General features: G+C 43.8%; 6 protein-coding genes, 1 long non-coding RNA gene and 1 other non-coding gene across 10 annotated transcripts; 4 read left to right on the top strand and 4 right to left on the bottom strand.

The window, feature by feature from the left end:
- Nucleotides 1-27040: 27040 nt before the first annotated feature.
- Nucleotides 27041-577965, bottom strand: KSR2 (kinase suppressor of ras 2). Of its 2 annotated transcripts, XM_068246131.1 has the most exons (20): nt 577786-577965; nt 496185-496325; nt 430792-430942; nt 360651-361152; nt 300667-300845; nt 249042-249111; nt 233068-233151; nt 222855-222922; nt 218223-218341; nt 199553-199721; nt 192274-192357; nt 187365-187431; nt 181449-181497; nt 179411-179778; nt 113813-113909; nt 93693-93826; nt 48673-48804; nt 39219-39348; nt 32574-32707; nt 27041-28117 (listed from the first exon to the last, which is right to left on the bottom strand). In XM_068246131.1, the coding sequence occupies exons 1-20, from the start codon at nt 577960-577962 to the stop codon at nt 28111-28113; spliced, it is 2862 nt and encodes a 953-aa protein (XP_068102232.1). In that variant the 5' UTR covers nt 577963-577965; the 3' UTR covers nt 27041-28110. The 2 variants fall into 2 exon arrangements, with proteins under 2 accessions (XP_068102232.1, XP_068102241.1); XM_068246140.1 differs by lacking the exon at nt 27041-28117 and having other exon boundaries at nt 32570-32707.
- On the top strand, nt 199472-215176 carry LOC137525210 (uncharacterized). The gene is made up of 4 exons (XR_011022893.1): nt 199472-199555; nt 202916-203152; nt 204820-205144; nt 214987-215176. It is a non-coding gene; the product is annotated as an uncharacterized lncRNA (long non-coding RNA).
- A 51628-nt stretch (nt 577966-629593) lies between the features above and the next one.
- Nucleotides 629594-672690, top strand: RFC5 (replication factor C subunit 5). Its single transcript, XM_068246164.1, has 11 exons — nt 629594-629927; nt 636973-637037; nt 639351-639487; nt 640572-640651; nt 658619-658692; nt 659711-659870; nt 659956-660037; nt 661137-661266; nt 664954-665031; nt 669902-669956; nt 672372-672690. The coding sequence occupies exons 1-11, from the start codon at nt 629878-629880 to the stop codon at nt 672466-672468; spliced, it is 1008 nt and encodes a 335-aa protein (XP_068102265.1). The 5' UTR covers nt 629594-629877; the 3' UTR covers nt 672469-672690.
- Nucleotides 672691-681095: 8405 nt separating this feature from the next.
- Nucleotides 681096-681168, bottom strand: TRNAM-CAU (transfer RNA methionine (anticodon CAU)). The gene has a single exon. It is a non-coding gene; the product is annotated as a tRNA-Met (tRNA).
- Nucleotides 681169-685746: 4578 nt separating this feature from the next.
- Nucleotides 685747-720289, bottom strand: WSB2 (WD repeat and SOCS box containing 2). 2 transcript variants are annotated; one of them, XM_068246191.1, is made up of 10 exons: nt 719863-720289; nt 719734-719773; nt 710728-710899; nt 709708-709961; nt 708853-708984; nt 696193-696293; nt 694203-694375; nt 693042-693125; nt 690600-690707; nt 685747-688593 (listed from the first exon to the last, which is right to left on the bottom strand). In XM_068246191.1, the coding sequence occupies exons 2-10, from the start codon at nt 719771-719773 to the stop codon at nt 688428-688430; spliced, it is 1230 nt and encodes a 409-aa protein (XP_068102292.1). In that variant the 5' UTR covers nt 719863-720289; the 3' UTR covers nt 685747-688427. The 2 variants fall into 2 exon arrangements, with proteins under 2 accessions (XP_068102292.1, XP_068102281.1); XM_068246180.1 differs by having other exon boundaries at nt 693042-693158; nt 719863-720288.
- Nucleotides 720290-741280: 20991 nt separating this feature from the next.
- VSIG10 (V-set and immunoglobulin domain containing 10) lies at nt 741281-790512 on the bottom strand. The gene is made up of 9 exons (XM_068271632.1): nt 790230-790512; nt 768209-768493; nt 765644-765949; nt 759576-759839; nt 756507-756800; nt 752953-753063; nt 747127-747139; nt 745638-745816; nt 741281-741476 (listed from the first exon to the last, which is right to left on the bottom strand). The coding sequence occupies exons 1-9, from the start codon at nt 790285-790287 to the stop codon at nt 741403-741405; spliced, it is 1584 nt and encodes a 527-aa protein (XP_068127733.1). The 5' UTR covers nt 790288-790512; the 3' UTR covers nt 741281-741402.
- Nucleotides 790513-910811: 120299 nt separating this feature from the next.
- On the top strand, nt 910812-932714 carry LOC137556490 (phosphatidylethanolamine-binding protein 1-like). Its single transcript, XM_068271633.1, has 4 exons — nt 910812-911024; nt 927294-927400; nt 927809-927909; nt 932279-932714. Exons 1-4 carry the CDS (start codon nt 910890-910892, stop codon nt 932497-932499), a joined length of 564 nt encoding a protein of 187 aa, XP_068127734.1. The 5' UTR covers nt 910812-910889; the 3' UTR covers nt 932500-932714.
- A 20462-nt stretch (nt 932715-953176) lies between these two features.
- LOC137525219 (phosphatidylethanolamine-binding protein 1-like) lies at nt 953177-967786 on the top strand. The gene is made up of 4 exons (XM_068246207.1): nt 953177-953369; nt 959978-960087; nt 960186-960286; nt 967035-967786. Exons 1-4 carry the CDS (start codon nt 953235-953237, stop codon nt 967247-967249), a joined length of 561 nt encoding a protein of 186 aa, XP_068102308.1. The 5' UTR covers nt 953177-953234; the 3' UTR covers nt 967250-967786.
- The last annotated feature ends 27431 nt before the right edge of the window (nt 967787-995217 follow it).

The raw sequence follows: 995217 nt of genomic DNA on the forward strand, positions 1-995217 counted from the left end.
TTGTATCAGCTGTAAAAAAGAAAGGTTTTTCTGTAAAGGTTATTATGCTACTAGTTGACCTAAGCCCGTTTAAAAACGGGCTCTAGGTCTCTTCACGCACCACCCCTGCCAGTCAGTGCGCACGTACACCTGCACGCCGCACACACGCGCGCCTCCGCCCTGCTCCCTGGCCCGTCTTCCTGTCCCAAAAACCATGGACAGACGGGGAAAGAGATTGACACAGGGACAGTTAGGTTTTATTGTATAGGATTGCTTATCTTTTAAAGTAGATAGGAAGTTCTGAGTTCAGGTCCGCTTTAAATTATTTTGTAGTACCTTTGAATCCTTTTATAGTAAACTTCAAGGGACCCGGTTAATTAGTTTACTATATCAGAATTAGTCATTTATTGTATATAAATATAGACCCATGGTTGGGACCTGAGCACTGAGTTTACTATAGTAAGAGGTTTACTATATCAGCAATTACTATAACTAGATTCTACTGTACGTGTAACTTGACAGTTCACCTACAGCATTAAGAAAAGAGTTAAAATAATAGTTCTTAACAGATTTTCAAGAAATAAAAAAATTTTTCTGCTTAAGAAGAAAGGTGTGTGTTAGCTTAGCCATGTGACAGCTAAAATGGAAAAAAAAGCCTCCAACTACCTTAATTTGCTCTATTGGGTTAGCAATAGCAAGTAAGCATCAGAGAATAATAAGAAAGGCTGCAAATAAGTAAGGTGCACCCTTACAACTACATTTTGTTACACTGCAGGAGGTTATTTAGAAGCCGAGTCTCCACCTGGAATTGCAATTTTAGCTTAATTAATTGCATGGTATCATAGCCACAAAACAGCATAACGTTTCGGCACACAGGCCTTGTTAAATGCATACACACTCCATCGGAATAACTCCATTATAAAATCTTAATCAATTTACATAAACACACCCCAGCGAGGGCGGGCACAATTTTAACCTCTTGCCGACCGAGTCATGCCGATGGGGGTGGCCGCGGCGGCAGACCCAGGACCGCCTAACGCCAACCCCAAGTCCTGGGGCTCTGTCTTGCAGGAGATCGCGCGCAGGCTGCGCGTGCATCTCCTGCTTGGGGGGCGGAGCTCCGCCCCGCCTTCATAGCCGCTCGGGAGTCTGTTAGATGGCGTGATTGCCGTCTATTTATATGGTGCAGCGCTGCGATCAGCAGCAGCGCTGCACTGGGGTCAGCCGTGTCCCCCTGGGGGACAAGAGTGCGATCGGCTCTCATAGGGTGAAGCCTATGAGAGCTGATCGCCATTATTAGCTGGCTGGGGGGAGGGAGGGAGGGGAGGAGGGAAGGGGTTTAAAGGAACAGTGTTTTTTTTTTAAACACAAACATAAATATTGATTAAAAAAAAATAAACATGGGGGAGTGATGAGACCCCACCAACAGAGAGCTCTGTTGGTGGGGAGAAAAGGGGGGGGGGATCACGTGTGTGCTATGTTGTGCGGCCCTGCAGCTTGGCCTTAAAGCTGCAGTGGCCTTTTTTCTCAAGAGGTTAAAGGGAGAGACACAATTTCATTTCAAGGCAAATCAAAGTCCTCGTTTAAGCCATCTGGAGTAAGAGTGTGTAACTTATCTATCCAGCAGCTCTCTCTTCTCAACAGGGTGGTCTCCTAATCCAATCCTTCCTTAGCTGACACTTTTTTCAACGCACACCACCGAAGGTCGTTAACCACGTGACAACATTCGAAAAAATGGCGACCTATGGGAGAATGGAATTTCTTTTTGTTTATTTCCGTCAGGTTGCCATCCGTCTGATTTTTTTATACAGCCTAATTGCTGCGATGTTTGTCTAATCATGTCCGAACATCTCTTGAGGTCTGACCAACGTAACCCATTCCACAGGACATTTCAGAAAATAAATTACATTTGTAGTAACACAGGAGAAATTGCCTGTGATCTTTATCTTATCCCCTTCCATGAGATGGATCAGGTGGTCACCACTCAGGATGCTCAAAAAATTCTGGCAGTTTAAGCAGGGATTGTACCGTATTTCCTCAGAAGCCAATCATATTGAACAGGTCTGACCAAACTATCTTTTAACTTCAAACCAAATATGCACTTATGGAAATAACAGCACTTAGTGGTTCGCGTTCCTCAAATTTCAGTGTGTAAACATATGAATTTTATAGAATACTGAAACGCGCACACTTGTCTCAAAAACAGATAAGACCAGAAAAGTCTCACAGTTCCAAACAATGAGAGAGTTCCAGGGGGTCTTGTCAGACACTGTCCTATTGATCTTTATCCTTGGACAAACACTTCCACATGCAAAAAAGAGAAAACACAAAAATATAGCGTAATCCTGCGAGCATAAACTCCCCTCCGCCCAATGCATTTCGTCAACACCTTGACTCATCAGGGGCTGTTGAACACGCTGTTTACCCTGCAAGGCTTGTGAGTGGAATTGTTTTTAATCTTTTTATTAAACTGACAATATTACGCTATGTTCGCTGTCCTTAGTTACAGCTTGACGGGCAAGTTGCAATAGAGAGATTGAGGCACGTTTTGAAAACCCCCATACACACTTAATCCTACCTCCGGAGACTAAGGAGGCCAGTGCGGTGAGTGCGGGCACTTGGGGGGTGTCCTGGCACTGGTGCTGGCATAGAGGTGGCCTTTTAGTATATACACCTTGAGGATCCTGGTGGCGGTTTCTCTCTGAGAGGGGTGTTTATGCTCGCAGGATTACGCTATATTTTTGTGTTTTCTCTTTTTTGAATGTGGAAGTGTTTGTCCAAGAATAAAGATCAATAGGACAGTGTCTGACAAGACCACCTGGAACTCTCTCATTGTTTGGAACTGTGAGACTTTTCTGATCTTATCTGTTTTTGAGACAAGTGTGCGCATTTCAGTATTCTATAAAACTATCTTTTAAGCTTGTTTCCTTTCCTGTATACAAAAGAGGGGGGAGAATGAAAAACTTTTGATAGAAGTGGATCCGATTCCACCAAAGTCCAAGCCTTTCGGACACTTTTCTGAACCAAAGGGGCGTGGTTATTGTAAGTGCAAATGAATTGTACACTCTCACTCTGATCCTCTCTAACTCAGTTCTCTTTTATCTAGTTACACACATCTTCTGTGTAACCAAAAAATCTCTCGCACTGTAACCTCTAGCTACAAAGTTTTTGATCAATTGATCAGCCTGATTACAGTAAGCCTCGTCAACAGAGCTAGAACAAGGTCCTCCAGCACCCAAGGCTGAGACACCAAAGTGCGCCCTTCCATCCCTCACATCCCTCCCATCCCTCCCATCCAAGCTTACACACTGATTTCCATTAGACTAAGAGGCGTCCCAGAGCTCTAAACACCCCCAAAACCTCAATCTCTAGTTTTCTGGGTTGCAGTACAGTACCATGTATCCTTTTTTCTTATTTCTCTCTGCTTCAAAGTTCAAACACAAAGGGGAATGATAGCTGAGTGGGATGTGCATCCCCTCCTACACTGCGCCCTGAGGCTGGAGTCTCTCTTGCCTCTCCCTTGTCCGGGCCCTGCTCGTCAGTGGACATAATCTTTCTTGCCCTTATAAATTGGCTCTCAGGGAGACCTCAAATCAAAGACTGCTTCTCTCTCGTCTCATAACTTATGCTGTTACACATGGACTTAACTCTGTATACGTGATTGTGGTAATCCAGCTTCCATTTCTACACTGTAAAAAATAATCTGTACATACAAAAAAATGGAGTTGGGAATTTTGCATGCTGGTTAATACCGATAGTAGAATATCAGTAAGATTGCCAATATTCTACTATTCTACATTACCTATATTAGAATATAGGTAATCTTACAGATATTCTAATATCTACCTTCCCTAACCTACAGTATCTCTCACGCTTAACCTCTGGTATGTACACCTAACACTAACCCCCTTCCACCTATTTTTACACTAATACCCCGCCAACTTCACCTAACACTAAGCTACAGCTGAAGTGGGGTTCAACTACATAATAGCTAATTCCCGAATGGCCAGTTAATTACCTTTGCCGAACTCTGTACGCAGGCTATGAACCCTTCTGCTGATACCCGGGGGTTTGGCTACATTGTAGCAATACCCCTGGCGCTGAAGACTTTTGCCACTATTTATGTAGCCAAACTTTGGTGTAAGCACCATCACTCTCTCCATTGCTATTTGGAGTTTGCCTACATTGTATCTTAACTCAGTGCGTTGACACTTCCTCCCTCTGATGTTATCCGGAGAACGGCTATATAAGCCAAACTCAGTCACCTCTGGTGCCCAAATCTGCCCATAGTCCTGTCTGTGCCGCGATAGTCAAAATTTACATTGCAGTCTATGACAGCGCACTCTGCGCCCACATTATTTGGTTTCTTTAAATAGGAATATGAAGTGAAGCGGGATTTAATTGGACCCATGTACTCAGTTCTTGCAGACATTATTACTGCAAAGCAATAGCTAACTCTATTGTTTGTGGGTTGGATGTTTGGGAGGGAGAGGCATACGGTTAGGTTCTCATCTACGTGGAGGGATTTAAGTGCGGGGAAGGGGTAATGGGGTAGGGATCAGGAAGGGGTTTTAGCCAGGTGCGTAGAGGATCGGCTGAGGTTAGCCATAACCTGGTATTTTGGGGGGAGGCTAGGGTGGTTGAGGTCAGGGGTCACACAGAGGTAACAGTATAGGTGCTGGAAATGTATGTGTGCATATTATTGTTCCTGGCTACTAATGAAAATAAGATTAGCAGTAACCCTGCTTCCTATTCAAAGATTACTGTGATTAGACAATGCTAACCTAACATATGAGAGCCAGCTGTTCTGTTCGGAAAGAATTACCTTCTTAACACATTCCTCCGATGAATGAAAGCAAATAAGAATGTGTTACATTTCTAAGTCTTTTTTTATGAATAGGTTTAAAGGTTAACTGCACTTTTACAAAGAAAAAAACCCTTATCAAATCATTTCTATATTGTTCAGAAAACTTAACAAAAACTCTATGTCTCTTGTGTTGCTTAGGTGGTTGCTCAATAGCGCTGCTGATTTAATTGTGAAAGATGCCATCCATAAGTGTGTCAGTCGTTCATGAGATGGGAGGGATTATTTCCACCCATGCAAACACAGAGGCAGCATCTTAGTGAATATGTAGGATCCTTCCTCCTTGTGGAAGTAATGTGCCGCTGCAGTAAATTTAGCTCCGCTGCAGACTAAAGTTGAAAGATAAGATTCCATATACTTAATGTGTTCTTAAGTTATGACAAATTTTACTTTACACTGGCATTTGTAGTAAAGTGGAGTGACCCTTTAATTGCAAAGTCCAAAAATATTAATATGCTGCATGCCGAGTACAAAAAGTTTTCTTCTTTAGTAATATGCCCCAGGAGAAATCCATCTTCACTATCCAAGCTCCATAAAGCCAAGAGGTGAGATTCACTAGTGAGGATGTGAAGGAAAGACAGTATTCACTTTAAACAGACAATCCTGCAGGAGAAAATTTAAACAGACAGGAACCCCGCTTATATAAATGACTGTTTACAGTGAACACAGGCTCATTTCACTGTCACTCTGTGACCTACTCTAAAATGTATCGAATCAGGTGGTGCTGAATGTGAATGTATGATAGTGCGAGGCTGCAGATGAAAGTCCATCTCATCCCATCCAGATCATTTTTATTACTCAAATAATCTTTTAGACGTTACTCACTAATGCATCAGATATTTTTAATGTTTTTTCTTTTTACATTGCCCTGGAACATAGTGCTAATTTCAAGAATGTGCCTTGCTGTCAACTGCACAATCCACACACTGTCAGACATTAAGTGACCTCAGTTATTTCTGGTGTTTTAGAAAAACTTCTATGTCTTCCATGCCACTTTTGTCTACAAAGGGATTTTAATTTCTTTTTAATTTTTTAAACAGTGGTAAAACACTCAAAATGACCTAATACTGGCAACGGAAGATGTCAAGATGAGAATATAATAATTCCCTGTGGACTACAGTAAATACATTGCTGAAATCTCTACTCACAGAAGCATTTTGTACACAAAACATGCACTTTTCAAGGTCTCTCCTTCAAAAAAGTTAGCCTGTACAATCCATGAAACCCAATAAGAGGGAATTTAAAATGAAAATCCACACTTGCTAAATATTTACTATAAACTTCCATCCATGCTGAACGTATAAATGTGTATGGGTTTTTTTGTTCTTTAAACATTTGCGTACAGACAGCCTGGTATATCTTCTTTCTGCATGCACACACCAGGAGGTCTGGTTTGTGATTTTCCACACCTGCACTAATTAAATGACCACCAGCAGCATGAGCACTCCCAAGTTGACAGACTGTGTTAAGGCCCATACACACGTCGGATTTGCGCGAACGACGGGTCGTTTGAACGTTCCGTCGTTCGCACGTTTCCGCATGAAATCCGGCGTGTGTACAGACTATCGTTCGGGAGATAAGACTGGTTACCAGCGATCTGATAGGCTCAAGATAAATGGGCTGGATGATTGTCCTCTAGCTTAGTCACCTCCTCTCATTTCAGCATTCATGACTTCTCACTATCCTCACCTCTCCTTTGGAATGCTTTCCCACATCCAGTCCGTCATGCTCCGAGCCTGGAAACCTTTAAACGTAGTCTCAAAACACACCTGTTCAGAAAAGCCTATAATTTGCTATAGGTAATATTAAAGGTTTACCTCATCCTCTAACCTCTGTATCTTCTTACCTATTTACCTTAACCCACTACACCCTAGAACAGGGTTCAGGAACCTATTTGGCTAAGAGAGCCATAAACACCACATATTATAAAATGTAATTCCGTGAGAGCCAATCAATATGTTTCAAACTGGGACAGTAGGGCTCCCTTCCCTGTTGCCATGGTGATGTGTATACAGTTGATCCACCGGGCAGTGGAAGTGTCAGACACGCCTTCAGCTTCTCTTGGGTTTCAGCAACATCAGCAATTTCCCTGAGAGCCAGACAGGAGAAATACCGATTAACAGCTTGTACAATTACCTAGCTGACTTGGAGGTTGATTCACTTTATAGAACGAGATACCCGCACTTTAGCCCAATAGGCTGCCTGTCAAGTGACCACTTTTCACTGGACCTGACAGGGTCCAGAGTGGGATAATTGGAGCAGCTGTTCATTTTGGGGTAGCGCGAGTAAGTAAGTAGTGCATGCTACAGCAGTAGCGGGCACTACTTTGAAAACTTTACTTGTGCTGCCACACTGAGCTGCGCTGCTTGAGCAGTGGATCAACCCCTACTGATTTGTCTTGTGAGCCAGATGTAGCCATCAAAAGAGCCACATCTGGCTCCCGAGCCATAGGTTTCCTACCCCTGCCCTAGAATGTAAGCTCACAAGGGTAGGGACCTCCTCCTATTGTTTCTTGTTCTGATACAATTTATCAAATGAACATGCACCAGTATTGGTGGTGCCTCAACTATGTATGTAAATGTATTGCTAGATGTCCTGATTGTACATAGTTTGGAACATCTCATGTACTGTATCTATACTCCCCACTGTTTATTTTATACTATTTACAGTGCTAGGGAGAATGTTGGTGTTATTTAAATTTAATGATTTTAATGAATTTAATTTAAGATTTGTAGAGATGACTTGAAGGGATTGCTTATTTCTCAACAATAATGTATTTTTTTTACAGGTACTGTGTTTTTGTATTAGGTACTGTTTTACACAGATGAAGAGCAAATCGTGCTTTTCCTTATTCCTATTCTGCAAGTTTTAGGCTAAATAGATTGGAAAGAAATTGTTCAACTCCTTGTTTGTCTGAGTAACAGGTTGCTATGCTCAAATTTGAGTCAATAGTGTATCTGGGTTTAATGCTGATGCTGAAGAGTAATTCTTATTTAAGGAATTTTAAAGTCAAAGCAATATGACAGGTATTTACTCCTTAGAAAAAAAATATTGCTTGACTTGCTCTTATACTGATCCTTTGATTTTGACACTCTAAGAATGGCGGTCTAACGGTAAAGCAGCGTGAGTGACAAACTCTAACTCATCTTGAAAATGAAAAATTCCATAATTACAAAAATTTTGCTGCAAAAACGATCATAATTACAAAAACATTGTAATTACGAACATTTTGAGTATGGTAGTAATAATGCAAAATTTCACTTAATTTTTCTTGATTACGATTTTTCCCTTACAATCGTAATTGTAACTGTGTAATTTCAAGAAATTGTAATTAGCACATAGCCAACTGCCCAAAAAAGTGTTGCTCCACCTGTTGAGAAACATTTAAATAATCGAGTAAAAGTTTTTTTTGTTAAGACATGAAAATCACAGTAAATCCAAAAACAAAACTTTTACTAAGGATCCACATAAACTCAGATACTGAATAGATACAAATATACTACGTATGGACTATGAAGATATTGCTCCTTAGTCCGCAATAACGAAAAGGCTTGACACTGCAATATAGAATTCAAGAAGAGTGCCCATGCAAATATCTGCACCAGATGCAAAAGCAGATTTAAATATGCACATCCACAAGCCATTGATATCTAAAGACATTCTTCTCCAAAATTACTTTTGCCTTCCGCGGACGTAATTAGGCATTTCTGCATGTACGCATCCACACGACACAGATGTCTTAAGGTGTATTTTCACCAAAACTACTTTAATTTTTATATGTATTTATACCCTGGTGATGGAATAAAGTTACTGTTGGCTATTGGATTCTTGGATGTTGCTACACTCGTTTTGCATATGGTATATTGCACTTCAAAAGGAGACACTCCACTGTAAGAGGTTGGGCGTTAGAGCACTTTTTTCACTTGACTAAAGATATGCAAATAATTCCTAGTTCCATAGATTTTTCCATCATAATTACCATCATTGTTTATCAAATTTCAATTGTTTGCCTCTCAATCACAATCCCTACTGACTAATGTAGACTTTGAAAACATGTAGAGCTTATCAAAACATTCAGTCATCAGTATTATAATAATAATAATGCGAAAATACCTGGCACAGGTGTGTCGCTTTTTCTTTTCTTTTTTTTTTTTTTTTTTTATAAATAGTGGCAGCTAAGGGTTAATATTATAAGTAAATTGGTCAAAAAAAATTCAAGTGACCAATAGTAGTTAAAAACAAAAATGCGCAATAAACAATAAAAAATAGTGGCTTTTTCTAAGACCACTATTGTAAATAATTGTAAAATGTAAAACTCATGCATAATAAAATATGCATGTCTCCCAGAGTAAAATGCACTGTAAATTATTTGTTCTTATGTTGCTGTCGCTTACAGTAGGCAGTAAAATTCTGAAAAAAAAATAAACATGTAAATTAGTTACCTAAGGGTCTAAACTTTTTAAATATCAATGTAAAGATGAAATATTTCTAATTTTTTTTTATTTTAAACTTGTAAATATTGATAGATTTCCAAATAAAATATTGTCGCCATACCTTGTGATAGGGACATAATTTTAACGGTGTAATAACCGGGACATATGGGCAAATACAATATGTGAGTTTTATTTATGGAGGCATGTATTATTTTAAAACTATAATGGCTGAAAACTGAGAAATAATGATTTTTTTCCATTTTTTTCTTATTCTTCCTGTTAAAATGCATTTACAGTAAAGTGGCTCTTAGCAAAATGTACCCCCCAAAGAAAGCCTAATTGGTGGCGGAAAAAACAAGCCATAGATCAGTTCATTGTGATAAGTAGTGATAAAGTTATAGGCTAATCAATGGGAGGTGAAAATTGCTCGGATGCATTAAGTGAAAACGACTGAAGGCTGAAGTGGTTAAACACTTTTCTAAGCGGTTTTGTCGAGCGATTGCGTTTTTTCACTTCCTGACGTAAGTCAGGAAGTAAACTCTATGAACTGGAAAAGAATAAAACGTGAACGCAATCGATTTTGGGAGCATTTTGCGTTTCTCCTATACCTTCCATCGAGGTGCTAGCGCCTCAAAAATTGTCCAGGCACCGCTTTGCTGACCGTACAGTGCACGACCTGTGATAATTTGAACCTTCTCATAGATATTCATTGCAGAAGCATTTGGGGGGCGATTTTAAAAATCGTATACGCATGAAAAAAGGTCAAAAACGCCTCTAGTGTGAACGAGCCCTCAGCGGTTTTAAAAATAAAGAAAACCCTGAAAATCATCCATGAAGAGATGGACTATTTTAAAATATGTAATGTTTTCACAATCTACTGAGTTTCAGCAACATAAAAAAAAAATGTATGGTTCATTTTACTCTGGATCCAATGTACATTTTATACATACACATTTAACATTGTACAATTTTTCACGAGAGTTGTCCTTTAGTTCAGAAGGATTCACTTGAGCTTTCCATTAGAAACACTGATGAATTTTTGCAAACAACTTGATGAAAACATTCTTGCATATAATTAAGCTTGGCATGACTTTCAGGAGTGGAATAATATCACTTCTAGCAGGAAAATACAATTGTCAACCCATCATACTTACTTATGGTTCAGTAAACCAACCAAACAGGACACAGATTGCCACGTTTTATCCTAACCTCTGAACACCTTCCTATGGGATTACTGAAAACCTATAAGGTACCCTGTCCTGAAGCACAATTTGAATTCACGGTTTTAACCACATTTTTGTACGCTCAGTGGCATTTCTTCAAATGTTGAAGCTCTTCTAACTGTGTACAAGTGTATTAATTCCAGCTTCCCTTTTGACTACAATGCAAGGAAATTCCGCCATTTTTACAACAACAAAAATCCATGGAAATTCAAGCATTGTAGATTGTGCAGATTCCACAAATGGCTATTAAAGAGATGAAATAGGAACATGAAACTTGAGTGTAGCAGTTATCAGGACATTCATTCAAGAGACATAGGGCCATATGCAATTCACTTTTTCACCTGAGTTTTCTCCTAGGAGATAATTTTTCAACTTCTTTTTAAAATAACTTTTCAGCATTTTACAAATGAAAAAGTACTAAAAAGTAGATGAAAATGTACTTGCAAAATTATTTTGAGTATTTTCTTGCTTGCTGGTGGTTTAAAATGGATTTTATTGGCAAGTTTTAAAATATCTCCTAGGAGAAAACTCAGGTGAAAAAGTGAATTGCATATGGCCCATTATTTCATTTTTGTAAAATGTCATATACATGAGCTTGTTGTAAAACACAACTTTGGTGTAATCTGAGAACTCATTGTGAAATGATAAATTTCTGTGCAGAGTCCATAGCAATACAAACCCTTACATTCCTATTTTATATGAACCGAATACTCTGCATTTTTTTCAGCAAAATTACATTCATGGTAAATGTGAATAATTTCCCAGCATGTGCCAAAAATTTGCCCTCGTAAAAATAAATTTTTCAGTAAGGCTGCATTTGATGAATACGTTTGTTTTAGAAGGAACCATGAAATGATCATTCTGCCACCAAATCAATCAGTGGTAGCCACAGGGTGCTTCTGGGTTTTTCCTTTTTTTTATTATTCTTTGCTTTTTTAATGGAAAGAAAACCCTGTGAATTGTTAAGTGCTTAAATGATGATAGCCTCTATTCCATAAGAAAAGCTTGAGGAGCTGTGACTACAGTGAAAATCATATGTTATCAACACGTTCAAAAAAGGCTTTTGCTAGGCTTGTGCTGCACATTTCTCTATGTGTTCTTACTTAACCTGAGCTACTATTTAAGAAAATTCTTGGAACAGGTTTGACATTTTCGCAAGGTCTAAATTTGTTTCACACGTCAAATTCTGCTGCATGTACTATATTCAGTGTATAATGATTGGCAACGCCAAGGGATGGATCATCTTTTAAAAATGTATTACTTCATTTACAGTTACTAAAAACAAACACCAGATATGCACATTAAGTGCAAAATGTAAGCAAGAACAAACTTTTCTGATAATTAAAGAAAAGCAACAAAGATGTAATTTACTGTATGTGAGCAGCAGCCAAAGCTTTTGGCAGGCTGATGCATTATTGTCAGAAACGCTAACACTTTGCATTAATTGGAGCAAACATTCCTGATATGTCTGGGGATTTATATGTACAGTGAAGTTCTCAGCTTTTCCCAGAGTTACAGTTTAAGGTTTTTTTTAGGTGTATCTACTACTGCTGAGCACTGTTTGGTTCTTGTTGCTTCCTAATCTTCTGGTTAGCTGATAAATGAATGAGTTCTCTTACATAAACGGAGGTGAATGAAACCTCTATGAGATTAATTACAGTTATTTGCCCCTCTTTCATGGTTATACTTTAATTAAATTGATTTGCATGTAAAACAAATTTATATTACAGGGTTCTTTACAGAGATCATTATATGAGGGTGCCCAGGTTTGCTGCCAGTCAGTGGATTTGTGCAGGTGTGGAAAATGTGTAACAAGCTGCTACTCTAGGAGAGCTAGTCCACAAATAAAGTACAGATTTTAAAGCAAACATGGGAAGTTTGCTATATGCAAATCTAGATGCTTACCTCAGAGGGGGAAGTCTCTGGATTCTAAAGTGGCTTCCCATGTCCTCCACAGTCAGGCTGATCCAGTGATGATAACCTCAAAATGCAACTGTACTATGCCTGTGCATTAATACGCATCCACTCAGGTGAAAAAAAGCCGAGCCTGATCAGGTCCATGCTACTGCGCAGGCTTTTTCCACCGGTGCCCGAGCGGGTCTGTGCTAGTGCCCATATGCGCAAATAATTCTGTCTCGGTGTTCAGAAAAATACCTAGAGTAGGACTTTTCCACAACAGACAAAAACTGCATGGACAGATGCAAATCCAATCATCAGCCTGTCCATTTTGATCCTGCGTTTTTTCCTGTCCATTTAGAGTCTGCTGTCTGGTCCATCAAAGTGCAGGACAGCAACAAAGTGTAAGTAGCTATTATAATCAAGTTATTATTGGTGTAGGACTTCTTGTTAAAGAGTATCTGTCAACCATACTATCTCAGAAAAAAACCCCACATATAAAAGTAGATAAATACTTGCTCTACTTACATATGTATTGCACTGTTCAGGCTGCATTAGTTAAGTCTGAGGGGGAAGTTGAGAAGCAAAAAGGGACAACCCAGCATGCCCTGCAACTTCCTTATTTTGTATCAAATTTTGTGTGTACCAAATAAGAGTCAGGTAAACTGGGGAATGATCATTTATCAGCTAGAAAAGTAATAGTGATTTTAACTTTTGAATTGCCTGGTTAGCATCCTTATTACTTGTTTACCAGATAGAAATAAAGAATTGATTTTTGATTTTATGGCCGAAAGTTACACTTTAGGGTGAAGTGAAAGTATTAAGTTAAAGTTATCAGGCTAGAATAGTCTTAATGATAGAGATAAGTTAATGTCAGGGACTGATTTAGGATTAAGGTTATGGTAAAGCTCCACACCCATGCTAGATAATTCCTGGCTGGGACAGCCCACCAGGGCCATCTCTGTTGAGATTCTAGAATGTGTACAACTTCCTTGATGTGTTGCTGAGAGATCTGGAGTACCAATCTTTTTGTTTGAGCGTATGCTCGCCTCCTAACCCCTCTAGCTGGAAGCCACACCGATAATGCCACACTGTCAGCCCTTCTCCCCCCTCAATAGCTAGCAGTAGAATGCACTGCAAGGCGTTTCAGAGCACGTCTGTCTGCACTTTGTCCTGAACGTATGTGAGTCTATGCACTCTTATAGGCTTAGGTGGAATATCAGGGATGGTCGTTATCGGCCACCTCAACCGACTTAAAGGGAACCATAACCCTGCAAAGGAAAAAAGTTTCACTTACCTGGGGCTTCTCTTGTTCAGTAGATGATGAAATGTTTGGGGGTATTTTTCCCAGTAGTGCTGTGGAATGTTATGCAAACAGGTAGTTTCAGTGTGCCTCAAATTGTATTTCTTACTGTCAGTTAACTTTTGATGACATTAAAGTATAAAGCCTTGAGCAGCGAATGGTGTAAATATTTAATTTTGCAGCACAGTATAGGTAGCACCAATATGCATTGTTAGTAAAATATTGTCATGTTTTTATCTAACTAATGAGCTGTTTGAGGTTATATTTGGAGCAGTCAGGATGTACATGAATGATATTAATCACTGTGTTGTAGTCATACGCCAGAGTGCTAGTCAGCAGTCAGCAGTTGTAAAACAGCTTGGCATCAAATTAAGAGAAAGTGTAATGTGATTCATCATTAAATTCACTTGTTCTGAGCCTGGACGTTCTGACAGCTAGATATATAATTATCATTTTATTTCAACAAATGTTGACTATTTATGTGATTTTATTTTGTGTGCAAAGTGAATCTTGTTGTTTGTTTTATGTATCTCAGGCCACAGACACGTACTACGATGAACTGATGCAAAGGTCTCCAAGCACTGTAAACACATGCGTCATATTCAGATGTAACATCTGGAAGAGAGATTGGCATCAAGTCCTTTATTACAAGTACAGTACTAAAATAGTCAACTGAAATTATAAATATTACGCATGCTCTTCAGCTCCAGGCAAGCATAAAATGTCACCATTCAGACAAATTGTGTATTCCTCAAAATATATGAAAGTAGTATGTATGTATGTATATATATATATATATATATATATCCCCACTCCCATAATTGTTACTCTGGTAGATTAGTCTGTACTGTACAACAGTCACTCTGATAATAGATGTTGCTATAGAAACAGCCGTGCATTGTGAATCACATTGTGATTGGTTCCGTATTCAACAATGCTGCCGCAATCTGTAAATCAATAAAGTCTTCTCATTTTTCTTTCCTAGAGTGGGCACCTTTTTAGTTCTGTGTTATAGGGGCTGATGCACAGAGCAGCGCTAATATTGCTGTGCGCAGGCAGCGCACTGCAATGTTATCATTACCACTGCCAGCAGTGTACTGTGAGTTAAGCTATTAGTGCAACCTGCGGCATGTTGCAATGGTATGTTGCAATGGCAATGCGCAATACTAATGTGCATTACCATAGCAATGCTTCTAGTTGTCAAGTACTGTGGGTCATACCAATAGCATAGTAATAACTTGTGGTGCACTACTGGTGGTAGTAAAGGTAATAATGCCATGCACTGTCAGCGCACAGCAATGTTACCCCTGCTTTGTGCATCAACCCCATAATGTCTGCTGACTATCTCTCTTGGTTACTGTTAGGGCTGGTTCAGACGGACGTTTGGAGGTGTCGCGTTCGTTGGCGTCGCGGTTGCGGCTTTCAGCAGCGTTCGTGCTGCGTTCGGATGCGGTCGCGTTTTTTCTTCCCCTAGAGGGACATTAGCCGTCGCGGTTAACCGCCCCTGGAAGCTATATGTAGCTTCCAGGGGCTCCTTGAACGCCAGGGAAAATCGGGACCCGAAAGCCGCGTTTGTGCAAACGCGCTTGAAAGCTTGGTACAAACGCTCCCATTCACTTGAATGGGAGCGTTTAACACCAAGCCCCGAACGCTGGCTGTAAACGCTCTGCAAGCGTCCGTCTGAACCAGCCCTTAATGTTCCCATACTTTACTCAATTTTCATCATCGATATCCAGACAATTTGATCATAATGTTTGAATCTGGCAGAGATCGATGCCACAAGATGGCCACCAGATCGATCATTTCAATCAATTGAAATAATCGATTGGGCAAACTGGAAAATCTCAGCTGTAAGGTCTCAATCAGATGCTTGGCAGTAACGCATGTGATTTCCTGATGACTGATAGACTCCCAGCCAGTCTCCCCCGGGCCCATGGTAAGTGTTGCAGGCTCACCTGTCACAACTCCTTGCCTCTTCCTGTGTCTGGCATCTTTTTAAATGGCCAATGTGAGCTCCTGTACCACGTTGACACTGCTGCATGCACTGACATCACTACATGTGGTGGTCTCAAGGGGTACAGGTGCTCAGGCTGGATATTCAAAAAGATGCTGGACACAGTAGGAGACATGCCAGTGTGACAGGTGAGCTGCAACACAATGGGTCGGGGGGGGGGAGGGACACATTACACGTCAGATGGAGTTGGGGCACTAGGTCAATTTCCAACTGATTTCTTGCTGAAATCTATTGGAAATCTGTCTGCAGTGAGTGGGCAGGCAATAGATCACTCTCTGATCAGATGGATCTGGTGGCCATCGTCCAATGTATAGCCACCTTAAGGGGCCCTTTTCCACTAGTAATCGCTAGCGCTCGTGCTGAACACTAGCAATTGCAATTCAGCAAAGTAACACATTTCCCCGGCGTTTGCGATCGCGATTTTGCTATGCACTGGACTGCATAGCAAAATCGCTCCACGGCGCGATCGCGTTTCAGTAAAAAATGAATAGCGGTAGTGGAAATTACCTACCACAATTCCTATGTTAAAAAGCTTCCCTGCATCAGTGTTTTACTACAGCTAACATCTAGAAATATGCCTGAAGAAGGGGACTAGATCCCAGAAAGCTTGCATTATTTAACTTTATCAGTTAGCCATTAAAAGGTATTACTTTTACAAGACTTTGTTTTTTTCTACCTACATACTATGTTAAAATACAAACTGTAGCGATTTTAAAATCACTAGCGGTTTGCGATTTTGCGATTCAGCATCGCAATTGCCGCTAGTGGAAAAGGGCCCTAACTCAGATCACAGCCTACTATTTATACATTTTCAGTGGGGTCTTTAAAGAGGAGCTGTCAGCCATACTATCTCAGGAAAAAAACCCCGCATATATAAGTAGATAAATACTTGCTCTACTTACATAACATATGCATTGCACTATCCACGTTTTGATTTTCGTGATTTTTTTACAGTAAAAAAAGAGAAACTCCTAAGCATTTCCCATTTTAAGTGTGGCTGTTTTGAAGCCAATCCTGATGTCATTATCTCCCTTACTCTCCTCTGCCTGCTTTGCCCGCCCTTCACTATAGAAAGTTAATTGTCTCAACATGAAAAATATTGGCTAATCAGAGAGGAACAGAGGTGTGGGAGGAGAAAACAGGTGTGAAAGAGGCTTCAGCCAATCAGGCTGCATTAGTTAAGTCTGAGGGGAAGAAGAGAAGCAAAAAAGGACAACCCAGCATGCCCTGCAACTTCCTTTTTCTGTACCAAATTTTGTGTGTACCAAATAAGAGTCAGGTAAACTGGGGAATGATCATTTATCAACAAGAAAAGTAATAGTAATTTTATCTTTTGGATTGCCTGGTTAGCATCCTTATTACTTGTTTACCAGATAAAAATAAAGAATTGATTTTTGATTTTATGCTCGACAGTTACACTTTAACAATACATTTTGGAAATGTAACCTTGTTTTGCCTTTCCCTATGCTCTCAATGGAATCAGTTTTGCAGACCTGGGAATCTTCAGTTTCAAGTAAATAAGGACGCTGGCCTAAATTCACTAAGCTTTATCAAACAATTTATCAAACGTTTGATAATTTACCTCATGGGTAAAATCTAATTTTGAATTCACTAAGGTGTTATAGATTTATTAAATGTTTTATCAATAAAACATTTGATAAATATAGAACACCTTAGTGAATTCAAAATTAGATTTTACCCATAAGGTAAATTATCAAGCGTTTGATAAAATGTTTGATAAAGCTTAGTGAATTGAGGCCACTGTCTATCTTGATAGTCTTGTAGTATTAATGGGTAGAAATGGTTTTGTGTTTATAAATTCTCGGGCCCTGATGCTTACAAAAGCCTAATAATACTTTACCATTCTTCCCTGCAAAACTGTAGTAAATATCTCATTATGGGCACACTCACTAAACTGCACCACATGCATTTAACTTATTTTTTAGTATTTTTGGTAAGGAAAATCCTCTTTTATGCTGAACATGGCTTCTTTTGTTCCTTAATTAAGCTCTATTGACCTCACTTGCTACAGGATTTTTAACACAGGTTTTGAGTTGCCAGGAGAAATATAACACTTGTGCCAAAAGACCAGCTGATGAACGCAGTAGCAATAATCTTAAATGGATTCTGCCCAGTATGTGTTCTGCTTGTAGTCTTTCATAAAGTGAAACACTCACTTGGAACCAAATCACAGCCTGTCTTTCATCCTTCTTCAGTGGTCCATATTTTAGGTCTGATACACAGATCTTTATAAATAAATGTATTTATGTATACAAATAAAGTATTTATATCATGCTAAAAATCATGTCCAACTTTTAGACACAAGTGGTTTATTTAATACCCTCGCCTTGCATCTGTAGCATCTCTGGGTTTTATCATAGCATACATGCAGTTTGTATGATTTCTCAATATTTGTATGTGTTTACTCTGAATGCCCTGTTTTCCTCCCACATCTCAAAAACATACTGGTAGTTCATATCAGAGGTCCTCCACCCCGGCACCCACTGAACCGCCTGTAGCCGCCTCCACCAGGCATAATATATGTAAATCTATCTTTGCACAATAAACTTGAGTAGCAGCAGTGCCAGCATTTGCCTCCTTTCCCTCACAATACTGGTAGCTCAACTGACTTTCTCCCAATTTGGACCTCACTTGCCCTAAGATAGTAAGCCCTGCTGAGAGACAGTGAGACAATGTTCTATTTGTACACTGTAAAGCAGTGACAGAAATGCAATATATGTGATATAGTGATAAATGGTGTGTATGCATGTCCCAGATTTCTCTTTTTAGGAAAGCCAAGGAATCCATACAAAGGATTTGGCTGTTTCGCCTGAGAGGACAGCACATCTAGGAAATAAAAGCCCAATTAACTCAGCATGGTTTAGGCCAATCTAGGAGTGCACAAAGATTTGTGCTAGACAGCAAAGGTATTGTGATTTTGCTGATAAATATTTATATTTGAGTTTTTTGGTCCAAGACAAGTATTAGACTTCAATTGTATAGACAACATTTTTCAGTGTTTGTAAAATTAGTAGATCATCCAGTGGCAAGGTTTTGTATATGCTTATTTCCTGAATATATTGTAAATAGTTTGTACAGGACAAATAAAGCGTAGTGTTGGTGAACTACAAGGACTGTTTCTCCAAACTAGTTCCACTCTCAGACTGTTTCTCATTTCAGAAAGTTTGCCTTGCCTTTAGTTACACTACATTGCTCAGTACGTACAAATGAATGCCTCCTATCTGTCTAGGGTGTTGTTGATGACCCATACTGTTGGAGAGGATATTCTGAAAAGCTTCTTGCGTTGCTGCAGACTTTATTTATTACAGTTTGGTGTGGACATGAAAATAAGCTTCTGGCTTTTATTTATATTGAAGAAACATCTTGTACACAACTCTTAGAATGATGATGTGGTTTTTGTGTTAGTAAGCAGTGGTTCATTTTCTGGTAATAGTTTGTGAATTTAAGTGCGTCTTGTTTGTTAAATAAGGACTTACTTCATTACCCATTCCGACACATACACTGCATGTTTATAATAAATTTGATTTGAATACTCAGTAATGTCAAACAGTTGTGGATAAGTAAAAAAAAATAAACAGACTGGAGTCAGTTTAAGGTCTGATGCAATCCCTTTCAAATTCTTTATTGGCATAAGTAATAGACAGCGGCACTTTTACGAAACACTGCATGAGAAAACACAGGTGGGTAGGAAGAAAAAAAAAACACATTTCAAGATCAATGCACTATCTTAGCACAAGGCAGCTCTGTTGCGCTTCAGAGCTGCACTGAGCTGTCGCCATGCTCTTAAATTTAGCTCCCATCTGAACAGCGTTTTCTGCAGTTTGACATTCAGCGTAAAATTATAAATACTTTTTGAAAGTGTAGAAAATGTTAGAAATGTTTCTGTACAAAATTTACAGATTAAGACCCCCTTCTATCGCATCATGCCCTCCCCCAATTATGACTCGTGATCACAGTCTATAGCATTGCTCTCCTGTGATTTCACAGTTACTTCTATCCATCTTTCAACACAACAGAGGAAACGAAATAATCTACTGTCTAAATCATCACATACAAATCCAATTTGTCACTTAGTGGAGCCAAAACTAACTGGAAATTGGCAGCCATTTTGGGCATTCAACTAAAGTTCCAAACTTGAAGTTGTAGCAATAGCCGTGTTTGCATGTCGACTGAGGTCTCATTCAGTGCACAAAATGGCTGCCTGTCCTGCAACAAAGTAAATGATAGACCTTAAAGCAAAGCTCAAGTGAAAAATCGCATACTTACATAAGGATAGGAAAACCTTAGGGTCCTCCATAGGCTTTCCACTCTGTCCTCCAGTACTCCATCGCTGCCTGGGACCCTCCAGCTGATCGGGGCCGAGTATGGCCATGCTGCAGCCGTGCCTGCACAGTAGTAGCATGGAGCCGCTTACATACAAATAGCTCCAGCTTACTGAGCAGGTGCTTAAAGAGGAGCATTGCCCTGATCAGATTACCCACAAGCCCTTGTTGGTAATCTTTGAGGAGTCAACAAGTAGTAATGGGGGACTGGAGGATGCCGTGAGAAGCTTTTATAGGATCCATTGGCTTCCCTATTCTCAGGTAAGTATGTGATTTTTGGCTTTGGCTCAGGTACACTTTAAGGTGCTTGTACAGTTTTTAGCAGAGACATTTGTAAATTAAATGAAAAGCAAATGTATTCAACTGAAGAACTCAAATGTCTGTATGTTTGTCAAGTGTGCCGTTATTGTCAGAGAAACCCTTTGCCTTTCTTAGCTGGAGGAACAAATTAAGTTACTGAAGTGATACCCAGCTGAGATCATTCATGTGAAAATAACGAAAACTCTTAAACGAGGCAGAAGAAAAAGCTCCATGTTTTGGATAGGATATAAAAATCTGTTGCAACAGTATGGAAATCTGCTCTAGTCATGTAATGTACCAAGACTGCTCCTTACAAAATGTGACCCTTTCTGACAATATTTCGGTAGGCAGCTTCAGCTTCCTAGATTCCTCATCCTAAATTTAGGGGGAGGAAAAATAGTTCAAGTTTAAGATAAGATTGAAAAGGTCTTTCAAATTCAAATTATTTTTTAGATGAAATTCAAATAATTTACTTGCAACTATTTTATGAGGTAACATGGAGGAACTGTCCCCTTGTACAGCTCCTGGATTTGCTGGACTAAAGGCGGCCATACATGGTACAATGTTTCATTTTTTTTTATTAGATAATTTAGTTTGAATATTCCGTTAGATTGAATATAAAGATTTTTCCAGCATGTCCGATCAGATTTTTCTTGAAAAAACGGGATAATCATTCGAATTTCTTGATCGAAAAAATAAATATTTTCAACTTTCATTCGATTTGATTCGATCATTTAGATCGAATAAACGGGAAAATCTAACGTTTTTATTGTATCGTGTATGGGCACCATTAGTCCTGAATATAAGTATTTCACTTGCAGCACCACTTGTCAATAAAATTGTATTATGAAGACACTAAACTAGTATATTTGTTCTCTGTGACCACCACTGCATTCTTGATTGGAAATCTAAAGGCTGGAGTCATCAACATGCACCGGGTTTCCGACAGGTAAAAGGAACCTCTTTCTACCCTTTCCTAATAATAACCTTCCCCTTTCAGACAGCAAACACTAACCTACCCCTTTTCCAATGCCTAACACTAACCTCTCCTGCCCTCTGTCTAACACTAACCTCCCCACTCTGATGCCTAACAGTAACCTTTACCCCCTTACAATGCATAACATTAACCTACACCCCATAAGATGTCTAAATCTAACATACCCTTCTCCAACTGCTTATTCTAGCCCCCTTTGGAACAAAAAATCCGATATTGCGCATGGGCTGATGTTAGACATGATACTGCACATGCGAGGCAGCACACATTGATGGGCTTCCATTGCGTTGGTACATATGCTATCATGTTCTTAGGCAAGGTGACCAGGCTGGGCTGAATGGAGACCCTAGCATGTGTACAGCTGCTTTTAGACATCACTGAAATTTCCAGAGGGCTGGATGATCTTGGATGAACATAGCCTTATCTTACTAATATTATAAATGCGAAAGTTTGGATGTTTGGATGCTTGGATGTTTGTTACTCGATCACACAACAATGGCTCAATGGATTTGGATAACATTTGGCACCCACATAGTACATTACCTGGAATAACATATAGGATACTTTTTATCCCCATAACCTGGAACATGTAAACTGCAGCCATTCTTACACTGTTTAGGGTAGGGTTCTCAAATTTGGCACAGCTGGTCACTGGCTGACTTAGATTAATATTCAGAAAATTGGGTGGCGCCTACAAAAGCCAATCAAAATTCACCTATTGATTTTCAAAGGGAATATTTAATTGCTGCCATTCCTGCACTGTTAAAGGCACAAGCACCAAACCTGGTACAGTTGGTGACTGGGGTGACTGGTGATTGGGTGACTGGTGGTTAAATTCAGAAAAGGAGGTGGAGGCACAGCCAATCAGATTTGTTTCATTCCAATGCAAATTATTGATAACAAAGACCACAAAGCTCACAAACTAGGTCATTGAGTAATTGAGTAATTGAGTGTTAGGGTTAGAAAAAGTGGGTGCAGCCAACACTAGCCAAATACATACCTGGGCAACGCCGGGCCATCAGCTAGTATAATATAATGCCTTAGATAATATAATGTGATCCCACTATTATTGACTCAGTGACTCGTCCTGTCAGTACCCCTGGCTCCACCCATTATAGGTTTAATTTAAGACTGAAAAAGAGTCCAGTAAAAAGCAATAATGCTGCAAAACTTGTGAGCAGAAATGTTTTATATTCTTATAGTTGGTTCTGATGGAGGTTTTACTATTTGGGAAACCATTTCATTAGGATAGTTTAATTTCACTTTAAATGCCCTTACTCTAGGTAAGCTCCCAACTTATCTTTGCATTCACAAATATTTAAGGTTGCCATTGCCAAACTGTTTAATATAGTTCAGTTCATTTTTTAGATTAAGATTTGCATTATTGTTATACTATCCAGGCTTTTTAGCCAGATAAAGTGTATTAATAAACTGTATTGTGTTCAAAAAGGACACAGCCATTGATACGATTGCATACAATATAACTTAAAGCAGTTGATCCTGTTCATTGGTTAAGGTTAAAGAGGGTTCTATTAAGGCCTGTTACACATCAGAAACGTGCAGGAGAACGGCTCCTGCACGCGTTGCGGCGTGTCGTTGGGAAACTCCGGTGCGATGCTGAGTAGCGGCGGTAGTAGTTAATTAACCCGAAGGGGAAACGGCGATTCCCGATGATAAAATGCGCCTGGGATGCGTCGTACCGCAACGTATCGAAACGCAGCATCAGGTGTGAAAGGTAAAATGAAAGTCTATGGACTTTCCTTTTACCTTGGTTAATGCAAAGTATAGATTTTGCGTTAAAACGCGTAAAAAGGGCTCTGGTGTGAAAGAGCCCTTAACGTTACTCTTTCTTTATCTGAATTAAGTCATATAATTACTTGTAGCGAACCTGACACTTTCTTCACAAAGGATTGTATTACATAGAGTATAGTTAATGTCATCAGCAAGTTGCCAGAGGGACTCGAACCAACGTTTTTATTTGCCTTAAGATTTCCTTAAAGGTTATATGACCTCATTTGTAAGACAGGATCTTAAGCTGTCCTTTAAAACATAGAATTGACAGCTGAGAACCAGGTTATTAAGCAACCAGATAATATACTGAGGGAGCTGGACTTTTTTTTTTCTTAGCCCATCAGTGTTACATGGGCTATTTTTGTAATGTAATATTATTGAAAATTAGCTTTAAAAATCAATCTGCAGCCAGCTACGCTTTCCAAGTATGGCAGATAAATCAAAATGTGTTTAGGTTCTTCCAGGATAGTGTGCATTGGTTGGTGAACACCATCCCCAAATCTCCCTTTGCAGAATCTATGCAGTTCATCTGCCAACACACATAGTCATCACTTTCTAAAGATTTTTTACAACCCCCTCCCCAGATCAACTGGGATATGTGAATTTGATGGACGAATGTCTTGTTTTCAACCAAACTGACTATGTAAGTTTCTGTTCAAGTACTGCTGGCCACTGAATGATTTTATTCCACATATTAGATTTCCTTTAACTGTTTCACAATCTTCTTCTTATGTTGAGGGGCATACAACTACTGCTGTGGCCCCATTTTGTCTCCCCAAAAATATTTCATTTTTGGGACGTCAAAAATCAATCACACAGCATTGTTCTAGGTGGTGAAACAGCTGCTCTTAGCATCTTAAATGACTCTGAGAAGAGGTCCACAATATAGAGCCCATCGGTTTATAGTCTGTGATTCTGTGTTCCCTATAGTCCTGTACTTGTTTGAAGACTCTGGGAGCTGGGGAAAGTGTCGTCCTGTGTAATACAAGTAACTATGGAAAGATGGATATCATTTTAAAGCTCTCTTTCTCCTCTTTCTGGAGACACCTAAATCGTCGCCCTAAATCTTTTAGTTTTCTCTATTTTTGATTGAAATCACGGCCGCGGCAATTTCAATCGCAAAAATAGCGAAAACTAAAAGGCGTATGGCGGCAGTTTATATATCATTGGAAAGAGGAGAAAGAGAGCTTTAAAAATATATGTATCTTTCCATAGTTTCTGCACTGCTCGGAGTCCCTTTAACAGCACCTTTTTAAATGGTGGTTTGTGGAGCAGGGTGGTGGGTTGAGGGTTATTATCAAAACTGAGCAGAGATTCCAGTGTCACAATTGAAAGCACAACTGGCAGACATAGTTGCTACAGTGTACATAAAAGGTGTGCAGATGCGTAAAAGACTGGAAGACGTACAGATAGCTCTTGGAAAGGTTCTTTACATTGGTTTAGTAAATAGTGGACTATACAGAGAGAAAAAAAAAGAGGCATCTAAGTTTAAAAATCAGCTGTACGCATGTATATTATTCAGTAAGATACACTTACGCACTTCAGCTGCTGTCCTCTGGTAATAACTTGAAGGTACTTTACTCAGAATCAACGTGTCTGTGCTGTGTAGGCGACACATCATCCTCAATGCAAAATCCAGCATTGTACCTGCAGTATGACTGTAAGCACAGTGGCACAGTTGAGGAGCTTGGGGCCCCAATACGCATTTTACATGGGGCCCCAAGATCTACCAAGGACAGCTGTAGTGTCAGATCAGTGTAATATGAGTAAAGAAACCATTAGTTAAGGATTACTACTATTCAATGCATGTATAGAGGTGTTCATTACTAGCATAGCACCAATAAAAAGCTAGATTGATGAAGGAAGTGCCCTAGTCATCCCCTCTAGTCCAGGGACCCGATTAGTGTTGGGCGAACAGTGTTCGCCACTGTTCGGGTTCTGCAGAACATCACCCTGTTCGGGTGATGTTCGAGTTCGGCCGAACACCTGATGGTGTTCGGCCTTTTAAGTTCGGGTTCGCCCCGAACTACTGAATGGCCGCCGAACAGGGCCGAACAGGGCCCCTGTTCGGCCGAACAGGGCCCTGTTCGCCCGAACATGCCGCAATACGGCCCCCCTATGGGGTCGCAGGCATAAGGAGGGAGCATGCCCCGATCGCGGGGGGGGGGTCGGAAATTCCCCTCACCCCCTCCGCTAGCGTTCCCCCCTCTGCCCGCTTCCCCATACAAAAGTTTAAGGCAAGTTAAATAGTACTTGGTGGCTGGCACTGGCAGTGGAGTGAGGAGGAGGAGGAGTCCGAGTAGCAGAGTGACGCGTTGAGGCCGGGCAGCGGGCGGTTCAGCGGTAGTACCCTTGTGGTACTTCCGCCCTTTCTCTGACCTCACATCCTCTGCATACGAGGGTACGCGTCACGCATACCCTCGTATGCGTCATCACGTAGAGGACGTGAGGTCAGAGAAAGGGCGGAAGTACCACAAGGGTACTACCGCTGAACCGCCCGCTGCCCGGCCTCAACGCGTCACTCTGCTACTCGGACTCCTCCTCCTCCTCACTCCACTGCCAGTGCCAGCCACCAAGTACTATTTAACTTGCCTTAAACTTTTGTATGGGGAAGCGGGCAGAGGGGGGAGCGCTAGCGGAGGGGGTGGGGGGAATTTCCGACCCCCCCCCCCCCCGTGATCGGGGCATGCTCCCCCCTTATGCCTGCGACCCCATAGGGCCCCCAAAATGGGCATGTTCGGGGGTCCCATTGACTTCCATTGAGTTCGGCGTTCGGGCCGAACATGCCGAACATCTGGCCCATGTTCGGCCTGTTCGGCCCGAACCCGAACATCCAGGTGTTCGCCCAACACTAGACCCGATCCGGTCCCAACTTCTGCATCTCCTATCACTACACCACTGTGTAAGCAACATGCAGGACTCTGTCACTGGATGACTTCACATTTGTAGGGTTCCCCATGCTGGCAGGAGGTGTCTGGAGCACCAAGGTCTATAGCCAGAGAAGCAGCATGTAACTGAACATTATATTGCATATAACCCCGCAAAGTACAACTCATTTGAATGAAAGTGTGTCTGCTCAAGTGTTTGTATGTGTGTATGCGCATATGGTATACATTCTCTGTATACATATATGATGTAGGTCCCGTGTGTTTTCAGGGCTGACATTTCTGCTCCATTTAATTGTGAGCATGATATTAGAGTTAATAGAATAACCTCAATATTTAGATATTTAGCGCTTTTACAGCTGGCCTCTACTCAGACTCACATTTCTGGTATGGCAGCAAAGTCTTGGGCCTTGGGCGGCTGCAGTTCAAGGGGGGCGACTTTACGTGGAAGTGTGTGACTGGACAAAAAAGAGGAGGGGGCAAATTGTAATGGGAGGCCCTGCTGCATATGGAAAGAGAGTAACAAGAGTGTTGGCCTAGTGGTGCTAAAAGTAGCCTCGCCTCCTTTACTCCCCCTGAAGCATCTACCTAGCCTCCTACCCTGTGCTATACCTGCCTCCACTCCTACGCCCAATGCTAACCTACAGTAGTTAAAGGGATTCTGGAGTGAGAGGTATGTGGATGCTGCCATATTTATTTCCTTTTAAGCAATACCAGCTGCCTGGCCATCCTGCTGATCATCTGCCGCTAATTCTTTTAGCCACAGCCCCTGAACAAACATGCTGCAGATCAGAGGTTTCTGACATTATTGTCAGATCTGACCAGATTAGCTGCATATGCTTGTTTCTGGTGTGATTCAGACACTACTGCAGCCAAACAGACCAGCAGGACAGCCAGGCAACTGGCATTGTTTAAAAGGAAATAAATATGGCAGCCTCCATATACTTTTTCCTTTAAAGCATTCATAATGCTTACCAATCCCCCCACCTCCAACTTCAACCCTCCCTCACCGTTTAAAGTAAATCTCTAGACATATCAACCTTTAAGACAGAGAGTCTTTTTAGGAACAACAGCACTGCAAAGGGCTGCTTTGAGTGATTTCCATGTCAAGGAGTGGGGTTTCACAGAGACTATATAAATGATGCCTTGCAGTCAACCACACCATGCTGAGCCTTTGCATGGTGATATTTTCTTCTTGAAATGACTAGTAGATAGAATTCGTATGTAATGTAGATTGTATTTCCTGTGGAGTGGTCTTATAATGTTGGTTTTAATGGGTATTCATTTGCGCTCCATGTAAATGTCCCGTCTACTGCATAAACAAAGCAGCATGCTGCCATTATAACTTAATCTAAGAACACAAGTATACAAAGATAAAACACAATAATTCAAGACATTATTTGTTTCAGTCGTTCCAGTCACCAATGTAGAACCTTAAGTCAACCAGTCAAATGCTTAAAACTGTACAGGGTCATCATCTAATCAATTTCGTTCATCAAAAATCCTCTTAAAAAAATAATATTGATGTTTTGGAATCAGTAACATTTTCCCTATAGATAGTGAAGGGCAAATGTAAAGAATTTTCCTTCTCGATAAACTCGAGATTTCTATTTTTTCCCTCTTGATACACTCACTGCTAGAGAGAAGCACAAAGCCATAACATCACAATAGCCTGCTCTTAGCCTACCGAGGTGCATAATCAGGCTCAGTTTTAGAGGTATGTGCATAACTGGCCCTCACATGTCGATACAGCGCATAGAGTGACAATCCAGAACATCGGCAGTTCCAACCGAAACATACATTTTGAATCCCCTTCTGGCGCTCCAGTCTGTAAGCAGGGTTGAACTTCCCCTTTGCAGCACGTCCGTCCACTGATGGGCTAAGGCGGATGTGGCAGCACTGGACACGTTCTAGCTTTAGAGTGCAAGACTCCCACCTGCTCTTAATCTTCACTGCCTTTCCTACAATGTCTTCCACCTTCTCATTCTCACAGCTTGAGGGGAAGAACAGTAGTGTTCAGGACAGGGAGACGGCAGATGTAGAAGAGGGGATACCGAGATGCTAATGTACCACATCCGATATCTGTCACAGCCTAAAAAAAGGGTGATACTTTATTAGTGAAGCTATATAGAATAGAGTTATGCATCAATGAAGCACTGTCAGAAAAGGCTACCCATGCAGACATTGACCAATACATCTCCAGCTTAACCGGTTCATAGTACAGTTGTAGACACTGGGACAAGAAAAAATACTTCCACACAGAAGTTACACGTGTCAATATACCCCTCATGTTGGTTAAAGTTTCCTGTAAGGTGTTAGCTGCATGAACCATGAAAGCAGGTGTCAACCCATGCAGAGGCTTATTTATGCAGGATGAAGTGTTCCTATCACCAACCCATATTTTATCTTTGCATGCCTATATAGCCTGTATGATGACTAATGTGTGCTTGGCAATGTTACTAGTAACAAAATACTTAATTTGTCACCCAAAATAGTGGTTGTATGGGGACAATCCAAAATGTATGACTGCTATTGAAGTATCTAGCAGACTGTATTAAGCAGCTTCTACTCCTTCAGAGTTCTACTGTGTGATTCAATTCCCTCCCTTAGGCCTCTTTCAGACGGACAGCCAAACTGCGCTCTTGTTCAGTCTCTCGCTGCTGCCTGCCAGTGCAATTTAGGTGCAGCCGATATGCAGAGGTTGTAACTCCACGCCTGTCAAGCATTGACATGCCCGGGTGTTACTGGGCGGCAGAGAACCATGTCGAGTCTGAGCACGGCTTTGGCTGCTCTCAGATCTGACTCCATGGGGGGGGGGGGGGGAGTGCCCATGCAGCACTGGTACCAAGCACTACCAAGTGCACGGCCAGTGCAGAAGAGCAGTTGACAGGCGGTGAATTCACCGCCTTTCAGCTGCCCGTGTTAAAGAGGCCTTAGGCTGCTGGATCAGTCCACCAGTATGGGTGCTGCTATGTGGATCAGAGGTGCTGAAAGGAAGAGCAATCATATAACCACCAGTCACTTCAACCTTCAAGAATATGTACTGGAGTGCACAATTCCTCACTACTCCCAAAATGAATTTCTTCAACACGAATGATGTAAGCTTAACCCTATATGGGAATTCTCATTTAATGTAGCAGCAGTTATGTAGCAGCATCACATCTGCCTGGCACAAACTTTGTGGTCAGATACTATGGCACAACACTTGTGAACTGCAGTATTTGGATAATAATTGCAAGATCTAAGGATAGCAATTACATTCCATAACTGGCTAATTGATTTTAGTCATGCTAAGTGCTGCATGGAACCCTTTCTATGACTGGAGGTATACATAAAAATTAAGAAGTTTTGAGTCTACTGCTACATCAAAATTATAGATTCAGTTTCTAAAGCAGTAGTGATGGAGTGATGTTCCATGTTAGCTATTGGTTGACACAGGAAATGTACAGTTCAGTGACACCTTTTATTGGCTTAAAATTATTTGCTATTTCAAGTATTTAATGTCTCTCTCTTGTACCATGCTATGCAATTCTGACATATTTGGAACGCCAATAAAAAGCATTATTTCCCTGTGTCTAGTTAAGCAGACATACCGTATATTCCGGCGTATAAGGCGACTGGGTGTATAAGACGACCCCCCAGCTTCTCCAGTTAAAATATAGAGTTTGTGATATACTCGCCCTATAAGACTACCTGTCTTCTAACGCACACCAATGTTTTTTTTAAAAACATCATATACTGGTGCTATGTATGAACAGATACTGGTGCTGTACTGTATGTGGTACCCAGTATATAACAGTATATGGGCAATTGACAGTGACTGATTGGATTGGTCAACTGTCCCTCTCCCTAAGCAAATTGGTCAGCTCTCCATCTACCTGTTTATTAGAGCAGTATGGAAGAATAGATTGCGCTGTTCCCATAACCACGCCTCTTTCTCCCATCTGGCCCGCCCTTGTATCCTATTTACCTCCTTCTCTGCCTCTCAGATCTCACACATGTGCACCTGCGCCGCTTCACTACAGTCCTCAGCAGTGAGATCTGAGAGGCGGGAACAGGATAGGGCGTATCACCCGGCATCAATGACACCCGGCGTATAAGACGGCCCCTGACTGTTCAGAAGATTTTCAAGGGTTAAAAAGTAGTCTTATACGCCAGAATATACAGTATATCCCTTAACACATTAATAATATATAATTATATTACTATCTGTTATAGACAGTATGGGGCATATTCAATAGCCAGTGGTAGAACTGCCATGCGCAAGTAGTGCACAGCAATTTTACTGGTACTGACACCACTAATGTAGCGCATGTTGCACAATTTGCACAACCCACATCACCTAGGTAAAGGCCCTATTTCTGTTTAACGTGTGTTACGCAAATAACATTAGCAACATGACCACTGCCTAGACAATGTTGGTCGTGCTAATTGCACAATGGCGAAATGATTAGAGAATATGCCCCTGTGTTTGGAATAGTCAGGTAATATGCTTTACTTGTATAATTGCTAGTAAGCCCCTTCAATCATCACTGTAATCTCTGGTTCTCAAGGACTGTGTGAGAGTTCCTTCATCCAAGGCAAGGAGGAGAGCATATTCCAGTGACAGACTGAAGTACTCAACATATTGCATTTCATATGTATTGGGATTATTAGCAGTAAACTGAGGAATATGCCAACTATTCTTAATTGCAAAATGTTTGCAAGTCTGAATTTATAGGACAAGTGCCATCACTGATCATAATAGATGCATGTCTTTTAATATCCTACAATGATTTATCTAAATGAGTCTGCCCTAAGAAAACAGAATAACGCAAATGAGATTAAAGGCAAATATGAAAACTCAAAGTTTCATCTGGCAATCTATCTGCATGTTACATCATTTTTTTAATGCTTTTTTTTCCAGTTAGAAAAAGTACCTAATTTTGATATTGGCTTTATATGAAACTAGTGACCTTAGCCCGTTTAAAAATGGGCTAGATCTGTCAGAGATGCGCGTGCGCGCTGCACACATGCGCGTGCCCGTCTGCCATGCACACACCCGCCACTTCTTGCCCTGTCTCTGCGCCCCTGCACACGCCCGCCACTTCTTGCCCCGTCCTCCCCTGCAAGCCTTCAGTGTCTCTGCTCCCCTGCACATGCGCAGTGCAAAAAAGCACTGACACGGACAAAGCAGGACGCAGGGACACTTGCAAATTATATATAGAGATTAAAAATATGAAAAGTCAACATTTCTTTTAAAAAAAAACTGCTACGTAAAGCATTACTAAATCTATGTTTTGTTCTTTCTATAGTATAAGCTGCTGATGAAATCTATGCACAGTTTGCTATCAGAGTCTGTGAGAGGCAGGGCTGCAATGCAAGCCACAGAGGCTGTTGCAATGAAGAACAACAAGGTTGCAATGAAAAAGAGAAACATGGTTTTAAATTCCTAAGGCCACTGTTTACCTGTCCTGGCCTATCAGCAAACTGGGAGAGGGATTCAATCATGCTGTGTTTTTATCTGCACAGTAGAAGCAAATAGTAGGATCATTATAGCAAATTTGATATTTTTCACATACCATATTTTATAGAGGCATTTAGAGTCCAACCTTATATTTCCCATCCAAGGAATAATGTTCCCACATGATCCCAATTATTTCAATACATTCTCAGGGCTAAAGCACATCACTTAGGTGGCTTGAACAGCTAGGACATATTTTCCTGAACCTTTTCGGTCAAGCAGATCTCTATCTTCTATGTAAGACTTGCTAATCAAGTATTTATTTAATATTTAATAATAATATTTAAAATTATCTTCTGATTCTGGATCATTAACGGATGGAATTGACAGTGGTTCATATATGGTAATCTTTAAAGGACCACTCCAGAAAAAAAAGACAGCAGTTAAAATCTGACAGAACTAACAGATTTTGGACTAGTCCATCTCCTCATGGGGGATTCACATGGTTTTCTTTGTTTACAAAAGCAATTCCAGAACAGCATTTGCTAACTGACAACATCTTATGCAGGTAAGTTGGGAGACTGGCTGGTGTCTTATTATTTTGGCAGTTAAACTGCCGCACAGGAAATGCTTTTGAAAACAAAGAAAACCCAGAGAATCCCCCATGAGGAGATGGACTAGCCCAAAACCTGGCAGTTCTGTCAAATTTTAACTGCTTTATTTTTTCGCTGGAGTGATCCTTTAACATAATAGAATTTCTCAGGGATTCTAGAAATCATGGCTCCCACGGAACAATGATTTAAGTGTACTAATACTGCTTTAATTTTAACATATGCACATGTACTAACTGGTACAGATGAACTATGTATGTATTTGTATTTCTACTAATCAATGTCATGACTGTAAAGGGTCTTGTATTTCTTATATATTTGTTCCCCATTATTTGTTTGTACTATGTACAGCGCTACAGAAGATGTTGGCGCTATATAAATAAAAAATAATAATAATAACACTTAGTCTTATTTAACCAAATTAATTATCTGTATAGATCTGATCACACTGAGTCATGATAAATACAATACTTAATTAATGGCAAATTACTCACTCAGCTGATTTCCAAAAGTGACCTGGATGAGAGAGGCGTCTGTTCCGCTTTGGCAGTTTTTCCAGCATCTCCATCAGTTTGGTAAAAGTTGGTCTTTCCTCTTGCTCATAAGCCCAGCAGAAAAGCAAAATATCCTAGAAGATGATAATATGTTATGATGAACAACAGACGTAATATAGGAATACAGAGAGGAAATACACTGAGATCAAACATGCTGAAGTTCATCACAGAAAAGGTAATAGAAAGAGTCCTGGGCAGGCTGTTAGTGTGAAAATCGTCACATCAATGCTAGAGGTGGCCATACATGGTACAATTTTTCATTTTTATTCGATTAGATAATTTAGTTCGATAATTCTGTTAGATCGAATATAAAGATTTTTCCAGCATTTCCGATCTGATTTTTCTTGAAAAAACAGGATAATCGTTCGGATTTCTTGATCGAAGAAAAAAATTATTTTCAACTTTCATTCAATTCGATCATTTAAATCGAATAAATGGGAAAATCAAATGTTTTTATTGTATTGTGTATGGGCACCATTAGGCTTGTTTTCTGATCAGGAGAATATGCATTGTATTGTAATGGAGGCCTCATTACAGTGTTTGAGAACTGCCATCAACATGGATCCCGAATCTAGCACATAAAGAAAAGGCTGAACTCTCTCTGGAACTTACATAACATCTGTTTTACACAAGTTATTTTGCAATTCAATGTTATTAAATTACCTTTACTTTAGAGCCTGTAGCCAGCTTTACTTTTGTAAACATGGCTGATGATTGAACACATGCTTACTTGCAGCTATCACTCCATACACTGAGTGAAAAGTACACTTCTTTGCGGAGCCTGTGTAGCTCATCTGCAGACACCGTGGCCATTTTCCAGGTCTGCAACTTCATAAATACCGCCTAATTAAAGATGGAAGCTATGATTGGATTCAAATGTTATAAAGGGCAAAAACTACTGGTCAATTGGTGTTGCACAGGGCTCATAGTTCTGTCTAATCAGGGCATTAATTTAGACCTACATTGTCAATTGTACCTATACATTGATGGGCTGAATCCCTATTCCCTATAACAATATGCCCTTGGTGTGGAGAGACGCATCTTCAGTCTGCAGCAGTCCCATTGATGGGCAATATTATGCATCATTGTCAGTCAGACCACGCAACTTTTCTTTATTTTTTAATGTTTAAAGCAGTGCTCAGTTGCCTTTAAATTGATCTGGGGCTGAAAACTGGCACTAAAATTATGCTTCCTGATCCAGGATAAGGGAGGGAGCACCAAAGAGGTAAAAAAGACCCATTTGGCAGCCCATTTGCTTATCACTACTATGCAGTCTATAATCACGGGGTATTTTCTGTAAGGTCTTTTGTGGGTGGTTTCTTTTTTGTTGTTTTTTTTGCGATGTTTGTATGTTTTTTCCATGAATATAAATTAACTTAATTTACATGAATACCTATCTAATTAACTTCAAAAAAATGAGTTTTTTGTGCAATCACACATCTTGAAAGGCTTGAAAGGAAAATAGCATCTTTATTTTTATATTGAGTGTGAGGGTGAGTGGCTGTTCAGACCATGGCAGGCGCTCCAAGCTGGGCGATACTTGCCCTAAGGCAATATTTGACCTGAGGAAGCCAGTTGACTATTGTTAAACAGGTTGTGTGGTGTTTTTCTTTTTAACCAATTAACTATATGGCATGCATAGGTAAGTTACTCTTACCTCTTAAACTGTTTTAAGTGTTTTATGCTTTTTGTGGCGCCTTCCTCCCAGTTCAGACCAAGTTAATTCCTCCACACTGTAAATTATGGGAAGCTTTATGAAGCTATGAGGATGCAATGCCACCCCTCCAAAATGAAGGATACATTTGGAAGAGGCCGCAGTCCCACAAGATTGTATTGTTATTTAAAATAATTACCATTTATGTCATATTCAGGGTGAGCAGTGAGAGTAGAGGATATAAAAATATTTGCATTGAAATGGGCCATAAATAGACACAATTTAATTTTACTCTACAGTTACCAAAATCTAAATGTAAGCCTGGTACATAGTTTTAATTTAAATTGGCCAATGATTGACTGATTTTACCACCTCCATTTAGTATGAGGGCCAACAAATTTTTTATACTGTGAACAGATTGTGTAGGTAGACCCTCATACTAAGCCCTCATACTACAAGGAATTGGTAAAATTGGCCAATCATTAGCCAATCAAAACTGAATATAAATGTCTGCAAACTATTTTGTTGATAACAAATCTGAGCCTCTCAGAGCTTTAGAGCCACATTGTGTATTTAAATGTATCTGTAAATTCATCTCAGAACTCTTTGAGACATTTGCTTTGAGGAACCTCATAATCACTCCACCACTTAGGCTAAAATATATTCTCTTTTTCTTTTCAAAACTGGACTTATTCCCTACTGGTGAGCAAGTTCCAGAGAGAGCTATTAGAGCTGATATTAGAAAGGCATTTTGTGGGATTCTTTCTGTGCTTTCTCAAGGGGTTCCTATACAAATCATCAGTAAGTGAATTTCATTAAATTTCCATAAACTTTTTAGTGGTGCTTTAAATATAAGGATTTTCTAAGGAGCTGAATGTTTGAGGGATTTCAGTGATAACTTCATACAAGCAATAAGGACCATGGCAATAATACAAAATATACAAAGATCAGCTACACCCATAAAACACTGCCAGGTGAAATTAGTATCAGTGATTATCCCACTACAATGGCCTCTGTAAAAAGTGTGAGATAAATTAAGCCACAAGTAAGCCATCAGTATTTAAATGCGATATGCTGTAAGCAGGAAAATGGCAAATGTAAAGCTCTGAGGCACTTTTACAAAGGCCAGATTATGATAGCTAAACATTTGGGGCGGAACATCTCATCTTTAAAACTCCCAAATATTTTGTGGGATGTGTCTGTAGAGCAGCAGTTAGTACTATTAGGCTCCCAAGGCTCACCAATGTGTGTCTGAATTGAAGAGTGTCTCACTCCCATGGGGTCCAATTCTACAGAACGGCTACTGTACCACAAATTGTTGAAACATGTAATACTGTCTATGAGATCGCACAGCATTGTGCTGTGTATGGGGCTAAGTAGTCACAGATTAGTCAACTGCTGCCCCTGGCCACTACTGAAAGCACCTACAATGGGCATGTGAGCATCACTACTAGAACACAGAGAAATGGAGGAAGGTCAACTGGTCTGGTAAAGTGTTATTGTTTGTTTGTGCTTTGACATCCAAATTCCACAGATCTCAACTTAATTAAGCACCAGTTCCATATACCAGTACTGAAAAAACAACTCCAATTCATGGACTACAGAACATTAAGGACTATTATAAAGCAACAAGGACTCTGCACCATTCAACCCATGCAATAAGTGTTATAAACATCAGACAAAAGGTTAGAGAGCAGCTCAACCATTCTATGGTCTGTGGCAGGTATACAGTAAGTGTACTGTAGACATCACAGACAGCGATACAGGCAGAGGTGCCACTCTCATGTGAATATTGTAACAAATGAAAAATTCCACACCCACTGTAAAAGCTGTATCTTCTTTATTAATCAAATTGTCAGACCGAAAATATAAAAATGTCCCACTTAAACCAACACGTTTCAGACCTGCTGGTCTTAAATCATGGCGGGATTTCAGTGCAACCTATTTATATTGTCAGTCTGTCATTTTGATTAACCACTTCACCACTGAGGGGTTTTACCCCCTGAGCACCAGAGCAATTTTCACCTTTCAGCGCTCCTTCCATTCATTCGTCTATAACTGTATTATTACTTATCGCAATGAAATGAACTATATCTTGTTTTTTTAGCCACCAATTAGGCTTTCTTTAGGTGGGACATTATGCCAAGAATTATTTTTTTCTAAATGTGTTTTAATGGGAAAATAGGAAAAATGTGGGAAAAAAATAATTATTTTTCAGTTTTCGGCCATTATAGTTTTTAAATAATGCATGCTACTGTAATTAAAACCCATGAAACGTATTTGCCCTTTTGTCCCGGTTATAAAACCATTTAAATTATGTCCCTATCACAATGTTTGGCGCCAATATTTTATTTGGAAATAAAGGTGCATTTTTTTCATTTTTGCGTCCATCCCTAATTACAAGCCCATAGTTTATAAAGTAACAGTGTTATACCCTCTTGACATAAATATTTAAAAAGTTCAGTCCCTAAGGTAACTATTTATGTATTTTTTTTAATTGTAAATTTTAATTTAATTACAAAAAAAAAAAAACTGGGGAGTGTGGGAGGTAATGAGTTAATTTTATGTGTAAAAGTCATTTATTTGTATGTGAAAAATGTGTAGGGTGTAGTTTACTATTTGGCCACAAGATGGCCACAGTAACTTTTTGTTTTAATGCGACCTCCAAGCTTCCTTCCGGAAGCTTGGAGGAAGAATAAGGAGGCTGGACACGTGAGTTTTTTCTCACAATGATCGCGCTGCCCATAGGAGAGCAGCTGATCATTGCGGGGCTTAGATCAACGAACGGGAATGGATTTTCCCGTTCATTGATCTCTGGGCGAGCGGGCGGCGGCGTGTTTACTAGCGGCGGGCGGCGTGTTTAGGAGCGGGAGCGCGGGCAGCGTCGGGAACGCGGAAAGTACGTGTTTCTCCGTCCCTGGTTGTTAAAGGATGGAAAAAGGGGCGGAGAAATACGTACGCGCGGGGGTAAAGTGGTTAATAAAGAAGATATAGATTTTACAGCAGGTGGAGATTTTCTAAGGGTTAAAAATATTTACACGATATGCATTAGGCCAGGCTAGACTGCACCATTGAACGACACAGCACAAGCCTCTTACTAGCCATATGGTCAGCACTCCTCTATTAAAACCCTGGGTTTTCATCTGCACAGACTGACAGACCACGGTGCCTACTTTTATATACATTTCTAGGACAGTCTGAATGGTTCTGATATACTTACTCTGACCTTGTGGTGCTTAGAACATTTTTATTTGTCATGTTCATCTTTTTTTGTACGAGTTACTTTAGCACCCAGCACCAAATTAATTGGGTTTTAGTGTACAAGTTTGCATAACAAGTAATCATTCTTCCCCCTATTTTTCTTATACATATTATATATTAGCTGTGGCACAATAGTGCAGCTATTAAGCCTATGATTAAGGACTTTTCAGTCTGAAACGTGATGGGTTTTGTGGGCCCCAATGCGACTGTCTGTATTTTGGATCTGTTGATTTAATAAGATTTTGCAGCTCTTACAGCAGGTGTGGACTTTCCAATCTTTAGTGCAAGCATATGTGACAGTGGCATCTCCCTCTGCACCGCTGAGCTGCTCGCATTTCATGCCTGCTTCTATGCAGGGGGATCTGCTTTTCCTTACTGCCTCTAGTCACATGACTGCACCAAAAATAAATACTGGTTCATTCAGTCCAAAAGTTTTCATTGCCATTACATCCATGTGACGTAGGTCACATGACTGGTATTTCACTAATGTTTTCGCTATGCATTTTATGGTCTGTTCTTATGTAGGTGAGAAGAAAATCAAAGAGCATGTTTCCTGAATCACTATGTTCTACACTGTTCTCCAGTCCTGGACAACCTTAGTAAATCAGTCCCAGTCAGAAATATCTAAATAAAGCAATGTGCTCTTTATAATTATATGTGCTTTATTGCAACAACAGTTTTTTCTAGCGAATTACCAAGAATCATTCCAAAAATAAAATATTAATTATCAATTAGATAATTTAGTTTGATTATTCCGTTAGATCAAATATAAAGATTTTTCCATGTCTGATCGGATTTTTATAGAAAAAATGGGATAACTGTTCATTTTTCTTGATCGAAAAAAAAATTATTTTCAACTTTCATTCAGTTCGATTATTTTGGTTAAAAAAATGGAGAATTGAACATTTTTATTGTACCGTGTATGGGCACCATTAGGACTTAATTAAGCTTAATTAGTTGTTATCTCAAAATCCAGTCAGAGCTATAAATATATGTGGTGTGACCCCAAAGCAAAATTATTACATGTTCCTCACCTCTAAACTTCCCTTAGAGACTACCCCTGTACCTGCACCCTGCTAAACCAATAATAAGATAAAGTACAGTATACTATTTGCTAGTAGTTGAGTTGTACAGAGGTAGTGTAAGTATATTGTCCAAATGCTGCTTGGATATTATATAGCCTATAGCCAGGTTTTCCTGGACCCTCTAGCCTCTGAAGTCCCAGAGCAGTAATCTTGTCTCCTAAGGTTTTACAGAGAAAAGGTGAGCTGACCGAACTCTCACGTGAAAATTGATGCATTCCAGAAGTGCATAATCATGAGACACTTTCACCTTCTAAAGCATTGTCGCTGGGGAGTGAGGGCTGACTTTTTATATCTCTTGGAGTGTCCAGAATTCACATTTCAACCTAGTCTGGTCACTGCAAATCCAAATGATAGTGTCAAGTTCCCCAGCTAGAATATGCATATTCTGGGATAAAGGAGAACCTCCAAGGCCAGCAGAAATGGATGACCCCTGCATTATGACCTCAGGAAGTGAGGGGAGAAGAGCAGTAGAGAGACACAAGATGCAACTAGAAAATCCCACCACTTGGTCAACTGGAAACATAATAAGCCATAGAATGAGCCAACCTGACAGTGGCCACTCTAAAATGAAAATAAAAATCTTACCGATATCTCCTTTCCCATTCCAATTTGGCTAAAATTTGGCTTCATGCCTGTGCCCACTTGCCATATAATCGATTCTGGTGGCTGGCTTTTGAATGGCCATTCTCTTGCATGCAGCTCATACCATATAGTTCTGTAGATATGAACAAAAACACCATGTTAGCCAACACAATTAACACAGATCTCTGACTAGTTATGTTCCAATAGATTGAGGTTGTTGGGGAGGCGCCCAAGGGGTTTAATAGATTAGTGGAGCTTGACTTCTATGGTATAGATCCTAGGTTCTCAACGTGTGGTACGCGTACCCCAGGGGGTACTCCTGATGGTTCCAGGGGGTACTCAGGCTTGATATACATAACCAAGAATAACAAATTTAGAGTTTTAGAAAATGATAAATCTTATTTCAACAACACCAAATTAGTATTTGAGGTAATTAAAAGCAATAGTAAATGCTTGGAAATTGTTTAGAACCAATTATCATGTATTATGATTAAATATATATTTGTAAAGGGGTACTTGTGATAATGTTTACTGTGCTAGGGGGTACTTGGTGAGTACAGGGTTTTAAAAGGGGTACATATCAGTAAAATGTTGAGAAACACTGGTATAGATAACAAGGAGGTATCTTACCTCCAATGAAGACTCACATGGATGGAAAAAAGGAGTCTTTATTATAAAACACAGTTATACTGTAGACAACGCTTTTCACGGGCCTCAGCCCGCTTCCTCAGGTCAATATGAACAGATAACCTTTTAGGTCAGCCGTGTGGTGCCCAGGCATGCGGGAATGATACATTTCCGCATGTCTACACGGTGGTCAAGATTGCAACCGATCTTTGTTAATATTTACTACCCAGATATTCTGTTCTCTATCTGCATCTAACATTAGTGCACCATTGGGTTCCCGATCTCCCCTTCTTTATAGGAATAAGGATTTCTACTCCTCTTATGAAGTGATCTCCCGATACTTGCACCACTACTAGTTATGTTCCAGGTTTCTTCTGTTTAAGTTTCAGAGATGTTCAGCGATTTAGCCAGGATGCCTTGGAAAGCCTCCTGAAGTAGCAGTTAAGGCAACTAATTACATTTATTTATGTTTGCTAAAGAATGTTTCTCCTCTGTATGTCAGTACCAGGGTTGCTCAGATACCACCAATCACGATTCGAGTGAATTCGAATCTGGATACGCTCAAATTCGGATCACTATTGGAAATAGATATTCGACTCAAGCGCGGTTTTGAGTCAAATAACTGCATGTAATCACAAATCACGAGTCGTAATTCGTGATTAAAAACCCGCTGACTTTAATGGTTAATAGCAGAGCCCCCTTAAATGCCAGAGACACCAAATTTGCAGGTTATGTTAAGAAGAAAAGTGGGAGCAAGGGGAATTTTTTTTTTTTCAAAAAGACCTTATACTTTTTGAGAAAATCAATTTTAAAATTTCAAAGGAAAAAAGTATAAATTTAAATGCGGTAAATTACAGTTCTTAGTGATTCTCGCCGACTTTAGCAGTTAATAGCAAAGGCCCCTTACATCCTAGCAACACCAAATTTGCAGGATATGTTAAAAAGATGGGAAACAATCTTTAAAAAAAAATTAAATTTTCATTTTTTGTTCAGAGTGTGGAAAATTAAAACAAATGATGTAGGGCCCCCCCTCCTGAGTCTCTGTAACCCCTCGACTCCCATGCAGGCTGGGATAGCTAGAATACGGAGGCCCAGCCGACTGGGGCTTCGCACCCTGAGCTATACCAGCTGCATGGTCCATGGTATGGAGGGGCTCCGGGGGGATAGGGGTGGCCAAGCCTTCCCCTCCTCCCCCCCCCAAGCCCTTGTCCAATCCATTGACAGGGTGCCCCAGGAGGAGGTGCTGGCAACAACTCCTGGGGGGCTTCAGGGTGGCATCTGGGAGTCCCCTTTAAGAATAGGACCACCGGATGCCCACCCCCTCCCAGGAGAAAGGGTTAAATGAAATAAGAACGCAACGAAGAAAAAAGTATGTTATTAACCTTAATTAACCAATACTTACCTGTACCTTTAAAAAAAAAATTCCTACACCAATATCCTCTATCTTGCGACCTTTTTAACAACTTGATTGAAGATCTCACGCCGGTCGCCGCTACTCACTGTAAACACTGCCAACAGCTCTGCTATACTAAGTACAGCAGAGCTGCGTCTTTGTCCTCCACGGATCCTGGCTCCACTCTCCTCCCCGTTCACCACACCTACTATAGCACCCACCTATGCTGTCCCCATGGAGCACCCATAGCACATCAGGGTGTTATGGGTGCTCCAGGGTGACAGCATAGGTGGGCGCTATAGGTGCGTGCAGTGAGCGGGGAGGAGAGTGGAGCCGAGACACAGTTCTGCTATACTTAGTATAGCAGGGCTAAAGCATCTTTGAATTTGGCTCCAAGAGTCCCCATTGGTCTATTAACAGACCAATGAGGATCCGTCTGATCCCCATTGGTCTGTTAATAGATCAATGGGGAGCCTGGGAGCGAAATTCAAAGATGCTTTAGCCCTGCTACACTTCGTATAGCAGAGCTGTCTGCGGTATTGCAGTGGTGTGTGTCATCGGGTGCACGGTGATCTTCAATCAAGTTGTTAAGAAGCTAGCAAGATAGAGGATATTGGCGTGGGACCTTTTCCCAAGGATATTGGCGTGGGAAGATTTTTTAAAGGTAAAGGTAAGTATTGCTGGTTAATTAAGATTAATAAAATACTTTTTTGTCGTTGCGTTTTTATTTCATTCAACCCTGTATGGAAATGGGTACCCCTATACCTTTGTACCCCTATACTCATTTCTCCTGGGGGGTGGGCATCTGGGGGTCCTCTTCTTAAAGGGTACTCCCAGATGCCACCATGAACCCCCACATAGGGAGTCATCGCCCCCACCTCTTCCTGGGGCACCAGAGGTGGGGAAGAGCCCCTTGTCCATGGTTAGGACAAGGGCTCCGGGGGGAAGGAGAAGGCTAGGCTGACCCTCTCCCCTGGAGCACCCCATAACATGGACAGTGAGGGTTGGTATGGCTCAGGATGTGAAGCCCCAGTCAGCCAGGGCTCTGCATTCTGGCTATCCCAGCCTGCATGGGAGGCAAGGGGTTACAGAGGCGGGGGACCCCACGTCATTTTTTAAAACATTTCCCACACTCGGAAATTTTTTTTAAATTTTTTAAAAATGTTTTGAAAAATATTGTTACCCACTATCTTGTTAACATATCCTGCAAATTTGGTGTTGCTAGGATGTAAGGGGCCTGTGCTAGTAACTGCTAAAGTCAGCGGGGATTGTTTCACTAAGAACTGTCATTTACCGCATTTAAATGTATACTTTTTTCCTTTGAAATTTTGAAATCTATTTTCTCAAAAAGTATAAGGTCTTTTTGTAAAAACTTTCCCCTTGCTTCCACTTTTCTTCTTAACATAACCTGCAAATTTGGTGATTCTGGCATTTAAGGGGGCTCTGCTATTAACTGTTAAAGGGAAGGTCCAAGCAAAATAAAAAAATGAGTTTCACTTACCCAGGGCTTCTACCAGCCCCATGCAGCCATCCTGTGCCCTCGCAGTCACTCACTGCTGCTCCAGTCCCCCGCTGGCAGCTTGCCGACCTCGGAGGTTGGCGGGCTGCATTGCGTACACTTTTACGCATTCCCGCTAGTACAGGAACATTAACACATACATTTTTACGCGTTAGTGGTGCAACACATAAAAATTTACGCATTGAACCACTAACGCGTAAAAATGTATGTGTTAATGTTCCTGTACTAGCGGGAATGCGTAAAAATGTACGCAATGCGGCCCGCCAACCTCCGAGGTCGGCAAGCTGCCAGCGGGGGGCTGGAGCAGCAGTGAGTGACTACGAGGGCACAGGATGGCTGCATGGGGCTGGTAGAAGCCCTGGGTAAGTGAAACTCATTTTTTTATTTTACTTGGACCTTCCCTTTAAAGTCGGCGGGTTTTGGCAGTTTAATAATGGCTATAAAAATCTGTGATCATGACCCAGATTTGGACCACGATCACAAGTGCATTGAGAGGCAATCGCGAATTTGGATCACAATGTCGGATAGGGAAAAAATGCTTGTGAACCACGGCTATGCCGTGATCACGAGGTTGTGATGAGCAACCCTAGTCAGTATGTATAAGCTGTGTTTTTCACATTTTGTCAGGAACCAAGGCTTATTATTAGCTGAAAGCTTACTGCTTATTCATCTCTAAGTTAGCCAATAAATGGTATCATCCTGATTCAAAACTCCTTACTTTCAGAGATGGGACCAGAGACTTTGCAGACATTTTCCCCAGAGCTACTAGCTAATACTAGTAAATATACTGACAGTAAGAAATAAAACGTGGCACTTTTTTTTACCAATTTCTGCCTCAACATTTTGGGCTTGATTTACAAAGCTGTGCAAACTGTTTAGCACGGCGAATCGCAGCAAATTGCGCGCGCCAAAGTCCTCAATCGCACGAATCGTGGCACTTTGCGCGCGCAAAAGTCAGAGAACGGCACTTCACGTGCTAACTGTTTAGCACGTGTATGGCCAGCTTTAGATGACTAATGCTGAATGGAAAGCTCTCAGATCCAAATCCTTATAAAGAGACAAAGGAATGTCAGTTATGTTTGATAGAAAAATGTTTTTTTTCCCAGTATAGTAATGGGGTTTTGTTGCATGAGTTGGTAAGCTGTGCCGTGCCTCTCCCTAGATGTAATTTACATTGGACTAAATTAATTCTTGCATTCCTAATTATTATTGGTATACACTTATAATTGCAAATCTAGGCTCTTCCTGTTCAGTAAGCCTGCACCTATTCAGTTAGGAGACCTTGGGCAAGACTCCTAACACTCCTACTGCCTATAAAGCACACCCTAGTGGCTGCAGCTCTGGCAATTTAAGTCCGCCAGGAGAAACGTGCGATATCAATGTTCTGTATCTGTGTCTCATTGGGATCAAGAAGGAAGTTTATCTCCTGTGAAGAACCGTAAAACTGGCACCAATGATAAAATATGTTTTCCCTCTCTTGCTCTCGAATTGACAAACACTGCTAGAAGTTATACTATGCTTTCAGGGGAATGAGGATTACCACTTCATGCAAAATGGGTGTTTATAAACATCGCTCCATATGGCCCAGTGCACACCAAAACCGCTAGCAGATCCGCAATACGCTAGCGGTTTTGGGAGCTGATTTCAGAGAGATTCTAGGTATGTTTAGAGAAGTTTTCTAAACATACCTAGCGGTTTTGGGTGCGTTTTTGTGTAGCAGATTACACATATTGTTACAGTAAAAGCTGTTACTGAACAGCTACTGTAACAAAAATGCCTGGCAAACCGCTCTGAAGTAGCGTTTTTCAGAGCGGTTTGCGTTTTTCCTATACTTCACATTGAGGACGAAACGCTTCCGAAATCCGCAAACGCGCAGCAGGAGGCGCGTTTGCGGCTTGGCAAAAACCGCAAACCGCCGGTGTGCACCATCCCATTGCAATACATTAGACAAGCGTTTTTATAGGCGGATGCGGCCGGCGGATCGCTCCAAAAACTGCTCGGTGTGCACTGGGCCTATCTGTTTGTTTCATGAATTATCCCTCCTTGTCTGTTTATCTCATGAATTATCTCTCTATTTGGTTTATTCAGTTAAAGTTGGTAAACTTTACTGGTACATCTGACAGCTCCATAGCATGTGTTGTGCAATAAGTGCAATCTGCGTTACCTAGGTAATCCATACATTTCCAGGGTAAGTAAGGTGTATGTTGCAAGGGTATTGCATGCTACGCAAGTAGTATAGAGTGTGGTACTACGGCAACATACGTCTTACTTAGGTAACACATGCTGCACCAATAGCGCAATACATGCTACGGAGCTGTTGGAGATCCAGTAAAACTGGCCCGCTTTCCCTGTTCAAGGCAATTTTACTGACATTTACATCAACTTATAAAAAAGGTGAAAAATAAGTATGGTGATACAATTTCACGTTTTGTGAATCTAAACAAGGTGGTTCATTTGAAACTTCATGCAGAAACATCACATTTTTTACTATTAATTTGCTAGTGGATTCAGCATTGATTCACAAGACGGTGCTAACTGTTAGCTAACTGTTAGCACGGCTGTTAGCATGGGTTTTTGCACGTTTTAGCGTGTTTTCGCATGAAAAACAGGTTTTGCACGAAGAAAACGGTTATCTCGTGCAAAAATTTGCGTTTGCGCGTTAACGTGAATTTATCGTGCGAACGCGACCATTAACGTGCAAAAAATTCTCATTAACGCACGAATGCGAATTTTTGCGCGTGATAACCGTTATCACTCAAAATTTCACGCAAAGCACTTTTCACAGCATGCTAATAGTTAGCACCGTTTTGTGAATCAAGCCCCATGTGATCCTACATCCATGAACATCACAACTTTAGTAAGTAAAAGCGGTAAAAATAAGCAAAATGTAAACAAAGAAAACAAACTAAAAACTGTCATCCTCACTATGTAACAAATAACTAGTGATCGGTTAGTACAGACAGCACACGTACATCAAAAAAGGACATCGGGAAAAAAGGGCGCGTGGTGTAAACGATAAGCAGTATTATCGTTTATAAAAATATTGTGTAGAATTTCGTTTACAAATAGTGTTTTAAGAATTTATAAATCATTAAATAATGTGTATGAGATCGGCATTTCTTAAAACGTTAATCTTCCCTGTTTCTAAACTGAAACTTATATTTACGTTTGTTAAAAACCCTCCCTGTACCTATCCCTAACCCCTAGACCCCCTGGTGGTGCCTAAACCTAAGACCCCCTGGTGGTGCCTAAACCTAAGACCCCCCTGTTGGTGCCTAAACCTAAGACCCCCCTGTTGGTGCCTAAACCTAAGACCCCCCTGGTGGTGCCTAAACCTAAGACCCCCCCTATGGATAATAATGTTTTACAAACATTAATAAATAAAAAATTTAAATAAAAAAATGTAAATAATTTTTTGGGGTGGATAATAATGTTTTAGAAATGTTTTAGAAATAGTGATTTAGTATCTTTATAAACGTTATTCGTCACGGGCTCATTTTGTAAAGTTAAATCATCACAAGCACAGTTATAAAACCTTAAAAATCTCCGGGCGCCGTTTGTAAAACGTTAATAATCTCCGGCGCCTTTTTTTCCCTGTTCGGCGCCCATTAAAGGATATTTATAATAGGAATGAATGGGGCGCCCTTTTTGTCCACTTGTCTCATGCTTCCGACAGCACACCAACACACATGATTTTGAAATGCTGAGTGAATACTGTAGTTAATAAAAGGTACATTAATTAAGGATATAAGAAAACATAATTAAGCCTATAGTGCTAATTAAGATTAACATCAGTAATTACATGATCATGGTGTGGGAGTAGATGCATCATAGATGATAGGTGATTCAGAGCAGATAAATTCATGACAGAACTTTCACAGCTGCCTGAAAATTACTGGAAAGCAATAAATAACCACAAATATAAAATCAAAGTAAATGGTTTATAAAGCAGGCAATGCAAATAACGCATTACTTAAAACATAAAGCCATGCTCTGTGAAGCTTGGATTTAGTGGAAGATGCCGTGGCCCCTATTTAATTAATTTTTCTTCTGACTTTTTTTCCAGGAGACATTTTTATCTACAACTTAACTTATCAGCACCTATCGACTAAAAAAAACAAAACACTAAAAGCACTAAGGGCTCATTTCAACTAGTGCTAAATGGGGCCCAAATCTGCACCAAATTGACAGAGTTTCCCTGCAGGTGAGTAAGTCAGGGAAATGCTGCCTATACTTTCAAATGCTTGTCATCCAAATGGCACTATGGTGCGATTCTGGATGGCATCCTGCAGATTTCTATAGCACACACCCGATTTCTTGGCATGGCCAAGCGATCTGGATGTGAGCTCACATCACTTTAATCGTCTTCAAGACGCACGCCGGCTAGTGGACACCAGTCCTAAGACACCCGGGGATATCTGTCATCCAGCAGAGACTGCTTATGTGACAGAGTAGAGCCAACGCTGTACAGACACGCAGGCCCGGATTTACCTCACAGGAGCCTATAGGCACAGATATCCTGGCACCTTAGACTTTGCCCTCCATTAACCCTCAAACCCCCACCAAAATGCACCGCAAATGTCCTGGCTCGCCCAGCTGTCTCTTCTCCCTTACTTCCCTTGCCCATCATTGGTAGCTACAGGTGTCCCTTAGTATTAGGTAGCCAGAAGAACCCTCAATATTAAGTAGCTAGAGGTGCCCCCAAGTATTAGGTAGTTAGAGGAACCCCAGTATTAAGTAACTAGAAGAGCCCCTGATTGAAGGGAGGTGAGCGAGTAACCTCTCATTTTCATTCTCATCAGGACTGTGCATAGGGAAGGGGTAAGACAGGCACATGGCAGGGGAGTGAGCCACCTTTCCATCATCAGGCGCCTGTAGGCTTGTGCCTACAGTGCCTAATGGTAAATCCGGCCCTGCAGACACGTCATCAGCCTCTTGGCTAGTGACGGGGGGTGGAGAAGGGTATCTGTGGCATGCGCTGCAGTGAATTCCCACGGGTGGGGTAGTGGAGAGAACAATACGATCGTGTGGTGCTCAGACATCGGGGACCACTAAAGATCCATCATGCCAGATCTTTAGCAGAGATCATGCAGCCTCTGTACACACGCTGGTCTGCCTCCCGATTCTTGGCCATGGCAGTCTTTATCGCCCACCACAGCCAAATTCAGATCAGTATGTGTATGTAGCTTTAAACGTAGGTAAAATGGTAATATCACCATTATTTTCAGCATTTTCCTGCCTGTTGAAAAAGTATTTTATTGATAACGTGTAAAAAACATCTCCTAGTTGAAAACTCAGGTGAACAGTTAATTGAATAAGGGCCTGTGTGTTGAAATGCGAGCATCCATAGATGCTAACTTTGCCACATCATATGAGCCTACCGTTTTACCTACTTGCAATAAATGCCTTGTTAAATACAATTTCCTTAAACTGCAAGGTATATGGCAGATATATATTTAGTATTGCTTTTTCAGTAAGGTGCTTTTTAGTTCCATTTGGCCCTCTACAAAAATGCTTGTGCTTCTTTTCCATAACTAAAGGGATACCTGTTAATTCTTAGTGATATTTTACTACTATAGGAAGCCCTCTTTTCTGAGTGGAATTGAGTGACAGTCTAGTATAGGAAGCTCAATGTCCAACTCTTGTAGCAGAATATACTTTTGCGTTCAATTGGACATGATTATGTCTGTGAGGTCATTCCCTCCCTAAGTAACGATAGATGTGTATCCTTGCCATATTGTCTATTTCATAATTGTTTGGTCTTGGCCTTGGCACAGTGGAATTTATATAGATTTTTTTAAAAACACTACTTTTAGACACTAACTCATTATTAGTAGCAGTCTCATTTTTAATTTGTATTACTGCATTTGTATAAGAAGCATTTCGGCCTGACATGCAAATTCATGTACTCCACTTACCCAAGTGCAAATACATCAGAGTGCTTTGAAAACGGAAGTTTATCTTCCTCTGTATCAGGAGACAACTGCCGTATAATTTCTGGAGCCAAATGGCAGAGCCAGCCATTCGGGATCCGGAGCTTGTTTTCCCGCCTGATAAACAAACACACAGGTTATGACAAAGGTTAGCATATTACGGTAAATACTGTTTTAGTAAAAGCAAAAATGATGGTTTAGGTTTTCTGGGTACCAGTACCTGGGAACATGTGCATAGAGATGGCAAACAATAGAAACTCTCCTCTTACCGTTCAGCACCTTCTGCCTAACACCAATGTGAACCCTTTCTACCCACTCTACCTTTCCAATGGAACAAAATAACCTGAAATTCTTCAAGTTTAACCAATGGCTATATCTGTCATTTATCCTAACCCTATTCATATACTTCCACTAATAACCCCTGGCTAACCTAATCCTCACTTGCATAAGATCCTAACACTAAGGGCTTGAGCACATTACACAAACACGTCACACCTGCGTTGCTCTCTATTGCAGCGCCGCCGCTGACCCATTCAACTATGCTGAATGAGACATAGTTAAAGTGACACTGAAGCGAAAATAAACTTATGAGATAATTAATTGTATGTGTAGTAAGGATAATTAATAGAAGATAAGTAGCAAAGTCCCATATTTTTATTTTTAGTTAAATAGCATTATTCCTAACATGGCATCATTCTGTCATATTTGTAGTTTAAAGTGGAATATAACCCTGCATTTCATCTTTGCTCTAAAACATTATTTACAGCATATTATATGCAACCAGCATTTTTTTTTACTAGACCAGCATTGGAAGGGTTACACACAGAGTTTGAACGTTCAGAGCAGTGAAATGCAGACGCATCTGAACTTTAGATAATGTTATCTTGTGTTTACTTAAAGCGGACCCAAACCAAACATTTTTTTTTTTATTCAAAATATTTAGTTGCACCACTCTGACACATACAAAGATAAATATACACTCCTTCAAGCCTATGAGCATTTCAGTGCATACCTTTTACCCTTCTCTTTTCATAACTAGGGTGATACAGGTGGCAGCCATTAGCAATTCCTCCTTTGCTGGACACCACCTACTCCACCAGTTTGCCGGATTCTGTCCCAGCAATATGAAAGGAAGGGAGGGGTTCCTACAATAAATGTAAAATATTTTATATATTTATATATATGCAGCTGAAAAAAGGCTGCTATTTATCATTATAATTTAGAAAATAGATTTTATTTCTGAAACCTTGTATTTTTAATTTGGGTCCACTTTAAATGTATCAAGTGAGGAATGTGACATTCTCTGACTGTGGAGAAGCTGCTCAAAACAGTCAGAGAGTCAAAGCATGTCTGCCTGAATGAATGAATAAAACCAGTTATTATTAAAATGCAAAGTCAGCTCACAAAGCAAAAACTGTACTTTTGGGAACCTATAACTTCTAAATGAATAATAATACTTATGCACAAATGCAAATATGATAACCGGGTGGCATATAAAAAGTAGGAAAACATGTTTTTATTGAATATTATGTCAGGGTTTTAAACCGCTTTAAAAACCACACTCTGTATTTTAAGCCGTAAAACAGAGCAGAGCTTTTGAACTTTCCTGCAGTAAAACCTTATCTTAAGCTGTCTCTCACTGTTTCTTGGCCGTTAAAGCTATTTGGAAAGCAGGAGTATGCACAAGATGGTCTAATAGCTCTTTTGCATAGATAAAAACTCAAGTGTTTTTACTCTTCCTGCACTGGAAAACAATATGAGACTCATTTTTTTTGCTACTAATGTTCTATTTTTTACCTGTACACATACAATTCATTGGGGTCAATTCATAAAAGGCTGTGCCGGGAAAAAGTCTTGTCGGGAAAATACCGCATTCGGTATTTTAGACTTTTGTGTGCTAATTCATAAAAATGTTTACAGTTGCGATAGAAGTTCGGGGATTTCCCAAACTAAGCTGGCGGTTGCAGGAGAAGCTGCCTGAGTTAATACATTTTCTCTGTGCAGAGACCGAGATACAATAAAATAGGCACCCCCAACTTCCCTTTAGATGTGCAGTTTTTTAAACTGCCTCTGTTTGCCCTGAATCTGCGCTCCGCTGAATCTGTCTATTAGTCTTTCTAAACAATCTATTTAATTGCCACAGCTTAGAAGAACTTTAAGAAATGTTACACATGCAGGCTTTCTGATGTGAAATAACATATGAAAACAGGTACCCAAGAGGTTAAAAAACACAGCCTGGGGTATTCTGGAAAGCCTTGTTTGTTCTGCTCTCTCCGCTGCTGCCTGGGAGATCTGTCTCCATTAACTGTGCTCTTATCCGCACCCTTATCGCCTCTTCAAAGCAAGCGGTATTCTCCGTTCCTAATACTGACTGCTCTAATCTTTATGAATTGACATTTAGTGACATGTGTTGAGATAATCACTGCACAAGGTAATTTACCTCGCTGCTCAGGAATTTCAGCTTTTCATGCGGTAACAGCTTTTATGAATTGACATTTTGCTAAGTGGTCGGTAAAGTCAGCTGTTTTGAGCATGGCCGCATGCGGGAATGCTTTATGAATTGACCCCATTATCTCATTTGTTTATTTTGGATTGAGATTTGCTGTAAAATGCATGCAGCAGTTCATTGTCAGAAAACACTGTTGCGCACGCACAGGCTAGGGCTGTAGTAAAGTTGTATTTCAACTTTACTTTTATTTATATCATTAATCCTAACATTATCTGAGTACAACTCTACAAGGGCTGAATAGTATGTTAGTTTACTCAACATATGCCCAGTAGTTCTCCTTACGTTTAATTCTTCAGGTGTTAAATGTAACACCCACACCATGTGGAATTATCGTTTTTGCTGTCGTCAGGTCACAATGCCCTCTGCGTTCTTTCATCTATTCACTATTACGCAAATCATGCTAGTAGATTAATGAGAAGTTCCTCCAACTAATAAAAGATTATGCTGAAATCAGATTTAGTTAATTTGTTTGCCAATAGTGACCCTCAGACCAGGAGTTCTATCAAATTGGTTAACGTAAAAAGCTGTAATTACAGAGAGGCTGATTGTAGCTGCATTGATTCAGAAATAGAACCAGGTAATAGAATTCTATGAATTCTAATAAGAAAATACTGGAAATGCCCATGTAAATAGCATAATGTGAATAGTACATTCCTGATAGGAGCTCAAGGACTACATATTTTACGTACATTTATTGTTATGCGTATACAAACACTAAACAAAAAGCTGTCAGATGATATCCCATAGTTTTAGTACTCGGTATAGTTTTTTATTCAAATCAGTATGGCCTCTCCCCTACTCTGCCCTTAAACTCAGAAGTTCCTGGTTATCTGCCTGCAGAGATCAAGTAGGTCAGTCAGTCGGGTGGTGGGAGAGGGTTGGTTTTGGGTATGGTTATTTGGGTGCATGGCAATTTGTTTGTATAGGAGGGTTTCAGTAATCCTTGTTGTGACCTTGTACTTAAGAATACCTAAGTCAGGGGTCTCAAACTCGCGGCCCGCGGGCCATTTGCGGCCCTCGATACAATATTTTGTGGCCCTCGCCGGCAAAAGCTTCCTTTTAGTTCGCTTCGGTGCTCCCAAGTAATCCGCAGCATCCCAACCCACTAAACGAGGACTGCAGAGCCCCCAAATCACTTGGGGGGCAATCCGCCGGCATTTACTGGAAGGGGCAGAGCTTTCAGCTTCAGCTCTGCCCCTCCTGACGTCAATCGCCGCACGGATCGCCGCCTCTCCCCGCCCCTCTCTGTGAAGGAAGAGTGAGAGGGGCGGGCAGAGGCGGCGATGCACCGCGATTGTGAAATCCCTTATGCGGCCCAGCCTTATCTGGACTTTGCATTCTGCGGCCCCCCAGGTAAATTGAGTTTGAGACCCCTGACCTAAGTAAACAGAGAGATCAGGAACCCAATGGTGTAGTATCATTAATAAATGGGAAGTTGTACGTTTTTACAGCTATATTCACAAGAGTGGGATCTGTAACCACCGTATAAGCCAGCAGGAAATTAACCCCTCCTCCCAGGTCCTGCTGGAAGCTGGATGGTCGCTCTCCTGAGTTTGTAGTTTTTAGGGAAAGAGTTTTTTTCGGGATACTCATAAGGGTGGAGGCGTTAAAGTGTAAAAATATATATAAACTTCAAAATCTAAACTCTTCCTGGTACTAGCCCGTTTCCTTAGGTTAATACAAAGTGCCTTGCAGTGAGGTGAATGGGATATGGGTGCCCATATCCTATATACCTTGTTGCAAGGCACTGTAATGACCTGAAAAAGCGGGCTAGTACCCATGAAACGCATTGCCTATTTTGTATTTTGAATAAATACGTTTCAAGTACTACTGTTGTTTTTGTAGCCAGGAGAGGTAATAGATTATTATTGTTATTTTAATTATTAGAAGTTTATATATATATTTTTAGACTGAGACAGCAGGACATGCACAAAGTTAGACTGACCAGGGGCTACATTTGAAAATGTGTACCAGGCTTAAAGAGACTCTGTAACATCAAAAACCTCCCCGGGGGGTACTCACCTCGGGTGGGGGAAGCCTCCGGATCCTAATGAGGCTTCCCACGCTGTCCTCTGTCCCACGGGGGTCTTGCTGCAGCCCTCCGAACAGCCGGCGACAGACCCGACTGTAGATTCAATATTTACCTTTGCTGGCTCCAGCGGGGGGCGCTGTGGCTGCTTTCGGCTCGGAAATAGACGGAAATACCCGATCTCCGTTGGGTCCGCTCTACTGCGCAGGCGCCGGAAACTTGCGCCTGCGCAGTAGAGCAGACCCGACGGCGATCGGGTATTTCCGCCTACTTCGGAGCCGACAGCCGTCAGAGCGCCTGCGCAGGAGCCGGGAAGGTAAATATTGACGTCACCGCTGCACGGAGGGCTGCAGCGAGACCCCTGAGGGACGGAGGACGGCGTGGGAAGCCTCATTAGGATCCGGAGGCTTCCCCCACCCGAGGTGAGTACCCCCCAGGGGACGTTTTGACGTTACAGTTCCTCTTTAAAGCTAAGCAGTTAGACTGCAATAGTAAAGATGACAGCCTAGCACATTGGCCTTTAGTTTCGAACCTCTCCTCTTAGTTTGGTCAACTCCCTCACTAATTGGCTGAGGGCAGTTCAGTGTAACGCTGCTGAAATACAATCCATGCTGTGCTCACATGTGTTTACAAAGAAAGCTAGGTATGACAGCACAATTTCTAGGAGAAAAAAAGAGTAAGGGAGGAAACAACATCAGAACTGACTTTAGTCAGAGGCAGTAAAGATGGAAAATGCCTAAAACTGTTTTCTCTTTATTTACTACATACAATTCACTGAAATCAAAATGTGGACAGTTCAATGCATATGTTATGTAAATATAATAAATATTTACCTACTTATGTATGTGTTTTTTTTCTGGTATAGTATGGCTGTCCCTGCTGCTTTAACGGAGGACTACTAGATTAACTATAAATCTGGCTGATATCTTAAAGCTACAGCTGTGTGGAATATTTCAATCTTTGGCATATTTTAATCTATTTGTACACTAAAAGACAAAGTCAAAGACAAACACTTATATCGCGCTTTTCTCCTGGCGGACTCAAAGCGCCAGAGCTGCAGCCACAAGTACACGCTCTATAGGCAGTAGCAGTGTTAGGGAGACTTGCCTAAGGTCTCCTGCTGAATAGGTGCTGGCTTACTGAACAGGCAGAGCCGAGATTCGAACCCTGGTCTCCTGTGTCAGAGGCAGAGCCCTTAACTATTACACCATACAGCCACCACACTAATTTCTCCATTTACAGCTAGAGTTCAGTAGGCTCAGTAGCTGTGGCAAGACGGAAACCACAAAGCCACCAAGAGGAAGTACAATGTATTCTTTAAATTCACTTCACAATCAAGTAACTAATTAATTGTTATTGTAATGTTTGTGTGTGCTACAGATTGCATAAAATGGAAATATTCCAAAGGAAAAGAAGAATTCCAGAGGGCAGAAGCTAAAATATGGATCACAGAGGGAAAAGATAAGACATGATGTCCTCTCTTATCCTTCAGTGTGTTTCATTGTATGTTATGCTCTGAAATACTGAATGCCAAGACTGCAGTCACTGAGGAAAATAGCACAAGTTCCTCAGCAAGCCTATACACAAATGGATGGAAAGTATATTATTCTCTTAATAAAAGAACTGCAGTCAAAAGCTATTGGAATCAAGAACACTTGGAAAGAAGTCCCCACAGGAAAATCGCAAATGTGAGATTATTATTGTCCGATCCAGTCAAACGTGTACATTCTTATTACTACACTTGATAACATATTTTACCTGTAATTCTGAAGTGTTCAGTATAAGAAACAGCTTACCTTCTAAACCTGACAGATATAACTAAGCTTGCAGTCCATCCTCTCATAAAGCAGATCTTGTTAATTTCCCTCTGTAAATCTATTGCCTCATTTCCACTATACTTCATAGTTAAAGTTATTGCAAAACGGGCTAACATACAGTAAATATGACAGAGGAGCTCTCCATTGCTCCCTTGTCTTAAGAGAAGGTGGCAGTTTATCATAGGTCATATTAATGTCAAGTGCTGCCTTACAGAAGGTAGGATGACTCTGACCATCAGTGACTAAAAAAGGACAGGTCATGCTTTTAACTCTTTCTGATCTTTTTAAGAGCTTAGCCATGTCTGCCCCAGCACTAACTTTTACATCCGCTGTGCGGGGGGACGTGGGTGATCTCTGTTTGCTGTGACGGGGATGCTGGCGGGGCCTTTACCTCCTTGCACTAGTGGAAGAGGTAATCCATCACTTGGGGGGAGACTGGCACTGGCTCACTTATTCTAGCTCCGCCCAGCAAGGAACGCATGGCAGCGCGTAATAGGATATTATGCAGCATGATGCCGGTGGGGATCAAAGTGTTGGATCTAGCCCAACATGTTTATCTGAGGGGCCTGACACTGTGTTGGAATAGGCCTGATGGCAGTGCAGGCAGTGGAAGTCCAAATGCATCATGTAATGTTTAAATTACATGATGCAGCAGCTCATAGGCGCAACGTCTTATTGCGTACGAAACAAAGTCCAAGACTTCCAGCACCACGCTGGAGGGGATGAAAGTCTTGGACTTTGTTTCGTACTTGGACTTTGTTTCTGGAAATTGGTAAGGGGTACTCAGTACCCCTATACACATATTACCTGGGGAGAGGCGGGCATCTGGGGGTTCCTTTCTTAAAGGGTATTCCCAGATGCCACCATGAATACCCCAGGGTGTCATCGGCCCCACCTCCTCCTGGGCACCGGAGGTGAAGAAGAAACCCATGTTCATAGATTGAACAAGGCCTCTGGAGGAGAGGGGTACATGAAAGATATGGACTCCAGCACTCTCCATCAACTTCTTCTTTATCTAGCCACAGTTCAAAGGTACAACAAGTGCCCCCTGTCTGGAGGAGAGGGGGAGGCTCGGCTGCCCCTCTCCTTAAGACTGAGCCACCCATACCACGGACCATGTGGCCTGGTATAGCTCCGGGTGCAGAGCCCCTTGTGGCTGGGGCTCCACATTCTGGCTACCACAGTCTGCATGGGGGTCAAGGAGTTAAAGAAGTTCTGGAGGGGGACCCCACATCTTTTTTTTTATTTATATGTATGTATGTCGGACTAATATGAGTGTACATTGTAAGTATAATGAAAATTAAAAATTACGACTGCAATTTTACGCAATACACAAAATTACGACTCAAAATCAAAAGTGAAATGGTGATCCATTCCACTTGTTATCGAAATTACAAGTGTAATCAAACATGTAAAATTAACGACAAAGTTGCTCAAAATCAAAATGGCCATTACGAACATCAGCCAATAGTGCTATGTACATAAAATGATTTCCCTCAGTTTCTCTTACCACATGTCTTAGTTCTTTATATCTAGGATGAGGGGTCCAGCTACCAGAATAAGCTCTGCTAATATACACCTTGGCCTCAGTGTAGCATAGTAAGTCACTTGGTGTGCAGTTTCTGTACTAAAATGAATACGCTGTACACATGCGTATATATTTTATGCAGTGCTCTCTAATGGTTGTAAAGAGTAATGATAGGCAAGAAACTGCTCAAAACTAGGGATGGAATTTGACTGGTCCATTTTCAAGCTTCATAAATTTGCCTACACAATTTGCATAAAATTGCATCAACTCTGAATTATTTGCAACTCAATGTCCATTTCTCCTCAAAACCTTCCAACAGCTGAAACGTAGTAGCAGCAAAGGGTAAAAAGCAGTCCAAGCTTGAAGTAACAGCAAACAGAAAAAAGGATTCCACACGGGAAAAAAAATACATGAAAGCAATAACAACAGCTGACATGGAGACTGTATTTTGGCACACAGACATTAATCTTACTCCACCTAATATATGCTGTTTGGCCACAGTTTGTGAATATGAAGATTTGCCGCTATCGGGTATCTTGGCCTATTACATGGTGCAAAGTGGGCTCAGTCACGGGGACCATTTTATGGATAAAGTACATATATGTTTTTAAAGTGAATCCAAGGTGAGAATAAACTGACGAGATAAACAATTGTTTTTATCCTCCTACACCTAAAAATGACTTTTTTAAAGATGTCTCATGGTTTTATTTTATATTTAAACATTTACAAAGTAGATTGAATTGTCTCTTCTCGGTGGCAGCCCAATAAGAGTCCCTGGGCCACATGCAATTCTCTTTTTCACCTGAGTTTTCACCTAGGAGATAATTTTTAATCTTCGATTCTAAATAACTTTCCAGCACTTTTAAACTATAAAAGTACCAAAAAGAAGGTGAAAAAGTACTAAAAAAATTATTTTGAGCATTTTCTTGCTTTCTGGTGGCTTAAAACGCATTTTATAGACATATTTGAAAATATCACCTAGGAGAAAACTCAGGAGAAAAAGGTGAATTGAATATGGGCCCCAGAGTTAAAATACATGAACTATAGACCTTTTCTATCTCCCTCTGCTCTCAGAAGTTGTATTCTGCCAGGACAACTTTTTTATGGCTGTAGTTTGCTTATCAGTGATGTTTACTATATTCCTGACACAGTACTAACAAGACAGAAGCTGCCACTTCCATGCCTGAAAATTAACCCTTTTAGGCAGGCATACAAACGTTTATCTCATCATATATCGTGTCACCTCGGGTACACTTTAAGTGATTGTCTTTATGTGAAAACTGTGCCTTATATAGATTAGCTAGCTAACCTTTTTATGAAAACCTACCAGTAATTGTAAACCAGCAGGGAAGCAAACTGTTCAATAAAAAAAGGGTTTGGTGAGCTGAATGAAGTAATGAAGAGTTTGTGGGGTGGAAATGATGAGAATCAGGCTATCGTCCAATGTGACCTGTCATAGGGCCATGGTTTCATATGGAATAAATTATCTCTTCACATGTCTGGTATAAAGGCTAGCAACCTCCGCAGTCTGCCTGCCCTAAGACCATAAAACAATGCAGCCGGGTGTTTAAAGATAACCTTGAAGCATATAATTAGAAGGTTTTTATTCTGTTGTTGGAACTGATGTTTAATGCATCCCAAGCCTTTCAAACCCCAGCGAGGCAGCATAGAAAGCCCACAGTAGACCGCGCCAGGTGTCTTCATTTCCTGACTGCGCAGCTCATCCTGACACATCATAAGAAAAATAATTGCTCAACATCATTTTTTGCTGTGTTTTAATTGCAAGTTATGGTACAATGAAACGCTCCTCATGAAAGGCACGGAAGAAAGGATCTCCTACATAATAACGCAGAAACTTTACAGCTGCAAACTGCAGTTTCAACACTTATTTACAAACTTGCTTCAATTAACTAATAATGACCCTGACAGTATGCAGAAAAAGGACAGGGGGCTGATAAGGCGAGGCAGGAAAAAAGGGCGCAGGAGCCCTCACGGAAAAAAATGGCGTCACCATAGGTGCCTATGATAAAAGACACATTTTGTGTCAAAAACAGGAAAAATGGGCTCATGGTGTCTGCTGTTGGTGCAGAATTCATCTCCTTTGCCGCAAATCGCGGCTGCTATGAAGGTAAATTTGGGCACCAGGAGGTGCCCGATTAGTGGCAACAGGGGGCTATTAATGCAGGAAGGCTTGCGGTTATCACAATCGCCTTGTGGATAACAAGATTGTGGCATTACATAGCGAGCGCGGCTGTAGATTGGGGGGTAGCTTTAAGAGGGGAATTTAGTGTTAGGAGCCACCGGAGGGGTCAGGTTTAGGGACCAATGGGGGGGGGGGTCTTAAGGTTAGGCACCACCAGGGGGGGTAAGGGTTGGGCACCACCTGGGGGGTTATAGGGTTAGGCACTAGCTGGGGGGGGTTAGAGTTAGGCACCACTAGGGGGATCTTAGGGTTAGGCATCACCAGGGGGGTTTAGGGTTAGGCACCACCTGGGGGGTTATAGGATTAGGCACTACCAGGGGGGTCTTAGGGTTTTTTTCCAGACCTTTTTTTCCAGACGCCTTTATTTCTATATATATGTATGCCTGATTAGGAGCCATGACTCCAGCAGGCCTTTTCGTCCTATAGATTTTAGCTTGATGCATGCAGCACAGTGAATCTGTATTAGCTAGATGAGGCTCCCGGGTCTTCTTTCCTTTTGTTCACAAAACACTGTACTTTGTCAACAGAAAGGGGAAGGCATTGTTTTTATTTTTCCTCGCACTGCTATTTTTATTCATAGCAATTTACTCCACCAGTAACTTTATTCATCCTCACTGCTGTCACACCGAGATTTATTTTAGAGATCGATGCTGATCTCCATTTGAAGCAGCCAGCTATCCTGAGGTAGATATTTCTACTATACAGAATGAGGGACTCTGGACTTTTTTAACAGCTGTTATAAGGACGGTCCACGTAAAAAATAGTACAATCAGGAAAATATACTGAAATGTCTGTACAGAAGATAACTTGGATACAGTACTTAACTATAGGAATAGCAGTCATACTTGTTCACTGTGTAAGCTGTAATCCACCATCATCTTGCACTGTTAACTGTTGTGTTGTTTATAATGTATGATCATACCTTTAATTTGCATACATGAAAAAAGGGCACAGGGGATCGCCGCTAGTACAGTATTGGTATAATTAGCTATATTCTACTACTGTTTTCCGATAGTAAAATATCGGTAATATTTACCAATATTTTACTATTGCTAAATCTAACCCTACTCTCACACACAGAATCCTCCCTTTACCGATGCCTAACCCGAAGACCCCCCCCCCCCCTCAGGTGGTGCATAACTCTAAGACCCGCCCCCTTGGTGATACCTAAACTTAAGACCCCCTCGGTGGTGCCCAACGCTAAATCACCCGGTAAACCGTAACTCCCCCCGTGCCACAAAGCCGTGATATGTGGCAAAGAAGGTAAATTTCAGCACCCGGAGGAACCTGATTAGGGGAAGAAAGTATAAATTTGGTGTCCAGAGGTGCCTGATAGAATCGCACGCACCAGGGGCTTGCGGAAATGCAAATCGCAGCATTGCATTTGCTACAAAGAAGCTACATTTCGGCACCCAGAGGAACCGCCAGGGGGGGGTTAAGGTGTAGATCCCATTCCCTGCACAGCAAGTTCCCTAATGAGATTCTAAAATGACTACCCCTACAGTTGCTATAAGTTAGCATAATGGTACTCCAGAAGAGATTTTGTTAATCAGCTAAGACATCTTGATATGCATGCAAGGTATAATGCTAGAGGCATGAGGCTCTGGATGATGCAGATGACAGAGGAGAGCCTAGTAGGAGGAAGATGGACCCTGGAGAGGTGAATTCTCCCTCTGCTGTAAACTGTGGGGTTGGGGCACCCTCTATACTTGGTGGGGGTCACCTGCCAGCTATACTGGGGGGAGGGGGGTCATCTGATTACCTATACTGGGAAGAGGGGTCATCTGGCTAACTATAATGGGAGGTCATCAAGTTACCTATACTGACACCCAGTGTCACCCTCCCTAATCAGTGTCACCCTCCTCCCTCTCAGTGTCACCCTCCCTACCCAGTGTTACCCTCATTCCACCTAGTTTCACCCTCCCCACCTACTGTAACCCTCCTCCCACCCACCACCCAGTGTCACCCTCCTCCCATCCAGTGCCACCCTCCGCACTCAGCGCCACCCTCTTCCCACCCAGTGTCCCCTTCCCAGCTGCACCCAGTGTCACCCACCCATCCCACTTAGCAGCTCCATCACACCCTACCAGCACCCAGTGGAGGGAACATTTGATGCATTTTGCTTTGAGGTAAAATGTGCTGCATTTGATATTTGTGGGGCAAATATATGTGTATTTCCATGTATCAGAGGTACTGTTTGCTGCATTTGACCTGTTTCCTGCATGTCATGTGTGCATTTTAACATGTGTGGGAGGTAATGTTTGCCTCATTGCATGTGGCGGAGGTATCATTTACTGCATTTCATGTGTGGGAGTTAACGTTTTCTACATTGCAGGTGTGGGCATTTAATGCGTCTGAGGTAATGTTTGTCTCATTGCATGTATTGGAGGTATTGTTTGCTGCATTTCATGAATTTAAAATTCATTTTTTTTTTTTTGGCGGGGAGGAGGGGGGTCTGTAAATAATCTTCACCGGGTATCAAATACCCTAGCTACGCCACTGAATTTCTCATCATACTAAAGACTTATTGGGAGACCTGGAAGGAGGAAGCAGTAATTCACATATTCAAATAAGAGGAAATCTTCAAATAAGAGGAAATCCTGAGGAATCATCAACTCTCAGGAAGATAGTGGCATATGGCAACAGGATCTAGATAGGATGGCTATACGGGCAGATAAATGGCAGATGAAATTCAATGTTGAAAAATGTAAAGTCATGCATTTTGGTCGTACCAATGGTCTAGCACCATACAAAATAAACGGGATACAGATGAGGACATCAAACTTGGTAAAAGACTTAGGAGTACTCATCGACAACAAGTTAAATAATCATATTCAATGTCAAGCCGCTGCAGGTAAAATACAATTTTGGGATGCATTTAAAGGGACATAAAAACTCGAGATGCTAGCATAATATTGCCCCTGTTTAACTCTCTAGTAAGGTCACATCTGGAATATGGAATTCAGTTCTGGGCACCACATTACAGGAAAGATATTGCAGTCTTAGAGCAGGTGTAGAGACGAGCAAAAAAATGGATTCGTTAGATGGAAGGTCTCACTTACCAAGAAAGGTTAGATAAACTGGGTTTATTTAGTCTAGAGAAAAGACGCCTTAGAGAAGATCTAATTAACATGTATAAATACATCAGAGGGCAATATAAAAGCTTGGCGGATGAGCTTTTTGTCCCTAGGCCTTCACACAGGACTAGAGGACATGATCTGCGCATGGAGGAAAAACATTTTAGCCATTGATTTAGGAAAGGGTTCTTAACAGTAAGAGTGATTAAGATGTGGAATGCATTGCCACAGGAAGTAGCTATGGCAAATTCTATATCTGCATTTAAAGGGGGCTTAGCTGCTTTCCTTGTGTTGAAAGACATCCATGGCTATAATTACTAGGTATTGCCCAGTAGTGTTGATTCAGGGATTTTATCTGATTGCCATCTGGAGTCGGGAAGGAATTTTTTTCCCTTTTGGGCCTAATTGGACCATGCCTTGTAAGTGTTTTTCGCCTTCCTCTGGATCAATAAGGATATGTGAGGGAGCAGGCTGGTGTTGTACTTTATTTTCTGGTTGAACTCGATGGACTTATGTCTTTTTTCAACCCAAATAACTATGTAACTATATATGTATATTATTTTCATATTACTTCAGCACCCGATAATTAAAAACCCACTGATTATTTTGACATGCTAATATTACGCTAGGTGGCCTTTAAATATTCATTTTTCATCATATATTAAATTTAGATGGCCCACAGTTTTGACAAGTGTGCCATAAATGTGAACTTGCCAATAAAATATTGTAGTAAATAAATTCTTATGATAAAAAATAACTAAAAAAATAAAGTACTAAAAAAAACCAACTATCTGCTAAACAGAGATCTGAGAAGGACGTTCTAAATTGTGTGGTTAAGTCTGGCCTACCAATTGCTAATGGCATACGAATTGGCGTTACCATCCCTTAATCCATATTAGCTAGCTAATGAAACCGATGGTGTATTTGGCCGGAATTATAAAATGTGGTGAAAAGATATCATATTATACTGTATAATAATTTGACTCAGTTATTATTTCGTATTTTTATAGCGTTAACATTTTCCGCAGTGCTGTACAGAGTATATTGTCTTGTCACTAACTGTCCCTCAGAGGGGCTCCCAATCTAATCCCTACCATAGTCCTATGTCTATGCGTGTATCATGTAGTGTACTTATCGCAGTCAAGGGCCAATTAAGGGGGAAGCCAATTAACTTATCTGTATATTTTTGGTATGTGGGAGGAAACCAGAGTACCTGGAAGAAACCTATGCAGACACAGGGAGAACAAACAAACTCTGTGCAGATAGTGCCCTCACTGGGAAACAAACCGGGGGCCGAGCGCTACAAGACAAGCATGCTAATCACTATGCTACCGTGCTGCCCACGGATTTGTTGCATTCACTTTCTCATAGAAAGATTATCCATTCAACATTCCATATTATCACAAAACTTTGCAGTTTCATTTACAAGCACACTCATTTCAGGCTTAGCAGCATTTAAAGTTCTGTACATTCTAAAAAATCCCTCCTGTGGTGTGACCCAACCTAAATTGTAAAGAAAAAGTCATTACGCTCCATCTGGATGCTTTCCTTTTGTTGAATATTTTTCATCTGTGGTGGAACACAGCATTTTTCTCTGTTGCTTTTAAAAGGACTGCATATAAATACAGTCATAATCGTTCTTTTCTTTAAAAATGCATTAGTTTTAAATCTGCAATGAATGGTATCAGCATTATCACAAAACCGGTTGACAAATTCACTGCAGCCACTGGCCTTGAATATTTCTGTTATGAATTGAAGACTGAAAATGGGATCTCTGGCTGTCAGTGACATGAAAGGTAATCCGTAATACTTAGGGCTAGAGATGGTCAATGCGATGCTTATAATTTTGAGTTGATGCAAACTGTATGTTAAATATATGCAAATGTCGCAGTATGGAGTTGGACCAATTAAATGCAGTAGCTGATTGTTTTGACTGGCCCAATTCCTAGCAGAATACACACTGTATATATAAATTAACATAACAAGTTGGGACAAAACTGGTTGCATAAGTCGATTGCACATGCTGTAAGATGTTGGGCGGACATGCCCAATCGGGTGCAATTTTGAGACGACCGACGAACGCGACGAAACCCCCAGCGTTGTCCCCCCAATGTTAAATGTACCCCTCTCGACGCCTAGTGCAAGTTATGCATTACATGTCCGCAGCCTCCGCTTGTCCTCCTGCAGGCTCCATGCGCACTCCGCTCTACATACATGTGCGCCCCACGTGGTTGCCTAATAAGGGCGCACGTATGATGTCAGACGTCACACGCGCAACCGCGTTACTAGGCAAACACATGGTGCATGTGTATGGAGAACAAAGTGCGACCGGAAGCCACCGGGGGACAGGCGGAGGCTGTGGATAGGTAACATATCACTTGCACTGGGCACGGAAGGACATTTAACATTAGGGGATAGCATCGGGGTGGCGAGGCGGTCGGATGCAGTGTCACAAGGATTTCAGCATGAAATTGATCGGGAATCGGCCTGTGATGTATGGGCAGCCAACAGATCTCTCTCTAATCAGATTCGATTAGAGAGAGATTTGTCTCTTGGTCAAATCTACACATCATTGCTAGATGTATGGCTACCTAAAGCCAGAAGATCAGCAGGACAGCCAGGCAACTGTTAGGCCCCGTTCACACTTGCGGTTTTGTAAAAACCGGAACGGATGTCCGGACCGCACCGGATCCGGACCGGACCTAATCCGTACGGTTCCTATCCGGATCAGGTCCGGATCCGGTCCGTTTGCATCTGTTTTCCGTGCGGTATGAACACGGTTGCAGTCCGGATCCGGTTTCTTAAAGAGATAACAACCTGTAAATACCTGGGGTCTGGGAGGTCAGCAGAAGCTCTGGGGTCATTGTTGCAGACAGGTAGACGTGTGGAGACTATCCGTGGATACAGAGACTGCAGTTGGGACCATGGATCCAGTAATTTTTTACTCGTACCTGGGAATTCTCTCCTTCCTGTTGTTCACCTACTACTATGTGGGGAGAAGGCCTCACCTCCTCGTTATCAGACATATCATCAGACATGTTGCTGCCAAAGAGCTCCAGCATGAAATCCCTGCTGCTCCACTCTGTGAACGCTGGGCCCATGTGGTCCCCATCCAAAATGGCCACTAGAAAAAGCATAGGAAGTGGGGTAGAACGTCCGGTTTTTATAGCCAGTGTGTTGTGCGCTCTCCGGTTCTCATTGGTTTGTATTGGCCGGATGCAACAGTCCGGCTCCGCTCCGGATAGTCTGCCGGAGGAGCCGGACCAAAAAATAGCGCATGTTGGATCTTATGCCGGAGTCCGGATCCGGTCCAGCTCCGGTCCGGACGAAACGGACGCATGTGAACGGACGCATAGACTTTCATTGCTATGCCGTGCGTCCGTTCCGTCCGTTCCGCATGCGGTCCGGCTCCGGCACGGCGATTCCGGACAGCGACCGCTAATGTGAACCGGGCCTTCACTGGCGAACTCAGGGGGCTATTCCGGGTGTCTGGAACCTCCCCCCTGCACTGAGCTGTGTATTCAGCCAGGGAAGCCCGCATAATATAAACAGCCTCATTCTCCCTCCCTTCTTACTTCTGGTGCCTCCCTCCAGCTAATAGAATGAGAAAGGCAGCCCAGCTTCCCTCACAAGAAGATGCAGCCTGCAGTGAGAGAATGTTGATTATGGAGTCCTGGACTCTCCACAGCACAGAAGTGTCAGACATGATGAAATTAGAGTGCAGGCAAGCTGGTAAATATGCACAGCATGATGCAGAGCTTGCCTGGACTCAGGGTCTGTGGGCAAACATCTGTCTGGTCTCTCCCCATTGTTATAATGACTGCATGTGTGGATAAGGTGTGGATAACAAGCTGAAAAGTTTTTGACAGTCCCTAGACTCCAGGAGGGCTTCTTTCTGACTTGTGTGAGAGACTGACAGGGACAGGAGTCCGATTACAGGCAAGTAGCCTGTGTGATGTGGGACTTCAATACAGATAAGTTCTCTGCTCCATCTCAGGCTATTCTCAATTTCTCCACTCCTCTCTCTGGGCTAGTGCAACGCCAAAATGACAATAGCAATCGCTAGCAATTTGTGAGTGTGATTTTGTGAAGTGATTTTCAGAGCGATTTTTGAATGAATTGCTCAAAAACATGCTACATGCAGTATACCTGCGATTTTGAAAAAATCACAACGTTGCTGTGGGAACACCCACATAGGGTAACATTAGCCAAGCGCTTTTCAAATCACTGTTGATTTGAAAAACGCTCAGAAGCACTCTTGGTGTGCACCAGCCCTCCCTCATTCACCTTTGTTTCCCTCTTCCCCTAGAGCTGACTGTGTGTTCTTGTCTTACAGGAAAGCTAAATAAAAGTGCAATCCTGGTGAGGCAAAATATTATTATTTAGTATTTATGTAGCGCCGACATCTTCCGCAGATGCATATATCCCTGCATCATATGGGTATCGCTTGCGCTATGTGAAACTATGTAGCATATTCCACTGAATTGTCCAAACTAAGTCTATCTCCTGTTCCTCTCTTGGGGAGTTGTTCCAGCGCTGTACCCCGTTCACATTTGCTGCTACCAGAAGCCCTCAGAAACACTAGTGTCCTTAAATACTTCCAAAGATAGGCAGCTCCGTAATACGCCAGCGCACTTTTGTGCATGGGCAGTATGGAGCCACCTGTATTCGGAAGCACTCGGGACATACGTGCTTCTGGACCTTTCAGGAACACCCCCCTTAAAAATCCTGCGTTTGCCCCTGGGCCTTAGGAGATAAATATGGCAGCCTCCATATCATGCTCACCTCGGGTTCACTTTACGTGTCAGATGAACCCGAATACAAACACTGCTGAAATCAATGAAGATGGAAATGGGGACAGCATTTGGGTATCTGTGAAAATCAGTACAGTTGCAACAGGCTTCACCAGCTGCCCCTGTGTCAAGGCTTGCTAGTTGCTAGCAGTTTTGAAACCCCCTCCAGCAACCCCTATTGGTATTTTAACAATTCAATGGGAATCCTTATTGGTCTATTAAAAAACCAATAGAGGGCACTGCATTTTAAAAATGCCCCATTGCTTTTATACTCAGTATAGCAAGTCCATGGCTAGGCATGGGTTCGACATGTGTGGTGCTGTTTGCCAGTCATCGTTCAGGGATTGACAAGTGTGGTGGATACGGTGTTGGATCATTTATGAGGATATTGTCATGGGAGTAATGAAAGGTAAATGTTTATGGTTCGTTAAGATTAATTAAGGACTTTTTTGGTTGTTGCATTTTTTTCCTTTTAAACTCTTTGTGGAAATAGGCAAGGGGTACCTCAGTTCATCTGGGGAGGGGGCGAGCATATATGAGACCCTTCTTAACCACTTCAGCCTTCAGTCGTTTTCACTTTATGCATCCGAGCAATGTTTACCTCCCATTCATTAGCCTATAACTTTATCACTACTTATCACAATGAACTGATCTATATCTTGTTTTTTCCGCCACCAATTAGACTGTAAATGCATTTTAACAGGAAGAATAAGAAAGAAACGGAAAAAATTCATTATTTCTCAGTTTTCAGCCATTATAGTTTTAAAATAATACATGCCTCCATAATTAAAACTCACGTATTGTATTTGCCCATATGTCCTGGTTATTACACCATTAAAATGATGTCCCTATCACAATGTATAGCGACAATATTTTATTTGGAAATAAAGGTGCATTTTTTCCGTTTTGCATCTATCACTATTTACAAGTTTAGAATAAAAAAAATATAGAAATATTTCATCTTTACATTGATATTTAAAAAGTTTAGACCCTTTGTTAAATATTTACATGTTTTTTTTTATTATTGTAATATTTTTTTTTTTTTTATATTAAACATGTTATATGGGTATTTTTTGGGAGGGTGGTATGTAAACATTACTTTTATAATGTAAATGTGTGTTAAGTTTTATTTTTTTTACTTTTAGTTGTAGTTTTACTTTTTGGCCACAAGATGGCGGCCATGAGTTTGTTTACATGACGTCACTCTAAGCGTAACATACGCTTAGAGGGACGTATGGGGGACGCAACAGCCAGAAAAAGCGGAGCTTCTGAGAGAAGCTGTCGCTTTTTCTGCGGGGGAGAGGAATCAGTGATCAGGCACCATAGAACGATTCACTGATTCGTGGGCTAACGATCCGCGGCCGGGAGCGCGCATGCATGCGCGCGATCGGCGGCGGAAGCGCGCGGACGCGCACATGGCCTCCTGGGCATAGCTAGTACGTCCAGGAGGCCAAAGTAGTTAAAGGGGACTCCAAGATGCCACCATGACCCCCCCCCCCAGGGCGTGTCAACGCCTCCTTCCCCTCCTGGGCATCAGAGGTTAGTAAGAGCTCCTTGTGCATGCATTGTTACAGCTAACAGAACTGCAATGAATCTGCAATGTGTCTATTTCCTGGTTTCATGGCAGCAGAGAAGGGGTTAACTTTCTGCGTTTACATATTAGCTATGTTTGCCGAGATTGCCGGATTTCTGAGCTGACACAGCTGAGAGCTCAAATTACACTTGTGATTACTTGCGAATGAGGGGCAATTAGACAGGCTCTTCTCTCTAAACACACTCAGGGTGTGTTTAGAGAGACGTATGGGGGACGCAACAGCCAGAAAAAGCGGAGCTTCTGAGAGAAGCTGTCGCTTTTTCTGCGGGGGAGAGGAATCAGTGATCAGGCACCATAGAACGATTCACTGATTCGTGGGCTAACGATCCGCGGCCGGGAGCGCGCATGCATGCGCGCGATCGGCGGCGGGAGCGCGCGGACGCGCACATGGCCTCCTGGGCATAGCTAGTACGTCCAGGAGGCCAAAGTAGTTAAAAGGGACTCCAAGATGCCACCATGAGCCCCCCCCCCAGGGCGTGTCAACGCCTCCTTCCCCTCCTGGGCATCAGAGGTCAGTAAGAGCTCCTTGTGCGTGCATTGTTACAGCTAACAGAACTGCAATGAATCTGCAATGTGTCTATTTCCTGGTTTCATGGCAGCAGAGAAGGGGTTAACTTTCTGCGTTTACATATTAGCTATGTTTGCCGAGATTGCCGGATTTCTGAGCTGACACAGCTGAGAGCTCAAATTACACTTGTGATTACTTGCGAATGAGGGGCAATTAGACAGGCTCTTCTCTCTAAACACACTCAGGGTGGATTTTTTGTGTTTTCCTTGTGTCCTATGCAAGAGTTCAGGTCCACTTTAGGGAAGATGTTTGAAAATTCATATCTCTTAATAGCTAGATCTACTGATCTACTGATCAATCAGAGTAGTGCTTCAATGACAGTTTTCGGGACTATGGTATGGGGGTCGTTTGTGGAGGCTTCCACACGGCATTTGAAAAGGTGTTTTTTTGTTGTTGCTCAAAAGCAATGTTGGATTCTCACACAAATGGGTATAAAAGAAAAAATGGCAGTATTTCTTTGTTCTATGGAAGATCACAAAATTGAACTAAAATGAAATTTCTGGCCCAGCAGGAATCAGAAATGCAGGGGCTGAACCAGAACTTTACAGAGTCTACTGAAATTTGGAACTGCGAGTGATTAACCAATAACTTAAATTAATCAGGGGTGGAAAGCATGATGGACCTCTGCCTGTAAAGAGGCCGCACATGTTCATAAGTTGCTGCTGAGGGTGGCTTAATGAATGTATGTTTGGGGGTGATATAGAACTGCTGGAGGGGAAGGGTTAATTTATTGGTCCTGGTTGGGGTGGAGTTTTGATTGTTACACTGTGGTGTGAAGAATAGCTGTGAGGCGTGTGGGGTGGTTACTTTGGTTGGAATATTGCAATGAACTTCTTTTGGGGAATTGGGGATGTATACTGTAATATGAGGTGGGGAAGCTTCATGATGAACTGCTGCTTGGGAATTTTATAATCAGTGTATTACAACTGCCTGCTATCATTATGCTTTTATAAAATGCTTTTTAGATGATCAGGTTATAAATCAGGCACAATAATAGTAACACTCCTCTAAGAGTCTCCTTCTCCCCAAGACTATTTAAAGAGAATCTGTATTGTTAAAATCGCTCAAAAGTAAACATACCAGTGCGTTAGGGGACATCTCCTATTACCCTCTGTCACAATTTCGCCGCTCCTTGCCGCATTAAAAGTGGTTAAAAACAGTTTTAAAAAGTTTGTTTGTAAACAAACAAAATGGCCACCAAAACAGGAAGTAGGTTGATGTACAGTATGTCCACACATAGAAAAATACATCCATACACAAGCAGGCTGTATACAGCATTCCTTTTGAATCTCAAGAGATCATTTGTGTGTTTCTTTCCCCCATGCACTGAAGTTTCAGGCTGCTCGTTTCTTCCTGCAAACAGCTTTGCCCTTGTTTGTAATTCCTCAGTATGTGAAAGCCCAGCCAGCTCAGAGGACGATTTATCCAGCTTGTAAAAGATAAGAGAGAAGAGAGAAGCTGCTTTAATCTAAATAACACACAGGCAGTGTGCACAGAGGGGCCTGGAAGGATGAGTTCATAGCAGAACCACAACACTGAAGAACTTGGCAGCCTTCCAGACACAGGCCGACAAGTCTGACAGGGGAAAGATACAATTGATTTATTACAGAGACAGTGATAGTATAAAGTGCTGCAGTTAGCCAGAACACATTAGAATAGCTTTTGGAACTTGTAGGATGATAAAAAACAGGATGCAATTTTTGTTACGGAGTCTCTTTAAGACTATAAGGGATAATTAAAAAAAAAAATAGAAGTACCCTTAAAAATGCTTTAAAAGTTGTGGTCATACAGCCATTGCCAATGCTGCTGGTTGTGATGGTATGCATAATTTGGTGGTATTGGTAGTACTTTCAGATAGAGGAACTTTAGCAGTGCTGCCTGTTTGTAAAGTAACCCTTCCTTGAAAACTGTCACTAAGAATGACAGTTCTGGGCAATGACTGTTGAGCATTTGTAAAGGCCTTTAGGCGGGGTAGAAAGGTAGCAGGTTTGATTGATAGCTACTCCTTCACATTGCCTTAAGCTTTCAAAAATCTATTTTGAGTACAGGTATTCCTATCACCACTGACGTTGACTTATTAACTTATTAACATCAATCTTTATTGTTTTTCTGTTGTAGTGCCCACAGTAGGACACCGGCCACCCCCCTCCTGGATAGCGCATAGAACAGGCTGACAAACAGTTTGTCTATACAACTATTGTTCCCATCGTGTTCCCAGAATGATCTTTCTAGATAGCAATTACTGAAAGTGCATATTCAGCTTCAGGCTTCATAGTAGGAGGTCCTGTGAGCAGAATAAGAGCCTGCTATCTTTGACATGGATTACTGTGCCATAATGATGCAGCTGTCAAGAAAGAATTTACTTAGCAGAGCAACAAAAGTTCAAGCTGGTGGAGTTCTGTTTTAGTGCAAACCTGTAAGATATTTTAGGTGAACCAGAGGTGAAAATAAACTGATGAGAGAAACCGCTGTAAAAAACAAAAACAAAAAAAACTTTATTTTTTAAAGATATTCCGCAGTTTTATTTAATGCTGAAATTGTTTAATGTTGTATTGCCTCTGCTCAATGACAATAACACAGTCTTTGAAGTATCACAGAGCTAAAATCTATTAAGTATTGACCTTTTTAATCTCTCCCCTGCTCTCAGAAGACATTCTCTGAGAGGAATAAAGTGAAGAGGCAGCATAGTAATGGCTTTGCTGGTTAAAGTATATATTTTAAACAACAGAGCAGCACACTACATGTTACAAATCATCACGGTCCTTCCTAAGGTGTATGAGAGGAAGTGTCTTTAAGAAGAAAGAGATTTATGGCTGTAATTCCTTATCAGTGAGGGCTACTCTATAGTCAGGCTGGGTCTCTGGACTGGATTGAAATTTGCATACCTAAATGCTAATTCTTTCAGGCAGATAGCGGAAAAAGTAACACAGCATAGTTATTTGTATGCTTAGCACAGTACATACACAAGTCTATCGCATCAGGTGACAGACCACCTCGGGTATCCTCTAAAGAGGGTTTGTCAGCCACAAAATCAAAATCCTGCAACCTCACCCTGCATTGCAATCACTCCAATCTATTCAGAAATGTTTCTGCTGTAATAAAACTTAGTCAGCCTAGCTCAATGTTTGCCATTGCCAATGAGAAGGAAGCTTGTCATCAACCCTCCCACATTTCTGCTCCTCACTGATTGGCTGAGGGCAGATCAGGACTGAGGGATTGGCTGAGGGCAGAAAGGCAGGGAACACACTTGTCTTTCAGTTTTCTGTGCACGTTTTTCTGCATACTTTTTCTGCACACCAAGGGCTTGATTCACAAAGCGGTGCTAACTGTGAAAACCCCCTTAGCACGTCTAAACTAGCTTTTTGCGCGCAAAACTTTCCGCCTGTGAAAACCCCCTTAGCACGTCTAAACGAGCAAAACTTTATGCGCGTAAAACTTTACACGCGCACTGCACAGAGCGCAGGGCGCTCCGCGCAAAGTGCCCATTAAAGCCTATGGGACTTTGCGCGCGCATAGGACTTTGCGCGCGCAAAACTTTGCGCGCAGTACTTAGCACGTGATCTGATTCAGAAATTCGGTGCTAACCTACTTAGCACCCTGGTTAGCACGTCTAAAGACTTTAGACGTGCTAAGTAGGTTAGCACCGCTTTGTGAATCAAGCCCCAAGTGTGTTTCTATGCAGGAAAATGCGCACGTTTTTTTCACAGCAGCTGATTTAATTGATAGAGAAAACTGACAAAGGCCTGGTGCACACCAGAGGAGTTTTTCTGAGCGTTTTGAGTTTTTTAAATCTGCTGCTGATGTTATCCTATGTGTCTGTGCACACTGGAGCAATGAGGTTTTGTAAAAAACCCCATAGCATTACATTGGGAAGAGCTTTTGAAACCTCTAAAAGCTCTTCCCAATGTAATGCTATGGGTTTTTTTTTTTACAAAACCTCATTGCTCCATTGTGCACAGACACATAGGATAACATTAGCAGCAGATTTAAAAAACTCAAAACGCTCAGAAAAACTCCTCTGGTGTGCACCTGGCCAAAATGTGCAGAGTCATCATGCAGAATGTCAGTTTTTTTGCTGCGTGCGAGCAACATATTAAGTGTGAACTAGCCCATTGATTACCATGAGTTCAGAAAACGTGCATGAAAACAGTCAAGTGTGTTCCCTGCCTAAGGGAGGAAATGACATCAGGATTGGCTTCATCCAGAGGGAATCAAGATGGCAAATGGCAGGAACAGAATTCTCTTTATTTACTATATAAAATACATTGAAAAAAATGTGGACAGCACAATACATATGTATCACAGCAGCTACTACAGTGACATGGCTTTTCTAGTTGTAGGATGGATCTTAGGCATATCCCCTGCCTTCAAGCTACACAGGAATATGGTCAACAGCTCAGGTATTGTCATTCTAGTGCTTACTGCCTATACAAAGAGCGATCCAGTGAAGGGTTGCTATTTGCTTACCAGCAATGTGTGGCTGCAGCAATGCAATGTGGACTCATAGAGGGATCCTGCAAACAGGTTCACTTTAACCTGAAGACTAGTTACTCGAGAATATTAAAACACCGATCACCGCAGAGTATATATTCTTTTATAATATCTACAGTTCTCTCCAAAGCTATCTTTACAAAATCTGATTAATTAAAAGACAATTTGTTCTATTTTCATTATCTCCTTTTATACTCGTTAACTTTGATGAACCGTAATTATAAAAAGAGAAGAGAGATAAAACTTTGCAGTTAATGACTGCTTTATAGCTGGGTCGGTACAGCTGAACATGGAGGGGGGAAAGCAGTATAAAATTATAGCAGCACCACTAATTATAAGGTGTAGGAGATCTGAGGTAGAGCTGGGAATATTGCTGGTATTAAGGAAAAGCTGAAAGAATTCATTTCTCCTCAGAAGACGTATAATACAGCTGCCTCATATTGCAGGTAATGCATGTATTTTTAGATGGAATACGCATAACATACATATTGATATACACAGCCATAATACTCAGTGGAAGGTGCAGCAATTCCATTTCCACAGTGACAGTTCATCAGGAATGAGGGGAAGAATTCAGAGAGCAGTGGGAGGTAAGTAAGCCAGGTCATTAAACTTAATAGCAGTTAGTGACAAAGCGTCACACTCAGAGGAGTGGGTTTCAGAGTAATTTCACTTCTAACCTCTGTTGGATTATAATGGAGAATTTTATATCAGGCACAAGGCTGCTATCTGAATAAAAACAAAATGTGATTTTCAAAAGTCCATTTTTCCAAGAGCCCCTGTCAGAATGTCAATAACTTATACATAGATGTCCTAGAGCTTTGTACTCTGGCAGCAGGAAGGACCTCCATAAAGAATAACTCTGCATTAGTACAGACCTCTATATATGATGTATTGTTATTACACAAGTCATTCTGAGTAGTACCAGCAACATTTAAATATTATTTGTCAAGTTCAGTCTGAAGCTACTAGAATTTTTTATTGTAGGACACTTCAAGGAAACCATAGGAACAAGATATGGCACGGTGTTCAGGATAACCACAGTTCTCTGTCAGGGAGAGTTAAAGTGAACCTGTGTCCAAATGTTTCTGGCATGCGCCATCTATTGTGCCCACTCCTTTCTCTCTCATTAAGCTTCCAACTGTCACTAGGCCAGTTCCCACCTATCCCGTCATCAACATCACATGCCACGATGGTGACAGTTGGCCAGTGGGCTGTTTCACACCAAGAATATTTTTCAACGATTTTCCAATTGATAGCGTTTTGAAAAGGGGTTGTTTAATGTAGTCAAATGGGCTGTTTGACACTGTAGTGATGTACTTTAAAAAAAACGCAATGCACACTACATGTAGCAGTTTTTCAACAAATGTGATTCTGGAGAAAGTATAGAAAATCACAAGCACTGTGAAAATCACTTGAAAATTGCTTACTCTAATCACAAAGCGCTTTTTGCTGTAAAACAGCAGTTGACCAGTGGGAGCAGCTAAGGAAGAAAGGAAGGGCATGGGCAGTTGGCCAGTAAGAGCAATTCAGTAAGGAAGGAAGGGGGTGAGCAGGTGACAAGTAAGAGCAGCTTAGTAAGAGTGGAAGTGGGTTGGCAGTTGGTCAGAAAGAGCAGCTTAGTAAGATAGGAAGGTGGTGGGCAGTTGGCCAGTAAGAGCAGCTTAGGAAGATAGAAAGGCAGTGGGCAGTGGGCAGTTGGCAGTTGGCCAGTAAGAGCAGCTTAAAGGGAACCTGTACTGAGTAAAATTATTTAAAATAAACACATGAGGTAACTTCAAATGAACATTAAATAGTTACCTTGCCATCAGTTCCTCTCAGAAGCTCACCATTTTCTTCTAACAATGATCCCTTCCAGTTCTGACATTTTGTCAGAACTGAAATATATCAGTTGCTGTCAGTTATATATCAGTTGCTGTCAGTTATAGCTGAGTGGACAACTGATGTGCCCAGTAATGTCCATGTTTTCCTATGGCTCAAGTGGACGATGTTACAGTTTAACAGTGTACTGACCAGAAAGCTGTTATGGGGTAATGGCCATTTTCAAAATGGAGGATGGAGAACTCCCTTGATCACAGTGGACAAACAGGACGCGGGAAAGGAGGAAGACACTGAGGAGTAGACTACACAGGAGGTAAGTATGACTTGTGTATCCTTATTTTGACTTTTAATTTTCAATTTAGGGTTTCTTTAAAGAAAACCTGAACTGAAAATAAAAAGTCAAAATAACCATACATATGGGTCATACTTGCCTCCCGTGTAGTCCACTACTCAATCTCTTTCTTCTCTCCTGCGTCCCATTTGTCCACTGTGATCAATGGAATTCTCCGTCCTCCATTTTAAAAATGGCCATTACCCCCTAACAGCTTCCTGGTCAGTGCACTGTTAAACTGTAATATCATCCACTTGAGCCACAGGGAAACATGGACATTACCTTGTACATTCAGTTATAACTGACAGCTGCTGATATATAACTGACAGTAACTGGTAACAAAATATTGTCAGAACTGGAAGGAATCACTGTAAGAATAAAATGGTGAGCTTCTGAGAGGAACTGACGGTGAGGCAAGTATGTAATATTCATTTGCAACTATGTCGTGTTTATTTTAAAACATTTTACTTGCTTCAGGTTCCCTTTGAAGAGAAACCGTGACCAAGAATTGAACTTCATCCCAATCAGTAGCTGATACCCCCTTTTACATGAGAAATCTATTCCTTTTCACAAACGGATCATCAGGGGCCTCGTATGGCTGATATTGTGGTGAAACCCCTCCCACAAGAAACTCTGAGGACCATGGTACAACTGGCAGTTTCCTGTCTGTGAACCTTGTTGCATTTTGGGAAATTGCTGTTTACAGCTGTTTCCAACTGCTAAAAAAGCAAGCAGCAGCTACAACACCTGCCAGCAGAAAATGTCACCATGTGATAAATGTCAGAATGTACATCAGGGATTTAAAAGATTTCACAATGGGCAAACACTTACTAAATCCTTTATACATAATTATTGTAAAAATGAAGCACTTTTTTATTACATTATTTTTACTGGAGTTCCTCTTTAAGGTGGCCACTAACACTCCAATTTCTAGTGAAAAATCATTTGAGCTATCAGAAATTCTGATCGGAAGAAAAATCATTCATGACACCATCAACGAACCAATCTTTGCTTCCTATCTATCACAACCAATCAAGCTATAGGCTTGCTATACACCAATGGTTTTGGATGCATGCCTTGCTTACAGGGGCAAAAAGGGTTAATTTGCATATTCAGTAGTGGTGCATTGTGGGTATCCACAAATGTTCACTTATAGCTGAATTATTGCAAATTTCCTTTTGTTTTAAGAAGGCAAATTCCACCTAGCATTGCTTATTAGTAAGAGGGCTTTTTTGGTCTCTTTTATTCCCCTATACATTCCTATCGGTTTTGGTCACCCCGCGCTGCTTGGTTACTGTGTTGTACTGGTCCAAGCCCTATCCCATACAGCCATCTCAATCCCTACCATGTACTGATGAGGGCCAAAAGCCTGAAACAGGCTGTCTACATGTGGGGTTGGTGTGGCTGTGTAATAATCAAAGCTATAGGTTTTCTTATACACCAGCAGTTCTGGATCCTTGCCTTGCTTACAAGGGCAAAAAAGGATAATTTGCATATTCAGTAGTGGTGCATTGTGGGTATCCACAAATGTTCACTTATAGCTGAATGATTGCACATTTCTTTCTGTTTTAAGAAGGCAAATTTCACCAAGCATTGCTTGTTAGTAGGAGGGCTTTTCGGTCTCTCTTACCCCCCTATACATTCCTAGTGGTTTGGGTCACCCTGAGCTGCTTGGTTACTCCTCTGTATAATCGTTCATAATCGATTGTGCCCATCAACTGACATTTTCAACCAATCTGATCAGAATTTCTGATCGCTCAAACGATTTTTTACTAGAAATTGGACTGTTAGTGGCCACCTTTAGTAAGATAGGAAGGCGGTGGGCAGTTGGCCAGTGAGAGCAGCTTAGTAAGGCGGTGGGCAGTTGGGCAGTAAGAGCAGCTTAGTAAGGGCATTGTCAACTGGGAGGTGGAAAAACTGAGGAAATCCACCTGCCGGCCAAGCAGCAGTAACCCTGTACTATCACTCCCAATAGAAACCTGCAGCAAGTCATCACTGTGAGCAGCAACACCTGATTACTGCTGCTTGGCCATTAAGTGGATTTCCTCAGCTTCTCCAGCTCCCAGTCCGACACTGAGTAAGGGAGGAAGGCGGTGGGCAGTTGGCCAGTGAAAGCAGCTTAGTGAAGGCCAAGGCCCACTAACGCAGTTGTGTCCACTCCTGTCTGCTTTTCAGCATCTGTTAACATTGATGTGTAACTGAAAAGTGGACACAACTGCGTTTGTGGATGTAGGCCCTAAGGGTGGAAGGGGTTGGTAGTTGGCCAATGAGAGCAGCTTACTAACAGCGGAAGGATAAGCACAATTTATCACTTAGCTCCAAGTCTTACTCACTCACTCTAAAAAAGTTGGACACAGGGTCACTTTAAGTGCAAGGTATATGTTTCGTTGGAGAAAGAGCAAACTGCAGTATGGCTAGGCATACTCTGTACTCAAAAGTGTTTCTCTGCTATACAAGAGTTTTATGGCTCATAATTTGCTTTCAGTGAGAGTTGCACTACAGTGAGACTACAGAAAAAGTGACATTTACAGCCCTAGAATATTAACTCGTATGGTTAGAAAAAGAAAAAAAAACAGCCTATTTCTTTGTAGGCTTGGGACCATAAATACTATACATGGGCCTATATGCAATTCTCTTTTTCTCCTGAGTTTTCTCCTAGGTGATATTTTCACAACTTGTCATAAAATGCATTTTAAGCCACAAGCAAGAATGACAATAATCAAAATACATGTGTTAGTACATTTTCACCAACTTGTGAGTACTTTTTCAAAGGTAAAATGCTGAAAAGCTAGTTTAAAGAGAAGAGGAAAATTATCACCTAGGAGATAACTCAGGTGAAAAAGTGAATTGCATATGGGCCATGGTGTTTTATCTCACCATATCACATCACTTCAGGGCCCATATGCAATTCACTTTTTCACCTGAGTTTTCTCCTAGGAGATAATTTTTCATTTTCAATTTAAAATAACTTTCAGGCACTTTTCAACTAAAAATGTACCCAAAAGAAGTTGAAAAAGTACTATCAAAATTATTTTGAGCATTTTCTTGCTTTATGGTGGCTTAAAAGGCATTTTATTGACACGTTTAAAAATGTCAACTTGGAGAAAACTAAGGAGGAAAAGTGAATTGCATATGGGCCCAGGTATCCTTTAGTATGAAATGTTTTTTTATTGGAGAAGACATAGACATAGATACAGACTAATCAACTAAATAACATAATTTCCAGGGAGTATAAGTTATGGTTTCTTGGATACATCATAGTGAAAGTGCACACTGTTTGTGCACAAGTTACTTAATATAAAGATAACATGAAAGAAAAACAAAATACAGGTAGTCCCCGACTTACGAACGCCTGACTTACAAACAGCATGGATTCTGTGTTTCCATTGGAACAGGTCAAACTTTTTCTTTTTTAAATTGTTTTGTAGTTGTTTTATAGTTGTTGAGAAAATCGATTTAAAAAAAAATCTAAGAAAAAAATGGCTGTTAAACTTATAGAAGCAGGTACAGGGGGCAGAGGTGACACAGATTGGGACACTGGAGGCACAGAGGAGGTACAGGGGACAGAGATGGCACAGTGTTCAGACTTAAGAACAGATTCAGGTTAAGAACAAACCTACAGTCCCTATCTCGTTCGTTATCCAGAGACTACCTGTAGTTCCATTATCCCCCCCTGGTGGCAGATAGCAAGGAACTTAAAGGGGCACTATGGTCTTGATTCACTAAGCTGCGTTGCTAAAGCAGCGCAACTTAGTTGAAGCAGTGCAATAAAAATCCTCAGCACATGCTACGGGCTTTGTAGCATGTACTTCTAATTTACGTGTTCTCTCTTGTTTAGTGGCCGCTCCTTTATTGCCGCCCTGAGCCCTATCGTGTCCTGTAGCTGTAAGACGTGATACCTGCACTTTGATTGGCCCAATAGGCTGCCTGTCCAGTGACTGGTAGTTTGAGCAGTGATTATTCATTCACAGGCAATTTGATCGCCTTTCGGAACACATGTTACCATTCAGTTATCAGTGCTCAGCAAGATTGCTACGGGACACATGATAGCGCAGCGACAAAAACAAGGAATTGCATTGCAAAATCAAGGACTCAGAACTGGTTAAGGGCCAACAGGGTCCAACATGGTCTTGGTTGAGTCCCATTCCTAAATTTTTTGGGATAAAGGGTTGGAATACAGAAGCTGCCTGTACAATTAAAGACGATCAAAACTCATAATGTATTCTCTGCTCCAAAAGATTAAGCACAGCAGGATAACCTTTAGAGGGGAAAGGGAGGGGGGGGGGGGGCTATTAGACACCAGGCAACTTTATAATGGAGTTAGTTGGCCACTAGACATTGAGGTTGGCCTGCGACTTGGTCCCAGAGCTCAATTTTGGCCCACTTTGTATTTGAGTTTGACTCCCCTGTTTTAAGCCAACAAAGCAAATTACCAATAATTTTGATAGCGTTTTCCCTCTACTCTGTAGTACTTTTTTTTAGTTGCAGATTGCTGAAAAGGTATTTAAAACAAAAGGTGAAACATTGTCTCCTTGGAGAAAATCTAGGAGAAAAAGTGAATTGAATAAGGGCCAATGAATTGGAAAGAGTCTCACATTGTTTTCCAGTACACAAAGAGTGGAAAAACTTGAGTAATACATCCATACAAAATACCTTCTCTGAGCTATTCAACCAACTTGGTCAAACTCAGTCCTGTTTTCTGAAGAGCTTAAACAACCAAGAAAAAGTGAGAGACAGCTTGAGATTAGATTTTTACTGCAGGAAAGTTCAAAGGGTCATAAGCTCTGTTCTGTTCTACATCCTAAAATGCAGAGTGTGGATTCTAACCCGAAACTGTGACAGTCTGATGCAATGTTATAAATAAAGCTATATAACTTAAAATAAAAATGAGACTTTTCTTGGCTAATAGTGTTCTATGTATATCACCCATACTACACAGACACAGACACACACACACACACACACACACACAGACACACAGACACACAGACACACAGACACACACACACACACACACACACACACACACACACACACACACACACACACACACACACACAGACAGACACACACACATAAGTTTATTTTCGCTTCAAATGTACTTTAAGTAAACCCTACTGCCCTCCTGCCCTGCTTCACTTGTTTTGTCTCATTTTGTGGCAAAAAACCATTGCATAACCTTAAAGGAAATCTTAAATGAAAAATAAATGATTTTAACTTACCTGGGGCTTCTTGCAGCCCCCTGGAGTCCTCCCGTGCCCACAACGCCGGTCCAAGTCCCTGTAATGTTGTGGTGTTTGGTGTATACACTTCAGAGTTTTCTGATTATTAGTGATCCGCAGTATCACTAGTAATACAGATATATTTGATTATATGGTGATCTGCGGCATCACCAATAATACAAATATTTATGCGTACTCTGGAAAACAAGGTACAGATAACTTGTGGAAAACCCACCACACTGACGTTAACTCAGAGGGATGGAGACCTCTGGAAGGAAGGGCAGTGTGTGCGATTCTGCGACTAGGATAAGAACGCAGAATTGCGTTCCTCAACAGTAATGATATGCTGAGGAGTTACTGAGTTCCCCGCAAGAAGAACTCAGCAGAGTTAACCCTTTAGTGGAAAACCCACTAAAGGGGGCAAAGTCAAACGGAAAAACGGTTCGGTATCAGAACTGGCAAAGAAGTACCGAATCGACAGACAGAAATCAAGATCAGAGGTCAAGCCAAGGTCAGCAACGGGAAATCAGATGAGCAGAGGTACAGAATCGAGAAACACAAGGGTAGTCAGAAGCCAAGCCAATAGTCGGTAACGGTACGGGCTGGCGAAGTACAAAATCAGGAGACAAGAGGATAAAGAGGTAACAGGCAAAAGGTCATACACAATATAATGCAATAGTACTTTAGGCTATCAACAGAATCTGGCTAAGTGTGGATCCCCAGCTCCAGCTGGTTCTAGCACACTTTGGGATCTGACTAGGGTCTGAGTGCTAACACACAAGTATTCGCTGACTGCAGACAACTTGCAACTGACAGAATGCCTGCTTTTATACTGTGCTGGACTCAAACAGCCCGCCCAGCCATTCAACCAATCACAACGTGGCTCAAGGACCTTGCAGTACAGCTCAAGGACCTTGCTGAGGTCAGCTGACCAGCTGGTCAGCTGACTCTCTTTCTAAGAGTATAAAAGGCTCTACTGCACACGCGCGCGGCCCCTACGGGGTCCAGACTGTCATGAGAGGTGTCTCGGCAAGCAGCATGCCATGAGGCCTGTGAAGGTGTTCCAGGAGTGCAGCCTCGACGTGGAGTACGCTGAGAGGTCTGCGACTGAACGGTGGATCGTGCTACCGCTGCGGACGTGGACGTTTCTCCGCGTTCCGCATGCGGCCATGCGGGCGGTTGCGCTGCCGATGCGGACGCGGACACACGTCCGCGTTCAGCCTGCTGTTGCCTCATTACAGTACCCCCCCTTTCAGGCATGACCTCCGGGCATGCCTCACCCGGTTTCCCAGGATACAACTCATGAAATCTCCTCCTTTTCTCCTCAGCATGAAGATCTCGAAGGGGAACCCATGACCTCTCTTCTGGCCCGTACCCCCCTATCAGATACAATATCCACCGGAATTCCATGTAACTTAAAGATGTTATTAATAAATAAATCTGCCAATTTACGGGCAGATGGAAACCCAGACAGAGCAACGAAATGTGCCATTTTACTAAATCTGTCCGTAACAACCCAGATGACAGTGTTACCTTCAGATTCAGGCAGCTCCCCCACAAAATCCATGGAAATGTGGGACCATGGAACCCGTGGAGAAGGCAGGGGCTGAAGAGAGCCTGCTGGAGCTTTTCTGGAGGACTTACTCCTGGCACAGACAGAGCAGGACTTAACAAATTCCTCACAATCAGACATGTAAGAAGGCCACCAGACTGCCCTATTCAAGAGTTCCTGGGTTCTGGCAATACCTGGATGTCCCACATTCTTATGTTCATGAAACATCTGGAGCACCCGTTCCCGAAAACGAATAGGGACGTACAGAAGTCCCTCAGGTTTTCCATTGGGAACATTGGACTGGCATGCAATAAGCGATTTTGACAAGTCTTCGGAGATCTCAGTGGCTGCCAGAAAATACCTCTCAGGTAGAATATTGACAGGAGTGGCTGGTGGGGCAGATTCAGATTCAAAACACCTGGATAAGGCGTCAGCCTTAACATTCTTATCCCCAGGCTTATAGGTTATGATAAAATCAAACCGGGAAAAAAAAAGTGCCCATCTCGCCTGCCTGGGTGTTAACCTCTTGGCCTTCTCAATGTATTCGAGGTTCTTATGGTCAGTATAAACAGTAAAGGGAAATTCTGCCCCCTCTAACCAATGACGCCACTCCTCTAGAGCTAACTTAACAGCCAACAATTCCCGGTTCCCCACATCATAATTCCTCTCTGCCGGTGCAAACTTTCTTGAAAAAAATGCACAAGGATGAACCTTATTATCAGGTCCAAAAGCTTGCGAGAGGACTGCCCCAACCCCAACCTCCGATGCATCTACCTCTACTATGAAGGGGCGGGTGACGTCAACATGACGCAATATGGGGGCGGAACAAAAATATTTTTTTAATGATTGAAAGGCCTCAATGGCTTCTGGTGACCAGTTAGTCGCATCAGCGCCTTTCTTGGTCAACTGGGTCATGGGGGCAACAACTGAAGAGTACCCCCTAATAAACCGCCTATAATAGTTAGCAAAGCCTAAAAATCTCTGCAGGGCTTTGAGGCCTGAAGGTTGCGGCCAATCCAACACTGCTGAGACTTTGCTTGGATCCATTGCCAGTCCAGAGGTGGATATAATATACCCTAAAAATGCCACCTCTTTCACCTCGAAGAGGCATTTCTCCAGCTTAGCATATAACTGGTTCTCCCTGAGCTTCTGTAACACAAATTTTACATGCTTCCTGTGTTCCTGTAAATTTTTTGAAAAAATTAAAATATCATCAAGATAGACCACTGTAAACCTGCCAGACACATCTCTGAAAATATCGTTTACAAACTCCTGAAAGACAGCTGGGGCATTGCACAATCCAAAGGGCATAACTAAATACTCATAGTGACCGTCAGGAGTGTTAAATGCGGTCTTCCACTCGTCGCCCTCTCTGATCCGAATAAGATTGTATGCCCCCCTCAAGTCTAACTTTGAAAAAACACAGGCCTCAGTAATCTGAGTAAACAGGTCATCAATGAGTGGAAGAGGGTATCGATTTTTTATGGTGATTTTGTTTAGCTGCCTGTAGTCTATGCAGGGGCGAAGACCACCATCCTTCTTTTTAACAAAAAAGAAACCTGCACCAGCAGGAGACTTGGAGGCACGGATAAATCCCTTCTCCAAGTTCTCCTTGATGTAATCTTTCATTGCCACCTTTTCAGGGCTGGAGAGGTTGTACAAACGACCCCTAGGAGGCAGTGTACCCGGTCTCAATTCAATGGGGCAGTCATAGGGTCTATGTGGAGGCAACCTGTCAGCAGATCGAGGACAAAATACGTCGGAAAAATCAGTGTACTGAGGTGGGACCCCCTGGACCTGGACCTCTGAAGCACACACAGAAATGGATTTAAGACAATTCTCCTGACAATAGGAGGACCAGGCAGATAATTGGCCCTCTTTCCAGTCTATTTGAGGGGAATGCTTCTTCAACCATGGTAGCCCCAATATGACGGATGAGGTGGCCATCTTTAAAACATAGAACTGGATGACCTCAGTGTGCAATACTCCAACCTGAAGTGTGAGCGGCGGAGTTTGACAAAGAGGTGTCTTGTTCTGTAAAGGAGAGTCATCGATTGCTGTAACATAAATGTGTCTTTGTATGGGAAGAATGGGAATGTTAAAGTTTAAAGCCAGGTCTCTGTCAATGAAGTTGGCAGCTGACCCAGAGTCAACAAATGCAGAGGTTAGGAAGTCACTGTTCTCCCAATGAAGAGAACAGGGCAGCAAGATTTTATTCTGACATGGAGGTAGAACTGGCTCGCTTAGGGTGGTACCTCCAACCATCCCTAAGCGGACAAGTTTTCCGCCTTCTTACTGCAGTTCTGCACTCGATGACCCTTTTCGCCACAATATAGACACAGACCCTCCTTCCTTCTCCTAGCTTTCTCAGCGACTGAGAGTCGTCCGTGCCCCAACTGCATTGGCTCCTCCTCTGGAACCTCAGGGGAACCAACAGTAGAGGGCGCTCTAACTAGCACAGATGACCTGCCCTTTTTATGATAGCGAATGCGTCTATCGATCTTAACCGATAAGGCAATAGCTGCATCTACATCTTTGGGCTCAGGGTGGCTTATCATGACATCAATAATGGACTCGGAGAGACCGGTCATGTATGTGTCTAGAAGAGTGAACTGATCCCACCTCACTGAGACCGCCCACCTTCTAAACTCGGCAGCGTACTCCTCAACCATACGATTGCCTTGCTTTAGGCATCGGAGTTTACGCTCGGCAGTGCCGGCTAAATCAGGATCCTCATATATGATGGCCATGTTCTTGAAAAACTCGGACACTGAAGATAAGGCAGAGTGACCCTCAGGTAAGCTGAAAGCCCATGTCTGAGAATCCCCTTGTAACAAAGTTTTAATAAAAATTACTCTCTGTACCTCAGAACCAGATGATATGGGCCTCATCTGAAAATAGGCTAAACAACGATTTTTGAAATTACTGAAGTCGGACCGAGAACCAGGAAATCTTTCAGGAAGAGCCATCTTAGGCTCGCTACTGGCTGGGGAGGGTAGAACATTAAGTGGTGCCGGCAGTTTCTGAAAGGCCTCAGTCAGCTGGTTGATCTGGACCTGCTGAGCAGCAACGGTGTTTCTAAGCTCATCGACTGCCGCAGTTAAAGTCTGCAACTGCTCGGCAACTCCCTCCATGTTACTTTTACTGGTCTGCAGTACTGTAATGTTGTGGTGTTTGGTGTATACACTTCAGAGTTTTCTGATTATTAGTGATCCGCAGTATCACTAGTAATACAGATATATTTGATTATATGGTGATCTGCGGCATCACCAATAATACAAATATTTATGCGTACTCTGGAAAACAAGGTACAGATAACTTGTGGAAAACCCACCACACTGACGTTAACTCAGAGGGATGGAGACCTCTGGAAGGAAGGGCAGTGTGTGCGATTCTGCGACTAGGATAAGAACGCAGAATTGCGTTCCTCAACAGTAATGATATGCTGAGGAGTTACTGAGTTCCCCGCAAGAAGAACTCAGCAGAGTTAACCCTTTAGTGGAAAACCCACTAAAGGGGGCAAAGTCAAACGGAAAAACGGTTCGGTATCAGAACTGGCAAAGAAGTACCGAATCGACAGACAGAAATCAAGATCAGAGGTCAAGCCAAGGTCAGCAACGGGAAATCAGATGAGCAGAGGTACAGAATCGAGAAACACAAGGGTAGTCAGAAGCCAAGCCAATAGTCGGTAACGGTACGGGCTGGCGAAGTACAAAATCAGGAGACAAGAGGATAAAGAGGTAACAGGCAAAAGGTCATACACAATATAATGCAATAGTACTTTAGGCTATCAACAGAATCTGGCTAAGTGTGGATCCCCAGCTCCAGCTGGTTCTAGCACACTTTGGGATCTGACTAGGGTCTGAGTGCTAACACACAAGTATTCGCTGACTGCAGACAACTTGCAACTGACAGAATGCCTGCTTTTATACTGTGCTGGACTCAAACAGCCCGCCCAGCCATTCAACCAATCACAACGTGGCTCAAGGACCTTGCAGTACAGCTCAAGGACCTTGCTGAGGTCAGCTGACCAGCTGGTCAGCTGACTCTCTTTCTAAGAGTATAAAAGGCTCTACTGCACACGCGCGCGGCCCCTACGGGGTCCAGACTGTCATGAGAGGTGTCTCGGCAAGCAGCATGCCATGAGGCCTGTGAAGGTGTTCCAGGAGTGCAGCCTCGACGTGGAGTACGCTGAGAGGTCTGCGACTGAACGGTGGATCGTGCTACCGCTGCGGACGTGGACGTTTTTCCGCGTTCCGCATGCGGCCATGCGGGCGGTTGCGCTGCCGATGCGGACGCAGACACACGTCCGCGTTCAGCCTGCTGTTGCCTCATTACAGTCCCTTTCGGCCAGCTTTGATGACCCGCTAAGCTGGCTGGCCACGTGCCTCATCATGCTCCTACGGGTCGGGAGCATTCTGCACGTACGAGGGACAGGAAGCATAATCAAGGTGCGCACGGCTTGGGGCCATGCATGTGCAGTAGCCGCCGAATGGCCACCAGCCAGCTTTGCGGAGGTCGCCGCTGCTGGACAGAGAGACTTGGACCAATGTTGTGGGCACAGGAGGACTCCAGGGGGCTGCAAGAAGCACCAGGTAAGTTCAACTCATTTTATTTTTTGACTTAAGTGTCCCTTTAAAGTAAACCTGAGATTAGGATATAAAAAAATATATGTACATACCTAGGACTTCCTCCAGCCCCCTTCAGACTAATCAGTCCCTCGCCATCTTCCTCCACCGCCTGGATCTTCCACTATGGGTCCCGGTAATTGACCCAGTCGGGGCGTAGTGTGCATGTGCAGCCCGCACTCCTGGCCGCAGGAGCGCGATGAGGTAACGTGCGCTGCGGGGCTGCCCAAATTACCAGGACCCATAGCGGAGGAGGACAGCCAGGGACTGATTACTCTGAAGGGGGCAAGAGGAAGCGCCAGCTATGTATAATTTTTTCTTTATCATCTCAGGTACACTTTAAGTACTTGCCTTTACAGCAAAGGTCTACATAAATTGCAGAGCCATAGCAAATCTACAGAAAATTACTTGTGGTGTAAAAGCACTCGCAATCCATTGTAAGTCTTCTAATAAATGTCCCTTGTACAATGGTTGGAAAAAAAAGTGCTAAACAGCAAGGTGTGGGGACCGACAGAAAAAAAGTGACAGAAAAAGGGGAACATGTTATTCATGTGATGAGATTTTTTTTTAATGGATGTAAAAGAGTTTAGAGCAAATAATGAAAGTAAGTAATGAAAATGTATTACAAATGAGGTAAAGAAATGAAAATGTATTACAAATTACAGTGGAAATGTATATAGGAAGATAAGAATGGGCACAGGTGAAGAGTTCTGTCATGCAATAGGGATGATTGCTGAATAACTTTCAGTTTGTTAGGGAAATTATAAGATTTGACTAAATACACTTTCAGAATGAAAAGAGCAAAGTAATCTGAAAGAAGAGTTTAGGCTGGAGAGAAATCAGTCCAGTTTATTAAAAGTAATGCCCCAAATCAGTGATACGTTTAATGTGTAAATTGAAATAGATAGAAGTATAATTGTTCTATTAATGTCTGACCAGCAGAGTCCATGAAGGTGCCCAGTTACCATAGTTACCACAGCGTAACGATGCTGAACAGTATCTTGGAAGGAATGGAGTACAGTAGCGTGTAAGTGGATGGGTGGAGCTATAAAGAAAGGAGAAGTTGATCTGAATGAATTGTGTGGAGTAGTAGAGAGATAGCTGGAAACAGAACCTTTGAGTAGTAATGAAAGAGAAGTGATATGTGGCCATAGGGAGTAAAAATAACAGTAGGGTATTCTGTTGCATTGGAGAGTCATGTGATCAGAAATAGGAATATGTGTGATCTGACAGACTGACTGGGATGGCCAGAAGATTGGAGTGCAGGGTCTAAATTTTGGATAAGCTGCAAAGGCTGTAGCTTAGGCGGTTGCTGTCCAAGGGGGTGGCTGGGCATGGAAAAGGGGATGCGGACTATGGAAGCTTGCAAATAGAAAGTGCAGGCTTGCTGTGATGTTCTGCCCCATCACTCTCCAATTTCATCCTATACCCCACTCTATTAAAGGAGTGAATGGGGATAGGGAGGGATGTTGTACTGGACAAACTTGCTGGGGGAGTAGTTGGGATTGGTATACTGGCCACACTTTGCTATTGGGGTAGGGGGAACTATACTAGCCACACTTGCTATTGGCATGACTGGACTGGACCACTTTCTATAGAGGGGTAAGAGAAGTTACACTGCCCACACATGTTATGAAGGGGGGCACTTTTTGAACTAAATTTTCTGCTGCAGAAAATTGGTAATATTTGCAGGGACGGATTTCAGGAAAGGCCACAAACCCCTGGTCCTTGGGCTGCTGGATACGACATAGGGGTTGCTACATATGAAAGAGAAGGCTGCAAATGGGGAGCAACTCATGAAAAGGGAAGTCGAAGTCCAAGGGTGCTATACAAGAAAAGTAGAGGGGCTGCAGTACATGGATTCTGCACATGACATGGGGGTGCTGCTGTACATGGAAGGGGACAAACATTGTTGGCCTAGGGAATTCCATTTACCAAGCTATCTGGGGGTATGTTTAGAAAATATAGTCATTTTTAGTTCACTTTATATAGGTGTCACTCTCTGACATACACACTAATTTAGTGGCAAAATATTCTTTTTTTTGTTAACATTTTTTTTAATTATTTTTTATGTTAACATTCAAATTGCCATCTCTGCACAGAGTTAATCATATTCTGCTTCAAGTGAGCATCTTCCACAACCACAAAATCCACTTTTGGACTGATACAGTCCTACAAACTCTACACAATACCAAGTGAAATGGCCAAGTGAACTGGATTGAAAATGCTTGAAAATGTTACTAAGCAACTGTTTCTATGGCACCCAGATATAGTAAAAGAATAAAAAATGTGTAAATAAGGAGACCTTACAGGATCACATTGGCATACTCTTCTTGTGAATCCCGCTGAGGCAGAGCTATGGCTGGCAAAGTACAAATAATATCTGTAATAACAGACAACAGACTTTACCCCCGAGGCCAGCAATGGACTGCCGACTAACCTTCCTCATCTTCCTCCACAGTAGATGTACAGCACTTGCCATGTAGTAATATCGTTTAGGCTTCAGCATTACAAGACGATAATACTAATTACAGTCATGTAGTTACTAATTAACTCTATGTTACAATCCAACACATTGGAGCCAGTTTCAAAGTAGGTGACTTAATAAAGGTTGTTTAAAGGCAATTTTACTGAGATAAAGCCGTTGCAAGATTTTTATTTAACCTTAAAATACAAGTGCTTTTCCACTGTGTGAACTTAAATATCTTTGTGCAGAAAGTTATTTAAAAAAATGGACCCGTATAACAATATATAAGGTTATTCAGATATAATATCCAGGTAATTAAGCTTGGGCCCTCATAGGCAGGCATTGAAAATCTCGGAAAGCCGATAGGATCACTGAGTGGTTCTCAGAAATTCAGCTCACCCAGAGATTGGGGGACCTAAGCTCACAGTCTTCATAATAGGCATGTGCAGTACTGCAAAGTATAACAAACTGGCTAGAACTTAGAGAATCCAAGGAATGCAAAACAAAAAACGCTTACTGCCACTATCTCACCCTCTCCTTCCAACGCCTTGAACATTACTTGTTATCCTGAGAGCCTCACTCACAATGTACATGGCCTCAATTCACCAGAGGAGAGTTTGTAAGTGATAAAAGGTCGGTATTTTACCTCATGCAGTATTTTAATTTTTAATTCACCACTGTGCAAGCATAGTTAGAGGAGTGTTCGGTAGCAGGCGATAATGGAGCGATATGGATGCGAAAACAGAGTGAAAAACGGTCGGGAGTTATGCGGTGTTAACATGCAATACTTTGCCGCTCTGGATGCTGGAAGTAAAGGATTGTGGGTAGGAGGAGGTGGTTATTACCAGCACATGACTGCAGAGGGTTTCCCTCCCTGTTTTTTGACCTTCTCCATCCATTACAAATCCATCTCTCCGTTCTGTATATTAAGCATATTAAGCAATATTAGGCATTTACAATATTAAGTGGATGGGTGGAATCGAGGAGGTATTTGGATACATTTTTTCACTCCCTCCCGATGAAAAATGCATCCAAATTCCTTCTTTGTTTCACCCATCCACTTAATATTGTAAATGCTTAATATTGCTTAATATGCTTAATATTGCAAATGTACTGCTCTCTGGTGCCTGAAATATGTACAGTATAAGCGGTTACTGTGTGCTGCTTGTAAACTGCTGTGCGAAAAACCAAATATCGCCAGGTACATTTAGGTGATAAATAGATCTAAAATAATGAATGGTCACACCCACTTTTTTCCCTGGTGAATTGTGATTTTGAGAAAAAATAACAAATAACTACTGACTATTTATTGCACATTTATCGCACAAATTTCGACCTGTCAGTATTTCAGCCTATATTTCTGGAGAATTGCTATTTTGAGTTATCACATGAGGTAAATTACCGACCATGTGATAAATAGTTTGGTAACCTCTGGTGAATTCACACCATGGTTACTAGATAAGAACATCTTTATACACTGTTGCTATTTGTGAGAAAACGCAGAAAAGCCGCCGCGTGTACTGATAGCAAGGCAGCTGGCTCCGCGTCCAGCGCGGCGGTTTGTACGCAGCAGCATGCGTCTGATAATATGATAGATTGCGGAAAGACCGCCGCATGTACTGCCAGCAAGGCAGCTGTTTCCGCGTCCAATGCGGCGGTTTGCACGCAGCAGCGTGCGTCTGGTGTGGCTGGGTCTGTTAGTGCACCTGGATGGAGAACTACGAACGCGAGCCAGAAGTCAGACCTTTATGCCATCAGGAGATGGATCAGCTGATCAGGATGATCAGCTGATTCCTGCTGGACTCCTGATTGGCTGAGTGGCTCGGGCGGGGCGGCAGAGTCCTGCAACTATATATAGAGAGCTTGCTTGTCAGTTGCTGGTTGTCTGCCATTGCGAACACTTATGTGGAAGCACTCAGACCTTAGTCAGATCCTACAGTGTGTTAGAACCAGGAGGACCTGGGAATTCACACTGAGCCAGATTACTTGTATTGTTATTCTATGTTATGCTTTAGACCAGTTCCAGGGTGTTGTGACTACGGACCTCACACCCAAGACTAGGATACTGTGTCAGTTCTATGTTATGCTTTAGACCAGTTCCAGGGTGTTGTGACTACGGACCTCACACCCAAGACTAGGATACTGTGTCAGTTCTATGTTATGCTTTAGACCAGTTCCAGGGTGTTGTGACTACGGACCTCACACCCAAGACTAGGATACTGTGTCAGTTCTATGTTATACCTTAGCCCAGTTCCAGGGCATAGAGAAGAGGCCCTCACACCTAGTTAGGGCAAGCCTGTTCATATTAGCAGCAGGGCTCCCTGCAACCCAGCCTGGGTCCCTCTTCTAGGGAGTCCTCAGGCTACAGGAATATTCCCCACAGTCAGGGGAGTATTCCTCAAGTCACTCAGGCCACCGGGGTCCCTGGTGGTCTATGCTTAGAGTTGTACTGTTACACCAAACATCACTCAGGTGTCTAGAGGTTAGACATATTTGATTATTGGCGATTCTGCAGATCCCCAATAATCAGGTATATCTGTATTCTTGGGGATACTGCAGATCACCAAGAATCAGATTCTCTCTCTGGTTGCTGACACCAATCGTTACACTATTCCCTTGGATCGCCCCGCTACCTCTTTACCCTTCCATCCCCATCTCCTGAGCACTTACCATCCTTGATATGCTTGGTGAAAGGCCAACACTCAGAAAGTAAAAACTGTTCACAAATACACTTACTGTATATAGCAAGCGTCAAGCACATTGTCCCACACAATGATCTGAATTCATGCATTTATAACCTTCCTTCTGGCTTACTGTGATGCCTTAACAGCAGAAACTGCCACATGTCGCCTAGAGCTAGTGCTTTGTGCAGTGCCGTTGTCAGACAGGGTGTGGGTGTGTATCTAAGGCAAACATGCACTACAGAGGCATGAAAAGAGAAGCTAAAGGCCGATATGCACATTGTGATATTTGAGGCGATGTTACCCGACATTGGGCAACATCGTTTAACAAAAGCATGTTAAACGATGTTGCCCTCAGCAGCGATCGTGTGTCGTCTGGGGCGCCTTTAGGCATAGGCAGTACAAGCCATTGCCAGGAGTGCCATTGGTCCTGGGGGCGCCATGTTGCTGGATTAAGCCCTGCCCCCTAAATAAAGGCCCATCCCTGACTTAGCCCCACCCCATGGTTGTTCTATTACTTGCTTCTGCTGCATCTGCTTAGCGTAAGTTGCAGGCAGCTGCCACTGTGTCCCTTTGAGCCTTGTGCATCCTTTTTCCCCCTTTGTGCCTTCTTCTGTCCCTTTTGTGCCTCTTTCAGTCTCTTGTGCCATGTCTGACCCCCTGTCTGTCCTTCTGTCTCCCATTGTGCTTCCTGTCTCCCTTTGCGTCTCCTTCTGTCCCCATGTGCCTCCTTCAGTCCCCCTGTACTACCTCTGCCTCCTTCTGTGCCCCTTTGTGCCTCCTTCTTTCCCCCTGTTCCTCCTTATGTCCCTTGTGCCTTTCTTTGTCCCCTTATACTACCTCTGCACCCCCTGTTCCTCCTTCAGTCCCACCCTGTCTCCTTCTTTCTCCCTTTGTGCCTCTTCAGTCCTCATGTGCCACCTCTGTCCCCTGTGCCTTCCTTTGTCCCTCTGTGCCTCCTTCGGTGCCCCTTTGTGCCTTCTCCTGTCTCCCTGTGGCTCTCTGTCTCCCTCTGCCTCCTTACATTCCCCTCTGCTTTCTTCTGTTCCCATTTTGTGCTTCCTTTTGTCCCCTTTTGTGCATCCTTCTGTTCCTCTTTGTGCCTTCTACTGTCTACCTGTGCCTCCTTCTGTCCCCCATTGTGCCTCCTTCTGCCCCCTTTGTGCTTCCTTCTTTCCTCCTGCAAAAATAACAAAAAGGGCATCTCCCAGTTGACTGCCATACTACTAAGCCTCATGTCCATTATCTAATCTCTCAATCTACCTATTCTAAAATGAATCCTTCTCTTTAGACAATATTCACTGTGTCTCATTGTCTCAGTGGTGGACATTTCCCTTCAGTTTCACAATTAAGGTTTTGTGATACGCAATCTGTGCTACCAATTTTCGCAATCATCAGCTCTATAAAGCCCAGCAGGTTCTCCTAGTTCATGCAGCATTGTATTTTGGACCTCTCTTGCTCCATGCCCACATGCTCTGACCTCTGCACTGATGCAGAGACTGGAGATTTACAAAAGCAAGGAGGTGTGGCTTCGCTTCCAATGCATGGAAGTTTGAATGCACTGCACAAACATAAATGAACTCAAAGATTAAAAAAAAAAAAAACTTTATGTACACTGCCAGTGATAACATAGATAAAATAGATAACATAGATAAAAATATAGTGATAACATAGATAAAAATATGCCATCTTACCTCCCAGCTTGTAGCACACCAGATATACTGAACAGGCCAAAGTCCGTAATCACCACTTTCCCATTATCATAGAAAACATTTTTTGATTTGAGGTCTTTATGTAGAATGCCCTTAGCATGAAGATATCCCATTCCCTATAATGAGAAACATAAATAATTTAGTTAGGCTGGCATAGTGTGAACATGCAAATTGAGTTCAGGACCAGTTTCATGAACCACATTTCTGACTCATGCACTTATTATTTACTTTTAGAATGGCCTGAAAACAGAGGCTGTTTTTTTTCCTGACAAAAAAAAAGTGAACTATAGACGTGACATGCATCAGGAACCTCAGGATGTCAGCAGGCAGTGCGCAGATCCCTCGAGAAGGAGGAGACCCGATAACAGCGCTTCCTGGTGAGGAGGAAGAGAGAGCCCCACCCCAATCTCAGGGGATATTGTTATACTGGGACAGAATTTGTAAACAGCACAGCAGTGTAAATAAAGCCCCATCTACAGAGTACATTTTTTCATCAAATATGGCTTAAAGAGAATCTGTATTGTTAAAATCGCACAAAAGTAAACATACCAATGCATTAGGGGACATCTCCTATTACCCTCTGTCACAATTTCGCCACTCCTCGCCGCATTAAAAGTGGTTAAAAACAGTTTTAAAAAGTTTGTTTATAAACAAACAAAATGGCCACCAAAACAGGAAGTAGGTTGATGTACAGTATGTCCACACATAGAAAATACATCCATACACAAGCAGGCTGTATACACCCTTCCTTTTGAATCTCAAGAGATCATTTGTGTGTTTCTTTTCCCCTTCTGCTCTCATGCACTGAAGTTTCAGGCTGCTCTTTTCTTCCTGCAAACAGCTTTGCCCTTGTCTGTAATTCCTCAGTATGTAAAAGCCCAGCCAGCTCAGAGGACGATTTATCCAGCTTGTAAAAGATAAGAGAGCAGAAAGAAGCTGCTCTAATCTAAATAATACACAGGCAGTGTGCAGAGAGGGGCCAGGAGGGGGGAGATGCATCACAGAACCACAACACTGAAGAACTTGGCAGCCTTCCAGACACAGGCCGACAAGTCTGACAGGGGAAAGATACATTGATTTATTACAGAGACTGTTATAGTAGAAAGTACTGCAGTAAGCTAGAACACATTAGAATAGCTTTGGGAACTTGTAGGATGATAAAAAACAGGATGCAATTTTTGTTACGGAGTCTCTTTAAGCTAGACAGCAGTATGATCAGAACATTAGCTGCATGTTTGTTTCTGGTGTGATTCAGACACTACTGCAGCTAATAGATCAGCAGGGCTGCCAGGCAACTGGTATTGTCTGAAAGGAAATAAATATGGTGGCCTCCATATTCTTCTCACTTCAGTTGTCCTTTAATGCATGAAGTCATGCACTGATTAGCATACATACAATAGTATATGTGATTGTTATCTTTTGCATTATGCACTAAGTTTACTGATTTTTGGTGCTTTTTTTTCCTATTTTACTTTCACTTACAGTAGGCAGTAAAAATCTGACATTTCCACCGAGCACTGATCAGTGAATGAGAACATGTGCTCTCAAAGCCGATCAAACTGCCTGTAATGAATGATCACCTGCATCAGCAAGATGCCTGTGGTCATTCACAAAGTGAAAGAAAACACACACACACTACACTTACTGTGTTCTGTTCACAGTACACAGGATGAGTGTGGGGACATCTATTGGTCAAAAAATGAAAACGCTTGCAAGATACATTAACATACATTAAACAAAAAAAAAATCCTCTATCAGGTATTTACCCTTTCTACACCTTCTCTATCATTAATAAAATAAAGCATTTTATTTTAAAACTATAATGGCTGCAAACTGAGAAATAATGATTTTTTTTTACAATTTTTTTCTTATTATTCCTTTTAAATGCATATAAAATAAAATAATTCTTAGCAAAGTACCAGCCAAAAAAGTTTAATTTGTGGTGAAAAAAAAACAATATATTGATCATCTTAGTGTGATAAGTAGCGATAGAGTTATTAGCAAATGAATGGGAGGAGTGTGATATGCAAAATGTGCTGTTGGTTCTAAGGGGAAATAACCTGTGGTAGGGAAGTGGTTAAACGTTTTTGGACTGCAGCGGCTGTTTCAGAGCACTAGCCAATCTCAGGGTGGCAATCTGCATGTTTATCATTGACTGCACTCATATTTCTCCACGTACAGGTTCACTTTAATACCATATTATAAAGGAAAAAGACAGCTGAATGCTTCATCTCTGTGATTCATGACTGGAACAAAGCAGTGATTGAAACACATAACAAACCCTTTCCCCACCAACCTTGCCTCAGCTATGATCCTGCTGAATTTATCTGATTGCCTGCACAGAGCATCATAACTCAAAACTTCTTTACAGTTGTTATTGTGTTTTTACCAGACCTTACAGAATGTAGATGCACTCCCTCAATCATTGTGCAGATGGCGGTTGGAAATATATGAAGTGTGTGCCAGCACAGATATATGACATGATTCTAAAGCCTCATAATGCTGACAGATGCTCAGTGCATAAACAGGTACTTGGAAATCCTCCCTAATAACTGCATAGTGTAAGAAAATAAAAGCTGTGCATAATCAACTACAGAAACAATTTCATTACAGAGGAACAACGGGCTGATTTACTATGTCTAGAGAATGGTGGAAAACAAAAGTGATCTAGAAATCCTGGGCTGGATTTGTTTTTTTTAAGTCTGCTATTTGTTGCCAAAAGTTTGCAACTCTTTTGTGCACATTTGCTCACATTTTTATGCAAATTTATGCATTTTCAAAATGAATCAATCAAATTCTGCTGAGGTAAAATTTGATTGGTTCATTTTTAAGCGGCACACATTTGCATAAACATTTACATACATTTGCATCAACTCAAAGTTATTTGCATCTACTTGACCATCACTACTTTCAGGCCATCTCCACCAGAACATTGAGGCATAGAAACCCCTTTTTTCCTCTGCTGTAAACCTCTTGGACACCCTTCAGGCCATCCCACCTCCAGCGTCCACCACCAGCACTATTTATCCCCCCCTCCCACCAACCCAAAGTTGCGGCTGAGGGATCGATAGACTGTCTAGTGTAACTCCATGTTTAAAATTGTATCCTGTTATAACTCCTGTTTATGCGGGTTTTATTATCTATATTTCTCTTCTCCATTCTGAACAATTATATGTGCCTAACCCCATTCCAGTCACAACCCAGTGTAATTAAAACAATTCTGTTTCTGATTATACAGCAACTTTATGGTGGTTAGTTCCCAGAAAACTAACAGTTGAGGCAGCCCCCATTTCAACTAGATTTATAAACTGGCCCTAAAGAGGATTATTTCTACAAGGATCCCATCCTTCTTAACTAAACAAACTCTATACCTGCATTTAAAGGGGGCTTAGATGCTTTCCTTGCGTTGAAAGACATCCATGGCTACAATTACTAGGTAATGCCTAATGATGTTGATCCAGGGATTTTATCTGATTGCCATCTGGAGTCGGGAAGGAATTTTTCCCTTTAGGGGCTAATTGGACCATGCCTTGTAAGGGTTTTTTCGCCTTCCTCTGGATCAACAGGGATATGTGAGGGAGCAGGCTGGTGTTGTACTTTATACTGGTTAAACTCGATGGACGTATGTCTTTTTTCAACCAAAATAACTATGTAACTATGTAAACTACACTCCTGAAGAAACCCACAACCACATTCTAAAAACTGCCAGTAGAGGTAAAGCAATGATGCATCCCAGTATCTTTTAGCCTGGTTGGTTGGGTCTTCTGGAGGAACTGGCCAGTCTTCCACAGTGCTGCCTGTTGGTCAAGCTTCTTGTTTTGTTAAAGAGGAACTCCAGTGAAAATAATGTAGTAAAAAAAAGTGCTTCATTTTTTACCATAATTATGTATAAATGATTTAGTCTGTGTTTGCTCATTGTAAAATCTTTCCTCTCCCCAATTTATATTCTGACATTTATTACATGGTGACATTTTTACTGTGGGCAGGTTATGTAGCTGCTCCTAGCTGTTTTGGCTGTTGGAGACAGCTGTAAACAGCTAATTCCTGTCTGTGAACCTTGTTACTTTGTAACAAACTGCCAAAAGTACCTCGGTACTCAGAGCTTCTTGTGGGAGGGGTTTCAGCACAAAATCAGTCATATAGCTCCCCCTGATGGTCTGTTTGTGAAAAGCATTATATTTCTCATGTAAAAGGGGGTATCAGCTACTGATTGGGATAAAGTTCAATTCTAGGTTGGAGTTTCTCTTTAATACCTTATGTGAGGAAGTCAAGGCCTGGGAGAGAGGACAGAGGCACACAAACCATTGCTGATGTAAGGAGGCTCAGAGTGATCTACTCAGAGGGTGGTAACAAGGTTGAGAATCCCTATAGGTGAGTATGGAGTAATTTGGGGTCTACATGTCTGATATGTGCATTCATCCACATAACTGTAATAACAAACTCCAACTCAACAGCAAATCTTGATTATATTCTGATATTTTACAGCTGAGGGTTGCAAAAAACTTGCCATATAACTAAAAGACCAAGTCAGGATTTGTTTAATTATTTCTGTTCTCAGATATTCTATTACAGCATCTCAGCACGATTCCCTCTTATAAAGGTTATAATGCCTTTAAAACCAGTGAGTACTTGGAAAGGATTCTGGGGATATTTGTGAGACACCCACCGCTTCTCTTTTATTCATTCTGGGGAGGAGGGAACTGGATGGGCCTTTTTAATTTCACCCAGGTTCACACCTGGCTTTTACACCTGCCAGACGGGGAGTTTTGGGGCTATATGAAGACCAGATGCAGAGTCTGTGTTTGGAGTGTTACCAGCATGTGTGCTACAAGCCTCTGTGTGGAAGCACTGAGCTCTGTGTAAAGGAGTTGTATTTCCCCAAGACTGCAAATTCCAGGCTTGAGTATCTGCCCTAAGTTATGAAGTCCAAGCCTTTGGACTCAAAAATAGCTAAGGAATCAAAAACGACTTATATTCTTACTTTTGTTTCCTAAACAAAAGCTGGATTTTTATTTTGATCTGAATAAATGTACTTGTTTTACATGGACTGCTTCCTGCTTGCTTGCTGTGATCTTCTCCCCAAAATCACATTATAAATCAAGCCCATTTTCATTAATGTAAACTTGTTAACACGGAGCCAGCAAATATAAGAGTTCAACCCATTACTGTCTCAGAAATAACTGTGTTTATATGGCCAAAGGAGAAACAGGAAAGGTACTTATTTTGATTATTGTAGTCTACAGTGTGGATATCTTTCTGCTCTGAAAAAAAAATCCAAAACCTAAAAAGACTTATTCTCTTGTCTGCAATTACCAATGTTTTTGTGGTAGTAAAAACATTTGGGATAATTATAGACGTCATTTTTCTATAGAAAGAATAATTTTTAAATCTCTTATAGCTTGTTTCTTTGATCTTATCTTACACTTATTGTGCACTACCAACCAGGATTTCCCATAAAATCTATGCTTTTATATTAATAAGTGCCAGCTTCCTGTCAATTGTATAGCAACAATAGTACACATTGATGTCAGTAATGCCATAAAAAGTTCATGAACTAAGCATCTCTAGAGATAAGCTATGAAACAGTAGTTGGTATATTCAATGTAACATGAATCATTTATACAACTGTCAGTCAAAGAGTGAACATAAAAAGAGTCTTCAACACACCAAGGTCATAGTTCTAGTCTTGATTTCTTCTTAAGCAGCACAAACAGTTTTACATATTTCACAACCACTGGTCTTCAGTAATAACCTATGCAGTGTCTTATGCAACTATAAAAATCATTAAAAAAAACAGACATAGCACTATAAAATAGAGTAAAAACACAGCTCTCCATAAAATTCAAGTAGATAATTGAAAAGCAAACATGAAGTGCTACCTAAACCCAAGAGCTGTCCAAGTCAAAAAATCAGCAAGTGCAGTCCTAAAAGGGAATTTCTGTGGAATGGCTACATCACAATGAATAAAGTGTGAGTAATGGCCTTGGAATCTCCACTTTTTCAAAATGAAAAATCTAGGAGCGTAAATCAGGGCTTTGTTTTTGTTATTTTTGATAGTCTCCTTCACTGTTGTCAGTAGCTGATGCATTTTAATCTGATTCTATAACTGTGACTTGGATTCACAATTGGTGTTTCATGGTATAACAATAGTAGTAGTCTCTAAGAGACCATTATTATATGGTACTGTGCTTAATTATAAATATATGTGATTTATAATTTATACTAATAAATTCTGCAGTAGAGCAATGAATACTGGTCATCTAAAACACAACCCTGGCCTAAACTGTGAAATCCCTGCACCGATAACAGAAAAAAGCCAATTTCTTCAGATACCCTTATAAGATATTAAATGGATAACAATATGCCTACGGAATACAAAGTTAGTAATTACCATTATTGTTAAATTTAAACCAACTGTTTAATATATGCAAAATGTAATTTAGACAACATATTTTGCAACACATCTCTGGGAGCTGAGAAACCCCTACACATATAGCCACATATTAACCATATATTCCTGTTCTTTATGCAAACCATAATTTATTTGGCATTTTGAAAGAACATTACCAATTTTCCAGCAGAAGGGCACTAACCGTTAGTAGTCTTTTCCACCAAATTTCTTTGAGAATTCTACTAATCTGCCTCAAAATATTTTGCTTTCTAGCGTACGCTCCTTTAAGTGTAATGTGCCTACCTGTAGGTAATTGAGATCTTCATGTAGATATACTTTTCTGTAATGCAGAAAAGCTTTACCAATCTGACAACCTATAAATTGTCCCACTAAACGTGTGATTAATATGATTAGGTATGCTGCAAGCAGAGGACAGGGTGTGGGTTGTGCTAATCATCCCTTCTAGAGAAAGATTGCAACACATTTCTGATGTACACAGACACATGTCACATAAACTACTAACTAGGGAAGCAGTGATAAACTAGTACCAAAAGCTATGAATGCTATACTAAACCTAATTTTTAAAAGGTATTTTTGAAAATTATTATTCATTAATACAGTAAATGAATATGTTAGGTATGTTTAGTAGTGTCTTATATATAGATTCCAGTTTGTTTGTTTGTTTGTTTTGTATATGCATGTTTTACTGCTGATTTTATCCAGTCCATTTTTTTTTAGAAAAGCTGCAGTTAACTTAGATGAGATTTTATGGTATATATAGTTGCTGAGGACAAATAATGATTGAAGCTATGCTCTTGGCACATTCAGAACCCATGTGTAAGTGGCAACTTATAACTAGTACTGAGTCCTTGATAGACTTACAGCTCTGCACTGCTCTACAGGTTGCTTGCTTGGGTATTATTGTGGGTGAGTGGTCTTTGCTTTGCATGCCCCTCATAGCATAAACATAGGCCACTATAGTGGCCACTGGCCAAGTAAGCATGTTTGTCTAATGTTGGGACACCACTTCAACCAGCCTCATTTCAGAGAAGCAATGGCAATGGCAATCACCAGAGAAGTCAATCATGGCATTCTGCATAACTCAATCAACCTTGAGGTGTCTGCAAAGGCTGGGGATAGAGAAAGAAACAATTGTTTTAAAAATGATTGTTAGGCCACTTTCAGATGGATGGGTGAACTGTGTGTTTGTCGGGCAGTTCAGCATCCGGTTTGCTGGCCATAAGCGCTATTCAGATGCAAAGGAAATGCAGCTGCAGAGCAGCATTCATAACACTATGCTTACCATGGTTTGGCACATGGTGGTGTTACCCAGCAGCAAAAAACTGCATCTGAGCATGGCAGTGGCCACACTCAGATGTGACTCCATGGGGTCCGCCTCTTCAGTGCCCATACTGAGTGTTAACAAGCCCAGCCGGTGCACGGGATCAACTGACAAGTGGTGTATTTACTACCTTCAGCCTCCCATGTTAAAGAGGCCTTAAAGTGCACCTGAAACGAAGAGAAGAAAATCATTTTTACTTACCTGGGACTTCTTCCAGTCCCATATAGTCTGTCAGCTCCATTGATGTCTCTCCGGTCCCCTCTATTGTGCCGCTCTCATTTCCAGTGAAGTCAGCGACTGGGCTCAGTCGCGGACTAATGTGCATGCACTGTCCCTGTCACACACCTCCCCAATCCAGTTCCGATGGCTGGGAGCATCCTGCCCATGCACAGTTCATAAGACTTACTTGCACTTGTTCAGAATGCCCCTGGCAATGGGAGCGCGATAGAGGAGGTGCGCAGCCCAGAACAGCACATGCACAGTGTCCCGTAACCCAGCTAGATTGCGGACTTCACAGCAGCACAGCGGATCAAACATCAAGAGAGCTGACAGGCTACAGGGGGCTGGAAGAAACTCAGGTAGGTAAAAGTCATATTGTTCCCGTCTTGGGTTTACTTTCAGACTTACTTTGGGCAATAAGTATCAATTGCCTCTGCATAGCCCGACACTTCTAATGTAACCTTAATAAAAAAAACCTTTCTATTCCTTCACCTATATTGTTACATACTGTATATATAGTTGTGGCAGTTATGTTTAGACTAGTCTGTAGATGAAAGAGGTTATAGATGTAAGAGCTCATTGATACTGATTCAGCATGATAGGCAGACATTACCAGAAATATAATGTTACCTCTTTTACTAACAAGTTTCCACATAACCATGTAACCATGTAAAGATTCTGGGTTCAAGGTAATTATCATTACAGAACCTTGGAAAGCGAACATCTCATGTTGCTAGGCAATATTTTAAAGTCATGCTGATTTTTCCTTTTTTCTACCTCTAGTTAAACAGAAGATTTGCCTCACTAAGCTTTAATTGAGCACTGTAAATAAGGCAGCTTTAAAATTCAAATATATAGCATGTAAGCCTTTGAACAGTCACTAATCAAGGAGCCAAATGATACAAATATGATTTGGATTCCCCCATGATACACGGGAAATACGCCATTATAAGATTTCCTCAACTTACAATGCTACCTTTGTCAGTTTCCAAAAATATAGACTGATCACACCAGGGCTAGATTTACCATAAGGCACTGTAGGCACGTGCGCACAGGCGCCTGATGATGGAAAGGCGGCTCACTCCCCTCCCCTAGTACCTCCCTCCTTCCCTATGCAGAGTCCCGAGCTGAGCATAAATGAGAGGTTAGTCACCCAGCTCTCGGCATTCCATTGATGAGATGTCCTTTCAGTCGGGGGCACCACTAGCAATCTAATACTGATGGTACCTCTGGCTACCTAATGCTAACGGGCACTTGTAGCTACATATGACGGAGGAGGGAAGTAAGGGAGAAGTGGCAGCTGGGCCAGCCAGCACACTTGCGGTGCAGTTAGTTGGGGGTTTGTAGGTTCATGGAGGGTGGAGTTTAGGGTGCCTATAGTGTGGAAATTTGGGTGGAAATTATAGGGTGGAAATGTGTGCCTATAGGCTCCTGTGATACTTGTGCCTATAGGCTCCTAACTGGGTCTGGTTCACATACATTACAACCTTTTTTTTACACTTTAAATAATGATCTGGTAATAAAAACTGTTTATATGCTATATATTGGGAAAAAAACTGTATATGCCACTTTAAAGTCCTGACAGACAGCATCTGTGAAGCTATGAACATGCCTATGTAACAGCTGTAGGAAGCTGTGAATGACAGGCACATCTGGCATGCAAAAGTCCATATGGTCAACAAGATTTGGAGTTGAATCAAAAAATGAGGTGAGGTAGAGTTCTGACTCTCTCCAATTATTTTCAAAGGTTAATTTTCAGAAAATGCTCAATAAAATTGCTCTGACCGCTAGCAGTAATTTTCCTCCTAACGTGATGCATTGGCTAACCAAATGATCTATAAATACAAATTCAATACATGATTGAAGTAGCATTATAAGGTCTCTCGAATATACTGTCTCTAAAACCTCCACAGCAATCTTCAGCGTTCTACCAATTGCTTGTAGAATTTTGACCGGAATTGATGCCTGGAGGAAACCGAATAGACCAAGCAGTGGGGACAGGCCCATGTGGCTAGCCCACAGGCGCATGTTGACTCTTTTAGGGGGGGGGGCAGGATGAGTGCTAATACACTAGAATGCAATGGAATCTTTCTAAAAGCATCTGCTTGCCACTTGTTACAGATCTTTTTTTTTTCGTATATAGTGCAAAGATTGCTGTGGAGACTTGGAAGAGTGTAATTTCCACTTTCTTTTGCAGAGGCCTTGCAGCACTGCTTTTACTATGCATTGCATTTCTGGAACATGTCTGGGTCTGTCTGTTGATTCACTACAATAGCCAATTATGGATAAGCATTCATACCTGAAAGAGTAGGACTAGCTGGAAAACGACACTTAGATGACCCAAACCTTGCTGCTGTCATTGTGCACTTTATTGTCGATATGATAATCTCCAGACAAATAGCAACAAACCCAGCTAGCTTAATTGTTTAGCCAAGTTGCTTCAAGCAGGGTCATAGCTAGATTTCATGGGGCCCCATAACCCCCCCCCCCCCCACGCTTACACACACACACACACACACACACACACCAATCTAAGGTAGCCAGGAGGTCCCACCCCTGCATTATAATGATAATAATAATAATTAGAACATTTGTACTGTATATCGCTTTTCTCCTATTGGACTCAAAGCTTTCAAGAGCTGCAGCCACTCGGACGTGCTCAAGTGTTAAAAAGTTTTGCCTTGAACTCCTTACTGAATAGGTACTGACCCTAGCCAGGATTCGAGCCCTAGTCTCCCATGTCAAAGGCAGGGACCTTAACCAGTACACTATCCAGCCTTCCAACATTAAGAACCTTTCTTGTCCAGGTAGACCCCAGAATAGGTAGCCAAAGGTTACCCCCACCAGAATAGGCAGCCTGAAGTGGTACAACCCACTTCCCCAGTGTACAGTGTCTTGCAAAAGGATTCGTCCCCCTTGAAGTTTTCCACATTTTGTCATATTACTTCCACAAACATGAATCAATTTTATTGGAATTTCACATGAAAGACCAATACAAAGTGGTGTACACGTGAGAAGTGGAATGAAAATCATACATGATCCAAACATTTTTTACAAATAAATAACTGCAAAGTGAGGTGTGCGTAATTATTCAGCCCCCTTTGGTCTGACTGCAGTCAGTTGCCCATAGACATTGCCTGATGAGTGCTAATGACTAAATAGAGTGCACCTGTGTGTAATCTAATGTCAGTACAAATACAGCTGCTCTGTGACGGCCTCAGAGGTTGTCTAAGAGAATCTTGGGAGCAACAACACCATGAAGTCCAAAGAACACACCAGACAGGTCAGGGATAAAGGTATTGAGAATTAAAAGCAGACTTAGGCTACAAAAAGATTTCCAAAGCCTTGAACATCCCACGGAGCACTGTTCATGCGATCATTCAGAAATGGAAGGAGTATGGCACAACTGTAAACCTACCAAGACAAGGCCGTCTAAACTCACAGGCCGAACAAGGAGAGCATTGATCAGAAATGCAGTCAAGAGGCCCATGGTAACTCTGGATGAGCTGCAGAGATCTACAGCTCAGGTGAGGGAATCTGTCCATAGGACAACTATAAGTCGTGCACTGCACAAAGTTGGCCTTTATGGAAGGGTGGCAAGAAGAAAGCCATTGTTAACAGAAAAGCATAAGAAGTCCCGTTTGCAGTTTGCCACAAGCCATGTGGGGGACACAAGCCCTGTGGAAGAAGGTGCTCTGGTCAGGAGACCAAAATGGAACTTTTTGGCCAAAATGCAAAATGCTATGTGTGGCGGAAAACTAACACTGCACATCACTCTGAACACACCATCCCCACTGTCAAATATGGTGGTCAAAGCATCATGCTATGGGGGTGTTTCTCTTCAGCTGGGACAGGAGAGCTGGTCAGAGTTAATGGGAAGATGGACGGAGTCAAATACAGGGCCATCTTGGAAGAAAACCTCTTGGAGTCTGCAAAAGACTTGAGACTGGGGCGGAGGTTCACCTTCCAGCAGGACAACAACCCTAAAAATAAAGCCACGGCAACAATGGAATGGTTTAAAACAAAAAATACCCATGTGTTAGAAGGGCCTAGCCAAAGTCCAGATCTAACTCCAACTGAGAATCTGTGGCAAGATCTGAAAACTGTTGTTCACAAACGCTGTCCATCTAATCTGTCGGAGCTGGAGCTGTTTTGCAAAGAATGGGCAAGGATTTCAGTCTCTAAGGGCCTGATTCACAAAGCGGTGCTAACAGTTAGCACGCTAGTGAGAAGCTCTTTATCACGCCTAAACTCTGTTTAGGCATGATAAGTTTAGGTGTGATAAGTTTAGGTGTGATAAGTTTAGACATGATAAGTTTAGGTGTGATACGTTTTTAGGCGTGATAAGTTTAAGCACCAACTGGGTTAGCACCGCAGTGCACAGCTGATCAAAAGTTTTGCGCTAGCAAAGTCTGGTGCACTTTGCATAGAGTTTAATGGTGCTGCTTTGCGTGCGGGACTTTGCGCGCGATCTAAACTTATCTAAACTTATCATGCCTAAACTTATCATGCCTAAACTTATCATGCCTAAACTTATCATGCCTAAACTTATCATGCCTAAACTGAGTTTAGGCATGATAAAAATGGTTATCACGCCTAGGGCTCGATTCACCAAGCGGTGCAAAGTGTTAGCACCGTGGTGAAAAGGCCCTTATCACGCCTAAAGTCACTTTAGGCATGATAAGTAGAAACTCGCGCGAAGTTGCCGCGCGTACGCGCGTACGCGCGTACGCGCGTAAGTGCGCGCGCAACACCCGACGCTTCGCGCGAAGCTCCCATTAAGCCCTATGGGACTTTGCGCGTGCTCTCACGCGCGTACGCGCGAACGCGCTTACGCGCGGTAACTTCGTGCGAAGAGCAGGAAAAATCGGTGATAACTCAGTGGTGAAAAGGTCATCACGCCTAAAGTCTTTTAGGCGTGATAACTGGGTTATCACCGCTTTGTGAATCGAGGCCCTAAAGTCTTTAACTGGGTTATCACCGCTTTGTGAATCGAGCCCTAGATGTGCAAACCTGGTAGAGACATACCCTAAGAGATTGGCAACTGTAATTGCAGCAAAAGGTGGTTCTACAAAGTATTGACTCAGGGGGCTGAATAATTATGCACACCCCACTTTGCAGTTATTTATTTGTAAAAATGGAATCATGTATGAGTTTCGTTCCACTTCTCACGTGTACACCACTTTGTATTGGTCTTTCATGTGAAATTCCAATAACATTGATTCATGTTTGTGGCAGTAATGTGACAAAATGTGGAAAACTTCAAGGGGGCCGAATACTTTTGCAAGCCACTGTAGGTGGCCAAAGATGACTCCCATATAATTAGCCAGAAGAAGACCCCTAAGTATAGGTAGCTACTGGGTCTCCCGTATAGGTAGCTAGGAGTAGCCCCCTCAGTATAGAAAACCACATGGTCCTCTGCATAGGTAGCTAGAAGTAGCCCCCTCAGTATAGATAGCCACCGCCCCCCCCCCATAGATAGCAACATGTCCAGGCATCCTTGTCTTTATGAGTAGAGCACCCTCTAGAGGACACTGTATTCATAGAGATGGGGACCCTGGATAGGATAGGCCACGTGTGGAGCCAAGAGGTGATTTCTTATCTACGTACGCCCACTGCTGCTACTCTTCACTTGGGGGGAGGGGCCACAAGGCTACCGCAAATCCCAATATCACCACCACCAGGCCCCATCCTGGTGTTAACTGAGGATTCCAAAGCCAGAACGAAAATTACTGTATCTCAGAATGCTTGGGGGAAGGGGGGGGGGGTTCAGCTAATCAGCCTAGGCTAAGAATCACTGGGAGTGCAGGGCTATATTCAAACTACAGCAATATATAGATATACGACTAATTACTTTCTGATACTGAAACCAAAAAAATTGCCAAAAAAGTGGGTATCCTGGATAATTTTCTGCATGTTACTACCAAGCCTCTGTAAGCCACTACAATAAACATATATTTTTGCTGGTCAAGCCTTCAGCTAATGATTGAAGCCTAAATATTTCTCTGAGAGCACACAGCCGTGGCACACTCAGTATCCAACTATGTTTCCATAGCTTCAATATAAAATATGTTACCACAAGCTTGCATGGTTCCCTACACACACAAGTTATTCCCAAGGACAAAGGCCCCTCCAACACATGAACAATGGTGCGGTTGAGAAGGTAGGAGAAAACATTCAAGTCGTTAAGTAATTAGTAAACAGTAAGCTATTGAATATAGCATTAAGTCTGATTATGGAAAGGGTAATCTAGTTCCGCTGCTGAAAATTAGGAACGATCTTCCATTAAAGGAACGACAGTGGTGACGCAATTAATAATATAAATGACACACCTACACATGCAGGGCACTGTGATCTTTTCACCTCTATGTGCTCAGTGGAGCAGATAATTAAGTCTTGTCATTTTTCTCTCTTTTTGATGTGCGCGGCATAACATTTTGTTGAGAAATGATTTACATCTATCATTGTCATTTGTTTGGTTTATAATAGTTGACGGCACACAATCCTGCTTACGCTGCAAGAGTTCTCAGATCTGAACATTTATAGCAGCATGAGGCAATTACCTTCTTGCAATGCCATCTAAATTATGAGCTATGCATCAAAAATTGTAACTTACTATGCCATTTATTCTCGCCCTCTCACTGGATCGCGCTACGTATAGAATCCAATGAGCAATAATCTTTTGTCTTTGATTTGGAAGATTGTTATTTCTGGCTCATGCATCACAGCGTTAAACTACTTTTTTGTCCCAGTGGCATTTGTCTTAGCTTTCTTTATTGTGTTAGGGACATGCATATTATGGGATGGATTTGCGCACCATGTAGATTTTTCACTTATCTTAGTGAAGCTCTGCCCAATTCAGATGCCACTCATATGGAAGCAAACTCAAAAGCACAGGAGTTTTCCTTGTGAACCTGATCTCACATAAGTAGAAATCGTGCAGTAAATCATTTGAGATTCATATTCACTTTTTCTGTACTTCCGATCCTGAAATATTACTTTCAGTGATGCAGTAAATTATCAACTTTAGTATGGCTACCTTGTGCTCCAAAGGAAGGGGGGGAGTCACATGGCCACTTAATACTACTCTGCATAAGGTTGGATTCCAGTGCTCCCAACCCTGTCCTCAAGGCCCACCAACAGTGCATGTTTTGTGGAAATACACAGAGGTAGTTAATCAGCTCTGCTGAGACACTAATTACCCCACCCGTGCATCTTTGTGGTTTTCTGAAAAACATGCACTGTTGGTGGGCCTTGAGGGCAGGGTTGGGGAACTCTGAGCTTGACTGCTGCCTCAAGTAAACGGATTACCTGTACTTGCTTAATGCCTAGGAATAATTCATGTTAATCGATGGGCTAGTTCACAATTAAAGCGGAACTGTAAACTGATAAAAAATGTTTAAAGTTTTACTTACCTGGGGCTACTGCCAGCCCCCTGCAGCCGACCTGTTCCCTCGCAGCCACTCACCGATATGCTGGTCCCATGCCGCAGCTCACTTTCACTTTGCGCAGTGGGGGGGGGGGGGGGGGCTGGCTGCCTGTCTCCTCATTCACATTCCCGTAGCTGGACGCGTACTGCGCCTGCGCAGGGTGCTCCTGGCTACAGGCATGTGTACTAGGATACACATGGCCAGGGCGCAATGGAGGTCGACTTAGAAGTCTACCTCCATTACGGGAACAAAAGTGAGCCGTGGTGGCGGAACCAGGACTGCGAGGGCACAGGTCGGCTGCAGGGGGCTGGCAGAAGCCCCAGGTAAGTGAAACTCTTATTTTTAATCAGTTTTTAGTTCTGCTTTAATGTGTTTTTCATCTGCAGAAAAAACTGACATTCTGCATGATAATTCTGCACATTTTGTCAGTTGTCTCTATCAATTACATTAGCTGTTGTTTTCGTGCATACAAACACACATTGGGCTTGACACAAAGCGGTGATAACTTATCACAGTCGCGCTAGCATTTTGCGCATGCAATAACGCCTTCGTAGGCGCAAATTTGCGATCTTGAGTGGAAACAGTTACGCACGTTATACGGCGTGCAAAATACTAGGGCGACCGTGGTAAGAGTTATCACGGCTTTGTGAATCAAGCCCCATGTGTGCAGAAAACGTGTGCAGAAAAACGAACGCAGAAAACTGCAAGACAAGTGTGTTCCCTGCCTAAAGCATTCTGCAGAGGTGAGGTAACATATAACACAAAACATCTATTCAGCTGAGACTAACATATTTTTCTTTGGATATACTAATAGCAGATACTTTTAAAAACTCCAGCCCAGGTTTGCGAAATCACTTATCTACTCCACTATCCTCAGGCCTGGATTTACATCACAGGAGCCCATAGGCACAGATACATTTGCTCCCTAGACTTTGCCTTTCATGAACCTACAAACCTGTGCTGAACAGCACCACAGGTGTGCTGGCTGGACAACAGTCACTTCTCCCTTAGTTCACTTGCCCATCATAGGTAGCTAGAGGTTCTCATTAGTAACAGGTAACCAGGGCTATCCTTAGTATAAAGTAGTATTACGTATCTAGTGGTGCCCCAGACTGAAGGGAGATCTGGTCAGGTGAATGCCAAGAGTGGTATGAGTAACCTCCTTTTTATGATCTGCACAGGACTCTGCAAAGGGAAGAAGGGAGGGAGGCGCTCGAGGAGGGTAGTGAGCCACCTTTTCATCATCAGGTGCCTGCAGGCACTTGCCTACATTGCCTTATGGTAACTCCGGCCCTGACTATCCTCCAATTTAAGTAAACCCCACTGATTGTTTCATCATATGGTACCTGTAGGTTCGGGTGGTAGCAAGGAGAACCATTAGACTGCCTGATGGAATACCTGGTAGTTATCCTTTGGAACTAGTTAGCATCTGGGATTTTATATGATGCTAGTGTACATCTACTCCCATGTATGAATATATGACTGACTTCTTGGCCTTGTTCTTCTGATCCAAGCACTGTTAAAACAGCACCAGAGATTTGGCCGCAGTCGGCGCCACCATAGGCCGTAATAGGAATTATGGCTATAGCTGCACTCAGTGAGTAATTTAGGCACAGTCAAAAAGACTGAGCTCTAATTACTGTTAAAGAGACTCTGTAACAAAATGTTCAGCCTTATTTCTTCTATCCTATAAGTTCCTATACCTGTTCTAATGTGGTCTGTCTTACTGCAGCCTTTCCCGGTTGCACAGTGGCTGTATTATCTCTGTTATATAATCTTCTTTCCTTTGTCAGCTTTGTCGGCTCAGGCTGGAATGTGCTGCTCTGCTTGTGATAGGGAGAAGCTATACAAACCCTCTCCATGCCCCCTCCAGGCTCTGCGTAAGTCACAGACTGAGCTCCTCTCAGCCTATCACATGTTGGTTAGCAGCCATGTCTTTTGTTTGTAAACACTGCCTAAAACTGGCAATTACAAGACAGGATTGCAGCAGGGAGTGGCAGAAACAGCACAGAGGGGCCCAGGAGAACATAATGAATAGAATGGTATGCTTTTTATTGTAAGAATTTTAGAGTACAGATTCTCTTTAAAACACTCTAATTCATCCGCCACTAATAGCTGAAAGCTGAATAACATCATTCTCCACCATCCACGGTGACCTGGAGAGGGAATAGTAATTAGTGCCGCCGGGACTTGTGCAGGAGCAGGATAAGCTGTATATCGGCTTTACCCTGCGCCCAAATTTCCCAGCGGCTATTTTATAGGTTTGCCTTCTGATCTGCTATTCTAATGGTATTGCTCAGATTATATACATGTACACCAACCATTTTTCCAGCACAGGTACGGTATGTTGAATTTATAGTTATGTCTATAATTGGCACTATATATTTGCTAACCAATCTAAAAACACAATTATTGAATAGACCTGACACAGCTAAAGGAAACCTAACTGCTTGTAACATAACCCCCAGAAGTTCTAGAACAATAAAATGCAATGAATATGTGATGACTTTGAATTAAAATGATAGGTCCATTTTCGGAGTGTATAAAGCATTGTGTTCTGAGAATAAGGCCAAATGTGATTAGATATGCTGCTCCCAGTCCTACTACTTCTTTTCTGTGTTATGTCTCTCCCTGTTAAGAAGATCAAAAATCAACTGCCATGTTTAACCTCCCTGGCAGTATATTTATTTTTGGATTTTAGGGTGTTTTCTGAATGTTTCAGACCCAAAAACCAGGAAAAATTATGCTGCCAGTAAGCCAGCAGCAGCCCCAGCACTCACTCACCTCCCTGGGCTCCAGTGCTGCAATTTTCCCTCCTTCCTCCGGGTGGTGCTGTAACTCTGTAGTGAGATCACTGATGGCAATTAGAGATGTTAGCGAACTGTTCGCTAGCGAATCTCTATGGGCAAATACTACTTCCGGGTCGCTATGACCCGGAGTAGTACGGCTGCGCTGGGCTGGTGGTGAGCGTCTTTGATCGTGCGCCTGTTGCCGGACACTCTCTGCGCATGAGCGTGACATCACTCATGACGTCACACACATGAGCAGAAAGTGCCCGGCAACAAGTGCGCGATCAAGGACGCGCACCGCCCGCCAAGCGCAGCTGTACTACTCCAGGTCATAGCGACCCGGAAATAGTACAGGGTAAGGGGTTCGCCAGCGAACGGTTCCCGAGCCATTCGCTGACATCTCTAATGGCAATCTCACCAGAGTGATTCTGAGCTTCCGTGGAGAGGAAGTAGAATGGCTGCCTGTGTCTGGATCCCACGGAAGGTGAGTAAAAACGCCGTCTGTGCTCCATTGCTCTGCATTGAGCTCCCGGTGGCTAGCCCGAGCGTAGCTTGGGGTTACTGCCAGGGAGGTTAAAGTGCACCTGAGGTGAAACTAACTGATGAATTAAACACTTGTATTTATCCTCCTACTCTTTAAAATGAACTTTTTTAGCTATTCCATGGTTTTATTTTATATTTAAACATTTACAAAGTAGATTGAATTTTTTCGTCTCAATGACCGTCTATTAAGCATCCAAGAATTAAAAAACATGAACTATTGACCTTTTTCTATCTCTCCCCTGCCCTCAGAAGTTGTATTCGGCTGCAATTTACTTATCAGTGAGGTTTACTATATTGCTAACAAGACAAAGTACCAACAAGAGAGAAGCTGTCACTTGCATGTCTGAAAATGTACTCGTTCAAGCAGCAAAATAAAGTAAAAGAGCCTGGTTATTAATATGTTTTGCACTGTACATACACATGTGTATCTCATTATGTCACATCGCCTTGGGTACACTTTAAATCAGCAAAGAGACTGACAAGCCTTTGTATCTTAAAGATTCTAATGTGCATATAATCTCCTCCCACCTACCTTTTACTCTGTCACATATGCAAAGGATGTCAGACTTTTCCCACAAGCTCATTAGTGGAAACAGTCACTGTTGTCCTGACTGAGGAGGGGGCGCATCCTCACAAGTTTGCCTCAGGCAGCAAAAAGTCTAGAACTGGCCCTGTATGCACAGACACTCCAACATCTCAAGCATCTCAACATCTCAAGTCTCAAGCAAGTAAGGAAAATATCACTCCTTGATATACCACTTTGCTGAAGACTACAATCACCTGGGCTCACTCAGCTCACACGTCATCACTATGTCCACTGAATGTCTGCAATGCACAACTGACTTCTTCATATCTGAATGGTCACCTTCACAAATGACTGAATTTTTGTGCATTTTTCAGTTTTTGTGAATTTATGGTCTCCAGACATCCAATGCAAGTCAATGGCATCGTATTTGACATGGGTTGTTGTGGGGATTTTTGTTTCCGAATTATCTTCAGAAACAAAAATGGCCCACATGTATGCTTTTTTTTTTTCAGGACAGACCTGCACATTGCATACAATGCAAGTCAATGGAAATGCAAATGTTTGCATTTCAAATGCGCAAGTTTGCATACGAATGTAAAGTTTATTACAAACAAACCAACATAAATCAACTTCATTGACATGCATGGTAAAGCAAAAAAGTTGCATAAAAACTTTGCAAACCAAAAAAAGAACAATCAGATACAAAAAAAAATAACAATATGTTAAACCCCAAATATGATTATGATTATTATTCAGCAATCTGAGTTTTAAAAAAACATGGGATTTATGGTTATTTAATGGACCCTATACATATGTACAAAGGTAAACTGAAATGTAATCCACGTCTGAAGTCGACACTTACCTTCACAATTTCTTGTGCTATTTGTCTGGTCTTATTGACATCTAAGACTATTTTTACATCTCGAACCACTGAGTATAATGTTCTTCCTTTGCACAGACTGAAATACAAACATTTATTCATTATTTAAAATGAAATTGTGTATTGATTGAAAATTAAAGAATACTGATGAGTGATGTATGGTTATTAACAGACTAGGACACATTTCTTATGTTATGTACTAGGGATGACCTATGACAAAAAAAAAGTTCCACAGCAAATGGAGCACAGCCAACATGTAACCCAGCTGTAGAGACAACTTGAACCGTAATACATCATCAAATTAAAGGTGGGCAAAAATGACCTTCTTTGGCCACTTCCATTTGACAGGAGATGGAAATCTGCTGGTTCATATCAGAACAGGGAACAGGAAATTATTTGTCAGTTGATACATGGGGAGTTTCAAACTTTAATTAACCCCTACAAATTATATTTCCTATTAAGCAGAAATGTTGTAAATCTTTGCCCATTTTTACATCCAACGTCTTGTTGGTGTGTTATATTCATGCCATATTCAACACAACCTCATCTGTAGTCTAGTAATTTATTATATAAAGAATAAACTCAAAGGAAGAGATCTGATCAGATCCTTCACCAAATATTCCTGAGAGATATAGAGATCATCCTGTTTGATATAGTAATTAAGGATGGATGGGCGATAGCAAAAGTCAGATTTGCCTGTCGCAAAACTGAAAGTTGTAGGACACAAGCTGTGGCAGAAAGAGTTAACTTACTTTGGTCACTCCATGCTGTGCACCATCCTCCTGACACTTCCTCCTTCCCAGCCGAAAGGAGGAAACCTGTAAAGGGGATCTAGGCTAGTGTTATCCAGGGGATCCAGACAACACTCTTTAGTCTACAAAACTCTCCATAGTCCCTCTACTAATTCCACCCACCCCACTAAACTGCAATCTCCTCTTCGCTGCTCACATTCTCTTACACAGGACTGAGATAGCTAAGGGTTTGAAAAAAAATTAAACAAATATAAAAAAGAGAAAATTGAGTGAGTGAAAATAAGTAAGAAGAAGCACTTGAAGTCAAATGGCCTTGAGTGTCACAACAGCTAATGTTGTAGGGTCATCAGATTTCTATTCCCTGCGTGCCAACAAACAGCAGCATCATTTAATGTAGGATCAGCTCTAAGAGGTTCATCGCTTGCTTAAAATTCAGCTAGAGCAAATCTATGCATAAAACCAGCTTGAACTCTATCAGGCCTTTACTGCTGAGCCAACGTTTATAAAAGTAAAGTATGAACAAAAGTATAGTGGCAATTACTGAAAGAGACACGCCGGACTTTCAAATCTTAATTAGGCATAACTGCTTTTATAAAGCTAACACTGTCTGATTTATGCACAGAAAGGATCTCTGCTTGAAAACCATAAATAAACAGCGGAAGAAGGATTACTGCAATTTTAATGTATCAAGAAACAAAACAAAATTATTTGTATTATATATAGATATATACATATATACTGTACATATATGAGAGAGAGAGAGAGAGAGAGAGATTGAAGGAGACATGGAATACATACACAGAAATGTGACAATGTATGTATATTTAAAACAAACCTGAAGGGAAAATACAATTATGAGGTAATGAATTGTATGTGTAGTGCAGCTAAGAAATAGAACATTAGTAGAAAAGAAAGAGTCTCATATTGTTTTGCAGTACAGGAAGAGTTAAAGAGACACTGAAGCGTAAAAAAAAATTATGACATAATGAATTGTATGAGTAGTACGAATAATTATTAGAACATTAGTGGCAAAAAAATATTCTCATATTTTTATTTTCAGTTATATAGTTTTTAGTTATAACGTTCCATCATTCTATAATATTTGCAGTTTACACACTACTCAGCATTCTAATTTTACAGAGAAGACTAGTAAACGTTTGACCTGTCCTCTGGAAAAAAAGAAGATACAATGACTGACAGTTGAGATAACAAGCTTCAGAAGACAGAGCTCTCTGCGACTTTGAAAGTCATGGTGCTCAATGGCTCTTTTGCATAAACAACTGGAGTTTCTTAACTTTTCCCATACTGGAAACAATATTTGACTTATGTCTCTGCTCCTAATATTTTATTTCTTAGCTGTACTACACATACAAATCATTATATCATCATTTTTTTTTGCTTCAGTGTCTCTTTAAGAAATTTCAGTTGTTATCTATGCAAAAGAGCTTTTCTGAGCTCTTCGACCCAACTTGGGTCAAAGACAGTCCTGTTTTCTGAAGCACTTAAACAACAACGAAACAGTGAGAGACAGGTTGAGATTAGATTTTAGTGCAGGAAAGTTAAAAGGGTCATTAGCTCTGCTTTGTTTTACAGTTTAAAATACAGATTGTGGTGTTTGTAAACTGCAAACATGACATGAATTATACCATATTATAAAAAAAGCTATATAACTAAAAATAAAAATAGGAAACTGAAGGTTTTTTTCACTTCAGATTTGTTTAAAAAGGAAACGATTCTGGTTTTCAGATTATTTCTGTTAATCTCTAGTCATGGTTTTCAGATTATGTTTATGGAATGTTCACAAGTTTACAGATTGATCTTTTATATGTGTTTAATTGCTTTTCCTATAAAATTGTGTTAATGCTTAATGCAGTTTGTATGTTAATCAGTTTGCAAAGTCTCATAAAATGTATAATAAGGAAACATTCCAGACATTGCTTGCCTGTAGTCAGCTTTCTTAGCATTAACTTCCATGGATTTGGAAAGGAATTACATTTCTGCACCACTTAGAAAAATCACTCAATAAAGCAACATTGTTTGCTAATCTGATCTCACAGCACCACAAACCAGATCATTTAGAACTCAGTTTTTTTCTCAAGACCTCCATCTGCTGGTTGCAAACAGTAAACCACAAACATTCCTGTGCAAACATTCTTTTTTTTTTTTAAATGAAAAACAGTGAAGGTCCTGAATATAATGAAATATATATATATATATATATATATATATATATATATATATATATATATATATATATATATATTTATATATATATATATATATATATATATATATATATATATTGCATATATGTGTGTATATATATATATATATATATATATATGTATATATATATATATATATATATATATATATATATATATATATATATATATATATATATGTGTGTGTGTATATATATATGTATACCTGTATATGGCCAGCTCAGTACTTTTACAGTTTAGTCAACTCAAGGCGGTGTTGGAACATTAAACATTTATCGTAGCTACGTCAGTCTATAAACCTCTAACCAGTAAGTAACATAATGATGCTGAATTCAGAATGTGTATAGCCCTAAAAGGCTTCCTAAGGCACACACACAATTCCACATAATTTTCATCCATCCATTCTCCGAGAGCTACAGACGGCGGGGTCGGAAAGCACATGGCTTTTCACAAGTTTAGGTTTAAGATTACTCCTAGGACAATAGCTACCTGCAGCCACCGGGATTATACAAGCAGGGTAAGTTCCAAAATGAGGTGTACACAATCAGTGGGTCGGCTGTCTCATTTGAGTGAGGTTAAGTACACCACTCTCATGATATTGTGACTGGCACTCCTGTTCACCTAGGAAACAAGCTAGGAAATGTAGAAACAAAATAGAATGGTTCTGGATATATTTTATTTACATTATATTATCTCTTTAAAGAGAGCCTAAGTGACAAAAAAGTGCCCCTGGGGGGTACTTACCTTGGGAGAGGGAAGCCTTTGGATCCTAAAGAGGCTTCCCTCATCCTCCTTTGCAGGCCTGTTACAGCACTGGGACCCCCATGGTGCAGTACCATGGACTCGCTCAACTTTCATTGGAAAAGCCAGGCCAGATTAGGTCCACGCTACTTTGCAGGCGCGAGCTGCCTGTGTAGTAGCATGGACCCAATTGGGCTAGGCTATTTCCACCAGAGCCGGAGCGGGATGGTGCTAGAGCGTATGAGCAGGGAGGCCACTCTTCAAAGGTCCCAGCACTAGAACTGGCTGACAGACAAGGATGGGGAAAGCTTCTTTAGAATCTAGAGGCTTCCCCTTCCCAGGGTAAGTATCTCATTGTGGCCTTTGTAAACATTAAAGGGTAACAGAATTGGTTGGTGTTGGTTTTTGGTACAGCCACTGGAGGACATACGGCAGTGCAAGCCGTGCCAGCGCACGTGAGCCCCTGAAGTTCCATTGTTTCAGGGGAATTGCTGGTGTTTTTTGTTTTTTTTGTTTTTTTTTACTTTTTATTTGCCTTGGGGGGCCCGACTCATATCCTCCCTCCCTCATCTATGGCCCCCCACCCGGCATGTGCTGCGGAAGAGCGGCAGATATAGAGAGGCTCCGGCAGGTCCAGCAGGCGCTAGAGGTTCAGCCGCCTGGTCCACACTGTCTCCTCTCCTCTGTATGTGAATCTTTGAAAGCGGGAGAAAAAAGACACAGGTTTGCCCCTCGCACTAAACCAGGAAGTAGCAAGCGGCATAAAGAGGAGAGGAGACAGTGTGGACCAGGCTGCTGAATCTCTAGCGCCTGCTAGAACCGCCGGAGCCTCCCTAGACCTGCCGCTCTTCCGCCGCGCATACCAGGAGGGGTGCTCGAGGTGAGGGAAGGAGGATAGGAGTTGGGCTCCCCACCCCCACCGGGCTACCTAGCTGTCCACCCTCCCACCATTCTACCTAGCTGCCCACCCTCCCTCCCACCAGGCTACCTAGCTGCCCACCCTCCCTCCCACCATTCTACCTAGCTGCCCACCATCCCTCCCACCAGGCTGCCTAGCTACCCACCCACCTACCAGGCTACCTAGCTACCCATTCACCCTCCCACCAGGCTACCTAGCTACCCATCCACCCACCCTCCCACCAGGCTACCTAGCTACCCAAACCAGGCTACCTAGCAGTTTATAAAAGTATAAGCGCTCCTGCTGTGTTCACAGTCCTCAAATTTCTTATATGCAAAGTCCTATATATCCATATCCGTGCCAGACTTGACCTCCAGAAGCTTATGGAATGACCACCACCACCTCACCCTCAGAAGTGGGCACTCACCCTTAGAAGATGACCCCCGGCTAGATGGGTCACAAGCGCCTCTGGGATATTTTCAGGCAATCCCCTGCCTATACTGGCTTCTTTGACGATATATTATACGACAATGTGTCCTCAGCATTCACCTCAAATAAAGCACATATTCCTTTCCATAGCGTAAAACCATAAGAGATAGTTTATTTATATTAAAAATGCACACTCACATTCCAATGGGCTTTTAGTAGAGCATAGAGTTTTATAGGGCTCTACCCCTTCACGTTGGCCGCCTGGCTGGCTCTCCGTGTCCACATAGAGGACCCTTCCTCGATCTCCCCACATGCCACGCCGGCTTACTTCCGCTACTGCTGCCACTACACCTAGCTACCCACCCTACCACCAGGCTACCTAGCTACTTACCCACCCTCCCTCCCACCAGGCTACCCACCCTCCCTCCCACCAGGCTCCTCCCACCAGGCTACCCACCCTCCCTCCCACCAGGCTACCCACCCTCCCTCCCTCCCACCAGGATACCTAGCTGCCCACCTTACCTCCCTCCCTCCCACCAGGCAACCTAGCTGCCCACCCTCCCTCCCACCAGGCTACCTAGCAGCCCACCCTCCCACCAGGCTTCCTAAGTGTCCAGGTGCAGACAGACTGGAGGCCATTGATCCGGACCGATCAAGCAAGCACCATGGTCGGACAGTATCGGTAAGCACTGACATCTTCTGCAGCACTTTACAGAGTACATAGTCATGTCACTGATTGTCCTCAGATGAGTTCACAATCTAATCCTACCATAGTCATGGTCTAATGTCCTACCATATTATTATTATGTATTTATATAGTACTGACATCTTCTGCAGCACTTTACAGAGTGCATAGTCATGTCACTGACTGTCTTTAGAAGAAGTCACAATCTAATACTACCTGTAACGATCTGCGGGCTATTTCCAGTCAGCGCACACCGCGTGCGCTGAAGCAGAAGGAAATCACCACAGTCACAGAAGCAAAGTACCCAGTATAGATCTGTAGAGGAGAATTCCAACCAGCAGATGGAGCTGTGGAGTACAGAGGGATAAGTCCTCTGTACAGCCACAGATGCCAGATTGAAATTGTACGATTAAGCAAGACTGGGCAACAAAGTAGCAATTAAGAAGAAAGCAAGAACAGAGACAGACTATGTGAATGTCTACCAATCTAGTCGCCACCCAGCAACGGTAGACCTATCACATCAGAACAGACCAGAGTAAGAAAGCTAATCGCAAGAGAGGCGATTGCTATCAGCAACACAAGATAGAGCATAGACAGAGCATGAACTGAGTAAGAAAGGCACAGCAAATAACCACAACCTGAACGCCAAGGAAAATAACAAATGAACTAGCTAAACGCGGTCCCCGCACGATATGCGCAACAGAGACAAGCGCGTTAACGGTACGGCCATCGCACGTTAACCGGAACAGAGGAAAAACGTACCAACCCTGACTAACAAATGAACACGGAGAAAGAAAACAAACAGAAAACACAAACGCTTGCTAATCGGTTGCCTCACACCAGACAACAGCAAGCGTTCGTTCCAGACACGACAGACAGAAGGAGAAACCAGTAGCAACCGCAGCTAAGGTTATACTCCAAGGTTCAGACAAGAAAGATCCACCGCCTCTAACACTAGGGCGAATGCGATCTAAGAACAGGACAGAACGATTCACTGTCAGCCACCGCTGGCGACAGTACAATCGCACAGAAAAGACAAGACAGAATAGGCAGTATAAATATACACAATCTGACTGCACTAAATAGGAATGCAAGGAGCACTCCCCAAGAATTAACTACACTAGAATATAGTAACAAGATGCTGAGGATCTAAAGTAAGTTTCCCTACTTAGGAACTATGTCGAGCGAGGAATTCTGGGAGGAAATGACATTTATACTAGAAACCTTCAAAGGAAGCAGACAAGCAATTTGCATGACAAGTGGATGCAAATCAGTCAGCCTTGCAAACTGACAGAAACATCTGATTTGCATGCTTGTTCAGGGTCTATGGCTAAATGTATTAGACAGTGCACCTGATTGGCTGACTGGCGTCTGCTGGCCAGATAGAGGCAGGATATTGCTCTGGCTGGAAGTTAGCAATTGTGTTTGTTGCAGTTGGCATTCAGTACAGAGGTGGTGGGGTGAGTTCCCTGGAGGTGAGAGGTCCAGGGCTTGCCCGCACTTCCCTCTAGGTGTCGCATGGTGGTTTGGGGGCCCCAGCGAGTGAGAGAGACCTGGGGCCCCTGGGCTGTCATGTGGACCAGTGTTTGTGATTCTAAATGTATTAGAGGCAGAGAATCAGCAGGTCAGCCAGGCAATGTGCATTGTTTAGCAACAAATATGTCAGCCTCCATATCCCTCTCACCTCAGTGGTGCTTTCAAGTATAAAAGACAGAGTCTGTTATGTCATGCTCTGTCTTGATGCAGGATTTGGGTTAAAGGGAAACTGAGAGGGATATGACTGTTTCCTTTTAAACAATACCAGTTGCCTGACTCTCCTGCTAATGTCTTTAGCTGCAGTAGCGGCTGAATAACACACCTGAAACAAGCATGCAGCTAATCCAGTCTGACTTCAGTCAGAGCACCTGATCTGCATGCTTGTTGAGGGGCTGTGGCTAAAAGTATTAGAGACACCGGATCAGCAGGAGAGTCAGGCAACTGGTATTATTTTAAAAGGAAAAATCCACATCCTTCTCAGTTTAGGCTCCCTTTAAGTTTTGCTTTTGTTTAGCAACCAGTATAATGCAGATGTTACATGTATGCTTGAAGAAATATTTCTGCCATAGACTGTATTGGTAAATCTATGCAATGTGTAACCACACCCAATTTAGTTATGGCCACACCTACGTTTAACTGCCTGTCAGGGGCCCACAATTGGTATTTTGCACAGGGGCCCACTTCTGGCTGTGTCTGCCAATGGGTACAGCCCAAGGCAAACTAGATAAGTTTTGTAGCAGAAGGGGTCATTTTATATAGATAGAAAGGGCAGAAGTAAGTAAAAGAGAAGCAACACAGTGGAAGAATGACTTACAAGACAGCTTACTGAATGTGAATGCCCCACTAGTATAGCAGAAATATAGAGATAACATGGTTATTACATATACCCCTCACCAAATACAAGTACTAAAGCAGCTCTATAATAAAGCTTTTTCACAGAAGAATTGAGAAAGCTGCACTACTATCAAGTGTAATTACAAATCATAGAGCCCACTGCAAAATGTTTATGGGACCACAATGTACACCCCCCTTCCCTTGCCTCCCCTTGTTCACCCTCACAGCCTGGGACACTATCTTGCAAGGGACATAAAACAAGTGTGACCTTCATGTTGATGTTTTGACCAAACTTCCAAAAGCACATATTTTTACACTTGTGGATGCAAGGGATGCCTTTTTATAGTGCAAACTAGAACAAAAAGCAGCTACATGACCACCTTCTGGACTCCTTGGGGCAGGAAGAGATGGATTAAACGTCCATTTGGAGTCTCTGTGGCACCAAAGGTCTACCAGCGTAAGCAACATGAACTACTGAGTGAGCTCCATGGAATTGAGCCAATAGCTGATGACATCCTTATAGTTGACTGTGATAATACTGATTAAGAAGCTGAGCGTGACCATGACAAGAAGTTTATAGCACTACTAGATCGTTGCATACAGATGATGCTGAGGCTTAGCGTAAAGAAATTGCAGTTCAAGGTACAAGAAGTCTGCTTTCATGGGCATATCCTGTCTTTACAAGGCTTGAAAGCTGACACAGAGAAGATTAAAGCCATTGTGGATATGCCACAGCCTGCTGATGCCAACACAGTACAGAGATTTATTGGCTTTGTTACATATCTAGCAAAATTCTTGCCACACTTATCTGAGGTGAGTGAGCCACCAACACGACTTTTGGACAGAGATGCGGTTTGGCACTGACTTCCCAAGCATGATCAGGCAGTAGAAGATATTAAACGCTTGGTCACCTCTGCACCAGTGTTGAAATACTTTGATGTTACTAAGCCTGTTGCCACACAAAGTGATTCTAGAGAAAATGGCCTAGGTTGTTGTCTTTTGCAAGAAGGTCAAACAGTTGCATATGCGTCCAGAGCTCTTTCATCAGCTGAGCAAAACTATGATCAAATTGAGAAGGAATGTTAAAGTATTGTATCTGCCTGACAACTCTTCCATCATTATCTTTATGGGCGGGGCTCCATTACAGCTGAAACTGATTATAAATCTCGGATAGCCATATTCAAGAAGCCCCTTTTGTGTGCTCCCAAGCGTTTGCAGAGCATGATGTTTACATTACAGAATTACAATCTCAATGTTGTCTACAAGCCAGGATGTGAAATGTATATCAGCAATTCTTTGAGCAGAGCTACGTTGGATAATGTGACACCTGGAGATGAGCATAAGCATCAAACAATTTGTCTGCTGCAACAGGAGCACATTTTCTTTGCCGATATCAATTAAGCGGACTATCTTAATGTCACTGCTCAGCACCTACAGCAACTCATACAGCGCACTGATGGTGACGCAACGTTACAAGCTCTAAAGTCTGTTGTCTTGAGTGGGGGGCCAGATGATAAGTAGGCAGTTCCTGCAACTGTACGGGAATATTGGTCTTTCAGAGATGAGATCAGAGTACAAAATGGTATCTTGTACAAGGGTCCAAGGGTCATAGCGCCAAAGTCCCTGAGAGCAGAAATGTTATTAGGCATACACTCCAGCGAAAATTGGAGGTGAAGTATGCTACAGACAAGCTCGTGATACGCTTTACTGGCCTAACATACAAGATGAAATCAAAGATTTTGTCAGTAATTGTCCTACCTGCAATGAATACGCCCACTTACAACAGAAGGAAAACTATGACGTCACATGAGATTCCGACACGGTTATGGCAGCTCATCGGTATGGACTTGTTCAACTACGCTGGCAAAGAATACCTGTTATTAGTTGACCATTCTTCTGACTTCTGGGAAATAGATCTTCCTCCTAATTTGTCCACTAAAACCACAATTAAGCGGTGCAAGTCTCAGTTTGCCCGTTATGGCCAAGCAGATAAAGTAATCTCTGATAATGGCCCTCCATTTTCAAGCCTGCAATTTAGAAGATTTGCCAATGAATGGGAGGTCGAGCATATTACTTCATCGCCACTTCATCCACAGGTGAATGGGAAAGCAGAAACAGCTGTAAAGATTGGTAAGAACTTATGCAAGAAAGCATACAGTGATGGTAAAGACTCATAGAAGGCCATTCTACATTGGAGTAACACTCCAACCGAAGGCATGGATAGTAGTCCGGCACAAAGACTGATATCAAGGAGGTTAAAGACCTCCTTACTGGCAGCAAATAAGCTTTTGGAACCTTGTGTCATACAAGTGCAGCCCTTTAAGAGAGGGGAGTGTGGTGGGAAATGTATTTGACATGTGTAATGTGAAATTTGCATGTGAGGCTGAAATTAACATTGAAAACTTAGCCTGGTGGCACTAAAACGGCACATAGATAGGCCTAAGCGAGTATTTGGGTGCATAGCTTAGGTTGTTAGGCAACCGTGTATACAAAGCAGTGGAACCTTCTAGAGCAGAGTACGAGAGGATGGCGCAGAGGGCGGTGTGGCACGAGACACAGGCTGAGGGAACTGGTTAAAACCAGTTCTCCTCACAGCATTTCAGTCAGTCAGGCAGCGGTGAGCGAGGGGGACAGAGGCCCAGACCGGAGCAGCCGTAGCAGCCATTCCATGATGCAGAGCGGGGGCCCGGCGGCAGCTAACGAGACAACAAACCGGAGAGAGCCTAAAGAGGGGACAGAGACTAGGCAGCAGCTGGAATCCTAAAAGAGACATCAGGCCAGATCCAAGCAAAGAGAGAGAGAGAGAGAGAGACACTGTTGAGACAGATGTGTATAAGCATTGCGACTTTGCCACAGACTGTGATCAGAGTAGTAACCCGCGATTAGGTGAAAAGAGTCATAATTACAGTGTTGGTTGTCTGAAGAAAAGTGACAGTTAACCACAGCAGACTGAATTGATCCTCTGACGAATGTGGTGAGATTAGGATCTGCCTGCTTGTTGCAAGTGTTGCAATTGCACAAGTTGGAGCTGCCTCTAAACAGCTTAAAGAGAGATCTTGGTAACTACAGAGAGATCTTGGTACTATATATGGGTGCATTTGTTTTCTTTTATTCTTTTTATTTCTTTTAATTTATGTTATCCCTTATCCATTTATTTCATTATTTTTATTTTGTTTTATTATTATTTTGGTTGGGGTTCACAGTACATAGAAAGACAGTATGAGACATCCTCTGAGCCAGAAAAGTGGAAATTATTTCAGTTCCGTGAAACAACTAAGAAAAGTGGAAGCTGTATCAGTACCATATTAAAGAAGAACTCTAACCCTCCCCCCTATAAGGTTTTGCTGAGCAATATAGCTTGGACTTGGTATCAAGGGACTGAGACTGTATAGAACTGAAGTTGCTTAGTAGACCTGCCTTTTTCCAAGCCCCTATATGTGTCAGCCCATGGTACTGTGCTCATAAGTGTTGTATTGAATAGTGGTTGAAGATTGTAAGAGAAGAAATAAAGATCTGTTGTAGCTCAAATTGTATGTAAGAAGTGTATACGTAACCTGACTTTTTATTCCGCAGCTTCTTACCGGTGCACCAGCTGTGAAGAGGAGAAGATTGTACTGATATGTTTATGTGAAAAGAATATATGTTTGTGTTGAGAGTTGGTACTGGTTGAGCAGTTACCAGTGGACCATTGTTAGGGTCACAAATAAATTCTTGATATTCATATTTAAGTCAGTGTCTGGTGGATTCCTCTCAGCCGGGGCAGAACACAAGGATAAATCGGGTTACATAAGGTGTTGCAGAAAAGTTACGATTTAAGAGACAAATGTCAAAGGCTTGTTATGATACATCGGCCAGGGATTTGCTGGAGTTGAATATTGGAGAACAAATTAGTATGAAACCTTTACCTGGGGATCGAGGTACTTGGTTTACCTGGAGAATGGGTACTTGTTTGCAAAAAGTTGCACCACGCTTGTATCTTGTGGACATTGACGGAACTCTTTATCATCGCAATCATGTGGATTTACGAGTGGTGGAAAAACCTACATCACAATACCATATTGATAAGCCAGACTCTCTTAGTACAACAGGGACAAACGTGCCCCTTGACTGTGAGGAATGTACAGAAGGGATGCCTCAGACCAATGGTGCTGACAGTCCTGAGCAAGCTAGTACACCCACCAGCAGTCAAACGCGGAGTATGTCAACAGGAGATGAGAAGAGCCCAGAAACTTCCAAGAGCACTAAAGGACTCTGTGTACCAGGGACAGTTGTCACCCGCATTGGCAGAGACTCAAAACCACCTATTAGACATAATCTATAGACTATAGAATGCATTATTGTTATGTCTCTTCAAATTTAGAATGTTCATTTATTAATACTAAAAAGGGGAAGATGTTATGTTTGTGCAAGTACAACGCTATGATATATGACTCTGGGGTTTACTTTCTGTTTCCTATTTCCAGTATTTACTGTTATTTATGTTACTGGTCATTCTGCTAATATTGTGGCTCCTGCACAGTAGTCATGTGTGCTGTCTTTATTTACACCACATATAACAGTCTTTACACCCATTACAAGTGTAGGCTCAAAAAACTGTATCTGCAGGATGGACCCCTATATTGGAGAGAGGGAGAGTTGGTAGTTGGGGGCCCCCACAGCTCTGTTCCCCCATGCAGTCGCATGGACTACTCCCCTCTAGTTAAACTCCTGACTAGCATATAGATTCTCTGAACAGAGGTACTGAGTCGGTAGCATTATTTTAGTTTCCTCACAAACACACACACCGAGTTAGCAGTACTGTCATTCAAACTAAACACCAAACAGAAGTACTGATCCAGCAACACTATAATTCAGTGGTGGGGAAAAAGCATTTGTCCACCTTCCTGGTTTCCTCATTTTTGTATTCATAATACTCAATTGTTTCTGATCTGCCAATGAATTCAGTATAAAACTGAAGTATAAAACAGTTTCAGATTACGGTACTTATGTTATTTACTCATTTGATTGATTGAAGGAAACCAACACTATCATCGCCACTCTTCTAACCTCAAACACTGACGCTAAGAGGGCATCAATCTTTGGCATCGCAGTATAGAAATTTTCTGTACTAGGTTTTCTTTTGTAATTAGTCACACTGAAGGGTTTTAAACTGTGAACTGCCCATTTAATGCCCATAAAAACAACTCAAAAGGGTTCAAGTCAGGACTTTGATACACTTCAGAACTTCAGTTTCCATGTTGCTGTTCTGTTGCATATTCCAGTTGCACTTGATCTTCAGATAATAATGAAAATAATGGAGGAAATCAAGAAAGGGGTAAATACCTTTTCACACCACTGTAAAATCGACTAAACAAAAGTGTTTTAGTGGATGAAAAGTTCAAGCTGAATGTAAATTTGTTACAAACTTGCCTTTCTCAATTCATTTTTTATTAAAACATCCATTGGAAACCCTGTTAAACTGAGCATGGGTGAAAGCACTGGGATAAGTGGTGGGCTATTGATGGCTGCACAGATTGTACACTGAATTCACTGGCAAAAAGCTAGCATCTCAAGGCATTACAACCAACATTCAGGCAGGGAACACACTTGACTTTCAGTTTTCTGCGCGCGTTTTTCTGCGTACTTTTTCTGCACACTAACTGTGTTTCCATGCAGGAAAACGCGCGCGTTTTTTCACAGCAGATGATGTAATTGATAGAGAAAACTGCCAAAATGTGCAGAGTCATCATGCAGAATGTCAGTTTTTTTTCTGCGTGCGAACAACACAGTAACTGTGAACTAGCACATTGATTAACATGAGTTCTCAGTTTTTCTGTGCACAAAACGCATACGAAAACTGTCAAGTGTGTTCCCTGCCTCAATCAGATTTCTGCTGAAATGTAATCAAGTATCAGGAAGCTATCGATAGTTTACCTGATCTGAAAATCTAATACTGTATTGCCAAAGCCCCCATCTCCTACAAGCACAAGCCGAAGAACTACTTTTCAGCATCCTCAGCTCACCTACTGACAGAAGTACTCAGACAGTATCATTATTGTACGTATATAAAAAAAAAAAAGGGTGCCGAGGTGAAGCTGCTAGTAGAATATTAGAAAAATTGGTGATATTCTACTATTGGGCACACTCATTAACCTACTGCTGCCTAAAGGTGGCCATGCATGGTACAATTTTTCAACTCAATAATTTAGTTCGATTATTCCGTTAGATCGAATATAAAGATTTTTCCAGCATGTCCGATCATTTTTCCCGAAAAAACAAGATAATCGTTTGAATTTCTTGATCGAAAAAAATATATTTTCAACTTTCATTCAATTCGATCATTTAGATCGAATAAACGGGAAAATCGAACGTTTTTATTGTACCGTGTATTGGCCACCATAAGGCTAACACTAGCCTACTCCTATTTTTTCCTAACACTAGCAATAGCATACCCCTACCTGCTCCTAATATTAAAGTGTAACTGTCGGGCATAAAATAAAAAATCAATTCTTTATTTTTATCTGGTAAGCAAGTAATAAGGATGCTAACCAGGCAATCCAAATGTTAAAAATCACTCTTACTTGTCTTCTCTATAAAACACCACTCCCCAGTTTCCCTGGCTCTTATTTGTTACATCAGGAAGTTGCTGGGCATGCTGGGTTTCTTTTTTTTGTCTTTACTTCCTCCTCAGAGATAACTAATGCAGCCTGATTGGCTGAAACCTCTTTTCCTCCCGTTTTCCTCTCCCACACCTCTCACTGGACAATATTTCTCATGCTGAGACAATGCACTTCCCACTGCAGAGCTGGGTGGGTGGGTGTGTCAAAATGGTCAAAATGGAAGATCCTAAGAAGGATTTTCTCTATTTTTACTATAGACAAATCACTAAAAACAAAATGTGGATAGTGCAATACATATTGTGGTGTAAGTAGTGCAATACATATGTTATGTAAGTAGAGCAAGTATTTATCTACTTATATACATGGGGGTTTTAACTACCCTAACCTGCGCTAACACTAGCACCAGACCACTTACCCCTGCAATCTCAACCTCTGTTAGTCTCTACATCTTCCGTCGCTTTGGCTATACCCAGCACCTACAGCACCCAAATTGTCCACTGAGTGCCACTATAGTAGCAATTAACATTGTGGCCTAATGCAGCGCACAAAACTCCTAGCGACCGCAGGCGCCTAGAATTCCTGCCTCCTTATTGTACAGCTACCAAACAAAAGTTCTGAGTCTGCAGAACTATGGAAGTATTATAGGCTATAAACAAGTGTTCAATCCTTGCTCACACACCTCTCTCTTCCAGCAAAGTAATGAGATGAACCCACATCAATTTGCTAAAATGGTACAGAGGTGCCCCCTGCAAGTAGTGCTGACATGTCTCAACAGTAAATAATGCATTAAAAAAGAGAGACATCCAGGTCCAGACCCTATATTAAATATTTATTTGCACAATAATGTTGAAAAAACAAAGCGATCTGCTGAGTGAACAAAATCATACAAAGTGACCTTTAAACTTCCACATCTTTATATATCAGGCCCTACAGCAGGATGTTAACAAGAATGAATATGTCTATAAATCTGTCAGTAAGGTACTGAAATAATGCAGCTTATAATATAATTCACTATCCAAGTTCTATGACTACCCTTCCCAGTGATTTGTTCACTAAGGATGTCTGGTTTCCTTATTTTGAAAGGTCCCATAGATTTGCTAATCTTTCCAGTAAAAGTATTGTAAAAAACATAATTATATTATGGATAGATTCATTCAAAACAAGCAATAATGTTTTCTTTCTGTGCTCATAACAACTGTTCCCGGTAAATACACGTTCTTGGGTAAATGGCAAATATAAAGCATCAATTCTTTTATGCCTGGTGCACACCATGCAATTTCTCGTGAGATATATGGCCGAATAGATCACGTCAGACAGGTCCAATCTGATTTCCGATTGTTTTTCAGATCGATTTTGTATAGAAGTGATCAGAAAATTGATCAGAAAAATCAATTGGAAATCGCATCAGACCTGACAGAAATAATCTATTCGACCATCTATTTGACAGGAAATTGCATGATGTGTGTGCCAGGCGTAAGAGACTTTGGTAAAGGGGATTGATCCTCTCTAAATAATGGTTGTAAGCAGGGCCGGCCCGTTCATAAGGCGGGGTGAAACATTTGCCTCAGGCGGCAAATCTGGGGGGCGGCACCCACCCTAATAAGCCCTAGCACATATTTTGGTGCAAAAATTAATATAAGACACTGCCTGTCCATAGACGCTGCCGCTGGGGGCCGCCTGCCGAGCTGGAGAGGTAGCGGGCAGAAAGGGGGTATTGGGCTTAGCGGCGGGGAGGGGGGGTCGGACCCCCCCTCCCTCGCCTGGGTCTCCCGATCTGCGCTCCTCTTTCAGCGTTACGTACGAGCCTGCATATGATGAAGAGGCAACGGGCGGGGGAATCACTCACCTCTTCCGCGTTCCATCGCGTGCTCCACTGACGTCACTTTCGGCAACGCCGCCCACTGTATTGTAAGTGGACGGCCTTGCAGGAAGTGACGTCAGTGGAGCGCACGATGGAACGCGGAAGAGGTGAGTGATTCCCCCACCCGTTGTCTCTTCAAATCTTCATCATATGCAGGCTCGTACGTAACGCTGGAGGAGGAGCGCAGATTGGGGGACCCAGGCGAGGGAGGGGGGTCCGACCCCTTTCTGCCCGCTACCCCTCCAGCTCGGCGCCCCCCTGTTTTTTCTAATTTTGCCTCAGGCGGCAAAAAGTCTAGGGCCGGCCCTGGTTGTAAGGGAAGGTGTGTAGTAGCATGGCATGCTATTTCAGGTTCATATTGCCATTTGTATTGCTATCAGGGATAGTTTGCCACTTGTGGTCCCTACAGACAGTAGAGTAATATTCTCCAGTAGGGACAAAAACAAGAAAAAACAAAATCTGGAGAACAGTAGGGAGGCTCATTCAAATTCTGCAGAGTTGAAATCCCCGCATTTTCAATCGGAAATCGGCATTGCTGATCGGGATTCGGAAATTGTAAAACAGAAATCGGAATTCCGCGGAAATTCAATTTACCACGACTCGGTAATTTTAGCCCAATCACAGAACTCGGAAGCACTGGCCCAACAAGAGATTGCAGAATTTTTCTGCAAAAATCTAATCGCCTCGGTAATTTTAGACCAATCCCAAGACTGATTTTCTGTTTTTCCAATCTCTGTTTTTCATTTTTCCGATTTCTTTTTTATTTTTTGCATACTCTGATGCAAAAAAAAAAGCCTAATAAAATAGCATATCCTAAAAAATGGGAATTCAGAAATCGGAAAAACGGAAATTGGTATTGGCAGAAATCAAAATTTCTGCAGAATCGGAAATGGTTATTTTCGACCATCCCTAGAGAACAGAGAGCTGGAAGAACCAACGTCATCATACTTTTCCTCATCTTTTCTAGATGTCCTGAAAGCTCAGAGTAGAAACGTTGTTTGTCACTAAGAAAGGAGGTGATGATTACCTGCAAAGCTAAAGGCAACAGTAATTATCATGCAAAGGGAGATCCAATACAAACAGCATCTGCTGTGAGTTATTACCACGGTGACAGTGGTTACCAGAATGACAACTGTACAGCAGTACTGATAAAATAAGGAGTTTGCAGCATTTCATGTGCTTCTAGTTACAGATGTATCCAATCTGATTTCAATCCCTAATAGGTAAATGGATTTAGTCAGCAAACACTAGCGTCTACATGTAATAAAATGGTGAAAACAAAACCTTGTGTTATCTGGATGTCTATTATCTACGGCCATCCATAAATCTGGGTGCCGCGTAAATGCTCTAGTAGAAAATTGGCAATATTGCCAATATTCTATTACTGGGCTCTGGATAATACCAACAGTGAATATTGATAATTTTACTAATATTCTATTATCGTTTTACCTGACCTTCCCCTCCACTACCTACTCCTAACACTCCCCCCGCCCCCCGAAACACACACGCCCACGGCCGCTTTGCTTTCCTGATACCAAGTGTGCTGCATCTGCTATTTATCGCTGTAGCTATAACCAGTTTACTGTAGCTGCTCATTTAGAGCTTACATTTTCCACTACAACCGCTTTACTTTTCCAGTTCTAACTGTGCTGCAGCCACTATTTATTGATGTAGCTGCTACAATTGCTTTGCTGTAGCTGCTAATGTTTTTGTTTATCTACACTATCCGCTACAACCGCTTTGCTTTTCTGGTACCAAGTGTGCTGTATTCGCTACTTTTTACTATAACCGCTACACACCATTTGCTGTAGCCATTCATTTTTCTGTGCACCCAAATTTCTGTCTTGACACCCATTATACTCAAGTAATAGCTGCACTCAAATTTTTTAGTAGTCCATGCGCAGTGTATTTTCCATAACAGTCCTTTCTATGGTAACAGAGCTGTCATGTACTCCCATTGTATCAGTCCCAGCAATCTTACTCCCTATGCTTTGTCTTTGAATTTTGTTGTCCTTGGAAATGCTACTAGACTTATTCACTTATTTGTACTTCATATTTCACTTCAGAAGAGTCAGTTCAGTGCTGAAAAACTGACTTTTGTGAAGTGCAATTTGAAGCACAAACAGGTGAACTCCCCCAACCCTGTCCACATTTCTGGGTGCTGAAGTGTGATGAGGGTGGATTCAGGTTTTCCGAATTTTTAGTTTGCAACTGGCTTCTCATGTTGCCCATCTCAGTGAATGAGCCATTACCTACATGTGTGACACAATTCACACATCTGTGAGGTTTTCTGAACAGCAGGTCTTACCAGAGACCTGACAACAGAAAAAGTAAGAACGGGATTACAGGAGTAACTGGTAGGACCTGTTGTACAAGCAGCAGATCACAGATAAATGAAACAGATCACAAATATGGTGAAACCCATAGTAGATGTATAAATAAACAACAGATTAATAACTCTCCCATACAGGTAAGCATCTTTTGTTCCTGGAGTGTAAGACTTCACATACTTTGTGAGAATAGCTATGAGTTTTTCATGGTCTCTGAGAATCATGTACTTTGAGTGGGTTGAGTTGCTCTTCTTAGAAGCAGCAGAAATCTGGGATACACAATCACTTCCTAGCATGAGTCAGTTTGTAATATTCTGAAAAGTTAAGGGGAAGTGTGCATACAATAGGACAAAAAGTATGACGTCTCCACATTTATCAGAAGGTTTTGGCAGCATTTCTAAATATAAATGTTACCAAAGCAAAGTGTCGTTTTAACAAAAAAAAAAAACTATATTTGGAACATGCTAATTTAAAATTGGTATGAGCTTTTTTTTTTTTTAAATAAATGAAAAATGTCAATGCTGTTTATTTGATTCTATGTAAAATGATGTTTTATTATATTATGTAAAATGATGTTTTAATATATTTTTGGGGCAATAAAGTAACAAATGACATGACAGTCATCCGGTTTTAAATCCAACGTACACTGCTCATGGCCATTTTATTAATATGTGCTGTAAATGATCTATAAATACTCCTATTATACATCCATTCACATATCTGTGTAACAGTGACACAGTCAGAGACCTCACAGAAGGTATTGTTACATTATGAATAGTACAGTGGATCCAGGCTTTTTATTAGTCTTTTGCTTTTACTTCTGCCATCATAAATTTCTATAAACTGATGCTCTATCTCACACTCAAGGTTGGCATGGTCATCTTTAACGCAATGAGTTATTTTGATGGGTTTTCTTTCACCTTGAAAGGCGTGGTGTCTTCTCTATACTACTTTTTTATACTCTTATAAATTTGTTCATACTCAAGTGGAATGGAAAATCACATTGCTTAAAATAAGAACTGCAGTCTAAATAAAAGTATATAGTAAATACAGTATAATGCACTGCAGAACTGTTTTGGTTGTGTTGTATTTTTTGGTAACACCCTCATGTGCTTTCCTTGCAATGCTAGAGCTGCAAATCAAAGTGTTGTGTCTGTGTCCACCTCTCCACTAGTCTATGGCATGCTGACTGTGGGCGTGGTTTTCACAGAGCAGAATACAGGAAGCTACTGAGTCCTCACAAGAGTTGTTTTTCACTTATGAGGATCCTTACCTACCGCTCAGTGCTGCTATTGCATAAAAACTCTCCAGTAGTGCCCTCATCGAAGTGGGGAGTCTGTTTTTTGGCGATCCTACCTCTACTCCCTTACATGCTTGCCTAAAAAGCTGAGTTTTATGGCTGGTCTGTAAAGCCTCATACACACGAGGCACAAATTTAACAAGAGACAATAAAAAAAAAGCAGCAACAGAGATGCGGCGAAAGCTGTTGCCGAAGGTTCCCTCCCCCCCCCCCCCGGAAGCTCCGGGCATAGTGTATGGGTTGCTGTCGTTAGTCCACATACACACGCAGTACGCGTGGCGGACTAGCAACAGTTGCGGTGAAGTTGCGGCGACAGCTGTTTCCGGCAATTGGGCACGTCAATCGCCGGGCGACAGCTCTGACTAGCGACGGTTCGTGGCGCGCGCCTCATACACACGGGGGACCTGTCGCCGCAACATACACGTGCCACGTGTTTGTGGCGACAGTTGTGCCCCGTGTGTATGAGCCTTAAGGTTTCAAGGGCTGTAGAAATCCTGTATATGCAAATGTGGGGAGCTGATTCTAGTGGAGGGCAGAATGAAAGCTGCAGTTACTGTGGTATCTGGAACTTAGAGATGTATGGAAAAGAATGGTTGTGCCACGGTTTGAAGGATAAGATCAGAAGTGGTTAACAGACAGACATTATGAACTTAGCAGAAAGGAGCAACAACGGAGGAGTGACAAGAAAGGTGGATGAGCCAGGCAGCAGAGTACACTCATACCCTTCATTAGACAACTAATCCTGGTGCAGAGTCATTCTGTCTGTATATCCACTGCCTTGGTAAAATGATGTTGAACATTCCAAACATTTTTGTATCTGCATTTTGTGCCTGGATGCTGGACTTTTTTTTACTTAGAAGATACACCAGAAAGGAATTTAGAAACTCACGATGGGGTGAATTAAGTTCAGGTGCTGGGAAGTAGAGTTGTGCATCATCTACACATAAGTGGCAGTGAAAATGTAATGAATTTGTTAATTTCCTGAGACTGTGGAAAAAAACAGGGACCAAAAACAAAGACCTGTGCTACCCTAGCAGACGAAGGCTGTTGAGCAAAGCAAAGGTGTAGCTCAAATAACTGACAGCAAACATGATTCCAGAGAGATTGGTATAAATCCAAAAAAGAGTGGAGAAACAGTGTGGTCATCAGAGTGTAGTCATCAGAGTCAAATGCAAAAGAAGAGATCAAAAAATATAATTATGGAGTAACAGCCTTTGCATTTTGTTCTTAGGAGATCATTGGCTGATTTGGTTAGGGCTATTTCTGTGGAGTGGTTGAAGAGAAATCCAGACTGCAAACAATCAAATTTTAAGAGATGTAACAGGGGTTTAGCTGAATATTGTTAAAGTAGTAGACAAGGAAATTAGCTCATATAAAATATACATTTTGCATTTATTTCACAGCTTCAGGAAGAAGCACAATAGGTCCCATCAGACCACCTCCAATAATTGTATTCAAACACTGTGCTTAGTATACACACTTCTAAGTGAAGCACCAATCCCAGCTTAGTACTTAAAGACACCTGAACTGAAAGGGATAAGGAGGCTGCCATATTTATTTCCTTTTAACCAATACCAGTTGCTGGCAGTCCTGCTCTTCTTTCATGCATCAGTAGTCATTTAATTATACACCTGAAACAAGCATGCAGCAAATCCATTTAAACTTCAAACATATGATCTACATGCTTGTTTATGGTCTATGGCTAAAAGTATTAGAGGAAGAGAATCAGCAGGACAGCCAGGCAATACGCATTGTTCAAAGGGAAATAAATATGGCTGTCTCCATAGTCCCCTCACCTCAGGTGTCCTTTAAGTACTAAGTTGGGATTGGGGCATTACTCAGCAGTCTGTACATTAAAGAATCTATTTGTAAGGATCCCTCATGTCGGTTGCAGTTTTGATTCCTCTACCTGCATTTGGTTGCTTGGTTTTGTTTGCATTTGCAATAAAATTCATTGCTATTTGCAATCACTCTTCAGTTCAGAGTAGCCCAGGATGTTGTCATGAATCCGCCTAAGGCTTGCTGCAGTTAAACTGCAGCCAGACAGCTGTGGATTTCTTACATGCATGTGGTTGCATAATCTGGCATGCATTTGTAATGAGAATCCTTTCCATTCACAAGCAGCTTGCAGCTTTCAATCAGTGCAGCACAGGATTGTATGATTATCATTCATCTGTGTGGGAATGTGCATGTCTGTTCCCATTGGCTGATATCCATAGAAAAACCTGCCTTTCATTCCAGACCTCACCCGACATAGCGTACAGCTTGCCTGAGTTGTTGCTGTGTCCATGCTGCGAAAGATGTATTATTGTATTGCATTATCTTGCCTTGCCTGCCTGGACGTTCACTGCACCCGCGGGGGTACAGCGAGGTCTTATCTTCCTGTTAGTGGGAAACTGCCTGTAGCACATTGGTGACTGGTAGTATTCCTGCTTGCTCTGTTCCCGGGACGTGACTGTAGCAGCGGTTGATAATAGTTACGCTCCTACCTGTTTGTCTTGTCCTAGTCAGTGTTGATGCTTGCTATCGCTGGGGCAGCAATTAGATTGGCAAGCATTCAGTCTGTCTGTCTATTGTCTGTCTTGTTACTCAGTCAGAGGCTCAGGGCTGTGGTCGCCCTGAGCAACCAGTGTGTCTTGTTTGCTGGCAAGCATTCCGTTTGTCTGTCTGTTGTCTGTCTTGTTACTCATTGTGCTGGGCATCAGAGGCTCAGGGCTGCGGTCGCCCTGAGCAACCACTGTGTCTTGTTTATTTGTGGCGGTTATCAGAAGCTCAGAGCTGTGGTTGCTCTGGGCAATCTTGCTCCCTTGTCCATAATTCATGGGGTGATCTGTGTAACCTCTCCCACTATCTAATATCACACAGCTGCATAGTCTTGTTTTTTCTGGTGGTACTCTGTCTTTCTAGGCCTCAGCTGATATACCTTGCACCTCCAAGGCCTGGATGTAACCGAAGTCAGGCAGGTGTTACTCTTCACCTCTCATTCAAGCGGGGACGCGCCACATAGGGTGAAGAAGGTGGTGATAGATTTGGGCATAGCAGCTCAAAGAAAGCAGGAAATCTGCCAGGCATTACACTGTTATGCTGGATACACACGTTGTGTTTCCGTGTCGATGCGGCGTTCGATTTGCGTCGATTCGATTATTTCAAACATGCCGATTCACGGTTCGATGGATCGTTAGATCGATTTGCCATACTTTACATGGCATTCGACCTAAAAATAATCAAAATGCGCTCGGAAATGCTCGGAAATAATCGAATCGAACACGGAAACGCAACGTGTGTATCCAGCATTAAAGGTCTACCAATTTCAAGAAACTACTATACAAGATTCCAAACACATTTAGGAATGCACAGCTGAATGACTTTAAAGGAATACTGAGGTGACATGTGACATAGACATGTGTATGTACTCTGCCAAGCACCCAAATAACTATTTTGTGCACCTTTTTTCTTTCTCTGCCTGAAAGAGTTAAACATGAGGAGTGCAATGAATGTGTCATTGATCAGAGACAATGAGACAGTAAAAACTTAAAAAGTAGATTTAAATATAAAACAAAATTATGGGATATCTAAATAAATGCCATTTTTAGAAGAAGGAGGATAGATACAGTTGTTTATCTCATCAGTTCATTCTTACCTCGGTATTCCTTTAATGATCATTTTTACACACACACACATACACATGCACACGCACGCACGCACGCACGCACGCACACACGCATGCACATGTGCCTTTGCTTATCTACAACAGACATTTGTAGTTAAAGAGGAACTGTCTCGAAAATCTTAAGGAGAAAAGTAATTTATGGCTCATTTTACTCTGGGAGAAATGTACTTCTTATTTGTATGTGTTTTAAAGTTTAAGACTTTCGCAACAGTTCCTCTTAACGCAATAATCTCAGCTACTTTTGTGTTTCCTTAACTAAAAATATACAAAAGTATGCCAGGGTATTCAGCTAAGTCATGTGGGTCAAAACCATCAGAAATTTACATTGTGGACTAAAATACCTATTACAAAAATGCAGTGTAAAGTACAATGTTGCTTTCTTGAATCAAGTAACTACATGTGATCACTACCCCTTGTGGAAAACATAACACCCATAATGCATGACTTTAGAACAGTGGACGGAGCCATGTGTACTCCTAGGAACAACAGATCTAATGGACAAGAATTTGGCTGTTCTGAATTATTTCCCTAAATTGCAAAGACAAAAAAAAATGAATTGCAAAAGGCATGTTTTCAAGGCCCCACCCACTCTGAAACTGCACTTTTTATTATATAAAATATGTTTCAATTGATACTAACAAACTTTAGCTGAGGCATTGAGAGCTGCAGATTGCCGTGCAGGGATTCTGCCCAGTATTTAGAACCAATAAATGAAGAGAAGGTTATGGAGAAGGTTAAAGCGTGAAAACACTGCTGAGCAATGCAGGTACCTAACTGATGGAACATTTTTATTCCAAACAAGACAAGTAAGACAAGTAAATAAATATAAACAAACAGGAGCCACTATGTCACTCTGCACAGCTGACTAGAGGGGAAATGAAAAAGAAGAAAAATTAGAAGCAAGAAAATTGTGCAAATGAATCAATGGTAAGTATGAAGAAGAAGAATGGAGGAGGGAGCTGTGGAGAGGAAGAGGCAAGGTGAACGGGTAAAGGAGGAAATGTCTACCACGTTATCTAATGTGCTGTCATTCATATAATGAGTTTCTTCTCCATTTCAACTCATCCATTAGTTTTACCGACATGACAGTCAACTACAGACTGGTGTCATAATAAAGATTAACGACTGCCTTCACCCTGCCAAGGTAATAAGGGAAAAACATCAACACGAGAACAACAGATCTAATGGACAAGAATTTGGTGTCAAAACGTGTTGGGTCCAAAGAGCCACAGAACCATTAGACTTCCAGTATATTATTATTCTACATTATAACGATTTTCTTTCATAATTCAAATGATTCATTATGAGGGATTCTCACTTACAGATTTCAACATGCAGAAGCTCTACTTTTACAGCAGATAGAGCAGAGTGCTGCGAAAATGTCAGACATTTGAAAGCGGGAGTGAATGTTCCACTTTAAGGGCTCGTTTCCACTATAGCGAATCTGCATGCGGTGTCCGCATGCGGATTTGCATAGGCAATGCAAGTGGATGGGGCTGTTTTCACTTGTGCGGCTGCTGGAGCGTTTTTTTGTGCGGCAGAAATCTGCACAGCAGAGCCATCAGATTTCGCGTGCGAGAGGAATGCACGCGAATCGACGCTAATGCTTTTAATAGGGAAACCGCATGCAGGTTGAGCATGCGTTTTTTGCCACGAAGTCGCATGCGAATTCGCATAGGTATAATGTTATTTACACAGGCAGTGACATGGTTAAATTCGCACATACCCTTACCTATGCGGAATCGCATGCGAAATCGCGGCAAAACCGCATGCGGAATCGCACCCGCATGCGATTTTGTCTGCGGTAGAATGCAGGCGATTCCGCACCGCAACAGTGGAAACGAGCCCTAAAGCACACGTGAACTACTTGCATTACATATGAAGACTCAGGAAGGCTGCAATACCAGCAGCCTTAATAACTTTTCTGTGTTAGCTGCCATCCAAAAAGTGCCAGAGACTCTCCTAGTTATGTTATGTTGGATTCTTGCTCACAATTTTGAGATTCTTTTGGGCACAATTTCCAGGATACCTCATCACACCTAAAGTATCCTTAATCATCTTACAACCTAACCTCACCCCTGGCCTATGCTTAACTCTAACCATTCCCTTAAAGAGAAACTCCGACCAAGAATTGAACTTTATCCCAATCAGTAGCTGATACCCCCTTTTACATGAGAAATCTATTCCTTTTCACAAACAGACCATCAGGGGGTGCTGTATGACTGATATTGTGGTGAAATCCCTCCCACAAGAAGCTCTGAGGACCGTGGTACTCTTAGCAGTTTCCTGTCTGTGAACCTTGTTGCATTGTGGGAAATAGCTGTTTACAGCTGTTCCCAACTGCCAAAAAAGCATGCAGCAGCTACATCACCTGCCAACAGTAAAAATGTCACCATGTAATAAATGTCAGAATGTAAATCAGGGATTTAAAAGATTTTACAATGGGTAAACACGGACTAAATCATTTATACATAATTATTGTAAAAATGAAGCACTTTTTTATTACATTATTTTCACTGGAGTTCCTCTTTAACAGTCCCTAAAGGCCAGTCTCCACTCATCAGTTTTTCTGTGCATTATCTGCACAGTACAACTGCCACCAATGTTAATCAATGCGTTTTTCCCATGCAGGAAAATAATTGACAGCAATGCAAAACTGTCAGACAACTCATGCAGAAAAACGGACAAACAGAAAACTTACGAGTGGAGACAGGCCCTACCCCTACCTTAAACTCTTGATTACCTCTACCCCACTATGCCATACCAAAACCTAGCATGTAAGCTAAATGATTTACCTGACAAATGCCTAACCTTTAACCCACTTATGTGGTTTAAGACGGCATATCTACATCCCCCAGGACATCAGTTCCTGCAAAGGGAAGTAGATCTATTGTCTATTGCGGTGGATGGCTGCCACTCGCTCCTGCGCTCTCTCCTGCGTGGGTACTCATTGCTGCCCATTAGAGGAGAGATGAATGAATGGGAACACAGTTCCCATTCATTAATCTAAGTCCCCATGTCAATGATCGCCGGCATCAATGAGATGCTCTGGTCATTTGTAACTTCCGAAGTAACACGTCCACAAGTTACTTCCTGTTAGTGTACTTCTAGTACGCTAACAGGAAATAATCCGGAAGGACATCTTGTGGTCAAATAGTAAAATTACACCCACATTCATTTATTTTAATAAAAAGGCCATTTAAAAAAAAAAAAAAAAAAAAAATATATATATATATATATATATATATATATATATATATATATGTATGTATATATATATATATATATATATATATATATATATATATATATATATATATATATATATATATATGTATGTATATATATATAATTAACCCCTTACCTACCACCCTTTCCCATAGTTACCTAAATACATGATATGCATATAAAAAAATGACAAACAAAAAAAATACATAAAAATAGAAATACATGAATAGTTACCTTAGGGACTGAACTTTTTTAAAAGTGGTGTGTTAAAAGGGTATATTAATGTAATTTATGAAATTATGGGCTTGTAATTAGTGATGGCCTCAAAATTGAAAAAAATGCACCTTTATTTACAAATAAAATATTGGTGCCGTACATTGTAATAGAGAAATATTTTGAACGTTTTAATAACCGGGACAAATGGGCAAGTAAAATGCGTGGGTTTTAATTACAGTAGCATGTGTGATTTTTAAAATATAGTGGCCGGAAACAGAGAAATAATGATTTTTTCCATTTTTTTATTATTCCCATTAAAATGCATTTAGAAAAAAATAGCATATTGTATCTACCAAAGAAAGTCTAATTGGTGGTAAAAAATAAATAAATATATATATATAGATCATTTTGTTGTGATAAGTAGTGATTAAGTTATTGGCGAAAGAAAGGGAGGAGCTCTGACAGGTGAAAATTGCTCTGGTCCTAAAGGGGAAAAACCCCTCAGTGGTCAAGTGGTTAAATGTACCTGAGATGAAAAAAAAAACTCACACTTACCTAAGAAGAGGGAAGTCTCTGAATTCTATAGAGGCTTCCCACACATTCCTCAAGTACACTGTTGCCGAACGCAGACCCCCTGATAATTTCCAACAAGGGTTTGTCAGAATGAACATCAGGGTTGCACTCTTTATTAGGCACGAGCCCAGCTGTACTGTCCAAGCGAGAGTACGTCCGCGCCTGCACAGTAGGCCGGAGGTGCTTGTGCATGAGCGGCTCTGTACTACTGCTTAGCCGCAGCCATGTTTGCTTGCGTGCTGTGCGGCTGCACTCATGCAAGAAAAGGAGAACGGCCCGATGTGCAGAAAAGTTCCGGGCAGCGGCGGAGGACCAGTGGAAAGCGTGGGAAGCTTCTGGAGGATCCAGAGGCTTACCTTTCCTTAGGTAAGTATTAGCTTTTTGACCTTTTTAAAGCCTATTTTAAAAAGGTCAAAATCAGTATTTATTACTTATACTTTACTCTATTTTGTTCCACTTTAATAGTAGATTATCAGTAAATTCACTGATATTCTACTATTGGCTTTTCTGGCTGGGCACTCCATTTTGATGTATGCGTCACAGACATCGATTACAAATGGGTCTATTAGAGCTACCCATATTCAGTTTAGTTTATTTTTTTACTAACTTAAAGCGGATCCGAGATGAAAAACTATAACAAGTAACTTGTCTATATATGTTACCTAAAGTTTAGTTTACACAGCAAATCTAGCTGCAAACAACTTTAACAGAATATGATTATTCCTGTGATACAATGACAGCAGCCATGTTGTTTGTAAACATTACACAGAGGCAGGCTTATCTGCATCCTGAGCAAAAAAAACTTAATCCCCCCTCCTCCTCCCCTCTGCCTCTGAAATCTCTGGCTAGTAATACCTCCCCCTCCTCCTGCCCAGACTGAGCTCCCATGAGCCCTTGCTACTGTCTGAAAGTGCCTTGGCTCTCTGAAAACCTGTGGGCGTGGCTTGTGTAGTTTATAGGGAATTAGACTATTAAAACAAAAAATAATTTGGCTTGAGGAATGCCCTATAAACAATAGGAAAGGAACACAATTATGCAATGAGTAAAAGTTCATCTCGGATGCACTTTAAGAAGGGATGTCTGTTTAGGACTAATGCATAAAATAGACTAATGCTAAGGTTACCTTTCTGTTAATATATGACTGTCTGATAACTGCATCTACAGTAATACAGTAATTTAATGTATACTATGAATTAAAGACAAAATTCAATAATAAAGTAAGATAACACAAACTCTCTTTTTGAGAACGCCTACTGAAAACACATCTTAGGCATAAACTAAATGAACAGGTTCAAGCGATAATTGTGCTCTGTGGCTCATACAGTTTATGTGGATCATCAAACAGGAAATCTGTGTGAAAATTAAGAACCATTTCAAAAGGGAACTAAAGCCGCAAGGAGATAATAATCTCTGTGTGAAAACCAACTTCATAATTGACATCTATCTCCTCATCAACAGATGTTATTTTCTACTTTGTGCATTTTATGTGCACCCCATGTAAAGAGAATAAATCCACAGCACAGCACTATTTTAAGTGCAATTTCAAGCAAAACATCTTAATTACACATACCTAAATTGTCTGTAGTAGTTATGTTTTTAATCTTCAAGACTTCAGTATATTTCAGAGACCTGTTTGTCAAATCCTGACGTTTTATGATTTCTTTGATGGTACATTTCATAACTACTGCACCCAGTTAATGGACAAATCCATCCACCAAGATGGAGAAGGAGAGCATCAGTGAAAAGACGGGGTGAATATTTGCGTGTCTTTTTTCAGGTCTTAATTATTTGATTTGCCACTTTAAACTGCTGGCTCAACAAACTTGCATTTTCTGCGTCCTCATCCATTCCATCTAGCTGTCAATTATTTCTTCTCCACATATTTCTCAACATATTTATTCCACCCATACGGTTTAGTATATAGAGGAAATAAGTAGGCAGGAGGGACCTGGACATCACTTGGACTGTCATTTCTAACATGGAGAAGATGAAATTGAATATATTTCAAATTCTGCATTTACTTTCCTCTTGATCTGACAATTAGTAAAAAAAACTACCATGCTACATCTTCCTCAGGAAGAGGAGGGGCCCAGAAGCACCAATGGAGCATAATGGAACATAATCCATTAGCGCCACCTCTTCCTGCCACTTATACCAGACCATTTCTGCACTCATACATGCATGTAATCCACAGATGTATGCTGGGACCATCAATGGAATAAGCATACCTCCCAACTTTTGGGGCAAGGAAAAGGGGCACTAAGCTCTGCCCCTGCCACACCTTTGGACATGCCCTGATTTTACATGTGATGCACCCCTCTGTAATGTTCCCTGGTGTCTACTACCCACGCCCCCCCCCCCCCCCCCCAGTAAAACTTCCCTGGTCTCTAGCGGCTTCCCCCTACCTATTAAAGTTTCCCTGGCAGTCTAGTGGTTTCCTTCCCTGGTGCCAGTGGTTTACCCCCTCCCTCCACAATAAAGGGTCCTTGATGCCAGTGTTTTCAAACACTAGAAGGCTGTGCTACATAAACAGAGTAGCTGAATTAATGCACGCCCAGTATCACTGAAGATGAATTAAGTATTGCACAAATCATATCACCTCCTTTTCATACATATAAAAGCAATCCAAAAATTGAAGGTGGTGCTGCACAAACTGATTAGATGCTAGTATGCAAAAGAACTATGATGGTCCCATAATGGTATTACTATGGCTTTTTATATATGCATTCTTCAATATATATATATACATACACACAATATATATGTGTGTGTGTGTGTGTGTGTGTGTGTGTGTGTGTGTGTGTGTGTGTGTGTGTGTATTGAAGATTGCATATCTAGAACCTGCAGTATTGCCATTATGGAACTTTATGGGTCATAATTAATTTGCATTCTAGCTTCTGATAAGTTTATGCAGTGCCACCTTTGATTTTTGGATTTCCCTGGAGGAGTTAGTGGCACCAGTCCTGTGTCCCATTTCAGCTGCTCCTATGGTGAGTCTCACATTATTCCATTTGCATATCAGACCTATCTCCGTCTGTGACATAATAATGTAATAGTACCATAAATACAACTTAATGAATAAAATTGCTTATTTTTCACATATTTTATAAACTAAATATTATTTTATAAACTATCTAGTCAGTGGTTGCCTTCTGTAAACATTTTCTTTATCCTGATTTGCATTCTGACATGCATCACAGGTGCGACATGTTTACTGCTGGCAAGTAGTGTTGGGCGAACATCTAGATGTTCGGGTTCGGGCCGAACAGGCCGAACATGGCCGCGATGTTCGGGTGTTCGAGCCGAACTCCGAACATAATGGAAGTCAATGGGGACCCGAACTTTCGTGCTTTGTAAAGCCTCCTTACATGCTACATACCCCAAATTTACAGGGTATGTGCACCTTGGGAGTGGGTACAAGAGGAAAAAAAATTAGCAAAAAGAGCTTATAGTTTTTGAGAAAATCTATTTTAAAGTTTCAAAGGGAAAACTGTCTTTTAAATGCGGGAAATGTCTGTTTTCTTTGCACAGGTAACATGCTTTTTGTCGGCATGCAGTCATAAATGTAATATAGATGAGAGGTTCCAGGAAAAGGGACCAGTAACGCTAACCCAGCAGCAGCACACGTGATGGAACAGGAGGAGGGCGGCGCAGGAGGAGATGGCCACGCTTTGAGACACAACAACCCAGGCTTTGCATGCGGACAAGAAGCGTGCGGATAGCAATTTGCTTTTTGTCGGCATGCAGTCATAAATGTAATACAGATGAGAGGTTCCAGGAAAAGGGACCGGTAACGCTAACCCAGCAGCAGCACACGTGATGGAACAGGAGGAGGGCGGCGCAGGAGGAGAAGGCCACGCTTTGAGACACAACAACCCAGGCCTTGCAGGAGGACAAGAAGCGTGCGGATAGCAATTTTCTTTTTGTCGGCATGCAGTCATAAATGTAATACAGATGAGAGGTTCCAGGAAAAGGGACCGGTAACGCTAACCCAGCAGCAGTACATGTGATGGAACAGGAGGAGGGCGGCGCAGGAGGAGAAGGCCACGCTTTGAGACACAACAACCCAGGCCTTGCATGAGGACAAGAAGCGTGCGGATAGCAAATTGCTTTTTGTCGGCATGCAGTCATAAATGTAATACAGATGAGAGGTTCCAGGAAAAAGGACCGGTAACGCTAACCCAGCAGCAGCACACGTGATGGAACAGGAGGAGGGCGGCGCAGGAGGAGAAGGCCACGCTTTGAGACACAACAACCTAGGCCTTGCATGAGGACAAGAAGCGTGCGGATAGCAATTTGCTTTTTGTCGGCATGCAGTCATAAATGTAATACAGATGAGAGGTTCCAGGAAAAGGGACCGGTAACGCTAACCCAGCAGCAGCACACGTGATGGAACAGGAGGAGGGCGGCGCAGAAGGAGAAGGCCACGCTTTGAGACACAACAACCCAGGCCTTGCATGCGGACAAGAAGCGTGCGGATAGCAATTTGCTTTTTGTCGACATGCAGCCATAAATGTAATACAGATGAGAGGTTCCAGGAAAAGGGACCGGTAACGCTAACCCAGCAGCAGCACACGTGATGGAACAGGAGGAGGGCGGTGGCAGTAAACACAATGCTATATAGTGTGGGTGAGCGGTGTACTACTGTTCCCAGCAGCGACACAGAGCACAATGCTATACAGTGGTGGGTGAGCGGTGTACTACTATTCCCAGCAGCGACACAGAGCACAATGCTGTACAGTGGTGGGTGAGCGGTGTACTACTGTTCCCAGCAGCGATATAGAGCACAATGCTATACAGTGGTGGGTGAGCGGTGTACTACTGTTCCCAGCAGCGACACAGAGCACAATGCTATACAGTGGTGGGTGAGCGGTGTACTACTGTTCCCAGCAGCGACACAGAGCACAATGCTATACAGTGGTGCGTGAGCGGTGTACTACCGTTCCCAGCAGCGACACAGAGCACAATGCTATACAGTGGTGGGTGAGCGGTGTACTACCGTTCCCAGCAGCGACACAGAGCACAATGCTATACAGTGGTGGGTGAGCGGTGTACTACTGTTCCCAGCAGCGACACAGAGCACAATGCTATACAGTGGTGGGTGAGCGGTGTACTACTGTTCCCAGCAGAGACACAGAGTGGCAGTAAACACAATGCTATACAGTGGTGGGTGAGCGGTGTACTACTATTCCCAGCAGCGACACAGAGCACAATGCTATACAGTGGTGGGTGAGCGGTGTACTACTGTTCCCAGCAGAGACACAGAGTGGCAGTAAACACAATGCTATACAGTGGTGGGTGAGCGGTGTACTACTATTCCCAGCAGCGACACAGAGCACAATGCTATACAGTGGCGGGTGAGCGGTGTACTACTGTTCCCAGCAGAGACACAGAGTGGCAGTAAACACAATGCTATATAGTGTGGGTGAGTGGTGTACTACTGTTCCCAGCAGCGACACAATGACTGGGGGGACCCTGGCTAGCCTGGCTGGAGAGAGAACTACCCTGCCTGCCTACCCAAAGCTAAACCCACAGACAAATGGCGGAGAAATGACGTGGATCGGGTATTTATTTACCCGAACCACGTGACCCGTTCGGCCAATCAGAGCGCGTTCGGGTCCGAACCACGTGACCCGTTCGGCCAATCACAGCGCTAGCCGAACGTTCGGGGAACGTTCGGCCATGCGCTCTTAGTTCGGCCATATGGCCGAACGGTTTGGCCGAACACCATCAGGTGTTCGGCCGAACTCGAACATCACCCGAACAGGGTGATGTTCTGCAGAACCCGAACAGTGGCGAACACTGTTCGCCCAACACTACTGGCAAGGTGGATCAGCAGAAACAATTTATGAGTGGATTTACAACAGTGATCTTTGTCTTTTTTTTTTCTGCTTTAACTTGATGGACAGTTGTCCTTTTTAAATCAAACTATTTTATTATGTATTACCTGGTCTCCCAGAATGCTCTGGGGCAAAAAGCTTTGTGACATCATAGCCTAGGCTAAACATCACTAGGAAGGCAGGGTTACATACAAATATACAGTAATACATAGATATAAGAAGCACTTCTGATTACTGAAACCAGAATAATCAACATAAAATTGGGTAACAGTACAGATTAATATGCTATATGCTGTTACAGTGCCTCTTTAACTGCAGGTCTTTCCCCTTACTCAAATTACTGTTTCATAAAATTACCCTACCTTGCATTTTAATATTCAATTCTTAATAGGGAAGAAAAGATGAAATAAAGAAAAGATATTATACATACCTGGGGCTTCCTCCAGCCCTATACGCATGGATCGCTCCCACGCCGCCGTCCTCCGCTGCCCGCAGCTACGAGAACCAACTCCCGTCACTGACGTCATCAGAGCCAGCTACGCAGGAGAAGTGCGCCCTCTACATATCTCTCCAGCGGCTGCTGGAGAGATACGCAAAGAGCGCACTTCTCCTACGCTAGACTGGCTCCGACTGATGGAAGTGCGGGGACCTGGTTCTCGTAGCTGTGGGCAGCGGAGGGCAGCGGCGTGAGAGCGATCCATGCGTATGGGGCTGGAGGAAGCCCCAGGTATGTATAATATCTTTTCTTTATTTCATCTCTAGTTCCCTTTAACAACTGTTTGGTATTCAAACCAGATTCCAACTGTCATTAATAGTCTTGAACTCTACATGTTCTATTTTATGTTTTATAATTATTCCTCTGTGGATTGCATAACTAAAGACAGCTGCATAAATGGAAGGGTGAGGTTTCTTTATGGAGCTTGCATTTAGGTTGGGAACAGCTGAATCCTAGAAGGAGACAGCATTTTTTAAAGTGCACCTAACATGTGCATGTGTTTCTGCCCCTTTAAAAATGAAATGTGTCCCATTCATGTGAACCAAGCACCATTTTTAGCACCCAGGGCATCTCAAAAGCATATGAAAAATGCATGCCAACAATATGTCTCATTATTAAAATAAACTACCATTTTACCTTTTATTTTACATTAAAAGTAGTTTTTATTAGCCTACTTTAGCAGGCCATCCCGTCTGTCCCCGGCTGCAGAGATTTCAGGAAGCTAATTGTTTTATTGTAGCCAAGTAAGAAATACCTTCTCATCAACAGAGGGGGTGGGTAATTAGGACAGTTTCTTCAAAGAAATTATCTAGCGTGAATGTGTCAAGATAGCATCTCTGACTTCTATAAATAATGACTGTGAGAAGGGGAGGGGGGAACATGGCATCTTCCATGCCAGGAGAAATTCCAGTGAAAAAAGGGTTCTTAGTTCCCTTTAACATGTGTGAGTGACTAAAGTACTTTGCACTCAGCCCCTGTCTCGGCCTGTGTCTACTTCCTCCTTAAACCACACCCCCACGAGTGAAAAACTGATGTTTATGATATCCAACAGAAACATTCTACAATCTTGTGTACTGTGTGTCATTATACTAACACAGCACTTTGTTGATCACACTGACTGCTTTCTCCAGCCTCTGTATGTTATCAGTGCTTTGTGACAGATGTTGATGTATGGCTCTCAAGGTCTCAAGGTCTTTCTGTGCTGAGAGACTATGGTCTGGCTGAGATGCCACTGCTAGCAGTGTTTTAGCTGAATACAAGCAAAAAGTGTACACAGGAGAAGACACATTCTCCCTGGATACATTGTAATACATGCAATGCATTACAATGGCAGCTTTCAGTGCAGATAAACTGTAGTTTAGGAACTTGTAATTTGTAAATATACAATAATACTTTGTGCACAAAAGCAAATATGATAATTGTATGGGTAATAAAACATAGGAAAACATATTTTTACTGTATGTTATGTCAACGTTTAATTCCTCTTCAAAGCAGCAGGGATAGCCCTACTATCCCAGGATAAAAACCCTTATATACTGTAAGTAGATAAATACTTGTTCTGCTTACATAGCATATGCATTGTACTGTCCATGTTTTGATTTCAGTGACTTGTATATAGTAAATAAAGATACAACTTTTCCAAGCATCTGCCATCTTTACTGCCTCTAACTGAAGCCAATCTTGATGTAATTTCCTCCCTTACTCTTTTTTTTCTCCTGTCTAAAATGGTGTATTCATTGCAAGCTTTCATCCCCACTGAGCTCTGTAGCAACTGCACTATTACATCTAGCTTGCTTTGTAAACACATGTGAGCACAGTATAGATCGTATTTCAGCAGCTTCTGCAGAGGGGTGAGGTGTATTTCCCTTCTCAGCATTGTGCCACCTTGAACTGCCCTCAGCCAATCAGTGAGGAGCAAGAATGTGGGAGGGGAGATAACAAGCTTCTCTCTCCCTGGCAATGTACCAGAATAGAGCCAGGATGACTGAGATAAGCAGCAGACACATTTATTATTATATTGGAATACTTGCAATGCATGGTCAGGATGTATACTACAACACAGAGCAGTAGGTAAATGGAATTTGATTTTATGGCTGACAATACCACTTTAAGAAAAAAAAAATGAGACGTTAACATGAGCAGTTTGTGATGCAACCACCAGCTACACAAAAATGATATACATTGTTTGTTTCTAAGGTAAATGACAGCAGCAAAGCGTGTCTCTATGAGAAACTGTTCCATGCTTTATGTCAAGGGTTAACTTCATGAACAACCCTCATCCCGATTTATACTTAAAATGAAAGTTAAGAAAAGAGGATCTCCTAATAAATGGTTACCAGATAGATATAAAGACCCGTCATTTGCTTGTTTTGATTCATTACTAAGGCTGATTTGGTCTCATAGCTTTCTATCGATGAGAGGACAGGTTTTCTTCACCTGATCAATGTGCCTTGCTATTTCCCTTGACTGGTCGCCAATATCTCTTTAACTTTAGATTAATGGCATTCATTACATTAAATACTTCTAAGAAATATCTCTCATAAGAGGCCAAGGAAACCCACAGCACAAAAGATGAAAAAGCTTTCAGTTCTTCAAATTGTGCAATTTAATACAATATGAATACCAAGCATGGAATAGATTTATATTAAAGAGGAACTCCATGAAGTGTCATTAGCTGGCATATTCCGCAGCACTTTACAGAGTATACATATAGGCTTGTCACTAACTGTCCCTCAGAGGGACTCACAGTGACATAGTCAAGTCCATTGTAGTCTAGGGCCAATTTAGGCTAAGCCAATTAACTTATCTGTATGTTTTTGGTCTGATGTCTCATGGTGCCCGTGCATGGTACAATTTTTTTCATTTTTTGGGATAAGATAATTTTGTTTGTATGTGTATATAAAGATTTTTCCAATATGTCTGATCATATTTTTATTGAAAAAAACAGGATAATCATTCGTTTTCTTGTTTGGAAAAAAAAAAGATTATTTTCGACTTTCATTCAATTCAATTCAATAGTTTTGGTTAAATAAATAGGAAAATTTAAAGGAATACTAAAGGAATAAAGGAATACTATCGATTGAAACAACTTTTTTTTAATACTCTATATTAGTGTGCACATTACCACTAGTGCTAGGGGCACTTTATTTATTCACCCAGGTCTCTCTCTTGCTATCCCTGCTTAAAAATTCATTTCTCACACAGCTCATAGTAGTTTGGGTCACCCTGAGCTGTTTGGTTACTCTGTCACACAGCTCACAAATATATTTCACTGTGTCACTCACAGCATGCAGCAGACATGAGGAGAAATAGGCTGATCTGAGGTGGTAACAGGTAACTAAATGAGCTGTAATATTGCTGGAATATAACTAGCTATAACACAAGTCTGTGTTTACACTCAGACTGGCTGCCTGCTTGAGGTGATTCACTCCAGGCTGTATCCACTTTACAAGCTGCTGAGAGGGGCAGACCACTGTCTACAATTAGCATTATTAGTATCTTTATCAGTCAAGAGAAGCAAAGATAATAAACACACATTGCTAGAATCTTTAACCCCTTACCACCATATCAATAAGATTCTTTCAGCAAGGTGATAATTAAACTATAAACTGAGGAGTTGATAGCAACTCCCCTGTGCAGACATGGTCTTAGCCCTCTGGGAGCCCTCAGTTTTTAGATACATTTGTATCCAACACTGACGCCAAAACTGCCGGAGGATTTTACAGCTGAGAGGAACAGCTGTGTGAGGAATCAAATTGCTCCTAGTACTTGTCCTAATGTGTGCTACAACATACAGCATTTAAAAATAAAGGCATACATTGATAGTATTCCTTTAACCTATTTATTAAATAAATGTATTGAGCGTACTTATTATACCATGTATAGGCACCATAAGACTGCTTTCACATTGTGAGTATTGCATAACACACCCATTATAATGAGTATGAACTGCAATGGAAACTGGACGTAGACTTTCATTCAAAGCGCATTGGAGCTTGCTGCAGCATGGATGTCTACCTGTCCTTGCTACGGTCCCTGCATCTCCCCAGCAGTTTATGAACTGGGCGCTAAAGCTCCAAGCTCACTGTCATGTGACTGCAGTGAGCCTGGAGCTCTAGTGGATGTCGGCTCTGCATATGGGGGCCGCACAAATGTCAATCGCAGTATATATCTCAAAGGGCTTTTTTCCACTGGAAATTGCCAAGGACATTCAGTGGGAAAAGACCCTAATGAAGTACCTTTCCCATACAAATGCAATTTTACCTTCCTTATGGGAAGGTAAGAGAGAAAGCAAACAACAGTAGGCAAAAGGGTGCAATCTGGCCATATTCAGCTGCCTCTATACCACCTGCCCCCTCTAGGCATGTCCCTACTGTGCCTATTGCTCCATTTGGACCTGCTCATTGTGCACATCTATTATTCAGTGCATGCATGTTAGAAAACCTTTCCAAAATTAGATAAAAGAGCTAGTATTCAGCTCTTGGCTTTCTTCCAATTTCTGTACCCCATCCACCGCCAAAGTTTTGTGTTTTGGTACCCAACTCAATAGTAATAAGCACCAATCTTGTGCATACAGGTACCATCGGAATATGAGTGGACAAAGATATTTTTGCTCAAACTTTTTGCTGTTATTTGTGCTGAAGTTCTTTGAAAGGGCAAACAAGAGATTGTCAGCACTTCAAACAACAATAGCTAAAATCTACAAAGTTCAGTTAATTAAATCTGGTGATGCAGGTAATTAAAGCTGTTGATGCAAAAAAAGAGTATTTAAAATATCAGTTAAAAAAAAATAGCAACACTATTAAGTACACTTTCTGAAGTTCCTTTGACTCTACACATTTTGTTTTAACGTAATAATTCAAGCTGTTGTGGTTTCTGCTGTAGAAATATTACACTTAAAGAGACTCTGAAGCGAGAATAAATCTCACTTCAGAGCTCATAGTTAGCAGGGGCACGTGTGCCCCTGCTAAACCGCCGCAATAGCGCCGCTAAAAGGGGGTCCCTTCACCCTCAAACCCCCCACTGCGACACTTGGTCGCAGACTTGGTCGCTCCTGGAGGCAGGGCTAACGGCTGCAGCCCTGCCTCCAGTCACGTCTATCAGCGGCGCATTGCCGCCTCTCCCCCGCCCCTCTCAGTGAAGGAAGACTGAGAGGGGCGGGGGAGAGGCGGAGATACGCGCTGACAGACGCGCGTGGGGCAGGGCTGCGGCGGTTACCAGGAAGCGCTCCCCCGCTGAAACGAGGGGATTTGGGGGATCAGGGACCCCCGTTAAGCCGCGAGATAGCGGCGGTTTAGCAGGGGCACACGTGCCCCTGCTATCTATGAGGTCTGAAGCGAGATTTATTCTCGCTTCAGACTCTCTTTAAAGAGGAGCTGTTAGGTATAAGGTCTCAGAGACAAAAAACACATTGTGATGATCCGCTCAGCTGGCTGCACAGGCAGACAGCTGTTTGTCCATTCCTCTAGTCTGTGGGCTGCAGGTCTCTGGAACAGAGACCTGTCTTTCCATTGCAAGTTTCTGGTCTGTTCTCTTGCTGGGGAATTTGCATACATTCGTTATGCAAATCCCCTACCTGCCTTCTTTGATGACTGGCACTATAAGAGCTTTATGTTTCCCAGAAGGCTTTGCTGGTCATTTCCTTTCCATGGTCTGTTCCTGATGGACACTGCTGGAGTGTCAGCCATTGCTATCTAGTATAGTTAATTCCTGGGGGTTGCTTTAGGCTCCCCTTCTAGCCCAGTCAGGTTGTATTATCTGTATTGCCTGTTCTGTCTTGTCTTGCCTGTTGCCATTGTCCTGTCCCTACTGTGGTCGACAGGAAATGGTTCTGATCTCTGTTCTTGGAGTATAGCTGGTGCAGCGGTTGCTACCAGCTATCTCTTCTGTTCTGTCTCCTGGGATCGCGCTAGCTACTTTTCGCTAGCGCTGGGGATCCTTCTGTTCTGTCTTCTGGGATCGTGCTAGCCACTTTTCGCTAGCGCTGGGGATCCTTCTGTTCTGCTACTCTGTACCTGGATCACGCTAGCCACTTTTCGCTAGTGCTGTGGATCCTATCTCTCGTTTGTCCCTGTTTTCGTGTGTCTGTCTTGTCCGCTACGCTTGCTGGAGGCTCGGTGAGGTAACCGTTAAGCAAGCGCTCGCGTCCTCTGTTTTATGTTTGTCTGTTAATGGTTAGTTAGGCGTGCTTGTCTCTATTGTGCTTATCACGTGGAGATCGCGCATAACCGCGTGCACTGTTGCGAATGAGTGCGGTGTTCGCGGTTAGCTAGCGTTTGTTGTTTTCCGTATCTCCTTATTGTATTATTTGCTGTGCCTTTGCTACTCTCGTTTTCTATTCTGATCTGCCTTGTGTCACGTCTGGCGATCGCACCTCTCGCGATCGCGTTCCTATTTCGTATCTGCTGTTGTGTGTGTGCGCGGTCGCGGGGTGGCGACTGGATTGGCGCACACACATACAACCTGTCCCTTTGCTCAATCTCATTCGCAATCGCCTCTCTTGCGATTGCGTTCTGCGCTTCGTACAATTCCTGTCTGGCACTTGTGGAGGTACAGAGGATTGGTTCCTCTGCACTCCCCAGCGCCATCTGCCGACAGGAATTTCCCTCTACAGGTGCGTAGCACCTTTTGCTGGGTGCCTGCAAATATACGCTTGTGGAGGATTTCCGCCGTGTCAGCGCACGCGTTGTGTTGCGTTGGGATAGAGAACCTCCGATTTTAGGTTCGCGAACCGGGTTCGCGAACTTCCGCGGAAGGTTCGGTTCGCGTTAAAGTTCGCGAACCGCAATAGACTTCAATGGGGATGCGAACTTTGAAAAAAAAAATAATTATGCTGGCCACAAAAGTGATGGAAAAGATGTTTCAAGGGGTCTAACACCTGGAGGGGGGCATGGCGGAGTGGGATACACGCCAAAAGTCCCCGGGAAAAATCTGGATTTGACGAAAAGCAGCGTTTTAAGGGCAGAAATCACATTGAATGCTAAATGACAGGCCTAAAGTGCTTTAAAACATCTTGCATGTGTATACATCAATCAGGTAGTGTAATTAAGGTACTGCTTCACACTGACACACCAAACTCCACTGAACAGAACAGGTATGCAGTGGCGGGTTCACTAAACAGGTATACAGTGGCGGGTCCACTGAACAGAACAGGTATGCAGTGGCGGGTTCACTGAACAGGTATGCAGTGGTGGGTTCACAGAACAGGTATGCAGTGGTGGGTTCACAGAACAGGTATGCAGTGGCAGCAGGATCACTGAACAGGTATGCAGTGGTGGGTGGGTTCACAGAACAGGTATGCAGTGGTGGGTTCACAGAACAGGTATGCAGTGGCAGGATCACTGAACAGGTATGCAGTGGCAGGATCACAGTACAGGTATGCAGTGGGCTGAGGGCTCACTGAACAGAACAGGTATGCAGCCAGGAAGAAGTTAAGCCTAACTAATCTTTCCCTATATGAGAGACTGCAGCAGCTCGCCCTACTCTCACTAATGCAGGCACACGAGTGGCCGTAATGGCCGCCGCTGCCTGCCTTATATAAGGGGGTGGGGCTCCAGGGGCTAGTGTAGCCTAATTGGCTACACTGGGCCTGCTGACTGTGATGTAGAGGGTCAAAGTTGACCCTCAGGTGCATTATGGGGCGAACCGAACTTCTTCCGCAAAACGTTCGCGTGCGGTACCCGCACGCGAACCACCTAAGTTCGCGCGAACCACGTTCGCCGGCGAACCGTTCGGCCCAACTCTAATCACGGAGAAAGTTCCACAATCGTTACAGAATGACCAGCCCAACCCAAAACCCCAGTGTAGACGGAATTTCCGATTTGTACGATTTTGTCGAATATGGCTCTTGTACCTTTAAGAGATTTAAAAACTTGAACCTGAATCAGCAGACAAATTTTTGTCTGAGTGTACGAAACTGTTAGCGAACCCTGAATTCCAATGCACCCCAGTGTCTACCTGGGCCCCCCAAATGGTTTACATTCTGTTGGGGGGCGAAATGTCAATGTGGGGTTATTATGTGTTAGATCATACCACCCTGACTCAAAGACCCCTGGAATTCTTGGCCTTTTTAATTCACAATTGGCTGAGATTACCTCAATTACCATACCCCCTTAATGAGTTGTTGTCAGCAGCTCAATCAGCTGTTCCATCTACTCTTTCATCCATAAAGCAGCCATCCAAAGCCTCTAAGTCTAAACGTAAAAGATCTAGGAAGGCTTCCCAGCGGAAAGATCTGTTGCCCATGGCAACCACAGATAGAGAGGTTATTTCTGTCAAGTCTGAAATGGGCAAAACCATGCAGTATGATAATGATGTTTATAATGCATCTGCTGATCAGTTTCCAGGTTTTTTGCCCCAATCCAAAGCTTATGTGGATCCTGCTATAGGTAGGATCGCACACTACATTAAAGCCGTTAAAAAATCTGTTCTTGTTCCTGAACTCCACCCCTATGGAGATTATCTGGATACTGGCCTGTTTGAACCTCCATTTGCTTCCTGGGATGTTGGGGCCTTGCTGGAGGAATTCGATTTTGATTGGAAAGCCTTTTGCGATTTTTACATCGCAAAAAGCGAAGATGTCTTGAATGCTTGTCTTGATTCTATGTACCTTCTGATTGATTCCGATGAATGTGACAAGGATGATGTGGATCTGGTGATCTATGTATGGCAAACGATTTTGGATGAGTTGCACACACACCAACCAATTGATTCCAATAAAGAGACATCGTTGTCGGATGATTGTTCCTGCCTTTCTGGGGTAAAGCATGAGAGTCTTGACTTTGTGCAATCTGAAATGAATGAGTGTGCCGCTGTGGTTGATTCCTGTGCGAATCCTGAAGGATTCTCTCCTGACAGTGTGCAGTTTGAATCTGTGCGATCTGATGCCTGTTTCTCGGATGTTCCTGCAGATTGTGATCGGCATGAGTCTGCCGGTTTCCTCAAGGATGTGTGGGATCCTTTGTCATTTAGTAACAGATCTTTGAGATCTTCCGTCTGTGACCCTGCTATGGGGAAAAGTTCTCGACTATGCAGCGTCAAAAGTAAAATTAATATGCCTAATAAAGTTTGTCCTGTTGATGTCAATATTTCTTCTGCAGATGAGTCTCTGTCTCATCCTGTTCACACCTTTAAGGGCCCGTTGCCTGGGGACAGTTGCTCCAGTGTTTCGGTCCTAGATGCCTTGCAGTCTGCTCTGCAGATTGCGGAGGTTTGCGCTATAGAAGCGTCAGTTTCACAACCTAAAGTGAATTTTGATTCGCAGGTTTTGCGTTCTGATTCCTCGGATTCGACATTGTTAGCTGAATCTAAGAGTGAGACAGCGCTTCGGTTTTGCGAATCTGATGCTGAACCCTCTTTGCTTTATTCAGAGACGCTTTCTCTGAACCTGCCCTGTACCATGAATAAAAACATGTTTTCCTTTCACACTGACGTTTGTGAGCCCCTTTCTTGCTCTGAGGGAAGTTCTGACTCTCCACCCTGTACTCTGGATGAGTCAATATTGCCTTGTACAATATCTCCTGCCCTGCCCCTAGAGGCTCGTCTAGGTATTGCTGCTATTTTTACCTGTTTTTCTGCAGTTTTGGAGTTGCAAGCTAGTTTGACTGCTACGCAGAATTCCAGGTGCAGTGAGATTGAAGTTAGGGAGTCAGTGTGTGTTCCATTAAATATACCTGTACATTCCCCTCATGATGATGAGATCCAGTCTCAGTTTGTAGTGGAATCTTCCCTGGGACATCTGCCCTGTTCACAAAATAAAGTTCCAGTTTTGCCCTGTAACATGGATAGTACAGAATCCTTCTTAGAAAACTTAAAAAAATGATGTTCTGGAGGTCTCCAAGTTCCTCCCAAAGGGTGCAGAACTTGTAGGAGATGTCTCCTGCCCCCCAAGTCCTTCTGAGGTGTTGCCCTCTTCCGTAGGCATTGCTGCCTTGCTGGCTACCTTTTCAGCTCTGGTGGAGCTTCAGTCAGGTGTAATCAATGATGATATGGCAGTTACAGAAAATTCTGAATTTGAGTTCGAGTCTTCTTTTGAAAGACCAGTACCTGTGACCTTTACTCGTGATGATTTTCTGCCCGGTTTTGGTCTTGTCGTGTCGGACTCTGAGGTTGGCAGTTCCCCGACATGTCCTGAGGTTTCTCCTGTACTAGTGTACCCCGATGTGCTCTGTGACCCAGAAAGCCCAAGTGTGCCTCGGTTACCAGCGTACTCAGATGCTTCCTCAGTGGAGACATGTTCCGATATAGCCTGCCTGCTTGCATGCCCAGAAGTGGTCCCTGAAAGTCCTGATCTTGATGGGTGTCCTGCTAATTTTGAGTCTGGAATGATCATAGGTTCCATAGGGGTTCTTGGTGGTTCTCCATGTGAGCCTGGTGAGCGTTCTGGCTTCTTGGGATCTCTGCGGAGCTTCAAGGCGTTCTGGGAGATTCCGGGAAAGGTTTTGCTTGGTGCCCTGAATACGATCAGCAATGGCTTTGGTGTTGTAAGGGACACTTCGAACAGGTATTGCGGCAGGTTTGGTATTCTTAGACGCTCCTTGGAAGGTGGTGGGTATTGTCTGGAGGGTGTCGATGGCTTCTTCTCTGGTGTCCACAGTCCTGATGGGTGTTAGGCTGAGACTTGAGGTGCTGATGGGCATGTTTCGGTGGCTTCTGCTTCCGAAGAGGTCGGTTTCGGATGGACTGACTCTGGAATTGGGCCTTGTCGGGCTGCCCCGACCTTCATGAGTCTTCAGTTAGAGTTTTGTGATGATACCAGTTTTGAGGGATGTCTGGAATCCATCCCTAGAGGGGGGGGGGGGGTACTGTGATGATCCGCTCAGCTGGCTGCACAGGCAGACAGCTGTTTGTCCATTCCTCTAGTCTGTGGGCTGCAGGTCTCTGGAACAGAGACCTGTCTTTCCATTGCAAGTTTCTGGTCTGTTCTCTTGCTGGGGAATTTGCATACATTCGTTATGCAAATCCCCTACCTGCCTTCTTTGATGACTGGCACTATAAGAGCTTTATGTTTCCCAGAAGGCTTTGCTGGTCATTTCCTTTCCATGGTCTGTTCCTGATGGACACTGCTGGAGTGTCAGCCATTGCTATCTAGTATAGTTAATTCCTGGGGGTTGCTTTAGGCTCCCCTTCTAGCCCAGTCAGGTTGTATTATCTGTATTGCCTGTTCTGTCTTGTCTTGCCTGTTGCCATTGTCCTGTCCTTACTGTGGTCGACAGGAAATGGTTCTGATCTCTGTTCTTGGAGTATAGCTGGTGCAGCGGTTGCTACCAGCTATCTCTTCTGTTCTGTCTCCTGGGATCGCGCTAGCTACTTTTCGCTAGCGCTGGGGATCCTTCTGGTCTGTCTTCTGGGATCGCGCTAGCCACTTTTCGCTAGCGCTGGGGATCCTTCTGTTCTGCTACTCTGTACCTGGATCACGCTAGCCACTTTTCGCTAGTGCTGTGGATCCTATCTCTCGTTTGTCCCTGTTTTCGTGTGTCTGTCTTGTCCGCTGCGCTTGCTGGAGGCTCGGTGAGGTAACCGTTAAGCAAGCGCTCGCGTCCTCTGATTCATGTTTGTCTGTTAATGGTTAGTTAGGCGTGCTTGTCTCTATTGTGCTTATCACGTGGAGATCGCGCATAACCGCGTGCACTGTTGCGAATGAGTGCGGTGTTCGCGGTTAGCTAGCGTTTGTTTTCCGTATCTCCTTATTGTATTATTTGCTGTGCCTTTGCTACCCTCGTTTTCTATTCTGATCTGCCTTGTGTCACGTCTGGCGATCGCACCTCTCGCGATCGCGTTCCTATTTTGTATCTGCTGTTGTGTGTGTGCGCGGTCGCGGGGTGGCGACTGGATTGGCGCACACACATACAACCTGTCCCTTTGCTCAATCTCATTCGCAATCGCCTCTCTTGCGATTGCGTTCTGCGCTTCGTACAATTCCTGTCTGGCACTTGTGGAGGTACAGAGGATTGGTTCCTCTGCACTCGCCAGCGCCATCTGCCGACAGGAATTTCCCTCTACAGGTGCGTAGCACCTTTTGCTGGGTGCCTGCAAATATACGCTTGTGGAAGATTTCCGCCGTGTCAGCGCACGCGTTGTGCGCTGATCACGGAGAAAGTTCCACAATCGTTACACACATATATCAGTAGCTAAATACTGGCTGTACTTATATTACATGTGCATTTCACTGTCCACGTTTGGATTTCACAGAATTTTTATATAGTATATGCAGAGATTGATGCTCCTGACATTTCATGGCAGCTTCCATCTTTGACTGTCTTGTCTGAAGCCAATTGTGATGTCATATCCTCCCTTACCCTGCTTCCTGATTAATTATTCATTAGCCCTCCCAAGTCCCAGCCCTCAGACACTCCTACCAGTCTCTGGTCTTATGCTCGGTACACAAGATGCGTTTTCCTGCTCGATCCACGGGTCGATCGGGATCGATTCGATTATTTCCAACATGCCCGATTTGGATTTCGATCGTTCCTGCTGTCGATTTGCATGTTAATTATGCCAAATCGACGGCAGGAACGATCAAAATCCAAATCGAGCAAGTTGGAAATAATCTAATCGATCCCGATCGACCCGCGGATCGAGCGGGAAAACGCATCGTGTGTATTAGGCATAACGGGGGCATATTGTCTGTCACTCAGAGGGGAGCGACCATGTCGGGGGAGGGGTTGCGCGCAATCTCGCTGTCAGTTGGGGTGGGGGGAGCCGTGTGAGCGATTGCGTTGTCAGTCGCCGGGGGGGAGGGGGATGCGGGTGATTGCGATGTCATTCAATTTGCGGGCGGTTGCGATGTCGGTCGTTTTGCGATGATTGCAAAGTCAGTCGTTTTGCGGCCGAGATTGCAAAGTCAGTCGTTTTGCTTGTGATTGCGATGTCGGTCGTTTTGCGGGCAATTGCTAGGTTGGTCGTTTTGCTTGCGATTGCGATGTCGGTCGTTTTGCGGCCATTGCGAAGTCAGTCGCTTTGCTTGCGATTGCGATGTCGGTCGTTTTGCTTGCGATTTCGATGTCGGTCGTTTTGCTTGCGATTGCAATGTTAGTCGTTTTGCTTGCGATTGCGATGTCGGTCGTTTTGCGGGCGATTGCGATGTCCGTTCGATTTGCGGGCGATTGCAAAGTCAGTCGTTTTGCAGCCCATTGCGAAGTCAGTCGCTTTGCTTGCGATTGCGATGTCAGTCGTTTTGCTTGCGATTGCAAAGTCAGTCGTTTTGCGGCCGATTGCGAAGTCAGACGTTTTGCTTGCGATTGCAATGTCGGTCGTTTTGTGGGCGATTGCGATGTCAGTCGTTTTGAGGCCGATTGCGATGTCAGGCGTTTTGCTTGTGATTGCGATGTCGGTCGTTTGGTGGGCGATTGCGATGTCGGTCGTTTTGTGGGCGATTGCGATGTCGGTCGTTTTGCGGGCGATTGCGATGTTGGTCGTTTTGCGGGTGATTGCGATGTCGGTCGTTTTGCTTGCGAATGCAAAGTCAGTCATTTTGCGGCCGATTGCGAAGTCAGTCGTTTTACTTGCGATTGCGATGTCGGTCGTTTTGTGGGCAATTGCGATGTCGGTCGTTTTACTTGCAATTGCAAAGTCAGTCGTTTTGCGGGCGATTGTGATGTCGGTAGTTTTGTTTGCGATTGCGATGTCGGTGGTTTTGTGGGCGATTGCAATGTCGGTCGTTTTACTTACGATTGCAAAGTCAGTCGTTTTGCGGGCAATTGCGATGTTGGTCGTTTTGCTTGCAATTGCGATGTCGGTCGTTTTGCTTGATATTGCAAAGTCAGTCGTTTTGCGGCCGATTGCGAAGTCAGTCTTTTTGCTTGCGATTGCGATGTCGGTCGTTTTGCAGCCGATTGCGAAGTCAGTCGTTTTGCTTGCGATTGCGATGTCGGTCGTTTTGCTTGCGATTGCAAAGTCGGTCGTTTTGCGGCCGATTGTGAAGTCAGTCGTTTTGTTTGCGATTGTGATGTCGGTCGTTTTGCGGCCGATTGCGATGCCGGTCATTTTGCGGGATGGGGGATGGGTTTGTCACTCCAGGGGAGGGGGAGTAAATGCCGCCGATCTTGGCTGTCACTCGCAGGGGGGGGGGGGGGTGATGCCACCGATCGCGGCTGTCACTCAGGGGGAGGGATGATGGTGTTGCGGAGTTTGGCTGTCAATCGCGGAGGGGGTTGGGTGGGTTGTCGCCGATCGCGGCTGTCAATCGCGGGGGGGGTTGCCGCTAGTCGCGGCTGTCACTCGCAGGGGGGGATGGGGTGTTGCGGAGTTTGGCTGTCACTTGCGGGGGGGGGGAGCTGCCGCCGATCGCGGCTGTCACTCGGGGTGTCTGGATGGGGAAGGAAAGAGAGAGGGAGCAGCCAATGAGGCTGCAGCAGGTGATTAGGGCGGAATAGGGAAATGAAGGGGTGGTGCAGGAAGGGCAGTAGAGGAAAAAAAACCTTCCCATCATGCTCTGCAGGCTGCCTGCGGCCTTCTTAGTCTTATGCGGCCTCCTTAAACAGCCTGGAGATAAGGAAGGCTGCTATTCAGCCAACAATAAAGTAAGAGAGCTTTTTAACTTCAGTATTGCCATTTGGCTTCCTTCCACACTGTTTAACACAGGGGAACATAGATTTAAATTAGTTATTTTTGCCTGACAGTTACTCTTTAAAGAGACTCCGTAACAAAAATTGCATCCTGTTTTTTATCATCCTACAAGTTCCAAAAGCTATTCTAATGTGTTCTGGCTTACTGCAGCTCGTTCTACTATCACCATCTCTGTAATAAATCAACTTATTTCTCTCTTGTCAGACTTGTCAGCCTGTCTCTGGAAGGCTGCCAAGTTCTTCAGTGTTGTGGTTCTGTGATGCATCTCCCCCCTCCTGGCCCCTCTCTGCACACTGCCTGTGTGTTATTTAGATTAGTGCAGCTTCTCTCTGCTCTATTATCTTTTACAAGCTGGATAAATCCTCCTCTGAGCTGGCTGGGCTTTCACATACTGAGGAATTACATACAGGCACAGCTGTCTGCACTCTGCAGGAAGAAACAGCCCGACACTTCAGTGGAAGATAGCTGCAGGGGGAAAGAAACACACAAATGATCTCTTGAGATTAAAAAGGAAGGCTGTATACAGCCTGCTTGTGTATGAATGTATTTTCTATGTGTGGACATACTGTACATCAACCTACTTCCTGTTTTGGTGGCCATTTTGTTTGTTTATAAACAAACTTTTTAAAACTGTTTTTAACCACTTTTAATGCAGCGAGGAGCGGCGAAATTGTGACAGAGGGTAATAGGAGATGTCCCCTAACGCACTGGTATGTTTACTTTTGTGCGATTTTAACAATACAGATTCTCTTTAAGCAGACCACACATTATTCGTGCTATCCATGGGATTTAAAGCAAATATGAACTGAGAAATATGAAGTGTACCCTGCTTGATTCTCCTTTTAAATTGTCTGGATGAGTAGCTGTCCCTACTAATGATTGGATCATCATACTCTAGTTGGTGGACTCTAAATCATTTACAAATAGGGAAATAGCCATAGTGTGATTGAGAATACTCAGAGGCATTTTGGAGTGCCAGATACACTAGAAGTTTCCACAAGATCTAAAGGGACTGAAAAGCCTCTAAATTAAAAAGGCTATGCCACGTACAATTTAGCTTTTCTTAAAAACAAAGTTATTAGCAAAAAACTACTTGAATCCATACATACTTTGCCCTGATGAAGGCTAGCATGGCATGAAGCAACTATCTACAAATTGGATTATAGTCCTCTGTAAAATTAATGAGCTATGGGCTATAGTTGAGGTAACTGTCAGGTTAGCTGCTCCCAGCCCCTCCTCCTGAGTTTCCTGTTTGCATGATAAGTAGTAGCAGATTTGCATATGATTTGCATCTGAATTGAATGCGAAGTGTGTAGAAAGTCTATATAGGTGCTACACACTGAGCTGGTGGTCATTTCAGATGCAGCCTTAGTGGTATGCGCTGGCGTTCTCCTCGCTGTTCTACCAAATGTAAGGTACACATTTTTTTCTGCTTAGCTGCTCCCAAGGTTTTAAGTTTAGGTTAGGTCACTTGCCCGGAAGTCTGCCTCACCGTGGCGCAAGTGTCTAGTATAATATACTTTGCATGCAAACCATATTGGAAGCTAAAGTACCTCCTAGTTTAATAAATGTTAGCACTTGTCTTGGATGCAGGGCATGCATTTTTCAGTCTGGCAGAGGCGGTGTATGCCTGTGCGATTAACCATTCAATTGTAGCATGTGTTTAGGGATGCGCAGCCTTCCCCCCCCCCCCCCCACCTTTCCTTAACTTTGTAACTATGTAACTGTCAGGTTAGCTGCTCCCAGCCCCTCCTCCTGAGTTTCCTGTTTGCATGATAAGTAGTAGCAGATTTGCATATGATTTGCATATGAATTGAATGCGAAGTGTGTAGAAAATCTATATAGGTGCTACACACTGAGCTGGTGGTCATTTCAGATGCAGCCTTAGTGGTATGCGCTGGCGTTCTCCTCGCTATAGTTGAGGTGATGCATTGCTCACTTTAAGATGAATATTTGAAAATACCTTCTGTTTTAAGAAGCTTAAAGAGAACCTGAACTGAAAAAGTCAAAATAACCATACACAGGTCATACTTACCTCCTGTGTAGTCTACTCCTCAATCTCTTTTTCCTCTCCTGTGTCCCATTTGTCCACTGTGATCAATGGAATTCTCTGTCCTTCATTTTGAAAATGGCCATTACCTCCTAACAGCTTCCTGGTCAGCACACTGTTAAACTGTAATATCACCCACTTGAGCCATAGGGAAACATGGACATTACCTGGCATATCAGTTGTCACTGACAGCTGCCGATATATAAATGACAGCAACTGGTATATTTCAGTTCTGACAAAATATTGTCAGAACTGGAAGGGATCACAGTAAGAAGAAAATGGCGAGCTTCTGAGAGGAACTGACGGTGAGGTAAGTTTGTAATATTCATTTGCAGCTACAGCATGTGTTTATTTTAAATACTTTTACTCACTTCAGCTTCCCTTTAAATTTGATTGGGAACATTGAATACTTCAGGCCTGCACCCAGTACGCGATTGTGTAGATGACCGGCATTTTTTTGCGTGTTGAGCAATCATTTCCATGACTTTGTGACATTGGTACCCAGTCGTTTGGTGACGGGCAGTGATAAGGACCTTTGAGACCCCCGACAACTCCCGTGTCTGTCGTGTGCCGTGGTGCATACCTTCCGGCAGGAAGATGGATTGGGGAATGCTCATTGTTAAGGGACGTAGCTGTGATCCATCTTCCTGTGTCGTTAGGTGAGTATTCAGCTTGAGACATCTGTGTATTCAGTCTGCTCTCCTATTTTTGCAAGTTCTAGTGAAAGATGCACTTTATGGTCTGTGTAGCTACAACAGTTTGGGCAGAGGACAGACTTGTGTCAGCGGTTTGTAGGAAAGGCACATGGGAGAATGTGAAAAACTGAAGCTTTGTGCTTGTCAGCTGAAGTAGGAAGAATCCCCAGTGGGACTTCGCTGTAACATTCCTCAGTGTGCACAGATTCCTCCTGAGGTTAGAATTGCAATTTACAGCTCATGTATTGATTCTTGACAGCCGTAGTTAATTCACAATTTATAGTTAATAGGCTTGGTGCGGAAGTTTAAAATTACATATATTCGAAGACTTTTTAAATATGTAATATTACATGCAAACCTATACATTCGAAATAAAGAAGGGGCTCCTATTTAATGAATAAATTCTGTTACCTTCCTTAATAGTTTTGCACCTAATCAGTGCTAGATGGTTGACATTAATCTCAATTGAGAAGAGGCAGTGACAAGTGGTAATAGTCCAATGGTTTGTATTAACCCTTTATTTTCTTCACAGCACTGAAGTCCCAGTTACTGTAACTGTAATATAAATGTGATTTCTAGATAGACCGGTAAGGTTTGATTCACCCTGGATCCGATGCCAGACTGTTTCCCGGAGTGGACAGCAGGGAGTGATGGGCCATGCTTTCTTATGTATCCATTCACACACTTCCATTTCAACATGTTCAGTTTTGTCTGTAGTATTACTGCGATGCACAATCACAACAAGAACAATTTTCAAGACAGTGGATGCTTTGCTATTAAACTGATAGAACGGCAGACATCTGTTCCAGAGTGCAGCAGACACTTTGGTGCTGTCCCCATACTATATAGATATGCTCCTACTTCAGCAAGCGTAAATAAAGACTAGAGATGGCCCGAACGGTTCACCGGTGAACGGTTCCCAGCTAACTTCGGTGGTTTGCGTTCACCAGCGAACGCAAACTTTTCCAGAAGTTCGGTTCGCCCTCATAGTGCATCATGAGGGTCAACTTTGACCCTCTACATCACAGTCAGCAGATATATTGTAGCCAATCAGGCTACACTCCCTCCTGGAGCCCCACCCCCTTTATAAAAGGCAGGCAGCGTCAGGCTTTGGACTCACTCGCGTGCCTGCATTAATTAGAGAAGGGAAAGCTGCTGCAGACTCTCATAGGGAAAGCTTAGTTAGGCTCTTGTAGGCTTGTTAGCTTGCTCCTTGCTGATTCTTATTGCTGAAAAAGCACCCCACAACAGCTCTTTTGAGAGTTAATCTTGTTCTTGTGATCTATGTTTTTGTGTGTGTGTGTGTGTGTGTCCTACTGACACTTGTGTTGCATAGACAGCCTTGGTAATTCCTACTGTGTGTGCTACTGCCAGGCCCAGCACATTCAGTGACTACCTGTGTGTGTGTGACAGGTGCACATTGTAATATGCATCACTGCATATACCTAACTGTTGTTCACAGTGCACCCAACTACCTACATGAGTGCATGCAGTGTCACTGTGCCTGTCCGGTACCTGTCTGTGTGTGACAGGTGCACATTGTAATACCCATCTGTAATGCTGGGGGGTCATACTTTCTGACCAGCCAGCAAAACAAGGCTGAGAGTTGAATTAGGGAAGAGGCTACACAGGCTGCCCAGAGCAACAGCAGCTCTGGGCTTCTGATAAGACGCAATGGCAGCGCAGTGCGATGTTGTGCTGCTCTTGCGATAGCAAACATTCAGACAGATACAAGACAGTCTGGAGTGAGGTAGCCAATAGCAACCACAGCAATGGCTACCTGCAAGGACAGGACTAGAGGATTTGCCACTCCTACGCCGGAGATGGCGCAATCCACAAGGCAGGACAGACAGAGCAAGATAAACAGGCAATAGGTCAAACACAGATAATCACAGGTAGTATTAAACAGTATAACAGAACTAACTATTGTACAAAATCCCTGGGGTCCTGCCAGTTCAAATGTACCACGGATCTGACTAAACATAAACAAGGACTTGAAGCAAACAGAATGAACGCTTGCTAATCCAGTCTCTGACTGTTCACACACAGACCAACACACAAGGTAACAGGAACAGGACTAGGAAGGATTCACTACTCCTCTGCAGGAGGCAAAGCAATCCACGAAAGGTAACAGGAACAGGACTAGGAAGAATTTGCTACTCCTCTGCAGGAGTCAGCGCAATCCTCGCAAGGTAACCGGAACAGGACTAGGAAGGATTTGCTACTCCTCTGCAGGAGTCAGTGCAATCCACACAAGGTAACAGGAACAGGAACAAGGGCCCAGAAGTAACAGCTAGACAGGCTAAGACTAAAACTATGATGGGCCGCAGTCTAACAGCAGAGGCAGGCTTTTATGCCTGCATCATCCAATGGATGCAAGCATGCAAATCTCCACACAGCTGAATGGTAATCACTCAATCCTGTGCTGGCCTGAATCCCATTTGCTAGCTGAAAGACCATCATAACAAATGCATGCAGTTCTATGCAAGAACATGCATGCAGGAAATCCAGGGCTATCTGGCTGCAGGTCAGCTGCAGCAAACCACTAGTGGAATCATGACAGTATTCTGAACTGTCCAGAACTGCAGAGCAATTGCAAATGACAAAGTGACTCACTCACTGCAAAGGCACAACCGAATGCAGACTGACAAACCAGAACTGTCCATTTGCAGCTCCACCTGCAATGGACAGAACACGTCACAGGAGGAATCCTAACACCATCACTGCATACACTTACCTGTTGTGTTCAGTGCACCCACCTACCTACGTGAGTGCACGCAGTGTGATACACCACTCCGTGCATACCTGTTAACTGCACCTATGTGACTGCACATTGTATTAGTCAAGTCAGTGCATACTTCTCACTTCATCCCCCCCAATATAGACAAAACAAAAGGCAGAGGCAGGCCACCTGGCAGGTCTGTTCGAGGTCGTGCTGTTGTGATTTTGTGCGGCCCTCGACCAAAGTACAGTGTTCAGAAGAAAGCACGTGCCATCAACCCCCAATATTGTCAGGACGTAATTGACTATTTAACACAAAACACCTCATCTTTCTCAGCTTCCGCACGGAAGCGTGACATATCTTCCTCCTCCTGCTCTGATTCTGGCACCCCACTTAACACTCAGTAGGCCACCACCACCAAAGTGCCATCACCCCAGGGCTCAGCGGTGTGGACATTTTTGTGTGTGTCTGCCTCAGATGAGAGCAATGCCATCTGTGCTCTCTGCCACCGAAAATTGAGCCGTGGAAAGACCAAGACCCACGTAGGGACAACTACCTTACGAAAGCACATGATTACAAAGCAATGGGATGACCACCTGAGGGAAAGCAGCACACAAAAGCAAAGCCACACACCGCAGTGGAAGATAACAGGCCGCAATTTTTTCTAAAAAAAGGCAATACCTAAACTGTACCGTGATGTTGAAAGGCAAGTGGTGACATCTCTGGCACACAGCGTTGGGTCAAAGGTCCATCTGACCACGGATGCCTGGTCTGCAAAGCACGCTAAGACCTGCCCGAAGACTAAGTCAGTCTCCACACACAGCATCTCTTCCCGCAGGCCAGTTGACTGCCTTCTCCGCCACCACCAACAGGGTCCAGGACTCCAGGTGGATTCCTGAATTTTTTGCTAGCAGCGGCCACTATAATAATTTTTCTGGTGCGTGTACATGCCTGCCTAATTTTTCTGGCTGCACTGCAGCTGCAACAACAAAACAAAAGGCATGTACATGTGCCAATTCCCCTTCGTGATCATTACCTTGCTGCGGTGAAGGGGCTTGCGTATCACAATGAAGCAATGACCGACGGCTATATGAGTGTGTCCCCCCGAGGGGGGGGGGGCACACCCACGATAACAAGGTCGTTGCTTCATTGTGGACAGGCCAAATTTTATCAGCTGGACAGTCACTGTTCTGTCATTCAGCTACCTCAGACCGGCGACCATATGGGCTTGAAAACCGCCACGGCCTGCACTCTCACCTAGAGTTGAGCCGAAATTTTCTTAATTTCGCATTACTATAATTACGCATGCGAAATTTGCGATTACGATGCGAAATTACGGTAGCGTAATTGCATTTAAAATCGTAATTGAAAATACCGTAAGCGTAATTTTTAACGCGTAATTTCGCATTTCGTTCATGCCGTAATTTCGCATGAAACGCTACCGTAATTTCGCGTTAAACCGTAACGCTCCGTATAATATAAAAAAGCCGCCGACTTTAAGGGTTAATAGCAAAGCCCCCTTAAATGCTAAGAGCCTCAAATTTGGAGAATATATTAAGGAGATCAGGAGGAATAAGAGGGAAAAAAAATTAGCAAAAAGACCTTATAGTTTTTGAGAAAATCGATGTTAAAGTTTCAAAGTAAAAATGTATACATTTAAAAACCCGCCGACTTTAACGGTTAATAGCAAAGCCTGCTTAAAGTTTAGGAACACCAAATTCCTAGGGTATATTAAGGGGATCAGTGGGAATAAGAGGAAAACATTTTTTTTCAAAAAGACCTTATAGTTTTTGAGAAAATCGATTTTTAAGTTTCAAGGGCAAAAATGTCTTTTAAATGCGGAAAATGTCAGTTTTTTTTGCACAGGTAACAATAGTGTATTATTTTCATAGATTCCCCCAAGTGGGAAGAGTTTTACTTACTTCGTTCTGAGTGTGGGAAATATAAAAAAAAGACGACGTGGGGTCCCCCCTTCCAGACCTCTTTAACCCCTTGTCCCCCATGCAGGCTGGGATAGCCAGAATGCAGAGCACCGGCCGCGTGGGGCTCCGCACCCTGACTATACCAGCCCGCATGGTCCATGGATTGGGGGGTCTCGGAAGGGGAGGGGCAGCCAAGCTTTCCCCCCCCCCCCTCCGAGCCCTTGTCCAATCCAAGGACAAGGGGCTCTTCTCCACCTCCGATGGGCGGTGGAGGTGGAGGCCGCGATTTCCTGGGGGGGGGGGGGGGTTCATGGTGGAATCTGGGAGTCCCCTTTAAAAAGGGGTCCCCCAGATGCCCACCCCCCCTCCCAGGAGAAATGAGTATAGAGGTACTTGTACCCCTTACCCATTTACTTTAAGAGTTAAAAGTAAATAAACACACAAACACTTAGAAAAAGTATTTTAATTGAACAAAAAAAACCACGAAAAAAGTCCTTTAATATTCTTAATTAACCATTAATACTTACCTGTCCCTTTAAATAAATGATCCCACGCAATATTCTCGGAAATGTTCTATCAGTTACAATGTACCAAAGTTATTACAATGTAACAACTTTGTTACATTGTAACTACGCAGCACCCGACGTCACTCGCCGCTCAGCCGCCGCATACGCGTCCGTGCAGGACGCTTAGTCCCCGCTGGCCCCCGCTGTCCACCCCGCCCACATCTGTCACCCACATGTCACCCACATGTGGGTGACATGTGGGTGACATGTGGGAGAGGCGGGGAGGGCAGCGGAGCCGGCGGGGACTTAGCGTCCTGCACGGAGTCCGGACCCGACAGAGCTCTGAGCTATATAGCTCAGAGCTCTCTAAGCATCTTTGTATTTGGGCTCCAAGGAGCCCCATTGGTCCTTAGCAGACCAATGGGGTTCCTTCAAATCAGAAGGAACCCCATTGGTCTGCTAAGGACCAATGGGGCTCCTTGGAGACCAAATACAAAGATGCTTAGAGAGCTCTGAGCTATATAGCTCAGAGCTTTGTCGGGTCCGTGCGGCGGCTGAGCGGCGAGTGACGTCGGGTGCGGCGTAGTTACAATGTAACAAAGTTGTTACATTGTAATAACTTTGTTACATTGTAACTGATAGAACATTTCCGAGGATATTGCGTGGGATCATTTATTTAAAGGGACAGGTAAGTATTAATGGTTAATTAAGAATATTAAAGGACTTTTTTCGTGGTTATGTTTTTTGTTCAATTAAAATACTTTTTCTAAGTGTTTGTGTGTTTATTTACTTTTAACTCTTAAAGGAAATGGGTAAGGGGTACAAGTACCTCTATACTCATTTCTCCTGGGAGGGGGGGTGGGCATCTGGGGGACCCCTTTTTAAAGGGGACTCCCAGATTCCACCATGAACCAAGGAAATCGCAGCCTCCACCTCCACCGCCCATCGGAGGTGGAGAAGAGCCCCTTGTCCTTGGATTGGACAAGGGCTCGGAGGGGGAGGGGAAAGCTTGGCTGCCCCTCCCCTTCCGAGACCCCCCAATCCATGGACCATGCGGGCTGGTATAGTCAGGGTGCGGAGCCCCACGCGGCCGGTGCTCCGCATTCTGGCTATCCCAGCCTGCATGGGGGACAAGGGGTTAAAGAGGTCTGGGAGGGGGGACCCCACGTCGTCTTTTTTTTATATTTCCCACACTCAGAACGAAGTAAGTAAAACTCTTCCCACTTGGGGGAATCTATGAAAATAATACACTATTGTTACCTGTGCAAAAAAAACTGACATTTTCCGCATTTAAAAGACATTTTTGCCCTTGAAACTTAAAAATCGATTTTCTCAAAAACTATAAGGTCTTTTTGAAAAAAAATGTTTTCCTCTTATTCCCACTGATCCCCTTAATATATCCTAGGAATTTGGTGTTCCTAAACTTTAAGCAGGCTTTGCTATTAACCGTTAAAGTCGGCGGGTTTTTAAATGTATACATTTTTACTTTGAAACTTTAACATCGATTTTCTCAAAAACTATAAGGTCTTTTTGCAAAAAAAAATTTTCCTCTTATTCCTCCTGATCTCCTTAATATATTCTCCAAATTTGAGGCTCTTAGCATTTAAGGGGGCTTTGCTATTAACCCTTAAAGTCGGCGGCTACCTAACATTGATCCATGCGTCAACTTTTCCGCTTGGGATCATGGCCATACGCATTAATTTCGTAATACCCACTGTAATGCGAAAATTACGCTTACGCGAAATTTCGCGAAATCCTTCTTCATTACGATGATGTACTTACGTCCATAATCGTAATTACACTAATTACGCGAAATTTCGCGAAATCGTAATTACGTCATTACGCTCATCTCTACTCTCACCATGGTGCGCACTAGTCCAGAACGGCCGTCACTACACAAACAGCTGTTTGTGGTGTGTTACACAGTGAGTTTGGTGTGTCAGTGTGAAGCAGTACTCTAATTACACTCCCTGATTGATGTATACACATGCAAGATGTTTTAAAGTACTTTAGGCCTGCAATTTAGCACTTAATGTGATTTCTGCCCTTAAAACGCTGCTTTGCGTCAAATCTAGGTCTTCCCCCGGGACTTTTGGCGTCTATCCCACTCCGTCCTACCCCATCCAGGTGTTAGACCCCTTGAAACATATTTTTCATCACTTTTGTGGCCAGCATAAGTGTTTCTAGTTTTCAAAGTTCGCCTCCCCATTGAAGTCTATTGCGGTTCGCAAAAGTTTGTGCGAACCGAACTTTTGCAGAAGTTTGCGAACCCGATTTGCGAACCGAAAATCGAAGGTTTTGGCCATCTCTAATGGAGACTAAGGCCCATATGCAATTCACAGAGCGAACCTGATGGAAGACTGTGCCCTCACAATATTCAAATGCCCAGTAGGATGATCCCACTGACATCAGCAACACTGCTGATGTCAGTGGGTTCATACTATTGGCTGATCCTATAGTGTGGGGCTGGCTACTCCTTTTTAGATATTCCACAGGTAAGATGCACCTACTGAGCATTTGTATATTGTGAGGGCACAGTCTTCCATCAGGTCCGCTCTGGTATCCTCCCCACCTCTTTGGGGAGGGCTTATTTAAAGGTGTGGTCACTTGATTTTATGGCTATAAGCAGTTTGATAAAGAGTTGTGTACTCAAAACAGCAGTCTTTCACTGCTGCCTTTTCTTATGGAATAAAAGAGCTATATTTGCAGACAGCGGTGCCAGTCTTGTGTGTAGACTGTATTGTGCTCCCCAGGAGGCACTGGGGTGAGACTTGGGCACGCTGCATACACCTTTTTGGTACAGTGCTCCCTTCCTTTTGTGTTTGAGTTTAAAGGACAACTGAAGCAAAAGGGATATGAAGGCTGCCATATTTATTTCATTTTAAGCAATACTAGTTGCCTGGCCTGGCTGTCCTGCTGATGCTCTGCCTCTAATACTTTTAGCCAAAGTCCCTGAACAAGCATGCAGCAGATCAGGTGTTTCTGACAATATTGTCAGATCTGACAAGATTATCTGCATGGTTGTTTTTAGTGTGATTCAGACTTACATACACTCCTGCAGCCACATAGATCAGCAGGGCAGCCAGGAAACTAGTATTGTTTAAAAGGAAATAAATATAGCAGCCTCCATATTCTTCTCACTACATTTATCCTTTAAAACAGGGTGCTCTTATAGTTCATAATGGAACAGATATTTGTGTTTCAATGTCATTGGGAATTATACTTCACTCACTTCACTTGTGCTTTAAGTGGCACAAGATGCACTTATAATATATATAAGTTTGTAAGATAAATCACTTTGCTCATTGATCAGATAAAGGGAAGATTTACTTCTGCATGCTAATCCTTCCTTCAGATACTGTTAGTGCAAATGAAAAGAGTGCTACAAGCAATATTTGACTTCTCTGTTTGATGTGGCACTTTGAGTCCAGCAGTGAAGGTGCCCTTTCTCTGATCCCACTTCTTTTTATTGTTTGAGTACAGTCCTAGCTTCCCGGAGCACACCCCACTTGTAAGTACACCCCACTTGTAAGTACACCCTACTTGTAAGTACACACCACTTATAAGTACACACCACTAGCAAGTACACACCACATGTAAGTACACACCACTTGTAAGTACACACCACTTGTAAGTACACACCACTTGTAAGTATGCACCACTTGTATGTACACACCAACTGTAAGTATGCACCACTTGTAAGTATGCACCACTTGTATTTACACACCACTTATATTTACACGCCACCTGTAAGTACACACCACCTGTAAGTACACACCACCTGTAAGTACACACCACTTGTAAATACACACCACTGGTAAATACACACCACTTGTAAGTACACACCACTTGTAAGTACACACCACTTGTAAGTACACACCACTTAGAAGTACAACCCACTTGTACGTATACACCACTTATAAGTACACAACACTTATAAGTAAAGATAACTTATATGTACACACCACTTATAAGTAAATAGCACTTATAAGTGCACACCACTTATAAGTAAACAGCACTTATAAGTTTATTGTCAATTACAGTGGATTTCTCTTATTATTGAACACACCTCACTGAATCTACACATGATAATCCAGCCTCTTTGCGTCCATCTATTATCATATTATCAAGTATTAACCCCATATACAAAAGAATAAAGAAAAATAAAGCACAGTAGGTGAAAATTGTATAATATTTCTGATGTATAATTCTGAGACCCAGGTCACATTTATATGTTTTTTTCCATGACATAGAAGACCTGATACTGCTTTAGGTAGCTGTCAGTCTTCCTGTTCTCTCCAGATTCTGCATCCAAAAACAAGTGGTATGGGAATGTCCCCGCTGTGCTCACCATAATGAGACAGGCTCTTGATGTGCGCCTTTGATCAGACCTCATTTTCACAGGCATTACCCAAAGGGAAAGCTTCAGAGGCAGTCCCAGCCCAACACATGCTCAGCATTCACAGAGGGACAGGGACAGTTTGCCAATTCATCAGCAAACAGGAGAAAAGCTGTCACACATAAAACCCTCAGGTGGGTTGTACAAACAGATCACGGATAATAATGACACAACAAATTAGTTCTCAATTAGATGGTGCCAGGGCCAAGCTTTAAATCTTGTGGAAGTGTGATGATGTCATGGAAAATCATCTGTCAATCGCAAGTCACAAAAAGCCAGATGAGCAACTTATTATCTCAGTAGCACTGTTAGACTGGTCATATAACCCCAGAGAGATAGGTGCATAGGACAAAGATATTTGTTATTTCCCAAGCTTGTCGCAATTTTCTAGTTCAATTCCCAGTAAGTTCTAGGTATTTTACATTTTCCAGGAAGTTCAGATTTGCCTTTGCTATCATGGCAACATTACACTACAGTGATCAGATTGCTCCTTTGGTGTATAGAAAATCCCAATACCTATCTCCCTGTATGCCAAATCTGCCACAGAGGGCAGCAAACAAATACAGGTAGTCCCCGGTTAACGAACGAGATCGAGACTGTAGGTTTGTTCTTAACCTGAATCTGTTCTTAAGTTGGAACACTGTGCCATCTCTGTCCCCTGTACTTCCTCTGTGCCCCCTATGCCTCCAGTGTCCCCCTCTGTGTCACCTCTGCCCTCTGTACCTGCTTATACAAGTTTAAAAGCCATGTTTTCTTTGAATTTTTTTTTAAATCGATTTTCTCAAAAATCTACAAGTCCAATTTGAAAAAAAAAATCTGATTTGTATCCATGGAAACACAGAATCCATGCCGTTCGTATTGGCGGGTCGTTCGTAAGTCGGGCGTTCATAAGTCAGGGACTACCTGTACAGGCTTTTGACACCAGTTTGCTTTCCGATTTGGAAATGGACACAGTGCCTGAGTGGAAGAAGGCTTTCACTTAGGCACTGTGTCCATTTACAAATCGGAAGCAGCACCCGTGCTGCTGTGAAGCTGCAGCCGAATCATTATAGGCAATGCATGGCTATAGCATACTTACAGAATCACACAGGCATGCGATTTGGACGGCATGCTATTGACAGAATAGGCAGCATTTCCACATCCAACTCAGATGCGGGGGAAATGCTGCATATTCCGCACAAGTACACATTCCACGTATGGTTGCTGAAGAAATCCACTGCTGTGTTCAATTTACCCAGATCAAAGTGCCTAATTAGTTGTTATCAGCAGCTGTGAAGACTCTGTAGGAGCACTCTCCCCATACAGAAAACACTGAGGCTTAGCTGCTTTCAGCATACCCTGCAAAGTGAAAGCAAGTTCTAAGAGTTTTTTTTAGGATTTCCTTAAATTGTACTTGTATATTTTTTGTCCATAACGGTTATCTTGCTGTGACTAACCTTTTACAGCAGAAGTGTGGAGACCGTCACCATCAATTAGTAAATATGCTCTTTATTAAATAAAAAGACACATAGCCATAAAGTACGAAGTTTCGGAGGAGTGTCCTCCTTTCTCAAGTAGATGTCAGTGTCTAACTGCCGGCGGTGATTCCTTCGGTGTTACAATCACGTGGGTGGTTTGTTTACATCTCACCCACGTGTTGTTATGACGTTCCTGGCCTTGAGGGGCGGTCCGTTTTGCCGCCCTGAGCCGATACAGTCTCCCATCTGGTCCGCCTCGTCCTGTAGGTGGTACCAGTATGACGTCACCTGAGACTGTCGGCTGATTGGTCGGCGTCTTGACACTGTGGGCTGAACTGCGGGCGCCGCCGTCCATCTCTGCGCTGTGCTCTTTGGGTAGTCCACATCAGCGCACATTAGAATATTAAGAAAGAAGTTCCCCATCAGGTCCGCTCTGGGTAGCGGACAGGGGATTGGTCGCCACAGGCGTACTCTAATGTGATTGGTCTATACTCCATGTTGATGTACTATATAAATGTCTATTCGTTTGTTTTTAGTAGGGATGGTCGGAATGCCAATTTCCGATTCCGCGGTAAATCCGCATTCCGTCATGTACCAATTACCGATTCCGCTTTCCGCTACCAATTTCCGCATTCAAAGGCGGAATTTCCGCCGGAAATCGCGGAAATTCCGCCCGAATTTAACATTGATTTTCTCAAAAACTATAAGGTCTTTTTGAAAACTTTTTTTTGCATCTTGTTCAGAAGATTCTGTTTAATAAACCCTGAAAATTTGGTGTTTTTAGGACTTACGGGGGCTTTGCTTTTTTACGGGGGCGGATTTTTACTGTAATATAAAATGCAGAAAATAAGCAGATGCAGATTTTCTGCATTTTACATTACAGTAAAAATCCGCTGACTTTAGCGGTTAATAGCAAAGCCCCCTTAAGTCCTAGATGTCGGGCGGAATTTCCGCAATTTCCGGCGGAAATTTCCGCGATTTCCGTCGGAAATCCGCCTACGGCACTTGCATTACAGATTTCTGCATTCCAATGCGGAAATGCAATTTCCGATCGGAATTTCGGAAATTGCATTTCCGCGGAATCCGAATGAGCATCCCTAGTTTTTAGTTAGACACTGACATCTACTTGAGAAAGGAGGACACTCCTCCGAACTTCGTACTTTATGTCTATGTGTCTTTTCATTTAATAAAGGGCATATTTACTAATTGATGGTGCCGGTCTCCACACTACTACTTGAACTTGCGAGTCAGGAGTGCTGCCTGACTCTTTGACCGTGGCACATCATTGAATTTATATACAGGAGTGCTGTCCATCTCTACCTCTGCTAACCTTTTACAGCAGAGAGGAAATTCTGAGTGCAGTTACACTTTAAGCTGCATCAATTTGTCATGAATTTGAGATCATATGGCTATTCAGTTGTATAACTGGGATGTCAAACTGTTATCAAAGTGCTGTACGGACACACTGTTAAGCTAGCGCCAAAAAGCATATGCTATTTACAGAGAAGGGAGTGGGGACAATAGACAGTGAACAAGTTACCTGCGTCCTGTGTGATAAAAAATATGCTCATTTGTCATTTAGGAATTCTCCAGGATGAATCGCTTAAGTCTCCTACAAACTCTAGCTCAGCTTCAACAGAGACAGCCAGCTGGGGTCGGCTCTGCTGAGAATCTAGCATGTGTACAGCTGCCTAGATGTGTCCCCTAAAGATCCAGCATGCTCGATCATCCTGGTTGAGCATATTGTTTCTACATACCTCACCCTCTAGAAACATCTACGTGGTGCACTGTGCCATCATCCCTCCTCCCAACTCCATCACAACACAATGATTTTTAGTTGTAGCCTAGCAATGTGTCTGTACAGCACTCAGCCTTAAATTGCCACCTGAAGCATCAAGTCTCAATCCCGATGGGCAACAGTCATACACATGTACAAACCTTGAGCACTGGGACAGCTGTTTACATACCTAGCCAAGAGGTCTAAAAACGATCATATTGGCTAATGACTGCCTAGCAATGTATGAGGCTTAAGGATAACCCTCTTACATTATTGCTAAACTAATACTCATTTTTCATCGTCTTTAATGGCCACTGACTTTATGCCCAATCTATGCACCTAAGGATAAAACATTTTTTTGAATGATAAAAACAGACTTGTGGCTATGAAGCTACCTGCTTCAGACAAAATAGGGGCTTGGATCTTTGGGTGTAGAACCAAAATTGTACAAAATACAACCAAATTGTTTGAATTTCATGTTGTTTGCATAAAATGATGGACTGTATACATAAAACTGAATTTAACATTTCTTTAGCTGGATTCATTTTTGTTTTTTTTTTGATTGATTGAGTAGAAAATCTAGCTAAATACCTGATTGGGCATGGTGGATAATTTATATAAATTCATGTATAAAATCAAAATTAATAACTGTGTACCCCTGATGAGTCACGCGTGTGACGAAACGCGCCGGGTGGAGCCACAGGACAACCAGGAAGAGCACCCTGAAGCGAGACCAGCCGGCGGATAACGGGCGGATAACGAGCGGAGCGGACCACCTCGATAGGCCTTTACCCGGGGAGGCACGGGGGAGAGCCCGTTACAAACTCTAAACGCCTGTTACCCAATTCACGTTTGTGAGTATGTTTTAGAAATAAATTGTTATATTTTTTAAACGGAATCACGCTATGGTCCACTTTATTCCTCTGTGAGGTACCTTGAAGTATATTATCCTCTATGAGGAGCACGGAGGTCTAAGTGGAACTGAAGACATCTAACTATATTGGGGACCCCAATATCCTCATCGAGACAGAGAATAGAGGACCTCATCTACTTCCACCTGGATGACTGTTAAGACGCTAATGACCAATCTAGCAGTGGTCCACCTAAGAGGGTGAGTGCGGTCCCAAAGGGGGCTTATATCTCTTACTCATCATTTCTGTGGAGCGCTACCTATATAAATATATATAATAACTGTGTACCGCCACCTGAACATAGATAAACTTTAAGCAACATAAAAGAAGTGATAGTTAACATACAAAATAAAGTAATATTACCTGGTGATAATTGCTAGGTGAGGAGGGCTCATACAGGCTCCCATGAAGAGTACCACATTCTCATGTCGCGTTTGTCGGTAAGCCATCACTTCCCGCTTAAAAGCCTTTAACTGGTCCTCATTGTCCCTCTCAATGTCAATAAGTCTAATTGCTACTTCTCCATGCCAGCGTCCATGGTAAACTAACCCAAAGCGTCCTTTACCAATCATCTCCCCAATCTCCAGCTGTTCAAATGGGATGTCCCATTCTTGCAAGAATATGCTGGTTTGACTGGCTTTACGAGGGAAGTTCCTGGCTGATAGCAGCAAGTGGTTCATCTCTTCAAAGTCATCTTCAGACTCATCCGCTTTCTCATTGCTTTCTTCATTCTAAGATCAAAACATGAGGATTGAAGATCACAGCTATATGTGTTTGTTACATATTTAACTTTGCTGCAGTTGTACATTATTATTACTATTATTTAGTATTTATATAACACTGACATGTTTCTCAGATTCACAGATTTTTTTAACTCTCAAATATAATCCCTACCATAGTCACTTATCCATTGTAGTCTATAGTCAATTAACTTAGTTAACTTATCTGTATGTTTTTAGAATGGGGTAGGAAACCCACACAGACATGGGAGAAGATAAAAACTCTGTGCAGATAGTGCCACGGAAAATGTTGGCTCTATATAAATCAATATTAATAATAATAGTGCTCTGGCTGGATTCCAAACCCCGAGACCCAGAGCTGCAAGGCGAGAGTGTATACACTGTGCTGCCATTTACAGTATCTTACTAAAACTTCTACTTATTTCATCCAGACAAGATGAATCTGATTGAGAACAGATGCTCTTTGTTCTTTTCAAATTATGTAATGTTGACAAACAACCCAGCCCATCATAAGCTTTCTGATGGCTATTTGTCTTTTGGCTAGGATCAAGCAGCAAGTAAAAGTGTGTGAGTTATATGGTCTCCAAAACTGATTCATACTATAAAAGAGTGACCCACTCAAAATGTGTTTAGAGAACTTTAGAGGCTGTCATCTACTAAATGCCAGGTATATGACTTAACAGGAGATACTTGATCTGATACTTGTTCATTTCAGAAGTCCTTTTCTGTTTTTCTATACAGCAAGTGTTAAAACCTATTTCTGTTACCCATGCAAATGAGCAGTCAAAAAGTATCTCAAATTTAGCCCAATGTACTGAAAAGCAAATAGAAGAAAAACACTTTTGGCAGGCTGAGGAAGAATTGCCGATAAGGCTTTAATGCTGAAAATGGGTCATTACTTCTATTTGTTTTGCAGCTGAATGAAGCAGATTTTAAATCAGACTGTCGTGGTTGTAGTTTAGTCTTTAAAAAATTTAGATCCTGAAACTGAAAATAAAAACATGAGACTCTGTTCTATGTTACTTATGCTCTATTTACCATTAGTAATACACATGCATTTCATTATCTCATAAGTTTAATTTCAGTTCAGATTTTCTTTATTGCTGATCTTAAAGTGTCCATTAACAATACCATTTTTAGCTAACAATCATATTTTGGATTAGATCATTCAGATAGAAAGAAAAGATTACATTTAGTAGACCAACAAAGAATCCTTTTTTGTGATCATATCTAAGCCAGTTATGGGCAAATCTATGAAAAAAAAATCTGCCATGCAGAATGATCATTTCTTTAAGGAAATGATTGATAACAAGATCCATCAAGATCGAATCGGCCCATTTGCTTTTCTGTTTTCATACAGACGATCTGAATAAGTTTGTTCACTAAAAATTGTACCGTTAATGAACACTGCACTTCCTTCTCGCTTTTCTGATGCCATTTCTAGGGGAGTGACCCCATCAGAAAGAATTAATACCGGATTATCAGAATTACAGCCTGGCATTTTTCAGAAGAAGGTCAAGATGGAAGCCCCCATAGCACTCAAATGACAATTGTACTTTAATCTTTTCACAAAGTAATGGATGGTGCTACAAGCAATCAAAGACCAGGACAATAGCACATGTTGTTGTTCTTCAGTTAATTAAATAGCTAAATTGTTTTACCTCAGATGTTGGTTCCACTTCAATTTGAAGTAATGGATTTCCTTCATTACTGGAATAAATAATAAAAAATTCAGCTCTAATTACTGATTTCTTATGATCTCATTAAAACTGGGAAATTCAAAGGAAAGAAACTCAAGAGTATCTCCAGTCACACAGTAGCTTTATGACCTATCAGCATTAACAATAAATGATCACTAAATGGGAAAATGTGTATTCATTCCTCAAGAAAGGAGAGCAGGCAAAAACAACTCCCAACCTGCTTCCAGTTAGCATGTCCTTAGTTAGCCTTTATATTTGGCAGCATATCTATATGGCTGGATTAATTAATTGTGCTAATGTTATATTGACACAGGTCAGTAAGGAGGGTTGGGTTTAAAGGGCAGGGTATAGGAAGACTACTTTGCATTGTTGAGAGTTATTGTCTAGGTTTAAGGTGAGGTTCAGATTAGGCATCAGCAAAGGAGTAATCTTAGACATCAGAAATGGGATAGGTTAATATTAGTCCATATTAGTCGACGCGTATCGACTGACGCATTCGACGCGGAAACGCATGGTGTGTATCCAGCATAAGTGTAAGTCTGTAAAAGACAAATGCAGTGAAGGGCAGTGACTTTTTACTGTGTCCCGGGCAAAGGCTAGACACAGAACAGGCACCTGCAACATAGGCATCTGCAACATGCAAATAGGCACCTGCAACAGTTGGAGCAGTAGAGCTTTAGTACCAGCAAAGTGATCATTAAGTGAGTGACTTTGTTTTACTGCTAAGGATCATTACCTGTTTGACCACCAAGTCTTTAATATTAGCAATCCTATCACCGTGTCTTTTCCCTAATCCTTTTAAAATGGCACTATTAGGGCACATACACACATCCAATTTTGATTGGCCAATTTTGCCACCTCCAAGTAGTGGGATAAAAGATTTTGAATATTGTGAACAGATTGGGCCTGATTCACAAAGCAGTGATAACTCAGTTATCACGCCTAAAAGACTTTAGGCGTGATAACCTTTGCACCGCTGAGTTAGCATCGCTTTGTGCTCTTTATCGCGCGCAAAGTCCCGCGCACAAAGTTTTGCGAGCGCAATGCAGCGCCCATAGGGTTTAATGGGCGATTTGCGCGCTTCGCGCTGTGTGCTGCGCGGCTGCGCGCACAAAACTTTGCTCGCGGGAATTTCACGCGAGTTTCTTCTTATCACGCCTAAACTGAGTTTAGGCGTGATAAAGGGCTTTTCATTGGCGTGCAAAGTGTTTGCACCGCTTTGTGAATCAGGCCCATTGTGTAGGGAAGATCTCATACTGCATAGAAATGGTAAAATTGGTCAATCAAAATTGGATATGTGTACCAGGCTTTAGTGATCCCCAGATGGCCACCAAAAGTCAATCATACTTCATATATCGAAGTGTAGATATTCCCCCTCCCCTCAATGTCATTCAATAGTCCCTGTACCAATGCAGTGTATGGAGAAGGAAAGGTTAAAACTTGGAGCAGGACTGTATTTTTAAAGTACATTTAAAGTGAGAAGCACATGGTAGCTGCCATATTTATTTCCTTTTTAAACAATACCCGTTTCCTGGCAGTCCTGCTTCAGATATAGTAGTGTCTAAATCACACACCTGAAACAAGCATGCAGCCAATCCAGTCAGATTTCAGTCAAAAAAATCTTATCTACATTATTTTTCATGGTCTGTGGCAAAAAGCATTATGCTAGGCACACCATATTCTTCAAAGTATAGTGATGCACCCTGACAGTGAAAAATGACGTGCCAGACTAGGAGGATAACCAATCCCATGTACAATGTAGAAGAGAAGTCGGCACCGTCTTCAGTTGCAGTAGTTTATTATTCAGCTTAGTCATGAAAAACACGACGTTTCGGAGCGCAGCTCCTTTCTCAAGTGATGACTGCTGACCAGCAGTCATCACTTGAGAAAGGAGCTGCGCTCCGAAACGTCGTGTTTTTCATGACTAAGCTGAATAATAAACTACTGCAACTGAAGACGGTGCCGACTTCTCTTCTACATTGCTAGGCACACCATACAATTTTCTGGCAGATTTACCTGCCAGATCGATTATTTCCAACATGTCCGATCTAAATTTCGATCAATTTTATGATTAAAAAAACGATCCGAAAATAGAAAAAACTAACGAAATTCAGATCGGACATGTTGGAAATAATCGATCTAGCAGGTAAATCTGCCAGAAAATTGTATGATGTGTACCTAGCATTAGAGGCAGAGGACCTGCAAGACAGCCTCCATAGTCATCTCTCTTCAGAAATGCATTAAAGCACACAGAAGAGCCCCACTCTGAGAAAGTAATGGCACAAACATGGTGATGGACCAGAGATAGCAATTAGCAAATAGTACGGTCATTTGTCTTTGCACATTAGAGCCTTGCTAGAAGATATACCTCCACAGTATATTGCAGAGAATTGATTAGCAGTAAGATTTGAAGCATGTGACAGAACAACAGTAAAATCCCCCACTGAATCCATTTTGTAACACAACACAAGAATGTGCTACAGAAGCATTGTGTAAACAGTAAGACAACACTGTATTGTACTGCAGAATATTTAACAAGGTAAATTAAAAAGCACACACTAACAATAACTGGTATTATTCCGTATCTTTTCTTACATTTGAATCCTTGAAAGTGGAAGTAGCACAGAGCTGGAAAGCTGATATGTAAATGAAGGAAATGACAGAAAGTTATTGCCAATTCATTTGATTTCCTATGTTTATCCAGCTGGCCACACTGCACCCTGCCGGAGGATTCATTTATGTCTGTTATTTTATTTCATCTCCCCAGCTAAACGCTAATCTCACTTTATGCTCCCATCATTAGATGGACATGCAGCTAGTTATAGTATGTGGGGCTGGGCACTGCCGTGCTGAATTGACGAAGTTGGGAATAACTTTTCTGCCTCACATGACAGAGCATATTAATGGCCACAGCTTTCTTACACTCCCAGGACTCATGAAATGATCACGGAAAAGGGAGCAATTGTACCAAGATCATATTCACTAAACTAGAAGAACATTTATTCATAATCCACCCGGACAGGGAAATGCCAAGAGCCTTGGCTGTAATGGAGGTGAATTTTAATAGAGCACATTGCAGTTCCCCAGTGGTGTAGGAAGGCTAATGGCTCCCTTATTGTGCAAAGGGCAGCATCATTATTATGTATTTACATAACACTGGCATTTTCTGCAGTGTTTCACTGAGTGCATCAGCAGTGTTTATGCCCTGATTCCGTATCTTAGTTTGGGCATGATCGCCTAAGCAGCAAGTGTGTGGCAGCAATAAACAAAAGCAAGCAAGCTACTATACTACTATACCAGTGGCAGTATCCCCATCCATTATTGTTAGAGATGCTAATAGTTCCAGAGGGCATGCAAATTTCATGCAAATTGTATGTAACTTGAAATGAGGCTAATCAGAGGCACTTCCTGCTGATTTTTATTGGTCCAATTTCAAGCTGCATACAATTTACATTGAAGTGTACCGGAGGCGACATGTGACATAATGAGATAAACATGTGTATGTACAGTGCAAAACATATTAATAACCAGGCTGCTTTACTTGATTTATTTTGCTGCCTGAAAGAGTTAAAGGATACCCAAAGTGACATGATGAGACAGACATAGGAATGTACAGTGCCTAGCACACAATTAACTATGCTTTGTTCCTTTTTTCTTTCTCTGCCTGAATGACTCAGTCCTGACAGGAAGTGACTACAGTGTGACCCTCACTGATAAGAAATTCCCCTTTTTATCTCTTTCTTGCTCTCAGAAGCCATTCTTTGCCAGAAAAGTGTTTTATAGTTGGAATTTCTTATCGGTGAGGGTCACACTGTAGTCACTTCCTGTCTGAGTCAGGACTGAGTTAGCCACTTACATACCTGATATTTAACTCTTTCAGTCAGAGAAAGAAAAAAAAGAACGCAGCACAGTTATTTGTGTGCTACTCACTGTACATACACATGTCTATCTCATCATGTCACATGTCACTGCGGGTTTAGGCATGGAAGTGACAGCTTCAGTTTTCGGAATATAGTAAACATCACTGATAAGCAAATTACAGCATACAAGTTTTCCTGTCAGAATACAACTTCGGAGAGCAGGGGGAGATAGAAAAAGGTCAATAGTTAATGTATTTTCATTTAGGGACACTTAATAGGCTGCCACTGAGCAAAGACAACACAACATTCAAGCTACTTTGTAAATGTTTAAATATAAAATAAAACCATGAGATAGATAAAAAATATATACTATATATATCTTTAGGAGTAGGAGGATAAATACAATTGTTTATTTTCCCCTCAGGTTCAGTTAAATCTGCAGCAATCACATTGATAAATTAACAGGTAGCTTGCCTAAAAAAATGTGAACTTCCATTTTTTGACAGGACTGTGGAGGCACACATGTGCAGAGTGTCAAAATTGGGAATTTGATTTTATTTTAAGAAGTAATGATAGGTACAAACAATACAATTTTCTGACAGATTTACCTGCCAGATAAATTTTTTCCAACATGTCTGATTTGAATTTTGATTGATCTTCAAATCGATTTTCCCATCAATTTCTGTAGAAGTGAATGGAAATTGATCGGAAATACGATTGGAAATTCAAATTACACATGTTGGAAAAAATCAATCTGGCAGGTAAATCTGCCAGAAAATTGTATTGTGTGTACCTTGCATTAATATATAATTAAACAAAAACAGTGTGATGCAACCCCTAAGGCATACTGATCCTTTATGGCACAGGTGTCAAGCTCCAGGCCTGGAGGGCCAGATCCATGTCAGTGTTTAGGATGGACTGAGAAAGAGTGGGATGTGTTCTACCTGATGGACCACATCTTTCCTGAGTCAGACCCATCAATTAATTTGAGCTGTGTCAAAAATGTGTGAGGACGTCGGCCCTCGTAGGACCGGTTTGACATCCTTGCTTTTTGGCCTATGCAAGCCGGTATTGCCCAGATACCAGCCAATCGGTGTAGTGTCCCACCCTCTGAGCAACACCAGCCCATCTGGTTTGTAACATTTGGGGGTACACTGAGGGGAAGTAGGGCCTGAATAAAAACTGTATACAATACTTTTGTTTACTTCCGCATAATTCCATCTTTTTTTTTATTTTCTTCTGTGTTTTTCTTTTTTCTTCTCCTGTTAGTGTTCAGCCTTTATCTGTGTTCTTTTTATTAGTATGTTCTTCTTCCAACTAGTTGGCAGCATGATATCCCACTGTCCATACTCAATGGATCCCACCAGAACACTGATCAGGAACCCTGTCACTATCATATTTAAATATCCTACTAGCGCTTCACATTGGTCCATTCATGTATACTAATGGAAACTGTCAATATGGAATTCAATTAAGACCCCTGCACTAAATTTCAGTATTTCCCCCTGGCTATCCACATCCTGCTTTTTACCTATTTACATGGGAAGGGGTGGATATCTGGGGACCCCTACTCCCTTACCTCCTTCTGGGAGCCTAAAGTGGGGAAAAGCATAAAATTAGGACAATGTCTAGTTTGCAAAGGTGTGTGGGCGGGATTATCTCCTCAACCCTTTGGAGAACCCCCTACTTTTATGGACCATATGAACTGGTATGTACTTTCGATCTTCTGGGACTTCAGGTCTGATGACTTATGAAGAATATTACATAATTGGAGAGAAGAATTCATTTCCCACTTAAACGCACACAAAAAACACACCAAGGAAGGCATGGTTAGGCTGATTTACTATCACATGAATCAAAAGACACCTGCAAAGAAAACTCATTGCCCACAGCAACTAAACAGCAACCGTTTTAAAGTTGTCAAATTAAACCCCATTAGTTGCTCTGGGCAACTGCCCCATTTTTCTCCAGTATTCTTTGTACTTGTCTAGATAATTCAGCACCACTCATTACTTACCCTGAATTAGAATTCACTGGATGAAGGATTACTTGGGGTGCTCGGGGAGGGACTTCAGGCACAACATCTAAAACAGATGCAAGTAATACATGTATAGTGTTAAAACACCACATCAATACATTTGCTTGTTGTTTTTTAAGCAATACAATTAATTAAGGAAAGGCACATATATTAAGAAATATTTGCACATCTCCCCCCTGCCCAATCACACACTCACACCTGCACCCTCAGCGGCTTTTACTTGGAATTCAAGGGGTCATTGCAGACATTATTTGCGATGGTCACCTAAATGTTCATATCGTTTTTCAAAGGAAAGCCTTGACTTAAACGTTGAAACAATTACTTATTCTCAACATAGACAGCAAGGATTAGATGTCCTATTATACTTTGTTGTGTATTACAAAATATTGTGGTAGAACAAAAGGAAATAAATATGGCAGCCTACATATCCTTCTCAGTTGTCCTTTAATACTTCCAGGGCAGGATTTCTTTAAGCCATTCACTCCTATTTCTTCTCTCTCTCTCTCTCTTTTCTCTACCATCTTTTGAAGTCCATGCAGTCCATGAATACTTTATATCACTTCTCGGCATGGTTCCTCCAATTCCTGTCCTCTGAAATCCTTACTATTATTATAAGTGATTTTGACATTCAGTCACCAAGAAAACTTCTGTCACTCACCTCCTTGTCTCAGTGGGCTTGATTCACTAAGAAAGATAGCATGCCTTATCAAAGATAACACGCCTTATCAAAGATAACATGCCTTATCAGAGTAACATAGCGAGCGCTACCAACTTATGCCTGCTAATTGGCAATGATGAGCGTTCTACTCGTCCTGCCCTAAGCACCTGCGGGTTCGAAGCGCTCGCTATGTTACTCTGATAAGGCGTGTTAACTTTGGTTAGGCATGCTATTTGTCTTAGTGAATCAAGCCCAGTGTCTCTGTTTCTGGCTTGTCTCAGTGGTGCACTGGTCTAACTCACACTGATGGCCATACGCCTGACCTGATATTCACTCTCTTGATTTTATTAAAGCTCTGCTCCCTCTCTCTGTCCATAACTTACTTAACTACTTTCTCTCCTCCTTTTCCTACTAGACTGGCCCAAGTTCACTCACATATTAGCAGAAACTACCGCAACCTAGACATGCAATCTGTCTCTGATGCCTTGGCTCCTCTCCTCACATCATCCTTCTCTTACCAAGACTCGGCAGCTACACACTACTACACCTCAGTCACAAAAGTCATGGATGCCTTCGCCCCTCTTACCAATGTCTGCCCTCATCACGTGAGTCACCTACCCTGACTGATCAAAGCTACTAAACAGTTGAAAAGGAACTCTTAATGTAGCTCAAGGGTGTTGGAGAAAAAGTAATACCTGAGGACTTAATTTCATATAAAAAAGCCTTAACCTCTTGAGGACCATGGGCTTAAACCCCCCTAGTGACCAGGCTATTTTGTTAAAAATTGGTCGCTGCAGCTTTAAGGCCAAGCTGCAGGGCCGCACAACACAGCACATAAGTGATTCCCCCTTCCTTTTGTCCCCACCAACAGAGCTCTCTATTGGTGGGGTCTGATCGCTCCTGCAGTGTTTGTTTGTTTTTTATATAAATAATTTTGTTGTTTTTTTATTAAATGTATGTATTTTTTTTTCCCTCCCACTCCCCAGGCAGCCAATAACGGCGATCGGCTGTCATAGGCTTCAGCCCCAGGGGGACAGCCGTGTCACACGGCTGTCCCCAGTATAGCGCTGCTGCAGATCGCAGCGCTGTACAGTACAATTAAGCGGCGGTTTCGCCGTTACAGTCTTCGAGCAGCGATCGCCGCTCGGAGACTGAAGGCGGAGCTCAGCTCCGCTTCGCCCACCAAGCAGGAGATGCGCGCGCAGCCTGCGCACAATCTCCTGCAAATGTAAGCCCCAGGACTTTATGCCAATTGGCGTTAGGCGGTCCTGGGGCTGCCGCCGCGGCCTCGCCCATTGGCGTGACACGGTCGGCAAGTGGATACCATATATACTCGCAAGCAAGCCGACCCGCATATAAGCCGACCCCCCAACTTTTACCTGAAAAACCAGGAAAAATGATTGACCCTCATATAAGCCGGGGGTAGGAAATGCTGGCCGCGTGATCCCCCCAGTGTGTCCCAGTATAGCTAGTATAGTGCCCAGTATGGGTAGGTAGTGCCTCAGTATAGCTAGTAAAATGCCCAGTATAGCTAGTATAGTGCCCAGTATAGCTAGTATAGTGCCCAGTATAGCTAGTATAGTGCCCAGTATAGCTAGTATAGTTCCCAGTATAGCTAGTATAGTGCCCAGTATAGCTAGTATAGTGCCCAGTATAGCTAGTAAAGTGCCCAGTATAGCTAGTAAAGTGCCCAGTACAGCTAGTATAGTGCCCAGTACAGCTAGTAAAGTGCCCAGTATAGCTAGTATAGTGCCCAGTATAGCTAGTATAGTGCCCAAGTATAGCTAGCATAGTGCCCCAGTATAGCTAGTATAGTGCCCCAGTATAGCTAGTATAGTGCCCCAGTATAGCTAGTATAGTGCCCCAGTATAGATAGGTAGTGCTCTCAGTATAGCTAGTAAAGTGCCCAGTATAGCTAGTATAGTGCTCAGTATAGCTAGTATCGTGCCCAGTATAGCTAGTAAAATGCCCAGTATAGCTAGTATAGTGCCCAGTATAGCTAGTATCATGCCCAGTATAGCTAGTATAGTGCCCAGTATAGCTAGTATAGTGCCCCATTATAGCTAGTATAGTGCTCAGTATAGCACCCCAGTATGTGTAGGTGCCGCCCTATTCAAATTCAAAAGCCAAAAAGTAAATTTAAAGTAAAAAAAAGAAAATCATATTTAATTAAACCTTATTAACCCGCCACCTTCCCTCGTAGCTACCAAACAAATACATGTTAAAAAATGGTGACAGTTTTTTTAAAAAAAGATAAAGATGAGCTTTTTTGATATGTATGTAATGAGGATTTTGTGCTATTATTTTAGCATACAAGGTGCTTTAATTATTGATCGGGTACACACAGAAAAAAATAAACCTTTTTTTTCTGAATAATATATTGGAAACATAATTTAAATGTTGTTATAGCTGGGAAAACTTGGCAAATAAAATAGGTGTATTTTATGTACAGTAGCATTGTTTATTTTAAAACTATAGTGGAGGGAAATGAAGAAATTGTGTATTGTTTTTCTTGTATTTCCATATAAAATTCATAGAAAATAAAGTAATTACTGAAAACAAGAATCAACCCCAAAAAGCCTAATTTGTGGTGAAAAAAAACAAGATACATATTATTTAGGTGTGATAAGTAGTGATAAAGTTATTGGCAAATGAATGGGAGAAGCGCTACAGGGGAAAATTGCTTCCGGCCTTAAAGAGACACTGAAGCGGGAAAAAAATTATGCTATTATGATTTGTATGTGTAGTACAGCTAAGAAATAAAACATTAAAGGGACACTGTAGAGGGGTCAGGGGAAAATGAGTTGAAGTTACCCGGGGCTTCTAATGGTCCCCCACAGACATCCTGTGCCCGTGCAGCCACTCCCCAATGCTCCGGCCCCGCCTCTGGTTCACTTCTGGAATTTCAGACTTTAAAGTCTGAAAAACACTGTGCCTGCGTTGCCGTGTCCTCACTCCCGCTGATGGCACCAGGAGTGTACTGCACAGGCCCAGTATGGTCTGTGCCTCCGCTGTGCGCTCCTGGTGACATCAGGGGAAGCGAGGACACGGCAACGCAAGCGCAGTGGTTTTCAGACTTTAAAGTCTGAAATTCCAGAAGTAAACCGGAGGCGGGGCCGGAGCATCGGTGAGTGGCTGTGTGGGCACAGGATGCCTACGGGGGACCATTACAAGCCCCAGGTAACTTCAACTTATTTTCCCCCGACCCCCTACAGTATCCCTTTAAGATCAGATACATCAGTCTAATTGTTTCCAGTACAGGAAGAGTTAAGAAACTCCAGTTGTTATCTCTATGCAAAAAAGCCATTAAGCTCTACGACTTTCAAAGTCGTGGACAGGGCTGTTTTCTGACTTTTATTATCTCAAGTGTTAGTGAACTAGTTACTGTTTCTCTGCCAGAGGAGAGGTCATTAGTTCACAGACTGCTCTGAAAGAATCATTTTGAATGCTGAGTGTTGTGTAATCTGCACATATTATAGAATGATGCAATGTTAGAAAAAACACTAAACATCTGAAAATAAAAATATGATAATATTTTCTTTGCTGCTAATCTTCTAGTAATTATTCATAGTACACAACCAATTCATTATATATTTTTTTTTCGCTTCAGTGTCTCTTTAAGGTGAAAACAAACTGCAGGCTGAAGTGGATAATGACAATTTAGTATATGATGTGTATTGTTTTGATGAATGCATGCAAAATAAATAAACACTGGCTTGACCCCCTGAGTTACAATTAGGGAGCAGGACCTTGACAGAAAATGAATGTAAAGGTAACATTTTAGAAACAAAAATATCTTTCCATGGCTTTAAGACTTGGTAAGCAGAAATCTTGCCATACTCTTGTAAAATATGTAACTGAATTATATATTTAACATGTGCAGGGACTCCCAAGAAGCAGGGCCAGTGAGTATGCATAATGCATCCAAGTATATGCATGACGCATCCAAGTGGGGTCAGGGAATATGGATAATGGATCCAAGAGGGGTCAGTGAATATGCATGATGCATCCAAGAGGCCAGTGAATATGCATGATGCATCCATGATATAGCATTCAAATATTTATTAAAAGTGCCACAGACATCAAGGGAAAAGAAATGACGCAGAAGCTCTTGATACTCAGCACTCAGCTCCCCAGGGCTAAAGGAGTTACCTTTACCATATACTGCTATGATTACAATCTTAATATGTTCAATATTATGCCACCAACCCTTGCATGCAACACCCTTACCTGGAAATATAAACTGCTGTTTGTATTTGTAGTAATGAGAACCTTGCAGCAAAGAGGGGCATGGATGGGAAGTGCTGTTAGACCCTAAAACATAAAATCAATAGAAGGTATTTTAGATACATTATGTTCATATAAATAGTCTCAAATAAGCAATTATGTGTTTGAAACACAGCCTAATAAAGAGACATGAATATGGACATGAATATGAAGGATCTTCAAACCACCTGGCAAACTAGCATCATATTTAGTACTCATACGACAAGTCATCCTGCTGAGTTTAACAGGAAAATGGAAAACCACCACTTGGAACTATACAACCTGTAATTGAAACTCTCCAGTTGCACCAAGATTTATAGTTTGGAGTTGATCCACCTTGTCAGACCTCACACTGTAAAGCAATTTGTAAACAGTAGTCATTACGCTCCATGACAGACATGCAGAGGCCACATATACTGTAAGCACCTGTCTGCTGTCTTCTACAATTTTCTATGCAGTGGTTGCATGGATACAGCATTTGATGGGCCAGATTCAATCATTTCTGTTTCTAAAATTGTCTCTTGGAAGTAGTTAAGATAAAATAATTCCTAAAGCCCATCTCCAGGAAAAATTAAAAAGTCTACCATAGTAAATACGGGTCCCCTCATCCCTCACAGTGCTGCAGCCCCCTCAGATGGGTAGCAGAGTGTTGTTTGTCCTGCATCTTTCAGACAACACATTGGTATTTGGGTAGTTATCATATCACTTATAGAGGAACTGTACTAAAAGTAACATAATTAATAAAATTGCTTATTTATTATAATATTCATTTATAAATTATTTAGTAAGGGTTTGGCCATTGTAAAATCTTTCCTCTTCCTGATTTACATTATGAAATATATCACTGGTGGTGACATCTTTAGTTCTGTGTCGCGGGGATCAAAAGGTCTGACGAGAAGGCATTTACTGGGGGAAACTGCTAGCAGGTGCACTGCACACTTGCTTCTGTGTTCGATGATGTTGGGTGTCCACTGAGATCTGAAGGTTTGTCAGGGCAGCACGCTGCAGGGACACTTTTGCATCAAGGCAGACGCTCGGGGGTCCTTGGGCAATTGCCTCCTTTACCTTAGTGGTAACGCAGTCCCTGTCTGCCTCTGACATAGGCAACATGTGTTCGAATTTCAGCTTATCCTATTCAGGAGCTGTTCAAGCCTCCCATAAAATGCAAAAATACCTTTCTGATTTAAATTTGCATCATGAAATTAAAAAAAAAAATACCAGCATCTGCAACTACCATATTTCTGTTATGACAGGTTTACTTTGGGCCTGTACAAAAGTGTTCTCTCAGTTACAGCTGCATGCGGTTTGACTGATTTATGCAATGGCTTTTTACATTTCATTATAGCACTGGCAATATATCTTCCTAATGTCACAGGCTCTGCAACACTCTTTTGCAGACTGTGGTTCCTCAAGCCGGCCTCTCTATAATAAAAAAAAATAAAAGACTAACGGGACTGCAGAGAGTTCACCTCCCAGAATGCTGGACACTAAAAGATGACAATCCAATAGGCAAACGCGGGGGGGGGGGAGGGGGGGGAGGTTACAGCTGCCCAGAATCCCCCCTCAGACCAGGGCCGGTGCAGTGTCTGGAGACAGGCACAAGTTGAGACACCAGAATATCTGCAGGTATCCTGCAGCTCACAGCACTGCCCCCTTTCTTTCCCTGCTACAGTTGACTTTGGATGTAGAAGCAGCGAACGTACAGAGCATGGAGCAGCAGTGTGTGTACAGAGCATGGAGCAGCTCAGGGGGAATTTAACAGAGTCAGGTATAAGCACAGCCCTGTGCCCTGCTGTGTGAATTCTTCACTTTCCCCTTCATTACCAATGTCGGCTGTCCTCATTATTATCTGTATCCAAACTGCTCCTGATCGATCGTGTTGTAGGTCGGCCGGTTGGACAGGAAATTGCATTATGTGTACCCAGCATGATGTCATACCATATATTGTATTGTGCATGGCTGAGGGAGACCTTTTTAGGAATCCCCCCCTTGCAAATCCTAGGTTTCCCCTGAACCCGGAGGGTGATTACAAGCTTTAAATTTTTTGTCCTGTCATTACAGATCCTTAAAAAATAAGATAGAGGTAAAATATCTTATTTTGCATATTATGTGTGTTTTTGCATTTTTGGGTGTTTATTTGTGCAGTTTTATGCATCATTGTAAAGACTTTGGTGCACAGCAGGAATGCTGTGTTTGGCAAGATGATGCATCCAGCAAAACACAATTTTACCTATCTAAAAAAACATACTAAAACATAACTTTTAATAGATTTGGTTAAAAATAATGCCTGTCTCTGCAGATTTCTCAATATATTCTGGGGAGGGGAATTAAAAAATCCATGAAAGCCACGCATAGCCTTCATTTAGCTCTAATCAATATTATGGTCTATCCCTTTCCCGCAGATGTATATAACAACTACATACTACACACACATTATCCTACCACAACTCAACATGTTTCACCCCTTTAAAAGAGGGGCTTCATCGTGGCAAATATGAAAGTGCAAGGTGCTACCAGTGTTAATACATAAAGTGAAGCATCAAGAAAAATAAAAAACAGATATGTAAATCTGCAGCATAGCCTCACCGATATCTGTGCAGGCCGTGAGACTAAGATGATGCATCCCCATGCGTTCCCCACAGTGCATAGGGCTATGCTTGGGGGCTCAGGCTGATATACAGTTTCAGTTTATTTAGTGTTCCCTGATGGACTTCACTTTTTCTTAATCATCAAAATCATTATTTTAGGAAGTCTACTCTTATTATCAATGCTAAAATGTAATAAACACATAGGATGCCTGATCCACTAAGATGAAGGATTGCACACTGCGATTGTTTGGGTCATACCCTGAGGTGGCCTCAGATGCCTGATGGGAGGTCATCTCATGCTGTCCACGTGTGTAAAAAGTGGGGCCTTGAAAAAAGTTTTTTGAGAGCATATCTCACCCTTTCAGGCCTTATTAACCCAACCTCTAACCATGCAAGCTGAGTGAAGAAGACGGCAGAGCCTGGGATAATAGTTTCACCTAAACCACAGAACTTTAAACATTGGAGGGGGTGTTTCTTTCAGGGAAAACTTGAGACAGAAAAACTTCTACCTTTGCAAAACACTTTTGTAGGTATATTGAGGGGCAAGAGACACGTCATCTACCTCAGGTGCCCAGGGTGATTATATATGGTCTATAATACTATTTGTAGACACCCATTATAGGGGGGGGGGGGGGACAAAACAGGCACTTCAAATGATAAATAGTGATTATAAATACCGTAGTGAATATATGTAAGGAATGAACCTGTTAATCATGAAAGTGCTGCCGAGACCCTGGCAGAATCTGTCACTTCCGGGTCTCAGGGCTTGTTCCCTGCCGCCGGCCCTGCCGGTGACTCACAGTCCACACACGCTGATAGGCGGAGGGCGCGTTCACAGTACGTCCTCCACAAGGGTAAACAATAGTCAGCTGACCCACTCAGCTAACAGCCAGGAGCAGCGTCAGCTGATCTCTAGCTGATTGTGCCTTGCTGTGTGATTGGTTGAGCGGGAGGTGGCCGGCCACTGATTGGAGAATGATTGCTATTTAAATGTGCAGAGTGCTCCCAGTCATCGCCCGTGATAAGCATAGCTTTGGCTAGTTGTTGGGTGCACACTCTGAATCCTGTTTTGATATTCTGGACCGTGACCTCGGCTTGTATTTGACTACTCTGTTGTATGTAGCCTCTGCTTGATTCCTGGATTACCCTTTGCCTGCTGCCTGGACCGACCTCTGCTAAATTACTGGATTTCCCTTAACTGTCACCTGGACGGACCTCGGACTGTTACTGGACATTCTCTGTAAGCCACTTGCCTTGGACAATAAGTATAGTCTACTCTCCTTATCAGTCAGCTAACAGTGTGCTTATAGTCTTGCATAAACTTGTCATATATCATCTTGGATGTCTGCGATCTATTTACATAATCTTGCATGCAGACTCAAAGGAACTGTGTCAGTTACATCAGTCACTTCTTGTCAATACCCTGCATGCAACTCTGCTTAAAGTGTCCCAATCAAATTACTATTGCTGTTACATAGCTTTGCATGTAGAGATTCATACTTGGATTACTGTACTTGAACTGTGTATGTGATACTGCTGAACTGTGTTGCTAGCCTCAGTGGTGACCTCTGGTGGTACTCTGGCTTTCTAGGCCTCAGCTGCTATACCTTGCACCTCCAAGGCCTGGGTGTAACCGAAGTCGGGCAGGTGTTATTTCCTCACCTCCCGTTCAAGCGGGGACGTGCCACATAGAGTGAAGAAGGTGGTGATAGATTGGGGCATAGCAGCTGAAAGAAAGCAGGAGATCTGCCAGGCATTACAATATATACCGTAAGTAACACAAACCTGTTTGTTAATGTATTTTTCTTTAAAGCCAGCTAACCACTGCTATTTTGTTACTCTTTACTGCTTTTCTACATTTGGGCACAGTACTTCTATTCTTGCATATTCTTGCTTGCTTGGCGAGCTGCATAATGGCCACAAGTAACTGGAACCTTGGGCTTTGGGACATTTAAAACTCCGGTCAAGGCTTACCATTGGACCAGAAGAATACACATGTGGAATTTCTCTGTAACAAATTTAAATAAGCCTCAATAAAATCTTTGACTTTGCTGCAAATGACCACTGGCTCAGATGAATGGTTCAATGGAAAGCTTCAACAATAAATTCAGATGTGTCAAAGTTTGGGTTCCCAGTCATCTGCAGTGGGGTTGAAGTTACAGATGGCGGTGAGCAGTTCTCCAAATAAATGACATTACAGAAGAAAAGAAGAATACATATTAGGAAAAGAATATTGGGAAATAGGCCTGAATTATGAATTACTTTAACACCGGATGTGTTTACTTCATTGAAATGTTTTTGTAATACTGTAGTATGTTTTATTTTTCCAGTTAATGCTGGCTGATAATTAGATGAGGGGTCATAAATAACCTCCTTCCACCTGTTTACTAGGACAAATCTTGCTGTTTGGTCATTGCCTACTTAAGGGGGTGACTAGCTAGCAATATAAACCCCCTCCTATGCTCCGGGTGTAGGATGAGTGTACATTCATTCTTGTCGCTTCTTGTTTTGCTGCATGATATTGCTGAAAAAATGTTTAGAATTTATATGTTCATCATCTCCACATTCCTGAATACCAACCTACTTAATTGGTTAAGAGGTTAATAGGGTGAAGCAGCTATTTTTAAATACAATATAAAAAAAAAATTGTCAATTCATATCAAATTCCTTTTAGCTTCCAAGAATGACATTTTTTCTTAAAAAAAAAATAATCTCTGATTAAAGCACATGATAAACCATGTTCTACGCCCAAAAATTAAACAATTCATAAAATTAGTCTTTATTATTACATTTTTAAAAAAGAAACATAATAAGTTTAACAGAATACTTTACCAGTTACTAATCCCAGAGGTTAAACTACTTCATCTGATATTGGTCAAAACCAACACAATGATTTTGTAACAAACCAACACAATGATTTTGTAAGGAGTGCAAAACCTACACTTATTTGATCCCATTAGTGCAGCCATGCTTTTTTTCCTTTTGTATAGCAGAAGGATCAGCACACTCAGTAATAGGTTGCAAAACGTTAAGCTCTTTTATCGGCTTGAAGATGGGTTGCTGCCCGAAACAGCATTAGGCCGGTGTCTGTCGCCATGCTTTGAGACACATTTTTTCTGGGAAGTGTGGATCTTGGACTCTATTCCCTCACAGACTCTTTATGCAAGTTGGCCAGCAGGCATTTGATGGACTTTGGGTGTCTTTGGCGCCTATCTACTGCAAGTTGCTGGTCCTTGTTCTACACAAAGTGCATTTATGGAAACTTTTTTGTATTAAAAGAGCTTAATGTTTTGCAACATATTACTGACTAATTGTCAATTGCCACCTGGTGCTCTGGTGGCTGGATCGTTGCACCTTACATACGACTAGGGGAGTGCGGCCAGATACTACTACTTTAATGCTTTTTTTTTTCCTGACATGCATAGCTTATGTTAACCATAACTTTTTATTTTGTAAATGCAGCTACATATAGGTATCATCAGGGCACTCACTCTGGCTCCTTCCCACAGCCCAAAAACATAAAACAAGACAAGACACAACATTTATATCATGCTTTTCTTCTGGCAGACTCAATGTGCTTCAGGGCTGCAGTCACCCTCTACGGGCAACCAGGATCATTAGGGAACCTTGTCCAAAGACTCCTTGCTGTTTTACATACTGGCTTGAGTTGGGATTCAAATCCTGTTCAAAGGCACAAATCCTACATCAAAGGCAACAGCCTTACCAGTATGCTATCCAGCTGACCCTGGTCGGCTAACTGGTTTCTTCCTTTGCACTATATACTATAGAGAGTGTAACAAGGGCATTAAACTGTCTGCCTATCTGAGGGACAGATGTGAATGGTTCTATGAACCCTGTAAATCACAGCATTATGCCCTTCTATTCTAGTGTATTGGGGGATGCACCTGCCACTATGCTGGGAATATGAACCATGTCCCTGCTGTTTAGTGCAAACCAGTAATAGCTCTAACAGATTTACACTAGATGGATCAGGCCAATTTTGTCTACAAAAATTCAGCAGACTCAAATATTGTAAACCTATTGCCTACAAAGGTCTAAAAGCAAATACATCAGATATGTATATCTCTGGTGTGTTAAGTTGGATTATACTGCAGATAATGGTTTTACCCACATTTTTACCACACTTGTTGAATTTTTTAGGTTCTATAGGTCACAGTACCTAATGCAATGCACTCATGCTCAGAAATACATCGCACTACAAAACATCTACTGAGCAAGAGTCCATAGAGGGGAGGATAAATATGGTACGTTCATTTCACTAAACTCTTTGCCCCAATTCTATCCATCTGCTGGTTTAAAATACACGTTTATATCAACCAGTTTTACCAACTTATTTCTACTTCTTCCCAGTTGTCAGTGATCTTCTTATTGACATAATCCAGTATTGCCTGGGACGGAACTTTAGACCAGCAAATTGCTTGAAATGGAGCACATAAACAAAGGGAAAAAAGAGATTCTCACACAATTTTAGCATCAGCCCTCTCCACCACCACCCCATATACTTAAAATCTTGTTCTAGGATTTCTTTAAAAATGTATTTCTCCATTTTTATTATAGATATCCCCTCTCATGCCAGTAGGTCAGCACAGATTAGGTCAGAAATATCTGCGCATGTTCCAGGTGGAGTTCGGTACCTGGTAAGTTGAACGGCTTCTGTTGGCGGGTGCATTGTGGGGATGGGTGGAGAGGAGAGGGTGGGGTGGCGCTGGGGGGAAGCGGAGGAGCAGGTGAGGACGGTGTGGAGGATGTCGTAGAGGAAGGGTTGCTGCTGGAATCTGGCTGGTAGGGCACTGGAATGTGGTCCTGGGAAAACAAAAGAGATAACACATTGGGAAGCAGATGAGAGGAAAGCAGACATACTGTGACATATAGGACTAAACTGATAAACCATCTCCTTCATGAAGCAACATGTATAGATGTGAAAATAGTAATTATTGCTAATATCTTCTATATATCTATATCTAATACTTCTTGATGAGGTTGTGATTACTACAGAATGCAAATTGCAGTAGATCATAAAGTATTAATGTCCTATATAATACTTGCCATACATGTCTTCAAAGAAATCAATAGTACTGCACCAATATTCATAAAACTTCAGTCATATCAACCAATCAGACTGATTGTACTAGAGTGATTGTATAGAGCACTGGCCCTGCTTGTTTTTGGCTGCACTCATCATAGATGGTACAGAACGTGGACAGATCCTCCCATCTGCCATCTGCTTCATTAAAGCTTCACTGAATCCTACTAAGCAGAACCCGTGAAACATACACTGGCATATCACAGTATGTGGAAAGCAGCAGAATAGGGGCTACTGCTGTGAAGCTGCTTTCTATGACATTTAGCATAACTGACAAATGCCAGTGCTAATTGCAAACAATAGGTGTCAATGTAGAATAAATGAAGCAGCTGTGATGGCCACATCAGTAAATCATTCAGAAGTAGCCAACAACTATGTCTATAACACTAAAGCGGGATTGTCACCATAAAAATCAAATTTCAACAGCAACTGGTCTGAGTTTATTAAGTGATAAAGATGCTAATCTTGCATTCAAAACTTTTTCTGCTGTAATGGTTTGGAGTTATCACATACTTAACCACTACACCACTGAGGGGTTTTACCCCCTGACCACCAGAGCAATTTTCACCTTTCAGCGCTCCTTCCATTCATTCGTCTATAACTTTATCATTACTTATCGCAATGAAATGAACTATATCTTGTTTTTTTCACCATCAATTAGGCTTTCTTTAGGTGGGACATTATGCCAAGAATTATTTTATTCTAAATGTGTTTTAATGGGAAAATAGGAAAAAGTGTGGGAAAAAAATTATTATTTTTCAGTTTTCAGCCTTTATAGTTTTTAAATAATGCATGCTACCGTAATTAAAACACATTAAATGTATTTGCCTATTTGTCCCGGTTATAAAACCGTTTAATTTATGTCCCTATGACAATGTTTGGTGCCAATATTTTAATTGGAAATAAAGGTGCATTTTTTTCAGTTTTGCGTCTATCCCTAATTACAAGCCCTTAGTTTATAAAGTAACAGTGTTATACCCTCTTGACATAAATATTTAAAAAGTTCAGTCCCTAAGGTAACTATTTATGTATTTTTTTAATTGTAAATTTTTTTATTTTTTTTTAATTACAAAAAAAAAATAAAATTGAGGAGTGTGGGAGGTAAGGAGTTAATTTTTTGTGTAACACTAATTTATTTCTATGTAAAAAATGTTTATGGTGTAATCTACTATTTGGCCACAAGATGGCAACAGTAACTTTTTGTTTAATACAACCTGCAAGCGTCCTTCCGGACCCTTGCAGAGAGTACTAGGAGGCTGAGAGTTTTTCACAATGATCGCGCTGCTCAGCGGAGCAGCAGCGGATCATTGCGGGGCTTAGATCAACGAACGGGAATGGATTTTCCCGTTCATTGATCTCCGGGCGAGCGGCGGGCGGCGTGTTTACCGGCGGGAGTGCACGCTAGAGCGATCGGGAGCGTGGGCAGCGGCGGGAGCGCGGAAAGTACGGATTTCTCCGTCCCTGGGGGTTAAAGGATGGAAAAAGGGACGGAGAAATTTGTATGGGCGGGGGTAAAGTGGTTAAAGGAGTTATCAGGCATTCCTTATCAAAATAAGGGCTAATTACCCAAGCTTCATCCAGCCCCCAAGCTCCCAGCACGCCCCTCGCCGCAGCTCTCCCCACAGCCGTTCGCCCGCTTTCCCTCCCGGTCCGCGGTGATGACGCAAGCACAGTAGTTCTGCACCTGCGCAGTAAGCTCCGGTACTCGTGGTGGTGATTGACAGCGCCGCTCGCGCAGGCGCAATACAGGCACAGTATAGGCCGACCTCCAGGTCGGCCTGACGTCATCACCGCGGACCGGGAGGCAAAACGGTCGAACGGCTGGCCCTTTAGAAGTCAGTGTCAAACAGTTGCATGCTGGGGGTTCTTTTTATCTATAATATATTCCTCCTTTGTCATTTATTTCCCTGCCTAGCTGCCTATCTGAAACATGATCCCCTGCTCACTTGTGTTTACAAGCAAGGCTGAGGTGACCCAGCAATTGGAGGAGAAAAGACAAAAAAGTAAAGGGCAGAAATGACATCAGGATTTAGCCTAAACTGTGGGCAAAAGACATGGTTCCCACCAGGAACAAAACTCTCTTCACTTACTATATAAAACTCACTAAAATCAAAACGTGGATAGTACAATACATGTGTTATGTAAGTAGATCAAGTATTTATCTACTTATATATGTGTTTTTCCCCTGGCATAGTATGGCTAATCCTACTGCTTTAAGGGGTTGATTCACTATAATAAAGAACATGTCTTATCAGAGTTTACATGCCCTATCAGAGTTGGTATGTCTTATTAGAGTTGGCATGCCTTATCAGAGTAGCATATTGAGTGCTATGAACGTATGCCTGCTAATTGGCAAAGACGAGAGCTCCACTTGTCCTGCCCTGAGGCACTGCGGGTCCAATCACTGTAAAGGACATTATCCCCGCAGGGGCTCAGGGCAGGACGAGTGGAGCTCTCGTCATTGTATATTAGCAGGCATACGTTCGTAGCGCTTGCTATGCTACTCTGATAAGGCACGCTAACTTTGGTAAGACATGTTAACTCTGATAAGGCATGCTATTTGTTATAGTGAATCAACCCCTAAGTGTGATACAGCATGTAACATGGTTGCAGCCAAATGTGATTTTTTTTTTCTTTTTCAACTCTTGGGAACTTTAAACTTGCTCTGGCATCTGTGAGGAGATGCACTCTTCCTGTGGAAATTTAAAGTGTTTGTGTACTTGCTCTTAAATGCAGTTAAATCTTTTTATAATGAGCAGCTCATCAATAATTCATTGGTCTGGCATTACTGATTGGATGCGGTTTCATCATTATTATTATTATTATTAATAATACTAATAATAATAATAATAATAATAGTAGTAGAAAGAAAAACTCAAATCCATGATAAAGATGTGCTTTGAATTATTTTCAGAAAGGAATCAGCATCAGGAATCTGGTAGTCCACAGTCTTCTGCACGTGTGGCTCGGCCACGGGCGCCTGATACCTCCCTCCGCCCCCCACCCCCCGTTGTACTCCAACAGCTGGGAATGTTCTGTGGGAACAGGAATGCACAGGGTGGAGCTGCACATGCGCAGAAGCACAGGACTAGCTGCTACTGGCGAGGATGGTCGAGGGAACCCACACACCTCATGCTGGAGGAAGCCCCAGGTAAGTATAAATACCTCTATAGTGATCTCAGGTAGACTTTAAACATACAAGGCAATGCATTTTGTGGACCAGGATTTCTATTGCAACTGATGAATATGTGGCAGCCACTTCTTGAGGTCATGTGCTGCTACTTGACTGAGTTGCTGACTTAAGTCAGATACTGGTTCCTGGCATATATTGACCTGATTGGAATTATAGTCCATGAAACGCGTTGTCTTCTTTGCAAAAAGAATTGTAACTTAACCAGCTGGTGTCATCTTTAGAAGCCAACATTAACAGTTTTTAAGTGCATATTTCCTACCCAGCGTTACTGTATTTTTGTGGTTTATTTTCCGTAAGTGATAACCTATTTTTCTTTCTTTCCATCTTTCTTTCTTTCTTTCTTTCTTTCTTTCTTTCTTTCTTTCTTTCTTTCTTTCTTTCTTTCTCCTATAATCTAGGGTCAGTTTCTTAGGATGAAGCCAATTACCTTATCATTATGTTTTTTGTATATGGGAGGTAGTGTTCAGATTAAGACAATGTGGTTCTGAACCCGAACACATGCATTCAGCACTATTTCAATACATAACAGCAGGAGGGGGTGTGTTTTACAAGTTGTCAGGAGGAAGCATAGGAGTTAAATGAAACCCAGCCTGTCCTTTGGTACTGAAATGGTGCTGGATGCATGTGCTTGGGTTCGAAACCATGTGGTACCAAATTCAAACACCCAGGGGCGTAGCAATAAGGGTTGCAGATGTATTATACAGTATTAGCTCTCTATTGGTCCTGTGCTCATAATAATCACTTCAATAGATGCTTTTAATAGTGGTAATCATTAACAAACTGTTCCCCATCCCCTTCTCGCACCTCTGACACTGTACTTGCCATTGGCAGGTTTAGGAGTGAGGTATTAATTGTTATGTATAGAGTGCTTGGGGGGCCCCAATGTAAAACTTGCATCAGGGCTTACAGCTCCTTAGCTACGTCACTGCAAACACCAACACTAATGGGAGGAAATCAGAGTGCCTGGAGGAAACCCCATGCAAACAAGGGAGAAACTACAAACTCCATGCAGGTAGAGGCCCTTATGGCATCATGCTGCTGATCCTGTAAGTTAAGGTAATAAAACTTTTCAGAATTTCAAATACAATGTAGGAATTTAGTCTCTTTTATAGCTCTATGTTTAAGCTCTATCCCACACATTTTCTCAGTTTTCATTTTCCTCCCCCTCGCCACTGTTTGTTGTATTATTATCTAATTTCAAATATATTTAAAGACACAATGGCAAATCTCCACATAGCCTCTGGAACAAGGCTGTTGGCAGGCGGCTCTACAGACATACATTGTAGAAACAGAAGTGCCAGTAAAGTGTACAGGTGAACTTTCCTCCCCACAAATGACACAACAGTACGGTTTCAATTAAGAAGAATAATCATTTTATTTCTTACTCCAATTAAAAGCTGATTATGTACTTCTTACCATGGAGAAAGAAAACATGTTGCCCTAAGCACTAACCTTCTGTTCCACCCTCATTCACCACAATTGGAGCCATTGACACCTTCAGTATATTCACCTATAGCAAAGTTTTCAGGATGGTAACCTAAAAGTAAACATATACTGGCTGCTTGTATTTGTGAAATTATGGCTGTTGCTTTACCTAAAGCATTATACTTCTCCTAATACTTCAGGTCCTTCACTGCATATCAGGTGAGCCACACTGACTTGGAGCTAAGTCCTGCCCTTTCCTGTGGGTCACCAACCAATGAGAACATCCTAATTGGGCCTTGAAGTTTGTGGACATTTGGAGGGATACAAGACAGAGCTTCAATCAAACCTGAAAGCAAACTCAAGTGATTTGGGCGCCATCAGAAGACAGAGCACAAATTACTATAAAACACTGTAATTCAGACACCAGCATTAGCCGGAAGCCGGATTACATCTTTCCCCCACTATCCACAGTGGCCTGGAGGGGGAAAAGTAATTAGCCTCGCCCGGGACAATTATAGGAGCAGGGTAAGCTGTTTATCCAATTTACCCTGGGCCCAAATCTCCCGGCGGTTGATTCATATGTATGCAACTCAAATACTGGACATAGAAAAATAATATAATTAGAAGTTTACCATTTAACTGTATGTCTATGTCTAAATTAAGTAGCTTTATTAGTTTTAAGGTGGCCATACACTTATAAATTTGCAGCAGATTCGACCATTAGATAGATTCCTGTCAGTTGCCTGTCAGGTCGAATCTGACTGGAATGTATCTGATGTGTGCCACAGACAAAGAACAGATTTCCAATAGATGTCAGAATGAAATCTATTGAAAATCGATTGAAATGCATTATTGCACCATTCGATCCAATGCAACTCTATGGGCCATCGACCTGCTGCCAGCAGCCGATCGACCTAGATTATCCATCCTGATCGATCAAGCAAATCGATCCAAATCGGTCGGAACAGGCTTGGTGTTTCGCATCAGAACTTTGTTTTTCTTACCAAAGCATCATTTTTAAGCTGAATTTTTAGCTAAGCTCCACCCATCAAAGACAACTGCCCGGGCTTTTTGTCCCTGATGCGGTGCAAAGCATGATGGGATTTCCTATGTTGTTAATCACATTGCCTAGCAACTGGAAGGGGTGATCAGCACACAGGACAGTTGGAACTGTGTCTCATGCTCCCTATCACCTCCTTCCAACCAAAAAGATGGCTGCCTGTAACGCTCGGTGAAGCACAGAGAGATCTGATTACCGGTGACCTGCAGCGTCACGGGGAATACAGACGTATACCAGATTATATGTGATCTGCAGTATCACCGATAATCCAATATACCAGCTAACCTCTGTTCACCGGAGTAGAGTGTAGTGTTTAGGTGTAACAGTAACACTTAGAGGACTAGGCCTCAGTACAGTAAGACGTACTGTACAGATTACTTCCGCAACCCTGAGCTCTCCAAGACGGGAGGAGTCAGACTGCAAGCAGGAAGTATCTTCTGAAAGTCACCCTCAGGCGGAAGGGTTACCAACAGAACGAAGAACCTCCTCCAATGATGAGGTCGGTTCTCGAGGTCGGACAAGCCAGGTCGTACACACACAGACAGATAAAGTACAAGATCGAGAGGCAGAGGCGGAGTCAAAGTACAGGCAGGGTTCGGCAACGGGGTATCAGATATATCGGGGTACAGAATCAGGAGGCAGAAACAGAGTCTAGGAGCGAGCCGGGGTTCGGCAACGGTGTATCAGAAATAACGAGGTACAAGATCAAAGTTCAGAAGAGTAGTCAAGGCAGGCAAGAAGTCATAACAAATAATCACAATCAAACTAGTACTTTAAGCTATCAACAAATCTAGCTTTAGTGTAGGATTACAGCTCCAGCTGGTCCCGGCACACTAACGGATCTGACTAACGGATCTGGGTGCTCCCACGTATGTGAACGCAACGCCAGACACCAGAGAAGTGAACTGCCGGCAGTATATATACTCAATCGTGACCCCCAGCACCTCCCTGATTGCTGGACCAATGGGGAGCGGAATCAGGGTCAGCTGACCAGCCTGGTCAGCTGACTCCCCTCAGACTATCATAAATCTTCCTTGAGTGCGCGCGCGCGCGTCACTCTAAACACTGAGGGACTACGAGTCCCAGCCCTGCTCTGTGGTGCAGCGGAGAGATGTGCACCAGCCGCCGCGTCTAACGCGGCGGCTTCTTCGCGTTCCGTCCGCCTCTCCACGGGGACAGCCGCCTCACGCTGGGAGGAGGCGGCTGCCTCCCCGTGTGAGCGGGCACTGCACGCGGGAAGAGCCGCCGACCGCTGGCTCATGGCGGCGGCTCTTCCACGCTTCCTCACAGTACCCCCCCCCCCAAGGAGTGGACTCCGGACAGCTCCCACCAGGTTTCTCGGGATGTAAGGCATGAAACTCCCTCCTTAACTCGTCCGCATGCATGCGGTTCCCAGGTACCCATTGCCTCTCCTCAATGCCATACCCTTTCCAGTGTACGAGATACTGTACCGAGTTCTGTACAGTACGTGAATCAATTATCTTCTCCACCTCGTATTCAGGTTGGGCATCTACCAACACAGGAGGGGGAGGAGTGGGACCCACCTGGACCGCTGGTTTAAGAAGGGAAACATGGAAAGACCTTACCCCCCGCATGCTAGTGGGAAGTTCGACAGTATAAGTGACATTGTTGATCTTTTTGGTTATTGGGAATGGACCCACAAACCTGGGACCAAGCTTACTAGAAGGTTGTTTTAGGGCCAAGTGACGTGTGGACACCCAGACCGGGTCTCCTGGTCGGAATCTCCACTCCACCGACCGTCTCTTGTCGGCTTGACCCTTCTGACTCAAAAAAGCCTTCTCCAGGTTATTTCTTACTGTCCCCCACAGGTCCTTGAATGACCTTTGCCAGACCTCCAGGGCTGGGAATGGAGTGGAAGCTATAGGCAATGGGGAAAATTTGGGTGATCTTCCCGTCACTACTTGAAAAGGAGAAAAACCGGAGGACGAGTTTTTTAAATTATTTTGGGCAAATTCTGCAAACGGCAGAAATCTGACCCAATCGTCCTGTGCTTCAGCTACATAACACCTTAAGAACTGTTCTAACGATTGATTTATTCTCTCAGTCTGGCCGTTGGTCTGTGGGTGATAGCCAGACGAGAAAGACAATTTTATGTCCATGAGCTGGCAAAAAGCTTTCCAAAAACGTGAGACGAATTGGACTCCCCTGTCTGAGACTATGTCTTCGGGAATACCGTGCAAACGAAAAACATGCGTGATAAACAACTCGGCCAGTTCTCGAGCGGAGGGGAGTCCTTTCAAAGGTACAAAATGGGCCATCTTGCTAAATCGGTCGACCACGACCCAAATGACCGTCATCCCCTCAGATCTGGGAAGCTCGCCCACAAAATCCATGGACAGGTGGGTCCACGGTTCAGTCGGGGTGGGCAATGACTGCAAGGTACCGACAGGTGCCAGTCGGGAGGGTTTACTCCTGGCACATGTCACACACTCCTTCACATATTCCTTGCAATCTGCTGCCAAGGAAGGCCACCAGGCGCATCTGGCTACTAAATCCTGTGTTCTGGATGCCCCAGGATGTCCCGCATTCTTATGTGTATGGAACATCTCTAGAACCTGAAGGCGAAACGGCAGAGGAACGAACAGAACCCCTGCGGGCTTCCCTTCCGGGATGTCCTGTTGAAAGGGAATCAGCGTCTCCGCCCAATCCTCCCAGGTTCCAGTGGCTGCCAGTATCAACCTCTGAGGAATAATGGTCTCTGGAACGGAGGGCTGTGCTGTCTCTGACTCAAAGCATCTGGACAAGGCATCTGCCTTAACATTCTTGCTTCCCGGGGTGTATGTAATGATAAACGTGAACCTGGAGAAGAATAGCGACCATCGAGCCTGACGAGGGCTCAATCTCTTAGCCCCCTCGATGTATTCTAAGTTCTTATGATCGGTGTAAACCGTGATGGTATGCTCAGCTCCTTCTAACCAGTGTCGCCATTCCTCGAAAGCTAATTTGATGGCTAGGAGCTCCCTATTACCAATATCATAATTCCTCTCTGCAGGGGAAAACCTGCGAGAGAAGTAAGCGCATGGGTGCATTCTACCCTGCAAGCCTGACCGCTGAGACAGCACAGCCCCCACCCCTACCTCCGAAGCATCCACCTCCACAATGAACGGGAAGGATGTATCCACATGTCTGAGGATGGGTGCTGAACAGAATAGGCCCTTTAGAGTGGAAAAAGCATGTAAAGCCTCAGGAGACCAGTGAGTTGTATCTGCCCCTTTCTTGGTGAGACTCGTAAGGGGAGAAATGACCGTGGAGTACCCCTTTATAAATCGTCTATAATAATTGGCAAAGCCAAGAAAGCGCTGAAGAGATTTCAACCCCACCGGCTGTGGCCACTCCAGCACAGCCGAGACCTTGGCAGGATCCATCGACAGGCCTGTGGTGGAAATTATATACCCCAAGAAGGCGACAGATGTTACTTCAAAGATGCATTTTTCAAGTTTTGCATATAAAGAGTTCTGCCTTAACAGATTCAAAACAAACCTCACATGGTCTCTATGTTCAGAGAGGTTGTTGGAGAAGATGAGAATATCATCAAGATAGACCAAAACAAACTTCCCCAACACTTCTCTGAATACCTCGTTAATGAGTTCCTGAAAGACGGCCGGGGCATTACACAGCCCGAAGGGCATCACCAGGTACTCATAATGCCCGTCTGGTGTATTAAAGGCCGTCTTCCACTCATCGCCCTTTCTTATGCGTATCAGGTTATACGCGCCCCGCAAATCTAATTTAGAAAAGATTTTAGCGTCTGTAATTTGTGTGAATAAATCGTCTATCAGTGGCAAGGGATAGCGATTTTTGACTGTAATCTTGTTAAGGCCGCGATAATCGATGCAGGGTCGCAGGCCTCCGTCTTTTTTCTTAACAAAAAAGAAACCAGCTCCAGCAGGTGACCGGGACGGCCGAATGAAACCTTTGGCCAAGTTTTCACGGATATAATCCTGCATGGCTACCTTTTCGGGTCCCGACAGATTGTACAAATGACCCCGGGGAGGTACACATCCCGAACGGAGGTCAATGGGACAATCGAAAGGGCGATGTGGGGGCAACTTGTCTGCTGCTTTGGGACAGAACACGTCGGAATACTCGGAGTACTGGTCGGGTACCCCTTCTACCTGAACTTTGGTTTGTCCCAGGGTCAATTTTCCCAAACACTGTTGAAAACAACGAGGTGACCAAGTGGTTAGCTGACCTGTGGCCCAGTCTATTTGAGGTGAGTGGAGTTGCAACCATGGCATGCCTAGGATGATAGTGGAGGTTGACATGTGCAATACAAAAAATGATAATTGTTCCCCATGTAGTACCCCGATGGTGACCTTCACCTCCGGAGTCTGAGACAGTGCATGATTCCGTTGTAGCGGGGAATCGTCTACTGCCGTGACCTGAATGGGGGGACTCACAGGAGTGAGGGGAATACCCAACTCTTGTGCGAACTCAAAATTCATAAAATTGGCCGCTGAGCCTGAGTCAATAAATGCCTCAGTGGCCATAGACTTATTTTCCCATGTAACCGTACAAGGGAGCAAAAATTTCTTTTCCTTAAGGGGTGCAATTTGTGTACCTAGGGTGTCACCCCCCACTACTCCTAGGCAAACTCGTTTCCCGACCTGTTAGGGCAGTTTCGTACCCTATGCCCTGCTGCTGCACAGTACAGGCACAGCTGTTCTGTCATTCTCCGCCTTCGCTCCACCTGGGTCAGTCTCGACCGACCAATCTGCATTGGTTCGGGCGGCGGTAAAGCCGGGGAGGGTGAGACAGGCGGAGAAGGTGTTACTAGAGGTGTAGCGGACGGTGCCGCGTACGATGTCACCCTGACACGGTGACTGCCTCTAGCCTGCCTCTGATGGCGCAACCTGCGGTCCACTCGAATGGCCGATGATATGGCCTCATCAACTGTCTTGGGCTCGGGTACCGTCAACATTAGATCGGAAACCTCTTCCGACAACCCAGACAGGAAGTAGTCCATGAGGGCAAAATTATCAAATCTTGAGGTGACTGACCACCTACGGAACTCTGCCGCATAATCCTCGACTGACCCTCTGCCTTGCCGTAAGAGTTTGAGCTTCCGCTCTGAGGATGCGGCAAGGTCAGGGTCGTCGTAGATTATGGCCATGGCCTTAAAAAATTCCTCCACTGAGGTCAAAGCAATATCGGTAGTGGGCAGGTTGTAAGCCCACGACTGGGAGTCTCCAGTCAACAAAGTTTTAATGAAAATGACCCGTTGGGTCTCAGTCCCCGAGGATCGGGGCCTTAATTCAAAATATGACAACACTCTACTCCTGAAATTCCGGAAGTCAGACTTGTGGCCGGAAAATTTATCAGGGACAGGCATGCGGATGTCGTCACTAGGAGGGGATCGCACTGAATCAACTGATGTCTGGAGGGTTCTCACAGAGCCTGATAAAGCATCAATTAAGGCTTTGTGCTGGCCTAATGCTTGATGAATGCTATCCACCGAAGTGGCAAGCGCAGTCAGAGGATCAGTGCGTTCCATCAGTATTTTTGGTCTGGCGTTCTGTAACGCTCGGTGAAGCACAGAGAGATCTGATTACCGGTGACCTGCAGCGTCACGGGGAATACAGACGTATACCAGATTATATGTGATCTGCAGTATCACCGATAATCCAATATACCAGCTAACCTCTGTTCACCGGAGTAGAGTGTAGTGTTTAGGTGTAACAGTAACACTTAGAGGACTAGGCCTCAGTACAGTAAGACGTACTGTACAGATTACTTCCGCAACCCTGAGCTCTCCAAGACGGGAGGAGTCAGACTGCAAGCAGGAAGTATCTTCTGAAAGTCACCCTCAGGCGGAAGGGTTACCAACAGAACGAAGAACCTCCTCCAATGATGAGGTCGGTTCTCGAGGTCGGACAAGCCAGGTCGTACACACACAGACAGATAAAGTACAAGATCAAGAGGCAGAGGCGGAGTCAAAGTACAGGCAGGGTTCGGCAACGGGGTATCAGATATATCGGGGTACAGAATCAGGAGGCAGAAACAGAGTCTAGGAGCGAGCCGGGGTTCGGCAACGGTGTATCAGAAATAACGAGGTACAAGATCAAAGTTCAGAAGAGTAGTCAAGGCAGGCAAGAAGTCATAACAAATAATCACAATCAAACTAGTACTTTAAGCTATCAACAAATCTAGCTTTAGTGTAGGATTACAGCTCCAGCTGGTCCCGGCACACTAACGGATCTGACTAACGGATCTGGGTGCTCCCACGTATGTGAACGCAACGCCAGACACCAGAGAAGTGAACTGCCGGCAGTATATATACTCAATCGTGACCCCCAGCACCTCCCTGATTGCTGGACCAATGGGGAGCGGAATCAGGGTCAGCTGACCAGCCTGGTCAGCTGACTCCCCTCAGACTATCATAAATCTTCCTTGAGTGCGCGCGCGCGCGTCACTCTAAACACTGAGGGACTACGAGTCCCAGCCCTGCTCTGTGGTGCAGCGGAGAGATGTGCACCAGCCGCCGCGTCTAACGCGGCGGCTTCTTCGCGTTCCGTCCGCCTCTCCACGGGGACAGCCGCCTCACGCTGGGAGGAGGCGGCTGCCTCCCCGTGTGAGCGGGCACTGCACGCGGGAAGAGCCGCCGACCGCTGGCTCATGGCGGCGGCTCTTCCACGCTTCCTCACACTGCCCTCATGAAATCAAGCATTTGCCTGTTCTTTTAAAACAGGGTGGGTAAGAGATTATTTTACCTATCTATTTTAATTAACATAACTAATGTAACTTAATGACAGTATGTTTGTTTAGGCTGAAGTTCCTCTTTAAGCTTTTGTGCAGCTAAAAATAAGGCTTATGTAAGAGAAACAAAGTTCTGATGCTGTGAAACTGTTAAAGAAACACCAAGCCTCTTCAGTGCTGCTGAGAAGATTTTTAGTCTAGAGATTCACTTTAAGGTACCCATACACTGAGCAGATTATCAGCCGATCGATCGAAATCAATCGATCGCAAATCGATTGACCAATTGATCGATTTGCGGCCGATTTCGATCTATTTCAATCGATCTGACATGATGGAAATTCTAGGTTGATCTGTTGAGATTGCTTATCATTTTGCATTGGACCTAATGGAAATCTGATGGCAAAAAAAATGCCATAAGATCGATTTTCAATAGATTTCATATTGAAATCTATTGGAAATCTGTTCCTAGTAAAAAATGTTCCTAAACACATCAGATAGATCAGAAATCTATCTGATGATCTATCCGCTGCTAATTTAACGAGTGTATGGCCTGCTTTAGTGTGAACAAGCCCTAAGAGATGTAAACAATTATGTAGATGTAAAAAAGCAACAATAATCTGTCAGTGAGAGTAAAGTATGCTGAGATCCCAAGCTTTCCTGTTAGTAACTGAAGCCATCTATCACATTAAAGAACCAACAGACTTCCAAGGTCAAAAGGAAGGGATTTTCTCCTGCAAACCTACTTTCAAATCAATGTACGATATCTTTCCTGAGATATAAACAAAAAATGGGGGAAGAGGAGGGGATTATAAAACAGCCTTCCCTTCACAGACTTCACAAAATGTAGTAAAAAGTATAACTGGCGCAGAGTGGTTTGTTTTGAAGAGAATAAAAGTTAAAAAATGTGTTGCTTCAAATGCTGACCAGACCTCATTATGTGTGGAAAGGTGCAAGGGTCACTTTAAGCAACTTTGTCAGCTTGCCGAGGTTGAAACCCTGATGGACTTGCTACAGCAATTAACTGCCAGTTACAAAATAAGAAAAAAATAAATTAAATGTACTTGTGAACTAATTATGAATCACCCAAGTATACCACTGAACGAGTAAAAGCTATAGGTCAAGCACCTTTTTTTTTTTTTCTTTTTGCTGTTAGGAAATATGAAAAGGAAAATTACATTAATATTTTCTAAGTACACATAAAAAAATTAAAAAATAAGGATTTAGTCCTCATATGGTCAGACTATTAAGTTTGTAGATTTCAATAAATGTGTGAAAGGACGACACTGTAAACTCTGGTGGACTCTCGAGGGTACAGAAAATAAGTGCTGGTATGTTTGAGCACTACAAGTAGCAGACACTGCATACATGTAAAATATGCGCCCGGTAGAGATACACGCTAGTAGAATACTGGTAAACTAACTGATATTCTACAACTCAATTCCAATAGCAAAGTATTGGTAATCTTTACTGATATTTTACTATGACCTAACCTTAACCTACTCTTGGACAGAATAGTCCCTCAACCGATGCTTAACCTCAAGACCCCCTCGTGGTGCCTAACCTTGACCCCTGAAGCCCTAACCCCCACAACGGGTGCTACCAGCTCACCACAGCTTCATCCACAGCATCGCCGAGGACTACCTCACAGCCGCACACATCCTAATGACTGCTGCCAGTTCTGAGATACGTAGCTATACAGGCTGCCATAATTACTGTTACTCTACTGACTTTTACTAGTTAATTTGCTTGACTGCTACTTGGCTGATAAGATGAAAAGTGACACCTGGAACATCTAAGATGTGTTTATGTGCTGGATTCCACATATTATGTTTTTAACTACCATTTGTCATGATTTCTGAAATTACTACACTCTGCCTCTGAAGAAGCAGCTATTTGTTGAAAGCTGTGAAACGTGCACTAGGCCATTTTTAACATCATTCCGTGGCATATGGAATTTTACAGTGTTTGTCATATTTGTTTACCTATTAAGATCATAATTAAAAGTGAAGGTTTATGAATATATTGACTATAATTTACCGCCCTCCAAACCCTCACCCTGTTTTTCACTTGTTGATGTATATTTATGCTATTTAATTGAGAGGTGGCTAGCCTACTGCCTAACCGTGCTTTTTCAGTGCACAATTCATTTTTAACAATGCTGGCAATGGCAAGTAGATTAAATTAAAGAAAACACTGCCATGTGAAGGGCCTGCGCATACTAACGCGCTTGTGTCCACTTCCGTACGCTTTTCAGCATCTATAACATTTTTGTGTTGTTGAAAAGCATACAGAAGCGCGCTAGTGTGCTTAGGCCCTAGGGTTTAACAAAGACCAAGCTAACATTTAAGATCTATTTCATAACAAATGAAAACCACTAAATTCATATAAACGACCCAACCTTCTACCAATAGCTAGAACTGTACCACACTCTCCTCTCCACACACAGGATGACCAGAGGAAATTCTGATTACCTGACTAGTAATAATGGTGCATTTGCTTATAATGCTTCCCACTACCATTCTTTCCTCAGATCATAAAGCTTCATGCTGGCAGATCAGTCACCGTCATATTATCATTGTTTTTTTTCCAGTTGGTCGGACAAACAAATGCAGAGAAAAGAAAGAAGATTTAAGGATATTCAGATCTGGAGGCTAAAGACAGCAGCTGGAAGAGACAACGCACTCAGATAGCGGGTAATAGGGTCTGAAGGCACTGGAAAGTTCAGTACTTCCGATCGTGATATGACCATGAGACATATTTTACATTATAAATGGGAAAAACATGCAGTAATTGCCATGACTGGCACAAAACAAATCAATGTAATGCAATCAGGCCTGCGTTTCCTGTTATCTGTTGTGTGGTGTGGCTGTGCGTATTTATCATTTGTCCCTGACTCTAGTCATCTCTACAAATGGATTATTATCCGTGCCAGGGCCTTACATTCTCCGCCACATATATCCATATGCCTTAGCTATCTATGCTGACAATACAAATAAGCATGATGGACGCACAGAGGTTTTCTAGTTTAATCACTTCTTTGATATGTTTTACTCGCTAAACCAAGATTAAATGGAGTTTTACTGATAACCAGATAAGCTTCTTGAAAAGCAGAAATTACTTCTGGGTAAATGTCATTTTTACATGGCAGGCCTGTAAATGTATTCGTTGTCTTGGCTTTTGGAACCTCAAAAAGCCTTTGCAGATTAAGGCAATCCATGTATGGATTCCACTTTTAAAGGGAACCCGAGAAGAGAGTGATATGGAGGCTGCCATATTTATTTCATGTTAAACAATACCAGTTGCCTGGCACTACTGCAGTCACATAGACCACCAGGGCGGTGGTCTATGTGGCTGCAGTAGTGTCTAAATTACACCAGCAACAAGCAAGCAGCTAATCTTGTCAGGTCTGACAATATTGTCAGAAACCCCTGATCTGCTGCATGATTGTTCAGAGTCTATGGCTGAAAGTATTAGAGGCAGAGGATCAGCAGCATAGCCAGACAACTGGATCGAAAATAATACATCATTTTTTACAAATCAATAACTGCAAAGTGGGGTGTGCGTAATTATTCGGCCCCCTGAGTCAATACTTTGTAGAACCACCTTTTGCTGCAATTACAGCAGCCAGTCTTTTAGGATTGGATTTAGATCTGGACTTTGACTGGGCCATTCTAACACATAGTTATGTTTTGTTTTAAACCATTCCATTGTTGCCCTGGCTTTATGTTTAGGGTCATTGTCCTGCTGGAAGGTGAACCTCCGCCCCAGTCTCAAGTCTTTTGCAGTCTCCAAGAGGTTTTCTTCCAAGTTTGCCCTGTATTTGGCTCCATCCATCTTCCCATCAACTCTGACCAGCTTCCCTGTCCCTGCTGAAGAGAAGCACCCCCCGAGCATGATGCTGCCACCACCATATTTGACAGTGGGGATGGTGTGTTCAGAGTGATGTGCAGTGTTAGTTTTCTGCCATACATAGCGTTTTGCATTTTGGCCAAAAAGTTCCATTTTGGTCTCATCTGACCAGTGCACCTTTTTCCACATGGTTGCTGTTTCCCCCACATGGCTTGTGGCAAACTGCAAATGGGACTTCTTATGTTTTCTGTTAACAATGCCTTTCTTCTTGCCACTCTTCAATAAAGGCCAACTTTGTACAGTGCATGACTAATAGGTGTCCTATGGACAGAGTCTCCCACCTGAACTGTAGATATCTGCAGCTCGTCCAGAGTCACCATGAGCCTCTTGACTGCATTTCTGATCAGCGCTCTCCTTGTTCGGCCTGTGAGTTTAGGTGGATGGCCTTGTCTTGGTAGGTTTACAGTTGTGCCATACTCCTTCCATTTCTGAATGATCGCTTGAATGTTCAAGATTTTGGAAATCTTTTTGTAGCCTAAGCCTGCTTTAAATTTCTCAATAACTTGATCTCTGACCTGTCTGGTGTGTTCTTTGGACTTCACAGTGTTGTTGCTCCCAATATTCTCTTAGACAACCTCTGAGGCCCTCACAGAGCAACTGTATTTGTACTGACATTAGATTACACACAGGTGCACTCTATTTAGTCATTAGCACTCATCAGACAATGTCTATAGGCAACTGACTGCACTCAGATCAAAGGGGGCCGAATAATTATGCACACACCACTTTGCAGTTATTTATTTGTAAAAAATGTTTGGAATCATGTATGATTTTTGTTCCACTTCTCACGTGTACACCACTTTGTATTGGTCTTTCATGTGGAATTCCAATAAAATTGATTCATGTTTGTGGCAGTAATATGACAAAATGTGGAAAACTTCAAGGGGGCCGAATACTTTTGCAACCCACTGTAAATACTATTGATATCTGCCTATAGTGTGCAATGTCTACATGTCAATACTACTTTATACATGTGACTGGTATTTGCCTGTCATTCATTTATCTACTTGTCATTGATATTTAGCTGTTGGTATCATTGGCACATCATTGGAATTAGCCTGTTAGCAATGAAGTATACATTTTACCAATGTATCTCTATACAGTGGCATAACAAAAGTCTCCTCCACCACTGCAGTGGCAGGGGGCCCAGAGCTGGATAAAGCCAGGGGGTGGTCCTGTGCCTCCTGTTGTAATTAGGCAGAATGCAAAGCCGAAGCTTATACATTACCTTCTCCCAATGGCCATGTCTACTGCACTTCCTGGCTAGTTAGCAAGTACTGTGCAGCCAGCCAAACACACCATTTGGGGACTGAAGCAGCATTGTGATTGGCCAGCTGCCCGGAACTTGCTAAATAAGCAGGAAGTCTAGGAGACGTGATCGCAGAGACCAGGTAGTGTATACACTCCCACTGTGCATTCTGACTAAATACAATATCAGGTTACAGGCCCCCACCTCCCCAGCTCCCCCCCCCCCCCATCCTTGTGCAGGGACCACTGGCAGATCTCTGCTGGGAGGCCCAGCCAACTATAGTTACACCCCTGTCTCTATGCCCACTATCAGGTGCATTTACACGTGTTCACATGCCACATATAACCACTCTTTACTGTCATACTCCGTATTTAAGGCCATAGTGTCTTTTGCCCAAAGGATGTAATAAAAGTGGCACCACCACATCAGTTATGCACAAAGGTTCACTATTAGCTGTGTCCATTAATGTGCGATGTGGCTGCTAAAACAACAAAAAGCTCTATGGGAGCCTGATAAATTGTTTGGATACAGAAACTAACCCTTTGGCTAAGCAAGCAACGCCCCCATCAGAAAATTCCTGGATCTGCCCCTGCCTAGAGTACAACAGAGAACAAACCTGTTTCTGCTTAGGACAGTTTAAAACATTACACTGAAGTGAGATGGCTTACCTTGTTAATTTTGTTGGTTTTGGGAAGGGTTTGGCTAACGTGTAGGTCCGAATACCTTGGAGGCTTTCTTAAAGGATTGTTGATGTCACATGGGACAGACTCGGTCCTAACTAGCCGTGCTGAAGTTCGGAGAAAAAATTAAAAAAAAGGATTATTAAAATGTACATGTAACAAGTTATGGAAAGAAGCAGTAAAACTAAACAGAACTAAAATAACCAGCTGAAATTGTTGCTTAGCAAGTCATCTTCTCTAATATTATTCAATATAGTTGCATTACTGCAATGTATCAATCTACTATGTGTAGCAAATGTTATACTGCGTGGGGGGTGTAAGGATAATTTGAGGTTCCAGCATCTCCGGACCCTGAATTACATCTCCCTCTCTGAGTTTGGAAGACTCAGGAGGGGTAATGTGGTATTTAACTGCGCCGGGGATTTGAGCAGCAGTTTGAGCCGTCATTTGTCTCACCCTGCGCCCAGCTCACTAGCAGCGTACATAAACGTATGCACCTGTGTATCATAAAAACTGAGCATCTGATGTTAAATGACAGTAAACCTACATAAAATCTAATGTTAGAATGATAGTTATATTGAAGTAAAGAAACTCTGAATCCACGCTGCAGCTCTCAGAGACACTATTGTATTAACCCGAAGAAGCGGATAAATCCCAAGAAACGCATAATTTTTATTGGTGTCCAATACATTTTTTCTTAAACTCCACATCAAGGTAAGACTGTTATTACTGTTATTATTACGCTATATTTGATTTATCCACATTGGGGCACTTCCCAACCTGTATATTGAAGTAAAGGGTCCTTATACATAAGCTCTTATTCAGGGCTTCATAAAATATTTTAGCCATACATAAGAATAAGTACATTAGCATCATGTATTTCTGACTTGCTCTATTCAGTCAAGAAGAAATAAGGCAAAATGAGTTCCAATTCATAGACATTTTGTGGTTGTTTTGTGGCCAGCTGGCAGAGCAGGTCAGAGCAGGTGTACTTAGCAAATGCCACCCCAAATACTTAATAATGATTAATACTTTGCAAATAATATGATTAAAGCAGTTAAATGTAAATATGTTACTACATTTGCATACGATAAAGCCAGACATTTAGCATAACCAATCATAAATGCAAAACAAACTTCTTTGAGAAACCTTCTATGTCAAGATTAAATAATTATTTTATGTTGTTTGTGTCTGCCAAGATTCACAAACAGAACCTGAAAGGGGGGAGGGGGAACTTCTAAGAGTACTATGCTTGTTGTATGCAAAGGCTGGTTATCAGAGGTTTGGGGAACTCACCAGATGGTATAGCTGGCATACGACACTGAAACCTGCGGTGAAGGAGATCCAATCCAGAACCAGTCTGGTTACACAGAGAATCATTATAAATGAGAGGTTTGTAAACCTTCACAAGCATAAGCCTGTCTGCTTATAACTTGTAAGCCAGCTACTTTATCTTGTGAATTTTCAACTTTTCTGTAATGGAACTATGCAAATAAGACGCTTACTACTCTTAGATGCAGTCAACCTCTGTGTTTTACAGTTTATTTTTATATACCAACCATCTCTGCCAAATTTGCAACGAGATAAAAACAAGGAACACCAAGAGCCCCAATAGTGTAATATGTACTGGTAAATGGTTACTAGATAGAGTAAATATTAATACTCACAAACCAGGGTTACCATTAGGCAACCACTGTAAAGGCAGGTGGGGAGATTTTCCTGACCCCACTCAGGAATAAGAAGTCGCTCTCTGTAGATGAGAAAAAGGGGTTCAACCCTCCACCCAGGGTGGACTCAATATTATGCAGGAGAACAGAGGCGCCAAAAGGATAAAAGGAAGCTAAATGAGCTTAAAAACCAAATTCTTGGTAAATAGAGGAGGTAGTGGTGGACTTACCTCCTCCAAGTAGACACACAACGACTGTAGTAAACACAGTCAATATATTTTATTTATGAACTCCAAATATGCAACGCGTTTCGCAGGTTTGATCCCGCTTCATCAGGCAATAACAACGGAGCAATAGCATATGTGGTCAGTAGAAGAGCCAGGCACCTCTGTGTCACACAACGCGTTGCATATTTGGAGTTCATAAATAAAATATATTGACTGTGTTTACTACAGTCGTTGTGTGTCTACTTGGAGGAGGTAAGTCCACCACTACCTCCTCTATTTACCAAGAATTTGGTTTTTAAGCTCATTTAGCTTCCTTTTATCCTTTTGGCGCCTCTGTTCTCCTGCATAATCTCTGCCAAATGAACAACTCCCCATAGCTGGAGTTTTGCCAATTTATGTTTGACTACATGTAACAAGAGTAATATTAGCCACAGATATAGAGCCTTCAATGGAATCTTCTTAAACTATCAAAATTAGAATGATTAAACAGGAATCTTATAAAGATGAATTCAATATTTTAAAACAAACTTTTTGATTCAATTTGATCATAGTTACAGCTCTCCAATTTGATTAAATAAATATAATTCACCAATCAGTCTTGACATTTCAGTTTGATTTGGTATGGATGAAATTATTTAATAAAACAGCCATTAAATTATCACAGTTGAAACATTTGGCCTGACCAGAGTTACTGAGGTCGGGTGAAGAACCTGTGGCACTATGCACAAATTTGTTGGTGCCCCTTTGTAAAAAAAACAAAAACAAAGAACTCACAACTATCTCTGAAATAACATTTAACTAACGAAAGTAAGAATAGCCCAATGCTTAGCCATATTAGGGTGTTTTAAATGTGTGTTTTGGGTGTGTTTGTGTGTCAATATCCTGTTAGGGGATGGATGACCTGCAACTGAAACAGTTATAGCGCTTTCTGAAACTAGGCAGAATGTTTAGCCCCAGATTGTCTTGATAATTGTAAGATTCCATTGTTCCCTGCACAGAATCAAGGCACCTTGTGTTAGTTGCAGCAAACTGCCCTAAAACATAGTTTATACCCTTCATGTTTCACAGTAGGTATTGCAGTCCATTCTTTGTGGATATAAAGCTGATGTGACTTGCCAGACACCTTTAGTTTTATCTTCTGTAACCAAAGAACATTTCCTTAGAAGCACAGTATGCATTTTAGCAGATTTCACTATGGATGGATTTATTTATTTTATTTTAACAGGGTAAACTCCTTGGGACTTGTTCTATTGAGAACACTGTCACTCAAGAAGCAATGGATCATGCACTCAGCCTCTGATGGACCTCAAACCTGAAGACCAGTTTTATGGCATTTTGTCCTATATTCTCACTAGACTTCTGTCTGTTCTAATTTTACATTTTCCTTTGGTGGCAATATCCCCATAGTAGACTGACTCCTTTCCTGTATTTATGAAGTCTGAGTGACTGGTGGCATATTAGAAAATGTGTAACACTAAACAGAAAACAGAAAGTGAAAAAAAAAATACTCGAATCCAATTCTTTGTGAACTTTTCTAGGGGTATCCATGATGTGGAATCCAGGTCATTTTAACATACTGGCCTCAATTCACTAAGCTTATCTCCTGTCTTTAATAACATTTCTAGAGTTATCACCATGGTTATGAGGCATGTAGCATTCAGGAAACATTTTACCTCAGGCAAACTTAAAGTTAACTCTTCTGTCTATAAGTTAACTCTTAATCCTTAAAATACCTCCAGAATTCTAAAGTTAAAGACAGGCTGTTAATTAACTGCATGTGAAAATAACTACAGAGGAGGTAGCTTAACTACAGATGAGGTAACTTAACTACAGAGGAGGTAACTTAAAGAGGAACTGTAACGACAAAACGTCCCCTGGGGGGTACTCACCTCGGGTGGGGGAAGCCTCCGGATCCTAATGAGGCTTCCCACGCCGTCCTCCGTCCCTCAGGGGTCTCGCTGCAGCCCTCCGTGCAGCTGTGACGTCAATATTTACCTTCCCGGCTCCTGCGCAGGCGCTCTGACGGCTGTCGGCTCCGAAGTAGGCGGAAATACCCGATCGCCGTCGGGTCTGCTCTACTGCGCAGGCGCAAGTTTCCATTGCCTGCGCAGTAGAGCGGACCCGACGGAGATCGGGTATTTCCGTCTATTTCCGAGCCGAAAGCAGCCACAGCGCCCCCGCAGGAGCCAGCAAAGGTAAATATTGAATCTACAGTCGGGTCTGTCGCCGGCTGTTCGGAGGGCTGCAGCGAGACCCCCGTGGGACAGAGGACGGCGTGGGAAGCCTCATTAGGATCCTGAGGCTTCCCCCACCCGAGGTGAGTACCCCCCAGGGGAGGTTTTTGATGTTACAGAGTCTCTTTAAAGAATGAAGAGATAAAATAACTCTCTCACTGTGTGGTGGCATGTTTTCTCTTGCCTTATTATCTCCAGCATGATGTTAGTGAATTGAGGCCAATGTATCTTTGTAGAATAAGCACACCTGCAGCCATACTCATTTTACACACTGTGTTCTTACAAAATCTTGTCATTTTTTGAATGCCAAAAAAGGTATTTGTAAATTAAGACTTGGAGAAATGAACTATTTGCATGAGTTACACAATCATGAACCATCAATGCTGGTAATTGTTACAATTCAATCAGACCTAAGAACCTATGTCAGACCAAAATTTGTCATCTCTATTGGTCACTCCAGTACTTACTCACATCAGCAATGCTTGTACCTACCTCCTCGGTGTATGATTAGTAAATGACATGGAGGGGCCTCTTTGGTGCATTTATTGTGGCACTTTAATCTAATGAGGAGGCAAAAAAAATACAAAAAAAATCATAAGAATAAGAACATCACTCGGAAATATTCTAATAATATGAAAATATTCAGTGTTCCCTGACCCTGTATATTACAAATGACATCACTCTCCCACAATTCTCCAGTGAGGCAAGCCTTCACATTCCTGCCTATGCAAAGTCCCATGACAGAAGCTTAGATAAGCTTTTTACTACTGTATTCGAACATACTGCAGGTTGGAAAAATAAGAGATTGTGAAAATTATAACTTTTTTGGCTAACTGAAAAAGTTCATATTTCTAGTTTCCAGAAAGCTATTCCTCTTTCTTCGGCCATAAACTTCAAATGTAAACTGAAAATATGCCCCACAATATTTGCCAGTGTACAACGGAAATTAGGCACTAAAAAGTCGGCAGTATGGAACTTTTATCAGTTAGCCAATAGCCATTAAAAGGTATCATTTTTACAATAGCTTGATTTTCGTACCTTCACAATACAGAAAAAAATTATTCTTCTATTAACCATCCAATATTTTTTTTATTGCAACAGAAATGAACGTATATGTAAACCTGGTATATAGGGATAGGTCCACTTTTATTTATGAGAACAAACGATTATGAGCCAGTCACTATTTACTCTTTTTACACCCTTACATAATTTTTTAAAACTAATTACTATCATTATTATTTTTGTTGCAGGCATGCTTAGATTTTTTTTCAAATTTTATTAAAGAAAAGGGAAATCACAAAGCAATTACAATAAATATAATCCCCAAAAATTGTTTCAGTTACATATAATAGCAAATCGCATGTTTCTCGATTACTCAAAACTGAACCACCCCCTACCCAACCCCATCCTTCTTCAACACTCCCCTCCCTCCTCTTCCCAGGCCTCCCTCAGGAACTCCCTCCCCCGACCTCCTCCCCCCAAACTGTTCTCATGACCCACCCCCTACCTCCTTTACTCCTGCTAACACTGACGAAGTGAACCTACCTCCCCTCCCATCCAAAATGTTACCAGAGCCTGCAACTTCCACCTCGCCAACATCTCCAAGATCCGCCTCTTCATGACCTCAGACACTACCAAGTTTTTCATCCATGCCATCAACATCTTCTGTCTTGACTATTGCAATGCCCTGCTGACAGTGACAGGCCTCCTCTTGGACCGCTTTGCCCCCCCCCCCCAATCAGTCGTGAATGTGGCAGCTAGACTCATCCATTCTTCACACCACTCTGCTTTCATGTCCCCCCTCTGCAAAGCCCTACACTGGCTCCCCATCTGCTTTAGGATCAGTTTCAAGATCCTATGCTTAGCCTACAAATCTCTACACAAGGGTGACACCTTGGGGGACTGAGCAGTGTGGGATGACAGCAATGGACCAGGAAGACTTCAGGGGGTTGTAAGAAGAAACCCAAGGTAAGTAGCTGGCCAAATTGTCAGTTAAGGTAAGTTTTTGGAAACTACACATCTTTCGCCAGATACTTACACAAATAACACTGTATAATAGTGTTAGTTCACTAGGTTGATGGCTACAGTAAATGGAGAACCTGTACTTCTCCTCAATCTAGAATAGAACAAGAGTCTTTGTAGAACTGACAAAACTTCTAAACTAAAAAAGATCTCCAGTTTATGCTTGTTCTTTTTTTTCCCTACCGATAAAAGACTTGAATCACTAATGTAGGCAATTTTACAACAAAAATTGCTTTTCCCTATAACCAAATGAGGCTGCATGCCACGTTACAGAAACATTGTAGCTGCAGAACTTCCATTTCGCACTCTTCACTATAACTTGTGTGGACTCAGGAACACATTAGGCTGTATGTCAGATGTAAAGCACTGCACAACAGCATGTCTGGCAAGGCTGATACAGACCTCACAACTCTTCTATTACGTAAAAATTATTTCTATCTTTAATAACATCAACGTCAGGATTGTGAGGTTAACTTCTCAGAAGAAAAATGTTTTCTTGCTTTTTTAACTAACCATTCATTAGACGTGCATAGACAAAGTAAGGCAGATGGATGAACAGATGGTAATGATATATAGAGATCACAGTAAATTCATTACATTTATTACATTTTTATTTTTTTTTTTACAAATGACACAACAAAAGATTAAAATTAACCACAAGTTTCTTGAAGTAACTGCATCTTTCCAACCCCTTCTATAGTACATACTGTACAGAAATCAGAGAAGATGATCGGAATTACTTCCGGCTGAAACTGATCACTTTGATTTTGAGCTGCATACAGTCTGTCTGAAATTTGCTTGCCAGTCAAAATTATTTGCATCTTATTGACCATCTTTAGTGACCACCAGTGCAAATCTTGTCGTCAAGGTGACACACGTAAACCACCACTAAATAATGGAAAAGGCTTGTCAGCCCGCTTAGTCTTCTTTCACACTGTGTTCGTTGTGTTAAGTTGCAATAGACAATATAATGGCATTGCAACATGAAGCAATTATATGTTGAAGGTGCATTCACATCGGTGCATCAGTGGAGTGTTGGGTTCCATCAGAATAACGAGCAGCATGCAGTAGGTTTACCTCACAACCTGCGCGTTTACTGTGGCTGCACACTTTTCATGTACTCGATGTGTCGCGTCTCAATCCTAACATGCAACGCGACCTTTTGCCACCGTTGTACTCTAACAGCCCAAATCATAAGGTTTTGTAGGCATTTTATAAAGCCATTCACCACATTCCATTCAGTCACCTCCATGACTTCCATTCCGCCTCCATTAAATCCTGTATCCTCAGTGGGGTTACAATGGATATGAAAAAAGCCAAAAAGGGGAATGCTTTTAGGGCAGACTGCTAAATTTATTAGATTAAACATTAATATAAAGTCCCCTTTAATTCCAGGACCCAATCTTTCTTTTACTTAATGCCACTATTGTACATGTAATAACTCAGGCCCGGATTATAGGCACCGATGTCCTGGCACCTTAGACTTCACCCTCCATGAACCTACAAATCCCCTTTGAACCGCAGGTGTGCTGGCAGGCCAAGACTGAAGGGAGATCTTGTCAGTGGAATGTCGAGTGCTGGGTGAGTAACCTCTCATTTACACTATGCTCAGGAATCTGCATAGGGAAGGAGGGAGGTACTAGGGGAGGGGAGTGAGCCGCCTTTCCATCATCAGGCGCCTGTAGGCACTTGCCTACATTGCTTTATGGTAAATCCAGCCCTGTAATAACTAATAAACCTTTATATCCCAGATTTAAAGCATTCTGACCTGCATACCCTTCTCAATAGGTGCTGGATCACTGTGTCAGCTTCCACAAATACATATTTAAATCACTGATGCTACAGCCTACAGGTGCACAGTGTCTGGTCCAAAAGCTGTTTTGCTCTTTTCTCTTAAATGACCATTATCGCAAACGATTTACAACGTAATTACTTTTTACCTATGTCCCTGTCACTTACAGTAAGTAGTAAATAGCTGACAGATCTGACAGATTTTGGACTAGCTTATATCCTCATGGGGGATTCTCAGTATTGCCTTTATTGTTTTTACAAAAGCACTTAATGGAAAGGATCTATAGGAAGATGTCAGCCAGCTTCCCTACTCATTTACACGCTATTTTGGCAATTGGTCTGGGCAACTGCAGTTCAGTACGCGCTTTTTAAATAAAGAAATAACTGGGAATCCCACATGAGGAGATGGACTAGTCCAAAAACTGAAAGATCTGTCAGATTTTTAACACCTACTGTAAGTAACAGCAACCGAGGAAAAAGTAATTTATATTGCCTCTTAATCTGGGAGAAATGTACGATATATGTATGAATTTTAAATCATATAGTGGTCCTTTAACGTCAAACTAGTATGCGGTATATGTCCCTGTGCTGCTGGGGGGAAATCTGAGGACAGACACAAGTTGTGTGTTAAACAGAAAAACATTTGGATTGACTTTATTATTACTAAGTATATTAAAAGCTTAATGTAAAAAAAAAGTGCAGTTGTTTTTAACTATGCACTGCTGCAAGTCAAAACAGTGTTCTCTTGATGACAATATCCTTTAGCTAGCACAGTAAACTGTTCAATGCAGCATAAATCATTATCCATTGCAAATATTTTGAAGTCAAATCATTGTTTATTTATTTTAGGGATATGAGTACATTGATTTCTCTCCCACCATCTCTGCTTCATACATTTTACATTAGCAAATAGTGTCAATTTTCATTAGGTAAAATATTCATTAGACTGGAAAACTTTTTTGTTGTTTTGAAAACGCGTAGTTTACTCTCAGTCCGCACACTTCGCTCATTTGTGGACACAGCTGTCCAGCTTTATTTGTAACAGTCAAATATTTAAAAAACAGTCAAAAAGTTTTCAGTCTCTGCATTTGCCCAGAGATGTCGGTACGGTGGCCCTCATTATAAATCTGCATAATCTTGTTTATTCTGGATTCTGCACACTGTTGTAAAACCATGTCTGCATAATTACTGAATGTGTTTTCACAGCTTATGTAGGAGAGTTCACTCCTGCCTCAAACTTCTATCCCTATCATTTACTACTGGCTTGGAATATCATAACACATATTTACTGTTTCAGATTGAATTGGTTCATGGTCTTCACACATCTACTTCTGCCAGCAGCCAGGCCTGAATACAAGTTCATATTTTATGTAAAGCCTGCCTGGTACACCCCAATTGTATTATTTCCATGCAGTATATGAGAGCTTACCTACACAATCAGTTCATTGGGCAACCAAAATTGAAGGCGTGTACTAGGTTTTAGTGTATGCGACTTGTGAGGCCACTCCTATGCTGTTCATACACTGGGAGATCTGAACTCAGAGATATCTAGAAGATTACCGAATTTACCAACAGTGTTGGAAGATACTGAAGGAGACTGCAGTGATGTCTCACTGTAGTCATTTTGAACTGATCGATAAAGTTAGTCAGGAAGGGTTTAAAAGTGGAGTTGGTTGTTAGGTTTAGGTACCCAGAATGGTATTTAGCATTAGAGGCAACAGTCAAGAGTTTGCGATTGTCTGGGGAGCATCACCCAACACCAACAAAAAACTGCGTCACAAACCCAAAATAGTAGAGAATCGGTAATCTTTATGCCATCACTCTGATCATCACGTGTTCCCTCTGAACCAGAAGGTGCTGAATCCACACACGCTGCCCCCCAGGAAAACTAAATCACCCATTTTAGGGTGGGGCCTTCAGAAAAAAAAGAACATTTATTGCCTTTGGACAAACTTATCATAAACCTTTATAAAATCATCAATTCTAAAATGCATGAGTTTTCATCCAAATAAAGCAACCATATAAAGTTTATGAGCGTAACAAACAAGCCCAGCTGACAAGTGAGAAAACCCTCTATGATCAGTAATATTAGCTTGCTGGTAGGGTAGGTGCTGTCTGCCCTTAATGCCTTCCCTCTTGTACACACTCTGACCATTAGACCCTGTTCACACTGGCACTAAAAATGGATTCGAATGGATCAAATGTTAACCTATGAATCCATTCACATTAGTCCATTGGAACGGATCCGTTCCACACGCTCCACTGAACGGAGCACAAGTTTGGTGCTACAACATGCCATTTAAGTCACAAGCAAGCAAGAAAGAAAGAAGATGAAAAAGTGAATTCAATAAGGGGCCAGAGTGGTCAGATCATACCTGCATTTTTCACTGCACACCTATTCTAATGCACTGCTTTATCAACAGTCACCAGGACTGGCAAGCCGGGGTTCATGAGATCTGAGACCTTTCTATATTGTTTTACAAATTTAGGGTTAAAAGAGGAAAACCCTTGCGGCATGAAGCTGTTTGTAGGGCAGAGCCCTGCACGCCTCTTAGTAATCACATCTTTGTTATTTTGGGGGCAGTAAGTGCAATCAAATGGCCATCGGTCTGAAGATTGATTTTTTTTTCTAGTTTTCATCTTTTTCTGGAAATTGACTTCCCTCTATTACATTCCCAGCCACTGAGAACTTTGTGAAGGTTATTTCCAAATACAAAACAGAGTCAAGCATCTGAATGATGTCTCTGCAGTACATGGTGAAAAAGACCTATTATTTAGTGGTGCGCTCCTGACTGTTCTTGGCCATTAGATTTATTTGTTAAATCTAAAGTATGAAGGTGAAAATAAAAGGCACAAGAAGACGGAGCAGGCCACACAGGGGCACAACGACTAAGCTGTGCTTCACTGGACAATGCGCTGGTGTGTAAGCAGGCTGATGGACCTGTCATAAGGACATTTTAATTCACTAATTATTTATTCATTTCATTTTGAAGTGAAATGTATATAGATTTATTGATGTGAATTTTAACTGTGTTTGTAAAATTGTAGTGAAGCTGTCATTGTTTTTCAGTATTTTATAGAATCACTGTAGAGGTTTCTCATTTTTTACAGTGATGACACATTTTTCGCAGCAATGTACAAAGTACAGTCAATTAATCAAATCTCTTCATTAACTTTCCCAGAGGGCAGCAATCAAATGTCCTTACTACACTCTAAATCCTGGTACGCACCTGGTACGCCACAAAGATTGGCCAGTTTTATCACCTCCATGCATTAATAGATTTTCAATGCTATGAACTGATTGTATAGGTAAACTTTCATACTACATTGGAGGTGGTAAAATTGGTCAGTGATTAGCCAATCAAATTTGAAGGTGTGTATCAGGCTTAAGACCAGTGTAGTGTAAAACCAATTCATCTACAGTAAGACTTGCAGGAACCTTCAGAATCCAAAGAAAACCCACAGATGCATATGGAGAGCATACTAGGAGGGAACCTGAAGTGGGAGAAATAGGGAGGCTACCATCTTCATTCTCTTATAAACAATGCCAGTTGCGTGATTACTTTCATTATTTTTATTTAGTATCTATATAGCACCAACATCTTCCACAGCACTGTACAGAGTATATAGTCTCTACATTCTCAAGCATCCCTGGGGTTAAATGTGGGTGCTCTGTGTATGGAGGCACCTTGTAGTTCACAGAAGTAGGCATTAAAAAAAAAGTGAAACCTTGATCTACAAAAAGGAAACTGCTCAAGTACAGAAGGTCTAAAGGTGGCCAATAATGATCCAATTTCTAGCAAAAAATTATTAAAGTGATAACTCTGATGGGAAGTGAAATTGTTCACTACACCATCAATGGACCAATCTTTGCTTCCTACCTATCACAACCAACAAGAAAATCCAAATTTTGGCTCAACGAAAATCCAATTGGGTGACTGTTTTTATAATCGTTCTTAGTCGATGGAGATTATTTACAGCCAATCCAATCAGAATTTCTGATAGCTCAAACTATGTTTTGCTATAAATTGGACCGTTAGTGGCCACCTTTAGTCCATAAGGATAGGTTCACAGCTACAGGCAAGCTCAGCCACACAAGGGGCTTGATTCACAAAGCGGTGCTAACTGTTAGCACGCCTGTGAAAACCCCCTTAGCACGTCTAAACGAGCTTTTAAAACTTTACGCACGCACTGCACAGAGCACAGGGCGCTCCGCGCGAAGTGCCTATTAAAGCCTATGGGACTTAGCGCGCGCATAGGACTTTGTGCGCGCAAGACTTTGCATGCGGTACTTAGTGCGCAATCTGATTGAGAAAACCAGTGCTAACCTACTTAGCACCCTGGTTAGCGCGCCTAAAGACTTTAGACGTGCTAAGTAGGTTAGCACTGCTTTGTGAATCAAGCCCCATGAGTATTTAAATGTTTAGTTCCAAATGTAATAATTTACTATTTACACTAATTAACTTAAATGCTTTGAACAAAAATATTCTGTTCTGTGTCTTGTCTACTGGTATATTGTATTTGTTGAGTATCCAAACTTAAAGTATTTTTGAAGGACTTTAAAAACAATAGTTGAACTCTTAACAGGGTCTTGTGAAAAAATGTACTCTTACATTGGCAATTGCCTCTGACAAACTTAGCACTTCATTTCTATAAATCCTGCATGTCCAATTATTCTGAATGTTAAGTGCTGTTGTGCATAAACTGAAGTCAACGATAATAAAAAATATCGTAGTATGTCAAAAGCCCAGGTGAAAGGAAGTTAATTGCAAAATGTGCACCTGTAAAGTAAGTCATTGCATTGTCTTTTCTCAAAGAAACATTATCAGCATTTCTCTTGCTTCTGATGCCCATGTACTGACTGTAAGGGCTTATTCACACTATGAATCGTGATTAGCACAGTAAATTCACTGCTCAAACCTTCCGCGATTCAGAGCGATTGCTTTATTAAGCACTGTACCACGATCATTCCAGAATTGCGGCAAAATGCTGCAGGTAACATGTTTTGCCATTGGTGCTAATCTCTGGCGTTCTGCGTCAATTGCGGCAGTGAGATCATCACCGAAGCGCTAGCGCTTTTTAAAGCGATAGTGCTTCGGTGATTAGCGGGAATCACCCGCTAATTGCCGAAGTGAGGACGGGCCCTAAAGCAGCCTAAGTTACCCTTTCCTCTGCTGATTACTATAGTTGCGGAAAAAAATGCCCCAGGCTCCATTTTGGACACTGGTAGATCAAGATACTTGGCGGAATAATTATGGCTGTCGGCTATTAAGAAATTAGGCACCTCCCTTTAAAGTGCCATGTGACAGTGTCACCACTGGCAAAGAAAAATGGGAGCGGAATCAACTACATGCAGGGCCGGCCCTAGACTTTTTGCCGCCTGAGGCAAAATTTAAAAAAATCCCCCCCCCCCCCCCCCGTGGGTGGGTGGGGGGGGGCGAGCTGGAGGGGTAGCGGGCAGGAAGGGGGTATTGGGCCTAGCAGTGGGGTCCCTTGCCTGGGTCCCTTGATCTGCGCTCCCCTTCAGCTGTAAATAGTTAAAGCGGTTTAACACCCAGCATTACAACTTTGCTTTAAAACATTGCTTACAGCTTAGAAACTATTATGCCAGATTTTTTTTTAAGCAGAAATTCACTGAATGGGTTAAACATGACATTTTAGTGTTGCATTTAGAGCTCTTTCACACCAGAGCCCTTTTTCCGCGTTTTAACGCAAAGTCTATACTTTGCGATAACCAAGGTACGACGCATCCCGGTGGATTTTATCGATGGGAATCGCCGTTTCCCCTTTGGGTTAATTAACTACTACCGTCGCTACTCAGCGCCGCACCGGAGTTTCCCGGCGACACGCCGCAACGCGCGCAGGAGCCGTTCTCCTGCACGCTTTTGATGTGTAACGGGCCTTAACTAGGAATCCGCATCTGTGCTTAGCTTTAGTTACAAATGTATCTTTGTTTGGAATACAAATAGACCTTTGAAAAGCCTGCCAGGGAAGCCCTCTTTGTTCTCTCAGAACAGTGTTTGTTTATTACATTGTAAATAGATACATTTGTAACTAAACCTAAGCACGGAGGAGGATTTCTAGCTAAATGCAGCACTAAAATGTCATGTTTAATCCATTCAGTAAACTTCTGCTAAAAAAAAAATCTGGCATAATAGTTTCTAAGCTGTAAGCAATCTTTTAAAGCAAAGTTGAAATGCTGGGTGTTAGACCGCTTTAAGTACCAGCGTATACATTAAGAGTGACGTCAGTGGAGCACTCGCTGGAACGCGGAAGAGATGAGTGATCCCCGCCCGTTGCCCCTTAATCTATACACTGGTCCTTAACTATTTACAGCTGGAGGGGAGCGCAGATCGGGGGACCAAGGCGAGGGAGGGGTGGGTCCGACCCCCCTCCCCACCGCTAGGCCCAATACCCTTTTCTGCCCGCTACTCCTCCAGCTCGGTGGGCGGCCCCCCACCCACAAACAGGCGGGTGCCGCCCCCCCCCAGATGTGCCGCCTGAGGCAAAGGTTTCACCCCGCCTCATGAGCGGGCCGGCCCTGACCACATGGAAACAATGATTAAATACAAAACAGGTTCCTGGTGAAGCAGGTGGTTTCGGCGCTGCCTGGCAAATTTAGGCCCAGCTCTAGCAGCAATGCTATAGTGCATGAGGTGCCACTGATAATTTGAATGGCAGCAGGGTGAGCCGTCATTCGACTCACCATGTGCCCAGCTCACCGGCGGCGTAACTATAAGTATGCAGTTCCTGGAGCACTTGGATAAGCAAATGGGGAAAAGGTGGGGAGTACTTTTGTGTGAAGTTTATCTGTTTCCCAGTATTACATATCTGTGTGGAGCACCCATTTCTGCATAAGCAAAGCCCATATGATGGAAAGAGTTATACATACTTGCAGTTTTTACATTTCAGTCCAAACAGCATCCCTTTCCCACAGACAGTGCAGGTCTGAGACATCCAGTACTTAGTGGAGAACCTAGGAAGCAAGCAGAGGAAACCCGGTTGACTCAAGTGAAAGTAAAATGCCATTGGGCAGGTAAAATAATTAGTCTTTTTCTAGTGATGTACTTTTCAAGACTGACATTTAAGGCCATCTGCCTACAAGCAAAATATATTTTGCGACTCAAACTTTTTCATTTGTAAAAGACTGAGCTTTTTCCTTTCCACATTTTCTTGGAGGACCAATAGCTTATGTCAGCACAGAAAATGAATTTACTCCAAGAAGGACTATCAACTTCTCGTCAATACATCTGTCACCAAGTCCTAAATGGAAAGTACCATAAAGGACAGGGCTATTTTACCTGTCATTGTGTGTCTTGTTGTTTTCCTATCGAGAAGGATGGAAGCAGACATCAGAACTCTGAGCAAACCGATTGCTTCCACCTCTGTGACACCCTTCACGCATATTTTATTGTCAATAAGCACTGGGCAAAAGCGAGGCTGGGAATATTCAGGGACAGGTCCAGACCAGTTAAGACGGCAAGGGCCTGACACCACAACAAATAACCCTTGTGGTGGAGACTTTATCATGATTTATTGTTTGTCACTCTTACGGGATTATCAGGTGGGTCTTTTAAATATGATTCCGCCTAAGAAATGTCCGCAAGGGCACCCAGTGTTCAGGCAGCTCACCTCTCCGTGTCTCACATGGATTGCTATAAAAAACTGTTTCTTCCGGAGCTGGTCACCACAGAGGACATTTATTAGAAGGAACCATGTTTAAAAGATCCAGCTGATTATCCCACTTCAGTGTTACTTGCTCTACAAAGCTAAATCGTGTGCTTCATGTTTATACGATCCACCAACTACCAGTTAAATAGGAGGGTTTGTTATAGATTGTTAACATTTTAGCACTTTTTGATACAAATTGGTATCATACAATGTATATAACTGTCACATCACTCTTGAAACCTGCGTTTTTTTCCCAGCACAGTGGCACAGTTTTCTTTTTTAGCTCAACAGTTTAGTTTCTGAGCCGATGTGGTAATGTATTTATTAAAATCTTCACATAATGTATCTTGGCATGTGCAGCGTAGAGTTATTTGACAGGCTTTTTTTTAGAATATATAAATGTTTTTTTCATGATATCAGTTTGGAGTACTGTTAATAAAGTCATAAGAATATTTTGAATGCTGATCATGGCTAGTGTATTGAGAATCATGCTTAATCTTGTGGATATATAAAGTGTTGTTTCATTTATGGGGCATACAGCAGTCATTTCAAGTGGTGCAGCCTTTTGTATGTTCTTAAAGAGAAACTCCAACCAAGAATTGAACTTTATCCCTAGCTTTTATCAGTAGCTGATACCCCCTTTTACATGAAAAATCTATTCCTTTTCACAAACCGATCATCAGGGGGCGCTGTATGGCTGATATTGTGGTGAAACCCCTCCCACAAAGAAAGTACATACTCTTGGCAGTTTCCTGTCTGTGAACCTTGCTGCATTGTGGGAAATAGCTGTTTACAGCTGTTTCCAACTGCCAAAAAAACATGCAGCAGCTACATCACCTGCCAACAGTAAAAATGTCACCATGTGATAAATGTCAGAATGTAAATCAGGGAGAGGAAAGACTAAATAATTTATACATAATAATTGTAAAAATTAAGCACTTTTTTATTACATTATTTTCACTGGAGTTCCTCTTTAACTCATTTCATTCCATTACATTTGTTTACAAAGTATATGGGACTTATCATATCTTATCATAGGGATAGAACATTACACATTTAACCTGGGTTTATTACGGGAAATCAATCCTGTTAACAGATAATGGGCCATATGCAATTCGAGGAGATAAGAAGCTGAAAACATGCAAGCTTCTTTTCTCCTCACATCGCTCAGGATTTACCGGCAAATTCAATTGCCAGTTTCACCTGAGCGATGTCCTTGCGTAAAGGAGCATAACTCAAGCAAATACTAGGTATTAGCTGAGCAATGCTCCTGTGTGGCCAGCAATGTGGAGCGAGGCATTAGTGCTGGGGAGCTGTCCTTCAGCACCACACCACTGCAGCCTCGCTCCCCGGGAGATGCGCGCGCATCGTCGCAAGGCTCTTACCCGCCGCCCGTTGCCTCCTGCCACTCGTCACTGCTGGGAAATTCTGAAAAAACATACCTCCATCATTCCGTCTCGCCGCATGTCCCACGCCGCTCCTCCGCTCATTCTTCCTCAATCTCTGTCAGTGTTCTCGGAGCCCAGCAAAGCATCTTTGAGTCTCCTGCCAGGGCTACCCATTTATCCACTAGGTGGCCCAAAGAGAATCATCCTGATTCTAATTGGACCAATGAGAATCAGGATGATTCTCATTGGGCCACATAGTGGACGAATGGGGAGCCCCGGCGGGAGACTCAAAGATGCTTTGCCGGCTCAGAGAATAACAGAGACAGAGGAAGAATGAGCGGAGGAGCGGCGTGGGACATGTGGCGAGACGGGAACGAAGGAGGTATGTTTTTTTGTAACATTTTAAATAGGTAAGGAGTCAAAACTGACTCCTTTACCCATTTAAATCCCTGGCATCTGGGGTTTCCTTAGTAAAGGAGGCTCCCAGATGCCAAAAACAGCCCGCAGACACCGGCGATAGGTCATTTCGCCTGCTCAGAGCAGGTGAAAAGTTAACATCAATGTTTGTCGGGGGGTGCAAAATGCAATTGCATAGGCGGAAAGGATTATACCGCCCAAGCGAGTTCTTTTCCGCCCGGGGGGGGGGGGGGGTGTTAAATGCAATTGCAATTGCATTAGGCGACCTTGCTGACGCCTACTTTAAAAAGAACTCGCCAGCACTTAGCGCTGGCGAGTTTGGTAATTGCATAGGGCCCAATGGCCCTTATCCAATTCACTTTTTCTCTTTAGTTTACGCCCAGGAGAGGACATTTAATTTATCAAAAAAAACAACAAACTTTTCAACACTTAGCAATTTTAAAAGTACTAAAAAGCATGTGAAAAGGTAACACCAGACTTGTTTTTAGTCATTTCTGATTTGGTGGGAGCTTTAAATGTATTACATTGATAAGGTTTGAAAGAATTAAAGTGTGCTGCTCTCTGCCCCCTCCTCCTCTCCACACACACTGCACTGTGACCCCCCCCCCCCCCCCCCCAACATACAATCTCAAGGGGAATGCACGTCCCTTGCAGGAGAGGCACTCCTGCAAAACGCCCTCTTGCAGTGTTCCTATCTCCCCTTTCCCAGCTCTCACTGGGCGGCTCTGCCTCTCCCCTGCCTCCCTGCACTATGCTCTGTGATGAGACACACAGAGCAGTTCTTGCAGTATTGTGACCCCAGGAGTCAGTGAAAGTGAAATTAAAGGATTTCTGGCCACAGGAGTGGTGGTAATTGAGGCTACCTGATCCAGCTAGCTCCCTGAATCTGGTAGCACATTTTTTTGTTTTTGTTTTTTTTCAGAAAAAGTTCAGGGAAAAAGTGAGTAGGATATAGGCCCAAGACAAGAAAACATAGAGGCACCTATTCAGTAATGTTCTTAAAGGAATGCTAGAGAGGAATTGTTAACAATCTGCTATTCCTATAGTCATCTGTGCAATGGCAGGAAGCAGGAGATTTGGGCGCATAAGACAAGTGGACAAAAAGGGCGCCCCATTCACTCCCATTATAAATATCGTTTAATGGGTGCCGAACAGGGAAAAAAGGGCGCCAGAGATTATTAACGTTTTACAAACGGCGCCCCGAGATTTGTAATGTTTTATAACTGTGCTTGTGATGATTTAACTTTACAAAATGAGCCCGTGACGAATAACGTTTATAAAAATACTAAACATATTTATCCTATTTAATTAAAACATTATTTAACATTTTAACCCTTACTGTTTGTAAAACATTATTATACACAAAATAAAGCGATCAGTACGTAACGTAAATTGCAATATATTTTTTACAATCACTATTTGTAAAACATTTCTAAAACATTATTATCCACCCAAAAAAAATATTTACATTTTTTTATTTAAATGTATTATTTATTAATGTTTGTAAAACATTATTATCCATAGGGGGTCTTAGGTTTAGGCACCACCAGGAGGGTCTTAGGTTTAGGCACCACCAGGGGGATCTTAGGTTTAGGCACCACCAGGGGGTCTAGGGGTTAGGGATAGGTACAGGGAGGGTTCTGCGTGAGAGTAGGGTTAGGTATAGTTTTAGTACAATTTTAATAATAATAATAATAATAATCAACAGTTATTATGAATGTACTTATATTAATATCATTGTTATAAACAATATTTTCACATTTTATTATAATAATAAACGATAAATCAAGATTATTCATAACAATATATAATTATAATGTTTAAACAAATATTACTGTTTTTTTAACAAACGTAATTATAAGTTTCAGTTTAGAAACAGGGAAGATTAAAGTTTTAAGAATTGCTGATTTCATACACATTATTTAATGATTTATAAATTCTTAAAACACTATTTGTAAACGAAATTCTACACAATATTTTTATAAACGATAATAATGCTTATCGTTTACACCACGCGCCCTTTTTTCATGACGCCCTTTTTTGATGTACGCGCAATGGCAACCCAATAGCAGTGGCTGGATAGTGTAATGGTTAAGGGCTCTGCCTCTGACACAGGAGACCTGGGTTCAAATCTCGGCTCTGCCTGTTCAGTAACCCAGCACCTATTTCAGTAAGGAGTTTCTTGGGCAAGTCTCCTTAACACTGCTACTGCCTACTGAGTGCGCTCTAGTGGCTGCCTCGCAAGCGCTTTGAGTCCGACAGGAGAAAGGCGCTATACAAATACTGCAATTATTATTATTAATATTATTATTATAGCACGGTTTTTATTTCATGTTTATTTTGAAAGGGGAATTTGCCTTGTTTTGATAAATGACACAGGCTGCCTGTGCAGAAAAAGCATTGTAATGTCTGGCTATGAATAGGGAAACATGCACGCTCTTAAAAGGTGTGCCTGTTTATTTAATTGGAACTGCAGTTCACTGTGTCATTTCTGGATATTTTTATACACAATTGTAGTCTGCTGCTATTTCATGAAAGAGTAGGACAATGCTAAAATTATTGCTATAAGATTTGTTTATTCAAATCCAATGAACAATGAACGACGATCAAACTCTCCACCAGAAATGTCGGTGAGATGCATAGACTTCTGCCTTACATGCAGATTTACAGATTGTAACTTGTGCTTCTCGACAGTTTTCATTGATCCAATTCCAAATGCATCAGTAGAGAAAAATACAGATTACTAGACCCATGAATGAACATCCTGAAGGTTAGCAGTAGTCTGCTGTCAGTGTTCTGTCGTCATACGCAGTCATAGAGTTAGGTAAGAATTATTCTGCATGAAAACGTATACCTTCTTAGTGTATGATGATGATATAAGACGGATGCTGTGGTAGTCTGTGCTAGTGGCCTGAGTTTCAGCTGTATGCTTCAGGGCACTTTATTGCTGTACTGTCTATAATAAGAGATCTTTGCAGTGACCGTTTCATACAGCCCTGTACTCATAAAAGGAGACGTGGCTGCAACTGAAACAATCATTTTGTATCTTTTCCTCATAGCAAATGAAAAGAGGGTCATACAGTCATGAAGCATGCTCTTGTCTTAAAGTGTACCCGAGGCGATAAGTGACATGAAGAGATAAACATGTGTATGTACAGTGCAAAACATACTAATAACAAGGCTATTTTATTTGTTTTATTTTGCTGCCTGAAAAAGTTAATTTTTAGGCATGGAAGTGACAGCTCCTGTCTTGTCGGGAATATAGTAAACATCACTGATAAGCAAATTGCAGCCATAAAAGTTAACCTGGCAGAATACTACTTCCAAGAGCAGTGGGAGATTAAAAAAAAATCAATATAGATCAATAGTTCATGTATTTTAACTCTGGGACACTTAATAGGCTGCCAGTGAGCAGAGACAACAAAACATTCAATCTACTTTGTAAATGTTTAAATATAAAATTAAACCATGGGATATATAAAAAAAAGTAATTTTTAGGCGTAGGAAGATTAATACAATTGTTTATCTCATACGTTTATTTTAACCTCAGATTTACTTTAAAAGGATAAGTAGCAAAGGTCTGCAACCTTTTTGGTTATATTAGAACATAGTAGTAGGGGTCACTGAAGAGACTAAAGTAGCATTTCTGTGATTGCAGTGATGTACACAAAGCTGCATTGAGAGCCTTTTTGTTAAAAAAAAATAGCTACCCTGGATTTCATTAAAGGATACCCGAGTGACATGATGAGATAGACATGTGTATGTACAGTGCCTAGCACACAAATAACTATGCTGTGTTCCTTTTTTTTTTTCTCTGCCTCAAATAGTTAAATATCAGGTATGTAAGTGGCTGACTCAGTCCTGACTCAGAGACTCAGACAGGAAGTGACTACAGTGTGACCCTCACTGATAAGAAATTTCCCTTTTTATCTCTTTCTTGCTTTCAGAATCCATTTTCTGCTAGGAAAGTGTTTTATAGTTGGAATTTCTTATCAGTGAGGAGGGTCACACTGTAGTAATTTCCTGTCTGAGTCAGGACTGAGTCAACCACTTATATGCCTGATATCTAACTCTTTCAGGCAGAGAAAGAAAAAAGGAACACAGCATAGTTATTTGTGTGCTAGGCACTGTACATACTCATGTCTATCTCATCATGTCACACGTTACTTCGGGTATCCTTTAAGATAGGTTCTCTTGCTATTAAGACACAAACTGGGATTCACTTATCTTTTAGCAACCATCACTATATTCTGATGTGACCCAGGTGAGGGGAACAAACGTTTGTCACCTAATAGGAGACTTTTATTCTTACATCTGATCAATGTTTGCAGGGTTGCTTCCAGCCAAATGTAAAGGAACCGCATTATCATAACCCTAGCAAAATGTTAATATAAAACCTCAACCTATTGGTTTTGTTGTACTTGGCATTTTAACTCATTCAAATGTATTTCCTCTGCCAATGCCAGCTGCATTTTGGAACAGGAATACTGCGCAGAGTGGACTTCCTTAACACCTGCTTGATGTCAAACTTTATACACAGAGTATTAACCTCATCCAATATTCACAAAAGAAAATGCCTTATCAGTGCAAGGTTGGGGGAAAAGGATTGGGTTCTATCTCAATGCGCTTACAAAATACTTCCATTTCCACCACGGAAAAATATATTGCAGAACTGCCAAGCCTCAAGTTAATTTGATTTTTTTTATCATCCTTGCTGAGAGTTTTATCTCATCTTAATAGTTCAGCTGCTGAAATGGGATTCAAATTCAGGCCAGATCCTCCTCCTTGGGAGATGAGTAAGGGAGAGAGGGAGAGAGCGGGAGATGAGATTGCTCTCAGGTAGGGCGAGACCGGCTCACTTTTTACTCTTCTTAAACAGGAAATCAATCACCTTGTGTTAAGCAAAAAAAAAAGCTTTTTCTTTTTACGCTCCTGACACACCATGGTCCATACATTCACACATCTGTAACTCTTTGTCCAGGAAAAGGGGTTAGGACATTTTTGGAAAGTATGAAACACATTTTAAATAAGTTAGAAATATTAAAGTATTAGTGTACAAAAGGTGCCCGTACACTTGCCCGGTTTCTCGATGATAGACAGCAGATTCGATCACTGTGATCGAATCTGCTGTGAAATCGATGTCGCAAATGCTGACTGTTTGACCGTTTTCTGCCCGAAAACGATCGATCCCGTCGATCTGTCTGCACGGAAAATTTCGCGCGATCGCCGGCAGGTCGGGAGTGGGTCGATAGCGGCATTCGAATGTCCGACGACCAACGCTAGCGGCAATACATTACCTGTTCCGCCGGCGCGTGTCCTCTACTGTTTAAACTTCGCCCGACAGGAAGTAAAGTGCTGGAGCCCAGAGCGGAGAAGAGACAGCGGAGACCGGGGGACTCGCTCCGGCCAGATCAGGTGATGTAAGCAGGAGAAGGCGGCGGCAGCGGCAGTTCCAAAGATTGTGAATCGGTTTCATAGTGAAATCGATTCAAAATCTGTTTACAGTGTAGGCAGCCAATAGATCCCTTTTGATCAGATTCGATCACAGAGGGATCTAGCAGCTGGTCGATCTGGTGGCATAATCGACCAGTGTATGGCTGCCTTTACAGTACATCACCCTATCAACTCACACAGAGGCGTGTTCTTTGCTTAACGACATGCCTCTGTGTGCCGCTCTCTATCCCACTTCACTCCGCTGCAACCCCTGAAAACGCCAACAACAGATTGCCGGTAGATTACTAGAGGAAGGGGCATCCCTTGCAGGAGCAGCACACCCTCCTCCTTGAGACTCTTCACCACCTCTATGTGCCTCTACCCACCTCTATCCCTCCCCTCCGAGCCTCTCCCCTGCCTCAATCCCGCCCCTCCGCGGCTTTCCCCGCCTCTTGGCTCTGTAAGGAGAAGCGAGCTGCATTGCCGTGACCCCGGGGTCGCAACTTTTTTCTTTTTTATTTGAACACACAAGGAAACTAGCTGATCACTGGAGATAGGAGTGATGGGGAGCTGCTGTAAGAGGGGGGTTAGCAAGATCAGGTAGTATGATTTTTTTTACATTTTTTTCCTGGGCTCAGGATTGCTTTAAGCTTAGGCATACACATGGCAATAGCAACATGATGGCAAACCTGATTAGTGCTGCAATACCAGATGCTGTACAATACTGCTTACAAGATGCTAATCTAATTTTCAGAAGAAATCTCAACACACTAAGGGCTTGATTTATTAACATGCACTGTTAAGCAGCACACCTTAATGTGAAGGAGCGGCCGCAAATGCATGCCTTCCATAGTAGCACTCGCTGCTATGTAAGGAGCCTGCCTTCCTTAGGAGTGTGCCTTCCTTAAAGTGAACCTCCGGACTAAAAATCTACTCAGCAGAACTGAAAAGGATTGGTGTTTCTTTAACAGTTTCACAGCATCAGAACTTTGTTTTTCTTACCAAAGCATTATTTTTAGCTGCATTTTTAGCTAAGCTCCACCCATCAAAGAAAAAAAGCCCAGGCTTTTTTTCCCTGATGCTGTGCAGAGCATGATGGGATTTCCTATGTTGTTATTCACGTTGCTTAGCAACTGGGAGGGGCGATCAGGACACAGGACAGTTGGAACTGTGTCTCATGCTCCCTTTCACCTCCTTTCAACCAAAAAGATGGCTGCCATCATGAAATCGAACATTTGCCTGTTTTTTTAAAGCAGGGTGGGTAAGAGATTATATTACCTATCTATTTTAAATAACATAAGTAATGTAACTTAATGAAAGTATGTTTGTTTAGGCTGAAGTTTCTCTTTAAATAGGAGCATGACTTCCTATACATGGTTACTATACATAGTTACTATGTACAGGAAGGCACGCTCCTATCTAAGAAGGCCTGTTCCTATCTAAGGAAGGCACACTCCTAAAGAAGGCATGCTCCTACAGAAGGCACGCTCCTTACATATCAGCGAACGCTGCTATGTAAAGCATGCATTAGCGGCCGCTCCTTCACATTAAGGTGCGCTGCTTTAGCAGTGCAGCTTAATGAATCAAGCTCTATGGTAATACCAATACTCTGCATTGGCTTTATACTGCCCATTTTCCTGAGAAAAGTCTGCCTGGCATTAATTGGTCTTAAAGATTTCCTTCTTTTCTCACACACTGTTTTTGGAGACTAGGAACTCAGTACAGGTAACTCCCACAACTGGGGATTGAAAGAGAATGCACTATCAGAGTGTAAAAAGAACCTGCAATATAAAACACTGTTTGGGTGTTAAATTAGTAATTCAATAAAGGTGCATTATTGACACAAAGCTACTTGGTTTTATTTTATATTTAAACATTTGCAACGTATATTGAATGTTTTGTTGTTTTGCTTTGCTCAGTGACAGCATACTAAGTGCCCCTGAATGAAGATACATGAACTATTGACCTATTCTTATCTCTCCATCTGCTCTCAGAAGTTGTATTCTACCAGGAAAACTTGTCTGGCTGTAATTTGTTTATCAGTGATGTTTACTATATTCCTGACAAGATATCAACATGACAGAAGCTGTCATTTCCATGCCTAAAAAGTAACTCTTTCTGACAGCAAAATAAAACAAGTAAAACATCCTGGTTATTGATATGTTTTGCACTGTACATACCGTACACATGTTTATCTCATCATGTCACATGTCGCCTTGGGTACACTTTAAAAAACACCAGTTGCCTGGCTATCTTGTTGATCTCTTTGGCTGCAGTAGTGTCTGAATCCAGTCAGACTTGAGTCAGAGACATCTGATCTGCATAACTGTTTAGGGTCTATAGCTAAAAGTAAGTGAGGCAGAAGATCCACAGGACAGCTAGGTGATGTGCATGGTTTAAAAGGAAATAAATATGTCAGCCTCCACAGGTCTCTCACCCTGGGTTCCATAAGTTCACTGTGTATTGTTAGAGCAATTTTCAGTGCAGGGCAGGGGCTACAGGTGAGATACCACTTGTAGGAGAACAGGCAGCTGCTGGATACTGTCATTTTACAGAAGCAAAGTCAATCACAGCATACATTTGCGTAAGTTTGGTGTGAAGAGAAGCTCCAAAAAGTGTTTAAAGTTGAGTTTAGGCCCTTTAACTATGTTTGAAAGTTCCCCCCTTTTCTTTGTCCATAGTTACTCCATGTCCCTCTATCGATTCACAATGGCTGCCATTTTAAGACATCATTTGTCATCAAAGTTGAACTTCAGATCCAGTCAGAACAGAAAAGCATCAACATCCATCATACAGCACATTAACATCCACCTGACCTGTCCCATAAGTCACTATTTATCAAGTCTGCAGTGACAAGGAAAAAAGGAACATAAGGGTAGACAAAAAGTGACAACAGATGAGGAATGAATAAGACCCAATAATGAGTGACAGATGATAAGTGATTACTAGCGATGCTCATACAGGTAAAGAGTGAACAGGAACACGCAATGAGTGATGTATATTGACTGGCTAACCATTATAGAGCATCACAGGAAATTGTCAATGCTACAATTCGTTGCATTTCATGTTCTGGCAAGATGGGTTTTAAATGCCACAACTCTTTTTACCTTATAACTAGTAGTGTATGTAACCTGCCTAAAGGTGCCCATACACTCGTCAGATTGGCAGCAGATAGATAAGAAATGCATCTAATGATCTATCTGATGCGTTTTTAGAACATTTTTTTACCAGGATAGAATTCCAATAGATTTCAGTTTGAAATCTATTGAAATTCGATCTGATGGCATTTTTTTGCCATCAGATTTCCATTAAGGCCAATGCAAACTGATAATCAATATCATCAGATCGACCTAAATTTTCCACCCTGCCAGTTCGATGGAAATCCATCAAAATCGATCGAAATCGGCCATCGATCGGTCGATTGGCCAACCGATTTGCAATCGATAGATTGATCGGGATCGATCGGTCAGCCAGAAAATCATCTGAGTGTATGGGCCCCTTAAGTTAGGTGTGAGCTCTGGAGTTACAATGTCTTCCCATTACCCAGAGTCTGTGGTATGTGATGTTTAAGGAAACAAGTGGTCTTATCTATTTGTCATAAATTAGCTAGCATTCCTGTGAGATCCTCATGAAGTTGTAATTAAGGCATCGTAAGACATTTATTTATGTCCAGTGTGTATAAGCTGTGTGTTTAAACATCTTGTAAATATACAGGAACGAAATCTGAAGAAGGCTTATTAGTTGAAAGCTTACTTTTTGTTTTCCTCTAAGTTAGCTAATAAATGGTATTATCCGCATTCAAAACGTCTTGCTTTTACTGATGGCTAACACGGTACAACACTCTACTGCTTCTACTATGCTGAGATTATTACAGGGCAACAGTAAAAAAAAAAGAATAGATACAGAAGGATAACAAGGATGGATGTTGTGGAGTGTTATGTCATAAGTTGACCGTCACCTGGGTAACCAGCAGCTAGACATGGTCCATACATTTTGCATTTTTAAAAGTTTCCTTAGAAAAAAACATGTTCAAAAAGAGATAATCTCTAATGTAACTACTGATTATGGGGTCACTGTTCCCTTCTGCAATTAACCAACAATTAGAGGAAACCTTTAATTATTTCTAGAATATGTAATAATAGGCCATGCTCTGGTAAGAGGTTCACTGAGCAGCTTGGAAGATCCATTACAAGCGTTTACTTACTGCTTATCCATTCTGTACAGGCAAGCGCAGACATCCAGCTCTGCACTAAGGATTACACTGAACTGTGATGTGTTTTCTGTGGAAAATATCTCCACGCAATGATAAGAGCTCAGAATTATTACTTCTCACTATGTAATTAACCCTGTACACTTTTTCAACACTGGCCATCAAGCTTGCGAATATGGAGCTATATAATTTGTGCTTTCCTCTAGGAAGAGTACATAGTGGTAGTGAAGAAGGCATGGACTTCAACTTCAATTACTTGTGTGCAAAGCACTGGGATCACGTCCTATAAAGCCACTGGACCCGCCAGGGCTCAGGGCGGGTTCAGTGGAGTGGCCGTTAGTTACAAGGAGTGTGCATAACTTACCAGCTCACGCTAGCTGCACTACCACAGCATAGCTTGCGCTCCTCTCATTTAGCCCAAAGTTATCATAACGCACTTCCTACAGCACATTTCCCGGATAATGTGTGCAATAATGTGCATGTTGCATTCTTCATGCTATGAAAATAACATGTCCAACAGCACATCACAAAACTCTGTGGTGCATCATACAAAAACACTTATGTGCTCCATTGTTAAATGTACCGGTATATTCACAAAGAAGGGAGACTCCATCACCAACATGGCCTCAATTCACTAAACTTATCTCCTGTCTTTAATAACGTTTCTAGAGTTATCACCATGGTAACAAGGCATGTAGTATTCAGGAAACATTTTACTTCAGGCAAACCTAAAGTTAACTCTTATGTTAAGGTGAGATCTCTAAAGTTAACTCTTCAATCCTTAAAATAACTCCAGAATTCTAAAGTTAAAGACAGGCTGTTAATTAACTGCATGTGAAAATAACTACAGAGGAGGTAACTTAACTACAGAAGAGGTAACTTAAGGAGTGAAGCGATAAGATAACTCTCTCACTGTGAAAACTTATCTCTACACCTTAATAAAGCAAGATCAATGGCCTCAATTCACTAAGATCATGCTGGAGATAATAAGGCAAGAGAAAACTTACCTCCACATGGTGAGAGAGTTATCTTATCTCTTCATTCCTTAAGTTACCTCCTCTGTAGTTAATTTACCTCCTCTGTAGTTATTTTCACACACAGTTAATAAACAGCCTGGGCCATATGCAATTCACCTTCTCACCTGAGTTTTCTCCTAGGAGATAATTTTTCATCTTTGATTTAAAATAACTTTTCAGCAATTTTCAACTAAAAAAGTACCAAAAAGTAGGTGAAAAAGTACTATCAAAATTATTGTTAGTATTTTCTTTCTTTGTGGTGGTTTAAAAAGCATTTTATCAACAAGTTTAAAATTATCACCTAGGAGAAAACTCAGGTGGAAAAGTGAATTGCATATGGGCCCCTGTCTTTAACTCTGGAGTTATTTTAAGGATTGAAGAGTTAACTTAAAGACAGAAGAGTTAACTTTAAGTTTGAGTGAGGTAAAATGTTCCCTGAATACAACATGTCTCATTACCATGGTGATAACTCTAGAAATGTTATTAAAGACAGGAGATACGCTTAGTGAATTGTCTCCCATTGTATGAAACCTTTTTTAAACCGCTTCTGGAGTACGCTTACTGAAATCTATGCCATGTTTGGGACATGTTATCCGTGCCGGGGTGTAGATTTCAATTAGCCCACAGCACGGTTCTGCCGATCTCGCCGCTCACCCTCCGCTGCAGCCCACTGTCAGTATGACAGCAGAGCTAAGTGAGCCAGTCAGGAGCTAATTTCATTGGCTCCTGATCACTGTGATCACTGAAATCCAATATCCCATTATTTTTACAAATTGTTTTTTATCATATTTTGAATCCTTGCAGCACAAATTAATGTTTGAGTAGGTTCTCTCCTCCTGTATGACCCTGAATCCAGTTTTCCTAGCTTCTTTTTGGTGCAATGTCATTTTCTAGATGTTATTTCTTCAATGAATATGTGATAAATCATCACAAAATTTGTATGCATACCAGTAATTAAGCTGTGAACCGGTATTTTAGAGCAGTGGAAAACAGGAGAGTGCTCAGTACATGCCCACTTTCTGTTTGATAGACTTGAAAACATGACTTTATTTAGCTCACATTTCCTCCATTTCTCTTTCAGTGGGAGAGAAACCTAGAGGTCTAAAAATGGTAAAAAAAAAAAAAGGTAACAGTAAATTCGGGCGCCTGAGGCAAGTGGACAAATCGGGCGCCGCCATTCACTCCCATAATAAATATCGTTTAATGGGCGCCCGACAGGAAAAAAGGGCGCCGGAGAAAAATAACGTTTTATAAGCGGCGCCCGGAGACTTTTACTGTTTTATAACTGCTTCTCATGATTACACATTATTTTATGATTTATAATTTTTTAAACATTATTTTTAAACGAAAAACAGTACAATCTTTTTTAAAACATTATTTTTAAACGAAAAACAGCACAATATTTTTTTCACACGTTATTAATGCTTATCACAGGGGGGTCTTAGGTTTAGGCACCAACAGGGGGTCTTAGGTTTAGGCACCACCAGGGGAGTCTTAGGTTTAGGCACCATCAGGGGAGTCTTAGGTTTAGGCACCACCAGGGGGGTCTTAGGTTTAGGCACCAACACGGGGGTCTAGGGGTTAGGGGTAGGTACAGGGAGGGTTACTTACTATTTTTTTTTAAACGTTATTATACGTTTCACTTTTTAAACGGAAGATTAACGTTTTCACAATTGCCAATTTCATGCACATTATTTAATAATTTATAACTTTATAAAACATTATTTTTAAACGAAATATAGTACATTATATTTTTAAACGTTATCCATGTTTATCGTTTAAAACCCCGCGCCCTTTTTTCCCAGCGCCCCTTTTTAACGTACGCAAAAAAAAATGTGTATCTATGTATGTAATGACAGTTGTTTAGTCCCACATACTGTTTATTGTCCAGATTACACTGAGCTATGGCCGTAATTACTAATCGGTGACGGTTATGCTGTAGTCTGACCCAGTCTGACCCGGTCCCGACCCGGACAGAAACTGTCACCCATGTACCCGATGTTTAACTTTTGCAGGCAGAGAAAAAAAAACGAAAGACAGCATAGTTACTTGTGTGCTAGGCACTGTACATACACACGTCTATCTCATCATGTCACAAGTCACCTCAGTTGTCCTTTAAACGTTTTAAATGTTTGAAATGCTCCCACAGTTTTAAAGTATTAAAGTATGTGTGTGTGTGTGCGTGCGTGCGTGCGTGCGTGTGTCTGTGTATGTGTGTGTGTGTCTGTATGTGTGTGTGTGTGTGTGTGTGTGTGTGTGTGTGTGTGTGTGTGTGTGTGTGTGTGTGTGTGTGTGTGTGTGTGTGTGTGTTTTTATTTACCTCATGTCCTTTACTAAATAGAGAACTTAGAAATGTATAATTTCTTTTTCATCTTGCAGTGAAGTGTCCCTCCCAATGATTTCCCCTTACAACATGGCCAACTTCCTGTTTTTCTCTCTTACATTTCCTGTACAGAATCCTATTAATGTCTACATGGGAAATGGTGAATGTGAGAAAAAGTACATCAACTTATTAAAATTTCTGTTGTGTGGATACAGAATCCTAAAGGGAATTTCCTGAAATAAACCAGTAAATGCCTTTTGTAACCTACATAACATGTAAACAATGCAATCCCATGAGGCACCACTCTGGTAACTGTAACCTTTTATGCACAGCACAGATTTCCAGTTTATGTGTTCAACCATTTCCTGTCTATAATTTCTTCCTCTGCTTAATGCAGAGCCACATTACCTGTGTTTGATGGAGTTTCCCAGATCTCTTCGTGGAATCTGTGGAGACCAGCGAGGCACTGATAGTGTGTCTGAAAGCAATGAAACCAAAATGAGTACAAGACCAATAACATTCCTCCTCACACCACAGACCCAATTACAATAGCAAGGATATGGCTAACAGAAGATACCACTTGCTGTATATATTGTGCTTCTGATATGTTATCAATGAATACAGACAGTAAATAACACCACCTCCTATATCACAAAGCTGCACACATAGAGCTGGCTTAGATTCAATACATGTTTGCTATTCTTAGCCACCACTCACTATTTTGCAAAACCCACAAATGAAGAATGACCTGTGACTGTCTATACAATCAATACTGGAAACTAGAAATGGTTACTACAATAAAAGGTGTATATCATGGTCAGATATTTTTTTTCTCTTTGGTATTAAACAGGTTTTCTTTTATTATGTGATTTCCACTCAGAAAGATTAGAAATATTACAATTTAATGTATTCTTCTTTTGAAGATCCACCTGCTGTTTTTGACAAGCAAGAGCTTAAAGAGGAACTCCAGTGAAAATTATGTAATATAAAAAGTGCTTCATTTTTACAATAATTATGTATAAATGATTTTGTCAGTGTTTGCCCATTGTAAAACTTTCCTCTCCTTGATTTACATTCTGACATTTATCACATGTTGACATTTTTACTGCTGGCAGGTGATGTCGCTGGAAGTGCCTGCTTCTTGCTTTTTTGGCAGTAGGAAACAGCTGTAAACAGCTATTTCCCACAATGCAATGAGGTTCACAGACAGGAAACTGCCAGGAAAATGGTCCTCACAGTCTATTGTGGGAGGGGCTACACCACAATATCAGTCATACAGCGCACCCTGATGATCCATTTGTGAAAAGGAATAGATTTCTCATGTAAAAGGGGGTATCAGCTACTGATTGGGATGAAGTTCAATTCTTGCTCACGGTTTCTCTTTAAGGAGGAACTTTAGCGAATAGGGGAAAAAAATAAATCAATACATTGCAAAGTGAGAAGTTAAAAAAAAAAGAAGAGAGATCGAGAAATGATCGATATTCCCCATGTAATTTGTTTATATTGTTTGATCCACAATTAGCCTGTACGTAATCATCTATACTGCTGGCAGACAAGAAAAAAGCAGACAGCACCAACAGGCATTATCTATAACCACACCCCCTAACAATTGGATAGTCTTAAAGGTTGCTTTATTATAGATGTACATATGCACAGAGGCAGTTGGAAGCAGCCGTTATTTCCCCCAATGCAACAAGGCTCAAAGACAGGAAACTGTGAGGACCTAGATCCTGACATCACACTGAAGGAGGGGTTGCACCACAATATTAGCCATATAGATGTCCCTGATGATCTGTTCAAGAAAAGGTAACAGTTTCTCATGGGAAAGGGGGTATCAGCTACTGATTGGGATAAAGTTCAATCCTTGGTTACAGTTCTTCGTCAACCTAATAAATAAATAAAGCAAAATGAGCAACAACAAAAAAAGCACTCTTCCCTTTGAAACACACAAGTGCTCCAATTTAGGGAGAAGATATAACCGATGGGTAAGATCATTAGCTCATTCTCCATTCACCAGGTCAGCATGTGGAAAATTACAGGGCTGAATAAGAGTCAGTGGGGAATGACCACATACTATAACCTGCACATCATGGAGGATTATTTTGGTTTTAATTACATATCTTTCCTTTAAATGTTGAGAGACTAGCTCTGGGACAGAGGTAATTGACTGAGCTCTGCAGTATAGGGCTGCATTTCAGCTTTGTATTTATCAGTCTGTGAGTTTTACAAGCCGGCGGAGAACATCCCCACACGTTATGTGTTTACAGAGCTGTTAATCATCTAGCATCGCACACTCTTCCCACTCTCTCCAGTGCAATCACAAGAGGTTTTGTTTATATAAAATGGACATAAATGTCTGTTTGTTGCTCCATTATTTACAACTGTACAGTTCAAGAGAAACTCCACCGTTGCAAGTTTGATAAAAACGGAAAAGCAAAAATGTCGGCACTCAATTTAGATGTATACCTGATATAGAAAAGCTTATTTTTTTCTTTTGTAGTGTGTGTGTGTGTGTGTGTGTGTGTGTGTGTGTGTGTGTGTGTGTGTGTGTGTCAGTGTTGCCAACTCATCCCTTTAATTACTGATGCATATGACTTATACAGGTTTTGTGGCTAGGTAGATGCAGTTAAGGCACTGATTATGTGCAAATAGCCCCAGAACCTGTATAACTTATATGTGTCAGTAATTAAAGGAATGAGTTGGCAACACTGGTGTGTGTGTGGAAGGGGGGGGGGGTAGTAGGGGTTACGAAAGCATCCTGACTCAGTCAATCTAGTAGAAAAACAACAGGATAAGTCATCCAACAAGGTCCACTACATTGCTGAATGCATCAAGAATAACTTTATTTAGACACATGTACTGAATGTCAAATGCAAACAGACAGCATAAGGCACCTAAAGGACACCTGAAATGAGGGCTATGGTGGCTGACATATTTATTTCCTTTTAAACAATACACATTGCCTGTCTGGATAAGTAGTGAGTGGTGGACAAGAAGTGAGTGCTTAGTAGCAATGGGTGGTGACCAGCAGTGAGTTGCTGTGGTTGCTAAGGTGCAGTGGGTGAGAAACTCCATTGAGACATTGCAGGTAATAAGGAGCAGTGGTTGCCAAGTTAATGGAGGTGCAAAGGTGCAGTGAGTGGTAAATATTAAAAATGAAATAAGCAAAAAAAAATGGGCGAGCACAATATATTGAAGTACAGCTCAAAGGAAGTGGTCGTATCAAATAAAAAAACTAAAAAATTATGGTATATGCTGCTACATACAACGTTATTAATACCAAAGTTTGACTACAAAAAAGAATAGGTAGGACATCAAGAACCCCACCACATTGGGGCATCAAGAATAAATAAGAAAGCTTGTCTTGGGTGGAATGAAAATCATTTTATAAAACCCTTGTTCCTATTGTTAGGTACAAGTGAATAAATTTAACATAGATTACCATTTTTTTTTTCATATACATATAAATCTATAATTACTTTGTTGCTCCTTTCGGTGCTATGCTAGCATATTTTGCCATGCAGAAGGAAGCTCTGCACAGCACACTCCTGCTCAAAAAAGGTAATCTATGTTACACTTGTACCCTTTTACTTAAAGGAATACTATCGATTCACATATTTTTTTCAATTGACACAGGAATTGTTTGGGAAGTGCTGCTAAGTACTGGTGTATACATTTTAGTAGCAACTTCTTTGTTTACTGTTAGCAAAATACATTCAAAGTTTACTGACGCCAAAACTGATGGCTGACTGAGCCATGAGGAGAGGGGAAATTCCCCTCACACTTGATCAGTTAACTCTATGTGTAGCTCTATGTGTGACAGAGAAGAGAGCTCCCAACAGCTGCAGCTCCTATGTCCTGTGTTTCTGACTGACATGTCTGAAGAGAGCAGAGGAAATGTAACTAATTCTCACAGCTTTTTCATACTGTTTTTGATTTCAGAGTTTGATATGTTTGATATTTGCTTCCTGTAGTCTGATATGCAACTCTGGATGTGCATTGAAGCAGACACCCGTTCTGCAATTGATTTGTCCCAATATAGCTAAATCCTACCCTCAATAAATGACAGCTTTTGCCTCTGATATTTAACATGAAAAGTAGGAAAATGTTTACACAGCTACTTAGACATTATTTGCACACTGTCATTTTAGAATACTTGGGTATCGATAGTATTCCTTTAACTGCAGGGTATCTACAGTAGCAGCAGGCTGCAGCTAGTTGGTCAGTGCACAGAGTTTGTCTGGCTGGCTGTATTGTGTCAGACTCTCTATGAGGTGCAACCCTGCTGTTCTAACTGCTGCTCTGCCATCCCAATCCCATCATGGAGCACACTTGGATCCTCCTTTGCATGCCACTGCGGATGTTCGTGCAGATCTGCACAGCATTAGTGCAGATAGACAAGTCATGCACATTGCTTAATAGAAAGGACAAGATATGCACGTTGCCTGATGGGAAGGAGAGGAGGCATGGCATGACATGTGACCTCGGTGTGTTCCAGGACCTCTCTACCATGAAATTGCAGTGGTTTCTTTCCTGAGATAGCTGTGGTGACGCTGCATGTGTCCACGGAGACGGCTCAGAGTATAGCCGTCTCTGGCACATGTGCCATAGGTTTACCATCACTGACTGAGGCGTCAATTCATCGACAGCTTTACGATACAAAAATAAAATAATAAGTCGGGGAAATACCACATTCGGCATTTTAGAATTTCTTTGCTAATTCATCAATATGTTCACAGGTGCGGTAGAAGTTTGGTAATTTACCAAAATATTATGCTTCAATTCCCAAAAACCTGTTCAGTAACCGTGGAGCTGTCTCTGTGTTGTTACATGCTCTTCCGTGCAGTGAAGGCAATACAATAGTAAAAGTCATCCCAACATCCATTTAGAATGTACATGTTTGTTATACTGCCTCTGCTTCCTCTGAATCTGTCCATTAGTGTTTCTCAACATTTTATTTAATTGCCACAGCTTAGATGAGCTTCTTAAAGACATTACACATGCCATGCTTAGGTGATTTCCCTACTAGCTCCTCTACATCTTCAAAAAGGAAGCTAAGGGGTTAAACAGCCAAAGGGTGGCAAGGGAAAAATCTTTTGTTTCCCCGATTTCTCTGCTCGCTGCCTGGGGGGTAGAAAAGCTGAACCCTCCAAAGAAGGCTTCGGATCCAATCACAGGGACTTGCAGGAGACAGAGGCTGTTCCTATTGGCTCTCTGCTCCTGTCAATCATGAGGATATCCACACAGAAGGCATTCAAAGCTGGTTTTCCCAAGATGAGAACTGCTAGTAACTAGAGAACATGTTCCAAGGCTTTACCGCGTGCACTGATCTTCATGAATAGACATTTGCTGACATGTGTTGGAGGTGTTTACCGCACAAGTCAGCAATTTATCTCACTGCTTGGTAATTTCAGCTTGCCATGAAGTAACAGCCTTGATGAATTGACATTTTACTAAATGCTCCGTAAACCCAATGCAATAATGCTTGATGAATTGATGCCCTAGAATCTTAAGATCAAGTAATCTCTTTCTCGAGTTATCCTCTAAAATAGCATAAATCTGTCACCTGAGTAGAAAGTGCGAGTTTAAAAAAAATGAAATTGTTTTGTAACTGATAACTTTTCAAGATCAAAATAGTTTAACCACTTTACCCCCGCCCGTACGAATTTCTCTGTCCCTTTTTCCATCCTTTCACCCCCAGGGACAGAGAAATCTGTACTTTCCGTGCTCCCGCCGCTGCCCGCCCTCCCGCTCACTCTAGCGCGCACTCCTGCGGTTAAACACGCCGCCGGCCGCTCGCCCGGAGATCAATGAACGGGAAAATCCATTCCCGTTCATTGATCTAAGCCCCGCAATGATCCGCTGCTTCTCCGCTAAGCAGCGCGATCATTGTGAAAAAAACACGATCCCAGCCTCCTAGGACTTCCTCCAAGTGTCCGGAAGGACACTTGGAGGTCGCATTAAACAAAAAGTTACTGTTGCCATCTTGTGGCAAAAATAGTAAAACTACACCCTAAAGCATTTTTCACATACAAATAGATTACTTATACACAAAAAATTAAATCATTACCTACCACACTCCCCATTTTTTTTTATTGTAATTTAAAAAAAAATTAAAAATTTACAATTAAAAAAATACATAAATAGTTACCTTAGGGACTGAACTTTTTAAATATTTATGTCAGGAGGGAACAACTCTGTTACTTTATAAACTATGGGCTTGTAATTAGGGATGGACGCAAAACTGAAAAAAATGCACCTTTATTTCCAAATAAAATATTGGCGCCAAACATTGTGATAGGGACATAATTTAAACGGTTTTATAACCGGGACAAATGGGCAAATACATTTCATGGGTTTTAATTACAGTAACATGCATTATTTAAAAACTATAATGGCCGAAAACTGAAAAATAATGATTTTTTTCCCACATTTTTCCTATTTTCCCATTAAAACATATTTAGAATAAAATAATTCTTGGCATAATGTCCCACCTAAAGAAAGCCTAATTGGTGGCGGAAAAAACAAGATATAGTTCATTTAATTGTGATAAGTAATGATAAAGTTATAGATGAATGAATGGAAGGAGCGCTGAAAGGTGAAAATTGCTCTGGTGCTCAAGGGGTAAAACCCCTCAGTGGTGAAGTGGTTAAAGAAAAAATATTATAAACAATATTCATATGCAATACTCAATCCAATCACACTTTATTTTTATTTATTTTTTGTTTCACTTTTCTTTTTTAATATCAAACTTTTATTGCAAAATGCACTGTGAATTTCTTTAATTCTCATGACTTAATATGTACAAATTATACAATAGCAGAGGTTGAACACTTTTTTTTATTCTTCGCAAACAGTTTTTTTGTGTGAAGTAGGTAGCAAAAAATAGTACTTCATACATACATAAAGCTCTACTGGCAATGATTGTAAGCAGAAATAGGTCTCGCTTTACCAGTGTAGAAAAAGGAGAGCAGGCTACGGCAACACAGATGGAAGTGGTCTTAAGAGCTATGGACTCCTCAGCAGACTGGACAAGTGACTGGGGGGTGGGGTTCAAGATAAATGACCATTTCAGGGCGAGTGGGTGAATTAATCACTTATTTGTTCACCAATCCCGTTAGGGGACAATAAAGAGTACATAAAAAAGACAAAAAAACAAACAAACTTGCATCTCACTGGAGGTACTCTTTAAAACAGTTCAGGCAGGGATGCATTGAGATGAAAATTCCAGGTTGATGCAAATTTTGGACAAATACTGGCCAATCAGATGCAGTCACATAATTTTGGGGGAGGGAGCTATTGGCTGATACCATGCCTTTCTTCCCATCATGCTTGTCAGTTTCTAGTAGGTAGCATAGATAGTCCAATAATTAATAGTTATGACTTGCATGAAAATATTTACTGTAGTGTAGTAATCGTAGTTGGTATATGTACTGTATCTGGTAATTCCTTATCTGCTTTCTTCCATCTGAAGCAGCTCCAAGTATGTATGAATTAGTATTTGCAATATTTTTTTTAACTAAATAGAATTTTCGGGGCTAAACCAAATAAAACACACTGGTACAGAAGTAGGCCGCATATTGTGATCCTAATTAGCGGAAGGTCCGGAAAGTGCATAGGAGCTCCCGTTTACCAAAATATCTCCTATGTGCCATCTTGCTTTAAATAAAAGCTGGAACTTAACTGGTTATAGGAATACTGAGGTGAAAATAAACTGATGAGATTAACCATTGTATCTATCCTTTCCTTTTAGGATTTTCCAGTTTTTTTTATATTTAATCTACTTCAAGTTTTTACTGTTTCATTACCTCTGCTCAATGACACATTCATTAAAGTATGCCAGAGCTAAAATATATGAACTATCGTGTTTTTCCTTTTTTTTATTTCAATCATTTTTTATTGAATTTTCAAAAAGGTAATCATACAGCATATCACACAAAGTGCGTGAAGGTACAAGTAAAACAACAGTCTTACAACAAGATTGGCATAAGCATGGGGTTACCAATGTAACATAATAATTTCAGTATTCGACAAGAAATGTAAAAAGGGATAACAGTGGTCAACAAGAACGATGGGGATATTTATCGTTTTATAAATACACTTGGTCTAGAGAAAAGACTTATCAGTGCAAAAGTGGAAGTAGAAGGAATGTATTACAAAAGATAATTTAGTAGAGCATATCATCCATCCAATCACTGAACCTTAAAAGGCTGGATGGAGAATGCTCCTGAACGTTTGGTTGTCTGCCATAAATGGTACCCTTCCTCCAGTGAGGCAGGGCATGTTATTGACCGTAGGCGTCTTAGTGTTCCAGATGATATAGTGAGACATATTGCAGTACTGCTAGAGATTTAGGATAAGCGAGGGCTTGAGAGATAGATTTGTTAGCTGGGTGTAGAACTGTTGCATGGTGAGTCCTTGTATCTGCACAACTGGGAAAGTAAGCTGTGTGAGCGAAAGTATAAAGGACGAAGAGGGAGGAAGAAACAGAATAGCTAAAAAGAAAACAGAAAGGGTAAAGGATGAGATTAGTATAAAAGAGAGGAGAAAAATGAAGAGGAAAGGAAAGGAAACCACGGAGACGGGGGGTGATCCAGATTTGCGACTTCAGCAAGGGGTATTCATCAGACTCTATGAGGAGAGTATGTTATTGGTCTCAGCTGATGTGTACGATTCTATTATGGTCAGGAGTTATTAGGTAGGTGATCAAGGGGTCCCATATTTTATAAAATTTCTTCATAGTATCATTCATGCGGGCTCTTAATTTTTCGAAGAAGAGAATATGTCCTAGCCTACCTTTAATAGATTCAAATGATATGGACTGGGAATTCCAGGCGGCCGCTATTTTGATTTTGGTGGCCGCAAAAATATATCTAATGAGTTCATTTTGGGAAGGAGTAAGATTGGGGTACGGGCAGCCGAGTAAAGCATGGAGAGGATTCCTAGGGACTGGAGCATTGATCAGTGACGAAGCCCAGGAGCAAACCCTTATCCAGATCCTTCGGACCCTGCTGCAAGTCCACCATATATGGGCGAAAGTGCCCGTCTCTTTGCATCCCCGAAAGCAATTGCCCGACAGATCTGGAATGAGTTTAGCTAGCCTCTGAGGTACCATGTACCAGCGTAGGAGTACTTTATAATTTACCTCTATGAGGTCTGCATTAATGGAAGTCCTGGGGATATTTGACCAGATGTCCGATAGATCAGTGTACTCAATTGATATGTTCAGCTCTTTTTCCCATTTGGTTATGTAATCAGGTTTATTTTGCGCCCGAGTTTGGGATAGTTCATTGTATATTAAGGAAATCCAATCACACTTTAATATTCCTTTTGTATCTGGCCATAGCTTCAAGATTAGGGTTCGGGGACATTTCATTGGCCTAATTTTTTTATATTAGTTGATCTACACTTTCTGTATGACTAACTATCATGAGCTGGTTAGTTATTATGGACACACTTAATTTTTCCAGTGGTCTTTGGTCACTGTTTGCTGCCACACTGCATCCATGTGTTTTTAGCGGTTTATTATATTGATCGTCTATTACATTGATCTTTATTTGTATTTGTATTACAGTATGTTACACTGTTCCCTCATACTGATGATTTCATATGTTATTGACACTACATATATGTGGGTCCCTCCTCTAAATCCTTTACTAAGCTAAGGGACAATGTGAAAGGTAAAAAGCTTTCGTCCCAAATGAATCTGCTGGAAATCTAACTGTGTGTTAAATGACACATATAGATTTAAAAAAAAAAAAAAGAAGAAAAAAGCTTTTAGGCTACTTGCACACCAAGACGTTGCGTTAGGTGCTACGTTAAGGTCGCATAACGTGCACCTAACGCAAGGCCTGGTGCTCTCTGATGTGGACATCAGAGTGAGCCACGTTGTGCAGCTCACTCTGGCGTCCGTGATGCCGTGATGCCTACTCTTGGACACGTGCGGCATCACGTGGTCCCGCTGGTCAATCGCCGCACAGAGCGGCCGCACCAGGAAGTAAACACTGCATGTCACGACGTGCAGTGAATATTAATTAGCCATGTGCCTGGCCGCTCTTCGCTCCTCCCCAACATGACTGAGCATATGCAAACAGTCTAACGCGGCTTAAGCTGCTGTAACGCCGTAGCATGCTGCACTTTCGGAAAACGTGCAGCGTTACATGTAACGCAACGTGGGTAGTGTGAACAGCCCACTTGTGTTACATTGCTGTACGTTGGGGGAGCGTTACAGTGCGCCTGTAACGTCCCTGTGTGTAAGCAGCCTTAAGGTCTAATAATTTCTATATGAACAATTTAAAACCTTCATGCATAAGCTGCTCAATTCCGGGACACAAATAAAAACAGAAGAACCTGAAGCTGTTTTATCGCCTTGGTAACCCACAGCAGGTTCTGCTGCACAAGCTTGTTGATTCGTCAGCGTGCTCAAAATTCATCACTTTCCCAATTCTGTTTGTCAAGTATGTTGCATGTTGTTTGCTAGGTGTGTGTGGAAGTAAATTGGCATTCACTATGTCATTCCAGATCTGACCACGGCCAACCATAGGTGTAAAGGCAGGAAAACGGGTGACAGCCCTATTATCATAGGTGACAGCTAAGTAAGACCTCACGATGACAAATGACATGTCCACGTTTACCTTCTGAGCATTTGGAGAAAGGAATTGAGAGACAGCATCAGCCATCAACCTAATCCTCTTGTTATGGTTATCAGCCTAGGGCAGAGGGGACACACATTATGCAAAAATAAAATGTAGATATAGGAAGAGGGTCTTTAATATATAACAGCCTGCTGCCCATCACCAAAGTGACAGATGAAAATTACGCATTGGAAAATGTGCACTTGATGACCTGCTTAAAGCTGCTACAAACCACTAAAATGACATTCAGAATCGTTGCAAATAGGCTTTCCTGACATCACTGACTAGAGCATTCTTCCAGCAGTGATACTAAGCAGCAAGTCCTCTCTCATTCCGGATCTGGAAAGTAAAAAACCTGTATCCTACTTCCTAGGCTTACATACTAAATACTTGGATCCTATACATAACATAGGATTCCCCAACATGTCAGTCTACCGCTGCTTTCTGTGGCAGGAAACGGGCCCTTTTTTGGGCAAGTGGGAACAAAGCCTGATAAAAGAGTTTTTCTTTGTGACAAAAAAAACTGTGGCTGCTATTCAATCATAATATGTGCCCACAGGTGGGCAGACCTCTTCCCTGTGTACTGAACAGGGCAATGCAGCCAGCCTAGAGATTGGAATATGACCTCACGGAGAATGGTCCAGGTGGATGAATGGGACGCCATTCTACGCAATGGTTCACGGCGGTAACATTCTCTAAATGACATCAGCGATTTTTTACAGACAAGCAAGAGTGACTATGACCCTTGTTTAATTCACCTTTTCTCCTAGGAGATACATTTTCATCCTTTGTTTAAAATAACTTTTCAGCACTCTGCAACTGCAAAAGGACAATAACGTTAATGAGAGTGTTGTTAAATTATTCGAATCATTTTCTTGGTTTCTGGTGGCTTATAAGGCATTTTATTGATAAGGCATGAAAATATGACCTAGAAAGAAAACTTAGGAGAAAAAGTGAATTGAATAAGGGTTTATGTGTTTTTCTCATCTTCACAGATGATAACAGCTTCTGCCTTACTACCTGATGGGGGTGGAGTTTGGACTTCGCTTTGAATACAAATGATGACATATTCCACTCAACATGCATTAAAAAAATACAAGCCTGAACTATAGATTTGAAAGTGAATTCTGCAGCATGTGTGCATGTCAATTGTCAAATGTTAACAAAAGTGTTGTTAGCCTTTAACCACCTTAGCGGTATGGATGAAATCAGCTCGTCCATTACCGCCAGAGGGTGCCGCTCAGGCCCTGCTGGGCCGATTTTGATCAAATAAAGTGCAGCACACGCAGCCGGCACTTTGCCAGCCACGTGTGCTGCCTGATCGCCGTCGCTCTGCGGCGATCCGCCGCGAGCAGCGGCGAAAGAGGGTCCCCCCAGCCGCCTGAGCCCTGGGCAGCCGGAACAAATAGTTCCGGCCAGCGCTAAGGGCTGGATCGGAGGCGGCTGACGTCAGGACGTCGGCTGACGTCCATGACGTCACTCCGCTCGTCGCCATGGCGACGAAGTAAGCAAAACACGGAAGGCCGCTCATTGCGGCCTTCCGTGTTACTTTTGGCCGCCGGAGGCGATCAGAAGAACGCCTCCGGAGCGCCATCTAGTGGGCTTTCATGCAGCCAACTTTCAGTTGGCTGCATGAAATAGTTTTTTTTTAATTTAAAAAAAACCCTCCCGCAGCCGCCCTGGCGATCTTAATAGAACGCCAGGGTGGTTAAAGTGTACCTGAGATGAGTGGATGCAAAATATTTATACTTACCTGGGCCTTCCTCCAGTCTCCTTCAGGCCGTGGATTTCCTCCCTGTCTCCCCGGGCCGCTGTTGTTGTCTGCTAGCTGTCCTGATATTCTGGTCAGTCAGTGCATGGTCTCATCGCATGCATGCATGCATTTTTTGAGCGCAAGGCAAAGCTTTCCCATTCAGAGCAGTTGAATGGGGTAGCGCAGCAAAGGGAGAGCAACACAGATGCCATGCACTGGTGTATAACGCACTGCAACCACCGATACTGAGGGAAGTGTAGCATGTTCAGGTCCTTACATACAGTGGTATGCACATAGTAGATATGACAACCGCTTTGCGGTATTCGTTTTAGACCCTGCATATTTTGGCATGTGAAAGCAGATGCATATTCGCATGAGCAATGTCTCGAGATAAGCCAATTAGGCCACATTTGCAAAGCCAGATTTGTCAGGTTTAACTTGGTGTTTGATGCACACATAAATTTCTCTGTTGTAGTGTTTACATAGTAGATATGTTTCAAGGCCTTTAAGTGACACCAAAGGTCGCAAAGTGAATGATGCTTAGCAGCGGCTACAGAAAGCTACAATATAGGTAGCATTTTTTATAGTCTACATTCAATACTGATATAATCAGAAGCCTCCACAAAGATGGAGATATGGTGCAAAACAGTGAAGGTAACAGTTTGGGATTTCAAATCTTTGAGTCTAGGCCATATGGGGCAAATTTTCACCAGTAACACACTGCTACAAAGGAATTGCCTACATCCATTTGTATTCTACTTTGAGCCACTGCTAGAGATAGAGAATGTCATTAGCACCTTCACAGGTGACATCACTCCCATCTCTGCAGACCCCACTATGTATATACTGTAGAATATAAATGCATTGAGGTGACTCTCTGTTGGTGACTGTCTTGCTAGTGAGGAAATTGCCCCAGTGACATAGCCCTTACACGGCATGGCTAGCTTTATTGTCAAAAGAATTGTGGTCTTTTTGAAATACAAGATATTGATTGTACACTGAATAATAGTTTTTTTTCATTTGTTCTGCTTTGCTGTTGTAGGTTTTTTTTCTATAATGTGATATAATATATGAGAAATTTAGATTTATATAGTGCATTCTTGTATAGACGGCAACAAGACATACAAGCACCGCAAGGATATATCCATTTTTCCAATGTTATAGATTACACTTTTTCATCATTGTAATTATTAATGGACAAAACCAGGAAAAAGTATTGCTGAGCAGGGTGGGAAGAACATACAAACACTTCTGGAAGTACATGGCCTTCCTTAAAAAGACACTTAAGTCAAACAAAAAAAATGAGTTTTACTCACCTAGGGCTTCCAATAGCCCCCTGCAGCTGTCCAGTGCCCTCACCGTCTCCCTCCGATCCTCCTGGGCCCGCCGGCAGCCACTTCCTGTTTCGGTGACAGGAGCTGACAGGCTGGGGGCGCGAGTGATTCTTCGCATTCCCAGACACATTAGCACCCTCTATGCTGCTATAAGGTATATGATATATGCTATAGCAGCATAGATGGCGCTATTGTGGCCAGGAACGCGAATAATCACTCGCGTCCCTAGCCCGTCAGCTCCTGTCACCGAAACAAGAAGTGGCTGCCGGCGGGGCCAGGAGGATCGGAGGGAGATGGCGAAGGCACCGGACAGCTGCAGCGGGCTATTGGAAACCCCAGGTGAGTAAAACTCATTTTTTTTGTTTGACTTAAGTGTCCCTTTAACCTACCTCTCACACTAACCCTCCGCTACCTACTCCTAACACTAACCTATCCCTACCTATGTTTAACATTTTTTATTGTACCATGTGTGGGCACCATTAGTATGCCAAATAGTAATGGTGTCTGCTGAACCATTTATGTTCACCTAACTGTCCTACAGGTGAGTGCACAACCAAGTGTCTGTCTGTATCCCCATCTGGGGGAATTTCTCTCAAGCTCTGATCTCTGACAGGAAGTCTGTAAATAACTCCAACAGCAGCAGATTCAGCAACAAGCGAAACCTTTTTTGAATTTGAATTGAATAACTGTTTATTGTTGTTCCGCATTTCTAATCTACATGTGATAAAATTGGTCTTTTCACCTGCTTATACCTGTTTGTACCATACATACGTTTCCTACAGGTTAGAAATGCAAAATATTGTATCACTACAATGAGAAAAATGACTATTGTGGTGCCACTTCATATTTTTCACATTGTCCAGGGTAAAGTTCAGCCTTGTAATCATTCCTTGACAGGAAAATAAAATGCCTATCCAGTCTATTTTGGCAGTGACCATGGAATTAAATGCTTTGTTGTAAAAGCCAGGCTCTTATGTCAAGGGTTGCAGACATCAATCTCAGCTCTGTATGCTTCTCCTGTCATTACACAGGTGGAGAGGATAGGGGAGTGGAGGATTTCAATTACATTGCTGGTTTGGGGTAATTCGTGCTTAAGGTATAGATAGAAGGCAAGAAATATATACTTCAGTACACTGCAGCACCGAGTCAAGTTCAGCTGCTGGATATTTCTTTTGAACACAGTCACCCAACACAATGTAGTCTTATGCTTTGAGTATCTGCTGGAATATTCTATTTATCTCAAAAGAAGTTTGAAATAAAAGGGAACATGCAAGCTGCCATTACAGGTTTCCTGTAAAGTACCACTCCAACCACAAATGTTTTTCTAAATCCATGTAGGAATTCAGTTGCAGAGCTTATAATTTTTTCTCTTCTTCTGTGTAGAAGCTCCTTGATTAATTGACATCTAATAAATCAACCCAAAATGTGCTCAGAGTTAATCTCAATTGCACTATTTTTGGATACTATAAAAAAATGTGCATGAAAAAAATGACTTTTACTCGCTATAACTGTGTATATTCAAGTGAAATCCCCACCCCCTGTTTGATAAAAGTTCCTTGGTGCTTTTCTCTAGACTTAAGATCCCTGTGCCAATCCTGTCCCCAGCTCTGTGGCCACGGTGTATTCACATGAGATGATTACACCACAGATACACAGCTGGGGCCTGGCCGCATAGCTGAGGGCCAAAGCACTTTTTAGAATGAAGGGGAGGGGGGGGGGGTGCAGGGTTCACCAGAATATACAAATTTGCAGAGTGCAGGTAAGTTAATGTTATCACACTTTTGGTGCTCTTTAAAGTGCCTGGTCAGGAGCCCAGACAGTGGACACTTCCTGTTCACAGATTATGTGGAGACATTCTATCTACAAAGCAACTTTTAAAAACATTAAAACTTTTTAACAAACTTTTAAAAACATTTTTGAGTTTTTTCTTGTTTGCTAAAAGCTACTTTATTGATAAAGTGTGAAAACATCTCCTGTGAAAAAAACAAAACACAGAAGATAAGTGAATTGAATAGGGGCCATGGAAAGCGAGGCCAAAGTGTCTTGGATGCAGCATTATAGGATAACTGTATACCACCAGGTGGAAAAAAAGTTACATACTCAGGAAGAGGGAAGTCTCTGGATCCCTTAAAGCCTCCCGGTTCTCTATGCACCTCATTCTACTGCTGGGTTCCCGTTCCAGCATCTGACTTTAATGTCAAAGAAGCTTTTGAGTTACGGTAGATTACGGAAGTACCCGTGTCTCCGATTACTTCAGAAGATGAGCACAAGCGCGACATGTGAATGGGGGCCCGGTGGTGGAACGAGGGAACGCAGAGAGGACCGGGAAGGGATACAAAGCCTTCCCTCTTCTTAGATGAATATGTTGCTCCCCCCACCACAGTAGTTACAGGTATCCTTAAAGTGGACCTGTACAAGAGTCCACAGGACAGAAGGAAAACCTAGAGAAATGCACGCTGTGTGTATTTAGAGAGTTCAACCTGTCTATTTCCCCCTCATCTGTGACTAAACACAGCTGTAATTTGATCTCTCAGCTGGATGTCTCAGCAGAGCGGATAATTGGTAAACACAGGCTGCTAACCCTATGTCTGCTTCCATGAAAGCAGGAAGTAGACACACCGCAGATGTATTGCAGGATTTGTATGAGCTGTAACAAAGAAATGTTTTTCTTTAAAGGTTATTATACCGTTGCTTATCTTTTAGAGCAGAGTTCAGAAGTTCTGAGTTTAGATCCGCTGTAAAACCTGAGTTGAATGCATGAATCAGAACAACCATGGGCATACTGCTGAGTTCAATGTACATATAATTCACCCTCTTAATTACACTACTGTCCAATCCGCATTCCTTCATCATTTATGAAAACTACAAAACAAAGCAAACACCCCTCTGTGCAAGATAATTAAGTTAATTGAATAAATTGCTTTGAATTGTTTAACTATCCTGCACACCCTTCCCTGCTAACAACCTGAGACTAGGAGAATGACATCTTTCATGCGGTTATCTCGGGCTTAATGGAGGCTGCCTGGAATTAATATCAATTTCATTTTTTTGGCAATTTCTGCATCGTCCTTGTGGAACATAAACAATTGTTTTATGAATAAAACTCCTTACAGATTAAATTCAGCATTAAGACATCTCAATTTATTAATTCCAATTCCATTACATGGAAACCAAAGGGGATTAATGTACAATAAATCAAGCTGGGGAAATGCCACACAAAACTCCTCTTCTGAAACATTACACTAAACGTGTAGGAATTCATCTAGCCCGGCTATTACAATTCAGAGTTGAAGAAAATGTATCTGTCCGCCGATAATTGATAATAAACGTGAGAAGTCTTCTTTTTGTAGAGACTATAGACCACATAAATTCCATTCCAATGATACAAAATGAAGACTGCGAGGTAATTTTAGATAAGCAAACTATTATATGGTATAGAAACATGCTTCCAAGACTAGGGAGGAAAAGGTTAAACTGAAAAGAGGAACTTTTCTTCTTTCTATTTTGCAGCTATGTGGTAAAAGCAATTTTGGCCAGAGGTCATAGGGTCCTATTCCAATATCAAATTAGCGATTACTACTACAATGTTACGGGCTGCACTATCAACAGCCTACATAGGGTGTCAAGCATCCTTCAGATGGACAGATAAAATAATGTATATTTCTGCTTCGTGCTGGAGAGGTAAACTATGTGGGTGAACTAATTATATTTGCTAGAAGAAAAGCCAGAGAATTATACTTCTAAAAGTTTAATTATTAAATAATCCCACTATGTGCTAAATAAGTGCAACTGAATAAGCACTATGTACAATGCTCATTCATTTAGGGACTACGGATACCTTTCTATCTTTGCTTTGTGCTGTGTGTATTTCACACACTGGACACAGAGAAATCTCTACCCTGAGGTATGCTGGTGGCCACACAACCAGGACAGTATCAAGGCTCCGATGCAGTCTTGTTGCACAATACATTTTATATAGTAGTGACAATTTAATTTTGTGTGTGTGTATATATTTATAATACAATAAATGTGTCCTTTAGGAGTAATACACCCTTAAAATTGAAAAAAAACAAAACTATAAAGCTTGGCCAGCCATCGCTAATTTCAATGGATTTTATAGAGTAAGTGTAACGATCGGTGTCAGCACACAGAGAGTATCTGATTATTGGTGATCTGCAGTATCACCAAGAATGCAGATATATACCTGATTATTGATGATCTGCAGAATCACCGATAATCCAAGTATAACTAACCTCTGGACACCTAACACAGTAAATAACAAAAGAGACAGCAATATTTCGTAAACTCGTGGAAATATCCACCACACGGCAATTCCTCAGAGGTGTGGTTACCTCTGAATGGGAACCCCGTATGTGAGATCCTCAACCCAGACAAAGAGAGGAATCTCAGCCCCTGGCAGTAATCGTCTGCCAGGGCAAGCGTCTCGGAGAGGCGAGCCTCAGAGATAGCCCGTCAGTGGGAGACGTTCCACTGATGGGAGAGAAAGGTCAGACAAGCAGAGGTTTCGGCAACAGAAAGGGCGGCAGAGGTACAGAGATGGAAAGCTGATTCAGAGTCGGTAAACAGGCAGGGTCGGCAACTTGAATCAGATAGGCAGAAGTACAAGAGCGATTAGCGTAAAGAGTAGTCAGGGAAAGCCAGAGTCAAAACACAAGTAATATACAATACAATACTAATCTAAGGTGTGACGTCCTTGGTATCAACACCTAGGAAACTGAGCTGAGGTCTGAGCGCTAACACGGATGTATTCACGACAGCAGACAACTTGCTACTGACTAGCAAGTCCTATATGTAGCAAGTGAGCTGCCCTGCGCCGCCCCAGAGTCCCAGCCAATCACCACAGGAGATGGAGTCAGCTGACTGGCCTGGTCAGCTGACTCCCCGTCTTGAGGCATAAAGATCCTGCCTCCTCGCGCGCGCGTTATGCGGCGGGTAAGGGCCGGCGAAAGGGACCCCACAGAAGGCAACTGCGCGGCGGAGTCCACCGAAAATACGGACTCCGCCGACCGCACAGCCCCGCTTGGCGGCACGCCGGCGGTGAGAGTCTGGGAAGCGGAGCCCGCTGCCATATGCATGCTGGGAGCGGGACTGCTATGCCTCACAGTAAGGCCTAGTATACCTGTCTGACAAGTTAAAGTAGAACAGACGTTTAATTACGGGGAAACGCAGCCTATTGAAATCAAAACCGATTCGCATGTGGGGGGAAAAAACTGACAGCTTGCTGCATTTTTTTTTTGCATCATACATCTGAAACTCTAGCCGTGCATGGCATGGCAAGGGGGCTTCAGTTGCATCTTGCTTCCCAGCTGTGGCAGTATTGCATCTCACAAAACACATGCCGGGACTGTGTGGAGATGGGCCTTTACACATGAATGACTAATGTTTACAAGTAAAAATATATTTTCATCTTTAACCACTTTACCCCCGCACGTACGTATTTCTCCGCCCCTTTTTCCATCCTTTAACAACCAGGGACGGAGAAACACGTACTTTCCGCGTTCCCGACGCTGCCCGCGCTCCCGCTCGTAAACACGCCGCCCGCCGCTAGTAAACACGCCGCCGCCCGCTCGCCCAGAGATCAATGAACGGGAAAATCCATTCCCGTTCGTTGATCTAAGCCCCGCAATGATCAGCTGCTCTCCTATGGGCAGCGCAATCATTGTGAGAAAAAACTCACGTGTCCAGCCTCCTTATACTTCCTCCAAGCTTCCGGAAGGAAGCTTGGAGGTCGCATTAAAACAAAAAGTTACTGTGGCCATCTTGTGGCCAAAAAGTAAACTACACCCTACACATTTTTCACATACAAATAAATGACTTTTACACATAAAATTAACTCATTACCTCCCACACTCCCCATTTTTTGTAATTAAAAAAAAATTAAAAAATTTACAATTAAAAAAAATACATAAATAGTTACCTTAGGGACTGAACTTTTTAAATATTTATGTCAAGAGGGTATAACACTGTTACTTTATAAACTATGGGCTTGTAATTAGGGATGGACGCAAAAATAAAAAAAATGCACCTTTATTTCCAAATAAAATATTGGCGCCAAACATTGTGATAGGGACATAATTTAAATGGTTTTATAACCGGGACAAAAGGACAAATACGTTTCATGGGTTTTAATTACAGTAGCATGCATTATTTAAAAACTATAATGGCCGAAAACTGAAAAATAATTATTTTTTTCCCCACATTTTTCCTATTTTCCCATTAAAACACATTTAGAAAAAAATAATTCTTGGCATAATGTCCCACCTAAAGAAAGCCTAATTGGTGGCGGAAAAAACAAGATATAGTTTATTTCATTGCGATAAGTAATGATAAAGTTATAGACGAATGAATGGAAGGAGCGCTGAAAGGTGAAAATTGCTATGGTGCTCAGGGGGTAAAACCCCTCAGTGGTGAAGTGGTTAAGAAATCAAATGTACAACTTTGCACCCCCTCCCCATTAGTAACATCATCATCAGTACAACTTGTGAGCTACCTTGTGGTAAGATGGAAAAATAACATATGTAAACACAGTTGTTGCTGAAGGATGATTTTTTTTTTTAAATAATACATGTAAGTTCCAATAATAATACGTGTAACTTTATTCCCTAGTGGCACCTGCGCTCCTCCCAGTGGCACCTGCGCTCCTCCCAATATGATAATAATAATATTATATGATTTTAGGGATTCCTTTGGTGCGCAATGCCAGTAGGGGGTAATCCTATAAATGATCTAATACAATCAAAAATGCGCTCAACAAAGGCAAATCTACATACCGTATATGACATTCAGTAATCCTTTAAGACTAAAAGTCCATTCCACTAGACCCAATTTCTCCACAGTTCTTGCTTAATCATGAAATGACCAGTCTCTGTAATATATCATAACCTCCTGTAAGCCTTCAGTTCTTTAGGAAACATACTACGCTCACCAGATACTTTGGCTGACCACCTCACAGATCAGCAAATGCGTTTTAAGCGGAGGTCTCCCTCAGGCATCCCCTTCATGCTGTTCCCCGTATTCCTCCAATGGTTATATGTAACAAAAGAGAGAATGCCACTTAGGGTAATACTGTCTGCATAGACACAAACCATCCAGTGCACTGCATGCAGGGATCCGTGAAGTTACTGGGTTTAACCCTCCACCAATTGTAATCAAAGCCGCTCACCAGATTTATTGGCTGACTCCTCTCAGAAGAACCAGCAATAAGCGCTTATGATTTCCCAAAGCGATCTTTCTTCCAGTAATACCTTTAAAAAACTGAGAAACAAAGCTGCCATAGCGTAATACCATTTATTAAAAGTAATTTCCATTAAAAATTGCACTCACAATTTTGCTGTAAAAATGCGCATATAGTATTCCACGTGGAATCGGCGTCCTCATAGGCCTGGTGCACACCAAAAACCGCTAGCAGATCCGCAAAATGCTAGCAGATTTTGAAACGCTTTTTGTTATTTTTCTATGGCGTTTTGCTAGCGTTTTGCGGATTGCTGCAGCGGATTTCAGTATAGTAGATTTCATATATTGTTACAGTAAAGCTGTTACTGAACAGCTTCTGTAACAAAAACGCCGGCAAAACCGCTCTGAACAGGCGTTTTTCAGAGCGGTTTGCGTTTTTCCTATACTTAGCATTGAGGCAGAAACGCACCCGCAATCCAAAAAATGCCTCACCCCGGCATTTTTCGTTTCTGCAAACCGCCTCCTGCTCTGGTGTGAACCACCCCATTGAGATACATTGACCAAGCGGATCCGCAGCCGCAAGCGGCTGCAGAAATGCTAAAAAAGCCGCTCGGTGTGCACCAGCCCATACTGAAGTGAAATTGGGTCTAGTGGAATGGACTTTTAGTCTTAAAGTATTACTAAATGCCATACATGTAGATCTGCCTTTGTTGAGCGCATTTCCGATTGTATTGAATACGTGTAACTTACCAATAGCTCTTAAAATGTTCACTAAAATAAAACTTTGGGCAAAAACTAAAAGCTTAAAGTAGACAGTGACCTTTATTCAATTCACTTTTTTCTGCTAGAAGATAGTTTTTCATCTTCTTTTTAAAATGAGTAGAGGAAACTATAACGTAGACATGAAGGGAGCACAGATATTAGAGAAATAAACAGTTACAACGGATGTTCCACATTAAATAATGGACTGATCAGCTTGTCCGGCGCTTAGTACAGAAGTGAGAGAATGTAATGAGTGAAGTAACAGTCCTGCTTGTTTTTGTTTTTTTAATCAATTCTTTTTCATAGCTAGCTACTTCTGTCACATACTTGCTAAACTTTACCTAGCACTTACATAAACACTAATTCGCGATAGTGTCCTTTTAAGTTTTGTTAAAATGTTTGGAATTTGGGATCTGATCAAAAATGGAATATACTTGTGTAACTGATTTTTGGGGATTTCAGCTTGTATGGAATGCGGAAAAAAGGTAAAAAAAAAAAAAATGCATGCCAATTGTGATTATGATCACAATTTCTGAGTAAAAGGTCTTAATAAGGCAAACATTTCAGTCTTAAGGTGCGTACACACATGCGACTATAGTCTTTTGAAACGATCGTTCCCCGATCGTTTCAAATGACGATCTTTTAAAAAAAAAGCAGCCAACGACCATTAAGTCTAACGACGGACGAGCTAGATCGTTAAAAACGAACGATCTAGCTTGGCGGATTTTTTCCAACGACGATCGTTTGCAAAAGTAGTACATCGTTGGAAACGGTCGTTCGTACTAGGCTTGACATGCGCATTTCACTATTTCTCTGTGGAACTTTTCATTTTTATGCGCAGGCGCAATAGTTGCTTTTACGTGATGTAACGTTCGTTCTAATGAACAGATCGTTACACACCTTTTAAAACTAACTTTACTTAGGTCATTCTTTCATCAATTAAAAGTTCGTTCGTCGTTGACAACGAACGATCGTTGTCGCATGTGTGTACGTAGCTTTAGCACTATGGCCCACTAGATTTTAGCAGCATTTTGGGATCGCGGACGATCACTGGCAATTCCAAATGTGCTATGCTAATGAAAGTCAATGGAGTCAAACCCATTGCAGGTCCACTACCAAAGACAGGAACACTGCAAAATTGCTTTTCAATCGATATAAAAAAGCAATTTTGCAGCAATTTCGCTACCCGAACCCAAAAAAATAAATAAAAAATATAAAAATAAAATCACTTCTAAAAGCACTAGAAATCACTTTGGAAATTGCAGTACAAAATGTGAGCAAAAACGCTGAGCATTTGCAACTGCTATTAACGATCTGAAGTGGGCACTTGGCCTTAGTGTTTAAAAACTGGCTCCTGCCCAGCCTATTTCCTTAGTGTGTGAGCTGACATGGTAATAATAATCTACATGTGGATGATAAGAAATATACAGGAAAAAAACAGATGCAGTCCACCAGCCTCAGGGATATGTAGCAATATAATGTGGGGCGTCCTAATAAGGCAAGAGGTCCATCATTCTTCTACAAACAGTCCACAACAATGAGAAATCTAGAGGGTCAATGTATAAACTGGGGGTGAGAGAGCACATTTTAAAAGCACATATTTCAAGCAGAAAATATTTTGTAAGCAGGGATTGTCACATGTAGTAGCTATTTTACTATGAGTATAGGTACAAAGTAAAATACTTTACTGTTTGTACTGCAAATTACATACAAGTATATTAAAACAGTACTATAATCAATAAGGCAAGTACAGTATTTCTGAGTGATTTGTTGGATTGATTCGGCCCACCTTAAGACAATTTAAGCATCCGCAAGTGTTACCAGTCTACCACTTGGTCAGTTTGCTTTGGCAGCTGTACTGATAGCAACCGGGATTGGGGGGGGGGGGGGGGGGTCTGGAAGACACGGGGCAGATTCCTCTAGCTATATCATAAACAGCCTTGAGGAGACCACCTTCATCTGCAATGGCCATACTCATACTGCTAGCCCTCTATTCACCCCACGCTGACACCAGGGCCTCACATTACAGCCACACTAAAGCCCTGGGTGACACTAGAACAGGAAGTGATAAGAATTTCCCCTAACGGGAATCAATGGGCAATACAACTTTGAAAAAAATGAATTAAAAATCGTAGTTAAATAATAATAATTCAGTTTTGTAATTCTTAAAACAAAACAAAATAAACTTTGTAAACAAAAAAAAAAAAAAACCTGTAATACTGCTGTAATGTTCTTAAGATAATGAAAGATATACAGTATATTTATAACTCTGCCTATAATATCGGTTTTAAAAAAGATACAAAATACATCAACATGAAAAAAGTGTAGACTTTCATCTTCCCACAGATGTACAGTTTATGAATTTTAATCTCTCCATCTAATTCATAAATGAGCATGGAAAGCTACACACTTGCAGAAAATAGATTGCTTAATTATGATGTTCAGTCTGCACACATAAAGAGGTGCATTCATTTACAAGTAGTGGGCGATACAAAATGATCACACTTGGCTGTATGCTTTTTTCCCTGGCAGAGTTTTATTGCTGTCAATCAGTTCAATTCCTCATCATTTTCTGCTTTAGGTTTGCTCCCCTTCCCCCCCTCCCCCAGTTAGAAGCTGGTCACTACAATAAACTAACATGATAGTTATCATGGAATGTACTCCTACATCATACACACAAGCTATTTATGACTTATGAATGTAAGTCTAATGAAAAAAAAAATCAAGGGCTATTGCCAAGTGCTCATCCTATGCACTTTATGCTGTCACACTGGACAAGTATCACAATGGATCTAATTAAATACATTTTCAGGCTGCGCCTTGGCATAATGAGGAATAGTATTCTATCGGTGCAAACAAACTCACATGTAATAGGCACAGAAGAGTTATGACTGCAAACAAAAGCACAAGCATTTGTAAAATTAGCACAGTGTATTTAAAAACAAACAAACTGTAGTGTATGTACACTCAGCAAGTATGCATTTTGAGCTATTATTGTACATTTAATCTGAAAGTAATTTTTAAGCAAGGTGTATTTTAATGGTTTGATAATCAAAATTTTGTTACACCCATGTTTACCCAGGATCCCCGGAGGGCCAGATCCATGCCAGTGTTTAGGATGGACTGAGAAAGAGAGGAAAGTGTTCTACCTGATGGACCACAGCTGCCCTGATTCAGACTCATCAATTAATTTGAGCTGTGTCAAAAATGTGTGAGGACCTCGGCCCCCGTAGGATCAGTTTGACATCCCTGCAATATAGTGACTGATAATAGCCACCTGCCTACCACTGATGACCCTCACAGCCTGGAAGTCCATCTCACAAGGATCATAAATCAAGAGTGGCCATCATAATCTGCACATCCATAACAAGTGTAGCCCCCCAAAAAACCTGAACTAAAGGATGGACCCCTTTGTTGTAGGGAGTGAAGTAGTAGTTGAGGCCCCCTTACAACTCTGAGCCCCAACACCCCCTCCCCACACACACACACTTAGTTTTAGGCTCTACTCCCCTAGTTACGCCCCTGCCACCTGTACATTTCACTGCTTTTAGTGAGTTTGGCCAAAACTATTAGCACTAGAAAGAGTAACAATAAAGTACAATCACTGTGAAGAGCTGGCTAAGCAGGTAGTACAACCAACATATACTGTATTTATAGTTTTTGTTAGAGTAGAAAAGGGATATTTATTCTGCATGATTCCAATTTTCTATTAGAGCTCCAGTTAGGAAGACTTCCCCTTATTTACTTACAGGATCAAAGTCAAAGCAGGAAGTGACATAGGCATGCAAAAAGGTAAAGAAGTACAGTATACAGTGAATGTATAGTGGATGTGCAATGTATTGATATACAAGCAAACAAAAAGTATACATGCGTCACGTCATCACAACTGAACTGAGAGTTCTTCTTCCCTTGGCACTGCAGGATTGTACTTAATTGTACTTAAAGCGGACCCAAACCAAACATTTTTCTAATTGAAAATATTTAGTAGCACCACTCTGACACATACAAAGATAAATAAACACTTCTTCAAACCTATGATCATTTCAGTGCATGCTTTTCACCCTTCTCTTTTCATAGCTAGCGTTATACCGGGGGCAGCCATTAGCAATTCCTCCATTGCCGGACACCATCTACTCCACCAGTTTGCTGGAAAAATCCCGGCAATTTGAAAGGAAGGGAGAGGTTCCTCCAATAAATGTAAAATATTTTATATTTGTCATCATGCAGCTGAAAAAAGGCTGCTATTTATTATTATAATTTAGAAAATAGATTTGATTTCTGAAATCTTGCATTTTTAATTTGGGTCCACTTTAATCTGAGAGTAGAGACTGTGCAAAGTCACATTTCCATAAAATCCTCAAAACTAACTGTCATTGGATAAGTTCCTTCTTAAAGCCACACAAAGAAAAAGGTTGGGGTGATCCAACAAATGGCAATAATTGTATTCTGTTAGTTATAGTGAAAGTCTTGTTTATGATTTTTATTTTATACTATTATACTGTAACTGTTTTTGGATTGTGGAACAAATCAATTGAGTTTCCATTATTGTTTTAGGGAAATTTGCTTTGATATAACAGTGCTTTGCATTACAAGCATGAGTCAGGAATGAATTATGCTTGCAAACCAATGTTCCACTGTATTTATATAGTGCTGTCATTTTCTGCAGCAATTCACAAAGTACTGTACATGAAGGAAAATACAACTACATGGAGGGGAGGGACACAAGGAGGTAAAGACAGCTTCTAAAAGGGCTGGGTGCCGGCAAATACATGAATGTGGTGCTGCTGCATATGGAGTCTCTGTGCTGCTGCACAGCCTACATGGGCCTATGGCTGCTCCTGACACTATATGTAGAATATAAAATATAGAGGACATAGGTAAGAGACCCAGCACAATGTCATGGATTAGAGTGGGACAATGGGAAATGTCCACTTTTTACAAAGTAGCATTTAAATCATATACTCTGTGCTCAAATGGGAACAATGTTTCTATTAACAATATCAAAGCAAAACACAAGTTGATTTTTTGTTTCATGTACTGTGTGAAATGTCGGTGTCCCTACTGGACAATATTCCTCTCACTTGCCTTCCCTAAACCATGAAGACCTCAGATGGGAACCTGGACAGATGTGGAGGGGCAGCAAGGTTCTCAGTCTTCTCCACTCTTGAGATTCAAAAACTTCTATTACCGGGGTAACTCTACTTCCTGTCAAGACCGTAAGAAAGGGAAATTCTTCCTCATAACAAAAGAAAATAGTGCTAAGTCCTTTCTTTGTTACTCAAAACAGAATTTGTTGGCTTGGAGTTGGGCTTTAATAACCGAAGCACTGATTGCAGTAACACTACAAATGAGCAACCTGGTTTATGTTGTTGCCTTCTCTTCGGTGGATTTTTTTCTTAGCAGAAATAAAATGAGAATATTAAAAACTAAAGAAGCTAATCTGGGCAAATCAGTCCTGTAGAAGGGATGTAAAATAGTCAGGAAAATCAGCTTTGACAGATGCATTGTTTTCTATCATCTCTCATTGTATCAAAGTCTTGTATTTTCTGTTATATAGGCTTACTGCAACCCTCTGTGATGTAGCAAGATGAGGGCCTCTAATTCATGGAGACACGGTAAACAGTGCCTGTGTTCCGGTCTGTATGGTGATCTCATTTAGACAGAGTGACCAGATGCACACACAGTTACACCGAAAAATATAGTAACCATTTAACCCTTCACAGGCACAAGCACAGTGAAACAGCTGATCAGGATGAATGAGCAATCTTACACTACAGCAATTGTACAACAAATAACAGCGATCGTCTAGGTTTGTTCAAAGTGTACTGCAACTTGCTACTTCCTACAGTAATGTACATGCTGCATCACTCGCCAGTATATATTCCCTTGACATTTTTTAAGTGCCTCAGGTTGGCGAGACAGGCAATAAGGGCTCTGGAAATTTGTGTGCACCATATGCCGCCAAAGGCCATAATGTGAATTACGGCTATAAATACGGTACTCAGAAAGTCATTTGGGTGCCGTTAAAAGACAAAGCTTAAATTACTATGAAAACAGTGTAATTTGGCCGCCAGCAACATCCGGAATCTGAATTCCGCCTTACTCATGAGTCCATGGTGAATAGTAATTAACGCCACCGGGACTTTTGCAGGAGAAGGGTAAGCGATTTTTCGGCTTTGCCCTGCGCTTAAATTTCCCGGGGCCTTAATCACATGAATGCAGGTCGGTAATCCTTCGCTTCATACGGGGCAAGGGCAGAGCTAAGATATGTCTTGTTGTAAATACAAATGACATTGGTGGAATAGCGCTTACATCCTTTCAAAAATATTACATGGCTGCACAGATTCAGCACATGGCAGCTTGGTTTACTGTCCCATAGGCTGTTAATGCAGAAGCCATGAAATACGACCTTGATCCACTTAAAGAAAGTTTGGCTATGAATGTTTTACGGTTTTTACTCCCTAAAAAGAAACAGGGAAATGCAATACTTTAGCAGGCGGTTAGAATTCGGAAATGTGTTTACAAAGTATGTAAGGACGTGGGACATAGCCACCACACACCCCTATAGAGTAACTCTATGCTAATGCTACCAGAATTCTTGACAATACCAGATTCTACCCACTTTTTCTCCAGAGTTGTTGCATAAAATGCATTTTAATCTTCCGGCAAGCAAGAAAATACTCAGAATAATTTGAACAGTACTTTTTCAACGACTTTTTGATACTTTTTTTCAATTGCAGAGTGCTGAAAATTTATTTTAAACAGAAAATTAACATTATCTCCTAGGAGAAAAGATAGGAGAAAAGCGAATAGAATTGGACCCACTAAGTCTTGGTCAAATAAAGGTGTGAATTTCCTGGGACAGACCCTAGAAGCAGGATAGTCACATTAGAAACTAAGATCACTAAGTATAATCTTCCCAACACACAACAACTGTGATGTGTACAGTTCAAGCCTTTATGAGCCAGTTTCAACAAACCCCAGTTAAGATATTTAACTCTCCAATTATTGAATTGATAAAAGAAGATAATAGAAAACACCTCATAGGTAAAGCGAATAAAAAACAAATATACAGTAGTCTACCTTATAGAAACTGATATACACTCATGGAGGCGCAGTTACTAAGTAATTTGATGTGAAAAGTATGGTTTCCCCCTAGTGGCTGCAGAATCCAGCACTAAGAGTGTGACCCTCACAAATATTTATATAGTGGAGCAGATTCAGGGTCCGATTTACATCTCAGCAGCCTATGGGCACATCATTTCAGTGCTCTAAGCTCCGCCCTCTGCCGAACCCATAATCCTGCAATTCCCAACAAGTGTGTTAGCTGCCCCCATTCACTGGCCAGCCCAACCATCATGTTTCTCTCCCCCTTCCCCTGCCTGGTATGCACTGTTCACATTCCTGGAGCTGCGCTGAAGTCACTGCCGTTGCAGCACTGGAGTATGCTGGACAGCGGGCTTGATGTCCCATTTAGGCCGCCCATTAGGCTTTCTATGCTGTGGGGGTGGTGTCGTCAGCAATCCAGGATACTGAGTATGGATTTGCTAACCCATGGCAGCACACAGCTCATGCCTAGTGTGCCTAGTGCTACATCTGGCCCACTCAGTTTTCTTCAGCCTAGTCTGCTGCCGGTTCTCAGCATGCTTCCTTGCTGCCAGTTATTGTTGACAGTTATGTCACCAATTATCTCCTGTACTATTTTTCCCTCTATATAATCAGGTAAGATTTAACTTTTTATTATTGCTTGAATTATTATTAGTATTATTATTATTTTGCAGCTGCATGCCTATCAGCCCATTATAATGAAAATCTCTGATTAGCTTATCAATTTACAAAACAGCAGGGCTTAGGCGCAAACAAAATTCAGTATACGGCTGCAAGTTAAGTTTATGGATTATTAAGCAGTCTGAAAAAGCAATATTAATGGCTTTCGTTAACAAACATAAAAGGTAACGGCTGGCCGCGGCACATATAAAGCAGCTGCAAAGGTATAAACCGGGATCAAACTCAGAGCACACTTGGCTGGCTGCGTATTACATTCTGCTCTCATGTGCTTTACAACCTGTGGAGCAGATTTTTGGCTCCTTCACTAGGAAAATAAAAAGAAATGAGAGGACTTTTCAATTTTCCAGAGATTATTGTGGTGTATTTTCTTTTCCTCTGGTCTCTGACAGGGAGATCTTGAGACTTAATTCCTCTGAACTCCACAAAAGATGCCTTCTTTTGGCAAACAGCTTGTGTCTTCAGCTAGGTTTGAGAAGCATTCATTTACATCCCAGCAGGCACGCTTCACCTGGGCAATTTAATTGCAATGTGGCTTTTCTTTGGCATTTACAGAAAATACCTGCCAAATTCAGCTTTTCATCTTGATTACATTTTTTAGTATTCAAATATTGGCATTGCATGAAAAGTGTGAAATTCTTTGTCATGTATAACATCAGGGAGCGTAACTATAAATCACAAGACAGCCAGTGAAACTTTGATGAGCCCTGCCCCCTACCCCTAGGGAAAGTGAAAGCAGATATTTTAACCATTTCAAGTACTTTTTCATAACAGGTTCCTGTCCTTAGACATTCTAAGAGGTGTGGCAAATTTAATGGTGCATAGGGGAAATGTGAAAGGAAATTCCAAATGAGTTACTGCAGTTGTAACATACATCAAACCATTAATATAATTAAAGTCCTTAATTTATCACAGCAATACACCCATAAAAACTGCTGTTCTAGGGAATGGAATAATACAAATTCATACATTACTACCCTATAGCACAAGAGGAATAATGTGTTCTCTTTTTCCCTCTATGTATATATTTGTTTTTTGTAATTTACCACTTTTTTTTCTACTAGATCTCCATTTATTTTGACCTGTTGAATGGTCAAGTTTAGATATGTTATATTTCTTGTAGCACTATTACAGACTTAGAGCCCTTTTCCACAAGCCGCGATCCGCTTAAATAAGCAGATCACCAGTGTTTTGCTGATCGCTAGTGCACCATGATTTATATGTAAATCGTGGTGCACTTTTTCCAAACGCATTTGCGATTGCACTTGCAAGTAGAAAAGCAGCCACATTAAGATACACACACACACAGATATACAGTATATGTTTGATATGGTCCCAGACTGCATGTGCTATGTTTGTCTTCTTTTTATTGTTAAAATGTGGCCAGTTATTTATTGGTCTTGATGTGTAAAACTGATATATTGTATATGTGCCACAATAAAGAGATTACAAAAAAACAAACAAAAACAGATTCATAAATTACATTGATGAAGGGCAAATACTCTAAACAGCTATAGCTAAGTATGGGTGCACACACATGCACAATTACTGTTGCCTGCAATCTTGACGCAATCCCACAGGCGACAGTTCGGTGTGGAGTTCTGTTAAGACGCATGTCTAGTCCGCAGGCTAGCGATGCGCTCCGTTGCTATGGAGGGGGGAGAAGGGATTATGGTGCAGTGCATGACTGACCAGGAGGAATAAGGAGGAGAAGAATGGGCTTGGCTGAAATGTTCCAGCACTCCAGATCTTACAGCAATGGCTGCCATACACATGTGAGATTCTTAACAGAAGCAGTTCTGACCAGTTTCCTAGGCAGAGAACCCTCTAGCACATTTGTACAAGGCTTTAGATTAAAATGAAACTGAAGTGAAAATAAACTTAAGATATCATTCATTCTAGGTGTAATATGGTTAATAAAGAAAACATTAGTGTAATGATCCGCTCAGCTGTCTGCACAGACAGACAGCTGTTTGACCATTCCTTAAGTATGAGGGCTGCAGGTCTCTGGAAAAGAGACCTGTCTTTACTTTGCAAGTTCCAGACTTGCTCTGTCACTGAGGAATTTGCATACACTTGTCATGCAAATTGCCTAGCCGCCTCCTTTGAAGGCTTGCAGTATAAATACCATGTTCTCCCAGGATCCTTTGCTGGTCATGGTGGCTTGTTACTGCTTGAACACTCCTAGAGTGTCAGCCTTGCTATTGTTTGCTAAGATTATCTTAGAGTATCCCTGGGGACTGCACTAGGCATCCCTCTAGTGCAGTCAGTTTGTATTATCTGTATTGCCTGTTCTGTCTGGTCTTGTCCTTGCGATTGCACTGTCGTCAGCGCTTGGCGATGGTGAATCGTTTGGTCCATAACCTGGATCACACTTGCCCTAGCGTTAGTGGCAGTGGATCTCTCTAGTCTATGTCTTGGAGTTTTACCGTAGCGGCAGTTGCTACTGGTTACTCCTTTCTGTCTTGCCGTGTGGATTGCACTCGCTCTGGCGGAAAGAGCAGTTGATCCTGCTAGGCCTATTCCTGTAATTGGATCACACTTGCTCTGGCGGAAAAGAGCAGTGGATCCTGCTAGCTCTGTTTCTGTACTTGGATCACACTTGCTCTAATGGAAAAGAGCAGTGGATCCTGCTAGCTCTGTTTCTGTACTTGGATCACACTTGCTCTGGTGGAAAAGAGCAGTGGATCCTGCTAGCTCTGTTTCTGTACTTGGATCACACTTGCTCTGGTGGAAAAGAGCAGTGGATCCTGCTAGCTTTGTTTCTCTACTTGGTTCACACTCGCTCTGGCGGAAAGAGAAGTGGATCCTTCCTGTCCTGTCCCTGAACTCGGATCGCACTCGCTCTGGCAGAAGAGCGGTGGATCTTATCTGACCTATTCCTGTTTTCCGTTCGTCTGTCTGTCTGGAGCAAACGCTTGTGGTTGCCTGAGGTAAGGCAACCGTTTAGCAAGCGTTTCTGTTATTTGTTCATTTTTGTTCATTGGGTGGCGTGCTTGTCTCTGTTGCACTTAATGTACAGAGACTGCGCCGTAAACGCGCTTGTCCCTGTTGCGCTTAACGCGCGGTGACCGCGTTTAGGTATTTCGTTTGTTATTTTCGTTGACATTCTCATTGTATGATATGCTGTGCCTTTCTCTCTGCTCCTGTGTTTAACCTCCCTGCCGGTTATCCCGAGCTCAGCTCGGGGTAACCTGCCGCAGAGGATTCCTCAGGCCCTGCTGGGCCGATTTGCATAATTTTTTTTTTGTTACACGCAGCTAGCACTTTGCTAGCTGCGTGTAACTTACGATCGCCGCCGCTCCGCGCCGATTCGCCACAACCCGCCGCATCAGAGGGTGCCCCCCCCGAGACCCGTGCGCTGCCTGGCCAATCAGTGCCAGGCAGCGTCGAGGGGTGGTTCGGGACTCCCTCTGACGTCACGACGTCGATGACGTCGGTGACGTCATCGCGCCCGTCGCCATGGCGACGGGGGAAGCCCTCCTGGAAATCCCGTTCAGAACGGGATTTCCGGATGGGTATATGCGCCGGCGGCGATAGGCGCATTCGGGGGGACGCCGCAGGGAGGGGGGAAGCATGTAGCTAGCGCTAGGCTAGCTACATGCTAAAAAAAAAAAAAAATGACAAAAAACACCCTCCCTGCCGTGCGCAGCAATTTTTTATAACGGCAGGGAGGTTAACCTTTACTCTGTCTTGTGTCACTATTGGCAATGGCCACTCTTGCGATTGCGTTCCTACTTTGTTTCTGCTGTTGTGTGTTCGCCGTCGCTGGTTGGCGACTGGATTGGTGCACACACATACATTTTGTCCCTGTGCTCATTCTCATTGGCAGTCGCATCTCTTGCGATTGCGCTCTCACTTGGTTTCCACTGTTGTGTCTTCACCATCGCTGGTTGGCGACTAGATTGGTGGACATACATACATTCCTTCTCTGTGCTTATTCAGTCTTGTGTCGCTGTTAGCAATCGCCATCTCTTGCGATTGCTTTCCCACCTGGTCTTCACGGTTGTGTGTTCATCATCGCTGGGTGGCGACTAGATTGGTGGACACACATACACCCTGTCGCTGTACTCTCTCTCTTTAAGGGCTATTTTGCCCTGCATTGCTTCCCCTCGTACAATAAATCTGGCATCTGTGGCTGTGCAGAGGATCTGTTCCTCTGCACTCCACAGCTCCATCTGCCGGCAGGAATTCCCCTCTACAGGTGCATAGAACCATTGCTGGGTTCTCTCAGAGTATACGCTTGTGGAGGATTTCCGCAGTGTCAGCGCGCATCCTGTGCGCTAACCACGGAAAGAATTACACAATTGTTACAATTAGTAACATGGACATGAGTCTCATATTTTTATTTTCAGTTTAATGGCTTAATTTTTAAGATTGCATCAGACTGTCACAGTTGCTGTTTAGAATCCACAATCTTCCTTGTTATCCTGGAGGAGAAGTAATGAACCTTTGATTTTTTCTGAAATTAAGCCTCATTAGTATCCTGATCTCACTGTTTCTCTGCTGTTTTAGGCTCTATTTACTTTTCAGGAAACCAGGCTGAATTCGACAAGCTCTCAACTCCAGTTTTTTAATTCCTGCTGTACTGAAAAAGAGAAAGATACATTTGATAATTTCTTGCTAGGTGTGAGAGAACGCGGAAAAGCCGCCACGTGTACTGACAGCAAGGCGGCTGATTCCGCGTCCAACGCGGTGGTCTGCACGCGGAAGCGTGCATCAAGTGACATGGCAGAATGCGGAAAAGCCGCCGCATGTACTGACAGCAAGGCGGCTGGTTCCGCGTCCAGCGTGGCGGTTTGCACGCAGCAGCATGCAGCTGGTGTGGCTGAGCCTGTTCGTTCACACAGGTTTAGGAATATGCGCGCGCTGAAAGGCAGAACTTTTATGACGGTCAAGGGGGGATCAGCTGACCAGGCCGGTCAGCTGACCTCAGAGCTGGTAACCATTGGTTGATCACTTTAGGGTGGCACCAGAGAGCACTGCTCTATATATGGTTACTGCTGGCCACTCTCAAATTGTCTGCCGTTGCGATCACTACGTGGAAGCACTCAGACCTTAGTCAGATCCAACAGTGTGTTTGAACCAGGAGGACCTGGGAATTCACACTGAGCCAGATTACTTGTGTTATTATTTCTGTTATACTTCAGACTAGTTCCAGGGTGTAGAGACCACGGACCTCACACCCAAGTCTAGGGAACTTGTGTTATTATTCTGTTATACATCAGACTAGTTCCAGGGTGTAGAGACCACGGACCTCACACCCAAGACTAGGGAACTTGTGTTATCATTCTGTTATACATCAGACTAGTTCCAGGGTGTAGAGACCACGGACCTCACACCCAAGACTAGGCATTGTTTGATATTGGTTATGACCTGTTGTTTTCCTGACTATCCCTCTGCTTTCTGATTCGGTACCACGCATATCTGATATAACGTTGCCATACCCTGCCTGTCTTGGATACCGAATCAGCCTTCTGTTTTTATACTTTACCTGTCTGTGTGTTGCCGACCTGGCTTGCCCGACCTCGAGAGCTATCTCTCTCCACTTAAGAGATAGTCTCCAAGATCAGTCAGTGACATCCACCTTCAGGTGTCACTCACTCTCTGGTCCTTCCTACCTTCAGCCTGACTCCACCCCTTGGAGAGTCTCAGGCTGCTGGAAGGTTTCTGTACTCTCCACAGCAGTGTCTTCTGTACTGCTTAGGGTCACCTGTTCATCAGGTGGGTTGCTCAAAGTCATACTGTTACACCAAACACTCACCATATATATCTAGAGGTGTCCAGAGGTTAGCACTATATCTGTATTATTGGTGATTCTGCAGATCATCAATAATCAGGTATATATCTGTATTCTTGGTGATACTGCAGATCACCAATAATCAGATTCTCTCTGTGTGCTGACACCGATCGTTACACTAGGGCTAGTATTATATGTACCTATGTTAATCTCGTCACGTTACATGTCACTTCAGGTACACTTTAATGACTGTGTACATTTAAAAAGATGAACTATAAACCAGTAGGTCTGCATGTATGGCTTACTTTCAAAAGCAAAAAATTAATAGTATTGTACTTCCAACTGACAACCTTGTCGCGATGCACAAATAATTTGTACTTCTGACAAGGGGAGGTAAGTGATCACATACAATTACCTTCTGTTTGAAAAGGACAATGCTGAACTTTGCGCTGGAAAAGGTAGTGACTTGCCATACCCCTAAAACCCATGCTATTGTCATAACACTGCAGTCTGAGACTACCAAAGATGAGCTGTAAAATATGTGTCTATAACATGCAGCAAAGGTGAAAAGAAATACAATTATTGTTTGCTGAAAAGTTGATCTAGAAAATATAATCTCATTCTGCCAGGAACACCTGAAGAATACAGCAAGTCAGCAATTGATACACAGGTGTCCATGGTATATTTCTGCAATCAGCCTTATGTTTAACTGCTGGCTATCCTGCCGCTATTAATATAGCTGACTTGCTTCCATAAATGCAGTATTGATGCATGTATCAATTTACTTGCAACTAATGCTGTATATCAATCCATTTGCAATCCCTCTGGCAATCAAAGGGTCCCTGAAAACTCTGTTTTCTTTCATTTCCGGATAAATTCATTTTTCCAAAAGCCTGCTGACGTTCCATGGCACAGGACAGAACCTACCCATGACACAAGTGACGACAGTGATGCTGATTACATTAAATTGCTGAATGAGATTTAGGCAGGCAGTGCCACAGGGAGTGGGATCTATCCCTTCTGAGGCTATATATACACACATCTATCATCATCATAGCCACTAATTACTGAGCAGGAATAAAGATGACTGGCGAAATGTGTTCTGCCGAACTATCACTAAGGACAAGAGAGGGACAGTCAATTTAAAGTTAAGTGCGTTTATATATTAGTGTGCTTGAAATAACGTAAATGAGGCTCTGATCAATAATGTAGTATACTTGTTTACATTACAAAAATGAACCTGGAGCAATTCACTCACCTGTAGTCACTGTTAGCAGATGTTATCAGCACTTCATCAGTGATAGACTTAAGCTAAGTACCTTTGGCCAGATGCGGGCAGATGGATCGAGGATTTCCACTGACCAATGATCGGTCCCGGATCCATCTGGCCGAATCTGCAAGCATAGTTTGCGCCGCCATAAAAAACAATCATTTAAACGATCATTCACACAATCGCGCTAAAACCAGCGAAAGTCAATGTGGATCGGAACGATCTTTAGAGATTTGATCCAGCATGGTGGCCGTTAAAAAATAAACGATTGCCGCTGGTGGTGTGTGTCATGAAAAATCTTTTAACCAATCATTATTTCGTGAAATAATGTGGCCCAATATCATGAAAAAAAATGTGTTTGTCGTGAAAAATTGTTCCGAAAAATCACGTTGTGTGTATGGGCCTTGAGGCGTTATTTTAAACACACTAACAATGTACCTGAAGTAACATGTAGCTTCTATATGTGCATTAGCAGTCTAATTAAGACTCGTCTGTGTTCCTTCTTTTTTTTTTTGTCACTATAACAGTTAATAATCCAATGTGGTAAATCTTGTTAGTGAGTTTCTCTGCTGTGTAATTCTCTGTGATAACTAATTAGAAGTGATGAAATCTATGTCTGCTGATGGCAGGGAAGAGATAAGGGGCCCTGAGCAATTCCTGAACTTGCCAGCGATAAGTGATGTCAATTTATAAAATAGGCCAACATGTCTGTCCCCTAATTCAACCTAGTATCTCTAGGTATCACCTGGCCGGATGGTGATGCACTCCCTTGGTCGATATTTTCACCCAGCAAGTTATTTTCCCCCTAAGCAAGTGGTGGCAAGTGGCGAGTAAGGTTTTTTTTTTTTTTGATTTTTTTTTTTTGTATTAAAAAGGTAAGAAGTCAAAAATGACTCCCCTTACCTATCTAAAGGATGGGAATCTAGGGTCTCCTAAATAAAGGAGGTGGAGCAGGTGGTCGGTAGCAATGAGGAGCAGCGGGGTCAGCGGCCAGGAGGTCACTTCAATAAAAATTAAAGAAGTACGAACACAAAAGAAAGAAGTCACATAAGTAAGAAGCGAAAAATGAATAAAAAAAAAAAAGAATTAAGAATGTTTTTGTTCTTTCCTAATAATGTTTATTATTGTATTCTTAAAGGAATACTTAAGTCAAAAAAAAAAAATGACATTTACTCACCTGGGGCATCCCTCAGCACCCCGAAGCTGGATGGTGCCCTCGCAGCCCCGCTCCGATCGTCCTGTCCCCGCCGGCGGCTACTTCCGGTTCGGCGACAGCCGCCGACAGGCTGGGAACGCGGCTGATTTTCCGCGTTCCCAGCCGCTGCTATCACTCTCTATGCTGCTATAGCGTATATATAGACGCTATAGCAGCATAGAAAGTGATAGCAGCGGCTGGGAACGCGGAAAATCAGCCGCGTTCCCAGCCTGTCGGCGGCTGTCGCCGAACCGGAAGTAGCCGCCGGCGGGGACAGGACGATCGGAGCGGGGCTGCGAGGGCACAATCCAGCTTCGGGGTGCTGAGGGATGCCCCAGGTGAGTAAATGTCATTTTTTTTTTTGACTTAAGTATTCCTTTAACACTAAATATTTATGGAGTCAAAAGTGAACCTCTATAGCTATTTACCTGTAAGGGACTCCCATATTCCAACATAAGCTCTCAGGACCTATTCTCCTTCCCACACACCTGGGCGCTGGAGGTGGGGATGAGACCATTGTCCAATGTCCATAAATTATTATATGGAAAATTTATAGAAGTCACAATATTTGTCATCCCTTGAGACCCTCCATAGACACCAACGCAAAAGCTAAGCTAAAACTAATGTTCTGGTCTATAATTTTTGTTGCCGTTAAAAAATAGGAATCTTTTGATACTTCTTTCAGCATCCCAGTGTCAGAGGTCCTTTAATTTGGAGACCTGTGAATTCCCATGTGTCTCCATACATACACAACTAATATTTCTGTCTTAATTTATTTTAGAGACAGGAGTCAGGGTCAGACATCAGGGGAGACAAGTTATTTGTCTTTTAGTTGATTGCCCCAACAATTGAACCTGTTTCACGAAGCTGAAGGACTGCAAATTGTACGCCACTACAGCTGCCATTGCCAGTCAGGATGCAATTGTATATTGTCAGAATGGCAAAGCAGTCATCAAAGTGCACAAAACCGAAGACCATCATGGTTTTCTGGACTGAAATAAATGTGGGATAGTGTACATGAGTGCCAGGTATTGTCAGGCATTGCATTACCTCGGTCATAGGCCAGCCACATCATTTATATAGGAAATTATCTAGAGCCTGATTTAGTGCAATGCCTGGAGAGACCCTTGTTATCTGTGTAAGCTAGTCTGTATTTATGCATGCGCAGTGTAGAAATAGTGTTAAAACATTCCATTAACTTTATAGGTTTTACCTTCATCTAGAGCAATATCAGATATCTGCATGTCAAATTCAAATAAGCCCTGGCAGGCCATTCAAATTTTGATATGCTGCTAAGGATTCCCATTGGTTCAGAGGAATGGACCACATGGGAAGCCTTGAAGGGAAAGTCAAATATCGCTGTGCCAGGGATCACTGTTGACAGATGTGGACTGAAGGGCATAGTTCTGCAATCAAGCAAGAATAACACAGAAAAATACAGAGGAAAAACAAATTGCAAAATAGTCATGGATTACGATATTGGATTTTAACAAACTGGTGTGTCTTCATTTCATTACATTTTTACCTTGTGTTGTTGTTTGTTTTTTACTTTTTCTGTGTAAGTCTTTATGTAATTAGTAAGGGATCATAATAGCCCCTTTTTCTGTATTTACCTGACAAGCTGTGGCTGTTTGGTTGCTCCCCATTACGGTAGAGACCAGATACCACAGTAAGATTGTATAGTTTGAAGTGGAAACTCCGTGGCATGGAAAGTGTGAGTGGTTGAGGACTAGTTCAGAAAAGCCACTACATAATATTATTTGTAATTTTGCATTGCACACAAATGCAAATGCATCTGCATTAGCAATTCAACATAACAGAAACTGGCAACAATTAAGTTAACAGTTTAGGTTAGGTCATGTCATGTGTTTCAGTGCCCTGACATTGTTATGACAGTGTGTGGACACGGTGGGGAAGCACTCATTCCTTGCAGTACCTCAGTGCCAGGCCACAATTTGTATGAAGTTCGTATGTTCTCCCTACACAATGAAAAGTCTTTATTCAACATATACATTAGTAGTTGAAGATATTCACTAATATGTGTTCTGTGTTTGTTTAGCCAGTGTCTAATTAGTTCTTATCAGCAGCTGTGAATAGACTGCAGAAGCTTTCCCAAGGCAGTTATCCTCATACAGTAAACACTGAGGCTTAACCCTTTCAGTGCTCCCTGCAAAGTCAAACTAAGTAAACATTTCAGATTTGTTTTAGGATTTCCATAAATTGTAATGAAGAAATGTTTGTTCCATAAAGGTTATCATGCTGTGGTTAATTTGTTAGAGCAGAGAGGCCGTTATGACCTTAGAATCTAAGGCATTAGATATGATTATTGTAAATTGCTAGTTCCTCTGAGAAACATCACTCACATGACTATGTAGTCTGTAAAGTGCTGAGGAAAATATCACTGTTCTATAAATACATAACAATAAATAGACATCCCTGGTTCTACTTCTCATAGTTACATAGTTATTTTGGTTGAAAAAAAGACATACGTCCATCGAGTTCAACCAGTACAAAGTACAACTCCAGCCTGCTCCCTCACATATCCCTGTTGATCCAGAGGAAGGCGAAAAAACCCTTACAAGGCATGGTCCAATTGGCCCCAAAAGGGAAAAATTCCTTCCCGACTCCAGATGGCAATCAGATAAAATCCCTGGATCAACATCATTAGGCCTTACCTAGTAATTGTAGCCATGGATGTCATTCAACCCAAGGAAAGCATCTAAGCCCCCTTTAAATGCAGGTATAGAGTTTGCCATAACGACTTCCTGTGGCAATGCATTCCACATCTTAATCACTCTGTACTGTAAAGAACCCTTTCCTAAATAAGTGGCTAAAACGTTTTTCCTCCATGCGCAGATCATGTCCTCTAGTCCTTTGAGAAGGCCTAGGGACAAAAAGCTCATCCGCCAAGCTATTATATTGCCCTCTGATGTATTTATACATGTTAATTAGATCTCCTCTAAGGTGTCTTTTCTCTAGACTAAATAAACCAAGTTTATCTAACCTTTCTTGGTAAGTGAGACCTTCCATCCCACGTATCAATTTTGTTGCTCTTCTCTGCACCTGCTCTAAAACTGCAATATCTTTTTTGTAATGTGGTGCCCAGAACTGAATTCCATATTCCAGATGTGGCCTTACTAGAGAGTTAAACAGGGGCAATATTATACTCGCATCTCGAGTTTTTATTTCCCTTTTAATGCATCCCAAAATTTTGTTAGCTTTAGCTGCAGCGGCTTGGCATTGAGTACGATTATTTAACTTGTTGTCGATGAGTACTCCTAAGTCCTTCTCCAAGTTTGATGTCCCCAACTGTCTCCCATTTATTTTGTATGGTGCTAGACCATTGGTACGACCAAAATGCATGACTTTACATTTTTCAACATTAAATTTCATCTGCCATGTATGTGCCCATATAGCCATCCTATCCAGATCCTGTTGCAATATGACACCATCTTCCTGAGAGTTGATGATTCTGCACAATTTTGTATCATCTGCAAAAATAGCAACATTGCTCACTACTACATCCACTAGGTCATTAATAAATAAATTGAAGAGCACTGGACCCAGTACAGACCCCTGTGGGACCCCACTGCTAAAACAGTCTCCCATTTTGAGTATGATCCATTGACCACAACTCTTTGTTTTCTGTCCATTAGCCAGTTCCCTATCCAACCACACAGACTCTTCCCCAGTCCTTGCATCCTCAACTTTTGCACCAGACTTTTGTGGGGAACAGTGTCGAAGGCCTTAGCAAAGTCCAAGTTCTTGGGAACTAGAGGTGGTTAATGAGATGATAATTTCATCTAGCATGCAAATATAATGCAAATTATATGCCGAGTAGGATTTGCCCAATCGAAATTAGTGTGAAGTATGTTTGCTTAGTCCATTTCCAAACTGCATAGAATTTACAAGCAAACCAGGATTACTAACATCTCATTGACCACCTTTATCTGAGGACTCCCAACAAGTTATACTTTCCTAACCTCCAAGTAGCTGCAAAGCTGTACTAATTGATCGTAAATGATTTCAGCTGTGATTGTGTGAAGAGAGCTGACATACTTTGAGTCAAGTCTTGGCGCCTGTAGGGCACTGCGTAGCACCTGCCTTGGACTCCAACATAGACCATAATGATATAACGGTCTATAGCAGCACATGGGGGATTTCTCCTGAAATCTCCATAATTCGGGTGGCAGCCATAGCCGGACCCTGAATTACACATGGATTACACCAGGCAATCAGTAGGGGAATATATTTGTTATATTCCCCTACTTTGCCATCTCTCAGCATCTTCCCGCGCCCAGGTGACCTCCGCCATAAGAACACGTAGGCACAAACCTGACCTCTTAGCAGTTCCTGAGTACTATCTTGGAAAATGCTTAGGGATGGGACGAATCCACAATTTCTTCGAATCCGAATACGGATCCGAATCTAAAAAGGTTCTCGAATATCTCGAACCTTTCGAATCCCGAATCTAACGAATCCTGCACATAAGAATTGTGCGATCCATGGAATAGTTGCCCGCACTATAGGTAGCTAGGTAAAGGTGTCTTCAGTATAGCTAGCAAGGTATAGGGGCCTTCACTATAGGTTGCAAGGTATAGTGGCCTTCAGTATAGGCAGCAGGGTATAGTGGCCTTCATTATAGGCAGCCAGGTATAGTGGCCTTCAGTATAGGCAGCAGGGTATAGGGGCCTTCACTATAGGTTGCAAGGTATAGTGGCCTTCAGTATAGGTAGCAGAGTATAGTGGCCTTCAGTATAGGCAGCAGGGTATAGGGGTCTTCAGTATAGGCAGCAGGGTATAGGGGCCTTCAGTATAGGTAGCAGAGTATAGGGGGCTTCAGTATAGGCAGCAGGGTATAGGGGCCTTCAGTATAGGCAGCAGGGTATAGGGGCCTTCAGTATAGGTAGCAGAGTATAGGGGGCTTCAGTATAGGTAGCAGGGTATAGGGGCCTTCAGTATAGGCAGCAGGGTATAGGGGCCTTCAGTATAGGTAGCAGAGTATAGGGGCCTTCAGTATAGGTAGCAGGGTATAGGGGCCTTCAGTATAGGTAGCAGGGTATAGGGGCCTTCAGTATAGGTAGCAGGCTATGGGGGTGCTTCAGTATAGGTAACAGGCTATAGGGGGCTTCAGTATAGGTAGCAGGCTATGGGGGTGCTTCAGTATAGGTAACAGGCTATGGGGGGCTTCAGTATAGGTAGCAGGCTATGGGGGTGCTTCAGTATAGGTAACAGGCTATGGGGGGCTTCAGTATAGGTAGCAGGCTATGGGGGGCTTCAGTATAGGTAGCAGGCTATGGGGGGGCTTCAGTATAGGTAGCAGGCTATGGGGGGGCTTCAGTATAGGTAGCAGGCTATGGGGGGCTTCAGTATAGGTAGCAGGCTATGGGGGGCTTCAGTATAGGTAGCAGGCTATAGGGGGCTTCAGTATGGGGGGCTTCAGCATAGTTAGCAGGCTATAGGGGGCTTTAGTATAGGTAGCAGGCTATGGGGGGCTTCAGTATGGGGGGCTTCAGTATAGTTAGCAGGCTATGGGGGCTTTAGTATAGGTAACAGGCTATGGGGACTTCAGTATAGGTAGCAGGCTATGGGGGGCTTCAGTATAGGTAGCACGCTATGGGGGTGCTTCAGTATAGGTAACAGGCTATGGGGGGCTTCAGTATAGGTAGCAGGCTATGGGGGGCTTCAGTATAGGTAGCAGGCTATGGGGGGCTTCAGTATAGGTAGCAGGCTATGGGGGGGCTTCAGTATAGGTAGCAGGCTATGGGGGGCTTCAGTATAGGTAGCAGGCTATGGGGGGCTTCAGTATAGGTAGCAGGCTATGGGGGACTTCAGTATGGGGGGCTTCAGCATAGTTAGCAGGCTATGGGGGGCTTTAGTATAGGTAGCAGGCTATGGGGGGCTTCAGTATGGGGGGCTTCAGTATAGTTAGCAGGCTATGGGGGCTTTAGTATAGGTAACAGGCTATGGGGGCTTCAGTATAGGTAGCAGGCTATGGGGGGCTTCAGTATAGGTAGCAGGCTATGGGGGGCTTCAGTATGGGGGGCTTCAGCATAGTTAGCAGGCTATGGGGGGGCTTTAGTATAGGTAGCAGGCTATGGGGGGCTTCAGTATAGATAGCAGGCTATGGGGGGCTTCAGTATAGATAGCAGGCTATGGGGGGCTTCGTATGGGGGCTTCAGTATAGATAGCAGGCTATGGGGGCTTTAGTATAGGTAGCAGGCTATGGGGGGCTTCAGTATAGATAGCAGGCTATGGGGGGCTTCAGTATAGATAGCAGGCTATGGGGGGCTTCGTATGGGGGCTTCAGTATAGATAGCAGGCTATGGGGGCTTCTTATGGGTGGCACATATCCTCCTCCCTCCCCCCGCAGCCTCCTCCACTTGTCCCCCTGCATACATAAGGAGAAGCAGCCTCTCACCTCCAGCATCAGCGTGGAGCCCGGAGCGGCAGACCTCTCCCTTCACTTCCTGGTTCCCCCTAGTGGCCACCTGACCGGCTCTTACTGATGACACGTAGTAAGAGCCGGTCACTAGGGGGAATAAGGAAGTGTGCAGGAGGTCTGCCGCTCCGGGCTCCACGCTGGAGGTGAGAGGCTGCTTCCTCTTATTTATGCGGTGGGCGAGCGGAGGCGGCTGCGGGGAGCGGGAGGAGGACAATTGCGAACGGGGGAAGCGGCGGATGCGCGGCGATGCAGCGTCGGGATTCGGCGGATTCGGCGAACAGAAAATGGCGTCGGGATTCGAGTCCACGAATCTCGAATATTTCCTAATATTCGAGGGATTCGTGGATTCGCCGGATTCGTCGTCCCACCCCTAAAAATGCTGCTTAAGGACATCCATTTCTGCTATTCACGAAAACATATTAGAGTCACTAAGCTTTCAACTGCATCTCCAAGCCATGCCTCATCAACACCTCAACAGGTGAGAGGAATATGGAGGCTGCCATATTTATTTCCTTTTAAACAATACTAGCTGCCTGGCAGTCATCCTGATTCTGCGTTTCTAATACTTTTAGCTGACTCTAGCCATATGCTTGTTCCAGGGTTTTGACTCAGACAATACTTTAAAAGATCAACAGGGCTGCCAGGCAACTGGCATTGTTTACAAGGAAATAAATATGGCCGCCTCCTTATCTCTCTCACCATGTGTTCCCTTTAAGGTATTATGCTTATACACTTTCCACAACTTCCCATCAATTTCAACAAGCATGTTTACACTAGATATTTCCTGCTGGAGAATATAAATCACCGGTATTTGAATTTGAACACTTTCCAAACAGGAAACTGAATCAATAACTCTTATAAGAAGGTACTTTTAATTAAAATTCATTCTGAAGTTAAGACTTTCTCATTTACCTGAGCCCTTTACTGTATGTTTGCTGATGTGGGAGTTACAACAACACATTAGACTCTAGGTAGCTGAAACATTTAATTGTATGGCGCCAACATGCCAAGTTCAGTCTGAATCGCTGCTAAGAGTGGGAGGAGCACATCCAAGTCTTCTAGTGCCAGTCATAATAGGTATTACATGAATACTTCCCACACAAGTCTCTTTGTAGCAGACACCGTGCAGGTGCAAATCCAGCAGACACATTCAAGTGCTCCCTTCAATCATTTCATTTGTTGTTGCCAGATTTTCAGTGCATTTTGTTAAGATACATTACGTAAACCACTAAAGCTAAGTATTTCGGATGTCTCCTTGACATTTAATGGGATCATTTACTTTACACCTTTTTTTCCAATGTACACATTAACCACCAACTCTAAGGCTGTTCCAAGCTCTATTATGAGATCTTCTGTGCACCCCACTATCTGGCAGACGGCATAACAGAAACGCAGATGCTTAGTGACAAGCTGAAGTAAATGACATTTTACAAACATCTGTACCCAAGAGAAGAAAATGAAGAAATGTATTATTTATCTGCAGGAAAGGTGCAGGAAGCGAAGACAAAATGCTGACAAAATGCAGCCCTGTCACTGTTAATATTGAGCTGCTGCTAGAAGGCAGACATGTTTTATTTTTATCATTAAAGTGAAACTAAACTGTAAAATAAAAAGTGACCTGCTGTCATAATGGCCCAAACATGTTAACTTTCCAAGTATATTGCATAGAGCTCTGAGCACTGTGATGTCAAAAGCCCAGAAAGCTGCAGCACCCAAGATAGGCACCATTATCCATGTGACGCAAGTTTCCTGCTTCTGCTCTGCCCCTTCTTCTTTGTGATGTGTAGACCATAAATTCTTAGACTTTAAGCGTGTTTATGTATTGAAAAAATAGTGAAGACTTTTTTCAGAAATGTGAAATCATTGGTCACAATTCACTAAGATCATACTAGTGATAATAAGGGAGGTGAAAACTTATCAGCACGCATCACTTAAGTGTTGATTCACTAAAGAAGCTTGCCTTATTATTATTAACATGTAGTGATAAGCTTTCACAGTGAAAGTGTTATCACTCCAGTCCTTAAGTTATCACCTCTGTAGTTATTGTCACTTGCAGTAGATAGGGTGGGGAGGAGCACACGCAGGCAGAATGTAGCGCCACCCCTCCTGTTGCCAGGATAATTACAGCTAGCCTGTGTAGGACAGCCAGGGAAGAAGAGAGGAGCTGTGGCTGTGTGTGTGTGTGTGTGTGTGTGTGTGTGTGTGTGTGTGTGTGTGTGTGTGTGTGTGTGTGTGTGTGTGTGTGTGTGTGTCTGTGTGTGTGTGTCTGTGTGTGCGGCTGTGTATATGTATGCTTAGTGACTCTCTATCTCTCCCTCTCTGTGTTCCTGCAGTGTATATTTCTCTGTATACAGAGTCCCCTTCTGCTTCACTTTACTTTGCAGTCTGTAGTAACGACCACTTAACAGCTCAGGCCAGGTGATAATTACTAATACACTTTACAGTTGCAGGGGCATTTGTTGTACCTGAGCTTTGTGGATTTAATAAAGGAAGTTTGACTTGAAGAGTGACGGAGTCTGTCCATTCTTACCGATTCATACTTTACAGTTGTTATCACTTGCATTCCTCTCTGTGAATGAATGTCCTGACTTAAAAGTCTTAAACTTTAGAATTCTGTCATTATTTTAAGGATTGAAACCTTAACTTTATAAATCACTCCTTAAATCTTATTTTAAGGTTCACTTAAGATGATCTTAGTGAATTGTGGCCTTTGTTTGAAGAAAGTAAGGAAAACTAAATGGGGACTTGAAGGACTAGGTTTGGCTATCAGAAATCATAGAAAAGGCCCAAGGGTCGTGGGTGGACACCCAAATATGCAAGTAATAAGCCCACAGAGGCCCTGTTTTGATGGTACGGGCATGGCAGATCTAAAATGGGCCTGAAGTGGACTGGGCCTTCTAAAGCAGACTTAAAAAAGGGACATGGATGCTCTTTCATCCTATCCTAAAATCATGCACAGCATGTTTTTAGGTATAGAGACAGTTTTGCTGTTAAATGTACTTGGTTCTGAGACATTAGACAGTGATTGAAATGCCACACATGCAATGTAGGGGCATATCAGCGAGACCACATCCATCACTGGATGGTGATGCCACAAGTTAACAGGACTTATGCACTTTTTATTTATGCAAATGCACAGATCTATAGTTTCAAATACACATATCAGAATAACTGAGGATTTGATTATTTTTACAGTTATAGCATGAGTTTGGTCCAAACAGGAAGAGAGGTCTGATTGTTCATCTATTATAAAATGAAATTGTTAAAATGTCAATACACAACTAAAAAGCTTCAATTCTTGGTATGGGCTTGCAGGCTGATGCACTATTCCTAGAGAATCAGGCCAGGTTTTCCCCCATTCACACAATTAAATGATGTATCCATTTTCCAGGAGGATCTTGAGAGATCTTAAAATGGATGTCTTGTTTGGATCCAGGGAAGTTTGGGATGACCCTGATAATGCTCCCATTGTTTGTTTAGACCTATTAGGGTCTTGGGAGATGGTAAGTCTTGTCCAAACAGGTGTGGTGGAGATTGTAATATCCAAAGAAGCGGTCTAGAAATGGGTAGCACTTACTGAGATCCAGAGATTGAAGTGTTCTGCTGGACTTTTTGCATTTGTCACTGATACAAGAGTCTGGACTGTGTTATGTAGTGTTAAGTACATATATTGTAAACATTTTACTTTACTCAATAGTCCAATAAAATAGTAATTTAAGTACAAAAGAAGCAGGGAGGGGGGACATTTTTAATATTTACATCAGTAGTTGGAAGCCCCTGAATGATCAGAGCCCACTGTTTCAGTGCAGGGTCCTACTTCATCTTCTAGCCTTTTTACATCCAGACTGGGCATGCCTAAATAGAGTCCACGCATGGTCAGTAGAACAAAGCTTTTTTCCTCTTTGCATGGGTGCTCCTTTCTACTGGAGGTGCGTGGACCTTACTTGCATATGCTCACTCATGATGCGTTCATCCTCAGATTATGGTAAAACTGTGGGCTGTTGAAAGATCTGGGAAGCCTCTAGACCATCCAGAGGCTTCCCACTTAAGAGGTACCGTATATCACTCAAAGGAAAGCAGGAGAAGCACCCATGCTATGCCACGGGTTCCTGTCTATTTTGATGTGACCAATACACTTTTTAATTTATGACAGTTGTGCCTGTCCTACACTGAGTTTGTGTACCGTATATCACACCAGATAAGCTGATCTTTCAACATGTACATTTTGGGCTAAAAGTGGGTGGGTCAGCTTATCCATGATCAATATACTGTGCAAGCCCCCCCCCCTATGCAAAGGGCGCATTGGATGCATGACAAAAAGCATAGGTATCTCTCCTCCTCACTCCACCTTGAATCCTCATGTCTCCTCAGCAACTTCTTAAAGGGAACCTAAACTGAGAAGGATATGGATTTTTCCTTTTAAAATAATACCAGTTGCCTGAATCGCCTGCTGATCCTGTGTCTCTAATACTTTTAGCCACAGCCCCTGAACAAGCATGCAGATCAGGTGCTCTGACTGAAGTCAGACTGGATTAGAAGCATGCTTGTTTCAGGGTGTGATTCAGCCACTATTGCAGCCACAGAGATCAGCTGGACTGCCAGGCAACTGGTATTGTTTAACCACTTAACGACCGCCTAATGCCGATAGGTGTCGGCGGGTTGTTAGTGGTTTAGCATGGAAATGGCCGCTCGTTCTAGCGGCCTTTCCATGCCAGTTCACGGAGGGCGTCTGCGTGAACAGCCGGCGAGCCACCGATCGCGGCTCGCAAGCTAAATGTAAACAAGCGGGGAAGAAATCCCCGCTGTTTACATCATATGGTGCTGCTACGTAGCAGCGCCGTAAAGGAGATCGGCGATCCCCGGCCTCTGATTGGCCGGGGATCGCCGGCATATGATAGGCTGAAGCCTGTCAGTGCTGGCGCAGGACGGATGTTCGTCTTGTGCCGCCCAGGGAAAGGAGGGGAGGGAGGGAAAGCCAGGGAGGGCGGAAAACGCTGCGGAGGGGGCTTTGAGGAGTCCCCCCCCCCCCCTGCTAGGCACATGTGAGCGGCGGCGATCAGACCCCCCCAGCAGGACATCCCCCTAGTGGGGGAAAAAGGGGGGGGTCTGATCGCCCTACGTGCCTGCTGATCTGTGCTGTGGGATGGAGAGCCCACGCAGCACAGATCAGCCAGAATCCCCCTGGTCCTTAAGTGGTTGATAGGAAACATCCATATTATTCTCAGTTAAGGTTCCCTTTAACTGGCTGCTATAGGCTCACAATAGTAATATGACACGGTAACTGGAGCTCTAGCAGCCAGTTAAGAATCTCCGGAGGGGGGTTGCAAAGTTGCAAGCTGGAGTAATGAGCAGTAACTATGCCTTCACTAGCTTGCTTGCAATGAGCGTTCTGCATGGGTGGGCTAGGGTTGCACATTGGGGGATCAGTTTATCAGCAGGTCACAACACTTGGCCTATTTTTTAGGCCAAAAGTACAAGGGTGGACTTACCCAGGGATCGTCCAATCCGTGGTCAGTCATATATGGTAGCTAACCTTTTTATTTTCCTTCAGGTTTTCCTTAAACCGTCATAATTAGTGTTTGAAAGCCCTCATGTGCTGCTAAAGTTACACAACAATCGTGTTTCATATTAAATTAAATTACATTATATATGTTATGTTACATTAAATTATGAGCAAACTTAACTGTGACATTCTGCTATTTGTGCAGGCCTCACAGTGGTGCTTCAAACTTTGCAAACCCTTTATTATTATTATTATATTTGGTTGTGTGTTAATTGAAAAAAATATCCTCTTAATTATCAGCTTGTTTCAAAGTTAGGTGCATCCATAGGATCATCATATCATTTAAAGGTGAAATCAGAGTCTGGTGCTTTCAATGAATGTTATAAAAATCAGGTGCGACTGAGAGACCCTGTTTTTAAAGGGTTGCAGATATCAATTTTCTAGTAAACACTGACTTTGGCTCTACTCTTTCCACCTTCTAAGACTTTTAATTGGCCCTTAGCGTCAGAGGTGCTGCTAAGGTTTGTGTGGCCCCAAGCGGCACATCATTTGACCTAGGCCCCTTCTCCTGTTAGAACAGGTAGCCAAAATGTGGCCCTCCTCAAAAAGTTAGACCTACAGTAAAGGTAGGTGAGCAAAGGTACACTACCCAGTACAGCTAGCCACCTCTAGTATAGGTAGCCAAGATGTCACCCCAGTATAAGTAGCCACCCCCAATTTAGGCAGTCAAGGTGTCCCACCAGTATAATTAGACAACTGCAGAATAAGAAACCAAAGGTGTCCCCACCACCCTGTATAGGGCATTGGTGTCAGTTGGGGTATGCAACCTCCTGTGGCTATAAAAATTACAGACAAGGCGGCCCAGGCAGCATGGGAGGCCATGGCTGTGGGCAAGGTTTGGCTAGACCAAGCAGCACCCCTGCTTAGCATGATAGGTAGCTTTAATGACCAATAGTAGAGCTCTAAATCTAAACTAACTTTGTTTTCACGTTCATTAGATTATGGGAACCTAAATCTCAGAAACAACAGAGTGTTGTTGCATACCTCTGCATTTTCCATCATACAATAACTATTAATCCATTAAGTTTGTGGCAAATTTCCTTTAATCTACTAATTAAACCCTTTTTAAAAAATGTTTCCATTTGCTTAACGTGATCCTGTAGTAAAGAGTATCACAACAATGCCAGTTGCCAGTATGTCCTGCTGATATTTTTGAATATACCATTCTGTGAATCACACACCGGCAAAACAGTCAGATTTTAGTCACAGAACTATGATCTGCAAGATCCATTAGAATTGGAAAATGAGATATAAATAATAATTCAATTTATGTGAAAACTTTACACAAATTGGGAAAGTAAAATCAATTTCTCCCTGATTCTGGCCCAATTCCAAGCTGCATACAATATTCATTATATTATGTTAATTAATTCTAAAGTATTGGAGGCACAAGGTCAGCAAAACAGGAAGCAGATCTGTGTTATTTGTAAGAAAAGAAATATGGCAGCTTCCATATCCCTCTAACTACTGGATCACTTAAAAAGCTATGAAAAAAAAATCTCTCCCACTGTAGTTAGTTACAAGGAATAACAGCAACAACCTTTGTGGTTATGTAAAAATATAGTGATCCAGAGTGTAAGATAGTTCCTGATCCAGATAGTAAGACAGTAAGATAGTTCCTTTTATAAGCAATGTGAAAACTCTCCCCTATCCATGAGGGGGTGGGAGGAGACACCCCTGATGTAAAGTCTAAAAGCTGTAGAAAGACTAAATGGCTGAAGATAATGATTCTATTGGGAACACTTTAAACGTTACGAATCATAGGCAGAATCCCACTTCCTCAGATCAATATAAGTGTATCTGTGCACTAAGCAAATAGCAAATAGATGCTCTGTGCTATTTGCTTACTGCACAGAGTCGACACTTATATTGAACTGAGGAAGCGGCAATCTGCCAGCAAAACGTGTTGTCTATAGTGCACCCAATAAAATTGTTATCTTAAAGGGACACCGAGCAGTGCAGAAACTATGGAAAGATGCATATCATTTTAAAGCTCTCTTTCTCCTCTTTCCAATGATATTTAAACCGCCGCCCTACGCCTTTTAGTTTTCGCTATTTTCCCGATTGAAATTGCCGCGGCCACGATCACATTTTTTTTTTTTTGGAGAGAGACCACCTAGACCCTAGGATCATCCATGTTCCAAGTGGAGACGGACATTTCTCACCTCACTAAATAAGGCCTCCTTTAGGTTATTAAATGTAATGTTGCTTTACAAAAACAATTACTGCATAACCACCTAAGAATTTTAGAATTTTACAGCATAAATGATCAAATATACATGGATAAAACATATACGGTACATACATATTTGTGCACTCTTTACACTGTCCCCTGGACTAGATACAGCACAGACTTACTTGCAGAAGAAGGTTCAGTATGAACAGGGGGAGTAGAAGGGAGGAAAGACGGGTAGCCCACAAAGAAAGAACGCAGGGAACGTTCGGACATGAGTGGTGAGCGCTGAGATGGGATATTCTCACAGCTGCCCACACTGTTGTGAATCTTGAGGTTCAGAGGCTTGTTCTTTTTCTTTGCTCTGGGGGGTAAGATTGGGGGAAGAAAATAAAAAGGGAAGGAAATGACATAAGAGAATGTTAGTTGAATTATTAGGAAAGAAAGAAAGAAGTTTTAGTTACTAGCAAAGCTCAGCATTACTTAAAAGAAAAATACGTCCAACTTGACAAGACTTATTTTATTCACTTTAGAATGAAAAATGGTTAGAGAATAGTACATAGTTACATAGTTATTTAGGTTGAGACATACATCCATCGAGTTCAACCAGAGGACAAAGTACACCAGCCTGCTCCCTCACATATCCCTGTTGATCCAGAGGAAGGCGAAAAACCCTTACAAGGCATGGTCCAATTAGCCCCAAAAAGGGAAAAAATTCCTTCCCGACTCCAGATGGCAATCAGATAATATCCCTGGATCAACACTACTGGGCATTACCTAGTAATTGTAGCCATGGATGTCTTTCAACGCAAGGAAAGCATCTAAGCCCCCTTTAAATGCAGGTATAGAATTTGCAATAACTACTTCCTGTGGCATGGATTCCACATCTTAATCACTCTTACTGTAAAGAACCCTTTCCTAAATAAATGGCTAAAACGTTTTTCCTCCGTGCACAGATCATGTCCTCTAGTCCTCTGAGAAGGCCTAGGGACAAAAGCTCATCCGCAAAGCTTTTATATTGCCCTCTGATGTATTTATACATGTTAATTAGATCCCCACTAAGGCGTCTTTTCTCTAGACTAAATAAACCCAGTTTATCTAACCTTTCTTGGTAAGTGAGACCTTCCCTCCCACGTATCAATTTTGTTGCTCGTCTCTGCACCTGCTCTAAAACTGCAATATCTTTCCTGTAATGTGGTGCCCAGAACTGAATTCCATATTCCAGATGTGGCCTTACTAGTGAGTTAAAAAGGGGCAATATTATGCTAGCATCTTGAGTTTTTTTTCCCTTTTAACGCATTACAAAATTGTATTAGCTTTAGCTGCAGCGGCTTGTTGTCGATGAGTACTCCTAAGTCCTTCTCCAAGTTTGATGTCTGTATCCCGTTTATTTTGTATGGTGCTAGACCATTGGTACGACCAAAATGCATGACTTTTTTCAACACTGAATTTAATCTGCCATTTATCTGCCCATATAGCCATCCTATCCAGATCCTGTTGCAATATGTCACCATCTTCCTGAGAGTTGATGATTCTGCACAATTTTGTATCATCTGCAAAAATAGCAACATTGCTTTCTACTGCATCTACTAGGTCATTAATAAATAAATTGAAGAGCACTGGGCCCAGTACAGACCCCTGTGGGACCGCACTTCTAACAGTCACCCATTTTGAGTATGATCCATTGTCCACAACTCTTTGTTTTCTGTCCATTAGCCAGTTCCCTATCCATGCACACAAACTCTTCCCCAGTCCTTGCATCCTCAACTTCTGCACCAGACTTTTGTGGGGAACAGAGTCGAAGGCCTTAGCAAAGTCCAAGTATATCACATCTACAGCATTCTCAATATCCACATTAGCGTTCACTACCTCATAAAAGCTAAGCATGTTAGTCAAACAGGACCTGTCTTTAGTAAACCCATGCTGATGCTGAGAAATAAGATTATTTTCTACTATGAAGTCATGTATAGTATCTCTTAGTAACCCTTCAAATAGTTTGCATAGAACTGATGTTAAGCTTACAGGTCTATAATTTCCTGGATCTGATTTTTTGCCCTTCTTAAATAATGGGAAAACGTTAGCTGTACGCCAATCCACTGGGACTCTGCCTGTTGAAAGAGAGTCACAAAAGATAAGATAAAGGGGTTTGTCTACAACTGAACTTAATTCCCTTAGGATCCGAGGATGCATGCCATCCAGGCCAGGTGTCTTGTCTATTTTTAATTTGTTTAGTCTTGCCTTCACTTCTTCCTGCGTTAAGTATTCTCGGATAAACAGAAGCGATGAATGGTGAGAACAGTCAAAAGCAACCCACAGACCAGCACCAAAGACCTACAACATTATCTTGCTGCAGATGGAGTCACTGTGCATCATTCAACGATTCTGCGCTATTTACACAAGGAGATGCTGTATGCGAGAATGATGCAGAGGAACCCTTTTCTCCGCCCGCAGTACAAACAGAACCACTTGAGGTATGCTAAAGCACATAAGAACAAGCCAGCTTCATTTTGGAATAAGGTGCTGTGGACTAATGAAACTAAAATTGAGTTATTTGGGCATAACAAGGGGCATTGTGCATGGAGGAAAAACAACACAGCATTCCAAGAAAAACACCTGCTACCTACAGTAAATTAAGGTGGTGGTTCCATCGTGCTGTGGGACTGTGTGGCCAGTGCAGGGACTGGGAATCTTGTCAAAGTTTAGGGATGCATGAATTCCACTCAGTATTAGCAGATTCTGGCGACCAATGTCCAGGAATCAGTGACAAAGCTGAAGCTGCGCCGGGGCTGGATCTTTCAACAAGACAACGACCCTAAACACTGCTCAAAATCCACTAAGGCATTCATGCAGAGGAACAAGTACAACATTCTGTAATGGCCATCTCAGTCCCCAGACCTGAATATAATTGAAAATCTGTGGTGTGAGTTAAAGAGAGCTGTCCATGCTCGGAAGCCATCAAACCTGAATGAACTAGAGATGTTTTGTAAAGAGGAATGGTCCAAAATACCTTCAATCAGAATCCAGACTCTCATTGGAACCTACAGAAAGCATTTAGAGGCTGCAATTTCTTCAAAAGGAGGATCTATTAAATATTGATTTAATTTCTTTTTTGTGGTGCCCAAATGTATGCACCTGCCTAATTTTGTCTAACCACTTCAGCCTTCAGTCGTTTTCACTTATTGCATCCGAGCAATGTTCACCTCCCATTCATTAGCCTATAACTTTATCACTACTTCTCACAATTAACTGATCTATATCTTGTTTTTTCCACCACCAATTAGGCTTTCTTTGGGTGGTACATTTTGCTAAGAGCTACTTTACTGTAAATACATTTTAACAGGAAGAATAAGAAAAAAATGGAAAAAAATCATTATTTCTCAGTTTTTGGCTATTATAGTTCTAAAATAATACATGCCTCCATAATTAAAAACCCACGTATTGTATTTGCCTAATAGCCCCAGGTATTACACCGTTTAAATTATGTCCCTAGAATGCAATGATGCAATGTTATAAATAGCACTATATAACTGAAAATAAAAATATGAGTATATTTTCTTTGCTACTAATGTTCTAGTAATTATCTGTACTACACAACCAATTAATTATATCATCATTTCTTTTCCGCTTCAGCTTCTCTTTAAATCAGCTGGATTTTTTCTCTGTCAGTGTTATTTGGGGTGAAGGCCTATTATGTATGTTGTTTTTACTCATATCTATTTTTGTAATGCTATTACTTATGTTTTAGATTTTGTATCTCAACAGGCTTTAGTACTAGTTTGATTCTCTCCCTGTTCTCCAGCGATCAGGCAAAGGCACATTAACAATTTGCAATGTATGAAAGTATAATTTACACTTGCTTCCAGGGAGAAATGAACAGAGAGAAGGTGGCAATCTACAGAGGACACTATGCAACTAAAACATTCTCAACTCATATATTAATAATCAAATATAACCAACATAAACGCTGCAATATATGATAATAAATACTGGTACCTGCCTGTAGTTTTCAGCAGTGAAGATGTTATCAGTTTTGTCCCAACTTTCAACTTCATTTGCAATAATTAGGTATCACAAGTTGTAGGAAAACTCCAACATGCTTCATTAGCTGCTGACAGTCATTCAGCTCAGCTACAGTATCTGCTTTTAACTGGCAGATGCCACTGAAAACAAAGCTATGCTTATTGTTTCTTCTTGTCCCCCATTGCTATTGTGGACCTAGCCAAGTTCTGCAGAGAAACTGTGAGAAGTTCTCCTTAATGCTTGGAACAACCAAGCACCATGATAAGTGACGCATACCTGGGTACCTAGGAATAGCTGGTGTGTTAAATACAACACCAGTGATACCAAATACTTATCTGTCTCCATTGAGTACACTTTCTAGACATTTCCGCATGAGAAGAACAGGAAAATGGCATTGTCCCTTGCTTTCAAGAACTGCATTTCATCTTTTCTCAAAATTGTGGTCGTTTTTCCAAAACAAAATAGCAAAAACACATTTTAACGGTTGGACCACTGGGGGGCACAGTCTTTAGAGGCCCATTTAAAGGTTCTCAAGAAGACTGGTTATTAAGAGACTTACTAGGCTTAACTTGTGAACTAAGAATTTACGATACCTCTGGGTCAATCCTAATACCAGGTCTGTGAGCAATGGAGTAAACAAGGATCCTTATCTTACCCCATTTAGATGGTCTGTTTGAATTAAGGCATCTTAATGACGTATTTATGCTTGAAAAAAATATCTGTTTTCCCTTTTGATGTTGCATGTATATAAGCTGTCTGTACCACCAGCTTGCAAACTAACAGGATGTAAACCTGACGAAGGCTACAAGGCCGAAAGCTTGTTTATTCTTATTCATTTGTAGTTAGCCAATAAATGGTATCATTCTGATTTAAAACTTCTTGCTTTTACTGATGGCTAACACGGTACAATACCCTACTGCTATTACTAGGCTTAAGTTAGACTTTAAATATCTCTTGGAGCTTTTAGTGAACCATAAAAATAACAACTGGTAACATAACTATTTTGGAGAAATCTGTAATCTTGTTCCAAAAGTTTATATCGGCTTGTTTTATTGCAGTTACTATTAAGCCAACCTTACTATCCATTAAGCCAACAGGTAATTGGCAAGTGATCCAGCTACATCCATCATACTGGGAAATATTGGAAGTCATCTTGGCATCCATGAGACAAATATGGAAAACAAAGTTTAGCTTACATTGCGTAGGTTATAAGAGCTATATGATGTTAATATCTAACCTAATCACTCTTCAACATAGTTTCAATAATCTTTGTCAACCTAATTCTGTAACCTAATGGCCCTATATTTACACTTATGTACCCCCTACGCACATCACTAACAAGCAAAGGTTGCTTACTTAAAAAATGTTGGGACTGCTACATCATGGAACCCCTGCATCAGCATATTTGAACTTAACCACTTGAGGACCGCAGTGTTAAACCCCACTAAAGACCAGGCCATGTTTAGCTAAATTAGCCACTGCTGCTTTATGGTTTCGTTGCAGGGCCACACAACTCAGCACACAAGTGACCGCCTCCCCCCCCCCCCCCCGATTCTCCCCACCAAGAGAGCTTTCTGTTAGTGGGGGTCTGATCACCCCCCCATATGTTTATTTATTTTTTATAAATATTTGTGTCTTTATTTTAGTAATAAATTTGTGTGTGTTTTTCTCCTCTAGCGCCTTCCTTCCCTTCCCCGACAGCCAATCACCGTGATCGGCTGTCATAGGCTTCAGTCTATGACAGCGAATCACCCCCGAGCCAATAGAGGGGTCAGCCGTGTCACACGGCTGTCTCCAGTACAGCACTGCCTTAGATTGCAGCGCTGTACAGGCATAAAATACTGCGGTTTCGCCATCTAACAGTCTCCTAGCGGCGATCGCCGATAGGAGACTGAAGACAGAGCGGAGCTCCGTCATCCAAGCGGGGATCCCCTGCAAAACACCCCCAGGACTTTACGCTGATCGGCGCTAGGTGGTCCTGGAGGTGCCACCGCGTTCACGCATATCGGCGTGATGCAGTCTTAAAGTGGTTAAAAACAAGGTTTACCATTAATGCAGATGAATGGAGCAATGAGAATCCTCTGCAGGAAATTTAGATGAGGTTGAGTGAAGAGATTTAGGGTTAGAAGAGATCACACGAAAGGACAAGATATGGGGACATTCTGTTCTAGTAATTCAATTCAGTACACATTAAAATTGATAGCTGTCAACATCTGCAAAAACTCATTAGAACAGAATTTAGACCATAAAGCTTTCTTAACCAGGGTTCCCTGGAACAGTTCCTTGACGATATTGCAGTTGGTGTGGTGAAAAAGTGCTCTATAAAACGACAGGGGTTAATTAGGGGTCAATATAATAAGGAGCACAGTAATGACAAACAGTATGTTAGTGAGGCAGTATAACAAAGAGCGCAATTATAGGGGACCACTATAATTGTGGGGGGTGCTATAATTAGCAACACTGACGCTGGCTACCATAATAGGGAGTGCTATAGGGAAGGGGGGCTAGGGAATGAAGGAGGAATAGGGAATGGGGGCTAAACAAGGAGGCTGTTACAGTTACAAAAAGTTTTTAGCTACATCTTCTTTTAACCTCCTTGCCGGTTATCCCGAACTCAGTTCGGGGTAAACTGAGCAGGAGGATCTCTCAGGCCCCGCTGGGCCGATTTGCATAATTTTTTTTTTGTTACAAGCAGCTAGCACTTTGCTAGCTGCTTGTAACTTCCGATCGCCGCCGATCGCCGCCGCAATCCGCCGCGCCGAGTTGCACCCCCCCGCCCCAGACCCCTGCGCTGCCTGGCCAATTAGTGCCAGGCAGCGTTGAGGGGCGGATCAGGATTCCCTATGACGTCCCGACGTCCATGATGTCGGTGACGTCATCCCGCCCGGTCGCCATGGCCGGGGAAGCCCTGCAGGAAATCCCGTTCTGAACGGGATTTCCTGCTTACTCTGATCGCCGAAGGCGATCGGAGTGGGTGGGGGGATGCCGCCGCTCAGCGGCTATCATGTAGCGAGCCCTAGGCTCGCTACATGATTTTAAAAAAAAAAAACCTCCTGCGCTGCCTCCTTGCCGGAGGAATTGAACCGGCAAGGAGGTTAAAGAGACACTGAGGCGAAAAAAAAATTATGATATTATGAATTGGTTGTGTAGTAGGGGTAATTACTAGAACATTAGTAGCAAAAAAAATATTCTCATATTTTTATTTTCAGTTATACAGCTTTTTTTTATAACAGTGCATCATTCTCTAATATTTGCATTTTACACATTACTCAGCATTCTAAATGTTTTTACAGAACAGGCAGTGAACTATTGACCTGACCTGAACTGTTCTCTGCAAAAGAAAAACACAATACAGTGGAGATAACCTAATCAGAAGTCAGAGTTCAAAGTCGTGGAGCTCAATGACTATTTGCATAGATAACAACTGGAGTTTCTAAACCCTTCCTGTACTAGAAACAACACTTATGTCTCTGCTCCTAATACTTTATTTCTTAGCTGTACTGCACAACCAATCGATTATATCAGATTTTTTTTTTCACAAACAGTGCCTCCTGCAGAATTAACACCGACTCCCTCCACTAATGCTGGGGTTCCCCGAGATCCAAAAAAATATTTGAAGGGTTTCTCCGGGGTGAAAAGGTTGAGAAAGACTAGATTAGACAATGGTCAAAACTATTCTCCATAGCATGTCCAGTGATGCTCAGACATGCACACTGGGCAGAGCAAAGCAACACAAGGACCCATATGCAATTCACTTTTTTTCCTGCGTTTTCTCCTAGGAGTTACATTTTTCCTCTTGCAATTTAAAACATATCAAAATTAGGTGAAGAAGTACTATCAAAATTATGGTTAGTATTTTTTTGCTTGCCGGTGGTTTAAAGGGCATTATATTGACAGGTTATGAAAATAACACCTAGGAGGAAACTAAGTAGAAAAAGTTAATTGCATATGGGCCCTGCTGTACCTGTGTTTCCCTGAAAATAAGATAGTGTCTTATATTATTTTTTTCTCCAAAAGGTGTGCAAAGCCTTATTTTCAGTGGATGTTTTATATTTCTATCAGGAGGAGTTTCTCAGCAGAACATTTCCTGATCCTTTTTACTGTGCTGTTCCTGGATTTGAAGCTTGAAAAATGGGGGAGAAACCGAGAGCCCAATTTGGTGCAGTATGTTAATATGGAGAGATCTGTTGTGAATAAATGTGATGATTATACTCACAAGGGTGGGTCGCCACTAAGGCAACCACTGGACAGGCCGGCGGGGAGAATTGTAACCTGAACCCGCTCAGGTTTAAAAAGTCGCTATCTGTAGATAGGAGAAAATGGGGATACACCCCTCCACCAAGGGTGGACTAGATAATATTGAAATACGATAACAGAGGCGCCAAGCAGAATAAAATTAGTTAAAATTGTTAAAAAAGGGGGAAGTGGATGGACTCACCTCTCTTCTGAAAAAAAAAGGCCGGACAATGGACAGGTTACTTACAGTCTAAAGTAACATTTATTAGTAACTCCAAAAGAGTTTTATCATTTTACTAAGAGTGACTCATACTCTGCCTTTATATTATGGATATGTGCACTGTCACTTTATACATGCTACTTGCACACATTCTCAGTTTATTTTGTATGCATATCTTGCTTTTAAATGCATAATTGCACATTGTATTGCTGTAGACTTGTGGTGCACCTTCGAGTGCCTGGTATTTGCGTTCCTCTGGCAATCCCCTTTTTTTTCCTTTTATTTCCCTTCCCCAGCACCCTCAAAAATTGTTTGCCTGAAGAAGCGGGACTGTTACCCGTGAAACTCGTTAAAAAAAGCACTTTTGGAGTTACTAATAAATGTTACTTTAGACTGTAAATAACCTTTCCATTGTCCGGCCTTTTTTTCAGAAGGGAGGTGAGTCCACCCACTTCACCCTTTTTAACAATTTTAACTAATTTTATTCCACTTGGCGCCTCTGTTATCGTATTTCAATACTGGATTTGAAGGTATGCTACTGTACTGATCAGGCACCTGCCCTGCAATCCCTGCACACAGCTGCTACCCTTGCAGTGTGCTGGGCTGACAGGACCGGTGCCCAATCGACATTGTACTGCTGTGTCCCCACTTGCTGGCTGCCTCTTCATCCTCTTAAACTTCCATTGGAGCTTATTTTTAGTGTAGGGCTTATATTTCAAGCATGCTCAAAATTCCAGCTAGGACATATTTTCAGGGTAGAGCTTATTTTCAGGGAAAGAGGGTACGAAGAAAAGTGGAGGCGAAAAGCAGTGTTCAGCCTCTGCTTTAGGAGATGCTATAGCAAAGATTCAAAAAGTCCTTTACCGTTGAACTACAAACACTTCTGATGATAAAGATGCTCTTAGCACTATCAGTCACGTTCAAGGCATCTCCTCATCACTCTTTAACAAAACTTTTCCATTAGGTTTTCAAACAATATTGCCAAATCTGCAGAATTCCAGTTATTATTTTGATGGAACTCGTATGTTGCAGATTGCAAAAACTTTTAATAGTCTTCAACTGTCCCTGACCAGATGCTCATTACACATAATTGCCAGAACTAGCATTGCCCACTGCATGATTGTTTGCCTAACCCTCTGTGACAGAGTTATGGCCTCAGGGACCTTTAAAAACCTCACACCTCTAGCTGCATTTAGACAGTAACCTCATAATTAATTTCCGGATAATTAAAACTTCCTTTTAAGTGGATTTCTCCCCATGAGAGCTGTCTTTTTATGTGCATCTATATTTAATTTTATCAGTTAACATAACACAGCAAGAATAAAATGAATAACCATTAAGCTAAAGCTTCTTTTTAAACATGGTGTTTGAATCACAGCTGCACATCCATAGCAGCAAATACAGAAGCTCATTAGACTAGCTTTTACTGAGAAGAATTCTCATACAGTATGTTTCATAGATTCATTATATAGATCTCAGCCTTACTGGTAAATCCCCCTTTATAAGGCGCCTAAAGAAAATCTCTGTTTTAGGCATAAAACATAAAACAATCACTAATATTTATCTAAGCTGCATCTAAATTAAACAAAAATAACATGTCTTCAGAGCTGGCGCTACCATTGAGGCAAAGGGACAATTGCCCCATGGCTCCCAAGAGCTGCTGGGGCCCCCAGGTTGCCCCCTGACTTCTCCCCAGGGCCCCCATGCCTGTGTGTGCCTCCCTACCCAGGAACATGCTGTGCCGCTGTGAGAAGACTTGGCTGAGACTCGGCACCCGAGAACAGGGCTGGCAGTGGCACGAGGCTCTGGATCAGCCGATGTAGTTTGGAGTTTGTGCATCTGGTGCTGGGGGATCTCCAGATTACCTTTGACACGAGACCCCATTAGAGCTTGAGACGGCTTATGCACCGGCATATAATAAGTCCAGTAGAGCATGCTTTCATTATAAGGTTGCCTATGATTAGATTAAATGAGGATGGACCTTTTTTAGATGAACATGTCAGTCTGAAGGAACCATGATGGGCTTAACCACACTTGCAGTAGGAGAAAAGCGAGCTGGGCACCAGAGTGCAATGCTTCTAATTATTTTAATACAAAGGGTACATACAGACAAATGTACAACAGGAAGTGAAAGGAGGACATCTGTTTCCCAGAGTCCCCTGGAGGTGCTCATAACTGATGAACAAATAAAAAGGGCCACTTGCAGTGCGTCCATCATGGCAAAAAATGGGCATGGTCATAACAGATGATGAATGAGACATGTACCATCATACTGATAGGCTTTAGCTGAGCAGTGTGTTTAGTCAATACAAAGACAAATATAATTTATATTACACTATTCTCCTGGCAGTCTCAAAGCACTATTGCTGTAACCACTAGGGAATGCTCTATAGGCAGTAGCTGTGTTAGGAAGTCTTGCCCAATGTCTTTTCACTAAATAGGTGCTGGCTTACTAAACAGGAAGATCCCAGATTCATACCCAGGTCTTCTGTGTCAGAGGCAGCACCCTAAACCAGTACACTTTCTAGTCATATACTGGATAGATTATTATTGTTGATTTATAAAGTACCAAGATAGTCTGTGGTGCTGAATATATACAGTATTAATTCTTCTTCAGCATTTTGGACTAAATTGTTTATTCTCCTTCACATACAATCCATTTTAACTCTAAAACAGGACAAACATGTGGGTGAGCACTTTTGTATGGCACTGCAGTAACAGGAAAACCAGCAGCCTTGTAAAGACCAGTCTGAGTAGTACAGTATTGAGCTTAACAGAGTCTGATATCCCCACCCAAACTTGTATTATACAGGACCATAGGAGAGACTGATAAACAGCTGTCACTATAATTGGCATTTCATTTCCCCTCTCGCAGGGCCGTCTCAGAGACGAGATGGTGTTCCATTGCTCCAGCAACATTTAGACATGAAATAGTCAATTTACATCTCACAGCAGACTGTTCTCTAAGATGGTCATGACACCAGTTTTCAGGAATGGATGAAGCTGTCTATCAGTTAGCTATAACATTAAATATGTTACACTGGTAAATGGGCTATTCATTTCTAACTCTGTTACTCCGGATCATCCTGCCTGCCATACAACATAACAGGGTTGAGATAAAGAAGAGACGTGCTTGGATAAGATCCCAAATGTTTGAGCTCATTGTGCAGTTCTGTCCCTGCTACTCGGATGGACTCAAACCGGCTTCCTGCACTAGGACTATTATGCCTACTAATCTTATTTCTCCCCGCCCATAAATCAGGTTACAGACCAAAATATTTACGCAAAGGACCAATTTCCTTCTGAAGCAGGTTTGATGACAGTGTTCATTATTTACAGGAAAGTTGATTCTGGGCAGATATGCCACTTTCTTAAAAAAAAAAAAGAAGACAAAATGTAGGACATATTACTGCCTCTTATTTTCTGGTCTAGCTGCCGAAATTGAGCAGGACTTCTTAGCAAGAATTATAAGTGCTTTATAATGTCATTCCAGTATAGAATTGCTTGCATCATACTATTTAAATGGACTGGAAGAATTATACTGGACAGTGTACTGGTTAAGGGCTCACAGGTGACCAGGGTTCGAATCTTGGCTCTTCCTGTTCAGTAAGATGCAGCTCTGGCACTTTAAGTCTACCAGGAGAAAAGTGTGATATAAATGTTCTGTGTCTTGTCTACATAGTAAATCTAAATTTACTAAGGTGAACGAGAGCAATTTGAAATTCTTGAGCCCAGGTTGGGTTGGTGAACACACTTGTCAAGTAGAATGCCTGGGCAGATCTTGATGTAGATAGCTCCACAATATCTGGGTTTTTAGCATATCGTATAAATGCAAAAGGCTCCATAAAAATGATAAGGGCCCTTTCACGATGTCATGAACGGATCTCAGGCAAGGTCGCAAAGACCACGGCCTAAGGCCTCGTTCAGACCATACACGCTGCCGTGCGCATTTTGGCAGCGCGTATAGTGTGCGACTCGCAAGAACGGTAGAAGGGCATAGACAGCCCTTCTACCGTTCCCATCATATGTGCTGCGTGGCAGCGCGATTGTGCTATCGCGTGCTGCACGCATTTTTGGTAATTGCAGCGCAGATCCCATTCATGGATCTGCAGCGAAGCGCATAGTAGCGCAGATGGCGTGCGATTGGACGCGTTGCATTCTGATCGCACATCTATCTGCGCTAAATGATGTGAATGAGGCCTAAGGTACCAGGAAGCAAGGGGCGGGCAGAAGACTGGCACACTCATGCAGTCAAACTGCCAAGCATGTGAACTGCAGCAGTCGGGGACTCTGGGGATAAAGGGGCAGAAAAGTGGGGTAGCTTATTGTCTGTGATCTGAGCTGTCACTCATCATCATGGTTGGCTGTTTTTTAAATCCAACTCTGCCCTCCACCCAGCTCCAACCTATCAGAGCTGTGGAGGAGGGGGAGTTCATTACATCACATCATATGTAGAAATAGCTGGGGAGTCAGAAAAACCCCAGGGCTAAGGCGCAGAGAGAGTGACCTCCCTGAAAGATAAAAATTGTATTGGAGCTGCAGCAGGAGGTATGCAAATTGTGTGCTATGTAATTTAAAAATAGCACCACCAAAGTCATTTCAGATATAATCGATCCAAATTGGTCTTTTGTAGTCAATTTGCACCATCAACACTGTCCAATCCAATCAATCAGAAGGTTGATCATTCCGTAAAATTGCATTATTAATAAGCATCTTTAAATACATTGATTACTAGGATCAATAGAAGTCTGTGTATGTTAGGGGCTTCCTGGAGGCGGATGGAGATAGTGGCCTTGGGTGGTACAAAGTACAAATTCGTCCCTGCACACTGTGTAAGTTGTATTGTGGTCAAGTCGCAATGGAGCAAAAAAGTTGCACTGTGCAGTAGCATTGCAGTGCAACCATACAGTGAGACATACAGTACAATGCAAGTGTGCCTCTCTCCCAATGTAAACGCACGCACTGTCTTGTTAATGCACAGCATGCAGAGCGTTACTGCATCAGAACCTGCCGCTCCGCACTAGGGGTTTGATTCACTAAACCGTGCTAACTTATAGCATTTTGCTCGTGTTTTCATGCACAATTGCGAATTTTCACCCGCAATTACGTGCGGGCAAAAACGCTAGTGTGCGTTAACACGGTTTAGTGAATCAAGCCCTAGATGTGAAAGCCCCATGGGAATATCATTGTCCTCTCAGCTCCGGTGCATTTTCATCGGCTTTTCCATGTATTGGGTCCCCAACACACACAAAAATACTGTAGGTAGTGTGTTGTGAAAAAGCTTTCAGTTATAATGCATAGATGCAAACTGACGCATAGGGAAACTTGGAGAATTCTTTCACATGTGCTGTTGTCCGCGGTGTTAAAAATGACAGCAGTGTAAATCAGTGCTTAGGCTGTGTTTCCACAAGGATATCACATTCCACATGCGTTTTTTAGAATGCACATTTTTGCGCCTTTTATATGTGATTTTTTTATGTGAATTTTTGCATGTGTCTAGGGTATTGGCAAATCATTACATGGGAAACAGATGTAGTGTCCGAAAAAAATGAAGCGTGCTATTTTTCCATGCACTTGTGAAAAAATCGCAAAATATGGATACACCCATATGGATGGCCCATACACTTATACAAATATGGATGGCCCATACACTTACAACTAGTGTTGGGCGAACAGTGTTCGCCACTGTTCGGGTTCTGCAGAACATCACCCTGTTCGGGTGATGTTCGGGTTCGGCCGAACACCTGATGGTGTTCGGCCAAACTGTTCGGCCATATGGCCGAACTAAGAGCGCATGGCCGAACGTTACCCGAACTTTCGGCTAGCGCTGTGATTGGCTGAACGGGTCACGTGTAGTGTTGGGCGAACATCTAGATGTTCGGGTTCGGGCCGAACATGGCCGAACTCCGAACATAATGGAAGTCAATGGGGACCCGAACTTTCGTGCTTTGTAAAGCCTCCTTATATGCTACATACCCCAAATTTACAGGGTATGTGCACCTTGGGAGTGGGTACAAGAGGAAAAAAAAATTAGCAAAAAGAGCTTATAGTTTTTGAGAAAATCGATTTTAAAGTTTCAAAGGGAAAACTGTCTTTTAAATGCAGGAAATGTCTGTTTTCTTTGCACAGGTAACATGCTTTTTGTCGGCATGCAGTCATAAATGTAATACATATAAGAGGTTCCAGGAAAAGGGACCGGTAACGCTAACCCAGCAGCAGCACACGTGATGGAACAGGAGGAGGGTGGCGCAGGAGGAGAAGGCCACGCTTTGAGACACAACAACCCAGGCCTTGCATGAGGACAAGAAGCGTGCGGATAGCAATTTGCATTTTGTCGCCATGCAGTCATAAATGTAATACAGATGAGAGGTTCAATAAACAGGGACCGGAAACGCTAACCCATCACAGATGTTCATTGTTCATGTTACTTGGTTGGGGTCCGGGAGTGTTGCGTAGTCGTTTCCAATCCAGGATTGATTCATTTTAATTTGAGTCAGACGGTCTGCATTTTCTGTGGAGAGGCGGATACGCCGCCGATCTGTGACTATGCCTCCGGCAGCACTGAAACAGCGTTCCGACATAACGCTGGCTGCCGGGCAAGCCAGCACCTCTATTGTGTACATTGCCAGTTTGTGCCAGGTGTCTAGCTTCGATACCCAATAGTTGAAGGGTGCAGATGGATTGTTCAACACAGCTACGCCATCTGACATGTAGTCCTTGACCATCTTCTCCAGGCGATCGGTGTTGGAGGTGGATCTGCACGCTTGCTGTTCTGTGTGCTGCTGCATGGGTGTCAGAAAATTTTCCCACTCCAAGGACACTGCCGATACCATTCCCTTTTGGGCACTAGCTGCGGCTTGTGTTGTTTGCTGCCCTCCTGGTCGTCCTGGGTTTGCGGAAGTCAGTCTGTCGGCATACAACTGGCTAGAGGAGGGGGAGGATGTCAATCTCCTCTCTAAAGTCTCCACAAGGGCCTGCTGGTATTCTTCCATTTTGACCTGTCTGGCTCTTTCTTCAAGCAGTTTTGGAACATTGTGTTTGTACCGTGGATCCAGAAGGGTATAAACCCAGTAATTGGTGTTGTCCAGAATGCGCACAAGGCGTGGGTCGCGTTCAATGCAGTCCTAGGCCGAAGAGGTCATAGCCTAGGGTCACAAAACCTGTTTATTTGGGCAATTTCAATGGTGGCGAGTCTGACGTACATAAATCGCAGCAATGGCCGTTAGCAACGTCTGAATCTCACGAAATGTCTCATGCAGGTAGAAGACATATTGTTAGACTTGGGCTCCAAAGATGGGTTCCCTACATCTCTGCAAACCAGAGTTACAGGGCTCCAAATTTGGTAAAATCCCCCATAGGCTTTCATTGGGCCTCCTATTTACAGTTCCAAAATCTCACATCTTTTCAAAGGGCAATTACTCAGCAGTAGCAAATTTTCTAGCATTGTAGGGACCCTTAGGGGGAACATGACTGGTGAGTTTCGGGCCCCTAGGCCGAAGAGGTCATAGCCTAGGGTCACAAAAACCTGTTTATTTGGGCTATTTCAATGGTAGTGATGGTGACGTACATAAATCGCAGCAATGGCCGTTAGCAAAGTCTGAATCTCACGAAATGTCTCATGCAGGTAGAAGACATATTGTTAGACTTGGATTCCAAAGATGGGGTCCCTACATCTCTGCAAACCAGAGTTACAGGGGTCCAAAATTGGTAAAATCCCCCATAGGATTTCATTGCCTCCCTATTTCACTTTCCAAAATCTCACATCTTTTCAAAGGGCAATGGCTCAGCAGTACCAAATTTTCTAGCATTGTAGGGACCCTTAGGGGGAACATGACTGGTGAGTTTCGGGCCCCTAGGCCGAAGAGGTCATAGCCTAGGGTCACAAAAACCTGTTTATTTGGGCTATTTCAATGGTAGTGATGGTGGCGTACATAAATCGCAGCAATGGCCGTTAGCAACGTCTGAATCTCACGAAATGTCTCATGCAGGTAGAAGACATATTGTTAGACTTGGATTCCAAAGATGGGGTCCCTACATCTCTGCAAACCAGAGTTACAGGGGTCCAAAATTGGTAAAATCCCCCATAGGATTTCATTGCCTCCCTATTTCACTTTCCAAAATCTCACATATTTTCAAAGGGCAATGGCTCAGCAGTACCAAATTTTCTAGCATTGTAGGGACCCTTAGGGGGAACATGACTGGTGAGTTTCGGGCCCCTAGGCCGAAGAGGTCATAGCCTAGGGTCACAAAAGCCTGTTTATTTGGGCTATTTCAATGGTAGTGATAGGGCCTAGGGGCCCGAAACTCACCAGTCATGTTCCCCCTAAGGGTCCCTACAATGCTAGAAAATTTGCCACTGCTGAGTAATTGCCCTTTGAAAAGATGTGAGATTTTGGAACTGTAAATAGGAGGCCCAATGAAAGCCTATGGGGGATTTTACCAAATTTGGAGCCCTGTAACTCTGGTTTGCAGAGATGTAGGGAAAAATGGTTAAGCGCTCTTCTCTGCCTGTTCCTTCTTAGACACAGCAAATATGTCATATAATGAAAAAGCCCCCCCTTCGGGGAGAGACTCACCAGACTTCTAGGCCTCCAAGGCCAATGCTCGCATTCGGGGTATTGGCCACCCCGCAGCCTCTCTGGCAGTCCTCTCTTGGCTATTCCCAGTCTGTGTAAGCAAAAAGCGGATTCCACATCGCGTAAAAGCGTACCAGTTTATTTTTAAAAAATTTAAAAACAGATCAGTGGTGTATAACCACTCATTGGGTCAGAAAACTTCATCAAAAATGAAAAAACACAGCCAGCCCCTTGTTTTACAAGCTACCTGATTCCAGGTACAGGGGTATGCAGAGATGAGATGCACTAAGCTGGTGACAAGGCGCACGCCTCTGTCATTTAGCGTCCCTCTCCGCAATAGCTTACTGGCTAGTGCTCTAAAAGATACCGAGCCTGCTGCACACAGACAATCCCGCCGCGTCCAGCGAGCGTCGTGCGCTGTGACGTCACTCCGTGGCTCCGCCCACTCCGTGGGCGGAGCCACGGAGTGACGTCACAGCGCACGACGCTCGCTGGACGCGGCGGGATTGTCTGTGTGCAGCAGGCTCGGTATCTTTTAGAGCACTAGCCAGTAAGCTATTGCGGAGAGGGACGCTAAATGACAGAGGCGTGCGCCTTGTCACCAGCTTAGTGCATCTCATCTCTGCATACCCCTGTACCTGGAATCAGGTAGCTTGTAAAACAAGGGGCTGGCTGTGTTTTTTCATTTTTGATGAAGTTTTCTGACCCAATGAGTGGTTATACACCACTGATCTGTTTTTAAATTTTTTAAAAATAAACTGGTACGCTTTTACGCGATGTGGAATCCGCTTTTTGCTTACACAGACTGGGAATAGCCAAGAGAGGACTGCCAGAGAGGCTGCGGGGTGGCCAATACCCCGAATGCGAGCATTGGCCTTGGAGGCCTAGAAGTCTGGTGAGTCTCTCCCCGAAGGGGGGGCTTTTTCATTATATGACATATTTGCTGTGTCTAAGAAGGAACAGGCAGAGAAGAGCGCTTAACCATTTTTACTGAAGAACTTTATTTTGATGGTTGCACGCATCTAGGAAGAGCGCTCCTACATGATAATTATTATATGAGCAAGGACATTATACATGTGGTTACTGCCTGCTATTGTGTTTTTTACTTAGAATTTAGCACATGTAATATGAATGTTTGATGAATGTTTGATTCATTATCTTTTATATAAAACATTTTTTAGAGGTGACCTATATAACATCTGACTCAGCATATGAGCGCAGTATCAGGGTGCTGTAAGAGATGTAGGGAACCCATCTTTGGAGCCCAAGTCTAACAATATGTCTTCTACCTGCAAGAAACATTTCGTGAGATTCAGACGTTGCTGCGATTTATGTACGTCAGACTCGCCACCATTGAAATTGCCCAAATAAACAGGTTTTGTGACCCTAGGCTATGACCTCTTCGGCCTAGGACTGCATTGAACGCGACCCACGCATTGTGCGCATTCTGGACAACACCAATTACTGGGTTTATACCCTTCTGGATCCACGGTACAAACACAATGTTCCAAAACTGCTTGAAGAAAGAGCCAGACAGGTCAAAATGGAAGAATACCAGCAGGCCCTTGTGGAGACTTTAGAGAGGAGATTGACATCCTCCCCCTCCTCTAGCCAGTTGTATGCCGACAGACTGACTTCCCAGGACGACCAGGAGGGCAGCAAACAACACAAGCCGCAGCTAGTGCCCAAAAGGGAATGGTATCGGCAGTGTCCTTGGAGTGGGAAAATTTTCTGACACCCATGCAGCAGCACACAGAACAGCAAGCGTGCAGATCCACCTCCAACACCGATCGCCTGGAGAAGATGGTCAAGGACTACATGTCAGATGGCGTAGCTGTGTTGAACAATCCATCTGCACCCTTCAACTATTGGGTATCGAAGCTAGACACCTGGCACAAACTGGCAATGTACGCAATAGAGGTGCTGGCTTGCCCGGCAGCCAGCGTTATGTCAGAACGCTGTTTCAGTGCTGCCGGAGGCATCGTCACAGATCGGCGGCGTATCCGCCTCTCCACAGAAAATGCAGACCGTCTGACTCAAATTAAAATGAATCAATCCTGGATTGGAAACGACTACGCAACACTCCCGGACCCCAACCAAGTAACATGAACAATGAACATCTGTGATGGGTTAGCGTTTCCGGTCCCTGTTTATTGAACCTCTCATCTGTATTACATTTATGACTGCATGGCGACAAAATGCAAATTGCTATCCGCACGCTTCTTGTCCTCATGCAAGGCCTGGGTTGTTGTGTCTCAAAGCGTGGCCTTCTCCTCCTGCGCCACCCTCCTCCTGTTCCATCACGTGTGCTGCTGCTGGGTTAGCGTTACCGGTCCCTTTTCCTGGAACCTCTTATATGTATTACATTTATGACTGCATGCCGACAAAAAGCATGTTACCTGTGCAAAGAAAACAGACATTTCCCGCATTTAAAAGACAGTTTTCCCTTTGAAACTTTAAAATTGATTTTCTCAAAAACTATAAGCTCTTTTTGCTAAAAAAAAATTTCCTCTTGTACCCACTCCCAAGGTGCACATACCCTGTAAATTTGGGGTATGTAGCATGTAAGGAGGCTTTACAAAGCACAAAAGTTCGGGTCCCCATTGACTTCCATTATGTTCGGAGTTCGGGTCGAACACCCGAACATCGCGGCCATGTTCGGCCTGTTCGGCCCGAACCCGAACATCTAGATGTTCGCCCAACACTACTTACAACGCATGTGCGTTTTTCCAAGCGGAAAAATGCAAGGATTCGCATAATGTGTAAACTCAGCCTTAGAGTTTACCTTTGTATGATCATTTTCAAAATCGGTGGTTTATGGTAGGTGATCCTGCAGAGAAATGAGATGTCTCTCTTAAATTAATGCTTTGAACCAGACCAGCAGTAAATTAGTACAAGCAAGCAATATTTCTAGTGCTGGGAAATAACTACAAATGTAATTGGTAAAATCATTTTGAAAATTGTATCTAGTCATTTAAATTAACCATTATAAAATTCTAGATACAGTATTAAAGGTTATACGCTTGTCTGAATAGGTGTGTCTTGAGGGTGTGTTAAACCCAGATGTTGGGATCCTCTATAATAAAGCCTAACTGTCTCTGCGTCCCATCCCTGCCCTTTCTGTTTGTGTGTGTGTCCCATGTTTTGCGCTACTGCGCAAGTGCAGGGAGGGACGCAGAGACTGAGGAGAGCTGAGGGGGGGCGGGCGCGGCAGGCAGGCGGCGCGCGCGCATGTGCGGCGACTGCGGCGTTCATGGGGAAAGTGAGAGGGAAGGAAGGGGAGGGGAGTGGAGGAGAGGGGAGGGGATTCAACACAGACCTAGAGCCCGTTTTGAAACGGGCTTAGGTCTACTAGTAATATATATATATGATTAGGTCTCTATACTGCTTCCTTATGTAGCAGTGAGCCTGTCTATTACACAGCATTACTACATCAGCAGCACTGACTACCTCCCCCCCCCCCCACTCCTTCCATCAATGCCACGCCCTTCTCCCTGTCCCCTGGTGATATAATTACCAGGTTACTTCACCAATACATCAAAGGATATGTTAGGTAGAGAAGGAAGAAAAGTGATTGGGAGTCAGAGTCTTATTTGGCTTTGTTGACTCGCTGGAGCTCAGGATAGCTCTGTTTGTGACAGTAGCCGGTGTTGCCTAAAGCTCCATATACACATGACACAACTATCTTTATCTGCAAATGACTGGCCAATTTTACCACCTCTATGAGGACCAACAGATTTTGAATACTAAAGCTGGGTACACACAAGATCAAATCTGCAGATAATCTTTGTAAAAAAAAAGTTCATAAAAGACCTCAAAAGAGCCAGACGAAAATGTATCTCTCAGTCTTTCAGATCTATCTGATCTGCAGATGATGATCTGTTAATCAAGGTGTGCATGAGATCTCCAGATATCATAAACAATGAAAGCATTTTGTAGGAACCGATCATTTTCAGGAACTGATCTTTTGCATGTGTGCAGCATCTTTAGAAAGATCAAACCTCTCTGACAAACCTATGTGACAGATAATGACGGCAGAGCTATGTAAGCAGGTCAGGAGCCGCTTTCATTGGCTCCTGACAGCGTGATCACGGAGCGCCAATCCCATTGGCTCCCATTGATAGACAGCATCAGAAGCCAATGAAAGGCTGTCAGCACTCTGTTGTTCGGGCCTGTTTCCACTACACGCAGATTGGATGCGGAATGGATGCAGAAAAATTGACTCCAATGAATGCCTATGGGTCTGTTTCCACTAAAAGCGATTTTTCTGATGTAGATTATCCCATAGGCATTTACAGGAGTCAGTTTTTCTGCATCCATTCTGCATCCAATCTGCGTTTAGTAGAAACAGGCCCTTATGGAGATGGCAGAGAGAAGAGCCTGCGGCGATGGGGCAGGGTTGTGACCAGCGAGAGCGGCGGGTATGTAGGTATGTGCGATTTGTTGGGAGGCAGTTTTTTACTGTACCAGCAGTCTCTGGTCCTTAAAGGCGTTATCAGGCTTTTCAAGCACCCCCCACCCCCCCCATCTACTTAGCCGTAGTTTCCTCCAGCTCGTTGCCGGACACATGTCCCACGACACAGCTCCGCACACAGCCCACGGCCTGGAATGCCTGCCGGTACTGAGACTGACCGCAGGGTTGGCCTCGTACTGCGTCTGCGCGAGTAGTGCTGTCAATCACCGCCACGTTGTCCGTGCTATACTGCCCAGGCGCAGAACTACTGCGCCTGCAAAGTAGATCGGGGGGGGGGGGGGCTGAAAAGCCTGATAACTCCTTTAAGGGGGCAGAGACTGCTGGTAGGGAAGTAGTTAAGTAAGGCTGTATACTGTAAATCCCTCATACTGGATAAAAAGCAGTGGCTGACAACAGGGTCACTTTAAGAAGAAACTGAAAAATACACAGTTGTCATTAAAATAAATAGACATATGAAAAGTGGAGAGTGATAGTCAGGGAACCTAGATTTAGCAGAAAGTATCCCAATTTCATACTTGGAAAAGCTGATCATAACATGCCTGATCCCCTAGCAGCATATTATTGAGCCCACAGGTCCCGTCTTCTCAATCAGCTATAGAGCAATCGGCTGCACTGCGCTATAACTGTTCCTATGAGCAACATCATTACCATATTAGCCAGAGCTGAGCAGTTAGATCTGCCTGGGGGAACCCGCCAATGAGGCTTCTCCAAATCACTAGCTATTACTGTATTTTTGTCAATATAATGGATCATAAAAAAAAGTGATCTCATTAACATTTAAAATTATTTGCAGTAAAATGCAGATGCCATTTGAATGACCTGATGCTGATCTAGTTGGGATATGCAGCATTAAGATAATTCTATATATTTGCTATTCCTGATATTATTCAACACTACATACAGTCAGTTCCATAAATATTGGGATAGCGACACAATTCTAACATTTTCGGCTCTATACACAACCACAATGGATTTGAAATGAAACAAACACAATGTTCTTTAACTGCAGACTGTCAGCTTTAATTTGAGGGTATTTACATCCAAATCAGGTGAACGGTGTAGGAATTACAACAGTTTGCATATGTGTCTCTCACTTGTTAAGGGACCAAAAGTAACAGAACAGAATAATAATCATAAATAAAACTTTCACTTTTTAATACTTGGTTGCAAATCATTTACAGTCAATTACAGCCTGAAATCTGAACCGCATAGACATTACCAGACGCTGGATGAATTCAGAAGAAGAAGAAGTGGAATGTTATGCAATGGCCAAGTCAATCATCTGACCTGAATCCAGTTGAGCATTCACTTGCTGAGGACAATCTGAAAATGCCCCAAGAACAAGCAGGAACTGAAGACAGTTGCAGTAGAGGCCTGGCAGAGTATCACCAGGGATGAAACCCAGTGTTTATTGATGTCTTGAATTCCAGGCTGATTGGCATCAAGTCCTGGGGGAGTGTTTTGCCGGAGATCGCACGTGCCAATGCGTGCGTATCTCTGCTTATCTCTGCTGCGATCGCCGCTAGGAGACTGTTATAAGAATGTAGACCGCTGTGATCTAAGGCAGCACTGTACAAGGGATAGCCGTTTCACTCGGCGGTCCCCTCTGGAGGCACAGGCGCAATCGGCTGTCATAGGCTGATTGTGAGAAACCGCGGAAAAGACGCCGCGAGTACTCAAGATAAGGCGGCTGATTCCGCGTTCAACAAGGCGGCGGATTCCGCGTCTGACGCGGCAGTTTGCACGCATAGGCCTACATCTGTCCGCATTGCGGAACGCGGGAAAACAGCCGCGTGCTCGGATAGCGGTGCGGCTAGTTCCGCGTCCTGCACAGCGGATACATTGCAAAACAGGTCTGGTGTGGCTGGGACTGATAGTCCACACAGGTTCAGAAGGACGCGCGCGCGCGTTGAGAGGCAGAGCTTTTATGACAGCCAGAAGGGTGTCAGCTGACCAAGCCGGTCAGCTGACAATTTTACCACTTTACCACTTCCTATTGGTCCAGCACTTAGGGGAGGCGCTGGAGAGCGCTAGGGTATATATACTAGGTGCTGGTCATTTCTCTGGTGTCTGCTGTTGCGATCACTACGTGGTAGCACTCAGACCTTTTGCTAAATCTGTGTTGTTATTTCTCTGTTATACTTCAGACTAGTTCCAGGGTGTTGATGATCAAGGAACTCACACCCAAGACTAGGGAACTGTATTATCATTCTGTTATACTTCAGACTAGTTCCAGGGTGTTGATAATCAAGAAACTCACACCCAAGACTAGGGAACTGTATTATCATTCTGTTATACTTCAGACTAGTTCCAGGGTGTTGATGATCAAGGAACTCACACCCAAGACTAGGGAACTGTATTACCACTCTGTTATATATCAGACTAGTTCCAGGGTGTTGATGATCACGGAGCTCACACCTAAAGAATAGGCATTGTTATTAATTGTTATGACTTCCTGCTTTCCTGACCACTCTCTTGATCTCTGAATTGGTACTTCGCTATATCTGATACTCTGTAGCCACTATAGGCAGCAGCCATCACGCCAGTGTGTAAGTTTTTTTTTTTTTACACTTGGTACTTTTCCATCTCTACTCCGCCCCACAGCAATGACATCATACGTTCCACATGGCAGTTGCTGATTGGTGGAAAAGCTTACACTCCCCCTTCTTAAGACACTGGAGCATTCTATGTGATTACAGAGGCGCTCAGTGTGGTTTTGATGCTGTTAAGGTAAGCCAGTGTTCAGGCAATGCTGGTCTGTTGTTTGATTGTCTTATTGTTCTATTGTTTTATTGTTTAACAGAGATCATTATCACTACCATTTCTAGTACTATTATACTTTGATTGACCTCGTCCTCATCCTGGTAATAATACATATGTTTACCCTATAGTCTATAGATAATAATATGTATATATATATATTTTTTACTTTATATCTTTGTTCTGTATTGTTACTCCATATTTTTACTCTATATATTTTTACTCTTTGTCCTTTTAGCTGTAAATACGTTTTTACCTCTCTTGGTGACACGTTTGCCCTCCCCCGTCTTTCTTTAAATTTAGACCCAATACTGAATCAACAGGTAGCTCCCATTTATTATTATATACCACTTGATCCCATTAAGGAACATATTAATTTACATGCATTTATTCACCTGATCAAATGTACCTCTATGTATAACTGTTGCATGAAAAGCTAAAGGAATACAGTGGCCAGTAGAGCTAATAGGCTAAATCCTGAGTTTTCTACATGAAAATGTACTGCATAAAATCACTTTGCATAGAATTGCATGATTTAAGAGTGTTGCATAATAAGTACCTCTGAATATGTTTTGATGTTCATATAGTTATGTTTTGACATTGAATTGTTTGTGAACATGAGCGATACTCACAAAACCTGCCTTACACTATGTCCTCTGACACTTTGTTTTCAGCTGTATGCTCCTTTTTCATTGGCCTGATGAAGCGGGATTGAGCCCGTGAAACGCGTTGCCTATTTTTACTGTGGAGTATAAATAAATTGTTGTTTGACTGTTGATGCCACAGTCCTTCCTTTGTTTGCTTTGTCCGCATGGATGGGATAGGCCCACCACTGCCCCATCGGTTTTAAGCTCGTTTAAGTGACTTTTATTCTATTGGCGCCTCTGGAAAGCTTCTACACGTTGCCGAACTCTGCTTGTCCTTGGATTCCGATTCTGTCTCCTGTCTTTGTACCTGATCTGTCTGTCTATTGCCGACCTGGCATGTCCGACCTCGAGAACTATTTCCCCAGTTGGGAGATAGTTCACAGACCTGTCAGTGACACTTCACCCCTGGTGTCACTCACACTCTGGTCCTTCCCACTCTCAGCCTGGCTCCGCCCCTTGGGGAGCCTCAGGCCATTGGAAGGAATCTGTTCTTTAGGCAGTACCTCCTACTGCCTTGCACCCTCTGTACGGGTGCTCTCCTCAAAGTATTATTGTTGCACCAAACACTCAGATATTACTCAGGTGTCCAGAGGTTAGAGATATATCTGATTATCGGTGATAATGCAGATCGTTTATAATCGGGTATATATCTGTATTCTCGGTGATACTGCAGATCACCGGTAATCATACCCTCTCTGTGTTACACCGATCATTACAGAACGGCAGACCAAACACAAATGTCTCACCAGCCATCTGGGCACACTTACCACTTCGGTGGAAAACATCAACCAAGTGCTGGGTAGCCACCAGACGCTAATAAATGCCCTGTCTGGATCCGTACAAACCCTTCAGACGGCTGTGGATGAGGTGCGATCCCCTCCTAGCACAGACATACGTATGCCTGTACCTGAATAATGTTCTGGCCACAGATCTGATTTCCGAAATTTTAGGAGTAGAGTGTTATCATACTTTGAGTTGAGACCTAGATCTTCAAGAACCATGGCCCAAAGGGTCACATTTATTAAGACTTTGTTATCAGGTGATTCCCAGACCTGGGCGTACAGTTTACCCGCTGGAGACTTAGCCCTGACCTCTGTAGAAGAATTTTTTAAAGCCATGGCAATAATTTACGACGATCCACACATTGCCTCGACTTCCGAGCGGAAGCTCAAGTTATTACGTCAAGGCAAGAGTCCGGTCAAGGAGTATGCTGCTGAATTCAGAAGGTGGTCAGTGTCAGCCAGGTGGGACACCTTTGCCCTGTTAGATTGTTTTTTATCAGGGTTGTCTGATGAGGTCTCTGATCTGATGTTAAGTCAGCCTGAACCTAAGACCATTGATGAGGCCATTTCATCGGCCATCAGGATCGACCGTAGGCTACGCTATCAGAGACAGACCCGGAGTAGAAACCATGTAATCATGGGGTCCTACGCAGCACCTCCTGTGACTCCACCTCCTCCCGTTTCACCTCCACCCGAGCCAATGCAGATTGGTCGGTCAAAATTGTCGCAAGTGGAGCGGAGACGCGGGATTTCCGAGCAGTTATGTCTTTATTGTGCAGAGGGGGGTCATAGAGTTCAGAATTGCCCTAAGAAATCGTGAAACGCTACTGCCTAGGAGTAGTTGGGGGTAATACCCTAGGCGTACAACTTTTACCCCTAGATGATAAAAGGTTGCTTCTTCCTTGTACGATTACATGGGAATATAAATCTGAAGTCACTGAGGCCTTCGTTGATTCAGGCTCAGTGGCTAATTTTATGGATTACGAATTTGCTAAGAAATTGGGTATTCCACACTCACCCCGGTGACACCACCTATCCAAGTTACGGCAGTGGATGATTCCCCCCTGCAACGTAACCGTCCTCTGTCTCAGACACCAGAGGTGGGAGTCACTATAGGGGTGCTGCATAGGGAGAAGTTGCATTTTTTTGTGTTACACATGACCGCCTCCACTATCATCCTTGGCATGCCTTGGTTACACCTTCACTCCCCTCAGATCAATTGGGCCACTGGTCAGCTAACAACCTGGTCAGCCCATTGCTTTCATCATTGTTTAGTGAAGGTGACCTTGGGTCAGACCAGGATTCATGTGGAGGGAGTACTGGAACAATATTCTGAATTTTCAGATGTGTTTTGTCCCAAAGCCGCAGATAATCTACCTCCACATCGCCCTTTCGATTGCCCCATCGACCTCCGATCTGGTTGTTGTATGCCCCCTAGAGGTAATCTCTACAATTTGTCTGGGCCGGAAAAAGTGGCCATGCAAGAGTACATTAGTGAAAACTTAGCTAAGGGTTTCATTCGCCCTTCCCGGTCGCCTGCTGGAGCAGGTTTCTTTTTTGTAAAGAAAAAAGACGGAGGCCTTCGGCCATGCATTGATTACCGGGGCCTGAATAAAATCACAGTAAAAAATCGCTATCCGTTGCCTTTGATAGACGATTTATTTACTCAGGTCACCAGTGCTAAGATTTTTTCGAAATTGGATTTGCGGGGTGCATACAACCTGGTGCGGATCAGAGAGGGCGATAAGTGGAAGACGGCCTTTAACACACCCGATGGGCATTACGAGTATCTGGTGATGCCCTTCGGGTTGTGTAACGCTCCGGCCGTCTTTCAGGAACTCATTAATGAAGTATTCAGGAAGGTATTGGGTAAATTTGTCCTGGTATATCTAGATAATATACTAATCTTCTCAGATAACCTCTCTGAGCACAGGGCTCATGTCAAATGGGTGCTGCACAAGTTAAGACAGAACATGCTTTATGCTAAATTGGAGAAATGCATTTTTGAGGTAACATCTGTCACCTTTCTGGGGTACATAATTTCCACCTCGGGCCTGTCTATGGATCCTGCCAAAGTCTCTGCTGTCCTGGAATGGCCGCAGCCAGTGGGACTGAAATCTCTCCAGAGATTTTTGGGATTCGCTAATTACTATAGAAGGTTCATAAAGGGGTACTCCACAGTCATAGCACCCCTCAACAGTCTCACAAAAAAAAAGGGGGCAGATACCAACCACTGGTTCCCCGAAGATCTGGCTGCTTTCTCCACCTTGAAATAATTGTTTTGCTCTGCACCCATTTTGAGACACATCAACACCTCCTATCCCTTTATTGTGGAGGTAGACGCCTCGGAGGTCGGGGTAGGGGCTGTGCAGTCTCAGCGTTCTGGGTTGCAGGGAAGATTACACCCGTGTGCCCATTTCTCTCGTAGGTTTTCACCAGCAGAGAAAAACTACGATATGGGCAACAGGGAGCTCCTAGCCATTGAATTGGCCTTCGAGGAATGGCGTCACTGGCTAGAAGGAGCAGAACATACGATTACCGTTTACACTGATCACAAAAATTTGGAATACATTGAGGGGGCTAAGAGATAGAGTCCCCGTCAGGCTCGGTGGTCACTGTTTTTCTCGAGATTCAGATTTGTAATTACATACACTCCGGGTAGTAAAAACATTAAAGCGGATGCTTTGTCCAGATGTTTTGAGCCAGAGACAGCACAGCTCTCAGACCCAGAGACTATTATCCCACAGAGAGTAGTGTTGGCAGCCACAGAGACCTGGAGAAACTGGATGGAGACTTTAAGTCCCTTCCAGCAGGATGTCCCTGAAGGAAAGCCTGAAGGGGTGATGTTTGTACCACTGCCATTTCATCTCCAGATATTGCAGATGTTCCACTCCCACAAGAATTCTGGACATCCTGGGGCCACCAGAACACAGGACCTCGTTGCCAGGTGTGCTTGGTGGCCTTCATTGACAACTGACTGCAAGGAGTATGTTAGAGAGTGTGCAGTATGTGCAAAAAGTAAACCCTCCCGTCTGGCACCTGTGGGAACGTTGCAGCCTTTGCCCACCCCGAGTGAACCATGGACCCATTTGTCCATGGATTTTGTGGGTGAGCTTCCGAAGTCTGAGGGCATGTCGGTCATTTGGGTGGTAGTCGACCGTTTCAGTAAAATGGCCCATTTTGTGCCCCTGAAAGGACTCCCCTCGGCCCACGAGTTGGCCGATCTTTTCATCATCCACATTTTCCGGCTACATGGCATTCCGGAAAACATTGTGTCAGATCGGGGAGTCCAATTTATTTCCAAATTTTGGAGGGCATTTTGTCATCAAATGGGCATGGAACTGTCATTTTCGTCAGGCTACCACCCACAGACCAATGGTCAGACTGAGAGAATTAATCAGTCATTGGAACAGTTTCTAAGGTGTTATGTTGCGGATGGGCAAAATGATTGGGTCAAATTCTTGCCGTTTGCAGAATTTGCGCACATTAATTTGAAAAGCTCTTCCTCTGGATTTTCTCCGTTTCAGGTGGTAACTGGAAAGTCGCCTAAGTTCTCCTCACTCCCAGTAGCTTCCACTCCGTTTCCAGCTTTGGAGGCTTGGCAAAAATCGTTTAAAAACATTTGGGGGATCGTGAAAAGTAATTTGGAGAAGGCTTTTCAAAGTCAGAAAGGTCAAGCTGACAAGAAACGCTCCTTAGAGTGGAAGTTCCGGCCAGGAGACTTGGTCTGAGTGTCCACGCGTCATTTGACCCTGAAACAGCCCTCGCCCAAGTTAGGACCCAGATTTGTGGGCCCGTTTCCAGTAACCAGGAAGATCAACAATGTTACTTATGCCATTGATCTTCCTGCCAGCATGCGTGGTGTAAGATCCTTTCATGTGTCCCTGCTTAAGCCAGCAGTGCATGTAGGTTCCACTCCTCCTCCTCCTGTGATGGTAGATGACCAACCTGAGTACGAAGTAGAAAAGATTTTAGACTCACGTGTTGTACAGAACTCAGTGCAGTATCTGGTTCACTGGAAGGGGTATGGTATTGAGGAGAGAACGTGGGTACCTGAGTGTCGCATGCATGCGGATAAATTAAAGAGGGAGTTCCATGCTTTATATCCTGAGAAACCGGGTAGGAGCTGTCCGGAGTCCACTCCTCAGGGGGGGGTACTGTGAGAAAACGCGGAAAAACCGCCGCGAGTACTCAAGGTAAGGCGGCTGATTCCGCGTTCAACAAGGCGGCGGATTCCGCGTCTGACGCGGCGGTTTGCACGCATAGGCCTACATCTGTCCGCATGACGGAACGCAGGGAAACCGCCGCGTGCTCGGATAGCGGTGCGGCTGGTTCCGCGTCCTGCACAGCGGATACATTGCAAAACAGGTCTGGTGTGGCTGGGACTGATAGTCCACACAGGTTTAGAAGGACACGCGCGCGCGTTGAGAGGCAGAGCTTTTATGACAGCCAGAAGGGTGTCAGCTGACCAAGCCGGTCAGCTGACAGTTTTACCACTTCCTATTGGTCCAGCACTTAGGGGAGGCGCTGGAGAGCGCTAGGGTATATATACTAGGTGCTGGTCATTTCTCTGGTGTCTGCCGTTGCGATCACTACGTGGTAGCACTCAGACCTTTTGCTAAATCTGTGTTGTTATTTCTCTGTTATACTTCAGACTAGTTCCAGGGTGTTGATGATCAAGGAACTCACACCCAAGACTAGGGAACTGTATTATCATTCTGTTATACTTCAGACTAGTTCCAGGGTGTTGATGATCAAGGAACTCACACCCAAGACTAGGGAACTGTATTACCACTCTGTTATATATCAGACTAGTTCCAGGGTGTTGATGATCACGGAGCTCACACCTAAAGAATAGGCATTGTTATTAATTGTTATGACTTCCTGCTTTCCTGACCACTCTCTTGATCTCTGAATTGGTACTTTGCTATATCTGATACTCTGTTGCCGAACTCTGCTTGTCCTTGGATTCCGATTCTGTCTCCTGTCTTTGTACCTGATCTGTCTGTCTATTGCCGACCTGGCATGTCCGACCTCGAGAACTATTTCCCCAGTTGGGAGATAGTTCACAGACCTGTCAGTGACACTTCACCCCTGGTGTCACTCACACTCTGGTCCTTCCCACTCTCAGCCTGGCTCCGCCCCTTGGGGAGCCTCAGGCCATTGGAAGGAATCTGTTCTTTAGGCAGTACCTCCTACTGCCTTGCACCCTCTGTACGGGTGCTCTCCTCAAAGTATTACTGTTGCACCAAACACTATTACTCAGGTGTCCAGAGGTTAGAGATATATCTGATTATCGGTGATACTGCAGATCATCTATAATCGGGTATATATCTGTATTCTCGGTGATACTGCAGATCACCGGTAATCAGACCCTCTCTGTGTTACACCGATCGTTACACTGATTCCTTTGACAGCCGATTGCGGTCATTGGCTGGCTGGAGGAGGGACTGATATAAAAATAATAAAAAAAGAGTACATTTATTTAGAAAAAAAACCCCAAATAAATATTAAAAAAAATGAAAACAAACATTGCAAGAGCGAACATAGCCCATCAACAGAAATCTCTGTTGGTGGGCAGAAAAGGGGGGGGGGGATCACTTGTGTGCTGAGTTGTACAGCCCTGCAGCAAGGCCTTAAAGCTCCAGTGGCCTAGATATTAAAAAATAGACTGGTCACTGGGAGAGGTGTAAGCCTATGGTTCTGAAGAAGTTAAACTTACACTGCAAGTGCTAAAAAGTAATCATTTAATAGCTTTGGGGCAATTCTTACTTAACTCTACACACTATTCATGGATACTTAATCTTTACACAGCATAAATTTAGCTACACCAGCTATTTGTGCTCCCGCTGCAATCACGCAGACACCACTGATAACTCGGTTGTCAGTAGAGTTCTGTAAAAGGATCAGGTGCCAGTTTCATTGGCTACTAATCCTATGATTGTTGTAAGCCAATCACAGTGATCACAGGTTCAAAATTACAAAACGTGGCCCAGTCTTTAAAGTGTACCTGAGACGAAGGGACTAAAAGAATTGGTACTTACCTGTTGCTCTCAATGGCTCATGGCCATTGACGCAAGGGTCTGCGCAAGTGGTCAAGCCCCAAGTCGAGCCAAGTTACCGGGTTGGCTAGCATACGATCCGAGACGGCAATGGAGAACATGGTTAGACCTTACAATACTGAATGCAGATCCACAAACACCTGTACACCATCTCCACTAAAACTCTAACCAATATTCCTTGTCTCTAGCTCTGGTGAGAAAGCTACAAATTCCCATCAGCTCCTGTGATTTGCTAATAACGCCATTGATATGTTGAGTTCTGGTGGGTATCAGTGGTGGCCAGAAATGAAATGGAGCCAGAGGATCAATAGGAATTGTGTTCCACTGGTTTCAATGGAATGATTTGTATTTATGAGTTTCTAAGAAAATGGAAGTACATACAGTAACGTCCCATAAAATAAGAACCATATGCCACTGATTGGATCAGCCCTTCTCAGAGAACTTCAGAGAACAAACATAAAGTGATTACGATGAGGGACTCATTCCATATTGCACATAGATATATACGCTGTTCAGTACAGCCATGACCGAATTCAATAATTTTTGAACTATGTATAACATTCCCAGTTTAACGGAATTCATAGCTTTAAAAATAACATTTCCAGAACAGGAATGTTTCCAAGCTTCAGTTTCCATGGAGCCAGACCTTTTCATTATTCTGCCATCTGTGCCTATAATTAAGTGCATGTGTAAGGTAAGGAGGTGCATGATAAAGTCACATCACAACAGACTCTTCCAAACTAGCCGCCAGCAGTAATAGAATCTGGAAAGACTAGCCCTTTCCTAGAACTACAGCGTGTCTTTAATTGGCTCATTAGAGGATAATTCCAAGCTATTTCGTTTTTCTCTGTAAGAAGTTCCAGGTATTGCCCTTCCTGCCCTTCATCTTCTCTCTTCTTACTGTCAGCTCAAAAAGGCTATCAAAAATGTCTACAACCTGGAGCACTCTCCACTACTGGAAAACCACAAGGGCTTCAGCCTCACAGTGCACGCAGGGTGCTCCTCTCTGCCTCTCCTGGTATGCATGGAATGATTCCCCTCTACTGATATTATACAACATACAACAACAATTACAGGAGACATTGTTTTAATTGTAAACTGTCCAATCCTATTTTTCTGCAATGCAGCTACTGCATGACAGCTTTAGATGTTAACACTTTACATAAGCATTTGCACCCAAACATAAAATTGCAAAAGCTGTAACCACACCAGTAAAACATTGCTGACAATGTAAAAAACAAAACAAAAACAGACTTAAGTCAAGTACCCATGTGAAGATAGATCAAGGGACCAGCGGCAACCAATGATCGCTCCCCGTCCTATCTTCACAATTGCAATAAATACATACCATGAATGATTGTTCAAACAATAGTTTAAACGATCCCGTTAAAATGTCCCGGCCTGTCAACCACCATGTGCATCATCATATTTTAAAACTCATTTAAAATTCATGTGTAGTTTGTTTTAAAGTGAACCTTTGTACTTGACAAAGTGCTTGCAAAGGCTCACCATTCTCTCTGCAGTGCTTGATTTGGAAAACAAGTATACAGAAAGCTTTTGTTAGAATTTAAGTATGCTTGAATTCATAGGCCTCAGTTACTTTAACTGAGGCTAGTTAAAAGACTTGATTTGCAGAGAGTCTTCCTTTAAAGAGGATTTCAAGAATCACGGGAGAACAGTGTGCTTCTGACTGCACAAGGCCAGAGGGCTTATCTAGCCACGATGTTCAGACATCGAGGCAGCCTTTTCTGTAAACATCAAGTGTTTTCATATTTCCTAAAGGTATAAAATCGTCAGGGAACATTTTCCCTCGTTTCTGGGTAATAAGGGAGGAAACGCCATATTTGGCTTGTCCTCTAGGAGCATGCGTAGATAGGGTCAGCCATCACATGCTATTATCAGCTAATTGCATGCGATGGGTACTAGATCATCCCTGCGGGATGATGTCACATTTAACTCTTTAGAGGTCAGTATAAGAATAGTCAGCATGGGTTCCCGAGGCACTGCTTTCTACTTCTGCTGATTTCCTTCTTGTAACTTTCCTTAACTGTATGCTGTATATAGGCCTAAATGCAACCAGCATAGATATAACAAAAGAGAACGGCTGACCTAGACTAGGGATAGATCAAGTATGCATGGAACGCATAAGATTCTACAGACCGTTTGCTTGCCAAGGTTAACCTGTAACGAAGATATTGCTACTGAACACATCTGTATATTTGTTTTACAAATAAACTCTTGAACCTTGGACGACGTCTAAGAAGTTCTATCTCCTATGCTGTTTGCTGTGATGAGTGTCAAGTTATCACACTCCCTGTGATATGGTGCCAAACGAAGGTGTAGTGTTGTTGCCAATAGCAACCAACAAATATTTAATACAGCTTTGACTGGTCCTATTGCAGTCTGGATTTTTTCAAAATTATTAAATAATAACATAATAAAATTGCAATTTTTTTTTTTACAATATTAATTTTTAAATTACTTAGTCAGTGTTTGCACATTGTAAAATGCTTCCTCATCCTGATTTACATTCTGAAATTTATCACAGACGGCAACACTACTAATACTGGCAGGTCATCTCTGCGGAATGCTTGTTTACTGAGAGTTCTAAAGCCAGTAGAAAAGGTCTCTGAAACACAAAATATTACACAAAACACCGCGCTAGTGTACTAATTGATATACTGAATGTGCAAATACCAAATCTGGTGGTGCGCGTTCAATGATAAAATTTGTAAACTATATGGATCTTACTGTTAAATAGACGCATTGCGTCATAAAGTATACGCCCACCCCCCATCCATCCAATCCGGCGCCCCGTGGCGAACCAGACTTGAACAGATACGATGGGGAACGCGCGTAATCAATAACTGCGTCACGCCGACTACATCACCGCCGCTATACCTCCAGTCAGCCGCGCCTTAACCGCTGGAAGCAGACCAATGTGGGAGGTGGTGCGCGTGGCCGCATTAGTGCAACAGGGGAGGAAAAAAACCACAGTAACCCCGCCTCCCACCCACAAAGAGGTCGCTATGGCGCCGCTGTCTCTTTACTCCCCAAGCCGGCCTGGATAGCATCGCCGCCTCTGAAAACAGCAATTCACCTTTTCCCAGCTACCTCAAGTGGGTTAACCCACCCCCTCCCATCATGTCATAAATGAGACATGACCCATGGCAACCTGCCTCCGCTCTCAGCATGTACACCCATCATAAACATTAATAACCATTCAATGTATGACTACAAAAAAAACCACAATAATAACATAAGTGCCATGTGCTAATGTTCAATTAACCATTGTAGACCTAAAACCTTTTGTGACCAACGTGACCCTTATCCCTCATATTATGCCTCAGAGCTGGCTGGTTGCCATAGGCCTTACAAACTTTCCCCATCAAACAATACCTCCCTACTTTTTGTAAACATTATGTGGAGATCAGTACTGATCTCCACATAATGTTTACAAAAAGTAGGGAGGTATTGTTTGATGGGGAAAGTTTGTAAGGCCTATGGCAACCAGCCAGCTCTGAGGCATAATATGAGGGATAAGGGTCAAGCCGGCCTGGATAGCATCGCCGCCTCTGAAAACAGCAATTCACCTTTTCCCAGCTACCTCAAGTGGGTTAACCCACCCCCTCCCATCATGTCATACATGAGACATGACCCATGGCAACCTGCCTCCGCTCTCAGCATGTACACCCATCATAAACATTAATAACCATTCAATGTATGACTACAAAAAAAACCACAATAATAACATAAGTGCCATGTGCTAATGTTCAATTAACCATTGTAGACCTAAAACCTTTTGTGACCAACGTGACCCTTATCCCTCATATTATGCCTCAGAGCTGGCTGGTTGCCATAGGCCTTACAAACTTTCCCCATCAAACAATACCTCCCTACTTTTTGTAAACATTATGTGGAGATCAGTACTGATCTCCACATAATGTTTACAAAAAGTAGGGAGGTATTGTTTGATGGGGAAAGTTTGTAAGGCCTATGGCAACCAGCCAGCTCTGAGGCATAATATGAGGGATAAGGGTCACGTTGGTCACAAAAGGTTTTAGGTCTACAATGGTTAATTGAACATTAGCACATGGCACTTATGTTATTATTGTGGTTTTTTTTGTATTCATACATTGAATGGTTATTAATGTTTATGATGGGTGTACATGCTGAGAGCGGAGGCAGGTTGCCATGGGTCATGTCTCATGTATGACATGATGGGAGGGGGTGGGTTAACCCACTTGAGGTAGCTGGGAAAAGGTGAATTGCTGTTTTCAGAGGCGGCGATGCTATCCAGGCCGGCTTGGGGAGTAAAGAGACAGCGGCGCCATAGCGACCTCTTTGTGGGTGGGAGGCGGGGTTACTGTGGTTTTTTTCCTCCCCTGTTGCACTAATGCGGCCACGCGCACCACCTCCCACATTGGTCTGCTTCCAGCGGTTAAGGCGCGGCTGACTGGAGGTATAGCGGCGGTGATGTAGTCGGCGTGACGCAGTTATTGATTACGCGCGTTCCCCATCGTATCTGTTCAAGTCTGGTTCGCCACGGGGCGCCGGAGTGGATGGATGGGGGGTGGGCGTATACTTTATGACGCAATGCGTCTATTTAACAGTAAGATCCATCCTCATTGGTTCAGCCCCTGATGAGTCAACCAGACGAAACTAGTCGGGCGGGGACACCAATGAGGAAGTGATACACAGCGTGGAGGCCGTGGCGTGCAGAGACGTGGGAAACCAGTACCTGTAGAGGCATAAGCCAGCCCGGATGGCCACCGCATGGGGGAGAGCCCAATAAAACTCTATGCTGTCTATATGCTGTGGAACACGTGAGTGTGCATTTTTAATTTTTTAATAAATTTCCGTATGGTTTTACGCTATGGGAGCCTTGTGCTTTTACTTTGAGGTGCAATTCTTGTGAGGAGTACACAGTATCAGCGAGCAGAGGATCGTGAAAGGCTGGGGATCGCCTTAGAGTATCCCGCAGGCGCTATATGACCCACTTGGTTGAGGGTCATTTACTAAGGGTGAGTGCCCACTCTGCAGGGTGTGGTGAAGGTGTAGGACCGCTAAAGCACCTGTTGAAACTGTGAAGCTTGTGAACAACCAGGGACTGTGCTGATTATTTTGTATGGACTCTGTGGGTTGCTCATTACTGTGGGACTGTGATCACTAGTGTAGCGCGGTTCTAGCTAATATAGAAAAGGTCTCTGGTCCAGGGGCGTAACCATAGACCCTGCAAGGGATGCAGCCGCAGGGGGGCCCAGAAGCCACATCCTGAGAGACTGATAACTATGGGTACAGAGAGTAAAACTTTTCTATTCTCTGCACAACTGTTCTAATGACTGCATCTGCTCAGCTACTGATAACAAATCATACAAAGTGTTGTAGACAGAGATTTGTAGATAGTCCCTAATTAGTGTGCAGCAGGCTCCTCTGTACAGCGCCCAGCCCAAAACCTCTCTACCCCTCCCCAAGTGCTGTGTTCTGTAGTGATGCAGGAGAAGTCTGCAGAGCCAGTTCTGTTGCATCAGAGATGGACAGAGTGAGTGTAATAAGCTGCGGCTGGGAGCACAATCGTCTGTCAGTTTTCCGTATGCGTTTTCTGTACACCATGTGTGTCTGTATGAGTGAAAACATGCACATTTTATCACAACTAATGTAATTGATAAAGAAAATGCCTGCAATGCTTTACTGCTGTCAGTTTTTATCTCCATGGGCAAAACATGCTCTAGCCAATTGAATAACATTGATTCTCAGTTTACTTGTGCAGGAAGCAGGGGGTGGGTTGGCGGGAGGGGGCCCCATCCAAAGTTTCGCAGGGGGGCCCAGTAATTTCTAGTTACGCCCCTGCTCTGGTCTCAAAAAAAGATTTGGTGGGGAGAATTGCACATACTAAAAAGCCTAGGCTGAGCCTCAGTGGGGAGGCATGGCTACATAGCAATATACAGTAATATATAGCTATAGGAAGTGCTGAAATTGATAGTGAAACCAGAATATTTAACGTGAAAGTGGGTATCCTGAATAATTTACCGTATATACTCACATATAAGCCAACCCACGTATAAGCCGATTTACCAACTTTCTCTCCTCAGAAACCAGAAAAAAGTGATTGACTTGCATATAGGCCCTCTCCCCAGTATAGCCTCCTCCACAGCAGCCAGATGTGCCGTCAGTATAAGTCTACCCCCCTTCCCATAGCCAGATGTGCCCCAAGGATGATACAACGCTCAAGACTCCACTAGATGGCATCATAGATGAAACACAACAATTGCCACACAGGAAGAATCCCCGGTCATTGCATCGCTGAGTCTTGAGCAGCGCACTCTGCACACCATGTTGCAGGGGATGGGGGCATGGACAAAGCAGAGAGCCAGCTGGAAAGAGCAGGATTACTATTGCACGTCCTTACACTCCTCTGCCAGTAACAAAACCTGCTCCATCATCCATTCTGCTTCACTGACTCGCTTATAAGCTGAGGGGGTAACTTTTCGGCACATATTTTCTGCTGAAAAATTAGGCTTATATGCGAATATATAAGGTACTTTATTTTACTTTATGTTATTGTGATTCCTCTTTAAAACCGTAGTATCTAGGAATGCAGAACATGGCAGAGATGGGATGAAATAGAACAGTGTTTCTCAACATTTTATTGGTATGTACCCCTTTGAAAACCCTGTACTCACCAAGTACCCCCTAGCATAGTAAACATTATCACAAGTACCCCTTGACAAATATATATTTAATCGTAGTACATAATAATTAGTTCTAAACAATTTCCAAGCATTTACTATTGGTTTTATTTAGCTAAAACACTCATTTGGTGTTTAAATAAGATTTATCATTTTCTAAAACTCAAAATTTGTTATTCTTGAGTAAGGATATTGAGTACCCCCTGGAACCATCAAAAGTACCCCTTGGGGTACACGTACCACACGTTGAGAACCTAGGAAATAGAAGATACTTAAATTGAGGTTTTCTTTAAATCAAATAAACTGCAATGATCATTGGCCATAACCTAGCAAGTCCAGATTACCTTACTTCACTTCGGAGCTCTCCTAGATGGTTTCTCTGGGGTCTGTGTTTTACCTCATTTAAAAATCCAGTTTGACTTCTTTAATTTCTGTATAGGGGTAGTCCCCAGTGAACAAACAAGATAGGGACTGTAAGTTTGTTCTTAACCTGAATCTGTCCATAAGTCTAAACACTGTTCCATATCTGTCCCCTGCACCTCCTCTGTGCCCCCTCTGTGTCTCTGTGCCACCTCTGTTTCTCAGTGCCATCAGTGTCCCCATATGTGTCACCTCTGCCCCCCCTCCCGGCCCTCAGTGTACCACAGCAAAATGTATTTTTACCAGTTTAAAAAAAAACATTTTTTTTCTTGGAATTTTTTTAAATCAATTTTCTCAGAAACTACAAGGTCTTTTTCTGCAAACAAAATCCTACATATTCCCACAGAATTCAGTTTCACATTTTCCGGCCGTTTGTATCGGTGGGTGTTCATACATCAGGGACTACCTGTACTTGTACATGCCAAGAACCTAACAACATAACTTCCATGAAGTCAGGGAAAGTGTCCAAATATTTATATTTACAGCAAGAATAGAGCATAACTATCAGACTACAGCTTATTTCACAAAGTGTTACTAAGCTGCAATTAAACACAACTGCACAATATACAGTAAGTGCTATGAGGAGATCCCACTTTAATCATTTCATCATTGAGATTATGTTGCATTTTAATCTCTCCCTCATTACAAAATTCTCATCATTTGATTTGTTCTTCCATCAGGGATAGAGTAAATTACACTTGTTCGATTACATTGCTTTTGTTGCTGTCCTTGCTTCATACGGTAAATTCTCATTTAAATTCACCAACATGTTTCTATTTAAAAAAAAATAAATAAAAATCACGTTTAAAAAAACACCCAATAAGGAAAATACTATATCTATGGGACATAATATACACTCACTCTCAACATTGTTTCTCACGTGTAGTAAAATTCCTTCAGATATTCCCCCTTTATCATCAGCAGTTGCTAGGTGTTTAACCCAAAAAATCTAACAATAAGAATTTCTTCGTCATTCTGTGCTAAGTGGCGTTCAGAGCATCTAGCAAAAAAGATTACAACTGTAGCAAGAGAGTAATGGAGGCTGCCATATTTATTACCTTTTAACCTCCTTGGCGGTAACCCCGAACGTAGTTCGGGGTAAGCCGCCGGAGGGTGCCGTTCAGGCCCTGCTGGGCCGATTTGTTTAATTTTTTTTTTTGCTGGACGCAGCTAGCACTTTGCTAGCTGCGCCAGCACACTGATCGCCGCCGCCCCGCGCACGATCGCCGCTATCCGTCGCGCCACATGCCCCCCCCCCCCCCCCGACCCCGTGCGCTGCCTGGCCAATCAGTGCCAGGCAGCGCCGAGGGGTGGCCCGGGACTCCCAATGACGTCCCGACGTCAGTGACGTCGGTGACGTCATCCCGCCCCGTCGCCATGGCGACGGGGGAAGCCCTCCAGGAAATCCCGTTCTTTGAACGGGATTTCCTGATCGGAGATCGCCGAAGGCGATCGAAGAGGGCGGGGGGATGCCGCTGAGCAGCGGCTATCATGTAGCGAGCCCTGGGCTCGCTACATGATATAGGAAAGAAAAATTAAAAAACAACTGATGCGCTCCCTCCTGGCGGATTTTTTTATACCGCCAGGAGGGTTAAGCATTACCAGTTGCATGGCTGTCCTGCTGATCCTTGCCTCTGATACTTTTTATGCCTAGTACACACCATACAATTTTCTGTTAGATTTTCTGTAAGATTTTCTGTAATGAATTATTTTCTGTAAAGTACTGGTAGAGATTGGTCATTATCTCTGGTGCATTGTCTTCTGGTTATCTCCTGCTGAGTAGAATAATGCTTAATTGCTAGGCAGATAAATTGCTAGATAGATAATTTCCAACATTTTGGAAATTATCTATCTGGCAGGTAAATCTAACAGAAAATCTTACAGAAAATTGTATGCTGTGCACTAGGCATCAGAGCATAAACCCTGAATAAGCATGCAGCAGACATTATTGTCAAATCTGACCAGATTAGCTGCATGCTTGTTTCTGATGTTATTCAGACACTACTGCACCCAAAAAGATCAGCAGGGCTGCCAAGAAACTGGTATTGTTTAAAAAGAAATAACTATGGCAGCCTCCATATTCTTCTCACTTCAGTTGTCTTTTAATATTTAGTATTATTGTAAAAGTAACAATAAGAACAGTAATTTATTATTATTATTATTATTATTATTATTATTATTATTATTATTATTATTATTATTATTATTATTATAATCCTAACATTTGTATAGCGCTTTTCTCCTGTTAGACTCAAAGTGCTCAAGAGTTGCAACCACTAAAGGTGTGCTCAAGGGACCACCCTGCAGTGTTAGGGAGTCTTGCCCAAGGACTTCTTCTTGAATAGGTACTGACCCTAACCAGGATTCAAGCCCAGGTCTACCATTTCAAAGGCAGAGCCCTTAACCAGTATACTATTCATCTATATCTTTTTACTGTCATTCTTAAGATTATTATTGCTATGTTTAATCTTTGCTTGGCTTTTAAGATTAGATTTTTGAAGTGATCACAGATTCACACTATTGCACTTCTCTTGTCTTGTTAGCCCAAGCAGGACATTTGGGCTCTTGCATTTGGCTGAAGTTTGGGCGTTGATATTGCCGCCAATTTAAGTAACGGCAATGGGGGGACATTTGGGCAAAATACAGCTGCAAACAAGGACGCAAGTGCCTATGATGGCACCCAAAAATGTGCAGGTTTTTTTTTTTCCAGCAGATTGGGGGCAGGAGGGAGGTAGAGGCAGGGGTCACATTTGTCTTTCAGTTTCTACACTTTTCAGAAAACTGAAAGACAAATGTGACCCCTGCCTTACAACAGCTAATGTAATTTATAGAGAAAACTGACAAATTGCACAAGATGTCAGTTTTTTTTCTGCACGCGAAATCTGCATTCAAGTGTGACCTAGCTCATTGATTAACCTCCTTAGCGGTAAGCCGCCGGAGGGTGCCGCTCAGGCCCTGCTGGGCCGATTTTCATAATTTTTTTTTGCTGGACGCAGCTAGCACTTTGCTAGCTGCGCCAGCACCCCGATCGCCGCCGCCGCGCGCCCGATCGCCGCTATCCGGTGCGGCGCGCGCCCCCCCCCCCAGACCCCTGCGCTGCCTGGCCAATCAGTGCCAGGCAGCGCCAAGGGGTGGATCGGGTCTCCCAATGACGTCCCGACGTCGCTGACGTCGGTGACGTCATCCCGCCCCGTTGCCATGGCGACGGGGGAAGCCCTCCAGTTCTTTGAACGGGATTTCCTGATCGCCTATCGCCGGAGGCGATCGGCGGGGCTGGGGGGATGCCGCTGAGCAGCGGCTATCATGTAGCGAGCCCTGGGCTCGCTACATGATTTAAAAAATAAATAAATAAAAAAAAAACTGCTGCGCTGCCCCCTGGCGGTATTTTTCATACCGCCAAGGGGGTTAACATGAGTTCTCAGTTGAAAACAGTTTTTCTGTGCAGAAAACGCGCACGAAAGCCGACAAGTGTGACCCCTGCCTTAAGGTTATAGTTGGGGGGTGGTTAAGGTTAGCCATGGAAGTGAGAGTTAAAGTTAGCCGTGGAAGTGAGGGTTAAGGTTAGCCGTCGGGGAGGTGGTTATGGTCCAGCACCGGTAGAAGGAGGGTTCAGTGTGAGAATAGGGTTTGCCCATAGTAAAATATCGGTATCTATTACAGATATAATTTGCACTGCAAGCATAGAATATCAGTAAATTTACTGATATTCTGCTATTGGCTTTTCTGGTCAGCTGCACATTTCATTTAGTAAATCACCATGTTAGTCTCTGATGTTAAAATCTGTTTTTCATGATTTTCATGATTGTACTCATCAATCATGTGTAATAAGGGAAGTTTCTTTCTTGTTCCTTGCTACTCCATCCCCTTCCATAAGATATTGCATGCCACTCAGTCAAGCCGTGTGTGTCTGTCATAAATTGCAGAGGAGACTGTTGGCCAGAATCAGAGCTCTTTCCACGGGTGTTTGAGGGCGGTGGATTCACCGTCTATAAGCTGCTTCTGTTCGCTGGTTGGCTGCTTGCTAAAGTTCGGTACATTCCACCTCCCCCATGGAGTTACATCTGATCATGGAAATTTTTTTGCCATGGGGTAACACCACTGTCTCAAGTGATGACGTGTGTGATGTTACCAAACAGCACATCATTGGGCTGCATGTAGTAGCGGTTGAAAGGCACTCGTGGCCTACAGATGGGGGGCTGAACTGCTCAACTAGTGCACATTTAAGCAGTTTGTGGAAAGCCCTTACATATCAAAATGATCATATCAAACAACATCAAAATTATCATAAAGATCATACAAAGTTTTTCACCTAGAACTTTGCATCACAAGATCCCCATTTGTAAAGTTGGAGAAAAAAACAAACATTAAAACATTGCATATAAAAGTTAAAAAAAGGTACTGTGTCAATCCCGTTTTTAGGCTCTTGTTTCCTGGCAAGCTGTCAGTAAAAAAAGATGATATGGCATTCAGATTGAGGACTGAGCAATCATATCTACAGAGTCAGCTGAACAGAGGATAATGCCCATAAGACTACAGGCCACCGATAGAAAACTGTTAAGCCACAGCATGAGGTTATATGTACATCAAAACAGATGGTTTGGGGGTACCAATTATCATAAATAATAGAAGGAAAAAGAGATCCACGGGAAAGCCTCGGGTACATGAACCTGGTGGGGGAGCGCAGGCGCCCTACTCTACTAGTGTTTACTATACTGCCTATTGAGCAATTATAAGTCACAGACAGAAGGAAATATAAAGCAGTAATATCAGCGAAAGCCAGCAAATGCTTTGATCAGCATCACTGATTTTGTTTCCCCCCCAGAATATAAAACGTGCTTAATCATTTCACACTGTTAATTTACTTTGAATAGACAGGGCTATCCATTTAAGCAGGGGAAATAATTATTGTATACTGAATATTTTCTCGTTACACATGGTACATTGTAGAAGCTTTAACTGCATTAAAAACATGCTTGTACACCTTAAAGGGAAACTAAAGAGTTTATTTATACACAATGGATTGTTAAAGCAGCATGGACAGCCATACTATCCCAGGGGGAAAAACACATACTGTATATAAGTAGATAAATACATGTTCTACTTACATAACAGATGTATTGTACTGTCCAGTTTTGATTTCAGTGAATTTTATATAGTTAATAAAGAAAAAACTGTTCCTAGCATTTTCCATTTTGACTTCTTCTGACTGAAGCCAATTCTGATGTCATTTCCTCCCTTACTTTTTTTCTCTTATAAACTGCACTGTCTAGCTTGCTTTGGAAACATGTGAGCAGGAAAGTGGGGGAGATGACAAGTTTCCTTCTTGTCATCAATGTACCAAATAGAGCCAGTCTGACTAAACTTTAAACTTCAAAAGTGGAGTTTGAAAGAAAATATTTGCTAAACATAATGTTGCCTTCTTAAAACTAAAGGTATTGGCAATTATTCAGCTTTATGTAAGCAATAACAAACACCCATGATGCATCACTTCTGAATATGCAAATCGCTCCTTTATGTCCACGAAGTATCAAACACACTTCCAGAGTCACTGGGGTACAGTGGGGCTAAAGCCCATTAATTTTACAGAGCAATACTAATCCAACTTGCAGACTGCTGTTTCAGGCTAAAGAAGCCTTCATCAGTGTAATATGAGTTTTGCTTGCTGAAACAAAGCCACACGGTACTCTGTTTCAGGACAAATAATCATTAGCTGTTAGGGAAATGCCAAACAGCTGCAATCTGATAGATTTTATCTATATATTCACCTTCTAGTTTCAAAATGGGTTTTATTTCTCCATCCCTGCCTAAGTCTCTGTGTACTGCAGTGTTAAACTATAAAAAGTCTCGACCTAGCAATTGTATTCATTTTAAAAACATCTTTTGGAAATACAATATTCCTCAATATGGTTGATTAACAGTTATAAAACCAAATGGCACCAATATCAAATGAACCAAGTCAATGCTTTCACTAGTAGTCACAAGTGGCTGAAGCTAGCAGTAATGTAAGGGAACAAGCCCTTTCCAAAAGAAGTGGTTCTTGGCTCGGGGGTCCAGTAGTGGCACATGTAGGTGTGAGACTGCTGGGTTCCTTTGGTTTAATAGCTGCTCAGACTGCACAGCCAATAATTTGTCTGGCTTTGACACACCCTCTGAAGAGGCTTGACTGACACATTGATTTAAGGAAATGGGAATTACGGATTCAGACTATGGTACTTCTTAAAGGACAACTCACAACTCACAAAAAAATGTGTTAAATGTAAAATACATGTGTATTAGTTGTACATTTCTCCTGAAGTATAATGCACTAGCAATGCAGTTTTCTCTATGTTGCTGTCATGTACAGTAGGAGGCAAAAATCTTAGATTGGGCAGATTTTGGACTAGTCCATCTCCTCATGGTAGAGTTACAGTATTTTCTTTACCCTTATAAAAAGCACTCTACGGAAAGGATCTATACAATATTTTTGGAAAGCCAGTCTCCTCTTGTGTATACTATTCTGCAGATGGAGTGTGCCACTTTTATCCAGTGAGTGCTTTTGAAAATAAAGGAATTTCTGAAAATTTCCCGTGAGGAGATGGATAAGTCCAAAATTTGTCATATTTGTCCCAGTTCTGCTGCTTATTGTTAGTGGCAGGAACATAGGAAACATGTATTCTTATCTACAGTGCATTTTCCTCTGGGGCAAATGTACAACTAAAATATGTACATTTTACAAATTACAACATTCAGAAAATGTAATAAATACCAAATTACAAAAATTAAAATAGTAAAATGTGATCACCATACAGTTTCATAGGGATAATTTGCCATTAGATGAAAAAGGGATTACCCTGTGCTTAGGATAAATTAATTAGGCAGAGTTTTAAAAATGCTCACAAATATCTCATTTATTCATCATATTAGCAATCAATTTTCAGCCATATAAATATAAATATGTTTATATTAATCCTTTAATCGTGATACCAGTTATTCAAGTCTAAAATATTACACTTGTTACTCCTAATAAACTGATGGAAATTCCATTTAGCAATTACATTTCCAGATCAGATTATGTACCGCATAAAAGGACACATATTACGTGACTTGCAGCAGAGACATCCATATACAAAGCACTGCCTTATTTTCCAGGAAGTGTTGTACAATTATATCCCTTTATGTAACAGACCTCCAGCTGTCCAGGCAATGTCTGTGGACATCCCACTATATTACAGATGGTTATGAATGTACATGAAACCAGAGTTTAAGCTATTGCTTGCTAAACAATGACTCACAAGTATACTTTGGGCTTAATTTCCTGTTAGCAATATAATCCTTTACAGCCTTTATTTATCCAATAGATAGGCATTTTTAAAAATGATGGTAAAAATTGTTCCCTTTATGCATCGTATAAATAATCTCCTCTACCCTCATCTACCTTTCATTCACAAAAGGAGCATTCTTGGTCAAGTGGTAGGCTCTTCCTGGAGAATAAACATAGTCATATCAGCTAGTATTGTTGTAATGAGATTTGAACTAGGTTGCCCAACTTGGTCCTTTGTCCTATTGAGTGACTATGACGCATATAATCAACATGAAGCAAAAGATGGTTTCTGTTGGGTCTGAATGATTACTATATGCATTTCCCTGTTCCACACAATGTATTTGCTATTTGTCTATAAAATAAAAAGTTTACCTTCTTAAAACAGAAGGCATTTGTGATAATTCAGGATGGAGTGAGCATAGGATGTCTCCCACGATGCATCACTGCTGAATATGCAAATCATCCTTTGTTTTAGTAAGAGGGCTTTTTGGCCCTTTTTAGCCCCTTACACATGCCTAGGAGTTCTGGTTCACCATGAGCTTGCTGGGTACTCTGTAACTGGGTATTTCAAGTCCTAGTCCATAGAGCCACATTAATCCATGCCCTGCACTGATGAGGATCAACCAATCCGAAACAGTCTGTATGCATGCTGGATTATTGTGGCTCTGTACAATTAACAAGCTGACACATCATTGCATTCAAGAGGTTCTGGAGGTGTGGCTAGCTCACTGGGACAACAAAGGATGAGTTGCCTTTTCAGCAGTGATGCATCATGGGAGACATCATATGCTCACTCCAACCTAAATTACCGCAAATACCTTCTGTTTTAGGAAGGCAAACTTTTGTTTTTCTTAACATTTTAGTAAGAGGGATTTTTGGTCCTTTGTAACCCCTTACGCACTCCATGACCATGAGCTTGTTGGATAGTCAGTACCTATTTGTCTATATATTAAAGACAAACAAAATTTTGCTTTCTTAAAACAGAAAAAATTTGCGATAATTCAGGTTGGAGTAAGCTCCGAGATGTCTCCTAGTGCATCACTGCTGAATATATGCAAATTAACCATTGTTACCCTTAGAAGCTAAACACACCTCCAGAACCACTGGAATGCAATGATGTGTCAGCTTGCTAATTTGTACAGAGCCATAATAATCCAACATGCATACAGACTGTTTCGGATTGTTTGATCCTCATCAGTGCATGGCATAGATTAATTTGGCTCTATGCAGTAGGGCTTGTAACACCGAGAGGTACAGACTACCCAGCAAGCTCATGGTGACCCAGAACTCATTGGAGTGTGTAAGGGACTACAATGGTCCTAAAAGCCCCCTTACTAAAATGCTAAGAAAAACAAAAGTTTGCTTTCTGAAAACAGAAAGAATTCAATTGATTTATATCTGCCGAGTTACCTGGTAACGGCACTCGTGGTGACGCCGAAAACTGGAGGAGGCCAGAAGTCTTGCCGGCAGAGACATTACAATCGCACATCAACCAACCTTTTTAAAAGGCAATTGTTATATTCATGCTTTTTTAATCTATCATACTGTAAGGGAAACAGTAAATTCGGGCGCCTGAGGCTAGTGGACAAATCGGGCGCCGCCATTCACTTCTATAATAAATATCGTTTAATGGGCGCCCGGTAGGAAAAAAGGGCGCCGGAGAAAACTAACGTTTTAAAAGCGGCGCCCGGAGACTTAATGTTTTATTACTGTTTCTCATGATTACACATTATTTAATGATTTATACATGTTTAAATATTATTTTTAAACGAAAACCAGTACAATATTTTTTCCAAACATTATTTTTAAACGAAAAACATTACTTTTTTTTTTTTTTTTTTTTTTTTTTACATTATTTTTAAACGAAAAAAATAACAGGGGGGTCTTAGGTTTAGGCACCAACAGGGGGGTCTTAGGTTTAGGCACCAACAGGGGGGTCTTAGGTTTAGGCACCAACAGGGGGTCTTAGGTTTAGGCACCAAAAGGGGGGTCTTAGGTTTAGGCACCAACAGGGGGGTCTTAGGTTTAGGCACCAACAGGGGGGTCTTAGGTTTAGGCACCAACAGGGGGGTCTTAGGTTTAGGCACTAACAGGGGGGTCTTAGGTTTAGGCACCAACAGGGGGGTCTTAGGTTTAGGCACTAACAGGGGGGTCTAGGGGTTAGGGGTAGGTACAGGGAGGGTTACTTAGGCACCAAAAGGGGGGGGTCTTAGGTTTAGGCATCAACAGGGGGGTCTAGGGGTTAGGGGTAGGTACAGGGAGGGTTACTTAGTAATTTTTTTTTTAAACGTTATTATGCGTTTCATTATTTAAACGAAAGATTAACGTTTTTACAATTGCCGATTTAATACACATTATTTAATGATTTATAACGTTTAAAAACATTACTTTTAAACGAAATACATTTTTAAACGTAATCCATGTTTATCGTTAAAAACCCGGCGCCCTTTTTTCCCATCGCCCCTTTTTAACGTACTGTAAGTTAGAATGTCTAATCTATTAAAATACCATATAGTGTGTATCTATCCTAAAGATACAGATAGCCTTCCCTAATCATGACTTAACAAAAAATACAACCTTGATGTTGATGTTACTTTTGCTCCAAATCTTTCCAGCACCAAAACAATCCTGTGCCACAATAAATCAAACTGGATTAACAGGTTTAGGATCTCTGTTTTAATAATTCAATCACTAGCTCTGTTCATGCAGAAAATAGAGCATCTTTAAAGCATCATAATCAAAGCAGTATCATGCTGCTCCTGTAAGTAGGAGTTCACAGCTTGACTCCCCGCAAACCTCTTTACTTCCACTTCACTCACCCTGTGGCTGCTATTTTCTAGTCTCACAGGGCTATCCTCTAATCTCCTTCCCAAACACTGTTTATTTCACTCTTTTCAAACGTCAACAATGTACAGGTGTCCAATTCATAGCTGGTGCTTGGGGAAAGCATATTGCGGAGCCTACTTCTGACTCCATACTTGCAGCATGTAATCGCTTATACTGTAGGTGTATTATTTCACCACTGCGACTATCGTGCCATGTATGGTGAACGACAGATCAAAGAAGGAGCTCCAGCATCTGTATTGCAACCAAATGGACAGGTTAGAGGTTTTCTTAAAGGGAACCTTAAGGGCCCTTTTCCACCTGCAATCGCTAGCGTTCATGCTGAACGCTAGCGATTGCAGAATCGCAAAACCGCGATTCCCCCGACGTTTGCGGCCGCGATTTTGTTATGCTATGCACTGCATAGCAAAATCGCGGCAATTATCGCTCCGCCGCGCGTTCGCGTTCCCGACAAAAGCGAATCGCGGTAGTGGAAATGACCTACCGCGATTCCTATGTTAAAAAGCAAACTGTAGCGATTGCAAAATCGCTAGCGGTTTGCGGTTTTGCGATTCAGCCAGCGCAAACACGCTGGTGGAAAAGGGCCCTAAGTGACATGTGATACGATGAGTTAGACACAGTCAGACTACTGATAAGGAATTACAGCCATAAAAAAAACTTTGCTCTAGGAAGCCCAATTCTCTGCTGGAGAGAGGATAGATAAAGAATGGTCAATAGTTCACATATTTGAGCACTCTGAAACATGCAGGCAAACTGTTACATTCAGCTGAGACAAAAACGATAAACCTGTTTTTTTAAGTTTTTAAACATATAATAAAACTGTGGGGTTTATATAAAAGTCATTTTAGGAGTAGGAGGATAGATACAATTGTTTATCTCTTTACTTAGTTTTCACTTAAAGTGACACTGAAGCGGAAAAAAATAATAATGATATAATCAATTGTATGTGTAGTATAGATAATTCATAGAACATTAGTAGCAAAAAAAAGTCTCATATTTTTATTTTCAGCTATATATCCTTTTTTTTTTAATAACAATGCATCATTCTCATATATTTGAAGTCTACAAACTATACTCTGTCTTTTAAATTATGAAACAGAGCAGAGCTAATGACCCTTTGAACTTTCCAGCAGTAAAACCTTAAGAAGCAAGAAACAGTGAGAGGCAGGTTGAGATAAGTACTTCAGAAAACAGCACTGTAGCCAATCAAGCTTGGTCGGAGAGCTCAGAGAAGCTCTTTTGCATCGTTAGCTACTGAAGTTTCTTAAAGAGAGTGGGAAGCCTAAAAAATTACCTGTTTTTAATAGCCAGTCCTCTTCAGCATTAATGTCATAGCTGAAACGCTGCAGTCCCGCAGGAGAACGAGGCCTTAACCACCCCAAAATCCCCGGGTCAAAAGGGGCTCCTTCCCAGTGCAGTAGCTCTGCCTCTACTAGTGTCAATCTCTGCCGATCTCCGCCTCTCCCCGCCCCTATCAGTCTTCTTTCACTGAGAAGGGCGGGGAGAGGTGAAGATCCACAGAGATTGATGCGGCTGGAGGCAGAGCTACTGTACAAAGCTCTGCCTCCCACGGGCAGCAAAATCCACTAACTTTAAAGTCGTGGATTTTTGCCCCAGGATTTTGGGGGGATAAAACCTTGTTCTGCCGTGAGGATGCAGCGTTTTAGCTATGGCATTCATGCTGAAGAGGACTGGCTATTAAAAAGAGGTAATCTTTTTAGGCTTCAGACTCTTGTTAACTCTTCTTGTACTGGAAATCAACATAAAACTCGTATATGTGCTACTAATGTTCTATTTCTTAGCTGTACTAGACATATAATTCATTATATCATACGTTTATTTTCACTTCAGATTCCCTTTAAGTATCAGTTTAAAGTTTTATGTTCATCTCTAATGATCAACCATATATTGATAAGTAAGTAAGTAGCATATGTGGCAGGGGATCGATTGCCTGGCATGTACAGAATAATGGCTGCGAGTGTTGCATAAACAGGGAACCATTTTGGTGGCTTGTTTCCTATTCTTCTAGCATTGCATTACCTAGCAATGCGGGGTATGGAAAGCTCCATATTTCTGAATGATAAATAAGAATTCCAGTAATTCCCCCATGCACATACATCTCAAAACCACATGGGATAAGTTAAAAAAAAATATTGTGTACTTCAATTCCAATCATACTCTCATTTTAACACAGGCCAGGCTCTCAGGCCACCCTTAGTTCACTCTAGATTGTAAGCTCGCAAGGGCAGGGACCTCCTCCTAGTGTTTCTCATACTGCTGTAATTTTAACATATGTATATGTACCAACTACATATCAACTATGTATGTATCTGTATTTACTCTATTCAATGTCATGACTGTACAGTGTCTTGTATTTCTTATGTATATTTGTTCCCCATTATTTGTTTGTACTATGTACAGCGCTACGGAAGATGTTGGCGCTATATAAATAAAAAATAATAATAATAATAATACAGTAATGGTGGTAATGGCAGCACAAATTCTCATAGTTCAGTGCTGAGAGATGAGAGGCTCTAGGTCTTGGAGAGCCACGTTAACTGGTGGTAAAAGACAGTATTCTACAGTGCCCAAAACATAAAATATATTTTTAACCTCTTTCCTTCTGAAGTAGTATAACTAGCCCTGCGACCCACTATGCAGGCTGGTGCCCAGAGGCAAGGTGCCTGGGAGGAGGTAATAGTGCTTTCTGGGCGTCCCCTTATCTATATAGCCATCGACACTTATACATAATGAAAAAAAATCTTAAAGTAGTAAGCCATACATGATTTTGTGAGGGTTTTATTACAATCCAGTGCCATTGTCAGTGTCTAATCTACAATATTCTACCATCATCTCTTCTTTATCTGAGTCATTCTGTACTTTATCTGTCCTATTATAGCTTGACTGGAGAGAACCAACCCTCTTCCTATAATTAATTGGTTTTTATGAATTTCTCCCTGGAGGTATTGTCTTCTGAAACAATGTCTATTTCAAAAATGACCTGTCAGGAAAACATTATTTAAAAAAAAGCTTTTTCCACCAAAGCTCAGGACTACATGGGTCATTGGGGGAGGGGGGGGGGGTCAACTACTTAACCCATCTCCGATACAGGAGCACATATTCCAGATTAAGTGTTGTTGTGGCTTCCCTTGTTCCAGGTGGCAGATCATGATCAAGGATTTCCAGCATAGCAGCGTCTTTTGTACAATGCCTTGGGAAGGCCCTGAAGTGCATCTGGTGGGGCAGATGCCTGTTCGATTGTCTACATGTGCTTGGCACATATACTTTGTAGTTGAGCCTTGCAGAGTTGTGTATTACGGCCTGATGAAGGGCAAATATATTATGTAAGGAAAGCCTGAAACGAACATGTGTCGTTGCCGCCTTTAAAAAATACACGCCTACTAAAGGTCAAAGGTTATCATCAAAGCCAAGCAAGATTATTGTCATTTCCAGTCATAGGTGTTTTGATATACCGTTTACAATATGAAGATTGATATTGTGGAATTGAAGAATCCATTTTTATACATTTTTTGTCATGTGTTAATAAAGTTTTTCTAAAGAAAGTTTTTTGTACCATACGATTGCATTTCAGTTCCTCTTTTTTGTAATTCCGAGCCCTTCCTGTAAAGTTATAAAGGCAGATCATGATAGTCACTTATTACTATACTACTTATTATTAATGACCTCTGGCAGATACAATTATAGGCTGTGGGGGAGATGAAATGGCTGATGGGAGGCCCATCAAAGTTTGGCTGGTGGGCTCCATGATTTGTAGTTACACCTCTGGTGTGGGTATTTTTCTATTCTACTTTTAAGCCTTTGTGCAAATAGATATGAGTCAGACGTTATCCATTTATCTAAGTAGAGGTGGCTATTTGGTCATACCCTAATAAAGAGTGTGACCAAACAGCCCTCACTGGGGTGTCTGGTCACAGCCTCATTTCCTCCTGAGGAGCAGTCAAAAAAGTTGTGGTCAAAAATGGGCGCAATTGTTATTTATAATAATATAGACAGCTGTTACGCTATTTAGCGGGCGGCTGCAATAAAATTGTTATTTAATCTATTATTGTTAGCTTATGCTGATTAGTGGCCGGATGAGATTAAATTAAAATGTATTGTATTATTGTTAGCGGGGTTTAGGGCGTGTTAAGGTTAGAAACCACTAAGGGCGTCTTAGGGTTAGTCACCACCAGGGGGTCTTAGGGTTAAGCACCAACAGGGGGGTCTTAGGGTTAGGCACCACCAGGGGGGTCTTAGGGTTAGGCACCACCATGGGAGGGTTCAGTATGAGAGTAGGGAGAGGATAGGTTATACAGTAGTTAGATTGTACATTATTTATAATGTAATACCGCAATTAAATTGTTATTATTTTCAGTTTTTGTTAGTAATATTGTTATTTAACGTTGCGTCTAAATTAGCTTGCAACTTTTTCAAATGGATGCTCCTCCTGTGCGCCAGAGGAGAGAAGAGCTCCTTGTCCTTATTATTGGGACAAGGGTGCTTAGAATTTGTGACGTTTGGAGTTGCATTAGGCCCCAATTGCTTTTGTTGTCAGACGTCACACTCTCACACGTCACGTGGATCTGAGATCTGTGCATGTATATGTAAACAAAGAATAAATACAAATGCTCTTTCTTGAAATATACAGTATGAATGGCATTAGCTGTCATACATTGTAGTATGTGGTACTGTTACTATCGATAGCAGAACGGAAAAAAAAGAACTGCAGTTCTCACTGGAGAAAGGTATTAGCTGACTATATATCTTCTTAAGCAAGTTTTTAAGATCACTTAGTTTTTTTGTTAGGCATGATGCGTATTAACTACTTGCATAGTTACATAGTTATTTGGGTTGAAAAAAGACATACGTCTGACCTTTAAGGACCAGAGACTGCTGGTACAAAAAACAGCTCCTATCGATGTATTGCCACATGGATCTGCCGCTCTCACCCTTTATGCTGCTCACCTATCGCCGCAGGCCCCTGCGAGCCAGTCGGGATTTCATTGGCTCCTGACCCTGTGATCAATGTGAGCCAATGAGAAATGAGAGCGGTGAAATCAGTGGTAGCGGCTGATGTGTGCGAGAAATCTATGCCCTGGCAGGAATAAGCAGCCACAAACAGGGCGTAGAGTCCAATTACCGCCGTCTGAAAGCAGTTATTGTAACACCATGCTTGAGGGAAAAAAACAGTCTTCTTGAAAGCAACTGTGAGAAAATCCATTTAGTTACCAAATAATAGCATCACTTGGAACAACTATTCTTTTTTCCGCCTTCTATTAGCCGATGTGAAATTTCAAAATAATTAGATAATGACGAGGTCTAATGAGGAGTTGGCACGCGCCATGGAGGTCAAATCATTTGACATACCTCACACCTAAGCATGAAACGGTGCTGGTGGAAGTCGGCCTTAATTGCTCTTCCAATTTGGTCAGGTTCCTCTGTATTTCAGCTATTAAGTCTAAATACTGTACAAAGGAATAGAAGGACCACACTCAGCAGTTATAATTAGTGTTGTTGTTCAAATCCAGGTTTCCAGGAAACCCAGATAATGCCGTGCACAGCAGTTCAGTGCAATTACTTGCGGAGAAAGTCACAGAGTTGTATTCCACATCGCGCTTCATGTGACTCTAATGCTTCCTCCATACATGCCGGAAGGTGGATGCATCAGAGTCATGTGACGCATGATGTGGTATGCAACTCTGTGATTCTCTCCAATCATAATGGTGCTGAACTGCTGTGCATGGCATTATTCAGGTTTCCAAACAAGGAAACCCAGATTAGTTACAGTCCATTTCAAATCCCAGCATGCATTTCCTAAATAGGTGGATATACACAGTCCCATGGAAAAGGGGCATCTGTAAGACTGACCTAATTTGTGATTAACATACAGTAGAATCCCTTTATAGTCAACTTCAAGGGACCTGACCAAGTCGTTTACTATATCAGAAGTTTACTATATCAGAATGGGCCATACAATGGGCTCTATTCACAAAACCATGTGCGGTAACTCTTTTTTGGGTGAAAAATTACCTCCAGTTATAATTCACTAAAAATAGTGAAAAAAGTGAGTATTCACTAAAAATGTACCAAGTGTGATAAATGTTTGATAAAAGTGCGGTAAAACAGGTGATAAAACAGGTGATAAAACAGGTGATAAAACTGTCAGTAATAGGTACGGAAATAAAGCTTTTTTGACCACTGTAGGGCAGCCCATATACTTGCCACCCATTACACAGAGATGACCCAGGAAAGCCTGTCACGTTTAAAGTGGGACCTCAACTCTTGCACAGGACAGAAGGAAAACATATATAAATGCACCCTGTATGTATATAATTTAGCCTGTCCTTCCCCCTCATCTGTGAATAATCACAACTGTAATTTGACCTCTCAGCTTTGCCAGCTGGCTGCCTCAGCAGAGCAGCTAATGTGTAAACACAGGATGTTAACCCCATGTCTGCTTCCATGAAAGCAGGAAGTACATACACTGGAGATTGTTTGCTGGATTTGTATCAGCTGTAACAAAGAAATGTTTTTCTTTAAAGGTAATTATGCTGTTGCTTATCTTTTAGAGCAGAGAAGAATTTCCTCCTCGGCATCTATTAAATCATCTAAAAGACTGTACGAGGTCAGAAAGTGCGCCTTGAGATTAGACACACTCGTCTTTTCTGCCTTCTATGTAAAACTGACATAAACTCGAGCAAACAAAGCTCAATAGGCTCCATCCTGAAGGCCAAAAGCAGAGAAGTGATAATTATCACCTACCATTTGTAGGTGATAAAAACATCCTTAATTAACACCAACTTTTCAATTGAGAATCTCAAATTGGAGATAAATTTGAGGTAATTACCACACTTTTACCTCACTTTTACCGCATGAGGTAAAAAAAAATTGTGAATTTGAAAATGGAGATATTTTGGTCCGTGTTTATCACTACCTAATTTAACTCATGCGGTAACTCATTGAGAATAGAGCCCATTGTATATTTATACAGGCAGGGACGGATCTAGACCAAATTACGCCTGGGGCAAGGTCAGGTTTTGGCGCCTAAACTGCCATTCCCCATCCAGTTTTGGTGCCTAAAGGTCAGGTTTTGGCGCCTAAACTGCCATTCCTCATCCAGTTTTGGTGCCTAAAGGTCAGGTTTTGGCGCCTAAACTGCCATTCCCCATCCAGTTTTGGTGCCTAAAGGTCAGGTTTTGGTGCCTAAACTGCCATTCCTCATCCAGTTTTGGTGCCTAAAGGTCAGGTTTTGGCGCCTAAACTGCCTTTCCCTATCCAGTTTTGGCGCCTTTTTAGGATTTCAACAAACTGCGCCTGGGGCAAGAGACCCGCTCGCCCCCCCCCTAGATCCGTCCCTGTATACAGGCCTATTTGCGTGGACCTGGGGACTGAGATTACTATAGCCAGAGATTTACTATATTACACTTTACTATAACAAGATTCTACTGTAATCCAGCAAAGCCAAAGACAAAACATTTTTTCTCACAAACAAAAGCAGTTAGCCTTGCTGACTATGTGAGAATGTCTAATCTTCGCTGTAGTATAACCGAGAACTGCATGTACAAATATCAATCCATAACATCACGTCTCAAATACTGATCTTTGCAATGTCTCTCTTGCTGTGCTCTGCACCCCTGCTAGCTAACATCATGGCTTCACCACAGACGTATTAGCAAAAAAGCAGGAACGCCATCTCTTTGGTAGCTGGCAGTGGGTTAATAGAAAACAAGCAAAACTTGGTCCAAAACAGCTGCAAATTAGTAATAGAAATGAAGGATCCAGGAAGCAGTTTGTGCATTAGGCTGCAGTATGGGGTCCTGCTTCCCTCACCCATCTCCGCTTATAATTTCTGCTTTAATTAATTCTTAAATCAGAAATCCCATCTGCCTGCTGGGAGGTTTGGGTTTCCAATTTGCATGCAACGTTCATTCCTGTCAGTGAAATATTGTTATTTACTGCTTATAGGAGTCTGTTCTGGGCATTACAAAACAACACAGTCCGGATATCTGTATCACCCTCACACATGGCCGAGGATCTCTGAATGGAAATATACGTGTCTGTACAGTGTGGCTGCATAATGCTAATGGCCTGTTCTTTTTTCCCCCCGTTTTTTTACATACACCATAGACATAAACACTCAATGTCTCATCTGTCTGCCCACTCTCAGTACCACGAGTTTATTCTCAGTCATGTCATTTCTCAAGGCATTTACCCTAACTATGTGTCTTCAAAATATATGACAGTTCAGTGGCATAGGAACTGTCCATCATAGCAGGTGCTATAGGGCCCACGCCACTGGGGGGCTCAGTTTTGGCAGCTGGCAACTTCTTTAAAAAAAAATAAAAATCTGAAATTTAACGTATTGTCACAACACCTGCACTCCCTTCTCTGTTTTTTCAAGACCATGTATGTTTTTTTTCTTTAAAGTGGACCTGAACTCTTGTACAGGAGACAAGGAAAACAGAGAGAAATGCGCCCTGTGAGTTTTTAGACAGGGAGACACAGCTAATATGTAAACACAGAATGTTAACCCTTTGTCTGCTTCCATGAAAGCAGGAAGTAGGCACACTGTCGATTTATTGCAGGCGTTCTATAAGCTGTAACAAAGAATAGTTTTTCTTTAAAGGTTGAGGTCCACTTTAACATTTAACTGTATGTGGGAATTAATGCAACCTTGTACTTATCCCCATGATGGAGACCGATGACTAATGTTTACAGCGAATTGGGCATTCAGATGACACTATAACTCCCCGCATGGAGGTGTCCTCAGCCTCGAGTATTTGCTGTCTTGATTTTTACAAGCTGGGTCTTGAAAGCTAACGGAGGTAAGTGATCTAAATTTCTGAATACTTTATGCAATGCATTCTAACGATTTACTTCCAAGTAAAACTCAAATTTCCTTAGAAAGATTTTATAAACATTTATCAGTGTTGCGGAAGTAACACAAGTAATTTTGAAATGTAACATTATTAAAATTATCGTTCAATTTCAATTCACAACCAGCTCTGAATTTTCAAAACTAACTGCAGGTTCAAATTGTAAGCATGGTATTAGTATTCCCATTGGAGTATAGGCTGCCCAGAAATTCCCATGATCCTGCAAGACATATTAACCACTTGCCGACCGCACGCTTATACCGTGCGTCGGCAAAGTGGCAGCTGCAGGACCAGCGACACAGTATTGCGTCGCCGGCTGCAGGCTAATTAATCAGGAAGCAGCCTGTCAATTCACGGCGGGGGGCTCCGTGAATAGCCTGCGGCCCGCCGATGGCGGCTCGCAGGCTAAATGTAAACACAAGCGGAAATAATCCGCTTTGTTTACATTGTACGGCGCTGCTGCGCAGCAGCGCCATAAGGCAGATCGGCGATCCCCGGCCAATCAGCGGCCGGGGATCGCCGCCATGTGACAGGGGACAGCCTGTCACTGGCTGCACAGGACGGATAGCGTCCTGTGCAGCCCGGTTCACCAGGGGGGGCCAGGTAGGAGAGGGAGGGGGGGATTTCGCCGCGGAGGGGGGCTTTGAGGTGCCCCCCCCCACGCAACACCCGGCAGGCAGGAGCGATCAGACCCCCCCAGCACATCATCCCCCTAGTGGGGAAAAAAGGGGGGCGATCCGGTTGCTCTGCCTGCACCTTGATCTGTGCTGGGGGCTGCACAGCCCACCCAGCACAGATCAGCTAAAACAGCGCTGGTCCTTAAGGGGGGGTAAAGGGTGGGTCCTCAAGTGGTTAAGGCGGACCCAAACCAAACATTTTTAAAATTAAAAATATTTAGTTGCACCACTCTGACACATACAAAGATAAATAAACACTCCTTCAAACCTATGATCATTTCCGTGCATGCTTTTCACCCTTCTCTTTTCATAACTAGGGATATACTGGGAGCAGCCATTAGCAATTCCTCCATTGCCGGACACCACTTACTCCACCAGTTTGCCGGAAAAATCCCGGCAATTTGAAAGGAAGGGAGGGGTTCCTCCAATAAATGTAAAATATTTTATATTAGTCATCATGCAGCTGAAAAAGGCTGCTATTTATTATTATAATTTAGAAAATAGATTTTATTTCTGAAATCTTGTATTTTTAATTTGGGTCCACTTTAACTGCACAGATCAAGAGCTCACATTGCTTATTTTTAGCATCTGGACTAAGCATGTTGCCAGAAGCAGGTTTTGACCATTTATTTTAGAAATACAGTAGACTGACTGCAGCAGGGTGTGTTGACAGGTCATATAAACAGTGCCACCCCCTCCTCCCAGCATGCCCCTGACCCAGTGACATACTACCTGCTGGACAGCTGGACAGGAAGTATGTCACAGGAATTCCCCGGTTTCCCCGTCGCCAACATTTTTAAAATCTATGCAGCACCCATTGACTTACATTACTTCCGCAGATGTTGCATTGCCACAGAAGTCGTCCTAACGCGCTGTTGACTTTACAGTGGTTTGACGACAGATCGGGCACTTCCGATGCAACTTGACAAAAATAAGTGTGCTAGACCCCATTGCCTTGCTTTGCTGTTGCGTTACCCTGCGGTAAAACAAGGTGACGCAATGCGGGTTTCTAATGCAAGTGTAAAAGGGGCCAATAATGAGTAGTTTATGATTTAAGGGCCTGCGCACCCTTACCCATTGCTGTGCTGATTTCAGACAGCAACATATAGTGCTTGATTCACAAAGCCGTGATAACTCTTATCACGGTTGCACTAGTGTTTTGCGCACTATAACACGCATAAAGTTTTTTGCGCGCAAACATGAATTTGCATGCGAAATCGCATCGGTTTTGTGCAAAAAACACATTTTCACACAAAAACGGATGCGATTTCGCGGGCAAATTCACGTTTTTGCGTAAAAACGTTACGCATGTTATAGCGCGCGCAAAATGTTAGATAAGAGTTATCACGGCTTTGTGAATCAAGCCCCTAGTCTCTTACATTGATGAGTTGCTGATGTGTCCTCAGCCTCTTAAGTAACTTTAACTTACCGTATGTCCTGCTAGGTGACTTAGTATTGGCTGCAGAGATACTAGTAAAGCAATCCAAGGTATAAGAGACTTTCCTAAAAGGAGTTGAATGCAACATAATAACTTTGAAAGATTTTCTTTATGACAGATAGTTCTATATCGTTGCGTGACAACTTACTTGGGTGTGTGAGACTCATCCACACGATGTCCAACTTGGAACTCGTGAGACTTGCTCCGATGCAGTGAGGTGAAACCAGGGATAAGGTGAATAAGTTTCCGTGATGAAGGAGGAGGGGTACCAGGTGGTTTCAGCTTGTTCCTCCGTCGTACAGGAGGTGTGCCTGGAGGGGTCATAGTGGTTACTATGTTTGGGGTCCGTGGAGGATTGGAGTGCGCGGCATGTCGTTGGCGAGGTGATGGTGGTAATGATCGATGTCCAGTCTCTGGTGACTGGCAAGAGCCTGGATATCCGTCAACAGTCAACCTGTCTACGTTCGCATACATAGATCCGGGAGTTATAGGCAAGTGGCAGTAGTGCTGGATGTATTTGGACTGTAGTTTGGGGGAGAGATGCGTTCGAATCCACTGGGCCGTCTCTTGCGGGGTAAGAGGGCTGTTTTCCTTTCCTGTCTCTACAACTGGCCATTGAATAGCCCAGTCTTGCTTTGACAGGCTGCTTCCTATAAATCAAACAAAAATAGGTTAATTAAAACTCCTCTACATAACTAAAGAACTTAAAGTGCACCTAAACTGAGATGGATATGGACGTTTACTTTTAAACAATACCAGTTGCCTGGCAGCCCTGCTAATCTCTTTGGCTGCAGTAGTGGCTGAATCACACACCTGAAACAAGCATGCAGCTAAGCCAGTCTGACTTCAGTCAGAACTCCTGATCTGCATGCTTGTTCAGGGGCTGTGGCTAAAAGTATTAGAGACACAGGATCAGCAGGAGAGTAAGGCAACTGGTATTATTTAAAAGGTAAAATACATATCCTTCTCAGTTTAGGTTCACTTTAAGAAACAATTATACTGTCATACTTGGATCTTTGAAATACTTTTGTTTTGAATACTGGCCCACTTCCTTGACTATCTGCTGGTCATTTTCCTTCTTTAAAGAGGAACTTTAACCCAGGATTAAAGCAGTATAAACCTGACATAATATTGAATAAAAACATGTTTTCCTATTTTTTATAAGCCATACGGTTATCATATTTGCATTTGTGCATAAGTATTATTATTCATTTAGAAATGATACATTCCCAAAAGTACAGTTTTTTGCTTTGTGAGCTGACTTTGCATTTTATTAATAACTGGTTTTATTCATTCTGTATTGAATTCAGAAATGCTTTAGAGACACTGAAGCAAAAAAAAAATGATATAATGAATTGGTTGTGTACTATGAATAATTACTAGAAGATTAGCAGCAAAGAAAATATTCTCATATTTTTATTTTCAGGTATATAGTGTTTTTTCTAACATTGCATCATTCTATAATATGTGCAGATTACACAACACTCTGCATTCAAAATGATTATTTCAGAGCAGTCTGTGAACTAATGACCTCTCCTCTGGCAGAGCAAAAGGAATTTGTTGAGTAACAGTTGAGATAATAAAAGTCAGATAACAGCCCTCTCAACGACTTTGAAAGTCGCAGAGATTAATGGCTTTTTTCCATAGAGATAACAACTGGAGTTTCTTAACTCTTCCTGTACTGGAAACAATTAGACTGATGTATCTGATCTTAATGTTTTATTTCTTAGCTGTACTACACATACAAATCATAATATCATCATTTTTTTTTCGCTTCAGTGTCTCTTTAAGTCTCTGTCTGTGTCCAGGAGCTTCTCCACAGTCAAAGAATGTGTCACATTCCTTACTTGATACAATTAAGTAAACACAAGATAACATAATCTACACTTCGGATGCGTCTACATTTCTCTGCACTGAACTTTCCAGCCCTGTGTGTAACCCTTTGAATGCTAATCTAGTAAAAAAAAAATGCTAGTTGTATATAATATGCTGCAAATAATTTTTTAGAGCAAAGAAGTGCTGGGTTTTATTCTGCTTTAAACTTTATTGCAATTAGTGGCTTATGACTCCTTTCCCATGAGAAATCTTTACCTTTTCTCAAATTGATCATATGTAATCTATATGGCTAATAGTGTGGTAAAACTCCTCCTATTGTGTGATGTCATGTCCATGGTCCTGACAGTTTGCTGTCTGTGAACCTTGTTGCATTGTAGGAAATAATTTAAACTACCAAGCAAGCAATATCACCCTCTGTGCATAGAACGCTCAGTAAGGAATATTCTGTACAGATCGCCTGCCAGTATCAAAGATATTACCACCAGTGATAAATTTCAGAATGTAAATTAGGGAGATGAAATATTTTACAATGGGCAAACCCTGATTAATCATTTATAAGTGAATATTGTACAAAAAAAACAACAATTTTATTCATTTATGTTATTTTCACTACAGTTCCTCTTTAAATAACAAAACCAAAATAAACATTTGAAAGGAAAGCTATCAGTAAATTTTCAAAAATCATGATACAATAACAAGAGTGAAATGCCATGCAAGCAAAACAGCAGGCTAAATTGTTTCAGGGCATGGCTGATCTCATAAGCTTTGTATGCTTAGGCATAACATATAGATTATAATGAAAGATGATCTTCGGCTATGCCTGCCTAATACATGATTTTTTTTTCCAACTACGGTACTGAAATATGATACTCCTTCTACACAAACAGTTATGACAGTGCCATTATAGATACAGCAGTCTTGATTATTCTCAACTGGCAAGACAAGAATGTCAGCAATGCCAGTAATAATTTCTCTAGCAGGCATCATCTTCTCGCTTGGTTTCTACAGAATCATCACATGATAAAAAGATTCTGGCATTTAATGATTTACCTTAAAGGAGAACTTCAGGATGCATTGAATAAAAATTGTTCTTTCTTTATATTTATTTTTTCTTTACCTTTTCCCTTGCTTATACTCTGCTCTAAAGCACTGTTTAAAAATAAGATTTTAAATAGACTCTGTAACAAAATGTTCATCCTTGTTTCTTCTATCCTATAAGTTCCTATACCTGTTCTAATGTGCTCTATCTAACTGCAGCCTTTCCTACTTGCACAGTGGCTGTATGATCTCTGTTATATGATCTAATCTTCTCTCCTCTGTCTGGTCTGTCGGGCTGAGGCAGTCAAGCTGGAATGTGCTGTGCTGCATGTGATTGGATAGAAGCTATACACACCCTCTCCAGGCCCCCTGCACACTCTGTATGACTCACACACTGAGCTCCTCTCAGCCTATCACTTGCTATGTGTTTTGTTTGTAAACGCTGCATAATAATGGCAATTACAAGCCAGGATTGCAGCAGGGAGTGACAGAAACAGCACAGAGGGGCCCAGGAGAACATAATGAATAGAATGGTATGCTTTTTATTGTAACAATTTTAGAGTACATATTCTCTTTAAGCATCTGTAAAGACTAAGTGGCATGCTTATTATTAGCCGTAAAAATTTCTCTTGATTCCATTGCCACCACCACCACTCTTTCCCGCAGTAGCTTAGCAATAGAGGATGGAAAAGGTTGTAACTGCACCAGGGCCAATAGACCAGAATTCCAACCCACGGCAATGTAAACACATCCAATTTTGATTGGCCAATTTTAGTATGAAAGAACTTACTTACACAAACTGTTTGTAGTATTTAAAATCTGTTGATCCTCACATGGTAATGGTAAAACTGGCCAATGATGAGCCAATAAAAATTGGATGTGTGTAGGCACCTTTAGCCTCGGATTCTGCTGCTTCATTAGCTCTTCATTATGATGGTAGTGATCATTACTAGATGCGTTTTGAAAAGCGATAATATTTTACTTAATGTTCCCCTCGCTCAGGCTCACTAGGGTGTAATCAATAAATATTGGTAAGATGTACACATCAACATTTATGCACATGCTATGCAAACTACAAAGCAAATGTTAGGTTTTACACAACCACATTACACACACAATGCATACAAGTGTTATACAAGCAACATGCATGTTGTGTGAGTTACACAAATCATGTAACGTATGTTACATAGGCCTGATGCAGTAAAATATGGTAAGGTTGCCAAGCACAGGGAACACCAGCCGTTAACATATTTGCGCCACTTGCGTTACCAGGTTATGTGATATTCTATAGATAAGCTGCAAGCCACTAGGAAGGCATGACTGCAGCAAGGCTTGCATTTGGACCTGCCCCTATGACAGGCCTGTGTAACTAGAGGTTTGGCAGAGCTTTAGCATAGGAACAGTCAAGTTTAATGTGTTAGAAGCGTGGAGAGTCCAAACCCAGCTCACCCGCCACATGGTGCCTGCAGTGTAGTATGTGTTTTTTCCCACAATACTAATCAGCCTTAACAATTATTTTCTGTTATTTAACATTTAAACTACAGTTCTTTGAGGTCTTGCTCTGATTCCAGCCATCTATCTTTGCTTGATATTTCCACTTCTGAGCTTGTTCACATAATTTCAGGGCTCAGTATCAATGAAGTGGGAAAGGGGACAGAGGACAGCATTATGAAACATTGAACATTAAACATTATTCTAGCAGTAGGTTTGCTGCACTCATCCTGGCAATTGTTGCCCCCCAAACAAGGTATTTGAACTATTTTTTCCTCTTACATATGAGGCCCTACGCAATTCGCAAACTCACCAGTGATATGTGCTGGTGAGTTCTAAAATTAGGTGACGGGACTCTAGGTAAACCAATTAGAATCATCCTGATTCTCCTCTTCCAGCTTCTCATTGGACCAATGAGAATCAGGTTGATTTTCACTGGTCCACCTAGTGGACGAATGGGGTAAAATGGTAAAATGCTTTTACTGGAGCTCCAGTGTAAAGCCTTGTACACACACTTGACCAAAGTCAACTGTTCCCATCGCCAATAATAACCACCTCAGCCGACAACCAAGTGTGGGTCTATATGGCAGCCTCAAGTCTGTCAAGCCTCAAGTGATCCACTCAGCAACTCAGCAACTCATTTGTACAAGCACTCTCTCTCACCCCCCCCCCCCCCCGGCTGCTCCGTTATTCCTCCGCCACTCCCCCCATAGCTGTAAGACTTATCAGCTACGCAGCTAACACGCTGAATATTGTAGAAATACCCAAGGGTGCTGCAGACTCAGGAATACAAATCCTGGAAGCCAGTGCCAAATGCCTCAAACCGTTCGCTAATCCCAGACCAATAACTCATCCAATAACAAATAAAGAGGCGGCATACCACAGGGTTGATGCATTTAAACTTGTATTGAGCCAGGTTACACTACATGTTACAGACTGTTGGTCCTTTCTCAGGTGTACACAGCTGTCTGTACTGGCCAGCCCAGCGATGTCACGCAACTGATGGGCGAGATCAATCACAGGTGTGTATGCACTTTTATAAGCAGAAGAGCAGACTAGAAGTGGTGGTCACAGCGGGTCCAGCGGGTGGCCCAAAAGCATAGTGACTGGGAGCCTGCTGGCTCTAGCAGTAGACATTGGATGTGCACGTATCTCCTATAGGCACTAGGCAGCAGTGCTGAAGGACAGCTCCACAGCACAAATGCCTCACTACCCATCACCGGATACAGGAGCATTGTTCAAGCGAATAGCTAGTATTCGCCTGAGTTATGCTTTTCACGCTCAGACATTGGTGGCTGTATAGAGTACTGGTCAACGGCTCTGCCTTTGGCATAGGAGACCAGGGTTCAAATCCTGGCTATTCAGTAAGAAGTCCTTGGGCAAGACTTCCTAGCACTGCAGGGTGGACCCTTGAATGTGTCCTTAGTGGCTGGCTGCAGAGCTTGAGCGCTTTGAGTCCAACAGGAGAAAAGCGCTATACAAATGTTAGGATAGGATAGGACATTGTTCAAATGAAGCCAGCAATTTAATTTGCCAGTAAATCCTGAGCAATGTGAGGTGATAAGCTTGAGCTTCTTATCACCTTGAATTGCATATGGCCTATGGCCTATTAACCTTATTGGGAGGGGAAGAAATAAATGTGAAAGAATGTTGGGAAACTTGAAAAACTGATTAAAGCATAATAATAATTTACTTCCTCCTTTTATGTTTTTTTTTTTTCTAATTCCCACCTTTCACACCGTTGGGTACATAAGTTCCACTTATTTGCCTATCTGTGTGCCAGTGACTGATATTCTTATAAGAGCCCTGTGTAATATGCTACATCTGGAAAACCTATAAGAACATATTGACTTACCAGCAGGTTGATATGACTTTTGTAAAATAAAGTATTACCTTCAAAGATGCCACTCAGTAGTGTCACTGTAAAGCTATAAAGATTTTATAGCTAGGAATTTATCAAGTGTTACATATTGCATTATACCCTCTGGATATTTCGGCAAGGCAGAACCCCCTTTTATTGCCACTCTAGGAGGGCAGAGCATTTTCACTGTAGTTGGATGCACTTCAATGCAGAGGAAATGATAGCATGCAGCTTTTACAGCTGTCTCCCAGCTGTAAAAGTAATTTTGAATTTTAAAAAAACTTATTTTTTCAAATTTATGGAGCATCAGTCAACACTTGTATACATGTTGTTTTTATAATCTGTAGTTTACAGAGGAAGCCACAAGTTCAAAGAAATGCATTGGATTAAGGGCCGGCTACATAGCCAGTTTCCTCGCTTTGACGTAGCCCAGCCCCAGGTCGCCCATGAGGCAGGTTCCTCAGGTGGCAGAATTGTGTGTGTGTTTGTGGGGGGGGGGGGGGTGGCGCTCGCCTTCCTGTGGGTGGGGGGTGCTGAAGTGGAGGGGGTAGCAGCCAGGAAGGGGGAGCAGTGGGTACAGCGAAGGGGAAGGGGGGGGGGTCAGACCTCTCCTGAAGTACAGTGGGCAGCATTGCAGAAAGTGACGCGGCGAGCAGTGGAACGCAAAGAAGTAAGTAAGTAATTGCTTCCCCGCTCGCAGTCGGCTGTACATTTAGCACTAATAGCTGGAGGGGGAGCACGGACGGGGAGCCCCAGGTGGGGGGCGAGTCTGACCCCCCCTCCCACCGATGTGCCTGCTGCTCCCCCTTCCTGGCTGCTACCGCCACCAGGCTACCAATCGGGGGGGGGCAACCTCACAAGTTTGCCTCAGGTGGCAAAAAGTTTAGAATCGGCCCTGCCGTAGCCAAACACTTCTCTGCAATGTCAGTTCATTGTCGTGTCACATTTTGAGCCCCTAGGGGAAGATGAAACCACGAACATCAATCAACGCTAAAAACTACATGCAGAGTCTTTGCAGAAAATTTGCTCGAGCGCTGTGCTTGGACAATCACTGCAAGTCGCCAGTGTCAACCGGCAATTAAAGTGGAATAAAACATTGACATAACATTCAATAAAAATGTGTTTTCCTACGTTTTATTACCCATACAGTTACCACATTTGCTTGTGTGCACAGGTAATATTGTCTGTTTACAAATTACAAGTTCCCAAAGTACAGTTTACCTGCTCTGAAAGCCGCCATTGCATAGCTGCTGTATTTATATATTAACATCTATCTAGAGATCACTTATCAACTACACACATGCTAGGAACAGAGAGAGCTCAGTTTCAGCACTTTGCTAATGTTTACATTCCTTTGTCAGATACATTTAGTAAACAAAAGATAATGTCATCACCTCTTCGGATGCAGCCAGAAGCTTTCCACTGAAAAACAAAATGCTTTGTTTAACTGTCTGAATGCTGTTCTGCTACAATTTTTTTGTGGTAGTAGGTTTAAGGCTGTAAATCTTTTTGAGCAAAAAAGAAATGCTGAGTTTCATACCACTTTAAGACAATTGTCACTTTTACCCGGCTGTTGCACACTGATACTTTTCATTGAGATATTATATATTTTGGTGCTTAAATATGTAGGTGTTGGGCAAATCAACATTTTCCAATTTTACAACATTACAAGTCTCTTAGCCATCTAAAGTGCTTATGCAGTTATTTAACACCAGATACAACAACCAGACTGCAATTGATATAATAACCTAATCTAATAATAATATTAATAAATATATACATAGGCTCAAATAAATAAGCAGGCCTAGCGAAAAGGACATTAAAGGGACTCCGAGCACCTCTCATGGGCATGCCTTTAAGACAGATGACTTCCAACAAAGTCGTGCTATGACCCCTCTGGAGGAGCCTCTTGCAATGGCCATGCTTGTCATTTCCTCTTCCTGCTTCATTCAGTCATGTACTTCTCTAACAGAGAAGACAGGGGTGACCCGGAAGTTATAACATAGCAAAGATGGCAGCCGCGATTTTTTAATTGAAATCGAACAAAAACTATTTGGTGTAGAATGGCGATTCAGGAATCAAAGGAAAGAGGAGAGCACAAGCTACAGAAAGGTATGCATCTTCATGTACTTTGCAGTACTGGTCGGAGTCTTAAAGGCATGCCCATGAGAGGTGCCCGGAGTCCCTTTAAAGGGGTTGAAAATGCCAGTTAATAATTTACTGTATCGACAGACATATTGAATGCATGAAACACCAAGCACCTGAAGAAGTGAACCCTGGTTCCTGAAATGCTTTGAACCAAAGGTTGTCTTCCAATACAACTATTTGCAAGACCTAGAGCTTTTGAAGTTAACTTTAGTTGTGTTGGTAATTATGTGTACCTCTCTGGTCGGTTAAGAATAACCTTTCTCCTCTTGATCTTTTTTCCACTTCTGTATTTCTTTCCTTTCAAAAATATTAAGGAGCAAAGTAAAGGGCGATATCTTTTTTTGTATTTATACAATATATAGTTATATAGATATTTTAAAACGTAGCTTTTTTTATATAAGTAAAGTTGCTTGATACTTTTTATATCACTAATTTTTGGATGACTATTGAATGTGTATATGTTTATTATAAAAGTATTATTTAATAAAGCATATATGTGTTTAGAATACATTCATTGTATCTGTTAATACATAAATTCTGCCCAAGGGTCATGTATATCTTTATTGAAATATATACATAACCCCATAAAACAGGGAGAGTGTCAAAAAACCAAGATGAGTGCTTTACATCAAGCAGTAGATGGTGGAAGAGCTCTCTACCTGGATGCAGGGTTGATAACAGGATATTACAAGGATTCTCCTGTATGGAGGACAGTTGGAGGCACAGAACTTGAGGCTCACTATGTTCTTCTCCACTTAACCCCAATACTGTCCATCCTAAGCTCCACCTCACCAACCCACCTGGACACAACCCTCAACTCTGCTTTGCTCCCCCTACTTCTGATCTCCAGGCATTCATTTCCTCACTACTGGGATCCACCTTACCAGTCTTGGGTCTGCTTTAACTCAGACATTAAACCAACAAAGGTTGATTCTGGTAATACCTTTGATGACTAACTGTACATGGTTTATTGCAAGCTTTCCAAATGTTAAAGGAGAACTGTATATGGAGGCTACCATATTTATTTCCATTTAAGCAATACCAGTTGCATGGCTATCCTACTAATCCTCTTCCTCTAATACTTTTAGCCATAGACCCTGAACAAGCATGCAGCAGATCAGGTGTTTCTGACAAATTTGACAGATATGACAAGATTAGCTGCATGCTTGTTTCTGGTGTGATTCAGACATGTCTTCAGCCAAATAGACCAGCAGGGCTGCCAGGGAACTGGTATTGCTTAAAAGGAAATAAATATGGCAGCCTCCATATACCTCTCACTACAGTTCTCCTTTAAGTTTCTTCTTCAGGCATTATACAGAACTGTATCAGCAAGGTTCTGACCCAGTTCTGTATAACGCCTGAAGAAGAAACTTAACATGTTGAAAGCTTGCAATGAACCATGTACAGTTAGTCATTAAAGGTATTACTGGAATCAATGTTTCTTGGTTTCATGTCTGCATTTCTGCTCCTCGACAAACACCGGACCGCACTTCTTTGGGCCTGCTTTACTAAGAAGTCACTGAGATTGCAAATGAACCTCCAGAGTGAGTGGACAGCTGGCAGTGGGGGAAGGAACACACAAGCAGATGTGCTATTGCAGTGCAGAGCACTTGTGTAGCCAGCCAGAAGGGACATCAACATAAATGCAGAGATGAAGTAAACCTATAATCACAATGCTCCCCTAACTCTACCAGTAGTCAAAGAACAGACATACTGTTCTTGAAAAATAGCTTGGAGAAAGGGAGAGACCGTTACCTCCAAGGCTGGTTCAAGCTCTAATGGGGCCCTGGGGCAAAAATAATCTAGAGACCCACCCCCCACCAGCTGTCATTCAGCCATGTGCCAAAACCCCAAACTACATCAGTTGATCCAGAGCCTTTTGCCACTGCCAGCACTGTTCTCGGGTGCTGAGTCCTGGGCAAGTCTTCCCACTTGCCGTGGTCACAGAGTCAGCTCAACTCTCCTTCCATCCCAGCCATGCACCCAGCAGCCTCCCCAGCCCTGGCACCATCACTTAATGCCATGTACCAGCTTCTCCTGATCCCCCGCGATACCAGAGCTTCTGTCAATTATTGTGTCCAGGGATCACTGCAGGGGGTGGCATGGCATTTTCTGGGTAGGAAGGCACACACAGGCCCAGGCAATCCTGCCAAAGTGCCCAGGGGAGAAGTCAGGCGGAGAGCTGTGGAGGCCTGGAAGCTCTGGTGCAATTGCCCCCTTTGACTCAATGGTAGCACCGGCCCTGGTAACCTCACAGTACAATATTTCCCGGGTAAGTCATTTTCATAAAGACAAGTGACTGAAGGGCAATAATTGCAAAAACCTATAGATAACTAGTTTAAAAAAAAAAGTTTGATAGACAGCGCAATTAGATAAAACAGGCTTTGTCCACTGAAAAACTTATAAAATCGGTAATAAAACAGCAGTTTTATACTATCACTACTAGAATGGCATTTCAAATATCACATTATTCTGTGGTTTGTATGAAACGTAATATTGGCCAAGCTAAGCGAAGAAAAAAAAAAGCCCTTGTTCTTGTGGTTGCTGGTGTCAGATCCAGGAGCAGAGATGGGGAACGGACATATCCAATCTCCTGGACGGCACCACCAAAGATAACAGAAGCGTCTTCTGCCTTATATGTGATATTCTCCCCTCCGTGCCTTCTGGGGATTGCAGTTATCAAAAGAAGCCGCGATTAATTACCAGAAGTGCCTCCTGCAGGCAAGATCCTCCTTACTGCAGTCAGAAACCTTTAGAAATGGCCAACTGCTGGACTGCGTAAAATATATCATTTTCTGCTGCTTTTGATCATCTTCCTTAATTATATAAAAGCGGAATAGACATGCAAATCTAGTAATAGGATTTAAAAGAGAAAAGTGTTTTTTTCCCCTTCTTAATAATTTCTTTTCCTTTTTATTTTGGTTAATAAGAGTCAAACCCCTTAATCTTTCCGTCTTTTCTTTTTGCTAGAGTCTGGAATCATGCCCATCTCTTCTGTAATCGTAGAGGATTTTTATTGAGACTTTAAACAGGACAATGACCTGTTTCTATGAAAAAATGACTTTAATCAATACAACTCTAGTTCCCTGTGCCTACTAGATATCTACATATATTTGAAATTCTTAAATGCAATTTTTTTCTGCTTCATACATAGACATATGGATGCTAAGACGAAAGTGAAACATTATTATTTTTAATACTTAGTATTTATATAGCACCAACATCTTCCGCAGCGCTGTACAGAGTATATTGTCTTGTCACTTAACTATCTCTCAGAGGGGCTCACAATCTAATTACTATCATAGTAATATGTCTATGTATAGTGTAGTGTATGTATCATAGTCTAGGGCTAATTTAGGGGAAGTCAATCAACTTATATGTATGTTTTTGAGATGTGGGAGGAAACCGGAGTACCCAGAGGAAACCCACACAGAGAACACACATACTCCGTGCCGATAGTGTCCATTTTCACTACAGCTGGATAGGTTTTTCCAAACAATATCATGCACTATGTAACAGGCTAGGCAGTGGAATTCTACCTTGACTTTCATTTTTGAGATAATTATTTGAAGGCCAACCCCAAACAATATTGAATAAAGGAGAATCGGGTTAGAGATGTCAGATTGGCATTTTTGGGTCAATCGCCCAAACAGCTTCCACGCCCTCTGCCAGTCCAAGTATTTGAAGCAAACCTGAAGTGAAAATAAACTTATGAGGTAAGTAATTGTATCTGTAGCACTAATCTAAAATAAAACTTCCATAGAATTCAATATTCTTATTTTGGATTCAAGGTTTGTGATTATTCTCAGTGTTGTCTGAGCCACACTTCAAATTACTGCTATTCACTCAGTTACCATACAGAGAAAAGATGACCTATTGAACTTTTAATTACTCTGCCGGTATGATCAGTGTTGACACAAACAAACAAAAGTTTCAGGGCCTCTATCTAGTTTTCTGGAGAGTGTCACTGCAGTTGAACTGGTATGACACAGCATTGATTTGTTAAAACAAAATGTTCAGCCTTAGTTCTTCTATCCTATAAGTTCCTTTGCCTTTTTTAATGTGCTCTGGCTTACTGCTGCCTTTCCTGTGCTATCTCTGTTATATGATCTAATCTGTTTTCTTCTGTCGGCTCTGTCCGGCTAGGCTGGAATGTGTGGAATGTGCAGGGCTGCTTGTGATTGGATAGACGCTATACACACCCTCTGCAGGCCCCCTGCAGGCTCTGTATGACTCACACACTCTGCTTATGTGAGCCTATCACAAGCTGGTTAGTTTGTTTGTAAACTGTAATGGTTAAGGGCTCTGCCTCTGACACAGGAGACCAGGGTTCGAATCTCGGCTCTGCCTGTTCAGTAAGCCAGCACTAATTCAGTAGGAGACCTTTGGCAAGTCTCCCTTACACTGCTACTGCCAATAGAGCGCGCCCTAGTGGCTGCTGCTCTGCTCTGGCGCTTTGAGTCCGCAAGGAGAAAAGCGCAATATGAATGTTATTTGTCTTGTCTTGTCTTGTCTAAACACTGCCTAAAATTGTTAATTACAAGCCAGGATTGCAGCAGAGAGTGGCAGAAACAGCACAGAGGGGCCCAGGAGAACATAATGAATAGAATGGTATGCTTTTTGCTGTAAAAATTTTAGAGTACAGATTCTCTTTAACCCTTGCAGTGAAAAAGTAAATAAATAAAAAGGGAGCACATCCAAGTTCTAAGTAGGAATGGTACTACTAGGTGTATCTTTTAGAGCAGAGAGGAGGTCTGAGTTCAGGTCCACTTTAAGTAGAACAGAAGACACATAAAGATAGTAGCCCCCTATATAACAAAGCCCTAGTAGTAGCAATGTTCAAAATTTCTACTTTTGAATTAGCATTGTTTTTAGAATAAATCAAGACTCACCTCTTCACGCTCGCATACCCCCCTACACCAGCATCATAATATGTTCTGTTAGACCCCCTCTCAAAAGACGCACCTATTGTCTCCACCCCACCCTTTAGATTGTAAGCCTCTGGCAGGGCCCTCCTCCCTAATGTATCTAGCTTGATTATGCAATCTTACTCACAACCACCCTCCTTGTAGACTCGAACAGTCTCTATCTTGACCTATGACACTGTATTGTTATCAAATCATTTGCATGATCTTGTTTTGTTGTGAGTTTCCGTATGTTCTACCTGTATGTTAACCCATTTATCTATTGCGCAGCGCTGCGTAATATGTTGGCGCTTTATAAATACAATAAATAATAATAATAATAATACTGTATATGCTTACATGTTTATGTTATGTTTATATGTTTATCACTTAAAGTGGACCTGAACTTTTGCACAGGACAGAAGGAAAACGTAGAGAAATGTACCCTGAATGTATTTCGAGAGTTTAGCCAGTCTAATTCCTCCTCATCTGTGTCTAATCACTAGTTGTAATTAGATCATCCCCTGTGTCACATGACTGCCTATGGCAGATAAGCAGATAAGGCCATTTGAAACTTAAGTACAAGCTGTAAACTATATGTCTGCTTCCATGAATCAGGAAGTAGAAACAGCGCAGATTTATTTTAGGATTAGTATCAACTATAACAAAGAAATGTTTTTTGTTTAAAGGTTATTATGCTGTTGTGTATCTTTTAGAGCAGAGAGGAGGTCTGAGTTCAGGTCCACTTTAAGTAGTACAGAATACACATAAAGATAGTAGCCCCGTATATAACAAAGCCCTAGTAGTAGCAATGTTCAAAGTTTCTACTTTTGAATTAGCATTGTTTTTAGAATAAAGCTAGAACTGAGCATGCCTAATGCAGTCACTCCCCTCTGTTCGTAGACTCCCCTCTCTGCCTTTCACTGGGGATCTTGCTCAATAGGCTTTCAATGAATTCTAGCAAATGAGAAAAATTCCTTCTACCTGCCTATTCCCTGCCTCACATTCCCAACAGATATTCATGGACAGCTACTGGTTAGACTGTTGTACTGGGAGAATGGATGCAAAGCCATTCACACAGATTGCCATATTAGCCCGTTCCTGCTCCCCATTCATACTCCACTAATGAAATACAGATTGGGAAGTAGCAATCGATGCCCGTCATGGTGATACCCAATTGGAACTGGTCTTATCTATGGCTGGTATTGCCAAGTCCACAAACTACAATGACTAGTGAATGAACGGCTAAACCACAGATAGAGTTACCACCAATGTGAAATTGACTCTTGCCAAACAATTTTGACCTACGAATTTTTATGAAATTAAAAATCTATTACTTGAGAACAAGAAGGATACAAGCAGTTTCAATTCAAAATATTGCAGGTCTCAGCTTTATTCGCCAAGGACCACCAAGTCGCACCTGGAATGGTTTATGGTGCACACGGTATAATATAAAGGAACAATATACATACAGTTGAAAAGGAATATAGATATACAGATCAACAGAGGGGGTTTACAGTACAGCGCGGGGGGGGGGGAGCGGAACCAGGACTGCTAGGTGTTGAGAGTGAACGAGGTCAGGAGGACAGCCTAAGGAAGAAAGAGTTCCTGTGCATGTTGGTTCTGGTGGAGATGGGTCTGGGGAGCGACCAGAGGGGAGGTGATGAAAAAGTGCCTGCAGGGGTGGGAGGGGTCATTTCTTAATCTTGTTTGCCGTGGACCTCAGCCGGGTGATGTGAAGGAGGTCCATAGGCGGCAGGGGTGATCCGTAATAAATAACTAATAACGGTACTAGCATATAGCCAGCATAAGCCATATATACAGTATTTATACTTCTACTATAACGTTTAGACTTACAATTCTTTTAAAAAGAATTTTCTTTTAAATGGTTTGTGTAATGCAGCCTCTGTTGCATGGTAAGGTTTTTCAATAAAAATATAAACATGCCAAATTCTGCCTTATATGGAAAAGTTAGTTATCTTGTAGGACCATTTTGTAGCCGTTTAAATATTTAATCTTTTTTAGCGTAAATGTGACTATTGAATGCTGTAGCCCAATGGAGAATGCATTACTGCCTAATGATACATGATTCAAGAGCTAATACATTTCTTTACAGAACAGTGCAACAAAAGACCATTAGTAATAAAAATTAAATGAAGAAACAGAAAGAAACAGGTGACCTTCATCAGAAATGACATTATAGTAAATGGATCAAAAGAAAGGGGCACACAAAAATGTCTTACACGGAAAGAGTATTGCTTATATGGTTATTACAAATGAGTCTTAACACCTCAAGAAACTAAGCAACCTCCAGATGAATAATGGGAATGTCAATATGATCTAAAGCATTCATTTCATAGTTTGGCTGAGGAGGCTAACAACCACCTTTGCTGTGGAATTTAAAAACCTGCTGCATATACATATGTTTGGCTGGAAGACTTAAACATTGACTTGTGTATAACACACTCTGCCCTTTTAGTTAAAGGCTTAAGGTGATGTAATCACTGGAGCTGTGATTAATAATGTAGACAAACTTGTAGCTTGAAACACTACACTTTATAGAGAATTTATGTGTGCATCAAACCAAGTAACACCTGACAAATCTGGCTTGGCAAATTTGGCCTAATTGGCCATTCACTAGACATCGTTCATGCAAATATGCATTTGCTTTCGCATTCCAAAGTTTGCAGGGTTAAAACCAATACCGCAAAGCGGTTGCCCTGCGGGAATTAGTTCATGCTACATTAGCACTATCCAGGGGTCTACCCACTCTGAGCTCCATTAATATACATTAATATAATGTAATAAAAAAAGTTAGCACCCCACAGAGGGAACCACCAAATTAGAGGTGGTTCCCTCTGTGGGGTGCTAGCTTTTTTATTACATTATATTAATGTTGCTAATAGATACCTTCTTGTTGTATCTTTTTTTAGATTGTGCTTTATACAGTGGCCTGACGAAGGGCTTATTTATGCCCGAAACAAGCGTGTCGTTGCCTGAACTGAATGTACTAAAGCCATATTGTTATTTGTGATTGACTATCCCCTGTTTTGGGGGTTTTCTACTAAAAAATAGGAGCATTACAGAGACTTTTTATGTAACTACTTTGATATTGAATAAAGATTTTTGAAACTTTTTGTACTACATGACCTTACAGCTCTGCTTGTTTCTTATGGTCCTTTCTACAAAAACAAGGAATCAGAAGTGAGGTGGTACTTAACTAGAGTGGATGAAAGCTCTCCTGCCTTGAGTAGTAGCTGCGGAAGGTTCCAATGGCTTAGTAAGGTGCCAGAATTGTCTGCTTCTCTAGTAGAGTAAGAAAATGCCTGCTGGTTGCTGGTCCTAGATGGGGCCAGCTAGTACAGGATGGGAGATCATCAGCTAAATGCTACTAGCAAGTCTGGAGTGGTTCTGAGAAAACTGTTGGACCATAACTTGGTATCTTGGCAGAAGATGTAATATTATTAATACCTCGGTATGAAAATAAATCAGGCAAAATGTGCAAAAGAAATAGTTCAACTACTCAGAGGACTGCAGACCATACCCATCTATAGAGATGGCCCGAACCTCTGATTTTAGGTTCGCGAACCTCCCGCGAAAGTTCGGTTCTCGCAAACTTTTTAAGAACCGCAATAGACTTCAATGGGGAGGCGAACTTGGAAAACTAGAAAAATGTATGCTGGCCACAAAAGTGATGGAAAAGATGTTTCAAGGGGTCTAACATCTGGAGGGGGACATGGCGGAGTGGGATACACGCCAAAAGTCCCGGGGAAAAATCTGGATTTGATGCAAAGCAGCGTTTTAAGGACCGAAATCACATTGAATGCTAACTTGCAGGCCTAAAGTGCTTTAAAACATCTTGCATGTGTATACATCAATCAGGGAGTTTAATTAGAGTACTGCTTCACACTGACACACCAAACTCACTGTGTTACGCACCGCAAACAGCTGTTTGTGCAGTGACAGCCGTGCTGGACTGGTGCGCACCATGGCCAGAGTGCAGGCCGTGGCGGTTTTCAAGCCCATATAGTCGCCGGGCTGAGGTAGCTGAATGACAGAACAGTGACTGTCCAGCTGATCAAATTTGGTCTGTCCACAATAAAGCAACGACCTTATTATCTTTGGTGTGCCACCCCCCCCCGAGACACTCATATAGCCGGCGGTCATTGCTTCATTGTGATACGCAAGTCCCTTCACCGCGGCAAGATAATAATCATGAAGTGGAATTGGCACATGTACATGCCTTTTGTTTTGTTGCAGCTGCAGTGCAGCCAGAAAAATTAGGCAGGCATGTACATGCACCAGAAAAATTATTATAGCGGCTGCTGCTAGCAACGGCCTTAAAAATTCAGGAATCCGCCTGGAGTCCTGGACCCTGCTGGTGGTGGCGGAGAAGACAGTAAAGCGGCCTGCAGGCAGAGATGCTGTGTGGTGAGTGACTTAGTCTTGGGGCAGGCAGTCACATGGCGTGCAGGCAGAGATGCTGTGTGTGGGGACTGACTGTGTGTGGGGACTCGGGCCTGACCATGCTTTGCAGACCACGTGGTCAGATGGTCCCTTGACCCAACGCTGTGTGCCAGAGATGACACCACTTGCCTTTCAACATCACGGTACAGTTTGGGTATTGCCTTTTTTGAGAAATAATTGCATATCTTCCACTGCGGTGTGTGGATTTGCTTTTGTGTGCTGCTTTCCCTCAGGTGGTCATCCCCATTGCAGTTTGTGCTTTGTAATCATGTGCCTTCGTAAGATAGTTGTGCCTACGCAGGTCTTGCTCTTTCCACGGCTCAATTTTCAATGGCAGAGAGTACAGATGGCATTGCTCTCATCATCAGGCAGACACAAAATAATTTCCACACTGCTGAGCCCTGGTGTGATGGCACTTTGGTGATGGCGGCCGACTGAGTGTTAAGTGGGGTGCCAGAATCAGAGCAGGAGGAGGAAGATATGTCACGCTTCCGTGCGGACGCTGAGAAAGATGAGGTGTTCTGTGTTAAATAGTCAACTACGTCCTGACAATATTGGGGGTTGATGGTACGTGCCTTCTTCTGAACACTGTACTTTGGTCGCAGGCCGCACACAATCATGACAGCAGGACCTCGAACAGACCTGCCAGGTGGCGTGCCTCTGCCTTTAGTTTTGCCCATATTGGGGGGGATGAAGTGAAACTGACTTGACTAATACATTGTGCAGTCAGTCACACAGGTGCAGTTAACAGGTATGCACGGAGTGGTATATCACACTGCGTGCTATCACGAAGGTAGGTGGGTGCACTGAAGTGAACAACAGGTAGTAGGTATATGCAGGGATGGGTATTACATGTGCACCTGTCACACACAGACAGGTACCGGATAGGCACAGTGACAGTGTGTGCGCTCACGTAGGTAGGTGGGTGCACTGAAGTGAACAAAAGGTAGTAGGTATATGCAGTGATGGGTATTACATGTGCACCTGCCACACACAGACAGGAACAGTGACACTGACTGACAGGGCTGTATATAATGCAAGTGGACCACACACAAAAAAATAGATCACAAGAACAAGATTAGCTCTCAAAAGAGCTGTTGAGGGGTGCTTTTTTAGCAATAACAATCAGCCAGGAGCAAGCTAACAAGCCTACAAGAGCCTAACTAAGCTTTCCCTATGAGAGTCTGCAGCAGCTAACCCATCACTAATTACTGCAGGCACACGAGTGAGTCCACTGCCTGATGCTGCCTGCCTTTTATAAGGGTGGTGGGGCTCCAGGAGGGAGTGTAGCCAAATTGGCTATAATGTGCCTGCTGACTGTGATGTAGAGGGTCAAAGTTGACCCTCATAAAGCATTATGGGGCGAATCGAACTTCCGGGATCGCGAACCACGGAAGTTCGCCGGGAACCGTTTGCCGGCGAACTGTTCGGGCCATCTCTACCCATCTACCCCTTTATCTCTAAAGTGTCATAGTTCATGAGCATTAAAAGGCGAATCGAACTTTCGGGATCGCGAACCACGGAAGTTCGCCGGGAACCGTTCGCCGGCGAACTGTTCGGGCCATCTCTACCCATCTACCCCTTTCTCTCTAAAGTGTCATAGTCCATGGTGCTATTTCTATTAAGGTTACTACAAACCATCCAAAGAGAATCTCACAGCTAGATCAGGATTCTGGAGGTCATTATACGGATGTTCACGTGTTTTCATACATTATTCTTACAGTATGTCCAGGTTATCTACTGCAATTCATTTTCACTATAAACAGCCTGCTAGGCAATATAAAGCTAGTAACTCAAATTTGCATATAGCTGACAGTACATAACGTTGATTTATAGCTTAATGCTACCAATCTCAGTATAACATGCCTCTCGCAAAATAAAAACAAACTATGAATGAATCTGACTGTGCGAAACTTCACAGGAATAAACAAGTGGCTGAGCAGTGTATGGGCATCAACATGAATGTATATAAAGTGATGGTGGATGAGCATCAACATGAATGTATATAAAGTGATGGTGGATGAGCAGCGGCATGGGCATCAATATGAATGTATATAAAGGTATGGTAGATGAGCAGTGTATGAGCATCAATATGAATGGATATAAAGGTATGGTGCCTGAGCAGTGTCATGGGCATCAATATAAATGTATATAAAGGTATTGACTGCTTTCTAATACAAGCCGCTGAACTGTATTTCCTTTTACACAATAGTTAGCATACCTGAATGCAGGCTGGACATTAGCACACTGTCAGGACAGAAGGGCAGTAGGAATTAACAATATCAGACTGCACAATAGAATATAGTATTTCCACGTACATCACGTTGTTGATCAATCTGTGAATCACAGCAACATTTTCTTTCTTACATACAAAGCCAAAAACATGGGAACTGCACTGATCTCTGGTCAGAAATTTGTTAGCGCAAGTGGTGGGGATTTATCACGGCATATTCACTGCAATAGCAATACTACACAACAAAAGACTCTCACTGCATGGCTTAAGAACCCATGAAGCCACAAGGGACCTACCACCAGTTCAGCAAGTGCTGCTGATCACACTCCCTGATCAACCAATTACAAAAAATACCTAGCACTGAAAAGTAAGTGACCGTGCTATAGCCACTAATAATTCACTGGTTAATTAAAGCAAATGTGTAGTGAAAAATAAATCACATAGTTACCTATGGAGAGGGGATGCTCTGGATGCTATGTAGCCTTTCCTGTCCTGTCTGTGTCTTGGTTCCAACACTGTCCCCTGTTCGAATATGCACAGCACAGAGTGGTCCGTCTTTGGAAGCGCTCGGTGATGCCGGTGCTTCGGAAGGCTTATGAGGGCTCTTGAAGGCTTATTCGACCAATTGGTCACATACTGTATATGCAACGGGGATCACAGCGCTGGAACCAGGACACCTTCAGAGGAGCAGGAAGGCTCTATAGGACCAAATCCTTCCCTCTCCATAGGTGAGTATCTGACTTATTTTTTTGCTTCAGTTTTACTTTACCCAGCACCTACCGCTACTGGTTATGATAGGCTACATGTAATTCCTTCCCTCTTTCAATGCAGATTTCGTGTTAAAACTATGGTATCACCAATTGTAGATGCACTGACTTGTATTGTAGCCAGCCACAAGACTCTGCTACACTCTCCTGTGTGCTGTAACCATCTTTGACAATTATGCTTTGCATTTACGAGGAAGCTGAGATTTCAGAACAGGTAGAAGCACACAAAAGAGTGGTCCATGTGCCTATTTTGGTGACAGAAAAAAACGGATAGACCAGCACCCAAATGGGGACAAACGATAGACCCAGTAGCCCTAAGTTGGTCAAGTAAAGTCCAACACGAAGAGTCCATAGCACCACGTCAGTAATATATAGCTCTTTTATTGTTTAAAAAGGCAAAGAGATAGCCATAACAGCGACAGACGCTGTTTCGGACAAGGTCCTTCCTCAAGCTTTATCAGGCTCTCTCCATGTGGTCCATGTGCCTATTTTGGTGACAGAAATCAGAGGTTTTAAGCAACACTGAGACCCCTTTCACACTAGGATGTTTTCATTGCCTTGCATTACACTATTTTTCTGCAGGACACTAAAGCAGCACTCGGCAAACTAGGCCCGCAGGCCGGATTGCTATACAACCGGTCCGCCGATAGGCGGCTGGATTCCTCTCTTTCCCCCCTCCCTCCCTGCAGAGTCACGAGCAGTCAACTAGCGGGGGGTAACTCACCTACATAGAGCTTCCTGCGTCGCATATCCATTCATAGTAACAGGCCATCACGTGATGTGCGTTACATGATACGTCAGTGTATTACACACTGGATGCCAGTGTGGTACACTGGTGTGTCATGTGAAGCATGTTGTAACGAATGGGGAATTATCTCCGTGGTCAGCGCACAAGATGTGCGCTGACACTGCGGAAATCCTCCACAAACGTCTGAATAACAGAAGCCATCTGTGGTGCAATGCACCTGTAGAGGGAAATTCCCACCGGCAGATGGAGCTGTGGAGTGCAGAGGAATAAACCCTCTGCCCTGCCACAGATGCCAGATGGGAATTGTACGAGGTGAAGCAATATAGGGCAAGATAACCCTTGGAGAGAGAGAGAGAGCACAGAGACAGAATGTATGTGTGTCCACCAATCTAGTCGCCACCCGGCGACGGTGAACACACAACAACGAAAACCAAGTGGGAACGCAATCGCAAGAATGGCGATTGCTAATAGCGATACCAGACTGAGTAATACAGAGCAAAGGAACAGAATAAAGACAGAACTGATAACAAACAGTAATCCAACACACAGGAGCAGAAAGGGCTAACTACACGCGGTCACCACACGTTAAGCGCAATAGCGACAAAGCATGTGCGCGGCACGGTCGCCACATGAGAAGCGCAATAGCGACAAAGCATACCAACCCTGACTAACCACAGAAGCACGAAAACAAAAGAGAACGCGAACGCTTGCGAACGGTTACCTCACCGAGACAACAGCAAGCGTTCGTTCCAGGCAGACAGACAGATGGAGCAGCCAGTAGCAACCGCTGCTCTGGCTACACTCCCAGACAGAGTACAGAAGGAACCACCGCCTCTACCGCTAGGGCGAATGCGATCCCAACAGACAGAACGATCTCTTGTCGACCGCCGCTGGCGCCAAGACAATCACAACAGATAGACAGTACAAAGCAATACAGGTAACAAACAACCTGACTATGCTAACAGGAATGCTAGGGCACTCCCAAGGAACTACTCTAAGATAGCAATATTAGCAAACAGTAAGCAAAGGGCTGAGACTCCAGGTAAGTTAGCAGGAACAAACCATCCTGACCAGCAAGGAATTCTGGGAGGAAATGGTTTTTATACTGCAAGCCATCAGAGGAAGCAGCTAAGCAATTTGCATGACAAGTGGATGCAAATTCCTCCCCAGAACAGCAACTCTGCAGCTTGCAGAGTGGAGACAGTTCTCTTTTCCAGGGACCTGCAGCACTCAGACCTAACAAATGGTCAAAAAGTTGTCTGCCTGTGCAGTCAGCAGAGCAGATCATTACACGTCACATGACAGCCTGTTACTATGGAGATGCGACGCAGGCAGCGCTATGTAGGTGAGTTAACCTCCGCTAATCGCCCACTCCTGACTCTGCAGGGAGGGAGGGGGGAAGAGAGAGAAGGAGGCCAGGCATGTTAGGAGTGCGGTCTGCAGATTGCGTCCCGGGCCGCACAAAGTTTGCTCAGGCCTGCACTAAAACAATGAAAGTCTATGGGAAATTTCATGCTTGCCGCGGTGTGATGCGATGCAGCGAAAGCATTACATCTGGCGCGAAAGCACCAGCGCATTTCCGGCCAACATTCACTGCAACTGGAAGTCATGTAAGTCAATGACGACAAACATTTTTTTGCACTCGTGTTGTGGTGCGCATGCAACGAAGCATATTATTTCAATACACTACTGTGCAATTCTTATTTTGGCCACAGGAAGTGAGTGCTAGAGAGCCTCACCTATTGTTTGACTTGCAACCAGAAGTGCGATTACCACACATTGCTGCAGTATTCTCCAAAGCCTATTTTTAACGTTGTGGTGCAATGCTGGTTGCTAGTGTGAAGCTGGCCTAAAGCACAGGGTACTAAACAGCAGTCAATAATGTGCATAGAGTCCACTGCACTGACATGGCATATTGACATTAAACTATCAATGTAGTATGGATACAAAGGCGGCGGAAGGATAAAAAGATCTAAAACGTTTAAAAGTGAGGAGATAGTGGTGGACTCACCTCCTCCGGGCAGACACAAGAAAATGCTGATCAATTTTCAGCAAAACAGTTTATTTACATACTCCAGTAAAATACAACGCGTTTTGCGGGAGTGACCCACTTCCTCAGGCAATAAGATGGAGCATATACAAAAACAGGTCTGGTACTATGCTATGCGCCTCTGTGATGTGATGATTTGGACAACTATGCTCTGGAGGAATCTATATCCACCTGTACATGGTGTCGAAAGAAAAAATAAGAGGAATTCTGGAAAATAGATTCATTCGGATAAATAAATGAAGTGTAACAATCCCCCATCTGTAATGTGCCTACAGCATTGCTAGCTTTGGTAGGATATGCTTTCCATGAGAGCCATAGGGGGGTTGTGACGATACATTGGGCTTGAAAGCCACAAAGTGTTTCAATGTCTTAAGTTTTCCAAGCTATAGTCTTGGATTTAAATGTAACTTACCTTGCGTAGTTATTTAAATAAACGCAATCCAACAGGATCAACCTTTCTTAGCATTATTTATTTAAATACTTCTGACTTCTTCCTAGAATACAGAAGTGATGCAGAGAGCAATTCTTCTTGAGAGGCTGCATCCAATTTAAAAGGCAATGTAAATCCTGGGATCAGTGAAACCTGCCTGGAACAGAATGTGGTCTATTTGTTTTAGCAACGAATTGATCCGTTTTACAGAACTAGTACATGTGTCCAATTATGCAGAAGCATTGAAGTTTAAAGAACTGCACCACTGAGGAAACAATGTACAGAAAAAATGGTTTTTCCACTTAGTAGCATTTCTTCTATTTTTTTCAGAGACTTTGCTTATTTTCATGCAGTATGTAGGACAGGTACTTAGCTATGTAGTTGTCTCATGAGTATTTTTGAGCAAAATAAATCAATTTACCCTACTAGCATTTCACTCAGCTGAGTAAATATATTGAGATGTGATTACAGTTTTGTAATATTTTGTTTTATTTCTTATTTTCTAACTTTATTCTAGCTGGTTAAAGAGTTTAAATAATATCCCAACCTCAACCTATATGAGGTAAAGAAAAAAAAGTTGATCACACAGATTAACTGGCACAAAAGTAAATGGTTAACTATATTTATTCATTTTTTTTTATATGCTGGATTCATCGCAAATTGAGATTTGGGAGCAGTAATCCATATGAAGGAATACCGAGGTGACGTGTACAGTGCTAAGCAAACAAATTACTATGCTGTGTTCATTTTTTCTTACTCTGCCTGAAACAGTTAAACATCAGGTATGTTAAAGAGACACTGAAGCGAAAAAAAAATATGATATAATGAATTGGTTGTGTACTATGAATAATTACTAGAGGATTAGCAGCAAAGAAAATATTCTCATACTTTTATTTTCAGGTATATAGTGTTTTTTCTAACATTGCATTATTCTATAATATGTGCAGATTACACAACACTCAGCATTCAAAATGATTCTTTCAGAGCAGTCTGTGAAGTAATGACCTCTCCTCTGGCAGAGGAAAAGTAAACAGTTCACTTACAGTTGAGATAATAAAAGTCAGATAACAGCCCTCTCCAGGACTAACTTAGTCGGAGAGCTTAATGGCTTGTTTGCATAGAGATAACAACTGGAGTTTCTCAACTCTTCCTGTACTGGAAACAATTAGACTGATGTATCTGATCTTAATGTTTTATTTCATAGCTGTACTACACATACAAATCATAATATCATAATTTTTTTTTCGCTTCAGTGTTTCTTTAAGTGACAGTTTCTGGTCAGACTACAGCGTAACCCTCACTGATAAGGAATAACAGACATAAAAAACTTTCCTAGCAGAACATGGCTTCTGAGAGTGAGAAAGAGATAAAAGGAGTCAAGAGTTCATAGAATTGAGCTCTGGCATACATCAATGAATGTGCCATTCAGCAGAGACAATGAAACAGTAAAAACTTAAAGAGAGCCCGAGGTGCGCTCATATAATTAAAAAAAAAAACAACAACAATAGAGTACCTAATCCGGGGGGGCTGGGCGGATCAGGTAGCCGCCATCCCTGCTGCTCTGCTGCGCTCAATTGGCCTGCACTAGCTTGGTTTAACTTTTGTGACCTCTGAGGTCACGACGCTGAAAAGAGAAAGATCTCTCTCAGCGTGTAGGCAGGGGACGTGGCCAGGGAGTGAAAGCTGCCCAATGGCAGTTCTGGAAAGCCTGCATAAACGCCCCCAGTGGGTGTTTTGAGCAGGGAATCCCTATCCTCCCATTACCCTGGAATAGCAAGAATTATTGTTGCTAATTTCGGGAGGTTATAGCGTGGTGGTGGTGGTGGGGGAGGGGGGGCAAAGAGCAGCGTAGGGGGACAAAGAGGCATCTCATGAGGCAGAGAACATGCCTCTGTGTCCCATCTGAGCCCAACCCCCAAGCCCCTGCTTCTATGAAAGCAGGAAGTAGACAGACTGCAAATTAATTTTAGGATCTGCGTCAGCTGTAACAAAGAAAGGTTTTTCTTTAAAGCTTATTATGCTGTTGCGTATCTTTTAGAGCAGAGAGGAAGCTGTGCGTTCAGGTCTCCTTTAAGTAAGGATTACCATATAAGCTTCTGCAATTCCTGATATATTTTTTTTCTACATTCAGGATAAATGGAAACTGTGTATACCGCAAGAGATGCGTAACAGCGGCCATCCTGACTGACACCTCAACTGACAGGTAGTCTCACCTAGCACCTTTAGCTGTTGAGAAGTCACTCAAAATAGCGTTCTTGACAGTATTTATCTGTCATCCCACTACTGATATCCTCCTCCGTTCTACACCCTTGTTGAGTCGCTGACCCAGAAACCACCGCATATACTCATTCTTCTTTCTTCAGGTGTTAAGGGTCAGTTTAAGCCTTGACTATATTTACACAGCGATCACAATAAAATATAAATCAAAACGGTTTTTCCTAATCATGTATTAAATTCAGGCGATTATAAATTACACCTGTCTTTAGTTTTAATTCCCTCCTTTTCTTGGTTTATACACAGGCCATTAATTCCAGAGAATTTCTGGAAAGCTCTTTAACTAGACAAAAAAAATCTAATCCCAGTTGCACTAAATGATTGGGCTCTTACCTAATGAAGTGCTATCAATGAGGAAGTTGGAGGAAGCATAGTTACAGGTAAGACAGTTCATGGCTTTCAAAATTCATCAGCCTTTAAAGAAAACCTGAACTGAAAATTAAAAGTCAAAATAAGCATACACAAGTCATACTTGCCTTCCATGTAGTCTACTCCTCAGTGTCTTTCTCCTGTCCCACGTCCTATTTGTCCACTGTGATCAAGGGAATTTTCCGTCCTCCATTTTGAAAATGGCCATTACCCATAACAGCTTTCTGGTCAGCACACAGTTAAACTGTAACATTGCCTACTTGAGCCATAGGGAAACATGGACATTACCTGGTACTTCAGTTTTCCTCTCAGCTATAACTGACAGCAACTGATATTTTATTGACAGCAACTGATATATTTCAGATCTGACAAAATATTGTCAGAACTGGAAGGGATCATTGTCAGAAGAAAATGGTGAGCTTCTGAGAGGAACTGATGGCAAGGTAACTATGTAATGTTCATTTGAAGTTACCTCATGTGTTTATTTTAAATATTTTTACTCAGTACAGGTTCTCTTTAAGATATGAGGGAGGAAGGATTAGGGAGATGGTAAGATTTTTTGGGGGGGGCTTTTTTTTTGTACAATGCTATTTATGTCAGAAGCTAAATTGTGCAATATAAATAAGGGTCACACAAATCCAGGATTTAACCAACTTGTACTTAGTGCTTAGAGGACTGAGCTAGCTATATCAAAAAGTTTTGCTGTGTAAATGAAACAAGACACTACTGAGAAGAGTTGCTACAAACGTATGTTAAAAGAAAAATCTTTATGTGCTATAGGTTGTAGTAGTTGCAGAGAGAGAGCAAGATTCTAGGAAAATGATTGATGTGTGTATATATCCCACTGCCATTTAATCTACTCAAGGATTTTGCATCCTCCTTGAGATGGGTGCTCACCAAGATTTGCTGTATTCCCTGAGAGATGTGATCAGGTGGGAAATAAAAGGTTGATTAACTGAGACTGGAGTAAAGGTGGCCACTAACGATACAATCTTTTTCATCCAATTTTACCAAATCTATGTAGTATAAGGGTAAACTGAGTGAATGTATTGAATGGATAATTTAGGCAGTTCCTTTATACAGGTAGTCCCCAGTGACCAAAGATAGGGACTGTAGATTTGTTCTTAACCTGAATCTGTTCTTAAGTCAGAACACTGTGCCATCTCTGTTCCCTGTACCTCCTCCTCTGTGCCTCCAGTGTCCCCCTCTGTGTCACCTCTGCCCTCTGTGCCTGCTTATACAAGTTTAAAAGCCATTTTTTCTTTGAATTTTTTTAAATCGATTTTTTTTCAAATACTAGAAGTCCAGTTTGAAAAAAAAAACGTTACTTATTCCCATGAAAACACAAAATCCATGCCGTTCAAATCGGCGGGTCATCCATAAGTTGGGAACTACCTGTTTTATATATAAATGGTAAGATTGGATGAAAAAGATTGTATCATTAGTGGCCAGTTTAAGCCTAATCTGGGAGAACAAATGCTCTGTGCTGGGATGACTAACAAGGTACATTTGTAAATTTATGACGTTAAAGACAGCAGTCTTCTGCATGGACCAAATATTAGGTTTGGACCTTGTAGAGTACATCTCAACTTTAAGTTTCGTTAGTATCCTGTAAATACTAATACAATCTTGTCTACTATGTTCTTTCTCTCTTATTGTCTGTACAACTTTTAATTGAAACGATCACTATCGCGAAAATTGTAAAATGTAATGTAGGCTAGTCCAAAACCTGTGGGTTCTGTCAGATTTCTACTACCTAATATCAGTGACAGCAACATAGGAGAAAAGTAATGTATAGCTCATTTTACTCTGGAAGAAATGTACTTCTAATTTGTATATGTTTACATGTATTTTAAATTTAATTTTTTTTCGCAATAGTGATCCTTTAAGTATGAAATGACTTTGAACGTGGTCTGGAGGAAGTACCACCCCACAATCAAGCTCCATAGTGCATATGCAGACAGCTGTTATTATTCCCCTGAATCTTTGGGCTGCTGGACTCTGTGTTGAACATTCCTGCCTAGATGTCTTTATCTACTGACCCTACATCTATGATACATCCACAAGAAAATAGGTGTGAAATAAAATACAAATATGTGTTGCTGTGTAGTACTAGTGTAGTACTTAGTGACTAAAACCAAAAAGGTGATCTATCTATCTATCTATCTATCTATCTATCTATCTATCTATCTATCTACTGTATCTATGTGTGTGTATTTTTTATGTGACGTTTTAATATCATTTTCTACTTTAAAGTGGATCCGAGATGAGCTTTTACACATTGAATAATTGGGTTCCTTTCCTATTGTTTATAGGGCATTCCTCAAGCCAAATACTTTTTTGTTTTTGTTTTAATACTGTAATTCCCTATAAACTAAACAAGCCACGCCCACAGGTTTTCAGAGAGCCAAGGCTTTCAGACAGTAGCAAGAGGAGCTCAGTCTGGGCAGGAGGAGGGGGAGGTATTACTAGCCAGAGATTTCAGAGGGGAGGAGGAGGGGGGATTAGGTTTTTTTGCTCAAGATGCAGATAAACCTTCCTCTGTATAATGTTTACGAACAACATAGCTGCTGTCATTGTATCACAAGAAGAAAGAATCATATTTTAATAAAGCTGTTTGCAGCTAGATTTGTTGTGTAAACTATGCAAACTTTAGATAACATACATATAGACAAGTTACTTGTTATAGTTAATTTTTCATCTCGGATCCGCTTTGAGGTCTAGTTCACAGTGCTCAGCTGAGTTGTAGAATAATTCTGCATGTCACCTCACTGCCCATACAATTCTATGGGCCTGTTCACAGTACTGCATTGTAACAGATCACGTTATTCCAACTCGCTGCATGCAAGCTTTGCATTAACCTTTATCTGCAGTCTCCATTGCAGTTCACACTTATTATAACAGTTGCGTTATGCAATTGACCACTGAGAATCCAGTCTTAGGATGCAACTCAACAATTCTTGGTGTAACCCCCGTAATTACTAAGAAAAGGCAATACCCCCTGTTTTGGACTTATACATTGAAGGGATGGATGACAAACCTTATTATAGACATGGGCGTATCAATCACCCCTGCAACCACTGCCATCACAGGGGGGCCTGGAGGCTTTGGTGGCCTCCTCCTCCCTCTTCCCCAACCGCAAGTGCAGTGAATTGGCGAAAACAACCATGTGCAGGAGCGTGTGTACATTTTTCTTGCTTCCAGACACTGCTTCACAGCAGAACACTCCCTGCGGCCATTTCCCGGCCCCTGATCACATGACCTGCATGGGGTTCTTTGACAAAGTGGGCCCATGATATCATTTTTGCAGGAAGGCCTTATTAAGTCTAGTTACGCCCCAGCTTGTTTACATGTAAAACACAGGTATTCTATGTGATCCTTAACACACACTGTAATGTAAGAGTGTCCAAATTTGCTGACAGTTATGCACTGAGATGGGATGTTACTAGACAGAACCTATCCACAACGAAACAACACACCCTAGGCTTGAAAAAAGTACACCTAGAAAATGAATAGCTGGCTGCAAACTTAACCCCAACATTTTTGCTTTTAATGAAAAGATCTTTTTTAAAGCCTTAGTGGGCTGAATACTGACTCGGAACAGCCATGTAGCTAGTAAGTCTATAGGAAAAGTTTTTGTCTCACACTCACACCCCTTATTGAATATCAAAGTATGAACAAGCTAGCACAGGGGTCAGGAACTTTTTTGGCTGAGAGAGCCATAAACGCCAGTCGCCACATATTTTAAAATGTAATTCCGTGAGAGCCATACAATATGTTTCAAACTGGGACAGTAGGGCTCACGTCCCTGTTGCTGTTGTGATGTGGATACAGTTGATCCACCAGGCAGCGGCAGTGTCAGACACATCTTCATCTTCTCTTGGGTTTCAGCAACATTAGCAATTTCCCAGAGAGCCAGAGAGGAGAAATACCGACTAATAGCTTGTACAATTAGCTAGCTGACTTGAGGTTGATTCACTTTGCAGGACTAGATCCCTGCACTTTGGCCAAATAGGCTGCCCGTCAAGTGACAGGCAGCCTACTGGCACAATCAAAAAAGTGCGGGGATCTCGTCCTACAAAGTCACTGGATCTGACAGAGTCCAGACTGGGACAATTGGAGCAGCCGTTGTTCGTTTTGGGGTAGTGCTAGTAAGTTATTGCATGCTACAGCAGAAAATGTTACTTCCGCTGCCACACTAAGCTGCGCTGCTTGAGCAGTGTAGCTTAATGAATCAACCCCTACTGATTTGTATGTGAGCCAGATGTAGCCATCAAAAGAGCCACATCTGGCTCCCAAGCCATAGGTTCCCTACCCCTGAGCTAGCATATCCATAAACTATTGTTTCTTGCAATGTGAAAGGTGTTTATGGAAGTGCTAGCTTGTTCATACTTTGATGAAGCTAGTAAGTGTCATGACGGTGAAAATCTGTATGCTTATTCCAAGTCAGTGCCCAACACCCCTAATGATAGCTGCAGTATTTGCATATTTAAAGTCAAAAATGGATGCTCTGATATATACTTATAGCAATAGCAAGTTCCTTTACAGATGGTATAAACTTTCAACACAGGTAAAATTTGCTTTAAAGGACACTCAAGGTTAAAATAGGCTAATGAAATAAACAATTGCATCTATCCTCCTTCTCCTAGAAATGACTTTTTAAGATATTCCACAGTTACATTTTATATTGAAATCTACTTTTAAAGTTGTTACCATTTTATTGTTTTTGCTCAATGACACATTCATTGAAGTATGCCAGAGGTAAAATCTATGAACTATTGACCATTTGTATCTCTTTTATGCTCTCAGAAGCCATTTTCTGCTAGGAAAATGTTTATAGTTGTAATTTCTTATCAGTGAGGGTCACACTGTAGTCTGACCCAGTGCTGACTCAGACAGGAACTGCCACTTACATACCTGATGTTTAACTGTTTCAGGCAGAGAAAGAAAAAAAGGAACACAGCCTAGTTATGTGTGTGCATGGCACTGTACATACACATGTCTATCTCACCATGTCACATGTCATCTTGGGTATCCTTTAAATTTCTGCTTCTGGAAGGTTTTTCTTCACCTCATATCTGACGAGAGTTAAAATGTCATGCTTCATATTCTCTTTGGATGAAAGTAGGAACGCACAGCTCCCCTCATGGGAATAGGCATCCCTTTCATTTTGATGTACACTACACATCCAATATTAATCATTCTGAACCTAGAGATTAATATGTATGTTCATATGTCACAGAGGACTTTATCTACACACTAAATTAACTAGAGGAATTACAGAGCAGCATAACAATTAACAGTGATAACTAAAGGAAACAATGTTCAGTAGAAGCACACTGTAGTCCAATTAAACCTGGAGGATTACATTTGAAATCTGTCATGTAAAACTGTCACAGTGTAGATAGCTAGATAGCAGTACCTCTCTGACAATAATACTAATTTACCAGAAATAAGAATACGTATTAAAATAATTGCAATCCAAGTTATAGCAGTTAAAAGTTAGAAATCCAATCCAAGCAACCGTCGTGAAATAAATGCAATCTAAGCTACAGTAGCCATACAGTATGAAATGAATATCAGCAACAAAAAATAGAACATTCATAGAAACATTTGCAGTCTCTACACTCCTTAGCACGCTTTACGACTGCAAACAGACTGTAACTAGCAGTCTCACTTTAGCACAATTACAGAATAACACAGCAGCTCGGGGTGACCCAAAACCACTAGGAAGAGAAAAGAGATACTTTGCATATTCAATAGCGATGCATTGTGGGTAACCACAGATGTTCACTTAAAGTGGATCCGAGATGAACTTTTACTCATTGCATAATTGTGTTCCTTTCCTATTGTTTATAGGGCATTCCTCAAGCCAAATACTTTTTTGTTTTAATACTCTAATTCCCTATAAACTAAACAAGCCTCGCCCACAGCTTTTCAGAGAGCCTTGGCAGTAGCAAGGGCTCATGGGAGCTCAGTCTGGGCAGGAAGAGGGGGAGGTATTACTAGCCAGAGATTTCAGAGGCAGAGGGGAGGAGGGAGGAGGAGGGGGGATTCGTTTTTTTCACCGAAGATGCAGATAAGCTTCCCTGTTTGTAATGTTTACAAACAACATGGCTGCTGTCATTGTATCACCGGAAGAAATAATCATATTCTATTGAAGCTGTTTGCAGCTAGATTTGCTGTCTAAGCTTTAGATAAGATATATAGACAAGTTACTTGTTATAGTTACAGGCAAAGTATAAAGTACTAGACACTTGCGCCACGGTGAGGCAAACCTCCGGCCAAGTGACCTAACCTACATTTAAAACCTTGGGAGCAGCTAAGCAAAAAAAATGTGTAACTTACATTTTGTGGGACAGCGAGGAGAATGCCAGTAGTAGCAGATTTGCATTTGATTTGCATCTGAATTGAATGCAAAGTGTGCAGAAAGCCTATTTAGGTGCTGCACACATGAGCTGGTTGTCATTTCAGATGCAGCCTTAGTGGTATGCGCTGGCGTTCTCCTCGCAAGTGTCTAGTACTTTATACTTTGCATGCAAACCATATTGGAAGCTAAAGTTCCTCCTAGTGTAATAAATGTTAGCATTGTTTTGGATGCAGGGCATGCATTTTTAAGTCTAATAGAGGCGGTGTATGCCTATACGATTAACCATTCAATTGCAGCATGTGTTTAGGGATGTGCAGCCTTCCCCCTACTTTTTTCCTTTTACACTATACATTGCATCTCAGAAGTAGTGATATTGCATTAAATGCGGACTCCCACATATATATTTTTTTTTATTTAACAGTGATTTGGCCATTAAAAAGCCTCTTTTACACCTTGTCACCCATGCAGGTTGGGATAACTAGAATGCAGAGTGGAGCATATACGAGGCTTTCCTATTAACCTCTAAAGTTGGTGGCCATTGAGTATACAACAGTGTAGTCTCGTGATCACGCTAAGCTCCTCTGTGACCCCAGTGGCGCTTAGCATGATCACGAAACTACACTGTTGTATACTCCTCTTTGTTATTACCTGAGGAAGCAGGAGTATACCTGCGAAACGCGTTGCTTTGTATTTTGGAGTATGTGAATACATTTTTCTGTTGGAAAATTTACAATTTCATGTCTACTTCAGGGAGGTAAGTTCACCACTTCCTCCCTTGAAATTTTAAAGATTTTAGCATATTTTATTCTGTTGGCGCCTCTGTTCTCCTTCTACAACATCTAAAATGATATTCTTCTGATTATCTAAAATCATTTTAAAAAAAGAATAGTAGACTTGGGGAACTCTTTATTGGTTGCAAATAAAATGTCACATCATTTGCCTGGAAAATGAACGCAATTTATAAACAAAGGTGGACAAGGCATGTGTTATGTGTTTTGTAAATGAATGACCTTCACCATGAAAATCAAAAACTGACATAAAGGACTCCAGAGCCTTTTCATATTCACACTGGCATATTTTAATAGCAAATCCTTTTTATTTTGGCATCTTACTAAAGGAAAGCATCTGAGGAGGGGATGATGGTCCCCGTCACTGGATACTTTATGTTCACTTGAAACAAGAAGGTAACGGGAACACTCAATCTTGTCTTGTGAATGAGCAGCACATGGCCAAATAAAGAATTCCAGAACGTCTTGCTCTCTGCAGCCACATCACTCTTCTCTCTTTCCTTTGTGCATTTAGAATTTGCCAAGCCTTAGTTAAATACTCCATTGACAAATCTGTAATGGCAGACCATATTTTTCTCCCCACTTGAAATGGCTAATTACTCATCACTCCCTAGTCACAGGCCATTAGCTTCTGAGTCCCTGGCTCCACTTCTGAGAGACCATATCACATTAATCCTGCCTGAAGTTCAAAGACAGTTTGCTCACTTGCTGCTGCCTCACAGAGCATTCACTGGCATTATACTTGCCGAAGCCAAACATTACGATGTTAGCACTTATAAGCATTACTTCACTCTACAGAGAAGTAGAGATTAGGTAGCATTGCTTTATAAACAACGTAACCAGATCTGCTACGTATCTTCAGAAATCAACCAAATGCCTGAAATTAATGCCAGGATCTGTTTACTGTAAAAAGATTTTCCAGCAATATTTCAGTAGGATTTTCAAATCGTTCTACCTGTAAATCCTTGGTGTAATACACTACTACCATTTAAAGCCTGAAATAAAAATCAACTTATATGATATAATTAATTGTACGTTTAGCAGCAATAGTGTAATAGATTCTCCCTGTAGTCTCATATCCCTATCTTCAATTTCACAGGTTAAAGGTGATCTGTGAAGTTTTCATAGTTGTCATTTAGTGTGATGTAAAATCGAGTACATTCAGCTCCCAGCAAAAAAACAAAAACAAATTGTGAACGTTCCAGGTCTCTTGTTATCAGCAGTGTTTATTCATTCTGACAAAAGTCATTTGTTTTTGTTCACTCTTCAGGACAGCTTTTCTGCATTTTATTTGCTGTTCCACTTGTACACAGCTCTCTAATGCTAGGAACACACAATGAGATTTTCTGTCAGATTTACTTACAGATCGATTATTTACGACAGGTCCTATCTGATTTCTGATTGATTTTCCATAGAAGTGAACAAACAATTGATCAGAAATCGATCGGAAATCAGATCGGACCTGTCGGAAATAATCTAGCTGTACAAATAATGTCTAAGTATTATTTAATAGCTGTATAAACATTTTCCCACTTTTCACGTAAAAAAAAATCAGAGCCAAAAGTTCTACATTACCTTGTGTCAGTTTTAGCTGCATTGGAAAGGCGTACATCAAAAAAGGGCGTCGGGAAAAAAGGGCGCGTGGTGTAAACGATAAACAGTATTATCGTTTATAGAAATATTGTGTAGAATTTCGTTTAGAAATAGTGTTTTAAAAATTTATAAATCACTAAATAATGTGTATGAGATCGGCAATTCTTAAAACGTTAATTTTCCCTGTTTGTAAACTGAAACTTATATTTACGCTTGTTAAAAACCCTCCCTGTACCTATCCCTAACCCCTAGACCCCCTGTTGGTGCCTAAACCTAAGACCCCCCTATTGGTGCCTAAACCTAAGACCCCCCTGTTGGTGCCTAAACCTAAGACCCCCCAGTTGGTGCCTAAACCTAAGACCCCCCTATTGGTGCCTAAACCTAAGACCCCCCTGTTGGTGCCTAAACCTAAGACCCCCCTGTTGGTGCCTAAACCTAAGACCCCCCTGTTGGTGCCTAAACCTAAGACCCCCCAGTTGGTGCCTAAACCTAAGACCCCCCTGTTGGTGCCTAAACCTAAGACCCCCCCAGTTGGTGCCTAAACCTAAGACCCCCCTGTTGGTGCCTAAACCTAAGACCCCCCCTGGTGGTGCCTAAACCTAAGACCCCCATGGATAATAATGTTTTACAGACATTAATAAATAAAAAATGTAAATAAAAAAATGTAAATAATTTTTTTGGGTGGATAATAATGTTTTATAAATGTTTTAGAAATAGTGATTTAGTATCTTTATAAACGTTATTCATCACGGGCTCATTTTGTAAAGTTAAATCATCACAAACATAGTTATAAATCCTTAAAAATCTCCGGGCGCCGTTTGTTAAAACGTTAATAATCTCCAGCGCCTTTGTTAAAACGTTAATAATCTCCAGCGCCTTTTTTTCCCTGTTCGGCGCCCATTAAACGATATTTATAATGGGAGTGAATGAGGCGCCCTTTTTGTCCACTTGTCTCATGCGCCCAAATCTGCTGCTTCCATTGGAAAGATCCGTTAACAGAGGTGAGTCTGTGTATTATTTGAAATGTGACAACACAGTCAAGGCTGTTCTCACATCTCTCGAACAGCACTTTTGTTTCACAATGAAAAAAAACTTGTGAAACTTGTGTTAAAACCCTGTCTTATCAGGTTCCACTATAATTAACAGACAATGTTTACTAACTAAAGCTGGCCATACACTAGGCCAATTCCCCGCCGATCGACAGCAGATTCGATCACTGGGATCGAATCTGCTGTAACATAGTTCACGCTACACGACGAAATAGATCGATCCCGTTGATCGCTCCGTGCGGGAAATTACCGTCGATCGCCCGCGGGTAGGGAGCGCGTCGCTAGAGGAGTGCGAGTGCCTCACGACCGGCGCAATACAGCTGCAATACATTACCTGCTCCGCCGGCGCGACTCCCCAGGTCTCCACTGTCTTCTTCTCCACGCTGGTCTGGTCTCCGGCATGCTTCACTTCTTCTTATCCCGGCAGGAAGTTTAAACAGTAGAGGGCGCTCTACTGTTTAAACTTCCCCCAGACAGGAAGAAGTGAAGCATGCTGGACCCGGAGACCAGACCAGAGCGGAGAAGACAGCGGAGACCTGGGGAGTCGCGCCGGCGGAGCAGGTAATGTATGCGAGGCGGGGGGAGGGGAGCGGCGGCAGCACCACCACCACCACAGATTGTGAACGGTTTCAGGCTGAAATCGATTCACAATCTGTTTGCAGTAAAGGCAGCCATACGATCCCTCTCTTTTGGTCGAATCTGATGGCAAATCGACCAGTGTATGGGCTATCTTTAGTAGTTAAGAGGTACATGTCCTTCTGCTTAGCACTGGGTCACAACACTTTCTCCTCTCTTATCTGAGTAGTACATTCAGAAATATGATAAGTACACAAGAAAACACACACCATGAGCGATAACAACCACCTTAGCCAAACCCCAACCCGTGGCGATCCGCCTGGTGGAAGAACGCACCCCTGCGATGGCTGATCGTATTGTCTGCATCACTCCCCTGTCCACCACAAGACATCACACACACGACATTCCGTTGTCCCTCCCACATAGCAACAGAATGCAAAGATTTGAAGAGAAACACAAACACTGGCATAGAAGAGCTGCACCATCATTTAGTAAATGCAAAAAGTTTTATTGAACACTTAACAAATCAATTATAAATCAAAAATAAAGACGACACTCCCCAACACAACATGTGTGGGCAGGGCCAGTTTAAGAGCCCCCCCTGCCTGAGACGCCAACTCCACCATCCACCCCCTACCCCCCCCCCCCCCCCCCCCCATGGCCACCACCCAACTGCTCCCTGGGTCCCGGCGATTGTAACATCTTCAGTAACTACCTGTCACAGCGGGCAGGCAGCGGCTGCGCACTCTGTGCATTCTGGGGCACGCTGCCTCCCTCCTTCATTATGTTTACATACGCGTCAGGTTATAGAGAAGGATGGAGACAGCATGCCTCAGAGTGCACAGAATGTGCAGCCGCTGCCCGCCCACTGTGATAGGTTAGTTACTGAAGATGTTACATTCACAGGTACCCGGGGAGCAGCATTTTACAGGGACGGCGGGGCGGGGTCCCTGCAGAGGTCAGGGCCCTGAGGCAATTGCCCCCTTTGCCTCTACGGCAGCGCCAGCCCTGTGTGTGGGAAATGCAAATAGTAACAAGTGCCTCACCTCCAAATAACATTCAGTAACCCTATATGCTGCACAATGTAACCATCTAGGATCACAATGGAACCCAGAATGGAAAATGAGGACCTGGATTCATACATTGCAAAGCTAATGGCACAAAGTCCCAAAGTGAATAGCATGCAGAGAAGTATATAATGTGATGATCAGAAATGTTACAAATATGCTCATAAGCAATAAATGTAAATATAAATATAAAGTGCATATGATGAACAGTCAAAATAGGGACCAAGAAATGCCAATAAGTGAGTGCTATTCATACATATTCCTGGGCAGGGTACGCTGAATACAATCAGTAGCAGCCGAGTAGTAAGGTGCGGTGGGAGGCACACCAATTTACAGAAGTACTTAGAAAAAAGAAAACATGTTTATTGATAGATCTCCTTACTTACTTAATGCAGAAAAATAAAAATTGGGCACAGGCTTGTTCTAAGTAGTAATAAAAGTTGCATATTGGTCCAGTAAAATTAACCAATATTCTAGTATTGGGCTCTGGCTAACACCGATAGTAAAATATCGGTAATTTTACTTATATTTGTCTAACACTTTCTTTCACACTAACCCCTCCCCCCCCGACCCCACCTACACCTAACATAAACCTATCTCCATGACAATAACTGCGCCACAATCCCCGCCACTAAGCTGTCCATCCGCCGATATCTGCATCACCGTCCCCCACAATTTTTTGCTGCTAAATTTAGTTCCTATTGTGCATCCCCAGGAACCCAAATTACACACTGGGTGCCACTATAGCTGCAACTAACATTGCAGTCTATGCGGTGCCCATATCACCGCTCACTACCAACACCCAAATTACTTGCTTTGCTTTATATGTTGTAGTTCGTGTTAAATAATATTTAAATTTTAATTATTTCACCATAGTGCCCCTCAGGGGCGTCGCTAGCCCTATTTTGGGGGGGCACGTGCCCCCAATCTGTCCTGGGGTGCCACGGATCTCTTCGCGCCGCCACCCCCTCTGTCAGCGGCTCCCTCCAGCCGCCGCCGCGTCACTCAGACCTCAGGATCAGGCGGCGAGCCGGCGACCAATCGTGCGGGCGCTAGGACCCCGCGCCCGCACTGATATGCGGAAGTGACATCACTCCCGCATATCGAGCGGGTGCGTCCGGCGCCCGCTGGTACTGGTCGGGTCGCCGCTGATCCTGAGGTCTGACTACACTGCCAGGTGAGGGGGGAGTGGCGGCGGCTAGAGGGGGGCTCCCTGTCACTCACTCACTGCCTAAAGGGCCTCCCTGTCACTCACTCACTGCCTAAAGGGGCTCCCTGGCACTCACTCACTACCTAAAGGGGTTCCCTGTCACTCACTCACTACCTAAAGGGGCTCCCTGTCACTCACTCACTACCTAAAGGGGCTCCCTGGCACTCACTCACTACCTAAAGGGGCTCTCTGTCACTCACTCACTACCTAAAGGGGCTCCCTGGCACTCACTCACTACCTAAAGGGGCTCCCTGGCACTCACTCACTACCTAAAGGGCCTCCCTGTCACTCACTCACTACCTAAAAGGGCTCCCTGGCACTCACTCACTGCCTGAAGGGGCTCCCTGTCACTCACTCACTACCTAAAGAGCCTCCCTGTCACTCACTCACTGCCTGAAGGGGCCTCGCTGTCACTCACTCACTACCTAAAGGGCCTCCCTGTCACTCACTCACTACCTAAAGGGCCTCCCTGTCACTCACTCACTGCCTGAAGGGGCTCCCTGTCACTCACTCACTACCTAAAGGGCCTCCCTGTCACTCACTCACTATCTAAAGGGGCTCCCTGGCACTCACTACCTAAAGGGCCTCCCTGTCACTCACTCACTGCCTAAAGGGGCTCCCTGTCACTCACTCACTACCTAAAGGGGCTCCCTGGCATTCACTCACTACCTAAAGGGGCTCCCTGGCACTCACTCACTACCTAAAGGGGCTCCCTGGCACTCACTCACTACCTAAAGGGGCTCCCTGGCACTCACTCACTACCTAAAGTGGCTCCCTGTCACTCACTCACTACCTAAAGGGCCTCCCTGTCACTCACTCACTACCTAAAGGGCCTCCCTGTCACTCACTCACTGCCTGAAGGGGCTCCCTGTCACTCACTCACTACCTAAAGGGCCTCCCTGTCACTCACTCACTACCTAAAGGGGCTCCCTGGCACTCACTACCTAAAGGGCCTCCCTGTCACTCACTCACTGCCTAAAGGGGCTCCCTGGCACTCACTCACTACCTAAAGGGGCTCCCTGGCACTCACTCACTACCTAAAGGGGCTCCCTGGCACTCACTCACTACCTAAAGGGGCTCCCTGGCACTCACTCACTACCTAAAGGGGCTCCCTGACACTTACTCACTACCTAAAGGGGCTCCCTGTCACTCACTATCGGGGTCCCTGTCACTCACTACCTAACTGGAGGCGCCTGTCACTCACTAGCTAACATGGGGGTCCCTGTCACTCACTACCTAACTTGGGGGGCTACCATATTAAGGGGGCATTCTGCCTATTTATGTGAAATGCTGTCTATTTATGTGCCTCATGACTGCTGAATTTGTCTTGTTGGGAGCCTTATGATTTGTTGGGGGCCTCAAGATTACTGAATTTGTCTTGTTGGGGGCCTCATGATTTGTTGGGGGCCTCATGATTGCTGAATTTGTCTTGTTGGGGGTCTCATGATTTGTTGGAGGCCTCATGATTGCTGAATTTGTCTTGTTGGGGGCCTCATGATTTGTTGGGGGCCTCATGATTGCTGAATTTGTCTTGTTGGGGGTCACATGATTGCTAACTGCGAGACTATGGGAAAAGCTGAATCCTTACCATATGAGACAATAGCATTAAACCTACTTTTTTAGCTTTTTAAAACAGAAAATAAAACTGGGAGGTTCTAAAAAATTGAATACATTTTTCAGGAGTAGGATGGATGAAATTGTTTATCTTCACAGTTTATTTTCAACTTGGATTTTCCATAATGTTCATGTATGAGTTAAAACGTTTGTACAGTATTTAGTTTAAATTGCTGTTGCCACTTTGTGATAGATAAGTGACTTTTGGGTTGCAGTTTGGGCACTCGGCCTCCAAAAGGTTCGCCACCACTGTCGTAATCTAATGTCCCACCATTGCTAGGTTCATGTAAATTTGTTTCCACCCGGCCGTTACTACACCTATATTCTGGTCCATGGCCCACCCATTTTTCGGTGTGGCGCGATAAGCACGCTGCACAACGTGATCCTCATATTTTTGGCACGCTAGCTGCAGTGTGCTGAATTCTGCTGCCTACAGTATGTACAGTATACGCTGTTCTCTAGTGCCTGCACTGTGTGCTGATTTACCTCCAGTGTGTACAGCGCTGCGCGCGCCGCATATACCTCCCCACCTGCTGCCCACAGGTGCCCCCGATCTCCAAGGAACCTAGAAACGCCCCTGGTGCCCCTTTAAGAAATCATTTCAAGATAATCTGTATTGAAGAAATTTTATATAAATAAACATATCAGCCTGTTCAAGGACATCTCCTAGCCCCCTCTGTGACATTTTCAACGCTCTCCGCCGCAATATTGGTGATAAAAAACAGTTTTTGTAAACAGTAAAGATGGCCACCAAAACAGGAAGTACACTGAAAAGAAACAGGAGGTCTACAGCCTTATGTTTGCATGACAAGTTTTTATTATTACACAGTGAATGCAGCCTTCAGATGTTATGTGCAAGTTTAGAAAAAATTTTAACTTCTGCCTCTGCAGCTCTGTGCTACTAAAGCGTGACAAGAATCATCAGACTCCTTTATAAACTGTAATGATCCGCTCAGCTGGCTGCACAGGCAGACAGCTGTTTGACCATTCCTTGGGATGCAGGTCTCTAGATAAGAGACCTGTCTTTGCCTTGCAAGCTTCAGACCTGCTCTGCTGAGGAATTTGCATATACTGATTATGCAGATTGCCTAGTCTCCTCCCTTGAAGGCTTGCAGCATAAATACCATGTGCTCCCACAGTCCTTCGCTGGTCATAACGGTTTGTTAACACACTCCTGGAGTGTCAGCCTTCTCTGTTGGATTGTTTAGCTATCTTAGAGTCATTCTGGGGGCTGTATTAGACACCCCTCTAGTTCAGTCAGTTTGTATTATTTGTATTGCCTGTTCTGTCTGTCTGGAGGGTGATAACCAGAGCAGCGGTTGCTACTGGTAGCTCCTTCTGTTCATCTGCTTGGATCGCACTTGCCTCTAGCGGTAGCGGCTGTGTATCCTTCCGATCTGTATTCTTGGAGGGTAAGCTGGAGCAGTAGTTGCTACTGGCTACTTCATCTTGCGGTACTTGGATCGCACTCGCTCTGGCGGAAAGAGCAGTGGATCCTGCTAGCTCTGTTGCTTTACTTGGATCGCACTCGCTCTGGCAGAAAGAGCAGTGGATCCTGCTAACTCTGTTTCTATACTTGGATCGCACTCGCTCTGGTGGAAAGAGCAGTGGATCCTGCTAACTCTGTTTCTATACTTGGATCGCACTCGCTCTGGCGGAAAGAGCAGTGGATCTTTCCTATCCTGTCCCTGAACCCGGATCGCACTCGCTCTGGCGGAAAGGGCAGTGGATCTTTCCTGTCCTGTCCCTTAACCCGGATCGCACTCGCTCTGGTGGAAGAGCGGTGGATCGTATCTCTCATATTCCTGTTTCCCGTCCGTCTGTCTGACTTGTCTGATACGAACGCTTGCTGTAGGCTCGGTGAGATAACCATTAAGCAAGCTCTCGCGTTCTCTGTTTCGTGTTTGTGTGTCGGTGGTTAGTTAGGGTGGCGTGCTTGTCTCTGTTGCACTTAACGTGCGGAGACCGCGCTGTAAACGCGTTCGCTGTTGCAAATGAGTGCGGTGTTCACGTTTAGTTAGCGTTTGTTATTTTCCTTATTCTCATTGTATGATTTGCTGTGCCTTTGCTACTCTCGTGCTCTGTCTTGCTTAAGTTTTGTGTCACCTCTGGCAATTGCCTCTCTTGCGATTGCGTTCCTACTTTGTTTCTGCTGTTGTGTGTGCACCGTCGCGGGTTGGGGACTAGATTGGTGCACACACATACATTCTGTCCCTGTGCTCATTCTCATTCGCTTCTCTTGCGATTGCGTTCTCACTTGGCTTCTTCTGTTGTGCGTTCACCGTCGCAGGTTGGCGACGAGACTGGTGGACATACATACACTCTGTCGCTTTACTCTCTCTCTTTAGGGGCTATCTTGCCCTGCGTTGATTCGTACAATTCCTATCTGGCATCTGTGGCAGGGCAGAGGATCTGTTCCTCTGCACTCCACAGCTCCATCTGCCGACAGGAATTTCCCTCTACAGGTGCGTTGCACCTTTTGCTGGGTTCTCTCAAATTATACGCTTGTGGAGGATTTCCGCAGTGTCAGCGCACGTCCTGTGCGCTGACCACGGAGAGAATTCCACAAACGTTACATAAACACAGCTGTTTCTTCTGATCCAGGAGCCTGGACTCTGCACCTGTGTCTGGGTAACAAATTGTCAGCATGTGACCAGCAGCTTCCTCCTCCCACAGCCTCACAGACACAGCTGAGAGTGAGAGCAGGGACCTGTCTGTGAGTGAGGGGGCGTGCATAATTTGTCCCTATCACAGCAGAGGCAGCCCAATCCTCCCTTGGTCGACAAAGCTTGACAAATAAAAGAAGATACGATACATTACAGAGACAGTGCAACTAGAAAAGGCTGCAGTAAGCCAGAGCGCATTAAAACAGGTATAGGAACTTGTAGGATAGGAGAAATGAGAAATAAGGCTGTTACAGAGTCTCTTTAAGAATTGTGCTGTTGAATTACTTCTAGCCTTTCTTTGTATAAAACTGCACTCTGTTTAAAGATCAGATACAATTTAGTTTTAAGACTAAGAAATAATAGGGAAATCAAGAGGGGGTTTTCTCACAACACTGTATATTATCTTTAACTCCTCTGCACTAGCAACAGAAAAGAAGACATTTGCATACTACATTAATAAAAATCAGCCTGAGAATATGTTTGATTCCAGAGCATGAAATAGATCTTCTTTTACACAAAACCGGAATGCATATCTTATAATAGCATGCGTCTGCAAGGCGTTATAAAAATGTGTCATTTAGAAACCAGTGGGAAAAACTCGTACCAAAATTAATTTGCTAAAAGTGACATCAAATTATTTTTAATTAGTAAAGCTCAATTTATAACTGTGAATTTTGTATCTGCGCTGAAGATATATTCCCCCCCCCCCCCCCCACACTGCAAGTGTTAGGACCCTCCGCAGAGAATTAAAGATTTATCCTAATAAGTTAGGCTTGGGTACGATGTTAACCTTTTTTAATTCATCTCTATTTATTGAAGCATTAATTACCTTGGCTTAATTTCCCTTGCTATTTCTTTGGCTGGAATGGTTCGAAGAGTAGGGGAGAAAAGAAGTGGAATGGCTGCTTATCACTTATAATATTCTTACACTATAATTAAGCTTGAGCCAAATGATTTGGATATATAGATGCTATCAGTCTGTGTTTGAGATTGAGGAGTTTAAATCACTACGAAAAATGTGTCCTCCCACTTTCTAACTAATTCATTTTAAAATCATATCTCCGTTCCTTTCACTACGGCACAGGCTTACCCCAGAGAGTTTAACTCTAAGCATGCTGGTCAGACAATGATTGATAGGCATACTTTCATGGTCATAGGACTGGAATGATGGATATAATGGATATGGACCTTGAAGAAGCGATGCATGCTGTGTAGAAGTACCGGCAGCAATTTACTGCATAATATAAGCAACATCAGGGCCAATGATGAATGAAGAATGCAGGGACTGGTATGCAAACTGAAGCAATGGAGTAACGAGATTATTTGATATTTTCCCAACAGAATTAAAATCCTGGGGCTAGTTATGGCTAGAGCAGAACAATTATGAAACGTATATGTTCTTCACACGCTTGAGAGATCAGAAGGGTGAGAGGGGCATTGCTTTGTTGGTGTGGCGCTCACACTGTGAAGATACAGGAAGTGTGACCTGCAGCCTTAGAACGTCTAGCATAACTCTGCTGAGCTAGCAGTGTGAAATTGTATTTATGTCTCTCCTTAAAGGATATTCGAGGCGAGGGAAAGAAGTTCAGTTAACTTACCTTTGGTTTCTTCTAACCCCCCACAGTCTGTCAGGTCCCTTGCTGTAACTCTGATCCACTCCAGTGTGCCATTGACACTCCGAAAGAACCACAAGTAGCGCTAACTTGCACAGTTGTTACAGTTCCTCTTTAACCACATAAGGACCGTGTCACGCCGAGAGGTGTGAATGCGGCGGCTCCACCAGGACCGCGTAACGCCAATTGGCGTTAAGTCCTGGGGTGTGGTTTGCAGGGGATCGCACATGCGTTCCCGCTTGAATGACGGAGCGGAGTCTCCCAGCAGCGATCGCCGCTAGGAAACTGTTAGATAGTGAGACCGCCATCTATTTACATTGCACATCGCTGTGATCTATGGCAGCAATGTACTGGGGACAGCCGTGTCACTCGGCTGTCCCCTGGGGAGGCTCACAGAGCGATTGTCTCTCATACGCTGATGCCTATGAGAGCTGATCGCTGGGAATGGCTGGCACGGGGAGGGAGGGTCTTAATAAAAATGAATTAACAAATAGGCAAATTTATTACTAAAAAACCCCAAATAAATAAAAGATAAATAAACATCCCAGCAGCGATCAGAGCCCACCAACAGAAAGCTCTGTTGGTGGGCAGAAAAGGGGGGGAATCACTTGTGTGCTGAGTTGTACTGCCCTGCAGCGAGCCCTTAATGCTGCAGTGGCCTGAATTGTAAAAAAAATCGCCTGGTCACTAGGGGGGTGTAAGCCTACGCGGTCTTCAAGTGGTTAACTTATATGCCTGTACACAGCGAAAATAAATGTTTTAGAAATGTGACAGTCTATCTCACTGGTTGTACGAGCCCATACAGTGCAAAGACTCAGTCAGCCAAGCTTGTGCTGTGTTTACAACAACCCTTTCTTTATGTATAAACCCCTGAATATGTATCTCTATCATAAAGTGCTGCATCATATTTATAATACAGACTTCACAATCTGTATATATACTGCATATCTACATATCTGCATCTGCTTCTTGATCTTTGTTTGAGATGTTTGTGATGTTTGTACCTTCCCACACATCTGTAACGATAGCCACAGTTACGTCTGAGGCATATTCTGGGGAGATAACAGGCTGGATTTATACTGTGACAACAAGAATTGCTAAATTCTCCATCAGCCACGTGGGGAGAGCAGCAGAAAATGAAAGTCGCAGAGATTCCGAGAGGAGGTGAGACACGGATCAGCTCTTCCCTTATTTTCTTCTTGCTTGTCTTAACCAGCAATGACATGAAATATTTCATTTCCCAGGAGCAATTAGTCTTTATCATTGTCATCAGATCCTAACAAACTCCATGCTATGAATCACCCACATGCAGTCAGTTATTGAATGTTTCAGCAGGTGCACAGAGTCTTGAAGAGAGCGGTGATTTGTGGACATCAGGCGCAGTTACAAATTATTTTTTTTTGTACTTGGAACTGAGGAGAATTTTCTTCTAAAACTACAGGAATTCTCCATGATGGTTTACATTGTATTTTTATGGTTATTTAGTATTTACTGTATATATCGCCAACATCTTCCGCGCCACTTTACAGAGTATATAGTCTCGTCACTTAACTGGCCCTCAGACGGACTCACAATCTAATCCCTACCATAGTCTTATGTCTGTGTATGTATCATGTAGTGTATGTATCGTACTCTAGGGACAATTTTAAGGGGAAGCCAATCAATTTATCTGTACATTTTGGGATGTGGGAGGAAACCGGAGTGCTTAGAGGAAACCCACGCAGAGACACGGGGAGAACATACAAACTCAGTGCAGATAGTGCCCTGGCTGGGATTTAAACCGGGGACCAATCGCTACAAGGTGAGAGTGTTAACTACTACCAGCGATGATTATAATTAGCTAATAACGATTACGCAAAATTTCACGTAAATTTTCGCATTTACGCTTATATGTAATTACGGTTTGTAAATTCAATTGATTTTGTATAGTGATTCTAAATTTCGCCTAAAATTTCACCTAAATTTAGCAAAGCCCCCATACATGGTAGTGACACCAAAATTGCTAAATAGGTTAAGGAGAATCATTCAGCGGATCATTCAGAAACAGCCTTATCAGTCGATTTTTCTATCTTTTTTTTAATCATTTTCCCATTGTTTTTTCAATCAATTTTCATAGAACGAAAATCGATCAGAAAATCGTCTGGAAAAAATAATTAAAAAAAAGTCAGAAAATAAAAAAAAAATCGATCGAAATTCAGATCGGATATGTTGGAAATAATTGATCTGGCTGGTAAATCTGCCAGAATATTGTACGTGTGTATCTAGCATAAAATGTAGGTGGACTGCACAATTATTCATCCTATTTTGGGGGCACTCAGATTATCAGTTGAAAAAGGACATAGACTTCAATGTTATCTGCCACAATTAGAGGCTACAAGCAATTAAAAGGGTGCATGTTATTTTATATCAACTATATCATGGAAATGTCTGTGGTTGCAATAAAGGACCTGATTTCCATTACGCTTACACTATACTGTATGCCCTTAATATAATAACAGCTATATTTTTACAACACTTTGGCCTCGTTATTTGTTTTATTTTATTGTGGCTACGCTCATTGAATACCATGGTTAAGGTTAGGCACCAGCATGGGGGGTTAAGGTTAGGCAGTAGGCACCAGATGGGGTTAAGATTAGGCACCAGCGGCTACATCCAGTTCTTTTTGTAAACGGAATCACTCTCATTGACTACATCGGGCACCCTTTTATAAATGAAATCACATTTAACGGCTATATCCGGTGCCCTATTACAAACAAAATCTCATTTATCGCCTACATCCAGCGCCCTTTAAAATTGAAATCATGTTTATTGTGTACATCCGCCCGCCCTTTCTAAACTAAATCATATTTATTCGCAACATCCAACGCCCTTTTCTAAACAAAATCACATTTATTGGCTACATCCGACACCCTTTTATAAACAAACTGTTTACCGGCTATATCCAGCGCCGTTTTTTAACCAAAATCACATTTATCGGCTACATCTGGTGTCCTTTTCTCCAGACGCCCTTATTGCGCGTACACTCAGGGCTTGCATGATCTTCACAATGTACAACTTTTTTGTACTCCGCTGTACACTGAATACACCAAGATGATTTGCCTGCATTTACAGTTGGATGCAAAAGTTTGGCCAACATTGTTAATCGGCATGCTTTTCCTGTATAAATCGCTGGTTGTTACGATAAAAAAAAATGTCAGTTAAATATATCATATAGGAGGAGACACACACGGTGACATTTGAGAAGTTAAATGAAGTTTATTGGATTTACAGAAAGTGCGCAATAATTGTTTAAATAAAATTAGGCAGGTGCATACATTTCATTTCATTTTATTGATTCCAAATCCTTTAGAACTAATTATTGGAACTCAAATTGGCTTGGTAAGCTCAGTGACCCCTGACCTACGTACACGGGTAAATCCAATTATAAGAAAAGGAATTTAACCCTCCTGGCGGTTTGGCAAAATCCGCCAGGGGGCAGCAAATACGTTTTTTTTTTATTTATTTATTTTTTTGCATGTAGCGAGACGAGGTCTCGCTACATGATAGCCGCTGCTCAGCGGCATCCCCCGCCGGCGGCGATCGGAGATCAGGAGATCCCGTTCAAAGAACGGGATCTCCTGGAGGGCTTCCCCCGTCGCCATGGCGACGGGGCGGGATGACGTCACCGACGTCATCGACGTCGTGACGTCAAAGGGGACTCCGATCCACCCCACGGCGCTGCCTGGCACTGATTGGCCAGGCAGCGCACGAGGTCTGGGGGGGGGGGGGGGGCGGCTGCGGCGACGCGTATAGCGGCGGATCGGCGGGTAGCGGCGGCGATCGGGCACTGCACGCAGCTAGCAAAGTGCTAGCTGCGTGCAGCAAAAAAAAAATTATGCAAATCGGCCCAGCGGGGCCTGAGCGGTGCCTCCCGGCGGCATAGCCCGTGCTCAGCACGGGCTTACCGCCAGGGAGGTTAAGGGGGTCAATTGTACATTTCGCTCCTCTTTTAAATTTCTCTGAAGAGTAGCAACATGGAGGTCTCAAAACAACTCTCTAATGACCTGAAGACAAAGATTGTTCACCGTCATGGTTTAGGGGAGGCATACAGAAAGCTGTCTTAAAGATTTCAGCTGTCTGTTTCCACAGTTAGGAACATACTGAGGAATTGGAAGACCACAGGCTCAGTTCAAGTTAAGGCTCGAAGTGGCAGACCAGGAAAAATCTTGGATAAACAGAAGCAACGAATGGTGAGAACAGTCAGAGACAACCCACAGACCAGCACGAAAGACCTACAACATCATCTTGCTGCAGATGGAGTCACTGTGCAACTTACAATCATTTGGCACACTTTACACATGGAAATGCTGTATGCCGAGGAATCCTTTTCTCCGCCCACAGTACAAACAGAGCAGCTTGAGGTATGCTAAAGCACACTTGGACAAGCCAGCTTTATTTTGGAATAAGGTGCTGTGGACTGCTGAAACTAAAATTGAGTTATTTGGGCATAGCAAGGGACGTTATGCATGGAAGAAAAACAACACAGCATTTCAAGAAAAACACCTGCTACCTACAGTAAAATATGGTGGTGGTTCCATCATGCTGTGGGGCTGTGTGGCCAGTGCAGAGACTGGGAATCTTGTCAAAGTTGAGGGACGCATGAATTCCACTCAGTATCAAAAGATTCTGGAGACCAATGTCCAGGAATCAGTGACAAAGCTGAAGCTGCACCGGGGCTGGATCTTTCAACAAGACAACGACCCTAAACACTGCTCAAAATTCACTAAGGCATTCATGAATAGGAACAAGTTCTGGAATGGCCATCTCAGTCCCCAGACCTGAATATGATTGAAAATCTGTGGTGTGAGTTAAAGAGAACTGTCCTTGCTCGGAAGCCATCAAACCTGAATGAACTAGAGATGTTTTGTGAAGAGGAATGGTCCAAAATACTTTCAACCAGCATCCAGACTCTCATTGAAACCTACAGAAAGCATTTAGAGGCTGTAATTTCTGCAAAAGGAGGATCTACTAAATATTGATTTCACTTCTTTTTTGTGGTGCTCAAATGTATGCACCTGCTTTAATCAATTATTGCACACTTTCTGTAAATCCAATAAACTTCATTTCACTTCTCAAATATCACTGTGTGTGTCTCCTATATGATATATTTAACTGACATTTTTTATCGTAACAACCAACGATTTGTACAGGAAAATCATGACGATTAACAAGGTTGCCCAAACTTTTGCATCCCACTGTAGGTGTTGTACTTGAGAATGCCCAAATATTCTACTATTCTATACAGACAAACCTGGCATCTACGACCAAATGTTAGAGACTGATCATGAAATATAGACACTTTGTTTTCCAGTAGTGATACCTGCTTTAGCTTTATTGACAGGGATAACTGGCTAAGACATGGGAATGCGGTGTTTTAATCTTTCTGATCTCTGTGAGCAGGCGGACTCAGGCGGTCTCATCAAGAACACGATACAAAGTGATGAGGATGAAACAAGCACCGCTCCCTCTGCACCATTTATTTTTCACCGGATCTAAGTTTAATTCTGAGCTCATTAGGTAACAGAGCAGCATTGGTTTTGCTAATTGGACTTTGAGAACAGTAGATCTGCCGTAGGAATATGATACCACTATTCAGGTTTTAATAATGTAAGCAAACATGACTCCATCTTCATACTAATAACACTGGTAATTATCAAAAGTGTAACCTACAGCCTTTCTTTTTTACAGCAAAGTTTTACCAACCCTTTGGATTTGCAATTATGCACATCCAAAAGTTACTACGAGAGAAGAAAACCAGAGTCATTAATTGACTATGTAATGCTAGTAATAGTTCTTTAACTAGTTCTCTCTTATAAAGTTCTCTCCTGTCAAATGCCCCCCTCCAACTCCTATACAGTTCCCTGGTATCTAGTGGTCCTCCCTCCCCTATACAGTTCCCTGGTGTCTAGAGGCCCCCACCCTACCCTATGCAGTTCCTTAGTGTTTAGTGCCCCCCCCCCCCCCCCCCATATGGCTCCCCTGATGTTCTAGGGCTTCACCTCCAGTATAGCTTTCCTTGTAGTCTAGAGTGGACCAAACATAAGGCAAAGTGGGGAAACCACTTAAGGGCCAAATTTAATGGCTCTGAGGGCCAGATTTGGCCCGCGGGCTGGAGTTTGACATGTATGATTTAGAGCAGGCATGTCAAACTGGTCCTGCGAGGGCTGAGGTCCTCACACATTTGACACCGCTCAAATAAATTGATTGGGCTGAATCAGGAAAGGTGTGGTTCATCAGGTAGAGCACATTCCTCTCTTTCTCAGTCCATCCTAAACACTGGCATGGATCTGGCCCTCCAGACCTGGAGTCCGACATCTGTGATTTAGAGGGATAGTGTTTTTTTTAATTTTATTTTTTTAAGCTGGCTGGAGTGCTGAGGCCTTTCCACTAATATCTTTTGAACCACTGACCCAGAATCAGTATGTTAATAAGGTGTTCCGATTCCACTGCTGCTTGGCTAAGAAGCTATCAAAGCCAGAAACAAAAATCAACATGAAAGCCAAACAATAAAGATTGCTGCCTTGAAACACTATTCATTACTTATTTCCTTATGCACGGCAAATATACATACTTCAGGTATTATGGCTAGAGAAACTATTGTTATTTGAAACCAATCAAGGAAATATGAGTACAATGTACCCTTTGGAAACTATAGCAGTGCAGCTTTGTTACTAGTTTCCCCAGGCCATTTCCTCTAGCCTCCTAGCTAAGCTCCCTAGGCCAGCTAAGCGGTTTCATTACTGTAGCTTAGCAATGTGTATGCATGAAATACAGACATTCAGGCTTTGGGGCAACACAAGCTGTGACAGGTAATGCTGAATAACAGCCCACAGTGTGGACATCTGGTTAGAGCACCTGGTCTATAGACATATTTGCCAGCAGTGTATCTTCTGATCAGGAAAAAAAGGGTCTGTGTAAAGCAAGTTTTAGACATTATTGCTTTAAGTTAGGAACAGTGAAGGGAAAATGAGGCTGGACAGAGAGAAATGCATGGAAATGCATAATAGGTTTATATGCCTCTAAACACTTACAAACCTTTTAATATTGTAAGATATAGCTTTTAAACCAATTGCACTAATAGAGAAGGTGTAATTACAATGTGGAAGAAAAAGCAGAGGCGTACCTAGAGGGGTACAGGCATGGCTCATGCCAAGGGCACTACAGCACCATGGGCGACATGTCTGCCTATACATCCCATGTGTTCCACCACTATACTGAGGGATGCCACTCGTTACTTATACTTGGAAGGTTAACTCTAGCAACCTATACTGGGGGGTGGGGCTACTTATATGGGGGGGTGCACTCATCTAATTACCTATGCAGGGAGGGCAACCTAAACTGGTTTACTACCCATACTGGGTGGGCCACTTCTAGCTACCTATACTAAGGAGCAACCTCTGGCTATCTCGCTACTTATACTGGGTAGATAACTCTGGTGACCTATACAGGGGGCTACCTCTGATGTACAATACTGGGGGGTAATTCTCACTACATATACTGGGGGGGGGGCACTTCTGGCTACCTCTGCTAAATGTACATGGGGCGCAATTTCAGTGTTTGCCATAGGCACTATAATACCCAGATACGCTCCTGAGAAAAAGGATACGACAGGTTAGTAGCGATGGGGTGGAAACGCTTGGCGTGAAATAGCAGAAAGATCCCAGGACCCATCTTATCTTCTTGTGACCCCCTTCTTGAATATTTTTGCTCAGGAAAAGGGTAAATAGAAACAAGAGTAGTGTGGTAGAAGGTAGAAGATGAGAGCAGGATAGTTAGTTGGAAGATGAAAGGAGTGGTGTCAGAAAGGAGGAGAGTGTGTGAAGAGGAGAGAAGGAAAGAAGAGTAGAGGGGAGGGAAAAGCAAAAGAGAAATGTTGGTCTGTGTAAAGAACGTTTTTATACATTACTGCTTTAAGCTCGGAACAGTGAAGGGAAAATGAGGCTGAAAAGAGGGAAATGCAGGATGGAAGAGCAGCAGATATAGCAGCAAAAGAGAAGAGGATGGAGGTGGAACTTTAGAGCAAATGACACTCCTCATACCCCAAACACACACCAATGGTGCTGGAAAAGACTTCTCCTCCAAGGTAGTCCATATAAGCAAATAGAACAGATCCGCAACACTTCAGTGGCAAGTCTTTATGTCACATCACGGCAAGACAGAAAGATTGGTGATGCGTCTTTAGCCATAGCCATCAATAAAGACTGGAGTTGTTATTGGTGCCGCTGTTGCAGATCCGTTCTATTTGCTTATATGGAGGGGGTATAGACTGCAGAGGGAAGACCAAATCCAGAGAAAATGGTACTGTACTAGGTTAGCCAAGAGAAATGAATGGGCTGATTGTTGTGTACATGAAACACCACAACGGAGATGCAATTTCACACATGGCACTCTTTTTCCTTTCTCCTAGATTTGCTTGGTAATATAAAACTAATAGTCTGTGTAATGGATACTGTGGCGCCCCACTTGATAGTGAAGAATAGGGTTGCAGCTGTGCTAGGATAAATCCTTATATCCAAAATAGTCAATGTATTAGCAGGAAGTCACAGCGCAGGTATATCCTTCTTCTGGTATATCCACTCCACCACCTGTGTGCACTCAAAGTGCAGACAAAGCAGACAGGGATGCTTTTAGTGGAAAAGTATAAATTCTTTTATTTCTGGATAAAAAGGCAGTGCAGGTCATACGAGGTAAAACACTTACTTGCAGAGGGCCTTAATCCACTTAGGACCCTCCCTTGGCATGTAGCGTTTCCCACCCAATGTGGTACTAAAAACCTCAGATATCGACCCTTGTTCAGTGCTGCCCACTCTCATTCCGACTAGTTTCGGCGATTGCCTTCATCAGGAGATTTTTTTTTTCAAGAGGCAGTCAAAACTTTAACCCTACATTTAAAATTTTTAAAGTGTAACTGAAATCACCTGAAGAAAAATTAGAGTTTCACTTACCTGGGGCAGTGGCGCAGCTAAGGAGCTGTGGGCACCGATGCAAGTTTTACAATGGGGCCCCCCAAGCACTTTATACATAACAATTGATGCAGCGCACCAAAACCTGCCAATGGCAACTACAGTGTCAGAGGTGAAAGAAGGGGATGTTTATGATTACCACTATTCAAAGTATCTATAGAGTAATTATTATGATCACAGGACCAATAGAGAGCTAATACTGTAGTTGAGGGAGGGCCCTTCGGGGCCCCTCTGGCTCAAGGGCCCCGATGCGGTCGCCACCTCTGCATCCCCTATTGCTACGCCCCTGACCTGGGGCTTCTGCCAGCCCCCTGCAGCCAACCTGTGCCCATGCCGTCCTGGACCAATCCTTCGTTTCCTCGCCGCGGCTCACTCAGAAGCCGACTTCTAAGTTGATGAACACTTCACCCTGGCCACGTGTATCGTTGTATGCATTCCTGTAGCCAGGATTGTCCTGCGCAGGCGCAGTACGAGAAAATCTCTACTGGGCCTGCACAGCAACGGGAGCGTGCGGCCAGGGGCGCGCAGGTGCAGTGCACTCCAACCACGTGAAGTGAAAGTGAGCCTTGGCGGGGGAACGGAGGATTGTATGGTAACTTCGTGGGCACAGGGTGACTGCAGGGGGCTGGCAGAAGCCCAGGTAAGTGAAACTCATTTTTTTAGGTGATTGCAGTTCCGCTTTAAATTAAAAATACTACTATGGGATTCTAGGAAAGACTTCTTTAGGATAAGGACTATAGACAATTGTTTATCTGTTTAGCTTATTTCTCTTCATGTTTGCTTTATAGAGGAACTTTAACCAAGGATTGAACTTAATCCCAATTAGTAACTGATTCCTACAAGAAATCTTTACCTTTTCTCAAATAGATCATCAGGGACATCTGTATGGCTGATATTGCGGTAAAATATCTTCCACAGTGTGATGTCATGGCCCATGGTACTGACAGTCTGCTGTCTGTGAACCTTATTGCATTGTGGGAAATAATGGCTTTTTCCAACCCCCAAGCAAGCAATATCTCCCTCTGTGCATAGAACTCTCAGTAAGGAACATTCCGTACAGATCACCTGGCAGAACTAAAGATGTCACCGCCAGTACTACATTTCAGAATGTAAATCAGAGAGAGGAAAGCTTTTACAATGGGCAAACACTGACTAAATAATCTATAAATGAATATTGGAAAAATTAAGCAATTTTATTCATTACGTTATTTTCACTAGAGTTCCCCTTTAACAGTTAAGAAAAAGGCCATTTACTGCATGCAAACAAATTACATAACTTTTAGATATTTTTTGAAGTGACTTATTTGTAAACAGTATCTCCTTTGTGCAGCTTTCAGTCAATAAAATGCACGAAACATTACAGCTTTCATCTCATCTGCAGAAGTTAGAAAAAATCAGATATAATGAACTTTTCGGCTCTCGTCCTCCAGAGTCATAAAAGCACCTGAACAAGTGCCCCAGAAATGAGACGAGAGCGGGCCCTTCAGCAAACAAAAATCATTTGCATATGCACTAGATCATGTTTAATGACATGAAAAGTGCCTGAGAGGGAGGATGTATCAGCTGAACCGCAAAAGATTCATTCAATACAATCTCCTCTCTACTCCTGGCATTTTCACACTCTCAAATGAATTAAAGACATAAATTAAAACGTTTCTGCATTTCTTTTTGAGGCAATCTGCAGATCACTACTACAATAATGATTTTTCCAGAATATTTTAATAACAATACAACTCTTTGAACACCTTTGGCATTCTGAAACGTTCAATTCCGCAACACAAGCCTTTTTTTCCCCCCAACGATCTAGAAAGCAAGCCCAAAGACACAAAGACAACAACAGAAGCCAATAGCTCAGTCTGTCTAGCTAATCTTATTGACCACAGTAACCAACAGATCAAATGAAAAATAATGTATAGAAATAATCACAACAAAGTGATCATAAGAATATAGTAAACCACCGAGGAATACAACTTCTTGGTTATAATTTAACTCACTGATGTCTGTGGGATGGAGCGGAAAATGCTATTGTAAAATGCTTTTCACCACAACTAAAATACTTGGCGCAGATACCACTGTTAAGGGAACCACAATCTAATTCTCAAATATCACACTACATACAAAACAACCAGAACACATAAAACCATAAAAGAGGCCTCCTCCCGGTATTGTCATTCACAGCGCATATCCCACCTATTAACAGGTTTGTATGCCTGAACACATACACACATTTTAATATTGTAAGATATATCTTCAAAACCAATTGCACTAAAAGAGAAGGTGTAATAATGCTGTGGAAGAAAAAACAATATGACAGGTTAGTAGCAAAGAGGTGGAAAAGCTTGGTGTGAAATAGCAGAAAGGTCCCAGGACCCATCTTATCTTCTTGTGGCCCCCTCCTTGAATATTTTTGCTCAGGAAAAGGGTAAATAGCAGGGGCGTAACAATAGACCCTGCAAGGGATGCATCCGCAGGGGGCCCGTGGGGGGAAAAGTTTGAGAGACTGACAGCTAAGGGCATGGAGCGAAAAAACGTATTCTGCTCTCACACCATTGTTATATTGACTGCATGTGTCCACAACACAGTTAAGGACTCATACACACTTTGGAATTTGTACACTGTCCCTGCTCCCTAGGGTTCCTAAAAAAACATCTGTCTCTCACTGCTGCAAAGTTCTGATGACTTCATGTACAACCTTACAAACAAATGAGTCACATTTTGAAAAAAAGTTGTAGACCTTCCCTTTTCAGCAAAGGATTCCTAGATTCTTATCACACACAGGGTAATGACCTTATGGCTCTGATTACTTTTACAACACAGTGGAGTGGAGATTGATGTCTGACTGTTGCTGCCTCATTAAGAGCTTGTGTCTCACATGGAGTCTAAGATCTTGTAATAACAGTATCAATCAGTGACATTCTGAATGTTTTGCCAACGTTACAGTGAATACTATGAGCTTGATTCAGTAAACGGTGCTAACCCAGTTAGCACGCCTAAAGACTTTGGGCGTGATAACTAGGGTGCTAACTGGGTTAGCACCGTTTACTAAATTCACATCGCGCGCAAAGTCCCACACTGAAAACTTTGCGTGCGCACAGCGCGGTGAGCGCAAAATGTCGCATTGCGGTGCGACGAAAACGGTGCACCCGATGTGCCTATAAGGTCGCATTGGGTGCGACTTTAACGTCACATGGTGCAACATTAAGGTCGCACCCAATGCGACCTTATAGGCGCATCGGGTGCGCTGTTTTCGCGGTGCACGTGCAAAGTTTTGCACGCGGGACTTTGCGCGCAATGTGAATTTAGTAAAGGGTGCTAACCCAGTTAGCACCCTAGTTATCACGCCCAAAGTCTTTAGATGTGAATTTATCATGCCTAAACTAACTTTAGGCGTGATATAGGGCTTTTCACAGACGTGCTAACACTTAGCACGGTTTACTGGATCGAGCCCTATATCTTATGTTCAGCATGTCATTGTTATTCCTCAATATAGCATGTGCTCTCATGTAGTAAAATAATACTGCTGTGTGTGTATGTATGTACTGGGAACAGAGCTGCAACAAGAGACTTGTCAGCTGCACGGGGCTGGAGGAAGCTCAGGGTAAGTAGATCTAGGGGTAGCATAGATTGCCTGATGTTACCTTTAAGTCTAAGGCCCCTTTCCACTTGTGTGACTCTGCATGCAGATTTGCATAACCAATACAAGTGAATGGGCCTGTTTCCACTTGTCAGAAATCCTGTGCGGTTTTGTGTGCAGGAAAAATCTGCACGGCAGAGCCATCAGAATTCGAACACCGCTTTGTGGTGTGCCATTCGCATACAATGTATTTAAAAGGAAATTTGCATGCATTTTCGTATGTAAATTTTACCACGAATTCGCAGGTGTTTTCGCATAAAATCGATGTAAAAGCACACAGGCACTGACATGGTTAAATTTGCATACGTACTAACATATGCGAAAACGCCCGCGAATTCACAGTAAAATTTGTGGTAAAATTTGCATCCGCATGCAAATTCGTTTTGCGTTTTCCGCGACTAATTCGTACCGCACAAGTGGAAAGGGGCCCTAAGTGTTTTTATCTGCATGGGGAAAACACATTGATCCTCAGTTTTCCTGTGCAGAAAGCGAGGGGGGTGGGGGGGTCCCATCCAAACTTTCGTAGGGGGGGTCCAGTCATGTCTAGTTACGCAGGGGCGTAACAATAGGCCCTGCAAGGGATTCCTCTGCAGGGGTGCCCTGAAGCCACAGGGGGCCCGTGGGGGAAAAAGTTTGAGAGACTAGTATGGAGAGAAAAACGTATTCTGCTCTCGCACCATTGTTATGCTGACTGCATGTGTCCACCACACAGATAAGGAGTCATGCACACTTTGGAATTTGTACACTGTCCCTGCTCCCTAGGGTTTGTAAAAAAACATCTGTCTCTCACTGCTGCAAAGTTCTGTTGTAGACTGTCCCTTATCCAGCATTCCTAGATTCTTATCACACACAGCATGCTTATGGTGTCTGATTACATTTACAACACAATGGAGTGGGTAAGATTGATATCTGACTGTTGCTACCTCATTGAGAACTTGTTGTCTCATACGGAGTCAAAAACCCCGTAATAACAGTATCAATCAGTGACATTCTGAATGTTTTGCCAAAGTTACAGTAAATACTATATCTTCTGTTCAGCATGTCATTGTTGTTCCTCCATATAGCATGTGCTCTCATGTAGTAAAATAATACAGCTGTGTGTGTATGTATGTACTGGGAACAGAGCTGCAATGAGGGACTTGTCGGCTGCAAGGGGCTGGAGGAAGCCCCGGGAAAGTAGATCTAGGGGTAGAATAGATTGCCTGATGTTTCCTTTAAAGAGAACCTGTACTGAGTAAAATTATTTAAAATAAACACATGAGGTAACTTCAAATGAACATTACATAGTTACCTTACCATCAGTTCCTCTCAGAAGTTCACCATTTTCTTCTTACAGTGATCCCTTCCAGTTCTGAAAACATTTTGTCCGAACTGAAATATATCAGTTGCTGTCATTTATATATCAGTTGCTGTCAGTTACAGCTGAGAGGAGAACTGATGTGTCCATGTTTCCCTATGGCTCAAGTGGGCGATGTTACAGTTTAACTGTGTGCTGACCAGGAAGCTGTTATGGGGTAATGGCTATTTTCAAAATGAAGGATGGAGAAATCCATTGATCACAGTGGGCCAACAGGACGCAAGAGAGGCGAAAGAGATTGAGTAGTAGACTACACAGGAGGTAAGTATGACTTATGTATGTTATTTTAACTTTCAATTTTCAGTTCAGGTTTTCTTTAAGTCTAATGCTGGGTACACACTGAGATTTTATGGTCGATTTACAGTCAGATCGATTATTTCCAACATGTCCGATTTGCTTTCCGATCGATTTCCAACGTTTTCCTATTGATTTCCTATTAAAGTTAACGGATATCGATCGGAAAATGCTCGGAAATAGATCGGAAAGCAAATCGGACATGTTGGAAATAATCGATCTGGCAGTAAATCAACCATAAAATCTCATAGTGTGTACCCAGCATAAGTGTTGGGGAAAACACATTGGTCCTCAGTTTTCCTGTGCAGAAAGCGACTAAGCGAGGGAGGTGGGGGCATCTAAAGTTTCGCAGGGGGGCCCAGTGATGTCTAGTTACACCCCTGACCATGTGTGTTTAAGTGAAGCAGATTTTTTGCACGTTTCAGGTAAGTATGTACCACAGTCAACTATAAACTGTAGTGGACCAATATCATATTCAAACCTATGTGATTATCTTCCATATAGTCAGTAAATGAATACAGTAGGCAACTTTCAGTGTAATCCTTCTGCCCAAACAATCATTAATGAATAATTTCATGTTTTGCAATGAATATAATAAATAAACAGCATACCCACATGATAAGTATACAATTTCTATGCTAAATATGCATGAAAAAGGGGGGATCATTTATAATATAGAGTGCAGATGCATTTCACAGACCTGCATTAAAAAATGAATAATGTGCTCTGAGACAATTTCGTTTGTTATAGAATCAAACATCCTATTTCAGAGCAGGCCAGGAAACACAGCACAGATGTAATGTATTGCTTGTAAACAGAGAACCATGAATCTAGTCAAGTAACTAAAAAAAAGAAAAGAAATGTCACTCTATACAACAGCTGAAGCGAATATTAGATGGTCACATCCAGCCACTGCAAAACAGAATAAGCTTATCTTTGATGGATTACTGATGCCCTCTATAGGTAAGAAGTGCTCATGACAAGTAGAGATAACATACTGTACACATACTCGCAGAATACAGTACACAGAATACAGTGCATACGTTTTGGGTGGGAAAAAAAGAGGCCCTTTCCTACATACAAGAAGAGTCACTGAGATGAAGGCAGTACGGTCATTTTTACCAACACTAGTGCAAGGAAAACTGGAGCAGAACTAATGTAAAGATGGAGCAGTAATCCAGATCAAGGCTTCGGATTGGCCACTTTAAAGTAAACCTGAAGTGAGAAAAAGTGTCCCTAGAGGATACTTACCTGGGAGGGGGGAGCCTCTGGATCCTGCAGAGGCTTCCCTCATCCTCCTCTGCAGACCCCTTTCAGCGCAGGGATCCCGCAAGTCCACTGACAAAGGCTTGTCGACATCTCACGCACGCGCAGTAGTCTTCGGGTTTCAGAACACTAATACGCCAGTGGTGCAGCACGCAGGCACTATTTGGGCCCTGGAGGAAATAGCCAGGCCTGAGTGGGTCCACTCTAATGCGAGCCAGCTGCACCTGTACAGTAGAGCGGACCCGACCAGGCTTGGCTTTTTTCACCAGAGCCCAAGCGGAAACCTCAAGTGCGCCTGTGTGGCGTGCTACTGGCTTATCCTTCTTGTTGTGAACTGTGGGGTCCCACCGCTGGATCGTGCTGGCTAAGAAGGATGGGGAAGGCCTCATTAGGATCCAGAGGCTTCCCCTTCTCAAGGTAAGATGCTGTTTTTGTTCTTTTTTTAAAGTTTTAAATCTTCTTTAAGCATCTATTTTACTTCTGCACCTACTTTGAACCAGATTTGCTCCACCATTCCTTGCGCTGGTTTTGATAAATCAGCCCCAGTGTTAAGCTATCCAAGACCACAGGAAGCAACAGATGCACAATGGCACGTTCTTCCTGTATTTCTAAAACTATAAAACCATTCTACTTTCTCTCCAGTAACAATCTACATTATCTGAGCCAAGGCTCTGAACTCTTCGTTTTTGAAAATGATAACTGAGTTCTTCAAAACAATATGATTTGGAAGAGATTTAAATAAGCCTGAAGTGAGAGGGATCTGGAGACTGATATTTTTTTTACTGAATTTTAAATAAAATAGTAGTTACTGGGGAGTTGCCAGCGATCCACTGCCTCTAATACTTTAGCCATAAACTCTGAACAAGCTTGCAGGTGAGATCCGAGATGTTTCTGAATTAGATCTAACCAGATTAGCTGCATGCTTGTTTTAGATATGTGATTTAGGCACTACTGATGCCAGATTGATCATCAGGGCTGCCAGGCAATTGGTATTGTTTAAAGGAAATACATATATACTCGCGTATAAGTCTAGAAATTTAGGTCTGACTACTTAATAAAAGTATAGGGGTCAATGAGTCATGAGCAACACTGAGCACACTGAGTAATGTGTGTACTATTAGTAACATTACAATTTGCAGCTATTTACCTCTAGTGGAAAGTGACACTTGATAAAGGAATAGCCAAGAAAACATGTCTAAAAGTCCTGGCCACAACAATTAAAAAGGAAAGGGGCGGGGGAATACTGGGCTGCAGAAACGTAGTGAATAATTGCAGCACTTGGGGGCCTGGAGGAGGTATTGGCTGCACTTAAGGTACAGGAGCCGTCAATGGCTGCAATACTGTATGCAGTGCAGTTATTGACCTCTCCTGGGCCCCAAGTGCAGCCATTAACTTTGCTGGGTAGACTTATACTTGAGTCAATATGAATTTCCAGCTTAAGAAGGTCAACTATTGGAGTCGACTTATACATGAAGTTGACTTGTATTCGAGTATATATACAGTAAATATGACAGCCTCTATATAACTCTCGCTTCAGGTTTCCTTTATGGTATTAAGACAGGTGAAAATAAAACTGAAGTAGAAGAGTCCTTTCATTTAGCAGTAGAAACCCATTTGATTGCTGTAGGAAACTGACCCACTTTGGTTTCATTTTCCTCTGGATCTGCCTTTACTATATGGCTGCAGAAAATGCACATGGAACAATTGTAGACCCTAAGAATGATTACATCTAGCAAATAAGTCTGCAAGTACATATACAGTACATCTTTCCTTTATTGGTACACAAAAGCCAAAAATGTCCTACACATCCGTATGCCTCCAACAATCCCCCCTCCACCAAATAAAGCAGTGTTAGGTCTTTGTCCCCTCCACCTCATAGCACTATAGTGGAGACTCTGTCCTTTCCCCCTCCAAACCAGTAGGGTATCTTTTGCCTCCTTCCACAGTGACACATGCAGAGTGCACACAGCGATGTGTGATCTCACCTCTTCAACTGGTACAATCTCTCCTGGATAGGGTGGAGAGTGTACTGGTTAGGGGCTCTGCCTCTGACATAGGAGGCCTGGGTTTGAATCTCGGCTCTTCCTGTTCAGTAAGTCAGCACCTATTCAATAAGGAGATCTTGGGCAAGACTCCTTCACACTGATATTGTCTATAGAGCGCGTCCTAGTGGCTGCAGCTCTGGTGCTTTGAGTCCGCCATGAGAAAAGCGAGATATAAATGTTATTTGTCTTTTTCTTGTCCTTTCTTGAGCCTCCATAACTACCACTGCCACTTCTCCATTCTACATGCTCATAAAGCATGCTAGTGGCTCACGAAGCGGGGCAGGCAGTCATAGAGATGAAAGGACGCCCTAAAAGGAGAAGCATGCCAGCCAGGCAGATGAGATTTCACTCCGCTGCTGTGCATTCTGCAATTGCAATTACCTTTAGCTTGTGTCACACCCTCACATTAAAGCGGATCCGAGATGAAAAACTAACTATAACAAGTAACTTGTCTATATATCTTATCTAAAGTTTAGATAGTTTACAAAGCAAATCTAGCTGCAAACAGCTTCAATAGAATATGATTATTTCTTCCTGTGTTACAATGACAGCAGCCATGTTGTTTGTAAACATTACAAACAGGCAAGCTTATCTGCATCTTCTGTGAAAAAACCTTATCCCCCCTCCTCCTCCCCTCTACCTCTGAAATCTCTGGCTAGTAATACCTCCCCCTCCTCCTGCCTAGACTGAGCTCCCATGAGCCCTTGCTACTGCCAAGGCTCTTTGAAAAACTGTGGGCGAGGCTTGTTTAGTTTATAGGGAATTAAGAGTATTAAAACAAAAACAAAAAGTATTTGGCTTGAGGAATGCCCTATAAACAATAGGAAAGGAACACAATTATGCAATGAGTAAAAGTTCATCTCGGATCCACTTTAAAGTGGTCTGAAAGTCAGCATTTCTACTTTGCTCTAAAACATTCTTTACAGCTTGAAAGCTACTATCCCAGAATTTTTTTTTAAGCAGAACATCACTGAAATGGTTAAACAAAGCACTTTGTCTTGCTATTCAGCTTCAAATTTGCATCCGAACTGTAGATAACAGTATCTTTGTTTGCATTCCAATGTTGATACATGTGTGTAAACACAAACAGCTCAGGACAGCTAATTAGATGTTAATATATAATAAAAAGCCGTTTGAATAAAATGCATTGGCAGGTTTAAGGGCAAGATAAACTACACTTTGGAAACTTGTAATTTGTAAACAGACAATATTACTTATGCACAAATGCAAATATGATAACTGTATGAGTAATAAAAGGTAGTAAAACACATTTTTATTGAATGTTATGTCGGAGTTTCAGACCCCTTTAAAGAGAGTCTGAAGCGAGAATAAATCTCGCTTCAGACAGGGATGGTCGTAGTCAGCCAACTTCGCTACGCTGGAACTACGCGTATTTTTACGCAAATACGCTTCGCAATCTACGGCTCCGAAATCAGCCACTTCGCTACGTTAGCATACCGTAGACTACGCATTAAAATACGCAAGCATCACGTATTGCGTAGCGTAGGTGATGCGACCGCTTATGCCCTTATGCGGAAAAATTTCCGCAATAATCTGCTAACTATGCGCATACACAAACTAATATAAGCATACATTCCAACATCCAATGCGGAATTGTATGCGTATAAAGGGCAATAAAATTTCTGCGCATGCGCAATGACCCATATAAATGCAGTTACCGCATGCGTAGTTGACTTCGCAATACATACGTCAACTACGCGTAGCGGGTGAAGCTACGCATAGCGGGACTACGACTACGCGGAAATGCATACGTGTAGTTCTTAAACTTCGCCTACGAACTACAATGCGTAGTTGCGTACTACAATGCGTAGATTCGCGCTGGTGTAGTTTACGAGCAACCCTGGCTTCAGACCTCATAGATAGCAGGGGCATGTGTGCCCCTGCTAAAATGCCGCTATCCCGCGGCTTAACGGGGGTCCCTTCACCCCAAATCCACTCTGTACAGCCGGGGAGCGCTTCCGCATTGGGACAGGGCTAACCGCCGCAGCCCTGCCCCACGCGCGTCTGTCAGCGCGTATCTCCGCCTCTCCCCCGCCCCTCTCAGTCTTCCTTCACTGAGAGGGGCGGGGGAGAGGCGGCGATGCGTCGCTGATAGACGCGACTGGAGGCAGGGCTGCAGCCGTTAGCCCTGCCTCCAGGAAAAAATAAATCACGACCAAGTCTACGACCAAGTATTACGGGGGTGGGTTAGGGGGTGAAGGGACCCCCGTTTAGCGGCGCGATAGCGGCGGTTTAGCAGGGGCACACATGCCCCTGCTAACTATGAGCTCTGAAGCGAGATTTATTCTCGCTTCAGAGTCTCTTTAAAGGACTTACGAGGCGAAACACAGAAAAAAAAGTTAATTACCTTACTGTAATAGCAGACCTCAGGGAAGACGATCTGCGGCTCCCTTTCACTTTCCAGCTGCTCTGTTCTGTAAATCCATTTATCATTAGAGGCCCTGACCCAGCCCAGGGTCGCCTTATCTCAGGGCGATTAGAATCGCCGCTTTAAAAAAATCCTCTGCCTGCGCAATTTGCATAGCCGCTACTGCGGCTGCGCAGGATTACAGTTCTGCCTGCGGTGCATCGCCGCTCTGTATACTCTGTAATACGTCATGTGGGCGTCACCACATGACCGCCCACATGACTGACTGCACGTCAAGCCAGCCACGCCCCCTTAGCAGAGAATACCAGCGCTGAACTCAGGGGGGCCTCTAATGATAAATGGATTTACAGAACAGAGCAGCTGGAAAGTGCAAAGGAGCTGCAGATCGTCTGCCCTGAGGTCTGCTATTACAGTAAGGTAATTAACTTTTTTTCTGTGTTTCGCCTCGTAAGTCCTTTAAGGAGGAGATTTGGGGGTGCATAAGTTAGAAAACTATATAACAATGTAATGACAGACTTGTATAGAGCTATACAATGTGATGTTTCAATTGATCAATTCAATGATTTGATCAGAAGAATCAAAGCTAAACTGTGATCAATCACTATATGCGATAGAAAACAAAACATTGATTTTAATCTCCTACTTAAAAATTTGATTTAATTGGAGAGAAAATGTTAATTTAGTTTTATGATTTATCATATGGTGAAAATGATAATTCTATTGAACAATTGTATTGTGTATGGCCACCTTTTTATTATTATTATTATTATTATTATTTTAGTGCCAAAATGTCCCACATCTATGTACAGAGTATATACAGTCTTGTCACTTAACTGTCAGAGGGGCTCACACTCTAATCCTACCATAGTCATATGTCCATCATAGTCTAGGGCCAATTTTAAGGGGAATCCAAATCACTTATCTTTATGGTTTTGAGATGTGGGAGGAATCCAGAGTTGAGTGCCCGGAGGAAAACCCATGCAGACACAGTTAGAAAATACAAACTCCATGCAGATAATGTCCCGGCTGGGATTCCAACTGGAGACCCAGTGCTGGAAGGCAAGATCGCTAACCACTATACACCATGCTGCCCACGCCTTTGTAGCTCATACAAGATTCTTCTACATCACTCATATGTTACAGCTGCCAGGGCACCCTTTAGCTGAATAAGGAAGGAATGGTAAGTCACACATCACTTCCATACCTACTTCTATCTCTTAACAACCCCACGAAGGTCTGGACACAGGTCAGTATGTGCAGTGCTGGTCATATACCTCACAATTTAATTGTACGTGCTTGGTACAATGTTGGCTATGCAATATTAAGTCCAAAGTAACCTTCTAAACAAAACACAACCACTCTGTTGATTCATACTTCATAGGGGTTGCAGGACTGGACACAGAATGTACAATGAGACTCTATTATGTTTCTCCAGCATAACAAATAAGTTCACATATAGCCAATGGCAAAAAAGCATTACTTAACCCAAATGATATGGTCTAGTAACAAAAAGCACATTCAGAGCACAGAACGGGCTGGAGATATCCAGTTACAACAAAGAAATATCCAAGTTTCCATGTTCATCGGTTTCCACTTATCATAATGTGATAATGATAACAAGTTTTTTTTGTGGACAGAAACTCAAAGAATGCTTGTGAATTGCTTTCAAATGGAATCTTTAGTCAAGATAAATATTACAGCATTACTGTAAGTAGACCAGTGTATCCAGTTAAAACAAAAAATTCTCCAAATTCTCAACCTCAATAACCTGAGAAAACAATGATATTAGTGCTTTAGGGTGGACAGAGGAGCAAATACTGACAAACTGCTCCCAAAGATAAAGTAAATGTTTTAAAAAGAAAAGATAAGAAGAGCCTTCCTAGATAAATATTTGAAAATGGAAGTATATCTTGTTTTTTCAGCACAGTTCCCTTTATTGAATAATATTCATAAAAATATCAATTTTGTATTTTGACCAAGATAAAATAATCCCACCAGACATTGCCTGGCTCAGCGCTGCTAGTGTATGCTGAGGGGGCGCGGCTAACTAGAATTTAACTTAGTCATGTGAACGGTCACTTGAGGAAGCCCACATGACGTAATCACAGCGCAGCGCACAGAGCGAGGACGGCCCGCAGACAGGGCTGGAAACCGACGCAGCTGCACCAGCAGCTAAGCGAACTGCGCAGGCGTTTGCGGTTTAAATCGGAGATTCTAATCCCATCAGATCAGGCGACACTGTGGAGGGTCGGGGCCTGTAATGAATCCTGGATTTAGATAACAGAGAGCGCCTGAAACGGACAAGGGAGGCGCTAATCGTCTGCCCTGAGGTCTGATATTGGTAATTAACTTTTTTTATGACATTTTTTTTAAGACCTTTAACATTTAACACAGAGTTGATGGTATGTATACAGAGTCGGGGACTGGATTAGATTAACAAGGCCTATTTGTAATATTCAGTCTCAAGCAACCAGAAAGCACACTTATCCGGCATCAGCCAATCCCCGTGGGTGCTGGATAATGGGGACATTGCTGTACAAAGAATATCCTACTATATATCTACACTTTATTGTCTTATTGTTTGGCCAGGGACTTAAAGAGAGTCTGAAGCGAGAATAGATCTCGCTTCAGACCTCATAGCTAGCAGGGGCATGCGTGCCCCTGCTAAAACGCCGCTATAGCGCGGCTTAACGGGGGTCCCTGTCCCCCCAAACCCCCTCCGAGCAGCGGGGGAGCGCTTCCTGGTTGGGGCAGGGCTAACCGCCGCAGCCCTGCCCCATGCGCGTCTGTCAGACGCGTACCTCCGCCTCTCCCCCGCCCCTCTCAGTCTTCCTTCACTGAGAGGGGCGGGGGAGAGGCGGCGATGCGCGTCTGATAGACGCGACTGGAGGCACGGCTGCAGCCGTTAGCCCTGCCTCCAGGAAGATCAGCTCCAGCGACCTTTTTCCGACCCAGGTTTGCGGGGGGTGGGTTGGGGGTGAAGGGACCCCCGTTAAGCCGCGGGATAGCGGCGTTTTAGCAGGGGCACACGTGCCCCTGCTATATATAAGACCTGAAGCGAGATTTAGTCTCGCTTCAGTGTCTCTTTAATATTTGCAATTATCGATGTGGTTTTCTTTTTTTTTTTTTTTTATTACATGTAGGTCGAGACACTCCTGGAGCTGAAAGCAAAAAGTCTCTCTAGTCCAATATAATTCACCTTGTTCTGTGTGTTTCCACTAAAATATATTTGTTCATAAACATCTCTAAATTGTTCAAGGTACCCATAACCATCTCAACTTTCTGTCCTAGCTTGTCAAAAACATTAGGGCATAATAACAATCTACAGTTATGTGAAAAAAATTAGGGCACCCAATTAAATAGTCAGTACTTTATTATGGAATGTTCACATATTGGAGGAACATTTTTACGGTCCAGGAAAAAATGGCTAGCACCATAGCAGATGGACAAAAAGAGCCATATGCAATTCACTTTTTCACCTGAGTTATCTCCTAGAAGGTAATTTTCATCTTCTCTTTAAACTAAATTTGTAGCTTTTTAAAATTGAAAAACTACCCAAAAGTTGGCAAAAAGTACTCTCAAATTTATTTTGAGTATTTTCTTGCTTGTTGGCGGCTTAAAGGGAATTTTATGGCATGTTGTGCAAATATCACCTAGGAGAAAACACAGGAGAAAAAGTGAATTGCATATGGGCCAATGTCTTTGACGATATTTCTCACAGCTTAGCCCTTTGGAGGGACATAGGGGGTGGGGGGAGGAGTTGGACTGGGGGGGGGGCTAACATTTCTGAGTTTTTTTATCTTCTCCTTCACTTTCTCTTTGATTCCTGTGTTCTATTCCTCGTCTTTATTCTCACTGTATTCCTAGTGATGTGTATATTGAATCTCTTGGGAAGGAAATAAGACTGACCAGTAGATATTTCTGGTAATTCAGATCTACCAGGTTTACTAAACCATAGTTACTTTTGCAAGAATCTCAATTATTGCACTTTACTTTTTGCTCTAAACTGTTATAATGATAAGTGTACTGTTTGTTCTTAAAGAAGAAATCTAAAAAAATAAAATAAAGTGGATAATATGAATAGTAATAAAAAGTTGTGAAGAAAAGTGTTAATAGAATAAAAAAATGGCTATAACAACATCTTCATTAGAACGTCAATGAATGATAACATTGACGTCTGACAGACAGTGAGTTGCCAGTACCAAGTGAAAGGGGAGCGTGAAACAATGTTTTCTTTTCCCTTTTGTTTACATAAATGAAGTGCTTTATACCTGTGGAGGATGGGACAAGCCTGACTTTAGTGGCACCCTTATTACCACCACTATTTCTAACCACCACAGGCTGAATCAGGAAGTAAGCTGCAGGAGATCCTCACAGAGAGGACCCCACCGATAGTTACAGGCAAAAGCCACACACTAGAAATTGCATTTTGTAGATTTATATTTTACAGAAAATAAATGAAGTTTTTTTCTTCAGTTTCAATTGTTTAGTTATACTTGTTATTGTTTGTATTACTTGAATCTCCCAGTATTGTTAAAATTGAAATTAAATATACATATGTCCAAAAATGTTAAAAAAACACACAGGCTTTCGTAGTGTGTCCTAACTTTGTCACATTTTTATTTGTGATACAAACTGTGAGGGTACTGAGGTCAAGTAATGAAAACTTGCTAAAAGTATATTTATGCATCCAAATAGTCAAGCACAATTTGTGTATCAATACTTACAAATATTATCTAATGGTCCGGTCACACATCCAATTTTGATTGGCCAACAACTGCCCAATTTTACCACCTTCGTGTAGTATGAGGCTAATAGATTTTGAATACTATGAAAAGATTGTGTAGGAAAGCTCTCACACCACATGGAAGTGGTAAAACTGACCAGTCTTTGGGCAAACAACATTGAATGTGTGTTTCAGGCTTGAATCCAGAAAATAAGGTAATCTACAACAAGAAGAGTTGTTTCTTTGAATAATAAACTCTCTTTACTAAATGCATTTTCCCAAATGTGTGGATGATATATTGACTATTAACGTTACACATGCTGTTCTGCTTTGATCAGAGTTGGAATAAAAATATATGAAAGTGCAAGAGACAAGGTGAACTGTGTAAACAAATGGATTATGAGGGGTTTTTACCTGATTTGTGAACACTGCGTAGACAATTAAGGGAGGCATTTAACCGACTACATTCTTCACTGTTAGCACCAAACTTCATCAGCGTTTCGCAAACCTGGTTGTCGGACATGTCTAACAGGTCTTCCAGAGTCAACTGCCCACGGTCAATTTCCTGCAACAACAATTTAAGATATGATCTTTACTAATCTGTACAGTTATTTGCCCATTAGCTTTATGAGAAAGGTTACACATAAATGAAATCGGTGTAGTTTCTATTTTTAGTACATGACCCTTTGACCCTTTAGCACAAGCTCCGATCTTAAGAAAGACTGGTAGAACTGGAAGTTCTCTGCTATTTTTCCTTAGGAGAACTTATTTCATTTCAGTATAAGTAAACAATGATACTTAATATCCATGTATGTACAATGGCACTTGGAAATCTGTGAACCCTTTAATAAGTTCTATATTGCTATATGAATTTGACTAAAAACATCATTTGATTTTCAAAGGTAGATGAAGAAAACCTATTTAAACAAATGAAACCAAAAATGTTATATTTGGCCATGTATCTATTTATAAAAAAATATAGTGCAATATAATGCAAATTATATTGCTACTGTATATTTAATTTTTTGGTGTTCAAATAAATCTTTCTGAAACTAAAAATAGTGCAATAACATATCTGTGTATCAGATGACTATGGATGACGTGCATAGTAAAATGCAAAATTAGAAATAGAATATCATCCTTGGAAAATCATGGTAGTTTTCAATGGATGTAAGTGTGTTCCCTGCCTGAATGACCTCTGGGGACTCTTGAGCACATGGTAGATTGTAGGCTGAGATGTCCCCAACAGCCACCTCTGCCAAGCTCCATCTACCATGTGTAAGTAGCGCCATGCAGTGCATGGCAGCAGAATATGGTAATCCTTTATGACTAAATCAATATGATATGTATTGATATTAATGTTTTCATTATCCCTTAAAGAGACACTGAAGCGAAAAAAAAAAGATGATATAATGATTTGTATGTAGCAAAGAAATGAACAGCGCTACTTAAAAACAGATGAGTGCTTACCTGCAAAAAAGTGCACACCCCACTCATGGGATTCAAATACACAATGAGCACACACATGACCTGTCTACCACTTGGAGGATGTTAGTTTCACTAACAATTTGCAATTGTTAGGTACTTGTCCCTCCCACTGTCGTAGAAGTCTTTCCTCCATGGGAGGGGACCTAACACTAACTAAACCTACCTGTGCATATGCATAGCCTGGGCGCGCTACCAGTAAAATTAAGAATTGCGCAGAAAAAGTGGGATCAGCGCATCACCAGGCCGCCCCTGAATGGCCTCAGCTCAGAGATGCGCTGAGCCCCCCCAGGAACTACGAACGCACCTTGAACCAAACAGAGGCTCTGCATATACACCAAAGAAACACTAACAAGTGGGAGCAGCTGACCAGAATTAAATCAAACACAGCAAAGAAATGAACAGCGCTACTTAAAAACAGATGAGTGCTTACCTGCAAAAAAGTGCACACCCCACTCATGGGATTCAAATACACAATGAGCACACACATGACCTGTCTACCACTTGGAGGATGTTAGTTTCACTAACAATTTGCAATTGTTAGGTACTTGTCCCTCCCACTGTCGTAGAAGTCTTTCCTCCATGGGAGGGGACCTAACACTAACTAAACCTACCTGTGCATATGCATAGCCTGGGCGCGCTACCAGTAAAATTAAGAATTGCGCAGAAAAAGTGGGATCAGCGCATCACCAGGCCGCCCCTGAATGGCCTCAGCTCAGAGATGCGCTGAGCCCCCCCAGGAACTACGAACGCACCTTGAACCAAACAGAGGCTCTGCATATACACCAAAGAAACACTAACAAGTGGGAGCAGCTGACCAGAATTAAATCAAACACAGCAAAGAAATGAACAGCGCTACTTAAAAACAGATGAGTGCTTACCTGCAAAAAAGTGCACACCCCACTCATGGGATTCAAATACACAATGAGCACACACATGACCTGTCTACCACTTGGAGGATGTTAGTTTCACTAACAATTTGCAATTGTTAGGTACTTGTCCCTCCCACTGTTGTAGAAGTCTTTCCTCCATGGGAGGGGACCTGGTAGCGCGCCCAGGCTATGCATATGCACAGGTAGGTTTAGTTAGTGTTAGGTCCCCTCCCATGGAGGAAAGACTTCTACGACAGTGGGAGGGACAAGTACCTAACAATTGCAAATTGTTAGTGAAACTAACATCCTCCAAGTGGTAGACAGGTCATGTGTGTGCTCATTGTGTATTTGAATCCCATGAGTGCGGTGTGCACTTTTTTGCAGGTAAGCACTCATCTGTTTTTAAGTAGCGCTGTTCATTTCTTTGCTGTGGAGGAAAGACTTCTACGACAGTGGGAGGGACAAGTACCTAACAATTGCAAATTGTTAGTGAAACTAACATCCTCCAAGTGGTAGACAGGTCATGTGTGTGCTCATTGTGTATTTGAATCCCATGAGTGGGGTGTGCACTTTTTTGCAGGTAAGCACTCATCTGTTTTTAAGTAGCGCTGTTCATTTCTTTGCTGTGTTTGATTTAATTCTGGTCAGCTGCTCCCACTTGTTAGTGTTTCTTTGGTGTATATGCAGAGCCTCTGTTTGGTTCAAGGTGCGTTCGTAGTTCCTGGGGTGGCACAGCGCATCTCTGAGCTGAGACCATTCAGGGGCGGCCTGGTGATGCGCTGATCCCACTTTTTTTGTGCAATTCTTAATTTTACTGGTAGCGCGCCCAGGCTATGCATATGCACAGGTAGGTTTAGTTAGTGTTAGGTCCCCTCCCATGGAGGAAAGACTTCTACGACAGAGGGAGGGACAAGTACCTAACAATTGCAAATTGTTAGTGAAACTAACATCCTCCAAGTGGTAGACAGGTCATGTGTGTGCTCATTGTGTATTTGAATCCCATGAGTGGGGTGTGCACTTTTTTGCAGGTAAGCACTCATCTGTTTTTAAGTAGCGCTGTTCATTTCTTTGCTGTGTTTGATTTAATTCTGGTCAGCTGCTCCCACTTGTTAGTGTTTCTTTGGTGTATATGCAGAGCCTCTGTTTGGTTCAAGGTGCGTTCGTAGTTCCTGGGGGGGCTCAGCGCATCTCTGAGCTGAGGCCATTCAGGGGCGGCCTGGTGATGCGCTGATCCCACTTTTTCTGCGCAATGATTTGTATGTGTAGTACAGCTAAGAAATAAAACATTAGGAGAAATAAGTCTAAAGGTGGCCATACACTTATAGATTTGCAGCAGATTCGACCATCAGATAGATTCCTGTCAGATGCCTGCCAAGTCAAATGATGTGTTCCACACACTAGGAACAGATTTCCAATAGATTTCAGAATTAAATCTATTGGAAATCTATCTAAATTCATTATTGGACCATTAGTTACAATGCAACTCTATGGGCCATCGATCTGCTGCCAGCAGCAGATTGACCTAGACTTTCCATCCTGTCAGATAGGTCAAGTCGATCGAAATCTGACGCAAATCGATCGATAGATTTGAAAGAATCGATTTCCGATCAATTGATCGATTCTATAGAATCGATCGATCAATAGATTGCTAAAATCGACCAGTGTATGGGCCCCTTTATATTGTTTCCAGTACAGGAAGAGTTAAGAAACTCCAGTTGTTATCTATGCAAAAGAGCCATTGAGCTTCACGACTTTCAAAGTCGCATAGAGCTCTGTCTTCTGAAGCTTATTATCTCGAACGCCTGGCAATGTATTGTTGTTTTTTTATTTTTTTGCAGAGGACAGTTCAAAAGTTCACGAGCCTGCCCTGTAAAATCATTTAGAATGCTGAATAGTGTGTAAACTGCAAATGTTAGACAATGATGCAATGTTATTAAAAAAAACTATATAACTGAAAATAAAAATATGACTTTTTTTTCTTGCTACTAATGTTCTAGTAATTATCTGTACTACACAACCAATTCATTAGATCATATTTTTTTTTTTTTGCTTCAGTGTCTCTTTAAAATGTATAGAGCTTTTTCTCAGCAAAGATAGATTTCCCTATAATAAACACGACAATGGCCCAGAGCACATATAGCGGCTGAAGAAAAAAAAAGTTGATTGTCCCTACGTAGCTTGGTCAGAGTACAGACTTAAACCCTATTGAACATCTGTGGAATGACATGGAGACTGCAGTCCACCAATAGCTACATCCAATTTGACTGAGGAGGAACAGTTCTGTAAAGAAGACTGGGCAAATACTGCATATTTGTGCAAAGTTGGTGGAGAAGTTTGCCAATAGATGCAAATCCTTAACTAAAGCACAGGGCCAGGCCGAGGCATAGGCTGGAGAGGCTCCAGCCTCAGGGCGCAGTGTAGGAGGGGGCGCACAATTCATTCAGCTATCATTCCTAATTGTGTTTGAAGCAGAAAGAAATAAGAAAAGGGGATACATGGCAGTGACTGCAAGCCTGATAACTAGATATTAAGGTGTTGGGGAGGTTGTGGGCCCTGTGGCACCTCTTAGTCTAATAGCAATCAGTGTGTGACGGCTGGGGTGGCAGGGATGGAGGGGCGCACTTTGCTGTCTCAGCCTTGGGTGCTGGAGGACCTTGTCCCGCCTCTGCTAAAGCAACATTTGGTTCTATAAAATACTGGAATAGGGTGATCCTTTAACCATTTCAGTGATTCTGTGTGTTTTTTTTAATTAGTTTTTTTCCCTGAACTATTGTTACTTCTTTCACTATTATAAAATGCATTAAGCAAATACAGCAAAACAAGAACTGTGAAAAAATTGAACTTTGAATACCACCTACAGTATGTGTATAAGTCGAGGTTTGGGGCCCAAAAGTCACAACTAACTAATGTGCATGTAGAGAAAGGAGGCCGACATAACGACCCCCCCACCAGCAGAGCGGCCTAGCCACATTGTTCACCTGTTAACTGCTGCTGCCCGGGCCTTTCCCTGTATTTAGCATCTCCTGTCCTCTTCTGCCTCCTCGTACCGCTCTCTTCCACTCTGTTGGCTGCCCAGACCTCGGGACACTGCTCCCTACCTTTCCTCCTGATGTCTGGATCGTCCAGTTGCCATGAAGACACCCCCCCCCCATCACTCGGGACCCGCAGGAAATTAAAAACAGCATCATCATAACCTGTCTGACTCTTAAAGCTCCCATTGGCTGTCAGCGCACTACACTTTCTCCCAACGGGCCGGATCCCCAAGTTGCCATAGAGACGCGTCCCCTCCACCTCTCGAGACTCTGAAAATTAAAAACGGCGCTTGCACACACATCCTACCTGCCGATCCCTCCCACATCCGGGCAGCCAACAGAGTGGGAGAAAGCCCCACGATGGGACAGAGTATACTGCGATAGTTTACAAGGATGCCTGGCGATGCGCAGTGTCCCTAGGTCCGGAAAGCAAGGGAGCAGGGGACGAAGAGAGAGGAGAGATCAAATTCAGAAGTACATAAAAGGTGATCTTCTGGGCATTATGTGCTCGATACGTCTGTTGCCTAATACCTATAATTGCAAGTCCACCAGAGACTTCAGAAGCATTTGGTTAATGTTTACCTCTTTCTTGGGAACCATAAAGTCTAACGCTACTACCTGTTGTTTTTGTTGACATATAAAACACTGGGGGGGATCGGGCATCAGGTATACATGCAGCTCTGTCTCTCAGGGGGGTGATGGATACCACTCACATGACAGTAAACCACAGCTGGTTGGCACAAGATGGTACATCCTATGCTTATGTTTCTTTTTATTGGCTACTGAAACTCACCAGTAGCCACACTACATTTCCTACCCCCGGCTTATACACAAATCAATCATTTTTTCCAGTTTTTTAAGGTATAAGTTGGGAAGTCGGCTTATATGCGGGTTGGCTTATACACAAGTATATACAGTGCATTGCTTTTTTTTATATACCCAATAACTGTCATTTGATTAATGCTAGATCTTTTTGAATTTAGAAAACAAACAGTCACAGTGAAACATGAAAGTACTGTTTTTGAGTCTATACAAATTAAAACAGCATTATTAAGATTTGTAAAGCAATCTTCTGGCAGTGACATTAAAAGAAAAACAAAGAAAAGGTGCAAACAGAAATAAACATCAAATAAATATAAAACTGAAACATGAAAACAACAATTTTACTGTTTATAAGAAAGAAAGGGTAACATGATGTTTGCTTACAGTGGGAGACCATCCTCCACAAATCTTAGGCAGCAAAACACTGCAATTCAATATGCCACATGCAATTCAATATCCCTAAGGGCTTATACCATCACAGTATGCTAGTGAATAATTAACTTCTGTATAATTAACTACTCCAGAGGGACATATAAACATTACCTCCCTATGTTAAGTACCGGATACTTGGCAATGAATCTGTTTCAATAACGCAGTACATAAACGATCCTGGGAGGATAAAGCAATGCTGGTGCCTAAACACTAGCACTTGTTATTCTCGTATGAGGCATAAGGTTGCAGGGTTTTTGTTCTGGCATTCTTCTTGTATAGTATCTGTATTATAATTTTGATGGCCACACACTGGCAGGCTGACCTACCAGATTTTTTATTACAACAACCCAATGTACCAACAGTGCAAAGGATGTACAAAAGGCGTGATGATGCTTAGGGCTTGATTCACTAACTGGAGCTAAGTATTAGCGCCAGAGTCTACGCTAAGTATTAGCGCCGGAATGAAAAGCCACTTAGTGCCCCAAATGAAGCTTTGCAAGTACTAATAGCCGCGCAAAGCTACATCACGCACAACTCAGTGCAGTGCGCGCGCAGCCGTTAATAGTGCACGGTGCGACGATAACCTCGCACCTGCTCCCCTGTAAAAACGGGGCATCGGATGCCCCCAAAATGGCGCACCTAGTGCGCTGTTTACAGGGCAGCGGGTGCGACGTTATCGTCGCACCACGCACTATTAACAGCTGCGTGCACACAGCACTAGGCTGTGCGCGATGTGTGGGCACAAACCAGTTAACTCCGTGGTTTGTGCCCACTAGTCCTTCAAGCACACTAACCAGCTTAGCACTGGTTAGTGAATCAAGGCCTTTGTGTGTTCATTTCAGGCATCCAATCAGACGCTGGCAAAATTAAAACAGGATATTCGCTGCTATTTTATTAAAATTACCACAGTAAATCCTAACTGTGTGTGTATGTATGTGAAGCATGTGTGGAGCATCAGCTGATGTACACAAGACAGCCGTCCGTTGTCACATTTTTAGGGGGGGTTAGGAGTGGGTTTTTCTATGGCTGCATTTATTGGATTGTGTAATAAAAATTTATATATGTGAGATTGAAGATATCTGGCATTTTTTGTTTGTACATTTCAAGTACAAGGCTCACATGTCTTCTATACCATGCTCATAAACGGTGCAGAACCCAACTGAATGAGCATGTTAACACTGCTGCATTTTAAAACTAATGATTGCAGATACAGATAGGTGCATGAGTATAATTAATGTGTTCTATTATTCTAAGACACTTGTAATTCAAATTATACATTAGTCCACTCAGTTCTAATGGGATTGCTATGCATTACTTATCATAAAAACAGTATAAACATACAGCCCAGTAACTAGATATAAGTCCACGCCACCAACTTGTATATATATCTTACTGGTATTTCATGATTCTTCCATTATATACTGATAGACAATATATAGTATATATATATATATATATATATATATATATATTAGTAGACCCAAGCCCGTTTAAAAACAGGCTCTAGGTCTATTTTTACCGGCGCTAATGCCGGCAAGTCACTGCGCCTGCCCGCACCCGACGCAGAAGCGCCCAAACCCGCAACGCACAGCCGCCGCTCGCCTGCCGCGTGAACGCAAGCACCCGCCCCCCCCAACTCGCTCCCTGGTCCCGTCCAGCTGTTCGTTACTGTGCACACGCACAGTAACAAAACAATAGGGACACGGATGCTGCATAACTGCTGGACGCAGCGACACAGGGTAATTATTACATAGGAGATATATATGGGATCGGTTGAAAAGGGCGCCCGAGCTACCTGTGTGAAAAGGGCGCCGCCATAGATATCAATGTTATTTCTGGAAATATGGGCTACAAGGTGTAGAAAAGGGCGCCCGAGTTTTGATATAGGCTACAAGCGGGCTCCCCTTTGTAGCCCATATTTTTTCGGCTACAAGGTTTTCGGCTACAGTAGGGCGCCCCTTTGTAGCCCATATTTTTTTTCGGCTACAAGGTTTTCGGCTACAGCAAGGTGCCCCTTTGTAGCCCATATTATTGCCTTTTTTTTTTGTAGCCTATGTTTTTATATGGGCTACAAGTGCTGGAAGCCGAATTATTTCATTCCCCCACTATCCATGGCGGCCTGGAGGGGGAATAGTAATTTACACATCCCGGAGTTTTTTTGCAGCCGAAGTTTTTATATGGGCTACACCAGGCACCTTTTTTTTATGTAGCCGAAGTTTTTATATGGGATACACCAGGCGCCTTTTTTTTTTTTTGTAGCTGAAGTTTTTATATGGGCTACACCAGGCGCCTTTTTTTTTTGTAGCCGAAGTTTTTATATGGGCTACACCAGGCGCCTTTTTTTGTAGCCGAAGTTTATATGGGCTACACCAGGCGCCTTTTTTGCAGCCGAAATTGCTATATATGGGCTCTACCAGGCGCCCTTTTTTACCGGCGTCCTTTTCATGTAGACCCGATATATATATATATATATATATATATATATATATATATATATACTCACCTAAAGGATTATTAGGAACACCATACTAATACGGTGTTTGACCCTCTTTCGCCTACAGAACTGCCTTAATTCTACGCGGCACTGATTCAACAAGGTGCTGAAAGCATTCTTTAGAAATGTTGGCCCATATTGATAGGATAGCATCTTGCAGTTGATGGAGATTTGTGGGATGCACATACAGGGCACGAAGCTCCCGTTCCATCACATCCCAAAGATGCTCTATTTTGTTGAGATCTGGTTACGGTGGGGGCCATTTTAGTTAAGTGAACCCACTGTCATGTTCATGAAACCAATTATAAAAATGATTAGAGCTTTTGTGACATGGTGCATTATCCTGCTCGAAGTAGCCATCAGATGAAGGGTACATGGTGGTCATGAAGGGATGGACATTGTCAGAAACAATTCTCAGGTAGCCCGTGGCATTTAAAGGATGCCCAATTGGCACTAAGGGGCCTAAAATGTGCCAAGTGGTAATAAGGCATGATGGATCCATGTTCTCATTCTGTTTACGCCAAATTCTGACTCTACATTTTGAATGTCTCAACAGAAATTGAGACTCATCAGACCAGGCAACATTTTTCCAGTCTTCAACTGTCCAATTTTGGTGAGCTCGTGCAAATTGTAGCCTTTTTTTCCTATTTGTAGTGGAGATGAGTGGTACCCGGTGCGGTCTTCTGCTGTTGTAGCCCATCCGCCTCAAGGTTGTGCGTGTTGTGGCTTCACAAATGCTTTGCTGCATACCTCGGTTGTAACGAGTGGTTATTTCAGTCAACGTTGCTCTTCTATCAGCTTCAATCAGTCGACCCATTCTCCTCTGACCTCTAGCAACAATAAGGCATTTTTGCCCACAGGACTGACGCATACTGGATGTTTATCCCTTTTCACACCATTCTTTGTAAACCCTAGAAATGGTTGTGTGTGAAAATCCCAGTAACTAAGCAGATTGTTAAATACACGGACCGGCCCGTCTGGCACCAACAACCATGCCACGCTCAAAATTGCTTAAATCACATTTCTTTCCCATTCTGACATTCAGTTTGGAGTTCAGGAGAATGTCTTGACCAGGACCACACCCCTAAATGCATTGAACAGGTGTTCCTAATAATCCTTTAGTGCGTGTGTGTGTGTATATATATATATATATATATATATATATATATATATATATATATATATATATATACATATATCATAAGTTAGGGATGGGGATTACCAACACTAAAACATGACACAAGAGGGAGAGGATCTTTTCCTGCCTGCCTTGCAGTGTAAAAGGCAAACATTAGCATTGAGTTGAGACATTTTAACATGCTCATCTCCACTAACCCAAGAAGAGGTAGTGGTGCAAGCAAATTAAAGTGAAATGACTGATGGGTTTTAAAGAGAGCCCGAGGCGGGTATTTGAAATCTTAAGAGACCACAGGGCAAGAAAAAGTTCTTTATTTTGTTAAAATGTTTGCTAACAGAGGGAGGACAAACTGCCCTAAAATTACAGGACTGGATCTCTGACATGCATAAACTGGCAGATCTGGAGGTCGTTGAAGCAGAAGAAGTCCATTTCTCATTGGGAAACATAACTTGGAACAGTGGAAGAGTCTATTGAGGAACTGAGCCTAATGGTGTCTATACATGGTACAATTTTTTTTTTATTAGATAATTTTGTTTGATTATTCTGTTAGATCGAATATAAAGATTTTTCCAACATGTCCGATCTGATTTTTATTATCAAACGTTTTTATTGTACCATGTATGGGCACCATAAAGAGTGTACAGTATATGAAAAGAGCAAGGTATTATTATTATTAATTTTTTTTCTCTCGCTCTCTTTTCTTTAGCTCTTAGAAAAAAGGGAAGGAAAGAGTAGAGAAGAAGGACAGAGAGAGGGAAAAGTAAAAAGTACAAGAAAGATAAGTAATAGTTGAGGGGTTATTCAAAGGTGACCATCCTCAACAGTAGAATGAAGAAGGTTGAGTGTGAGAATGAATGTGTGGGTCCTGTCTGGGTTTTTTTTGTTCTGTATTGTGTGCGTTGTTTGTTTCTTTTTTCCTTCTTATTTTGTTTGTAGTCACAGATCGGTATTTAATAAAGGCATACAGATGCAAATGATGGTTCTCAAGGCACAGGAGCACAGTGATGAAGTGCACATTGTAGGCCGGTCAGTAAATAAATAAATAAAAATGTTTGTTACCAGTGTGTGGGGTGGGTGGTCTTTTTGTTTGCACAACGACATATTTTTTGTTAAATGAGGCGAGCCACCTGCAGCTGAGACAGCTTGACGCCCAGCAATGAACAAGGAAAGAGTAAGCTGTGCACTATGATCTATTTATCTCTTTGGTGTTGGCCACAGATCAGAGAGCAACCTCAAGATATCAATTTCTACCAAATTATCAATGAAATGTTGATCTGCAAAGCCAAATAGGCACAGGCAGGTCTGTGGTAGATTATCCACACTGAGAACAAACAAGGAAAGCTCACAGGAGGAACAGGAGAATTTATGGTTCACAAAATGTGCTTTCAGATCAGGACATTCTGTCCTAAGACCTGTGACACCCCTGCACCATGTTTATTCAATGTTTTCTTCTCAAAAAATGAGTCAGGAGTCACAAGTACGTCCATGCTCAGCTTTTCCAGATGTTTTTGTTTTGGACACTGCAATAGAGATATTCTAATTCCTTTACAGAGTCAATTTGACCTAATAGAGGCAACAAGGATTGCTCCAAAGCACATTATTCAAGAGAGATCTGCACGGGCTACAGTACATTTACTATCAGAAATAATAAGGGGACTTCCAGATATCCTCCCAGGTAAAGGAGATCATTTTTGACCCACCTACCTATTAAGTTGGCTTTACTATGAATACACGCCGACAATAACATATTGATTAAAATAATTGTATTTTATGTTTCACCTGTAGCCTTGTTCTTTTATCTCTACAGTATACTTGTATTCAGGGCTGGATTTGTACTTGTTACTGCCCAAGGCCCATTATAACCAGCAGCCGCCGGACCAACAGCATACTAAACGTCCCCCACAACACAGCAGAGATTAGATTGTAAGCTCCTCTGAGGACAGTTAGTGACATGATGGCAGGGATTACAGTATAAGCTCCTCTGAAGACAGTAAGAGACATGATGGCAGGGATTACATTGTTAGCTTTATGGTAAGCGGTGCATTCGGTGAGTTACAGGCAGCTCAGAGATCACTGTAAGTGCCTGTTCACGACCCCTTCATCCCCCGAGTGCCAGATCTGGCTGTTGGTAGCCACACACCCCATGTACAAACTCTGTGAAGCAGAGAGACGCTGGCTGCTAATGTGTGCAGAGTGCAGTACAGCCAGCATCAGGAATAGCCCTCACCCGACTGCTGCAAATGTACAGCCTGCTGCCCACAACCCGTCCCTCGATTTCCTGGTGCCCTAGGCCATGGCCTTTGTGGCCTTGCCTGAAATCCGGCCATGTGTCTATCTTCTGTACTGTAACCTTTTTTTACCTTCTGTATACTGGATCCAGTGATATCATTTTCTTCTGTATACATATATCTTTTTATGGCATTTACCATATATACTCCAGTATAAGCCAACCCCCCAACTTTTACCTAAAAAAACTACAAAAAGTTAATGGTTTGAGTGTAAGCCAAGAGTTGGAAATGGCGAAGTGCAAATGGAATTTCAGGGGGAATTTTAGTGATGGACACGTGTGTTTCTTTCAATTGTAAACACATAAATGAGAGAATTTAGTGTTGCAAGCAGGACTTCTTCAATTCTTTTTCTGCAGTCTACATCCATTGGTTACAAAGTTTATGACAACCAAACTGCTTATCATCTAAACAAGTCAAGTCATTATCCCTGCAAGGATTAACGCCATTAATCTGAGCATCTTTGTGTCTGCTTGTGCAAGAAGATATTTTAAGGCAATCTTAGATCATCTATATACAAACTGTAAACTTTTTTCACAAAACCTGAAGGAACTTGACTTGCTACAGTCAAAGATATAAACACTGAATTTTGATTACGGTATAAACAACTTCCTTTGTAGGGTCCATGCTCAATTACCTTCCCTTCCCCCACCAATTGCACCCTCACCATAAGCACAGCAGAGCTGTGTGGCGACGACTGTGTGGTCCCTCGCCGTGTGATGGATGCGCGCAAATGCAGAAGTCATAGGCATGAAACGCAACTGACAGGCTAAGGATAGAAATGCAGCGCAGATCTGTAGAAGCGTCCACAGCTATGGATATACAAAGGCATGCCCCCCCCCCCCCAACCCCCCGCCCGACCACGGAGCTGCGGTGACCTGGACCTCAGAAGTTGAAAAGTATTCAGAATGGTAAGCCTGCACTGATGTCAATATGCCGGGAGAACAGGACACAGACATCAGCTCTAAATGCAACTCCATGCTGGCTAGTTAGTAGACGGGTGGTGGGAAACACACGGTCCACATTAATCACACAGCAGGGGATCACACAGTCGTTACTGCACAGCTCTGCTGTGCTTATGGTGGGGGCGCAATCGGGAGGGGGGGGGGGTAGGTGTTACTTTTGTCAGTGACTCAAGTATAAACCGGGACCCCCACTTTTGGTCCACTTTTATGCTCCCTAAAACTCAGCTTATACTTGAGTATATACAGTAAATATGTAAGCTCCTTTCTTCATCAGGTCAATCACAGAGTGTCATGCAGTATGGTGTAATCACACTTGAGGTGGACACGTCTGATTGTACTGAGGTGTTGAACTGACCTGAGGAAGGGGGCTGCAACCTGAGAAACGCATTGTCTTGGATTTTTTTTGTGCTATTAAACTATTAGCCTGATCATATAATAGTATTACATTGAGAAGTAAACCATCTCTAACCTATCCTTAAACTGTTTTCAACTATTTAATATTTTTGGGTGCCTCCAGTTTCTGTATTGCTGCCCCCCCCCCCCCCCCCCCCCCCAGCAGCTGGCACCTAAAGTGTATCTTCATTCACAGAAAAAGAAGATTATTACTTGCTTCATCCTCTTGGGTGATTCATACTTGTCATTAGTGAACTAAAACTGAAGCCAACTTAATAAAGGTTAGTTACTCACCTATGTTGAGGGAAGGCTCTGGATCCCATAGAGCCTTCCTGGTTCTCACACTCCATGCCCTCAGTCCACCATTGTCCTCCCGGGAAAGTTATTCAACTAATTGAATGAATATGAGTTCAGGAGTCCTGGTGAAATCTTCAAAAGTAATTGTTTCCCCGAGTACTTCCAAAGACAAGCAGATCCGTACTGCACATGTGCTCTTGCATGCTCTCCCACATGCAGTACAGATGCACCCATCTACAGAAGTACTTGGGAATGCAAATGCTTCTAAAGCATTCAAAGGCGCGTACTTTCAGAGAGTGGTCCGAGAAGGCTCTATGGGATCCAGATACTTACCTACATAGGGGAGTATCTAACTAGTCCAGGGTGGCTTCAGATTTGCTTTAAGCCTTTTTTCTTACATAAGAAGACACAACCATACGTATTTAAATTAATATCTGTTCATATATCATGTGATTGAACGGAGCTCTGACAAACTGCACACTAGAAACTACAACAACATCCAAGTGCATTGTTGCCTTCCCTATCCCTGCCCACTGGAGACCACAACATTGTGCGCCGTGATCCCTCCTTCTCTCCCCACAGCAACAGTACATGTTCACGGTAGGAATTAGATTGTGAGCCCTTTGGAGTTAATTGATGAGGCAATATACTCTGTACAACGCTGCAGAAGATGTCAGCGCTATATAAATACTTAATAATAATATTAATAATGTCACTCGGCTGTAGCAAGGGACCCATCTGTATTAGCTCATGCCAAGGGCAGTTGCCAAAGGAACTTTGTCATGATCCATATAAGTGACAATTATATCAGGCGTGTGTGCACCTTGACACTGTATGAAGGTTTTTAGAGAGCTACACTTTTATGTGTTATCTTGTTACATAGTTATTTGGGTTGAAAAAAGACATACGTCCATTGAGTTCAACCAGAAAACGTTCAACACCAGCCCGCTCCCTCACATATTCCTGTTGATACAGAGCAAGGCAAAAAACCCTTACAAGGCATGGTCCAATTAGCCCCAAAGGGGAAAAAAATCCTCCCCAACTCCAGATGGCAATCAGATAAAATCCCTGGATCAACACTACTGGGCAATGCCTAGTAATTATAGCCATGGATGTCTTTCAACGCAATGTAAGCATCTAAGCCCCCTTTAAATGCAGGTGTCCAAATACTTCCTCTGATCAGTCTTCTGAGCATACAAAAGTAAGAAAAATAAGTAGCATTCTCTTGGGTGGGCAGAGAGGGAAAGGAGTACACTCCCACACAGTAGGTTTATGAACCCTGCTGAGATAATACAGATGTGAATTTGGGGCAACAATAAAATAATTTAGATTTGTTTTCATCTCATGTATATATTTAGTCACTTATGTTCCGTTACATTGCTATTATATCACTGAGAAAGGTGGTGAAGGAAAAAGAAATGCTGCTTTGCTTTATATAGAGCTCATATCTGGTAAATAAACATAGCCGATACAATTATGCTGGAACTCCTAACCTCAAGGACTCTATACACAGCTGCATTCTCTGTGCCTCCTGCGAATGCATCCATGCCATAAACAGCACAATTGTCATTTTAATAGGCTCTCCCTTAAATACGTGACATAACTACCTTGACCAGCAGTTCACAGCCTGAAGTATTCACTAAAAGATCACAATGAAATTCAATCACTTTGATTCTCCCTTCCTACAAACAGCCATCTGCAATAACATCTTTCTGTTTGCGGTTGAATACAAGAGACAAGTTAAGATCTTACTTTTCGCCTTCCGAAGCGTTGAGCAACTAGATTGTTGCCCACACACAAGTGTGACCTGCGCACACCTCCTCTGCCTACACACACTCATTCTTCTACTTTCACAGAAAAGTCCTGGACACTTGGACATTTCTACGCCTGACGCCCACATATCTGGGAATGTTGGTTATATTATTAGACGGTATCTTCTTGTGCTGATGATTAACCCATACATGTCAGGAGTACAGAGCTGAACTGCTTTACAAGGCAAACCTTCCATTGTATTTGTACGGGGATAACTTGCCACGGTAAGGCCAATTATGTCCATGACTGATCTTACTGTAACAATCAGTCTTCCCATCTTGAGAGCCTCATAAAGGTTCAGGCCGGTCTTTCATATTTATCCATGCGAGTAAGGAGCAAGGAGAAAAACACATTGGTGTTAATTGCTAGCTGGAAGCATCTGCTTTATGGCCATTCTCAAAGGCATGGCAACGCTTAAGGCAAATCTCCCGTACCCAGAGGTCCACCTGTAATATTTCACTTCTCGTTTATGCGTATGAGAAATAAGCTAAAGTGGCTAAACACATAAAACCAGTTATCCCAATTCAGCCGGCACAGATATAAAACAAGTCTCTGAGAAGTAAACTTTTTCTTTTTCTGTTAAAGTGCATCATTCATTAGTTTAAAACAATTAAAGGGTGACTATTAAGAAAATGCCAAGTTCAGGCTGTCTGTATTAAGGCCCGGTTCACACTTGCGGTGGCCCTCCGGAATCGCCGTGCCGGAGCCGCACCGCTTGCAGAACGGACGGAACGGACGCACGGCATAGCAATGAAAGCCTATGCGTCCGTTCACATGCGTCCGTTCTGCCGAACCGGAGCCGGACCGGATCCGGGCCGGATCCGGACTCCGGCCTCCGTTCCAACATGCGCTATTTTTTCATCCGGCTCCTCCGGCAGCCGTATCCGGGGCGGAGCCGGACTGCACCATCCGGCCAATACAAACCAATGGGAACCGGAGAGCGCACAACACACAGGCTGAGAAATCCGGATGTTCTACCCCACTTCCTATGGGGATTGTTGCGGCGATATTGGATGGGGACACATGGGCAAGCATTTTGGAGTGGAGCAGCACAGCTGGATCCGGATCCGGAGATGTTGGCAGCATGTCGCAGGTGGAGGTGAGTGCTAAACAGCAGAGGGCCTGATTCAACAGGTCCCCCTTCTGCTGACCTCCCAGACCCCCAACTTTTTTTTTGTTTTTAACGTTTTTTTGCCAAACGGATCCGGATCGCATCCTGATGGACACCTGATGCAACCTGACCGGATCCGGATCGGATCCGGATCAGAACCGTACGGTTCCGATCCGGATCCGGTCCGGATCCGGTCAGGTCATCCGGTCCGTTTGGCAAACAACCGCAAGTGTGAACCGGGCCTAACAATTCACACATTACTATGTAAGCTTTTTTTTCTTTTATTACATTAGATTTGTAAGACCTTTCAAAGTTACATTTGCTTACTAAGGATCTGGACTATTCCACCGTGAAAGGGGCTGACATACTGTAAAATCTTTAAGCTGCCTGGTGTACTGCAGTCCTAACATTATTATGCCTTTTAGTTTAGTTTTTTTTACTACTCTCCTGGTGAATATCATTACTGCCCACATATTTCCCTTCGGTTCTTGCCTAAGCAGAGACTTTTTTCAAAACACTACCTGAGGGGAAATCACCATAGAGATCACAATAAAAAAAAGAAAACCCGTGTTTGCCAATTGCCTGTTTCCAGGACCCTTTGACTGCAAACATAAGAAGCAGCTTCCATAGTGAGGTCATGGGTAGCAGAAAAACCTGACAGACGTTCATATTGCTCACTCTTTACCAGGGCCGAGCAGAGGGTCCTTAGGTGAGGGGGTGCTCAATTTTAAAAAAGGGGCTGAGGCCCCCCCCCCCCCCTCTTGAAATGCACAGTAGTACCTAAAAGCGGTGGGGGACCTTCCCCACAACCCCCTTGCCCTGCAGTGACATGTGACCTTCACCTTGCCCCCCCCCCCCCAACTCTCCAACTGTCCCAAACCATCCCTGAGCCCCTATGGTTGACACATACATTCAGTCACAGAAGCTCTGGTTGCATTCAATGGTGTGGAGTCAGTCTGGCCTGTAACCAGTGGCCACAAGGTCCCCCCTCCTCGTTTCTGGGTAGGGGGGTATTGGTTGCCGTGTGGGTGCTGAATGCAGATGCTGTGTTCCAGGTGGATTCTGGCTGCGGCTACTGGGTGTCATGTGGGTTCTGGCCATGGGTGGGTATTGAGTGTCATGCGGGTGTTGATTGCAGGTACTTTGTGCCATGTGAGATCTGAGTGCATGTACTGGATGTCATGTGGGTGTTGGGTGCAGGTACTGGGTGTGACTTGAGTGTGAATACTTGGTGCCATGCCTGTACTGGGTGCTGGCTATGGGTGGGCATTGGGTGTGACGTGGGTTTTAAATGAAGGTACTTTGGGTGTGGGTACTGGTTAAGTGGGTGCTTGGTGCAGATAGTGGGTGCCATGTGGAGGCTGTGTGCAGGTGTGAGTACTGGGTGCAATGTCAGGCCTGTGTGCAGGTACTTGGTGTCATGTGAGTGTGAGTACTGGGTGCCAGCTATGGGGAAAAGGGGTTGTAATGTCTGTTGTAATATGTCACTATCTGTCACGTGTTGATAATTCTGCATAATATTGTATCGTCTGCAAAGATGGCTACATTGCTCTGTATTCTGTCTACTAGATCATCAATATATGAATTGAAAAGAATTGGACTAAGTACTGACCCCTGCGGTACCCCACTACTAACAGTTTCCCATTTTGAGTATGTTCCGTTTACCACCACTCTTTGTCTTCATCCCTTAAACAGTTCTCTACCCACATACAGTCAGGTCCATAAATATTGTGACTGGTGATGCTGTGCCAGGCCTCTACTGCAACTGCCTTCAGTTCCTGTTTGTTCTTCGGGCATTTATCCTTCAGTTTTGTTTTCATCAAGTGAAATGCATGCTCAATCGGATTCAGGTCAGGTGACTGACTTGGCCATTGGCCAGCAGGATGAATTCAGAAGTGTTTCAGGCAATATTATCTGCTCATATTCAGTCAAATGCTTCAGAACTCATTGGATGGCGCTTCACACTGCAGATGGACAATGACCCAAAGCATACTGCAAAAGCAACCAAAGAGTTTTTGAAGGGAAAAAAGTGGAATGTTATGCAATGGCCAAGACAACCACCCGACCTGAATCCGATTAAGCATGCATTTCACTTGCTGAAGACAAGACTGAAGGAAAAATGCCCCAAGAACCAGCAGGAACTGAAGACAGTTGCAGTAGAGGCCTGGCAAAGCATCACTAGGGATGAAACCCAGCATTTATTGATGTCCAGGGGTGTAGCAATAGCCATAGCAGTTGCTATGGGGCCCTGGAGCATGAGGGGCCCAGTGAGTACTTCATGTATTCATCATTAAATTTCGAGTGTTTTTCCACCTTCTGACTTTGTCTTAGTGCCCATGAACTATGTGTAGTTTTGATTACATGAGAATGTAAATTAACCAATTAACTAATAACCATAGGGTAGGGGCAGGTGATATTGCTTAAAGGGGTTCTGTGTATGGCATTAAAAACAAAAAACAGACACTTACCTTGGGCTTCTATTGGCTCCCTGCAGCTGTTATGTCCCGCGCCGTCCTCCTACGATTCTCCGTTAGCCGACACCGGCCCGGTCTAATTCTTCCTGCAATAAAACTGCAGCTGCACGGCCGTGGCCGCGCGCGTGCTCGTTCCCATGTCATCGGGAGCTTACTCGGCAGGCACAGTACAAGAAAATTTCGTACTGCCCCTGCGCAGTAAGTGCCCGATGACACGCGCGGGAGTGAGCATTATTTGTCTATTTAGACGAATAATTAGACCGGGTCGGCGGCGGGGAACAGAGAATCGTAGGAGGACGGCGCAGGACATTACAGCTGAAGGGGGCCGATAGAAGTCCCAGGTAAGTGTCTGTTTTTTGTTTTTAATACCCTACACAGAACCCCTTTAAGAGTACCTCCATCTGAGGGCCTGATGAAAGTTTTGCTATGGGGCCCCAAGATCTACGCCACTGTTCATGTCTTTGCGTTCCAGACTTCTTGCTGTAATTGACTGCAAAGGATTTGCAACCAAGTATTAACAAGTGAAAGTTTGATTTATGATGATTATTCTGTCCCATTACTTTTGGTCCCTTAAGTGGGAGGAACCTATGCAAACTGTTATAATTCCTACACCATACAACTGATTTGGATGTAAATACCCTCAAATTAAAGCTAACAGTCTGCAGTTAAAGCACATCGTGTTCATTTCATTTCAAATACATTGTGGTTGTGTATAGAGCCAAAAATGTAAGAATTGTGTCGATGTCACAATATTTATGGACCTGACTGTACACACATTTTCTCTTGTCCCTGTATCTTGGTTGAGAACGCTCACTAATAACTAATTAGAAGCCATACAATTGCTGTCTGACTGCGAAAAACACACCTGAGTGACTGAAAACCTGGATTTTTTAACAATGAAATACATAACAAGCCTGGGGGATTCCAGGAAGTCCTATCTAGGATTAGGACTATAGATCTAATTGTTTATCTACACTTCAGGTTTGCTTTAAAGCCTTAGATAGCCCTCCAGAATGTTTCATTGTTAGGAAAGGTGAAAATGGAACCATAACATTGTTCACATAATCTTAATATCTGCATATATATGCAGCTGTTACCTTTGGGTAAGACAGTCACATAGCCCAGAGATCTGAACAGAGAACCATCATTTGGCCCATAGTACGGATTCTCTCTTCTTTTCCTGTGGAGCACGGGGAGCGTGTGGGTAGAGAGTCTGCTGGAAACTAAGGGCCATTTCACATGGGCAGCTGATCTACTTGCTCAGTGAGCCGTTACCAAGCAGCAGTGAGCAGTTACCAAGCAGCAGCAAGCATTTACCAGGCAGTAGCAAGCAGTTGTGAGAGTTTGACAGTCTTTTCACTGCCTACTAACTGCTCGTGTGAAACAGGGCCTTTAGAGGGATACGTGAGTGTAATCAGTTTGACATTAAGGAAGTAAGGAAACTGGGCTGGAAGGTTGACTGTATGACACAATGGAGGACACAAGAAGGTAATCAACCAGGCACTAAAATAGGTAATGAGATTGAATAAGCCTGACACTGAGGAGGATGCTGGGGATAGGGGAGGATTGCTTGACAATAAGGAAGGCATTGAGTGGGAACTGGCATGACACTATTGGTGGCAGCATAATTGATTATGTGCCTGTCACAGTGTGGATTTTCCATTTGCTACCCCTTGGGGTAGTAAATGCTTGGCACTATGGAAAGAAGAGTATCATTATGTGCCTCTCATTGATAATATATGCCTGCAGTGCATTATATATGCCTGTTGTTAGCATTATTCACATGCTATTGATACCTACCTCTCGTTTATATTATTTATCTGTCATTGACATTATCATGCATGTGACCACTACTATTTGCACATCATTGGAACTTGCCTGTTCTTAGTAATAATTTTTAAATAGTATTGATTTTTATCAAGCAATGTGGCTTTTTAAGTTACTGTATATTTTTAGTAGGGGGGGGGGGCTTCTTGAACAAGTTTTAGGTTTCATGTGATGCTTGCTTCTGGATGATTAATATAGGATGCATATTGTGTGTGTACAGGGAGTAAGGCACATTAGAACAATGGCCACCCCATGTTGCCTTACATCACATACATTTAAGGAAAGACCATTATTTGGTTCTACCCACAAACTGTTATGACCATGCCCAATGTTTGCAATATGATGCTTACAGTTACTGTTCTATAACCAAAAATCATCAGTACTGTGGTGGTCCCAGACAGTCTTTCTTAGTGAAGTCATAGTTGGTCCCAGTTTCTGTCAGTGCGATCCTTAGTGGCTGTAGTATCTGTTAAGCATTTATTGATGGTCCCAATCTCTGTCAGCATGCTCACTCTTGGTTCCAGGGTCTATCAATGAGGTCTCAAGTGCGTCCGTACAAAAAGGGCGCCCGGACAAAAAGGGCGCGGGGTGTAAACGCTAATTAATAATTAATCATTAATAGCATTTATAAAAATAGTGTGCTATATTTCGTTTACAAATAATGTTTTACAAAATTATACATCATTAAATAATGTTTATGAAATCGGCAATTGTGAAAACGTTAATCTTCCCTGTTTCAAAAGTGAAACTTATAATTACGTTTATTAAAAAAAATGATAATATATGTTTAATTGTTATAATTATATATTATTGTGAATAACCTTCATTTATGGTTTGTTCTTATAATAAAATCTGAAAATATTCTTTATAACGATGATATAAATATAACTACGTTCGTAATAAGTGTTGTAAAACATTAGTAAGTATTACTAAAATTTTACTAAAACTATACCTAAGCCTACTCTCACACAGAACACTCCCTGTACCTATCCCTAACCCCTAGACCCCCCTGGTGGTGCCTAAACCTAAGACCCCCCTGGTGGTGCCTAACCCTAAGACCCCCCTGGTGGTGCCTAAACCTAAGATCCCCCTGGTGGTGCCTAACCCTAAGACCCCCTTGGTGGTGCCTAAACCTAAGACCCCCTGGTGGTGCCTAAACCTAAGACCCCCCTGGTGGTGCCTAACCCTAAGACCCCCCTTGGTGGTGCCTAAACCTAAGACCCCTCTGGTGGTGCCTAACCCTAAGACCCCCCTGGTGGTGCCTAACCCTAAGACCCCCCTGGTGGTGCCTAACCCTAAGACCCCCCTGGTGGTGCCTAACCCTAAGACCCCCCTGGTGGTGCCTAAACCTAAGACCCCCCTTACTGATCGCTTTATTTTGTGGATAATAATGTTTTACTAATTGTGGCTGCAAAAAATATATTGCAATTTATGTTACGTACTGATCGCTTTATTTTGTGAATAATAATGTTTTACAAACACTAAGGGATAAAACTTTAAATAATGTTTTAATTAGTTAAATAAGATAAATATGTTTAGTATTTTTATAAACGTTATTTGGCACAGGTGCATTTTATAAACGTAAATCACCACAAGCACAGTTATAAATCATTAAAAATCTCCGGGCGCCGTTTGTAAACGTTATTTATCTCCGGCGCCCTTTTTTCCTGTTCGGCGCCCATTAAACGTTATTTATTATGAGAGTGAATGGCGGCGCCCTTTTTGTCCACTAGCTGCCTGCGCCCTTTTTTCCCGCTTCCGTCTCAAGTGTTCTCGGTCTCTTTCAGCATAGTTTCACTTTCTATCAGTGTTATTCCATGTGGTTCCAATCCCTCAAATGTCACAGTGTGTCATAGTCTCTGTCTGTGATACAACGTACTACAAACCTTGTGTGCCACTAAGAAGGGACAGGGGACTACACAGTGTTAACATGACATTGTTAACATTATAAACTTATAAGCTCTCCCACATTTTGTAATTATGCGTTACAGCATGGCCCTTAGTTATTAAATTCACTTTTTGACCTAAGTTTTCTCCTAATAAAATGCCTTTTAAACAACCAGCAAGCAAGAAAGTGCTCAGAACAATTTTTACAGTACATTTTCACTTACTTTTTGGTACTTTTTCAATTGCTGAGTGCTAAAAAGTAATTTTAAACCAAGATAAAAAAAATTATCTCCAAAGAAAAAAGTGAATTAGGTGAGGGCCCAAGGGTCTGATTCATCAAGCTGCGCTGCTTAGCAGCAAAGCTTAATGTGGAGGAGCGCCAGCTTTTCCAGCCTTACATAGCAGCACTTGCTCCTATGTAAGAAGCGTGCCTTCTTTAGTTATGCGTATTGCGTACATAGCAACGCACGTAACTTTAACTGTGGTCCTGTAAAGTATCGTTACCGCGATACTTCACTCGTGGCCGCTGTTATGTTAATTTGCATTGTTGTAACTATGTCAATTAACATAGTAGTGGCCGCGAGTGAAGTATCGCGGTAATGATACTTCACAGGATCGCCCACAGTTAAAGTTACGCACGTTGCTATGTACGCAATGCTCGTAACTAAGGAAGGCACGCTTCTTACATAGCAGAGAGCGTTGCTATATAAGGCAGGAAAAGCAGGTGCTCCTTCATATTAAAATGCGCTGCTTGATGAATCAGGCCCCATGTCTCTTTGTATATTAATCTTCCCTTTCCCCATTTATTTTAAATTGCATGTCTAATGCCTGGTATAAACGGGTCGATCATGGTGGCCAGTTAGCCGCAGGATCGACTCCCGCCGCGTCCCCGCTCGTCCGCGGACCTGTCGGATATTATCAATCGAGCCATCAGCGGCTCGATTGATAAGAAAAAAACTTGCTGTGTATGCCTAGCATAAAGACCATATAAAGAGTATTTTATATACATATATAGCTATTTCAATCAAGAAAAGTTTAAAGAAAAACAATGATTATTTATATAGCACCGACATCTTCCGCAGCGCTGTACAGAGTATATTGTCTGATCACTTAACTGTGTTTCAGAGGGGCTCACAATCTTGTCCTTACCATATCCATATGTCTATGTATGTATGGTATAGTGTATATATTGTAGTCTAGGGCCAATTTAGAGGAAAGCCAATTAACTTATCTGTATGTTTTTTGGGGACGTGGGAGGAAACCGGAGTACCCGGAGGAAACCCACATAGACATGGGTAGAACATACAAATTCCGTGCAGATAGTCCCGTGGCTAGGATTTGAATCACAGACCCAGCGCAGGGACCCAGAGTAAGAAACCATTACACCACCATGCTGCCCACAAAAAAAAAAAATAATAATCATGTTTAGTAAAGCAGTACAAGCAACAGTTAATTACTCTGATTTATAAAACATTTGCCAATAATGCTATCAGCCTTGAATGTGACTTCCAAACTAAACCCTTTAGTGAGTCCTTTAGGCTCTACCAGTTTACATAGCATGATTTTCAAATGACAAAACTGCCCCCGTGTGGACTTTTCTGTACAGTACATCAGCACCAGAGAAGCATTCTTAATCATAACAGCAGTGTCTCTACATTGTATGAGTTTTTACTCTAATACATAGATGTTTATTCCAAGTATCAGCTGTATTTAACTAAAACCATGCAGGGATATTACATGCAAATGACTGAGGGCATTAACAGCCATGGAAATACTGTTGAGGATGAATACATGATACATAAAAGTCCAAGAAATAAACCCAAAAGAAAACTGAATTTTTAATACGAACAGAGAGGTAGGAAAAACTTAATTACTGACTCTGCTTTCTCATCTCCATCTGACTATCATATGCTAATTTCAAAAATGTAAGCTTTCAGAGTCAGCTTATGAACACAACCCCTTCCTACACATGATCATACTTGCACCTAGTGATTGACTGATCATCACAGTGGGGAGGGCCTTCTGCACACAACCAAGAAGCACTGGGACAGGTCAGACCTGTGATGGCAATGGGGTACACTATGGCCTTAAAGGAATACTGTAGGGGGTGGGAGGAAAATTAGTTGAACTTACCCGGGGCTCTAATGGTCCCCCGCAGACATCCTGTGCCCGCGCAGCCACTCACCGATGCTCTGGCCCCGCCTCCGGTTCACTTCTGGAATTTCAGACTTTAAAGTCTGAAAACCACTGCACCTGCGTTGCCGCTGATGTTATCAGGAGCCTACTGCGCAGGCACAGGCCATACTGGGCCTGCGCAGTACGCTCCTGGTGATATCAGCGGTAGCGAGGACATGGCAACGCAGGCGTAGTGGTTTTCAGACTTTAAAGTCTGAAATTCCAGAAGTGAACCAGAGGCGGCGCCGGAGCATCGGTGAGTGGCTCTGCGGGCACAAGATGTCTGCGGGGGACCATTAAAAGACCCAGGTAAGTTAAACTAATTTTCCCCTGACCCCCCTACAGTACTCCTTTAATTCATAAAGCATTGCTGCATGCAGTAAAGCAAAAAAAAATCTGAGTTTATCAAACATTTTATCGAATTTGAATCTACAAAGGCTGTTACCACATAGAAAACTAAAATCACTGACTTGTAAGGTAAATTAACAACATGTAATGATATGCTTTTAATCCACTGCGATCTGGTAAGTGTAACTTTTTATCCTTGCAAATTCCATAAAGAATGTGTAATGCACTCCTCTCTACCCTTTTCAAGATGTTATGAAGTTTGTTTGATACCGATCTATTACCACATATGTGAAAATTTTAGAGCCTACTCAATAAAAATATTTTTACCACATGAGGTAATTTACCGCACACAATTATTGCCAGACAGGTCTCAGTGAAATTAAAGCTATAGAGCTAAATAATTATCACAACTATGACCAGCTCATTTTAAAAAAATGATTTTGTTTTTACCTCTACAGTCTTGTAACATGAACTTGAGTGGTCCCATTTGTCAGGAAACATGGTCAGCAGCAAAAACCTGATCGAGATCTCAACTCTTTTCTACTCTACAAAAATCTCATATTTGTCCAAGACATATGTAAGATCTCGCCGCTCATGGCGGCAGAACGCCGAGACCCACGCTGAGGCGCAAGCCTCTGGGTCTCGGCGAAGCTCTGATGTCAGTGGAGCGCATGACGCTCAGTTCCCATTGGCTAAGCGGTGGAAGCATCCTCAGTACACGCTCCGCCGCTGTAAACAGAGACAGCGTGTATGCATGCACGGCGTGTCAGCTGACTTGCTGACACACCACAGGTTGATTGGTAAGTCCTAGCATAAAAGTTAGGTGAGCGCCCTCTGTCATCGCCCGTAATAGCCTCTGCTGGACTTGTTGCTGAGACTGTGCACACAACTGCTGATCTTGTGCCGACTTTGTCTGTATCTTGACCAAGCTTATTTTCAGATTGATCTCCTGTTGCCGACTCCTGTTTGTTCCTGACCACGCTCACTGTTGGATTACCCGTTGCTGACTCGCCTTGTTCCTGGATTTCCTTGTCCCTGATTGCTGCCTGGATCGACCTCTGCTCGTTTAATGGACTATTCTTATGAACTCTGCCTGGACTGACTCGGATTGTACTGACCACGTCGTCTGGAAAGTGTGTATTTATCACCAGCCTGCCATTCCTTGGCTATCATCTGGACTGCCTCCAAACACCAGGCCTCATGTGACTATATCTGAGTTCACTGTGCTTATATTACTCGTACTGATTTGTTTGGTGAATACTATATGTCAGCCTGTATGCTACATCTGCCTTCAGGGTATTGTAGAATTGTATTAGGTAGGAGCTTTGTGCAGGTGTTAAGGGCTGAGCTATAGGTCAGTCATATGGGCATACAGCCTGACCTATAGTCATTGACCAGGCAAGCCTGACAACATATCTGTCCAGAACATGATGGAGATTCTACCAGATGGGGACACAGCAGTAAAACGCAGGTTCTCCCAAAGTCCCACAAACATGCTTCATGAAACTCACATGAGATAGCAGTTAACGACCACCTCTGCTGAGAATCCGACTTGTGTATGGCAGGTCCTGTCCCCTCTCCAATGCTTGTCCAGCGATGGCTGAGAGCATTTGTTCTCCACAGTCACCCGGCCCTCTATAGCAATAGAACATGTCACTAGCCTACAGGTTAATTGCCCTGCAACGTCGCCTGAGGGATCGTGTACCAATCCCCATTGGGCGGCATTCCTTGTATGTACGTGCCTTAACCCTTTTCCACATTACCGACAAATATACCTGCTGAATTATGCTGTAATAAACGTACCTTCCGATCGCCGCACTTCCGGGTCTCAGCCGCCCACTCTGCATTGCTCGCCTGCGGCGAATCAGCTGGCACATGACGTCACTGGTGGGTGGGGGGCAGCGTTCTCTTCACCCGCAGTACTCCCTCCGGCGGCGGCAGAGATAGTGTCAGCGGACGTTCAGTCAGCTGACACATTGGGCTGTCAATGTGGTGGTCAGCTGACTAGTGGTTAGCTGACAGATGGAACTATTTTGATGTGTCAGCTGACCTCCTATCAGCTGACACTTAGGCAGGGATCTTCTGTGTGATGATTGGTTCCTGTGTGCATGTGGCCGGCCACTGATTGGATGCCTGATATATTTAAGGTGGCTGAGTGCACTTTGACTTTGCCTGTGTTAGCGTATGCTTCTGCTTACTGCTGGGTGTTCTTTGAAACTTGTGGATTGCCTTTCTGGACTTTGACTTACAGCTTGTTACTGGACTCTGCCTGTTTGCTGCCTGCCCTGACCAACTGACTGTTATTGGATTCTGCCTGTTTGCTGCCTGAACTGATCTATTGCTTGTTACTCGTAGAGGATTGCTGATATAGGATTCAGCTACACACTGTATGCAAATGCGGCCGACTAGCTAACACTTCCAAAGAGTGACCTAACCACACACACTGACTCTTTGTAAGTAGATTTTGCATACAACATGAGGCCTGAATATATACCAGCAATCCTCTGCGAGACAGGTAACAAGGCACAGACAGTATATGAGTAGAACTGGTAATAGTCACCTGAATCTTAGTGGTTGCCAATCCAGATGATAGCAGGAGATGTTGATAACACGGAAGTCCAGAAACAATAGCTTATGGGTATGCAGGTTCCAGGACCAGGAGAATAGACCTGAAGGTTGTCAGTCCTATAATAACGTGCTTATGGGTACGCAGATTCCTGGGCAGGATGAGTTAAGTCCAGAACACAGGCGTACTGATATAAATGTCACGGTACAGAAGGGCTCGGTAGAAATCAAGGTCAGGCAATCCAATGGTCAGGGCAGGCAGCAAACAGGCAGAGTCCAGTAACAAGCAATAGATCAGTTCAGGCAGCATACAGGCAGAATCCAATAACAGGCAGTTGGTCAGGGCAGGCAGCAAGCAGGCAGAGTCCAGTAACAAGCAGTAAGTCAAAGTCCAGAAAGGCAATCCACAAGTTTCAAAGAGCACCCAGCAGTAAGAAGAAGCATACGCTAACACGGGCAAAGTTAAGTTAAAGTGCACTCAGCCACCTTAAATCAACCAATCAGTGGCCGGCCACATGCACACAGGAACCAATCATCACACAGAAGATCCCTGCCTAAGTGTCAGCTGATAGGAGGTCAGCTGACACATCAAAATAGTTCCACCTGTCAGCTGACCAACACCTTGACAGCCCAATGTGTCAGCTGACTGAACCTCAGCTGACACTATCTCTGCCGCCGCCGGAGGGAGTATCGCGGCCAAAGAGAACGCTGCCCCCGCCCACCAGTGACGTCATGCGTCTGCTGATTCGCCGCAGACGAGCTATGCAGAGTGGGCGGCTGAGACTCAGAAGTGCAACGATCGTCGCAGGTGTGGTCGGAAGGTGAGTTTATTACATATCTGTACCAGGAAAACAGCCAGTGAATCTGCAATAGATCAAAGCAAATAAGGAAGAAGACTGGTCCCTTGGTTTTCATGTAGTTGCATTGGACAGTCATTTCTTGTATAGGTGGCTGGATACCGTAGTGTACTGGTTAATGACTCTGCCTCAGACACAGGACACAGGAGACCAGAGTTCAAATCTCGGCCCTTCCTGTTCAGTAAGCCAGCACCTATTCAGTAAGGAGACCGTGGGCAAGTCTCCTTAACACTGCTACTGACTACTGAGCGCGCCCTAGTAGCTGCAGCTCTGGCACTTTGGATCCGCCAGGAGGGAAAAATAAATAAATGTTCTGTGTCTTATACAAGCAGAATCTAAAAAACACAGTAATGTATGTAACTTTGTGCGGAAAGGCTTATCAAACTGCAATATATATCACATCCAAACAAGGTGATATTTTCAGACAACCGTTCATATCAATACAGTATTACTTATTTACCATGCTTCAGTTTGCAGCAATGTAGGTATCTTTGCCAAATAGTGCCACCCAGTGGTACTGTTATAGTATTACACAAAGGCTTCCAAATTTAGCTGCTGTAGCACAGATGCTTTATGTATCTGTTTTTCTTTTGTTTCATTATCATAAAGACTGTGCATTTTACACGCCATAAACTTCTCATGGACCATTATCTAAAATAAACAACATTTTCATACATCAAAAAATAATTTACCACTTTGTACTTGTTTCATTATTACAAGGTCTGAATCACAATATTTGAATATGTAGCAGTTATACAGTTGCTGTTGTATCTTTTGCTTCCAAAATAATTATAAATGTTTGCGCTCAGTTATTTGCCTAATCACCCATACCATTTAAAGTATCCCTTTGGAAATGGAACTGCTCACGGACATGTCCAGCATCCTATCCAATCTGTATAAACCAAATTAAAATACAGTGTGTGCAGAGAACCAGAAGCTTATAAACAGCTACTCAGATCTACTGTTTGTAACAGTAAGTTAACTTTACATTTACACTGAAAGTTAAAGTTTTGAAAAGCTGTGTACTGAAGATTAACTCCTGAAATCACTGAGGGCTTGAACACACTCCTCTATCTGAAGAAGAGAGAACCGAGAGCCCGATATGGTGTAGTATGTCAAGGTAATTGGATAATTAGAAAGAGTATAAATTGTATACTCACAAACCAGGGTTACCTCCAGGCAACCACTGTGTAGGCAGGTGAGGAGATTAGCCTGTCCTCACTCAGGAATAAGAAGTCGCTCTCTGTAGGCTTGAAAAACAAGAAGGGGTATCCCCCTCCACCAAAGGTGGATACAATCAGTATTATGGTAGGGAACAGAGGCGCCAAAAGGATAAAAACAATATTTAAAAGTTTTAAAATTATTGCTTAGGAGGCAGTGGTGGACTCACCTCCCACAAGCAGACACAACAACTGTGTATTCACAAAAGGGACATTTATTGGTATACTCCAAATAATTTTTTGGAGTATACCAATAAATGTCCCTTTTGTGAATACACAGTTGTTGTGTCTGCTTGTGGGAGGTGAGTCCACCACTGCCTCCTAAGCAATAATTTTAAAACTTTTAAATATTGTTTTTATCCTTTTGGCGCCTCTGTTCTCTACCATAACACTCCTCTATCTGTACACATTAGATGTCTCTTTATCTAGTATACACCATCACGTTCGTGAATTTCAGGCGCCATGAAAAACCGGGTGCAGGAACAGTGCCGATTGTAGAATAACGGCGTTGGAGGAAAAGTAACACAAATGAGGACTTCATCTTATATAAAATAGCCTTGAACAACTTCAGAAACGCACTCTCTTTGGCAAAACAGTCCTATTTTTCTTCCTTAATATTCTCCCATTTTCACAATCCAAAACCGCTTGTTCAGCACCTTTAACTCCGTTCTCCATCCCCCTCCTCCTCCTTCATCTTGCTTATCAGTAGAGATGGCCCGAACGGTTCGCCAGCGAACAGTTCCAGGCGAACTTTGGGTGGTTTGCGGTCGCATGCGAATGCAAACTTTTCCGGAAGTTCGGTTCGCGCCCATAGTGCACCATTAGGGTCAACTTTGACCCTCTACATCACAGTCAGCAGGCCCGTTGTAGCCAATCAGGCTACTCTATCTCCTGGAGCAGGGGCGCCGCGAGGCATAAAGCGAACCAAGCGGTCGCTTGGGGCCTCAAGATCGTAGGGGCCTCGGCGGCTCAGTGACGTCGGCGTGACGTCACTGTTTTCCCGCAGCCCCGCGGGGCTGGCAGAGCAGAGTAGGGCAGGGCTACGGGAAGATGGCCGCCGCTGAAGCCCTGCTCTGGAGACTATTTATGCCTCCAGTACAGGGCTTCGGGTGGCCATCTTCCCGTAGCCCTGATTCAATCAGCACGGGAGATTGGAGGAGGGAGGGAGCTCCGTGGGAACTGCGCGCCTGAGGAGCCGGCCAGGAGAGGAGACGGGGAGAGAAGACTTCTGCCAGTGCCAGGTGAGTAAATTCTTTTCTAATTGCAGCTCTGAAAATGTGCCCTAATTGCGTTTGATATCTGCTGAACTGTTCCCTAATTGTGTTTGATTTCTGCTGAACTGTTCCCTAATTGTGTTTGATTTCTGCTGAACTGTGCCCTAATTGTGTTTGATTTCTGCTGAACTGTGCCCTAATTGTGTTTGATTTCTGCTGAACTGTGCCCTAATTGTGTTTGATTTCTGCTGAACTGTGCCCTAATTTTGTTTGATTTCTACTGAACTGTGCCCTAATTGTGTTTGATTTCTGCTGAACTGTGCCCTAATTGTGTTTGATTTCTGCTGAACTGTGCCCTAATTGCGTTTGATTTCTGCTGAACTGTTCCCTAATTGTGTTTGATTTCTGCTGAAAATGTGCCCTAATTGCGTTTGATATCTGCTGAAAATGTGCCCTAATTGCGTTTGATTTCTGCTGAACTGTGCCCTAATTGCGTTTGATTTCTGCTGAACTGTGCCCTAATTGCGTTTGATTTCTGCTGAAAATGTGCCCAAATTGCGTTTGATTTCTGCTGAAATGTGGCCCTAATTGCGTTTGATTTCTGCTGAAAATGTGCCATAATTGCGTTTGATTTCTGCTGAAAATGTGCCCAAATTGCGTTTGATTTCTGCTGAAAATGTGCCCAAATTGCGTTTGATTTCTGCTGAAATGTGGCCCTAATTGCAAATGATTTCTGCTGAAAATGTGCCATAATTACGTTTGATTTCTGCTGAAAATGTGCCCAAATTGCGTTTGATTTCTGCTGAAATGTAGCCCAAATTGTGTTTGATTTCTGCTGAAATGTGGTCCAAATTGCGTTTGATTTCTGCTGAAATGTGGCCCAAATTCTGTTTGTTTTCTGTTGAAATGTTGCACAAATTGCGTTTGTTTTCTGCTGAAATGTTGCACAAATTGCAGTTTTATTTTCTGGTGTCTGGGGTAACTGTTGCTGCATTTATTATTTAATGGTCATAGTTGGCTATATTTGCTGTTCTACGGTTAAGCTCCGCCCATACAATGTCATGGCCAAATCCATCTTTCGGCGCGGCGCTGGGCGCGCCTCAATCACCCCCACATCCATTTTCCCCGCAAACAGCCCCGCCCCAATCTGCCCTCCAGCTCCACCCACATGCCGTGGCCATGCCCACTTATGCGGGATAGCCACACCCATCTTTGCCGCAGGATAGGGCCACTTCCTACAGTCCGCTTGGGGCCACAAAAACCTTAGCTGCACCCTTGTCCTGGAGCCTCCCCACCCCCTATATAAAGGCAGGCAGCGCCGGCCATTATAGTCGTTCTTGTCCCTGTAGTAATTAGTGAAGGGAAAGCTGCTGGCAGACTCTCATAGGGAAAGATTACTTAGGCTCTTGTAAGCTTCTTAGCTTGCTCCTGGCTGATTCTTATTCCTAAAATAGCACCCCACAACAGCTCTTTTGAGACCTAATCTTGTTCTTGTGCTTTTTTTTTTTTTCCCTGCACCTTTCACCCTCCTCCCTTCCTCCCCTCCTCCTCCTCTTGTCTTGTCTTCCAGGGATTTGTAGGATGTCAAAAGTCAGCTTACATACATTGGCCGGGAATCAAACCCAGGTCAACTGCTTTGAAGGCAGTTATGCTCACCACTATTTCACCAACACTACATGCTGAAGCCAGCCTAGCATGTACCATTGTGATATACCCAAGAGAAAAATGAGCTTGCTTAGGGATTTGTAGGATGTCAAAAGCAACCTTACATACATTGGCCAGCAATCGAACCCAGGTGAACTGCTTGGAAGGCAGCTATGCTCACCACTGTACCACCAACGCTACATGCTGAAGCCAGCCTAGCATGTACCATTGTGATATACCCAAGAGAAAAATGAGCTTGCTTATTTGCCTAATTTTCTAGATGAAAGCAGTGGGACACATGGTGATATTGCTTACAGGCTTCAAGTCAAGACTTCAGAAAGATCATGTGCCCCCCTGGATGATGCTGGTGTAACACACACAGCAAAGGACAGCAATTTGAAGTCTGGAAGATTCCAGGGCAAGGGTGGGAAGGATGAAAAGCTAGGTGGCCATGCAACCATCCCTGCTAACCTAAAGCTTACTTGTGTCTTACAACACATTGGCTTAAGACTTTACCAAATCCAATGCTCCAATATGGGGAAGCTTCTCTGTTAAGTGTGGTGTCACAGTTCACTCATCTCTTCAACTACAAGAAAGGCCCAGGAGTAGTCTTAGCTACCGTAATATCTATGTTACGGCAGGGCCCTTATTACACTTTATCTTACAGGGATATTGAAACCGTTTTGCCCATGCGATAAAGCGAGGTGCAAAAATGAAATCATGCCTAGCAGAGGATGATTTCGATCCATCAACCTCTGGGTTATGGGCCCAGCACGCTTCTGCTGCACCACTCTGCTTACGTTTGGCAAGGCTGTCCCTGGGTGGGCTTGAACCACCAACCTTTCGGTTAACAGCTGAGTGTGCTAACCGAATGTGCCACAGAGACTGTGCATGCAGTTTCTGTTGAATTATTTTATGGGCATGTATGTGTGTCTTTTGGAGGAAGGAAGTAAGTCTGCTCCAAGAAGTTTCAGCATGTAGCATTGGTGGTATAATGGTGAGCATACCTGCCTTCAAAGCAGTTGACCTGGGTTCGATTCCTGGCCAATGTATGTGAGGTTGTTTTGACATCCTACCAATCCCTAAGCAAGCTCATTTTTCTCTTGGGTATATCACAATGGTACATGCTAGGCTGGCTTCAGCATGTAGCGTTGGTGGTACAGTGGTGAGCATAGCTGCCTTCCAAGCAGTTCACCTGGGTTCGATTCCTGGCCAATGTATGTGAGGTTGCTTTTGACATCCTACAAATCCCTAAGCAAGCTCATTTTTCTCTTGGGTATATCACAATGGTACATGCTAGGCTGGCTTCAGCATGTAGTGTTGGTGGTATAGTGGTGAGCATAGCTGCCTTCAAAGCAGTTGACCTGGGTTTGATTCCTGGCCAATGTATGTAAGCTGGCTTTTGACATCCTACAAATCTCTGGAAGACAAGACAAGTGGAAGAGGAGGAGGAAGGGGGAGGGGAGAAGGGGGAGGGGAGGAGGAGGAAGGGGGAGGGGAGGAAGGGATTATACTCCCTGATTGATGTATACGCATGCAAGATGTGTGAAAGCAGTTTAGGCCTGCAATTTAGCATTCAATGTGATTTCTGCCCTTAAAACGCTGCTTTGCATACAATCCAGATTTTTCCCCAGGACTTTTGGCATATATTCCACTCCGCCATGTCCCCCTCCAGGTGTTAGACCCCTTGAAACATCTTTTCCATCACTTTTGTGGCCATAATTTTTTCTAGTTTTCCAAATTCGCATCCCCATTGAAGTCTATTGCAGTTCGTGGAAGTTCGCGAACACCTTTCGCGAACCTAAAATCGGAGGTTCTGGCCATCTCTACTTATCAGCTGAAGAATTTGCAACATACTTCACTGATAAAATTGACAAAATCCAAAGTGAATTCTCCATGCAGCCCGCAATTCCCACCTCCACACCTCTGATTGACTGCTCTCTAACTGCCTTCTCTCCACTCTTTGAACATTCTCTCTCCTCTATTATATCCAAAGCTCATCTAACCACCTGTTCTTTTAATCCTATTCCCTCCCATTTCATTTCGCAGCTATCATCTCTCATGCCTGCACTAACATCGCTATTTAACCTGTCCCTCTCCACTGGCATCTTTCCGTCCCCACTCAAAAAGGCTGTTGTGACACCACTACTTAAAAAAACATCTCTAGATCCTACCACACTCGCCAACTACCGCCCAGTGTCACTTCTCCCATTTGCATTAAAATTACTTGAATGCCATATACATGCAGAATTAAGCCATTATTTATCTGCTAACTCCCTACTTGATCAGTTCCAGTCTGGCTTTCCCTCTAACCACTCCACAAAAACTGCCCTTATTAAAGTGGCCAATGATCTTCTTACAGATAAATCCAAAGGTCAATTTTCCATACTCATCCTTCTTGACCTGTCGTCAGCATTTGATAATGTCGACCACACCTTACTCCTACTAATACTTTCAAATGTAGGAATAAAGGGCCTCACTCTCACATGGTTATCTTCCTACCTCTCTGGAAAGTCCTTCACAGTCTCATACTCAGATCAGATCTCTTCTCCTCATGCTTTGTCTGTCGGGGTTGCTCAAGACTCTGTCCTTGATCCCCTCCTCTTTTCCATCTACATGCACGGTCTTGGTGACTTAATCAACTCATTCGGGTTTCAATGTTAATAACACTTCCATAACTTCAGTTCCCAAAGCACGGTGCTTGGGGGTAAAATTCGACTCATCTCTCTCTTTTATTCCTCATGTTCACTCCATAACCAGCTCCTGCCATCTCCAACTCAAAAACATATCTCGCATCTGACCTTTTCTCACTCAAGACACAACTAAAATGTTAATACATGCTCTTATAATATCTCGTCTGGACTTCCTCTGCTGCCCCTCTCTGTCAAGCTCTTCACTAATCTGCCAATTAACCAGAGGATCCAGTTCAAACTCCTAACCCTAGCCTACAAAGCTCTCCACAATCTCTTTCCCAGGTAAATATCCTCACCAATTTCAAGATGCAAACCCAATTGCAATCTCAGATCTGCACCTGATCCTTTGTTGTCCTCCTCTAGAATTACCTCCTCACATTCACGTTTACAAGATTTTGCTCGCTCTTCACCTCTCCTCTGGAATTCTCTCCCACAACACATCCGTCACTCACCAACTTTTGTTACCTTTAAACGCTCTCTAAAAACAAATTTGTTTAGACAAGCATATGCGCTACCTTAGGCCACTTCCCTTTGTCCTAAGACCAAATTGAACTCCTACTAGGTATCCTAATACACACTGCCTCTATATATTTGTTGTGTGCTACCCCTCCTCTTGTCCCCCGCCCATTCCCTTTGTTTGTTTCTTACTTTGTACAGCGCCACGGAATATGTTGGTGCTTTATAAATCAATAATAATAATGTACTAACACTCTACCATGTATAGTGTTCATTTTTGTTAGTAAAATATCAGTAATTGTTACCGATATTTTATTATAGCAAAACCTAACCCTACTCTCACACAGAACCCTCATCAACTGATGGCTTACCCTAACCCCCCTGATAGTGCCTAAGGATACAGTCAAAAATGGCGCCTGTGAACATTGGCGCGGGTGATGCTGATAATGGCTTCTTGCTACTAAAGTTATTTAACATTTCAGAAATGTCCTGAAACGTTAAATAACTTTAGAAATGAGATGACATTAGCGGCATCTCTTATACATTACCTGGTCCTGGCGATCCCGTCTTCTCACCACTTCCTGTTTAGCTTGAAAGAGTCATGCAGCCAGCCAATCACCATGTGGGGACTGAAGCCACATGGTGATTGGCTGGGTACCGGACTCATTTAAACTAAGTAGGAAGTGGAGAGAAGATGCGATCATCAGGGACCAGGTAATGTATACAAACCCCTCTGCCTGCTCTCACACTGCCTCAAAGCCCCCTGCCTCTCTCACATTAAACCATCCCTCTACCTCTGCCTAAGCCCGGATTACGCTCCCAAGATGGCTAACATTAACCCCCCTGCCTCTGGCAAGCAACGTTATAAAGCAATATTTAACGGTTTGCGCCATGTGCCATTTTTAATCACTAATGCCGCTCAATATCCTTTTGTAATGTAATTCAATGTGGTGCCATTTTTATACCGTAGGTGCTTTTATCTGACCCCGGTGCCTAGCCCTAACTAGTGTTGGGCGAACAGTGTTCGCCACTGTTCGGGTTCTGCAGAACATCACCCTGTTCGGGTGATGTTCGAGTTCGGCCGAACACCTGATGGTGTTCGGCCAAACCGTTCGGGTTCGCCCGAACTACTAAATGCCCGGCCGAACAGGGCCCCTGTTCGGCCGAACAGGGCCCTGTTCGGCCGAATACCGCCCCCCTATGGGGTCGCAGGCATAAGGGGGGAGCATGCCCCGATCGTGGGGGGGGTCGGAAATTCCCCCCACCCCCTCCGCTAGCGCTCCCCCCTCTGCCCGCTTCCCCATAAAAAAGTTGGCGTAAAGTTAAATATTACCGGTGGTGGCTGCTGCAGTGGCTGGCTGGCAGTGGTGTGAATGAGGAGGAGGAGTCCGAGTATGACGCGTTGAGGCCAGGCAGCGGGCGGTTCAGCGGAAGTACCCTTGTGGTACTTTCGCCCTTTCTCTGACCTCACGTCCTCTACGTGATGACGCATACGAGGGTACGCGTCACGCGTACCATCGTATGCGTCATCACGTAGAGGACGTGAGGTCAGAGAAAGGGCGGAAGTACCACAAGGGTACTACCGCTGAACCGCCCGCTGCCTGGCCTCAACGCGTCATACTCGGACTCCTCCTCCTAGTCCTCACTCACACCACTGCCAGCCAGCCACTGCAGCAGCCACCACCGGTAATATTTAACTTTACGCCAACTTTTTTATGGGGAAGCGGGCAGAGGGGGGAGCGCTAGCGGAGGGGGTGGAGGGAATTTCCGACCCCCCCCCCCGCGATCGGGGCATGCTCCCCCCTTATGCCTGCGACCCCATAGGGGGGGCCGTATTGCGGCATGTTCGGGTCCCCATTGACTTGCATTGAGTTCGGGGTTCGGGCCGAACATCTGGCCCATGTTCGGCCCAAACCCGAACATCCAGGTGTTCGCCCATCACTAGCCCTAACTATCCCTGGTGGTGCCTAACGCTAACTCCCCCTGGTGGTACTTAACCCTAACTCCCTCTTGTGTTGCTTAACCCTAAACCCCCCCCCCCCCCCCCCGTGGCTCCTAACTACCCCCTAGTGCACAAACCCCCTTGGTTTAGCCTTACCCTAACTGCCCCTCCCCTACACAAACTCAATTACCAACACCTAACTGCCTGACGCCTAAACCTAACCATCCACCCTGCACACGAAAAAACAGCAAATACGATAACTACCAGATGTCACACAGCACCCTTCATCGCCAGGTTCGCTGACTTAATAACAGAGAAAAAACTTGCATCACCTGGCGCCCAAATTTCCCTTTTGGAACCAACTTGCTGGTATTTTCAAATAAATTCTATGGTAGAGCCCGATTTGCCCAGAAGCCGCATCTGCCTGATTTGCCTGATACCACTCCAGCTGCTAGCCAATGCATCTACTAATGTGGCACAGCATTTAACAGAAATATTACACAGAATACATAGCTTCTGGAGCTGGGGATGCTTAGCCACTACATTTCTCTTCTATGTGCTATAAAGGAATACTATGCTATATGCTTTGGTGGCCAAATGGCTAGAACTCTTGCTTGACAGGTACTGCCCAAGATACTATGCATAATTGTATTTTTTCCATGTTTGAATGTGTTTCCTTCTGGTGTCGTCCTATATATCAAAGGACAATCCCCAAAGGAACCGTAAAACATTTTTATTTGATCATTTTATTTGATCATTAAAACAAGGTAGTTTCAAATAAAGAACACAAAATACACACACACTGTGTTGTCTACCCCTTATAGGGGACTGAATGTCTATGATGCAGTGGGATAGGGTACATATCCTAAGTCACTGATATCATACACAAAGTTGGTAACTATCATAGGTTCCATGACACATAGGAAAGAAACTGAAGAGCAGAACAGTTAATTAAGCCGTAAATCGCACCTGGTAATGTGGGTACTGTCATAAACCGCTGTAGAAACTGTGGTATGGCCTCACCAGGCCGGAAATTCGGGAGTTGGTAAATTGCAGCTATAGCAGGTGCTGGAATTCTTCTATACTATAGTCGAATTCCGGCTTTCAAAATTAGCAGCAGGAGCGGCGAGATTTACCGGCGGGAAGAAACGATAGTGGCAAAGGATAATGCTAGGTGTAGAGGGACGGGGTTGGGCAATATTAGGCCTAGGTGGGAGGTTAGTGTTATGCATAAATAAGGGATGGGTAATGTGAGAGGTAGGTTAGGGTAAGTGATAGTAGAATATCAATAAAGTGATTCAAACAGGTACATTATTATTATTTTTATTATTATTATTTTATTGATTTATTTAATACCAGCATCTTCCATGGCGCTGTACAACAGAATACAGAGTATAATAATAAAAAATAAACAATACAACAGTTAACAATATAACATTTAACAATACAAGACAATGGTGGATTACATCAGATGATGGTGGATGATATGTCCGCATTGAGAGACAGAACACAGAAGGTGAAAGAGAGCCTGACCAAAAGGCCTTAGGACAGTAGGTAAAGGAGAGTTGTGTATGAGATGGTGAAAATGGTGGTCAGTGGCCAAAGTGTCCTAGGTAGGAGAGTATGCTTGCTTGAAGAGGTGAGTTTTCAGGTTGCGCAAAAAAATGGCAAGTATGGCTGAGTGGTGGATGTGTTCAGGGAGGGAATTCCAGAGGCGGGGAAAGGATCAAGAGGAGTCTTGTAAATGGGAGTGAGAAGTGGTGACCAAAGAGCAAGACAGGAGAATATTGTTAGTAGAGCAGAGATTGCATGTGGGATGGTATCTAGAAATAAGGTTATTTTAAATAAGAAGGAGCTAGGTTGTAAAGAGATTTGTAGGCAAGAGACAGGGTTTTGAATTGTATCCTTTGTTTAACTGGCAGCCAATAAAGGGGGATAGGGCTGGAGAAGTGGGAGGAGAGGTGGATGAGTCATGCAGCAGAGTTCATGATGCGGGAGATGTTTTTTAGGTAGCAATGACAAGAGGAGGATAGTTTGCCATCAACAGAGATTGTGATGTCAGGCAGGGGTGTTGAATTGTGGGACGTAAAGATTACTATTCCAGTCTCGTCCATTTTTAATTTTACAAACAGGAGGACATGAAGGTGGAAATTGCATTGAGACACAAGCTGTTAAGAGTATCCAAGTCAGGTGCTGAGAAGTAGATTAGGTGTTGTCAGCATCTAGGGGGTACTGGAAGATGAAGGAACTTATGAGCTAACCAAGACCATTATAAGAGTAGATAGAGAAAAGAAGAGGTCCGAGGATTTGAGGAACAACAGTAAGGGGACGTGGAGAGGAGGTGATGCCGGAGTGAGCAACTCTGACGGTATCTGTAAAACAAGAAGCAAGCAAGGAGAGGGCAAGAACCTGAATGCTTATTAAAATTAATAATATTTGGAGAAGGAGAGCATGGTCGACTGTCGAAGGCTGATGAGATATCTAAGAAGGTAAGAATAGAATAGAATAGAACAGAAGCCTTTAGATTTAGCAGTTGACAGGTCATTGGTTACTTTAAGTAGGGCAGTATTGGAGATTGGAGGTCATCAAACAGAGAATTAGCATCATGGACTAAGTCTGAGTAGACATGGTTCTCAAGTAGTTTAGAAGAGAAGGAGGGGAGAGAGATAGGGCAGTAGTTGGGCAGGGAAGGGGGGTCAAGAGAAAGTTTTTTGAGTATAGGTGTAATGAGGACTTACATGTGTGTGGATGAAAAGATGCCTTTGGTGAGAGAAGAGAAAGGTTGAAGATGGAGGTTAAGGCAGGTGAGATGGTAGAAGATAAGTGAGTAATAAAGTGAGGAGGAATGGGGTTAAGGGGCATGTAGTGGGACGTGATATAGAGATGAAAGAGGAGACAGTGAGTTCATATAAATGTGAGAAGATCGTTAAGGAGGATAGAAGGTCAGGGGTTTGTATGGAGAGAGGAGGCTGCTGGGTGTAGCTAGGACAATCCGCGCCCATTTTAAAACACTTTTTTATTAATGTACGCTGTCAAGAGACCATGCAAAATATTATCATAACCAACAACAAGCTTGGGTTTATGGAACACAGCTGTGAAACAAACCAGCTCTATGAAGCTTTATGAAAAAGACAGTAAATGTTTTGACTGAGAGTTTGAGAGCTGAATAACATTAAAAAATACCCTCATGCACCTCAGACTGTAAAAACTGTAAAGCTATAGTTTTTCTTATTAACTTAGATTGATCTATAAAAGCCAAAATAAAGAATTCTAGGAGTATGACTACAGATAACATTTTCTATCTTCATCAGCTTATTTTAACAAGATACTTCAAGCCCTCTTCCCAGCACCAAAGCCTCAGCAGGTATCTTTGCACTGTTCACAATGTGGGTCTCGTACCACTTCATGAAAGGATTTGATATCCATGTTTAAATATAAAAAATATCCTACAATCAGAATTTGGTGAAAATCACATCTTGAGGGTAAAAGGAAAAAGGGTTTAATCTGCAGCTGTGGAAATGGTTCTTCACACAGTGAGTGCTTTGATCATGTGCAATACCTTTCCATCAGAACTGATTCTGGTGAGTACGGCAGATTGGCCATAATTCATTAAATGCAAAGTACACAAATAACACCGGTTAATTTTAAGGTGAGCATGCCACGCGTGGTCCAATCAGTGTAGCGTGCGATTTGTGATGATTCTAACTGATAATGCGGTATGCTTAGTACTAGTGGAGTACTGCGGTCGCGCTACAAGCACATCACGCGGCATCGCATGTAACTTATGAGCACATGCTACGCTGATAGGACAGCGCCTAGCGTGCAGGCGCTTAAATTAACCCTCTCTGTGTATGTGCGTTACATTTAGCGAATGAAGCCCATAGTTTCTCAGCGGCTGGAGGGCAAACTACCCATACACAGCTGCATATCTTCCTACCCATACCTAAGATGACGAACAGTCATTCATCATGCCCACCTGTAAGACAGTGTGTACTGCCCAGTGCCCACCACTAGTCAGCTGCCACCAGGCCTTCTCTAAGGCCTGTAAAATAGTCTGTAATGATCTGATTAGTTGCCACCAGGAAAAGAGCCAATCCTTCTCTCAGTCATCTTTGAGTGAGATGTGTAATATTCTTGACAGCAGATTCAAATATACATCTTGTATCCATAAGCTGAAAGAACGATGACTAAAGCAGATGTACAGAGTGTGTGTGTGCAGTGTGGGTGTATATTTATATGTACATGTACTCATAAGATCTCCGGCTGCCACCTCTATCTGTTTACTATGTCTTTTGGTGAAACATGTGCCAATATCAGCTGTTTGCAGAACCTTATTACTGTTCTGTATTCATGCTGCTCACTGCTAGTTTTCTTGTGGATCTCTCCCTTTAGTCCATCACGTTTCAATCTCAGCATAAAATACTTTTACTTACACAATTTGTATTCACACAATGTAGGTCTCCAGCTCCAGCCTATGTGAATATGCAAGCATTAGCTAATAGAAAATACACACAATGAAGTCATATTGAAAGTGTCTAGACCAGGACAGTTGAGATTCTGAAAATATTTGACCCTGCAATTTAAAAGTTCTAAAGCCCAAGATACAGAGCAGGGCAACAGACACATATGAGCTTTATTGCTACAGTAATAGCTTTCAATCAGGCATGGTCATGATGGGAAAAATGAACACCTATAATACAAACCATTTTTTTTTGTTGGAGTCCCAAATATGCATTACATTATATGTGTTATACATTAATACTGGTAGAGTTTGCGGCTGATTTCACCCATAGGTGCTGCAATGCAACTGTCCTGCGGCAGAGGAGCCCGGCCCAGGACAATCACACTACATCATTTTATGTTTAAATCATCCAGCGGCAGAATTCACCAAAAAAGTGATCACCGAAGGAGTGATTTGTGCAGCTCCACCCCCCACTCAGTGATGTGCTTCCTTGCTGGACAGGAACTACATCACTGAAATTTGAATGAATGGCGCGCATGTGCGCCACACCGCTACCACAACAATCTAAATAGATTGTCTCGGTGCCATTGACTCCAATGCAATTGCATGCCAAGCAGTACCGTTCGGTAACACACTGCAGAGTCTACATTGCCTTGGCATCATCTGTTACATCCGGTCGCATCGTGGGTAGTGTGGCCAGTCTCATAGAGACTAATGGCCAATGTGATGTGGGAGTGGCGAGGTAGAGTAACCATGACGTGATGGGATGAAAGGGGCCTGAATGGTGTTTTTTTTAAGTTCCTCAAAGTGCGCAATAGATAGTTGCTATAGCCAGATTTAATTTATGATCTTATGATCTTGTTTCCCCTAGGCATTCTGGGAGGAAAATATATTTTCTTTATATAAAAGCAATATTTGGAATTTGTGATTTTCTCTATTTATACTTATATTAAAAATTTGATATTTTTGTAACTTTTTTATAAAAATATTTATGAATAAGAATTGGTATTGACTGGAAAACTGATAAAGTAATGCAGGGTAACCCAGCAATGTTTGGGGAGTATTGGAGGATGGTGTTCAGACATCCCCATTTTAGCAAATCTGTGTAAGAGGACAGGAAGTCAGGAAAAGTCTCCCCAGAAGAGAAATGCAGACTGCGTACTGCGAGGTTTCTTTTACAGGAGAAAAAGAGATTTTTTTTGCCTGGTGTTCTTGCTACTTCCTTCCATTATTTTTGAGGTTATTGGGGCACCACAATCAGCAGGCGTCTAATAGATGCCTGTGTTCATTCTCAAGAATTGGGTGCCCATTTGAGCACGCAAAAAGGATAGTGGCTGATTTTCTACTACATAGTATTAAATGGTTCTAGCCAATTAGTCGTTTGGGTGACATAAGATTTCTGGGTTAGCGTTAGATACCAACATGGGAGAGAGGTGGGGGGGTGTTAAGGTTAAGCATTAGGTTGGGGGGGGGGGGTTAAGGTTAGGCACTTACAGGGGAGGGATAGGCATTAGGTGAGGGGTTTAGGGTTAGGAACCCACGGGGGGAAGTAGAGTTAGGTGTTTGGTGGGGGATTAGGGACTTAGACCAAAGGGTTAAGGTTAGGATTGGTGCCAGGTGGTGCATAGTAAAATATTGGTAATTATTAGTGGCACCACCAGGTGCTCAACTGATGTGGTGGTACCGCAATATTATTGATCCCCCTGTAGCTTGAACTACAATGATCCCACAGGCTGCACCAATTAAGGGTGTGTGGTGTGGGAGCACCAAGATCTCCCAGGGTGATCCACCATCCCTGTCAAGAACCAAGAGTAGTAGAAAAGATGACCGGCACCATCCATATATTCATGCTCTTTTATTTTCATATATCATACATTGCAGCAGTAAAGGCAACGTTTCAGGGTAACCACCCCTTTGTCAAGCTATGCTGTCAATGCTCAAACTGAATACACAACATATACCTCTATTTATATCCCAGCAAAAGCCTCAAATAGCCAATCATATGATTCTGGCTAACCACTAACCAATCAGATCAGTACCGCCTCATGCGGACCTGATGGGGAACTAACATGGGTTACATGCTATTGGAGAATTCAAACTGAACTACCCACCTCCTCTTTCCTCTCCACAAACCGCCTCCACCAACACATCCGCATGCGGCAGGTTATCACAGCTGTATCTCCCACCAGGCCGCCGCTCCGGCGGACCTGATGGGGAACTTGCCTGTGTGACGCGCGGTGCGGGGCTAAGCCCTGCCCCCCCGCGTCTCCCTAGCGACGACAGACGCAGGCGGCGGGTATCGCCGCTCTGCGCTGTGTGATGTAATGAAGGGGAGTGTCAGCAGAGCGGCCAATGGGAGGACACCTCCCCATTAAGATGTGTAGCAACTACATTGCATATACACAATACTGTGAACCTTACATTGCAACATAATACAGGCTGGTAAGGGTGGCCAACACAGAAAAAAGGAAGAGGCATTAACATCAAATGTAGATGCACTCCATATATATGTTATATCGTAGTGTAGAGAGGAGAAACTCACCCAGCATATTATATCCTATCTATAGTCTAGTGAAAAAGCTGATGTATATAAAACAACTCCATATTATGAATACAATGTCACTATATGGACATCATATTCGAAGCTGGACACAGTGGAACAGGGAAAACACATCAAATAAATGGTAATAAATCAAATTCTCTATTCAAACCCCGTGGTTCCATTGTGTCCAGCTTCTTGATCCAATATGCTTCTCTGTACAGCAGTCTTTTCACCCTATCACCACCTCTCCTAAGGGGCCCAACCTGTTCAATAATCATAAATCTCAATTGGCTGACATGGTGTCTAGCCTGATGGAAATGATATGTTCCAGCTTGGTCAGTCAAAGACTCCCTAATCGCATGTTTATGCGATGATAACCGTTTTTTGATCTTCTGTGTAGTTTGCCCAATGTAGAGTAATCCACATGGACATTTTAATGCATACACTACATACTTTGAATCACATGTAAAACAGTCATAGATTTTAAACTTAGTACCCTTATGGGGGTGTACAATCTGATCACCCCTAATTACTGAATTACAGTGAACACAGTTCATACAGGGAAATGTACCTCTACGATTAGATTTTGACTGACCTCTAGGAGTGGAATCTGCATGAACCAAACGGTCACGTAAGTTGGGAGCCCTTTTGTAGGAGATGATGTAACCCATGTTAGTTCCCCATCAGCATGTAACCCATGTTAGTTCCCCATCAGGTCCGCATGAGGCGGTACTGATCTGATTGGCTAGTGGTTAGCCAGAATCATATGATTGGCTATTTGAGGCTTTTGCTGGGATATAAATAGAGGTATATGTTGTGTATTCAGTTTGAGCATTGACAGCATAGCTTGACAAAGGGGTGGTTACCCTGAAACGTTGCCTTTACTGCTGCAATGTATGATATATGAAAATAAAAGAGCATGAATACATGGATGGTGCCGGTCATCTTTTCTACTACTACTAAGTGATCTGGAGTGCAGCTGGATTTACCAAGGCACATCCATCCTTTTCCATTTGAGGAGTGCTTTGCTACTACAATTGTCAAGAACCAAGAGAGCACATATGACCTGAGCTCAACCACAATTGTGGATTCATTCATTTTATTATGCAGTGTACATAATGCAGACAAGCACAATGTTTCAGGCAGGAGCCCTTCCTCAAGTGCCTCTTAGAACACCAGGGCAAGTGACACATAACTGACACCAGGGGAGTTGCTAGGATCCTTTGAGATCCGGGGCACTTTGGGCATTCCAGACATAAAATGGGTGGGAACACGCATCAGAATGTGGGTGTGGTCATGGGTGGTGCAAAATTTACATGAACTTAACAGCGGTCTAAGTAGGCGTGCCCAGCAAAATATTGGATGAAGCCCCCCTCTCCATTAATACAAAAAAATAAATGAGTAAATGCAGCATATCACATAAATAGGCAGTGTCACTTAAACATAACTAGGCAGAGTTACCTGGCTTCTGTGCTGGCTGGTCTGGCTTTCTGCTGGGCGGGCTGGCCTGCTGTCAGGTTGTCTGGCAGTCCCCCCCATAGCATTCCCTGACCTACTAGTGGACCTCTCCAATGCTTCCACCGGCCTCACATTGAGCCACCACAGCTCCCTGCATGCCCTCATAACAACCTCCCAGCTCACAGCATGCCCCCATAGAGGCTCCACTGCTAGTGACTCTGTCTGGGGGACATCCGGAGCACTCTAGAATAGATCCGTGGCACGTGCCACTGATCTTTGGTGCTAGCAATGCCCCTGACTGACACAACCTTATGCCAGTGAGCTGCATTGGTAATCTCTATGTACAAAGCAGATGAGGAGTATCAGTGGCATAACTCTACAGTGATGAAACTATATCCTGTCTAAGTTCAAAGATTTTACGTACTCGAACATAATAGTGAACCAACTAAACCTTAGCAGGATATTATTTGAATATAACCTCAGGTGTAAAACAAAACACAATAGCTTCCACTGTGTCAGAAGTCAAAATGGAGAAGCCATGTGTGAAGAACTAAGAATGCCAGGTAACTAAGTAACTCGTAGGAACACTTTAAGCAATAACGTGAAGTGTATCTGAGGAGAACCTTGGGTATGATATCTAAGAAGAGGGAAGCCTCTGGATCCTATACAAGCTTTACACAGCATCCTCCAGTCCTCCGTTGCTGCTCGCCATTCCCACAAGGATTTCTGTCAAGTGCTTGGTGGAAATCTGATGGGGGCCGTGTTTCTCTTCCAGCATGAGCATGGCCATACTGCACCTGCACAAGCAGCTTCATGCACGAGTGGCTCCAAACTACTGCTAGTGATGGCCTGAACAGTCCTCCAGCAGACAGTTCCCGGAGAAATTGGGATGTTCGCATTCAATGCAAGCTTCTTTAGTCAAAAGTTCGAGGTTGCATTTTCACATTAAAGCCAATTGTTCCAGACTTTAGTGGTTAATAGCACTGATTTGGTAAGGGTGTGTGTCTGCATTTTGACTCAGTTTTTGTTAACCACTTGAGGACCCCCCCCCCCCCCAGTGACCAGGCTATCTTTATGCTGTTTAGGCCACTGCAGCTTTAAGGCCTTGCTGCAGGGCCGTACAACGCAGCACACAAGTGATCCCCCCCCCCTTTTCTTTCCACCAACATAGATTTCTGTTGTTGGCAGGGCCGGATTTCCCATAAGGCACTGTAGGCACGTGCCTACAGGCGCCTTTAAGTGGAAGGGGCGGGTCCCAGAATGCCCCCCTGGCGAGATACAAGGTGCAGCTGTTGTGCTCCCTTCCCACCGATAAAGATTTCCCCCTACCGCGCTCCTCTCCGCCTCAGACGCAGGTGTCTCCATGCTGTGCGCCTTTCTCCTGTGTCTCTCTGATCGATGTAGGAAGCAGGCAGCAGCGCTCTGTCCCTCCAGCGGCTCTGCATTACAGTGACGGCAATCTTGTGTAGTGTTTCTTTAAGGGCCCTTGCTTGATGAGGTCATCAAGTCAGGACCCTTTCACTACAGAAGGTCGCCGCCAGTGTATGCAGAGCCGCTGCCAGCAGGACAGAGGGTGAGTGCCTCTTCCTGCGTCCTACATCAGAGGGAGAATGGAGCACAGCACAGGACACCTGCGTCTGAGGCAGAGAGGAGGCTTGTACTCACACCCTGCAGAGTTTGCACAGACGATCACACTCCTGCCTGGTGCATGCTATTACAGGTGATGTTTGCATACACATACATCGGGGGGGAGCTCACTGCAGAGTGCAGGGCATTGGGTGACTGACTGAGTTCATTCCTGCTCCTCTAGGCTCCAGTCATCCTCCCGTCTAACCCCCCTCCTCCTGGACAGTGCTCTCCTGGACAGGGAACTTCATTTGACCTCCTTCGGTAAGCTGACACCTTAGCACAAGAGCAGGAGACTTCACTTTCTAGTGGGCACATAATTTTTCACATGGTCCCTCTTTCTCCCCTCACATCCCTAGTCCCTACTCAACTTTTTATTTCCTACACATACATACACACACACACAGTGTTTTCTTTATGAGCTGATTGAGTTCTGGTTTTTCACGTTGCTTTTGGTTTTGTTTCTGCATCAGCACTTCTTTTATTTGTATTGCTGCTACCATGTACAATAGCACTTTTATATAAACAACTGCACTTTTTAATTGGCTGTTAGAATGCCTTCCAAAGCACATGGCTCTTTATTTAGAATACAGCTGCCTTTGTGCATGGTATAGTTTTGTCAACAGTTATGTATTATGTTAGGAGGCTACATGAAATTAGTTTGGCTACTAGTGATATATTAATTGATTTCTCTGGAACACCTTGGGAGTCACCTGTGTGCAAGCGAGTGTGTTTGTGTCAGAGGTGGGTGCGTGCGAGCGTGTTTGTGTCAGAGGTGGGTGCGTGCGAGTGTGTTTGTGTCAGAGGTGGGTGCATGCGAGTGTGTTTGTGTCAGAGGTGGGTGCGTGCGAGTGTGTTTGTGTCAGAGGTGGGTGCGTGCGAGCGTGTTTGTGTCAGAGGTGGGTGCGTGCGAGCGTGTTTGTGTCAGAGGTGGGTGCGTGCGAGTGTGTTTGTGTCAGAGGTGGGTGCGTGTGAGTGTGTTTGTGTCAGAGGTGGGTGCGTGCGAGTGTGTTTGTGTCAAAGGTGGGTGCGTGCGAGCGTGTTTGTGTCAGAGGTGGGTGCATGCGAGTGTGTTTGTGTCAGAGGTGGGTGCGTGCGAGTGTGTTTGTGTCAGAGGTGGGTGCGTGCAAGTGTGTTTGTGTCAGAGGTGGGTGCGTGCGAGTGTGTTTGTGTCAGAGGTGGGTGCGTGCGAGTGTGTTTGTGTCAGAGGTGGGTGCGTGCGAGCGTGTTTGTGTCAGAGGGGGGTGCGTGCGAGTGTGTTTGTGTCAGAGGTGGGTGCGTGCGAGTGTGTTTGTGTCAGAGGTGGGTGCGTGCGAGTGTGTTTGTGTCAGAGGTGGGTGTCAGTGTCAGCAGTAGCAGAGGGCTGATATAGTGTAATATTGCTGGGGGTGCAGGTTGCAACAGAGAAAAACGCATTTGAAACATGCATGCGTATTTGTGTTTTGTTTTTTGTTTTTTTTTTAAATACAGCAGTGGGCTCAGGCCCTCAGTGACCTGATGAAGAGATTAGCGTTCAGTATATTTTTACTTGGGGGTGTGGTCTGTTGAGGGGTGGAGTTTAGGGCGCCAGAAGGCCTGTGCCTACAGGCTCCTGAATTGTAAATCCGGCCCTGGTTGTTGGGCTCTGATTGTTCCCCCAATGTATGTTTATTTTTTTATAAATATTTATTTCCTTTTTTTTAAATAGATTTTACTATTTATTTTTCTTTTAAACCCCACCAGCCAATCCTAACGATCGGCTCTTATAGACATCAGCCTATGCGAGTTGATCGCTCTCCTGCCTCCCAGGGGGACAGCCGTGTCACACAGCTTTCCCCAGTACATCACTAGATCGCAGCACTGTACACTGTAAATAGATGGCGGTTTCGCCGTCTAACAGTCTCCTAGCGGCTGGGAGACTGATAATGGAGCGGAGCTCTGTCATTCAAGCGGAGATGAGTGCATCGGCGCGCACGATCTCCTGCAAAACCCTGCCCCAGGACTGGACGCCAATTGGCGTTAGGTGGTCCTGGGGCTACAGCCACGTTCACGCCACTCGGCGTGATGCAGTCGTTAGGAAGTTACAGTAAATGTATAATGACTTGACTGACTTGAATGACTGTATAATGGAGCAATATGTCATGTATTGACATCCGAAGTTGTATGTATCTCATTTGAAGACCTTCCACGGAACAGATAATTTATATGAAGTCCTTATGCACAAAACCATAGAGGTGAAAGAGGGTGTACTTTCATTCTCTCATGACTTTAAATCATGGTGCCCCTCAGATAAACTTTCTACCACCCACAGCTCATCTTTGGGCCAGTATCACCAGCAAAAGAGTAACAGGTTCCTGTACCCAGCGACCATGAGGTGGATGAAGGAGAACGCTAATATCTTGGTTTTATTTTTAGCTTTACAAGTGAATGTAGGATGGAGATCAGAAATGACATAAACCAAGAACTAACGCCACACACGGCACAGACAAGATGGACTAAGGACAGAGAGCCAGAGGAGAAGCCTGGAAACCTTGACTAAAAGCATGGAATTGCCAATTCTCACCCGGGGGAGCGGACAAACAAGGTATTTGTCACAACTAATCATTTTATTCTGGTGTGCACCAGACTTTGAATTGCATGACATTGATATAAAATGACTGGATCTTGCAGGGGTGTTTTATAAACATTTTTTCCTCAAAAAACGCATTTTAAAAAGAAGCATCATCACCAGCTATTTGCTGAAGATCACTGCAGCCATCACCTCATGCACACAGCAGTTTGTGAATGCCTGAAGTACCACCACAGGTAGTACTTTTTTAATAGGATATCACTGTTTATTGGAACATTTGAAAAATCAGGTCTTCCAAGTAAGGCATGGTTTACGCCAGGCTCAGATTTACATCACAGGAGCCTATAGACACAGATGTCCTGGCACCCTAGACTTCTCACTCCATGAACCTAAAAACCCCGGCTGCACTGCAAGTGTGCTGGCTGGCCCAGCTGTCACTTTTCCCTCACCTTCCTTGACCGTCATAGGTAGCTACAGGCGTCCCATAGCATTAGGTAGCCGCAGTATTAAGTAGCTAGTGGTGTCCCTGACTGAAGGGAGATTTCATCAGTGGAATGCCAAGAGCTGAGTGAGTAACCCAGAGCTGGGACAAGGTCCTCCAGCACCCAAGGCTGAGACACCAAAGTGGCCCCCCCATCCTTCCCACCCCAGCTGTCACACACGGATTGTTATTAGAGTAAGAGGCGCCCCAGGGCCCCCAAACCCCCCAACACCTTAATCTCTAGTTATCTGGCTTTCAGTCATGGCTATGTATCCCCCTTTTCTTATCTCTCTTCAAACACAATAGGGGAATGATAGCTGAGTGAGTTGTGCACCCTTTCCTACATTGCGCCCTAAGGCTGGAGCCTCTCTCGTCTCTGCCTCGCCCTTGCCCTGGAATAACCTCTAATTTACACTCAGCTCAGGACCCTGCATAAAGGAGGAGGGAGGGAGGCACTCAGGTAGGAAGTGAGCACCTTTCCATCATCAGGCGCCTGTAGGCACGTGCCTACAGTAGCTTATGTTAAATTCGGCCTTGGTTCACACACAAAACTGCACATTTCCAGTCCAGTCTAGTACTGTTCTGTCAGTTTTGCATCAGTTTTCTATCAGTTTCACCTGACTTGACCAGAAATGTCACCCTTTTATGTGTGAACACACCCATACAAACACATACAAAACTGATGCCAACTGTCAAAAACAGACAGGGCACCTTTTTATGTGTGAACCAAGCATTACTAGGAGCCAAGTGGATGGTGAAGGTAGAGCAATCAGCTGTGGAGTGCAGAATAGAGATGGCAGGGTTTGTGGATTTAGTACAAAGAGGCATTTGCAAGCTGCCTCTTTGTATATCGATAAATACAAGATTGGCCAGTGATGGGTTCACACTCTTAGGAAAGGCTGACACAGAGAGTAACAGTTTAATGCCGGTGTAAAAGAAGACACAGACTTTTATAATGGCATTCACACCAATGATCATGCTCAGTTGGCATTAGTGCTGGCAGATGCTGCAGCGTTCTCTTAGGAGGCAAAATGGTAATACACCAGAAGAGGAAATTATTGTGCGTAAAGGGGTCGTAGTCAAACGCGCAGTAACATCGATACATCAGTATTGATTTTGTTACCAGAAATGTTGGCTTCCAGCCAGAGACGCATCATCCACAAGGCAATTGTAGGTAGTTGCCTAGGGAGTGGAGATAGTCTAGGGGCCTGGTGGATTCTAGCCCTCACTAGAGATGGCCTGAACGGTTCGCCGGCGAACGGCTCCAGGCGAACTTTGGGTGGTTCGAGTTCGCCAGCGAAGGCAAACTATTGCGGAAGTTCGGTTCGCCCCATAATGCTCCATTGAGGTCAACTTTGACCCTGTACAACACAGTCAGCAGGCACATTATCGCCAATCAGACTACACTCACTCCTGGAGGCCCACCCCCCCTTATAAAAGGCAAGGTTCTCCAGCTGTTTTACTCACTCGTCTGCCTACAGTAATTAGTTAAGGGACAGCTGCTGACAGACTCTGCTAGGGAGACCTAAGTTAGGCTCTTGTAGGCTTGTTAGCTTGCTCCTGGCTGATTGTTATCCCTCCTCCTCCTCCTGAGGAGGAGGATCTCGTCTTCCAGGGAATTGTAGCATTTCAAAAACCAGCTCACATACATTGGCCGGCAATCGAACTCAGGTCTAGTGCTTGGTAGGCAGCTCTCCTCACCGCTATACCACCACCAACACTACATGCTGAAGCCAGCCTAGCATATACCATTATGATATATCCAAGAGAAAAATGAACTTGCTTAGGGATTTGTAGGATGTCAAAAGCCAACTCACATACATTGGCCAGGAATCGAACCCAGGCCTACCGCTTGGTAGGCTGCTATCCTAACCATTATACCACCAACACAACACACTACAATGCTACATGCTGAAGCCAGCCTAGCATGTACCATTGTGATATATCCAAGAGAAAAATGAGCTTGCTTAGGGATTTGTAGGATGTCAAAAGCCAACTCACATACATTGGCCAGGGATCGAACCCAGGCCTACCACTTGGTAGGCTGCTATCCTAACCATTATACCACCAAAACAACACACTACAATGCTACATGCTGAAGCCAGCCTAGCATGTATCATTGTGATATATCCAAGAGAAAAATGAGCTTGCTTAGGGAAGTCTATTGCTTGAAGTCTATTGCGGTTCGCAAAAGTTCGCGCGAACCGAACTTTCGCGGTAGGTTCGCGAACCGAAAATCGGAGGTTCGAACCATCTCTAGCCCTCACCAAATCTTACTAAAAAAGCCAGGTGACCATCAGTGGTGGGCCTAAACTGCTATCTTGCCTACAGCCCCATTTCATCTTAATCCATTTCTGTTATCATGCTGTGTGCTCACAGCCGAGATGAGGCAGCCAGTGAGGCTGACTAAATGCATTGCTTTATTTCAGATGATTGATTTGATTACCAGAATGATCAATTGCATTTTAGTTTGAATGATCCTTCTTGATACTGCAACAATTCATATTCATTTTCTTAAGAGAAACGGTGACTAGAAAGATTGTTTGACACCAATAAACAGGAGGAAATGGTTTGACCACAGCATCAAATCAGTTTCTGGATTAAACAACTGAACTGTATGCTCTGTGTGGGTTTTTATGTTCTAATCTTTCATTTTGCGACTGCCTTATTGAAAGACTTTGCCAACTGTTTTGTGAAGCTGCTTTATCTGAGGTTCTCTGCATATTTAAGGTAGCCACTAATGGTCCAATTTCTAATGAAAAATAATTTGAGTGATCAGAAATTCTGATTGGATTGGTTGTAAATTGTCTCTATTCGTGGGCACAATGGATTTCAAACGATTATGAAAACAGTAGTCTGATTGGATTTTCGTGAAACCAAAATTTGGATTTTCTTGTTGGTTATGATAGGAAGCAAAGATTGGTTTGTTGATGGTGTAGTGAACGCTTTCACTCCCGATCAGAATATCTGATCACTCAAATTATTTTTTGCTAGAAATTGGATTGTTAGTGGCCACCTTTACATTCACTTGCTTCAACCTACAGTTTATCTAATGGGCATTCATTATGCAGATGTTAATGGTTTAACTTCCTAGCTGAAGGTGTACATTGTATTTAACCATTTCAGCCCTCGGTCGTTTTCACTTTATGCATCCGAGCAATGTTCACCTCCCATTCATTAGCCTATAACTTTATCAATACTTATCACAATGAACTGATCTATATCTTGTTTTTTTCCGCCAACCAATTAGGCTTTCTTTGGGTGGCACATTTTGCTAAGAGCTACCTTACTGTAAATGCATTTTATATACAATAAGAAAAAAACTGAAAAAATTAATTATTTCTCAGTTTTCGGCCATCATAGTTTTAAAATAATACATGCCTCCATAATTAAAACCCACGTATTGTATTTGCCCATTTGTCCCGGTTATTACACGTTTAAATTATGTCCCTATCACAATGTATGGCGACAATATTTTATTTGGAAATAAAAGAGCATCACTATTTACAAGCTTATAAAAAAAAATAGAAATATTTCATCTTTACATAGAGGTAAATATTTATGTTTTTTTTTTTATTAATGTAATGTTTTTTTTAGATTTAGATGTAGTTTTACTTTTTGGCCACAAGATGGCAACCTTGAATTTGTTTACATGCATCACTCTAAGCGTACAATGTACGCTTAAAGGGACATAGGAGGCAGAAAAAGCGAAGCTTCCGAGGGGGAGAGGAATCAGTGATCGGCACCATGGCCCGATTCATTGATTCCTGGGCTAACGATCCGCGGCCGATCGCGATCGGCTGCGGGAGCGCACACGGCCTCGAGGTAGTTCTACGTCAAGAAGGACAAAGAAGTTAAATTGTCTAGGCAAGCATGAAAAACATACTTTCTGCTTATGTTTGATAAATGGTGTCAACATCCCTCTTTCATGTTTAAAGAGAACCCGAGTCAGATTTTTTAAATCTGAATAGGACACAGAGGCATGTTCTGTGCACAATGACATGTCTCTGTGTCCTTCTATTGCCGTTGCCAGTCCCCCCATGGCTCTGCTGTCCCCCCCTGCAAAATAGTGCCAGGCTAGTGACAATCTGCTTGTCGCTAGTCTGCTATTTCCTCCCCCGCATCCTCTATTGCAGGGCTGCCCTGCCTCTGTCCCCTCGCTCACTGCCTCCGTAAGCTTCCTCCAATCGGAAGCTAAGCTGCGACCCAGGAAGTACTTTCTGCTTTGTAGGGGGGACAGCAGAGTCATGGGGGGACTGGCTGTGGCAATAGAAGGACACAGAGGCATGTCATTGTGCACAGAACATGCCTCTGTGTCCTATTCAGATTCAAAAAATCCACCTCGGGTTCTCTTTAAGGAAAGATGGCCCAGTTTGACACAGTCAGCCATTTTCACGCCTCTTGCCAACCAGTGGTCTTTTGTTAAAATGTTCCCCTCATTATCCCTAAAGGCGTGTCCCTTCTTATTTAGGTACTAAGAAAATGGCAACGGTAAAGGGAATCCGAGGTGAGAAAGATATGGTGGCTACATTATTTCTTTCCTTTTAAACAATACCAGTTGCCTGGCTGTCCTCCTGATCCTGTGTCTCTAATACCTTTAGCCATAGACCCTGAACAAGCATGCAGCAGATCAGGTACTCTCACTGAGCTGACTCAGGTTTTACTGGATTAGCCATATGCTTGTTCCAGGGTTTTGACTCTTATGCCAGATGAACAGGGCTGCAAAGCAACTGGCATTGTTTACAAGGAAATAAATATGGCAGCCTCCATATCTCTCTCTCCTCGGGTTTCCTTTAACCACCTTACGACCGCCTAACACCAATTGGTGGCCGCAAGGTGGCTCCCCCAGGCCTAACGCCGATTGGTGTCAAGTCCTGGGGGAGGAGATTAGCGGGCATTGAGCGGAGCTCAATAAACAACCTGCCAGCTGCAATCGCAGGCAGGATAAGAAAAGGGGAAAAAACCCAGCGAAAGTGGTTGTACAGCACTGCGATCTAGTGCAGCGCTGTACGGGGGACAACTCTGTCACTGAGCTGTCCCCAGGAGAGGATCACAAACGATCATCTCTCATAGGCTAATGCCTATGAGAGGTGATTGGCTCTCAGAGGAAGGGACAAAATAAAATGAAAATACATTTTTTAATAAAAAAACATGTTGGTGGCAAGAAAAGGATGCAAGATTCATTTGTGTGCTAAGCTGTATGGCCGTGCAGCACACTGTTAAAGCTGCAGTGTGCTGAATTGTAAAAAATGGTCTGGTCACTAGGGGGGTGTGGTCCTTAAAGAGGAACTCCAGTGAAAATAATGTAATAAAAAAGTGCTTCATTTTTACAATAATTATGTATAATTGATGCTGCCCATTGTAAAATCTTTTCTCTCCCTGATTTACATGCTGACATTTATCACATGGTGACATTCTTACTGCTGGCAGGTGATGTCAGTGGAAGGAGATCCTGCTTGCTTTTTTGGCAGTTGGAAACAGCTGTAAACAGCTGTTATTTCCTACAATGCAATGAGGTTCACAGACAGGAAACTATGGTCCTGACATCACACTGTGGGAGGGGTTTCACCACAATATTAGCCATACAGACCCACCTGATGATCCGTTTGAGAAAAGGAAAAGATTTCTCATGGGAAATGGGGTTACAGCTATTGATTGGGATGAAGTTTTTGGTTACAGGTTCTCTTTAAGTGGTTAAAGCAGACCTGAACTCAGAATGTCCTCTATGCTGTAAAAGATATGCAACAGCATAATATCCTTGAGGGCCCTATTTTTACCGCACCCCACCACCGAGCAATGAAAGTCTATGGAGACTGTCATACTTCCGCACGACGCAGCTGAACTGATGTTTTCTCCGCATCCCTGATGCAGGTCTAAAACTACATTAATGCTTGTGGCAATCTGCATTGGCCCGGAAGTCATGTTAGTTTATGGTGATGCGTGGATTTTTTTAAAAATTACCATCACGCCGTGCATGCGCGGAGGCGTATTTAAATAATACGCTTCCGCATACCCAAAGCATGAAGTGACAGCAAGACCATGTCACATGTACGTCACTTCCTGCTTGGCCGGTGGTCAGATAGGGAACACCGCACAATAGCGCGGTGTTCCCTGAAGGCATGTTTTTGATGGTGCGATGCGGTGCGTCGGGTGCAACGCACTGCATTGCCAATGCTGGTTTATAGCGTGAAACCAGCCTCAAGCAAAAGCCATTTCTTTGTTACAGCTGTTACAAACCCTAAAATAAATCTGCACTGTTTCTACTTCCTGATTCATGGAAGCAGACATATTGTTAACATCCTGGGCCATATGCGAATCAACTTTTTCATCTGAGTTTTCCCCTAGGAGATAATTTTTCATCTTCTATGTAAAATAACTTTTCAGTACTTTGCAACTGAAAAAGTACACAAAAGTAGGTGAAAGGGTACTATCAAAATTATTTTGAGTATCTTTTTGCTTTCTTGTGGTTTAAAAAGCATTTTATTGACAATTTTAAAAAATATCAAAAAAGTTAATTGCATGTGGGTCCCTGTGTTTTCAAATGAAAGCAAATGCTTTCAAATGAACTTATCTTTGCTATCTCTGCCATGGCAGCCATGTGACACAGGGAAGAGATCAAATTACAACTTGTGATTATACACAAATGAGGGGGAAATAAACAGGCTAAATTCTCTACATACAGGGTGCATTTGTCTATGTTTCTGTCCTGTGCAAGAGTTCAGCTGCACTTTAAAGAAAACCTGTAACTAAAAAAAGTTCCCCTGGGGGGTACTCACCTTGGGTGGGGGAAGCCTCCGGATCCTATCGAGACTTCCCCCGTCCTCCTGTGTCCCACGGCGGTCTCGCTGTGCCCCTCCGAACAGCAGGGATGTAAATATTTACCTTCCCGGCTCCAGCGCAGGCGCAGTATCGGCTCTCCTCTCAGAGATAGGCGGAAATAGCCGATCGCTGTCGGGCCGCTTAGTAGGGCGGACCTGACAGAGATCGGCTATTTCCGTCTATTTCCGTGGTTAGAGCCGCAACAGCAACACCCGCTGGAGCCAGGGAAGGTAAATATATCAAGCCTTGTCAGGCTTGTCGAGCGAGGAAAGCGGGAGACTTCGGGGGAGCCAGAGCTGGATTTCCTGCAGCTACAGGGGAGGGGGAAGCCTCATTGGGACCCTATGGCTTCCCCCTCCGATGTAAGTACACCCCAGGGGACGCTTTTTTCAGTACAGTAAATGTTAGCAGGTTAAAACTCTTTGGGCTTCAGACATTTCATGGAAAGGAAACAATCTTTTGAGGATGATGATGCCCATCCTGGGCAGAGGAGAAAAACTGTTGGAAAGAAGGTACAAAGACCATCTATTGCAAACTGGAACATGTCCTTAAACAAGGGAAAGACACCTTCAATGACATTTATCATCAACATATATTGCTGTTTTATCATGCCTGCCTAGAAAATGTAAAAACAATACGCATCTTCAGTCAGGCATGTAAACAATTACCATCTGGATAATGAAGGTCAATTAGGTAGACTGCTGACTGAAGCAGGTTAATTACCTTTACTTATAAATGCCTAGAAATCTTCGACATCATTGAACAAGTTGTTCTGTGCGAGTGAAAAGAGGTAACCAGTTTAGGCTCCCTTGTTCTTTTCCATTGAATCGTCACACAGAAAAATGGGGTCTCAAAATCAAGCAGGGTACAAAACCCAGAGATAAATTTACAGAGCAGTTACCAAGCAGCACAGCCTTCACATTTACCCTTACAGCTAATTCCCTCTTTTTTTTATTATCTGCATTGCAGGTACGGACAAGGAGGTGTTCTACCGGGCCTGAGTCTCATTCTCTCTAGGGCACAGGTGTCGAAGTCCAGGACTGAAGGGCCAGAACCATGCCAGTGTTTAGGAGAGAAAGAGAGGAAAGAATTCTAACTGATGGACCACACCTTTCCTGATTCAGACCCATCAATTAATTTGATCTGTGTCAAAAATGTGTGAGGACCTCGGCCCTCGCAGGACCGGTTTGACATCCCTGCTCTAGGGTATCACATTAGGAAGCAGCCTTACTGTATCATTCTGCTGATATCTGCCAAAACCTTGATGTTGCTTACAGACCTCAATTGCTATAAGAAGTCCGGCTACATGATAGGCAAGCTCCATGTTCCGCCACTTGCTCGCCTCAGATGATAGCTGGAGTTGCGCTATATAATAGCTGAACTCCGGCACAATGATTTAACAGTTGACACCACCGTAGCCACAATTTGCATTGCAGTCTACGATGGCATCCACATTTTAAGTCAGGCTAAGTGCCCAAATTGCCTGCAGAAGCGTTACATGGCTTCACTTTGGGTGAAGATCCTCAGGTGAAGGCCTGGGACCTGACAGTATCTCTGAGCCAAGCTAGCCAACATATAATTTCCAGGGTATTGTGAGTGGTGATGGGCCAGTGTAGGCATAGAAAAGTCTTTCAGATGTTGACAAGTGGTGGTGAGGTGAATTGCCAGATGCAATGCACTGTTGGAGTACAAGTAACAAGCTAGGTTCTTCATAAAGTTGAAACTGAGTGTTTTTTCTTCACCCTCTCACCACTCATCTGACTGACTATGTCCATCAGATGCAGGGTGAGCACCTATGTACCTGCATTGGCTTGATAAGAAGCCAGTGGCCATATAATTTTTCCCCTCTGTTGCCAGGGTGTGTGGCATCCTTATACTTAGATTGAGTTATTTTTCCGATGAAACATTTATTTCCTTATTTTCAGTAGACCCAATGATCTTAAAGAGGAACTTCAGCCTAAACAAACATATTGTCATTAAGTTATATTAGTTATGTTATTTAAAATAGATAGGTAATATAATCTCTTACCCACCCTGTTTTTAAAGAGCAGGCAAATGTTTGCTTTCATGAGGGCAGCCATCTTTTTGTTTGAAAGGAGGTGACAGGGAGCATGAGACACGGTTCCAACTGTCCTGTGTGCTGATCACCCCTCCCAGTTGCTAGGCAACGTGAATAACAACATAGGAAATCCCATCATGCTTTGCACAGCATCAGGGAAAAAAAGCCCGGGCAGTTTTCTTTGATGGGTGGAGCTTAGCTAAAAATGCAGCTAAAAATGATGCTTTGGTAAGAAAAACAAAGTTCTGATGCTGTGAAACTGTTAAAGAAACACCAAGCCTTTTCTGTTCTGCTGGGTAGATTTTTAGTCCGGAGGTTCACTTTAAGCTGGGAATACATCATGAGTTTTTTTGGCAGATAGATGGCTCGATAGATAATTTCAGACAGGTCAGATCTGCCTTCAATCGTTTTTCTGATTGATCTTCTCATAGAAGTAAATGGAAATTCTTCGGAAAAATGATCGGAAAATCGATCGGCAGGTAAATCTGCTGAAAAAAATCATTGTGTATTCGGTAACTCTTGACGAGTGAAGGTACAGAGGCGCCAAAAGGATAAAACTCGATAAAATGTTTAAAATATTCAGGTGGCGGCGGTGGACCGACTACTCAGAAACAGACTTGATACTGTCATAAGTAACAAAAAGGCAATTTATTTACATACTCCGCGAACAATAACAGCAACGCATTTCACGGGCACAATCCCGCTTCATCAGGCATTAAACAACGGGAGTATCATACAACTGTAGGTCTGAGACACGCTTGGCACCTCTGTGACATTAGGTAACTCTTGAAAGTAAAGCAGAAAGCCTAAGCATATATTATGTGAAGTCCACCACCAGCCTCATGACTGGTGTAATGATGTATTTCTAAATTGTCTTCAGTGGTTAAAGTCTGCTATGACTAGTAGTCTACTGCCAATGCTTAAATTAATGAAGTGTGCTCTGTAGCCACCAGCCTAACTTCTGAAACAGCAAATCCCCCCATCCTTATAGAACAGGATTTAGATGCTTATTTATTTGAGGGTCAGATCCAAGGATGAGATACAGAAAAAGAATGTCTGAAGACAGCTTTTTTTTTTTTATAAGGAGGAAGTTCTTAAGCCAGTTAAAGCTACCAGGAGTACCATAGAAACTGAGGAACATTTCAGGTTATGCTTAGAAGAGGTGCAGATTAATTTGGGCTCCAGAAGATTACCAATATTATACTAGCAGCTTTGTGAAGGCAGTTTCCCATTGAGTGGGTATCCAGTGTTGCTCTCCACGGCCTCGTGATCACAGGTAACCAGTGATCACGAGCTGTTTTTCCTGATCAGGAGGTCGGATTCCGAATTCGTGATTGCCTCTCGATCACGGATTCAGTTCTAGATGTACCCATGATTGTGGTACAAATCCGGCTCGTGATCACTGGCCGTGATGATTGCCTGAAAACCCGCCGACTTTAGCGGTTAATAGCAAAGCCCCCTTACATGCTAGACACACCAACAGGGCCGGCGCTACCATAGAGGCAAAGGGGGCAATTGCCCTAGGGCCCCATAGCTTGTAAGGGGCCCCTAGTGGTTACAAGAGGAAAACATTTTTTTCAAATCGGCCTTATAGTTTTTGAGAAAATCGATTTTAAAGTTGTAAAGTTTTTAAAAACCTGCCGACTTTAATGGTTAATAGCAAATCCACCTTAAATGCTAAAAACCCTAAATTTGCAGGATATGTTAAAGAGATCATTGGGAATAAGAGGAAAAAACAACTTTTCAAAAAGACCTTATAGTTTTTGAGAAATTTGATTTTAAAGTTTCGAAGGAAAAAAGTATACTTTTAAATGCGGTAAATGTTACTTTTAGTAGCAAACCTAACGGTAGTGTAATTTTACATGCATCAAAAGAAAGAGCAATAAACGGGGTTTCCAGGGGGTCCATACGCAGCACTTTGGCCAGGGATCACTATACTGCCGCAATATGGCTGTATGAAGATCCCTGGCATTTTTTCCTATTCTTTTTTACTGTTTAGAGTGTGGGAATTTTTTTTATTTTAAATTATGTGGGGTCCCCCCTCCTGAAACTTTTTAACCCCTTGTCCCCCATGCAGGCAGGGGTAGCCAGAATGTGGAGCTCCGACCGATTGGGGCGTCACACCCTGACTATACCAGCTGCAAAAAAGGTCCCTTAATGCCGATTTTTTTTTCCGGGGCATCTATTGGGGGGGGGGGGGGGGGAAGGGGGCAGGGTTATTTTGCCCTGGGGCCCCATTGTTGCTTAAACCGGCCATGCACACCAAATTTGCCAGATATGTTAAGTAGAACAGTGGGAACAAGGGGGGAAAAGATTTAAAAAAAAAAAAATTATGTTGTAGCCACTGATCACCTTTATAATCCATGCAATTTTGGTGATTGTAGCATATATGAGGGCTTTACTTTTAACGTTCAAGTCAAATCCGGCCGTGATCACAGATTCTACATGTAATCATGGCAAAAATCTGAGTCGAATTCGGAGCTCCAATTCAAATCCAGATCACGATCACGGCCTATCCGGATTTCGATTCTGCCGTGGTCGGATTTACTCAAATTCGTGATCGGGGTATCTGAGCATGACTGCGGGTATCATGGAACAAAGTCCTTCTGTTTCCTAGGCCCTAGCCTTCTTCCATTCCAAAAATTTTTGTTAACATTGTTTTTCAGAATGAAAAATAATATCAGCCATAGGCATCATTCTAGAAGGAAATGATGTGGCTCCTGTTGATCTTCCTCACAAAAAGTACCTGAGACTAGCTTTTCAGAAGGAGGATTAAAGTCAATATTTCAGGATCAGAGCCATGCGATTTTGCTCCACTAAATTGAAAAGAGGTCAGTTTGGTGGGCTTCTACCTGGTAAGCATCTTCCACCTTCATGACAATACAGACATGTGGGTCACACTTTAATTTTGGCTTAGTGAAGCAGGACTTCCCATAGCTCTAAATCTGTGTTTTTCCTCTCTGTTTAGCTTAAATCTTATTGTTTAGACAAACAAGACAAATAAAATTTATATTGTGCTTTTCTCCTGGCAGACTCAAAGCACCAGAGCTGCAGCCACTAGGGGAGCGTTCAGTAGGCAGTAGCAGTGTTAGGAAGTCTAGCCCAAGGTCCCCTAATACTGAATAGGTGCTGGCTTACTGAACAGGAAGGGCCGAGATTAAAACCCAGGTCTCCTGTGTCAGAGGCAGGTGCATATTAAGCACAGACTCCCCAACCCCAAAAGCAGGGGCTGTGTTAAAGCAGCAGTGCTGCCTATGTTATTACACAAGAGTAACAGCTGTAATGGAAGATACATGTGGGGTACTACTTAAAGTGAACCTCTAGACTAAAAATCTACTCAGCAGCACTGAAAAGGCTTGGTGTTTCTTTAACAGTTTCACAGCATCAGAACTTTGTTTTTTATACCCAAGCCTAATTTTTAGCTGCACAGAAGCTAAGCTCCGCCCCTTCAAAGAAAACTGCCCGGGCATTCTTCCCCTGATGCTGTGCAAAGCATGATGGGATTTCTGATGTTGTTGTACTTGTCTAGCAGCTGTGAGTGGTGATCAGGACACAGGACAGTTGGAACTGTGTCTCATGCTCCCTGTCACCTCCTTTCAACCAAAAAGATGGCTGCCCTCATGAAATCACAAACCTTTGCCTGTTCTTTTAAAACAGGGTAAGAAATTATATTACCTATCTATTTTAATTAAGATAACTAATGTAACTTAATGACAGTATGTTTCTTTAGGCTGAAGTTCCTCTTTAATAATTGGTCAGTAAATTTAACTTGTTGTTTTTTATGCCCTGGCAGAAGCTGGAGTTGATTATGCTGCTTAGACTATGGGCTAAAATAAAAGTGTCTGGATACCCCATGAGCTAGATACAAGCCCGCCTGTGACTAGAGGGAAACTGAAACAACGTCTTGCTACACTCTATGCTGACTAGTCATGAGTAAATGAGGTAAGGTATTTTTCAGACATCAAGTTCTGATTGCCTTGTGACCTCTTGCAAATAGACTCTGCAGTATAGAAGAAATATTCTGTATCAGACGATTAATTTTTTTATCAGGAGATAAAAGGTCACATTCTACCTTAGGAGATTTTTTTTTGTTTTTTACAACAATAAATTCATGTAGGGTGGTTTTAAGTTCACACCACCATAATTCATTTTTCTCCTGTTAAATAAATCTTGTCTTGCTATTCTGGGCTGTGGATTCTCCCACCTGTTGACAATCATTAGGAAATGTAGCCTGGCATTTGCGGATTGCAGATCCCTTGGACCTGTGTTGATAATTTTGATGGTTTAGAAGACTGATGTATGAGATATTGGGCCATATGCAATTAACTTTTTCTCATGAGTTACCGGTATCTCTTAGGAGATAATTTTCATCTTATCTTTAAAATAACTTTTCAACATTTTAAAATTAAAAAAGTACCTACAAGTTGTTGAAAAAACTACTATTAAAATTATTTGGGGAATTTTATCATAAGGTATGAAAATATCACCTATGAGAAAACTCAGGAGACAAAATAAATTGCATATGTGCCATTGGGTTACAGGATGACCTGTGTATTGTTATTTGTAAATAACAAACAAGAAAAAAGAGGGACACCGAGAGCCCAATGTAGTGTAGTAAGTACTGGTCTTGGGTGAGAAATTGGAAAGGTAGGTATATTTATACTCACAAACCAGGGTTACAGAGTAGGCAACCACTGTTCAAGCAGGTGGGAAGATTAACCTGTTCCCACTCAGGATTAAGAAGTCGCTCTCTGTAGACAGGAGCAAAGTGACAGAGGCGCTTGGCACAGACCCGGATGGCTATTTGTTATATACTCCCACCTGACTGTCTGATGAAGCAGGGTCACACCTGCGAAACGCGTTACAAACCAAAGAGTGTGTCAATCAACTTTTAGATTGTTGAACGTAAAACACGTGTGTCTTTCATGTCCTTAGGAGTAAGCAAGTCCACCACTGCCACTATTTTATATTAAAAGTTTTATTACTTTTTATTTTTCTGGCACCTCTGTTCTTTCTCATATGTGTATTGTTAATGTATTTCTCTTTATTGTTTTCTCACACAAAATTGTCTTTGTAAAACAGTAAAACCTTTGAAATAGAAACTAAATCCTGTCTCAAGTCCACAGCAATCTAAGATCCAGGAGGCTGTGAGTTCCATCCCTGAACTTGTAGTAATTGCTGGTATTGGTCATTCAGGTATGCTTTAATAAGTAATAAGCCCAGGCAAGTGTATCCCTGCATTGTATGCTATATGCCCCTCAGATCCAGTTTTAAAGGGCACCTGATGAGAAAAACAATGTTTTTTAAACAGTATTTTAAACAGTATTGTTACACCTCCAAAGTGTCTGCATTAGCTACAAATCCGTAATTACCTGCATCACTTCTTTGCGGACATCCACAATCCTGAACCAGTGCATGATCTGCGGGAAACCTTCCAGCTCTGCATTCCGCTCCTGAAGGGCCACCTTCCTCTTACAGGACAGCTGGCGGCTGAAGTACTTCACCAGTTTGCTCTGAAACAAAAGCAAAGGTGAATGAGAAACTGCTGGAAGACATATAGTGTATAGTTATCATACAAACATTGTTTCCATTGCAGCTATTTCTACTATCATCTAAATAAAAAAAAAAACTTGATATATTCAGTATATATATATATATATATATATATATATATATATATATATACTAGCTGGATGCCCGGGTATGTATTTGGCCGGTGTTGGCTCCACCCACTTTTCCTAACCCGAACACACAATTACTCAATTACTTAATGACCAAGTATGTGAGCTTTCCGGTCTTTGGCATCAATCATTTGCATTGAAATAAAATTAATCTGATTGGATGTGGCTCCACCCCTTTTCTGAATTTGAACCCCAATCACCCAATGGAAACCACTTGATATATACAGAGTATATATATATATGTATATATATATATATATATATATATATATATATATATATATATATATACATACACATATACAGTGGGATGCGAAAGTTTGGGCAACCTTGTTAATCGTCATGATTTTCCCTCTATAAATCGTTGGTTATATAGTAGACACACACAGTGATATTTGAGAATTGAAATTAAGTTTACTGGATTTACAGACAGTGTGCAATAATTGTTTAAACAAAATTAGACAGGTGCATAAATTTGGGCACCACAAAAAAGAAATGAAATCAATATTTAGTTGATCCTCCTTTTGCAGAAATTACAGCCTCTAAACTCTTCCTGTAGGTTCCAATGAGAGTCTGGATTCTGGTTGAAGGTAATTTGGACCATTCCTCTTCACAAAACATCTCTAGTTTATTAAGGTTTGATGGCTTCCAAGCATGGACAGCTCTCTTTAACTCACACCACAGATTTTCAGTTATATTCAGGTCTGGGGACTGAGATGTCCATTCCAGAACGTTGTACTTGTTCCTCTGCATGAATGCCCTAGTGGATTTTGAGTAGTGTTTAGGGTTGTTCTCTTGTGGAAAGATCCAGCCCTGGCACAGCTTCAGCTTCGTCACCGATTCCAGGACATTGGTCTCCAGGATCTGCTGATACTAAGTGGAATCCATGCGTCCCTCAACTTTGACAAGATTTCCAGTCCCTGCACTGGCCACACAGCCCCACAGCATGATGGAACCACTACCATATTTTACTGTAGGTAGCAGGTGTTTTTCTTGGAATGCTGTGTTCTTTTTCTTCCATGCATAACGCCCCTTGTTATGCCCAAATAACACAATTTTAGTTTCATCAGTCCACAGCACCTTATTCCAAAAGGATGCTGGCTTGTCCAAATGTGCTTTAGCATACCTCAAGCACCTCTGTTTGTGCGGTGGGCGGAGAAAAGGCTTCCTCTGCATACAGCATCTCCTTGTGTAAAGTGCGCCGAAAGGTTGAACGATGCACAGTGACTCCATCTGCAGCAAGATGATGTTGTAGGTCTTTGGTGCTGGTCTGTGGGTTGACTCTGATTGTTCTTGCCATTTGTCGTTTCTGTTTATCTGAGATTTTTCTTGTTCTGCCACTTTGAGCCTTAACTGAGCCTGTGGTCTTCCATTTCCTCAATATGTTCCTAACTGTGGAAACAGACAGCTGAAATCTCTGAGACAGCTTTCTGTATTCTTCCCCTAAACCATGATGGTGAACAATCTTTGTCTTCAAGTCATTTGAGAGTTGTTTTGAGAACCCCATTTTCCTACTCTTCAGAGAAAATTAAAAATAGGGAAACTTACAATTGACCCCCTTAAATACTCTTTCTCATAATTGGATTTACCATGTGTATGTAGGCCAGGGGTCACTGAGCTTATCAAGCCAATTTGAGTTCTAATAATTAGTTCTAAATGTTTTGGAATCAATAAAATGACAACAGTGACCACATTTATGCACCTGCCTAATTTTATTTAAACAATTATTGTGCACTTCCTGTACATCCAATAAACTTCATTTTACTTCTCAAATATCACTGTGTGTGTCTCCTATATGATATATTTAACTGACATCGCATCCCACTGTGTGTGTATATATATATATATATATATATATATATATATATATATATATATATATATATATATGCCACAGATGGGGATTGGCTGATAAGTGTGCCTTCTGGTTGCATGTGAGTCAATGTTAAATAGAGGCCTAGCTAATACAGTACTATAAAGGCAGTACTATACCACTATATGCATATACCATGAACTCTGTAGATATGAAATACAGTAACTGGAAGTACATCAATATTGGGGGAGCCATGGAATGCAGTCTTTAAGTACAGCAGAGCCCACAAAAAGCATAATAAGTTGGCTTTCACCACTGTTAGTACTGCTGGTGATTTGTGCCAGTTGGTTGAGATTGCTGGTCAGTTAAGTTCTGGATGACAAGGACTCTACATATGGTGAACAGATGGGTCTTTTAAGGTGCCCACTGATGTTAGAATCTTACTAAATCTATGTAGTAGAAGGGTAAATGGAGTGAATATACTTTGAATAAATACTTTAGGTATTTCCTCCTATTACATAAAAGTGGTAAGATTGCCAGTGGTAAGGTCTTGCGAAGAAAGGCAGCTGAAGAGAAGGAGCGGAAGCAGCGAATAATACATTCATAATGGATTGTAGGGGTCAGAGTCTGGTCTTGGGAAGTGCGGACAGGATGGCATTGCAGTAGTTTAGACAGGAGATGACTAGAGCATGGACCTGAAGTTTGGTAGTATCAGGGGATAAGTTACATTTTAGCGATTTTATAGAGATGGAAGTGGCAGGACCTGGAGATGTTCTGGATGTGAGGGGTAAAGGATAATATTGCATGTCTTATCTGCCTAGTTCTGTTTTTGAACAGCACTGAAATTGCCTAACATATTAATAATGAAAATGTGGATGTTGCATTTCAACAACCGTATATACTCGCATATAAGCCAATCCGCGTATAAGCTGAGGTACCCACTTTTCCCTCAGAAACCAGGAAAAAAGTAATTGACTTGCGTATAAGCCCCCTCCACAGTAGTCGGATGTGCCCCCAGTACAAGCCAGCCTCCATCCCCTTAGCCAGATGTGCCCCAAGGATGATACAGCTGTGTCTCAAGGCCCCACTAGATGGCGTCATAGATATGAGACACAGCGATTGCCACACAGGAAGAATCCCCGAACATTGCACCGCTGACACATTGCTTGCACGCTCTGCTTCACAAGCCAGGGGACACAGGTAGTCCTGAGCAGCGCACTCTGCACACCATGTTGCAGGGGATGGGGGGCACAGACACAGCAAGGAGCCAGTAACAAAACCTGCCAGTAACAAAACCTGCTCCACCATCTGTTCTGCTCCACTGACTCACATATAAGCCGAGGGGGTAACTTTTCTGCACATTTTTTGTGCTGAAAAATTAGGCTTATACGTGAGTATATTTTGTGTCGGAGAAGGTTACGGCATGTAATTATCTGGGATCATCTAAAATGGCTTTTATTTATTTCTTTATTAAACCCAAATACTTGGAAGTATTTATGAATTGAACAAGGTTTCAAAACTTTAGATTACTCCATATAAAGTATCCTTTGACCTAAATCCACTGTTGTAGACCAACTAAATGGCCAACAACATTTAGATAGAACCTTTTCTGTGATTTACTGCTAGCTTCAACTATAAGGTTTTCAGTGAAAAAATTCTAAAATGGTTGTCTGGTTTTAGTACTCTTTTGCCTGATGTGTATTGAAAAGGTTTTACATAGATAGGTTGAATAAAAGATCAGAAATAATACGTTTATGCATAGGTTTTATGAAACAGTGACCTTTTATATAAAACAATCCTAGTATAAAATAAATGCTAAGGCACCAGGCTTCAAGTATAAAAAAATAATGATGAGGTCAGTCCAAATTATAAGACGATAATTACACATCAAAGCCTGTCAAATCGTTGCTGTTAATGAAAAATATGCTATATTTACAGACAAGGAAACATTGACTGCGCTTTGCAATGTGTCCACTGGATGGCACTCTCATACCAACTGTTCTCAATTTCCATTCCTTAAAGAGAGATTCCACTTTTGCTGAGAAAAATGCAACACTTTTAGTTTGCTCTATATATTGCAAGGAGTAAAGCAAGCATTGCCTCAGTTTGCCTATTTTCTTTTGATGTGCTTGTAAAATGCTGTCTAGCCACAGTATTTTTAACAGAGACAAGTAGCGAGGAAATTTAAAGTACGCTGCCAGCCGATTGACTGATTAAGTGATTGAGTAACAAGGCCCCCTATGCAGTTCAACAACTGCGTAAAACAGTAAAAACAGACAAAATACAAACTCTGCAAAAAACATGATTTATGCTATTTGAGAAAAAAAGAACAGTAAAGACTTATAAAACATACACGTACTCATTAATAATTTATTATTATTATTAATTGTATTTATAAATCGCCAATGTATTACGCTTCGCTGGACAATAAATAGGGATACATACATTGCAACAAGAGGTGACAGACAGAGAGGTAGCAAACAGTTATACAACATAGCACAAGGTTATACATGCAATCAGGGTATACCGGCCAGCCGCTCACCGTTACTAGCGCGGACATTATTTTGCTTACTTCCCGGCTGGAAGAAGGACTTGAGCGGGACGCTGCGGCACTTTCACCCCTTACCTCTCAGCGGATTGGCATTGGAGAAACAACACTTGTGATATGCTGAAACTTGCTCTGGACGCGTAAGTGTAAATCTATGTGCGCCCAGAGGCAAGCTGTAATGGTTTTACACTATGTATGTTCTCTATGTGTTTTATTGAGATTTTATCGGATTAAAAGGGCCTCAAGAGAGGTTAAGCTTTTGGACAAGAGCGGAGGAATTTGTTCGGAAGGCATCATTGAACGCAATCTCCACCTGTAAATAGAGGTGGGCTTTATCCGGTGAGCAGATTGGTGTGCAGTGAGTGGGGGCATTCACATACACGGAGTGAAAGCACTTTTAGCACAGAGGGATATCGTTGATTAATGTGGTTTTATCTGAACAGTATTACCCTATGTCGAGATGTTTTATTGCAGGATCAGCATCATTAAGGTGTGTATATGAGTACCGCTTGAGATCCACCTGAAACCTGAGGTGGCTCTTATCTGGTGAGCATATAAGGAGAAGGGGTGTGGGACTATAGGAATTGGCACTATCCCTCACAAGTCACAAAAGCACTTTGGTGGTGTGCTGCATTACATTGACAGTCTGAACGTTATCACCCTATGTGGAGTTCTGTATATGTTTTTCAGGTGTGGTGAGCGCAGCAGTATTATTTGAATATTATTGACTATTGGACTTTCTACAGCGATCCCAAGCACGGATTACCTATTCCAATTGAATTTCTGAAGACTTTTGTGTGTTATTTGTAGTTTTATCACAATAGACTTTGGCGCAATTCTGTAAATAATAGGTTCTGGAGAGCGCAGCAGTAATATTGAACGATTGCATTGATTATTGGATTCCCTGCAGCGATCCCAGCAACGGGTGAAAAATTGATATCTATAGAACTTTGTGGACTGTGGCGCAGTATTTTGCTGTGGCGCTGTCTTTTTACAGAGACCCAGCAACACAAGTCCGAGTTAGTCGGACATGAGAAGGGTGTCATTGCTGAGGTAGTAAAATTAAGAAGAACACACTAATGCCTCATACACACGGGTTACAACTGTCGCCGCAACCACGTGGCACACGCGTGTTGAAGCGACAGGTCCCCAGTGTGTATAACGTGCGCGCCACGAACCATCGCCTGTCAGAGCTGTCGCCAGGCGATCGGCGTGGCAACTTCACCGCAACTTTGCTGCAACTGTCACTAGTTCACCGTGTGTATGCGGATTAGCGACAGCAACCCACTCACCATGGACGGAGCTTCCGGCGGGTGGGAGGAACCTTCTGCGACAGCTTCCACCGCATCTCTGTCCCTCTGTGCGCCGTGTGTACGGCTGCTGCACAGAGGGACCTGGCGACGAGCTGTCGCACACACGTCCCCGATGTGCTAGCGACAGGCTACAGCGGTACCCCGTGTGTACCCACCATAAGGGAGGGAGAGGCCCTGCCAAAGGCTTACAATTTAAAGGGTGGGGGAGGGACACATAAGGTAGGTCTGTGGAAAAGGGGGTTGATTGAGTTATGCTGTGAATACATGGTTCGTTTTTTTAGGTGATTAGATGATACATAATTTCCGATATGTCCGATCTCCCTTTCGATTCTTTGCTGCTCGATTTCGAACGAATGGAAGATAAGAGAATCAACTGCAGAATCGAGTGGCAAAAACGAACCATGTATTCCCAGCATTAGTGTGTAGTGTGGTACATGTGGGGTAGATCAACCCTAAATAAAATAAAATAAAATGTTAACAAATTGAAGATCTGAGGAAGTACAACGTTCATATGCGAAGGGGCAGACGGGCCGTCAGGCGGGCGTGTCGTGCGGAAATGTGCGTGCGCGGCGGGCGCATGCGCAGTGACAGACCTAGCCCGTTTTTAAACGGGCTTAGGTCCACTAGTTAGTTTATAAAATGCTTAAACAAGACATACAATAAAAAGAACTGTAGCGCACGACAGGCTCCAGCCCTTTCTCAAGTTGCCCAGTTCTGAGGAAAAAGTGCCCACATCCACACACACACACACATATATATATATATATAACAAATACACCAATCAGGATCAAGATGCAAATTAGGGGACCTGATGGGAGACTGCTATTCAGTATGCAAACCACTCCCACATACAACCTCTTATTGGTCATCGGAGCTTGCAAAGTCATAAAAAGGATGTTAAATGACATCTCAATTTACACCAGACTCACCTTACCACCATAGAAGTTGAAAATCTGCTGACTGCATAATCCACAGTTTACCTTAGATCAGGGGTAGGGAACCTTGGCTCTCCAGCTGTGATAAAACTACAAATCCCAGCATGCATTTGCCTTTATTAATCATGAGTGTGACTGTCAGACTCCTGCAATGCATTGTGGGACTTGTAGTTTCTTAACAGCTGGAGAGCCAACGTTCCCTACCCCTGCCTTAGATGAACATATCGTTCAAACGCCCTACATCGCCGCTAGTAAACAAAAATAGGGCTGTCACGATTTTGTGAGTGCCATATGTGCAATCACATGAAAATGTGCATTAAGGTGTGATGTCGACTGCCTCTTTAGGCTCCCAGCCTCACTTGAAAAAACAAGAAAATATTCTGCATTTCCAAGCCAGCCACACACTAGAGGAAATGGTGTGGTGTTTATTCTGCCCTAGAGAGTAGTCAATACACCACGACAGCAGAGTCATTCCCCATTCCTGGTTCCTACTTCAAAGGGGGAAACTACAGCTAATGGCCCATACTCACGGGCAACTTTTTGGCCTGTCGCCAGCACACATGAGCGTGTGCGCGACAGGCCGGTGACAGCTCCTCACCAGGTCCCTCCGCGTACACACGCGGAAGAGGGACCAGCGGTGCGACGGAAGCTGTCGCCGACGTTCCTCCTCCCCCCGCCGGAAGCTCCGTATTCTTAATGTAGGTTGCTGTCGCTAGTCCGCGTACTCACGCGGACTAGCGACAGTTGCGGCGGCAACTGTCGCCAGGCGATTGAGCGGTTCAATCGCCTGGCGACATCAGCGACGAGCGACAGTTCAGGGTGCGCGCCCGTGCAACGCCGCATACTCACGGGCGACCTGTCGCCGCAACACGCGCGCGCCACGTGTTGCGGCGACAATTGTAGCCCGTGAGTATGGGCCATAAGCCAAAACATCACCCAGTCATAAAACCATAAAAGTCAACGGGAAATTCACCATGCCTGTCCTTTAGAAACCCAGAGACAATGACCCTTAATTAGACTTTGATATATACATAATTCTACAAAGTGTCATAAGTTGATGAATATTCAGGAATTGCATGGGCAAAACAGTTCGCGATTTGCAGGGAATAATACTCCAAGATCAATACACCTTTTAAGAGGTTTATGATGTATCTAGCTATCCTACAGCCCGAGATATCAATTCCATACAGAGGGAAGGTGTTAAAAGAAGCATGCTTGATATCTATGGATCCAACACATTATGATGACCAAGCCTAAAATGTTGTTTTTTTATATATATTTACCAAATATTGTCAGCGTTGTGGCATAATTTGATCAAATGCCAAAACGCTCTACAGAAGCAAGGGGCTGGTCTCAAGCCTGAGGTCAGATTGCTAAGGGTGGGGGGGGGGGGGATCATCCCCTTTTACAATCACCACCTACCAGCGGAGGAAGAGTTAAAAATGCTGCTGGACACAGGCTGGAGGGTCCTTCTTCAGCCATCCATATACCATCACGGATTGGCTGTGTTATCCATGGACTTCTATCCAGAGAACTTTCTATAATTGGACTTTATATCCCTTTATTCTGGAGTTCTCGCAAAGGACAAACGGTAATCTGACACAAACTGCTCCAGACATTATACTGTTATTTTCACTTTTAATCATTATTACCTTTACTGTATCGATTTGTTTCAATTTCTATGTTTAATGCTGTGTTATTTTTCTTAAATAAACGGTTAAAAATCGTTTGTCTAAGTGCTTGTTCTGAAATATCTGATCACAGATTGTATTGATTGTATATACAATCGAAATTGGACTGTGTGGACTCACCAACCAAATTAAAAGGTTACTTTGCCTGCAGTGCTGACTGCCTTCAGGATTCCCTCAGGGTCTGAGGCTGAATGGTAAACTGCAGCAAAGGGAACAGGAGTTGGAGGGTGAATGCATTCCGCCACAAGGCTCGCCCCTGGTCTCATCACGTATCAACTTGCCTGCCGTCCAATCCCCATACAGCGCATCATCCGTCACATGATCTGCATGCCGACCAATCAGGTGTAAAAACGTCTGCATCCACCAGCGGGTGACCCGTCATGTCATCTGCATGCCGACCAATCAAGAGTAAAAGCACCAGCTTCCACCAGCCTATAGGGACGTATGTAAACAAAGGCCCGACGCATGCAAAATAAAAATACACGCCGCTCACAACTTTTGCCAGCGTTGCTGTAAATAGGCAACAAGGAGCTATCATCTAATGGCATAACGGTTTACTATTAGTTAATCTGTCCATAGAGTGGGACCATGCAGCCAGCACCTAATTGGAAAAAATAAAAACAAAACAAAAAACAGAAAACAAACCAAGAAATATACGAACATATACTGTATAAGGCATTACAAACAGAAAAGCAGAAAAATGTACCCATCATAGCGTAGGTCATATTCCTTATTCAATCCAGTACTCACAGTATCTAGCTCCCTTGTCCATCTTGCTTCAGTTTTCAACAATTTTAAATGGCGATCACCCCCTCTAACACTTGATGTTACACTATCAATCACATGTCTAAAAGTGGTAAAGTGTTCAGATACTGCCTGTTCTGTATTTCTAGTCCGGATCGCAGATTTATGCAATGACAGTCTGTCCTTTAATCTTTGTGTGGTCTGACCCACACAACATTTACTACAATGGCACTTTAATATACATACAACCCAACTGGAATCGCATGTAAATCTGTCATGTATTTTATATTTCTTACTAGTCTACCTAAGCCCGCTTAAAAACGGGCTCTAGGTAGTGATACCACGCCAACGCCGTGCACACGCCCACGGCCGCCCTGCTCCCTGGCCAGTTCTCCTGTCCCAGCGCTGCATAATACGTTGGCGCTTTATAAATACAATAAAAAATTATAATAATAAAAATGACAACTGATCACTGTGATTGGCTGGTGGGGGGAGGGAGGGGATAAGAAAATAATATTCAAAAAAAAAATATTTATTCAAAAAACCCACACAAATAAATAGAAAAAAAAAATAAACAAACATTAGGGGAGTGATCAGAGCCCACCAACTGAGGAAAGGGGGGGAATCACTTGTGTGCTGAATTGTACAACCCTGCAGCGAGGCCTTGAAGCTGCAGTTGCCTAAATTGTAAAAATTAGCCTGGGGGGTGTAAGCCTACGGTCTTGAAGGGGTTAACAATAGCTAGTCAAAGCAATAGCTAGTCAAACAATTAATTTGCATGTCTAATAATGATGTGATGTTTTGAACGATTCATTACTTGATTACATTTCTGACAACAGCAGCTCAATCTTTATCCTTTTTCCAGCGATATACCCCATCATTGCATTTCAGTCTATGCCATGTGTAAGCAGTGCTAACAATGACACAATAGGTTTCCTAGGTTTTTAGCTGACGAATGATGCAATGTCAGCATTTCAAGTGCTTTTGCTAATTGTTGTAGTATGCGTCTTTAATGTGGTTGTTCTTATTTCCCATGGGAAGCACGGGTATGACGCTGTGTGTTACACATACGTCAGTGTGCGCTCCCTGGGGTGGGGGTCCCTACTGCTTTTTACTTGTTATCCCACTTATCTCTTTCTGCCACATGCAGCTGACATGAATGTAAACATTTGTGTATGACCTTTGTGTCTGGAAGATGAGACATTCAATCCAGTGCTGCCTCTTCATTTCCACAACATGAAAAACGCCAAAATTGATCCGTTGGACAAAGGTCAATGAAAGTTAGACAGAGGCTAATAAAGTATATCTTCTGCTGTGCTGTGTAATTTGACAATCCTGTATACAGAGATAACTGAAAGTAGATCACAGGCTGGTCAAGCTGTAGTACTTTACAGTCGACCAGCTAAATGTATCAATAGGTCATCAGACTGGAACATGAATAACTTGTAGAATCCTCCTTTTATAAATATAAATACAAAAAGCCCCTAGTATCTGGTACTAGCAGGGATCATCTGATGCCAGTTACAGGTGATTGCCAGTTGCTTGAGCATATGAAAAGGAAAGGTTCGCACATTTGGTGCTATCCCACAGAAGAGCCACTGTAGCACAAATTGCTGAAAAATGTAAGATCAATCAGAATACCCTTGATGACTACTGTCCACTACTAAAATGCCTTCAATGTGTACATGAATGATGCACAGAGACAAAATTACATATTTATTAGTGCATTAAAGTGGACCTGAACTCTTGCACAGGACAGAAGGAAAACAGAGAGAAATGTACCCTGTATGTATTTAGATGGTTTAGCCTGTTTAATTCTCATCTCATATTGATCTGTGACTATTCAACACCGTAATTTGATCTCTCAGCTGTGTCAGCTCAGGAATCTCATCTGCCACGGCAGAGCATCTAATTTGTAAACACAGGATGTCAACAGTATGTCTGCTTCCATGAAAGCAGGAAGTAGACACACTGCAGATTTATTGCAGGATTTGTAGCAGCTGTAACAGAGAATTTTTTTTTTAAAGGTTATTATGCTGTTGTGTATCTTTAGGAGCAGAGAGGAAGTTCTGAATTCAGGTCCGCTTTAACCAATACATAATGTATAATAATATCTTTGTGTAATTTAGCATTATTTTTACACTTCCACGTTAGTTATGTCATATTTTGATGAGCATAAATAAGGATGCAGCCACAACCAGTAAAAGATTAAATGACGGTTGCAATAAACTTCAGATCAACAAATGTTCCCATTGTTTGATCGTTTCCTGCATGTCCAAAATGCTTCGGATTAAGAAAGGAATCGCTGTTGTGCAGCTTGGATCTCAAAATCAATCCCTTTCTTGATTGGGAGCGGATTGCATATGCTGGAAATTATCAGACGATGGAACATTTTCCATCGATCTGACAGGAAAATTGCATCAATGATTGACCATCAATCACAATTTTTGTGGATCCATTTTTGATTAGCTGGTGACTAACTTAGATTCTCACCTGCTGAAGAGAAATGGAGAACACTGTAGAAAATAAGAGATCCTGTATACTTGCATTTGGAATTCTCTCACCTTATCTTTTTTCCCATTATCTATAGTTTTGTTTTTATAAAATGATCCAATAAACAAAAAGTACTAAAATAAGGAGATAAAAAAACAATATTGCAGGTCAGTTGATTAGAAACAACTTATATTGAGTGATTTTCTTTTCTTTGGAAACTGCTGAAACGTTATTACCTAGGTAGGATTGGAAATAGATAAGGAGAGATAATACATGAGATACGTTTTCTCAATCCCTATGGGTGCAGCACGTCAAAGTGTGGGGATAATGTCCTTTAAAGTGAATGGACCCGCACGGGCTCAGGGCAGGACCAGTGGAGCTCTCATCACTGCCGATTAGCAGGCATAAGTTCGTAGCGCTCGCTATGCTACTCTGATAAGGCATGCTAACTTTGATAAGGCACGATAAGCGTAAGGGGAGCAAAAGGCGATAGCGGGCGTTACAGGAGGTAACGCTCCCTATTTGTTATAGTGAATCAACCCCAGTGGCGTAGCTAAGGAGCTGTGGGCCCCGATGCAAGTTTTACAATGGGGCCCCCCAAGCACTCTATACATAACAATTGATACGGTGCACCAAAACCTGCCAATGGCAACTACAGTGTCAGAGGTGCAAGAAGGGAATGGGGAGCAGTTTGTTAATGATTACCACTATTCAAAGTATCTATAGAAGTGATTATTATGAGCACAGGACCAATAGAGAAATAATACTGTAGTAGAGGGAGGGCCCTTTGGGACCCTATGGCCCAAGGGCCCCGATGGGGTCGCAACCTCTGCAACCCCTATTGCTACGCCCCTGATCAACCCCTTTGTGTGTTGTGTTGCCCAATAATCCTATATGTGAACTCACTGTCCATATAACTGTAAGGACAGCTAGTTCATGCGGTATTATTGTACACACAATTCGCATAGTGTGCATATACCCTTAATGGGAGAGAAAATACAGTTCATCCTAACGGGATCACTTCTACTATACTTATATAACTATCTCCAACGTTGTCCAGCTCAGGAGATACAGAGAAACACAATGCACCTGTACATTGATTGTCATTTAGAAATCCACCACATCAGATTGCTTAAAGTGGACCTGAACTCAGAACGTCCTCTCTGTTCTAAAATATAAGCAACAGCATAATAACCTTTACAAAAAAAAATTTTTGTTACAGCTGATTCAAATCCTACAATAAATCTGCGGTGTGTTCTTCCTGCTTTCATGGAAGCAGACATATTGTTAACATCCTGTGCTTTTAAATAAGCTTATCTGCCTTATCAGTCAGCTGACACAGGGGAGAGATCAAATTACAACTTGTGATTTGTCACAGATGAAGGAGAATCAGACAGGCTAAACTCTCTAAATACACACAGTGTGCATTTCTGTAAGTTTTCCTTCTGTCCCGTGCACTAGATTCTCGAGATGGCCCGAAACTAAGGATTATCTAGCACAGTGATGGCTAACCTTGGCACTCCAGCTGTGGTGGAACTACAAATCCCATCATGCCTTTGCCTCCCCAAATTATGCTTAGAGCTGTCAGAGTGTTGCAATGCCTCATGGGACTTGTAGTTCCACCACAGCTGGAGTGCCAAGGTTAGCCATCACTGATCTAGCATGTGTACAAGGCTTCAGGAAACTAAACAGTAATTTCATTTGATATTGTATATTGCATAATACCTGTATAACTAATTTTATCATATATTGCACACACTTTTATAAATGTTCACAGCCTTCATGGTATTTAACCATTAAAACGGGTAATTATCAGTGTCTGGCTTAATTAATAAAGCCCAGAATGAGAGCACATAATAACATTTCACATCTGAGAAGCTTCATTATTCACACAGTAGAAGTGTAATCAGCACAGCTACAAGCAATGCAATGTTTTCAGCAAGCGCAATATCGACAAAAGATCACAAACATACGTTATGTAAGCAGAACACTGCAGGGGACTTGCACTGACCCTCAAAGAGGTGATAACCAGGAACAGAACTGTGTATTATATAAGCACAAAAGTCCATTCTCACAAATTGTATGGCGTTAAATAATAGGAAGGTGAAGAAACTGCTGCCATTGTGTCCAAATACAAAAGGCAAAAAAATGGGGAAAAAAACTGCCTCACATGGCACAAAATCACACACAGTATGCATCAGTTTAGTAAGTAAGGACTAAAACACATTGTTTTCTCCATTAAAGTAACTCTGACGTGAAAAATAAAAACTTATGATATAATGAATTGTATGTGTAGTACGAATAAGGAGTAATACATTAGTAGCAAAGAAACGAGTTTCACATGTTTGTTTTCAGTTATATAGCTTTTTAATAACATTGCGTTATTCTGTCACAGTTGCAGTTTTAAAAGCACACTTTGTCTTTTTGAACTAGAAAACAAAGCAGAAATAATGACCCTTTGAACTTTCCTGCTGCAAAACCTTATCTTAAGCTGTCTCTCACTGTTGAAAACAGGACTGTATTCCATCCAGTGGGTTGAAGAGCTCAGAGAAGCTCTTTTGCATAGATAAAAACTGAAGTTTTTTAACTCTTCCTGTACTGGTAAACAATATGAGACGCTTTTCTTTGCTACTAATGTTCTATTTCTTAGCTAACACATACAATTTATTATCTCATAAGTTTTCACTTCAGGTTTGCTTTAATGGGCATTCATCTCCAATATTAAAATGTAATATATATTATTTTATTGCTGGAGGGTATGCTAAAGAGCCTTCATTCCAAGTATACAAATAATTGGTAATTATTTTAATGTTTATCATCGTCATTTTACATAAATACTTTGACATTTGTTCACATCTGGTGTTTTATAATGAAATTATTGTAGGCAACATGTTGTAGCCAATAATAATAATAAAAAAAAAGAAGCTTGTATCTCTTGAGAGAAAATACCACCCACATAAAAAGCATTTTTTCCACTGAGTCAGACCTGACCCACAGACACGCACTGACAGAGAAGAAATGAGGGGAACAGGCACTGTGTACCATTACTAAACAGGAAGAAGGGCAACCGGGCAAGTGTGCATAATTACAAGCTATGGTTGTCCCCATTTCACATATGTCCTCAAAACTAATCATAGAAACAAGTTAAAAAAAATACTATATTTGATTTTAAAAAAAATGACCTTATCAATTCTATACAATTTTTTTGTCATTTAAAGCAGAGTTCCCCAACCCTGTCTTCAAGTCCGACCAACAGTACATGTTTTGCAGGAAACCTCAAACACGCACAGGTGAGGTAATTAGTATCTCAGCAGAGCTGATTAACTACCTCTATGGATTTCCACAAAACATGCACTGTTGGTGGGCCTTGAGGATAGGTTTGGGGAACTCTGATTTAAAGGACACCTGGACTGAGAGAGATATGGAGGCTACCATATTTATTTCCTTTTAGACTTGTTTTACACTTGAGATGTGTGTTTACGGTGCAATGCCCTGCCCCCGTTGCATTGCACAAAATCACTAACATTCATAAGTTTGTGATTTTGTGCATTGCGGTGCGATGACCCTGCGGCAGTGTGCGCCGACAGGGTCATATGCATAGCGCAGCCCTTCCTCCCCCTCCCCTCACACACCTTGCCCAGTGACATACTCCCTACTGGACAGAAAGTATGTAGTACGTGGGCATCGTAACCTTTTTAAAAGGTATGCGTCCCCCATTGACTTACATTACTTCTGACTGCAGAAGTCCGTCTGTAACGCGCTGTTGACCCTGCATCAGTTCAGCTGGCACTTCCAGCATGATGCAACATGTTAAGTGTGCTAGACCCCATTACTTTGCATTGCTGTTGCGTTACTGTGCGGTAATACAGGGTAAGGCAATGCAGGTTCTCAATGCAAGTGTAAAAGGGGCCTTAACCAATACCAGTTGCCTGGCAGTCCTGCTGATCTTTCATGAAAAAAGCATATAGCTAATTTTGTCAGACTTCAGTCAGAAACACCTGTACTGCTATTAAACCCATAAATCCAAAAAGAAATTAACTGCCAGGGAGGTTAAAGTACACTTGACCCGAGGCAAGGCTACCTGAGATAAGGTGTGTTCATGCATGGATCCACATACTTTTGTGCCTCACTCCTTGTTTGTCTTTTTGTTTTTTTAATGCACTTCAACTACAATGACGGTTGGAGGAAAAAAAGGCCTAATCAGTAAAGGAGGCTTAAAACAGGAAAATTGTGTCAGTAACAGAGCTGAAGATCAGTAGACTACCATGGGTATGCAAATGAACTGCAACAGGGCTTCTGCAAAAGTTTTTGTGGCCCTAAGCAGCACATCATTTATGGCACTTCCCCCCACCTCCAGGCCCCTTCTCCTGTAATAATAGGTAACCAAAGGTCCCCCCCTCCCCTCTAATAGGTAGCCCTCTAGTGTTGGTAGGTAGCCAAAAGTGCCCCTTCCCCCAGTAGAAGTAGCCACCCCCAGTTTAGGTGGCCAAGTTGGACAACTTGGCCACCTAAACTGGGGGTGACTACTTATATAGGTAGCCACCCCAGTATAGCTAGCCAAGGTTTCCCCCCAGTATAGATAGCCACCCTCTCCTCAATACTTTCCAAATGAAAGATCATCAAAATCAACTGTTGCATACATCTTTCTTCTGCCCTTTACTAGAATTACAACCTCATATTTTTAAATACAGGACTTTTCATGAGCTTCTCCTCTCTTCTGTAATTCCCTTCCAAAACACATTTCTCACTCTCCAACACTTGAAAACTCGCCTACTAAGGCAAGCCCATTCCCTTCTGCCACTAATCAAGCTGTTTTTTTTACAAAATCTGACTAAAGAGCTTATTACCTCCAGGTATACAGCTTTTTCATTGCCTTGTTTTTTTCCCTACCCCTTTCAACTATAAGCTTGCAAGGGAAGGGTAGTCTCCCATATTGTACTTGCCGTATTGTTTCATTAGAAATGGCGCGCATTAGTAGTCATTGGCACATAGATGTCTTTTACCACCTATGTATCACGCAACCATGATGGTTTCTTACTTTGTACAGTGCCACAAACAATGATGGCACTATATAAAGCAATAATAATAACAGAATAGCAGTGTCTTCAGTACACAGCATAAGCTAGCCACTGGCAGACCTGTAACAGCCAAGAAAATTAAAAAAAAAAAAAAATATATATATATATATATATATATAACTTCATGGCCAATTTTCCTCTGCTCAGGCAGGTCTAAAAGACCTCTGGTCATGACTGGATTTTGATTATACTGGACAAGCTGATACTTATCTTTGCATAGGTCAATGTGTTATGGCACATCATAAGCTTTTAAAAGGCCATTAAAATAAATTAAATCATTTTCATAAGTGTTTCAGGTGTAAGAGTCTTTAATATTCATCAGGGAATATGTAATAATTTCAAAAGAGATGTTATTTAAAAATTAAGGTCGTATAGGGTCATTGTGATCAAGCTAACTTCATCTCTAGGAAGAAAACTAAAGAAGTCCCACTTTATTTCTGTCCACTCTTGTCTTATACAGAAACTGATAAGCACAATAGGGTCAGGCTGTAACTGCATGTGTTCCTAACATTGTGGAGATCTGCTTTAGAGGCCCATATAAAGGCAAGGCCGCATTTACACATTTTCTGCCCCTAAGCGAGCTGTTTTGTGGCTCCTCTTCCATTTGCAGTAGCCCCTCCCCCATTCAATGTGCAGCCTCCTCATCTATGCATAGCAATCATGTACAGCAGCAGCTACTGTTGCCATTTGCATCATCCTTCCTTTTAAAGTTGCAACCCCCTTTTCTATATATGGCAACCCCCTTTCCATGTCTAGCCAGCCCTTGTCAGGAGCTAAGTCCAGGTCTCTGTGGCCTTTCTAGAAATACAGCTCAGTGTAAATAGTCTGTTATTTCACTGCAATGGCAAAAGGAAGATCTTGAAAGATTAAAGATGACCTAAACTCTTCCACAGGAGAAAAGGAAAACAGAGAAACCCACCCTGTGTGCATTTAGAGATAACAGGCTGTCTAATTCTCCAGTATCTGCTAGTAATAAATCACTGAAATCACTGTAATTTGATCTGTGAGCTCTGTATTATCTGTGCCACACTGTGCTGTTCAGACAAGCTACAGTGGTTTGCAAAAGTATTCGGCCCCCTTGACGGTTTCCACATTTTGTCATATTACAGCCACAAACATGAATCAATTTTATTGGAATTCCACGTGAAAGACCAATACAAAGTGGTGTGCATGTGAGAAGTGGAATTAAAATCATACATGATTCTAAACATTTAAAAAAAAAATAACTGCAAAGTGGGGTGTGCGTAATTATTCAGCCCCCTGAGTCAATACTTTGTAGTAGCACCTTTTGCTGCAATTACAGCTGCCAGTCTTTTAGGGTATGTCCCTACCAGCTTTGCACATCTAGAGACTGAAATCCTTGCCCATTCTTCTTTGCAAAACAGCTCCAGCTCGGTCAGATTAGATGGACAGCATTTGTGAACAGCAGATTTCAGGTCGTGCCACAGATTTTCGATTAGATCCCCCCCCCCCCCCCCCATGGGCAACTGACTGCACTCAGACCAAAGGGGGCTGAATAATTACGCACACCCCACTTTGCAGTTATTTATTTGTAAAAAACGTTTGGAATGATGTATGATTTTCGTTCCACTTCTCACATGTACACCACTTTGTGTTGGTCTTTCATGTGGAATTCCAATAAAATTGATGCATGTTTGTGGCAGTAATATGACAAAATGTGGAAAACAGCAAGGGAGCCGAATACTTTTGCAAACCACTGTATATGTTAATACATGAGCTTAACCCTGTATGTGCTTCCATGGAACCAGAAAGTAACTACACTGCAGCATCTCTGATTAGCTCTGTAAGCAGTAACAAATACATGTTTTTCTATAAATGTTATTATGATGTTGCTTATCTTTTAGAGCACAAAGGAAGTCCTGGGCTTAAGTCCGCTTTAAGCTTGCCTCAGTAGGGACCCCTGACCCAGCTATATATAATCCACCAAAGTTACCTCACCCCTAAACATGTCTTTAAATACTTTACGAACACCCACAATATATGCCCCAAATGTTCACTAGTCAATCCTTCCTTCGTACATCTACTCTGGCTTTGCCCCCCAATTACTGACTTGTGGAAACAGGTGGTTAACTTCCTGCACGATACCATGGGGTCCCCAGCTACGCTTGATGGTAAACGTTGTATCCTAAACATATACGATGAAGATATGAATACATTTGCTAAGTACTTTCTAATAGAAACTATGTTCATGCTTAAAATGTGTGTTGCATTTAGATGGCTGTCCCCTATACACCCTACTTTTCTTGACGGAAAATTAAAGTTAAGAACTCTCTCCCCCTCAAGAAATTAGTATATCAACATAGGGGATGCCCATCTAAATTCAATAAAATTTGGGATGATGGTTAGACAAAGTAAACTGAAACACCTTATGTGTTATACAAGTTGTTAATTGGCTTGTGTCTACTAATATCTACTTCCCCATTCTGCTCCCCCTCTGCTACCATTTCTGATCTTTTCCCCCTTACCACCTGGTGCCCTACTCCCTTTCTATTCTGTTGTCTCCTGTTCCCTCTTTACCTCTCTTCTTCCTGCCTCTATACGCCACTATAAGTATGTTTACTCTCCATGGGTATACAGGATCTTCTCTAAAAATTAGCATATTGTGATAAAGTTCATTATTTTCTGTAATGTAAAACATTAAACTTTCATATATTTTAGATTCATTACACTACAACTGAAGTAGTTCAAGCTTTTTATTGTTTTAATATTGATGATTTTGGCATACAGCTCATGAAAACCCAAAATTCCTATCTCAAAAAATTAGCATATTTCATCCGACCAATAAAAGAAAAGTGTTTTTAAAACAAAAAAAGTCAACCATCATATATAATTATGTTCAGTTATGCACTCAAAACTTGGTCGGGAATACTTTTGCAGAAATGACTGCTTCAATGCGGCGTGAAGGCAATCAGCCTGTGGCACTGCTCAGGTGTTATGGAGGCACAGGATGCTTCGATAGCGGCCTTAAGCTCATCCAGATTGTTGGGTCTTGCGTCTCTCAACTTTCTCTTCAAAATATCCCACAGATTCTCTATGGGGTTCAGGTCAGGAGAGTTGGCAGGCCAATTGAGCACAGTAATACCATGGTCAGTAAACCATTTACCAGTGGTTTTGGCACTGTGAGCAGGTGCCAGGTCGTGCTGAAAAATGAAATCTTCATCTCCATAAAGCTTTTCAGCAGATGGAAGCATGAACCCACTTTTGAACCAGAAACGGCGGCAGAGACGCCTGACCTGGGCTACAGAGAAGCAGCACTGGACTGTTGCTCAGTGGTCCAAAGTACTTTTTTTCAGATGAAAGCAACTTTTACATGTCATTCGGAAATCAAGGTGCCAGAGTCTGGAGGAAAACTGGGGAGAGGGAAATGCCAAAATGCCTGAAGTCCAGTGTCAAGTACCCACAGTCAGTGATGGTCTGGGGTGCCATGTCAGCTGCTGGTGTTAGTCCACTGTGTTTTATCAAGGGCAGGGTCAATGCAGCAAGCTATCAGGAGATTTTGGAGCACTTCATTCTTCCATCTGCTGAAAAGCTTTATGGAGATGAAGATTTCATTTTTCAGCACGACCTGGCACCTGCTCACAGTGCCAAAACCACTGGTAAATGGTTTATTGACCATGCTATTACTGTGCTCAATTAGCCTGCAAACTCTCCTGACCTGAACCCCATAGAGAATCTGTGGGATATTGTGAAGAGACAGTTGAGAGACGCAAGACCCAACACTCTGGATGAGCTTAAGGCTGCTATCGAAGCATCCTGGGCCTCCATAACACCTGAACAGTGCCACAGGCTGATTGCCCCAATGCCACGCCGCATTGAAGCAGTCATTTCTGCAAAAGGATTCCCGGCCAAGTATTGAGTGCATAACTGAACATAATTATTTAAAGGTTGACTTTTTTTTAGTTTTAAAAACACTTTTCTTTTATTGGTCGGATGAAATATGCTAATTTTTTGAGATAGGAATTTGGGGTTTTCATGAGCTGTATGCCAAAATCATCAATACTAAAACAATAAAAGGCTTGAACTACTTCAGTTGTGTGTAATGAATCTAAAATATATGAAAGTCTAATGTTTATCAGTACATTACAGAAAATAATGAACTTTATCACAATATGCTAATTTTTTGAAAAGATCCTGTATTTCCCCACTTGCTACTTTTTATGAAGTTTGTACCATATCGGTTATACTTGCTTCTCCTTTTTACAACTCTGTAATGTGATTTAAGAACACTGTACTTTTAAATATTTGTATATTTTGTACTGATTCTTTTATATTCAATAAACCTTTTGGTCAATGAAAAAAAAAGCTTGCCTCAGTGACAAAAACATATAGTACAGCACTGTGTTAGCTAAGGCAGAAATGTAGAGTATAGAAAAAAGGTATTATTACTATATAAATACTGAAAGATTGTTCTTTGAATGCTTTAAAGTTTGCAAATAAATGGTATTATCTTTAACGCTTCACCCACAAAAAAAATGATGAGCAAATGGCAATGACTACACTTCACTCAGCTGCACTTCATACAGTTGTGTTCAAAATTATTCAACCCCCAATGCTGTAAGGGTTTTAGGGAATTTAGTGTACATTTGTAATTGTGTTCAGAATGAAATCTTACAAGGACTTTTTAAAGAACCAAATGCAAATAAAATGACATCAATTGTTTTTGTAATATAGTATTAAATGTTTTTTTGTGTGATTTCTTCAATGACACAATTATTCAACCCCTTAAAGACTACCACTCTTAAGAACAGAGGTTCATTCAAGTGTTTTCGATCAGGTATTGAAAACACCTGTGGATGTTAACCAACAGCAATCAAGCATAATAAGCACCAATTAGGCAGATTTAAAATGACTGTGATACTCAGCTCCTTCTAGACATTTACTGGTGTGTTTACAAACATGGTGAAGTCAAGAGAATGGTCCAGGAAGACAAGAGAAGAGGTGATTTAACTTCACAGGAAGGGCAATGGCTATTCGAAGATTGCAAAGATGTTAAACATACCAAGAGACACCATAGGAAGCATCATTCGCAAATTCAAGGCATAGGGCACTGTTGAAACGCTACTTGGTTGTGACAGAAAGAAGATGCTGACTTTGACTGCTGTGCGCTACCTGAAGCACAAAGTAGAGAAAAGTCTCTGTGTGACTGCTGAGGAACTGAAAAAAGATTTGTCAGATGCGGGTACTGAAGCTTCAGCTCAGACAATAAGGCGCAGACTGCGTAATGAAGGCCTCCATGCCAGAACTCCCAGGCGCACCCCCTATGCTGCCTCCAAAGAATAAGAAGAGTCGACTGCAGTATGCCAAAAGTCATGTGGACAAACCACAAAAGTTTTGGGATAGTGTTCTGTGGACTGATGAAACAAAATTAGAACTGTTTGGGCCCATGGATCAACGCTATGTTTGGAGGAGGAAGAACAAGGCCTATGAAGAAATTAACACCTTGCCGAATGTGAAGCATGGCGGGGGGTCAATCAAGCTTTGGGGCTGTTTTGCTTCTGCAGGTACAGGGAAGCTTCAGCGTGTGCAAGGTACCATGAATTATCTTCAGTACCAGGAGATATTGGATGAAAATGTGATGCAGTCCCTCACAAACCTGAGGCTTGGGAGACGTTGGACCTATCAACAACAACAAGACAATGATCCGGAGCATACCTCAAAGTCCACTAGAGTATGGTTGCAGATTAAAGTGGCCATCGCAGTCACCAGACTTAAATCCGATTGAGAACTTCTGGTGGGACTTAAAGAAAGCAGTTGCAGTGTGCAAGCTTAAGAATGTGACTGGACTGGAGGCTTTTGCCCATGAAGAATGGGACTAAGATACCCGTAGATCACTGCAAGACACTTGTGTCAAGCTATGCTTCATGTTTAAAAGCTGTTATAACTGGAAAAGGATGTTGTACTAAGTACTAAGAATGAATGTCACTTTTGGGTTGAATGTGCAGGGCCGCCATCAGAAATTTTGGGGCCCCTCACACAACATCAAGCCTGGGCCCCCCTACAGACTGCTGTGCACGCCCAGTACAGTGCCTCAGTATAGCCAGTATAGTGCCCCAGTATAGCCAGTACAGTGCCCCAGTATAGTGCCCCAGTATAGCCAGTACAGTGCCCCAGTATAGCCAGTAAAGTGCCCCAGTATAGCCAGTACAGTGCCCCAGTATAGCAAGTACAGTGCCCCAGTATAGCCAGTATAGTGCCCCAGTATAGCCAGTATAGTGCCCCAGTATAGCCAGTATAGTGCCCCAGTATAATACCCCGGTATAGCCAGTATAGCTAGTATAGTGCCCATAATAGCTTGTATAGTGCCCCAGTATAGCCAGTATAGTGCCCCAGTATAGCCAGTACAGTGCCCCAGTATAGCCAGTATAGTGCCCCAGTATAGCCAGTATAGTGCCCCAGTATAGCTAGTATAGTGCCCAGTATAGCTAGTATAGTGCCCCAGTATAGCCAGTACAGTGCCCCAGTATAGCCAGTACAGTGCCCCAGTATAGCCAGTATAGTGCCCCAGTATAGTCAGTATAGTGCCCCAGTATAGTTAGTATAGTGCCCCAGTATAGTTAGTATAGTGCCCCAGTATAGCTAGTATAGTGCCCCAGTATAGCCAGTACAGTGCCCCAGTATAGCTAGTATAGTGCCCCAGTATAGTGCCCCAGTATAGTGCCCCAGTATAGCTAGTATAGTGCCCCAATATAGCCAGTACAGTGCCCCAGTATAGCTAGTATAGTGCCCCAGTATAGCGCGCCAGTATAGTGCCCCAGTATAGCTAGTATAGTGCCCCAGTATAGCCAGTATAGTTCCCCAGTATGGGTAGGTGGTGCCCCCCGCTCGTCCCCGCCGCTGTTGTTACCTTAACAGCGGCCGCTCTCCCCTCTCCGGCGCCTGTACTTTCCAGCAGCATCTCCCGGCTACTGTGTGTGATGCGGCAGGAAGCAGGGCAGCGGCTTCCTGTAACGGCGATGTGTATTGCCGTAACTATGGGAACCGAGCCATGCTTCCTGCCGCATCATCACACACAGCAGCCGGGAGATGTACACACGCCGGAGAGGGGAGAGCGGCCGCTGCTAAGGTATTAACAGCGGCGGCCGCTGGGGGAGGGGGGGGGGCGGAAGAGACCAGTCAGCAGGTTAATGCCTGGGGGGAGCCCGGGGCTGCGGGCCCTGGGCCCGGCCCGGGCCCGTGACGGAAGTCACAGTTGTACCCCCCTGATGGCGGGCCTGATGATGTGAGCACAGAAAAGATATTTGTGGTTATTTCATTATAAATGTTATGTTATATTTGTCTGATTTACAAGTGCCTCTTTGGTTTAATTGTAAACAGGACGACTGAAATGATCAAAATCAATGTCAAACTGTCCAAAACACTCAATTTCAGTGGGGGTTGAATAATTTTGAACACAACTGTACTAAACTGAAAGGGAAAACCAGAGCTGAGCTTTCAATACCTCAGTTTCAGTACTGCTGTGGAGAAGGCAACTTTTGGAACAATGGCCTCAATTCACTAAAGGCAGTTTAATGAGAGCATTTTGTTTGGTAAAATACTGCATTCGGTATTTTACACTTTTCTTCCAAATTCACCAAAGATTTTCCACATGACGCATAAGTTTGGTAATTTAACTGAACGAACATGCTTCAGTTCACTAAGCCTTGCTCAGTAAGTGTGTCACTTACTAGCTGTGGAGCAGGTCAGCACTGAGCAGTGACGTAGCTACAAACCTCTGGGCCCCGATGCGGAATCTGGATGTGGGCCCCCCGGCAACAACAGCCCCCCCCTCCCCCAGCAACACCCGACGCACACACATATCCGAATCCCTATAGCCAGCTATAGGTCCCCCCAGTATAAGTAGCCAGGCATAGGTAAGCCAGTATAGTTGCCCCCGGTATAGGTTAGCCAGGTAGGTGCCTCCAGCATAGGTAGCCAGTATAGTTGCGCCCAGTATAGGTAAGATAGGCAGGCGCCGCCGGTATAAGTTAGATAGATAGGTGCCCCCAGTACAGGTTAGCTAGGTGGGTGCCTCTAATATAGGTAGCCAGAATAGTTGCCCTAGCATAGGTTAGATAGGTAGGTGCCCCCAGTATAGGTTAGTGAGGTAGGTGCCTCCAATATAGGTAGCCAGTATAGTTGCCACCTGTATAGGCTATCTAGGTGCCTACAATACAGGTTAGATAAGTAAGTGCCCCCAGTATAGGTTAGATAGGTAGGTGCCCCCCAGTACAGGTTAGATTAGGTAGCTGCCCCCCAGTATAGGTTAGATGAGGTAGGTGCCCCCCAGTATAAGGTTAGATGAGGTAGATGCCCCCCAGTATAGGTTAGATTAGGTAGCTGCCCCCCAGTATAGGTTAGATAGGTAGGTGCCCCCCAGTATAGGTTAGATTAGGTAGGTGCCCCCCATTACAGGTTAGATTAGGTAGGTGCCCCCCAGTATAGGTTAGATTAGGTAACTGCCCCCCAGGATAGATTAGGTAGCTGCCCCCCCAGGATAGATTAGGTAGCTGCCCCCAGGATAGATTAGGTAGCTGCCCCCCAGTATAGGTTAGATTAGGTAGGTGCCCCCCAGTATAAGGGTAGATTAGGTAGGTGCCCCCCAGTATAGGTTAGATTAGGTAGGTGCCCCCCAGTATAGGTTAGATTAGGTAGGTGCCCCCCATTATAGGTTAGATTAGGTAGGTGCCCCCCAGTATAGGTTAAATTAGGTAGCTGCCCCCCAGGATAGATTAGGTAGCTTCCCCCCAGGATAGGTTAGATTAGGTAGCTGCCCCCCAGGATAGATTAAGTAGCTGCCCCCCAGGATAGATTAGGTAGCTGCCCCCCAGGATAGATTAGGTAGCTGCCCCCCAGGATAGATTAGGTAGCTGCCCCCCAGGATAGATTAGGTAGCTGCCCCCCAGGGTAAATTAGGTAGCTTCCCCCCAAGGATAGGTTAGAGTAGGTAGCTGCCCCCCAGGATAGGTTAGAGTAGGTAGCTGCCCCCCAGGATAGGTTAGGTAGCTGCCCCCCAGGATAGGTTAGATTAGGTAGCTGACCCCCCCCCCCCCCCCAGGATAGGTAGGTAGCTCCCCCCCAGGATAGGTTAGGTAGGTAGCTTCCCCCCCAGGATAGGTTTGGTAGGTAGTTGCCCCCCCCCCCAGGATAGATTAGGTAGGTAGCTGCCCCCCAGGATAGGTTAGGTAGGTATCTGCCCCCCAGGATAGGTTAGAGTAGGTAGCTGCCCCCCAGGATAGGTTAGGTAGCTGCCCCCCAGGATAGGTTAGGTAGCTGCCCCCCAGGATAGGTTAGATTAGGTAGCTTCCCCCCCAGGATAGGTTAGGTAGGTAGTTGCCCCCCAGGATAGGTTAGGTAGGTAGCTGCCCCCCCCCAGAATAGGTTAGGTAGGTAGCTGGCCTCCCCAGGATAGGTTAGGTAGGTAGCTGCCCCCAAGGATAGGTTAGGTAGGTAGTTGCCCCCCCCAGGATAGATTAGGTAGGTAGCTGCCCCCCCCAGGATAGGGTAGGTAGGTGCCCCCCCCCCCCCCCCCCATAATGGAGGGGGGAGCCGCAGCCGCGGGGAGGGCAGCCCGACCTCTCCCTCCCTTCCTCTCCCCGCCCCCCCCCCCTCAGATGCAGAGTGAGCGCGCACGGAAGCGCTGTAGGCAGAACTCACCTCCGTCCCTGGTTCCAATAGCCACTGATCTCCTCCCGCTCTGTATAGGTGCTGATACACACACTGCCGGAAGCAGTGTGTGTATCAGCTTCTATGCAGAGAGGAGATCAGCGGCGATTGGAACGCAGGGAGGTGAGTTCTGCCTACAGCGCTTCTGTGCGCGCTCACTCTGCATCTGAGGGGGAGGGGCCCCGGGGAGAGGAAGGGAGGGAGAGGTCGGGCTGCCCTCCCCGCGGCTGCGGCTCCCCCTCCCACGGGCCCCCCGGGCCCCTCCCCCTCAGGAGCCGGGCCCGGTCGCCATGGCGACCGTTGAGACCGCGGGCCCTACGCCATTGGCACTGAGGCAAGGAGCTGTGTGTATGAGTCAGGGGTTTTCGTCCAGTGCATCTCTGACATCCCTTTAGAGGTGCTGCAGCCACCAGGCGGAGCTCTTCTGTAAAACAGTATACAGATTTTAACATCTAAAGGGATGCAGAAAACCTTTGTAAAAGGTTTTCAACTGGTTTCATTTATGAGTGATGTATTAGGTCTGTTTGGGAAAGCTGTTTCCCTATTCATGTCCAACTGACAAGTCAAAAAATATCATACATGTGGTAACATTTCCACTTGCCGACCAGGGGTGATTTGCCTGATCTGTGCTGCGTGGGCTCTCCAGCCCGCAGCACAGATCAGTATTATGCCAGGGCGATCAGACTTCCCCCCTTCTTTCCTCACTAGGGGGATGTCCTGCTGGGGGGGTCTGATCGCCGCCGGCCATCTGCGTTTTGCGGGGGGGGGCTCCTCAAAGCCCCCCTCCGCAGCCATTTCCGCCCTCTGCCTCCTTACCTCCCTCCCTCCCTCTCTCCGTAATGCGCAGGACGGAGTTCCGTCCTGCGCATTGAAGGATAGGCTTCCGCCTATCAGATGCCGGCGATCCCCGGCCAATCAGAGGCCGGGGATCGCCGATCTGCCCTACGGCGCTGCTGCGCAGCAGCACCGTATGATGTAAACAGCGGGGATTTCTTCCCCGCGTGTTTACATTTTGCCGGCGAGCCGCGATCGGCGGCTCTCCGGCTGTTCACGGAGACACCCTCCGTGAACTGACATGGCGGCCGTTTCCATGGTAACCCGCAGACGACCAGTTTACGCCAATCGGCGTTAGCTGGTCGTCAAGAGGTTAATGGGGCAAACACAGTGATGAAAAATTGTTGTTAGTATATGAGGGGTATAACATGCGTGATGTTCTTTACTGCTGGCAGCATTCTTTTGGAGAAGATTCCCCTCTCTTCCTGTCCCGATACAAAGGTCATAGAGAACAGGAAGTGAGTGGTAATCATGCCAATGGTGCCATCTGACAGAGGTTCTCTCTCGACCACCAATCTTACCAAACCTAAATTTAAAAAGTGTGACTGGCCTTGCCTATTAAATATACCGTAAGTCAGCAGTACACTTGGCTTGCACAATACTTGCCAGTCAAACCAGCAGGTGGAATTTTAAAATAAGATCATTAATTTTCAACATGTTTGCTACTCATTGACAATTTATTTATTTTTATTTATTGATTGTATTTATAAAGCACCAACATATTACGCAGCGCTGGACATTAGTTGAGGTTACAGACAATACTTAGGGGTGACATACAGCAATATGACAATACAGGAATACAAGAAAAAACAGATCATGCAGCACAGTATGAGTACAAGGTAATGCTTAGTCAGTCACTGGATGGAGCATGGAGATTAGGCAAGTTAGGTTCACTCAGATGCATAGCATGGGTTCACAGTAATGGAGGTGCATGATCAGGTAGGACACAAAAGGAGAAGGACCCTGCCCAAAGGCTTACAATCTAGAGGGAGAGGTAAGGACACGAATGGTAGGGGACCAGAGTTCTGCTGCGGGTTTAGAGCACTTGTGAGGGGTGGTAGGCCAGAGTGAAAGGGTGAGTTTTGAGGGCCTTCTTGAAGATATTGAAGGAGCGAGCTGCCATAATGGGTGGAAGTACGGAGTTCCATAGTGTTGGAGCAGCTCTTGAGAAGTCCTGGAGGCGTGCATGGGACTGGGTGATGCGGGGACGGTCAGGCGAAGTTCATTTGAGGAGCGGAGTGAGCGGCTAGGTGTGTTCCTCTGAGTAAGATCGTAAATGTAGGTTGGACAGGTTTTGTGGACAGATATGTAGGTCAGACACAGTATCTTGAATCTGATTCTCGACTGGATAGGAAGCCAGTGGAGAGATTCATGGAGGGGAGCCTCCGTGGTGGAGCGATGGTAGCAGTGGATAATTCTGGCTGCCGCATTCATGATGGACTGCAGCGGGGCTATTCGGGTCATAAGGAGACCAGACAGAATGGCATTGCAGTAGTCAAGGCGGGAAATTATGAGGGCATGGATGAGGAGTTTGGTGGTGGCAGAGGTCAGGAACAGGCGGATCTTGCAGATGTTACGAAAGTGGAAGTTGCAGAACTTTGTGAGGTTTTGGATGTGGGGAGTGAAGGAGAGTGCGGAGTCCAGGGTGACACCCAAACAGCGGGCTTGAGAGGTAAGGCGAATTGTAGTGTGGTTAACAGTGACATGCACATCTGGGAGGTTCAGGGATGGCCGGGGTTGGAAGATCATAAATTCTGTTTTGACAGAAATCCGCATTCACGCTCGTGAAACCCGGCGCTGAAGTCGTGGTTTGCGGAAATGCGTCAAACTATGCGGAAGTGACACATTGCAGGCCAATCAGAGTGCCCCAGCCAGGCCCTAGCAACCAATCACAGGAGGGGAGCTATGCCCTCCCCTCCTGAATATAAAGCGGCGGCCATGATGGAAAAGCTCTGTCCTTGCTAGACTGTGGTGCTGAGAGGATTATCTCCAGGCCATTGTTGTTTGAGCAAGTGCATTTATTGTGTTAAAAACAAAGCGTTTTTTTTGCTAACACTGCTCTTATACTGTACACAGTTAGCTAGTCAGTGAGTGATTGCTGTAGTTAGTTGTAGTCAGTGTAGTGTAGTGGGAGTGTGGGAGTCTAGTGATTATTTAACTGTGTGTAGTGCAGGCAGGTTCAGTGCTGCAGTGTAGTCAGTGTAGTGGGAGTGGGGATTATCTGTGTGTAGTGCAGGCAGGCAGGTTAGTGCAACTGCAGTGTTCACTTGCATATTCCAGTGACAGTTATACACTTGTACTATTTGCAGGCAGCCAGTCACACCGCCGGCGCCGCCACTCTCTGCCAGCGCTGTTCATTCATTCTGTCAGTGACCTTGTGCCGTGCCCAGTGCCCACTGCTCGCTCGCTGGCATATGAGCATCTCATTACACAGTGTGACATCCTTGTGTGCCCACTGCATCCTTCAGTGACCTAGTTGTATATCCAGTGCCCACTGCTGTGCCCACTGCATCCTTCAGTGACCTTGTACTGTGCCCACTGCATCCTTCAGTGACCTAGTTGTATATCCAGTGCCCACTGCTGTGCCCACTGCATCCTTCAGTGACCTTTTACTGTGCCCACTGCATCCTTCAGTGACCTAGTTGTATATCCAGTGCCCACTGCTGTGCCCACTGCATCCTTCAGTGACCTTGTACTGTGCCCACTGCATCCTTCAGTGACCTAGGTGTATATCCAGTGCCCACTGCTGTGCCCACTGCATCCTTCAGTGACCTTGTACTGTGCCCACTGCATCCTTCAGTGACCTAGTTGTATATCCAGTGCCCACTGCTGTGCCCACTGCATCCTTCAGTGACCTTGTACTGTGCCCACTGCATCCTTCAGTGACCTAGTTGTATATCCAGTGCCCACTGCTGTGCCCACTGCATCCTTCAGTGACCTTGTACTGTGCCCACTGCATCCTTCAGTGCCGTTGTACTGTGCCTGGTGCATCCTTCAGTGACCTTGTACTGTGCCCACTGCATCCAGCGATTCATTACTAGCAACATGTCTGGCAGGGTTTCGCGGGGTGAGAGGAAAGGGAGTTCAATTGCCTCAGCCACTTCTGGGACTGCTCCACGTCCAGGGAGAGGACGCCCAGCTGTACGTGGTCGTGATGCAGCAGAAAGGGGGGCAGCAAAGCCTGGGCCGAGTCAGCGGACGCCATTGTCCAAATATTTTAAAGTTTCTGGTCCCTGTGTGGTGGATGAGCAAATGGAACCTGACGTACTCATGGACATCATGACTTCCTCCCAGACCTCTACTGTGAGCACCACTCCAAGCAGCAGCAGCAGCAGCAGCCAACGTCCCACGCTTGTTGTGACATCCACCCCAGCACCCACTGGTCAGCAGCCCTCCCAGGATGACAGCGTTCTGTCCCTCAGTCCGGCTTCTGGGAACCTGCTGATGCAAGAAGCTCAGGACTTACTGGGGACTGATGTGGCAGAGATTGAGATCGGGCCACAATCACAAGCGTTGTTGAGTTCTGGTGATGAAGAAGAGGGGTCTGTGTCTGGGGATGTAGGGACAGAAGAGGAGGCGGGGGAGTCAGAGGAAGAGCTGGATTATGATGATGCTGCTGATGATGACGACGTTGTGGACCCTAACTATGTGCAGCCTGCTGAGTCCGTGGAAGAATGGTCAGAGGCAGAGCAGGATGACGAGTCACCTCGGCCTAGGCAAGGATATCGCCATATGTCAGGCAGGGGCAGGGGCATCGGCAACAGTGGGCGTGGAGGAAGTAGACAGGACACTGCTTCAGCCGGCACCACCACCATGCAACCCCCGGCAACTACTACCACACATTGTTCCGCTGCACCCTCTGCTAGTGGGGGCCGCAGTAAATTAAAGTCACCAGTGTGGGATTGCTTTGAGGAATGTACTAATGACAAAAGGTATGCGGTGTGCAGGTTATGCAGCAAAAGATTGAGCCGTGGGAAAAGTCTGAGCAAGATGGGTACCTCATCCCTCCAGGGCCACCTGAGAAGCCACCACTGCCGCGAGTATGCGGACTTTAAGAGGAAGCAGGCACTGCTGGCAGGGGTTCCTGAGAGCAGAAGGCCCACCAGCGCAGCAGCATCATCCCTCCCTCAGGGTCGTGAATCCCCCACAGCAGCAACAGTAGTAGCACGCAAGCGCTCTTCCACCTCGGCTACTCAGGACACAGACATAGAGGCTGGCAGCCAGTGTTCGTCTCTCTCCTCTGTCTCCCCTGCATCCCAGCGTCGTCAGACCCTGCTGAGCGACACCTTTCAGGGTCTGACCAAGCCTCTGCCTCCAAGCCACAGGCGGATCCGCAAACTAAATGGCTTGCTGGCCCGGGCCATGGCATCACAGCTGCTTCCCTACTCCCTGGTGCAGGAGGGGAGCGCCATGCGGACGCTGCTCCAATTTGGCATCCCGAGTGGCAAGTCCCCAGTCGCCACTATTTCAGCAGGAGCGCGATCCCAGCACTCCACAAGTTTGCGGTGGAAAACGTGTCCCGTTCCCTGGACTACTCTGTGGGCAAGCGGGTCCACGTGACCATGGACTCGTGGAGTAGCAGATTTGGGACAGGTCGCTACCTGTCCTTTACGGCCCACTGGGTGACACTGATGGAAGGGAGGGAGGACAAGAGCGCATCAGCCCAGCTAGTGGTGCCACCACGCGGGATCAGGGGGGATGCAGAAGGGTCCTGTCACGACACTCCCTCTGCACCCGGAAAGCAAGCCCGCCTCGGCAGCAGCAGCGCCAAGCCTCGGCACTGCCAAGCCCTTTTAAAATTGGTGACCCTGGGGAAGGAGAGGCTTACGGCCACCAACGTCCTGGCCGCCCTCAGGAAGCAGGAGCGGAGGTGGCTGACCCCCAGAGCCCTGGAAGTGGGGTATGTGGCAGCCGATAACGGGGCCAACCTGGTGGCAGCAGTGCAGCAGGGAAACCTCCAGCACATCCCCTGCTTGGCCCACGTGCTCAATCTTGTGGTGCAGCGCTTCTTGCGCACCTACCAGGGGATGAGCGAGCTGCTGCAGGATGCCCGGGCGGTGGTACGCTTTTTCCGCCTGTCAGCCACTGCCTCTGCACTCTTGTCCACCTTACAGCAGCAGTATGGAAGGCCACAACACCGGATGATCATCGACATGCCAGTTTGCTGGAATTCGACTCTGGCCATGTTGGAGCGGCTGTGTCAGCACAGGCTGGCTCTTAGGGCCTACATGCTAGACCCAAGTGTCCCCAGCAACCAGCAAGTCCCCATGATTACTGCCACTCAGTGGACACTGATGCAGCAAGTATGCCTGGTGCTGAGTCCCTTCCTGGAGGCAACCAAGATGGTCAGTGAGGAGCGGGCCTCTGTGTGCCAGTGGGTGCCCTTGGTTTGTCTACTGGAGCAGGCAATGGACAATTTAATTGAGCGTGGGGATGAAGCCCTGAGGCAGTTGGAAGAACAGGAGCAGATGGCAGCACAGTCCAGCTCAGAGGAGGGCTCACAGCAGGTAGTGGAAGAGTTGGAGGTCCCTAACCTGAATGAGGAGGAGGAGCAGAGTGCAGCAGGCGTTGTACGTGGATGGCGGTTTGAGGAGGACAACGACATGGCACAGGTAGAGGACAGGCATGCGTTATGGGACAATGGCGAGGACGAGGAAGATCTTGCTGGCAGGGCCCACTTGTTTCCCATGGCTGTGCACATGTTGCGCTGCCTTCGCAGGGACCCCCGGGTGATCCAGATGCGTTCAAGGGAGGACATCTGGATTACCTTGATGCTTGATCCCCGTCTGAAAGGGATTCTGGGAGACTTAATGACGCCATCCACCACCGAGCAACGCACAAGGGAGTTGAAGGAGGCCCTTGTGCGCAGACTACTGGAAGCATTCCCCCAGCCTTCCACCCCCACTGTAACTGCTCTCCCAAGCCAGCAAGAGGTGCCTGCCATTGCCACTAGCAGCACAACAACAACCACCAGCAGCAGCAGCAGCAACTGGCGCCCCGGAGACCTGAAGAGCCTAAGCAAGAGCCTGTATGCAGTGCAGCAGCCCAGAACAGAGGTGCCCGCCACAGCATCCACCACCAACCAGCACAAGCAACGACTGACCACCATGGTGTCTGACTATATGGGGTCATCCAGCGGGCTCAATGACACCGACAGCCCCGTGGACCCCTTGGAGTACTGGGTCAAGAGACTGGACATCTTTAGCGAGCTTTCCCAGTACGCCCTGGAACTCCTATCCTGCCCTCCTTCCAGTGTCCTCTCAGAGAGATGCTTTAGTGCGGCCGGTGGCGTGGTCACAGAGAAGCGCTCTCGGCTCTCCCACGCCTCTGTGGACAAACTCACCTTCCTGAAAATCAACCAGGCTTGGGTGGAAGGTGAGTTCCTGGCCCCTATTGTCAAACACAGGGGGACATGAAGTGGCTGCTGCATGTGCTGTTGTTAACTATGCCTGCCTTTATAAAGACAGTTACTACCTGCCTAGTGCCTACCTTGGTTAATTTTTTGGTGTTATGGTACTACTACCAGTAAGTTGCCATGGTCCTCCTTCTGAGCTGCTGAACTGACCGCCCGCTTTGTCCTCCTGACTCAGTCGCTACTACACTCTGCGTTCACACTGCCCGGGTCACTGGGTGCATTTAATTTTTTGGCCAGCACTATGACGCTGTGCTACTACTACTACCACCAGTATGTTGCCATGGTCCTTCTGTGCTGCTGCTGAACTGAACGCCCGCTTTGTCCTCCTTCTCCTCCTGACTCAGTCGCTACCACGGTACCACCAATGCACTCTGTCTGCGTTATCACTGCCCGGGTCACTGGGTGCATTTAATTTTTTGGCCAGCACTATGACGCTGTGATGCTACTACTAGCACCAGTATGTTGCCATGGTCCTTCTGTGCTGCTGCTGCTGCATCTGAACTGAACGCCCGCTTTGTCCTCCTCCTGACTCAGTCGCTACCACGGTACCACCAATGTACTCTGTCTGCGTTCACACTGCCCGGGTCACCGGGTGCATTTAATTTTTTGGCCAGCACTATGACGCTGTGCTGCTACTACTAGCACCAGTATGTTGCCATGGTCCTCCTGTGCTGCTGCTGCTGCTGAACTGAACGCCCGCTTTGTCCTCCTCCTCCTCCTGACTCAGTCGCTACCATGGTACCACCAATGTACTCTGTCTGCGTTATCACTGCCCGGGTCACCGGGTGCATTTAATTTTTTGGCCAGCACTATGACGCTGTGCTGCTACTGCTACTACTACCACCAGTATGTTGCCATGGTCCTTCTGTGCTGCTGCTGCTGCTGAACTGAACGCCCTCTTTGTCCTCCTCCTCCTCCTGACTCAGTCGCTACCACGGTACCACCAATGCACTCTGTCTGCGTTATCACTGCCCGGGTCACCGGGTGCATTTAATTTTTTGGCCAGCACTATGACGCTGTGCTGCTACTACTACCACCAGTATGTTGCCATGGTCCTTCTGTGCTGCTGCTGCTGCTGCTGAACTGAACGCCCGCTTTGTCCTCCTCCTCCTCCTGACTCAGTCGCTACCACGGTACCACCAATGCACTCTGTCTGCGTTATCACTGCCCGGGTCACCGGGTGCATTTAATTTTTTGGCCAGCACTATGACGCTGTGCTGCTACTACTAGCTCCAGTATGTTGCCATGGTCCTTCTGTGCTGCTGCTGCTGCTGCTGAACTGAACGCCCGCTTTGTCCTCCTCCTCCTCCTGACTCAGTCGCTACCACGGTACCACCAATGCACTCTGTCTGCGTTATCACGGCCCGGGTCACCCGGGTGCATTTAATTTTTTGGCCAGCACTATGACACTGTGCTACTACTACTACTACCACCAGTATGTTGCCATGGTCCTTCTGTGCTGCTGCTGCTGATCTGACCGCCCGCATTATCCTCCTCCTCCTGACTCAGTCGCTTCCACCAATGTACTCTGTCTGCGTTCACACTGCCCGGGTCACCGGGTGCATTTAATTTTTTGGCCAGCACTATGACGCTGTGCTGCTACTACCACCACCAGTATGTTGCCATGGTCCTTCTGTGCTGCTGAATTGACCGCCGGCATTGTCCTCCTCCTCCTGACTCACTCGCTTCCACCAATGTACTCTGTCTGCGTTCACACTGCCCGGGTCACCGGGTGCATTTAATTTTTTGGCCAGCACTATGACGCTGTGCTGCTACTACTACTACCAGTATGTTGCCGTGGTCCTTCTGTGCTGCTGAACTGACCGCCCGCATAGTCCTTCTCCTGACTGACGCTACCACCACTGCACTCTGCGTTCACACTGCCCGTGTCCACTGACAACTCTGCTGCGATGTCATTGCTAATTGCTGCAAAAAAAACAAAAAAAAAATTACAAAAACCTCTCTGGGGCCTTTTTGGCGTCAGCCACTCATCCTCCTCCAGCGGTACCTTCGCCGCCAAGTGCCATTGGAACTCGCCTTCACCTCTTTGACTGCTTAACGCGTATATCCCTTTTTAAAACCACTTATTACCAATTAATAGCCCCATTTAAAGTGTTGATTTCACTTTAAAATCCATTTTCTCTAGAAAAAAAAAATTTGGGGGAATTTTTTATGTTGAAGTTATGTTGCCCCTTATCACCTCGATAATCCATGCAATTTGGGGGATTGTAGCATGTATGGGGGCTTTGTTATTAACGTTAAAAGAAAATCCGCCTCCGGGCGGGAATCCACGCGTGATTACGGCATTCACGGCAGAAAATCCGCGTGGTTGCGTGGACGCGGACGAAAATCCGCATGCGGCGGGGCCGAATGCGGATTTTTTTTGCAACCACGCGGATTTACGAATTCGTGGATGAGGCACATCCGAGCATCCCTGCTCAAAAACACAATACGTAATAAAACATGTCATAACCCTATACGTGAAAAGTTAGATTGTATGTTTGTACCTTTTCTGTGTTTGCAGATTTTGCTGATGGAAATCATCATGGCTGGACTTCCTGCCCACATGCAATTAACTTTTTCACCTGAGTTATCTTCTAGTAGATTATTTTCTTCTTCTATTTAAAATAACTTTCAACATTTTACAATTGGAAAAGTACCCAAAAGTTGGTGAAAAAAAAGTACTATCAAAGTATCAAAGTTATTCTGAGTATTTTTTTGCTTGCTGGTGGTTTAAAAGGCCAGGGGGCCATATGCAATTGACTTATTCACCTAGAGTTTTCTCCTAGGCGATATTTTTAAACTTGTCAATAAAATGCCTTTTAAGCCACCAGAAAGCAAGAAAATACTCAAAATAATTTTGCTAGCACTTTTTCACCTACTTTTTGTACTTTTTTAGTTGAAAAATGCTGAAAAGTTATTTAAAATTGAAAATGAAAAATCATCTCCTTGGAGAAAACTCAGGTGAAAAAGTCAATTGCATATGGCCCCAGGTGTGAAAATATCACCTAGGAGAAAACTCAGGAGAAAAAGTGAATTGCTTATGGGCCTGTGCCTCTCTGCTACTTTTGATGTTAACCAATGCCAGGAGAACTACAAACTGACATTAGCCGTGGAGATTTAGCATTGTCTTCAGGGCAGTTAGGAGTCACCCCTTGGTCTAACAGATATTTGTTACAAGACACAACACCCACCTCTCCAAGCAGTCCTGATGCTAGGATAGCCCCACGAGGCTGGACTGAAGTTATCAGGATATTCAAAACTGTGTCATAATAAATCTTTACTTACATTTTCACACTTCAAATAGTGACAATATATGCTTCTTGAATTAACAGGCAAGCATACCAAAGTACGTTTTGACTGTTGCTCCCATTGCTGATTTTTCTAACCTAGTTTTTTGTCTGCATGGGAACCACCATGTTGCTGATGATGTCAGCCCAATGCACAGAACAGGATGTATTTACTGGATTCTGACATGTTTTTACCTAAGCCTGATATCTGAAGCAAGAAAGCAGTAATTTATCCCTTATTTGTTTATAGAAGAAGGGTATAAATTCTACTCTTGAGACCAGGGTCGGACTGGGACACTGGGGGCCCACCAAAGAAATTTCAACCTGACGCCCACACATCCCATGATTGCGGTGAAAAAAGGGTGTGGCCATGCACCGGAAGGTGGGAGTGGTCATGATGTATTATGGACAGGGCCAAATGTACATGATCTTAGCAGCATTGTAATTCAGAGACACTGCTGCCCAGCAAAACTTTGCATAGAGTCCCCTCCTTCAATATAAAGTAATGTCCTTCTTTGCAGATGTTGCGACCGCATCGGGGCCCTTGGGCCAAAGGGGCCCCGAAGGGCCCTCCCTAAACTACAGTATTACCTCTCTATTGGCCCTGTGCTCATAATAATCACTTCTATAGATACTTTGAACAGTGGTAATCATTAACAAGCTATTTCCCACCCCCTTCTTGCACCTCTGACACTGTAGTTGCCATTGGCAGGTTTTGGTGCGTCATATCAATTGTTATGTATAGAGTGCTTGGGGGGCCCCATTGTAAAATTTGCATCGAGGCTTACAGCTCCATAGTTACACCACTGCTCTCAGCATGAGTGATTACAGCACCGAGAAGAGAATTTTTGTGCTGCAGGCAGCAATTGCAGGTCTGTCAGACAAGGAGGGGGGGCCCACCAGAGACCTGGAGGCAGGGCCCACCGAGGGAAAAAACTGTACTACTGTGGCCCAGTCCGACCCTGCTTGAGACATTAGTAGGTAGCTGTCAAACCTAATAAACTATTCACCCATGCTTTGGACCTAGAATAATATTAACCACTTCCCAACTGAGGGGTTTTACCCCTTGACCACCAAAGCAATTTTCACCTTTCAGCGCTCCTTCCATTCATTCGTCTATAATTTTATCATTACTTATCGCAATGAAATGAACTATATCTTGTTTTTTTCGCCACCAATTAGGCTTTCTTTAGGTGGGACATTATGCCAAGAATAATTTTATTCTAAATGTGTTTTAATGGGAAAATTGGAAAAAATGTGGGAAACAATTTATTATTTTTCAGTTTTTGGCCTTTATAGTTTTTAAATAATGCATGCTACTGTAATTAAAACCCATTAAATGTACTTGCCTATTTGTCCCGGTTATAAAACTGTTAAAATTATGTCCCTATCACAATGTTTGCCGCCAATATTTTAATTGGAAATAAAGGTGCATTTTTTTCAGTTTTGCATCCATCCCTAATTACAAACCCATAGTTTATAAAGTAACAGTGTTGTACCCTCCTGACATAAATATTTAAAAAGTTCAGTCCCTAAGGTAACTATTTCTGTATTTTTTTTAAATTGTAAATTTTTTATTTATTTTTTTAATTACAAAAAAAACATTTGGGGAGTGTGGGAGGTAAAGAGTTAATTTTTTGTGTAAAACTAGTTTATTTGTGTGTAAAAAATGCTTAGGGTGTAGTTATACTATTTGGCCACAAGATGGCAACAGTAACTTTTTGTTTCATGCGACCTGCAAGCGTCCTTCCGGATGCTTGCAGGAAATAGAAAGAGGCTGGGAGTTTGTTATTTCTCACAATGATCGCGCTGCTCAGCCGAGCGGCAGCGGATCATTGCGGGGCTTAGATCAACGAACGGGAATGGATTTTCCCGTTCGTTGATCTCTGGGCGAGCGGGCGGCGGCGTGTTTACTAGCAGCCGGCGGCGTGTTTACGAGCTGGAGCGCGGGCAGCGGCGGGAGCGCGGAAAGTATGGATTTCTCCGTCCCTGGGGGTTAAAGAATGGAAAAAGGGACGGAGAAATCCGTACGGGTGGGGGGGAAAGTGGTTAATCTAGTCTTCTCTGTATTCAGTCTTATGTGTTATTTGAAACCTGAATGTGAGAAAACGCGGAAAAGCCGCCGCGTGTGCTACGAACAAGGCGGCTGATTCCGCGTCCAACGCGGCGGTTTGCACGCGTAGGCCTGCATCTACTTGTAGGGCTGAACGCGGAGAAACCACCGCATGCTTTGATAGCGGTGCAGCTGGTTCCGCGTCCAGCGCGGCGGGTGCTATACAACACATGTCTGGTGTGGCTGGGACTAATAGTCCACACAGGTTCAGAAGGGCGCGCGCGCGCACTGAGAGGCAGAACTTTTATGACAGCCAGAAGGGAGTCAGCTGACCAAGCCGGTCAGCTGACAGAATTCCCAGTTCCCATTGGTCCAGCACTTAGGGGAGGCGCTGGAGAGCGCTTGACTATATATACTGGGTGCTGGTCATTCTCTGGTTGTCTGCCGTTGCGATCACTACGTGAAAGCACTCAGACTTTTTGTCAGTATCTGTGTTATTGAGATTCTGTTATACTTCAGACTAGTTCCAGGGTGTTGATGATCAAGGACCTCACACCCAAGTCTAGGAATCTGTATTACCATTCTGTTATACTTCAGACTAGTTCCAGGGTGTTGATGATCAAGGACCTCACACACAAGTCTAGGAATCTGTATTACCATTCTGTTATACTTCAGACTAGTTCCAGGGTGTTGATGATCAAGGACCTCACACCCAAGTCTAGGAATCTGTATTACCATTCTGTTATACTTCAGACTAGTTCCAGGGTATTGATGATCAAGGACCTCACACCCAAGACTAGGGAACTGTGTTAACATTCTGTTATATATCAGACTAGTTCCAGGGTGTTGATGATCACGGAGCTCACACCCAAGACTAGGCATTGTTTATTATCTGTTATGACTTTCTGCTTTCCTGACCACTCTTCTGATCACTGATTCGGTACCTCGCATATCTGATACTCTGTTGCCAAACTCTGCGTGCCTTAGGATTACCGAATCAGTCTCCTGTCTTTGTACTTTGTCTGTCCGTGTGTTGCCGACCTGGCTTGTCCGACCTCGAGAACTATCTTCTCAGTTAAGAGATAGTTCACAGATCAGTCAGTGACATCCTGCTTTAGGTGTCACTCACGCTCTGGTCCTTCCTACCCCTAGCCTGGCTCCTCCCGGCGGGAGAGCCCCAGGTTACTGGAAGGTACTTGTTCTAAAGGACAGTATTGTCTACTGCCCTGATACCTGTTCCCCAGGTATTTTCCTCAAAGTATTACTGTTGCACCAAACACTCATATTACTCAGGTATCCAGAGGTTAGTGATATATCTGATTATCGGTGATACTGCAGATCATCAATAATCGGGTATATATCTGCATTTTTGGTGATACTGCAGATCACCAATAATCAGATTCTCTCTGTGTTACACAGATCGTTACACTGAAGTGTTGGAAATGAGTATGAAAAGTTTTCCTTTTCCTGTTATTCCACTTTATATTATAATACCCATAAGTCATACATCTTCCCTGTAAGCCAAGGAGTACTCAATGAAAAGTACCTCAGCCAATCACATACCTAATGTTAAAGGGAATCTGAAGTGAAAGTACACTTATGAGATAATGATTTGTATGTGTAGTACAGCTAAGAAATAGAACATTGGTTGCACAGATATGAGCCTCATATTGTTTCCAGTACAGGAAGAGTTCAACTTCAGTTGTTATCTATGCAAAATAATAAATGTGACTAATTTAGTCAGAGAGCAGTGCTCTTTTCCGAAGCACTTATCTCAACCTGTCTCTCACTTTTTCTTGTTTATTAGGGTTTTTCTGGCAGGAAGTTCAAAGGGTCATTAGCAATGCTCTGTTTCATCATTTAAAATACAGAGTGTAATTTGTAAATTGCAAATATTAGAGAATTATGCAATGTTATAGAAAAACCGCTATATAATTGAAAATAAAAAAAGGACTCTTTTCTTTGCTAATAATGTTCTATTAATTATCCCTACTACACATACAACTCATTATCAGGGATGCTCAAATCCGATCCGGATGCTATTCGGATAATAGCTATCCGGATTTCTCCCAATAATACTTTGCGGCCTGGGCGGGGGGTTTAATCTTACCTATCATGACGTCTTCTTCGTCCGTCCCTCGGCGCCTCCCACGATGCGCTCCAATCCGGTGTCAAGTGACTAAAAACACTTCCTCCTTCGTCCGTCCCTTGGCGCCTCCCACGATGCGCTCCAATCCGGCATCACGTGACTAAACACTTCCTCCTTCAACCCGGAAGGAGGAAGTGTTTTTAGTCACGTGACGCCGGATTGGAGCGCATCGTGGGAGGCGCTGAGGGGCGGCCGAAGGAGACGTCATGATAGGTAAGATTAAACACCCCCCCCCCGCCCAGGCCGCAAAGCTTTACTGGGAGAAATCCGGATAGCTTTTATACTTATAGCATCCGGATCGGATTTGCTCATTATATCATACGTTTTTTTTCCCCTTCAGTGTCACTTTAAGTCTATACTGGCACAGGATCTGTGTCTATTCTGGCAGCATTTACCACAGCTTGGGCAAGGGCAACTGCTGCCACCACAAAGAACCACTGTGATGCACAGTGGCATTAAAATAACCTATACACAATAGGGAGCACACAGGAAGCACGTGAGGCAGATAAGGGATTGGCCAGCTGTTGGTTTGATATCATAAGATTATATCATAGGAACAGTAAGGTGCTCAAAAGCTCTCTGTTGTCTAAAGCAGGGCTTTTCAAACCTTTTCACTAATTGTACCACTTTTATCGCCAGTACATTTTTAAGTACCACCAGTGTGCCTGCACAGTAGAACGGACCCAATCGGGCTCGGTTGTTTCCAGAGCCACTTCTTTGTATGTGTGCATGTCGACAAGGAGCTTTTCAGGGGGTCCCAGCGCTGAATCCCTTCTACTGAGGAGGAAGGGGGAAGCCTCTTTATGATCCAGAGCAATATAGGTAGCCTCCCACCACCACCAGAGAGCTGGGCAGTGACTCACAACAAAATTCAGCCTCCCCTCATTCACCCCTCACTGTGCTGCTGCCCTTTGAAATAGTTCAGACCTCAGATCAGCAGTAACCCGGCTGCGGGAAAGAGACAGCCCGGAAAGCGGTGCTGGTGCGTATACATCAAATACAGGAAGTGGCCAGTAATATCAGGTCTGTTCTCTGCTGTTCTGAGGTCTGAACAGCGAGTGAGGGGGGAGCTGAACATTGTAGAGGAAGGACGGAACCAAAACAAGCCACAGGCGGGAAATTAAGTGGCAAGCAAACCTGGTGTGTACCACCTGGCCAATAGCAAAGTACCACTGGTGGTACACGTACCACAGGTTGAAAAGCCCTGGTCTAATGGAGCTGATAAAAATAATATACATATATATAAAATAAGTTTTCTGATTGTTGTAAATAAAATAAAAAACACCCCAGTGAATATCAACCACCTACTAACACAAACTCATGCACACGACGCACTCTCTGTGACTAATAAACATATTTAAAGACAGTGCATAACTAAACTAACTTCCTATGTAAAAATGGTGTACACTAGCTACACAAACACCCCACACGTTAAAAATACTGTATACTACGCCCACCATTTCTAGCAGGAAACCACTTGAGGTCTTTTACTGTTTTAGCAATATGATTTCCATTACCACAATAAATACCAAAAAGTCACCGTGTGAAAAGAAAACATTAATTGTTCATGTCACAAAAGAGGTTGAAAAAACGAACTACTACATACAAAATAATAAACGTTGCCTTTTTCAAACAATATGACTTATTTAGCTTAGGTTACCAACCTGCTTGTTTTTAGGCTGAAAGAATAAAATAAAATAAATACTGAGCTGCAAGCAAACAGCTACGGTAAATAAACAACACCATGACCACCCAGCTGTATAAGCCCGCTTTTCTGTCCTGGATCCTTTTGAGATCAAGTTTGAATTATTACTGGCCAGCACCACACAATGGCACAGGTCCTAAAAATTGTTTATTGTTTTTGTCCTTCTCTCTTCCACCCACCAGCTAACCCTAATAAGAGCTCCCAACCATTTTACTCACTTGGACTTCTTAAATTCCAGGCAGCTACAATGATATGCTAGGGCTTCAATTCACACCTTCATTGACTGATGGAGATAGGCCACTGTATCTTGGCCTCATGTAGTCACTTCAGGGAGGGAATGTCAACCACTACTGTTAAAACTAAATGAAGGGATATTGGTTGGGCATACTTGATGTATTGGATCAACTGCTGCTACTACTAACTAATACTTGATGTATTGGATGTGTTTCAGTTTGTGTAATAGGAACGTTTGATGATGGAAGCATAACTGAACACATGGGGCTTGATTCACTAAACTGTGATAACTCAAATATCACACCTTATGAAAAGATATCACACCTTATGAAAATATATCACACCTTATCAAAGTTATCCCACCTTATGAAAAGATATCAAACCTTATCAAATTTAACATGCCTTATCAGAGTAGCATAGCGAGCGCTCGAAACCCGCAGGGGCTCAGGGCAGGACAAGTGCCATTGCCAATTAGCAGGCATAAGTTCATAGCGCTCGCTATGCTACTCTAATAAGGCGTGTTAACGTTGATAAGGTGTGATAACTTTGATAAGATGTGATATCTTTTCATAAGGTGTGATCTTTGATAAGGTGTAATATTTGAGTTATCACGGTTTAGTGAATCAAGCCCATTGAATTAGCCATTATCAGGTCATTATTTATAGCAAGAAAGTTAATCCTGCAATGTTGGAAACAGGATAGCCCTCCTACCTTGTGGGTGAGACAAATGAATGCTGCTTTAAAACTTGAGAAAGTAATCTATGCTTATAGAGGTTCTCCTACTAAGTTTGACAAGATCTGGGGTGAATTTTTTTGTTGTGAGATCCTTGTATGTCCTACCTTGTATGTTAACCCATTATCTATTGTGCAGCGCTGCGTAATATGTTGGCGCTTTATAAATAATAATAATAATGATGATGTAGTATTTTGCCCTATCCTGCAGTCTCATTTTCATACAGTATCATTACTTGGGATGTCAATCTCGATGTTTCTGCTTTTGTAAATACTGTACTATTTCTTAACAGTACATGGTCTTGTAAGCCACAGCAGTAACTGAAGATATAAATACGGTACTTGCTAAAAGATAACAAACTATAACCAAAGGCAATACAAAGCCCTAATAGCCACAAAGCCCATATGTGGCAAGAGTTAATTACTGTATGTACAAAGCTATCCAGACATGACGTAAGGCAGACTAATTGTTCACTCACTATCACAGCAGGGGAGCATCCTATCCCCCTGGAATTTACAAACTACGTACAGATGTCATAAGATACTTCATCCACCAAAGTGATAATTACAGGTGCAAAGCTGATTTTATGCATTAGCAATACTGCATACACTATCTCCCAGAAGGCTAAAACCAACCAGACCAGCAAAAACGTCCATTTACTGCAAAACTCTGTCAGCTATTTTGTTGACACAAACACATAATATATCCACTAATACTACACCTGGGTAATGGCGAAAAGAAATTCTGTTATTTTTGGCAAGTTACTGAAGCTATAATAAGAAATAGCAAGCTGAACAGGACAAAACTAAGCAGAAACTCCTCAAAAAGGACAGACAATTGTGTCTAAGGGCTGGTTCACGCTGCAAGAGCTTTTTCTAAGCGATTTTGACTTTAAAAGCTCTTGCTAATGTACAGCTATGAGTTTGTTCTCACTTGAACAATGTGATTTTATATCACCCATAGCATTGCATTAGCAAGAGCTTTTCAATCACAAGCGCTAAAAAAGCTCTTGCAGTGTGAACCAGTCCTAAAATCTATCATACTCCATTAGATTTGGCAACCAATCCTTATATAACTCATTTTCCACCCTACAGTACCAGATATTAAATCAGATTGCAGCAGAAATCTGATTACCATGCCTACCATGCATTAAAAACAAATAAAATGAAAAAAGTGAGTTGGCTTACCTTAATGAAGACAAATTCACGTATTAATAGAATTTTATTGCACTGGCAACGCGTTTCGTGGGTGCATACCCACTTCCTCAGGCCAAATAGCAGTGCCAAATAGTTCTTGTAGCCACAAATAAGGCGCCTCTGAGAGGCACATTATTCATGGCTACAAGCACTAATAGCTACAAGAACTATTTGGCACTGCTATTTGGCCTGAGGAAGTGGGTATGCACCCATGAAACGCGTTGCCATTGCAATAAAATTCTATTAATACGTGAATTTGTCTTCATTAAGGTAAGCCACCTCACTTCTTTCATTTTTTTTTATTTTTAACGCATTTTATCTTCTCTGGGCGCCTCTTACCCCTTTACCTTGTGCCTTCACCCTCTTTTTGGAGGGGGATCAACCGTCTTTGACCAATTTAGGTAATCTGAGGTTTGCTTTTTATCAAGAGTGCGACCATCACCAGCTCTGTCTGGTCACCCGAGTGGAGTCGGGGTTATACATCTCCACCTGCTTCTAGTGGTCAGTTGCCCTTCTGCAACCCACCTTTATGAGTATAATTCATCCGCATATTTTACATACTTCTGGTACTGTTACATACTGCACCATTTTGGCTCCTGTTGTCTCTGTGTTTGCTTTCTACAGGGTGCAATTTTTATTATCCCTACTTCTTGTCCATGCTTACCACATAGGCCACACTAGTAATGCAAGTCAATGGGTGAAGCAGGCAGCATTTAATACAGGAACTCGGAACAGGAATCCCTGTGACATACTTACTGCCCAGCAGGGGATACGTCACTAACCAGGGTAGGCGGGCTTATGCATATAACCCTGTCACTGCACCATGGCGCAGGGTCATATGAAGCCTCATTTCTGCAGTGCGCACCGCACTGCACACATCCAGTGTAAAACTGGCCTTGATATAAATCTGGTTATAAATTGCATATGCATTTTACATTTTAAAATTTTTTTTGCAATGCTGGCCCTTTAATTACAGAATTTGCTTTCTTAAAACAGAATGAATTTGCGGTTTAGGTTGGAGTGAGCTTGAGATGTCTCCCAGTGCTTCACTGCTGAATATATGCAAATTAACCATTGTGCCCTTAGAAGCTAAACACACCTCCAGAACCGCTGGAATGCAATGATGTGTCAGCTTGTTAATTTGTACAGAGCCATAATAATCCAACATGCATACAGACTGTTTCGGATTGTTTGATCCTCATCAGTGCATGGCATGGATTAATTATGGAGTAGAATGTTTTAGATCTGCACTGAAGAATATTCTTAAGACTGACATTTGTGTCTGCCAAGTCCTGTCCCATGTAAAACCTCCTGTGCATCATTCACTCCCCAAACTCTCACCACCTACCCACCGAAATAGCAGCATCAGCACTGCCCTGGAATGTGGATGCAGATTGTCAAATTTGTCCTTTTTTTAAAAAAAAAATGCTCACGTTTGGAAACAAATGGCAGCCTGAAGTGGAACGTTAAGTTTGAAAGACAATTATCTGACACAGATTAGATTTCAAAAAGGGCTCATTTCAGAGCTCATATATTCCCCAATTCAGCAAGCCCCTTTGGTAATGGCACATGCTGTTTTGTGCTTTAGGGAATTAAAAAAGACAAAGAGCTAACCAATTTTCATCAGTAAAGTAAGGGACAACCCATGGTACCCGCCCATCATTATGTGAAACCTGATTGGATGTAGCTGGTACCCTGGAGTATGAGGTGCACAGGTTACTGCTGGATCATGATCACTAAGGAACATTAATAAACAAACAGATGCTGATGACTAGCAGGAGACACCACTGTGAGAATATGCTGCACATTTAGCACAGTGATGTATTGGCTTGCAAAGATAGCAAAATCAAGAGCTAAAAAATAATATTTACATATCATTCAAGAAAATTAAATGGTGATAAAATGAATAACTGATTAATGCATAAGATTTTCTTTCAGTAGTATTGATATTGGCAGTTAGGATGCGAGTTGGGAGGCTTGGCCATGCACTGGTCTAGCAATGTGTCATTTCAGTACTGGGCATTATTTTGAGAGGGAAAGCCCATTAGCACACAACTAGAACTTCTAAAGCCTTGCACATGCATACAAGGCATGTCGCCTTTCAGGGATCGGCACCCAATTCCCCCCAGGTGACATAGCAGGGCCAAGACTGAAGGGATGCCTGCAGGCTAGCAACGTGTTCTGTTACTATATGGGAGAAAGAGCAGCCAAGGACTGCTGTGCACACTATGGATTCTCTGCAGAGGTGGTCATTATTGGCTGCCTCGGCTGAGTTTCATCTAGTGTGCATATGGAGCTTGAAGTAAACCCGAGGTGAAAACAAACTGATGAGATAACATTGTATTTATCCAAATTAATCCAAAAGATGACTTTGTTTTAGATATCCCATGGTTTTGTTTTATATTTAAACATTTACAAAGGAGATTGAATGTTGTATTGCCTCTGCTGAGTGTCAGCTTATTAAGTGTCTCAGAGTTAAAATACATGAACTGTTGACCTTTTTCTATCCTTCCTCAGCTTCAGAAAGGAAAACTTTTATGGCTGTAATTTGCTTATCAGTGAGGCTTACTATATTCCCAAACAGGGTACTGACAAGACAGAAGCTGTCACTTGCATGCCTGAGAATTAACTCTTTTGGGCAGAAAAAATAAAAAAAGATAAACAGCCTGGTTATTAATATGTTTGGCACTAAACATACACGTTTATCTCATCATGTCATGTCACCTCAGGTAGACTTTGAAGAAGTTCCTGTAGCCTATTGTTTCTTGTGGGAACCCTGACGAAGCTCGCAAGAGGGCAGGTGCAACGCCTCGTAACCTTGCTGTGGGCTGATCAGCAGCGAGTACAGCGCTGCACACTAATGTGCGATAGTTGGGCTTCCCGGTGAGTTGAATACCGTCCGGGTTCAGCCGCCTGCCGTATGTACAGTGGAGTTTTTTCTACATTGGTGTACACTGAAGATCACATCCTCGCTGTGCCTAGATGCACGACACAAGCCTATACAAGGCATGCATCTATATTAGCACTGACAAGCTGAAGGACCTTGGGTGGTGAGATCCACTTTGTGCATAACTTCATACTGCAATCTGGTAATAGCAAAGCCCTTCCATCTCTCCGCACTGTGAACAATAGCTCACCACCTCTCTATTTATGCCAGATTCTGGCTACTGAGCGGTTGTATGAGTGGTTGTGTATGGGTGGATGAATGGGAGCGCTCCACAAGTAGCGAAGATTTTAATTCGTTTTAGGTTGGACGATCTGCTCACTACTTAAACTGGGGGCCCCTGTCACTACCTGAACTGGGGGTCACTGTCACTACCTAAACTGGGGGCTCCTGTCACAATCCAGCCAAAACAGTATTGCCAGGCCAGCCAGGCACAGCAGCCAGTACAGGAGAATTCAGAAGCCAGGTGAGAGGTGTCTACCATATTAAGGGGACATTCTGCCTATTTATGTGAAATGCTGTCTATTTATGTGCCTCATGACTGCTGAATTTGTCTTGTTCGGGGCCTCATGGTTACTGAATTTGTGGATTGGGGGCATCATGACTTGTTGGGGGCCTCAAGATTGCTGAATTTATCTTGTTGGGGGCCTCATGGTTGCTGAGTTTGTCTTGTGGGGGCCTCATGATTGCTGAATTTGTCTTGATGGGGGGTGCTCATGATTGCTGAATTTGTCTTGATGGGGGGCCTCATGATTGCTGAGTTTGTCTTGTGGGGCCCTCATGATTGCTGAATTTGTCTTGTTGGGGGTCACATGATTGCTAAATGCGAGACTATGGAAAAAGCTGAATCATCATCATATGAGACAATAGCATTAAACCGACTTTTTCAGCTTTTTAAAACAGAAAATTAAACTGAGAGGTTCTTAAAAAAATGAATACATTTTTCAGGAGTAGGATGGATAAAATTGTTTATCTTCACAGTTTATTTTCAACTTGGATTTTCCATAATGTTCATGTATGAGTTAAAACGTTTGTATTTAGTTTAAATTGCTGTTTGCACTTTGCGATAGATAAGTGACTTTTGGGTTGCAGTTTGGGCACTCGACCTCCAAAAGGTTTGCACCACTGTCCTAATCTAATGTCCCACCATTGCTAAGTTCATGTAAACTTGTCTCCACCTGTGACCACACCCACATTCTGGTCCATGACCACACCCATTTCTCAGCGCGGAGTGCTAAGCGCGCCGCACATCGTGACCCCATTTTTCAGCTCCAACGTACCCCCAATTTTCGGCGCACCACGCTACTTCTTCCTCCCCCCTGGAAAATTTTCTGCGGATGCCCATGCATACAGGTTGTGCAGTTGGTCAGGTCATGCGGTTGGTCAGGTCGTGCGGTTGGTCAAGCGCTTGTTGTGTGATTGTTGGACTTGTGTATGCAGCTTTAAAGGGAACCTGAAGCGAGTAAAATTATTTAAAATAAACACATGATGTAGCTGCAAATGAATATTACATACTTACCTCACCACCAGTTCCTCTCAGAAGCTCACCATTTTTGTTCTGGCCCCCCTCCCCGCCGCTGTCCCTGCTACCCCTTCTTTCTGTGTTGCTTCCTCCTCCGGCACAGGCCTCTGTGGGAGGCCTTGGTGACACCCCCTGGGACGTCTGAACCCCGGAGCATCCCGCCCCTGGCCGCCCTATGGTAGGAAAGCCACTGGGCAGGAGAAAGAGATTGAGGAGTAGACTACACAGGAGGTAAGTATGACCTGTGTATGGTTATTTTGACTTTTTATTTTCAGTTCAGGTTCTTTTTAAGGCTCTCAGGCGTCACAGCATTACAGTTGTTGATTATGCAAGTATTGTGATCAATAGCTAATTGATTATTGTATGATATACACTTGTCCTTAAAGGATACCCGAAGTGACATGTGACATGATGAGAGAGACATGGGTATGTACAGTGCCTAGCACACAAATAACTATGCTGTGTTCCTTTTTTTTCGTTCTCTGCCTGTAAGAGTTAAATATCAGGTATGTAAGTGGCTGACTCAGTCCTGACTCAGACAGGAAGTGACTATAGGGTGACCCTCACTGATAAGAAATTCCAACTATGAAACACTTTCCTAGTAGAAAATGGCTTCTGAAAGCAAGAAAGACATAAAAAGGGGAATTTCTTATCAGTGAGGGTCACACTGTAGTCACTTCCTGTCTGTCAGGACTGAGTCAGCCACTTACATACCTGATATTTAACACTTTCAGGCAGAGAAAGAAAAAAAAGGAACACAGCATAGTTATTTGTGTGCTAGGCACTGTACAAACACATGTCTATCTCATCATGTCAAAGTCACTTCGGGTATCCTTTAACCATTTCTGCCACCCGGACGTGAAGCTCACGTCTGGGCAGCTGCTCTGCTGCGGTGCCGCGCTTCGGCGCACTCCCGTGCATGATCGCGGGCGCGCCCCGTGCTGTCCCCCGGTAGCCCTGGGATCAGTGAATGGAAACGTGGTTCCAGATCACCGATCCATGTCCCCAGCAGAAAAACCGAAGTGCTCTTACAAGAGGCTTCAGACTTTCTGCACGTAAAATTTTACGCGTCATCCTTGTGCTTCCGCTTAGCGAGAAGCACAAGGAGGAAAAAAAAACCTCAAGGTGGCCATCTTGTGGCCAAATAGTAAAATTTCATCTACATATTTTTTACATTAACATTTTCACATATAATAACATTAAAAATTAACTGTTTATTTCCCACACCAAAATATTTTAAATAAAATTTACAATTTAAGAAAAAAAAAAAAGACATAAATAGTTACCTAAGGGTCTGACCTTTTAAAATATGCATTTGAAGGGGGGTATACTACAAACATTTTTTAAATTAAAAGCTTGTAAATAGTGATGGACGCAAAACGGAAAAAATGCACCTTTATTTCCAAATAAAATATTGGCGCCATACATTGTGATAGGGACAAAATGTGAATGGTATAATAACCGAGACAAACGGGCAAATAAAATACATAGGTTTTAATTATGGTAGCGTGGATTATTTTAAAGCTATAATGGCTGAAAACTGAGCAATAATGCATTTTTTCCATTTCTTTCTTATTAATCCTGTTAAAATGTATTTATAAAAAAATAATTCTTAGCAAAATGTACCACCCAAAGAAAGCCTAATTAGTGGCGGAAAAAACAAGATATAGATCAATAAATTGTGATAAGTAGTGATAAAGTTATTAGCGAATGAATGGGTGATGAAAATTGCTCTGATGCATAAGGTGAAAAATCCCCGCGGGCTGAAATGGTTAAAGCAAACCTGAAGCGAAAAAAAAGTATAATATAATAAAATGTATGTGTAGTACGGAAGATGCTGGCGCTATATAATTCAATATTAATAATATAATTTAACAGGTATTACAAAAGCATCCACTTAGCCAGAGCACTCGAGTGGAGAACGGACAAACAAAATAGCTTATGGGTAAAGATGGAACAGGAAGTAGCCGAACCGGGAATAGCCCTGTCCAGGGATAAAACAACTATACGCAACCTTATTAAAACAACTAACCACCCATTGGTAAAATCTACCCTGACTACACTAAGTAAAGTAACTGATCATTGGTATAAATATAATGGGATCCCCCACTGGTAGCTTTGAGACACCACCCTGACTTTCCGCCGGCCCAGTCAGATACCTGGTTTAAAATGAATGGTGTTGATGAAAACATCAGGATTTACCATTTACACGGTTTGAGTGACTAAAATAACAAAAAAGTAGACTTAGATCTAGACAGAGCTAATATCCGGGGGCTTATCCAGCTGAGAAGTTTCTATCGAAAATTAAAGGCAAAAGAAGGAAACGGATTTACCCAATTAAATGATTTTGAGCTACTATTTATTCAAAAAAAGGCCACCCAAGCTAATTTCTAGACTCTATAAATTCCTAGGCATATACAGTATCCCTCTGTTACGCTACCCCCCTTCTGTCAGAAATGGGAAATGGCTCATCTCTAGACAGTACAATCTGGCCATCAATCTTCCAACATCTATGGTCTATCAAGAATAGACAATTACAAATAGTACAATATAAGATTACTAGTGACCTTAGCCTGTTTAAAAACAGGCTAGGTCTGTCAGTAATCCACCGTGCGTGTGCACGCCGCCAGCCTCCACCGTGCGTGCGCACGCTGCCAGCCGCGCACGCCGCCCACCCCGCGGGCGCATCTGCAGCGCGCACACACACGACCGCCCCTTCTAGCCCCGTCCTCCTCTGGCTCTCGGCAGTGTCTCTGCGTTTTGTCCCTGCACATGCACAGTGCTAAAAAGCACTGACACACGGACAGACGCAGCGACACTTGCCTATTATTAGGTAGGATAGCTAGGTGGTACCTAAGTTCCTCGAGACTGCAACACATAACTGCAAGTACTAGACCTTGATGGAGATGTAATGGTATAAATAATGATTATATACACATGTGGTGGTCATGCCTCATTATTAGCTCATTTTGGAACAATATTATGACATTCTGGAACATCCGCATAAAACACTCAGCTGGATTCGCCCCTGGCTCTGTTTGGGATTTCTAGAATAGCAGTCAGCAGTGCTCATTGATTGCTTCCCCCAATTGTTTCAATTGGGTCTTTGTTCTGCTAGGAGATTAATTGCTAGATTCTGGGGAGGACAAACTGCCCCGGGGCTGCAGGACTGGATCTCTGACATGTAAGTAGTAGATCTGGAGAGCACTGAGGTGGTAGAAACCCATTCCTCATTGGGAGTTATGACTCTAGGGGAACAATGGGAGAGGCTATTGAATAATGAGCCTTAGGAGTTCCTGCCCTTGGAAAAAGGGAGAAGCAGAAAAAGGGAGATGAGGGGGAAGGGGGAAAAATAGATAAGTGAATAAAGAGGAAAATGAAGATGGGATGAGAGTGAGATATTATGCAGGATTGGGTGATTGGATGTGGATCTTTGTCTGTGTTCTACTTTGTGTGTGTGTATGTGTGTGTGTCTGTGTGTTTTATTTACATACTGTTTCTTTTTCTTTTCTTTTCTCTACTAAAGGCATGTGGACTATGATGCAAACTTGGGCCCAACGCCACAGGAGCACAGCAATGAAGTGCATCTTATAGGCTGGGCAATAAACTGAGCTAAGGTCCATGAAATAATAATAAAAAATAATAATAATGAATAGAACCATAGTAGCAAAGAAAAGAGTCTCATTTTTATTTTCAGTTATATACTGTAGCTATTTAATATTTAATATTGCATCATTCTGTCACACTTGCAGTTTTAAACCCACACTCTGTCTTTTAAACTATAAAACAAAGCAGAAATAATGACCCTTTGAACCTTCCTGCAGTAAAACCTCATTTCAAGTTGTCTCTCTCACATTCTTTGCTGTTCAAGTGCTTCAGACAACAGGATTGTATTCCACCCAGTGGGTCGAAGAACTCAGAAAAGCTGTTTTGCATAGTTAACAACTGAAGTTTCTTAACTTTTCCCATACTGGAAACCAATATGAGACTGTAATAAACACTGGAGAGGCAGCTGTGGTGAACAGCGCTACCACCGCAGCTGCCTCCGTCTCTCTGCCTAGTAGTCTACCCGCGTCTCGGGCGTCTAGCACGCTGAGGACGGGTTTGTCAGCCGCACATAAGGTCGCCTTGTCGCGCGCGCACAGACAGGACCTTTATGCGGGGAGGAGGCGTGTCAGCTGACCGGCCGGTCGGCTGACGTCAGAGGAGACACTCGCCACTCCTCATTGGCTGAGAGGAGTAGGCATGCCGGAGGGGTCTCCTCTGCTGTTGCGAATACTTTGTGTTAGCGCTCAGACCTTAGATAGTTCCGGTGTGCTTTGATCCGGGAGGAAACCGGGGATTTCACACAAGATAGGAATTGTTTGATAGCTATAATTATAATTGATATTATTGCCTCTACGTGTATGTACCTTGCCTGAACTCTGATTATCCTTTTGCCTCACGATTCTGTATTTCTGCCCATCTGATCTTGCTGCCGACTCTGCCTGTTAAACCTTCGTCTTTGCTTCTGATTTTGTACTGTATCCGTCTGTCTGTTGCCAACCAGATTAGTCTGACCACTCTACTCTCACCAGAGGGCCCTGACTCTGGTGAGGGGCTCTGTACTGTTAGGACCCACCAGCTCCTCTGGTGAGGTATTGCTAAACCTATCAGTACTACTGTTGCACCAAGAACTGCACTTTGCTAGTAGCTATCACATTAGCTGTCTGGTATACTTGTATTATTGGTGATTCTGCAGATCACCATATAATCAGGTATATATCCAGGGGAGGACTGGGACCTTTTGGCCTGGAGGGAAAACGCAAACTAGAGGCCCATTTTCAAGGCAGCCCAAGCCCAAATGACGTCACACAGGCACCCCAAGTCGTATATGCCAGTAGTCATGTGGAGCACCAATGCAGAAATACAGCAAGGACACTCGAGGAGCAGCGTGACAGGTAAAGTATAAATGCACAGGCAGCGGGGAGGCACATAATACATTTTGAGTTACAACGGCCAGGGTTTCCATCGCGCTCTTTATTTGTGATTATCGCACTTGATCGACCACATCGGCCTGAAATTTACCAGTATTTCAGATTGATACATTCAACCAATTTCCACCCGAAATCAGCCACATTTTTGGGCATGCTTGTGGCGGCACAGATTTTCATCCGACAGTTGGTGGATCGGCTGTCAAGTCAAGAGATGTATTCAATTCCCCAAGGCTCAACACCCCCCCCCCACACACACACACACACATTTATGTCCTTCCCTTCACCACCATCTCTCCTAATCCCTCAAATATGCCCCTCTTTCATCTCTGATACCCCCCTCCCTCCCCTTTACCAGACCTCCATCTCCCTCAGTCAGGCAACACATCTTTTATTGCCTCGCCTGGATTGCACTTCTTTAGCTTTCCTGTATGACAAGAAGACACAGCCAGACAGCACTAGGGCAGTGATCTACAAACTTGGCTCTCCAGCTGTGAAGGAGCTACAAGTCCCACAATGCATTTGCTTTTATGAATCATGACTGTGGCTGTCAGACTCCAGCAATGCATTGTGAGACTTGTAGTTCCTTAACAGCTGGAGAGCCAAGTTTGCAGATCACTGCACTAGGGGAAAGGGGGGGGGGGATTCAGAATAGCCTGAGATGGAGCTCATCTGTATTGCAGCCACATCACACAGAGGCTGCTTGCCTGGAATATGACTCCTGTCCCTGCCAATCTCTCACACAAGTTCTGCAAGCAGCCCTTCTGGAGTCTAGGGACTGTCAAAAACTTTTCCACCTAGGCAATACCTTATGTAGCTGTGCACATGCAGTAATTTTAAGAATAGTGAGAGACCAGACAGATTTTTCTCCCATGGACCCTGCTGACAAGCCTCTGCTCTGCATCATGCTGTATTTATTTACCGGCTTGCCTGCCCTCTAATTTCTCTGTAATTGGGTGTTTATTTCCCTAAGACAGCCTAGTGGTTCACATTGCCTTATACAAAACATGAATACACTAGGCACTGTACCAGCCCTAAATCCTTAAATGAGAGGCAGCCTTGGGGAAAATCTCCCACCTACCCCCCTGGCCAGTCCTCCCCTGTATATATCTGTATTATAGGTGATACTGCAGATCACCTAATAATCAGAACTCTGTTTCTTGCTGACACAAATCGTTACAGAACAGCAGACCATAATGTCTATGGACGCCCTGTGTAGCTAGGTTGAGGCCTTGACCACTACGGTGACCAATATAACCGTGTCGGTCAATACCCAACAGACTCAGATCACCCAGCTGTCTGGAGTTGTGCGGATCCTCCAGACTGCAACCGCACCAGTGTAGTCCCCTCCAGTTATAGAGCCTAGAATGCCTCTCCCTGAAAAATTTTCAGGGCACAGACCTGATTTTCAGAATTTCAGAAATCGCTGTCTTTCTTACTTTGAGATGAGACCTATTTCATCAGGGACAGAGAGTCAGAGGGTGACCTTTATTAAAACCCTATTATCAGGGGATTCACAGACATTGGCGTACAGTCTTCCTAGTGATCATGAGGCATTATCAGTTCAGGAGTTTTTTAAGACCATGGTTATCATATACGATGATCCTGATATCGCAGTCACTGCTGAGAGGAGGCTGAAGACCCTCAGGCAGGGACGTAACACAGTGGAAACTTATGCCGCAGAATTTAGAAGGTGGGCTGTGTCGGCTAGATGGGGACAGTTTGCTTTATTAGATTGTTTATTAATGGGGTTATCTGACCCGGTCTCTGATGTGATACTAGGTCATCCAGAGCCTAAGACAGTAGACGAAGCGATTGCATTGGCGGTAAAGATTGATCGCCACATTCGTTATCAAAGGCAGACTCGTGGGAGATATTCTGTGAAGTCTGTCCCTAATGCCTCTCCTTCACCTTCTCCCCCTCTGGATGAACCGATGCAGTTCAGACATTCTAAATTATCAGAGGTAGAGAAGAACCAAAGACGGTCAGAGAGGCTCTGTTTATACTGTGCAGAAAAGGGTCATTTAGTACAGAATTGCCCTAAGAAGTAGGGAAAACTCTGCTGCCTAGGTGTAGTTACAGGTACTACCCTAGGCGAGCCAGTGTTACCTCTAACCGATAATCGCTTGCTCCTCCCCTGTTCAATTACCTGGGAAGGTCAAGTTTTGACTACTCAGGCATTTGTGGACTCGGGCTCTGCAGCCAATTTTATTGACTATGATTTTGTTAAGAAATTAGGGATTACCCTAATCCCTTAAGACAGACAGATTTTGGTTACAGCAGTGGATGACTCCCCTCTGCAGTGTAAACAGCCCCTTCCTCAGACCCCCGTACTGTTGTGTCATGTAGGGGTATTGCATAGAGAGAAATTACCGTTTTTTGTGCTTCGAATGACAACCTCCACTATGATCCTTGGGATGCCAGGGTTGCAAAAGCATTCTCCTCAGTTTGACTGGAGTTCCGGCCAGTTGTTAAGCTGGTCGTCCTTTTGTCATCATCATTGTATGGAGAAAGTTGCTGTTTGCGCCACCAAGATTCAGGTGGAGGGTGTAACTATGCAGTATGCAGAATTCGCTGATGTGTTTTGTCCCAAGTCGGCAGACAAACTTCCTCCACACCGAAGTTTTGATTGCCCCATTGAGTTAAGGCCAGGTTGTATGCCCCCTAGAGGTCATTTGTATAATCTTTCCAGTCCTGAAAAACTCGCTATGCAGGATTACATTAAGGAAACCCTGACCAAAGGGTTTATTCGTCCTAAGTCTCCGGCCGGAGCGGGTTTCTTTTTTGTGAGCTTCGCCCTTGTATTGATTATCGGGGATTGAACAAAATTACTGTAAAGAATCGTTACCCACTCCCTCTAATTGACGATTTGTTCTCTCAGGTGACTAATGCGAGTATCTTCTCTAAACTCGATCTGAGAGGGGCATACAACCTGGTACGCATAAGGGAGGGTGATGAATGGAAGACGGCGTTTAACACACCCGACGGGCACTACGAGTACCTTGTCATGCCCTTCGGGTTGTGTAACGCTCTTGCTGTCTTCCAGGAGTTGGTCAATGAGGGGTTCAGAGAAGTCCTGGGGAAGTTCGTTCTGGTATATCTGGATGATATACTGATTTTCTCATCTAGCCTGACAGAACACAGGGAACATGTAAAGTTTGTCTTGAAGAAACTTAGGCAGAATTCCCTGTACGCAAAGCTAGAGAAATGTCTCTTTGAGGTGTCTGAAGTTCCATTTTTGGGTCATATCATTTCTACCTCTGGGCTCTCCATGGACCCCCGAAAAAGTTTCTGCCGTTCTGGAGTGGCCACAACCCATGGGGTTGAAGGCACTCCAGAGATTTCTAGGCTTCGCCAACTATTATAGAAAATGTATTAAAGGATTCTCTTCTGTAGTGTCACCCCTCACTGAACTCACCAAAAAGGGGGCGGATACTTATAACTGGTCAGCAGAAGCACATTCTGCTTTTTCATCATTGAAGAAGCTGTTTTGCTCCGCTCCTATCTTGCGGCATGTGGATGTCACCCACCATTTATAGTGGAGGTGGATGCATCGGAGATTGGGGTTGGGGCTGTGCTGTCTCAGCACTCAGGCTTCCAGGGCAGATTGCATCCCTGTGCATTTTTCTCACGTAAGTTCTCCCCCACTGAGAGAAATTACGATATCGGAAACAGGGAGCTTCGGGCCATTAAACTCGCATTTGAGAAATGGCGTCATTGGCTCGAGGGGGCAGAACATGTGATCACGGTCTATACGGACAATAAGAATTTGGAATACATCGAAGGGGCTAAGAGACTTAGTCCCCGACAGGCTCACTGGTCTCTATTTTTCTCGAGATTCAGGTTTGTCATTACCTACAAGGCAGGTAGTAAAAATGTCAAGGCAGATGCCCTGTCTAGATGTTTTGAGCCCGAGACAGTTCAGCCACCAACCCCTGAGAGCATTCTACCAGAGAAGGTGGTGTTGGCAGCCACTAAGACTTGGGAAGATTGGTCCATCACTCTAGCCCCCTATCAACAAGATGTTCCCGAGGGAAAACCTGATGGGGTTCTATTTGTACCACTTCCCTTTTGCCAGCAGATCTTACAATTATTTCATGCACATAAGAATGCAGGGCATCCCGGCGTTGCTCGAACGCAAGATCTGCTTTCCAGATGTGTCTGGTGGCCCTCCTTAGCTCTAGATTGTAGGGAGTTTGTGAAGGATTGTTCTATTTGTGCCAGGAACAAACCATCCTGTCAGGCTCCTGTGGGCACTCTTCAATCATTGCCAGTGCCTAAGGAACCATGGACTCATTTACCTATGGACTTTGTGGAGGAACTCCCCATGTCCGAGGGTAAAACTGTCATCTGGGTGGTAGTCGACAGGATCAGCAAAATGGCTCATTTCGTTCCTCTGAACGGACTCCCCTCTGCCCAAGAACTGGCTGATCTCTTCATTCAGCACATTTTCCGGTTGCATGGTATCCCGGAGAATGTGGTGTCAGATAGGGGAGTCCAGGTCGTGTCCAGATTCTGGAGAGCCTTTTGTCGTCATCTCGGGATGGACCTGTCATTTTTTATCAGGCTACCACCCACAAACCAATGGGCAAACTGAAAGGGTTATTCAGTCACTAGAGCAGTTCCTTAGGTGCTATGTGGCTGATGCGCAATTGGAATGGGCAAAGTTTCTGCCATTTGCGGAGTTTGCGCACAACAACTTGAAAAGTACCTCTTCGGGATTTTCTCCCTTTCAGGTGGTCTCGGGGAGATCTCCCAAATTCTCCCCGATACCAGTGGTATCTTCTCCCTTTCCGGCCCTGGAAGATTGGCAGGGGTCATTGAAGGAGATTTGGGCCATGGTTAAAAAGAATTTTGAAAAAGCCTTTCTGACCCAAAAGAAACAGGCTGATAAAAAGCGATCAGTGGAGTAGGAATTTGTTTCAGGGGACATGGTGTGAGTTTCTACCCGACATCTGGCTCTGAAGCAGCCATCAGCTAAATTAGGGCCCAGATTTATAGGCCCATACCCTGTTTCCAAAAAGATCAATAATGTGACATATGTGATTGATCTGCCATCTAGTATGAGAGGAGTGAAGTCTTTCCATGTGTGTCTATTGAAGCCAGCTGTGCATGTGGATTCCTCCCCCCCACCTGTGTGGTGATTGATGGTGAACCTAAGTATGAGATCAAGCAGATTTTGGATTCTCGATGGGTGCGTAACTCGGTACAGTACCTTGTTCATTGGAAGGGGTATGGGCTTGAAGAGAGAACTTGGGTGCCGGAGCATTGCATGCATGCTGAGGAACTTAAACAAAAATTCCATGATCTGCATCCTGAGAAGCCACGCAGGACGTGTCCCGAGTCCACGCCTCGAGGGAGGGGGGGGGGGGTTACTGTAATGAACACTGGAGAGGCAGCTGTGGTGAACAGCGCTACCACCACAGCTGCCTCCGTCTCCCTGCCTAGTAGTCTACCCGTGTCTCGGGCGTCTAGCACGCCGAGGTCGGGTTTGTCAGCCGCACATAAAGTCGCCTTGTCGCGCACAGACAGGATCTTTATGCGGGGAGGAGGTGCGTCAGCTGACTGGCCGGTCGGCTGACGTCAGAGGAGACACTTGCCGCTCCTCATTGGCTGAGAGCAGTAGGCGTGCCGGAGGGGTTTCCTCTGCTTCATAAGCCAAGCTGAATCACTCGCAACTTGTCTGCTGTTGCGAATACTTTGTGTTAGCGCTCAAACCTTAGATAGTTCCGGTGTGATTTGATCCGGGAAGAAACCGGGGATTTCACACAAGATAGGAATTGTTTGATAGCAATAATTATAATTGATATTATTGCCTCTACGTGTATGAACCTTGCCTGAACTCTGATTATCCTTTTGCCTCACGATTCTGTACTTCTGCCTATCTGATCTTGCTGCCGATTCTGCCTGTTAAACCTTCTTGTCTTTGCTTCTGATCTTGTACTGTATCTGTCTGTCTGTTGCCAACCCAATTAGTCTGACCACTCTACTCTCACCAGAGGGCCCTGACTCTGGTGAGGGGCTCTGTACTGTTAGGACCCACCAGCTCCTCTGGTGAGGTATTGCTAAACCTATCAGTACTACTGTTGCACCAAGCACTGCACTTTGCTAGTAGCTATCACATCAGCTGTCTGGTATACTTGTATTATTGATGATTCTGCAGATCACCATATAATCAGGTATATATCTGTATTATAGGTGATACTGCAGATCACCTAATAATCAGAACTCTGTTTCTTGCTGATACAAATCGTTACAGAGACTCTTTTCTTTGCTAGTAATGTTCTATTTCTGAGCTGCACTACACATAGAATTCATTATATCATAAGTTCATCGCTTCATAAGTTTGCCTTAAAGCTGTTTCCACTAAAGTTTGTTGCAGGGCACAACCTGGAGTGTCAAGGGGGAATGTTACATATTTATTGTACATTATTTTCTGTGCTTGTACTGTAATTAATTAGCTTTACTAGCTGGACAGCTGCCACACGATTTATTAGCTATAGAGTACATATTACCAGCATTGGCCTGCATTACAGCCAGGAGTGCTAGAAAGAGGTGGATCATCCCACGTAGTATGATTTGGCTAAAGTACTAACTACTTAACTAATAACTAAACGTTTAAAGTATTTTTTTCATAGAAAGCTCTAACGTGGATTCATAAATGTCTGTTTCTAAAGGAATTCACAAAAGATTCTGTGTTGTTTTTTGGGTGGTGGATAAAATGCTTCCATTTTTTTCTTTGCCACACTTAAAAAAATTGTTGATAAAGTCCATCTATCCTGTTTTTTGTGTGTTGCACCATTATTTATCGGAGAAATCTTGCAACATTGATGGTGCTGATCACCCAGATAAAGGGTTAAAGCAGTGGTAAGATTTGTCAATCACTGTTTTTGACACTTTTTAAAAAATATCTTTGCACTTTTCATCCATTTATAGATGCATGTCGATGATGCTTCTTTTATCCGCTTTTATCCACATACATGTAAAATGGGGAAATTTGGGTGCACACACACACACACACGCACGCACGCACGCACACACACACACCTCTAACTGACCCCTTACTGGTGACTAACTTTTCCTCTCTTTGCTTGCTACTTTTTCATCTGCGATGCATTTCGGTTAAACTTTTTTACTTGTAAAGCGGACCTGAACTCCTTTCTGCACTAAAAGATATAGAATAGCATAATAACCTAATGTCTTTGTTACAGCCGATGCAAATCCTGCAATAAATCTGCAGTGTGTGTACTTCCTGATTTCATGGAAGCAGACATATTGTTAACATCCTGTGCTTTCAAATGAGCTTATCTACCTTATCTGCCGTGGCACTCAAGTAAAACAGGTGAGATCAAATTACAACTTGTGATTAGACACAAATGAGGGGGAATTAGACAGGCTAAATTCTCAAAATACATACAGGGTGCATTTCTCTGTTTTCCTTCTGCCCTGTGCAAGAGTAGAGGTCCACTTTAAGGGGATTTACGGTACTTCTTATCCCCGTTTTCAAGCCTTGTTTACCAGCACAAAAAAAGGAACTATTTTGGCCTTTTCCTGACAATCTTACCCAGGCTGCGGTCATCCCTGCTGCTTGTGCTTATGCTTTTTCTTCAACACTATTCCCTTCCACATAACGATTAATATGCTTTGATACAGCACTTTGGGAGCATCCAACTTCTTTTGCAATAACCTTTTGAGGCTTTCCCTCAAAGTGAACCTCTGGACTAAAAATCGACTTAGCAGCACTGAAAAGGCTTGGTGTTTCTTTAACAGTTTCACAGCATCAGAACTTTGTTTCTCTTATACAAGCCTCATTTTTAGCTGCACAGAAGAAAACTGCCCGGGCTTTTTTCCCCTGATGCTGTGCAAAGCATGATGGGATTTCTGATGTTGTTGTTCTCGTTCTGCTGTTTTGGTGCAATTTTTTTTTCTTTTTTACATTTATAATTTGACATTTGAAGCCTAGCGTGTGCAGCTGGGAGGGGTGATCAGGACACAGGACAGTTGGAACTGTGTCTCCTGCTCCTTGTCACCTCCTTTCAACCAAAAAGATGGCTGCCCCATGACAAAGATAGCTGCCCCCATGACAAAGATGGCAGCCCCCATGAATCACAAACATTTGCCTGTTCTTTTAAAACAGGGTGGGTTAGAGATTTTATTACCTATATATTCTAATTAACATAACTAATGTAACTTGATGATAGTATGTTTGCTTAGGCTGAAGTTCCCCTTTAAGGCTCGTTTCCACTGTACGCGGTGTGATGCGGCTCCATAGACGCATCGCACTGCGGCCTACCTGAAACCAATGCACAGCAATGGAACATTTTCCATTGTGTGCTGGTTATGCGGAGCAGAGCGATCCGAAAATCTGCAGCATGCTGCAGATTCTCGCACAGCCGCATCCGCCGACATCCGTAACCCGTCTCCTCCAGTCACTTCCGCAATGGGAGATGCGGAAGTGATGCGAATGCAAGCGGAAGTGATGCGATGTGGCTAGGTAGCCGCAATCGCATCACTTCAAAGTGGAAACAGGCCCTTATGGAGGGTGTTAATGATGGTTTTCTGCACAACTGTCAGGTCAGCAGTCTTTCCAATGATTGTGATTCCTGCTGAACCAGACTGAGAGACCATATAAAGGCTTAGAAACCCTTTGAGGGCTCAAACCCACTAGCACCCTTTTCTAAGCACTAGTGATTTGAAAAAGCTCTTGCTAATGCAATGCTATGGGGGATTTTTATAAAATCACATCGCTGAAACGGGAGTACACCCATAGCATTACATTAGCAAGAGCTTTTCAAATCACAAAGCTCTCAGAAAAGCACTCCTAGTGGGTTCCAGTCCTAAAGGTGTTTTGGATTAATTAGCTGATTAGAGCCTGACACTCTGAGCCTAGAATATTGAACCTTTTTACAATATTCAAATTTTCTGAGATTTTGTTTTGAGGATTTTATAAGCTGTAAGAAACAATCATCACAATTATTACAAATAAAGGCTTGCAATATCTTGCTTTTATATATTAGTTTCATCTTTTAAGTTGAATTACTGAAATAAATTAACTTTTGCACAATATTCACATTTTTCTAAATTCACCTGTATGTTTCACCAGATTATCTCAAATAAAAAGCCTCCCACAGTGTAAAATTGTTTAAATGTATTAATATATAAAAAATGAGTCAGCAATGACGAAACATGTCGGGCGGAGCTAGGCTGCAGAAGCGAGAGGCAGAGTTAGTTGTGAAGACAGCTGGTGGGAATGGAGTGGCGAGAGTGGCTGTGGAGCAGAGCTGATCAGCTTACAGGGTTAACCTCTGGAGACAGCGGAGTAACGCCTGCGGAACTGGTGGAGTAGTCCACCCTGGCGACCTGATCTCTTTATTGTCCTCTCCTATGTCAGTGCCTGGCTTCCTTGGTGCCTCAATCTGGGTGATGTATATCCTTCCATTGCTCACTATTCACTCCTTAGTCCCATGCTGCACACCAGCATCTTAGTTATATTGCACTTATGAGAATTATACCCTTAGATACAAGTAGCAGGTGGTCTACTGGCAATATAGCTTATGGGTTATTGCCCATGAATATGCACTGTTTACCTACCATTGTTTGTTTATTTATTAGCTTGTGTTGTCATTTCTCTTGTTTTATTTTTACACATATTTGCTGAGATTTGGTGCTGCTACACAGTTTATTGCACTGATTAATATCGTACCTTATGCAGAACTCAGGTTCTGATGACATGGTGTGTTCAGATCTGAACACAATAATGTAACACTATTATTTTACCAAGCAATAGCCATTATTGATTGATTGTACTATGTACTGGCTAAATATATCTATATATGTATATATACATATACTGTATTTTTTGGACTATAAGACTCACTTTTTCTTCTCCAAAAGTGGGGTAAAAAAGTCACTGCATATTATAGTCCAAATGCAGGGAGTTCCTGACTTGTGAATGCCTCCCATGCAAAGGATGACACAGGGGAAAATGGAGGACACAAAGGGGCACAGAGGAGGACGTAGGCAGACACATGGGGGGCACAGGAGCACACAAGAGGGACAGAGGAGGACACAGGGAGACACAAGAGATACAAGCGGGCATGAGGTATAAAGGGGGCATAAATAACAAGGTGCCCCTTTACCATGGATGCACCAGGTTTAGTATATATTTTTTTCCCTGGTTCTTGTCCTCAAAACCTAGGTGCGTCTTATGGTCAGGAGAGTCTTACAGTCCGAAAAATACGGTATATACTGTATATATATATATATATATATATATGTATATATTGTCTGACATACGGAGAGTAATCTATACTTTCAGTTTTATTTTTTTTTTTTAAAGATGGCAAATGACTTTTTTTTCCTTTTTTCTAAATTGAGATGTTTAATAAACTTTTTTGATACTTTTGAATAAATTTGGAGTGGTGCTGTTATATGGGCGACCTTTCCTTTCCCCCTTTTTGCAATATGTCTGCTTCCATGATTCCTTTCCTTTCCCCCTTTTTGCAATATGTCTGCTTCCATGAAAGCAGGAAGCAGAAACACCTGCATTGCTTGCCCTCCTCCCAGTCTACAGACACTCCCACACATCTCTGCAGGAAGAAGTGCATCCTCACAAATCATTGTGCGACTTTGCAGACCTGGTTTATTTGTATGGATCTGATTTCAGCTTAGTCACTTTCTCAGCTTCCCAGCACACCAAATACACACAGAGGGGAAACTAGGCGTGGGAGGGGAAAATGGGATTGAAAGAAACTTCAGCCAATCAGGCTGCATTAGTTATGTCTGAGGGGAAAAGGAGAGGAAAGTAAAGTAGAAAAAAAACAAAAAACAAAACAGCATGCACTGCAACTTCTCTTTTGCGGCAGATGTACCAAATAAGAGCCAGAGGACCTGGTAAATGATATTCTGTTCAGAAGAAAATTAAGTTAGCATCCTTATTATTTGTTTACCATAATAAAAATAGAGAATTGATTTTTTATTTTATGCCTAACAGTTACTCTTTAACCTCTTGAGGACCACGGTCTTAAACCCACTTAGTGACCAGGCCATTTTTTACAAAATAGGCCACTGCAGCTTTAAGGCCTCGCTACAGGGCCGCACAACTTAGCACGCAAGTGAAACCCCCCCTTTTTCTGCCCACCAACAGAACTTTCTGTTGGTGGGCTGTGATCTCTGCCAGTATGTTTATTTTTTCATACTTTTTTTTTTTTCAATACATTTTGTAATTTTTTTTTCTAAAACACCCTCCCTCCCTCCTTCTGCCAGCCAATTACAGCGATCGGCTGTCATAGGCTTCAGCCTATGAAAGCAGATCGCTCCTGTCTCCCCCAGGGGTACAGCCGTGTGACACTTTAACCCCCTAACTACTGCTCAACGCCAAATGATGTGAGCAGCGCGGCAGCCCCAGGACCACTCCATGCCAATTGGCGTGAAGTTCTGGGGGCGGAGATTGCAGGGGATTGCCTTAGATTGCAGCGCTGTACAGTGTTATTAGATGCCGGTTTCGCCGTCTACCAGTCCCTAGTGGATGGCTGGGGGGCTGATCATTCAATCGGGGATGTGCGCACATTGGCACCTGTGATCCCCTGCAATCTCTACCCCAGTACTTCACGCCAATTGCCGTGGAGTAGTCCTGGAGCTGCCGCGCTGCTCACGCCAATTGGCGTTGAGCAGTCATTAGGCAGTTAAAGGTTAGTATGCTACTGTGTATCGTTTAGAGCAGAGAGGAAGCTCTGAGTTCAGGTCTGCTCTTAAAGTGTACCAGAGCTGAAAAAATAAAAAGATTTTATACATACCTGGAGCTTCCTCCAGCCCCATCCGCCTGGATTGCTCCTCCGCTGCCGTCCTCTGATGTCTGCGGCTCCGGTACCGGGTCCCCGCACTTCCTTCAGTCGGAGCCAGTCTAATGTAAGAGAGGTGCGCTGTTTGCATATCTCTGCAGCTGCCGCTTGGAGAGATATGTAGAGGGCATGCTTCTACTGCGTTGACTGGCCTCGAAGACAGAAGTGTGGACCCGGTACCGGAGCTGCAGACATCAGAGGACGGCGGCGTAGGAGCAATCCAGGCGGATGGGGCTGGAGGAAACCCCAGGTATGTATACAATCTTTTTACTTTTTCAGCAGTGAGTCTTGAAATTGTGAGTAGGAAATCTTTTTATACATTACTAAATGTAAACAATTTTACACAATGGGAGGCTTTTTATTTGAGGCATCTTGTTAGGTTTCCCGTACATTTGTTAATTTCTGCCCATCATGATCAGTTTCAGTAACTCATCTACTCTTTTATCGTATGGGCAGAGCCCTTTCTCCAGTTGTATGTCAGTAATAATGTATTTACTGGCTGTCCCATCCATATGTATAAGAAATATTTTACAACTCTGTTTTATCCATATTGCCCTTGTCTCCCTGTTTAATTTGTTTGTACAGCACAGATGAAGATTCTGGCATTTTATAAATCAATAATAATAATATAGACAGAGCATTAAAGCAGTCCATTAGTGTAAATTACAGCTTATAGTATCTTAAATAGAAAGGATATATCAAAGTCTACTTCACAGCCATTGAAGTACATATTTCAATATTTTAAAGTGACTCTGTAGTGAATGGGATGTGAGCCTACCTTATTTATCTGCTTTTATTTAAAGCAAACATGTAATGACAAGAAACAAGTTATATACTTACCTAGGAACAGGGGATCCTCTGGATGGCTATGTGTGTACAGCGGCGCATGCGCAGTAAGCAGAAGCTGCTCATCTGCAAGCGGCTTCATGTTACTGAGCAGGTATGGCAATACTTGTGCATGGTACACAGAGGGCAGCATGGCCATGAACTAGAAGAGGGTCCCGGCTAGCAGAGATGGGGTCCAGGAGGGCATGGGAAGCCTCTGAAACAATCAAAGGTTTCCCTCCACTTAGGTCAGATTCTAACTTTTTTTTTTATCATTACAGGTTTGCTTTAAACAATACCAATTTACCTGGCTGTCCTGCTAATCCTCTACTATTAATACTCTAATCTGCTGCCCCCAAAACAGCATGCAGATCAGGTATAATGACTTAAGTCTGACTACGCTAACAACATGCTTGTTTCAAGTGTGTAATTCAGACACTACTGAAGTCAGAATGATCAGCAGCACAGCCATATAACTAGCATGGTTTAAAAGCAGGTAAATATATCCGTCTCACTTTTATTTGTAAATGGGCATCCAAATTCGCCTTTAAAAAATGTCTGTCACTGTAAAAGCATTAAAATCATTACAGCTATAATTGTTTGGTAAGCCTGCACCCTCAGTGATGGCCAACTGAGGCTAACTCATGCTGTGACCACTGAGACAGTGGCAGTCACAAGTCTCTCCAATCTTCCTTCCTCCTTTTTTTTTAAATCCAACAAGAAAGAGTGACATTGCAAGGTAAGATAAATAGCAATGCTTTTGCATGCATCTAATTCTATCTAGCAGGAATAGATTGTTACCTTGCTGATACAAGGGACTCTCCTCTCTTTCTCCTCCTGCACTGTGTGTTAATGGCTTAATTTCAATAAACAAAGCTCCCTCTCAGCACAACCAAACCACACTCAAAGTAGCAGACAGTGACGACACTAAGCACAATCCCTTCGGTGGGAGTGTCATGGACCACTTCTGAGGCTGACTTAGAGTCTTAATTGTGATCAGTGAGAAAAGAACATAATTTTGGTCCAACCTCTGACCCTATAAGCACAAGTTGCACCCATAGCAGGCCTTTGACATGAGCGTCCGGATCGGTCGCTCAGGGTGCCAGCTTCCAAGGGGGTGCCTATAGCTGGTTACCTATACTGAGGGCACCTACACCTTATTTCCTATACTGTGGGCACCAGGGCCGGCCTTAGACCTTTTGCCGCCTGAGGCAAAATTAGAAAAAAATCGCCACCCCCCCAGCCGTGGGGGTGGGGGGGGGGCGAGCTGGAGGGGTAGCGGGCAGAAAGGGGGTATTGGGGCTAGCGGCTGGGAGGGGGGGGGTCGGACACCCCCCCCCCTCCCTCGCCTGGGTCCCCGATCTGCACTCCTCCTCCAGCGTTACGTACGAGCCTGCATATGATGAAGATTTGAAGAGGCAACGGGCGGGGGAATCACTCACCTCTTCCGCGTTCCATCGTGAGCTCCACTGACGTCACTTCCTGCAAGGCCGTCCACTTACAATACAGTGGGCGGCGTTGCCGAAAGTGACGTCAGTGGAGCACGCGATGGAACGTGGAAGAGGTGAGTGATTCCCCCGCCCGTTGCCTCTTCATCATATGCAGGCTCGTACGTAACGCTGGAGGAGGAGCGCAGATCGGGGGACCCAGGCGAGGGAGGGGGGGGTCCGACCCCCCTCCCCGCCGCTAGGCCCAATACCCCCTTTCTGCCCGCTACCTCTCCAGCTCGGCGGGCGGCCCCCAGCGGCAGTGTCTATGGACAGGCGGGTGCTGACCCCCCAGATTTGCCGCCTGAGGCAAATGTTTCACCCCGCCTCATGAGCAGGCCGGCCCTGGTGGGCACCTATAGCTGGCTACCTTTACTGAGGGCACCAACACCTGGCTACCTATACTGGAGGCACCTACGCCTGGCTACCTATGGGGGCGATGGAGACCTTCAACTGACTTCCTATACTGGGCGCACCTATGCTTGGCAACCTATATTGAGGGCACCTGCACATGAGATCCTATACTGGAGGCACTTATACCTGGCTACCTACCTATACTGAGTCTGAGGGCGTTTTTTTGGGGGGCAAACTACGGCTATAGCGTGTGGTGCAAATTGTCGGTGCTGTGCTATCATTCTAAATGGGGGTGGGGTGGCTAACTGTCCCACTGATTGTTTTTATTAATATTCCTGAAAGGTTCTACCATTCATATTGAGTATATTCAGGATAATGCACTTTTTCCATCCATTCGTAGTTATTAAGTGTTTATTCTATTATACATATGTGTCGTGTCATGGAGATCTGAGCATTTGCCGTGATGTGTCACAACGTCAAAAAGGCTGGGAATCATTGTTCTAATCTAGGAGATATCTCAGGAGAAAAGGTAAATTGCATATGGGTGTGTGTGTGTGTGTGTGTGTGTGCGTTCGTGCGTGCGTGCGCGCGAAGAGGATGGAGGGGGGAGCTCAAAAATCAGGTTTCGCTCAGGGTGCTGTGAAACATGAGGCCGGCCCTGGTTGCACCTCTTGAGAACTTGTCATGTTCAATACGACATGGTAGCCATGACGTGTAAGCAAAACTCCTGCAAGGTCTACTCCTTCTCCTAATCACTTCAAGAACAGTAATTTCATTGTCATCTAACGTTGGTTCCTGGTTTGACAACTGGCGAAAACTTTGTCAGAGTGATACACCGTATTATTACCTGTATATCCTGATTTCCTCAGTTGTGCAGTGCTAACTACTGTATCTGAGGGGTCCTGATGTATGCATTATGCTCAGAAGAAACTGAAAAAAATATGTATTACTCTGCATTTTTGATCTCAGACTCAAGCTGGTAGAACCAATACTGTATTGCTGTGGTGCATGTTCAATCATTCTGCTGTTCCATATGCAAATGAAGTGCTTATTTTGGAGGCTAAAGGTGGCCACAAGCCATACATTTTTTTACATTTGTTTTCAATTCAAGGATTACAATCAATATTTTTGCTTGATTGTAACATTTTAAAAATCTGACTAATGTACCACACGTGGTCAGTTTTTCCCAAATTATAAAAAAAAAGTTTGAAAACTGAGAAAATTGCTTAGGCATATATATTTAGAAACTGACAATCAGTTTTAATAAAAATTGATCAGAAAAATCCATCACTCCCGATCGACTTATAACAAAGAAAAATGGGGAATCCGATTGGATTTCTTGCTCGAATAAAAAAGCTTTTGATTTTTTGGGACAACGGATCATTTTTATCGAATTGCCATGAAATTGGACCATTTTATTGTATCATGTGTGGCCACCTTAAAGGGACACTTACGTCAAACAAAAAAAATGAGTTTTACTCACCTGGGGCTTCCAATAGCCCGTTGCAGCTGTCCGGTGCCCTCGTCATCTCCCTCCGATCCTCCTGGACCCGCCGGCAGCCACTTCCTGTTTCGGTGACAGGAGCTGACAGGCTGGGGACGCGAGTGATTCTTCGCGTTCCTGGCCACAATAGCGCCATCTATGCTGCTATAGCATATATCATATACCATATAGCAGCATAGAGGGTGCTAATGTGTCTGGGAACGCGAAGAATCACTCGCGTCCCCAGCCTGTCAGCTCCTGTCACCGAAACAGGAAGTGGCTGCAGGCGGGGCCAGGAGGATCGGAGGGAGACGGCGAGGGCACCGGACAGCTGCAGGGGGCTATTGGAAGCCCTAGGCGAGTCAAACTCATTTTTTTTGTTTGACTTAAGTGTCCCTTTAAGGGTCTGAATGCACCTATTAAAAGGCATTTGAATTTTTGAACACACTCCACCCCATATTTACATGCATGTGGAAATACGCCTTATGGTAAGTTATGTTCTGACTTTAAAAATGCTAAGGGTACCACACTACTGCAGTTCCTCATACTCCAATTACTCAAAAGGAATACTTATACTGGTAAAGAGAGATATATCCTTTCCCTTAGTAAATCTGACATTAGTATGTTTAAGCATGACAAAATGTGTTTAAACATACTAAAATATTATATGTACAATTACCGTATATACTCGCATACAAGCCGAATTTTTGACCCCCAAAAAGGGGGCCAAAAGTTGGGGGGTCGGCTTGTATGCGAGTCTTGGTCCATGGTGTTCCGCGCCCCCTCCCCCCACGGCCGCCGCTGCTATTACCTGCTCAGCCAGTGGCCGCTTCCTCTAATCCGGGTTCCCCTCTCCATGTGTATAAGTGTTTCACAGCAGCACACCCGGCGCTGCTGCTGTGATGAGGCAGGAATGAGCGGTTCCCCTGGTATTGGCGATACACATCGCCGCTACAGGAAGCTGCGCTCTTTCCTGCCTCGTCAAAGCAGCAGCGCCGGGCACGCTGCTGTGAAACACTTATACGCATGGAGAGGGGAACCCGGATTAGGGGAAGCGGCCGCTGGCTGAGCAGGTAATAGCAGCGGCGGCCGCGGGGGGAGTGGGGAGCTATACTGGACACTACCTACCTATACTGGGCACTATACTAGCTATACTGGGGCACTATACTAGCTATACTGGGCAGTATACTAGGCACTATACTAGCTATACTAGGCACTATACTAGCTATACTGGCATTACTGGGGCACTATACTGGGCACTATACTAGCTATACTGGGCACTATACTAGCTATACTGGGCACTATCCTAGTGTCACAGGATGACATGACCCTTGCTTTGAAAAGTAGTCAAATATTTTGGCCTTGAATTAATTAATACAACTATTGTACAAGACCGTCAAGCACAAATTAATGCAGAACATGATATTTCTTCCATTTTTTTTTTAAATGAACTAGGGGTGCAAGGAATGCCTACACTCTTTCTTCTGGTATTTTTACCTTTGCCACTGAGCCATTGGCAGCTCAGAATTGCAATGCTTTAAAAGGGAAAGCTTTTAGGATAGGGAACTTCTCTGAAAAGGTGTAACTCTATGGTGGTGACATACTATTGTATTTAGAAGACTGAGGTTCATTAGAGATAGCTGTAAAGATCAAATACAATGTGTGGAGGTATTTGGTCTACAAATTAAATTAAACCAGTCCCATGTTAAAGAAATTGGCCCTAAAACACAGTTCAAAAAGTTCCTCATCTGGGTCCTTCTTGTGGACAGGTAAGACTCTTAAGCCTTGATTCACTAACCAGTGCTAAGCTGGTTAGTGTGCCTAGAGACCTAATGGGCGCAAACCACGGAGTTAAGTGGTTTGCGCCCACACATCGCGCACAGCCCAGTGTAGTGCGCACTGATGCGCCGTTTCGGTGCCACCTGATGCGCCGTTTTTCTTACAGGTAGTGGGTGCGACATTATCGTCGCTTTGCGCACTATTAACGGCTGCACGCACTGCACTGGGCTGTGCGCGATGTAGCTTTGCGCATCTATTAGTGCCGGCAAAGCTACATTTTGGGCACTGAGTGGCTTTTCACTCCGGTGCTAATACTTAGCGCCGATTAGTGAATCAAGCCCTTAGAGCAGTGAAGGACACCACCTACGTTTCACTGACTTAAAGAGAAACTCCAACCAAGAATTGAACTTTATCCCAATCAGTAGCTGATACCCCATTTTACATGAGAAATAGAATGATTTTCACAAACAGACCATCAGGGGGCGCTGTGTGACTGATTTTGTGCTGAAACCACTCCCACTAGAGCAGTGTTTCTCAACATTTTATTAGTGTGTACCCCTTTTAAAACCCTGTACTCATCGAGTACCCCCTAGCATAGTAAACATGATCACAAGTACCCCTTGACAAATATATATTTAATGGTAGTACATGATAATTGGTTGTAAACAATGTGCAAGCATTTATTATTGCTTTTAATTAGCTAAAATACTAATTTGGTGTTGTATAAATAAGAATTATAATATTCTCAATCTCTAAATTTGTTATTCTTGGTTAAGTATATCAAGCCCGAGTACCCCCTGGACCCATCAGAAGTACCCCCTGGGGTACGCGTACCGCATGTTGAGAACCTATGCACTAGAGGCTCTGAATACCGCCGGTACTCCTGGCAAACTGCCACAATGTAACAATGTTCACAGACAGGAAATGGCTGTTTAGAGCTGTCTAACAGCCAGAACAGCTAGAAACAGCTACATAACATGCCCACAGTAACAATGTCACCATGTAATACATGTCAGAATGTGAATCTGGGAGAGGAAAGATTTTACAATGAGCAAACACTGACTAAATCATTTATACATAATTATGGTAAAAATGAAGCACTTTTTTTATTACATTATTTTCAGTGGAGTTCCTCTTTTAAGTATATTCACCTGACCAAATTAAGTTATCATTAGGTGCCAGTATTAGATTCAGACCGGTGGTGGTTCAAACTCAACTCATCTAATCCTGCTAATTGTTTACAGCAGAAATTTTGGGTTTTATGCAGCATTAGCACAACAGCCATTTTTGTGGGGCAATGTTTCTGGGGGTTATGTCGCTCCGATGAAGAATGATTCCTAGAAACCGGAAGCAGGTAGTGAACTCTTAGATGAAAATGGGCCATGCTGTATGTAAGTCTATGGCTAAATCATTCACTATAACATATATATAACAAATATATAACACTACACCAAACCCAACACAATGGAACATCATGGTAGATGCATTCAAACACATTTGCAACAGCAAAGATAATGAATGCCTCTCTCTCTCTCTCTCTCTCTCTCTCTCTAATATATATATATATATATATATATATATATATATATATATATATATATATAGTGGCGAAACACATTGTCCAGTTCTGAATAAAAAACTTCAGTGAGTCCTAATTTAAGGTAGGACTGAATCCTATTACATGTAATTTTACTACCTAGCTATATTTATTATTATTTTAATGGTGCCTCCGATCTGTTTTCTTATATTACAGCTTGGGGATCACTATCAGTACACCCTTTGTTTTACCTTTAGAAATTGCATATTTCCAAAATACTAAGAACACACTACTGATTCCAAAAGATGCTCCTAAGAGATGAAAACTGATCACTTTAGCTGGGAAGAGGCCTGAACAGAAATTATGGAAATTTGCATGTGAAGGTTAAAATTTTTCACAGGGTGTGCTATACTCTCACAATTCTCCCAAGTGAAGAGCTACAGATGTGAGCTACTTACATAGGTTATGGTCCTGACTGTTAATTGACAGATTCTAGACGAAAGTAGAGGATTATCCAAAGAATATAAGACATCCAATTTACCCTACAACAATATATTTTGGAAATCACAGATACAGAAAGAAGTACTAGGTACAGTCACAGGGTTTTATAATGTAATAAAAAATAAATTAATAAAAAAAATTATATATATATATATATATATATATATATATATATATATACACTATATATATATATATATATATATATATATATATATATATATATATATATATATATATATATATATATATATATATATTAGCCGCCCCGCGGCGTAGCATACGCCCCATAAGAGGGTAGAGGGCAGGAAGGGGCTATTGGGCACTGCGGCGGAGAGGGGGGTTGGGCCCCCCCCCTCAACTGGGTCCCCCATGTGTGCTCCACCTCCAGCTTAAGTTCAGCAGGAACCCCCCCCCCCTCACCTGGGTCCCCCATGTGCACTCCCCCTCCAGCTTAAGCTCAGCAGGAAACCCCCTTACCTGGGTCCCCCATGTGCACTCCCCCTCCAGCTTAAGCTCAGCAGGAACCCCCCCCTCATCTGGGTCCCCCATGTGCACTCCCCCTCCAGCTTAAGCTCAGCAGGAACCCCCCCCCCCTCACCTGGGTCCCCCATGTGCACTCCCCCTCCAGCTTAAGCTCAGCAGGACCCCCCTCACCTGGGTCCCCCATGTGCGCTCCCCCTCCAGCTTAAGCACAGTACCACTATTAGTAAGAGGCAGCGGGCGGGGATGACTCACCTCTTCCGTGTTCCATCGTGCGTTCCACTGTCGTCACTTCCTGCAATGCTGCACACTGTATTGGTATAATTTGCCTTTTTAAAACAGAAGGAAATCTGCAATAATTCAGCTATAAGTGAACATTTGTGGTTACCCACAATGCACTGCTACTAAATATGCAAATTACCCCTTTTCCCCCTTGGTAAGCCAAGCAAGCATATAGCTTCAAATTTTACACAGTCATAATAAACCCACATATAGACAGCCTGTTTCAGACTTTTGGTCCTCATCAGTACATGGCAGGGATTGATACGGCTGTATGAGATAGGGCTTGGACCAGTACAACAGAGTAACCAAGCAGCTCAGGGTGACCCAAACCACTCAGAATGTATAGGGCGATAAAAGGGACCAAAAAGACCTCCTACAAAAAAAAGCAAAGCTTGGTGTAATTTGCCTTCCTAACACAGAAGGAAATATGCAATAATTCAGCTATAAGTGAACATTTGTGGTTACCCACAATGCACTGCTACTAAATATGCAAATAATTCCTTTTCACCCTTAGTAAGCCAAGCAAGCATCCAGAACCAGTGGTGTATAGCAAGCCTATAGCTTTAAATTTTACACAGCCATACCAAACCCACATGTGACAGCCTGTTTCAGACCTTTGGTCCTCATCTGTACATGGCAAGGATTGATATGGCTGTATGAGATAGAGCTTGGACAAGTACAACAGAGTAACCAAGCAGCTCAGGGTGACCCAAACCACTCGGAATGTATAGGTGGATAAAAGGGACCAAAAAGACCTTCTACTAAAAAAATCAAAGCTTGGTGTAATTTGCCTTCTTAAAGGGAACCAGAGTGGAATTCATTTTTAAAATAGAAAAAGATTTTATACATACCTGGGGCTTCTTCCAGCCCCATAAGCTTGGATCGCTCCCACGCCGCCATCCTCTGCTTCCTGGATCCGCCAGTACCGGGCCCGTCACTTCCGGCAGATGCGGCCAATTGTCCGCATCACAGGGGCTCCCTCCATACCCGTACGCATGCGGTTGCGCATAAGGCAGCCACACGTGTAACTGTATGGAGGGAGCCCCTGTGATGCAGAGAATTGGCCGCGTCCGCCGGCCGACTGGCGGTAATGACGGGACCCGGTATCGGCGGATCCAGGCAGCGGAGGACGGCGGCGTGGGAGCTATCTGTGCGTATGGGGCTGGAGGAAACCCCAGGTATGTATACTTGATCCTCTCTGGTTCCCTTTAAGGCTACTTGCACACCAAGACAATGCGTTAGGTGCTACGTTAAGGTCGCATAACGTGCACCTAACGCAAGGCCTGGTGCTCTTCGATGTGGACGTCAGAGTGAACCGCTTTGTGCAGCTCACTCTGGCCTCCGTGATGCCGTGATGCGTACTCTTGGACGCATGCGGCATCTTGTGGTCCCGCCGGCCAATCAACGCACAGAGCGGCCGCACCAGTAAGTAAACACTGCACGTCACAACGTGCAGTGAATATTAATTAGCCATGTGCCTGGCCGCTCTCCGCTCCTCCCCAACATGACTGAGCATGTGCAAACAGTCTAACCAATACATGTAACGCAACATGGGCAGTGTGAACAGCCCACTTGTGTTACATTGCTGTACGTTGGGGGAGCGTTACAGGCTGCACTAACGTGCGCCTGTAACGTCCCTGTGTGTAAGTAGCCTTAAACAGAAGAAAATCTGCAATAATTCAGCTATAAGTGAACATTTATGATTACCCACAATGCACCGCTGCTAAATATGCAAATTATTCATTTTCACCCTTGGTAAGTCAAGCAAGCCTATAGCTTTAAGTTTCACAGAGTCATATCAAACTCACATGTGACAGCCTATTTCAGATATTTGGTCCTCATCAGTACATAGCAGGGATTGATAAGTCTGTATGAGATAGGGCTTGGACCAGTACAACAGAGTAACCAAGCAGCTCAGGGTGACCCAAACTACTAAGAATGTATAGGAGGATAGAAGAGACCAAAAAGCCCTCCTACTAAAAAAAGCAAAGCGTGGTGTAATTTTTCTTCTTAAAACAGAAGCAAATCTGAAATAATTCAGCTATAAGTGAACATTTGTGGTTACCCACAATGCACTGCTACTGAATATGCAAATTATCCCTCTTTGCCCTTGGTTTTATATGACACTACTTCTTCTTCTTGCTTGGACCGGTGTGATGTCTAAGTATCATACTTTGTCAAGGGACCCTACCCGGACTATTTAGGTAGAGCAGTTAGATACTTGTATATGTCAAAGTATCATACTGCTAAATTTTGAACTACCGTCTGCACCCCCTTCCCTCACCTTGCCCCCCCCCCCCCCCTTCCTCGATCTCCCCTCCAGAATTCTATGGTGTCGGCAGCTGCAGCGGGCGCGAGCTTAATGCTCAGTTGAGAACTTAATGCTCTGTGGCCGCGGATGTGCACACTACTGCAGTGTTAAAAAATGTGTGGATAGGGTGAGCAGGCGGCTGTTGTGGGGGTCTGGGGGTGACCAGGCAGCTGGTGTAATGCTTTGGGGGGGTCACCACGTGGCTGGTTGGCGTCCTCGGGCACAACGCAGCTTGTCTCCGATCGACTAGCCGCGGATGGATTTTTCAATAGTTTGCCCATAGCCTTACTGCGCATGTGCAGAATGGCTATGCGCGTGTGCAGAAGAGATGGTATGATAATTCGATGGGAGTACTGTCTCGACGTGACACCGGCCCCTTCTTCTTGCTTGGACCGGCCCTGGGTGCAGGGCGCTACTTCTTCTTCTTGCTTGAAGGTTGAGGCACTTACTCTATTATATATATATATATATATATATATATATATATATATATATATATATATAGACCTTGGGCTGCCCACACTTCTTCTACAAACATTGTGAACCCTGCCAAGTTCAATTCATATTCATAGGCAATCAACCGTCTAGCAGTTGCGATTACTTTCATAATACAAGCAAGTATGTCTAGTGGTATAAGGCGTTTAGACTGCCCCATCTTATATGGGCTTTTGACAATTAGTAATATTAATTATGAAGTCATGTTCTCAGTAAAAAGATCTGTGTAAGATATCTTAGGACTCTAAATGTTCTGAACAAGTTAAACAACGCATGCTTTAATAGGTGTTCTGTGTTTTTTCTCTCATAGCTTTAGGCCTGGGAGGACAGAGAATAAATATTATCAAAAATTCCCTCTTTAGTCAAGAAATTGCTACATTGGGGTTGCTAGGTCAGTGTGTAACAAAACACAACTTTAGTTCCTATCACATGACTTTTAGCAAAACAGTGCAACACAGGCAACCCCCTTCTTACAAACAGGTTCGGGAGATTCTAAACTGAAATTGTGAGTTATAGATAGGGAAAAGTGCATTTCTCCTGAGTAAAATGAGCTATACGTTATTTTTATGCTATATTGCTGTCACTTAAAGTAAGTAGTAAAATTCTGACAGAACTGACAGGTTTTGGACTAGTGCATCTCCTCATGGGGGAGTCTCAGAATTCCCTTCATTCTTTACAAAAGCACTCTCTGAAAAGGATCTATACAAAGATGTCAGCCAGCCCCCCTACCCACTTGCACACTACTGGACAGAGCAACTGCCACTCAGTAAGGCCTGGAATGCATTACCTTACTAAGCCATTTCTGAATGCTTGCGATTTGAAAAGCTCTTGCTAATGGGTGAAATCCCACTTGAGGGATGTGATTTTATAAAAATCCCCCATAGCATTGCATACGCAAGAGCTTTTCAAATCACCAGTGCTTAGAAAAGGCTGCTAGTGGGTGTGAGCCCTCAGAGTTTTTGAAAAAGAAGAAAATCCTGAGAATTACCCATGAGGAGATGAACTGGCCCATAAGCTGTAAATTCTGTCAGACTTTTAGGGCTCGTTCCCACTAGGGGCATTTTTGCCCTTTTTCGAGCGCAAGCGATTTTCAAAATAGCCCCCAAAACGTTTGTGCAATGTATCTCTATGAGTAGGTTCATATCAGCGCAGTTTGTGCGCTGTGTGTTCAGCAAAGCGGTGCCTGGACCATTTTTGGGGCGATTAAGCTATAATGGAAGAGTGCTTAACGCTCACAAAATCGCTTTGTGGGGCGATTGCATTCGCGTTTTAGAGAATAAATAATTGTATTATTTTCCGGGTCAAAGAATTCACTTCCTGACTTGTGTCAGGGAGTGAATGAAAAAAACACTCGGGAAAAGCGCTTAGAAAAGTGCTTTTCACAAAAACATAACGCCCACCCAAGCGCCGGGTGTGGAACAAAAAAATTGCGACAAGAACAACCCAACGCGAATGCTAACTCGAGCGAAACTCAATGTGAAGAAGCCTTTACTATCTACTGTTAATGATAGCAACATAAAAGTCATTTATAGCTCATTTTACTGTAGGAAAAATGTACTTTTTATACATATGCATACACACAAGTGTAAAATTTAAAAAAATGTTTGCGATAGCGGTCCTTTCAGGCAATTCTGAATTTGGACATATCGCACAACGTTTTTGGAATGTTTTCAATGTGCTATCAATGTGTTTTAAACCAATTATAGCGGATTTTACAATACTGTAACATTTAACAACAACAATGATAAATGAACAATGAACAATGAAACAAGGCCGTAAGCAATTTAACAGCTTTGTCCACCAGTGATGGTCACCTAACTTTCTTTTAGTAAGATTTGGCGAGGGGATACCATCAACCAGGCCCCTGATCTCTCTCCAGACCCTAAGCGACTGCCTAGGTTGCCTTGTGAATGATCTGGCTCTAATAATCAGGGCTGGATTTAAGGCAAGGCCACATAGGCGATGGCCTAGGGCACCACAGGATCAAGGGCGGGTGGGCAGCAGGCTATACTGGGTTGGGGGGCAGGAAGGGTCACCTGGCTACCTATACTGGAGAGAGGGGGGGTTATCAGGCTCTCTATACATAAGGGGGAGGGTCATCTGGCTTCTTATACTAAAAGGGAAGGGGGAGGGGTTATTAGTCTACCTATACTGTAGGGAAGGGGGTGGGGTCATCAGGCTATCAAAACTGGAGGAGGGGGGAAGGGTCATCTGGCTGCCTGTACTAGAGGGAAGGGTCAATGGGCTACTAGAGGGGGCAGCTGCTGACAGTGGCCTTGGGTGGTAAAGAGTAAAAATCCGTCCCTGCTAATAATATGTAATAGAAAAACAGTATTGTATATTTTGCATATGAAGACAGCTCTGTATGCATGAAACATTGTAACCTGAGCCGTTTGTAAGTAGGAGACCGTCTGTAATTCATACCTATGCCTAGTTTAATACACACATTTTGTTTTTATTACAGATAGAACCTGAGGCAACTATTGCAATTTATATAAACTCATCCTAAAAGCAGTACCTACCACTCAAAGTTCGGTACTATGATGCACAGTAGGCCTCTTAGGCAGAAAATATAATCTGTCTTTCAAATGTACACTAGGCCTCACACTTACACATGCCAGGGGACATGATAGATGAAAAGGTGATTTTTAAAATCTCAGAATTCAAATGTGACATAAGAATATACCATCTATATTACAGGAGAGATCACCTGAAATGATGACAGATCCATACAGATAGACGCAGCAGGTGTAAGAATGCTTCTTATTTCACATATGTGTAATAATACAGGAATAGGTTACACTAAAGTCCTTAGATATTAGATGCTTACGGACTTAGAACATGGAATACAGAACGGTAAAAGATTGCTGCATTGAATGCCTTCTAATGGGACTTCAAGGTTCAGCACATAATCTCAAGAAAAAAAAGCTTCATTTGCTTATGGCACTTGCTAAACCAGTCAATATGGTTTCACTTGACATTAATATATGGCCTGACATGGGTAAAAATCTGCAAATGATTATAAAGCACAAATAACACAGGTCAGCTTTGTATAATGAAGGGCCTAGTTGGACCAAGTCTTTCTCTCACTCTATACAATCATGTGTACAGTGTTCTATTCTGCCTGTCTCCTGCAAAGCCCCTATTTGTTACATAGTGAAATAATAATAATAAATAAATAAAGCACAGAAATACAAGGCTCCTGGCATATCTCTGCAACAATTCAGGCAGAATGGATGCAAGGCAAGGTGTGGGTTGGGGAATAAGATGAAGGAGGATGGGGGTGTACAGGCACACTGCACACAGAGAAGCACCTTTGCGACCACCTGCAGAATGCGCAGGCTCACTCCATTTCACTGCAGCTGCTTCATTTATGGCACTGCACACCAAGCAGGGGATATAAACAAACCCACTGGCAGCATGAAAGATAGGGGATGGCTCTATGAGAGAGAGAGAGTGGGACTAGCCAAATAGCACTTTGCAACGCAGCCCTGGCCGGACAAGCAGACAGCTCTGTAGACGATGGCAGTACAATGTACAATCCCCATACACACAGGCAGCATGCAGATGGCACGAGGCGATCGCCTACCTCCAGCGTTCTGATCTCCTTCTGTGTCAGGTCGTTGGAAGTGGCACACTTGGTCCTGAGCCCCTCCAGGTTGGAGATGCTGATGTCTATCATGTTTTGTACCAACTCGCACTGCTGCAGGGCTTTCTGCAAACTCAGTGGCTGATCATCGCTGCTGGGTAGATTTTCTTCATCCATCTCTCCCCCTTTTGCTCTGCAGTCACCCTTCTCTTCCCACCCTCCCTCCCCCCCGGAATAATAATAATAATACTAAAAGAATAAAAAAATAAATAGAAAAGGATCTGTGTATCCCTACACTAACCTTCTCCCACTAGTCCACCCCACCCACCCCTCGGCTGCCTCCCACTAGCCGTCTTCAGCGGTGCAGGTGCCTGGGTGCAGGGAGGATGCAGCGGTAGCATCAGATCTCCTGACTCTTCAGGCTGCCTCCATTAGAGTGCGGGCTCCCCGGTGCCCCAGCCGAGATGCTGCTGCTGTATCACGCCAGGCAGCGGTGCTGATGCTGCCAACAGGAAATAAAGGAAAATGCGTGCACGGGCTCTGCCTGCAAGGCTTCCAGCAGCAGGAACAAATAATGAGATCAGAAGGTGCTCATCTCTTCCCACCACCTGCACGGCATCACGGGGTAGGCAGGAGCTGTCACTGGCACTTTGCAGGCTGCCTGCTGAAGGATGCCGCTTTATTATTAATAGGCTGCTCTATGCAGCGTGTGTGTGTGCAGGAGTTGGCCCCTAGGACGATTGCTGCATGAGTGTGCCGGTGCCTGGTGCTGCTGAAGCCTGTACTGCTGCTGCTGCTGCATCCCCTCCTGCCTCTCTCTGCACCGACATCTTGCCTGTCAATCAAGCGCGCCTTGGACGCGGATGGGAGGAGGGGGCGGAGCCGCTGGGATAGGAGCATGCACGCGCACCTGGCAGGAGGACCGGAGACTGCTGTGTGTAGGTGAGAGATGGCTGCTGCTGAGGATCGCTGCACTGGAGTAGTTAGCAGGATGTTGCTGAGTAGGTGAGATGCTGGGACTCCCTACGCTGGAGTTTGGAGGATGCTGCTGGGTAGTGGAGATGCTGATGCTAGAGATCACTATACTGGGAGTAGGAAGATGCCGAGAAGATGAAAGCTAACTACTCCTGGGTATCCCTGCACTGGAGTTTGGAGGGTGCTGTGTGGGTGAGAGCTGGATGCTGCTCCTGGGCATCCCTGCATTCGAGGCAGGGTGTGACTTTAGGTAAGATCTAGCTGCTCCTGGGCATCCCTGCACTGGAGTTAGAAGGGTGCTGTGCAGGTGAGGGCTGGTTGCTGCTCCTGGGATTCCTGCACTGGGGTTAGGAGGGTGCTGTGTAGATTACCTCTGGTGGCTGTTCCTGGGCATTCCCTGCACTGGAGTTAGGAGGGTGCTGTCTAGGTGAGAGCTGGTTGCTGGGATTAGAGATGGCTCGAACCTCCGATTTTAGGTTTGCGAACCTCGAACGCGAACTTCCGCAAAAGTTCGGGTTCGCGCGCACTTCGCGAACCGCAAAAGACTTAAATGGGGAGGTGAACTTTGAAAATTACAAACATTTATGCTGGCCACAAATTTGATGGAAAAGATGTTTCAAGGAGTCTAACACCTGGAGTTTTGCATGGCGGTGTGGAATACACACCAAAAGTTCTGGGGAAAAATCTGGATTTGACGCACAACAGTGTTTTAAGGGCAGAAATCACATTGCAATGCTAAATTGGAGGCATAAAGTGCTTTAAAACATCTTGCATGTGTATACATCAATCAGGTAGTGTAATTAATGTACTGCTTCACACTGACACACTAAACTCACTGTGTAATGCACCGCAAACAGCTGTCTGTGTAGTGACGGCCGTGCTGGACTGGTGCGCATCATGGCGAGAGTACAGGCCATGGCAGTTTTCAAGTCCATATGGTCGCCGGGCTGTGTTAGCTCAATGATAGAACAACAGTGACTGTCCAGCTGATCGAATTTGGTCTGTCCACAATGAAGCAACAACCTTATTATTTTGGGTGTGCCCCCCAACAATTTCATATAGCTGGCGGTCATTGCTTCATTGTGATACGCAAGCCCCTTCACCGCGGCAAGGTAACGATCACGAAGGGGAATTGACACGTGTACATGCCTTTTGTTTTGTTGTTGCAGCTGCAGTGCAGCCAGAAAAATTAGGCAGGCATGTACACGCACCAGAAAAATTATTATAGCAGCCGCTGCTTGCAGCGGCCTTAAAAATTCAGGAATCCACCTGGAGTCCTGGACCCTGTTGGTGGTGGCTGAGAAGGCAGTCAAGCGGCCTGCAGGCAGAGATGCTGTGTGGGGACTGGGGACTGACATAGTCTTGGGGCGCGCAGTCACACGGCGTGCAGGCAGAGATGCTGTGTGTGGGGACTGACTTAGTCTTTGGGCAGGCCTGACCGTGCTTTGCAGACCACGTGGTCAGATGGACCCTTGACCCAACGCTGTGTGCCAGAGATGACACTACTTGCCTTTCAACATCACAGTACAGTTTGGGTATCACCTTTTTTGAGAAATAATTGTGGCCTGGTATCTTCCACTGCGGTGTGTGGCTTTGCTTTTGTGTGCTGCTTTTCCTCAGGTGGTCATCCCAATGCAGTTTGTGCTTTGTCATCATGTGCCTTCGTAAGGAAGTTGTCCATACGCGGGTCTTGGTCTTTACACGGCTCAATCTTTCATGGCAGAGAGTACAGATGGCATTGCTCTCATCTGAGGCAGACACACAAAAACATTTCCACACCGCTGAGCCCTGGGATGATGGCACTTTGGTGGTGGCGGCCGACTGAGTGTTAAGTAGGGTGCCAGAATCGGAGCAGGAGGAGGAAGATATGTCACAATTGCGTGCGGAAGCAGAGGAAGATGAGGTGTTCTGTGTTAAATAGTCAACTACGTCCTGACAATCTAGGGGGTTGATAGCACGTGCCTTCTGAACACTGTACTTTGGTCCAGGGCCGCATGAAATCACGACAGCACAACTTCGAACAGACCTGCCTGGTGGCCTGCCTCTGCCTCTTTTGCCCATATTGGGGGGATGAAGTGAAAGGTTTGCACTGACTTGACTAATACAATGTGCAGTCACACAGGTGCAGTAAACAAGTATGCAGTGACTAGTATTACAAATGTGCAGCTGTCACACACACAGGTACTGTGAACAGGTATGCAGTGACTAGCATTACAAATGTGCAGCTGTCACACACACAGGTACCGTGAACAGATATGCAGTGACTACTATTAGAAATGTGCAGCTGTCACACACACAGGTACCGTGAACAGGTATGCAGTGACTGGTATTACAAATGTGCAGCTGTCACAGACACAGGTACCGTGAACAGGTATGCAGTGACTAGTATTACAAATGTGCAGCTGTCACACGCACAGGTACCGTGAACAGGTATGCAGTGACTGCTATATAATATAACACTGCGTGCTGTCACGCAGGCGCACTGAACAGGTATGCAGTGACCAGGGCCGGCCCTAGACTTTTTGCCGCCTGAGGCAAATTTTTTAAAAATTGCCGCCGCCTCCCCCCCCCCCGTGGGGGGGCCCGCCGAGCTGGAGGGGTAGCTGGCAGGACGGGGGTATTGGGTCAGCGGCGGGGAGGGGGGTCGGACCCCCCCTCCCTCGCCTGGGTCCCCCGTCCTCCGCTCCCCTCCAGCCTTAAATAGAAGCAGCCGCTATGTGTAAGAGGAACGGGCGGGGAGGACACTCACCTCTTCCCAGCGTGCGCTCCACTGACGTCACTTCCTGCAGCGTTGCAGGAAGTGACGTCAGTGGAGCGCACGCTGGAACGAGGAAGAGGTGAGTCCTCCCCGCCCGTTCCTCTTACACATAGCGGCTGCTTCTATTTAAGGCTGGAGGGGAGCGGAGGACGGGGGACCCAGGCGAGGGAGGGGGGGGGTCCGACCCCCCTCCCCGCCGCTGGCCCAATACCCCCGTCCTGCCAGCTACCCCTCCAGCTCGGCGGCCGGCCCCCCCCACCCACGGACGGGCGGGTGCCGCCCCTGGAAATTTGCCGCCTGAGGCAAAAGTTTCACCCCGCCTCATGAGCGGGCCGGCCCTGGCAGTGACTGGTATCAATACAATGTGCAGCTGCCTGTCACACACACACACAGGTACTGTGAACAGGTATGCAGTGACTGGTATTACAAATGTGCAGCTGTCACACACACAGGTACCGTGAACAGGTATGCACGGTCGGTCTGGCATTACAAATGTGCAGCTGTCACACACGTGCAGTGAAAAGGTAGTCACTGAATGTGCTGGGCCTAGCACAGTATAGGAATTAGCAACGACCAGCTGCAACTGACTGTGACAGGGCTGTATATGCAAGTGTCAGTGGGCCACACAAAAAAACCAAAACAAAAACAGATCACAAGAACAACATTAGCTCTCAAAAGAGCTGTTGTGGGGTGCTTTTTAGCAATAAGTATCAGCAAGTAGCAAGCTAACAAGCCTAACTTTAGCCTAACTAAGCTTTCCCTATGTCTCTGCAGCAAACTCTCCCTTCTCTAATTACTGCAGCCACACCGAGTGAGGATAATGGCCGACACAGCTGCCTTATATAAGGTGTGTGTGAGTGGGGGGGGGGGGGCTCCAGGAGAGAGTGTAGCCTGATTGGCTACCATGTGTCTGCTGACTGTGATGTAGAGGGTCAAAGTTGAGCCTAATAATGTAGTATGGGGGCGGGTCGAACTTGCCATAAAGTTCGCATTTCGACGCGAACCAGCGATGTTCGCGTGAATAAGTTTGCTGTTGAACCGTTCGGGCCATCTCTAGCTGGGATTCCTGCACTGGGGTTAGGATGGTGCTGTGTAGGTGAGAGCTGGTTGCTGCTCCTATGTATTCCCTGAACTGAAGTTAGGAATGTGCTGTGTAGGTGGGAGTTGGTTTCTGGCAATTCCTGCACTGGTGTTAGGAGGGTGCTGTGTATGCGAGCGCTGGTTGCTGCTCCTTGGTATTCCCTGCGCTGGAGTGAGGAGGATGCTGTGCAGGGCTGAGGCAGAGGCAAGAGAGGCTCTAGCCTCGGGGTGCAGTGTAGTAGAGGGTGCACAACTCACTCAGCTATCATTCCCCTATTGTGTTTAAAGCAGAGAGAAATAAGAAAAGGTTATACATAGCAGTGACTGCAAGCCAGATAGCTAGAGATTAAGGAGTTGGGGGGGGACCTCTTAAGCTACATACACGCATGCATACACGCGACCAGGGAGTGCCAGAAAGGCAGAGACGCGGCGGAAGCTGTTTGTGAATGGAGCATCCCCCGGCCGGATGCTCCATTCACTCGCGTAGGTCTCCTGTCGCTAGCCCGCATACACACGCGGGACTAGCGACAGTTGTGGCATACCTGTTCAGCTATTTACTACTGATATCATTATATTTTTTTACACCATTCTTTGCTATTAATATGCTATTTACATATTGTTCTGTTTTTCACTTTATTTACACATTTGGGTGACTCTTTCCTACTTTGATTAGTGATGCCCTTCTGAGGAAGTTTTCTTTCACCCCACCCTCTTTTCCCAGACTAAAAGCTATAAATTTGGTGCTTGCCGCCTGTTCGCCTTTTCTCCCCTGATGACGCAAGACTGCGAAACCGCTCGGGAAGGTAACAGGTGGCACCATTGTCTATTGATCTATGATTGACCATTACAAGCACGCTAATCTTCCAGGTTTCCCTGTTTATGGGCCCCGTATGTGAGTTATTGTTTTTATATCTACTGCCTTTTAAAGAAATTTTATCTAAATAAACGGGTTACGCTTAAATATTGCCGTTTTTGTTTTCCTATATAAATTCCTGAAACTTTACCTCCGTACGGATGTCCACTGGATCTTCACGATGTCTGATGTTCCCTGGACGTTATCTGTGACCTGAGCCATTTTACAACCTGTGGGTTGTTGGGAGCTGGTAAGCCTTTTCTAGTTTTGATGTTTGGCGGATACCTACCTCTGAGCATTTGATATATTGTGGTGAAGAATTTACCATTCCCTACATATAATGACTTTCTAAACCTGTGCTGACCTTTGATGTATGCCTGACTTCTGAACTTTTGGACATTGTTCTTCTCAGCGGCGGTTCCATTGTTCCTTGGCGCCGATATATTTGCTATTATATAAGACATGACGAATGCTGCTGCCATTGTGCTTGTCACCTACTTGCCCCTGGCTAAGCCTTTCTCTTGGGGCCTGATCCAATTCACTTTTTCTCCTAGGTGATATTTTCATATCAGGGGGTTGATTCTGTATAACAAATAGCGTGCCTTATCAAAGTTAACACACCTTATCAGAGTTAACACGCTTTATCGGTGAAGCACAGCGAGTGCTACAAACGTATGCCTGCTAATTGGCAATGACGAGAGCTCCACTCGTCCTGCCCTGAGCCCCTGCGGGTTCAATGACTTTAACCGCTTGAGGACAGCAATGTTAACCCCCCCCCCCAAGGATTAGGCCATTTTTCATTAAATAGGCCACTGCAGCTTTAAGGCCTAGCTGCAGGGCTGCACAACTCAGCACACAAGTGATTCTCTCTCTCTCTCTCTCCCCCCTTCCTTTTCTCCCCACTAACATAGCTTTCTGTTGGTGGGGTCTGATCGCTACCCTCAGTGTTTATTTTTTTTTACATATATTTATGTCATCATTTTTGTAATTATTTTTTTTTTCAAACCCGCCCTCCCTCCCCCTGCCAGCCAATCATTGTGATTGGCTGTCATAGGCTTCAGCCTATGACAGCCGATTACCCCGAGGCTCTGGAGGGGACAGCCGTGTGACACGGCTGTCCCCAGTACAGCGCTGCCTTAGATTGCAGAGCTGTACATAGTGAAAAGACAGCGGTTTCGCCATCTAACTGTCTCCTAGCGGCGATCACCGCTAGGAGACTGAAGGCGGTGCGGAGCTCCGCCTACCAAGCACAGATGTGCGCGCGATCTCCTGCAAAACAGGCCCACAGACCTTACGCTGATCGTCGTTAGTCGGTCCTGGGGCTGCGGCCACACCCATCAGCGTGACGCGGTCGACAAGTATTTAAAGGACATTATCCCCACACTTTGATCGGCCCAATAGGCTGCCTGTCAAGTTTCCTGTCAAGAGACAGGCAGCCTATTGGGCCAATCAAAGTGCGAGGATAATGTCCTTTAAAGTGATTGGACCCGCATGGTGTTAACTCTAATAAGGCACACTGTTTGTTATAGTGAATCAACCACCTTATCTTTAAAATGCCTTTTAAGCCACCAGCAAGCAAGGAAATCTGAATAATGTTGACATTACTTTTTTCACCTACTTTTGGTATTTTTCATTTGCAGAGTGCTGAACACTTATTTTAAACAGAAGATGAAAAATTGTGTGTGGCTGCCTCTGGCTCCACAATTCTTCAACGCTCCAAGCCACAGTGACGTGCATAGACCGAACTGTGCATGTGCAGAATGGTCCTGCACACATGTAACACACACGCTCAGTCAGACCTTAGAAAGCGACATCACATGGGTCAGTGAAGGACAGACACAACTAGCTACTCACCCTCCTGAGTCCTGCTCCTCTAGTTAGGAGGGTGCTGGGTAGGTGCAGGAATACCCAGCAACCAGTGCAAGAATACCCAGTAACCAGCTCTCACCTACACAGCACCTCCCTAAGGCCTCTTGCACACTACATGCAATTCTGATTTTGATGCAATTTTACATGCGATCCCGATTTTGAATCGGTACTGCATGCTTTGTTTTTTTGCGTTTTTCTTTTTGCATCCAGGGAAAATCGGAATTGTTAATCGGAGTCACAAACTGGAATAGAAAATCGCATTACCAGTGTGCATGGGGCCTTACTCCAGTGGGGGGGGGGGGGGACAACAATACCTGGCTAAGCTATACTGGGGCACATTTACTTAGCTAACCTATACTGGAGCACCTACAGTACAACTGGCTAACCTATACTGGGGGCACCTATACCTGGCCAACCTATACTGGGGCACCATTAGTAGGCTAACCTATACTGAGGCACCTACAGTATATCTGGCTAACCTATAGTGGGGGCACCGATACCTGGCTGACCTACACTCGGGCACCTTTACTTGGCTAACCTAACCTTACATTCGCCTTGTAGGTGGCGGTTGTGCTGTGTGTGCGCAGGCTTTCGGTCGGCAGTAGGCTTTGGGTGGTGATGAGTCTTGATGACCAGGGCCGGCGCTACCATAGAGGCAAAGGAGGCAGCTGCCCCAGGACCCCAGAGCTTGTAGGGGCCCCCAGTGGCTACAAGAGGAAAAAAAATTCAAATCGACCTTATAGTTTTTGAGAAAATCGATTTTAAAGTTTCAAAGGAAAAAAGTATACTTTTAAATGCGGTAAATGTCATTTTTTTAGTACCTATCGGTAGTGTAATTTTACATGTATCAAAAGAAAGAGCAATAAATTTCCTGACGGGGTTTCCAGGGGTCCATACGCAGCCGCAGCGCTTTGGCCAGGGATCGCTATACAGCCGCAATACGGCTGTATGAAGATCCCTGGCATTTTTTTCCCTAGAGTGTGGGAATTTTTTTTTTTTTAAATTATGGGGGGTCCCCCCTCCTGAAACTTTTTAACCCCTTGTCCCCCATGCTGGCTGGGGTAGCCAGAATGTGGAGCTCCGACTGATTGGGGCTTCAAACCCTGACTATACCAGCTGCAAAAAAGGTCCCTTAATGCCAATTTTTGCTCCGGGGTATCTGTTGGGGGGGGGGCCCCCAGGTTTATTTTGCCCTGCGGCCCCATTCGGCCCTGCTGATGACATTCTTGTTGTAAGTGGCGGTTGTGCTGTGTGCGCGCAGGCTTTCAGGCGGCAGCAGGCTTTGGGGGTGATGACATTCTTGTTGTAGGTGGCAGTTGTGCTGTGTGCGCGCAGGCTTTCAGGCGGCAGTAGGCTTTGGGTGATAATGACATTCTTGTTGTAGGTGGCAGTTGTGCTGTGTGCGCGCAGGCTTTCAGGCGGCAGTAGGCTTTGGGGGGTGATGACATTCTTGTTGTAGGTGGCAGTTTTGCTGTGTGCGCGCAGGCTTTCAGGCGGCAGCAGGCTTTGGGTGATAATGACATTCTTGTTGTAGGTGGCAGTTGTGCTGTGTGCGCGCAGGCTTTCAGGCGGCAGTAGGCTTTGGGTGGTGATGACATTCTTGTTGTAGGTGGCAGTTGTGCTGTGTGCGCGCGCAGGCTTTCAGGCGGCAACAGGCTTTGGGTGATAATGACATTCTTGTTGTAGGTGGCAGTTGTGCTGTGTGCGCGCTGGCTTTCAGGCGGCAGTAGGCTTTGGGTGATAATGACATTCTTGTTGTAGGTGGCAGTTGTGCTGTGTGCATGCAGGCTTTCAGGCGGCAGTAGGCTTTGGGTGGTGATGACATTCTTGTTGTAGGTGGCAGTTGTGCTGTGTGCGAGCAGGCTTTCAGGCGGCAGTAGGCTTTGGGTGGTGATGACATTCTTGTTGTAGGTGGCAGTTGTGCTGTGTGCATGCAGGCTTTCAGGCGGCAGTAGGCTTTGGGTGGTGATGACATTCTTGTTGTAGGTGGCAGTTGTGCTGTGTGCGCGCAGGCTTTCAGGCGGCAGTAGGCTTTGGGTGGTGATGACATTCTTGTTGTAGGTGGCAGTTGTGCTGTGTGCATGCAGGCTTTCAGGCGGCAGTAGGCTTTGGGTGATAATGACATTCTTGTTGTAGGTGGCAGTTGTGCTGTGTGCGCGCAGGCTTTCAGGCGGCAGTAGGCTTTCGGGGGTGATGACATTCTTGTTGTAGGCGGCAGTTGTGCTGTGTGCGCGCAGGCTGTTAGGCGGCAGCAGGCTTTGGGTGATAATGACATTCTTGTTGTAGGTGGCAGTTGTGCTGTGTGCGCGCAGGCTTTCAGGCGGCAGTAGGCTTTGGGTGGTGATGACATTCTTGTTGTAGGCGGCAGTTGTGCTGTGTGCGCGCAGGCTGTTAGGCGGCAGCAGGCTTTGGGTGATAATGACATTCTTGTTGTAGGTGGCAGTTGTGCTGTGTGCGCGCAGGCTTTCAGGCGGCAGTAGGCTTTGGGTGGTGATGATATTCTTGTTGTAGGTGGCAGTTGTGCTGTGTGCGCGCAGGCTTTCAGGCGGCAGTAGGCTTTGGGTGGTGATGACATTCTTGTTGTAGGCGGCAGTTGTGCTGTGTGCGCGCAGGCTGTTAGGCGGCAGCAGGCTTTGGGTGATAATGACATTTTTGTTGTAGGTGGCAGTTGTGCTGTGTGCGCGCAGGCTTTCAGGCGGCAGTAGGCTTTGGGTGGTGATGATATTCTTGTTGTAGGTGGCAGTTGTGCTGTGTGCGCGCGCAGGCTTTTGGGTGTTGTAAGCGTGGTTGTGTGCCTGCAAGCTTTGGTGTGCCTGCACGCAGGTCTCGTTCAGCAGTAGGCTTTGGTTGGAGGTGGCATTCACGTTGTAGGTGGCAGGATGGCATTAGGGTTGTAGGCGGCAGGTGTGTCGTTCAGTATATAGGATGATTTGTGATTCTTTTGAGAATCGCGACTTTATTTTACTAAAAGAGCTGTTTGATCACCAACAAATCATTGCATGGTACAATATGCATGCATGCATGTAGAAATTTTAAATATGTCATTGCCCATTTCTGTCAGGCTCGGTTTCCATCTGCCTCTGGACCACATTCAGCCAGCGGGAGCAGACAGTGCAGTGTCTGCTCCAATGTTCCGCTGTGGTCTGGCTGGAGCCAGGGGTGGGTACATTTCTACCAAAGCTTATATTGGAAACTTATCCACCTGTTGGGGATTATAGTGGATGGCAAAGAAGTGCAGTCCGCTTACCACAATGGATCCGTTGAGGACTGACAAGTGTGAGTGGTTCCTACATATAAAATAGGATCCATTTACAGTTTTGGGATGTGGTAACACTGACAAAAAAAATGTGCGTTTTACCTTCAAGTGAGCACAGCCTCACCCAGGTCACTGCTAGAAACAGGTGAACAGGCTGATGCTTGGGATAAAGGGTGGGAGGGGCTTCTCTAGGGTTGGGTGAGTGAGAGCTAGCTGCTGCTGGGGACCCCAGCGCAGGACTGAAAGCAACATACAGCATGAGCTGAAAGAACAACTTTCCTTCTAGGGTAACATGGCTGCTTCTGAACAAGTATATAGTGTCAGCAGCCTTCCCCTTAATAAATTAAAGCAAAGTGGACCATGGTTGTGTTTCATCCCTAACTGCATTAGCAAGATGGTTGAAACGCCATCAATTTGTAGCTAGTGCACTAAACTGGCTCTGTTGGGGAAGTAATTCCATTAGCAACACTGATTGGATTAGTTACTCTCTAGTCCTTTTCAAATATACAAAGGAATACACTGTCATGTGTGCCACCTATTAATTATTACTTAATTACTCTGTGCAGACAACTGCTTTTAGTTATCTGATACCACAGGGTTGTCACCAGATTGAATGCACACCGGGCTCCATTGGATCTCCAGGCACAGATGTAAAAATACCATCTAATCTATCAACAAACAGAGGGTTAGGGTTCAAATGTCACCTGTCTTAAATATGGCTTCTGCAGCTAAAAATCTTAAAATCCTGCTTAAATGACAGAAGAACTCAGTTCACTAGTCTAGTTTAGACTCTGTGGGTGCTGTTGCTGCGGCTTAGATTGCATCATTCTGCTGTTTATACTGTAAGGAGGCAGGCACAGACTTGTCATTTTGCACTGTGCATGTTGCGTTGCAAGACCATTGCCACGCTGCCAAAAAGTCACACCACATGTTAACACATGATACTGTCAGTTACCTGTGTTGGCATAGTGGAGTGATGTAGGGTTTTAGAATATGGTTTTGCAAGTCAAGTCAGAAATCACACACTGTTAAGTAGGCAGTGCTGCTTGTATAAATTGTGCAAGTAGACCGTTAGGGCCCTTCTACACTAGAATCGGTGTGACACGATGATTGCATCGCTCCCCAAACGCAACAAATGCAAGTCAATGGAGCAGTTTGCATTGCTTGCAAATTTTGTGATGCGACCCGGGAAAAGAATGCATGCTGCAGATTCTCATAGCCAATAACAGACCGCCGAATCTGAACTTCCAGAAGATGACTGGAAGTACCCGATATACAGTGGCTTGCAAAAGTATTCGGCCCCCTTGAAGTTTTCCACATTTTGTCATATTACTGCCACAAACATGAATCAATTTTATTGGAATTCCACATGAAAGAACAATACAAAGTGGTGTACACGTGAGAAGTGGAACGAAAATCATACATCAGTCCAAACATTTTTTACAAATAAATAACTGCAAAGTAGGGTGTGCGTAATTATTCAGCCCCCTTCGGTCTGAGTGCAGTCAGTTGCCCATAGACATTGCCTTATGAGTGCTAATGACTAAATAGAGTTAACCTGTGTGTAATCTAATGTCAGTACAAATACAGCTGCTCTGTTACGGCCTCAGAGGTTGTCTAAGAGAATATTGGGAGCACAGACAGGTCAGGGATAAAGTTATTGAGAAATTTAAAGCAGGCTTAGCCTACAAAAAGATTTCCAAAGCCTTGAACATCCCACGGAGCACTCTTCAAGCGATCATTCAGAAATGGAAGGAGCATGACACAACTGTAAACCTACCAAGACAAGGCCTTCCACCTAAACTCACAGGCCGAACAAGGAGAGCGCTGATCAGAAATGCAGTCAAGAGGCCCATGGTGACTCTGGACGAGCTGCAGAGATCTACAGCTCAGGTGGGGGAATCTGTCCATGGGACAACTATTAGTCGTGCACTGCACAAAGTTGGCCTTTATGGAAGAGTGGAAAGAAGAAAGCTATTGTTAACAGAAAAGCATAAGAAGTCCCGTTTGCAGTTTGCCACAAGCCATGTGGGGGACACAGCAAACATGTGGAAGAAGGTGCTCTGGTCAGATGAGACCAAAATGGAACTTTTTGGCCAAAATGCATAACGCTATGTGTGGCGGAAAACGAACACTGCACATCACTCTGAACACACCATCCTCACTGTCAAATATGATGGTGGCAGCATCATGCTCTGGGGGTGCTTTTCTTTGCAGGGACAGGGAAGCTGGTCCGAGTTGATGGGAAGATGGATGGAGCCAAATACAGGGCAATCTTGGAAGAAAACCTCTTGGGAGTCTGCAAAAGACTTGAGACTGGGGCGGAGGTTCACCTTCCAGCAGGACAACGACCGTAAACATAAAGCCAGGGCAACAATGGAATGGTTTAAAACAAAACCTATCCATGTGTTAGAATGGCCCAGTCAAAGTCCAGATCTAAATCCAATCGAGAATCTGTGGCAAGATCTGAAAACTGCTGTTCACAAACGCTGTCCATCTAATCTGACTGAGCTGGAGCTGTTTTGCAAAGAAGAATGGGCAAGGATTTCAGTCTCTAGATGTGCAAAACTGGTAGAGACATACCCTAAAAGACTGGCAGCTGTAATTGCAGCAAAAGGTGGTTCTACAAAGTATTGACTCAGGGGGCTGAATAATTACGCACACCCCACTTTGCAGTTATTTATTTGTAAAAAAAATTTGGAATCATGTATGATTTTCGATCCACTTCTCACGTGTACACCACTTTGTATTGGTCTTTCACGTAGAATTCCAGTAAAATTGATTCATGTTTGTGGCAGTAATGTGACAAAATGTGAAAAACTTCAAAGGGGCCAAATACTTTTGCAAGCCACTGTAGATTGGTTACTTCAGTTATCGATAATCGCATCTACCCGCTAGTGGAAATGGGCCCTTATAGAGCTGCAAATAATATTGCACAACTGCCTGCCATTGCTTTGAAGCTCAGTAGATATAGTGTGAGAAAAGTAGGGCACAACACAAGCCCAGCCACATCTGGAATTGCGGGAGTATAAATGCCCTCTCTTTAGTAACACTCACGTCGTGCAGGATAAATTGTTTCAAATCTGATGTAATAATGAATGGCAAACCACCACACAAGACAGAATGGAACTCAAGGCCTTCATTATACATTACACTCAGCACTATTCTGTGGGGGCCACTGCAATATGTGTCACTTATCACCACTGTGGTTGTCCAGGTAACCAACACATTTAGATTGCAGCTGGCACCTTGCAACTAGTTGGTAGTTGGCTAATCCCTACGGAGGATGGGATTTCCACATAGTTTATGTCCAAAGCATCCTATAACGGCACATGTAAATATATACAGTGGCTTGCAAAAGTATTCGGCCCACTTAAAGTTTTCCACATTTTGTCACATTACTGCCACAAACATGAATCAATTTTATTGGAATTCCACATGAAAGACCAACACAAAGTGGTGTACACATGAGAAGTGGAACGAAAATCATACATAATTCCAAACATTTTTTACAAATAAATAACTGCAAAGTGGTGTGTGCATTGCCTGATGAGTGCTAATGACTAAATAGAGTGCACCTGTGTGTAATCTGTCAGTACAAATACAGCTGCTCTGTGACGGCCTCAGAGGTTGTCTAAGAGAATATTGGGAGCAAAAACACAGTGAAGTCCAAAGAACCCACAAGACAGGTCAGGGATCAATTTATTGAGAAATTTAAAGCAGGCTTAGGCTACAAAAATATTTCCAAAGCCTTGAACATCCCATGGAGCACTGTTCAAGCGATCATTCAGAAATGGAAGGAGTATGGCACAACTGTAAACCTACCAAGACAAGGCCATCCACCTAAACTCACAGGCCGAACAAGGAGAGCGCTGATCAGAAATGCAGTCAAGAGGCCCATGGTGACTCTGGACGAGCTGCAGAGATCTACAGCTCAGGTGGAAGACTCTGTCCATAGGACAACTATTAGTCGTGCACTGTACAAAGTTGGCCTTTATGGAAGAGTGGCAAGAAAAAAGGCATTGTTAAAGTGAACCTAAAGTCTGGCCAAAAAAAATGAGATTAACTCACCTGGGGCTTCCCTCAGCCCCCTGCAGCCGATCGGTGCCCTCGCAGCCCCGCTCCGATGGTGCAGGACCCGCCGGTGAACACTTCCGGTTTGGCTGTCACCGGCCATCAGGCATGGGAACGCGAGTGATTCCTCGCGTTCCCAGCCTGTATATCGCCCCCTATGCTGCTATTGCCGCCTCCTGGCAAGATCTGAAAACTGCTGTTCACAAACACTGTCCATCTAATCTGACTGAGGTGGAGAATGGGCAAGGATTTCAGTCTCTAGATGTGCAAAGCTGGTAGAGACATACCCTAAAAGACTGGCAGCTGTAATTGCAGCAAAAGGTGGTTCTACAAAGTATTGACTCAGGGGGGCTGAATAATTGCGCACACCCCACTTTGCAGTTATTTATTTGTAAAAAATGTTTGGAATGATGTATGATTTTCGATCCACTTCTCACATTTACACCACTTTGTATTGGTCTTTCACGTGGAATTTCAATAAAATTGATGCATGTTTGTGGCAGTAATGTGACAAAATGTGGAAAACTTCAAGGGGGCCGAATACTTTTGCAACCCACTGTAGGCCTAGAACACCACATGAAACATCTATGTATTTTAATAGGCAAGTATTACTAGTGTATCTGGCAAGGAAGTCCAAGGAAGGTTACCACTTAGGGATGGTCGGAATGCCAAATTCCGATTCCACGGTAATTCCGCATTCCGTTATGTACCGATTACCGATTCCGCTTTCCGCTACCAATTTCCGCATTCCAAGGCGGAATTTCCGCCGGAAATCGCGGAAATTCCGCCCGACTTTAACATCAATTTTCTCAAAAACTATAAGGTCTTTTTGAAAACTTTTTTTTTGCATCTTGCTCAGAAGGTTCTGTTTAATAAACCCTGAAAATTTGGTGTTTCTAGGACTTACGGGGGTTTTGCTATTAACTTCTAAAGTCGGCAGATTTTTACTGTCATGTAAAATGCAGAAAATAGGCAGATGCAGATTTTCTGCATTTTACATTACAGCAAAAATCCGCCGAATTTAGCAGTTAATAGAAAAGCCCCCTTAGATCCTAGAAACACCAAATTTTCAGCATTTATTAAACTGTTAAACCAGCATTTATTGCACCTTGTGAACAAGATGCAAAAAAAAGTTTTCAAAAAGACCTTATAGTTTTTGAGAAAATTAATGTTAAAGTCGGGTGGAATTTCCGCGATTTCCGGCGGAAATTTCCGCGATTTCCGGCGGAAATCCGCCTACGGCACTTGCATTACCGATTTCCGCATTCCGATGCGGAAATGCAATTTCCGATCGGAATTTCGGAAATTGCATTTCCGCGGAATCCGGATGAGCATTCCTAGTTACCACTGAGGAAATGTTGGGGTCTAGTTTGGTTTAGGGTTAGTTCTGGGCTTGGCTAATTTTAAGTACAGGGCTAGATTACGATCACCGATAGCTTGGGACATACAGTAGTTTAGGATTCGGGATTGTTTCATGGGTGTAAGTTAGGTCTTAATTTAAAACAATGTTTAGGTTAGGGTTTGGCGTGTGGATGGGCTTAGGTAGGTGAAGATTTAAATTGTCTGGGAGAAGGAGGGGGGGGGGGGGTTACAGGTACCCTGGGCAGAGGAGAGGAGGGAAGGAGATGGCTAGGTATAGGACAGGAGAGGAAATCAGGGGCAAGAGAGGTCACATGAGGCACAGGATTCTCAGGAACATTACTATGTTTCAATATTGAGGTAGAGGAAAAAGTAGCAGAGCTACATCCACTTCTTTCATACCTAATTGTACAATCCTTTACTCCACAATTGCAACATAAACACACATAAAGGCAAACAACTCACTGTATGATGTAAAACAGGGTGGTAGAGCAGAGAGGTCAACAGCTGTTTCACATTTGTTATACTGTTTTTATACAGCTTGAAAATGAATTTGCATAATATTAACATAATTAGTTTTGCATCAGCATGGAACTATTTGCGTCTCATTGACCATCCCTAGTTGTGACCACTAGCTTTATGCCTAATTTTCTTGCTATTGTCTGCTGTTTCTGTTCTGTGCTTCTTGTATATATTATTGTATGTAATGGTGTTAGCTAGCTGCATGCTGACTGCAGGCTATTGTGGTTCCATTTATGGATAGTGTCATGGTTAAAATGGACCTGAACCCTTGCACAGGACAGAAGGAAAACATAGAAATGCACCGTTTGTATGTATTTAGAGAGTTCAACCTGTCTAATTCCCCTCATCTGTGACTAATCACAAGTTTTAATGTGATCTCTCCCCGTGTCAGCTGACTGCCACGGCAAAGAGCTAACTGGTAAACACAGGATGTTAATATGTCTGCTTCCGTGAAATCAGGAAGTAGACACACTGCAAATTTATTGCAGGATTTGTATCAGATGTAACAAAGAAATGTTTTTCTTTAACCTTTTTGGGACTGAGGACATTAAGAGTTACGTCCTGTGTGGCTGCCTGCTGATGACAGGACGTAACTCTAACCTCCTTGAATTCCCAACGCGATCGCACACACCAGAGAGGGGAGATTAAGCTGTCATACGACAGCTGACATCTCCCCTCACTGATCAGGAGTTGTGGCGATTGGCTCCTGATCATGTGATCACTACGATCACCACCGATCAGAGTGATAACTGAAGCGGCGGCAGCTGAAAAGGAAGAAGAGGATCCACTTAAAGGGGAACTGAAGAAAGAGGTATATGGAGGCTGTCATGTTTATTTCCTTTTAGACAATACTAGTTGCCTGGCAGCCCTGCTGATCCTCTGCCTCTAATACTATTAGCCATAGCCCCTGAACAAGCATGCAGCAGATCAGGTGTTTCAGTGGTTCAGACTTATAAGTCTGATCTGACAAGACTAGCTGCATGCTTGTTTCTGGTTTTAATCAGATACTACTGCAGAGAAATAGACCAGCAGGGCTGCCAGGCAACTGGTATTGATTAAAAGGAAATAAACATGACAGCCTCCATATACCTCTCTCTTCAGTTCCCCTTTAACTTCCTGACACTCCTCTGGCGTTCGTTGCTTCCCCTCCGCTCTGCCCGGCATCCATACTCGCTCTGCCGCTAAGCTCCAGCTCGATGAATTCTTCAAGCCGGGAACTTAGTGGCAGTGCGAGGCTGCATGTCGGGGAGAGAGGAGGTGGGGAAAGCTGCTCATCGTAGGACTTAGGGAGGTGAGTAATGGAGGCTGCCTGCACTGGGGACATTTAACTATACGGAGGATACCCATGCCTGACTATCTATACAGGGAATACCTATCCCTGGCTATCTAAATTGGGGACACCTAAACCAGGAAAACTGCTCTGGTCCCCAAGGGGGGTTAAATGGCCGGTCCCAAAAGGGTTAAAGGTTATTATGCTGTTGCGTATGTTTTAGAGCAGAGAGGAAGTTCTGAGTTCAGGTCCGCTTTAACACATACCTCCTCGTAAAAAAAGGGCTCTGCCTCTGACATAGGGGACCTGGGTTCAAATCTTGGCTCTTCCTGTTCAGTAAGCCAGCACCTATTCAGTAAGGAAACCTTAGGCTAGACTCCCTACAACTGCTACTTGCCTACTGAGCACGATCTAGTGGCTGCAGCTCAATTGCTTTGAGTCCACTAGTAGAAAAGTGCAATATAAATGTTATTTGTCTTGTTTTATGTCTGTTGTTTACTGATAATAATAATATACAATAATAATAGTATTATAATAAACATTTTTTCATTGTTCTTGTGTATGGTCTTCAATAATTTGCTACAAAAAGTGTTTTTCTTGTCTTTGCAGTGCATACCAGGAAATCAAGTTACTGGGTTTCTGCTATTTTCTGCACCCCTCCTCCTATCGGGAACATCCTGATAAAAACTAGTAATACATTCTAGCTCTTCACCTTTGGTACTACAGAAATGTTTTATTGGCAGCTGTGTTACTATGGAGGAGCTCTTCTTTAAAGGATACCACAACTGAAATGTGACATAATGAGATAGACATGTGTATGTACAGTGCCTAGCACACAGATAACTATGCTGTGTTCCTTTTTTTCTTTCTCTGCCTGAAAGAGTTAAATATCAGGTATGTAAGTGGCTGACTCAGTCCTGACTCAGACAGGAAGTGACTACAGTGTGACCCTCACTGATAAGACATTCCAACTAGAAAACACTTTCCTAGCAGAAAATGGCTTCTGAGAGCAAGAAAGAGGTAAAAAGGGGAATTTCTTAGATAACAGTGACCGCGAAATGCTCGAAACACCAGTGACTGAAAGTGAATTTCTGGAAACAGTGTCTAAGCTTCAGAAGGGGAAAAGCCCGGGCCCTGACGGTTACTGCATAGAATTCTATCAGCACTTTGCTCATATTTTGGCCCCTCTTTTCTGCAACTTGGTCAATAACAAAGAAGGAACTGCTACCTTCTCAAAAGAATCTAACCAAGCTATACTAACACTAATCCCTAAAGAAGGGAAATCAAATTTAGACTGTGCAAACTTTAGGCCAATTTCACTATTAAATTGCGATGTGAAAATCTATGCAAAAATATTGGCAAATAGACTGACCAGGGTTGCCGATAGAATTCTGGGCAAACAACAATCGGGCTTTGTCAAAAATAGCCAAATTCAAGACAATATCTACGCTGCAACAAATCTGATCCATACTTGTAAAAAGAGAAAAATAGAAGCAGTTATGGTTGCAGTAGATGCAGAAAAGGCATTTGACCGTCTATCAAGGGAATTTGTCTTTGCTATATTGGAAAGATTGGGTTTGGGCCGGAACTTTATAAACAGAATAAAGAAATTATATATCAATCAAAGTGCAGGCGTCAATATAAACGGATCCGTATCCAATACTTTCAATATTAAGAATGGGGTTAGGCAAGGTTGCCCATTGTCTTCATGGCTCTTCAATTTTAGTTTAGAAGCATTTATACAACTAATTCAGAATGACAACATGGTTAAAGGAGTTAAAACAAAGACGGAGGAGATTAAAATACTTGCCTACGCCGATGATTTATTACTAACTTTAATCAAACCAATCCAATCCATCGCCAGGTGTGAGAAACTTCTCGAGGTATTCTCGTTACACTCTAATTTTAAGATTAACCAGGTTAAAACTATAATCCTGAATTTGGGTTGTTCACATGATACCGTGAATGCTATTAAAACACATAGTAAATTTAGATGGAGTGATCAAGCAATTAAATATCTTGGTATTACCCTCACTAAAGACCCTAACGACCTGTTCACGGCTAACTTTTCTAAGACTGTTAAAGAGTACAAGGGTAAACTCCAATCATGGGATCGACCCTGTTTTAATGTCATCGGTAGGATCAGCATATTAAAAATGCTGGTTTTACCAAAACTTATTTTTCTCTTGCGGAGCCTGCCAGTGGCTATCCCCAACTCATGGTTCCAAAACTGGCATAAAATTTTTCAAAATTTTATCTGGAGTAAATCCAGACGTAGAATTAGTTATAAACTTATTTCTAGGCAGAAAGAGGAGGGAGGCCTAGCCGCACCAAACATTATAAATTACTATAGAAGTGCACACTTGGCAAGGGTCTTGGACTGGAAGATAGAATCTTCCCCCATTGGATCTGGTAAAGCTTGGTCTATCTTAGAAAAGGACGAATGTAACTTAGATTTAATTTTCTCGTGGATTCCAGTAAACATCTATAAAGTTTACTCCACTACGGATCACCCTTTGATTAAACCAACAGTAAAAACTCTTTTTTGGTTCGTCTCAAAATGGCACAAAGACACAGGCCCATCCCCACTTACCACTTTAAGGGAGAATCCAGATTTCATGCCTGGCTTGGTGAGGTCCTGGTTTTCCAGAAACACGATAAGCCCTGATACGCGCATTATCAATCTCTGGGGAAACCCTGCATTAGGGATACCTGGCATATTAAACAATCGTAGGCAAAAGGAGACTTGGTGTACAATGCAAGCGAGAAGTTTTATACATAAATTAAAATTCAAGTTTGTCAGATTAAGGAACGACCCAAATATTTTTGAAAAAGATATTCTCCTTAATAAAAAAATGGACAAAGCTTTATCCAAACTTAATAGACTTATTTGCCAAGGAAAAACAAAAATTTGCTTTCCTAAAACAGAAAGAATTTGCGATAATTCAGGTTGGAGTGAGCTCGAGATGTCTCCCAGAGCACCACTGCTGAATATATGCAAATTAACCATTGCATATATTTCTGTTTTAGGAAAGCAAATTTTTGTTTTTCTTAACATCTTAGTAAGGGGGCTTTTAGGACCATTGTAGTCCCTTACACACTCCAATGAGTTCTGGGTCACCATGAGCTTGCTGGTTAGTCTGTACCTATTTGCCAAGGAGAAAGGCAAAATTTTACTCCACACTATTGTACAAAATGGGAAAGAGACCTCGGCCCTTCGCCTAAAAGTAAATGGCTCACGATTTGGCATAAAAATTGGATGATCCCGGATATTGATCTCCAGCTTACCCAGTACAAGACCATTGCTAGATGGTACATTACCCCGGAACGTATACAAAAATTTTCCAAACAAAGAGAATTGTGCTGGAGGTGTGGGCAGGAGGACGGGTCCGAATTGCACATGTGGTGGGCATGTCCCATATCAAAGACCTTTTGGGATAGTATAATAAGCTTTTGTAAAAACCTGCTAGAAGGGGGCTTTAAACTTTCTCCAAGTGAAGCTATTTTTGGCATATCTGAAGCAGGCGATAGTAAAGAAAGTGCTCTTATTAAAGAGCTAGGAACAAAAGTCGCAAAAAGAATGATAGTAGAAAAATGGAAAGACTCGACTCCCCCCCCCATCTCGATGAATGGTTGAGCAGAATGGATCGGTTGTGTGGCAGTGAAATCAACGGCGACACAGCAGATCACACACCTGACTTAGATTGTACTCAGTGGGTCAGATCCTATAGGGATACCTGGCTGTCAATTACAAAAAATTATATGGATAAGCAATAAGTATACATATAATAAGATGGGTTAGGGGCTACGCTGTATAACACGAGTGGGGGTAAGAGTGGAAAAGTGGGGTGGTCAGGTGGGTTGGGCCAGGTTAATATGGATGGGTTATGGGTTAAGGAAGGGTATGCTTGGTTGAATGTAAGAGTTTCTGAATGTGTATACATACTCGGTTGCAAGAACAACAGGTTATTACACCTCCCTTTCATTTAAGATATAGGGGATACAGGATATGGTAAGACGTGGTTAATTCTGGAATGGGGAGGGTTGCGTAAGGGAAGGGGGGAGTTTATGGTTTTTGAAGCATGCATAGACATAAATATAGTGAAATAAAGTTTCAACTATGTATGGCTCAAACAATGATGAAAGCATTTTTCAGCGCTGGTTTGGGCGTCCAAGCGACTAGACCATAAGCTGATAAACTTCCCATATCAAAAATGCATCTGAGTTTGAAAAAAAAAAAAAAAAAAAAAAAAAAGGGGGATTTCTTATCAGTGAGGGTCACACTGTAGTCACTTCCTGTCTGAGTCAGGACTGAGTCAGCCACTTACATACCTGATATTTAACTCTTTCAGGCAGAGAAAGAAAAAAAGGAACACAGCATAGTTATCTGTGTGCTAGGCACTGTGCATACACATGTCTATCTCATTATGTCACATTTCAGTTGTGGTATCCTTTAAATGTCTGTCCTAATAACAGCGATTGCTAGGACAGCAACAGAGGGAGAAGTATTATTGAATAAATAACATATCAAAAGTATCTGCAAGCATAAATGCCTTATATTAAACTGGATAACACTACATCTGTCACCCATAGAAGAGTGCCAGGACATGCAGAAATTCACTCATTAGGCAAAGTAACATATTGCCACCAAATCTGTCAGTGTCTGGGTTAATGCTGTGTGAAATTCACACTGTAAGTGAATGTGCTGAATGACTCTGCAGGCCACGTGTGCAGATTTACTGCTCCTTTTTTCAGCATGCACTAACTACAAGGCATCAGTTACTGTGATGCATCATTTTCATATGGCATTACAGCAAAAGGCAGGGAGCACACCTGTCAGAATTGCATGCATATATTTTGCCATGTATGGTAAAAAAAAAAAAAAAAAAAAATCACAATGCTGCACTTATAAATTCAAGTCAATGGGCTGCACGGGAGTTCTTTGTGTTTGTCCATACGTTTTTTTTTCCCACTGTAAAGACAATCGCACTTCTGCTTTTTTCTGCTAATCATGTGTGTTTGTAATTCCATTGTATTTCGCCACAAAACAACAATTTGCAAATGAAAAATAAAATCACTAACAAAAAATGTAGGTGAAAGTATGATTGTGGGGCACTGAAAAAGAAGACTCAGGCCTCGTTCACATCTAAAAACAAAATCGCATGCGCAAGCATTTCGGTGCACTTTTTTAGCATTTCCAGCGCTCCACTGCGCGCTGCATTTTTGTAAAAAGCCCTTTTCTAAGTGCTTTTTCATAGCGATTTTGTAATTCTCTTCCTGACGCAAGTCAGGAAGTGAACTCTTTGACCCGGAAAAGAATAAATACAATGGGCCTGATTCACAAAGCGGTGCAAAGTGTTTGCACGCCAGTGAAAAGCCCTTTATCACGCCTAAACTCAGTTTAGGCATGATAAGAAGATACTCGCACGAATTTTCCGCGTGCAGTGCGCGCGATGCGCCCATTAAACCCTATGGGCGCTGCGCGCGGAGTTGCGCGATTGCGCGCGCAAAACTTTGCGCGCGGGACTTTGCGCGCGATAAAGAGCACAAATCGGTGCTAACTCAGCGGTGCAAAGCTTATCACGCCTAAAGTCTTTTAGGCGTGATAACTGGGTTATCACCGCTTTGTGAATCAGGCCCAAATTGTTTATTCTTAAAAATGCGAACGCAATCGATGCACAAAGCGATTTTGTGAGCATTTTGCGTTTTTTTCTATACCTTCCATTGAGGCAAAATCGCCTCAAAACTGGTACAGACACCACTTTGCTGAGCGGATTGGTAAAGAACCGCTCAGATGTGAGCTCTCTCATACGGAATCATTGCACAAGTTTTTTAGGGCGATTTTGAAAATCACCTGCGCTTGAAAAAAGGGCAAAAACGCCCTTTGTGTGAACGAGCCCTAATAATATCCCAGGGAGAAGTGTGCTCCCTGCCTTGATGGTCCAAAGCTTTGTCTATTCCAGGGGTGTAAATACTTTTTAGGTCAAGGGCCATATCACCCTTATTGAGAGTGCTAAGGGGCAAAATTATAGAGACTCTGAGCAGAGTTCAGGGTCTCTTTAAAAAAAAAAAAAAAAACAACAGGAGAAAATCTGGACTAGAGATGGCCCGAACCTCAGATTTTCGGTTTGCGAACCACGAACGCGAACTTCCGCAAACGTTCAAACATGCGAACTTCCGCGTACCGCAATAGACTTCAATGGGGAGGCGAACTAGAAACATTTATGCTGGCCACAAAAGTGATGGAAAAGATGTTTCAAGGAGTCGAAACACCTCGAGGGGGGCATGGCGGAGTGAAATAAACGCCAAAACTCCCCGGGAAAAATCAGGATTTGACGCACAGCAGCGTTTTAAGGGCAGAAATCACATTTTATTGCTAAATTGGAGGCCTAAAGTGCTTTAAAACATCTTGCATGTGTATACATAAATCAGGGAGTGTGATTGGTGTACTGCTTCACACTGACAGACCAAACTCACTGTGTAACGCACCGCAAACAGCTGTCTGTGTAGTGATGGCCAGGCTGGACTGGGGCGCACCATGGCCAGAGTGCAGGCGATAGCGATTTTCAAGCCCATATGGTCGGGCTGAGGTAGCTGAATGACAGAACAACAGTGACTGAGTGTCCAGCTGATCGAATTTGGTCTGTCCACAATGAAGCAACGACCTTATTATCTATTTTCTTGGGTCAGGTGTGTCCCCCAACCCACTCATATAACCGTCGGTCATTGCTTCATTGTGATACGCAAGCCCCTTCACCGTGGCAAGGTAATGATCACGAAGGGGAATTTGGCACATGATCCTAATAATTGAGGTGACTAAACCTCCTGGATCTGCACCTCAGTGCGCGCTGTGGCGTCTAACTCCTGTGGATAAAATTCCACTAGCATTGTACGCAGTGTACCAGCGCTGCACTTCAATACACAACCAGTCTAAATCGTTTTTAATAAAGATAAATGGTCTTATGTGTATAATCAAAATATATCAAAGTTTATTAAATAGGTTATCAAAAAATAAAATACTGGGATATTGTGGGGTATATGGGAAGGGGAAGAAACCAAATAAAATCAATGAGCACACTGCGGGGCTACATATATCACTTTGCTGGCCAGCTTAAATGAATAGTAAACCATACATACGCACACTCACCACGTTCAACCTAGATTGTTATTATATCTATGCAGTGGTACCACTTATATAGTCCCTTGTTACTGCGCAGTATGAACGTGGATAAAGTTAATAGGCAGTCTTTAGCAGAAGTAAGCCATTAGCAGATATGTGCTGCTTTATCTGTGTATATGACAAAAGTCAATTGATTAGTAGTGCTAAGCAGCTATTAGTACATGCTTTAGCTTTAAGGCAAGAAGACAAGCAAGCAGTCCCTCAGCTGCATGCAGATAGGCATTAGCAGTTGTATTTATCCTGTATTGTATACAATCGGCAGAGCACATTGATATCTCACCGTTGTTTCTTGCTGCTGTGGTCTCCAATCAGCCTTTTGGTGTGGTAGAGCGGTTTGCACTGAGCGGCGGTGTGCGGACCCTTGACTGGCTGGCGTACCAGCCTACTTGTTCGCCGGGTCTCCGCTGACACCTTCCTCCGCACTCAGCGTCTTCCGTATCTCCAGCGTGTCCTGGAGATACGGAAGACGCTGAGTGCGGAGGAAGGTGTCAGCGGAGACCCGGCGAACAAGTAGGCTGGGACGCCAGCCACTCAAGGGTCCGCACACCGCCGCTCAGCGCAAACCAATCTACCACACCAAAAGGCTGATTGGAGACCACAGCAGCAAGAAACAACGGTGAGATATCAATGTGCTCTGCCGATTGTATACAATACAGGATAAATACAACTGCTAATGCCTATCTGCATGGAGCTGAGTGACTGCTTGCTTGTCTTAAAGCTAAAGCATGTACTAATAGCTGCCTAGCACTACTAATCAATTGACTTTTGTCATATACACAGATAAAGCAGCACATATCTGCTAATAACTTTATCCACGTTCATACTGCGCAGTAACAAGGGACTATATAAGTGGTACCACTGCATAGATATAATAACAATCTAGGTTGAATGTGGTGAGTGTGCGTATGTATGGTTTACTATTCATTTAAGCTGGCCAGCAAAGTGATATATGTAGCCCCGCAGTGTGCTCATTGATTTTATTTGGTTTCTTCCCCATCCCATATACCCCACAATATCCCAGTATTTTATTTTTTGATAACCTATTTAATAAACTTTGATATATTTTGATTATACACATAAGACCATTTATCTTTATTAAAAAAGAATTTGACACATGTACATGTCTTTTGTTTTGTTGTTGCAGCTGCAGTGCAGCTAGAAAAATTAGGCAGGCATGTACACGCACCAGAAAAAAATATTATAGCGGCCGCTGCTAGCAGCGGCCTTTAAAATTCAGGAATCCGCCTGGAGTCCTGGTGGACCCTGTTGGTGGTGGCAGTCAAGCGACCTGCAGGCAGAGATGCTGTGTGGGGACCGACTTAGTCTTGGGGCAGGCAGCCAGTCACATGGCGTGCAGGCAGAGATGCTGTGTGCGGGGACTGACTTAGTCTTCGGGCAGGCAGTAACCTTCTGGGATCCAAGCCTCATTCATTTTGATAAAGGTGAAGTACTGAACACTTTTGTGACCTAGGCGACTTCTCTTCTCAGTGACAATGCCTCCAGCTGCGCTGAAGGTTCTTTCTGACAGGACGCTTGAGGCAGGGCAAGACAGAAGTTGGATGGCAAATTGTGACAGCTCTGGCCACAGGTCAAGCCTGCACACCCAGTAGTCCAGGGGTTCATCGCTGCTCACAGTGTCTACATCCACACTTAAGGCCAGGTAGTCGGCTACCTGCCGGTCGAGGCGTTGGTGGATCCGGAAGCACTAAGGCGAGGCGTTGGACTAAAGAATGTCCGCATGTCCGACATCACCATGGGAGAAGGTTTACTGGCAGTGGTACCTTTATTCCGTTGTGCTGTGACATCACCCTTAAACTCACTGTAAAGCATAGTTGCCAGCTTGTTCTGCATGTGCAGTATCCTTTCTGCCTTCAGGTGAGTTGGTAACATGTCCGCCACTTTGTGCCTATACCGAGGGTCTAGTAGCGTGGCCACCCAGTACAGGTCATTCCCCTTGAGGTTTTTTTATACGGGGGTCCCTAAACAGGCTGGACAGCATGAAAGATGCCATCTGCACAAAGTTGGATCTAGACGTACTATCCAACTCCTCTTGCTCTACCTCAGTGATGTCAGGTAAGTTCTCCTCCTCCCCCCAGCCACGAACAATACCACGGGAGCGTTGAGCAGCATAAGCCCCCTGCGACACCTGCTGTGGTTGTTCTTCAGCTGCCGCCTCCTCCTCCTCAAAAAAAAAAACACCTTCCTCATCATCTGACTCCTCTTCCCCACACGACTCTTCCTCCTCCTCCTCCCCCCTCTGTGCTGCCGCAGGTGTTGAGGAAACATCTGGTTCTGATGAGAATTGATCCCACAATGCTTCCTCCTGTGACTGTTCCTGTTCACGCTCATCCACAGCTTGATCCACCACTCTACGCACGGCACGCTCCAGGAAGAAGGCATACGGGATCAAGTCACTGATGGCGCCTTCACTGTGACTCACCATGTTTGTCACCTCCTCAAACGGCCGCATGAGCCTGCAGGCATTTCGCATGAGTGTCCAGTACTTCGGTAAGAACATCCCCATCTCCCCAGAGCATGTCTTCTACTGTAGTTGTAGAGATACTGTTTAACAGCTTTCTCCTGTTGTAGCAGGCGGTCGAACATCAGGAGGGTCGAATTCCTGCGAGTCGGGCTATTGCAAATCAAGCACCTCACCGGCAAGTTGTTTCTCCGCTGAATATCGGCCAAGCTTGCCATGGCCGTGTATGACCGCCTGAAATGCCCACACAACTTCCTGGCCTGCTTTAGGACGTCCTGTAAGCCTGGGTACTTACACACAAATCTCTGGATTACAAGATTGAGCACATGTGCCATGCAGGGTACATGTGTCAACTTTCCCAAATTCAAAGCCTGAATGAGATTGCTGCCGTTGTCACACACCACGTTGCCGATCTCCAAATGGTGCGGGGCCAGCCACTGATCCACCTGTTTGTTCAGAGCAGCCAGGAGAGCTGCTCCAGTGTGACTCTCCATTTCGAGGCAAGACATGTCTAAGATGGCGTGACACCGTCGTACCTGGCATGCAGCATAGGCCCTGGGGTGCTGGGGCTGTGTAGCTAGAGAGGAGATTGCAGCACCAGTAGAGTTGCGCTGCCACTCAGCCAAGGAGGAGGAGGAGAACAGCGAAGAGGATGTAGCAGGAGGAGTAAGAGGAGAAGGAGAGGAGGTGGCAGCAGGCCTGCCTGCAAGCCGTGGAGGTGTCACAAGTTGGTCCGCTGCACAGCCACGTACCTCCCTGCTTGCCATCGGTCTCCAGGTTGACCCATTGGGCTGTGTAAGTAATGTACCTGCCTGGACTGTGCTTGGCAAACCAGGCATCCGTGGTCAGATGGACCCTTGATGCAACGCTGTGTGCCAGAGATGACACCACTTGCCTTTCTACTTCCCGGTACAGTTTGGGTATCGCCTTTTTAGAGAAATAATTGCGGCCTGGTATCTTCCACTGCCGTGTCCCAATGGCCACAAATTTTCGGAAGGCCTCAGAGTCCACCAGCTGGTATAATAACAGCTGGCGGGATAACAGCTCCGCCAAGCCAGCTGTCAGACGCCGGGCAAGGGGGTGACTGGCAGACATTGGCTTCTTCCGCTCAAAGATTTCCCTCACGGACACCTGGCTGCTGCTGTGGGCAGAGGAGCAAAAGCCGCTCAAGGTGAGAGGCAGAGTGGAGGAGGTTGGCTGTGATTGTGAAGTTGCAAGGGAGAAAGCGGCTGAAGATGATGCACCTGATGAGCTCCCCCTGCTTCTTTCAGCAACTCGTCTCCTCCTACCCCTCTCTTGACTCCCCCTCTGAACTGTCCCCGTTCATCTCCTCTATTGGGAACCCACGCGGCATCCGTATCATCATAATCATCCTCCCCAGCTTCGCTTATATCAAACACCTCCAAAACTGCACCAACAGCAGGTACTTCATCCTCCTCACACGTTACGTCCATAGTGTCGCCTAACTCAGACATATGAGGTGGTGTAACTTGCTTAGCGCCTTCATCTTGTTGTAACAATAATGGCTGTGAATCAGTGATTTTCCCACCAAATAACTCCTGCGAAGTGTCAAATGTAGCGGATGTGGTACTTAGAGTAGAGATGGCCCAAACTGTTCGCCGGCGAACAGTTCCCGGCAAACTTCGGTGGTTCACGTTTGCGGAGAACCACAAACTTTTCCGTAAGTTCGATTCGTCCCTATAGTGCATCTTGAGGGTCAACTTTGACCCTCAACATCACAGTCAGCAGGCACATTGTAGCCAATCAGGCTACACTCCCTCCTGGAGCCCCACCACCCCCTTATAAAAGGCAGGCAGCGTCAGGCTTTTCACTCACTCATGTGCCTGCAGTGATTAGAGCAGTGAGAGCTGCTGTGCAGAGACCTATATGGAAAGCTTAGTTAGGATCTCATATGCTTGTTAGCTTTCTCCTTGCTGATTCTTATTGTGTGGTCCACTTGCATTATATACAGCCCTGTCAGTCAGTAGCAGCTGGCCTGTGGCCCCTTGGTGTTATAATTATTACTACTGTGCCAGGTGCACATTTGTAATACCCATCACTGCATATACCTACATGTTGTTCACAGTGCACCCACCGACCTACGTGAGCGCACGCAGTGTGATATTTAATACCACCAGTCACTGTACCTGTTCACGGTACGTGTGTGTGACAGGTTCACATTTGTAATACCCATAACTGCATATACCTACCTCTTGTGTTCAGTGCACCCACCTACCTACGTGAGTGCACGCAGTGTGATATACCACTCCGTACATACCGGTTAACTGCACCTGTGTGACTGCACATTGTATTAGTCAAGTCAGTGCATACCTTTCACTTTATCCCCCCCCAATATGGACAAAACAAAAGGCAGAGGCAGGCCACCTGGCAGGTCTGTTCGAGGTCGCGCTATCATGATTTCGTGCGGCCCTCGATCAAAGTACAGTGTTCAGAAGAAGGTACGTGCCACCAACCCCCAATATTGTCAGGATGTAGTTGACTATTTAACACAGAACACCTCATCTTTCTCAGCTTCCGCACGGAAGCGTGACATATCTTCCTCCTCCTGCTCTGATTCTGGCACCCCACTTAACACTCAGTCGGCTGCCACCACCAAAATGCCATCATCCCAGGGCTCAGCGGTGAGGAAATTTTTGTGTGTGTCTGCCTCAGATGAGAGCAATGCCATCTGTACTCTCTGCCACCGAAAATTGAGCCGTGGAAAGACCAAGACCCGCGTAGGGACAACTACCTTACAAAGTCACATGATTACAATGCACAAACTGCAATGGGATGACCACCTGAGGAAAAGCAGCACACAAAAGCAAAGCCACACACCGCAGTAGAAGATACCAGGCCGCAATTTTTTCTCAAAAAAGGCGATACCTAAACTGTAACGTGATGTTGAAAGGCAAGTGGTGACATCTCTGGCACACAGCGTTGGGTCAAGGGTCCATCTGACCACAGATGCCTGGTCTGCAAAGCACGCTCAGGCCTGCCCGAAGACTAAGTCAGTCCCCACACACAGCATCTCTGCCTGCACGCTGTGTTACTGCCTGCCCCAAGACTAAGTTGCTCCCCACACAGCATCTCTGCCCGCAGGCTGGTTGACTGCCTTCTCCGCCACCACCAACAGGGTCCAGGACTCCAGGTGGATTCCTGAATTTTTAAGGCCGCTGCTAGCAGCGGCCGCTATAATAATTTTTCTGGTGCCTGTACATGCCTGCTTAATTTTTCTGGCTGCACTGCAGCTGCAACAACAAAACAAAAGGCATGTATATGTGCCAATTCCCCTTCCTGATCATTACCTTGCCGTGGTGAAGGGGCTTGCGTATCACAATGAAGCAATGACCGCCGGCTGTATGAGTGTCTCAGGGGGTGGCACACCAAAGATAATAAGGTCGTTGCTTCATTGTGGACAGACCAAATTTGATCAGCTGGACAGTCGCTGTTCTGTCATTCAGCTATCTCAGCCCAGCGACTATATGGGCTGGAAAGCCGCCATCACCTGCACTCTCGTCATGGTGCGCAACAGTCCAGCACTACACAAACAGCTGTTTGCAGTCACTGCATACCTTTCACTGCATCTGTGACTGCACATTGCATTATACCTGGCAGTCAGTGCATACCTTTCACTTGAATGGATGGCAGACTTGCCCTCCATAACAGATTTTCGTTAAAGGCATTAAAGTTGATTTGTCTCATATACAGCAGGGCCTCAAAAGTCCTCCTGTATTGTTATTTTTTGTCACTACCTCGGGACTTGCATGCCATGCCTGCTGCCTTTCTTGGATGTGTGGTGGTGGTAGCCGTTTCTTAGGCTCCCACTCCGGACCGGAATCAAACCAGGATTCCCCAGCCATTACCCGTGGTCACCATGCTACTGAGAAAGTACCATCGAAAGTTTCACACAGTTGAATGAATGGCAGACTTGCTCTCCATAACACATTCTTGGCAAATGCTTTCGATTTGGTTCGTCTTGCGCTGGGTCAAGGGTCCATCTGACCACAGATGCCTGGTCTGCAAAGCACGGTCAGGGCAGGTACATTACTTATACAGCAAATGGGTCCTTACTTGGATGTGTGGTGGTGGTAGCCGGTTCTCAGGCTCCCACTCCGGACCAACTGGAATCGAACCCTGATTCCCCGGCCAATACCCGTGGTCACAATGGCAGACTTGCCCTCCATAACAGATTCTCGTTACAGGTACTGAACAGCCAGCAGAAAATGTTATTTAAAAAAAATAGATGTAAGCTTTAACAATGGTAGAGAAAGAACCATCGAAAGTTGATAAGGCAGTCAGACATTACCTGATATCCGTCAGTGTGATATTATAATTGGGAGAATATCTTTTTTTAGGAAAAAGACTAAAAAGCCATTAAGTCCTTTTTGATGTGATCCACTTCACCTCAAAATGATTCATTACACAAGTAGAAAGAACTATAATGTGATAAACATAAGATACGAAGTCTTGCAGGTTCTTGTGGTACAAAAATATGGTAAATCTTTATTGACATGAATACAAAAAAATTTTTTCTAAAAAGAGAGAGGTCTCTGCAGGATGCTCCTGATTTACATGAATGATCACAGGAATTTCAATATTTTGTAGCACTCCTGCTACATAGCTGCTTGGTGATCCTATTCCCTGCCATCAGGATTGTGTGTTATGCGTTTGCTATGTCATTCGTAGTTTCTGTCATTTTCCCTGCTCCTACCATGTGTTGCTCATAGGATATACAGAAAGTGCTTATACAGTGGCCTGATGAAGGGCATTATACGCCCGAAACGAACGTGTCGTTGCCAATTGAATTTTTACTGAAAGCCTTGTTTCACTACAAAATATTGAAATTCCTGTGATCATTCATGTAAATCAGGAGCATCCTGCAGAGACCTCTCTCTTTTTAGAAAAAAATTTTTGTATTCATGTCAATAAAGATTTTCCATATTTTTGTACCACAAGAACCTGCAAGACTTCGTATCTTATGTTTATCACATTATAGTTCTTTCTACTTGTGTAATCACTCAGTGTGAAGCAGTACTCTAATTACGCTCCCTGATTGATGTATACACATGCAAGATGTTTTAAAGCACTTTAGGCCTCCAATTTAGCATGCAATGTGATTTCTTCCTTTAAAACGCTGCTTTGCATCAAATCCAGATTTTTTCCCTGGACTTTTGGCGTCTATCCCACTCCTCCATGCAAAAACTCAGATGTTAGACCCATTGAAACATCTTTTCCATCGCTTTTGTGGCCAGCATAAGTGTTTCTAGTTTTATAAGTTCGCCTCCCCATTGAAGTCTATTGCAGTTCACGTTCGCAGTTCACGAACCAAAAATCGGAGGTTCGGGCCATCTCTTACTTGGAGTAGCACTGGTGGCTGCGGAAGATGAGGTGTTCTGTGTTAAATAGTCAACCACGTCCTTACAATCTTGGGAGTTGATGTGACGTGCCTTCTTCTGAGCACTGTACTTTGGTCTAGGGCCGCACGAAATCACGTCAGCACGACCTTGAACAGACCCTAGCGGGTGGCCTGCCTCTGGGTCTGCCTCTGCCTGTTGTTTTGTCCATATCGGGGGGGGGATGAATTGCAAGGTATGCACTGACTTAACTAATACAATGTGCAGTAACACAGGTGCAGTGAAAGGTATGCAGTGACTGGTATTACAATACAATGTGCAGCTGTCACACGGGTGCAGTTAACAGGTATGCACGGACTGGTATACTAAACAGCGTGTGGTCACACAGGTGCAGTGAACAGGTATGCAGGGATTGGTATTACAAATGTGCAGCTGTCACACACAGGTACCGTGAACAGGTGCAGTGACTGGTGGTATATTACACTGCTTGCGCTCACATTGGTGCACTAAACAGGTTGCAGGTATGCACTGCAGTGATTAATATTACAAATGTGCAGCTGTCACACACACACAGGTACCGTGAACAGGTGCAATGACTGGTGGTATTAACAATGCGTGCACTCACGTAGGTAGGTAGGTGCACTGAACAGTGAACAGGTGCAGTGATTGGTATTACAAATATGCAGCTGTCACACACAGGTACCATGAACAGGTGCAGTGACTGGTGGTATATTACACTGCTTGCGGTCACGTAGGTGCACTAAACTGATTACAGGTATGCACTGCAGTGATTGGTATTACAAATGTGCAGCTGTCACACACTGGTACCGTGAACATATGCAGTGACTGGTGGTATATTACACTGCTTGAGGTCACGTAGGTGCACTGAACAGGTTACAGGTATGCACTGCAGTGATTGGTATTACAAATGTGCAGCTGTCACACACACATACACACACACACACAGGTATCGTGAACAGGTGCAATGACTGGTGGTATTAACAATGCGTGCGCTCACGTAGGTAGGTAGGTAGGTGTACTGAATAGTGAACAGGTGCAGTGATTGGTATTACAAATGTGCAGCTTTCACACACAGGTACTGTGAACAGGTGCAATGACTGTGGTATTAACAATGCGTGCGCTCACGTAGGTAGGTAGGTAGGTGCTACAAACAGTGAACAGGTGCAGTGATTGGGATTACAAAAGTGCAGCTGACACACACACACGTACCGTGAACAGGTGCAATGACTGATGGTATTAACAATGCGTGCGCTCACGTAGGTAGGTAGGTGCACTGAACAGTGAACAGGTGCAGTGATTGGGATTACAAATGTGCAGCTGCCTGTCACAGACACAGGTAGTCACTGAATGTGCTGGGCCTGGCAGTGTCACAGTAGGAATTACCACCAAGGGGCCAAAGGCCAGCTGCGACTGACTGACAGGGTTGTATATAATGCAAGCGGGCCACACAAAAAAAAAAAAAAAAAAAAAAAATTTGATCACAAGAACAAGATTAGCTCTCAAAAAAGCTGTTGAGGGGTGCTTTTTTAGCAATAAGAATCAGCAAGGAGCAAGCTAACAAGCCTACAAGAGCTTAACTAAGCTTTCCCTATAGCTCTCTCTGCAGCAGCTCTCCCTTCTCTAATTACTGCAGGCACATGAGTGAGTCCAATGCCTGACGCTGCCTGCCTTTTATAAGGGGGGTGGGGCTCCAGGAGGGAGTGTAGCCTGATTGGCTACAATGTGCCTACTGACTGTGATGTAGAGGGTCAACGTTAACCCTAATGATGTAGTATAGTGGCGGACCCGAACTTCCGAAAAAGTTTGCGGTTCTCCGCGATCGCGAACCACCAAAGTTTGCCGGTTCCCATTCGCCGACGAACCCTTTGGGCCATCTCTAATCTGGACTTACCTGGGGCTTCCTCCACTCTTCCATAGCCCGCGAGGTCCCTCGTCGTCCCACCAGCGGCTCCATTAATCCGGCAGCTTTGGTTAAAGTCTCGCTTGTGTGGCCCATCCGCGCACCTGGCTCACCATCACACTGGTCACCGTAAGTGTCCTGGGCATGCGCAGTTCTTGAAAGACTGAACCGCACATGCGCAGGATGCTTATGGCCACAGGCGCGTGATTGCGCCGAGTGTGTGGACGGGCTGTGCAAGCACGGCTTCTGACGTAGTTGGAGGGTTAACGGAGCTGCCACGGAGGGAAACTAGAGGACTCCTGCGCAGTAGAGCAGGCCCGGCTATTTCAGCCTTAGCCCATCAGGGAGCCGCTACTGTGCCTGCACTGGAGCCGGGGTAGGAAAATATTGCAGGCGCTACTGTATCTGCGCCACAGCCGACTTTCCTTGTCAGCTGTGGTTTCGGGAAGCCAGCATTTCCACTGTGAGACAGAGGAGGATGGGGGAAGCCTCAATAGGATCCAGAGGCTTCCCTTTCCCGAGGACAGTACCCCCCAGGACACATTTTTTACTTTACAGTGTTTCTTTAAGCCAAAAAGACAACTTTACTTATGGTAACGTCTTTTCCGGTAGTCAGGAGGTACAGCACCCCTGGATGAGACTTGTCTCCCTCCCCACCGTGGACAGGAACTGCAAAAGAACAATTTGCATAAGCAATAGGCAGCCTGCTATATAAGCTGCTATACTTCAGTTAATATAAAAGATAATACGGACACTTAATAATGCTTATACAAACCTCTGATACTCCACCCAATAAGGGCGGGTTGTAGGGGTGCTGTCCTCCTGACTACTGGAAAAGACGTTACCGTAAGTAAAGTTGTCTTTCCCGGATCGTCACTCAGACAGCACCCCTGGATGAGACGATATACTAGAGATCAGGCTTAGGGCGGGACCACTGCTTGCAGAACCTTCCTTCCAAAGGATAAGTCTGAGGCTGCCGATACATTGAGTCGATAATGTTTCACAAAGGTGTTATGACTTGACCATGTTGCAGCTCTGCATATCTGTTCAATGGAAGGCCCTGCCCTCTCTGCCCATGACGTAGAAATGCCTCTTGTAGAATGAGCTCTGACCGAAGAGGTTAATGTTTTTCCCTGCACCTGGTATGCTGATACAATTGTCTGTTTGATCCAGCGTGCTAAGGTTGTCTTAGAAGCTCTGTTCCCTCTTGACTTTCCTGCAAACAGGACAAAAATTGCGTCTGACTTTCTCCAAGTGTTAGACCTTTCCAAATACTGTAATAGACACCTCCTCACGTCTAGCGAATGTAGTCTCTTTTCCTTATCATTTGTAGGATTTTCACAAAATGATGGGATATAAATTTCTTGGTTCCTGTGGAATGAAGAAACAACTTTCGGGAGAAATGTTGTGTCCGGACGTAATGTTACTCTATCCTCTGAAATAACACAGTACGGCTCTTTAATAGATGGTGCTTGTAGCTCCCCTATTCTTCTTGCTGTAGTAATTGCTAGAAGAAATATGGTTTTCAATGTCAGGAATTTGTCCGAGACCTGAGATAAGGGCTCAAACGGAGATTCACATAGACCCTGTAACACCGTATTAAGATCCCAAGCCGGTACTCTTGAACGTAAAGATGGCTTTAGTCTTCTTAGTGCCTGAAAAAAACGGATTATATAATTCTCCTGTGCTAATTTTCTTTCTAGAAACACACTTAAGGCTGACACCTGAATCTTCAGAGTACTAATACTGAGGCCCTTCTTATAGCCACACTGTAAGAACTCCAAAACCGATCTAAGCGATCTATTGTTGAAAGATCTATTTACACACCAGTCATTAAAGATTCTCCATGCCTTCTGGTAAATTACCCGAGTTACCTTCTTTCTACTATTGAGTAGTGTTTCTGAAAGATCATCTGAGAAACCCTTAGATTTCAGTATTTCCCACTCAGGTTCCAAGCTGACAGGTGAAGTAGACTCAGATTTGGATGCAACACTGGGCCCTGGGATAACAAGTCCTGAGTCAGTGGGAGGATTATTGGTTCTGATATCGCTAGAGATTGAAGTAATGTGAACCATGGACGTTTGGGCCACATTGGAGCAATCAATATGACTCTTGCTCTGTCCTGAATGATTTTCTTCAATACTCTTGAAAGTAATGGGATTGGCGGAAAGGCATACATCACCATGCCCCCCCAACTGATTGTGAACGCATCCACTGCCCAAGGGGAATCCTCCTGAAACAGGGCACAACATTTTTGGCATTTTGAGTTCTTTTTCCTGGCGAATAGATCCAGTTCTGGGCATCCCCAATGCGAAATTATCTCTTGAAACACCTTCGGATTGAGCGACCATTCGTTCTGGTCCAGCTTCTCCCTGCTTAGATAATCCGCCAACTGGTTTGATGTCTCCTTTAGATGATGTGCTTGTAATGACATGACATTGTTTTCTGACCAAAACAAAATTTTTGATGTTTGTTTCCATAACCTCTGACTCTTCGTGCCTCCCTGTCTGTTTAAGAATGTTACCACAGCCCTGTTGTCGGTCTTTATCGTCACATGTGTTCCCTTGATGTGATCCCTGAAGTGTAGTAGTGCCCTCCACACTGCTTCTAGTTCTCTGCTGTTTGATGATCTTGAGCTGATCTGTACAGACCACCGTCCCTGAGCCAGAAGAGCATCCAAATGTGCTCCCCAACCCTATAAACTGGCATCTGTTGTAATTATCCTTTGCTCTGGATAATTCCATAAACGGCCTGCTGAAAGATGAACTTGGTTCTGCCACCAAAGTAGGGACACCTTTATGCTGTGAGGGATAGGGATCTTCTTGTCTAATACCGTGAGGCTTCTGTTCCATGATCTGAGGATCCATAACTGCAGAACCCTTGCGTGGAATTGTCCCCACTGTACTGCGGGAAATGAGGCGGTTAGAAGCCCGAGCACCGCCATTGCTTTCCTCAGTGATATTGTCCTTGCATTCTGAAAGGAAAAAATTGCGTTTAGAATTGCAGTAATTTTTCTATCAGGCATGAAGATTCTTTCTTTCCTAGTATCAATGTTAAAAAGCTAGAAACTCAATGGCCTGGGAAGGAACTAGGGAAGACTTCTCCCAATTAATAAGCCAACCCAAATGCTGCAGATAATCTAACGTTGACTGCATCTGTAATCTTACCCCTTCCGCTGAAGGTCCCCAAATCAAAAAATCATCTAAATATCCGAGGATATTAACTCCCCTCAGTCTAAGCTCCGCTAGAACTTCAGACATGACCTTGGTAAATAGCCAAGGGGCAGAGGAAAGTCCAAAAGGAAGAGCAATAAACTGAAAATGTCTTACCTCCATGTGGACCGCAAATCTTAGAAACTGTTGTGATGACGGATGGATGGGTAGGTGAAGGTATGCATCCTTGAGATTTAGGGAAGCAAGAAAATCGTCTTTCTGCAAGAGATGAATCACAGATTTTATATTGTCCATCCTGAATTTTCTGTATTTTACATTTAGATTTAATTTCTTTAGGTTTAAGATGAACCGGTAGGATCCCTGTGGCTTTTTTACCAGAAACACCGGAGAATAGAACCCTTTTTGTCTCTGACAACCCGGTACATGTCTTATCACCCCCTTTTCTAGTAGAGAAAGGACCTCGCTGTAACGATTGTGGAATCGTATTCGCTGTCAGCGCACCAGACGTGCGCTGACGCGGCGGATTTCCTCCACAAGCGTATATTTGAGTACACCCAGGCTAGGTGCTATGCACCCGCAGAGGGCAATTACCTCCGGCAGATGGCGCTGTGGAGTGCAGGCGAACACAGTCGCTGCACAGCCACAGATGCCAGACGGGAATTGTACAGATCCAGGACAAGGTACGATCAGGCAGGGCTGGATAGCCCACAAGAAACAGAGCAAAGGTACAGAACCAATGTGTGTCCACCAAACTAGTCGCCACCCAGCGACTGTGAACACACAACGGCGGAAACGAAGTGGGAATGCAATCGCAAGAATGGCGATTGCCGACAGAGACACAAGACTGAGCAAAACAGGGCACAAGGGTAGCAAAGGCACAGCAAATACAATGAGGAGATACGGAAAATAACAAACGCTAGCTAACCGCGAACACCGCACTCATTCGCAACAGTGCACGCGGTTATGCGCAGTCTCCACGTGATAAGCACAATAGAGACAAGCACGCCTACCTAACCAGAGACAGACAAACATGAAACAGAGGACGCGAATGCTTGCTTAACAGTTACCTCACCGAGCCTCCAGCAAGCAGTCGTAGCAGACAAGACAGACACACGAAAACAGGGACAAGCGAGAGATAGGATCCACAGCACTAGCGAGAAGCGAGTGCGATCCAGGTACAGAGTAGCAGAACAGAAGGATCCCCAGCGCTAGCGAAAAGTGGCTAGCGCGATCCCAGAAGACAGAAGGATCCCCAGCGCTAGCGAAAAGTGGCTAGCGCGATCCCAGGAGACAGAACAGAAGGATCCCCAGCGCTAGCGAAAAGTGGCTAGCGCGATCCCAGGAGACAGAACAGAAGAGTTAGCTGGTAGCAACCGCTGCACCAGCTATACTCCAAGAACAGAGATCAGAACCATTTCCTGTCGACCACCGTTGGGACAGGACAATGGCAACAGAACAAACAAACAGATAATACAACCTGACTGGGCTAGAAGGGGAGCCTAAAGCAACCCCCAGGAATTAACTATACTAGATAGCAACGGCTGACACTCCAGCAGTGTCCATCAGGAACAGACCATGGAAGGGAAATGACCAGCCAAGCCTTCTGGGAAACATAAAGCTCTTATATTGCCAGTCATCAAAGAAGGCAGGTAGGGGATTTGCATAACGAATGTATGCAAATTCCCCAGCAAGAGAACAGATCAGAACTTGCAATGGAAAGACAGGTCTCTGTTCCAGAGTCCTGCAGCATGCAAACCTAAACAATGGTCAAAAGGCTGCCTGCCTGCGCAGGCAGCTGAGCGGATTCTCACACTCGCTTTGTAATGCCCGACACTTTCTTTGATCTTGTGGTTGGGGAGTAATGCAATATCTCAGAGGAGGGTGATTGAACTCTATCCGGTACCCCTCTGATACAATCTTTAGCAACCACTGACTTGTGAATTGAGGCTCCCACACTTCTAAAAAGTTTGCAACTCTCCCCCCCACTGGAATCCTGGCGTCATTGCTTATCCTGCCTTTTGGCAGGATTGAAGTTGGGTTTTGACTTTTGTGATCTGTATGGAGCCCAACGTTTACCCTTGGAGGACTTGGAGTTTTGTTCCGACCTGTTAGGGGGACGAAATGGCCGCTTATACTGGAATGGTTCTTTCTTTTCTGGAAAGTTTTTCTTTCTGTCTGATGTTCTATCTAGAGTATCATCTAATTTGGATCCAAAAAGCAGCCTGCCTTCACACGGTATACCGCACAATTTTGAGGAATTATCCCCATTCCAGGTTTTAACCCATACCCCCCTTCTAGCTGAGTTAACTAAGGCAGTTGTTCTGGCCGTAAGCTTAACAGTGTCGTCTAATGCATCCACCATATAATTAGAGACATTTAAAACTTTAGGAAAGTCATTAAGAATTTCTTCTCGAGGAACTCCGGAAGCAATTTTATCCTGCATTTCTAATAGCCATGTCTTTAATGATCGACTCACTGCCGTGGAAGCCACCGTAGGCTTGAATGTCAGGGAAGAGGATTCCCATGCTCTACGCAGGAGATTGTCCATCTTTTTGTCGATTGGGTCTTTCAGACAACCAAAATCTTCAAATAATAAATCCGTTTTCTTTGACACCCTAGAAAAAGATGGGTCCAACCTAGGCGGAGGACCCCAAAACTCCTGATCTTCCGGAGAGAAAGGGCAACGATTGCACAAGGATCTAGGCCAAAAGGCCCTCTTCTCAGGGTTATCCCATTCCTTCTTAATCATACCCTTTAGGGTAGAATGAACTGGGATAAACTGAGGCTGGGGGTCCGCCAAAGTTTTGTACATCTCATCCAAAGGTGTCAAAGATTTCTTCTCTGTCTTGATACCCATTGTATCATACATAGCCCCCAATAATTCTTTCATTAAATCGGTTGAGAAAGCAAACTTTGATCTGTCAACATTAGAGACCTCCTCCTCCATATCTGATGGCTGATCTAGCTCCGATATCTCCCCCTCAGATAACTCAGAACCCTCAATCTCACTCTCTCTTCTACGTTTAGACCCAGAGGGCCCCGGCTGAGATAAAGTCAAAACAGGGGATGCAGGGATAGCAACTGCAGGCATTGTGTCTATATTTCCACTAGTTCCTGGGACATCAGAAGGAACCATAGAATTGGAAGCAATGGCAGAATCTTTGATCTCTTTAAAGTGAACCTAAAGTCACTTAAAAAAAACGAGATTAACTCACCTGGGGCTTCCCTCAGCCCCCTGCAGACGATCGGTGCCCTCGCAGCTCCGCTCCGATGTCCCAGGACCCGCCGGCGTGCACTTCCGGTTTGGCCGTCACCGGCCGACAGGGATGGGAACGCGAGTGATTGTTCGCGTTCCCAGCCTGTATATCGCCCCCTATGCTGCTATTGCGACCTCCTGACAGGCGATTCATCCTTAACAACCTTTTCTGTACAGTTCTGACATAACTTCTTAGAGGAGGATGAAGAAAAACGATTGTTACAAATTGCGCATTTCTTCTCCGACCTGCTTGAACCATGCTGACTGGTTTGAACAGCAGCTTTGTCAGATTTTTCACTTTTATCAGATCTGTCCGACTTGTCATGTTTTTTAGGCTATAAAAAAACACAAACAAGGGACAACCATTACTAGAGGTTACATAGTATATACCAGTAACAAGCAGGAGTATTATAGATACCACATCTACTTGCCAGAGAGGGGTCTTGTCCAGACTTAGCAGATTGCAAAGGAGCTGAACCTGAAGCATCCTCCATGATTGCCAGCAACATCTGAATCATGGACTCACCTCCACATATATACTGAGAAACAGACCCAGCTGACCACACCTAATGCCGCCACTGCTGCATAAATTATGCTAATCAGCCTCACATACCTTGCTGAATCAGCTGAAGCTGATTACCTCACACCGCCGCGGCCCCTGCCGCCCAATTAGTCCTAGCGTCTTTGTGATGCAAATGGAATCAGCTGTTTCGCTGATTCAGTATTCCCCGCCGCGGCTCCTGCCGCTCTGCAGACCTCAGATCACGCGGGACGCCAGCGCGTGACTACTTCCGGGTAAACCGGAAGTGACCTCTTCATGCGCGCATAACACCGCTGCCTTCCTCGGAGAAGCCTCCCATACGCTGCAGGACTCCCCACTGATCACTGCTCAGCTCTCTTGGGAGTCCTGCTACACGCTGCCCCTGCCGACTGACATGGATGGCACCCTGGAGACCTCTCCCTCCGCTCCGTCCGGGACAGGAAACTATACTGAAGTATAGCAGCAAGTAAGTAGCTTATATAGCAGGCTGCCTATTGCTTATGCAAATTGTTCTTTTGCAGTTCCTGTCTACGGTGGGGAGGGAGACAAGTCTCATCCAGCGGTGCTGTCCGAGTGACGATCCGGGAAAGTTCTATCCATGTACAAAACATTCTTCAGTGTTCTGCTGATGGTGGACTCATGAACATCAATACAGTATTTGATAAAGGAAAACAATTGCTTACAACTTACTCTGGTTTTCTTAGCAACCTCTCAGGCTATTACACACCTTGCAGTTGGAGTTATCTTTGGTGGTTAGAGCAAGAACTATCTTGAATTTCCTCCATTTGTATAGTCTTTCTGTTGACTGGTGTAGTCTAAACTCTTTAGGGCCCGTTCACACTTATAATCGCAAACCGCCGGCGATTACCGACGGCGTTTTGCGGGAGTGATTTTCCCGCGATTAACGCAGAAAAATTACTGGACACTGCGGCAGTTTTGGAGCGATTGTGATTAGCGTGCTTTGCACGCTAATCACAATCGCTAATTGAATAACGCTCATCGCCGGCAAACCGATGCAGCGCACTTGCGGTTATCGCTAACCGCGGCAGTGAGAACACTGCCACTTGCTACATTGTGTAGCATTTTTTGCAAAACCGCTAGCGGTTTGCCATGAGCAGGAATCACGCGATTCCCGCTCAGGTGAGAATGGGCCCTTAGGGATGGTCTAGAAATCTTTTCCAGTTTCAAGGACATCAGCAACTGCCCCCTTATGGTGACTGAGCAATATGGAGTCTATATTGCAGAAGAAATATGGAGTCTGGATTCCACTAAATGCAGTAAACCATAAAGGCTTTATCTTAGTGTTATTTAATATTACTGGGCGAATTAAATGCTAGATTTCCCATACATAGTAGAACTTAATGGGAAATACAGATTGGAACGATTTCTGATATTGATATTTGTAAATGTAACTTGTGGTGGTAGACGCATGAATGAAGACGTTGGTGAGGAATGTTAAGAGGATGGGTTTTTTATGGGTAAATATTTATGCTGTTAGGCCTCATTCACACCTAAAAACGCAAACGCTGGCTGTGGAGTCGGACCAATTTTAGGTACCTGGAGTCGGCGTTGGAGGTTTTATAAACTGAGGAGTCTGATCATTTTTGTACTGATTCCACAGCCCTGGATGAATGTACTTAACCCATTCAGGACCACATGTAGTAAATCCCAGGGCTGTTGGAGTCGAGGAGTCCGAGTCGGGGCAATTTTGGGCACCCGGAGTCGGAGTCGTTGATTTCATAAACTGAGGAGTCGGAGTCAGGAGTCGGGTGATTTTTTTTACAAATTCCACAGCCCTGTTAAGTATTAGACTAAGGAGTCGGAGCCGATGCGATCGTGCGCACCCGAGAGGGGAGATTAAGCTGTCATATGACAGCTGACATCTCCCCTCAGTGATCAGGAGCCATCGTGATTGGCTCCTGATCATGTGGTCACTACGATCGCCGGCAGATCGTAGTGATCACTGTAGGCAGCAGCGGCAGTGAAAGGGGGGGGGTGGCGGGGAGAGAAGAGGATTCACTCACCTTCCTGGCATTCCCCCGGCGATCGGCGCTCCCTTCTGCTCTGGTCGGCATCCCCACTCACTCTGCATTAAAGAGAATCTGTATTGTTAAAATCGCTCAAAAGTAAACATACCAGTGCGTTAGGGGACATCTATTACCCTCTGTCACAATTTCGCCGCTCCTCGTCGCATTAAAAGTGGTTAAAAACAGTAGTAGGTTGATGTACAGTATGTCCACACATAGAAAATACATCCATACATAAGCAGGCTGTATACAGCATTCCTTTTGAATCTCAAGAGATCATTTGTGTGTTTCTTTCCCCCATGCACTGAAGTTTCAGGCTGCTCTTTTCTTCCTGCAAATAGCTTTGCCCTTGTTTGTAATTCCTCAGTATGTGAAAGCCCAGCCAGCTCAGAGGACGATTTATCCAGCTGATTAGAGCAGCTTCTCTCTTCTCTCTTATCTAAATAACACACAGGCAGTGTGCATAGAGGGGCCAGAAAGGGTGAGTTCATAGCAGAACCACAACACTGAAGAACTTGGCAGCCTTCCAGACACAGGCCGACAAGTCTGACAGGGGAAAGATACCTTGATTTATTACAGAGACTGTCATAGTAGAAAGTGCTGCAGTTAGCCAGAACACATTAGAATAGCTTTTGGAACATGTAGGATGATAAAAAACAGGATGCAATTTTTGTTACGGAGTCTCTTTAAGTGTCGGGGCCCAGCTTGGTGACGTTATCAAGCCGCGACCTGCAACTTAGCGGCAGTATGAGCGGGGACGCTGGCCAAAGTGAATAGGTCCACAACTGCTCATCACTGGAGCCTGGGAGGTGAGTAGTGGCTGCTGGCTACGGGATGGGGGGGGGGGGGGGGAGACACCTGGCTAAAGGAGGGACACCATGCCCTGTTAGCCCTACCAGGGATCTGAGTGCCTGACCGCCCCAAACGTGCTCCCCCCTCCCCCACTCAAAATCGCCTGGTCCTTAAGGGGGTTAGGTAGCTGGTCCAGAAAGGGTTAACGAAAACCTGAGGCAAGAAAATATTTTAAAAAACAGATACTTACCTAAGGAGAGGGAATCCTCTGGATCGTAATGAGGTTTACCACGGTGTCCTCAGGGTCCGCACTGTCTGTCGCAGACCCTCCAGCTGATCGGGGCCATGCTGCTCTTCTAGCACTGGCATAGGCAACTCCATTCACAAGCGGCTCCAGCTTACCATGCAGACGCAGCAATACTCAGGTACAGCATGTGCTTGAAGAGGAGCAAGGCCCTGATCAGATTATTGAAAAGCCCTTGCTAGTAATCTTTGGAGGGTCCACAAGCAACAATGGGGACTGGCGGATGCTGTGAAAAGCCACAGTAGGATCCAGAGGCTTCCCTCTTCTTAGGTATGTTATTCCGCGCTTCGGCTCGGGTACACTTTACTACACATTTTAAACTTCATTTCAGGTATACTTTAAAGATAACTTGGAAACTTCACCACATACTTAAAGGGGCGCTATGGCGAAAAAATTTTAAATTTAAAATATGTGCAAACATAAACAAATAAGAAGTACGTTTTTTCCAGAGTAAAATGAGCCATGAATTATTTTTCTGCTATGTTGCTGTCACTTACAGTAAGTAGCAGAAATCTGACAGAAACGACAGGTTTTGGACTAGTCCATCTTTTCATGGGGGATTCTCAGGGATTTATTTAGAGTGGCTTGCAAAAGTATTCAGCCCCCTTGAAGTTTTCCACATTTTGTCATATTACTGCCACAAACATGAATCAATTTTATTGGAATTCCACATGAAAGACCAATACAAAGTGGTGTACACGTGAGAAGTGGAATGAAAATCATGCATGATTCCAAAACATTTTTTACAGATAAATAACTGCAAAGTGGTGTGTGCATAATTATTCGGCCCCCTTCGGTCTGAGTGCAGTCAGTTGCCCATAGACATTGCCTGATTAGTGGTAATGACTAAATAGAGTGCACCTGTGTGTAATCTAATGTCAGTACAAATACAGCTGCTCTGTGAAGGCCTCAGAGGTTGTCTAAGAGAATATTGGGAGCAACACCACCATCAATTCCAAAGAACACACCAGACAGGTCAGGGATAAAGTTATTCAGAAATGTAAAGCAGGCTTAGCCTACAAAAAGATTTCCAAAGCCTTGAACATCCCACGGAGCATTGTTCAAGCGATCATTCAGAAATGGAAGGAGTATGGCACAACTGTAAACCTACCAAGACAAGGCCGTCCACCTAAACTCACAGGCCAAACAAGGAGAGCGCTGATCAGAAATGCAGTCAAGAGGCCCATGGTGACTCTGGACGAGCTGCAGAGATCTACAGCTCAGGTGGGAGACTCTGTCCATAGGACAACTATTAGTCATGCACTGTACAAAGTTGGCCTTTATGGAAGAGTGGCAAGAAGAAAGGCATTGTTAAGAGAAAGCATAAGAAGTCCCGTTTGCAGTTTGCCACAAGCCATGTGGGGGACACAGCAACCATGTGGAAGAAGGTGCTCTGGTCAGATGAGACCAAAATGGAACTTTTTGGCCAAAATGCAAAACGCTATGTGTGGCGGAAAACTAACACTGCACATCACTCTGAACACACCATCCCCACTGTCAAATATAGTGGTGGCAGCATCATGCTCGGGGGGTGCATCTCTTCAGCAGGGACAGGGAAGCTGGTCAGAGTTGATGGCAAGATAGATGGAGCCAAATACAGGGCAAACTTGGAAGAAAACCTCTTGGAGACTGCAAAAGACTTGAGACTGGGGCGGAGGTTCACCTTCCAGCAGGAGCTGGTGGAGACATACCCTAAAAGACTGGCAGCTGTAATTGCAGCAAAAGGTGGTTCTACAAAGTATTGACTCAGGGGCTGAATAATTATGCGCACCCCACATTGCAGTTATTTATTTGTAAAAAATGTTTGGAATCATGTATGAGTTTCGTTCCACTTCTCACGTGTACACTACTTTGTATTGGTCTTTCACATGGAATTCCAATAAAATTGATTCATGTTTGTGGCAGTAATATGACAAAATGTGGAAAACTTCTAGGGGGCCGAATACTTTTGCAAGCCACTGTATTTTCAAAAGCACTTAATGAGTGGCAGTTGCTCTGTCCAATTGTTAAAAAAACTGTGTAGTGCGCAGGGAAGCTGGCCAGCATCATTGTTTAAATGCTTTTTAGGGAATATCTTTATAAGGAATAAAAGCCTTGCCGAGAATCCCCTATGAAGAGATGGACTAGTCCAAAACCTGTTGCTTCTGTCAAATGTCTACTATCTACTGTAAGTGACAGCAACATAGGAGAAAAGTAATTTATGGCTCATTTTACTCTGGAAAAAACATACTTCTTATTTGTCTATGTTTGCACATATTTTAAATTTTAAAATGTTTAGCCATAGTGCCCCTTTAAAGTGGACCTGAGCTCTTGCACAGGACAAAAGTAAAACAGAGAAATCCACCCTGTATGTATTTAGAGTTTAGCCAGTTTAATTCCCCCTCATCTGTGACTAATCACAACTGTAATTTGATATCTCATCTGTGCCAACAAAGAAATCTCGGCAGCCTAGGCAGAGTAGCTAATTTGTAAACACAGGATGCTAACCCTATGTCTGCTTAAATGAAAGTAGGAAGTAGACACACTGCAGATGTATTGCAGGATTTCTACCAGCTGTAGCAAGGAAAAGTTTTTCTTTAAAAAGTACCTGGGACAAGTAAAAGAAACATTTTTTTATACATACCTGGGGCTTCCTCCAGGCCCCTTCAGGCCGATAGGTCCCTCACCATCTTCCCAAGACGCAAGGATCCTACACGGGCACAAAACTCTCCCAGTGACAGGAGCACAATGGGGCATGCGTGGTGGGGCAGCGCATGCGTAGTATGCCCTGACTGGTGGAATTACCGGCCCACCTAGTAGAGGATCCAGGCAGCCTTGGAAGAGGACGAGGGACCAATCAGTTTGAAGGGGACTGGAGGAAGCCCCAGGTATGCATACATTTTTTTCTTCCCTTAGGCCATTTCTAAACGCTTGTGACTTTAAATGCTCTTGCTTATGTAATGCTATGTGTGCATTCTAACTTGAGCGATGTGATTTTATTAACCACCCTGGTGTTCTATTAAATGCGCCAGGGTGGATGCGCAGCACTATTTTTTTATTTTTCTATCATGTAGCTAGCCTAGCGCTAGCTACATTCCCCCCCCTCCCTTCCGCATCCCTCCCACCCTTCCGATCGCCGCCAGCGTGTCTTCCCATAAGGAAATCCCGTTCTGAATGGGATTTCCTTTAGGGCTTCCCCCGTCGCCATGGCGACAATCGTGATGACGTCATCGAGAGTCCTGATCCAGCCCTCAGCGCTGCCTGGCACTGATTGGCCAGGCTGCACACGGGGTCTCGGGGGTGGGGGCCCTCTAATGCGGCAGAGGCGATCAGGTTAGACGCGTGTGTGCTAGCTTCGTGTCTTAGAAAAAAGTGTTGAAAATCGGCCCACCAGGGCCTGAGCGGCCCCTCCGGCGGTAATGGACGAGCTGAGCTCGTCATTACCGCCAAGGAGGTTAAAGTCACCCATAGCATTGCATTAACAAGAGCTTTTCAAGTCACTACCACTTAAAAAGCGCTGGTAGTGTGAACCAGCCCTGGTCTCAGGTTTCCTTTAAAGGATCACTAAAGCCAAATAAAAAAAGATCAGTTTAACTTACCTGGGGCTTCTTGCAGCCCCCTGAAGTCATCCTGTGCCTACGCCATTCTTCCACGATTCTCCAGCAAGCAGCGACAACCCCATGAAAGCTGGCTGGTCGCCGCCAGTTGGAGTCTACTGTGCATGTGCGACCCCAAGCCGGGCACACCAATCGCACTCTGGTTGCCAGGAGTGCTGTACACAGTAGCGATTTTCACATACTGCATCTGCGTAGAACGCTGCCGGCAACAGGATGCAACGAGGAGGTGCGGGGCCGGCCTGCTTTGCGGGGGTCGCTGCTGCAGGCCGGAGGGTTTCTGAACAACGGTGTGGGCACAGGATGACTCCAGGGGGCTGCAAGAAGCCCCAGCTAAGTTAAATTGTTTTTCAGGGGTTTTTTTTATGTAGCTTTAGATTTCATTTAAAGAGACTCTGTAACATCAAAAAGATCCCCTGGGGGGTACTCACCTCGGGTGGGGGAAGCCTCCGGATCCTAATGAGGCTTCCCACGCCGTCCTCTGTCCCACGGGGGATTTGCTGCAGCCCTCCGAACAGCCGGCGACAGACCCGACTGTCAATTCAATATTTACCTTTGCAGGCTCCAGCGGGGGTGCTGTGGCTGCTCTCGGCTCCGAACTACACAGAAATACCCGATCTCAGTCGGGTCCGCTCTACTGCGCAGGCGCCGGAAACTTGCGCCTGCACAGTAGAGCAGACCCGACGGCGATAGGGTATTTTCGACTACTCTCCGCTGTGACCCGGCTACTCACCATTGCCAACTCACTTGGACTAGTACAACATGCCAACACCCCCACTCACACTGCAGGTCACACTCTCGACCTTATATTCACTAAATCCACCACCATTGCACACCTTGACATCGCACCCTTTCCACCCTCAGACCATCACCTTCTCACCTTCAACCTCCTCACGGAAGGCACCTCTAAATTAGCCACCCACCCACCTGGTCGATGGCAGCGAGACCTACGCAAGCTCAACCCTAGTGTCCTTGCTGACCCCCTCCATGCCCTCTGCTCCACTCTCCCCACCCTAACCTGTCCTAATCTCGCAGCAGCTCAGTATCGCCAAACTCTCTCATCAGCCCTAGAGAAAGCTGCTCCACCAATATTTCACCGCAACCGACCCCCTAACCCCCAGCCCTGGCGCACTACCCATACTCGCAACCTCCAGAGGAAAACATGCGCCGCTGAACGGAAATGGAGAAAAACTAGACTTAACCAGGATTTCCTACAGTACAAGACCAACCTGCTGCAGTTCCACACTGCCCTTGCTCATGCGAAGCAGGAATACTTTAGCAAGCTCATCGGAGCACAAGCTTCCAACCCCCGGCGTCTTTTTGCCACTTTCAACTCCCTGCTTAAACCCACCCCCCACCCTCCGTTTCCTCCCTCTCTGCCACAGATTTAGCCACCCACTTCACCAACAAAATTGTCTCCATCCGCCAGGAAATATCCAATCTCCAATCTTCACCTCCAACCCCCTCCCACCCAGCTCCTCCTCCACCCTATCCTCCCCTCACATCCTTCTCTCCTACTACGACCGTGGTAACAGATTTTTGGAAAGGCACACCTTGCCGTGAGTAGTTGGGTGCACAACCTTGATGTGGAAGCAACATCAGTTCAATACGATCAATTCAAGGTCGGTCGGCACACCAATTCAAGTTCCCAAGCATATTTACTTTTGTGTCCTACCTGATCTTGCACCTCCATTACTGTGCACCCATGCCATGCATCTGAGCGAACCTAACCTGCCTAATCTCCATGCTCCATCCAGTGACTGACTAAGCATTACCTTGTACTCATACTATGGTGTGTGATCTGGTTTTTCTTGTATTCCTGTATTGTCATATTGCTGTATGTCACCCCTAAATATTGTCTTTAACCTAAATTAATGTTCAGCGCTGCGTAATATGTTGGCGCTTTATAAATACAATAAATAATAATAATAATACTTCGGAGCCGACAGCCGTCAGAGCGCCTGCGCAGGAGCCGGGAAGGTAAATATTGACGTCATCTTTCTCGGAGGGCTGCAGCGAGACCCCTGAGGGACGGAGGACGGTGTGGGAAGCCTCATTAGGATCCGGAGGCTTCCCCCACCCAAGGTGAGTACCCCCCAGGGGATCTTTTGATGTTACAGATCCTCTTTAAAGGCTATTATGTTGTTGCTTATATTTTAGTTGAAAGAGGAACTTCTGAGTTCAGGTCTGTTTTTATAAAAAATGTCTATAGCCAGGGTCATAGCAATAGGGGTTGCACAGGTTGCGATCGCTTCAGGGCCCTTGGGCCAGAGGGGCCCCGAAGGAGTACATTTGAAATCGGCGCCAGTAGACTTTGGCGCAGGATACAGCGGTATATGGCTGATCCTGCTTCTGCACAAGTCCGGGCCGTATTAATTACTATTCCCCCTCCAGGCCGCCATGGATAGTGGGGGAATGATATAATTCGCCTTCCAGCGATTGCTGAAGGCCGAATTATTGTGTTTTTTAAGCAACTTTGGCTCCATCTTCTGACGGAGCCGACGTTACTCACTGAGCGCCGCTATAGACTGATTCCCATTACAGTCTATGGCGGGGCTGGCTGCACCCAAATCTAGCAGCGCTGAAAAGCACTGCTCCGCTCAAGGCCCTCAACTTCTGTATTAGCTCTCTATTGGTCCTGTGCTCATAATGACGACTTCTATAGATACTTTGAATAGTAATAATCATTAACAAATTGTTCCCCATCCCCTTCTTGCATCTCTGACACTGTAGTTGTCCTTGGCAGGTTTCGGTGCGCCTTATCAATTGTTATGTATAGAGTATTTGGGGGGGCTTCAATGTAAAACTTGCATGGGGGCCCACAGCTCCTTAGCTACTTCACGGTTTATAGCTGATTGACACATTTCGAAGGCAGATGACAGCACTGCATGACAGAAACTATTCTCAACAGGGATGCAGACAACACATGCTCCGAGCGTTCCGGTCACCCGGTGGACTACGCATAAGCTATAAAATAGCATCATTTATCAAGACGGGCATGAAAAAAAACTAGAGCAGCTGCCCACAGCAGCCAATCAGGATCCCCCAGCTGCCCACAGCAGCCAATCAGGATCCCCCAGCTGCCCACAGCAGCCAATCAGGATCCTCGCTTCATTCACGAATTGCGCAGGGCGACTTCTGCAGCCTCTGTAGCTCTTGATTTCCTGACGCTGGTTTTGATAAACTTGCATAAACTTAGGAGTGTAGTCTCTGGCTGGGTACTAAGGGCACGCACATCTCCCTGCTGTGAAGCGGCTCCCATACACCTAGCCGTGCCTCGAGGAAATACTTCCTGCTTGTTCTCGCTTCTGTAATTTGTATAATCTGTAACCAACTAACCAACTCTCGCGGGAAACTCGAAGACCACAGGTGGCGCCAAACTCTAGGCACGCCCCCAGATCGCGCGCCGGACCTGCATGTCCATACCGGTGTTTACTGTATCAGCTCTCCAGCATGGTGTCCGAAGGCAAGCTGCAGCCAGCACAGAGCAGGAACCTGCCATGGTATGCTGTCTTCTCATCATGATGTTACATGATACTGCGAGTACTGTCTGTAGTGTCAGAATGCTGCTGGGACTTGTAGTTCAGTGGCAACTGGAAACTCAGTATTGCTTTGTATTTGCTCAATGCAGTGTTACTGGTAGAGAGTACTGCATGACTTTCTGGATGCAAATGGCGAACGTCAGAAAAGTGGTGTGCTCAAGCTGATGCTGTTCTACTCAGTGCATGATCATGAAGGAGGAGCCTCTCAGTAGAGGCTGGACAAGTGGAGGTGATGAGCATTTAAGGTGCCTATACACTGATTGATTTCAGCCATTATTCGATCTGTTGACAATTTTGATCTATTTGACAGGAGGGAAATCTAGGTCGATCTGCTGCTGGCAGATCGATGAGCCATAGAGTTGCATTGGATCTAATGGTGCAATAATGCATTTAGATAGATTTTCAATAGATTTCATTCTGAAATCTGTTTGGAAACCTGTTCCTAGTGTGTGACACACATCAGATAGATTTAGGGTTGCCAGGTGTCCGGTTTTAGACCGGACAGTCCGGTTTTTGGCCGCTGTGTCCTGTCCAAAAAGGCATGTTAAACCGGACAATTAAGATGTCCGGTTTTATGCCTTTTGCCACTTGCCGCCAGTAACTCCGAAACATCCGTTCATCAGCCGTTTCGGAGTCACAGAGATCATTCTGCCCGATTAGCAATAGGGATTCGGGAAGCACTACTGTGGATATGGCACCGCCCCTGTTTGTCATCACATCACAATACTGAGATCCGCCTCCAACATGGCGGCCTGTACGGCTCCGAAGTTGCGACATGGTGATGTACGACATGCCGCGCTAACTTGTGTGCGCATGCGCAGTGTCTGTAGTGAGGCTGTCTCCTGATGGTGGGAGCGGGGTTTTCCTGCAGTTTGTAATTCGGCAAAACTGTGCAGGACTCGTCACCAGCAGTATGGCGTTCAACTTCGGATCTGCTACAGGGGCCAGCACTAACCCAGGTAGGAAGATAGTGAGAGATGGGGACACAAAGCTCGGGGGGTGTTGTATAGAAGCAGCACGCTGTCACACATCATGCTTGTCAAACCTTATGTTACTGCTGTCTCTCAACACGATTACAGCAATTGAAATACAGTTTGATTATGAAGTCAGTGTAGCCCGTTTTGGGTAACAGGCCCGCCACCCGTCCGCCAGCGCTGCGCGACCGCTGATTCGCTGCCTGGCTGTCAGTCAAAGGCACAGCCAGCCAGCTTACGCGGCGTAAGTTACGCCAGCTTAAGTACCGCCCCCGAGCCCGCGCTTCCCGACGTTGCTACGTGTAATGCTTGTGCATTTACTGGTGAAAAGCGGTCTCTTATTATGTGCATTTACTGGTGAAAAGTGGTCTCTTATGTGCATGTACTGGTGAGGACAGTTAGTGACATGGCTATGTACTCTGTAATGTGCTGCAGAAGATGTCAGTGCGATATAAATACTGTAAAAAACATTTTTTAAAAAGCCCATTGCTTAGCCCCACTCTACATAAAAGTGCGCTTCTGACTCCGCCCCTAACTCCTCCCCCTGTCCGGTTTTCTCCATCAGCCGACCTGGCAACCCTAGATAGATTCCTGTCAGATTCCATCTGACCGAAATCTATCTAATGGTCGAATATGTTGCAAACCTATCAGTGTATGGCCACCTTAAGGACATACACTGATAGATTTGCAGCAGATTCGACCATCAGATTTTTGTCAGATGGCTGTCAGGTCGAATCTGACAGGAATCTATCTGATGTATGCCACATAGGAGGAACAGATTTTCCAATAGATTTCAGAATGGATTGCATTGGATCTAATGGTCCATGCATTATTGGACCATTAGATCCAATGCAGCTATATGGGCCATCGATCTAGGTTTTTCCTCCTGTCAGATCAAATCGATCGGCTGATCTGATGGAATCGATTTCCGATCAATTCCATCGAATTGATCGATGGCTGAAATTGACCAGTGCATGGGCCCCTTTAGTGCCAATGCAACTTTATGGGCCATCGATCTGCTGCTGGCATATCGACCTAGATTTTACATCCTGTCAGATCAAATCGATCAAACGCTGATATTTACTAGTGTATGGGCCCCTTTAAGCTGCCCACAGGGGCAGATCAACCAGGAGACAGATCCCTCTTTGATCAAAGCACCGCAGACTGATTTCTTATAGATTCCAGCAGCCTAAAGTCTCACCTGTCTATCGCCTCGACTCCTTGCCTCCTCCGGTGTTCTGTGTCACTGTAAGCACCTGTACCGTGTGGCACCAGGTGCATGTAATAATGTCACACATGCTCCTGGTGCCATGTGGTACTTCAGTGATGGTGGATGCCAGGAGTCGCGATTAGGTGAGATTTTTACACTACGCTTGGGACGATGATGACACTTGTGGGCAAACTGGCCGAGAGTCCATTGTGTATTTCTTTAGGTAAGGACAGAGCGTGGCGAGTGCACACGATAACGTCCACTGTAATAACTTCAACGCTGGTGGTGCATCAACCAGATGTAATTGCATAGATCATTCATTGTTTTCAAAAAAAGAGAGGTAAAGATTCCAGGAGCAGCTCACCATCACTTTAAAAAATACCATTTAATCCAATATCATTAAAAAATTGAAAAAGCTGTACACATAGTATAATAATATACTTATCAGACACAAGGGTGGATATAGAGGTGCAGAGGATGAGTCGACGGCCGTTTCGCCCCCACTTAGGGCTTTCTCGAGACCGAACATTGCGTCAACCAACATACACAATGGACTTTGTTTTCAAAAAAAGAGAGGTAAAGATTCCAGGAGCAGCTCACCATCACTTTAAAAAATACCATTTAATCCAACATCATTAAAAAATTGAAAAAGCTGTACACATAGTATAATAATATACTTATCAGACACAAGGGTGGATATAGAGGTGCAGAGGATGAGTCGACGGCCGTTTCGCCCCCACTTAGGGCTTTCTCGAGACCGAACACGAGTGTTCGGTCTCGAGAAAGCCCTAAGTGGGGGCGAAACGGCCGTCGACTCATCCTCTGCACCTCTATATCCACCCTTGTGTCTGATAAGTATATTATTATACTATATGTGTACAGCTTTTTCAATTTTTTAATGATGTTGGATTAAATGGTATTTTTTAAAGTGATGGTGAGCTGCTCCTGGAATCTTTACCTCTCTTTTTTTGAAAACAAAGTCCATTGTGTATGTTGGTTGTCGCAATGTCAAACTAGGTTACTGCTATGCACCTAATCGAGCACTCGCAACTGAGATTTTTCCAGCATGTCCAAAAAATTATGGAATCAAAAGGTTGATTGGACTGCAATATCAGTGGGTGGATTTGCACCTTAAGCCAGCTGCCTACAGCTAGTTCACACTAGCAGCAAGTTGCTGTCGTTAACGAAGCTGCACAGATTTGCAGATGTTACAGGGTACCTGAACAATGATGAGATGGCCATATCTCCGCTCAGTGCTCCAGCAGCTTATCCGACTTCACCTCCATCTTCCTGCTGAGTCCATTCAGAGCAAGAGACTGGGTAGGATAGCATTTATAAAAGGGGGCAGAGGGGTGCTAGGACCCACAGTCTCTGCACCTTGGACTGCCACTGAAATACAAAAAGGGTTTGGGTCAGCATCAGTGATATTGTAAAAAGCTCTTTTATTTAGATAAGGTTAGAAGTCATAGTAGTACAAAGATAAGCCAGCTTGTTTGGTGACAGCCTGCTGTTTTGGACAAGAAGCATTACGACAAGCCTTGAAGCTTTGCAGATATGTCAAAGCGAGGGCACATGCTCTGTCCTCTTTGCACGGCCCTGAACAGCTGTGCACAGCAGCCGGGAATGTTCTGAGCTTGTGTGGTATGGATAAATTTTTACTGCAAATGCCCAGGGTACTCCCAGCCAAGGCTCCAGCACACATCATTGTGGGGCAGCACACGCACAAACTAAGCAGCATGAGCCCGTCACGCAAGAACGCAGGGGCAAAGCACAAAGATGGGTGCGAGTTAGTATGGTTGAGGTGAGCCATCAAGAAATTCCATAGGGAACAGTTTTCTAATCACAGCAACATCTACAACTTGAAACATTGTAATTGGCCAAATATAGTGGGGGCGTATGATTACTAAAAACCTATCTGAAACCTAGAGGTTCGACAGGGCACTGTCCACCCAATCACATTAGTGGAATTTCCCAATGGAGCTGAAAGTTCTCAAACTGCAGATGTATTATAACTGAATTACTTGAAGCAATGTGTTTAAAAGACCTCTGTCGCAAAAATCTTAAAATTTAAAATACATGTAAACATATACAAATAAAAAGTATGTGTAAAATGAGCCATAAATTACCTGTCTCCTATGTTGCTGCTGTCACTTACAGTAAGTAGTAGAAATCTGACATTACTGACAGATTTTGGACTAGCCCATCTTCTCTTGGTGGGTTATCAGAGTTTTCTTTGCTTTTAACAGCATTTCCTGAACAGCAGTTCTCCATCCAACTGCCAAAAAAGTGTACAGTGAGCAGGAAGACTGGCCAGCAACTTTGTATAAACCTTTTTCCAAGGAGTGTCTTTATAAATAATAAAGGCCATGCAGAGAACCCCCTGTGGAGAGATGGACTAGCCCAAAATCTGTCGGTAATGTCAGATTTCTACTACCTATTGTAAGTGAAAGCAACATAGGAGAAAAGTAATTAATAGCTAATTTTACTGTGGGAGAAACATGCTTCTTATTTGTACTGTATGTGTTTTTAAATTTTAAGATTTTTTCGACAGTTCCTATTTAAACTTTAATAAAAAAAAACCTGGTGGGCCAGAGGAGTTGTCAAAGAACTGTTCATGCTCCTTGTTGCCTCAAGGTCCCTCTTGTTCCCCATTCAGTAAGGTCTTTTGTCCACTTTGTTCTGGAATTTTGGGCCTTGAACAAGCAATTCTTAATTGGGAAGGTGCGCATTCCGAACCGCGTGTGCCCAAGGGGCAGTGGGGACACTTTCAGGAATGGTCTAAAGCAGGATTTTTCAATTCAGTCCTCAAATATCCCCAACAGTGCGTGTATTTTGGAAAGCCACAGAGGTGGTTATTCAGCTGTAAATGTTTGTGGGTTTTCTGCTCTTTTGGGGGTACTTGAGGACTGAGTTAAGAAATCATGGTCGAAAGCAGTTCTGTCTAACTGGTGGGCTGCATGTGACTCATCATAGCGCTTTCCATGTCCCATGTGCTGTGCACTGTCCTGTCCCTGAGCATCTACTGCACAGGCCTGTCCATACTCGCATGGGTACAGTTTGGCCAGGTTTGTGCATGAAGAGCGGTGCTCTGAAACCTTTAGAGGGTCCCGGACAAAGTTGGTAGGGGCAAGAATGGCACGGGTGCCCTCTGTAGGATCCAAAGGCTTCCCTCTAACCTGGTAACTACAGTATTTGGGGATTTTTTTTTTATGTTTAGGTTTGTCTCGGGTTAGTTCACAGTGCATCAGTTGTATTGAAGAATAATTCTGCATTTGGGTACACGGAGTCGGTGATTTCATAAACGTCAGTCGGATGATTTTTGAACAAATTCCACAGCCCTAGTAATTATTAGACTAAGGAGTCGGGGCAATGTTGGGTTCCTGGAGTTGGAGTTGTTAGTGGTTTCATAAACTGAGGAGTTGGAAGATTTTTGTACCGACTCCACAGCCCCGTGTTAAGCAATGTACCACTGTGAATCCAGCCTTAGCCTGAATTTCCATTAGTTCTCTAGTTTCTGTATGCGTCTGCAATTTTTTTGTCTGGACAACCACGTTTGTTTATTGGCGTCCACATGTAGAATATGTACAGTGTGATGTCTGCAAAAAAGCAATAAGCTGTCAGTTTTGTTTGTGAAACTAAATTAAACGATTATAGATGAAAATAGTCCTTTGATTTTCAGCGAGCTGCTTGTTGTAATGTAATTTTCAGGTGTGGTGCGGAAATAGACAGACACAGAGTGATTTGAAATTAAGGCTAACTATCAATTTCATGCATTCAAATTCTTTGGCTATAAAGGAGAAAAAATGCAGAATTGGTTGTTTGCGACACATTACATCATTTGTAAGGGTATCATTGTGCAAGTAAATGGATTACTACCAGTAATACTGTAGACCCATCGGCGCCAGTCTACTTTAGGGGACCCAGCAGGAAAGCTCAGGAAACATTGCTCCAATCACAGTACTACATTACAGCACAAAGTGTTGTGATTGGCCAGATAGTGTGGGTGTAGTTTACTACAACCTATTGGAAAACTAGCAGGTTAAAATGGGGTTGTCCACCCAATCACCTTAGCAGAATCTTCCTATGAGGTTTCCTGCTGGGTCCCCTAAACTAGACTAGGTCTGACCCATCTGGCACTGGGTGGCTAGTATTATATGACCGCATATGCAACCTAGTTTTTTACCCAAAACAATCAGCTCTTATATTTGTCTTTACATAAAAATAGACATTGGTTCATAATACAGAGACAGCATAAATGTTATAGTGACCAATATATTGTGAGTTACAAAATGTAGTGCCCTATGAGGGGAAAAAGGGGGAGAGACCCCTGCAGGGGCATATCTGGGTAATATAGAACCTATGGCAAACACTGAAATTTGGGGCGCAGCACAGGGACAGGCATGGTGCCCATAGTGCTGTGGCGCCCATGGCACGAGCCATGCCTGCACTCTCTAGCTATGCCTCTGGACCCCTGCTCCTGTACCCCTGCTCCTGTGAGCTTACAGTCTAACGATATCAGAAAAATTTGTGAGACAACTAGCTAGTGTAAATCCAGCTGCCACTTATTTATCAGGGCTGGATTTGAAACAAAAAGAGCTGTATCTTATTGACAATTAGCTGCATTTTATTTTTTGAGCAGCATATAGGGTGGCGTTTACTGACCAATGTATATGGCACTAGTATTGTTTTACACTGCCCCCACTCGCACTTCTGCCAATGTGCATTTCTCTCTCTCACTCTCTCTCTTTTTTTTTTTTTTGTTCTTTCTTCTGTTTATACTGTTTGTTTATTTATTTCTTTATTTTTAAATTTCTCTAAACAGGGTTGAAAAATACAGACCTCAAACTCTTGATGACCTGATCTCACATCAAGACATCTTAAACACCAGTAAGTTGATAGACACTTTGTATGGTATTACAGGTAGATGAGGAACAGCATGTAGTGAGACATCTGCCATCCCCAAGCAAGTTACAGAATCTATAGTAAAGAGCAAAAACAGCAATGAGACTGGCACTCAAAGGGAGTGGAAACAGCAGCTGGACCCTGGTTTGTAGCAGTACGTGCTCTAGGTCTCATACAAGTCAGTATCACCCATAGAACAAACAGCAGACCTGGCACCGATTTGCAATAATCCAGGAGTTTCCTTTTAATCCAGCAGATACAGGCAATATATTAGGAGCGAAAGGTGGTCGGCCTAACAGCCGTTTCGCAGGTTCCCCTGCTTCTTCAGAGGCACAAAGACTTCTGAAGAAGCAGGGGAACCTGCGAAACGGCTGTTAGGCCGACCACCTTTCGCTCCTAATATATTGCCTGTATCTGCTGGATTAAAAGGAAACTCTTGGATTATTACAAATCGGTGCCAGGTCTGCTGTTTGTTCTATGGGTGAAGTTACAGAATCTGTCAGTGTCTTCTTTATTAAGCCATCATGTACAAAATACAAACCTAAAATGACTACATTACTAGAAAGTGTGTGTATGGCAGGGTAGCAGTACAGCTATTTGAACTAGCTCACTCAAAACAAATCACTAATCACCCAGATGATTGAACACCTACCTATGCATAGAAGGCTTTTGGGCAAGTTTGAGTCGGTGGGGGGAACAGGTAGTTTGTAGGGTTAGTAGCTATTTCATTTCCGCAATCTAGTCCTGCAATTTCTTTTATTGTTATGAGTACTATCACATATTCAGCTTGTTTAAAAGACACCTGAAGTGAGAAGGATATGGAGACTGCCTTATTTATTTCCTTTTAAAAAATGCAAGATGCCTGGCTGTCCTGCCGATCCTCTGCCTCTAATATTTTTAGCCATAGGCCCTGAACAAGCGTGCAGACCAGATGTTTCTAGCAGAAGTCTGACTGGATTAGCTGCATGCTTGTTTCTTGTGTGTGATTCAGACACTATTGATGCCAGAAAGATCATTGTGACGTGACTGGTATAGTTTAAAAGGAAATGAATATGGCAGCCTCCATATGCCCATCTCGTCGGGTGTTCTTTAAGTCTTGATGTGCAGGCAATGCAAGCTCTAGCTCCTCCTTTCTTGAGATGAGTAGACCATTGGCTACAGACTAGAAAGAAGTCTTCCAACATCTTTGAAAAACCTCTGTGCAGTAAAGTTGCTCAGAAGCAAAATACATGAATGCATTGCGTAAGGGGTTTGTCATAGAAAAGCCGATGTAGGATCACGTCCTTTTACCAGGCTGTATTCTGTTGGAATTATTATAATTACACTGCTTGTATCCCATTTTGGTTTCACTTACCGTAAAAAAACAAGACTGCACTCTCAAGTTGGTTTATTTTTGTAATCCTGCTAAAGTGTAACTTGAATTCATAGGCCCTTCATTCATTCACTTTTCCTCCTGTGTTTTCTTCTAGGAGATATCAATTTTTCATCTCCTGTTAAAGTAACTTTTTCAGCACAATCGAAGCGAATGGAGGAGGTTGGCACTAGATGATAGCTTGGCAGCCAATGGGGGGGGGGGGGGTTGTGGGTGACTCACTGTGCCTCCGGACAAGCAATACACAGTCCAATAGTAACAACAGAAGAGAAGAATCCGGGCACCAGATAAATATCTTAACACCTTCTTTATTGTATCCCCCAACCAAACAAATACATGCAGAATCAGCGGCCTAACAGGCGTTTCACAAGTCCTCCTTCGCTTTCTCAGAGACCCTCTGAGGAAGTGAGCAAGAGTCATGAAACGGCTGTCAGGCCACTGATTTTTCTGCATGCATCTGGTTGGGGATGCAATAAATGGTTGTTAGATTCTCATCTGGTGCCCGGATAATTTTTTTCTGCTGTTACTGTTGAACTTTTCAGCACTCTGCAATTGAAATAGTACCAAACATTAGATGAAAACGTACTGTCAAAATGATTCTATTTTCTTGCGTGCTAGTGGCTTAAAAGGTATTTTATGGATATGGTGTAAAAATATCACCTAGGAAATAAAACTCCAGACGAAAAGTTAATTGGATAGGATCCATAGATCCAAAGTTGCTAGGATTTACCAGTATTTTCCTAAATAACAAGAGAATCTGATCATAATTTTTTTTTCACTCACATATACACGCAACTTAGTAAATGGAGAACTGATTTGCATGCCCATCAACAAATGAATCCCTAAGCATTACATTTACTATTAGGATGTTTTTCTTCTTTTATCCGTGGTGTTCTGATATTCCATCTCTTCCTCACTTTCACTAGTTCAGAAGTTCATTAGTGAAGACAAACTGCCTCACCTTTTATTCTATGGACCCCCTGGTACTGGAAAGACCTCCACAATTCTGGCCTGCGCAAAACAGCTGTACAAAGAGAAAGAGTTCAATTCTATGGTTTTGGAGGTAACTTTATAATGTTTTTAATCCTCTAAATTCATGCACTACAAAGGACCTCTTTGGTCATATCTCATGACAATTTTTTATCTATGTGTACAATTTTCTACAATTCTTTTGTTGTGCATTTATATGCACAACAAGTGAATTCCAGCTCATATTCCCTCCTTTCCTCTTTAGTTATGTCCAGCTGTCTGCCTATTACGGTTGCAACGGTATGAAATTCCACGGTATGATAACCGGCTAAAACCATGACGGTATACGGTACTATACAATTATTTGGACCTGGGGCCCCCTCTTACATTAAATAATGTGCCCCACTCCCTCGGCATACATATGACTAAGCCGCCGGGAGATTTGGGGCACCGGGTAAAACTGTAAAAAGGCTCACCCTGCTCCTGCAAAAGTCCTGATGGCAAGATAGGTGTAGCCAGTAATAGGTGGCCACAGCATAGGTAGCCAGGGATAGGTGTAGCCAGTAGTAGGTGGCCGCAGCATAGGTTGCCAGGGATGGGTGTAGCCAGTAGTATGTGGCCGCAGCAGAGGTAGCCAAGGATAGGTTTAGCCAGTAGTAGGTGGCCGCAGCATAGGTAGCCAGGATAGGTGCCCGCAATATAGACTGCCAGGGGGGACGCAGCGGTGGGGGTACAAATACTCCTTTGCCGGCAGGTCCTGCATGCTGTACTGGCTTCATTCTACTTCCTGTTCTTGCATTCCATTTCCTTGTAACAGCGTCCAGGGAGCGCTGTTTCATGGAAATAGGACGCAAGAACAGGAAGTAGAATGAAGGACCTGCCAGCAAGTGAGTATATGCAGGTGAGGACATGTGGTCGTAGGTACCAGTGGCCTTTTGGATGGGACCTGGGGATGTTGTCATTGTAGATAAGCTTTCTTGTACAGTTGTACAAAGTATTCTCTGCTGATAATCCCATTATGAAAGCTTGGGTTCCTGGCAATGTTTTCCCTTACCCTCTGTATGTATATACTAGGAACCTCGTTATAAATCTGTCATTTAAAAAACAAAATCTTTATCATATTGGATTGGACAAAATATATGTATATGAAAAGTCTTCATTTTTCTTTTCCTTCTAAGCTGAATGCATCGGATGACCGTGGCATTGATATTGTAAGAGGTCCCATTCTAAGTTTTGCCAGCACAAGAACGATATTTAAGTAAGTGTTTGTTGTGTGTGTATTAGGGTTGAATATGGTATAATGGTACTACACAATTATTTGGACCTAGGCTTCCCCCTTACTTTAATGTCCCCCACTCCAGTAGGGTAGCCAGATGTGCCCTGCTCCCTCAGCATACACATGATTAAGCTGATGAGAGGTTTAGGCGCAGGGTAAAGCCATAAAACGGCTCACCCTTCTACTGCAAAAGTCCTGTTAATTACTGTTCCCTCTCCAGGTCGCCGTGGATTGTGGGTAAATATGTAAATCCGCTTCCAGGTAATGGCCAAATTACAGTGTTTTAATAGTAATTTGTGCTCGGCCTATTGATGGTGCCCAAATTACTCACTGAGCGCCGCTGTAGCCATAACTCCTATTACGGCCCATGGCGGCGCCGGCTGCGGCTACATCTCTGGCCCTGTTTTTACGGCGCTCCACTCCCCCATCCCCCCTGTATAGTAGCCAGGTATAGGTGCCTCTAGTATAGCTAGTTAGGAATAGGTGCCTCAGTATAGGTAGCCAGTAATAGGTGCACCCAGTATAGGTAGCCAGGAATAGGTGCGCCCCCAGTATAGGTTACCAGGAATAAGTGCCCCCAGTATAGGTTACTAGGAACAAGTGCCCCTAGTATAGGTAACCAGTATTAGGTCCCCCCAGTATAGGTAGCCCGGAATAGGTGCCCGCAATATTGGTAACCAGGAATAGGTGCCCGCAGTATAGGTATCCAGGAATAGGTGTTTGCAGTATAGGTAGCCAGAAGTATAAATCAGTATAGGTAGCCAAGAATAGGTGCAGCCAGTATATGTAGCCAGGAGTAGGTGCAGCCAGTATAAGTAGCCAGGTGGAGGAGCGTACGAGAGATACCGGCGCGGGAGATTTGGGCGCAGGATACAGCCGGTATATGGCTGATCCTGCTGCTGCACAAGTTCCCGGCCGTGTAAAATAATATTCTCCCTCCAGGCCGCCATGGATGGTTGGGAATGAAATAATACGGCTTCCAGCAATTGCTGGAAACCGAATTAATGGCCTCAATTCACTAAGCTTAACTCCTGTCTTTAACCACTTGAGGACCGTGGGCTTTACCCCCCTTAACCATCTTAGCGGTATGGACGAGCTCAGCTCGTCCATCACCGCCGATGGCTGCCGCTCAGGCCCTGCTGGGCCGATTTTGCTCAAATAAAAAGCAGCACACGCATGTGCTGCCCGATCGCCGCCGCTCTGCGGCGATCCGCCGCGAGCAGCGGCGAAAGAGGGTCCCCCCAGCCGCCTGAGCCCTGCGCAGTCGGAACAAATAGTTCCGGCCAGCGCTAAGGGCTGGATCGGAGGCGGCTGACGTCAGGACGTCGGCTGACGTCCATGACGTCACTCCGCTCGTCGCCATGGCGACAGGAGAAGCCAAACACGGAAGGCTGCTCATTGCGGCCTTCCGTGTTACTTCTGGCTGCCGGAGGCGATCGGAAGAACGCCTCCGGAGCGCCATCTAGTGGGCTTTCATGCAGCCAACTTTCAGTTGGCTGCATGAAATAGTTTTTTTTTAATTTAAAAAAAACCCTCCCGCAGCCGCCCTGGCGATCTTAATAGAACGCCAGGGTGGTTAAGGACCAGGCACTTTTTTTCCATTCAGACCACTGCAGCTTTCACGGTTTATTGCTCGCTCATACAACCTACCACCTAAATGAATTTTGGCTCCTTTTCTTGTCACTAATAAAGCTTTCTTTTGGTGCTATTTGATTGCTGCTGCGAGTTTTACTTTTTATTATATTCATCAAAAAAGACATGAATTTTGTCAAAAAAATGATTTTTTTTTTAACTTTCTGTGCTGACATTTTTCAAATAAAGTAAAATTTCTGTATACATGCAGCACGAAAAATGTGGACAAACCTTTTTTTAATAAAAAAAAAAAAAAACCATTCAGCCTATATTGATTGGTTTGGGTAAAAGTTATAGCGTTTACAAACTATGGTGCAAAAAGTGATTTTTCCCATTTTGAAGCATCTATGACTTTTCTGACCACCTGTCATGTTTCATGAGGGGCTAGAATTCCAGGATAGTATAAATACCCCCCAAATGACCCCATTTTGGAAAGAAGACATCCCAAAGTATTCACTGAGAGGCATGGTGAGTTCATAGAAGATTTTATTTTTTGTCACAAGTTAGCGGAAAATGACACTTTGTGACAAAAAAGAAAAAAAAAAAAACAGTTTCCATTTCTGCTATCTTGCGACAAAAAAAATGAAATCTGCCACGGACTCTCTATGCTCCTCTCTGAATACCTTGAAGTATCTACTTTCCAAAATGGGGTAATTTGTGGGGTGTGTTTACTGTCCTGGCATTTTGGGGGGTGCCTAATTGTAAGCACCCCTGTTAAGCCTAAAGGTGCTCATTGGACTTTGGGCCCCTTAGCGCAGTTAGGCTGCAAAAAAGTGCCACACATGTGGTATTGCCGTACTCAGGAGAAGTAGTATAATGTGTTTTGGGGTGTATTTTTACACATACCCATGCTGGGTGGGAGAAATATCTCTGTAAATGACAATTGTTTGATTCTTTTTTTTTTTTTTTTTTTTTTTACACACAATTTATTTTACACCCCAAAACACCCCAAAACACATTATACTACTTCACCTGAGTACGGCGATACCACATGTGTGGCACTTTTTTGCACCCTAACTGCGCTAAGGGGCCCAAAGTCCAATGAGTACCTTTAGGATTTCACAGGTCATTTTTGTTTCAAGACTACTCACGGTTTAGGGCCCCTAAAATGCCAGGGCGGTATAGGAACCCCACAAGTGACCCCATTTTAGAAAAAAAGACACCCCAAGGTATTCTGTTAGGTGTATGACGAGATCATAGAAGATTTTTATTTTTTGTCAAAAGTTAGCGGAAAATGACACTTTGTGAAAAAAAAACAATTAAAATCAATTTCCGCTAACTTTTGACAAAAAATAAAATCTTCTATGAACTCGTCATACACCTAACAGAATACCTTGGGGTGTCTTTTTTCTAAAATGGGGTCACTTGTGGGGTTCCTATACCGCCCTGGCATTTTACGGGCCCAAAACCGTGAGTAGTCTGGAAACCAAATGTCTCAAAATGACTGTACAGGGGTATAAGCATCTGCAAATTTTTATGACAGGTGGTCTATGAGGGGGCGAATTTTGTGGAACCGGTCATAAGCAGGATGGCCTTTTAGATGACAGGTTGTATTGGGCCTGATCTGATGGATAGGAGTTCTAGGGGGGTGACAGGAGGTGATTGATGGGTGTCTCAGGGGGTGGTTAGAGGGGAAAATAGATGCAATCAATGCACTGGGGAGGTGATCTGAAGGGGGTCTGAGGGGGATCTGAGGGTTTGGCCGAGTGATCAGGAGCCCACACGGGGCAAATTAGGGCCTGATCTGATGGGTAGGTGTGCTAGGGGGATACAGGCGGAGCAGTGCTTTTCAGCGCTGCTAGATTTGGGCGCAGCCGGCGCCTCCATAGACTTCAATAGGAATCATTCCTATTGAAGCGCTCAGTGAGTAACGTTGTTTAAAAACCTAATAATTCGGCCTCCAGCAATCGCTGGAAGCCGAATTATTTCATTCCCCCACTATCCATGTCGGCCTGGAGGGGGAATAGTAATGAAATCGGCCCGGACTTGTGCAGAAGCAGGATCAGCTATATACAGCTGTATCCTGCGCCCAAGTCTACCGGCGCCGATTTCAAATGTACTCGGTGACAGGAGGTGATTGATGGGTGTTTCAAGGTGTGATTAGAGGGGGGAATAGATGCAAGCAATGCACTGGCGAGGTGATCAGGGCTGGGGTCTGAGGGCATTCTGAGGGTGTGGGCGGGTGATTGAGTGCCCTAGGGGCAGATAGGGGTCTAATCTGATGGATAGCAGTGACAGGGGGTGATTGATGGGTAATTAGTGGGTGTTTAGGGTAGAGAACAGATGTAAACAATGCACTTGGGAGGTGATCTGACGTCAGATCTGCGGGCGATCTATTGGTGTGGGTGGGTGATCAGATTGCCTGCAAGGGGCAGGTTAGGGGCTGATTGATGAGTGGCAGTGACAGGGGGTGATTTATGGGTGATTGACAGGTGATCAGGGGGATAGATGCATACAGTACACAGGGGGGGTCTGGGGAGAATCTGAGGGGCAGCGGGGGTGATCAGGAGGGAGCAGGGGGGCAGTTTAGGGCATTAAAAAAAAAATAGCGTTTACAGATAGTGACAGGGAGTGATTGATGGGTGATTAGGAGGGGGGTGATTGGGTGCAAACAGTGGGCAGGGGGGGGGGGGGGGGGTCTGAGGGGTGCTGTGGGCGATCAGGGGGCATGGGGGGGGGGAAATCGGTGTGATTGGGTGCAGACTAGGGTGGCTGCAGCCTGCCCTGGTGGTCCCTCAGACACTGGGACCACCAGGGCAGGAGGCAGCCTGTATAATACACTTTGTATACATTACAAAGTGTATTATATACTTTGTATGCGGTGACCAGGGTGCTAGTAACCCGCCGGCGCTTCCGAACGGCCGGCGGGTTACAGCGCAAAGTGGGCAGAGCCAGTCCCCGGCGGAGGATCGCGTCACGAATGACGCGATCGCTCCGCCCCTGCCCGTACAAGGACCGCCGCCAATTGTATATGCGGCGGTCCTTGCGGGATCCACTTCCCGGCCGCCATTTGTACATGCGGCGGTCGGAAAGTGGTTAATAACTCTTCTGAGCTGTTTTACAGTTATTACAATTATATCATCATGGTGATAACTGTAAAACAGCTCAGAAGAGTTATTAAAGACAGGAGTGAATTGAAGCCATTGTGTCTTTTGACAGCGCCGAAGTTACTCCCTGAGTGCTGCTATAGCCGTAATTCCTATTACGGCTTATGGTGTCGCCGGCTGCGCCCAAGTCTCCAGCACTGGAATCACCGCGTTTAAGGTAGCGAGGGCGCTGGTACAGTGGATTGAATGCAAGAACCGGAAGAAGTAAGTAGCACGATGGATCCTGGCGATGTAAGTATGTGTTTAAACCCCCCCCCCCCCCCCCTCTCCAGAAACCAGTAAAATGCAATTGTGCATGATATAATATACAAGACAAGACAAATAACATTTATATCGAGCTTTTCTCCTGGCGGACTCAAAGCACCAGAGCAGCAGCCACTAGGACGCGCTCTATAGGCAGCAGCAGTGTTAAGGTGGCCACACACCATACAATTTTTTAACCACTTTACCCCCGGCGGTACGAATTTCTCCGTCCCTTTTTCCATCCTTTAACCCCCAGGGACGGAGAAATCCAGGGGTGCAGCTAAGGTTTTTGTGGCCCCAAGCGGACTGTAGCAAGCGGCCCTATCCGGCGAAAAATGGGTGTGGCCATCCCGCATAAGTGGGCGTGTCCATGACATGTGGGTGGGGCGGATTGGGGCGGGGCTGTTTGCAGGGAAAAATGGATGTGGGGGTGATTGAGGCGCGAGCAGTATGGGCGGAGCTTAACCGTAGCACAGCAAATATAGCCAACTATGACCATTAAATAATAAATGCAGCAACAGTTACCCCAGACACCAGAAAATAAAAACGCAATTTGTGCAACAATTCAACAGAAAACAAACAGAATTTGGGCCACATTTCAGCAGAAATCAAACGCAATTTGGGCACATTTTCAGCAGAAATCAAACGCAATTTGGGCAGATTTTCAGCAGAAATCAAACGCAATTAGGGCACATTTTCAGCAGAAATCAAATGCAATTAGGGCACATTTTCAGCAGAAATCAAATGCAATTAGGGCACATTTTCAGCAGAAATCAAACGCAATTAGGGCACATTTTCAGCAGAAATCAAACGCAATTAGGGCACATTTTCAGTAGAAATCAAACGCAATTAGGGCACATTTTCAGCAGATATCAAACGCAATTAGGGCACATTTTTAGCAGATAAACGCAATTAGGGCACATTTTCAGCAGATAAACGCAATTAGGGCTGCAAAAAGAAAAGAATTTACTCACCTGGCACTGGCAGAAGTCTTCTCTCCCTGTCTCCCGGCCGGCTCCTCAGGCGCGCAGTTCCCACGGAGCTCCCTCCCTCCTCCAATCTCTTGCGTTGATTGAATGCAGGGCTACGGGAAGATGGCCACCCGAAGCCCTGTACTGGAGACATAGTCTCCAGAGCAGGGCTTCGGCGGCGGCCATCTTCCCGTAGCCCTGCTCTGCTCTGCCAGCCCCGCTGGCGTCACGGAGCCGCAGAGGCCCCTAAGATCTTGAGGCCCCAAGCGGCCGCGTGGTCTGCTTTATGCCTCGCGGCGCCCCTGGAGAAATCCGTACCTTCCGCGCTACCGCCGCTGTCCGCGCTCCCGCCGCTCGTACATGCGGCCGCCCGCTCGCCCGGAGATCAATGGACAGGAAAATCCATTCCCGTTCGTTGATATAAGCCCCCGCAATGATCCGCTGCTTCTATTAGAAACAGCGCGATCATTGTGATTCTCCCAGCCTCCTACTGTTTCCTGTAAGCGTCCTTCCGGACACTTACAAGTCGCATGTAAACAGACTCACTGTGGCCATCTTGTGGCCAAATAGTAAACTACACCCTAAAGTATTTTACACATACAAATACATTGTATTACACAATAAATTAACTCATTACCTCCCAAACTCCCCAATTTTTTTTTTTGTTATTTAAAAATAAATACAATAAAAAAATAAACAAAATAGTTACCTTAGGGACTGAACTTTTTAAATATTTATGTCAAGAGGGTATAACACTGTTACTTTATAAACTACGGGCTTGTAATTAGGGATGGACGCAAAACTGAAAAAAATGCACCTTTATTTTTCCATAACACTCCAGGACAGGTACACTTCGAGACTTGACTCCTCCCAGGAAACAGGAAACATCCATGAGCCTCTCTATATCTTTTGCTCCACAACAGGTGCCCGGCAGTATGGATGTTTCCTGTTCTGGGAACAGGTCTCTCTATATGAGTGCTACCTGTCCTGGAGAGCTTGGGGGGCTAAGGGCGGTGTAGCTAGGAAATGAGGCTATGGATTAGGAGTCCGTCTCTATTTCCTACCTCTGTCTATCCGGGCCTGTGGGCAGCTGTTGGGGGCAGAGGAACCATGGCGAAGACGCAATGTGGCTGTAGCCGCCGGCTGGAGGTAGATGCGGAGAGGAGTGGCTATTGCGGGGGCTGACGCCTATACTCCTCGATCCGACCAGGAGCCAAGATGGCGGCGCGGACGTTTCCGTGCGCCGGATTGAAGAGCCCTGGCGTCCGGCGCACTCGTAATCGGCGGGGATGGAGGGCGGCTCAGCGGTGGTTGGCGCGGATGGCCTTGCGGCTAGTGCGGCTGCCGGCGCTGCGGCGGTACCTGTAGCCATGTCTACAGCGGTGCCTGCAGCGAGCCCCTCTACAGGTTCATTGGAAGGCCGGACGCAGGACAGACCTAGGAAGCCGGAGGGCATTATCCAAGTCCCAGGAGGGGTGAGACATCACACTGTGCCTATCAGATAATGTTTCTATGTGTCTCATCTTGGCTGTCACTATCGGTGTTGTATATTATGAGGAGGATTGAGCACTTGGTGGTGTTTCCTCTGGGTGAAAGCTGGTATTGTCCCTGGGTGGTCTATTTAGCATGTTCACCACAAGGTCGGGTGTGGTGGAAGTTTGTTGTTTTTATCAGTGACTGTTACTGATGTTGGCCTACTGGTTGTGTTTTTCAGACTGGCCCTGAAGCTGGCGATAGCTCTAAGCCCAAGCCCAGTAGAAGATGCCCAGCATGTAATTTAAAGCTGTCTCCTTCATGGACTAAAACTTTCTGCCAGCAGTGCACTTTAAGAGTCCTGAACGAAGAATCTGCAGTACAGTATAAGGACCTTCTAGGAATTATGAAAAATGAAATGACTGATTCTATAAAGGCATTTAGAGAAGCTTTGGCTGACTCCTTCATACAAACACAGACGGTGGCAAATCAACCAAGTGCTTTAAATCAAACTGTAATACCTACAGATCATAGGGCTAGACAGGTAGTTACAGGGTCTGCTACAGTACCAGGGGCTGAGGATGCTACTAATACGGCGCCAATTAAAGGTCATGGTAAAGCTAAAGCGAAATCTAACCGTCCAGTGTTATCGGACTCAGAACCAGAGGAAGATTGGGAAGATATATCAGATGAGGATTTAGGCGAGGAATCAGATGAGGAAAAGAACATGGAGGAGAAACCTTCTAAGTTTAAATTTCCAGCTAGTGAGACAGAGGAGTTGCTCAAGGCCATTTATGAATCATTAGGTTTGAGCGTAGATAATCCTCAGACTGTATCAACGCATGATGCGTTATATGCGGGTATGGATAATAATCAACCACTAGTTTTCCCGGTTCATGAGTCTTCCAAAGTCACCATAAATAGTCAATGGAAAAATCCGGATAAAAAGGTATTTTTATCCAGGGGTTTTAAGAGAAGATTTCCCTTTTCTGAAGAGGACAGTAAATATTGGGATAAATGTCCAAAACTAGATTCAGCTTTTTCTCAAGTAGAAAAAGATAATGAACTGGCTTTTGAAGATTTAGGTCACCTGAAGGACCAATCTGACAAGAGGGCTGAGTTTGCCCTTAAAAAAACCTGGTCGGCGATTTGTGCAATCTTTAGACCGGTACTAGCGACAACTTGCGTGGCTAGAACATTGGATCTTTGGATGCGTCAAGTGGAGAGGCACATTAAAATAGGATCCAGCAAGGAAACTATTTTAAATTCTTTTACGGTTATGTTCAAGTCTATTTTTTACATTATTGATGCGGCTACTGAAGCCATTAGATTAACTGCTAAGGCGGCTGGTCTCTCCAACGTGGCAAGGAGACACATTTGGATTAAGACCTGGGATGGTAGTTCTTTGTCAAAGAACAAAGTGTGCACCATTCCCTTTTCGGGAGATAGGTTGTTTGGTCCAGAACTGGAAAATATTCTGGAACGGACGTTGGATAGAAAAAAATCGTTTCCTAAGAAAAAACCTTTTCGCCAGGGGAAAAGTTTTTTTCGGAAGAACAAGCAAGATCCCAAAGCAAGGTCCCAGCAGAGAAGGAGACCCTGGTCATTCAATAGAGAGCAGAATAGACCCAACGTCCTGTTCAGAAATTCTGCCCCCGATCCTAAACCCCAACAATGACGATCAACAAGATGTGGGAGGAAGATTGGGCAGGTTCTTCCCACAATGGAGAGAATTTGTTACGAGCCCGTTCATTTTAAATCTAATTCAAAATGGCTATCACATCTCTTTTCAGCAAATTCCGCCGGAAAGGTTTGTGGTAACAGGGGCAAATTTGACTCCAGAGGAACAGATAGTTCTACAGGAGATCTTAGCAGACATGTTAGCCAGAGGGGTAGTCTCCCTGGTCCCATCTTGGGAACAGGGGGAGGGGTTTTATTCCAGGATTTTCCTGGTGAAGAAACAATCGGGAAAATTCCGGTTGATCCTAAATCTCAAACCCTTAAACCCATACATCAAATTCCAGAAATTCAAGATGGAGTCAATCTTTTCAATAAGGAATCTACTGCTGAAAGACTGCTTCATGTTGAGCATAGATCTAAAAGATGCTTATTGGCATGTGCCAATCGAGGAGAAATCACGAACTTTTCTAAGGTTTGCAGTGAATGGAAAAATAGGAGTTCGACATTATCAATTCAATTGCCTCCCATTTGGAATCAAATCCGCACCAAGGATTTTTACAAAAGTAGTGGCAGAAATAGTAGCATCCTTTCATGCCCAGGGAATAATAGTGATTCCGTATCTGGACGATCTTCTGATTTTGGCGGAGTCAGTACAGACCTTAGTGAATCATCGCGAGTTAGTGTTGAATCAGCTCCAGAGGGCAGGATGGATAATAAGTTGGGAAAAATCCCAGTTAGAACCAACACAATTAATCCAATTCTTAGGATTTCTGGTGGATTCCAGAGCACAAAAGATCTATCTCCCTCAGACAAAGATAGACAAAGTGGTTCAGGAAGTAAGGGGGTTTCTGGGGAAGACCTCCATAACAGTGAGAGAGGCAATGAGATTACTAGGTTTACTAACGTCTACGGCCCCAGCAATTCAATGGGCCCTGAAACATACAAGGAGGCTGCAGTTCTGGATCTTGAGGAAATGGGCCAAAACGATGGTGTCTTTGGAGCAAGTTCTGTTAATTACGGCCAGAGTAAAACACGATCTACAATGGTGGATCGCACCAGCTCACCTGTCGCAAGGCAGACTATGGCATTATCCGGTGGAAATAGTTCTCACGACAGATGCGAGTCAGACAGGTTGGGGTGCTTTTGTCCAAAAGTTCAAGATGCAGGGTCTCTGGCCAGAGCATATCGCGGATCAGTCCTCAAATTTCAGGGAGCTGTTAGCGGTCAAATTAGCAATGGTAGGTTCAATGCACATCATCAAAGGACACCATATTCAACTCAGGACAGACAATTCGACTGTGGTGGCGTATATCAACCGTCAAGGGGGCACGAGATCAATTAAACTTTTACACCTGTCTCTAGAGATTCTGGACTTAGCGGAACAGAATCTAGCATCAATTTCAGCGGTGCATCTGAAGGGGTCTTTAAACACCAGAGCGGACTTGTTGAGTCGATCTCAGACATCCAATACAGAATGGACATTAAGTCAAAAGGGTTTCCAACTATTGATAAAAAAAATGGGGGAGTCCTGCAATAGACCTATTTGCCAACAGGGAGAACTCGAAGTGCCAAGATTTTTTCTCTCTCAATATCAGAGACAAGCCAGCAGCAGTCGATGCGCTAGCACAACCATGGAAGGACGACCTTCTGTATGCTTTCCCCCCGCTAAACCTTATGTCACTGGTGTTAAGGAAGATGAAAGAGTCCAGAGCGACTATGATACTAATAGCGCCCGACTGGCCCAGGAGATCGTGGTATCCGCTATTATTGAAAATGAGAATAGACGGACCAGTTCGTCTACCAATGGACAATCGATTGATAACTTTACAAGGGAGGGAGATACCGAATCTGGAAAGATGGAAAATGTCGGCCTGGTTACTGAGGAGCTGATACTTAAGAGCCAGGGACTGTCTGATAAAGTTATAGAAACATTAATTAAAAGTAGGAAAAGAAATACCAGAGCTATTTATTTGAAATATTGGAAAATGTTTAATTTATGGAGACAGCAATCTAGGTATGAGTCTACAGAGATTGCGACGGTTCTGGAATTTTTACAAGCCGGTATAGACAAAGGTCTGGCCTTGAGTACAATCAAGGTTCAGATTTCGGCACTTTCGTTTTTTTTGGATAAAAAGTTGGCGGCTCATCCTTTAGTTATTAGGTTTGTGAAATCGATCGAGAGGAATAGACCGATTATAGTGAAACCCTTTCCTAAATGGGACCTTTCCCTTGTACTTAAAGCTCTGACACGTCCTCCTTTCAATTCCATGGACACTATGGATAATAGGTTGTTGACACTTAAAGCTATATTTTTAGTTTCTATTACTTCAGCAAGAAGAATCAGTGAACTGGAGGCACTTTCCTGTAAGGAACCGTTTTGCATTATACACGAAGATAGAATTATTTTGAGGACAAGTGCAGAGTTTTTGCCTAAGGTAAGTAATTTATTTTGCCGGAAGCAGGAAATAGTGCTTCCGTCTTTTTTTCCTAATCCGTCCAATGAAAAAGAATTGGAGTGGCAGTCGCTGGATGTGAGGAAGGTTGTTATAGCTTATCTAGATAGGGTCAGTTCCTTCAGGAAATCAGAAGCCCTTTTTGTTAATTTTACGGGTAGACTAATAGGCCAAAAAGCCTCGAAGAAGACTTTAGCCAATTGGATTAAGTTATGTATATTGGAAGCTTATAGGGTTATGGATCAACAACCTCCAGACAACCTTCGGGCACATTCCACTAGAGCAACGGCTACAACTTGGGCTTACAGGGCTGGAGCTTCGCCTCTGGAGATCTGCAAGGCGGCTACCTGGAAGAACCTGGGGACCTTCGTACGTCACTACAGGCTGGATCGCCTATCTGCTACAGAACAGGGTTTCGGAAGGAAAGTCCTGCAAGCAGTCAGCCCACCCTAAGGTTTGTGATGTTAAATTTCTTTGTTATCATCTCGAAGTGTACCTGTCCTGGAGTGTTATGGAAAAACCAGGAATTAGCAAACCTGGTAAGACTATTTTTAGTAACACTCCAGGACAGGTGGGGGTAACCCACCCTCTTATTCTCTGATACCTATATCAGTAACTGTATAAGTTTAAGCCTATGTTACAAAAGTATTATGATAGCAGGATGCATGGTGGTTAGACCTGTTTTGTTTCTTGGATACATACTGCCGGGCACCTGTTGTGGAGCAAAAGATATAGAGAGGCTCATGGATGTTTCCTGTTTCCCGGGAGGAGTCAAGTCTCGAAGTGTACCTGTCCTGGAGTGTTACTAAAAATAGTCTTACCAGGTTTGCTAATTCCTGGTTTCCAAATAAAATATTGGCGCCAAACATTGTGATAGGGACATAATTTAAACGGTTTTATAACCGGGACAAATGGGCTAATACATTTCATGGGTTTTAATTACAGTAGCATACATTATTTAAAAACTATAATGGCCGAAAACTGAAAAATATTTTTTCCCACATTTTTTCCTATTTTCCCATTAAAACACATTAAGAATAAAATAATTCTTGGCGTAATGTCCCACCTAAAGAAAGCCTAATTGGTGGCGAAAAAAACAAGATATAGTTCATTTCATTGCGATAAGTAATAATAAAGTTATAGACGAATGAATGGATGGAGGGCTGAAAGGTGAAAATTGCTCTGGTGTTCAAGGGGTAAAACCCCTCAGTGGTGAAGTGGTTAAATAGCTGTTTAATTTAAGAATTGCAATCAATTTTTCTGACTGATTGTAACATTTCAAAAATATGACCACTGTACCACACACCTATGTTCAATTTTTTCCTCAATTATGATAAAAAATGATTGGAAACTCAGAGAAAATTGCTAGGAGGTGTATATTAATAAATTAACAATCCAACACACACCATACAATCTTTAGTAGAAATTGAAGAGAAATATCTAGCATTCTGGATCGATTTAAATCGCAAAAAACGGGAAATCCGATCAGATTTTTCAGTCGAATGAAAAAAAAAGCTTTCGATTTTTTTCGAGATACGATCGTTTTTATCGAATTACTGTAAAATCGGATCATTTTATTGTATCGTGTGTGGCCACCTTTAGGGAGACTTGCCTAAGGTCTCCTACTGAATAGGTGCTGGCTTACTGAACAGGCAGAGCCGAGATTCAAACCCTGGTCTCCTGCGTCAGAGGCAGAGCCCTTAACCATTACACCATCCAGCCACTTAATTGCCATGCACAATCAAACCGCGGTGTACCGTGGCAACCCTAGTGTGTATGTAAGAGTTTAAAATTAGCCCTAGTCGCTTCAGGAATCCCAATACCAGAAATCAAGTTTATTATGCTGAAAGATCATTGCACTGAAAATATCGGCAACCCTTTGGCAACTTACACATTTTGCTGTGTTATCCTGGCTTTGATCTTCTCCTTATTGGGCTTCCAGAGGTGAGTATTTTGTTAAGGGTTTCTTTTAGGTTTGAAACAGTATGTGTAGTATGAGTGCCTTGGGGGTTGTGTAAGGTTTGGAGAGAGGTAGTGGCATGTGTTGCTTTCGGAGTAAATATAAAAGGTTTATGCTAGGGCTATACAGGCATTTTCATCCGCTTCCTTTAAAATTTTATTTACTGCACATAAAGCAAATGCTTACAGAATTAATTTCTTACGTAACCCAAAACTGATCTGAGAGATTTTTTTTGTTCCCTCTATCTTTGAGTTCTGGCTACACAGCAGTACTGCTTCAGTTCAAGAGATTTATTTGCAACATGCAGATTTTAAATTAAGCTTAAAAATAAGTCTTGGTGATTTGCTAAAATGAACAGGTAAATTAAGAGCCCATTCACCTTAAAGATGAACTGTAACCCAGGATTGAACCCCATCCCAATCTGTAGCGGATACCCCTTTCCCATGAGTCTTGAATAGATCATCGTGGGTTTGTATTGCTTATATTGTTGTAAAACCCCTCTGACAGTGTGATGTCAGAACCTAGGTCCTGGCAGTTTACTGTCAGAACCTAGATAGTTTTGTTTGTGAGCCTTGTTGCATTGTGGGAAATAACCGCTCTTTCCAACTGCATAGCAACCAGTATCTCCCCCTGTGCATATGTATATCAAAACCTTTTAGACTATCACATTAGGGTGAGGTTATGGATAATGGCAGTTGGTGCTGTTAGCAGTAGACAGTTCTGTCAGTTGGATAGCAGTGGACAGCTCTGTCAGTTGGATAGTAGTAGACAGCTTTCTGTCAGTTTAAAGAGAAACCGTGAACAAGAATTGAACTTCATCCCAATCAGTAGCTGATACCCCCTTTTACATGAGAAATCTATTCCTTTTCTCAAACAGACCATCAGGGGGCTCTGTATGGCTGATATTGTGGTGAAACCCCTCCCACAAGAAACTCTGAGGACCATGGTCCTGGCAGTTTCCTGTCTGTGAACCTTGTTGCATTGTGGGAAATGGCTGTTTCCAGCTGTTTCCAAGTGCCAAAAAAGCAGCAGCTACAACACCTTCCAGCAGTAAAAATGTCACCATGTGATGTCAGAATGTAAATCGGGGATTTAAAAGATTTTACAATGGGCAAACACTGACTAAATCATTTATACATAATTATTGTAAAAATGAATCACTTTTTTATTACATTATTTTCACTGGAGTTCCTCTTTAATGGTAGACAGCTATATCAGTTGGGATAGTAGTAGGCAGCTTTCTATCAGTTGGCTAGCAGTAGACAGCATTGTATGTGACTGATAACAGTAAATATTCGTAATTGCCTAATACACATTTATTTCAGGCACTTGAACATGCAGAGTGATCAATTTTGTGTTTGTACATTAATAATACATCAGTTAAAGAGACTCTGAAGCGAGAATAAATCTCGCTTCAGAGCTCATAAATAGCAGGGGCACGTGTGCCCCTGCTAAAACGCCGCTATCCCGCGGCTAAACGGGGGTCCCTTCACCCCCAACCCACCCCCCGCAAAAGTGTGTCGTGAAAAGGTCGCTGGCTGTCTCTTCCTGGAGGCAGGGCTAACGGCTGCAGCCCTGCCTCCAGTCGCGTCTGTCAGCGGCGCATCGCCGCCTCTCCCCCGCCCCTCTCAGTGAAGGAAGACTGAGAGGGGCGGGGGAGAGGCGGAGATACGCGCTGACAGACGCGCGTGGGGCAGGGCTGCGGCGGTTAGCCCTGCCCCAACCAGGAAGCGCTCCCCGGGTGTATCGAGGGGGATTTGGGGGTGAAGGGACCCCCGTTAAGCCGCGCTATAGCGGCGTTTTAGCAGGGGCACACATGCCCCTGCTATTTATGAGGTCTGAAGCGAGATTTATTCTCGCTTCAGACTCTCTTTAATAAAAGACTGTTAATCTGCAATTTCAAAAAGATACAGTGTAATGAATGCTTAATGAACATCCGCACAATTAAAACATAGAACGAACATGAGCAACTGGCTCAAGGGGGCCTGTGTGTGTGTGTGTGTGTGTGTGTGTGTGTGTGTGTGTGTGTGTGTGTGTGTGTGTGTGTGTGTGTGTGTGTGTGTGTGTGTGTGTGTGTGTGTGTGTGATTTGTGTGTGATTGGTGTGTGTGTGATTGGTGTGTGTGTGTACCAACGGACCCTTCCATTTAAATTTTAGTCTGAGAGTCCAGCCAGGCCTTACAAAACTTCACTGGTCACTTACGGTGGGAATACAGCACCTTTTTAAATTAGATATCCTCTAAGGGCTGGTGCACACCGAGCGGCTTTTTCAGCGTTTCTGCAGCCGCTTGCGGCTGCGGATACGCTTGGTCAATGTATCTCAATGGGGTGGTTCACACCAGAGCGGGAGGCGTTTTGCAGAAACGCATACTCCCGGGGTGAGGCATTTTTTGGATTGCGGATGCGTTTCTGCCTCAATGTTAAGTATAGGAAACACGCAAACCGCTCTGAAAAAGCCTGTTCAGAGCGGTTTTGCCGGCGTTTTTGTTACAGAAGCTGTTCAGTAACAGCTTTACTGTAACAATATATGAAATCTACTACACCAAAACCGCTACACAAAAACGCAAAACGCTAGCTGAAACGCTACAGAAAAATAAGAAAAAGCGTTTCAAAATCTGCTAGCATTTTGCGGATCTGCTAGCGGGTTTTGGTGTGCATCGGGCCTAAGACCAGAGATTTCCAATGGGACACCTGCAGTGGATCAGTAGAGCACTACTTCAGGATAATGGTCTTCCTGGCCAAAAACCGGGTTTCCCTTTAGAAAAATGGAGTAAATAGATGGCGACCACCATTACTGAATATTCCTAAGAGGTTCAAGGGTTATAGTCGTTCTAATGAATTCTAATAAATACCCAACCCACTCGTATCAAAAAAGCCTCCACAATGGGACACGACCAGATTAGGTGGACTAAATTTGCGTCCACACTTAGGGCAGTCTAAGTCACCTTTCAGCTGCTTCAAAAATGGAGAGAGTAGAGTCCAGTACACTTTAACTTAACGTTCCTTTTAAATGCAGAAAGAATGTAGAAATGTAAATAGGCCTGAAATTAGGTTATTTTTAGCTTATAACAATGCAGCGTAATTGTAGTATCATCTTTCCAGAGTTCTCCAGTCATTACTTACATCATGAGATAGGGAGGTGCTGGATGGCAGCCAGTCTGTGTGAGCACAGAATAACTGCCCCAACCCTATTCCTTCCTCTGCTAATAAGAGAATACTCCCAGCACTGCACCCACTACAAAGTCTCATAATGAGAAGAGCCTGAGCTGCAATGCTGGCCTCAAGAGTTTACACTTTCAACAGCAGAGGGAGGAGCTAGAGAGTGACAGCTGTCACTAACGTGTGAATACTCATTCTGCTGCCAGCTCCATGCTTTCTAGAGAGATCACATGAAACACTACACTAGTGAGGTCCCTGTTAAAGTGAACCCGAGCCGCAGCTCTGGTTCAAAAATCAGATCCTTACCATTGAGAGGGAAGCCTCAGGATGCTATTGAGGCTTCCATTGGTTGTTGGAAGCCCCCCGTTGCTGAGTATGGCACCCCTTCACATGCAGCTCTTCTTCCTTTATCGTGGCCACGCAGTAGCACTGAGCCCGCGGCTCCAGCTTACTGCGCATGTGCGGGCGGGCATGCGCGGCTACTGGAGAGATACACAAACAGCGCACTTCTTTTACATTAGACTGGCTCTGAGCGGATGGGGCTGGAGGAAGCCCCAGGTATGTATAAAATCTTTCATTTTTCAGCTCTGGTACACTTTAATGACCCATGATAGTGTAGAGAGGTCAGGAGCTGAGAGATAGATTCGGGTGTCATCAGCATAGAGGTGATATTGGAAACCAAAACAACGTATTCATTGTCCCATGCCTGGAGTATAGATGGAGAAGAGGAAGACAGAGCCTTGTGGTATACCAACAGAGACAGCAGGCATGGAGAGGAGTTAGGATTGGAGTAGGAGAAAGTAGTGAAAGAACATCCAGACCGGTAGGAGTGAATCCAAGAATGTGCTAGACCCTTGATACCCAGCAACGAGAGGGACTTGAGAAGTAGAGAATGATCACAAGTTCTTATGCTTTGTGATATGCATAAAGAATTTATATTACATTCCAGACAATGATAGCCATATACAGTACATACAGATTTTAATGTAGTCCGGGTTCAAATTAAGATTTTGTCTCTATTTTTGTTTCTTTTGGCAGGAAGTTAAGTTTCTCTGCCCAATTATCCTTAATTCCCTTTTTTACAATTTGTATGTGTTCTTTTCAGACGATTTGTCCTGAATGACAGGACCTGCTTTGAGACTGGAGTTGAGGGACCTGTTTTGATAAGTTACCTATTATGTGCTTGTTACACTGATTTCATGATGGTTTATTACTTCTGATGCTGCAACTGAAGAAGGGTCTTCATATGACAAATGTCTCCCTCTGTTGCAGAAAAGGCTTCAAGCTTGTCATCTTGGATGAGGCAGATGCAATGACTCAAGATGCACAGAATGCATTAAGACGAGGTAAAATGGCATACGGTATTACTGCCATATGTCTGGATATACTACAAAATTACCAGGTCTTCTGAAAATGCTAGATAGACATAACAATCTGCTACGTCTTTGTTACAACAGACGACTTTCTACAGTTGGCATATCTGTTAAAATTTGTATTACTGCTGCTTAGTGTGCCAGTCAGTGCAGCTTCTTAGTCTGTTTCTTCTTTTAAGGGAATTAACCCCTTGCTGCTCCCTTTTAATAAATTCATGGTTTGCAGCACATGCCTTGTGCTGCAGGGATGTTCACTTAGGCCTCTTTTCCACGAGCAGCTGAAAGCAGTGAATTCACCACCTGTCAGCTACTCCTGTCCACCAACTGGGCACTTGCTGATGCTCGGTACAGAAGGTGGACAAGCGGCCCACCATGTAATTGCATCTGGGCACGGTGGTTGCCGTGATCAGATGCAATATGAGACTTTTTTTTTTTTTTTTTTTTTTTTTACTGCCGGGTAATACTTATGCACAATAAACGTGACGTTTATTTGGCTGCATGTGCTTGTGGTTGAACTGCTCAACAAATTAGCCTTTCCTGGAAAAGAGGCCTTAGGCTTCATTTACGCTATGCTTGTTGCCATGTGCATTTCAGCAAGTTGCATAGACTGCAGACTACATGCGCTGCGCAGCAGTGCGATGCACTGTTACTGTCGCACACATTTTTCAGCAAAGCACTACGCTGAAACATACACTGTAGTGAATGGCATCAACAACGCACTGCACTACAGATGGTCGTGCGTTTTGATTGCACAGCCACCTGCGTTTGACAGTGTGGATGCATCTAGACTGTTATGTACAGGACTGTGCTGCAGCCTCAGTATCCACAGAAAGGTCAGAAAAATGCTTTCTTTTGCTGTTTAAATAGCAGTTGTATTATTTAGGCAAAGTATGTAGTTAAGCCAGTCTGTCTATGAGAACCAGCTACAATGTATTTCAGTTCATATAAAGCAGATCCTTATAAACTGTATACTTGTTTTCTTATTCTTCAGTGATTGAGAAGTTCACTGAGAACACCCGTTTCTGTATGATTTGTAATTACCTGTCCAAGATCATCCCTGCTCTCCAATCCCGATGCACACGCTTCCGATTTGGCCCCTTAAGCCAAGAGATGATGATCCCCAGACTGGAACATGTAGTGCAGCAAGAAAAGTGAGTCAGGCTAATGTAGTACTGTTCATAAAACTGATTACATCTGTGCCATCCGCTATAAAATCGTTTCTTATCTGTGTGACAGCGTGGATATCAGTCCAGATGGAATGAAGGCCTTGGTGACCCTCTCCAATGGAGACATGCGCAGGTCATTAAATATATTGCAGGTTTGTAATATTTTGATGTATTTATACACTAAAGTATATAGGACATTATGTTAATCACCTTACAAAGTTGTACACCCTGTGAGTGCTAAATGGCATTTGTCAAGGCAATGTTCAAGGCATCTGCATGCCAAGGGCAAATCCTTAAAGCAAACCTGTCAGGGGGTCTCATGGGTGGATCTTGTAACTGAAGATCCACCCATAGAATCCACTGACCGCAGTGGCACAGGCCTGCTCTGGCTCCTTGAATAAAAAGCGGAGCCTGATTAGGTTCGTGCTACTATACATGGGCAGACGGGTCTAGCTTGTGCAGTAATACGGACCCATTTGGGCCTTGCTTTTTCCGCCAGAGCAGGTCCGTGCTACTGCCCATGTGCAAGCTGACGTAAAATGGCTTTTCGGGGGTCCCAGCGCTGAAATGGGCTAGTGAAGGAGCACAGGAGATGCCTCTTTGGGATCCAGAGGCTTCCCTCTCCCGAAATGAGATTCCATAGGGGCACTTTCTTCCCCTACAAGCACACTTTAACCACTTGAGGACTGCAGTGTTAACCCCCCTAAAGACCAGGCCCCTTCTCTTGTAACTGGCCACTGCAGCTTTAAGGCCAAGCTGCAGGGCCGCACAACGCAGCACACAAGTTTTTCTCATTTCTGTATTTTTTTATTTTTTTTTCATCCCGCTCCCTCCCTCCTCCAGCCAATCGGTGTGATCTGCTGTCATAGGCTTCAGCCTATGACAGCGGATCACTTCCGCACCGACGGAGGGGACAGCCGTGTCACATGGCTGTCCCCAGTACAGTGCTGCCTTAGATTGCAGCGCTGTACTAGCCTAATAGATGTCGGTTTCGCCGTCTAACAGTCTCCAAGCAGCGAGACTGAAGGCGGAGTTCTGCCTTCCAAGCAGGAGATGCGTGCGCAGCCTGCGCACACTCTCCTGCTAGCCCCATAGAAGGCCGTTCACGCCAATCGGTGTGGAGCGGTCCTGGGGCTGCTGCACTGCTCACGCCAATTGGCGTGGAGCAGTCAACAAGTAGTTAAAGTAGAAAGGCCAAACAGCGGCGGTAAAGCTAATTTGACCTTTTTATTTTTTGATTTGCTTCTACAGAGTACATTCATGGCGTATGGAAATGTAACTGAAGATACAGTATATACCTGTACTGGGCACCCTCTGAGATCAGACATAGCCAACATTCTAGACTGGATGCTCAACAAGGACTTCACAGCTGCCTATAAAAGTATCCTTCAATCATGGGCAGACATAAGGGGAGGTTGCTGTATTGACTAAGCTATGAATATCTACACCCAACAGTGTACATGCTCTTTTCTTTGCAGGAGAGAGCAACCATCTCCAGAAACATCTGGAATCCTGGAAATGAATAGCAATAGAAAATCCAACTCGGTGAATTAGTCTTTTTCTTGACTTAGCAAGGTCAGGAGCTTAAGCACTTACAGATACAAATACACAAGAGATAACCTAAGTTTGGAGGAGACTGAAAGTCTAAAACTTTATTACTGTAACAATGTTAAAACCATAGGTCGTTACAAAACTTTGGTTGTGATAATGACATAGCAGTGGATTTAAGTAATAGTAGCAATAGACCCCCCTGTTAACATCACTGGGGTTTAACCTCACTTCACACTGCAAGACAGACATAGTTACACGATACACCACCCAACAGTAAAAAACCCTACATGTTTCACCCCCCTAAATTTGGGGGCTTCATCAGAGGTACATTAAGTGCTCGTGCTGAAGAAGAGTTGTGTGCTACAGCGCAAAAGTCTATCTATACATACAACATTACATCATATCACACAGCAAAATGACAGCCTTTCGGCTCTTTTAGCAACCAACCATGCTTCTGGGCGGACCATCTTATATAGTTTGAGTAGAGGAAAGGGTGGGTGTAACATCACTCAATCAAACACCCCATTGCTCCTCACTGATTGGTTCATGCTCAAGTCCATCAAATGATCAGAATGTAGCTAGTTTTTCTCATTTTAAACGCTGCCCCCAGGTTTCTTCTTCTAAATATGTATGCTTGTCCTGCTTGATCTTAAATTAAAGGTTGCAGACATGTGACACTTGTGCTGTGGCTAGAGAGGTGCTGCAATGAGATATAAAATTGCATGCGATCAGATAATGACATCAAATATGAACACACTCGCCTTATACCTTGCCCCCTGTCCTTTTGTTGCGTGGTGTGATACGATGGAATGCTGTATGTATAGATAGACTTTTGTATTTAAGCACTCGACTATGTTTTGTAATAACTTATAGGTTTAACCACTTCAGTCTTCAGTCGTTTTCACTTTATGCATCCGAGCAATGTTCACCTCCCATTCATTAGCCTATAACTTTATCACTACTTATCCCAATGAACTGATCAATATCTTGTTTTTTCCACCACCAATTAGGCTTTCTTTGGGTGGTACATTTTGCTAAGAGCTACTTTACTGTAAATGCATTTTAACAGGAAGAATAAGAAAAAAAACTTAAAAAATTCATTATTTCTAAGTTTTCGGCCATTATAGTTTTAAAATAATATTTGCCTCCATAATTAAAACCCAAGTATTGTATTTGCCTAAAAGAGGCGGGTATTACACCGTTTAAATGATGTCCCTATCACAATGTATGGCGACAATATTTCATTTGGAAATAAAAGTGCATTTTTTCCGTTTTGCATCCATCACTATTTACAAGCTTATAATAAGTATAATATAAGTATTATATAGTCTGGAATTTTACAGAGTGCCTGGTTCTCTGACGCTTTTCAGCTGTTTAATTCCGTTGCACTGTTACCAAGATAAATTCAGTCATAAAGCACAATACCTGCCTGAGATATCTCTGAAAGCTATGGTTCTTTGACCCCTGAGAGAAGTCCTGCTTGCTCACAAAGCAGTAACTGCCTAGACTAGAATGCATGATGTCAGCAACATGGGCTCTACCCAACACCAGGCTAGGCTATAACATGTTGCATCATCATCAAACCAATATTTGAGAAACTAACTTTTGTCATGGGCTTCCGAAATTGTACATTTTATTTGTGACCAGTTCTCTTTAGAAAAATAAAAACCTTTTTAGGGCATCTGTAGTTGTTTGTTAAATGCATTATAGAATGTAAGCTCCTCAGCTACTCATACTATAGATACTCACATCCAGGGTCCATGTGCACTGGACCCTGATTAAATCCCAAGCACCTACAAGGTTTTTGCATAGACATTAATGTCAAATGCAGCTTATTCACACACGATCAGGTCACTGGTCCTGTCCGATTATAGCTCGTTCCCCGCACTTCTGTCAGTCGGAGCCTGTCAGATGTAAGAAGTGCGCCCTTTACGTATCTCTCCAGCAGCTGCTGGAGCAATACACAAAGCGCGCACTTCTATTGAGTCGACTGACAGAAGGGGACCTGGTACATGCGCTGTAGAAGACTGAGGACGGCGGCGTGGGAACAATCGTAGTACACCCTGGAGGATCTCCGATGACGTCAGCGCGACGCACGTTGGAGCGCACAAGAGCCCGACCTGGAAGCCGGCCTGGCCAGGTCGGGTGAGCCACGGGAGAAGACTGGGAGCCTCCGTAGCGGCGTCGAGGGCACGTCCTGCCTGCCACGGGCTGGAGGAAGCCCCAGGTAAGTGGATTAGTATTTTTTTTTTTTTTTTAAAGTACTCCGTGGATCTTCCCTTTAAGGTCGCATTCACAGTGGGATGTTATGGTCGCACGTTAGTCTAACAACGCAGCTTACCGCACTGCAATGCTAATCCTATGGGCCGTTCACAGTGCGACGTTAGTCGCCATAAAAATGTTGCGTTGTGGCAACTCGCTGCTGGCAGTGCGTTACCTCTTAACGCAGACATGTTGCAACTTTAACGTCGCATTAAACCGCCACGTCCCACTGTGAATATAGCCTTAACCAATTGTGGATTGGGAACCTCTGGCAGCTAACTGATTGCCATCTTGCACTTGTATTTATGTACATCTGCAAGTACTTTGTTAAAGTGTAACTGTCGGTCATAAAATCAAAAATCTATTTTTTACTTTTATCTGGTAAACAAGTAATAAGGGTGCTAACCAGGCAATCCAAAAGATAAAATTACTATTACTTTTCTTGTTGATAAACGATCATTCCCCAGTTTACCTGACTCTTATTTGGGACACACAACATTTGATACACAAAAAGGAAGTTGCAGGGCAGGCTGGGTTGTCCTTTTTTGCTTCTCTACTTCCCCTCAGACTTAAAGGGAACCTAAACTGAGAAGAATATGTATTTTTCCTTTTAAAATAATACCAGTTGCCTGACTCTCCTGCTGATCCTGTGTCTCTAATACTTTTAGCCACAGCCCCTGAACAAGCATGCAGATCAGGTGCTCTGACTGAAGTCAGACTGGATTAGCTGCATTCTTGTTTCGGGTCTGTGATTCAGCCACTACTACAGCCAAAGATATCAGTAGGATGCCATGCAACTGGTATTGTTTAAAAGGAAACATCCATATCCCTCTGAGTTAAGGTTCCCTTTAACTAATGCAGCCTGGTTGGCTAAAGCCTCTTTCCCTCCTGTTTTTCCCTACCACACCAATGTTCCTCTCTGATTGGCCAATATTTCTCATGCTAAGACAATGCACTTTCTATAGTGAAGGGTGGGCAAATCAGGCAGAGGAGAGTAAGGGAGGAAATGACATCAGGATTGGCTTCAAAATAGCCATAGTTAAAATGGGAAATGCTAAGAAGGATTTGCCTCTCTTTTTACTATAGAAAAATCACTAAAATCAAAACATGGACAGTGCAATACATATGTTATGTAAGTAGAGCAAGTATTTATCTGCTTATATATGTAGTTTTCTTTTCTGAGATAGTGTGGCTGACATCTCCTTTTTAAATGCAGTGCTGCTCCTATTAAAGTGGTTCTCCTGAAAGTACTCAGATATCATGGAATTGAAGACGTTAAAGGGCCTGGCTCTTCATGACATCCTGACAGAAATTCATCTCTATGTCCATCGAGGTAAAACAAGTACAAAACTTCTGGCCAATTTGTGTACTGTTAAGCCTGGTACACACATCCATTTTACCACCTCCATGTAGTATGAGAGTTTACCTACACAATCTGTTCATAGTGTTCAAAGTCTGTTGTCCTTCATACTACAGCGAGGTGGTAGTTTTGGCCAATCATTGGATAATCAAAATTGTATGTGTGTACCAGGCTTCTAAGTTGATGGTTTTCCTTCCCTGTGCTTTGTCACCACTATTATAGTCTTCCACTAAACCTGTCGACAAACTGAATTGTGAATTTTGACAAGTTGGAAAGACCTAGGAAACTAAAAGGCTAACTTTACTTTAGTGTAAAAATGTATCATCAGGAGAAGCATGCCAATGACCGAGAAGCTGGAGGTAGTAAGTGCAAAGCCGACAGAGTCCTAGCAAGTAACAGTTTATTTACCAGAATGCTCTTGCATGGCAGTCCCATTAAGAGAGGTGGCACGTGGGGTCCACAGTTGAGTAAGTGGAGCAACATAAGGAGAGCATTCTAGTGGGAAGACTATAATAGGCCCTTTTATGGCATACATGAAAAAAGGTGCCTGTAAAAAAGGTGCAAGGGACTGCCGCTAGTAGAATATTGCTACAATTAGCGATATTCTACTGCTGGATTCCATAGTAAAATATTGGTAATGTTTACTAATATTTTACTATAGCTAAACCTAACCCTACTCTCACACAGAACCCCTTTCTAACTCCCCAGTTGGGGCCTAAAACTAACACACTAACCTCAAGACCTACCCCCCCCTCCTGCCGTACCCTAAGACCTCAATTTCCTACTATTTGTACTTGTAAATAGTAGGAAATCGGCACAAGGATAATAGGTTTGGGGTATTAAAAATACATGAGTTTACATGTGAGAAATTTGAGTATACATATTATAATAGTATACATACAAGACAATAATTTTGTGCAGTGGATGGATAGATACAGAGAGAGTGTTGAAGTTGCTGGCTTATTTTTACAACGAACATTGGCTTTGCCAGAGTGAGTTGTCCCTGGAGTGACACGAATGACGTCTGTGTGTTTCTCCTGGGTGCGCCCGGTGTGAGGCTGCGTACCTGAGCTTCTTGTTTTGCTGTGTTGAAGAGGGGAATAATCGGTGGGGACTCATTCCTCATTCAATGTCTGTGTCTGGCTTTTTTGACTTCCCCATCTGCTTAACAATAATTTTCTACCTTGGTAATGCTGGATGTCATCAGTTCACCAGCAGGGGGAGCTTTGGTCTGCAAATGCCTCATCTAAGATAGAATGACGGGATCTATATGGTGAAATTATAAAATAATTACTGTAGGATATTTCATATTGCCATATATGCATGTTATAGTGTAAGTAATGGGGGGTGGTGGGGGGGGTGCAGTATATATATGCACCGATCACCAGCCCTCAGCGCAGGCTTTCAAACATTTTGTCTATTCTATATGGTAAAATGATCTACATTTTGTTTCCCCTGCTTCCATTTTCCATTGCAATGCAAATAGAGTATATATGAGGTTTAGGGCCCTTTCACACTGGCGCAGTGCGGCAAATTGCTGCACTGCTACCACCCCCTAATGAAACCCTATGGGGAAGTTCATATTTACCACGTTGCGTTACGCTGCACTGGAAGTGCTCAATTTAACACTAGCACAGAGCTACTGCGTCTGCCCGGAACTCATGTTCGTCTATGGCGACGCAGAGTTTTTTTAAAAAAAGTTTTTGCGGCACACATGCGTGGAAGCGTGTCTTTACAATACGGTTCTGTGCACTTCCACATACCCGAATCAGGAAGTGACCCCAAGCGTGCGGCACTTCCTGCTTGGCTGATTGCCAGACAGAGAACACTGTGTACTAATGGGGTGTTCCCTGAACGCCTGTTTTTGGCGGTGCGACTGGCGTAACGCACCGCTAACGCCAATTTAGTGTGAAGCCAGCCTCCAAAGTGAGATTCTTTGGTGCAGCAAAACATGCCATAAAATCACATTTGTGGGATCTCTGCAGACTTCAGGAACCATCTGCGTGGGACTAACACCTTTATTTCCTCATTTTCTTAAAGCTTTAGGCCTGGATCACACAGGCTTCTGCTGAGCTTTGCTCAGTGTCTCATTCAAATGCCGTGGTTTTTTGTTTTTGCTTTTATTGTTTTTTTTTCCAAGAATGCCAGCGTTTAACAACTAAGCTTTTAATGTCTTTTGAGGGCTTCTAATGGCGTGCAGAAGAGTCTTGTTTTCTGGGCTTTTACAGGAAGTGGGTGTAGGTAAAGGCTGGGATTTAGACTTTTATTGGCTTTTGCTGGCATTCAAATGCAACTCCAGCAATGGCAAACTACTACGGTAGAAGCTGCATGTTACTGTTGAGATGAGATGCCGGGATCTACTGACAGGCTTTTCGTGCAAGCCCACAAAAGCTCCTAGTAAACGCTCCCATTCACTTGCATGGGACAGCAGTAGATTCCTAAAATGTTACTTTTAAAATGCCGTATTTAATGCCAGCAAAACATCCAGGTGAACCAGCCCTAAAGTTCTGATCTCTAGCACAACAGGTAGTAATTAATGTGGACATACACAAGCAGATGGCCACCAGATCACCCATCAGATAGATCATTTTGATCAGGAAGGGATCTATTATTGCCTGCCCCACAAACTGCAGATTTCCATAAATCGTCCTAGTGCCTCCACCTGTCCCCGCAGGTGTTGCCCCAAGCCCACCCCCGCAAATCCTGGCCTTGTGTGTCTGGCGTCTTTTTCAATTGCCACCGCGACGTTAGTGCATGTGACAATCTCACGTGGCGACTGATTGGCTTCTGACGTGGTGCATTGGATACTAAAGTAGCCACTGCTGTGTACAGTGTAATACCTCTAGTTCTATCTTTGTTACTATCACAATGTTCTGTATATACACCGTGTGGCTCTCATGAAAAGGAATTTTGTTGTTACACAATGACAAAGTGCTTGAATCAGAGACTGTGTGCGTGTGACATAATGCCAGCCCGGCCCCTTGTCCCATAAAATATAATGGTACGTCCTCACAGCGCACACCGCTGACAGAGCGATGGATTTCCGTCCGAAATCCATCGTTCCCGACGATCCGTCAGTGCGGAAGATTTTTCTCGATCGCCGGCGGGTCGGGAGTGAGTCGATAGCAGCGTTCGAATGCCCGACGACCGACGCAATACAGCGGGTATACATTACCTGTTCCGGCCGACACGAATTCCCGCTGTCACTGCTGTCTTCTCCGCTCTGGTCTGGTCTCTGGCATTCTTCACTTCTTCCTGCCCGGCAGGAAGTTTAAACAGTAGAGGGCGCTCTACTGTTTAAACTTCCTGCCGGGCAGGAAGAAGTGAAGCATGCCAGAGCGGAGAAGAAGATAGCAGAGACCTGGGGAGTCGCGCCGGCAGAGCAAGTAATGTATGCGGCGGGGGGGAGGGGGGGGGGAGCGGCGGCAGCACCACCACCACAGATTGTGAATGGTTTCAGGCTGAAATCTGTTCTCAATCTGTTTGCAGTAAAGGTGGCCATACGATCCCTCTCTGATCAGATTCGATCAGAGAGGGATCTATCTGTTGGTCGAATCTAATGGCAAATCGACCAGTGTATGGCCACATTTACAGTGATTTTGTAGTGAGAAGGATGTGGAAACTGATATATGCATTTCCTAATACACAATGGCAGTTGTATAGTTCCCCCAATTAACTGAGCACATTTGCACCCTAATGCCCCTCACATACTGTATATCCACCAGTTGTCTCACAGCCAAAGTAAAGCTTTTATTGGTGTAAATGTAAACAAGCTCGTGTCTATGCAACAATCCTGACCTGCTCACAAGGAGCAGCAGAGATCAAGCTACATGTGATTGGCTAGTTAGCTTTGTAACTACAGAGGCCACTCCCAACTAGTTAATGTCACTACCATGATAAGCTTTTAAAGGACAACTGAAGTGAGAGGGATATAGGTGACCATATTTATTCCCTTTTAAGTAATACCAGTTGCCTGGCTGACCCATTGATCCTCTGCCTCTAATACTTTTAGCCATAGACCTGAACAAGCATGTAGCAGATCAGGTGCATCTGACATTTTTGTTTGATCTGACAAGATTAGCTGCATGTTTGTTTCTGGTGTGATTCCGAAACTACTACAGCCAAATAGATCAGCATGGCTGCCAGGCAACCGGTATTTCTGAAAAGGAAATAAATATGGCAGCCTCCATTTTCTTTTCACTTCAGTTGTCTTTTAATGATTCTAATCTCATTCCTGGTGTGGAAAGTGGTCAGGAATAAAGACAAAAATGGAATAGAATACTGCAGGTTCAGAGGTGGCAGATGAATGTTGTAATGAAGAAATGTTAGTGTTAGAAGGCATGTTTTTGAGTGTACATGTAATTAAGAAACCAGGAAATCTGGGCAAAGCTGAAAAACTGCTTAGCCTGCTCCTGCAAAATGCTAGTGGCATTAATTTACTATCCCCCTCCAGGCTACTGTCACTTGATGGTGCCCCAATTACTGTAACCTGAGTCCCGCTATAGCTGTAATTCCCATTACGGGCTATTGGGGCGCCTTGTCTGTCCAAATTTCGAGCACCATTTTTACCCGTCGTGTACGAGTCGTGTTTTTGACGCATGGGCTGTACAGCAAGTACTGTCTGGCTGCGTGTTGGACATATCACATCTGGTATATCACAAGGATCTCCAACCGGCTATAAAAAAGATGGTGTGGCAATATCACCTATTGGTTGACCAACTTTTTTACATTTGTAGAAATGAGGTTCCACCTAATTATGTCAGTTATTACAAAGTTATCAGTACTGTATAACCTTTTATTTTACCTGTAAGGATTCACTGTCTAATGTTCTTAATTTTCACAGTGGACTTTCCACCATCTGTACGAATACATTTGTTGACCAAAATGGCGGATATAGAGTAAGTTTATTTTGTTTTGAATGATTCTTCCATTTATGATGCTGGTAAAGGCAACATACCCTTTAATTCTGATACCTGGGAACACCTGAACATAAGCGTTATATCGCTTCTTAATTAAAGAGACTATCAAAATTTTCAGCCTTATTTCTTCTATAAGTTCCTATACCTGTTCTAATGTGGTCTGTCTTACTGCAGCCTAGAAGTTATACACACCCTCTTCACGCCCCCTCCAGGCTCTGTATAAGTCACAGACTGAGCTTCTCTCAGCCCATCACATGCTGGTTAGCAGCCATGTTTTTTTGTTTGTAAACCCTGCCTAAAACTGGCAATTACAAGCCAGGATTGCAACAGGTAGTGGCAGAACAGCACAGAGGGGCCCAGGAGAACATGCTTTTTATTGTAAGAATTTTAGAGTACAGATTCTCTTTAAATCTATTTTTTTTCTTACTGACTGAAGTGAGCAGAAACATCACATGATCTCCCAGAGTTCATTTTAAAGGGGTTCTCTTGACCTTTTTAAAAACAAAAACTGCCACTTATCTTGGGCTCCTATCGGCCCCCTGCAGCTGGAATGTCCAGCACTGTCTTCTTCTGATGCGCCGTTCCCGCCGCCACTGGTTTAATTATTCGTGTAACTAGACAAATAGAAGTGCGGCCGTGCGCGTTCTCGCTCCTGCGCGCGTCAGCGGGAGCTTACTGCGCAGTACGAAGTTTTCCTGTACTGCGCAGTAAGGTGCCGGCGTGGCGAACGGCGCATCGGAAGAGCACAGCGCAGGACATTCCAGCTGCAGGGGGCGATAAGAGCCCAAGGTAAGTGGCAGATTTTGTTTTTAAAAAGGTCAAGAGAACTCATTAAACAATGCAGATTGCCTGGCTACCCTGCTGATCTTCTGCCTCTAATACTTCTACACATAAACCTTGAACAAGCATGCAGATGTTTTCTGTTGGTGGGCTCTGATCGCTGCTGCAGGCTTTTTTTTTTTTTTTATTGAAAATGCCTTTTTTTAATTGTAAATGCCTTTTTTTTTTTGTAAATGTATCCCTACCACCGACAGCCAATCACAGCACTTAGCTTTCATAGGCATTAGCCTCTGAGAGGGGACAGCTGAGTGACACAGCTGTTCCCAGTACAGCGCTGCTATAGATCGCAGTGCTGTACAGTGTAAATAGCGGTTTTGCTGTCTAACAGTCTGATAGCGGTGATCAACGCTCTGGGACTCTCCGTCACTTAAGCGGGGATGTGCACGCGATCCCCTGCAATCTCCACACCCCCCCCCCCCCTCTCAAGACCTGACGCCAATTGCCGTTACACGGTCCTGGGGGAGCCACCTTGCGGCTGACAATCGGCGTTAGGTGGTCGCAAGGAGGTTAAATGAATGCGAAGTGAGGAAACTCACTTCAGGTTAGATACCCATTTATAGAAAAGGCTCTGAATAACATAGAGCTTCTATCACGTTGTTTCGGCAGCATCCTCTGGTGAAAGTAATTGACCTGTAAGGGCCTTTTCATTCCAATCAATTTAGTAAATTTTTAGATAAATCGATTAGAAATGATTGTATTTATCCAACCACAGGTCAGCTTAATTTAGATAGGATCAGATACAATCTTTCAAATCCTCCAGCAGATCTATACACTGGCTATTTATGCCGTATTTTCATCGGTTTTATAACTATTGTGAGCAACTACTATTTTATTTACCACTACAAGCAGATTTATCTGATCAAAAATAAAAAAATGCATGCCTCAGGCTGCATTTCCACTTGTGTGGTGTGAATTGCCGCGGTAAAAATTCGCATGCGGATGCGAATTTCGCATGTACGTCTATGTGAATTTTCATGCATGACGATGTATGCTAATTTAACCATGGCAGTGCTGGTGTGCTTTTCCATTGTTTCTATGCGAATTTGCATGAAAACTGGCATACCCAAACTTCATGCGAATTTCCTATTAAATATATTGTATGCGATTCGCATTGCAGTATGCGATATGCGAATTCTGATGGCTCTGCCATGCGAATTTTTCCTGCACAGAAAAACGCAAAGGAATCCTGACAAGTAGAAACAGTCCCATTCACTTGTATTGCTATGCGAAAAACGCATGCGAATTTGCGATAGTGGAAATGGGCCCTAAAAATGGTACCATTTCCTTTTAGTTCTGTTGATCTTCCAGATCTGTGCCAGTATATGGTCAGGATAGGATGTGCTATTTCTCCAGGATTAGTGGCTCAGTCCAGTTTAATTTGCATTTTTGTCACCCTCTATATTTCATCTTATTTTGGTAAAAGGCAGTTAGGTTTGAAAAGATATCTGATTGTTTCTCTAGGAATTGGGTGGTTTTCTCCAAAAAGGTTTTTAATCTAAATTTGGATGATAATTATACATGGGCTAATATGAAATTCCATTTTTTTTATTTCAGGTATAGACTAGCTTCTGGGACCAATGAGAAGATACAGCTCAGCTCCTTAATAGCTGCATTCCAGGTCACGCGAGACTTGATTGTAGCGGAAGCTTGATGGATCTGTTGAAGGTTACTGAAGGACAAAACAGAAGCTCTTCCACAGTGTATATACACTGCTGAAAATGCTGTGTATTTTAGAACATTACATTCTAAAAGTTTTGGAACTGTCACTGCTTGGAGCACCCTGAAATATTATTCTTTGTTGTGACGTGTTTTTTTTTATACGAAAAATAAATGTAAAGCAATGTACATACAAAACAGAAGTAAATTACATTTTCTGTATTTAAAGAAAATCTGAAGCGAAAATAAAATTGAGACAATGAATTGCATGTGAAGTAATAAATAGAACTTTAGTAGCAAAGAAAACCGTTTTGTCATTTTCCAGTACTGGAAGAGTTGAAATTATCTATGCAAAAGAACTGTTTCTACTATCGATTTGAGCCGTTTCCTGCTTGCAAACAGCACAGGGAAATGCTGCCTATCTTTTCAGTAGTTTTCTGTTCAGATCACAATTCAGCGTGAATCTGCATGGCATGCTGTAGTTTTATGCAGCACAGAGCTGAATCACTAGAGCAGTGCATGGCTCGGCAATTCGGGCTGTGACTACGCAGCAGAACAGGAACCACAGCTCCCAGTGGAAATAAGCCCTTGGTAAAACTCAGTCCTCTTTTCTGAACAGCTTAAAGAGAACCAGAGATGAAGCACTCCCTTGTATTTTACCTTATAAATCAGTGGGAACATGACAGTAAACACCTAATCCGCCCTTTGTTTCATTGTTCTCTGTGTAATCTGACTGTTATCACCTCTGATAAGAACCCCCGACTGAGAAGTCAGGCTGCTCCGTCTAGCTTTGCTACAGAAAGATTATAGCTAAGTCTGTCTTCTGTGGTGTTATTTCAAGCCCAAGCCTGCCCCCTTGTGGCTTTGCTATAATGACTCAGCAATAATCATTCCCAGCAAAGCCAGATTTAATTGCTCAGTCTGGGATTCTTGTGACTGCTGATAACAGACACTTTTAGCAGTGAGGACGAAACAGACAGCATGGTAAAATACACAAGGGTGCTTCCTCTCTGGTTCCCTTTAAGATAAGGTTTTACTGCAGGAAAGTTCAAAGGGTAATTAGCTCTGCTCTGTTTTGCTGCTTAAAATACAGTGTGTGGATTCTAAACTGCAATCGCGCAATGCAATTTTATAAATAAAATTGCTACTCATGTTTTATCTGTGCTACATGATTCACTAGCTCATAAGTTTATTTTTTTGCTTCAGATTTACTGTAAAGTGAACCTCCAGACTAAAAATCTACTCAGCAGCACTGGAAAGGCTTGGTGTTTAACAGTTTCACAGCATCAGAACTTTGTTTTTGTTTTTTTACCCAATCCTCATTTGTAGCTGCATAGAAGTTAATCTCTGCCCCATCAAAGAAATCTGCCCGGGCATTTTTCCCATGATGCTGTGCAAAGCATGATGGGATTTCTGATGAGGTCTTTCTTGCATAAACATGGCGGCATACTTATGGGTTTGGCCACGCCCCCTGACCCCTATAGGACAGACTTCTCTATAAGTATAATGAATCGCCCCCCCTCCGCCATTCTTTTTTTTCTGTCCTCAATGGACAGGTTCTCTGTGAGTTTTTTTTTTTTTTCTTATGTCATTTTTTAGACCTACCTCCTCTTTTTTTTTTTTTTTCCTTTTTGGAGGTAACTGCTTCTTTCTGCGGGTTTCTGAGCCTCTTCCCGCACTACAGTGGCCGTCTATATTTTCTCTTAAAGAGAGGAAAAGGCCAGGATACTGCTGCTGCTCCATTCAGGTTTCCTCCGAGATCTCACGAGAGTGGGAACGAGACTTGGTGATGCAGCCAATCAGGCATAGTTTCCCATGCCAGAAGCTAAGATGGCGCTGGGTGTATCACAGCAAGTCTCGTGAGACACGGGATTTGCCCTCTCTTGCACGGATTGGCCAGCAGAGGATCTTAACCAGGAAGCAGAGACTCAGGAAAGCGTCCAGCGTGAAGGTGCAGTAGCAGCGTGGGTGGCAGCATTCAGCAGCTGGTACCACGCTCCTGTGACAGGATTCCAGGACCAGATGCCCGGAGGTACACTTGTATCCTATTCGTCTTCTGACACAGGTATGAGGAAATCTCCTGTTACTTATATGGATAAGCTGCAATGCTGTGATAAGGGACTGATCAGTGAAACTGCTTTTACTCAGGTGATATGGAGGATTCATTGCCAGGAACTTCTGCTGGGGCCTCCAGGTAACAGGATACTAAATGTATCCATGACACTGGTGTGAGCACAGGGGGTGGGCTATTGTATGTTTCTCTAGTTCACCCGGTGCTGGGCAGTATCCTAAAAAGAGTGCTTTTCTCTCTCTCTTTATGTATTATTCGGATTTTTTTAGTGAAAACACCATATTTTGTTCCTTTTGTGTTTTCACAGTCCGGATGAGAGAGAAGAAGGGCTTATGGTCGCTAAAGGCATCCAGCCCTTGCCAAATAGGACTGAACCTCGCTCTCAAAACAGCTATCAGCTTTATCTGCAGTCAAGCTTACCTAGAAGAAGTTCTCCCAATATGGACTATGACTATAGGAGAAACTCTGCTAGAAATATTGATTACAGAAGGCAAACACCAGAACAACGTTCAGGGAGAAGCCGTTATAGCGAGTTCAGAGACAGGTCTCCTAGAAGATATAATGACTATCAATATGATTTTAGACGATCATACAGACGTCCACCTTCATATGGCGAATATGACTCTGATCATTTTTCACCAAGGAGATATCGATATGCAAATCATTCCCCGCAAAGGCATCAGCAGCCTAGGTCCCAGTCCTCTGACTCAGAAGACTTGGTTCGACATAAAAAACCAGACCCTAATCTATGCTGGTCTTGTGCACAACCGGCTATTCCTGGTAAAAAAGTATGTGAATCCTGTTTTACAGAACTGGCGAGGGAAAAAGATAAGGATAACGAACAAGTACTATCGTTTATACAGCAAGCAGTGCAGGACACTTTTCAAAAAATGTCGGCTACTCAATCTAATACAGCACCAGTACCGCCACCACAAACAGAGGATACAATGTCACAAATTGATATGCCTCCTATAGGTTTTGATTTTGCATTAGTTCCTGCTTTTGTGACTGCTATAAAAACAGCAATTGATTGGCAGGAAGGGGAGGATGGTAATCAGGAACCGGATAAGTATTATCCGCACCTCCAGACTCAGCCTAAATCTTTTCCCTTTATGAAAATAATTAAAGATGTTATACTAAAAGAGTGGTCTAGACAAGACAAAAAGCCTGCCTTATCCAACAGGTTTTCAAAACTGTATCCATTGAAAGATGAGGAAGCAAAACTGATTGAGTCAGCCCCTGTGGTAGATGCTTCTATAATGAGACTGGCTAAACATGTAACCTTGCCAATGGATGATGCCATACTTTTCAAAGACCCATTGGACAGGAAAATTGACATGGATATGAAAAAAGCCTTTTTAGCTTCAGGGGCTGCCTGTAAACCAGCAATAGCCTTGACTTCATTGGCAAAGGCCATAAAAATATGGGTGGAGAATGTAGAGATTATGTTAAACTCAGACACAGACAAACAAACCATCATTAAAGCACTAGAGGAGTTAAAACTTTCAGGAGACTTTGTAGGAGAGGCAGCAATAGACGTAATAAGGTCATCAGCAAGATCAATGTTGCATAATGTCACCGCAAAGCGAGCCCTCTGGTTGAAACCCTGGTCTGCAGACCAGGCATCAAGGAATAATTGGTGCAAAATTCCGTATGATGGTGTCCACCTTTTCGGCCCTGTCATGGACAAAGCTATCTCCTTGGTTTCAGGGGGGAAAACAGGACTTATCCCACAGGATAAAAAGCAACAAAGCTATAGACAGCAGGGCCCTAAAAGATCAACTAGGTTTCAGCAAGCTAAATCATACAGACCAGGAAAGCAGTTCAACAAGAACTGGAGGGGTACTCAATCTTCCTTCATCAGGAATAACAAAAATAAGGCAACAACTTCCTCTCAACAAAATAAGAAACCTTTTTGAGGGTGCGCCCACTCGGGAGACTCCGGTAGGGGCAAGGCTTCGTCACTACTGGAAATCTTGGGTGGAAATCTTAGAGGATACTTGGGTGCTGAAGACAATAAAACAAGGTCATATGTGGAGATTCAAAAGGAGGCCTCCGTCAAGCAGATTTGTATTAACAAATATACCGGAAAACAGTATGAAACAGCAAATATTAATGGATTATGTACATTCTCTGAAGTCGGCAAAAGCGGTAATAGAGGTACCAGTTCATCAAAGATTCAAAGGGATCTATTCGCCTCTATTCTTAGTGCCAAAAGCAACAGGAGACTGGAGGCCAGTTCTGGATTTAAAATTCTTAAATCGCTACATAAAGGTGAGCCACTTCAAAATGGAGTCCCTGCAATCAATAACTCCAATGATACAAGTGAACGACTGGATGACCTCTATAGATTTAGCCGATGCATATCTCCATGTTCCTGTAAACCAAAAGTTTCAAAAATTTCTTCGTTTTGCAGTACAGGAAAAGCATTACCAGTTCCAATCACTACCATTCGGGATATCTACAGCACCGAGGACGTTCACAAAAATTTTATTACCAGTCATAGCATTCCTCAGGGCTCAGGGCTTAAGAACGTTTCACTATCTAGACGATATACTTCTTCTACACCAAGACAAAGCTATTCTGCGCAATCACCAGAGGACATTGTTAGACACATTGGAAAGTTTAGGATGGCTAATAAACCTGAAAAAAAGTCAGCTTGTTCCGTCACAAGATATGGTATTTTTAGGGGCCAGATTCAAGACAACGGAAAACAAAATTATGTTACCGAATCAAAAAGTAGACGCAATTGTACACAAAGTGGATCAAGTTCTTCACTCTCGTCGGTTATCTGCAAGAAGCTGCATGAGTCTTCTGGGGACATTGTCGTCCACAATCCCAATGGTGAGATGGGCCCATTGGCACATGAGAGTTCTTCAAAACTTCTTTCTAAGGAGGTGGAACAGGAAATGTTTGAATCAACCTCTGTCTCTGACGAGAGAAGTAAAGTCGTCCCTGATATGGTGGAAATGCAGAACTCACCTGCTGAGCTGTCATCAGATCCAGCCTCCAGATCCAGTCTTGATCACGTCGGATGCAAGTATAGTAGGCTGGGGGGCTCATTGCAACAACATCTTCATCCAGGACAAATGGATCACTCGGCAGAGTTATGTCCCGTCCAATGTCTTGGAACTAAGGGCAGCTTACATGGCATTAAGATCTTTTCTCTTTCTGATACAGGGGAAAAATGTTCTACTGAGGATAGACAATATTACAGCAGTAACCTACATAAGACGGCAAGGAGGCACTCGGAGTCTAACCCTCTTACAAGAGACAAGCAAAATAATGAGGTGGGCTCAAAAGCATCTATTCAATCTTACAGCCACATACTTGCCGGGAGAAAGAAATATCGTAGCAGATCGCTTGAGCAGGAGTTTTGCGGACCCAAACGAATGGCAGCTGAACAATCAGGTATTCACTTTATTAGTCGAAAAATGGGGAATACCGGAGATAGATCTTTGGGCGACGTCAAGGAACTCGAAACTACCGAAGTTTTTCACGAGATATCCCCATCCCCGGTCGATGGGAACAGATTGTCTGACGCAGAAATGGAGATTCAGAAAGGGGTATGCTTTCCCACCATTCCCAATGATCCCCAGATTTCTCCAAAAAGTATTAAAAGAGTCCTCCACGATCATAACTATAATGCCGTTTTGGCCTCGGAGGCCCTGGTTTGCGTTAGCCAAGGAACTAAGCATAGTGGAACCGATGCCTCTACCACTCAGACACGACCTTCTGTTCCAGGAAAACCTTCTATACCCAGAGGTGGAGTCACTACATTTGACAGCCTGGCTACTGAAAGGCAAGCATATTTAGAACAAGGTTGTTCAAATAAAGTTGTAGAAACACTCCTCAAGGCTAGGAAACCTTCAACAAATCGGGCATACTATAAAATCTGGGAGAAATTCCATGACCATGCAACAAAATATAACTTTGATAAGCTATCCCCATCTGTAGGGAACATACTGGACTTTCTTCAAACAGGAGTGGAAAAATCGTTAAGCCTCTCAGCACTACGAGTACAAGTTTCAGCACTGTCTGCTTTAACGGGTTTAAAATGGGCATATCATCCATTAATAATACAGTTCTTAAAAGCAGTGATGAAAATTCGTCCACCAAGAACACCGTTTTTTCCCAAATGGGACTTATGCATAGTATTAGAGGCATTGTCTTCTTCTCCTTTTCATCCGGTGGAAACAGCTTCTTTACAGGACACAACTTTAAAAACATTGTTCCTAACAGCAATTTCATCTGCTAAAAGGGTGTCCGATATTCAAGCTCTCGGCTGTTCAGAAGGATTGCTAGAATTTTTTCCAGACAGGGTAGTGCTGAGACCAGTTCTTTCATACGTTCCGAAAGTGGCTTCAAGCTTCCACATCAATCAAGAATTAACACTTCCTACATTTACGGTTGAGGGAGATAGTCACCCACTGGATGTAGGTAGAGCATTAAAGGCATACTTAGCAATCACAGCACCATTTAGATCTTCTGATCATTTGTTTATAAATTACCAGGGGGTTAACAAAGGTAAAAAAGTCACGGCAAGGACTCTCTCTGCCTGGTTGGTGAAAGTGATTCAAAGAAGCTACCAACTAAGGGGTCTACCAGTACCACAAGAGATTAAGGCTCATTCAACACGAGGAATGGCGGCCTCATATGCTTGTTTCTCTAAAGTCTCTATGGATACAATTTGTAAGGCGGCCAGCTGGTCATCAGTGAATACATTTATGTCACATTACTGTATTGACCCTGCTTCATTATCTTTATCATTTGGGAAAGCTGTATTGTCGGCAAATTGTAAATAAATTAGTGTGTTTATTGCAATCATTATTACCCTCCCTAGTGTTTGATTTGGTACATCCCATAAGTATGCCGCCATGTTTATGCAAGAAACTAGAAAATTGAATACTTACCTACCGTAATTTTCTTTTCTTGTATAAACAATGGCGGCATACGAATCCCACCCTTCTGTCCATTCGAGGACTGATTTATACAAAGAATGGCGGAGGGGGGGCGATTCATTATACTTATAGAGAAGTCTGTCCTATAGGGGTCAGGGGGCGTGGCCAAACCCATAAGTATGCCGCCATTGTTTATACAAGAAAAGAAAATTACGGTAGGTAAGTATTCAATTTTCTAGTTTCTCGCTGCTGAGAGCGTGCCTGCTGAGAGGGAGTGATCAGGACACAGGACAGATGGAACTGTGTCTCATGCTCCCTTTCACCCAAAAAGATGGCTGCCCTCATGAAATCAAACATTTGCCTGTTCTTTTAAAACAGGGTGGGTACATTACTATATTTTCTCTTAACATAACTAATGTAATGACAGTATGTTTAGGCTGAAGTTCCTCTTTAACCTCCCTGGCGGTAAGCCCGAGCTGAGCTCGGGCTATGCCACGCAGGGGGAGATCTCAGCCCCTGGTGGGGCGATTTCTGTGCTGTAAATTGCTGTGCGCGCAGCCAGCACTTTGCTAGCCGCGCGCACAGCTTGATCGCCGCCGCTCTGCGGCGATCGGCCGCACGCAGCGGCTGAAGGGCCCCCCCGCCAGAGCCCTGCGCTGCCCGGATCAATGAGTTCCGGGCAGCGCTATGGGCTGGATCGGGTGAGCCTGACGTCGGCTGACGTCATCCTGATCGTCGCCATGGCGACAGGAGAAGCCAAACAGGGGAACGCGTTATATACGCGTTCCCCTGTTTGCTATAGGTGCCGGCGACGATCGGACTAGAGGGCCACATGCGCCCTCTAGTGGTGTTTCATGTAGCTACCACTCTGGTAGCTTTACATGAAACAAAAAATTTTTTTTTTTTTTTTAAAGATTTTTTTAATAAGGAAAAAAAAAATTAACCGCCAAGGAGGTTAATATCTTAATTCAGACTCTTCATTGATACAGAAGTAATCCATGTATCAGTTTTTAATGTATAATCAATAAGAATTGCTGGATATGTACCACAAAGCAGAGTACAATAAGGATAAATAGTCCTATATCCATGTCTATGGATCTGTTACATAAACAACCACAAAGAAAAAAGCGTCCATGACACCATGAATCAATATATAAGGCCACACTCCATAATGGTACAAATATAAGGTAAAGTTTATTAAGGATATCGTAACAATAAAATCAAAATAAAAACAATCAGCACGGGTGAACAACGGGAGGGGTACTCAAGAATGACGCTCAAAAATCACATATATAATATAATGTAGGTCTGATATAACACTGAATAAAGAGCATAGATGTTTAACCAGGGGCAAGTACCCAGAAAAATGAATACACAGGACCAAACAGGTAACTAACTGAGTCAGATTGACTGAGTAAGGAGTGACCAGGAATAGGTCACACCAATCCGCATAGGATAGAATGATAATATGGCCAGACTGTGCACTTACCCACAAGTGGAGACCCCAGCCACCGAAGCCCCGCTGCTGCGCGCAATCTCACGCGTTCCGGACCCCTGTCCTTCGTCGGAGATTTAAAGTCTCCGCCATAGGCTTGTACGCTTATAGGGTGGACTTGCCCTAACCAAACGGTTGTCCAAGCATGAGGACAGTGCCCCGTGTGAGGATTGAACTCACGACCTTCAGATTATGAGACTGACGCGCTACCTACTGCGCTAACGAGGCAGGACGGGTCCGGAACGCGTGAGATTGCGCGCAGCAGCGGGGCTTCGGTGGCTGGGGTCTCCACTTGTGGGTAAGTGCACAGTCTGGCCATATTATCATTCTATCCTATGCGGATTGGTGTGACCTATTCCTGGTCACTCCTTACTCAGTCAATCTGACTCAGTTAGTTACCTGTTTGGTCCTGTGTATTCATTTTTCTGGGTACTTGCCCCTGGTTAAACATCTATGCTCTTTATTCAGTGTTATATCAGACCTACATTATATTATATATGTGATTTTTGAGCGTCATTCTTGAGTACCCCTCCCGTTGTTCACCCGTGCTGATTGTTTTTATTTTGATTTTATTGTTATGATATCCTTAATAAACTTTACCTTATATTTGTACCATTATGGAGTGTGGCCTTATATATTGATTCATGGTGTCATGGACGCTTTTTTCTTTGTGGTTGTTGCTGGATATGTACATCTATATTTGCTACAATTTCATGTCTGCTCTTTGGTTTGACCAGTCTGTGGTAGAAACCTCTGAGTTGAATCAACATCTTGCTGGATTTCAATATGGAGTAGATGGTAAACTTCCAAGAAGAGGGTTAGCTGACTTCTGGGGATTTCACTCAAGTACACTATGAACCTGGATGCCCTGTAACATGAAAAACTGGACCCCTCAAGCTTGCGGTCTGAGATTTTTTGCAGTAAGGAGATATTCCTGATTTTTTAAATCTAAGTATTATCTGGTGCTGAGACCCCCGCTTAATAGTTCTTCGCAGTAGAACTGAGTGTCTAGAGAAAAATGCAGGGGAGTAAAGCATCTTTGATCTAGACACCAATGGCCATCTCATAAGAATTTACTTCTAGGACAAACATAAGAGTGAGAGATTAGCATGCCTAAGGACTGTTGCCGAAGTGAAATCTTTCTTGGGTTTATCAAGGCTGGCTTAAGCCTCCACGGACTGAAGGGTTGGCGTTGCTTGGGAAAGATGGAAAATGGGTACCAGAGTTGCAGGAAAAAAAATACATTTCCAGTAGAAGTTGAAAGACAATCTGTCGATCTCACCTGCCCTTTTATTTGTTGTTCCTTATTGGTGGTGGGGGCTTGTCCATCAAGAACTGCAGAAACCTGAGGTTTCACAGCAAGGGAGCCGAGGGAAATACAGAAACCAAAGAATTTGCTTTTTTTAACTCTAATTTCTCTGGTATGATAGAATCCAAAGCAGTTTTAAGAGCCCTCTTCACATGGGATCTGTGTTTGCAAAGGGACAAAGAAAAATTCAAATGTCATCCAAATACACCATCATGAAGTTTTCAACTTAGCAAGCGCTAGAGATGCCAAAGAGTAAAATGGTGTATTCAAAATAACCAAAGTAGGATATCTAACAGCTGTTTTTGGTAAGCTCTCTGATTCAGACTATGTTGTAGGCATGCATCTTTAATTCTGGTTCTGACAAGGTACAAAACCTTTCCATGAGCAGTCTCCTCCAGGCAATTGGACAGTGGGATATGAAAGGGGGAACAATATCTTTATGCCCAGGGGGTAGATCTGGTCAATCACAAAAAAGAGAAGATTGCTGGTAATACGGGAACCTGATTTCACCAGTTTATAGATTATGTGATGGTAGCCATAGTATAACCAAAATAATTGAAGGAAGTCAAGACTGAATCAGTTTAAAACATGGATTTCTGTTGTACCCTTGAAACAGTGACAAGAATTGATGCATTGTTCTGGGTAACAAACCCAGCTTGACTAGGGGAACTATCAGCCAGTTTCGATAGGTTAGAGTTACAGTAGTTCTTATTGATTAGTAGGTGTACCCATAATGCAGGAACAGGCACTACAGTAGAGAATTGTTCTGAATTCAATAGATGGCTCTATCTTGTAAAGTACATCAAGGATACTTTAAAGAACTATAGTGAGAAGAATATAGAGGCTGCAATATTTATTTCCTATTAAACAGTACCAGTTGCCTGGCAGCCCTGCTGATCTTTGGCTGCAGTAGTGTCTGAACAAAATGTGCACTTACCTGGGGCTTCTTTCAGCCTCCTATAACCCACAAGGTCCTCCAGCATCTTCATATTCCCTCTCCTAGTCTCCCTGGCAGCTCTAGTAATCGGTGACTTCGGGTGAAGTTGCGCATGTGCACCCATCATATCATGCTGGTCACTGTAAGCTTCCTACGCATGCAAAGTTCTCTAAAGACTGAAACGTGCATGTGCAGGAGGCTGATCAGTGTGAAGACACAAGGGGCAAGCATGCACAACCTCACCCAAAGGTGTTTTTTCCCCCACTCGTAATGTTTATTAAAGACAAAAACATACAACATAACAATATTTCACAAATATCACATGGTAGTAGCATGACAGAATGGCCAAAAAAAAACACTGGCAAATACAAAATCTGATAATGGTAAAAGGATGACAGATGCCTTGTATATGTTCATACAAAAAGACACATGTATTTAGAAAAATGGTATCCTCTAACAGGTCTATAAATGCTTACATCCATATTTTAAGAAGATCCAATAGCACCAGCTGCATACAACTCTGGGGCAAGAAGGTAGAAAGGAGTAATGTAGGGGGAAGCTATAATTAAATGAACTATAGCTTGTATTCTTAGACATTTGCCTGACCTAAGTTAAAGGTTCTCCATTTCCCATAAGGAATTTGTATTTCTCAGAGCATTGGAACTCATGTCAGAGTGCCCCAAGTAATATAGTATTTTTCCATCTTGTCTGTGGTACAAAAAAAAAAAAATCATTCTCTCCATTGACTCCCATCATCTTGATCCAGTCTAACTGTCAGATTTTTTTTTTTTTTTCCAGAAAGCTGGAACCAAAGCTCTGGCTGCCTTAATCAGGTGAATTGCAGGGGATTTTTTTTTTTTTGACTTTTTTTGTAAGATTTGGCAGGGTCTGGGGTGTCATCGAGCAGAAGTGAAGGAAATTTTCTCCCAAGTAATACTCTCTATTAACTGATGAATCTGTGACCAATATGGCTTTATAATTGGGCATGATCAAACAATATTAAGGAGTGAACCCTCTGAAAAAGTTACATCTCCAACACATACTAGAGATTGAGGGAAAGATTCTATGTAGACATTTTGGTGTTCTATACCATCAAGTTATAATTTTGTAGCCTAATTCCTGAGTATTCACATTTATGGATCCTTTGTAGTTTAGCAAAATCTGCCATTGATCGGATTCAAATTGTAGTTCAAGATCACTCTCCCATTCCTCTTGGAATCTAAGCTTACCAGAGTGCGAGTCCGAGAGCAATAATTGGTAAAGATGGGAAACCAGGTGCCTATGAGGACCGTCACTAAGCACTAAATGCTCAAACGAGGATAGGGGTTCAAACAAGTTAACGTTGCCAATTAAGGAGTTGATGAATTGGCAGATGTGTAGGTATTGCCATTGTGATAGCTGAAATTAACTCCTTGAGAGACAATCGTCAATTAAGGATTTCACTGCGCCTCTATTGACAAAATCTTGAATTCTGGGGCAACCATCCCCTGGCCAATTATGGAGATTGAGCAGGGAGGCAAGCTAAATTATTGCATAAGGGAGTGAGCCTGCCTGGAAGGGATGCCAAACCCTTCTGGGGTAGAAATTTTCTCTTATTTTTAATTGAAGCCTTTATCAAAGAATCTCCCCAGTTTTCTTGTTTCAGTAGAGCAATCCACAAATCCCAGAATACCGGTAGATGTTGAATCCCCAAAAATCTCTTTCAACCTGAGCCTATTTAGGAGTTTTGGTATTTGACCATTCTATTACAGGACATAGTTGGGATGCTAGGTGGCAAGTCAAGTAATACCATGCCTCCCAGTTCTTTGGGAAGGATCAACGTTGATTTTTTTTTTTTTAATTCTCTGCAGTTTTCCACCCACACAAATTTATTAATTGGAGGTCTAGAATGGAGGCAAGTCAATTGGGAGACATTGACTGATGTATAGAAATCTGGGAAGAGGAGTTTTTTTTTTTTTTTTTTTAATGAGGCTATTCTTCCAAACCAAGATAATTTCTTCTGAGTGCCCCATGATACAAGGTCAGATTAGATTTTTTTTTTTTTGCCTAGGGGGACATAATTAGTCTCAAATATTATTTAGATTGTGGGGAATGTCTACTCCAAGATAGCACGGGGATTCTCACAGACTTCACCCAAAGTTGCCATTTACCGGAGCTGCAGGTGGACCAGGAGAGGGAAGAATATGATGCTGAGGACTTCACAAGCTACGGGTGGCTGGAGAAAGCCCCAGGTAAGTCCAAGTCAATTTTATTCACAGCTCAGGGTTCCTTTAACATTGAGGCATAATCGCCGCAAACATACTGCAGCATTGGTGTTTGGGCAAAAAAAAAATGTCACTCTGGTGTGATCCATTCCATACAAATACATTAGCCAAGTGCTTTTCAAAGTGCTAACATCTTTAAAAGCGCTCAGAAGGGCACTCGGTGTGCAACAGTCCCAGACACATCACCAAACTCCTGCCTCCTTGCTGAGGCTTATTGAAATGGTTGAGATGGGGGGGAAAAAAGTAAGCTTTGTTTTAAACAAGCATTGGCAGCTGCATCAAAAAGAAAATGGAAGTCAACTACAAAATGGAAGTTATTTTATTAGCTATGACATCTCCACATTCAGATAATACAAAGCATACCACATAATCCCTGTTCCTCTGTCACCCAATGTACTGCAACACCAATTTAAGTGCATAAAATCACTTACTTTCCTGCAAAAATTCATTGTACCATTTGCAATGCACTCATGCTTATTTATTCTAGTGCAGAATATGAGGTAAAAATATCACATTGGGAGGGCTACGGAATTGTTAGAGCATCAGAAGTGTGTTTGAGGTCGAGTTATGTTTACATTGCTAAGTTATTTTTAATTGAGTAAACCGCTAAAAATAAATAAGAAGGAAAGATCTCCTCACCACATTTTTGCAATGATGCATTTAGCATTAGGTTTGTCTGCCTGGTTTTAGCACATTCTACCAAGGCACATGTGTTAGCACAAAGAAATAGAGGAAACATTTTCTATGCACATGTTTGAAAAAAAAATAATTACAAATAGGCTTTAGTTTTACAATAGGCACTACTAGCTAGAAACATTTGAAAATAAGAAATGGAATGTTGTTAATTGCAGAGTGAAGGAATTGCTACCAGACACAAATGAGCAGGTTTTAAAGGTGCTTGTTTTTAACCAATTACACAGTAGAATCCCTTTATATTTAACTCCAAGGGGCTGGGAAATTGATTTTATTACATCAGAAATGGTCATATTCAAGCACACAAAGTGTATAGTACTCTATCTTACTTCAGTTAATCATTGGGAGTCATTTTTCGTTTTCAATGCTTCAGCAAGCACAGACCGTGGCTAAGCTAGACCAAAAGGCATAGTGCTCATTATGCAGGAATTTGCAGTTAATACAGGTACAGTGCTTAGTGTGCTCCTCTGTCCACATTAATGTGCAGCCTGGATGATGTTGTAGCCATGCACAAGCAAGTCAAAGATAACAGGCAATTCCCTCGGTAATCAGACAACAACTTACACAGGAAATATGTCTCACGGGCTGGTGTTTTTGGAGGTAATCCAAAGTAGTGTACAGATAGTGAGCAGGCTACAAGTGACCACCAGCCAGCCCGCCCACAGCTCATGGGTTTCCATCTAAACTATGCCCCTGCCCACTTTCCACTACAGCCAGATACAGAATACTGAAGGGGCCAAAAAAACATGTTTACTGTAGTAGAAGTTCTACTATATCCAGGTTTACTATACCAGGAGTTACTCAAAAATACTTATGATGACTTGGCCGGGACATGGACACTTTGAATTAAACATTCGTGTTTAGTAGAGTGAGTTTACTAGAATGAGATTATACTGTATAAGAATACTCTCATCTCACCCTCAGCTAGCAGGGCACAAGGAGAATCTGGCCAGGCAGGTACAAGAGCATCTAAAAAGCTCTGTTGTAGCTTGGCTCTTTCTAGTGACTTGTATGGGAAGGAGAGCATGCCACTTCCCAGCAGATGACATTGGCACTCCATTTTAGTGGATGGAGAAGACACAAAAAAGTAAATATTTATGAAAAAAAAAAATTTGGACAACCCCATTAAAGCTATATATCAGGCAAGGCGCTTAAATACATACCTGTCAACTAATCCACCTGCCACTCATCAATGCTGGCCAAACACGTTAATGTGATCATTTAATGGCATATTCGGCTTGCCAAAGTGCAAGTCTTAAAAACCATCAACTACTACTCCTATTTCCTCAAATGTGATGGAGATTTGCAAACGGGAAAGCCCAATGTGCTTTTTTGTTCTGAATCTAAATATTTTTGCATTATTTTTCTTTTGCAGCAGTTTTAAATTGATCACATAAAACTGCATTCAAATCTAATCATGTATGGCCAGCATAGGATTCTCTACCGCACAATACATAACAGGACTGACATCACTTTTTCTCTTAACCTGTTGAATGGACGACACCACAATAAAGAGATCACCTCTCCACTCTCTAAGCAATGTCCCAGAAGCACAATAGTCTAGTAACGCTGAGATTCAGCAAACTATGCCATCAGTGCCTCCCCCCCCCCCAAAAAAAAAGGGATATATATGAAGCTAATAGACATTTTTGGAACTTTCCTAGCACAATTTTAAATGCATAATGATTTTAATGACCACTTAAGTGTAATGAAATATGTTAGAACTATGTGGACTTGTTTTTACAGTGCAGTTACTTGAAATGGAAAAATTGTGTGCTAGGCTACGACACTGGAGCAAAACTATAACTAACTACTGCTCAGCTACCAACGTCTGTCTACTGAAGTCTGTGTAGTTTCTGTGCAAATTTTATATTTTCTTGTTAAATAAAGATGGAGGGAAAAAAACAAACAAAACAAAAACAGATGAAGCATAGCTAAGCCATTCACCTTTTCGTTTCTACAGACACATTTCAAGCACTTTTAGACAAAACTAGACAGAGGGATGACATTTTTACCTTCTGTGAGACACAAATGTGTCTGCTGTGTAAATAAGAGCCACTAAAAAAATAAGATTTACTTGGTCTGAGGAGTCACCCCATTTGCTATCTATCCTGGCAGAATAAGCACTCCCAGCATCCTCCATGAGCACAAGAAGCTCCGCCTTACACAAATGCACTGACATGAGTGACTGGGTGTACTTATAATCTGCAGCCACTGTGCAAAGTTTCAGATTGTAGACTAAAGTCTGTTTAGACGGAATTACTCTCTTTCTCCAATAGGACAGCTAATAGTTAGTCCTGTAAGTGAGAAAATCCTTCATTTTACCAGGAATTGGCAGCGTGAGGACCTGATAAGTGGTTAGGAAACATCGTAGTGCTTTGCGACATAAGTGCCGAAGTGGAGACAGGACTCGAGGGGACGTCCAGAACTGCACATGACCATCTCTGTTTCTGAAATACAGAAGAGGATTTATGCGTTTAATAAGATGTATGAAAAAAATGGCATTAAGTTTCACATTATTAAAGTAATTGTGAAGTGACAAAAAATACCCATGTAGATGGAAGTTTCTGGATCCCATAGAGGCTTCCTAGTTCTCTCTCCGTGTCCTCGTTCTAGCACCGGCCCCCGGTAAAGTTCTTCAACCAACTTGTTCAAATAAGTTTTCTGCACTCCTCGGTTATCCTTCAGAAGTACTTGTGTCCGAGTACTTCTGGAAAAAGTGATCCGAGTCCACACTCACACGCGCAGTACTGACGTGCCAGTCTTCGGAGATGCATGTACTTCTGAAGCCTTCCAAGGAGCATCAAAGGCATGGAATTTCAGCAGGGGACAGTGGTGGACCAAGGGCACGGAGAGAAGACCAGGAAAGTCACATTCGCTTGAACGCTGAATTAAAAAAAATGTTAGCAAGTTGCTTATTCTTGCCCTTAGGTTAACCTCCTTAAAGTGTAACTGTCGGGTATAAAATCAAAAGTCAATTATTTATTTTTATCTGGTAAACAAGTAATAAGGATGCTAATCAGGCAATCCAAAAGTTAAAATCTCTATTACTTGTCTTGTTTATAAATGATCATTCCCCAGTTTACTTGACTCTTATTTGGTATGTTGCCGCAAAAATAAAGTTGCAGAGCATGCTGGGTTGTCCTTTTTTGCTTCTGTACATTAGTTAAGTCTGAGGGAAAATAAAGAAGCAAAAAAAGACAACCCAGCATGCCCTGCAACTTCCTTTGTGCGGCAACGTACCAAATAAGAGTCAGGTAAACTGGGGAATGATCATTTATAAACAAAAAAAATAGAGATTTTAACTTTTGGATTGCCTGGTTATCATCCTTATTACTTGTTTACCAGATAAAAATAAAGAATTGATTTTTGATTTTATGCCCGACAGTTACACTTTAAAGGGAACCTAAACTGAGAGGGATATGGATATTTCCTTTTAAACAATACCAGTTGACTGCCTCTCCTGCTGATCAATGTGCTGCAGTAGTATCTGGATCTCGCACCTGAAACAGGCATGCAGCCAATCTAGTCTGACTTCAGTCAGAGCACCTGATCTGCATTTTTGTTGAGGGGCTGTGGCTAAAAGTATTAGAGACACAGGATTACCAGAAGAGTCAGGCAACTGGTATTATTTTAATAGGAAAAATCCATATGCTTCTCAGTTTAGGTTCCCTTTAAAAGACAACTGATGTGAGAAGAATATGGAGGCTGCTATATTTGTATCCGTTTAAAACAATACAAATTGCTTGTCTGTTCAGCTGTTGTCTCCTGCTTGTCTATTTAGCTGTGTATCTATTGTCTATTTGTCTGTTGTCTATTTGTGTCTGAATAACACCAGAAACAAGCATGCAGCTAATCTTGTCATATCTGACAATGTCAGAAACGCCTGATCTGCTACATGCTTGTTCAGGGTCTATGGCTAAAGGTATTAGAGGCAGAGGATCAGCAGGCCTGCCAGGCAACTGGTATTGTTTAACAGGAGATACATATGGCAGCCTCCATATCACTCTCGCTTCAGTTGTCCTTTTAAGGGACACGCGTAGTAAAATCTACACCATGCTTGTGGCTGTGAAGACTGATGTGGCATACATATAACTCCGCTGGCTCCCACTGCGATCATGCGCTCCTGCCACAGCTAAACTCTACATTCATAGTTTGCATGTTACATCCATGATGTTCCTCTCCCACAATGCTTCTGTAAAGTAGGCCCCGAAACCCTTGTCTAGTCAAAGTTCCCTGATGAGAGCCAAAGGAAAGTGTTAAAAAAAAAAAAATATATAGGTGGTTACTGGGCAAAAGAATATCCATCTACACATACACACACACTAGAACCACCACTGAACAGAATCTGATCCTCATTCCTCCATACAGAGTTAATGTAATATTACTTCTCACCCAGTTACGTCACAATCACAAGAATGATCAAGCCTAATACATAGTAACACTCCTTTCTTACCCTGTAGCAAGAATTCCTCCATGTGGAAAAAAGGTACAGCACAAACCATTTGTTACAGGCGCAGCAGACAGGGGCTCTTCAAGTTCCAATGACCATATTCTCAGAAACCTGATAGAATAAAACAAGTTTAGGTTGCATATACATTGAAATGCCTTGAATCAAAAATGCTCAAACATGCAACAATATATATGGCACAAAGACATAAATCTTTAAACCTATAGACTATAATAATAATAATAATAATAATAATAATAAATAAAAAAAACGTATCCAGTGATTCACACAATATGGCAGTCTATTCTCAGCGCAGTCCATTCCTGCACAAACTGCAGGCACGCGCCAATTCATACTACTACTATTCCCCCTCCGAGTTGTAGCAGCTTGGAGGGGGGGGGGGGGGGGTGCGTTTCCACTTAGTGCGCTTCTGTCTGCTATTTTTCAGCACATCATTGTTACGGATTGATACTCGTTGCTGAAAAGCGGACAGAAGCGCATAGATGGAAGCGAGGCCTTAGGTGGACACACACCATATAATTAATTTTATACCAATTTGATAAATATGATTGGTTGTACAGGAAAATCGAAAGTTTTTTTCATTCATTTCATTCATTTGAATATATAAAAAAATGCAAAAGGATGTGCGCTGAAATACTATATGATAACTGAATGATCGTGCCCAAGATCTAATTGAAGCGCACTCTGGTTATGCATATGGTGCCAGAAACTTAAAGTGAACCGAACATCATTTTTAACACCCAGGGCAGCTCTATAGCAAATTAAAAATGCATTCTAAAAATGTGGTTTATTAAAAAAACATTTCATTTTACCTCATCTTTTTACATTTAAGGGTTAAAATAGGCACTTCTTCCATCCCTGAAAGGACTGTGGAAGCAGAGCAACAAATGATGGAAGGCAGATAAGAAATCACCTCATTAGACTTAATGACCCCAAACAAACCCTGAGTCTTCCCCATTGTACTTCAAAAGGAACACATTAGCCACACTTGCAGAATTTCACAACCTAGCCTGGATAATGGCAGTGTAAAAGCAGCAGGTCTTGAACTTTGGAAACATAGCAGCCCTTTCAGCTATTTGAAGCTATGAGCTTCTTAGATCCCTTAAGGGCCTTTTTCCACTAGCCTGCGATTTGCTTCTGATCGCAAATTGCAAGGTACATTAAACTAATGGAAACTGCAGCAGCAATTTCCATTAGTGCGATCCGATTGCGATGCGATTTTGGTCAAAGCGCAATCGTCGTCCTGCCGCGTTTTGTATGCGATTGAGCTGGACTATAATGAGTATAGTAGCTCAATCGCATGGTGGAAATTGAAACGCGATTGCGATCGCATTTCATAGTGGAAAAGAGCCCTTAATCTGCTGGAGCGCTTTAAAATGGATTTAAATTTGAGAAATCTGATCAAAATTTCCCAATTTCGATAAAAGATCGGAAGTGTTGGATTTTTCTGGTCAATTTATATGAAAATGTGTAGCGTAGGACAATTTCTTGATGTACAGACCTAAGCAATTTTTTCTGCGTTTTCAATCATTTTTATCATAATTGAGGGAAGACTGAACAGGTGTGTGGTACATTGGTCAGATTTTTGAACTGTTACAATCAGTCAGAAAAATTGATCGCAATTCTTGAATAAAGATATTTTTAAAAAAAATTGTATAGTGTGTGGCCACCTTTAGCATAAAATCTGAAGACCAGTTCAAGCCCCTATAGGTAGATTGGTAGAGGTCTTAATTTTTGGTGTTTAATAATTTTCTTCTGTATTTTGTTTTAAGGTCTCCTAGATATTAGGTGTTCGGAACATCGTTATGACGACATCTTTGCCGATGTTCCTGCTTGTGTTCCTTTGTGTATGTAGTATGATGTTGGCTTGGCCATAAAAAGTCACTGGATCTATTATTGGGAACACGTACGTACGTATGTATGTATGTATGTATGTATGTATGTATGTATGTATGTATGTATGTATGTATGTATGTATGTATGTATGTATGTATGTATGTATGTATGTATGTATGTATGTATCTCACACCCATACACTAGATATAGAGAGAGAGATATAGATATCTCTCCATATCTAGTATATCTATGTCTGTCTGTGTCTGTCTGTCTGTCTGTCTGTCTGTCTGTCTATATCCATCTTTATGTAACGCTTTGTTATGTTGTTTTATCAGCAATGTTTACGGATTTGTATATTCAAAGTTTTTAATAATAAAAAAAAAAGAGCTTTATCTGTTTCACAGTGTAACGATTATACATAAGCAACACTGTAACCGGCAACCGTACAAATAGTCAGTTATGGGAAAAAAGTGCCTGATGATTCTGTTCCAAGTACAGTGCATGTCTAAACTTGGTTTGCTATTAATGCGCCAGGTGTCATTACAATATAGTCAAAAAAAGGAGAACTCTGATAACATTTGCTGTTCTCACCTGTCATCTGCCAAGCTTGCGAGGTACAGGCCTTCTGGTGAGAAGCAAACGGATCTCAGAGAGCTAAGCTGTGGATCCTGAGAGCTATAGTCCAGATCACGAGACAGTGAAACAGGGCTGAGAGCAAAATACAGCACTCATCAAATAATAGGTTGCTACTTTTTTTTTTTATAAAAACCAAAAAGTACTAAAGCTATTATACAGGCATAGACATTATAAACATAAAAAAATGAAAAGCATTAAAACCATTAAAATAAAAGCATCTAAATTCATATTGCAAACATTCAGTAGCAAGTGGTCGGGAGTCCTGCGGACTGCTGTGTAATGGCTACTCACAGTAACCAGTGAGTTGCAGGGAAATTTGGGTGCACCATGTGCTGCCACAGGCCATAATGTGAATTATGGTTATAGCAGCAGACAGTAATTTGGGCATTGTCAGAAGACGGCACCCAAATTACTATAAAAACAGCACAATACAGCCGCCAGCAGTAGCAACCAAATGTAAGTCTTAGGCCCAGTGCACACCAAAAACCTCTAGCAGATCTGCAAACTGCTAGAGGTTTTTGAAGCAGATTTCAGAGCGGTTCTAGGCATGTTTAGAGGTTTTCTAAACATGCCTAGCATTTCTTGGAGCGTTTTTGTGTACCAGATGTCATATATGGTTACAGTAAAGCCGGTACTGTACAGCTACTGTAACAAAAACGCCTGGAAAACCGCTCTGATCCAGCGATTTTCAGAGCGGTTTTCCACTTTCCTATACTTTAACATTTGAGGCAGAAACGCTTCAGAAATCTAAAAATGCTGCAGCCCCCCAAGTTTGCGTTTGTGGAAAAAACAAACCGCACTGGTGTGCACCATCCCATGCACTTTCATTAGCCAAGCTGTTTTCCCCCTGCAAGAGTTGTGCACCAGCCCTTACTCTGAGTCCATGGCGGCTTGGAGGGGGAATAGTAATTAACACAGCTGGGACATTTTCAGGAGCAGGGTGAGCAGTTTTCGACTTCACTCTGCACCCAAAATTTCCGTGGGCCATTTTTTGCATGAATGCCACAGTAACTACAGGAGGTGCTATCAATTGCTAGTAGTAGTCAAACGTTAATGGCCCTTAGATGTTACAAGCAAAAAAAAAAAAAAAAAAAACTATATAGTTTAGCAACTTACTGGAACTGTCTTAGCTTTTCCCCTGTATAGGGGTCCCACAAAATCATGGTAGTGTCAAAGGAGGCTGTGATCAGGAGAGCAGAGTCTGGAGAGAAGTCACATGACACGACACTGTTCTGATGGCCTTCTAGCTTACGGATGAGGGTGTACGATCGCATACTCCACAGCAGCACCTACACCAGAGACAGCAAGCGCAGGCATTAAGCATTGCAAGAGTAGCAGCACCCATAGGGAAACACCCAACAAATACAAACAAACAGTAGCAGGCCTTGAAACATTTACGTATGTGTTTGAGATCATCTAAGGCAAACTATACCAAAAAGCAGTACTTCATTTTTGTGCTGTAAAGTCAACTCACATGTGGCTTTCTTATATTGGTCAGGGATGACTGATCAAACATACCTACCAGAATTTCTAGCAATGGGAAAAGGCATTACAAAGCTAAAGACTAGTGATACACCCCCCTCAATTCTCTAGAATGAAGGAAATAAAACCAGGGAATCCACCAGAGTGGGTATTCACTTCTGTCATGGTTTTATTGAAGGAAGCTGATAAGATACAGCTTGAGATAGTTAAATACAACACAGCAGAGGTCCCGCCAATGACATAACAACTAGAGGCAGCCTGGTAGCGAGTATATGCCTGGCAGTGCTACCAGGGCTGGATTTACATCTCAGTATATATACACACAGAGCAGACATGATGCCATTAACTCCACACACACTGGGTTGTGCACTAGTCATGCTAACAGACAAAACAAATTACGCTAAAATAAACTTTTTTTTTTTTTTTTATTTGAAAAGATATTACCTAGCTATTACCTTGCGCTATATTCGTTTTTTCTTTGCAAAAAACTCTGAATTGTGAGGCTAGTTGCAAACAGAAGCAGGCAGATAGTGGAAGGCGGGTGGGGCTGGCCATATTTAGCATAGGCTACCGCTGACCATGTGACTACTACTCTATCTTCCTCAGGGTGCTGCACTCCCAGGTTCAATTCCAAACATGGGCACTACCTGAAATAGTTATCTTTGTGTTTGCTTGGGTTACCTTCAAGCTCTGCAGAGGTAGTTTACCATCTCCCTTTTAAGTGGAACTACAGTCTGATAGTGAGTACATTGAGGAACATGTTATGATACGGATTGTGCAACATGCTCAGTAAAGCGCTACATTCAGTCAACCATATGATGCACAATAATTGCAACTGGTGTCAGTCACAAGCTCATCTGTAGCCCCGCAGCTTTGAATACACTCAGCACCTAAAGTTTGGCAAAGCTTTTCTCGTGAAGAGGTGCAAAACAGCATTAGGATTTGTTTTATCATAAATACCTTGTCTGGTATTTTATACATGAAAAATGTGAATGTGAATTGAAATGTTGCATTTTGTTGCGGCTTTATAAATAGGCACTTAAATAAATTATACCTTATATGCAGCTCACTCTGCAAATACAATAATCAAAAGATGAGATATTTGAACTTAAGTGTTATAAACTAATTTTTAGTGCAAAGAACAAAATGAAATCAGCAAATCAGGGTCCCCATCTAGCACGACTTGCACTTGCAATACTAGTGCATTAAGGCTCGTACAGACGTCCAACAAAGTGCACAACCAACCCGACGATATGACCAATCGCACTACAACTCGTTGATACAACTTGTATTGCAACACGGCCAAAAAAGCTAATTGATCATCTCATACACATACTGCGCACGTAAGCTGAATGACAGACTGCATGACAGGCTGCATTCAAAACAAGTACAAGTCGTTCAAACGACGTACACAGGTGGCCAACTGCACGAGATCAGCCCAACAATCGTGTGAGTTGATCTGCTCGTTGGATTGGGCAGTTGCCCGTCTGGTCATTTGCCACTCATACACACACCCAGTTATAGTCCAATAGACCAAGTTTGAACAATAGTCGGGCAGAATAGTTGCACATGTGTACAAGCCTTTAGAGATGATGTAAGCATAAGCATACGCATGGTATCTCACCGAGCTCTCCCCTGCCGTAGAACACAGCATACTGCAGTCTGGCGAGATGGAACAGCAATAGACCCACTGGATGTGTCCAGAGAGCACCTGGATTAATTTACCTAGAAAATAAAGAGATACAGAGGACTAAATATAACAGTTATTTATGAATAAATCAACCAGAAGAAGCATCAATCCAGGGGTGTAACAATAGACCCTGACAGGGATGCAGGAAGCAGCACTGGCCCCGCGAGGGGGGGGGGGGGGGGGAAATGGGCCCTAAGGGGCCTAGCAGTCGCAATCACAAATGCCAGCGATTGCGATTTTTTATTAATTTTGTTATGAGATTGCGATTTTTCATTTGCATTGTATTATCACTCCTAGGCTCCCTGCACACAATTCCGATTTTTACATCCGATTCCGATTGTTTATTGTTACTGCATGCTGCGTTTTCCCGCCGTCTGTTGATTGCATTTAGGGAAAATCGGAATTGCAAATCGGAATAGCAAAAAGGATCTGCAGTGAGCAGGGAGCCTTAACCATTTTTGCCTTTTGGACCTGACTTTCACACCCATAAGGCTGCTGTGCGCGTTCCTGCACCCGTGCCCCCCCCCCCCCCCCCCCTGGTAACCCAGAGATCAATGAATTGGAAGTTTGTTCCCATTCATTGACCCAAGTCCCTGGTAGAAAAACCAACAGCTCCTTTTCAGTGGCCTCAGCCTTTCTGGGAAGGGAGAGGGGGAATGTCCTTGTAGTTCCTGTGAGCGAGGATAGAAAAACAAAAATCTCACTGTGGCCATCTTGTGGCCAAATAGTAAAACTACACACACATACATTTTTATTATAAAAAAGGCAGATAAATTACATTTAAAACAGTTTACCTCCCACACCCAAAAAATACCCCCCAAAAATACCCAAATAAAATTAACTGGAAAAAAAAAAAACCCACATAAATAGTTACCTAAAGGTCTGAACTTTAATATGCATATGAAGAGGGTATACAACTCTAATTTTTTAAATTATAAATCTTGTAAATAGTGATGGACGCAAAACTAAAAAAATGCACCTTTATTTCCAAATAAAATATTGGCGCCATACATTGTGATAGGGACATAATTTAAATGATGTAATAACCGGGACAAATGGGCAAATAAGATACGTGGGTTTTAATTATGGTAGCATGTATTATTTATTCATAATGGCTGAAAACTAATGAATTTTTTCCATTTTTTTTTCTTAATATTCCTGTTAAAATGCATTTACCAAAAAATAATTCTTAGCAAAATGTACCACCCAAAAAAAGCCTAATTGGTGGCAGAAAAAAGATATAGATCAATTCATTGTGATAAGTAGTGATAAAGTTATTGGCGAATGAATGGGAGGTGAAAATTGCTCGGATGCATAAGGTGAAAAAAACAACTGAAGGCTAAAGTGTTTAAAAGTTGCTCCAGAAAGCGATTTTGATTTGAATATACATTTCATGATTTCTATAATAAAGTAGCAACCCTAGCGATTTAAAAATCTCTAGCGATTTGCGTTTTTGCGATTCAGCGGTGCAGAGAAAAAGGGCCCTAATACGTTTAGCCATAGATCCTGAACATAGCATATGAAGCATATGCAGATCAGGCGTTTCTGACATTGTCAGATCTGACTGGAGTAGCTGCATGCTTGTTTCAGGTGTGTGATTCAGCCACTTCTGCAGCCAAATACATCAGCAGGGCTGCCAAGCCATTGGTATTGAAGAGGAAATAAATGTCAGCCTCCATATTCTTCTTACTTCAGTTGTCCTTTAAAGAGACACTGAAGCGAGAATAATTCTCGCTTCAGTGCTTATATTCAGCAGGGGCACGTGTGCCCCTGCTAAACCGCCGCTATCCCGCGGCTGAATGGGGGTCCCTTCACCCCCCACCCCCCCCCTGCAAAATAAACGACCAACTTGGTCGTAGATTTTGCTGCTCTTCAGGCAGGGCTAACGGCTGCAGCCCTGCCTGTCAGCGCCGTCAATCAGCGGCACATCGCCGCCTCTCCCCCGCCCCTCTCAGCGAAGGAAGACTGAGAGGGGCGGGGGAGAGGCGGAGATACGCGCTGACAGACACGCGTGAGGCAGGGCTGCGGCCATTAGCCCGGCCTGAATGCGGAAACGCTGCCCGCACAGCACGAGGGGGATTGGGGAGGTAAGGGACCCCCGATTAGCCGCGGGATAGCGGCGTTTTAGCAGAGGCACACGTGAGATTTATTCTCGCTTCAGTGTCTCTTTAAGACAGAAGTCACTGTACAGACACCCTATTCTGGAGAGAGTGGACACATTAGCTACTTCAGGTTTGGTGATCTATCCTGGTGGATCACAGCAGTGAAGGCATGCTGTGTGGGGGGGGGGGGTTGGTGGTGCTGGCACGGTGTAAAGGGGTTGGCGTGCTGGCACAGGGTGGGGGTGGGGTAGGAAGAAGGCTACCTGTACAAACTAGGTTTTCAGCAAAGTGATTGTGACCAGTAGTCGTTGACAAGGAAATTTTGAAAAAAAGGAAATGTTTATATTTAGTGCTAGCCATTAAGTAAAACAGTTCCTGACAGTCGTATCAAAATTACCAGCAAAACATTTATACAACAACATATCCCAAGTTTACACAAGATAAAATCATCAAAACACTGGAGAGGAACCAGCCTGCCAAGGAACTTATTTGGGCTGTTTGACAGGCATACTCTTCCCCCAACTTCTATTAAAGTTTCCTATGTACATTTGAGATTTGTTATTGCATAAATATGTTCTGCAGTGAATTTTGAAATAGGACTATGGGGTCCTTTTTTTCCTCTCGGAGAGTAGCATTTCTACTACTTAGCCACAGGCTGATTGCTTCCACTTCCACATCTATACTTAATAGACTAGACTATGGGGACTTTTAGGCCCTTATCTTGTGCATGAGCATATTTTTCATTGCATTTCTTTTACATAAACTCTGCCTAACCCAAAATCATGGAGAGCCATATGATGAACTGGCAAGTTTCTGCCGCTTGCAGTCACATGAGATCATCTGTCACTCCTGCTTCCATATGCCATTTCCACAGGCGAATTACAGATTTAAAGTACATGGAATATGGAGGCTACCCCATTTAAACAATACCAGTGCCTGGCATCCCGCTGATCTCTTTGGTTGCAGAAGTGTCTGAATCACACACCAGAAACAAGCCTGTAGCTACAGACTAGTCAGAGCACCTGATCTGCATGTTTGTTCAGGGTCTAATGCTAAGAATATTAGAGGGAGATGATCAGCAGGATAGCCAGGCAATGGGCATAGTCTAAAAGGAAATAAATATGGCAGCCTTCATATTGCTCTCACGTCAGGGTGCTTACAGAATACAGACAATTGAGGGCCAAGAGGATTTTTCATTATTGCTTCAGCTGTTTGACAAAGGCATCCTATACAATAAAATGCAAGTGTCCCTGCGTCATCAACTGAATGGTTGTGTGTCCCTGGCTTTTTTGTACTGAGCAGCATGTGCGCAGCCAGGGCAGTTAGGACACAGGGCCGGATCTGACAGTTTGCTGTGTGTGGTTCACAGAGGTTCTCATTGCATTGTGGGAAATAACAGCTTTTTCCAACTGCCAAGCAAGCAGCTCCCAGTGTGCATATACTTCAGACAGTGGTGGGGAACGAGCAAGCGGGATGCGTGTGTGCGTGCATTGCGGGGGGTAGCGGCTGTGACCTAGCGCCTGTTTAACGGGCAGGCCTTTTTACTAGTTCCTAATATGGGCCCACTAATAAATGCGTAAGCACTCTGCCACTAGCTGGGGCAGAGTATCAGGCAAAATGGGAAATCTAGTGTATACTGTCAGGAGAAGGGATTGCCCTGCCTAGGTAAACTGACGGAGAAGCTGGTGGTCAATTTGATCAGCTAACAGATTTGTAAGGTTGAGCTTTGCTGTGATGACTTCCTGGTTTAACGCATAATCAAGACCAGCAATTCAGACCAAACTGATCTAACAGATCACATGCTTCTTGTGGAGTTTACCTAGGCAGAGCCATCCCTACTCAGGAGTGACTGATGGAAGAAACCACTGGGGTTCCCATTCTGAAAATGTTAGCAGGCTGCCAATTCTGCATACATGTAAAATAAAGGCACCTGACAAAAAGGGCACTGGGGATTGCTGCTAGGAGAATATCAGTAAAATGTGATATTCCACTAATTCCAATAGTAAAATATTTGTAGTCTTTACTATATTTTACTATGTATTAACCTAACCCTACTCTCACCAAACCCTCCCCTCTACTGATGCCTAACACCCAGACCTCCCTCACATCCCTCTACCGATGCTTAACCCCAGGACCTCCCTCTACCGATGGCCAACCCCAAGACCTCCCTCTACTGACGCCCAATACCCAGACCTCCCTCTACCAATGCCCAATACCCAGACCTCCCTCTACCAATGCCCAATACCCAGACCTCCCTCTACCAATGCCCAATACCCAGACCTCCCTCTACCAATGCCCAATACCCAGACCTCCCTCTACCAATGCCCAATACCCAGACCTCCCTCTACCAATGCCCAATACTAAGACTTCCCTCTACCAATGCCCAATACTAAGACCTCCCACTACCGATGTCTAACCCCAAAACCTCCCTCTACCGATGCCCAAGACCTCCCTCTACCGATGCCCAAGCCCTCCCTCTACCGATGCCCAAGACCTCCCTCTACCGATGTCCAATACCCATATCTCCCTCTACCGATGCCTAAACCAAAGACCTCCCTCTACCGATGCTTAACCCCAAGACCTGCCTCTACAGATACCTAACACCCAGACCTCCCTCACCTCCCTCTACCGATGCCTAACCCTTAACACCCCCATGTAGCGCCTATTTAGGAAAAAGAGAAATTTGTGTACCCTCCCTTGCAGCAGGTTTTTATAATGGACACCTATGGCAGCGCCCTTTTTTTCTGTTTCCGCCAATTCCCTGGCTAGAATGTGTTCTGGGTTACTCACCAGAAACAAGAATGCTCCTGGCATGCATGCTTATTGTGGGTGAGTGATTCAGCATGCACTACAGTGGTAGAGCGTGTCCAACCAGAAAACTAGCAGTTTATTTTTTAGTATGAGAGCGATGAGCACATGTATTAGGGGAGTAGCAATAAAACGGTTCTCAAATAGTGTTTCACTGATATAGTAGCAGCTTCTCCCACATGTACATGGAAGAGACAATAGAAATGCATGCATCTCAAATCTGCTCCCTATGTGTTTTGTAAATAAAATGTTGATGCACAAAGTAAAAATAAAATAATAATATTATATATATATATATATATATATATATATATATATATATATATATATATATATATATATATATATATATATATATATATATATATATATATATATATATATATATATATATATATATATATATATATATATATATATATATATATATATATATATATATATATATATATATATATATATATATATATATATATATATATATATATATATATATATATATATATATATATATATATACACACACACACACACAATTATTTGACCCCTCACTGATTTTGTAAGTTTGTCCAATGACAAAGAAATGAAAAGTCTCAGAACTGTATCATTTCAATGGTAGGTTTATTTTAACAGTGGCAGATAGCACATCAAAAGGAAAATCGAAAAAATAACATTAAATAAAAGATAGCAACTGATTTGCATTTCATTGAGTGAAATAAGTTTTTGAACCCTCTAACAATAAAAGACTTAATACTTAGTGGAAAAACCCTTGTTTGCAAGCACAGAGGTCAAACGTTTCTTGTAATTGATGACCAAGTTTGCACACATTTTAGGAGGAATGTTGGTCCACTCCTCTTTGCAGATCATCTCTAAATCCCTAAGGTTTTGAGGCTGTCTCTGTGCAACTCTGAGCTTGAGCTCCCTCCATAGGTTTTCTATTGAATTAAGGTCCAGAGACTGACTAGGCCACTCCATGACGTTAATGTGCTTCTTCTTGAGCCACTCCTTTGTTGCCTTTGCTGTATGTTTTTGGTCATTGTCGTGCTGGAACACCTATCCACGACCCATTTTCAGTTTCCTGGCAGAGGGAAGGAGGTTGTCGTTCAGGATTTCACGATACATGGCTCCGTCCATTTTCCCATCAATGCGATTAAGTTGTCCTGTGCCCTTAGCAGAAAAACACCCCCAAAGCAAAATGTTTCCACCCCCATGCTTGACGGTGGGGACAGTGTTTTGGGGGTCATAGGCAGCATTTTTCTTCCTCCAAACACAGCGAGTTGAGTTAATGCCAAAGAGCTCTATTTTGGTCTCATCAGACCACAGCACCTTCTCCCAGTCACTCACAGAATCATTCAGGTGTTCATTGGCAAACTTCAGACGGTCCTGCACATGTGCCTTCTTGAGCAGGGGGACCTTGCGAGCCCTGCAGGATTTTAATCCATTGCGGTGTAATGTGTTTACAATGGTTTTCTTGGTGACTGTGGTCCCTGCTAATTTGAGGTCATTCACTAACTCCTCCCGTGTAGTTCTAGGATACTTTTTCACCTTTCTCAGAACCATTGACACCCCACGAGGTGAGATCTTGCGTGGAGCCCCAGAGCGAGGTCGATTGATGGTCATTTTGTGCTCCTTCCATTTTCGAACAATCGCACCAACAGTTGTCACCTTCTCTCCCAGCTTCTTGCTAATGGTTTTGTAGCCTATTCCAGCCTTGTGCAGGTCTACAATTTTGTCTCGGACATCCTTGGGCAGCTCTTTGGTCTTTCCCATGTTGGAGAGTTTGGAGTCTGCTTGATTGATTCTGTGGACAGGTGTCTTTTATACAGGTGACTAGTTAAGACAGGTGTCCTTAATAAGGGTGACTAATTGAGTAGAAGTGTCTAACCACTCTGTGGGAGCCAGAACTCCTAATGGTTGGTAGGGGTTCAAAAACTTATTTCACTCAATGAAATGCAAATCAGTTGCTATCTTTTATTTAAGGTTATTTTTTTGATTTTCCTTTTGATGTGCTATCTGCCACTGTTAAAATAAACCTACCATTGAAATGATACTGTTCTGAGACTTTTCATTTCTTTGTCATTGGACAAACTTACAAAATCAGTAAGGGGTCAAATAATTATTTCCTCCACTGTATGCACACACACAATTGTATAGAAGCCTGTAAAAAGCAATAATGATTTCCCCTTTACACTCTCCAAAGCACTCTTGCCACATATCTGCCGGATTAGACACCGTTTGAACTTGCTGCATTTCCAGTTCCACATATCAACCGGGTGTGTACTTTCCTGAGAACATAACTACGGATGCTGAAGTATGCAAGCAATTCACACACCCCAGCCTGCAAACAATTACCGTGTGACTTCATGCTAAATGGGTATGTGCGCTGCTGTGTATTTAACCACACAGAGAATGGCAGCAATGACAACCAGGTTTCCTGTGACCTGCATATTCTTCCACATCAGCACTTTCACCAGACAGCACGTAAGGGAGATCCCTTCATTTTATGGCCATAGTTCAGCAGTTTCCTCCTTATATAGTTAAAAGAAAAATGCTGGAGAGAACATAGTGTAACGAAAGAAGACTATGTTCAGTAATGTGTACTTTATATAGCATAGATTAGGAGAAGTACTTCTGCGACTTGGCAGGGGGATAAATGGATCAGTTGATGGATCGTATGTTAAGTATAGGATCTGTTCATGCCCTTTGGCAACAGATCCGCTGCCTCAGTTGTGGTAAGCAGATACCAAGATACATGATAATCCCAGACACTGCATGAAAGTTGGACAAGCCACATAGCAATGCTATGAATGACATGTCCAATGCACTGGAGCATCTGCGGTCACTGTGCACAGCAGGAATCAGATTAGTATCCCCTGCAAATGTGTTGTAAAAACAATCTCTGCATAAAATACCCACTAGTTGCTACTTCCATGGTTGCTAAGCTATATCGTGCAGGCTAATCTCATAATTCCACTACAACATTAGACCAGAATGAGCATGTAGCATTGAAAGCCATAATCTACATACTTGTTCTGTTCAGGTTCGTTAATGGTGAAAATATGTTCAAAATACGGTGAAAAATGCTCGTACCATTCATAACCCGAGTGCATTTAAAGCAAACCTGAAGTGAGGAAACACACTTCAGGTTTGATGCTGACCCAAGTAGATGAAAGGGTTTGGATTTGGATACTATGGTGCCTTCCCAGTCCACAGTAGGTCCAGCAGTTCCTGTGTCCTCCTCGGTTTACGTTATTCAATCTGCTAAGTCTATGGTACTCTTTGGGCTGCCTTTAGAACTACTCACGTACTGCATATGCACAAATCCGTCAACGCGTGCGCTCGCCTCCAGAACATCTCGCACATGCACAGTACGTGTGCGCTTGTCTTCAGAACTACGGTACTTAGAGAGGCGAGTAGCTCCAAAGGTGGCCCGAGGAGTGCCGAGCAGCTATTTGACTTAGCAGGTTGAATATTATATTAGCTTGTGCTTACTTGCAGAGCAGCTATGTTAAGAACACAGTACATAAGCACTGTTGTATTACCTCTTCTACTTCAGGCTGCATTGAGAACATCGCATGGAATGGTGAGAGGGACCACAAACATGCCTCAATCAGGGACCATTAAATCCTGTGTAGCTTTGCCCCTGCAGGAAGACCGCTGTTGTAGTTTTACCCAGGGAAGTGAAAGACATTCAATTACTAATCTCCTTGCACTGGAAAAATATGCCCAACAGCGAACTATCATGAAGAGGCACTACCTCAGGTTTCAATGAATACTGAAAGCAGCAAATCAATTCTACCTCATACTGACTGCAGATGGCAATACATGGCTTTGGCTACAACCACTGTGTGAGGAAAGCGTGTTCTACATAATGTCTGCAGTGCATATCTTTATTTTGGTGAAGCAAATGGCAAGTTTGGCAAGTTTGGCCGGTTTTAGGCTGGGATTTGACTAGGTTGATATGCAGAATTTGCTGCTATGACTTTCTGAATGATCCCCATGCTGTATGCAGAATCCCTGCCAAAGCCCCACCTCATGCTTGCTCTTTGGACTGCTAGTCTGGAATATTGCCAACCCCTCCATTTAATTACTAACATCTAAAGTCTCAAATACAAGTTCTGCGGCTACAGAAATTCAATCAGGACTTCACCTGCATCCACCTAATAAGCCATGCAGCTATTGTGCATATATGATCCATAGGGTGTTTTGCATAGGTTCTTAATCACCAATTTTAAAAAGGAAGCCAGTAAGAACTTAAAGGACCACTATCTGGAAAAAGTAGGCAGTTAATATCGGACAGAACCGACAGGTTTTAGGCCAGTCCATCTCCTCGTGGGGGATTCTCAGGGTTTTCTTTGTTTTCAACAGCATTTCCTAAACAGCAGTTTAGATTGCCAAAATAAGATACCAGCCAGCCTCCCTAATCACTTGCACACTATTTTGTCAGACTTTGCAACTGCTGTTCAGCAAATGCTGTTGAGAACAAAGAAAACCCTGAGAATCCTCCATGAGGAGATGGACTGGCCCAAAACCCAGGGCTGTGGAGTCGGTCCAAAAATCCACCGACTCCGACTCCTCAGTTTAGGATTCCACCGACTGCGACTCCTCTAATTTGCATATTACAATTTTGTTGATTAAATGTATGTAACATGAAATTCGTCTCTTAACTGCCAACGCTTAGGAATTTTACAAGACAACTGAAGTGAGAAGGATATGTAGACTACTATATTTATTCCCTTTAGACTAAAACTAGTCCTTGGTAAGAGTACTTGTAAAAAGGTACAAACCGGAACAAAGAACATCTATCAGGCCCTAGGCAATGTAAGTGTGGGTACATGTAAGAATGATGTGCAGGTACTCTGCAGGGGAATAAGGGGATTGTGAACAGACAACACCTCTGTGTTCAATGTGCACAGCATTCTCAGTGAATTCCCTGTAGCTCTGTGGGGAGTGCATATGTAGAGTATAGTACTACTGTGTAACAAAGTAAACCTGAGACAGATGAAATTAAAGTTTTATACATACCTGGGGCTTCCTCCAGCCGCCTTCAGGATAATCAGTCCCTCGTTGTCCTCCTCCACCACCTGGATCTTCTGCTTTGAGTCCAGGTACTTGAGCCAGTCGGGCGTAGTGCGCATGCACACACTTCGCCGCCAGGAGCATACTACACCTGTGCAGCACTATTGCGCAGGTGCAGAATGTTCCTGGCTGTGGGAGCGGCATGCGGCCGGACAGCGCTGACTGGCTGAATTACCAGGACTTATAGCAGAAGATCCGGGTGGTGGAGGAAAGCGAGGGACTGATTAGCCTGAAGGGGGCTGGAGGAAGCCCCAGGTATGTATAAAACTTTACTTTTCATCCGTCTCAGTTACCCTTTAATTTGTAGTCACCAAACCAAATTTTAACAACATATCAAATTATTTGATTTCATCAGCAAAGGGAGTGCATACATTTGCATAAATCAGCATCAATGCAGAATTATTTCCATTTCGTTGACCATCTCTATTAGTGACACAGCTACACATCAGGCTTTATTCTTACAGCATAGATGTTATTTAGTATATATAAGAGATTCCTGTGTACACATATATACAGTCACAATCAGATATGTATATCTGACCTTAAAAATACGGGGACTGCTTTATTGAAGCAGCACAAGTAACTCATTTTGAGTTTATTTCATTTTTGTGGACTAAGCACAGCTATTACTGTATATATACTGTATATATACACATTATTTTTAATGACTATTATCTGAGAAATAGAACATTTTATCATATTTTCTATTTTAATTACAGTTACAAATTCATTAGGAGTCGGAGCATTTTTCCCCGACTCCACGACTCCGACTCCACAGCCCTGCCAAAACCTGTCGGTTCAGTCAGATTTTAACTGCCTACTTTTTTTTCGCGATAATGGTCCATTAACAACATGTACTATGAAGGCTGTAACATTCTCAACACTTTGAAATTTCAAAGAGATAGTAATAAATGAGCATTGACAAGAGCCTGAATCCCTTAACATTATTAAAACTATATGTTAGTTGCAAGGACACATCCCCCCCCCAGTGTGCAGAGTGGTACAGTGAGACCTTTCATATTACAATACAATAACATTTCTATAGCGCTTTTCTCCCATAGGACTCAAAGTGCTTAGGCTCTCTCAGATTCAGTAATTGGTAGTAGGATGAAGTATTCACACAACAAAAGTTATATTTCTGCAAATGCCAAACTGAACAGGTGGGTTTTCAGACAGGATTTAAACACGGCCAGGGATTTACCTGTTCAAGACGCTGGATAAGCTTTCCTTTTTCTCCACTGAACAGCGCTGTAATGCCGACACCCTCTTCGGGGGTCCAGATCACATGACATGTAATCGGGACCCAGAGGATAACGTCAGAATTGCAGTGCCTTCCATCAACCCTTCTTTCCCCACCAAGCGGTGTTGCAACTCTGACACCCTCGTCTGGGCCCCGCTCAAGTAATAGGTTATCAGGATACAGAGGATATCAGAATTGCAGCATCACGGGTGAAGGAAGAGAAGAGTAGAGTCCATCCAGTGATCAGAGCAGGTAAATATTACCAGTTATCTGACTCAAGATAACACGGGCAGGGCTACTAAATGGTTAAGCTGAGTACACACTTTAGCTTTCCCTCAGCCAAAACAACTGACAGGAAATGTAAGTGTACTTAACTGGCATGAAATCTGAAGTGTGTGCAGGTGCCTCCCGACATTGCTGGCTTCCCATTCAGTGGATGACCAGGAGAGATTGCTTCACCCAATGTTATTTTGTTTCTGCAGGAACTGAAGTTCACACAGTAGAGTGGTGCTCACATGTCTACCACCCTGTACAGCACTCAACAGTAAACCGGTTTCAGTTGCCAAAAATGTATACAAAAATGTTTTATGCCCTTACACCACCTGCTGTCATCCACAAATATCATGCACACAGAGTGACTCATCTGGCAGCAGCAAGTGTGAACTTGGCTCCAAGGCTTTGTTAGGGAAGCTGGAAGATACAAATCAGGTAATGTTCTTGCACTAGCGGGAATGCGTAAAAATGTACGCAATGCGTCCCGCCGACCTCCGAGGTCGCCAAGCTGCCAGCGGGGGACTGGAGCAGCAGTGAGTGACTACGAGGGCACAGGATGGCTGCATGGGGCTGGGAGAAGCCCCAGGTAAGTGAAACTCTTTTTTATTTTGCTTGGACATTTCCTTTAAAAAAAAAAAAAAAAAAGAGGTCAGTTGGTTGGATGCCTTTTTTACGTTTTTGTACTGCACCAGTATACACACAGGTGTAAGATTAGGACACGCCTGGAGGTCCGACAATTTGGGACGTGACAGATCTTTGCAGCCTTGTTCAATGAAGGATTTGGGTGATTAAGCTGGTCAGGCTGTGAACTGGATGGATGTAACCTGTGTTTACTTTTAGCATTCCTATACAGTTCTTCACCTGCACAAAAGTGAAGACATCCTGACCCGTTTCAGATATCTGAGCTAGGTTGAGCAACATGGATATGGGTGAAATGAAGTCTGAATGAATCATTACCTCTAACCTGCTGTGCAGGAAAACTGGTGCTTCAAGCAAGGAAGAAATACAGACAAACCGATCCTTCTTGCCCCATGCAAGTTGTGGGCTTCTACTTTCAGATATAAGCATGTAGAGTGATCAAGCAAAACTTACCATCCTTTTTCAAGTCCCAGATTCGTAGGGTCTTGTCTCTGGAGGCAGTGACAAGGGTCAAACTGCCATTTGTGCTAAAACTCAAGTCTCTCACCACATCTTGGTGGCCGGACAAATTGAAAAGCAGACGACCTGTGTTAATATAATAGAAAATAGTTAATTCAGACTTTACTTAAATTGACATACCGGTAGATAGATATCCTGTACAACAAAAATTCAGTATATGATGAAAAAACAAACAAAAACATACTCCAAATCTTAGTGATAACTGGAAAGCAAGCTAAGAGGGTTGGTGCACAAGCACTGCTATTGGTTAAAGAGGGCATCCATCCTATCAAATAGCAATTTGGGCAGCTTGGGAGGTAGAGGAGGGGAGGGGCTAATCAACTTGGAAAGTAACATCTAACTATGGTCAAAAAATACCAGCTGGAAGAATTCAATACACGCATAATCTTTCAGAATGCAACTGGTCCCAATAAGCCTTTGCCAACATCTGAACCAATGTTCTTCCTGATGCTGCAGCACTGATAAGCACACTGGGCCTTCAATATACCACTGCAATGCTCCGCCTCCAGCCACATGAACTAAGTAAAAGGTAAGAAGGTCGCAGCTATGTCAGCCTAAACCACCTTCAAAGCTCCTGTGACAGAGAGGGGTAGGCAAAAGCCATCGTGGAACAGGAATTGGCTGGCTCATTCCCACTTGTCACCATGGCATCTGGAAGGAGACCAGTTGGGTTACAGAACATGCAGTCTAAACAATGAGGGGATTTTACATTTCATTTAATTTCTGTCAGCTTGTGTCTGCTCTGATCTCTAGAAGTAATACACAGTGTTTAATGCGTCAGAGCATTACCTGTATGCACTTCCCAGATTTTGACGTGACCGTCGCTTAGCCCTGTTGCTAAAAGCTGCCAATTTCCATGAGCTCCACTCATTTGTTGCCTGGAGCGCGGCCACAACTTCCATCCAGCTGGTGAAGAGGAGGAGCCAAACGCCAAGCTCCAGACAATCTGACCGCAGTCCAGTATCTTTTCTTTAAGGCTTCCTTTCCCTTTCACATCTGTACTCTTGTAGCACTGACTTTTCGATCTACAGGATGGTGTTCGTCTAGTGAAATACAATTTTTGGTAGTAATAATTAAAACAAAAACAATACTGAATATATTTAGCTGAAAGAAATGTTCATTTTAAAGAAATAATGGCAGTGAATTGTTAAGAGTGATGAAAAAGAGAAAAATAAAGCAGTGGCTCAGAACCACCAATCAGGTTTCAGCTGTAAAATGGAACAATAATCTGACTGGCAGCTGTAGACAACAGCTTTAGGGCCCATTTACACTTAAGTGGGAATCATGCGTCTTCAGTGTTTTCATTGCCACGATTGCGGGCGTTTTGAGATTATCAGTAATCACAAACGTGTTACCTGCAACAGATTTCAGGCGATTTTGGTGTGATTGCCATTAGCATGCATAGACCCGCTAATCGCAATCGCTCCAAAAACGCAAATTTATCGCAGAAAAATCACTAACTCAAATCACTAGCGTTTTTAAGTGTAAATGGTCCCTTAGGCTGGCTTCACACTGAGCGCTGCCATGCTTCGTCCCCTCACATCCCCCCCCCCAAAAAAATAAAAATCAATGACCCTGTGGCAGAGTTCACCAACAAAGTCATTTGCATAGTACCTCATTCCCCCTCCCCCCCCCCCCCACACCCTTCACTGCCCCTCGCCCAGTCAAGAACTTCCTGCTGGACAGGAAGTATGTCACTGGGATTCCCGGCTTCTCCGTCGTATTTACATCATTCCGTGCATGCGTGCGACAATACCGCCAACAATGGCCCAACACACATACAAGCAGCGGTTGTGGTAAGATTCTTACAGCTGTTCCTCTTCCAGCGGCCAAGGAATGAGTTTTATGATGCCGTGTCCTTGTGACCAGGCAAACCAGAAGCCGTCAGGGGAGAAGGCCACACTCCATGTTTCACAACTGGACTTCCAGTCATACAGCTGCTCTCTACCAGGCCGTAGCTCTGCCAGTAAGACAGGGGCATCTGGAAATAAAAAACAGTTATTACTAGTTATACAAGGACACCAATAAAATAAAAAAAAAGAAAAAAAAAAAAGATACAGCTCAGTAAACTCCACTTTCATTAGAAAGTGCTACAAAATGTAAATCAGTTCTCTGGGAGACATTTTATAAAATACTAGTAACCTAAGCCCGGTTAAAAACGGGCTCTAGGTCTGTCACCGTCGCGCACGCACCCGCTGGTTGGTCTCAACGGCTGTCAGTGCAAGATTTGCACAGTAGCGCAAAAGCATCGACACAGGACACTTGTGTATTATTAGGTTTAAAAACGGGCTCTATCTCTGTCACCGCTGCACTCGCACACACACCCGCCTGCCGGTCCGTCCTGCGTCCTGTCCCAACAGCTATCAGTGCAGGACATGCGCAGTAGCGCAAAAGCACTGACACAGGGACAGGAAGCGGGGACACTTGTATATTATTAGGTAGGGTTACTAAAACATTTTCATTTCAATTTGAAGCCAGTTATGAATTTGTTAAACTGCACTGCTTAGCCAGTCTGGAATCTGTACTGCCTTGTAGAGCACAGACAGCCTATAACTCTCCCACCCTGCTGCACCAGTAATTATCTGCACAGAGTAGGGGCCTGTTACTCAACACACAAATGTATCGACTGACTCCAAACGCGGACGCACCGTCCCCACGCCCGGCTCCAAACGCGGACGCACCGTCCCCACGCCCGGCTCCAAACGCGGACGCACCGTCCCCACGCCCGGCTCCAAAGGCGGACGCACCGTCCCCACGCCCCGACTGCAAAGGTGGACGCTCACTCCCCACGCCCGACTGCAAAGGTGGACGCTCACTGGCCATTGTGAATACAAAACACCATGATCAGTGCAAATGTTCCCTATTCTATTGTACAGTTTTTCTATGCACTTTAACTGTGAGCCCTAATCGGAAAAGAGCTCATTTCCATTTTTGCCACCTGAAATGTATTTCTTGCAAAGTACTTATTAGACAAAGGACAAAACACATTTAAAGGTGTACAGATGCAACATGCTGGCAGTAGCTTCAGCAAAGAAAAAAAAAAAAAAAAAAAAAAAAAAAAAAAAAAAAGCTTGAACATTTGTATAATGTGTTAAAAGCAATTTTTATTGGATTAATATGCAGCATGACTACCCCAGAAGTAGTGGCAGTGGTCCCTAATATGCAACAGATGTCACACCTCACAATGGCTTATCTCACTGGATGGGCCTCTAAACCGATGCATGCATAGGGCGGTGAGCAGGTCCGGAACTCCTGACTGTTGAAGATTTTCACACAACTTCAGGGAACTGCTGGGGCTAAGCACAGCTCCTTTACAGATGGCAAGTAGTGTTGCTGCAGCCTAAACTCTGGTTGGTACACACTTCCATTTATGGATTGGCCAATCACTGACCGATTTTACAACCTCCTTTAGTATGAGGGACAACAGATATGAAATGCTATGAGCCGATTGTGTAGGTAAACCCTCATACTACATGGAGGTGGTAAAATTGGTCAGTGATTGGCCAATCATAACTGAAAGTGTGTGTATAGAAGGGGGCAGAAGTAAAGGAATAGTTTTATTTGTTTACCCCATTACAAGCTACAATGCAAGGAATTCCAGGAACAACTCACCCTGGGAAATAAAGGAAAAAAAAACACAGCAACTGTGTTACAAAGAGCAACAAACAGAAGCCCTACAGTTCCACCATTCCATTAAGGGGAGAAAAAAAAAGAAAAAAAAAAAGGAGGATATAAAAACGTGCTGAGCTCCCTGAGAATTTGCTGATGTAAGGAGAGCTGGACATGCTGAATGGCATGTGGCTAGCTACTGTTGCGCAGCAAATTCAAGTAACCTTGTTGAAGTGAAACTGATAAAACAGGGGGTTATTCCTAAAATTGTGAAAACTGGTGCATAAATATCTGACGGATTAACAGCATTTCACAAGGACTGCAGCAATACTAAAAGCAAATGTTTCTGACAAGATGCTGTGTACATGAGCCAGTCCTGACATTCCACAGAGGTTAGGGAATAACAAGAAACCTTAGGGGGAAGGGAGGGGGGGGCTCAAGCAAGCACATTACACACACATACATATATAATCTACAATATGCCACAGCATTTATTTGCACCTACAGAGTTTTACAGATTAAACCGTACATTCCACACACCCACACAGACAGGAACTGATGTGACTAAATCCGTGCCAAAAAATTCCTTTACTCTGCAACAGGGAGAAAACATGCACTGGTTGATTACCGGATCAGCTGACCAGCCAAGTTAGTGCTTTCACCTCACACAAGAGGTCATCCCATCATTATGTGGATTCTAGTTACACATCATAAACAAATAAAAAAACGTATTACCTTCATGCACGCCTCTTTGGCCCAGTAACACTTTCATCACTCCCTGCTTTATTCCCTTCGCTGTCTCTCCTGACAGACTCAGATTGGGAAGGAAAGCAGCAGAGAGATCCCCAGATACACCAGTTATAGGCACAGAGCAGTGAAATCTTAATTGCATGCACATTTGTGCATGGGGAGTTTCTCTGGAGAGTGCCAGCTAGGGATGATCAATGAGATGCAATGTTAATGGTAATCTTGTGTTACAAGGACCGAATTCACCAGTTGTTGCATTTTACTGGTCGATTTTTTAAGCTGCATACATTTACAAAAGATCTGCATCAACTCAGAACTATTTTCATCTTGACCATCCCTAGTTGCAGGATCAAAAATGGTTGGTCATGATTGACTTGCAGTAAACAATGCCTCTACTCATGAATGGGCCTATGTGGGACCCGTGAACCTCTGCAGTTCCTGGCTGTGTGTTGTATTCTTTGCCTACAGCATGGAACACTACCTGAGTGACCAGTCACTGGACCAACATATGGTCATGCAATTGGAACGCAGCACGGGCCAACTGTGCTGCCATGTGTTGCAGATCCACAAAGTGCTTGCGGCAGTGCAATAGCGTGCTGCACTGCACATGAAGCTTGAACATCAGACAGTGCAATCTATAAACTTCTGATGTTTCTACACACTATAGGTGCTGCCGAAATGTGCACAGCAATGCCTAGAATGTGAACGAGTTCTAAGAGTAAGTAACAGCCTTACTATATTTAGGATAGTTATGCTTGGGTACAATATTTTTTTTTAATCATACTAAACGTCTCAGTTTTATTAGCTGATGGCCACAGACCCACTCTTGGTGTGATATGGAATCAAGTAGGACATTTCATTAACCGTGATAGACTCCACATAAAGTTAATTCACAGGCAGAGAATAGAATTTCTGGGTCGGTGGGGGTATGACTGCCTAATTATGTGCAGTGATTGTTCAATCCAATAAAGAATAGTGCACATTCCATTTTCCCCTAACACCAAATTTCCCCTTTCTACTCCACCCAGCTACTTTTTTGCACCACCCGGCTGAAAGAAAATTCTGGGGAGAACACTGGAATGGCATAGATTTAGGGACTCTCCGGATTACCAAACCAATCAACAGCGCCTCAACTCCCGTCCCAGTGACAGAAATTAACATCTATGTGGTGGGCTCCCGGGTGACCCCCTTGAAGCAATTTGCATAGCCCCCTCCCCCCCACATTTAGCATCTCACTTCTGGTCTCTGCATGCATGAGGCTAGATTCACAGTGGGACGTTGCATTTTGATGCGACGTTAAAGTTGCAACGCAAATTTACAACTGCCAAAAAAGTTGCAACACGGCGTTACCGTCGCATACAGCAGATACAGTAGAGAATACAGGCAATGAAAAGTATGCTTCCAAGTCATTACTGAGCATGTGCAAAAAGTCTAACGCAGCTAATAACGTGTATAACGCACTGCATGCAGTACTTTCACTTAACGTGCAGCGTTAGTCACCAACGCAACGTGTGCACTGTGAACGGGGCATTGATTTTTCATTGCAGTGCGTTATTCTGCGTTACATTTTGTTTTAACGTGCGACTTTAACGTCCCACTGTGAACTTAGCCTCAGTGGACCTTAGTTACATGTTGTCTCTGTTTCTTTCCCCTTGCTTCTCCCATGTTACCCCCACTGCAGCTCTCTAGGCCTGTGACTAGACTGTATGCGTACGTTAAAAAGGGGCGCTGGGAAAAAAGGGCGCCGGGTTTTTAACGATAAGCATGGATAACGTTTAAAAATGTATTGTACTGTATTTAGTTTAAAATTAATGTTTTTTAAAGTTATAAATCATTAAATAATGTGCATTAAATCGGCAATTGTAAAAACGTTAATCTTTCGTTTAAATACTGAAACGTATAATAACGTTAAAAAAAAAAATTACTAAGTAACCCTCCCTGTACCTACCCCTAACCCCTAGACCCCCCTGTTGATGCCTAAACCTAAGACCCCCCCTGTTGGTGCCTAAGTAACCCGCCCTGTACCTACCCCTAACCCCTAGACCCCCCTGTTAGTGCCTAAACCTAAGACCCCCCTGTTGGTGCCTAAACCTAAGACCCCCCTGTTGGTGCCTAAACCTAAGACCCCCCTGTTGGTGCCTAAACCTAAGACCCCCCTGTTGGTGCCTAAACCTAAGACCCCCTGTTGGTGCCTAAACCTAAGACCCCCCCTGTTGGTGCCTAAACCTAAGACCCCCCTGTTGGTGCCTAAACCTAAGACCCCCCTGTTGGTGCCTAAACCTAAGACCCCCCTGTTGGTTTTTTCGTTTAAAAATAATGTAAAAAAAAAATGTACTGTTTTTCGTTTAAAAATAATGTTTGAAAAAAATATTGTACTGTTTTTCGTTTAAAAATAATATTTAAAAATGTATAAATCATTAAATAATGTGTAATCATGAGAAGCAGTAATAAAACATTAAGTCTCCGGGCGCCGCTTTTAAAACGTTATTTTTCACCGGCGCCCTTTTTTCCTATCGGGCGCCCATTAAACGATATTTATTATAGGAGTGAATGGCGGCGCCCGATTTGTCCACTAGCCTCAGGCGCCCGAATATACTGTTTCCAGACTGTATGCCCTCACCACTATCCAGACAGCTAATCTACCTGATACTTATTTACATATTAGATAGTTTTCATAGCAGATATATTATTATACTGGTAATTTAACTTTAACCTCATGTTTTAAGAAGAATTCCATATCCACAAAATTCCTATTAAATGTGTAAGTATGTAAGGCCAAAGAATGGTTCTTTGTATTTGAAATCTTCAGTGTATAAAATGTAAAATTGTGCACAGTTTAACTTTCCTGGGGCTTCTTCCAGACCCCTGTAGTCATTTTGGTCCTATGCTGTCATTCCTCATTGCTCCCTTCAGTAGCTGTGCCTGACCAAAGCTGCATGCTCAGCCCAGGTTTGCCTTGATCCCACTCCAATGGCCAGGATTGATCTGTGCTTATAGTCTGTACAAATTGCTACCGTGCATGTGAAGAATATGCTCCTGGTTACGGGCGCACGATTGAGGATTGCAGCACATGCGCAGTGGCCCACAACTGGTCCAGTCGGCTAGCTTTCAGAGGGGCTCAGCAGTTGGGGGAAACAGTGCGGAATAATGGCTAGGAACCGGAACAACTAGAGGGAACTAGAAGAAGCCTTAGACAAGTTATAGAACAACCGTAATTAGAAGAATATGGAGGCTGCCATATTTATTTCCTCTTAAACAATACCAGTTGCCTAGCAGTCCTGCTGATCTCTTTGGCTGCTGTAGTGTCTGAATCACACACCTGAAACAAGCATTCAGCTAATTTTGTCAAGTGTGACAATATTGTCAGAAACACCTGATCTGCTGCATGCTTGTTCAGGGCCTATGGATAAAAGTAATAGAGGCAGAGGATCAGCAGGATACCCAGGCAACTGGTATTGCTTATAAGGAAATAAATATGGCAGCCTCCATAGCCTTCTTGCTTCGGTTGTCCTTTACACCAGGAACATGTATTCCACTTAAGATAATAGGAAAATTCCTGTGTATGTGCCTTAAATGAAATTCATCCATTATTTTCCAGACACGCATCTGACTTTTGAAATTTAAGAAAAAATAAATTATCAGCAGGGGGTGAGAGAGGGAACTGCTCTCCTCTACATCACCATGCCTTTAGCATAACAGCACATACCTGAAAAACAAACAATGTGTGGGAGAGGAATTCCAGACTGAATAGGGAAACTGCTCTGTCATTGTCAGCTGTTGCCACATGTGCATACCATTGTAATAACAAGCTTTTTATGAATGAAATATTTACAAAGACACCGTGCCACAAAAGCAATGTGCAAAGTTTTTCAATAACTCAGAAAGACTAGGGCCCATATGCAATTCACTTTTTCTCCTAAGTTATCTCCTAGGAGATCTTTTTCATCTTCTGTTTAAAATAACTTTGTAGCATTTTGAAATTGAAAATACCAAAAATAAGTGAAAAGTACTCTCAAAATTATTCTGAGTATTTTCTTGATTGGTGGTGGTTTTAAAGGAAACTAGAGGAAGTAACTTAGATTTATACATACCTGGGGCTTCCTCCAGCCCCATCCTTCTCCAGTTCCGGGACCTGTAACTTTGTACTATTCTCCACCGGAGAGAGCGCAGTGCGTATGCTCAGACTAGCCAAAGTTACGGGACGCGGTACCGGAGCTGGAGAAGGCTGAGGACGGCGACATGGGAGCGATCAGTGCGGATGGGGCGGGAGGAAGCCCCGGGTATGTATAAATCTTTAAAAATTACTTAAATCTCTGGTACACTTTAAAAAGCATTTTTAATAAGGTGTGAAACTATCACAAAGGAGAAAATTAAAGGGGCAATATGGCAAAAAAAGATAGGCTACTAGGATAACCCTGGTGGCATGTACCTAATATTAGGAGCATTAGACACAAAGCAGTTTTTATTTCTTTTTTTATGTGCACTTGAAACATTATAGACCGCATATGCAGAGATCCTGCTTGTCCTCCCCCTCTGATGACTTGGGCTGCACTGTAACAGCTCTCCTCTTCTCTCTCCCTGCTGAAGCTATACGGGACATTGGAATGCAGGCTGCTCAGCGAGGGGTGTGGAAGATAGTAAATAAACAAATAAGCAAGATAAATGACTTGTTTACACTGGGCTCGGCTCCTTGTGGTCCCAGTGCTATGGATCTTCCTCAGCACACCCTGAGAACTCGCTGAGCAGCCTGCATCTTCCGTACAGCTTCAGCAGGGAGATACTAGAGGAGAAATGGCTATTACAGCACAGCCTGAGCCAGCAGAGAGGATAGTTCAAGTTGCATAGCTTGGAAAGCGACGGTCAAGATAATTGCATATGCTCTCTAACCTTTGAAGTCCATTACATTGCTGCAATGGGGCGCCTAGTTTCAGTGCCGAACCTGCTTTGTCCTCTATCTGCCTCCACCTCCCTGTTCCTGCGATGGAACCCCACACAGCTCGCAGCCACAAACAGACGTGAATTACGCATGGCTACACTGCACAGGCTCACACTGTGCAACAGCATGGAACAGCCACTCAGGATCAACAGAAAAAGCGGAGCCCGTTTGGCTCTGTGCTACTGCGCAGGCACAAGCCGCCTGTGGAGCACAGCCATGCTTCTTAGACAAGGGCTTGTTGATGAGTTTCGGTAGTTCCCCCACTGGAATGGCAAGGTGGAGGAGGACAGGGCAAGCCTCTGAATTATTTCCAAATTGGGAACTTTTTTGCCTTCAGATACTCTTTAAACGACTAGCACTCTGGCCTTTTTAATTACTGCCCCAAGGTCATATCAGAAGTTTGCCTTCATAAAACAGAAGGCATTTGCGATTATTCAGATTGGAGTGAGCTCTGAGGTGTCCCACAATGCATCACTGCTGAATTTGAAAATCATTTCTGTTGTCCCTGGTAGCTAAACACACCTCCAGAACTACTGGAATGCAATGATGTGTCAGCTTGTTCATTGTACAGAGCCACACTAATCCAACATGCATACAGACTGTTTCAGATTGGTTGATCCTCATCCGTTCATATGGTATGGATAATATGGCTCTATGGGGTAGGACTTAGAGCCATATTAATCACCATGAGCCTGCTGGGCAATCTGTAACTCAAGGTGATACAGGCAGGACACTATCTGCCTGGTCTTTAGAGGTTATCGCCATTTTTTATAATTCCTGGCGCTAGTCTATTTGTGGTGACCCAGCAGGGCACCTCAAAGGGAACAACTCCAGGCACTGCATTTAGCCTCATAGTGTGGGAGTAATTATCATATAATCTATTCAAAACCTGGCTGTTCTAGAGGGTGCTTTCCACCCAAACCCTATGAGGTTTCCCACTGGGTGACCTCAAGTAGACTAGCGCCTGATTCCTTTCCCATGCATTCCACCAGCAGAGAAATAACAAGGAACATCTGACTACATTTCCCAGCATTACAGAAGAAACCATGAGGAGGCAAGCCCACAGGAAGTAAGTAAGTAAAGAGTAATTGCAATCTGAAATGTTCCATTCCAAGTCTAATAATTATTTTGGATATGAGAATTTGCTGCGTCCACTACGAGGTTGAGGTTTAAAACTGCCACAATGAATTCTTAAAAATAAAAAAAGAAGTCACAGGCTGATCAGGTCTGTTCATGCTGCAGTCCTGCACTATGCAGAAGGAGGAGGAGAAGAAGAAGAAGAAAGGGGGGGGGGGGGGGGGGGCAAGCAGGTGCAAGCTATAGGATGGAATAGTGGCTGAGCATAACTTTTCTACATGTTTGATATTTGACAACCAGTCTGAAGGTGTCAAGGGACAACTACTCGCATGCTAAAAAAATCATGGTAGCTTCATATGTGCTGATTGAAAGAGGTGAACAAGCTTTAATTTGAGTCACTTTGAAAATATATATACAAAAAAAAAAAAAAAAAAGCCCATAATTACCTTCCTTGTTATCTGGATGTAAAACTGTGTTAATATCCATCTGCAAAAGACAGAGAGTGAGGGGACAATAATCCACATGACTGTTACAATGAGTTATACACATGACATTTACAGAAGCCTGCTGCTTACCTAGAAGAGGGGGTGAGGAGGAGCAGGGCACACTAGGGCTCCGGCAGGGGGAGAAGAAAGCCGAGTGTCACCAGTGATCAGTCTGTGTGTATAGGAGCAGGTGGCTATCGGGTTACTGTACATGGGCTTTCCTTATGCTCTCCATGCCTGAGAGGTAGACAGGGCTGATGCTGGGACTAGTCAGCTCTGCGGGTGCCGCTGGATGACTCATTGTGCAGTGTGTGGGTGAATGAAGGTGGGTAGCAGGCTCAGGGTAAACGCTATTCCTCACTGCACGAACCGGCAACCCGTCCACTTCAATGCAGAGCTGGAGGAACCCCTGAGCCGCGTACAGGAGCAGCCAGGCTGCAGTGCATAGGGTACCCTATTCTCCCATGGGAAGCCGTCAGACAACCACTGAAAAGGGGGCTGGTTCCTGAAGCTTCCGGTCAGATGATCACTGGAAATATCACCATAGAGATCGCTGTGTCACACGACTGCCATCTTGCGGCAGCTCGAAGAAACATCTGCTGTCTATGTATATTGCCTTCTGTAGCAACCTGCTCTAGTGACATTTCATTTCCGTGCTAGCCGGGTCATGTGTGATGGATCCAGGATGATCTGGTGTGCCCAGGAATAAACAGCAACATCTGTTCACATGATAACATGACAATTATGTGCTTATGAGTAGGACTTAAAGAGAAACTGTAGTGGAAATAACATAATTAGTAAAATTACTTATTTTTTTACAATATTCATTCAGGGCTTGTTCACACCTAGGGTGTTTTCACTATTTTTTCAGCGCTGGCGATTTTGAAATGCACTTGTGAAATTAATCCTTATTGGACTGTTCATATCTGCGTGTTTCATCAGCTTTCCGCTGACCAAAGCACTGCCAGCACCATTTTTAGGCGATTTTGCTACAATGGATGGTATAGGTAAAATCGCAAAATGCTCACAAAATCACTTTTGCGGCGATTGCGTTTGTGCTTTTAAGAATAAATACATTGTCAAAGAGTTCACTTTCTGACTTAGTGAAAAAAGAAATCGCTCTGCAAAAGCACTTTGAAAAGCGCTTTACACAAAATCATAGTGCGCAGGTAAGCTCCGGGAGAGGGAAAAAAAAAATCACTCTCAAAATCGCAAAGCACGGCCGTCAGCGATTTCGATTTTAGATGTGAACAAATGATCATAGATTATTTAGTCAGTGTTTGCACATTGTAAAATCTTTTCTTTCTCTCTAATTTACATTCTGAAATGTATCACTGATGGTGATTGGTGACATCTTCAGGTCTGCCAGGTGATCTGCACAGAATGTTAATTGATGAGAGTTCTGTGCACACAGGGAGATATTGCTTGCTTGGCAGGTGGAAAAAGCCATTATTTCCCACAATGCAACGAGGTTCACAGAGAGCAAACTGTCAGTACCTTGGTCATGACATCCAGGGCCGGCCCTAGACTTTTTGCCGCCTGAGGCAAGTTTAGAAAAAATTGCCGCCCCCCCCCCCCCCCAAGCCGTGTGGGTGGGGGGCCGCCAAGCTGGAGGGGGTAGCGGGCAGGAAGGGGGTGTTGGGCCTAGCGGTGGGGAGGGGGCGACGTTGCAGGAAGTGACGTCAGTGGAGCGCACGCTGGAACCGAAAGAGGTGAGTGATCCCCGCCCGTCCCTCTTACTATCGACAGCTACGGAACTATTTACAGCTGGAGGTGGAGCGCAGATCGGGGGACCCAGGCAAGGGAGGGGGGGTCCGACCCCCCTCCCCACCGCTAGGCCCAATACCCCCTTCCTGCCCACTACCCCTCCAGCTCAGCGGCCGCCCCCCCGCACCCACGGACGGGCGGTTGCCGCCCCCCAAGAAGTGCCGCCTGAGGCAAAAGTTTCACCCCGCCTCATGAGCAGGCCGGCCCTGATGACATCACACTGTGGAATGTCATTAAGAAAATGTAGGTTTGTCAATGGAAAGGGGGTATCAGATACTGATTGTTAAAGTTCCTCTTTAAGCACACCTTTGGGAAGGGCGAATGGGGCAATCGCCCCAGGCCCCGCGCAGAAGGGGGCCCCATGTTGCAAGCAACAGGAGGTAACAGCCCAGGAAGGAGGAGCAATGGGCACACATCAGTGGGCTGCAGGGCCCGACTCCCCCCTTCCTCACCTCTAGCTCCCCCTTACGTACTCCTTCCTGCAGAAATTAGGGCAGTGGGCGGAGAACGACTCACCTCTTCCTGGTTCCAGGCGCCAGAGCTCTGTATGCCACTGGTCTTCTCAGTCTCCAATCCCACTCACTGTACTTCCTGATTAGCGGAAGTACAATGAGCGGCATTGCAGACTGAGAAGACCAGTGACATGCAGAGTTCCGGCACCTGGAACCAGGAAGAGGTGATATATTCCCCCGCTGACACTGCGCTAATTTCTGGAGGGGGGAGTGCAGATGGGGGGCCCCAGTTGAGGGGGGGGTGGGCCCCCCTCCCCCCCTCCCCCTCCCCCCCCTCCCCCTCCCCAATGCTGTGTGCCCACTGTTCCCCTTCCAGGCTGCCTATACTTGAGTCACCTATAACTTGGTACCTATACTGGGGACAATTATAGCTGGCTAACCTATACTGGTGGCACCTATAGCTGGCTAACCTGTACTGGTGGCACCTATAGCTGGCTACCTATACTGTGGGGGCCTATAACTTGTTACCTATACTGTGGGGCACCTATGGATAGCTACCAATACTGGAGGCAACTATAGCTGGCTACCTATATTGGGGACTCCTACAACTTGCTTCCTATACTAGGGAACCTATAGCTGGCTACCTATACTGGGGGCACCTATAGCTGGCTACCTATTCTGGGGACACTTATGCCTGACTAACTATACCGGGAGCAACTATACCTGGCTACCTATACTGGGGGCACATATAGCTGGCTACCTATACTGGGGGCACATATAGCTGGCTACCTATATTGGGGCCACCTATAACTGGTTACCTATACTTGGGGCACCTATGCTTCTGAGGGAGATCTAGGTGAGTCTAAGAACATTCTTAACAATGGATCTGCCTTGGAATTACTGGTTTCTGATTAGAAAGTAATATGAAAATTCAATGCGTAGAAAATTAGGCATATGTATTAGTACACCGTTGGTGAGCCGGGCGCGGGGAGAGCCGAATGACAGCCCTCTCTGCTGCCGATAAACTCCCCAGTGGTGTTAAATGCTATTACCCCTCCAAGTCGTCGCAACTCGGAGGGAGGTGTAATTCAGGGTCCAGTGATCGCTGCAGCCACGAATTACTGTTACATGCCCCACGCAGTATATCATTGCTGCCATGGAGCGCCTAGTATCTTTACACATCGCTTTGCCCCGGGCGCCTAGTTTCGACCACCTGCTTCAAAAATTAGGTCCATGTTCCCTGTGACATTGGTGCTTTGCTGGGTTGAAATTTCATAAGATACATTGTGGTTGGATTGATTTGGGGGAAAAAATGGAGGTACTTTCAAAACAGTCATAGGCATTTTTCTTTCTTTGATGTGGCTTGCCCAATAGAGATGTCCCGAACGGTTCGCATGCGAACTTATTCGCGCGAACAATGAGGGTTTGCATTCGCTTCATATCGCAAACTTTATGTGGGTTCGACCCGCCTCCTATACTACATCATTGGGCTAAACTTTGCCCCTCTACATCACAGTCAGCAGACACATGGCAGCCATTCAGGCTGCACTCCCTCCTGGAGCCCCCCCCTTATATAAGGCAGCAGCGTCGGCCATGTTCTCACTCTGTGCGCTGCAGTATTAATGAGAGAAGGGAGAGACATTGGAGAGATAGGGAAAGCGATAATTAGGAGGTCTGTTAGCTTGCTCCTTGCTGAAATTTGTTGCAGCAAAGCACCACCAAAACAGCTCTTTTGAGAGCTTTTTTTGTGATGTGTTTTTTTTTTGTGTGGCCCACTGACACTGCATATACAGCCCAGTCTGTCACAGCTGGCCCTTGCTAATTTCTATACTGTGCCAGGCCTAGCACATTCAGTGCCTAGTGTGACTGCTGCACGCTGTTTTATATACCAGTCCGTGCATACCTTTCACTGCACCTGTGTGACTGCACACTGTTTTATATACCAGTCCGTGCATACCTTTTCACTGCACCTGTGTGACCGCACGCTGTTTTATATACCAGTCCCTGCATACCTTTCACTGCACCTGTGTGACTGCACACTGTTTTATATACCAGTCCGTGCATACCTTTTCACTGCACCTGTGTGACCGCACGCTGTTTTATATACCTTTCACTGCACCTGTGTGACTGCACATTGTTATACCACCAGTCACTGCATACCTTTTCACTGCACCTGTGTGACCGCACGCTGTTTTATATACCAGTCTGTGCATACCTTTCACTGCACCTGTGTGACCGCACGCTGTTTTATATACCAGTCCGTGCATACCTTTCACTGCACCTGTGTGACTGCACATTGTATTAGTCAAGTCAGTGCATACCTTGCACTTCATTCCCCCCAATATGGACAAAACAACAAGCAGAGGCAGGCCACCTGGCAGGTCTGTTCGAGGTCGTGCAGTCAGGATTTCATGCGGCCCTCGACCAAAGTACAGTGTTCAGAAGAAGGCACGCGTCATCAACCCCCAATATTGTCAGGACGTAGTTGACTGTTTAACACAGAACACCTCATCTTCCTCAGCTTCTGCACGGAAGCGTGACATATCTTCCTCCTCCTGCTCTGATTCTGGCACCCCACTTAACACTCCGTTGGCAGCCATTACCAAAGTGTCATCATCCCAGGGCTCAGCAGTGTGGACATTTTTTTGTGTAAAGGTGGGGGGAAAGACTGCGCGTCCCTAAACATATGTTGCAATTGAATGGTTAATCACACAGGCATACACCACCTCTGTTAGACTGAAAAATGCATGCCCTGCATCCAAGACAAGTGCTAACATTTATTAAACTAGGAGGAAATGATTTGCATCTGAATTGCATGCAAAGTGTGCAGATAATCTATTTAGGTGCTGCACACTGAGCTGGTGGTCATTTCAGATGCAGCCTTAGTGGTATGCGCTGGCGTTCTCCTCGCTGTTCAACCAAATGTAAGTTACACATTTTTTTTGCTTAGTTGCTCCCAAGGTTTTAAATTTAGGTTAGGTCAATTGCCCGGAGGTTTGCCTCACCGTGGCGCAAGTGTCTAGTATAATATACTTTGCATGTAAACCATATTGGAAGCTAAAGTTCCTCCTAGTTTAATAAATGTTAGCACTTGTCTTGGATGCAGGGCATGCATTTTTCAGTCTAACAGAGGCGGTGTATGCCTGTGCGATTAACCATTCAATTGCAGCATATGTTTAGGGACGCGCAGCCTTTCCCCCCACCTTTTCCTAACTATGTAACTGTCAGGTTAGCTGCTCCCAGCCCCTCCTCCTGAGTTTCCTGTTTGCATAATAAGTAGTAGCAGATTTGCATATGATTTGCATCTGAATTACATGCAAAGTGTGCAGATAATCTATTTAGGTGCTGCACACTGAGCTGGTGGTCATTTCAGATGCAGCCTTAGTGGTATGCGCTGGCGTTCTCCTCGCTGTTCAACCAAATTTTTTTGTGTGTCTGCCTCAGATGAGAGCGATGCCATCTGTACTCTCTGCCACCGAAAATTGAGCCGTGGAAAGACCAAGACCCGCGTAGGGACAACTACCTTATGAAGGCACATGATGAAAATGGTCGTTCCTTCATTGTGGACAAACCAAATTCGATCAGCTGGACAGTCACTGTTGTTCTGTCATTGAGCTACCTCAGCCCAACCATGTGGGCTTGAAAACTACCAATGCCTGCACTCTCGCCATGGTGCGCACCAGTCCAGCACGGCCATCACTACACAAACAGCTGTTTGCGGTGCGTTACACAGGGAGTTTGGTCTGTCAGTGTGAAGCAGTACACTAATTACACTCCCTGATCCATGTATACACACACAAAATGTTTTCAAGCACTTTAGGCCTCCAATTTAGGAATGCAATGTGATTTCTGCCCTTCAGGGATTATAACCCCGCTGTGCGTCAAATCTGTAATTTTCCCCGGGACTTTTGGCGTGTATCCCACTCCGCCATGCCCTCCTCCAGGTGTTAGACCCCTTGAAACATCTTTTCCATCACTTTTTTTGCCAGAATTAGTGTTTGTAGTTTTGAAAGTTTGCCTGTCCATTGAAGTCTATTGCGGTTTGCGATGTTCGCCAGTTCGCAAACTTTTACGGAAGTTCGCGTTCGCGGATCGCGAACCAAAAACCGCGGGTTTGCCACATCTCTATTGCCAAACCACCTCCTGTTTCTTCCTAATTTATGTGGTATATTTTCGACTAAAAAAGGGGGAGCTGCAAATCTGTATTAAAATAGAATTATGAAAATAAAACTAGTGAATGTGAGCATAGTGTTTATGTATCCACCCTTACCTATTCTATACTTATAGTTCAGTACGTAGCGCAACATTCCAGTCCTGTCAGTAATCTATAGTGCAGAAAGAACCTGTACAGTCAAACACCGACATCTCAGGTAGCTAAGCTACTCTTACATTCCAATAGTGTTACCTCATGGATAGTTACCACAGCAACATCACTGTGATGTCACAAATGACTTTTAAGCCTAATAGTTCATGCGAGTAAAACTTAAAGGGAACCTGAAGCAAGAGGTATATGGAGGCTGGCTGACATATTTATCACTTTTTAAACAATACCGGTTTCCTGGCAGTCCTACTGATTTCTTTGGCTGCAGTGGTGTCTGAATCGCACACCTGTAACAAGCATGTAGCTAATCTTGTCAGAAACATCTGCTACATGCTTGTTCATGGTTTATGGCTAAGTGTATTAGAAAGCAGAGAATCAGCAGAAAAGCCAAGCAACTAGTATTGTTTAAAAGGTAGTACATATGGCAGACTCCATATCCCTCTCACTTCAGGTTGCCTTTAATCAGAATCAGAATTAACTTTATTCGCCAAGTACGGCAGGCGCCACACCCGGAATTATTTGTGGACACATGGCAATGGAAATGTACAATAGTGCAATGACAAACATGAAAAACAATAATAGCAGCAATGCAACAAATAACAACTCTGCGGTTAGGCAAGACCATTTATCAAGACAGACATGGTACAGTAGCATGTGGAGCAGTGCGGCCAGCCGCGGACAGCCTGGGAGCTGCGTACTCTCCTCCGCTGGGGCAGCTTAGGGAAATTAGCAGGTGTCAGTTTAGAGAGAGCTTGAGTTGAGTAGGAGGACTGCTGATCTCCAGGGTCCTAAAAGCCCTCCTCTTTGAGCAGGAGCCAGTTGGTAGCATTGACAGTGATGTGGATGGGACAATGTTTGAAGTGACTAGGGCTGAGTTTCCAAATTCTGATCATAAATCAGCTTTCCTCAGTGTAAATCGTTATGCGTAATTCCGCCGATGTAGAGCATTACTGAGATTTGGAAATTTTAGGCCAACCATGAACCTCTGAAGCATTGGACCAATCAGAGAATCAGTACTGCAGAAATCAGATTACCGAGGAAACTTCAGGCCAATCAAAAGACTCAGAAGTATTAGGCCAATCAGAGGATCCGGAAGCTTACCGTGGCTGCCGATTGTAAATGTGGATCCCATATAATAGTAATGGCATACATCCACAAAAAAATAGCTAATTTTGCATAACTTTATAGACAAAAATAACAAAAACATAACATTCTGAGGAATTCGGTATTCGGAAATTCTGATTTCCACTGAATTTGCAGGAAATCGGAAAGACACTTCTTGGTAGGCGGGATTCTGTCACAATTGGAAATGGGCATTTCCAACCACTCCTAAAAGTGACAGTAGCAGCTGACCCCTAATCATCTAGCTGTGCAAACCAGAGGCAACCTCATTTTTGTTTTCTTATGCACTTCAGGTTTTTTGTTTTTTAACCAAAAAACAGACATAATTAGGAAGGAGTCATGAGAATGCGGGAAGAAGTTCTTCTTTAGGCTGTTTGGTCACTTCTGTCTCCCACTGTTCATTTATTCTAGATAGACTGGTGGAGTGCTTTTGAAGAAAACCTGAACTGAAAATTAGAAGTCAAAATAAAACATACACATATTTACCTCCCGGGTATTCTACTCATTAATTTCCTTCTCCTTTCCTGTATCCTGTTTGTTCACCGTGATCGATGGAATTCTCCATGCTCCATTATAAAAATGGCCATTTCCTCATAACAGCTTCCTGGTCAGCACACTGTTAAACTGTAATATCGGCCACTTGAGCCACAGGGAAACCTGGACATTACCTTGCGCATCAGATGTCCTTTTAGTTATAACTGACAGCAACTGATATACTTCAGTTCTGACAAAATCTTGCCAGAATTGTAAGGAGGTATTGTTAGAAGAAAATGGTGGGATTCTGAGATGAACAGATGGCGAGGTAAGTATGTAATATTCATTTGCAGGTGCATCATGTCTTTATTATAAATAATTTGACTCAGCTTAGGTTCCCTTTAATCATTGTAGTCAGCCATGATATAGACTGTGCTGGTAAGGGTGGTCAGTTTCTGAAGCTACTTTAGGGACGTGACCACTTGTTTTTTAACAGGTATTTACTTACTAAAATTTGGTTAGTATGATATCCATGGAAGGTGTGGAGAAGAGAAGGGAGACTTTACTCTAGAACTACGTCGTTGTTCTGACCCTGGAATTCAACTTGAAATTAGGTCTTGCAGAAACATCATACTAAATATGTGTAAAGAAAATTTGGTAAAATTATCTGCTGGTGGAGATACGTAAAATTAACCATCTCTGCTGCGGCCATTAGACATAATGTGATTTGTGAGAGTGTTGGTTTCTAACCTGCTGCTGTATATCCATGGCATATAGTGCCTGTGCTGTACAATCTTTATAACAGTCAGAAAAGTCTCCCAAGATTTTCTTCCAGACACAGAAGACACACTGGATGTGCTGATATGTACATGAGCCCAAAACACACCCTAGGCAGATAAATCAAGATAGCTTAAAGATAAACTCTGACCAAGAATTGAACTTTATCCCAATCAGTAGCTGATACCCTCTTTTACATGAGAAATCTATTTCTTTTCACAAACAGACCATCAGGGGGCGCTGTATGACTGATATTGTGGTAAAACCCCTCCCACAAGAAACTCTGAGGACTTTGGTACTCCTCCTGGCAGTTTCCTGTCTGTGAACCTTGCTGCAATGTGGGAAATGGCTCTTTACAGCTGTTTCCAACTGCCAAAAAAGCATGCAGCAGCTACATCACCTGCCAACAGTAAAAATGTCACCATGTAATAAATGCCAGAACGTAAATCAGGGATTTAAAAGAATTCACAATGGGCAAACACTGACTAAATCATTTATACATAATTTTTGTAATAAGTGGCACATTTAAAAAGACAGATACAACAGCTGATGTATTTCAGACATGTGGTCCTAAGTGACTAAATGTGTCTGAAACATGTCACCTGCTGTATCTGTCTTTTGGATGTGTCAATAAAGTATCTGGATTGTATCTACCTACGGTGTTGCGTGCTCTTGTTCATATCAGTGGAAGGATGGCCTGGCACCACTGATGGGTGACACTGGATATGCTGTTGGTCTCCCTGAATCAAAGTAACAGTTTCTCTAAAACATAGTCCTCTCTCAAGGCAAGGTTTTGGCTCTCCATCTCCGACCCATAAAGCTGAGCTGGTAGCCAAAATAAGGGACAGCTTTGTTCCCTTTACATTTGTCTTCAGTACATTTAGGCCAACAATAACTGGTCCAAAACGTTGGCAACTTGCCCAACTCATAGGGCCACCCTTTGGATAATCCCGACCAAGTAAAGGCCTACTTCAGGCTCATTACATCCAGAATTGTGTACACCTTATTTAAAAAGTTATATTTTATTTATTGCAATGGCAAAGGAAATAAACACAGCCACAAGAAAGAACAAGAAAAGAAATGCTGGCAATGAATATGATGTTTGACATAAATACAATGACAAATAAACACACAATGTAAGAACTTCTGTAGAAGGAACAGCAGCATTTCTTTTACAGATTAATAATTCAGATATTGTCCCATTATATATTGTTGCTAGGAGTTTCATTAGAATGTTTTTCCATTCTATTTATAGAAGCATGTAGTTGGAGACATCTCTTCCATACTCTGTGCCCCTTATCTAGCACAAAGAAAGGCCCTGCATCCCACAACATTCCTACTAATCTGGAATGGTGTTATCCTAACTCTGCCCCCTTTACAAGGCCACACCTCCTTCACATTGGGAAAAAAACAGAAGGGAGGTTGAGTGATAGGTCACCCCATTCGCTTCCATGGCCACCACTTAAAGGACCTCTGTTGCAAAAATCTTAAAATGCAAAATATATGTAAATATATACAATTAAGAAGTACATTTCTTCCAGACTAAAATGAGCCATAAACTTCTTTTCTCTTATGTTGCTGTCACTTACAGTAGGTAGTAAAAATATGATAGAACCAACACGTTTTTGACTAACTTATCTCTTCATGGGGGGATCACAGGGCTTTCTTTATTTTCAAAATGCACTTAGTGAATGGCAGTTGCTCCATCTAACTGCCAAAAAAGTGTACGGTGAGCAGGGAGGCTGGCCAGCATCTTTGTATAAAATTTTTTCAGGGAGTGTCTTTAGAAAGAATAAAGGTCATGCTGTGGAGAGATGGACTAGTCTAAAACCTGTCAGTAATTTCAGATTTCTACTACTTACTGTAAGCGACAGCAACATAGGAGAAAAGTCATTTATGGATCATTTTACTCAGGAAGAAACATACTTCTTATTTGTATGTTTTAAACTTTAAGATTTTCGTGACAGTTCCTCTTTAACCCACATTTCCATTTCCACGTTTAACTGCTGCATTACCCCCAGTCTATGGTCAAGCCCCTACTAAATAAATAAATGAAATGGATAATTAATGGCTTTAGAAGCCAGGCCTCCCCTCCAATAGATGGCACAGGGATTAAGGTGAGTGGCATGTGTGCCATGCTCCTTTCCAAAAGGGAGGAGCCGTTGCAGGCTGAGTTGCTGCAATGACATGGTGGACTTCCACCAGATGCATTAGGAAGCCCAAGCCTTATTACATCACTGAAGCCTAGTAGAAATATATTATATACATATTAACTATCTGAGAGAGCATTGTGTATGGGGGGGTTCATTGTGTTAGAGAGGGAAGCTGTGAGAAACATTTATTCCTATAGACAAATGTTGCATTTCGAAGGCTAATTCAAAATACAAGTTTTGTGACAAGGATAACTACAAATTTGCATAATTATTTATTTATTTTTACATTATCATGTTATCATATCAGTCTCTATATTCTCAAAAATAGTAGCAACCAATGACAACCAATAAGAGTCTGTTTTCGGTTATATATCACACAGTAGAAGAAAACATGTTTGTTTGGCTGCTGTGGTGTAACTCCAACCTATTTTAGAATAGCACAATAAGTTGGAGTATGAAATTGAAAATGTGTACGTTAAAAACAAAATTGTTCTAAGTTTTTCTTAAAGTTATACTGGGTTTATATTCTATGGACATTTCAAAGTAGAACTAAAGTCAATATTATTGTTGTTCTTGTTATTCTTATTGTTAGATAAACGTGTTTGGAACCATTTCTGTTTCCCTGTCTGTGAAGGTAAGATTGATCCCTGACTAATGTTCCCTTTTGTTAGATTGTGACATAGGATATTGCTCCACCCACATTTGGGTATCTGTGTTAAAGGACACCCAAGGCAAAAATAAACTAATGAAATAAAGGATTGTATCTATCTTCCTTCTCCTAAAAATGACTTTTTAAGATAGTCCACGGTTTTATTTTATGTTTAAATCTACTTTTTAAGTTTTAACTGTTTTATTGTTTTTGCTCAATTATACATTCATTGAAGTATGCCAGAGCTAAAATCTATGAACTATTTACCCTTTTTACCTCTTTCTTGCTCTCAGAAGCCATTTTCTGCTAGGAAAGTGTTTTATAGTTGGAATTTCTTATCCGTGAGGGTCACAGTGTAGTCACTTCCTGTCAGGACTGAGTCAGCCACTTACATACCTGATATTTAACTCTTTCAGGCAGAGAATAAATGGAACATATTCTAGTTATTTGTGCGCTAGGCACTGTACATACCGATGTCTGTCTCATGTCACATGTCACCTCGGGTATCCTTTAACTTGGCATCCCTCCCCTATTCTGTCACTCTACCTAACCTGATGCGCTACACTAAAAATTCAGGATCACCCCAGAACTTCTACTCACAATATCTATATTTCAAAACAAAAGAGTTTTCAAAGGGAAATGCTACAACCGTTACATTGTTTTATGCAGGTTTCCTTTTTGCTTTTAGTTTTGCTTTGAGTGCAATAATTGCTAAGTAGAGTTTCGCAATAATTCATTTTTTTAAACTAGTGTGTGCATAGGTACGGTATATTTAATAAGGCAATGCTAATAGTAACAACCACAGCTTATTTAAAAAAAACATGAATAAATGCATGTCAATATTGCTTAGCAACCAAGCAGCTTTCTTCAGTGCAGAGCAGAGAAAATAATTTCTGATTGGATGATATGTTTAGTGCACAGTCCGAATAAATAAAAAAGAAAACTGTAAGACTGCATTAAAATGGTCTTAGTACAGACTCTTTCAGGTAAACAGCTGAACTGTGCTCTTGTCAGGCAGTTCAGCAACGTATCTGCCAGGAAATGGATGCAAATGACAGCATTTGTAACTTCACTTATGCCAGTGTTATGCGTTATGTAGTTACTAAAGCAAATATGCAGTGGAGTGACAAAAACCTTACCATGTTGCATCCGAGCAAGGCCATAGCACTCTCAGATGTGGCTCCACATCTGATGTGGCTCCTGTTCATTGTTGAGCACTTGAAAATGCCCAAATGGTGCATGGGAGAAGATGATGGGTAGTGAATATGGGGTGTGGGGGGCAAGGGTTGTCTTCCACTCAATTTGCAAAAGGGCTCCTGCTAGACTGGGCAGGGGACAGTTTTTGAAACCAGAGCCCAGGAGCAGAGAGACATTATGCTCTAAAAGTGAACCTGACCTGTGAATTCTGTGTAGAAATACATTTTATATCTTACTACACATGTGCCAGCAAACATAAAAAACGATAGGCCCTCCCTCAGCCAGAAACTGTGGTGAGCTCTCATCAATGCTTCTACAGCAGCTCCTTAAAGAGACTCCGTAACAAAAATTGCATCCTGTTTTTTTTATCATCCTACAAGTTCCAAAAGCTATTCTAATGTGTTCTGGCTTACTGCAGCACTTTCTGCTATCACAGTCTCTGTAATAAATCAATGTATCTTTCCCCTGTCAGACTTGTCGGCCTGTGTCTGGAAGGCTGCCAAGTTCTTCAGTGTTGTGGTTCTGCTATGAACTCCCCCTTCAAGGCCCCTCTATGCACACTGCCTGTGTATTATTTAGATTAGGGCAGCTTCTCTCTTCTCTCTTATCTTTTACAAGCTGGATAAATCGTCCTCTGAGCTGGCTGGGCTTTCACATACTGAGAAATTACAGACAAGGGCAAAGCTGTTTGCAGGAAGAAAAGAGCAGCCTGAAACTTCAGTGCATGAGAACTGCAGGGGGAAAGAAACACACAAATGATCTCTTGAGATTCAAAAGGAAGGGTGTATACAGCCTGCTTGTGTATGAATGTATTTTCTATGTGTGGACATACTGTACATCAACCTACTTCCTGTTTTGGTGGCCATTTTGTTTGTTTATAAACAAACTTTTTAAAACTGTTTTTAACCACTTTTAATGCGGTGGGGAGCATCGAAATTGTGACAGAGGGTAATAGGAGATGTCCCCTAACGCACTGGTATGTTTACTTTTGTGCGCTTTTAACAAAACAGATTCTCTTTAATGTGGACAATCTGCGGCAAAAGAGGAGCACTCTATGGTGCATGAAGACCGATATTTATTGAGAGATAAACGTAATGCACTTACTTACAACAATGCAGAGGAAGGTGTGCATGTAGTAGGTATCTTTGGAGTGGACAGCCAGGCAATGGTGTGGTATTCCCCTCTCCGAGCGCTATGGCCAGCAGCACCAATGTCTGGGTGGACAGGACCCAGACATCGGCGCTGCTGGCCACAGCACTTGGAGAGGGGAGTACAGCACAATTGCCTGGGAGTCCACTCCAAAGATACCTACTACATTCACACCTTCCTCTGCATTGTTGTAAGTGCATTATCTCTCAATAAATATCGGTTTTCATGCACCATAGAGCACTTCTCTTTTGTCACAGATTGTCTACATGTGCCAACAGCATGCTTCTGCCAGTAAACAGAGGCGTAGCTAGGGTTTTCAGCGCCCGGGGACAAACAGTTTTTGTGCCCTCCCTCTGGAAAAATGAGTGTGGCCACACATCAGAATGTGGTCATGGGTGGAGTCAAAAGTTATTTAGATATATGTGACCCCTTACCCCATTCAGATAGTCAGATGTGCCTCTCTTTAAATAGTCAAATGTATGCCCCTTTAATTACTCAGATGTGCCCTCCTTCACCCTGTTTAGATAGCCAGATGTGCCCCCTTTAGATAGCCTTATTCTGCTGCTGTTAACGCTTCTGCAGAGGGAGGGAGAGAAGCAGGGGCACTTCAGGTAACCAGCGAGTCACCTCTCATGTACGTGGGGGTGCAATGGCAGTGCTGAGCGCCCTCACAGTGCTGCGCCTGAGGACATATGTTCCCGCTTGCCCACCCATAGCTACTCCTCTGCCAGTAAACAGTATGTTTAATTAAAAGCAGTCCTGGTGGTTCCATTATATACCTTTGCCTAGGTAAACATCTCCAGGCCTGCATTACTGATATACTGTAGGGGAGTGATGTCAACTGTAACATAAATTATGCAGAGTCAGGGAACAGAGGCACATGCATTAGGCATATTACCGGGCTGTGGGTGCTAGGCCAAGCCCAAGCAGAAGAACCCAAATGGAGCACGAGTCGCAAAAGTTGTTTATTTTGGTGTTTGCAGACCTCAGCAAGGGTTACTTTATGGATAGCTAGGTTTCCTAGCAGCTAGAAACAAATTGGACTTTTAAGCTTAATTTAATTTAATGCTGTACAGGTCCATTTTGAAGCAGCCTTACAGTAATTTCTTGTCTCCTTATTAAATAAAGATAAAACATATTGCCAAATGTTACTAAACATTATTTAAGTTATTAGTACAAACTGACAAGAAATATTAAAGCAAGATGTGTCTACGAAGCAAAATATTGTTATGCGTTTTTTTCCACTCAGCCTCGCAGTGAATGTAGTATTCCACTCAGAACATTGGTGACATTACATAGTATTACTAATGTCCATTCAAGATGTACCTGTAGTTACAGGAATTGAGCCTCCTTAGGAGGAAATAAAAGATACAAGAAGAGACATAAACAAGCAAGAGACTTACGTATCTAATGTCAAAATAGAAGATATGTCTGTCAAAAAAATAAGAAAGCTGGCACACAAAACCACCCAATTACTGAGTATTTATCGTGAATTTATACCGTAATAGCTTCACTTTTGTTAGTCCACATTTAATTTTTGTGCTAAGCCTCACCAGTACTTTTCATTGGTGGGTTTCTGTAATTGTCTTGGCTGAATTCTCATGTAATCTGGCGCACAGGTTGTCTCAAGGTACCCATATACATAACAGTTATAGTTTTGCAACTGCTGGATATTTAACCCTTTTGTTTGACTGTTAGTATTTTTCACTGACCAATGTCTTCGCCAAAACCTTGACTTACTGACTAGATTTCTTTCTATGGGCTCGATTCACAAAAGGGTGCTAACTCAGATAGCACGCCTAAAAGCTTTGGGAGTGCTAACTAGGGTGCTAAGCAGTTAGCACGCCCAAAGCTTTTACTGATCGGGCGCAAAGTTTAGCGCTGCGCGGTGCGCGCAAAATGGCACACCGGGTGCGACCAAAACATTGCACAGGGCGCGCATAAAAAGTTGCACCCGATGCGCCAGAAACGTCGCTCAATGCGACGTTTCAGGCGCGCCGGGTGCGACTTTTTATGCGCACCCGGTGCAATGTTTTGGTCGCACCCGGTGCACCGTTTCACGCGCACCGCTAAACTTTGCGCGCACAAACGTAACGTGTGAAACTTAGCCCTAAGGGGCTTTAGGCGTGCTAAGTGGCTTTTATGCGTGTTAACTAAGTTAGCACCCTTTTGTGAATCAGGCCTTATGGGTTTTGGTGAGTTACACAAGTCTATGAGAATACAATGATAAATTAAGCTTTTTTTCATGCATTTTCTGTATGACGTCACACCTGATGTACCATATGTCTCTTGTCAGTGCCACTGGGCAATACCTCAGTTGACAGTAGTCTGTAACATTTTCCAGCAATGTTTGTTAAATAACAGATGGCATGAATGAACTGTCAAAGTGCTACAGGACTGGCAGACCAAGGAGTCATGTCTAAGAGCCTCTTACCTATTGTCAGTCTTCATGCTCATTGTATGTCCTCATGCTATGCTGGTCAGGGCATGGAATCTATCCATTTATGACTACCACTATTATTAATCATTTCCATAGCACTGTGCAAGGTACATTCTATAGTCCTGAATATCAGACTGCTTCTGTAGTACAGGCATACTAACAGAACATAGGGTATCTGAAGTTAAATTTGGTGTCAAAGCAGTTATGTGAAAATATGACCTTGCATAGCGGGAGAATGTGATCTCACATTCTCCCTCTATGCAAGGTATACACCGGAAATAGTTGGACCCTCAAAACGCAAGCTGGAAAACTTCAGTTGCTTTTTCGTGTCTGCTCTCAAGCAAACACTGAGTTCAGGTTTACTCATTTTCTCCCAACTACAGATCACCGGAGAGCTTACAGCAAATAATGTATTTAAGAAACCTTTGTAGCCCTCATCTAGATACATACAGACAGCTGCTGAAAGATTAGGGAGTTAGAACTTGTGTGACTGCAGTATTGTGCCAAAACTTGCTGTTAGGTAACTTGTATGTATGAAAGGTTCTTCAGTAGATTGCCCATTGCGGCACCACAGCATGAGTTGGGTGCCGAGTTGTGCCAATAGTAAAAATATTGGTAATTTACATTACCAATATTTTACTACAAACTTACTCCGCTTCAATTCTCACCCTAACCTCCCACTCCTAATACCCAACACTAGCCCCCAGCTCCCAAACGACTGCTATAAGTAAACGATTGTCAACAAACTAGATATTAGGCTCCTCTAATTATTTTCTACATAGTAGCCGATTGTCTAATACTGTAGCTGATCAGTATCACATGACATATGACACATACTGACTAGTAGAGTATCACATGCCCAATTCCGGATACTTTCCATTGGCGTCTATTAAATGCCTGCCATTCCCAGCATCCACGGCCACATCCTCCACACACATCCATGCTCATATAGATAGGTCTTGCACAACACATACGGGGATGAGGGCAGGACCAATCTATATTTACTAACACAACCAATTGTTCAACAACCAAGAAAACAGTTGCTTCTTCCCAACAAGGCGAACAAGAATTTAGCCTTATAGTCTGGAGAGAATTCATATAACAATCAAAGCAAGACAGCTCAGCAGTGCTTTGAGAGCTAAATGATTTCATGTCTAGTAACAACTTGGACTTGGATTTCAGGGTGGCCCCATAGATATCTTGTTGTCCCATTTCTGTGACTGGAATTACACTATGGGTATGTTTCCATTAGAAGCATGCTAATTGCATGTCACTTTTGCATGCAAATTTGAATATTATTATTACTATTATTATTGATTTATAAAGCGCCAACATATTCCGTGGCGCTGTACAAAGTAAGAAACAAACATTGGGTACATAATACAGACAATGGTGTACACTAATATACAAGATACATAATTAGTGAAAAAATACAAAAAATGATACAGCATACAGAATACACAATACAGAAGTGGCAATGACAGTGATAAAAGTAACATGATGAATAAAATGTATAATGATTTCCAAGACACAAAAGGGAGAGAGAGCCCTGCCCTTGCAAGCTTACAATCTAAAGGGAATGGGGGGGGGGAACAAGAGGAAGGGTAGTATACGATAAAATATATAAAGGCGCAGTGTGTTTAAATTAGGATACCTAATAGGAGTGCAATTTGGTCTTAGGACAAAGGGAAGTGGCCTAAGGTAGCACATATGCTTGTCGGAACAAATTAGTTTTTAGAGAGCGTTTAAAGGTAACAAAGGTTGGCAAGTGAAGGATGTGTTGTGGGAGGGGATTCCAGAGAAGGGGTGAAGCGCATGCAAAATCTTTTAAGTGTGAATGTGAGGAGGTGATTCTAGAGGAGGACAACAGAAGATCATGTGCAGATCTGAGATTGTGATTGGGTTTGTATCTGGAAATTAGTGAGGATATGTACCGGGGAGAGAGATTGTGGAGAGTTTTGTAGGTTAGGGTTAGGAGTTTGAACTGGATCCTCTGGTTAATTGGCAGCCAGTGAAGAGCTTGACAGAGAGGGGCAGCAGAGGAAGATCGAGAAGAAAGATGAATGAGACGAGCAGCTGAGTTTAGTCTGTTAGAAGGTAGTCCACAAAGTAGTATGTTGCAGTAGTCCAGACGAGAAATTATAAGAGCATGTATTGGCATTTTGGTTGTGTCTTGAGTGAGAAAGGGACGGATGCGAGATATATTTTTGAGTTGGAGATGGCAGGAGCTGGTTATGGAGTTAAAGGAAACCTGAACTGAAAATTAAAAGTCAAAATAACCATACACAAGTCATACTTACCTCCCGTGTAGTCTACTCTATATCTCTTTCTCCTCTCCCGCGTCCTGTTTGTTCACAGTGATCAATGGAATTCTCCGTCCTCCATTTTGAAAATGGCCATTACCCCATAACAGCTTCCTGGTCAGCACACTGTTAAACTGTAAGGCCCGGTTCACATTAGCGGTGGCTATCCGGAATAGCCGTGCCGGAGCCGCACCGCATGCTGGCCGGACGAAACGGACGCACGGCATAGCAATGTAAGTCTATGCCAGGGTTCACATGTGTCCGTTTCGTCCGGACCGGAGCCGGACCGGATCCGGACTCCGGTGTCCGTTCCAACATGCGCTATTTTTTGGTCCGGCTCCTCCGGCAGCCGTATCCGGGGCGGAGCCGGACTGCACCATCCGGCCAATGGAAACCAATGAGAACCGGAGAGCGCACAACACACTGGCAAAAAATCCGGATGTTCTACCCCACTTCCTATGCGGATTTTTGCGGCGATATTGGCTGGGGACACATGGGCAAGCATTTTGGAGTGGAGCAGCACAGCTGGATCCGGATCCGGAGATGTTGGCAGCATGTCGGAGGTGGAGGTGAGTGCTAAACAGCAGAGGGCCTGATTCCACAGGTCCCCCTTCTGCTGACCTCCCAGACCCCAACATTTTTTTTTGTTTTTATACAGGTTGTTACTATCCGGATCCGGACCGCAACCGTGTTCATACCGCACGGAAACCGTATGCAACCGGACCGGATCCGGACAGGAACCGTACGGTTCAGGTCCGATCCGGCTCCGGTGCGGTCCGGACATCCGGTGCGGTTTTTGCGAAACCGCAAGTGTGAACCGGCCCTAACATCGCCCACTTGAGCCATAGGGAAACATGGGCATTACTTGGTACATCAGTTGTCCTCTCAGCTATAACTGACAGCAACTGATTTATAACTGACAGCAACTGATATATTTCAGTTCTGACAAAATGTTGTCAGAACTGGAAGGGATCATTGCCAGAAGAAAATGGTAAGCTTCTGAGATGAACTGATGGCATGGTAACTATAATAAAAGAGAGAGATGAGTCGAATATTACCCCCAAGCACCGTGCTTTGGTAACTGAGGTTATGGGAGTGTTTTTAACATTTATAGTCACTTCAGGCAGAGAGGTGACCAGAGACGGTGGAAAAATGATTAGTTCAGTTTTACTCATATTAAGCTTTAGGAAGCGAGAGGACATGAAGGAGGATATAGCAGACAAGCAGTCAGGAACACATTTGAGGAGGGAGTTAAGGTCTGGGTCCGAGGGATACAGTTGTGTTTTGTCTGCATACAGGTGGTATTGAAACCCGAATGAGTTGATTTTCTATATGCTAAATCACATGTGAATTTACATATTTTTTTCTGTGTTAATACAAGAAGAGAGTCCCATTGACATTATTGATCGAGGATGCAAAACGAAAACGCGCACAAAACAGCATCCAAAAATAGTGACACTCTTGTCAGTTTTTTTTTCTGAATGCAAATTTCACATCTAATGGAAACAGATCCATAGGAAATCACTGCTGTGCGAATTTGTGTACCTTTAAAACACACAAATTCCTACCTAGTAGAAACAGTCCCTCATGAGATTGTGTATATACAACTAATACGGCACACCAACTCGTTTTCTACAAATTCAGGCGAGGTTTACAGCATTACTTATAGTCTCCAACGATCTTCAGCTCTGTGCAGCTTTCTCTGAATCAGTCTCATTGTTACTTTACAGCATGAAATGACAGATAAATAAGAGAGCATCCAAAGTTCTGTGCTCCCGTGTCACACTTATCAGAAGGTCCTAAAGGACAACTGCTGAAAATGCTGACATTCTGTAACTCCTACAGTCATTCAAGTAACAGCAGCAAAATAAAATCCTCAACATGTAAAAAAAATGCACATAAATGCCACTGTTCAATATCTGACAGCTCCTCATTGGCTACAGATGGGAAAAGAGACTCGCTTCTGCTCTTATGCTGGGTACACACGATGAGATTTCCCGTTCGATTTGCGGATCGATTCGATTAAATCAAACATGTTCGATTGGATTTCGATCGTTTTTTCCGTCGATTTTGCATACCTATCATGAAAAAAACAATCGAAATCCAATCGAACATGTTTGATTTAATCGAATCGATCCGCAAATCGAACGGGAAATCTCATCGTGTGTACCCAGCATTAGTCTCATCTGCGTGGTAAGACGTCTAACTACCATTACTTCTCTGCTGCTAACTTGCCACTTACTGGAGTGAACAAATAGCAGTTGGAAGTTTTGTCAGGTGGAAGAGACCAAGTGGAGAGGGGGATCTCTGTCCCCATCAGCAGTCCTGCTGACAGGCAAGCAGCTGTCAGATAATGAAAAAACATTTATTTGACACAAAAATATTTCATTCTACAGCATTAATAGACAGTCAAAATGTTCAGCTTCCCTTTGAAGTGTTCTTCTAAGGCTCCCTGTGTAGGGCAGGGTATGTGTTTACAGTCTGTAAGGCTTCCGTACACTTTTGTGAATTATTTGTTTTACTAACACAAATGAGGATTCTTACGTAGTGAAAATATAGGCCTGTTCATGGCTCCAGCTTAGGTAGCTTAACCCTGTATTTCCCATTGTTATGCATATCTTGCATCAGTTTTCATACAATGCACCACAGTGGTCTACCCATACATCATGGTTTGAGGTTTTTAGAATGAAACAGGACACCCTCCTGTATCGGAGGATTTACAAATATCACCCTTTGTCAGTACATACTGCAGCAGGACTCTCTAGTGGTCTGTGTGCTCCCTGAATTCAAGTGATAAGGTCTACAGGCGATACAGTGCAAGATCCACTAAAGCTGGTCTCCAACATTTTCAGCCTCTGTGTCTTCTGAGACTTCTTCACTTGCTAGGTCATGACTGACATCTGTGAATGAGAAAGGATCCATGTATGTGCAAACAAGGGAATTGGATAACAAAGCAACATATAAGAAGAGAAGGACAGAAATCATTTTAATCACATTAGATTTAAGCTCTGAAAACAATTCTCTGTATGTCGTGCAGCTTCTGCAATACTAAATACACTCCTCACAATTTATATTGCAACACCACCAAAAATGCACGTAATCATATGCTAATCACCGTAGCGGCAGAAAAGAGAATCATATGTAAATAATTGCACTTTGGATTGAGTCACGTGACACCCCCTTTCAGGTGAGAACGCATCCTGGAGCTGCGTGACCCACATTGATCGATGCGTGCAATTGCCACACCTGTTGGGCATGAGGTGAGCAGCATTGCAGCAGTGTTTGATTCTGAGAGGATGCAGAAATATCTGAGAACACAGTGGAGTGAAGCAGGGATTGGCGTGGCTATAGCAGTAATGCTATAGTCCATGCCCTGCAAACTGGTAATTTGGGGATTCAGCAATGGCCAGACCCCGAATTACTTCTCCCTCCGAGTTGCTACGACTCGGAGGGGGAATAGTATTTAACAGCACCCCGAATTTGTGCGGCAGCAGGGTGAGCCTTCATTCAGATCACCCTGCACCAAAAAGCCCTGTGCCCAAAGCGAATGTAGCCCGCTGGAGAGGGGGTGGATCAAACAGGTGACATGACACAGCACACCGACCAGCAAAGTCACCGAATGGCTCGCCGAGACCCTTTTCCAGCAGCATCCGAAACTGCCTGCCATCATCAACGGTTGCACCTGTGGGCAACCAAACCATCTGCCCCAAGCCATGATGCCTTTTGTTGGCCTGTTGTGATGCTCAATGATTTGGGCTGGCAAGCGGTGCTCCCTGAGACGCCCACCACACAAGTCTACGGTTCTCATTCCTCCACAGGCAGCAGTGACTTTCATCTTTAGACAATCCCCAATGGCATACATTGTTCCAGTTGCGCTAGTGGCGACACCTCACCAGACGTGCAGTTCCTGTATCGAGGGCTTAATGGCGCCACGATGGTTGGCCACTGTGCACACTTCTATACTTCATGCAGCCTATTCGGAATGGTTTGGTTGACACAGGTGCAACCATTGATAATGGTAGGCAATTTTAGATGCCATTGCAAACATAATTCGGCAAGACTGTTCATTCCACTCCCTCTTTGGCATGTTCTCTCATGCCATCGTGCCACACATTGCTGGATGAGAGTCACGTTGTGCCCAACACACATGGCAATTGCGTGCATCGACGTCTTGCAGCTTCAGGATACGTATATAAACTGAAAAAAATAGCATGGTGTTGCAATTTTCACGTTATAGATTTTTGTGGCTTAGAATTAATTGTTCCTATCATTTAACTGAAATCTCGTCTAATATTTGTGAGTCTATGGTGGAAGCCTAGCTTTTCACAAACATTGTCAATTATTGAGGTCTAATATTAATCTAGTCAGATAAACATGGTTAAAGGTGCGTACACACGCACAATCTGCCCTAAATGTGTGTCGGTCTACAGCATAAACCTCAATGCTGTGGGTGAAGCTAAAGCCCATTGCTGTACAGACGGCATTGGAAATGATGGAGCAGCTTCTGTGGGGAGGGTAAGGAGGAGAACAATTGGCTCGGCTGCCAATTGTCACTTCTAAGATCTGGTATGCAGGATCTCGGGGGACACCATCTAACCTGCTGCACACATGACTGCCGCAGCCAACAATCAGGTGTGTGTGCGGCACCCAAATACCCGACGCCCAACCCGCAAGCGATCCGCCAGACAGATCTACCCAACCGGAGCAACGCCAACCCCATTGTTCACACCACTCCCCTGCACCGCTCGTCATTCCTTCGCCCCCCGTCCCCCATTACAACACAGCGCGTTGTCAGCTACACGGCTGTCAGCTCCTGGTCCCTGACAGGCAACATAAGTTAGGCATGTGTATGGGCCCTAAGTTTGTTGTAATCAGGCTGCTGCCTGTAGTTTAATTGTAAGTTTGCCAAAAGAATAAAAAAAAAACACAAAATATAAATCAGCCATCTGGCTCCAATCTTGCCTCATAGCATACTAACTAACTAAAGCATAAAGCATTTTCAGTCGCTTGCGAGAAAAACAAGACAATTCTTGTCCAAGCTCTTTCCTCTCCGCCTTCAGACACAGACTGAACACACAGAGCTTCCCTGTGTCAGGCCTGCTGTGTGTTCAGCATACAGGCAGCAAAAACCTGGACTGACTCCAGGTGGTCAGGGAACCCACCCTGATCTTCCCTGATCGGCTCCAGGACTCTAAACCAGGTTTTCTGTTCCCTGCAAGCAAGCCTGAATATCCCTGAGGCCTTTTTAACACATGTAATATACACTCCCTCCAGCAGGGTCGGTACTAGTAACAATGGGGCCCCCATAATAAATCCGGGGGCCCCCTTGACAGACACCTCAAAACCAGAAAGCGGCATGACAGGCCCTTTGTTGCAGCCAAACTTCCCCCCAGGGCCCCTGAGTCGGCTAACTTAACTGTGCTCCCTGGGGCCCCTGTCTTTGGCAGAGTAGTGTCTCACCTGTCCTGGTAGACATGGGCCTCTGTTGGTCCATGACTCCATGCACTCCCCGACTTCATCCTTACAAGGGCACGTCGCCTCTGTGACCCAACGCATGTTATTACGTAATATCAGGCACAGGTCACAGAGAAGCCAGTGGTGGATAAAGATGGAAGTGCATGGAGTCACAGACTGACAGGGGGCTACGCTGCCAAAGACTCTGAAAGGGCCACTGGGAGCAACAGTTAAGTTGGGAGGGAGGCTCCTTGAGAGGCCCCTCAGGCTCTAGCACCCTGGGGCAATTTTCCCCTTTGCCTCTATGGTAGAGCCAGCCCTGCCGTCCAGCACCTTCTCTGTCAAATATTGTGACACTGCATCACGACCTGTACACATCTCAGGGGACACCTGTGCTAGATTCTAGGCCAAGACTGCCCCAAACAGCCACCTCAGCCGAGAACAGTCTAGTGTGTGTACGAGGCTACACACTGGTCACACACTACCAGACTGACCTGCCACAATTACACTACGTAACATTTTTGTCACTCTATATAGCCAGCATAAAAATAACCCTAATCTCCATACAAACCATACCGACCCATCTACTAAGACTTCATACATGGATTTTCCTCAGCTGAGGCAGCTGTTTCTGATGTGCCGTGAGGGAGAAGAGAGGTCTCATAGCCGCTGGAGCCGATGGATGAGGTGAGCCCACTGAGCTGTCCTGCTGCTGCTTTACATTACACAGCGGGAGCGGAGGAGGACACAAAGGGGGAGCGGAGGAAATAATACAGGGGGTACATCACGGAGGGTCAGCAGTTCGTATTGGTGTCGGGGGACTCCCTGTATTTGTCATATAAGTCTTTTCCTCCCCATTTTTGGGAAAATACAGTATGTGCGTTTTACATTGTGCAATTTTGAAAGCACACAACTTGCTGCATAGTTTTCAACAACGCATGTAAAACACGCATAATATATCTCAATAACGACGCAGAGGAATGCGTTTTTACATGTGTTTTTGATGCATATTTTTTTCAATATGTTACTGCATTTTATTCCATTGATTAGGTCAATTCATAAAAAATGCAAATGCAAAATGCACAAAAAACACAAGTAAAACGCACATAATGTATCTCAATGGAGATGCAGAGGAATGCGTTTTACATGTGTTTTTGATGCATTTTTTAAAAATATGTTACTGCATTCCATTGATTAGGTCAATTGATAAAACACACAAACGCTAAACACAATTGCATATAAAACATAGCAAAAACACAGCAAAAAAATAAAAACACACAGTGCAGAAAACATGGTTTTCCTGCGCTGCCTAGTGTGTTCCCAGCCTTCAGGCAACAGATATTTAACTTTAACCTTACACTCACTCTAGCCTAAACTGGCCTAGTTACTCTAGTCTAAACTAGTATACTAAATTACTGATGTATGAGGAGTCCTTTGTGCAAATATAATCAGTGCAATACACAAGCTAGTCCACATTTATGAATGTTATCAGCATGTTTGCATTGCAGCATAGGAATGATTCATATAACACAAACAAGCTATATAGCACAAACTAAAGACAAATGACTGTAAAATAAGAAGTCATTGTGCCCTCTTCTCACACTTACTCTCTGGCGGATGGTGAAAAAGAACTTGGTGTTTATAGATATTTCCATTTGCAGCTGGGGGGTTCTGGTTGCTGGTAGGATTGTCTGTATAGTGACCGTTTTCCACTGGACCTCCCATTTGTTCCATTTCCTCCTCATCTTCTGAATCCACGAGAATGAGGACATCAGACTGTCCACTCCTGTAACACAGCACCACAGCACAGAACATTCTTATCATGTCTCAGGCACTGAGTCATTCTCTCATATACACAAACTTTTACCATAGTGAAAATAAGGCAATATTTTCCAATCATTTATCAGAGTGGGATGAGAAAAGTCAAGGGAAATGAGGACTTGTTGAATGTTTCTTTTATGAGACTGATTAATTTTTTATAAAATACCTGAGGAAACATTCTGCATTTCACAGACTCTGGATTCAGTGTAGTGTCCATCAAGTATTTAAGCACGAAAGCTATATGTAAATAATTAACACAGGTATAAGATGTTGTTTTCAGGTGTGATGACACCTGTAAGAAACTGTTTATGTACGGTGCATGGGTGCAATGAGTTGCCCGTATGTACCGAGTATGTAAATCAGCATTAAATGCTTTCAACGAGTGATGCTCGTCTGTACTCTATTGGAGGTCTGTACTCTATTGCTAAAGCAGCAGAAGCTCTTCACTGACATAGCTGAGATATTGGGACTGGTAGTCTACAACCACATGACCATGAACCCAGAAACTTGGGAAGGGACTGGGATTCACTAGAGATTACTATGGCGTTTTCTGAGCACTGGACTTACTTTTACTGGTACATCTTTTTCGGAAGACAGCCAACAACCTCATAGCAATGGGGAGTTGTAAAAAGTGGTAGGGGTAACAGCAGGGCCGGATTTACCATAAGGCACGTGCCTACAGGCGCCTGATGATAGAAGCGCGGCTCACTCCCCTCCCCTAGAGCCTTCCTCTGACCACCGACCAGATCTCCCTTAAGTAGGGGGCAACTTAATACTGAGGGCACCTCTGGCTACCTAATGCTAAGTGGCACCTGTAGCAACCTATGATGGGCAAGGGAAGTAAGGGAGGAGTGGCAGCGGGGTCAGCCAGCTCACATGTGGTGCAGTTTGGTGGGGTTTGTAGGTTCATGGAGGGTGAAGTATAAGGTGCCAGGACATCTGTGCCTATATGCTCCTGTGATGTAAATCCGAACCTGGGTAACAGCATAGACTGGTCTGAAGCATCAGTGCATCAGTACACTGCTGTTCTCGGTTTAAGTCTGCCCCATCCAGGAAAAAGAGCTTTTTCTGTTTTGGCACAAGTAGGAATTTTAGATCACAGAATGTTGAGATTTTGGCATAGCCATAGAAACTCACTCTACATAACACACTGACTTTACATTCTAATGGTCCTATGAACTTCTCTACCATAACAATTCTCAGGAATAAGGGGTTACTGTGCAGTGGATGCAGAAATTAACTAATACAAACCACGGAGATGACTTTATTACTTACCTGAATGGGTTTGCTATGGAGACAAAAAGATGGAAAATAATTATTAGTATATTTCATGAACTATACCCAACAAACACTGAAAACACCTATACAATAATATGTTACTTCTCTGCCTCTAATGACTCTCTGGCTATAATCTTTTCTAAAACATTCACATAGGACAACAATGCAGATCGGGTTTTCCTATCTTCCTGTTCTGTATACATATCCCAGGTAACTGACCGAAGTCATTACAACCAACTACTTTGTTTTACCACCTTTCATTCCATGTTTGTGTTTAATGATTCTATCTTTATTGCAACTTCGTGCAGTTTCCCACAAACTTTTCACTCTCACTAGGGAAGGGAGGGATACATTGTAATACAGTCAGGCTCTGCTGTATGGTGTTACTGTTATGGTTCATACACAAGGGCTATGGCCGTCGCCGCAACCACGTGGCACACGCGTGTTGCGGCAACAGGTCGCCCGTGTGTATGATGCGTGCGCCCCAAACCGTCGCCCGTCAGAGCTGTCGCCAGACGATTGGTGCGGCCAATCACCTGCAACAGCTGTCGCCGCAACTTCGCCGCAACTGTCGCTAGTCCGCCGTGTGTATGCGGACTAGTGACAGCAACCCTCACACAGTGTTCCGGCGGGGGGAGGAACCTTCAGCGACAGCTTCCGCCGCATCTCTGTCCCTCTGTGCGCCGTGTGTACAGCTGCAGCACAGAGGGACCTGGCGACGAGCTGTCGCTGCTTTTTTTGTTTTTTGTGTCGCTTGCCTCCTTTTGTGCCTCGTGTGTATGAGGCTTTAAAAAATGGGAGCTTTATTTCAGGAAGGCGGAGCATAATGCTAGGAATGTGGGTAGGGCCTTTCCCAGGCTTTATTGGTTACTTCCAGACTAGAGAAAAGTGAGGGTGCAGAGCTGATTATGTTTGCTAAGCTGTGTGGCTGGACTGTCTGAAACACAGCTCTGGCTAGACGGGATTGCAAATTGTTTAGCAGGTAAGGGCACATTTTCACTGGGCTGCCGCGTCCGTTTTTCTGAAAAGGGCGCGGTACCCATGCTGATGTGACTTTGCATCTGTATCCCTTTTGTTGTGCCATGTGCGGCTAAGGGTATTCAGATGTGTGCTGTGGAAGACTGCAGTGATTTGCATGCAGCCTATAGATTTCAATAGACTGTGATTCCGCATACAAAATTGCAAGTGGAAAATGGCTGCCATTCACGGCTAGTGAAAATAGGAAGCCTTCCATCTATAGTTCAGGTTTGAGGAGCAATGCCAGATGTACATTGATCTAAAGCAAGACTACAAGGACCCAGCATCTATTTCTAGATAATGTACATTATTAATATTATTACTGTATTATTTTTGTGTAGTCTTATTATAAACTATAGTACTATTCAATCTAAAATACAAAATATGTAACTTATTTAAAACAAAATACCTTAAACATAACTGTGCTGTCAAAAGCCTCATTTCACTAAGATAATTATTTTATAATTCATATCCTAAATATCTGTGATGTTCACATGTTGGTACACAGTGAATCTGCTCCTATACTGTTACTCATGAGGTAGCCAACATAGTTGTATCTTGTCATACGTGCTGCCATGCATGCCAAATAGGCAGCTTTATGTGCGTCCCCCTGGCTTGTGGCACAGATGCAAATAGGGAATTCAGGAGGAGGGGCAGCACCATTGTTTGCCCATTCGTCCACTTCTACTTATTGATAGAACTGTGCACCACAGAGACGCAGTGGATGCTGGAGACAGAAGCACACTGCTCTGCTAAATGATAGGCCAGGCTGAAGTAAATGCTTCCCCGAGTTCACTGATGTTCCCAGTATTACTGCTTCAGTTTGTTGTACATGACATAGCGCAAAATGAACAGGTCTATTAAAGCTGGAAAGTACTTTCTTATTAATGTTTATTTTGGTACCTAAATTAGTTATGGAAATTGGCAGAAACAGGAACAGCAGGACAAGTTTCATCTTTCTCTTAGGCCCTGTGTCACACTCAGGAATGCAATATCGCGGCCGCCTAGCGATTGCGATTTTGGCTGCGCTATGCCACGATTTTTCAGCTATTGCGATTAGCGATTCTCATTCCAGTAAATGAGAATCACGACGCAATTGACTGAAAAATACTGCATGTAGCTCATTTGTTATCGTCGTTAATTGCAAACGCACCGCAAACGCTGTAGTGAGAGTAATCAAATAGGATTACTTGAGCAGCACTTCTGCAGCAGCGCTTTGCTGATTGCCGGCGATCACCAAAGCGCCTGAGTGTGAATGGGCCCTTGCTGATTGTGAGCCCATAATCACAGGTCCAGTGCGCCCATAATGTCAAGTGAGGCCACTTCCTCAGGCAGCAGAAGTCTGGGGGCAGCACCAGGCAGAAACAGGAAGTGAAGAGAGTGCCTGGCCAACCTATACTGGGGGCAACTGTACCTGGATAACCTATACTGGGGGCAACTGTACCTGGATAACCTATACTGGGGGCAACTGTACCTGGATAACCTATACTGGGGGCAACTGTACCTGGATAACCTATACTGGGGGCAACTGTACCTGGATAACCTATACTGGGGGCAACTGTACCTGGATAACCTATACTGGGGGCAACTGTACCTGGATAACCTATACTGGGGGCAACTGTACCTGGATAACCTATACTGGGGGCAACTGTACCTGGATAACCTATACTGGGGGTAACTGTACCTGGATAACCTATACTGGGGGCAACTGTACCTGGCTAACCTATCCTGGGGGCAACTGTACCTGGCTACCAATACTGGAGGCACCTATACCTGGCTACCTACCTATATTGAGGTTGTTTTGGGGGGCTCACAGCTGTAATGTGTGGTGAAAATTGTTGGGTGCTGTGCAATCATTCCAATTTGGGGGAGGGCTTATCCTCACAGGTTTGCCTCAGGCAGCAAAAAGTCTAGAATCGGCCCTGCATATGCAGTTGAAAAATCACGGTCTTTTTTTTAATCCTAGCAATCAGTAGAGCTGAAGTGAAGGTACTGCTTATTTCCAGTGGTGTAACTACAATTCATGGGGCCCCCCAGAGAAACTTTGATGCGGCCCCCCAATGGTCACACCCTTTCCCTTGACTCTCCTTGGTGCCCTTCACAGCCTGGGGGCCCATCTCACAAGAGTCATAAAACAAGTGTGGCCATCATGATCTTCACACAGCAAACATTTTCCACAAGGGACTCAACCCTTCCTTGGATAAATATCCAGCTTCTTTATTTCCTTTCAGTGCGGATGCAGCATACAAATAGCGCAACGTTTCGGGCCAACCGCGCTTTCTCAAGCGAAACGTTGCGCTATTTGTATGCTGCATCCGCACTGAAATGCAATAAAGAAGCTGGATATTTATCCAAGGAAGGGTTGAGTCCCTTGTGGAAATGTTTTGCTGTGTGTTTGGATGCTAAGAGGGGTGTGAAGGAGCTCTCATTCCACTAGGACTCCCCGTGATCCAGATACTCACCTGAGGCTGGCTGACACTTCGTTCACGTCATGATCTTCACACACATAACAAGTGCAGCCACAAAAACACCTGATCTGAAGTATAACCCCCTGTATCTGAGTAAAGGACGGTTAATAGTTGGGGCCCCCCCACACAGGGCCGGTTCAAGTAACAATTTGGCCCTAGGGCAAAATTAGCCTGGGGGCCCCCAACAGACACCCCCAACCAAAAAGCATCATTAGAGGCCCTTTGTTGCAGCCAAATTTCCCTCCTGGGCCCCTAAGCTGGCTGCTGACCCTCCCCAATCACCTCCCAACTTAACAGACTCTGCAGATCCCCTGGGGAGAAAACAGTTAAGATGGGGAGGGACACCTTGGGGGCCTCTACAGGCTCCGGGGCCCTGGGGCAATTGCCCATTTTTTCCTATGGTAGCTCCGGCCCTGCCCCCACAAATCTGCGCTCCCCTGCAATCACACAGGCTTCTCCCCTCTAGTTATGCCCCACCTTATTTCCTAACAAAATTAGAATCCTTTTATAGGCAAAATCAAGGGAAAGAGAAACTCAGCTAAAAATTGCTTTGAAATGTATAAAATATAATTCAATTCCCTATGTTGATGATTACTAGATTTGAGGAGTTTCTTCACCAACTATTTAGGGTTCTATTAGGTATGTTTTTTCCTATGTTGAAATCATTTAATTTCACATGTGTGTATTGCTATAAAACAAGCATGCATCTATAAAGAACGCAGATATATACAGGATCTTCACAAAAAATTAACATATTGTGATAAAGTTCATTATTTTCTGTAATGTACTGATAAACATTAGACTTTCATATATTTTAGATTCAAATACACACAACTGAAGTAGTTCAAGCCTTTTATTGTTTTAATATTGATGATTTTGGCATACAGCTCATGAAAACCCAAATTTCCTATCTCAAAAAATTAGCATATTTCATCCGACCAATAAAAGAAAAGTGTTTTTTAAAACAAAAAAGTCAACCTTCAAATAATTATGTTCAGTTATGCACTCAATACTTGGTCGGGAATCCTTTTGCAGAAATGACTGCTTCAATGCGGCGTGGCATAGAGGCAATCAGCCTGTGGCACTGCTCAGGTGTTATGGAGGCCCAGGATGCTTCAATAGCGGCCTAACACTCATCCAGAGTGTTGAGTCTTGCATCTCTCAACTCCCTCTTCACAATATCCCACAGATTCTCTATGGGGTTCAAGTTAGGAGAGTTGGCATGCCAATTGAGCACAGTAATACCATGGTCAGTAAATCATTTACCAGTGATTTTGGCACTGTGAGCAGGTGTCAGGTCATGCTGAAAAATGAAATCTTCATCTCCATAAAGCTTTTCAGCAGATGGAAGCATGAAGTGCTCCAAAATCTCCTGATAGCTAGCTGCATTGACCCTGCCCTTGATAAAACACAGTGGACCAACACCAGCAGCTGACATGGCACTCCAGACCATCACTGACTGTGGGTACTTGACACTGGACTTCAGGCATTTTGGAATTTCCCTCTCCCCAGTCTTCCTCCAGACTCTGGCACCTTGATTTCCGAATGACATGTAAAAGTTGCTTTCATCCGAAAAAAGTACTTTGGACCACTGAGCAACAGTCCAGTGCTGCTTCTCTGTAGCCCAGGTCAGGCGCATCTGCCGCTGTTTCTGGTTCAAAAGTGGGTTCATGCTTCCATCTGCTGAAAAGCTTTATGGATTTGAAGATTTCATTTTTCAGCACGACCTGGTACCTGCTCACAGTGCCAAAACCACTGCTAAATGGTTTACTGACCTTGGTATTACTGTGCTCAATTGGCCTGCCAACTCTCCTGACCTGAATTCCATAGAGAATCTGTGGGATATTGTGAAGAGAAAGTTGAGAGACGCAAGACCCAACACTCTGGATGAGCTTAAGGCCGCTATCGAAGCATTTTGGGCCTCCATAACACCTGAGCAGTGCCACAGGCTGATTGCCTCCATGCCACGCCGCATCGAAGCAGTCATTTCTGCAAAAGGATTCCTGACCAAGTATTGAGTGCATAACTGAACATAATTATTTGAAGGTTGACTTTTTTTGTTTTAAAAACACTTTTCTTTTATTGGTCGGATGAAATATGCTAATTTGTTGAGATAGGAAATTTGGGTTTTCATGAGCTGTATGCCAAAATCATCAATATTAAAACAATAAAAGGCTTGAACTACTTCAGTTGTGTGTATTTGAATCTAAAATATATGAAAGTCTAATGTTTATCAGTACATTACAGAAAATAATGAACTTTATCACAATATGCTAATTTTTTGAGAAGATCCTAGTATTGCAATATTTAATAAGATGATGATTTGCAGCCGTCATACCTTTTAAATAGACCTGAGGGTCACAGTACAGTATAATGCCAGTAATCAGGCCCACCACCAGCAGGAAGAGGATCAGTAGAGCAGACACTAGTCCCACAATGTTATGTGGCTCTGCAACACATAAAACCCACCACATCATTAAGCCACGCCTGGAATACACACAGTTTACTACATAATAACAGCTGCCACATACAGTAACCATATTGCCTACTGTCCTATGCCTAGAAGCATCAGGAAATCCATAACATTGCATAATGGATACCCCAAGTGACATGAGCCCATTTGCAATTAACTTTTTCTCCTAGGTTATCTCCTAGGAGATCATTTTCATATCCTCTTTAAAATAATTTTTAAGCATTTTACAATTGAAAAGTTACCTAAAAGTAGGTGAAAACATATTATCAAAGTTATTTTGAGTATGCTCTTGCTTGTTGGTGGTTTAAAACTCAATTTATGACAAGATGTGAAAATATCACCTAGGAGAAAACTCAGGCAAAAAGTGAATTACATATGGCCCATGATGAGATAGACATGTGTATGCACAGTGCCTAGCACACAAATACCTATGCTGTGTTCCTTTATTTCCTTTCTCTGCCTGACAGAGTTAAATATCAGGTATGTAAGTGGCTGACTCAGTCCTGACTCAGACAGGAAGTGACTGCAGTGTGACCCTCACTGATAAGAAATTCCCATTTTTATATCTTTCTTGCTCTCAGAAGCCATTTTCTGTTAGGAAAGGGTTTTATAGTTGGAATTTCTCATCAGTGAGGGTCACACTGTAGTCACTTCCTGTCTGAGTCAGGACTGAGTCAGCCACTTACATACCTGATATTTAACTCTTTTAGACAGAGAAAGAATAAAAGGAACACAGCATAGTTATTTGTGTGCTTGGCACTGTACATACACATGTCTATCTCATGTCACATGTCACTTCGGGTATCCTTTAAACACAGAACTCAACTTAAAAACAAATTAAAAAAGAAAGAATAGCCACTTATTCTCCAGAAAACAAACTCCTACCCCAAATCACATTTTTCAATCAGCCAGCATTAGGGAGTTTTCTAAGTCCATCCACCTCTTAGGGCCCATTCACACTTGAGCATTTTGCCGGCAATTTCGGAAAAACCCTCAAACGCTATCGCTTTTCAAAGCGCTAGTGTAATTAAAGTCTATGGCCCGTTCTTACTTGGGCGATTTGCGTTAATCGCGCAAATCGCCCAAAAACGCGAAACACAAACGCGTTGCCTGCACCATCTTCAGGCTATACACTTGTTTATCTCATCATGTCACATGTCACTTCGGGTATCCTATAAGGACGCTTATTGGTGAGACACCAAATAAACTGTGAGGGAAAAGGTTTCCTAAGCTAATCACAAACCATAAGGGCCCTTTCACACTTCATCCATTGCTTCAGGATATACAATCACATTGAAGCACCATGCCATTGTATTTCAATGAGGCCTTGTACCCTGCTCAGTTTGCGGTGTTGTGTAACGAGTCATGGCGCACAGCGCATTACCAGGCGATGAGCGTAGTTTGGAGTTGCGGTGCAAACATAAGTCTATGAACGCTGCTGCATTGTACGTGTTGCATTGCACTAAAACCCTGCGATGTGACTTTTCATCACCGCTGCAGTGCGATCCTATTTTTGTAGATTTGCACCACAATGGATGAAGTACCAAATGAGCCTAAAAATGCCACTAATGATACAATTTGCTGAAACGATCAATTACGAATGATTCTTCGTATGAACGATCGTAAATAATCGTTAGGGACCACTAATGGACAAAAATCTCCTAACCAATCCGATCACATTAATGAAATTGATCCGAGTTTTCAGTTCGATCCCGTCAATCTAATTGGATTGGTTAGGAGATTTTTTTTTCCATTAGTATTCCCAAACAATCATTTACAATCATTCATATGAAGAAGCATTTGTAATCGATTGTCCAGCAAATTGTATTGTTAGTGGCTACCTTAAGACATATTATTCAATTCATACATTACATACACCTGATAATGCCATAATCCCTCTTAATGCTGGGCATAGACGAGTCGACCCGGCGGCTTGATTAGCTGCCGTAACGACTCCCGCCGCGTCCCCGCTCTTCCCTGCGGGCAGCCGGATCGATTCCCGCTCGTCCCCGCGGGCGCTCCATATCTTCCGCTCGATTCCCCGCTATTGTCCGCTGGCGGGGATCGAGCAGGGAATCTATCCGGCGGGTGATCGGACCTGTCGGATATTATCAATCGAGCAATCAGCGGCTCGATTGATAAGGGAAAAACAAATAGTGTATGCCCAGCATTAGAAGTGCATTTAATCTATAGATTGAATAGAAGGTCTTATCAATTGCTATTAGCAGAGAAGCTGTTTTTTATTTAGGATGCCCAAACACTTATAGATGGTCACCGGATGTGGACAAAAGATTAGGGGCTTGATTTACTAAGCGGTGTTAACCTACTTAGCACGTCTAAAGTCTTTAGGCGTGCTAACCAGGGTGCTAAGTAGGTTAGCACCGGTTTTCTCAATCAGATCGCGCTAAGTACCGCGAACACAAAGTGTTGCGCGCGCTAAGTCCCATATGCTTTAGTAGGCACTTCGCGCGGAGCGCCCTGCGCTCTGTGCAGTGCCGCGCAAAATTTTGCGCACGATCACTACTTCTCACATTTCAACTGAGTTTAGACGTGCTAAGGGCCAGTGCTAAAGTTAGCACCGTTTTGTAAATCGAGCCCCAAATCTGATCAGAGAGGAGTTACCGGCAAATCCTCCTCACACTAGGCATAGATTTTGAATATATTTCAGAATGAAATCTATTAAGGTGCCTACACCTCAGTCGATATTTCTGCCCAAGCAACTTTCCTATTCAATCATTTTATCAAATCGGAAAAAAAACGGTGCCGCAACAAGCTCGTGCTCGGTAAATCTTTCAATCGATTTCTGGGCAAAATCGGTCAAATGGATCGATGGGTAATGCTGGAAAATCTAGGTCACAAGGGCTCGATTGATGTGCGCAGGTAATGTAATGGTCGACGGACCCGACTGACCCCTGTCTGGTGCCCCCCCCCCCCCCCAAGAGTAAAAAAGACCCCCACATTGTTTTATTTTTCACTATATTCTAATTATTGACTATTTGACTATATTTTAAATTTTTAGATGTATATTGTTATTTTTGTCCTTGTGACCCAAAACAAGTCGACGTTGCCACCTTGAGGAAATGTCTGAGGGAATAAAAATGTTGCAACCTTGCAAGTTCTAATGGGACTAATATTGTTCATAAATCGATATATATGTATCACCATTGAAGAATGTATTGTGTATTTTTGCACTTTTTTTGGACATACTAAAAATAAGAATATCTTTGCAATAGGTTTCTGGAAGCCCCCTTTCTTTCAATTTTATATCCTTGTAACTGATATGACCATACTGCCATGTGTGTCATAGTGTAATAAAGCAAACAGGAAAACATCTGTTCTCTATATTTTCATTTCTCTATTTTTAATGTAATTGCACTCAAATATGTTAAATACAGATAGGAATTGAATATTTAACTCACTGTTCACTTCAACCCATATGTAAAGATCTTTGGTAGCGACAGCATTCATTCCCATGCAGATGTAATACCCCTCATCGCCCTCATGGGAGCAGTTGACAATAGTGAGGTAGGAGGTGTTGCCGGCCTGAGTGATCTGGTATTTCTTCCCTGGCTGGATAACCACATCAGGAGTGCTCAGGTTACGCAGCCATGCTATGGTAGCAAGGGGATTTGCACCTGATACAGTGCACGAAAGGGTCACATTTTCTCCAATTAAGCAGGTCCTCAAGGGTTGGGACTGTGGCACCGGATAACCTGAAAAATGGTGTAAGTAGTCAAACATTAACCAGAATTTCTTAATTTTTTTAATCATGCAGTCATTTACTTTTAGGCCCCTTTTACACTACAGCAAAGAAAGTGTATGGGACCTAGTACACTAACCGCGCTGCGTTGCCTCAGAATCTTCCGATCTGCCGATGACCCGCCGCAAAGTCAACAGCACGTTACCATTGGATTTCCATGGCGATTGAATGCATGTAAGTCAATGGGCGAATTTCAGTGACGCACTGTACTTCCTTTGCTGACACAGCTGAGAGATCAAATTACACTTTTAATTATTTGAAGATAAGGGGGGATTAGACAGGCTCTTCTCTCTAAAAACACACAGGGTACATTTCTCTCTGTTTTCCTTGTGCCCTGTGCAAGAGTTCAGGTCCACTTTAAATAGACGGTTCAAAAGGAAAAAAAACTAACAGATTGCGAATCCGAGACATCAGAAAGGATAAAGATTTTCCTGTGCTTTTACGAACAACAACAAAAAAATAGTGTGAAGATGTGCCTGGAATGTACCGGAGACATTTTTTCCAAATTCATAGCAATATTCTGTGCATTGCACTATTAGGAAATTTACCTAAATGAGCAGCTTAGCTGCTTATCTTCAACTGCATATTGAATATGTAACTATTATCTTTACAGCAGTGAAGCAACCAGTCTATGCCAGTGGGACAACCAATGACAGGAAAATAAGTATAAGTTATTCTAGCCTTATGGGCACTTCGTTTTGAGGAACGTTCTTCCTGTGACCAAAAATCACATATTTTCAGCCGGCTGGGAAATCTGAAATCCAGAATCACTACATAAACATTTAAGTTTAAAAAACTGGTCTCTAACAGCAAGAGTGCAGCCCACAGGAAATTCCCCCCTCAAAACATCTGGAAGCTAAGCCCACAGGAAAGAGTTTTAACTATCTTATCTATTTCAGACTAACTAGATTAAAGAGAACATTCAGTGTAAACTTCACATTCTATGGATCCTCTTCCAACATAAAGTTATGACTACCTGCAAGGCCTTTTGTTTTCAAATCACTCACTGAGCACTTTGTCTGCTGACTTCGGCCCATAGCCCCACCCCCTTGCAGAAAAGTGCCTTGGCACTTTCTCTACTTGAGGCCGAGGCACTTTTCTGCAATGGGGTGGAGCTATTTGCTGGAAGCTGGTTCGGGGAAAGAAAAAGATCCGGCAGGTAGTTATAACTTTATATTAGAAAATAATTAATACAATGCAACATTTACACTGATTATACTCTTTAGTTATCACTATCACATATTTTTTCCGGCTAGCATACAACCTGGAGGAAGTTGGAGCGGCATATGATTAGTGACTGCCTGTGGTTTAGACTCAGAAAGGTAAAAGGTATTTTCACACACTTGGTATGGCCTCAGCTACTTGAATGTGAAATTTCACTTGGGGTGTGTGTGTGGAAGATTATGATAAGGGAGACACACCAGACTGCTTGCAGGAAGGCTTGGGCAAACGTTATTGTAATTGTCCCCACGTTACACTTTCTTGCAAGTGTGCGTGTGTGTGTGTGTGTGTGTGTGTGTGTGTGTTTTTTTGTGTGTGCGTGAGAGACACTGGTAGTAATTGCATGCAAAGCAGCTCAGGTTACTGCAAGGGGAATCATCTTCTGCAAATGCCACTTCTGTGTGTGCAATTTGCTATTATTTGTATGAGATACGTCAGTAATCAATAAATGCATACTATCTCAGGAAAACCCCCCCACATATATAAGCAGATAAATACTTGTTCTACTTACATAACAGATGTATTGTACTGTCTACATTTTGATTTCAGTGACTTTTATGTAGCAAATAAAGAGAAAACTGTTCCTGGCATTTTCCATCTTTACTGCTTCTGACTGAAACCAATTCTGATGACATTTCTTCCCTTAAGCTGGCCATACACTGGCCCGATTTGCGCCCGTTTCGACAGCATATTCGATCACTGGGATCGAATCTGCTGCCAATCGTTCACGCTACACGCCGAATTTCGATCCATTTCGTCCGATCCCGTCGATCGCGCCGTGCGGAAAATAACCGATCGCCTGCGGTTAAAGAGCGCATCGCTAGCGGCGTTCGAGTGCCCGACGACCGACGCAATAGAGCCCGCATACATTACCTGCTCTGTCTGCGCTCTGGTCTCCAGGTCCGGCATGCCTCACTTCTTCTAGCCCGGCAGGAAGTTTAAACAGTAGAGCGCCCTCTACTGTTTAGCAGCAGCACCACCACCACAACAGATTGTGAACGGTTTCAGGCTGAAATCGGTTCACAATCTGTTTGCTGTAAAGGTAGCCATACGATCCCTCTCTGATCAGATTCGATCAGAGAGGGATCTATCTGTTGGTCGAATCTGATTGCAAATCGACCAGTGTATGGCCACCTTTACTCCTTTGGCTGAAATGGTGTATAATGAGCTGCATTGTCAGTTTTCTTTGTAAACACACGTGAGCAGAACATAGATGGGATTTCAGCAGCTTCTGCAAAGGGGTGAGTGATTTATCCTCTATTTCAGCCAATCAGCAAGGAGCAAGAATGTGGGAAGGGAAGAAGGGGAGATACATATCAAGCTTTCCTTTCCTCCGCAATGTAAAAAAAAAGGAGCCAGGCTGACTGAGATAAGGTTCATTATAACATACACATTTATTGTTATATTGTAACACTTGCAATGCAGGGTCAGAATGTAGACTGCATAATAAACGCAGAGCAGTGTGTAATAGGAATTTGATTTTTATGGCTGACAATTGGCAGCTTACCTAAGTAGACTTGGCAAGCCTCCTCTTTTGTTGTTTCACCTATCAGGTATCTTCCTCTACATGTTAGCGTTTGCTTATCGTTAAACAGAGAACCGTTCAATAAAGTCTCCAATGTGTCCGAAGTTTCATTGGACAGTATTTTACCATCCACTTCCCACTGCAGTATAGGAGGCGGATGTCCTTCTGGCCAGTGGCACTTCACTGAGAGTTCAGAGGGAGCCCCTGTGTTGTTTGCACTGCAATGCATAGGAAAAGTTGGAGGATCTGCAAAAAATGCAACAATGTCATGTTCACATATAAACATTTCCATTTTTATTTATTATTTATTCCGCTTTCCTATAGTCCTAGCGCTCCAGCTCTCCACAGGCTTGTCCTATGCATAATTCCGCTGCAGGACAAGTGTTCTTTTTCCACACACAATCAGATGAAATAAGATAGGACCAGATATTTCAGAAATCATCACTGAGAGAAAAAAAGCTTCCAGGAGCAGCTCACCATATTAATAAAACACAGCTTTTAACCACTTCACCACTGAGGGGTTTTACCCCCTGACCAGCAGAGCAATTTTCACCTTTCAGCGCTCCTTCCATTCATTTGTCTATAACTTTATCATTACTTATCACAATGAAATGAACTATATCTTGTTTTTTCCACCACCAATTAGGCTTTCTTTAGGTGGGACATTATGCCAAGAATTATTTTATTCTAAATGTGTTTTAATGGGAAAATAGGAAAAATGTGGGAAAAAAATAATTATTTTTCAGTTTTCGGCCATTATAGTTTTTAAATAATGCATGCTACTGTAATTAAAACCCATGAAATGTATTTGCCCTTTTGTCCTGGTTATAAAACTGTTTAAATTATGTCCCTATCACAATGTTTGGCGCCAATATTTTATTTGGAAATAAAGGTCCATTTTTTTCAGTTTTGCGTCCATCCCTAATTACAAGCCCATAGTTTATAAAGTAACAGTGTTGTACCCTCCTGACATAAATATTTAAAAAGTTCAGTCCCTAAGGTAACTATTTATGTACTTATTTTAATTGTAAATTTTTTTATTTTTTTTTATTACAAAAAAAAAAAAAATGGGGAGTGTGGGAGGTAATAAGTTAATTTTCTGTGTGTATAACTAATTCATTTGTATGTGAAAAATGTTTAGGGTGTAGTTTTACTATTTGGCCACAAGATGGCACCAGAAACTTTTTGTTTAATGCGACCTCCAAGCGTCCTTCCGGACGCTTGGAGGAAGTAGTAGGAGGCTGGGTACGTTTTTTTTTCACAATGAACGCGATGCTTAGCGGAAAAGCAGCGGATCATTGTGGCGCTTAGATCAACGAACGGGAATGGATTTTCCCGCTCATTGATCTCCGGGTGAGCGGCCGGCGGCATGTTTACCCGCGGGAATGCGTGTTAGAGCGAGCGGGAGCGCAGGCAGCGGCGGGAGCGCGAAAAGTCCGGATTTCTCCGTCCCTGGGGGTTAAAGGGACGGAGAAATTCGTACGGGCGGGGGTAAAGTGGTTAATTATGTTTAGTAAAAAAATATTTCCATGCAGCTATAAAATTGCAAATGCAAATACATTCAGTCTTGAGAAAGCCCTGATTTGGGAGCGAAACAGCCGTCGACTCTTCCTCCGCACCTCTAGTTGTCTTCATGTGCCCGATAAGTATCCTCTTGTTTGTATTTGCAATTTTACAGCTGCATGGAAATATTTTTTACTGAAGATCATTAAAATCTGTGTTTCATTAATATGGAGAGCTGCTCCTGGAAGCTTTCTCAGTGATGCTTAATGAACTTTAAAATTATATTCTGGATGTTGCACCACCATTGTGAGCATTATTGCAGCTGTTATATAGTGTGCACTCGCCACACAAATCTGTTTTGCTCAATTGATTAAGATCTTTCAGAAGTGATGGAAGGAGTAGCCAGACTCAAGGTGGCCACACACCATACAATTTTTTAAATAACTGTTCAATTTAAGAATTGCAATCAATTTCTCTGACTGATTGTAACATTTCAAAAATATGACCAATGTACCACACACCTGTGTTCAATTTTTCCCCAATTATGATAAACATGATTGGAAACTCTGACAAAATTGCTAGGGTGTGTATATTACTAAATTGACAATCTAACACACACCATACAATCTCTAGAAAGATTGAAGAAAAATATCTGGCATTCCGGATCAATGGAAGAAAACAGGAAATCCGATCGGATTTTTCAGTCGAATGAAAAGAAAAGCTTTCGATTTTTTCGGGAGATCCGATCGTTTTTATCAAATTGCCGTATAATCTGATCATTTTATTGTATCGTGTGTGGCCCCCTTCAGACAGAGCAGGATCTAATGAAACTTGTTGGAATTCATCCTGACCACATGAAAGCTGCCCTGTCCTATTCTGGTCACTTTAAACTGACCGTAAAAAGGTATTTATTGGGTTACTACAAAAGTTCTGAGTAGAGCTCAGCCCCACTTCCAGTCTGACGAATGTTTCTTTTACTATTTTCCTGAATTTGTTTATTCATTCATTCATTCAAGTGGCCCTGCAGTAAGATTGTGCATGATGATATTTTTCCTTCAGTGAAAACTCCATTACAAATTGATTCCAGAGCCAGTTTGCAGAAGTGCTACTACTGCTACTGTGACATGACCTATAAAACAGAGTTCCATTTAATTTCTCTTTAGTCTAGTCTGTTTGGTTACTCTTCTACATAGAAGAAAACCTAGGTTTACATCAATAGACATTCCTGACAGGCAGCTAGCCTTTTTTTCCCAGGCTCCCCTGTTTCACTGCTCTGCTGAAGCTGAAGGAGTGGTGCATTCTCTGTCCCACTCCAAGCACCCTGTATGTTTACACCCCTGCCCAGCTCGGTACAGTGGCGGTTCTGAAGGGCAAATGGTGAGGGGGCAAGCAGTGCACAAAACCAGACGAATTGTAAGCAACAGAATCCTATTATAGACATGTTCTAATGTTTAATTTGGTATTTTTGGGGTTCGTTCAGGCGTGCTTTAAGCCTCAAAGCAAAGTTCATAACCCTAGCTCTAAAAAATAAAGCCAGTACACATCCCCATAGCTAAAGCACCATTATTGCGAAAGACTGTAAAATGTAAAATACATACATATAAGTCCTCCAGTGTCAGGAGGAAGTTTCCCACTACTACCACCCCTTTTACCTTTCAAGGTCCCACTGTTTTTTTGTGATAGATGGCTTCAGAGACCAACAGGTAAGCTTAGAAGCTTTCCTCACTTTACTCGACTTTACTCCACTTATATCTGCATCAATCTCGCCCTATATAATTATGAGGGCTGATTATGTTGTTTATTGTCATATGTTCAGTTTATTTTCACCAAGCATACTTCAGGGTACCTTTCAAATATAATCCAGTCATCATTATGAATTTCAGATGTGATATATATGGTATATTTCTAAGCTCCTTAAAAACCCTCCTCACTGGACTGTGTTTCTCCAACAATTTATGAATGTCTTCCTTAACTACCCTAAGACCGCGGCAGCAGCCCCAGGACCGCCTAACGCCAATTGGCGTCAAGTCCTGGGGCCGGCTACTGCAGGAGATCGCGCGCAGGCTCTCCTGCTTGGGGGGCGGAGCTCCTCCCCGCCTTCAGTCTCCGCCGCTCGGGAGACTGTTAAATGTTGAAACCGCCGTCTAGTTACCATGTACAGCGCTGCGATCTGCATGCGATCTGTGTGACATGGCTGCCCCCTCTGTAACTGCGGGAGTGATCCGCTGTCACAGGCTGAAGCCTATGACAGCCGATCACACTGATTGGCTGGCGGGGGGAGGGGGGAAATATATGAATATTAAAAAAAGCTGAAAAATGTATTGAAAAATAAATAAATGCTGACAAACAAATAAACAAACGTCTGGGTGGCAACCAGACCCCACCAACAGAAATCTCTGTTGGTGGGGAGAAAAGGGAGAGGGGGGGGGGAGTCACTTGTGTGCTGAGTTGTGCGGCCCTGCAGCTTGGCCTTAAAGCTGCAGTGGCCTATTTGTGGAAAAATGGCCTGGTCTTTAGGGGGGGGGGGGGGGTTAACACTGCAATCCTCAAGTGGTTAATCATAACTACAGTACCTCCCACTCATGGCTACAAGACTTTTCTCCAACTTCTTCCATTCATCACAATTCTTTCCCTCAAACTGTAATAAGACTTTCTGCTTAAATGCTGAAAGTGAATGTTTATCACTTTAAAAATTAAAAAGTCAGATACTCACCTAAGGAGAGGGAAGGCTCGGTCTTAATGAGCCTTCCCTCTCCTCTCCCGGTGCCCGGTCCCGCGCAGGATCCCCCGTAGCAGTATTCGACCAGTTTGGTCAAATACTGCCACTTCCGCAGCCGAAGGGAGCTTTCGGAAGCCTTCGGGAGCACTCAGGCTCCTGAAAAAGGGCCGCTCCATACTACGCATGCGCGAGTGCGTAGTATGGAGCAGCCCGTCTTCGGAAGCCCGAGTGCTCCCGAAGACCTCCGAAGTCCCTGCGGCGGCGGACGCGAACGGGGGAGCCAGCGCAGCACTGAGGGCACCGGGAGAGGAGAGGGAAGGCTCATTAGGACCGAGCCTTCCCTCTCCTTAGGTATCTGACTTTTTTATTTTTAAAGTGGTAACCATTGGCTTTAAAGGACACACCCGAGCACTAATAAAATGAAAAAATCCACTTACCTGGGACTTCGTCCAGCCCCTGCCAGCTGTCCTGTGCCCTCGCCGCAGCTCCGCTCCACGCTGGTGGTCTGGGGTCTCCTCCGGCGAAAGATCCTCACTGCGCATGCACGAGCGGCACTTAAAGCTACACTAACATCATCTGGACTGGACTCCGTAGGCGCTGTAGTACTGCACCTGCGCAGTACAGTCCAGATGACAACCAGTGAGACGCATCCTGGAGTGCAAAAAAAGCCGACGCGGAAGTCGACCTTCTGCTTCTCCACCGGAGGGGGCCGGGAACCTCCGGAGCTGCGGCGAGGGCACAGGATGGCTGCCAGGGGCTGGAGGAAGTTGATTTTTTATTTTAATGTTGCTCGGACCTTCCCTTTAAAAGAAACCCAAAGTGAAGAAAACTAATAAGAGAAACAATTGTATCTATCCTCCTACTCCTGAAAAGGACTCCTTTAGAATCCCAGAATGTTTATTTTAAAAGCTACAAAAAAAGTGTAATGTTGTATTTGCTTATATGAATGATACAGTCTTTCACAGTCTCAGCTCTCAGGCCTCGTTCACATCTAGTAACGCAGATGGCTGTGCGATCAGAACGCAGCGCATCCGATCGCACGCTATCTACGCCGCTGCCTGCTGCGCTGCTGATCCCATCCATTGACAGTGATGGGATCAGCTCTGCGCTTCTGGGCAAAATGCAGGCAGCAGTACGCAAGCGCTTCCCAGCGCATCGTACTGCTGTGCAGCGCAATAGATGTGAACGGTAGAAGGGCAGTCTATGCCCTTCTGCCGTTCCTGCATTTCAGCACATCATACGCGCTTCCATATCCGCACGGAAGCGCATATGATGTGAACGAGGCCTCAATGCCCCACAACTAAAATATATGAGCTGTTGACCTTTTTTTTTAATCCAACCCTTGCACTCAGAAGCTGTTCTCTGCCAGGCAAGTGTTCTATGGCTGTAAGTCCTTATCAGTGACTGTTACACTATAGTCTGACTAGGTCCCGACTGGAGATAAACGGTCACTTGCATACCTAAATGGTTAACTCTTTCAGGCAGAAAAAAATAAAAAAGGAACACTGCCTAGGCACTGTACATACAAGTCTATCTCATTATGTCACCTCAGAAGATATATTCTCCCTGAGTGTAGCTCTACAATATTGACTGTTCATCCATCTCTCTACCCTAACTACAGTATTTACTATATCACATCACTTCCAGTTGCCGATATGTCTTATCTACTGAACTCTGATGGGATAGGCTCCTCCTCCCCTCTAGTGTTTCTGTGACTGTTTATCGTGCATTTGCAATCTACACTCCTTACTAGTTTTCTGTATACTGCTATGTATGTATGTTGGTGTTGTATGAAGAAAAGATAATAGATTGATAAAAGTATACTCACGATAAACCAGAAGCTCGAGCACAGAGGAAACAGTCTTCTGGCTAAGATGGTTCTTTGCCACACAGGTGTAGTTGCCCTCATAATCTGCACCAATGTTGAACAAAGTGAAGTTGAGGTAAGCTCCTACTACTGAATGAAACAGCTCTGGAGATTTATTCTGGGTGTTTAAAGTCACATCCATCTTTGCCTGAGGAATGGATTGAGTGAAGCAGCTAACGTTTAGGTTGGAACCAGCCAATGTGTAGAGTGTTCCATTTGGCAGAATGTTGCTGGGAAGTATCTGAAAACTCACATTCTGTGGTCCACCTGAAATTATGAGGGGGGAAAAGTAACATAAATACATGCCTATTAATAATAGGAACAACAAAAATATCCAGAAAACATAATATATCAAAAGACTGCAAATAACAGGCACAGAATAGTTTTACTGAACTTATGCAAAGCTGGTCATAAACAGGAGTTCTTTCGCGAAAAAAGCAGGCAGTTAAAAAATGTGACAGATGACAGGTTTTGGGCCAGTCCATCTTTTTAAGGCTCAACACACATCATACAATCTTGGTTGTTCAATCTTACCACTTTCATGTAGCTTATCCAATCACTCATTCAAGGTATGTTCAATCTGTTGGCCCTTATACTACATAGATTTGGTAAATCTGTACAACCAAGATTGTATGGTGTGTGTTGAGCTGGGGGATTCTCAGGGCTTTCTTTGTTTTCAACAGCATTTCCTGAACAACAGTTGCAAAATCTAACTGACATAATAGTGTGCAAGTGATTAGGGAGGCCGGCTGGTATCTTGCTATTTTGGCAGTTAAACTGTTGTTCAGGAAATGCTGTTGAAAACAAAGAAAGCCCTGAGAATCCAAAAAGATGGACTGGCCCAAAACCTGTCATCTGTCACATTTTTTAACTGCCTACTTTTTTCGTGAAAGAACCCCTTTAAAGAGGAACTGTCGTGAAATAACGTAACGAATATGAATTTCTTTCTTTTTTTCTTTTACAATATTTGTTTAATTAATTCTTTAGTCAGTGTTTGCCCATTGTAAAAATCATTCCTCTCCCTAATTTGCATGCTGTAATTTATTACAGGTGGCAACATTTTTAGTCCTGTCAGGTGATCTCTGCAGAATGTTCTATTACTGAGAGCTCGTTTCCACTATTGCGGTGCGGAATCGACTGGATTCCACCACTGATGAAATCGCATGCGCATGCGATTCCCCATGTGGTTTTTGCCGTGAATTCGCATGCGAATTCGCATAGGTGAGGGTATATGCGATTTTAACCATGTCACTGCCTGTGTAAATTTACATTGGTACCTATGAGAATTCACATGCAAATTTGCGACAAAAAACGCATGGGGAAACCGCATGCAATTTCCCTATTAAATACATTGCATGCGATTCGCATGCATTCCACTCGCAGGCGAATTCTGCGGCTCTTATGTGCGTTTTTTCACCGCTGAAAAAAACGCACCTCAACAACGCTACAGTGGAAACAAGCCCATCCATTTGCATTACATGTGCGAAACCGCATGCATTGGACGCATGCGGATTCGCGATAGTGGAAACGAGCCCTGAGAGTTCTATGCACAGAGCAAGATTCAGCTTGTTTATCAGTTGACAACAGCCATTATTTCCCACAATGAAATAGGTTCACAGCCAGAAAACTGTCAGGGCCATGGCCCTGCCATCACACCTTGGGGGTTCACCATAATATTAGTCATACAGACTCGCCTGATGACCTATTTGAGAAAAGGTAAAGATTTCTCACGGGAAAGGGGGTATCAGCTACTGATTGTAATGAATTTCAATCCTTGGTTAAAGTGATTCTTTAACAAATGTATGACAATTAAAAATATTGTATATGCATCCAATGAAATACCATATTTTCCTTTCAAAGTTACTGTTAGGGGACCTAAATCAAGGCCCTCAGTCCTCTTCAATACTCTCCTCACAACACCCGACCCTTTAAACTAACGCATTGTTAACTTAATTTTTTAAACTCACTTAAATGTCTGACTAGCCTCATAGGAGAAAACACCCTACAGGGGAATTGATCTCACTTGTTTCATTTAGCGCCACAGAGAAATTAGGTGCTTCCCGCACACCTTTGATAAGGTATGGGTTTTATGAGGGGTGATCAGAGCGAATACCCAGAGCGTTTCGCTCCTTAAGTCCATAGGAAATAACCAGAGAAGACCAGCACTCCTAGTGTAATGTTTAATCGTTGCAGATAGAAGCTGACGAATCAGGACTCATGTCTCTCTCTGCAGCTGTTGCAGAGAGTACACATTGCTTGCCAGTCAGTGTATGCCCGGCTGCATGGACTTTTTCCAGGGTGATATTGTTGGATAGACCCAGGGGCGTAACTAGAAATCACCAGGCCCCCCTGCAAAAATTTGGATGGGGCCATTAGACCACCGTTTCAAGACCTCTGTATCTAGACATCCTTGGTAGGGATTCCAATAGAGATTATTAATGTTACAGAGTATACAGTAAACTATGGTGAACAAGAAACAACTTGAAACAAAGTTAATGTTACCTTGATTACTTGCAACATACTTACTTGTGATGCTTAGCTGTATATGTGGCTGAGCTGGTGCAGCTTGTAGTTGAGCGCAATCCTTGCATCCATAGTTGCCTCCATCTTCCATGCGTAAACTGGTAATTACAAGAGTACTACCATTGACCCTCAAGAACCTGGAATCTGAGGAGCTGCTCCTGTCGCAGTCTAGCACTTTCTGTTCCGAGTTCTCTAAAAACCACGCCACACTGGTTGCATTCTCTGCCACAGTACTGCAGGGGAGAACTGTCTGTCCATTCAACTCTCCAATTATTGTTGTAAGTGAAGCTGCAAGATTTCAAAGAACAATTATGAGAATGCTGCAATGACTGCAGAACACAAGGTACAGACAGCCCCCAACTTACAAACGACTGGAGTTACAAAGGTTCAGAGATAAAAAAACAAAGTTGTCTTTGAGTGAAAAATATACAATACTGTTTTCTTATGACATATTTTTGTTTTTGAATGTTACAATATTTATTTATTGTATTTATAAAGCACCAACATATTACGCAGCGCTGGAGATTAGTTTAGCTTACAGACAATATTTAGGGGTGACATACAGCAATAAGACAATACAGGGAAACAAGAAAAACCAGATCACGCAGCACAGTATGAATACATGGTAATGCTTAGTCACTGGATGGGAGCATGGGGATTAGGCAAGTTGAGTTCACTCAAATGCATAGCATAAGTGCACAGTAATGGAGGTGCATGATCAGGTAGGATACAAAAGGTGGAAGACCCTGCCCAAAGGCTTGCAATCTAGAGGGAGAGGTAGGGACACGAAAGGTAGGGGACCAGAGTTCAGCTGCGGGTTTGGAGCACTTGTGAGGGGTGGTAGGCCAGAGTGAAAAGGTGAGTTTTAAGGGCCTTCTTGAAGATGTTGAAGGAGGGGGCTGCCCTAATGGGTGGAGGTAGAGAGTTCCAAAGTGTTGGAGCAGCTCTTGAGAAGTCCTGGAGGCGTGCATGGGACTGGGTGATGCGTGGGGGGGGGGGGCAGTCAGGCAAAGTTCATTGGTGGAGCGGAGTGAGCGGCTAGGTGTGTACCTCTGAGTAAGATCGGAAATGTAGGTTGAGTAGGTTTTGTGGACAGATTTGTAAGTCAGACACAGTATCTTGAATCTGATTCTAGACTGGATAGGAAGCCAATGGAGGGATTCACAGAGGCGAGCCGCCGTGGTAGAGCGATGTATTTATACAATACTGTATAAACGGTTATAAGTAGTTTAAAATACAGTATACTCTTCTTATAGTAAACTCTGATATAGTAAACATTCGGGTATAGTAAATTAAAATGTCCAGGTCCTGGCCAAGCACCATTATAAATATATGGGCGTAACTCCTGGTATAGTAAGCCTGGATATAACAGAACTTCTGTTATAGTAAACCTATGATTTTTTTCCCTGTGGTATTCTGTATCCGGCTGTAGTGGAAAGTGAACGGGAGCATGCATCATATGTCAGAGACCCATGAGCTGTCATCAGTGGGTGGGCTGGCAGCCACTTGTACCCTGCTCACTATCTGCACACTACTCTGGGCCTGCGTGGATTACCTCAAAAGCACCAGCCAGTGAGACCTATGCTTCCTGTGTAAGCTGCTGCCTGATTACTGAGGGAATTGCCTATTTGTAACTTGCTTGTGCATGGCTGCACTGCCAAAGTATCATCCAGGCTCCACAGACATGTGGATAGAGGAGCACACTGTCATTACTGTATCTGCATTAACTGGTGAGACCTATGCTTCCTGTTCAAGCTGTTGCATGATTATTCCATGCAAATCCCTGCATATTGAAAACGGTGCATTGTGATCTAGCATAGACAATGTCTATGCTGAAGCATTGAAAAGAAAAGATGACTCCCAATTAATGACTGAAGTAAGATACAGTACTATAGTATACTTTATGTGCTCGAGCATAACAATTTCTGATACAGTGAACTTCTGATACAGAACACTACTTTTCTGGTCCCTTGGAGTTTATTGTAATGGGATTCTACTGTACATTAAAACCAACCTAAATTATAGTTTATACTATATGAACAAACCCAGAGTTGTCCAAAAGTAAATCATTTATCCATGTTTCACCATGTTTAACACAGGACTCAACTTACAAACAATCTCCCGTTTGTCAGTAGGGGACTGCCTGTATTTCATAACTGGAAGTACTATGTTCAGAATTGCTGTTAGTTAAATGCATTTTCTAAAATAAACCTATTTGTTTTCCCAGTAATAATATTCCACCACTAATGAACTGTACTGTGGAAGCTTGAGCTTACGCAGGAAGTGTAACCATGATTCTTAAGATTAATTAAGACAGTATACGGTAACTTAGAAAAGCGTCTTTTCCACTTAGGTGAACATAAACCATAGTATGTAGTGTAGTACCAAGTATGGTAATGCCCAGATAAAAATCGAAATAATAAATCTCTGAGTATGTGCATCAAAGGGGAGAAAGATACATCCCCAATTCAGCATTTCCTGAGTTGCCGGGGGTTCTGGGCATTAAAAGAGGATTAAAAGCAGCATACGTTCATAAAGGTAAATCTGGGCATGCGCATGATAACATGCAGTCCAAAACCTATAAGGAAGCCCTACTGGACAAAACTCTGGCACTCAGAATATACCATACATTAAAGTGGATCCGAGATGAACTTTTACTCATTGCATAATTGTGTTCCTTTCCTATTGTTTATAGGGCATTCCTCAAGCCAAATGCTTTTTTGTTTTTGTTTTAATACTCTAATTCCCTATAAACTAAACAAGCCACGCCCACAGGTTTTCAGAGAGCCAAGGCACTTTCAGACAGTAGCAAGGGCTCATGGGAGCTCAGTCTGGGCAGGAGGAGGGGGAGGTATTACTAGCCAGAGATTTCAGAGGCAGAGGGGAGGAGGGAGGAGGAGGGGGATTAGGTTTTTTGCTCAAGATGCAGATAAGCCTGCCTCTGTGTAATGTTTACAAACAACATGGCTGCTGTCATTGTATCACAGAAAGAAATAATCATATTCTATTAAAGCTGTTTGCAGCTAGATTTGCTGTGTAAACTATCTAAACTTTAGATAAGATATATAGACAAGTTACTTGTTATAGTTAGTTTTTCATCTCGGATCCGCTTTAAGAAAAACTGTAGCTAGTCTGCTTATTACAAAAATATGAATAGCACTTTTCTCCTGTCAGACTCCCAAGCACTTGCGAGATAGCCACCAGGGGCATGCGCAGTAGGCAGTAGCAGTGTTATTGTGTCTCCTCAATGAATAGGTACAGGCTTACTGAACAAGAAGAGCCGAACAAGGCAGCGCCTTATGCTGAGAATACACGTTACGTTTTCCGCGTTCAATTCTCCGTGCGATTTGTTAGCCATTCGATTCTGCGCTCGATTCTCTTATCTTCCGCTAGTTTTTCTTATCTTTTTTCCATTCACTTCTATGAGAAATCGAGCGGAACAGAATCGAGCGGAGAATCAGACATGTCGGAATTTATAGATCGCGCGGAGAATTGAACGCGGAAAACGTAACGTGTATTCCCAGCATTAAACCTGTGCACTATCCAGCCATATTATAGCACTAAACCAATTTAACCATTAATCATCATTAGCACTGCATTGTGAAATAACATATAAATGTCAGGCTATATAATAGCTCAGCTAGACATCACACTAGTAAAACAGCTATGCACAGCACTTAATTCTTGCAGCAAGGAAGTACTTTACTATTAATATGATCTATGAATTAGAACATATTATTCATATATATTTCATATTGCAGGCAGGCACAGAACGCTTCCGGTCACAAGAGCATGACAGGGACATGTGCGCAACTGGGACGCGCATGCAGGTCGAAGCATGACTGAGCTAATGTACAACAGGCAATCCGAGTGGCCCAGAGAGATGGTGATGGAGCCCACGGCCTGAAGGGGTTGGGGGAAACCCCAGGGGTAGTACCGCTGAGGAAGGGCTCCGCCCGAATCATGTTGTGTATTCACTGAGCTCCCTGGGGGCTGTATCATTATTGCGCATTAAGTACTTGGAAGACAAGAATGGTGCACATGTTGGACGCTTGGCACTGGCTGGCTGCGTATTCACTGGTTTTTACCCAAGGCTGAATTTTTTTCCTTTATTACTTTAAGGGCCAACAGATTTTGAATACTATTAACAAATTATGTAGGGTAACTTTCATACTACAAGAAAGTGGTAAAGCTGGTCAGTGAATGGCCAAATTAGATGTGTGTGTCTGGGTTTACTACCAGAATTGTTCTCCAGTGACTTCAATCCACACCCAGAACATTTTGAATTGAACTGTTCTTGAACAGAACAGAAGCAAGTTCAGGCTGCACTAGTGCAAGATAGTAGATCAATCACTATTGCTCATTCAATTTTAAATCGAAGAGTAATTGACTGTTTGCTGGATAGAGATATACCCATATAAGATTAGGTTCAGAAACTCTCTGGAATGTTTGAATATGCACCTTAACACGAAGTATGGGGAGAAAAACAAGATAAACAGGTTCACCGAAAGACCTTGTTACGTATAGAGCTGGACTCAGTAGATTGTTTTTTTTCCTCCACAAAAAAAGTGGAATTTAAATGTGAGCTGTTGATCCATACCTCCTCCTGCTGCTGCAAAAGAAACTAAAATGCACTGGAAGGGCAACAAAGGCTGGTAGAATCCTGCTCTGAAATGTTTTGTACTACTAAGTCAATACAGAAAAAAAATGACCGGTATACATTGGACATCTACGCCACACGGCAATCACTCTTCATTTCCCACCACTATGGATAGTGCACAGTCTATAGTTCCTTCCACACTGTGCATGTGGTATTGCAATGCAACGGTGCCAAAAAGTCACACTGTGCGTTAGATGAGCGATGTGACCACTCAGTGAAACATACAAGAACATTGAAAGTATGCTTCCCAGCCACTGTAAACAAGCACATTGTCCAGTAAACACACAGAATGCTGTGCGTTACTCCAGCAGGACCACAAGATGATGCTGTCCGTAGAGATGAAAAGCAACAGATTCAGTGTGAAAGGACCCCAACTGTCACCTGAAATCTGTCAATCCATGTTCATCAATATTAGCTGATTCAGACAAATATGCACAATATCTACTCTGGCAATCAATCACCATCAGGAAATTTTAAATGCCAATTTAAAATCGGAATACTTTCAGTTTAGCTCGATATATTGCAGGAATTAAAGGCAATTTCAGCTAGCTTATTTTGTTTTTTATGTGCTTAAGCAACACAGTGTTTCTATGGCAGAAAATGGCAAGAGAATCTGTACTGCCTAGTGTGCTACTAGAGTACACAGAAGGCCTTGGTGTCTGGAGTTTGGCTCTAAGCACAACAAATATTACATCAGAATAACCCCAACTCTAGCATGTACCTGCCATGCTACCTAAAAACATACCTACCAATTACTACTGTATTGTTCCCATGCGGGAAGACAAAGGGCCGATGGAGAGGTGGGGGAGTGAGGGAGTGGCACAGTAATGGGTGCGGTAAGTAGGGAGAAAAGGTGCTTGCATATGTCGCTCAGCCAAAGCGATCTCTCCGGCAGAACGCTAGGCTGAGTGGCCATGAGGGGTGGGGGACGGCTGTACACATGCTGGACTCTCGGCAGAGGCGGTCATTATCAGCCGCCTTGGCCACGTTTCATGTAGCGTGTGAGCTTTAGGCTAAGTTAAAGGGATACTGTAGGGGGGTCGGGGGAAAATAAGTTGAACTTACCTGGGGCTTCTAACGGTCCCCTGCAGACATCCTGTGCCCATGCAGCCACTCAACGATGCTCCGGCCCCGCCTCAGGTTCACTTCTAGAATTTCAGACTTTAAAGTCTGAAAACCACTGTGCCTGCATTGCTGTGTCCTTGTTCCCGCTGATGTCACCAGGAGCGTACTGCGCAGACACAGACCATACTAGGCCTGCGTAGTATGCTCCTGGTGACATCAGCGGGATCGAGGACATGGCAACGCAGGAGCAGTGGTTTTCAGACTTTAAAGTCTGAAATTCCAGAAGTGAACGGGAGGTGGGGCCGGAGCATTGGGGAGGCACAGGATATCTGCGGGGGACCATTAGAAGGCCCGGGTAAGTTCAACTCATTTTCCCCCGACCCCCTACAGTATCCCTTTAAAGATTAGGCACAAGAAAAGGATTGATGAGGGGTCAATTTTAAGAAGTGAGGTTAGGTTTACAAATCAGGGAGGGTTTAAAATGAATAGGGGATTTTAGCGTATGCATTGTACCACACTCTTAACGTGAGATGCAACTTTTCAACACCAAAGTGAACCTATTTCTCAGGATGGGCATCGCAATGTGATCTTAGGCCCGGTTCACACTTGCGTTGGCAAACGGACCCGTGAAAAAAGCAGGGTGTCTCTGACCTCAACAACTTCAGGCCGGTGGCTCTCACTTCTGTCATCATGAAAACTTTTAAAAGCATGGTTCTGCCCCTCCTAAAACATTCCACTGAGGCACAGCTGGACCCGTTCCAGTTTCCATACAGAGCAAACAGGTCCACTGATGACGCCATAAACATCTGCCTGGAGCTCGTCAATGAACACCTTGACAAACCAAACTCCTACGCCAGGATCCTCTTACTCGACTTCAGCTCGGCGTTTAATACCATCAGCCCCTAAATACTCCAGGAGAACCTGGCTGGCCTCGGGGTCCACCCCACCCTACGCCATTGGATCACAGACTTCTTGAGCAACAGATCCCAGGTTGTCAAGCTAGACACTATCATCTCGCAACCAAGGTCCACCAATACAGGTGCCCCTCAAGGATGTGTTCTGTCCCCATTCTTATTCTCCCTATACACCAACAATTGTAGGTCCACAGAGAACTCTGTCAAAGTCATCAAATTTGCTGATGATACAACAATAGTTGGCCTCATCTCCGGAAACGACGAGCAACAATACCGCAAGCAGGTGGACAGAATCTGCCTCTGGTGCAGGGAGAATGGCCTAGTCCTTAATACCGCAAAAACAGTAGAGATGATTGTTGACTTTAGAAAACATGCTGTCACCCCACCTCCAATCCGCATCGATGGTACAGAAGTGGAAAGGGTTCCCTGCACACGCCTTCTAGGCACTACAATCTCCAAGGACCTAACTTGGAAAACCAACACGTCCTCCACTCAGAGGAAAGCCCAGCAGAGGCTATTCTTCCTACGTCAACTGAAGAAGTTCGGGATGGCCCGGGAGCTCCTGACGAGCTTCTACACTGCCACAATTGAATCTGTCCTCTGCTCCTCCATCCTCGTCTGGTACGCAGGCTCCTCCGCCAGCGATAGGCACAAACTACAGAGGGTCATAAGATCAGCAGAGAGAATCATCAGGAAATCACTCCCCTCTCTAGACCAACTCTACAACTCCAGACTTTGCTCCAGAGCTCTGAGGATCGTAAATGACCCATCTCACCCAGGCTTCCGCTTCTTCCAGCGGCTCCCCTTGGGCCGGAGATTCCGGTCCATCTACACCAAGACTGCAAGACACAGGAATAGCTTCTTTCCCTCAGCTGTAAACTCTTTAAACTCTATGAAACTCTCTAACCTGCCCCATCCAAGTAGCATTCGGTAGCACATGACTGCACTGCCGCACATCGTACACTTTACATACTTGAGCTCAAACTTGTGTCAGCGTTTATGGTTATGGTTAATTTGCTGTATCTGTACTGTTTCACTGTATTGTTTTTGTACTGTATTGTATTGTATTGTATATCTTATTCCACACCTAGCCCTGTACATGCCAAAACCAATTCCGGGTATGACCTAGTCGTGCTTGGCGAAATAAATGATTCTGATTCTGAAAACAGATCTGATCACCGGTCAATCAGATCCATTTTCCATTCCGCTGCTTCCGTTCCATTTCCCCACATCCCCCAGACCCACACCCCCAAAGTGTATTTTTCTATTTAGGACAGTCCCTTTCTTCACTAGTGTGAAGAAAAGTTCAGTTTTCTCATTGCCCCCAATGCAGCGCTTCAGTTTCCGTTCTGCAGGGCTCAGCGGTCCGAAAAAATTAGTGCTGCAGGAAACGTGCAGTCCATTCAGCGGAACCTACGGAATGGATCCGTTCAAAACGGACAAATGTGAACAGTTCCATAGGTTAACATTGGATCTGTTCGCATTCATTCTGTTAGTACAGTGTCAGTTCTGCTCCGCGAACGGACCGTTTTTTAACACAAGTGTGAACCGGGCCTAACCCTTTGTCATTAGAAAGGGGTTCATGTTAAAGATGAAGCTAGGGATCTGGAAGAACTTCACTTTAAGAGGAGGGGGGTCAAGTTTAGGTGTCAGGAAGGGATTACCCTTAACAGGGTAGTTGGGGTTAAATCTCAGTAGAGAGAATTTTATCATAGGGTTCAGTCACGGGTAGATGAACGGTGAGGAATAAATGATTAATGTGCTACTAAAATTGCATCACCTAGTCAGACCACCTCACTGATGCTCAAATGAAGACACCAAAATCAAATGTACCTTCAACAAGGCCATGGCTTTGCAGGACTCATGGTGCCACCTTATTAACCAGGACTGTGGAGTTGGTACAAGAATCATCCGACTTCAACTCCACAGTTTATGAAATCACTGACTCCTGGCTCCAGGTACCCAAAAATGCTCCACTTTCCCTGTTACAAACGAATGAAGAAGAAGAGACTTCACTGGCTGGGCCCCTTCAACATTATTTGCTACCATTAATGCTACAATTTAAAGTGAACGATCAGATTTTGACCATATTATTTAGATTGTATTGTATGTAAACAAAGAAGCTGATGGGTCGATTTGATCCTGAACAAATCCCTTATCGCTCGTTTCCTTAACCACTTCATACATAGGCTGAAGGGAACAAAGGTACGCGCTCCCATGGTGCACATGGACTTATCGTATAAGTTCTATATGCACTAAAGGTGCAGAAACAGGACATTTATAAGCATAAATATTGCAGGAAGTAAGTACTGGTCAATCGGTGTGGTGAATATTTTCATAGATATGATCGCAACTGATTTCAATAGTAAAGATTATTTAATGCTGTGGATCAATTAAATGAATTATTTTCTTTCAATCTGAATGATCTTATTGAAACCAGGGCTATGGAGTCGGAGTTGAAGAGTTGGAGCAATTTTGGGTACCTGGAGTCGGAGTCAGTTGTTTCATAAACTGAGGAGTCAGGGGTTGGAGTCAGATGATTTTTGTACTGACACTTAGGGCCATATCCTATTCAAGGTGATAAGTAGCTTGCAGATGCGAGCTACTTATCACCTTGCCATCGCGCGAGGATTACCGGCAAATCCTATTGCCCATATCCTTCGCGCGATGGCCGATCGTTAGGAAGCATTACTCAGGCGAAAGCCTGAGCGATGCTCCCTTTTACCGAGCGATGGGGAGTGAGGTTTACGTTGTGGTGCTGTCCATCAGCACCACGGCCTCACTCCCCACACATGCGTACTCGCCCGTCGAACATCGCCGACATCTTCCGCCGCAGCATCTGGGGGTCTCCTTTAATAAGGAGACCCCCAGAGCTCCCCGTCGGGTCGCTGCACACTTTAGAAGCCCCCGCGCAGCTCTGCAAAGGCTCCCCTGTCATTATATGTACCGCCGCAAAATCCGTCACGTAATTACAGTTTATCTAACACTGTAATTACTGTGCGCATAGAAGGAGCCCGGGCAAAGCATCTTTGAATCTGCAGCCGGGCTCCCCATTGGTCCACTGTCTGAGCCATTTTATTGGTTCAGACAGCAGACCAATGGGGAGCCCGGCTGCAGATTCAAAGATGCTTTGCCCGGGCTCCTTCTATGCGGACAGTAATGACAGTGTTAGATACACTGTAATTACGTGGTGGATTTTGCGGCGAGAGGCGTCGGGTGATCGGCAGCGGTACGTATAATGACAGGGGAGCCTTTGGAGAGCTGCGCGGGGGCTTCTAAACTGTGCAGCGACCCAACGGGGAGCTCTGGGGGTCTCCTTATTAAAGGAGACCCCCAGATGCTGCGGCGACGACGTGCGTTAGCTAGTTTAGACCTGCTTTTTGCAGGTCTAAGCTAACGCTCATGTCTGCCGGAGACATGATTAGGGTAATTGGATTCCGTGGTAAGAACTCGCTGGGCGATTATATCGCCCAAGTGAGTTCTTTTCCGCCTGGGGGGTCTAAAGTTTAATTAGATTAGGCGATGCCCCCATCGCCTAAGTTAAGACCTCGCCAGTGCTTAGCGCTGGCGAGTTCAGCAATAGAATATGGCCCTTAGTCTTTAAACAAACTGTGCCTGCCCTTGACACACAAATATCACAGTTCAATGGTGAGTATTCGCTACCACAAATCCATATGTAAACTTTGAACAATATTGTGACAGCGCTCCTCCTCGTATCATCTGTAATGCTGGAAAAGAAAGCTTCACATAGTGCATTACTGTCATAACACTCATGTATACTCCATGCAAGCACCCAGTGGTAAAAACAGGTGAATTATTGTGCTCCACTCCATGTGAATCCAAATCCCTTCAATATAGCAGCTCATCAGAGAAAAACCACCTCAGGATCCAGGCGGGTCAGCGTTACAGATGATACGAAGAGGAGCGCTGTCACAATATTGTTGAAAGTTTGTACTGACACTACAGCCCTGATTGAAAGTAGGATCGTTTGCTAAAATTTTGGCACCTTTTAACCTAGATTTCTTGTAAAAAAATTTTTAGCAATAAGCCCATTGTGTAATTGTCAAATGCCTTATGAAAATGTGTTTGGGGTTGTCTTTAGATACATTTTATGACATATTCCTAAATAAACCAAAATGTCATATTTTGAGGTGCCCATTACAAGAAATACCCATGGGGCCCTGTTTCTAGAGGAATCCATTGCAACTACCAGCAGTGGGACAATCTCAACGGAGACGTCAGAAGATCTACACAGAAACCTGCAAGAAAAACAAGTCTACAGAAACCACAGCTGTCTAGTAGCAAAGCATAGCAGAGATAACTTTTCTTGTTGACATAACACCAACTGTAACTAGAAAAAAGTTACAACTTATCTTGGCAATCAAAATCTGCTGCATCTGCATCTTACAAGCCTTTAGTACTGTATAATATGAAGGAATCAGGAAGCAATAAATATTTTATTAATCATTAACCCTCTGGGCGATACAATTGCATCGCCCAGGAGGGGGCGCAGCACTTTTTAATTTTTTATTTTTTTAAATCATGTAGCGAGCCCTGGGCTCGCTACATGATAGCCGCTGCGCAGCGGCATCCCCCCACCCACTCCGATCGCCTTCGGCGATCAGAGTAAGCAGGAATTCCCATTCAGAACGGGATTTCCTGCTGGGCTTCCCCGGTCGCCATGGCGACGGGGCGGGATGACGTCACCGACGTCATGACGTCAGAGGGCGTCCCGATCCACCCCTCAGCGCTGCCTGGCACTGATTGGCCAGGCTGCGCAGGGGGTCCGGGGGGGGGGGCTGCGCGGCACGGCGGGTAGCGGCGGCGATCGGAAGTTACACGCAGCTAGCTGCGTGTTACATAAAAAAAAATTATGCAAATCGGCCCACCAGGGCCTGAGAAATCCTCCTGCGCGATATACCCCGAGCTCAGCTCGGGATTATCGCCCAGGAGGTTAACAATCACATTACATGGCTATTTTGTGTGCCTATTAATATTTTTCTTATAATGTGATGAATGTAAATATTTCCTAGGTCTGAGTTAGGAGAAACAAAGTGCCATATCTTGTACGCCTTTAATCTGGGTGACAGGAGTGACAGATGAGGCATGATCTGCAGAATGCTGTCCCCATTGTGTTGATTATAAATGGGGAGAGGGTAGGGGGCAGGGGAGGACTGGGTCTGGGACCTTTTGGCCTGGGGGAAACACAAACTAGAGGCCCGTTATCATGGCAGCCCCAGCCCAAATGACATCACACACGCACCCAACGTCGTATATGCCAGTAGTCTCGTGGAGCGCCAATGCGGAAATACAGAAAGAAAACTCTAGGGACAGCGTGACAGGTAAAGTACAGGCACCGGGGGAGGGGGGGGGGGGTGGGGGAGGGGGACATAATACATGAGGGACAACGGCCGGGATTTACGTCGTGTCTATCATTCGTGGTTATCGCATGCCATGATTATCGCACCTGACAACCACATTGCCCGAAATTTCCCAACTTCTCAGATTGATACATTCAACCAATTTTCACCCAAAATTTTTATCCGATTCGATAATATCAAAACGGTTGGTTTTTGGTGTGCACTGGGCCATACTGAGCCCAGAAATGATAAATGTCAATGTCACGGAATAGCCGTGAGAAACGCAGGTAAATCTAGAGAATTCACAGTCGCTTTCCTGATCGCTCCCTGTCGGATCTGTGTAGTCAGGCAAGCGATCCGAAAATGACATTTTTGTGTTGTTTTAAATCCAGAGATCTGTTCCCCTGTGAGCCAAAGCAGTCCCCTCACCCCTCCGGAATGTCGCACGTGGCTGGACTCCCTGCAGGGCCCAGCTCATTCCCCCTACAGCAGATGTCCCCATGAAAAGGACCAGGAAACTGGCTCCACAGGGGGGCCATAGAAAGCCAGCCGATCCGGCACCGAGCATGGGCCATAAGGAAAGCATGGGTGATATGATTTCCTGTCGGCATACGAAAACCGTATGTCGCACAGCTATAAAATTCATATCGTCTTGTCCGGTAAAATCTGGCCATCGTGCTGATATGAAATTCCTTGGGATAGACCGTCCGGTTATCGAGATATGAATCTTCTCAGGAGCCTGACCCGCTGGCTTAGCCGTGTCTGATGTCATATTAATCTGTATTTTCCAACAAGTCTGAAGCTGTTACCCCCCTAAATGTAACATGTATGGTTCAGGAGTTACAGCAATTCATAAGTTTAGCTCTAAAATCTCTCAGAGGGAATGAACTGTCATTTGCTGGTAGCTCAGAGGGGGCTGGCACTGCCACACCCCCAAACCCGCTTCATCAAAAGCACAGAGCCAGCAGGCGGGCTGGAGTCCTCCACACTGAACCATCTTGCACTCATCAGATGCCAGCTTGAGGATATGCTGGCATCCACCTGGTCTGAACTCTGAACTCTGGACTTTGAAACCAAGGACTTTATGATTTTTCCCACAATAAGGACATCTTTCCAGGAACTAAGTATTTTTCTCCCTTCTTTTATTTTTCATACTGGCTATTACTGTTTTAATAATTGTTGATTTTCATAATTGTCTGTATATATTAATTATTTATATTGCGTGAATAAACGACTTTCCCCAAGTCATTCACTGTTTCGCTACCCTGCTTATCAGCACACACAGAAATGATCTCGGGTCTCTGAAGATACGCTACTGTTTGTTTGTTGTTGGCTAGACAGAATATCGTGTGTTTAACCGTTTTATTCGCAGGATTAGTCAGTCAGTTAGTGGGCCCCACGGTCCCATAGTAACCGCGGTGGTGGCAGTTTACTCTGAACCAGTAGGTGACGTTGTAATTACCCGTGTCTCACAGGCTCCCTTCTGAGTTGTCTGCGGCTAATTCTTAACGGTTCCTGCGCATTGACTGCGACCAGAGTTCGCACGATCTGTGCGCTGGCACCGTTTAGAAGGCTAAGTGCGGTCAGCCACTAGGGCTCCTGTGACAGTGTTAGGCAGCGGGTGGGATCTGTGTTGTGCTGAAAGTATCTGCGATAGCGCTAGCGCTATCGAGAAACGAACTAATTCGTTGGTGTAGCTGGAAGGCAATATATTTTTTATATATACAGAGAGACTGTGTAGCCAGTACCCCTTCCCCAAAGTTTTATTTTATTTGGCATGGAAATGTCCGGGAACTACCAGAACATGTGCCTAGCAGACCTGGAAAATCTTTGCGAAGAGAGGGGCATTGGCATCCTCCGCAAGACGAAACGGGACCTGATAGCAGACTTGTCCAGATGGGATGCCCAGCAACTGCGGGAGCCGGGAGTGTCCGCTGAGGTGGATACCAGCCCATCTGACAATCAAGGGGAACCAGAGGCTGAAGATCTTAGGCGTACAGAGGTTGAGCATCCTGCGGGCCCTGTTGCAACAGTTACGCCAGAGACTGTCAGTATGGACCCCAACCCCAGAGTTTCTGACAGTACTCACCCGGAACTGGCCAGTACTGGACTGTCCATGGGTGCTGACCCGGTAATGCAGCAGGCATTACAAAAGCTGATGGAGACTGACCTGGAAAAGTACATGCAGTACATGGAAGCACGAGAGGAACGGGAGCGCCAATCTGCAGAACGCAAGGCTGCTGCTGCTGCTGCAGAACGCCACGCGGAGAGGGATGCCGCAGAGGCGCGGGAGAGACGACAGCATGAGCTCAACATGGCAAAGGTTCAACAGGCCAGCCGGAGTTCACCGCCCAGCCTCCCTGCTGAAGGAGCTGCAGCACCCGTAAGTGCAAAATTTAAATTTGCTAATATCGAGAAAGACACAGACATTGACTTGTTTTTGCGATCTTTCGAAAAAGCATGCCGTCAGTATCGTCTGTCCCAAGACCAGTGGGCCAGACATCTGACACCTTTGCTGCGCTACAAAGCGCTTGATGCCTTCGCAGAATTGCCTGCGGAGAAGGATAATGATTATGCTGCTATAAAAGACGCTATCATTACGAAGTACCAGCTGACGCCAGAAGCCTATCGGAAAAAGTTCAGGGCCTGGCAGAAAAAGTCTTCTGATTCGTACCGAGATGTGGCCAGCAGCTTGCTCACCACACTACGGCAGTGGACTCTAGGCCTCACCAAAGGGTCTTATGGCGTCCTGGAGGACTTGATAGTCCTCGAACAATTTCTGAACATTTGCCCTGCTGATGTACGCCAGTTTGTGCTAGAACGCAGGCCGGCTTCAGCCACTGTCGCTGCAGACCTTGCTGAGACTTTTGCAACTACCCGGGTGGCTGATACACGCAGAACTGTCCCATCCAGCTGGAGAGGAGGTCAGCCCAATACCTCGGCAGACCCTCCTGCCCCTGTGAGCCGTCCGCCACAGAGGCCACCCAGCGCAGCTGCTGCACCCAGGCCTGCAGCGCCTGGAGAGGTCACCTGTCACTACTGCCGCCAGCCCGGACACATGAAATTCGACTGTCCGGAGCGGAGACAGACACCACCAGCACCTGGATCATCTGCATCACCTGCACCTCACCCACAGCAGAGGCCACCCGCCAGCGAACCACAGCCTGGATCATCCGATTTTGTCCTGTTTGCCCGCGGAAAGGAAATCCGCGACCGAACCGACCAGCAGCAACTTGTTAGAGTGAACGGCAAAGTTGTCACCGGATTTCGAGACACCGGAGCTGACATCACGTTAGTTCACTCACATCTTGTGCCAAAGGAGAGCATCAGCTCCAGCCGATCCCTTGCCCTTACTGGAGTAGAGGGCACCCTTTTCCACATAGCCCACGCAAGAGTGAAGCTGGATTGGGGAGTGGGAGGGGTCCACGAAAGGGTTGTTGGGGTTATGAAGGATCTCCCAGTCCCTGTGTTGCTAGGGACTGATTTGGGCAAGCTTGTGTCCTACTATGAACCTGCCACGACCGCCTTGTCGCTCACGGAAGGAGACGGACTCTCCACCCACCACCAGGTACTTTATACACTTGGGGGAGCACCAGGGGGAGGCGGGTTGAATGTGCCCAGTTCAAGGGTACCAGGTTCAATAGTGCCTGCTTCAAAGGCACCTGAGTTTGATGTACAGACTGTCTGCTGTGATGATGCTGTAACTGTACCTGAGTTTACTGTACAACCTGTCTGTAATGGAAAAATGTCTATACCTGTCAATGTCATTACTGCATGCAATGATGACTTGAGTAATGTCCGTCTGTGCCATTCTGACAGTGTACCTGTGCTAGCAGTACCGTGCAGCTGCACTGCTCAGAACCCGAGCTCAGAACAGGTGGAGGGGGTTCCGGCCTCCTCCCCCTCCTCTGACCGCAGGGATGAGACCTTTCCGCCGCTGCCCTCGTGTGACATGAGCCAGTTGGCTGAAACTGAAAGCGCCGTATTCTCAGCCGCACTACAAAGTGACCCAAGCCTGGAAGTGCTCAGGCAGCAAGCCGCTGAGCCCCTCGCAGACGGGGCCGCTTTCAAGGTGTACTGGGAAGGTGGGAGACTGTACAGTGAGTCTGTACAGCCCCCTGCAGGTAGATCCCACGCGAATACCAAATGGCTTGTGGTCCCGAGTGCGTTCAGGGGACATGTGATGAAATCCGCACATGGTAATCCTCTGACAGGGCACTCAGGGGTCCGCAAGACACTTGCCGGTATTCGGAAACAGTTTTATTGGCCCCGGATGAACAGGGATGTAGCAAACTACTGCGGAGCATGTGCCGTCTGTCAGGAGCTGGGAAGGTCCAGGGATTCCCGCGGGGTTCCCTTAGGTCCACAGCCACTTAGCAGGGGAACCCTGCGTGGGCTGGCTGTTGACCTAACCAACCCACTGCCCGTTGTCAGCAGTCCCGGCAGACACCACGTCCGACTGCAGTGGCGCAAACGCCCTGTCCAGAACGGTCCATGTCGGGTCAACCCTGAGGGTAGCAGACCGCGACCGGTCCAGGGGAACCGAGCCACAGGCTCCAATAGGTTTCCCTGCCGCACCGGCAACCCGAGACCCGTCAGCCAGGTTGGCCGACACCGGAACGCTGATGGGCTGTCCTGGTGTCAGGGGGAACTAGGCCCAACAGCGCCAATGGCTGCTACGACGGATGTCTTGCTGACAACCCTCTACACAGCGTCAGGAAAGGGAGGTGTCACGGAATAGCCGTGAGAAACGCAGGTAAATCTAGAGAATTCACAGTCGCTTTCCTGATCGCTCCCTGTCGGATCTGTGTAGTCAGGCAAGCGATCCGAAAATGACATTTTTGTGTTGTTTTAAATCCAGAGATCTGTTCCCCTGTGAGCCAAAGCAGTCCCCTCACCCCTCCGGAATGTCGCACGTGGCTGGACTCCCTGCAGGGCCCAGCTCATTCCCCCTACAGCAGATGTCCCCATGAAAAGGACCAGGAAACTGGCTCCACAGGGGGGCCATAGAAAGCCAGCCGATCCGGCACCGAGCATGGGCCATAAGGAAAGCATGGGTGATATGATTTCCTGTCGGCATACGAAAACCGTATGTCGCACAGCTATAAAATTCATATCGTCTTGTCCGGTAAAATCTGGCCATCGTGCTGATATGAAATTCCTTGGGATAGACCGTCCGGTTATCGAGATATGAATCTTCTCAGGAGCCTGACCCGCTGGCTTAGCCGTGTCTGATGTCATATTAATCTGTATTTTCCAACAAGTCTGAAGCTGTTACCCCCCTAAATGTAACATGTATGGTTCAGGAGTTACAGCAATTCATAAGTTTAGCTCTAAAATCTCTCAGAGGGAATGAACTGTCATTTGCTGGTAGCTCAGAGGGGGCTGGCACTGCCACACCCCCAAACCCGCTTCATCAAAAGCACAGAGCCAGCAGGCGGGCTGGAGTCCTCCACACTGAACCATCTTGCACTCATCAGATGCCAGCTTGAGGATATGCTGGCATCCACCTGGTCTGAACTCTGAACTCTGGACTTTGAAACCAAGGACTTTATGATTTTTCCCACAATAAGGACATCTTTCCAGGAACTAAGTATTTTTCTCCCTTCTTTTATTTTTCATACTGGCTATTACTGTTTTAATAATTGTTGATTTTCATAATTGTCTGTATATATTAATTATTTATATTGCGTGAATAAACGACTTTCCCCAAGTCATTCACTGTTTCGCTACCCTGCTTATCAGCACACACAGAAATGATCTCGGGTCTCTGAAGATACGCTACTGTTTGTTTGTTGTTGGCTAGACAGAATATCGTGTGTTTAACCGTTTTATTCGCAGGATTAGTCAGTCAGTTAGTGGGCCCCACGGTCCCATAGTAACCGCGGTGGTGGCAGTTTACTCTGAACCAGTAGGTGACGTTGTAATTACCCGTGTCTCACAGGCTCCCTTCTGAGTTGTCTGCGGCTAATTCTTAACGGTTCCTGCGCATTGACTGCGACCAGAGTTCGCACGATCTGTGCGCTGGCACCGTTTAGAAGGCTAAGTGCGGTCAGCCACTAGGGCTCCTGTGACAGTCAATCTCAGCAGCACAGCAGGGAACAAGGAATCCCCTCCGAGGACAAGATCCCACTAGTTCCACGGGCGTCACCCTACTTTATCTCTCCTTGATAAAGTGGGGTGATACCCGTGGAACTAGTGGGATCTTGTCCTCGGAGGGGATTCCTTGTTCCCTGCTGTGCTGCTGAGATTGACCTTTATCATTTCTGGGCTAAGTATCTTCTATTTTTTGTACTACTCCACTTTATACTCTCTTTTTCCTATGGGCTGCACCTTTGCCTCAATTTTCCACCAGGCATCCTCTTATCACTATTAATACTGATTATCTGGATAGCAATTGTGCACTTTATTTTCATATATGTGATATTTATTCATGTGTTTTTTCTTTAAGATTTTATTGCACAGGTGTTTTATTGGCTTTGCATCACACTATGTTGTATACTGAACCCTTGTTCTCCCCCTGTTGGGTTCAATATTGAGCCCACTGTGGGGTGTTATGTCTGACAGCAGCATTGGGTCATTATACAATATATTGCATTTAGAGTGATTGTTTCACATGCAGTAGGGATCATGTTGGAACATTTATTTGTTTGTTTTTTAAATGGTTTTATTCTTTATTGAATCATCAATATTGTGATTATTATTATACCTAACGTTGAATAAAGATTTTTGTTATATTTTTCCTAAATTTGCTGTGGGAGGTGCTTTTCTTTAAGGGCTTTCTTCCTCTACCATATAATCACTTTACCCTCCTGAGCGATACTCCCGAGCTGAGCTCGGGGTATGTCGCGCAGGAGGAGTTCTCAGGCCCTGGTGGGCCGATTTGCATAATTTTTTTTTGTTACACGCAGCTAGCACTTTGCTAGCTGCGTGTAACTTCCAATCGCCGCCGCTCGCCGCCGATCCGCCGCTACCCGCCGTGCCGCGCAGCCCCCCCCCCTCCCCGACCCCTTGCGCAGCCTGGCCAATCAGTGCCAGGCAGCGTTGAGGGGTGGATCGGAACTCCCTCTGACGTCACGACGTCCATGACGTCGGTGACGTCATCCCGCCCCGTCGCCATGGCGACCGGGGAAGCCCAGCAGGAAATCCCGTTCTGAACGGGATTTCCTGCTTACTCTGATCGCCGAAGGCGATCGGAGTGGGTGGGGGGATGCCGCTGCGCTGCGGCTATCATGTAGCGAGCCCTGGGCTCGCTACATGATTTAAAAGATAAAACATTTAAAAAAAATAGTGCTGCGCCACCTCCTGGGCGATATAATTGTATCGCCCAGAGGGTTAATTCCCCAAGGCTCATCCCTCCACACACACACACACACTTATGTCCTCCCCTTTGCCACCATCTCTACTAATCCCTCAAATATGCCCCTCCTCCACCTCGGATATCCCTCCCCCTTAACCAGACACATCCTTAGTGACCTCCCTCCTGGCACCATGATCCCTGCCTCATTAATGCTTATTTCCAAAGTTTTGCTACCCCTCCTTCCATCACTGTTTTCACCACCCCAACATCCATGCCTTGCTTACCTGCTTTTTATTGGTGGTCAGTGGCAGTGCATCCCTGCCTGCTCATGATGACCCACTTTACTATATGAAACTCTATAGGCCACACCCATACTCAGTACTGACACGTGGAAAAGTCATTATGATTCAATCATAGTGAAAGAATCTGCCTGTAACAATTGCATTATGGCCAGCTTTAGATTATGGTTTCTAATAACAAGATTAGAGAGAGGAGAGATAAGGCAAAGCAGGTGGTTTTGGTGCACTGCTCTCAGCACCACTTACCCAAACCAGGAGCCCCATAGCAGCAATAATAAGCTGTGCGGGGCGCGTAAGGGTAATTTGGGGCTCAGGGGATCGCTGTACCCCAAATAACACCTCCCTCTGAGTTGCAACGACTCAGGGGGGAATAATATTTAACACCACCAGGTGGAGTTTAGTGGCAGCAGGAAGAGCTGTCATTCTGTGCTCCTGGCGCCCAACTCACCCGCAACATACAAATACTAAGGGCTCAGACACACTACAAGCACTGTTATGAGCACCTTTTAGCCATCAGAACTTTCCGAGAGCTTTTTAAAAAGAGCTCCCATTGACTTACATTAAAATCATGGTAAAATTGCGATTGCGGTAAAATCGCTCAGAAAAGCGCTTATAGTGTGTCTGCGCTCTTATGCAGAGAAGGGGAGAAACAGCGAGAGGAGAAATGCTGAAAGTGATGGAAGAAGATAGTTAAAGGGAAGGTTCAAGGACTATTGAAAAAAAAATAAAAATCCAAATCCACTTACCTGGGGCTTCCTCCAGCCCGTGGCAGGCAGGAGGTGCCCTCGGCGCCGCTCCGCAGGCTCCCGGTGGTCTCCGGTGGCGCGCCCGACCTGGCCAGGCCGGCTGCCAGGTCGGGGTTCTTCTGTGCTCCAATCTGCGTGTCACTGGTGCGCGCTGACGTCATCGGACGTCCTCCGGGCTGTACTGCGCAGGCGCAGTAGTTCCAATGACGTGAGCGCGCACCAGTGAGACGCAGATTGGAGCGCAGAAGAAGCCCAACCTGGCAGCCGGCCTGGCCAGGTCAGGCGCGCCACCGGAGACCACCGGGAGCCTGCGGAGCGGCGCCGAGGGTACCTCCTGCCTGCCACCAGCTGAAGGAAGCCCCGGGTAAGTGGATTTAGATTTTTATTTTTTTTCGATAGTCCCCGAACCTTCCCTTTAAGTGACAAGACAATATGCTCTGTACAGCGCCGCGGAAGATGGCGGCGCTATATAAATACTAAATAATAATAATCATAATTTGCCTCATCAGGATTGCACTTTTATTTAGCTTTCCTGTATGACAAGAAGACACAGCCAGCTCTAGGGAGGGGAAGAGGGAAACAAAGGTGAATGAGGGAGGGCTGGTGCACACCAAGGGCTTGATTCACAAAGCGGTGCAAACTGTTTAGCATGGGTGTGCTAAACAGTTAGCACGTGAAGTGTTGTTCGCGGACTTTTGTGCGCACAAAGTGCCGCAATTTGCGCGATCACGACACTTTGCGCGCGCAAAAGTCCGCGAACGGCACTTCACGTGCTAACTGTTTAGCACACCTGTGCTAAACAGTTACCACCGCTTTGTGAATCAAGACCCAAGAGTGATTCTGAGTGTTTGTCACATCAACAGTGATTTGAAAAGCGCTTGGCTAATGTTACCCTATGACAGTGCTCTCACAGCAGCGTTGTGATTTTTTAAAAATCGCAAACACACAGCATGTAGCATTTTTTGGAGCGATTCATTAAAAAAATCGATCTGAAAATCGTTTCACTAAATCACACTCGCAAATTGCTAGCGATTGCTATTGTGATTTTGGCGTGCACTAGCCCAGAGAGAGGAGTGGAGAAATTGAGAATAGCCTGAGATGGAGCAGAGAGCTTATCTGTATTGCATTCCCACATCACACAGAGGCTACTAGTAATAGGACTCCTGTCCCTTCCAGTCTCTCACACAAGTCAGAAAGCAGCCCTCCTGGAGTCTAGGGACTGTCAAAAACTTTTCAACTTGTTTAACACCTTAATTCACACATGCATTATAACAATGGGGAGAGACCAGACAGATGTTCGCCCAGCACAGACCCTCCAGGCAAGCTCTGCATCATGCTGTGTATATTTACAAGCTTGTCTGCCCTCTAATTGCACTTTTATCAGCTAGCCTAGTGTTTCAGGGTGCCTTACAACAAACCTGAATACACCAGACACTGGACCAGCCCTAAATCACTGAATGAAAGGCGGCCTGGGGGGAGATTGCCCCCCTTCCCTCCTGGCCAGTCAGAGCCTGGTAGGGGGACAGGTCTGACAGGTCCAGCACAGAGCAGACACACTGATCTGATCACACTTCCGGACATGGCTCTGCCAAGGCTATATTAGGTACTGATCCTGCCTGTCACTAGCAGCCCCTGTGCGGGGATGAAAGTGCTGGAAGCAAGTGGAGGGGGGACTCTTACCTTCGGATAGACTCCTGAGCATGACAGAGACGAGCAGCAGCAGTGCCCCGGGCCCCATCTAGACTCGCTTTCTCTTTCTCACCGCTGAAAGAGGAACGCCAAGTTCAGCAGGGAAGGCTTGCCATCCCCTCCTGGGTGATCAGTGCCTGGCACACGCAGGGGGATTGGGCATAGGGTGGGCACTGGGGGGGCAGCTCAGCTCCCACTCGCTGCTGATAATCTTCCTTGTCGTCCACACGCTGCTTTCAATTGGATGTGACAAACCAACTATTAGTTCTTCCGGCTTTCCTAGCAGAACAACAGACAGCCAGACAAGCTCCTCCCCGTGTGCCCAGGTAAGGGAAGTCACTCACCAGCATCTGTAGGCTGCAGGACTGGCTGGGGTACCTGGACACCAGCTGCACACAGGCACACTGCAAATGCACAATCCTATCACAAGCTTCCCATGTAGGAGCACTTTATGCTGGACTCAGTAACGATTGTTTGTTTAATCAACATTAATCAACTCTGGAAGGGAAGGCTGTAATGTATAAGCTGGACACGCTTGTTTTATTAGAATGATAGAATATATTTGGTCTCAAACTTTTTAGATACAAGGGGCAATAATGGCTGGATATGGGAACATTGGGATTATGCCTGGTACACACCATGCAATTTATGTCAGATAGACAAGTTGAATCGATTATTTTCAACAGGTCCGATCTGATTTCCGGTCATTTTTCTGATTGACTATTTATAGAAGTGATCAGAAAACTGATCATAATTATGACCGAAAATAATTGATTTGGCTCATCCGGGGGCAGACTGGGCAGGGGGGCAATCTCCCCCCAGGCCACCATTCATTCAGTGATTTAGGGCTGGTCCAGTGTCTGGTGTCTTCAGGTTTGTTGTTGTTATGGCCCATACTCACGGGCTACAATTGTCGCTGCAACACGCGGCGCGCGTGTGTTGCGGCGACAGGTCGCCCGTGAGTATGCGGCGTTGCACGGGCGTGCACCCCGAACTGTCGCTCGTCGCTGATGTCACCAGGCGTGAGTACGCGGACTAGCGACAGCAACAAGATAGGAATACATTGGGCTTCCGGCGGGGGGAGGAGCGACAGCTTTCGCCGCATCAGTTGCCAGGTCCCTCCGCCGTGTGTATGCGGAGGGACCTGGCGACGAGCTGTCGCCGGCCTGTCGCTCACACGCTCACGTGTGATGGCGACAGGCCAAAAAAGTTGCCTGTGAGTATGGGCCATAAGGAAATGTGACTAGGCTAGCTGATAAAAGTGCAATTAGAGGGCAGGCAAGCTTGTAAATATACACAGCATGATGCAGAGCTTGCCTGGAGGGTCCGTAGGCAAACATCTGTCTTGTCTCTCCCCATTGTTATAATGACTGCATGTGTGGATAAGGCATTAAAGGGATACTGTAGGGGGGTCGGGGGAAAATGAGTTGAACTTACCCAGGGCTTCTAATGGTCCCCCGCAGACATCCTGTGCCCGCGCAGCCACTCACCGATGCTCCGGCCCCGCCTCCGGTTCACTTCTGGAATTTCTGACTTTAAAGTCAGAAAACCACTGCGCCTGCGTTGCCGTGTCCTCGATCCCGCTGATGTCATCAAGAGCGCACAGCGCAGGCCCAGTATGGTCTGTGTCTGCGCAGTACACTCCTGGTGACATCAGCGGGAGCGAGGACACGGCAACGCAGGCGCAGTGGTTTTCAGACTTTAAAGTCAGAAATTCCAGAAGTGAACCAGAGGTGGGGCCGGAGCATTGGGGAGTGGCTGCGCCAACACAGGATGTCTGCGGGGGACCATTAGAAGCCCCGGGTAAGTTCAACTAATTTTCCCCTGACCCCCCTACAGTATCCCTTTAAAGAAGTTGAAAATTTTTTGACAGTCCCTAGACTCCAGGGGGCTGCTTTCTGACTTGCGTGAGAGACTGGCAGGGACAGGAGTCCTATTACAGGCAAGTAGCCTCTGTGTGATGTGGGACTGCAATACAGATAAGCTCTGTGCTCCATCTCAGGCTATTCTCAATTTCTCTTCACTCCTCTCTCTGAGTGTGATTTAGTGAAACAATTTTCAGAGCGATTTTTGAATGAATCGCTCCAAAAAATGCTACTTGCAGCGTGTTTTCGATTTTGAACAAATCACAACTCTGCTGTGTGAGCATTGTCATAAGGTAACATAAGCCAAGCGCTTTTCAAATCACTGTCGATTTGAAAAACACTCAGAAGCACTCTTGGTGTGCACCAGCCCTCCCTCATTCACCTTTGTTTCCCTCTTCCCCTCCCTAGAGCTGGCTGTGTCTTCTTGTCATACAGGAAAGCTAAATAAAAGTGCAATCATGGTGAGGCAAATTATAATTATTATTATTTAGTATTTATATAGCGCCGCCATCTTCTGCAGCGCTGTACAGAGCATCTTGTCTTGTCACTTAACTATCTTCTTCCATCTCTTTCAGTATTTCTCTTCTCACTGTTTCTCCCCTTCTCTGCATAAGAGCGCAGACACACTATAAGCGCTTTTCTGAGCGATTTTACCGCAATCGCGATTTCACCATGATTTTAATCTAAGTCAATGGGAGCCCTTTTTAAAAAGCTCTCAGAATGTTCTAAAAGCTGCTCATAAAAGTGATTGTAGTGTGTCTGAGCCCTTAGTATTTGTATGCTGCGCCAGAAGCACAAAATTACAGCTCTTCCTGCTGCCACTAAACTCCCTGGTGGTGTTAAGCCATTTCTAAAGCTTTGGGACTCCAGCGAACCACAGTGAGAGCCATTATCCACAAATGGCAAAAACATGGAACAGTGATGAACCTTCCCAGGAGTGGCCGGCAGACCAAAATTACCCCAAGAGCGCAGAGAAAACTCATCCGAGAGGCCACAAAAGACCACAGGACAACATCTAAAGAACTGCAGGCCTCACTTGCCTCAATTAAGGTCAGTGTTCACGACTCCACCATAAGAAAGAGACTGGGCAAAAACGGCCTGCATGGCAGATATCCAAGGCACAAACCACTTTTAAGCAAAAAGAACATTAGGGCTCGTCTCAATTTTGCTTAAAAACATCTCAATGATTGCCAAGACTTTTGGGAAAATACCTTGTGGACCGACGAGACAAAAGTTGAACTTTTTGGAAGGTGCGTGTCCCGTTACATTTGGCGTAGAAGTAACATAGCATTTCAGCAAAAGAACATCATACCAACAGAAAATTATGGTGGTGGTAGTGTGATGGTCTGGGGTTGTTTTACTGCTTCAGGACCTGGAAGGCTTGCTGTGATAGATGGAACCATGAATTCTACTGTCTACCAAAAAATCCTGAAGGAGAGTGTCTGGCCATCTGTTCATCAACTCAAGCTGAAGTGATCTTGGGTGCTGCAGCAGGACAATGAACCCAAAACACACCAGAAAATCCACCTCTGAATGGCTGAAGAAAAACAAAATGAAGACTTTGGAGTGGCCTAGTCAAAGTCCTGACCTGAATCCTATTGAGATGTTGTGGCATGACCTTAAAAAGGCGGTACATGCTAGAAAACCCTCAAATCAAGCTGAATTACAACAATTCTGCAAAGATAAGTGGGCCAAAATTCCTCCAGAGCGCTGTAAAAGACTCGTTGCAAGTTATCGCAAACGCTTGATTGCAGTTATTGCTGCTAAGGGTGGCCCAACCAGTTATTAGGTTCAGGGGGCAAATTCTTTTTCACACAGGGCCATGTAGGTTTGGAGTTTTTTTTCTCACTAAATAATAAAAACCATCATTTAAAACTGCATGTTGTGTTCAATTATGTTATCTTTGACTAACAGGTAACGGTTTTTGATGAGCAGAAACATTTAAATGGGGGCAAATAGTTTTTCACACCACTGAAACAGCTGCAGACTGCAGTGAGCAAACAGTGTATATATATATATATATATATATATATATATATATATATATATATATATATATATATATATATGAAACAGCTGCAGACTGCAGTGAGAAAACAGTTGTTCCATAATAATGTTCACACACATTACCCAGCCACAACTCTCATACATGTGATGTGCCAGGAAGTGATAAAAAAAAGTATACCTCTAAGTTGGTTAAAAATTATATAAATATATAGGTGTCTGATAAAAAATAATAAAAGAGTTGCCACTTATGTGACCCAGCATTGCAGAGTAGATTGTGTGTCAGACTCAGTTTTCAGATAGTATGAGCTTATCACAGAGTTCCTGAAGCAGATAAATCAGATCAGTGGCGTAGCTAGGGTATCGGTGCGGATAATTTAACCGACCCCGACCCCCCCCCCCCCCCCCCCCCGGAAAAAAAGTGAAGGGCGCCGCAGCAAAAAAATGGGTGTGGTTATGACATCACTTGGGTGGGGCTAACTGTAATGTAACAGTAAGGCAGTGGGCTAATGTAGGTAGCCAGAATAGTTGCCCCCAGCATAGGTTAGATAGGTAGGTGCCCCCAGTATAGGTTAGTTAGGTAAGTGCCTCCAATATAGGTAGCCAGTATAGTTGCCACCAGTATAGGCTAGCTAGGTAGGTAGGTAGGTGCTCCCAATACAGGTTAGATAGGTAGGTGCCCCCAATACAGGTTAGATAGGTAGGTGCCCCAGTATAGATTACATAGGTAGCTGCCTCCAGTATAGGTTAGATTGGTAGGTGCCTCCAGTATAGGTTAGATAGGTAGCTGCCCCCCAGTATAGGTTAGATAGGTAGGTTCCCCCCAGTATAGGTTAGATTAGGTAGGTGCCCCCAGTATAGGTTAGATAGGTAGCTGCCCCCCAGTATAGGTTAGATTAGGTAGGTGCCCCCACTTTTTAGATAGGTAGCTGCCCCCCCCAGTATAAGTTAGATAGGTAACTGCCCCTCAGTATTAAGTATTCCTATGGGCTGCTCCTCTGCCTCAATTTTCCACCAGGCATCCTATCATCTTATCACTATTAATACTGTTTATCTGGATAGCAATTTTGCACTTTATTTTTATTTTCATATATGTGATATTTATTCAGGTGTTTTTTCTTTAAGATTTTATTGCACAGGTGTTGTTTTATTGGCTTTGCATCACACTAGGTTGTATACTGAACCCTTGTTCTCCCCCTGTTGGGTTCAATATTGAGCCCACTGTGGGGTGTTATGTCTGACAGCAGCATTGTGTCATTATACAATATATTGCATTTAGTGTGATTGTTTCACATGCAGTAGGGATCATGTTGGAACATTTATTTGTTAGTTTTTTAAATGGTTTTATTCTTTATTGAATCATCAATATTGTGATTATTATTATACCTAACGTTGAATAAAGATTTTTGTAATATTTTTCCTAAATTTGCTGTGGGAATTGCTTTTCTTTAAAGAGAATCTGTAACGTCAAAACGTCCCCTGGGGGGTACTCACCTTGGGCGGGGGAAGCCTCAGGATCCTAATGAGGCTTCCCACGCCGTCCTCCGTCCCTCAGGGGTCTCGCTGCAGCCCTCCGTACAGCGGTGACGTCAATATTTACCTTCCTGGCTCCTGCGCAGGCGCTCTGACGGCTGTTGGCTCCGAAGTAGGCGGAAATACCCGATCGCCGTCGGGACTGCTCTACTGCACAGGCGCAAGTCTCCGGCGCCTGCGTAGTAGAGCAGACCCAACTGAGATTGGGTATTTCCATCTACTTCGGAGCCAAAAGCAGCCACAGCGCCCCCGCTGGAGCCAGCAAAGGTAAATATTGAATTGACAGTCGGGTCTGTCGCCGGCTGTTCGGAGGGCTGCAGCGAGACCCTCATGGGACAGAGGACGGCGTGGGAAGCCTCATTAGGATCCGGAGGCTTCCCCCACCTGAGGTGAGTACCCCCCAGGGGATATTTTTGATGTTACAGTGTCTCTTTAAGGGCTTTCTTCCTCTTTGAGCCCTAGCACACACGGTTATTTGATTGAGGTGTTGCAGACAATTTTCAGAAACTATCTTGGGGAATTAAAGTTGCGATACATCTGTTGACTTGATAACCTATCGACCAACCGTTTTGATATTATCGAATCGGATAAAAATTTTGGGTGGAAATTGGTTGAATGTATCAATCTGAGATGTTGGCAAATTTCGGGCAATGTGGTTGTCATGGCATGCGATAACCACGAATGATAGACACGACGTAAACCCTGGCCTTTGTCCCTCAAAATGTATTATGTCGTGTCCCCCCCCCCCTCCCCCGGTGCCTGTACTTTATCTGTCATGCTGTCCCTAGAGTGTTCTTTCTGTATTTCCGCATTGGCGCTCCACGTGACTACTGGCATATACGACGTGGGGTGCGTGTGTGACGTCATTTGGCCTGGGGCTGCCATGATAACGGGCCTCTAGTTTGTGTTTCCCCCCAGGCCAAAAGGTCCCACTCCTCCCCTGGACTCATCTATCTGATGGGAAATTGCATGTTGTGTACCAGACAGATTGCTTATGCCACCAGTCGTTCTCAAGATGCCAGTCGTTCTTCTGCCAACTGCAGAAGATGTTGGTGCTATATATATATATATATACTAAATAATAATAATACTAATCCAATGCAACTCTTTGTGCCCATTGTTCCCACCACCCCTACCCCCACCTGCTCAGCAGAGATTTCTCCAGACGCATGATCACCGTTTTGATTAATACACTTTGGTGGACGAAACTCAATCAACTGAGCATGTTGGGGCCAGTAGATCCCTGTCTAATTTGGTCAAGGAGATTGAATCAGCCAGAACATTTGATATGTTTGGCTAACGGAAAACTCCTCTTTGATCTCAGAGTATTGCAAACACTCTGAAAAAAATACAAGTGAATCAATCCTTGCAGCATGTTGATCTCAGAGTATCAGCATTATTTATCTTTTTAATATACCGGTAGTTAAAAAAAAAAAACTAGCCATACACGATTTAATAGCAGCAAAGAGATATAACATATTAATTGTCTAATAAATGATTACATTACCACTGCTACCTTTGTATTGCTGGCTGTTTACTACAAAACTGTGCACCCAGCAATTGACTTGCTACCACTATAATGGACCCACACGTGCAATGCCACATCCATATTGTATAGGTACGTTGTAACGCTCTAGGAATATGCTGTGGTCCATGGCATGGTCCTCGGCCTCTTCAGAATGGATTCATATCATTCATCTGAAGAAAGCCGATGCAATCCAATCTTCACAAATCATACCCTTCGGGAATTCTGCAAAGGGCAAAATGGACACTTCAAAAACGGATTGGAGTGAGCTTACCCATTGAAAATCATTGTTGGCCTTGTTTCCCACTGTTTTTTTTATCTGATTTCTGTTTAAAAATGCAGGACTGCAGACCTACTGTGAACCAAACCTTAATGCAACTCTCCTCATTTTTCCTGAAACCCCCATTACCCCATAACCGGTTTTTGAGATTTAAGCTATGTATGTACACATTCTGGATTAGACCAGCATGTGCACATGGAGCCTCCAACACTGCCTAAAGTTTTGGCAAACCATATCTTTAGCAACATCCGACTCCTGATCAACCCCCAAACACATTGTTTGTTTCCCTACTCCCCTTAATTATGCAACGGTCCTTGTATGTGCGTAAGAGTACAGGTGTCAAACTAAAGGCCCATGGGTCAAATGTGGCCCTCCTTGCCATATTCTATGTGGCCCTCGAGAGCTTTAAATGTACATCATTGTAAGCAGTAAAGGAATGACAGGACAATGCCTTCCCATCCAGAGGAGCATAGCGGTGACAAGGTTTTGGATTGAAACATTGTTAGTTTGAGCCGAGGTGCAGAAATAACTTAAGGGAACCCCCAGCAAATTAGCATAAGGCCCCTCTTGGGATCCAAACCCCTTTGTGTAGCTGGTAAAACACACAAACAAATCTACACACATTTCCCCCACATAGCAGATTGCAGTTTTGACAACTTGAGAAAGAGCACACAGCTCGAAACAGCGGTCTGTCGTTGGATGACTGCCTTTTAACTGTATGACACAATAAAAGTTATTACGTTCTATATCGGTGGTGCCTGCTGAAGTGGATTGCTGCAAGTATCGGCTCCGGTGGTGTGGAGACCTGTCAGCGTAGGCACGCTATCTGATCTTCTTATTGATGGGTGCTGCTCTTAACCAAGTGACAACCCCACATAGCAGAGTATTGCAGCGGATCTCTTCTGTTCTTCCTTGTAGCCACACCCTCTGTGCTTGGATACCTCCAGCCAGTGACGGCCTTTGGGCCCTGCGCTGAAGGGGGCCCCGAGACACGGAAAGGAGGTGGTAGCAGCACAGGAAGGGGGAGCAGTGGGCACACAGCAGCAGGGAGTGAGGCCCAACTCCCCCCTCCTTCACCTGCCCCCCCCCCCTCCTTTCACACTCTACCCTCCAGAAATTAGCGCAGGGCAGCGGGCAGGGAACAACTTACCTCTTCCTGGTTCCAGGGACCGGAGCTCTGCATGTCATTGGTGTTCTATATCTGCAATGCTGCTCACTGTACTTCCTGATTAGCAAAAGTACAGTGAACGGCATTGGAGACTGAGAAGACCAGTGACACGCAGAGCTCCAGTGCCTGGAACCAGGAAAAGGTGTTTTGTTCCCTGCCTTGCTCTTATTTCTGGAGGGGGGAGAGCGGAAGTGGGGGGCCCAGGTGAGGCTATTAAAAACAATAATTACAATTTCTCTTGATATTGGCCTTTATTAGGAGATGCAGGGGTATGAAGTGTGGTGCGTTAGGGAGCATGACAGCACACATTATACCACACAAAAGCGCTTTTACTCATATCACAGATGTTATGACACTCATAAGTCTGTCACATAATTGTTCAGCCATAATAGATGGCCTTGACAGTCAAATGACTAATTATAGTGTAAACAGTACACTGAATACTGAATAATATTGATGCCATACCCTGACTGAACATGTGTACACAAACACTCTTCTTGAAGGTAACGTGAACTGTGAGCAATATGGAAGCTGTAATCTTTATCCCGTGTCAAAAAAATGCCTGTTGTTTGGCACTTTAGGCTGATCTTTAGGCTTGAGTAGAATCTTGTATCTGCATTTCAACGATACCTGTAAGGACTTTAAAAAAAGAGTTTCACTTACCTGGGGCTTCTGCTAGCCCCCTGCAGACTTCCTGTACCTGTGCTGGGACAAAACAATCCTCCAGTCCCTCGCTGTTGCTCAGTGTTGTTTTTGGCGACTGAGCCTGTCATCAGCCACTGCGCCTGGCATAACTATAGCGACCACGGGGTGGGGACAGACGGACTGCTTCTCCCCCTTCTGCAGAGTACCGCAGTGGAGCAGTTTAGGGCCCGTTTCCACTAGTGCGGTAATCGGGCCAAATCCGCGGAGTTTCCCTGCAGGCAAACTCTGCCATAGGGGATAATGCTGCCGCCGTCTGAATAGCGATTTGCCGAACATTGCAGCATTTTTCCGTGCGAGTGTCAGCGAATCCCATAGCCGTGCATGGCATGGCTTCCGGGATTCGGCTGCATATTCGCTTAAACAGGAGGTGCCGCTGTGCGTCTCGTAGGACGCACAGCAGCTAGTGCAAATGGGCTCTAAGTATTTACCTGCTCCAGCATTGTTTTGAGTCTCCTCTGATCTTCCTGGCAGCCCCATGCTTTATGCTGCATACCTCTGGTTCTTGAGGCAAGTCACGTGATCAGAAGATGGAAGTATGGAAGCACAGAGCGTGTGATTGCCGGGAAGAACAGAAGAGACACGCATCAATGGAGCAGGTAAATATTGCCCAGCTGCGCTACTCTTCTATGTGGGGAAATGGTATTGGGGGGAGCGGGAGAAGGTGTGTGTATGCTTAATCTGCCGCATGGGCGATTGTGGTATTTGGATCTCAGACGCAGGCCCTGAAACACTGTCCCCGGTGTGCTCCTCTGGAAGGGAAGGCAGTGTGTTGTCATTCTTTTACTGCTTACAGTAATACACATTCAAAGCTCGAGGGCCACATAAAATGGAAAGGAGGGCAGCATGGTCAGCCCATGGGCCTTGAGATTGACACCTATGCTTTAAAACATTTTTATATTCCTATTTTTTATGATTGTTGTGGGTGAACATTCCCAACCTGCAGCACGGGAGGGAGCACGTCGCTAGCGGCGTTCGAGTGCCCGACGACAGACGCAATACAACTGCAATACATTACCTGCTCTGCCGGCGCGACTCCCCATGTCTCCGCTGTCTTCTCCGCTCTGGTCTGGTCTCCGGGTCCGGCATGCTTCACTTCCTCCTGTCCCGGTAGGAAGTTTAAAGAGGGCGCTCTACTGTTTAAACTTCCCCCAGACAGGAAGAAGTGAAGCATGCCAGAGACCAGACCAGAGTGGAGAAGAAGACAGCAGAGACCTGGGGAGTCGCGCCGGCGGAGCAGGTAATGTATGCGGGGGGGAGCGGCGCCAGCACCACCACCACAGATTGTGAACGGTTTCATGCTGAAATCGATTCACAATCTGTTTGCAGTAAAGGTAGGCATACGATCCCTCTCTGATCATATTCAATCAGAGAGGGATCTTTCTGTTGGTCGAATCTGATGGCAAATCAACCAGTGTATGGCTACCTTTACACTGTCTACTCAATAGCAGACCAGACAAATGAGCATCCAACCTACCAGGCCTGATGAGACTTGAGTTGCAATCACCACGCAAGGCTAAATCATGAGTTATCCAAAAGGATCGGCTCCACTGATTCCAGCTACTGAATCAGCACTCCAGTCATCCAGTGAAAGAGCACAGGTAATTAATATGCCTTTACATGCTAATTACAGTTAATGTTTGATGTAGGCCATTGACAGGCAGATGTTTTACCTAACAGACCAGAAAATGTGATACTGTTCATAACCTGCATACTTGTCATACACTGGGCCTGATTCACAAAGCGGTGCAAACTTTTTCACGGACTTTTGCGCGCGCAAAGTGCCGCGATTCGCGCGATCGTGGACTTTTGCGCATGCAATTTGCCACGATTCGCGCGAATCGCCGCAAATTGAGCGCTCAAAAGTCCGCGATCGCGCGAATCGCGGCACTTTGCGCGCACAAAAGTCAGCAAAAAAGTTTGCACCGCTTTGTGAATCAGGCCCATTGTGTTTCTCTAATAAGTACAATTAGAAATAAAAGTGTTCCTATGTGTTGCCCACCTGAAGGACATCAAAACTGCTAAAGGCACTCCTTGTCTCCTTGCCTGCGATTCACCTGTCTTTAAATACCATTGATGCCCAAAAGGGAAGTAAATGGGTATATACACCACTGTATGACAGACAGGTAGTATTGTCTCCTAAACAACAGAATGAACACAGTTTTTACTTTCCTTCCAGATGCTTCACTGGAGAACAAGGGACTATAGAAGTGGAAAATGGTTGGGTGAATACTTACCCTTTAATTGTAGAGTATTTTACCCTGTTAGCCATCAGTAAAAGCAGAAAGTTTGGAATCATAATGATACAATTCATTGGCTGACTTAAAGGGACCCTGAGCAGACCATGTGGTTATGCATTTAGGCATACCCACGAATACATGGTAATACCTCATCACTTACCGGATGTGATGTAAAGCTTTCTCTCCCCGGTGACTCTCAGCACAGCTGCTCTGTGGCCCCGGAAGCTCCTCTCCTGTACTGAGCACAATGACGTGCTGCTCATGCACAGATAGGCTGAGAGGAGGATGAAAAAAGCCAGACCAGACCGCATGATCCGACCTCCGCTTCGCGACATTGCTGGGAGTCGTCAGCCCCAATGAAATATACACCGGTCGGACCGGGGGCAGAAAGCTTTACATCACGGCCGGTAAGGGCCCATTTACACTTAATCAGTTGGTGTGCGTTAGGACGCGTGTTTTTTATAGCAGTGTATTGTGAAAAAGATTTCAGTTAAAACGCGTTAAGTGTGAAAGGGGCCATAGGAAAACATGGGCATTACTTTGAAAATCAGTTTTCTTTCAGTTATAACTGAGAGAAACTGATTAAGTGTATTACCATGTATTTGTGGGTATGCTTAAATTCATACCCACACAGTCTGTTCAGGGCCCCTTTGAAGGCAACTGAGCAGTTGTATGGGAAAATATGCAAAATAAACCTTCCCATAAGGGAGGCTCATAATAGTGTGGGTTGTTAGTGGGAGTGATCATCATTATTTAAGTATGAGGGTCAGCTTCTCTGATCCCCCTGTCCATATAGGATCCGCCATCTTCCTCAGGAGAGACCACAGCTGCCACATTTTGAAGCTCCCAAAAAAGTTGCGTGTCCATGACTGCCGTTATGCATGCCAGGAGATGTTGTCCATGGACGTAAGGACATCTCTGTTGCCTTTAAAAGATAAAGAGTAAGCTTTTAGCTAAAAAGCCTTCTTCAGACTCTATTCCATTAAGCTGACAAGATGTAAGAACACACAGCTTATATACATTTAAACATCAGAAGGAGTTAGGCTCTATTTCCACTAAGCCTGAATCCAGGCCGAATCCGCATACGAGAAGGGTGGGGAAATGCTGCCTATCTCTCTTATGGCTTGCTGTCCAGATCGCACTACTCTACGAATCTGGACGGCATGCTGCAGATTTATGTAGCACATCCAAATCCATGGCATAGCTCAGGCTGCGGCTACGAAGAAGGACGGCCGCAACTCCCAGGGAAAACCAGGCCTAACATAGCTTTTTTTGCAGATATTAATAAGTGTCATTCAGATGCATTAATTACAACAGGACAACAGAAAGGTCCTAGCAAGGCTGTTTGCTAATCCCTCACGTGTTGTGAGGTATTTATGGCCAGTTGTTAAAGGCTTGTACACACGTCCAACAAAACCGCACGACCAACCTGACGACATGATGGACCGCACGACTAATCGATTACATGATTTGTATTTTCTTCGCACCAACCAACTGAACGATCAACTCATTTGCATACCGTGCACGCAAGCAGAACGATGGACTGCACGATATGGCCGCATTCAAAACAAGTACGAGTTCAAATGACTTGTGCACATGTGGCCCAATGCATGATATCAGCCCAACAGTCGTGTGAGTTGATCCACCGGTTGGGTCGGGCAAACCGAGTCATTTGCCAGGCCTATACACACCCAACTATCGTCCAACAGAGCAAGTTTGGACGATAGTTGGGCACGTGTGTAGTAGCCTCAAGACTTTTTACTTACTTAACTTTCGCATACCTAGGACTCAGGCTGACATAGGGAGATCTTAAAGGGAACCTGAAGCGAGTAAAACACCATGGGGTAATGGCTATTTTTATAATGGAGGATGGAGAATTCCATTGATCACAGTGGACAAACGGGACGCAGGAGAGGAGAAAGAGATTCAGAAGATTGAGAAGTAGACTACACAGGAGGTAAGTATGACCTGTGTATGTTTATTTTGACTTTTTATTTTCAGTTCAGGTTCTCTTTAAGCTGTGTCCCTGGGAGACAGGTGTAGGCCCTGGGAGATCAGTATCATTTTAGTTCTATTTTTCTTTTTGTGCATATTATAGTGTACTTGTGCAAGATGTGCAAGCTAGTTTTAGAAGAGGAAGTGGCACAAAATGATCATATTGCCAACATTTAATGGATGCTTACCTTGAGAAAATGTATGCGTGCTCAAACACCAAGTGTTAACCCTAGCAAGTTTGGCTTTGCAAATCTGGCCTAATTGGCTATTCATGAGACAATGCTCATGCAAATATGCATTTGCTTTCGCATGCCAACTATTGCAGGGTCAAAAAACCAATACCGCAAAACGGTTGCCCTGCGGGAATTAGTTCATGCTACATTAGCACTATCCAGGAGCGCCACGGGGAGGCTTCCCAATGCCCCCATACAACCGGGGGGACCGCGGGGTCCCAGGCACTCTCTCTTGTTTGGCATGCGAAAGCAAATGCATATTTGCATGAGCATTGCCTCATGAATAGCCAATTAGGCCAGATTTCCAAAGCCAGACTTGCTAGGGTTAACACTTGGTGTTTGAGCATGCATTCATTTTCTCAAGGTAAGAAGATTTAATGGATAATAGAGAAAGCAAGGGAGTTCCAAAATAATGTCTATTTTTGTTTATTGACTATTCAAAAGCTTTTGACGGTCTGGATCATGATATACTGTGGCAGATTACCATGGAAATGGGGATACCGGTCCTTCTCACTTGCCTTTTGAGGAATCTATATGCATTGCAAACCAAGAAGCAACAGTTAGAACTGAGTATGTAATAACTGACTGGTTTAGAATTGGCAAAGGAGTGCAAGGTAGCATATTGTCTTCTTATTTATTTAACTTATGTGCTGAATCTGTGATGTGGAAACATGGTTTGGATGAGTCACATGCTGGAATTAAAATAGCTGGTATGAATATTAACAATCTGAGATATGCCAATGATACCGCTCTGATGGCTGAAACTGAGGAAGAATTAAAGAGCCTAATCAATGTCAAAGAAGTAAGTGCCAAAGCTGGTCTACTGCTTAACATCAATAAAACGAATGTCATGTCATCTTCTCCAATTAACAATCTACAAATAGCTGGAGAAAATGTAGAAGTTGTAACAGATTTCATCTTACTGGCAGGAGCGTAGCAATAGGGGTTCCAGAGGTTGCGACAACATCGGGGCCCTTGGGCCAGAGGGGCCCTCCCTTAACTACAGTATTAGCTCTCTATTGGTCATGGCTCATAATAATCACTTCTATAGATACATTGAAGAGTGGTGATCATTAACAAACTGCTCCCCATCCCCTTCTTGCATCTCTGACACTGTAGTTGCCATTGGCAGGTTTTGGTGCGCCGTAACAATTGTTATGTATAGAGTGCTTGCAGGGCCCCATTGTAAAACTTGCATCGGGGCCCACACTTCCTTAGCTACGCCACTGCTTCCTGGGATGGGATCAAAGATTTCTGCAGATGGTGACTGCAGCCATGAGATTAAGAGGCACATGTTATTTGGGAGGAAAGCTATGGTAAATTTGGACAAGATGCTAAAGGATAGAAATGCCACCTTACCAACAAAGATCAGGATAGTTAAAGCTATGGACTTCCCAGTAGTGGCTGTGAGGAGGTTGTGAAAATTGGACTATAAATAAGGTCATGCATATAAAAATTATGCATTTGAATTGTGGGTTTGGAGAAAGTTACTGAGAGTTCCCTGGACTGCCAAAAGAATTCTGACCAGTCAATATTTAAAGAAATAAGGTCAGAGTGTTTATTAAAAGAGTTTATACTACTATTAAAACGTAAATACTTTGGACACATAATGAGAAGGCCAGATTCTTAGGAGAAATCCTCAATGCTTGGAAAAAATGAGGGCAAAAAAAGAAGAGTATGGCAGAGGTCAAGATGGATAGACAGTATATGTGAAGCTATGAACATGCCTATGCAACAGCTGAAAGAAGCTGTGATTGACAGATGCATCTGGTGTGCAGAAGTACATATGGTCACAAAGAGTCGGAGTCGACTAAATAAATGATGGAGGAGGAGTGTACCTGTGCTGGTTCATACGCTCACACAGAGTTTGTCCAGTTTCTCCCACGTAACTTCCTTTGGGGCATTTTGCATACAGCAAAGTGGTAAAAAAGTTATTTTGCATTACTGTTTCTTAGGGCACATCTCGAGTGTCCTACAGATTAGTTTGAACAGCAGTTGGTAAGGGTCTTCAATTAGTGAGTGCTGCAATGTCCGTCTATGCGAGTGGGCATTTCTAGTGGGGTCTGACCTCAGTTGCAATCCTCTTCATAAGAGGATAATGTAAACACATGCCTGTGGAATGTCTAATAATCGTCTCTTTTATTCTACCATATCCATATTATGATGTAATGTCAGACCACTTGAGATAGATTAAAGAGACACTGAAGCGAGAATAATTCTCGCTTCAGAGCTCATGGTTAGCAGGGGCACGTGTGCCCCCGCTAAAACGATGCTATCCCGCGGCTAAACGGGGGTCCCTTCACCCCCCAACCCCCCCCCCCCCCCCGCAGGGGGCAGGGCTAATGGCTGCAGCCCTGCCTCACAGCGCGTCTATCAGCGGCGCATCGCCGCCTCTCCCCCGCCCCTCTCAGTGAAGGAAGGGCAGGGCTGCGGCGGTTAGTCCTGTCTCAATCAGGAAGTGATCCCCAGCTGCATGGAGGGGATTTCGGGGGGGGGTAAGGGACCCCCGTTTAGCCGCGGGATAGCGGCGTTTTAGCAGGGGCACACATGCCCCTGCTAAGTATGAGGTCTGAAGCGAGATTTATTCTCGCTTCAGAGTCTCTTTAAAGTAAACCAGTGAGCTTATAAAACAAAAAAAAGTTTGATACTTACCTTGTGAGAGGAAAGCCTCTGGATCCACCAGGGGCTTCCCCTTCTCTCTCCACCTCGCTGTTCCAGCGCTGTGGTCTCCGAAGCGCGGCCACACTGCGCCTGCATAGTAGCACGGACCCACTCGGGTTTTGGCAGAAAAAAACAGAGCAAAAGTGGTTCAGTGGTGCTGCGCATGTGTGAGCCATCAACAAGGGCTTGTTGATGGTTTTGTGGAGGGGACAGAGCTGGAACAGGCGGGTGGAGGATTATGGGGTAAGCCTTTGGATTATCCACAGGCTTCCCTCTATTGAGCTGAGTATCCATTTGGGGCACTTTTATTCCTCACAGGTACACTTTAAAGGTTAAACCAGGCAACAAATTAAATCTTTACTTACCTGGTGTTTTTTCCAGCCCCTAGAAGTCATTTTGTGTCCCTCGCCGCAGCGCTGGCCTTCACCTGGGTCCCACAGTCAGCCTCTAAGGATCGCTGGCTGACCCCTAATGGGTGGGTGTCTTCTGCACACGTGCGGGCGCATATGAGCGCCCGCGCACGAATGCTGAACAGTACTACTGTGCATGCTCAGTATGCTCCCGGTGACGTGGGCGCACACGTGCGAGGAAGACGGGTCAGCAATCCTTAGGGGCTACCAGCGGGACCCCAGGAGAAATCCGGAGCTGCGGCGAGGAACACAAATCACATCTAGGGGCTGGAAGATGCCCCAGGTAAGTAAAGCTAGATTTAATTTCTTGTCTCGCTTGTCCTTTAAGCCGTGAAAATATGGTGTAATAAAATACAGTACAGTAAACATTGTGTAGCTAATACAGTACTAGTGTCACAGGAGCCCTCAGTGGCTGACCGCACTTAGCCTTCTAAACGATGCCAGCGCACAGATCGTGCGAACTCTGGTCGCAGTCAATGCGCAGGAACCGTTAAGAATTAGCCGCAGACAGCTCAGAAGGGAGCCTGTGAGACACGGGTGATTACAACGTCACCCACTGGTTCAGAGTAAACTGCCACCACCGCGGTTACTATGGGACCGTGGGGCCCACTAACTGACTGACTAATCCTGCGAATAAAACGGTTAAACACACGATATTCTGTCTAGCCAACAACAAACAAACAGTAGCGTATCTTCAGAGACCCGGGATCATTTCTGTGTGTGTGCTGATAAGCAGGGTAGCGGAAAGTGAATGACTTGGAGAAAGTCGTTTATTCACGCAATATAAATAATTAATATATACAGACAATTATGAAAACCAACAATTATGAAAACAGTAATAGCCAGAATGAAAAATAAAAGAAGGGAGAAAAATACTTAGTTCCTGGAAAGATGTCCTTTTTGTGGGAAAAATCAGAGTTCTGGTTTCCAATCAAGTTCAAGCAAAACGGTTTCAAGTTCTTAGAGTTCTTTGTTCAGATGGGTCAGCAAAATGGCCACCAGCCCTATGTCCTCTGGCTGGCAGCAGCTTGTCATGAAGATGGTAAAGGGAGGAATTCCCCGCCCGCCTGCTGGCCAGGTGCTTTTGATGAAGCTGGTTTGGGGGTGTGGCAATGCCGCCCCTCTGAGTCACCCACCAATGACAGTTCATTCCCTCTGAGAGATTTTAGGGCTAAACTTATGAAATGCTGTAACTCCTGAACCATACACGTTATATTTAGGGGGGTAACAGCTTCAGACTTGTTGGAAAATACAGATTAATATGACATCAGACACGGCTAAGCCAGCGGGTCAGGCTCCTGAGAAGATTCATATCTCGATAACCGGACGGTCTATCCCAAGGAATTTCATATCAGCACGATGGCCAGATTTTACCGGACAAGACGATATGAATTTTATAGCTGTGCGACATACGGTTTTCGTATGCCGACAGGAAATCATATCACCCATGCTTTCCTTATGGCCCATGCTCGGTGCCGGATCGGCTGGCTTTCTATGGCCCCCCTGTGGAGCCAGTTTCCTGGTCCTTTTCATGGGGACATCTGCTGTAGGGGGAATGAGCTGGGCCCGGCAGGGAGTCCAGCCACGTGCGACATTCCGGAGGGGTGAGGGGACTGCTCTGGCTCACAGGGGAACATATCTTTGGATTTAAAATAACACAAAATGTCATTTTCGGATCACTTGCACGACTGCTCAGATCCGACAGGGAGCGATCAGGAAAGCGACTGTGAATTCTCTAGATTCACCTGCGTTTCTCACGGCTATTCCGTGACACCTCCCTTTCCTGACGCTGTGTAGAGGGTTGTCAGCAAGACATCCGTCGTAGCAGCCATTGGCGCTGTTGGGCGTAGTTCCCCCTGACACCGGGACAGCCCATCAGCGTTCCGGTGTCGGCCAACCTGGCTGACGGGTCTCGGGTTGCCGGTGCGGCAGGGAAACCTATTGGAGCCTGTGGCTCGGTTCCCCTGGACCGGTCGCGGTCTGCTACCCTCAGGGTTAACCCGACATGGACTGTTCTGGACAGGGCGTTTGCGCCACTGCAGTCGGACGTGGTGTCTGCCGGGACTGCTGACAACGGGCAGTGGGTTGGTTAGGTCAACAGCCAGCCCACGCAGGGTTCCCCTGCTAAGTGGCTGTGGACCTAAGGGAACCCCGCGGGAATCCCTGGACCTTCCCAGCTCCTGACAGACGGCACATGCTCCGCAGTAGTTTGCTACATCCCTGTTCATCCGGGGCCAATAAAACTGTTTCCGAATACCGGCAAGTGTCTTGCGGACCCCTGAGTGCCCTGTCAGAGGATTACCATGTGCGGATTTCAGCACATGTCCCCTGAACGCACTCGGGACCACAAGCCATTTGGTATTCGCGTGGGATCTACCTGTAGGGGGCTGTACAGACTCACTGTACAGTCTCCCACCTTCCCAGTACACCTTGAAAGCGGCCCCGTCTGCGAGGGGCTCAGCGGCTTGCTGCCTGAGCACCTCCAGGCTTGGGTCACTTTGTAGTGCGGCTGAGAATATGGCGCTGTCAGTTTCAGCCAACTGGCTCATGTCACACGAGGCCAGCGGCTGAAAGGTCTCATCCCTGTGGTCAGAGGAGGGGGAGGAGGCCGGAACCCCCTCCACCTGTCCTGAGCTCAGGTTCTGAGCAGTGCAGCTGCGCGGTACTGCTAGCACCGGTACACTGTCAGAATGGCACAGACGGACATTACTCAAATCATCATTGCATGCAGTAATGACATTGACAGGTATAGACATTTTTTCATTACAGACAGGTTGTACAGTAAACTCAGGTACAGTTACAGCATCATCACAACAGACAGTCTGTACATCAAACTCAGGTGCCTTTGAAGCAGGCACTATTGAACCTGGTACCCTTGAACTGGGCACATTCAACCCACCTCCCCCTGGTGCTCCCCCAAGTGTATAAAGTACCTGGTGGTGGGTGGAGAGTCCGTCTCCTTCCGTGAGCGACAAGGCGGTCGTGGCAGGTTCATAGTAGGACACAAGCTTGCCCAAATCAGTCCCCAGCAACACAGGGACTGGGAGATCCTTCATAACCCCAACAATCCTTTCGTGGACCCCTCCCACTCCCCAATCCAGCTTCACTCTTGCGTGGGCTATGTGGAAAAGGGTGCCCTCTACTCCAGTAAGGGCAAGGGATCGGCTGGAGCTGATGCTCTCCTTTGGCACAAGATGTGAGTGAACTAACGTGATGTCAGCTCCGGTGTCTCGAAATCCGGTGACAACTTTGCCGTTCACTCTAACAAGTTGCTGCTGGTCGGTTCGGTCGCGGGTTTCCTGTCCGCGTGCAAACAGGACAAAATCTGATGATCCAGGCTGTGGTTCGCTGGCGGGTTGCCTCTGCTGTGGGTGAGGTGCAGGTGATGCAGATGATCCAGGTGCTGGTGGTGTCTGTCTCCGCTCCGGACAGTCGAATTTCATGTGTCCGGGCTGGCGGCAGTAGTGACAGGTGACCTCTCCAGGCGCGGCAGGCCTGGGTGCAGCAGCTGCGCTGGGTGGCCTCTGTGGCGGACGGCTCACAGGGGCAGGAGGGTCTGCCGAGGTATTGGGCTGACCTCCTCTCCAGCTGGATGGGACAGTTCTGCGGGTATCAGCCACCCGGGTAGTTGCAAAAGTCTCAGCAAGGTCTGCAGCGACAGTTGCTGAAGCCGGCCTGCGTTCTAGCACAAACTGGCGTACATCAGCAGGGCAAATGTTCAGAAATTGTTCCAGGACTATCAAGTCCTCCAGGACATCATAAGACCCTTTGGTGAGGCCTAGTGTCCACTGGCGGAGTGTGGTGAGCAAGCTGCTGGCCACATCTCGGTACGAATCAGAAGGCTTTTTCTGCCAGGCCCTGAACTTTTTCCGATAGGCTTCTGGCGTCAGCTGGTACTTAGTAATGATAGCGTCTTTTATAGCAGCATAATCATTATCCTTCTCCGCAGGCAATTCTGCGAAGGCATCAAGCGCTTTGTAGCGCAGCAAAGGTGTCAGATGTCTGGCCCACTGGTCTTGGGACAGACGATACTGACGGCATGCTTTTTCAAAAGACCGCAAAAACAAGTCAATGTCAGTGTCTTTTTCAATATTAGCAAATTTAAATTTTGCACTTACGGGTGCTGCAGCTCCTTCGGCAGGGAGGCTGGGCGGTGAACTCCGGCTGGCCTGTTGAACCTTTGCCATGTTGAGCTCATGCTGTCGTCTCTCCCGCGCCTCTGCGGCATCCCTCTCCGCGTGGCGTTCAGCAGCAGCAGCAGCAGCTGTGCGTTCCGCAGATTGGCGATCCTCAGCCGCCTTGCGTTCTGCAGATTGGCGCTCCTCACGCATGTACTGCAGGTACTTGTCCAGGTCAGTCTCCATGAGCTTTTGTAATGCCTGCTGCATTACCGGGTCAGCACCCATGGACAGTCCAGTACTGGCCAGTTCCGGGCGAGTACTGTCAGAAACTCTGGGATTGGGGTCCACACTGACATTCTCCGGCGTAACTGTTGATGCAGGGCCCTCAGGATGCACAACCTCTGTACGGTCCGGAGTCTCAGTCTCTGGTTCCCCTCGATTGTCAGATGGGCTGGTATCCACCTCAGCGGACACTCCCGGCTCCCGCAGTTGCTGGGTATCCCATCTGGACAAGTCGGCTATCAGGTCCCGTTTTGTCTTGCGGAGGATGCCAATGCCCCTCTCTTCGCAAAGATTTTCCAGGTCTGCTAGGCACATGTTCTGGTAGTTCCCGGACATTTCCATGCCAAATAAAATAAAACTTTGGGGAAGGGGTACTGGCTACACAGTCTCTCTGTATATATAAAAAATATATTGCCTTCCAGCTACACCAACGAATTAGTTCGTTTCTCGATAGCGCTAGCGCTATCGTAGATACTTTCAGCACAACACAGGTCCCAACCGCTGCCTAACACTGTCACAGGAGCCCTCAGTGGCTGACCGCACTTAGCCTTCTAAACGATGCCAGCGCACAGATCGTGCGAACTCTGGTCGCAGTCAATGCGCAGGAACCGTTAAGAATTAGCCGCAGACAGCTCAGAAGGGAGCCTGTGAGACACGGGTGATTACAACGTCACCCACTGGTTCAGAGTAAACTGCCACCACCGCGGTTACTATGGGACCGTGGGGCCCACTAACTGACTGACTAATCCTGCGAATAAAACGGTTAAACACACGATATTCTGTCTAGCCAACAACAAACAAACAGTAGCGTATCTTCAGAGACCCGGGATCATTTCTGTGTGTGTGCTGATAAGCAGGGTAGCGGAAAGTGAATGACTTGGAGAAAGTCGTTTATTCACGCAATATAAATAATTAATATATACAGACAATTATGAAAACCAACAATTATGAAAACAGTAATAGCCAGAATGAAAAATAAAAGAAGGGAGAAAAATACTTAGTTCCTGGAAAGATGTCCTTTTTGTGGGAAAAATCAGAGTTCTGGTTTCCAATCAAGTTCAAGCAAAACGGTTTCAAGTTCTTAGAGTTCTTTGTTCAGATGGGTCAGCAAAATGGCCACCAGCCCTATGTCCTCTGGCTGGCAGCAGCTTGTCATGAAGATGGTAAAGGGAGGAATTCCCCGCCCGCCTGCTGGCCAGGTGCTTTTGATGAAGCTGGTTTGGGGGTGTGGCAATGCCGCCCCTCTGAGTCACCCACCAATGACAGTTCATTCCCTCTGAGAGATTTTAGGGCTAAACTTATGAAATGCTGTAACTCCTGAACCATACACGTTATATTTAGGGGGGTAACAGCTTCAGACTTGTTGGAAAATACAGATTAATATGACATCAGACACGGCTAAGCCAGCGGGTCAGGCTCCTGAGAAGATTCATATCTCGATAACCGGACGGTCTATCCCAAGGAATTTCATATCAGCACGATGGCCAGATTTTACCGGACAAGACGATATGAATTTTATAGCTGTGCGACATACGGTTTTCGTATGCCGACAGGAAATCATATCACCCATGCTTTCCTTATGGCCCATGCTCGGTGCCGGATCGGCTGGCTTTCTATGGCCCCCCTGTGGAGCCAGTTTCCTGGTCCTTTTCATGGGGACATCTGCTGTAGGGGGAATGAGCTGGGCCCGGCAGGGAGTCCAGCCACGTGCGACATTCCGGAGGGGTGAGGGGACTGCTCTGGCTCACAGGGGAACATATCTTTGGATTTAAAATAACACAAAATGTCATTTTCGGATCACTTGCACGACTGCTCAGATCCGACAGGGAGCGATCAGGAAAGCGACTGTGAATTCTCTAGATTCACCTGCGTTTCTCACGGCTATTCCGTGACAACTAGTATTATTTAATTAATAGTAGCTTGTTCTCAGAATAGCTGGTAAATATTTTAAGAGGTTTATATTTTCATTGCTTATTTATGTTTGAAACTCAGTGACACTTATCTTGCTTTTATAAAATAAAGCTGCAGATATTACAGTATATGATGAGCATGGTAATCTCAGTCCTGCACAACTCACCTTTTACTCCTTTTCCTATTCTCACAGGCCAGGAACCTAACCACATTATATAAGTATGTCTCCCACTCATCTAAATTCACACCCTGAGTCAACAGCAAACGCAGTAATTATTAACTACCATAAGTCGCTAATACAACACACCACGTGTGTGTTTCTCATTGAGATCAGAAGGAGAAATGAAATTAAAAAATAAATTACTTTGACCCAAGTACATCAATAGAAGCCCTAGTCAACAATATGTCACTTCAATGGAAAGTCCTCCAGTCTATTAGGCTGAAGGAAAGTGTTCAGGATAATAGCTACAGCATATTTACACAGAGGAGGGGAAAAATGGTAGAGCTTATTATCCCTACCTGGTTATCTAGTGACTCTGCAGGCAAAAAATAAACTTGTTTTGGATTTAAATGTATTTTCATTACAAATATGTATGCAGTGGTGTAGCAATTGGGAATGCAGAGATTGCAACCACATCTCGGCCATGGACAAGACAGCAAACCACCAACAGCTTTGAAGTACCAGGGAGTCTACCAGCCTGCACTTGGATCCAGCACGGTGCAAAAACTCAAGGCAATCAACTGGGTCTCTACCTGGATTTAGCAATTATAGCTCAATTTATTAGTGGTACCATAGCCACAAAACTGCACAACGTTTCGGCATGCAGGCCTTTGTCTAGTGCTAATACATCCACTGTGTGAGACCATTAAGTAACTTACATATTTACATAAACACACCCCCGTAGGGGTGGGCAAATTTTTTAAAGGAGAGGTTAGTTAAAGGTGAACATACAGGTCATAAGAAACATTTTGGTTGAAATCCTCATTTAGTCCATTAGGGATAAGAGTGTTCAACGTATCTATTCATTGACTCTCTCTCCTCAGGAGGGCAGTTACAGTATCCATTCCTTCGCATACACACACTTTATTTATTGTATTTATAAAGTGCCAACATATTACGCAGCGCTGCACACTTTCTCCAGTACACACCACCGTGGGTACGGATCAGCTGATTGTGGCACGCGGCTCTGAGAGCCGAGCACCCAAACTGGACGCCGTCATAGCAGCAATGCTGTGCGGGGCGCGTAGCGGTAACTCGGGGCTCTGGCGGCTGCCAGACCCCAAATTACATCTCCCTCCGAGTTGTGACAACTCGGAAGGGGAATAGTATTTAATGCCGCCTCAGAGTTTAGCGGCAGCGGTGAGAGCCCTCATTCGGCTCTCACCGCGCCGAAATGAGCGGCGCCGAATTAATATGCACCCCCGTGGGTAGCTTATCACATGTTGGCACTCAAAATAGTGTTGACCTATGGGAGAATCAAATCTCTTTTTATTTTTAGTAGCATCAGCCTGGTTCTTTTTGTACAATCTAATGTCGCTGCAATGCTCATTTATCCTTGATGGGTTTTTGGCCAACATAGCCGATCCTGCAGGGGCACTTTATAAAAGAAACTACATTCATGGTAACACAGGAAAAATTTCCATCAATATTAATCCTAGTGCCTTTCATCGAGTGGGTCACCTCCTGAGTTTGCTCGAACAGTTCTGGCAGCTCAAGCATGGGAATGTGCCCATTCCACTTGGGATAAATGTTGTTTTACGCTATTTGCTTTTGATGTTAGCTTTCACCAGTGTGTCTCTTATGCGTCTACCATTTCTGTATACGAAAGTATTGATTACCTTAAACTATTAGCCAAAGATGTTACTGCACTATAGATAATGTGTTTGGTGGATCCCACCCAATTCAACAGCTCAAACAAATGTTGTAGTCCAGTGCTGATACGAGAGTGAGTGTCACTGTCCTATTTAAGCAGTTAGTCATTTTGATATTCTATATACGATCCCTCCATTCCTATCAGTTTACTCATTTCTTCTGGAGGTTGATATTTTACTATATTACTTTAGCTAAATTGTTTCTTGGACTGCAAACACAGGGACTGAGAGAGACCATTTACATCTGTGTGGGGACAGGCTTATTTTCCCACCTGCCTTCTCATTAGTTGTTTTACGGCAAATTTGGTTTGTAAGTACCATTTGTGCTCAACCTACTAAACTATTGTTTGTTAGTGTCCTTGTCCTTTTTTTCTTTCGGAAGGTACCCAGCCAAGGGGTGGCCAAACTTTTTAGGTCAAAGGCCACATCACCGTTCTTGAGAGGGGGTCAAAACTAACGAAATTATACACAATTTTTGATGATTGCCATTAGGTAGACTGTGACATTTTGCCAAAACATTTCCACGGGAAATAACTCTTATACCACATGCAGCTAGCACAGTGGCAGCTGCTAATCAGTGGCTGTTACTGCTGCTGACACAGCGGCAGCTGCTAATCAGTGGCTGTTACTGCTGCTTGCACAGCGGCAGCTGCTAATCAGTGGCTGTTACTGCTGCTGGCACAATGGCAGCTGCTAATCAGTGGCTGTTACTGCTGCTGGCACAGTGGCAGCTGCTAATCAGTGGCTGTTACTGCTTATGGCCCCTGCATGCAGCACCGCAGCTATGGCCTGCGGGCCGCATTAATTAACAACTGTAGAGAGCTTCAGGGCCCACCAGAAATGGCTCGACGGGCCTCCAAGACGGACTTTGGACATGCCTGACCTAGCCTATCTCTAAGATTCTGCTAAATGAGTGATCACTCATTTAAGTTAAGTTAAGTCTCCTTCTCCAGTCAAGTGTATGGAGAAAAATAGAGGAGATTTATCACTCATACTTTCTGCTTAGTCATGAAAGTCTTGCATATAGCAGCCTACATTTTTACCTATGAGATCCAAGGAAATAATTGATCTCTCAGGAAAGAAGTTGTACAGTTGAGTGATAAGTCTGAGGTTACACAGATTAACCACTTGAGAGCAGGTAGAATTTACTTAACACTTCCTCATATAAAATGTAAGTATTGCAAATAAACAAAACCAGCTTTTTGAAATCAAATTGCTTCCCATGTAGTGAGTATTGAATGGTGGACAGGAGCGAGGGGTAGAGGAGCGCTGTGGCAGGATCAGTTGAAAGCTTGCAATGGTAGTGTAGTGTTAGTGTGGAGTGTGGTATAGTGTAATGTAGTGCAATTTAGCAGGTGAGGCAACAGGTGCTAGTGTAGTGTAGTGCAGTGTAGTGTAGCTTAGCTTGTGGGGCTGCAGGGGTTGGTGTAGTGTAGCTTAGAGACAGTTTGGGGGAAAGGTCCATAAGATGCCCCTGCACCATGGACACACCAGGTTTAGTATATGTTTTTTCCCCTGATTTTTGGCCTCTAAACCAAGGAGCGTCTTATATTAAAAAATAGTATGTAACATTTTTAATGGTTCATGAACTAGGGACAGTAGGTTCATACTCAACTTGAATCTGCCCATTAATCAAAACACTGTGCAATTTCTGTACCCTGAGCCTTACCTATGCCCCCCTGTGCTTTCAGTGTTACCCTGTCTCCACCTCTGCCACCTCCCCCCACCACCTCCACTGTGTCACCTCTGTCCCCCTGTGCCCTCAGTGTACCGCAGCAAAATTTAATTTTACCGGACGTCTAGTTTTAACACTCAGCGCCGTGCACCAAAACCACCTGCTTCACAATAGTCTGGGCTTTGAATTAGCATTTTGGTCTGCAAAAAAATCATGATAAAGGCAAAAGAGGAAAGAAGTTTTCAATAGGGTGTAAATTATGGAAAACAAAATCCTCTAGGGTCTTTGCTGAGAACCAAAAGAATCCAAAAACTACGGCAAGCACAAAGTTAATTTCTTAAAACAGAAACATATATTCTGCTGTGATTGGTGCAGGGCGGTCATGTGCTTTTGAACATGTGACCGCTCTGTTTAGCTGGGCACTTCCGGGTAGCGGAGGATCAGCTCGGCATACTTGAGCGTCCATGCGCCGCACTGGGGGATATTAGAGCGGCGGTTTACACGCTGCTTACTGACTGGTGAGTTTATATTCAAAATTGTGTAATATTATTGGTCCTTTGGACCGTTTATGGTCTCCCTTCAGGTCCGCCTTTTATCTGCTGCCAGGATTGGTTGACACACATCCCTGGTGGGTGTGTGTCCATGTGTATATAAGGGTTTTGTGCACATTGTTTGTTGATGACTTTAAGCAACTTGAAAAAGGCCTTGTAAGGCCGAACGCGTCTGTCGTTGCTGTCATGCTGGAAATAAAGTAATTGAGCTTACATCTCTCAAGTGTGGTGCCGGTCTTTGATCTGAATACTGTGGTGACCCCTTGGGTACTGGGGTGAGACCGAGGCACACCGTAGATTGTCCATTTTGGTGCTCCTGACTACTTTGGTTACTATTGCACCGTACTCATTGCAGTGCTGCACAATGGCGGAGATGGAGGAGAGAGCTGAAGATGTTTTCTTTTACTCAGGAATACAGGCTGCTTCTATCCTGGCATCTGTGGGAACTACTACACCAGTCCTTGCTAAGCCTGATGTGAAACCCTTGCAGACGGAGTTTGAATCCTGCAATAAGACTCTTATCAGCCTTGATTTGCATGCTAAGACACTGGCGGATTACTGTAGAGCTAGGAGAATACCACGGGGGGTAAGGGCTCATGTCACCCCACTACTGTTCTCCAATGATGTTGATTTTTGCAATGTATGGGAGAAAATCTGGAATAAAACGTCATATGACGCCATGTTACACACTATAGTCCGGATCCAGAAGGAGACTCCTATACTGATGACTAAGATCAGTGATATCAAGAAATCTATCAAAGAGCATTTTGCTGAAGAAGAGTTTAGCAACTATATAGAGTCTGTGGAGAAGAAAATGGATTTGTTTACAAAGTCTTTGGAGGAAGGAAAACGTACCAAATTTAATCATGATAAGGCGGATTATGAAACCGGATATGTATATCCATGGCAGAAGGCCACTCCATCATCCCCTCATCAACGACGCCCTAGGAGGATGCCGCCTAGACGACGTCCTGGAGGTGGAGCTTCAGGCACAGGGTCCTATGATGAAGCTAACATACCAAGAGAGGCTTCCCCAGCTCGCCCCCAAGAAGAAGGAGGAGGCGGGGGGCCGCAGGTGGAGGTCCAAAAGGAAAACCACCAGTGAAAGTTATGAACCTCAGGCCCAGGAGGGGTCATCAATAAAAGAGACACTTGTGGTAAATATCTCTTCATATGCTCTGACTGAACTAGAAGAACAAATCTTTAACTATGGACTATCCTTTAGTCCAACTAACCAGCCTGATTTTTTTCAGCTAGAGCTTGCACCGTTTTTTTTTGAACACTCAAATTAAAGCAATTTTTTTGTAATATACCACCTGTAAGGAATGTTGGTGGTGATGATCAGGATGATGGCACCAGATTATCTTTACGGGAATCTGGTTTGCGAAATCCAAGTGCATTCAAACCTCCGAGTCATGCCCTCATAGACCCATACATTAAGAAAGTCAGTGCTGATTAAATACAATTAGAAGAGAATTTCAAAAATGGTCGTTTTGGGGTTAATTATAATCTCACTAAGGCAGAATACATGGCATTGCGGTCTCTCCATGACAACCAGGATATCATTGTGTGTCCAGCTGACAAAGACGGGGCCGTGGTTGTCATGGATCGCCTTCAGTATGATCAGGAAATTGAGAGACAACTATCAGATGTTGATGTGTATGTTGGGTTGGCTCATGATCCACTACCACATATACAATGTTGTATTGCCAAGGTGGTGCATATAGCAGTGACCAAGAAGCTTATTGATGATGAATTGTGTAGATTTTTGCAATGGCAGAACCCCTCCACGCCACAATTTTATATCTTACCGAAGATACATAAAACATTGGATTGCACACCTGGGCGACCGATTGTGGCGGGAGTGGGTTCTGTCTTTGTCCCTTTGGCTTAGTATCTAGACAGGTTACTTCAGACAATTGTTCGATCAATTGATTCTTATGTGAGGGATACTGGGATGTTTTTGGATAAGCTTCATTCCTTGCCTCCTATGGAGGAAGATATGTTCTTTGTCGCGCTTGATGTGGAAAGCCTATACACCTCCATCCCACATGATGGGGGTGTAGAGGCTGTTGATTGGTATATCATGACACATACTGATTGTACAGAGGAACAGCGTAGATTTCTCATTGAGTTGCTAAAGATTGTTTTGTGTTAGAATTACTTTGAGTATAAGGGGCGGTTCTTAGGCCAGTTGCGTGGCACGGCCATGGGATCCAACGTGGCCCCCTCCTACACAAACCTATATATGAGATTATATGAGGAAACATTTGTATACCTCAACTCATTGTTCCGCCAGCATTCTATTTGCTGGTGGCGTTACATAGGTGATGTGTTTTGCATGTGGAGGGGGCCGCGTTCTATGCTGGATGAATTTATCCGGCAGGTCCATGAGCAATGTCCGCCTATTAGACTCACAGCTGAGTGTGATGACAATAGTGTATCTTTTCTTGATGTCCGGGTATACCGTGGGATTGGTGGTATTTCCACCGATCTTTTTTCTAAACCCACGGATAGGAATTTGACACTACTTTACTCCAGTTTTCACCCGGAAGGGGTAAAAAAGAGTATACCCTGTAGTAAATTTATAAGAGTTAATAAAATTGTCAGTGAGCCTGAGGTGTGTGAAACACGAAAGATGGAATTAGCACAGAAATTCCGGTCAAGGGGATATCCGGTGGAAACATTTGACACTACGATATCCTCGCGCAGATCTAAATCTAGATGTTCTTCACGGGTTCCATTTGTATCTACGTATAGTACGTGCAGTGATATGATAGCGAAAAGCTTACGTAAGCACTGGCACATTTTACGCGATGGATTACCTAGAGTATCTGAGTTTCTATACCCCCCTCTCGTGTCATTTCGTCGAGCACCAACCGTTAGAGATAAGCTACGTAAACATTGGAGTTCCACCACCAGGCTCAATCTGGCAAATGAGGTATTTTCCTGTGCATGGCAATGTAGCACGGGGGAATACCTTTCAACATCCCACCTCTGGTAAGATCTATTATATTAATGGTAGATATACCTGTGATTCATCTTATGTGGTCTACTTAATAAAATGTCCATGTAGTAGTATATATGTGGCCATGACTACACAGAGTTTAAAAAGTCGCATATCACATAAAACGGCCATTAGACATTCTACTGTGGGACAAGCAGTGGCAGAACATTTTGCAGCATGTAATCACAGTGTTTCACAGCTAAAGCCCCATCTACACCATGGGACATTGTAGTGATCCGGCGGCTCGATTAGCCGCCGGATCGCCTCTTCCGCGTGCCCGCCGCGTCCCCGCTCGCCGCGCGTGTGCCGCATTCGATTCCCCGCTCGTGCCCGCTTGTCCCCGCCGGCGCCGCTTATCTCCCGCACGATTCCCTGCCATTGTCCCCTCGCGGAGATCGAGCAGGGAATCGGCGGTGCGGAGATCCGTCCTGTCGGATCTTATCAATCGAGCCGCATCAGCGGCTCGATTGATAAGGAGCATCGCGGCCGCATCTACGCGTGTAGATGCGGCTTTAAGGTCACTGTGATAGATGTGGCTCCCTTTGGATGGAAAGGTGGGGATAGGACAAAGGAATTGCTACGCAGGGAAGCTAAATGGATTAGATGCTTAGATGCTATGGGTAGGGCAGGTTTAAACAGAGAATACGATTTAAATTTCTGTATATGATCAGTTTTATTATTTATCTATCTTCAGCCTATATCCTGTCTGTGCTCCTTTTTTGATATGGATGTATACTTTATGTGCTTTTTTCCTATATGTTTTTAACCACTTATTTTTATTGTTACAGGGGGTGCCTGGCAGTATGATGAAGTGTGGTTCAATGGTGGCCTTTAATCCAGCGGGCGGTTGGTTGTGAATATGTGCGGCATTTATATTATGTTTTGGGTATTAGGGTTACTATGGCAACGCACCCACGCCGCACCTCCCACCGCTATTACGCTGGAGCGGCTCTGTCCCCATTGGGCGACGTGTGGGAGCTGTGATTGGTGCAGGGCGGTCATGTGCTTTTGAACATGTGACCGCTCTGTTGTGCTGGGCACTTCCGGGTAGTGGAGGATCGGCTCGGCATACTTGAGCGTCCATGCGCCGCACTGGGGTATATTAGAGCGGCGGTTTACACGCTGCTTACTGACTGGTGAGTTTATATTCAAAATTGTGTACTATTATTGGTCCTTTGTACCGTTTATGGTCTCCCATCAGGTCCTCCTTTTATCTGCTGCCAGGATTGGTTGACATACATCCCTGGTGGGTGTGTGTCCATGTGTATATAAGGGTTTTGTGCACATTGTTTGTTGATGACTTTGAGCAACTTGAAAAAGGCCTTGTAAGGTCGAAACAGTGTCTGTCGTTGCTGTCATGCTGGAAATAAAGTAATTGAGCTTACATCTCTCAAGTGTGGTGCCGGTCTTTGATCTGAATACATATATTCTGTTTCACATAAGCAAGAAGTTACTCTTATAAGTTATGTCTTCTGCTACATGACACTTTAGCTAGATGCCATGGGGTATTTACACTGAGTAGCCGAAAAATTAGAGACACCCTTTATTTGAAAGTAAACCAGTCCAACAGTGACGTAGAGTGATGTAACAATGCAGAGTTGCAAAACTCAGCTTCAGACGATGTAGTTATCATGGTAGTTAATGTTAAAGTGGGATTGTCACCATAAAAATCTAATTTCAACAGCAACTGGCCGGAGTGTTTTAAGTGATAAAGATGCTAATCCTGCATTCAAAACTTTCAAAACTTTTTCTGCTGTTATGGTTTGGAGTTATCACATACCTTAGGAGCACTGGCCCTTTAATAACCATTGCCATTCAGTTGCATGCTGGGGGTTCTTTTTATCTATAATATATTCCTACTCTTCTCTTTATTTTCCTGTCTAGCTGCCTAGCTGAAACATGATCCTCTATTCGCTTGTTTTTACAAGCAAGGCTGAGGTGACTCAGCGATTGGAGGAGAAAAAAAGTTAAGGGAAGAAATGACATCAGTATTTAGCCTCAAACTGTGGGCAAAAGACATGGTTCCCACCAGGAACAGAAATCTCTTCATTTACTATATAAAATTCACTGAAATCAAAACATGGATAGTACAATACATGTTATGTAAGTAGATCAAGTATTTATCTCCTTAATATATGTGTTTTTTCCCCTGGCATAGTATGGCTAATCCTCCTGCTTAAATGTAAAGTGACTTTGAACAAGGGACGATCGTCAGTCCAAGAAGAGCTGGTGCTAGCATCTCTAAAACGACAACTGTTTTAGAATTTTCTTGCCCAACAGTATCTCGGGTGTTTAGAGAGTGGCAGTTGAGAAAAAAGACTATTGTGGTCGAAAAAGGCTGGTGAACGAGAGAGCTGTAAGGCCAGTAGCACGCATAGTCCACAGCAACAGAAGGGCAACAACAGGACAAATTACAGCTGAATTCAATGCAGGTGAATCACAAAGCATATCCAAATGCACAACAAGATGGACTTTACAAAGTATGGGCTTTAACAGCAGGAAACCTTCTAGACATCTGTTGTGGGCCCTTGCCACTGTGCTATTTGTCTCAAATTGATTTGAGGAACATCAATCAAAGTTTAACCTGCCTCCATGGCCAGCTCAGTCCACTGACGTCAATCCTATTGAGCATTTGTGGGACAAAGTTAAAAAGTCACTTCAAAGCTTGAAAACGCCACCATCCAATCTGGCCCAACTTAGAGCTGCAATTATGTCAGCATGGCCCAACATTCCTCAGCAAAGGTATGGGCATCTTGTTGAGTCCATGCCTAGAAGAATATTTGCTGTGATCAAAGCTAAAGGTGGACCAACTCCTTGGTTCAGGTACAACACAGGGAGATTTAAGTTAGATATAGCATACAGAGTTCATGTATACCAAGAGGGCCAAGAGTCCCAGAACTTGTCAAATTCGGGGGGGGGGGGGGGGGGGGTCTGGTGGACAGGTCCAAAGTGAGCTTCTCCAAGATGTAGTTGGCCTCACCCTTTCAGATGAGAAAAGACCTGGGAGGAGGGGGGTAAGTAGACCTCACCTCCAGCTTTTAGCCACCAAGGCCTGAGCATCATTGCAGACAAGGGTGACAAAGGCGCTCTGGTAACTGGTGCTCCCAGCAACTGGTTTGTGAAGAGCCACTAGAGGGTCTTTAGTGCACACAGTGTCCAGAACACGTGAGATCGTCCAGAAACAGTCATCCCAAACCACAAGGCAAGTCCACCAGCATTGGGTCTGGTAAATTGGCAATCCACAACCCCTAAAACAGGCATCAAAGTTCAACATGCTCCAAGTTGTGCAGGATTTTATAGGCTCTTTTTTTAAGATCACAATTTATTGAGGCTTTGCTCGTGTCCAGAAAGATAGAGTCCCACTGTGATGAAACGCGGAAAAGCCGCTGTCTCTCAAGGCGAGGCGGCTGTTTCCGCGTCCAGCATTGCGTCACAGCGCGGAAAAAACACCGCATGCCGCTTAGGCAGAGCGGCGGAATCCGCATTGGAGGCGGCTCCCGCACTCAGTTCACTGGATACATTGCAAGACAGTACTGGTGTGGCTGGGACTGATAGTCCACCAAGATTCAGACTTACACGCGCGCGAGCACAGAGGCAGAGTTTAAATAGCTGTTAGAAGGGAGTCGGCTGACCAGCTGGGTCAGCTGACAAATTCCACTGCTCCCATTGGACCAGCAATTAGGGAGGTCCTGGAAAGGTCCTAGAGTATATATACTGCTGGTTGTTCACTTGCTCTTTGTCTGGCGTGCGATCACACACGTGGGAGCACCCAGATCCGTAGTCAGATCCGCAAGTGTGCCGGGACCAGCTGGAGCTGTAATCCTACACTTAGCTAGATTCTGTTGATAGCTAAAGTACTAGTTTGATTGTGATTATCTGTTATGACTTTTGCCTGCCTTGACTACCCTTCTGAACTCTGATCTTGTACCTCGTTATTTCTGATACTCCGTTGCCGAACCCCGGCTCGCTCCTAGACTCTGTTTCTGCCTCCTGATTTTGTACCCCGATATATCTGATACCCCGTTGCCGAACCCTGCCTGTACTTTGACTCTGCCTTTGTCTGCTGATCTTGTACTTTATCTGTCTGTGTGTTTACGACCTGGCTTGTCCGACCTCGAGAACCGACCTTACCGTTAGAGGCGGTTCCTCGCTCTGTTAGCGATCCTTCCTCCTGAGGGTCACTTTCAGATATACCTTCCTACTGTCAGTCTGACTCCTCCCGTCTTGGAGAGCTCAGGTCTGCGGAAGGAATCTGTGCAGTACTTCTTGCTGCATTGAGGCCTTGTCCTCTAAGTGTTACAGTTACACCAAACACTACACTCTACTCAGGTGAACAGAGGTTAGTTTGTATATCGGATTATCGGTGAGACTGCAGATCACTTATAATCTGGTATATATCTGTATTTCCGGTGATACTGCAGATCACCGGTAATCAGATACTCTCTGCGCCCACCGATCGTTACAGAACGCCAGACCAAATACAAAATGGACGCAAACACTGATTGTCTGGGTGTACTTGCCACTTCGGTGGACAACATCAATCAAGTACTGGGCACCCACATGACTCTTATTGATGCCCTATCAGGGTCTGTACAAATCCTCCAGACATCAGTGGATCATGTGCGATCCTCTCCTAGCTCTGACATACGTATGCCTGTACCTGAAAGCTTTTCCGGCCACAGATCTGACTTCCGGAATTTTAGGAGTAGAGTATTGTCCTATTTTGAGTTGAGACCCCAATCTTCGGGTACTGAGACCCAGAGGGTCACGTTTATAAAGACTTTGTTGTCCGGCGACTCCCAGTCTTGGGCATATAGCCTGCCCGCCGGAGACAAAGCTCTTACCTCTGTAGAGGAATTCTTTAACGCTATGGCAGTAATTTACGACGATTCGGACCTTGCTTCGACTTCTGAGCGGAAGCTCAAGCTTTTGCGTCAAGGCGAAGGTCCGGTCGAAGATTACGCGGCCGAGTTTAGGAGGTGGTCAGTTACGGCCAGGTGGGACACTTATGCCCTATTAGATCGTTTCTTGTCAGGGCTGTCCGATGAGGTCTCTGATTTGATGTTAAGCCAGCCCGAGCCTAGAACAGTCGATGAGGCCATCTCAGCGGCCATCCGAATCGACCGCAGGCTGCGCTACCAAAAACAGACCAGGGGTAGTTCCCGTGTCAGAGGGGTATCTTACACTACGGTCCCAGTGACTCCACCTCCTACTATTGCACCTTCTCCCGTCTTGCCTCCATCCGAGCCAATACAGATTGCTCGGTCAAAATTGACCCAGGTAGAGCGAAGATGGAGAATGACCGAACAGCGCGTCCAGTGAAAAATGGCGCCGGCCAAAAAATGGCGCCACCTTCTGCCCGATATATGTTTAAAACGATATTTATCGTTTCAAAGGTTAAAATAGTGCAGAACGAAATTTATCGTTTTAAAACTGTTGTTTTTTTTTTTTTTGGTCCTGCCTGAACGATATTTATCGTTTTAACCCCTGCTTTGCTGCCGTTTTGAAAATATCTGCCCGCCGGCTTTAATGTTTAATAGCAAAGCCCCCTTAAAAGCTAAAAACACCAAATTTGCAGGGAACGTTAAGAAGAAAATTGTGAACAAGAGGAAAAAAAAATCTTTCAAAAAGACCTTATAGTTTTTGAGAAAATCGATTTTGAATATTCTTCTTCTGACCGTGGGAAAATTAAACGCCCGCCGACTTTAGCGGTTAATAGCAAAGCCCCTTTAAATGCCAGAAACACCAAAATGTGTAGGAAATGTTAAGAAAAATAGTGGGAACACGAAGAAAAAAAAAATTGTTCAAAAAGACCTTATAGTTTTTGAGAAAATCGATTTTAAATCTTCAAAGGAAATGTAACTATTTAAATCGCGTACTGACATTCCCGTGGAAACTTTTTCCGCCGACTTTAGCAGTTAATAGCAAAGTCCCCTTAAATCCTAGCAACACCAAATTTGCAGGATATGTTAAAAAGATACTGGGAAACAATATTTTAAAAAAAAAATTGAAAAATTTTATTTATTTTTTTTTTAAATTAAAATTTTTGGGTTATGTTCAGAGTGTGGGAAAAGTTTTGAAAAAAATGACGTGGGGTCCCCCCTCCCGAGCCTCTGTAACCCCTTGTCTCCCATGCAGGCTGGGATAGCCAGAATGCGGAGCCCCGGCCGACTGGGGCTTCGCACCCTGAGCTATACCAGCCCGCATGGTCCATGGTATGGGGGGGCTTCGGGGGGGAGGGGCGGCCAAGCCTTCCCCTCCCCCCCGGAGCCCTTGTCCAATCCATGGACAAGGGGCTCTTCCCCACCTCCGGTGCCCCAGGAGGAGGTGGGGGCGACGACTCCCTGGGGGGGGGTTCATGGTGGCATCTGGGAGTCCCCTTTAAGAAGGGGAACCCAGATGCCTGCCCCCCTCCCAGGAGAAATGAGTATAGGGCTACTTTGTACCCCTTACCCATTTCCACAAAGGGTTAAATGAAATAAAAACACAACAACGAGAAAAGTCCTTTAATGTTCTAAATTAACCAGAAATACTTACCTGTACCTTTAAGAAAAAAAATCCCACGCCAATCAGGTCCCACGACAGTATCCTCTATCTTGCGATCTTCTGATACATGTTGATTGAAGATCTCCGCTGCCCCGACGCCACACACGCCGCCTCCGCCGCACTCACTGCTCTTAGCTATACTTAGTATAGCTAAGAGCAAAAAGCATCTTTAAATTTTAGCTCCAATGGTCCCCATTGGTTCCTTAACAGACCAATGGGGATCAGGAGGATCCCCATTGGTCGATAAGGAACCAATGGGGAGCCTTGGAGCCAAAATTTAAAGATGCTTTTTGTTCTCAGCTATACTTAGTATAGCTGAGAGTTGCGTCTATGCATCTATATAGATGCATTAGCGCTAGCTGCTGCTGCCCTCCCTGCCTCCCCCCACCTGTCACCCTCACCCATGCTGGCACCCATGGGTGACAGGTGGGGGGAGGCAGGGAGGTCAGCGGCAGCTAGCGCTAATGCGTCTATATAGACGCATAGACGCAACTCTCAGCTATACTTAGTATAGCTGAGAGCAGTGCGGCGGAGGCGGCGTGTGTGGCGTCGGGGCGGCGGAGATCTTCAATCAACATGTATCAGAAGATCGCAAGATAGAGGATACTGTCGTGGGACCTGATTGGCGTGGGATTTTTTTCTTAAAGGTACAGGTAAGTATTTCTGGTTAATTTAGAACATTAAAGGACTTTTCTTGTGGTTGTGTTTTTATTTCATTTAACCCTTTATGGAAATGGGTAAGGGGTACTCCTGCACCCCTATACTCATTTCTCCTGGGAGGGGGGTGGGCATCTGGGGGTCCCCTTCTTAAAGGGGACTCCCAGATGCCACCATGAACCCCCCCCCCCCCCAGGGAGTCGTCGCCCCCGCCTCCACCTGGGGCAAGGGAGGCGGGGAAGAGCCCCTTGTCCATGGATTGGACAAGGGGCTCCGGGGGGGAGGGGGAGGCTTGGCCGCCCCTCCCCCCCGGAGCCCCCCCATACCATGGACCATGCGGGCTGGTATAGCTCAGGGTGCGAAGCCCCAGTCGGCCGGGGCTCCGCATTCTGGCTATCCCAGCCTGCATGGGAGACAAGGGGTTACAGAGGCTCGGGAGGGGGGACCCCACGTCATTTTTTTTTTTTAAATTTGCTATCAATTTTTTTTTTTAATCTTCTGAGTGTGGGAAATAAATTTAAAAAAAAAATGACGTGGGGTCCCCCCCTCCTGAGCCTCTGTAACCCCTTGTCTCCCATGCAGGCTGGGATAGCCAGAATGCGGAGCCCCGGCCGACTGGGGCTTCGCACCCTGAGCTATACCAGCCCGCATGGTCCATGGTATGGGGGGGCTCTGGGGGGGAGGGGCGGCCAAGCCTCCCCCTCCCCCCCGGAGCCCTTGTCCAATCCATGGACAAGGGGCTCTTCCCCACCTCCGGTGCCCCAGGAGGAGGTGGGGGCGACGACTCCCTGGGGGGGGGGTTCATGGTGGCATCTGGGAGTCCCCTTTAAGAAGGGGACCCCCAGATGCCCACCCCCCTCCCAGGAGAAATGAGTATAGGGCTACTTTGTACCCCTTACCCATTTCCACAAAGGGTTAAATGAAATAAAAACACAACCACGAGAAAAGTATTTTAATAATCTTAATTAACCACAAATACTTACCTGCACCTTTAAAAAAATGTTCCCACGCCAATATATCCTCGGAAATGATCCAACGAATAACAATATCCTCTTATCTTGCGATCTTCAATTAACTTGATTGAAGATCTCCCACGCCAATTAAAATACTATACCTTACAATGCGTCCTGCGTAGGGACGCATAGCACGGCTCCCGCTGTCCTCCCCGCCTCCTCACCTGTCACCCTCACCTAGCCTGGCACCTGGTGCACCCATGGGTGCCACCCTAGGTGAGGGTGACAGGTGCAGGCAGACGGGGAGAGACAGCGGAGCTGGCAGCTATACGTCCTGCACAGGACGCATCCTAAGGTATAGTAACCGGCTCATAAATGAGCCGGTTCTTTTTGTATTGAATCAAATGAATCGATTCATTTGATTCGATACAAAAAGAACCTGAAAATGAGCCGGTTCTTTTTGTATAGAATCAAATGAATCGATTCATTTGATTCAATACAAAAAGAACCGGCTCATTTATGAGCCGGTTACTATACCTTAGGATGCGTCCTGTGCAGGACGTATAGCTGCCAGCTCCGCTGTCTCTCCCCGTCTGCCTGCACCTGTCACCCTCACCTAGGGTGGCACCCATGGGTGCACCAGGTGCCAGGCTAGGTGAGGGTGACAGGTGAGGAGGCGGGGAGGACAGCGGGAGCCGTGCTATGCGTCCCTACGCAGGACGCATTGTAAGGTATAGTATTTTAATTGGCGTGGGAGATCTTCAATCAAGTTAATTGAAGATCGCAAGATAAGAGGATATTGTTATTCGTTGGATCATTTCCGAGGATATATTGGCGTGGGAACATTTTTTTAAAGGTGCAGGTAAGTATTTGTGGTTAATTAAGATTATTAAAATACTTTTCTCGTGGTTGTGTTTTTATTTCATTTAACCCTTTGTGGAAATGGGTAAGGGGTACAAAGTAGCCCTATACTCATTTCTCCTGGGAGGGGGGTGGGCATCTGGGGGTCCCCTTCTTAAAGGGGACTCCCAGATGCCACCATGAACCCCCCCCCCCAGGGAGTCGTCGCCCCCACCTCCTCCTGGGGCACCGGAGGTGGGGAAGAGCCCCTTGTCCATGGATTGGACAAGGGCTCCGGGGGGGAGGGGGAGGCTTGGCCGCCCCTCCCCCCCAGAGCCCCCCCATACCATGGACCATGCGGGCTGGTATAGCTCAGGGTGCGAAGCCCCAGTCGGCCGGGGCTCCGCATTCTGGCTATCCCAGCCTGCATGGGAGACAAGGGGTTACAGAGGCTCGGGAGGGGGGGACCCCACGTCATTTTTTTTTTAAATTTATTTCCCACACTCAGAAGATTAAAAAAAAAAATTGATAGCAAATTTAAAAAAAAAAAATGACGTGGGGTCCCCCCTCCCGAGCCTCTGTAACCCCTTGTCTCCCATGCAGGCTGGGATAGCCAGAATGCGGAGCCCCGGCCGACTGGGGCTTCGCACCCTGAGCTATACCAGCCCGCATGGTCCATGGTATGGGGGGGCTCCGGGGGGGAGGGGCGGCCAAGCCTCCCCCTCCCCCCCGGAGCCCCTTGTCCAATCCATGGACAAGGGGCTCTTCCCCGCCTCCCTTGCCCCAGGTGGAGGCGGGGGCGACGACTCCCTGGGGGGCGGGGGGTTTATGGTGGCATCTGGGAGTCCCCTTTAAGAAGGGGACCCCCAGATGCCCACCCCCCTCCCAGGAGAAATGAGTATAGGGGTGCAGGAGTACCCCTTACCCATTTCCATAAAGGGTTAAATGAAATAAAAACACAACCACAAGAAAAGTCCTTTAATGTTCTAAATTAACCAGAAATACTTACCTGTACCTTTAAGAAAAAAATCCCACGCCAATCAGGTCCCACGACAGTATCCTCTATCTTGCGATCTTCTGATACATGTTGATTGAAGATCTCCGCCGCCCCGACGCCACACACGCCGCCTCCGCCGCACTGCTCTCAGCTATACTAAGTATAGCTGAGAGTTGCGTCTATGCGTCTATATAGACGCATTAGCGCTAGCTGCCGCTGACCTCCCTGCCTCCCCCCACCTGTCACCCATGGGTGCCAGCATGGGTGAGGGTGACAGGTGGGGGGAGGCAGGGAGGGCAGCAGCAGCTAGCGCTAATGCATCTATATAGATGCATAGACGCAACTCTCAGCTATACTAAGTATAGCTGAGAACAAAAAGCATCTTTAAATTTTGGCTCCAAGGCTCCCCATTGGTTCCTTATCGACCAATGGGGATCCTCCTGATCCCCATTGGTCTGTTAAGGAACCAATGGGGACCATTGGAGCTAAAATTTAAAGATGCTTTTTGCTCTTAGCTATACTAAGTATAGCTAAGAGCAGTGAGTGCGGCGGAGGCGGCGTGTGTGGCGTCGGGGCAGCGGAGATCTTCAATCAACATGTATCAGAAGATCGCAAGATAGAGGATACTGTCGTGGGACCTGATTGGCGTGGGATTTTTTTTCTTAAAGGTACAGGTAAGTATTTCTGGTTAATTTAGAACATTAAAGGACTTTTCTCGTTGTTGTGTTTTTATTTCATTTAACCCTTTGTGGAAATGGGTAAGGGGTACAAAGTAGCCCTATACTCATTTCTCCTGGGAGGGGGGCAGGCATCTGGGTTCCCCTTCTTAAAGGGGACTCCCAGATGCCACCATGAACCCCCCCCCAGGGAGTCGTCGCCCCCACCTCCTCCTGGGGCACCGGAGGTGGGGAAGAGCCCCTTGTCCATGGATTGGACAAGGGCTCCGGGGGGGAGGGGAAGGCTTGGCCGCCCCTCCCCCCCGAAGCCCCCCCATACCATGGACCATGCGGGCTGGTATAGCTCAGGGTGCGAAGCCCCAGTCGGCCGGGGCTCCGCATTCTGGCTATCCCAGCCTGCATGGGAGACAAGGGGTTACAGAGGCTCGGGAGGGGGGACCCCACGTCATTTTTTTCAAAACTTTTCCCACACTCTGAACATAACCCAAAAATTTTAATTTTAAAAAAAAATAAATAAAATTTTTCTAATTTTTTTTTTAAATATTGTTTCCCAGTATCTTTTTAACATATCCTGCAAATTTGGTGTTGCTAGGATTTAAGGGGACTTTGCTATTAACTGCTAAAGTCGGCGGAAAAAGTTTCCACGGGAATGTCAGTACGCGATTTAAATAGTTACATTTCCTTTGAAGATTTAAAATCGATTTTCTCAAAAACTATAAGGTCTTTTTGAACAATTTTTTTTTCTTCGTGTTCCCACTATTTTTCTTAACATTCCCTACACATTTTGGTGTTTCTGGCATTTAAAGGGGCTTTGCTATTAACCGCTAAAGTCGGCGGGCGTTTAATTTTCCCACGGTCAGAAGAAGAATATTCAAAATCGATTTTCTCAAAAACTATAAGGTCTTTTTGAAAGATTTTTTTTTCCTCTTGTTCACAATTTTCTTCTCAACGTTCCCTGCAAATTTGGTGTTTTTAGCTTTTAAGGGGGCTTTGCTATTAAACATTAAAGCCGGCGGGCAGATATTTTCAAAACGGCAGCAAAGCAGGGGTTAAAACGATAAATATCGTTTGGGAGCAATACAAATATAAATATAAACGATAAATATCGTTTTTAAAGCCGGCGCCATTTTTTAGCTGTCAAAAACGAAAAATAACTAGTGATAATGGTTCTCTATGGGGCGCCATTTTTTAACTACGATAACTGGCGCCATTTTTAACGGACCCCCCGAACAGCTGTGTCTGTACTGTGCTGAAGGGGGGCATATGGTACAAAACTGCCCTAACAAGCCGGGAAGATGCTACCGTTTAGGAGTGGTAGGGGGTAGCACCCTAGGTGCCCGGCTCATACCCTTAAACGAAAAACGTTTGCTCCTTCCCTGTATTATTACATGGGGGGACAAATCTGAAGCCACAGAAGCCTTTGTTGATTCAGGCTCCGCGGCTAACTTTATGAGTTCAGAGTTTGCAGAAAAGTTGGGCATTCCGCTCACCTCAGTAAAACCACCTATCCAGGTTACTGCTGTGGACGACTCCCCGCTGCAAAGGGACCGTCCGCTGTCTCAGACACCAGAGGTGGAAGTCACTATTGGGGTTCTGCATAATGAAAGTCTAAGTTTCTTTGTATTACACATGACCACCTCCACAATTGTTTTAGGAATGCCCTGGCTGCAACTCCATTCGCCACAGATTAATTGGGCTACAGGACAATTAACTAGTTGGTCAGACTTCTGTTCCCAACAGTGTCTAGGGAAGGTGACTTTAGGTCAGACCAAGTTGCATGTGGAGGGGGTTCCCGAGCAATACTCCGAGTTCTCGGATGTATTCTGTCCCAAAGCTGCTGACAAGTTACCTCCTCATCGCCCTTTCGATTGCCCCATCGATCTCCGTGTCGGTTGTATGCCCCCTAGGGGTCACTTGTATAATTTGTCTGGACCAGAGAAAATAGCGATGCAGGAGTACATTCGTGACAATTTAGCCAAAGGGTTCATTCGCCCCTCCCGGTCGCCTGCAGGGGCCGGTTTCTTTTTTGTTAAGAAAAAAGACGGAGGGCTGCGACCATGCATCGACTACCGTGGCCTGAATAAAATCACGGTGAAGAATCGTTATCCGTTACCATTGATAGACGATTTATTTACGCAAGTCACGAACGCTAAGATCTTTTCAAAATTAGATCTGAGGGGTGCATACAACCTGGTCCGCATTAGAAAGGGTGATGAATGGAAGACGGCCTTCAACACTCCCGACGGGCATTACGAGTACTTAGTGATGCCCTTCGGGTTGTGCAATGCGCCAGCCGTCTTTCAAGAATTAATCAACGAGGTATTCAGGGAGGTGTTGGGTAGATTTGTACTAGTATACCTTGACGATATACTAATCTATTCCAACAACCTCCCCGAGCACAGGGTCCACGTTAAATTTGTGTTGGACAAATTGAGGCAAAATATGCTGTATGCCAAGGTGGAGAAATGTATTTTCGAGGTGACCACTGTCACATTTTTAGGGTATGTGATCTCCACCTCAGGCCTGTCAATGGATCCTGCCAAGGTCACAGCTGTCCTGGAATGGCCACAGCCAGTGGGGTTGAAGCCCCTGCAAAGATTTTTAGGTTTTGCGAATTACTATAGGAGGTTCATAAAGGGATACTCCACGATAATTGCCCCTCTTACCAGTCTCACAAAAAAGGGGGCAGATACCAACCACTGGTCTCCTGAGGCTGTGGCAGCTTTTTCTCACTTGAAAAAATTGTTTTGCTCTGCACCCATATTGAGACACGTAGACACCTCTTACCCATTCATTGTGGAGGTTGATGCCTCAGAAGTTGGAGTAGGGGCTGTGCTGTCTCAACGCTCTGGGCTGCAGGGGAGGTTGCACCCGTGTGCCTATTTCTCTCGGAGGTTTTCACCGGCAGAGAAAAACTACGACATAGGCAACCGGGAACTTCTGGCCATTAAATTGGCATTTGAAGAATGGCGCCACTGGTTAGAAGGGGCAGAACACACGATCACGGTGTATACTGATCACAAGAATCTGGAATACATCGAGGGGGCTAAGAGACTAAGTCCCCGACAGGCCCGTTGGTCGTTATTTTTTACGAGGTTCAGATTTATTATCACATACACTCCAGGCAGCAAAAACATCAAGGCAGATGCCCTGTCCAGATGTTTCGAATTAGAGACAGCACAGCCCCCCGCTCCTGAGTCCATCATCCCGCAGAGGCTGGTGATAGCAGCCACAGAGACCTGGGAGGATTGGACAAAGGTTTTGGGTCCCTTTCAGCAGGATGTCCCTGAGGGGAAACCGGAGGGGGTCTTGTTTATCCCACTGTTTTTTCGTCTACAGGTCTTACAAATGTTTCACGCCCATAAGAGTGCTGGTCACCCTGGTGCTGCCAGAACGCAGGATCTGATTGCCAGGTGTGCTTGGTGGCTTTCTATGGCAACAGACTGCAAGGAATATGTCAGGGAATGTGCGGTATGTGCCAAAAGTAAACCCTCCCAGCAGGCACCTGTCGGTACCTTACAGCCTTTGCCCGCCCCGAGTGAACCATGGACCCACTTGTCCATGGATTTTGTGGGTGAGCTCCCCAGGTCTGAAGGCATGTCGGTCATTTGGGTGGTAGTCGACCGCTTCAGCAAAATGGCCCATTTCGTGCCTTTGAAAGGACTCCCCTCGGCCCAAGAATTGGCTGACCTATTCATCGTCCACATTTTCCGGCTGCACGGCATTCCGGAGAACATTGTGTCCGATCGGGGAGTCCAATTTATCTCTAAATTCTGGAGGGCATTCTGCCACCAAATGGGCATGAAGCTGTCTTTCTCGTCAGGCTACCACCCACAGACGAATGGGCAGACTGAACGAATTAATCAGTCTTTAGAACAGTTTTTAAGATGTTACGTTGCGGAGGCACAGAATGACTGGGTGAAGTTTCTGGCTTTTGCAGAATTTGCGCAGAATAATTTAAAGAGTTCTTCTTCTGGTTTTTCCCCGTTCCAGATTGTGACAGGGAGGTCGCCCAAGTTCTCCCCTTTGCCAGTTGCCTCTTCTCCATTCCCAGCGCTGGAGGATTGGCAGAGGTCACTCAGGGACAATTGGGGAATTGTTAGAGATAATTTGCAGAAAGCGTTCCAAAGTCAAAAGGGTCAAGCGGACAAGAGACGTTCCATGGAATGGAAGTTTCAGCCAGGGGATTTAGTCTGGGTGTCCACACGTCACTTGACCCTGAAGCAGCCTTCTGCCAAACTAGGCCCCAGGTTTGTGGGTCCGTTTTCTGTGACCAAAAAGATCAACAACGTCACTTATACCGTTGATCTCCCCGCCAGCATGCGTGGGGTGAGATCATTTCACGTATCCCTGCTCAAACCAGCAGTCCATGTGGGCCCTACTCCTCCTCCTCCTGTCCTGGTGGATAGTCATCCTGAGTTCGAAGTAGAGAAAATTTTGGACTCTCGCATTGTCCAGAACTCGGTACAGTATCTGGTACACTGGAAGGGATATGGCATTGAGGAGAGACAGTGGGTACCGGGGACTCGCATGCATGCGGATGAGTTGAGGAAAGAGTTTCATGCCTTACACCCCGAGAAGCCTGGTAGGAGTTGTCCGGAGTCCACTCCTCGGGGGGGGGGGGGGGTACTGTGATGAAACGCGGAAAAGCCGCTGTCTCTCAAGGCGAGGCGGCTGTTTCCGCGTCCAGCATTGCGTCACAACGCGGAAAAAACGCCGCATGCCGCTTAGGCAGAGCGGCGGAATCCGCATTGGAGGCGGCTCCCGCACTCAGTTCACTGGATACATTGCAAGACAGTACTGGTGTGGCTGGGACTGATAGTCCACCAAGATTCAGACTTACACGCGCGCGAGCACAGAGGCAGAGTTTAAATAGCTGTTAGAAGGGAGTCGGCTGACCAGCTGGGTCAGCTGACAAATTCCACTGCTCCCATTGGACCAGCAATTAGGGAGGTCCTGGAAAGGTCCTAGAGTATATATACTGCTGGTTGTTCACTTGCTCTTTGTCTGGCGTGCGATCACACACGTGGGAGCACCCAGATCCGTAGTCAGATCCGCAAGTGTGCCGGGACCAGCTGGAGCTGTAATCCTACACTTAGCTAGATTCTGTTGATAGCTAAAGTACTAGTTTGATTGTGATTATCTGTTATGACTTTTGCCTGCCTTGACTACCCTTCTGAACTCTGATCTTGTACCTCGTTATTTCTGATACTCCGTTGCCGAACCCCGGCTCGCTCCTAGACTCTGTTTCTGCCTCCTGATTTTGTACCCCGATATATCTGATACCCCGTTGCCGAACCCTGCCTGTACTTTGACTCTGCCTTTGTCTGCTGATCTTGTACTTTATCTGTCTGTGTGTTTACGACCTGGCTTGTCCGACCTCGAGAACCGACCTTACCGTTAGAGGCGGTTCCTCGCTCTGTTAGCGATCCTTCCTCCTGAGGGTCACTTTCAGATATACCTTCCTACTGTCAGTCTGACTCCTCCCGTCTTGGAGAGCTCAGGTCTGCGGAAGGAATCTGTGCAGTACTTCTTGCTGCATTGAGGCCTTGTCCTCTAAGTGTTACAGTTACACCAAACACTACACTCTACTCAGGTGAACAGAGGTTAGTTTGTATATCGGATTATCGGTGAGACTGCAGATCACTTATAATCTGGTATATATCTGTATTTCCGGTAATACTGCAGATCACCGGTAATCAGATACTCTCTGCGCCCACCGATCGTTACACCCACATGTCCAGAAAGGTAGAGTCCCACATGCTTGGTAGATTAACATACACTCACCTAAAGGATTATTAGGAACACCTGTTTAATTTCTCTTTAATGCAATTATCTAATCAGCTAATCACATGGCAGTTGCTTCAATGCATCCTGGTCCTGGTCAAAACAATCTCCTGAACTCCAAACTGAATTTCAGGATGGGAAAGAAAGGTGATTTAATCAGTTTTGAGCGTGGCATGGTTGTTGGTGCCAGACGGGCCATTCTGAGTATTTCACTATCTGCTCAGTTATTGGGATTTTCACGCACAACCATTTCTAGGGTTTATAAAGAATGGTGTGAAAAGGGAAAAGCATCCAGTATGCAGCAGTCCTGTGGGCGAAAATACCTTGTTGATGCTAGAGGTCAGAGGAGAATGGGCCGATTGACTGAAATAACTACTCGTCACAACCGAGGTATGCAGCAAAGCATTTGTGAAGCCACAACACGCACAACCTTAAAGGGACACTTAAGTCGAACAAAAAAAATGAGTTTTACTCACCTGGGGCTTCCAATAGCCCGCTGCAGCTGTCCGGTGCCCTCGCCATCTCCCTCCGATCCTCCTGGCACCGCCGGCAGCCACTTCCTGTTTCGGTGACAGGAGCTGACAGGCTGGGGACGCAAGTGATTCTTTGCGTTCCTGGCCACAATAGCGCCATCTATGCTGATATAGCATATATCATATACCATATAGCAGCATAGAGGGTGCTAATGTGTCTGGGAACACGAAGAATCACTCGCGTCCCCAGCCTGTCCGCTCCTGTCACCGAAACAGGAAGTGGCTGCTGGTGGGGCCAGGAGGATCGGAGGGAGACGGCGGGGGCACCGGACAGCTGCAGTGGGCTATTGGAAGCCCTAGGTGAGTTAAACTCATTTTTTTTGTTTGACTTAAGTGTCCCTTTAAGGTGGATGGGCTACAACAGCAGAAAACCCCACCAGGTACCATTCATCTCCACTACAAATAGGAAAAAGAGGCTACAATTTGCACAAGCTCACCAAAATTAGACAGTTGAAGACTGGAAAAATGTTGCCTGGTCTGATGAGTCTCGACAGAGTCAGAATGTGGCGTAAACAGAATGAGAACATGGATCCATCATGCCTTGTTACCACTGTGCAGGCTGGTGGTGGTGGTGTAATGGTGTGGGGGATGTTTTCTTGGCACATTTTAGGCCCCTTGGTGCCAATTGGGCATCGCTGATGCTACGGGCTACCTGAGCATTGTTTCTGACCATGTCCATCCCTTCATGACCACCATGTACCCATCCTCTGATGGCTACTTCCAGCAGGATAATGCACCATGTCACAAAGCTCAAATCATTTCAAATTGGTTTCTTGAACATGACAATGAGTTCACTGTAATAAAATGGCCCCCACAGTCACCAGATCTCAACCCAATAGAGCATCTTTGGGATGTGATGGAACGGGAGCTTCGTGCCCTGGATGTGCATCCCACAAATCTCCATCAACTGCAAGATGCTATCCTATCAATCTGGGCCAACATTTCTAAAGAATGCTTTCAGGACCTTATTGAATCAATGCCACGTAGAATTAAGGCAGTTCTGAAGGCGAAAGGGGGTCAAACACCGTATTAGTATAGTGTTCCCAAATAATCCTGTAGGTGAGTGTATTTATTACAGTAGAGTATAGTGAATTGGCATTACAACAAATAGCTGTACAGTTTACAACCTGTAGATGTCACTAAAAGCATGCAGCTAAAAGAAGGTTTCTATAGCATCTCTTCAGAATTCAAGCTACTGCAGATAACAATATAACTGAATACCTAGTACTGTTGTATAGTAATTTACCTGGGCAACCATCTAGGGCTCATAACCACAATTAAATATTTACTTCCAATCAATAAACAAGTTAGTTTAAAATTATTTTATTGTCAGTTAAATCAACTGTAAATTATTTTCTTGACCAAATAAAACAGATTTTGTTGTCCTCGATGAGAATTTATGCAATCAGACCTGCCTGTATCTTGATGGAAAGAGAGTTGTGAGTACAAATGATTGGCAACTGATCAACAACATCTGATAGGGATAGGGGCAGTACAGTGGCGTAGTGGTTAGCACTCTCGCCTTGCAGCGCTGGGTCCCCGGCTCGATTCCGAGCCAAGTCAACATCTGCAAAGAGTCTGCATGTTCTCGCTGTGTTTGCGTTGGTTTCCTCCAGGCACTCCGGTTTCCTCCCACATTCCAAAAACATACAGATAAGTTAATTATATATATATATGTATATGTATATATATATATATATATGTGTATATATATATATATATATATACATAGACATACATAGACATATGACTAAGGTAGGGACTAGACTGTGAGCTCCTCTGAGGGACAGTTAGTGACGAGCCTAGATATACTCTTTAAAGCGCTGCGGAATATGTCGGCGCTATATAAATACTAAATAATAATAGGGATACATTTGTTCATTCACTTCCTGTTGTGGCTCCGAGCACAAGGCAGGTAGTGAACTTTCCCAGCAGGAACACATAAACCATGTTGTTGTTTTCTCCTTCACTCCCCCTATATTTCTTGTCTTTTAATAAAGCTTTGGCAGATGTGTAACCGGGTCCATCTAAAAATGGCGCAGGGAGAAAAAATGGTGCACCGTTCTGCCGATAATTGTATCTTAAAGCGCAATTTACCGTTTTTATGTAAATACATTAAAACGGTAAATAGCGTTTTATGATACATTTATTGTGGAACGGTGCGCCAATAAAAAATGCAGGGGGCTGGCTAGTATAGGCAGCGGGGGTTGGGGGGGAGAGAGGCAGCGGGACACTGGAGGGAATAGGCATCGGGGGAGGATGTGTGCAATATGCATACATTACCTTGTCCCGGGCCACCAATCACTCCTTCCCTCCGCTCCTGCACTTCCGTTAGTTTGCTGTAGTCCTGCAGCCTGCCAATCACCATGTGGGGACTGAAACCACATGGTGATTGGCCGGCTGCAGGACTACAGCAAACTAACGAAAGAAGTGAAGGAGCAGAGTAAAGGAGCGATCGGCGGCCCGGGACAAGGTAATGTATGCATATTGCACACATCTTCCCCCACGATGCCTATTCCCTCCAGTGTCCGCTGCCTCTCTCCCCACCGACCCCCACTGGCCTGTGCACTTTTTAAAGATTTATAACGCTAAATAGCATTATATAATGTAAGTCTATGTGGCACCGTTTTTGTTCCCCTGGCGCTGTGCACCATTTTTAACTGTCACGGTGTAACCTTGCCCTCTCCACCTCCATTTTCTCTTCCTTCCTTCTTCCTTTGTTTTTTACTTCTATGGGTGTGTAAGCGTTGTCCTTTCCCATGGCACCTCAGGAACTCAGGTTGTCAGTTACCTACTTCTGGTCACCCAAGGACATGCTCTATTGCCCACCCTAAACAACACTGTACACTGCAAGCCCCAATAGCTGCTGTCAATTAGCTGAGTGGGCAGTGTGGGTTGCCTTTGGCAGATCCCACAACAGTGGAGTGTCTACCATTTCTGTTCACATGAGGATGTACTCCAGTAAACCCCAAACAACACACTATATAGCCGGGCCCTAACAGGTGCTGTTAATGATGGGTGGAACCTCCCGCTGCCAGTGTCTGGTGCCTGCTAATAACAGGGTGCCTACTGCTTCTGGCCAGTGGCTGCATTCTCCAGAAGCTTCCCAAACTCACCATATACAGCCAGCCTCAACAGCTGCTGCCAATAAGATGATGGGGATTCCCTCAGGTTACCAGTGTTCTTCTGACATGGGGAGATGCTCCAGATGACCCTCAAATCGCTGTGGCATAGTCCCACTTGATGGATAATGGCGAACTCATAAGTGTACAATACAAAATGTTTATTTAAACAAAACAGATTCAAAGCCATGTTGCACTTGAGAGTGTTACATCATGGCAGAAATGGGTTGCTCTCTGTTATGGGGGTATCATATAGAGCTGATAGATGGAATCACTTTGTAAATCTGTATTATTTCATCAAAAACCGGGAAAATCTGTCATAGCTGTTTTGTTTCCTCACCCTAATTTACATTAAAATGATCACAAACGCTGACATCCTTACTGCTGGCAAGGTGCATCACTGCGGAGTGTTTGTTGTGAAGTGAGCAGGAACAACACTTGGTTTCCCACAGTGCTCTGTGGCAGAAGGCTGTATAACATACAAATATACAGCAACATATATAGGAAGTGTTTTTAAAGCTGAAACCAGGATAATGCCAGGATTATGACATACACATTGGTATCATTAATAATACATTCTACTTTATGCTGGGCCGTTTACACACTTAGCCCCTTACACACTCTTGGGAGTCTCCTAGGGGTGTGTAAGGGGATAATGTTGAATTAGTGTGGCTCTGTACAATTAACAAGCTGACACATCATTGCATTCCAGCAGTTCTGGAGGTGTGGTTAGCTTTTAGGGACAACAAAGGGATGGTTTGCATATTCAGCAGTGATGCATTGTGGGACACCTCATATGCTCACTGCAACCTGAATTATCGCAATTACCTTCCATTTTAAGAAGGTATATTTATGTTTTGCATCGAATCTAAATTTACCCCGTGCCTGTGTGGGGTTCCTCCGGACACTCTGGTTTCCCTTCACATCCCAAAAACATACAGATAAGTTAACTGGCTTCTCCCTAAAATTGGCCCTAGACTACGATACATAGACTACATTCTACATACATAGCCATATCAGGGGTGTTGCTAGGATCCTAAGAGATCCGGGGCTCTTTTGGGCACCCCAGCTGGAAAATGGGTGTGGCCTACACAATAATGTGGGTGGGGTCATGGGTGGAGCCAAATTTACATAAACTTAACAGTGGTCTAAGTAGGCCTTCCCAGCAAAATGTTGGATGAAGCTCTCCTCTCCATTAATAAAAATAATAAATAAATAAACATGCATTGGCTTCTGTGCTGGCTGGTCTGGGTTTCTGGTGGGTGGGCTGGCTTGCTGTCAGGTTTTCTGACATTCCCCCCATAGCATTCCCTGACCTTCTAGTAGACCCCTCCCATGCCACAGCACCCAGCATGGCACCACAGCACCCAACATGCCCCATAGAGGCACCACAGCACCCAGCATACCCCAATTGATGCACCACAGCTCCCAGCATGGCACCACAGCACCCAACATGCCCCATAGAGGCACCACAGCACCCAGCATACCCCAATTGATGCACCACAGCTCCCAGCATGGCACCACAGCACCCAACATGCCCCATAGAGGCACCACAGCACCCAGCATACCCCAATTGATCCACCACAGCTCCCAGCATGGCACCACAGCACCCAACATGCCCCATAGAGGCACCACAGCACCCAGCATACCCCAATTGATGCACCACAGCTCCCAGCATGGCACCACAGCACCCAACATGCCCCATAGAGGCACCACAGCACCCAGCATACCCCAATTGATGCACCACAGCTCCCAGCATGCCCGCCATTGAGGCACCACAGCTGACTCTGCATGTGCCACTGATCTTTGGGGCTAGCAACGCCCCCACATATTATTATGGTAGGGATTAGATTGTGAGCTCCACTGAGGGACAGTAAAGTGACAAGACAATATACTTTATACAGCGCTACGGAAGATGTCGGTGTTATATAAATACTAAATAATAGTTATGATAATAATCATCAAATGTTAATCAATTGACTAGTTCATACTTAACTAGTGGACAACTGTAGTGAGAAGAATAAGAAAGGTTGACATATTTATTTCCTTTTAAACAATACCAGTGGCCTGGCAGTCCTGCTGATCTATTTGGCTGCAGTAGTGTCTGAACAACACATGAAATAAGCATACAGCTAATCTTGTCAGATCTGACAATAATGTCAAAAACACCTGATCTGCATATGCTTGTTCAGGGTCTATGGCTAAAAGCCTCCATATCCCTCTCGTTACAGTTATCCTTTAAAGCAGGGTGCACACTTGTGGGAAAACCCACACTGCCACACTCCCTGTTAAGTAAATGGCACGCTTAGGAGTCAGAGTTGTTTTGCATTTGTCCGCATTGCATTTTCACAATTTTTTTTGCTGTAAAAAAATTAGAGAACTATCTGCTTTTTTGGCATATTGGGTATGCTTGTAATTATATTGTATTTCACCAAAACAAAGCATAGCAAACAACCACAGAAATGGAATATGGAAAACTGAAACGAAAGATCGCAGAGCACAGTAACAAATGAAAAAAAGCCAAGGACAAGTATGCGCCCTTCCTTAACCACTTTACCCCCACCCGTACAGATTTCTCCGTCCCTTTTTCCATCCTTTTACCACCAGGGACGGAGAAATCCGTACTTCCCGCGCTCCCGCCGCTGCCCGCGCTCCCGCTCGCTTATGCGCGCACTCCCGCTCACATGCACGCCGCCGCCCGCTCGCCCGGAGATCGATGAAGGGAAAATCCATTCCCGTTCGTTGATCTAAGCCCCGCAATGATCCGCTGCTTCTATGAGAAGCAGCGATCATTGTGAAGAAAAAAAAAGTTTCCAGCCTCTTTGTACTTCCTGCAAGCCTCCTTCCGGACACTTGCAGGTCGCATAAACAAAATGTTACTGTGGCCATCTTGTGGCCAAATAGTAAAACTACACCCTAAAGCATTTTCACATACAAATACATTACTTATACACAAAAAATTTACTCATTACCTCCCACACTCCCCATTTTTTATTTTTTTTTGTAATTAAAAAAAAAAAAAAAAATTACAATAAAAAAAATACATAAATAGTTACCTTAGGGACTGAACTTTTTAAATATTTAAGTCAGGAGGGTACAACACTGTTACTTTATAAACTATGGGCTTGTAATTAGGGATGGACGCAAAGTGAAAAAATGCACCTTTATTTCCAAATAAAATATTGGCGCCAAACATTGTGATAGGGACATAATTTAAATGGTTTTATAACCGGGACAAATGGGCAAATACATTTCGTGGGTTTTAATTACAGTAGCATGCATTATTTAAAAACTATAATGGCCGAAAACTGAAAAATAATGAATTTTTTCCCACATTTTTCCTATTTTCCCATTAAAACATATTTAGAATAAAATAATTCTTGGCATAATGTCCCACCTAAAGAAAGCCTAACTGGTGGCGGAAAAAACAAGATATAGTTCATTTCCGTGTGATAAGTAATGATAAAGTTATAGACAAATGAATGGAAGGAGCGCTGAAAGGTGAAAATTGCTCTGGTGCTCAAGGGGTAAAACCCCTCAGTGGTGAAGTGGTTAATTCATTTTTTTCGTATACAAAAAAAAACTTTCAACTTGCAGTATCATTTTGCACACTGTTGTTTTTAGGGAGCAGACTGTGAGGCCCTTTGAGGATGAATTAGTTATATTAACTGTTTAATGTACTCTGTAAAGCCCTTTTTGAGATGTGAAAGAGGGTCCCCTTTAAGACAAGACAAGACAAATAACATTTATATTGCGCTTTTCTCCTTGCGGACTCAAAGCGCCAGAGCAGAGCAGCAGACACTAGGGCGCGCTCTATTGGCAGTAGCAGTGTAAGGGAGACTTGCCAAAGGTCTCCTACTGAATTAGTGCTGGCTTACTGAACAGGCAGAGCCGAGATTCGAACCCTGGTCTCCTGTGTCAGAGGCAGAGCCCTTAACCATTACACCATCAGCCAACAGACACACCCCTGCCACACCTCTAATCATGCCCTTGTCACACCCCTTGGTATACATACCAAAATTTCATAAGCAAAACACATGGTTTTATCATTGAAAGATTGCTCCTTTTGAAAAAGGTTTGTGAGCTATGAGCATAACGAAAAATTTCATGGCTATATAAATGCATAATAATAATAATATGTTGCCCCAAAGTGAACACTTCTACAAGGCCCCAACCAGGGGCGTAACAAGTCCCTGGCTAACCACAAGAACATGTATGCGTGCTCAACACCAAGCTTAACCCTGGTGTTTAATGCACACATTTAATTCTCTGTGCAGTGATTTATGAATGTCTCTCCTTTGGAGGCGGGTGGTGGATGGCTCATTCCAGGTGGTGTGAGCCCTGGAGTGGGCTGTCTGCGCCTGTACTCCCCTCCCCCCCTTGGAGTGCAGTGTGTGAGCCAGCCCTGAGCTCCAAAGCTCAGTGCGACCCATGCTTCATTCCTTTCCTTTTCAAATGTGTTGCACCCAAGCTATGCTCAGCAGCAGAACGCAATGGACGTTAAGGTAAGTGCCTGTACCTCCCGGGGTGCTGCTGTGGTTTCCAGGCAGTGAGAGCGCCTGGGACCCCGCGGTTCCCCGGTTGTATGGGGGCATTGGGAAGCCTCCCCGTGGCGCTCCTGGATAGTGCTATTGTAGCATGAACTAATTCCTGCAGGGCAACCGCTTTGCGGCATTGGTTTTTGACCCTGCATAAGTTGGCATGCGAAAGCGAATGCATATTTGCATGAGCATTGCCTCATGAATAGCCAATTAGGCCAAATTTGCTTAGCCAGATATGTCAGGTGTTCACTTGGTGTTTAATGCACACATTTAATTCTCTGTGCAGTGAGTAACAAGTCCCTGGGCCCCCCTGCAAGAATTTAAGCGGGACCCCCCCCCCCCCCCCCGGGGGGCCCGTTCAGGGCCGATCTGAGGGGCAGGAGGGGTCGCAGCATGAGGGGAAAGCTGGCCACACATCGGCGGGGAGGGGGGACGGTCCCCCCCTCCCTCACCTCGGGCTCTCCCCTCTGCGCTCCCCTCCTGCATCCATGTAAGTGGCAGCAGGGGGTGGACTGTCCCCCGTCCCTGCCGATGTGTGGCCAGCTTTCCCCTCATGCTGCGACCCCTCCAGCCCCCCAGATTGGCCCTGAACGTGCCCCAGGGGGGCCCAGGCCCCCCGCAGGTCAGGGGCTGCTTCCACTATTGTTATGCCAGTGGCCCCAACACCTACGCTGTGAATGTTGCCAGGCTAAGGGATGTAAGACACACTTCAAGAGAGTAAGGAAGCTTCCTTGACAAACATCTACAATTCACAGACTTGACAGAATATAAAAAGCTCTAAACTAAAGATCATCCATAATATTTTGCCTAAGATCTTGGCAAAAAGAAGAGCACTTAAAGAGAAACTCTGACCAAAAATTGAACTTTATCCCAATCAGTAGCTGATACCCCCTTTTACATGAGAAATCTATTCCTCTTCACAAACAGTCTATCAGGGGGCGCTATATGACTGATATTGTGGTGAAACCCCTCCCACAAGAAACTCTGAGGACCGTGGTTCTCCTGGCAGTTTCCCGTCTGTGAACCTTATTGCATTGTGGGAAATAGCTGTTTACAGCTGTTTCCAACCGCCAAAAAAGCATGCAGCACCTACATCACCTGTGTAATGGATAGCGGAGATGCCGCCGCGGAGACAGGCGGCATGGCGGCAGTCTCAGCGAGTCAGCTGGCGGCCTCTGCCACACAGTTACATGCTGGTGATCTGCCTGGTCCTTCTATTGTACATAGATTGAGGGCTACGCGCGCGCGCCAGGCGACAGGACTTTTATGCGAATAAAAGGGGAGTCAGCTGATCTGCCAAGTCAGCTGACTCCAACAGTACTTCGGATTGGCTGAGTGGCTGGGGCGGCGCTGCGGAGCAACCTTGTGTATATACAGTACCAGACTGTCGGTTGCTCCGCGTCTGCTGTTGCAAATGCTTACGTGTGAGCGCTCAGACCTTAGTCAAATCCCAAAGTGTGCTATAACCACCCGGAGCTGGGGATCCACACTTAGCCAGATTCTGTTGATAGCTTAAAGCACTAATTACATTGTATTATCTGTTATGACCTTCTGCTTTCCTTGACTACTCTCTCCTGCTTGCTGACTCTGTACCTCTGCTCATCTGATTCACGTTGCTGACTCTGCCTGAACTCAACTCTAAATCAGCCTTTTGTCTTTGTACCTTATCTGTCCGTACGTTGCCTACTCTGCTAGTCTGACCTCTCTATCCTCGCCAGTGGGCCTAGCCACTGGTGAGGGATCTGTAGCATTCACCTGCTCATCTGGTGAAGCTCTATTGCAGCACTGTCTGTAACACCTGCTCCTCAGGTGTCCACTGGCTGCAGTACTGTCTTAATTACCTGCTTCTCAGGTGATCAACCTTGCAGCATTCCCTGTAGCACCTGCTCCTCAGGTGTCCTTTAGCTGCAGTACAGCTGGATTCGCCTGCTCCTCAGGTGGTCCTTGGCTGCAGTATTGTCTGTAGTCACCCGCTCCTCGGGAGACCTCCTCTTCTTCTACTGTTGCACCAAACACTACTCACTTTGGTAGTCCTGTGTCTGGCTATACTAGCATTATTGGTGATTCTGCAGATCACCACATAATCAGGTATAGCATCTGTATTGTTGGTGATACTGCAGATCACCAATAATCAGAAAATCTGACACCAATCGTTACAACCTGTCAACAGTAAAAATGTCACCATGTAATAAATGTCAGAATGTAAATCAGGGATTTAAAAGATTTAACAATGGGCAAACACTGACTAAATCATTTATACATACTTATTGTAAAAATGAAGCACTTTTTTTATTACATTATTTTCACGGGAGTTCCTCTTTAAAGAGACTCTGAACCGAGTTAAAATCCATGTTTTTAACTTTTATTTATGTTAAGCACTATAGCTAGTGCTAAAACGCAGCATCCTGCAGCAAAAGGAGGGGTTTATACCCCCCTAATCACAGGGCAAAAATCCACGACTTACTTGGTCGTGGATTTTGCTGCCCAGGGAGGCAGAGCTTTGAGCTGCAGCTATGCCTCCATTCACGTCAATCCACCGCGGATCTCCGCCTCTCCCCCGCCACTCTCAGTGAAGGAAGATTGAAAGAGGCGGGGAGAGGCGGCGATCAGCGGGGATTGACGTGACGAGAGGCAGAGCTACAGCTCTAAGCTCTGTATCAAGCAGGAAGCACTCCCTGGACTTAGCAGAGGGGATTTGAGGGGTATAAACCCCTGGTTTTGCCGTGAGGATGCAGCGTTTTAGCACTAGCTATAGTGCTTAACATAAATAAAAGTTAAAAATAAGGATTTTAACTCAGCTCAGTCTCTCTTTAAGTATATTACCAGTGGTGTACCAATGGGGGATGCAGAGGTTGCAACCGCACCGGGACCCTGGGCCTGGACCAGAAGGGACAACTAGGGGGTCCTCCTTCATCCATCTTATTAGCTTTGTGTTAGTGCTATGCTGATAATGAGCATCTCTTTATATGCATTGAATAGAAGTAATCCTTAACCAACAGTTTTGTTACTCTTATTAAACCTCTCTGCAGCTGTCCTTGGTAAGTTTTGAGGCTCTGTATCAAAAGAGCCCCATGTAAAACTCGCACTGGCACCCCAAGGTACTTAGTTGCGACACTGTAAATTACCTCCCAAGTCCACAACTAGGAAACTCACTTAAGGTTTGATGCTTACCTGAGTAGAGTGAAGGCTGTGGATAGTATAGAGCCTTTCTGTTCTTCCACCCGAACCTGTTGTTCCAATGCTGTCTATGCATGTGCAGTAGCAGATGCATCTGTCCTTGGAACTACTCAGGGACACGATTAGGTCTGAAAAGCTATTCGCCTGAGCAGCTTTACTGGTAGACAACACTGGAATGATAGGCCAGAGGAACGGGAATGCTCTATACTATCCAGAGTCTCCCCTCTACTCAGGTAAGTCGTTTTCTCACTTCAGGTTTGCTTTAAAGGATACTCGAGGTGACGTGACATGTTGGGATAGACATGTACGGTATATGAAAGAGGTAAAATCAGGTATGCAAGTGACAGTTTCTATCTGGGTCGGGACTGGGTCAAACTACAGCATAACCCTCACTGATAAGGAACTACAGCCATAAAACACTTTCCTAGCCAAAAATAGCTTCTGAGAGCAGGAAGGAGATAAGGAGGGTCAATAGTTCATAGTTTTTAGTTCTGGCATACTTCAATGCATGTGTCATTGAGCAGAGACAATGAAACAGTAAAACATAAAAAGTAAATTTTACAAATAAAACTGTAGGATAGCTAAAAAAGTCATTTTAGGAGAAGAAGAAGACATACAATTGTTTTTCTCATCAGTTTATTTTCACCTCGTGTTTCCTTTAACAGCAGTCGATTTTTAATAAACGTATGCTGCACCATTTAGAATATTCCCAATGACATTTTTTGGGGAGCTCTGTGGAAATGGTTTAGTAAACTTAGGAATACATTGTAAATTCAGCTAATTTGAGATGATCAGCAGGTCTACAGAGGGCTATATATCCATATTGTTTTTCTGAACTAGTGAGAGGATAGCTGGAAGAGCTCAGAACACAACACACAGTACAATTTGTGGTGCTGAATTGTGTAAATGTTAAAAATGTGTTATCACAGTTGTTTCTAAAGACTTGTTTCTTTTACTAATAAATAGCCTCACCCAGTGTGTTAATCCAGTAAAAGGTTTTCCATATCATGATGAATTTGCACTTCTACTAGGCGTTTAAACTGCTTCTAATGTCAATCAGTAGCTCACAACTGTGTGCTGTATGTGCCAAGTAAAATGAATCCTGCACGTTTTTTGGCCCTCATCCCCAAACACATTTGGGTGTATTATTACCAGCATTGAACAAATATTCTAAGCACACAGTGCATTGTCAACAGCTAGCCTACAATAGATTCAGCTCATGGTGACTCACAATGCATAGAAATGGATGGCAGTGGTCTTTCTCTAGCGCTGCTATTTCATGTTCTCATGATGACTTAGTACAACCAGATGCCAGCAGATCCTGCCAAACTGCCCAGAAGAAAGGTGGATTTCAAACTGTCACTCCTTGGTGAAGTTAAATATAATTTGTTGGATGCTACTTTAACATGTTTGGGCAAACCTAATCTTTATTTGGCAGATAATACTATGTTGTCTATGACCTAGGTTCTCTACACATGATTTGTATAGTCCAGGGGATACGTCTGATGTTTCCCGAGGATATATGACTTTGTCAATTCATTATGGTAAATATGGAGAATATACAGTGGAATGCGAAAGTTTGGGAAACGTTGTTAATCGTCATGATTTTCATGTATAAATCGTTGGTTGTTACGATAAAAAATGTAAGTTAAATATATCATAAAGGAGACACACAGAGATATTTGAGAAGTGAAATGAAGTTTATTGGATTTACAGAAAGTGTGCAATAATAACAAACAAAATTAGGCAGGTGCATGAATTTTGGCACCACAAAAATAAATAAAATCAATATTTAGTAGATCCTCCTTTTGCAGAAATTACAGCCTCTAAACGCTTCCTGTAGGTTCCAATGAGAGGCTGGATTCTGGTTGAAGGTATTTTGGACCATTCCTCTTTACAAAACATCTCTAGTTCATTCAGGTTTATTTATTTATTGTATTTATAAAGCGCCAACATATTACGCAGCGCAGGTTTAATGACTTCTAAGCATGGACAGCTGTCTTTAACTCACACCACTGATTTTCAATTATATTCAGGTCTGGGGACTGAGATGGCCATTCCAGAACGTTGTACTTGTTCCTCTGCATGAATGCCTTAGTGAATTTTGAGCAGTGTTTAGGGTCGTTGTCTTGTTGAAAGATCCAGCCCCGGCGCAGCTTCAGCTTTGTCACTGATTCCTGGACATTGGTCTCCAGAATCTTCTGATACTGAGTGGAATCCATGCGTCCCATAACTTTAACAAGATTCCCAGTCCCTGCACTGGCCACATAGCCCCACAGTATGATGGAACCACCACCATACTTTACTGTAGGTAGCGGGTGTTTTTCTTGAAATGCTGTGTTGTTTTTCCTCCATACATAACGCCCTTTGTTATGCCTAAATAACTCAATTTTAGTTTCAACAGTCCACAGCACCTTACTCTAAAATTAAGCTAGCTTGTCCAAATGTGCTTTAGCATACCTCAAGTGGCTCTGTTTGTGCTGTGGGCGGAGAAAAGGATTCCTCTGCATATAGCATCTCCTTGTGTAAAGTGCGCCAAATGGTTAAACGTTGCACAGTGACTCCATCTGTAGCAAGATGATGTTGTAGGTCTTTGGTGCTGGTCTGTGGGTTGACTCTAACTGTTCTCACCATTCGTCGCTTCTGTTTATCCAAGATTTTTCTGCCACTAACTTGAACTGAGCCTGTGGTCTTCCATTTCCTCAATATGTTCCTAACTGTGGAAACAGACAGCTAAAATCTCTGAGACAGCTTTCTGTATCCTTTCCCTAAACCATGATGGTGAACTATCTTTGTCTTCAGGTCATTTGAGAGTTGTTTTGAGCTGCTCCATTCTTATAGAGACTGGGGATCTCCAGTGCTGCGTGCATGCTTTGCATAGTATTGCATATAATTTGGTTTGTGCTGCTCATCCCCTGGTATATATTATTTTCCCCTGTGAGCGTGTATAACCACGCCCACCTCTAGCACAGTTAAGCATATAAATGAGAGGAGCTCATAGTTCAGTCAGTAGCTAGTAGAAGGTGAGGTGTTTTTAATTTCCTTTCTTCCATTTAGTTGACCATTGGGCTTTTGGCATGGTTCCCACTAGAACGCTGATAATAAAACTAGCATTTTTGCCTGGTTAAAGCAGGACTCACCAGATTGGGGACACTTTGGTGCAGTTGGTGAGCTTAAACGCGTTAAAGCGTAGCCAAGAGCCACTGTCACTGCTTTCCTGCTGTGTGGTGCAGCCCCTCTGTATTTATATATTTCTTATGGAAACTGGGGATCTCCAGTGCTGCGTGCATGCTTTGCATAGTATTGCATATAATTTGGTTTGTTTGGTTTGTGCTGCTCATCCCCTGATATATATATATATATATATATATATATATATATAAGCCAAGGGATGAGCAGCACAAACCGATTTTTATGCAATACTATGCAAAGCATGCACGCAGCACTGGAGAACCCCAATCTCCATAAGAAATATATAAATACAGAGGGTGCTGCAGCACACAACAGGAAAATAGTGACAGGGGCTCTTGGTTACGCTTTAACGCGTTTAAGCTCACCAACTGCGCCAAAGTGTCCCCGATCTGGTGAGTCCTACTCTAACCAGGCAAAAATGCTCGTTTTTATCAGCGTTCTAGTGGGAACCATGCCAAAAGCCCAGGGGTCAGCTAAATGGGAGAAATGAAATTAAAAACACCTCACCTTCTACTAGCTACTAACTGAACTATGAGCACCGCTCATTTATATGCTTAACTGTGCTAGAGATGGGTGTGGTTATGCACGCTCACAGGGGAAAATAATATAAGCCAAGGGATGAGCAGCACAAACCGATTTTTATGCAATACTATGCAAAGCATGCACGCAGCACTGGAGAACCCCAATCTCCATAAGAAATATATAAATACAGAGGGTGCTGCAGCACACAACAGGAAAATAGTGACAGGGGCTCTTGGTTACGCTTTAACGCGTTTAAGCTCACCAACTGCGCCAAAGTGTCCCCGATCTGGTGAGTCCTACTCTAACCAGGCAAAAATGCTCGTTTTTATCAGCGTTCTAGTGGGAACCATGCCAAAAGCCCAGGGGTCAGCTAAATGGGAGAAATGAAATTAAAAACACCTCACCTTCTACTAGCTACTAACTGAACTATGAGCACCGCTCATTTATATGCTTAACTGTGCTAGAGATGGGTGTGGTTATGCACGCTCACAGGGGAAAATAATATAAGCCAAGGGATGAGCAGCACAAACCGATTTTTATGCAATACTATGCAAAGCATGCACGCAGCACTGGAGAACCCCAATCTCCATAAGAAATATATAAATACAGAGGGTGCTGCAGCACACAACAGGAAAATAGTGACAGGGGCTCTTGGTTACGCTTTAACGCGTTTAAGCTCACCAACTGCGCCAAAGTGTCCCCGATCTGGTGAGTCCTACTCTAACCAGGCAAAAATGCTCGTTTTTATCAGCGTTCTAGTGGGAACCATGCCAAAAGCCCAGGGGTCAGCTAAATGGGAGAAATGAAATTAAAAACACCTCACCTTCTACTAGCTACTAACTGAACTATGAGCACCGCTCATTTATATGCTTAACTGTGCTAGAGATGGGTGTGGTTATGCACGCTCACAGGGGAAAATAATATAAGCCAAGGGATGAGCAGCACAAACCGATTTTTATGCAATACTATGCAAAGCATGCACGCAGCACTGGAGAACCCCAATCTCCATAAGAAATATATAAATACAGAGGGTGCTGCAGCACACAACAGGAAAATAGTGACAGGGGCTCTTGGTTACGCTTTAACGCGTTTAAGCTCACCAACTGCGCCAAAGTGTCCCCGATCTGGTGAGTCCTACTCTAACCAGGCAAAAATGCTCGTTTTTATCAGCGTTCTAGTGGGAACCATGCCAAAAGCCCAGGGGTCAGCTAAATGGGAGAAATGAAATTAAAAACACCTCACCTTCTACTAGCTACTAACTGAACTATGAGCACCGCTCATTTATATGCTTAACTGTGCTAGAGATGGGTGTGGTTATGCACGCTCACAGGGGAAAATAATATAAGCTGTATATACTCGCAAGCAAGCCGACCCTCCAACTTTTATCTGAAAAACCAGGAAAAAATGATTGACCCTCATATAAGCCGGTGGTAGGAAATGCTAGCCGCGTGATCCCCCCAGTATAGCTAGTATAGTGCCCAGTATGGGTAGGTAGTGCCTCAGTATAGCTAGTAAAGTGCCCAGTATAGCTAGTAAAGTGCCCAGTATAGCTAGTATAGTGCCCAGTATAGCTAGTATAGTGCCCAGTACAGCTAGTAAAGTGCCCAGTATAGCTAGTATAGTGCTCAGTATAGCTAGTATAGTGCCCAGTATAGCTAGTATAGTGCCCAGTATAGCTAGCATAGTGCCCCAGTATAGCTAGTATAGTGCCCCAGTATAGCTAGTATAGTGCCCCAGTATAGCTAGTATAGTGCTCAGTATAGATAGGTAGTGCTCAGTATAGCTAGTAAAGTGCCCAGTATAGCTAGTATAGTGCTCAGTATAGCTAGTATCGTGCCCAGTATAGCTAGTAAAGTGCCCCGGCCCTGCCAGCGCATAATTAATTTATATTGCATTAATTGAAGTAGTGTATTTTTAGGCATCCAAACATTCTCTATAAAGCTCGACCAGCTTTTATCGTCCAGATTAATTTTCAGTTCACCTTCCCACCTCTCCCTAATTCTGTCCCATGAAGTGCCCTTGAAGTGCAGCAACGACCCATAACCCTAAACCTCTTTCTAAGAACTCTTTCCTCTCCAATGTTTCCATTGTCCTGACTTGAATGTAGATGCGGCACATTGGTGGTGGCATTGTCCCCCTATTTGTGACATATGGCGTAACATAAAAGTTTCTCCAAACCCTTATGTAGAATATTTCAGTCAGAAGGTTCCCCGACTCTCTGCACATCAAAATATTTTGTCAGCTCTATTTTGTGCAGCCACTTGGTGTTTAATTGCCAGACACTAGAAAGGTTCTATCTCTCATCATTGTACAATAATAGACAGAATGTGGAAAATCTGTCACATGGAGATATCCTGTACCCTCAAGTCTAATCTTGCCAGATTCCATCTCATTTGGTCAGACTGGATTGTTAGATTCCAGTTAGGAACCCCTTCCTCACACCCCTGATTTCTTTGAGGCTCCCTGCACACTGTAAATCCGTTTTCCGATTCCGTTTCCGATTCCGTTTCCGATTTTCAATTCCGATTTTCCCTGAATACATTCAACAGAAAAACGGATCAAAAAACGCAGCATGCAGTAAAGATTAAAAATCTGAATCGGAATCGGATGTAAAAACAGATTAAAAAGCGGAATCGGAAATGTATGCAGTGTGCAAGAAGCCTAAGGATTGTGTTCCGATTTCATCCTGGCCTATATTAATGATAGCCATTGCTACTCAACAAATGTTAGTGTTTGTATATTTGTTAAAAATGTATGAAAGGGGGGTGGGGGGGTTTGCGCATCCCTAAAAACATGCTCCAGTTGACTGGTTAATCGCTGAGGCATGCACCACTTCTATTAGGCTGAAAATGCATGCCCTGCGTCCAAAACAAATGCTACATTTATTGGCTGTTGGTCATTTCAGATGCAGCCTTTGTGGTATGCGCTGGCCCTCTCCTTGTTGTCTCTTTGTATATTTGTTATCTGCACTGTTTTAGTCTCTATACAACTCTCCCTGTACATTGTGAGATCAGAAATGTTTTCTGCTGTATGTGCTATATTTTTGCAGTGAAAAAATTATAAAAAATTAAAGTAAAAACAAATAAATATTTTATTGCTATTTCCCATCGTGCTTTCTTCTGCTACCTGGAAAAAATGACTTCTGTAAAGCTACCATCAGTGCAAAGTGCTAGTCATTACCTTTGTATTGACAGCACCCCTCATGTAGCAATGGCCTCTGTCCAAAATATAAAGCCTTGTAGTAGCAATGTTATCTTGTGTCCTAGCAACTTAGTAAAATGTCGGGAGCATTTCTTTTAGATGGAGGTGTAAGAAATCTCATATTAATGCAGAGAAATTATTATCTCCATCTTGCTTTAGATTGATTATGTTTAGGAACATTGCATTGGACAACAACAAAACATTTGTAAAGAGCTTTTCTGTCATAGAACCCAAAGCAAATCGGTTTGTCTTAGGCCAGGTTCACATTAGCGTTTTTTCCAGAACGTATACTGTACAAATGGAACGGATGTGAAAGGATCCAATGTTAACCTATGGATCCATTCACATGCGTCCGTTGGTACGGATACGTTCCATTCGTTCCGGCCCCCGGACCAAAAAATTGCTGCAGGCCCTAATTTTCCGGACCGTTCTGCTTAGCAGAATGGATCCAGTAAAAAATGCAGCAGCATTGGGAGCAATGGGAAATGGAATGTTTCTTCACACTAGTGAAGAAACTGACCGTTCCACTGGGGATGGGGGGGTGCAGCAGCCAGGCGGGTGGGCTAGGGAGGCTTAATACATACCTTATCTTCATAGGCAGCCGGCGGTAGAGGCTTCCGTCTTCTTCCGCGTCATGTGACTACATGACGCCTTATGTGACTAGTCACATGACGCGCTGTGTAGTCACAGCGGAAGAAGCGGAAGCCTCTACCGCCATCTGCCTATGAAGATAAGATATGTGTCACAGAGCCCCTGGTGGCCAGACCGCAAATTGCCTTCCAATCGGTTTCAGCACACAGACCATGCAAACTGTGGTCGCAATCGGTGCACGGAAATCGACGGAATTTGGGCAGCAGCCCGACTAGAAGGGAGCCTGTGAGGTACGGTACTTACAACTTGCACACTATTTCTTTTTTTTTTCGCAATAAAGATTTTTATTGAGTTTTCTATAAAGTGTTACATTACAATGTAATAAATGCATTATAATACAGTAGGCTAAGGCGAACATACAAGGCAATGCGTTAAACTTATGAGTTATATTCTTAACATTCATAACATAACACTGAGTGCGTAACTATCTTGCGTGTTATACCTCTATCTATGAGGATAAGAAGACAATCTTTACTTAGTACATCTCAGAGAGCCATGTAATAATTGGGTATATTAGGAATTTTTAGAATCTGATTAGGGGAGATTGTTACATTTAGGTCATAAGACCATACATTAGTATATTTTTGGATTAGAGATAGATTGTTTGGGTATAGTTCGGAATACCAAACGGATATCCCTCCTCTGAATGGTAATTTAGTATTAAGCATTGTGAGTATATGTGTGGGGAGATATAAAGGTTCCAGTGAGGTATTTGCTAAATGTGTTGTATTCTTGTATAGTTGAATTTAAATGAATCTGGAATTCGATATTTTCCCTGCAGTGCTTCCCAAGGTATTGGTTTACCTGATTCAAGAATATCTCAGAGATGTTGGATTCCTTTACCTTGTAAGGGGGTTAAGTTTAGATTCGTCGAATAGAATTTTAAGATCTGGATAGGTAGACGTACAGTACTTAGGTCTGTGTTTTTGTAAGGATATTTGATGTAGTATTCCCAAGCCATAATAGTAGCTTGGATTGTGGAAAATTGAGATTTAGGTATTTTGTTCTTTAATAATATATTACATATCAGGGCTTTCAGATTAGTGTTCATAATGCTTTCTTCCATATCGACCCATTGCTTAGATGTAGTTTTGGACCACCAATCTTTGGACATATTTAGTAAACTTACACACTATTTCAGGGTATAACTGCCACCACTTCTGCTTTCCTGGGCCAGAAGCACCCACCGACTAGCTATTTCTAGACCTGCAAACAAACAGTTAAACACTCTATTTTGTCTAGCTAACAACAATACAATAGTAGCGTCTCTCCAGAAGTCTGGATTCAGTTTCTGTGTATAGCTGAATAATAGGGTAGCTGCATAAACAAAGGACGTTTGAACGTCGTTTATTGATGCAATATAAATAATTAATGTAGACAGACAATCATTAAAATCAACAATTATTGAGACATTAATAGCGCAGTATGAAAAGAAAAGGATAAAATACTTAGGTTCATGGAAAGATGTCCTTTTGTGGGAAAACTTGTAAAGTTCAGTTTCAGCAAAGTCTTTGGTTTCAGCTCAGTTCAAAGTCCAAACAAAATGGCTACCACTTGTTCCTCAAAGTGGCAGCAGCTCTCATGAAGGTGGAAAATGGAGGAATGAGGGAGGAGTCCCTCGCAGACACTTTTGAACAATGTACATCTTTGGATGGAATCTCAAGTACAGCCCAGGGGTTGGGCAGGGGCGATTAGCTCCCTGGATGGGTTCCCCATGCCCACCAAATATGACATTTGTCATATCTCGGCTTACGCTTTCCGCACACACATGACCATCACATATTCATATACCTCAGAATATGCCAGTTCATATGATACCAAACTTGATTAGGGTAGAGGATTCAGTTCCTGAGAAGTTTAACAACTTGGTTGTAGGGGCCCCGGGCCCCTCTCGACTGGTATCAAGAGATTCAGCAGGACCCTACGGATCCAATGATACCGCTCTCATAACTATCCTATCTACGGTATTCTGTAAATAGGCAAAAAAATCATATAATACCTGCATCTGCATCTGCCCTTAGCGGTGCCAGTTAGTCTGTGGGAAGCAGGTTTTGAATGGGCCTCCTGCTGTGAGTAGCTTCCTGGCTCTCCCTGTATGAAAAGGGCTCACCAAATGGTGGGCAATTGACATCTGCTTGAGGTAATTAAAAGGTAAACATTACCTTGGACACAAGCATGGCCCAAGCTAATTAACAAATCAAATGACATCCTGCACATAAGTACTGCCATCTCTCTGCTGAGAAAAGAGAGATCCCAGATTGACTGCAGATGCTCCTACACAACCAATCTAGATTCTATCGATCTTAATCATAATCGATGCAGAGAATCGATTGCGATCGCATGTTCTGCACGGACGGTTCAAGGACGCGGTGGCGGCCACGCAACCGTCCGTTACAATATGTATTTGCTGAGTGAAAATGGATCCAATCAATCATTGATCAGATCCGTTTTCACTATGTGAACGGGCCACGGACTGAGCCATCCGGATCCGGTGAAGCGGAGACCGGATCCGCTCACCAGATCCTTTTTGGCAGAAACGCAGATGTGAACCGGGCCTTAGATCAGTACATAGTGATGTGTTACAGGGGAATGAGTTATGTGATCATAAATGTCAGACTAAACTGGTGGCTTTTCAGTTTTGATTTAAATGTCTCCAGAATTGGAGCTGTCTTGACTGGGTTTGCAAAGACATTCCAAAGGTTAGGGGCAGCAAGGCTCTGGCTCCAAAAGTTTTTAGTTGGACTCAGGGCTGGGGGTGGTCAAGTTATTAGATCCTGTTGATCTGAGATTGTTGGAAGTGTGCCACAGTTGCAACAAATCCTTAAGGTATCCAGAGCCTAGGTTGTGTAGAGATTTTAATGTTTGAATGTAAATTTTAAAGTGGACCTGAACTCTTGCACAGAACAGAAGAAAAACAGAGAGAAATGCACCCTGTATGTATTTAGAGAGTTTAGCCTGCTCAATCCCCCCTCATTTGTGTCTAATCACAAGATGTAATTTGATCTCTCCCCTGTGTCACATGACTGCCACGGCAGATAAGGCAGATAAGCTCATTTTAAAGCACAGGATTTTAACCACTTAAGTACCAGTGGTCTCTGCCCCCTTAAGGACCAGAGACCGCTGGTACCAGAAACAGCAGAACACCGTCCAATAACGACGAATCGCCGCACATACCCGCCGCAATCGCCGTCACTGCTGCACGTCGGGAACCTGGGCCACCCACTCTGCCGTTTCTATGATGGCAGAGTTCCTGTGAGCCGGTCAGGAGCTGCTTTCATTGGCCCCTGACCCTGCCTATCAATGTAAGCCAATGGGAGCTGCTTACATTGATAGACAAGGTCAGGAGCCAATGAAATCGGTTCCTGACCCACTCACAGGGCTCTGCCGTTATAGAGATGGCAGAGGGAGTGAGCTGCGGCAGGGAGACGGGTGAGATCGTCGGGAGCGACGAAAGTGGTGAGAATGTGCGGCATCTGTGTATTTAAATCTACGCCCTGGCAGCCAGGTAGCCATCAAAACAGGGCGTAGATTTCAATCATAAAGGTCCTAAAGTTCCAGACACTTTTTTTCCATTCAGACCACTGCAGCTTTAAGGGTTTATTGCTCGGTCATACAACCTACTAGCTAAATGAATTTTACCTCCTTTTCTTTTCACTATTACAGTTTTCTTTTGGTGCTATTTGATTGCTGCTGTGATTTTTAATTTTTATTATATTCATCAAAAAAGACATGAATTTTGTAAAAAAAAAAATGATTTTTTTAACTTTCTGTGCTGACATATTTCAAATAAAGTAACATTTCTATATACATTTTGGTCCAAATGTATTGTGCTACATGTCTTTGATTAAAAAAAATCCAATAAGTGTATTTTTATTGGTTTGGGTAAAAGTTATAGCGTTTACAAACTATGGTGCCAAAAGTGAATTTTCCCATTTTGAAGCATCTCTGACTTATCTGAGCACCTGTCATGTTTCATGAGGTGCTAGAATTCCAGGATAGTATAAATACCCCACAAATGACCCCATTTTGGAAAGAAGACATCCCAAAGTAATCACTAAGAGGCATGGTGCGTTCATAGAGTTTTTATTTTTTGTCACAAGTTAGCGTAAAATGACACTTTGTGACAAAAAAAAATAAAAAAAAGTTTCCATTTCTGCTTATTTGTGACCAAAAAAAAATGAAATCTCAGAATCAGAATCAGAATCTTTATTTCGCCAAGTGCGACCGAGGTCGTACCCGGAATTGGTTGTGGATCACATGGCAGTAGGCAACTATAGCAAGGACAGAGATTGGCATAAGACAATAGCCATAGTACAAGCAAGACAGGCATAGACAAAAAAACAAATTGCATATAATACAAGCAAGATAAGCAAGACCTGCAGTAACACCCAGTTTTAGTCGGTCGATGCAGTACAATATGTGTTTTGCTCTTTTACGGGACCCTCCAGGTTGGATATTGTGCCGCCCAGGTAGAGTTCTAGCCGGCTAGTAGGGTCTGAGAAAGCAGCTAGCGTACCGACGAGAGGCCGGAATTCAGTAGGAGGGCTGGCTGGGGAAAAAAGGTGTCTCTACGCCTGTTAGTCCTCGGGCGGATGGTCCTGTAGCGTCGGCCCGATGGAAGGAGCTTAAAGAAGCGGCAGCCCGGGTGGGACGGGTCCTGGGAGATCCTGTTGGCCCTTGTTTTCATTCTGGTGGTGTAGAGGAGGTCCAGAGGTGGCAGAGGAGAGCCAATGGTCCTTTCCGCTGAGCTGATAACTCTTTGGAGCTTGTACTTATCACTGGCGGTTGCTCTTGCGTACCACACGATAATGGCGGAGCAGAGGGTAGCTTCAATAGTGGCAGTGTAGAAGCTGGACAGCAGCTCCTGAGGCATACCAAATTTTTTCAATTGGCGCAGGAAGAATAGTCTCTGCTGAGCCTTCTTCTGGATTTTGGTAGTATTCTGTGCCCACCTTAGGTCACTCGTTAGGGTAGTTCCCAGGAACCTAATGCTGGAAACCCTGGGCACTTCAATCTCGTTGATAGAGATTGGTTGTTGTGTGGGTGAGTGTCTCCTAAAGTCCAAGATCAATTCCACTGTTTTGGCTGCATTAAGGATGAGCTTGTTGACCTCACACCATGTGCAGATTCTCTCTATCTCGCTGCGATACTCATGTTCACCTGCCTCTCCGATGAGCCCAATGATGGTGGTATCGTCCGCAAATTTAATGACCTTTACGGAGTCGGCAGAGGAGGTACAGTTGTTGGTGTACAATGAGAACAGGAGAGGGGACAGAACACACCCCTGTGGAGCCCCTGTGTTGGTAGTGCTCACACTGGAGAAGAAGTTACCAAGCTTCACCTGTTGCGTCCTATTAGAGAGGAAGTCTTTTACCCACGCGCAGAGTGTGGGGTCAGCTCCAAGATGTGCCAGGTTGTCGATCAGTATGTTTGGGCAGATTGTATTGAATGCAGAGCTGAAGTCCAAAAACAGGATCCTGACGTAGGAGTTTGGTCTTTCGAGGTGTTCCGTGATGTACGCCAGGCTGATGTTGATGGCGTCATCCACGGACCTATTGGCCCTGTATGCAAACTGATGTGGATCAAGGAAGGGGCTGGCCAGGCGTTTCAGGTGGGCAAGAACCAGACGTTCAAGGATCTTAGTGACTATGGGGGTGAGGGCCACAGGTCTGAAGTTGTTGTATTCTGTGTTGCCTGGCTTTTTTGGGACCGGTATGATTGTGGACCTCTTAAGACAGGAGGGGACACTGCCTTCCGCCAGGGACCTGTTAAAGAGGGAGGTGAGCGTGGGGGCCAGCTGGTCTGCGCAAGTTCTCAGGCAAGTTGGAGATATGCCGTCTGGGCCGGCCGCCTCCCTGGCATTGAGTCTGCGGAGGTGATGGAGAACATCTTTTTCCTGGACTGCTACTGGCACTAAGTCGACCTGGACCTTCGGGGAGAGCGTTGTCGAGGATGCAGGGTTAGCAAGCTGCTTGGGGCTGTTTTCAAACCGACCGTAGAACTTATTTAGTTCCTCGGCTAGTGAGGTGCTGGGGGTCGCATGCTGGGGGGGCGGTTTGAAGTTCGTAGCTGCTCTGAGGCCTTTCCACACCTCGCGTGGATTGTTTGACTGGAGGTAGTGACCCAGCTTGTCAGAGTAGGCCCTCTTTGCAGCACGCAGTTCGCGATTTAGGGCATTCTTTGCATCTCTGAACTCATCTGGGGTGCCGTGCTTGTGCGCCACCTCCTTGACTTTCCGGAGGCGGCGCAGCTTGCTGTTGAACCATGGCTTGTTATTCGGGAAGATCTTGAAGGTCTTTGTAGGAACACACATTTCCTCGCAAAAGTTTATGTAGGAGGTGATGTTCTCTGCCCATTCCTCCAGGGAGGGTGCTTCCAGGGCCGACCAGTCAGTGCATTCGAAGCAGGCCTGTAGCTCCAACTTAGCCTCGGCTGTCCACCTTTTTACGGTCTTTGTGGCGGGCTTTGTCGTTTCCAGGTGCCTTCTGTAGGTGGGGATCAGGTGGATTAGGCTGTGGTCGGAGTTCCCCAGTGCAGCACCTTGAGTGGCCTTGTACGCATTCTTTAGGGTCGTGTAACAATGGTCCAGGGTGTTGCGGTTCCTGGTGGGGCAGGAGATGTGTTGCTTGAAGCGGGGCATCTCCTGACGCAGGTTAGCACTATTAAAGTCTCCCAGAATGATGAAGAGGGCCTCTGGAAAGGCAGTTTCCCACTTGGTGATGCTGTCGCTGAGTATACGCAGAGCGTTCTTTGTGTTTGTGTCAGGGGGGATATAGACCCCAAAGAGAACAATGGAAGTGAACTCCCTGGTGGAGTACTGAGGCCTGCAGTTAATGGCTATAAACTCCACATCAGGGGTACAGATTATACTGAGGGTGGTGGTGCTGGAGCACCAGGTCGTGTTGACGTAGAAGCATATGCCGCCACCTCTTTTCTTCCCAGACAGTGCTTGGTCGCGGTCTGCCCGGAGGAGGTTGTAGCCTGGCACTACAATGGAATTGTCAGGGATGCCGTCGTTCAGCCAGGTCTCGGTGAAGCAGAGAACCGGGGTGCAGCTGCCGATCGAGGGCTTGCTGCCGAGTAGTAGGAGCAGTTCGTCGACCTTGTTTGGGAGTGAGCAGACATTCCCTAGCAGGATGGCAGGGATGGGAGAGCGTAGGCCCTTCCTCTTGAGTCTCACCCGGGCTCCTGCCCTTCTCCCTCTGTGGCGGCGTTTACTTTGGGAGGATTCGGTGACACTGACCAGGAGGGTGATGTGCGCGGTGACTGCCTTCCACAGGGGGGAGTCTGTAGGGGGGTCCCTGGCGAGGGGGGGGGGTCTATGGCTAGGGGGTCCCACTTTAGGAGCGCCTCTCTGGACAAGGTGACTATGTGCGACATTTCTCCGGGGGGTGGAATAAACAGAACAGAACAGCAGTCCAACAGCATGGGGGTGCATAGCAGTGCAGCAATACAGGGTGGCACAGGGGTGCTCAGAGCAGGACAGCAGTCCAACCGCACAGTACTAGTAGTGCAGCAGTACAGGGTGGCACAGGGATGCACAGAGCAGACAGCAGTCCAGCAGCAGAAGAGAGCATAAGGAGTGCCTAGCAGACCAACAGCAGAAGAGAGCATACTGTGTGCATAGCAGTGCAGCAATGCAGGGTGGCACAGGGATGCACAGACAGAACAGCAGTCCAACAGCACAAGGAGAGCATAGGGTGCAGCAGATCAGCACACGGCAGTTGAGCATATCATTCAGTACAGCACATATTTGCTCTGAAACCGTACAGCAGAGAGATATACGGTTGTTAATTCTCACCCTGTTGTCGCAGCATCAATCGCATCAGGGGACAGCAGCAGATGGTGGAGGCTGGGTCCTTGGTGCAGAGGTGAGGCTTGCGATGTTGAGGCCTATGGGTCGTGCGGCATGCCAGTGAGGCCAGGGCTGTGGTGGGAAGGCCCAGAAGGAGCGGTGCTGGCGACCAGCAGTGGAGCCAGGAGGAGTGTGGTGGAGCACAGGAGGATCGGCGGCAGTCCAGGGACGTGGAGTCCAGTACGGTCGGCAGCAGTCCAGACACGTGGAGGGAGGGAGCGTGCAACCTTAGGGCCTGTAGCCCCCAGGGCCTGCACGTGGCAGCGCCGGAGAATGCCCAGCAGAGTTGGATGCACCGGCAGCAGAGGTGAGAAGGGGCCCTCCGGTGGCAGAGAGGGGCGGGCCTGTGTGGCGCTCGTGTGTAGGCAGCGGGCCGCCCGTGCCGGTGGGGTAGCGGGTTAAGCCGCGTTGCGCGGAGCTACGTGGGAGCCAGCGATGTGGGGCCTGGGTTCGTGTTTGCTGAGCTGTACCTTGACTGGCGCTGGGAGGCTGAGGCTGGGGCTGCGTCCGCCCGGATCGGGAGAGAGCCGATGGACCACGCCGGAGCTGGTGGTCTGAGCCGCTGGGGGCCAGGAGCGGAGCAGCTAGCTGGAATGCCGTCCGGATGACTGCACAGCTGGGTGGCTATGCGCTGCTCGCTAAGCCAAATTGTTCATAAAAATAGAGAAAAATAGAGAAAAAAATAGTGAAAAAACATTGAAAAACAGACAAATTCCCTAGCCGATGTGACCGAGGCGTCCTCCTACGGCGCCATCTTGGTCTTGGTAGACCACGGACTCACCATGTCCCTCTCTGAATACTTTGGGGTGTCTACTTTCCAAAATGGGGTCATTTGTGGGGTGTGTTTACTGTCCTGGCATTTTGGGGGGTGCTAAATTGTAAGCACCCCTGTAAAGCCTAAAGGTGCTCATAGGACTTTGGGCCCCTTAGCGCACCTAGGCTGCAAAAAAGTGTCACACATGTGGTATCGCCGTACTCAGGAGAAATAGTATAACCAGTTCGGCCTATCTGGACGAGCTTCCTCGTCCAGATAGGCACTGCCGCTGCCGCCTCGTGCGCGCGATCGGGCGCGCCCCCGCGCGCGCTCCCGCTGCCTGCCGCTAGCCCCCCGATCAGTGAATGGGAATATAATTCCCATTCACCGATCTATCTTCCCCGCAGAAATACCGACGCTTTCTCTCCAGAGAGCGCGGTATTTCTGCCCCCAGGAAACATTTCCCCTGCTTTTAAGTTCCTAGATGCGAAATCGTTCGCATCTAGGAGTTTTTTCACTGTGGCCATCTTGTGGCCGAATAGTAAACTGCACCACAATTCATTTTTAATTAAAAAAAATATATATTTTACATTTAAAATTAACAGTTTCCCTCCCACACCAAAAATTACCCACATACACTTTTTTTATTAAAAATAAAAATAAAAAATACAATTAAAAAAAAACAAAAACAACATAAATAGTTACCCAAGGGTCTGAACTTTTTAAATATGCATGTCAAGAGAATATGTTATTATATTATTGAAAATTATAAGCTTATAAATAGTTATGGACGCAAATTGAAAAAATGCACCTTTATTTCTAAATGAAATATCGGCACCATAAATTGTGATAGGGACATCGTTTAAATGGTGTAATAAGCGGGACAGATGGGCAAATAAAATACATGAGTTTTAATTACGCTAGCGTATATTAATTTCAAACTATAATGGCCAAAAACTGAGAAATAATGAATTTTTTTCATTTCTTTCTTAATCTTCCTGTTAAAATAGATTTAGAAAAAAATAATTCTTAGCAAAATGTAGCACCCAAAGAAAGCCTAATTAGTGGCGGAAAAAACAAGATATAGATCAATTCATTGTGATAAGTAGCAATAAAGTTATAGGCGAATGAATGGGAGGTGAACGTTGCTCGGATGCATGAGATTTTCGGACTGCGGTGCTGAACCGGATGTGTTTTTGGGTGTATATTTACACATACATGCTGGGTGGGAGAAATATCTCTGTAAATGAGATTTTTTTGATTTTTTTTACACACAATTGTCCATTTACAGAGATATTTCTCCGACCCAGCATGAGTATGTGTAAAAATACACCCCAAAACACATTATACTACATCTCCTGAGTACGGCGATACCACATGTGTGACACTTTTTTGCAGCCTAGGTGCGCTAAGGGGCCCAAAGTCCTATGAGTACCTTTAGGATTTCACAGGTCATTTTGAGGCATTTGGTTTCTAGACTACTCCTCACGGTTTAGGGCCCCTAAAATGCCAGGGCAGTTTAGGAACCTCACAAGTGACCCCATTTAAGAAAGAAGACACCCCAAGGTATTCCATTAGGAGTATGGTGAGTTCATAGAAGATTTTATTTTTTGTCGCAAGTTAGCAGAAATTGATTTTTATTGTTTTTTTTCACAAAAGTGTCATTTTCCACTAACTTGAGACAAAAAATAAAATTTTCGATGAACTCATCATACACCTAACGGAATACCTTGGGGTGTCTTATTTCTAAAATGGGGTCACTTGTGGGGTTCCTATACTGCCCTGGCATTTTAGGGGCCCAAACCGTGAGGAGTAGTCTGGAAACCAAATGCCTCAAAATGACTGTTCAGGGGTATAAGCATCTGCAAATGTTGATGACAGGTGGTCTATGAGGGGCCAAATTTTGTGGAACCGGTCATAAGCAGGGTGGACTCTTAGATGACAGGTTGTATTGTCACTGAAGTGCAGGAAGCGCAGGATGTTCTCAAATCGTGACCTGGACATGGCAGCAGAGAACATGGGCATGTGATGTATTGGGTGCGTAGACCAATAAGACCGCAATACATTCTTTTTGACTAGACCCATGTTAAGGAGAAGGCCCCCAAAAATTTTACGTTCGGAAACTTGGAGTGGTTTCCACCGAAAAGGCTGGGCATGGTAGCTGCTTTGATTGGCGGTTGCGAATTGTGTGGCATAACGCTTGGTCTCAGCCACAATTAAGTCGTAGAGACCAGCAGTGAACAGAAAAAAAAATTCTGTCATTGTGGTGGTGCAGTTATGGTTTGGCCGGGTGATCCGAAGCCCGCAGGGGGCAGCTTAGGGCCTGATCTGATGGATAGGAGTGCTAGGGAGTGACAGGTGGTGACAGGAGATGATTGATGGGTGTCTCAGGGGGTGAGTAGAGGGGATAATAGATGCAATCAATGCAATGGGGAGGTGATCGGAAGGGGGTCTGAGGGGGATCTGAGGGTTTGGCCGAGTGATCAGGAGCCCACACGGGGCAATTTAGGGCCTGATCTGATGGGTAGGTGTGCTAGGGGGTGACAGGAGGTGATTGATGGGTGTCTCAGGGTGTGATTAGAGGGGGGAATAGATGCAAGCAATGCACTGGGGAGGTGATCAGGGTGGGTCTGAGGGCGATCTGAGGGTGTGGGCGGGTAATTGAGTGCCCGTAAGGGGCAGATTAGGGTCTGATATGAAGGGTAGCAGTGAAAGGAGATGACAGAGGGTGATTGATGGGTGATCAGTTGGTGATTAGAGGGGAGAACAGATGTAAATAATGCACTGGGGAGGTGATCAGGGGGGGTCTGAGGGCGATCTGAGGATGTGGGAGGGTGTTTGGCAGGCATGGTCGGAATAGCCCATTTCCGTTTCCGGCACAATTCCGCATTCCGTCATATAGAAATTCCGTTACCGTTCCATTCCAACGGTATACCGGGATAATTCTGCGGAATTCCGTTTAAGTCGGAATTCCGCTGGAAAAATTTTAAAATTCATTCTCATTCTCTCCTCCTCCTCCTCCTCCATCCATCCATCCATCCATCTATATCATGCAGTAGGGAATTGCAGATTTTCAAAACAGCTTATATACCATAGCTGGGATTTGAACCCAGAACCTAGTGTGTAGTAGGTATGTGTCTTAACCTCTAGACCAGGGGTCTCAAACTCAATTTACCCGGGGGCCGCAGGAGGCAAAGTCAGGATGAGGCTGGGCCGCATAAGGGAGTTCACGTGTCCCCGCCGCAAAACGAGGGCTGCAGAGCCCCCAAATCGCCCCGGGGGCAATCCGCCAGCATTTCCTGGAAGGGGCAGAGCTTTCAGCTTTAGCTCTGCCCCTCCTGACGTCAATCACGGCGGATCGCCGCCTCTGCCCGCCCCTCTCACTCTTCCTTCACAGAGAGGGGTGGGGGAGAGGCGGCGATCCATTCGGCGATTGACGTCAGGAGGGGCAGAGCTACAGCTGGAAGCTCTGCCCCTCAGCGCAGTCGTGGATGTTTGCGCGGGGGATTTGGGGGTCTGCAGCCCTTGTTTAGCGGCGGGGATGCGGCGGATTACTTGGGAGCACTGAAGCGAACTATAAGGTAAAATGGGCAAATATAGTTCGCTTCCGTGTCTCTTTTGCTTTTGCCGGCAGGCAGGGCCGGTTTAAGCAACAATGGGGCCCCAGAGCAAAATAAACCTGCCCTCCCCCCCCCCCCCCCCAACAGATACCCTGGAACAAAAATCGGCATTAAGGGACCTTTTTTGCAGCTGGTATAGTCAGGGTGTGAAGCCCCAATCGGTCGGAGCTCCACATTCTGGCTACCCCAGCCTGCATGGGGGACAAGGAGTTAAAAAGCTTCAGGAGGGGGGACCCCACATAATTTTTAAAAAAAAAATTCCCACACTCTAAACATATAAAAAAAAATTGGGAAAATAGGAAAAAATGCCAGGAATCTTCATACAGCCATATTGCGGCTGTATAGCGATCCCTGGCCAAAGCGCTGCGGCTGCGTATGGACCCCCTGGAAACTCTGTCAGGAAATGTATTGCTCTTTCTTTTGATACATGTAAAATTACACTACCGTTAGGCTTGCTACTAAAAGTGACATTTACCGCATTTAAAAGTATACTATTTTCCTTCGAAACTTTAAAATCGATTTTCTCAAAAACTATAAGGTCTTTTTGAAAAATTGTTTTTTCCTCTTATTCCTAATGATCTCCTTAACATATCCTGCAAATTTAGGGTTTCTAGCATTTAAGGTGGATTTGCTATTAACCATTAAAGTCGGCGGGTTTTTAAATGTGTATTTTTTTCCTTTGCAACTTTAAAATCGATTTTCTCAAAAACTATAAGGCCGATTTGAAAAATTTTTTTTTCCTCTTGTAGCCACTGGGGGGCCCTACAAGCTCTGGGGCCCTGGGGCCACAAAATATTGTATCGCGGGCCGCAAATGGCCCGCGGGCCGCGAGTTTGAGACCCCTGCTCTAGACCATGACCCACACTACATGTTAAAGCTGGCGGTAGCATAAACCATACTTCCATTATGATCAATTCGATAGAAAAAGTAGCATGATTAAGGATTTGTACTTTTTGAAAAGCATGCCTATATACCATAGCTGGGATTTGAACCAAGGACCTAGTGTATAGTAGGTATCTGTCTTAACCTCTAGACCATGACCCACACTACATGCTAAAGCTGGCGGTAGCATAAACCATACTTCCATTATGATCAATTCGATAGAAAAAGTAGCATGATTAAGGATTTGTACTTTTTGAAAAGCATGCCTATATACCATAGCTGGGATTTGAACCAAGGACCTAGTGTATAGTAGGTATCTGTCTTAACCTCTAGACCATGACCCACACTACATGCTAAAGCTGGCGGTAGCATAAACCATACTTCCATTATGATCAATTCGATAGAAAAAGTAGCATGATTAAGGATTTGTACTTTTTGAAAAGCATGCCTATATACCATAGCTGGGATTTGAACCAAGGACCTAGTGTATAGTAGGTATCTGTCTTAACCTCTAGACCATGACCCACACTACATGTTAAAGCTGGCGGTAGCATAAACCATACTTCCATTATGATCAATTCGATAGAAAAAGTAGCATGATTAAGGATTTGTACTTTTTGAAAAGCATGCCTATATACCATAGCTGGGATTTGAACCAAGGACCTAGTGTATAGTAGGTATCTGTCTTAACCTCTAGACCATGACCCACACTACATGCTAAAGCTGGCGGTAGCATAAACCATACTTCCATTATGATCAATTCGATAGAAAAAGTAGCATGATTAAGGATTTGTACTTTTTGAAAAGCATGCCTATATACCATAGCTGGGATTTGAACCAAGGACCTAGTGTATAGTAGGTATCTGTCTTAACCTCTAGACCATGACCCACACTACATGTTAAAGCTGGCGGTAGCATAAACCATACTTCCATTATGATCAATTCGATAGAAAAAGTAGCATGATTAAGGATTTGTACTTTTTGAAAAGCATGCCTATATACCATAGCTGGGATTTGAACCAAGGACCTAGTGTATAGTAGGTATATGTCTTAACCTCTAGACTATGACCCACACTACATGTTAAAGCTGGCGGTAGCATAAACCATACTTCCATTATGATCAATTCGATAGAAAAAGTAGCATGATTAAGGATTTGTACTTTTTGAAAAGCATGCTTATATACCATAGCTGGGATTTGAACCCAGGACCTAGTGTGTAGTAGGTATCTGTCTTAACCTCTAGACCATGACCCACACTGCATAGTAGTAGGTACCTGTCTTACCCACTAGTAAGGGAGAGGCTGCAGCCTCAGGGCGCAGTGTAGGAGGGGGTGCACAATTCATTCAGCTGTCATTCCCAATTGTGTTTGAAGCAGAAATAAATAAGAAAAGGTGATACATGGCAGCGACTGCAAGCCAGATAAGTAGAGATTAAGGTGTTGGGGGTGGGGGGTGGGGCCCTGGGGCACCTCTTAGTGTAATAGCAATCAGTGTGTGACAGCTGGGGTGGGAGGGATGGGGGGGCGCACTTTGCTGTGTCAAATTATAGGAATTCCGATTGACTATCGGAATTAAGCTAATTCCGGCCGGAATCACGGAATTTATAATTCCGCGGAATTTTCCGAGCATCCCTAGTGTTTGGGTGCCTGCAAGAGGCAGATTATGATCTGATCCAATGGGTAGCAGTGAAAGGTGGTGAGAGGGGGTGACGGGTGATTGATAGAAGATCAGGGTGTGATTAGAAGGGAGAATAGATGCAAGCAATGCACTGGCAAGGTGATCTGGGGGCTCTGAGGGCGATCTGAGGGTGTGGGCGGGTGATTGGGTGCCCGCAAGGGGCAGATGAGGGTCTGATCTGATGGGTATGATGGGTAGCAGTGACAGGTGGTGACAGGGTGATTAATAGGTGATCAGTAGGTGATTACAGGGGAGAATATGTGCAAGCAATGCAATGGCGAATCAGAATCATTTATTTCGCCCAGTACAACAGGGGTTGTACCCGGAATTATTTTTGGCACATACAGGGTCGGTGATGGTACAGCAAAACGCAAGCAGTAATGTACATTACATTTAGTAGTGAGTACACAGTGCATGGAACATAATACTTAGTTACAGTTACATAGTTACATAGTGAAAGATATATAAACAAGAGAGTTGGCGCTCTGTTAATATGAAACACACTTTGCATCAAAAGTCCATGTATAAAAGACCTAAAGATATAAAATGTCCATAAACATCTAGAATTTGCAGTATATCATCTTCTGTTGTCAATACAAAAGGTCCTAATTCAGGTACGTGTGAGTGGACCACCACCAACACCCTTTGTGTGCCACTCACCGCTGTATTAGACCAACCAATGGTCTATATCAGGGGTCTCAAACTCAATTTACCCGGGGGCCGCAGGAGGCAAAGTCAGGATGAGGCTGGGCCGCATAAGGGAGTTCACGTGTCCCCGCCGCAAAACGAGGGCTGCAGAGCCCCCAAATCGCCCCGGGGGCAATCCGCCAGCATTTCCTGGAAGGGGCAGAGCTTTCAGCTTTAGCTCTGCCCCTCCTGACGTCAATCACGGCGGATCGCCGCCTCTGCCCGCCCCTCTCACTCTTCCTTCACAGAGAGGGGTGGGGGAGAGGCGGCGATCCATTCGGCGATTGACGTCAGGAGGGGCAGAGCTACAGCTGGAAGCTCTGCCCCTCAGCGCAGTCGTGGATGTTTGCGCGGGGGATTTGGGGGTCTGCAGCCCTTGTTTAGCGGCGGGGATGCGGCGGATTACTTGGGAGCACTGAAGCGAACTATAAGGTAAAATGGGCAAATATAGTTCGCTTCCGTGTCTCTTTTGCTTTTGCCGGCAGGCAGGGCCGGTTTAAGCAACAATGGGGCCCCAGAGCAAAATAAACCTGCCCTCCCCCCCCCCCCCCCCAACAGATACCCTGGAACAAAAATCGGCATTAAGGGACCTTTTTTGCAGCTGGTATAGTCAGGGTGTGAAGCCCCAATCGGTCGGAGCTCCACATTCTGGCTACCCCAGCCTGCATGGGGGACAAGGAGTTAAAAAGCTTCAGGAGGGGGGACCCCACATAATTTTAAAAAAAAAAATTCCCACACTCTAAACATATAAAAAAAAATTGGGAAAATAGGAAAAAATGCCAGGAATCTTCATACAGCCATATTGCGGCTGTATAGCGATCCCTGGCCAAAGCGCTGCGGCTGCGTATGGACCCCCTGGAAACTCTGTCAGGAAATGTATTGCTCTTTCTTTTGATACATGTAAAATTACACTACCGTTAGGCTTGCTACTAAAAGTGACATTTACCGCATTTAAAAGTATACTATTTTCCTTCGAAACTTTAAAATCGATTTTCTCAAAAACTATAAGGTCTTTTTGAAAAATTGTTTTTTCCTCTTATTCCTAATGATCTCCTTAACATATCCTGCAAATTTAGGGTTTCTAGCATTTAAGGTGGATTTGCTATTAACCATTAAAGTCGGCGGGTTTTTAAATGTGTATTTTTTTCCTTTGCAACTTTAAAATCGATTTTCTCAAAAACTATAAGGCCGATTTGAAAATTTTTTTTTTCCTCTTGTAGCCACTGGGGGGCCCTACAAGCTCTGGGGCCCTGGGGCCACAAAATATTGTATCGCGGGCCGCAAATGGCCCGCGGGCCGCGAGTTTGAGACCCCTGGTCTATATGCACCTTGGGACCGTTCCCGGGTCGTCCCCCACCTCTCGACCAACAGTTCTTTGTATTCCAGATGTAGTTTATCAAGACCTCAATAAAAAAGGCTGGACATAGCGTAATACTGCTAAAAAAATTTTTAATGATAAAAAACTATTGCACTTACAATCTGCAGACGGTTAAAACGCATGAGTAATTTTGGCACGGGCTCTCCCCCGCAAAGTTGGCCTGGCTGGCTGGCTTGGGCTGACCCTGTCGTTTTTCTCCGCTGCGCATACGGAAGACGCCGGGGTGCCTGCTCGCCTCCTCACCACGCTGCTCCGTGCTCAATCAACTTCCGCATTGGACTCCGCCCCCTTTGTGCAAAAAATGGATCCATTTGAACAAAGAGCTAAGAGAATCATTAATTTAGATGAAATCTTTGTGGATAGTGGAGACATAGGGGGTACTATGGAACAGGAATTTAGGAAATTACAAACAGTTATGGTAAAGGAACAGGGCACATGGTGGGACCTGGCCGCACTGACAAAATACGACAAAGAGGGCATTGTACCCAAGAGACTGAGATGGGATCTTATGGCTAATGATGGGGAGGATGATGAAGAAAACGATAAAGAATGGGAAGAGTATTTTGATAAGTGTGGCCAGGGCCTTGTGAAATTACTGATGAAAAGAAAGAATAAAAGGTTAGAAAGGCTAGGGGGAGAAATTGATAACATCAAAATTAAAATGACCCCATTGAATAACTCAGAGGAGTATAAAAGTAGGTCAAAAAGACTAGGGGAGTTTTTGGAAAAAAATGAGAAAGAGATTAGGGCTGAAAAACAAAAAAAGTTCCAGAGGGATGCAGATGCAACTAGGAAAAAGGAAACGTACAGATGGCAGATTAAGAAGAAGGAGGATCTAAAAGCAGCAGAGGCACAAGCAAAAATAGAAAAGGAACAGCAGGCTCCAAAACAACCTCCAAATGAGGATCACAGAGTGGGTCCCAGGCCCCCCTATAGTCATGAGGGGACACAAGGTGTGAGTTATGGACCACAGGGGGAGGGGGGGGGGAGGAGGGGTGGATGGGGAGGGGGAAACAGAGGGTGGGGATCCAATAGGGGAGGCGCAAGGAGCCCTCAAAAAGCAATGGAGAGAGGATATGGAAGAGGCATCAGAAATGAACCCCAAAATCAATATGGCATTCCGGTGTACAACCGGTATGACCCTATCAGGCAGCACCAGTCAATGGAGCCTTTTTTAGAGAATGGCCCCAGATATGGGGAGAGGGAATGGAGACTGGAAGGCCCAGGACACAACATGTACCAGTATGGAAAAAGAGAACAAGACGAGGCACAAGGGGGGGGAAGAGGGGTAAAAAGGATAAGAAATCTGTAGGTGAAGGGGTATATAATATAAGTGGAATTGACTTGAGCAGTAAAGAATTGAGAATCCTAGATAAAGGCCTGAAGCATGCGCCAAAGCAAGGTTTGGATAAATTTAGCACCTATATAGATATAAACAAATTTGCCAGGAAACTCCATTTAAAGAAATACTTTGCTGGTTGAGCACGGAGCAGCGTGGTGAGGAGGCGAGCAGGCACCCCGGCGTCTTCCGTATGCGCAGCGGAGAAAAACGACAGGGTCAGCCCAAGCCAGCCAGCCAGGCCAACTTTGCGGGGGAGAGCCCGTGCCAAAATTACTCATGCGTTTTAACCGTCTGCAGATTGTAAGTGCAATAGTTTTTTATCATTAAAAATTTTTTTAGCAGTATTACGCTATGTCCAGCCTTTTTTATTGAGGTCTTGATAAACTACATCTGGAATACAAAGAACTGTTGGTCGAGAGGTGGGGGACGACCCGGGAACGGTCCCAAGGTGCATATAGACCATTGGTTGGTCTAATACAGCGGTGAGTGGCACACAAAGGGTGTTGGTGGTGGTCCACTCACACGTACCTGAATTAGGACCTTTTGTATTGACAACAGAAGATGATATACTGCAAATTCTAGATGTTTATGGACATTTTATATCTTTAGGTCTTTTATACATGGACTTTTGATGCAAAGTGTGTTTCATATTAACAGAGCGCCAACTCTCTTGTTTATATATCTGTTTATTGTAAAGAGAGGGCGAACTGGTTGAGTTTTTGTTTTGTTTTAAATTCCTGCTATGAGCGCTGACCTCTTGTGATAATAGTTTGTGATGGTGTAAGAGGAGCGACCTAGCCTCAATTATTAGCTGAATTTGTGTCCAGGATTTTTACATTGTATTATCTCTTATAGTAAGCATCTATAGGAAAAAATTACATTTATCTGTACTTTTTATCTGAACCCCTTTGTGCAAAAAATGGATCCATTTGAACAAAGAGCTAAGAGAATCATTAATTTAGATGAAATCTTTGTGGATAGTGGAGACATAGGGGGTACTATGGAACAGGAATTTAGGAAATTACAAACAGTTATGGTAAAGGAACAGGGCACATGGTGGGACCTGGCCGCACTGACAAAATACGACAAAGAGGGCATTGTACCCAAGAGACTGAGATGGGATCTTATGGCTAATGATGGGGAGGATGATGAAGAAAACGATAAAGAATGGGAAGAGTATTTTGATAAGTGTGGCCAGGGCCTTGTGAAATTACTGATGAAAAGAAAGAATAAAAGGTTAGAAAGGCTAGGGGGAGAAATTGATAACATCAAAATTAAAATGACCCCATTGAATAACTCAGAGGAGTATAAAAGTAGGTCAAAAAGACTAGGGGAGTTTTTGGAAAAAAATGAGAAAGAGATTAGGGCTGAAAAACAAAAAAAGTTCCAGAGGGATGCAGATGCAACTAGGAAAAAGGAAACGTACAGATGGCAGATTAAGAAGAAGGAGGATCTAAAAGCAGCAGAGGCACAAGCAAAAATAGAAAAGGAACAGCAGGCTCCAAAACAACCTCCAAATGAGGATCACAGAGTGGGTCCCAGGCCCCCCTATAGTCATGAGGGGACACAAGGTGTGAGTTATGGACCACAGGGGGAGGGGGGGGGGAGGAGGGGTGGATGGGGAGGGGGAAACAGAGGGTGGGGATCCAATAGGGGAGGCGCAAGGAGCCCTCAAAAAGCAATGGAGAGAGGATATGGAAGAGGCATCAGAAATGAACCCCAAAATCAATATGGCATTCCGGTGTACAACCGGTATGACCCTATCAGGCAGCACCAGTCAATGGAGCCTTTTTTAGAGAATGGCCCCAGATATGGGGAGAGGGAATGGAGACTGGAAGGCCCAGGACACAACATGTACCAGTATGGAAAAAGAGAACAAGACGAGGCACAAGGGGGGGGAAGAGGGGTAAAAAGGATAAGAAATCTGTAGGTGAAGGGGTATATAATATAAGTGGAATTGACTTGAGCAGTAAAGAATTGAGAATCCTAGATAAAGGCCTGAAGCATGCGCCAAAGCAAGGTTTGGATAAATTTAGCACCTATATAGATATAAACAAATTTGCCAGGAAACTCCATTTAAAGAAATACTTTGCTGGTTGAGCACGGAGCAGCGTGGTGAGGAGGCGAGCAGGCACCCCGGCGTCTTCCGTATGCGCAGCGGAGAAAAACGACAGGGTCAGCCCAAGCCAGCCAGCCAGGCCAACTTTGCGGGGGAGAGCCCGTGCCAAAATTACTCATGCGTTTTAACCGTCTGCAGATTGTAAGTGCAATAGTTTTTTATCATTAAAAATTTTTTTAGCAGTATTACGCTATGTCCAGCCTTTTTTATTGAGGTCTTGATAAACTACATCTGGAATACAAAGAACTGTTGGTCGAGAGGTGGGGGACGACCCGGGAACGGTCCCAAGGTGCATATAGACCATTGGTTGGTCTAATACAGCGGTGAGTGGCACACAAAGGGTGTTGGTGGTGGTCCACTCACACGTACCTGAATTAGGACCTTTTGTATTGACAACAGAAGATGATATACTGCAAATTCTAGATGTTTATGGACATTTTATATCTTTAGGTCTTTTATACATGGACTTTTGATGCAAAGTGTGTTTCATATTAACAGAGCGCCAACTCTCTTGTTTATATATCTGTTTATTGTAAAGAGAGGGCGAACTGGTTGAGTTTTTGTTTTGTTTTAAATTCCTGCTATGAGCGCTGACCTCTTGTGATAATAGTTTGTGATGGTGTAAGAGGAGCGACCTAGCCTCAATTATTAGCTGAATTTGTGTCCAGGATTTTTACATTGTATTATCTCTTATAGTAAGCATCTATAGGAAAAAATTACATTTATCTGTACTTTTTATCTGAACCCCTTTGTGCAAAAAATGGATCCATTTGAACAAAGAGCTAAGAGAATCATTAATTTAGATGAAATCTTTGTGGATAGTGGAGACATAGGGGGTACTATGGAACAGGAATTTAGGAAATTACAAACAGTTATGGTAAAGGAACAGGGCACATGGTGGGACCTGGCCGCACTGACAAAATACGACAAAGAGGGCATTGTACCCAAGAGACTGAGATGGGATCTTATGGCTAATGATGGGGAGGATGATGAAGAAAACGATAAAGAATGGGAAGAGTATTTTGATAAGTGTGGCCAGGGCCTTGTGAAATTACTGATGAAAAGAAAGAATAAAAGGTTAGAAAGGCTAGGGGGAGAAATTGATAACATCAAAATTAAAATGACCCCATTGAATAACTCAGAGGAGTATAAAAGTAGGTCAAAAAGACTAGGGGAGTTTTTGGAAAAAAATGAGAAAGAGATTAGGGCTGAAAAACAAAAAAAGTTCCAGAGGGATGCAGATGCAACTAGGAAAAAGGAAACGTACAGATGGCAGATTAAGAAGAAGGAGGATCTAAAAGCAGCAGAGGCACAAGCAAAAATAGAAAAGGAACAGCAGGCTCCAAAACAACCTCCAAATGAGGATCACAGAGTGGGTCCCAGGCCCCCCTATAGTCATGAGGGGACACAAGGTGTGAGTTATGGACCACAGGGGGAGGGGGGGGGGAGGAGGGGTGGATGGGGAGGGGGAAACAGAGGGTGGGGATCCAATAGGGGAGGCGCAAGGAGCCCTCAAAAAGCAATGGAGAGAGGATATGGAAGAGGCATCAGAAATGAACCCCAAAATCAATATGGCATTCCGGTGTACAACCGGTATGACCCTATCAGGCAGCACCAGTCAATGGAGCCTTTTTTAGAGAATGGCCCCAGATATGGGGAGAGGGAATGGAGACTGGAAGGCCCAGGACACAACATGTACCAGTATGGAAAAAGAGAACAAGACGAGGCACAAGGGGGGGGAAGAGGGGTAAAAAGGATAAGAAATCTGTAGGTGAAGGGGTATATAATATAAGTGGAATTGACTTGAGCAGTAAAGAATTGAGAATCCTAGATAAAGGCCTGAAGCATGCGCCAAAGCAAGGTTTGGATAAATTTAGCACCTATATAGATATAAACAAATTTGCCAGGAAACTCCATTTAAAGAAATACTTTGCTGGACGACCAATAAGACCACACAGTAAGGTGACTCAGGATGGTTACGCCCACACTAAATTGCGAAATAAATCTACCTTTAACCCCCAGGATAGCAATTACAATGCTATTGAGGTTTTTAAAAACATGGTCATCAAAGATATGAACCAGATACCAGAGTTTAAAGGTGGGCACATGAAGGAACTAGCTAAAGAAATGTTGGAAGGGAAGGGATTGGTAGTACGACCAGCGGACAAGGGAGGGGGGGTAGTAGTTCTAAATAAAGGTCAGTATAAAACTGAATTGGATAGATTGGTGAATGACAGAACGGCATACACCCCATTGAAGGGGGACCCCACATGTAGGTATCTTGCAGAACTGAGGGAGATACTTAAGGAGGGCTTAGATGGGGGCCTCATCACGGATGATGAATTTAAATACATTATACCTGATACACCCAGAATACCGATCATCTACCAAGTTCCGAAAATACATAAAAATAGAACGCAACCACCGGGCAGGCCTATAGTTAGTGGAATAGGATCAGTAACCCACAGACTCGGACAATACCTAGATGAGTTCTTGAAACCTTTGGTGATGAATCTACCATATGTACTAAAAGACACCAAACATATGCTCCAGATATTGCATGATGAATCTATTGGGGGGGAAGAAGTGATGGTAACAATGGACGTTGCATCTCTATATACAAATATAAAGCATGACCAGGGAATACAAGCGGTTGATTTCTTTTTTAGGAAGGAGGGTAAGATCAAGGATGAGCAAAGAGAGTATGTACTGAAACTTTTGAGGTTTGCCCTGGAAAGAAACTATTTCTGGCATGATGGCACCTTCTATAGTCAGACGAAGGGGTGTGCCATGGGGGCAAGCTATGCCCCTAGCCTGGCAAACTTGTTCATGGGGAAATGGGAACAATCCGTATTAGAGAAGGGGGGGCCCATAAGAATATGGCGACGCTTTATTGATGACCTATTCTTTGTATGGGGTGGAGGGACTGAGAGCCTGCAGATTTTTCTGGGGCAGCTAAATGATAATGACTTGAGTATTTCCCTTACTATGCAGTACAATGATAAGAGTATGCAGTTTTTGGATCTAGAAATCTTGCGAGAGGGTAGCAAAATGGGGACAAAAAGTTACTTCAAGGAAACTGACAGAAATGGGTATATAAGTACGGATAGCTGCCATCACCCAGCATGGATTAGGGGGATCCCCAAAGGGCAATTTATGAGAATGAAACGAAATTGCACAAATCTAGGAGATTATTACCAACAAGCGGGGATACTAAAGGAGAGATTCATGGAGAAGGGTTATCCAGAAATAGAGCTGGATGATGAGATTAGAAAGATAGGGGATCTGGATAGGAATGTGCTATTAAGGGATAAAGATGAGAATGAGAATGGAGGTGAGTATGAAATCGCATTTATTACAGGTTATAACACTCAGTATAGGCAGCTACAGAAAATTATTACTAGACATTGGGATATACTGGGAACGGACCTCATATTGAGAGGGGTCATACCCAGCAGACCAAAGTTTATATACAGGAAGGCCCAAAATTTAAAACAACTCCTAGCACCAAGCTGTGTGGACCCCAAAAAAGTTCAAACTATGCAAGGGTGGCAAACGGCGGTTTTTTTTCCATGCCGAGGATGTAAACCCTGCAGGGAGGCAAAGGGTATTAAGACTAATAAAGTGATATCTTTTAGTAATGGAAAAAACTTTAATATTAGGGAATTTATCACATGTAACGATAGGCATGTGGTTTACCTTGCTTGGTGCGAATGCGGATGGCAATATATTGGGAGAACCACTAGGACCCTAAAGGAAAGAATGGGGGAGCATATTCGTAACATCCGGAAGGGGTATCCTAATCATAGCCTCTCAGCACATTTTGGTACTCACCACAACTGTGACCCTAAAGGCTTATCTTTTTGTGCACTGCAAAAAATAATACCCCATTGGAGAGGGTGCAACAAACTAAAGAGGGTGTCACAGGAGGAAACAAAATGGATTCATAATATGGGAACCCTCAGACCTGAAGGGTTAAATATAGATATAGACCTGGTATGTTTTTTGGGTGATTAGGTGGGTATGGGGGGAGAAGTGATAGGGGTGGGATGGTATAGTGCCGCTGGGGTGGCCCTCCTGGCAGGGGGAGGGATGTGATGTGTGTGCATGCACCCGGGCCCCTGGGGAGTGAGGCACGCAGTGGATATGTAACAATATGCAGATAGCAGGTATTTGATAATATGTGATAGGTGGTACATGAAAACTGAGATGAAGGGATGTGGCGGTTATCACAGGAATACTGTAAGGTATTAGTCACGATAGATGCAGAGTGGGGGGGGAGGGGAGTAGGAGTAGAATGGGAGGAGGTTGCCTTTTAATATGGGTAAACATACTTTGGAGAAGGGGTGATGTATTATGGAAATGGCTTTTGGTGTTTTTTTGGGATGGAGGCATTAAGGGAATTGACTGTATGTAGGGGAATGTTGATATGTGGGCTTGCCTGCTGGATGGTTTAGCTGGAAGGCTTGGCAGCATTGCGAAGGGTAGGAGGGATGTCATTTGTATTAGTCAACACTGTAGTGGGTGTGGATGGGTTACGCACGGAGGGGTTACGCACGGAGGGGGCGGGTTGAGGGAGTCGCTATATCTGACACGTCTGACGCATTGGACTCCGAGCCCCTGATGAGTCACGAGGTGACGAAATCTATAGGGCGGAGTCCAATGCGGAAGTTGATTGAGCACGGAGCAGCGTGGTGAGGAGGCGAGCAGGCACCCCGGCGTCTTCCGTATGCGCAGCGGAGAAAAACGACAGGGTCAGCCCAAGCCAGCCAGCCAGGCCAACTTTGCGGGGGAGAGCCCGTGCCAAAATTACTCATGCGTTTTAACCGTCTGCAGATTGTAAGTGCAATAGTTTTTTATCATTAAAAATTTTTTTAGCAGTATTACGCTATGTCCAGCCTTTTTTATTGAGGTCTTGATAAACTACATCTGGAATACAAAGAACTGTTGGTCGAGAGGTGGGGGACGACCCGGGAACGGTCCCAAGGTGCATATAGACCATTGGTTGGTCTAATACAGCGGTGAGTGGCACACAAAGGGTGTTGGTGGTGGTCCACTCACACGTACCTGAATTAGGACCTTTTGTATTGACAACAGAAGATGATATACTGCAAATTCTAGATGTTTATGGACATTTTATATCTTTAGGTCTTTTATACATGGACTTTTGATGCAAAGTGTGTTTCATATTAACAGAGCGCCAACTCTCTTGTTTATATATCTGTTTATTGTAAAGAGAGGGCGAACTGGTTGAGTTTTTGTTTTGTTTTAAATTCCTGCTATGAGCGCTGACCTCTTGTGATAATACATAGTGAAAGGCCCTGAGGAGACATCCAAGTGCTATGTGAGTGGAGCCGCTACCTTCTCTGCAGCGCTCAACAGCTCTGCAGCTATTTGGATGCCCCCCAGAATGCCGAGAAAAGAAGTGTAGAGAGATATAGAGAATAATGATAGAGAGAGAGTTCCACAAGATGGACCCAGGAGGAGGACTGAAGGGGGTAATCCGCTGCTGTATATGGCACTTAAACGCTTCTGCAGCGCTACTTGAATCAGATGCCCCCCAGTCCAACCCTAGGGAAGAGAGAGAGATGGGAGGGAAAAAGGAAGGAAAATAAAGATAAAGTGAGAGAGAAAGTGAGAAGGAGAGTGAAGAGTGAGTCCCCTTATGCAGGGCAGCCGTCAGATGGATGGCGAGTTGATCAGAGGGGTTCTGAGGGCGATCTGAGGGTGTGGGTGGATGATTGGGTGCCCGCAAGGGGCAGGTTAGGGTCTGATTTGATGGGTGGCAGTGACAGGTGGTGACAGGGGGTGATTGATGGGTGATTGACAGGTGATCAGTGGGTGATTACAGGGGAGAATAGATGTATACAGTACAAGGGGGGGGGGGGGGGTCTGGGGAGGATCTGAGGGTGTGTGTGTGTGTGTGTGGGGGGGGTGATCAGGAGCCCCCAGGGGCAGTTTAGGACCTAGTCTAAAATATAGCGTTGACAGATAGTGACAGGGAGTGATTGATGGGTGATTAGGGGGGTGATTGGGTGCAAACAGGGGTCTGAGGGGGTGATAAGGGGGGTCTGAGGGGTGCTGTGGGCGATCGGAGGGCAGGGGGGGCAGGATCAGTGTGTGTGTGTTACTACAGTGACAGCTGCCTCCTGCCCTGGTGGTCCCTCGACCACTGGGACCACCAGGGCAGGAGGCAGCCTGTATAATACAGTTTGTATACATTACAAAGAGTATTATACACTTTGCAGCTGCAGATCGAGGGTTAACAACCCGCCGCCGCTGCTAATTGGCCGCCGGGTTGACGTCGCGGGTGAGCGGAGCCTAATGGATCCCCGGCCATTCAGTCTCCCAGGAGCTGCCGCCAATTGGCGTTATGCGGTCCTGCAGGTGCCATTTTGCCGACACACATAGGTAGTGGGTGGTCGGCAAGTGGTAAAAGAGGATTCTTAAATGTATGGGTAGCCAGTGGAGAGAGCAAAGGATTGGTGTTAATGGCACTGGCAAGGTTGGCTTGCTAACAGCCTTGTGGCAGCATTCTGTACTAGCTGCAGGTGGTGTAAGTCTTTTTTTTGAAAAGGCATGAATAGAGGGCATTGCAGTAGTTGAAGTGATGAAGGCATGACCTAGGGTTGGAAGACCCTCTGAAGGAATGAGGTGCTTAATGTTTGCAATATTTTGCAATATTCCTTGGGTGAAAATAGGAATGTTTCACAACAGCTTAAATGTAATCCTGAAGTTTAATTCGCCATCAGCCATCAACCAGGGCACCCAAGGTCAGTGTTGGAGCCAGCAATGTCTGAGTTCCCTACCCTCACTGGTGGTGACTGAGTCTGGAGCTGCTTTGCTGCTAGGCACTGACCTCAGATAACAAGAACCTCAGTTTTGTCACCATTTAGTTTAAGCCAGTTGTCGTTCATCCACTCCTCCAGCTCAGCTAAGCATGAGTTTATTTTTGCGATGGGGTCTGTCATGTAGGGTTTAAATGACATAAATAGCATCAGCATAGCAGTGGTATGTCAGACCGTGTTTTTGGATGATTTTTCTGAGTGACAGCATGTATATGGTGAACAACAAAGGGGATAGTATCGAGCCCTGGGGCACACCAATTTTTAGTGTTACAGAGTTGGACCACAAAGGCCCCAAGGCTACCCTCTGATCTGCCAGACAGAAAGAAGAAGAACCATTGGAAGACTAGACCATCAATGCCACAGTACTCTTGCAGCCTGTTAAGCAAGATTTTATGATCAACTGTATCAAGAGCAGCTGAGAGATGAACCAGTATCGTAGCAAATCTGGACGAGAGCTGTTTCACAGCTGTGGTGCTTCTTGAAGCCAGATTGTAGAGGGTCAAAGATTGGAGTTGTTACTAAAGTAATGGAGAGATTTTTTTCTTGGATGAATATGAGTTTGACAATTTCTTAAAGACATATACACTCATATTTGTTGTATAAAATAGCTTTGCTTATTTTAATAAAGCGAAAAAAAAAACCAATATTCTACATGTTATTATGTATTTATATACATATCTTACATAACACTTAGTATATAGTATGTAAGATAATTCACTAACCTTCCCTTGGAGGAGTTCACGGTCTAAACCCTAGGATCGTCCGTCATTGTTTTATGTTTCTATTGTAGTCTAAGGCCAATTTGGGGGTAGAACAAATGAACCCATATGTATGTTTTTTTGGATTTGGGAAGGAACCAAAGTGCTCAGAGGAATCACACGCAAACATGGGGAGAACATACACACTCCAAAAAATAGTGTCTTGGGCCAGACCCTTTGAATGGGAACCATAGCATTGCATCGCATAGTGCTAACCCCTATGCTACAGTGCTGTCCACATGGCTCATAACTTGCCGGCAGCTGGAACACAGAACCTGGCCTTCCAAGGCACACCTTAGTACCTAATTCTGTCCTATCAACTGGCGAAAAATGCCAAGTACCAAAGCCACCTGCTTTACCAGGTAATGCAAGAAAAGTAGCAGCAGTTCCAGCACCAAAGTAACTAACTCAGAAGCAGTATAAACCCATTTCATAATAAAGGTTCTATTTCTCTCAAGTAACCTAATATAGACCAGATGCAGTGAACAAAAACAGTGGTTTAGATCCTTGTTTCCTTGTTCTAGTTCCAGGAGCAGGCCTAATTTGTGAAGCATGACTGGGGAGGCCTGTTTCAGCTCCTGGATATGGGATAAAATGCACTTTAGGTGGCATTCCAGGTACCAAAACCAGTGTCATTTATCCTGGATAACCATATGCAGTTATGGAAACAAGTGGTTATCCCCTCCAGTTTCTTGTCCAAGCTCTTGGAGGAGATGGTTAATTAGAGAGCTGTGCCCCGGAAGCCCTGCTCCAGGTAGCAAAAGAGTTTAGAATGGCTCCTTGTTCCAACTTCCACTACAGACCTTGATAGAAATTTGTTTTCTGAGAGGGGTATTTTGGATGCCGAAATTACTGTAAAATGAAAATGAGGTGACTTTCCAGAACTTATGTTATTTCTCTGAGGCAATAGGTTATAAGTCATAAAACTTAATAATTTTGATAGTACTTGTTGGTACTTTTTCAAATGCAAACGGCTTAAAAATTATTTTAAATAGAAGATAAAAATTATCTTTCAGTAGAAAACCCATAAACTATTTATTGAATAAGGGCCCTTATCAGTTTATCTTATAAATTAGCTATCCTTATAGTTGAGGTGATAAATAAGTAAAGTGAAATAATGCAAGAGAAAAGCTTTGTAAATCAACTTGATAATCACCAAAATAGGTGCTCGGCATTCTTGGCTACTTGTTCTAGTTCTTGAGCAGCCATAATTAGTGAAGAGTGGCCTGGTGGAAATCTGTCAAAAAAGTTTTTTACTTTTGTTTTGGTTAAAATGCATCTCTGAACACAGAAGCGTAACTAGGCTTAATAGCCCCCCCCCACCCACGCAAAAATGACAGCATGGGGCCCCCTTAGTCCCTGAACCACATGAGGGATACGTATTTGGGAGTCGGCAAATTGCAGCAGAGAGTGTTCTGCCGTGAAGCAGCGTCTAGAACCAGGAAAAATTTACAGACGCTCCCACTACACACTACTCTGCATGGTGGGAGGAGGTGGCAGGGATTTTTTTATTTTTTATTTTTGTAATTGGCTGCACTTGGGGAGAGGGAGGAGGAAGGGCCCCCAAAGCCTCTGGGCCCCCTGCAATGGCAGGGTTGCAGGGGTGATTGCTACGCCCATGCCTGAAGATATGTCGGTGTTCTCATTTGAAAGATCATCATCTCACTTCCTTTTGCTGTTCTGCATCAAAAACGAAGTGAATTTTAAAATCTGGCAGTTTGCAGAACAGGATCCAGAGATGAACCTTCCAACGGAGACTCTTATTCAAATGACAACAGTTAAGAATATTGCTCTAGGGAAATTTCCTCTTTTTTTGAGTCCTTGGAGCAGACAGCAAGCTAGGGAAAATGACTCCAATGGGGGCAAAACAGCAGCAGAATTCTGAGACCGTCTATCCAAAAATGCAACTGCCCCCTCCCCCCAACAAACAACATTTTGGCTAAATTTCCACTTTAAAGAAAACCTGAACTGAAAATTAAAAGACAAAATAACCATACGCAGGTCATACTTACCTCCTGTGTAGTCTTCTCCTCAATCTATTTTTCCTCTCCTGCGTCCTGTTTGTCCACTATGATCAATGGAATTCTCCGTCCTCCGTTTTGAAAATGGCCATTACCACATAACAACTTCCTGGTCAGCACACTGTTAAACTGTAACATCATCCACTTGAGCCATAGGGAAACATGGACACATCAGTTCTCCTCTCAGCTGTAACTGCCAGCTGCTGATATATAACTGACAGTAACTGGTATATTTCAGCTCTGACAAAATGTTGTCAGAACTGAAAGGGATCATTGTCAGAAGAAAATGGTGAGCTTCTGAGAGGAACTGATGGCAAGGTAACTATGTAATGTTCATTTGAAGTTACCTCAAGTGTTTATTTTAAATAATTTTACTCAGTACAGGTTCTCTTTAAGTACAGTAATTGCCTTACAATGGAAGGGTTTCTTAAGTAAACTTCTTTGTAGAGTTCACTTTAAATTCAGTTGGTTGTTTCATAATATCACCACATCTTATATCACAACATTAATCTTTATACCAATTATGTATTTACACTATGACTTGGCATAAACTCTGGCATCATAGGGCTTAGTCTGCTCTGAAGGCAAATGAAAGCAAGCCAGCTACAGGGAGTGGTTGAGTTCATGTGAGGATAGAATACACACACTTAGGAAAGGGAGGGGGAAGGGGGGTCATGCGTAGATCAGTGAATGAGTGGGATCTTTGTTATTCTGAGAACTGAACCAGGCACATACTACAAAGTCCTCTCCTCATCCTAAAACATTTGTTACCCTGTAGCGAAAATGAGTACTAGTTGGAGGGAATCTGTAGATTGTCAAGTGTGTATCAGTGCCTACATTTCAGAACAGGATTATGGGTATTTAATTGTGCATTGTTATGGAACTGTAAGCAGATGTATATATTGTAGATCTCAAATATCTTGCAGTTTTACACTTTTTGCATCTATGTGAAGGTAGTCTGCATTATTTGCCTGCGTACAACAGAACAGCACTGCAGATGCCAGGGTGATGAATGGTAATCCTGTGAGACTACGCATCCCATTGTAGTAAAGAAAGACAAAGGAAAATGGCAGTGGTATTTGTAATGTGGGAGGTACAGTAAAGGTGGCCATACACTAATAGAGGTGCCACCAGATTGACCAACAGATAGATCCCTCTTTGATCTAATCTGATCAAAGAGGGATCTAGTTTTCCCCATAAACTGCACACAGGTTTGAATCAGGCCAGGACCTTCATGTGTTTCATCTTGAGCCACTCCTTTGTTGCTTGGCCTTGTGTTTTGGGTCACTGTCATGCTGGAATACCCATCCACAACCCATTTTCAATGTCCTGGCTGAGGGAGGGAGGTGCTCCCCTGAGATTTGACAGTACATGGCCTGTCCATTGTCCCTTTGATGCAATGAAATGTACTGTCCATTTTCCACAGCAGAAGGGAGATTGAACGTGGTCAATAGTTCATGTATTGTCATTCAGGGACACTTAATAGGCTGCCACTGAGCAGAGACAACAAAACATTCATTCTACTTTGTTAATGTTTAAATATAAAATAAAACCATGGGATAAGTCATTGTTAGGAGTAGGAGGATAAATACAATAGTTTATCTCATCAGTTTATTTTCACCTTGGGTTCACTTTAAATAGCTTTGCCTCGGGTCAGGTATACTTTAACAAAAACAGACAACAACAAAAAGCATTCCAAATGTATATACAGGTAGTCCCCGACTCAGGAACACCTGACTTGCAAATGACACGTCGATAGAAACAGCCCGGAAATGTAAAATTTGATTATATATTTTTTTCCAAAAGACCTTGTACTTTTTGAGAAAATAAATGTTAAAATAATTCAAAGAAAAATTGTTTTTTGAACTGGTAACATTTTGCTGTGGTAGACAGAGGGCACGGGGGACAGAGGTGATACAGTGGGGTGAGGACAAAGGTGGCCCAGAGGGAAACATTGAAGGCATGGGGAAGAGAGGTGACACAGAGGGGGACACTGTACAGGGGACAGAGATGACACAGTGGTTCGACCCATGTACAGGTTCAGGTTAAGAACAAACCCAAAGTCCAAATCTCATTAAATAACCAGGGACTATCTGTAATGTATAACTCAATTTTTTCATTTATACTGGCAAGTCCATAAAAGTATTTTAGAGGGAGATATTTTATGGGACTGAGGCCTTGCTGAGTCCCAAGTACCCCAGAATAACTGTATTTGGTGTTATCCCCAAGGACGTGAGATAACTATCAAAAGTTGCATGGCATGCTGTTTTTTTTTTTCTTCTTTACCATCCCCTCAGACTTAACTAATGCAGCCAGATTAGCTGACGCCTCTTTCCCTCCTGTTTTCCTCTCCCACATCTCTGTTACTCTCTGATTGGCCAATATTTCTCAATGCACTTTTTACTACAGACCAGGGTGGGAGTGTCTGAAGACTGGGAAGGGGCTGGGCAATGATACACAGACAGAGTAAGGGAGGAAATTATGTCAGGATTGACTTCAAGATAGACACAGACAAAAAGGAAAATCCTAAAAGGGATTTTCTCTTTTTCTTTGCTATAGAAGAATCACTAAAATCAAAATGTGGACAGTGCAGTACATTTGTTATGTAAGCAGAGCAAGTATTTATCTACGTATATATGTGTTTTTTTTTCTGAGACGGTATGGCTGATAGCTCCGCTTTAAAACACACTATGCAGTGGCACTCTGATTGCACTAGATACAATACAGAAGGACCTCAAAATGGGCTTTAATCTGAAGGTGTTCAGAACTGTTTTCGATAAATACAGTACATCTTCCTTCTATACACTCACATGCTATAAGCTGATCATCAGAAATCATTTGTGTTCCAAACCTATACTCGTGCATCAATTCCCGATGTTTGTACAAAACATTTCCCAAGCAAGAACTTGTTCAAGGGCGTGAACCATATGGAGCATGGATCAAGCAGCCTTACATCATTTCTTTGCCTAGTATAATGAGGCAGGTAACCACAGATCTCCTGTATCTGTTATTTTATGTACTGAAAGAGGACTTGTCATCAAAATTCATAAAGCAATAAGCCATATGTCAGCATTACAAAATAGCATTATTATTTTGATTCTAACTTGCCATGGATAGAAAACTGTTGCCCCCTTTCATAGGAACTAAGCAAAAGATGACTTGTTCTTCCAGAGTATCATGTATTTCTCACTATACAGCTATATTCACACTATTGTGAGGCATCAGAAATATTGGTAAATTGGTGATACTAACTTCACCCAATAGTTCAATCAACCCATGACCAATAGCCCTAGATCAGACCTTGGCAAACTTGGCCCTCCAGCTGTTAAGGAACTACAAGTCCCACAATACATTGCAGGAGTCTGACAGCCACAGTCATGACTCATAAAGGCAAATGTATTGTGGGACTTGTAGTTCCTTAACAGCTGGACTGCCAAGTTTGTCTAGGCCGGCCTTAGACTAACCTAAAATGACCCAACCACTACATGAACCTTCACAAACAACATAATATATATAAATATGGTCTGGTTCAGACGGGCGTTTTTGTGGCGTTTAACGCGCCGTTTCAGATGCAGCGTTTTTTGGGATCTACCGCCATCCCATGCAAGTGAATGGGAGCATTTAGAGCTGGCTTTTGCAGGCTTTCATGAAAGCCTGGCGGTAGATCCCGGTGTTGCGTCTAGTCTCGAAAGCAACATGCTGCTTTCAGAGGCGGTAAACGCCAGGAAACAATAGCAGAGACCAGAACTGCTAGCCTTGAACGCTTCCCAAAAGCCTTCAAAAGCTAGCTTTTAAACGGCGTTTAAACACTGGCGTTTGAATGCGACGCCAAGCAAAAGCTCGGCAGACGCCCGTGTGAACCAGCCCTAATTTAGTTTATTACATGTTAAAACAGACCTAAATGTTAAAGCAGATATTCCACATATAGTTGCTGAAGAAATTCACTTTTCAGTGTTCTGTGTTTGTTTAGGCAGATTAACATGTCTAATTAGTTATTTTCAGTAACTCTGCAAGAGAGCTCTCCATATAGTAAACACTGAGGCTTAACCCTTTTCGTGCTCAGGTTTTTTTTTAGGATTTCCATAGTTGTGATGAAGATTTTTTTCCCCATAAAGGTTATTATGCTTTGGTTAATCTTTTAGAGTAGCAAGGAAGTTCTGAGTTTAGTTCCATATTAAAGGACCAATGTCGGGAAAATCCTAAAATGTAAAATATATGTACACACATCTAAATAAGAAGTAGGTTTCTTCTAGAATAAAATGAGCCGTAAATTACTTCTCTCCTATGTTGCTGTCATTTACAGTAGGTAGTAGAAATCTGACAGAACTGACAGGTTTTGGACTAGTCCATCTCTTCAGGGGGATTCTAAGAATGGTCTTTATTCTTTATAAAGATACTCCTTGAAAAAAGATTTACACAAAGATGCTGGCCAGCCTCCCTGTTCACCGCACACTTTTTTGGCAGTTGGACAGAGCAACTGCCATTCACTAAGTGCTTTGAAAATAAAGAAAATCTTGAGAGCCCCCCATGAGGAGATGGGCTGGTCCAAAATCTGTCAAATTTCTACTATTTACTGTAAGTGACAGCAACATAGGAGAAAATTAATTCATGGCTCATTTTACTCTGGAAGAAACATACTTCTTATATGTATTTGTTTATATATAAAATTTTATGATTTTCGCGACAGTGGTCCTTTAAGTATACTCAATGAAAAATGAATTCATATATTTAAATTATTATTTTAGGATAGTCTTTTAAATGTTCTCACGTAAAGTGAACCTGAAGACCAGATAAACTGATAATATCAATAATTTACTCTATTTTTCTTGCAATCCTGTGTTCTAATTTTGTTCTTAAATGTTAAAATTCTAGGTTTGACAGGTTAAGGAGAATGGCTGTGATTTTTAATGCTTATTCAGTTTCCATGCAGACAAATGGTGGTCTATTAAACTTTTTACCTATTTGCTGCACTAAGACGTGTTACAGACAGGTATCTTTTTGCAGTATTTCAGTATTTTTTTATGAACATATTGCTTGCTAGAAAGGAATTATGTGTAAGAAGAGGTGGAGTTAAGTACAAGTGACTCTAATTTCACACCAGTCACTGCAGGATTCTCCCAGTGGAGATAACATATGTCTAGGACAGAGCAAGAAGAGAATTTTGGAGCTACTTCACAGGATGTACAACAGCATATCTTGTGCGGATATGCTGTGCCCCTCACAAGTTAATTGCTGGTCCATGCGAGCAGATGAAGGCAGAAGGTGACAAGATGGGTGATAAGAGAAAGTGAACAGATAGGGAAAGGGCTCTTTCACACCAGAGCCCTCTTTTGGCGTTTTAACGCAAAGTCCATAGACTTTCCTTTTACCTTTCACACCTGACGCTACGTTTCGATGCGTTGCGGTACGACGCATCCCGACGCATTTTATCGTCGGGAATCGGCGCTTCCCCTTCGGGTAAATTAACTACTACCGCCGCTACTCAGCGTCGCACCGCAGATTCCGACGACACGCTGCAACGCCTGCAGGAGCCGTTCTCCTGCACGTTTTGAGTGTGTAACCGGCCAAAAGGCCTAGTGAAAGCATAGGCTTTCACTGTTTCTGTAGGCAACCACGGCTTCTGTTCCTCTGCCACAGGAGACCAGGGTTTGAATCTTGGCTCACTGACTGATTCAAGTAAGCTAATACCTGTTCAGTAAGGAGTCCTTAGGCAGGGCTCCCTAACACTGCTAATGCCTATAGATAGAGTGACCATATTTTTGTGGGTCCAACCTGGGACGGGGGGGGGGGGGGGCGTGGGGGGGGGGGGGCGGCGCGCACAGCGCGCCGCGGCGAAAAGTGGGAAGGAGTGAGGAGCACGCAGCGGCGAAGACTGGGGGAGGGCCGAAAAAATGGGCGTGGCCATGACATTGTATGGGCGGAGCTAACGTAATGATGTAACAGCGAGGCATAAGAAAGCAGTGTTTACGCCATGATGTGGACAAACGAGACTTTGTATCATGGGTGTGCAGAAACTGTGTGATGCTAATAGTATACCGTAACCACAAAGCAGCAAACATAGCCATCTATGACCATTAAATAATAAATGCAGTAACAGTTACCCCGGACACCAGAAAATAAACGCAATAGGCAACATGTCAGTATAAAATAAATGCAATGCGGGCAAACATGTCAGTACAAAATAAACGCAATGCGGGCAACATGTCAGTACAAAATAAACGCACTGCGGGCAAACATTTCACCAGAAAAGAAACGCACTGCGGCCAAACATTTCACCAGAAAAGAAACGCACTGCGGCCAAACATTTCACCAGAAAAGAAACGCACTGCGGGCAAACATTTCACCAGAAAAGAAACGCACTGCGGCCAAACATTTCACCAGAAAAGAAACGCACTGCGGCCAAACATTTCACCAGAAAAGAAACGCAATGCGGGCAAACATTTCGCCAGAAAAGAAACGCACTGCGGGCAAACATTTCGCCAGAAAAGAAACAATGCGGGCAAACATTTCACCTGGAAAAGAAACAATGCGGGCAAACATTTCACCTGGAAAAGAAACAATGCGGGCAAACATTTCACCAGAAAAGAAACAATGCGGGCAAACATTTCACCTGGAAAAGAAACAATGCGGGCAAACATTTCACCTGGAAAAGAAACAATGCGGGCAAACATTTCACCTGGAAAAGAAACAATGCGGGCAAACATTTCACCTGGAAAAGAAACAATGCGGGCAAACATTTCACCTGGAAAAGAAAGCATTTACTCACCTGGCAGAAGTGTCCGGCCTCTGGCGCGCTGCTCCGTCCCGGGACCGTCTTCCTCCTCCTGCTCTTCTCTCCCGCGCTGACAGGGCTACGGCAAGATGGCGCCCGAAGCCCTGTACTAGTGACACAAATAGGTCTCCAGTACAGGGCTTCGGCAGCCATCTTGCCGTAGCCCTGCTCGCCTGCCGGTGTCGGAAATAGACACCGGAAGACGAGGCTGGAGCGGGGCTGCGGGCAATGAACTGGCACGGCGAAAAAATGGGCGTGGCCATGACATTGTATGGGCGGAGCTAACGTAATGATGTAACAGCGAGGCATAAGAAAGCAGTGTTTACGCCATGATGTGGACAAACGAGACTTTGTATCATGGGTGTGCAGAAACTGTGTGATGCTAATAGTATACCGTAACCACAAAGCAGCAAACATAGCCATCTATGACCATTAAATAATAAATGCAGTAACAGTTACCCCGGACACCAGAAAATAAACGCAATAGGCAACATGTCAGTATAAAATAAATGCAATGCGGGCAAACATGTCAGTACAAAATAAACGCAATGCGGGCAACATGTCAGTACAAAATAAACGCACTGCGGGCAAACATTTCACCAGAAAAGAAACGCACTGCGGCCAAACATTTCACCAGAAAAGAAACGCACTGCGGGCAAACATTTCACCAGAAAAGAAACGCACTGCGGGCAAACATTTCACCAGAAAAGAAACGCACTGCGGCCAAACATTTCACCAGAAAAGAAACGCAATGCGGGCAAACATTTCGCCAGAAAAGAAACGCACTGCGGGCAAACATTTCGCCAGAAAAGAAACAATGCGGGCAAACATTTCACCTGGAAAAGAAACAATGCGGGCAAACATTTCACCTGGAAAAGAAACAATGCGGGCAAACATTTCACCAGAAAAGAAACAATGCGGGCAAACATTTCACCTGGAAAAGAAACAATGCGGGCAAACATTTCACCTGGAAAAGAAACAATGCGGGCAAACATTTCACCTGGAAAAGAAACAATGCGGGCAAACATTTCACCTGGAAAAGAAACAATGCGGGCAAACATTTCACCTGGAAAAGAAAGCATTTACTCACCTGGCAGAAGTGTCCGGCCTCTGGCGCGCTGCTCCGTCCCGGGACCGTCTTCCTCCTCCTGCTCTTCTCTCCCGCGCTGACAGGGCTACGGCAAGATGGCGCCCGAAGCCCTGTACTAGTGACACAAATAGGTCTCCAGTACAGGGCTTCGGCAGCCATCTTGCCGTAGCCCTGCTCGCCTGCCGGTGTCGGAAACAGACACCGGAAGACGAGGCTGGAGCGGGGCTGCGGGCAATGAACTGGCACGGCGTCTATAGACGCCGCTGCCAGTTCATTGAGGAGAGAGTGGCCAGAGTCCCGAGGCCGGGACGTCCCGCTGCTGAAAGCGGGACGTTTCCCGGGACCTCATTAAGCCTGGGACAGCGGACCCCGAATCCGGGACGTGTCCCGGGCAATCCGGGACGTCTGGTCACTCTAGCTCTGACTGAAGTCAGACTGGATTAGCTGCATGCTTGTTTCAGGTGTGTCATTCAGCCACTTCTGCAGCCATAGAGAGCAACAAGGCTGCCAGGCAACTGGTATTGTTTAAAAGAAAAATCCATACCCCTCTCAGTTTAGGTTCCCTTTAAACAGCGGGGGGCGGGGCAGACTGCGACAGGAATCCAGTTGTTAGCCAATTCAATGCAGGCAGAAGACAGGGAGGGAGGGGAGCAGTAGCAGCAGGGCAGAGCAGGGCGGCGGTGGGCCGAGGACGGAACACTGATGTCACATACTCCCGCAGCTGGGACGTCCTGCATCTAAAAGTGGGACTTTTCCTGGGACCCAAGCCAGCCTGGGACAGGGGACCCCGAATCTGGGACCCGTCCCAGGTAATCTGGGACGTATGGTCACTCTACTATAGAGCGCGCCCTTGTGGCTACAGCTCTGGCGCTTTGAGTCCTCCAGGAGAAAAGAGCGATATTAATGTTCTGTGTCTTGGGTCTGTATCGGGTCGGGAAAATATGGGCAGGATGTGAGTTTGTGTTCTGATTCCGCAGCAGATAAATTAGATTTATCCTTTTAAAAAGGAGTCTGAATGGCTCCTTTAGACAACATACAGCACAGAGTTAGGAAGGGATGGGGACCATGACTGACATGGACATAATGGAATAATTAAAAGGCACACAAGACAAACTTAGTGAATCTGGAACTATCCTAAAAAATCAGGGACAGTTGGCAAATAAGCAATTAGAATAGTGTTATTATGTGGTTATATTAAAGCCAGCATACTGTTACTGAAACCACAATGTACAGAGCAGAGGGGGCAAAGGGCCTTCTGTTTGGAGCAGAAATGAACGATAAAATAACCCTGCTGAAATCCCCTGCAATGGTTGTGTGTTTAAAAAAAATCACCTACAACAAATGCAGAGCAGAAAATCTGGTCGAAAATAATGTGAAAACATCAACCCTTCTGTTCTTGGATCTGACATAATGTTTACATGGAAACATTCTCTTACAGATTTATACCAGACTGAACAACAGACTTCATGTGTGATTAATTATTTTCATTATCCAGCATTGTTTAGTTTTGAAAATGCACATAATCAAACATTTGGCCTCATTGCTGAAACGTTTACAAGAAAATCCTTCACTGGATTCTCTTTCTGCTTGGCGCGCGCTGAACAGTCGCTCATATGGTGTGGTGGATACATTTGGTTTTTTGCCATGCTGCATCCGATCACACAGCACTTTGTGACTGTGTACAGTATTATAGAAATTAATTTCTGTATGACATAAATACATCTGTTTATTTCTGTTGTGTTGTCATCAGGAGAGGTTCCCACTACTGTCTACTAGGCATGGTCAATGAGATGCAAATTATTAGGAGTTGATGCATTTATGCAAATGCTGTAGCTTGCACATGTATGCAGCTTGAAAATGGACGCATCAAATGCTACCAAGGTGGAATTCCATTCCATTTTCAAGTTGCGTAAATTTGCATACAACATTTTCATAATTCTGCATCAACTCATAATTATTTGCATCTCATTGACCATACCTACGGACTACATCGGTCAGCCACAATATTAAAACCATAGACATGTGAAGTGAGAACATTGGCTCTCTCATTACAGAAGCAGCTATCAATGGAGGGGATATTTATGACAGAAAGGTGTCACAACTGGCAAATGCGAATTGCACAAAGCACTGACCAGTTTTAATCCAAAGTTATATTGAAACATCTGGGTTCATTTTTTTCCTCTATGTCAGGTGTCCTTCAAGGACTCTCCAGGGTACAGTGACACACACATTTCCCGCCTAAATGTTGTGAGCTTTCCTAGTCACAGTGACTACAGCAGGAGCGTAAAAATAGACCCTGCAAGGGATGCCTCCGCAGGGGGGCCCAGAAGCCACAGGGGGCCCGCAGGGGGAAAAGTTTGAGAGACTAAGGGCATGGAGAGAAAAACGTATTCTGCTCTCGCACCATTGATATGTTGACTGCATGTGTCTACCACACAGATAAGGAATCACACACACTTTGGAATTTGTACACTGTCCCTGCTCCCTAGGGTTTGTAAAAAAAAAACCTCGGTCTCTCACTGCTGCAAAGTTCTGATGACTTCATGTACAACGTTACCAACAAAGGAGTCACAGGGTGAAAAAAAGTTGTAGACTTTCCCTCATCCAACATTCCTAGATTCTTATCACACACAGCAGGCTTATGGTGTCTGATTACTTTTACAACACAATGGAGTGGGTAAGATTGATGTCTGACTGTCGCTGCCTCATTGAGAACTTGTTGTCTCATACTGAGTCAAAAATCCCGTAATACCAGTATCAATCAGTGACATTCTGAATGTTTTGCCAAAGTTACAGTGAATACTATATCTTATGTTCAGCATGCCATTGTTGTTCCTAGATATAGCATGTGCTCTCATGTAGTAAAATAACACGGCTGTGTATGTATGTACTGGGAGCAGAGCTGCAACGAGGGACTTGTCAGCTGCACGGGGCTGGAGGAAGCCCCGGGTAAGTAGATCTAGGGGTAGCATAGATTGCTTGATGTTTCCTTTAAAGGATACCCCAACTGAAATGTGACATAATGAGATAGACATGTGTATGTACAGTGCCTAGCACACAGATAACTATGCTGTGTTCCTTTTTTTGTTTTTCTGCCTGAAAGAGTTAAATATAAGGTATGCAAGTGGCTGACTCAGTCCTGACTCAGACAGGAAGTGACTACAGTGTGACCCTCACTGATAAGAAATTCCAACTATAAAACACTTTCCTAGCAGAAAATGGCTTCTGAGAGCAAGAAAGAGGTAAAAAAGGGGAATTTCTTATCAGTGAGGGTCACACTGTAGTCACTTCCTGTCTGAGTCAGGACTGAGTCAGCCACTTGCATACCTTATATTTAACTCTTTCAGGCAGAGAAAGAAAAAAAGGAACACAGCATAGTTATCTGTGTGCTAGGCACTGTACATACACATGTCTATCTCATTATGTCACATTTCAGTTGGGGTATCCTTTAAGTCTGGGAAAATACATTGGTCCTCAGTTTTCCTGTGCAGAAAGCGACTAAGCGAGGGAGGTGGGGGGCCCATCCAAAGTTTCGCAAGGAGGGGGAGCATCCAAAGTTTCGCAGGGGAGTCCAGTGATGCCTATTTATGCCCCTGGACTACAGCACGCCATGAAAGACAAAGGCAGAGAGTTCTAAACACAGCTGGACTCCAGTGCTAGAGGTATATTCCCATAGAGGAGCTGGAGCCCTTTTCGGGTTAGTCAGCTGCCCTATCAGAGCTGGGCATATGTTCATACATATTCATAATTGGTCATAAATTACAGTGAAAGGAACATCACAACAACAGGAAATTATGACAGTTAGATATTTGGAGGGAAACAAACATTTTCATATGCTTTATTGGCGGATATCATGAAAGTTATTTACTTTGTCGTTGGAAAAGGAAAATGTAGCCGATTATGAATCTGCTGTCATATTGTTTGTACTTGTGACGCCGGGCGACGCCCAGTCGGCCAAAACGCGATTGCGGTCGGTTAGCGACGCAGATCGTTAAACCAAGATTTGATGTGTAGTATCCCTCTGCCTAGGAACAGCTGGGGGATTTGTCTTGGCTGAGTGAAAGCCTGGGGGGAGGTGTTAATTAGCTTGGACATATTCCCTGTGGAAGGCAGAATAACCTGGAGGCATTAACTCCCCTTTCTGTTCTGGGAACCAGGTGACACCTAGATGTTAATTAGCCAGCAAAGAGCCCACTCTGCCTTTTGGGAAAAGACAGGATGAGCTCACAGCAGGGGGCTATTCAAAAACCTGCTTTGCCCTAGACTGGCCGGAGCCATATAGGCAGAATAAGAAAGCATGGAGTTTAGGATTTTGAGCATGTTTAAGCAATACCGTTCAGGTGAGAAATGTGAAAGTTATATCATTCTGCTGGTCCGGATCTTGTGAGTATTTTGATATTAAATTTGGGCCACTGGCATAACCAGAACTCTGGGAATTCCACCGTTTTTTAACCAGGCATGCAAACATGCCCAAGTTTGATATCATATTAATCGGTAGGTTCTGGGGATCGAGAATATGTAATTATTATTTGTGTGCCGGCCGCGCAGGTCTGTCTAGAGAAGTGTCAGGGTTATGAGGGCTTGTGGAGGCCCCTGCCCCAGATGTGATTACCATAGTCCGGCCTGGGGGCCGACTCTGGAAGCCCGCCTCTGAACTCAGCTCCATTAAAAGTGAATGAGCTGCCCGGGCAAATTATTCCTCCATTTCCCATCTTCCTGAACACACGGCCACCAAGAGGAACGAGTGGTGGCCATCTTGCCGGAACTGAACAAAGGACATCCTCCATGTTGTGTGGATTTTAAATCTTGCTGAACTTTGAGTTCATCTCTGGAACAAAGAACTTTGCGAACTTGAAACCGTTTTGCTTGGACTTGATGATTTTCCCACAAAAGGACATATTTCCACAAACCCTAAGTATTTTCTCCCTTTTATTTTTCATACTGGCTACTACTGTTTTAATAATTGTTGATTTTAATAATTGTCTGTATATATTAATTATTTATATTGCTTTCAATAAACCGACGCTATCGTCAGTTGTTGTTCTAGCTACCCTACTATTCAGCACGCACACAACTGAACCAGACCTCTGAAGAGACGTTACTATTGTTTGTTGTTGGCTAGACAGAATACAGCGTGTTTTAACCGTTTTTATTTGCAGGACCAGTCAGTCAGTAAATCGGGTCCACTGGCCCATACCAGTGGTGGTGGCAGATACCCTGGAATCGTGTGTGGGTTGTAATTACCCATATCTCACAGGCTCCCTTCTGGTTTGTCTGCGGTTTGTCCCAACGGTTCCTGCGCATTGACTGCGACCAGAGTTCGCACGATCCGTGCGCTGGCACCGTTTGGAAGGCCATTTGCGGTCTGACCACCAGGGCTCCTGTGACAGTACTGCATAAGGAAGAGGAGGGAGAGGCCAGATCAATCATAATAGTGTAAGTTTGCTGCAGAATGTGAGGCTACATACTCACCTCCCGACCCAGGAAGGTGGATCCCAGCATCGCCCAAAGATGACGAGCACTCCCCAATCCACCTTCCAGCCGGCAGGTATGCGCAACCTCATGTAACGGCACATGACAGGTCGGGAACAAGACTTTAAGCCAGTGGTCCTCAAACTAAGGCCCGCAAATGTGGCCCTCTGAGGCTTTTTTACCGGCCCCCACACACAAAATGTATTACAGATGCGGTCAGCTACAACTTTAAATACTGGTGGTCCGCATATAGAATGAAGCCAGAAAGCAGTAATTCGCACATCAGGTGACACTGTTGTCCAATTGGACTGAAGGTTGTCACCTTAGTATGCATCACTGTCTGTCCCGCAAAGACTTCTATGTATACACTCTGGCCCCCCAGCAGTCTGATGTATGTTGACCCGGCCCTCGACCCAGAACGTTTGGGGACCCTTGCTTTAAGCGATCACTGTACATGGGAGTCGTCGGGGATCTTAAAGATCTTCTCCGCCGTGATGTTCATTTTCGACGCGCAACCTAAATATCAATTGCATGATCGTGCGCCTGTACCCATGTCGCGAGATTTTGGGAACGACTGCTCCTCACTCAAAAAATTGCTGGTCGTCAGAAAAATCATCAGAAAAATTGCGAGGTCCTTTAGGGGTCCCCAACCCCAGCAAGGAGGAGCTGGTAACCTCTGCTGCTGCAGCCCCTCCTAATCAAGAGGGATAATTCTAAAAATGAAGCCTTGAAAGGCTATCTTGTCTTCCTTATTGCCCATCTACAAGAATCATTTGAGAGGAGTCTGGCTGGTAGACCATAAGCTTGGACTTGAATTACTTAAGGACATGATCTAAAGATAGAAACAGACATCTTCAAACTAAGTATTTTCTTCTATTCTATTTTTTTTTATTTTTACTAATTTACCGTTACTGAACCGTTGATGTATACCAGTAAAGTTATATAATTATTTATATAATTTTTTAATATTATGTTACCTAAATGTTATTTAATTATTGTATATGGTTACAAACTTTATATTTGATAACTTTGCAAATGTTTTTTTAAATAACTTTATTGCTCCTCCCGGGCCTGCAACTATTAGATTAGGAATCGCAATCACGGATGTCCGTCTAGGTTGACGGCAAACGAGATTATGTCATGTGCGCGGGCGTGCATACTCACACCGCAGAAGCGGAAGTTACATTCAGCAATAGGTTACAGCTAATTAGCAGAGACGGGCGGCTGGATGGGGCGGGGAAGTCACGTATTTAAGAGTGAACGTATCATTTTCAGGTTACCTTCTGGAGAAGTGACAGTGTCCCGTAACGCGTAATGGAGCACAGGAGGGAAGCGTGGTTCACACGAGGAGTTGCCGGACTGGGTAATAGATTGTTTATTCAGCTTAGCAGTCATATCTTCCTTGACAGTTCAATCTGATTGCAGGGCTTTAACCTTTGTTATATTGGAAGGCTATTATTAATGGCCATTGGCCAATGCTTTTTGGATTCAAACCCATGTCTTTGCCTTAGACTTTTTTTGTACACAATTTTCCATGTATTAGTGTGTGGATCACCTGTCTTCCTGTGAATTGATGGGATTTTAATTATTTTTATGGCGGTTTTGGGATACCTTTCCCCAATAAATATTTGATATTTTTGCAACATTTAGTGATATTATTAATATTATATCTACCGGTAGGTAATTACCTAGTTGATTACTTTTCTTTGTTGCTAAAACATGTTGTTAGTCATAACATTTTTTGAAATTAATCCAAAGGCACCCTTCTACTTTTGTAAATAAATCATTTACAATAATTTTAAGGTCAATGTACCTGTTCTTGGAGTATTCAACAGATCCCGACCACAGCTGTGGTCCCGGGCTTCTGCACATGTGTGGGCACATCCCCTTGCCTCTCTTGATCTAAGCTTACTGGGAGTTTTGGTAGTTTTCTACAGACTGAAATGGAAAGATTACTTTTAATAACAGTAAATTGCAAACAAGACTTGAGTAGCACCTTATGTTATAACAAAAGTGAAATTTCTCTTTAATCTGTGGCTGTTTGACTGTAAGCATCATGGTAGGTGCTATGTTTAGAGTAAATATTAATAAAGTCTGTTTACCTCTCTCTCACAGTCACTAGTTGAGCCACTTTAATTTACTGATGGGGTACTTGAAAGAACAAGTTATAGCTGAAAGGTGACACTGGTGACTGTCAAAAAAATGTTTTGTGCAATGTTTCAGCTGCATATGCTGTTTTCATTGCTTTTAGGGTTTTTATAGTTGCTGATTTTGTCATTTTTTGGTACTTTAAGTAAAATTTTGTGGAACATATTTGTGAACCTCTACCTTGCTTTCATCTGCCACACAAAGTATTATTTCTCTTTACTTGAATACAAATCTGTCAAGTTAATCTCTTTTCTCCGCTTTCTGTTTGTCACTTGAGTACAGAATGCCAGTAACTGTTTTGTTCGGCAGCATCAACCTGAAGCACCTCCCCTCTATCCCCAATCCCTATGTCTCATTGGTGCGGAGTGTGATGCCATATCTAAGAGATTGAAAACCTTGTAAAAAAGAAAGGACAAATGTTTAACCACTTTGAATCCCTTGCTACGCTTATCTACTCCCCACAAAACGTCATCTGAAGCTCAGGGGAGTAAATATGCGTACTTGTGGTAAACAGTGTGCTGTATGCCCAATAAGCTATCTGATTATGTATATAGGGTATCATTTTAACCGTGACAAGTGAGAGAATCGATTTTGTGTTGTTTGACAACTGAGGGATAAGTCATGTGATTGTTTTTTACCGGAAAACTGAATGAAAAGCAATAAAACTGTTATTTTCATGTACTCTATACCCCTAAATAAATACTTGTAAAAAAAAAAAAAAAAAAGTGACAGCATTGAAAAGAGAATACATAGTTACCCTAGGGACTTAGCTTTTAAAATATGTATGCCATGAGAGTGTATTACTGTTAATCATGAAGATAAGGGCTTTTAATTACTTATAGAGTACAATGAGAAAACAAAAAACACAAACCAGAAACTAATATATTATCGCCATACATTGTACTAGGAACATTATTTAAATGTTGAGATAACCAGGACAAATTAGCAAATACAATATGTGGGTTTTACCTATGGTAACATTGTTTATTTAAAAACTATAGTGTAACGATCAGTGAAGCACAGAGAGGATCTGATTACCAGTGATCTGCAGAATCACTGGGAATACAGATGTATACCAGATTATACGTGATCTGCAGTATCACTGATAATCCGATATACTAACTAACCTCTGTTCACCTGAGTAGAGTGTAGTGTTAGGTGTAACAGTAACACTTAGAGGACTAGGCCTCAGTGCAGCAAGGAGTACTGCACAGATTCCTTCCACAGACCTGAGCTCTCCAAGACGGGAGGAGTCAGACTGACAGTAGGAAGGACAGACTGGAAGTAACCTTCAGGAGGAAGGATTACTAACAGAGCGAGGAACCGCCTCTAACAGTAAGGTCGGTTCTCAAGGTCGGACAAGCCAGGTCGTACACACACGGACAGATAAAGTACAAGATCAGGAGGCAAAGGCGGAGTCAAAGTACAGGCAGGGTTCAGCAACGGGGTATCAGATATATCGGGGTACAAAATCAGGAGGCAGAAGCAGAGTCAAGGAACGAGCCGGGGTTCGGCAACAGAGTATCAGAAATATCGAGGTACAAGATCAGAGTTCAGAAGGGTAGTCAAGGCAGGCAAAAGTCATAACAGATAATCACAATCAAACTAGTACTTTAGCTATCAACAGAATCTAGCTAAGTGTAGGATTACAGCTCCAGCTGGTCCCGGCACACTTGCGGATCTGACTACGGATCTGGGTGCTCCCACATATGTGATCGCACGCCAGACAAAGAGCAAGTGAACAACCAGCAGTATATATACTCTAGGACCTTTCCAGGACCTCCCTAATTGCTTGTCCAATGGGAGCAGTGGAATTTGTCAGCTGACCCAGCTGGTCAGCCGACTCCCTTTTAACTGCTATTTAAACTCTGCCTCTGTGCTCGCGCACGTGTAAGTCTGAATCTTGGTGGACTATCAGTCCCAGCCACACCAGTACTGTCATGCAATGTATCTAGTGCGGGGGCCGCCTCTGATGCGGATTCCGCCGTTACCAATGCGGATTCCGTCGCACTCCCTATGCGGCATGCAGCGTTTTTTCCGCGTTGTGACGCCATGCTGGACGCGGAAACAGCCGCCTCACCTCGAGAGACGGCGGCCTTTCCGCGTTTCCTTACAAATAGTGGATGGAAATGGAGAAATAGTGTATTTTTTCTTTTTTTTTTCTAATTTTTCCCTTTAAAATGCACAGATAATAACATAATTACTAAAAGCAAATATCACCCTCACAAAGCATAATTTGTGGCAAAAAAAACAAGATATAGATCATTTACATCTGATGAGTAGCAATAAAGTTATTGGTGAATGAATGGGAGGAGCGCTGAAATGTGAAAATTGCTCTGGTTTTTAAGCAAAAAACCCTGTGGTGCTTAAGTGGTTAAATAAAGGAGGTGATTATGTGGAGAAATAATCAGAAGTTACGGTGGCCCCCATTCAATTAATGTTTTCTCCTAAGTTTACTCCTAGGTGATATTTTAACACCTTAAACCATAAAATGCCTTTTAACTTACAATAATTTTGATAGTACTTTTTCACCTACTTTGGGGGTCTTTTTCAGTTGCAGAGTGCTTAAAAGTTATTCTCAGAGAAGAAGTGTAACGATTGTGGGATATCTCCGTGTTCAGCGCACAAAGATGTGCGCTGACACTGCGGAGGTCCTCCACAAGCGTGTCAAGATACTAGAACCCAGCTTTTGGTGCAAGCACCAGTAGAGGGAAATTCCTGTCGGCAGAGGGCGCTGGGGAGTGCAGAGGAACCAATCCCCTGCACCTCCACAAATGCCAGACAGGAATTGCACGAAGCGCAGAACGCAATCGCAAGAGAAGCGATTGCGAATGAGAACGAGCAAAGGGACAGGTTGTATGTGTGTGCGCCAATCTAGTCGCCACCCCGCGACCGCGCACACACAACAGCAGGTGCGAAACAGAAACGCAACCGCCAAGAACGGCGATTGCCAGAAGTGACACAAGGCAGATCAGAACAGAATACGAGGATAGCAAAGGCACAGCAAATCATACAATGAGAAGATACGAAAATAATAAACGCTAGCTAACCGCGAACACCGCACTCATTCGCAACAGTGCACGCGGTTATGCGCGGTCTCCACGTGATAAGCACAATAGAGACAAGCACGCCTAACTAACCATCAACAGACAAACACGAAACAAAGAACGTGAACGCTTGCTTAACGGTTACCTCATCGAGCCTACAGCAAGCGCCCGTATCATACAAGACAGACAAACGAGAAACAGGAACTAGGCAGAAAGGATCCACCGCTCTTCCGCCAGACGAAGTGTGATCCAAGCAGGAACACAGATCAGAAAGATCCACAGCCGCTAACGCTAGCGGCTAGTGCGATCTAAACAAGACAGATCAGAAGAGGTAGCTGGTAGCAACCGCTGCTCCAGCTTACACTCCAGGAACTAGATCAGAAGGATCCACAGCCGCTACCGCTAGAGGCTAGTGCGATCCAAACAAGACAGAGCGATTCGCTATCAACCGCCGCTGGTGACAGCGCAATTGCGACAGACAAGACAGGACAGAATAGGCAGTACAAATTATACAGAAACTGACTGCACTAACTAGGAATGCAAGGAGCACTCCCCAAAAATTAACTATACTAAGATAGCAGTGGCTGACACTCCAGGTGAGTCCAGCAGGAACAAACCTCTATGAGCAGCGAAGCATTGTGGGACACACATAGTACTTATAGTACACGCCTCCAATGAATGTGGCCAGGCAATTTGCATGACAACGTATGCAAATTCCTCAGCAAGCACAAGCTGCAAAACTGACAGAAGGTCTTCTTTCCAGAGTCCTGCAGCATGCAGACCTGAATAATGATCAAAAGGCTGCCTGCCTGCACAGGCAGCTGAGCGGATCGTTACAAGAAGTTAAGAGAAGATGAAATCTTATGTCCTGGCAGGAATTATTCAATTGAATAAGAGCCGAACTATATAAATTAAATAAATAAAATGTTTCCTTAATTGATTAAATGAAAATGGTATTTACTTTCCAGATGACCCTTGTATTTTTAAATGCTAAAAAGAATAAAAGACAGCAAGCCTAGTGCTAACTAGTGCAGTATTGCCGTTTGCCTCACCGACCTCCACCACTACTTCCCAGTGTTGTGTAAGTGTTGACTTCTCCCATTTGCCTACATTATGTAAGTGCTTGTACTATGGCTGTTCTTCTTCCCCCAGTACTAGCTCACATCTGCTAATGCTATAGATGACATGTACATCACCTAGGTCTGGTAGAAATGGGAGAAAAGCCATGGTCCAAACTCTGAGTACCTGGGAGGGGAGATGACCACGTGTGCAGTAATGTACAGAAGGGCAGCCACCAGGTTATAGTGAAGCAATAACATTTATTTAAACCAAGTGCACTGTTTACAAATGAGATCACCGCAAGCATAAACAGAACCACAATATTCAGAAAGCTCCCCACCACAACAGCAGCAAACACAACAATCCTAGCTAACTTAACTAGCTTAATACAGAACAAACACCAATATATACAGCAATATATATAAAGATCTGAAGTACAAAAACCAGCAGACAAATAGCAGGGTCACAAGGCAATGGCACTGAAGGCTGGTTCACACTGGCATAAAAAAAGGTCTGTTTAGTGGACCATAACTTACTTACGGATGTGAACTGATCCTATGTTAATCAAGAGATTCCCTTCACATTGCTCTGTTTAAACAGATCACTTTGGCCTGTTCTGCCAAACGGATCGCAAGTTTAGGGTGGCTGCGCTAAATGCGGATCGATAGACTGGAGGGTCACATATAAAAAACTGATGCCCAAATGTTTTTTGCAAACTTTCTGACGCTGTTCATGTTTGTGTGCGTTACAACAGGACAACATGCGTTTTGGCACATGCGTTTTGGTTAATGATAGTCAATGAGAAATTGCACACATTATGCAAAATTATATTGCACTGTTGTCAGTTTTTTTTTCCTGCATGTGAAATTAACATTTAAGTCTGAACAATGCCATTAACTTACATTGAAATGTTCAAATGTTAATTTGTGTTCAAGAAAAGGCATGTGATTGAGAGAAGTGTGCACCATGCATTAGGGCTGGCTTACAGTCACCTTAAATGCAATTGTAATGCATAACTGATGCGCAGTGCAGGTTAAAGCACATCTGAAGTCAGAGAAATATGGAGGCTGCTATATTGCTTTCCTTTTATACAATGCAAATTGCCTGGTTTTCCTGCTGATGCTCTGTCTTCCAAGCAGTGGGACAAACCGATCCTCCGGTCCCCCATAGCGACGCAGTTTCGTTTTCATCAACTGAGCCAGTCAATGACCACTGCGCCTGTGCGTCCCTGGCCGCGTGCATCCTTGATTATGCTCCCATCGCAGGGAGCATCCTGTGCGTGCTCAGTACGAGAAAATCTCATACTGCGAAAGTGCAGGACCCTCCTGGAGGCGCAGTGGCCATCAGTCGCCATAAACTAAACTGAGTCGCTGCGGGAGGCCGGAGGATCGATTTGTCCCAACGCAGGCACAGGGCGGCTGCAGGGGGCTAGCAAAAGCCCCAGGTAAGTCTCTTTTTTTGGATTCAGTTTAGGTTTCCTTTAAAGAATAGTGTAAGATAAGAGTGAGCAATAGAATGACAGATATCTGGCACTGCTGCTTTTGCAATTTAAAAGTCTATTTATTCACAAGGTAGCTAGCAAGCTATATGTACATATTCTTAGATAAACAGCTGCAGGAAGCGCCACAGGCACCATTCACCCACCACCCACTGCCCTCACCTGGCATGTCTAGGAATGTATATCTATAACTTGTATGCTACCTTGTGTTGTGAATAAATGGATGCTTAAATTGCAAAAGCTACAATGCTGGATATCTTTCATTCTATTGCTTGCTTGTACAATTGCTGATCATTCTGACAGCAAGTGTGCTATCCCCCCACCACAAAGGTTGCCTTTCCCAGTATAAGTAGCACATGTGCCCCCAGTATTAAGTGTAGGTAGCCAGATGTCTCCCAAGTATGAGAGGACTTATTTCCCCCTTAATACAAGCTCCTGGTCCATGCTCTGGTCATCTCCTGTCTGGACCTCGACCCCTGCAACCTGTTATTAACACAGCTATCAGGTTCGCTCCTCTTCAGTTGCCCCTCTTTGAAAATCCCTTTACTGGCTTCCTGTCCCCCTCAGAATTAAATTTAAAGGAGTACTGCAACCTAAAAAAAGAGTTCAACTTATCTGGGGCTTCTAACAGCCCCTTGCAGACGTTCTGTGCCCGCACGGGACAAAGCGATCCTCCGGTCCCCACAGTGACTCGCTTCTGGTCTTTGTAAATGTAATGTCGCAAGCAACTCCGCCTGCCACGTGCGTCTTTTCTCCCACTGACTTCACCGGGAGCTCCCTGTGCAGGCGCAGTACGCATAGGTGCAGGCGCAATCCCAGCACAGGCACAGGACATTTGCGGGGGGCCCCAGTTAAGTTGAACTCATTTTTTTTAAGGGTTGTTGTTTAGGTTACAGTACTCCTTTAAACAGCTCTGCCTAGCATACCGATTCATCTACCATACCTCCCCTTCGTACGTCTTGGATCTCGTCCAGAGATACGCCCAACCTGCTTTCTCTGCTCCTCCAACACATGTCCACCCCTTGTGTTACTTGCTCACTTGCGAGGCTCCAGGACTTCTCCAGAGCATTCCCTATGGAACTCCCTCCCTACGCCCATCAGGCTTACCCTCACCTTCAACTCATTCAAGCAGGCCTTAAAGAGTCTCTGGGCTGCCTCTGTTGTAATGAATACAATTTTTTTAAGGTGGCCATACACTTATAGATTTGCAGAAGATTCTACCATCAGATAGATTTCTGTCAGATGCCTGTCAAGTCGAATTTGACAGGAATCTATTTGATGTGTGCCACACACTACGAACAAATTTCCAATAGATTTCAGAATGAAATATATTGGAAATCTATCTAAATGCATTATTGATCCATTAGATCCAATGCAACTCTATGTGCCATGTAACTGCTACCAGCAGCAGATCGACCTAGATCTTCCATCCTGTCAAATAGATCAAATTCATCGAAATTGGCCACAAATCCATCGATTGATAGATTTGAAAGAATCGATTTCTGATCGTTCGATTCTATAGAATCAATCGATCGATGGCTGAAATCGACCAGTGTATGGGTCCCTTTACGCACGCCCCCTGCAGGCTCTGTGTTCTTTGTTTACTCCTCACAGACAGCGTCTCTGCTCTCAGTTTCAGCTTGTCTGTGATGCTGTTTGTGAGGCTGAGGGGGGAGGGAGCTACCCGTCAGATGCTGAGAAACTGCGGGAATCCCAGACTGGACTGCAGACAATTCACTATGTAAAAAAAAACTTGTGGTATACTGTAACATTATATATATATATACAGTTTATATGTATATACATACATACATGCACACACACATACACACACACATATTAGAGTATGTATGTATGTATATATATATATAGATATATATATATATATATATATATATATATATATATATATCTATATATATATATACACACACATTATATACACATCACTTCCTGGTTAGCGGCCATGCTTTTTGTTTGTAAACACTGCCTTAAACTGGCGATTAAAAGCCAGGATCGCGGCGGGGAGCGGCAGAAATGGCAAAGGGGGAATCCAGGATATCACAGTGACTCGATTGGTATGTTTTTTATTGTACAAATCAGACCGTACAGATTCTCTATTTAACATAGCCTACCTGCCGTTTTCATAGCTCCAATCCCACCCATTGAACTGCCAACCCCCCCCCCCCATGTGTCCCACTCCTCCACCCCTTACAACCACGTACTACTACCTTGCAATCCACGCACAACAATTGCGAGGTGTTGGTGGTGGTGTGTGTGTGTGTGGGGGGGGGGGGGGATTGATGCTGCACTCAGTGGAGGTTGATGCCTATCTGGCCTCTACCTCGGCCCAGCCCTGGATACTGCAACTAACTCAGGTTAATGCTTTGCTTATAAATAACCTCAGTATGATGCAAGGGTTTTCACTTTCAAAACTTCTCAGAGGCAAAACATTAACACATTTTATGTAAAATATTGTATAAAATAAGTTAAAGTACTCCCGAATTGAGCCAAAAAATTGAAGCTCATGGTAGGGTAGATTACATCCTCCATAGCCTCCTGATGCTGCTCATTGTCTTCGGGATCACTCCAGTGTCCCTGGTCCTCTAAGTATTTGATTGGATCCCTCTGTTGAGTATTTTTCTGTAAGTTCTCAATAGCAGTGACAACCGATTCAGAACTGCGCAGACACGAGTTCTGGACCATGCATGCACAGTTAAAGAAAGCGCTTGTGGAAATGAACAAAGGCGCCAAAAGAATAAAAGTAGCAAAACTGAAAAAAAACCGGGGGAGGCAGTGGTGGACTTACCTCTTCCAAGCAGACACAAAAACAGGTTGATATTATGTCAACAAGCAAATGCATTTACTGTATATATACACTCCAAAAGGTCAAAGCAACGAGTTTCGCAGGTGTGGTCTCACTTCATCAGGCAATGGGGGATGGAGCATACAGCAACAAGTGTCTATGACTCAGCCTAGCGCCTTTGTCCAAAGAGCTTGTCCACGATCACTGCCACTCAGGGGAACTTGGCAAATCAGCCAGCCAGCTGCCTCCCTTCCCCCTTTCCCAGGATTCCCCCCAAGTTTATTGTGGTCCCCATTAGTTCAAGGCTTTGCATACGCAGTTGCGCACTACTTCGCCCAAAGTAGCCGGGCTAACAGTGCTGCCAGCGGGACCACAGAGGGGACCCAGAAAATGCTGAGTCACCTTGCAGGCTAATGGAGGCTGGAGGAAACCCCAGGTAAGTCCAGATTTGTTTTTAAGGGTCCTCTCAGGGTGCCTTTAAGTAAACTTCAACACAATAAATGAGTAGACAAGTAAAGGAATTGTGGATTCAAAGTGATTGAATGTGCCAGAAATTGATCAGAAAAATCAATGCATGTATTTAACGGGTGATAAGAATAATTAAGGCAGCAATAACAGGAGCCGATTGTCATTTGTAAACATCATAAACTGAACTTAGAGACTTTTGGATAGAGCAGATTGTCCAAATGGTGGAGTTATCATTGCAAAAAGTTAACTACAGATGTATCTGACTGACATGGTTGAATCCATCCTTGCTAGTGGCTGCTCCTTTGTAGACAGGTCACAGACTGGTCATTCTAGCCCCCAGATTGTGTGTGGCTGGGATAAGGGAGTGGGAGACTTGGTATTACTGCAAGCAGAGCTAAAATGAAGGGAGGAGGAAAAGAAACTGTGTGTGAGAGTAATTAATATGTCTATAGTATAGCATTGCAGCAAAGAGCTTGTTTTCAGGGACCCTTTAGATGGATAGGGTTATTAAATCACTTTATTTCATGTACTGTCCACAAATTTACTGACAGTTTGCAACACTGCATGTAAGCCTTCTTTCTGGGCAATGACACAAGCTGAAGCATAATCTGAGAAACAGATCAGCAAATGCAGAGCTCTGGAAGTGAACCCTTCTCACTGCCTGGCCAGAGTGCCAGGAGGAAAAAAATATGAAAATCCAGATCTAACTTTGTTTATTGTTGCAAGGCTTGTGCCAAAGTAGGAAGGGAGTCCGATTGCAGCCACTACCAACAAGACATTGAGGTCCCGGATTCCCTCCTACTGGCTGCAGAGCAGGAGGGGTGTGGTACTCAGTCTCTGTGCTCCTTTTATCCTGCATCGCAGCTCAGTGCTTGTAGTGTATGATTTATTCTCCTGCCTCTGAGATCACTTCTTTACAATGCCTCTCTCCATTGACGATTGGAATGGACACCTGGCACTGCATGATGTAGAAGAAAAGCCAAAAAAGCCACTGAAAGTCTCCTTTGGAAATGTATGCATAGAAAAGTTGGGACAAGTCCTCACCCCTAAACAGGTAACTGCTGCAGAACCATATGCTATAGTTATACTGATCTAACTAAATAATGCAAGAATGTCTGCCTGTGCTAAAGTTAATACCCAGAATAGTGCAATAAAAGGAAAACTAGCATGATACAGTGTATCTACATTTTATGGGTCACAGCACTTTATGCAGTTTTATGAAGATTATTGGATAACTCCAATGGTAAATTGGTGGTCACACAACATCATCTAAATGAAAAGTGAATCTGGACCATCATTCAAAAGATCACGGTAGCACATATTAATATGCCAATGGGTGAGCTACATGGCTGGCATTCTTGCTTTGCATCACTGGAGCCACTCATGATTGAGTCTGCATGGAGATTGTTCTCTCCATGTTTGCATGGGCTGCTCCACTTTTCCTTCGGCATCCAAACACATACCTATTTAATCGCCTGCTTTTACGTGTTGAGGTTAGGTTTTCCCAAGATGCCTTGCTTTCATTCCAGCTCTATATCAAGCCTCTCCTTTACTTTTGTCATGTCCATTCCTCCAGGTGTCCTGAATGTCAGTTTTGCCCAGCAGTGCACCTAGCTTGGTGAAGGAACAGTTTTCTTTGCCTGCAAGCCTGTTCATGTTGCCTGGGCATGTTTTTTTTCCAAGAAATAACCTCATGATTTTTTTTTTATTCTGCCTGTGTGTCCTTCCATTAAGCCATGTTGGATTAAACTCTGCCGGGGCAGTCGATAAAGACCCCCTAAGCGAGAATCTAGCATGTGTATGGCAACCCCGTAATGACATGCTAGCCCTTCAGAAATGTCTAACTGACCCTCGAGCCAGTTGTTCCCTCACTCATCCTGAAAGCTGCTCCATCGTCCCTCAAGCTCCCTTCATTGCAACAGAAGCATAGCTAGCCTCTAGGCTAGTAACTTGTCTGTATATAACTTGGCCCCAAACAGTCGCCCAAGAATTTGAGTCCTGTACATAACTTAGCCCCAAACAGTCGCCCAAGAATTTGAGTCCTGGGCGACAGTAACTGGAAGTGTGTACGTAGCTTTAGCCTTGGGGATCCCTTACTTAGCCTAAGAGAGAGAAATGATTGTTTCTGTAAGGATTATTTTCTTCCCATAGACAGAAAGCCCCATTAAGGCATTGGGTACCTGAACATACTGTACGTGGAGTTCAAGTTTGGGGAGAGAACCCTATATAGTGGTAAAGCCTGCTGATATACTGTATAATGTGAAACAGTCTGCTGGACTGGTACTGACTGTCCCCCACCAGAACCGTATCGCCTCTTGTACTACTCCAAAAATGCTGCAGTGGCAGATAAGCATATCTCCGAACTGTCCCTCTTTCAGAGAGACAGTCCCTCTTTGGGAACCAAATCCCACTGTTACTCTTACTTCATAATTTGTCCCTCTTTCAAGACTGATGTACAGATCTGTGTAAATATATGTATTTTACTATTGAAAATGTGTTTAATTGACTCCAAACTTTATTCCAATCTCTCTCTCTCTCTCTCTCTCTCTCTCTCTCTCTCTCTCTCTCTCTCTCTCTCTCTCTCTCTCTCTCTCTCTCTCTCTCTCTCTCTCTCTCTCTCTCTCTCTCTCTCTCTCTCTCTCTCTCTCTCTCTCTCTCTCTCTCTCTCTCTCTCTCTCTCTCTCTCTCTCTCTCTCTCTATATATATATATATATATATAGTTTATTTCAATTGTTAATATGAATAAAATCTAGTAATGATAGAAAGGATCAGTGGGGTTTGAATTCTAAAATTCCATCTTTTGCTTATGGCATGGGTGGCTAGGTGTAAGGCAGGGGAGTGATAAGGGGTGTGACAGGGGCGTGTCTTAAAGTGTGCCTCTTTCTCATCTCAAAAAGTTGGGAGGTATCATGGATAAGACCCTGGACTGCAGTAGGGACAATAGACTACTATATGGACATATGCTAGCCATTCAGGGCAGATTAGGTGATCCAAAACCACATCTAGCCAACAGAGAGATCAAGCATGCAAGGAAAAATCTATGTGTGTGTGGCCTGCTATACGCTTTAAGGGCCGGTTTCCACTGAGCACTTGCAGAGATGTGGGTATATATCTGAATCCCTGTAGCCATGCCATACACAGCAATAGGGAGCCGCATTCGTGAAACAAAGAACTGTTGCTTGCCACCCAGAATTGCACCGCCATACGATTCAGACAATATGCTATTGCTGAAATAGGCAGTGTTTGCCCGTGCGAAACAAACACAGGGTATTACACTCAAGTGGAAACGCTGCTACCTACGACTGTTCAGTTGACTGCAGCGGATACAATAGATTTATGGCAGATTTGATGAAGACAGTGGCACGGCAATAGGGGGTGCAGAGGTAGCAACCACAGCAGAGTCCCTAATCCAGAAAAGCCCACAGGGAGCTCTCCTTTAACCGCTGTATTACCTCTTCATTGGAGCTATGCTGGTAATGATCTCTATAGTAGTAATTAACAAAACTATTCCCCTCCCCTGCTTACACCTCTGACACTGCAGCTGTGCTTGGCAGGTTTTGGTGCTCCACATCGTTATGTATAAAGTGCTTTCAGGAGCACTGGGGCCCATAGCTCCTTAGCTCCACCACTGGATGAAGATGATTAATCCAACCTGAAATAGATCAGTTCTGTCAGATCATGTATGGCGTCCATAATAGGGATCTGATAATAAGAATGTGAGCTTGTATCCTTTATTGGACAGGGCTTCATTTTACTGTCTGCTTGAAAGGGAACCTTAACTAAGAGGGATATGGATGTTTTCTTTTAACCACTTGAGGACCACAGTGTTAACCCCCCTAAAGACCAGGCCATTTTTCTTGAAATTGGCAACTGCAGCTTTAAGGCCAAGCTGCAGGGCCGTACAACTCAGCACACAAGTGATTCTCCCCCCCCCCCCTTTTCTCCCCACCAACAGAGATCTCTGTTGGTGGGGTCTGATCGCTCCCCCAGGGTTTATTTATCTTTAAATAAACATTTATTTTATTATTTTTACAATATATTTCTTTCCCCAAAGAACTTTGCACTCCTGGGCACTCTCCCACCTTTGCACTCCTGGGCACTCTCTCACCTTTGCACTCCTGGACACTCTCCCACCTTCACACTCCTGTTAACTTTCCCACCTTTGCACTCTTCCTACTTTGCACTCCTGGGCACTCACCCACCTTTACACTCCTGGGCACTCTTCCACCTTTGCATTCCTGGACAATCTCCCACTTTTGCACTCCTGGGCACTGTCCCACCTTTGCACTCCTGGGCACTCTCCCACCTTTGCACTCTCTAACCTTTGCATTCCTGGACACTCTCCCACCTTTGCACTCCTGGGCACTGTCCCACCTTTGCACTCCTGGGCACTCTCCCACCTTGCACTCTCTAACCTTTGCATTCCTGGACACTCTCCCACCTTTGCACTCCTGGGCACTCTTCCACCTTTGCACTCTCTAACCTGGGCACTCTCCCACCTTTGCACTCTCTAACCTTTGCATTCCTGGGCACTCTTTCACCTTTGCGCTCCTATGCACTCTCCCATCTTTGCGCTCCTTCCTAGACACCTCTTCCCATCGCATACTACCTTCACCACTCTCACTAGGCCCTTATACATCATATACTGGTCTGATTTCATATAAGATTTTGTTCTTGGTAATACTTTAGCTGAGACACAAATTGAGAATCCCAGACAGAAATACAAATATATTTCCCCAATCTATCAACAACTGCATTAACACATTTGGCTGGAATTCCATTTAAAAGCCAATTTACTATAAACTCTTACAAAATTCAGCATTATTAGCTGTAGGTTAATGGCACGAAGGGGTGGATTTATAAAGCTGGGGATAGAGAATTTGCTGGCAGGTCCCCAGGAATAAGAGTGTGCATTACTAAATTATTAGATAACATAAAACTCTTTATTATAAGAAGGCCTGTGGAGTCGGAGTCAAGGAGTCAAAGTCAGAGCCGTTTTTGGGTACCTGGAGTCGGATTTGTAAAAAAATGCATTGACTCCAAAGTATAATTTAAACTGTAATTAAAAGAAAAAATACGATAAAATGTTTATTTCTCTGTTAAGTCACCAAAATAACTTGTATATACAGTTACTGCGGTCCTTTGCCCACTAACATGAAATAATAAACAAATTAAAAAAAGACAGTTACCTGTGCTGTTGCAATAAAGACGCACAGCACAGTGTTTTTAAAATAAGAGATGCATATTGTGACTGTATGTATGATTTGTACACAGTAAGCTTTTATATATAATAAATAACATCTCTGTTGTAAGAATAAAGCAAAGCTTTTATATATAATAACATCTCTGTTGTAAGAATAAAGCTAAGTCCCGGGCCGCCCATGAGGTGGGGTGAGGCCGGTTCCTCAGGCGTCGGAAGTGGTGGGGGGGCGGCGGTCATCTGGCCTTGGGTGGGTGGCGGGCAGCGAGCTGGAGGGGGCAGCAGCCAGGAAGGGGGAGCAGCAGGCACAGCCGTGGGGAGGGGGGTCAGACACCCCCCTCCCTCACCTGGGGCTCCCCCCGTCCTCGCTCCCCCTCCAGCTATTTTCGCTAAATGTGCCAGCAGCAAGCAGGGAAGCAATTACTCACGTACTTCCTTACTTGCATTCCACCGCTCACCACATCACTTCCTGCAATGCCGTACTTCAGTGGACGGCATTGCAGGAAGTGAAGCGCCGAGAGGTGGAATGCAAGTAAGGAAGTGAGTAATTGCTTCCCCGCTCGCTGCTAGCAAATTTACCCCCCTCTCCACCGCTGTGCCCACTGCACCCCGTTCCTGCTATCCCCTCCAGCCTACCTATCGTGGGGAGGGAAGGGGGGGGGGCATCCTCACAAGTTTGCCTCAGGCGGCAAAAAGTCTAGAACTGGCCCTGATAAAACCTCATGTGTAGTTGTGTCACTAGTAGAGATGATCAATAAGATGCAAATAATTCTGTGTTATTGCAGGTTTATGCAAATGTTGTATGCAAATGTATGTAGCTTGAAACTGGACCAATCAAGTTCCACCTTTGCAGGAGTTCTCCACAACTAGCAATTTTGGCATACACAATCACTGGAGGTAAACTCTGGGTATGTGGATTGATACAAGTTGCAGACATTACTGCCATTTCTTGGACTTCTGAGCATTTAATCAGATTGATTGCAAGTGAATATCTGCTTGTGTCTATAAGGTCCAAAACGTAAAAATGAGGTTGGGTGTAGGCCTAAAGGAGAAATGCAGTGAAGAGCACTAAACTTCCTCTCTGCTCACCAAAAATACAATTCTCTACAGAAAGGGTTGCTATTTTTAAGTCGTTTCATTGGAGCGATAAAGGGATAAAGTCCACTGCTCTTTCTGATAATCCAGGTGTGCCTCTCAGTATGTACTGTATACCTCTGTAGGTAAACATGCTTAGAAGAGTTCTTTGAATTTTCTATGGAAACCTGCATTACTGTAATATGGTTGCCAGTTGATCTGCTGTTGATATGGGTTTGATTATTGGGTTACTGAGTAGGTCTATTTATGCTACTGACCTCCATAGCTTCCTAACATCTGTTCAGTGTAATTTATCCTGCTGTTTTCTTCTGGCTACTCACCTGTATCCCAGGCTGCCCACCTTTCTGTTGATTTGGTGCCACAACAAGTACTAAGCCTCCTTATAGCTGTCCTGTCCTGCATCCTTTTTCTTCAGTTGTCCACTGTTTTTGCCTTTCATTTCTGGTACTTCTTGTGAGGAAGCGCGGAAAAGCAGCCGCTTGCTCTCAGAGCAGGGCGGCTGCTTCCGCATCCAGCATGGCGGCGCCGCGTGGAGGAGCCGCTGCATGCCGCGTGAGCGGTGGTGAACACGGAGAGGCCGCCGCGTGCAGTGCGGCGGCTCCCGCGGCGGACATCAGGGATAGTGCTGGTGTGGCTGGGACTCATAGTCCACCAGCATTGAGAGTGACGCGCGCGCGCACTGAGGCAGAGCATATATGACAGTCTGAAATGAGTCAGCTGACCAGGCTGGTCAGCTGACTCTGGCTCCACTCCTCATTGGTCCAGCACTTAGGGAGGTGCTGGAGAGAGGCCTGTGTATATATACTGCCGGCTGTTCAGTTGCTGGTTGTCTGGCGTTGCGAACACAACGTGGGAGCACTCAGACCCTTAGTCAGATCCTTAAGTGTGCTGGGACCAGCTGGAGCTGTAATCCTACACTTAGCTAGATTCTGTGGATAGCTAAAGTACTAGTTTGATTGTGATTATCTGTTATGACCCTTTGCCTGCCTGACTATCCTCCTGAACTCTGATCCTGTACCCTGCCATTCTGATACTCTGTTGCCGAACTCCGGCTCGTTCTTAGACTCTGCTTCTGCCTCCTGACTTTGTACCTCGATATTTCAGATACCCTGTTGCCGAACCCTGCCTGTACCTTAGACTCCGCCTCTGTCTTCTGAATCTGTACTTTATCTGTCCGTGTGTTTACGACCTGGCTTGTCCGACCTCGAGAACCGACCTTACTATTAGAGGCGGTTCCCCATCCTGTTACTCCACTCTACTCGGGTGTACAGAGGTTAGCTGGTATATAGGATTATCGGTGATACTGCAGATCACTTATAATCTGGTATATATCTGTATTCCCAGTGATACTGCAGATCACCGGTAATCAGATCCTCTCTGTGCTTCACCGTTCGTTACAGAACGCCAGACCTAAAACAAAATGGACGCATGTAAATCAAAACACTGTGAGATGTATATAGGTGGGTATGGACCAGACCAAACAAAATCTACTCAAATTCTTTTTATGAAAATATCTACAAAAAACTTTTATTGATTACTATATCAAAACACAACCATTTAAAAATGTGAGCCTCCCAAACCTCCCCACTCAAGCACCCACCCCACCTAACAAGCCCCTCCCCTGCAACCTTCAATCTCCCTTACTCAATATGGTCCCAACTTAACCTAAAATCAAAATTGCAGTGATGCATATGCATCTGCCCCACTGCAAGCCCACAGACACCGGTGTACCCGTCTGAGCTCAGACTCCCAATGTCCAATCAGCCTATGATCTTGTCTGGTCCACACATTAATATTGGATCATGAGACCGAATCCACATGGAAAATATGAAAGTTCTAATTGTAGACCAAACGGACAGTTCAATGTAATAACATCAAGTATCATTGTGTTAGTTCATGTATTCCCAGTGTGAACACCATAGAAAGGAACATTGGGCTAGCAGATTGATAAGCCAGGATCGTTATGTCCAATGGGAAACAATAGGCAAGGGAGCCCAGCAAGAGTAGTAAGCCACAGTAGCATAAGCCTCCAATCAAAGCAACAGGGAAAGGCGTCCATGCGTACAACTTCCCTTCATAAGGTATAGTATATGCCACACACAGCTTCAGCCCAGTTCAATCAGGTTAGTAATGGCATTCAGCACAGTTCAATCAGGTGGATAGCTGCAGAAGCAAAACAGCAAGCAAGCCCCCAGCGCAGTTCAGCCAGTTAATGGCAGCATGAGGAAACAAACAAGATTTTAAGCAACATGACACGTTCTTACATGTGCTGTAGTTCTCCACTGGAGTCAACCAGGAGTAACTCTCTAGGCAGCTTGGATGTTCTGTGACTGATCAGTCATTGTAGGTTGGTCTCCGGCTGAGGCTGACAAATGCTGGATGCAGGGTGAGGCTGCAGGGTGAGCTGGATGTCCAGGAGCAAGGGTAGTGGCCAAGCAGGTCCAAGGTGCGTGGTGCGGGGAGGCCGGGACGCAGCACATGCGTCCTCGACCGGTTTCGCCGGACTTCCGGCTTCCTCTGGAGGTATGACACTTCCTGTGTCGCCTCCTATTTATTCCCCCCAAGGTCCGGAATGGACGGAGAGGCCATGCCACGCCCGCCCCCACCAGCGGCCAATGCCGGGCGGGAGAGCGGAGCCGACCGACGCCGCGGGCAGATGCAAATCATCCACCCGCAGCGTCAGCACAGCACCGCCCACCCGCCCGAACAACCGCCGGGCGACGGGGCGGGGCAGGCAGACACCACGCGAAGGCCGCTAAGCAACCCACACGGCGCGTCCGCCAGGCACCGCCCCCACACCCAGACACGCCGCCGGAGGGGGCAGGCGAGGACGAACACACGCCAGCCCACGTCAGACCAAGAAGGGAAACCACTTAGAGGCAGCACCAGGTAAACAAACGCTGTATCCTCCCCAAATGCAGTATATAGAACATTACCTTTTAAATTACAAACACCATAGAAACTAATCTCGATATATAGTGACAGTAAAGAGCATCTTATCGATAATCATGCAAATGCCCAGGAACTTAACATAAATCGCGGCTCATATCAACATAAGCCGCGTATCTAAATATTCCTGGTATCTAGGCAAACATCAGCCCATAATATGGCAAATATCTATACAATGATCTTACAACTCCATGTCTGGCGATGTGCGGTAAACCCCCCCCCCCACCACCCCACGAGATCAACAGAACATGTCACAGAAACCAGATCAGCCAAAGCTCCCACAGACCCATCAGAGTGGCAAGAATGAAGCATAACTAGTATGCTCGTTCAGACCGGGGGGCCTAGTGGCCTCCAGTTCAAAAATCCATCGTGATTCCTTTTGTAATAATAGGCGATCCATGTCCCCACCTCTGATGGAGGCATGGATCCGATCAAGGCCTACAAATCGCATTGCGGTAGGACTACCCGGATGCATGGTTTTAAAATGTCTGGCCACGGGAGTGAGACTGGAAAGGCTTTTGCTTTTAATATTCGTAACATGTTCAGACATACGTGAGCATAATTCACGTTTGGTTTTACCTATGTAAAATGCCCCACAGGGGCACTGCAAGAGATATACTACCAAAGTGGTGTTGCAATTAACATAATGTGCCAATTTCCAGTCTCTACCATCCGGCAGCCTGACACTTTTTCCCACCTGTATGTACCTGCACATCGTGCAGCCACCGCAGGTGTAAGTGCCTGTCACTTTACAATGTTTGGATCCAATAGATGGATCCGAAAAGTGGCTGCTAACCACCCTATCCCTCAGTGAAGGGGCCCGTCTGAAAGAAAACAGAGGTTTGGTAGGAATAATTTTGTTCAATCTGGAATCATTGGTCAAAATATGCCAATGTTTCTCAATTATGTGAGCAATTTTGGAGTGTTGAGCTGAATACCTGGTGCAGAACCGCACAGTTTGTCCAAAATTGTCCCTCAAACGGGGGCCAGTCGCGAGTAGAGAAGTTCGCGCACTGGCATCCGCTCTTCTGAAGGCCTTTTTCAGGGTGCCCTCTGGATATCTCCTTTCCCTGAATCTCCTCCTCAAGATGTTGGCCTCCTCCCTGAAGGCCCCATCTTCAGAACAATTGCGTCTTAGTCGCAGATATTGACCAGTAGGAATACCCCTTACAGTATGCGCGGGGTGAAAGCTATCTGCCCTAAGGAGTGAGTTAGTTGCGGTTTCTTTTCTATACAGGCGCGTTGTCAATTGGCCATTCCCATCTATACGGACGGAGATATCAAGGAAGGGGACCTCCGAGGTACTATATTCCATAGTAAATCTCAAATTGCTGGAGTTATCATTCAACGTCTTTACAAACTTTTCCAGTAGGGGAGCACCCCCTGTCCAAAACATGATGATGTCATCAATGTACCTGTGCCATGCCAGTATGTGGCACAGGTACATCGAGAGACCATCATTAGCAAAAAGCCACCGTTCCCACTCCCCCAGGTACAGGTTTGCATACGATGGGGCACAAGTAGTCCCCATCGCTGCTCCCTGCACCTGGAGGTAGTGGGAGCCCTCAAAGATAAAAATGTTATTAGTCAACAGAAACTCCAGTAAGGTCAGTAGGAACTCACTGTGCGCAGTACACTGTATACCCAGCTCACTCAAAAATACGCCCACCGCCCGTGTTCCAAGTTCATGCGGAATGCTGGAATAGAGGGCCTCCACGTCCAAGGTCACCAATAGTGTCCCTATGGGCAGTTGTAATCCGTCTATAACGCGCAAAAGATGGGATGTATCCCGAATATATGAAGGTAATGCCTGCACATGCGGCTGTAAAAAACGGTCTATATAGACACTGATCTTCTCCGTCAGCGAACCCCGTCCCGAGACAATTGGACGGCCGGGAGGTTTATCCAACCTTTTATGCACCTTTGGTAACGCATAAAAGGTGGGGCATATGGGACTCAGCACCTTCAAAAACTGTGCCGTATTGTCATCTATTACATTCCTGATGACTGCCTCGTCAATAATTGAAAAAAGTTTACGCTGACATATGGTGACCCTGGACGCCGGGACCCTCACATAACACTCACGTCTCCTGAGAATGTCCAGACACATATTTCTGTATAAATCCACAGATAGGATGACCACGTTGCCCCCCTTGTCTGAAGGTTTTACGATCCACCTCCTATTTTCTATTAATTCGTTAAGTGTCTCACGTTCATCCAACTCAAGGTTGTCAACGGATGACCTATCGCCCTTCAATTTAACCAGATCTTTTCCCACCACATCAATGAATGTTTTCAGATTTGGACTTAAGTTAAACGGGGGAAATTTCCGTGATTCATTTCTGAGTCCAACATCCTCCAGCCGAGGAAGGAAGAAGCAGGGGCCCGACCCAAAGGGAACCGATTCCATATCATCAGGGTAAACCGAACTCTCAAACGCCAGCTCCTGCAAATGTTGCAGAGCTATCAGATCTTTCTCCGACCAAGGATTGTCAAAATGGACGCATGCACTGGTCCTCTGGGGGAACTTGCCACTTCAGTGGAGAATGTCAATCGAGTGCTGGGTGAACACAAAGCATTGATTGAGGCTCTGTCAGGGTCGGTACAAACCCTCCAGATGTCAGTGGATGAGGTGCGATCCCCTCCTAGTGTGGACATACGTATGCCCGTTCCCGAACGGTTTTCTGGCCACAGATCTGACTTCCGCAATTTTAGGAGTAGAGTGTTATCGTATTTTGAACTGAGACCACGATCCTCTGGTACTGAGGCCCAGAGAGTCACGCTTATCAAAACCTTACTGTCCGGTGACTCCCAGACCTGGGCGTATAGCCTGCCCCCCGGAGACACAGCTCTGACCTCTGTAGAGGAATTTTTTAAAGCCATGGCAGTAATTTACGACGACCCAGACCTTGCCGCAACCTCTGAGCGGAAGCTCAAGCTTTTACGGCAAGGCAAGGGTCCAGTCGAAGATTATGCGGCCGAATTTAGAAGGTGGTCAGTTACGGCCAGGTGGGACACCTATGCCCTGTTAGACCGCTTTCTCTCTGGGTTATCGGATGAGGTCTCCGACTTGATGTTGAGCCAGCCCGAACCCAAGACAGTCGATGAGGCCATTTCATCGGCCATCCGAATTGACCGCAGGCTGCGCCATCAGAGACAGACTAGGGGCAGTCAGCGTGTTAGGTTAGCATCCTACGCGGCACCTTCGGCTGCACCTCTAGTTACTGCATCTTCTTCTGTCTCATCTTCTCCAGTCTTGCCTCCTCCCGAGCCGATGCAGATCGGTCGGTCGAAACTGACCCAGGTGGAGCGAAGACGGAGAATGACTGAACAGCTGTGTCTGTATTGTGGTGAAGGGGGGCATAGGGTACGAAATTGCCCCAACAAGCCGGGAAACGAGCTTGCCTAGGAGTAGTGGGGGGTGACACCCTAGGCACACAATTCTCACCCCTTAAGGAGAAAAGGTTACTTCTCCCTTGTACCATTGCATGGGAGAATAAGTCTGTAGCCACTGAGGCTTTTATTGACTCTGGTTCAGCGGCTAATTTTATGGACCATGAATTTGCTCAGAAATTGGGTATTCTTCTCACACCCGTGACACCTTCCATTCAAGTCACGGCAGTGGACGATTCTCCCCTGCAACGGAATCGTCCCCTGTCACAGACTCCAGAGGTGAAGGTCACTATAGGGGTACTGCATGAGGAACACCTACAGTTTTTTGTTTTACACATGTCCACCTCCACTATCATCCTAGGCATGCCGTGGTTACAGATTCATTCACCACAAATAGATTGGGCCACTGGTCAGTTAACAGCCTGGTCACCCCACTGTTTCCAACAATGTTTAGGGAACCTGACCTTGGGTCAAACCGGGGTTCAGGTGGAGGGTGTACCAGAACCGTACTCTGAATATTCTGACGTGTTCTGTCCCAAAGCCGCTGATAAATTGCCCCCACATCGCCCTTTCGACTGTCCCATTGATCTCCGTTCAGGTTGTATGCCCCCCCCCGGGGTCATCTGTACAATTTATCTGGGCCCGAAAAATTGGCCATGCAAGAATATATCCGTGAGAATTTGGCCAAGGGCTTCATTCGCCCGTCCCGGTCACCTGCCGGGGCAGGGTTCTGTTTTGTTATAAAGAAAGACGGAGGCCTGCGACCCTGCATTGATTACCGTGGCCTGAATAAGATCACCGTGAAGAATCGCTATCCGTTACCTCTGATAGATGATTTATTCACACAGGTCACGAGAGCTAAGATCTTCTCGAAGTTGGATCTGAGGGGTACATACAACCTGGTCCGCATTAGAAAGGGCGATGAGTGGAAGACGGCCTTCAACACACCCGACAGGCATTACGAGTACTTAGTGATGCCCTTCGGGTTGTGTAATGCGCCAGCCGTCTTCCAAGAGTTAATTAATGAGGTATTCCGAGAGGTTTTGGGCAGATTTGTTCTGGTGTACCTCGACGATATTCTGATCTATTCCGAAACCCCTCTGAACACAGGATCCATGTCAAATTTGTGCTGAACAAACTGAGACAAAATATGCTGTACGCCAAGTTGGAAAAGTGTATTTTTGAGGTGACATCCGTCACGTTTCTGGGGTATGTGATTTCTACCTCGGGTTTGTCAATGGACCCTGCTAAAGTCACAGCTGTCCTGGAATGGCCGCAACCTGTGGGCCTGAAAGCCCTCCAGAGATACCTGGGCTTTGCAAATTACTATAGGAGGTTTATAAAAGGGTACTCCACGATCATTGCACCCCTTACCAGTGTCACAAAAAAGGGGGCAGATACTACCCACTGGTCTCCTGAGGCTCAGAATGCATTTTTTACTTTGAAGGAATTGTTTTGTTCCGCACCAATCCTGAGACATGTTGACACCTCCTATCCTTTCATTGTTGAGGTTGATGCCTCGGAGGTCGGGGTAGGGGCTGTGCTGTCTCAGCGGTCAGGGTTACAGGGAAGACTACACCCCTGTGCCTTCTTTTCTCGTAGGTTCTCTCCGGCAGAGAGTAACTACGATATAGGCAACAGAGAGCTCTTGGCCATTAAATTGGCCTTTGAAGAGTGGCGTCACTGGCTAGAAGGAGCAGAGCACACAATCACGGTTTTCACGGACCACAAGAATTTAGAATACATCGAGGGAGCTAAGAGATTAAGTCCCCGTCAGGCCCGATGGTCTTTATTCTTTACGAGGTTCAGATTCATAATTACTTACACTCCAGGCAGCAAAAACGTTAAGGCAGACACTTTATCCAGGTGCTTTGAGCCAGAGACAGCACAGCCCTCCGTCCCTGAGACCATTGTTCCACAGAAATTGGTGCTGGCTGCAACCGATACTTGGGAAGACTGGAAGGAGACGTTAAGCCCCTTCCAGCAGGACACCCCGGAAGGGAAGCCTGAAGGGGTTATGTTCATTCCCCTGCCCTTCCGTCTCCAGATCTTAGAGATGTTCCATGCGCATAAGAATGCTGGACATCCCGGAGCAGCCAGAACACAAGATCTCGTAGCCAGGTGTGCCTGGTGGCCCTCTCTGTCAGTTGATTGCAAGGAGTTTGTTAGGGAATGTGCAATATGTGCAAAAAGTAAGCCGTCCCGGTTGGCACCTGTCGGTACCTTACAGCCTTTGCCCGCCCCGAGTGAACCATGGACCCACTTGTCCATGAATTTTGTGGGTGAGCTTCCCAGGTCTGAAGGCATGTCGGTCATTTGGGTGGTAGGCGACCGCTTCAGCAAGATGGCCCATTTCGTGCCCTTGAAAGGACTCCCATCGGCCCAGGAATTGGCCGACCTATTCATCATCCACATTTTCCGGCTGCATGGCATTCCGGAAAATATAGTGTCTGATAGGGGAGTCCAATTCATCTCTAGATTCTGGAGGGCATTTTGCCACTTAATGGGCATGAAGCTATCCTTCTCGTCAGGCTACCACCCACAGACCAATGGTCAGACGGAGAGGGTCAACCAGTCATTAGAGCAGTTTTTGAGATGCTACGTTGCAGAGACGCAGAATGACTGGGTCAAATTTCTGCCTTTTGCAGAATTTGCGCAAAATAATTTGAAGAGTTCTTCTTCTGGTTTTTCTCCATTCCAGATCGTGACAGGGAGGTTGCCCAAGTTCTCCTCTTTGCCAGTTGTCTCGTCTCCATTTCCTACCCTGGAAACCTGGCAGAGGGCATTTAAAGACATCTGGGGGATGGTGAAGAGTAATTTGGAAAGGGCATTCCAGAGTCAAAAGGGTCAGGCTGACAAGAGAAGCTCGTTAGAGTGGAGGTTTCAGCCAGGAGACTTGGTCTGGGTGTCCACACGTCACTTGACCCTGAGACAGCCCTCAGATAAACTGGGTCCCAGGTTTGTGGGTCCATTTTCGGTAGCTAAGATCAACAACGTTACGTATTCCGTTGATCTTCCCGCCAGTATGCGTGGGGTAAGGTCCTTTCACGTATCCCTGCTCAAACCAGCAGTCCATGTGGGCCCCACTCCTCCTCCTCCTGTGATGGTAGATGAACGACCTGAATACGAGGTAGAGAGAATTTTAGATTCAGGCATTGTGCAGAACTCAGTACAATATCTGGTGCATTGTAAAGGGTATGGCATTGAGGAGAGACAATGGGTACCTGGGAGCCGCATGCACGCGGACGAATTAAAGAAGGAGTTTCACGCCTTACATCCCGAGAAACCTGGTAGGAGTTGTCCGGAGTCCACTCCTCGGGGGGGGGGGGGGGGTACTGTGAGGAAGCGCGGAAAAGCAGCTGCTTGCTCTCAGAGCAGGGCGGCTGCTTCCGCATCCAGCATGGCGGCGCCGCGTGGAGGAGCCGCCGCATGCCGCGTGAGCGGTGGTGAACACGGAGAGGCCGCCGCATGCAGTGCGGCGGCTCCCGTGGCGGACATCAGGGATAGTGCTGGTGTGGCTGGGACTCATAGTCCACCAGCATTGAGAGTGACGCACGCGCGCGCACTGAGGCAGAGCATATATGACAGTCTGAAGTGAGTCAGCTGACCAGGCTGGTCAGCTGACTCTGGCTCCACTCCTAATTGGTCCAGCACTTAGGGAGGTGCTGGAGAGAGGCCTGTGTATATATACTGCCGGCTGTTCAGTTGCTGGTTGTCTGGCGTTGCGAACACAACGTGGGAGCACTCAGACCCTTAGTCAGATCCTTAAGTGTTCCGGGACCAGCTGGAGCTGTAATCCTACACTTAGCTAGATTCTGTTGATAGCTAAAGTACTAGTTTGATTGTGATTATCTGTTATGACCCTTTGCCTGCCTGACTATCCTCCTGAACTCTGATCCTGTACCCTGCCATTCTGATACTCTGTTGCCGAACTCCGGCTCGTTCTTAGACTCTGCTTCTGCCTCCTGACTTTGTACCTCGATATTTCTGATACCCTGTTGCCGAACCCTGCCTGTACCTTAGACTCCGCCTCTGTCTTCTGAATCTGTACTTTATCTGTCCGTGTGTTTACGACCTGGCTTGTCCGACCTCGAGAACCGACCTTACTATTAGAGGCGGTTTCCCGTCCTGTTAGTGACACTCCCTCTAGAGTGTCACTCTCTAGATATCCTTCCTACTGTCCGCTGGACTCCTCCCGCTTTGGAGAGTTCAGGTCTTCGGAAGGAATCCGTGCAGTACTCCTTACTGCTCTGAGGCCTAGTCCTCTAAGTGTTACTGTTACACCAATCACTACACTCTACTCAGGTGTACAGAGGTTAGCTGGTATATCGGATTATCGGTGATACTGCAGATCACTTATAATCTGGTATATATCTGTATTCCCAGTGATACTGCAGATCACCGGTAATCAGATCCTCTCTGTGCTCCACCGTTCGTTACACTTCTGTTTCCAGCTTTATTAAAGTAAAAGAGGACAACAGGACATATAATAATCACAGATTGTCAAAATAGTAAAATGTGTTACTTCTTTTTTGTTGTTGACCTGATACAAAAATATACAGTAGATTATGTGACTATTTTATTTATATTTATTTATTGTATTTATAAAGCGCCAACATATTATGCAGCTCTGCACTCTTAAACTGAAACTCATAAACTTTTGATAAATACCTGGTATCTTTCAGGTAAACAAGATGCCATGTATTCAGTGGGATGGGATGAATCGGAATGCATTGCATACATTTGTCGCCACCGACCCTGATGTGCCTTCCAGAGAAGATCCCAGTATGGGGTGAGAAAAATCAGATATATTTATACAGGGAAGATATGAGACATAATGCTGCAGGACACCTTTAGGGGCCTCAAAAGCAAAACTTACACAAGCAACCACATGACCATTCTCAGGCCTAGTCATTTGGTTGTGGGGTCACAGAGTGTCACAATGTGGGAAGGGGTCTGGTGCTGACAAAGAAGGGGGTGCCACAGCTCTATGGACCCAGTAGGGTTGTCATTGGTGCCATTTGAGTTTTATGGTGATTTATTCTGGTTTTACAGGTAATTTTGTTTTAAAAAAAAATGAACTAAGTTAAGGTAATATAAAAATAGTCTCTCTTTTGTTCTGTGACAAGTTATGAAATCATAGAAAGAAAAGAGGTCTTCTAAAAATTCATATGCATTTACTATATTTTTACCTTACAAGGGAATGGCATCACTGCATAGTGGTGAATATGAAAGGAAATGACTTTGAGAGTGGCAAGACCCTAACCAAATTTGTTGGCTCTGCACCTGGAAAAGATACAGGTTGGTCTTATCTCTTTCTTGACATTTAACAATTAAAATATATGCCTTTAATCTGTTTCTGTAACTTAAGGGGCCCATACACTGAGCCGATTAGTGGCGGATTGATCGATTGCAAATCGATTGACTGGTCGATCGATTTGCGGCCGATTTTGATCAATTTCAATCGATCTGACATGCTGGAAAATCTAGGTCGATCTGTTGAGATTGCTTATCATTTTCCTTTGGACTTAATGGAAATCTGATGGCAAAAAAATGCCATCAGATCTATTTTCAATAGATTACATACTGAAATCTATTGGAAATCTGTTCCTAGTAAAAAATGTTCCTAAACACATCAGATAGATCAGAAATCTATCTGATGATCTGTCTGCTGCTAATCTAACGAGTGTATGGCCACCTTTAGAATACTTCCATTTGTACTGGCTTGTTATGTTGCTACTCCTACAGAAATGAATGTAATAGCAGCTAATAGACAATACAGTAAAATGTATTCAGCACCTATGGGGATTGGTAGATTCCGGTAGATACCATTTCTGGGTGTTACTAGGGCCAGATCAGACAGATAGGTGGCGGCCCATCCTTTGATGTTGTCTGCCGGGATCCACCACTTCCCTATCAGGAGAGTTGGCAGGCCAATTGAGCACAGTAATGCCATGGTCAGTAAGCCATTTACCAGTGGTTTTGGCACTGTGAGCAGGTGCCAGGTCGTGCTGAAAAATGAAATCTTCATCTCCATAAAGCTTTTCAGCAGATGGAAGCATGAAGTGCTCCAAAATCTCCTTATAGCTAGCTGCATTGACCCTGCCCTTGATAAAACACAGTGGACCAACACCAGCAGCTGACATGGCACCCCAGACCATCACTGACTATGGGTACTTGGCACTGGACTTCAGGCATTTTGACATTTCCCTCTCCCCAGTCTTCCTCCAGACTCTGGCACCTTGATTTCTGAATGACATGTAAAAGTTGCTTTCATCCGAAAAAAGTACTTTGGACCACTGAGCAACAGTCCAGTGCTGCTTCTCTGTAGCCCAGGTGAGGCGCTTCTGCCGCTGTTTCTGGTTCAAAAGTGGGTTCATTCTTCCATCTGCTGAAAAGCTTTATGGAGATGAAGATTTCATTTTTCACAGTGCCAAAACCACTGTTAAATGGTTTACTGACCATGGTATTACTGTGCTCAATTGGCCTGCCAACTCTCCTGACCTGAACCCCATAGAGAATCTGTGGGATATTGTGAAAAGAAAGTTGAGTGACGCAAGACCCAACACTCTGGATGAGCTTAAGGCCGATATCGAAGCATCCTGGGCCTCCATAACAACTGAGCAGTCCCACAGGCTGATTGCCTCCATGCCACACCGCATTGAAGCAGTCATTTCTGCAAAAGGATTCCCGACCAAGTATTGAGTGCATAACTGAACATAATTATTTGAAGGTTGACTTTTTTTGTTTTAAAAACACTTTTCTTTTATTGGTCGGATGAAATATGCTAATTTTTTGAGATAGGAAATTTGGGTTTTCATGAGCTGTATGCCAAAATCATCAATAAGAAAAACAATAAAAGGCTTGAACTACTTCAGTTGTGTGTAATGAATCTAAAATATATGAAAGTCTAATGTTTATCAGTACATTACAGAAAATAATGAACTTTATCACAATATGCAAATTTTTTGAGAAGATCCTGTATACACCCTGGAAACGTCACTTCAGCACCAGGGGTGTATATTTATGTACTTGTTGGTTTACCTTGCTGTTCCTGATCGCCGTGGTGCTGCCATTAGTTTCCATCGTCATCCCGCCGTTCAGTGATCGCTGAATGGGAACAGCTTGTTCCCAAACCTGATCACAGTGCCTCTAATGAATAAGAGTCAGCAAGGCGTCAGCAAGGTGCTGGCATTTCATTCAGAAAGTGAAACCAAAACACTTACACTTAATAGTACCGGTGTACTGTTTACAGTACTCATCAATTAAGTGTGGCACCATATTGTGGCCAAAAAGTAAAAAACGCACCCTTATACACTTTTCTATATAGAATTATGTACATTTTTATTAATTTTTAACCCCTTACACCTCTACCCTATAGTTACCAAAGTAAACCAATTTTAAAAATAAAAAAAGACACCATTAAAAAAAAATAATACATAAATAGTTAACTTATGGACTTTTTTAATATGTATGTCATGAGGGTATATTATAGTTAATTTTGCAAATAAAGGCATGTTTGATATAACAAAATGGAAAAATACACCTTTATTTCCAGATAATTTAGTATCGCAATACATTGTACTAGGGACAATATTGTAATAACTGGGACAAATGGGCAAATAAAATTTGTGGGTTTTATCTATCGAACCACATTTTAAAACTACAGTATAATGGCTGAAGACTGAGAAAAATGATTTTTTTTTTCATTTTTTCTCTTTTAAATGCATATAAAATAAAATAATTCTTAGCAAAAAGTGCCACCAATAGAAAGCCTAAGAATAAATAGATAGATAATTTCATGTTTGATAAGTAACAATGAAGTTATTGGCAAATTAATGGGAGGAGCATGATGTGAAAATTGCGCTGGATTTTAAGGAGAAAAAAATCTGTGGTTGGGAAGTAGTTAAACATTGTTTATTAAATTTTCATTGAACAATGTTATGCGATATTATGGAAAAGATCGTGGGCAGATCAGCTGGTCTGACTTGCTCTTTCTCCATTGTCTGCTTATGTTGCTGGTTTGTGACTCTAACTGTATTGAGAGGTATATAGAGGCTACCATATTGATTTCCTTTTAAACAATACCAGTTACCTGGTTATTTTACTGCTGATCCTCTGCCTCTAATAATTTAGCCATAGACCCTGAACAAGCATGTAGCAGATCAGGTGTTTCTGACATTTTTGTCAGATCTGACAAGATTAGCTGCATGCTTGTTTCTGGAGTGATTCTGCAGGGAGACAGCTCAGCAGGGCTGTCAGGTAACTGGTATTGCTTAACCTCCTTGCCAGTTATCCCGAGCTCAGCTCGGGGTAACCTGCGCAGGAGGATTTCTCAGGCCCCGCTGGGCCGATTTACATAATTTTTTTTTGTTACATGCAGCTAGCACTTTGCTAGCTGCTTGTAACATTCGATCGCCGCCACTACCTGCCGATCCGCCGCGCCCCCCCTCCAGACCCCTTGCGCAGCCTGGCCAATCAGTGCCAGGCAGCACTGAGGGGTAGATCGGGATTCCCTCTGACGTCGGTGACGTCATCCCGCCCCGTCGCCATGGCGACCAGGGAAGCCCAGCAGGAAATCCCGTTCTGAACGGAATTTCCTGCTTACTCTGATCGCCTGAGGCGATCGGAGTGGCTGCGGAGATGCCGCTGCTCAGCGACTATCATGTAGCGAGGGCTCGCTACAGGATTTAAAAAAAAATAAAATAAAAAAAAAAGTGCTCTGCTGCCCCCTTGCCGCGGGAATTGGACTGGCAAGGGGGTTAAAATGAAATCAACATGGCAGCCTCCATATCCCTCTCTCTACAGTTCTCCTTTAAAGGGACACCGAGCAGTTAATAAAAATGAAATTTCCACTTACCTGGGGCTTCCTCCAGCCCACCGTAGGTCGCAAGGTCCCCCGGCGTCCTCCTAGCTCCTCTCCAGGTCCCCGGCTGGCAGCTCCGTTAGCAGACAACTGAAGGCTGGAGGAAGCCCCAGGTAAGCGGAAATTTCATTTTCATGAAGTGCTCGGCGTCTCTTTAAAGCTAAAAGATTAGCATAACAGCAATGGCAAATTGTTTTATTTTACAGAAAGTAAAAAGAACCTCCACACTTCTATCAGTTCAAACAGCCTTAAAGAGACTCTGAAGCAAAAAATTTTTCATATTTACCTTTTAATTCGCTTCAGAAGTCTCATCAGCGGTAAACTGCCGCATCCCTGCCAAAAAACGAGGGTTGCAGACCCTCCAAATCCCTGGGCAAACATCCATGACCAACTTGGTCGTGGATTGTGCTGCCATGAGAGGCAGAGCTATGAGCTGAAGCTCTGTTTCTCCTGCCGTCAATCGCCGCACGGATCGCCGCCTCTCCCCGCCCCTCTCTGTGAAAGAAGAGTGAGAGGGCCGGGGAGAGGCGGCGATCCGCCGCGATTGACATCAGAAGAGGCAGAGCTACAGCAGAGAGCTCTGCCTCTTCAGGAAGTGCCGGCCAGATTCTCCCCCCCCCCCCCCCCAGGGATTTGAGGGGCCCTCGTTTTTCGGCGGGGATGCGGCAGTTTACTGCTGATGAGAGTACTGAAGTGAATTAAAAGGTAAATGTAGCACATTTTTTTCGCTTCAGACCCTCTTTAAAAAGTTAATTTCTTTAATGCTCAATCAGCTGGCTAACTGTATCCCCCTATCTGAAACAGGTCTTCACAGATATACCTTGCTGGTTTATGAGCAATCTGGACCTCTGACTTGTGATGAACCAATTCTGGGTGACAAATCTGCTGAGCATCGTGAAAAGTTTAAAGCCAAAAAATTCCGTCATAAGTACAAACTTGGACCTCCTGTTGCTGGTATGTGTTATCAGGCTGAGTGGGATGAATCTGTACCAGCACTCTACGAACAGATGGGAGTAAAGCAGTAGAGCAAAATCAGTGTGAAAAGGCAGGGAGATGTCCATAAGAACAGATATAACTAGAAGAAACTTAATATGGTATATTTTACTATAAAGTTACATATACTTATATTCATATTATACAGTATATAGTCTATTGCTGGTGTGTTTACATTGGGATAATAGAATGATATGCAACTGTTGCATAAAATGTGTTTGCAAATAAACTGAAAAGTGCCCAAAAATGTATTGATTCCTGATATTTCTGCAAACCTATTGGGGTTGATTCACAGCTCTTACTGTATGTCATGAGTTAACTCAGTGTATTGGTCTGTCCTCTTAGCAGTAATATAATAAGTCTGCACTTTCCAGGCAAAAAAAGTACTTTTTTGATTGTTGGAGCACTAAAATTATTTCTAGACCAGGCATGGGCAAACTTGGCCCTCCAGCTGTTGAGGAACTACAAGTCCCACAATGCATTGCAGGAGACGAAAGAAAAGAAAAATCCCTGCGCAGCCTTCGATTGATAGAAGGATTGAATAGATGGGTGCTGCTCCACAAACTGGGTGGTGCCAGCAAATCTGGTAGAAAGCAAAAGAAAACAGGAGCGCACCGCTAGTGCAATAAATTTATTACTTAAGTAAAACACGCAATTCAGTTACACTCACAGTGTGTTGATGATAAAAGCTCCTGTCAGGCCTGCCGGCAAACCTCTCCTCTCACCCGCGCTTGGCCAGAGCAGCGGGTTGCGGTGGTATTGGCGTGGGAACGGAGGCGGTGGGCGGAGCCAGGTCGCGGGGATGCCGTCTGATGTCAAAACGTTTCGGCGTTAACCACGCCTTCTTCAGGTGACGTGGTGGCGGGGACGGCAATGTTTTATACCCACGTATATACGGAGATAGCCTCCTATTGGCTATAATGTACAAAATAGTAAAAACTTTATTAGACCATTAAGAAAGTTATACCTAAATGTATAAAAATATTATAAAAAAAGGTTTAGAAAACATATACAAATGTTTAAAAATAAAGATAAAAGGTGAGCCACTCGCAAGCTCATATGATGGCAGGCATAATTAAAACTTATCTCTTATGCGCCATGCCGCTATGCTTTACACAAGAGTGACCAGAACGGTGGATGAAGGCTGCGATATGTCTATGCATATCTTTCAGGTCGTTGAGTTGCCCAGATAAGAGGCACAGAAGGACCGGGGGCACATTGGCCATACGCAGGGTCTGCGGGCGGGCTATCTACTCTCCGTCTCCGTCCTATCGTAATGCCGGATCATAAGAAACGCCATACTATGCGGGACTGGTAAGCTGTAAAAACGAGACCGTGCCTTGGTCACTGGGCTGTGGAGGATCATAACTGTGGAACCAGGAGATGCATCTGGATGGGCATCAATGGACCGCTGGTATAGGGACTGCTGATGGAACAGACCCTCCCTACGGGTGAATGACGCCCCTGGAGAGAGGGGAACTACAAATTAGGGTACCTCCATGGGGACTCCGGTCCCCCTGTCCAGGTAAAAGCACTAGAGCACTGGAACTATCTATGTAACCAGGATATTTGAGTAAGGCCCTATTGCCGGCTCGGCTTACAATCCAAAACGGGGGGGGGGGGAGCAGGGGGGAGAGGATGGAAAGAAAAAGAGAAGGGAGGGGAAAAAGGGGGAAGGGAGAAAGGAAAGGGGGGGGGAGGGGAAAAAATGGGAGAGAAGGAAAAGTAGATTGCAGAAGATATTGGGATTAGTCCTTGATTTCCTGGTATTCATTGCAGGAAGCTCCGTACTTCCAGGTCTTCAGTTAGTCCTTTCGGGGGTCAAGGGGTTCAATTTGAAGATCCAGAAGATTTCTTGTTCACATAATTTCTTGTACCTTAGGCCTCTGGATAAGGTAGATGGAATACTTTCCAGGCCTATGATCTTAAGACAACTGGGATCTGATTGATGATATTTAGCGAAGTGCCTCGGGACACTGTGTTTGTCTGATTTCGCCTGAATGTTGCATTTGTGCTCGCCTAGTCTTTTTCTGAGATATCTAGTCATTCTTCCAACATACAGTTTCTTGCAGCTACAGATTAACACATATACAACAAAATCTGTAGCACAATTGATGAAGTGTTTAAGTGGTATCATTCCCCCATCAGGGTGTCCCGAGGCACTTCGCTAAATATCATCAATCAGATCCCAGTTGTCTTAAGATCATGTTAGTCCTAGTGCTGTTAGATCCTGTTAGTCCTAGTGCCTCTGGCGGTCTTTTAACAAGGTTTTCCGGAGCCTCTGCTGAGGTCCCCCTATCACCAACAACCATTGACCTTAGGTACTTTGATACCCATCAGTTGAAGGTTAATTGGGTCTCCCCTACAGATATGCAACTGAAAATTCGCATATATCTGTTCCATCAGCAGTCCCTATACCAGCCATCCACTGATGCCCATCCAGGTGCTTCTCCTGGTTCCACAGTTATGACCCTCCACAGCCCAGTGACCAAGGCACGGTCTCGTTTTTACAGCTTACCAGCCCCGCATAGTATGCCGTTTCTTATGATCCAGCATTACGATAGGACGGAGAGTAGATAGCCCGCCCGCAGCCCCTGCGTATGGCCAATGTGCCCCCGGTCCTTCTGTGCCTCTTATCTCAACGACCTGAAAGATATGCATAGACATATCGCAGCCTTTATCCACCGTTCTGGTCACTCTTGTGTAAAGCATAGCGCCATGGAGCATAAGAGATTAGTTTTAATTATGCCTGCCATCATATGAGCTTGCAAGTGGCTCACCTTTTATCTTTATATTTAAACATTTTTATATGTTTTCTAAACCTTTTTTTATAACATTTTTTATACATTTAGGTATAACTTTCTTAATGGTCTAATAAAGTTTTTTTTACTATTTCGTACATTATAGCCAATAGGAGGCTATCTCCGAATCCCGGGGACCACCCCCCGGGTCCGCCCCCCCCCCCACACACCCAATACGTGGGTATAAAACATTGCCATCCCCGCCACCACGTCACCTGAAGAAGGTGACAGACGACATCCCCGCGACCTGGCTCCGCCCACCGCCTCCGATCCCACGCCAATACCACCGCAACCTGCTGCTCTGGCCAAGCGCGGGTGAGAGGACAGGTTTGCCGGCAGGCCTGACAGGCGCTTTTAGTAACTGAATTGCGTATTTATTGCACTAGCGGTGCGCTCCTGTTTTCTTTTACTTAATGCATTGCAGGAGTCTGACAGCCACAGTCATGACTCCTAAAGGCAAATGCATTGTGGCACTTGTAGTTCCGTAACAGCTGGAGGGCCGAGTTTGCCCATGCCTGTTCTAGACTGTAGGTAAAGTGTAAAGTAGAGAAGCCGAGATAATTCATAAAAAAAAAAATTGTGAAAATTGTCACAGTGATTAGTTCTGCACCTCTTTTGTTCTTAAAGGACAGCTGGAGAGAGAGGTATATGGAGGCTGCCATGATTATTTTCAGTTAAGCAATACCAGTTGCCTGGCAGCCCTGCTGACCCTCTGCCTCTACTACTTTCAACCATAGACCCTGAACAAGCTTGCACCAGATCAGGTGTTTCTGACATTATTGTCAGATGTGAAAGATTAGCTGCATGCTTGTTTCTGGTGTTATTCAGACACTTCTGCAGCAAAACAGACCAGCAGGGCTGCCAGGCAACTGGTATTGTTTAAAAGGAAATAAACATGACAGCCTCCATAATCTTCTCACTTCAGTTGTCCTTTAAAAGGAACATGAGTGGATAGACATGTGGAGGCTCCCATATTTATTTCATTTTAAACAATAGACAGATAACATTTAGGCCTGAAACCCACTACAAATCGAAAAAACGCTAGCGCAATTGCTAGCGTTTTTAATTAGCGTTTTGTAAGCAGTGTCATAAGCGTTTTTCAGTGATTTTGGTAGCGATTTTAAAAAGTGTAAGCTTTTTGTCAGCGATTGTGATAGCGATTTGCAATTAGTGATTTTAATTCTAATTGGTCCTTTCAAATTATCATTTTTTTACAGTTTGCAGTAATTTAAAATCACACGCAAATTGGCTATATGTAGCGATTTGCCAGCACTTCAATACATTACATTGAAGTGCAAACGATCCCAAAATGCTGCATGTCCTGCGATTGCGATTTTGCTAATCGCAATTGGTACTGTGGAATTTACATTAGCTGAGCATTTAGGGAAATCGCTAGCGATTTAGGCTTCTTTCACAGTGGGACGTTGCGTTTGATGCGACGTTAAAGTTGCACAAACTTCCCCTAACGCAACGCATGTTGGTTTTGAAGTTGGACGTTATTTTAAATTGCGTTATGTGTCTCTTGGTGCGCCGTTTTCGTTGCATACTGATGGAACGAAAACTGCGCATGCGTCACATTTAAAAAAAAAACAAAAAACATTACACAGCATGCAGCACTTTCTAAATATTGCTACACGTTACACACAACGCAATGTGAGCACTGTGAATGTCGCACATACTTTATGTTGCTGTGCGTTAGTCTGCGTTATTACTTTTTATAACGTGCGACTTTAACGTCGCACTGTGAAAGCAGCCTTAAAGTGCTCCCTAAACACTCAAAAAAGTGCTCTAGTGGGCTCCAGCCCTAAGGCCCCGTTCACATCTAAAAAGGCAAAACGGGTAGCGATTTGCGCTTCCGTTTTGCACAAGTGATTTTACCACGATTAGCGCGGTAAAAAATCACTGGACTATTCCGCGATTCCAGAGCGATCGCGGTCAGGGCTTTATAAACACTGTATTGAGACCGCTTCTGCGGGCTGCAACGGGAGAGCGGAGGCACACATCTTTGAACAGAGGAAGCGGTAAGTAAAGGCTGAACCCCTCTCACCAGCATAACATCTTTTTTAATCATTACAAGTTGGGCTCTTTTATCCTTTAACTATTTCACTATCCAGCCACCACCAACAATACCACTTGCTTGGCAGTCCTGCTGATATCTCTGGTCAGTAGGGTCTAAATCACACACCTAAAATAAGCATGCAGCTAATCTTGTCAGATTTGTCATAGACATCTGATCTGCATGCTTGTTGAGGGTCTATGGCTTGCTGCATTCGAGGTAGAGGCTCAGCAGGACAGCCAGGCAATGTGCATTATTTAAAAGGAAACAAACATGTCAGCCTCCATATCCCTCTCATCTCGGCTTCCCTTTAAGAGAAACTGATACATGCATTTGAACTGACTATGGTTAATAGCCCTCCATTGTCCTGAAGTGCATGCTAGAACAGATGATCTGGCAGTCAGAAAATGGCAGCTTCTGTCTGACGCTTCTCATACAGATATTTTGGGAAATGACAGAATTCATAATCGTTTTACTTGCTATGCTATTTTATAACACAGGCCTTAAAACAACTTTTAAAGAGGAACTCCAGTGAAAATAACGTAATTAACAAAAATGCTTAATTTTTAAAATAATTATTTATAAATGATTTAGTCAGTGTTTGCCCATTGTAAAATCTTTCCTCTCCCTGATTTACATTATGACATTATCATATGGTGACATGTTTACTGCTGGCAAGTGATGTCAGTAGAAGGAGATGCTGCTTGCGTTTTTGGCAGGTGGAAACAGCTGTTATTTCCTACAATGCAACAAGGCTCCCACAGTGTGATGTCAGCACCATGGTGCTGACATCACACTGTGGGAGGGGTTTCACCTCATTATCAGCCATACAGACCCCCCTGTTGATCCGTTTGAGAAAAGGAAAAGATTTCTCATGGGAAAGGGGGTATCAGCTACTGATTGGGATGAAGTTCAATCCTTGGTCACGGTTTCTCTTTAACAGCCATCTTTTTACTGCAGTAACCGATGGGTGGTAAACTGCTAACTTAAAGGAAACCTGAAGCAAGAAATATGAACAGAAGGCAGCACACCATAAATGGAAACAGGAAGGATGTGCCAAGGCTATCCGGTAACCATTTGGATGCTCAATGTAGAAATATGGAGCTGGCACCATCCAGTAGTATCATGCTCTTTTATTGTAAGTACATAGCAATCACAAAAACAACGTTTCGGGGCGCAGCTCCTTTCTCAAGTTGGTGTCACCAACTTGGTGATACTACTGGATGGTGCCGGCTCCAAACTTGAAGCAAGAGATATATATGAAGGCTGACATATTTTTTTCACCCTTTTATTCAATACCAGACGCCTGGCAGTCCTGTTGATCATTCTGGCATCAGTATTGTCTGATTCACACACCCGATACAAGCATCCAGCTAATTTTTGTCATCTGCATGCTTGGTCAGAGTCTATAGATAAAAGTATTACAGGCAGTGGGTCAGGAGGACTGCCAGGGACCCGGTATTATTTAAAATGAGATAAATTCTTTCCTTTAGGTCCTTCCCTGCAAGATCATAGCAGTATACAATATAAACCCAAAACGATGTATAAAGTCTGGAGTTTATACCAAATCCAAAACATTGTGATGCATAGTGGTGTTTCCCTATTTTAAGGTGGTTGGCTCCAGTAGGTTGTATGAGGCTTAAAATGTAACTTGGCTGAGCAATGAGAAAGCAAGAGAATATCCCTAATTTGCACTGAAACAGTGTCTGCTATTAATGGCTGAAGTTGGTGGGTGTGGCTTCTGCTCTCAAGCTCTTCTGCAATGGCAACAGCTGCTCATCTATATATCTAAAAGGCAGTTGTGATATGTATGGAGTGGACTCCATGGCTGCTGTGCAAGTATATTACAACCGCGCTCGCGTGCCGCCTACTACGCTGCCACTGGTGGTTTCTTTAAAGAATTGGGTGATTATTGGCACACTATAATAGCTGTTGCAACCTAAAATCTGGCACTTGCACTCAGGGCTGGGCCGAGGCAGAAGCGAGAGAGGCTCCAGCCTCAGGGCGCAGTGTAGGAGGGGACACACAACTCACTCAGCTATCATTCCCCTACTGTGTTTGAAGCAAAGAGAAAAAGGAAAAGGGGATACATGACAGTGACTGCAAGCCAGATAACTAGAGATTAAAGAGAAACTCCGACCAAAAATTGAACTTTCCCAATCAGTAGTTGATACCCCCTTTTATATGAGAAATCTATTCCTTTTCACAAACAGACCATCAGGGGGCGCTGTATGACTGATATTGTGGTAAAACCCCTCCCACAAGAAAAGTACGTACTTTTGTCAGTTTCCTGTCTGTGAACCTTGCTACATTGTAGGAAATAGCTGTTTACAGCTATTTTCAACTGCCAAAAACCATGCAGCAGCTACATCACCTGCCAACAGTGAAAATGTTCACTGGAGTTCCTCTTTAAGGTGTTGCGGATTTAGGGGCCCTGGGGCACCTCTTAGTCTAACAGCAATCAGTGTGTGACGGGGCAGGGATGGAGGGGCACACTTTGGTGTCTCAGCCCTGGGTGCTGGAGGACCTTATCCCTGCTCTGCTTGCATTGGCTCCTGTTTCTATTGCAGTTTCATAATAACCTGATGCCCAGCAGATGCAGTGCTTATATTAAAAAAGGCCCCTACGTATAGTTTTTTTTCTGTTGCTATTACATGAATGACTAAAACTTTACATACACTATTCAGCTGTAGCAACAATCATTCCCAGAAAAAAATTCCTTTCAAATCATGTAATGTTGCCCGCTGGTTGATCGTGATTCGTGGGACAACCGTGGTGCCGTAGTCAGGGCCGGATTTGTACTCTTTACCACCCAAGGCCACTGTCACAAGCCGCCCCCCCCCTTCGATATAGGTTGCAAGATGACCCCTCCCCCTTCCCTCCATTACAGGTCACCAGATGACACCTCCCCCCCCCCTTTTCTCTAGTATAGTTAGCCTGATGAGCCTCCCAGTATAGGTAGCCGGATGACTCCCTTAATCCCTCCTTTTCCCACTCCCCTCTTTCAGTATAGGTACCCAGCTCTCCTTCACACCGCAGCAGCCATCAGTGTAACTCATTTCTCCACTCTTCTTCAGTGCAGAAGCTTTATCTTCCTTTCCGTCTCCAATGGTGCCCAAGTCCATAGCCGCCGGCTACAATGCAAACATGCACAGAGAGCAAGGTGGCCACTGCACAGGCGGCTAGCAGCAGAGTACCATGGTCAGGTGCTCGCCTGATCTCCCTGCATTGCAGCATTTGCAAGCTTGCTCCAGTTTAGCCTGCTGCTTTGGTGCCCTTGCTCCTGTGGTGCCCTAGGCCATGGCCTAGGTGACCTTGCCCTAAATCCGGCCCTGGCCGTAGTTACCCACTATTTTAGCCTAATTAGACATTTTTGTCGAATCTAAGGTCTAATTAGCCAAAAATATTGTATAGTGTATGGCCAGCAGGATGTCAGATGTTTCACTGTTGTGGCCCTTGGAATACATCTCTAGCAGATTTACGTAAACCCTTGCTGCTGGAAACTTTTGGGCGATAACAGCTTTGTAAGCCATTGTTGATTATAATAGGAGGAGATTGGACAGTAGCCCAGGGCTTAGGCCAAAACATTCCCCATACCAGCTAGAAATATGACAGATGATGTGGGCTTGGCTCCAAGGGTTGATTAGTGTAACTAATAACAAAGTATAATGTTTCAGCCTTGCAACGTACTGTGAGCTCAGCCAAACTAAACAGGAATACATAAAGAGAATAATTCATTGCATATGCTGTGCTGTTCAAAAGGCAGTAAGAATCTGCAAAAAAAAGACATTTCCATATAAACACTCAGCTAGGTCCACAAACACGGAACTTGCAGCCGCCCTGTTATCTCCAGAGGTATTATATATATACTCTGCTATTTTCGTGCAGCAGAGAACATTTCGGACGCCAAAGGTTGCTTGACAAGTCTGTCTCTGGTTACTGCATGCTGCTATGCACAATAAAGGTTTTTTTTTTCTGCAAGCCTAAATAACAAAGCATACAGCACTACCTACTGGCTTGGAAGCGATACTGCATGTCAATAAAGTACTTTGAGGAAACTATTTTTTTTCCTTCTAAAAACTTTTGTTAAAATGTTTCAGATATGGCAGTAGAATGTTAAAGGGATACTGTAGGGGGGTCAGGGGAAAATGAGTTGAACTTACCTGGGGCTTCTAACGGTCCCCCGCAGACATCCTGTGTTGGCGCAGCCACTCACCGATGCTCCGGCCCTGCCTCTGGTTCACTTCTGGAATTTCAGACTTTAAAGTATGAAAACCACTGCGCCTGCGTTGCCGTGTCCTCGATCCCGCTGATGTCATCAAAAGCGCACAGCGCAGGCCCAGTATGGTCTGTGTCTGCGCAGTACACTCCTGGTGACATCAGCGGGAGCGAGGACACGGGCGTGCAGGCGCAGTGGTTTTCTGACTTTAAAGTCAGAAATTCCAGAAGTGAACTGGAGGCGGGGCCGGAGCATCGGTGAGTGGCTGCGCCAACACAGGATGTCTGCGGGGGAACATTAGAAGTTCCGGGTAAGTTCAGCTCATTTTCCCCCGACCCCCCTACAGTATCCCTTTAAGATCCTCATTCTGCAGCTGGCTAAATGTGCCCATACATGGTACAAATTTTCAATTTAGTTTGATTATTCTGTTAGATCGAATACCGGTATAAAGATTTTTCCAACATGGCTGATCGGATTTTTATAGAAAAAACGGGATAATGGTTACTTTTTTTTTTGATCGAAAAAAAGGATTCTTTTCAACTTTCATTCAAATCGTTTTGGTTGAAAAAATGGGAAAATCAAAAGTTTTTATTGTACCGTGTATGGATATCATAAGGAGGATCGTTTCTTTACAAAATTTACATTAAGTTTAAAGGTGGCCCCACGCCATACAATTAAAAGATCCAATTTTTCACCAATTCGATAATTTCGATCGGTTGTCCCGAAAAATTGAGAGCTTTTCCTTGTTTTCAATCAATAAATCCGATTGAAATTCACGTGTTTTTTTTTTTTTTTTTCGATTTTTGGAGATTGGACATTTTGGAAATTTCAGACCAACTTTATCAAAAATTGTATGGTGTATGATGGATTGTCAATTACTTGATGTACAGTTCCAATCAATTTTTTTTTGAGCTTTCAATTAGTGTATTCATGATTGGGGATTGAAATTGAACATAGGTGTGTGGTACTTTGTGTTTCAAAGTTTTTATTGAAAATTTTACATTAACAGCGGACAACAAGAGGGCAAGAGGGAAAGCTCTTATAAAACAAGATTTTGTACACAGGGTGATCATAGATAACAAAACGGTCATATAACTTGAAAATTACAAATCTTCTGTTCCTAAATAGCCCGAAGTACATGTACGAACAGGGAAAACAGACTATACAAAGGGAAATGGGGAAGGGTTCGGTCCGGGCCATTGAGCCCGGTGGGGGTCAAGATAGGGGTATAGGGGAATTGCGACTGCAAAGGGGTAAATGTACCTCAGAGGATTACACCAACTATCTGGGGTATGCCGTGGTAGTGGAAGGGTATAGGGGCCGGCCAAGGAGGAAAGGGGAAGGAGGGGGGGGGGGGAGAAGGCCGGTATAAGGGAAAGCCTAGGAGGTCAGCTCAGGCAGTGAGCAGGACCCCTACTATTCACAGATAATGCGGGCTGGGGGTAGGAGTGTGACCGAGAAGAGGAGAGGTAAGAGGAGGAAGAGAGGGGAGAGAAGAAGAGAAAAGAAAAGAGAGGACAGAAAAGAAGGAAGGGTCCATCTCATAGCCTGGTTATCAATGTTTCCTCCATGTTTTGTTGTTCCAATTGGATCCAGGGTTCCCATATTTTCTCGAAGGATTTATGGGTGTCTCGGAGTATGCTTGTGAGTTTTTCATTGACCATGTAGGAATTCATTCTGGCCTTAACTTCCTCAAAGCTAACCGAAGGTTTCTTCCAACTGTTTGCTATGGTCATTGTAGCCGCTGAGAAAACTAAGGAGGCTAGTTTATTTTGTTTGGCGGTCAATATCTCAATTTTTGCATGTAGTAAGGCATGCCAAGGATTTTTAGGAATTGTTTTGTGGAACAAACTGGACAGCAGCCTAAAGACACGACTCCAGAATCTGATGAGGCGGGGACAGGACCACCATATGTGCATCATGTCCCCTGTCACTCTACAACCCCGAAAGCAAAAGGGATTGGCTGAGGGGAATACCTTCGCTATTCTAGATGGGACCAGGTACCACCTAGTCAGAACTTTATAAGACGATTCTATCGTGTGTAAGTTATTAGAGCATTTAGATATTCTTCCCCAAATGTCCAGCCAAACCTCTCTGTCCTTGGTTTCTGCTAAGTCGGATTCCCATCTAGACTGAATAGGGGTCCGGGGACGAGTTAAAAAGGCATAAACGGAGGAAATGAGGCCTCTCGAGTTGGGGCGGCGGAGGCAGATGTTCTCGAAGGGGGTGAGATTGAGCGGGAGATCCCTATCTTTTATAAGTGTGGTGATCCAGTGTCGCAGCTGGAGGTAACGGAAGAACTCCGTTTTAGGGATTTGTTTTGTTTCCTGGAGTTCGGACCACGAGCAGATGCCTCTAGGGGTAAGAAGATGGTCCACAAGGGTTAGGCCATGATCTGACCACCAGGAGAATGATGCTGGGCTGTCTAGGCCGGGGCGGAAAAGGGGGGTTCCTGTGAGAGGTGCTAATGGCAGGTGGGGGGATTGTAGATTTGCCGAATAGCGTATGGAGTCCCAGACTTGGAAGCTGTGTTTCAAAGGGGGACTCATGGTTGGAGTTCTTAATTTAGGGGGGAGCCAAAGTAGGGTGCTAGGTAAGAGGGGCGCACATTCTGGGATTTCCAGGAATACCCACAGTGGGGTGTCCTGGAGCTGAAAGAGCCGAGTGAGTTGGCTGATAACAGCTGCTTTATAGTAGGAGCTGATGTGTGGAACACTGAGGCCACCATCTAGTCTATGCGCAAACATAGTTGTTTTACGAACTCGGGGGCCTTTACGACCCCAGATGAAGGTCATAGCTCTGCTCTGGAATATACGTAAATAGTGGTCGCGGACTTTAACTGGAAGGGTTCGAAAATAATATAAGAGTTTGGGTAAGTATGTCATTCTGATTGCGTTGATTTTACCTATCCAAAGGGTGGTACTTTGGTCAGATTTTTGAATTGTTACAATCAGTTAGAAAAATTGATTGCTATTCTTGAATTGAACAGATATTTAAAAACTGTATGGTGTGTGGCCACCTTAAGCCTGCTTACTTGTTCTTTATTGTTGTGTTTGCCAGTGGTCAGCCCCCAAAATCATCAGTAAAAACCCACAAAACAGCAATCCTACAAAAGCAATAATTAATACCAGCAGCTGACCCCAACCTACCTCACTAAACATATAAGATCAGTGTAGCCTGCAGATGCAAAGGGCTCTTTTCCACTACCCTGCAATTTGCGATCTGATTCCGATTGCTAACGGATCGCAAAACGCACGGTACAGTAAAACGAATGGAAATGTCAGAGGCCATTTTCATTAGTACAATTCAATGTTTTTTGCGTGAGCGCAATCGTCATCCTGCCGCATTTTGTATGCAACCAGTGGTGCTCTCACGAATAGTCGTGATCACGGGTACGCGTGATTCACGGCCATTTTTCCGCATCACGAAGGCCGTGACCCGCATGCCGTGATCCGCATGGATCACGACATCGCGTCAAATCCGGATCACGGCATGCGTACACAAATACGGGTCACGACCCGTTATCACGCCCGTGGTGCGGATTTTTCCCAAAACATGTCCTGGGCCAATCAGAGGCCCCTGACGCAGGCTAGAGCAACCAATCAAAGGAGGGGAGGCTTGCTACCCTGTTGAAACTTCCAAACAGTTGTACGCTTGCCCATTGCCCAGCACGCAATAGAACACGTACGTTTTTACGTGTACGAGCCAAAGTAACGCATGCGCAGTTAGTGAGTACGGGTACTGACCCGCTATTACACATTAAAGACTATGGCATGTACATACATGTGGATTTTTTCACCTACCGATACGCCTGCGCATGCGCAGTTATTGAGTACTGGTAATGCGCAAGCTAATACGCAATGAAGACTACGACACGTACATACATGCGGATATTTATGTACGCATCGCCTACCTATCCGCATGCGCACTCTCAGCTGTTAACACGTACTTTTTTTACGCATGGCGGCATGGTGATACGCATGGAAAGTATACTTGTCACGACCAGTCACGACACAGCATTGCGGATTTTTTGCCATACTGAACACGGGGAAAGACGGGGTCGAGCCGGTTGCGGCAAAATACACGGGACGCGATCACGGGTTGACACGGATGCGGCTCCAGTAATAACGGCCGCATGCGGATCCGTGATCAAGAGGTATTCGAACATCACTGTATGCAACTGAGCTCTAATATACTGAGTGTAGTAGCTCAGCTGCAATCACATCAGTGGAAATTGGTTTGAAACACGATCGCGATCACATTTCATAATGGAAAAGAGCCCTAACCTCTATCCAGTGCTGCTGGCTAGACCTACTTCTTCATCAGAAGAATGTAAGCTATATGTGTACATAGGTCAGCCTCTAGCTACTAATAAGACCCACATATCAAGGCAGAATACTAATCCTCAGACATGATGCCTCTACCCCTATTTTTCTTATTATAAATACTGACCCAAGCAATGGAACAAGGAGCTTGCTGCTGGGCTGCTGGCAACTATTCGTATTACTGTTTTCCCTCTTACCATCTATATTTCTTATACTGGCAGGAATCCCAAGATGCACCACTCATTCATTAGCTAAATGTCAGCAGCACTTTGGCTAGTTACAGAGCTCTATTTCCAATGACACTGTACTAACAGTGCCCATTCAGTGGAGATCAGGCTGCAATCGTGGGACTGGCATATATGACATAGGCCCAACTGGCAAAAAAAACCATGTAGTTCACCATTCAAACATTAGTCACAGTAAAGTTGTATTCTTTTTTTAAAGATGGTAGATGGTCTTTCACACTGTGGGCAAACATTGAATAAAAACCGTGTACAGTAATACTGTAAAAAATATGACATTTTAATGATTATATTATTTTCACTACTGCTCCTCTTTGATTAACTTTTGTGTTTGATATGTATTTTTCCTGAAAAGTAATCCTGGGTGGTGAAAGGGGTCATCACTGGTTTAAAGATTCTAGAAGACTGGACCAGATAACAGTACAGTAGAGGGGAAAGATTATAATCAGAATTTAATAAGCCAAAAAAAGACACTTAACAATATTGACAACATTTCATATTTTATATTTGGTTTCTACCTGGCTTTCACTGTAAACATCATTCCTCTCCTACTGCCTAGAGCATGAACTATAGGTGGGACTGTGTGTGCTCTCAGCACCCGCAAACCTTGGGAATCCCAGTAATGCAAAGACAAGCACGCTCATACAACGTGAATGCACATGAATATGCAGCTGGAGTCAGACGTTTACATACAGTGATATACAGTACACACTCTCATGCATTAGTTTGAGGGCTGAGTTCTGTACAGTTGCTTTTCTCTGATATAAGATATATATGCGAGGAGGGGGAACCACTAGACCACCAGGGAATATGATAAGAGGAAGTGAGACTTCTAGACCACTAGAGAATATAAGGGGCATGATCCACTAGACAACCAGGGAGAATGATAAGGGGGAGGGGACCACTAGAGAATATAAGGGGGAGTGGGACCACTAGGCCATCAGATACTGCTATAAGGGTGCAGGGAGTCCAGTAGGCCCCCCAGACAGCCTGAAAGTGTTCAACCAGCCTGAGCCAGTCAGAAAATGCCAAGCTAGCCTGAGCCACCCAGAAGGTGTCCAGCCAGCCTGAACCAGCCAGAAGATGTCCAGCCAGCCAGCCTGAGCCAGCCAGAAGGTGTCCAGTCAGTCGGAAGGTGTCCAACCAGCCTGAGCCAGTCAGAAGATGTCCAGCCAGCCTGAGCCAGCCAGAAGGTGTCCAGCCAGCCTGAGCCAGCCAGAAGGTGTCCAGCCAGCCTGAGCCAGCCAGAAGGTGTCCAGACAGCCTGAGCCAGCCAGAAGGTGTCCAGACAGCCTGAGCCAGCCAGAAGGTGTCCAGCCAGCCTGAGCCAGCCAGAAGGTGTCCAGCCAGCCTGAGCCAGCCAGAAGGTGTCCAGACAGCCTGAGCCAGCCAGAAGGTGTCCAGACAGCCTGAGCCAGCCAGAAGGTGTCCAGACAGCCTGAGCCAGCCAGAAGGTGTCCAGACAGCCTGAGCCAGCCAGGTGTCCAGCCAGCCTGAGCCAGCCAGAAGGTGTCCAGCCAGCCAGAAAGCATCCAGCCCGCCTGAGCCAGCCAGGCCTCCAGCCAATCTGAGCCAGTCAGAAGACCTGCACTGGGTAAGTGATTTTGTCAAATGATGTATTTATATAGCACTGGTCTCTTCTGCTGCACTTTATAGAGTACATAATCATGTAACTACCTGTCTTCAGTTGAGCTCACAATCTAATCCCTGCCATGTTACCCATTTTTATATCACTGGTTTCCTTTGCAGCACTTTACAGAGTATATATTCCAATCATTGATTGTCTTCAGAAAAGCTCACAATCTGATCCATACCATATTTTATATTGGTATAAAGCTTGTCTCTTGAAGTCTCCAGCCTGCCTGAGCCAGCCACAAGCCATCCATCAAACCAGCCAATTACAGCCCTCCACCAGGTGAGTAAATCTGTTGTCAGAAGAGCTTCCAGTTCAATCCCTGCCATATTATGTATTATGCAGTCAATACACTGTCCATCTTTTTTAGGATACCTTAGCGGTCACAAATGAAAAAAAAACGGGGGGAGCAGGCATGTGCAGGAAGCGGTCCTCATGTTTACCGCTTCCCCTGTTCTCTTCTAAAGGTCCTGTAAAGTTACTTCCTGGTTGGTGAGGTCAATGACTAGTGCTGTCCCGGCGGAGCGCATTCTTGACTGCGCCCGTGCGTGGAGCGCTCTGAGCATGCGCACTAAGTAGTCATAATGCAGTGTGCATGCACAGAGCACTTCTGGCCACGTGCGTGGTCCAGACCAGGACACGCTCTGCCAGGAAAGCATTTGCACACTCACCAACCAGGAAGTAACTTCGCAGGACCTTTGGAAGAGAATAGAGAGGGGCAGAAGAGAATGGGGGTAGTGGTGGGCATGAGGATCACTTCCTGCACATGTCTGCTCCCCCCTCCCCCCCCCCCCCCCGTTTTTAAAATTTGTGATTACTAAGGTATCCTTTAACTCACTGGTGATCTTGAGTACTTGTTAAAGGGACACTATGGCGAAAAGACTGTAAAATGTAAAATATATGCAAACATAGACAAATAAGAAGTACGTTTTTTTCCAGAGTAAAATGAGCCATAAATTACTTTTCTCCTATGTTGCTGTCACTTACAGTAGGTAGTAGAAATCTGACAGAAGCGACGGGATTTGGACTATTCCATCTCTTCATAGGGGATTTAAAAGGACACTATGGCAAAAAAACAGTAAAATTTAAAATATGTACATACGCATACATATGAGATGTGCATTTGTCTGAGAGTAAAATGTACTGTAATTAACCTCATTTCTATGTAGTTGTGTTTTTAATCTGATGGTTCTTACTGGTTACCGAGAAGTTTTGGACCAGTCCTACTCATTATGGGAGAATCATTTCCGTTATTTTTTTAAACGCTCTACCTGGCAAGGATCTCCACAAAGATGGCGGCACAACGGACAGCCTACTTGTTCACACACTAATCTGACAGTTGACTGAGCAATTGCTTGTTCAGCAAGAGCTTTTGAAAATAAAGAAAACCTTTAGAATCCCCATAAGGAGATGGATCAGTCCAATATCTGTTGGCAAGAGGTCAGAACCCTGAGATTAAAAATACTTAGGTAGCGAAAGCTACCTTGAACAAAAGCAAATTATATACGTGTACACGTGTATTGTAAATGCTATAGTTTTTTGTCATCGTGTCCCTTTAAGCCATGTTAAAGGGGAATTTCAGCCTAAACAAACATACTGTTATTAAGTTATATTAGTTATGTTAATTAGAATAGATAGGTAATATAATCTTTTACCCACCCTGTTTTAAAAGAACAGGCAAATGTTTGTGATTCATGGGGGCAGCCATCTTTTTGGTTGAAAGGAGATGACAGGGAGCATGAGACACAGTTCCAACCATCCCGTGTCCTGATCACCCCTCCCAGCTGCACACACTAGGCTTCAAATGTCAAATTCAAAATGTAAAAAAAAAAAAAAAATTGCACCAAAACAGCAGAACGAGAACAACATCAGAAATCCCATCATGCTTTGCACAGCATAAGTGGAAAACTGCCCGGGCAGTTTTCTTCTGTGCAGCTAAAAATGAGGCTTGTATAAGAGAAACAAAGTTCTGATGCTGTGAAACTGTTAAAGAAACACCAGGCCTTCTCAGTGCTACTGAGTCGATTTTTGTCTGGAGGTTCACTTTAACCATCCTGGCGGTATGGACGAGCTCAGCTCGTCCATCACCGCCGGAGGCTGCCGCTCAGGCCCTGCTGGGCCGATTTGCACCAAATAAAGAGCAGCACACGCAGCCGGCACTTTGCCAGCCGCGTGTGCTGCCCGATCGCCGCCGCTCTGCGGCGATCCGCCGCAAGCAGCGGCGAAAGAGGGTCCCCCCAGCCGCCTGAGCCCTGCGCAGCCGGAACAAATAGTTCCGGCCAGCGCTAAGGGCTGGATCGGAGGCGGCTGACGTCAGGACGTCGGCTGACGTCCATGACGTCACTCCGCTCGTCGCTATGGCGACGGTGTAAGCAAAACAAGGAAGGCCGCTCATTGCGGCCTTCCTTGTTTATTCTGGGCGCCGGAGGCGATCGGAAGAACGCCTCCGGAGCGCCCTCTAGTGGGCTTTCATGCAGCCAACTTTCAGTTGGCTGCATGAAATAGTTTTTTTTTAATTTAAAAAAATCCCTCCCGCAGCCTCCCTGGCGATCTTATCAGAACGCCAGGGTGGTTAAGTATGATTGTTATTCTGATGCTCAGTGCTGGTGAACACAATTTCCGAATTTGTCTATGGGTCAGTTTACATCTTTTTTTTTTGACTGAAAGCTTTTTCACACCACACTGGTACATGCTGTATATACAAACATGCATGAAAATACATAACAACTGAAAGAAAAGCTCACAACAACTCATGAGTTAAATGTATGCATTAATCTGTGCCAGAACACTGCATTGCACAGGTTTCCACCCACATACCTAAAACATATTACACATGGCGGATCGTCTTGCCACGCGCATTGTTCTACTCACCACGCCTGTTTTGTCAGCACTCCTCCTCCCTTCATTGCAAAAGAATGTACAGTAGTGCCTCAGTTATCCGTCACCTATAGGCTGATGCCAGAACAACGTGCCTTCTGGTTGCTTGAGACTCCAAGTGAAAAATAGGCCTAGATAATACAGTAATTTACCCCTCTCTATATAAATACCATGAACTCTTTATAAAATGTTACATACAGTAATTGGAAGTATATCAACCTTTGTGGAGCTGTAGAACCCAGTCTTTAAGCACAGCAGAGCCCACAAACAGCCTTCACCACTGTGAGTACTGCTGGCAATTTGTGCTGGTTGGTTGAGACTGCTGGTTAGGTGAGTTCCAGATGACCGGGACTCTACTGTATTGCTAGCCTATAAGCTAGCAACACATCTGTACAGACTCTGCCCTGAACAAGATCAAGTCTTAATCCCTACTGGGAGATCATACTCTTTAGATCAGGCATGGGCAAACTCGGCCCTCCAGCTGTTACGGAGCTACAAGTCCCACAATGCATTTGCCTTTAGGAGTCATGACTGTGGCTGTCAGACTCCTGCAATGCATTGTGGGACTTGTAGTTCCTTAACAGCTGGAGGGCCGGATGGAAAATCTTAGTCGATCGGCTGCTGGCAGCAGATCTATGGTCCAGAGTTGCATTGGATCGAATGGTGCAATAATGCATTTTGATTGATTTTCAATAGATTTCATTCTGGAATCTATTCTTAAAGAGACACTGAAGCGAAAAAAAAATTATGATATTATGATTTATATGTGTAGTACAGCTAAGAAATAAAACATTAAGATCAGATACATCAGTCTAATTGTTTCCAGTACAGGAAGAGTTAAGAAACTCCAGTTGTTATCTCTATGCAAAAAAAGCCATTAATTTCTACGACTTTCAAAAGTAGTGGAGAGGGCTGTCTTCTGACTTTTATTATCTCAACTGTTTACTTTTTCTCTGCCAGAGGAGAGGTCATTAGTTCACAGACTGCTCTGAAAGAATCATTTTGAATGCTGAGTATTGTGTAATCTGCACATATTAGAGAATGATGCAATGTTAGAAAAAACACCATATACCTGAAAATGCTGCTAATCTTCTAGTAATTATTCACAGTACACAACCAATTAATTATATCATATTTTTTTTTTCGCTTCAGTGTCTCTTTAAGCTGGCTATACACTAGGCCGATTCCCGCCAGATCGACAGCAGATTCGATCACTGGGATCGAATCTGCTGTCACATCGTTCCCGCTACACGCCGAATTTCGATCTATTCCGTCCGATCCCGTCGATCGCTCCGTGCGGAAAATTACCGTCGATCGCCCGCGGGTAGGGAGCGTGTCGCTAGCGGCGTTCGAGTGCCCGACGAGCGATGCAATAGAGCCCGCATACATTACCTGCTCCGCCGGCGCGACTGCCCCCGGTCACCGCTGCTCCATCTCCGCGCTGGTCTGGTCTCCGGCATGCTTCCCTTCTACTGTTTAAACTTCCTGCCGGGCAGGAAGAAGTGAAGCATGCCGGAGACCAGAGCGGAGACGAAGCAGCGGTGACCGGGGGCAGTCGCGCCGGCGGAGCAGGTAATGTATGCGGGCGGGCGGAGCGGCGGCAGCACCACCACCACAGATTGTGAACGGTTTCAGGCTGAAATCGGTCCACAATCTGCTTGCAGTAAAGGTAGCCATACGATCCCTCTCTGATCAGATTCAATCAGAGAGGGATCTATCTGTTGGTCGAATCTGATGGCAAATCGACCAGTGTATGGCTACCTTTAGTGTGTGGCACACATCAGATAGATTCCTGTCAGAATCGACCTGACAGGCATCTATCTGACGGTCGAATCTGCTGCAAATCTATAAGTGTATGGCAGCCTTTACAGGACAGTGTGAAAGGTACACTAGACTGTGCATGTGCATGTGGTAGGGCTTAGATTGTGAGCTCCTCTGAGGGACAGTACTGACATGACTTTACACATAGTACAAGCGCTGTGAAACATGTCAGTACTACTATACACAGCAACAATGATGGCAAATTATAGACAGATGGCCACTCCATTGTCTCATAGCAGCAGAGGAAGGTGTCTTGTAGACATTTAAACCATCAGGTGCTCATACCAAAGGCCAGCACTGCGCACAACAGTTACATTCTGACAGACATGCTAAGCATGGAAATTGTCGTTTTATTAGAAACGTTGATCACATGACGCATGTAAGTCATTGCTGCAATCCAGCAAGCCGTATGGGACGCGGCTCTCTTGTCAGCAGCACGTTGGAGGCAGTAGTAAGGCCAATAGTGGCCCGCAGGCGGAGCAGCGCACAGACAGCACACACTGCAGCACCTCTGCACAGCGCTGCCATTGATTTCCATGCATCTCCTGCTCCCAATAAGAACACTAATGGTGTCTGGCTGCACATGTGAACCACCTTCTATCTCTGCAGGCTACGGGGGACTGGACCATCACACGGGTGATCTCCGTCGGCCAATGAGACGGCGGGCCAGGAACACTCCCTCCCTCGCTATTGGCTGGACGTCAGTGAGGCGCGGCTCTGCGGCGGTGCGGCGTTGGTTAGCGTGTTGCTGGGCTCAGTCAGTCTGGCTCTAGTGCTGGCAGTTGCGGGCGGGATGCCGATAGATATCTCCCTGTGGAACGGGCCTCTGGCCCTCAGCGAGGTGGACGAAAAGCCGGTGCACGCGCTTAATGTCACCTACGGCTCGCTGGCGATAGAGGAGCTGGGCCAGGTGCTGACCCCCACCCAGGTAGTGATGGTGTAGGCCTGCTCGCTGCTGCAGCGTGCTGGACGTTCCCTGCCACTCCCACCGCTATGGCACATTGTAGTAGTGTGTGTGCTGCGCCCGCCCGCGCGCCTTCTCTGTAGATACACCTCTAATAGCAGCAGCGCGGCTAGCGGAGGACTGGCGTGTCCCATGCAATAAAACGTCTCCCTCCTCCCTGCTGTGTGTGTCTGTCTAGCCTTCATGTGCTGAGCACCTGGCACAAGAGCATGCCTAAGCCACCTATGTCTCCCCAATGTGTGTGCCAGCAGAATGACCTCTCCTGTGATGAGCTGAGCACATGCAGATCCATGCTGCTCTCCTGTGTCATCTGTAGATATATAAACACACCAGATCATGAAGTGTGTAAAGGTCACAGAAAAAGTAAATATTGGTCTACAAACTTCATTAGTACTTGGTAAACAAACAATCAGAGCTGGTCCTGACTTTGGGCTCTTGAGGACTAAGCTTGGCTTATGCCTACCTTTTGTGACCTTGTGCTATCCTAGAGTTGTCAGTGGAGTCACCCCAGTTTTGTCACTCACTTTGCTAGGAGACTTTATCAACAATATTGTCTGTGGGTTGAGTTCTCCTGTAGTTACAGATGTTACAATGTGCTGCTATTTCTGTTCTGTTACCATTCAGTTTATAATCTGTGGGATGCAGTACAGCTGTTAGCACTGGGTCTGCTGCTGGCGGAGGGCTGAGAATGTGAAATGTGGTCTGGTGGGGGGGGTTTGTGTTGTAGCCTGAAGAATTTTAGCTTACCAGTTTTTAGATCTGGAATGAACGCTTGTAAGAACCATGGACAGAGCAATTTTTATATAGCTAATGATATAAGGTAGATAAATAAACAATTGAAACTCATGAGGTTTGTATAGACTAAAGGAGATGATCAATGACCGCTTGCTGGGGAAAACATTTTTTTTATGTCTTTCTATAAAGGCCCAGGTGTTTCTACATTACTCTGTTTTGATAGAGGAATTTTTGGAAGTTTATTTTTTTTTAAATGGTAGTATTTAGTCACAGTTGCCCGACAGAAAAACGAGGGAAATGTTTTATAGTATTTCCCTTTGTTCTTACACCTGATATGTTGGGAAAGGTATAAATTGATGTTTATTGATTTGTTGCTTCTTGATACCAATCACGGTGTATATGGGGAGCGGACACCACTGACCAATGAATCTGGAAGGGTGGGGTACTGGGGAGAGTTGGTTGGATTTTTCTAGTGAATAGGTTATTGTTCCCGCAGCGTTGCTGTTGTCTGCAGAGTACATATACGCACAATATATATAATCTTACACACGCCTCATAGTAAACTCGAATTGAGTAAACCTCTGGATATAGTAAACGCAGTCCTTAGGTCCCAGCAACTGCATCTGTATAAATATACAATGTATGACCAATTCTGATATAGTAGACTACGTTTCCTGATCCCTTGGATTTTACTATAAAGGGATTCTACTGTAGTGTGTGTTTAAGAGGGGAAAAAAGTGCATTTAGGGAAGTACATTTGCAGCTTGGTTTTTGGTTTGATTTCTAATAGGCTTGACATGGGTGTTGTATCTGCACAGAGGGAAGAAAAAATATCTCTAAATAGAGTGGTATAACCATGATAGATACTATATAATGGGGACCAAACTTTTACTTTTACAATTGACATTAAAAATCTTTTGTCTACTCTCTTGGAGACTGTTCATTCGCGGGATTTGAAAAAGCAAATATTGATTTATATGGAGCCAACATCTTCTGTGGTGCTGTAAAAACTAATATTGCTGCATACAAAAGAAAAAAGAGGTTTATGCTCAGACCAGGTATCTCCTGACTTATATACTGGCTGCCAATTGTCTATTGACTGAAATGGCACAACAAATGCATGTTGCATAAGCTTGCCAGAATGTGCAAGCTCTACCTATGTGAAAAACAAACATTACATGGATAGAGTATTTATTACTGCGTTTGATGTGTTTACATGCAACTTCATGCATTTTTTACATAATACTCATGGTAATGTGACTCCCACCCCCTTAAGCATATTTTATTTTTACATTTGATGAGGGTGCTACTGTGTATCTACGTAATGTTACTGTTTTGGTGGCACAAGTGCTTCTGTTTATTTTTGGAGGGGCATTGTTTTGCATATGTTCATATAAAAAATGCATCGTAAAGAATTTTTCAAACAGCAGATTTATAAACTGCTATAAAATGTGAATATTTTCCCATGTGCTGCATTTATGTGTTGTGCAGGTGTAGTGCATCAAAGGTAAATGGCCAGAGCTAGTATGAATGAGGTGAGCCAGTGTGAAAGTCCACAGGGACCACTACTCCAATCACAGCAATTTCTACAACTTGAAGCATTCTAATTGGCTGAACAGTGTACGCAATTATTATAACCTATTTAAAATCTAGCCATTGGAGATGGTGGTATCCACTGAATTATGTTACTGGAATTTCACACTGGCTCACCTCAACCATACTAGTGCCAAATGACCTCCAAAGCCCTGAACTAGAGTTAAAGTGAACCCGATGTGAGAGCGATATGAAGGCTGCCATATTTATTGCCTTTTAAAGAGACTCTGAAGCGAGAATAAATCTCGCTTCAGAGCTCATAGTTAGCAGGGGCATGTGTGCCCCTGCTAAACCGCCGCTATCCCGCGGCTAAACGGGGGTCCCTTCACCCCCAAACCCACCCCTGCAAAATCAACGATCAACTTGGTCGTAAATTTTGCTCTTCCTGGAGGCAGGGCTAACGGCTGCAGCCCTGCCTCTCAGCGCGTCTATCAGACGCGCATCGCCGCCTCTCCCCCGCCCCTCTCGGTGAAGGAAGACTGAGAGGGGCGGGGGAGAGGCGGAGGTACGCGGCTGATAGACGCGCGGGAGGCAGGGCTGCGGCGGTTAGCCCTGCCCCAATGCGGGAGGCAGGACTGCGGCGGTTAGCCCTGCCCCAATGCGGAAGCGCTCCCCCGCTGAACGGAGGGGATTTGGGGGATCAGGGACCCCCGTTAAGCCGCGGGATAGCGGCGTTTTAGCAGGGGCACACATGCCCCTGCTATCTGAGGTCTGAAGTGAGATTTATTCTCGCTTCAGACTCTCTTTAAGCAATACCAGTTGCCTGGCTGTCCTGCTGGTCCCCGCCTCTAATGCTGGGTACACACATTGCGATTTCCCGCTTGATCTGCGGGATCGATCGGATTCGATTATTTCCTACATGTTCGGGTTTTGAACGATTCAGCCGTCGAGTTTGCATACTTAACATGCAAAATCGACGGCTGTATCTTTCAAAACCTGGTTGAACATGTCGGAAATAATCGGATCGATCCCGCAGATCGAGCGGGAAATCGCAACGTGTGTACCCAGCATAATACATTTAGCCATAGACTCTGAACAAGCATAAGCCGATCAGATGTTTCTAACAAGATTAGCTGCAGGCTTGTTTCTGGTTTAATTCAGACAGTACTGCAGCCAAATGGATCAGAAGGGTTGCCAGGCAACTGGTATTGTTTAAAAGGAAATAAATATGACAGCCTCCATAGCACTTTACAATATTTGTCTCAGTAGTTACTAAACTTCTGGATGGTCCAGAGGTCTCCTGGATCCTTGTGGACACCACCATTCCAGTGCAGGGTTCCTTGCCATCTTCTGGCTGGGCTCCTGACTGTTGAGTGTTTATCCAGTAAACTGAAATCTACTTGCGCATGCCCAGTCAGGATGTGCTCGTTCATGGCCTGGAATGTGGCCAGAAGTGCAAGCTATTTGACAAGCTTTTGTTGAATAGGTCTAAAGCGACACTGTGCTGGAATGATGGGCAGTAGGATTTGGAAAATTCTGGACCATCCAGAGGAACCTCACTACTGCGTAACGATGATCAATGAGATGCCTACAATCAATTTAAACCTGCGTGGGACTTGATTGGTCCATTTTAAAGCTGCATATATTTGCATAAAAATGTACATTTCATTGAACATCCCTACTACAGAAGTACGTGTCCAACTTGTTTTTTAACCTTTTAGCTGCCAATTAAAGTAAAACTTCCCTTGATGACGCAAGTCTGCGAAACTGGGAAGGAGACAGACGGCACCTTTACTGTCTCACTGGTTGTGGACCAGCTTGTGCAAATTTTGTTGGGGGTTCCCAGGTCCTGGGCCCCGTATGTAAGTTATTGGTTTTATCTCTACTTTTTTTAAGGCTTATGCCAAAATTTTTTACTAAACGGTTTACACTTAGAGCTGCCGTTTGTTTGTTTTATATCGGCTGTTCTGGATATTACACCTGCTTGGAATGAGGGAGTGATGGTCGCTTGGATTCTTGGTAGATCCTGGCTCAAATCTTCAGCAGTGAATGCGAGACATACAACCTTATAATGTGGGTTGTTGGTAGCTGGTAAGCCTCTCTTACTTTGTTTGGGTGATGGTTAACCACAAGATTATATGTAGATGGATTATCACCGTAGTGGAGCCTTACAGACTGTTTAAACTAAATGATGTGCACTGATTTTTATTTTTTTTATATACTATTACTATTATCTTGTGGACTTTGGATGTTGTCCTTTCTCAGCTGTGAGGACTTGTTTTATTCCCTTGGTGCTGAAAAAGTGCTTCTGTTAAACCCTATTTAACTTTATTTGGCTGCAGAGCCAAATTTTTCCTGCCATAGGGGGAAGTATGCAGGCCTGTCAGGCTAGCAGGGCGTGTAGAGTTGGCAGCAGGGAGCTTTTATAGTTACCTGTCTGGACAGCTGGATCAGCTTCTTCTATCCTGCAGGCGGTGGTGATATACCCCCGTGTTTTCTCAGTTCTGATCACATGATATGACGTGATTGGGTTCCAGACCATGTTGGCGTTACAGCGCCACCTGCTGATGGAAGAGTCTTTGATCATCCCTCTTCCACCACCAGGTGGTGTAGTAACGCTGATTAGGGGCTCTATTCACAATCAAACATGCGTCAAGGGATTTTTTTACTGCTATATTTTTGGCAGTGATAATTTCCACGGTTTCCACATTCAATAAAAATTTTACGCATGGATTCCCTATGCGGGAACAATTTGTAAAATAAATAAGTAATCAGGTAGTAAACATGCGGGGGGGGGGGGGAAGAAAAAACCTCCAGCAAACACAGCGCTCAAGGCTCCAGAGTCCATTTAAGTCAATGGGAAGCTAAATATATTAGTAAGTATTTGTAGGTGATATAAAATCTGTAGTTAAAGTGAACCGGAGACGAAGCACCTTCATGTATTTTACCACATATATCAGTGGGAACATTAGAGAAAACACCTACCCTGCTCTTTCATTTTTCACTGCTCAGCCTGCTTGTTTTCAGCCCTGATAAAATCCCAGACTGGGCATTCAGTCTAGCTTTGCTCAGGAATCCTTATAACTGAGTCATTATAGCAGAGCCAGAAGGGGACAGGCTTGGGCTTGAAAAGAAATCAGAGAAGACAGACTCCACTATAATGCTTCTTGAGCAAAGCCAGACTGAATGCTCAGTCGGGGATTTTATCAGGGCTGATATGAAGCAGGCTGAGCAGTGAAGAATGAAACCGAGAGCAGGATAGGTGTTTTCTCTAATGTTCCCACTAATATGTATGGTAAAATACATGAGTGCTGTCTCTGGTTCACTTTAACTACTTAAAGACCGCCCACGCCAATGGGCGTGGTCGCGGCGGCAGCCCCAGGACCGCTTAACGCCAATTGGCGTCAGGTACTGGGGCCGGCTACTGCACGAGATCGTGCGCAGGGTGCACGCGCATCTCCTGCTTGAGGGGTGGAGCTCCACCCTGCCTTCAGTCTCCGTCTAATTAGCATGTACAGCGCTGCGATTTTGTGTCCCCCTGAGGCACAAAAGAGCGATCGGCAGTGATGGGCTAAAGCCTATCACAGCCGGTCGCTGTGGTAGGCTGGCTGGGGGAGGGAGAAAAACACTTATTTATTAAAAAAACAAAAAAGAGAGACTAAATATTTATAAGAAAAAAAATAAACTGGGGGGCGATCAGACCCCACCAACAGAGAGCTCTGTTGGTGGGGGGAAAAGGGGGAGGGGGTAATCACTTGTGTGCTGTGTTGTGCGGCCCTGCAGCTTGGCCTTAAAGCTGCAGTGGCCATTTTCACAATAAAAGGCCTGGTCTTTAGGGGGGTTAATCACTGTGGTCCTCAAGAGGTTAAGACAGAAATAATGTGCCCCTTTTTCTTTGTGAATTTTGACTTTTTTTCCCCCTGCATTATTTGCGCATTTTACTGCACTTTTTACGCATGCGGGAAAATCATGCATACAATTTTTACGCATGCGATAAAAACATGCATAAAATTTTGTTTATCTCAAGATGGTCTTATTTCTGTCGGTAATTTACCGCTATTGCATTTCTGCATGCAGAAAATTATTGTGAATAGAGCCGAAGGTCTCCTGGGTCCTGATCACATGTCATATCATATATACTACTATATGTAGTATTTCTGTTTCCCTTTCATAGCAAGCTCCTCCTACCAATTCCTAGCTCTTTCACAGTATGGTGGTCACTCTGTTTTATAGAAGGACCAGGAAAGAAGGATGTCCTGTTTTTGTTGTCTCTGTAGTGAAACTTGTATTTTCATTTACTTCAGGTTCAGAATCGTCCTACAAGCATTTCATGGGAAGGAATGGACAGTAACAAACTGTATACTCTTGCGATGACTGACCCAGATGCCCCCAGCAGGAAGACCCCAAAATTCAGGTTGTGCATAACCTTTGCAATTCTGATGGCTCTCTATGTTCACTCAATGTAGAAATGCAATACTTACTCATGTATCTCCATCTGGTTATGTTATTTAGGGAATGGCACCACTTCCTTATTGTAAACATGAAAGGAAATGACATCAGTAGCGGTTGTGTCCTCTCTGATTATATTGGCTCAGGCCCACCCAAAGGATCTGGTGAGTGACATGAATCGGTAAGGTTGAATAAACAATAGATATACAGGTTTGGGTTTTAAAGAGAACACGAGGTGGGTTTCTGCAATCAATATAGGACACAGAGGCACATTCTGCATACTAACACCAGCCTCTGTTTCCTTATAGTATGCCCCCCAGCTGCCCCCTTGCTCTGCTGTCCCCCTTTATAAAAACCGACACACATTGTTGCTAGCTGACTGTTTACAATCGGGCTGTCATTTATCGCCGCTCCCCTGCCTACTACATATTGCGGCTCACCGCCTGTGTCCCTTCCCGCCTCCGTAAGCCAATGGGAGGAAGTCTGTGCATCTTATGGAAATAGCACGAAATACTTGTATTTTTTAACATAAGCAGTGTGATCACATGAATTTCACTGCGCCTGGTTGCATCCATGCTGCCATTGCCACTTCTTTCACTCAATATGCAGTCGGAGAGCATAGTCAAGCTGCCAGTCAGCTGCGAAGGGTAGTCTGTAGGGCTGTTACAGGACCACTCTGCATATAATTAAAATACAGCTACTTTTTAAAACAATATGCAATTTCAATTATTTTTTTTGGGGGGGGGGGGTTGACTACCATAATTGTCAGATAACTGGTTAAATTGCACCCATAGGAATAAATGAAGTGAATTATTGTGCATTATTTCTATGTAGTTTGACATAAGTGTGTGTAAATATTCAATCAGTGGGATCGTAAGGATTTTGAATATATGTGAACTATATGATATGCATAGCTTTAATGTTTCTATATACATATACCCAGGGGCGTTGCTAGCCCCAAAGATCAGTGTCATGTGCCATGGATCTATTCTGGGATGCCTAGGCTGTCCTCCAGGCAGCGGGCAGCAGTACTCCTCTTCAGTCGCTTGGTTTCCAGATTATGCAGACCTCTTCTCTTCCGGGCTTCTCCCCCTAGTGCAGAAGTCCCCAAACTTTTTCGGTCAAGGCCCAGGTCAACATACTTCAGACTGCCGGGGGGCCGGAACATACATAAAATTATGTTTAAAAACATTACATTGAATGTAGGTATTGATTCCTCCTAATCGTTCCCGGAGGAGAACTCCCAGCAGCAGCCATTTAGTCATGTGGCGCCTGAAGAACGTCTTTCTGCACCAGACAGTGAAGCATACCCAGGTGACAACCTGCCATCCAATTGGACAGCAGTGTCACCTGATGCAGAACTGGATTGGAAGCCAGCAAATGACTGCTTGCTGGCTTCTACAGTATGTGGATGGGTGGTGCCAGCACTGCTATTCTATATGTGGGCCACCGATATTTAAGGGTGCAGTGAACCACATCTATAAGTTATACATTTTGGTTTTGGGGGTGGCCAGTGAAAAAGCCTCGGGGGGCCGCATTCGGCCCATGGGCCTCAGTTTGAGGACCACTGCCCTAGTGTCTGAGAATGAATCGGACATTAGAGCTCCTAGTGCCTGATTCTCGCCAGCTTTAGAATATGTCCTCAGACTTGCAGATTGGATGGAGGGTGTCCACTAGAAGGTCAGGGAATGCTATGGGAGAGGACTGCCAGACAACCTGACAACAGGCCAGCCAGCCCGCCCAGCAGAAAGCCAATCCAGCCAGCACAGAAGCCAGATAACTCTTCCTAGTTATGTTTGTGTCACTGCCTATTAATGTGAAATTCTGCAATTTTTTTTTTTAAATTTTTTTTTAGTAATAATGGAGAGAGGGCTTCAGCCAACATCTTGGTGGGCAGGCCTACTTAGACTTAGTTCATGTAAATTTAGCTCCACTTATAGCCGCACCCATTTTTCGTCTGTAGTGCCAAAAAGTGCCCCGGAACTCTTAGGATCCTAACAATGCCCCTGCATATACCTATATATCACATATGATGACTGTACATGTCTGGGCACTCCTGATACCCAGCAAGTAAAACAAAGATTGCTGAAATCTGTGTGTTGTGACCACCAGCACTTCACTTGGGGCTGGATTCCACTGAGCTGGTGTGCGTCTCGCAGGACGTAGGTACAGTACAGACCAAAAGTTTGGACACCTTCTCATTCAGAGTTTTCTTTATTTTCATGACTATGAACATTGTAGATTCACACTCAAGGCATCCAAACTATGAATTAACACATGTGGAAGTAAAGTACATAACCAAAAAGTGTGAAACAACTGAAAATATGTCCTATTCTAGGTTCTTCAAAGTAGCCACCTTTTGCTTTGATTACTGCTTTGCACACTCTTTGCATTCTCTTGATGGGCTTCAAGAGGTAGTCACCTGAAATGGTCTTACAACAGTCTTGAAGGAGTTCCCAGAGATGCTTAGCACTTGTTGGCCCTTTTGCCTTTACTCTGCGGTCCAGCTCACCCCAAACCATCTCAATTGGGTTCAGGTCTGGTGACAGTGGAGGCCAGGTCATCTGGCGCAGCACCCCATCACTCTCCCTCCTGGTCAAATAGACCTTACACAGCCTGGAGGTGTGTTTGGGGTCACTGTCCTGTTGAAAGATAAATGATGGTCCAACTAAACGCAAACCAGATGGAATAGCATGCCGCTGCAAGATGCTGTGGTAGCCATGCTGGTTCAGTATGCCTTCAGTTTTGAATAAATCCCCAACAGTGTCACCAGCCAAGCACCCCCACAGCATCACACCTCCATGCTTCACGGTGGGAACCAGGCATGTAGAGACCACCCGTTCACCTTTTCTGCATCGCAACAAAGACATGGTGGTTGGAACCAAAAATCTAATCTGGTCTAATTCTTTGTTCTTTAGCCCAACCAAGTCTCTTCTGCTTGTTGCCTGTCCTTAGCAGTGGTTTCCTAGCAGATATATTACCATGAAGGCCTGATTCACACAGTCTCCTCTTAAGTTGTTCTAGAGATGTGTCTGCTGCTAGAACTCTGTGTGGCATTTACCTGGTCTCTAATCTGAGCTGCTGTTAACCTGCGATTTCTGAGGCTGGTGACTCGGATGAACTTATCCTCCGCAGGATAAGGATAAGACTCTTGGTCCTACTTTCCTGGGGCGGTCCACATGTGAGCCAGTTTCTTTGTAGCGTTTGATGGTTTTTGAGACTGCACTTGGGGACACTTTCAAAGTTTTCCAAATTTTTCGGACTGCCTGACATTCATTTCTTAAAGTAATGATGGCTACTCATTTTTCTTTACTTAGCTGCTTTTTTCTCGCAATAATACAAATTCTAACAGTCTATTCAGTAGGACTATTAGCTGTTTATCCACCTGACTTCTCCACAACCCCATTTGTAAGGCAAGAAATCCCACTTATTAAACCTGACAGGGCACACCTGTGAAGTGAAAACCATTTCAGGTGACTACCTCTTGAAGCTCATCAAGAGAATGCCAAGAGTGTGCAAAGCAATACTCAAAGCAAAAGGTGGCTACTTTGAAGAACCTAGAATATGACATATTTTCAGTTGTTTCACACTTTTTGGTTATGTACTATACTTCCACATGTGTTCATTTATAGTTTGTATATCTTCAGTGTGAATCTACAATGTTCATAGTCATGAAAATAAAGAAAACTCTTTGAATGTAAAGGTGTGTCCAAACTTTTGGTCTGTACTGTATGTATGCAGTATGCACCTGAATTCCTGCAGCCATGCCATGCACAGCTATAGGAATTCGGGTGTGTGCTGCATTAAAAGGCAGCATGCTGCCTGAATCACGCCGGCATATGGTGGGTATTGGTTGAATAGGCAGGGTTTCCCCTCTCAAATCACTTGTGTGACAACAGGCCTTAAAGAGAGTGTGAAGCGAGAATAAAACTCGCTTTTTCCCTTATATATTTAGCGGGGGCATGTTTGCCCCTGCTAAAATGCCGCTATTCTGCGGCAGAACGGGGGTCCTTTACCCCCCAAATCCCCTCTGTGCTGTGCGGGGAGCACTTCCTGCTTGAGGCAGGGCTAAGGGCTAACGGCCGCAGCCCTGCCTCTCAGCGCGTCTATCAGCGCTGATCGCCGCCTCTCCCCGCCCCTCTCAGCCTTCCTTCACTGAGAGGGGCGGGGAGAGGCGGAGATCCGCCGCTGATAGACGCGCATGGGGCAGAGCAGCAGCTCATAGCTCTGCCTCCATGAGCAGCAAAATCTACGACCAAGTTGGTAGTGGATTTTGCAGGTGGGATTTGGGGGGTAAAGGACCTCCGTTCTGCCGGAAGAGCGGCGTTTTAGCAGGGGCAAACATGCCCCTGCTGAATATAAGGGAAAAAGCGAGTTTGATGCTCGCTTAAGAGTCTCTTTAAAGGATACAAGAACTGAAAAAATGATTGCTGCAGTGTGGAGGGTTAAAAGTACATACCATCCGCTCCTCCTGCCCCCCTCCGTCTGCCGCTGTTAGTGTAATATATATCCCGGTGTCCGTCGATTTGCTTGACCCCTCACCCGGACATACTGCGCCCTGTGTGCGCACAGTATATCCTCCCCTTTTCACTTCTGGACGGCGCATAGCGAGCGGCTCAGAAGCACGCTGATCCCACTGTCTCCTCTGGGCTGCGTGTGCGCTCCACTACACCAAGCGTCACATGCTAATCATGTGAAACTTGGTGTAGTGGAGTGCACACGCAGCCCAGAGGAGACAGAGGGATCAGCGTGCTTCTGAGCCGCTCGCTATGCACCGGCCAGAAGTGAAAAGGGGAGGACATACTGAGCACACAGGGCACAGTATGTCCGGGTGAGGGGTCAAGCAAGTCGCCGGACACCGGGATGTATATTACACTAACAGCGGAAGACGGAGGGGGGCAGGAGTGGATGGTATGTACTTTTAACCCCCCGCACACTGCAGCAATCATTTTATTTTTTCAGTTCTGGTATCCTTTTAAATGATTCACCATGTGCACAAAAATATATATTTGTGTGTTAGATTCAGCCCCTTGCAGCTTTTGATCACTATCTGAAATCTGATAGGATTTTAACAAACCTGTTGGTCTGGCTATGTACAGCTGCATTCAATACAACAATATGTAGCTATATATTGACCTGCTACCCAGTCAACTACACTGCTACTTGCAATTAAAGTGGGTCCGAACTCTTGCACTGGACAGAAGGAAAACATAAGAGAAATGCACCCTGTATGTATGTAGAGTTTGGCCTGTCTAATTCCCCCTCATCTGTCTAATCACAAGTTGTAATTTTCCTCTCTCCCCTGTGTTGGCTGACTGCCACGGCAGATAAGCTCATTTGTAAACATAGGATGGTAACAATATGTCTGCTTCCATGAAAGCAGGAAGTAGAAACACTGCAGAACTTCCTCTCTGCTCTAAAAGATACACAACAGAATAATAACCTTTAAACAAAAACATTTCTTAAGCTGATACAAATCCTGCAATGAATCTGCAGTGTCTACTTCCTGATTCATGGAGGCAGACATATTCTTAAAGGGACACTTAAAGAGGAACTCCATTGAAAATAATGCAATAAAAAAAGTGCTTCATTTTTTACCATAATTTATGTATAAATGATTTAGTCAGTGTTTGCTCATTGTAAAATCTTTCCTCTCCCTGATTTACATTCTGACATTTATTACATGGTGACATTTTTACTGTGGGCAGGTTATGTAGCTGCTCCTAGCTGTTTTGGCTGTTGGAGACAGCTGTAAACAGCCATTTCCTGTCTGTGAACATTGTTACATTGTAACAAACTGCCAAAAGTACTGCGGTCCCAGAGCTTCTTGTGGGAGGGGTTTCAGCACAAAATCAGTCACACAGCACCCCCTGATGGTCTGTTTGTGAAAAGCATTATATTTCTCATGTAAAAGGGGGTATCAGCTACTGATTGGGATAAAGTTCAATTCTTGGTTGAAGTTTCTCTTTAAGTCTCTGTAAAAAAAAAATTGAGTTTTACTCACCTGGGTCTTCCAGCAGCCCCCTGCAGCTGTCCGGTGCCCACGTAGACTCCATCAGATGCTCCTGGCCCCGCCGGCAGGCGGTTTCGCCGACAGGAGCCGACAGGCTGGGAACGTGAGTCAGTCTTTGCGTTCCCAAGTTTGCCCATGCCTGTTGTAGAATCTTACCCACTTCTATGTAATACAAGGAACTACCCAGAAGTATCCAAATTATAGTCACCCTTCCTCTACATAGATTTTGTAAGATTGTATAATTAAAATTGTATCATTGATGTGTACATTAAGGGCCTGTTTTCACTTGCACGGAAACCGCTCCGAATCCGCAGAGTTTCCCCACAGGCGAATCGTGTGGGGAAACTCTGCCATAGGGTGCAATGGCAACGACGGCCGAATCGCTGCCGCTAGCGATTCGGCCGGCATTTCCATCCGAGTCGGTGCGGGAGGCTGCAGATCCCATAGCCGTGCATGGCATGGCTGATGGGATTCGTCTGCCTACCCGCATACCCGGAAGAGCCGCCACGCATCTCGCAGACGCGTGCGGCTCAAGTGGAAACTAGCCCTTAGAGGCAAAAGTTCAGCATGACAGCAGGGCAAGTGTCCTTTTGTACCAAGCATTTCCTCCTCCATATTCCCCTCCATGTCAGGCTCACTGGAAATCTGTTTCTGCCATGCTTTCCACTTTCCCAAGAGCTGCATAAGGAAACATGGATAATTTGCAGTGCATATGTTGTTGCCATGGAAGGACACTGAACCAAGTGTACAGTGACAGGGCTTTATGTAGGAGTGGCGAGCCCTTTGTGTACGTTTCTTGGGAGTAGGACTACTGTAAAGTGTAGTATCCTCTAGGCTGTTGTAAAAACATCCAGTTCTTCATGTGCCTTTAGCTATCAGCATGTATGTTCTGTTTTTAGGCCTTCATCGTTACGTCTGGATGGTCTATGAGCAGAAGGAACTGCTGAAGTGCAATGAGCGAATACTGACCAATCGTTCAGGAGATAATAGGGGATGCTTCAAGCTGTCGTCCTTCCGCCAGAAGTATGGCCTGGGAGCCCCTGTTGCTGGGACCTGCTACCAGGCAGAGTGGGATGAATATGTCCCTATACTGTACAAACAACTCAGCTCCTAATGCAGTCTGCCCCCTACAGAGCAAAGCAATAAGCTGTGCAACTCACTAAACCATTTCTAATGTCTGCCTGAATTCAAGTATTATGTACAAAGGTTCCGTTAGGGAAGGAGTCTTTTCACAGTCACTACCTTTAGTATTAATAATCCATAACCAGCTGTAGCTGAGCCATCATAGTACTAACTGCACACACTGACACCGATCAATGAGATGCAAATTGTTCCGAAATTATGCCATGCCAGTCTGGGAAAGGGCAAAACCATTTCTAATGTTTGCCTGAATTCAAGTATTATGTACAAAGTTTCTGTTAGGGAAGGAGTCTTTTTACATTCACTACCTTTAGTATTAATAATCCATTACCAGCTGTAGCTGAGCCACCATAGCACTAACTGCACACACTGACATGCCAGTCTGGGAAAGGGCAATAGTTCAACACTGAACATAAAACAGGTGAGTCTTCAGCAGTGTAGATTTTTTGTTTGTGTAGTTTATGCATAAAGATTTTCAATTTGCATGAGATTAAAATATACGGTAACTTAATCTTGCTGTGCTGTGATTTACTTCTTGGTGAACTTTTAACTACAAAAATTCCAGACTATAACACACAGAGAAAGTTATCCACTGCAAATACCGGGCTGGTGCAGTTCCTGCTGGAGCATCCCTGAAATTCCAGTTTATAAGTAGCTCACCCTACCCAGTCAGCATCCATGCTTGTATACAACTATATCATTACAGGAAAGGTTAATGGTTGGAGCAGTGAAAGGCAGAACATGCTATTTGCAGTTAAATAGTACCTGCAGCCTAAAAATTCAGAACCTGTCATTGGGTGGGGGGAACTTTTATCAGACTTCCCTAATGTGACATAATTGGGACTTTGACTCTTTGGTCCCCTCCTTGGTAACAGAGTCACGACCATGTTTTCAAAGTCTGCTAAAGCTCTTTAGAACCGATACCTACGTTGCTGCAGCACTTTAGCCACCAATTGGGCCACGGCGACACAGATGGGGGTAGCCAGAGCCTTGTCAGAAATAAAACAAAAAAACCCACCAAGGCTGCAATTCCAAGGGAGTCGACGTGGTCACCTGCCTGTGTGAATTACTTCAGAACATGTAAGTAGTGTTGGGCGCTACGAGAACACCTTGCTTATTGCACATGCCTTCAAATCTTCTGAAATGTACTTTTTACCCAATACACTCTACCAGTATTTTCTCTTTGCTTGTTAGCCAGTTATAGCTTGATTTCCCTGCATTAATGTGTGCACAACAAACATCCCTCAGGTCTGCAGTGCTCTGTACAGCAGTTTAGAGGTGCTGTGGATAGTTAGACATAGGGATGATCTTTCTATGAGATACACAAATTTGAGTTCATGCAGGATTATATACATTGTGTATGCAAGTGTGAGCAGCTTGAAAATGGGCCAATCAGTTTAAACCTTGGTGGAACTTGATTGGTCCATTTTCACCGAGAATATTTGCATACATAGTCCTGCATGAACTCAGAAATTTTTGCATCTCACTGATCATCCCTAGTTAGACACATACAACCTGACCTGTCAGTAAGTAGCCAGCTGCCCATCTGAAAGAGCCCTTAAAGTATTATGCTAAGTTCACAATAGGCCTATATGTAATAAGAACGCTGGGAAATTTGGGTGCAGGGTGAAGCTGAAAAGTCTCACCTTGTGGTGCACATTTCTTGGCAGAACTAATTTCTATTCCCCCTTCCAAGGTGTCGTGTACAGTGTGGGGTAAGATGCTATTCAGCTTCCAGCTATTGCTGGCGAGTGAATTGCGCTGTTTTTTATTGTAATTTGGGCTCTGTTTTTTTGCTGGCGCCAAAATTACTCATTGAGTGCCACTATAGCTGTAATTTACATTACCGCCTATGGTGGCGCCCAATTGTCCTTGGCCATGCGGCGCCCTTTTTACCTGGCTCATCACAATCCTATGTAGTAATTCCCGTGTCTCTGCGTCGCCTGTCCCTGTGTCTGTACGTTTGCGCTACTACGCACGTGCTGCACGGACAGCTGTTGGGATGGGGCATGTGTGCACGTGCGGCTGACGTGCGTGCACATGTGAGCTGACATGTGGTGGTGGCGACAGACCTAGAGCCTGTTTTTAAAAGGGCTTAGGTCAACTAGTAGGGAGCTATAATGTGTTCCCTGTAATAACAGGAAAAGTTGCATAGCACCTTATGCATGTGTTGTCGCATAGTCAATGAAAAGTATGCTTCACTGCCACTGTTAACGCATGCTTTATGCAAGAACATACAGTATGCTCTGTGTTTGGATACAGAAGTCCACTGGATTGGAGCATACCGGATGCACTCTGAACATCACATAGACCAGCGTTATTCAACCGCTGTTCCACGGCACACTAGTGTTCCGCGGGATGTTGCCTGGTGTGCCGTATAGGTCTGGCCTCTCGCTCCTCCCCTCCCCGCTTGTCCGATTAGATTCCCCCATAGTAGCCACTCTCCTCTGTGGCATCTCCTATTACAGCAGCGCGCTCGGCGGCTGCTGTGATGACCAGGAAGCGATACAGCGGTTCCCATGGTAACGGCGATGCATATTGCCGCTACAGGAAGCCGCTGTACCGCTTCCTGCTCATCACAGCAGCTGCCTAGCGCGCGCTGCTGTAATAGGAGATGCCACAGAGGAGAGCGGCTACTACGGGGGAATCTAATCGGACAAGCGGCCGCCCGCTCATAAGGTAACAGGAGCGGTGGCCGCGGAGGGGGGAGGGGCACACCTACCCATACTAGTTAGCTATACTGGGCACTACCTAGCTATACTGGGCACTACCTAGCTATACTGGGCACTTTACTGGCTATACTGGGGCACTATTTATCCATACTGGGGCACTATTTATCCATACTGGGGCACTATTTATCCATACTGGGCACTATTTATCCATACTGGGACTATACTGGGGAGCTATACTAGCTATACTGGGGTAACTATACTAGCCATACTGGGGCAACTATACTCCCTATACTGGGGCAACTATGCCAGCTATGCAGCCGCACCCCAGTGCGCACGGCACTGTCCACTAGGTCGCGCAAACAATAGCCCCCCCTCCCCCCAGCGGTCCTCTGAGAAAAATTTGGTCAAAGTATTCCCCGGGCTGGAAAAGGTTGGGAACCACTGACATAGACTAACAATTGCAGTGCTTTGCTGCGTGTTAAATTGCCTCTGTTACTTTACAACGCAATTGTGAACTTAGCCTAAGGCCTGGGGCCCACTAGCAGCCTTTTCTAAGCGCTTGTGATTTGAAAAGCTCTTGCTATTGCAATGCTTTGGGGGATTTAAAAAAAACAAAAACGCATCGTTCAAGTGGAATCACACCCATAGCCTTACATTAGCAAGAGCTTTTCAAAGCGCTTAGAAAAACGCTGCTAGTGGGTTCCAGGCCTAAAGGCTGGTTTACACTGCAAGTGCTTTACATTGTACTGCAACACCCCAATGTGAATGTAGCTTTATGCAATTCCCTTAGCTAAAAAAAAAAAAATCCCTTTACTCAGCAGCTTTGACTGCATTTCATCTTTTAAATGTTAGTGATGAATTAGACATCCTCAAGGATCTTGATTTATGTCTGAAATGTGTATTATGCTTGCTAAACATTTTAGAAGAAATATTTTGAATCCACTGATCATCTGCATGGACCTGGGGAAAGGGGGGGGGGAGGAGGTACCCTGATCAGGGCCGGTTTAAGCAGAATGGGGGCCCTGGAGCAAAGGTAACCTGGGGGCCCCCTACCCTAAGGCAGAGTCAGTACGTGCGCACACACCCACCCACCCACCCCCTAGCAGCTAGCCCAGTGGTCCATTCCCTCCTACAGTAAAATGTCAAACTCCTAAGGCCCATATGCAATTCACTTTTTCACCTGAGTTTTCTCCTGGGTAAGTTGTCATAAAATGCTATTTGAATCACCAGCTATTAAGAAAATGCTCAAAATAATTTTGGTAGTACCGCTTCACTAACTTTTTGGTACTTTTTCAGTTGTAAAATGCTGAAAATTTAGTTTAGAGAAAATATGAAAATTATCTACCAGGTGAAAAAAATAATTGCATATGGGCCCAGTAGTCTCTCTTCATAGGTAGTATGGTGCCCCCAGTATAGGTATAGTATTACCCCAGAATAGGCATCAGTGCCCCCAGTATACGGTGAGTAGTGCCCCCAGTACAGGTATAATGGTGTCTCCATTTAGGTATAGTATTGCCCACAGTGTATGTATAGTAATGCCCCCAGTACAGGTGTCCTAATGCCCCAGTATAGGTAGGTATAGTAGTGCCCCAACACGGCAGGCCTGAAGTTCCCAATCCACCCCTCCTTCCCCGTGTTTGCCACCGTCAGCTAGCCCCTCCCCATGAGAGCGGAGAGACAGTAAACATTTTGAGCTTGCCTCACCAGCACTGAAGACCCAAGCAGGCAGCTGCAGATCCGATGGGTTCAGCCCAGCCTGCATCAGCGCGCTACCTCTCCTCCTCACAGGCATGGACCCACTGACGTGACGTCTATGCCTGTGTCACATCGGGGGAGTGCTGCGCAGCATACTGTATGTAACAGATTGAGCCAGAGTCTGGGAACCATGGAGACCAGGACACCACTGGGTCTCGGCTTCCTGACTTCTCAAATGCATGCCGTTCAGATCACCACCCAGCGCAGGCAGACCACACAGGCGGCAGCCAAGTAAAGCATCTAGCGGCTGACCACATCAGATAGACATTGGCTGGCAAAGGGGGCCACCAGGGACTTGCCTTACTTGTAGCGCCGGCCCTTGCGCTGATCACGACACAGGACTAGTCTGTAATTGGATGAATTGTGATTAAAGGTTCCTTATTGACTTTGCACATCGATTATAAGGCCCCGTTCACACTTGCGTTTTGGCAAATAAACGGACCGGTTCCTGACCTGATCAGAACCGTATGGTTCCGATCCGGATCCGGTCCGTTTGTATCAGGCATGCATCAGACTGCCATCCGGATCCGATAGCGCATGTTGGAAAAGAGTCCGGATCCGATCCGGCTCCGTACTGTACGGAACGGACACGTGTGAACGTCCGCATAGACTTTACATTGCTATGCGGAATGTATGTTCCATTTGTACAGTATGCGGTCCGGATCAGATCCGGAAAATCCGGATAGCGAACGCTAATGTGAACCGGGCCTAAGATGGACGTTTACCTGATATAGTGGGGCACATTTGGAGAATCAAATCAAATATGTGTACGTGTACACACACACACACACACCTTTTCCTTAGCCTTCCACAGCTACAGCTGAGCCATGACAACTGCGCCATTTTACCCATGTGACCACACACCTAGAAATGCATGCATTTTTCCAATATATGGTTGCGCAGAATAATGCACACATTTTCAGAATCATGAAGTGTACACGTGACCTCAATACCTGTTTTTGGTTTTCTGCCGACATTTGCTTCCCATCCCAACTCGCTGACAGAATCACTGAAAAAGGAAGCAAAAAGAAATCTCCACACTGGTGACACGGTTTGTAAATTCCTATTAATTATAAATGTAAAAACCATGTATGAAGGTTTTAAAATACAAATCAGCCACGTCATTAAAACCACAGGCAAGTTAAAAGAATAAGGTTTATTATCTCGTAACAATGATATTCGACAAGAGTGCAATATATTAGGAAGCAAATTAACAGTCAGTTTTTGAAGATGTGTTGAAACCAACAAAAATAAACAAGCACTTGAATATAAGACTTTGCCAAAGACCAAATCTTGATCTCTTGACAGCTGGTTCAGAGCATACCTAAAATGGCGGTTTTGGCGGCATTTCCAGTATGTAGTGGTTCAAACCTACCTAATGTAGTCCAAAGGCAGGGAACTGATGAACTGGCAGGAAGGTCTTCTTGAGCAACCAAGGCTCACTTGTGGTGTTGGAGCAAAGGCACGCCTGTCTGGTCTGATCCCATAGAAGAGCTACTGAAGCACAAGAGATGGTGTCGTGACACACAGTGCATTTATACCTTGCCTAACGCATTGGGTTGCATACCAGAGTGCTTGTGCTGACCCTCGCCCTCCTCAAAAAGTGCTTACAATAGGTGTGTGAACACAAGAACTAGACCACGGAGCAATGGAATTTGGGGGCCTAAAAATTTTCATGTTCTTTTTCCAGGTCTCATCTGTTTTCGCACCTGTGGGATATACAGGAATTATAAGCACAGCCTGTATGACTAAAGGAGCTGCTGCTGACATCTAGGTACCTGGTACCACAGTAGACCTGAGGTCTGGAGGAGTCACAGTCACTTTGATGACATATAGGTGAATCTCACAATATTCAGCAGCAACACCTTGTTTTGTGACTTAAAGTTAACCAGAGATGAAGCACCCTCATGCATTTTACCATATATATCAGTGGAAACATTGTATAGAGAAAACACCTACTCTGCTGTCTGTTTCATTTTTAACTGTTCAGCTTGCTTCTAATCAGCCCTGATAAAATCCCCGACTGAGCATTCAGTCTGGCTTTGCTATAATGACTCAGCTATAATGATTCCTTAGCAGAGCCACAAGGGGGTAGGCTTGGGCTTGAAAAGACACCAGAGAACACAGACTCCGCTATAAAAATTCCTGAGCAAAGCCAGTCTGAATGCTTAGTCGGGGATTTTATCTGGGCTGATAAGAAGCAAGCTGAACAGATAAAAATGAAACAAAGAGCATGTTAGGTGTTTTCTCTAATGTCTCCATTGATATATATGGTAAAATACATGAGGGTGCTTCGTCTCTGGTTCACTTTAAAGAAGGAAAGAAATACAGGCAGGACAACAGACACTCACGTAACTGCAAGACACAGTCTATGTAATTGCAAACATAGGATATTGGAACCCCACCTTAAAGGGAACCTTAAAGCGGTTTAAAACCCTGACATATTATTCAATGAAAACATGTTTACCTACTTTTTATATGCCATACAGTTATCATATTTGCATTTGTTCATAAGTATTATTATTCATTTAAAAGTTATAGGTTTCCAAAAGTACAGTTTTTTGCTTTGAGAGCGGACTTTGCATTTTATTAATAACTGGTTTTATTCATTGCTGTTTTGCAGGGAGACAAGCTTTCAGTGTCTCTCTGGCTCCAGCAGCTCACATTACTCACTTAATACATTTAAGTAAACACAAGATAACATTATCTAAAGTTCAGATGCAGCAGCATTTCACTGCACTGAACTTTCAAGCTCTGTGTGTAACCCTTCCAATGCTGGTCTAGTAAAAAAAAAAATGCTGGTTGCATATAATATGCTGTAAATAATGGTTTAGTGCAAAGATGAAATACAGGGTTATATTCCACTTTAACTGAGAGGGATATGAATGTTTTCTTTTAAACAATACCAGTTGCCTGGCAGTCCTGCTGATCCCTTTGGCTGCAGCAGTGGCTGAATCACATACCTGAAACAAGCATGCAGCTAATCCAGTCTGACTTAAAGAGACTCCGTAACAAAAATTGCATCCTGTTTTTTATCATCCTACAAGTTCCAAAAGCTATTCTAATGTGTTCTAGCTTACTGCAGCAGTTTCTACTATAACAGTCTCTGTAATAAATCAATGTATCTTTCCCCTGTCAGACTTGTCGGCCTGTGTCTGGAAGGCTGCCAAGTTCTTCAGTGTTGTGGTTCTGCTATGAAGGGGGACTTCCAGGCCCCTCTCTGCACACTGCCTGTGTATTATTTAGATTAGAGCAGCTTCTCTCTTCTCTCTTATTTTTTACAAGCTGGATAAATCTTCCTCTGAGCTGGCTGGGCTTTCACATACTGAGTAATTACAGACAAGGGCAAAGCTGTTTGCAAGAAGAAAAGAGCAGCCTGAAACTTCAGTGCATGAGAGCAGAAGGGGGAAAGAAACACACAAATGATCTCTTGAGATTCAAAAGGAAGGGTGTATGCAGCCTGCTTGTGTATGGATGTATTTTCTATGTGTGGACATACTGTACATCAACCTACTTCCTGTTTTGGTGGCCATTTTGTTTGTTTATAAACAAACTTTTTAAAACTGTTTTTAACCACTTTTAATGCGGCGGGGAGAAGCGAAATTGTGACAGAGGGTAATAGGAGATGTCCCCTAACGCATTGGTATGTTTACTTTTGTGCGATTTTAACAATACAGATTCTCTTTAAGTCACCTGATCTGCATGCTTGTTGAGGGGCTGTGGCTAACAGTATTAGAGACACAGGATCAGCAGGAGAGTCAGGCAACTGGTATTATTTTAAAAGGAAAAATCCATATCCTTCTCAGTTTAGGTTCCCTTTAACCACCCTGGCGTTCTATTAAGATCGCCAGGGCAGCTGCGGGAGGGTTTTTTTTTAATAAAAAAAAAACTATTTCATGCAGCCAACTGAAAGTTGGCTGCATGAAAGCCCACTAGAGGGCGCTCCTAACCAATATTTCTGATCGCCTCCGGCGATCCGCAGTAACAAGGAAGGCCGCAATGAGCGGCCTTCCTTGTTTCGTTTTGCTCGTCGCCATGGCGACGAGCGGAGTGACGTCATGGACGTCAGCCGACGTCCTGACGTCAGCCGCCTCCGATCCAGCCCTCAGCGCTGGCCGGAACTGTTTGTTCCGGCTGCGCAGGGCTCGGGCGGCTGGGGGGACCCTCTTTCGCCGCTGCACGCGGCGAATCGGCGATCAGGCAGCACACGCGGCTGGCAAAGTGCCGGCTGCGTGTGCTGCTTTTTACTGCGAGCAAATCGGCCCAGCAGGGCCTGAGCGGCAGCCACCGGCGGTGATGGACGAGCTGAGCTCGTCCATACCGCTAAGGTGGTTAATGCAGGCCTTTAAATCATCCAGAAATCAGGGCAGCCATGGGATAAAGGGGAAGTAATGAAACACTCAAACAGTAGCTAAAGTGGGTTAATCAAACATACGGAGTGTCTTTTCCATCAATTTAAATGGCTCCCACCCTATGCAGGGCCGGATTTCACATAAGGCACTGTAGGCACATGCCTACAGGCGCCTTTTGATGGAGGGGAGGCTCACTCCCCTCCCCTAGCGCATCCCTACTTGCCTATGCAGTGTCCTGAGCAGAGCATAAATGAGAGTTTAGTCACCTGGCTCATGGCATTCCACTAACAAGATCTCCCTTCAGTCTGGGCACCACTGTCTGGCTACCTAATGCTAAGGGACACCTGTAGCTACCTATGACTGGTAAGGGAGAAGTCACAGCTGGGTCAGCCAGCACACTTGCTGTGCGGTTCAGCGGGGTTTCTGGAGGGCAAAGTTTAGGGTGCCAGGACATCTGTGCCTATAGGTTCCTGTGATGTAAATCCGGGCCTGACCCTATGGCAATTATATTAGGTGAATGCAACTTATGTGACAGTCTAGGAGACTGCACAGGGGCGTTGATAGGATCCTAAGAAATCCGGGGCACTTTTGGGCACTCCAGCTGAAACATGGGTGTGGTCATGGGTGGAGCTAAATTTACATGACCTTAACAGTGGTCTGAGTAGGCATTCCCAGCAAAATGTTGGATGAAGCCCCCCTCTCCATTAATACAAAAATGCAGCATATCACATAAATAGGTAGTGTCACTTAAATATAACTAAGCAGAGCTACCTGGATTCTATGCTGGCTGGTCTGGCTTTATGCTGGGCAAGCTGGCTTGCTGCCAGTCCCCCCCATAGCATTCCCTGACCTTCTAGTGGACCCCTCCCATTGAAATACTACAACTCCGAGCATGCCGCCAAAGAAGAGCTACAGCTCCCTGCATGCCCCAATAAAGGTACCACAGCACCCAATATGCCCACATAGAGGCACCATATCACTCACCATACCCCCCTATTGTGTTGTAATGCAATATTGGGTGCTGTGTAGTGCCATGCTGGATGCTGTGGTGACTCTGTGGGGAATGCTGGGTGCTGTGTAGTGCCATGCTGGATGCTGTGGTGACTCTGTGGGGCATGCTGGGTGCTGTGTAGTGCCATGCTGGATGCTGTGGTGACTCTGTGGGGCATGCTGGGTGCTGTGTAGTGCCATGCTGGATGCTGTGGTGACTCTGTGGGGCATGCTGGGTGCTGTGTAGTGCCATGCTGGATGCTGTGGTGACTCTGTGGGGAATGCTGGGTGCTGTGTAGTGCCATGCTGGATGCTGTGGTGACTCTGTGGGGCATGCTGGGTGCTGTGTAGTGCCATGCTGGATGCTGTGGTGACTTTGTGGGGCATGCTGGGTGCTGTGTAGTGCCATGCTGGATGCTGTGGAGCATGCTGGGTGCCTCTACTCTGCCTGGAGCACATCCAGGGCACCACAGAATAGATCAGGAGCATGTGACACTGATCTTTGGGTCTAGCAACACCTTTAAATACAATACAGGCATAAAAAAAAATCCAACTGCAGCCTGGATCCACCTTATATATTACATATCCTCCCACTGCCTCCATACCATTCTTATCAAATCACGCTGTACAGCTGACACCCAATACTGTTTTTCATTTTTAATAGCCTAGCGCAAAAAGTGATCTGAATATCCCTTTGTATGTTGCCATAGTGTACACCATAGTGTCTGCATGGCTGGCACGCTTTCCTGGCAGCTCTAGACTTACACCAGCTGTTTCTATAGAGACGGTAAGAGGGATGATGGCACAGCACACAATGGGAGTGGCTTCTGATGAGAAGGGTAAGGAGGATAAAGTGTTCACTTGCTGCTTAACCACTTTACCCCCAGCGGTACGAATTTCTCCGCCCCTTTTTTCCCTCCTAAAAAACCAGGGACGGAGAAATCCGTACCTTCCGCGCTACCGCCGCTCGTGCGCGCGCACCCGCCGCTCGTGCACGCCGCCGCCCGCTCGCCCGGAGATCAATGAACGGGAAAATCCATTCCCGTTCGTTGATCTAGCCCCCGCAATGATCTGCTGCTTCTTTCAGAAACAGCGAGATCATTGTGCGTCTCCCAGCCTCCTACTGCTTCCTGTAAGCGTCCTTCCGGACGCTTACAGGTCGCATGTAAACAAACACTCTGTGGCTATCTTGTGGCCAAATAGTAAACTACACCCTAAAAGCATTTTACATATACAAACATTACATTTACACAATAAATTAACTCATTACCTCCCACACTCCCCAATTTTTATTTTTTTTTGTAATTAAAAAAAAAAAAAAAATACAATAAAAAAAACATAAAAAGTTACCTTAGGGACTGAACTTTTTAAATATTTATGTCAAGAGGGTATAACACTGTTACTTTATAAACTGCGGGCTTGTAATTAGGGATGGATGCAAAACTGAAAAAATGCACCTTTATTTCCAAATAAAATATTGTCGCCAAACATTGTGATAGGGACAAATGGGTTAATACATTTCATGGGTTTTAATTACAGTAGCATGCTTTATTTAAAATCTATAATGGCCGAAAACTGAAAAATAATAATTTTTTCCTATTTCCCCATTAAAACACATTTAGAATAAAATAATTCTTGGCATAATGTCCCACCTAAAGAAAGCCTAATTGGTGGCAAAAAAAACAAGATATAGTTCATTTCATTGGGATAAGTAATAATACAGTTATAGACGAATGAATGGAAGGAGCGCTGAAAGATGAAAATTGCTCTGGTGGTCAGGGGGTAAAACCCCTCAGTGGTGAAGTGGTTAAAGAGAATCTGTATTGTTAAAATCGCACAAAAGTAAACATACCAGTGCGTTAGGGGACATCTCCTATTACCCTCTGTCACAATTTCGCTGCTCCTCGCCGCATTAAAAGTGGTTAAAAACAGTTTTGAAAAGTTTGTTTATAAACAAACAAAATGGCCACCAAAACAGGAAGTAGGTTGATGTACAGTATGTCCACACATAGAAAATACATCCATACACAAGCAGGCTGTATACAGCCTTCCTTTTGAATCTCAAGAGATCATTTGTGTGTTTACCTTCTGTCCCCTGCAGCTCTCATGCACTGAAGTGTCAGGCTGCTGGTTTCTTGCTGCAAACAGCTCTGCCCTTGTCTGTAATTACTCAGTATGTGAAAGCCCAGCCAGCTCAGAGGACGATTTATCCAGCTTGTAAAAGAGAAGAGAGAAGCTGCCCTAATCTAAATAACACACAGGCAGTGTGCATAGAGGGGCCTGGAGGGGGGAGTGCATAGCAGAACCACAACACTGAAGAGTTGGCAGCCTTCCAGGCACAGGGCGACAAGTCCGACAGGGAAGAGATAAGCTGATTTATTACAGAGATGGTGATAGTAGAAAGTGCTGCAGTAAGCCAGGCCACATTAGAATGGGTTTTGGAACTTGTAGGATGATAAAAAAAAACAGGATGCAATTTTAGTTAGAGTCTCTTTAAGGAAATCCATGGTGCGAGCCAACCCGGGTCGGTGAGCTTCCATAACTAAGGCCGGATCCACACTATAAGTGCTTTTGTGAGTGCTTGTATTTGATTAGCGCTTGCTGAGCGCTTGTTTAAAAAAAAAAATCCCTCCCATTCACTTTTATTAAAATCACAACACACGCCACAATCGCGTACATTTTTCGCGTATGCGATCGTGGCAATTTTTACACAATTTGTACCGCGATTTTAATGAAAGTGAGTGGGAGCGATTTTTTAACAAGCGCTCAGCGAGCGCTAATCAAACGCAAGCGCTCACAAAAGCGCTTATAGTGTGGATCCAGCTTTAAAACAACAGAGCCTCAGCTTAGGACCCAACAGACTTAAAGGGGCTGGTACATTTTTTCCCCCCTTCACCTCAAAACTGCTGGTTCATTGTAAAGTCATATTTTTATTTGGGAAATTGCACATGTCCATACATTCATACTACCCTATACACTTCATATTTATACTGCACAAATAGATTATTATGTATTAATAATGCATTTTGTGCTATTTGGCAATAACATTTTCACATTGTCTTTTTAGTTGCGGCTCTCACTGCCTGCATCACTAGAGGGGACATAGGAGAGGGTGGCTGCCAATACTGTGGGCACATGTGGCTGTCTATGTTGATGAGAGGGGGGCTGTCTATGATGAGGAGAGGGGGCTGCCGATACTGGGGGCACATGTGGTTGTCTATGATGAGGAGAAGGGGCTGCAAATACTGGGGGCACATGTGGCTGTCTATGCAGAGGAGGGGGGCTGCCAATACTGAGAGCACATGTGGTTGTCTACGCTGAGGAGGGGGGCTGCAAATACTGGGGGCACATGTGGTTGTCTATGCAGAGGAGGGGGGCTGCCAATACTGGGGGCACATGTGGTTGTCTATACTGAGGAGGGGGGCTGCCAATACTGGGGGCACATGTAATTGGCTATGCTGAAGAGAGGAGGGCTGCCAATACTGGGGGCGCATGTGGTTGTCTATGCTGAGGAGAGGAGAGCTGCCAATACTGGGGGAACATGTGGCTGTCTATGCTGAGGAGAGGGGGCTGCCAATACTGGGGGAACATGTGGCTGTCTACGCGGAGAAAAGAGGGCTGCCAATATTAGGGGACACGTGGTTGTCTATGCAGAGGAGAGGGGGGCTGCAAATACTGGGGCACATGCGGCTGTGATTGGCTCACAGGGTCAGGAGCGCTCTACTGTCATACCGACAGCAGAGTAAGTGGGCTGCAGCGACGGGAGAGCGGCACTAACAGCGAGAGAGAGGGGTCTGTGAAGCGTGACATTGGTGAGACCCGTTTTTTTTTACAAAAAATCTTTGGTATACTTCTGGTACCAATGTGGTTAAGAACAAATGCCTCTTACGGTCATTATGCAAATGAAGGTCAAGTTGGTTGCATAGTTTACCCGGTGGCATGTAAACATGCTCTGCATGTTCTGTGTTTGGATGAGCATTTAACTACAAAGATTCTTTAAGGCAGGGAGCACATTTATTTGAATTGCATGTGTTTTGCCACATAGGGGAAAATGCATGTGAAATAGCATATAGTTTAAATCGGTGGGCTGCGCAAAAATTGCATTGGTGTACATTTTAAAATCTCACAGCAAGTTCCTTTTCCCCACATACTGTATGCAAATTGCATACATTGCTTTCCTATCGAGCTATAAAAATGCACGCAGTTTTGTAAAAAATAGATCTGATAATATATGTATTCTGTTGTTGAATAGGCAGATTATTCAAACCACAAATGCATGAAAAACATAATTGCATAGAAAGTCACACATGCTGTAGGCCTCTTTCAAATGTATGACTGAACTACACGCTTACCAAGCAGATCGTCCTGTCTGCTGAACTCGAGTGCAATTTAAATGCAACCGAATGGCAGCGGTTGTAACACGTCAGTACTTGGCACGCAGTGCTGTTACCCAGCAGAAGAGGACGCATTTGAGCATGGCTTCAGCCACGCTTAGATGTGACTTCATGGGGTGGGACCACCTGTCCAGCGCCAGTACCGAATGCCAACAAGCGCCCGTCTTAAAAAGAAGCCTAAAACTGCATATTTTTCTGCACTGTGCTCCCAGCCTGAGGGCCCGTTTCCAGTGCGGAAACCGCATGTGCGATTTCGCATGCAGTTACGTTTTTCCATTCGTTTTTCTATGCGATTTCGCATGCGTTTTGTGGCCAAGCGTTTTTAACCATGTCAATGCTGGTGTGCGTTTTACATTGTTTTTAACACAAAAACGCATGCGTTTTTCCTATTAAATACATTGTATGCGATTCGCATAGCGGTATGCGAATTCTGATTGCTCTGCCGTGCAGATTTTTTCTGCACATAAAAACGCTCAGAAATCCTGACAAGTGGAAACAGGCCCATTTATTTACATTGGTTATGCGAATCTGCATGCAGAAAACGCATGCAGATTCGCTGTAGTAGAAACGGGCCCTTAGGCTGCATTCAAGACATTGATAACTAATTGATAACTGCTCACAAACACCTTTCCTATAAATGAGGATAGTCAATGAGATGCTAATAAAAAATGATTGCAGACAAATTTGTTTGGCGCTGAGGCAATCAAAACAGGAAATGCAAAAGATTGGCCCAATCCCATGCTGTATATAACTTCCATGCAAGCTGGAACCAATAGCATCTCATGACGGTTTCTTGATATCAGGTTGATTTCATTGAATGAATCCAAGTAAGGCCTCTTTTCCACCGATAGCTGAACTGCTCATTTGTCCAATTACACGCAGCCAAATGGCAACGTTCGGCAACACCGTGTGTCACGTTTTACCGGCATCACCTGCTTGTGGAAAAGAGGCCTAAAGAGGTGAAATTTCACTTTAGTATGAGGGCTGCACAACTTAATGCTCAAAATTCTCATGGAGACAGTTATACCTGTGACCAACCAAATGCATACACTTTATACATACTGTACATCAGGGGCGTAGCAATAGGGGTTGCAGAGGTTGCAACCGCATCGGGGCCCCGAAGGGTCCTCCCTCAACTACAGTTTTAGCTCTCTATTGGTTCTGTGCTCATAATAATCATTTCTTTAGATACTTTGAATAGTAGTAATCATTAACAAACTGTTCCCCATCCCCTTCTTGCACCTCTGACACTGTAGTTGCCATTGGCAGGTTTTGGTGCACCGTATCAATTGTTATGTATAGAGTGCTTGGGGGACCCCAATGTAAAACTTGCATCGGGGCCCACAGCTCCTTAGCTACGCCACTGCAGTACATTGCCAGCTGTGGGTGACTCTAGAGGAAGTTTTTGGCATGTGGCTGGAGAACCTCTTGTTATTTACATTTAGAGATTTGAGATTTTACTTTTGCAAAGGACATAATGCATCTGTCTATAAATCAATTATATATTTTATTATACATTATGAGTTGATAGCATAAAAATCTCAACAAATATAAAAAGCTTGGAAATGAAAATCAACAAGTGTAAAATCTGTCCAAAGTGACTTGTTTCTTCAGTTCTTTAAAGTGTGGAAATAACTATTATACTTCAAAAGGCTCCAAAAGTCAAACAATGGTTGTGGGGTAAAAAAAGGTGTAGTGGAATATACAGAATATACACAAACATTACTGGCCATTGGGCGTTTTCAAACTTTTAAAATACCATTTTGTAGCTCTACATTACGCTTTTAGGTTAAAAAAACACTGGTCTATCCAACACCACTGGATGCTATGGAAGAACGCCATGCATATCATCTTCATTTTAGTTTCTCAAGTCATTTATCATCATTTAGTGCAAGGTGCCCTCTCTTACTAGTCTCTTCTAAGGACATTGCGGTTTTGTAATCCAATTCCACTAACAAAATGCAGGTTACAGTTGGCTACCGCTGTTGGTGGCACAATTTTGTCCTTATGCTGCGTATTCAGTGCAATTGAGCTCCTATACTTTGTGTAGACGCTCAATCACAGTAGTGGAAATTGGGAAGAAATGCAATGGCATCGTGTCGCAATTGGGCTTCCTAGTGGAAAAGATGAGACACAGAACATTTATATTGGTCTTATCTCCTGGTGGACTCAAAGCGCCAGAGTTGCAGCCACTAGGGGTACACTCAGTCGCAGTGTTAGTGAGACCTTGGTTAAGACTTCCTAAGGACTGGTTCACATGATCAGCAAAGTGCTAGTGCAGTGCCACCCTAGGAGGGTGTTCCCACAGCAGGTTAGTACTTTCTTAATAACTGCTATTGCGCTGTATGTAGTATGTTTGGACTGATTTTGCTTTAAAAGGAAACCTGAGACATATACAGGTGAAGTTCGAAAACTTTTAATACCCTGCTAAAGTGCATTTAATCCAGTAATTCAACTTAAAATGTGAAACTAATAAATGAAATCTGCAAAGTGAGATACAGTGGGTTGCAAAAGTATTCGGCCCCCTTGAAGTTTTCCACATTTTGTCACATTACTGCCACAAACATGCATCAATTTTATTGGAATTCCACATGAAAGACCAATACAAAGTGGTGTACACGTGAGAAGTGGAATGAAAATCATACATGATTCCAAACATTTTTTTTACAAATAAATAACTGCAAAGTGGGGTGTGCGTAATTATTCGGCCCCCTGAGTCAATACTTTGTAGAACCACCTTTTGCTGCAATTATGGCTGCCAGTATTTTAGGGTATGTCTCTACCAGCTTTGCACATCTAGAGACTGAAATCCTTGCCCATTCTTCTTTGTAAAACAGCTCCAGCTCAGTCAGATTAGATGGACAGCATTTGTGAACAGCAGTTTTCAGATCTTGCCACAGATTCTCGATTGGATTTAGATCTGGACTTTGACTGGGCCATTCTAACACATAGATATGTTTTGTTTTAAACCATTCCATTGTTTCCCTGGCTTTATGTTTAGGGTCATTGTCCTGCTGGAAGGTGAACCTCCGCCCCAGTCTCAAGTCTTTTGCAGTCTCCAAGAGGTTTTCTTCCAAGTTTGCCTTGTATTTGGCTCCATCCATCTTCCCATCAACTCTGACCAGCTTCCCTGTCCCTGCTGAAGAGATGCACCCCCCGAGCATGATGCTGCCACCACCATATTTGACAGTGGGGATGGTGTTTTCTGAGTGATGCGCAGTGTTAGTTTTCCGCCACACATAGCGTTATGCATTTTGGCCAAAAAGTTCCATTTTGGTCTCATCTGACCAGAGCACCTTCTTCCACATGGTTGCTGTGTCCCCCTCATGGCTTGTGGCAAACTGCAAACGGGACTTCTTATACTTTCTGTTAACAATGGCTTTCTTCTTGCCACTCTTCCATAAAGGCCAACTTTGTGCAGTGCATGACTAATAGTTGTCCTATGGACAGAGTCTCCCACCTGAGCTGTAGATCTCTGCAGCTCGTCCAGAGTCACCATGGGCCTCTTGACTGCATTTCTGATCAGCGCCAGGGGTCTAGTCCTGGGAAAAGAAGTGAGTGGACTCACTTGGAGGACCCCGCGCGGCGCACTAAAATGGGCATGGTCAAACACCGTGGGCATGGTCATGGGTGGGGCCAAATATACATGACCTTAGCAGTGATGTAAAAGGTCTGCTGAGGAAGTTTGAGCTCTGCCGTAGTGTATCCCCCGAAAATAGATGTAATATGACAGCATTTCACCAAAAAGACACATAATCTGGTAGAAGTTCCTCAAAAATACAGATAATATGGAAGTGGTTCCCCCAAAATAGACAATGTGGCAGCAGCAGTTCCACCAACATACACATAATTTGGAAGCAGTTCCCCAAAATACGCGAAACCTGGCAGCGGATCACCCAAAATACACGTAACACCCAAAGGACATATAATCTGGCAGTAGTGGTCCCCCAAACATACACAATATGGCAGCAGTTCCCCAAAATACACGTAATCTGGCAGCAGCTGTTCCCCTAACATACACATAATCTGGCAGTTGTTCCCCAAAATACATAACAGCGGTTCCACAAAAATTCAGATAATCTGACAGCAGTTCCCCCAAAATAGGTACCCCCAGGTAGCCAGGTCTATAGGTGTCCCCAGTATAAGTAGCCATGAGTATAGTAGTCCTCAGTATATGTAGCTAGAGGTATAGTTGCCTAGTATATGTAACCAGGGGTATATGTGCCCAGTATATGTAGCCAGAGGTATATGTGCCCAGTATATATAGCCAGGGGTATATGTGTCCAGTATATGTAGCTAGAGGTATATGTGCCCAGTATATGTAGCCAGGGGTATATGTGCCCAGTATAAGTAGCCAGGGGTATATATGCCCAGTATATATAGCCAGGGGTATATGTGCCCAGTATATATAGGCAGTGGTATATGTGCCCAGTATATATAGCCAGTGGGATATGTGCCCAGTATATATAGCCAGTGGGATATGTGCCCAGTATATATAGCCAGTGGGATATGTGCCTATTATACAGAGGCAGAGGTATATGTGCCCAGTATATGTAGCCAGTGGGATATGTCCCCAGTATATGTAGTCAGGGGTATATGTGCCCAGTATATGTAGCCAGGGATATATGTGCCCAGTATATGTAGCCAGGGATATATGTGCCCAGTATATATAGGCAGGGGTATATGTGCCCAGTATATGTAGCCAGTGGGATATGTGCCCAGTATATGTAGCCAGGGGTATATGTGCCCAGTATATGTAGTCAGGGGTATAGTAGTCCCCAGTATATGTAGCCAGGGGTATATGTGCCCAGTATATGTAGTCAGGGGTATAGTAGTCCCCAGTATATGTAGCCAGGGGTATATGTGCCCAGTATATGTAGCCAGACGGTATATGTGCCGAGTATATGTAGCCAGGGGTATATGTGCCCAGTATATGTAGCCAGGGGTATATGTGCCCAGTATATGTAGCCAGGGGTATATGTGCCCAATATATGTAGTCAGGGGTATAGTAGTCCCCAGTATATGTAGCCAGGGGTATATGTGCCCAGTATATGTAGCCAGGGGTATATGTGCCCAGGTAGCCAGGTGTGCCCGTGCCCCCAGCAGGAGGGGAGCAGCGCAGAGAAGGAGAGCTATGGGGATAGCAGGGATGGGCGGACATCTGCCCCCCCCCCATCCCTCACCTTCGTGCTCCCCTTCCTGCCTCTCCCCTCTGGTGTTTTGAAATGTTGGGCCGGCGGCTAAAGTGGGCGGAGACTTACCGCGTTCCAGTCGCAAGGGACGCTCCGCTCTGTGTGCAGCTAATCTGGTCTTCTAGCCGCACACAGAGCGGAGCGTCCCTTGCGGCTGGAAGAAGGCGGAAAGTCTCCGCCCACTTTAGCCGCCGGACCCGACATTTCAAAACCCTGGAGGGGAGAGGCAGGAAGGGGAGCACGAAGGTGAGGAATGGGGGGGGGGGGGGGGGGAGATGTCCGCCCATCCCCACTGTCCCCATAGCTCTCCTTCTCTGCGCTGCTTCCCTCCACACAAGCCAGGGTGAACGGCGTCCACGCTGAAGAAAAAGTGGGTGGACGCCGTTCACCCGCGTCCACGCAGGACTCGACCCCTGATCAGCGCTCTCCTTGTTCGGCCTGTGAGTTTAGGTGGATGGCCTTGCCTTGGTAGGTTTACAGTTGTGCCATACTCCTTCCATTTCTGAATGATCGCTTGAACAGTGCTCCGTGGGATGTTCAAGGCTTTGAGAATCTTTTTGTAGCCTAAGCCTGCTTTAAATTTCTTAATAACTTTATCCCTGACCTGTCTGGTGTGTTCTTTGGACTTCACGGTGTTGTTGCTCCCAATATTCTCTTAGACAACATCTGAGGCCCTCACAGAGCAGCTGCATTTGTACTGACATTAGATTACACACAGGTTCACTCTATTTAGTCATTAGCACTCATCAGGCAATGTCTATAGGCAACTGACTGCACTCAGATCAAAGGGGGACGAATAATTATGCACACACCACTTTGCAGTTATTTATTTGTAAAAAATGTTTGGAATCATGTATGATTTTCGTTCCACTTCTCATGTGTACACCACTTTGTGTTGGTCTTTCATGTGGAATTCCAATAAAATTGATTCATGTTTGTGGCAGTAATATGACAAAATGTGGAAAACTTTAAGGGGGCCCGAATACTTTTGCAACCCACTGTATGTAACCACTTCAGGACCACAGTGCTAAACCCCCCAAAAGACCAGACCATTTTTTACTGCAGCTTTAAGGGCTTGCTGCAGGGCCGCACAACACAGCACGCAAGTGATCCCCCCCTTTCTCCCCACCAACAGAACTTTCTGTTGGTGGGGTCTGATCACTCCCCAGATGTTTGTTATTTTTATAAATAATTATTGTATTTTTGTATTATTATTTAAACAGATTTTTTTTTCTACATACCCCCTCCCCTCCCTCCCTTGGCCAGCCTATCACAGCGATCGGCTGTGATAGGCTTCAGCCCACAGGTGTAGGGATCACCGTAGCAACGATAGCGGTTGCTATGGGGCCCACAAGATAAAAGGGGGCCCACAGGTCCTGGCTGGCTTCCTGTGCTTTTCTTTTTTTTTATTTAATCCAGAGGCCCCATGATCACCAGCTGACCTTGCCCCCTTCTCCCCCTCGAGGACAAAGTGCAGAGCTAGCAGAGAGGCAAGCAGGAGAAGGGGACTATTTCTCCTTCCGCCGCCTGGCATATTAACTAGGCTCTGGTCCCAGTAGACAATTAGTTTAAAGTTCCGGCTGTATACAGAGAGTGAGACACAGAGCTGCACGTGGCTTCCTCCTCCCCCTCTCCTCTGCCACACACACACACACGCAAATGCACTGCAGCCAGAGCGTGAGGGAGACAGAGAGAGGAGTAACCAGGTTGCCACAAATCATCAGGGTTTCTGTAGGTTTTTACCTACTACCAACCCTGCTGTCTTCTGTTTTCTCCTCTCCCTTCCAACTCTCAGTGCAACTGCCCAGTGGCGTTTCAGCCACCAGGCAAGGACAAGTGGTTGCCTGGAGCGCCGGGTGAGTGGGGCGCTGCTGGGGGGGTGTGTGCCCACCTTCCCCCACCAGACTGTGGGACCCCCGTGGTGAAATGGCCGCGGCATCTAATAGACGGTGCGCCAGTTCATCCTCGCAGCACACCGCTCCAGCCTGCTGAGTCTTCTGGCAGGCAGAGCAGGGCTACGGCAAGATGGCGCCCTAAGCCCTGTACTCGAGACGATTTGTGTCTCCAGTACAGGGCTTTGGGCACCATCTTCCCGTAGCCCTGCTCTCTGCCTGTGTCAGCGTGGGACTTTCGCAGAGCTGGATATGCCGATTCAGGAAGATCATCGGGGGAGCTGCGTCCAGGGAGAGGAGTCTTCTGCAGGTGAGTAAATGCTTTTCTTTTTACAGATGAACATTAGTTTTTGGTGAAATGCTGCCCACATTATGATTATTTTCTAGTGAAACATTGCTGCAGTATGATTATTTTCTGGTGAACCGCTGCCCACATTACGATTATTTTCTTGTGAAAGATTGCAGCAGTACGACTATTGTAGGTGAAACCATGCTGTGTTATTTTCTGGTGAAACATTGCCGCACTACGATTATTTTCTGGTGAAACATTGCTGCATTATGATTATTTTGATTATGAGGGGGCACCACAGGTTTTCTCGCCTGGAGTGACAAAATGGCTAGAGGCACCCCTGCAACTGCCAATTCTAGATTTACAAAAAAATGTTGCATTTACCCTTGGAAACATATGTTTGCTGGGAAACAGCAGCTGTCACTGTCAGGTTGCTGCTGCTTGTAGTTCCTGTGTACTGACCTCCTACTGCCAATCAGAATCATTTAGTATTTATATACCGTCAACATTTTCTGTAGCATTGTACAGAGTATATTGTCTTGTCACTTAACTGTTCCCTAGAGGAGCTCACAAGCTAATCCTATCTTAGTCATAGTCTAAAGTCCTACCATATTTTTATGTATTTATATAGCACTGACATCCTCTGCAGCACATTACAGAGTACATAATATGTCACTGACTGTCCTCAGAGGAGCTCACAATCTAATTCTACCATAGTCATAGTCTAATGTCCTACCATATTATTATTATTATGCATTTATATAGCATTGAGTCTGACATCTTCTGCAGCACTTTACAGAGTACATAGTCATGTCACTGACTGTCCTCAGAGGAGCAAACGATCTAATCCTACCGTATGTCCATCATAGTCCAGGGCCAATTTTAGGGGGAAGCCAATTAACTTATCTGTATGTTTTTGAGATGTGGGAGGAAAATGTAGCGCCAAGAGAAAACCCATGCAGACATGGGGAGAACATACAAACTCGGGGAGCCAGCGCTGCAAGACAAGAGGGCTAATCATGTTGCCACCGAATGTGGGTGGTTAGTGGGCTGGCACTGAAACTAGAACCCTATCTATGTCCAAGGAAGTCCCGCTACACCAAGAGGTAGGGTGAAGTAGAAAAAATACTTTATTGTAAATCCATCTTAATCCATCACCAGTGTACAAGTAAAAAGCTCACGCGTATCAGAGCGATGTATGGCTCCTTAATCATAGCTTGCCAAGACAGGTGTTCATACAGATTATATAGGATACAAGGCCACACCCCTAAAGGTGTGAGTCTTAGCCTTAAAGGTACAAGCATCAAAAAGCTAAAAGTGGAATATACCACTATAATACATAAATATAAAACAAAATCTGCATAAAAACACAATATACTGCATCAGATTATAGCGACCTGTCATATATAAATGTAATGGTAACATGTAGTATCTGGACAAAATGCATGACTATTAGACAGGAAAGGGAGGCAAGGATGGGCAAGGAAAGCAGGGGATGAAAAAAAAAAAAAAAGGTGCGTTTTTATGTAGATTTTGTTTTATATTTATGTATTATAGTGGTATATTCCACTTTTAGCTTTTTGATGCTTGTACCTTTAAGGCTACAAGCCTTACATAAAATCAATAAAAAATATTTTAAATTGAAAAATGTGGTAATCATGGATATGTACTCAGTACTCATCAATCAATTAATCAATTACTGCCTCAATGCGGTGTGGCATGGATGCTATCAGCCTATGGCACTGCTGAGGTGTTATGGAAGACCAGGATGCTTCAATAGCAGCCCGCAACTCTTCTGCATTGTTTGGTCTCATCTTTCTCTTGGCAATGCACCATGAATTCTCTACAGGGGGTTCAGGTCAGGGGAGTTTGCTGGAACATCAAACACAGTAATCCCATAGTGATTGAATGAAGTTTTGTAGTTTTGGCAATGTGAGTAGGTGCCCAAGTCCTGCTGAAAAATGAAGTCAGTATCTCCATAAAGCTTGTCTGCGAAAGGAAGCATGAATTACTCCAAAATCTCCTGGTACACTGCTGCATTGACTCTGGACATAAAGGACTCACAAAGCAAGTTAAAAACAAACAAACTATTTTTGCTTACCTGGGGATTTTTCCAGCACCTACAAGTCACGTGTGTCCCTCGCCACAATTCCGGTCTTCTTCCTTCTCTTGCTGGCAGCCTGAAGATTGGGGTCAGCCTCTTCTGCACAAACTCGTGCCTGTGTTACTGAAAGCATACTGGCGCAGTACGCTCCCAATGACGTGGGCGCATTCGTATGAGAAGCCAACCCATTCAGGGGTCGGCAATCTTCAGAGGCTGCCAGCGGGAGACAGTAAAAGACAGGAGCTGCAGCGAGGGATATATGCGATTTGTAGGGACTAGAAGAGGCCCCAGTAAAACAAAAATAGTTGTTTTTTTTACTCACATCGTAAGTCTTTTAATGAAGCACAGTGTGGACCAACACCAGCAGATGACATGGCTCCCCACTGCACTTCAAGCATCTTGGATTGTGTGCCTCTCCCTTCTTGCTCCAGACTCTGGGTCCTTGGTTTCCAAATGGGATGCAAAATTTGCTCCAATCAGAAAATAGAACTTTGGACCACTGTGCAAAAGACCAGGTAAGATGCTTCTGATGTTGTTTGTTGTTCAGGAGTGGCTTGACAAGAGGAATGTGAAATTTTAGCCCATGTCCAGGATTCCTATGTGTGTGGTGGCTCTTAATGCACTAACTCCAACCTCAGTCCACTGCTTGTGAAATCAACAACACCTTAGAATGGCCGTTTCCTACCAATCCTCTCTAGGCTGCGGTCATCCCTGCTGCTTGCAGGGCTGTGGAGTCTGAGTCGAGGAGTTGGGACAATTTTGGGTACCTGGAGTCGGGAGAAAATGGTCAACTTCTAATGAATTTAAACTGTAATTCAAATAGAAAAAAAGTTTTGAGACTGTCAAAAATATTGGAAATTAGAAAAGTTGGTGCTTAAAGTGAACCTCCGGACTAAAAATCGACTCAGCAGCACTGAAAAGGCCTAGTGTTTCTTTAACAGTTTCACAGCATTAGAACTTTGATTCTCTTATCGAAGCCTCATTTTTAGCTGCACAGAAGAAAACTGCCCGGGCTTTTTTTCCCTGATGCTGTGCAAAGCATGATGGGATTTCTGATGTTGTTGCTCTCGTTCTGCTGTTTTGGTGCAATTTTTTTTTTTTTTTACATTTTGAATTTGACATTTGAAGCCTAGCGTGTGCAGCTGGGAGGGGTTATCAGGACACAGGACAGTTGGAACTGTGTCTCCTGCTCCTTGTCACCTCCTTTCAACCAAAAAGATGGCTGCCCCCATGACAAAGATGGCAGCCCCCATGAATCACAAACAATTGCCTGTTCTTTTAAAACAGGGTGGGTAAAAAATTATTTTACCTACCTATTCTAATTAACATAACTAATGTAACTTAATGACAGTATGTTTGTGTAGGCTGAAGTTCCCCTTTAAGTTTTTATAACAGCAATTTGCATATACTCCAGAATGCTATGAAGAGTGTTCAGATGAATTGCATAGTCCTTCATTGCCATGAAAATTAACTGAATCCCAAAAAAACCTTTCCACTGCATTTCATTGCTGTCATTAAAGGACCTGCTGAGATCATTTCAGTAATCGTCTTGTTAACTCAGGTGAGAATGTTGAGGAGCACAAGGCTGGAGATCATTATGTCAGGCTGATTGGGTTAGAATGGCAGACTTGACATGTTAAAAGGAGGGTGATGCTTGAAATCATTGATCTTCCATTGGTGACCAGCAAAGAAATGCATGCAGCCATCATTGCGTTGCATAAAAATGGCTTCACAGGCAAAGATATTGTGGCTACTAAGATTGCACCTAAATCAACAATTTATAGGATCATCAAGAACTTCAAGACAAGGTTTGAATCTTGTTAAGAAGGCTTCAGGGCGTCCAAGAAAGTCCAGCAAGCACCAGGATCGTCTCCTAAAGAGGAGTCAGCTGCAGGTTCGGAGTACAACCAGTGCTGAGGTTGCTCAGGAATGGCAGCAGGCAGGTGTGAGTGCATCTGCACGCACAGTGAGGCAAAGACTTTTAGAAGATGGCCTGGTGTCAAGAAGGGCAGCAAAGAAGCCACTTCTCTCCCAAAAAAATATCAGGGACAGATTGATCTTCTGCAGAAAGTATGGTGAATGGACTGCTGAAGACTGGGGCAAAGGCATATTCTCAGATGAAGCCCCTTTCCGATTGTTTGGGGCATTTGGAAAAAAACTTGTCAGGAGAAGAAAAGGTAAGCGCTACCGTCAGTCCTGTGTCATGCCAACAGTAAAGCATTTTGAGACCATTCATGTGTGGAGTTGCTTTTTATCCAAGGGAGTGGGCTCACTCACAATTTTGCCAAAAAAACACAGCCATGAATAAAGAATGGTACCAAAACACCCTCCAACAGCAACTTCTTCCAACAATCCAACAACAGTTTTGTGAAGAACAATGCATTTTCCAGCCCGATAGAGCACCGTGTCATAACTAACTAAGTGGCTCGGGGACCAAAGCGCTGAAATTTTGGGTCCATGGCCTGGAAACTCCCCAGATCTTAATCCCATTGAGAACTTGTGGTCATTCCTCAAGAGGCAGGTGGACAGACAAAAACCAACTAATTCTGAGAAACTCAAATAAGTGATTATGAAAGAATGGGTTGCCATCAGTCAGGATTTGGCCCAGAAGTTGATTGAGAGCATGCCCAGTCGAATTGCAGAGGTCCTGAAAAAGAAGGGTCAACACTGCAAATACTGACTCTTTGCATAAATCTCATGTAATTGTCAATAAAAGCCTTTAAAGCATATGAAGTGCTTATAATTATATTGCAGTACATCACATAAACAACTGAAACAAAGCAGTTTAGCAGCAAACTTTGTGAAAACTAATATTTTGGACAGTCTCAAAACTTGGCCAGGACTGTACAGTAATAGCTGTGCTTAGTCCACAAAAATGAAATAAACCAATCAATAACAGTTACTTGTGCTGCTTCAATAAAGCAGTCCCCGTATTTTTAAAGTCAGATATCCATATCTGATTGTACAGTATATATGATGTCTACACAGGAATCATTATATACATATATACACATATATACACACACATACATATATACACACACATACATATATATATACACACACATACATATATACACACACACACACACACTTCTCATTCAAAAAGTTTTCTTTATTTTCATGACTATGAACATTGTAGATTCACACTGAAGGCATCCAAACTATGAATTAACACATGTGGAAGTATAGTACATAACCAAAAAGTGTGATACAACTGAAAATATGTCATATTCTAGGTTCTTCAAAGTAGCCACCTTTTGCTTTGATTACTGCTTTGCACACTCTTGGCATTCTCTTGATGAGCTTCAAGAGGTAGTCACCTGAAATGGTTTTCACTTCACAGGTGTGCCCTGTCAGGTTTAATAAGTGGGATTTCTTGCCTTATAAATGGGGTTGGGACCATCAGTTGCGTTGCGGAGAAGTCAGGTTGATACACAGCTGATAGTCCTACTGAATAGACTGTTAGAATTTGTATTATGGCAAGAAAAAAGCAGCTAATTAAAGAAAAACGAGTGGCCATCATTACTTTAAGAAATGAAGGTCAGTCAGTCCGAAAAATTGGGAAAACTTTGAAAGTGTCCCCAAGGGCAGTCTCAAAAACCATCAAACGCTACAAAGAAAATGGCTCACATGCGGATCGCCCCAGGAAAGGAAGACCAAGAGTCACCTCTGCTGCGGAGGATAAGTTCATCCGAGTCACCAGCCTCAGAAATTGCCGGTTAACAGCAGCTCAGATTAGAGACCAGATCAATGCCACACAGAGTTCTAGCAGCAGACACATCTCTAGAACAACTGTTAAGAGGAGACTGTGTGAATCCAGGCCTTCATGGTAGAATATCTGCTAGGAAACCCCTGCTAAGGACAGGCAACAAGCAGAAGAGACTTGTTTGGGCTAAAGAACACAAGAAATGGACATTAGACCAGTGGAAATCTGTGCTTTGGTCTGATGAGTCCAAATTTGAGATTTTTGGTTCCAACCACCGTGTCTTTGTGCGACGCAGAAAAGGTGAACGGATGGTCTCTACATGCCCGGTTCCCACCATGAAGCATGGAGGAGGTGTGATGGAGTGGGGGTGCTTTGCTGGTGACACTGTTGGGAATTTATTCAAAATTGAAGGCATACTGAACCAGCATGGCTACCACAACATCTTGCAGCGGCATGCTATTCCATCCGGTTTGCGTTTAGTTGGACCATCATTTATTTTTCAACAGGACAGTGACCCCAAACACACCTCCAGGCTGTGTAAGGACTAGTTGACCAGGAAGGAGAGTGATTGGGTGCTGAGCCAGATGACCTGG

The sequence above is a fragment of the Hyperolius riggenbachi genome, chromosome 1 (genome assembly GCF_040937935.1).
Source record: "Hyperolius riggenbachi isolate aHypRig1 chromosome 1, aHypRig1.pri, whole genome shotgun sequence".
Taxonomy (NCBI): Eukaryota; Metazoa; Chordata; class Amphibia; order Anura; family Hyperoliidae; genus Hyperolius; species Hyperolius riggenbachi.

Coding starts and splice junctions, on each gene's coding strand:
- WSB2 (XM_068246180.1), bottom strand. CDS start 719,773: ATGGATATTAACACAGTTTTACATCCAGATAACAAGGAAG. Junction 694,376..696,192: donor CTACGGCAGGGGAGAGCTCG/GTGAGATACCAT, acceptor TCTCTGGTGTAG/GTGCTGCTGTGGAGTATGCG. Junction 693,159..694,202: donor GAAAAGCTAAGACAGTTCCA/GTAAGTTGCTAA, acceptor TTTTGCTCTCAG/CCCTGTTTCACTGTCTCGTG.
- RFC5 (XM_068246164.1), top strand. CDS start 629,878: ATGGTGTCCGAAGGCAAGCTGCAGCCAGCACAGAGCAGGAACCTGCCA. Junction 629,928..636,972: donor CAGAGCAGGAACCTGCCATG/GTATGCTGTCTT, acceptor TTCTCTAAACAG/GGTTGAAAAATACAGACCTC. Junction 637,038..639,350: donor TCAAGACATCTTAAACACCA/GTAAGTTGATAG, acceptor CACTTTCACTAG/TTCAGAAGTTCATTAGTGAA.
- LOC137525219 (XM_068246207.1), top strand. CDS start 953,235: ATGCCGATAGATATCTCCCTGTGGAACGGGCCTCTGGCCCTCAGCGAG. Junction 953,370..959,977: donor AGGTGCTGACCCCCACCCAG/GTAGTGATGGTG, acceptor CATTTACTTCAG/GTTCAGAATCGTCCTACAAG. Junction 960,088..960,185: donor AGGAAGACCCCAAAATTCAG/GTTGTGCATAAC, acceptor TATGTTATTTAG/GGAATGGCACCACTTCCTTA.
- VSIG10 (XM_068271632.1), bottom strand. CDS start 790,287: ATGGGGCCCGGGGCACTGCTGCTGCTCGTCTCTGTCATGCTCAGGAGT. Junction 768,494..790,229: donor GCTCAGGAGTCTATCCGAAG/GTAAGAGTCCCC, acceptor GAAATCTTGCAG/CTTCACTTACAACAATAATT. Junction 765,950..768,208: donor TATACAGCTAAGCATCACAA/GTAAGTATGTTG, acceptor TCATAATTTCAG/GTGGACCACAGAATGTGAGT.
- KSR2 (XM_068246131.1), bottom strand. CDS start 577,962: ATGGATGAAGAAAATCTACCCAGCAGCGATGATCAGCCACTGAGTTTG. Junction 192,358..199,552: donor GAAGCCGTTCAACTTACCAG/GTACCGAACTCC, acceptor TTTATGTTTTAG/GGTCTAACAGCACTTCCCAT. Junction 181,498..187,364: donor CCAGTGAATTCTAATTCAGG/GTAAGTAATGAG, acceptor TATTTATTCCAG/TAATGAAGGAAATCCATTAC.
- LOC137556490 (XM_068271633.1), top strand. CDS start 910,890: ATGCCTCTCTCCATTGACGATTGGAATGGACACCTGGCACTGCATGAT. Junction 911,025..927,293: donor AAGTCCTCACCCCTAAACAG/GTAACTGCTGCA, acceptor GGTATCTTTCAG/GTAAACAAGATGCCATGTAT. Junction 927,910..932,278: donor TGCACCTGGAAAAGATACAG/GTTGGTCTTATC, acceptor TATCTGAAACAG/GTCTTCACAGATATACCTTG.